At 40.1% G+C, this 1,153,433-nt stretch overlaps 2 protein-coding genes and 2 long non-coding RNA genes across 18 annotated transcripts; 2 read left to right on the plus strand and 2 right to left on the minus strand.

Moving 5' to 3' along the window:
* Positions 1–20,732: 20,732 nt before the first annotated feature.
* Positions 20,733–161,838, minus strand: TLE4 (TLE family member 4, transcriptional corepressor). Of its 15 annotated transcripts, none has more exons than XM_027040979.2 (20): positions 160,906–161,836; positions 159,942–160,039; positions 158,776–158,839; positions 157,522–157,566; positions 127,353–127,415; positions 115,532–115,606; positions 91,874–92,075; positions 90,595–90,611; positions 44,105–44,224; positions 42,359–42,412; positions 41,267–41,419; positions 39,858–39,990; positions 39,388–39,581; positions 38,803–38,879; positions 29,338–29,587; positions 28,057–28,304; positions 25,642–25,789; positions 25,104–25,254; positions 24,691–24,767; positions 20,733–22,415 (listed from the first exon to the last, which is right to left on the minus strand). In XM_027040979.2, the coding sequence occupies exons 1-20, from the start codon at positions 160,948–160,950 to the stop codon at positions 22,308–22,310; spliced, it is 2,322 nt and encodes a 773-aa protein (XP_026896780.1). In that variant the 5' UTR covers positions 160,951–161,836; the 3' UTR covers positions 20,733–22,307. The 15 variants fall into 15 exon arrangements, with proteins under 15 accessions (XP_026896780.1, XP_026896779.1, XP_026896781.1 ...); XM_027040978.2 differs by having other exon boundaries at positions 91,874–92,078; XM_027040980.2 differs by lacking the exon at positions 160,906–161,836 and adding an exon at positions 160,362–160,559 and having other exon boundaries at positions 91,874–92,078.
* An 86,035-nt stretch (positions 161,839–247,873) lies between these two features.
* LOC128312227 (uncharacterized) lies at positions 247,874–940,612 on the minus strand. The gene is made up of 5 exons (XR_008291241.1): positions 940,139–940,612; positions 780,802–780,893; positions 646,417–646,518; positions 507,787–507,819; positions 247,874–249,081 (listed from the first exon to the last, which is right to left on the minus strand). It is a non-coding gene; the product is annotated as an uncharacterized LOC128312227 (long non-coding RNA).
* On the plus strand, positions 891,252–912,271 carry LOC128312228 (uncharacterized). Its single transcript, XR_008291242.1, has 4 exons — positions 891,252–891,801; positions 901,349–901,475; positions 910,106–910,199; positions 911,093–912,271. It is a non-coding gene; the product is annotated as an uncharacterized LOC128312228 (long non-coding RNA).
* A 69,178-nt stretch (positions 940,613–1,009,790) lies between the features above and the next one.
* LOC106975310 (60S ribosomal protein L36a-like) lies at positions 1,009,791–1,010,175 on the plus strand. The gene has a single exon (XM_015072599.3). The coding sequence runs from the start codon at positions 1,009,803–1,009,805 to the stop codon at positions 1,010,121–1,010,123; it is 321 nt and encodes a 106-aa protein (XP_014928085.1). The 5' UTR covers positions 1,009,791–1,009,802; the 3' UTR covers positions 1,010,124–1,010,175.
* The last annotated feature ends 143,258 nt before the right edge of the window (positions 1,010,176–1,153,433 follow it).

The following is a 1,153,433-nucleotide window of genomic DNA, read 5'->3' on the forward strand; positions in this document are numbered from 1 at the left end:
TGGACACGGGATCCCAAATGACAGAGGTGCCCCCGTGTTCTTTAATTCACTTATGTCTCTTTGAGACAAGTAGGGCTTTCTAAAGGGCGAGGCCTGAGAAGGACCACTTTGTTCTGGTGTAAGCTCAGTACTGATAAGGAGAAGGGAGAATGAAGAGAAGGAAGGAGACACGAGAAAGAAAGGAAAACAGGTGAGAAAATAGATGAGGAGGCCACCTCTCCCATCTCCAAGAAATTAAAGCCTCCCTCTGACTCAGTCGAAAATATTCCTATGTGCTAAGAGCATCCAGTGAAAACTCTTCAGCTCACCTCCATTCAAGAGCCTCTCTAAATAAATGCACATAAATATGTAAATACATATTCTCTGTAATTTTTACAAAGTACATATAATACATGATGTATTTTCTTCTTGTTTTTCTACAGCAAGTGGGGTTATTTTCTTCTTCCCAATTTTTCTTCTGCTTTCCCCTTCCGTCTAAGACTCTCTCCACTGATGGAGTTTGAGAGATGCGGGTGTAGGGTGGTGGAGACAAAAAACATTGTACGTGGCGTTGCTGGTTTCCAGAATCAGGATTTCAGGGAACAGTAGGAATTTGACCATTTGCTGAGGGGGCAGGGTAAAATAGGCCTTTAAAAATAAATACCAACCGTCTGTAATGTCCATCAATTCCTGAGAAAGACATTTATTTTTTTGTAAGTTTGTTTAATGCTTATTTATTTTTGAGAGAGAGAGAGAGAGAGTGAGTGAGGGAGAGCACAAGTCGGGGAGGGGCAGAGAGAAAGGGAAACAGAGGATCTGAAGTGGGCTCTGTGCTGACAGCAACGAGCCCCACGTGGGGCTGGCACTTACCAAGTGCGAGATCATGACCCAAGCCAACGTTGGAAGCTTAACCGACTAAGCCACCCAGGTGCCCAGAGAAAGACATTTCTAACACAGATACACACAGGCATGAGGAACGTACACTTAGACGAAAGACTACATCTTTAAACTGGTTAGTTTTTTGTTTTTGTTTTTGTTTTAACTCATTTATTGCATCTGTGTATTCATCTGTGTGGTGTTCAAAATGTGGTGAAAGCTTCTTCAGGAACATGAGCTGGTCCTCGGACCGACTTTCAGGATCCAGAGCCTACATGTGTCCAAACGAGCCGAGTGAGAGAAGCCCTCGCAAGATCTCTGCCGAAAAACCCCACAGAGGGTCTGATACTGCAGGACGCATCGTTCGTGCCCAGGTTGGTGAGATTATTGCCAAACTGATCAAAGTCTGGAAATCACCCAATATTATTCCTGGCATTGGCTTCTAAACATCCCCATGATGGTGGTTCCTGGAACGTCAAGCCATCAAGATGCGTTTGGCTTATTGAGGCTTTAAGCATAAGAAAAACAGCAGTGTACCCATCTCAGTGGAACCAGAGACTAGGAAAGACACACACACACACACACACACAGCGGTCGCTGTGAGAAATATGGCCAGGGGAATAGCACAAACTCTCGCTCTCTAAGGGCCCAAATGAGAGCTGGACGACGGCAGTCCTGGAAGAATAAACACTTTTCGCCCACCCTGAAAATTGAAAGGCTCGGACAGCGTTGACAAACGGCTTCCCTCCCCTCTGTAAAGCGGGTCTGGTGCCCAACTCTATAGCAGGTGGCTCTGGACAGAACTGCCAGCGGGTGGCTGGCCGCAGACCCCACCGCTTCTCTGTACAGGTGCAGAGACGAAAACCATACCCCCGGCTACGTGGCAAAGGCTCACTGGTCCCCTGGGATGATTAGACTGTCGGAGCAACCCCCAGGTGTGCTGACCGTGGGCTGGTGAGCTCCAGTTAGGTAGACTGGTCACACCAGCTCCTGGCTACAAACTTTGGGCCGATCACGTCACTTCCCCGAAGCTCCATTTCCCCGCCTTTCCGTTGGGCTGATACCGCCTATATGACTATGTTACTGTGGGCATTAAGTAAAAGGTCGTAAATGCAGTAACTTCTTCAGCAGGCACTCCTCCCTCTTTTCTAATGACATTATTTTCCTACCTCACCGTGAGTATCCCACAATTCTCCCCAAATTTCTATCGGCCCATTACCCCATAAAACGGCTACCACCGTCCAAAAATAAGGAGGAGGAAGAGAATGCCTGTCATCTGGAAGGATGTGTTGTTGCCAAAAACTCACGGGGATGGCTCCGAAGCCCTGTGACATTCCAGAGCTCCCGGGCCTCCTCCCTGCACACTCCCACCAACCCCACAACCCTAGCCCAAGGATGAGGATTATTGCGATGGGCACATCCCCACTCTTCAAGGAGCACGTTCAGAGGGTGGCTATTTGCTTGGCCCCTTCCTTCCTGCCGTCACTACTTGCCAGCTCACGACAGCTGAGGTGTCCCGTCGAATACCCAGTGACCGCCTTCACACTCACGCGAAAAATCACACGGAAGCCCCCGCCTCTGCGGCATGAACCAGATTCCTTCTATTTATAAGCAGCAGCCCCACGGGCAGGCTTCATTCTGTAACTTGCGGTTCTCAGCAAGCTGCACCAGAATAGAGATGTGTTCATACTTTCCAGTCACCCAGATTGCCACTTCAAAAAGAGAGTGATAGACAAATATGGTGCAACCCGTTTATAACATTTTCCCATGTTTAACTTCCAAATCTGAGAGTCTTGAGCGCAGTTGCCAAAAGCGATTTTTTTTCTAAATGCAATATATATATATTTTTTCTTGGGCTCTTAAATGGTAACTGAGCTTTCCCCCTCCCCACCCCACCACCCCCCCAGCCCCCTACTGTTTCTTCTTAGAGGCCAAGAGTTTTTCAATCTCGGTCTGCAATACCTTGCCTGGGCTATCACCCAAATGGCTTTCACACTTAAAGCGAGAAAGAATTAAGTGCTTCTGCGGTTGAAAAATGGTTCTGTCTGCCTTGGAGTCACAGAGCTCTCTTTACTGAACTATCGCTTTGAGGCTCCAAAGCCGAGTGTGCCAGTGAGCCCACGACGGTGCCAAGAAAGTACCCAGAGAATAAAGACAATCCCATTGTTTGTCCATCCGGAGCACATCCGGGTAGGTTCACCTCATTTTCACCCCCCGATGTGTAGAGAAAAGCATTGTTCACAGCTGTTCTTTGGTTTTCCTACAGGGAGTCTAGTGCAAAACTCAAAAGCTCCCGTCTTCACATCATTTCCACACGGTAAGGACAAGCTGGCTGCTGACCACATTTTCCTAGTGAGTTAGTTACAAGGAGATCTCACCTGTGCTTCTAACATGACGATGAACTTATTATTATTTTTTTTTAATTTGATAGAGAGACGGAGAGAGAGAGCATGTGCACACGCACTAGTGGTGGAGAGGAGCAGAGGGAAAGAGAGAGAGATAGAGAGAGAGAGAAGAGTCTTAATCAGACTCGATGCTCAGCGTGGAACCTGATGCGGGGCTCTATCCCACGACCCTGGGAATGCGACATGAACTGAAATCAAGAGTCAGACACTCACCTGACTGAACCATCCAGGCACCCCAACGCTGAACATATTTTAATGGCAGGATAAAGCAGTCATAGTGATCTCCATCAATGATTATTCCCTTTGGAAGGCTAAACCAGTCTCTTCATATCTCAAAAGTATATATTATCTGGTCATCCGCGTATATCTTTCATGAAACAAGCTTGCCAAGGGGAATAATTATTTGAATCAATTGGCCTTAAAATCTTTATTTCACTAAGTGTTACTTATTGTTATGCCCCTGTAATGGTAACCTTATACATTCTAAGTTTTGTTTAAGGTCAACCTTAGGGCTGCAGAAGGTGCCTTACTTGTAAGAAACTCCAAATTTCACTTCTTTGTTGCCGTGTTTTCTTTTTTAAAAATTAACTCTAAGTGTTCCGGTAATCATTTCCTTTAAGTGTTTCCCCTTACATAACTACTAAGCAAGCTTAATGATGTTTTCCAAAAGAAACTTAAAAAATTCAACAGGGATCAGTGAAGCCATTAAACAGTAAAAGAAGAAGAAGAAGAAGAAGAAGAAGAAGAAGAACAAGAACAAGAAGAACAAGAAGAAGAGGAAGAAGAACAAGAAGAAGAAGGAAAGAAAAAAAAGTAGAGATCAGATCTATATTTGAAACTGAGAAAGGGACAGCCCTGAAAATCATAGAGTAGTCAGCTTAGTGTTCATACCTGGAAAAATACTAGAACAAATCATCAAAAAATAAATTTGCAAACACCTATCCGATCACAGAATACTAGGTAATAATCAACATTGCTTTGTAAAGAACAGTCTTGTCAGAACCATCTAATTTCCTTCTAAAACAGAGTGACAGGCCTGTTGGATCAGAGGAATGAAATAGGTGTAAGAGACCTTGAATTTCACAAAGCTCTTGATTCTGTCTTCCATGATACGCTCATCGACAGATGACATCAAACCAGAAGAAATTTGCTGCATAGGTTTACTAAAAAAGCACAGCTCTTAGTGTTTCTGCACCAAATGGGGGGCGGGGGGGTGGATGGTTGGGCGGGGGATGTTGGGCATAGGATTGAGTGGCTCCTGGACACTTTAATATGCTCACCGGTCCCAAACACAGCCCTAGCAACTCACAATGGAAGAAGGACGCGTCTCATGGCTGCTGCTTGGTGCATTATCATGACTCTCAAAGGAATGGATGGTCAGAGACCAGTGTATTAGAGAAGACCACCTCCCTCTCCCTACGAAGAGCCAGTTCCCTAAGAACAATATTAGGTAAGGGATTGACGTTGTTTGAGAAAGATTTCGTTACAAATGACTCTGAAGGTTTTATAAATATGCAAAAATAATGGTATACGTTTCATTTTGGAGATCAAACTACATAAACTCAAACCTTAGAAAATGCAAAAGGAGTGGTCTATGAAATGCAGGGCAAGTGAAAAACATGTCATATTCTTAAAATATCTCTGGGGTAAAATTTTGAGAAAGATGAGGAGCCAGAACCCAGCAGTCAGGGTTTGAGAAGTGACTTGGCTATTTACTAATTACATAATATTGGGTAAGTTATTTACTGTTTCTTGGACTTCCATGTCCTTCTATGTAAAACGGACCTCCTAAATCTTCCAGAGTTGAAATCATAAAGGAAATTTCATCATATCTTATATATTTATATATACAAGATATGAATATATACATATTCATATATACAATGTGTTTAGATATTTAGGTATATAGGTACTTTCTCCAGAGTTAGGCATACCAGAGGCATGTAATAAATATTAGTTCTTCACTTCCATTCACATGCTGGATAATCCACCTCGAGAAACTAACTTATAGTAGTAGATTCAGTGAGATACATATCAACTTCTTATCTTCTGCCATCAATCTGAAGTGGCCAATGGCCATTTGATGTTACCCCATGACTCTCATACTTCACCCCCAGTTTCCATATTTTAGACAACATACTCCACCTAGTGTTTGGCTTATCATATGGAAAAACCCCCAAATTTCCAGGGGATATCTATGGAGTTGCCTGCCCAATCACTATACCCTTCCCCTTTCTCCAAAGCCACATGACCATGACAGAAATGTATTATATCCTTGGCATCTTGACCACACCAACTCATCTGAATTGGGTATATGCATCAATATAGGCTAATCCTCACCACTGCAATTGACGATTCCATTGGTGAGTTTCTGAATGGGCCTTCAGAGTCTTTCTGCAGAATTGGATTTGAACTAGAACTCAGAGAATTTCAGATTAGTCAGCCTCTTCTTTGTTTATGATGTCTATTGGGCCAATGGAGGTGTTTCCCACCACAAGAAAAATCCAGTCTGTCCTAAAAATAAGGGAATACTCTGAGAACAGCAAAGAAGACTGACAGGACAAGACCTGTCAACATTTAAACCCTGATTCAGGTTGTTGCAGTTGTATTCCTGCCTTCCATAACTCAGTTCTTCTAACTTTTGGATTCCCTTAGCCAATAAGCTCTCTGTTTCTACTTATGCCTTTTTAGGTTGGGTTTCTTTCACTTTGTAACCAGATTTCAAAAATCACTGTAACTAAAATCCTTTTAAAAAATTTTATTATACTGTCAGATATTTATGTAGAGTAAAATCAAAGAAATTGTAGTTTTGAGTCAAGGTTTATATATACTATCAAGATTATTTAAGCACATTTCCAAAAAGTCTTTCAGAAAAACTTCATTAATTTCAACTCCCCAACATATGAGAATATGTTATCTATATGTTCCTACCATTGGATTGAAAAAAATATATATGGTTTCCCAGTATGAAAGGCGAAAAATGGCATCTTTGTTTCATTTTTATTTGTTCAGTTATAAGTGCTAATGATAGCTATTTACTTCTCATATTTGCAGAACCTCCATTTGCGTCATTTGCCCAATTTTCTATTAGTATGCTCTCTAACTGATTTGTAAAATCCATTTATATAGAGAGAGAAATATTAAAGCTTCGTCATCAATGTTGCAAACATGTCATGCTATTTTGTTATTTGCCTGGATACCTGTGCTTTTCTCCATTAAGGGTGAGTTGAAGGTTAAATAAAGACCTACAATACCCATTCCTTTTTTGAGAAATAGTACTATAATTGCTCTTTCAGGGGATTCTCCAAAGCAACGATACCCACCAAGTTTTACATATATTAATTAATTAATTTATTTACTTATTTTTAATTTTTTTTTAAGTAGGCTTCACGCCCAGCATGGAGCCCGATGTGAGGCTTGAACTCACGACTCTGAGATCAAGATCTGAGGTTTTATCAAGAGTCAGAGACAACCGACTGAGCCATCCAGGTGCCCCTACATATCTTTAAATCATTTAAATATGATCAGAATATAATCAACACCTTAAAGTTTTCATTAGCCACTTAAAATCTCCAGATTTCTTTTCACTTCCACTCTCCCAGGGAAAAATAATGCAGTTGCCTTTTAAGAGCTGACCATTTTTCCATAAAGGAAAAGCTCCCATACCATTAGCAGGTTCTATCCAATCTTGACATCTTTCCTTCCTGACAATTGTTCTTCTTTCTTTCTAGCAGGTCAATTTCTTTGGTCCTCTTTCTTTCTGCATTGTAACTAAAGAAGGTCTCGTTTGTATAGCTTTGTCCTTTGATGTTAAAAAATCTATTTAACCAATAAAAATTCTAAGAAGTTACAGCTATAGGACTATTACCATTACAGAGAAAAAATAAATAAATTTGGCTAGAAATGAACAAGTGACCCTGAAAGTCATTATTGGTTTCATAACCGTTTGCAGGGAGATTAGAAATAAAATGCTATGTGAAGAAAACTGAATAATAGAGCTGAATTAATGTCAGAGGAAAAACATTGACAAGATCCAAGTTCCCCAACCCACACCTGTCAGAATGGCTGAAATCAAAAACACAAGAAACAGGAAGTGTTGGTGAGGATGCGGAGAAAAAGGAACCTTTCGTGCACTGTCGGTGGGAATGCAAACTGGTGCAGCCACTTTAGAAAACAGTATGGGGGTTCTTCAAAAATATTAAAAACAGAGTTATCTTATAATCCAGTAATTCCACTACTGGGTATTTACCCAAAGGGTACAGAAAACACTAATTCAAAAGGATATAAGCACTATTTTTATCGCAGCATTATTTACAATAGCCAAATGATGGAAGCAACCCAAGTGTCCATCAACGGATGAATGGATAAAGATGTGATATAACATATCCAACGGAATATTACTCAGCCATAAAAAAGAATGAAATCTTGCCATTTGCTATAACATGGATGGAACTAGAGAACATAATGCTAAGTCAAATAAGTCAGTCCGAGAAAGACAAATGCCTTATGACTTCACTCATATGTAGACTTTAAGAAACAAAGGGAAAGACAAAGGGACAAATCCCCAAACAGACTCTTAACTATAGAGAACAAACAGATGGTTGCCAGAGGGGGGATGAGTGAAATAAGTGAAAGGGATTAAGAGTATACTTACCTCGGGGCACCTGGATGGTTCAGTGGGTTAAGCGCCTGACTCTTGGTTGTAGCTCAGGTCATGATCTCATGGTCCGTAAGTTCAAGCCTGCGTGGGGCTCTGTGCTGACAGCATGGAACCTGCTTGGGATTCTCTCTCTCCCTCTCTCTCTGCCCCTTCCCCTCTCATGCTTGCTCTCAAAATAAATTAATAAACTTAAAAAAAAAGTACACTTACCTTGACAAGGACACCTGAAACTAACATAACACTGTAGGTTCACTATGCTGGAATTAAAATTTGTTTAAAAATCCAGGTTACAGAGAGCTTTGTGCTTAGTATCTCTTGCTGTATGACAGGTTACCTCAAAACTCTGTGGTTTAAAACAGCAAAAAGTTATTATCTCACCATATCTGTGGTCATAAATCTAGGAGCAGCTCAGCCAGGTGATTTTGCTTCGGGATCTGTCATGAATCCCCCAGCAATGTGTGACCTGGGGCTGTAGTCACCTGGGCTTACCCAGGACTGGAGCGCCTGCCTCCAAGCTCGGTCACATGGCAGTTGGCCAAAGGCCTGAACTGCTCATCGCATGGGCCTCTCGATGGGGCACTTACAACATGTCAGTGGGCGGAGGGAGAGATCCACGAGGGAGGGAGAGAGAAAACAAAAGCCACTGTGTCCTATAACCTAAAATGCCATCCCGTCTGCACATCCTGCTGGTGATGCACATCAATTCCAGTACCATGGGGGAGGGAGCCCACACACGGGTGTGAATACCAGGAGGTGGGGACCATTGGCCACCATCTCCAAGGCTGGCAACACCAGCCTGGGTCAAACTTATTTTACCTCTGTTTCCTCTTAGATCTGCCCGTGTTAATTCCGAAGATTCTGTCCAAGCTTGTCTTCCCTCTCATACTACACACTCTCCTTATACCCTCTTCTCCATCCCCATGGATTCTACGACCATGTGAGTACCGAGGACTATCTCCTCAGCCTAGATATTGTTCTCTTGGTTCAGACATGGATTTTCACTCTCCTGCAGACCTCTTCATTGTGTGTGTTTGATATGAAATGCCACTCCCCACTCCTCTCTTCAAACCTGCCCCTTTCCCTGTCTCAGGCGATGACGCCCTCATCCACCCAGTTGCCCAGGTTGTGGACCTGGGCCTAAAGTTTCACTCCTCTCCCTGCCCCCCTCCATACTGTTGGGGCTACTGCTATGGTTGGCCCTCCTCCTTCCAGGTCACTGGTAAAAGAATATACCAACCCTGGCTGCTTGGGTTTTAGAGATGGGCTCTACACTGGCCCATTCAGATTTCCTTTCCTGAGACTTTGAATTCTTTTTTTTTTTTTTTTAAATATAACTTATTGTCAAGTTGGCTAACATACAGCGTATACAGTGTGCTCTTGGTTTTGGGGGTAGATTCCCGTGATTCATCGCTTACATAAAACACCCAGTGCTCATCTCAACAAGTGCCTTCCTCAATGCCCATCACCCATTTTCCCCTCTCCCTTCCCCTCCCCTCCCCATGAACCCTCAGTTTGTTCTCTGTATTTAAGAATCTCATGATTTGCCTTCCTCCCTCTCTGTTTGTAACTATTTTCCCCCCTTCCCTTCCCCCATGGTCTTCTGTTAAGTTTCTCAAGATCCACATATGAGTGGAAACATATGATATCTGTCTTTCTCTGATTGACTTATTTCACTTAGCATAATACCTTCCAGTTCCAACCACGTTGCTGCAAAAGGCAGGATTTCATTCTTTCTCACTGACAAGTAGTATTCCATTGTATATATAAACCACAACTTCTTTATCCATTGTCAGTTGATGGACATTTAGGCTCTTTCCATAGTTCGGCTATTGTTGAAAGCGCTGCTATAAACATTGGGGTACACGTGCCCCTATGCATCAGCACTCCTGTATTCCTTTGGATAAGTACCTAGTATTGCTGGGTAGTGCTAGTAGTGCTATTGCTGGGTCGTAGGGTAATTCTATTTTTAATTTTTTGAGGAACCTCCACACTGTTGTCCAGAGTGGCTGCACCAGTTTGCATTCCCACCAACAGCGCAAGAGGGCTCCCGTTTCTCCACATCCTCGCCAGCATCTGTTGTTTCCTGAGTTGTTAATTTTAGCCACTCTGACTGGTGTGAGGTGGTATCTCAGGGTGGTTTTGATTTCTATTTCCCTGATGAGGAGTGATGTTGAGCATCTTCTCATGTATCTGTTGGCCATCTGGATCTGAGACTTTGAATTCTGAGTGAATATACTTGATAAGTCAGAGATGATTGGAACCAACCCATTTTATGGCAGCACTCCAAAAGAAAAAAAAAGGCTCCTTGGGCTTTTGAAGATTCTGAAGAGTCAAAGCGCTCTGTTTCTTGGATCCCCAGACTGCTTGTTTAGCTCGCTCTTCTTCTGGTGACCTATACTGAGAGCCTTCTCAGAAATCCCATTTTTGCTTTAGTTGGTCAAAGACACTTTCTGTCGCTTGCCCAGTAGAACAGAAAAACAAACATAAAGACCTCATTCAGCATGCATGAAGTCACCCAGTCCTGGCCAGCTCCATCAATGACATCTTCAATGTCTCTAGAGCCCATTCACATCTCCATTGTCACTCTCTCTGTTCAGGTCACCATTGTCTCTCCCTTGAATCGCCCCACTTTCCAAAGCAGTCCCTGACTACAGTCCACTGTCTTTCTTGTCTATTCTCTTCATTTCATAGATCCTCATTGCCCTTAGTGGAAAGTTGTAAGTGCTTACGTTGCTCACAAGGGGCTTCATGGTCTAACTGCCCTTGGATCTGAAGCACAGCCGCCATGCCAAAGGGCTTCTGAGTTCTTTGACGTCTCCATGATGTCACCTCTGGGGATTTCCACTTATTTCTTCTGCATTGAGTGTTCACTCATATATGTGAATTCCTTATCTGACCAATCCCTACGTGTTCTTCAGGTTTGGGCTTATATGTCACTTCTTCTGGAAGCCTATGCTTATCCTAACTTCCAGAATCTTACCCTGACCCTGTAAGTCTGGGCTATGCTCCCTTCCATGTGATCCTAGAGCGTTCTGAGTGTCCCCGGCATACTATCCATCCAACTACGTGGTAATCACAGAATGACTTACTTGAAGTTCTATTTCATTCCTAAGCTCTGTGAGGTCAGGGACCATCTCTTTTCTGTCCGTTTCTGTATCTCCTGGGTCTAGCTCAGTTCCTCAAAACGTGGTGCAGCTATGTAATAAACATTTGTTGAATAAATGCACAATAGGATTTTAACAACTCAGTTTCAGCAAACTTTATGTTTTAAAGTAAGATGTAATTTGAGCCACAAACATAATGCTAAAAGAGAGAAGCATCTCTTGTAAAGATATGTAGCAAAGAGGGTGACCTCTGAGTGAAAGACGCAAGTTTTTCCATCAATATCCCTTTAATATTGGGAGCTACACACATCTGATGGGGGGGAGGGGGGCGGGGTGCATTTGCTTGGACATCAAGGTATGATCCTAGTGGAATAAAACCCAAGGTTTCATTTTTTAAAAATTTGTTAAAAAAATGTTTGTTTTTTGAGGGAGAGAGAGAGTGTGTGTGCTAGCGGGGAAGGGTCACAGAGAGAGGAAGACAGAGAATCCAAAGCAGGCTCTGTGCCACCAGCGCAAAGCCCCAGGTGGGGCTTGAATTGCAAGATCATAACCTGAGCCGAAGTTGGACGCTCAACCGAGCCACCCGGGCGCCCCAACCCAAGTTTTCTTTTAAAAAACTCTCCTCCATCTGCATTGTAAAAGTTGTACAAATATATTTTTTTCAACACCGTTGCCAAACGGCTTGATTAGTGCCACATTTTGCGTGGTCACTTCTATATGTATAAGTTAATCAAATCATAGCCCTGAGAGCAAACATCCACCGAAAAGGCTGTCTTATCACAGCATGAGGGAAGGTGGGTGATGCAAGGGGAGAGCTAACATTTACTGCCTCCTGCTGTGCCTGTCACTGGCATGGGATGCGATACATTATCTCCAAAGAGAGAAGCGAGCAAGGCATCTGTGTTCAGTTCCGGACGTAGCGATACCTCCCTGGACTGTTGGAGATTTCAGGGAGGATTTTTCAGAGACCACAGATGAACAGGATTATAGTTTTGCCACATCCCTAAAAGACGATCCTGAAAATACTTAAAACACTCATAGCTGCCCCGTTCTCCTCCAGGGAACCAATTATGCCCTTATCCAAACAGCTGTGCGTTTCTGCACTGGCCCTCTGGCAGCTCTTGTTTTTCACCGGAAAGCAATTCGGAGAGTACCTTAACCGGTCCAAGTTCTGTGATGAAATCGTAATTAAAACTCTGCAAAATCATCTCCCCGAATTCCCCAAGAATTCCTTTCTTGGCGGTCGAGAGCATTGACCTTTTTAATACAGGTGTGTGATATCCAGCACTCAAGAGTACATAGTCAAACTGTCCCCAGACTAGAGCAATAGATCAAAATGCCTTTTTGGGTCCAGAAGAGCGGCTCCTAGGATTTCAAGCAACGTGTGTCCTTTGCCCCGCAGTTCAATCTGTCCTGTGAGCACGACGCCTGTTATCTCAGTACAATTTTAACATGAACGTAAACAATTCTGCTTTAACTACCATGGTTGGGCTTTTATGAGCCCATGAATCAAAACACACACCAGTAATCAAAGAAAATCTTCCCATGTGGTCCATCTTTCAAACAAGACTATTGTGCATACCACAAAGTGCTTTCCAAAAATAAAAGAGGGGCACCTGGGTGGCTCAGTCGGTTAAGCCTCCGACTTCAGCTTAGGTCATGATGTCACAGTTCGTGAGTTCAAGCCCCATGTCGGGCTCTGTGCTGACAGTTCAGAGCCCGGAATCTGCTTCAGATTCTGTCTCCCCCTCTTTCTACCCCTCCCCTGCTCATTCTCCCTCTCTCTCAAAAATAAACATTTAAAAAAATGTTTTAAAATAAAAAAGGGGCTCCTGGGTGGCTCAGTCAGTTAAGTGTCCGACTTCGGCTCAGGTCATGATCTCACAGTCCAGGAGTTTGAGCCCCACATCGGGGCTCCTTCTCTCTCTGCCCCTCCCCTGTTCATGCTCTGTCTCTCTCTGTCTCAAAAATAAATAAACGTTAAAAAAAATTAAAAAAAAAATAAAAGAAACAAGGCAAAAAAAAAAAAAAGGAAAAACCCACAATATTATATCAAGAGTAATACATAAGAATAACATCAAAAGTAAAAAAAGAAAAGTTTAATGTTTGGAAGAGAAAAAAACCCAAACATGGTTTAGGACATTTCCAATCAGAAAATTTGAAAGGTGCTTTTGACATCACATGCTTTTTGCTGATGCTTTTGTTACCATTAAAGTGGACCGCTTTTAACAATGCCTCTTGTCTAAAGATCAGACTTTTAGTCACATAGAAAATAGCATCAAAGCAAGAAGCAAACTTCTCAGAGCTAAGAGCACTAGAGCAAAGCCCAGGCCTCTCTCCACCCTTGTTTTTTTGTTTTGTTTTGTTTTTAAGAAAAAGTATGGGATTTTTCTTGGGCTTAATGAAAGTAGTTTTCAGTAACTGATCTGAAGAAAGGATGCAGAGAGCATGTAGAAGTAGCCTAACCCAGGGAACATTCTGGGCAACCTTGTTCCAGTCCTTGACGTGCTAACAGTGGGGAGACATGAAGGACACTGGCTCTGGTGTCATTCAAGCCACTCAACCTCTGTGGATCTGATTTCTCATCTGTGAAATGGGGATAATAGGCCCACAAATCCCTTATTTACAATTCCAAGATGGAACATTCAAAGAATATCAGAATTTTTTTGTGATGCATTTGGAGCAAAACTGCCGTGAAAGGAGTTGTGGGTGTTCATAGTCCTCACTTAACTCCGCTTGGTAGGAACATTCACGTTACCCTTAGAAATACGAGTGGGCTTCACCATGGAGCGCTGCACATATGATGTCCTATATGGTGCATGTAACATCTGACCTTTTCAAAATCCCAAACCAATCTCTATTCTCAAATATATGTGGACCCAAGGATTTCCAGGAAGTTTTGAGAACTCATGCCTTTGCTTCGTGGGGTTGTTCTGCAGATAAACATGGGGTTCTGTGAATAAAGCCGTTAGCTTCGTGGTTGGCCATGTGGTAAGAGATTCACGTCACTTGCTCTAGTTTTCAGTAAAGAAAATAACAAAAGCATAGGTGCCACATACAGCACAGCAAGGTAAGTCTTCTTTTGACTTTCTGCCACCAGGAAAGTTTATAGCATCTTTTGGGGCACCTGGGTGGCTCGGTCGGTTAAGTGTCGGACACTCTCATGGTTCGTGGGATGGAGCCCCACGTCGGGCTCTCTGTGGACAGCACAAAGCCTGCTTGGGATTCTCTGTGCCCCCCTCTCTTTGCCCCTCCCCGTTTACAACATGTGCACTTTCTCTCTCTCTCTCTCAAAATAAACGTTTAAAAAAAGTAAAGTTTATAGCATCTTTTGAAGGCAATTAAAGGCAAAAGAGAAGTTCAATAGTTTTGGACATTTGCCCGTCTAAAAGGCTTTTCTTTTGAGTTTTGGTTCTTGAGTAAACTTCAGTTATTTGGAAAATTAAATAGCACAGACTTTTTCATTTTCTAAAATGCCAGGTAAATCACGATGCATTAAATCACTCACAGCCCCAAATGGAGAAATGTTAACGTTTTTGAAAAGATAAAGCTTGGGAGGGTGATGTCAGCGAGGTGGCCGAATGTGTCCCTCACTTGTGTCCCACCCTCAACAACGGCTAGGCATCTATCCACAGACGGAAGTGCCTTTGTGGGGGCTTTGAGGTCCAGGCAGGAGCCTGGGAAACCCCGGAGCCGCCCAAGATTGAGGAGAACCGTCTTGAGAAGGCAGGTCGGCACCCAGAGGACTGCCGGGCCCATGGGGAGTCCTGGCAGCAGAATCAGCAGCAGCTACAGCCCCATTTGGCTTTGGTTCGGTCCCAGCGCCACCCAGCGACCCAGGAGGAGTTACGCCCACCTGTGCATCGGGTGATAGGCACGTAGACCTAGGGAAGTGGCCTGCGAACCAGCTCCAGCCAAGTGGCTGGAACCCTTGGAGATAAGCCCACCCAACTTAGTAGAATCTGAAAGGGCCCTGTAACTGGGCTGCATGAATAGTCCGGCTGCACCCCTGAAGGGCCTCATACAAAACTACCATAGTATCCAGCAATCCTACTCCTGGGTGTATGTCCAAAGGAGATGAGTCACTACATTTTTTTAATGTTTATTTTTGAGAGGCAGAGAGACAGAGTATGAGAAGGGGAGGGGCACAGAGAGAGAGAGGGAGACACAGAATCTGAAGCAGGCTCCAGGCTCTGAGCTGTCAGCACAGAATCTGATGCGGGGCTCAAACTCACGAACCAGGAGATCACGACCTGAGCCGAAGTCAGATGCTTAACCGACTGAGCCACCCAGGTGCGCCGAGATGAATCACTGTCTTGAAGAGACATCTGCAACTCCATTTTTATTGCAGCAGTATTTATAATACGCAAGAAATAGAAACAACCTAAATGTCTGTCCATCCACACATGAATGGATAAAAGATGTGGTTTATATACACAATAGGGTATTATTTGGCCTTTATCAGGAAGGAAATTCTGCCATTTGCAACAACATGGATGGGCCTCGAGGGCATTATTCTAAGTGAAACCAGTCAGATGGAAAAAGACATATGCTGAACGATCTCACCTATATGTGGAATTTCCAAAAGGCCAAACTCATGGAAAAGAGTATAGAATAATGGTTGCCAGGGGCTGAGGGCAGGGTGTTGGTGGAAATGGGGAGATACTGGTCAAAGGGTACAAACAACTAATTAAAAGGTGAAGAAGGTCTGGGAACCCTACTATTCAGCATGGTGACTATAGGTGACAACACTGTCACGTACTTGAAAATGTGTCACAAGAGTAGATCTTATGTGTTTTCATCACACACACACACACACACACACGCACGCACCCCATTGTAACTAGGTGAGGGTGATGTGTTAACTAACCTTATTGTGGTGGTCACCCCCTAATACATGCATGTATCAACTCATCAAGTTGTAGATCTTCAACGTACACAATGTTATAGGTCAATTATATTGCAACATAAGTCGGGGGGAGGGTAAGATGAACCTATATAAGCTCCAACACCAACCTGCCTTATCTTATTCGACCCTGCAGCTCTGGGGTCAGGTTACAAGGTCCTATGAGTCTTACAAACCAAACGGCAATCAGTGTGGGAAAGACTCCGTAATAACACTGTTCTCTGTTAACTCCCAGGAAAACAAATCTCCGGCGCGAAAAGCACAGATTCAAGCAAACACAAAATGCTGGGGGCTGGAGATGCCGTCTGCCAGAAGTCCGGAGGAGTTGAACTCAAGTCCGTTTGGACTCCAGCTCAAAGCTGCCCACACGGGGGGATGTCTGCAGAGCCACATGGGCCCAGACCAAGCACCTCTCAAGGGGAAAAGCAAGTCCGCCCCTGAGGGATCATCGCCAAATCCTTCACTTTTGGTCAGCCTGCGTCACCACTAAAGCTCCCATTGGGGGCACTTTCTGCCTTGTTTTTGAAGACCACAGCTCGGGAACGAGTGTCCGTGAACCAGGGCCTTTGTCCTCAGAGTAACCTTCACAGCCGATTTGTGCCCAAGAGGCTGTTCGTGTTCCACTAAAACACTGAGGCCTGCGGATGTCGTGCGCAGTGGCATTGACTGATTCTCAGTGTGGAAACTTGTGACTTTGAATTTCCTGACTCAGCCGTAAAGCCTGAAATCACATTTTGTTAACAGTGACTGTCTACTTGGAGGAAAAACAAAAGGGGCTATTAATATCTGGAGGAGATTTAAGAACAAAGTTGAACGGATGGTTTCTTCAATTACTCCAGAGACCATCTCGTCTTCGTTCACCTGGCAAAGACCAACTGGCTCCGGGGGAAGGTGCTTCCTTCTCAGCAGCACTAGGCTTTTCTGCATTAGATGCATGATGCTAAAAACTTGACTTCGTAAACGTTGAAGTGAAGAGTATTTAAGCTAAACTCTTGAGGCCAAGAGGCATCCAAATGAAGTTCTTCCAAAAACAGGAAGTTGTCCTAAGGAAAACTCCTTTGCTGGATGCCTGGCGGTCCAGGGGTCTCGCTCCAATTCCCGATGATGGTTCCTGCCGGTGTCTTTTCCTGTCCCTGTGCTGCTGGCCTTGCGAGGAGGAAGGGCACACGCTCGGCCTGTTTTCTGTGCTGGAGCCCTCTCGAGAGGGCCAGCAGCCTTCTCTTTGACTAAGATCCCACCATGACTCATTCTCTTGCTACTTCTCAGCCTCCTGGGAACACAAAATCTCTAGTTCAACTCACGCTTCCGGCCACATGACACAAGGGAGAGCCAGCGTGTTACCTCTGGTAGTTTCTTTTAGAAGCAGCTGTGGAGGTATCTGGTAGGTTGGGAAAAAGCCAGTGAGGTCTACCTAGGTCTGTGGAGAAACGCTGGGCCACTGAAAACCATTTGGTCATTAGTTTGAACTCCACCTCAATAGAGTCCAAAAATTTACTGCCTAAATTCTCAAAATTCAAATAGAACTCACTGGTACCTTCTGGCGTGTGTGTTAGTGTTGCTGGGCTCAAGTCAGTTTACGTCTTCTTCTGAGGTAACATAAAGCTTGTTAGTTATGAATGTTCTCATCAAGCCATGGTGTCACCTTAATGGTGATGCTCAGGCTCAACAAGGTCATGAGGGTTGCCCTTGGGAAAGTCTACTCAGCCACAAGTGGGCTTTTGTCTTGCATGTACCACTCTCCACAGTAGGCACACACGTCCTAGGGACTCCAAAGATGATTTATGATTAAGGTTTTTTTTTTAATGTTTATTTATTTTTGAGAGACAGAGAGGGAGGGAGAGAGAGACACAGAGCATGAGTGAGGGAGGGGCAGGAAGAGAGAGGGAGACAGAATCTGAAGCAGGCTCCAGGCTCTAGCTGTCAGCACAGAGCCCGACACGGGGCTTGAACTTCCGCACCGTGAGATCATGACCTAAGGCCAAGTCAGATGCTTAACTGCTTAACAGACTGAGCCACCCAGGCACCCCTGTGATGAAGTTTTCAAGAGATTCTGCGATGCCTAAATCCCAAGCCAGCTAGCTTGCGGGAAACTTGAAGGGCAGAGAGCAGCAGGTGGGTGGAAGACTCCAAATCTGCCACGCTGGGCAAATGGCACAGACTTCCAACTCCACATCTGGAGCCTTGGGGTGGAGGTCGGCTAGCCCTCCTTGGGAGACAGGGGATTTGGACAAATTGTCTTCTTCTGCTTCTCTGGGTACTTTTGTGTAAATCCCGTACTCTGGCACCCAGCCCGTCGAGGCTGTTGTGAGGTCAGAAGGGACAATTTTTGTCAAAACGCTTGTACTCTTGGTTCTCCTCTGGGCTAAAGGCAGCCCTAGGAATTCTCCTTCCCTGCAGGCCAAACACATAAGACCCAGCAGAGGATCTCCTTCCCGGGGGACCAGAGACATCCCCCTACTAATTCCTATCTGGGACCCAAAAGATGGTCACTTGCTGCCAAAAACCCAAACGAAAAGGAAACTGAAGTTTTTGATAGCAGCTTATAACCAGAGTTGGTTCGCACCATCAGGATAGCACTGTTGTTAAAATGTAACACGTTAGTGAGAGGTTTTCTGATGTGCTCGGGTTACCAAACCTAAGCCATTTCCATGGTCAGTCCTGAATCAAAGCTGACACCGAAAGGCAAATAAATACAATTAGCTCAGAAGAGGTATGGTTGGGCCCTGCTGCTTCTACTGCCGATGCCCCGGCGAGAAGCGACCCAGAGCTTGTGGGACGCCGCTCCACGGATGGCTCAGGAGCTGGAGGGCTACAGAAATGAGCCTCCAAAAGTATCGAGGCTCTTGTTTTGTTTTGTTTTGGTACCGTTTTTATAACTGTAATTTCTCACTTAATGCTGGGCAAGGAACTCTACACATTTCCTTACAGCTGCCATAAAGACCCAAAGACAAATACTCTAAGTCGCATCTTTTGTTTCTGGGTTATACAGCTCCAGCGGAAGATCATCCAGATTGAGGATGCAAATGGCCCGTGATAACGGAGGGGACCACCGATAGTCTAGCTGCTTACGTGGGCACGGCCTCTCTGCCCAGAATGCCAATGCCACCGTCTGACCGTGGGGCATCAATTTCCCCTGCTCGTGGCTGTGATGTCCTGGGTTTCGTGGCTACGTGAGACGGTTTAAAGCTGAGTTTCTTGAGATCTCATGGCTTACAGGGCTGCAAGTTAGTGTCGGCACACACCCTCCAGAACAAGGCTGGACCTTCAGCAGCTTGTTGGACACGAAACCGCCTTGCTAAGAAGGGGCCCAAGAGTGATGTGTTTCTCTGTAAAAACTTGAAATATCTTGGACTTTGTCACGGCACGCTTTATCTGCCAATCTTGGGACAAAGTCTTGATGGCTTCTTCAGTCTTTCTATTTCTTGCTATTTCTACGTGAGTCAGTCTTCCAGTCCCACACCACTGTTCTTTCCCTGGAACCAAGTTTTCTCTGGTTCCGGGTGTTTCCCATCTCAGTAGTTCTTCAGACTGCCAGACCATACTTGGAGCAAAAACCAACGTAAACCAAGGTATAATTACAACATCAAGATTTTTGTGTAGATCAATCCAGGCCTGAGATTTCTAGTGAAGCCATAAAAATCTAATCTGATAAAACCTGGGCAAAGAGAGGAAGCTGATGTTCATTAAGTTTCAAAGGCTGAGTCTATATGTATGCATCCACCTCAACTTTTAATCCAGTAGAGAACAAGCCAGTATTTTGGATCTCCCTAAAGAGACAAGTGACAGGCAGCACACTTCACCACCCGACACCAAAGGGGAAATTCTACCTCCTTGAGGCAGTACTTTCTCCTTCTAGAGGCATAAACATGGTATTATCATAGTCCTTGGACTCGAGAGATTTTTTAAAAACTCCAGACCTCTATACTTTTAAAGAAATCTTAGTTAAGGCTGCACAGAAATGGGAGCTCAGAATCCTTTAAAATGTTATCATCTGATGCGGTAGCACTCACAGTACCCGCACTCCGAAGCAATGCTTCCAACCGCGTGGGGGAACACTGCTGAAATCTGGCACCTAAAGAGTCCGTCTGGGTCACAGCTGATCACTGAGCCCACAACAGTCCACGGTGGGGCCTCCAACCCCAGCCTTCCTTCTACCCAGCGGATCCCTAAAATGCCAGGTTTTTGAGCCTCAGGAATTTAGAATTCTCTAAGCCCCTCCTCATGTCCAATGTTCACATGCCCCACTAGCGGCAGCCCGTAGGGCCTCATGCTTTCAACGACTCCCGTGTGTTACACCAGAAATGTTTCCCAAACCCAAGTGGCTAGACATGGTATGTGGGGGCTAAATCGAACAGTCCAATATGGTAGCCGTTAGCCACGTGCAGCTACTGGATCCTTCAAATGCAGTTAGTGTGACTAACAAACTTACTACCCCCCCCCCCAAATTGATTTCAATGGAGTGAAATTTAGCCACAAACGGCTAGTGGAACCATACCGAACAGCGCAGCTCTAAAGCATTTGAGTAACACTGACAACGTTTCGAGAGACCGTATTTGTACAAACCAAGGAGACACTCAATAATTGTTTGGTAGCAACACGTCCTCGCTAACGTCCATCTGCTCTCCCTTCCCGTTCTTGTCAAGTGAAAATAAAAACAGAACTAAGACGGCGGTAACAATAAAGCCCACGCGACCCCAGTCTCCCTTGAATCAAACTAGTAATTTTTAGCATATAGGAGTGGCAAAGTCACAGACAAAAAACAAACCAAAGTCAGCAAAACAAAGAATTAGAAATAAGCGTCCTAGAAGTTATTTTATGTTTAATGCTTAAAAGTCTGAATGCACAATCAATCTACCGTTATAGAAGTACTGGTGGTCAATACGATGCATTAGAACTATGTACAATGCACAGTTTAGTATCAAAATCTTTCTACACTGTAGAGTTTTACGAAACTGTTAATGACATCAAACACTAAGCACTTAAGACACCATTTTTTTTTTCTGCTACCACATTAGGAACGTCAATGGACAGTCCATTTCAACTTGCAGCATCCATCCATTTCTAGTATGAAATTAAGTAATTTTCTACTTGTACAATAAAGTTTATCTACACAGTTCTCTTGATTTTGATCCATAGCAGCAAAGGCACTGTACATCAGCAGATCCACAGACTTAAAAGATTTTTAAAGCATTCAAACAAAAAATAATAATAATAAAAAAAAAAGGAGTCACATATCATAGTTGAACAGCAACAACAACATAAAAGATAACACAATGTTTCTGGCACAATGGCACAGCCCGCGTCCATTTCGGGGACATCCAACTAAGACAGGGAAAGAACCGGAGGTAAAGAAAGCAAGTCCTCCTCCCAGGTGAGAGTCCATTCTTTCTGGTTTTCAGAGGGAGGTCCTTGCAAATCTCCTCTGCTGTCCTCGTTTTGTAAAAGACTTGCCTTGCACAGCAGGAGGAATCCTCCCCTGAGTCTGTGCAGTTCCCGAAGAACATGCCAAAAAATAGCCCATAATTTCTCGTTAATGACAAAATTGCCCAAAGGTATACATCTCCCTTTGCAAAGAAACGTGGCAAAAATATCCGGAAGGGATTAAGTTCTCTCTTTAGGCCAGATTTAATTTGTTCATCTGTCTATAATACAATAAAAAAAGGAATTAAAAACTTATTACAAAGACACTTGTCAACGAGTCAAAAAAGAAAAAGGAGAAGTCCAATTACTTTTATCAAATAGAATCTAAAGCTATAGATATATTTGTTAAAGTTGTCCAAATAGACTCAAATGAATACGACGTGGACTGTCAGGTTCTAATCGTTCAAATTTCCAAACATTTAAAGTAGAAAACAAAAACAAAAACAAAAATCTAACAACACAGCAACATATTGCTTCCATATGTAATTATACATTTCACGTCTCTATACAGTCCTTAGTCTACATTTAGTGACATTTTTAATCAATTATTTTAAACCTTCCTTTCCCCTCCTTTGCCAAAAAAAGGAGGGGAGGGGTATCAAATACAACGCATCTTCATTATCAATGCAGGAGCAGACAGCTTTATTCAGTCAAAGTTAGAAAGCCTTCTTTAAACAAAATAAATATATTACAGATATAATACATAATTCAAGATTCCGTCACGGTTAAGTATGGTTCTTCCATGTTCTTCCGAGTAGAGAGCTGAAGATTTGGTATCACAGGTTCTTAATGGGTATTCACAATTCAACAGCGAGGAGGAAGTGGGGGTAAGAGGCGGGATCAAACCCCACAGCTGCAGCCAGCGTGTGGAATCCTTGGTTTTAGATGCAGGGGAAGAGGAGGACAGAACAAAGTGCTACAGGGAGAAGGGGTCCAGTTCGCATGAAGATTTGTCCTTAATAAATAACTTCATAAACCGTGGCCTTCTTGTCCCCGGAGCCAGTGACAATGTATTTGTCATCCACAGAGATGTCACAGCTAAGCACCGATGAGGATTCTTTGGACTAGGAAGGAAACAAGACACAAAGGTCAGGTACTGAAGGACAAACCCACGAGGCAGGACTAGAAAACACACGGCAGAAGAGTGTGACATGTCCCGCTGTCCCGACGGGACTGCCAAGGCAGGAAAGACGGGCCGGGCACCTCCTTAAATGGCGGGGCCAGGGGCACTTCTCGGGACACCGCCCCGCGCTAGGCTACGGGCTCCTGCACTGGGGCCGTGGGGCAGCAGGCAGGCCGGGTGTACGCGAGGAGGAGCCGAAGAAGCCACGCCCGGTTCCCGATCCTGTGCTCCACACGGTCAAGGGCGGAAAACCCTCAACCTCAGTCAGTCGGCTTGGACTCAGGTCGAGCTGTGGAACACCGGACAAGTCACTCGACCCGTCTGAGCCTCCTTCCCCGACAAGCAGGTAAAGACATCTTGCCTGCCCGCCACCTCAGAGGGTTGCCTCAGAGTTCAAGTGGAAAATGGCATCGAAAACACCACATCTTTTGACATCGGGAATGTAAAAATATTTGTAATAGAAAGTCTCATTTTCTCCTGTGTGAAAAAAGAATGCCAACTGTACATACTTAAGAGTTCTGGATACCGTCTTCAACTACACTACCTTCAAGGAGTTCAATGTCAACTTTGAACTGAACTGTGCTAAACAAAACCCCACAAGATTTTATTTTTTTTTTTAAGTTTATTTGAGAGAGAGAGAGAGAGCGAGCGAGCATGTGGGGGAGGTGAGAAGGGGCAGATAAAGAAGGGATGGAGAGGGAGAATCCCAAGCAGGCTCTGTGCTGTCAGTGTGGAGCCCAACAAGGGGCTCAATCTCACGAACTGTGAGATCATGACCTGAGCTGAAATCAAGAGTCAGACGCCGAACCGACTGAGCCACCCAGGCGCCCTTAAACTTCACAGGATTTTAACCAGAACTCTGAACACACACACACACACACACACACACACACACACACACACACAATCTGACATGCAGATGCTAACCCATTATCAGTGTTTCTCAAACTTTTTGGACTGTAATCTGTAATAAATCCGTTTTACTTCACAACCCATTATACACATAAGATATTCACACACTTGTAAAAGATCCAGGCGCCTGGGCGGCTCAGTCGGTTAAGTGTCCGACTTCGGCTCACGTCATGATCTTGCGGTTCGTGACTTCAAGCCCCGCGTCGGGTCTGTGCTGACAGCTCAGAGCCTGGAGCCTGTTTCAGATTCTGTGTTTCCCTCTCTCTCTCTGACCCTCCCCCGTTCATGCTGTCTCTCTGTCTCAAAAATAAATAAACATTAAAAAAAAAAAAAAAGATCCACTCTAAGATTTTATAGATACACACACATATACACACATACACATACATATACACATACATGTACATATATTTAAGTCCTGGTTGGGACCACCAGAAAGGGTTTAACCCATAATACAAAAAAAACATTGTATTAAATTATAAACTTCATGGCAGCAAGAACTAGCTGTTTTTGTCCTGTTGATTATCTTGTACAGTATTTTCACTCAATATATATATTTTTGGACTCAACTGCATTGATCTACTCTATGAGGACTTAATACTACTCATTCGAGAAAACTGCAAATCTGTTTCTATTCCTAAAAAAAAAAAAAAAAATTCGAAGTACAGGTTAAAAAAAGGTGGTCTTCTTTAACTTGTCTATGAGATTCACACGTAACAGCCAGAGAGCAGCGAGACTGTGCATGAGCACACGGGGTACCATGCCTACCATTTGGTCCTCCTATAAATAATTTCACACTCTACACCAAGGACCACTGATTCACTAAGAATACACATTTATGAAATTAATCAAGATTTACTAAACTTTTCCGGAACACTCTTCTTTGGGGAAAAAAGCCCAAAGAAATAACAATACTAATAGAAGTATTCAAGCAATACGCTCAAACTTTTTAAATGTAAGCATTTTAAAGATGTAACCCCCACACGAAAATCACAGAAGACGTAAAACCTCTACTCTCGTGTATAAACGGGACTGAGGTGTGAAGAGTTAGCGAATCAGGCACGGTGTCTCGGCTCTGGGCTCACGGAGAACTGGAGACCATCCCCGCCCTCCACGGCTTGTGGCTAGGACACTAGCCTCCCTCACGCAGAGTGTTCTGGTCTGTACGACAGGTGAATCACAACACCTGCCTCTTAGAACATTGAGGGGCCTTATTAACCTGACAGAACGCACAGAGCGAGCTTGGGTGAACCACTGCCATGCAGCGAGCACACAGAAGTGGTAGCTAAACAAGTTAATGTTACCTGGAATATACTGGCTCCATAAGGTGTTCTCCAGGCATTCAGAAGGTTGTCCTTTCCAGTGCTTACAAACCATTTGCCTACAGAAAGAGGGGTTTTGTTCGTGTGACGTCATCAGATACCGGAGATGTGCTTTATATAGAGCACCCAACCATTCACAGAAAACCCATCTCCTTTGCAACAAAAGTTTCTTTTCACGGGAAAAATAAAGCTCACTCTCCTAGATTTAGTGAGTTATTTATACTTACAAGAAGGGTAAAGTGGATTAGTACACAGCGTTAGAGACACAGCAAGTATGTATAAAAAAGTAATGTAATTTTGAAGAGGGACACGTTAATAAACTAAAGGGGTGGAGTAAAACGCATCAGCAGGAGGGCAGAAGGAGGGATTCTGGCCGACAGGAGGGGACTACTCACCACAATGGGCAAACTTGAGCGACAGCACACAGCTCTCATGGAGATGTAGCTGGTATTTGTCTGGCTTGGTGACATGTAGCACTTCCACGTTACTGTTCTCCATCCCCACTGCGAGCCACTCTCCAGTTGGGCAGTAGCCGAGAGAAAAGATCTAGAATTAAAACAGGTGATAGTGACGGTGACTAGGGAAGAGCACCTCCTTTAACCGGGAGGTACTGTTTCTTCTGGGGATAGATACTACTCCAATTATGAAAGACGTCAAGATAATTTGAATTGTATGGGAAGAAATCACAGCCAAATCCTAAGTAATGCAATACAACTCCACAACAGAATTTATTAGCCATTTATGTAAAATCCAATATATTAATCCTTTAATAAAATATACACTATGGTATTTTGACAGAAAACAATGAAATTTTCAGTTATCTAACCTAGAGTCAAAAATGACTTCATCACCTGGTAAATGACTTAAACCTTAAGCACGTCCTATATTTCACAAGACCATGGCGTCTAAAAGGTCACGGGCACAAGACCAGACCTGTGAGGTGAAGTCATGCTGCTGTAGCTGCCGCCCTTCGCGCAGGTCCCAGGACCTGACCGTGTTGTCCAGGCCGCCCGTCCAGAGCTTGGTGCCATCATTAGAAATGTCAATACAGCTGGCCCCATCTGTGTGGCCCTGGAATTGCCTGAAAATGTCAAAATGGAGTGAAAACCCCTGAAAAGTTAGTTTTTAGGTGAACTCAACTCAGAAGTTCGTCAGTGCAGCCACCGTGGAAAACAGTACAGAGCTTCCTCAAAAAATTAGAAGTAGAAACAGCATATGATTCAGTACTCCTACTACTACTGGTATTTACCCAAGGAAACACGAATTCAAAAAGATGTATGCACCCCTATGTTGATTGCAGCATTATTTGTAATAGCCAAGATACGGAAGCAGCCCAAGTGTCCACTGATAAATGGATACGACGTGGTATAGATACACAGTGGAGTATTACTCAGCCATGAAAAATTCCTTACCATTTGCAACAGCATGGATAGAGCTAGAGTATAATGCTAAGTGAAATAGGTCAAAGAAAGATAAACACCATACGATTTCACTCATATGTAGAATTTAAGAAACAAATGAATGAACAAAGAAAAAAAAAAGGATGAACAAAAACCAGACTCCTAGAAAACAAACTGGTGGTTGCCAGAGGGGAGGTGGGAGAGGGGACAGATAAGCAAAGATGACTAAGAGTACACTTACATGATAAGCACTTAGTAACTGGTGAATCATTATTTTGCATATTGAAACTAATATAACACTGAATGTTAATTATACTTTAATAAAAAAATTTAGAATTCCTCAGCGATCAATATCATTGCCAGTCTTATAGATTTCATTTGGATTTACTGTATTTTCTAATTATTCAAAGTAATAATAAAGCATATACATAGATTGAAGTTTAGTTAAGATGTTGTATTTCCTGCACTTTTTATTTCTGAATACTTAGGAAGTACTCTTCATACCAAAAAACGATTAATATAACCAATGGGAAAAAAAATCTCCAACAGAAGTAAACAAAAGAAAACACAGAGCTACATGTATATGCACTAACCAAAAATACTTTAAGACCTATTATATCATTGTGATATGAAGGAAAGAATTAAAAAAAATTTTTTTAACATTTATTTATTTTTGAGAGAGAAAGAGACAGAGCATCAGCAGGGGGAGGGGCAGAGAGATAGATAGGGAGACACAGAACCCGAAGTAGGCTCCAGGCTCTGAGCTGTCAGCATGGAGCCCAGTGGGGGGCTCGAACTCACAAACCGTGAGATCGTGACCTGAGCTGAAGGTGGACGCTTAACTGAGTCACCCAGGCACCCCTGAAGGAAAGAATTTAAGAAGTCAGGAACATCTTCCCTTCTACAAAAGCTATGAGGAGGGCAAGGGAGCAGCAGAGCGAATTTTGCCAGGGCACAACAATGCAACTGTATGATGCTACGTAAGAAAAAACGGCCATGCTCTCAGATAAGGCACATGGAAAGAAATGCAGTGTGGTTCAGCTGCCCCAGGAGCTGGTGGAATGTACAAAAGACACTGGGGGAAGGAGAGATTAGAAGCAATTTCTTGTAAGAGCCTTACCCAAGATGAAACAAATGACGACTACTTTGTTTTTGGAATCATACTTAGAGCTCAGTCCTGCAAAATATCTGACGGATGGACAGTGGAGGCCTCTTCTCCTGACACACTCCCTCGAACTCACAGCAAGGCTTGATTACAATCCTCTCACACCCTTCGGCGGATCACACCTCTTGCTTCCTGCTCTTGTGGGTGCTGACATCTGGAGACTCATTTCAGGGCTTTACCTATCAACGCCAACCCTATACAATTTCACTTCTTAAAACAGACATCTCAGTGCATCTATCCATCCTCAAACATGGGACTACAGATAATCTAGACCATTTCAGAGCAAGTAGCACAAAGCCTGGGCCCATGGTAGGTGTTCGATGGTTATCTGCTGAACGAATAAATGTGTGGGCTACACGTGGCACAAAGGACAGTGCCATGTGCTGTGAATCTTCTCAGGGAGTGTCTATCCACAATAATGGCTGGTTAGCGAGCACAGATGGCAAATTACAGATGTCTAACGAGCTCATGAGGTCATGGGAACATTATGTACATTAATTATGTAAAAATGACCTCATTTTTTAAAAACCCAACTTGGTGATGCTCAGGACAACATCCAAAAAAAGCAAAGAAAGAAAACAAGCCCTCATTTTTTAAGATCAGAAGTGTAGAAAATAAGATTCTACATTACTAATTTGTTTCCAGCATCTTAAAAGAGGCCTGTTCCTAACACTTTTTAGTACGATAATTGTTATTTCATCTTTTTAGACGCACACAGCTCTTTGGCCCAGAGTGGTAAAATTGGCTCCCCTCGTGCCCTGGTAAGGGATCTTGCCGACTCACCTCACCAGCGTCTGGTTGTGCAGGTCCCAGACTGCGATGTTGCCGTCACTGCAGCACGAGAAGCAGACCTTGGAGTCGGGGCTGATGGCCAGGGCGTAGCACGCAGGGGCCGAGGACGTCAGCTCCGCCTTGATGCGTGGGGTCGGAGCCGCCAGGTCCCAGATGGACAGAGTGCTGGCTTCCCCTCCCACGATGAGGGTGCGACCGTCAGGGAGCAATCGGCAGGAACGGATGTAGTTATCCCTGTTCTGTAGAGACAAAAACCATCAAGAGATCACTCATGAGGAAAGGAAAACAGCATTAACATGAGAGCAGAAATCCATAAAAGTATTGTGTTCCCTCCTGGTTTTAATGAGCCATTTTTACTTATGACAATGATAAAGTGGATTAATGCTAGAAAATTACATGAAATTAGGGAAGTACTTAAACTTGATCTACAAATTTAGTGCTGAGATATTTAATCTTAATTAGCATGAAAATGCAAAGATCTAGACCCAACTCCCACCACCACCAAATCACCCAGCTGCCTCAGTCATTTGCACACAAAGACACATGCACACAACGCGGGGGCCCTCACAATCCCGGAGCAGTCACATCTGGGGACCTGGGTCCCTTGGCACACTCGACCTGTCCAGTGAAAGGTCCTCCTGCCACCGCCAGAGGGTCAGGGGTCAGAGACGTGGAGTCTCCTCCCTTCCGGCCTGCGTTAGCTGGCTGACGGGCGGCCGGGGCTGATCAAGCATCATCAACCGGGGGCAAGACCCCATCAAGGACTGTTAAGGGACAGGAAAAAAAAGGCCCCTTCCAGCTCGTTAGGCTCTGGGAATGCTGTGTGCGTCAGGCATGTGACGCAGACCTAACACTGTGCTGCGGCGAGAGCGCTACCACCGGTCTAAGGAAGAACGTCCAAGTGAGGTTTCAAACACAACACAGGGGCAGGTGCCCAGGAGACAGCTAAGGGGGTACTCTAGTCTCATCTCACAATGTGACAGACTGAGAGAGCCAGAAGCATGCTCACAGAAACCCTCCCGGGCTTCGACTTTTCCTCACCTCCCTTACCAGACAGGAAAGCAGGTGGCGGGTCGGTGCCCGTGCACTGGGCCGGGTGAATGGAAGCTGCCCTGGGGAACTGAAAGATGCCTCCTCAGCAGCACTCTGAACCTCCACGCGAAAGGCCACCAAGCGGTGAGGACAACTACCCACTTGAGATCAACTCCATGTGCTGCTTGTACACCCAAGTCTCTCACTGTCCCAGCCTATTTCTGCATCAAGTTCGCTCACCAGACAGTCGAGCTGAGACACGGGGCTCTTGTTGCCGGGGTGGCTGATGTCCCAGACCTTGACGCAGCCCTTCCCGCCCGTGTACACGTGTCTCGTGGGGTTGCTGATGGTCACCGCGCACACCACCTCCCCGTGGTTCAGGGTGTTGATCTGGCGCGCGTGGCGGGGGATGCCGGGTCCGATGAGGGCGTCGGGGGGGAAAGGGACAGGCTGCATCTGACCGTCCGCGGTGACGTGGAAGGAGTATGCTCTATGGTAGTGGGGAGGAGAAAAAATAGGAAGAGGGGAATGCAAAAAATGTTACTTAACTGATCGGCGTAACGAGATGAAAAATAAAACATTTGCGGTGCTACTTGTGATTTGCAAAGAAATCAAATTTACCTACTATAGTAGAAAGAACATCATTTTCAGAGTTACAGAGCTAGCTCTATGATCAAATTCTCAGGCCGACCCTTCACTAGCTGCTGTGTGACCTCAGTAGTTACTTAGCCTTTCTGAACCTCAGTTTTAAACTTCAAAAGGGGGAGCATGCTACCCACACTTCCTGGAGAATTAAACAGGACAGCCAACATCTAGCATAACACCTACTCCTTCAGGGTGCTCAGCAAACCTGCACTGCTTTCTGCTATGGGTCATTCAGAAGCCTGTGAGAAGATTCTGCCTGTCTCTCAATTCGATCAAGTGGTTTACTAATGGGGATCAATAAGCCCAAGTTATCAAGCTTTAAGGAGTTAAGAGCATCTAGGCCTACGTTGTAAAATGACCGACGTGCCCTACACACAAACCACAGACTTGACCATCACTAATTCAAGTAATTCCCAAGGGAGCTGGAACCTGAAAAGGCACCCTGTGTGACCACCACAGAGGCCGACCTTGTGAGCACCTATCGGCAGCTCCTTTTCTAGTCCATTTCCAGGAAAAGCTCTATATGGGAAAGCATTTGGTTCCAAAATGCAACTTAAGTTAGAACATCTCCCTCAACACACCCGTTTTTAGGGTGCAGAGGTTAGGAAGGGCGCCTCAGTGAGGCTACTGTGAAGCAGGGGCTGGGGGGAGAGGGCTGGACCCATCCTCTACCACAGGCGATAGCTCATTTTGGAAATTATGTCATTCTACTTTGGCGTGAAGCTTTGGAACGCGCTCTGTTTATAGAAAGAAGGTAACGAAAGACGTACCCGGGGAAAGCGTCTGTGGGTACACAAAGGATTGGAGCTTGGACCGATCAGGGAAGTTTTAGAATCAAGCCAGTTTATGGTTCCTCAATGCAAAAATCTACAGGCTAGTCACCTAAATTCATCAAAATGCAGCCCATTACTGAGGGGCCTGGAGTGTCCTCAGAAAGGATGATGCGAACATGTGGCCGTGGAAGATGTGGTGCCAGGTGGTGGAGGGCTTTTTCTTTCTCTGTAAACAACAGAGAAAGGCACAGGACTGGGTTGTAGAAGAAAAGTAGTAGGTCAGATTGCTGAGGGGGAAGGAAGCAGGAAACTAGGAAGACAAGAGACAGAAGACATTGCCTTGTCAAATCAAAAGGACTTGGGAGATACATAGGATGTGCAATCCGAGAGAGAAGTACTGAGGAGGGCTCTAAAGCTTGGAACCCAGATGACTTAGGTAGCCCACGATACATCAGTCAAGTGTCAGGGAATCATGACTGAAAGGTATGCACGCAGGGAGGAAAATGGTTTGGTTTTCTCCAACGTGAGGGCAGTCAGGAACCCTAACAACTCAGAAGGAAGTCAAGTAATGTGATTCAGGAGAGAGGTTAGGTTAGAAGGACAACGCGTTAAGTTTTTTTTTAGTGTTTATTTTTGAGAGAGAGAGACAGAGCGCAAGCAGGGCAGGAGCAGAGACGGAGGGAGACACAATCTGAAGCAGGCTCCAGGCTCTGAACTGTCAGCCCAGAGCTCTAAGTAGGGCTTGAACCTACGAACTGTGAGCCCATGACCTGAGATGAAGTCAGACGCTTAACCAACTGAGCCACCTGGGCGCCCCTGTGCGTGCTTATCGACTAAAACTGACAGTTGAAACTAAGGGAACAGAAGCAATAATCTTGCGGCAGATTACGCAGTCAACAGACTACGTGCGGGATCTAAGGGAATGCTTCCGTCTACAGAATCTTGACCAGCAAGAGCAGTCAGAGACGTGGATAACTGAGAGAGATGATCAAGGTCGGGGAGGAGAGGATGGTCAATCAAAGAGATTCAACCATTCAACACGGACTTTTTAAGTTTCTTTATTTTGAGAGAGACAAAATTCCAAGCAGGCTCTGTACCGTCAGCACGGAGCCTGACATGGGGCTCAAACTCAGGAACCACGAGATCATGACCTAAGCTGAGACCAAGAGTTGGATGCTTAACCAACCGAGACACCCAGGGGCCCCTCAACTCATACTTCTTGCGTACCCCAGCACACCAAGCACCATGCTGGCCGGACTGGGGTTACAACAGAAAGAAAAAAGCCATATCCCCGGTTCTCCTGAGGTTACAGGCTGTGGAGAGTGGGCGGCAGGTAGGCAGAGGGGCATTATGTGAATAATGATATATTCACATAAAGAAGTATTAAAATGTTAGATGGTCAATGCTATGAACAGTGGAAGTGCATGGTACCGTGACAATCTGACAGAGTGAGGAAATGGTGTAAAGAAGATGGTGTGAGGAGGTGTGTGACAAACATGAAGGCCAGAGTGAGACCGAATGCTTATTATCTACTCAGAAACTATTAATTAAGTGCCTAGTATGAACCAGGTGCTATCAGGTGCTGGGGAATCAGAGGTGAATAAAGTAGACCAAGTCCCTATCCTCCAGGCCCACATCTAGAATGGAAAGCAGACATCATATATAAGGAGATAAATCAGTAACCTCAGACTCCATCAGATGCCGACACACACACACACACACACACACACACACACACACACACACACACGAGCTGCACAGGTCTGGGGCAGCGTACGAGCACAGACATGAAGGAAGGACACAGGCCCTGCACACATTGAGGGGGGGACGTGCCAGGAAGAGGAACAAGACACAGTCCCTGAAGCAGACAGAACCAAGTGGGAATGCTCGCATGTACTCAGTGGAGAGGGGCAGGCTGGAGACGGGAGGGCAGCGTTAAAAAGGGCCCGGCAGGCTGTGAAGAGGAGTGTGGGTGTTATTCTGGGCAGAAGGGGAAGTCACAGGAGACTCAGGAGCAGGGGTGACAGGATTCAGTTAATGTTTTCAAGTGCTGTTCTGGCTGCTGGGTGAGGAGCGGATTGTAGGGGGCACAATAGAAAAAGGGAAACCAGACAGGAGTTCTGTGCAGTGATCTAAGGGACAAGCCAGTGGCTAGGGTTTGGGAGACAGTGAGACAGCTGGGAACAGATTTGCAACGCAAAAGATCACTCTGGCCAGGTGGAGGTAGAGAAGGGTGTGCTGGATGGGACACTCGGACTCCGGAGATGACACAGGGAGGGGCAGGGACGACATCTTCCTTGTGACCCTATAAGTAGGTAACTGAACTCAAAGGGAGAAGCTAGAGGGGACATGGTCCAAGCCACGAGACGAGGTTACTGGGGGTTGACCTTGTGAACACCAGAGTCGCCTGGGATGATGGCAGGTTCCGAGTGGAGGAAGACCCTAAGCCAAGGGTCCAGTCTTTAATAAACTGGGAAAATCCCCCAAACAAGGTGGAAGGGGGGGAAGGGTACAATCCAATGGCACAAGCCTGAAAGGGTTAGAGTTTTCCCAAAAAGGTAAAGGAATTCGGTTCTAGAACACACTGCAAGGGGTGTGGGGTGATGACAGCCTTTATTACCCCACCACTGGCCATGAGGATTTTGGGATATGAAACAAATGAAGGGGCATCCCCTCAGAGAGGCTCCCCTTGGGAGAGAGCTGGGTGTCAATCAGGCAAGGAGGGAAAGGCAGCAATACTTGGAGAGAAAGGCGGAGATTCTGAGGGATGACGAAGGAGGAAAAGGCTAATTGATTTAGCAATTAAAGAGGTCATGAAGACCAAATCTTAAAAGAAGGCAGGGGAAGGTTATTCCAAGTTTAGATGGTGTTATACATTCTTAATGATAATTTACTTGAAAAGCCATCCTTTCTCTCCTCTCTAGTATCACTAAATGGTTTTTAAAGAGCTTTGAGAATTAAAATAGTTAAGAAACTAGGCACACAACTTCTTTTGAGGTTTTTGATAGGACATTCTTCAACTCAACCGTGACCACTCTGTGAGCACCTACTATGTTCCTGGAGATCCTTTAATAAGAATTTCAAGAACCTACTTGTGTTAAGGATATAACGTGGTCCTCTGTTTGCTGTTAGCACACGTAAGATACTCAAGACTGGAAACAATAAAACTCTAGTACACACTTATCAGATTTCAGCAAACTCTTTGATGTGTAGCTAGCAAAGTGTACTGAAATGTGTACTGAAAGCCAACCTTTCTAAAACTCAGAGAAACCCAGGCTTGAAAAACTATTCTTTCTCTGTCTCATTAATTTCATCAGTAAGGACCTTTTAGCCAAATGCTTGGATACAGACATCATGCTAAGAATACAAAATCAGGGAAGGCACTGGTCTTGCCCACTAGGGGCTTCTAATCTAGGAAGTATGATGAGAAAAGCATAGAAGTGACCACAATACCAGGCGGAAGATAAGAAATACGAGGTTTTGTGGTGGTTCAAAAAGAAAAGACAAAGCTGACATTTCAACAGTGACACGGTAGTAGAGATGGGTTTTGTGGAATGGAAGCATCCCACCAAAGAGGGAGGAAGACAGAAAAACAATTCCAGGGGGTGGAAATAGCAGAGAGCAAGGGCTCTAAAAGGATAAGGTACAATGATGGAAATTCCTGGACTGGTTTTAATCCAAGAATTCATTTATTTAATAATGATTACACAGAGGAGTGGTTGAGGGAGCTGGCCCGAGTACAGTCTGATCAAATGTGTACATACGTGTGTATATATATTGATATGTATCTATATGTATAGAAACTCAATGTATCAACACCTAACGCTATAAAGGGGAGGGCCTAGAATGCCAGCCTGACAACTCGACAAACAGAATTCACTAAATTCTTTTTTTTTTTTTTGTTTTGAAGTTCATTTTTTATTTTGAGAGAGAGGGAAAGAGAAAATCCCAAGCAGGCTCCATGCGCTGCACTGGGCCCAACACAGGGCTTGCTCTCAACCACCGTGAGATCATGACCTGAGCCAAAATCAAGAGTTGGACACTTACCCGATGGAGTCACCCAGGCGCCCCTCACCACAGGGTTTTTGGAGCGAGAACAGGTAAGACATCACTGGGGCAACTGACAGAATAAATTTGATAGCAAGGAACACATGGGTAGGAGAAGTAAGAGACAATTATTCCAATAATCTAGATGCAAGGCAGTGGGGGACCTGAACTAGGCTAGGCTAAGGAAGCCACACTAAAAGTAACAGCGGATATAAAATTCTGTAGGACGTAATGAATGAGATGTGAGGAAGGAGCCAATAACTGAGTTTCTGAGCTTAGGAAACAAGAACCAGAATGCCAGTAGTCCTGATGGGCAATTCGGGAGGAAGACCCAGTGTGGGGAAGCATCGTAATACGATGAACTTAAAGTGCGAATAACACACTCAAGATGTCCGAGATGTCCGGCCATTTAGTAGCAACGTAGGGCCGGAGGGAGAGGGTACAGGGCACCAGAGAATATGGTGACCCGCACTCTTCCAAAACACACACACACGCATATGCACATGTGTGCGCAGCAGGCAAAAGCACTAAGAACTAAGAATGGCTGAGGAAGACTGTAAGGAGAACAGAAGCAGCTTGGACTTTCTGACAGAACTATATACTTCGAACAATCAAGGCATCTGCAAATGGCTCTTTTTAAAACTTGTGCGCTGAAGATGCTATTTAATCCGAATCACTATCTTTCTAGGAAAAAGCAGCATATTTAAAGAAGGTCCCTGGCCTTCCCACCCCCACCTCCCTGACCCTCTCTAAAAGGCCCAGTTCTGTAACGGCGCACTTATCTTTCTCATACTTTGCAACACTTCAAGTTTCCAAGGTCTCACAAGACAGGACTAGGCCTTGAATTCACAACAAAAGGTCTGGCCACTGAACTTTATGAAGTATGACAGAATATCAGGTTCTAAGTAGCATATGAACCCACTAGTACGTTAGCCGACCAACAAATACTTGTTGGTGGCTTACTGTGTGTCAAGCATTGTTCCTATCTTGAAAAAGCCTTTTATAAAAACAAACAAATACAACAACAGGGAAAGATTTCTGAGTTGTGAGCAGCCTATAAAACCCATAAACCTGAGGTCTTCTGTCACGGCTACATTACATGCCATACCTCATGATATAATTAGTACTACGGTTTTGACTGAATAGTTGTATATATTTACAGATGTCTCCTTCAAGTAGCAGGTGAGGGAAAAAGTCCGTTTTGGGCTTATGTTGAAATTAAACTATGTTGTCGTTCTAATTACATATTGAGTGGAACCCCTGTGAATTCACCAGAATAGACAAGAGGACCCAATGTGAATTATTCGAGAAAAGCTACTTTATTCATTAGTTTGGAACATGCATTTAATTATAACTTTTGATAACATCTAGCAACTCATTCTGTAAAAATAATTAGGATAGAGATACACGACTGTTTTAAGTCTGTCTGGAGAAAGGCCATTTACTTTGTGTGTGTGGTAGGGGAAAAGCCTTTAGGTGATTTATTATGTTTTGTGCTCTAGCACAAAAATATGAGCTGCTTCTGTTGAAAAATAAGCACAAAACAAAGTTTCACAATTCTGTACCTTAAGATCTGAAGAGCCACCTAATTGTTACAATCATTTCTTCGGTAAAAAATCTGTAATAAAAATATATTATCTCTAATATGCATAAATGAACGTGAATTTACATGTCTTGACGCCCTCTTGTATAAAGAGGCACCAACTGACAGGGATGTGGAGTCTAATTTACTCAATCTAATCATCTTGGGCCACTTCTGCCCGCTACAATATGTTCTATTGCAGAAGCCGCTGAGAAACTGATAATACCCTGGGGCAAAGCTAACCAGGAAATGATGCTGCAACGGACTGAACAGCGGCTCTATACCAAACACGGTGCTAAACATACAACATCTTATCTTATTCCATCCTTACGCCCTGCCTGTCAGGGAGGTGCCACCCCTGGTTTACAGATGAGCTCACAAAGTTAACCAACTATCCCAAGGTTGCCCACTGGCAGAGTAAGAATTCAAATTTTCATCTGTCACACTCTACAACTCGCTCTGCTGACCACACCTTGCTCTCTCTGGGACTCCTAATGTCATTTGCCAATTGCATTAGATGTGGCTCTATCACCCCCAGGAACAAAACTTCACAACCATCCTCAAACCCATCAATCTGCCCCAAAGGATCCCAACAATTGTACAATGCTAAGAATCAAAATGCGGGGAAGGAAAGGAGCCCAGCTTAAGGCTCCGAAGTGCCTCCTCAATCAGATTAGCTCTAACTCGACAGTGGTTCCAACGGCCCAAACCTAAACCAAGACGGTCATCTTCTTTCTATACTCCTGACACACCTCTGTCTCCCCGCCATGGCCCCTGGGCAGCAGCTGAGCCAAGAAGAACCAGCTCTTCTGTTCCCATGGTGATACTCCAGCTCCGGCGCAACAGCTAGTTAACTAAGTGGTGACTGTGCGGTACTTGAACCTGAGATCACACCTTTTCCCTACAAAAACCTCTCCCATCTCCATGGGTTCATATGGAACTCATAGGTACTGGAGTTATTTGATTAATCCTATGACCTTGTTATTTAGTCACTGCTTGAAATACACCAAATTTTCACCTTCAAATACATCAGAGTTCTTAGTCAACAAGACTTGTAAGTCAGTCAACAACTATTTGCAGAACACAGGCAGGCACACAGAATTTTATGGTAATGGGTATTTATACCTTCGATTCTCAGGGAACTCAAAGTCTAATTTGCTTTGCCTCCCTTATTAATCAGTCAAATATTTACGGAGCAACTTGGCTATGGAGCCAGCATTGTGTCTGATGCAACAGGGAAGTTTAGCACAGATCTGGACAGAAGTAAATTATGCATGGGAAACAAGGTGAAAACTAAGTGCCTGAGTGTACAGGAGTGAATAAAGAAGCAATGGGAGATCAGAGAAGAAAGAGACCGGCTGGCCCACTTGTGCTCTCTCTCTCCCCCGCACCCCCATTCATTCACTCATTTAAAAACTATATACTGTGAGCACCAACTAGGAACCAGGTACCATTTCAGGCACTGGAGCTACTTCCGTAACTGAAGAGTAAAGCGTTCTGCTCTGCTCTCACGGAACTTCCATTCAAGCAGGGAGAGGCAGATGATGCCTACAGACAAGCATAAAAAAGGCAAGCAGTTGAAAAGAACAGTGATGGGGAGAGTAAGGGAGCGATGGATGCTATTTTAGATAGGGCTGTCAGGGCAGAACGCTCTAATAAGTGACATTTCAGCAGACACTTGAAGTTGAGACCATAAGCCACAGAAAAAGCACTGCAGGCCTTCCAGTAAGAGCAAATGCCCCGAGGCAGGCAAGCCACGAGGAAAGCCTCTGGGAGAAGGGACTTAGCTGCTACGGAGGGTCACGTGTGGACAGGAGAGGGCTGTGAGAAAGCAGCAGCCTGGGGAAGCAGCGTGTGCACGGCGTGGAGCGTCAGAGAGGCGGCCAGCGGAAAGAGCCGTGATAGTAAATACACACATGTGACTGATAAGGCGGGGAGGGTCCGCGGGGATGCTTCCCAAAGAGAGGACGGTGGAAGCAGGCTGCGATTTTAAGGAAGGAGCCAGTGTTATTTCACAGTAAAGTCTCTGTACCGGGAAGACGAAGCCAGAGAGCAGAGAGAACCGTGCACAGGTAGGAAGAAAAAGCTACGCTGGACTGAAATGAAGGACGTGGAATGAGATAAGGCGAGAGAGTGGAACACACAAGAGGCCGGAAAAACCGATGTGTGCGTTTTGCCTTCGTAACTCAAGGGGCCTGTGAATACGGATGCTACAAATACCTCGCTCACGGGACAAGAAGCCAAATGAGCGAGCCACCTTTTCCACAAACACAACTGAGCATAAGACCACACTTCTTTCTTTTCACAGCCTTTAAAGTTTGGCACATCTTTTCCCCACACGCTCAAATTGTGAGCATCCAGGTTTGCACATAAGACGCTTTTTTTCAAGGCAACAAAAGAATTCAGTAACAGACGTGGAGAAGACCTGACTGCTGGAGATGCTTCGGTCATTTGCATTTCCCTATTAGAAGCTCCAGATTTTAAATTGAAAATACAAAACCCCACCTCATTACTGCTTTCCTTGGGTGAAGAGAAAATGGAAAATTCTTCGCAAAAGCGTGAGCCTCAACAACTCCCCCACACTGCCTAGCAGTGCTCAGTCTGAAGGGCAGGCAGGGGCCCGGGGCCCAGTGGGCACTGAGGCACAGGGGTACTCACGGTTTTCCTCCCGGAATGCCGGTCAGGTTTGGAGGTATTGCTGGCACACGCATGTGATGGTGTGGGTCAAACCCAACCTGCAATTTTCCCAGGCAAGACAACAAAAACAAGCACAGTTACATTAACTGATCTCAGCCTACCCGCTACCTCCCTAAATCCTGGGAGAACACAGCCTTTAAAACGGGATTTTAAAAATATATATGCAGCAACATCTACTGGGGAGAAGAGAGGATGTTTATGATTTTAGTGGTAATGTATCGGGGGGGCGGGGGGGTGAACCATACATGAAAAAAAATTATTTGTGTAAGCTGTGAAGCTTATGATGGAAACAAAGGGTTCACTGCATTCATTATTATTTGCTCTGCTCTTGGGGGTTTAAAATTAAAAGAAAACATAAAATAACAAAGACAGTTCCTCACCTTAGGAAAGAAAATGGATCTCACGACAGAACTGCATGTAGTTTAATTTACAAGTATGACAGGTCCCCTTACAAATACCTCCACTTATATAGACCACGTTCACAAATCTGTCTGGCAATCCTACGGGCTGAGGAAGAGCCTGATTCTGTAAGGGCCACACACGTACCACTGGGGATCTCCCGTAGGCGGCGGCGGCGGCAGCAGCAGCGGCCGCCGCGCTCATCTGCGGAGAAATGTTGTGCAGCCCAGCGTAGGCGGCGCCTGGGCTGGTCAGCTCCCCATTCATCCCAGCGTGGGGCACGATCCCAAACGGGGTTGGGTATGGACAAGGGACTGCCATCGGGGTCCTTAGGCTTGAGGCTACAGACCGAAACGGAAGGAGGGAAGAGAAAAACCAAGAACACAGATAACAGTAAGTTAGTAAAATGTTAATACACACGTTAAAGGAGCCAGGATTCAAATGAGCTTATTGTAATATTCTCAAAAGCCAAAAGGCATCAAGGTTCAGAATAAATAATTCTAACAACCTTACAATGCTGGTCATTACTGCTCTGAAGGTACTGCACTCTTTAAATTGCCTTAACTTCTTTAAAAACAAAAAGCATAAATATACAGAAAACCTTTCTTCTTACTAACCCAGGGGGTCGACTCCTGGTGGTTTTCCAGGCACAGGCCTCAATCCGGGAGTGGAGTTACTGCCTGGTGTGGGTGCATCGGTTCGTGGAGTAGGGGTGTTGGATTTTGAAACAGGAGTGGTAGATTTTTCATTCTAACAAGAGATGGAATAGAATATAGTGGCAATTAGAGCACAGTTTTAACCATGACGTTAAACATTTAAAAAGGCAAATCAGAAGGAAGAAAAAAATGGAAAAGGTTCTTCAGCTTGGGCCTTCACTTTCATAATTAAAAGGAGCAAACCAACAAACAAAAAGAGTTCACCGAGTTCACAAAACCAACGTTCAGGAGGACGTAAACTGAAGCCGAATTTAGGGCAGAGTAGATGATTTCTAGGAAACTGGTCTGAGCCAGACAGACGCTGACAAATCGTGATGTCCTGACTGTGACCGACCACTTGCTGGTTGCTCTGATTTAAAGCTGGTTGAGCTGGGTTCCTGGTGGACTGCTCACGTCACAAGGTTTCCTGGCTAACGGGTCCCGTTAAAACAGACCCAAGCCTGAACTGTCACAGAGATCAGCACAGAGGAGTTGCCAATACAAGAAGGCCAGAAGGCCAAGAGGAAACAACAGAAAAAAAGAACTTAATATAGCCCTGTGCCAGACACATCCCCTAGGTTGCGGACACACTGAGGAATTTTCTTTCCTTTAGCTGTAAACTCAGAGGTTAGATGAAAACTGAATTTGTCTTTTTTGTTTTTTTAATGTTATGTTACAAGGAAATAACTGGTGAGGAAAAAGGAAGACATACTACACAAAAAATGCAATTAACTACACAGCCACAGAAGAAGGGGGTACGGAGAGATTATCCTGACTTGCAAGCAGTTTCATTTTTGCATCCATGATTTGTGGTGTGAGTCAAGGTAGACTTTTGTAAATGACAGATTACTTCTTAGATAGGAAGGGAAAATTATTGCAGTCATATATAGCTTGTAATTCAAACAAAGCTAGCAACAAAATCACATCTAAGCCAAAAACGAAATTTACCGTAAACCATAGGTGACAAAACCATCCCTGTAACCCCGGAGTGTATTTCTTCATCTTCCCTAAGACACGTTTCACTCAATTTCCCCATATCCCTCCCCTATCCTTGCAAAAAGAGTCATAAAACACACATCTATCACTGGTAAGTCAGTAAACCCATTCTGCTCCAAAAGTACTTTTGTCGATTAAATCTGAATACCCGGTAGAAAAAAAAAACTATGTATGTTTGTGTGTGTGTGTGTGTGTGTGTGTGTGTGTGTGTGTGTGTGTGTGTTTAGAAATAAGAGTCCTATAGAAAAACATGAAAAATAGAAAATTTTCAAAATAATCAAAGCCAAGCATCTCGAAAGAGGCAACGCCGAGAAAGATGACGAAGACCAGCTTACAAGGCTAAGCTCTTTGGATTTGGAGGAAGGAGTGCTGCTGGAGGATGCAATAGATGCTGGACTGATGGGGGCATCTTTCTTGAGCAGGCGCGTCTTGTCCAGACCATTCTCCCTCGGGGAATGTGCTGGGCTCCCTCGAGGGGAAGATGGATCCTACAAAGGAACGTCAAGGGCATTAATGCAGGACAGCACGTTTACAAGGTTGGAGTACTTGGGTGTGGACGTCTCTAGCGGAGAGCATGAGGAAGTGCACAATGTTCTGTAATAGATAATAAAAGACTCACCAAGTTGCTCAAGAAAACACCTGGAACTGAGCTCAAAGAAAATACAAGATTTATAGTACAGTCACCCCTTGAACAACATGGGGGCAGATCTGTGCGGGTCCACTTATATGCAGATTTTTTTTTTTTGATAAATAACAGTACAGTACTATAAATGCATTTTCTCTTCCTTATGATTTTCTTAACATTTTTTTCCTCCGGCTTCTTTATGGTAGGAATACAGTATGTAACACATATAACACACAAAATATGTGTGAATCGACTGTTTATGTTATCAGTAAGGCTGCAGGTCAAAAGCAGGCTAAGTTTTGGGGGAACCAAAGTTCTACATGGCAGCATCATGTGTAGACTAACTGAATCACTACGTGGTACACCTGAAACTAATAGAACACTGTGGGCTAACTATATACTTAAATTAAAAAAAAAAAAAAAGGCAAGTTATATGTGGACTTTTAATATGCGGGAGGCTGGCACCCCTGAACACCCCCTCCACCACCTGCATTGTCCCCGGGTCAGCTGTACTTATTGAAAACAAGAATCAGTACCCTACACATCTGCAAGCTGCCTGTCCGCGAGACCTGCAGGCTGACCACAGAGGTCTGGTGTGCATTCATGGTGATAGCAAAAGGCACTGATACTTCACGGAAAAGAATAGCAATACAAAAAGGATTAAGACAGAAAACTAGTAATGCATAAATTTTTCACGTAAACAAAAAGCGGGTCCCTTTAGAAACTAGGCACACACTGTGCACACGAACTGCTTGGGCACGAGTCACTGGGACAGCGGGTGAGAGCAGGAGGTTGAACGTACCTCATTGGAAACGTCGACCACCAAGTTGTCATCGCTCTTCTCAGCGTCGCTGTCCTGCATTGACAATGGACAAGCATTACCTCCTTCCCCAGTGCACAGGCACAAAGGACAGATTTACCCTAGATGAGTCCAGACTAATTCCTCACATCTTACAAAAATGAATGGCGCCAAACGGGGCTAAACACTTAACGACGTACTATGTTCCTTAATCCCCATGGTGATGTTATAAGGGAGGTAATATGATGATTCCGCTTCACAGGTAAAAAAACAAAAAAACAAAACAACACACAACAAACTGAAGCTTATGGCTTGCTTGTTACTCCAGAGCAGAAGTTAGCACGGCCGGCTAAATCCAGCCTATAGTGGTGTGTGATTTGTTCTCTCAGTGTTTTTGTGGGTAAGTAGCTACTCTTTTAAAATTGGGATTTCATTCTTACTCATTGCCAAATAGTATTCCATCGTGTGTGTGTGTGTGTGTGTGTGTGTGTGTGTATATATATATATATATATATATATATATATATATCTTCTTTATCCATTCATCAGTTGATGGACCTTTGGGCTCTTTCCATAATTTGGCTATTGTTGAAAGTGCTGCTATAAACATTGGGGTACATATGCCCCTGTGAATCAGCACTCCCGTATCCTCTGGATAAATTCCTAGTAGTGCTATTGCTGGGTCACAGGGTAGTTTTACTTTTAAGTTTTTGAGGAACCTCCACACTGTGGATGGAACTGGAGTATTATGCTGAGTGAAATAAGTCCGTCAGAGAAAGATATCAAATGTTTTCACTCATGTGGAACTTGAGAAACTTATCAGAAGACCATGGGGGAAGGGAAGGGGAAAAAATAGTTACAAACAGAGAGGAAGGCAAACAATAGGAGACTCTTAAATACAGAGAACAAACTGAGGGTTGATTGCGGGGGAGGGGGAAAATGGGTGATGGGAATGGAGGAGGGCACTTGTTGGGATGAGCACTGGGGGTTGTACCTAAGCAATGAATCACGGGAATCTACCCCCAAAACCAAGAGCACACTGTATATGCTGTATGTTAGCCAACTTGACAATAAATTATATTTAAATAAATAAATAAATAATAAAATTGGGAGATGTCACATGAAAATTCAAGCTTGCAGCCTTGTTTTGAGGCCTACAGTCTTGCAGGGCAGCTCCACAGTGGGCAGAGAGGGGACTGCCTGCATCCACCCCAGTGCCATCCAGCTTGTTCCCTTCACTATGTGCCCTGGAGGGCCAGTCACCGAAGAAAAATGAGCTTCACCCATGCTGGACACACATTTGGGTGCCTCTGCAAGTTATAGTCAACAAAACCTGCTTTATTCCTTAGCACAAGTTCATTTTAGGCATTTTACCAGGTTTTCTATGATTTTATATTTTTCCTTAACATTTCTAGTTGACCAGAGAAAATCCAGCCACCTTGAAATACACAGAGGGAAGTAAATACATCTATAGAAATGATATTATGGAACACCTAAGATGTCTTCTATTAGCTTCCAGATAAAGCACTGTGTTCACTCACGACACGTGTGCACGGACCTGCACGCACAGAGGACTTCAGCTAGCCCACTGAGATCCAGCTATAAATGCAATCACTAGCTTCTTCTCCTAGTAGATGTTTTTTTTCTCTTGTGTTTTAATTGTGGTTGATAACAGTCAAAGGGTAAAATAGCTGCTGATAAAAAGCGGAATAAACTGGCCTCCCCCAAAGCAAAGGTGAATGAACCTACATAACGAGCTGCGATTTCCTTTTCTTCAGTTTTCTGCTTTTTGCTATCAGAGGAGTAGTCAGTGGAGTTTCTGTGCTTCTCGGCACCTCGGAAACTGGCTGATGGGGATACTGAAGAACTCTGGAGTTAGAAAAGAAAGCAGCTTTGAGAAATGACCATCCCTTTAACAGTGAGTTCTTCAGTCACTTAAGACTTAATGTTCCTCTTCTTCATTAGTATACACTTGCAAAACTTAGGAGGAGACAGGAGAGAAGGCAGGAGGTGAAAGGAAGAAGGCAACAGAGGTGTAGAGAGAAAACCAAGGAGAAATGGAAAAGGGAATGAGGGATAAAAGGAACGAACTGTGTAGAGACGTGGCAGAGGGAGCCAAGGAATAAAAAAGGAGGCAGGGACAGCAAATCCAGAAGACAGAAGGGGTCTGGTCCAAAGGAGATGTTGATTACACTGGCAAAGCATCTTTAGAAAAGTGAGAAAGGAAGCGGATAGGGAAAAAAAAAAAAAAAAAAAAAAAAGGAATGGGGCACCTGGGTGGCTCAGTTGGTTAAGCATCTGACTCTTGATTTCAGCTCAGGTCATGATCTCACAGTTCCTGACTTTGAGCCCCGCATCGGGCTCTGTGCTGACAGTTAGGAGCTTGCTTGAGATTCTCTGTCTCCCTCTCTGCCCCTCCCCTACTTGCACTCTCTTTCTCAAAATAAACAAACACTAAAAAAAGAAGAAGAAGAAAAGGAAAGAAGAAAAAGGCAAGCCACCCCCCCCACCCCCACCAAGTTTGCTGGCTGATGGGAAGCCAGTACCTTAAGCCATTACAGAAACACTAAATACATTAGAGTTCAACCTGGAGAAAAATTAGTACATCTTCAAAGGAAAGGGAAGAGAGGTACTCTTTGGGAATTTGAGCACCCAAAAATGGTGATCATGTGACACTAAGGTCCTATTTACAGAATTTTGCTTTGTCCCTTGTCTTGTGGGCATGGAAGATTCAGAGTGGCAAGTAATAAGAACAGAAACAAAACATCTGCAAAAATGTTCACTTTGTTCCTTTCTGACTCCTACAGTTTTCATAAGCCTGCTCTTTTTTTTTTTTTTTTTAATCTCTGGAAACCCTGGAACCCCCATTAGGACCAGGTAACAGAGAAAGACAGTCCCTCCCTCTTGGGAACACGGTCGGGAGCGACCCGTATGGGTTCAGGTGATGTCCGTCATTTCTGCCCTTCCAAAGAGGTACCAGGTGGAGGAGGCCCACACGTCAAAAATAAGCACTGAAAGCACAGAGAATGGATGTGTCTGCCATTGAGGCCAGGTGGCTACTGGGAGGCATATTTAGATAGTATGACAGCCTAAAACCAGATATGAAGAAATGAAGAAAGTGTCAATGGAACCAGGAAGCAACCTTACAAACTGGCTAGTGACTCAGCTCCAGACGGACCAAACAGGAGCTAGCTAGACGTGAAGGTGAGGTGTGAGAGAGGGAGCAGGGCTGACCTGTGGAGGGTAGGTCGTAAAGGCCAGAGAAACCAAGTCCTTCATCAGGGCACCAGCCCAGGGCTTTGTGCGCTAGACTAACCCAGGCTGGATGGTGGAAAGAACATTTGGAGTTAAGAAAACAAGTTTTAGGAACAGCAAACAATCTCCACCAGAATATCTCCGCCTTGCCATCTGAATCAATTCAGGAAACTGTTCCGTAAAGCTCTTCCTCATTGATAACTTTTACTCTTCTCATATAAAACTAACCTTTGTACTTTTTTTTTTTCTCCTTTATCTTAGTCTGATGGTATTATAAAGATACACAACACTGGAGCACCTGTCAGCATGGAGCCTGCTTGGGATTCTCTCTCTCTCTCTCTCTCTCCCTCTCTCTTTGCCCGTCCCCCAGCTCACGCACTCTCTCAAAATACATAAACTTAAAAAGAAAAAAATATACACATTTATAAGGGCTTTTAAATTAACCAGGGGGGAGGGAGTGTGATATCCAGAACTTGTGGCCCTGTATTCCATTTCACTTCCTCCGAACCTTAATGCCACATTTTCTTTTGTGGCTAAACTTGCAAAGTGTGCTGTTAGAGGAAAACCAATTAACTTCCTTCCCCCCCCCCCGCCCCTCCCCCGCCAGTATCTCTACCAAGACACCACCCCCTAGTGGTCAGCTGTGCTGATGGCAACTCCACCACCAGCTTCAAAGGCAGGAAGGAGAGGGGATAGGGGTTTGGTGGCAAAGGAAGACGAGAAGGACAGTGAGTGGGTTCCCAACGACAGGGCTGGGTATCTCTAAACCCTTCCTTCCTTTGGCATTCTCTCTCAGCATTTTCAATGAATGCAATAAATTGTAGGCATCAAACCCTATAACTATCCCTATTCATTCACCCTTAAAGCTTAATGGCAGAAAAGATGGCACGCATTACTCAGTAAGGCGGAAGGCTGAAACAAAACATTAGAAGCCAAATAATTTTTAAAACTGGACTGCTTCATTTTCACGTATTTCCACTCAGTTCCAACCCTTGTTCCTAAGCTGTAAAGACTCGGTTCAATGCTTCTGCTTTATTTTCACACCATGACTAGGTTTTTATGACCGTTACTCCACGAAAATCATACCTGCAAACATCATCTGTGAGCCTCTACCTACCATATTTAATGTCAGAACCCCATATCTAGTTCCCCTGTCTCCAGTCTATCCTCCACATTTCTGGGGTTCGTATTTCCCCAAAGAGAGATTCAACCACTTCTCAGTCTTCCTTAAAAACAACAAATCGTTTCCCACTATCCTGAGGGGAAAACAAAAATCCCATATCTGAGCCTGGCTGTTTCCAAAGCCCTTCAGTCCATGCCCTAAACCAGAGCCCTGGCCTTAGAGCTCAGTGCCACGAGCTTGGTGTTGCCCAGTGCTCTGTGCATTTTCATTGTATCTGCAGCCTTTTTTCCCGGTTTATGAGAATGCCCATTTTCCCTCGGTATCTTTCTGTTGAAATCCTCATTCTTAAGAACCAGCTCTAATATCACCTTTTAAAGCTCGCTCAGACACTGGCAGGCAGAATTAATTACTCAATTCCTCTTTGTTCCCCTTAACACTTTGTTCACCCAGTGAGTAGAGCCCTCGCAATCAATATGTGGCTATTTGTTTACAAGGTTACTTCCCACCACGGTCTGTGGGTTACTTGGGGGTGGGGGCCCCCGGCACAGTGAGCAGCAGAGAACTGCCCAGAAATGTTTTTGAACATCAATGAGCAAATATCACTTTTGTGCTCCTCAATCTTAACCTAAAATTCAAGTGACACATTCCCTTTCAGAAGACCACTAGGCTGGACGGTTCCACAAGAAACCATTCATTGCAGTGAGAGCTGAGCAGTGACGCCCCTTGGAATTAGCAGCAGGGAAGTTCTGTGTCTCCTTCATCTCTACTCCTCTACCTACTCCCACATGCCTTCATCCGACTCATGTGATATCTTACAAAAAAAAAAGAAAGAAAAAAACTCTACGTTTGCATGATTATCAACAATCTGAGTCTTTTGATTCTGAGACCCTCTACTGATAAAGTCATTTCCACTTTGTCCAAAAGGAAAAATGGATTTTTAAACAATTATGAAATGCTTTCTTAAAAATCAATACTTAAATGGTAATGTTTATTTATCTTTATGCTTTATACTTACTTATTGACATACATGTACAGACAGCTTTACTTAACTGGCTGGTTTCTGGCTCTGTGGGCAGTATTTTATTTGTGAATTTTACTGCAGAACAGAGTTATATGTTGGAGTCTCCTGGTAGAAGGATAAAAAAGTTAATTATCACTAGCATTTAAAGGTTAAGCTACACAATGGGCACCAGAGCAATCCGCGATGTTCCAATAACATAATTGCTCCGGAATCAAATTGGACTTGGCACAGACTGCCATCACGAATCTTACACCACCGTTCTGCCACTGGAAGGCCTCTTGGATCTTTGCTGAGCATGTGAACAGGAGGAATTAATAAATAAATACTTGTAAAGACAAAGTCATGCTTTCATTACAAAGTACTTCTGTTTCTCTATCACTACTTTACAAGCTTACCTACATTAGATTTCCCCTAGCTTGCTACACAGGAAACTTACTGGAGCTGCATCATGACTCTGTATAAATCTACAAACTCAGAAACATTTTCTCATTACCGTTTGATCATGTGAATGTATCAGCAAATTCATTAAGGAGGGTCATAACAGTAAGAAAAAGTAGCCTTTTTACCTCTCAGGCAAAATACCTTAAATGTGAATGCTTACTAAAAAGCTCTGTATTTTTAATTTTTTTTTAAATCTTTATTTATTTTTGAGAGAGAGACAGAGCACAAGCGGGGGAGGAACAGAGAGAGAGACACAGAATCTGAAGCAGGCTCCAGGCTCCAAGCTGTCAGCACAGAGCCTGACGTGGGGCTCGAACTCATCAACTGTGAGATCATGACCTGAGCTGAAGTCGCACGCTTAACCGAATGAGCCACCCAGGCGTCCCAAAAGCTCTGTATTTTTAAAAACAAAACACTTGTGTTGGGATATTAAAAAGAACAAAGTAGATGTTTAAGGAAAGAAAAGGAAGGAGGCAAACAAAAAACCAGGGGAAAAAATAATAAAAATCTGTAAGTCTTATGATATGGAGATCCCAATTGCTTTGGAAGCAAAAGGTAAGCTTTACAAGAAGTTACTGCTAACATCATAAATCATATTTTATCTTCAAATGACAAAAATGATAGATCCTGGTTTGAAACCCAACCAAGACTTTTACTAAGGTAATTACTGACCAAGTCAGATGGAAAACAGACACGTCCCTCAATTGAAATGGATGGCCCCGTCCCTTCACCTTTACTCCTCTGCCACTTCAAAGACGACCATGTATGACAAAGAGTTCTATAAAGCACAACACCGCCCCCCCAAAAACCCCAAGAAATAGTGTTGTTACAATTAGCTAATTTTAATAACAGGTAGCACAGATTTTACTAGCAGGCAATAGCATCTGTCTGGAGTCAGACTGCCTGTCTGGATTTGAGTCTAGAGTTTTCCACTTAATAGCTGTGTAGCCCTGGGGACGCTGCCCAGTTTGTCTCTCTGTGGTCTGGGACAAGAACACCCCGCCCATTTCCTCACTGGGCTGTGCTGAGGACTAGGAGAAAGAACCTACGTAAAGAAGTACAAGGCAAGGTCCCAGACAGAGAACTGAGCCCCTCAGCAGCAGCAACTCGGCACTATGATGGACAGCTGCATGCTATTTACTACAGAGCTGGTGTGGACCTTCTATCTGGAGCCTCACATAAGGATTATTCTTGGCATCTGTGTAGCAATAGCCCTCAGCACAGATACACAGATGGTCTGTAATGATAGGGTTTCAATAGACTGCTATGAACCAAAACACATCTCCTTTCAACAAAGTAAAGGTTTTGGTTTGATACTGCAGGCAGGACTACAAATACCACCTCCACATCGGACTTTCTAATTTGATTTCAAACGCACATCAAGCTAAGGCTGCTTGCCATTCACGAAGTGCAGTGGGTGTTATGTCCCTGCCCGCTTACAAGATTCCAACCAGAAGGAATGGTTGAAGAACCATGATCAAAAACTCTCAGACACATTTGATATGGTCTGTTCATTAGCTACAGCCTTCGAACACCCCATCTACTTGGTACCAAAGAGTAAAACCATCAGATAAAGGGGATAATGATGGGACAAGAGGGTACCATGAAAATCCGGCTGGGGTTTTGCCCCTACCTTACAACTGCTGTCCAGGCCTCCTCTACTCTCAAAACCAGCCCAGTTTAGACCATTAATTATACTGTTAGTCTGACTGTAGTTCATTCAGTATGGGAATTAGTTTAGATCAGGGACAATTCAGAGGAAGTCTGTTAATGGCAGTGGGGGAGGGAAGGATGGAGAAGTCAGGCTCAAGAGGCTAGCTGACCCTTCACTGGTGCCATAACTAAAGTCCTCAAGCATCATTTCCTCTGCCAAAAACAAAAACAAAAAAAAAACAAACCCTAGATGACTAAAACAGACATGAATATTGTTGACTTTCTTGAGTTCAGAAAGGCCAAGGTACTGCTGGAGATCAGCAGGGACTCTGCCCACCCCGCATCCTAAGCAGAAGGGCCTTCAGGAGGAGCCCTTCAATCATGAGTCACCCTGCCATCGATATGTTCACTAGTCCTCAAAGCATTTCAGAGTTATGAAATACTTTAAGTTCTGAAGTGAAAGTAGTATCCTGAATCACCTATATTTACCAAACACAGTACCATACCCCAGTGCATTCCTGACTGAGGTTTTATTGTACAGTATTACACAAAATGCTTACTATTTACATTCATACAGCTCTTTAAAACGGATACAACATTGTGACATTGATTATCCCACCCATTAGAAAAACAACCAGAAGAGACGGAGAAAATAATCCTCAATTTGGAAAAATTAAAACATAAAAAATATTTGGCTAAAATATACACATCTTACACACTGACTCATAACACATGCAAATTTATGTAAATTAGCTTAAAATCTATAGCATGCTGCTGGTGAAAGACCTGAATATGGTAGGGCTCTAAGCCAGTCACCGGTGTCAGTTTACTGCTCATTACAGTAAGACTTTTTTAAAATAACCTGCTTGATTAAGGAAGTCATTAAAAACACAATCTGTATATAACCCTCACAGAACTTGCTTTTTTCAAATTAGCATAAATCAAAATTCACCTTCAAAAATGACTGGGACTTTCTGAAGACCTGCCCTTGTTAAAGTATAATCTCCATATAAAGTAATGAGTCTGTTCTTAATAAATGTTTCACCTTCCACAACATGACAAGAGCAACACATTCCCTATAATGTTCTATTGTTGTCTTTGCCTTTCTGCTTCTCTCCTGGTAAGAGATACCTGGGTCAAGATAAATGTCTCTGGCAGATAATCAAAACTCGATCAAACAAGGAGCTGAAAGAGGAAAGATTAACAAGAGAGGCAGTGTCCACAGTGGGTACGGAATGGGTCCTAGAGTCAGCGCAGGTGGGCCAAACTAGGCTGTACCGCCCGCTGTGGGACCTTGGACAAGTTAATGAACGTCTCTAAGCTTCAGTTTCCCAGTGGGCCAACCAAGGCTGAGTGGAGTCCTTGCTGGGAAGGCTGCTGCCAAGATGAAAGGAGAGTGCATGTTGTGAACGCAGTAGCTAGCCTGTGAAGGGCCGCTACTCCTATGCTAATGTGGAACCACCACACAAGGTCAGTGTGCTCATGGACTCTTTCGGCAAGTATCTGCTGAACACCCACTAAGCACGGACAAACAAAGATGGATGAAACCTACACCTTGCCCTCCAGTAAGGCCCCGGGAGTTAAAAATACTTAGAATACAAAAGTCCCACATATCTTTTCCTTCATGCAGTAAAATACACAGCACTTCCATATTCAGTCATTCATGTTTTGTTTCCATGGCCTCAGCATTATGTATTACTTGGTCAGGATAAAACGCTATAATAATTTATAAGGTATCAATAGAATTGATTTTAAATTAGGACATTATCTTAATGTCCTCCTGGGTTTTCTTGAATGTTATTTCCTCTTCCTGGAATAAAGCTGTTGGCTCCACCCCAGAAATTTCATTAAACACAGTTACTTTAGCTGGCGAGCTGAGCTGCTGCTGCTGTGTGATGCTCTGACACCAAAGACACAGGTCTGGTCCTTGTGTGGCCACCTCAGCTTCCCTCTCCGGACAGCCACTGTCTGCCCGTGGGCCAAACTGTGGGTTACATGAGGAAGCAACTGGGAGAATGAGAGGGGACAGGAAAAGTGAGCCCACAGATACTGCTCAGAAGTCCCATCTCTGATCTGGGCTGATCGCCCCAGAGCCGCCTCATGCCCTTCAATCCAATGGACCTCCTCAAAGTTCACAAGACCTAACATTCTTACGCGCGTCTGTCCTCCGTCAAGAGTTCCCTTCCCTCGTAAACAGACAAGATTTATGATCTTGTACGCGCTCTGTAAACTACAGTCACAAGCACCTGCCACCTTCCTCTGGGAATTTTTTTTTTAAGTACAGCACCCATAAAATACATCCTGGATCATTCATTCACTGCTGCCTCATAATCAATGTTACCAAGTCGCGCTGACAACTACGACACGATACGTGAGTCTGACTGCCCTAAAAACAAAAAGGCGGGACTGGCAAAAATTTCCTTCCTACATTTTCTGGGAAGGTGACTGACTTTGGACCTACACTTGCACTGTGTTCTGTTCCTGAATCCAAATATCAACCGACTTCTACCAGCTGCTTTGAAAGAAGCTGAAGTAGAGCAGCTGCTCCGAGAAAAGAAGTGACTCAGCTCGAAGACTTGGCAAAAGCTATGTCTTAATGGACCAGAATCCTCATTTTAGTAACTATTAAAATTTATTGGAAAAGAAAGCCTTTTCATGTTGCTATTTTTTCCAGTAAACTGTTTTAATCTATTTCAAAGACTAAACCTTTTTTTCTTCCAAAGAGTGTTAACTCCACAGAGCCTCCTATATATCCTTATGTATTACGGATGCAAATATTCTCTATTCTCTACAACATCGGAGGGTAGTTCAGCAGGAACACGGAAGGAAACAACAGTGTATCAATTCAAAGGCAGGCTGCCTAACAGTTTTGAGGGGGCTAATCAGAAACTCCAGGTCTTTGTCTGCCACCTCAATACGGCAAAACAGTTTTCAGTGATGACTCAATTTGGCCGTAAGGTCCTTCACTAAAACACTCAAGCGTGTGCTCTAGAACAGACCCAACAAACATAAACATCATGTGAGCCACATACGTATTTAGACCTTTTCTAGTAGCCAGATTTTTAAGAATTGGAAACAATAAAATTAGTTTTAGTCATACACTTAGTTAAACCGCTGTATCCCCAAATACCATTCAACGTACAATCCATATCAAAACCAGCACTGAGACATTTTACGTGATTTTTTTTAGTACGAGGTCTTCAAAATCTGGCACGCGTTTCACACCTGCAGCCAGTCTCGATTTGGACTGGCCACGTTTCCAGGACTTTAACAGCCACGTGTGGCCTGTGGCTACCTACTGGATGACAGAGGTCTCAAAGATCCTAAAGCCACAATGGGAATCATGCCTATTAATATAAGAATCTGGCACTTTACAGAAGTACAACAGGCCTGACCCGGCCACTGCCTCCCTTCTCCAATCTGAGATCAGAGTCTCTTTGTCAGAGAGCTGGACATCCCATACTCTTTCATCCCACAGCATGGGCTTCTGCCAAGAACTCTTCCCCAGTCCAAGTGGCTAGCGTTTTTCACCTTTTATGTCTCAGCTTAAATGCCACTTTCTCTGAAAGGTCTTGTTGGTGATATTAACCAAGAAGATCTCTCCTGGAAATCTCTATCATAGCCCCTTATTTACTTCCATCCTAGCATTTATACTACAGCCATTATTTTCTTATTATTTTCTTGTCCCTTGTATTTGACTCGAGTTCCACGAAGGCAGGGACCATCCCCCTGGTTTGGGGCCTCAATGAATAGCTGCTGAACAAATCAGTGAGTACAAAACTTGATCTGTTCCTGTATCAACACGCATGCCTACGTTTGCTTGTTCCCATATTATTTTCGTGTTACCTGGAGAGAAGAAGTTCTGCGTTACCAAAGGGCAAAAGCTACTGTGCCTTATTACTTTGTGTTCTCAGCACTCAGTATAATGACTGTCACAGCCAGAAGAGCAGCTGCCTGGGGCCGGGAGGATGCCAGTGCAGGTGTGGTGTGTGTAGGCACACCAAAGGAAGGAGGCAGCCTTCAAAAGTCAAAAGTGGTAATTCTGAAAGTGATACAGTGACAAGACAATTTTCAGGATTATGCTGTAAAACTACTAACAGGAAGCAGTACAAAAATTAAAACTGGGACAGAGGGCAGAATGATGCCAGGTGGAAAGAGGGTCAAAGGTGGTAGCTTTACCCTGGTTGTTCCCCACCAGCAAGGGCACAGGATCTGACCTCTGGGTGAACACACAGGAAGTATTTGTTGTTACATAAACGTGACACTATCAAGGCCACCAATTTTTCTTATTCTGAAAGAGATAAATCTTCTACACAAGGGAGACATTTTTCAACTGGCTCTCCTTCGTCTTTCATCATGTACTCGTCACCTGCCTGTGACCAGGGAGAAACAAATCTTATTCAAGTCTGACCACTGAAAAGGCAGGATTTAAATGAATCCTGCCTGACAGACTGACCACAAGAAGAATGCAGGCATCAGCAGTTTTTCTGTGGCTGCTCATTTAGAGAATAGTGATCCCTGGGGATCTCCTAGAAATGTTTATCTCCCAAGGAGGGATGTGGTAAAAGGAAGGGGAAAAAAAACCACCTTCAGTCCTCATGTTTTTTTAATGGATAGTAAGTCACCACACACAGGTGATGAAAGAAACAGCCCCGTATAGGGCAGACAGACATAATACTTGTTTTTTTTAAAAAGAGCTTTACAGTGGCTGATTGTTCAGTCACAGATGACTAGAGTTTTATGTAAATTTTTAGCATGTAAAGCAACATACAGCATGAGTATCAATCAGCTTAACAAAGTGATTTCAGTATACTGACGAATGAAAACAAAAGAGACACAGACACTCGGAGATACAATTTCCAATCTTTCCCAAGAAATGATTTCAAGCAGCGGCTTTCATTTGACAAGCAGATCTAAAGATGCAGGGCTGACAAAATACATAAAACACTGGAGAAACAGGTTGATTCGCCAAGTGTGTGCCAAGCAAGGTGAGTCTGGTCTAACCAGGAAACCACACTCCTTCCACTAACCAGCGCTGAGATGTTGGTCGAATCCCACCCCCTCCCACCACTTGATCATAGGTCAGAGAGCAAAACTGTAAAGGGCCTTACAGAACACGTCTCAGAGGTGTCCACTTGCCACCACAAACAACTGTGGGTGCTGGTCCCCGGCTCCTGTTCTCTGACCTTGACTTTTCCTTCCCTCCCACTCCTCACCTGGTCCCTGCCCTGCCATCAACACCTCTGTCAACGCTTAGTCTTGCTGGTGGCAGCATGGGCTAAAGAGGTTGTTGACCCCTATTCTAACATGTCCTTTTAGGTTAATTACTTTTGTATACTCGGTGTACCCAGTGACATTTAATCACTACGGCACTACTCGAGTAAACAGAAGTGAATGGAGCCAACTGCAATTTGGCATCGAGCTAAATGGTGCGGTAATAGCATGCTGAAAACGGACCGCGAGAAAATGCTCTCACTCACCACGGTGAGAAATGAGGTGGACACCATTTGATCAATCGCTATTTTATTAAAAAGCAAGCACACTAGCCCAGTGGTAGGCTTTTGCTATTTAATACTAAATACGGCTTAAAGGAATCTTGCACTTTGTAACATATGGACGGTCCAGTAAGTGCCTGCTGACTGCCTGGATGACGACAAAAGTAACTCAGAGTGTGGGTGTGACTTTCACGGTATGGATGTGTCCCCTGTCTCCCTCTCCACAGGCACCCACGCATACGCTCAAGCACATGTGTCCTGTGGCAGGACAGCCCTCTGCTAACACAGTCAACTGTCTATCCTCTTGCTAGCGTTTGGGTTTGTAAATACCCGGGGCACAGAAGTTAGATGCAGAATGTCCTAGAACTCTGTATATACATCAAAGCATCCAGTACTAGATTAATCAAATGTCATGCCATAGACCGTGAGCCACTGAAAGTCTGAGAAAACACATGGCCAAGGACTTCTACTGGGAACGGAGAGTGGGTCAGAGAGGCCATCCGCAGCCCTGAACGGAACCAGCCAGAGCAGAGGGACGGAGGGTGATTTTGTCGAAGTGCTTTCAAGACTGGCTGGCAGATGAAAACATGAGGCCTTACTCCTCTATCTAAGGAACAACAAAGACTTCGCAAGCACAGTCTGATGTAGCGATGCCAGTAAAATCCCACAACGTTAACCGAATGCTCCTTCTGTACCGGCAGTGTGGTGAGACACTGGGGACACGAAGTGAAGACGGCACCAGTGTTTTGGTGCTGTCGAGTCTAGAGGGAAGGGGATGGAATGGAATAATCACAAGCTGGACAGAGAGAGTGCTCTGGTTTCAAATCTCGGCTCCAGCAACTTATTAGCTGTGTGATTCTGGCAAACTAACCCCGAGGCCTCAATTTTCATCCCTGTAAAATAAAGATACCTGTCCTACCAGATTGTCATGAAGATGAAATGAGATAGCCACATGAAATGGCAAACATACTGACCTTTCTTTCATGCGTATTTCTGGCATCTGCCCGAGAAGCCACAGGCCAAGGCTTTGCCAGGAGCCCAAGCAGGCAACGGGAGGCCTGGAGCGTGGCCGCACTATCTCCTACTGGCCTGCCTTTGACAGAGGCAAATGGGCAGTTCTTCAGGTTCTGGGCAAAGGCCACCCCACTACTTGCCCAGATTCAAACGTTTCAGCCAGCAGATTCTCTAGTTTGGGCATCTACCTGCCCTATTGGCTTGGTGCCCTCTTCTGAAGTTCTGCTCTTTTCTCTCATTCGTAGGATTCACGTCGAGCACGCCTTCTGACATGACGTTGAGCCGGGGTAGTAGAATAAAGTCTACGCTTGCAACCCCAACCTCACCGAAGTTTGACAAATGACCCTAAGGTGAGTAAGGCGTCGGGACTGATGGGGTGGGGTGGGCCAGGCACTCTGCTGGGCTGTAAGGCACTGACTGAGCACAAAGTACCCCTCAGTTGTAGTAGGGGGCATCAAAATAAACTTATTGATATAGTAATAAAAAATTAGTAAGTGCCAACGGCAACATGTTACAAAGGAGATAAACAGGATGCTAACCTTCAGCGTCCTGACAGGGTGGCCAGGGACTGGTTCTCAGAGAGATGACATTCAGCTGACAGTGGGAGCAGAAGCTGGAGCCAACCATGTGGACGGCCAGGAGAACGCTGTGGACAGAGAGGCAAGAGGCCTGGGTGCCGACCCTGGAGGGCCAGCATGAGGGGCTGGTGCCGGACAGCGGGAGGGCTGGGCTGTGCGGGGCTCAGCAGGCCATGGGGAAGTCTGTTTAATTCTGAGTGCCACTGAGGAGAATGGGGGGATGACACATGTTCTCAAAATCGGTCAGATCTCTGGAAAGTTCTATGTTAGAGGGGGACCAGAGTTAAGACTTTTCAGAGCACTTAAAACTGGCAAAGACCACCTTGTTTACTTACCTCCACCCCCTGGTAATTAAAAATAAAAACAATACTAGGTGCACAACATAAACCTTGCAATTATACTAAAATTAAAACAACGGCATTTTGCTTCAGATCATCAAAACTGAGCTTTCATCACTTCTGTGTCCTTGCTTTTACCAACCCAGCTAGCAGGGAGGCAGTGATCCAGGGCAGATGCAGGTGACTCGGACTGGAGGGGGCACTGGAGAAGGGGCGAAGAGGATGGATTTGAGAGATGGGGAGGTATGATCCAGCGACTCACTTCACACGATCGTGTATGTGTCGCACACAGAAGTATGTGTATGTTGCAGGGTGTGTGTAGGTATATATATGTATTTATAGAATCAGAATGGAAATCCAGCTTGTCCACATACTTCACTCATCTTCACTGTGATATACGTTTGTACTGTAAAAACAAAGAGCTCCTGTCCTTTCCTAGGTATCCCACAAGAATGCGCTTAACCTTAAGGTGCTCATGGGACGACGGGGAAACATGTGAATGACATCCTCCAGGTTGATCACGGAAGGGGGGTGGGGTGGGAACACACAATTGATCTAATCAACCAGAATTACATTTCCACAAAGTGGTACACTAGATATTTGAGAGAGATGCTGCAGAATAAATGCTGATCGCTACTCAAAGAAACTTAGAAAGAAGGAAGGAAGACCTGTATCTGTGATGAACAGAAAACCGGATTATAAGAGCATGTGAGACATTTTGGGGGGTGAGATCTACCCACTGAGACTCCTATGGGAGAGTAGGCCAGGCACTGCCAGGGAAGGAGGAGACAGTGCTGCCAGGGTCCACACCTGGGCTGAGGGGATTTCAGGCTTGGGGGGAAGGCGAGGCTAAGTCCAGGAGGAAGAGGAGGAGAGTAAGACACAGAGCAGCGAGGACAGAAAGGTGCCCTTTCTCTGGGATAGTGTCACAGGATGAGACAAGCAGGTGGGGGGCAATTCAAGGGCTAGGCAGTGTGTTTCTCAGCCCTGGCCTCAAGACCGACTTGACCAAAGAGCTTCAAAAAAAAAAAAAAAAAAAAAAAAAAAAGCCTCACCTGTGCCCTGCCCTGGAGCAAAAGAGTCAGAATGGGGAGTGGGCCTGGCCAATTTTACAAGCCCCCCCGGGGTGGGTGGCTCTATCTTTGAGAACCTCTGACTTCAGGCGTATTCAGATAATCAGCAGTGCTGCGACTGCTGTCAACTAGTACTCCTAATCAACTAGAACCACCTACCTATTAATACCAAGTCACCTCCAGCCCTTTCAGAGGGCACAATTAGCCCAGCAGCAGCAACAGCATCCCAGACTTTATCTCCCTGTGGCTGTTCTTGCCGGGATGACCCACATTTAACCGGTAAGAAATAACATATTTCAAAATCATAGTTTGGAGCTGGGAGAGAGAAAACAATCACAACTGTGTCACAAGATGAGGCAACATGCTCTTTACCCATTTCTGAACGCCTGAATGTGGTGTTCCCATGCATGACTCTACAATGCTGACAAAGTGATGTATTTTGAGTGCCATAATTAAAACGATAATCTCAATAAAGTGGGCATTATGAGATAATTGGCCATCCTCAGGTATTAAGTAAACTGTGGTAAAAGCCAAGGATACTCATCGCCAAGGTCAATTACAATAACTGCTAATCTGAATCACATTATGCTATTGTAAACCCCGCTTGATTTAAAACACACACACACACACACACACACACACCCCAAAAACTGATTTAACACACACCACAGGGAAATGACCTGAGAAGGAGTTCTTGTTGTTCTTGTTGCCTGACTACTGGTCACTGAAGAATTCGTATAATCAACTTTGTAGGGTCCCCACTTACATCCTATCCCTTTAAACCACACCTGTTTCCTCAGCTCTGCAGTTTGAGGAAATGTGCCTCTCAGACGTTAGGTGGCTCAGAACGGTAACATATAGGAAGACAGAGTGGCTCTAAATTGATAATAAAATTAGTCCAACAGAAAAACAAATACCCATTACTCCTTGAGAGTAATTTTCCCTGCCTCGGCACGTTACAGGAAGTCTTCACTGACTTCTGCAGAAACCGAGTCTCTCAGATATGATGGGTTTTAGCTTGTGGGAAGTTATTTCACCCTCCACATGCCACTGTCAGCTTGCCTAGTAGATCAACACTCAGGCTCAAGTAACCAATGGTCAACCAGAAGTCAGGAAAAGCCCGGAAGACAAGAGGGAAAACAGAATGTGTGACCTTCCTTTGGCTAATTGGAATGTGTTTGGCAATCGAAGAGTATAAAACTTCTTTTTTAAGCTGTGATTAAACATCAAGACTTTGATGTTTTATACGGCATTCTTCCCCACTAATTAACTGCACTAATGAAGTTAATTAGTGGGGAAGAATGCCGTATAAAACATCAAAGTCTTGATGTTTAGTGTCACCATCAGTTCAACTAAACAGTAATAAAGAAATAATTTCTTAAAGCGCATTTATGCATGCTCAGCACTTCGGTTTACAAGCTCCGATTGTAGGATAGGAACATTTTTCAAAATACCCAAAGATGCTATCCACGATGCAATCCAACTGCACTGACAGCAACAACATACCATTTAATGTAGTGTAATTAAGTGGCCAAGAACGCCACATAAAGCAAAAGAATTGAGACATTTAATCATAGTTATGAAGACAGTTATAAATCTACCATTACTGTGAGATGAAGGAATGGGGAAACCCAAGGCGAACAGCCACACGAAGAACTATGCAACCTGGAGGCTGATGCTAATTAAGCAGTGGATAGTGGGTTTACACAAGGGATCAAGACCCCATGGAGAGTGGGTCTAGACAAGGGATCAAGCTATCAAACAAGACGTGCAGACAGCAGGTCCTTTCAAGCACTCCTGGATGGCACCTCATGTCCTCTGCCCTTTGGTGGAACACAGTGAGCGGGGACAGCAACACTGGGATGTGAAGTCCACCGTGGGCCTCCTCCACGTGAGGCTCACGGCCGCGACAGGCTCTACCGAACAAGGCTGGTAAGTGCTCCTCTTTAGGGGACATCATCTAGTCCCCTACTATCTTAAGTATGGCCCACTGTCCAGCACCGTGGAGATCCCCTTTGAGAGTCTGTCCAAAATACACTCCTGACGGCCCTGCCCTGTATCTAACTAAATCTGCAGTTAACTCACATGTCTGTTTACTCTCATTAAAATATTTGACAAGCACCTGTCTACTTCAACCTCCCCCTCACCTCCTTATACAGGAAGAAACTTGAATCCCTAAGATGAAGGAGCTCAAACTAACAGGGCAGATACTGAAAGACGACCCTCTGATTTTAACAGGAGGCCCAGGAAATGGTGCCTGTGTGCTGCGTCAAAAGAAACCAACCTGTATACAGAGCAACAAGGCATCATCAATAAAAGAGGACAGAAGGGGTCAAGAGAATGACAAAGGGGATTGCTTCATTAGGTAGGACAGGTCTGGGTTCAAATCTATTCTACTTGGGCCAAGCAGTCTATGAAACAAGTATGAAGTGAAAATTTACAAATTCTAGAAATATAAAAGATGAAAAGGACATTAAAATGTGTACTGGGAAAGAAAAGCTCTAGAGAAGGAAAAGTTGTGGAGTCTCCACTTTACTTTCTTGAAGGGCGATGGAGACATAAGAGGAAACGTGGCATCCGCAGGGCCACCACACAGGACTGTGGAGAAAGCGGATGGACCACCCCGGGCACCATGAATTGTGCTCCTGCACAACCGTACGTCGCCACACAAACTCACAAGGCGATGACAAGGACGCGCAGATTGTTGCATCACCTAAGGCTGCATTCTAAAGGTCAATCAGGATTCTAGACAATGACAAAAAAAAAAAAAAAAAAAAAGAACAAGAAGGCAGGCTACATAAAAGTCACAGAGGCAATTTCATCATTACTCATAGAATGAATGTCTCTCTCCCCAGTGAAATGTGAGCTCCGTGAGGGTGGATACTGGTCTTTTTCAATACTATATCCCCAGAGCCTAAGTACGGTGCCTGTCCTTGGCTAGCCACTGAAGAGCAAAATTTTAACAACATTTAACAAAGAATAGTCCTGAGGCTTATTATGTGGAGATGCTCACTGTATTAAGCATCATATAGCAGTTGCTACACTGAGTGATGGGACAAAACTGACAGATAAACTTAACTCTTGGAGGCTACATTAGTTTCCTAAGGCTGCTGTACGAATTCCCACAAACTGGATGGCTTAAAACAACAGAAACGGGGGCGCCTGGGTGGCTCAGTCGGCTGAGCGTCCGACTTCGGCTCAGGTCATGATCTCGCGGTTCATGGGTTCGAGCCCCGCATCGGGCTCTGTGCTGACAGCTCAGAGCCTGGAGCCTGTTTCGGATTCTGCATCTCCCTCTCTCTCTGCCCCTCCCTCACTCATGCTCTGTCTCTCTCTGTCTCTAAAATAAACATTAAAAAAAAAAAAAAAAGAAAAAAAACCCACCACCAACAACTGAAATGTCTTCTCTCATGGAGGGGGAGGCTAGAAGTCATGGTCAAGGTGTCAGCAGGGCCATGCTCCCAATGAAGTCTCTAAGGAAGAATCCTTTGCCACTCCAGCTTCTGGTGGTTGCTGGCAATCCTTAGTACTGCTGCTCTATCTGTGGCTGCGTAACTCCAATCTCTGCTCGTCTTCATATGGCCTTCTTCTCTCTCAGTTTTTGTACTTCCCTGCCCCCACCCTGTGGAACAGTGGCAATGTCACTGAAATGTCTCAGGAACTATCCTGTCTAGATGACTTTCTCACCACATGCATGTGGTCTCAGTGTCAAGGCAGAGGCACTGGCTTTTTAAAGGTTTCCCACCTCCTCCTAATTTCTTTCAGAGTCTTGCCTCATCTCCAGCATTTTAAAGTACTAAGGAATTCAACCTGTAGCATTTCTCCAAAGGAACAATATTTATATTGCAAAATGATGAACTTGGCCCTTCAAAACATCCTCTTACTCAAGAACTTGAATGAATGAGGGCAGCAGCAGACAAGATGCAACAGACCCATAAAAACCCTCCTCGTGTGATGCAGACACAGGGCTACTGGGTTGAGGGTGAACTAAGAACGTACGAGCCTTTTCCTTTAAAAAAAGTTTTTAAAAGATTAATGATATGTCTAAATAACTGATACAGAAACTTCCTAACAACAACGTGGAAGCCAATAGCTCAAATCAATAAAGTCTCAATCTCTGAGATCCTTTGGACTTGAAAATACTTTTTGGTAAGTAATAAGCAAACTCATTTTTAATTCAAGCCAAAAAAGCAAAGAACCAGAAATCATGCTCCCTTACATCCTAATATGCTGCCAAGTAGTTAAGTGTGATAACTGACATTCAGACATATGACCTTCTGTTCAATTCAAATAAGTTATCTTTAGATGTTTTGTGACGACTATTCTTGTGATTTAAGTACCTCATAATAAAATCCATCTTTCATTTTGCTTTTGTTTAGGAAAGGCTTGAATAATACCCTTACAACAGTGTTCTGGCAAACACTTTTAAATTATGTAATTCACCAGGTTCAACTCTGCTGGTACAATCACTTTCAAAGAAGATGGTTATAATACATTATCATTACAGCTATACAATCCAAGTTGAATTTTGCTTGGCTGAATTCCTAACATTTTAATGCTGAAATTGATCTGTTTTAAAAACATCATGTGAAGGGTTTTTAAATACCATACATGCCCAAGCTCTTTATTTTAAATGCTTTAGAAATGAGCTTGCATAAACAGAAGAAAAAAAAAAATCTGTTCTCTAATCTAGCATTAAGCATATTTTAAAGAACAACAGGCATGTTTCCAAACAAACTACTGTAGTATACAAATTACCCAGCAGGGATGAGGATAACAATGCTTCTTATGTGGGTTTAGAACCTAGAGAAAGCTGACATTTCATCAAAGTTGTCTTGGAAACAATATTCTTTGTATTATTTAAAACACATGAGGTGTGCATTTGGGCGTGGGCTATTTCTTGCAAAGCAGATTGTGAGGCTGCCAAGTTTCTAGCACAGTGACGAGGAAGAGGAGTGTGTAAGCACTGAAATTATGTAAGAGGTTCACAAGAACACAGGACCGCCAGGACTCTTGCGTGCTATACTCCCTGGTTCCCACTCGGGAAGATTTTCCTTCACCGCTAAGACCACTGTGCAGACGTGACTGCAGTACTGGCCACAGCTTTCGTACCTCCTCGTATCCACATTTGGTAGTGCCTTGTCATGCTGATGCTAGATTCGGTCGTGTGAATTGCTTTGGTCAAGAGCAGAGTATCAAACTTGATGCAAAGAACCCTACTCCTGCCAGAAAAAGAAGAAAAAAAAAAAAAAAAAAAAAAGAACAAGGCTTGGCTAGCCTCCTGGATGGCTACAGGCGACATATGGGGAGCACCAGGTTATCTCAGCTGAAGACATTCTGGACCACCCAGCTGACTTCAGACACAAGAGCAAATTTGGACAAGCTCAGCAGACCAGCCAAGCCCGGCCAGGGTGGAAGAACTTGCCCCACAGCTAACACAAAGACTAAATTAAAGAGAAATGACAAATAGTTTTCACTTTAGACCACTAAGTTTGGAAAAGATTATTACACAGCATTGCTAACTGATATAACCATTTAATTAAGAATTAGCACCATAAGAATATATGCCCCTTTCACTCTTTAAGCTATATTAAAAATAGATGAAAATAATGGAAATTAAAAAGCAAGCTCATTCCTTTCTGGTTCCCAGCCTTATCACTTCTAACACCTTAAGAAATGAATCAACATATGTATCAATGGTAAACTCTCATAAATTCATTATTGCTTCACCAACACCAACCAACATTTGAAAATCACTCTATAATTTTCAAATCATTTCCACGTATATCATCGTATTTGCCCTCTCCAAAAGTTTGTTAGGACAGTATTATCACCACGTTAGTGATGACCAAACAGAACTCTAGTGAGATTAAGGGACTGCTTGAAGGCACACAGCTAGACACAAGTACAGCTGGGGCCGGAATACAGGGCTTCTGACTCTAGACTGGAACTGATTTTCACTAATACCCTGACACGAAGTCAGGAGAATAGGACAAGGTCAATGAGATTACTCACACTTGATCAATTCATGGAGTAAAAAGGCAAGACACAAAAAACTAGATATTGAGGTAACTGAAACAATTTAGGAAAAAAAAAACAGAACAGCTCATGGTATAAATCCTAAATTACACTGATATTCCAAGATTACGTAAGTTAGATATGTATTCAAATGCCATTTCTTTTCACAGCAATAAATATTTTCCCAGGTCATTATTTTTGAAATAGTTCTCAGTATTCAGATTGCACGCACAATTTTGTGAATCAAAGGAATTTCGAAGATAAAGGGACCACGGTAATGATACCTCCATAAAGCTAGTCAGGACAGGCACTGTGGAAGCTCTATAATTGGTTCTCTCCACATCTGAATATTAAAACAACTCTCAAATTCAAGTTTATGCTCAGCTTACTTCTACATCTCATCTTCATTTAAATTTCCTCCTGAGGAGATTTTCAAAAGGAAATAAAATAACCTTTTAGAGTTATCATTTCACATACACAAAAAGTACCCCGTAAGCCCTAGGAAGAAGGACCGTGGAGTCCACGGACTCCTGAAACCAAAAAAGAAGAGGCAGAGAGAAGCAAAGGATTCATCTGAAAGACAGGGAACAGTGAGCTGGGACTTAAATTAATGGTCTATATCAAAGGTTGGCCAGCTTTTTCTGTAAAGGGCTTGCTCCCATCATTTTAGGCTTTGCGGACCACATAAGGTCTCTGGTGCATGTTATTTGTTTACAACCCTTTAAAAATGTAAAAAAACAGTCTGAGTTCATAGGCCACAAAAAAGGAAAGGAAAAAGAAAAATAAGAAATGAATTTGGCTACAGTTTGCCTGTGTCCTCGTCTATATAACTGCAAGAGAATGTGGTGTATTCCTACATTTTTATATGACCTGAAGCATATGACCACAACAATCCTATCAAGTTTCCAGCATTCTCTCCCCAGGGAGAGAGATGGGGTCTGCATGGTAGGACCAGCTGCTCCACCTGGGGCCGTCCCGCCACTCTGAGATGCCTGGGCATTTAGATTTTTGTTATTTTAAATACAAGAAGGTCACAGGTGGTCATGTTAATAACTTCAGTTACCAGTCAACTCAGTCGCATGGCTGCACTTACTATGCCTGGGGACCCTGGACGGAAGCCCCTGGCAGACCAGTCTGGAGGAGAAGGAGACCAGATGCCTCCCTTCACTGGTTTATTCGAGACAGTAACAAAGAAAGGTCTGCCGTGACAGAGGCACCCTGACAGCAATCCCGGAATGCTCAAAGCCGAAAAGGACAAGGTCTTCCCCCTCAGAGCATTCTGTCCCTGGAAAAGCTCGAGATAAGATAAGCACACAAGTTCTAAGGCTGCACTTGAGAGCCTGCAAGTCAGGAAACCCTTCGAGCCAGATGTGCTTTCAAAGCCAGTATTCGGGCAATTTGAGAAAGGCAGTATCATACACTTACTGTACGTGCTCTGGGATAACAGCCCAAGGCCAAACATTAATATTTCTATCTTCAACTCAGTTTTGTTACCAAATGAGACGCAAAGAAACACTTTGTTTTCAGAGCTCTTTGGATTTCGGGGTAGCGGGTATGGAACCGTCGTGGAAAAGGGTAAGATGAGGCCTAATCCCAGAAGAGTCTGTAAACTTACTTTTTCTTTCTCTTTCTTTGAAAATAAAGTTTTAACTTAAGAAAACCACACAATATGGTGATTCCAGAGCCAAACTCGAAGCAGCCGTCAACTTCTGCTATACCAGCACAGCCTTCTTTATGGCACCAGACCTTAGCAAAGACAACAAGTTACCTGAGATGCACGTGAGGGGAGTTCAAGCTCATCAAGATTTTACTCTTAGTAATGTTTTCTTGCATACTCAAAATCTATTAAAAAAATCAGACCGAAAAAATACGTAAAATATTCCCTAGGAGGTAGTTAAGGAAAGAATATAATTTTCTTAATATATTATCCATCAAATCACTAAGTACCCGTGGCTATGTGGCTAGAAAAGGTAATACACTTCTAGAATGGGGCCACTGTAATGTGGACATTCGATCTTCAATTTCCAAGAGAACATGCTCCAAAACCCAATAATATCAAAGCTAGAGATCTTCTGACCTTCTCAGTATGTATGTCCTGTCATTCTATGAGGAAAGAGCCTATGCCCAAATGACCTTTGCTTCCGCTACAGTGCCCTCTATGAAGCAAGCCCTTTGTCAAAACCTAACAAATCTATCCAAGCGATTTTCACTTGTACATCTAAACATGAAAAACAAACTATATTGTTCATTAAACCGGCAGACGGTAAGTTCTTTTCACCACAGTGGACGGAGTATATCCAAGACTCATTTGAATACATCAATACATTATTTTCCCCAGAATGAATCTGGTTTTTTAAATGCAGACAACAGATTTAGAGGACTCCTGGTCCAACTACTTTGGTTTTAATACTGAAATAAAAGCAGGGAGAAGGACTTGTCTGAGGGCCTATAACTAGTAAGAGGAGAAGCTCGGGCAGAATGAGGTCTGCATGTGGTTTCTGATTCAGGTAATGAAAATCTGCTGATAAAGAAGGATGTTTACCCAAGACAATGTGTACAGATTAAAGCCTACACATTAGTTCTGGTCGTACTGCATTAGGCTCACAGAGGCAAGATTATGAGGAAACAAAGCTTCTAATTATCAAAGAGGCAGGTCCACACACAACTGGATGAAGCTCGTCACCCCTGAACTGAAGCATCCTGATCCTGGGCAAAGGCTGTGCCCAATTTCTTTCCTGCCTTATCTCATGTATTTCAGAATATGGCTAACATGATTTCCTGCTAATTTCTCTAACAAATACGAGGACTTTATACAATGTAAAACAGCTCTCTGAACTTGTGCAGCAAGTGCATCCCACTCACTACTTGCTTTGCCAACAAGCTTCTGATTTGATCTTCACCTTTATATACAAACAGACATTCAAAAGAGAAGAAAGCAATTTTACCAAGAGCACCTGATAAGGTTAATCTCTCATTAATCTTCCTCCTTAAGTTTCTGAGTTTGGCAAACGTAAGGATCCTCCTCCTACACTGCCCACTTCCGATTGTATAGGCAAAAGAGTGCCCACCACTGGACCACATCGATACAGAGGTGAAATTAAGGACAAAATTAAATTCAAAACCCAGAGGGAGATTGTGAGGATGCCACATCTTAAAAGTTTGGGAGGGTAGAGGCTGGGTGTAAGTTTGTTTCCAGAAAACAAAGTAAAAAATTAAATCTGGCACTGGTCATATATAAATTCAAAATATAGAAGTGTCTTACAAAAAGCTTAATGAAGAAATCAGGTTATGAGGACCTGTGATTATCAACCTAAAAAATTTTTTTTTGTAATTCCTGCCATGTCATCTTGTCTCTGCTCTTACCATCGTCTAGTCCTTATAGGTAATTAAAATTAACATCTTGAAGGAAAAGAAAGGACACCCTAAAACGAGATAAAGCAGGAGAAGCACGTGGCCCACTAGTAAACTAAACTGGGGCTTCTGCACCACGGAGTACTGCCAGCAAATTGAATAAACAAATCTGAATAAACAAAATACTCCCACATATACGATAAACAAACTTCACAATACTTCATTACACTTATCATATAATACGCCATAAACGCTAGGTCTTGAAGAACCCAAGCAGTTATGCAATGTGATGGCAAAACTGAGGCTGAGAGAGAATAGAGGACACCCCCAAGGTCAGATAACAGGAGCAGAATCCCTGAATCTCAGCCCAGTGCTCTTTCTACTGTATCACCAGTTGGCTTTTTTTTTTCTTTCTACGTATTTTATTTTAAAAAATAATAAGGTATACTCAAGGAGTTAGACTTCTGAACCAAAATAATTTCAGCAGTGACAAAAGCAATAATTTATTTACTTTATCTGCTGTATCCTTTGCTGGAAAAGACCTTGGGGAGCAAAAACAGTGAAGAATCCCATTAATTAGAGTCTCTAAAACAAACATCAGTGGCAATTAACAGGCCATCAAATATGGCAGTAGAATAAAACAGTATAAAATAGTGTTCCTTCACTGCCACTCTACCAGGGAAAACTAGCTTTAAGCATCTTGCAAGATGACTGGGACCCAATCACATCAAAGTGGCCGGTGCAGGACGCTCAGGCACCATCTATTTCTCCTCACTGCAGTTCCCTAATGTAAAGCCAAGATTTGTGTTCAAAAGAAAAGCAGAATGACTAATCAGGGTGGCATAGACAGTGCTTCATAAACAAAAGAGGGATCCTGAAAATGATTCAAGCCCCCAGTCATAAATAGCTGTTAATGATGGGGCGCCTGGGTGGCTCAGACAGTAAAGCGTCCGACTTCGGCTCAGGTCATGATCTTGCAGTTTGTGGGTTCGAGCCCTACGTTGGGCTCTGTGCTGACAGCTCAGAGCCTGGAGCCTGCTTAGGCTTCTGTGTGTCCCTCTCTCTGCCCCTCCCACGCTCATGCTCTGTCTCTCAATAATAAATAAACGTTAAAAAAACAAAAACAGAAACTGCCCATAAATAGCTGTTAATGAGTCCCCCACTGTGGACTGACAGGATAGCCTTGTATCATGCTTTATTTTCATTTTAAATAAATAAATATAGAATAAAGGAGATTCCATTTCTGTTAATTCTTTTCAAGTGGATCCACAAATCGACACAAAATTGCTCTTGTCAGGCCGTGGGCCCTCTCCACCCCCTCCACCACCCCCCCCCCCCGGGGGTTTAGTATTTAAAAGCAGAAATCACCAGCATATGCAGCCCCCAACTTAATTCTCCGCATTATCCTCAACAAACTGATACAGCACTGCAATAAAGCATTCATTCCCCCGTGGTTCCTAAGCAAGTGTCCCATGCGTTCTGTCCTGAAAGTACTAAGTCATCCTTTCCTGGAGGGGGGAGGGGCAGCAGCAGAGAGAAGGAAAGGACTGGAAAGGAAAACGCAGAACAGTCCAAAGAGGCCAAAGGGGACTCTGAGTTACGAAATACAAGTGGTCCTTCCTCAATTTGTGTCATAAATCTCCAAGTCAGCTGATGAAAATAACAGCCAAAACAGTAAAAGCTTGAGCATTTGTGCATCAGTTAAGGAGAAGTAAGCATAAATAGATTTAAAAATTACAAATTATTGGGGTGCCTGAGTGGCTCAGTCACTTAAGCAATCCGACTTCGACTCAGGTCATGATGTCATGGTTCATGAGTTCAAGCCCTTCGTTGGGCTCTGTGCTGACAGCTCGAAGCCTGGAGCCTGCTTTGGATTCTGTGTCTCCCTCTCTCTCTGCCCCTGCCCTGCTCGTGCTCTCTTTCCCTTCCAAAAATAAACAAACATTAAAAAAAAATTACAAATTATTACAGACATTTAAGTCAGGAAGTACTGTATCATCACTAAATGCAGTTAGTGGTTATGTTAAAAAAAAAAAAAGCAAAACAACCCTTGCTTCTCCATGAAAGAAAAATGACAACAAACTCTAAAACCCAAATTAGGGAATTCTGACTGCAAGAGTATTCCTGTTAACCCCCAACAAGAGGATGAGGTGACAAGTTAAACTCTTTCTCCGATTTTCATCTGCATAAATTTTAATTAGTCAGATAACAGACTCTGAGCTGTAAGAGGAGGAGGATACATCTGCTGAATATGAGAAATTTAACAGAAAAACACACACAGGATTGTGTGATAACATTCCAAAATGTTGAGAAACAAAAATGGCCTCAAATCACCATTATTAAAAGCACATACCTTCCCCTGGTGAAGTGCTTACACTCCTAAGGACATATGACAGCTAAGCCACACAGGCGAACACATCACAACAGCATCATTACACATGCACAAAATCACATCTATTTAGTGTGGATTTCCGTGCATGTGACAGACAAGAAAGGGAAGAAGCTCAGGTAGGAGCCCGGCTGTCTTCCGAAGGGGCGGGCACCGTGCCGGGTCTCCTCGAACGCGTCTCTAGTCCTCATACTAAAATCCTACACCAAGAAAGGTACACTCAGATGAGACTGAAACTGACCCTGGTGCAGAGACGAACAGGATGGGCCCTGGACACTAACCTGATTCTAATCAGCTCATCGGACAAATTACATTCCAGGTGACCATGGGCAAGTCTCTTAGCCTCGTTGTGTCCCACTTTCCTCAGCCTGTTAGGACTAAAGCAAAGGATGGGCACAAGGTAAGGACTCGGCCAGCATGGAATAAACACACCCTCAGTGCTCATTATTTTTATTATTATTGTCCAAGCTCACAAAGCTGACAGGTGGCAGAGTTGCCTCTAGAACCAATGACAGTGGCTACAAAGCCCGGGTTGCTTCGCTCTATACTAAGCAGCTTTCCGGCAATTTTCATAAACATGGAGAAGAGCAAAAGGCCACCTCCCTCAACAGGAAAGGAAGCCTGAGGCATGTGTCCTATGAGGGGACTAGAGAAGGTGAGGGCAATTCAGAGGAAGATTCCAGGGGTGATGGGCCCAGGGACAGCCAGAGGCAAGAGCCAGAGCCAGAGCAACCAGAACTGCCCAGTCTCCAAGGCCATCTCACTGAGGAAGACATACCTGGCCAGGATTGGAAGCAACGGCCACCAGGGCTCAGGGGCAAAACCCACTCATGTGTGACGATGACCATTCGCCATAACTACATGTTGAGTCTATGTTTTGTTTCACATTTACTACTTTGGAGCAAGATGCAGCCTGTGGTTTTGGTGGCTGACAATGAGTAAAACATGAATTATACTGCAACTTTAATTTTTGTACGGGGAAGTTATTCATGAAAACTTTTCTAGATATAAAAATTAAAAAAACTAAAATATGCAAAGTAGGAAATCAGACAGAAACATTTCACTTGAGGTGGAATCCTCCCACGAAAGCAAATACTTTGATATGGACCTATGCATAAAGTTATCTGAAAGGGAAACCACACTTTAAAAAATCATGTAGTATATTCTAAAGGCAAACAAACATTTCTGAAATTACTCACTGCCAATTTACATACATGGGATTCCAGGAGGTAAATCATGAAGGAAAAACCTCTAAGACTTACCCACATTATTTTGCCTTAATGGAACTGGGTTACATTTAATATTGTTTTAAGTAAGTGGACTATTGGTTGGGGTCTAGAAATTGTTTGGTTGTAAGGATATTTTTGTTGTAATGGTATTTGTTATCATCAGATCTGATTAGCACATCTCCCAAAACAAATGTTGTGACAACCACCACCAAAAAAAAAAAAAAAAAAAAAAAAAAAATCAGGATCTCAGGCCAAGAAAACCAGCACTTTAAAAATTTCCTTCCTTGTTGGATGCAAAGACCGTACAATTCTGATATTTATTCTGAATATTTCAGTGATGTATCCTGCACGTATTTGAAAGCCAAAGGCACATAATTTATAGCAGGGTTTCTGAAACCGTGCCCTTTTCACTGGTTGCTGGCATTTAAAGCATGTTTTCACACATCTTGCAATGTTCTAAGACTATCCAAATTGATTGGAATTACATTTTTAAAGCATTTTTAATTGAGTTCCTGGGCTGAGAGTGTTCTACACCCCACCTGCCCTCACTCGCACTTGTTTCTATAACAGAAGTCGAATGTGGCTGTAGAAAGTTTCCACTTAATCGAGTCCTTCTTCGCCGAGTATATTCCATTTTCTTATCTTTTAAGTAAAATAAATCTCTACAGAGAAACACGGTTGCTGTTCAGTTTTGATAACCAGAAAAGTATGAATTCTTCTCAATCAAATTTCAAACCTGAGCTAATAAGCACTCAAAAGTGGCATTTCGGGGAGGAAAAGGTAAAAAGACCCAAGAATTCTGGAGCATAGCTGATTCTTGAGCCTTCGTGGAGACATGACTTTCCTAAAAACAAAGGTTTGGTAATTAGGAAGAATGGACTGCCTCAACTTTGGCTGATGGCTCCCAAATCCTCTGTCTCACAGGCAATAGATTATCCAAGAAAATGGCTCTAAACATCCAGATGGGGTAAATCTCTAGAAAGAGTCATTTGAAAGACACCTTCTAAAGCTTTGTGAGACCAGCCGTGACCCCTGTGGGGAGCTAAAGTCCTTTCTGCTCAGGGGTCCCTCACCTCCATCCCCAGTGGGAGACCTGCCTAGGCCAAAACTCTCCCCACCAGGGCAAGCACCACCCAATGCCCAGTTGTTACCTTGCTTTCCAAAACTCTGGCCCTTTTGTCATTCCTATTAAGAAAATTCAGAATTTGCTTGAATCCTGGTAGGACTCTCTGAGTAATGTGAATTCACAGTCCGGGCGCCCTCTCCCCACAACGGGAGGGGTCCCTCATTTTTGCAGGCTCTGGAGGACACGGGACACGCATGGCATCACGGAAAGGGCACGTACCAGAAAATAAACAGGGAAGGTAAAATACTGTTTCAACTGCCTAAAAAGCACAGGCTATACGAAAGCTTCTAGACTAACGTTCCAGAGAAACTGAGGTGAATCTACTCTCTCTACTGAAGACACGGCAACCAGGTAGCATACTGAGCCTCTCTCTCCTCGACATTTGCCTTTATGAGAGCACTTCTCAGATACGGGTGGTGGCAGTCCTGGACCTCCCTCGCTGGACCCAGGCCCGCCGTCCGTCATCCCCCAGCACTCCGAATGCCGCTAACATCCTTTTTCCCCCTCAGATGCACCCCTGCCAAAGCCCATACCAAGACTGACTCTTGTTGCCTCGTGAGATTTCTCTGTTAACTCAGCCTGCAGACAAGGAGCTGCAAATAAATCAGTATTACAGTGCAGGGATGTGTGTTCCTTCCCCGAACAGTCAACCTTATTGACAGGGATTAGGTGTATGAGTAGTAAAATAATGAAAAGCAGCAAGAGTCTCTCCTGCTCCACAAGCATCCACTGGGTATACTCCCTCTCCCCACACAATTAGAGGAACGCCGGAATTGTTACGGTTTACAACACTGGAGGGAGAGGTCCATTTTACAGATAATCTGACATGAAAGTAAAAAGAGGCTCTCTATAAAACGCAAGGTAAACCTCGGGACCACCGTCCCCAGGCCAGCCCTTCAGTGCTTGGACGGCTGGTCAGGAATACCAGCAGAGTCACGTTGCGCTGGGACAGTAAGGGAATGCCTCTTAAAATGAGGATTCAGGCTGACAGGAACCCACGAGGTTCTCCCCACTTGGTCTCCAATTTCATCTATTATGAGTGGCAAGAGGTTTTTGCTGTGAAATACATAAAAGTCACGCTCTCAGCTGAGGTTGAACTATACCGAAACACGAAATCCCCTTTGGAATTAAATGTGTGCTCAGATCAGCTAAAGTTAATTCTCAACCATCTGCACGTACAAGATCCATTTTGTAGATTTTTTTGCAGCAAAATTTTAATCCCAGAATAATTTCCCCCACAGCCTAACACATTTCTAGTTTGCTGCTTTCTGCTGTCAGTCTAGTGTTTGCTTGCGAAATGCAAGTTGATTTAAATATTAAATCCCAAAAGAATAAATGAAACTGAGTCATTTTCAAATTTTCCGTATTGTGTGCTAAAAAAATACTAACAGTAAGATTCACTGGGTGCCTACCAAGTGTTAAGCACCCATGAACCTTTACCACTACATTCACTTTTGTGTCCCAGGAATTAGAAGACAGAGAAAGAGGTTGTAGAGAGGTCACAAGGTTGGTAAGTGGCAGAGGGCAGTGTTTGAAGCCAGGGTATCTGACCCCAGAACTTAAGTTTCTAACCGGTATCCCTAACACTGCTTTTCACCTGTGGGATGGTTAGAGGTCACAGTGTGTCACACGCACAGATGTGGACAGGTCCCAACATACACCAGCTTCCCAACATGAAGAGATGTGGTTCAAACAGTGTACAAAGAGTCACCCTTTATGAGGATGCTATTTCAGCTTTAAGAGCACAGCAGACATGAACGAGGGGTGGGAAAGGAAGAGGAGGAGGGAAGACTGAGGCAGAGCTGACTGTAAAAAATGTCTCTTCCTAAATACGCTTACCCCTGCGGCCCCTCGGCCACTGCCTGAGGGATGCAGTGTAACAACCTACTTGTTTCAGCCTAAGTCAATTTCTCTTGAACTCCTTTCACTTCACTTGTGAGTCTTTTATGGTGTTTCTGCCCAGGTCTCTTATAATTTTGGAGTCCTGTTGAGTCAAGTCTGTGGAGTCTAGGTCTCTCTCTTTTCTTCTTCCAGCTTGTGAACGATGGCAAACTTCTTGCCTTCTTGTCTTTTCAAGTTTTCTAACCTGCATGAAGTCCCTGCCTCCTCCCTGGAGGACTAACCTCTGTCAGAAACCTCAACTGCTCAGGTTGGAGCATTTCCCCATTTCAGGGGAGGCATTTATCCCCACTCGATACCAATCCTTTCAGGCGTTTCTTCCTTGCGAATTTCACATCTAGGTCCCTACCCTTGATCATCTCTATTGAAATAACCAAATATCCAGGAGGTGAAACCAGGAGAGCATCTTGCAGTTCTTTTTCGTCAGCTGCAGAGCACCATCACGTAATGAACTCCATTTTCCTTTACTCACAAAGTCCCCTCCGCTTCTCAAGTGACCAGACACGCTGCAAAGACAGAAGCAACCTGACATTCTCCCTTTTAACGTAAACTCAGTACTTGCCTAGTCTTTCCCACCAGAATTCCTTATGATTTGATCATGAGGTACTGGAACAATTACACAAAGGTGCAATCCATTCTTTCTGTCACTAGTAGGGGAGGGAAATCAGGAGAACAGAACACAGAAGCGGAAGCACCATTCTCCTTGCCCCAACAGCGGGTGAAGCGGTAACAACAAAAGGAGGTCTTAACTCAAGGTGCCCAGAGCACTTCAGACCAAAATGAAGGACCAGACACACAAAGGCATGGCTTAGTTTTTCTGACCACTCACACACACTTTTAGTGAACTTTTCAATTATCCTACTGCTGAAATGCACTGCCCAGAGGGCATCTGAACTTCCTAAATACAGTTTCTGTCTCTCCCTGCTCAGGTTTTATAGACACTTTTCTGGCCTATGTATTCGAAACCCTCTGCTTGCCAGGGAAGGCAAGTTCGGCAGCGTCATCTGTCAACCATATTGCGGTCAAGTTTGCTGGTTGGTGCTTTTAGACAGCTCCCACGGACCTATTTAGAGAGACCTTTCTCCCAAGCACACCCACCTCGACTGACCATCTGGCCACTGAAAACAGTCCACAGCTTTTGAATCAATACTCAAAGGGAACCTTCCCTTCCAGAAATTTTTAGGGGAGAAAATGCATACAATCCTCAGCCAAGAAGACTTTGTATTTTGGTTTGTGATAGGGAAAATACATGCACAAATAAGCCTGAGGAAGACTAAATGCAAAATGAAATCATCGAGCAGAAGGACAGCGGCTTCTCCAACACTCAATCATTTCCAGTCACACTATGTTGTCCAGTAACCTGCATTGATAATTCCTCATGAATAAAATGCCAACATTATCATCTGCAGCTATGTTGTTGACATGCTTTTGCTATTTCACTAAAAATACCATTAATTTTCTGGCTTCACAACAGCTGAGCTACTCCCCATTTGAATATACAAAAGAGTATTTTGTTTAAACCAAATTAAAAGCGTTCCAGTAAATGACTTCCATTTTGCTGGCTATACTATTTTAGCGTATACTGTTCTTCTTAATCCTCCCCACCTCAACGTCATGTCTGTCATCTCCCCAATCCAATATACTTCCACTATTAAAAGTGTCGTCTTTTTTTTTTCAAGTTGGGAAACGGGGAGTCTAGAAACTATTTGGGTTACGGCATTCCTGATCAGCAAAACGGCAGAAGGGCAGTGGTCTAGTGTGGTTTTTTTTAAGGTTTTCTAAAACATGGGGGCCTCCTTAAATCTCTCACCTCTGTGAGCCAAGGTACATAAACAGCAAACTATTTTCCTGCTTGGGATGTGAAAAGAAAACTACACACACACACACACACACACACACACACACACACACGCGCGCGCGCGCGCGCACACACACACACACCTTCCATTTCGCATCTAGATAAGTTCCGACAGCCCCGACAGCCCCCATTTAAGTCGGAATGAAAACCTCTACTCCTGCCAAGCCCTCCTGGCATCTCACCACTTTATTTGTTCCCATTTGTATCTAATGCTTTTGTCAACAGTTCAACAAAAGTCAAAGCAAACAACCCACTGCAAACACTGGGGGTAACAGCAACAAGCATGAATCCTTCACAATTATCCAGCCCAGCTGCTCCAAAGCTCTTCCGGGCCGCTTTCATTTACAACAATGTCAACAAAAGGCTGAAACCCAATAACCAGATGGGTCAATATGGCCACTGTGTACCCTCTGGAGGAGGAGACTGAGCTCCTCCTTTGCTGCTTCGGCAAACATGTAGAATAATTCAGTTAGATGGACAAGTGCTTGTCTAATCATTTGTTATGTGAATTATTCAATGACTTTCCACGTAAACTACTAAACAGGGCTCTTCAAATATTTCCGCGGCGCCTCCAGCTGTCCGATGCAGAGGCACATAAAGGAACAAAAGCGGATGAAAACAGAAATCATGACCCGAGTGAGTTCCCAGTGATAATCTCTAGTCTAAGAAAGCCAACTCTTTACAACTAATCCTTTTGGGTCTAACCTTGCCTGGCATTGTCACTGGAGGCCTAAGCTTCACTAAGACCCAGCCTGGGGGTAGAGCCGAGCAGAAAGCCACTTAACTCAGCCAGTCAGGGCAACCCACGACCGACCATCTATCTTTGACCTTGTTCAACTTTAGAAGTGTCCCCCTGCCTTTCAGAACCACTGCCGAAAGGTACAACATGCATTTATGGTTTCTAATGGAGTATTTTAAAAGCATAATTAGAAGTGTATTAACAAGCTGCAAAGCATAGTTTAAAAGTACCCGTTCCTAAAGACTGCATTTTAGAACATCAATGCCCTGGACTAATTTTGATAAAAATGTTGACGTTTATTTAACAAAGAATGACTCTGAGATGTAACTGTTCCAAATCCCCACTTTTCCTTTCTTTTGTCTTAAGTGTATGGCTTATAAAATCACACAAAAACCAAACAGCCCGGCAAGAGGGAACCCTGACTTGGGGTCTGGGCCCTAATCCAGCTGAACACCTCCCTCAGGACCAAAGGGACAACCCCCCCCCCCCACTCTCTGACCTCCTCCCCCCTCCCCCGGCATGGGCCCTGAGCTGGGCACTAGGACCCCGAAATTCCTGACCCTCATACAGGGTTTACCAAAGTCTTCTTCTTGGAGCCCCTCAAGGGTAGACGAAATTGTCGGTCTGAGCATACCTGGACCTGAGGGCAGCCACCGAGGTGCAACGTTTTGAAGTGACAGCTGGGGTGTCTACTAGAAAAGCACACGTGAGGGGCCCATGTGGTTCCAGCATTGAACTCCAGGGGACCTGAGAACTTTAAATTCAATGCTGGCCTTTCACATAATCATGAAGGTGTATTTATTAACTGGATTTATAACTGTTAAATATTTAGACACGTATTAGACATTTGCACCCTTTCCCAGGCCCGACAAATGTTCGGGGCAGGCCCAACAGGAAGTTGGCATGTAGTCTGGGGAACCCCATCTTTTGAAGAGATTGCTTCTACCACCAAACACTTCACTGCAATGCACCGAAAAACCATGTGAGAATTTTTTTCCCTTAAAAACCTTTAGATTTTTACAGATCCAGACACAATCCACAAGTGGAAGGAAAGTACTGATATTATTTCTATAAACGCTTTAAAAACACAAAAAGCTGAAGAGTTAAAAATTCAAGGATTATGTTGTTTGCTGAGCTAGTCCATACAGTAAGGAGGCCTTTTCCCTTCTAGATTATTTGTATTTGCTTTCCTTTCCCCCTTCAAATACCCAGGTTATAAAATTACTGCTTTTAACACATTTGGTTAAACACAGGTGAAGGGAACAAGAGATTCAAACTCGTGTCTTCTGCTCCCAACAGCCAGTGGACTCACTGCCATTTATTACTCTACTGTGGGATTCTCACTTCTTACCAGAAGTGTCTAAGAATTTTTAGTTCTCGGCATAAACAATTGTGCTTTCAAAAAATAAATACTAGTCCGGAATATGAAAAACAACTTGAGAATTCTACTTCCTTCTAAAGATCTTTAATAACCCCCATAACTGTTGTATTTCTGAGGCTGGCTTCCACGTATCAACTAGAAAGTTGGTAACTTTAAAAGATTCCTGAAAGAAGACCATTTCACCTGACCTGAAATGGAGCTATTTACTGGGAGCAGCAACAGAAAACTTTTTTTTTTTTTTTTTTTTAATCAGAGAAACCACCTGAAAAGCAAGTTGAGGGGGCTCAAACACCACGAGTCTAACGATATAATGTTTTAGCCCTACAGTCCAATTGCTTTGCTGATTCCTACAAAACTATCGAAATACCAATAAAAAGGCACCATCATCAAGGCTGGGAGTCTACAGAATATTGCCACTGGCAATGCTGTCAGTGTCTGTGGGAAGGTTCCAGGTTTGCATGTGTTTGCACATCAGCCCTGGCAGCTTCCTGGGAAGAATGCCTTCAAAAGCTGTCCTCCAATCATTGTAAACTAGTTTTATATGCACATTTTAAAAGAATTCAGGACCAACCGGAAGCTCAGAGAAACGAAGGGGCACTGTCCAGTAATATATTTTATTCTACTCAGAAGGCAGCATATCTCAGTCCCATACTTCAATAGGAAAACAACTGGAGGGGAAGGGATTGTATCTAATCTCCACCACACACCCCCAAAGGCACAACGCAAGTCTATTTGCCCTCCAGCTGCCAAATCAATACCTACCAACAAACTTTCAATATTTTATTTTGACCGCATTGCTCAATTTTCAAGCTCATCTATCAACACCAACACCAACACAGGTTTCAAAGTCAGGAACCATTAAGATAATAATTTGGGGTAAGCTGTCAAAAGAAAATCAGGAAAACTGTCCAGCTACAGAAGTTCAGCTGTGCGTTTTTAATATCCAAAGGCAAACATACCCAATGACAGTTCTTTCTACTTAGATGACCCTCAATATGAATGACAATCAAGCAAATCATATGGACTAGCAGGTACCGTGGACTTTTATCTTTTTTTTTTTTTTTTTAAGTTTATTTATTTATTTTTGACAGAGACAGTGGGAGCATGAGCTAGGGAGGGGCAGAGAGAGAGAGGGAGACACAGAATCCAAAGCAGGCTCCAGGCTCCGAGCTGTCGGCACAGAGCCCGACACAGGGCTCGAACCCACGAACCGCGAGATCATGACCTGGGCCAAAGTCGGACGCTTAATTGACTGAGCCACCCAGGCGCCCCACCATGGACTTTTATCTTAACACACTTATTAAAGCAATTCCTCACCCTACATACTAAGCACAGACTACATCCAACCTGGGACACCTTTCATATGTAGTATTCTTTCATTCCTCCCCAGGAAGGAAACAGGTGGAGCCACAAAGAAGAATGGAGGGAGACCAAAATGAGGGAGAAGAAGGAAAAAAGGAAGAGAAGAAGGGAATTGAAAACGACAAGGGTGAGCCAAACAGTTCACAAGTGAGCATCTGGCACTGACAGGAGGAACTGAGCACAGAGTCTGCGGAACGTGCTACAATCTGGAAGGAGGGCGCCAGTTTGAAAATGGGAAGAACTGAAGACAATCCTGTTAGGATTGGGGGTGTAACTTATCTAACCAAAGGATTATTGCTGGATGCCCCACTCTCTAATTCTCTATTAGTCACAGCTTGCTCGATTTTCTCAAGGGCAAAAATGTCACCAGCTCAGTTTAAAATTTCCTAAATAGGGGCAGACTAGGTTACTACCAGATTTTATTATGAAAACAGATTCCAGCCTAAGCACCCAATTCGGGAGCCTCCCTCTGACTAGCCCAATATGGTTTGGTTATAATCCCGGGGGAAGAGGCTCGGCCTGAGGCTAGGGCAAGGGTGTGGGGTAACTCAGAGGCCAGTCAAGTCCTGATCACTGTGGTATAAACACAAGCGATTATTTCAATTTTCTCCAAAGATTATTTTTTCAGGGCAGCCCAATAAACCCAATAATGCCCAGATTTACTAGAAAATTTTTTATTCATTTCCCCATGCACCAGAAAGTAAGCTAATAACATCCCACCGAGAGTGCTGTCAGGCCAAATCCCTCTGCTGCTGAATGCACTGGCAGGATCAATCTCCCTTCGCTGGCCATCCCACCATCCACTTTAGGGCAAGACCCTGGGGACCGCTCCAGATTACCCCTCCACACACAGTGTCACAGGCACAAGCCAGAGTGGCCCAATCAGTGCCAAGAAAAGAACAAACTAAAAAAGATTAATTCACAGATGTTCATGCATTTCACATACACTGTGCCCCATGGTCCGTTGCTAGGGCAACGGGAGACCACCAGTGCGAGCTTTATTGGCTTTATGAAGTGCGTCTCGGGGACTATAGTCCGAGAAATGCTGCATAATAATAGTGTGGCTTTTCTGAAGCCTTGTTTTGTGCTTATCCACATTTAACCTTCTGAGCATTATGAAGAGGCATCGTTATGCACGGCCTTCAAACCCTCCCACCACCACCACCAAACTGCCCCAACTTTCTATCTAGAAGCATTAAAATGTATCTCCTGGGGGTCCATTTTGGGAAGATCCACGTTAAACTGCTCAACCAGTTGCACTAGGGAAAAAAAGACCTACAACCATTTAAAAATCCCTCTATTAGTAGCGCCACCGACCACACCAACGATTTCTGAGCAGCACAGAAGCTACTACAAAAAGCAAACCATGCATATGCCCCTGACTTGCTATGCTCCGGAAAGACCCTTGCTGCTAAATATCACAGTTGGTCTTAACCAGCAGGACCAGCAAGTCTTGTCAGGCCAAAGTCTCTTCCCAGGGGAGAGAACTTTCTGCAATGATGGGACCGTTCCACACCTGCACTGGGAAGGCAGTCACGGCAGCCACATCTGCTACTGAGCACATGACAGTGTGGCTAGCTGCTGCCACGAAGCTAGTTTTTAAAATTTTATTGCATTTCAACAAATGTAAATTTGTAACGCTTCACGTGGCCAGTGGCTACCGTTTTCAGGCAGTTTTGGAGGCTTACCGAAACAACTAGGTAGGTTTTAAAAAGTTCACGAAGTGCTGTCTCTTCACGCTTTTAGTTTCTGCTTAATTAACACAAATATGACTCCAAGTAAACGTACACAGCACAGCATTCAGGGCTGGCCATGGCTCACTGTGCTGGCTCCAAACAGCCGCTGGCGGCGGCCTAATCAGCCCGGTTCTTTGTCCAACGGGCCCGGGATGGAGACTGACATCCCCTCCCCCCACACCCCACCCCAGGGCGGGAGGTTAAAATCACAAATGTCACAACTCTCAGAGCAGTAGCACAGATCAAGTGTTAATCTAAAGGGAAGGGGTGGGTGAGAGGGAGAATACAGGCTGGCTGGGCGAGGGAGGATCTGGAATGAAGAGGAGAAAAATAAAGCCAGTGAATAGATCAATAGAAGCAACAGCTTACATTCAGATTCACAGCAGAAAGAACACACCGAGACAATCATTTCCTGGGAAAAGCTCAAGCCTAATGAGAATTTACTCTGCTCCTTTATGTGACAACCAGCCCTTTTGTGGCACGGGCTTCCTGACTGACAGGAACCCAGGGCCCCTTAATAGGATTTCCATATTATTTCCAACACCTGCCCAGAAGTTATTTGTTTACATTGAAGGAGGCAAGATTCTCAAATCAGACATCTGCTTCTAGTTCAGGCATATCTTAGGAAACCATCTAGAAAGCAGCTTTGTTACCATGGTGACATTTTTATTTTTCCGCCTTTAGTTGGCTCAAAACATTAGCATTTCCAATTTTATTTTGTTGTTCAAAAGGCCAAATGTCGCTCAAGAAAACAGAAGTTTAAAGAAAGATAAATGAAGAGACTACTCAAAAATTTCTAGAATTAAAATGACCATAGGAAAGAGTAAATCAAAACGAGGCGTCATTACATTGCCTACTAGCTTCTCTCATTGGGTGGCATCGCTAAACCTGTTTACCTTCCCCCTCCCCTCTCCTCTTCCCCTTAAAAATCTGAATACTCAGCAACTTGGAAAGCACCAATTTTGAAAGACAAATTCAAGAATCCTTAGGGTGTGATACAATTAAATAATGAGTCCATTTCCATGAAAAAGAATTCCCCTCGCTCGACCCTATTACCGTCTTAAGAAAGCTCACTTACAACAATAATGCTTAAGACATTTTAACTTCCACCTCACTGCAATTCAGTACGGGGGCGAGGGGTGTGAAGGAAAGGAAAGTGTAAGCTTTTCTTGAACATTCAGAGGTTGAGGAGGGGATGGAATATTAAACAGTGAGGGAAGAAAGGTAGATGACGCAGGGGTGGGTTTCGTGCAAGGGCATGCTGTTGTTTGCAGCCTGCTGCTGAAGCTGCACGCCTACGGGAGGCACTGGACCCGGGGGTGGGGGGGACCGTGTTTATCCACCACCTTCAGCCATCGCAAAGAAACAGGAATCTAACTAACTTACGGGACTAGTGCTGGAAGCCGGACATGCTTTCTAAAGCATACAGAAACAAGTGGATTGGTTCCGAGTAATGCATCTGATAAAGCTAAAGCAACGGTACTTTTGTTCACTTTTTAGATTCAAAGGAAAACAACGAAGCAGTTCAACGCTAACATTTAAACTTCCGATCTGGCAGATCTAAGCAGCATTTATTGAGTCTCAAAATATGATTTTATTACTGTCATTTAATGACAAGCTTATTTAAAGGAATCTAAAATTCTTGCAGAAAGCGCTTCTCAGCCCTCAGCACCCTTCCTTTCTACTCTGTCACGACACCAGAATGGTGTTCAATCCTGCCCCAACGTGGCTGGCATGGCCATAATTAGGTAAGACTCCACTCTACACCTGACATTACAACCCTTAGTAGTGATGGCCCTCAGGCGTAGGGAGTCTTGAACTCCAGACACACATGAATTACTTTAAACCACCACAGAGTAAAATACGGGAGTTGGATACAAGTAAATACAATGATTTCCAGTAAAAATGATTCAATAAAGCCTGAGAGGCAAGAATGCACAGCCACCCTGAGTGGTTTTGTAATTTTGCCAGAGTAGGTTATGGGTGTTACTGTAAAACACAAAAAAGATGGTGAACAATTCTTTGGAATACTTTTTTTGCAAGAACTATCTACATTTGAAGAAACAAACACTTCTGAAATTCAAGGGCCAGTAAAATAATCTCAGGCCCTTCCACAAAACTGAAATGTTAGATATTAACTTTTCAAGAGATGAAATGCATTCTAAGTAAGCAAATTAGACACGTTAAACATCAGGATGAAAATGTCTAATAACGAAGAGGGATGGTTCACGGAGATAAAGAAACCACCCTTGCCAAAAATCAGCTGGGGAAGACCCCCCCCCCCCCCCGGTAATTATTCCTTCTGCCTGGGTGATCCGGGGAGGAGGGCACAGCAAAGGAGCGGCACCTCTCCCCCAGTCACATCATTAATCCATTTGTGCCTGCCACCTGAGGACCAGCTATGCCCTAAAGATATTTATTCATCCGTTCGACAAACAAACAATTACAACATATTTTCTGGAATTAGGGCACCTGTTACATTTCACACAGCTTACACGCCTGGAGGCAGGTATCAATTAATACTGAACAAATTACTGCATCATAAACCCACAGAACAAAAGTTCCCAGTTGTCCCTCGATAAGGTAACTACATAGTAAAATGCACATTAGAAACAAATACTTCTACAAAGAACAGAAAAGCAACAATGATACTCAAACATTTCATTACAAATTACCATCTTATTTTGGAAAACTGAAGAGTTAAACATTAAATGCTTGAGAAGCCTACTTTAAAACACTAAACTATCCCCTAGGCACCCCACTCCCAAAATGAAGTAAAACTGCCACTTGTATTTATTTGGCTAATGGTGTGGCCAACTTTATTAATGAAACATACCCTATGGTATGAGATTTTTATTGTAAAGTTCACTTGTAGGGCAGAATTAAATGACCTAAGAAAACATCTACATTCCAAATGCTTGAAAAAAATACCTAGCAGAATAGCTTTGCGATCCAGGGACCTGCCACTGTGACACAGCTTAACCTAGAGGGAGAGAGGATTCCTAGCAGGGTCAGGATTTTCCTAACTCTATTACAATTCCCTTCTTAACTAATCCTTGATGTGTCATCCTATACAGTTCCACAAAGAAGATTAAGATTTTTGCCCTCAAGGAGCTAAAAATTTAGTGGGAGAGAACTTTATTCTGTTGGAGCACAGGGCATCTAGGACACCATGCACAAGGAAACAGATGTACTTAACATATTTTAAAAATCCTACTTAAAAACCTATTTTTGAAAGCCCATCTTGAGTCATATTTACGTTGGGAAAGTGGAGTTGGATTTCAAATACATCACAGTGTGTGTGTGAAGGTTAAAGGACACAAAGAGAATTCCATTTATCAACGATCAGCATCATTTGTAATACACCTTTGTGTATTAATAAACCTCATTAGATTGCTCATCGCCAACACGTACACGCAAACCAAGGGGTCATTCTTCTACCCATTCTCCCATCGTAAGAAAAAGACATTTCCCGGTACGATTCAGCAGAAAGTATTCTTGCCACCACCAGGAAGCACAAAGAGACATTTAGAATATGGACCATTCTACAGGAAGCCCAGGCCAGGTTCGTCAACCAGTCAGTGGCAGAGGGAAAGTTTTAAAAGTGAAGGAAACACCTAGATTAAAAGAAACCTGAGGGTATTACAACAAAATGAAATTGATCCTATTTGGACCCCATTTCAAGCAAATAAATTATTGGAAATCATCAAAGAAGTTTGCTTGTAGGCTGGATATTAGAAGCTATCAAATAATTATTTTTACCGAGTGATTAAAGGCATTATGGTTACCAAAAACATGTCCATTATTTAAAGACATGTGTTCACTTTACACACTGAAGTACATAAAGGCGAAGGCATGCTATCTGGGATTTGCTTTAACATACTTCAGCAAAGGAGGAATAGATTAAAATGTGGCTGTAAATTGACAGCTCTTATACCTCCATGTTAAGTATATGGAGGATCTTTGCACTATTATCTCTATTTCTAAGTTTTTCAAATTTTTACTAGCAAAAAAGAAGGCAGAGTCACCCCAAAAGCTTCTTTTTTGAGGATGGCACTGCCTATGTGACCTTGGACAAGGCCTTAGCACCTCCTCACGTCTGAAAGATGAGCATATGCCAGCCTCCCACCTTCGCCGCTGAAATCTAAACTGAGCTGCACGTGCAGCAGTGGGACTGAGTAAGAATCCACCGTATTTTTCCCTAGGTTAGAGCGGATAAGCTGCAGTGTCCGAGTTACAGCCCTTATTTAGATACATCCTTTTCTCAGAGTACTGATGCCTGAGGGGAAAAGAGGAGACAATGCAAGCTCCAGTAGAGTTTGGTTTAGGGCTGGTGTTTTGTTTATACCATCTCGCTAGTGTTTTATAGATTTCATCTACTCCTCTTTTTAATCTAGTCTCCTATCACTTTATGCCTTTGTCTTTCTATAACATGTCCTTCTAAAGTCTACAGTAATGAAAGATGGGAATCAATCCCATCAAGCTTTCTCCCACATGGTAAAATGCCAAACATTCCCATCTTAAACAGGTGCATAGGGGCGGGGGGGGGGGGGTGCAGCGTTAAAAACAACACTGACTGGGCCACTGGGTTATCCCCTCTCGCACTGGTCCCCCTTTCTTCTTTCTCAAGTGGCTTCTTCTCCACTTTCCCCCACACGAGACATGCCAAAGGGTTAAACGTATAAAAGGCACACTTTTTTCAGACTGATACTCTTTTGAGACAGGAAAAAAACCCATCATCAAATCATACAGGTCACACAAGATCCTGGAACAGAACCTTAACCATTAAGTCTTGGTGTACCAACAGAAGTAATCATTCTGTTAATTCAAGCTAAAAGCCCACTTTCACCTGTAACACCCAACTAATGAGGTAAAAGTGCTTTCTTGGCCTGAATCATACACTTCAATTTTTATATAAAAACAGTCTTAGTCTAATTCTCCACTGACAAACCTTTACTGCCAACAGGAAAGAATTGGAAGCAAGAAGAAAAGCAACGTATGATGTTTTAATCATCTACATAGAATAAACACCAAAATATAGCAGAGGCAGAATACACAAGCATTGCCTTAGATATGACTAATGAGCAGATCATTCTGAAAACCGTGAAACAAACAAACAAAAAGAATTTACGTAGGAAATGGAGGGAAAACACAGTATATGCACTCACAGAAAAGCCTTTTGGTTGAAAAATAACTACATGTAAGTTTAGAAAAATAAAGTGCACCACCCATACTTATGCTAGCAAGACTTACAAAAATTGTAAGTGCCATATTGTCGGACTGTGTGGAAACATAAACACGGCATTTTAAGATGGTATGCTGTTTCTGGAGATTAATCTGGCAGTGTACAAGTCACTAAAGATGATCATACTCTCAAGATGAGCATGGCATTTTGGGGAAAACAATCCAATGAAAATAGTAAAATAAAACCACCACCACTTTGGAGGAAACAAATATACTTGTGCTATATTTTACCAAAAAACATGGCAAATCCTTCACAGGTCTGACTCGAGGAGGTTACTGCATTTGGGATACATAATATATATTAAAAGGACTAATGAAATCACAAAGTTTGCACAATACCAATTTGAGAGGGGCCATGGAGTTTACCAATAGTTGGTGAGAGTGAATTTCGCTATTTTTCTACTTCTATTTAAACTGGTCTTGATTTGGGTATCTGTCATTTGCGAGACGGCAGCAGAGTTGTATAGACATTTGGGGGTAATAAGACTAATTGCTCAACCTCAAATTCCTACCAAGTTTTGGGTAACTTGGCCTTCATACCTCTGATTCATCATCCTCACCATCAGCCGCTCAGATAAAAATGGGAGAGTGATGTGAGGAGCCTAATGATTTCTCTTCATGAACTGGTGCCACCAGCAACTGGGCAGCTCCTGGCAGGATACGGGAATGCCACTTTGGAGCCAACCAACTTTTACCCCTTTACCCTCAGGAGGCACAGGCAGTGCGAGGTTCCACCACACTAGAGAATGTTCCCTTGGTTTCGCTTATGACGCTTCAAGGCATGAGAGAAATGGTACCGTATGTGCCAGAAGATGGCGAGAAAGCCCCCAGTCAGGAGAGAGAAGTGGGAGCCCCACTGTGGGAGCTTCTTGGAGAACTAAATTTGGGCCTTCCAACCTACCCCTAAGGATAAGAGTGGATCACGGTCTGTGTTTCTGGGACCCAGGCTTGGGCATATGGAGTTACAGAGAGCCAAATGAAAAGCAGGTGCCCTGGACCCTCGCGTCAACAGCCCTATAATACACCCCATTCTGGTTTCTTGTCACCAAATAAACCGATTCTTGGGCTTCTACAGTGCTTTCTCATTTACGTCCATATTTACCTTCTTCACCCTTGTTGAAAAACTTCAGATACAGATCTGTAAATAAAAGGCTTAGGAATGAACTTGGCTACTGGAGCTATAGAAAACAAGATCAATAAAGCCAATAGCATAGGTTTAGTGGCCACAGAACCTCCAAGAAGAGAAAGGAAAAGGAAGAAAAAGGCCCAACACTTTCACAAGTGAATTTTTCTCATTTTACTCGACATCTAAAAAGGTAAGGCACCTTAATTATCTGAATCTTTACAGTAAGTTTAAATTACATTTTATGAGCTATTCTGAAATCTGCCCTGTTTAATAATCTGTAACGTCAAGAAAACATTTTAAAGTGTCTCTCACAATTAAACCCATCCACAACCTTGTATAAATCAAAATTTTGCTACCATATCAAAATGTTACACTGGGGCTGTATAACATTGCCCACATCCTCATTACATGCAACACTAATTACTACCAGCAGATTCAGAATTTTCTGCACATTAGAGGCTTTTAGAGGAGCTATAAAAAATTTCAGGCACCATTAATTTAAATTTGTATTGAAATTTCCTTTTGACAGATGGCCAAAAATTACTTATTATTTAGAGCACCAGAGCTGCCTGTTTGCACATTAGAAGAGGAAAGGGAAAAATTAAAAGCAAGAAGGAAATTTATGTCACGTTCATTACCTGTTAAATGTTAAGGAGCATTATCCTGCATGAATAAATTATTTCATACAAGCCTGACTCCAGCTGCAGGCAACTGGCACGCTCCGGCTGATAAAAAACCATCTCGAGTCACACAGCAGACAATCATAAAAAGCCCCTCTTAACCAGGAGCCACTTAAGGGAGGATGAGGACGATCAATGGAACAAGCAACTAACTTTCCCTGAGCATCACAGAACACATTGCCGAAAAACAGCAAACTTGTTTCACCTTGCAAAGCCACAGCACAACCCCAAAGCTGACACAACTTCCAATTTGAGAACGCTAACCGACAAGAAACATCTATTTATAGCTACCATTCCATAATAAATCAAGGAAAATCATCCACTTCTATTTGCTTTTTGTTTTCCCCCTGGCTGCTGGCTATATAGACACTCACTCCCAGACTCATCCTGAATGATTATAGATGATTTCAAAATACACCCTACTCTGGCACAAGGGAATATAAAATGTAATTGACGCAAAAGTGTGCACTGGAGTATAAATATTTTCATAGTCTTCTGAGAGTGGGGCAGGACAGGAGCTTTTGTTTAGTTCACTGGCCTGCCTGAAGGTATGTATTTATCATAAGAAGGCAGGGAGTGTTTATATGCCTGGCCTCAGAATAACTAGACAGGCTTTCCAAGGGCTGCTATCAGCTAATGCTGGTGGATGCATTTACTCACTACTTCTAAGTACACGTGTGTGGAACACTTACCAAACTCAGATTAAAACTGCTCTTTTAAAAAATCTACATATTGATATGCATATTCTACAACAAAATATACAACTGTAAAAGCGTAAGTAAATAATTCAGTGTGTGCAGTTTCAATTGTAAATGTTGACATTTCTATGGGTGTACATATGCCCTTTCAAATTACAAAGACTCTTGAAGGGTAAAATAGATACACTTAATTTTTATTTTCCATTATGTAAGGGTTTTGGAAAAAAGGACAAGGAGTCAAGAGGCGTTCAAAGGGAGAGCACATGTGGTTTCAGGGGAAGATTTTAGTCTTCATAAACATAACTTCATTAAAAACTACAAGAGACAGAACTGCTTATAATTCACAACAATCAACTGTTGCAAAATGTAAGGAAAAGAACTGACAGCATCTGTGCATTGGCCGATGCTTGAGAACTATGCTTTCCTTCTAATCTGTACAAAATACAATACATATTACATATATAATTATGCGTAACACACGGGCATATTTACACCGTGCCTGGCTCAAAAGTGATCGAACGATTTTCATATTTTCCTCATGTCCTGCCGTGGCGGCCTGTTTTTCTTGTTTGCTTACTATATAAATTCAGGCATCCTGAGTACATCCCATTCTGGGGTTACACAACCACATCCAAATTATTAGGCCCCCAATACTTTTCCTCTTTCCCTACAACTTGTCTATAAAGAGATATAGAGGCAGATAAGAGAGATGCAAAACTTAAGGAGAATACCTTATTATACCAGGAAACAAGATGTTATTCCATGGGGTCATACCTTTTAGATCTAAACAAAATTTTTTAAGTTTATTTATTTATTTTGAGAGAGAAAGAGAAAGAGGGAGAGAGAGAGAGAATCCCAAGCAGGCTCCACGCTCAGAGCAGAGTCCAAACGGGGCTCGATCCCACAACACTGGGATCGTGACAGGAGCCAAAATTAAGAATTGGACGCTTAACCGACCGAGCTACTTCAGGTGCCCCGAAGAAAAACGCTTTAAAACAAATGTTTTGTTAAGGAGTTTTGTAGGATGGAATTCTTTTCTAAAATGAGACTAAGGTACATTTCTTATCAATCAATTTATTTACTCTTCATTATTATTTATCTTACAGCCAAAGCCTAAGTGAAAAGAAGTAGTTATTCTTTGTCACACAGCAAGACATAATAAAATGAGCACTGCAAGCCAGATCTTCTGTAGGACAATCTTGGTCTATAAATCAGATTGTGACAGAAAAGTAAGACTGAGATTTTCAAAAACCTCCCACACACAACTGAAAACAGTCAAAAAATGCAGCTGACCACTATTTGGTAAAGCCCACCACATCATTCTGTACATTTCGAAGACTCCGTTTCTAGATTTATTCAAATCATTTAGAGACCTAGTAAGCCATTCCTTAATCTGTGGGTTTGAGTCCTACCTTGATGGAGTCTCTGTCTACAGGCAAAACGGCAGCAACACAGGTGGTGGGAAGAAGGGAAAAGAAAAGTACCAGTTAGTTTACAAAAGATCATCCATTTATCAAACTTGATCTCTGCTACATAATAAATGGCACAGATGGCAACTTTGCATTCAAGTTCATTATTAATGCCATTCGACCAGATCCACACGCAAAGTGCCAATCTACCTTTGACACAATTTCAGAGGCCAAAGCTGGATACTCAGATTATTTATACTCCTTATTGACTTGTCCACTTACAAAGATGTTTATAGTCACGCTTCAGCTCTGCATCACAGCATTTAGGTAACTGGATGACAACATTACAGTGTTTCCAACATCAGAGATGGGAAATTTATGTTTAGGTGATAAAAATCATTTACCCAAGATTGTAATTCATGGTAATGACACTGAAAGAGGAGTAGATATGAAGTTTTAATTACAACCACACCTTTCTAACGAAAGAACCACCCCTGTGCTAACTAAATTCCCACAAAGGAATGCTGGGAGAAATCTCGTTTGCTTTTCTGCCATTGACTAATAAAAATTATCGGTAAGCACCATACAAACAGACGGTCACATCAAAATATCTCATATACTTTAACGGAGGGAAGAAACCAATCTAGAAGGAGCACAACTGTCCTTTAAATCAATTATTTGCATAAACAATTGTGCTGTTCTTCTAGGAAGAGATGAGTTCATTTCATGCTTCCAGACAGCCTGTGTGAGAGAGGTAGTTAAATCAACAGATTTAATTTGGGCTGCACTTTCTCAAGTACTAAGACTACTAAAATTGTTTTCTCACCTGCAAGATTTTTATCGCACCAGATAGGCTGATCTGATTTATAAATAATAATTGGCTCTGTTAAATTATCAAGTAGTTTCTATCAGTAAGTCTTTTCCCAAAACGGAGGAGGTCAAAATGAGCTGTTAATGCCACTCACTATTTCAAACATGGAGCACTGTGGGACTTCATTACTGATCTAGACTTGGGGAACACAGGAGGTAGCACGGGGTCAAAGGCAGTAACCAGGAAACAGGAGCCCTTGCCTTTGGGGACTGCACTAACTCTTGCTAACCGCTAGGGTATCATTTGGAAAAAGACTGCTTCCAATCACTAATTTCCCTTCTAGCAGAAATCCTTTGTCGAGTCAGTCACTGGTAAAGTTAAATCCAGAGCCAGAATGCACAACGGTATCCAGAACCCACCCTCAGTGGCAGGCAGGTGACAGCAGACTGACATCTTGAGGTAATCACTCACCTCTTTGGTGATCATTGTCATGGTGCTTCTTCTCATCTTTAATTGGAAGGTGGGACTGGCCTCCCAGGGCACTGGAGAGGGCCAGGAGGCCAGCACTGCTCCCAATGGGAGGAATGGCAGGGGGCTGAAGGCCGGAAGGGTGTGGGGTCAGAGGCACCGGCAGACCATGTCCATGTGACAAATGCTGGGCCTGGAGTTGTTGCTGCTGTGAGAAATGAGACACAGATATTGAACTTGTTCCCCACCTCCACGTCCCCCCACCCCCCGCCAAAAGAAAAGAGGTGCAAACAGATTGTGGAAAACCCAGCACCCATGAAGGAAAGGTTCCTCTTTTGTGTACCTATTTTTTAGAAGGGGAGGGAGGGAGATGTATAATGGAGAAATGCCCTTAGATTTGGGGGTTTTGCACTTCACTGTGAAGAACTTAATTCTCACTGAAATTAGCTAAGTAACTTGTAATAGCCGAAAGTCAGATTTCTTCAGAATGTTCATATTTTGTTCTCCAAAATATAAGGCCTTGCTATCATACATTTCTAATCAAAACATATACGTGACTAACTGTTAGAGCAGTTATGGTGAACCAAAAAAAGCTGAAAATTGAGAAAATTAGCGTTAAACAGTTCTCCCAGCACCGCTGCACAGCATGCAGCAAGAGTTAATTTGAAAGAGAAAACCTGAATTAACAACCCAGAAAAGGAAACTGGTTGCAGCCACCGTTTTAAGCCCTTTAAGTGTCCTCAGTGGTACTTGAGCAAATTACTAAAGAAAATCTAATGTAGCAAGGCCTGGGTCCTCCTGTAGGCTTGCTCAATAATGCTGAAATAATTGGGCACTCTGTGCACGTTTAGTGATGCTCGAATGGAAAGCTAGAGGCCTGCCCTTGTACTCTTCTCTAGCGGCCGCCTCTGTGTTGTGACAGGTTTATCTGAGGGGGACTGTGATGCATGCACCAGTAACTGTGCTGACAAGAGTTTAAAGTCATTTTTACCAGCACACTGGCAACACATGGAGAAAGCCCTCGAGAGGCTGGAATGGGAGTGCTTGACCTCAGCAGAGGCCACATCAAGCTCAGCTACAGGAACTGCTCTGGGCAGGCCTCGCTGCCTCCCAGGAGTGGGGAGGAGGAGGGGGAGGTGACAGGAGGGCGTGAAGTTAAACATGTCCCTCAACAGGAACCCCCTTCCACTGGAGACCCTGCTTAACAGTGCTGGAGGAGAACAAGTGCTGAGAAATTCTCAGACTAACTTCTGTAGTGATTACATTTTAATTAATGCCTCTAAATAAATCACTTGTCAGGTCTATCCTATGACAGCCAAAGAGGCTTCTATAATCTTTCCAAGTAGGACTGCACAAAATAGCTTTGAAAAAAATATGTGGGGCGGTGTATGCTGCTGCTCTTCGCTGGCAAAAAGGATCCTGGAATGCTTTTTTTAAAGTGTGTATGTGGGGCGCCTGGGTGGCTCAGTCAGGAAGGCATCCGACTTCGGCTCCGGTCATGATCTTGCAGTTCACGAGTTCGAGCCCCGCGTCGGGCTCTGTGCTGCCAGCTCCGAGAGCCTGCTTCGGATTCTGTGTCTCCCTCTCTCTGCCCCTCCTCTGCTTGTGCTCTGCCTCTGTCTCTCTCTCAAATAAATAGATACTAAAAAATTAAAATTATGTATATTTATATATAAAAAAATATTTCAATGAAAAAAGTATTTTTTCTCCTCCCCAAGTGACTTTTATTTCCTTCCTCTTCCCCTCTACGTGTCTTCCTGTGTCTGACCATAAAAGTCAAAGTATAGCACTAATTAGCTCTTTTCTCCAATTGACCCACAACTATTTTCTGGCTACATGCAGTTAAGATACAATCAATAAAGTAATGTATTTTTTCATGTGAGTAGCCAAAATCATGTTCATGACTCTTTATGTACTGTCACTTAGTTGTGACCAAAAAGTATGAGCACACCATCATATGTCCTAGATGTGCAGGAAATAATGTCTATGATGAAAACAAGGCCTTTAGGTAAATATATGGCAAATTTATTTCAAAACCTCATTCCACTGAAATAACCACACAATGATCCAATTCCCTTTCTCCTCTAAATCGCCTAATACTTCGTGGGTATGGGTCAGGCGTGTAGCCACTTTCTGCCTCAGATCAGAGTTCAATTGGCAAGCATTTATTAAGAGCCTGCAAATGTGTCTCTCTTCTCACCTTCCCTCGACTCTGAACTCTGGGAGTCTACATCTGACTCAAACCCTAGCTCACTGCAGGCACCCAGACTCAGAATATCTGGGCAACTTCAAAATATGTATGTCTATTTCATTAGACAAAAAAAAAAAAGAAAAGCAAAAGCAAAGAAAAAAGCCCTCAGTCAAAAACAAACCTTCAAAGGTGCAGGTGTTTCACTGTTATTTTTTTCTTGCAGGACAAAATAGAAACACTATCATCCTCATGTTTCCAGTCAACCAGGAACTTTTCAAAGGCAGAAAACACAGCCCTAGAGGCTGGTGCACAATATGCACTCACTATTCCACCTCAAAGCAGCTCTGATACCACCTGATCCTCCCTCCTCCATGTCCACCTGTGAGGAAGGAGGGGCCCTTTTCCCTTCCAAGGCTGAGACCCTTCCCCACCTCCCCAGGCCATCAGGTTGTGGTTGGCCCCTCTTCCCTTCCATTGCTGTCCATTCTCCAGCTCCCTCCCCTACTCCTGCTCTCTCACCGATCTTGTCCTTCTGCTAGCAAGCCGGGTACCAGCATCCCTAGCATTTGGTTTAAGATGAACTGCCCAGTGAACGCTGAAAGAACCCGAGGTAGCGCTTTTTCAGGAGGGAAAAAAACACTATATTTTAATCACTTTCTGTGGCCTCCATTGCCCCTAACACAGTGCCCTGCACATAACTGGCACTTGATAAATGTTTGTTAAATTTAATTAAAATAACCTTCTTTTGCCCTGTTCAGCTGCTGGCCTGTATAGATATATCCTTGATTTTGCACAGCCAAACTTCTCTAAAAACTAGTGTAAATTTGCTCTCTCTACTTCTCAGCAACCCCCTCCTGTACACACATACACACACGCCCTCTTCCTCCTTAACCCCTATAATTTGGATTCCAGGCCCACCCTTCTCATACAACTGATCACCTAGATAGCAATTATTTCAGGATTTTACAATTTTCTTTCTCTCTGACACACATGCAGCCACAGACCGCACACCCTCCTTGCTGAAACCTTCCTTTACCTGCTTCAGGAACACTGTAATGACCCCACGGCCTCTCTTCACCTCTCTCAATGCTCAGCCGTTAGATTTCCTTTTCAGCTTTTTCTTTTCCTGCTCACTAAAGAGAACAGTCCGCAACTGTCTGCTCCTCTCCCATACTCTGGTAGCCCAGGTCTAACTTCTTGCCAGACAACTCTACCCGACAGTCCAATATTCCCGGAAAATAAAAATGTTCAACACAAACGCCCTAGGTAACTTCCGCTGGCTCAAGTTCATCAACCACCATCGATTTGTTTTTCTTCTGTGCGCCTATATCCATTATCACCAAATCCTATCAATTCTCAAATAATTCCTTAAATTTCTACCACCACCATGCCCGGCAGACCCTTATCATACTTTGATGACAGCAAGCCTCCATTAGCTCACTTGAATTCATCCTGCATCACCACTGGCATGTTCTTCCCCTCAATTCCTGTCATCTCCCATCTGTTAAAACCACCTCACCCCGATTTCACCAAGCTGTAGTCAGTCACCCATCCCAGCTCACCTCCTGTTTCACTTGTTCTTCAAGGGCCTCTCAAACGTTCCGTGTCTACTATCTCACAAGACTCCCTGCATCATTCACTGCGTGGGCTGCCTCGTAAAGGTACTGTCATTCACCTTTTTATGGCTAAGAAGACCTTGGGCTTGCCAGCGAGACTGAGAAGTTCTGCAGAGAAGAGACCAGCCTCAAGCCTCTGTACCCCTGGCACCTAAACTCACCCCTGTTGAGTCACAGGACCATACATTTAAAGCTTTGGATAATTAGATTTCCACTACATACGAAAAGAGTTCCTACATACCTTTGACCTGGCTTCCGTTAAAGTTGATAACTTACATAACCACAGAAATGATCAAAACTAAAAACTTAACGCAGTAGTACTACGTTACTATTAAGTAATTCCCATGGTACTACTGTTACTATCACGGACTTGGTTCAGATTGCTCTGGTTTTCCCACTAAATGTCATTGTTGTGTCCTAGGATGTGACATTGCACTGAGAAGTTGTGACTTTTCACATGTCAGCATACCAAAATTACAAAGCCCTTTCAAAGATCCTAAAAATGGCAACATTCAAATTACAGTCACGTTGTTGACTAGAATATGCCTGGAGAGTAGGAGAGAAAAAAAAGAATGAGAAGGGGCTACCAGGAACCCATTTCACAAGTCATCCACTAGCCACACAAAATATCAAACAAAAAAGCACACTCAGTAGGGTACCCTGTAGAAAGGTGTGATTTTAAGCAAGTGTTTAAAATACAAAATTTTAAGACAAAAAGGAGATTAAATAAGTCACCCAAAGATATACGACAAAAATGTAAGACATATGCAGAAATAATACGGTACATTTGAAAATGTTTGCATCGATGAATAGACCACTTTCTGTATTAAGCGGTCACGTTTAGGTTTCTTTCTGAGTTCACACTTAGAAACTACCCTACAAGGAAGTGGAGTGGCAGTGCACACTGACACGAGTCAATAAAACAAACATACAAGACACCGTCTTCTTTAAATAAAAGCACTGAGTCACCAAGCAACCAACCGAACCACACCCTTTCCTCGATTAAAAATAAAATGGCTTCAATCTGTCAAATATCGAATAACATTCAAGAATTCAATACAAAAAAGAATCTCTTGTCAAGTCTTCTCATCAACAGAGGAAAACTCAAAGCAGATTCCCAGGAAGAGGCCTCAGGTTTCACTGGATATTATTCCAGATCTGAGAGTTGCATAACCTAATGGCCCGCCCTACAACCTGAGCAAAGCTTGCTGATGGGGAATCCATGGCGTCCTCTGTCCTCTGATCTCTGCCCCATCCATGTTAATTACAGAGCAATTAACCTGCAAAGGTTTACTACTTTATCCTACAGTCATGCTAAGAAACATAAAACTTCCTTATTAAAGACAGAATGAAAAGAAATGTATGTAGAGTACATAGTTCAACATTGACCTGTCGCTAAAATAATTTAAGATAAATCACCATTCTAATTACAAACAGAAGTTGAAAAATAACGACTTGTAAGATAAAAAACAGTCAAAAATCAAAGAGAAGGGCATAGACTATAGTACCAATTAAACATTAAAAGAAAATATACTCTGTGTAACCATTAACTGAGAAAAACGTACGGAGAAAGATACATATCTTGGAAAAATTCCTCTCATAGAGCTCTCTAGACTGTTACTATCTTTAAGTTGCTTATTTAAAAGGGGGGGGGGGTGGGGGTGGCGGAGAGGAAAAAAACAAACAAACCCAAAACACTCTTATCTCAACCACAATACAAAATAAAAATCCTCCCCCCCCCTTTCCCTTGATGGGCCATTGAAGAGAATAAACGTTAAAATGGAGTGAACTTTAAACTTAGACAAGTAAGCATTCCATTAAGATAATTAATTTAATTTTGAAAAATAGCCAGTAATTACTTCTGAAAATATACAGCAATGAGGTGGTAGACACAGCCTCAATTCCGTTAATAGCTTTTTACTGGAGTTTCTGTGACAAAGAATTATTTCCCTGCAGTTTCAAGTTTGGAACGAAGGGTAGAAAGGGACTTGCGAGGGAATCAAGTTCACAGGAAATGTCTTTTGAAATGTTGTCCTACTGCAAAAAAGGAGTTATTTTAATCAAATGACACCAGCTGCGGGAGCACCAGGGCCTGACAGGCCAGTGAGCAGGTAAGTCAGAGCCTCCGTGCAACACAGATCCCTGGCAATCCTGGACAGCTCCAACTGGACACCAGACAGTTTTCTTATCCACCACCCAGGCGGCAATGAGCGTACTTAGTGCCGTATCTTCATTTCTTTAAAAAAAGAAAAAAAAAAAGTGCATGGCGAGTCCACTACAGAGCGTTAAGAAAGCTACCAAAATTAATGGGGAGTGACAACTGGGACAATGAGCCAACTAGGAGGTTTTGTTCAGCTGGCGAAAATTTGAGGCACGTAAAGCATTATAAAGAATAATAATTGTAATACATTATAACACATCTTAAAAAACAAGTTTCCAGGAGTGGGGTCCTCGGCACCCAAAGAAAACAGGTGGGGCTGGGGGTCATTCTGGGGCCCAGGACTAGGGAACGGCTTCCAAATTCACAACATCCTTCCTCCGGCTGGCCAAGGTGTGCGCAACGGAGCAGGTGTGACGTGAGCCAACCAGGAGCCACTGTGCTGACAGAGAAGCAACGGGGGACCCAGTGACCTTGAGAGAAGCCTGGGAAGGGGAGGCAGCAGACTGAAATGGAGCGAGTCTAGGGAGGGGCCCAAGACTGGGCTGGTGTCTACATTCTGTGAACTGTGAAGACGCCCTTCTGTGAGGACACTGGCTTGGGGGCTGCGCTGAGTCTGGGAAAAGAGATCCGGAATGGCACTCAGGGATGTACCGCAACGAGGAGGTATCAGAGCCACCCAGCTGGGATCACTGCCATCTATGGAGGCAAGGGCCAGCCAGCCACTCAACATTTCTGAGCCTTAGTTTCTTCACGTAAAAAGTGGGAACAGTTTTAAAATCTATCCCCTGAGGGTGCTGGGAGAATTCTATGAGGTCATGCACATAAAACCTTTAGCACAGTGCTTGGCAAGTAATAAACACTCAATAAATGGTGACTGCTATCACTGGAAAAAGGTATCCAGAAGTCCACACACACACACACACACACACACACACACACACACACACACACGGTGGGTGGGGGGATTCTTTTTTACAGAATATTAACTTACAAGGAGAAAGAATTTAAAATTTACCATTTTGCCACTCCAAATGTGTTAACAGCATCAACAGAGGCTAAAGCCAATGGGTAAAAAATTGTTGGGGGGCCCAGTGATTCAAGTGTCAAGCATCAGCCCACAGATTACTGAGCTTCCCCAATAAAGTGATAAACTGTAAATATACAAGAGCACCTAGGTAGTATTTTTACTAAAATACTTAACCTGAATCTAAACATGAGGAAACAATCAGACAAATCCAGATTATGAGACATGCCATTAAGACTGGTCTAGAATCTTCCAAAATGTCAAAGTCACAAAGTAAATGGTTCAGGGACTGCTGTACCTTAGAGAAGATGGTAACAAAGACAGCTGTGAGTATTGAGTCATAGACTGGGGGGAAACTGCTAGGAAGAAAATGTGCTACCACAGACGTTTTGTGGATGACTGAGAATTAGGAATACAAACAATACACTAGATATATACAGACGTGTGAACTGTATCGCCCTTTTATAGGAAAATATCCTTGTTCATACAAGATGCACGCTGACGTATCACAAGGCAAACCGTCCTTGTGACGTTCGGCACACACAAAAAGGCAAAATGTTAACTACCGAGTCTACGCGATGAGTATACGGTGTTGACTTAACTATTCTTTCCACTTCCCTGTAGTTGTTGGGGTGGGGACAGTAAGATGTGCCCTTCTGGCCAAAAGATGGGGAGTTCTTGCTTCCAACAAGTATCTTTAGCAACAGCTTGTAAGTGAATACGTGGAAAGAAGCAAGAATAAAAAGAACAAAAGAAAGAACTTTTCAAGCAGAGTTTATCTGTAACTGACTCCAACGACTTAAAACATGAATGAGACTTACTGCAGTGGAAAGAACCTGCACTGAGAGGAACCCAAGGAACATTATCACTGTGAGGAGGATGTTTCTCACGGTCCCTGGGCTGGTCTTTAAGGGGAAGACACGTAACAAGCAAAGCAAGTAATCTTGTGACTCCTGTGCCAAGGACTGTATTGGATCACCTTGTAGTTTCACTCACAGACTGATAACGGCAAGAAAAGCAGGGGAAAAATCCCCCAAATCCGATTTATTATGTTAAATTTCCCATCTGAGATCCTGTCAGAATTTTTTCTGAATTGGTCCAAAGTTTACCAGGAAAGGTAATTCTAAGCAAATTAATAAGAGAAATATAATTTCCTGGAGACTTCTTTAAGCTTTTGAAAGAATTTTTTTTTAGAGATTTTTTAACGTATTATCTCAATGAAACCAATGATTCTATTTTGTGTTTTAGTCATTAAAGTCACCAAGCTAGGGTGTCTTGCTCAGAAGTTTTCTTTAGTTATTTCAGAGTCCTTTTAAAAAGTCAAGCTGTGTTTAAAAAGTGATCCGCATTAGGTTCTTCAAGTAATCATGCAATTGACCTTCAAAAGTAGAATGAATCGCAGATGATACCGAGATGTGCTGCTCTCCAAGATCTTGACCAAAGCTCCTATGTGTGCTATTTACATGTGTACACACGTGTATGTGCAGGGAATACACACATAAACAGAAGAAAATTTTAACAAACAATATCAAATAGTATGTGTAGCTCACTGTAATATTTTCTGTTCTCTTCCACTTCTTAATAGAAAATGTTGACTATGGTTCACTGGATTGATTTCACTGCACACTCAGTCTGCCTCACAGTTCGAAAAACACTGAACCAGGTTCTGTGGTATGTGTGATATTGTGATTATAATAAGAATTCTATATTTGGTCTCTGTCCACTATTTCTGGCACAGAGAATCCTTGAGAGATTTCCTAAGCAAGGAGGAAGCAGCCAAGGTGTCTTTTGTTAGGTTAATGAGGTGGCTTTGGGAAACCACCTAAAGATGGACAGGGGTGGCTGCTAAGAGAACCAACCGTGTGATCAGAAGATCAGAACTTTCAGCCTCACTCTCTGACCCCAGGGGAGAGGAGGGGGCCACAGATGGAGTCACATCACCAGGGGCCAATGGTCTAATCAATCGTGACCAAGCCTCTGTAAAAAGTCAAAAGGACAGGGGTAGAGAAACTTCCCAGTTGATGAACACGTGGAGAGCTGGAGAGAATGTGCACTAGGAGAGGGCATGGAACCTCCACACGCTTTCCTCATACTTCGTCTTATGAATCTCTTCTATCTTTCTGTCCCTGAGTTATATCCTTTTATAATGCACGGGTAGTCTGCTTAGGTAAAATGTTTCTCTGAGTTCTGTGAGCTGCTGCAACAAATTAACAGAACCCAAGAAGGGAACTATCAGAAACACCGGTGACAACCTGGAGAGGGCAGTGGTGGAGGGAAGACGTCTTACAGGGCTGCGGCGGGAAGCTATGTCCAGGTAGACAGTGTCAGAAATGAGCTGAACTGCTGGCGAGTCGCTTGGTGGGGTGGGAATCCTCCCACCCCACTGGAACGGGGTATAGAATTTTAGAGGCCAACACCCACACATGCGAGGCCCAAGGCAAGTGTCAGTAGACTTTAGTGACCAAGGAAGAAAATGAAGTCTGGTGGGGAAGCCCAGTGAGCAAGGGAGAAGTAGGATAGAATGTAACTATGGGAATCAGATCATGGACAGAAAGGACTTCAGACTTTCACGTCAAAATAAGGAGAACTTGAGGCTGTGATGAGGTTTTTTTTGGCTTTGTTTTGTCTTTCAAATTGAACTTTTAGTTTTCCTTCATGAGCATAAGCTGGCTTGTAATCATTTGGTGGCTACATGTGCTGGCCAGTACCTTCTCTCAGTTTCTGGGCTTGGCTTTCCATTTTAAGATACCTTTTAATACACAGATGTTTTTAATTTTAACTGGGTAACATTATCAATCTTTTTTTCTTCTGGTTTGAGCTTTCTGTGACCCATTAAGAAATATTTCTCTACCCCAAGATAAAGATTCTTCTTGTTTTTTTCCCGAAAGCCATCAAGTTCTGTCTCTAATAAGCTTTTTGGATCGACACTGCAAATGATAAGTGGATCCAAGTTCACTTCTTGTACAAGAATAACCAACTATCCCCCCTCAGTAATACTCACTGGTGGCCATCTTTCCCCTCATGGATCCGCGTGGCCCTCTGACGTATATGAATGGATCGATTTCTGAGTACTTTATTCCACTAGTCTAAAACAAAGACTAATCAGTATTGCAAGCCAGAGTATTGAATAATTTGAAAATGTTAGAAGCGCAGAATGCTTCTGTGAGACTGTGAGAGTGGCCACAATGAAAGAAGAGAGACCAGCTGGGAGGGAATACAGGGATTCAGATCAAAAAGCAACAAGCGTTGCGGCAGTGTCAGCTGCCAGGAGTAGGAGTGAAGATAAGGTGAGGCAGCACTGCAAAGACACGGTTTAGGAAGGAGAAGGGTGCGAGGATAACCGACGGAATCCAGAATCCCGTGTTAACACCCGGCCCCCAGCAACTGGGTGGACGATTGGCCTGTTCACTCAGATGGGGCGGAAGTGACGAGGGGCGGGCCTACAGATACAATTTTACGATGTACTTTTTTCTTTTTTAATTACTTCATTTTCATAAAGCAATTCACAGGTTCACAGTTCATAAATTCATAAGTTCACAATTCATAAAGGTTCACAGAAGTTATAACTTCTTTAGATTAGAACAGTTTTGTGCATGAGGAAGACAAGCAGAATATAAAAAAAATTAAAAGTCATGCAAAATCCTACCAGCCAAATTATGGCTAATGTAATCCTGAGTCCATCTAGTATTTCTGTGAATGCATATATAAGCATTTTAAAACACAAAGAACACCATGCTATCTGGAAGTTTAAAGTTCTTCTTTTCCTATTTAGTGTGAATCAAACAACTTTTTCCCATATCCCTACTTACTGTTTTGACTGCATCACTCGTAATGGCCACATAGTATATGTCACTGCATAGCTATAGGAGAGTTCACTTCAGTGATCCTCATTTGTTTGGTTAAAATTTAGGTTGTTTTGGATTTTGATGTATATACGGAGTCACCATGGTGTTACAATGTATCAGTTAGGACAGTTCCTCTGCAAGTCATGGAATACCCAAATCAAAGTGGTCTGAATAACAGAGGTTTTTATTTCTCACTTAACAAGTCCAGGGTTAGCTGGATCACCTGGCAATATCAATGTTTTGAGTCAACATGTCTCTGGTTCTCACGGCCTCTCTCATATCCCATTTCCACACCAAGATGACTGCCAAAGCTCCAAGTGTTATCTCATCCTCACACAACCATGTTCAAACGCAGAAAGAGGGCAGTTTTCTCTTTCTGGGTCCTTCTGTTAAGGAGAAAAAGATATCTCCTTATATCCCATTATATCTCACGGCTGGACTTGGACAGGGTCACTGGCCCACAGCTGGACAGAGCACCTAGATGGCGTAGCCTCCACAGCAGGAGGCAGGCTGAGCCTTCAAGAAACAACCAACAAAACCTGCCTTGACATCTATCTTTACTCACAGGCCGGTCTGTGCCTATTTGCTGAAAGAGACCCCAAACCACCCAGGTAGACAGCAGCTGAAACTTCTCCTTGCAACAGTTCTTTCTCCCAGATATTCGTTTGTACAGAGATGCGTCTACAACCAAGAAACACCTGGGGTGAAAATACACGACTGCCACTTTGCTTCGGAGCCACAGCGGCACTGCCCCTGCTGGTCAGAGAAGATAATTCAGGTGCCTGTATGAACGTCACCTTTTCATAAACCCGCCAAGGGAAAAAGATGTATAAAAATCACAAGGGACACAGAACAGCTGTGGAGCTGCCTTAAGAAGGGTTCAAGAATGTACCCTTTTGAGTTTTCCTTAAAAGGTTTGTAAGGGTCAGTGCTAACGCTTGCTTATTAGAGCAACACGATTATTTCAGTGTGGAGTATTACGATACCTCATGAAGCCGTTACTGTTCACAAGCAGAATGGACAAGATTTTCTCCAGATGGAGAAACGGAAGCAGGAAAAAAAGTACACGGTTTATCCTAAGACAATAAAAAATTTCAAAAATAGGACTCCCCCAAATATACTGGCAATCCCTATAGATTCTTACGTCCCTCTGCCTGGCCCTCCTCTGCCAGTATCCCCTTCCTTCTTCAGTCACCCACGGCTGCCTATAGTTCACTTAGCCTCACACATCTGCTTTCACTGGGTAACTGCTACCCCGATGCTTGGTTCATTACCCAAGATTAACATGATTTATCCATCTTTGGATATACCCCTCCCATGAAATCATGAGCACCGAAGAGGCAGGGACCGATTTTTAATCGTCACTGTGTCCCCGGAACTTGAAAGGGTGCTTCTATGAACAGGAAACAAATACAGTATTCTGAAGGAATATTTACTTGCCTGTATTTTTTTTAATAGGACTATATGAAGGGAGCTGCTAGCTCCAGTTAATGCCTCTTAATATAAACAATATTCCAAGCAGTCATTATCATTAACTGTCTGTTAAAGCTAAAATGTTAACGTGGCTAACTTATTTTCCATATCTGTGATGATATCAACAAAATGTAGCTTTGTTTTCTGTTGTTTTGTTTTTGTCTTTAAATTTGAGAGGAAAAAAAAAACCATGAGCGGGGGAGGGGGAGAAAAGAAGGTAGGGTGGGGGGCGGAGAGAGAGAGAGAGAGAGAGAGAGAAAGAGAGAATCCCAACTAGGCGCCGTGCTCAGCGTGAAGCCCGTCACAGGGCTCAATCCCATGAACTGTGAGATCGTGACCTGAACCAAATTAAGAGGCGGACGCTCAAGTGACTGAGACACCCAGGTGCCCCTTTTTGCTTGTTTTTTTAAACCATCAACAGTTCAAAAAAATTCCCCCACCCCCTGGGCAATATGAGAAACAAATCCAGTAGAAGCTAGCTCCTGCTCTCCAGGCTTCTGAACAATTGTCTAGCAATGTCTCCTTTTACGTCTCCTGCTACAGACAACTGCTTTGTAGCTGCATGCATTCTGCCAGGTATTTTCCTATTTCACATCAGGATTCTGCATGGCTCCACTCCCATTAAAACACAGGCTCACACATTTGTTTGTGTCAGGGGACCTTCTGGGAAAATAAGTCCAAAACTTCTCCTCTAGAAAATGTACACATATCCCATCCACCCACCCAGAACTGTGTCAAAATTTCAGGGAGCTAATGGACAGCCCATATCCAAGAAGATCCAAGGACCTGGTTTAAAATACCTGATTTGGCAGTGGTGTTTATAACAACTTTGATTCTTACGTGTGAGTACGTTACAAACAGAGAGGGAGAAACACCGGATGAGTCAGGAGTAGCCAAATAATCTGTGCAACTAATACACTTCGGACAGCTTAGACTAACCAATCAGCATGTGCATCAGGCACACCCCATTTCCATTTCCCTCGCTGAGCTCCGGGCACTGAACACTGGACAACCCTATAGTGGATCCTGGGATAAAGAGACCATTGATCCTAGTGTACAAGAAAGAAGAACACAGAGTTGAGGGAACAAATAAGGGACAACAAGGTCAGATGTGTGAGCTCTGAAGTTGGTCTAAGTTTGGAGCCCAGTCCCACCACTTCCTCTCCTGTGCGGCCTGTAGAAAACGACTTATCCCTTCAGAGCCTTGGTTTCACTTTTGGTAAAGCTGAGAGAGGGTAATACTATCTTCCGCATGGGGTTGATGTGAAGATTAAACAAAATAATCAAAATAAACAAAATAATGTGAATCCTTAACGCAGTGTTAACCCAAGACAAATAAGAAACACTTGCTATGTTTTACTTATCTGTCTGGGGAAAAGAATATAAGCCTAGGGATGTAAATCTAGAGAAATAACTATGACTCAAAAGGCCTTCTAGTTTTAAAATAAAAAATCCAGTTACCAAAAAAAAGCTTAGAAACCATACATTAGAAAACCAGATAGTGTTTTAGTGGCTATCTGCTCCAGCCATGCAGCCTACAGGTGAGAAAACTGTTAAATGAAATTCCTAAGAGCAAATTACGAGTGACACTCAGGATTGTGTATTTTCTACCGGTCGGAGAGATAGGGGTCAAAACACAAAAACTGCTCAAAATGGAGTATTTGTTCACTTAACAAATATTTATTAACCAGATATTTATTAAACATAATAAACTGCTGCATGTTTAGTGAACAAATAGTTACTGAGTACTTACTGTGCAAATATTTATTGAACACGATGAGCTACATTTGTTCTAGGCAACACGGCAAGAAAAGTGAACAAGATCTCACTTGCTAGTGAAGGGAGAGTGATGCATTCATGAACAAATAAACAGTAAATGCCGTGACAAAAATAGAACCGGCTAACGGGCCAGAAAATGAACTGGGTAAGAGCTACTACAGCCTGCTGGCCAGGGAAGGCCTTTTTCAGGAGATGTCTGAGCTAGGACTCTAAGGCACACGAGGACGACCATGTCAGGACGTGGAGGGCAGGCCTTCTAGGGGGTAAAAGAGCTGATGCACAAACACTCAGTCACGAAGCAGCTGGGGTGACCCAGGGACAGACAAGGCCAACGTGGAAATGCGGGTGGAAGACAGTCAAATGAAGAGAATGAGCGCTATGTGAAGTCACAGAGGTGGGCGAAGAGTCAGCTCACACAGAGCTTTGTAGGCCACGGGAAGACACTTAGACTTCGTTCTAAGACAACCAGCAGCCCTCCCGGACACGTTTTAAGCAGGGGGCAGCACAGGATCCAAGCTGTATTTCCGAAGATCACTCCGGCTGCCGCAGGAAGAATGAAGTATAGACAGACAGATATGCAAATGAGAAGCCCTACTAGCAGGAAGCTGCAGGAGTCTAGGAGAGGGATACTCGGGACCAGGGGAGGGCAGCGAGCGCGGTCATCCTTGACAGGACAGTCTGGAGGCAGAATAGACACCATTTTTGACAGGAGAGGTTTTTTACTGAGCTTCGATTCTTTCCATTCTTCCCTCGGCCAGTCTCTAGGACACAGATAATAAAGACCTGAGTTCTGAGGGGTACTGGAAAGAGGGCAAACAAGAACAGCAAAGAACAGGCACAAAATGGAATGGCGAATATCAATAATGAAAGCTACAGACATCAAGACAGTATGTCATTGGTGAAAGAACAGACAGTTTAACAGAACTAAATAGAGTCTAGAAGTGGACCCACGCAAATATAGTCAGTAGATCTTCTATAATGGTGCAATGGCAATTTTATGGAGAAAAGAGTTATTTTAACACATGTACTAGAACAACTGAATCAAATGTCTATCAGAAAGAAAGAAACAAACAAACAAACTCGACCTATATCTCATACCATAAACAAAATTAACTCAAACTGGATCATAGGCCTAAACATGTAACTTCTAGAAGATAACCTAGAACATTTCTGTGGTCTTGGGTGAGACAAAGATTACTGAGAGACAACACCAAACGTTAAGAGTCATGAAAAAAAAAATCATAAACCAGACTTCACCAGTGTTAAAAATTTCTACTCTTCAAAAGATACTGTTAAAAAAGATGAAAGGATGATTGCAGATTGGGAGAAAATATTTGCAAAATATATAAAGGACGTATATCCAGATAACTTTTTTAAACACTCTCACAGCTTACTACTAATAAAAACCCAGACTCAAGGAAAAAGTGTGGCAAGGTATCCTCAAGGAAGATACAGAGATGGCAAGTGAGCACCCAGGCCCTCAAACAGCAGTGGCGGTTACGGAGATGCATGAAAACATGAGGGCCACCATCACTTTTCAGAAATGGCTAACAGGCTCCAAAGCCTACAGTTCCTCGTGCTGCTCAAGAGGCAGAGCAAAAGTTCTCTCACATAATGTACTCGTGGGACTGCAAGACTGCACGGTCACTCTGGAAAGCCCTAGTGCAGTTACTTTGAAAATACACGAACCGTGTAACTCCACAATCTCGCTTCTAGGGATTACCCAGAAGAGAGGAAAGCTTCTTTTCACTTACAAAAACTTTAAAAAGTCAGTATGTTATTACTAATTGGGACCTTGTTCACAGTCACCAAAAACCACAGCTAACTGAACTGTCCCTCAAGGAGTAAATGGCTAAGCAAACTAGTCCACCGGTACACTAGAGTATTGTTGGGCCATGCAAAGGGAACTATGGACACGGCAAGCACACGGACCAACCTCCAACGCATTATGCTACATGAAGACAAAAATGGAGAAGACCACATGGTGTACCTACATAATTCCATTGATAGGACATTCTCAAAAGGTTCGCTTTGGGGGAAAAAATATCATGGGCACGTGCCAAGGGCTGGGGTACGGAAAAGAACTGGCTATCCATACAGAACAAGGGAATCTGGGCAGCAGGGCAGTAGGGAAATATTCTCTATTTCAATAGTGGTGGTAGTTCCATGACTGTATTCGGCTGTCCGAACCCACAGAAGTGTATGTAAATTAGTGAAAAGATTTATCAATAATGAATGTGGATTGCTAGATTCCTAATTCCACACATAAAAAATATAAACTTACAGATGTACGCAGCCTCATTTTTATTATGTTTTCTCCTATGTTTCTCTTTATTCTGTTGTCCTTGGAAACTCAAGTGTCATTAAAATTAAAATGTGTACATTAAAAGTTGATTCTGTGTAGTAAAATGTAAAACCAGCAAGCTTACAACTACCAAAACCTTCTTAATAAGGGTGATTGATTCAAATGTAATTTGAGGACCATTTCAAAATACACTTCAGAAAACGTTTAACACTATCATTCAAAGAGAACATAAAATGTGCTCCTTTGATACGATGTGGTGAAGGTACTCAGCTATTCGCTGAATGAATGGGGGAGCAGATGTAATCATTAAATTATTCTCACCATTCAATAAAAGGTTCTAACCTTTAGAAGAACGCTTAAGTTCACAAATGCATTCTCAGGTAGAAGGTTCCGAAACGGAGTTCCTAGGGAGCTCTGAGGAGGACACAGAGCAATAGTCCTTTGAAGTCTGAGTCCTTAAGCCCTTGAGGTGCCTGTTTGGGGGGAGCCTGCCTCCTCTCCCCCCAGCTCTGAAGGCACAAGTTCTGGCTACACAGGAGTTGACGACGCTGCTTGTAGGGTCGCTACCGGAAAGACGTCAGTAAGAGAATCAGAAAAAGGGATGCAAAGCAGCAAAACAAAACAAACCACCGGCCAATAAACAGGGAAACCCAAATGCAAGCTTGTAAGCCGCCTCCAGTGAAACCTGCTCTTCTGTGTAACACTTCCACCCACACCCTGGACCTCTGCACAGGCTCAGCCTGCTGCGCTCGGGTGTGCTGGGTGTGAATGAAACGCGGCCTCCCGGATCTGGGAAGCTCCACTTTCTCCTCAGTAGTGGAAGCACCAAGCCCACAGGCCTTAAGCTAAGTCACATGCACCCACTCAGACACATTCTGCAAATCTTGTCACACTTTGGCTGAGCTCTGCCTTGACGGTGGAAACACATATACTAACAGGAAGGATGGAGAGAGGGGCTCCTTCCTCAACAGAAAGAGAAAGAGTGGTAGCCCTTCTGGTTGCCAACAAGGAGAAAAAGGGAAAAAAAGGAAAGAAAGAAAAGAGAAGAGAAGAGAAGAGAAGAGAAGAGAAGAGGAGAGAAGAGAAAAGAAAGAGGCTGAAAGAAAAACCAACTAGCTTCCAGAAATGTCTCCCAGTAACAGAAATGTACAAAGTATACACCATAAATACAAATTAGAAATCTTGTTCTTTATCCAGGTTTCTCAGGGAGTTCTGAAGTGGAGACAGAGCTAAAAAAATTACTTAAATATATGAGAGTCCTTGCTATGAGAGAAGGGAAATTACTGCCTCTTAGATCCTCATCAAATTGTAGCACAAAGATTAGGTTATGACTGCATCGCTCAATAAGGTAGCCCCCTGATCCACAGTAAATGAATCAGTTAAAACAAAACAAAACAAAAGGCGAGGGGCAGGCATACCACCATAAGATACAGAATGTGTAGACTTATAAAACTGCTTCGGCTGATGTGCAATCATGGGTTTATCACACTTGTGAGAGCAGGTGAGCAAAGCCCTACAAGTGCAGAAAACCAACCTCTTCCCCCGCCAGGCCCCAGCAAGTTGTGTCCATCGTGCAGTCAGCGTATTTTATAAAGTCTTTAAACTCCAGGCACACTCTTTGGTAAAGACTGTAACAAAGGGGGAAAAACAACCTCTGATGAAACACAAATCAATTTTATAGCTTGTTTTTAACTTTATTCCCTATGATGTACGTTTAGAAAGTATCAGCAGCGATCAGCTGGGAGAAGAAAGAGAAACGGAAGCTCACCTATAAACTTATGGGAAAGTATTTATTTAAAAAACAACGTAAAAGCCAAGGTGTTAAGGAAAATGTTTTACGCACAGAACTCACGTCAGAAAACAAAGCAGGACTCCGGCACCTGAGAACATGTGCCTACCTATACCAGAAAGCCCCTGGAAGAGTGTGGGCCTATGAAGTGTGAGTATCCTTGTTCATCCAGGAAGGTGGACAGACAGGGCTCTGGCTGCAAGTAATTTTGAGAAATGATCCCAGAACAGGAGAGGGACGTAGGGCAAGTGAATCAGGGAAGAAAAGAAACTCATAACTAAAGCTGTATTCTTGAGTAGCTGTATTCTACCATGGGCGGCTAGCTGAAACCCCGTCCTGGCACCTCAAAACTGCCCACCAACGGGGCAGGAGGGGGGTCATTTCACGGGCTGTTTGCCTGTGGGCCCAGGACTACCCCACGGGGGTAGGTATCAATACCTCACCCTCTCACACTGCACAGGCATAAGTGAAGAGTGGATTCCCCACAAAGAGCACTGGGAAATGCAAGAGGTCTGCAGTGTCTGAGGGGAGGCGCTGTCAAACCCTGGGAAGCCTGTGGTTGCAATGGCAATGGCAATGAAAACGCCAGAAAGGAAGGCTGACCAGGGGAACGTGGTAACCCTGGAGGGACACCACTGCTTCGGCACTGCGGGGCTGGCTATCTGTGTCCAAAAGAGGACAACAGCACAATTCCTGCACAATTGGCAGTGCCTCTAGAAAGCCCTTTACTGGGCAAAAACAGAGGGAGGATGAAAGCATGGCTCCTGATACTTAATACAGTTTTGCGTTTGTTAAGAAAGTGAAGTCTCTTTAATTTTACTTCAAATTTGTGTTACTGGAGGCTGTGATATAATGGGCAGGAACAAACGCACACACGTTTTTATAAATACCTGCATATTTATATCATTCAGTTTTTTGCCTAATGCCCAGTTAGCTTTAAAAGACAACAAGAGGGGGTACCTGGGTGGTTCAGTTGGTTAAGCATCTGACTTCGGCTCAGGTCATGATCTGGCCATTCTGGAGTTCGAGCCCTGCATCGGGCTCTATGCTAACAGCTCAGAGCCTGGAGCCTGCTTCCGATTTTGTGTCTCTCTCCCTCCCTCCCTCCCTCTCTCCCTCTCCCTCTCTCTCTCTCTCTGCCCCTCCCCCGCTCATTTCTATCTCCCTGGCTCAAAAACAAATAAACATTAAAAAAAAAAAAGCACAAGAAAAATTACCACAACAGCATGTCTAAATGCCTCTGAAACTTAAAATGGCAGTTTTGAAATCTACAATGGAAAAAGAGGGATATACATTTTAAAACTGTCATATTGTAAGACCCTCTTCCAAAATGCCAATCTGGAATATATGTGTGTGTGTGTGTGTGTGTGTGTGTGTGTGTGTGTGTGTGTGTGTGTAATTTAAGGGCCAATCATATGACAAGGACAATAAAACAAAATGCTAAGAGGAAGAAAAAACCCTTGAAGGTATTGTCTTCCTTTTTTTAAACTAACTCAAACACATAGGATGGTAAAGGCAAAGTCATTTAAATCATTTCCTTAGTAATACAAGTAATATTTAAATAGATTTAATAGTGCTGCTCCAAACCAATGAATTATGGGTTTAAAACCTATTAAAATGTAATGTTTTTTTCCTGAGCTGAGAGGAGAGAGATTTAAATCCACTGAATTTTAATATTTCAGCTTGAGCTGCAGGAGGTAGAGAAAGTCCAAATGAACTATTCCATCAGCACCATTCAAGCATGAACATTTTAATCAGTTTTACTTCCTTGGAGTTCTCTAACACAGTTTACGCTGTCATTCTGAAAGCACTTAACACAGAGAGTGTGAAAAACCACCAAGGCTTGTTATTGCCTTCACAATTGATGGCAAATAATTTTGCAGACTTCCTATCATTAAAATGTCACTGCTAAAAATTGAGGTTCAGCATTTCTTGTGCTAAACTGCATTTTCCTACAAACACCATGGCATACCTGTTCTTAAGGAATTTTTTTAAGAGGGTGGTTTGGTGTTTTTTTTTTTTTTAAATGCATATTTCTACCTTTTTTTTCCCCTCAAAGAGTTAGGTTAAAAAGAGGGTGGAGGGAAATCCAAAGGAACCCCACTTTCTATTTTTACAAGCCAAATATTTTCTTCTCCAATGTTCATACTAACAAAACTTTTTTTTCCCCTAATGGTAGCTTCTTTAGTGAAATTCTTCTGAGGTTCCAAGCCAGTCTCCTTTATGAAGCATAACCACATTCACACAGCATGTGCTGATTATATAGTGTAATGGATTTAAAAAGCATTTTAAGACCGTCAGATGACTCAATTTAATAATACAGGAAATGAAAACATCATTTCTAATTAGATCATATTACTGATTTAAAACTACAATTTGTGTGCTGTTCCAACAGTGTGATCTCGCAGAGATTCTAATTTAAAAACACAGTGGCTAGTAGGACACATGACAAGATCAAACTAGATACATAACATTCCCTCAGCCCATTTAGGGGAACTCCGGGAAAGCTTGAGGGAAATGTGAGATATGACCAACTCAAAACAAAACACAAAATAGTGACTGTAAAATACAACACAGGAATTTTCCTGGGTTTTTTCCTTATAAATAAAAGATAAATGATATTTAACTTATTTCAATCTATCAACAGTTTTAAACTGAACATGACCTGTGAAAGAAATCATTATAACTGTGTTTCATTCCATTAAACACAACTAGCTTATTGTCAAGAGAACAAGCCGCCTCTCCAGGTTTCGGGCTCACTTCAGCATTTTGCATTTAAACTGCATGGATCACTGGTTTGGCTCATTTACCAATGAAGGTAGAATAATATTGCAGAGTTAAAAAGGTGCTTCATCAGATTTCATTAAATCTGGGAACATTTGCGCTTGTCTGGATGGTGTGCATACATATAAAACAGATACATACGTAGTGGTAAACAAATGAAGGTCTGTCTGCAGGGGCTTTAGATGGGTCTTTGCCTCTTGAGAGGAAAATTTTCATTCCCTCAGGGAAGAAAACCATTGCTGACTACATTCCCAAAACCAAGTACAAAAATCTTAAGATTGACCCCTCTCATCACTTTGGGTAGCAAGTCAAAACAGCACCACCTGACAACACAAGCCATGAGAAGGGCAAGTGCACTGCGAATTCCACAATGTTACAAAACTGAAAACTACTGGACTGAAGGCACCGCAGGGCTGAAATAGACAAAGACCACACACCTCAGAGAACAGTAGCAGCAGGAATGTATCAAGTCAGTTTGTAATGGGGCTCTTCCTTCTCACTTGGGTTGTGGCTCCCTAAAACTGCTGGGTTTGTTTTTCTATTTCTGCAATCTATTTTTCAGAACAGTCAGATTATGTGACTGTGACTCCACTTCCTGCTCCAACACAAATAATCTGGAATCCTCCCCGGCCCCCAGATTCACAAACCGCTCGTGCTGCTTTGACAGCTTGCCCCTCTGAGTTAGCTCTTCAAGTAAGTTTTTAGGTCACAAAATTAAATTTGCTGTATTTTAATAATTGGACCCATATATATACAATATGTCTGTCAGTAACTTGACTACGGTCTAATAAATCATCCTTTCCCTGAGAAAAGGCAATCTGCCATCCCATTCAAAACAAAGTATGTAAAATGAAATAGATACGAAACAGTATTAAAACTATACTTGATTTTGCACTGAAGGGAAAGGAACTTGTTCTGACTTTTAGATCTTCCCTCACATTTTTAAGCAACATTCAACATAAAACAATGGGTTTTCGATTTAGATTAATCTCTCCACTGTACAGACGGCAACTAATAGGACCGGAAAAAGAAACAAAACAGCCAGAAACAGCTGCTGCCAACCAGTCCTAAGTAAGGTAAGATGGCTACTTGCCTTGTAGCAGTTCACAGGGACAATGAACACTAAGCCAGAAGTGACCCAGCACGGCCCCCGCCCGGAGTCCTCCCGCAAGCATTCTCTCCTTCAACAGCAGACAGTGGTGGAGTGCGTGAGAAAGGCAAGCTCTCTATCCCTGGTGACCTTAGGAGGTCTGGTGACCAAAACACATCCCAATGGGAAGCCCACGCAGGCTTCAAGCAAACACAACTGGAATATACATATGTACCTAACTTTAACGCTTCTTCAACTTTCTAAAAAATGTGACATACTGCTATTTTCTGGAGATTTAGGAAATAAAAATTGTAAAATGTATTCATCTCTTCCCCATCCCCAGAGCTAGAAAATGTGCTCCAAACAAATCTACATGGCTTGTTCTGATTCAGCCTTCTTTCCGAGAGGGCACTTCCGAGGAACTAAAGGTTATTACCCCTTCCCATTTACTGTCTTCCAATTTACTACCCGTATTTTCTTGTGGTCAGAGGGACACAAGGTAAGAGCTCAAAATAGGCCATTAAAAAACAAGCTCCAATCGGACTAGTGTTCCGCCACCATCGCCAGTGAGCCCAGAGTTCTGATTTCCTTGTTAAAAGACAGAGGCATAATTGAAGCAATATCTTCACTCCAGATTGATTATCAGGCGACCCTTATCCGCATCTTCACTCAGCAATTTGAATTTTAATGAAAGTAAATGGAATAATTAGCATTTCAAAGTGTGTTTGATACACTGAGGGGAAAAAAAAGAGAAAAGACTTTTGTATATAACCTATACACAAAAGAAGTATTTGGGAGGGGGCAGAGAGAGGAAAGTATAGTTGTATTGTCTTCATTAGAATAATCTAAGGAAAGGCTTGTACCAGCTGCATAAATAGAGATGGATACTGTGCGCTTTTCAGCTAAGAGTTTCACCTTTATTATCCCTTATGCTGTAGCACCTTGTTTATTATTTGTTACCTTAATCCGAGAGAACAAAAATCTAAGTGGAGTCGGAGTGACTGTCCAAACTCATGAATTCCAGTAGGATTTCTATGCAACGTTAATGCTACATTCGCCAGGAAGGGTTTTCTAACCGGGCCACGGATTCTGCCTAAAGGTGCACCTTTCACCTACTATTCCTACCACAAATGGCCACAAGCCCTTAAGAACCACTCATCACAGGGGAGGAAGAGGAGCAGGGAGATTAAAAAAAAAAAAAAAAAGTACAATTTATTTCACCTAAAATGGTATTAGTCTATACTTGTGGAAAGATCAAAGAAATCAATCAGGTCATTTTAACATCAGGGCAATCTCCATCTTTTTTTCAGGCCTAGCCCAGCAACAGGAACTGATTGCAAAGGTAAGAAATATTATGAAAAAAGAACTACCCAGGCTCCTTGGGGAGAATTTCTGCGAACATGTCCACTGGAACTGGTGAGAATGTGATCCAAAGTTTCTGAGGCAGCCATCCAATTTCACGAGACACAAGGCAAAGTGCTTTAATTCCACTTTGTGGTCCTCTATTGCCTTTTGCCCTTTTGAGGGCACAAAATTTAAAAAGAGAGAGCAAGCGAGCTGATGACACACACTAAGATCAGAGCTAAAATGGAAAGGCCACGTACCCCAATGATGGCGTTCAGTTCGGCCATGGTCACCTGCTTGGCCCGTTCCACAGCCTGCACCACTTGTTGCTGGTGCTATAAATGAAGATCAGAAACAGAATACAATTATTTGCTTTCTAGTCAGTCAAGAACAGCTTTTCCTAACGCGTCCTCTAACTTCAATTACATGCAAAACAGGCTTTAGGGGTCTCCATACTTCACATAGAAGCCCCGTGGGGGCGGCTGACTGGACGTCTAGGGCAAGCTGGGTCTCTACTGCGGAGAAGGAACCGCAGGAACAGGGCATCTGACTGCACCCCTACTACGGATAGAAGCAGCTTCGACTTCCCTCTGACGTCAGAGGTGCACTGTGACCCAACGTCTCCCACTGGCGCTGACAAACAAAACACACCCCGTCCCACCTGCTTTCTTTGTGCCCCCTTTTCTCTGCCCTCTACATAAAAAGTCTGAAAATATTTCCTAGCAGTACTTATTTTTAAAATTTCTCCTGGTATTTGTTACAGTAAGGACTAGAAGGCCACTTAGAATTAAACGTTTATCTTCTGGAAATGTGAAAAGTGTTCACGTTTTAATTTCTGTCGTGAAGGGCTGCATATTTATAAAAGAGATTAAAAATGTACAACTTTGACTAGCAGTCAAGTTTAAGGACTTCAGGGGTTGCTTTCACCTGCGATAGAAAAACTAAAACCTACAAGTGTGTTATTTTTCTTTTGGAAAACAGGATGGAAAGTAGAGGAAAATCACTCCGTCTAGCCATGGTTCAGTTCTAAAGAGAAGGAGCAGGACCAGGGTATTGGTAAGTTTTGTAATATTAAGAAAAATTAAGTAGAACAGGAGTCCCTGCACGAGGCGCTCGCTTGCATCTGGACATTCACGAGTGCCTGCACAAGTACCCCCAAATATAAATACTATTCTCCACCAAATGCACTGCCAACACTCTAGTATCTACACACTCGAACAGGTCTCCTCTGGACTATTTTCAACTAGGTTTAGTGAATGAAGAGCCAAAAAGACTGTGCTACGAAACAGGCACTCCTCTGCATGGCTAGGGAGAATCTGGCCCTGTGGGACCCCAGGTGAGAAATGTAGCTGAAATGCACAGGAAGCTTAGCTAACCTATTGTCATAATACATACAAAGAGGTAAGCCATCCATTATATATGAAATTTCCCTTGGGCTACCTGGTACTACATTCCAAAACTCTCAAAGATGCAAATACTGAGATTAACTAGGGTGACCAATATTTCCACCTCCCAGCTGTGTAGGGTTAAGGGGAGGGTGTGGGAAAGGAAACTGCCTTAGTTATCCACATGTAGTGTTTTCACCCTTGATTTCCTAACGGAGATGTATACTTTATGCCTATAATCTAATGGAAAGAAAATTGTCAAAAGATCACTGCATTTTAAGATTTTACTCAACTCTGAACATTAAACTATGTACCTTTGATTTTTTTTTTAATTGTAAGAGTTTCAAAACAAGGGCTTAAGTTACAATCCCAAAGTCTTTCTAGATATCTCCATCCACTCTTACTGTTGAATAAAATATCTGCCAAAGTGAAATAATTGATTTCCTTCTTTCTTTGAAGACAGTGAAAGTCCTAAAGATTTATAAAGACACAGGAAGGAACAGAGAGGCATACTCAATAAAATGACCAGTAACAGCAGTTTTTCCTTGAAGCTAGACTAAGCAAGTGTGTTAACCAGTCAGCACAGAGCTCATGTCTAGATTTAAAGCAATCCAGTTGTCAATGTCGGGAAAAAAGCAGTACTTGGAAAACAGAGAAAAAGACAACATGTAAGACGACTCTGGGATTTTTCTCATACTCAAAGTGAGCATACAGACAGAAACTATTATGGGATTTTCCACCTTTTACTTTCCAACATTCAATAATGGCTGCTCCGAACGTCCAAGAAACTGAAAACCAAAGGACCACGCAAACACACATCCAACCAACCACATATCGTTCATTCCACTCATGCAACCATCCACTCAACAAAAGCCTTTTAAAGCGCTTACTCTGTGCAATTTCTGTATATTACTGAACTACTTCCACATTAGTGAAATGTCATCTGCTTTTTGTTAAGCATTCAAAGAACAGTTCTGGACGATATGCAGAAAATACATCTATTTAGGGGCCTTTCTACCATGAAGACTGTTCAACTCTTGCTTCATAAACTGGATTCCAACTGCCAAGATGGGCAAAGATGCCTTAGGCAGTAGGCATATCTTTCTGGCTCAGCATTAAAATATCAAGTGCATTTACTGAGAAAACCAGAAACACAGCAGTGAACCGGAACACTGACATCTGATGCTCCTATAGAAACTCTTGCTAAAAAGCTAAAATGACAATGGAAGTCATGATTCAGCTCCTTCGTTTTCTCTCCTGACAGTGGCCATGGGCTAATACCACATCTGAACTTTACCTGTCGTTCAGGATCTTACTTCCCTATTTCTGCTTACAACTGTGAATCATCTGCTGTTTAAGGACCTTTTGAACAGAAGCTCCCTAAGGCAAGGAGTGCCTCCTCCCCATGGCTCTGAAAGCACCAGAAACACCTCCACTTCGACATAGCTCACTCAGCCACATGGTAATAACACCAGGTAAGGTGAGAAAATTAAAACTCAGGAAAGAAGGGGCAAGCGATCACAAAAGAAAAAAAAGGAACACTGGAGGAAGAAGCCCCAGATACCCTCAGAAACTGACCCAGAGGTGGCATTTTGTTTTCTGTTTCCAAATTTCAACAAATAAGCTGACTCAGAAAACAGAGCGAGTGTTCGCATCTTAGAATCCTGATGGCTTTCCCGTTCTGTGTGTCATCTCCTCCCCTTCTCTTCCCCTTCCCCGTCTGTCCCTCTTCCTCCCACTCCACCCGCCATCTCCTTTCCTCTCCCACTGCCTGCTTCCTGTCTGCCACCTCACCACAAGTGACGACAGTGCCTCCAGCCCCAGGCCGGCCTGCAGAAGGCATCAGCGCTCTGGCCTCTTACTGCTCGAACTGCTCACTCATAGGGGGGCTCCCATCGCAACTTTCTACAGGCACCACCAAATAAAATGCTAAGGCAAATACATCGATAAAGTCTAAGGCAAGGGGGGGAGGGGGCTCTAACTGGGATGTGCAAGAGAAAAAAAATGCCCAATTATTTATTCTTTACAATACTGTGATTTTTAATTTTAGAAAAGAAATCCTTAAAAAAACAAAACCTATAATGTGATACGGCTGTGTGACTCTAAATTTACTAAAAACCATTGAATTGTACACTTAGAACAAATGATGTGTAAGTTACATATCAATTAAATACCGTAATTTAAGGAACACCAGCATGGACGGGGGGAGGGGAAGGCCACGAAAATGAAATTCGATACATTAATCACCTGCCTACTTAACTTTCATCATAATTTTTTTTTTTTTTGCATTTGTCCAGCAAAGTACTGAGGATAACTTTTTTTAACAAGAAAGAGACTGAAACAATAGAAGTCCTAAGTCCAACAAGGCCTGCTGAGAAACAGACCTTAACAAACCACGGGGATGTGTACGATAGATATTTAACGTATGTTTTTGGGAAGAGACTACAATGACAATGCCCGCCAGGCCAATACTTTAGGGTATGGCGATAGATGTAGTCCTTCTAATAACAAGAAAAAAACCCTCTACATTACAACTGAGAATTTTGTTTTAATACTCACCCATCCTCCCTTACCTCCCTTACTAATAAGGGTAGTGGGGAGTTAAAGGCAGAGGTGTAAAATGAAGTAGGATTCTTCCAATGAACCACTGACATTCCTGACATGTGGAGATGCAAAAGTGAGCAACTGAGATAATGGCCCCACTACTGCTCGGAGAACTCCCGGACATGGAGCATCTTATACAACACAGGAGAGCAGGGTAGAAGGAATGCCTAGCACACTTCCTGGAGCATTGGGAAAGGCTTTGCTTTCTTATTCACTCATTCAATTCTTTATTAAGAACCTACTGTGCACCAGGCAACTGTGGCAGGCACTAAGACAAGAGTCATGAACAAGACACTTGGTGAATGAGTAACATGGAGCTTGGTAATTACAACCGGAGAGTAATTTCCATGACGAAAATTACAGGATGCTATGCAATCACTTAGTGGGGAAATATCTCGTGGGATCTTAGGGCTGAGGGAAGATTCCCTATGGAACCGAGACGTGAAGGATGTGCAGGAGTTCCGTGGGGGAAGCAAGGAGAAAAGAATCCCAGGCAGAGAGAAGAGCATGGGCGAAGTCCCTGAAGGAGAAAGGAGTTTCTCTGTCAAGGAAGACAATGAACGTGTGGCTGCAAGAGAAGAGAAGGGTAGGGGAAAAGTTGGGAGAGACAAACGTTAAGGTAGGATTTTGAAAGCCTTCTTGGGCCTGGCAAGACACACGTGCAAAACTTTCAGGTGGAAGAGGCATCCACAGAAAGAGCTGAGGCCAGCACCCAGAGTCACGTGAGGACAGCACGGGCATACCCTACCGAACCCCCAGGGAAATCTGTAAGGTGGAAGGAGCCCAAAACGCTGCCAGGCTTTGCCTGACATGCAAAAAACTTGGACTTTATTCTGGTTAAAAATCTTAAAGCAGCTGAGTGCTATCAGTTCTGCTCTTTAGGAAGATGGACCCGGGATAGTAAAGAACAGTAATGAAGCTGGATGACAGGGAGGTGAACCAGACAGGAGGGAGAATAGGTAGAAGGCTAAAGCAAATTCTCCAGGGTGAAAGAGAAACCCGAACTTGGACCAAATGCCCCTCCCGCTCATGAGACTCATTAGCCACATGTACAGAGAAAGCCACTCAATCAGAACTAGAAAAGGCCTTCAGAAATCATGGACCCAGAAGGCTGTAGTGCCCCAGGCACTGTAACAACAAACCGACCCCCTTTCCCAAATGCCTACAGATTTCCAAATGCTGCCCCGGCGGAGCGCATCCGGGTGGTAGCGTCACAAGTATCAACCACAACCCAAAAGCATTTCCTCTGTCACACCCAACAAGCAGTCTCTGCTTCATCATATCCTCTGGAAGGGACCTCACTACCTCATGCACAAGCTTCTCCCACTTGGGGATAATGGGCTCTAACACTCATTAGAAATCTCTCCCTCCAGAACTTCTTCCCAGGGAGGGAAGAAGGGTCCCAGGGGACCCAATGTTGCCTCTACATTCTCCTCCCCTGGAGTGCACTTCAAAGTCATGAAAACAACATAATGGATGTTCTCACTTTCTCTACTCCAGGTTAAACATCTCCAGGCCGCTGGCTCTAGGCCACTTATCCTCTGATCACGCCTCTGGTCACGTCCTAGGTGACAAGAAAGAATAGTCCAGGTATGGCTAAAGGGGTCAAATCTGAGTGAAAGGGTCACTCCGTATCCAGTAAGTCAGGCTAAAATCCTACTGGGCCTTTTCAGCAACTCTACCAAGTTTACTAGCACAGATAAGCTTTAACTTCAAATCAGCCTTTCCTCAATGGTAGCCCAAGAAATGTTAGTCCCACAAGAAATCAGGCATTACTTGAAACACCTGTTTAATTTGGCTAATACCTGGTGAATGGCAGATCTTCCCTGAGCTGCGAATCTCAAAGAGAGTGAATATACATGCAGGGTTTTCCAAACAATTTTGGCTGTGGAACCTGGGATTAAAGCTTGGGAAATGCTGCCCAAGGCTTTTTCCTACTGACCATTTAGCCTAACCTTCTCCGTTCTCAGCCACATGAGGACAGAGCATTCTTCACGGACCTGTCCAATAAGTTCGACAGTCCGTACTTTCCACCGGAACTTTCTGCAATGTTGGAAACATTCTAAATCTGTGCTAGTAACATGGTAGCCACTAGCCACATACAGATGGATACTGAGCACATGAAATAGGGCTAATGTGACTGGGAAACTTAATTTGTAACCTTATTTAACTTTGATTAATTTTAATTTAAATCTAAATAGCTGCATATGGCTTTGGCTACTATATTAGACATTACAAGCTCTATTTAAAGTATTATAAAGCTTAGCTCCAGTAACAACCAATCACTACCTACCTGAAAGTCAAAGAAATGAGGTTTCTCAAATGCACCTTAATTTTTTTAGACACACACAGATATAGAGCTTGGCACTGTTGCCTTTGAAAGGAGCCCGACGTGGAAACCTGCAGAAAAGTTCTCCCTCCTGGGAATCATTTACTTGCTGAGGGCAAGCAGGCCATAATGCCACCATAAGGATCTCACCAGACATCCAACTGTCACCAAAATGCATGGTCACACAGAACGAGCCAACTGGTCAAACCGTGGAACACGGGACAGCACTATAATCCCTGATGCCTCATTCAGTATTGTGAGGAAGGAAAAACAAAACAAAACCGATTTTAAACGAAAGCCTGTCCAATGTGAGTAATCAGAAAGCGAGACAAAATCCATTAAAGTCCCAATCTAGGCAGATTAGTCATTTTTGAACATTCCTTATATATACAGCACTGTCGTAACACATTACCAGCACTGACAAAACGGCCCTGACTGGAAAGCAGACATGTCCTGTGAAGGCTGCTGGCATTTAATGAACGATCTCTGAAGATGGTCTTACGGGTGTCACATACTTATCAGCAGATCTCTGGTGATTTCAGCCAAGCTCACCTACATCAAACCATGTTATCACAAGCCACTGATTCCTTACAAAGTTAACAAGCAATAAGATGAGTTAACCTGGTGCCATTATGAGGCGAGAACACTGCCACCAGTGCATGTAACCACTGTATTTTGTTCATTTCCTCCCTGAGGCGCAATATGAAAGTGACTGATCACATTTTTCAACTTCCATTTTACAATTATTCTATACATGCAAAATGTGGTTCAGAGTAATTCAGTCCCCTATTAACCCAGGTACCAACAAGACAGCATTTGAGAAACACTCCTATCTCATATTATAGAAGGGGTATGTTTTCCATTAAATCAAAAGGACCAAATTTATGGCATGTCCAAAATAGAAATTGATGCATCATGGCTATTCTTGCCTTTTGGAATTGGAATTTAAATCAACATGTATTATCACTATTATGTAATTGTATACTATTTTCTACTATTTAAGTGCAATGAGCAACCAAATAAATCTACAGAATTCTAGAGGAAAACACTATTTGGTTCTACTCATTAGATAAGCTAACAGGGTAATAAAAACCAAGTTATGAGTTAAAATTAAATTTGCACCAGAAAGCATTCAACTTGGAATGGTCTCTTTTCCCTAGGTAAAGAGAAGAATGAAAATAAAAGGTTGAAAAATTTCACTCTTAATTTCCCTTTTATGCCCTAAAATTTCCAATGACCAGAGAACTCTTGTCAAATGTGGTCAAATGAATGATTTAAATTCTTTATTTCATTTACTAAATCAAAATTTTCACACACAAGGGAAGAAACAGCCAGTTGCTGGTAAGCCCAGGCCCCAAAGCCGGGCCCCGCCATGACTTCGCCTCAGCTTGGAGAGGACGAGTCCACAGGGGTCCTCCACCAGCCTTCTAAGCAGTTCTGCTCCCACTTAAGTAACTCAAGAAACAAGAAACGGGGGTTGAGAGAATAGGCACTGAAGGGGAGTCCGAATTTACTAGCATCTTTCAATGCTGCTGAGGCCCTGTAAGATCTACAGGTCTACAAGATAGCTCCTGAAATCACTGATGAAGACAGAGTCCACCCATAAGCTACTCATAAGAACAAAACTAACTTCAGCTAAGCAACCAGGTATTTTGACCATAGCTTCTGACTGACAAGTTTGTTTTTCTAGATAGCTTCGCAGGTGAAATACAGACCCCGTCCAAGACCACTGCGTCTCTGGAGGTGAGTCTACAGGTTAAACTCCGTTTGGATCTTTGCTTGCTGGCTGAGAAGATTCGGGTGTTGCTAAACTGGAAAATTAATTTTTGGAGCTAGAAGGGAATTACCCTCGGGGCTACCTAATATGCCTCACTGAGATTTTTAGCTAGTTGACAGCCCTGGGTTCGGTTTTAATTTACATTTCTTTTCCTCTCTAAGAAGGACATTGGAGAGGAAGATAACTAATTCATTCTTCCAAAAGGCAATGACTAAACGTTGGGGGGGGGAGGGGGGGGGAGGCTTGGTTCCAGGTCTTCTCAAAAAGGAAACTCAGAGCTTTGCTGCTCCGCTGCACCGATCCCTACTGCCGCCCAACAGCAGGAGGGGTTATGGTGTGCTAAGCTGAACGTGGGTAATCCCAAGTAATCCTCGCGGTGACGGCATGCTGCCCAGGCTATTATTAACCTCATGTACAGATAAGGAAACTGAGGCTTAGAGAGGCGAACCACTGGCTAAAGGTCACCCAGCTTTACTTGGTTAGAGTAAGCCTTGCAATTTGTAACAGGGAGGCCAGGACTCAACCCAGATCCAACTGTCATCATTCTGGCATCTCCTGCTTATGGAACTGCCAATGGGGAGTTGATTATTTATAGCTCCTCCCCTGCAAATGAGACCCAAAGCGGGAGAAAGAAGAACTTCCTACTTACTACACTGAGGTCTGCCTTTTAAAGAAAAAACTTGTAGGCTGGAGAACAGAGATCAGTCCTACCCATTCCTAAGAGCCAAAAGAAAGTGGGAGAAAAAAACAGCTTCAGACAAGTGAGGACTCACTCATAAGCTTTCCTTAAATTCTGGTATTAAGGCTCTTAGAAAATTTTTAGAACTTTTATGTGATAGTGACTCACTTTAATGACAAAAGTTGGCAATATCTTAGTCTAATGTCTGGGACTTCGGAAGTAGTCGTATATGATTGCAACAAGCACATCGTTAAAATATACATTGGCTGTAACTCTAAAAAATGTTTTTGTGAAATCTAACAGGAAAATGTTTTTTTCTGTGATTGTTTCCTGCGATATGTAGACACGTTTCAAGTGCTTCTGAACTACAATTATGCAACTCATTTCTAAAAAAAAGGTCTTGCAGGGGCGCCTGGGTGGCTCAGTCAATTGAGCATCCGACTTCGGCTCAGGTCATGATCTCAAGGTCTGTGAGTTCGAGCCCTGTGTCGGGCTCTGTGCTGACAGCTCAGAGCCTGGAGCCTGCTTCGGATTCTGTGTCTCCCTCTCTCTCTGCCCCTCCCCGGCTCACGCTCTGGCTCTCTGTCAAAAATAAATAAACATTAAAGAAAAATTATAAAAAATAAAAAAATTTAAAAAATAAAAAAAAGTCTTGCAGTTAAAACTAAATGTATTTAATAACTGCCATTCAGTATTATACGTGTGTTTTTAAATTTTAGAAGATGGGGTACACTAGCCACAAGCAATAAATATTAAGCAGGTACACTAATGAGCATGTGGGGGCTAAATTAAAAACAGACTTCTCAAAGTATATGAATTTACCTCTTGTTCCTGTCAAACTCCAAAAAAATCCTTTCAGCTACCGTCCTGTAGCTTATGTACTAGTCTTCAGGGAATGTTTTTCTTTTTTTCTAAATACAATCATTTAATTTTTAAATAAAAACGTTTTAAAATAAATTCTAATGCCACAGCTGCCGTTTTGGCAGTGAGACTGTCACACAGAGAGCCGGTGTTAAAAGATCAGATTAAGAGCCTTCAGTCCTGGCACCGAGTGACGCTCGCAGCCATGCGAGAGTGATTTTCCATGCCTCTGAAGAGACAGGAAATAGAATTCATCTTCCTCTAATAACCTGCCTCTTCCCCTCCCTCCAGATTACGGTCCATCTGGCCTCGGGACAGAAGCGAGGAGTCTGATGCTTGCAGAATGCCCAGAAGATGAGACAAGGTGGGCAATGTTCAGACACAAAACATCAGAGAGGCCTGGGTTAGACAGGAACAAACGTGTCTGTGGCCCACGCATGAAAAGATAGACACACACCGTAAGAAACTGAAAAGAGAGGAGCCAATTAAGTCCAAAGTAAGCAAAAGAAAAGATATACACAGAATTAGGATTCAGAAAATTATGACACACGTCATTCACTACACACAAGTCAAGGATTTCAACCAAGAAATGTGAAAAGTTTCGGGGAAATAAACAGTAAGTGGTGAGATCATGATGCTGTCTCCCCAGCTAAAGCAGAGAAAAGGAGTTGTGAGTAGCTCCCCATGGCTTTCCTCTGCAGGGTCCCACTTCCTTGGCCAAGTGATTCCAGCCCAGTCTTGCTCAGAACCACTACAATTACACACTCCCTTCCTGCTGGGCCCGCTCACACAAACAACGTAACTCATATGGGAAAGCAACCTATTTGCAAATGAGCTCCACCAACACCCCCACGACCTCCTTCCACAGCCGTGTATAAGCCCACAGATCCTGCAAAAAGGCCTCGGGAATAAGCTCTACCAGTGATTCTATATGGGGGTGTATGCCTGCAAAGGCCTCAAGTCTAATAGTACCTCAGGGATAGTTCAAACTCTCCCCTCTACCTTGGGGTGGAAGACCTCAGCGTGGCTACAGCTCTGTGGGTTACACATCCTTCTCCTCCCCCACCACGAGGCAGAGTGGCCTCCCGCACTGGTCTGACTCTGCTTCCTAAAGAAATGCAAACAGCCCTCTTGACTCTGCCTCCCACTCCACCCAATCCAGTCACAAAAGCAAATCCTGAGAAGAAATAGGTAAACGGGGATATAGCGGGCAGTGGTTTTGTGGTCACAGCGAAAGGGGGAGGAAGACAACTCATCCTTTGTTGTTTGTGGTCCAGCAGAGCATTTGAAATCAGGATATTAACTCGGGTCCACGGTTTGTGAACGTGAGCACCTCCGTGGGATATGTATCCGATGAAAGGTACCCATGGTTACCGAGGTCTAACCTAGTTCAAACCAAGTAAGAAGTCGCAGAGGAATCCACGTATGTATGATACACGCCCATGCGCAAATGCCCGCTGCACGCTAACATCAGCACGTGCCCACTGGTGGGCAGGCAGAGGGACCGCTCTCCTGGACAGCAACGCCACAACACATCCGGAGAAGTGAAGGGTGGGACAGTGCTCCTAGCCCACGGCACAAAGCTCAGTGGCTGCGAGACATGCAGACAGTCCATGAGGTAGCTCCTTGCCTTCTGATGGCTGAGCTGACCCGAGCAGATGAAGGATTCAGTAATCCCGAAGCGAAAGTGATCTCTTTCTAGCACTTTCACCTCAACTTTGCTAACTACCAAAAGCCAGCGAGCAAACCAGAGGAGGGGAAAAAAGCCACAAGGAAGCCACCGCGCACTAGAAATGCACCTTCTTGTTCCCACACAAGCGTGTCTGCGGACAGCGTGCACTTCTACGGTGGTGAGCAAGAGGAAGCGTGTGAGCCATCCAACAGGACGTGGCCATGCATGAAGGCTGTGGTACCCAGAGCACGGAGCCCACGGAGCCCATCCCGTGCGTCTTTTTCCAAGTGCACACACGTTGCTAAGACTTCATCGGGTAAGAAGTAACTTTTGTAAAGCAGCCGGCCAAAAGTTACATTAGTTTGTCTGCTACGGAAAGCGCTCTCTACGGACAGGTCTTCCGCCGGCTCTTAATGCCCGGTGACAAAAATGTAGGACAAGCCCTTCTGGGCGATTTTTCAATCTACCCTATTAGATGCCATTATGAAAACCAGTCATAATTCTGAGCAACACTATATCGTCCAATGACAGCAACACATTTTAACAATTGGATTTTGCTTCACACATTAGAAAATGTTCCATTATATGAACACAATTATATTCCGCTGAATGTTAATAAGATGTAGAAGTTGGAATGTGAACACTGTATCTTAGAAATGTGCCATACAAACACCAAGAGACTGACAAGGCCAAAGAGACAGTTCCACAATCTCTTTTCTGCAAAACCACTAAAATGGCACCTTCTAGCCCAGCGCCTCAAACCAACTGCCTTACCTCTTGGGACAGGAAGGGAATGACTTGTGCACAGATAGCATTCAGCCTCTTGACAATCTCTGCCTGTATAAAAATAAAAATAAAAAATAAAATAAAAAGGAAAGGAAAGCAATAAACAGAACAGTCAGCTGGTTACACATTCCCGAAATATTAACAGGATGATATTAAAACACACTTTATATTCTGCCTGGCGTATTTCCTAAGGAAGAGGAAAACTCTCATCAGCGAGCCCATTAAAAGGAGGCAGTGACAACAGTGCCACATTAATAGCACGATTTATTAACCAGCATTCATCTTAAAAAGTCAACCTTCAAGCACCAGGACAACATAAAAAGGAATTTGATTTTCATGACTGGGAATCAGTTTTCAAAAGTCTTCAATAAGACCCTTGTTCATTCTGATGTGTTTATTCATAAAACCTTGAGTTTTTAGAGTTTTGATAGTAAAGATACATTCTTCCCTCCATCCCAATTTCTCTCAGTTAGTAACTCATTGGATTTCTACAGCTGTGGTCTTTGCTTCAAGTCCCCAACCTCCCAAAAGAATAGCACCCAACCAAGTCAGGTAAGTTGATTAATTCAGATCCTTAGTTATAAATTGTTGGGAAATAGTGTATTTTCGCCAATCATGAAAATTTCCAAATGTGTCCCGCCGCCTGGGCTTTCACTGTGCAGAAGTGTAGAACACAGTAAAATTTTCCTAGACTTAGAAGAAAGCAATTTGTATGTATATGAAAACTAACCTTGCGAACGTTAATTATTCCTATACTATAGAGCTGTGAAGTTCCAGCAATATCTGGTAATATAGTCTAATCTCTAATAATTTAAGTATAGAAATTTTCTATCAATAGGATACTACAGTAATTAAAAAAAAAAAAAAAGACATACCCCCCCCACCGCCAACTTTTCTTTAAAAATTTACCCAGAGCTTCACTCATGTTCATCTTAATTTGTATTATCAGATGGCTCCTTATACACTTCAGTATGGGACATGTAAGCACAGGGTTTTTGTATACACATATATGCAAAATAGCTTATATTTTAATAACGGGGTGGGGTGAAGGACAGGAGAGAAGTGTTGAGAGGCAGAAAATGTAAAGCAATTACTATTCCTGAGACATTCTTAAAATACATTCCATCCAGGGTCAGTTTCTCATTTTATAAGAGGACAAAAATGCTCTTTTTCTTGCGAAGTCATTACCAGAATGACAGCAACACTCTGCTTGTGCAATCTAGGTTTCCTTCTTTCATCAGCAACCCTTTTGACTTTGCAGCTATGCAATCTTTTAAATGCCAGCACCTTAAAAACTCTGCCAGCCAAGAGAAAACACAAATTCACCATGAAGAAGTTTCAAACCTAAGCTTTCCACCCCAGCCTGCATTCCTAACAGGATGGACAAAAACCCAGCACCAATATGCAGCAGTGAATAAGGACCCAACTGCGCTGACCTGATTTAATTTACTGCACTGGCCCCATGGAGCATTTAGCTACCCTTTAAGAATGCTTAAACCACCATGAAAAGCTGCAATGGGAATCACCAAACCACTCTCCACCTGGACGGACATACCACAGTGGTTATGGGGTGAAATTCCTGTGTGAGCTGAGAAAATAGAGTAGCATTCACCAGACCGAAAGCATTGCATCTCAAAGGCATTTGGTTGTTAAGCTTTTTGTAGGGAGAGGTGGAGGGGGAGAGAATAAAAGATAATGAGACACTTTGGGGCAGACCAAACTGATGATTCTAATGCTTAGAACCATCTGCCAAGCATATTTTCCTCATTATGTTGTTTACATAAATAAAATAGTCCCTTGCTAGGAGGGTTTAAAAATGTGTGGGCACATAAGAAAACTGAGTTCTTTAGTTTGCCTACATAATCTAGGCAATAAAAACTACTCTAAGGAAACTTACCCATCAGGCAAAATAAAGACCAAAAGGTATTTATTTGGCCTCTTCAATTTTGGACCCAGGCTATTTTAAGTCTGAGCAACTTTGGGAGGAAAAACAGCACATTGAGTATTCTTAAGAATAAATTTAAAAAGTTCATTTTTTCCCGTATATTTAACATACATAACAGAAAAAGGGGAGGATCTTCCAAACTTTTTCTCTATAGGTCTCCTTTTGTTCAAAAGACTTCTTAATTTCTTTAAGTTGTCATGCCAATGGATTTTTCATGGTCAGGCTAATTGGCAGCGAGGGGGGGGGATGTGTGTGTGATTTCATAAAATTAAGCAGGTCATTCCTCACTTTGAAAGCTAAAGTTGCCTCGGAAACACTGCTGCTTCCATGGTCAACTAATTTTGTCTCTTTTGTCCCACAGGACCCAGCTTTAGGGAGGCATCATTTATTTACAGGCCTTTCCACTGGGCTTCAGTGATCAGCCAATAATACTGTGGACACACACTTCTAATGGCCTGTGTTTTGAAACTGAGTCTAATCTAATGGCGAGGGGCCCAAACTCCTTTTCCAGCACAGCCATTAAAGGATGTAGGTTATTGCTGTTGTCACCATTGATATTTGTCATTGTAATGTAATTAGGGCCCTAAAATGATGCATTACAGCCCTTGGCACAGCTTCTATTAAAATCTTTTCTTCTGCTCACTGAACTGCGACCTGCTTTCTGATGAATAACAGACAGACAGCTTTAGGGTAAGGAGCAGATTCATCAAAGAAGTATTTTTCAGCTTTGGGGAAAGAGAGGGGAAAAAAAAAGGCAACCTAGGAGGAAAAGCACTAGGGGAGGAAAAGCCACAATACACATTTGAATTTCATCTGACCACTTGAAATTCTGATTGCGTCTGATGAATCTTGCTTAGACAATATATCCCCAGTCTTCGAATCACATGGTTAATCAGGGCTCTAATCTGCTATCCATCAGCCTACACCAGGGCTGCAGCTTCCAATCAGATTGATAGGTGATGTGGCTCATGCTTCCCTGAGCAAGTACATTCACAGATAACCCATTTCAACAGGCAAGATTCTGAAATACTGCTGTCAGGGCTGCTGGCTCTGTTCTCGTGGTATTCGAGGCCTTACGGACACTGCCAGACTATTGTCTGTAGATGCCTACGATATTCCAAAATGGCATTAATGGCCCCAGTGAAAGGACGATTGTGCCAAAACAAGACAAAATCATTTGTTTTCACAGCCATAATTTGTGAAATCCATTAATAATCTTTGATACTTCTATATTATGTCTTCCTCTAGCCATCAAGACGGTCATTTAAAAGTAAGTTTTACATGTATTTTCCTTCTCTCAATTCACTACCATTCTATGAACTGTTCCTGTAATTTCCCACCTTTATGCCACCCTCCAATAAAAAGAACCAACAAATGACCACCCCCCCCACACATGCACACAAAACCAACAAATTGGGCAAAATATTTTAGAAAAGGGCATTCTATGAAAATACCTTGGCTGCGCACTCAGCACTTGGCACATGAATGCTGACAGTCTAACTAGTTAGTAATGGAACAGAAAAACACAGGCAAAAAGCTTTCATCCCTTTTTCCTTCACACTCCAACTCAGTAACTATCAGAAGATGTATTAACTACCTTGCAACATGGGAAAGCAACATCAGGCATTGAAAAGAATGCCACATTTCAGTCAGTCATTAGATTAAAAAAGTAACAAATCCTGGAGAACACGATATCAAATACATATTTTCTTTATCACTTACAACAAATGACATTAGTCATTTAAGTAAGACAAAAAAACTGGCTAAGCCTACCCCTGAATTGAATTACATCCCCTCAAATAGTTGTAACATGATAAAAATCTAATTTTTATTTAGATTACTTCCACCTAGATGATTTCCTTAAAAAGTTAAACAAATTTTATTTTTATGACATAATAAACTTGAAAGAAAGTACAGATAACTTTATTTTAGTAATCAAAGAGATGTATCAGAAGCAATTATTGGCTTAAAAAAACATTTCTTGGAGTTTTAGTCTCTCATCAAAATAGGAGCCATACTACTACCCAGTACTGTTGAAATAAAACAGAATAACAAAACATTACTAAGAAACCATTTTAGCAGCCCAATCAGAAAACAACAACAAAACACAACCAATTATAGTTTCAGAAAAACATTCTTGAAGAATAACATTTCACAATTAATTTGCTTTCTACACAGGTTTCTTCGTCAGAAACATTTTCAAAGGAGACTCCGTTTTTTTTAAGTTTTTATCAGGAACATACATTCACCAATTATATAAAACACTTCTAAAAAGTGATGAAAACGTTCTTCTTATTCCATCTGAAATCCCTTCTGGAGTATGTACAAATAATCTTGCAAGCCTCTCCTTCACCCAGAACCAAAGACTGTAATTTTTTATTTCAATCAGAAAATCAATTATCTTCATTTGTTCATTGATCTGTTCCAAATGTTCTAAGAAATGGCCTAACTTCGGGAACTGATCCTGCTCGCCCCTAGATTAAAAAGTCAGAGGACTAATGAGAAAGTCTTTCCGAATGACTAAAAATCCAGACTAAACATAAGGAAAAATACTCAAGTAGGACTATTTCTCTAAACTGACAATCCAGGTTTGATCTTCTCATCAAAACTGAACTTTACGTACGAAAGAAAGAACATATAATGGACAAAACTAATTTTATGGATTAAAAAAAGAAAAGCCAGATTGGAATAAGGCATAGAGATCTAGATCAAAGGTGCTGTCCACATTGCTGGCAAGCTGGTAAACTAGACGGCTAAGTTTTATTTTAGTTCACGTACTTATTTTGCACAAAATATTTTATATTGCTTAATAGAGCAATAAATGAAGTGATACTGTTATAAGAATCAAGTTAATAAAACATCTATCAGTTTCCATAAAGGGCTGATTCAAACTAAGGCTTTTTTTTTTTTTTTTTTTTTTGGTGCAAGTATTAAGACTTTTAAAAGCTGTCATCATCCCGCTTCCTCTAATAAGAAAGAGGTACTATCTTGGAGTACTCAATTAGTCTTCCCTTGAACGATATGAAAGTGCCAATATTCAACTAATTTTTAGCCACCACCCAACCTCCGCCTCCCCCAGGGAGTTGAACTAAAGCAATGATTCTACTGACAATAATACCGCAAAGCGGTGTCAATCTGCTTTGTGCTTTGAACTCATATTTATGCTAATTTACTGAGCGCTAAGTATGCTATAAAGTACCCAGTATGTTGTTCAGTTAATTGCATACAATGAAGTACCTCATTTGTTTGTCCTAACAAGATATATGGGTGCTACCATTTGTGGCGCCAGTACAAGAATACTCAGGACAATGCCTTTCCTGAAGAGTATGGCGGTATGCCTGTGTTTCATGAAAACTACTCCAATCTGTCCCTAAAGGCAAGGCTGTATTTTATTGAAGCTTTTTTGCAATGATTAGAAAAAAGTGCCCTTTCCTCTCATCTCTTGAGCTTTCTAGGTCTTTAAGGGAAATCCAGATAGTTGCCTATTATCCTTACTACACCTTCTGGGCTCTCGTTATTGTGTTTAAATACTACTCTGAGCATTCAGAGTGATGTATTATCAAGGTTAAGAACAATGATCGTTGTGCCAGACATCCAATTACTCCTACAAGGTCAAATCATTTCGGCTCTCAAGTCTGAAAAACACTGTAACCAATGTTATCGTGATTATGTTCCATTCCACCAGAGGGGAGCGGCAGGGAAAATGGGGGAAAAAGATGGGAGGGAAAAGTGGGATGTCAGGAGTGGGAAGAGAAAATGACCTTCTCTGGTGGGCTTAACTTTAGCCTTCATGGAACACGGTGGTACTGGTCAGAGAACCTGATTACTCTGAATCCTATGACACTCATGTCAGTGTGTCATAGCAAAGACCTGCCTGCTACTTTCTGATTTCTTTTTTCTCTCCCTGTTTCCAAATCAATCTCTCACACGCGCTCTCTTTTCACCTTACTGTTTCCTACTGACATAAACATACAAATGTCTTCGTAAGTCGATTTACAAGTAAGCGTTTTCATACTTAGTGATAATATAAGGGGACAAATATTCCTTGTGCCCATGGTAGGTGAGTATCATTTACCTTGAGTTTTCCCAACACTATCTATGTGATTAAACGGTATGTGGGAAACTTTGGATACTGGAATAAAACCAGCAAGACAAATAAAAATATTAATGGTTCTTCAAGTTCTCGTCAAGGATACGTACCTCCACGAAAGCAATAAACCGCCTTTCATACACTGAGAGCCATGCTTTGCTTCTCAGTCTGTCCTCTTACGTTAGACTAAAGGCTTCCTGGTCTGTTTTCTTTACCTCCATTTTGCATAAAATCTGTCTATATCTACGTTCTTTGGCATTTCTTTTTCTCTCATCCTTTCAATTCTAGCACGACCTCTACTGGCTTCCCCTCACCCCTCCCAATCATATAAAATCTCAAGTCTCTGAAGCCATCACTGTCAAGATACCCTTCTAGCCCCTTAGACTCTTTTCTTGCCTTGATAAATAGCCAGTTCCTATCAGAACCAGGATGCACTCCTCTGCTGTTTGCACTCATACTGCTCGGCCAAACACCCCCACTACCAGCCGGGTCCAGGCAGAGCAGGCAAGTGAATCCATGGGCCTCTACCTGGCTAGAGCAGAAAAGAATAGCATCCCCAAGATGGGGGTGAATAACCCATGCAAGGATGAGGGAGAGACCCCGTGCCTGAAAGTCCCAGGACTCGCTGCCGACTCACCTTTTCTGTCTCAGCCCAAAGATACCTCAGGCATCTTCACTCCCCATCCTCTGATTCCTTCTCCCAGTCATTCTCTGGCCCACTACAGCCCTTTCCTCACTGCATTTATAATCATCTGAAATCATCTCACATGTTTTTGTTTACATGCAGGAGAGCAGTGCTCCTCAAACTTTCATGTGCATACTAATCACCCAGGAATCTTGTTAAAATCCAGGCTGGAGTGAGGCCTGACCGTCTACACTTCTAACAAACTGCAAAGAGACACAGGCGCTGCGGGTCTACAGGCCGCACCCTGAGCAGCAAGGCTCTCTGGGTGCGGTCTGCAGGCGGACCGCAGGCTCAGGGAAGGCAGAGATCTCGGTCTGCAGCCACCTTGAGGAGCGAGCAGAAGGCACGCACAAGGATCTGCTGAGTGGACAGAAGCAACCGCAGTTGAGTCAGGTGGTGGGATCTCCTCAAATCTCTGGCAAGCGCACTAAAGTTGAGAATAGTCAGGAGCATTTCACCCAGAAAGGAGTATCTATCTGGAGGTCCTGCTTATACTCTGATTTGGTTTGTTTACCTTCCCAACACACATCTTTTCTGGCATTCAGGATGGCGCGCTGCTCAAAAAGAATAATAAGTAATCTCGGTGGGTGACAAGAGGAAATGCAAATCCACTGTGGACAATTCCTGGCTGATAAGTAAGTGACTAAAACTTCCATTCCGAAACCTTAGCAGGATATGTGTTTTAAAAGGTATTTGAGAAACACGATAAAGGCGATGCCACTCAAAGCTCCCTCCTGAGATTACTCACACCAGACTGATCACCTCACCCAGCTGAACTAGGCTATTTGTTAGACAGCACAGTGGGGGAGCACCTCGTATGCGGAGTTGGGTTAGATCTCCACAATGGTATCTTCAGAGTAAAACCGTGTGATAACTCTTACAGTCCAAGAAGGGCCCAGCCCGAGCCAGGCACTGGCAGCCATGCTCTCCAAGGAAGTAAAAGAGCAGTTCCTGGTAATCAGCCCAAAGCGGGTCACACGCACCCTCCCACACGTGCAGTGCCGTGCACACATGCCGACCCCACCCAGAAGGAGGACAGTCAGAGCCAAGCTTGGGGAGCCACGGTCACAGCCCCAGCACGAGGGCTCATACAGAGAACGCACCCTTGGAATGCCTTCCAAACAAGGGCCAGAAATCCCGGGGATCCATGCATAGTTTCAAATATGCAAATCCCCTCCCCACCTTCCCTGACAAGCCAGTTTGAATACTCTCACTGGAGGGGGGATCTTGTTCCCCTAGAACCTACTAACTCCTGATGCATTCTGTGTGTTCTTTGTCCTTCCTGCAATGTATCCCACACAGAAGTCCACCATCACTCAATGACTCCTCACCCAAACTCTCGTAATGACTCACATAGGTGTGAACCCCACAGGCTGGGAGAAGCCACAGTGGTAGGCTGGTTAAGAGAAGAAAAAAAAAAAAAAAAAGGAGTCCCACAGACTGTGGTCTCTCTATATTCAAAAAAATAGCATTATCTCTACAGTCAGGCTCATATCTTTAAAAAAAATTTTTTTTTAATGTTTGTTTATTTTTGACAGAGAGAGAGAGAGAGAGAGAGAGAGTGGGAGAGGGGCAGAGAGAAAAGGAGACACAGAATCCGAAGCAGGCTCCAGGCTCTGAGCTATCAGCACAGAGTCTGACACGGGGCTTGAACTCACGAACTGTGAGCATGTGACCTGAGCCAAAGCCGGAAACTCAACCGACTGAGCCACCCGGGCGCCCCTCTTTCTTTTCCTTTCTAATACCTTACTAGACAGGTTGAGAAAATTAAAAGTACAGGAAACTCCTACCATCCCCTTTTGCTCCAGTATCCCTAGTTACTTTTCAAATGTATTTCAAGCTGCTTTTAATTAAATTGTGCAGGCAGTTTAAACATTTAAACGTGTACCTTGGAAAAAGCCAAACCCACAAATGTATGGCTGCCTTTCTGTCCATTCAACAAATATTTGTTAGGCACCTACTATTTGTCAGGCCTATTTTAGGTGCTGAATGGAGACACGGGGGTGAACAAGACAAGTAAGTTCCTGCTGTAATAGAGTTCACAGTGCAGGAGGGGGAGACAGAAGCAAACATAAAAGTATATGGAGAGGAATCTGAGAAACAAGAAGTGCTGAAGAAGGTAAAATGGCGGGGGCGGGGGGGCCTAAAAGAGAAGCCTGGGATGGGACGTGGATCTGCTCTGGATGAGATGATTAAAGGACAAATAAAGAACAGACTTGAGAGCGGGGAGACATGGCTGGAAGCAGCATCGCCCAAAGCAGGTTCCACACGGAGTCTGGCAGATGTTATTAACAAGTGTTGTATACATAAAGCACTCCCTGACCAGATGACCTCGTGGAGTTCAAACAAAGTGAAACAGGTTCCTTTGCTGTTGGGACATCTCAGACCTTTCATTTGATAGTGTTTAGTCACAAAACTTTGGAAAGGAGGACAGAAAGCACACGGCATTTATCAGACCTGTTTGCGGAACCCTTTCCTCTCAAAGCTCTTAGAAGGGATCACATTTCGTGGGAAACACTGAGCTGGTCAAGGATTTCCAGGCCTGACTTTACACTAGCATTACAAGTGGATCCTTCACAAACACCAATGCCCAGGCCTCACCCTAGACCAATGAACTCATGCTCTTGGAGGGTAGAACCCATGCTTCAGTATATTATTTTACAGCTCCCCAGGTGATTCTAATGTACAGGCAGAATTGAAAACCATTAAGCTAGAGCACAGGATGCGTGAAATAAGAAACAGAGTGGAAAATAAGGACAGAAAGGGCTCATGAGGTCAGACCGTGGAAGGTCCTGAATGCCACGCTAAAGAGCCTGAACTTTATTTGCAAGGCAGCAAGGACCTATCAAGGGCATTTCTAGGAAAGCTGTGATAAATACCAGACAGGAGGTCAAGACACGCTAGTGCATTTCTGCCCTCCACCCCTTTCTTGCCACTGATTATACTTGAGTGGCTGTGGAAGGATAGAAGAGATTTATAACCACAAAACATACCACAAAAGGAAAGATGGAGGATGAAAGATAACTTCAGAATAGGAACAATATGAATTCCCACAGCACCACAAACTTAGGAAATTCAACAAGACATTTTCAGATACCAGCTCATCCATTCACTCCTACTCTAAGCTAGCAGCTGTGGTAGAAACAGCAGAGAATGCTGAACTGATCTGGACCCCAGTGTTTATAACCTAGGAAAAGCAAAGACCAAATGGAAACAAACGTGGTAACAGACAGCATGGGGCATCTAGGTGGTACACAAGCGAGCCCTAGATACGCAAGGGTGAGGACGGAAGAGATCCCTTCTGGCTGAAGTCTTTGAGGAAAGAGCCGCATGTGAACCAGGTTAATTCCACAGTTCTCAATACCGCTCTGCTATCCTACCAGGCACGGTGTCAGACACAGTCTGAGAAAAAGAGGAGTGAAACAAGACAGGATTTACAGAGCCCATAATCTAGCAAATGAAACAGACACTGAAAAAATACAAAATGCAGGGCATTTAAAAATGCTTAACAGAGGTCTCTGTTTCCCTGAGTAACTGAGGGTGAAGTGAGTCTCATAGACAAAGGAGAGAGAGGCAGGGAAAAGGGCGACAACATTCCAAAAAGGATCAGCCTGTGGCACCCATGTGGGACATTCATATTCAACAAACAGGACAAGGGAAAGAAAGGGGGCAGCAGCAGCACAAGATGAGGCTGAAGAAGCAGATCCAGAACAGCCCAGCATATTGCGATGATCTCCACCCAGGTTAGCCTGTCATGAAAGTCACATATGGAGGCTAGATGTGCCAATCACGATCATCATCGTCGTCCTAACATTCACCGAGTTTCCCCTGCACCAGATAGTTCACGTCAGTGCAGAACAATTCTAAGAGACCTACTCTGTCCTCATTTTACAGATAAAGCCAAAGAAGAACAACTCGGGTAAGTTATCTACCATGATCAGATAGCTGGAGAGAAGTAAACAGATGCAAGAATAACTGAGGGCAGATTCCAAGAGACTGACTGGGTGTGGCTAATGAGCAAGAAGGAAAGGCAATCATCACCTGCCTCCAGGTTTCTGGCTTGGCAAACTGGGTGGATGGTTCTGGCATTTCCTGAGATAGAGATCACTGGACCACGAGCAGGCTTGCGGGGGAAGATGTCATTTGCAGACATGTTGAGTTTAAGTACTTGTGAGACACTGAAGGGAAATGAGGACTCGGTTACATACAACGGTCTCAGAGGAGAGATCCAGGCTGTAGAAAAAAATTGGGATTCGTCTACTAAGCAAAGTGGACAAGGTCACCAAGGTAAAGGGTAAAATGAGCAAAAAAGAGGGTAAGAGCCATGATGGGAATACCGACTAGATTTCCAGGAGTGGAGAAGGGCCCCTAAAGAATAACCAAATACGGGGGCACGTGGGTGGCTCAAGTCGTTGAGCATCCGACTCTTGATTTCGGGTCTGGTCAAGATCCCAGTGTCATGGGATCGAGCCCCAGGTCGGTCTCTGCACTAAGTGTGGAGCCTGCTTAAGATATTATGTCTCCCCCCCGACCCTCTCCGCCCCTCCCCAGCTCATGTGCATGTGCTCTCTCTCAAAAAAAGAAAGAAAGAAAGAAAGAAGGAAAGAAAGAAAGAAAGAGGATAAGAAAAAGAGAAAGAAAAAGAAAAAGAAAAAGAAAAAGAAAAAGAAAAAGAAAAAGAAAAAGAAAAAAAGAGCTAATATGAATGGATAGACATTCAAGTCTCCCTGAGTCCCATAAGCCCCCATAAGGCTTGGTGACGGTGGGAGGAAAGGAGACACACTGCAGAGGGAAAATCAGCAGCATGTTGTGACTTCCCTAGACCTGGACAATGAGAAGTATGGAATCCATGACTCCAACATGTAAAGCCTGGGTATGGGGCTACCACTCATTAGGGTAGGGAAGTCTCAAGGCTAGTTTCAAGGTTTGTTGTGGGGGACAGTTATGAAAGGCAAGGGGAAAAAGCTGAACTCAAATGACAAAACATTCTGGAAAGCACACCGATACCGTGAATGATACAACTGTGGAGTCCCAAATCCTAAGATGACTCTATTTACTAGTCCAGCTGAACCATGACTTTAAGCAAACCCCTAAGTGATCTGGGACTCCATGTCTACACCCATGAAATGGGAAGAATACCTGCTGCCCATATCTGGTGGGCAGAAATATTTATGAGGATACACTTATGAATAAAATCCCTTAAGGTAAGTAGTTCTGTTCTAAAACAGAACTGAGATTAGATAGTGCTACAAATTGAGTAACTGTATTGTTAGGTATCGATTCAAGCTTAGGCTCTTCCCGTCCCTCAATTAAGAAGCCATCCCTCACTAATTTATACTACACCAGGGAAGGGCTTCGGATCTAAAGGGGCAGGGTGGGGGGCAGACTCAATGGCACAGTAATAAGAGAACAGTGCCTCCCAATTGATCGGGAAGAGGAGAGAGGTCATAAGCCCAGCCCCAGAAAATGTGCTGCTTCTCCACTTTCTTGCACTATGACCCAGAAAAGACATTCTCAGTATTTATGTTTCGCTACTGGCAAAGGACCTCTCTTCCTCTTTTCTTGGTAAACAGATACTTGCCCTGGATGCAGTAAATTTTATATATAGTAGTAAAGAGTAAAGAATAGCAGGCTGCAGGGTAAGGAGGAGAGGTGGAGGGGAAGTCAGGCTTAATTTCAAAGCTTCTTGTAATTTAAGACTACAGAAAACAGGTGAGATTTATAGAAATATGTTATTTCCATTAGATGATGAAAATGAAAAACAAAAATTCTAAGTTATTAAATTAAGAATTCAAAGTACTCAGAAGAATTTAAATGAGTTTTGCATTAACCAAAGCACAAACTGCAGTGACTGAACGGCTCCCCACTTGAGAATCTGTGTCAACTGCCTTGACTTAACTTACTATTTTTGCACATGTCCCTAACCAGCTTGAACTTGACTTTACCTTTCACCTAACTTGCTTTTAAATTTACTTTTTTTATTTTTCAGGTTACACCTTCCTTTATCTTATGAACTCCAATTTTCTAGTCCTAATAAAACCGCCCTGATAAACCCACTGATTAAATATTGTAAAGCAGCGCTAATGAAAAGTAGTCAATCCTCACATTGTTATCCATCATCAAGAAGACAATGGTCTTGTGCCAGAATTAAATCAACTCAGAGTTGAGTTCAGCTCAACTAGGTGGAATTTTTGTTGTCGTCCTTTGGTTTTTTTGAACAGTGAAGACATTCCCAATCAAGAAAGTAGTGTGCTGATTTACAGTCTGGTACAAACTCCTTATTGTTAACGCCCATCTGTGGCAAATTGTTCGCAGACCTGCACCAGTCCACAGACCACATGCACTAGCACTGTTCTAAAGCAACACTCCCACTTGCAAACGATAATTTCTTATTGCCTGGGACTTTAGAAAAAGCGGTAAGTATATTCCTTCAAGGCAACAAAATTCTCTGACAGAGCCCTGAAAAATGGAGCATTCCTTGATCCCTGCCTGTGTTACATGGAGAAGCTACGGGTCCACAGTTAAACTCACTGGCTTAAGGGCAGGTGATGGCCTAGAAATCAGTTCTGCAGACACCCTAGACCTCAGTGGGGTCTTCCCACTGCATCATGCTGCCTGCTAGCCGGATGCTATGCTACAGCCAACTGTAAAGGACTACAATTATAAACAGTACTTTTTTCTTTCTAAATGACAGGGCTAAAGACGACCATGGCAAACACTCAAGGATGTTTGTGCTTCTTCCACAACAAAATACACTTCAAAATTGGGAGTTTTGCTTGTTAAACTTAACTTTGATAAATTTTCTGGGGACACCTGAGTGGCTCAGTCGGTTAAGCGTCCGACTTCGGCTCAGGTCATGATCTCCAGGTTTGTGGGTTCGGGCCCTGTGTCCGGCTCTGTGCTGACAGCTCAGAGCCTGGAGTCAGTCTATGTCTGCCCCTCTCTCTCCCTCCCCTGCTTGCGCTCGGTCTCGGTCTCTCTCTCAAAATAAACGTTAAAAAAATAAATAAGTAAGTAAGTAAGTAAATAAATAAATAAATAAATAAAATTTCTGCAGAGGATGTGCTCACATGACAAATGAAGTTAAAACAAAATGTACTACTTCATGACTTTTTTTTGCCCATTTACCTAAAATACTGCTCAGGAATTAGAGGTCAATATGAGCAGGGCAGACACTGGAGGATGAGAAGAAAGAGGACAGAATTTGAAAGTGTAAGTACCTGTCACAGTGGGGTCTCAGAGAGCAGAGGAGGGAGAAATGGAAGTGTCTCCCTTCTCTGTAACAAGGTACCAACCCCACCAGCGACCAGCTGGAGTCCAGTCAGGCTACCTAAAACAAGGTACTATTAAAACGACTTCAATTTGCTGACCTGTTACAGAGACGCGGGTCTGGAACGTAAGCAAGGCCAGGTTATGGAGATATCACACTAGCTATCAATCCTCACATCCTAAATTGGGGGTGTCATTCAAGCAGCACATGGACTCCCCCATGTACGATATAAACTACATCACGGAGACAGTAACAACGAAACACAAGAAATTTTAAACATTCCTTGGCTCCTTGCTACTCAAAACGTGGTCAGTGGACCAGCAACATCGGCATCACCTGTGCATCAGAAATGGTGAGTATCAGGCACCACTCCAGACCTGTGGAAACAGAATCTGATTTTAACATGATCCTCAATGACTTGTGCACACACCGAAGCTTGAGAAGCACCACTTTAGTTCACTGGTCCTCAACCCTGCTGCACATCGGAATCACCCTGGAGCTTTTAGAAAAATGCTGATGCCCAAGTCCCAGGTCGTGGGGCCTGGGAACCAGCATTTTATACAACACATTGGTCCAGTTCTATCCCCTCGTTTTATAGGTATGGATGAGAACTGAGACTCAGAAAAGTTAGGTAATTTACCAAGATCACAGAAAGTTACCAGCTGAATTTAGAGGATATCCTAAAAAAGTATTTAGGATCATGCTGCCCATAAAAATGATGAAGAAACCATTAAGTTAGCAATAAACCAAAATTAATTTTAAAGAACTAAGGTTTCATTTTACTACACATATACTTTTTTGTACTTTTATTTTTTCATGTTGTTTATTTTTGAGAGAGAGAGGGGGCACGAGTGGAGGAGGCACAGAAAGAGAGGGGGACAGAGGATCTGAAGCGGGCTCTGCAATGACAGCTGCAAGCCTGATGAGGGGCTTAACCTCACAAACCACAAGATCATGACCTGAGCCGAAGTTGGACACTCAACCGACTGAGCCACCCAGGCACCCCAACTGTTTTGCACTTTAAAAAGAAACTGAACATATACCTGTCTATTTTATGTATCTTTGAACCCTGCCCAGTATTTTTCGATGGTGGGTAGGCAGACATAATTTTCCATCGGCCACAGAACAACCGGTAGAGACAGTGAAGCCTCAGCCTTGGTTGGGCTTCTGCCTAGGTCAGCAGTTAGCTTCAGAGTGGAAGGATCATGTGTGATTCTTTTTCTAAAATGTCTGTAATATGAATATACTACTTTTTTAGCAAAAAAAAGAAAAAAAAAGCAAAAGCACTTTGAAACTGCCTTTTAAAGGTCTTTATTTTATTTACATTGAAAAGTTCAAAAAACAAGGACAGTCGCTATGTGCTGATTATAAAAGTTTCCAAAAGCACAGCACTGGCTCGGGGCACATGGGAGACAAGAAACTTTTGCCACAACTGCTGACCCCTCTGGTGGTTGATGATTATGTCATGACATTTCACCCATAAATTCGCACAAGATGCGTAGAGGTGTGGTGGGAGGTGGGGGTGGAGCAGAGGAAATTAAAAGCTGTGGTCAGACTTGAAAAAAAAATTACCCCAGAAAAGCAACGTATGTTTCTGACAGTTGAAAACAGACTGCATGACAGACAGCAAAACCACATTTCCGCATGTTTTTTTTTTTTTTTTTTTTTTTGGAATGGATCTGTGGTTTTATGCCACCAAGCAATATTTTGGTTTACCAAAATGTACACTATGGCCTTTTTAATTTCATGTTTACTTAACTTTCCTTACTATCATTGCTGTTCTCACTCAACTACAGCAGTTTAAAACAAGAGTCTGGGGCGGGGGTTTAAACTACAGAATATGCCACATTACAAAAAAAGAAGAAAATTAACCACACACATTAATTTGCACTGACTAAAAGCATCCATTGTAATTTCAGAATTTAGCTCATACATAATAAACAATGGAGACAATTACTTGTTTTGAAATACAGTAGTTTCTCAAGACAATTACAGACTCAGCCTCACGTTTCCACGAAATTTCTCAAGACAAAAAGGATATGGAATCACTGATCTATCCAGTTGCTGGCCAAATGATATAAAAATTGAAAGGAAACAGGAAAAAAAAAAAGAATGACTGGAGCAAAGTCTCCACAGCTGATGCATAATTTAGAAGATTCTGTACCTATTTTTAATGTTTAAAAAAAAAAAAAACCTTTAAAAAGGAAAAAGTCAAAAATCAGGTAATTTGCAAACTCCCACTATTACGTCTATAAAGGTAATGGCAGTAATCAAGCAAAATGACGAAGAACAACACTCGCTCTCATACACTGACACAAAGGTCAAACATGTTCCCTAAAATGGTAAGTTCCTAAACCCACTGTCCACAAAGAGCTGCCTGGCAAAGCCCATCGTGGCCTGGGTATAGAATAATAAGGCACAAATACAAGTCTTATGAAAAAGAATCCCTGAGGTTCTTGGCAGTAATACAGATTTGGCAGGAGATGAAGGGAAGATGCGGCTATGAAGACATGGAAGGCCAGAGAAGCAACAAACTCACTTTTCTTTCCTCCTCTTCCTTCTAGCACTCCCTCCTCCCTAGGCACCTACCTCACTGCCAGCATAATCAAGAGCAATTCCCTTCCCCCTCCCGGAGGTTTCCTTTTCTATCAGTGGCACCATGATTCTGCCAGGCTGCAGTGGTCAATGTCTTAGGAAGGAATGCATTTACACACCCGTCGTCCAATGAACTGCTAGGTCACTTGGGTTCCTCCTTGCCAGTGCCACATCCCTCCTCAACCCTGTCCCTCTCCAGTCCTGTGCCTCTCCACTCAAATCATTTCAGCTAAAATTCATTGACCATCTGCTGTCAGGGCCCATGCTAGCTGCTACACCCTCGCCCTCCTGGCTGATTAAAACTTCTTTTTGCCTTCGTTCAACAGCTCACATAATATACTAGCATTCAAGGCCTTCTGTAGATGAATCCCAAATCTGCCTTCTCAACCATTCTCTCCCCCTATCCCAACCAAGCTAGAAATGCTAACCAGAACCTGAACAGACACGGCCCTTTCCCATCTATGTATGTGGCTTCCACTTGGAATCATCCCCTTTCCCTTCTTCTTAGGTGCTCCCCCCGCTGCCCCCGAGGGCCAACTGAAATGTCCCTGAATCTGTCTCAAGAACAGCGCTCTTAATCACTCCTGACTGCCCCTCTTCCGTCTCTGTCAGAGTGCCATGTCAGAGAACTTGTTTTGTTCACACTGGTCCAAATGCCAAAAAAGATTAGAATCTCCACAGAGGCAAGCCTATCCTCTCTTCGAACTCCCTAGACCTCAAAGTGTGCCCGGCAAGTAGTGGGAGGTCAATTAGCATTTGCTCAAAGAACAATTAAAAGCCATCAGGGCTTTTGCCTTAATTCTGAGGTCTCTTGACCAAGTAGCTCTCTCAATGTGAGAGGAATAATAAAACAACCTCAAGAGGGTTAAGTTCTTGCTCAGGTTTAAAGTCGTTCGATTATCATCTTAGCTTCTGTAGGTCTGGTTCTAGATATTTCTATTTGAGAAGCTACATATTTCCATTTCAGATAGTTAAAGCTTGGGGTGCGCCTCAAACAAACAAATGTGGCAAAAGTATGCCTTCAAACTGGAAAATCAAATACAGGCATACCTCATTTTACCATTTTACCATGCTTCAGTTTCCCGAGTTTCGCAGATACTGTATTTTTTTGCGAGCTGAAAAGTCTGCGCCAGCCCATCAGGAAAGTCTATCAGCGCCATCTTCCCAACAACACTGGCTTGTTTTATGCCCGTGTCGCATTTTGTTAATTCTCCCAATATTTCAAACTTTTTCATTATTCTTCTATTTCTTAGGGCGATCTGTGATCAGTAATTACAATTAACTGAAAACACAGATGATGGCTAGCATTTTTTACCAAAGGTGTTTTTCAATGTAAGTATGTGCATGGTTTTTTCAGACATAATGCTACTGCACACTTAATAAATAGACTACAGTATAATAGAAGCGTAATTTTTATATGCACTGAGAAACCAAAAAATTCATTTGACTTGATTTCAGTATTTGCTTTATAGTGATGGTCTGGAACTAAACCTGACGATACCTCCAAGATACACCTGAATCAAAGAAAAAAGTGGGATGTATAAATCTAAGTGGGGAAGCTGGCATGAATACCATCTTAAACCCAAAAGTAACAAAGATCTTACCAGATTTTTTTCTATATGCATCCAAAATTGATGCAAAATATTCTGAATTCTTGCTTCGATTATAAGAAAATCCTATCAGTTCTGCTTAGATCTGGTTACAATAGGTCCCAACTACGAGCCATCTATGAGCATTTGGAAATACACAGCCATACTAAAAAGCCAGGTCTTTGTACATAAATGTATTATGCCTGACCCAGCCTCTCCTAAATCTGCCACCTTGTAAATGGAAGGAAAGGCTCACAAGGACACAGAGCTGCCAAACTGTCACCTCCACATTCCCGGAACCTACATAAAGGTAAAAACTTAAGAAGGACATTCTGGAATTTTGCAGGACACAATTTCTCCATTAAGAAGCCCAAACAAGGATTCTGTGTTCCCCAAGTTAGCCAAAAAATATTCAAGCAAGTAAAACTGTGGAATTGCCACCATGTTTTTTATTGGCCACTTTAGGTTAACTATATTTTTTTGAGGTTAACCAATGTAGATGTACTTAGTGGTAATAAGCCACACTCCAAAACAATTCTATGTCCCAAAAAATCAAAAGCCTTTAAAATAGTCACCCACATTCACAGCACAGCTCAACGGAATATGGAGCGGGGGGAGAAGTAAGCCCAAAGTAAAACTTAGGCCCACTGACCAGTGCCGATGCATTCAAAAATAAAACAAATCCAGTTCGGGACTCACAGGCTACTGAGAAAACTCAGCATTCCGTTTTGTTTATTACAATGTGAGCAGGACTAGACAAAGACAAGATAATGCCCTTTGACCTCAGCAGGAGACGAAGTCAAAGGGTAGAAGGGCTATTTTCCAGCAAGATCTGCCCTGATCCCTGAACTGGCACAGATCAAGCCAAGGTATCGTGCTCAGTCCTCAAGTGGCTCCAGTCCATCATATACATCTTGGTACCAACCAGACGACCGTCCAAGAGAATGGCTGAAATGACCGACAACGTTCAGCATGGACAAACACGGGCTCACAAAGGACAAAACTATTCCCTGAGAAAGGACTAACACTAATTCTGGGGCCCTCAATGGGTAGTCAGGACAAACGGGCCTCACCTAAAGCCAATAAACTTCGACCAGCCCAACAGTCCCAATGAAAAAGCCTCCTTCTAAGAGAAAAGGAAAGAGAGTGGTTTACAGAAGACCATGTAATATCCCCATTCAGAACCTGAAATAAGAGCCTACGACCACCAACCCTACTGTGCTTGTCATCACAAGAAAATCTGAAAAGATAAGCATGGCTTGACACGTTCTCTCAAACTGACTGAAGTAACTAGGGGAGCCAGGTAAGGCTGACTCTTGGCCGCTAGCCATCCCAGCCAACAGCGCCCCTAAGTTGTGACAACCAGAAACACCTGCAGACATGGCCAAAAACGTCCTTGGGAAAAAGGAACTGCCCCAGTTTGAGACCACTGCTCCAGAGAGTAGTTCTCAAACTCTTCCATTTGGGTCTGGGTTTCCTCACTGGATCGGTGGGTGCTTATGGACTCTTCTCCCACAGAAAAACTTCTGCAAAGAAGTTCAAGGACCATGTGGATCCTTTAAAACCCAGTCAAGGACTCTCCATCCCATTCTCACCCCACGCTGGCTCTCAGTGCGTTAGTTCTCTGGACACTCCCATGTGGTTGTAAAAGGTACCGTCCCTGTCCTAGAGACTTCATAGTTAGAAGTACAAAAAAAATCAATAGGCCTGTGGTCATCAGTCCATGAACCAGCAATGAAAATCTGCAATAAAGATGAACCGATTGGTTCACTAGCCCAGTGCATGTGTTCATAAAAAAAAAAAAAATTGTCGGAGCACCCTGGTGACTCAGTCGGTTAAACGTCTGACTCCTGATTTTGGCTCAGGTCACCATCACACAGTTCATGAGGTCGAGCCAGGTGTCGGGCTCCACGCTGACAGTGTGGAGCCTACTGGGAATCTCTCTCTCCCTCTCTCTCTGCCCCTCCCCTACTCATACTCTCTCTCAAAATAAATAAACTTAAAAAAAAACACTGGTATTACATACTTTTATATTATGTGTAATAGTAATATTACATGAATCAGTGAATTCTGACCAATCCACTAATTAACTGTGAGACTTAATCATTTGACTTTTGCATCTCATTTTATTCATCCACAGGATAGGGAAAACGCTTTAGCAAACATTATTGACTTAAATAATGGATGAGAAAGTACCTTGTAAAATATATAAAGTACTATATAAATTTAAATATTCATTCCGACTCCTAGTCTCATCAGGTTAATTTTGGGCTAAAACAAACAAACAAACAAACTCAGAGAATAGATGTTTAAAGAGACTTGCTAAGACTAAAAAGAAGTGATAGTAAATCTCAATTTCTAGTCATATGGTCACAGAAAATAACAAACCAAAACCAAAGGGTCATTTTAGACCAGAGGAGCTAAAAGGGATCTCAATGTTGTTTTCTACTAATTGAAACTGAGAAAAGTGTGGTCCTGAGAAGTTAAGATACTCAGCAGTATCACACAGATGGTCACTGGTAAGGTGAGAACTAGAACCTGAACCCCCTGAGTGGGTCAAGTATTTGGGGCGGGGGGAGAAAGAGAGCGAGAGAGGAGAGAATGCTGGTAATAAGAGTATTCCAAACCCAGCATTTGGAATACGGCAGAAATATCTATTATACCAATGATCTGAAAATGGAGCCAAACCCAGGACCTATTTCACTGGTTGGTTGATCTCAAGAAGTTACTTGATTTCTGTATCTCAGACTCTTCATATATAAAATGGAAATAATAATATACTGTAATCTCATAAGACTATTGTGAGATTAAGTGAAATATTATTCACCCAATAAGCTCTCTAAAATCACTTACTGTTACAATCGTGACTCTTTCAGTAACACTATACCATCTCCACTAATAAAAAACTAACATATCTTTAAAGTTCCTTGTCCCTGGAACAGAACTAGACACTGGCATTTTTACGGACTTGGAGGGTAGTTACCTAAGCACACCACAATATGGTTCAGACCCATATCTCCCCACACTCATTCAAACCACATGAGCACAGACTTATTAACAGTAAAAAAGGATTCTTCAGATTAACACTGACTAGTGATATAGTGATGTTCAAACTGAATTTTAGATTCAGTTGGGACGCATTCATGTTTTCATCTTTAAAAAGGCAGATTCCACATGCTGAAATACATATATTCTACTTTATCCTAACTCGCTCCCGAAGGGCACGCCGAGCTAGGCCGCTTTTACTTCCCTTTCCATCTGTCATTTTTTCCACGAACTTAAGAAGTAGGCACCACAGGCCTAACTAGGCTTGGAAACTCCACTTTTTGTTATCCTACAACCTAACTATTAGGCCTTAAAAATAGGAGATCACACATATTCTTGGCTAACTCAATCTGAACGTGAGCATTCCCTCGTCACCAGATATTTCTTGAGCACCTTCTGTGTGACAGGCACAGTTCTCAGTACCAGGGACACCACGGAGAATAAACACACTGTTCCCATGAAGTTACATGCTAGTGGGACAGGGGACACTGGCGAGAAACAAGGCTGTATCAAGTACAGTGTGTGTGCATAGCATACTTGAAGAATGCAGGAAAAGCCAGTTTTATTAAGCACTTTGCTAAAAGTGGATCTGGGCTTCATACTTTAATCTGCAATGGTAAGCCTCCCTTTGGGCAGGGCCCAAGCACTGGAAGGGTAGAGAAGAAAAGAGAAAGGCTCTGTACTCACAAACGCCCAGATCAGATCTCTAGCTCGAGAGGACCCCTAACACCCCCTGGAGCCAACAGCATTCCCGAGCTCTTCCCGCTGCATACAGCCAAGAACGTCACAGGAACAGCACACTGTCTGTTGTCTGGAAACAGCACGGTCAGTGAAGGGAGCCCTGGAAGGGAAGTCAAGAAACCTACTTCCTTTTCTGCCAGTTACTCTCGCTATGCGACCTCAGGCATGTTCACCGACCTCCGTGAACCCTAGGCTCCCCGCCCGCGTGCTGATCCTCCTGTACTGTGACACTGGGCTAGTCTCTTAAGCCCTTAAGCCTTAGTGTCATCTGTTCAAGGAGGCCAGCAGAATGACACTGCTTGGCAAACTGTGGAGTACTCCACTGACAGAAGCTATTTAAATAAATACACGGATCCAAAGCTTGCTACTTGCTTTACAGGAACATCAGGAAGATTAAGGAGAACATATAAAATGCCTTAAGCTCTCTGTAAAGAGAGAGTGTTATGGGGTACTAGTGCTCATAATTTCTACAATTACTATTCTTTCCAGTTATATTTCCTTGTATTTTCAAATTCCTTAACCAAAATCATCCACAAACCCAGAGACGCAGAATACAGAGCGAAAATAAGAGCAGTGTCCTAATTAGAATACTGCTAAGTGGAATAAGCTTGCTAAGAAATCAGGAAGCAGATACCCATCTTCCCCTCCGCAACCTCTCCCTGCCAGGGCCGCTGCCCAGGCCGGGTCCCCGCAGAGGTCCCAGGTACACCGCGGCCACCCAGACCACAGCCAGAGCCGGCGTCCCGAGCTGGGAGTGCAGCCACGCTTTCTTTCCAAGAAATGGGAGACGCTCCCTTCGCAACACAAATCCTGAAGTACCTGTGAACAAAGTCCTCAAAAATAATGACCAAGGGACACAACTCACCAGAAGACTGAGTCCCTAAGGGGCATTCAGGAGCATCGTCTTTCGCTTCTCTGACAGTCCAGTTAAAAAACCCACACCTTGCCCTTCATCCACCTGCTGGATGGAGCACAGGCAACACAATGAAGCCCTCCGGAGAAAGTTTTGGCCGGGTGGTAGAGAACCAGCAAGGGCCTGGCACAAACACTGGGTCAATTCCAATGAAAATAGAGTATATAGATTTGTGTTGACGAATGCTGGCTAAGTCCCTCTTTACAGATATAAAGCAACTACCACTGACAGCTGTTACTGAGGCAAAGTCAAAAACCTGCAAAGCCCTTCTCACTTAAAGTAGAGCAATACTAATTTCATGAATTCGGTCTGCAGTACACTTGGAACGAGTCAAGTCCTAAGCCTCACAAACTGTCCTTATCAGTGTAAACACTCTGATTTACAGAGTTGCTCCCCCCCCACCCCCCATGCTGTCTCCTGTTCTTCTTCAGTAGCCCAGTTCACAAAAGTGATAACCCAACCACAAGACTACTGGATGTGCCTCCCTTGCTGGTGTGCTGGGGCTTTTTAAGGGGAGGTGTGAAAGGGGATCGAGCCAAAGTACCTTCTAAAAATCACATCCCCTTCACTGGCTCCATGGCCGTCAAATACCTTCCTGCCATCCTGACGTAATAAGCCAGACTACCCAGTCACGTCAAAGGTAGTGAAAATGTCCTCGTTAAAAAACAGACCAAAAATAAATAAATAAAGCCTACAAATAACTTTTCTAAGTCCACGTTTTAAACATCTAATTCCCAACGTACTTTACCTACTCCATAACACAAAAAGAAAAAAAAAAAAAAGGTAAAAATTCTAGGAGAGAAAAGGTGGAACCGAGGTGTGAGCACAATGGCCGCCACCAGCAGGGTCTGACTTCACTAAGGCTGCAACATCACCTCAAGGCATGAGATAGTTCAACCCAGCTCAAAGGTATTATTACTTAGGTCACAAAGAACTCTGCCCAGAAAAACAAAAAATAAAATCAATATCCAGGAGGGATTAAGGGGCAGTGAGAAGGAAATATCCTTTTGTTTGAATGCTCTAAAGAAAATCTCTCACCAGTAAAAGCAAAATATTTACCTTAATTTAAAAGTTTTGAGTTGTATGTGATTTCCTGCATCTAAGAGCCTCTTTCTGAACTACAAAGAGGCCACAAAACATCACATTTTCCCCTCCCCATTTTCCCCTTCAAAAACCCACAAGATGGTGATTAAAAAACAGCCCCTTGTCTTCAGGCATAGTTTTAGAAGCCACAAGGAAAAGATAAAAGTTAAATGGAAGAACAAGTCTGTAAACAAATGAGAAATAGGTTGCCCACGGAGGAAGCAAACTCAGTCTTGATAAGCAGGCAGCTCTCCTTGCTCCATCCATGGGAGATTCCAAGCGAAAGAGACCCTCACCCCCTCACCCACTGACAGAGTCTGAAGGACGCTCCAGGGGCTCTGGGCATGAGCCCGGAAGTTCAGTGACTTAAGGACAAACCCCAGGACCACACCAGTCTCCCATTCCCAGAAGGACCCGGGGGCCTGACCTATCAGGGCCTGCCAACCCAGGGCAGACCTATCTCCCAAGAAACATCCTCCCAGGTAAATTCATCTGAAGTTCTGAATCCACTACCTAATAACTACATCACCTTGTGCAGATCTCATCCTGTTTAATCACCCTTTGATTGGACATAATCCCTTTCTTAGGATCATTGTGAGAATAAAGAATTCTGGCAGTGTGCCCAGATAAGTGCCTATGCCGGATACATAAAAAACGTTCACTTCCATTGAGAGGAAATCCCAGTTCCACTCAACGCTCACTACTTTAGGTGAACAATCTTCAGACACTCTAGAAGACCTCAAAAAAGAGAAAACTCAGAACTCAACACATGAGAAGATGAGAAAAGAAAAAGGGGGAACCCACACCATTCAGAAAACACCCCTCATTATGCACCTACCCTGACAGGTTAAATTTCCTCCTCATACATCTGCTTCTCTTCAAAGCCCTGTGAGAAGTAAAGTGACAGCTTACTGGGTCCTGCCCAAAGCACTGCTGCTTGTATCAATTGTCCTAATGCTAGATCCTCTCCGAGTTTTGGAAAAAAATACATAATTTAAAATCTACAGACATCTAGATTTACTAAGTAGGGCTGCAGTTGGGTCCTTATCCCAAAATGTCCAGATCAGACAGGCAAGGGGTAAGAAAACACCACCATCTGCTTAATATTAATTGCGAAGTATTATCGAAGTATCACTGAAGGCTCGGTAACCCTGCACTAGAAGAGGTGGCTTTAAGCCTCGATGAAAAACACACACAAAATCACAAGAAGCCCCTCCCCCACCCGAGCATGCACATGCTCTTCTAATTGTATCTGGAGGTTTTCTGCACCATCATCGAAATCTCACTTGTAATCTCTTCTGAGATTTTCCAGCGCCTTAGTGTCCACCCACTGTTCACCAACCTCTAGACTATTACCCTAATGTTGATACAGCAAAAGAAAGCTCTGCCAGTAAAATTTTCATCGGCTTATTCCTTTCAGCTAGAACATCCCACCTTTCGTAATAGTTCACTTTCATTAGTATACAAGAGTTCGATCATTCATTTCTGGAAAAAATAATTAGTCACCGTGCGGGAAGACAAGACACATTTTTGCCTACATTCTCAAACACCTATTCGTGCACCTAATCCTCCTAATCCAAGCGCTTATTGTCCAAGACAAAAGGTGTGTAAGAAACTAGGAATATTTTTAAAAAATACTTTTCTTATGGCAAAGCTGCTCTAAGCAGAACTTTAAACAAATGGACCTCCATCGCAAGCACTGTTTCTAAATAAATTTACTGCACCCTCGCATCAAGACCACTCAAGGCTGGAATGTGATGCCAGTCATATATTACTTCAACCTCAATAAATCTCTTTTTATTCCTCAAATCCTGGGCTACTTTCTCAAATAGTTCGCGAAAAAGCACCAACCTAATTAACAACAGCTTCCTCTGCAACAGTGGCCTTGATTTCACTTATTTACACATTAACTGCAGCCTCCTTTTGGCCAATCCAGTCTATTCTCTGTACCATGCCGAGCCTTTTATCTGCCCTGGACAGCATTTTCTCCAGCAGATGAAGTAGATGCCGATTGATTTGCTGTCGAGCATGGTAAATTAATAGCAACAAATTGCTGAGGGCCCGTCTCGCTGCTCCACCATGCTTCGGCAGTTTTGCTTTATTTGCTCCATGATGGGCAGCAGTCGGCCTCTTCAAGTCAATTTCTTCTTAACAACCTGCAATACTTTTCAATGGTGAAAATAGAGCTGTTCCTTGTAAGTCAGAAATCAATATCCTATTGCCCTTAGAAAATGCTAAACAAGCAGTATTGGCAATCCACTTGGTACTAGAGGGTATCAGATATAATGCAAATCCATACTGCTTCCCTCCTTGTAGTTATTACAGTTTGCTAAAAGGTTCCTAATGTCATTTATCATCATTTACCATCGACCAGAGAGGCTATGATTATGATATCCTATCAGTTGGCAAGGCCCTTTCATTTCTATTCAATTAATATTTTAGCAGCACTCAAATGGTTGTGGCCCAAGTCTCATAATAAAATTTACATGGCTTGGAGTGAAACAGGAATTCTCCTGCTCTGATTAAAAAAATAATAATTATATTTATATATAAAAATACACACACATATACACACATGCACAGAAACACACAAACGTGTATATTGAGAGCACAGTATTTACTTTTTTAGGTTCTAAGTGTTGTAGATTTCCAAACTTTTCTAATTCTAAAATTCAAATACTAAGCTAAGTTTTTTTAGAAGCAAAAAGACCTTCAGATTACAGAAGACTGACTATGAGAAAGTCACAAGATGTCCTCAAAACGTGGTATATTCATCTCCGTTCGCAGCTCCTCTCGGTGGAATTCACATACCTACTGTTCCTAATCAACATCCAATATTCACTTTTTAAAGAGGTAACTGCTGCTGTCAGATTACATCAGGGAGGTCTTCTTTAATTACAGCATTACAGGTGAAGGATGAGAATGAGCAGCATTTAGCAATGTTATCAACTGCATGCATCACCCTGCTGTGCCCAGGGTCACTGACCCATTTAGAAGTCGCACTGCATTTATAAAGAGGAACAATCAATGGGGTGCCTGGGTGGCTCAGTCAGTTGACTGTCCGACTCTAGGTTTCGGCTCAGGTCATGATCTCACCATGGTTTCGTGGGTTCGAGCTCCACATGGAGCTCTGTGCTGGCAGCTCAGAGCCTGCTTGGCATTCTCTCTCTCCCCCTCTCACTGGCCCTCCCCCATTCGTGCTGTCTCTTTCTCAAAATAAATAAAACTTAAAAAAAAAAAAATCATCAAAAATAGTAACAAGTAAACCGTGAGCCAACTGTCCCATCCACCCCAAAAAATAAACACAAAACCCAAAAACCTCACTAGGAAATCCTTAGGGAACACAGGCCAATGTTCTTTCATTTAAAAAAATTCCATTATGCAGACATCACAGTAAAACATGTGCCATTTCTAACTATGTCCCATTTGTCATCTTCGTGTTCATGCTGGAACTTGAGACAGTGGTGAAGCATTAATTCACATTATGGCCTACAATGCTCCATTCTAACTTTTCTGGGTTTGTTTCCAGCTTCCTTGGCTCAGCTCTATTGATCCTACTAAAGAGTAGCAGAAATTAGATTCATATTTTATGCTCTAATTCCATGTCATGTCACCCAGTTCTCCTTTAAAAAAAAAAAAAAATCAACTAATTCTACCAGACTAATGCTATTTACTCAGTTACCAAAATTTAAATTAATTATGTTCTCAAACATAATTGTTAAAAATTGGCAACATTATGCAGGCTTAATTAAGATTAAATCCAATTTACTAAATGTACTTTAATTGGTACTAATTACATTAGCTTTCATTTCAGAATGACAAATTCCCCATAGATTTCACTCTATAGTCTTCTATCAGAATCAACACAGGGTGACTGACCACGAACATCATACAGAAAGGGGAGGGGCCATAATACCAGACCCCCACCCTGTCTGTCACCGCTCTATGCTTTTATCCTTTTATCAGTTTGCTAAGTCACAGAGTCATGACTCCATCACAGCCATCATTTTCTGTTCCAATGAAAAATTTCTCTAAAAATAAATACTCTGTGGCTGGCAGCAGCTAAGAAGAACAGGAGCGTTAACCAAAAAATACACAAAGGTTTCAAATATCAGGGCCACCAATTACTAGGGTACTTCCAAGGACTCCGGGGACTCCTACTCTTGAACCCTTCAGAGACACAAATCTAATAAGTGAATAAGCCTAACCCGATCTTGAGAACTAGGCCCAATTATGCCGCAGGGCAACTTCCCTGCATTATTGCTGCTTTCCATTACGAGGGTATCCAGCGAGTGCATCTGGAAGAGAGGCCAAGAGGAACCAAGGCTGTCTGCCTAGGAAAACAAATAAAGACAGATATGCCTCTGTGCTTAAGGGGGGAAAGAAAGAAAATATAATAAGTAGGTGGTTTGCAGGGCTGTCTGTATTTCATAATGTGATAAACTGCCCTCAGGATTCTTGATATGATTGAATTTTAAAAGCAAGGGGGAAAAAAAAAAAGGGAAAATGTACTCCATTCTCAATTTTAAATGGACGGCATGTGAGGCCACCTGGACAAGAGGATGACAGAATTACGGGGGTACAAAATGTGTAAAATTAAGGGATCTCACACACAATCCCCCCCTCACCAAAGAAATGCATACAATCAAATACAAGTCTGGGTCTCTCAGAACTGTAAATGTTATGTATAAAGAGATCTGGAAACTAAGTGTTATGGTAAATAAGACACAGGAGGAGAAATAAAGGAACATTAATCATCTGGTTCAATCTTTAAAAAGACACTAATTAATCCTGGGATGGTGGGGTGAGGACAAAAAAAAAAAAAAAAAAAAAAAAAAAGACACGTACAAGATCCAGACCTAAAATGACACGTAATGAGCATAATTAACAAACAATCTCTCTCATATAATTTACTCCTGTAAGGTACAGCTAAGAGGAGTCTATCCATAAGCTTGATGGATTTTTTGGAGGGGATATTTTAATACGCAGCAAACTATATTGTGTTAATACTGACGTACGTAAACAGCATATGATAAAAACAAAAGTACCTGAAATCAAGTCTTCAGCTTAAGTAACAACTCCCTTTTTCCAACTTTCTGTTTTCAAATACTGTCTATCTGATGGCTTTTTAAAAACACGCATCTTTTAAATATCTACTACCTGTAAGTATGTGATTATATCCAGAAAGGAATCCGTAAGTACTAAAAGCCTAATATGTGTCCATTTTATAGGTTATAAACTTAGAAAATAAGGATATCTACCATGAGCATCAACAAGAAATGAAGAGCATTAAGTTTTCCCTCATCTTTTCCCAGCAGGTAAACACATACACACCTATTCTAAAGTAGCTGATGAAACAGACCTGAAGCACTTTCACCAGATCACTAAAAATAAATTATTGCTGCCAAACAATATTTTTTACATATATGCTATTTTTCTATCTAGAAAATTTAAACCAAACCATTTAATTCAGTTGCCTGCATTTAAAAAAAAAAAAGCTGTTTGAGTCATACCTCTCAACACTTTCTGACTAATCATTATGGTTTTTGTTTTGTTTTGTTTTGTTTTTTGGCTGAACTAATTACTAGATTTGAAGACTCAGTGGTGTTGAACCTGATCACAACCTCCTATCTGGCTCAATTTACTGCACAAATTTTGGAAGTACAGTTACAATTCCTAGTAAGACCCAACTAAGTAGCCTCGGGGGACTGGTACAAGGATTTTATTTTACATCAATTTCTTTTGTAGCGCTACAGATTTCATTTTGATCCTCCCAGCTCACCCTCTATCCATTCTTTCACACCAAGCCAAGGAAGGTTCCACACAATTTACAGTTTTCTTTTTAATATTCGCTAAGAAAAGCCCTCTCCTAGGACAAGTTTGCAATGCCTGAAATACACACATTAACTCTTTCAAAAGAAAAACAAAACCTATTTTAAAATTTAGCATCCTGCTTTTGAAAGTGTACAAAGTTTAATATGAATTCAGACCCTTTAAGTCATGTTTTTAAATGATTAAAATTAGGGGAATATGCAAAAAGGATGGGGAACCACACCTGAAAAGATAGCATTGTTTCCCGTACAGTCTTTTAAAATACAGACAGCCACAAAAACGTGCAGAATAAAATTGCGAAACATACAATTTTCTTTCTAAAGTATACAGTATTACTGTCATTTCAAATGGTATAAAGAAGTAACTTACCTGCTTGTGCATTTCTATATTCAACCCATAGGACATCTCATAATACTGTCAAAGAAGGGAAAGCAATTAATTTCGTGCTTTTCATTGGTCTCCCTAGTTTGTTCCCAATGCTCCAACTGTGTTTAAAACAAACGTAAAAGCCTCACCTAAACCAAAATAACCATAATACTTATGCTGCTAAAGAGGAACACTTAGCTGAATAAACTAGAAGCCACCCTAAGACACAGACTCTAGGAAAATAACTCACAAAAATCAAGTTCACACATAGCATTCTTAACATCGCCAGTTCTCTTTATACATCACAAACAGATGCATCAAAAAGGTCTGATGAAAATTTGGTACCATATGGACTCTAATTCCTAGGCACAGCGGGCAAGTTAATGGCAAGAGTCTCCTACAAACGCTGACGCTTTGAAAGAACTGTTCAGAAATGTGATGCTACTTCAGAGTTCTCTCATTTTTAGTGTACTGCTCATGTTCATACATTCAAAGGAAAAGGGCTTGATAGGAAATGAATGAGTTACTCTGAAGCCTTTATGAACAAGCATAAAAACATGCTTGGTAAGACTTCTGAAAAAGCAGATCTGATTTTTTTTTTTTTTTTCTTTTTTGGACGTGTAACGTAACTGTCATTACAGAAATTCTGGCAGAACAAATCAGTTATACAGGGGCCGACAACACTCCTCAAACCAATGGAACACCACAGAAATTGAAAACACACAAAACACATGCAAAGACACACAAACTAGTAACCTAAAAAGCGGGAAAAATTTGAAAAGGTGTCTGGTGTCTGGGTATCTGTCATTCTCTAAGACAAATGAAACATTAAAAATATAACTGTGTACGGAAAAACTGGTTAAGATTGTTTGGAACAAGAACAATAAAACAACAAAGAAAACCACTAACAGAGAAACATTTTGCCTGTGACTCTACACAAAACATAAAGGAGGTTTGGGTTTGTTTGTTTGTTTTTTGGGTGTTTTTTTTTTTTTCCCCAATCTATAAAAACAAAGCCCAGAGGATTATACCCCACACAGCTGAACTTTTTGAAAATGAAATCAAAGCTGGTTGTCAGAGGCAAGTTCTAACATCCTGGAATTACAGGTTGCTAATGGTCACATTCCCACAACCTCAACTACGCTGGCACTGTGACTGGGATCTATCCTACAGCCTCCAGCAATCTGAACATACCCTTCCTTGCTTTTGGTATCCTAAACTAATAGGCACTTTGAATCTGTGACACAGTTTTCTTACCATGACATAATGCCGCTGCATCTCGGTCTTCTCACTGGCCAGTTTCTCACATTCCAGCTTCAGGCTGTTCAAGACATAATGAAATCTAAATACAATGCAGACCTTGACTTACGTTCTTCAAAAGTAAACACGCATTCCCTCCTCTAAATCATCACCTACAAAGTGCCAAATCAACTATCTTAAATACCGCCCTCATTACCGAAGGAGAGAAAGGGGTGACTGGAAGGAGCCTGGACTTGCCCTTTCAAGAAGGACCAAAAGTGGGGGTTTTGTTTAAGAAAAAAATCCTCTGGCCCATTTAATTCCAGAACCGCATTGAGAAACGAACGTTCACTAAATTCATTTAATGAAAAAAGAAGAAGAAAATAAACATCAAGAATGTCTACACACCCAAACACAAATTTAAGTCCCCCAAAATGTCACAAGGGGTTTTTTTTCTTTCATGTTCCGCGAAGAGATTAACGAAAATATGAATCAAGCATGTCTTATGAATGATGTCTTATTTGTTCCCTCCAAAACAGAGACAAGTTTAATACCACCACCCAGGGGCAAAGTGTGGATCGGGTTCAGTGGCTTGCTTAGGTTCTTGCATTTAAGAAAGAATTCCACGTCATTAGAAAGCCAGTGAAAGAAAAATATTTCAAAGGCACTCCAAGTCCAACGGTCGTCTCTAAGAAGAAAACATTTTTTCAGCATAAAAGTAATGAAATCGCTCACTTGCGACTTCCCAGGGCTCTCAGCTCTCGGTATTTCAGTGGAATGGCAGAAAAAAGTGAGACGGAATCAAGCCCGGAGTAATAAAGAACCAAGGAAGTCAAAAGGCCCCAGAATCTTCCCAACCTTCCATTCTCCTGGCCCCAATAAATCAATATCGAAAGTTTGGCCTCAGCATTTTCCAAGTCTCCCCAGTTTCGATTGTTCTGCCTCCTTTTTATTTATTTATTTACAGAAGGGAAGAATGCTTAATTTCTTTACACCTGCCTAAGGAAAAGAGGCCTTGCCTTGCCCTTTCTGCCCACAAGTAAAAATGATAATACCATCCCCGCGGCGGCCAAAAAAACAAGGGGGGGGGGGGTGGGTGTTTGTGTGTGTATGTGGGGCGGAGGGGGGGGGGGAGAGACAAGAGCTAAGCAAACAGGAGGATCAGCTAAAGTCAATATCGTTACCTGTGGTATTGAGCCTGTAAAAACTGAAACTCTTCCTTAATCCGATCACAGGACTCGGAAATTGTAAATTTAAAGGGTTGAGCAGGCTGATGCGGTGCCTAAAGAACAATAAAATATTTAATTAGCCCACATCACAGGCGAGGCAGAGATGGAGAAAACACACCACGCGGCGCTAGCGGGAGTGGGGGGGGGGGGTCACCGCGCAGGCAGGCAAAGAGCGATTAAAACTCTCATCTAGCTCCCCCACCCCACCCCCGCCTCGCCGCACAGCCCGCCAGGGGCCGGTTTCGGGGTGGCCCCGGGCCCCCGCGTCCGCCGGCCCGCCCCGGACCCTGCGGGTTCGAAACCCCGCTCCTCTCCCTCGCCCACCGCAGACGCCCCCACCAGGCGTCCGGCGCGCCGCGCCCACTCCCTCCCCACCCGGAATCGAAACTGGCCCGTCGGGGGGACTCGCGCCATGGCGTCTGGCCGCGGTCAGGTCGGGGGAGGGGGGACGCAGCCGCCACCCTCCGCGGCCAGCTGGCGGGCTCGCTCGCGCGTCCCCGGGGCCCGCGGCGCGAGGGGCCGGCGCCCCGCACTCTCGAGCCGCAAGCGGGACCAGCCGCGCCGCCGCCGAGGGCGCCCTCCCCGCCCCGCCGCGGAGTCGCGCCTCCTCCATCGCTCGCCACCCCCCCCCCTCCCCCGGACGAGTCGCGGGGACGACGAACCGCTCGGCGCGGCTTCCAGGGGCTTCAAAGACAACAATAAGAAAATGGCTACAACTCAATTGCCTCTCCGCACCCCCTCTGAGAGTGCCACCGCGCCGGGGGGTAGGGGGGGTGACGGCGGGCGGCTCCCCGAGCGGGCCGCGGGGCGCGGGCCGCCCTCCCCGCCCCTCCGGCCCCAGACACAACTCGGCGCGCAGGGGGCGACGCGGGGAATCCCCCCGCGCTCGGCGAGCTCGCGCCCCGCCGCCCGCACTCACCGGGTGTCTGGTCTGCGGGTACATCTTGCTCAGATCGCGAATCATCCAAACCGATTTAGTTGGCTGCGCTGGGCAGAGGCGCGCGGCTCATTGGCTTTAATGGCCCCGAGAAGGAGGAGGAGGAGGAGGCGGCGGCGGAGGCGGCCGGCCAGGTCCGAGGGGCGGCTCGGGCGGTCCCGGCCCCCGCCGGGTCTCGCGTGACGCGGGCGGCAGGAACGCGCTGCGGCGGTGGCGGCGGCTGGGTGCGGGCGGCCGGGCCGCTCGGCATTCCTCGCGGGCGTCACTGGCCCGCCGCGGGCATTGTCCGGCGCGCGTCTCCCGCGGCAACGCTCCGACGTTCGCTCCGCCGAGGCGCGCCCGCCGAGCCCGGCGCCGCGGCCGCGCCGCTCCCCCGGGCCGGGAAAGTGCGAGCTCCGCGCACCAGCGCCCGCCGGCAGCGCCGCCCGCCCGCTCGCTCGTCCCACTCCAAACTTTTTTTTATTTGTCTTTTAATTGGTTGTTATTCCTCCGAATGAATGATCTCTCTCTTCTTTCCTAAAAGCAAACACAAACTCCTTTGGTTCGGAAGAGGTCTCGGCGGTGCTTTTTGGTTTCTCTGGAGATTTTTTCACTTCACAGCAACGATCTTTTAAAAGGCACCTTTTAGCTTCTTTTACCACATCTCATTTCCTTATTTTTCTTCCTTCCTGTTTTCTTGTCTTTTTTTTTAACCCCAAATTGAAGGGGATTATAAAAATAAAAGAGAGTGAAACGCTTGCGGCTTTTTTTTTTTTAATTCTCTCTCCTTTTAAACTCTGCGAACACCACCTCAAAATAATATACAAGTGTGTGAGAGAGGGGGAAGAAAGCAGCCAACAGCCCAAACACCCGCTCAGAACAGCTCTAACAACACGCTCTGTGTAGGTGACTTCTTTGACCAAATTTAGCAGCAGCTAATCATTAACATTCTGATACATATTCACAACCGTCCGAAGAGGGACCGCAGAGCATCCCGGGAGATGTAGTCCACCCCCAGCGACCCCGGTTGAGGATTCGGCCAGATTGACTACAATCACCGGCCCGCCACGCGACTGCTCTGGGGCGCTCTTCAAGCGCCCCGCCCACCCTCGGCGCGGTAGGCGTCTCCAGCAACCAATCAGAGGTGGCTGAACATTAATCGCCGTTCTGTGTTACTGCCCATCATTTCACTGCTGACAAATGGCGAGCCAGAGGGGAGGAGCAGGCCGGGCTGGAGCCCACGTGGGGGCCGGGAGTCGTCTGCGGTTCGGGCCAATGAACGGAACGGGATGGGGTTAGCGGAGGCGGAGCGGAGACGGCCCGCCCAAGGCGGAGCTTCGCCTTGGCTGACGTTCCTTAGCGCGAGCGTTCGAACCGGGGAAACATTTGTTCAGCTGTCAATCAAAGTAACGTGGGCCTGGGAGTAGCGGCGGCGGCGGCGGCGGCGGCGGCGGCTGCGGCTGCGGCTGCTGTTGCTGTTGCTGCTGCCCTGGCTGCATCTTCAGAACTGGGTGTTGGTGGCGGTGGTGGCGGCAAAATAAAGAGGGTGGAGGGGGCGGTAAGGCTAGAGGCTGGTCAGAAGATCTCCTTCCGAGTCTAGTCCTCCCTTCCGCCCCCCTCCAACCCAAACAACCCTCGGCCCCTTGCTCCTCGGCCTCGCCAGGAATGCGGACTAATTAGGGTCCAATGTCTCCTTAAAGAGACAAGCTCGGCCTTGTGTAACGCGCCGAAACCCCTGTTGAGACAAGAGAGGGAGGATCACACCGATCCCACTTCGTTCGGTTCACATCAATTTTACGCGCCGCTGGAGCCGGCATAATTTTCCGTGTGAACGCGGTCTCGGGCCCCTGTTCTTGTTTAGAGCAGGAGACGGAGCTGCGAGACGCTTACTGGGGCAGGGGGCCGGGGTACGGGTGGGGAGGGCGCCCCTCCGAGGCCCGAGGGGCTGTGATTGTCGTTTAACCCCGAAGTGGGGCCGATTTTCTCAAGCAACTATGCGAGGAAGCGCCCCAAGTCGCTCTCCTCGAGAGCCGCGGGGGCGCAACCGTGGAGCCTCGGGGTGGGGCTGGAGGCCCGGGGGCAAGGGTCGCCAGATTCCCAAAAGAACTTTGTCGAGAGGGCCACTCTCACTCCGCAGACTGCAGTCGGTCAGCACTATGGCAGTGTCAAGGGGGTACCAGACGCAGGTACTGGGCAGAAAGCGCCCCTGCGCCCCTGAGATAGCTCCTTCCCCCCCGATCAGTAGGAAGGAGATTGCCCCTCTTTTTCCTGCTCTTGGGAGGAGCAAGTCAAGCTTGACGCGGTTGAAACCCGCTAGGAGGCCAAGCGGACCACGAGAGAGGGTGGGTCGGCCACCCCCGGAACACGGTCCGGGAAAGTGGGGGTGGTGCAGGGGCAGAGGCCAGGGAAGGGGCATTTTTAGGGAAGGAGCTAATGAGGAGGGGACCGACTCTGTGACAAGAAGGAGGGGCCCGAGGCAGACAGCGCCTTCTTAGTCCTCGTCCAGCTGGGGTTGCTCCCTGGTTTAAGGGTTGTCGGTGAAGCTGGTAGCCTTTCCTAGTAACCCTCTAGCCTTTTGGGGGTGTGCAGGAATTCAGAAAAAGTCAGATTGAGGGTTGACTAATTTAAGGGTCTGTTTTGGACGTTCATTTCTGAGTGTCTTTTGCCTACTCTGTCTTGAGACGTTGGCAGAGATGGTTCAGAAGCATTAGTGGAAAACCAGTCTTCTTAATGATATCCCACGCCCCAGTGGACAGTCAATGACTTACTGTCCAAGTTAGCACATTCTATGGGCTTCTTCCTGTGCGGGCAGTGTGGAAGGCTGGTGCAAAGGAAGGCTTTGAACGTCTTCACAATGTAAAGTCCATCCCCAAACACTTTCAGCAATTCAATTCAGCGAATACTTTCTCCATCCCCCAAAATAAGAGGATGGGCAGTTTTCTGAACCTCCTCTGTACGATGTGTCCAGTTCAAAATGAGATGTGCTGTAAGAACACACACGAATTCTGAAGAGTTAATTAAAAAAAAAAGTAAAGTGAAATGGCTTAATGATTTATGATTACATGTTGAAATTCTAATATTTTAATATGATTGCTTAAACAAAACATGTTGCTATAGTTAATTTTTGTCTGTTTCTTTTTTACTTTTTTAACCCAGATACTAGGAGAGTTTCAATTACTTGATGGAGCCCACATATTTTCACTGGACAGCACTGTTTTTGAAACATTCCTAAGAACCCATAGTTAGAAGAATTAAGTGATACAGTTTCTACACTAGGACAGTGAATTTTCTAAGAACACCAGCAACAATCACGTTTTATTCTACGGTTGGTTATTTTCTCCCAGTGGAGCTTTTCAGTAGTTGGTTAAATGACCCACAGCGCCTCTGTAGGAAGTTCCGTGCTATCTGTTCTTGCCAGAATGTTAGCAAGTTCCATAAGAACAAGAATTTGGTTATGCTCACAGCCACGCTCCAGATGCTGTCCGGCACATAGTTGGTGCTCAGTAAATATTTGCTAATGGCATTAATGAGCAAACCCCAAGTTGTATCAGCATGGAAAGCTTCTGTATCTTTTGGGCCACATTTATTGAGATTCTGTGCAGTTTATTCCTAGTACGGGGAATGTGAATCCTAATAACAGAAACTGAAGAGCTCGGACAAAGGGAAACTGCTCTGTTAGGAAATCTCAAATAGCTTATGGCAGGGACCTCTCTCCCAAACTCTCTCAATAGTTCGTGTCAACAGAAAGGTGATAAGACATCAGGATGTTTCTTTACTTTTTACTAAGTGCAGTTTTAGAATACTGCCCTTGGATATGTTTCACGTTTTGCTCATTTGGCAGATCTACATGACAGCGATGTCTCAGAAAGATGCCAAATGAAACAACTGGTGACCCGGCAGAACACAGAAAGCAGGACACAAAAACAGCTGCTTTTGTCTCTTCTGCTCTCTGCTTATGCTTCTCTCTCTCTCTCTCTTTTAAAGTGTATTTAGTTAGTTATTATTTATTATTTATTTATTGGAATCTGTACACCCAGTGTGGGGCTCAAACTCACGACCCTGAGATCAAGAGTCACATGCTCCTCCAACTTAGGCAACCAGGCACCCCTGTGCTTCCCTTGATTGCACTTTTTTCACAAACTGTTAAGCAAGCTGTGAAGTGGCCTGGCAGGGGTGGGGGTGCGGGGGGTGGGGCTCGCCTTACACACAGTGCTGAGCTCCGGAATGTCTCTGTGGGCAGGGCTCAGCACAGCATGCCTGTTGGAAGCTAGGCCTGGAGGTTCCAATCTTAAAGTGATACATGCAAAGCAAGCACATTGTTTTCTCTTATGTTATATGTTATAAATTATGTATTCCTCCTTCAAGCATTTATTGAAATATTTTTTTTTTTTTTTACCTATTATGTGCCAGGATAAGGGAACTGAGCAATAAATGTGGGTATTTTTTTTAATTTATTGCCTCACAGCTTCAAATTCATCCTCGTTGCCTGCTGTGTGAAAATAGATCTGGGCCCTTTCAACACTTTTCTTTGCCAGCTGGTACCAAAACTTTGTCAATAGAGGGTGCTGGGGAGACATTACAAGGGGAAAGGGTTTTGCTTCCTGGTTCTGGTGTGCAGGCCAGGCAGATTGCCACAGCACAGGTGCCAATCCATTGCACCCAGCAGCCAGGAGCTTCTTCCAGGACTCTCCTCACGTAGTTTCGGACCAGAGTGCCTCTGGGGAGACATTCCCTGAAACAGCCTTCTTTGGCACCTCAGAGGATGGATTTCTAGTAAGTTCTGGAGTGTGGATTTCTGGCAAGTTCCAGAAAGCAGACTTCTATCAGGGTCCACCCGCTCCAGCTGTGCCATTTTGAGCAAGGTCTGGATTTCAGCCATAGGGTGTGTGTGGGTCCTGGGGAGGCTCCTGCTTGAGTCCTCTGTCTCAGCCCTAGAGGTACTGGCTGTTCCTTATATCTGCTATTTGTATATTCTTGAGGGTTCTCTTTACCTCTTACTCACCACACCCTCCTTACTCCCATGCCCTGTCATAATTAGTAAGTCTTTATACTGAACTTCTCTTGTTCAAATTACTGTGTAATTGGACTCAGGCTGATGCAGTAAACAACATATGCAGAGTCTCTCCCCTTCGGGGACTTCCATTCTGATTGAGAGAGGCAAACAGTTGAACGAGTAGCAGCATGCTACGAAAGCCCCAGTGTGTGCTATGAAGAGAAATAAAGCAAGGTGGGCAGAGAGGGGTGACTGCAGTAGTGGAACCAGCTGGGATGGCAGGATGCTCCCCAGAGGAGACAGTTAAGCGGAGGCCTGAGTGCCACGAAGGAGCCAGCCATGGCAGGGATCACCGAGCAGCCTTCTTAGGGGGACTACGAAGTCCCCATCTGCAGAAATGTTGGTGAATTCATTAGGGTTTCAAAAAGACTGGTATGTGTCAGGGTAAAAATAGTGTGAGATCAGGTCACAGCCACATCGATGCGTCCGGATCACATGGAACTTTTGACATCTGGCAAAGGCATTTGTCTTGTATTCTGAGCGTAATGGAAAGCCATTGTAGGAGGAGGAAGGATGGTAGGAGGGAGGGACGGGATGATTACAAACATGAATGTGGTCTGTAAGTGCCCTCATTCGCTCTTGGCCTACGATTGAGAAAACATCCTTTTCCATATGGGAGAATACCTACTACTTTTATCTGGGGCCGCTAATACAGACTACGGAGATACACATCCCCTTGGCATTGGCGCTGCCTCCCCCCACTGTCGAGTGATGGGTAAATTTTAATTTGAATAGAGGCCATTTATGCAATTCAGAAATGTCAAGCAGAACAGCAATAATCATAGAGAATTAAAGACATGGAGATTCATTTCTAGATCAGCAACTGATTTGCCTCATAACTGACTTGTCACCACCCTCCCAGCTATGATAAGATGGGCCTGACTGTATTGTGTACTCCTTATGTGAAAAGATTTAGTCTATCAATGTCAAAGAGAATGCCAAATTTCTGAACTTGCCTGGTGAGGTGGAGCCTTTTCTTTGCCAGCTGCCTTCAGGTTTACTGGTAGAGACTGCCAAACTACCTATTTGTTGTGATGTCTTTTCTCAACTTGGTTAAAAGGCAAGTGGGCACCCATTGCTTTTGGAGGGAAGGGTAGCACTTGGCTCAGGAGTAGGGTGGACAAATGCATATAAGGACTAAGGAGGTTTCCTGGGAGAAAAGAATTCTTCTTATTGAACTGCTACATTGTTTGAACCCCTTCAGATGGTCCCTGATTACGTTTATTGGCAAGAAGGAACACTGAAGCCTTTCTCTCCCCCCCGCCAGGGGTTGGGGCACAGACACAGTGGGGTATGGGAGGTTGTCTAGAACTCACCATGCAGTCTACAGGAGAATGGACCAGTGACCTAGGTTTGGCATCAGTAGCTACAGAGGCAGGGGGTTATGGGTCTTTCTCATTCTGAAAGAAGCCTGGGTTAAAGACAGGAATCATCCCCTTTGGCTTACTCATACTAGCACTAATGGAGTGCTTTGGGATAAATGGCTGTATGAGGATGATAGAAGTCAGTAGAGGACCTCCTTATGGCAGTAATAGTCCTGAGTTCTGGGAGAGAGCCTGGACTTATGGCTAGTCTGAACAATGAACAATTGACAATTTGTCTGAATATTTAAGAGGAGCTGTGAATTTATTTATATTCCAAGCTGATAAAGCAAACTATATTTAAGAAATACACTATTAAAAATGACCCTCTTGGGACACCTGGGTGGTTCAGTCCATTAAGCATCCAACTCGGGATTTTGGCTCAGGTCATGATCTCACAGTTCATGAGACAGAGTCCTGAGTCAAGCTCTGTGCTGACAGTGCAGAGACTGCTTTGGATTCTCTCTCTCCTTCTCTCTGCCCCTCCCCTACTTGCACACGTGTGCGTGCGCACAGTCTCTCTCTCTCTCAAAATAAATGAACATTAAAAACAATTTTTTTATGACCCTCTTGCTCAAGAAAAGTTCACATTATATTTACTTTCCTGGAATCTAGAAGAGACCTTTAATAGATACATCTGTTCCATACCCCTGCCTTTAAGCAAATGGGGTATTATTATCCCCACTTTAAAGATTAATCGGCTGAGGCTCAGAAAGAAGTTACTTGCCTGAGGTTATACAGTTTACAGGTACAGTGGCAGAGATCAAAACTTCTGTCTCCTGCCTCCTTATTTCAGACCTGTCTAAAACCTGTTTTCCACAAGTGGGTATGTGATTTAAGCACTACCCATCTCACCTGCATGGTTTACTCCTTTTCAAGCAGAGGTTTTCTTGCTAAACTGGAGGTGGAGGGTGAATCAGGGAGATGACTGTGTTGCAGCTGCCAGTGGACAAAACTTGAACCCGAGGCTTCCCATGGATGCTTGAGGAGAACCTTGCTCCCTCCTCCAGCCCCCACCCTCAGAGTCTCTGCAGGCTGGAGAAGCACAATTCGAGGGAGATCAAGGGTGCTGAGGCACAAGTCGTTCTCCACTTTCACAACAGCAGGGTTCACGGCCACTCAGCTGCTCCCGCAGCCTCCCGTAGGCCCCCCACTCGTGCTATCACAACAGCCTGTAATGCAGGTATTCCAGGAACAAAAACCGGGCTTACTTTCTGAAGCCGGTGATACGGGAATGGGGTAGGTGTAGGAAAGTATAACTAGATACCATACTGCTTTGTATTAGAAAATGATTCATGAAAATCCAGTGTTCTTTTCACAACCAGGGCTCAGTTTACAATTTATCGTGATCTGGTCCACTTTGGTTCGTCCTTTCCACCTTTCTGATTCCATCTGTATGGCGCCTCCTCCATAATGCGGGGAAACATTTCCCCACTAAATGCAAACGTTTGCAGCCCCCAGAGAGTTTTATATCATAATTTGGGAGTTGCGTGGATCATACAGAATGGATTTGGGTTCAGGATCCCCTGCTAAGCATGATCACTTTTTCTTTCCCCTTCTTTAATAATTTCAAAGAAATGAACTTCTGGAGGGAACGTTTATTGGGGGAAGTGGAAGCCGACACGTTTTGTTGAGAATTGATTAGTTGTCTTATAAAGTGACCAAAACTGTAAGTCTCTAGAATCTTAATGCCAGTATGTTGGCTCCCACTGCTATAATTTAATTCAGGACTTGTCCTCAATATTGTGGAGCCTGGAACAATTCTGGTAAGTCACGTGACTTCCTTTAACAGAAATCCTTGTAAAATAGTGTGAAGGAGCCATCATTCATAGTGTAGTATCTAGTCTAGTGCACAACCACTTTTAGGAAAGACTAATTCTGGGAAATTTTCATTCATGGAGACACCTTATACATAACCACCACTGCTTGGCTTTATATAGAACGAAATTTAAATGGTTTTATGATGGATTTTTATTAAATATGTCCACAAGAGAGACTATTGGATACCTTATTTCTGTATGGACCACAAGTGTTTACATAGTGTTGTCACACATTATTATATCTGGTAATATGTAAAGACACTGAGAGATGGGAAGAATGGGTATTAAAACCCCCATTTTACAGACTAGGAAACTGATGTTCAGAGAAACCAATTGCCTCTTGAAGATTATACAACTAGTAAGCACATGGGACTCAAACTCGAGCTTTCAATTTCATTCTTCCCACTCCACTCCACAAGAGCCGCCTTTCAATATCATAGGTTAATTATAAGGCTTTGTGCTTTCCAAAGTGCTCCCACGTGCCTCTTCCTTCCTTACAAAATGCTGGTAGGCAAGGAGGGCAGGTATTGTGACCACCTTACACATGTGAATACCGTAACTCAGAGAAAAGTGACGGGCTTGACTCATCTGTGTATAAATATAGGTACACGCCAACTCTACAATGTAAATTTTTATGTATAGCCGTATATAATAACAGTTAATATCCTGAAATATATACAGCTAGAAAATATACAGGGGTGCCTGGGTGGCTCAGTGGGTTAAGTGTCGGACTCTTGATTTTGGCTTAGGTCATGATCTCATGGTTTGTGAGTTCGAGCCCTGCGTCAGACTCTGTGCTAACACCGTGGGATTCCCTGCCTGGGATTCTCTCTCTCTCTCCCTCCCACCTCAAAATAAATAAATAAACTTTAAAAAAAAAGAAAATATATAGAAAGGTGTTATCTGTATAACCCATGAATCAGCTAGCCCATGTCCCCATCTTGCAGACTGCTGGATTTCTTGCTCTTATAGCTTTCAACAGGAATGATTCACCACCAACCCATGTACAGTAAAAAATTCAGCATCCTTCTCAGTAGCTCCAGGGATGCTGGAGGGTCTCTGTTTCTCTTCACCATCACTGCTGAAAGCTTGATCTCTGTGTGATGCCTCCTGCTCATCTGTCCCTTTTCCACACGAGGCTATCCTTCCGGACATCCTTCAGTCTTCTGAAGTACTCTTGACACAAGCAGTCTGTGATGAACACTTTTACCGAAGGTTTGGGTGACAGAGGGAGTTAACAACTCAGTAGGGCAAACAAAGGAAAATAGAGTATTAACCATCCCTGGCCCTTGGTTATCTCTACCCCCTTGACCAGCTCAATTGCGGACACCATCCAACTATTGTTCAGTCTAGCAATTTTCCTTCCCTCCTCCTGCCTCATTTCGTAGGACAGGCAGTGATAGCATGGTTGGCATACCTTTCCCTAGTGTCGTTACCACTGTGTAGCATTTTCACACTGGAAGGTTGATTTCTGAACCCAATTGTTGCAACATCTATGTAGGAAAGAGAGATGCGCAGGAATAACTCACTCGTTCTTCTCTTGATTTGTAACCCAAACCGAGGCGCCTTTTTAAAAAATAATTCAGTGAGAATTTAAAGCAAAATTAAGGCTTGTGAAAGGGAAGCCATGCTGGAAATAATCTTATAATCTCCAGGAATGACATTCATCAAGGATTTAAACAGCAGCATAAACTATTTCTCCTTTACAGGCTTACGAAATTTGGTACTTAACGCTTTCTTGAAAGGAAACAGTTTGTTTTTAATTCCTTGGAGGATTTTATATTCTGTGAAAATTTTAAGATGTGTAATTAATCATGCGGAAAATGATTTATTATGATGGTAATTGTCATGTATAAGTATAGTTTAATAAGACATTGAAAATGTAAACTAAAGAATTGTCAAATATTTACTACAAATTGTGTTCAGGAGCATTTTTACAACATTTAAATTGCTATGCAGCGTGTTCCCTAACAACTTGCTCCAAAAACAGTAAACACGTGAAAAAATTAGTCAGCTTCAGAAATCAACTCTAAGCTATAAAAACACTGGATGGTAATAACTGTACTGGCAAAAGGTATGCTAACTGTACAATTCCCATCAATTCTCAAGCAAACTGTTTACGATAGCCTAACACAAACAACCAGATTTAGCATTTACCTTTTGAAAATTTGCTTTCTGTTGAATGAAGTATGTTAGTCACATACATTTTTGAATTATTTATGCAATGCTTAGGAAACTTTATAATCAAAGTTGCATCAAAGTAGGTTTAATTAAATTTTTATTATCCGTAAAGCTACTGCATGCACAACTAGAACTTGACTAATTATTAAAGCCAAACATATACAAAATCATAGCTTAGCGAGGAAGCATAGCCAAATAAAATACTCACTAGTCAATTCAACTGAAAATTTAAATAGTGATCAAAAGGGATGTGTATTTCGTTTTTGACATCTCAAGTATCAAGACTTCCGGTGCTGGAAAGCTACTGATTTCTCTTATGAACCTTGCCGCATGGCCTTCTGTTATATCTTAAGAAGGACCTGTATTTATTTATTCCACGGCTGAGTTACAAGTAATCGACCCCCACTGGTAGCTAATGTTTACTTCTCAAACCCCATTCTTTGAGAAGTCCCACGAAGTGTGCCCAACACTGTCATATAAATGATCTAATACAATACCTTAAATTCCATCTCGTGTTTATTTTAAAGGTGAGGCCATAGACTCTTGAACAAGTTCTCTAACTTGCATAAGTTCATCCAACCTGCAAATGGCACAGAAAGATTCAAACTCAAGACCGTTTCTCTAGACAGTTTTTCAGGTTTGTGGGTTGGTTTGTTTTCTGCTGCTTCCGAACTACCCTTTTCTAGGTCAGAAAGGAGTAAGACATTTAGATACATACTTGTGAAATAAAATATCTTTTGTTTTCTTCATTTTGTTTTCAGGGAGTAAGTTGTGGCTAACAATGCGTTTTATGTGTCTTTCTATATTGTGTGATCTTCTTTGGAAGAATTTTGATGTGAACCAATGAGTCAACAAATGTTTGCTAAGTTTTTATTTCCTCAATTGAACAAGATTAAATCCTAATTCATTCAAATTGTTTTGATGTTCCAATGAATAATCAAATGACCCATTCTCTAAGCCCATCATTTTTATTTTTAATTCTTGGCAGAGGAATAACCACTAAAATTAGTGTTTAAAATACAGAACTAGGAACCACACTTAAGTAATTACCAAAGCCTATTGTCAACATGGTACCCTGAGAATTTCGGCATATTTTAAGTTTCAGGCGTGATAGCATGCAAAAAAATCCAGTCATAAAGGAAGTTATCATGAATAGTAGAGACTAACACAAAAAGACACACATATACATGTGAGTGTCAACAGTTGATTTCATAAATAATTTCCTGCCTGCTGATGACTGCACCCAAATCTTTCTTTAATTATAGAGGAAAACTGATAATAGTTAATAATATAGTTTCATTTGCTATCTTTCTTATATTTAGACTAATGATCAGTGTTCTAATATACTTGTTTCGATTAGATAAAAAATAAGCAAAGCAAGAACAAGGCATTGTATTGTTTAAGAAGATCCTTGACATATTTTAGGTTAACTGTTTCAAAAAGATCCTTTTTTCTCAGCAAGGTTCATTGGAGTCTACTGAAAAGAAAGGAAGAAAGAAAGAAAGGAAGAAAGAAAGAAAGAAAGAGAAAGAAAGAAAAAAGAATATCATATTCATAACTGGTTTTTGCTAACAAACTTAAATTTATGAGAGCTATAGATGTCAGAAAAATCAAAATTTCATATCAAAGTCGAGGACAGAAATTCAAGTGTTTGTTTTCTGAAGGGCCGCTGAATACATTGTCCAGATTGTACCACGGAAGGCTGAAAGCAAAACACGGGTGGGTCTATCAAACAATCCCTGACTCTGTTTATAACAACTGAAGCTGTGCCTTTCATATCAGAGTCCCATCAGAAAGGGGAGGGGGAGGAAGAGATAAGCTCCTGAGTGAAATAGTAGGCTTTAACAACAACCAGTTACTTCCTGCAATCAAAACCATGCTAGCATGTGGCTTGTTCAAATAAAAATTACTGGACTGGGGCCAAACAAGGAAAAAGTAATTGATAATGTGTTTTTTTTTCAGAAACCATCCATCCATCAAATGTGTCAGTCCTTCATAATACTTTATTTCCCTTCTGAACAAAGATCTTTAAAATTCATTGTGTGCACTTAAAAACAAAGTGTCCTTGTGCTGGTTTATAAAGATTCTCTTTTAGTTTGGGTTTGTTTTGTTATTTGATTACATTCCCTCCCATCCTGCATTTTTTTTTTTTTTCCAGATAGTTGCTGGAAATTTCTGCCATTCTTAAACAAAGCATCTTTGTGCTGTATCAGCTTGCATTTTCCTTGGATTGTATTTGGATGATGCCTTTTCACTGACTTCAGCACTAGAGTATTGTGGCCATAGCTTTAGCAAGTAGATTGTAACAAACAGATTCGTGGGCCCTTTTTGTGTGTCGCATCCTATTAACCTGCTGGTAGGAAATGTTACAGAAAGTGAGGCACAGGAGCGATTACAGAAAGAACAAAAACCTGATGAGGAAATACTGGATTATACTTGCAGCAGGAGAAAGCCATTAACAGTTAGTTAGTATTAAAACATTTTTCCCCTCACCTCAAGCAATCCCTCCAACATATGGGAAGATCTTCTAACTGAAACATTTCATTCATTTTCAGAATCCTAAAGATCAATTTGCAAAATTAACAATAGCTTAGCTCACCATCAGTCTCCCAAAGAAATTTCTATAATGTGAATTTCAGTGACATTCACTCACTTCTGTTCTTGATGACTTCCATATTAAAGTCAAGTGTAGGGGGATTTAGTGCCACACACACACACACACACACACACACACACAATTTTGCCCTAATGGTAAAGATCGCACTTCAAAATGCATATTTAAAGAAATATGACAGTTCCCCTTAAATTATATCTTAAATGATGGTTCCGTGATTAAAACACTGCAACTGAAAATATGAGAAATAATTAATGAGGCTTTTGTGAAGAAAAATACGACGGAAAAAGTCTGTGGAGTTCTGTAAGTTTTTACTTCATTCAACTACCTATTTAAAGTCAATGCAATCATAGTATGCTCTCTTTTGTATTCTTGGAATACTCTCGACCACTGACCTGCAATTACTTTAGGTTTCTATTTAGATTTTGTCACCAGTGTCTTGGGACTGGCCAGCCAGGAGAGAGGACCTTCGAGATAGTTGTTCCTTGTGCAGCCAGCTAAGGCCTGGCTCCTATTAGCTCACCAAGCATCTCAATAAAGTTTCCTTTTAAAGAATGCCAGGAACAAAAAGCTTCAGTAGTTGCACAAAAGCGCTCCATTACACGAAGTCTTGCCCCTGGAATTACTCTTTGGGCCTTCTCCAAAATAATAATAATAATAATAAAAAAAGTAATATTTATACAATATAATAATAACCATTTTCATGTGTAAACTCTACTCCGCCTATGAGATACCAATACTAGAATAGCAAAAAGAAGCAAATATTCACTCCTCATCCAAATATTGCAACACAGAGACGCACAAAAGTGTATAGGGCCTCAGGGTTATTTTTGGTGGGAGAGATATTATCAGTTTGGAAATGGTAAAGAGGTCAACTACTAAGTCAACTTCCACTGTGGGTCCCCTGAAAATGAGGTCTAATTTAGCTCTTTGTGGGAAATTGCCAAAAAAGTCAATGATACAAATTCTGCCTTCAGAAGTACTCATAAAAAGGAGCTTTGGGGACAAGTGCCAATATTTCCATTCTTTGTTTTTCTGCTAGGATTTACTGCATATCAATGTCGCCCATCGCTCCATGCTAGGCCTTGTGGGGAGATAAAAATGAGAGAGCATCATTTTTTGGTAATATTTTCACGTGCTTTGATTTTTTTTTTCCCCTCGTTTGTTTTATTTCCCTTAAGGGAACTCCTCCCATGTTGCCACAGGCGTTCAAAAAGCTCACTTCTAGAAGTTTAGGATTGTTACAGAAATCGTTCACAATGAAAAAAAAAAAGTTAATATTCAATGGCTGATATCCAAAAGAGGATTTTGTCACAAGTCAATGTAGACTTGAAAGCCAGGCTTTGTTGAAACAGAAAGGACTTTCCAAATTCATTGTACCATTGTATCGAGAGCTAGGCTTGGCCGAATAGATGAGTCTCTTCCATGGGAGGGGAAGCCAGGCAGTGATGCTTACTGCCCTGAGGTAGCAGGACAATGCAGTGACAACAAAATTCCCCAAGCTTATTCCTGTTGGCCTGAGGGTTGTGGAGAGAAGGAAGTGAGAGAGGAAGGTTGGTAGTGGTCAGGCCCATGACTCCATCTTTGTTCTTGGGCTAATGTTCTGTCAACAGGAACATATGTTACGCACATAAATCATTCACTCATTATGCACATATTTTCACACTTTCATATCTCTGAAATCAGGACCTATCAGGATGTGTCATAGCTTCCAAAGAATTATTTTCTTTTTTTTTTTTTTTTTGGTGGTATATAGAACATTGGTATATCATAAAATCAATGGCATTGTGTATTCAAAGAAATGTTCTAAGTTGAAGGAAAAGGTGAAGAGAGGTGCTTCTCCCCTCCTTTCCACTTGTGGCTCTGTGAGGACAGAGCAAGGATGGCCGTAGTAAAGTAAACTCACAGATACCCCAAAGTGAGGCAGAAGGCAGACCTCTTGAACCACTGTCTGCTTCTCAGTGGCATGAATGAGACCCAAAGGAACCAAAAAGAGGGAGTCTGAAAAGTTAAGGGAGAGTCTGACAGGAACTCTCTAGAAGGAGGAGAGCCACTGTGTCAGGAGCAGCAGTTGAGTTCTGCCTGGTGGACTGGCTGGGCCAGTATTTCTTGGGGAGTCCTCAGCACTAGCAGAGCAAATGTGGGAAGAAGTCACCAGGGAGATGGCCAGTCCAGATCAAGAAAGAGAAGACTGACAGTCAGTTGCTGTAGCTCCCTACTCCAGGATGGCTTCACGGTAGAACCTCCTGGAAGGAGAGCCACTGACCCTCCGTGGTCATCAGTTCCCTGGAGAACTCCTTTGAGTCCCTCCGCAGCAAACCTCATGGGGATCCAAGATAGACTCTTTTGATCTGAGGACCTTGTCACCCCACTACCTCCACTAGCCACAGAAACCCCGGGACCTCTCCACAGGTACTCAGAGGCCATCTTGGGGAAAACAGGGAGAGGAAGCAGAAATCTGAGAGGTATGGAGCATTTCTTCCAAAACAGGCTGAACCGTGAGGTAGAGAAAATGTCACAATTAAGGAAGAGGATGAAATGTTCTGGGTTGTTAAAATAAAATTGTTTTTTTTTTCTTTTTTTCCTTGCTGATCAGTTAGGCATTTATAAAAGGAGATGAGTTAACAGGAAGATAAAAGAAACTGTACTTTCCATTAACATCTGACTTGTACTGTGAGTAAATATGTGACTCCAGGCCCCAGAGTAATGACATCACTGCCCTCAAGAAGTCTAGAATCTAAAGAGGGATAATATGGGAACCTACGTAACACGAAGGAGCCAGTCGCATAAGAGTCTATGAGAGATACATCATGTTTCAATTATGCATAAATTAGCAAATTGTGATTCTATGACCTGTATTGTAATATTAAGGGTGTTTTAATTGAACCAAAGGATACTTTCACTATTAAAATTGTTTATACATATTAATATTATTGATCCTGATTAAGAAAGCAGCAGATCCGGGGAGCGTGGGTGGCTGTCAGGTGAGCATCTGACTTAGGCTCCGGTCATGATCTCTTACAGTTCCTGGGTTCGAGCCCCACATCAGGCTTTGTGCTAACAGTGTGGAGCCTGCTTTGGATGCTGTCTCCCTCTCTCTCTGCCTCTCCCCAGCTCGTGCCCTTCCTCCCTCCCTCCCTCCCTCCCTCTCTCTCTCTCTCAAAAATAACTAAACACTAAAAAAATTTTTTTTAAAAGAAAGCAGATCCTTTGACTAACAATAGTCAAATATACGTGAAAACAGAAGTATCAGCATTGGAGCAGATTATCGTCCACCTGTTGCTGGGCCTTTTCCAGAAACGATACAAATTAGTTCAAGAAAAAAAAAAAAAACCCAGCAGATGTCAGGGACACACGGACAAGTGGTTTTGAGACCTGGACAGCAGCACAGAACGACTTTATGGGAGGAGGTAGGTGGGCCTGGGAGGGAGACAGAAATGGCACGGACGTTCCTCTGGGACACATCAGCTCAGTGACCTATCCCAGACATCTGAAGTCCCCACCCACGTCCCCGCTCACAGTTGTGCTTCAAGGAGAGGCAGGCAGGGGCCCATGGCCCTCAGCGGGGCCTCACCAGCTACCAGGAAATGCTTCCTTGGGCAGTGAATATAGCCTGCTTTGTTCTTCCCTCAGCCCAGGACTCCAGATTTCTATAGCTCTCCCACCACCCCAAAATGTGAGGGTGCTGGGTGAACAGGGTAGCTGCCCAGTGGACGGATCATCCTGTCACAATGAGAAGGGGCACTCTGAACATCCTTTTTAATGCAAATGAATCCCCTCTTTAGAAAGCTGGGCCTATTGACTAAAAACCATTATCACGGTGAGAACAAATGAGAGGAAGCAGTTAAACATGTTCTCCCCCCCACCCCTTTGTGTTTATAGCTGCCCAGAAATGAACATCAATATTTAAATGTCTGAATTATCTCAGGCTTGTAAAAAACCAATTAGCTACTCCACGGGCCCAGTGTTTGGGGCCTCCGCAGGGCGTAGTATGGGGCTGTTTAGTTCTTGCGGTCAGAGGCAGGGAGTTCCAGGACAGGTCAGAGTGGCAGGGGTCATTGCTGGGTTAGTGGGGTCCCCAGGGACCATCTGTCCTAAAGGGGCAGGTCAGGGTGGGGTCAGGAGTCTGCAGCAGCCCTTGTAAGGCTATCAGGAAGTGTTGGCAACACACAGCATTTGACCAGAACGGCTGCATCCCGGAAAACACGTCACAGACGGGTGCCTTCATTCTGGGCATTTGAGGGCCATCCAGGCGGAAACCTTTAGGCTTAGAAGACCTCAATTCACTATAGTAATCCTGGTTCCTCTGAAGAAAGGAGTCCAGTTCTCCAGCCAGAGCTTCCATGTTTGGGTCCGAAAGTAGCACCCCATCTTCAGACTTCACACATCCTCTGCAGGCACATCTTGCTTGGCCTGGGGCAGAGGGAATGGGCCATGGGGCCCGAGGCTCATGTGTATTAGATCTCTTTCCGGCAGACATCATTGGTTGTCTACTCGATATCTATTAACCCACTTTTTCCTTACTCACAGAACCCCTATCTGTTTGTGGCAACAGAAGATCCACACCTATGTGGGATACATGATTTCCCAACCTCCATGGCCACTGGGGGTGGTGGTGAAAGAGAAGGAAGTAGGAGATATTGGGACAATGGCTTCTGAGAAAGATTACCCCCCTCCCCGAAGAGGACAGACACTGTGGGCATGGCTCTTCCAGCTTTGAACTCTGACATGTTGTCTGGAGCTGCACTGGGATCTCCATGTGGCTGATTAGAGCACAGAGGTCAGAGGTCAGTTGGATTCCATGCCTGCATTTCCTCCACAATTATCTATTGAGCACCTGCTACGTTTCAGGCTCGATGCACCAGACACAGACACATACGTGTCTGTGGTCCTCACTCATTACTTCTATCAGGTATTGTATCACCCACGGCTTCTGTTTGCAATAGATTTATTGCAATAAATACTTTAGAATATTAGATGCAATGGGGGAGGGGATTCATAGAAGATACTAGATAATGAGAGTTTCACTGGAAGACTGGAAAATGTGACTTGGAAAATGGACGGAAGACAAGGAGGAAGGCTGGGTGTCAGAAGGCACAGCCACGGTCGTCCCCAGGAATGACCAAGTCATAATCAAGCCATGGCCACCTTCACAGTCTCCACTGAGTTTGTAACCACATCTTCCAGGGTTGCTGACTTCTGCCTGTATTCTAGAATTCTAGAGCCAGTTTCTCAGGAGCAGGCATCAGGTTCTGCTGAGCTTTCTCACATGCCTGCACACCGGCAATTGCAGAAATGAGTGGAAGCAGGATCCAATGCCCCCACTCTTGTCCTGTTGTTTGTGGGCAATTAGTACCTTAATCACCCTCCTGCAGAGGCCACACTCACAGTGCCTGAGGGCAACTCCCAAAGGAGACTGGGACACTCTGGGAAGAAGGACCAAAGCTAGGGAGCCAAAATAAAAAGGTGTATGATGGTAAGAATAATTTACATAGAGTATTACAGTTTCCAAAGTGGAAAACAGTAAAAATAGCTTTCATACACTATTTTAAGGTTTTCAAAGTACATCTGATCTTCACAAGACTGAGATGCAGGCAGAGCAGGTATTATATCCGAGCTTCAAAAAGATGAGATTGTTTTTATAGAATATAAGGTGTTCAGTGATTACCTGACTTTTTATTTTAAAAGAAAGAGATGTGTAACCTTAAGTATGTGACAGTTTCAACTGGGGATGACTTTAGCATATTTAGAGTGCAAACAAAATCTTCTGTCGACAGTGTTGATTTATATATACAAATGAACTAGTTTTCTGAAAAATGAAGGTCTTCTATTTGGAAGTTAAGACGATTATTTTTCATATTGGACTCGTCTCAAAGTTTCTCTCAAATGCTTATCAAATTCTCAATTCTTATCTTATAAAGACAAAGCCACATAGCAGACCTAATCTTACATTTAATTGGTGTAGACCAAGGATGGCAAAACATGACATATGTCTTGTTATTCTCCTATCTCTTGACCTTCACAGACATAACTAATTAATCATGGCATTCTTTCTCATAGAGTCAAGGCATGGTCTCAGAATTCCTTTCAACTTGGCCCTAAAAGCAGCCCCTACCAATCAACCCACCAACCAATCCCCTACAGGAGCAGGGTTCAAAATGGAGTTGTAGTCATCAGAGATTTCTTTTGTTTGCCCAGAATATTGATGTTCCGGGAAGAGCACACTTCTTCCTCTAGAAAAGTCTTCCAAGCGTGTGGTTCAAATCCTGGGCTTTTATGTGGGTTTGAAGGTTTGGTTAAACTGCAGCCTGTGGTCTCTTGGAATTCAAAACCCATCTCCATCAAGACTAAAGTTTAAGAGGATGTGATAGAGGATATCATGATTGTGGAGTGTGGGGCTTCCTCTTATGGCACTCAGCATGGTGCTGCAAGAGAAAGACATGCTCTGCCCCTATTAAAGATTGAGTAGCAGGAGAACAAAATGGTTTTGCTAAGCGAATCCATTTCTGTCCTCAGCAGAGGGCCTATAACTGCGAAGGCCTGGTATTCAAGCACCGGTGAATTGCAAAAGTCTTTTTCTCAGCCCAAGCTAAAGTGGGAGATTGAGGAAAACCCAGGGAAACAAGGAAGTCTGATCTCCCAGGCCCTCTCCCCAGCATTAGCTAAAGTTAGGGGAGAAAATAGTTTTTGCCTCCCTTCTCTACTCACCCTTCCTGACCACAAGACAGAGGCCGAGATCTATGATTTTAAACTGAAATCTAGGCAGATGGAGGGTAGGAGGAAAAAGTGATGGTGATGTTTAGTTCAACTATCAGGCTGGACCACAGTTCTGGCGCTGGTGACTGGGCCATGGTGATGTTGCCAGACAAATTTCAAATCTGGACACAGAAGCCAGTGATCGCTTGAGCACCAAGAAATCCTTACACCTCTAGGTGGGTGCCAATTGTAGGGATGCTGGATGCTTGAGGTGTCGAAACGTCCCCAAACCTCTCTCCCTTCTCTTGGGGATCCTGCTGACGAAAATGGAGGGGGGAAATCACCCAGCTGGCAGAACCCGAGCTACCAGATTGGCCAATTAAAGAACCCAACATACTGCCAGGGAAATGGTTCAACACATAGATGCCAGTGAGACCTACTAAAGCCATCATTTATCTTATTATGCCTGACCAGCAGGGTTTTTTTTTTTTTTTTTTTGTGGATGGAAAATGCTAGAAACACTCTCCTGCCAAGGCCACACACATACAAAGACTGAGAGCAGTTCCCAAAGGAAATTGGAGCACTCTGGGCCAGGATCAATAGCAATACTCAATGCTGGGTCGCATTTGCCCCTGCATGTGGCTTCTATATCTGCTATTTCTAAGTGGAAACTTTTGATTAGCAGTATCTTAATTTTCTGCCACCATTAAATATTAATATCAGAAAAGTCACATTTAAACTTAATAAATAAGATCAGATATCATCCGATACTGCACATTCAGCTATTTGCATTGAGATGCGCTGAATGCATCTGTGTTTGTATGTGGCATTACTGCCTTTGTAAACCGGTGTCCATATTGGTTTATCTATCTCCACAAAAAATCTGTTAACGTGAAACCACAAAATTCAGTGGCTTAAAACAACAACCATTTTATTTAGTTTATGAGTTTGTAGGTTGGTTGGGCAGTTCTTCAGTCTTGGCTAGGCTTGACTGATCTTGGCTGAACATACTCCTGTGTCTGCAACTTAGCTGGTGGGTTGGCCAGGGGATGCCTGGTCTAAAATGTCCTCACCTACAATGATCTGGCTCTGCCTCTAAAGTCCATCATCTTCCATCAGACTAGCCGGGGCTTGCTTTAGTGTTGGTGGAAGGTTATAATATAAAGAACATAAGCACATGGAACCTTTTCAAGCCTACGGTCAACTAACCTACTGTTATTTCTGTCCTATTTTATTGGCCAGAGCAAGTCATGGACCAGCTTGGGTTCAAAGGTGGGGAAATAGACTCCACCTATTGATGAAACCTGCTGCAAAGTTACATTGCAAAGAGTGTGGATAGAGGGCAAAGGGGGAATTGGAGCTATTTTTGCAATCAATCAACCACAGAGGCTGTGCAGGAAATTATTTAAATAGGAAGAAGAAGGTATATGAGAGAGCTAGGTGCCTAAGAGATGGACAGTGGTAGTGATTTGTATCTAAGATCTGTCCAGCGTTATTGTATTCTTACACCTCCAGTCTCCTAAGAAATAATTGTTTTGTGGCCCCTCTGTGGCTCAGTTGGTTAAGCATTCAACTTCAGCTCAGGTCATGATCACACAGTTTGGTTCTTGGGTTCAAGCTCCACATCAGGCTCTCTGCTGTCAGTGCAGAGTCCACATCGGATCCTCTGTCTCCCTCTCTCTCTGCCCCTCTCCCACTTGCACACACATGCACACACACATGCTCTCCCTGTCTCAAAAATAAAATAAACATTAAAAGAAAAAAGAAGGGGTGCCTAGGTGGCTCAGTCAGTTAAGCCTCCAACTTCGGCTCAGGTCATTATTTGTGCGGTTCATGAGTTCAAGGTCCACATCAGGCTCTGTGATGATAGCTCCGAGCCTGAAGCCTCCTTCAGATTCTGTGTCTCCCTCTCTCTCTGCCCCTCCTCCACTCACACTCTGTTTCTCTCTCTCTCTCAAGAATAAACATTAAAAAAAAAAAAAGAAATGCTTGTTTTAACCATAGGACTTACTTAAGAGAATGCTGACATCTTCCTATTGACTCTGCTTCCTTGGCCATAGTGATTAGGTAGAGGTGGGTCCTGTTCCAACTTAGGTTAATCAGAGTACTCCATATCTTGCCTTAGTGCTTGGTCTAGTTGTGGACAAGGACTAATTCAGGCCACTCGAAATGTTTCCACTGGTGGGAGAGCTGAACATCTATGAATGTAGGAACCTGTGACATCAGCCATGGCAACATGAACAAAGGAAGCTTATGGCAATGCAATTGACATTTGGGGAGAAGCAGAAAGGAAAGGAGGAGAATGGGGGCATTCCAGTTCCTGGTACAGTTATCCCTGAACCCTATCACATTCATCTTTCCTATGAGTTGGTTTTGGAAGAGAACTCTTTCTATTTTTTTTTTTTAATAACTCGAGTTAGAAGTTGGTCCATTACAACCAAAGTAGTCTACTATAGTTGAAATTTGGGAAATAGCTGTACCCCAAAACTTGCTTTTACCCCCTCACAACTAAGACCTAGGCAGATAGAGTTGCCATTTTCTTTGCTCACAATTCCTTCTTTGGGTTAGGAAAGTGTATAAACTGGAATGAGCCATACGCTTTGACACCTCCATATATGGCCTGGAAGGGCTTACCTTGCAAACCTGTTCTCACATTTCAACATTCCGAGCAACGCTACCCACATTTTAAAGCTTCTTTCCCTCTTATTTTTCTGCCACTCCAAATTCGTGGACATTTCCCATTTGTGCTCCCCAAATACTTTAGATATATTTCTAGAATAGCACTCATATATCATATTCTATGCTTATAGTTCTATAGGCATCTCCCTAGTTAAATTATGATTCCTTGCTTTAGGCTAAATGTTATTTAAAACTTCTATTTACCTTTGTAATTTTGCATTGCTTTTAATAAAAATGCAAGTATTCTAAAGGTTAGTCTATTAAAACTTTAAGCCATTAATATCTTAGCTTGAATTCATTGATAAACATTATTTAAGAACATACTCATTCAACCATCAGTTCTAAATCTTGGCTGCACATTAGAATCACCTAGGGAGCTTTTTAAACATATTGATGCTTAAGCCTCACCCCAGACCAATTAAATCAGAATTTCTGGGATAGGGGCCCAGGCATCAATATTTTTAATAGATTTCCAAGTGGTTTTAATGTGCAGCCAGGATTAAGAACTACTGTCCTATATGTGGTTTCTATCTGTTACAAAGAGCTAAAGCCAAAGGAAAGATTCCATCTAGTTGGAAGGAAGCCTTCATGAAAGTGATGGCTTTTGAATTAAATCTTAATGGATGGGTAGAATTTCAGTAGGGAAACATAGGGGAAAAAATGGAACGTGGGAACATGGGGGCACCAGCTATGTATAAGAAATTGTACGTGGTACATTCAGCTTATCAGTTGTACAGGAGCGTAATGAGAGACAGTGTTTATTGAGTATTTACTCTTGTGCTAAACATTTTATACCCCTTTCTCAATTAATCCTCACAATTACTTTCTGAGGGAAACAATCATTTTGTGGATGAGAAGACTGAGGCATAAACAATTTACACACTTGCTTAAGACCACACCACTAGCTGGCAGTAGATCTGGGACTTAAGCCCAGGCCCACGCTTACAATCCCACTCTGGAGCCGGAATCTATTGGTTGCACATGTTGACAGCCACCATATTTCCCTGCCTCTCCTTTTCTCCAGCTGAAGGTAGAAGGTACTGAAGTGCTAATGTGCCAGGCTCAGGCCCATCGGACTTCTTGAGTGAATATCGACAAGGTTAGTGCATTTGGTAGTGACCTGTGTTCCCCTGCCAGGTGAGGCTTAACATGGCTGCTCTCCAGAGTAAGCTCCGGGGGCCCAACCAAATGACTAGCTGTCTGCCTGCAACCAGGCAGGACCAAGGGACTGGGAGAAACTAGCTTAGCCTTTGACCTGTAGTGTCACTGTTACTCCTTTTGATGACCCAGATTTCCCAGAATGATGTCTCTGAAGTATTTGTTTTATGTCTCTAATTGTCTCTAATTTATTTTACTCACGATTCTAGAAATGACCATAAGGCACTGCTCCCAGCCACCACGCTGTCCTCTCCCAAGCAGGCCATGGCCCTCTGACCGCTTCTCACTAAGTCCTGTTTGTTCTTCCTCCCAAATGGCCTCATGCTGCTAAACCACATGCCTGAGCCAGCCAAGGTTAGGCAGAGAGCAGATTGTGCCTGTTAGGCTAAGTACTGAAGAATCATTGTTAAATGTTCTTGAATAGGAGAGTGCTAGATCAAAAGGGAGATCAATACCAGGATTTTTCTAGAACCAGAAGATGAGAATCATTGTAGATAAGAGATATATTGTTTAGAACTCTCTTGTTGCATGTGACAGAAAATCCAATTTAAACACATTTAAGCAAAAATAAGGATAAATTAACTAATATTATTGAAAGTTCAGTACTTACATTTTTAGGCATGGTTTGATCTAGGGGCTCAAACAGCATTATCAAGGATCAGTTTCATGGCTTTTTCTGCATTACATTCATGGGCTTCATTCTTGAATTCTATAAAGATACCCTATAGTTCTAGGATTATATCATTGTTAGTGCTAGTCATCTGAGCAGGAAAGACTTTTCTGGTGTACCTTCCCCAAACTCTTAATTAACTATTATTGGATCAACTTGCATTTATGCCTGGCTCTAAACCAGTCAGTGTGCCAGAGGGACGGAATTTTGATGCTAGGACAGGCCTGGTTCAAGAATCCACATCTGAACCAATCAGTCTGGCTAGGAAAATTGAGTGCTGGGTCACGTAATCTGTCTCAAACCACTTGATCTGAGTTCGGGGATGGAGTAGCTTCCCAAAGGAAATATGAAGTATTGTAACATGGAGAAAAAGAACACAGATACCAGAGAGGCAAAAATAACAAATGACCATGACAGGAAACGACTTCAGAAGTCCAGGTCTGGCCCAGATAGGCTTTTCTAGTATGTAGCAAAGGCATGAGGTATTACAGGACCATGTTCAGCAGCCTACAATTCACATATCTATGCTAGTACATACTGGCACACAGCCACAAGGCGAATCGGATCACTTTGGAGCCAATGTTTTCCTTCTCATCTTTTCTGCTGAAACTACGGGGCAGTCCAAGCTTTAGGAAATTTACAGCAACTTCTTAGCCTTCCATGCTAATGGATATCATGGATAATTGAATCCTACTGTTAACCTCCATATGTCACCTTCCATAAATATTGTAACGTCACCACCAACCTTTGTGTCAAAGCTGTTAACAAGTCATTAAATTAACTTACTGAAGGGTTCCATTTTTACATATTTTTCAGGACTATCATCCAATAAATAGAAAAATGAGCCAAGCAGTGCAGAGATGGAGAGCTATCAAGCCTCAATAATCTATAATTGCCTATTTATTCCTTGATCTTCCAAAGTAGAGCGAGAGTTGTTTATTGACAATGTTTTAATGTTTTGAGCACTGAAGCCTGTGAAGTAATATGGATAACCCTTGGTTGTCTATATTTGGTTGTCCATATGTGGTTTGGTTGATCAGAATGTTTTACAAAAGCAGCTTAATATGTTAGTGATGCTGTTCACACTGATAGATGCAATGTGGCCATATGCACATTCCACAGTTTCATGACATTTCTCAGAATTCCACTAAACAAACCTGACACGGGATAAGTTTAAGGCCAATGGCAAAAACATTCTTTTACAGCTTTGTATGTAGGACCTTAATACAGATTCAACAAAACAATCAAACTCGGCTCCCAAGTGTCCAAAGCAATCATTCAGGAAAGGGAAGGACAGACATTCCAGTGGAGATGGAAAGGTGCAGAACAGAACATTCATGAATGGCAGGAGCCAGCAAGTAGATTGACGTCTGTGTAGAACCTTCCTCAATTGACATTTCCCCTCAGCTCACTCTGCCTCTGATGTCTTTTCTTTTGTTCTTCCTTCATCTTTACCATCTTGCGTTTTATTTGCTGAGCTTTCAAGCAAAAGATTTTATTTATTTATTTGGAAAGAGAAAGAGAGCACGAGTAGGGGAGGGGAAGAGAGAGAGCGAGAGAGAAAGAGAGAATCCCAAGCAGGCTCTGCACTGTCAGCGCAGAGCCCGACGTGGGGGCTCGAACTCACAAACCGTGAGATCACGACCTGAGCCAAAGTCAAGAGCTGGATGCTTAACCAACTGAGCCATCCAAGCACCCCTTTCAAGCAAAAGTTTTAAAGAACCTCAATCATCTCTTCCAATAGTAAAAAAAGGGTATAATGCAGTGTTTCTGGACAGGAGACGATACAGTGTTTAAAATTTGGGGCTCTGTAGTCTGGGTGTCTCCAAAACCCTAGTCATTTATTTCTGGTGATGTGACTAGAAGAGGTTAATGATCTTCCTTGAACCTTAATTCTTCTCCCATACAGTGTTAAAACAGAGACAATAAAAGCACAGGTACTTGGGCACCTAGTAAACATTCAGTAAGCGATAGCGATCGTCATCGCCATCACTATCCTCACTTTCCCCACTAACTTACACTTCTAGCAAAAAAAAAAGGGGGGGGGCATTGTTCTGAGGGAAATTTGGAAATCCAGAGAGCCTCAATGAGGGGATAATAGTGATTTATTAATTTTATATAACATATATTCTCTCTTATATAAAAGCTGATTAGGAGAGATTTTTAAACAAAGGTCTGACTGCGAGTCTTCTTGTTTTAAGCTCCACGAGCTCCCGCTATTAACGCGAAGGCGAGCACAGGATGTCTTGGAACATTTTATTTTAGTCAAGCAAACACAGCATGAGCACCGTCGCACATAAGGAGAAATAAACATGTTTATGCAATGCTCTAGGTTTTCAGAAATGCCTTTGGCCATATTTTTCTTCATTAGCATTAGCCTGAAGCACTTAGCAGGTACCCGCACGTGCTCCCTTGCGTACACGCACAGATCGCGCTTCTGCACCGCTACGGGCCCCTCCTTCTGCTTCTCTTCCACCTACCCCTCCAGATCCACGTTCCGCACTTCTCTGGTCCCACTCCGGCCCGGGAAATTGACCTGCACCAACTAGCTCCCTTGTCCCGTGGCTGCGATTGGGGTGGACGATCAGGGCGCAGGCGCCGGAGGTGAGAGGGGCAGGAGGAATGTGAGGTCCAGGTGTCTCTGTCTCGGGCTTTCCCACCAGGATGCTGTGCCTTTGGTGCTTTAGTTGTCTGTCTCCGTCAGTAGTCGTTTCCCTTGGGCTGCCCAACCTGGGTCCCTGTGACTACTCAGTCCTTTGTTCCTTCAGGCCCGATGATGACAATAGCACCCTCTCTGCTATTCCTCCTCCCCACCAGGACTGCCATAACCCTGCCCTCACCTCTGTAAATAGTCTAGTAAACTCTCCTCAAAGGTTCGCTTTGGGCTTGTCATCTCTTTTCTGCTGAGACTCTCCCCTGTTCCCTACGCGTTGCTTAGACTTATACACTCCACTGACTGGAGAGTTCTGATCGAGCAACATTTCTCCCACACCAACAGGTTAAAAAAAATTACCAAAACAAATATTTTTCTAATTCTCGTGGACATAATTACTACCATTTCCGCAGACCCATCAGCACGAGCTATCTTAAAATACTTATCTGCAATCTCATAATGTCTACCAATAGTGGAAATACAATATTAACGGAAGTCAAAATAAGGAAATAATGCATTCATGATTCTATCACCCCACCTGCTAAACTTTTTTTTTCTTATTGTCTACTTATAGAAAAGATATACTTTCTTTTATTCTTATTTCACATAAAGCTATATCATGAATTTCTCTCAGATTATTAAAATGTTAAATGTCTTTTAAAATTATTTTTCCATTGAGAACATGTGGTGTGCCTTCTTTGACATTTCTCCTCTCACTAGCGTGAAGGTTGCGAATTATTTTTATTTAGGGATTGCTATGAGATTTTATCATAGAACCAAATATGTTACTTTGGAAACAGGTTCAAAGAATTCATTATTGGACTCAGATCTCATAATTGGAAACAAATTCACACATATCAAATTCCTTAATTAGCACATGCCAAACTTTCTCTCGTTTTCGTTGTTGGAAGTAACTTCAGTGATATTAACTTTTCATGCTCTCATGAGCTGATCTCCTTACGACCTTTCTACCTGATCTCACATGCCTTTATACTTTGTCAAAAAATTATGCTGTAGAACCACTAGAATAGAGTGGGGAAAATTATTTCTTGAGAATAAGCCAAAGAAGTTCAAATTTTGAGCTAAGAGGAAACAAAGGAAGGAAAAGCATTTTTTTTTTTTTCTGGAGAGAAAAAAGTGTAGCCATCTGTAATCTAGAGTAGATAGGTAACAATCTGGTCGGATTAATACCTTGCACTGGGTTGAATCACGGACTATTTGTCAGTGTTCTTACTGAAGATCCCGACTCTTGTGTTTAAACTTATAAATTGGCAATAGGCTATATGATACAGAGTTCCCAAACTGATACCCATTTCCTTTTCTGGTTAGTAAACATGTCCCTAAATTCATCAGGTGATACTGAGAAATTCTGAAATCACCCTTAAATTGTCCAATATGAAGTTTGGGTCATTTTTTTTCTAAAGATGTAATAAAAACTTATTTACAGTAACAAATCCTTACCTACCAATTGGCTGCATGCCTTAACACAATCATCATAAGCGTGATCAGCCTTTTTTAGATCGTGTATTGTCTAGACCCCTGCTACTCAAACAATGGTCTGCTATCACCTGGCAACTCATTAGAAATGCAGGGTATCAGGCCCTATATCAACCTGCAGTTTAGCAAGATTCCCAGGTGTACGTTGAAGTTTAAGAAGCGCTGAGTGTACTCACATTAGTCTAATAAATGAATGAGTATGTTTCTTACTTATTTTCAAACAGGTGAATTGTAGTTGCATACAGGGATGTTAGAAATAATCTAGCCCTGCATTTCCCCCTGTGTATTTCATGGAACACTCATTTCACAGAATGTCAATAGAGGTTATGTGGAAAAAATTTAGGAAATACTGCTAGTTAAATAATGCAAATAATTTTCTTTACCACAGGATTTCTCGGCGTCTTTAATAAACTTATGTGCAGTGTGACTCTCCAGGGAAGGAGAGGGAATCAGATTTATACAGTGAGTTGTATTGCAGATATATTTGAATAAGGAACATTATTTTTACCAGATACAGCACTAGCGTGTACCCTGATACATTTTGAAAATATTTATCTAATTCAATCCCCCATTTAACAGACTCATATTCTTTATTTTCATCATCTTATTTGGCAAAGATAAGGTAAGCGACTCTAATTTCTTATTGATTTTTCAATGGGAATGTGACTGCTGCTATATTAGTTCAGGCTCTAAGAAAAAGACCTAAAACGTAATGGTTCGTTCAGTTAAGAGTCCAGAGTTTCTGTGGTGTGAGAGAGTGGGCGGGTATTAAGAACTGTAAATATCTGGTCTTACCCCATGCATAAGCTTGTGAGGTAGCTAGCCTACCACAGTTTCATGGAAGCTGGCAGAAGACACAGCTTGTGGGTTGGTGACCCGATTACTCATGCCACAGAAAGTGGCGTGAGCTTTATGTGTGTGTCATCTCTCCATGTCCTTCAAGTCTCACAGGAGGACAGAAAGTATCCCGTGTGAACACTGCGTATAAAGCAAGTTTGAGTCAAAGCTAAGGATCCTTGAGCTTAGGGAACCTGGCTCTTTTATAACGAGCCACAAGCAAAACTGCCCTTTCCCCCCATGGGAAGATATGACCTTCACCATACCGGACGACAAAGCAAAACCTGCCCTTTGCTTCTCAGGGAGATGCTATCTCTGTCTTCCAAGGCTATGTTCACCGTATCGACGTCCTTGAAAAGATAGTCTGAAACACAGAGACCCAGTGCCTCTTCTCACAGGACATGCAGAAACATGAGCAACCCAAGGAGAATTGCCATCCAACGTTCCTAGAGGGAGGACGGCCGTAGGTGTTGTACTGCACAAAGGTATTCAGAAATCCAGACGGATGGTGACTCGGGTATGTTCGCTGCGTGGCCTCTAAGGTTACTCTAGGGAATGGGGATGCCACCATCCCAGACAGCTGGAAGGAGAGGGGTTCGGAGGCATGCACATGGGAGGTTTTAGGAGGTAAGGTTGATAGTGGTGCACACCCCTTCCGAATGTTCCACCCCTAGGACTTGGACACATGGCCGCGCCTCACTGCGTTAGAGGAAGAGATACATAGCCTAACTCTGAGATATGTAGCCCTATTCCAGGAAGAAGGGGAGAGCATGTTTTGGAGGATACCAAGAAGTCTCTTCTATGTATTCAATTTTGACAGTGATTTAGCTACAAGCTTCTCTGTTTTTATCTCAAGTTAAGATGAGCAAGTATACACATACATGCCTGGGGCTGGGACTTTGTATTTCCAGCATCACTGACTCTTAAAATTGGAAGGGCCTTTAGAATCATTAGTTCTAGCCACACCTCTCCCTTCACTTTAGGAGTGAAGAAACTGAAACTCAAAAGCCAAATGGCTTAGCTATGTGACTTACTAAATACAGCTAGCTAGCTGAGTTGAGATTTTCAGATCTCTGCTCTATAGCCCTTTAATGTGTATCAAACTGGCAAGCTCATAGCACCTTTTTGGTTTTTTTAAATTATCTTTCCCCAATTACCTGTTTTTTATATTTAGAATTTTGTTTATTAGGATCTCTAAAATCACTGAATATATGGGGCACCTGGGTAGCTCTGTTGGTTGAGCGTCAGACTCTTGATTTTGGCTCAGGTCACATGGTTTTCATGAGTTTGAGCCCCAACTCAGACTCTGCCCTGACAATGCAGAGCCTGCTTGGGATTCTCTCTCCCTCTCTCTCTCTCTCTCTCTCTCTCTCTTTCTCTCTCTCAATAAATAAATAAACTTGAAATAAAGTAAAGTCACTGAATGTCTACCTGAACTGTTCATTCATTTATTCATTCCATAACCACTTACTGAGCCCTATTCTGGGCAGACATTGTTCTAGATACTGGGAATCCTGTTGTGATGGGCCAGGTAGGGTCTCATTCTCACAGAGCTATTATTGGAGTGATATTCCACGGTTTAGAATATGAGAGACATTACGGCTAGTTTATGATACAAGCTGTTATGTACGGATTCCAAACAATGTACACTTCTTATTGCCGGCAAAAATCAGAAAGCACAGACTTTATAGCTTTTAAGTTTCTTTACAATTAGTTTATAGCAAGATTTCCTTTTGTATTTTATATAACAACTAATCTTTTAAAATAAGCCTTACGCCTTACTCCTATAACAAGTTATTATTACTTTGTTGTTGCCTTTGGGTTAACAGGTTTTATTATGTTAAAGACAGAGGTTTATTTCAAACCTCAAAACAGATTGGAACATTTTTAACAGAAATTTCTTTCACATGTTTTGATTTATCAAAGCATTTTATATTTACTTAAAAAAATTTCTTTCTGCTCCCTAGAGAAGTCCATAATGTACTCAGTGCAAACTGAACATCAGAAATATAATGTAGTCAAATGACAGAGTAAAATTCAAGAGAAACTGCTGAAGCTTTGCTCTTTAAAAGAAAAATCTATGTTTCTATGTTACATCGTGTGTATGTATTATGGAAATATCTGAAAGATATACAGCGCCCCATGCACACAACTATTGTTTATGAACAAGTGTATGTAATGCAGCTTATTGAGAAAGGGTTCAATTTAAAGTAATAGTGCATGAAATAAGTATAATGTGGCATGTTGCAAAGAGGTCTAGATTGTGAGCATCAAGAATCAGGATCTGATAGTGATGGTGCTTAAAAAATCTAAATGATATAAATATTTGTATAGCATTTTACGGTTGCGAGAGGTTGGTTTTTTTTCCCCCATTTAACAATAGCTAACAGTAACTGAGCCCTTACCACGTGCCAGATGCGGTGATGTCATTTAATTCATGTAACACTTCTATGAGGTAAGTGTTTACTTTCTCTTCAACACCCTACTTTCCAACCTGACCCTCCTGGGGGATTATAAGGTCATACTGACCCAAACAACTGATTGGCTGGAAGCCCCCATCCCAGACTGGGGCTCTAGGGTGAGCCTCTGCTCCTTCCCTCACATGGCTCCCTCCTTCTGGGACTCGGATCCAGTACATGGTACTGATTAGTTGGCGAGGTGAGTAGGCAACGTAGATACACAGCCACATTATTTTTCAATTTTTGGATCTTACCCGGGTCGATGGGACAGGTCGACAGTTCCTCCAAAGTTCTCCCCTCTCTCTCTCTCTCTCTCTCTAAAAATAAATAAACTTAAAAAAATTGTATAAAGATTGAAGTATTTCCTTCCCATGGTATCTTTACTATTTTTTTCTTTTTTCTCTCGTCCTCATAATATTTTTAAATGCCAGCCTGATTTTCTTCACTTATATCCATTTATTTCTCAATTACCATTGGACCACCTTTTATATTATAAATCTTTTCCCTTTTCCCCATAATATTACGCTGATTCTAAGATGCATACTGTTTTTTTTTTTTTCACATTTTAACATTTTGAAATCAGCATGCATCTCACGGTGTAAGATTGCCATCTTACAATTAATTATAGCACTTTTAAAATTCCTTTGTGGAACATAAAATAATGGCTCATTTTAAACAATCTAAAGTCTCTTAGATTTGATAAAGTAAAGCTAATACAATCGTAACAAATGGAGATTCTGCAGTCTATGGAGGCCAGTCAACTTGCCCAAGAGCACGCACTGTGACAGGTGAAACTGAGCAGGACTTGTCCCTGAGCGAGCTGACCTTGAGCCCTTACTTTGTGCTCTGTACTATGGGGGGGTGTGAGGTTCAGAGAGGCGAGTGACTTGCCCAAGGGCACCATGCTGCCATGGGATAGAATCATGATTTAATCCAGAGCTCTTTCTTTCCATTGTAACACACTAGTTGGTCCTCTGACATTGAAGGTCACTTAAGGTCACTAATCTTCTGTTATAACATCTTAAATTCAGGAATTTGGCCTAGAAAAGTCTCTAAGGTCCCTGCTACTTCTGATATTCTGATTTGAAATAGAGCCAATTCTATTTCTTAAATGTTTAAAAAATATCATCTGGTGCAGGTAATGTGAGTATGTGGCACAAAATATAAAAAGGAGCAAAGGAAGTATAAGGAAAAGTTGATTTTCCCTTTCATGGACCAGCCACTCAGTTGTACTCCCTAGAGGCAAAAACCGTTATGACTCTCCTGTGCGTATTTCAGAGACATTCTATGCATACCAAGCAAGTATATGTACCATTTGCACATTATCAACCATGACTTCACGCTGATATCTCCAATCCCAACCTCATAAAACATGGCACATTCTAGTTTTCTCCTTTTCCAAATCTTAATTCCCATTTCTAACACTATCCTCAATATATTTCCCTATTTGATCAATTGCCTTGTAAATGAACAATCCCATCATCCCTCTATTTTAGGGATGTCCTTGTTATTTTCCTTAGCTCTGATACCATGTGTTAACCTGCCCCTTCCCCATGTGGATGCCCTTTTCATCTACATTAGGTTCTGACATCCCACACTGGTAGTGTTGGCAAATAAAATATAGGACATTCAGTTAAATCTGAATTTCAGATAAACAAAAAATTTTTGTGTAAGTATATCCCATGTAATGTTTGGGATATACTTATACTAAAAGAAAAACATTCAGTGCTTCACTGAAATTCAAACCTAAGTAGGTTTCTCATAATTTTATTTGCTAAATTTGGTAACCTCACATGCTGGGTCACCAAGCATGACCATCCCCCAGTGTAGAACCCTCCTCACCTCACTGGAGTTTTGACAGCCTTTGCTGATTGTCTCCTCCCCCACTATCTGATAGCTTTTGGGCTGAACTGTTGGGGAAGAAAGGGAGGAGAATGGAAGGGAAGGAAAAGGGGGAAGAGGGAAGCTGGTAGAGAAAAAGAGGCAAGAGAGAAAAAAGGAAGAGTATATTAAACTTTGAAAATTTACATTTATGAAAATAAATTTTTCATTTGCCTAAACCATTCAAAGTCTAATGATTAAAAAACAAAACCCACATGGGGGCATCTGGGTGGCTCAGTTGGTTAACCGACCAACTTCGGCTCAGGTCATGATCTCACAGTTTGTGAATTCGAGCCCTGCATCGGGCTCTATGCTGACAGCTCAAAGCCTGGAGCCTACTTCAGATTCTGTGTCTCCCCCTCTCTCTACCCCTCCCCTGCTCATGTTCTGTGTCTCTCTGTCCCTCTGTCCCTCAATAATAAATAAATGTTAAAAAAATCCCACATCGACAAAAATGCTACCTACAGTCAAGAAATACTAAGCTGTGTTAATCCTACATCAGCTAATACTAAGTTAATGAGGTCAACAAGCACTATACCAATGAGGTAAATTTGGAAGTTCAAGAGGATTATCAAGCCCTGCTTTGTACAAAATTAGGTGGGCAAAATTTATTGTTGGTGCTTACTACCTCTCTATTCAGGAAAAAAAAAGTCTTATGCAGAAAAAAAATCTCAGAGCAATTAGCCTCTTCTTTTTTTTAAGTTTATTTATCTATTTTGAGGGAGTGACTGAGAGCACACTACTGGGAGAGGAACAGAGGGAGAGGGAGAGAGAGAATCCCAAGCAGATTCTGCACCATCAGCATGGAGCCCTATGCAGGGCTTGAACTCATGAACTGTGAGATCATGACCAAAGCCTAAGAGGCTCAACCAACTGAGCCACCCAGCCCCATAGCCTGGAGCTGGGCACCCTAAGGTGCCCCATAGCCTTCTTTTGATTATTGCAGTAATGGAACACTTGCCTTGTAACTAATATAGAAAGAAAGAATTTGTAAAATTCCTCGAGCAAAACTTGCTACTGTACAGGTTGAATATTATGTTTAAAACCAGTAGGAATATGGGACACCTGGTGGCTCAGTCAGTTAAGCATCCGACTTTGGCTCAGGTCATGATCTCCTGGTTCATGTGCTAGAGCTCTGTGCTGACAGTTCAGAGCCTGGAACCTGCCTCAGATTCTCTTTCTCTCTTTCCCTCTCTCTTTGCCCCTCCCCCTGTCTCTCTTGCTCTCAAAAATAAATAAAACATTAAAAAATAAAACAGTGGCAATAAAGGAGCACTGAGGGGCTGACTCAGTGGAAGCATGTGACTCTGTTTGTTTGTTTGTTTATTTATTTATTTATGTTTTGAGAGAGAGTGTGAATGAACTGGGGAGGAGCAGAGAGAGAGGGAGAGAGAGAATCCAAGCAGGCTCCACACTGTCAGCATAGAGCCTGCTGTAGGGCATGACCTGAACTGAAACCAAAAGTCAGATGCTCGATCGACTGAGCCACCCAGGCAACTTGAGCGTATGACTCTTGATCTCGGAGTTGTGGGTTCAAACCCCATGCTCGGTGTAGAGATTACTTTAAAAAAATCTTTTTTAAAATTCTTTTAAATGTTTATTTTTGAGAGAGAGACAGAGTATGAGCAGGGGAAGGAGCAGAGAGAGAGGGAGGCACAGAATCCGAAGCAGGCTCCAGGCTCTGAGCAGTCAGCACAGAGCCCGACTTGGGGCTCAAACCCATGAACTCTGAGGTCATGACCTGAGCTGAAGTTGGATGCTTAACTGACTGAGCCACTGAGACACCCCAAAAAATAAAATCTTAAAAAAAAGCCCAACAACAACGAAGGTATATTCAAAGGGAATGCTTACTTGGGCTGTTTGTTTTTTCTTGTTTTCTAGCTCAAAGTGGACAGCCAGCAAGTGAAGATGCTCACACAAATGATCTGAAGTCAGAAACAGGATTTGACAGGACATCCATAGCATGTGGAAATGTTGAAAAAGGAAAAAAAGCAAAGACCTGGAGATTGCACAGGGGGCAATTGCATATAAAACCCCTTGGTTGTGGTTGTGCTAAGAGTTAATAATGCAAGCTCGGGGGAAGCCGGAACTTACTGGAAAAAGCATCAAAGGCAAAACGTATGTGGGCAGATTGCAGACTTCCAGGCATTATGTTGTGTGTGGAACAGTTGGATGTTCACTTTGTACCCCTCTCAAAGAAAATGTTCCGGGGGCAACTGCACAGGCAATGGCTCCATATCACCGCCTGGGCCCTGGCTGGGAACCACAGCTTAAGGAGTTGAACGGTTTTTCTAGAAAAGGAAGTGCTCAGACATACACTATGTTCCTTTACATACTTAAGGATGTATGTAACCCTCACACTAAACAGCTGTGCGCAGTTAGGACCCTGATGGGAAGGAAATAGCTTGGGAACTTGACCTGTTTTGCTTAAAGTCAGCTGTGGGGGAAAGGGAGCTGAGGTGAGAAAAACAGGGGCTTTTGAGCCCAACACAATCTGGCCCCAAAGCTTTGTTTTCTACTTACTAGTTGACCTAGGCCAGGGGACAGGTTACAAAGTCCTCCAAAAGTGATTTCCTCTTCTGTTGAATCAGTACCACCTTCCAGGTTATTGAGAGGAGCAAAGGGTACAAAATAGGACGACAAGCGATTCTCTAAGTATGGTCCCTGGCCCAACGGCCATCAGCCTTGCCTGGGCTTTTGGTTAGAATTGCAAATTATTGGCCCCACCCCAGACCTGTAGAATCAGAATTGCTGATTCTATGGTTTAATGAGCCCTCTAGGCGATTATAATGATTGGAGAACCACTGAATAGGAAATACTCCCGGCCCAGTGTTCCTGTGCAAAAGTGGTAACTACATTTTTGTTATTAGAAGATATTCGTGTTGCCTTGGGTCTTCTCTCTTATAAGGAAAGGAAGGCTGAGAGCAGAACCTGGGGAGAGGCTGTGCTGCCCCAGTCAGACTCACCCCTGGAGTACCCTGACACCCCCTGATGCTTTGTAAGTCTCCAGGACTCCCGCCGCATGCCCTCACTCTGGGTCCATACGCCAAGCAACCACCTCTGTGAAACCTCAAAGGAGAGGAGAAAGAAGCTTGCAGGGAGACTTGTTCTCAGCACCCAGCTGGATTTGTGACATTGCCGCCATCTATCCTCATCACTGCAGCTAGGTCATCTCCCTAAGGAAAAGATAACTGATCATGTCACTCCTCTAGTAAGACGTTCTGTAAGCTTCTATAAGATTTTGCCCTTAAGATAAAGCCAAGTTCTTGAGTCTATTGTGTAAAGCCCTTCCCAGTCCGGCCCCAGAGGACCTCCTCAGCCTCATGCATTTCTACTTCCTGTACACTCTCCTCTCTCTAGACTCCCCCACCCCCCACCCCGTTCTCCTCAACATGTTCAGGCACAGGTGCATATATGCTGGACTCGGCCAAGTGGGAAAGCCAGTGTTAAGAAGAGGCTTCCTGAAGGATACTACCCTTGAGCTGAGCATGAGAAACAGAGAAAATATTCTAGGCTAGAAGAATAGACAAGTGCAGCAGCGTGGGGAACCATAACGTGACATTATGGGGATTATTTCTAAAGTGTAATTTATGAGGGGAGGTGTGGAGACGGGTGAGGCTGGAAAAGCAGGCTCAGGGCAGTTCTTTAATCACACGCTAACTCAGACGCCCAACAAAACTCAACATGCACACTCATACGCAAATTTCAATGCGTTGCAGACAGGATACTAGTTGGATTTATATTACTTTTATTTAGGCCTTGGGTAGAAGGATGTGTTGTTATCTCATTCAACAGCGAAAGAAACTGAGACTCAGAGAAGGTAAATCACCAACCCACTGAATGGTCACACTATAAAATACTGAGGATACGCTCCCAAGTCATCACGAGGCTCCCAACCACTGCCCTGTTCTACATCCAGGGCTTTGCCTGGCCCTTTAAAAACCAGAGACTGACCTCCAATTTGGACAAACCTCTAGCTCCAACTCCAAACCTTATCATGGAGGCCCTCAATTTAGAGGAATTACTTTTTTGACCTTAAGAGATTTATTTCCTGGTAAATTGGGGTCTTAATTGTTTGTCATTATTTACTCCTTAACAAGACTGTCTAGGAATATTCTGGGATTTGCACTACGATTTATTTTGGGGAATCTCCTCGATAAATTCTTGATGGAGAGCCTCCTCCGTCTGCACAGCTGGTATCAATATCCATAAAAGGCCATTTATGCAATTTGTCAGTTCTGTTAAGTGTCAATTTCCTAGAGTGCGAGTCTTTAGTGGCCTCCACTTATGTTTGAAAATTTTTTATGAATGTATTTACTTCTAAATTCCTTTCTGAAAACATGTGGGAAAAACAACCTTGAAAATAATATTTCATTCTTGTGGAGATGGGCCACTGTTCCCCATCTTTCAGGAGATGGTTGACGCCCACGGAGGCTCAGTGAAACCTTGAAATGGAGGAAAAAAACAGAGGACTCCGTGTGTCAAACTGCCAACCAGACTTAGCCGAAATCACCACAACAAAGATAATATTAGTAGATATAATATTTGTTTTAAACATTTTCTTTTATTTTTGAGACAGAGACAGTGTGAGTGGGGGGAGGGGCAGAGAGAGAGGGAGATTCGGAATCCCAAGCAGTCTCCAGGCTCTGAGCTGTCAGCTTAGTTATATCACGTGTCACATGGTTTCAATTTACCTCATTACTGGTGATGTTGACTTTGATCCCTTGAGTAAGGTGATGAATGCCAGATTTCTCTGCTGTCAAGTTATTTTCCCCTTTGTAATTAGTAAACGTTAATAAGGACAGAGCTAGGATTTGCAATATGAATTTACATCTCTATTTATTGTGTAGTTTGGGATAGCCTTAAGAGAGCACAGTTGTTTTTTATTCTACCGTAACCTCTATCTACCCAGATATGGAGGCCCTGTTCTCCTTTCCTCTTTCTATGTGGTATCTCAAAGTTAGTTCCCTCCCCCGCCCTTCTTTCATTTTTCTTGTTCTCATGTGATTTTTCCTTTTATTATTATTTTTTAAAATCCAAGTCCTTGAAAATACAGCAAAGGCATACAATGAAACAATGGGCGGGATGTGAGAAGCTGTGATATACTCTCAACACATAAGAGAACCCTCACACTTCTCAGAATATATGATTTCCTAAAATTGCATACGGCCATCTCTCTCCCTCATGCTCCTAGTGTATCAGTTGGGTGTCACCCATGTAACAATCATTCCTGATGCCCTTCTTTCTTGCTAAAAGAACCCTGTTTTGTTCAGGGACCGCATAAAGATCCCTGGGTCTCTGGGAGGATAGAATCCTACCTCAGCCCCTAGAGTCGATTGGTTTATTTGGGCCAAGTAACTGTATTCCTCCTGGCCTGTGATTAGTTTAGGAATGCGCATGTGATTCAGTTCTGGCCAACGGGGTGTAAGGGGAGGACTGCCGGACAGGATTTTCCTTCCTGAATAATAAATGATACAAAGCTGCTTGAGAGACAAGCTTTAGATAGTATCTAAGGGTGCAATGGCATCTTACAATGGCAAGGCGACAGCGCGAGGATAAAAGCCAGCTTTCAAGAATGGAAGCATGAAAAAACAAGATCCAGATCCCTGATTCATTGTTGAACTGCTGACTCAATGCCAGCAACTGTCTACCTTGGAGGTTCTTGTTATAAGAGAAGAATAAACTGCCTATTTGTTTGAGTCTCTGTAAATCAGGTTTCTGTTATCTGCAACCTGTAGCCTTTCTAACTGAAACCCTGATTAAAGAGCTCTGTTCTACAGTCCCAGTCTCTGCTTAAAAACGAAACAAAACAAAACAAAAAAAAACTGCTACTATTATATCCTTCAGTGTAAGATAGGAACTGGAGAATTTAGGGGAATAGGTAAAGGAATCTCTTTAAAAAACAATAAAGGCAATGCAAGTACACAGTTAGTGTCTATCTGTTACTTTTGTGTTTAAAAGAGGTTAAATAATATATTCATATTTTTTGTACTCACATAAAGATGCACGTAAAGGACACACGTGCACACAACCACGTAACTAAGAGCCAAGGCAGGGAAAGGTGGGGTAGTTTGGGAATGATGTGGGAATTAGAATAAAAACTAAACAAGAAATAGAAGAATAACTTAAGTTATGGGAAATTTGAAAATTGCGTTTCAGAAAAATACTTAAAAAAATATTTATTTATTTTGAGAGAGACAGAGAGAGAGAGACAGTGCGCGAGTGGGGGAGAGGTAGAGAGAGAGAGAGAGAGAGAAAGAGAAAGAGAATCCCAGGCAGGCTTCGTGCTGGCAGCACAGAGCCTGACTCTTGGGGCTTGATTCCACAAACTGTGAGATCGTGACCTGAGCCAAAATCAAGAGTCTAACGCTTCACAGACTGACCCACCCAGGCACCCCCAATCTAAAACTATACAAGTCTATAATGTATCCTTCAATTATATCATCCCACACACGGTTAAAGTATTAAACTTAATAATTTAAATTTTTCTAGTTAAATTATTCCAGCTGGAAATTCTCACCTGGACAACTGTTGGGAGCACATTTGGAAGGCAGCCTGAGGATGGGTCAGATTAAACAATTCTGACTTGTTCCCATCGCCAAACATTACACTTATTCACACTAGTTAATACTGGAACCTCCCTTTCCTTCCTCTGTCTGCCATTCCTGATCCCTGCAGCCTACCCTCCTTCTCTTCTCCATAGCACTTGTGTCTTCTAGCATCCCCAATAATTAACTTATTAATTGTGCACTGTGTTAATGATCTCTCTCCCCACACTCTCAACTGTGCTCACTGTCTATATCAACTACTTGGCAAACAGTAAGTACTCAACAGGTATTGGCTGAAGAGGTGAACACATGAAGTCATGGCCGTGTACCAGATCCCTCTCAATGTCCAGACAAGCTTTTATGTCTTTGGGAAGAGCAGTGTGAAAGATAGCAGCAAATCATCAGGTTTTCACATCGGGATGGCTGGACAGATTGTCAGGAAAACACACAGAATCTCGATTTGTTTGTTCCTACTTCATCTTTTGCAACCGAAAGTTACAAAGTACAAGTAGGGATTTTAAGAACCCGATAATAGAAAGCAGATGTAATAGAGTGGTGTCTTCCATAGTAGCGTTAACTCAAATGTCCTCAGGTGAACAGAGTGCGTGGCTCTGAGGCTGAATCACTTTAAGACTACTCCTAAGTTACAGAACTCAAGAGCGCCTGACCTGCAAAGACAGAAACTCAGTCCTTCTGTGTTCTTGGGTCCCAGTTCAGGCTTCTAAGAAAGATGAACTGGTGGGAAAAGCTCACCATCCCCTGCCTGCTCCTTGCTCAGCCTGTCCCTCTTGGTGGCAGAGGGATGGGCTTTGAGGCCACCTGGCTGCTGATGTCAGCTGGATCCTGTTTTTTCATGCTTCTGTTCTTGAAAGCTGGCTTTTATCCTCATGCTGTTGCCTTGCCGTTGTGAGATGTCATTGTGCCTTTAGGTATTATCCAACGTGTGTCTCTCAAGCAGCTTTGTATTATTTATTATTCAGGAAGGAAAATCCTCCCCACCATCATCATCACCATCATCATCATCATTCTGGATCTAGCTGGACTTCTGTAACCCTAGATATCCACCCAAACTCAATTACTTGATCTTGCCAACCCAGCAAGCGCATTATTTAGTTTCTTTTGGGGGAGAAGTTTTTAACTTTATTAATATCTTTCTTATTTAAAGCTTATTTATTTATTTTGAGAGAGACAGAGAGCAGAAGTGGGAGAAGGGCAGAGAGAGAGAGAGAGAGAGAGAGAGAGAGAGACAGGGCGAGAGAGAGAGTCCCAAGGTGGCTTCACTCTCAGCACAAAGCCTGACCTGGGGCTTAATCTCACGACTGGAAAATCACAACCTGAGATGACATCAAGAGTTGGACACTAAGCCAACTAAGCCAGGTAGGTGCCCAGTAGTTTTTAACTTTAAACAAAATTACTAATTAATCAGGAATTTGAAAACTTAGAAGAATGTGACACAGAAAAAGTATTGCTTGTGATAGTTTGTAACTCAAATAGGTATTGGAATTTACCAAGATTCCCCCTTAAAAAAAGTCATATCTAAAAGACAGTCTTAAACTTTAATCATGAAAATATCTAGAGTTAGAGAAAATCATAGAAAAAACATGAAACTGGCTGTATTACAAAACTCCAAAGCTGACAAGAAACACCTCTGATATTATTCCTCTCTTCTGCCTACCATCTAAGGGCTCCTTCTTTAAGTCCAAACTCTAGAGGAGGAAACATAATTTTTAGGTACAATGTCTCATATTAAAATACTAGGTATTGTCTAGGGATTTAAAAATTTCTGTTTTCCTAGAGGGGACAGATATGATATGTGGTCATATTGAGAACATTTATAAAACTTTAGATGGATATTTGGAAGGTAGCCTCACCGAGAAATATTGGAAAGGGCAGAAGACTGCCAAAATGATTCTCTGAGAATCTAGAAATCAATAAATTGAAATACAGAAAAGTGAACATAAATTTGGAACCCAAATTTTGACATACATCTCCTGGGAGACAGAACTGGCTAAAATACACAACTGTTTTCCTTGTAATGTTTTGATAGTTTAATACAACCCTGAATTATTTTTTGTAGGCTTTATGGACCATTGCTTCTTACATTTATGTGTATGTGTTTTGTTTTGCTTTTTAAAGTCATGGTTTCATGTCCTTTTATTGAGAAGTGAGGAGAACTGAGTTTTTCTTTAACTTTTCACTTAGAAATGATTTTAAAATTATAGGAAAGGTGTAAAACAGTACAAAGATCTCTGATATACCCTTCAATCAGGTTCCCATATATTTACATTTTAGTACATTTACTTTATCACTCTTTATCATGCGCACACACACACACACACACACACACTATACATATATGTACACATTACAGTATATTTTTCTGAAGCATTTGAGATTAAGTTTCAGATATGTTACCCCGTTACCCTTTAATACTTCAGTGTAGGGTGCCTGGGTGGCTCAGTTGGTTAGGCACCTGACTTGGGCTCAGGTCATGATCTCACTGGGTTCAGGCCCCACATCTGGCTCTGTGCTGACAGGTCAGAGCCTGAAGCCTGCTTTGGATTCTGTGTGTGTGTCTCTCTCTGTCCCTCCACCCCCCACCCACCCCCGCCGCAAAATGAATAAACATTAAAAAAATACTTCAACATATATTTTCTAAAAATGAGGACACTCTCCTACATCATCCCAGTCCAACTTTTAAAATCAGGAAATTGAAATTGATAAAATATTACCATCTAATCCGCAGGCCCATTCAAATTTTGCCAATTCTCTTAACAAGTTTCTTTATAAAGTACAAGGCCTAATCTAAGATCACATGTTGTATTTAGTTATATTTCTTCTGTCTTCTTTGATCTGTAACAGTTCTTTAGTCTTGCCTTATTTTTCATGACCTTGAAAAGCTTGAAGAGCACAGGCCAAGTTTTGTAGAATGTCCCACAATCACGGTTTATCTGATGTTTGCCTGTGATTTACGGCCTTTGGGCAGAAGCACCATAGAAGGGAAGGGCGTTCTCAGTGCATCATTTCTGGAGGCAAATGATTTCCATGTCCCATTCTTGGTGCTATTAACTCTTCATTTGCCTTAGACGATATTTCCCAGATATTTCCATGGAAACACTTAATATGTGTTTTGTACCTATTAATTGATAAGTAATTAACTAATTTGTGGAGAAAAGTTTGAGACTATGTAAGTATCTTGCTCCTTATCAAATCTTTACCCACCAGGTTTAGCACCCTTTGATAAATCTTGTTAAATCAATTATTTCTATAATGGCCAGCAAATGGTGACATTGTAAGTTTGTTCTTTTAAAATACGTATGTCATCCTACTGCATGATAGAGTTTTCCTTTCACCATAAAAGCTAGATCAATCAAACTATCATGTATCTCCCTACCTACCATCTATCTATATGTCTTGATGATCAAATTGTCCCTGTCTTAGCCAATGAAAGTCCCTCCAAGCTGGCTTCTGTGTCCTTTTGGCATAATTTTTTGGACATTATTTTACTTTTATGGCACAAGGTAGTCCATACTCATCTTGTTTCCCTGTCCCAACCCTACAGACAGCCATTTCCCCAGGACCCTTGGTTTCTTTTAAAGTAGAGAAAGCTACTTAGGAGTCAAGATCTGAGTACCTTGGATGCTTGTTGTTACCAGGGTGCCATTGCATCTAGGCCCTTTTAGCAGACAGAACTAAGGGTTATGTGCATGTATAAACACACCCACACATGGCTGTATACAGTTATATCTATTTCTATTTATGTATATTTAAAAATCATGACTCCATACCAACACTTCCGATTTCAGTTTAGGACTACAATGTTACCTCCAGCATCCCCCCCTTTCCATATTTGTAATTCCTTTCTTCAACAGTGGGAAATATGCTTCCCATTAGCCTCAGTTCATTTATTTATATATTTGTTCAGTACTCCTAGATAGCCAATATTCTGATCTCATAGGCTTTTCCCTCGGCCTTTACCATGACATCCAACTCGGGCCCACTGAATGCACCAAGTGATTGCTCAGCTCCATCTGCATTATTCATTAACAACTTTACGTAGAAAGAGGATGAAGAAAGAAAAACCTAAATGTCAATAAAAAAATGTTCAGATACATCAAATATTAAACCAAATATTTTGCCTGATTTATGCTAAGCATGATATTTTCTTTGTTATATAGGTTTTGGAGCTAGTCTACACTTAAATAATCTTCATTAGCAGTATAAATGTCAATTTAAGCACATTTAAATTCATTCTAATAATTTTATAATCCAATTTTTTTTCATGTATGATTGACAGATGGACTTATTCGGGGCAAAAACTATGATTTCAGTGTTGTAAGTGATTATGAACACTGGGGAAAGTAGGGCATCTCACTGCCTTCCAGAAATATGTAAGTGCTGTCAAAGCTGTCTGCTTCTTCCTTCTCCTCTGAAGGAAACGTACTTACACCACAAAGTTGAAACTTGAAATTCTACTCTTGTGTCTTTTTTTTTCCTCCTTATGAAGATGTCTCTCTTGGGGTGCCTGGGTGGCTTAGTTGGTTAAGTGTCCGACTTGGGCTCAGGTCATGATCTCGCAGTTCGTGAGTTTGAGCCCCATGTTGGGCTCCGTGCTGACAGCTCAGAGTCTGGAGCCTGCTTCAGATTCTGTGTCTCCCTCTCTCTCTGCCCCTGCCCCACTTGCTCTCTCTCTCTCTCTCTCTCTCTCTCTCTCCCCTTCTCCCTCTCAGCAATAAATAAACATTAAAAAAAATTTTAAACAAAACAGAACAAATAAACAACAAAAAACCCCACAAAGGTGTCTCTCTAAGCATGCGGTGTGCTTAAGAATAGGAGGCATCTCCTTAGGACATTCCAAAATATGCTCTGTGCATCTCTCTCTTTTGTAACTGGGGTTGAGGTTCTCACTTATTCAGTGTTTGCTAAGGATGGTGGAAGATTTAAGGAGAAAAAGCATTTTCACATCTTTCCCTTCCCCTTTCTTCATTTTAGAGTGACACTAACAGGGAAACAAAGATGGTATCTAGAAACTTCGATGAATAAAGGATTATATCACACAGAGCAAATCTGTGAAGTCAATATTTTCTGGAGACCTACCCCTTCCAAATCATAGTCATAGTATGCCAAAAAGCTAGAGAACATTAAAATGCTGTGATGACTGAGGGCCTCCGAGTAAATGATCACTTTATGGAAGATTTTATACAATCCTGTTTACAAAATCGGTATTCATGTGTTCATAGTCCTTAACAGCAGAATAATTACACAGAAGTAGTTTCATCTTACAGTGTCATGATGTCTTTTTAACTATTATTAACGGTTTCAAGGAAATGCAATAATGATCCCGCATCCTCACATTCACTGAATATTATTTTTTCTAGTCAAATCTGTTCAAATAAATTGAGTCCTCACAACAGGAATGACAATTACTACGAGTCTGTTATTGTAATGCTTGATTTTTTCGTGTTATTTTTACCCCTAATATTCTGAGAACATCTTGGTTCTCTGAATTGGAAAATCTAGCTCTGGAGAATGTATCAATGCACCCAAGGAAATTTGGGTACCTAATTATAAAGATAATGGTATGGCTTGGTCTTTATCTGTTGTAACATCTACACATCGTTATATTGTTTCAATATTGGGGTACATAGGGGAATGCATATTGTAGAATTTGGCTAATAGAGAATCTCTCAGGAATAGATTAATTAGTATCCAAGAAAGACTTGGAGATCTTTAAAGAAACAGGGCTCCAGATTACAGGTTGATCACTTGATGGCATATATACTTGAAAGGGTCAGTTGAGAAATGTTCCGTTAGTCAAGAAACAAAACACGTTGGATACAGACACTCTTACGGATCACTGGAGGGGATTAGATAGAATAGTGTCAATAACTTCTATTTCGCTTTCTTTACTTGCAATAACAGTCCAATACATGAGTATTTATATCATTGTTGTGTAACATACATTTCATATACATTACCTTGTATAAGTCTGCAAGAGCATGTTTACAACAGGAAAAGCCAGAACCTTAGAAAGCTTAAATTCAAACAGAAGGATCTCCAAAGTAATATGATAATTTCTGCTTACAAATCTGGGATAGATATAAATGTTTCTTAGGGGATAACACATTGAACAAGGCTATAAGAATAGCAAAAAAAAAAGAATATCAATTTAAAGTATTTGTTACTTTTTTTTTCTTTCTTTCTTCCTTTCTTTCTTTCGTGGTGTGCTTTCTTTTGTTGACTTCTAATTGAGTTTCAGATACTTGTTGAAGTATATAAGACTTTTACAAAGGGAAATAGATAATTTTTCTTAGCAATGACAGAAGACGGAAATTAGTTTGGGAGGGGTTTAATTTGTTGTTTTTTGTTTTCTAATAAGTGTTGAAGAAATGTTTCCTCCGTAACTGATCTCTTATGGTTGGCAGTTTCATAACTTTTTGTTTTGCCAATAAAAGTGAAAATCAGATGAAAGTATGATGGAGACACGGTGCCATAGTGCCCAGGGCGCAGGTGGAGGCACAGAGTGATTGAATATTTTATGGATCGGGCTTGATCATCTTGGACAGTGGCTGAGCGGTCTTGGTACAGTTAATTGGGTGGGAGAGACTTGGAGGCCACATTTCAAGGAAAAGATTCCAGAAGTTTAAAATGAGCAGTTTGTTCTGTTTTTATTTTACTTAAGGATGCCTGGTTTCCTATTCCTTGTGCTATAAACGAGAGGCTACAAAATTTCCCAATTAAATAGAAAATGCTCAGGCTGAGTTTATGAGTTTATTTCTTTTTTCCCCTTTATACTAACCTGACTGTCTCCATTACCAGACTATAAACTTCTTCAGTTTTCCTATCTTACCTACTGCTGTATCCCTCATGTCTAGCATTGTGCCTAACCCATGTCGGTAGTCAATAATTATTTGCTGACTCAATTGGTGAACAAATTAGCGATAGTTTTGTTTTTCCTCGCTTTTCTTTTGGTCCTTAGTTCTTACACTGAGATGATCAGTGGACGTAGGGGAATTGTAGTAAATACATTTTCATTCATCCAGACAAATAATGTTTCTGGAGCACCTCTTATGTGCCAGTCAAGTTTATAGGCTGAAAGGACGAGCAAAACATAGTCCCTATCCCCAGCCATGTCCCTATACAATGCGAGACACCAAGAGAGGAAACTTTAGCTGAATAGCTAAATAGAGAATGTAGTTGCTATCAGGAGAGAAGCAAGCCACAGCCTCCGAGATGAATGGAAGCCTGACATGTTGAAGAAACTGCAAGGAGGTCAGTATGGAGAAGTTGTTCAAACTGCATGAGGGTTGTAGGGGCGGGGGGAGCATCTAGGGAGGAGAGAGGCCACAGAGGTATGTAGACCCCAGGACCACATAGATCTTGGTTTCTGTATTAAGGAGTTTGGGCTTTATCCTAAAAGCAAACCACTACATGGATTCATCACAACCATCAACAAGAGAAAGTTGTAGGTTCACACACATGTCCTCAAAGCGCAGAGCCAATGCCTCTGTTCTATCTCCTGGTGTGCAGATCCATAGCTGAGGAAGACTCAGAAAACTCTTAGCTATATTTGTTCCCAGGTATCTAAGCCTTAGTATTCTATAAGAGATATGGAACTGAATGCCAATTATTTTATTTTATTTTATTTTATTTTATTTTATTTTATTTACTTTTAAAGTTTATTTATTTTGAGAGAGAGAGAGAGAGAGAGAGGGAGAGAAAGAGAGCCGGGGAGGAGCAGAAAGAGAGGGAGAGAGAATCCCAAGCAGGCTCCAGGCTGTCAGCGAAGAGCATATTGCAGGGCTCGAACTCACAAACCATGAGCTCGTGACCCCAGCAGAGAGCCCCATGCGGGGCTGGAACCCACGAACCATGAGATCATGACCTGAGCCGAAGTCAGACGCTTAACTGACTGAGCCACCCAGGTGCCCCCTTAAAAAATTTTTTTAATGTTTGTTTATTTTGAGAGAGAGACAGAGACAGAGACAGAGCCTGAGTGGGTGAGGGGCAGAGAGAGAAGGAGACACAGAATCCAAAGCAGGTTCTAGGCTCTGAACCATCCACACAAAGCCCCATGTGGGGCTTGAACCCACAAACTGTGAGATCAAGACCTAAGCCAAAACCAAGAGTCCAACTGAGCCACCAGGAGCCCCTAAAAGAGGTTATTCTTACTGACCCCACATCTGTAGAATGTCACTGGATGCTACTGATTCACAAATAGATACTGATTATTTTGCCAACATATATTTCTTATTAACATAGAGGCAAAAATTCTAAACACAACTTCTGTAAATTAAATCCAGAAATATATAAAACGAATAAGAGAAAGCAAGTTAGAGTTTTCCAGTAATACAAGTTCAGTTTAACATTTGAAAAATCAATGAAATTCACTTACTTAATTTATAGAATAAAGGAGAAAAAGAACATGATCTTCTCAATAGATGTGTTACCATTTGATAAAAATCCAGGGTTGATTCATAAGAAAAGCTCAATAAACTTGGAATAGAAAAGAACTTCCTTGACCTGATTATAGATATCTTCAAAAACATGCAACCAATAATCACTTAAGGTTGAAATATTAAAAGCTTTAACCCTGGGTTGGGGAAAAGCATAAAGATGTCAATTATCATTTCTTTTATTCACCATTGCACTAGAGGTCCTAATGAGCCAAAAAAAAAAAAAAAAAAAAAAGAAGGTAGAAGGATTGAAAAGAGGAGTAAACCATCTTATTTGAAGATGACCTGATTGTGTACCATAGAAAATCTAAAAACATACTCAATAAGAAATTATTGTATATCTATATGTTAGCAAAAAACTATTAGTTATTAAAATTTTTAAAAATACATGTACAATAGCATGAAAAATAACAAATACCGAGGGATATATTTAACAAAGATGTATAAAATTCTCTGTACAGATCACTAAAACAATTTTTTGAGACAAAAATTTAAATACCTAAATAAATGAAGGGACATACCATTTTTAAATATTATAAGACTGATTATTGTTAAAATGTGAATTCTTCCTAAAATTACCTAGAGATTCAATGAAATCCCAAATAAAATCCCAGATTTTTTTTTGTGGAAATTGACAACCTGATTCTAAAATTTATATGAAGTGCAAATGGCCAAAATTAGCAAAGATAATTTTGAAGAAGAAGGAGAAAGAGGTCCTATCTAGGTATTTACAAAGACTACATTAACAAAAACAGTATTGTCACAAACATGGACAAAGAAATCACTGGAAAGAACAGAGTCCACACACAAATTTACATAATAGGATTTACAACAAATGTGCCACTTCAATGTAATGTAGAACCAAGTTTTTTTCTTTCTTTCAAAAAATAGTACTAAATCAATCTGATATCCCCATTAAAAGAATAAATGAATCTTGACCCTTAACTCATATCATACACAAAAATCAGTTCCATAAGCATCACAGAAACTAAAGGAACAAGTGAAAATCATATAGCTTCTTAGAAGACACAGAAGATTTATTTTTATACCTTGAGTTAGGCAGTTTTCTTAAATAGAATGTAAAGAACACTAGCCCTAAAAGGAAAGATTGATTAATTGGACCGTATTGCAATTCAGAATCATAATTCATGAAATGACATCATCCAGACAGTGAAAAAGACTAGGGAGATGGTGGACAAAGATAATTGCTATTAATGTATTTCCAACAAAAAATTCTCTCCCTCCTCTATCTTTCTCTCTGTATATGCATATATACATACACACATATACATTATTATTGTACATGTACATATATATGTTTATATCTGCATATATGTTTACATGTACAAACTATGTACATCAGTAAGAAAAAATAGGTAACACAATAGAAATGGGCAATAACTTGAAAAAGCATTGTATCAAAAAGAATATCTACACGATCAAAAAATATATGAAAAGACGTTCAACATTGTTAGGTATTTGGGAAATGCAAAGAGAACCACGCTGGGGCAACACTACACCTTCACAAAGATGACTAAAATAAATGCAAACCAAAACACTCCAGAATATATCAAGTGTTTTATGTGTGTAGAGTGATTGAAACTGATTTGGGAAATTGTATGGTGGTACTTTCTAAAAATTAAAAATGTGCTTATCCTATAACCTGATAATTTCCCTTCTAGTTATACACCCAACAGAAATGTTACATGCATGCACCAAAACATGCACAAGATTGCTCATAACAGCCCCAAATTGAGATCCAAATGTCCATTAAAAACGAATGGATAAATAAACTGTGATAAACTAATACAATGGAATACTATACAGCAACAAGAATGAATGAATCACAGCCAGCAACAATGTGGATGAATCGCACAGACAAAAGACTGAGTGAAAGAAGACAGACACAGATGAGTCTACACTGTGTCAACACATCTGTAAGAAGTGAAACATAGGAAAATGGACCTTTGGTAATAGATCTCAGAGTTTCTTTGCTGTGAGGTGGGAATGAGGTAAGTAACCAGTAGAAGAAAGTATGAGGGAGGCTTCTGATTTGCTGGCAATGATTTTTATCTGGGTTGCGGGGTGGCTATGTTTCTTTTGTAAAACTCATTACAGTGCTGTTAGATACTACACTTTCTGGTATGCATGCTACACTGTAACGGAGGAAGAAAACAAAACAAATCTGTTGTTGTCTAACTAGAATGGAGGCATACATTTGGGATTCCCTCCTATCCTACTTACTTGCTACTTTATTCTGTCTCAGAAGTACTTTTGCTAAATATGTAGGTAGTGAATAGTGTAATTAGTAGCTACTTTTCTTATGACAGGGTAGCTGGTACCGAAGAGAACACTGGGAGGCCAGGATCTGTCAAAGACTGGTAGCAAACCATGCAATGCTTGGCTCAGTTTGAATGGTGTTTGTCGGGCAATTTATTGATTCTCTTGAGTATCTAATTCTGTTGTGGCTTCGTGTTTAGCTGAACAACTTTGACTCAGAATAGCATATAATAAATGTATTTGTAAACATGCCAAAAGAGGGGCAACGGTGCAAGCAAGACTTGTAGGAGGGTTTTCCTATTCGAGGTTGATAATGGCTTGAGATATTTTCAAAGGACAAGCTTACAGGTGGGGAAACAGAGGGTAAAGTTTAACCCACACCAGCATGGGCAGAAGCCCTCAGACAGATAAACATCCCTGCAGACAGGGAGACAGACTGCAGTGGTGTGGCTCCTACCCAGAAGAAACAATGTTGAAAGGTATGTGATGACTTCAGGGAAGCTGACGTGAATGGATCATCCATTCATTCATTCAACAAATATTTATTGAGTGTCTGCTCTGGGACAAGGACTATTTCAGGCACTGTTAATGATTGAACAATTGCCACTTAGGGACCACATCCTCAAAAGGGCCATGCCATGACGAACATGGAGGGTACTGATTCACTTAGCATTCCTATTTCCAGGAATGTGTTTCCTGTGCTAATGAGAATATGCCTATATTTACTTAAAATATACTTAAATATACTTAAAATTTACTTAAAAAATTTTTTAAAGATTTTATTTTTTTAAATAATCTCTACACCTGACATGGCGCTTGAACTCCCAGCCCTGAGATCGAGTCACATGCTCTTCTGACTGAGCCAGCCAGGTGCCCCTATATTTACTTTTTTTAAAAGTGTTATCTTTATTTGTAAACTTCATCTATTGCTGACGTGTACAGAACACATGGTGAGGGAGTCTTGACTGAGTCATCTGCATTCTTATCTTGTCTCTCTATAGGCAACATTACACATTAGAAAGACTTTTGGACCACAAACTGTGGCCATGAGTTATAGTAAAATGCATCAGCTTATATGTGACCTGTACCAATGCCAACCGAATGCAGGACTCACCTATATAGCACAGAATGGATTATTCAACAATTCTGTGTTAAATGGCCATTTTTGGAATCAAGTCTGTATATTTGAGATTTTGAGATTTTTGCATTTTAGGTGGCAGACTTAATTTGAGCCTTTCCTGAAATTATAAGTGCGATTCTGACATGTTGCCTTTAGCAGAGGATGTACACTTATGTATGCAAAATGTACTTTAGAATAACAGAATGACTCCTCTAAACACATGCATATACCTACACATACATCATACTAAATCGTTACCGTATAAATATATTGTGGCAATCCTGTCCACACTGCATATTCTGAAATATAATCATGTCTGAGGTTGCAGAGATTTTAGAAGTAAAACATAGGCTATAGGTGGTTTTTCCTCATTACAATATTTTCAAAAATGTGTGTGTTTAATGGATGTGTTGAAGCAACTCCCAACCACAAGAATCAAAAAACTAGAAATATAAAGTGATGAACGTGGGCTGGGTTTGCAATCAGAAACAGCTAGGCTGTTCACTAACCATGCAGTCTTGGCCGAGTGACAGAACCGTGCTCAGTTAGGCTCCAAAGGAAGCCTCCATTTCCTTCTAGGTGAAATGGGGGCTTTGACAGCACTCACCTCACAGGGTTATTGGGAAATTTAAATAATGTAGACAGAATTTCTGTCTCATAATCTGCATTTAAAAAACTATTAACTTTTAGGAGAAACTTCTATGCCACCCCGATTTATTTTAATACTGTCTGCTGATTTTAAGTGTTTCTTTTCTTTAAGGTCCAGTTATGATAAAATACTTCTAAAATGCTATAGGACATTTTCACATTTCCCCTAGGAGATGAAAGTCCTTGTTGTCACATAGCCACTCCTAGCCTGTGTCTTCTGGGGTGTCTCTATGAGGTTTAAATGAAAAGAGAAGAGGGGCATCTGGGTGGCTCAGTCAGTTAAGCATCAGACTGGCTCAGGTCACAATCTCCTGGTTCGTGAGTTCAAGCCCTGTGTCGGGCTCCGTGCTGACAGCTCAGAGCCTGGAGCCTGCTTCGGATTCTGTGTCTCCCTCTCTCTCTGTCCCTCCCCTGCTTGTGCTCCGTCTTTCTCTCTCTCTCTGGCAAAAATAAACAAATAAACTTTAAATGAAAAGAGAAGATATTTTGTGCCACGATATAGTATATTTAATCACCAGGTGAACTGATGAAATCGATTGAAGGGGGCGGAGGCATTGTGAACTATAGTTAATCAAAATATACATCCTACCGATGTCTTTGGTAGTCAAGCCTAGAACTTCTTAGGAGCCAATTTTTATATTTTGAAAAATTTAACCACTGATTTCTGATTTAGGGTTCGTAGTTGACCCTGTAGATAAAATTTAATCGGCTCCTTTTTCTGGGCTCCCAGTAATCTATCCCTTCCTGTGTTCTTCAACCACTTTGCATGTATCATCTGAACTATTGTGTTTAAGACGAATATTTGGGTCCTAAATGAATGGGGGAGTAGAGATCTATTTTTTTTTAAGTTTATTTCTTTATTTTGAGAGTGGAGGTGGGGGGAACAGGGGCAGGGAGACCGAGAGAGAATCCCAAGCAGACTCTGGGCTATCAGTGCAGAGCCCAATGCAGGACTCAAACTCAGGAACTGTGGGGACGCTGAGCCACAATCAAGAGTCAGATCCTTAACCCACTGAGCCACCTGCCCCTAGAAGTCTATTTTTAAAATGAATTCTCCGAATTTATGCAAATACTTTTCTCTGTATACTTTCTGTTCAATCTTTTCAATCTAATTCCTCTGTTTTCCTTGGTTGTTGATTGAAATCTGGAAACGTTACAGAATCTCTCACCGAATCAAAAAACAAAGGTTGGGGGGGTGGGCAATTCAATAACTTGCTCCTGGCTTCTCTAAGCGTATCTCTATGCCGACAGAAAATACTATCGTTAGGTGTGTTTTAGTCCATTCAGGCTGCTATGACAAAAATACCATAGACTGTGTGGTTTCAGTGACAAACATTTATCTCCCACAGTTCTGGAGGCTGGGAAGTCTAAGATCAAAGTGAGGCAGATCTGAGGTCTCCTGAGGACCACTTCCTGGCTTATAGATGGCCAGCTTCTTGCCGCTGTGTCCTCATAAGGGACAGGAAGAGGGGGGAAGGGAGGGTGGAAGTAAGGGAGGAGGGGGAGGGGAAGAGATAGGGGAAAGTCTCTTCCTATAAGGGCACTGATGTTATTTTGAGGGCTCCACCCTTCTGACCTAATCATCTCCCAAGGCCCTGTCTCCAAATACATCGCGTTAGGCATGTACTTAAGCTCCAACATATGAATTTTGGCAGGACGCTAACATGTGGTGTGTAACAGGAATGTTATTACCCTAATTGCTTTCCTCAGGTTCCCACTTCCCTATGGCAAAATAACCAAAATTTCAAGCCACCCCTGCTGCTAATACACAAAGCACAACAAAAAGTGATAACACGATTCTTAGCAACACTTGCTCGCTCTCTACTGTTCAGCTTGTTGGCAAGTGGAGAAAGCAAGAGACACAGATAAGTAAATTATGTTTGAAATAAAACTGCCTTCCATCTAGCGAAGGCTTGTCAGAGACGGTGTATTCTTTCTCTTGTTCTCATTCACCCAGAGTTTTCTCTGCAGTCTGAAGATTACCATTTGAAATGCTCTTTGAGTGATGTAAAAGCAACCCTGGGGATCCAAAGCTGCTTTGATGTGTGTGAGGGAAATGCTGGCATGCTGGAGTTCTAGAGGGTTGCCACAGAACGTGGACAACTCCAGCCCCAGCTCCAGATAACCTTAGCAAAAACTCAAAGAGGAATTAAACACAAAGCAAATGCCTTTGGTAAAACCAAAAGCATTAGTATCTTTCTTAAAGCCTCCTCTGGAGGATTTTTCAACCCTTCTTCCTTAAGAAATATGTAGGCATTAAATTCAGTTCTTATTTCAAACAAAACATTTATATGTCAATTGCAAGAACTATGGAGAGGGGTGCAGTTGACTTTAATATCTTATTGAACAGTGTGACAAGAATCTTTAAATGTACAAACTAACCACGGGATGACCTTTCAAAACTGAAATGTATAGGTGTGGATGACATTTTCTCATTCAGTTACTTATTTTGAAATCTAAATTAAAGCGCACACAGCACCAAATTAAATATCTCCTCCCCAGAGTGAATATCCCAATTATTTATAACTAAGCAACTTAAACATCCAGTAATCAACAAACATTAACATGTAAATACTTTGTTTTAATAAGCCATAAACATTAATAAGCACATGGCTGAAATTACTTCTGCTGAAATGATTCATCTGCAACCCAAAATATCAAATAAGGGCTGGAGAGAAATAAAACTGTTAAATTTGATTCTGAAAACATTCATGTGAGTTTGCATAAATCCTCTTTATTTTCTAGTGGATTTTTTTTTCAAGATTTTTTTTTCCCTCCCCCTGCTAGGAGACTTATGAAACGGAAATGTCAAGTGAGGGTTGCTTTATATCATGTTCTGTCAATCAAAGGCAGGGAGGCTTTATGCATCTGTTGCTGGTATATTGGCACTTTTTGAAGAGTGTTTCGGTGGGAGCGAGAATAAATAAAGATCCTTCAGGCACTTTCTCATTTATGGATGAGGAATCAAAGCAGTCTGAAACTTCATTTTCAGCCTGATACCCTGAAGATTGTTGGCTGATAATTCTGGATGGAACAGCTTATCTTGGCGGATTAGGGAGAACATGGCCTTCCTATTACTTCTGGCTTCAGCCTATTCAGCTGGGTAGACTTTGTCACACAGTATCTGGGCCTTTACATATGTCACTAATCTTATCTATATCTTTTCAGCTCCTTCTGTTGGAGCTGTGGTTTCCCGTGCCTAAACCTCCCATTTCTTCATTACACTGTCTGTATAGGCATTAGCTTTCACTAACGGCCTTCCTACACCAATGCATTCAGTAATGGCCAAGTTTTGCAGATGTGCTGTTTTCGCGAGCAGTTTGGCACAGGATTTTAGCCCGAATCTACACACTCTCAACTTCAGGTATATTAAAAAGCTCCCCGTGGTCTCCAAACAAACTCATTTCTCCCCTTTACCCAATCCGCTTAACTCAACGAAGTAATCTCCACAGTGTATTATCTCTGCCATCATTAAAGATAACCTGGACATTTCCCTCGAAGCCCTGCCTGCCTGTGTCAGGTGTGTGGCTGTCCTTCTCCCATGATGCCAACAGGTGAACTCCTAGTGTGTGCAAGACATCCGGAGGCCACAGGGCTTCATAAGCGACTCTGGCCTCAAGATGCCCACAATCCACCGGGGAAAGGTGAATTCACAGAAATAACTATGAGGCAAGGTCAAAATCGTGCATACCCGAGAAAGGTACATAAAGTGCTTGGATAGTTCACAAGGGGACAAGTGAGACAAAGAACGAACAAGGCTGAGTGAAAGAGGTGGCATGTAAAGCAAGGTCTGAACTGTTGTGATGGGAGTCAGGGTTCTTCGACTGACTGTTTTCCTGGTGTCTTTTAGAATGAGGGATCTAAGTCAAAAGTGGTAATGGAATTCGCGTCTGAGGCCAGAAGAGATCTGTGTCAAAGACAGCTCCCTGCCCATCAAATCCCCATTCTTCACTTCACTCTCAAATTAACCTAACGTGTAGTTGGGCACACTTCTTCCTTGAATACAGACCCTATTTGTCAGTCTCCCTTGCATCCGTGTGTGACCATATACTTGAGATCTGGTCAATGAGATGCCAAGTGGAGGAAACTGTCTTTAAAGGCAGAGGGTAAGCCTTTTTATTCCCTTCTGCCCTTCTGGTTCTTGGAATGTGGATATGAGGGCTGGATCTCCAGCAGCCATTTGGAATGTGAGGGCAAAGACCAAACCCTAAGATAGTAGAGTGAAAAACTGGAAGAAGCCTAGGTCTCTGACTGTGGAGACACCACACCAGCCTTGCCTTGTTGATCCAGCCTGCTTCTGTGCAAGAGAGAAGTGAACTCGTGTCCTGTTTTAGGGATGATGTTTGTTTGTTTGTGGTAATCCTAACAGCCAAGCTAATCACAACCAATATAGTCTGTACTCACTGCTAAAATCCTTGTCTCACGAGCACGTATCATGTAATGAGACCGGATAAAGTTTCTAGTTTCCCAGCATAGCATTAAGATGACACGATGCATCAGCCACAAAATATTTATTGGGTTCCTGCAGTATTCAGGGCACTTTTCTAGGCAACAAAAACAAAATGATGGGGTTTGATCCCAGCCTTATGAAACTTAGATTCTACTTAGCGGGGGTTAAAATATCCCTGCTAAGGGAGAATTACTCAAACACAGTTATTAAATACAAGTACTTAAAGGAGGACTACAACCAGTCCGCAGCATCATAGGACTTGAGAGAAGACAGAAAACAATGAAAGCAGGGGTAGATAGGGCTACTGGATGAAACAGAATTTCAGATTTAAAAAATATTTTTTAGTATAAACATATCCCAAATATCACATGGAACACACACACACACACACACACACATATACACATATATTTTTTAAATGTTATTTATTTTTGAGACACACACACACACACACACACACACACACACACACAGAGTGTGAGTGGAGGAGGGGCAGAGACAGAGGAAGACACAGAATCTGAAGCAGGCTCCAGGCTCTGAGCTGTCAGCACAGAGCCTGAAATGGGGCTTGAACTCAATGAACTGCAAGACCATGACCTGAGCTGAAGTCGGACACTTAACCGACCGAGACATTCAGGCACCCCAAGACACACTTATATTTTAAGAAAATTATTTCTTGCTTATTTGAAATTCACATCCCAAATTGAAACTAAAATTCTAAATTTCAACTGTCCAAACTATTTCTGGGGCTATGCCTACGCCACAAAATTATTTTTCCGAAATTCAGATGTAACCAGGCATCCTGTGTTTTTACTTGCCTCATCTGACACCCCCTAGCTACAAAGCTTCTGTGATGTCTTCCCAGAAGAGGTGGGAAGTAAGCTGAATGATGAATATAGTCAATGGAGAGGAAGGGATGGGGCCATGCTTTTAATGAGACTCATGAGCTACCTACTGTACTAATGGGCCACCTTTGGGGGCCATGCTTTTTATAGAGCCCAGGCCAGGGGTGTCTGGGTGGCTCAGTCGGTTGAGCATCCAAATTTGGCTGAGGTTATGATCTCATGGCTTGTGGGTTCAAGCCCCATGTCAGGCCCTGTGCTGACAGCTTAGAGCCCGGAGCCTGCTTTGGATTCTATGTCTCCCTCCCTCTCTGCCCTCCCCTGCTCATGCTTGGTCTCTCTCTCTCTCTCTCAAAAATAAATAAACGTTAAAAAAAAATTTTTTTTAAGAGCCCAGGACAGAGCATCAGAAAAACATGACCTCATTTTCCTTCAGTGTCAGTTTCACTGGGGGTGGGGTGGGGGGGAGAAAACAAACAAAACTGAAACAAACATGTCAAATAACATTATGCTCAACATCGAGTGGAATGCAAAATAAATCTGCATGAATTTTGATGTAGAGCAGGGCTTCTTAACCTTGGTGCTGTTGACATTTTGGGCTGGATAATTCTTTGTTGTTGGGGAACCGACCTGTGCTTTGTAGGGGGTTTAGCAGCATCCCTGACCTTCACCCCCTGGAAGTATATGCTCTTCCCAGTTGCAACAACCAAAAATGTTTCCAGATGTTGCCAAATGTCCTCTGGGGGAGGGGGCCAAAGTGATTCTTGGTCGAAAACCACTGGCATATGGCATGACACTCCCAAAACATTTTTGTGGTTGTGATGGATTATTTGGAGCTTTGTCCCCCTCCTGTCCATCACATGCTTTCGTCCTCCTTATCATGGAGGTTCTTTTATGAACAGTTTCCTGATGGTGAGACAGGTAAGCACCTGATGATCAATTTAAGCCAGGATGTTACTTTTCCTTCTAATTCATTAGCTTTTTTCCTCCAATTTTCCTGATTGTAAGCTCCCCAAGGCCACGAATCACCTCTCCAAGCACCTAATGCCTCCTACACCACAGGTTAGTCCATCAGCATGAACTGAATCATGGAATAAAAGTTTTTATCTTCCGCTTTGAGAATCCCGGGAAACAATGAATGAGGGTGGAGAGGGGAGAGAGGAGCCTTTAAAATGACCTCAAGTGATATGCTAGATGAGGCGACACAGTCAGTATCAGCAACATGCAGAATTAATCTCAGCAGTAGGACTTGAACTTTGGGACCACCTCGCAAGTAGGTTCCCCAGACACGTAAACTCTTAATTTGGCATCACCCACAGCTGTCTGCGCTTCCTATTTCCGCAAGAAGATTTTTCTAGCCTCTCCCCACCCAGTCAGTAGCAATGTTCCCACTAGCTGTGGGCCACGGAGGCCACACCAGCCCTCAGTTACCACTTCCAGCCCTCAATTACCTATCTGTAATCTGCCACCCACTCAGCTCTCCTGGCAACACTCGGTGCCTAAAATGAAAGTAAGCTTCTAGGCCCGCACAGCATACTGGTAAGAAAACAGCCATGTTTTCAGCGCCAGGGCTGTGCAACCAATTCCTCCCTCAACACAGGAGAATCCACGAGAAGGATGATGTTTCCAAGAAATGTGAAAATCTGGGGGCCTGGGTGGCCCAGTTGGTTACACGTCCCACTTCACCCCAGGTCATGATCTTGTGGTTTGTGGGTTCGAGCCCCATGTTGGCTCTGTGCTGACATCGGAGCCTGGAGCCTGCTTCGGATTCTGTGTCTCCCTCTCTCTCTGCCCCTCCCCCACTCATGTGCTGTCTCTCCATCTCTCAAAAATAAATAAATGTTAAAAATAAGTAAATTAAAAAAAAGTGGGAAAATCCATGAGGAATGGTGAAAAAAGGTAAGACCATGTGTGTATTTGTGTGTGTGCATGTGTGTAGGACTGTTCTCCCACACCTTGAGAGAATGGTGCAGGCACCAGAGATTTTTCCCTTAAACCTAGTTTATCTAAGAGCTGTTCCCATGAAGATTATGGACACAGAGAACGAAGTTTGCAGGTAGGAGATGTGCCTGAAAACGGTTCCTCTTGCTCAGGTGTTCCTCTCACTTTTTCCTCTTCTTTTATTTTACTTAAGTTTATTGGAGAGAGAGAGAGAGAGAGAGTAGGTAAGGGGGGAGAGAGGGGCAGAGGGAGTGAGAGAAAGGATCTTAAGAAGGCTCCATTGTCAGCGCAGAGCCTGACTCAGGGCTCTATCCCACCAGCCCGGGATCCTGACCTGAGCTGAAATCAAGAGTTAGACGCTCAACTGACTGAGCCATCCAGGCGCACGACTCTTTCCTCTTCTGCTTCACTGTCAGGTCTGTTCTTTTTGTGTCGATTCCTTCCACCCACGCTCACGCACAACCCACCTTCTGGCCATCATTTCTCTCTATCTTAGCGCAGACTGCGAGGGTGTTCTTCCTGGCCTGCGCCACGGGCACTCCCGTGTGCCTGAACGCCTGGTGACCTCAGCCCTCCAGCAACTGTGACACTGAGGGCAGGTCCTCCGTAGGTCTGGGGAGGGCCAAGCAGTACCTTCTAAGCACCTGGCTCCCTTTCCCTCCCAGGCGCATTGTAGACATTGTTCACGCTTTTTCTAAACAGGGCTCCCCTAGCAACGAGTACAATTCGGTTGGAGTTGGTACTCCAGATAAAAGTCCTTTGTCATCCTTTCCTGAGGTAGCAGGAAGTGGGATGGGATAGGAAGGGTGGAAGAAGTAACCAGGAATGAGAGAGGTGGGTGGAACAAGGGGCCTGGAGGCTAAGAGAGCGAAGCACGCAGAAAACTCTAGCTGTGGAGGAGGCTGACCTCAGAACTGTGTCTGGAAGTGAGCATGTGTGACTCTTGGCATGAACTGTGCTGTGTGACTACATAGGTCCCGATATACGGTGCACATAAAACTACAGGACGTTAACAAAGGTAACATAGGTTGACATTATTATAGGTACTGGCTAATTAATAAAGGAAAGACAAATTATGAAATCTTGGCTTTGCCACATAAGTTTAATAATAATTGTAGCCACGCACGTGACCTGCTTACTATCTTTGTTTTACTCCCCGTGCACCGTGGCAAATAATAAGCATATCATTGATGGTGTAATCCATTAACTTTGTGGTGCGTTTTACTTGATGACAACATTGAACTCACACGATACAAAAATTATATAAAAAGGCATTTATAGTTCTCAGTAGTTTGCTTGGTGACAAAGCTTTGCTTACCTTATTCACTAGGGTGTTGCCATCTGTTCAGAGAACGTGGCCACCAGTTTACAAGTTAGAAGAGAGCCTAACAGATTATAGTGTCTCTCTCATGAAACAAAGGAACGAGATGACAACGTAATTTTCTGCAGTTGGAATCTAGCCTCCAACTGTTGCTGGTGAAGTCCCACCCTGCCTATGAGTCCACCTTCACGTTTCGACAGAAATGTCTTTCAAGTTTATTCGGATTTTCCCTGGCCCTTTCTCAGGGGGACGCTGATAGCTTTTCTGGCTAACTCACTGTGATGCAAAAAGACTGGATCTAGTCTTTTCCATCCCACTGAGGATGCAGCAGGACCAGGACCCGTGGGAGCAGAGCAGACATAGGTGCCAGGATGGCTTTGGAGCTTAGGTAAAGAGTTAAGGTTGGTGAAGAGTTAAGGTTGCATGAGCTTCAATACAAGAACATTCCTCTTTCTTATTTCCATTTCTTCCCCCTCTCTAATTCAGACTCTGGTTCGTTTACTGGAAGACTTCCTTAACTCTGTCTGCAAGCTCTGACATTTCAATTTGACAAGTATTCTCAAAGCAGATGGCAAGCACTGAGAGCACCCTAATGAATAGGTATGGTCCTGGCCCTCAGCAAACTGATGGTGGATTTGGAAAACAGTACTTATGTATAGTTTTCGCTGTACATGATAAGTGGTAAGATAGAGGATCATGTAGGAATACAGACATTTCATCCTATCTCAATTTCCCATAAGACACTGCTTCTTTCATTGGGATGGATCTTGTCAATGGCATATCCAAGAGTCATCACTGTACTTCCTCCTTGCTAATGGAATCCTAATTTTGTTTGGACCAAGGTGACAAATGATTGCTATGGACTGAATGTTCGTGTCCCACCTAAATTCATATGTCAGTGTTTAAATTCCCAATGTGATGGGTGGAGTCTTTGGAGGTAATTAGGTCATGAGGGTGGAGCCCTCATAAATTGAATTACTGACCTTATAAGAAGAGACACAGGAGAGGTGATTGCTGTCTGCTTTCCATTATGGGAGGACACAGCAAAATGAACACTGTCCATAAACCAGGAAGAGGGTTCTCACCAGTCACTGGATTGGCTGGTGCCTTGATTTTGGACTCCCAGCCTCCTGAACTGTGAGAATTAAATTCCCTTTGTTTAAGCCCCCTCAGTCTATGGTATTTTGTTATAGCAGCCTGATGGCAAATGATGATTGGCGTAGGCCAATGATGACAATTGCATTTGCCTTTGCAATGCAAAGATGTGGCCATATGGCCCAATTTTATCCAAGGGGTAGTCTGCTAAAGGGCTTTGTCAAAGCATTTGCTTTCACACAAAAGCGAATGGGACAGGGAGAGTTCCTGGTGAACAATGTTCTCCTTTCATGCTGGGGATGCTCCGGTGAGGACATGATGGAGCCATAGAAGGAATCTTAGGACTGTGAGATATCAAGAATAAATGTGGAAATTCAACATGCTATGAATGAAGAAACAAAAGAATGGAGAGATTCTGGGTCCCTGATGACACTCTTAAACCTCTGAGCAGACTTGGAATCTTCCCATTCAGATTTCTTGTTAATTGTACCATAAAATTGCCTGCTTTCCAACCCAATGTTACCTTTTTTTTTTGGTTTCTTTGCAGCCCAAAGCACTCCAAACATAGTCTTGTAATCCTCTGGCTAATAAACCTTAGTGACATTGTGTTGCCCAGCAGACACTGAGTGAGTCAGCCACTTCATTATTTTTCATGGCTTCCTAGTGAGGATCTGCAAACCACGCCCTGGGGGCCCACTGCCTCCTTTTGGATGCCCTGTGAGTTAACAATGGTTTTTACATTTGTAAACGATTGAAATGAAAAATCAAAACAAGAATAATATTTTGTGATATGTGAAAATGATATCAAATTCAAATGTCAGCATCCGTAAGTAAAGTTTTGTGGGAATTCAGCCATGCTCATTTATTTACAAGTTGTCCATGGCTGCTTTCATTCAGAGGTATTTGAGAGAAAACAGATGGGCTGCGAAGTCTAAAATATTTGCTCTCTGGCCTTTTACGGAAGAAATCTGCAGACCCGTGCTCTACTAAATGAATCCCCACTCAAGTCAGCATGGTCAGACTGTATTTTAGGGATGTCACTCTCTCTCCACTCCATGCTGTTGGCCATTTGGATTCCCCCACTGAAATTGCCCTTTCTCTATTCTCTCTGAAAACTTCATATTCATTTATTGCTATATTGAGTTGATAAAAACACTTTTACAAATACTAGTTTATTTGATTCTTACAAACAATTCTTTGAGATGATAAAGCAGGGATCATTACGATCTTATGGAAAGGAAACAGATGTTGGGGGGAAGTCCAATGTCAAGGATTTGGGAGCCAGATTAACATAAGTTGGATGTTAAAAACTCCACCCAGTAGCTGTGTGACTTCAAGTAAGTCACTTAATTTTTCCGAGCCTCAGATTTTCATCTATCAAATGTGGATAAGATACTTAACTCACTCAATATAAAACTATTACGTGACTGGCACAGGTTCCCAGAAGTGGAAAGAGCTAAGACTGGAAGTTGGAATCTGGTTGATAATCTTAAACCATGTACAAATTCACAGTTGGCTCTGAGGAAGATAAATGCCTCCTTGAAGATGACGAGGAATACACCTTAGAATTTCCATTTCTTAGACTGGAACTGATAAAACGGTTAAGAAGCTACTCACTTGCCCGGAAAAATAGCACTTTACGAAACAGAGAGAAAGGGAGAGAGGAAAAAGAATACGGTGTTCTCTTTCAACCAAAGTATACGTGCCTCACATAAATCAATCAGTGGTCCTTAGTGGTTTTCCAAAATGGTGTGCATACAAAACCCTCCAAGGCTTCCAACATTCCTTCTTCTGTGGTTGTTCTAGTTAAAAAATACAGCAACATAAAAGAGCTCACTCTTCCACTGAACTCCTTGGCCCTGAGACCTCTTTCTTCTTGCCTAAACTACTTCTCTGTCTGCCGCTGGGTGTCTTCTAGCTCCTACAGCATATTTTGAAATTGCATATTTCAATCACCAATACGAGCTAACTGCAGCTGAGTAATGAGTGTCTGGAAGGTTTGCACAAGGTTATTAAAAGTTTCTTAATCTGCCACCAACTTCTCTTTTAATATTGTTTGTGGATTTCCTAAAGCACAGGAATAAATTCCCTTGACCCTCTTACTCATTAACTTGGAGAGTATGGCAGAAAATCAAAGGTACAAGGCTGTTAGGGTATTTGGTCCCTTTTAATAACCTCATGACTGTAGCATTGAGAAGATAAGGCTATCATGGCTGTTGATCAAAAAGGCAAGAAAAGGCAATGAGAGCAACAGACACATCATTATGCAAATAGTGGTTTTAAAACCATTGGCTCTCAATTCATTTTCCTAATAGTATCCTTTAATTAGGGGGCATTTTAAGAAAAAAAAAATAAGATAGAGAAATGGCAGCTTTGGAATGTCTTTGTACTAGGAAACTTTGGGCCGACAACTTATTAGGGGTAACAAGGGGTGGATTCATCTTAAAGGGGCATGTGCGTAACAAGCACAGAGCTTTTACTTAGATTGTTGCTACTAGGGGAGGAAAATAGGAAGAGGTGAATTTTAAGGCAGAAGAATAGGGTTCATTTCTACTACTTGTAAGCTGTGAGTACCTGAACAGGTCATTTCATCTCCTTGGGATCCCATTTCCTCATTTGTAAATGAAAAACAACACCAAAATTAAAAATAGTTGCCACCTTTCCTTGAATACCAATCATACGCTTTAATTCAATCATTTCAATAAGACTAAGCAACTATCCCCATCGTAGACCCATTGTACACACATTGTACAGTGACACTGGGACAGTTTCACTGTGGTGTCCAAGTTTATATGGCCAGTAATTGTTGGGGTCCAGACAACAACTCCTGGGTCTGTCCAACAGAGCTGTGGGGAAGAGTCTAGTGAGAAAACCAACAAACAAAAAAGAACAACAACACAAAGGGTGCCTTCTCAAACCCAAATTGCCAGCCCATAGCTCCTTTTTCAGAAGCACCCTCCAGAGAATTTTGCCTAGAACCTTCAAAGAGAATGCGGTTAAACAGTACATTCTAAACACATTCACATTTTGGGGAGTGCAAGAAGGGAGGCCTGTGTGTTCTTTTAAATGTGTAAGTAATAAAGAATAAATAGAACATGTCCTTTTGGTTTGTTTAGTTTTCAAATCATTCCAGCGCAATTTGCAGTAAAAACTGCTTTCATTTTTATGTGATCAAAGCTGGTGCATGATCCAATCAGGTCAACAACTCTACAAGCCAGAACAATGCAAACATGCCTAAGCTCCCTGTTTACTAAAGATGTCCGCAGCAGATAATAATGTGCCTGTCCTAGGATATTTAAATAAAAATAAATACAAACTGAGGAAACCTGCTGGAAGAGGACTCTGAGGCAGTCACGCATCTGAAAGACGTAATTGTCATTTACTGCCCTCCTTGTGGTCAATTAAGATGGAGAGAAGTGGTTGGAATTCCTTCTTCCCTTTCTCCTTCCTTCTTCTGGAATTTCTCTTCCTTCCAGCATCCCCCGCCCCTCGCAAGGGCAGTTTACTGCTGAGGAACCTAATTTTCTTTGAGTCACGGAGGCCTTTTGTGGCCCTGGGAGAAAACTCCTGCATAGTAACAAAATGCTCCGGCTTCTCACGTGTCCATTTGGGCGTCAGCAGGGCAAGAGGACTCAGCCAAAAGGTTAAGCAGGCCACCAAGAGCTCAGCTGTGAGCGTTTCATTTCTTATTCACACCAAATCCAGCGGTCGCTGCCCTGGAACAAGGATAATGGCGGCAGTGTGTGTGCTAGCCAAGTGCAAACAATGCTGCCCTGTCAAGAATAAAAGTAAAAATGGACTTTTGGGAGACTGTATTATTTGGAATTTTTAATCCAACTCTTGCAAGCCATCGCATTTTTGTCTTCTCACGCGTCCCTTTCAAAAACATTTTAATTCATAGACAGCCTGCCATCGCAGAAGGTTTAGACCTAAAAAGGCATGAATTGATGGGGGAGTGTGGGGCAAGCTGAGGGCAAGATACAGGCTGGCACCTCCCCCCCCCCACCCCCAGGTGGAATCTGTGTGATGTTCCTTGGACACTCCTGGCTACCCAAGAACAAAGGAAAGGGGTTTAAGTGCTTGCCATGGTAACATGGGAAACTAAGGTAAATGAGAAATTGAAGCCCTTACTGACAAGTCCTTGAGACCGAGAGTGACCTCCCTCTAGGAGCTCAGCTGCCTGTATGCAGCTTGGCTAGGGGCAAAAGAGAACCTTAGCTTAACATGATCCCAACCTCGAGGATCCTTTAAGTCTACTTCCTTTATCTCAACCACCCAAGATATATGCTGGCAATCATGCTCCAAGCTTATGGCCCCCCCGATATGCATCTGAGGTGTCTCATGATTGAGGTTTTATTAAATGGTAAGTGGCGTTTCCCTAGCAACAGCTAGCCCCTGAAGGTCCTGGAAACCTTGCTTCCAAAATTCCTTAGAGACTTACTCTATCCCTGACCCTCTCCCAACCTGAGGGTATATAATGAGTTACCCATCCCAACCCCATGCAGCTCTTCCTGCCATGGGTCCTGTCCCCATGCTTTAATAAAATCACCTTTTTGCACCGAAGATGTCTTCAGGAATTCTTTCTCAGCTGTTGGCTCCAGACCCCAAAAACCGCCCATTACCCCAAAACTTCATTGTGAATGATTGCTTAGAGACAATGGATGTAAAAGGCCAGAATAATGCCTAGCACATAGCAGGTCCTCAATCAAGGATATCATTACATTATTTTTAATGTTTTTATCATTTTATGTTGTTTTATCATTTACATTTTTGAAGGAGAGAGAGACAGAGTGTGGATGGGGGAGGGGCAGAGAGAGAGGAAGACACAGAATCCAAAGCAGACTCCAGGCTCTGAGCGGTCAGCACAGAGCCTGACATGGGCCTCAAACACACAAACCGTGAGATCATGACCTGAGCTGAAGTTGGATGCTTAATCGACTGAGCCACTCAGGCGCCCCAATGATATCATTATGCTTAAATCACCCTCTTCTATTTGCAGTGGAGGAAACAGACTGAGAGAGGTAAATAATTGACTAATGTTAGAGACTGGTAATGGTAAAAGCCATCCCGGTCTGTGTCTTTCGTGCAGGCATCATATCTTCTCCTTTATTTTTACCTGTCAATATTTCATGGTAAAATTATTCTTAGTAGATGCCAGAAAAGGATCACTTTATTAATGAATTTCCTGGGAAAAATGAATAAGAAGCCTACCACTGATTCCCATTTGTGATCAGTATAAAACCTTGCTATAAAGGTACTCACCAGTGAGTACTCCTGAGAAATAGGAGAGAACAATTGTTAGGGTCCCAGGGTCTGGAGTCTGATCTGCTTGTCAATACTGCCACTTACTGCTAGCTTTGCAACTTCTTCTAAATTGTTGAACCTCTCTCTGTCCCTGATTCATTCCTCCTCTGTAAAGTAGAAAAATCAAGATTCTATTACAGGATTGGTGAGTGCATTAAATGAGATAATACAAAAAACACTTAGCATAGTATCTGAAATGTGGCAAAGTACTAATCGATGTAGGTGCTAATAACAGGAGTTTTGTTGTTATTTTAGCTATTATTATAGAATAGCATTTGGTGGGGTTTTTTCAGGGTTTGGTCAGATAAATGCCAAGAAACAGTGTGTTTCACCTATAACCTGGTTCATGGCATCATTTTACCCATGGCTGTCAGAGTGTTCTAGCGACTAGTAGGGAAATATGTTCAAATGTGACCAAAGCAGTTGAATGAATGAAATTAAGGGAAATCAAGAGTATGTAATTTGCCATTATTATAAAATATACTTTTATATATGTATATATATAACATTTGTATAAATATGAATATATGTGAAATTTATATATATAAATATGTGATATTTATTCGAATGGTTATAATGTAAAAATGCAAAGACAATGGGCAGAATGTATGCCTCCAGATTTAGGAGGAGTTATCATATTTAGGGACATTGAGACGGTGAGTCCACAACTGGTGTCGCTGTTACTTAAGACTCTTTATATTGTAAAGTTGTTTTTTAAAGGTAGTAAGGTGGAACTTACTGGTTCATGTAAGTGAGGAATCCAAGATTTAGGCACAATTTCATCTCCGTGATCAAATGATAGCATGAGGTTCTAGATTCTTTCTAGTTCTCAGTTGGTTGTGTTCTGTATGTTGGTTTCTACTTCATGCATCCTGTTAATGGCAGCTTAGGCTAACGAACTCATAGCCCCAAGTCCAGCAGGAATAAAATGTATCTATTTCCTGTTTCTTCTAGCAAAATCCTGGCATTGGTTTGGCTCTGACTGGGACACGTGCCTATTGCCGATCTGTTCACTGGTCAGTACTGAGGCCTAAGGGCATCAAGGTACTCACGGACCATATTTCATGCCTATCCCTGGAGTCAGGTATGACATTGGACCACAGGGACCAGGAGTGGAAGAAAGATTGTCCCCCAAGGACAAAGGAGGTTCTGTCTTGAAAGGATGTATTTTGGATAAACAGAAATAACACTTGTCCATTCTAGCATCCAAGTTGGGGACAGACATATTAGTGGGCATATCCCAAATGGGTACCATGTTTTCTCTCCATTCATAGTCATTCTTCCATCTATCAATAAATGAACTCTTCAATTTCCCTGCTTCTGTAGGACTTAATCTTCCCAACTGTCACACCTTTGACATCTACTGCTTCAACCATCATCATTTCTACTGTTTTTTTGTTTTTGTTTTTTTGTTTTTTTAAGCAGAGCTGGTATAAGGAGGGAGAAGCCATAGCTAGTCAGTAAACCCAGCTGGCCATTAAGCATCTATATCTCATGCTGTCTTCACTATATACAATGTTGGAGCTTGAGGGAGCCCCCCAAATGGTAATCTTTCCTACCCAAGTTTAGAATGGACTGAGAGAGAGATTCAGGACTCAAGCAGAGGGATATTAAAATCTCCCCCCCCCCACCCCGCCCACCCCTCCCCGCCCAAACTGACTTTAGGGAATGTAGATATATGGGTTTGCTATTACTCCCCAGACTTCAGGTACTACACTGTTGGTGGCAGATCCTGCCGCACTAATTGTATCCCATGAAATAGTGCAAACAGATGGAAATGTGTGTTCTTTGTAAGCACAAAGAGAAGGGGGAGAAAAAGGGCATGGGACTGGTTTAAGAATCCTCAACAACTTCTACTTCACATGACTCTTTCTCATCCTAGATCAGGGTTTATCATATTGACACCACTGACATTTTGGGTCAGATAATTCTTTGTTGTAAGGGGCTGTCCTGTGCACCATAAGACGTTTAGGAGCATCTCTGGTCTCTACCCACTAGATGCCTGTTGCATCCCTCCTACCCCACCGGTGACAAATGTCTCTAGACACTGCCAAGGCCAAATCACCTCTGGTGGAGAATCACCACTCTAGAGTAAAAGAGAAAGGCCAAGGATTGTTATTCTATTAGGACTTCTAGGTGGAAAAAAACCCCAAAATGTCAGGGGTGGGAGTGCATACAGTAATTTCATGAAATGAGTAAAGCAAAGCAAAGCAAACAAATATTCCTTGTTTCTTTGTGCAAAAATTATCCTTACCAAAAAACCAACCCCTGGTACTGACCTGGAAGTGAAGAAATATAAGAAAGTGTTAAGCAAATATTTATTGAGCACACTTGCTGTATGTCTAGTGCTCTTAACAGGTCTCAGGTTTGTAGTGGTTTAAAAAAAAGAAGAGAGAGAGAAGGAGGAAGGAAAGGGGAGGAAGGGAGGAAAGGGGAAAGGAAGGAGAGGAGAGGAGAGGAGAGGAGAGGAGAGGAGAGGAGGGGAAAGAAAAAAGAAAAAGAAAAGGAATAATGGGCTCTTGTGCACAACTAGGAGTTTTAGGAAAACAATTAAGTGCAATATTGATTTGGCAGTGACATAAGTAAATGAGGTAAACAAGACCATCATAAATTCTATATGGAAACCAGCAAATTAGATTCGTGAAACTGATCAGAAAAACGTGCCCGCCACTGTTAAAATTACTGACTGAGCAAGATCTAAACTTCAAGGTTTGAAATAGTGATTTGATATGAAGATATATCCAAGAAATGTGTGACTCTCAAAAGAATGCCTGTATTAATATTTCTGAATTCACAAATTGGGAGATTCCAAAGGTCTCAGTCTGTATCCCTCATGAATGTCAAGTGTCTACTCTAATTACATATAATTACCACTGCATCTTCATTAATTTATTATTTAGGTCTGCAACACTGCTGGTATTTCTTCTTCACCTTTACTCATGTTGCTTTTTAATCAGGTTTCAAAGCATTTCATAAGATCACGTCACATTAAAACCCAATAAAACTAGTATCAGGGACAAGTCTAGGATAAAACCATTATATTTTCTCTTTAAGTTACAAACTCCTAGCACTCTGTTTTCCAGATCTTCTCACTGTTTGGGATGCGTACTGTAGAGTAGGTAAAAATAATAATTACACCTCATTTTTCAATGAGGTATTAACTTTTCAAAGTGCTTTTGTATCTATTTGAGCCTCGAGACACCCGGGGAAGGGTATTATCAACTTTATTTTGTATATGAAAACACTGAAGCTCAGAGAGGTCTAAGCTTTGCTGAAGAGGTCACATAGCCAGCAAATGGCTCGTAACGCCCAAGGCCTGCTGCTTGTATCCATCATCCTTCCAGCGAGCAATTGTAAAAGAACCTCAACCACTTTTGGTCTACCATATTTAAGTTCTGTGGCAAACCTGGATCATCCGTGCTTTAGAGCTTTGCCTAAGGGCTGTATGGTGAAGACAGTGGTAAGGGGGTAATGGGTGAAATGGGGGGTATCTCAAGAGAGCTGGTCAGAAGGAAACATTTTACGGGTATGCATTCATGCATTTAATCATTCACTCAATAAATATTTACTGAGCATGCCCCCTGCATCAGCAACTTTCTAGGTATCTCAAAAACACAACACAATCTTCAGTCTCTTTATAAACAGCAGAAAATAATCTCTGCCTGTAATCTAAGGGTATGATAGTCAGAAGTAGGTGACTCACTTTGCAGCTCATGGAATCAGTAAGTCTCACAGGGCATATACTTCAGGAGACTAACAGTATGTGCACGCAGCATAGTGTAGAACTATACTGCTGATTGTATATTGGTTGGTTGTCTCAGCCACACTCAAATCCTAGAGCAGTAGTGACTGTCCAAAGTATCACAACCGACTCTATGGAACGGTGTCATGTTTGCCAAAACAATATTTAACATACCAGTGAAGCAATTGGAAAGCAAATATGGCAATACGTATCAAAGACCTTAAAACTCTACGAACTTTTCCATTTGTTTTATTTTGTTTTAACTTCTGGGAACTTAACCTCAAAAAAAAGAAAACACCCAATTCTAAATATTGCAAAATCTATTTGCATACGATGTTAAATTCTTAATTATTTATTATAATGAAAGATCTTACAACCTACCTATCTGACAATAATGGGATGGTTAAACCACTGTTTTCCAAAGTGTGCTCTAGGGAACACCAATGTTGTGCAATGCTCCATGGTGAAAACGGTTTGATGTTTAATTAAGTTGGAGAGATGAGCACACTAAGCTCCCCTCCTGGAGCCTCACAGAACATAATAGTATACAGGAGATGTTATAAGGTAACATCTTTAACCTTTTCCAACGAGGTGTATTCCAATCTGTTTATTTCTAGATCCCAGTTTTTTAAAATACATATAATAATGTGGACTTAATGCCAAGTTAAATAAATTATAATCCATTCTCAAATAATATGCAGCTATTTAATTTTATTTTTTAAAGCACAGTATATGAGAATGATGAAAATATAATTTTATGGAGAAAAGACAGGACAGAAAATTTGTATATATATAAAATTTGTATAAATAAAAAAATATATATAGAAGTATATATATATATGTAATATTTATATGAATGGTTATAATGTAAAAATCAAAGAAGAATTAAAGAACAGAAAGGCAAAAGGCCACACACCAACATTTTTAAGGTGGTCATGAGGTTATGTCTTAGGTACTTTTTGGTTCTCATTTTGCCTCCTGTCCAAATTTTTCATAATGTGGTTATATCAGTTTTATGATAAAAAATTTCTTTTAGACTCTGAAATAAAGGAAAATATGCAGCGGCAATAAATACCTTAGTCAAGCTCAAAAACACACTTTGATGAAGTTAATACCTTCCAGTATGTATGGATAATCAGCAAGTCAGTAGACTACAATTTAAATACCCATAGAGGTATGATACATAACTTTGCGAATCCCTGAATTATCGGCTGATTTCAACACATGAAATTTAGTATGACAGGTACATAAAGCATTGTCTATGTGTTCTAAGTTGAGCTGAAGAGTAGTGCTTTATTCACTCCTGCCTAGGAGCTATATCCCAAGTGTTCATTCTATTACCTCTTCTCTCGCCCTCACCCCCTTCTTGATCCATTTCTCCTCCACTTCTTACAGAATCAACAAGCATGTGTAACCAAATGCCCACAGCACGGAGTTTCCATTAGGATCCACTTGAGTGTACTTATCCAGTTCCTTGGAAATGTGCAGTCTTTGTTTTAACTTTGCACATGCTAGGTACTTATAATAGAAAGAGACAGGAACCAAGATGTTTGCTTTTTCTAGTGAGAGAAAATAAAACAAGAAGACAATCCAAAGGAAGCCATAGTGAGATCACCAGTAGATAAACATTTCACAAGAGAAATGATAACCACTATTATGAGAAGCAAATGTAGCCTTTTTTTTTTTTTCTTGGCCATAGAACTTTAAAACAGTCTCTGAAAACATCCCGTTATCCCTCAGCTAGCAGACACACATCTTCCAATATTTGACAAATACCATCTTGAATCTTTTTTAGTGCAGGTGGTTCTAACTATGTCATGCTGTTACTCTCTTCCCAGTTAAAGTCGCATGTCTTTTTCAAATTCCTTCTGCACAGCAGAAGAGAACCTTAGCAGATGGATTAGGGTAAAGGAAATGGTACATAATGAATCACATTTGAAACCTCAGCATGCAGATCAATATATAAATATATATATATATAGTCCTCCTCCTCTCTGCTTTCAGCGAATTTGAGTGTTTCACAGACTCAAGAGGACAGAATCCTGCTTTGTGCTAAGAAGGTTCACAGCAGCTGCATCTCTCTCCTTTAGAACAACTTCTTTATCCCCCACCCCACCCTGCCATTGTGCCAGAGATGCAGAAGTATTGCCCTAGACAGCCTTCTGAGCACTTGCAGATACCTATGCCAGAATTATCATTTGCTGGAACTCCAGGGAAACATTTCCAACGATGCATTTGCTGGACACCGAATGTATTGCCCTCAAATTCATATGCTGAAACCTAATCCCCCGAGTGATGGTGTTGGGAAGCGGGGCCTTTGGGAGGTCAGGGGGTTTAATGGTGGAACCCTCACGAATGGGATTAGTGCCTTTATAAAAAAGACTCCAGAAACCCCTCACCCCTTCTGCCATGTGAGGACATGGCAAAACGATGGCCAGCTATGAACAAGGAACCGGTTCCTACCAGCACCTGCTCTTGGACTTTCAGCCCCTAGGGCCATGAGAAATAAATCTCTGTTGTTTGTAAGTCACCTTGGCATTTTGTCACAGCACGTATGTCACATATAGTATTTTGTTCTAGAAGTCTGAGTAGACTAAGACAGTCTTATTTTCCCATTTTCACAAAAGGGTGAGTTAAAGTGACTTGACCAAAGTTGTAGAACATATACCAGCAGTCTAAAACCAAACTCCAGAATAGTCATTGCTCATTTGACAAAAATGAGTTGCTTTAAAGTACGTTGTTAGGTTTTTTTCACCCTAAAGTTTTACTGTATGTGATTAATGCTTGTTTTTTCTTTCGGTTTAACCTTAAAGTAAGTTAGCTAGAAGCTTTCCTTAATAACATAGCATGGAATAGCATGGAAAGCCAACCTTCAGGCATCTCACCAGCTATGTTCCCAGCATCTTGTTACCTGATTGGAATTTTGACAGATAGGACTTGAACACTAGGTAAGAGCATCATTACCAAGTCTATGTGAAGTCTAATCATGCATTTTAGTGGTAATAGGAGTAACTTTTAGGTGGGAGCAGCTGCTTAAAGGGTCAATTTGTAGAATCCCACAGCTTTTGAAGTCAGCCAGTGGACTAGTGTTTGGGAGCGACTGCTATTTGCAAAATACTTTATTCTTAGTCCAACTGAGGAGGAAAATGTATGCATGTCTAGGAAAAAACAAGGGCTATAGTGCATTTTTACTAAGAGAATGAAAGGAATCCCAACAATTGACAATAATTTTGTGATAAGCTCTCTTCAGTTTTTGATTTTTAGGCGTTCCAGTTAAGTGAATCCTGTTACCTTCTCTCCTTGGTATCTTTGCATAGAAGTTTTGTAACTACTGGGACACCTGGGTGGCTCAGCTGGTTAAGTGTATGATTCTTAATTTTGGCTCAGGTCATGATCTCATGGTCTGTGAGTTTGAGCCCCATGTCAGGCTCCTCAAAGAGCCTGCTTGGGATTTTCTCTCTTCCTCTCTCTCTGCCCTTCCCCCATTCTCTCTCTCTCTCTCTCTCAAAATAAATAAACTTAAAAAAACGTTTTGTAATCACCTAAGGAATTTTGCTATTACTTTTTTCTTCTTTCTTTCTTTCTTTCTTTCTTTCTTTCTTTCTTTCTCCTTCCTTCCTTCCTTCCTTCCTTCCTTCCTTCCTTCCTTCCTTCCTTCTTCCTTCCTTCCTTTCTCCTTCCTTTCTTCCTTCTCCTTCCTTCCTTCCTTCCTTCCTTCATTTGGGAACAAATCTTCTTGGAAAGTTCGAGTGTGATTTATATCTAATTATGAGACACCAAAAAATTTCCATTATGAGCTACCAAGGGCTTCTTTGAGTCAGGATTGAGGCAGAAACTTGTCAGTTGCATCCCATCAGAAGTTTCCCAACAGGCAATGATGTTGACGATGGTACACATGAGGAAAGTATTCACTGTGACTAATAATTTTGAAGAAACAATTTTTATGCCATAGTGGATAAAGTTGTGAGAAAGGCTTGACTCCCAGGGTCAATGGTAAAGCCGAAGGTAATTCTTACTGCATATGGTACCAATAACCAAAGAAAAGACTGAAATGTGTCAGGAGGTCAGGTTTTGGGGTCACTATTTAAAGAGCTTTGGGGTGAGGGTGAGGATAAAATAGCCCATTAGAGAAGCTCCACCAATAGGACACGTGCACATTTCAGCCTTGCTCCCACACAACATTTGAATACAAGGCACAAAGACGGACTTAATACTTCTTTTGTGAGTGTGCTAGCAAATAATGCTGAGAAAATCTGAAACAGAAGTGGGTGGGCCCCATATGATTTTATCAGACTTGCAGTCTCTGTTTCTCAGCCAGCACTCCATTCAATTCCTTCACCCTACATCAGCAAGAGAGTACTTGGTTGATAATATACCCTGGGTTTCCCACTGAGAGGGTGTTTTCTCCATAGAAAGCAAATCATAATGGCATAGAGAGGATAGGCGCAGGTAGTCCAGTGCCTGATTCTTTCAGAGCCCATTAAACCCAGCCTCTCCTTGTATGCCTATGTAACTGACTCAGTTTCTCATTTCTATCGCCTTCATCTTGCTTCCTTGTTGAAGATGGGACCATCTTGGCCGATGCCAGTAAACAAAATGGGTGGTAGAGATGGTGAGTCCCGAAGAAAGGCTGAAGACCAGTGAGAGTTTTGACAAGTGGTAAACTCTAGTAATTAGGATATATATTTTTCTAATGAACAGGAAAAAAAAATGATTTCTAGGAGTCCTTTTCAGTGTTTTCTGGGGTTAGGAGATGGTGTGGAAGAGAGGTAATGAGGATATGAAAGCCCAGTTACAGGATTGCTGTAACAGTCTGGTCATTCCTGGGGGTAGATTTGTTTAAATTGGACCTCCAACCCTGGATAGTGATATGTTGGTAAATGGGTAACAACTGGCTCTCTGATTTAAAAAAAAAAAAGGTTTAAACCTTAATGTGCTTAAGTTGTAACTAACTCAAGGAGCACAGCAAATACACCAACCAAACACTAGTTAGTGCTCCTACTAGGTTTTTTTTTTTTTTTTTAATGTTTATTGATTTTTGAGAGAAAGAGAGTCAGACCACAAGCGGGGGAGGGGCAGAGAGAGAGGGAGACACAGAATCTGAGGCAGGCTCCAGGCTCCGAGCTGTCAGCACAGAGCCTGATGAGGGGTTCGAACCCACGAACTGCGAGAGCATGACCTGAGCTGAAGTCAGATGCTGAACTGACTGAGCCACCCAAGTGCCCTGCCTCTAGTAGTTTTTATGAGCCTATCAGGACAGTGGTAGGTTCAAGTTCCACTCGAGGGAGAGGTATAGAACACAAGACTGAGAATGGATTTTGAGGTCAGAAAACAGCTGCAGTGGAATCCTCTGGCCAGGTTACCTAGTGCAATTTTCTCTGACTTCCTAAAGTTTTCTGATAGGCAAAATAAAATAGTACCTCCTCCCTATGTGAGGAAGAGGCAAAACAGCAGGTCAAGTCCTGGTTTATAGCATTTGTGATTTTCGTGGTGCAAATACTCTCATTATGGCTGATTTCAGGTTACTGACGTGACATCGCTGAATGTGAAGTTGGGGAAAGATGTGCAGCCATGTGTTCTTATATCCTGTCTCCATCATACAAGATACACTAGACACAGATAACCTCAAGGGCATAGAGAACAGTACCATCTGGCAAAATACATCGGAAGTGATGAGTTTTGAGTATTTATTACCTTTTAAAATATATAAGTGATTTCATTAAAAGTTTATATGCTTTGATTTTTAATAACGGCTGTGCTTAGCAAACAGTTTTTAAGATTCTTGAACAACTGACAACTGACCTCCATGAGGCTGGAATAGACCCCCCGCCTTGCACCTTTTCTGGCTAGATGTGAATCGGCTTTTTTGTGGAGGAACAGGGTGTCAAGAGGAGCATCGCTGGACTTGAATTGTTAAATACAGAGACTAGACTTGTTAGACCCAGCTCACAGGTGTTAATACTTACGCAATTAGCTTTTTCAGTTTCAAAACAACAATCCCAGTAATTCTCTCAGGCCGACCCCACATCTGGGATCTGCCAAACCCTACCCAGATGCCAAGAGCCAATAGTTTATGATGGGCTTAGGGATGAGGAAGAAGAAAGGTTACTTGTTAATTATGATTGTGAAGACCACACACACCATGAAAAGAAACATTATGTCCTAACCAGAGGATTTCCAGGTAGCCCAACTTGGAGTTGAGCCAACTCACTCTGCATTTCCTCTGCTCCGTGTAGCTCCAACCAGGGGCTTCCTATTTGCTTTTTTCCTAATCGAAAGCCCATCAATGAAATGTCTTAACAAAAACCCTAGCAACTGTGACGTTCTTGGGACCCAGCAGTTGACAAAGGCATTACAATACTGTGTCGTGCAGGCTGTTAAAGAAATCCAGCCCTGGTGATAATGTGTATATTCATTCTGTGTAAATGATTAAGTTCAAAAAACCATACAATGAATCATGGTAGCAAGGCCAGACTTGCTTTGATTAACTACACTGGTATAATGAAACCCAACAGAGCAATCACTGAAACATTTAGCTCCAAATGTAAATCTTCTCGAACTCTGAAAAAAAAAAAAAAAAAGAAAGAAAAAAAACATGTTAGGCAAAGAGAGGTGGTGTAGAATACAGCCATGTTTCGAATAATGAAAGTGGAGGCAGTTGCAAAGAAAAGGGGATGTTTAAAAGTTGTTATGCTGTGTTTGGCAAGAATGAGTCATTTTAAAAGTGTCAATCACGGTAATCCAACATATTTTTAATCTAAAGGTCAATAGAAGCAGTTTCCAAGGTGGTACAATAGTTATGCCAAATATGAAAGCAAGCAGTTCTGAGATGATTTCAAGTGTTAATACTGTACCATCATGTGTCTTGGAGAATTAATCTCAGCTCTAAATTGAAGAGCATGGATTGATCAGGGCAGAAGAATTTTTATTAAAAATCTACTTAAACAGCCAGTGACACAGTCATTCCCACCAAAGTGCTCTGCAGAGTTCTTATAAGTCAGATGTGGCTCAGTGAAGGCGTGTGGTGTCGTCTACGGAGTAGTAGTTATTTTTTCTCCTGGGGGTAGAGATTATCTGCTGGTCCCAGTGTCTACAGAATGAAAACTCTTTCCTTCCAATGGCCTACATGTCATTTTCTCAAAGGCAAGAGAAAGGCATGCCTATGAGACGTGAAGCCAGTGTTCTCTGATGCAGTGGCCAGAGGCATTCAATCCCTGCCTATTTTCCGTTTTGTTCTTGAACAGCTTACAAATGTACCTTAAATGTGCTTGGGTCATGTTGGACGCTTAAGCATTAGAAATATTCCATGAGAGAAAAGTTAAGTTAGGTTCTGTCTTTAAGGTTTATGGGAACACGTGGTCTTCCTTCCAGGGAAAGCAGTTGCTACCTCGGCAGGATTGGGCTTTCGTCTTGTGAGTTTCTTATGTACAGGTTAAACATACGAGAAGTTTTATAAGGCTATAGACATTGTGTCAGAGAAAACAATCTATAAGAGGTCTGAGCTATATAAAAACCAGTTGGCATATTCAGTTTCATGATAAAGCTCTTTCCAAAGTTCTTAGACTGCCCAATTCAGTCTATATTATCACAGGGGAACTTGGAACCAACCATTATCGTAGATTATAGTAATAATTCTACATGCGCACGCTGGGACTACAGGAAAGCTCTCCAGGAATTCACGGTAGACTAGCACTAGGATAGTCTCTTGAATCTATTCTCACAAATCTAAGCAAATATTTGTGGTTTTTACTAGTTTATTTATTTGTTTTCAAGGTTTATTTATTTTGAGAGAGAGTGAGAGAGAGCAAGTGAGGGAGGGTCAGAGAGGAAGAGAGAGAATTGACCTGGGGCTCAAACTCACTAATCATGAGATCATGACCTGAGCCAAAATCAAGAGTCGGATGCTTAACTGACTGAGCCACCCAGGCGCCCCCAAACATTTGTTTCTGTGACCACATGAATTAAAACCACCTTCGTATTTAAAAATAAACAGCATAGGCATATTTACATATATTTCACTCTTTCTTTTAACCTCTCAAGAGCAAATTTTATGTAATGTGTCAGTTAAACAGGTAGTTGCTGATGGAGCTTTACTTGTGTTTTCAGAATGCTTTTGGTGGTTTGGTCAAATAAAAGAAAAGAAATCGAAGATGAAGGAACCACTCTATCATAATCTGTCTTTTTCCTACGAACTTCTATGGGAGAAAATGATCACATTGAGAGTATTATAAATGCATTTGGACCTTCTGCTACTTCTTGTTACTCCTCTTTCCCTTCACTTCTTTCCTCCCTAGAGTCTTAAGACATATTATCTTCAAAGTGTGGCCTCACGGCCATGATTCCAAGTAGCTGAATGTGTCCATGGTAGAATTCATCTACTACGTTGTACAGTGGACGTGTAGACACACAGTTTATTCTATTGTGTTTTATTTAAAATTTTTTTTCAACTCAAAAGTAACACATGCTAATATTAGAAATATTGGAACAATCAGAAACAAGGAAGAAAATTAAAATGATATATAACCTTCCCTCACAGAGAAGACCACTGTTAAAATCTGGGTGTGTAATTTTCTGGTGTCTTAAATATGCACACATATATGCACACATTACAAAACAAATGTGGGATCATATTGTACAGTGTATCCATAAAGTCTAGAACATAGGTGAAAAAAGATATCTATGCTAATATCAATACCAACATTATTAGATTTGCTGACATTAGTAAAGATATGTTAATATTAGTCCATATTATTTTATTGCTCTTAAAGATTGGAGATGTCATTGGTGGCATGACATGCGTTTACTTATGTTTCTGTATTTTTACAGACACCCTGTATATGAATGGTATATACTTCTTGACATTTTTTTTCCTACATCAACTCGAGTTTCAGTCTTGGCATGACTATAAAAGGTCCTCAAATTGACAATGGCCGTAAATGAAGAAATATTCATACTAGCCATGCCAGAAAGGGAACATTTCACAAATATCCTAGATTGTTTTTTTTAACTAGCCAATTCACAAACTTTCTGTAGATTTATTTATCCATTTTGGGCTCACTGACCACAGTATAGAAATATACTGGCAAAAATCCAAGGACTTAGAGAGATTTAAAAGCAGCATATTTCCTTAAATCCTTCATCTTTTCCAAACACCACTTATTGTAGAAAATTAGATGGGAGGGGTAAAGAGGTAGGGACAAAAGTGTTAGCCCTGACCTTGGCAGTCTCATAGTCAGACACGCTCAAAGAGGAGAGCAAAAGGAAAGAGGCTGTGTAACCAATCCCCACACAGAGGTTCATGTTATATTGACTTTCACAAAACACGGCTGCCCTGTCATGCCAATGAAGTTATTAAAATTAAAATTAATCCCAGGCTCTTCTAAAACAGCTGCAAGACAAGGCCAGCCCGCCTCACCTTCTGAGTAAAGCCTTCATTTTCAGAGTAAAACTTCACGAACTCTGTTCATCAGAGCGCTTACAGACTGAAGGCATATGTGTTTCCAAGCTGTATCTGTCCCAGTGTTTCTCTCTTCTAGATACTTCTCTCTCAAAAAAGCGTTATGATTCTCCGAGAGGCTACAGTCGCAATTACAATCTTTGTGCAGTGTTTCCATTTGGCCTGTGAGCATTGCAAATTGGATATTGGGAAAAATCTTCAGCATGAAATGGATTCAAATGTTTGGCGCTATCCTAATTGTGTGAAGTTTCAATTTTATATAGCATTCCTATCATTGCTGAAGAGAAAGATATATTTCTATATAAGATGAGCCCATTCCCATCTATTGTTCAGGAGCCCCAAGCCTATGACCTGAGGCGAAGTCGGACGCTTAACCAACTGAGCCACCAGGCGCCCCTTAGAGATAATGTTTTGAATTATCTCTCAATTTACATGCTGTGGTGGGCAAGTCCCTCACTACAGCTCAGGAACAAATATACCTTCAGAAAGCAGGGAGGACAGATGTCACTCTGAAAGCTGGAGATCTGAGAGCCGAGAGAGGAATGTGGGCAGTGCACAGACAGGGTCCCACCATGCCTGGCCTTCAGAGCTTTATTGGATGGGCTAACGAGTCTGGTTTGCCCTTGGAGAGGAAGGAGATGCTGGGTCAAAAGTGGGGGGCTTCTTTGCTAGACCAAAGGAATCCTGTATCAGAGGCCAGGGAAGGACAGAGTCAGGGAGAAGAGAGGCATTCTGGAAGACGGGCCAACTATCATATCTCAAAGAGTCGGAGTCAAAATCTGCAATATTTTGGACCAGATTTTAAACAGTTCTTCTTTCTTCCCCTTCCTCCCCATGAAAGTCATAGCAGCTTCGGGGAGTAAAGGATCTTTCTTTTCTCTGCACATCTGTGTTTAGTATGAATACTCTCACAATTTCAGGACACTTATTTACAAGTGAAGTATGGGGGAGCTTTTCGACTTCCTCCAAAAAGTTTGTCTGCCTTTGTTCTCATTATTCCCAGTACTTAAGAGGTCATCCCCTTCTTCCTTCACCTACTGTCTAGCTATTTTTCCTGTTATTAATTGAGCCCCACCTGTTAAATTAGTTCTGTTTGGGGCCTTTTTTTCTGGCCCACACTCCCCTCAGTCTTTTGAGCATGCAAAATCTCCTTATTTGGATTCTCTTAATGCTTTAAGTTCTGATTAGCATCCAATTTATCCATTAGCATTGGAGGTAGTCATTTGAAGACCTTTCTCCCAGACAGTAGAGTGATCCCCTGACAGGAGGAACCAGGATGTGAATGGCACTTGCCCATCATCAGAGGGCAGAGGGTCAAGCCTAAAGGACTTTCCCAGTGGACAGGGCAGTGAACAAGCCATGAATGTCTGGATGACAGAGAAGTTAAGCATGCTTTCTTCTGGCATATTATATTTGCTAGTGCAAATGACACTCTTCCTCCATCAGAGTTTAGTAGCTACAAAAATGTAGCTTGAGCAATAGCTTTCAAATCAAAGAGGATAAGAACAATCTGACACTTAATCTGTGCTGTGCTTCTGACTCTGAACACCTGTCCTATGTTCAAAGGGATAAAGAGGGGGTTACAGAGCACAGTGCGTAAAAATCTCTGATATGAGATTTACCTACTGGATCCCCTTATCAATTTTTTAAAAAAGTATTCTTAGACTTCCTATTGACCAGACCAATGAGAAAAGAAAGGAGGGGGAAAAGAAAGGCAGAAATTGAGCATAACTCAGGAGGGTTATAGCTCTTATTTATGCCTCGGGACAATCCTGACAAGTAAGAATTTTTAAACTTCCTTCAAAAACTGTGTCTTCCTTTGTTCTTCTTCTTGTCCCCATGCCACAGAGAACTAAACGGGATCGGAAAGGTTAAGCAACTGGACATCACACAGAGCATAAAAAGAGGAACGCAGATCTCCTCACACCCAGTCCAATTTTCTTTCCACTGGACAGAGTTTCCTGAGACCAGCAGCATCATGGTGACTGAGACTTGGTTACGCAACCTTTAAATATAAAGTCCTCCTGTCCTCCAACGTTGTGTTGGTAGATACGCGGAGAAACTTCTTCTTTGGGCTGCAAAACCACTGAAGTACCTCAAACAAAAATGAGTTGGTAGAGAGCACTCTGCTTTGCAGAACACATCTCTACAACTTCCTTCTTGCTTTGGTGACAGTTTTCATCGCCAACAATTTCACATGTTGGATCTGCTTACCTGAGTCTGTTGCATAAGTGACCAAAAAAAAAAGTCTCTCTGTTATCCCAAAGACCATAAATTTGGGCTAGTGAAAGCCCTCACTGCAAGGCAGATGGTCTCCGAGGAGATGAGGGTTAGTTTCAGTTCCCCGGAAAAGGAAGGTTTGCACAAGGTTGTATTTTAGGGGGAGGGCTGTCATGGGTGAGAACCCTCTATCCATCAGGGGAACGCATGGGCGCTCCCACCTCACTGGTTGATCTAAACAGAAACTGCGTTGTGAAGTTGACAGCCTAAACTGAAACACAAGGACAACCAGATTCCCTTTTTAGATTGTTTCAATTTTTGGACAAAAATACACATTTCGCAAGCAGGCTACACTCCTCCCGAGGGGGCATTCACTATTATGAGTCTAACAGAGACATCTACTGGCTGAGTCCTGTGCTTCCAGAACCAGCGTCTGTGGGACCCAGTGAGTGACCAACCCTTCATCTCTGCCAGCTTGTAAATAAACAAAAATTATAATAATGATCATTTCATTTGTTCATACAGAATTACTAAGGGGCACACTTGGCGTGTATGCAAAGGTTGAAAAATTCACAGAGACCTGGGTGGCCAGGGTTGGTAAAGACTCAGCCAACCGGATGTCGACTTTAAAATTTTCTAGGGGTGCCTGGGTGGCTCAGTCAGTTAAGCGAATGACTCTTGATTTCATCTCAGGTCATGATCTCACGGTTTGTAAGTTCAAGCCCCACACTGGGCTCCATGGTGGCAGTGTGGAGCCTGCCTGGGATTCTCTCTCTCTCTTTCTGCCCCTCCTCACTTGTGCGCTCTCTTTCTCTCTCTCTCTCTCTCTCTCAAAATAAATAAATAAAGAACTTTAAAAATTTATAAATTTCTTTACCACATCTGACCAAGGAATGGTAACGATGCTTCAGTTCCCCTATTAGACAAATAGAATCAGAAGTTCAAATATGAGAGTAGAGCATCATGGACAATTGCTTTTCTGCCTCAGAGGTCTAGCAGAGCACAGGAAAAGAAGGTGTGTGTGTAAAACATGAACTCCAACAACAGAAATCCCGTAATAAATCCTGAAGTGCCTCAGCAGTGATATATTTTCATATTAAGCACCGATTTATGGGCAAATTGAAGATGCTGATGGGTCTGTACTGGGAGAGGAACAGAAACAGTTCCCACTGGCAGAACCCCCACTCCTCCCCCCCCCCCCCCATCATGTTGACTTCTGGAGGCTGTGCTATGTGTCTGCTCCTTCATGGCCTCTGGCGAGATCAGGCTGATACCCGCAATGCTAGGACTGCGCCCCTATTAATCAGCGTGAAGAAGCCTCCTGATCTTTCCTGAGAGGGAAGGATCCTGAATGGGAGGACTAAATATAGGCAAACAAATCCAATAACTAAACCCTCACAGCCAAGACATAGCAAATATAAATCCCACTTGTGTTATTATAATGCCTACCAACCTAATTGAGAACACATTCATTTTAAGCTAAATAAATTACCGCTACAATTATATAACCTTGAGGTCACCTCCTTTAGGAGATGGCCAGCACTTGTATTAACTATTCCACACTTTACTGTAAGTGGCCTCAGCCAATCAATGCCAGATAAATGCTGTTAAAATATGCATTTAATTAACTTAGTCCTTCATTTATTTGCTATTTTAGCCTAGGGATGAAGAAGAACGTGAAGTTAAATTGTGTGTGTGTTCTCAAACAAGACTTCAGAGTGAAGAGTTTTTCCTTCCCAGTCAAAGCACTGTCTTCCTTGTTAATCTGGTCAAGAAAGCATTCCTCAGACATTAACGGAATACAGTACGTCCATGTAAAGAGTGGGACTTTGCCTGTGTCATTGATAACCCCACACTCAAAGAAGTAACTCCTTGCATTTTCCTTCGAGAGATGGGTTTACCAGATGTCTCGCTTACTGACGCTCTGATCCCTCTTGGACTGTGAGCAGTTATGATAGTATGTTTCTGATCACAGGGATGCAAGGACAATTATATCCCTAACTTAGGGATTCATGTATTGCTTTATTATTTTTCAGTATACAGAGATGTTTTTGGCTGTGTTTTGGAATATTATGCCCTCTCCCTTGGCCCCGGGTTATGCAGAAAACTCTTAGCAGAATGTGCCTAGTAGATAATGTGCTTTTTACCAATCTCTTCTTTTGGTTTTGCTTTTGCTGTTGTAGGCACATTATTATTCACTGAATGTTCGTCTGCTTCCTCCACACAGCCCAGATGTGCTAGTCAAAACCATGTGGCATGGGGCTGTGAACAGCAGTGATGTGTGTTACCTCAGGCTGAGGCACTTAAGAGCTGATGAACAACCTTGTACCTCTCCCTTTCTGTTCCATGATGATCCTGGGGGTTGTGAAATGGCAGAGATTTAAAATGAAAGCCTGACAGTTTGCTGAGTCACTGTAGGGAAGGGAGCTGCTTTGAGAGGTATTCTGACTTCCATTGCATTCTGCATGATGAGCAAGAAAGAAACCTTTGTCTTATTAAACCACTGAGATTTCAAGGTTTGTTTATCACAGCATAATCTAGCCTATGCTGACAAATATAATTGGCTTCTATGGTCATAAACAAATCCATAATCTGTAGTACTAAGTAACCGCTTAAACTGTAGTAATTTGGATCTAATTTGCATGAATATTAATTCTTTGAAACAAGAAAGGAAAATAATGATATTCCACAGACTTTATACCTTCAGAATAAGCCACTTGTTCATTAATTTTTAATGAGAAACATTCATTATTATGAATTCCTTGACAAGACTTTGATTTTTTTTGGTAAATGATGACCATAATTAAGCTCCTCATAATGAACACAGCAATTTTTAAACAGTACAATTTATATAATGTTTCTCCTCTGGGAGGCTCAGTTTTCCTAATAAAAAGCAACAGTGGATATATGGCTAAGTCTTCATAATGCATGAGGGTTTGTAGCCTTTTTTATATCCCTCTCCACTCTCATTCATTCATTCCATCAATACATATCCTTTCTGCACTTTTCTGCAGAACTTCAAGACTGAATTTCAAAATAGGAAACTTTAATAATAAAATGCTGGGTTACTGGCAACGTAAGTTTGCCCCCTAAAGGGCTTTCTTGCTGTTATTGGCCTAACGACTTCATTTATCTATATAGTTTGAAATCTTTTTGATTCTGTCATCCGCTTATATGACACACACAAACATATTCGTGTGTACCCTAAAGTAAAGCATTAATTAAAATACTAAAACTATTTTTCAGGAGCATTTGATAGCAGGGGAAGAAAATAGGGATAAAAATTAAAATCCGTTTGCTCCATTAGGAAAGCTCTCATGGGTTACATATGATCCTAGATCACAGCAGAAAAAGTTTGCTAGATGATGCTTGTCTGTACAAAATAACCTTAGTTCCCTACTATGATATTCTGGAAAATATTAACACCACTGCTTTGCTCATCTCATCTTTGTAAGGACAAACAGGAAGAGACAAGTTTAAAGGCTAAGAGGCCCAAATTGGGCAGATCCACTGACATGAACTCAATGTCCCCCTTTTGTCCTACTCCACAGGTCAGATGTCAACTAGCGTTCCAAATCCCAATGCATTTTTGTAAAGTCATTGTTTTCATTCACTGTTTCCTCTAGGTAGAGCTTGGTCCCCTTCAAGACCTTTTACTTGCTGAATTCTTTACTGCTCTGCACCTTAACATTATAATCCTTCTTCCACCCACCTTACCTTGCATCCTCATGCATATTCCATTTTTTTCCCAGAGCACTTTTTACTTTCTAAAATACTATATGCTTACTATATTTGCTATCTATTGTCACTACCACACTGGAAGTCCTGAAAGAGCACTGATCTTTGTATACCTCTGATTTATCAGTGTAAAGACTGGCACATTAGAAGGTATTCAGTAAATATTTTCAAGTAAATGAATGAGTTAATGAATAAATGAAAGGTCCCCTGGTCCAAAAAAAAAAATTCTAAGACCCATTTTCTTGATACCTCTTTTTCCTTCCAAATTCCATTTTGCCTCCAGCTATCTTGTCCCCAGAATTTCATTCATTCTTCAACTGACCTTGTCAGCTTATCAAACATGGCTGACCTGCTCCACAATTCGCAGTTTCTTAGACCCTAATAGGTGTCTTCCTTTGCTGGCCTGATGTCTTTCTGGACAGAGGATCTAGGTAATTTTCTAAGTGTATTCCCATGAGCAGCTCTGACCAGAAATGGTGAGGTCTTATTGGATGGATTTTGGTAAACACAGTAAATTTCAAGAGAAATTATTTAACATGTAATTTTACAGTCACTTTGAAAAGATTTTGTTTTGTAAAAATAACACATGCACAGTGTGATTTAGAAAAGAAGAAAATAAAACCACCCATAGTTCTATGAGATAAATGCACAGTTAATAATTTAAATTGCATTATCTATCACTTTTCTTATAACTGAACTGACTGCTTAAGTTAAAACCAGCCAATTAATTCACAAAAACAGACTTCACGTGATCACATTCTATAAAGTCCTCCAAAGCTTGCAAATGGATACAGTAAGAAAAGGAATAAAAATAGAATGCTGGGAATTAGGAGAAAGAGTGCTTCATAAATGAAGGGCAGGCTTGCAGAGCTCTGTGACCCTGAACCACTGTGACACAATTTGAACTTGTTCATACACACAGCTTGTATCTACAAAAAGCGCTTTGTAGGGAAATGACTTCTGAGAAAGTTAGGATCTAAATATAGGCCAAATTAATCACACTATTCAGTAGTGCTGTGGTGACCAACTACATTCGCCTCCCCCTCCTTTTATCTATGGGGGATACAATCCCAGACCCTCAATGGATGCCTGAAACCATGGATGGTACTGAACCCTGTATATACTAAGTTTTTTTTTCCTATACATAATACATAATATGATCAAGTTGAATTTATAAATTAGGCACAGTAAGAGATGAACACCAATAACTAATAATAAAATAGAACAATTACAACAAAATATTATACTAAAAGTTATGTGAATGTGGCCTCTTTCTCAAAATCTCTTACTGTACTGTATGCACCCTTCTTGTGATGAGAGGGGATGATAAAAATGCCTATGCGATGAGATGAAGTCGGGTGAATGTGATGTAGCATGAGGCTACTCCTTACCTTCTGAAGATAAGTCAGAAGGAGGATCATCTGCTTTCTGACTCGGGTTGATCATGGGGAATTGAAACTGTAGAAAGCAAAACTGAAAATGAGAGGGGGCTGCTGTGTTCCAGTTTCCCTGGGACTGAGGAGTTTCTTGGGAGGATGGCCTTTCAGTGGTAAAATCAAAATACTCCCAAGTAGACTGGGACAAGTTGGTCACCTGAGGAGGCATCTGGGGGAAATATATATGTATATTTGTACATAAGGCTCGTCTTAAGTAATTAGTTAGTATTTGGTCGGTAGAGGCATTATTAGGACATTCTTTATGATTGAATCTTAACTAAAATGATCACAGAAGGAGGATAAAACAGGGGGCATTCATCAAAACTAAATCAGAAAGTCAGATGGGCTGAAGCTGATCTCAAGGGTATAGGTGCACCTTCATCTTGTTCAAGTGTAGGAAATCAGTGCCTATCAATGTCTCTGCATCTGCCAGACAGAGCCAGAAAGAAGGGGAGAATGTAATTCAACAGATTTGGATTAACTGACGAGCCGAAAAAGACACCTTTTCTCAAGACCCTGACGGGAACAGGACGGTCAGCTGTGGCCTGCAAAACAGGGCTCAGACTGAGTCAACCTTAAGTCAATTAGAAAAAAGAAAGAATGAATGAAGATGGTGCAATTTGCTACCAAAATTGTTCAAGTAACTGCGATCTCTGGGTGTTGTGCGGGAGGAAGAGCGGAAAGGGAAAATGCTGAGCCCTCAGAATGCCCCCCTGTTTGTGTTCGTTTACGAATTTCCATCAAGAAAAGTGGCTTTCTGAACATTCTACCCATGAAAACAAAACAAGAACAACTTAGAAATCCTCTGGCTTTTGGGAGAAAATGATAGAATTAAAAATTGGTGCTTAAATTGAGGAGAGATGTTTCAAAGGTCAAAATGTCAAGGGTTAAGAGAAAAGACGGTTATGGCATTATAACATTGTCTTTACTGAAAGCTTTATAAGAAGGACGAGGTTTTTGAAATAATCGAAACACTAGTTTATGTTAGATATTACTAAGGTGCTAAACAGGTGCCTTTTTAAGGAATTAGGTACTTGTTATGTTAAGGAAGTGGTAAAATGAGACTGTCTTCAACGGAAGCACTTTTCTACTGCAAGAATTCTCTAGAGCTATCACCGTTATACTAGTAACTCACAATCAATAAAATACAAGCAAGAACTCCTACACAATAAATATGCTAACATCAGATTCCCTAACCTTGCCGAGTTCAAAACACCAGTTTCCTCCTTAGGTCATTGTAACTCATATTTGAATACTGCTTTCAAATTTAGTTTCCCAACCACTATGATTTAGGTGTTAAGATTATTCCCATTTTACACACAAGGAAACTAAGGCTGAAGATATATGCAGCTTACTCAAACTTTTACTCTACCAAATTCAGGGAGTAGGATTGCACTCAGTTCCTTTGGCTTTAGATGTTATTCTATAAACATAAAACAAACTCTCAGTTTCATCTTATCATCTTTTGACTATGAAGGACATAGCACACTTTCCAAGATGACCTTTGCCTTACATTAGTAAGCGCACAAAGTGTGAGTCGCTCAGCAACTGCAATGGCCAGAGACTTATTATCTCTTTCACGTTAAGACCCTCATGAAACCTCAGGGATTGAGGCTGAAAAATCAATGCCAGATGGCTTTAGGATAAATATTCCTGAAAATTCTGCTACTGTCAAGTTACCCCAACGGAAATGTCCTCAATGCTGATAAAGATGGAGATAACACATGCAGGCCATCTGTCCTAGCCACATGGCTTTTTAATAAGGAAAATCTCTGAGGGTAAAATGAATGAAGACTGGATACAGGCAAAGGGGCATCTAGGACACATTCTTGTGTGTCTGCTGGTCATTAGCTAATTATGAATGCAGATAATTAAGACAAGTCTCTAAAAGTTGTCCCATTTGACAGGATAAGCTACTCTTGCTGAACGTGGAGAGACATGGTGAACGATAAAAAATCAATTTTGTTGACAAATCTGCTTCAAAGAAGTTCAGTAAGCATCACCATGATGTTTTACTGGAATGTATTACTCCATTTTTTCCCAAATCTATTTGAAGTGGCTTTTAGCAAAAGACGTAAGTGAGAAAAATTGGACTAGAAAGACAAAACCTGAACATGGTCTAAAATGATCACCAATGGCAGCCAATGTGTTGCAACCAACTGGGTACAGAATTGTGTTTGTGACAGGGGACTTCTGATTCTAATTAGGGTCATTTCAGGTATCTCAGACTCTCTTATAATCAAGAAAATGCTTAATAATGTGATGCTGGACAATCCAAAATCATTTTTTTTCTTTGATAGAGACATGAAATCCATACATGACTTCTTTCCTTGGGTTTCATCATGACATTGTAATCACACTTGGCAGCCTGGAAACCAGATTTCCAGGAAAATATGTAAGGTAATGAACACTCCTACCCGGAGGTATCTACCTGGAAGCACATCTCAGTGAGAGATGATTGTTGTGCCCCATTGATGTTCATTCCCTGATGCATTTTGGCAGGGTCAGCAATGTTAAGGCTAAAAGGAAATTTGTTTAGGGCTCCTGTACATTGTTTGCTTTAAAACAGACAATTTCTTTGTATATGATTCCAAGAAGCAGAGCTGACTCTTCAATATGCTTTAGAACCATCATTTAAACAAAGAAATTTATTTAAGTTTCAGGTTGGAAGCCATATTCAGTCGCTTAGCAGTGGTCTTTCTGAGTAGCTTTTCAATCCCTGCTGTTGTCCAACTTTTTTGGTAATAGAATTCCTCCACGTTATCATTGTTAGAAGGTGTGTTGGGACAGCAGTAATCAACCACAATATCAACTCTAAGACTCCTCACAACAGGAGATCCCCAACTTTGTCTGTTCATGGTGACCGTGGTGTCTCAGTAATTTTTTCATGGTGTCTCGAGGCCAAAATAAATACTTAGATACTTAGCAGTTGTTTATTAAATACTTAGGTCCAAGCAATTCAATATGTATTTGTGTCCTAACCACTTAGTAACCATCTGGAAAAAAAACCACATATATTGAAAGACAAAATACTATATTTTATTCTTAGGTAACCACAGTTATTTACTAATAAGGTGGGTGCACCTGTTGTACTTTGTACAATATCTTAAACTTGGAATCAGATTGGATGCTGTCACCCTCATTTCTTGGTCCACATGGATTTTTGCATAGTACTTGCTTTAAATTTTGTTTGTTTATTTATTTATTTTGAGAAAGAGCGAGCGAAGAGGGTTGGGGCAGAGAGATGGGGGAGGGAGAGAATCCCAAGCACACTCTGCACTGTCAGAGGTCGGATGCTTAACCAACTGAGCCACCCAGGTGTCCTGCATAGTACTTGCTCTATATCCTAATGCCTGCGAAATATCCAGCTACATAAAGATATGGTGTCATCAAAGAAATGTAGTGGAATCTAATGTTGAAAATATCAACTCTGGAGCTACTAGTTTGCATGGTGTCCAAATTTCCTATGACCAAGTATTGTTATGCTTTCCCAACAATTTAAAATTACTGTGGTGCCCTCTGAGTTCACTGCAGCACGCTCAGGTCCCCTGGGTGGGGAGGTGGGGAGCTGTGGTTCTACAGAATTGTAGTGACAATATATGTGAGCAAAAATAATAATGTTACTGAGATACTGTGCTCCAGAGACTGACCAAATTAAAAGTGGAAACCACGTTGCACATCTTCTCTGAAGTCACAGCTCCCCTGGATTAGAGAGGGGAACATGAGCGTTGGACAGCATGAGTTGCGAACCTTGGGAATTGTTTTTTGTTCTCAACAAAGGCAATGAATCTATGAAAACACTGTGTGTGCAGGTGGCCTGACTTTCTGGAGGGCTACATGGGGAATATTTTAGAGGTAGACACTTTAAGGTATAAACACATCATCCAACTTTCTGCATAGCTAATTAGAAAGCTCTAATCATCTACACTCCTTTTTTATCTTTTTCTTTGTATTTTCTCTCAATCTCTTTGGGTAGGTAATCTGTACAAATAGTGATGGTCAGTTGCAACGCTTTAAATATTTGGCCTTCTAAACATGCCAGTCATATGAACCTCACCACAGGCTGTCTCGCCATTTAAGTGCTTTCTGAACAAAAGATTCAGCAGCCAAAAAAAAAAAAAAAAAGAAAAGAAAAAAAAATCAGCAATTCACATTAGTGTTGAAGAAGATCAAAACTGTAAAAATTGAATTGCTGAAGTCTAGGCATTCAGGGAAGTCATATACTAATGAGGCCTCATCATTTCTACGTTTCCCTCTGTTCAAATTTGCTAAAGAGCTTTCAGGTAAGCAATCAATTGATGAAAACAAGACCTTGGCAATGATTAACACCTAAGCTGGTTTTTCATTAAAATAAAAAATGTGTAATAACATGAAGGTTTGCTGGGTCACAAATATGTGTAAGAAAATAGAGTATTGTGTTGTAAAGGAATTTAATTTTTGCCCCGGCTGACCTGCCAATTAACCTCATGGTCTTAGGTCAAAGCCATTTTGCTTCCCTGGACCTCAGCCCCCACACTAGCATGTACAACGGTGGGTGTGGATTAGCTGTCCAAGAGCCTTTGAGTTCCAACACCGAATACTTGATGAACTTCCCCGCCACGGTAGATTTTGATGTCTTATGATGAACATAAATAAAACTGAATCAACCAGCCAAATAGGTGAATTAAAGAAAAAGAGCATTGCTGCTGAGTTGTTTTTTTTTTTTAAAGCACATACAATTTACCATATTAACCATTTATAAGCATACAAGTCAATGGTGTGAAGTGTATTCACATGGTTGTGTAACCAGTCTCCAGAACTTTTTCATTTTGCAAAACTGAAGTCCTATACCCATTAAACAATTAAACAAACTCTCCCCTCCCCACACCCCCTGGCAACTACCTTTCTACTTTGTGTCTCTGTGATTTTGACTACTCTTGATACCTTATATAAGCAGAATTATACAGTATTTGTCTTTCTGTGATTGGCTAATGTCACTTAATATGTCTTCGAGGTTCATCCATATCGTCGCGTATTACAGGATTTCCTTCTGTTTTTAAAACTAAATACTATTGTATTGTACGTATATGCCACATTTTGTGTATTCATTCATCTGTCCCTGTTGCTTCCGCCTTTTGGCTATTGCTCTTATGAATGTGGGTGTAACTAACCACTGATGAGCTAGAAAGGAGAGGAATGCATATTTATTTTCCCCGAGCCCCAAGGAAACTGCAGTACTGTCAATACCCTTCTGATTTCATCTAGAAAGTTTCCAGAGGTAAGGGAAGTAGGTCACCAAGGTGCTTAAACTTCATTCTGGGGGACCGATGGGAGGACTATTTGAAATATCATTTCCAGATGTGTCTTAGGGCTAAAATGTATTTCCTTCTGTTTTATTACCAGTCATTAAAGGAAACAACAGGGAAAGATAAAAACAAAGTTATGTCTTCCAAAATGTGAAAGGTCTTTGCCATTGGATAGTTTTAATGTGAACTTGAATCTCCATACATTTTTTTCAGTCTCATTTTTAATTAGTTACAGATCCAAACTTTTGTGAAAAAATATTCTCTCAAGGATTTCAAAATTTTAACCCTGCATATTATTACATCAGTCCCACTTCAAAAAGTATTACACAAAAGGATATTAATATCTGTGAATAATTTATGTCTGAGTCAAGCCTGACCTTTTTATAAGCAAGAGGCTCAGAACTTCTTTTTCCCTTTTTTTGTGAAAGGAAGTCACTCTTTAAGCCAGATTAAGACTCCTCCTGAGTCTAGGTGCTCAATCACTAATTAAATACATAAAGTGTATATTTTTGACTTAGAAGCACCAAAGTATTGCCTGATAACTCAAGCTACTTCTGTAATTCCTATATTTGCATTTTGTTTGTTTTTGTGCATTCTGCTACCTCAAGCACTTTCTTTTCTGTGCAAGCTATATAAAGCTCTTGTTGAGTGCATCTAGAAAATCTTTTAATGAAGAAAGGCTTTCAACATCAGTGGCAGTTTTTTATATATATGTATATATTCACATACAAAACTTTTGGAGAAATGTCATCAGGGGGATCCATTCCAAATTAGACGTGCACTTTGAAATAGGAAAAACAAGTTCTACTAGAATAAGAAAATAAATCACTCAGCATTATAATTTCTATTTCCCTGTACCCGTGATAAATATAGGTGTGGAGGGCCCATGTAATGCATTACTCCAGGTGACACGCCATACTTGAGGCCTTTAGGTTAGCATTGTCCATAGGAATGTAACTACATTTCTAGTAGCCACATTAAAAAAATAAAAAATTGGTGAGACTGATTTTTAAATTATATTGTATTAAACTAATATATCAAACTTATCATTTCAAAATGCAATCAATACAAAAGTCGCTAATGAGACATTTTGCTCTTTTGGTATTATAGTTTGGTAATGCATCTCAATATGGACTATTCGGGGTGCCTGTGTGGCTCAGGTGATACCATCCAGGTTGATTGCAATCACTACCCAGCGGTCTTGGCACTTACTATGACAACCAAAGAAAGCTGGAACTAGAGGAAGGTAGGTGATGGAAGAAGAACAAGGCAGGGAAGAGGAAACACTCGCTCTATAAAAATGGAAGGACTGGAGGTATGTGGGTGGCTCAGTCAGTTAAGCAACCAACTTTGGCTCAAGTCATGATCTCAGAGTTCAGGAGTTTGAGTCCCGTGTTGGGCTCTGTGCTGACAGTTCAGAGCCTGGAGCCAGCTTTAGATTCTGTGTCTCCCTCTCTCTCTGCCCCTCCCTCAGACACACTCTGTCTCTCTTTCACAAATAAATAGACATTAAAATTAAAAAAAAAAGAATTAAAGGATTGGAGGCAAGGTGTTAAATAGGTATGCTATTATCTGCAAATGAGTCAGCAATTCTTGGTCTTTCTTCATTTGTAAAATTAAGGAAGCTGAAATAGAAAATACGTAAGATCCAGCTTTTAATCATTCTATCATTCTCTGTATAAAGAGCCAAAAATTCATTATAACATGTAAGTTTACATTTATGTTGTTCAAATAGAACCTAGCGTGCGTGTATGTGGATATGTGTATGTGTATTTAATCCTGGAATCAAAGGGAACATATGGTATATATTTTTCTAACACCTTGGACACCAGAAAATCTGTAAGTGTTATCTAAATAAAATAAGGGCCATTTTAAAATATCTGAGTATAGGTATTCCAGATAGTATGTTATCCTGACTTGCTTTTCACCTCTTCTCTACTTATTACCCTGGAGGACTGAGGTTTGATTTCCAATTAGATCCCTTTATCATAAGGATATACAGGTGATTTTTTGGTTTACATACTGTTAGTGTTGCTCTTTAAAAGTTGCTTGAAAATTACATTTCTATAGATTAAATCATTTCAAATAAACCAGAAACACTCACTCACAGGAAGCCTATGAGAGTTGCTATGTAAAGAAATGATACTTTTGGTAGGACAGACACTCATCAATGTCTCAGTTTGTCTCAGACAACTAATCATTTGTATAATCATAATTGGCAAGTTTTGATGTCTTCAAAGACATCTCAGATACGTTCTGATTTGCTTCCTCCTATTTCTACCAGACATACTCTAGGGACAGTAAGTGATCCACAAACACAGGCAGTGGGACTTTGTTAGGGGGAAAAAGCAGAGGAAGGGAATTCCTAAAAGAAATAGAGCTGTAAAAATTCTTGGCACATTGAAGAAAGGACAGAGTCCCGTGTCAGTGGGTGTGTGTCAAAGAGTGGTGACAAAATAGCCAGGAGAGGTGGAAGGGCCAGCCTGTAAATGGTCTTGACCACTGGACTAGCTACTGACTTTGCTCTGCAGACAATGGGAAACCAATCACTGATGTGTGTGTGTGTGTGTGTACATGCACACACATGTGTGTGCATTAACAAATGTGTGGTTCAAGCAGTACGGTGACATGTTTGGGCTGTGTTCTAGAAAGATAATTGAGTTAACAATATAGCAGAGGTATTTGAAACAGAAAGGCCAGATGAGAAATAGGAGAGCTAATTTGGATATTACTTGGTTGTAAGAGTATCTAACAATCTTTGAGACTTGTATGCATTGTCTCATTTAAATCTCACCACAGCCATGCAAGGAAAATTTTGCTACTCTTCTCATTTTACAGTTAAGGATTCAGAGAAGTTAAGTTACTTGTTCAAGGACAAGTGACTCATCTATATCAGTTGTGTCTAAACATTCTTTTAAAATCATGTATTGAGGGGCACCAGGGTGGGTCAGTCGGCTGAGCCTCTGACTCTTGATTTTAGCTCAGGTCATGGTCCCAGGGTCATGGGATCAAGCCCCACCTCAGGCTCCACAATGAGCAAGGAGCCTGCTTGGGATTCTCTCTCTCTCCTGCTCTCTGCTCTTCTCCCCTACTCACACACATACTCTCTCTCAAAAAATTAAAAATAAAGAAATAAAATGATGTGTTGAAGAAATGAAGAAGATTTAAGCATTATTTCCCAATATAGGTATTTTAACTTATACAGTTACATATACAGTGTTGTCTATCCACATACTAAATATTAATAAAGCATATTATTTTATTACAGCCCAGTGGGTCATTTGGTATACTAGCTGGGTTGTATTCACTACTTTGGAGACCACTGTTCTGTATAATTGAATTTGAATGTCATTAGACATTGCATGAGCCTTAAACTGACAACTGAGCTCACACTTCTCAGCCCTGGCTGCTTCACAAATTGGTGCTAACTTTTTGGCCCCTGAAGGCATCTGAGTTTGAGACTCTATATTAAGTCTCACCATCAAGCTAACCAGGACTACTTGTGCATCCCACCTGCATATAATCCTTGATTTCTTGGTTCATTTTTTACTTATTCTTACAGAAATATCTTTAATGATTGAGTTTAAAATTTCTCCTATAGATAATTTAGTTCAATCAACTTATTACAAAAGTGAGAAAAATAAGGCACAGAGGAATATAACTACATAGCTACTCAAGTTAGAGGTAAAGCCTGTTAGACACTCAGAACTCAAATATTGAATGCTCACTGTTTTCCTTAAAGATACACAGGCTACCTTGCTGGTGGCTTAGTATGTACATTTCTTGAGTGTCCAGACAGCATTTGTTCCACTTGTTAATATGATTGGCTGTAGAAATGTGTAGTAAATTTCACATGATCATGATAATAATTTAGGACACTAGTTTGTGACTTTTGTTCCATTAGAATCACTTGGGGAAACTTCTAAAAAATAGTAAAGCCCAGGCTCTCATTCACAGAGGTTCATTTTAAATCATTCTGCATTCATAACTTAAAAAAACAAAACAAAACAAAACAAAAAAAACCCAACTACTTAGGTCATTGTAATGGGCAGCCAGGGTTCAGATCTTTGATTAAGACCTATCCTGATTTAATGCCCATCTTAAAGCAACTAGAAGACACACATGGTTGTAAATATCAGGCCTGAAATCGTTATGAAATGGTTTTCGAGCCATATCATGCAGATATAAGATAGATAAGATACAGAGGATTTGAGAACTACAATTTAAAAGATTGATTTAATAGATATATATTTACTCTTCCACTTTGTAACTAAAAGACACATTTAGTTTCAAAATGACTATGGAATATATAAAAATTTATCATATTCTAAGTTTTCAAAACAACCAAAATATAAATCATTGGGTATCAACTCAAGAAGCACTATGTGGAACCTTCAATGAAGACAAGCAAAACACTTCTCTGATGAACTTTAAAGGAGAGTCTGATAAAGGAAACATTTCATGCTCCTGGATGGAAATGTTCAATATTTCATAAGTTATCAATTGTCTCCAGTTTAAGAAGGAATTCTAATCAAAATGACTTTTTTGGGGGACTGGAAAATTGGGAATTTACTTGAAAATTAATATAGAACAATAAATGAGAATATCAAAGCAAATCTGGATACTGAAGGCAAGAACTGCAAGTTGTTAAAAAGCACTTACATCATTAAAACAGTAGGAGCTGTGTAAGAACAAACAGATCCATGAAACTGAAAAGATATTGAAACAAAATTTAGACATAAGAATTTTAGTGCATTTAAATGGCACCATTTCAGATGGGGAGAGAAAGGAAGCATACTTAATACTAATTTTTAAGAACTTAATTAACAATTCGGAAAGCACTTATATCCCTACACTGCATGTTACACCAAAGTAAGTTCCATAGAGCTATTACGCAGTCAGAGAAAGCAGTAGTGCCCATCTAATGTCAGTTGGTATATAGGCATTTCTAAGCATAAAAGGAAAAGTAAAAAATATTTCTGGCCATGTAAAATGTAAGATATCCCAAACACACCATAAATGAAATTAAGAACCAAAGGCAAGCTATGAAAAACTTTTGCAGCCAGAGGTCTGAGGTTATAGAAAGAGTTTTTCTGAATTAGTAAGCAGAAGAAACACATCTCAACAGAAAAATGGGCCAAAGACAATCTGCGATTCTCAAAGAAAAATTACCAATGGGTAAATGAAACCCCAAAACATGTAAAGAGCATATACCTCACTGGCAATCAATATAGTAATCAAAACTGAAAAATAAATAAACAACTAAACACTATGTTTATCAAATGTCCAGTTGTTTAACATAAATTAAAATGTCTATTGTAGGGAAGATTGGATTAAATTTAGAAAGCACACTATTGTAATTCCTTCTGATTGAGAGAATGCATTGGTATAATCTTCATGAAGGGCAATTCAGCAAAATCAATAAAAAATTTAACAGTATTCTTTGATCTGTAAATTCTACTTCTAGTAATCTATGTCAAAGAAACATCAGAGATGTCAGAATTATATTTTTTTACAAGTAAAATGATGCTCATTACAATGCTATCCTAACGGCAAATGTGAAAAAAAACCCAATGTCAACAAATCAGGGAATAATTACCTAAGTTATGGGAAACTCTACTTAAGAATAATTTCCACGAATGTAAAATCAGGAATGTCATTCAAATATAAAATGAACATGAGTTAACGATTTTATTCTACTCATTAATTAATGAAGAAACCAGTAAGAGGTTAAGACTGGCTCAAAAAGCATTAGAGGAGTTAATATTTACTAACAATTCAATAAATGAATATTAATATAATATGCTGGTTTAGTTATAAAACTGGGTAATATCCTAGAGGGCAATATATATGTTAAATTAGGGAGTTACAGTTCCTCTTGGAAAGAAAACATTTGCATCTCAATTGGAAAAAAATCTACAGGTTAACATGTATCTTCAGGAAATCTAGACCCTTTATTAAACAGTAAAGAATAAGTTGACACAGTTTATTCTTAGTCTTTGAGGGGATTCACCTTATTTACCATTGAAAGTATGTGCCATATTTTTGCCGTATTTCCAAAGTTTTTGTATTTTTCTTAGCAAGCCAAATATGGAGTACTAGAAACCATTAAATTTTTTTAATGTTTTATTTATTTTTGAAAGAGCGAGCTAGTGAGGGAGGGGCAGAGGGAAACGGGGACAGAGGATCCTAAGCAGGCCCTCCACTGACAGCAGCAAGCCTCATGCGGGACTTGAACTCCCGAACCGTGGGATCATGACCTGAGCCCACGTCGGCACTTAGCCGACTGAGCCTCCCAGGTGCCCCGAAACCATTAAAATTTGTGCCATAGATGAGTATTGAGGTACATGGAAAAATATTAACACTATTTGGGTAAGTGGGAAAAAAAAGAGGAAGTGAAAAAGGGATTATGTAGAGTTTGATCCTACTTTTAAAAACAATAGGCAAAAAATTTGTCAAATATGCACAAAGAAAAACATGAACCATGTTCATCAAAATGGCAATAGTGTGCCTTCTTCTGGTTTCTGCTCTGATACACAAAGAGCTTAGAAGACACCACTCCTGTTCTTAAGAAAAAGTGGAACAAACTGACCCAGCCAAGAACTGAGCTGGTTAACTGAAATTGCAGGTCAAATCGCTATCCTGAAATCTGGAGAGAAAGGCAAACCCAGAGTCACAGTTGACATTCACTTGCCTGGAACAGATGCCTCTGGAACTAGAAGGCAGTAATTTTGACAAATTGCTGGAGGCTGAGTGTGAACTCTTTTGAGAAAGAGAAACTCCTGTGGGGGCCATGGTCTTCGGGGAACCCCACACTTTAATGAGTTCTGTGTGCAGAAAATCTACCAGATTCTCGCAGTGAAGATCCAAGAGTGATCTACCTTGTGGCTCCGGTGAGAAAGGGGAAGGCTAATCGTGAAATATACTCAGAGGGTTCACCATACGAAAGTCCTCCTCTCCTGGGAAAAGAGTTTGACCGGAGGGGCTTTATTCCAGACTAGGAGACTAGTCTAGTCTCCTCTAGACTTCTGACCTAACCTAAGGCGGGATGAAACAAGAAAGCTATGCTACTATCTGTGAAGGTCACGAACCAGAGAAAGGGGCCCACTAAAAAACCGAGATTCAATCATAAGATTACAGGACATGTCCCTTCTCTCACATCTTACGGTTATACCAATGGGCTCCAGCATAGTAACAGTGGGTTGTAGCTCAAAGACTCTTAAGTGGATTCATATGTTAAGAGCTCTACTGCAAAAGGTAGTAGAGAAAATGAAAAGAAACATATGAATAGAGACTTTAGTTACTAATCGTGTACCAATATTAGTTTCTTTATTTTTTTTAAGTGTATTTATTTACTTTGAGAAAGAGCAAGCTGGGGAGAAGCACAGAGAGGGAGAGACAGAGAATCCCAAGCAGGCTGCACACTGCCAGCACAGAGCCCCGTGCAGGGCTCGAACTCCTGAATCATGAGATCATCACCTGAGCTGAAATCTAGAGTCAGGCCTGAGCCACCCAGGTGCCCCAGTTTCTTAATTATAACAAATATACTATAGTAATGTAAGACGATACTAATAAGAAAAACTGAGTGTAGGGAATATGGGAACTCTCAATATCATCTTTACAATTTTTCTGTAAAACCTAAATATTGGCTTTTCTTTGGGTGGTAGTTTTTCTTTGGATGGTGGCAATTAAAATTTTTTCCTCTATAGTTTTGAGTGTTCTGATTTGTTTATAATAAACCTATATTACTTCTAACATAAAAAAGTATTCTAATATTTCAAAATACATACTTTGTTAAAAAATAAACAATTTTCAGATTGCTTCATGTATACATTTTTTTTTCCTCCAGTTACATGGTAGGCTTCCTGAGGGTAAGAATAATATTCTTTTCTTTTATTCTCTTTCTTCTTTCAGCATTCCACCACCATAATATCTATGTCAGTGCCCTACTCACAGTACTAGGTCAATACATGCTTGTTAACTGACACCAACTAGCTATATGACTTAAAATGTTAGACTGAAAAATTACCAGTTTGGTGTTTCTATTCCATTTTAAAGAGATCAAATGTATGGTCAAAAAAGGCATGAAGATATGAGTCAAAACACAAAAGAACCAAGAAGTCCAACATGTTAATTATTAGATGCCTCGGAGATGGATTTTGTTCAACGACTGGCTTCTCATTGTTGGAGGGCTTTTATCTATGCCAACTGATTTGGCCAAGTTGAGCTATATGGTGAGCTATGTCAAACATCATAAAGACCCCAAATGAAACTACTGTTTTAGCAAGAGCTGGCTTTATAGTCCTCGGAGAAGCCAATCCTATAGTGGGCACTGAAAGGATTATTCCAGTATAAATCAACTTTTCACCAAGAGTGTAATTTTCAGAAACTTGCTTTTGGGGCTGAGTTCTTTTTGCCTCAGCCCAGCGCTAACTTCTTTGTCCCCTCTGCGATGACAGAAAGTTTGTACAAAACACTTCTGGCCGTGTTTCTGTTCTGTGAGCAGGCCAAACCAAACTTGAGTCACAGTTGTCTCTATTTGATGAAGATTTAAAGTCAGTGTTGCCCTCATGCCCCTCATCCGTGTATACAAGAAAGACTGCAGCCAACAGCAGGAGGCCCCAATAAGCAAGGCCACCCAAATTCTGCCTGCTGCTTGCGAGCGGCGAGAACACACTCAAGAAATCCTTCAAGATTTACTTCGCACCCAGGAGCATAATGGGAAATGGCTCAGGGCTCAGGGTCGAGCTTTGTGATTGGAGATGTAAAGTAGCATGCAGCCTTTCTGGCCCAGAAATGACCCTCTGCACCATCCCTTTATTGGTAGAAAAACATGCACAGAGAGCCGTGTTATAGGCACATGTTTGTGAGGCTTGGATAATTGCTCGCACCTGCTTGGGAAAGACATTCTTAACTATTTGCTAGTTGTTCTAGAGAACTCCAACTTGTTTCCACTGCTGCCTTTGCAACCTTAAATTTGGAGTTTGAAAGCAATCATTGTTCGTGTTTCTAGTACCTCTTTCTTTTTTGTGGGGGTTTTAGTAAAACTAAAATTAAGATAGTTGAGATAAAACTCCCTCATCTCTACCTGATGACAAAAGGAAACTGGCCAAATGTCTATTCCTTTTTTAATGTTTATTTATATTTTGAGAGAGAGACAGAGCGTGAGTTGGGGAGGGCAGAGAGAGAGAGAGAGGGAGACACAAAATCCGAAGCAGGCTCTAGGCTCTGAGCTGTCGGCACAGAGCCTCACACGGAGCTAGAACTGAAAAGCAGTGAAATCATGACCTTAGCCTAAGTTGGACGCTTAACCAGAGCCACCCAGGTGCTCCAAATGTCCTTCCTTTTATGTTATATCTTTTATATGTTATATATATATATATATAATATATATATAATATAGATATATATAATATAGATATTATATATATATTTATATAGATATATAATATATATATTATATATTATATATATATTTTATGTTTTATGTTATATATATATATAACATACACACACATATAATCTGAGAACACAAAGCAATTTGCTGTCATAAAATAGTATAAAGTAAATACCTCTGCCATATTTGAATCACTCCTTGCATGAAACCCTTTGAAGCCTCCCCAGTTCAGATTGCTACAATGTTCTTGGCTTGGATTGCCAGGCAACTCCGCTCATTTTGAGTAGTGTGCCTTACTGTGAATTTCCTCCCCCCGCCTTCCGTTTGGAATTAACTTGTTAAATTAATCTCATCTTCATTTATTTTACAGTGTCTTCATGTTTAAATGCTGATTTTATGAACATCTGTTTCCATCACAGTTGCAAACCCATTACTTTTATGAGCTATACATATTTTAAAGAGATTTACTGCTGACCTTTGTTGGTGAATTGAATGTTTTTGTTGTCAGTAACATTTCCGTAATTGATGCCATTGTTACTGCCACCCAGATAGTGGTTTCAAATGAGATATGTTTTGGGGAATCTTTTTACTTAAACACATTAAATCAGACAGACATCATTTTAAAATTGTGTGGCTTTGGAAAAAAGAAGTGTTAAATCTTGCAGCACGAGGCAAAGGTAAACAGACACTCAATTTTCCTCTACTTTGAAACAGTTTTAAAGTTTTATATTTGCTAAAAGTGATTTTTTCTTTCTCCCAGGACTTGTCATTTAATAATACAGTTGGGGGAACTGCATTACTTACATAACCCATATGTGGCTGTCGATAAATCCATCAATCAAAGTAAGATAAATTGTTCATTCAGCTTTCCATCCCTTAGAAAAAATATTGTTTTTCAGAGTCCAATAATAGGGCAAAATACCACCTAAGCGTTCAACCTCCGGTCTCTGGGGAGACCTTTTGAATTCTCTCTCTGTGTCAGGGATCTAGTAAACAGTGAAAGAAATTTTTCTTTCGCAGCAAGCTGACAAAAATGGCAGGATGTTCAAAATAACTCCCAAGTATGTAGACTAAATCTTGCCTTCATCCTGGAGAAGGTAATCAGAGTTGGATATCCTACAGGAACTGGCTGGAAAAGCCATACCCAATGCCCATAAAGATGACGAGTTTATTCTCTAATCCACCCTAGAGAAAACTCGCCTGTGTTTGGTTATAATCATTCCAGTTCTCTACACAATGGTGTATTCCAAGTTTGGTATCAGAAGAATTTGGTTGACTTAAAAAATTGTCTACACTTGCATATCTGTGTGAATCCGAAATAAATATCTGAACTCCTCTGACAGACAATGCATTTTCTTTGTTTCTATTTGGGTGTTTCTTCAAGTCTTAGATAATGAAAGAGTCTTTGATTAGCATATGATAGGCTGTTAGTTGTCTTTTTAAGACACTACATTATGAAATAATGTTATTAAAGTTCAAAAGGACATCATAGCTATGTAAAATTGTACAAATTATATATTTAAATTAATTTTTTCATACCAATAAAATACTATCTTTTTATTTCTCATAATCCAAAGTATGCAGTGATAATGTTTTTATCCTTTCAAGCATAGGAAATAGTTGTAAATCACAATTATTATAATGACCATGTTATATGTCTTTTACCATTTGCATTATCTGATAAGAAAAAAAAGAATGCATTGCCCTTGCCTTTTTATCACCAAATTGCTCTCCTTTTTTCCCCATTTCCTTGTTATAAAAATAAGACATACTTATTGTAGAAATCTTGGAAGATATAGAAATAAATCAGAAGTAAATCAAAATTATCTGCCATACAGTGTAATTACTTCAAACATTCAAAATATTACCTTTTGAATATGGTTTTGTATCTGGATTTTACCACTAAATGTTATAATATTTTTCTATGTTATTATAAAGCTTACAAAAAGATAAGTTTTTATATTTGTGGATTTTCCATCAGAAAATTTTGCGATACTAGATTTAATTATTCATCTAAAAAATTACTCATCTAATTTTGCACATATAGGTTGATTCTGATCTTTAAAACATCATAAATAATATTGTGATAAATATTTTTGCATGTAAATCTCTGTTCATAGATAAAATTTCCTTCAGGATAAATTTGTGGAAGAATTTATGGGGTTATAGGTTAATTCTGCCATAGGAAATGTACACATTTAAAAATCTCAAAATTTCCCTTGAAAAAAATATACTTACTGATTTATAATCCTATAGCAGAATATGAGAATGATCATTTTACATGCTCATTTATGGTGGCTATTGGATCTTAAAAAAATTTTTTTTTTGGCAGATGAAAATTACTTCACTATTGTCTTAATTTGCATTTTAAAAATTCTTGAGATTTAGCTTCTTTAAAATTGATTATTTACTATTACTATGCTTCTTCTGTAAATTTACTCTTTATTTCTTTGGTCCATTTTTCTCTGGGTTATTTGTTTCTTATCAAATTATAAGAGATCTTTGTATATTAAGGATACCAACCTATTATATTTACGTGGCAAGCGGTTTTTACATTTGTTGCTTGTCTTTCTAGGATTCTTCTATTTATAGAAGTTAATTTTTATATCACCAAATCTATCTCTTCTTTCACTAATATGCTTACAGAGCCTTCTGGCATCCAGAGATGATTTAATTATTTTATGGCTTTCTCTTTTATATATAAATATTTAATCTATCAGGAGTTTACTTTGGGCTATGGTATCAAATGAAGATTTTACTTAATTTTTTTTCCATACAGTGAACTAATTTTTCCTGCTCAATTTGTCCAGTACTCAGCCCTCACGATTTCATCTTTCCCATGTACATTATTCATACATACCCAGGGTCTTTTGGGGACTCTCCATGCTGCTTTATTGACTGTTCTTATTTATTGTTATTGCATTTGAATAGTCATAAAATTATAATATAATACATTTGTTAGAACTGGTTGAATAATTCCCCCCCCCCCCCCCGCATCCTTGGGAATACAGCTTCTAAAGTACCTAACATTACAGTATTGTCCAACATGAAAAATTTCACATTCTTTCGTGAAAAATTTTATTTCATTAGTGATAAGATGTACTCATTCTGCATTTCACCTCTGCAATTGAGATCTGTCCTGCAATCAGTGTTAGCAAGAGCAGTCAGACAATAGCTATCAATACATGCACTAACTTGGTCTTAGCTCTTCACGTTCCTCTCACTTCAATTACATTTGGTGCATTGCTGATATTACACATGTTCAATTTACACAATTGAAGATGTCCTCAAGATTATACTCTGCACATTGAAAAGAAGTTATTGTTTATGCAAATGTGAAAACTAACCAGAGGGCAGATGTGTTGTTGGAAGCGGGACTTAAAGTTCCTATTATCTAGTAAGAGAAACACCTATGCACTTTATCCAACCTAAGCAAGGAAGATGCCTTCTCATAGATGAAACTGTTACTAAGGTCCAAGAAAAGGATTGCTTATCATGCACTACCCAATACAATGTAAGACAGGAAAGGTTGCCAAATCCCTTGGAACAGACGAAAGAAATTTCAAAGCAATGAGAAACATATGTGACTGGGTCATGCATTGTGTGGGACTACTTTTCAAGGCACCATACATTAAGTTATCAGAAACGTTCTCCTGACTTTGAACAGAAGCCACTGAGCATCCAGTACCACACCCGACTGAGTAAAAAAGTGTTGATATCAAAATTTGCAAAGCAAGTATAAGTGACTTGGAAGAAAATATTGGAAATAGCAATGGAGCACTATTGAAAACATGTGAGTCGTCAAATCTCTTTAAGTTACCAGGGATGGTATGACAAAATTTCAATCTAAATAAGTCTAACATTTTCTTCAGTGAGAAGAAAGGACTGTATAAAAATTTAATCTCCAGCATCGGTACTGCATAGAATAATGGTGTGTCTTATGGTGCATTGTGTTTTAGATTAGATGAGAAACAGTAGTTGCCTTGATTTATTTCTTTAGCAACTTACTGCCCACATAGCATGAATCTGCCTTTGTCTCACAGAACTCTATGAACAGATTTGAAGTCCCCACAAGTATAGTTTTGCTGAAGTCCTTAAAGGACATAATAGCATGGCAATTTCTACCTAGAAAAACCACCATCTCACTCAGTAAGCCCAAGAACTTGACAGTTGTTTTTTCAAATCCAACTCGTACCTAGGGTTTAACTTCCCAAGTTCCTTTCACTTCCAGTAATTGTTTAGTAATTGTGAGTGTCCATCTCTGCATGACTCCTAACATGACCTTCAGTATCATGGTTCCCCAAACAACTTCTCTTCTGTGAAGCCTTCTCAGAATGATCAGAAAACGGATGGCTTGTACTCTCTGACCCTGAGACATGTCTGAATTTGGAAGTCTGCTTCCTCATTCAGGTACTTAGATTCCAGATGCAGATTTTATCTTTGTTGTTCCACCTTTACCGATCTCTCTTGTCAGTGTTCTGAGGAGCTTTGGACAACTCTCGCCTGTCTCTGGTGGTTGTTGCTCTCTTGTTGCCAGGGACCACCTCCTTGTGACTGTCTTCCTAGACCTTCCTGGACTTTCCTTCATTCCCCTCACTGTATTATCTGGTACTTCTCACACTCTTAAAAAAAGTGTAAAATGCCTCCTCTACCTTTTGCCGTTTTTATTTTTATATTTTTAATGTTTTTATTTATTTTTTGATATATATAGAGAGAGACAGAGTGTGAGCAGGTGAGGGGCAGAGAGAGAAGGAGACACAGAATCCAAAGTGGGCTCCAGGCTCTGAGCTGTCAGCACAGAGCCCAACACAGGGCTCGAACTTATGAACTGGGAGATTATGACCTGAGACGAAGTGGGACGCTTAACTGACTGAGCCACCCAGGCACCCCACCTTTTGCCTTTTTCCACCCTATCTTCTTTTGTACTAAATTTGCAATCTCTGGAACATGGTCATTACCCAGAATGCCAAATGTAGGTCAATTGATGTCGCTGTGAAAAGCACTATAAAAAGAGAAGCGTACAGCTTCTTCGTGCTTATTATAGAGAAAATGCAAGATATACAATGCTGCTTGGAGAAAAAGGTGATGCTCTAACTCTTGCTAGGTAGTATCATTCAAAAAAATTACTAAGAAAATAACAGTTAAAAAAATCGGACATTCAATTTATTCAACATATCATAACATAATTTAAAATAATCCTTTTTCTACTGACTTGTGATGCCAGCTTTACCTTCTGCATAATTCTTATAGCTACCATGTTGTCATGTATTCCATATTGTAATTCCATCTCTGATAAAATCCTAGACCCTGCGTATAAGGCACAGAATCAGGAATTACTTCGGGGTAGGAAGGGTCTTGCTTCTTTATAGGTTTGGTCACTTAAAAATATATCCAGAAAACTTTTGACTGTTCTTCCAGTGTAATGTGGAACCTGCTTCTTTTCCCCTGGAGTGAGGGCTAGTGACACCCTTCTAACAAATAGAACATGGCAGAAGTAATGGCATGTGACTTTCTGATACTAGGTCATAAAAGGCACTGCATCTCCCACCTTGCTCTGTCTCTCTCTCTTTCTTCATCACTCTCTCTGCCATTTTGTGAGTATTCAAGCAGCCTTAGGAAGGGGTTCAGATGGAAAGGACTTGAATCCTCCTACAATTGCCAGAGAGGCACTGAGGCCTCTTGCCAGTGGCCACATAAGTGATGCTATTGGAAACAGATCTCCCAGCCCCAGGAAGGCCTTCATATGATTTCAGCCTCAGCCGATATCTGCATCCTCAAAAAGGTCTGTGGTAAGAATGCCCAGCTAAGCCTTTTCCAAATTCCTGATCCACAGAAAGTGTGACATTATTGATATTTGTTGTTTTAAACGGCTAAGTTTTAGAGTAATCTGCAATAGAGAATTTAATAGAAACAGATGATTGCAGCCAAGGTATATCATACCTCCAAAACATTTGCTGGTGGAAATAGCCGTAGTCCTAGAGGGTAGGCCTCTGGGAAGACTCTGGCTGTAGTCTCCCTTGGCCCTACTACTTCGTCCTATTTCCAACATCTCAGTCTCCTTCCTTTTATTATTTAGTGTGTGTGGGGGGGGGGGGGAGGGGGTGCTCCTTAGTCACCATATGAAAGAAGGAAGCTTATCTGTTTTATTCCAAAAGTCAAACATTAAGCACTGTGTTATGTATAGTTTTGAGCATCTGTTATCCATATTGAACGATGAAGATTTCAAGGCACAGAGTACATGAGGCTGATAGAAACTGTTACACACAGTGGTAGAACTATCATTTAACTTTTGCAATTTGTCGTTTGAACTCTATCTACTTTGGGCAAGAGAATCAAATTGATGCATACGCATTATCAGCAATAATTTTTTAGGTATAGAAATAAACCCATAATAAGAAAGAGAAAGGGAAAATGAACTAGTGGTTATTGAGGACCCACCGTATTCCAGGCATTGGGCTAAGCAAAATTAATACACTGGAAAGAAAGGTTGAAAGAGTTACTATAACTGTCCTACCTCATTTGCTCCTGACTTTGATGGTAGTGATCTGCTTATGCCTTAAATTTGTGTCTCCTGTTGCCTTCACGATCAAATTTCTCTGGGCCAGAGACTTGGGCCACTTCTTGCCCAGACTCTTCATTATGGGTTGGCTAATTAAAAAACAATCAAATAACAATACTTCTCTTTGGATGTGCCCTCCACCCCCAATTTTCTTTTACCATGTTTTACTTCTATGGGAAGCTCTAACCTTCATCTCTCACGACCCCTGATCCATTCTACCTATATGTTTTAGACCTAAAGCCTTGATAACGGATAGCATGGGAGGTTTTATGGGCACTGATGGAAAGTGACCTAATTTAAAGAAGGGGGTTGTGATATTGCGATGAAGAAGAAACAGATCACTGGTAAAAAGAAGAGAACAGATCACTGGTAAAAAGACAAAATTAATGGTCCATGTGAAGTTTGTTTAAAATAGTTCTTTAAAAATGTTTTTATGTTTATTTAATTTTGAGAGAGAGACAGAGAGAGGGAGAGAAGGAGAGGCAGAGAGAGAGGAAGACTGAAGACCCAAGACAGGCTCTGGTACTGACAGTAAAGAGGCCAACGTGGGGCTCGAACTCAAACTGTGAGATCACCACCCGAGCAGAAGTCAGACGTGCAGCCGACCGAGCCACCCGGGTGCCCCCCTGTGCGAGTTTATTAATTTTTAAATACGTTGATCACACTCCTGCAAATATTCTCTCTGACTTGGGGATGACGTATGAACTCAAGTGACTATGGTTCTCTACCTGCAGGTAGCATGTTCTGTCAGTCGTCAGATGTGGTTAGGAGTCTGTGGTTCAAACAGCTGTACTTTAGGCACACGAAATATAAATGAGTCGTTTTTTCCCCTTGACAATCGTTAGTTCAAATAAAAACATTTCTCATAAAAAGAATTGTTAATATAAAAAAGCAAGTTCCTAAAAGAAATATAAACACTCAGATCTGCTCCCAGTTACTGTGAACACTAACCATGGTTTATCCCTGAGCTTGACTTGACTGTTTTCTCAGCTTGAGTTGGTAATGTTGGATTCCACGTCTCTTTGGAGTGTGTCCACGGTCAAGGATGTGGGGCTTTGCTGTCTTTCAAGTGAACGCTATGCCTGCATTCTCTGAATCAAAGGCAAAGCCTTAGTTCTCCTTTTCAACCTTGCTACTTAGCAAACTTACTTTAAAAGGAAAAGACTCTACATGGTATTAGCGAGACAGAATAAAAGAAACAAGTTGTAAGTGTTTTCAACCTTTCCCCACCTTCAACAAACCCTCTTGGAAAACAGGAAGAGGAATTTTTTTTTTGCTTGCTTGTCAGTTCTTAGGCATTCTTTTGCTCTTACAGATCTTGGTAAAGGAGGAAGAGGGGACTTGCAAAAAGTCAGAATGGTTAAAATGAGCCACATATTAAAGGGGCTGCACAAGAGATACTGATTCAGCTAGACTGAGGGGAGTTTGGGGTAGGGGGAGGAGCAGGGACTTTGGGGACACCTGCCACATGTGGAAGGACTTGACAGGATTGGGAAGAGAATATTTCCAAAGTTTTTCTGGATGTCCCCCCTCAGGCGTTTTTTTTATGAATGGCAGCAGTAAAAATTTACATTGTTTTTCAATTATTTTGGAATCTGGACTAATGCCTCCTTAACATGAAGTTATGCCCACAAGGAGTCATGAGATGGCTGGGCTTTGTATGGATGATACATTTTATCAACCTTTCTTTTTTTTTTCTCCCTTCCTTCCTTCCTTCCTTCCTTCCTTCCTTCCTTCCTTCCTTCCTTCCTTCCTTCCTTCCTTCCTTTTGAGGAAAGGAGGGAACTGACTCCAAATTTCTCCACTTCTTTATCTATCTTAGGCCTATTTATGAAGTCTCCCTTAGCAACAACAAGCTATATAACACACAGTAAGTTCTTCAAATTAATTTTGTTAAGATTGAAACTCAAGAAGGAGCCAACGAAACACAATGTGCAGGTGTTAAGAGAATGGCAAAGCTCACCCTTCCAAAGTGACTCAATTTGACGTTTCTCTTCTACCATATTCTGTGACCCTACTCTATGCCCATCCATCATCCCCAGTGGTTAGCCCATGGCTTTGTGACTTGATAATGTATTGTTTTCCCTCATTTGTGGCATTTCTGATTACCTCTTGACTCTGCTGGACTTTTGGTTTGGGGACTTGTCACTGAGTTCTAGCTTCCTCACGGCTGATCTTGCCAGCCGGTTTTCCTGTCTTGGTTCCATCACTATGTGGTAAGCCTCATGGACTCCCTTGGAATATACCTCGGTTTTACTTCTCAGCAGCCTTTCAAAAATGCTTGTTGTAAAAATGCAACAAACAAAGACAGTGCTTGTTTTTACTAGAAATGCAATCCATTAACATTTACTTTATCTCAGAACATTTTATCTGGAAACAACAAATAAATAGAGCTTTACAGAGCTTAAAATAGAGACACAGCATTGTCATTCAATCATTTATTTTTTAAAGTAAGAATACCAATGAACAAATAATCTGATATATAGTTGAATATTAAGCTAAGAGGTAATGTCTATCATTTCTCAGAAGGCTTCATTAACTTAGGAACAAACCTCCCACTATAATAATATAAATTTGGCACCTGCATAATAAATGTGGCCAAGTGACTAAGTTATGATAAAAAGATCAGAGAAAGTATTTTACTTTGTTAACATAAGGTATCTATTAAGCTAAGGTAAATACTAACTTAGTAAAAAGCACTATTCATTGAATTCAAGAATTCAATTGTGAAAGCTGAATCTTTCATTAGGAGGCAGATTGAAATCATAGTTGAAGTTTTCTTTTTTTCTTTTTTTTTCTCTTTCTTTCTTTCTTTCTTTCTTTCTTTCTTTCTTTCTTTTTAAGAATGAACTCATTTATTCACAGTTGGTTCTGGGGCTAGTCAATGGGAACTGGGCTTAAAAATGGCAGGCCCAACTCCTTCTTAGTGAGTTCAGGGAGAGCCATACTCAACCATTTATTTATTTATTTATCTATTTATTATTTATTTATTTATTTATTTAGAGTTTCAGGAATAGAATTTAGTGATTCATCACTTACATATAACACCCAGTGCTCATCCCAACAAGTGTCCTCCTTAATGCCCCTTATCCCTTTGGCCCATCCCCCCACCCAACACCTCACCAGCAACCCTCAGTTTGTTCTCTGTGTTTAAGAGTCTCTTATGGTTTGTCTCCTTCTCTGTTTTTATATTATTTTTGCTTCCCTTCCCTTATGTTCATCTGTTTTGTATCTTAAATTCCACATATGAGTGAAATCATATGATGCTTGTCTTTCTCTGACTGACTTATTTCACTTAGCATAATACATTCTAGTTCCATCCATGTTGTTGCAAATGGCAAGATTTCATTCTTTTTGACTGCCAAGTAATACTCCATTGTGTGTGTGTGTGTGTGTGTGTGTGTGTGCATATATATATATATATATATATATATATATATATATATACCACATCTTCTTTATCTAGTCATCAGTTGATGGACATTTGGGGTCTTTCCATACTGTAGCTATTGTCAATAGTGCTGCTATAAACATTTGGGTGCATGTACCCCTTTGAATCAGCACTCCTGTATCCTTTGGATAAATACCTAGTAGTGCAATTGCTGGGTTGTAGGGTAATTCTATTTTTAAATTTTTGAGGAACCTTCACACTGTTTTCCAGAGTGGCTGCACCAGTTTGCATTCCCACCAGCAGTGCTAAAGGGTTCCTCTTTCTCTGCATCTTTGCCAACACCTGTTGTTGCCTGAGTTGTTACTTTTAGCCATTCTGATAGGTGTGAGGTGGTATCTCATTGTGGTTTTGATTTGTATTTCCCTGATGATGAGTGATGTTGAAAAGTTTTTCATGTGTCTGTTATCTTTCTGGGTGTCTTCTTTCAAAAAGTGTCTATTCATGTCTTTTGCCCATGATAGTTGAAGTTTTATTAAGAGGACTGAAGGTACACACATATATTTCATAATTGTCTTTACAGAGTTTTACTAAGTATGTGAGAAACATCAGAATATATGGTTAAATGTGTCATTGGAAACAAGCATCACCTGTATATCTCAAAAACTCTTGTCAGGGTATTTTGTGTGTGGGGTGGGTGGGGGTGGGGTTTGATGCTATAAGATATATTCCTGATATTTTGACTGCATGTACAGGAAAGATGATTGTTCAAACTTTCCCTCTGACTTGATCATTATAAATAACTCACTACTTGGTTTTTAAAGATTTCAAGTTGGAGCAATTAAAAAAATAATAAATGAGCTCCTGATGAAATGCACACACATGTAATTGAATTCATTAAGACCCACCAAAATTCCAGCTGAAAGAAGATTTCATTGACCACCTTTCTCGTATCCCCAAATCACTATAAGAGTTTTCAAGTGGTTCCTGGCCAAAAAGAAAATTTAAAGTATCTCATACTTTTAGATGAAAGAGAAAATGTGAGAGAGAGATTGTGTGGGGGGGGTGGATGGAGAGAGAGAGAAAGAGGGAGAAAGTGAGAGAGAAGTAGAGAGGGAAAGAGAGAGAGAAAGAGGGGGAGAGGAGAGAGAGGGAGAAAGTGGGGGGGGGCGATAGGAAGAAAGACAGAAAGGGAATGAGAGAGCCTCAATAGGAGAGGGAAATGGAGTAATGGAGTTAACTCTCAATTACCTGGGCTAATGGAGTGTGGACAAAACAAAATGGCAAACAATCAGCCAATTCGCCTGAGGGTTCTTTCCTCACCAGCATAAAATTTTCTTTCTTTCACAGACAGAAAACACAGATTAGGTGAGAGGTAGGCGTAGGACGTAATCTGGAGAAAGATTTCTAGGCTGGTGGTCAAGAATCAGAGGTGTTTTGTTTTGTTTTGTTTTATATCTGACCCCTTTAAAGATTGCTAAATTTTCTTCCTTTAGCAAAATGAAAATACGTTTTCTTCAACCTTATTTCCATGACACATTCACACTTCTGCCTCATCTCTACCATCTATAATATGAAAGGAGGAGGGGGGCTAACTGGTTGTATGTCGTCCAATAACAATATAGTTGTCACTATTGTCAGGTTCCTTTAAGATATTTGGAGGAATATATAGAGACGCTGGGAGCTGAGCCTAAGAATGTAATTCTAATTGATTTATGTAATCCAACCAATTTATTTTCTCCCTAATTTAGTTCAGGGAGGGAATCTGACCCAGTGACAAAGTATGAATCCCATGACAAATGAAGGAGCTATCAGACGTTGGTTCACTCAGATGAGTTGATATGAAGCTAATGTGAAGGCTTGCACAGTTATAGCCATTTTTTAAAAAATCATAGTGGGAAGAGTCTTGAAATTAGATGGAAAACCAGAAAAGACACAGGGGAAAGAGAAGAGAAAAAACGGATCCAGTGAGTTGCTGGATTATTTCTCTCTTAAAGCCAGAATTACCTTTGGAATTTTAAGTTTTGTGTGATAATGAAAACTCTTTATTATTAGAGACCTTCTGAATTGAGTTGAATTTCACTGTCACTTGCAACCCAAATATTCTTAACCGACCAGAAAACAGAGAATACAGTGTAAATTACTTGGGTGCCACATTTTTGGGGGGTGACTTTTATTTTCTGAGTATTTAAACATTTTATGTCTCACAGCATCTCCAAAAGTAGAAAGTATAGCAATACATTTCAGCAGACCTAAACCTTAACCTGTGAAGAGAGGCTCAGTTGGGAAGTTGACCTTCAGAGGCAGAACTCCCTTAGACTCATTCTTGCCAGGAATGTTTTGGGAGTGTTACCGGTTCCTTGAATCTAGAGGATAGGAAGACCTCCAGAAGCTAGACAAATCGAAAGAAAAGAAGAGAAAAATTGGGTGATCATGGCAAAGGAAGTGTCTTTCACAGTTTGAAAGTATCTTCACAATGATCAGTAGATATCTTGGTGGTAGGGTACCTTTCTGGGGTTTTGAGAAAGCTTCTGGGGTTTTGGGGAAGCTTGTCCCTCCACGGAGGACTGATGGGCCTCCTCTGATCTGTGAAGTCATCTGTGCAAATTGGTTGTGTTTATTCTTCAGCAGTGTTAAAGGAACTGATCTGTTGGTGTCTTTCTGTTGATATCGTTCTGATTAAACAATGTGCTGCTGAATATTATTGAATACCACTTTATGGTAGGAAAGCTTCATGTCAGCTGCATAAATAACTTGCTGAAGATCACACGAGGTAATAATGGGAGTTCCAGGGCCTGAAATGGTGACTCTCTATCTCCCAAGCCCATGTGTTTTCCAAAACACATGATTTTCCTTCTCCCTTCTCCTCAGGGAGAATAATTTTCAAACTGAGGAGGATAGATAAAGCATTTCAAAGAGGAAATTAAAGTATTAAATAGAAGAGGAAGCACCTGGGCATGTTAATTGAGTCTCAGACTTCCAAGCCTAGTTGAATTATATATTGTGGAGCAGAAAAACTTGTAGATGACTTCAACATTTGAGAATCTGTGGGATAGGGATGGGAAACATTGTCCTCCAAAGGGAGAAAAAGTGGGTTCTGGAATTACAGACTGGTGTTTTATAATCCCCGACCTGGACTGCTTCTCCGAATTCCAGAGCTATATATCCTATATCTGTCACATTAAAATTAAGGTTCATTTGGATGTGGTTAAACAAATGTCTTCTGGAAGAGTTCAGTTTAGAGTGGCTAGTATTTGTGCCATGCCACAGTTTTTTTTATTAACAACTCATTGTATTCGTTAGGGTTCTCCAGAGACACAGAATCACTAGGAATTGGCTCATGCAATTGTGGAGGCTGACAAGTCCCAAGATCAGCAGGTGCCCAGCCAGAGAGTTTGATGGTGTAGTTGCACCCTGAAAACCAGCAGGCTCCAGACCCAGGAAGTGCCATTGTTTCAGCTCATGTCTGAAGGCAGGAAAAAACTGACATCCCAGTTCAAGGCAGTCAGGAAGGAGGTTCCATGGTACTCAGCCCTTTTATTCTATTCAGGCTTTCAACTGATTGGATACGACCCGTCCACATTATGGAAGGCAATCTGCTTTACTTATTCTACTGATTCAAATGTTAATCTCATCCAGAAACACCCTCCCAGATATACCCATGATATGTTTGACCAAGTATCTAGGCACTCCATGGTCCAGTCAGGTTGAGACAAAAAATTAACTACCACAGGAATATTTATCACATTTGAGGGGACTATAATGGTGGAAGGTAAAGTTTATATATTAGATGAGATAATCACTACTCAAAGTAATTTTGAAAAAATCTGGGTAAAGGTTTCTGAGACAGTGGGATTATAAAATTAATCTAGCACTGAATGAAATAAATTTAAAAACCAGAAGAAGCAAAGATAGGAAACCCCAAAAAAGGAACAAACAAAACAGTAACAAATTCACAAGCAGTGACCAAATGACGAAAGACAACCAACTTCATGTTCTATAATTAGGAGTTGTGGCTAAAGAGAGAACCTGATACCTCTTTTTGCAGCACATCCAACCCTTCGATGTAGAATTAAAGAAAGAAAGGAGTTGATAACATTTTAAGAATTTTTCTAAAACCCTTAAGAAGAGAAGCCAGCTAAAGAATAAGACTGACAGAGTAGAGGCTCCTGGGTGGCTCAGCCAGTTAAGCTTGCAACTTTGACTCAGGTCATGATCTTGCTGTTTGCAAGTTCAAGTCCCGTGTCAGGCTCTGTGCTCACAGCTCAGAGCCTGGAGCCTGCTTTGGATTCTGTGTCTCACTCTCTCTCTACCCCTCCTCTGCTTGCTCTCTCTCTCTCTCTCAAAAATAAAGAAACATTAAAAAAAAAAAAGACTGACAGAGAGTCAAGGAAAAATTCCCTATAATAGAGGACACCAAAAAAAAAACACCACTGGTTCATGGCATAATCAGTAGGGTTATGAAAGCATGGTATATTTCAGAAAACTGTGATGAATTAGGGCAAGGAGATTATGGAAGTGGATTCTATCCTTAGTGGTGGGAGAAGGCTCTAATATTGGTACTATAATGGGACTCCTGGCTAGCCTGTTTACCTCTTGTGTTTACCATCCACTACTGCCCAGGATCACCATACTGCATATAGAAAATTAAAAACAGAGCAACACCAAACTCAGAGAATATATCAGGTGCCTGACAGAGTTTGATTCACCTACTCTATATCAGGGCCAACAAAAAGTCTGAACAGACTGGATAATGTTAAATATGGGACATACTACAGTCAAAAAAGTTGAAAGGAAGAAATACAGCATACAGAATCTAATGAAAAACACAAATTGAAAGAAAATACAATCTAGGAAATAAAAGAAAACTCTCCATGGATAGTTTACACTATGAATTTACAACATGAATTTTAATTAGAAAATATATTCAATGAAACAAAAGACAAAGAAAGTCACAGAACAGTCTAATGGGAGGAAAAGGGAGTTTGCAGAAGGAAACAAACTGAGATAAAACCTACATGGTTATTTAGGGAAATGGAAAATGAATAAAATTGGAAGCAGCAAGAAACAGGACAGATAGAGCTGAAAACAGAAGGATATCAGGGAAAGAGAACTTGAGATGATCCTAGTAAAGTTAGAGGAGAAAGGCTACACCAGTGATATATAGTGAGGACAATGATGGAAGAGTCAATGATACACGGTGAGGACAAAGATCATCCAACATAAACATAATTGCCACCACTTAGGTATGCAACCAACCAAGGAGAATAGCAAAAAACTTCAGAGAGATTAAGAGAAAAAGAAAATGAAGAAGTAACCGAATATTAACATCAAGAGAATCTCTGTATATCATAAAATACTTGATGTTGAATGATTAATATTGAAGCAGATTCTGGTAGAGATATTCACATTTAACATTTAACAAATCAGGCATCCAAGGGCGCCTGGGTGGCTCCGTCACTTGGGCATCTGAATTTGACTCAGGTCATGATCTCATGGTTTGTGAGTTTGAGCCCTGGGTTGCGCTTTCTGATTAATAGTGCCTGCTTCAGATCCTCTGCCCCTTTCTCTTTCTGCCTCTTCCTTGCTCATTCTCTCCTCTCTCTCTCAAAAAGTAAAAAGCATAAAAAAAAAAGAGTTAAGCATCCAGAGTGAAAAATCAGGTACAAGTGTAAAGAATCAGGCTGGCTTCAATCTTCTCCACGGTGATTCAGTACCAAAAATACTGCATGACTCTGAGCGAAAGAGTGGGCCTGGGAGTGTCAAATCCAGCCAAACCGTAGTCCTTGGAAGAAGGCCATGGGAAGATATTTTCAAGCATAAAGGAACTTGGCAATACAATATTCATGAGACCTTTTTTTTTAAAGTTTTTAAAAAGTTTATTTATTCTGAGAGAGAGAGAGAGAGAGAGAGAGAGAAAACAAGCAATGGAGGGGCAGACAGATTCAGAGAGGGAGAGGGAGAGAATCTCAAGCAGGCTCTGTGCTGCCAGCGCAGAGCTTGATATGGGGCTTGAACCCTGACATCATGACTCGAGCCAAAAGACAAGAGTCAGATGCTTAACTGACTGAGTCATCTGGGTGCCCCCATGAGACTTTTTTTTGAAAATAAACAAACAAACAAACAAACAAACAAACAAAAAACACTTCATAATGATGTTACCATCCCAGTGAATGAAGATTCAAAATAAGGGAATCAAGAATGCAGTAAAATTATGTGGTAAAATTATCATGTCGTAAAATCAGTATGTATGTATCAGTATATAGTAAAATTACCAGAGTGGTAATAAAAATACCACTGAAAATCAGGTGGTAAGAGGAAATTGGGGAGTAAGTATAAGGTCTTATTTTTCATGGTATAGAATCAATTGGTGACCAAAAAGCATAATGATTCTTTTTTTTTTTAATTTTTTTTTTCAACGTTTATTTTTGGGACAGAGAGAGACAGAGCATGAATGGGCAAGGGGCAGAGAGAGAGGGAGACACAGAATCGGAAACAGGCTCCAGGCTCTGAGCCATCAGCCCAGAGCCCAACGCGGGGCTCGAACTCACGGACCGCGAGATCGTGACCTGGCTGAAGTCGGACGCTTAACCGACTGCACCACCCAGGCGCCCCAAGCATAATGATTCTAACTTTGTAGTGTTTTCCCACAATTTTTTAAAGTTTATTTATTTTTGCAGACAGAGAGAGAGAGAGAGAGAGAGAGAGAGAGAGAGAGATAATGAGTAGGGGAGGGGCAGAGAGAGAGGGAGACACAGAATCTGAAATAGGTTCCAGGCTCTGAGCTGTCAGCACAGAGCTTGTCGTGGGGCTCGAACTCATGGACAGTGAGATCATGACCTGAGCTGAAGTCGGATGCTCAACCAACTGAGCCAACCAGGCGCCCCTCCCACAATTTTTTTTTAAAGAAATTGACTTTATTTTCTAGAGGAGTTGTCAGTTCATAGAAAAATTGGGTGGGAAGTACACTTCCCATTTACTGCCTGCCCCTTTGCATGTACCACCTTCCCCACTATCAACATCCCTCCCCACAGTGATATATTTGTTAAAATCGATGAGCCTACACTGACATATCATTATCACCCAAAGTACATAGTTTACACTAGAGTTCACTCTGACATTCTGTTGTTTTGATAAATATGTAATGACATGTATCCACTATTGTAGTATCATACATAATCGTTTCACTGCCCTTAACATCTATGCTCTGCCTATTCCTCCCTTCCTCCTGCTCCCTCTATCGCTTAGTAACCACTGATCTTTTTATTGTCTCCATAGTTTTGCCCTTTCCAGGCTGTCCTATAGTTGGAATCATACAATATGTTGACTTTATAGATTGTTTTCTTTTACTTAGTGTTTTAGTCTGTCAGACTACTATAATAAAAATAATATACAAGGTGGGGATTATAAATAAAAATATTTATTTCTCACAGTTCTGGAGTCTGGGAAGTCCAGCTGGGAAGATCAAGGTGTCCATAGATTTGATATCTGATGAGGACACAATTGTTGTTGACAGACTGTCTTTTCTCTGTAACCTCACACGATGGCCCCTCTTGGGCCTATTTTGTAAGGGCACTAATCGAATTCACGAGGGCTCTACCCTCAGATCTCCCCCCCAAACCCACCTCCCAATACCATCCCTTGGGAGTTAGGATTTCAACATATGAATTTTGGAGGGACACAAATTTTCAGTTGATGGTATTTAGTAATATGCATTTAAGATTCCTCTATGTCTTTCCCTGATGTGGCGGCTCATTTTTTTTTTTCAGTGCTGAATAATATTCTATTGTGTGGATAGCCATTCACCTGCTGAAGGACATCTTGCTTGCTTCCAAGTTTTGGCAATTATGAATAAAGCTCCACATGCAAAACTTTTGTGTGGACGTGGTTTTGAACACATTTGGGCAAATACCAAGGAGTATGATTACTGAATCCTAGAAGAGTGTGTCTAGTTTTGTAAGAAACTGCCAAACTGTCTCCCAAAGTGGCTCTACCATTTTGCATTCCAACCAGCAACGAATGAGAGTTTCTATTACTCTATCCACATCAGCATTTGGTGTCAATGTTTTAGATTCGGAGCATTTTATTAGTTATACCTCATTGCTTTAATTTACAATTCTCTAATAACAAATTATGTGGAGCATCTTTAAATACATTTGCTATATATGTATCTTTTTTGGTGAGACATCTCTCCAGGTCTTTTGCCCATTTTTTAATCAGGTTGTTCATGTCTTTTATTTTTGAATACTGAGTTCTTTGTACATTTTGGATAGAAGTCTTTTTTTTCAGATGTGTCTTTTGCAAATATTTCCTTCCAGTTTGTGGCTTCTCTTCTCATTCTCTTGACATTGTTGTTTTCAGAGAAGAAGTTTTGAATTATAGTGGAGTCCAGATTATTGATTCTTTCTTTCATGGGCCATGCTTTCGGTGCTGTAGGTAAAAACTCATTGTCATATCCAAAGTAGTCTAGACTTTCTCCTATGTTATCTTCCAGGAATTTTATAGTTTTGCATTTTACATTGAGGTCTAAGATCTGTTTGGAGTTATTATTATTATTATTATCATTATTATTATTATTTTGTAAAGAGTACAAGATCTGTGTCTAGATTCTTTCTTTCTTTCTTTCTTTCTTTCTTTCTTTCTTTCTTTCTTTCTTTCTTTCTTTTCTTCCTTCCTTCCTTCCTTCCTTCCTTCCTTCCTTCCTTCCTTCCTTTCTTTTTTTCATGTAGATGTCCAGCTGTTAGCAGTATTTGTTGAAGAGACCACTCTTACCTCCATTGTGTTAATTTTGCTCTTTTGTCAAAGATCAGTCTGATCTATTTATGTGGGTCTATTTCTGGGCTATCTATCTTGTTCCATTGATCAATCTGTCTATTGTTTCACCAGTACTGCACTGTGTGGGTTAGTGTAGTTTATAGTAGATCTTGAAGTCAGATGGTGTCAGTTTTTCAATTTTGCTTTTCTCCTTCAATGTTGGGTTGGCTATTCTGGTTTTGTTTTATTTTGTTTTGTTTTTAAAATACATTTATAACCAATCCAAGTCCCTTTTCAACTAACACTATATACCACTTCATAAGTAATTCAAGTACCTTATAATAACAAAATATTCCTATTTCCTTCCTTTCATCTCTTGTATCATTACTGTCATTGATTTCACTTATACCTAAGCATACAGAGGCATACACATAATATATACACACAAATACATGTCATATAAAAGCATACATAATTGAATACATCATTGCTATCATTATTTTGAGCAAACTGTTGTCTGTTAGATCAGTTAAGAGTAAACAAAGTAAGTTCTTACTTTACCTTCACTTATTCATTATCCTATGCTCTTCCTTTCGTTATGTAGATCTGAGTTTCTGACCTATATCATTTTCCTTCTCTGAAGATTTAAAAAAATTTTTTTTCAACGTTTTTTATTTATTTTTGGGACAGAGAGAGACAGAGCATGAACGGGGGAGGGGCAGAGAGAGAGGGAGACACAGAATTGGAAACAGGCTCCAGGCTCCGAGCCATCAGCCCAGAGCCTGACGCGGGGCTCGAACTCACGGACCGCGAGATCGTGACCTGGCTGAAGTCGGACGCTTAACCAACTGCGCCACCCAGGCGCCCCTTAAAAAATTTTTTAAATGTTTTCTTTACTTTTGAGACAGAGACAGGTAGAGCATGAGTGGGGGAGGGGCAGCGAGAGACAGGGAGACACAGAATCCAAAGTAGGGTTCGGGCTCTGAGCTTTCAGCACAGAGCCTGATGCAGGGCTCAAACCCATGAACTGTGAGATGGTGATCTGAGACAAAGTTGGATGCTCAACCAACTGAGCCACCCAGGCGCCCGTCTCTGAAGAACTTTTTAAACCCATCTTGTAAGGAAGGTCTACTGGCAACAAATTTCCTCAAGTTTTGTTTGTCTGAGACAGTTTTCTCCTTTACTTTTTTCTCCTTTACTTATTCCACATGGTATAGACTTCTAGGTTGGTGTGTTTTTTTTTGTCTTAACAATTTAAATATTTTGCTCTGCTCTCTTCTTGCTTGCATGGTTTCTGAGGAGCAGTCAGATATAATTTTTATTTTTGTTCTTCTGTGGGTAAGTTGTTTTGCTCTGGCTTCTTTCAGGATTTATCTTCTTTTTCTTTGATTTCTTGTAATTTGAAAATGATGTGCTAAGGTGTAGGGTTTTTTTGGGGGGGTTGTTTTTGTTTTTGTTTTATTTTGTTTTGGGCATTTATCCTGTTTAGTGTTCTCTGAGCTTCCTGGACCTGGTGCATGGTATCTGACTTGAATTTGGGGGAAATGCTCACTCATTATTTGCTTTGAATATTTCTTCTGTTCTTTTCTCTTTCTTCTCACTCTATTATTTCCATTTTGCATTTGTTATGCCTTTTGTAGTTATCCCACAGTTTTTGAACATTCTGTTCTGTTTTTTTCCCCCTAGTCTTTTTTTCTCTCTGCTATTCACTTTTGGAAGTTTCTGTTGACATATTGCAAGTTCAGAGATTCTTTGTTCAGCTCTGTCCAGACTACTAATAAGCCCACCAAAGGCACTCTTCATTTCTGTTACATTACTTTTTATCTCTAGCATTTCTTTTGGATTATTTAGAATTTCCATTCCTCGGCTAACATTACCCATCTGTTCTTATATATTACCTACTTTTCCATTAGAGCCGTTAGCATCTCCATCATAATTGTTTTATATTTATGATCTGATAATTCCAACATCCCTGCCACACCTTGGTCTGGTTCTATTGTTCTCTGTCTCTTCAAACTGTAGTTTTTGCCTTCTAGGGAGCTTTGTAACTTTTTGTTGATAGTGGACATGATGCACTAGAGAAAAGAAACTGAGGTAAGTAGGCCTTTAATAATGTGAGGGTCAGGTGTGAAGGGTAGGGAGGGAAGTGTTCCACAGGCTACGTTCAGGTCTCAGTGTTTCAGTGAGCCTGTGTCCTTGGGGTGTGAACTTTACCAGTGCTTTTCAGTTTTCACCTCGCTTTGGCAGGACAGGATGGTTAGAGGAATCTGCAGTTGGGTATTTTCTCCTTCCCAGGTTGGTTGAACTCTGAGAAGCCCCAATACGCTAGGCTCTGATAAAATGGTTTCTCCTGTGGTCAAAGCTTGATAAGAACAAAATGCTCTGATACGTTTCGGGATGGTCACTTTCCTCCCTCTGCCTGAAGGAAGCCGGAGGGGATTTTTCTCTGCTCTTCACTGTGAGAACTTAGTGAAGCTCCCGGAAGTAAAACTCACAAAAGTGTGAGACTTGGGGTCCCCCTGGAGGTTTTCTCTCTCAGACTTGTTCACACGGAACCTCCAGAAATTTGTCAATTACAGTTCAGGTTTTTCTACCCTAATATTGCTTCCTGCAGATATTTCTGGTCTCTGGGTTTCTACTCCCATAAGCTGTGATTCTCTATATCTGCTTGTCTCTCTGTCTCTTCAGTTATGGGGGCTGTGGTTTGCTCTGGGACTCACTTCTCTGACAAATCTAAGAAGGGATGCTGATTTTTCAGTTCGTTCATTTTCTTACTTGTTAGGACAAAGTGGTGACTTCTCAGCTCCTCACATGCCAGACCAGAACCCAGAAGTCCACAGTCTGCTTTTTGAGCTAGAACAATAGCATTGAATTAAATCTCTTGGGGAGAAGTCTCATTTATCTGAAGTTTAGTAATTCCTTCAGTTTTATTATAACAGTTTCTTTTTTTCTGTTAGAATGATATTAAATTTAATATGTTTTTAAAATTAAAACATGTTTAATGTTAACTAAAATTTTTCACATCCTCTTGAACATTCATTTATTTTTGTTTCAATGTGTGAATGCAAAGGTATCTGAATAATGTTTCTATTTTTGAAGGGTGGCATTTTCAGTGATTTACTGCTTTCTTTTTTCTATATTGCTTGTTTTTAAAAAATTATATGTGTCTCAATTTTATAAAAACAACAAATGCTTTTTAGAGAACTACTTCAAGGAGAGTGGTATAAGATAGCAGGGTAGAAAAGTCCTGAGCTCACCTCCTCCCATATACATAACAAATCTATAGCTACATAAGAACCTGCTGAAAAGGACCTGAAAGCTAGCTGAACAGCACCTCCACAACAGAGGATAGAAGGACCATACCCAGACTGGCAGGAAAGGTGGAGTCGTGGTGTCACAAGAAACTCTGTCCCAGGGGCCACAACCTGGTCAGGAAGGATCTCATAATATGGGGCTGGTGTCTTAGGAGCGGGGGGGGGGGGGGGGTTCGTGGCCCACATCAGGCACCTCAGTGCTTGAGACCTGTACCAGAGACGAGATGAGCTTCCAAAGTATCTGGTCTTAAAAACCAGACTTACTTTCAGGACAACCACAGGGCTATAAGGAACAGAAAATCCACTCCTAATGGGCTCACACAGAAACCCACTTGTCTAGGGACCCAACACAAAAAGTGCCTAGACCATATGCAAAGGAGACTTAATTTGTTAGTATCAAAGCATCTGCTGGAGAGCCAGGAATCTGTTGGGACTGTTCCCAGAGATGAAGTCACTGGTGGTTGCCATTTTTGCATTCTCCTTCTGCCTTGTTCATGCAGGTCTTGGACGTTACCATTTTCACCGCCCTCCCCCACCCCTACACCAGCCTGCTAGCTCTGGTGGGCATGCCATGCCCTGCCCTGCCCCTATGTCTGCAGCCAAGGCCTGCCCCCCTCCAGCTGACAGGCACACACAACCAACACAGGGGGATGCCCCTTGAGTGCCTGGCTCTGTGGGAGCACAGGGGAGAGAGTGCATTTCTGGGCCCCAGGGGTCTGAAATAATAGGAGAGTCCTTGGTAGGCTACCACCCCCAGGGCACTATACAAACAGCAGGATGAAACACACTTCAGTCTTCATATGAAAAAGGCCTATTTTCTTTCCTGGTGCTTCAGGCTAAGGGGCATGGTTCAGTTTCCCCACACATCTGGAGGCAACAGAGGCACCCCCAGGGAACATGGGCAAGAAGCTATATTAGTGCCTTCCCTTAGACACCACATAGATCACTGATACCACCCAGAAAGCATCTCAAATACACAGCTAAAGTCACAATTTTTACAACTGTCATCCAGGGGACACCTACAGATCTCCTGGTCTGGAAGTCACTAGGGTTTACTGATTATAGACCCATAAGACTGTATGTTTACATATGTAAAGCCTGCTGCCTGAGAATCTGGTTTACAATTACAGGTCTTGGCACATCCTCAATTGGGACCTATCAAGAACAAATCAGCTTTCTTAGACAATCGCAAAAGTTTGCGAAACAATCAAAAGCTAGGGCAAGGTTGAACAATAAGGTTGATCTCCTACATAAGGCTACTCTCTCAAGACTGGGATAGGTAGCCATTTCACCTAATACATGAAAACAAACTTAGGGGCACCTGGGTGGGTCAGTTGGTTAAGCATCTGACTTTGGCTCAGGTCGTGATCTCACAGCTCATGAGTTCGAGCCCCACATTGGGCTCTGCTGACAGCTCAGAGCCTGGAGCCTGCTTCAGATTCTATGTCTCCCTCTCTCTCTGCCCCTCCCCCATGCTTTGTCTCTCTGTCTCTCAAAAAAAATGAACATTAAAAAAATTAAAAAAAAAACACTTAGAGAGTCAAGCAAAATGAAGAGACCTCTTTTGTTTGTCTTTTTAAAAAAGAACGAGGCAAATCCCTAGAAAATGCAGATAAGTAATCTATCTGATGAAGAGTTCAATGTAATAGTCATAAAGGTGCTCACTGAACTTGGAAGAAGAATGGATGAGCACAGTGAGAACTTCAACAAAGAGACAGAAAATAAGAAAGTACCAGTCAGGCCACAGAGCTGGAGAACACAATAGCTGAACTAAAAAATACACTAGAGGGGTTCAACAGCAGACTAGATAAAGTAGAAGAACAGATTAGTGACATGGAAGATAGACAACCAGATAGGGTATGGTACTCACCCAATCAGAGCAGCAAAAAGAAAAAAATAATCTTTTCAAATGAGGATAGGCTAAGAGAACTGTGTTACAATATCAAGTAGAATAACATGCACATTACCAGGGTCCCAGAGGAAAAGGAGAGGGAGAAAGAGATAGGAAAATTACTGGAAGAAATAATGGCTGAAAACTTCCCTAACTTGGGTAAGGAAATACATGTCCAAATACAAGAAGCACAGAGAGTTCTAAATAAGATGAGCCCAGTGAGATCCACACCAAGACACATTACAATTAAAATGTGAAAAGTTAGGGGCGCCTGGGTGGCTCAGTTGGTTAAGCGGCTGACTTCAGCTCAGGTCATGATCTCACAGTCCGTGAGTTCGAGCCCTGCGTCGGGCTCTGTGCTGACAGCTCAGAGCCTGGAGCCTGTTACAGATTCTGTGTCTCCCTCTCTCTCTGACCCTCCCCCGTTCATGCTCTGTCTCTCTCTGTCTCAAAAATAAATAAAAACGTTAAAAAAAATTTTAAATGTGAAAAGTTAAAGATACAGAGAGAATGCTTAAAGTAGCAAGAGAAGAACAACTTGTTACACACAGGAGAACCTCCAAAAGAGTATCAGCTGATTTTTCAGCAGAAACTTTGCAGGCCAAAAGGGAGGGGTATGATATATTCAAAATGCTAAAAGGAAAAAAACTCCCAACCAAGAATATTCTACCTGGCAAGCTTATCATTCAGAACTGAAGGTTAGATGAAGAGTTTTCCAGGCAGGCAAAAAGTGAAGAAGTTCAGCATCACTAAATCAGCCTGATAAGAAATGTTAAAAGGATTTCTTTAAGATGAAAAGAAAAGGCATTAACAAGGAAACATACAAAAGTAAAAATTTCACTGGTAAATGCAAATATACAGTAAAGGTAGTGGATTAGCCACTTGTAAAGCTAATATGAAGGCTAGAAGACAATTGTAATAAAATTAAATATAATTATAATAATTAGTTAAGAGATACACAAAAAAGATGTAAAGTATGACATCAAAAACAGAACATATGGCAAAAGGGAATGTGGAGTTTTTAGAATGCACTCAAACTTAAGACACTATCAATTTAAAATAGACTGTTACATGTATAGGATATTATATGTGAACTTTGCGATAATCGCAAAGCAAAAATCTATAGACTATACACAAAAACAGTGAGAAAGTATTTTAAACATAACACTACATTAAATCACCAAACCACAAGGGAAGAGAGCAAGACGAGAAGAAAGGAAGAGAGGAAGTACAAAAACATCCAGAAAACAATCAACAAAGTGGCAATAAGTACATACTTATAAATAATTACTTTAAATAAAAATGGACCTGAGGTGCCTGGGTGGCTCAGTCGATTGAGCATCTGAATTTAGCTCAGGTCATGATCCCACGGCTTGTGAGTTCGAGCCACATGTCAGGCTCTGTGCTGACAGCTCAGTGCCTGGAGCCTGCTTTGGATTCTGTGTCTCCCTATCTGTCCTTCCCTGCTTGTGCTCTGTCTGTCTATCTCTCAAAAATAAATAAACATTAAAAAAATTAAATATAAATGGACTGAATTCTCCAATCAAAATATATACAGTGGTTCAATGGATAAAAAAACAAAATCTCTTATGTGGCCTACAGGAGACTCGTTTCAGATATAAGGACAGAGACAGGCTGAAAGTGAAGAGACAGAAAAAGATACTACATGCAAATGGAAGTGAAAAGAAAGCTACTCATCTGTTGGGATGAGCACTGGGTGTTGTATGGAAACCAATTTGACAATAAATTTCATATTAAAAAAAAAGAAAGCTACTGTAGCTATACTTATGTTGGACAAAATGGACTTTAAAATAAAGACCCTGGGGCGCCTGGGTGGCTCAGTCGGTTGAGCGGCCGACTTCGGCTCAGGTCACGATCTCGCGGTCCGTGAGTTCGAGCCCCGTGTCAGGCTCTGTGCTGACAGCTCGGAGCCTGGAGCCTGTTTCAGATTCTGTGTCTCCCTCTCTCTGACTCTCCCCTGTTCATGCTCTGTCTCTCTCTGTCTCAAAAATAAATAAACGTTAAAAAAAATTTAAAATAAAGACCCTAATAAATACAAAGAAGGGCATTACATAATAATAAAAGCATCAATTGAACAAGAGGATATAACATTTGCAAATATTTACGCACCAAACATAAAACTACCTAAATATAGAAAGCAAATATTAACAGACCTAAAAGGCTAAAAGGAAAACATATAGCCAATAAATAATTCTAGGGGTTTTTAATACCCCACTTATACCAGTGGATAGATAATTCAGACAGAAAATCAATAAGGAAACATTGGCCTTAAACAATACATTGCACTGGATAGACTTAATAGATATATACAGAACATCCCATCCAAAAGCAGTAGAACACACATTTTTCTCTAGTGCACATGGAACATTCTCCAGGATAGACCCCATGTTGGGCCACAAAAAGTCTCAATAAATTAAAAAAAGCTGAAATCATATCAAGCTTCTTTTTGGACACAATTTCTCCTTTGATTCCTTCATTGATACATTTGTAGTTCAGTAGCACGTTGTTTAATCTCCACATAATGATGATTTTTCCAGGTTTCTTCCTGTAATTGATTTCTATTTTCATTTTCATAGAAATCAATTACAAGAAGAAACCTGGAAAAATCATCATTATGTGGAGATTAAACAACGTGCTACTGAACTACAAATGTATCGATGAAGGAATGAAAGGAGAAATAAAAAATACCTGGAGACAAATGACAATGGAAATACAACAGTCCAATATCTATGGGATGCTTCAAATGCACTTTTAAGAGGAAAGTGTATAGTGATACAGAGCTATCTTAAGAAACAAGAAAAATCTCAAATGATCTAACTCTTTACCTAAAGGAACTAGAAGAAGAAAAACAAGTGCAGATCAAAGTTAGTAGAAGAAAGGAAATAATAAAGATCAGAGTGGAAATAAATAAAATAGACACTAAAAAGACAATAGAAAACATCAACGAAGCTGAGAGCTGGTTCTTTGGAAAAATAACCAAAATTGACAAACCTTTAGCTAGATTCACCAAGAAAAAAGAGGGCTCAGATATATAAAATCTGAAATGAAAAAGGACAAGTTATAACCGATATCACAGAAATACAGAGGATCATAAGAGACTGCTACAAACAATTATATGCCAACAAATGGGACAACTCAGAAGAAATGAACAAATTATTAGAAACATACAATTTTCCAAGGCTGAATCATGAAGAAATAGAACATCTAAATAGACCAATTATCAACAAGGAGAGATTAAGATCAGTAATCAAAACCTTTCAACAAACAAAAGTCCAGGGCCAATGTCTTTACTGGTGAATTCTGCCAAACTTTCAAAGAAGATTTAATACTTATCCTTCTCAAACTTCCAAAAAACTGAAGAGGAGGGATAATTTCCACTCATTTTGTGGGACCAGCATTACTCTGATACCAAAACAGATAAGGACACCACACATACAAAGAGAAAATTAAAGTCCAATATCCCTAATGATCATAGATGCAAAAGTCCTCAACAAAGTATTAGCACACTGAATTCAACAATACTTTAAAAGTCTCATATTCCATGACCAAGTGGGATTTATTCCAGGGATGAAAATGGTTTAACATCTGTAAATCAATCAACATTGTATAACATAAACAAAATGAAGGATAAAAATCATATGATCACCTCAAAAACTGAAGAAAAAGTAGTTGATAAAATTTGCGTTCATTTATGATAAAAATTCTCAGCAAAGTGGGTATAGAGGGAAGATATTTCAATATAATATGAAAAACCTAGAGCAAACATCATATTCAATGGTAAAATACTGACAGCTTTTCCTCTACAATCAGGAACATTACAAGGATGTTCTCCCTTGCCACTTTTTTTCTACATAGTAGCAGAAATCCTAGCCAGAGCAACTAAGCAAGAAAGAAAAAAAAGCATCCAAATCAGAAAAGAAGTATAAGTTTCAACACTTGCAGATGACATGATACTATATCTAAAAAAAACCCTAAAGATGCCACCAAACAGCTCTTAGAACTAATAAATCAATTCAATAAACTTGAAGGATAGAAAACCACTGTACAGAAATCTGTTGTATTTTTTTATGCTTATTTGTTTTTGAGAGACAGAGAGAGAGAGAGAGAGAGAGAGAGCAGGGAAAGGGCAGAGAGAGGGGGAGAGAAGATCTGAAGCAGGCTCTGGATAGCCACATGCAAAAGAATGAAACTAGATCACTATCTGACACCATTTCTGACAAAAATCGATTCATAATGGTTTAAAGATTTGAATGTAAGACCTGAAACCATAAAACTCCTAGAAGAAAACAGGTGATAAGCTCAGTGTCAGTATCTCAGAAAGTTTGTTTGCTTGTTTATTTGTTTGTTTGTTTTGGATTTGACTCCAAAAGCAAAAATAAACACGTGGGACTACATCAAAATACAAAGCTTCTCCTTGGCAAAGGAAATCATCAACAAAACAAGAAGGCAGCTTACTGAATGGGGCAAGATATTTGCAAATCATAGATCCAATATGGGATTAATATCCAAAATATAAAGAGAACTCATACAACTGGAAAAAAAAATAGGCAGAGGATCTGAATAGATATTTTTCCAAAGAAGATATAGAGATGGCCAACAGGCACATGAAAAGATGTTCAACATCACTAATTATCAGGGAATTACAAATCAAAACCATAGTCAAATATCACCTCAAACCTGCTACAAGAGCTATTATCAAAAAGTCCAGAGATGGGGCGCCTGGGTGGCTCAGTTAAGTGTCTGACTCTTGGTTTCAGCTCAGGTCATGATCTCACAGTTCATGGGTTCAAGCCCCACATCAGGCTCCATGCTGACAGTGCAGAGCCTGCCTGGGATTCCTCTCTCCCTCTCTCTCTGCCCCTCCTCTGCTCTCTCACTCTCAAAAATAAATAAACTTTTTAAAAAAGTCCAGAGATAACAGATGTTGGTGAGGATATAGAAAAAAAGGGAACCCACATACATTGTTGGCAGGAATGTAAATTGGTGCAGCCACTGTGGAAAACAGTGTGTGTGTATATATCTATATCTATATCTATATCTATATCTATATCTATATCTATATCTATATCTATATCTATCTATCTATCTATATCTATATCTATATCTATATCTATATCATCTATATCTATATCTATATATATATATGTCTTTCTCTCTCTCTCTCTATATATATATATACTCACACACATGTATATATATGTAGTATATGTACATATACATACATATATATGTATATATATATATATATATATATATATATGGTTTTGAGACTGCCATTCAGGAGCTAGCTCTAAAATTATTGGCAACACAGCTGTTAGAACTATATATATATGGTGTGTGTGTGTGTGTGTGTGTGTGTGTGTGTGTGTATTCCATACCATGGAATACTACTCAGTCATAAAAATGAAGGAAATCTTGCCATTTGGAGCAACATAGATGAACCTAGAGGGTATTATGCTAAGTGAAATAATAGAGAAAAAAATACTGCACGGTTTCACTTGTATATGGAACCTAAAAAACAAAACAAACAAAACAAAACTCATAGATACAGAGAACAGATTGGTGGCTAGAGGGACAGGGGGTAAGGGGGTGTTGGATGAAATGGCTGAAGTGTATGGTGAATGATGGCAACTCGACTTACGGTGGTGATCACTTTGTAGTGTATACAAACATCGAATTTAAATGTTGTGCACCTAACACATATGTAATGTTCTATAGCAATTTTATTTCAATTAAAAAAAATACCTCAGTTTCTATTTGTGGGCCCATAAGATAAAGTGTGACAAGGACAAATGTAAATTTCTGTTTTAGTTGTCGATAATTATAGAGCTATCTCCTGAATGGCACCCTCAAAACCAAGGTAAGGCTTTTGCTTCTATGTTCAGTGTCAGCTTTTCATCCACAAATGCTACTAGCAAAGAAAGCCTGCGAGGTCCTTGACTACAGTCCTGAGGCTTCCCTAAGGTGGAAACCAATTTACATGTATAATTCTATTCTTTTTCAGAATTACAAGTATTGTGAGTTACTGCAAAACTGTATTTTTATTTTAAACATAGACAAGAATAGAGTAATACAATGAATAGCCATGCGTTCACCACTGACAAAATCTTAGCATTTTGCCTTATTTGCTTGGGATCTTCTTTTCTTAAAAAAATTAAATATTATGGATACAATGGTGCAATCTTGCAAGCCCCTCTTCAAATCCATTCCCCTAGCTTGCTACCCAGACTTTAGATCATATTTCTTGTGCTCCAACTAAATTTCAGTAGAAATGACATCCATATGGCATCTTACTGATTTTTTTTTTTTGAAACCTTCTAGGATACATTGAAATTGTTTGATCCCTTCTCACTCCTCGTAAAAGTATTCTGTCTGTTTATTCAATATAGTTGTGCTTTGCAACATACGTCAGGTACCTGTTGTAAACACTAAAACTACCAGCGAGATTAATACTTGAGTCCAACCTTGAAAAATCCCACTGTTGAGTTTCATTAAAATTCAAAATTCCTCATTAACTATTAATAACATTCATTCCGTTTTTGCAGTTAGCAAGAAAACAATGAATTTCATTTGCAGAGTGACAGGAGCTGGAAACCATTCAAAGGTATCAGCTGTCCTACAGGGCCACATCACTCTTAGTTTTGTCCTCGCAGAAAGAAAGCCAAGTGATAGCAGTGGTCTTGCTTAATTGTATATAAAAATAAAAATAAAACTGGGCAGAAATGACAGGTCTAAAACATTAGGCTGCAAGTGACCTGAACAGGTTAGAAATTGGTCTTTAGTTCAGAAGGGCACCCTCTCAATCCTAATGACTTACCAGTCACTTTTGAACTAAGGGGCTCTAAAAGATTTAGAGCTATGCATACACATCAGGGCCAAACAACCAATAATCTACCTTGCCTTGACTAGAATCCCACGGATGCCCATTAAAATTTAAAGTTGAAAGTTCAGGAGACTACTAAGGCAGATCAAGCTGTCTCTGTGGTCAGAAACATCTTCCCACCAAAGTACACGAGTGAGGAAGGAAATCCATCAGAGGATGTAATAAATGAGTGACCAGGGGGAGGCAGAGTGACACTCAAAGCACCAGACATTCAGAGATAAGGGGAAAGAGCAAGACCCTGTCTCTTCCTGTAAGAAACATCAGGCACGTCTGAGGAGAAAATGCCAAAGTTCCGAGTTACAGAGGCCTGGTAGATAAATCAAGAGATGGAAGATGAATGCTAAGAGCTCTGTCATTTGTATTTATATGCCGCCTGCCTCTAAGAAGTTCATAGTACTTTATGGATAACATCTAATTAAACTTTACAACATGCCTGGAAGTGAGGAATCAAGTGTTATTGCCCCTATTTTACAGATAGGAAACCGCCTTGCTCTGGACCTTGGTTCACACTGTTAGCGGCACATTAGAGAAGAGGCTTTAAATCTGTCTTCTTTTCCTTTGTCCATTATCCTTCCTTCCTGAGAAATTGGAACAGTGTTGTATAATATTAAGAATAGTACAAGAAATCAGAATGAATCATTATCTCTATTTACCGGATGTTCCTCCCCGGACGGATGGCTTCCCTTTCCACGTGCTGACCGCTCGAATTCTAGAAACCACTACGCAAGATAGGAATAGAATTCCTACTTGACAAAATGAAAAATTGAGGCTCTGAGCATTTGAGGTATGATTCATCTTCCACCCAGGATGTGGCAGAGCCAGGATGGAAACCAGCTCTTCTCGACACTAAAACTTGAGCTGTGTTCACACAATACAGGATGGGATTTCAACCCTCTGGATTCCTACTTTGAATGTACCGAGGGGGGCTGAATTGCATAAATGAACATCCTCTCTAACATCTTTAGGAAGCTCGTCATTACCTGGCCTTTGGCTGTCTCTCAGCTCAGTTTTCTGAATCTACCTCACCCCAGTGAAACTGAGTAATCTCTAGTCCTGCACTCCACCACAGCACAGCCTCTATACCCTAAATTCTGACATTGCTCTTCTGTCTGGCATTCCACTCACCCCTTTTGTCCACAGCTGGAGACTAAGCACAGGGCCAAGGGCTCGGCAGTAGTAGGGCTTTGATAAATTCTCACTAAGTGAATAAATACTAAATCTTTAGTTATTTATATTCTCCAGACTCCAATCTGCCCCAGACCTTCACCTCCCTTCCTGGAACCTACCAGGACTCTCAGGCAGCCTATGGCCTTGATTATCTTCTTTCTCTGGGCCTGAGAAGTTTGGGGACAATCTTAGTCTCTCCAAGCTCAGAAACAGAGACACCAGGTATCTCCACCCTCATTGGAAGCGTGGGCTTTCTGTGGGGTCCCTTGTGCCTGCATTTCTTTGATGCCAGATTAGATGACTCACACCCCTTTCTCTGGTTCATTGACACCCTGGACACTGAGTCTTCCCTAGTGCCACCCAGTTTGTCTGAATGGCTCCTGGTCAGTCTAGTTCTCTTTCTCCTTTTTTTTTTTTTTTAAGCATGAGTTGCTTTTTTTTTTTTTAATTTATTATTTTTTGAGAGAGAGTGAGTGGGAGAGGTGGAGAGAGAGAGAGAGAGAGAGAGAGAGAGAGAGGAAGGATAGTAAGCAGGTGATGCAGGGCTCAAACTCACCAATGGTGAGAACATGACCTGAGCCGAAATCCAGAGTCAGATGCTTAACCAACTGAGCCACCCAGGAGCCCCTAGTTCTTTTTCTCCTTAATTTGTTTTTAGACATTAACTTCATTGGGAATCAGAGTCACTCAACTATACTGCTCATTACAGCATCACCTCCTCATCAGAAGAACCCCATGTCACCCAAAATGCTTGCAATTGATCTCCGATTGTTGCTTCCACTGCTTGTATCATCCCCATTCCCAGACTCTGCCCTAATTTCACTCTATCTTCTGGCTGCCTTCCTACTAAAGACTCTTTCTATGAAATCTCCATGTTACTAAAGACCTCAGTTGCCAAGAGTTACTCCTCCCTCCCCAATACACTCTGTTTCAGCAGGTTCTTCTCTGCTATCTGTATCCACTGGTGGGGGATTAATCCAACCTCAACTTGGCAGTCAAGGCTGACAGCTTCCTTTGGATAAACAGCCTGAACAGAATGTAAAACAGACAGTGTTACCATGGCTGGTCCCCCTTCCTTCCTTCCTTCCTTCCTTCCTTCCTTCCTTCCTTCCTTCCTTCCTTCCTTCCTTTCATGAGGTCCAAGGTGAAGAGAATAGACTGAATGATGGATCATGGTCCCCTTTTCTTGCCTGCTTCTGTAGTCATTTTGGAATAGCCAAAGCTAACTTTTTCATTTGGGGGAAGAGAAAATCTTCAAGAATGCCACAGTTACAGTCTCAATAAAGTATACTTAACAACATGTAGTTTTTATACAACGTATTAGCATTATTCGTAAGAGGAGAAAGGCTACCAAAGCAGCAGTGAAAGGAAATGAATATCTTAAAACAAGCTTTTCCCAACATATAAAGTGAAATCATGAATGTTAAAGCATTTTATTGTCTGTCTTTTAAAAAAAAATTTTTACAGATGGCATTGTCCCCTTTTAGTAACTGTATTAATCCATTCCTTCAACAGTAATTTATTGAGTCTTTCTATGTGTTTGGAATATCTTTAACACTATGTAAATATCAAACTCTTTAAAAAGTGAGTGAATCTAACATTTCTAGAGCTTTCCTTTGCAGCGCAAAATTCTTATCTAATGGTCAAACTGCTACAAGTTATACTGCTTTTATATTTCTATCCAACCTGTCCATGTATCCACTGTCATCCAAGTGGCCACATCCTTCATAATCATCTTTAACCTTCCTTTCTTCCTCTTTATTACTTATCATACCACTGCAGGACATTAACACCTGTTTGCAAGGATTTCCTTGATGTCAGAAACCCTTCTCGTCAGAGGTGGGATGGAGAGGAGAAACAAGTCCTCTTTCAGCAGGTGGGGGAGGGGATTCTTCTTAGTCCAGAACTAGGCCATAATCAACAGCTCTTCACAGAAGCACTGATGAGCTTTCAAACCATCCCATGCAAAATAACAGCATCCTGAAAATAGGAGGCGGATTTTGTGTTGCAAAGTATGGAATGTTCAGAAAGGGCTGAGAATGAGACCTTCTCTGCAGAGCTCAGAGACAGACAGGATGGTTTTTCCTCCACATTTGATTGGTTATAAACCAAATCCAAGGAGATTATACAGATTTTTAGAGCTCATAAGTCCTTTCCTTCCATCCCTGTTTCCTAGCCCTCCTCACCGAGACCGTTGTGTATAGGGGAGACCTGCTGAGACACCAGATCTCATCCTTCCTGTGTGTGACTGTAGACGGGAATTCATTTGGCTGTCAGTTGCTGCTTCTTCATGGAGGAGTCCACGAATTCAGAGTAGCAGGCAGCACGACATGATGAGAAGAGACAGACTTCAGAGCCCGAAAGATCTGGGACCAAATCTCTGTGACCTTAACCTGCCACCAACTGCATCACTTCTGTGAGATTCAGTTTCCTCGTATGCAAAATGGGGAGACCATAACATGCATCTCACAGATTGCTATGGGGGGTTGCATGCTCTTGGTTCGAGTCTTGCCAGCTGTGCACTTCTGAGTCTGTTTCTATAAAATGGAGTTAATAATAGCATCTACTTCAGAGGATTATTGTGAGCACTAAATGCATTCTTATAAGTAAAGTGCTTTGAATAACACCAGGCACATAATGAATGGGCCTCCCAAAATATTATCCTACCTGTGAGTAGTAGCAGAAGTAGTAGCAGGAGACCTCTAACATGGGGTCTACCACATGGCGGATGTCAGCATATATTAGCATCATCATATTCCTCTGTTAGTTTGGATAAGGGCTTTTATTTTAGGTGGGACTAAAAAAAAAATATATGGTGCTTAGCATTTGGAGATGTTATGTTGCATTTCTGTAGAGAGATCTGACTGATTAGAAAGGGCAGTGAGTTCCAGTTTGGTCCATGGAAGCTGCCCCTCACGGAACCAGCTGAGTCAGAACATGTATTAACCCTCCGATTACTCAAGTGTCTCATTTTGTTTTGAATCAATAGCTGCAGTGTTTGCTATTTATGGGCTGTTGACAGCAGATTAAACTTTCACATAAACTATAAGGATGGTCACCTCCACAACAGGGCCACAGGGTACTGAATGTCTAAAAATATCTCCCCGTGCTCTGTCAAGATGCCCCATATTCTCAGCACTGGAGTCACAGCATTGGGTTAACAAGAAAATACATTAGCTGGAATAGGACGGAGAGTCAGAGGTCATAAACGTATCGGCAATCTTTGGCAAAATTTCTTTCTTAGAGAGGATGGCTGCCACTTGGTCTCTAAGGAATGGAACATGGGACAGCTAAATTTTGATAAGAAAAAGAATCTCATGGACTGACCAGGCGGTGGGGGGGTAGGCTTGGGTGGAATATGGAATTGGCAGGGAGGCCAGGGGAGCAGGAAGGGCCACCTGGCAATGAGGAACACCAAACACAAATGGGAAGGTATCACCAAAGCCACGTTTTGTAGCCTCACTGTACCTCAGTGTGGCCCTCACTATACATCAGTAAATTGTATATAGAATTTATTCACTTTGGATGGGCTGACATGAAATTCTGCCTCCTAGCTTGAGCAAGTGAACACAGAAACCTTAACCAAGCTTGAAAAATGCAGATATGTCCTCTCCCGGATCCACACCATGTGCTTCTCTGCTGACTCTTCAACGGTTTTTACAAATCCTAGGCCCAGTCATCTTGGAAAGAGGCCAGTAAAAGCAAAAGAGAGACGGAAAATGAAGCTACTTGAGTTGACCCAACTTGTTTGTTGTTGGTTCTCATCACCTCCTATCCCTTCTGTCTCTGCGAGAGTAAAGTCTGAATGTCACAAACTCTGCTTTTGCCAGACTTAACGCGAACAGAGTATAGGTGACAGTCTAAAAATCAGTTTTAGGGTCCTATTCACTTTGACACTTTCGGGCATGTTCAGACATGATGCCCTTTCACAAATCTTGTGTTTTATTTTTTCACAGTAGCCCAGGGCTTTCAGAAAGCAGACTGACTTCCTCCAAGGTAATGTAGCTACCAGGTGGAGGTTCCAGATCTGCCTGAGCACAAAGGTTTTGACCTTTCCTTTGAAGGTGTGGCCATTTCCTAGGTGCGGGGAGTGAATCTTGGGGAGGAGCTGAGGGTTTGGAGAATGTGAAAATGAAAATAGTGTGGGATCTCTTAATACACTGATGTGAGACCCTAAACAACAAAGGCTTAGTTGCATTTAGAAATCATAGTTTCCTGCCTTTCTTCAATTCTTCCGCTCAGTAGAGGAAGTGGAACAAATAGTTGGTGAATGACTAAAGATTGAGGATTCATAGAGAAATGTGAAGTCAAGATGAGATTTGTGAGCAAAGAAATCTGACAATTTTCAAGGAATTGAACATTTTGTAAGTATGAGAGAATGAGCAAGACAGAAGTTAAGGAGGTGGTAGTTAGCGAAGTAGAGAGAATTTTGAGAGAATTAACTGGATTCCAGGTATGGCTTCATCAGTAAGTAACTTAGTGGCTTAGAGATTCCAGTAATGGGTGGAGGAAGATGGCAGACTGTGAGGCTAAGATGTCAGGGGAATTGTCAGTAAAGGTATATTGAAGTTGCTGAGAACCATAACAAGAGAGAAAAACAAGAAACTGAAGATGTTGCCCCGTATTTCTATCATATATTTTACTACCTCTAAGAACTATATCACATATCATTGTCTTCAAGAAAAGCAGGAAGCATATAGCAACGTATTTAAATGGGGGATTCTACACTTCTGATTATTTGGGCTAATGTGATAACCACAATCAAACTCATTTCTGTCATGTATGTGCCTGAGGTGAACAAAAGTTGGCATTATTTAGACTGCTTTTATCTAAACCACTTTGGTGGGTGGACCTACTGTCTTAATTGTCTATTAGAAACTAAAGACCTAATACTTACTTATCTATTATAAACTGAACTGTTCACTCACATCACGTAATTTTTGAGCCTCGGGGTTCATGAATGGGGTATTTTCTTTTTCTTTTTCCCCTTACCAGGAACCAGTGGCCTTATTTCCTTCATCACAACTAACTATGGATTTAAAGCCACTCACTTCAAAAAATGCATATTTGTATGTGTATTTGTTCATAATTATTTTTCAAATCTATGCATAAAGAGTAGAAGGAGTTACATACAATATTATTAATAAGGTGGGTGAGGACGGTGAGCTATTATGTTTTATTTTTCTTTAACAATTCTCAGAATTTATCTTTTTACATTTTCCATAATGGTAAAATGTTATTTTTGTGAAAAGAACAAACAACAATATTTATACCTCACGTACAATGAATGTGTAAACAAAATAATACTTTTCTTTCCATCCAGATTCATTGTGCCTTGCCAGGGACACCATCAAGAATTAAGATATTGCTCAAGGAAGAGGAATGGGAACCTATTTAGAGCACATGCAGGATGGATATCTGCAATTCGGGGCAAGACTGCGCATGTGAAAAACAGCTGATAAATCTGTCACTTAGCATACAGTATTTCATCTGGAAACAGAAATGTTTGGAGGGCGCCTGGGTGGCTCAGTCTGTAAAGCGTCAGACTTCAGCTCAGGTCATGATCTCCTGGCTGGTGAGTTCGAACCCTACGTCAGGCTCTGTGCTGACAGCTCAGAACCTGGAGCCTGCTTTGGATTCTGTGCCTCCCTCTCTCTGTGCCTCTCTCCCACTTGCACTCTGTCTCGCTCTCTCTCAAAAATAAACACTAACGAGAAAAAAAATTAATGCCTGAGAATGACACACGCGCACAAGCAGACGAACTCCCTGAGAGACACCTTGCATGCAAAGAAGGTGGTACATCATCTTCCTCAATTAGGAACCGGCTCAAATCCAGTAACTTAGATAACTGGCAGTGTATCTAATATCTAAACTATGTTAACTGGTGCTGTGTGTTCAGTTGTGTCCTCCCTGAATATATGTTGAAGTCCTAACCACTGGTACCTGTGAATGTGACCTTATAATTTTTGCAGATATAATCAAGTTAAGATGAAGTCATTAGGATGAGCCCTGAAACAATATGGCCTGGTGTCCTCATTAGAAGAGGAGGAGAAAGAAAGAGACTCAGCCACAGGATGTGACAACAGAGAGAGACTGAATGTAGCAGCTACAAGCCAGAGAACCCCAAGAACTGGGGCAAATCACCAGAAGCTAGAAAAAGCCAGAAAGGGTCCTCCTCTACAGGTTTTAGAGGGGACGTTGCCCTGCCAACATCTTGATGTCAGACTTCTTGCCTCTGAAACTGTGAGACAATAAATTTCTGTTGTTTGAAGTCACCTACTCCATGGTACTTTGTCATGGCAGCCCTAGGAAATTAATACACCATGAAATTACAATTGCTTATTTAGAACTCCAGACATTTACTTGATAAAAACTATTTTCTATCTGTGCTCAAAAATTTGATGCTTGCAAAGGTGTAGAAAGGGAAAGCGTAAGTTTGCTGGGAGTCTGTTATATAGTTTGCTCTATTGCTAGTGTTGTTGCAAGTTTCTATGTAGATTTAAGGATTCAAAGTAAGATAGGTTAACATAAACTCTAGGCACAGAGAGCAGTCAACCAAGGAGAAGAACTGAACGGAAGACAACTTACTAAATCAACATCAAAATGATAGGTAAATCATATTGTCAAGCTATAAGGATGGAAAAGATTGAGTTCTTGGCAAAAGTGAACTAAAGTAAAATTTTTAATGAAGGTTACTAGGCTAAAGTTAATAATTATTGGCATATGCTGTTTTAACAGCTATATCTTTTGGTTTTTGTTTTCGGGAACAACCACATGGAATGGAAGAGGATGCTAAATTCTTGATGTAGTGAACTGTGAATACAGGAAGCCAGATTATTTGGAATATAAGGCTACGGTTTGCCCACCAACGTATACATGATAGCAGTGTGTCAACATTTTGATTATGATATTGAGGAGAAAGGAAAACAGTCTCTTGACTGGGGCCTTATAAATCAAAGCCCCAACGAGGAAGAATGAATTCCAAGAGGTCAACCCAGCAGGAATTTAAGGAAGAGGCATACAGCCCCTAGCTAGCATGAGCAGGCACAGGGCCTCCCATTTCTCAGTGTCCTGTGTAGAGGCATGTTTGTGTCAGGGCCTGGTGACAGCTTTGTGGCTGTGCTGTTAAGGTGGGGCCCTTCCCAACTCCCCTCCACTCCTTTGTTCTCTTTTCTTCTGGGTCAAGCTTGAAGAACATGTTCATCAGTGGGGGATCAAGAAGACCGTTTGGATGCCAAAAATAGTTAGATTAAAGGTCAGGTAATGGATGGTAAAATCATAGTAATGGATGGAAAAATCAGCTACCCAGTGCACGGAGACCATGAGAGATGCGTGAAGTTTCAGCATCCTCTGCTGAAGGGAAGGTATCCTTACTCCTAAATAGCCATTGCTGGGAAACCCAGAAGGCGCTTAGGGACATTTGTGGAAAGTTTTTGGTAGATTTGATTTCTGTTAAAAGGCACAGATCCCTTTTCTATCGGGTTTGTCTCTGTGGAAGGATTGTAATGTCTGTTCTCCACATGTGTGGAGGTGACATGTGACAATTTTGAGCAGAGGCTCTAAGAGCCATCATGGGTTCTGCCATCTCTCTTCTCTCTGTCTTGAGACTGGCATGCCCCAGACAGGGGCTTCTCCTTCAGATTTTGTTCCCAGGTAAGGAGGGCATGGAATAGAGCTACAGCCAACATGTAACACAAGTGAAAAATTCACCTTTGTTGTGGTAACCTGTTGGACATTCGGTTTGTTTGTTACTGCAGCACAGCAAAAGATAACTACAGAAGTTAACTAGCAAAAGTTAACTACAACATAAACTCCAAAATGGCACACCCTAGTTATAGTAGTTATGTACTGTGTCCAAGAGCACAAGGCAATATGAGGAATCGAGGTAGAACCAAAGAGCTGGAAGTCCTCAAATGGTATTTAGGCCTGAAATTGGTGATTCAAGGGATGAGCACACTGGGACAACAATCTGAAGACTGGTCTCAAACTAAGAAAGGGGTCGTTGTGGGAAAAATGACAGGTAGGACATAGTTGATAATACAATTAATAAGAGATCAATACTAGATGTATCTGTAGTGTGTGTGTGTGTGTGTGTGTGTGTGTGTGAGAGAGAGAGAGAGAGAGAGAGAGAGAGAGAAAGAGAAAGAGGAAGAGAGATAACTTGTGTAAATGAGTCTCAGGAGAATTTAAGATTGGTTGGCTTAGCAGTGGCTTGTTTTCCAAAAAAGACTGGAGTTCAAGCATCTAATCATCAAATTGGGTGATGAATAGGGCAGCAACTCCACTTAAAGAATGGAGGAATCCAGTTTGGGGAAGGCTATTCATGGAAAGAGGGCCAAGGAATAAATGTACTAGGAAGGAAATACAAGAAGGAAACTGATTCACAGGGGAAATGGGAGTCAAACCATTTGGCCAGTGAGAAAGAAGGCAAGACTCAGTCATGAGGACCAGACAGGAACTCCATCTCTGAGACACTGGGATGTCAAGGTTAGAGCAGAACTGGGAGTCAGTTGGATCAAGAGTAAACCAGGGAGGCATCGACCTTATTTCCTTCTAGCAAACGGCATGGAGTTTGGACACGGCACAGAATATTCTCAACTCACCTACTTTCTTTCTTCCCCTCCTCCATTCTGCAAGTGGAGGTGTCACCTTTGCCACTCCCGGCTCATGAGGTCTGTTGCAATTAATGGCATGGCCTGATGTGACCTCTTGCAAATGAATCTAGAAAGGTGACAACCTCCTCTATCCTGGGTCTTCTGTGCAGACAGCAGTGTGTGGCTTCTAAATGCCGGGGTAATGGCGCCACAGATAGATCCAAATCACACCAGAATCGTTAAGGTCTCCCACAGATGTCATTCCCTCCCATCAACAGTGAGCGCAAGGAATTATTATACAGGCCTGAACCTTGATTCACACAACGGGGGGCCATTGTAGCATCCATAACTAAATAAATAACAGATTTTTACGAGGTGTTGAGACAAAATTCCTCTTCTCTCTTTTTTACTGCTTGCTCTTCCCCCCCTGCCCTCACCCTAGTCTACCTACCTTTCTCTTTAAACGGAAACATAAGTCTGCCATTTAATAAAATCCCAATAACGATCCTTCTCGAAAGGACAAGGGCTAATAATCACTCCCCCGTTTAACATTCCAGTCACATGATGGTGAAGGAGAATAAATCAGTTAAGCAGCAAGATAGAGCACAACTAATTTTCATGTAAAAGGGGGGTGATTGCTTCTTTTTTATAAAACCATTGTGATTTTTTTAAGCTGTTAAAGCCCAAACATCCTTGTCTATCAGTTTATGAATTATTAATAAAAAAAAAAAAGGAGAAGAAAAAAAGAGGCTTTCTTGTCCTAAATATCATCTGCTAAGCCACCTCGGCCTGAAGAGGCTCACACTGATTCCTGATTTACATAGCCCCAGTTGGAAGTTAATGAAGACTGCTGAGCCACCTTTCAACATGCAGATAAACCTTCATGTATTTAAAAGCAGGGAATCTGTGCTTGTTCCTGGCAAATTATTCATCTAAGATCTGAAGTTTCTGACACCGCCTGCGTCAGATAAACTGTCACCCAAATTGCAAACTAATTAGTGATTCAAACATTTTCGAGCTGATTGATGACAGAATAATTTACGCTTGTTTCTGAGTTTCCAGCTGGCACGGGCTGCTGACTGGAGCCCTAATTAACGCGAGTACATCAGTCATGTTCTGCCAAGGCAGCACGTACAATTAAAAGGCAGTTTAAATGGAATATCACATTAAAAAGGCTGGGAGATGCAAATGTGAAGAAACAGCGCTTTAGGAAGAAATGACAACAAAAACCCACAAACCAAAACAGAATGGAAAAAAAAAAGATTTTTTTTTTTTTAATGGAGAAGTAAATTGTACTCTGCATTGAGTATTTAACAACAACAACAAAAAATCACCAAGAGGAGCCAGACTGGGCATACTAAATATTTTTGTATTTAAGGAGTTTTATTGAGATGAGTGTTTATTGCTCTTTTTAATGCAAACAGTTTGGATAATAGCCCTTTAAATTTGTTCTTGGTGAAAGGGGGCCTCCTCCTCCCCCCCTCCTTAGTATCGAGTGGATGGGTGGGATTCCTTGTGGGATTTTTCCTGGGTTCATGGACCCATCCCAGTTCTGTCTCCTCGCCTTTCTTTGATGACCCTGCTCTCCTGATCTTTGGCAGTTTGACTTGCCTGCATCTTCCACACGTAAGACTGCCTTGCATTATTTATTCTTCTTTTTTACCCCCCAAGACTTTCTTTATTTTTTTTAAGTTTATTTATTTATTTTGAGAGAGAGAGACAGTGCGAGTGGGAGAGAGGCAGAGAGAGTGGGAGAGAGAGGATCCCAAACAGACTCTGTGCCGCCAGTAGAGCCCCACGTGGGGCTGCAACTCATGAAACCGCGAGATCATGACCTGAGCCAAAGCCAAGAGTTGGCCGCTTAACCTACCAAGCCACCCAGGTGCCCCCAAGACTTTACTTTTTAGGACAGTTTTAGTTTTGTAGCAAAATTGAGCAGAAAGCACAGATGCTTCCCATATATCCCTGCTCCTATACATGCACAGCACCCCTCCGCGCCCCCCCCCCCCCACTATCAACGGTCAGCACCAGAATGGTTCATTTGGTAAAATCCGTGAACCTACATGGATACATCATTATCACCCAAAGTCCACGGTTTACGTTAGGGTTCACTCTTGCTGTTATCTATGGGTTCTGACAAATGTATAATGACATGTATCTACCATTGTAGTATCATACAGAATGGCTTCACTGCCTTAAAAATCCTCTGTGCTCCACCTATTCATCCCTCCTTTCCTCCTAACCCCTGGCAATCTCTGATTTTTACTGTCTACAGAGTTTTGCCTTTTCCGGAATGACATGTAGTTGGAATCATGCAGCATGTAGCCCTTTCAGATTGGCTTCTTTTACTAGGTAATATACCTTTATGCTTCCTCCATATCTTTACATGTCCTAATAGTCCATTTCTTTTAGCCCTGAATAATATTCCATTGTCTGGATGTACCACAGTCATCCATCCACCTTACTGAAGGACATCTTGGTTTCTTCCAAATTTGGCAATTCTGAATGAAGATGCTTTAAACATCTCTGTGCAGGGCTCCGTGTGGACATGTTTACCACTCATTTGGGTAAATGCCAAGGAACACAACTGCTGGATCATTTGTTCACTTTTACCACGTACACCTATTACTCTCTCTCTGAGACCGCAAGCTGCTTGAGGGCAAGGAGCACATGTTATGTCTCTTTTCATTTCCAGCAGAGCATCGTATACTGTTTTGCACAGAACAATAATACCATATTATATTTTTTTTAAATAAGCTTTCCTATAGCTGGGGTGCTCAGTCAGTTGAGCATCCGACTTCGGCTAATGTCATGATCTCACGGTTCATGGGTTCGAGCCCCGCGTCGGGCTCTGTGCTGACAGCTCAGAGCCCGGAGCCTGCTTCAGATTCTGTGTCTCCCTCTCTCTCTGCCCCTCCCCTGCTCATGCTCTATTTCTCTCTCTCTCTCAAAAATAAATAAACATGAAAAAAAAAATAAAAATAAATAAAAAGCTTTCCTATAGCTTTTCCCTCTCCTCCTTATTTGTTATACTTTTTGATGACTTTAACAGTCCAAGATCACTCACTACTCAGTGTCTTCTTACTCCTTCGATTATACCCATAATAACAACACTCATAAATTTTGTGAGCCAAGTGGTACCTATTCAACTCTGCTGTCGTGGTGCATAAAAGGAGCCATAGACAGTATGTACACAATGAGCGTGGCTGAGTTCCAATAAAGCTTTATCTACAGACAAGCTATGGGCTGGGTCTGCATTAGAGGCATTGCTTTAAAGTCATATATTACCTTTGACTAGTAAAACTTAATGGCTTCATTTTTTTTTTTTTACAAATTTTTACAGTTTTGTGAATCTTTATTTACAAAGTTTAGTATCAAATGTCACTTAGTTGTTGCAATATTCAAATTCAACCTGAACAACGAAGAGCTACCTCCACCGAGAACATGAGCCTTTGAAAAAAAGTGAGATAGGGTGCGAAGGGAATAAGAAAATCAAACAGCTAGGAACATTGAGCCACAGCACATCATCTTTCCATGGAATCACTTTTGAATCTTCAGGGCTGACCAAGTGCTGTGGAAACAGTCCTAAATCTCAGTGACTTAGCAAAGGGAGATTTTGATCTTTCCTAGCAGTTCAGTCAAGGTCCACAGGGGTGAGAGGGACATGCTCTGCCCCAGGCTCCCATCATTAAGGATCCCGTTTCTTTCCCTTCAGTAACTCAGTCACCTTCTAAATGGTTTTAAGGATCTCCAGCAGTTGTAGGTGTGGGGCCAACAGGTGAGGAAAGAGAGGAAGTATGGATGATTGCTTCGAAGGGCTTATTGGCAGGCCTGGAGTGGCATGGTTCCCTCTGCCCACATTTCATTGGCCAGAGCTCAGTCACATGACCACATCTAACTGCAATGCATATTGGGACATATAGTCTAGTCCTAAGGTCAGGACACAAAGGAAATGTCAGGGTGAAAATGTTGCCAGTTTCTAATGTAGAGCTTTTGAGGGCTAAGAGTTAAAGTGTGCTGTTGGTTTTTAAAAATGTGAACTTACTATACTATTATATTATACGTGTATATTATATATTATACTGTTATACTATATATGTTCATATGACATACTATAACATATAACATATGAACATATAACATACTTTATAACCATATTTTTTTATTTGAGAGAGGGAGAAAGAGACAGAGAGGCATACTAGCAGGGGAGAGGGCCGAGAGAGAGAGAGAGAAAGAGAGAGAGAGAGAGAGAGAGAGAGAGAATCCCAAGTAGGCTCCACACTTAACGTGGGGCCTGACGTGAGGCTCGATCCCATGACTCTAGGATCATGACCTGAGCTGAAATGAAGAGTGGGATGCTCGGCCAACTGAGCCACCCAGACTCCCCTCTATAACCACATTTTGTAACTACTAAGTGGTCAGAGTCTGAGTACTAAGGTCCAGTTAACATGTAAGCCTATGTTTGGGGAAGAAGAGAGATGCTTCATTATTTTGACCAAGTGCACGCCTAATGTGTAACAGGAGTATTACCGCCAGATTTTTACCTCATGGCCTCCTGTAAGGGAATCAACATTTCTAGACATTCACCCTGACCAATTTAATTAGGACAAAATGACATAAGGCTACTGTAAAAATGATCACTGTTCCTTTATAAAACTTGCTGGGGCTATGTCAAGGATAAGGTGCCACGTGTAGTGGCTTAAGAAAATCACAGTTTTTCAGGGCAGTATGTGGCTTTCAAGCTGGATACCTTCTTTTTTGGAACTAAGCAAATTGTGTTCCCTGGGGTAATAAAAGTATTTCTATAAAAGTTCTCCAGAAGATTATAAAGTAGAGAAATCAGAGGATTTGGGACCAAAGTTTCAGTTTGGGGCTTCTATAAAAAGTATCTGAGAATTTGGGTAAGTTTTTTACTTTCTCTGTGCTTCAGGTTTTTGTTTTGCCAAATGGAGATAATAGTGAACTTGCAGGGCTATTTTGAGAGTTAAGTTAGAAAATGTATGTGGAAGCAGGTATTCTACAAATTACAGATCTCTTCCCGCTCCACTGTTAGCTCAGTCACTGACCAGGTGTTTGAACTTGGAAAATTCTTTTTACTTTTCCAGGCTCAGTTTTCTCATCTGTAGAATGAAAGTGTTGGATTAAATAATGTCTAAATTCCTTTCAGCCCTAAAATTCATGGGCAACGTATGAGAGTTTCCTACACATGATCTTGGCTCACTTGGTATATTTTGGGGACTTACTGAAAATAGAATTTTGAAAATAAAAGTCATATTTGAAAAATAGTTTTTATGATCTTATATGTGTCTGTGTGTGAGGCAAAATAAAGAAAGACAAAAGAGGCCCAGTCCACACTAACCCTGATTTTCGGTTACTTATAAATCAGGATATAAGATAGAGTAGAGTCGTCATCTCCATGTCCTTGTATACCTTCCCCTCCTTCGAATATTCACTGAGCTATAACATCCCTTATGGCACTGTTCTCACTTTATCTGTTCTTACGCTAAGTGTATGCATTCCCACCCCCCCTCCCCCCAATTTTAGTTTCCTTGAGAGCAGAGTCTTGTTCTCTCTTGCTCACATTAAACAGATCCTCCCATAGCCACTGATATAATAGGGTTTGGCAAAATTATTTTGCAAAGGGCCAGGTAGTAAATATTTTTGGCTTGTGAGCCATACAGTCTCTGCACAAATACAGACTTTGCTGTTTTAGCTCAAGGCCACAGATAGTATAAACGAATGAGGGTGGCTATGTTAAAAAACAAAAAACACTCACACACCCCCCCACACACACAGGAAAAAACACCTTTATTTGTGGATGTTGAACCTTGAATTTCATATAATTCTCATGAGTCTTTATTTTCATTTATTTTTTACCATTCAAAAATGCAAAAAACATTTTTAGCTCATGGGTGGTATAAAAATAGGCAGCAGGCTGGATATGGTCTATGGGAGACAGTTTACTGACCCCTGTTGAATGTTGTAAATTCTTATTAGTGTTTGCCACTGAATTCAACTAAGCAGGGATTTATTTATAAATTTTTATTTTCAAAACTGGCATGTAAGATGACATTCTCTCCCTATCCTGTTAGATTAGGATTTCTTATGAATAACTCAGATATCTGTAGATTACCATGCTAAGCAGAAACAGAAAGGATATTCATATATATTTTTTCAAACAGTAAGAACAAACACGTGACTGTAATAAGCTTTTCTCGTGTATATAACAAAAGTGGGTGTTAGGGTTACCTTTTGTTTAGCCGATGAGGTGAAAAATATTAAGTATTAATGTTATGATAAAAGGGCAAGAGAGTAGGCATTGGTGTCTGGAGTAGAATCCTTGCTCTATTTCTTGCCAACTGTGGCAACTTGGGCAACTTGTGGCAACTTCGGCAAGCTACTTAATTTTTCTGAGTTTCTCCTCTTCTTCCACGTGGAGATAATAATACCCTTCTTGCAGGATTGGTTTGAGGGTTCGAGCTGAAGTATGTGAGCATCTAGCACAGTCCCTGAAGCATGATCCACTGTTAATGAATGGTACTTTAACATCATTATTCCTCTTCTGCTTCTTCTGACTAATGGCCAACTTGGGATCCCCGTAGTTTGCAACATCTTCTTGTAACATAAGAACAAGTACTGAGAATTCCTTGTGGATATGTGGATCTGGCATGCAAACATGGGAAAGCTTCTTGACTTTGTTTTTATAACTTGCAGGCAGATGTCACTCCAACCGAGTGGAGCTTGGCACTTAAGTAAGCTGAGAAGATACACAGCGGCCATCTTGGGAAACAGTTAATTTAGAGAAAAAAAGCAGACAACCTCCTCTGTCTTTGTTCTCATCTCCTGTCAGTTATCAGATCTCTTGAAACTAAGAACCTAAGAATTTTATGCTTTTGTATTTCTGGGGAAAAAAAGGGAAATAAAAAGAATGCATGGTTGATACAGGAAAATGCTCTAAATAAGGAAGTCTGTAGTTAGTAGCAAGGGCTGTGAAAATTTTGAAGTCAAAGTATATTCAATTGGGGCTATACATCGATTCTTTAAACTTAAATCACTTATTAAAGGCAAACTGGCATTGGATCGTGACACAACTGCTCCATTGAACTATCTACTTAGCTACAAACCCAGCCTCTGGAGTTTACAGGATGGGGGTAATTCTGAGAATGAACAGCTGTTTTAACAGCAGGTTGTGGGAAATGTGACCACAGGAGGAGGGTCAACCTACATGACTCATCTAGGTCAAAAGACAAATCAGAAAAGAATACAGGTTGACTTAAAAAAGGAGCCTGTTATTTATTAGAATGTACAGTATTGACTACAGTGTTAACACATCAGGGGCCAAAAAATTTGGTTGTTAACTGTCTGGTTACAGCAACTTTCTTTCTGAACCCACTCAAAGAATCTGGTGAATGAAATATTTGCTGTCTGCACTTACTATGCCCTCTTTTGGACAGCAGGGACATGGACTGCTTTTTCCATAATCACATAGTACATAGGTTTGGGTAGAGGTTTGTAATTTGTAAAGCATGATTAATTTCAACTCAATACACATTTAAGTAGCATCTCTTACGGGTTGAATTTGTCTCCCTAAAAGATGTTGAGGTCCTAATGTTTACTATCTGTGAATGTCACCTTACTTGGAAATAGGGTCTTTGTAACTGATCAAGTTAAGATGAGGTCATTAGGGTGGGTACTACTCCAATGTGACTGGTATTTTTTTTAAAGGGGAGATTTGGACACGGAAGCACATGTGCACACTGGAAAAATGCTACGTGGACACGATGCAGATTGGGGTGATGTATCTACAAGCCAAGGAATGTCAAAGATCGCTAGGAAACTTTCAGAGGGAAGAAAAGAACCATGAAATAGATTCTCCTCGGTGCCCATAGAAGAAACTAACCCACCAACACCTTGATCTAGGACTTCTACCCTCTGAAATGTGAGACAATAAACTGCTGTTGTGGTACTTTGTCATGGCAGCCCTAGCAAGCTAGTTAAGCATCTATGTGATGACACTTAACAATATCCCTGTGAAGTAAGTGTCATCGTTATTCCAATGAAAAGGAAGATCCCAAACTCCATGATTTCAGCCTTATGTCCATAGCAATGTCAGGGGCTTGTGTCTCCGTGAACTTCATGCTTCCAATTGTGAGACTGGCCCAGCCCAAGCGGCCTCTCCAGGTAATGATGGATGAGGCACTGTGTCAAGATACTTTTAGCTCTAGGTAATAGAAAAACCCCAGTCACAATATCTTGAACTGTCAGGGAGACTTCCTATCCCACATAGAAAGAATTCCTGAGAGAGGACAACTCCAGAGTTGTAAATGAAGTCAATACATTGGCTAATGACATCATTTAGGACCAAGTTTTCTTCATATTTTAGCTCTTTGATTTTCAGCATTTGGGTTTTATTCTCAGTCTAGTTCAATGCTGTCTAATAGGAAATATAAAGCAAGCCACATGAGAGAGTAAAATTTTTCTAGTAGCCACATTAAAAAATGTAGAGAAACTGGTAATATTAGTTTCAATAATACACTGGGTTTAACTCAATATATAAAAAGTGTTTAGCATTTCAACATAAATATCAATACATTCAGTAATGAGGTGTTTGATACAGCACTTCTTATTTTGGGCTAGCAACATTTCAAGTGCCCAATAGCAACATATGGCTATGATCAACAGTGTGAGTCCAGTTCACCTCACTCTTCTAAGATTGCTGAAGGAATTCAGGCATCAGATCCAGGCCTAAAAATGTGCAGAGGTCATCTCTTTTCTCTTTTGCAATGTAAGGAAAAATTTCCCATAACCCCCTTGCATACTTCCCTCATGTCACATTGGCCTGGATCACTTCTTGTGCCCCTGCCTACTCCAATTACAAGCAAAGAGAACAAGATACTAATATTGGCTCAGACCAAACAAGACTCACTCTGTGTTTCCAGAGTCACACATCTAAGTAGGGGAGGTTGGATATCTGGTTGTTTCCGGCAGAGAGGAGGAAGATGAGGCATGGATATCGGGAATGCCACAAAAATGTCATTTAAAGCATTGACAGCAAGGTAAGATGGTGGTGGGGCAGTTTGGAACCAAGTGAATCCTGGTAGGAAGACAAAGGCAAAGAATAGTGTTTTTTGGTTTGCCGTGGGCCGGGGTGTTTTCAAGACTACACCTGGTCAGTCTACAGAACAGTATTGATGCTGAGGATCCAACTGGTAGGATAGCATAGCTTCCTAGAAGTTTAAAATTAGGTAATGATAACCTAATTTTGATCAGGCCATATGATAGAGATGGAAGAAATAGTTCGTTTTGATTATTGATAAAAGAACCTTCTCGCAGCTGTACTCATAAGGTAGGCATTGTTCACGACATGGGGGCGAATTTTTATTCTGCTAGAAATTGTACTAAATATTACCAGAAATGTTTTTGTAAGCAAGAAGTGACTAAAAGAATCCACTTCCATGAAAGTGGACTTTTCTCCATCATAGCTTAGCAGGTCCCTTCCATATATGGCCTGACTCATCTTTTCAGAAAGCAGAGTCTTGTTGCATCAACATGGTATATGACTTTTGTTTTCCCCCGGAAGTAGCTTGTATTTCAAATCCTCAACACATTTTTGAAGACACTAACGTTTCTGGGCCCAGAAACTGAGTTAGGTTGTAGGGTAAAGGTGCAAAAAGAGGGGCCTTACCAGCATATAAAGGCTATAGGCATGGGGCTGGGCTGGGCAACTGGTTCATATCATGGCATCCATTTCACGAAAGGAGATGATAACCAATACAGTTTTCCATGAGTTCACAGACCAGGATGCCTGGGGACCAGGCACTCTGTTCTGTCCCAGCCAAAGGGGTTAAGCAGGAAAAGAAATGGAAGGCTGGTGCCCACTGTCCTTCAGGTCAACCTCAGATTATCTTCCATCTTGCACTCTTGCAATTTCATTGACTAGGCCTGTCTGACCTGCTTGAGTTTCTGCATTTTTGAAGATTTTCTTCCTGAGTCTACATTGAAACAGTGATAGACAGGGCGCCTACTCAGAAGAGGGAAAAAAAAAATCACTTGTGATTCTCAAGAGGCTTGTTCGTCTAAGTCTACAAGGCTGATGAGGTGTTTGCCTCTGAAACACTCTGTGGTAGCCAAGGGGTGTGAAATGTGACTCATAACAGCACTTGAACTCTGGCTCACCAGTGCACACTGCCAACACGTTCGTGGAAAGAGGAGAGTGTGTGAAGCTGTTGCAGCCAGGCCCTCCATTTCCAGAGCCCCATTCTGCAGCCTTACAGATGATTTTGGCATTACGGCCTGCTCATCTGAGCAACTCCACTTCTACTGAGCATGTTTTAGGAATGTGGTCTTTCTGGGAAACATAATGGAAAATGACAGATTTAAGTTAGGTAGTGAAGGATGTAAGAAATAATCGTGAACCAGCCTAACCTGCAAACAGAGAGAAATCTTTCCTTCTAAAGCCGAGTGTATTAGGGATCTTAAGTAGGTGAACTCTTCTTTTAGGCAATTACCTGCCCCCCCCCCCCCCCAACCTTGGTGTCCTCACCTTCTTTTCAGCCTTTCCCTGTGCTGATTGTTTGCTGCCAGAGGCAATTTTAATAATGCTCGTTAAGCCACTTAACTCAAAGCCTTTCCCGGTGACAGCTGATTATCTCCTTTGTATACATCTGTAGTGCTCTGTCAGCATAGCTGTCCCTCCCCAACCCTCCCACCTCAGTGACATTCTGCATTCTGTGTTAGGGCTCCTAGAACTGCTACTCACCGCAGCTTTGGTTCTGAAAAATAAGTTCACAAGAAGTGAAAGTATTTGCATGCCCTCCTTAGGATATTACAAATGTTTTGAGACATGCTTTCTTTCTCTTTTTTTTAAGTTTATTTATTTATTTTGAGAAACTGAGATGGAACGAGAAAGAGAGAGAGGGCAGGTGCACATGTTCGTAAATGTGAGTGGGACAAGGGCAGCGAATGAAGGAGAGAGAGAATCCCAAGCTGGCTCCACGCTGTTAGCACAGAGCCCCACACAGGCCTCGATCTCACGAATCAGGAGCTCATGACCTGAGCAAAAATCAAGAGTCGATGCTTAACCAACTGAGCCACTCACGTACCCCTAAGACATGTTATCTAAATGTTTTACAAAGAATAAACATGCACACCATTTTGAAAGTTTTATCTTTAATCTATTGTATTTTCTTATATATCCAGTAGAGTTATAGATTTTCTTTTTGACTTGAACCATATTTTCTAACTTTCAGCGGGCACTGGGGAAAAAAGTGTATGTGACACAGGCAGGTTGCACAGATGATTCTTACGGGAGGTAAAGCAACTCACTTCATTTTATAAAGATGGGATGTCACATCAAAACTAGAGGCTTGGGGCACCTGAGTGTCTCAGTCAGTTAAGCGTCTGGCTCTTGACTTTGGCTCAGGTCGTGATCTCACAGTCTTGGGTTCCAATCCCACCTTTGGCTCTGTGCTAGCAGTGTGGAGCCTGCTTGGGATTCCCTCTCTCTCCCTCTCTCTCTGCTCCTCCCCTGTCCTCATACTCTGTCTCTGTCTCTCAAAGTAAATAAACTTAAAAAAAAAAAAAAAAAAACAACCCTAGAAGCTTTTAACCTTTCACTAATATGAAAGAAAGAGTGGTACCTGTAGAGGGAGAAATAAGTGAATGAATGGGTTAATCTAAAGGAGCCAGCTTGACCTACTGCATAGCTTGATTCAAGCTAATATATTTGAAGTTGCTTTAAATCTTTCAAGTAATTCCAGGAGCCTGGTTGATGGTATGAAGTGCTAAAGTATTCCAGTGTTCCTTAAGTATTAGTGTAATTTCCAGATTCTACGAAGCTGTTACCAGGAGAGGAGCTTATATAATAGGAGTAACTTCTCTGTTATCTCCTAACGGGGGCTGAGCTTACTAGTTGATTACACTAGAGACCACATGACCTTGGAGAAGTCCTATGTACTCTCACAAATATAAAAGAGTGCATCAACAAAACAAAGACTGGCTTGAAGGTGTAAAACCAAAAACTGTATTCAGCCAAATTATTTCAAAAATGAATTTAGAAGATTATACCGTTTCAGAGCAGTCGTTTGCCAAATAAACAGCTTTTCACTTTGGTTTTCCCCTACTAGTGTGTTTGTAGACACAACTGAAGTGCCTGCAATTGTGGCTCACGGAGAATGGAGTCAAAGGCTGATGTGGAGAGGGCTTTACAGTGTTTATTGCCATGATGATAGACTAGCACACTTGAAGAAGTGGTTTACTGAAGGGACCTTAGTGGCTGGCAAGAGTGGCTGACCATGTTGTGTGGGGCACAGCTGATGCCCTCTGACCAGGTTATAACCTATAAAGACTATGATCTGGCCAGATTATCTGGAGGCATGGGCAGCTATTTTGAAATGGCAAAAATGATGGAGGCATCCCCTATGTAGAGATTCAGTCTCTCTTGTCTCTCTCCTTTTTGCTTCTCCCTTTGTCTCTGTCTCTTTTCCTCATACACACACGGACACAGACACACACATGCACATATGCACACACACACACACAAATGTATAACTGACACATAAGAAATTATAAAAGTCCTTAAAGGTTAAGACTAGTGATTTTCAAGTTAATTTTAGCAGAAAAATTACTCCTAGATAAGTTTTCAGTGAGTACTCTTAAACGTGAAAGAGATACAAGTAGAACTTAGCCTCCTCCTTATCTCCTCCCTTATCCCTCCCCCCCATTTCCTGGCCTCTGGAGCTTCTCCTGGAACTCAGATTCAAGAGAACAGCTCTATTTGGATTTAAAAGGAAATGGCCAAGGGGCGCCTGGGTGGCTCAGTGGGTTAAGCATCTGACTTCAGCTCAGGTCATTATCTCATGGTCTGTGATTTTGAGCCCTGCATGGGGCTCTGTGCTGACAGCTCAGAGCCTGGAGCCTGCTTCAGGTTCTGTGTCTCCCTCTCTCTCTGCCCCTCCCCTGCTCATGCGCGCTCTCTCTCTCAAAAATAAATAAAAAAAAAAAACATTGAAAAAAAAGAAAAGGCAGAAATTATAGAGGAAGGAGAAAAAAAAACTCAATACGTTAAGAGACTCAGATTAAAGAGACTCAGATTAAGAGAGCTCTCTCTCTTAAAAATAAATACTCTCTCTCTCAAAAATAAATACAACTTAAAAAAAATTTAAAAAAAGAGGAAATGACCACAAATTATCTATAGTCAATAACTTTGCATTCACATGCTTAAACATTTTTGTAAATAAACCTGGAAGTTTTAGTCTTTTTGGAAAGTAGGTGGGATTTCACCCCTTTGTAGTTTGTGGACCGTAGAGATATTTCTACAATAGCACAATTATTATTTCATATGTTTTTTTGAAGCACCGCAAGCCATCAATTATAAACAAAGATCTTAAGTCACATTTTCCGTTTAAAAACATTTGTGTGCATATATATCTATATATCTATATCTATATCTATATAAAATAATTTTCAGATACAAAATGTTTTGCCTGGTGTAGAGAAATCAACAAGGACTTTGAATCATGGATGTACCAGTCCCACAAAATTGGGCAACCAGGTTACCATCTCTGATTTTTAGTGTCCTCATGTGTAAAATGGGAATAATATCATCTGTGGTAGGCTGCACAGTGTCCTCTACAGATGTCCTCACCCTAATCTCAGAAACTATAAATATGTTGTTACCTTATATGGCAAAGGGGATTTTGCAGATGTGGTTAAATCAAGGACCTTGAAATGTAAACAGCCTTTGTGGACCCTAAATGTAATCATATGTATCCTTGTAAGAGAAAGGCAGAGGGAGATACCTGTTTCTAGAAGAGGAGAGTGCAATGAGATTCCAGTGATGCAGCCACAAGCCAAGGAATGCCAGAAACCACAAGAAAGGATTCTCCCCTACAGCCTCCAAAAGGAACCTGCCTGTACCTTGTTTTTTAGCCCTGTAAAGAGAATGGATTACTGTTGTTTTAAGCCACTAAGTTTGTAATTTACAGTGTGAGCAGTAGGAAACTGATATGAATTCTGTCATGCATGATTTTTGTGATTGCTATAATGAGATCACACACTCACATGTACACAATGTCAGTATACACAGGTTTTAACAAATAGTGTCACTGTCATTCTTCCTTCTGCTTGAAACATGTGATTGAAAAAGAAATTTTGTGTTTGTAAATTAACTTACTGAGTGTCTATGGAAAGGAAGACTTAACTACTCAATGGCTAGTCAGAAGATGACAAGGCACCAATGAATACACAAATCTGTAGATTTCGGGGTGTGTGTGAGACCATTTATTAGGGAGATCTGGTTTTGTTGAGTTCCTGTGCCTTGAGCTCTTTTCCTCATTGGCATTCTGGTGCTTATTTTCTTGAATGCCAAAGCCTAACCTCTTGGATTATGAAAGTTTACTGAATGTCTTTTTTTTTTTTTTTCTGGTGGATTAATCCCCTAATTATGTTTGGCAGAGGCTAATTTTAAAATGAGTTTGAATTTTTGATTGATAATGGCAGGGGAGGGTAAAACTGGCCTGTGTTTCCCCAAGACCCATGAAACAAGAGGTGGTACCTTAGCCTATATCTTGAGTTTGAAACAGAAAGGCTGCTTACAAATAGGTGTGTGTGGGTTAGGCCTGTGAGATCTCATTGTGCATTTTTGTATTTGGAATCATATGAGAGAGGACTAACATTTGAAGGATATTAATGTCATGTTTGGCGAAGGAAAAATATCGTGAGGGAAAATTAGCTATTGAACTAAATTCTCCGTTATCAAGTGGGTGGCATATAATCATCTCTCTTGATTCCCTGATATGGTTTAACCTTTGGGATATTGGTTTATGATTATAAGCTTTTCTGGTCATCTTTATTGAAACCCTGCTAAGTGGAGGTGTAGAACTATTGTGTAAAAGGAAATTTCAAAATGGAGCAAGCAAGCTAGGAAAGTCTCTTATTTTTTTTTTTCATTTATTTATTTATTTTTCATTTTTTAAATGTTTATCCATTTTTGAGAGAGAAACAGAGAGTGAGCAGGGGAGGGGCAGACACACACACACACACACACACACACACACACACACACAGAATCCAAAGCAGGCTCCAGGCTCTGAGCTGTCAGCACAGAGCCCGATGTGGGGCTCAAACCCACAAACCGGATCATGACCTGAGCCAAAGTCAGATGCTTAATGGACTGAGCCACCCAGGAGCCCCTAGGAGAGTCTCTTTTCAAATAGAGCCAGGAGGGGCGCCTGGGTGACTCAGTCGGTTAGGCGTCTGACTTAGGTTCAGGTCATGACCTCGCGGTTCATGATGAGTTCGGGGCCATCGTCAGACCCTGTGCTGACAGCTCAGAGCCTAGAGCCTGCTTCAGATTCTGTGCCTCCCTCTCCCTCTGCCCTAACCCTGCTAGTGTTCTGTCTCTCAAAAATGAATGAAACTGTTAAAAAAAAATTTTTTTTTAAATAGTGCCAGGAGGCCATAAAAGGGAGGAGGGATTTATGCATATCCTCTTTGGAAAAACTATGAACTTTTGTTAACTGCAAGCCCTCAGTCTGGCCTTAACTCCCTCCTCACCAGGACACCTGAATATTCAGAACATTCTTCACCTCCCACAAGGAGCCAACTGGATTTGACAAATTTCAAACCTCCATTTGCATATTAACCCAACCAATCCCAGGTAACTTACTTTCAATCCTTGTTTTGCCTAGAGGATCTAAAGGAGAACGGTACTCATGAGCTCTCATTTTTGTAACTGCCCTTCTTCGTCTTCCTTGGGAATAAGAGCCAGGATTCTACCTGAGTCTGTTTCCTGGATTGCCATGCCAATTGCCAATTAAACGGCCGTTTGCTCAAATTTTCAGTGAATCCTTGGTTGACAACTGGTTCCTAATAGGGAAGCTAATTCCCTCAACAGGTATTTTGCAATGGTGATCAGATCTTTCCTCACCAAGAAATAGCTTCAATCTTCACTTAATGGATAGATCTGTTCTTCTACCTTTATAAATATGACAAAGAGAGACTTCCTTTCAATGGTGACCATGTCTTACTCAGTTTAAGGGAACTGTAACATATAACACTAGCAAAGACAGCAAAGTGTGGACAATAAACATTTCTCATCCATTCCACAAAATTTGGTAGTCTGGTGTTTGCTTAAAACAACTTAACTAATCATTTCTTTCCAAAACTAGACTAAACAATGTCAAACGTTCTGTCTTGCTTCAGCATGTGGGCATAGTGAAGGCAGAGAAAAGCATTAAGAAAGATTATAGGTGGTTGTGTTTTCCTTGGTGAAGGTACTTTTCTTCCTTTTTCTTTGGTGAGACTCCCAAGGATGGCCCTCTTTATCCTTCAAATGTAGATTCTTTTGCAAAGAGAAACGGCCCTTCAAATCTAGCCATTGTTCTGTTCTCAAGCAAGTCATAAGGTGAGGATATAGGTTGAGGTAGAAATTACAAAGTCTTTTAGGGTGGTTTGGAAGGAGACCACACAGTTTACTTCCATTTAACTCTGAATTAGCTAAATAAATGTTGGGGGAAGAGTTCTCAGAGAAAATGGTTTTATAAAAAGTGGAGGTCTAATCCCTTTAATGTCTTTGGGAGTTATAAGACCACAAATCTCATGGTAAATTTAAAAAGTGAATTTTGAAGTATCAATGTAAGACCAATTTCTTCGTTCTATTTTCCAAAATTTCAAAGACAGTTTCTAACAGTCCCTTACCCCAAGTCCCAGGAGAACTAGATTCCTAAGTGTAGGTCCAAGGACCAGAACCCTGTCATTCACATCTTTTCTTTTAGGACACAGCTTTAGGGAATCACATGACACCAACCAAATTAAGAACAATATTTCAAGCTTTTAAAATGCTCTCCTTGAAGCTCTATAGCAGAATTAACTTTAAAAACATCACTGAGGTTTTGTGTAGTTTATATTTTCTATTTTGTGTGCTTTATTTTTCACAAAACAAAGTTATTTTTAACTTTATTTTAAATTATTCAATTGTTTTTGAATGGCTGATACATATCCATGAAACATGATTCAAAAGGCACTGGAAAGTGAATATATCCCTTATTCCTGTTCTCTAGCCACCTTGGTTCCTTGGTTTCTTTATTTGTTTTTAGCACTGTCTCAGCAAAGACATTCTATGCACATACAACATACACTCTCTTAAATGGCAATATACTTTAAAGTCTATTACAAATTTTTTTCACCTAAAAATATATGTCTTATAGATCACTCTAATCAGTCTACACAGAGCTTCCTCATTCTTTTTAAAGTTGTATAATATTTCATTGCAAAGAAATAGAAATTTATTTAACAAGTTCTAGTTATTTATGCACTTCTAGTTATTTATAATCCTTGACAGTGCAAACAATTTGACAATAACCTTGCAAATACATTATTTTAGCCATGTTACAATACACTAATAAAAATTTTATCATTTTTTTCCCTTCTATAGCTTCAGAGTTTTGTGAATACTCAGAAGTGCCCTGACTTTGATATTTAAAATGGTTTTTCCATGTGTATTTCTAGGACTTTTTTTCATTTTTCACTATAAATATTTAATATATGTATAATTTAAATTGGTGTAAGGACTGACAACAAAGTTTAGATAGTTCCATACTTGTAGCTTTCTCTACAATTTCCTTTAATTCTTTGTTCACTTCTGTTTTTTAATTTACCTTTTTTGCAAAAAATTACCCCATATTTCTTAACATATTTTCAGAAATGTCTATTCTCATTTATGCTTCTTCTATCTTGGCTTTCTTCAATGTGATTATTTTGCTTTTCCTACTTCTTGAGTTCTGCTTTTTCATGTTTTATCCTTTTGCTATCTTGCTGTATCTTATCCAATTTTTGGTACATGTGCTTTCCGTCCTTGCATTGTATATAATGAAAAAAATTCCCATTGATCTGTTCACTCAAAATTTTCATGTATCTGCAGCAGCATCTCTGTCGTGTGTTTTATTCATTGGCCCTTTGTTATTCCCATTACTGTCTTCATTTCCTTCTCACCGTATCTCAATATAATTCTTGTGCTTCCTCATTTTTGGTTATTACTTATTTTTGAGGAAGGTGTGTTTATTGGAAGTTCACATGGTACGAGGAATAAAGATCATGTTTCAGGCTGCAAGAAAACCATTTACAGAAGTGGGATGTTGTGAGAGTAAGCAATTTCTTTTAGCCTTTACTTTTCCTAATTAAGTTTGACCCTCTAGAACTATTCACAGTGCCAACTTTTTCTTCTCTACCTTCGCAAATGAGCTGTGCCTTGCAAATATGGCTGCCCAGTGTGTTTCTTGAGACTCAGTGCTACTTTTCCTCCTGAAAAGTTGTTGTTGCCTCATGGTTCCAGGCAGGGGACTTTTGGTTTTACCTCTGGTCTTGGAGCAATGATTTTGAAGAACTGTTCCTTGAGGCTGTCTCTGAGGCCTGCAAACATAGGCATCTTCTTCCTGTGGCACCTCTCTTAGACCTTCAATGCCTTTGTTAGCTTTCCTTGAGTTCAAATTTTAGGTTACAGATGACTTCAACATTTGACAAGGCTGAGTTTGAATCTTTGTTTTTTAATCTTCTTGTTGCTATTGGGTGATTTTGAACAGGAGAAAGGTAAAGCAACCATGTTTACTCAGCTAGACTATGGAATCAAAGATCATGTTCTTGGCTACAAGAAACTCTCTTAAAGATACATGTTGTGAACGTAATTTTTTTATCCTGTGGGTACTTCAAGGACCATATGTATGCACAGTATCAGTCAGGGTTTTTCAGAGAAAGAGAATCAAGAGAGAGAGAGAGAGAGAGAAAGAAGAAATTGGCTCATGTGATTATGGAAGCTGAGAAGTCCCATGATCTGTCATCTATAAGTTGGAGACCCACAAGAGCCAGCAGTTTGGTTCTAGTCCAAGTCTGAAGGCCTGAGAACCAGGACAGCTGATGGTGTATGTTCCAGTTTGAATACAGAAGGGCACTAAAGTCCCAGCTCAAAAGCAGTAAGTCAGTGACAATTAATTCTCCCTTTTACTGCCTTTTGTGTTTTATTTAGACCTTCAACACATTGGGCAATACCTACCCACATTGAGGAAGGCAATCTGTTTTACTTAGCCTGTTGACTCAAATAATAATGTCATCCATAAACACCCTCACAGACTCGCCTAGAAATAATATTTAACCAAATATCTGGGTATCTTATGGCTCTGTCAGGTCGACACATAAGATTAACTATCCCGTGCGCCAACTTACATGCTATAGCCCAAGGATTAGTACATATTGAACTTGCATCAAAGATGACTTTAAAATCACTGCTACCAAGTCAAGCTTTTTCACACTTGAGAGATTTCTTCTAATAACTCATTAGAACAACTATCAGCCAATACCATCCTTAGACACCAAGGGAAGGGGAATCTACTATTTATAGATCAGCTGTTACATTTTGCCTTAAGTTATTTTGGAGTGAGTTAGTGGTCACCAAGCCACTAATAGTATCCTAAGGGTTTGGGGCTCCTGGGTGGCTCAGTTGGTTAAGCCTCTGACTTCATCTCAGGTCACGAGCTGTCACCGTTGGTGAGTTCGAGCCCCGTGTTGGGCTCTGTGCTGACAGCTCGGAGCCTGGAGCCTAGTTTGGATTCTGTGTCTCCCTCTCTCTCTGTTACTCCCCCACTCGCACTCTGTCTCTCTCTCTCTCTCTCTCTCTCAAAAATAAATAAAGATTAAAAAAAATTTTTTTAAAGAAATTAAAAAAAAGTACCTTAAGGGTTCTGGTATGTCAAAGGCACACAGTGGGACCAGGTAGGCCATTTTTGTCAAGATTGCCAAACCTTACTTTAAACAGTAGAAAAAAAAATCCACATATGTAACAGAAAAAAGAAAGGTGCTTGCATAACCACAGTGCTGAAGGATAATAGGAGTGGGTGTAAGTAACTGAACGTACATTCTTGATACTTGTGTACGCGGAAGACAGTCTAGAAGTAAGCTAAAAAAAACTTGTCTGTCCTTCACATACTGAAAGATTCTTAAGACACGATGATATGATAGCAGCTTTGTCAGGAGGAGGAGGAAACGGATGACTACAAATTCCTCACTAAGTGTCTAAAAACAGTGTTCAGAATTCCACCCATCAACCTGAGGAGATGAATAACTGAAATCACATTATACCTATATTTTCTGAAGTGAAAACTGTCAACATTACTGCCACAGACAATGTTCTGACTGAGCCGGAAGGAGATTTTTGGCAGTTCACTATCTGTGGGCTCATATTTCCGCAGCTCTGGGGAAATGGCCTCAATACTTCAAGACCCAATACGTGGATTGTCAGGGAGAAATCAGGGTCAGAACGAGAGTCATTGATCTAGTACTTTCAAAGTTCTAGAAGAAAGACACATTACACGGTGTCAACAGATCTGATCAAGATAAAGGAACAGCTTTGATAGCAATAAACCTATGACTCATGTTATACACAGAGATTATGCTTTTTACGTGGATACTTATTCAATGTTCATTTATTTAACGTTTATTAAATACAACTCCATGCCCCGTTCCAGGTGCTGAAAATATAACAGTGAACAAGCAAATCCCCTACCCTTTAGGAATTTATATTCACATGTAGTGTATTTGTGTGGGAACAAGGATGGGAGTGATATGGACATATAATGCACAAGTAAAAAATAAGTACAATATTTCAGATTTGTAATAAGTGCTACAAAGAGTAAACAGATCTGGCACAGAGAGAGATTAGTGGGATGGTAGTTCCTTAGAAGGGGTAGTAGGCAAGTCCTCTCTGAAGAGGTGGCCTTTGACCTCTGACATATGTCACCGTGTAGGTGCACTGGACCTGCTGTATATATACAAGGCTTTAGAGACTGTAGTTGATCTTATTGTAGTGAATTGACCAATGATAAGCTCGATGGACAAGGCAGCTGACGCGGAATATTTTATCTGAGGAACTGAGGGCTGAGCCAGCCATTTCTTTGACCTTGCTTTTGGCTTTATGCATGTTTTATATGTGTATAGATAATTCTTTAGTGACCATGTTTTAAATAGGAACTTAGAAAGTTTTGTGACCATGTTTCTTTTTTTTTCTTCACATACAGTGATTATGTTTTTCTACATGGAGAATTCAGTGACCAGATTTTATAGCTGTACACAGAGACCTGTGATTATTATGTGTGTATTCATAGAACTAAAAAAAATACAGGGTACCTGAGTTTACAAAGCACACACACACATGCATGGTCTCCGTTACTCTCCACAACACAATACCTCGCAGTATCCATGGATAGTTAGTATGAAGCACAGACGGATTCCATTAAACCATCTCCAGAGGTGGGGAAGAGGCCGCATACACACCATTTAACTTTAAATTTGCCCTCCTCCCACCAAACATGCCACGTTGTATGGATACCCCCTAAGTATCTTAGGAAAAGCACTCTGTGTGGAATAATATTCAGGCTGATATATAAAGAGCTATATGACAAAGACATGTAATACCAGGGGCGCAAACGAATCTAAACATCAGGAATGTTTTTATTCCGAGTTGGCGGTAACTTTATTTGGTAGTGTAATGAGTCTTGAGCTCAGAGAGATAACGCCTTCCTCTGATAAACTTTAGCAGAAGAATACTGCTGAGATTTTCACTGGAAGGTTTGCAATCTAAGCGAGTAAACAATCTGCCTGAATACTAATACTGTGCAAAACATCAGTTACTAAAATTTAACACGTTGAGAATACCACCTATTTTTTAAAATGGGAAAATCTCTATCAATTTTTTTTGTCTCTCTCCAGTGACTCAACATGCCTCAGGAACTTTTCCTCAGATAGTCTCAGAATGATGCCCCTCTAGGCTGAGATTAAGCATGGCACATTTGTTAAAAAATGTTCAGTCTGCTTCCTGTAGGCACAGTGTGGAAGCACGCCAAGCGAGTGTTCACTGCGCTCTGTCTTCTGGGTTAAAATCCCTCTCCCCTCGACTAGCTTTCCGTCTTCACGCTCTCAGGTATTTAGTGACCTGGTGCTTTCTCTCCTCTGCCTGACTTATCAAAACATTCTCGGGACACTCTCTGACATTCATTGATCCTAAAGTACAACTGACCAATCACAGCTTGAAGCATTTACCCTCTAGTGGACATGTATGCTTTCATAAGGATCCAAACCATGCGCCAACAGTAACATTTTAGATACAGTGAAGGCCAAACAGTGGGAACCTCTGAAATTATGGCAGGCAGTTTTAGAATCTACTCATTTCTGATGTCACCTGCTCCTGAGCAATTGAAGACAGGACTCTCCGTAAATGGTCAGAAGCACTTAACGGTCTTACTTTTCGCTGATGAACAAAATAAAATGTACGTCTCCTAGCTTTTCTCCCAGTATTAGCTTTCTTCTCTACCTCATGACCATGCAAGTTCTGACACGCACCGAAGTAATTAAATGCCATGAAGCGTCTTCAAATTTTGTTCGAGCTCAGCCAAATTCATATCTCCTTCTACACCTCTTAGTAGGTGTGGAGCCAGAGCCCGGAGAAAGATTGGATACATTTGTCCCTTCAAAAAGGATGAGCTAGGCAGCATGGATAAAAAGTTCCTTCCTGCACAGGGCCATCTCCACAGCCATAGTCTACGTGGGGACTTCTCCCTGCCGATTTTATCCTTTGGTTAAAATAAATGAGAAAGGAAACCTGAGGATAAAAGGAGGAACAGTATGAACAATAACAACAGGAGACACAGTGGTAAACATTTAACGACCACTATTTCATAGAATCCTCCCAATGAACCTGTAAGGTAGATGTCATTAGACCTATACGTGGCTTACAGTTGTGGAAATGGAGGCATAAGCTAGGTATTCTATTTGCCCCTGATCAAATAGATAGGCAGCAGATGATGGGATTTCAATCTGTCTCTCCAGCCTCTTCATATGGGCTGAGGAAGCAAGGAATGCTGGAAAGAGATAATATTTTTGCCGGGTGTTCCCAAGTGGGTGCTTTGCCCCCATGACCTCAGATATAACTTTCCGTTCTGGTTGCTTTCTTAAAGTGATTTCGTAATGAAGATAGTGCCCTGGATGGTGAAGATGAGGGGGGAGATGATGGTAACGATGCTTCTTTTTCTTCCCTGCCCCTTACTTTTTGTTTCCTGAGCATCTTGCTCATCTTTTTTGGTTAGTAGTTGTCATAATACATATTCACTTACCACCAAGGTAATTATGAATTCCTTGAGAGCAAGGACCAAAATTTTATTTCCTTCCTTCTTCTTTCCTCCCTTATTTTTTCTCCTTTTTAATATTGTCCTTTCCTCCCATCCTTCCTTCCCCTCTCCCCCCCGCACCCCTCCCTGCTTTTTTTTCTTCTAGGAAGATTTCTATAAATCTATGTTGGGCACTCAACTCCAGAGCCAATGGGTTTTTAATGGTAATCGCAAACCCAAACCTCACTGTTTGCACTGTACTCTGATTCTTTTTGTTCCACTAAAAGGTCCTTGGATTACGGCTTTCATGATGGTTAATATGCCACTCACTGACCTCTGCTAAATTCTGTCTTGAATATTTTAGAGTCTTTTACTCTAAATGGAGTATCACTTGATAGAATTGGGATTATTTATCTTTCTTATATTTGATATATAAAATCTGTATAATTTAATATGTGTTAAAGGTTAAAATTGTCAAACAAACAAACAAAAAGACTCAGAATATTCCTGGGGCAAAGTCACTGGCAGGATTTTGACCCTGAAGGGAACCTTCAGGTGTTGATTGATTGGTGTTGTAAAAGCACAGGAAGGACCTACGGGGGAAGATGAGATTACCAGGTACATATATATGATAAGTGCAAACAATTTCAAATTATTCCTTTCAGTAATGGTTCCCACTGTCCAAACTGGGAAAGATGTATGGCAATATAGAGAAGAATTTGACCTATTAAAACTTCTCTGACAGCTTATTCCTGTGAGATGTATGAGAGATGACTTATTATCTAGTCCCATGACTCTACTGGGAATCTACCATACTTTCCTAATAACCACAAGGAAGCCAAAAGCATTTATTTAGGGTATGGAAATGGTGGGAGAAGGGTCTTCTGGTTCCATTTGCACATATACAGTCATTCATTTAAAGGAAATAGACAATGGGTGCTTGGTTAGCTCAGTTGGTAGAGCATGTGGCTCTTGGTTTTGGTGTCATGAGTTCAAGCCCCACATTGGGGATAGAGTTTACTTAAAAAACAAAAAAATATTGGGGCGCCTGGGTGGCTCAGCCGGTTAAGTATCCGACTTAGGCTCAGGTCATGATCTCACAGTTCCTGAGTTCAAGCCCCACATCGGGCTCTGTGTTGACAGCTCAGAGCCTGGAGCCTGCTTAGGATGTGTCTCCCTCTCTCTCTCTGCCCCTCCCCCGCTCGTGTTCTGTCTGTCTCTCAAAAATAAATAAACGTTAAAAAAAATTTTAAAAAAACAAAAAATGTAAAGAAAGTAAATAAGAAATGACAATACAGGATGATTTGTACTTTGCTCAGGATAAGCAAAGGGTTCAATACACATACGATGCACATGTAATTCACTTGTGGGTGGGGTGATTAATGAAAGCTTCTGGAAGAGGCAACATTTTAGCTAAGTTCTGAGGATAATGTAGGAATGGAGAAATGAGGGTGAGAAATATGCACTAGGCTTTGAAATAAGATTATCATCTTTCCTCATTTATAGGTGAGAAATTGAGGAACAGATATATTCTGTCATGTGTCCAAGATCCCATAAATAGTAAGGGGCATTTGAAGATAGGTAGTCTTCTGTTAGAGCCCTCGTGCTTAACTGCCACACTCTATTACACTAGAATGTAACTAATGGAACAAGGTCCCTGTGAGAGGGAATGCTTGTGATCCAGGGCACAGATCAGAAGGTTAGCTTTACATAGGAGGAGGGAGGCACCTAAGAGGTGAAGAGGAAAAATGAGAGCAGGTACAGGAAGTTCACAGATGGAGACAGACAGGAATCTGACAGAATTCCCAGTGGAGACTTTCTATTCCCTTTAGGCAAACAAGAGGCCAAGTCCAGTTTGAGAGTGAAGAGATGGTAAGAATTTGAGAATAGAGAAAGCTTTAAATAGAAACTTTGGGAAATGAAATATTGACCCACCAGAAAAAATGAAGGGATTCCCAGGCATGCATGAGTTTTCATTTTGAGATTGGAGACCACAGATCTACTGTGGTACCAATCTTTGTGCTTATGGAATTAACTCCAGCAGAGGTCAGTACCCTGCCTTGGGCCCTGGGGTGATGGTTTTAACGACTGGTTGGATTTTTTGTTTGTTTGTTTGTTTGTTTCATACATACTGAAAGTGTGTGAACACAGGGAAATTTGGACTATTTGGAAATGTATCGCGGAGGCAACCATGGGGTTGGGCTGGACAGGGATGGAAATGCACACAGGAAGGAGTGACAGGAGAAAGAGGAGAGGACCAAAGATCACAAACGTCATTAAGGTCTAAATATCTGTGGTTAAGTGAGCAAGAAAGCTGGAAAGATAGGAGGTGGTCAGAGATAGGATATTTGAAATGCCAATTTCCATTGTAGGACAGTCTTGATAATGACAAGGTCCAACGTGTGGTCATGGATCCCAGTGACTGAAGTGGGGGTGAATGGTGGAGAGCAAGCTCAATTTCAATTGGAATTGGAATCGAGGAAGCCAGGGAAGAACTGAGATATTAGGTTGTTAAAAAAAAAGGGTCATCCATAGGGAACTGAACACACGCTGGATATCGAGAGAGCTGAGAATAGGAGAAAGACTATAAATTCAAATCTTAACTAACTGTGGGTAGTGGCTATGAATTTTGTAGATGAGTTTGAAAGGAGAAGAGGATGAAAGAAAGCATTTTTGGCGCGCAGTCAGTTACCAAGAAATGTTTGTAGAAGTGAACTAAGAAGGAGTATGAAGGAGTGGTCTCAAATGATCTGAGAAGAAGAAAGGAAGTCAGGATGCAGGAAAGACCAGCATCAATGGGCGACTAATTTAGAGAACAGATGAAAGGGCAGGCCATTTGTTAATCATTTCCTCCCGGTTCTGCTTTATTGCCTTTCAGTGCATTTTAAACAGAGATTAGAGAGTGCAAAGGTATTCCTTTCTCATCACAGGAAATCTTGAAGAAACAAGTATTATCAGTGTCTTCCAAACTTGGGGCCTAATCTCATTCAGGACTTGACAGCAACAACCAATGCATATAGCATCAGGCACAGTTCAGAGTGCGTTAAGCTTTTTAACCCATTTGAAATCTCCTCAAAGATGAAGCCATTCGATTCAGGAACTGATGTGGTAAAATCAAGGAAAATACACATTCCTATTGACCAGAGGTTCGCGGCTCTTTTCAACCATGATACACAAGATGTTTATAGGTATAACACACCCTCATACTAAGAGTTTGATAGTTCAGAGACGTCAGTTAAGACTTTCTGGAGCTACATTTCAGGTAGCTTCCCACAAAGATTCTTGTGTGGAAAAGAGTAGAGGTGGGGGTGGGGTGCTATTATCAATGGCTTCCTGGTTACCTGTATGGTGACCTATTTCATTCCTTCCACGGGAAATGTGGATGACAAACACTGATGTTACTATGGGAATGACTTTGAATTTTGTCGAATTCAGAAAAAATGAACTATTTATACATTTTGGTGCATTAGCTCTTATCAGAAATATCACTCTATACCATCCCTTCCTCACTCCTCCCCCCAACCGATAGCAACTCATCCACGTGTCTGTCACGCGCTGGGGTCATGGTAAGAACATCTGCCTTAAATCATCAATACACAATACTTCTGTTTGCGCATACCTCTTCTGACCTTTTTTGTCAAAAGGATAGGGATAGAGCAGGCACATAAAAGCACTCTCCTCGTGTCCTTTGAGGCATTCAGCTACAGCACTCTTACTCTTGTTGTCTCTCCATAAAAGTAATTAAATATATGGCAGATGGAGTTAATAGGTGGAAGCCTTCATGGCAACTGAGACCTTTTTGGTTCATTTTCCTGTGAAAATAAGTGACTTTTTCCCAGCTTCATCCCTGTCAGATGCCAAAACTTGTTTTCAGTACTCTGTGTTGCTTTCTCGGACATCTTTGTACTGGCTGAGAAGGTTTATCAGTTTCTTTCTTCAATATCAGGTTATAATGGTGGGATTGTAGGGGGCACTGAAGCTGCGGGGTGGGGCAGGGTGAGGAATGGGGATTTGGGGCACAAAACGCCTGCTCTTCTCTTTGTCTCCGATGGGGACTGTGTGTACAGCTTCTCTTCGTGTTATGTCTTCTCCAATCAGGACGCTGGCCAGGTTGATTCTTCCCTCTCTTCTGTCTTAATCAAACAGTGAATCAAATGGGGATGTTAATGTAAACATGGTCTTCTTATTTCATTTCAGCACTGGAGGTGTCTCTTGGCAACGCAGGGTCCTGGCGCCCTGACAGACTGAAAAACCAATGTTTATAAACCATTCTTTTCTCTAGACTTGCATAATGGAGCAGAGGTTTTCTGTTATCAGCTCACAAAGTAGACAGCCCTCTTCCTTCTTTAGCCTTTCAAATGATTTGCATTTAGAAATGGAAATTTCCTCTAGGGCCAGGACTAGAAACCAATAAAGTTCTGTTTTCTTTTTCTCTTTCTCTTTCTTTCTCTTTCTCTTTCTTTCTTTCTTTCTTTCCTCAGTCCTTCCAACCTTCCTTTATTTTTCTGTCAGGAAAGGGATCCTTTCTTCAAGGGGGATGGTTGTGAGATGTCAACATATATATATGTCAAATATATGTCAATATATTTAACACCAAATATATCAACACCAAACTGCTGTAACTGAAATTGAGGTGAGGGACCTCGAAGCTACCCACTAGATATGCCTGTCCCTTCACCTTCCCAGTGTTCCCTGATACATCAGCATGGAACCCATGACTCAGTGGAATGTGCCATGAGAACAACTCTTCTCATCTCTTCCGGCAATTCAACAATGTGGACCACATTCTGTTCACAGCAGAGTTGCCTTTGCACACTCCCCCTGTGCCCTCTTCCTCCTGGTAGCCCCTGCAGGCCCCTGCTCACTTTTAAAATTAAAACATGGGGGCACCTGGGTGGCTCAGTCGGTTAAGCATCAGACTGGCTCAGGTCACAATCTCCTGGTTCATGAGTTCAAGCCCTGCGTTGGGCTCTGTGCTGACAGCACAGAGCCTGGAACCTGCTTCGGATCCTGTGTCTCCCTCTCTCTCTGCCTCTCTCCCACTTGCGCTCTGTCTCACTGTCTCTCAAAAATAAATAAACATTAAAAAAAAAAAAGCAAACACCATTACTGTCAGTAGATTTGGGAACAAGATGACTCGGATGTCTACTAAAGTCTGAGAATTACTGAAAATGTGTTAGTGCCTTAAGGAAATTTGACCCAACAACTCCTGGAGAAAATGTCCCAAACAAAAGAGATAGGTATTTTTGTCCAACAGGTGTATTTACTATGTGCCAACGATGTGTTTATCACCATAGCAGAGATTCCTGGGACTACAGTTAGTGGCACAGTTCCTTAAGAAGAGCCATTTTTCTAACATACTTTCATATCACGGTCAAATTAACACAGGAGATCTGAAAACACCAAGAAAAGCATATAAAGAAAACAGTAAGAGTCATACATACTCTCACCAAGCAGTAAGAATTACTGATTATTTCCTTGTAGTCTTATAAGATGGATTTCTAGTGGTAGACTTTTAAGAGAGGTGGCATTTGAAGAAGGCATTCAGGATAGTGGTTTTTCCTGGTACCTTTCAAATCCTGTTAATGAGGAGGCTACTTCTGACACGCAGTCAACAGCTGTGAATCTTCCAAGCTGTTTCCTCAGTCTTCTCTGCAAATTTAGCTTGTTCCATTCAAATAATTTTTGTGGCAGCCATCTTTGTGTGTTTAATTAATAATCAGACAATGGTGAGCTCTCTCTTGCGGTTATATTTCCTATCAAAAATTGCACGAAGTCTGTAGGTGCTATAAATAGCACCGACGTATACATTTGTATGCATAAACACACTCAGAACACTGGCAGTGAGTCCACCTAAATGATTTCTCAGCCAACGCATTGCAGAGTTAGTCATATTTCCTCAGTGACTTTCTGGTGCTCAAGAAGAAAAGTAGAAAAAAGAAAAGATGTATATACATACATTGATCACATGCGCCTTGCACGCCTAATACATGGAATCAATAAATTCTTTACAATGAATGCCAACGTCCTGGCAGAAAAATGAAATCCGCTTCATCAGCCACTGACTCTGTATTAAACTTTGGGAAACTCATCATACCCTTCTGTACGTCAGTTTCCCCTCCTAGTTTTAAAGGCATTCTGACTACACTGATATTTTTTCGGTTTTATTGAGGCATAATTAACAACTAAAATTAGAAGACACTTAAAGTGCACATTGTGATGAATTGATATATGTATACATTGTGAAAGGACTCCCCTCATCTAGTTAATTAACACATTCATCACTTGACATATTTAACTGTTTTTTTGGTGAGAATATTTAAATTCTACCCTCTCAGCAAATTTCAGTTATATAATACAAAGTCATCAACTAAAGTCATGTTTCACATTAGCTCCTCAGACCTTATTCATCTTATAGTTGAAAGTGTGTACCATTACCAACCTCTCCCTATTTCCCCCACCCCTCCAAGCCCCTGACAACCACTTTTTTTCTTTCTGTTTCTATAGGTTTGACTTTTCTTAGATTCCACATATAAGTGATGCCATTTAGTATTTGTTTTTCTCTGTCCGGCTTATTTTACTCAGCATAATGACCTCAAGGTCTACCCATGTTGTCACTAATGGCAGCATTTCCTTTTTTCTATGAATAATATTCCATGGTATGTATGTGTGTGTATGCATGTACGTAGTAGGCAGATTAATCGATCAGTCGATTGATATATCTCTCCCACATTTTCTTCATCCATTCATTCATTGACGAATGTTTAGATTGTTTCCATATCTTGGTTATTGTGAATAAGGCTGCAATGAACATGGGAGTGCACATATCTCTTTGATGCCCTGTCTTCGTTTCCTTTGAATATATACCCAGAAGTGGGATTGCTGGATCGTATGGTTTAACTACACTGATAATATTAAGAAGAGTCCAGATTCTCCTCATTGACTACAAAGCTCCGGGGGTAGGAATGGACTCTATGTGTAATTGAATCTTCGGTTCGGCAAGAATATTTGTAAGTAAGAGTCTGCAACATCATGTACACAACACATCCAGCTCACAGGCATGTGGTATGAATTTGTAATATGGCTACAGACACTGATGCAACAGAGGGAGATGAAGGTCAGTATTAAAATTTAGTGTTTCTCCACTTTCACAGTGGTTTATGAAACTCTATGTTAAGGGACACACATACCCACAATCAGTATAACTGCATTTGACTGTTCATTATGCTTTATCTGCATAACTACTCACGTTATTCCTCCTTCCCTCTAGTCCTCCTTTTCCTCTTCCTGTTCCTCCACCTCCTAGAGGTCTGGGATTGTGGTGAGCCACCTGAACTGTCCCCTAACTTTGCTCCCGATACTGGCCATAAGGATATCTACATTGTGTCTCAGTCATTACACTAAAGATAGATGTCAGGTTTCTTAGCAGGTCTTTTCTCCTATTCTCAAAGAGAAACAGGAGATTGACTGGCAGTTTCATTTCTACACAACAGCAATTGTAAAGTTAACCCTTCCCTCGGCTTCTTTTCACGGGTCTCCATAGAGTACACTTTTGTCACCATTCTCTTTGGGGAATTTTGTGCCCTACATTTGTTTATATAAATGCATTCATTTTCTCCCATCTCTCCCTCCTTCATATTTTTAATAGCAAATTATCAAACCACAGCCAACTATTGCCCTTCAGGGGCATATGAAGACCCACATCTATGCAGCATGAAGGGTAATTTAGTTTTACAGATATTTCTTACTTATTGAATCCATCATAGACATTTTTCATCTCTGTATCTTTATTGCCAAGATTAAACCTTATTCACCACTCTGGAAATAGATAAATAATGGAACAGATTTAAAAAAAAATCTTCAAAATTCTTTAACACAATATGGATTGGAAAAATTTGGAGAGGCAGAGATAAGAAGCGAGAAACCCCAATAGATAATATTTGTGGCTTTTTCAGATTGACAGAACACATCATTTATATTTATAACACTACTCTATTTGCCATAAAATACTAGATGCTATCATGAGATGAGCTCAAAAATGTACGAGCAGAAGGAAAGTTCACAAGGAAAATGCACATGTGAAAATTCATTATTGGGTTGAAAGATAGTTTAATTATGATATATTACATTTTATTAACACCTCTATCTGGGGATATGGATGTGGAATTTCCTTCCTGAGTTTTCTACTTATTTGGGGTGGCTGAATGGAAAGCGTGGGATGTAACCTTTTATGTCTTTCTTCCATAGTGGATTTATTCCTCTGCTTCACCAAGAAAGAACTAAAGGAATAACATTACGGTAATAATGTAGGGGCTCTGTCTGGGATGGCCATAGCCTGGCTCAATTGAGTCTCTTAACTGTTTTGGGATTTACAGGCAACTCCATCATCACTCCCTGAGACCTGCCCTGAGCGGTGGCTAGAATTTGCTAGAGTTGCAGAGGAACAAAGGTTAAATAAGATTAGATCTTCCTCATCAGGGATGTCACAAACACACAAAGTAACACAGGTTAAGATGCATCTTGGGCTTAGTAATGGAAATATCAAAAAAGTACAATGCAAAAATTGGAGAGGGTGGTGTAAAGATGGGGAGGGTGGGTTTTTGTGGTTGTTGTTGTTTGTTTAGTTGGCTTGACCTGACCATATCGTTTTAATAATGCTTTATTCTTCTCTAATTTAACATTCTGAGAGAAATTGGGTTAACTATATAGCTTAAAATAATCACATGGCATTTTCCCTTGAAGGTGGAAAATGCCACTGATTTTGACTTCAGAGGAAAAGAGGCTGGAGTAAGAAAAAGAAAAAGGAGAAAGAAAAAGAAACAGGTCTTCTTTGTTGGCTCCAGGAAAGTTTTTTAGTTCCTTTTCAGGCTTTAAGAGAAAAATGCTGGTGACCCGGAAGACCCAGTCGGGGACTGGCCCGTGGGACGTAGGGCAGTGGGGCAGGACCCATCTTCTAGGCCCCACTGGCTGCTCCCCCATCCCCTGGCCCCACAGCAAGAGGAGGAGCTCCTTCAGAAGCACAGCCAAACCCTCACGTCTCCAGCAGGCCCGCTTCTGTTTTCAAAGCACAACTAATTTGGAAAATCTGACAATTATCCCAACTGTATTTTCAGTGTGGGCTGAGATGAAGACTGTAGTTACCTTAACAGAGCTGCATCTGCGTTTCAAATTCTACCTTGTGGGGAGGCTCTTTCAGTACACCTCCTGAACAAATAAAGGGACTGAGCGATTTTCGGTGTCCTCTCTCTCTCTCTCTTTTTCTTTTCTTTTGATATCCTCCACCAAGGCCTTTTCTTGTTAATTTTGTCGGCTAGTTGCTACTTAAAGCCGGCTTCCACAGAGATGTATTTGCAGGTCGGCCTCATCAAACATTCATTGTTCAAACTGTGACAGCTGGTAGCAGGCGTACATATTCTTTCCTTGTTTGGTTTTCTGATAAAACCTGTCAAGTGCTGGTTGACTATAACTGAATTTGTCACCCTCTCAGCAAGGTTATACCTCTTCTTACTAGGAAATAAAACAATAAGACAACATTTCTAACCCCTCTTGGCTACCCCTCCCGGTTGGACGAGTCAACAGATGAAGGGTAAGGTTTCAACTAGACCACCACCACCAAGATGCATCGTTGAAGCAAAATTCTCACACACCTAAAAACCTAAGGATCACTCTTGGGAGCACAACAGAAACGATAGATGCAGAGAAGGTCACAGAACGAGAGTCCTGGGCTTGCATGCGGCTCAAACTGAATATCTGAAATCTGTCAGTTGGGGCAACGCATCATTCCAACCAGGGGCTTGGTGACTGCAGGCCTTCTCTCTGGATTTTTTTTCAGCATTTCAAAGTCGATTTTTGGTACGGTGAGGGCAGATGTCCCAAAGAAAACTGATAAAAGCTATCTCCTACAGGTTGTACAGCTTCTAAAGATGAGAGCCTATGATGGAGTTTGAATTTCACATACATTTATTTATTTGTTTGTTTGTTTGTTTTCCAATGTTTATTTTTGAGAGACAGAGTGCAAGTGGGGGAGGGGCAGAGAGAGAGGGAGACACAGAATCTGAAGCAGGCTCCAGGCTCTGAGCTGTCAGCACAGAGTCCAATGTGGGGCTCGAACTCACAGACTGCAAGATCATGACCTGAGCCAAAGTAGGACACTTAAATGACTGGGCCACCCCAGCATCCCTAAATTTCACTTTTAGATGGAAGAAGGGGATGAAATGTTTCAGTGGGCTAGTCATCTTTTAGCAGCTACCAGGCAGATGTGGAAGAGAATTCTGCCTGCCTCACACAGAAGTTATGTCACCAACTATATCAGTCTGTTAGCTGGGCTTCTTTAAGCTTTTGATGCCTCCCGGCTCCCTCCCCACCTCTCCCTTTCTTCCTGCACATTCTACTGCAAGTTTTATACTGAATTTTAGCTGCACCTAACTTCAAGGTTGAAAGCTGGAAAAAAAATGGGGAACTTGCCCTGTGCAGATCTCTTCTTCCAAGTGTTGACTTCTTTCAGAAGCCAAACGCTTGGTCATTCTGCAATGCTTTCGGGTAGTTGAATTTCTTAGTTTGAGCAGAGTTTATAGCTCTTGCCTAGGAGAGGGAGTAGTTAGGTGTCGGTCTGGAAGGAACTTAGTCATGCTCAAAGTGAAACTCCACATTCGCCATTCTTACCTCTCACTCTGACATATTTATTATACAGAGGGCTTCAGGGGGTCAACAATTTACCTGATATTGACCTGAATTGTCAAACTATGTTTACATAGTGAATTTCTTCCAGTTGCTTAAATATCTCCTTTTATTCTGGCTACTCAGTGTTTTATTCCAACAATGTAATAGAAATGATTGAAAATATAAATAATACCCTATAAATTGTTTCACAGAGTTCTTTCTTACAAACTGTGATTTTCTCCAACATAAAATATGAGTTTAGAGATTATGTGAGGAAAAAAAAAAGTGGAAAACATCTGTCTTCTCTTGTAGCAAATTCGCTTTGGTTGTTGATTCAACAGCCATTCTGCAAATTGAAGAATTTTGTTCCTTTCATTTTATTTAAATTGTTTATATGTAAAAGGATGTGTTTAGTGGTCCCTTAAAAAACAGATTAAGGACATATCATTTTTCAATTTAAAGAAAAAGTTTTCTTAGCTTTATACGGAGTTTTCAAAGACACAGATTTTTGAGGGTTTCTTTTTTTATTTGTGCTTTTAAATATTAGAAACATTTATGGTCATCATTATTTTGGGTAAACATTACTTTGTGAACCCTAAAGAGTAATACTCATTTGGAAACCACTTTCCTCCACTGAGCCGCTAATGTGTCAAGTGGGGTGAGAGGTTCAAAATTTACAAAAAGGAAATTATTGTGCTCTCCTATAATCATCTTATTACCCCCCACAGAATCACCCTTCTGGGCTGCTTGCTCTACATGAAGGCTATTTTTTTTTTTTTTTAACCAACACTGCACGTAGAGCTGTCAAAGAAGTACATTTTATTCTTTCTTTCATTTTTTTCCCCAAACGTTTATTTATTTTTGAGAGAGAGATAGAGACAGAACAAGAGCAGGGGAGGGGCATACAGAGGGAGACACAGAATCCGAAGCAGGCTCCAGGCTCTGAGCTGTCAGCATGGAGCCCTAGGTGGGACTTGAGTCCACGAACTGTGAAATCATGACCTGAGCTGAGGTCGGAGGCTTAACTGACTGAACCACCCGGCTGCCCCTGAGCAGGTTCATTTCTTAATCCTTAAAGTGCTCACTGTCTTCTGGCTACTTTCTCAAATTAGGGAGTAAATACTCATATTGGAGTCAGTTTAATCTCTGTAGCATTGAGTTGGTTGGGGAAAAAGGGTAGGCATTTTTTTTAAGTTTATTTACTTTTGAGAAAGAGAGAGAGAAGGAGCAGGGGTGGGGCAGAGGGAGAGGGGATAGAGGATGCAAAGCAAGCTCTGTGCCCCATTCGGGTTCGAACTCATGAACCGTGAGATCATGACCTGAGCTGAAGTTGGACGCTTAACCGACTGAGCCACCCAGGCGCCCCAAGTAGGCATTTTTTTTAATCTTTCAGAAGCCTTCAGTTTTCTGGTCCCTCCCCTTCAAATGCTAGACTTATTCCTTATTCTGGCCCCTTCCCTGCATGGCATAGTAACTCTTGAATCCACTGCAATCTGTCTTCCTCCTCTTCTATGATCTAAGAACAGGTAAATCGAGCATGGCTCCTTAGAGCATATTGACTACAGCAGATTCTCATTATTGGAAGATTTCCTATTTGCCCTGGTTGCTGAAATTTAGTTTAAGTCCCAAATCATACTTGTGGCACAGACATGCACAACATACATGTTTGGCTTGGCATGTGTGTTCCCAGCTGAGGTCATATGAAGACAATGCTCAGCTTTCTTGTTTCGACTCTCATACTGAAAACAAGTGTCCTTTACACAGTCAATTTAGTGCCATATTTGTGTGTGTGGGTTTGCATTTTTGTGCTTCTTGTTGGTCATTGTCCCTGTTTAAAATGGCCCTAAAGCATATTGCCGAAGCACTATCTAATGTGTAAGATCAAGAAGACTATAATGTGTCTTATGAAAAAAATGTGTTCTTCTAGGCATAAGGTAAAGAGCTGTTGGCCATGCATTCGATGGTAATAAATCAACAATATATATTGCATAAGATGTCTTTGAATAGAAACACACATAAAACAATATGCATTTATCAACTAATGAAAATATTACAGCCAGAGGCTCACAGGAACCTAACCTTGTACTTCCCCTAGGAGCAAAGGCTCAGTGTTGTCCAATTCAGTGTGGTGACTTAATAGACTATAACTACGGTGAGTGACCAGAATCAACTGTACTCCTTGGTAGGTGTCTTTTCCTTAATCTACCCTTTAAACTTACAACCCTTTAATTGCTGTAATCTTAGAGGACAGATAGAACATTGCAGGTCAAAGCAGAAATCTGATCATGTAGGACTTGAATTATGAACGGAAGAAGAGACAGGATTTGGACAGGCAGAGAAGAAGAAGGTGGAAGCATGGCATGAGAAAGGAGGCCGAGGTGGAAATGTACAGGCACGTGTGAGAGAACATGAGGGAAAAAATAAGAAGGCCAGTGGATCCCGCAAAGAGAGCACACAGTGAGGATGGCTAGTAAATAAGCTTGGAAAGGAAGGGAGGTTCATGTTAAGTGAATAGCATTGAAGGACAGCTTAAACAAAGAAAAAGAATCCCAAGAAAAGAGACAGAAATATTTGTTCTCCGGGGAGTGTTTCTTATTTCCCGGATCATACCCACACTGCCCATACACATACACACACAAGTGTGATGGAAAAGCATTACAACAAATGAGTGTATATCAGATAGGCTGTAAATTTTTATTTGCTGAGTATCATGGCAATTTTCCAAGGAACTGGACATTCACAAAGTCTGAAGTTTAAGCTTAACCATTTATTATTTGCTCGAATTAAGAAAAGCTCTCTTAAAATAAAACTGAAATAAAAATAGTTTTTGTAATCGACACATGTCAAGATAATTTTTAATCAGGGGCGCCTGGGTGGCTCAGTCAGTTAAGCGTCAGACTCTTGATTTCTTCTCAGGTCATGATCTCACTGTTCGTGAGACCCAGCCCCATGTAGGGTTTCATGCTGTCAGCAAGGAGCCTGCTTGGGATTCTTTGTCTCCCTCTCTCTCTGCCCTTCCCCTGCTCTCAAAAATACATAAATAAACTTTTTTTTTTAAGGTAATTTGAAATCATACTACTGGAAGATGAGAAATAAAAACAAACAAACAAAAACCAACAAACACCACTTAATCGCTGACATCTGCCCCTGATAATTTATCTCGGGAGTTTTGTGTTAGTGAAAATGGGGGAGGGTTATATTGGAAGTGTTTTTACCAATTGACTAAAGCAGCACTTACTTCCGTAAATACCAGATCACATAATCTGCACAGTCTCCAAAGACTTTAACGCACTCAGAAATGGCTTGCACATCCCATGCTTTTGTCACATGAGACAGGTGATGTGCTATGAATGCGGCACCATTTTGGTATGAAAACTGCCACTTACTGGGAGTATATTTGTAATAAAAAGGGCTTTTCCCACATGAAAGCACATCTTTAAAGTTCCATTTCTCCCCAAATGTAGATGCACTGGGGGTCTCATATGTGCTCTTCACAGTTGAATTACTCTATATTGTATTCACTCAGGAAAATCCCAGGTGTTCTCCTTCCCCTACCCTTTCCAATTCCTGATATAATATTGCCCTCTGGCAATTGGTTCTGAAATTCTGAACTGCTACCTGACTTATATCTCACAACAGCAAAATAGTTGTATCTTCAGAGGAAAAACTCAGGGATTGATCCTCAGACTAAGATTAATGAAGACCAATGAGGTGGCTAATTCCTTCTTGGTAAGTACTTTTTTTTAATTATTATTATTAAAAGTTACTCTCTGGGTCTGAATTATCTGGATAATTGCACACTTCAAATGATTCCAAAATAGTCATATCTGACTTCATAGTCCTTCTTAAAGGCAATGTCTCCAACCGCTTGCTGAATATCTCCACAAATTTTATTTGAACACCCACTGTTTGCACAATGCTTCACTAGAATTCACAGATGATACCACATAATAAATTATGATTCATGACTGCCAGCATTTTGCAATCTATTTTGTAGCATTAAGACAAACGCACAGCAGGATATAAGCGTAATATAGGAGCAACAACCAATTATTGTTGGAATCTGGACAATCGACCAATAAATAAATACGTAGCATTTCAAGTGCTGAACACGCAATGGAGAAAAATGCAGCAGAACAAGAGGGGAGAAAGTGGCAAGAATGGTGGTCAGGGAAGTTGCCTCTGATGAGATGATATCTGAGCAAGTTTTGTGAGGTGTGGGTGAGTACACAATGTGGCTATCTGTGGGAAGAGCACTCCAGGCCCAGGGAGCTGCTGGCACAGTTGGATGAGGATATGCACGGCATATGCATATATAAGGTATGTATTTTTACTTTTATTTTTTGTAAATTTTTTTAACTTTAATTTTATTTTTGAGAGCGAGAGAGACAGCACGCACAGGGGATGGCAGAGAGAGAGGGAGACAGAGAATCCGAGATAGGCTCCAGGCTCTGAGCTTGTCTGCACAGAGCCCAACGCAGGGCTCGAATTCACGAACCATGAGATCATGACCTGAGCTGAAGTCAGACGCTCAACAGACTGAGCCACCCAGGCGCCCCATAAGGTATACATTTTTAAAGATCTAACAAATACTTATAAAGTACTTAATGTATATTATCTATTGTTTTAAATTAATTACAAATATTGAATCATTTAGTCATTACAATATAACCCAAGTTTTCTCAACCATATTATTAATATTTTCAGCCAGATAATTTTTTATTTTGAGAGCTAGCCTATGTGTTGCAGAATGTTGAGTAGCATCCTTGGACTCTACTCCCCCAAACTGCCAAATGTCTTCCAGGGGATAAAATCATCCCCCATTGAGACCACCGATACAACCTTATGGTCTGGTACTGTTATCATTTCTAATTATAGGAAGAAACACGTGGAAAAAGCAACCTAGCCAAGATCATGCATCTAGTAGGTTGCATTGAATTTAAACCCAAATAATAGTACTGGCAATCATACTGTTAACTGCCACAGGTGCCCATTTTCTAGGAACAAAAACAAAGCTTGAAGTGGTTACAAGAGGACTAGCAATGGGGGCAGAAATGGTAGTTAGAAGATGAAGCCAGACACATTAAAAGATGCTCAATGTCGCTCCTCATCAGGGAAATACAAATCAAAACCACACTCAGATATCACCTCACGCCAGTCGGAGTGGCCAAAATGAACAAATCAGGAGACTATAGATGCTGGAGAGGATGTGGAGAAATGGGAACCCTCTTGCACTGTTGGTGGGAATGCAAATTGGGGCAGCCACTCTGGAAAACAGTGTGGAGATTCCTCAAAAAATTAAAAATAGACCTACCCTATAACCCAGCAATAGCACTGCTAGGAATTTACCCAAGGGATACAGGAGTACTGATGCATAGGGGCACTTGTACCCCAATGTTTATAGCAGCACTCTCAACAATAGCCAAATTATGGAAAGAGCTAAATGTCCATCAACTGATGAATGGATAAAGAAATTGTGGTTTATATACACAATGGAGTAGTACGTGGCAATGAGAAAGAATGAAATCTGGCCCTTTGTAGCAACGTGGATGGAACTGGAGAGTGTGATGCTAAGTGAAATAAGCCATACAGAGAAAGACCGATACCATATGTTTTCACTCTTATGTGGATCCTGAGAAACTTAACAGAAACCCATGGGGGAGGGGAAGGAAAAAAAAAAAAAAAGAGGTTAGAGTGGGAGAGAGCCAAAGCATAAGAGACTTAAAAACTGAGAACAATCTGAGGGTTGATGGGGGGTGGGAGGGAGGGGGAGGGTGGGTGATGGGTATTGAGGAGGGCACCTTTTGGGATGAGCACTGGGTGTTGTATGGAAACCAATTTGACAATAAACTTCATATATTGAAAAAAAAAAAAAAAAAAAAAGAAGATGAAGCCAGAGAGGACCATGGGGTGGGGTGGCATTTTAAGGACTTTGCTTTTTACTCTAAATTAAATGAAAAGCTATTGGAAGGTTTGAGCAGAGGACTGATAAGATCTGACATATATCTTAAAATGATCACTCTGCCGCCTTAATGGAGAGTAGGTTAGGGGCAGGCAGGGACACAAGAACAGTGGGGGATTCCTGCATCAGTCCTGAAGACAGATGATGGTGGCATGGAGCAGTGTGGTAGAGACGGAGATGGTTGATAATAAAATGATTTAGAGATATTTTGAAAGTGGATTTGACAGGATTTGCTAACAGGTTAGTGTGACATGAGTTGAACAAGAGGAGTGAAGAGAGCTGAGGATTTTAGCCTGAGTGACCAAAAGAAGAAACTTGGCACTTACTGAGCAGGGAGGACTATTAGATGCACAGGTTTGAGGTTGGGGAGGACTTGGGAACCATGAGTTCTATTCAGCACATAGTAACTTGGAGATGGCTATCAGAAATTCAGATGGAAATGTTGAGTAGACAGCTGGCTATATGAGGCTGGTGTTGGGAGATAAAACTCATGTAGTCATCAGCACATAGATGACCTTTATATCCATCATACTCAATGAGATCACCAAGGGAATTACCAAAGATAAATAAGAGAAGAAGTTCAAGGACTGAGCCCTGAGACATTCCAATGTTCACAGGTCAGAAAAATGAGGAAAGGAGGAGGAAAAGAGGACCAAAATCTATTTCCACTAAATAGAAAAAGGAGTGGAACTTAATAAGCCAAGTAAAGAAAGCATTTCAGGGAGGAGAGAGGAATCAACTGTTTTAAATACTACAGCTAAGTCCTATAAGATGAAGTAAAAAAAAAAATCATCTATTAGATTTGACAATGTACAGATCAATGGTGAACTTGACAAAAGCTATTTGTCCAGAGGTAGTGGTAAAAGACTGATTGGCAGTGGTTCAAGAGAATGGGGAGAAAGGAAGAAGAAAAGCTATGTAGCTATAGATATAACTCAAGAAGTCTAGTTATAAAGAGAAGCAGAGAAATGGACAGGTAGTTGAGGGGAGGTTGGATCAAGGTGCATTTTTTTTAACATTGGAGGAATTACAGCATATTTAATGCTGATGAGAATGAGTCTCCATAGAAAGAAAAATGGATGATATAGAAGAGGGAGGAGTGAATTGATTGAGGGGTGATTTGAGCATGCGAGTGGGAATGGGATGAGTGCAGAATGGGGGAGACTGCAGATGGGTAAGAGAAAAGACAGTTTATTTATAGCAAAGGGGGGCAGTAGATGGCAGAGAAAATGCGTGCAGAGGCAGGAGGATTGGCGAATATAGTGGTGGGAATATGTACAAGTTCTATTCTAACTGCCTTTTTTTTTTTTTTTTAAGAGACATAGGAAGCAATCTCCTGATTGAGGAGAGAAAAGGAAGTGATGGGAGTTAAAGGAAAGAAGGAAAGCCATAACATAATATTCTAAAACTTGGGTAGAGAGGATAAAGTAAAGAAACTAGTTTCACTGCTGGGCAGCAATTAGGGTCTTTTGAAGATGTGAATCATGAATTTAAAGAGAAACCCTTCAGCATGGTGTGGGTTTCTCTTTAGCTACATTTATCCATTTGGACACAGGTCCAGAGTAGACAAAGGGAGAGAACCAAGTGGAATTTTGGTTCAGATTGAAGTGTGTTGAGTATGGAAGATATAATAACAGATTTAGAACCAAGGTGGGAGTCAGGGGGCATAAAGGAACATGCAGTAAGAGCAGTGGCACAGTTGAATTGTAGGGCTCTTCGTGGCCAAGGAATTGTTGGAATTGAGACACTGTCTGTATAAGATGGAGAGAGCTGGGAAGTTAAGCGGTAGAAGCCAGTGGTCGTGGAGGGGTTCCAGCTAGGGAGTGATTACTAGACAGAACCCGTGGCTGGAATATGACAACACGCATATTCAAGTGATGAGAAGCTACAATAAGAATATTAGAGATGATGGCAGCCAGTCGTATCTTAGAATTTTCTGAGGCATGAAACTGTGTTTGAAATCTGTCTTTCTTAGATTTTAATTCCGTACTGCTATTTATACATACCTGTACAAATGCATAAATTAATTATAAAAGGGCCAGACAAAAATCAAGCAGAAAATATCAATACTACTTTTCTCAACAACCAAATCTGGAAAATGTAGACATCCTGCTTCAGATCTTTTTTTATTTTGCAAAGAAACACATTATAGATATAGTTGAATCCCTCTGACCTTTCTAACTCCCTCTCCCTTCCCAAACATTTTTCTCCCCTCCCTCCCGCTGAAGGTGGCATGCATCCAAATCTTCATAAGTTGTCAACATGTACATAACACTAGATAGTACTGAGTAAAATAAATAAATAAATAAATAAATAAATAAATAAATAAAAGCAGTGATACTGCAAGCATACTCAGCATCTATCCATTTTAATACAGTTAGATTGCTTTCATTAATTTCTACTGCTGTGCAATTACTTTTTAATTTAACATGATATTAATATAGTAATTTGTGTATCCATCTCAGTGGACATTTAGGTAGTTCCGTCTTTTTGTAATTACCAATAATGCGGCTATGGATGCCCATGCTTCCTTGTGAATGTATGTGAGCATCTATGTGTGCACGCTTACAAGCAGAAGTGCTGCATTGTAAGGGATGAATATTTTCAACTTTGTGAGATAATTCCAAAATTTTCTCCAAAGCAATTTTCCCGTTTATACTCTCCTCTGAGTACACTTCCCACATTTCATGCCAGCCTTGGTATTTCCAAACCTTAAAATCTTTGTCAATCAATGCATATGATGAGGGAGAGGCGATATCCAATGAGCTTTTGATAATGCAGTAAGATATAAATCCTTAGCTTTAGTATTCATAATGAAGCCTAAGTGGGATTAAAAAAATCTATACATGCTAAAATTTCAGGGATAATCACTAAAAGAACAGAAAAACATTGTATAAATTACCACCAATATAGAGAAAAACACTGCAAAAGTATAATTATTTACCTTGCAAGGTATTCAATAACAGAGGTGAAAGAAACACATTTTTAGCAAAGCAAAAACGGAGAGGGCTTACCACCAACTAACCCATATTAACAGACATCGTAAACGATTACTTAAAAAAGAAGGAAAGTGCTCCTGGCAAAAGGTTTGAGATCCAAAAAAGAATGGAGTGAAGGGATTGGTAAAAGCATAGGTAAATATTTAACTGAATAAAACAATAACTATATTATCAAATTTGAGGATGATAAATTCAAGATGTAATTAAATATTGGACAACAGTAATAGGGAAGAGTGAATGTGAGAGATTGGTATTCAGGTATTCTAAAGGTCTTGTATTATTCAGGAAGAGAGGTCCTGATGATTAATTTTAGACTCTAAGAGAATAAAAATAGTTTGCATAATATCTAGAATAATAGAGGGAAGAGAGTGGAATAGAAATAATGTTCATCCCAATGAAAGGAGAAAAAAAGCATAGAAAAAAGCAGGGCAAATAGAAAGCACAAATAAGATGGTAGAATGAATTTAAACTATTTTATTAATCACATTAAATATAAATGCAATAAATTATTATTTGTAAGAGAAAATTTCTTAGATTGGGTTAAAACAAACAAAATTCAACTGTATATTATTTATATGAGGTACCTAAATACAAGGACCAGGAAGATTAAAAATAAAAGGATGGAAGAAGATGTACCAGAAAAATACTATAAAAAAGGAAGCTATATAAGCGTCTGAAAAAATAAAGCTTAGGCAAAATAAAGCATTATTTTGACTAAAGAGAGGTAAATCAATTGAAACAGGGATTGAGAATTAAGGGTAGTTTTAACATTCCATTGTTATGCAATCCATTGTTAAATATTCCATTGTTTTCTTCTGCTTTGACAACTGTAATTCTGTATTGGTTTAAATATGACTCAAGCTTGGGTTTTGTTTTTATGTGTGTGAGTTTCTCCTCATCCACTGCCCTTAATGGATGTAAGTTTAATTGCCATTTCCCTGGGACAATGAGCAAAAATTTTCTTCATCCCTTTTTAATAGAAAGCTCAGTCCATCAAGATTCCAGGTTTTAAGCATAGTTATTAGAACCAGTCCCTTGCCTTGCAAGGCTAGGAGCCATGATATCTGTCTTCCCATGGGCATTTATAATCCCGGCCCTCAGCCTTGTAGGCTTCTGAGTCTACCTCCCAAACAGGTCAGAGTGACATTAATTTCTGCTTATTTTTTTGGCTTTCTGTTCTCCGTTGTTGGTACCTGGAGATATACTTTATTCCTTTTGAATTTGTCTATAGATTTACAAAAATAATATTTTTGGTGTGCTCCATTTTGTCTCTTTTCCTCCCTCCTAACCAATCATGACAAGAAGTAGGTACTTTACTTTCCATGTTCGTTGATACTTTGTATGTTCTTCTTTGTTGGATATAATTATGCTTATCCCTTGTGAACTATGAGTTATTTAATGCTGTATCTTACTCATCCCTATTCTCTAGCACATTGATTAACACATAGTAAGCACTCAATAAATATTTGTTGTTCAAATAAATGAAACTCTTTCCACTTTTTATTTAAATATTAAGATATATTGGCGTCAACACAGAAGGGAAAACTTTGATCTATCATGTCTATTGTCAAAGAGCAACAATGGGTTTGTTCATGGTGTAGAACTAGAAACGCCCTTCCCCATATCAGTTCAGTCTGTTCTTACTTTATTCTCTGTTGTATAAGCGAGTCGTGCCATTTCCATCAATCTACAGACTGTAGGTTCTCTCAAACATCTTCACTGTTTTAATTCCATGGAGCAAAGCACTGAAGAGTTAAAAAAAATTCCAGTTGCCAAACGTAGATAGAATTTCATAAATTAATGGATCTCGCTGGACAAGTTGGCTTCTCTCCGAGAGTCAGCAAGAGATTTAGGTTCTCATCAAGGTAATACAAACTGCACATTGAAATCAAAGCATTTTTGTCTGTACTAAGTTCTCCCATTTAAAGAGAGAGTGAAAGAGTTCTTTGGCTCCTGGTGTGTATTACAAGTGAACGATCAAATCGGTTCTGATTTGAACATGGCCACTTGGATTACGTTTATCTATTGCTTCGTAGTGCCAAGTCAGCAGGCCTCAGAGACAAATCCCAACGCTGGTTGTCAGTGTGACAACCTGGAAGATGAGGAGTGTTACTTTATTCCTTTCTTCCCTGCAGCATGTGTCAGGATTTTTGAGTTGCTACATACTTCAAAATTTCCTACACCTTGAACAAGTGGTAGGGTCCAGCATTTGGTCCCTAGCAGATTCTCCTGGCCCCCAAAGGGCCTTTGTGAATTATAAGCTTTATTATGAGCTTATAATTGGCTAAAATATGGATTAAAAACATCACAATCACTGCTTCAAGCTATAAGACAAAGAAACAAATATGTTGCACAGTACTATACAGTAACATGTGGAATTTTTCTGTAATATGTTTTATAGCATGGAGTAAAGGAAATAGTACTTGGTCTAAGAAGCAGGAAACCCAGTTCATAACCCCTAGCTAGATGTGATTGACCTTGGACAAGCCATCTACACCCTTTGGGCCTGAATGTCCTCAACTCTAAAATTTTAAATTTGGACTAAATGATTTTTATGATCCATTGATATCAAACATTTTGTTTTAAAGCAATGCAATGACTTCATAACCTATTACTATAAATTATATTGTATAAAATAATGCCTGAGAGAGAGACTTTCTCTGTTTGTGGAGAGTTAAAGCATTTCTATTTTCACATCACCCGAGACATGCTCTTACCATAACTCTTGGGGCTGTGGGTAAATCTGTGTTCTCCCATACTTTCAATCAGCTTGTCCATAGTGACACGTAGCTCAAAGACTTTAAATATGTGTTAATTCTCTATTTGTAGCAGGGCTAGCTACCCAGAATAATATTTATAGCGATTAAGTTGCCCTCCTAAGAAACTGTTACTGAGTAAAAAGGTGGCATGGGAATTTAATAATGTCACCCAGGAGGCATCTGGGCCCCCGACCATTTATGTCATACAGGAAAAAGTGTCCCTGAACTGAACAACTGGGGAATTCATGTTCCACTGAGTCTCTGAGGGAAGCTAAGTTTATACGCTACGGTGTTTTAAAATCACTTCAAAATACAATCGCCAGTGAAGGTAAATTTAAGTTAGATACTCTGAGATGTACTACTTATTACAAGATTTAACAAGTAGAGAACAAAAATGTTGTGATCTCTAATCAGAATCATGAAGCAAGATGAAAATATCTCGTTGTAGACCACACTATATGGGATGAAAGCTAAATGGGTCAGATAGGACCAGTCCACAGACTAGTCAGACCAGTCTCATAGCTTCATTATAAATCCATTGTCAAGCTCAGAAGAAAGTGAAGCTCCAGGTATCAGAGACAGAGTGCCAAAGCCACAGGTATAAGCAGAAACTGATATCAATATTGAGATCTGGCTTCACTATGAGTCCAACAGGTTGGAGTTTGGGATTGAAATATTTATAACAAATAATTTTTAATTAAATGAATTGAATACTGCAGAAAAACAATGTCAGAAATATAGAGCAAAAACCAGATGTTCTCCAAAGAACTCACAGGGGAAAAAAAAGAGGCTTAAAAGATGAGGAAAAAGTATCAATTAGAGAAAGGATATTCTGTATACCAGGAATCCCAGAATGAGAGGAAATATTGAAGAGAAGAAGTATCTGAAGATACAACCAAAGGAAATTTTCCTAAGCGGAAGAACTCATAACTTTAAAATAAAAGGTCACAATGAATGACAATTGAAATTAATAAATAAGATGCACAACTATATGAATTTTCATGATTTTTTGACCAATATTAGAGAAAAAATTCTGTGTGTACTTAAACAAAAGAGGGAGGTTATCAACAAGGAAAAAATATAAGATTGGCAATAGACTTCCGTGCAACTCAAAATGTCAGAAAAAAATGTAGAAATAGCTTGGGAGTTTCAGCATAAAAATACTGTTATATGAAAATTTTGTACCCAGTATATTTATCATTCATGTGTGAGGGAAACAATGACAAAAGATTTCTCAGATTCTGCAAAGGGTAAAAAAATAATGAAACACAAGTAACATTCCTGAACAAATGTTGAAAAAGTTATAAGCAACTGAAAAATGGAATCGATTTGTAAAAACTTAAGTAATGTTGGGATGTCTGGGTGGCTCAGTTGGTTAAGCTTCTGCTCTGGCTCAGGTCATGATCTCATGATTCATGGGAAAGAGCTCCACATTGTGCTGTGCTGACAGTTCAGAGCCTGGAGTCTGCTTTGGATTCTCTGTCTCCACCCCCGCCCCTGCCCCTGCCCTCTCTCTCTCTCTGCCCCTCCCCCGCTTGCACTCTGTCTCTCTCTCTCTCTCAAAAATAAAAATAAACATTACAAAAATTATTATTATATTATTATATATTATAATATATTATATTATTATATAATTATTAAACATTACAAAAATGGTTAAAAACTTAACGTGGAAAACATGATCTCATGTATTAAATAATAATATCATAAAACATAGAGAAGTCACATTAACTAACACAATTAAGAAACATTTACCATTAATGGGTGCCTGGGTGGCTCAGTTGGTTGAGCTCCTGACTCTTGATTTTGGCTCAGGTGATGATCCCAGGGTCATGGGATTAAGCCCCACAAGGCTCTGCACTGAGCATGGAACCTGTGTAAGATTCTCTCTCTCTCTCTCTCTCTCTCTCTCTCTCTCTCTCTCTCTCTCCCTCTCCCTCTGCCCCTCTGTATACTCACATCCCCACACATATATCTATATATGCAAGAAAAATGTAATTCCAATAATTTTGATCTAAAATGCCAGGTCATTTCAACCACAAAGCAACGGTAAGCAGGAAGGTAGGGAGACCATAAATCTGATTAGTGCTCCTGGTCCCCTCAAGACAGGGGATCTGAAATGAACAGATAGCAGCCCTTCTGAATTGAGCATGAGGAGAACTTGATTATCTTTCCACCTCAAGGCTTGTATCATCTTATTCTGAACATGAGGGACTAATAATAATTAGCCTTAATAAGCAAGTATCCAAATATCACACCCACTGGGAAAGTTAGTGAGTTGCAGGTCCTTGTGGTACCTTAATCATGACTAATCTAAACTCTGATTACACTGAATATTAACTGGACAAACTGGACAATAAAATGTCATTGGGGTTTTTGTTTTGCTAGTGGTTTGGGTTATCTGTGACCCTATGGTTTGCATTATCCTCATTAATCTTGAGTTCATTAGTTATATACCATTCATAAGAGTTATACACAAAAGTACAAATAAACAAAAAGGTTTAAAATGAAGTGCATTAGTTTTTCAGGGCCAGTATAACATAGCCCACTAGGCTGGATGGCTTAACCCATAGGAATTTATTGTCTCACAGTTCTGAAGGCTAGAAGTCCAACATCAAGGTGTTGGCAGTGTTGGGGCCTTCTGAAAAAGGCTGCAAGGAAGAATGTGTTCCATTCCTCCCACCTAGATTCTGGGATTTGCTGGAAATCTGTCATTCCTTAGCTCGTGGAAGCATCACCTTGATTTCTGCCTTTATCTTCACCTGGCTTTCTTCCTGTGTGCATGTGTGTGTCTAATTTCTCCTTTTTATAAGACTATCAGTCATTATGGATAAGGGGACCATCCTACATTTTGAGATGCTGGAAGTTATTAACACATGAATTTCAGGGTGCATAATTCAACCAGCAACATAAAGGAATAGACAAAATTGTATCAGGAAAATGGAAAAACAAAACCAAGGTTGGCAATAGTAATATTAGGCAAAGTGGAGTATAAGGAAAAGAAGAATTAAGCTTGAAGATAGATCCATACAATACAATCCAAAATGAAACTCTTGCAGTCATGAGTATGCTTGTACTAAGTAGTAAGGTAAAAATATGTAAAACAAAAATGTTATAAATATATAAAAAATTGTAATCAGAATAAACAACTTTATCTTTTTTAAATTTTTTTTTAACGTTTATTTATTTTTGAGACAGAGAGAGACAGAGCGTGAACAGGGGAGGGTCAGAAAGAGGGAGACACAGAATCTGAAACAGTCTCCAGGCTCTGAGCTGTCAGCAGAGAGCCCGACGCGGGGCTCGAACTCACGGACCACGAGATCATGACCTGAGCCGAAGTCAGCCGCTTAACCAACTGAGCCACCCAGGCGCCCCAGAATAAACAGCTTTAATGCACCCTTTCTTGTCTTTGCTAAATCATGTGGACAAAAAATTAATAAGTTCAACTTAATAGATTTATATTGAGATTTCTACCTTTCAGGAAATATGTATTTTTAAATTGTTTATAAAATACTTATAAAAACTTATAACAATATAGGCCAGAAAAGGTATAAATTCTCCAAATTATAAATTTGTATAGACCTTGATGTCTGACACAGAAGGGTAACACTAGAAATTATAGCAAAATGACTATCACTTTTTAATTTTGAGATGTAATCAATAACTCCTAGATAGAAATAGAAATAAATATGTAATTACTAATTACTCAGAATATAATTATACTGAGAGTTTTGATTAGCCATAATTATGAAATAGGGCAAGAACTATACCTAGAGGAAAAAATTAAAATAAAGCTTATTAGAGAAAAATAATTACTTAAACCTAAGAAAATGGGAATCAGTAATTTAAATATTGGATAAATAACAGATAAGAAAGCCCCAAATATAAAAGTGATTTTTAAAAATAAGTAAGATCCAATTCTTTAAAACGATTAGATAAAAAGCAAGATTCTGGAAATTGAATGAAAAAAGAGAGAAAACTTCAATGCAGAATACTAGGAATAAAAAAGAAGATATAATTTCAGATATGTAGGCAATTGAATATTAGAATACCATGTAATAAAAAAAGAATACCATGTAATATTTATATTAATTAATTAGAAAATATTTTGTAAATGGATTACTTTCCCAGGAAACAGATTATAGATAATTAAAAATTAGAATGTATGACATATTTATATTAGTTAATAAGAAGCATCTTATACATGGATTCATTTGTAGGAAACAGAAATGATCAAAATTGACTCGTAATGAGGTAAGAATCCAAAATGTGCCTATTACTATATAAGAATCAAAAGCATTGTCAAAAGATCTCATTGTTAAAAGGACAATCTTACTGGACCCAGATAAAAATTAAGCAATATATCCAATAAAAGGTTAATATCTAAAATATATAAAGAACTTCTACAACTCAATACTGAACAAATAATCTGATTAAAAAATGGGCAGAGGATCTGACCAGACATTTTTCCAAAGAAGACATACAGAAGGCCAACAGACACATGAAAAGAAGCTCAAGATTACTCATCAGGGAAATGCAGATCGAAACCACAATGAGATATCACCTCATACCCATCAGAATGGATAGAATCAAAAGAAGAAGAAGAAATAACAAGTGTTGGCCAGGATGTGGAGAACAAGGAACCCTCATGCACTTGTAATGGGAATGTAAATTGGTGGACCCACTGTGGAAAACAGTATGGTGGTTCCTTGAATATTTAAAAATAGAAATGCCGTATGATCCAGCAATTCCACTACTGGGTATTTACTCAAAGAAAATGAAAACACTAATTTAAAAAGATATAAGCACTCCTATGTTTACTGAAACATTATTTACCATAACCAAGGTATGGAAGCAACCATCCATCAATAAATAGATGAATGGGCAAAGAAGATGTGGCATATATACACAAGGAATATTATTCAGACTATTAAATCTTTTTTAAAAATGTGGATTAAGACTATTCTGAAGTGCACACACACACACACACACTCACACAAACATACACACATGAAATCATCTTAATTTATTTCATACCAATAACATAAGGTCAATACCAAATTCTGAAAGCTGTATTATATTAAAAGGGAAAAAACAAACACAAGCTTCACTTATATTTAAAAATGCAAAAATCACAAATTATTTAAAATCCTTAGAGTAAGTTTAAGAACGACATGGCATGAGCAAGTACGGTTAATTCTCAAAGTGAAAGAATAGTAGAATAGTTCAAAGCAAGGAGATGCACTAGTATAATTCATCACATGATTGAGGATCACATGTTACCCATAAATGCTGCAAATAGCACTTGATAAAAACAAAAAGCTCTCAGAAAATTAAAAATAACAGAAAACTTCCTTAACTCAGTAAAGAATATCTCTCACACCAACAGTTGGCATTATACTCAACAATGAAACTTTCAAATTTTCCACTAAAAAAACCCAAAATATAGGATTCACTATTGTTCTGGAAGATTTACTCCCTTTCATAAGATGAGGGGAAAATATACAAATATGCATAAGGAAAGATCCTAAATTATCACTGGTTGAAGATGATTTGATTGTTACAAATATAAATAATCGGTTAAAAACATTAGGACTAATAGAGTTCAGGGAAGTGGTAGATTATAGCGTAAATACACAAGGATCAATTACTTTACAATGTTTCAGAAAGAGTTTGAAATGTAATGAAAAAAAATGGTTCCATTTATATCAGCATATATGTCAATGCATTCTCCAGTATATGGCAGTTACACGGCACAGGCTCTAAGAGTAACTTTATGGAAGATAATTTGAATACATGGGGAATCACATCATGCTATTTGGTGGGGAACATTTCAAGTAAAGATATTGATTCTCTTCAAGGAGGTCTCCAGAGTAATATTTTTGCAAGTTAACAAAATTATTGTAACGTTCATTTGGAAGACTAATCTCTTGGGAATAGCTATAGAATTTTTGAGAAAAAAATGAGCACTGAGAGAAAACTTACTCTCTTGATAAAACAACAACAACAACAACAACAACAACAACAACAACGTAAGATTGAATTGACCCCAAGTAGGAGAAAAGAAAAATGGGAGAGATTTAAAATTCCATGAACCAATCCAAGTACATATAAAGTTTCGAGGCATGTTTATTATGCTATTTGAAATGGGTGGGGAAAAGGATGATTCACCAGATGTTATTGGGACAATTGGTTGATTTTTGGAGAAAAAAAGGAAGTTAAAGCCTTGCTTTCCAAAATGAGCCAAAGTAATTTAGATATTTACATAAGTAATGAAACCACTGAAGTAGATGAAAAAAATAGGTAAATATTTATACAACCTTGGGGAGGAGAAGTCCATTCTAATTAGGATACCAATTACCAGATAGCATAAAAGAAAAATATTTCTAGGTTTTGCAAATATATGTATATATATGACAGAGTAAAACAAAGTTCTTATATGTCAAAACTGCTATAAACATAATTCATAGGTGAAAGATAAACTAGAAAAATGTTTGCAAGCCAGACATAAATTTCTCTCAATAATTAAGAAGCAAAAGATTTATGAAATATGACAGATGACCTATAAAAATATGAATAAACATGAAAAAATCCAATTTCACTCTAAATAAAAAAATCATAAATGGAAACAAGCTACCATGTTCTGACTATCAAACTGAACAAGAATTAAAAAAAATATATATAATACCTTCAGTTGGAGAACACTGAAATGTGTTCTGCTGGAAGACTAAATTGGGAAAATTTTCCAAAGGGTTATCTGGCTAATTTTAATTATGCTGTGAACAAAACAATCATTTCAAGTAACATATCCCAACAAAAATGTTTATGGGAAGGTACAAATATAGAATCAAGAGACTGTTGCAATATAGTTTATAATACAAAAGAATCAGAGACAGACTAACTGTCCCCAACTTGGCAATTGGCAAAATATATCATAAGAGAACCACAGAAGAAAGGATTCACAGAAGCCATTAAAAATTACATGGGTACAAGGCTGTGGGAAATCATCACAACCTATCATTAATTTAAAAATCAGTTTCCAAAAGAATGTGTACATTATTATCCATGTGTTCCTGGAAAAATATACTGTTAAATATTAAAGTAGTATACCTGTGTACATAATCTTTCATTTTGTATATGATAAAAAATATTACTTTTAGAATGAAAATAAAAAAGAAGTCATGGTTACATGTAAAAAAGAACAAGAGATAATTGGGTGGATGAGAGAGACGTACTGGCCCAAGGTGTTGGGCACAAATGAAGGAGAGTAGAATTTCACATCAGAAGGATCCATGTTCAAATTCTAGTTCTATCCCCTTAGTAGTGGATGACCTTAGTAATGGGCAAGTCACTTAACATTCCTTCACTTCAGTTTTTTATTGTGAATTGCAGACTGAAAGGGTATTTAACTCTCAGGGTGACTGAGGATCAAATGAGATGTACAAAAATCACCAGTCAAATAGTGTTCTTAATATGAAATGAGTTCAGGGGTGCCTGGTGGCTCAGTTGGTTAAGCATCCAACTCTTGATTTTGACTCAGGTCGTGGGTTTTGAGCCCTATATCAGTCTCTGTGCTGACAGTGTGGAGCCTGCCTGGGATTCTCTCTCTCCCTCTCACTGCCCCTCCCCACTTCGTGCTGTCTCTAAATAAATAAATAAATAAATAAATAAATAAATAAATAAATAAATAAATAGAAAATATATGAATGATTTCAGAAGGTACCAGGTGAGGAGAAAGACAAGGTTTTAAGAAATCAGGCCTATAGAAAATATTGGAAATGTACGGCATTTTTCTTACTTATCTTTAATTCCAGATAAAAATGAAGAAAGCACAAAGAATGCCTAAAAGGATAGAACTGTAAGTATAAATTAAAGATTTTAGGGGGCAAAAATCTGACGACGAATAAGAAAATCTAGCACAGTTCTGGAAGAAGGAGATTCTTTTAGCATGGAGACTCACTGCTCAGTTGGATGGAGTGTTTACTCTCTGTGTAAGTTCATCTTTGGCAGAGTATATGCAATGAGACACGGGAAGAAGTGAAAACACACAGTCCGTGGATCAGAGATTATTGCCTGTTGTTTAAAAAAGATAAGTGGAAGGCACTGGCGATTGAAAGTAACTGATGCTTTCAATTACTTTCCAATGTTATCAATTACTTTCCAATGGTTCAGAAAGAGTTTGAAATGTAATGAAAAAAATGGTTCCATTTATATCAGCATATATGTCAATGCATTCTCCAGATAATATATCAATAGACATTTTAGTTTCAAGACTTGGAGTGGTAATGACCAGAAAGACACAAATGCATGGGACAGAGGACTCAGTCACTCTGTCCGAGAAGTGGGAAGAGCACAGCAAGGAAGGCGCTGGGCAGCTGCTTAATAAAGTAGTCTGTCAGTGAGGATTCACTTGTATCTGCTATACCAGCTACAATTTTAGCAGAAATTGAAATCCTGTTGGCACTTAGCACTGGCATAGGCAAAAAATTATCTCAGAAAAAGAATGAACTTTAAGAAAAGTTCAGAGGCAAGAGGGAAAAATGGGTATCAAAGTTGAAAAAGTGAATGCGTACCCATGTTTTTAGTGACATTTCTGTTACCTGTGCAGAGGCTGATTTGGAACTGCGGTTGACTATTTTGAAAATTAGTTGGCAATATGAGATCCAAAGTCTGAAAATCTTTCAAGACACAGAAGAAAGCACTATCCATTGTGAAATACAGTTTTGAGTAACAGTCATTTAAATGATCTGATACAGATATTTTCTTAAAAGCTTGACCAAACGTAACAGCCTTTTTATGTTATCCTTTCACTCAGCCCGTAACAGATATCAGGCTAATTATGCCAAAAGACAATAATAATCGACCCTCAGAAGGTCATTTTTCTGGTTAATCTGGCAATGCTTAGAATAAATCTGAGAAATTTTCTGTCGGTTGGATTGATGGCCTGTTACAGCAGCTAGAAATTCTTATTTGATTCTACACTGGTCAACCCGATCTAGTAGTTTCATCTTTTTAGCAGATTTTACACCAATTTCTCATTTGTTCATAAATCTTTATGGAATGTTTTCTCAAATATTTAGTGACTAGAACAAATATTACTGAGCATAGTAGACCCTGTGCTAAGCCCTAACATTTGGCAAGGAACAGGACACCCAACACAGTTACACTCGCTTTTATTTTTTCCTCTTCCTTGAGCACAGTCCTTAACAGGCACTTTGACCTTTTCTAGATTTTTTCCATGGCTTTCTCCCTTACTTCATTCAGTCTCTGCTTAAAAGCCACCTCTTCAAATATGCCTTCCCTGTCTACACACTCCCTCCATATTTTCCATCTTTGTCTAGCTTCTTTCTTTTCTTCCTTCTGATGCTTAATTTTGGGTAAAGACAAATGTGATGTATGGAAATGAAAATAGAAAATACGTTTTGTTAATTCTTCTTTTCTTTGGCACGGCATAGTGCTTGGTAGAAAATGTTGAAGCTATTGACTAAACTCATAGTTAGAGTGATAGATTGGCTTTAATTTCTCACCTTCTCCCAGCCAAACATAACTAGTAATGATCTAGTTTTAGACCACATTGTCTTTTGAAAATTGGTCAACCATAGAGAGAACTCTATTATTATAATCAATAACACAACTACACAATTTTAATTAAAATAATTATTTAAACAGGGCCCTGAAACCCTAAGGATACTGACTTTGTAATTGTTAAAATGAAGAAATTGTTTTTCACAAACAGTTGAGTTTTAAGGATATCTTTTGTTCCAGAATGCATAGGATTGTTTGGAACTATTTGTGGCTTTTTATCAGTTTGCTTGTTTCATAGCTGCTATAGCAGAAAATGTGCTTTTTGTTACCCTCTTCATCTAAAAATAATATTAAAATAAACCTCTCTTGAGACAGTGCCTTGAGATTTACAAAGTATAATTCTATGTCTCCATGTGATTGGCAATATTTATTTTCTTCATAAAAGTGTCGCTCAATAACAAGAGGCTGTTCTAATGACAATTTAATGATAGACCCTCCAATGACAGTTTACATTGTCAAATTATTCATCTTAGCATTACCCACATCCCTTAGCTCGTTTACCGTGAGTACTTAGTTATTCTTCGGGGTAGTATATGTGCATTTTTCATCCCTTCTCTCATCCCTCGGTAAGGAAATCTCGGAGGCTAATTAGTTCATCGATCATAATTTCATTTTTGGAAACAGTAATTCAATTCTACTCTTTCTCTTGGAGGAAATATTTAATCATTTCTTTCTTTTGAAGTGAATTCACATACAATGCCTCCATGGCTAGATCAAATGTCATGGTATTTCCTACCTAAAAGGGCATTGTTACTGAGGCTATTGGGTTGAAGCTAAAGACAAATTGATTGTTTTAGAAACCAACTTTGATAAGTTACCTTTCTGGTAAGAAGATGTCACCTAAATGATTCTGTCGTTTTTGAAAACGTCCATGACATTTACTACAATATGACAAGTGTAAATAGGTGATCTTAGACTATGTCTCCAAGCCTGGTTATAGGACTCTCCTGGAATGAAAATGATGGCACCCGAAACTTCCTGTTAAACCAGCCAGCAGTGGGTCAACATGAGGAGAGCAACTGATTTCTCTGTTGCTACAGATTGGAGCTGATTTTTTTAAGTTAATTTATTTTGACATAGAGACAGCATGAGTGAAGGAGGGGTGGAGAGAGAGGGAGGAGAGAAAGAATCCCAAGCAGGCTCCGCACTGCCAGCACAGAGCCCGATGCAGGGCTCAAACTCACAAACCATGAGATCATGACCTGAGCCGAAATCAAGACCCAGACACTTAACTGACTGAGCCCCCCAGGCACCCCCATTGCAGCTGATTTTTTAAAGACAAAAGTTAAGAGTCAGAATATGTCTTCTTCCATTTAGAATGTAAGCTCTCTCTTTGCATATTTTGATTAGACTGATAGATTTCATAATTTATAGTTTTCAGGTATAAAATAGCAAGTAAATTTATATAGTATAATCATATTATTATTTACATTAATAACAGCGGTCTAAGGATTACTGTAAACTCAATCTGTGTCCTTGCGTTTGTGGAAACCATCTGCCAGTATTGCCAGTACCTCGGATGGCCATTGTAACCAAATAATTTCATGTGTTAGGATGAAGACAGACAAAATGCCATGACAAGATATGGGGAAAGTAGAAATACAGCAGTGATGAAGATATTTATGGAGGTAAGAAACGGGATAAAATTGTACTGTTCCACCATTCCCCCCCAAATTCAAGCAGCCTTCTAGACTGTGGGTCCATGACTGAAACAGAAGAGCAAAGTGCAGCTGAATCTTAAGCATGAATCTCATGCTGGCCCCGTCTTCTCATATTTCCTTCATGGATCTGCACACTCATCATTCTTACTCAGCCTCACTTCCTTCTGCTTCCTCTACCCCAACTTCGGTATTAAAAGGTTTATGCAAATTAGAATTCACTTTTCATCAAGGAAAGCTGAGCAGCTCTGACTCAGATGAATCCACTAGCAGAGCAGGGATGTGAAGCGGGCAGAAGGGAAGGCGTGTTGCTCTTGAAAGGTTAAGGCCACTCCCCAAAGTTACAGCTCAAGTGGGTGATAAGGTTGAAAACTGAAAGCGGTATCTCCGTCTTTAAACTCTCAATCATCCTACCCCAGTAAATGTATTCGTACAGAGTTCTCTCAAGGAATACCGGAGAAAAGTTTTTAAACCGATTAATGGATGCAAGAAGTGATGTAGCAAATTGCAGTCAAATAGAATTGTACAGGAGAAATGGACATACTTTTGTCTCTACAGGGAATGCATTCCTGAGGTTTAGTTTTGTAATTCTGCACTGCTGGGCACTAAGATTTTTGCGAGACAGAAAAAAAAGTTTTATTCCAAATGCCAGTGCTTGCCATAGTTGGAGATGGCTGAGGGGTATAGTGAGAATTAATTTTACTGTCTCCATTCAGAGTTAATTTAGTGTGCTGCCATCACACTGAAACAGCTGAACTAAAACCACCAGTAGCAGCAGCAGCATCATTTAAAGCTGTCTCTTCAATGGTGTGGGACATATCTGAATGGAAGGGAAGAAATTAAGATGAGGGTTCAGGGCTGTTTAATCCAGGTTGAATACCTGATAGACTAATATCCTCAAAGGATAATATGACGTGCTCTTCATAAGATGTCCTTCAGACACAATATCAGAAAGCTAGAGAAAGGAAGATTTTTCTCTCGGGGAAGGAGACTGGATTTGGATACAATTGGTACCACATCTTTGTTGGGAATTAAATTCATTTTTTCCGAAGTTAAGGAAGTTACATTTGCTGTAGGCGACGTTTGTGATTAGCATTTACCAAAACAAAGCTAATCATTCTGTTCTCTCTCTCTCTCTCTTTTTTTTTTTTAACGTTTATTTATTTTTGGGACAGAGAGAGACAGAGCATGAACGGGGGAGGGGCAGAGAGAGAGGGAGACACAGAATCAGAAGCAGGCTCCAGGCTCCGAGCCATCAGCCCAGAGCCCGACACGGGGCTCGAACTCACGGACCATGAGATCGTGACCTGAGCCGAAGTCTGACGCTCAACCGACTGAGCCACCCAGGCGCCCCTGTCTCTCTTTTTTTTAAAGTTTATTTATTTATTTTGAGAGAGAGAGAGAGAGAGAGTATAATCAGGGAGGGGGCAGAGAAGGAGAGAGAGAATCCCAAGCAAGCTCCACACTGTCAGTGCAAAGCTGGACTCGGGCTCAATCTCATGAACCGTGAGATCATGACCTGAGCCTAAATCAAGAGTTGGTTGCTTAACTGACTGAGCCACCCAGGTGCCCCAGCTAATCAACCATTCTTATTATTGTTTTAGGGCAAAAGTAATTCTTAATTAGGATTTTTAAGGTTTAGAGGGCCAATGAAGTACTTTTTATTAAATTTGCTATTTAATTTTTGTTCTGTTTTAAACCTACCAGACAAGGAGGGATAAGAGACAATGCTCATTGAAAATTACTCATAAAAGTAAAATTCCCAGATGCATAAGGAAGAAGTATCCCTAACAAAATACATTAACAAATGTAACAACTGGAAGAATATACGCCATAACAAATCAAAATAATATTAGGGCAATCTGATAGTGACTTTAAAATCAGTAAATTTTAGATTCTTAAAAAGATAAAATGACAATAGCCCATAAAACAGAACAAAAACGATGCCATTATTTTGAGTCAGTAATGTAATAGTTAGAGTCAGCAGTGTGTAAATTGAATCTATGAAGATGCTTTCAGATTTTAGATACTCTGTGTTCAGACCAAAACATAGTCCTTTGAGTATGTTATACAAATAATAATTCTCAATTTATATGACATTAAATAGAAGAAGTTTATAAACAAGAAAAATTTATTCTGAAATAGGTACTTTGCTCAGTCCTTTTAATCAGCTTATAATTTCTTTGTAAAGTCAGGTTAGTTATGACACATACATCAATTGATTTTTCTGGCAGAATTCTGGCAACTTTCCTATATTAGTTGTGTTTATTAACATTAATCATTTTTTTTTCATTTAGTTAGATCAGAGTTGTTTTCTCTGATCCAAATGCAACTTTTTAGTACCTGTCATAAGTCGAACTGCCATAAATATTTCCCTTACATCCTGTCCATCCTGTACCCTCTCAGAGGGTAGAGTAATATATTTTTATTCTCAGTGGGCAAATTCTTTTCACAGATCTGGTAAAAAATGTCATTGTGAGTTCCTGCTTTAAGTGCTCACTCACCTTCAGTTAAAAAAAAAAAAACGATTAAGTAGGGATTAAAATACATGTTGGAAATCTCATGGAAGAGAAATGTGGCAACTTAAGCTGTGGGTTATTGGGTTGTGGGATCCCACCACAGACAGAAATGGCCACAGATTAAACCACTGTGGGGCAGGTAGATTAAAAAGTGTCCTTCACATTTGGCTGGAGTAAAAAATTGGGTCCTCAAGCACAAAACTGATAAAGAAGAATGACAAAAGCAGTGACTGCTACCCAGGGACGTAGCTTTCACTCAGTTACAAAACAAATGTGGTCAGAGGGAGTGAAGTGATGACATAATGAGGAAGTGTGCTAAGCTGCCTGCTGGCTCCATGACTGGGTTTTCTGTATTTCAAATATAGGACAGATGCCTAGAATGCCAATGCAACACACAAGTTATACACTGGGGGCTTCAGGGAGAGGTAGGGGCATCTTTAAAAACTACGAGACAAGGAGGGATAAGAGACGGCGCTTGAAAATTACTTATAAAAATAGAATTCCAAATGCATGAGGAAAAGTAACCCTAACAAAAGACAATAATAATGCAACAATTGGAAGAATATATGCCATAAAAATGTAAATAATAAAGCACTCAGTGACTTTAAAATCTGTAAATTTAAGGTTCTTAAAAAGACAAAATGGCAATAACCCATAAAATAGAGCAAAGTGAAATATTATTAATCCAGAATTGAAAAATATATATTGGAAATTGCAGATATAAGAAATATAGCCATTTATATATATATATATATGTATATATATACATATATATATATATATATATATATTTAAGTTTAGAGGGAGTGAGCAGGGTAGAGGGTCAGAGGGAAAGAGAGAGAGAGAGAGAGAGAGAGAGAGTCAGTCTCAGGCAGGCTCCAAGCTCAGCATAGAGCCTGATGCAGTGCTCAAACCCTTGACCCATGACATCGTGACCTGAGCCAAAATCAAGGGTTGAGCGCTCAACCGACTGAGCCACCCAGGCACCCCAGAACTATAGTCATTTAAATTAAAAAAAATCAGGGGCACCTGGGTGGTTCTGTTGGTTAAGTGTTCAACTATTGATTTTGGCTCAGGTCATGATCTCACAGATCATTAGTTCCCATGTTGGGCTCCACGCTGGCAGTGCAGAGCCTGCTTGGGATTCTGTCTCTCTCACTTTTTCTTTGGCCCCCACTCTCTCTCTTTCTTTTCTCTCTTTTTTTGAGAGCTCTATCTCAAAATAAATAAATAAACTTTAAAAATATTAAAAAATAAATTTAAAAAATCAGTAGGTGGGAATAATAATAGACATGAAGTCAAAGAAAGAGTTAATGGATTGCTATACAACAATGAAAGAAAATTCAGAACAAATTTCAGAGACATAAAAGAATAAAAAACATAAAAGAGAATTTAAACAAAATGGATGGGACAAGAGGCCCAAACATATTTGTAAAGGGAGTTCTAGAAATAGAGAATAGGCAGTGGAAGTAAAATAATATTCCAAAAGAAATGATTGAGAATTTTCAATTATTGACGAAAGGTGAGTCTTCAGATTGAAAGTTTATACAAAGTGCTGAACTAGATAAATAACAATAAATCTATATGTAGATACCTAGAAATGTATACATGTAGAATTAATATCGTTTTGATAAAAGACCTACAAAGGACAAACAACTATGTAGAGGGCTTCACATTAATGAGATATCAGAAGTCAATGAATTTATATTTCTAAAAGTACTGAAAGGAGTTGTGCTTGGGTGGCTCAGTTGGTTAAGCATCTAACTCTTGATTTTGTTCAGGTCATAATCTTACAGTTTGTGAGTTCGAACCCTGCATCAGGCTCTGTGCTAACAGCATGCAGCCTGCTTGGGATTCTATCTCTACCTCTCTCTCCTCCCCTCTCCCTCCAGCTAAATAAATAAATAAATAAAGTCAATAAATAAATAAATAAATAAATAAAGCTATTGAAAGAAAAGAACACCCAACTTAGAATTCTATACCCAGATAAATTATCATAAAGAGTTTAAAAAGTTGCATAGTATTGTAATAATTGTTCTGTTAGATGTTTTTTTCACGTAACTGTATGCCTTGGAGAATATTCCATATCAGTACAGAGTGATAAAATTATTCTTTCCAATTTTTGAATAGAAGTCTGTATAATATATAGAGCATAATATAACACTTGATTGATAGTCACATTACATCCTCTTTTTTGCTATTAATTAACAGCGCAGTAAGAATTAGCTTCATACATGTTTTTTTCTCCATTCTTGTTAAAATTTCTTAGGGAATATCAAGGAATTATTGGTCAGAGGACATGCAAGATTTGAACAGATACTTGCCAAAGTGGCTTTGAAGGAACTAAACCAATAGAAACTCTCATCAATGGTAGAGAGAATTTTTCTGTCCCTATACCCTAATCAGTGTTTGATATTACTAATAATTTTATTTTTTGCCAATTAACCTATTATTTTTATTGCTGCATTGTTATTACAATTATTATAGTATGCCATTTAACTCTTAAATGGTACTTGCATATGATGATTAAAAAATATGTAACTTTGTTGACTCCTAATGAGATTAAACATATTTTCATGTATTTAAAAGCTATTTGTGGGGGTGCCTGGGTGGCTCAGTCGGTTGAGAGTCGACTTCGGCTCAGGTCATGATCTCACGGTTCGTGAGTTCGCGCCCCGCGTAGGGCTCTGTGCTGACAGCTCAGAGCCTGAAGCCTGCTTCACATTCTGTGTCTCCCTCTCTCTCTCTGCCCCTTCCCTGCTCATGCTGTGTCTCTCTCTGTCTCAAAAATAAATAGACATTAAAAAAAAATAAAAAAAAATAAAAGCTATTTGTGTTTTCTCTCTATGAATTGAATGCTCTTGTACTTGTTCAACTTCATACTGATTTTTCTATTGATTATTGATTTGAATATTTAAAAAATATTTTTTCATGATATATTCTTTATTACAAGTGTAATGAAAATATATTTTAACTGGAACTTTAAGTTCATGATAATATTTATAATATTTGAAGAGTATATGATATAAATCAATCTTTTGAAGTGGTAGATAGCTATTTGTGTCACCAATGCTAGAAGAACATAGGCTATTTAAAGAGCACATATTAGAAGCAATATTACAAAAATAACTGGTTTGTATGACTGGCACCAAATGTCTCTAAGGAAAGCTCACTGTAATTAATTTCATCTTACCATACATGATTGTGAAAATAACCTAAAATAAATACTATACTTTTAAAATATAAATGTGACTGTATTTATTAATTTTGATTTCATCTCATTGCAAGAACTGTCTCTGCTCATTCACATTATATATTTTTAAACAAAATCACCCATATGATAAATTTGGGTAAATTTATTTTAAATTCAAATTAGCTATTGTTAGGAATTTTCGGATTTCAAGAAAGAAACATAATCAAGACTAGCTTAGACCAAAATGGGAATATATTGGCTTACATAATAAAACTGCAGAAGGGCAAAGATGTACCAAGGCCTCAGCATAGGGAGTTATATTCTCTCAAAACATCTATCTTCTTTTTTCATCTCTGCTTCTTCACGTGTTCAAACTTTATTCTCTCTGTCTAGATTTTTCTGCATCATTGGAAACATAGCCACTAATAGCTATGAGGCTTATGTCTTCCAGCCTTCTATAGAAGGAATGAGACTCATTATCTATGATATAAGGTTCCTAGTCCCTGACCAATCTCTGTGGTTAGTGAAATTGAGGTTAATATAATGTCAGCCCAGAATGCCTGAGCAGGGAAATTAATGTGTCCCAGAAGAGGAGATGCATTTCTCAAAGGGATTTTGGGACAGATAAGGCAACTGGTGTTCACTACCATGATCATTACAAACCTGGAGATATAAAATCATGGGGAAAAAATCCTCAAAAACTTCTGCTATAAAAATTGTAGGGGAATGAATTAAGAAAGTGTTTATTTCTGTCCAAGATGTGGATTATGAGTTGAACAGAAATAATTTATGTGATAGTTATTGCCCTTCTGGCATTCACACTTCCTTTTGGGGGGCATTGTTTATACTTTCCTCCTATTCAGCAGTTCCTATTCTTTTTAAAATCTTAATTCTAGGGGTGCCTGGGTGGCTCAGTCGGTTAAGCATCCAACTTCAGCTCAGGTCATCGATTTGCATTTCCATGACTACTTCCAAGGGTGCATATCTTTTCATATGTTGGTGGTCATTCCCTGTCTGCGAATTGCCTATTCCTATCCTTTTAACCATTTTTTCTATTAGGGATTGTTTTGTGGTTCTTCTTGTTACATTTTAGGAGTTCTTTATAGATTCTAGAAATTAACTTTTGCCAACTATATGTATTGCAAACATCTTTTCCCAGGTTGTGAATTTTCTTTGAAAAATGGTGTTGGGCACCTGGGTGGCTCAGTCAGTTAAGCACCTAACTGGATTTCAGCTCAGGTCGTGATCTCATGGTTTGTGAGTTCGAGCCCCATGATGGGCTCCATGTAACAGTGTGAGCCTTCTTGGGATTCTCTCTCACTCTCTCTCTACCCCTCCCCTGCATGCACACTTTCTCTCAAAATAAATAAATAAACCTGAAAAAAATAAAAATGGTGTCTTCTGATGAACAGCAGTTTTTCAATTTAATTAGCTGAATATGTCATTTTTTTTTTCCTCCTATGGCTTGTGCTTCTATATATCTTATTCAATGAATCTTTCCCTGGATTGATAACATAAAGATTCTCCCACAGGTTTTTTCCTAAAAGGTTTAAAGTTTTGCTCTTCACATTTTACTCTTATCCATTTGGCATTAATTCTTATGTATGGAATGAGGTATATATTCAATTCTACATTGTTATTAGATACTCAACTACCCTAGGACTGCTTATCAAGAGTCTTTCTTTTCCCACTGATATTCATGCCTGGTCTTTTTCTACTTCAAGATGTCCTTATTATTCTTGTCCATATAAACTTTGAGTTGGTCTGTTAATTTCCCATTGGGATTTTAATTCAAAATTTACTGAATTCATACATCAGTTTGGGGAATGCTGACATCCCTATAATAGTGAATCTTACTGTATATAAACTAGGCATATCATTACGTTTAGATCTTCTTTAATGCATTTTATAATTTAATTTTCTCCTCAAAGTTCTTACACATATTTTATAAGATTTATTTCTTTGTATATTATTTTTTATTGTTATTGCAAATGGTATCTTTTTTGAAATTACCTTTTCTACATATTTATTATTTGAAAGTGAAAATGCTTTTGGTATTTGTACATTGATTTCATATCCAAGAATCTTGCTAAACTCTCTTAATTAATAAAAATAATCTTTTAGATTATTTTTTATTTTCAATGTAACTCTGAACAGTAGTAACACTTTTCCTTGACTTAGTTTGCTGACTAAAATCTCCATTTACTTGTCTTTTTATTCTAAAACTATCTCATGACCCCTTCTGAAATTTACCTTTTTAAAACAGCATTTTCAAAAGGTGCGTTGTATCTCAGCCTGAGAATATACCAGAATTTATTGAGCTGTTTTCCTGTTGGTGATATCTATGTTATTGTCATATTTCTTTATTGTTTTTACTAATATAAGAAAGTTGGGATTTTTTGGTACATAAACCACAGCCCAAATTTCTCAACAAATTCTTAGCATACATCTCAATAGTAAAATTGTAGTACCCAGGGGCAGTTCCAGTTTAAGATTCTCAATACGTATTGCAAAATTACTTTTTAGAAAGGTCATTACAATTTACTGACAACCGGCAGTGCATGAAAACATCTGTCTCACCACATCCTCATCAGTATATGAAATTATCCTTTATTTTCTTTTGCTAATTTGATAGACAAAAATATTACTGCATTTTAATTTGCATTTATTTGATTACTAGTGAGGTTGACCTTTTCCATACAGTATTTTTCAAGCTTTTGGTGTTTTCTGTCTTTTGACTCTTGGCAGAGCTCATCAATATGGAAAGTGTGTATCATCAATACAAAAAATTGATAAAAGATATTAACCCCTTTAAAATCTGTTTGAATTTATATTGTATCATATTTTTATTTATGATCTCTTTTTTATAACTCAGGGAAGTTTGTTATTCTTGTATTATTAAATATATCAGTTATTTCCTGGATCAATATCTTTCGTTGTTTGTATGCATTGTTAGAAAGTTAGCTTATTCTTTTTTCTGGGGTATTTATAAGATGTCATGGAACTTGGTTGTACCATACATTTATATATTATCAACTTGCACTAATTCAAATCTATAAACTTTTCCTTCTAAAATGAACATTCTAGATCTCGGATTATGTTGTTTTTATTTTGCATTCTCAGGGGTTGGCATAGTTCCTGGTGCATAATAGCTATCCAAGAAATATTTGTTGAATAACTGAGTGGTGTGTGTTTCAACCGGAAATTTTCCTATGATCTTAGTTTTAAAGAAAAGTAGAATAAAGTGTCTCCTGAGTTATTAATTTGGTAGCTTCCAAGTATTGTAGAAAGATAATACTTGTGATCTTTAGCGATTTTTGATAATCCTAAACTCTCCATGGGCTTAACCTGCCCTATTAACCCTCAAACAGCCCACTGATCATCAGTGTCCATTAAGGAGGGCTTGAGGGTATGACCTGAGGTTATAGAATAGTAATTTTCCCTTGTGTGATGTGACATTTCTACATTAGGCACAGAGGCTCTAATTTTTACTCTGATTTTGACCTCTGATCTCCATGCTCCAACCAAGGGAAAAGAACTACTTGAATGAGCCAGTTGAGTTGAACTGATGTATTCACACTCTTAAGATCATCACTTCTAGCAGGCAAATTTTATTCATATTTTAAAACATAGGTCAGATATTAAACCTCCTTATTTCAGCTTTCCCTCTCCTACAGAATTGAATGCTTCCTCATCTGTTCCCATAACTCTTCACACATTTTATTACAGCCCATAAAAGTGGGTATTTGTTGAATGCTTACTATCTGCCTCTTCATACTTACTCTATGGGACTGACACTATTAATCAGCCCCAGTTTTTCCAAAGGGGATTCAGGCTTCATAAGGATAACTTGCCCAAATTTACACTGCTGATAAGTGTCTATACCATGAATCAACAGGTTATTTGACCCCAAGGTGAAGCTCTTGGTTGTCTCTTATTTCACTGTTCTTTAAGAAATTACCCCTAAGGACAAAAACAACAACATAACGGAATTTTGCATTTCTAGTAACTGATTCAATTCCTGGAACTTAGTAGGCCTTCGACAATAATTTTATAAATTGGGAAATGGAATTTGGTTCTGGGAATGCCTGCCTGGTAGGTCCTGTTTGGCTGTGTACTTACTCAGTTTCTGTGAAACGTGGCCCTGAAATGGCTTGTTTGTTTCAATCTTATCCAAACTAACCACAGGTATACATAAAACCTGTACCTAATCAGAGACTGTTTCGCCCAATGTGACCAGGGGTTAATTTTAATTTTTAAAAAGCTGTTCTCCTGACATACACTGCTGGCAGGCACAGACTAACGGATTCGCTACAAGTCATTAAAGACACACCAACAAATTGTGAGTCACATTATCCAGATAATGTGTGTGCCAGGGTATTTTCAGGTTCGGTCTCCCTTACATTTTTTGTTCTTCATTTTTTCTGTTGTGCCCTGCATAAGAATCTGACAGGCAAACAGAATTAGTGTATCATTTTCCCACTGAGGAATAAGTATAAGCAAAAGGTAGCATTTTCTATCCTTGTTCCTCTTTCAGGGGCAAGATTAACACACATATACAATAAAACTATTGAGCTATTTTAATACTTTTCCTGTCATGCATTCAGGACCCTCTAAAGTTGTCATCAACTACTGTTTCATTTAATCCTCTGGCCTTCAGGGTAATGTAAGAAAATTGAAGAGATTAGGAGCTATCTCTTTCCTGTTCAATGCATTTGTGTTGCTGTAAATTGGCACCAACCTTCAATCTCACGGTCAGGGCTCTCTAGGGTCCTCCCACTGATATGACAGCCCAGTCAGCATGATAAATGGTGCACACCCTCCGGCAGGATAGATGATTCTTCCCTTTCCGAGTCCACAGTTCTCTTTTCTGCACTAGCAAAGAGACAACATCTCACCATCTTACTGCACTGAGTGGCTGCCCCATTATGTTGATGTTCCTCAAGTTAATTAGAGGATACGGTTTCTCTGATTAATTATTTTAGATCCGCTGACAAAGATGACTTCAACCCTGGTTAATTGGGATAAAAGAAATCTCCCATCCAGAAAACTGTGCTTCAACATTATGTTTTTCCTTTTGCACCTGTTTGCCTAGGGGAAAATTTTCTCATTTGAGGGTAGAGGCAATTCCACTGAGTGAAAACACAAAGTCCCCAAGAAGTCCAATGACTCCAGTTGAAGGATTTGTGGTGTGCCATCTTTTTGCATGTGTAGATATGTGATAGAAAAAGAAACAGTGACACACAAGCAGAGGGAAGAAAAATATTTACACATACAGAAATACTTTCTTTAAAATAAAAGCATGTCATTTTTGCAAGATCAGTCCATGAGTTCCTATTTATATACATATGTGCTTAAGTAAAAACATTCTAAATGACTAATCATGAATACAAGGAATAAATGAGTTGATAATGCTCAGTCATTTATTATTTTTCTACAAGAACTGAAGTGCTGGGGACTTGAAAATACATGGGAGGCACGTCCTTAAAAAGTCTTCTGTTTTTGTTTCTAATTTTATTTTTTATTTTTTAAAATTTACATCCAAATTAGTTAGCATATAGTGCAACAATGATTTCAGAAGTAGATTCCTTAGCGCCCCTAACCCATTTAGCCCATCCCCCCTCCCACAACCCCTCCAGTAACCTCACTTTGTTCTCCATATTTATGAGTCTCTTCTGTTTTGTCTCCCTCCCTGTTTTTATATTATTTTTGTTCCCCTTCCCTTATGTTCATCTGTTTTGTCTCTTACACAATGGAGTATTACTCAGAAATCAAAAAGAATGAAATCTTGCCATTTGCAACTACGTGGATGGAACTGGAGGGTATTATGCTAAGTGAGATTAGTCAGAGAAAGAGAAAAATCATATGTTTTTGTTTTGTTTGTTTGTTTTTGAGTAATATAAAGACAGGAGTACTAGTACAAAGTTTAGTGTTGCGATTTTTCTGACACAATATACTTTAACCCTTTCAATGAAAAATGCCAGAGTCCTTCACCAAATCGCCCAGTTCTCTGTCCTTCCACCCCTTTCCTCCCCAAGGACTAAGTCTGGAGCTGCACTGTGATGCTCTGACAGTTCTTCACCTGCCCTTCTGCCCCAGAGCCCCCCATGTGAGGTGGAATACATGGACAACACATGCCATCATTCCCCACTCCCTGTCCATCCATCATAGCCTATCACCAAGTTCCGACTGCCAAAGTGAACAAAGGCTGGAGAAACCATTTGTCAGGACATCCTGGATGGCACATCCAGAGGTGACAGCCAGTACATGTTTATCCTACTTGAACAGGGTTCAAGCATATTATTTGTTAGCAAAAATTTTCTATGATTCTCCAATAACTATGGCATCCAGCTCTCTCTCAGTCTCCTTTCCCAGTCTTAGAAACATATATATACTCTTCCTTCTTCCCCAGAACCTTATGCTTTAGCCATACAGGGGCATAAGCTTGGCTTGATCTTTATGCCTTTACCCCTGAGTTGTTTCCTCCATTCTTACCTACCGGGCCCTCCTTCCCTTCCCATGTGCTACTTCTTGAGCTATTGCTTTTCAGCTCCAAGCTTACTGCTCTATGTACTTTGCTGTGCTCAGTGATGCTGTAGCCAGGTCTACAAATTATCTTCCCCAGATGCACTTGTCAGCTGGCTTCCAGTTAAGTTCTGACAATGGAGGTACAAGAGGGAGATTGGGAGGCAGGAAAAGAAAAGAAGTGGCTTCCTTTTTGCTTCTGGTTCTTGCTAGCATCACTCTAGCAACAGAGGACAGGGACAAGTCCAGTGTCCAGCATCCAGATGCCCAGCTCTGTACCCTCAATGAAAGCCAGCTACATAGGGACCCATCTTCCAAACTCCTATGCTCTGGTAAGCCAACCTTCCCCTTTACCTCTTTTTAATAAAAACACATAAGAATTGAAGATTTACTGTGTGTGTAACCTGCTCAGACACAGATAATAGAGTCAGTCCAGAGGTATACATGTCCAGGATAGAAGACAAGAGATGATTGCTTTGGTTTTATATCAGATGAGTTCTGGACAAGGTAGAAGCAAATGGTAGAGATGAGGGAATTATGAACAAGACGGTGGAGACCAGAAAATCTTAGATATTCATCCACTGTCCATGAACTTACACCAGCATCCCCCAGCCTCTGACCCTGCTTCTTTAGATATCTACTTCAAAGAGTTTTCTCTTTCACTTGAGCCTGTACTTTCAATTCTTCTCCCACTTGTCCCAGAGAAGGGATGGGTTGGCATTTGGGCCTAGAGCACCCCATCTCTATTCATTTTATTATTTCCTAATAAAATAAAATGCATCCCTTAGCCAGTGTCATGCTGAGCCACATGGGAGCCTGAGGCAAAAGAAAATGTCAGTTCTACTAATGCTGAAAGTTTTCAGATTTGAATTTAATTTCTTACTCATATGTCTCTAGTTAATTTAAATATTTACTTCCAGGCACTTATAACAGGATGAGCTTCTTTCTCATTAGGCTTCTAATTTCCAGAAATTTTACGAAGTATCCAATAGAACCATCAGACCTTCTGGACTAGGCCTCTCCCACGTGTTTCCAGAGAGGGTCTATTTGAGAGAATCACTCTCCATCATCACAATCTTCTCTCCCCATCTGTCCTTGATGTAAGAGGAGGCCTGACAAGGGAGATTGGCTGTTGGTGTGGGGTGCAGTTTGGAAAGAGGGTCTCTCCTCACCTCTCCATCAACATTTCCAGTGCCTGAACTAACTTTCTCTTCCCCTGAGTTGGGGACTGGTGACTGTTTCTTGCTTGAAAATTGCCAAGTTAGTGAACCTGCAGAGCCCCTAATGATTCTAGAACAAGGAGAATTAGGAGAGAGATGGTGAAGCATTGAGAAGGATTACTGGTAGAGCAGCCTGCCTAGAAATATGCACTTCCTGTGGGTCCAGCCTGCAGTGCTAAAGCTGCCTGGGGTCAGTCTTGCTGGTTAGTATGAATTCCATCCCCTTCCCCTACTGCCACCATGATCCAGTGGGCTTCCTGCTGTGCAAGGGAACCCTAGCAGCCAAGGGGTACAGGATATGCCATTTGCAGAGTTGTGAGGAACACGAGGAAGAGGTCACTCTGAAGTTGCAAACCCATTTGAGGGGCTGTGCAGTGGGAGTTCTGCATGGGACCTTCAAAGAATCAGTAAGTGAGTTTTTGGGAGATCCAGAAATTGAACCCCTTTCAAATGGAGAAAACTTGGCTCGTCAGGGAGAGAGAAGCAATGGCAACCAAGACAAGGCCAACAGACTTACTGAAGACAGTCAAGGAAAGGAACTGGTACAGGGCAGCAAGCTCAGTAGGAGGGAGGGGATATGAGAGAGCAGCCTCCTCTGCCCTTGCCTGGAAGACTCCTGTCCAGCCTGCTCTTGGTGGAGCAGGAAGGCATGGTGCTAATAAAGTGTGAGATGTAGGTTTTAAGAAGAGGACTAAATCCTGAAGACTATATAGACTAAATCCTATAAGACTATTCTAATACCCAAGACTGATTAGAAGTACAGTTGACCCTTGAACAACACAGGGGTTAAGGGCACTGATTCCCCTGCCTGATTGCCAATCTGCGTATAACTTTTGACTCCCCAAAACTTAACTACTAACAGCCTACTGTTGACCAATAACATAAACAGTTAACAAATATTTTGTATGTCATATATATTATATACTATATTCTTACAGTGATATTTTTTCTTTTTCTTTTATTTGGTTTGGTATTTCTAGGCCATGCAGTTCATCTTTGAGTTTTTTTCAAATTGCCACATTTAAAAAAATATATTTATTGAAAAATATCTGCGTATATGTGGACCTGTATTGTTCAAACCTGTGTTGTTCAAGGGTCAACTGTGCAGGGAACTAAACTGAGTTTTCCTTAAGGGAGCTTATGACATAGCAGAGGAGGGGGCTTCAGGGAGCAGAACTGGATGTTAATTTTTGGGAAAAATAAGACCATTTCATGTCTATACCCCAAAGAATAGAGGCTCTCAACAATCTGGTCACATGCATTCTCATTAAAAGGTCAGAGCAGAGTGTTGCTCATTTCTCTATTCCCAAACACACTAGAGCACTGTACTGCGTGTGAAAGGCAAGTACAGCAGTCTAGGACAATCCCTGGGTACAAAGCAGGAAAAGCTTCACTGGAGTTCTTCCCCATGGTGGATAAGCGAACCATAATATATCTTTTTCTTTCCTCGCTGCTGGTTTTGATCTTCTATTTTGATTTTAATTTTCAGGAGTCCTAATATCTAATTATTTACCTATTTCTTTTCTATTGTAAGATAAAAAAGGAAGGCTATTGTAAAGGTATTGTAAGATGTTGAAGGATAATTTTCTCTAAGTTGTTACAAGTCCTTCAAAAATGGAACAGGTTACGAACACATAAGCCAACAACAACAACAGCAGCAATAACAAAGACAAAGTTCTATTCTGTGCCTTGTACAAGTCACCTAAATTCTTTGCACTCCAGTGTTCTCAGCTGTCAAAGATGGGTGGTAATTATATATGGAGTTTGCAGGTTGTTAAGAGGGTTAAGTAAGATGAAGGGAAAAGTTTTAAAAAACTGTCAAATGCTATTCAAATATAACATATCATTATTCTTATAATAAGTATTTGTTGAGTCATACTGCACAGGGATCAAGAGATAGAGTTAATAAGAACAGAAGTCATGGGATATTGCCACGGTATAGGCACAGTGGTAAATACTGAAGTTGGAGAAATCATTTGCACTTAATGTTTTGGAATACAAATCACAGCCAATATGACCAAAGACACTTTGACAGGGCAGAGATCTTTGAGGTGATCTAAGCAAATTTTCAGACAATATCCTGGTGAAGTGGAAATAGTGAGGCTGAGTGCCCAGGATTCAGATCCTAGCCCTATTGCCAAAGCAGCCTTAATTAGTTTTAATTATTGGGCAGAAGTCTTGGTAATATTTCACTTGAAATAATATCCAGCCACTGCTCTTGACACCAAGGTTCAGAGGGTGCTGAGATTTGGTGACAGTCATGAACTTCATCAGAGGAAGGTCAGATATTGAAGAAAGTCTCCTGCCCATTGACCACTCTTTACATCATATAATACTGCTTTCCTTGGGCTCGGATTCAGAGCTCTTTGCTGCAGACCACCAACCTTTGGCCAGGCAAGATAGGCATAAACTTTAGCAACAATAGAACATTTTTAGAGGAAGCAGACTATCTTTTAAACAGAACATGGGTACAAAAGACAAGAATTCAGAGTAGTACCTAGTGGGAGGACTGCCTTAGGAACCTGGGTTCACAAATAGAATTATATTAGTTTCATACATACAAGGGATTTTCCTGGGACTCAGTTCTAGATGGCTGCCACTCACAACCAAGACAAATTAGATTTGCCAAAATTAATAGAAAGTAACATGAATTATTTGACTCAGTCACATTAGCTGCTACATATTTCTTTAGTGTCTTGGATTAATATAGAAGTAGAGAGGCTTGTAGAGACAGACATGAATAAGAAAAAAATGACCAAGAAGTGGCCCCTGTGAACGAGAGAAGTACGAGGCATTTAAGAGTTATGTCTAAGAGATACTTCTAGTTATTGTTAGAATGAACTTGCCTCTTTGTAAGTGAATCAAATAGTTTTCTGGTAGATGGCAGGCAGTAAGTATCTTGAGGAAGGGAGCTTCTGTCTGATTCTCAAAAAGTCCCTTAGGGGCTACAGTGGTACTATTATCCACAAGATGCAGGAAGAAGAGCTTCTCTGAAAGATCACCCAGAAATTCCCTAATAGAGTGGGGGGTAGGGTGGATCATGGCCTTCATTCTCCACCGACACTTCCCTCTCTTGCCCAACTACCTCATGGCATCCTGGTGGGTTTATCTGCCTTCTGATCCCTTCCCTGATCTGCATTCGTAATGATCTTCCAGTAAAGAAAGTCCAATACCATTATTATCCGAACTAACAGATCCAATGGCTTCATCTCCTTGCCTTGAAGATCAAAATATTGCATTCAGATTACAAAGTTCCAAGACTTGGGCCCAAAGTCTTGATCCCAGATCTCCACTGTCATCTTACCCCAACCTTTGCTCTGACCTCATTGTACACACTGAGTCCCATTTTCAGAGCTTTGGGGCATACCACACTCCCACTCCTTGGGGTTTCCACACACACTGCTTCTTTGGTCTGGAAATGTCCTCTCTTTTCTTTCTCTCATTTATTTTTCTTTTTTTCTGCAGGAAATGTCTTTCCTGCAATTCCTACTCATTCTCCAGGTCTCAGATGGCCATTGCTTCCTTGGAGAAGAATTCCCTGATCTCTAATCCAGGTTATTTTTATGTTCTCATCATCCCATGTACATCTAGTTTCATGACATTAATATTTTATTGTGCTAACTTGTGTGACTGAGTAATGAAATGCCATTATAACTAGGGACACCTTCTAAGGGGCTGGGTCTTATTCAAATGAAGAACCCCTTGGGTTCTGTGGAGTGTCTTCGGTTTGGATAATCAAAGTTGGGACTGGAGCTGAGTTATATTCAGGGATGGAACTATTTGAATTGTTCTGCATAAAGTATAAGAGAAGTTTTTGATTGGCTTATTACTTACTGAGCACTTACTATGTATGGGCCAGGCCTGGTCTAAGGGCCTTCCATGTATTCACTCATTTAATTTCACAACATCACTCTCATAGAGGTACCATTCTTATCCATATTTTACAAGGGAGCAAAATCTTTCCTAAGGTTTCATCACTAATGAGTGATGTAGCTGGAATATGGTCCTAAGAGAGAAGGGGCACAGGAGAGACAGAAATAGCCAAGGAGACAGGCAGAAGGGAAGAGATCCTTGAAAGCCATACTACATAGGGGACGCCAAGATGTGAGGTGCCAAGGAGCTTTATTTTAAGAAGTGGGATTTCTAACTACTGACTTTGATCTCATTTATTCATTCTTTAGCAGTTTTTAGTAAGCTTCTACTACATGCTAGGCACTGCTCTCAGATCTGGTGCTCAGAGGTAGGGGGAGGGAGCCTTGCTCATAAACTGATAATCAAATAGCAACCTGGAGAAATAAAGGGGAAAAATCATGCACATTTATGGGGAAGGTGATTTAGAAGAAACAGAAGATGCAAAGACCCTGAGTGGGAGTGTGTTTGCTGTTTCTCAGGAAACTTCTTGTAGCTATTGTGTCTGTAGCAGGATAGAGAGGGTGAGAATGCTAGAGATGAGGTCAGTAAGGAAGTGAGGGTTATAAACAGGTGGCCCCCTTGGGTTTTTATGCTGAGTGAGACAGGAAAGTGGAGGGTTTCAAGCAGACTAGGCCTTGATCTGATTCATATTTTAAAAGGATCACTCTGGATGCTGCATGAAGAATAGGCTCTAGAGGCAAGTGGGAAACCAATTAAGAGGTTGTTGAAATAGCCCAAGTGAGAGATGATGTCAATTTGGAGGTGGTGAGAAGTGGTCAAATTCTAGCCATATTTGGAAGATGGAGTTGCCATTATTATCTCTCATCTCTCAAAACCTCCATCAAGTCTCACTCACTCACTAAAGCAGTGCTATGAATGGTACATGTGTGTGTATGTGTGTGTGTAAATTAAGGAAGAGGACTGAGTCTCATGTCTAGTGAAAATGTGATACAGAATACACTAACATGCCAAACAGTGAAAAGTTTCCTAAACCAAATTAATTCGGCAGAAGAGGACACTCAGACCCAGACATAGAATGAAAACGTAAGGCCTTGGGGATTCTTAGATTCCCAGGGAGGACACTGGACTTTTCAAAATACAGGAAATGGGATTCAGTGATTTCTTACGTTTTTTTCAAATTTTATTTAAATTCTAGTTAGTTAACAGCAGTGCAATATCGGTTTCAGGAGAATTCAGTGGTTCTTCACTTATATACAACGCCCTGTGCTCATCATCATAAGTGCCCTCCTTAGTACCTACCCATCACCCATCTAGATCTCCTACCCACGTCCCTCCATCAACCCTCAGTTTGTTCTCTATCTTTAAGAGTCTCTCATGGTTTGTTTCCATCTCTCTTTTCCCCATTCCATATGTTCAACTTTTTTGTTTCTTAAATTCCACAAATGAGTGAAATCATATGGTATTTGTCTTTCTCTGACTTATTTTGCTTAGCATGATACACTCTAGTTTTCCATCCATGTCATTGCAAATAGCAAGATTTCATTCTTTCTTTCTAAAAAATTTTTAATGTTTTTATTTCTTTATTGAGAGAGGAAGAGAGAGAAAAAGAGAGAGAGCTGGGGAGGGGCAGAGAAGGAAGGAGAGAGAATCCCAAGCAGGCTCTGTGCTGGTAGTAGGGCTCGATGTGGGGCTCGATGTCAAAAACCGTGAGATCAAGACCTGAGTTAAAATAAAGAGCCAGACGCCAAACTGAGCCACCCAGGTGGTCCAAGATTTCATTCTTTTTGATGGCTGAGTAATATTCTATATATATATATGTGTGTATATCACATCTTCTTTATCCATTCACCAGTCAACGTACTCAATGAATTCTTAAATGGCAGAAAGATGCCAACCAAAATCTAGACTACTTCTGTTTCCACTTTTCTCACTAGGCTGTGAGTTTCATGAAAACTGGGATTGGGTTGTGCTTCTGTTATTTTTCATTGTGTACCTAGTGGCTGGCACATAGTTGATACTCAACAAATATTCCTTGGAGAAAGAAAGTGAATAGCTTCCATGTCCAAGAAAGGCTAATGTTCTATGGTCCCTGTTCATGCTAGAGATCCAGAATTAGAAAGAAGGAAAGAAAAACTAAAACTCAAAACTTTTCCTCTTTCTTAAGAAATGCAGACCAGATCTCAGTTGGCCAAATGTAGAAGCCAGTATTCAAGTGAGGATTTTTCAACCGCCCTTCTTGTCAGCAGCAGTTTCAAACACTTTGTCTACATATGTGAGAGGCATCTGTGGGGAAGAGGGAGGCACACAGAGGGACAGAAAGTTGAAACAGGTGATGGGGAGAACACTTGACCATGTTGCAGCAAGACATTGGGGGCATTTCCTAGTTCTTCCACTTATTATCTGGGTGCACTTGAGCAAGTATTTTACTCTCCAAGTTGAAACATGAAAGGGCAAGTGATTTCTAAAAACTGGGGCTTATTGGGAGAATACCCACGAAGACCTTATGAATTCAGTGAGACCATGTTTGTGAATATGCTTTGAAAACTTCAAAGTATAGCACATGTGCATTTATAATTGAGCTTATAACATCTTTGGTGAAGAGAGAGAAGCATAGAATGCATTTGATTGTGCTAGATGCTAGCATAAAGAATAAATGCTTTAGCAGAGGCCCAAAAGTGCTCATTTTTCTGTCCTAGGCAATCTGTTGTATTGGTCCTTGTCACCATGCCCTGTGTTCTTTGGTATGTGCTAGCCACAGGTAGGTGCCAGGCAGTACCAGAGAATCCACTGCTCATTCTTAGCTTTTGCTCCCTTCTGGACTTAAGGCATATTATGGAATTACTGTAAGCCAACGAGTCTCCATCTGTAAATGAGGGATAAAATTTGCCAGCTGTCTCCTAACCTCCCTGGGAGGAACTAGGGTTTAATAAGATAATGAACATTATTCTCTCCATATGTACTCTACACTCTGGGCTCCCATGGTCTTCAAAAGGCTCTCCATAGGCATACATGCAGATTCTAAAATCAAATTCAGACGGTCATATGGCAAGCCGCTGAGACTCATGTCAATGACTATTCATCACAAATTAATATTAATATCCATTAGTTAATGTTTTCTATTAGTGATTGTACAATTAATCAAGAACAATATGTCACAAGGCAGAGCCAGCTGTAGGTGGAGAATTGGGATGTAGGTGGCTGGCTTTCAGTGGCCATCACATCACTTTTGCTTGTCTTTTCAAAACTTCCCATGCATCCTGTTGCTTCTTTCTTGGGCCATTAACCCTGATCATTGAATCTACATAAAGGTACTGGGAAATAACAGAAATATTTTCAGGGCACAAAGAAAAGTTGCATTTTGAAAGAGAATTGCAGGAAGAAGACAAGACATAAAATAAATAAAACCAATCAGTAGTTAATGATAATAAAAAAATAGTAACAATAGCAGCTCTCACTTATTACACTGTGAAGAATGAGGACGCTCAGAAATGGCCCATGATTTCAGAAGCCAACATTTTCCTTGGGTTGACCAAGAATAAGACTATGGAAGTGAAAGGACTATGCTATAAATAACAACACAAAATTCAAACAGCAGCAGAAGATTTCACAAGGGTAAGTGCAGACTTCTGGCTTAGATTGGCTGGGTTTGAATTACAGTTCTGCCACTTGTCAGCCTTGTTGTCTTAGCCAAGTTATTTAGCCTCTGTGTGCTGTAGTTTCCTCATCTGTAAAATGGAGGGAGTACTTATTCCTATCACTGGGGCTAGCTTTGAGGATTTTATGAAATAATATAGGCCAAGTACATAAACTTCCCCTGTGCACATAACAACAACACAACAAATTGTGATGCATTATGAATTGTAAATCCTACTGTGGAGACACTAAGGACAGTGGTAGTTCAGAAGAGGGAGTCAACATCATCTGATGGAAAAGGTAGAATCTGAGCTGGATATGACCCATGAATGACCCTTAGAAAGGAGGGGCGCATTCTGGAATGGGGGTCATTGGGTATGATGTGAGTAGCCAGGGAGGGATGCGGAGTATCATACCCAGAAACCAGACCAGAAGGGCTTTGAGCTCTTGGTGCTAGTGTTAGTGCCTTAGGAAGATGAAGCCGGCAATGATATGTGGAGGAGGGGAATGAGGAGAAATTGGTAGCAGCAAGTGAAGTGAAGTGAAGAAGAGAAATTTTAGGAATCAATGAGAAAGAAATTTGGGGTCCCAAGGAACCCCTTAAGTCTGCTTATGCATAAAGCAGGTCCTTTCAGTAGGCTTCCTTCCCATCCTAAGAGCTAAATGTGAAGGGAAATGCTAATGACCTCTCCAGAATGCAGAGCTAATGGTGTGCAGAGTTATAGGTAGAATTACTTAGTGGACGTGCCGGCAGAATTTCTCAGGGAAAAGTTGCATTGCTGGTGCACGTGCTTGATGATAGTAAAAATGGGACGGGCTTTACTTAAAATCAGATATGTCCTTCGTGAGCCACGGAGCTTTTTCCTTCTTGTTAAGTTGTACATTTGCAGCTTGTCAGGACTTGGCTGCTATCTTTTGAATATTCAGCTATCAACCTTTAGCGTGGAATTAGTAGCACTTTAATTTCCTGACAACACCTAAATTAAGGTAAGAGTTCTAAATACTTTATTAATAATGTAAACTCTAATTAATAGAAATTACTTTTCCGGCATGTATTATTAAAGGATGTGTTCTAACACGCCTTTTTATGTTTTCCAATTTACCTGCTTAGAACACTGGCTTGCCGTTTCCACATCTTACCCGAAACTATTCTTGATAAATTCTGTGCAATATGGAAGGAGAACACTCCACTCTGGATTTGAGAAGCAAGCCTTCCCCAGTTCTCTCTGGCTCTCCGTTGAAATTATTTTTGTTGTTGTTGGGATAAGTTCTTTCATACATATGCTTAAAGTTGGATACTTTGGACCTAAAATTTTATTCTCCAAATGATGAGTTCTTTATGCTTTTCACTGTGGTTCTATAATTCCTACTATGAGGAGGAAAATTGGAACTTGGAGTCTTAAACTTGAATTTTTTTTCTTTAATCGACAGAATGCCTATTACCTTTTCTTTCCCCGAGTGGAAAGTCTTAGACCTCAACATCCCTGATGCAGCTTTGTTGTTGTTTAATGTGGAATTAGGATCAGCTCTAACTCAGTGGGAAGGTAAATTGAGAAGGTAGGTGACATTTCCTTTCAGAGAGACACCAGAATGCCTTAAACTCTGCTGAGTTCAAATTCAGATCTTGACACACTTCCTCAGTGTGAGGCAGGGGCCAATGTACTTAGCCTCTGTCCCTTCATCTCCTCATCTGTCGAAGAGGGATGCCTCTGCCTGTTCACAGGATTGTTGCAAAGATTGAAAGTGTCGATATGTATGGAGGACTTAGATCAGAGCTTAGCACAGAGTAAATACTCCACAGACCCCATCAACAGTAACTTCTTAGGCGCCCCTTTCCCCACCTCTACCCCCAGCTCAGAGGATTGTGTCCTGATGCTCACATTGAGGCCAGGTAGGCACTCCTGATAATTTTTTCCAATTAAGTTTCCATGTAATACATGCCAAGTGCTTGCACAGTGCCTGCTTGGGCTGTTGTGAGTAGGCGCCACAGGGCTCAGATTTCTGAGGGAGCTGGGCAAGAAGTGAGCAAAGAGGAGTCCTCCAGGGCCTCCTGTACTACAAGGTTTAGAGATGAGAGTCGACCCTGAACCTATGCCTGTTTCATTTATAGGCAGAGCTTTCAAAAGTGATGATGAACCCCAAGCTATGGAGAATCTGTACTGCCAGTAGACTCCACAGACCTCGTGTTGGTCCACTAAGATGGGGCTCCTTGATGCCTTCCTCTTCCCTGCCCTATGTCCAGACATTCAGCAGATTCCACCTCCAGTAACTATCCAGTCATTCTTGCCCAGGGATGTGTGGGGGAGCTGTAAGAGGGATTAGATTTGGTGCATATTGTTATTTTTTCCCTAATGATTAACAGAGACTTACTTCTTCTTCCTCTTTTCTTTTTCTCTCTCTCTTTCTCTCTCTCTTTCTCTCTCTTTCTTTCTTTCTTTCTTTCTTTCTTTCTTTCTTTCTTTCTTTCTTTCTTTCTTTCTTTCTCTTTCTTTCTTTCTTTCTTTCTCTCTCCAGAAGAATGTTTTGAATTCCAAGGCTAAGTTTTGCCAAGAGCTCCTGGTATCGTGGGACCGAAGATGGATTTCTCTCACGGGACCCGAGGAGGCCATCAGTGCAATTTATTTCTGTCTCAATGCTCAGTAATAGATGTGACCTTGTGTCTCACAAGGCTCTCCTAACACTTGTGGCCCTGGATGTGAAGAGTTAAACATTCCACTCCTCTGTAGAGAGATGTAGATACCTTGACATTCAGTTCCCAACCTAATCCTTTCTAAATCAGATTAGTCCATCCCGTCACTGACAGTTCACTGACGAGTGCATTCCTCAAAGAGAATCTCATCTGAGATGCAGAGCACTCACTGCAGTTTTATAGTATCAGGGTAGTAATTCATGCCCGGAGTAATAAAGAAACTCATTAAATGTAGAATCTCGGCTCTTGCTTTGTACTTAGACCTCCCAGCAGTTTAACTTATGCATGAGTCCAAATACTTTAAGGGATAATATAAAAATTATCTACTATTCTTTCATATCTAAAATTGTGCATTTGTTTCCCTTCACTACAGTGCTAACATAACTAGGAAACAATATATTACCCTAATTACATGTTATTTATTAGAAAGGAAGCAAATAAGTCATTTGGAGACAAATCCCCATAGTTATTCATGGAATTGCTTTAGATGACAAAGATAGAGTAAAGCCGGCAGTCTTTCATTATATTTATTACACACTCTTTGTGCTAATGAACAATCACGGGCTTCACTGAAATAATGGTCTCAGCTCCAAGTTGTACGGAATGCTATATGGGCCATATTTATCAAGAACAAGTCAAGGCTTTGCTTGTCCTTTGTGTCTTTGCTTTTCATTGAAGGAAGAGGGTAGGAAGACAAACAAAAGTAGCTTGGCCGATTTTTAAAAATACAATGGAAACCAGTAAGCAGATTTAAAGAAAAAGTCTCCATGCAACCTTCCACAGCAGTTCACTCTTGAAAAAAATATCGTCCCATATGAATCCTGAGTAGGTCACTCTTTCCCTTGAGGTAACAGGGATATATATATACACACACAAATATGTCTACCTATGAATTTTAAATTTGGATGAAAAAATTTCTAAGATTTTACTAAGATACTTTAAGTATTCATTTGCTTCTTCCATAAAGGGGGATGAGGTAAAAAACTAATACAGCTCTTTACTTTAAAGTGGAGAACAAAAAAAAAAATCTGAAAATCTAACCTGAAAAATGATGGGACTTTCTTTTTTTTAAATTTTACTTAAATCCAAGTTAGTTAACATATAGTGTAGCAATGGTTTCAGGAGTAGGATTTAGTGATTCATCACTAACATATAACACCCAGTGCTCATCCCAACAAGTGCCCTCCTTAATTTCCATGATGGGGACTTTCTTTTAGCTCTTGGTTTTCTAGACACTATTAACTCTTCCTTGCTAGAAGAGTTGGAATAAAAGGAGAAAATTCTCTCAGGAGAAAAACTTTCATGAAAGATATGAACAAATTAAACAGATTTCCTCTGCATGTCCTATATATATATATATATATATATATATATATATATATTATGGCTCCTGCTGCCTCTTTAGGAAAAGAAAATCTTCAGTATGAAGGCAAAGGGTGAACCATTTTGTATGTGTATGTTTTCAAGCAAGTCATCCAAAGTTGTGGTAGCTTCAAGAGGAAAAACATTTTTAGTTCCCTTCTTTTGGAATAATTGAGTCAACATGTTAGCACTTAGAAATGCTGCCTCATGGATAGTACCAGAACTGTATTTGAGGATTAAACCACAGATAACAAAAGAGCACAGGAAAATCTTGGAGGGAACGAAGCCAAAAAAGTCAGCTGGGACCATTTCTTCTTTTGAATTAGCAGTTACCCTTCAGTTGCTTTTTATTCAAACATTTGTCTAGTTCCTCTTCAGAGCTGTTTAGTGCACTCTCTCCTGCACAGGAACATACAGGAGGATTTCCCATCCCAGATCAGACCATTGGTGCATGTAGCTGGTATGCTAACATTGGCAACCTTCCAGTAACAAGGCATCAGCAAGGCAAACCAGAAACAAAGCTTGTTGCCAGTTATGCGAGGCTGTGAACAGAGTTAAGCTTGAGGGTGGTGCTGGTGGGGGTAGGGCAGTAAGAAGGAGATGAGAGGAGGGGGGGCGGCGGGGAGTGAACTGTTCAGGGCTAGACATAAAATTCTGCTGCTGAAGAACTGACTTACCCATTCCTCCTCTAAATCCCTCTAAGCTTTTCACAGAGATCAAAGCAAGTTAGTTTATTAAATATATATTTGGGAGAACTTGTCCCTGACTTGTGAGAAAAAAGAGGGAGCGAACCTAGGTTAGTTCTGTAAATGCTGCTAGAAGGGTAAATCCTGCTAAGTCTTTTCCATGTCTTTAATCTATGGTCCCTAGGCAACATGTTTTGTAGTCTTGTGGTAAGTTACATGTCACTAAGATGACCATGCCACCTGGTTTGCTTGCTAGTCCTGTTCACACCTGTTGTCCTGGAGCAGCTTTTAATGGTGACACTTCTTTGTTCTCAGAAGTGTCCTAGTTTGGACAATAAATCATACGGTCACTCTGATGATAATCTAGAAATCAGCTTCAGGCCACTGGGTATCCTTCCTAATTATGTTGTAGGTGACTTCCTAATTATGTTTTAGGCTCCTAGAAATTCCCATTTCTACTCTGTGTTATGGGGTATTTTAAATAAGTCTCCAAAAATGACCTATTCTGATGAAGTATTTACTGGGAAAAATTCTAGAATTTAACTTGCAAAGAGATTAGGAACCTACTGCGTTTCAGAGTAACGAGGCCAGAACCAGAAGACTGGTCCATGTGTGATGTATTGGCAGGTATAACTTGATGTTGGTTGTTTTCCCTTTGCTTTATTATCTTTTTTAACTTTTGAGCAATGTCAAGGATACACTGGAGATCACAGGTCCATGACAGAGCAAATAAATGCAACTCCTGCTGTGTCCTTTGTTTCCCTGGGAGGTACATTCAAAGTGTGTTTGTCTTGACAGCTAGCATAGTGTGAGGGATCCATAAGGGCAGAGGATCCCAGGACTGTGGGCTTGCCCAGTCCTAGATAGATAGCCCTAGAGTTATATTTAAGGCTGGTGTGAGAGTAGGAGGTTGGAAGGAAATGTACATAGGACTATACCTACTCTTCCTAATATCCATATGCTAGGCAAATACTCTTCTTTTGAGCCACAACTAGGTTACCTTATTATTTCTGAGTTTCATTTCTTATTGTGCTGTCAAGCCTAATTGGGATTTCAAAGCCATAGGATTATCACATAAGAGGAGCTCTAATTTTTGGTCTATGGAAAATAACTTCTGGCAGGTTTTAATTGGAGTAAATTCATCGGACAGATTTAGGGCAGGAGTCTCATGATTGGATGCCTACAAGGGTCAGGCAGATAATATAAAAAAGAGAAAGCTTAGTTAAACATATAGTCGTCTTGGTCTAACATTTTTTTTTCTGTTCTTGATCCTTTCTTTAGTAGAAATAATATAGTAAAACATTTAAGGACAGTTTAGGTCTACTTTTTAGAAAACACAACTCATAGTAAGTAGAAGATAACCCGGGATCCCTGTTTGGGGGAGAAGAGAGAATGTACCAGAACTATGGAGAATGGAGGTTGCATGACCCATCAGAAAGCGGACAGCCAGGCTCAGTTTTAGCCATCCGTTATCCTGTGGAAATGGGGTCACTTGTGACAGAATTTCTAATTTGTTTTTCAAGATAAACAAAAATCTGTATTTTCAGAAAAATCACCTGCACACCACTGGGACTGGGGTTGTCTTTTACACTCTTCAGGGTCTCTTTAGGAGCAACGTTCACCCATATTCCCTTACCATCATTCCCTTCCAAATGTATTCTTTTTAAAAAATGTTTATTTATTTAATTTTGAGAGAGAGAGTGATCAGGGGAGGGGTAGAGAGAGAGGGAGAGAGAGAATCCCAAGCAGTCTCTATGCTCATGTTGCAAAGCCCTACACAGGGCTCAATCTCATGAACCCGTGAGATCATGACCTGAGCTGAAATCAAGAGTCAGACACTCAAGTGACTGAACCACCCAGGCAGCCCTCAAATGTATTCTTTTGAAGCACAAGTCAGAGGATTATCTTATCCATTTCTCTGCTATCCTCCCCTGGTCACTCCCTTCATTTACTAAAGGAAGACACTGGCCCATGCCTAAGGTCCATGTCACCATCACACTCATGCAGCCTTCTGGGAAGTTAAACACTGATGTAGATGGCTCAGTCCAACACCCTGGCTTCTCAGTTCCTTGGTCTACTCAAGTTCCGTGATATTTCTTCCACTCCACCTTAGTCACCCGCTTCCATGGTCATTCCCTCTACCTTGTCAGTGCTACTTCTTCAGTTCCATACACCCCACTCTTTGGCTGGCACTTCCTGTTTTCCAGTTTATTCCCTCTAATAATAAGACTCCAGTTCCTCAAAGTGATCAGAACTACCAATCCATGGGTACGTGTTCCTGCAAAGCTTATATAGAATGGTCCATTATAATAGTCACCCTCCTTGACTCATTCACCCCATCCTACTCCACCAGTTAAAAAATCAACGCTGAAAAATCCAATTTTACACCTGCTCTGCACCTGAACCAAGCAGCTGAATGTGGCTGAAGACAAAACACATAATCATGTGAATGATCTCACTTGACGTTCATCACTTTAAACCTGAAGTGTATTCTTCGTGTTGTCATTTCTCTGTCAATTCACTTCCACCATCCCCAAAACAGTTGTCATCTTCTCCTTTCTCTTCAAACCTCCAACACTTCCATCTGCTTCTTCAATCTCAGAGGCCGACCTTGACTTTGTTTTCCAAGATAAATATAATGAATAAGAAAGAGTTCCAAATATAATGAATAAGAAAGAGTTCCACATTCTCCACCAAAAATCCATCAACTTCCTTGCATCTGTATCTCTGTTTTACCCCTTTCCCTGTTGCAACAGACAAGCTATGGTTACTCCAACCTAATACCCTGGATTCCATCCCCACCCATCTCTTTAAGGACAGCCCTCTACAATCTGATCCCTTCATTTTGCTATCTCGTTCTCTACTGGATCACTCCTCTGAATATATAAATGTGCTGTAAATCCCTCACCTCACATACCTCCATCTTCTTTGTCCCAATTTACCCCTACAGCAACTGGCCTATTTTTCTGCTCCTTTCACAAAACAAACTCCTAAAGTGTTGTCGATACTGCCTGTCGCCATTTTCCTTGCCTACTAATCTGTTTGGACCCAATCCAATCAGGCTTTCTTCAGGATATATTTATGAGACAAACCCAGCCCTATGAACTGCAGTTGTATTTTCTGACTTGTTGAGCATGAGATATTATGCCTGCATTCCCAATCTCATTTAAGTCTAACATTACCCCAGGAGATAAACAGGGGAGGAGTTCATCTTTCATCATGCAAATGAGAAATAGGAGATTTGGGAACACTGAGTAACTTCTTCAGATAAACATAGATGTTTAAGTGGTAGCCACAGTACCAGGAGCCAGAGCTCTCCAATGCCTTCAAAAAAATGGAATAAAGAAAACATAAATTGGTCATTGTAAGTGAGGCTCGTTATATCTAAATCTTTTAGGCTGAAAAGGCCCTTGAAAATTATGTATTTCAATGGAACACTAGAGAGGCTATTTGATTGGCCTAAGGTCATACAGTCCTTTAGTGATAGTACCTGGGCTCATGTTTCCTGAATCCTGGCAAATGCTCTGTCCCAGATACCCTGTCTGTGATTTGAAATTCACCACTTCTGCCACCACCAGTAAATAGTGAGTAAGCAGCTGATGGGTATATATGAAGAGAGCACTGTTGAAAATACAAATACAGCAGCAGCAGCAGCAACAACAACAACAGCAATCGCCAAATGCTAATGTTCTCACAGCACAACCCAGGAACCACTTGCATCAGAATCTTACTTGCTATGATGTTAATCATGGGTTCACCCCATTTGTGTGTTATCAAGTTCTCAGGACTAGAGGCCTAGGAATTCACATTCTAAGCAACTTCATCAGGTGGTTCCTAAACACCCTTAGTCTTGAGGACCCTTGTAGGAACAAGAGCGGATGGACATAGCACAAATTTCCATTTCGAATTTCATCTTTCAAAGAAATCTGTCAAGTGCGTTGACGTTTCATTAACGAAACAAAAAAGGGCAGAAGACATTAAGCTCTCCCCATAAACTGTCAAGAGTCCAATTCATTTTCATTTCCTTTCATAGTTGAGGATTGCCTGAGTGTTAGGTGCTGTAGTGGTAACAAACTTCAAAACAAGCCGCCCTGTGCAGCTGGGAGAAGGAGCGTGACTCATCGGTCAGGAAAAGGACTCAGATTCTGGAAACACTAGGGATGAAGGAGGTTCATTCGCCTCTGCCTCACAGCAAAGGTGGTGCCTCTAGGTCAGGGTGAGAACATCAGGGGAGCCAACAGCAGGCTTGCCTGGTGATGAATGGGATGGAGCAGAGGCCACGCAGGGATCTATTTCTGCAAATGATTTATATTTGTAAACACACATAGAGGCTGCTGGCCCTACAAATATTATGGGGGCTGGATCCCTCAATGCCTCAGCAAATTTACCGATGCACACAGTGGCACTGTTACGATATTCCCAGAAGTCCAACTCTCTCGTTCCTTCCTCCCTCTCCCTTTGGCTAAACTTTATATTTAGAAAGCACTCTTGCCCAGGCCCACATCACAGACTGGTTTCACAGTTTTAGCTTGGATGAAACTTTGATGTCGAAAAAATATTTAGGACCATGAAATTTTCTTAGATACCATAAAAAGTGGTGAAATGAGAACTATATATTTTGCAAGGTTAGAGGTTAACTATTTACAAATAACTTGCAGAATATTCTAACAAATATCATTGTCATGTTCCTTGCCAGTTGGGGAGAGTAATGCTTAAGGGCTGAATCATCCTATTTCCCATGCATCAGTAACATTTCCCCAGTGAGGTGGTTAAAATCTCCAGGGTTTTATTTCTTATGAGACTTTTATATTCCCTAGTTCAGAATCGAATATATCATAGAAACTAAATAACTACCTGATGAAAATTAACTGGCAAAACTAATTGGTTGTTTTATTACTTTGTTTTCATTATTTAGATGATGTGGTCAGAATAAAAGAAAGAAAGAAAGAGAGAGGGAAAGAAAAAGAGAAAGGAAGGAAGGAAAAGAAAGGGAGGGGAGGGAGAAAGGAATGAAGGGAGAAAGAGAGAGAGAGTCATCTAGACAAGGTCAAATTAAAGAGCTTTAATTCTACCCAAACCCATTCTAGCAAACATTACCCAGATGGCTAGGTCACCATCTAGAATTCTTCTCTCCCTCTGTGTACCTAAGCTCCCACCCTCATAAGTCATGGAGAAAGAGCCTCTGAACTCAGGAGAGAAATGTACATGTCTGCACTTTCCTGTTGCATTTTCAAATAGGCCAGTGTGCCTGCATTCGTGTGTGATTTTTGCCAGGGCCAAGGTGAACAAATGGTTGTATAGACTGGGTCCTGCACAAGTGTGCTAAATGAGTGGGTGGTGGGCAGACTGGGTTCCTTTCAGCAGGCCATGTTTCCTGCTGTGGGCCTGCATCCACCTGGAGCATGGATGTCCATTTCTAATTACCACAAAGGCACTATATGGGCTCATTGTAGTCCTGACCTTAGTGGCTTTAATATTTAGCTTTGACTAAGTATCTGTGCTCTTTTGGGTAGGTTATTTAGCATCTGTATGCATTGTTTATACAACAAGCTTACTGGGCTTTCTGCTTCTCTCTTACCAAAGTAAAAGCTTGCTGATTTGCATTAATGCACATAGCTTCCACTGCAGGCAGGCCCAGAGGTTTGAATGGATTGCTCTAGAATCTCATCTCTATGGGCCTGATGAAGTGGGGATAATTTTCTGGTTGTACAATTTTTTTTTTACTTTCCTTTTTTATGAGTTTCAGGTGTACAATATAGTGATTCAACAATTCTATACAGAACAAGGTGTTCATCACAAGTGCACTCCTTAATCCCCATCACATATTTAACCCATCCCCCATCCACCTCCCTTCTAGTAACCATCAATTTGTTCTCTATAGTTAAGAATCTATTCCTTGGGGTGCCTGGGTGGCTCAGTCAGTTAAGCATCTGACTCCTGATTTCAGCTCAGGTCGTGATCCGTGGGTTTGAGACCTGCATCGGGATTCTCCTACGTGGGATTCTCTCTCTCTCTCCCCCTCTCTTTCTGCCCTTCCCGTACTCTCTCTCTCTCAAAACAAATAAATAAACTTTTAAAAAGTATCTGTTTCTTAGTTTGTCTCTCTCCTTTTCCTCATTTGTTTCTTAGATTCCACTGGAGTGAAATCAGTGGTATTTGTTTCTCTGACTGATTTATTTAGCTTAGCATAATACTCTTTAGCTCCACCCATGTCACTGCAAATGGCAAGATTTCATTCTTTTTTTTTATAGCTGAGTAATAGTCCATTGTGTGTGTATGTGTGTATATACACATATATACATACATATATGTAACGTATGTATATGTTTATCCATATACATATACATATGTATATGGGCATGTTGCTCTGACTCAGTCTTTCAGGAGGACACCAATTTTGCATGAGGTCCAGAACAAGAGAAGGCCCTATAATGGTTTGATGCTTCCATTCAAGCTGCTTGGCCAATGTGCTATATGATCCAGTATGAACCATATTTATGGCATTTCATTATGGGTTGAATTGTGTCCCCTGAATTTATATGTTGAAGCCCTAAACCCAAGTACCTCAAAATGGAACTGTATTAGAGCCATGGCCTTTAAAGAGGTAGACCCTAATCCAATCCAAATGGTGTCTTTTGAAGAAGAGGAAATTTGAACATAAAAAGAGACACCAGAGATGCCTGTGCATAGAGAGAGGGCTGTTTAAAGACACAGTGGGAAGGCAACCATCTGAATGTAAGCAAAGGAGAGAGGCCTCAGAGGAAACCGAACTGCAGATACCTTGATCTTGAACGTTAAGCCTCCCAAAATGTAAGAATATAAATTTGTGTTGTTTAAGCCACATAGTCTGTGGTGTTTTGTTATGGCAGGCCTAGCACACTGATATCTACCTCCTTTTGCTTTATTTCCTTCTCTCCTTAAACCTACATATCTGGTCTCTAGGGAGCTCCCTATGATCAATTGACTGAGGAATAAAGACACACACACACACACACACACACACACACACACACACAAACATACACAAATCATGACATTCTGATTACCATCTGGGGCAGGATGGCTGCAGAACTACATCCTCATTCAGGAATTATGTTAGTTTTCTACTATTGGCCTAATGATCACAAATTTAGTGGCTTAAGATAATACCTTTCTATTATTGTACAGTTCTGTATATCAGGTGTGTCTAGTTGGCTTGACTGGGTTCTCTGTTTAAGATCTCACAAGGTGAAAATTAATTTGCTAACTGGGCTGAGTTCTTTTTTGTTTTAAATGTTTTTTAATGTTTATTTATTTTTGAGACAGAGAGAGACAGAGCATGAACAGGGGAGGGGCAGAGAGAGAGAGGGAGACACAGAATCGGAAGCAGGCTCCAGGCTCTGAGCCATCAGCCCAGAGCCCGACGTGGGGCTCGAACTCACAGACCGCGAGATCGTGACCTGAGCTGAAGTCGGACGCTCAACCGACTGAGCCACCCAGGCGCCCCTGGGCTGAGTTCTTATCTGGAGGCTCTGGGGAAGAATCCACTTGTAAGCTCCTTCAGTTGGTTGGAAGAATCTAGTTCTTTGCAGTCGATCTCAAGTACACATTTCTTTGCTTGTTGTTAGCAAGGAGGTCTCTGTTCCTAGATGCTACCCTCATTCCTCCTCACATAGCCCTCTCCCTCTTCAAAGCTAGCCACAGCTCAACAAATCTCTCTCACTCTTGGAGTCCCTTTGACTTCGGTCCACCCACTAGAGGGAACACTCTGCTTTTAAAGGGCTCACCTGGAAATCTCCCTTTTGCTATATAAGGTAACAGGACCGTGAGAGTGATATCTCATCATATTCTTACGTTCAACCTACACTCAAAGAGGAGGGGACTTTAGAGGGTGTGAGTCATTGGAGCTCATACTCAGAATGTCTTCTACAGAAGTGGCCCTGAAGCACATTGGGAAGGCAAGTCCAGTGAACAGTATCTCATGGTTGTTTGCTTCATCTGGAAGAAGATATGGTAAAACTATGAATCTCTCCCCATTCATGGATGGAGTCTAATGGTTTTGCTAGATGGCCAAAGATTTGGAAGAAAAAAGAAGTTTGGGGAAGAAGTTTGTGGATGGGGCTCTTGTAATAAGCACAATGTTTGAGGATTTTTTGTGTCCCACATCAATGTTTAACAAAGGAAAACTACCACAGAAGAGACTCTCAATAATCAAGTGGACAAGATGACCTATTGTGTGGATATCAGTCTGTCTTGTTCTCTAGCCAACACAATCCTTGCTCAATACGATCATGGATGAATTGGCCACAGCAGTAGAGATTTCCATCATGGAAAGTACTTTGACTTTTCTGGACTATGCTTTGGATTTGCTTACCTGCCTGTAGTTCTCTGCTAGCATCACTACAGGGACTTTATTTACTATCTTGGTATCCCACACTACATTGTTTCTGACCAGGGGCTCATTTTATAGTGAAATACTGCAGCAATCACCTGAGTTCATGGCATTCACTGTTTTACCATATACTCTGTCATCCAAAGCAGTTGACCTTGTAAAATATTGGAATGGTCTATTGAAGACTCAAGTATAGCACTAGTTGAGTAAAACCTTTCATGGCACTGAGTACAATTCTATAAAATTAAAGTATATGTTGTAGTCTAGTGACAAATATATGGTGCGTTCCTCTTATAGCTCAATACACAGACCAGAGTACCAAGAAGTTGGGATGGGAGTGACTCATCTTTATATGCTGGAAAAATTTTTACTTCTCTTTACTATAACTTTGAGCCTTGATGGTTGAGAAGTCTTATGCTCAAAGGATGGATGCCTCTACCAGGAGATATAAGGGTCCCGTGGAGCTGGAAGTTGGGACTCCTGTCTGGCCTTTTTGTCACAAAGCTTCTCATGCCTTGAACCAACAAAGAAGGGCTACTCTACTGGCTGTGGTGGGTACTGATTGATTGATTGATTGATAATTAATGGGAAATTAAGATTGCTTCTATACAGAAGAATGAATGTGTCTGAATCCAGGATATTTTCCAGGGAGTCTCATTAATCCCATGTTCAGTGGAATATGTTAATGGAAAACTGTAGAACTGATTACCATGAGGACAACTTATGGCTTATTTTTTGGAATGAAGGTTTGAATCACCAGCCAGGTAAAGAGTGAAAGCAAATGAATGGAAAATGGGTCAATGTGTTGCAGAAATTGGACTCTTCCCTGCATGTAATATTTAGACATAAAACCCATGGTTGGTGCCAGCATAAATCTATATGTGAGGTATTAGGAAAGCTTAATTTCTTTCTTACTTTTTAAGGTAAATATAAATAAAGGGCCCGATATTTTCTCCCTATCCCTTAGTGGGATGTTTGGTACAACCCCATGGGCAAAGCACACCTGAAGATCATTTTGAAGGTCACTGACATAGACTGTAGGTGATTTTGCTCACTAGTTAGATAGAGGAATAATTCCAGGGATGTCAGAAAGGTCTCTCTGTCCAAAATAACGTCTGGTTTTCTGAGTATCTGATTCTGAAATTATCCAATTTCAGCCCCAGACCTTTGTGAAAATTAAAATCATTAAGTGTCACTGACAACTCAGAATGAATTTAGTTCATCAGACTCTTATAAATTTTGTTGAGTAGGAGGAAAATAAGATAGCATATCAAGTGCCATGGTGGAGAAGGTCCTAGGGATGAGAATGGAATGAACAAATCTATTTGGCATCTTTTTGTCATGTGAGGAAATGTCACATATTTATCTCATTAACTTTTCTGAATAATTCCATGAATTGATATTAGCCACACTTTTACAGATTAGAAATTGGAGTTTCAAGAAGTTGCTCAAACTCACAGTTTGTAAGTGGCAAATCTGCTTTAAGCCGAGATCTGTCACATCCTAAAAGAGATGTTCTACATACTACAGTATTTGCAAAGACGAACTTTACTAATTTTTTTTTTACTTTGTTTCTGATGATTATTATTTTTCATTAGTAGAGAGTCTGGATTCACAAAGATAAGTATACAAATAGAAACAGATTTTTTTCGTTGTTTTATTTTTGTAAATAGCTTGCTTTTCAATCTCAGAAGAAGCTTTAATTAAATTGTTAAAGAAGCTTGGAAGAGGAATAGTTGGACTTTTTGTCTCAAAACTGAATCACTCGCTAACTCAAGATTTGGGAGAGCCAGAACTGGCCTTCTGTCTCACTTAGCCAGGGTTCTTCTGCTCTGACAAGGAAGATGGCTTCCCCTTTTTATCTAACACAGTCATGACTGCTTCTTACTTTCTCCTTTCTTCCTACTGGAAAGGGGGGTAGGGTGGCAATGGTCCAGTGAGGATTCCTCCAGGGAAGAGGTGGTCCATGCCCACTTTTCGGGCCAGAAGGTAGTTCCCCCTTCCCAGTTTAGTGGCCCAACACCTGGCTGGTAGCCAGGAGCCTGAGGATGAGCTCTCAACTTAATCATGGTGCATTCTGTCATCCCCTCAGTAACTGTAAGTCCAAGTTTGGCTGGACACTGTCACCATATGACCCTCTTAACTTTGACTCTCCTTTCCCCACAAATGCCTGTTCTTCTGATCATAAATATAAGTGGCAGGATGGGAACACTCCAAACTATCAAGAAAAAAAAGTTTGAAATCATCCACAATACAGATTTATTGTGATGTGTTCCCAAATAATTGTTACATCTGGGCATAGGTCACGCCTGGCATTCAATTAAGAATGGTGTATATATACATAGTCACATGCTCACTTAAGCTGATATGTATGGGCCTATGTCAAAAAAAAAAAGAAAGAAGTAAAAGACCAATACGGATTTCCCATACTCCAAGCAATAGCATATATACAGATATTTAAACATGTACCAAATATATCAGGGCAGCCTTACTTTGAGGGCTGTACAATAAAATCCATGTGGAGACCCTAAAATGACAAAATAATGGTGTTCTCTAATGTGTTAAATGTTGGAATGTAGCATATTTGGGGTGTATGGATTTTTATTATAGTCTTTTAAATAGGGAAATATAAGAAAACTCTTCCAATCAAATATTTGTAGAATTTTGGTATCCATATGCTTTTCATTTGGACAAAACAGTTTAAAAAGCTGTTAGATGTGATAACACAGGGCAAAACGTAGCTTCACAACTTGATGGCCATGTGACTTTGGGCAACGTATTTAACCTTCCGGGGCTTCGGGATCCTCACCTATAAGTCAATGCTAATCAAACCTCCTCACAGGGATGTTGTGAGATTTCATGAAAAATAGCAGAGACATAGAATATGCCAGGCAAATAACAGGCACCAAAAAAATGTTAGTCCCTGCCCCGCCAGTCTGCAAGGGGCATACAAAAACGTACATACATGCACGCCCGCACAGCCAAGCATGGCAACCTGCTGCTTCTCAGCATAGGCCACTGCCTCTGGAGCATCTCGGTTTTTCCACCCCAGAGATAAGAAGCAGTGCTTTCCTATGTTAATACAGTTATTTATATTCAGAGCGCACCACTTTCCCCTTTACAGGAGAATTACTATACAAGAAACAGGTGGGGTTTTATTGACTGTCCATCCAATAGGCGTTTGCTTCCCCAGGAACGGAAATGGGTCAGCTGGTCTGGAGATCCTAGTGAAGAGAACCTCTTCTGTGCGACAGAAGCCCCGGGAATTCCCAGCTGCGCATGCTTGGAGGCTACTGGAGCTGTTAATGTGGCAGGTGAGATTCAGAATAGGTATATCTCGGGTAATTGAGGCTGGAGGAAAGAATATTCCGAAATTCTCTGTATATCCCCCGCCCCCTTCCAAGCCTTTTTAGAAATTTCTTTTTTCTCTTCTCTTCCTTTTAAGGTGATTTTGCCAGTTTGAAAATTACGGGCTGCATCCTCATGCTTCTGCTATGTAACAGCCTCGAAATTTAGTGGCTTAAAATAATAAACACTTCCCTGGCTTATGACTCTGGGGTTGGTCATTTGGGCTGGGCTTCTTTCTTATCTCAGTGGGGCTCACTTATGGGTCTGGAATTAGCTGGGGGGTCAGCTGGGGGCTGGGCGGTCTTGGACAGCCTCAGCTGGGATGGTTTGTCTTTCTTCCACGTAGTCTTTTGTCATCCAACAGGCCAGCTTGGGCTTGTTAACATGGCAGATGGGCAGGGCTGAGAGAGAGAGAAAGCGAAAGTATTTCTTGAGGCCAAGAGTTTGGCAATGTCACACTGTTGTGTCTACAGCCTTCTTCTTACTGGCCGAAGCAAGTCCAAGACAAGTCCAGATTCAAGGGCAGGGGAGAGAGATGCTTTCTCTTCCTGACACGAACTATAGTCACAGTGCACAGAGATCTGACACAGGGAGAGACGAAGGATTATGGCCATTTTCACAATCTACTGCACCCTGAGAGTTGCAAATGGCAGCCTGCATGGGGGCCGCGAGGATGACTGATAGGAGAGGCAAGATTCAGCCTAACAAGCAAATGTATCAGGCAATTGAGGCTGATGAAAGACCAAGCATTCAGAAGACATTTTAAAACATTCCTTCCTCTCTTTCCTTTAAGGTGATTTTGTCACTTTGGAAAACCTCAGAATGGTATCTGCATGAGGTGCTTTGAGCGGGGAAAACTTCCTGGACTGGCGTGACTGTACGGATGGTGGCCTGACCACCTCATGCCTTTCCAGCCACCTCTGCCATCTCTGCTGACCGCAATAGGATCCCTGCAGCCACAGCAATCAGAATCGATCAGGGTGAAGGGTGGCTTGCGTGGCTTGCACAGGGGTGCAGCACAGCTGGCCTCAATCATTGCATCTTGAGTGTCTCCTCTCAAGCTTTTAAGGGCTGCCGAGAACCGAGTGTGCAGGAATCCAAACAAGCCTGAAGACTGCCTGTTCAACACTGGCTCAGGAGTGTGAAGAGAGGGAACAAAAGACAGGGTGAGGATAATGACCTGCTGGAAACAGGGCCCAGCGGCTCAGACTCCCAAGGGCCCCTCTTGGTGGGGAGCCCAGGACTCAGCCGTCTCTGTGGCTGTGCAAGCTGGAAGGCACAGACTGTGACCAGGGACAGCTGCTATCCTTAGAGAGAGTTTATCCATCGTTTTTTATCTGTGGTCAGTCAAGGAAAGAAGAGACTTTGAATTGTATTCACAGGACCCAAGGAAAGGAAACGAACCTCAGTCTATAGCTGAATGCCTGCTCTTCTTTAAAAGCTTCCCCCGCCCCCATTTTTGGCCCAGACCAAGACCGTAGTGTGGCTAAAACAAATGTGGCATTTCCCATCACTTAGCACCTTACTTTCTCCTTGCCTCCCCCTCTACTTCCCCCCTGTAACACACAATTAGATGTAGCCAATCCAGGGATGGGCTAGAGGCAGTCAGTGCCAACAGCTGGATCCCGGGCACTGGGGTTAAATGAGAATACCCTGATTCCTTTGAACATTTATTTTGTTCTACCTGATGGCAGTCAGAGAGGCCCAGGGACAGAGTACAGGATGGTATTGCCCTCTGCCTTCTGAGTCCAAGGTGGAGGGCTATTACAGCAAGTCCTGGATGATGCTACAGAGCCTAAAGAAATGCCATTGAACTACTGTCAGGCAATCGATTGGGATATTAGGGTTTTCAGTTTTCCAATACTTGGCTCTTTAACAATCCAGTTCTGTAAAGCTTTATGTAGCATTGGGGGATGGGCAAAGTTGCAGCATACATGGTTTTGAGGCTGTCCGTCAAGAAATGAGGCCAAATGATGCCTTTCAAGTGCTGGTCCCTCTCGGCTAGAGCTCTCCCAGGCAGACATGGCTAATGTCATTGCTCTAAGGCTGGTAGACAAGACCTGACTTCAGTGCACAAGTGCTCATGGGACACTCACTATGTGTCAGACGCTAAGCACTTTACAAATACGGATGTACCTAATCATCATACCTTAGGTCTTCGTATTCTATGGATGAGAAGACTGAACCCAGAGACAGTAGCTTGCCCAAGATAGCATGTGGCTCATAATGGTCAGAGACAGGATTTGAGCCCTAGAAATCTCACTCCAGGGTCCATGTTCTTGGTCACTATGCTCTGCTGGCAGTCATGTTTATGAAAGGTGTTTGTTTGTTTGTTTGTTTGTTTGTTTGTTGGTGGGGGGGGGGGCTAATCAGACTCCAGTTCCCTCCTGGGTTATTGATTTTTGAGGGGAGGAGCAAGAAGAGAAGAAAAATGAGGGTTAACGCTGCCATGCCAGATGCTGTGCCTGGCACTTTACCTCATGTAGTTATTACAGCAATGCTATGAGGTATTTTTACCCACAATATAGATACAACACTCAGAGGCTCCGAGAGGTTAAGTGACTTGATGGACAACACACAGCTATCAAACCTTCAACTCTTGGACTGCCAGTATGAGCTATTTGTGGATTTGTCTGTTAGATGGAAATAAAGTCACCTCCAAGCACTTTCCTTGGATGGGAAGATTGGAAAATGGAGATTTCAGCATGATACCTGCATGTGTCAGAGTGGCTCAGACCAATCCACATCTCTCTGTTCTGTGGAATTTCACCTTGAGCCCAACCATGAATGGGCACTTTGCAGATTCCTTGCAGATTGCTTGCTGTGCTCTATCATTGCTGCTAGAAAGCATGTCCAGAGAGGTCAGTAGTTGCACTGTCACATGCAGAGGAGAGCATAGAAAGTTCCAGTGGTCCTCCAGCAACCAGCAGGTCCTTCAGTGTGTGTGCCTTAACAGAGCAGGTCTCTAAGGATTGAAATTAATGTCTTAAATTGATTTTTTAAAAGATTTTAAGTAATCTTCATATCCAATGTGGAGCTCGAACTCACAACCCCGAGATCAAGAGTTGCACACCCTAGTGACTGAGCCAGCCAGGCAACCCCCTAAATTGATGTTTTAAACCCTTCACAAAGTAAAGCACAACAGCAGAGGAGAAACAACAAACGTTTTTATCCACACCACACTTTGCGACTTATGGGTGCTTTCAGGGATCGATCTTATTCTAATTTTGCCCCCCATCTGTAAGGTGGAGAGGCCAGGTTTTGTCTTCCCATTTTATGGACAATGGAGCTCCAAGCTCAGAGAGGTTAAGTGACTTGCTCAAGATCAAACAGCCAGCAAGAGATGGAGCTGTGGCCTGGGTCCAGATCTTTTCCCTCCAAACTTAGCAATCTCTACAAGATAGCTTAATTTGCTTTTATATGACCTATCAACTAACGATAACAGTAGGAATTACAGTGAAATTGGTTTGACTGTTGAGTAGCTTGGGGTTATTATAAAACACAAAAGCAATAATAATTGCTGACATTTTTTACTCTCTTACTATGTGCTAAATACTTTATGCATATGCTTCTCCCTTCATTCTCTCGACTAACATGGGTGGGTACTGTGATCCAGATGTTGTGCAGGGAGGCAGAGATTTTTTGCGCCATTTTATAATTGTGTAATTTGAGACTGAACAGGAAGTAAGATGACATCGCCAAAGTCATCCTGCCAGGAAGCAACAAAATCAGGACCAAAACTCTGGTCTCGTGATGCTAAAATCCATGATCTCAACCATTTCACACACGCACTAATCAACTAGAATTACCAACTACTTTAAAATGAGGAAACCATAGTCTGGCTTTGAGTCTTCATGTCTTGTGCTTACAGCTTAGTTCTGGCGAAAACCAAGAAAGAAATATACATTTTGCCCCCACATGATCTGCTTTTCCCTGGCTGTTGCACATTCTTCCTGTTACAGGTGATAATTTCTAGTACCTCTGGATCTGTTTCAAGAAATAAATTCTAGTAATTGCATTTTTACAACGTTAATTATTTTACAAAACATTTTCTATGTGAACCCTGTCAGTGCTCCATAAATAATTGTAATAGTGATTATCATGACATATTTGACACCTATGGAAATGAGGAGCTGTTAATCCAGCTCAGATCCAGGCAGGGTGTCTGCATGGAGACACAGTGAGCTAGGTTGACACCCGAGGGACTCTGCCAATTTCCTCGGGTCTAACTCACAGTCTGCATATACCTCAGGCATGTGTAAATTTCCATAGAAATGCAGAGATGTTGGGAGATCTGGTTGCGGAAGGTTGGTGCATAGAACGGACTCACTCCTATCACCGCATATGCTTGGCCCACCCTGGAGGTCCCCTACAGCTTTTGTGGACAGTCCCCTAGCGGCTTCTTTTCCCAAGCTCCTGTATCTCACTGCTGGAGATTTCCCTCTGGCCCGGGGAAGAGCCAGGGAGTGAACCTATTGGAGGCACATGTTGGTGGATAAAAAGCCCAGTTTCCCGGATGCCCTGGTTCACACTCAATTGCCCATAGCAGAGGCTTGCTTATGAACATGCCATTCTCTGGTTCCGTTCCCTTCCTTTTGTCTCTTCCCCAGCCTCATCATATTGCAGGGCCCACCTTCCAAATAAACTGCTTGCAAGCAAATCCTTGTCTCAAGTTGTGAGTGGAGGCAGGGGAAACAGATCTCAAAATAAAGCCTCCTCATTAATCATGGGTGATTCTACTTATTCCATTGTTCCTGTTGCTGGCTCAGGCCTCTTGAACTTTTCTCCACCCAGCCTGACAGCGATCCTTCTCAAATGCAAACCTGCTCTTGGCATTGCCAGACTTAGAGCCATTCATTGCCTCTTATCTTTTCCTAGAAAAGAGTCTCAATGCCTTGGACTTAGTTGGGTGTCAAAGGCCTTCCGTGCTCTATCTACTGTGTACCTGGGGCTCTTCACTAAACACTCACCCTTCTAGTCTTTGGCTCCAGCTGTACTGAACCACCAGCCCTGCTCTCTTCCTTCAGGGCCTACATACAGGGCATGCCCTCTGTTCAGAGTGTCTTTCTGGCTCTCTGCCTGTCTCTCCCACCCCCACCCCATCCTTGCTATGTTAACCCTCACTTGTCTCAGGTCTCCAATCAGATGTCACTTCATCAGCAAATGAAGTTCTTCTGGACCTCCCAAGTTCAAGTGAGGGATCCTACGACACCTGGTAGGTTATGTCAACCTGTCTCTTGTGCCTTATGGCTTTGTGCTAGTTCGGTCTGTGAATGTGCCTTTCTCACCAACCAGAGTGTGAGCTGTTTGAGGGCTAGGCCTGCCTTCTCATGTTAGGACTTAATACCTGGCGTGCAGTAGGTAGGTGCCTATGAAACGTTTGTTGGAAAAAAACAAATTGCTATTGGAATTTTGTTTTGATTACAGGGGTGGTTGGATCCTTTCAACCCTGTTTGATTTCCAGGTGTATACATTCTTTTTTCCTGTGAGTGATCTGCCAGGCCATTTTATTATTTGTTTTCTCTTTTCCCATGGTGACAAGATGCCATGTAGTAGGAATGCTCTCCAAAGGACGTGTTTCAGTGCTCGCAGGTGGAATCTGTCTGAATCTCTCAGGTACAAAGCTGCTCCTTGAAATCCTTCTCTGTAAACCATGAAGGGTAGGATACCATTCCTGGGCAGTCCCACCTCAGCCACCAGCTGAGGCAGACCAGAAGAGTCTTTTGCCTAGAGGGTACTTCTGGCGGGAACATCCTAGAGGTGTTTCACAGATTTATTAAATCTCTGACCCATTCTGCAAGTTGCTTGTACTTGTGTTCCATCTCTCTGGCTTTGGGTTCTTGCTCAAAAATTCATTACTGACTCTCAAATGAAGCACCAATTTAAGGTACAATTAATGGGCAAAATGGCAGACTTTGGAAGAAGAGTGAATAGCCATTCTCCCCATCAGGCAAGATTCCCCAATTCTCAGAGTTTTCAAGTGGGCCTGACTCATAGGCTCAGGACAAACGCTCCTGAAGAAGGTGTCACTGAATGTCCTTCATGCATTGTCCCTCCCTTCCTGTCATCACAAGTGCTCTCTGAAGAGCTCTTACTGCTCTTTGCTGCAGAAAGTCAAAAGCCTTCCCAGGCAACCTCGACACAGCAGTAACCTCCCAGCTGTCAGGATTTCAGCTTTGAAGTTTCAGGAACGTTCTTTGTGGTTTCTTTCACTTTTCAGAAAATTGGCTGAGGGGGTGTCTCAGGGAATGTTCTAGCTGGCCTTAGTTCTTGTGAGTATTAAATGGTGAAAATACATGCAAAGTCCTCAGCATTTTGTACGACAGTAGGTTCTCCGTGAATATTAACTGCTCCCACTGCTCTTCCTGTTGACTGATTCAGTGATGAATCCCTCTACCTATCTATTAGAATGTTGCCAGGGCTATGCCCACAAAATTCAAAGAGGGGGCCTTCTAGAAACTTCTATTTCCCCAGAGTTTCAGTGCCACTCAAGAAGAGATGAGTGGGTAAAGAAAACTAAAGTGAGGCTCTGTATTGTTAGCACAGAATTTCAATAATAATGCTATTCATAACAACACAGCAATTATAATAGCTACCTCACTAGATGCATGGAACATGCTAGAAATGTTATTTGTATTGTCCCTATTCTTCACAACATCTTTTCAGAATTGGTGTATATCGCTCTCATTCTATTGGAGGTGAGGAAACGGAAAAGTTAATATCAACTGAATAGTGTGAACTGAAGGGGTATGGTCAATAAATATGGTGACTTCCATCCTGCCTACCGTTGCCATTCAAACCTCCTCTGTCAAACTTTCATTTCTCACTCCCTGAGAATATCTTGGCTGATTCCATAGCTTCCCAAGCTCATTTCAGATATTCAAAAACCTCCTTTTCAGATTTTTAAGAAGTCCAATGAAATCTAAATCACACTTCAATCATATGGATAAAAGCTCCTCCTTCACTCAAGCCCAGGCTGAGTGCAGGCTCTGGAAGGTATAGTGGGAACAAATGCTGGTTTGTACTCTTGCTCTAGGGGTAAGGCAAGGAAAGGAGGGAGAGTAGATGATGCATTTTACAGGGCCATGTTTGTGATTCTCTCTTGGCTATTAAATGCCCTCTGTTAAGGCATATGTCCAAATTCTCACTATATGTGGAAGTCTTCAGACAGTTCTTTACAGTTTCCTCTATGACGCCTCTTAATCCCTTTATTTCCTCCCACTTCACCTCCCCTCACCTTCCTTAAACTTCTTCTATCCCTCCCCTTGGCACCAGGGACTTCTGACCTGTGTTCATTGACTTTGGAGAGGAATCCTCTCTGTCCACTTATGACTCTCCTTCTCAGCCTGTTTCTATGGGGGTTGACTCATCTGGCAGGCAGCCTTTAAGGATAGAGCCACTCCTGAAATTTATGGGGCCCAAGGCAAGAGTACAAACAGAAGCCCATGACTTTTAAATATTTAGTTGTATCTTAAAATTGTAAGTCAAGCTAAAAATGATTTAATAAAATATGTCCTATCCTTATTCCCTAATAATCATACCTTCATAATAACCTGGAGGGTCAGACAGGCTTGTATCTAGAATTCTTACATTCCTTGGAATTTCATGTTAGAAGCTGGCTCCAAGCTTGAGCTGCCAGGCCACTGTTGACCTCTTGTCTCTCATTCTTGGCTATCCCAATGGGTCTTGTGTCCCAGAGGTGTGTAGACACCCCTGTTTTCACATCCATCAGCAAAAAGCTAGCTCTTGAATAGCCCTTGGGCCTAGGCACATGCACATAATGAAGAGCTCTACCCCTGGAAGTAGGCTTGACTTGTGGCCATTTGGGAGAGAATTCTGTAGTCCCGGTGACCCAAGTCATGGTTTAGAAGAAGGCAAAATCTCTGGGTGAGCATATCCCTAATGGGTGGGCATGCCTCCTTGGCCACATGAATCAATTTCTCTGAAAGAGAGGATCATGCCTGGGGAAGGCCAGAGGATTCCACTAAAGTGCAGGGGCCAGGGCACAATCCCTCTTTCCCTGGTCTAAAGGTGCTATTGGTCTTGAACATGGACCTTTCAAGACAATTCACACCCATCTGTCCTCCACAGAATTCACTCAGCCTACAGAAAAACTCAAACATTGCATTCCTGCAGGTTGTCCCAAGAAGATTTTTGCTCCTGCATTCTCACATTATATAGGTGAGCCTACAGATGGACCCTCATTCTCCCCTCTCCGTAACAACCAGATCTTCCCTCTCTAAGGGAGCGCTCCTCGCCTGGCTTCAAAGTAAGAAATTTCTCTTCACTGCTATATCCTCAGAGCCTTGAACTATGCTTGAAACCTATCAGGGACTCAGTTTGAATTTGTTAAATGGTTGAAGGAGTGGGAACCGCCCCCCCCCTTTGCTCCCCTTCCTGGGGAACTTCCTACCAGGACACAGTGTTCTTCAAAGACCCCTGCTCTGATCAGCCTCCTCACTGCATCCCTATTTTGGGGCGATGAGCTACGAGTAACCTCTCGATCCTGCCTGGATGGGCACTGGGGGAGATCAGTCCCCTCTTTAGGTTTTAGCTGGAATTCTGAGGCAACAGAATAAATTCCATTTAGCAAGTTCCATGAAACTTGCCTAGTTCATACAGCTATAGTGGCAGAAAATATTTTGAACCCAGCACTGACTGGTTCCACGAGACATCAATTTTCATTATGCCGCGCTGCATCCGGCACCCCATTGAAACAAGATGGGGTATGGCTTGGGAGTCTGTCTTAGCACACTGCCAATCACACATGGCCAAGGGCAGCCTGACTTCTGACTGCCCAGAATTGAATCTCTGACGCTTATGACACACAACTGTTCCCACATCTCATTTGGCGGCTGCTTTATGTCCATCATCAGACACTGGCCTCCCGGGAGCAGGGGAAGCGCCCCTAGCTAGTTTGAAAGTTCAGTCAAATGGTTGCACAGATTACTTGGGACCGTTCCTGTGATTCAGCTGCACTGTGATTTGTACAATTAGAACAGCTTTCTCGCCCGAGGCCTTCGAAGAACAATTACAAAAACAAATAGCAGTGGCAGGAGCAGCAGGCATAGCTGCAGATAAAAAAAAGAAAAAGAAGGAAGAAAGAAAACGCACCAAACAAGACAAAGGCCTCCCCTTGCTCACATCATTCAGTGGAAGGCAGATTGAGTTTTTCATCTGAGGCCTCTGAGAGTCAACTTCCTCAAGAAAAACAGCAGTTCGCTTCTTACGTAATTATTACAACAGATACTAACCCATGATTTCATCATTCTTCAGAAATGAATATGCCAGTAAGATTCTCTCCCCTGGAAATTTCCCCTATTAGAGGTTGGATGACCGACCCAAGCCAGCAATTCTGGGGCTGTTGAAAATCAGGCTGGTGGTTGGGTTGATTGGAATGTGGTGTCTGAGCTGTCCTTCCCACGCCTGCTTCAGCTGATTGCTCTCTTTGGGCACGAACACCTTCCCTTGCTCTAAGCGTCCCTGATGGTGTCTTTTCTAGCATCGACGCCTTCTGCGCCTTTTAATTTTCAGAACATGTTACCTTGTTGTCCCACTATGCCTGAATGAAGGCCTTTGCCAGAGAGTTTGATAATACCCCAGACCAGTGTAGGGCATTATAATTTACCCAGTGGGACATCTTGTCATCCTTATTTTGTAAATAAAAGAGAGAAAGGGTCAAGAGGCCAAGATATAAAACTAACAAATGGCAGGACCAAGCCAGGGACTTGGGTTCTCTTAATACCAAACTCTTCTATACTACTGCTGTATCATTTGCAGGATGGAGAGAAGATTCCCCAATTTCTCATGCTACCATATTTTACCAAAATCTCAAATCTTGTTCAAGGGAAACACACACACACACACACACACACACACACACACACACACACAGAGAGAGAGAGAGAGAGAGAGAGAGAGAATGAATGAATATATGTTTAGGATAGAAAAATTAGAAACACAGAAAGAGAGAATAGAACAAAAATCACCCAGAGTCTCAGCAGGCAGTGATAACCCCTGTTAACATATTGATTTACAGGGGTGCCTGGGTGGCTCAGTCGGTTAGGCGTCCGACTTCAGCTCAGGTCACGATCTCGTGGTCCGTGAGTTTGAGCCCCGCGTCAGGCGCTGGGCTGATGGCTCAGAGCCTGGAGCCTGTTTCCGATTCTGTGTCTCCCTCTCTCTCTGCCCCTCCCCCGTTCATGCTCTGTCTCTCTCTGTCTCAAAAATAAACGTTAAAAAAAAAAGCATATTGATTTACATGCCTGACACCCTTTGTGTCTCTGTATACATAGTTTTGAAATTGGTATCATACCCCAAACGCTGGTTTTTAACTTGCTTTTCACTTAGTGGTGTTTTATGCTCATCTTCTTCATGTCCATAAATACAGAAATTTCTCTATGATAAATTCTTGATTTACAAACTTCAAAGAATGAAACAAAGCTAAGCTTTGGTGCTAAAAGCATACCAGTTCCACCTGCCACAAATAAAAAGCATTACGGTCACTTTTGTAGTGTCCAACTGGGTTTGCAAAGAAGCAAATTTCCAAACAGGTTTTTGGAAACCAATGAGTTCATACATGGAGAGTGTCTCTAGAGTGTTCCCCCAGCCCCTGTCAGGCTGCATTTTATTCCACTGCATGGGCGTATTATAGCTTGAGCAGTCTCCTGTTGCTGGATATTTTGTTGTCATAAGGAGTTCTTAAAATGGACGCCCTTCTTCATACAACTTGGCTAATTTTTCTGGTTATCCAAGGTTAGCATTACTGGACTGTAGCTGAGTGCAGGCGTCAGAGGCTTTTTATTCCAAAGGCAACTGGCTCGGGGAAACGATATTCCCCTCAGAGTCATTGTCCACCCTGAGCTCTTACTGCTGAAGGTCTTCCAGTCCCTTCAAAGCTCTATCGTTGTCACCGGCACTGATGGTTCCATTATTAGGCACATATTCCTTTGGATTATGTCTTTGTCCTCCATGAAATGCAATTACCTCCAGAAGGAAAACATGTCTTGAGAGTACATTCTGATGCAAGGTTATCCCTTTATGTTGTCTCATATTGGTTTTAATTGTTCATGAGTCATAGAGAGAAGCAATGGAGGAAAGCTGTTACAAATGCAGGCTCTGGAGCCAGCCTGTCTGGATGACTACTACTATTACTACTTACTCTCTAGGGCAAACCCAATCCAGTTATTTAATAACTCTGTGCCTCAGTTTCCTAATCCATATAATGGATATAGTAATACTACCTAACATTTGCAAAGGGCAAATGGAAAGTGCCTAATACAGTGCCTTAAACACAGACATTGGCTCAATAAATGTACTTATTATTAGCTTCCCAATGAGACTGTAATCTCTACAGTCAGATGACCATACATTATAGTGGAGGTTACGAGTATCCTGCCCAGACCCCCTTGGCACTCACTGCTGCCCTGCATGTTGGCAGCTTCTGAGGGCAAACATCAGCCACTCTCTGCCTGAGGGCTTCCTCTGGTCTCTGGGGTGCGACCAGATACACGCAGGACAGGTTGGTTGGCCCTGGGAGCAGCTCTCACCAAATGGCAGTGGGGAGCGATGTATCTATGTCTTATCCATCTTGCCCTTCAGGTAGGGCAAGTCTGAGGCGTGTTCTATACCATGCCCCAGAGGTCTCCAGCAGGTTGAGCCCGAGTTGCCCTGGTAACCTGCTCACGCCCTTGCACTGGCACCATCCGTTCACTGCTGTGCTTTGCCCCTTCCTCCCCAGTGGGAGAGCCGGTGGGGTGGCATACCTCCCCCTGAGAAAGCTGGGGGCATCCAACCTAAGCCGTGTATCAGGACACAGAACACAGTATTATTCACCTCATAGTTTAGAAATCAATATTTGTTTAATAAAGTAAGTGCCTCCAAGAAAGTGCCACCTGGACATGTGGCTTTCTTCTTGTTTATGGGACTTCATTAGTGAGGGCTCCGTCCTATCATCTCTGTCACCTGGAAAGCACAGGGTCATCCCAGGGAGAAAAGTAATTCCCTTGATAGTTATCCTCTCTCTCTCTCTCTCTCGCTCTCGCTCTCTCTCTCTTTCTCTCTATCCTACTGTGAGTCTCTGAGGAGAGATTCTAATTCAGAGATGGCAAATTCACCAGCCTCTGGGGGTCAGGCCAGGAAGCCAATACAACACTGCAGTGAACTGACATATGGATGTGATAAAGGGAGTGGCTACCTCACTCCGACTACTCACTGCCATGCAGGACGAAGACCCTTTGCTCTCAGAACTTCTGAATGTATGCTTTTGTGTCACAACCTTATTTTAAATTATTAACAACAAATGCCATTTTTTTCGTAAGCATCTCCTCCATGGGCACAAACTCTGCCCCACATGGGCCTTCCAACATGTAATCTCAGCTCCAAGCGATGACCCAAGTTCACCTGGGTAGCAGCAAGAACTAATTTAAATGATAAAGTAGACCACAGCACCTGTCCCTGGTTTCCATAAGGCTCAGAGAGGCTGCATTCTAGGAGGGGATCAGCCCTCGTTTTCAAACCTGGATTCTCTTCGCATTATGTGTGGCCGAGGTCATTTGCCTCCCCGAGCTGGAATTGTGCAAGCAGATCTCATGTCCAGACCTCACAGAAAATTAATTTTCATAATTCTCTCAGTTCCTGCCTGTCTATACATATCTTTCTTCTTTAACCACTTTATTTCCATCCAGACTGCCTCTGTCCCATGTCTGGGAGGCAAAGACTGCAGGCAACTTTTAGCTATGTGTTAGCAAAATGTGCTCTGGAGTCCCGAACTACTACTGGTCTCGGAGTCTACCTTGCAGTGCCCTTTAAAATATTAGTGTAGTACCAAAAAAAGCATTAAGCCCCATTATGAATAATTAAATCAAATAAAATCTTAGGGAATATTGCTCTAGTGAGAGATGCCTAGGTGTCTTTGAACCCACAGTGGTTCTTTGCTCAAGTTTAATAAGTTTTTTGATTGTATAAAGGATGCTTTAAGCTTACACGAAAGGCTTCTCATGGGCCCTCTGCTCCGAAGAGACCCTTCTGTAGGAACAGTTCGGTTCCGCTTTGATTTTGAAACATTCCCTAATTAAGCTGGGTCCTATCCACCTACAGCCTACATCTTGCCAGTTGCTCACTTCTGAAATTGGCCCTGGGTACCAGCCTACCAAACATCTGTTTTTTGTTCCTGCTTACACGGGTCAGGTGGAAGGTTCTACAAATGGAAATCCTCATTCTGTTGGGGTCTATGGGGCCATCCCCGAGGACGGCTTTCTTTTGTTGTTCTATGTTTGGAGAGAGGTTTGTTTTGCCTCTTCGTTTTTAATTAAACTACAGATTTGGCATTGCGGCCACAGAGTTCATACCATGCTATGTCAGAAAGCAGGCGATGAGGCACTGGATACTCCGGCTGGATCAGTGTCCTCAGCCGACCTAAAAGGAACATCAGCGTATGGCAGAATTGTTTTTGGGGAGGTATTTTCATGCTTCTGCACAATGATTTGTTTCCATACTGGTGTGCATTTTTTAATGGTGTGCATTTTAAAATGTGGCTTTCATTTTTTTTTAAAGCAGTGGAATGCAGTTTCAAACAAATTCTTAGGTGGTGTTTCTGTATCAGGAAAGATAGCTGCTTCTATGGAAAAAGGTGGAGAAGGAGGAGGGAGAGCTCTCCTGTGTTCCTGCTCCGAGTCTGACAGGAAACCTGGGAGAAGCTCTGGGTCCTACGATCCAGCATGGGGTCTCTGGGTCGCCTGAGGTTACCCTGGAGCTTATTAGAGATGCAGAATCCTGGGCCCCACCTCTGCCCACTAGCACAGCAGGCTGCAGTTTAACAAGATCCCCAGGTGATTCCAATGAACATTAAGGTTTGAGAAGCAACAGGTAAAAGCTTTTCGAGGTACCACCAGTACCCTGGTCATGACTTCCCCCAACAGTTTAATAAAGACAGTCCCAATCACGAGACTCCAACATTGTTTATTTGGTTTCTCCAAAACCGGTTGCACATTGGGATACTGTTATGTGTCTACTTTGAAATTGAAGTGAATTAAACTTCATTTTTCTTTGGTATAATTTGCGGTAATAAGATTGAATCCAACCTTGGGCATTGGTGGCCATGACTGGGAATATGAGAGGTATTATTCGTGGCTCTGTGAGATCACCATCTGTCTCCAATGGGTCCTGGGCACCCCCCTGGGTGCATATGGCCACACTTCTATGAGCCACTCTCAAGTGGATGGAATGACATACCTTCTTGGGTGGTCTCAGACTCCAGAATGACTTTAGAAGATGAGCTCAGTATATCTCACTTGCATGACTTGCTCAAGTGAATACACCCTAAATGTTTGGGTGGGAATCCAGAAATAATTCTAATACCAAGTGACGTGACTAAGACATCATTGAGCCTCTCCAGGTCTCAGGTCATGTGATCAACTTGTCCCAGTTTTCCCTGACCTTTCCTGGTTTTAGCACTAAAGGAAGCCCTGCAGGTCTGGGAAAACCCAGGCAGTTGGTCAGCCTCACCTACAAGCAGGGACAGGCATGTTTAATTACCCCAAACTCTAAGCGTTTGGCGGAGAAATGGCAGAGCAAGCTCTGAATTTTACTATTTTCTTTGATGCCCAAGTATATGAATTTTAAAAAGTATATATATCATATATCTATGATATATATCATATCATATATCAAGTACATATCATTTTAAAAACAATGATATTGTTTCAATACTGATTTCTTAAAGAGCAGTTGCAAATGATTCCAAGATATGAAACAGGTGTTTCTGCATGGTCCGCTGGATAGAATGAAGAAAAATGTCCTCCCAGATTACCCTACAGATGACGTACCCATTGGTTTCCACTTTCAAATGAAAAATATGCTCAGTCACATGGGCGACAGGATTCCATCTGGCCTGTCTGTAATATCCAGAGCCGAAATGGAAACCTCTGTGTCATTTCTAGATTTGGGCAAAAACCTCACAATGCTTCATGAAGCAATTAAAACAGGTGTGTGTCATCCACACTTGCTGCTTCCGCAAACAGTCAGCACCCATCCACATGGTCTGGAAAAGTACTTTTGGTGTGGGTCTGTGCGAGAGCAAACAAATGCTTTGGCAAGGCATGCTTTGGCAAGGCATGCTTTTGTGGCCACCAGCATCTTAATAGGGATTCAGGGTTCTCTTCAGAGAACTGTCACTTTCTGTACTGTCAGAGAGGAATTGCGCACCCAAAGACCCTCTAATTTACTGTCTTTCACTCTGACTCTCATCTTCTCATGGCTTTAAATATTTCTAGGTTCTAGCAACATAGTGATGTTTGAACATTCTTGACTTATACAGACCATGGTGACTGCCAGAATGTGAGAGTCCAGGCCTTCAAAAAACAGCAAAAGATTTGAAAAAATGGAGTGTCATTTACAACTTTAACCATAAAAAATACGATTAATGGAGGCTTGAAACCTTTTAGGCCAATGGATATCAAACTTGGTTAGTACCCAAGGAACACCAGGGAAGTTTGAAAAAATATTGATGTCTGGATCCTATGACACAGATTCTGATTTAATTAATCCAGAGTGAGGCCTTGGCATGAAATTTTTAAAAGCTTTCCAGTTGATTCTAATGTGCTCTAGGCTCTCATATAATAAAATTAGTCTTCTATATTCCCTAACTAATTTAGTCTTATTTATTTGTTCCCTCTTTCCTTTGTTCATTTCATGCATATCTGCTTATTGCCTTCCTATGAATTAATTGATTCCTTGATCCATTCATCTATCCTTTTTGCTTACTTCAGCAGTGAGTGAACAATATCACCTCACTGGAAGTGTTTTTTTTCAAAACCTTGGATTCTTTCTTTTTTTTTTTTTTTAATTTTTAAATGCGTGTTTACTTTTTGAGAGAGAGAGAGACAGAACATGAGTAGGGAAGGGGCAGAGAGAGAAGGAGACACACAGAATCTGAAGCAGGCTCCACGCCCTGAGCTGTCAGCACAAAGCTTGACACGGGGCCCAAACTCACGAATCGTGAGATCATGACCTGAGCCAAAGTCAGATACTTAACCAACTGAGCCACCCAGGTGCCCCTCAAAACCTTGGATTCTTTTAAAGTTATCAGATCCAATGATATGATTCCTGGGTAACTTGTAATCAGAATTTTTCCCTGAGTCTAAGTATAAACTCAGATAAAATATTTCACTTCTTCATCTCCTACCTCAGATGTACCTGAGGGGCATGCAATAAAAAAAAAAAAAAAGCACAAGTTGTTTCTAAATAATTCTAAAACTAATTGGTTGAGGTCAACTTTGAGTTCTGAATATAGGCTTGTGATAATTCTGTACTCATATTCATTAAACGTGCAGTTCAATTACTAACACTTAAAGATGTCATCAAACACAGGGTAATTTCATGCTATTTGTAATCATAAAGATGATTCCAAATGCAGTGGGAGAAAATTTATTCCTCATTAACGACTGTCATCTTGAAATCTCAGAATATCCTTGGATCTAAAATACTGTACTTAGGGATCTGTGCGTAATTTTGGGGGTTGTCATGACAGGAGCACTGGACCAGGGTCCGGGGACTCCCACCAGAAGGCATCCTTCTACAAAGAAAATCTGATCATGTTATCGTCCTAGTTTGACGGTGCTCACACTTTAGTGCAAATTTTCAGCATCACTTGGAGGGCTTGTACCAACACAGAGTGTTAGGCTCCTGTAGAGTTTCTCATTCAGTAGGTCAGTACGGGAGGTTAACAATATGAGGCGCACACTTTGAGAACCACTGCCTTAAATATACACCTCTGCAGGCTGCCTGGTTCCTTGGGCTTTCTTTCTTTCTTTTTTTTTTTTTTTAATGTTTGTTTGTTTTTTATTTATTTATTTTTTTAGTTTACATCCAAATTAGTTAGCATATAGTGCAACAATGATCTCAGGAGTAGATTCCTTAGTGCCCCTTACCCGTTTAGCCCAACCCCTCCAGTAACCTTCTGTTTGTTCTCCATATTTATGAGTCTCTTATGTTTTCTCCCCCTCCCTGTTTTTATATTATTTTTGCTTCCCTTCCCTTATGTTCATCTGTGTCTTAAAGTCCTCATATGAGTGAAGTCATATTATTTGTCTTTCTCTGACTAATTTCACCTAGCATAATACCCTCCAGTTCCATCCACGTAGCTGCAAATGGCAAGATTTCATTCTTTTTGATTGCCGAGTAATCCTCCACTGCATATATATACCACATCTTCTTTATCCATTCATCCATTGATGGACATTTGGGCTCTTTCCATACTTTGGCTATTGTTGATAGTGCTGCTATAAACATTGGGGTGCATGAGTCTCTTCAAAACAGCACACCTATATCCCTTGGATAAATAGCTAGTAGTATGTTTCTATATTTATTTTTTGAGAGAGAAAGAGAGAGCAAGGTGGGGAGGGAGAAAGAGAAATCCCAAGAAAGAGAGGGAGAGAGAAATCTCAATTAGACTCTGCGCTGTCAGAGCAGAGCCCAATGTAGGGCTTGAGCCCACAAACTGTGAATCACGACCTGAGTCAAAACCAAGAGTCGGACGCTCAACCGACTGAGCCACCCAGGCACCCTGCTTGTCCCTTTTTTCTTAAGATGAGGTCTGAGCCCAACAGCACTGATGTCACCTGGGAGCTTGTTAGAAACTCAGAATTTCTAGACCTATTGTGTCAGAATCTACATTAAAAAAAATGCTTATTTATTTTGAGAGAGAGAGAGAGAGAGAGAGGAGTGTGAACAGGGGAGGGGAAAAGAGAAAGAGGGAGAGAGAGAATCCTAAGCAGGCTCTGCGGTGTCAATGCAGACCCCAACACGGGGCTCAATTTCACCACCCGTGACATCATAACTGGAACCAAAATCAAGAGTTGTCCATTTAACTGAGGTGCCCCCAGAATCTGCAGTTTGACAAGACCCCTGGGTGATTTCTACACTCTGTAAGTTTGAGGATCACTGGTCTAAGCCTAAATCCTCAACACAATGGACAAGACTCTTCAATTTCTGCCTCCACACCTTCTTGAGCCACCTTCTGCCTGTTTCCTTACATCTCTCTCACACTAGTCCACTCTTCCTGAATTCTTCTATGTATGCTCTTATGGTTTCAAGGTTTTATACGTGCTGTTCCCTCTGCCTGGGCTGACTTTCTCCCTTCTAGGATTGATGAGCCCAATTCATCCTTCAAGATAGGCTCATATTTCCTTTTCTGAGAAGCTTGTCCTGACTTTTCTATGCAGACTATTTCGTGCGTCTCTGCCCTGTCACTTACATCATTGTGTTGTAATTACCTGTATAATTGCATATTCCTTCCCTTATACTATGAGCTCTCCCACAGCAGTGATGTATCTTAATGGTCTCTATAACCACACTCCTATTCATGAAGCATAGAGTACGTGCTCAATAAACATGTCTTAAATGAATGGGTCAAGAAATTGGGACACTTTGGTTGAGTCACAACGTTTTTGAGTCTCTGTTTACTCATTTGTTACAGAATCTCTAGTTGCCTCCCCACCATCAAATTTACTGCTCTCTCTGTAATTCCAAATTATTTAACATATTCTACATTTATTGAGCAAATACTGAGCGCTAGGTATGTGGCTATAGAGAGGACAATGATCATAGTCCATGCTCTTGTGGCCTTTCCAACCTGGTGAGAGAGACAGACCACAACTAAGTCCTAACAAAAACAACTTACTTTTAATTGGTTAATTATTTATTGAAGGATATGAAGGGTGTTATGGTTTACATAAAAGGGAAAGTTAACCCAGATGAAGAACCTAACTTCTCCTTATGCTTTTTGCACTAATATTTTATTAGCCTCAAAAAAGAACAAAATGTATCAACTATCTGTATATGTTCTTAGAAAATATCTTGATACATCTAGGAAAATTACAAGCTAAGAAAATCAGCTAAACTCACAGGTTGTTGAAGTGAGCTAGACTAGAATCTTCTCCGATTCTTGACTGTAATATACCTTTCTAAGTGAAAAGAGCTTGGAATGCAACAACGTATCTAGAAACTATACTGAATAAACGTGGCAATGGCAGAACTATCATACACAGTTTTAAGGGATAAGGATGTGGCTTAGAGGAGGGGACGCTGGATCAGGCAGTAGGAGCTGAGGGTTCTAGTCCTGAGTCTACCATGAAAAACTATGAAGACAGATCCTCAGTTTTCTCAATTGTGGAATAAGGAGGATGAATTGATGCTTTGTAAAATCAGGTACATTCCTGGGGACTCAGCTGCCAGCCCCTGTGTCACACAGTGATGATTTTCAGAGGACACAACTGGGTGTTTCCTTGCTGGCAAAACTATTCATTCCTGAACCACTTGAGTAAATTAAATTGTCTCTTCCCATTCCCCTACAACTGTCCCTTCCGGCTGATGGGGTTGGAACAGTCTGAACATATTAGATGGGAGTTCAGCCTTGCAGACAGCTACCCTGAGACAGACTGTGGCAACACAGAGCAGGAAGGATCCCTCCTTCCTCTGATATGTTCTTCATCTCAGTACAAGTTCAGCTAAGCTGCCATTCAGCAGTTGCAGGAAGAGATATATCATCTGAAGAAGCCGGGCCAAATATTTGATTTGGATGATTATGCTGCAGGTGTCTCATCAGAACTGCAGTGCCTGGATTACTAATTATTTTCCCTCAGCCTAGTGCCTCTTACAGGGAACATGGAGCATGGCAGGCATCATGAGGGATGGCTCTAATAAATGAGGCCCTGGACAGCTGATGACAGGGGCTGGCTGGAGAAGCAGAAATGGTAAAGACAATGCAATCAGTGGGCAGAGAAGAGGGTGGGCCCCATCAAACAGTTAGACTGGGAGCAGTGGAAATAGGAGCTATCTATGGCCACCTTGTTTGGTTCAAGGAAAGCAGCCATCATTGATCAAGTTGGGCCACAAATGGCTACTCATGACCACAGAATCCTCAGGTAGGCACTCACATACCATTCAGAACACTTCAGTTTTAATACCTTTTAGTGTCTGGTGGCATGAAAGAGCTAACATAGTTTTTCAAACTGCCCACATCTATTTTGGCAATAATATAATTTCATACCTATAGTCATTTTGCTGCATATAAAGAACGTTCATGTTCACTATTTTGTTTCAGCCTCCCAACAAAAGAGAGGTATTTAATTATCTTGATTTTGACATAGGAAAATTACAAGGGCTTAGTGCTAGAGACTAAGTGATTCCTATGAGGTCACACAGTTGGGAAATGTTAGGACTTTGGTTGGGTCCTTCTGAGCCCAAGACCAGGACCCTTCTGTGGGCTTTCTTGCCTCACTTGAGCTGTAAGTCTTTTAGCTCATTTGGGGTGAGAGAGGTCAGTGTGAGTAGGTTTGTTCCTGTGACAGATGGTGGGCTTCCAGCCTCTAGATCCACAGACTACCTTAGTTCTTCCAGATCTCTGTCTTTATGAATTGGCCATGTATATGTGGATAAGCCTAAACCTATCACTGCATCTAGAATACATTGTTAAATATACTCTATACACTGATGATGTCCATCTTTAACCCAGATTCATTTTTTGAGATTCAAGTGCATATATCTAGCTACCTATCTTGTCTCTTATAGAGCTAATGAATCCATGGTGGCAAGCCCCAGAGCCCCAAACCTGTTCCTCTCCTTTTCTCCATGTTAATGAGGCTGCTATCCACCAACCTTCTCTAGACAGAAGGTTGGTATCATCCTTATTCTTTCCTGTCACTCAGCACACCCTTTGTATCTCGCCGGAAGGGTCAGCTTCATGGGCATGTGTGACCCCTGCAGTCACACAGACCCCTGTGCCCAGAAAGGCCTCATGCTTGGGGTCTAATGCTCTGCCACTGGTGTCCTGAAACTATTAATATTTTTTCTTTGAACCTGGGTTTTGTAAGAGAAGTTTGATAGGAGAGTGGAGTAGGATGGGTGGGGTCTTGGGTACGAGCATATGCGCCCATCCGCCAAGCAATTGGGCCAGGCTCTGGGCTCCTATGAGGGTCTCCACATGCTTTGTGAATATGCACAAACCTGAGGAAGAATGCATTCAATAGCAAATAAAATACACTATGCCAGGTTGAGAGAGACTGCAGGAAAAAAAGGAAAAAGCTTTTTCCCACTTTTTGAACAAGGGACCCATCATCTTCATTTTGCATTGGGCCTTACAGATTATGTTGTTTGCCCTGCTAATCAATCGTAAAGTTTTAATGATTCCACCCCCTCTCCTAAAACAAAATAAAACAAAACAAAACAAAACCCAAACAACTAAATCGATTGCATATCGTGAATCTGTTTCCTTCTATTCTTATTGACACTCTCTAGTTCAGGAAATGATGCCTTTCACTGAAATTATTACAACAGCCTCCCGTCTGGTCTTTGGGTCTCCAGGCACGGCCCCTCCTCCACTGTTCTCTTCTGCATGATGGGGCCAGAGTCATCTTCCTAAACAGCAGCTTCTATTCTCCAAACACTCTGAAATGACCTCAACCCCATCCCAAATGCCTCTGCATTGCTCTTGGGATAAATGTCAAACTCCTTAATGAAGTTTAACAAGGTCTTTTTTTTTTTTTCCACGTTTATTTATTTTTGGGACAGAGAGAGACAGAGCATGAACGGGGGAGGGGCAGAGAGAGAGGGAGACACAGAATCGGAAACAGGCTCCAGGCTCTGAGCCATCCGCCCAGAGCCCGACGCGGGGCTCGAACTCACGGTCTGCGAGATCGTGACCTGGCTGAAGTCGGACGCTTAACCGACTGCGCCACCCAGGCGCCCCAACAAGGTCCTTTATAAGTTGTTTACTACCTGTGATGGTTGATTTTATGTGTCACCTTGGCTCGGTACCCAGACATTTGGTCAAACATTGATGTAGATGTCACTGTGAAGGAATTTATTAGACCAAATTAACATTGCAATCAGTAGACTTCAAGTAAAGCATACAGTGGGTGGGCCTCATTAAACCAGTTGAAAGTCTTGAAAGAAAAAGACTGAGGTCTCTGTGGGAAGAAGGAATTCTGACTCCAGACTGCCTTCAGAGCTACAACACTAACTCTCCCTTTACCAGGCTAAACTCTAGCCTTTACTAAGGCTAACCCTATGAGTTTGGACTTGCCAGCCTCCACAATCATGTAAGCCAATTCCTTAAAATCTCTCTCCCTCTCTCAAATTCCTTCAAAGCACCATGTTTCTCTCACCTCCAGAAACTCACCATTTTGTTTCTTAGGAACAGAATACCCTTCTTTGTTATTCTCCAATTTATTAACACATACCTCCAATTCTGGACAATAGACTCCTCTTAAATTCTCCCAATCACTAAATATTGACCTTCTTCTTGACTGTCCCCTTCACCGAGCTGTGCATTTTATAAGGATAGGGACCGTGTGTATTTTGTTAAGACTTTTATCCCCAATACAATGCAGTAAGTATCTGGCTTACAGAAGGAACACTTGGATGAGTGAACAAATTGAATAAATGAGTCGATTAAAAGGGGCATAATTTTGTATTGTTAGAAAGAATGACAAATTTGCATAACGTGACATTCACATGGCCCTTGTATGCCAAGATCTCAGAGACCCTCCTTACAAGGTTTATTTTAAGTAGATATTGGCAGACCTGATGATGCTAGTTAAAATTTCAACCTGATAAAGAAAAAAAAATAAATGGATCCTTCACTAATTGCCTTATCTCTGTTAAAGCCTGAGGGTAGACGTGAAGCAACATTAAAGGATTAGGTTATATTTGATGGTCTGTGAGGGATATCATTACTGATTAAGAGTCAAATCTCCAATGTTTTCTTTGTGCCTGGAGTACTCCATTATGGATCAAAGGAAATCCACAAACACAAACAAATAACCATATTTTCTGGGAGGACAAAGAGGTCCATAAACAAAGTAGGAAAAGGAGAATCTGAAGTACTAAGTTTAGTTCCTGTGGTTCATCCTTGACAAGTGTGGGACTCAGTCAGCTATTTATATCGCTTATGATGAAAGAATCATCAATGCCCACAAGGGACCAGCGGTTCCTGTCAATCACTAACCTGCCAACGATGGCTATTTCACAACCACCCTCATGTACTGAAGATGAAGTGTAGGATGCTGCTACCAATTCTTCTGCATCCAAAGAAGGGGCGAATGCCCAGGTGCTGTTTTTTTTAGTCCTAGAGCCATTTTACTAAGAATTATTGACACACGGGACCAGGTCGTGGATGAACGTCCATAGTCTCTTTAAACATAGGGCTTCCCTCTAAAATCTATTCTTCCAAGCCAGAAAGGTGGGTTCTAGGCCTCTCAGGGTGTGTCCCAGTCTTGGGTCCCAGTCTAGGTAGAGTGTGAAATGGTGTAGGCGGTGGCCAGTGGGACGCAAGGTTACTTTCAGTTCTACAGCGACACCTTTCCTCCCGCCATCTGCTGCTGTTCTGCGACTGCCTGACTCTCACTCTGTAATAAATAGGTTTGTTACTTCTGCCGATGCAGCCGCCAAGGCAATTGCCCCCTCTCTGAGATGTGAGCTTCCCTCCCCACCCATACTTCACCCCACAGGCTGCCTGGCAGAGGCAGGGGGCACGATGCACAGTGTAATAAATTCCATCCACTGCTGAGCTGAGGGATAACAGATGGATAGGTTTCCTCGTGCAATTTCCACTTCACTTGGTTTGGGTATAAAATAGCAGAAGGGTGGTTTCTCCTTGTGCAATTTTCAAACAGATGAAACGGGGGGCAGGGAATCTGCGAGGCTGGGAGGAAAGCGAGGCACTGGACGGTCCTTTAGAGAAAGCCAAATGAACAGGATGCCCTGAAAGCCCCGCAAAGGACCCAGACTTGTTTTTGCTGCTAGATAGGAGTCAGTTCTTTCTTCCAAAGCTGCCTGCTCATCCCTACCAGGCATGGCAAAGGAAATGATCCTGGGAGGCCAGACAGTCTGTTGTTCATGTTGTTATAGTGTTATGGTGATTGCAGTACAAATTCTCAGGGTGGAAAAAAAGGTATAATGACAGATTGTGTGATTATACCCATACTTATAATTAAGCTGTTACAATACAGACAAGCGCCTGCTCTCTAATGTCACCAACAGAAACCTCTTTGCTTGGAAAGGAAAGTGACTCACTCTGGCAATTAGAAGGAGTTCCCTACAGGACTTCATTTTCAAACCTTATGAGCACTCCAGTAGGAAGATGTGTTGCTTGCTCGAATTACAGGAAAAAGTACAGAGATCCAGGAGCGACCACCTGATCCCCAGGTACAGGAGACGGTACCGGTTAGAGAAGGAATTACTGCCATCACCAAAAACTTCACAGCAATGCACAAAGGACTTGGCTCTTGCAGAGCACTTTATCATGGTGTTTATATCCAACTCTGTGGGGCAAGTTGAATCTGTGTTTTCCATTTTAGGCCTGAGAGAGAGAAAGAGAGAGAGAGGGAGAGAGAGAACAGCCAGCAGGCAACAGAGCGAGTTGGTGTGTCCAGCTGGGCCTTCTGGCCACACGCCAACATGGTTACTTCCACTGGCTGTCACTTGCCTGGTGGTAAAGTGGGTGGTTTCTGCCTGAATAGTCTTCCGAACCCCAGATGGATTGTGTTCAGTTTTTCCTGTAACTCTGAACTTTTTCAATTCCAAGGGAGTCAAAGGAGCTCATCCTTCTTTTTTTTTCTCTTTTTCTTTTTCGCCACTCCTCTTTGATTACTAAGTCTCATTTCTTTCTTCTAGCAGTCACCTTCCCTGATAGATGCAGGCACCAGGGAGATGACCACTGTTACCTACAGATATGTGCATGGGAGTCCACTCAGGAAATCCATGACGCAACTGATGTGAAAACTCATCAGTGATGAATACATCCCTCGGTGTAGCAGGCAACTGTTGTGAGATGTGCACACAGAGCCCTTCCTTACCTGGTATTGGGGTTTCCCTTATTTGAATGCATTGGTGGTTTTCTTGGAAGTTGTGTAACTTCTCTGTATACTGTTCTCTTATCTGCAATGCCAGGTAATACCTATCTACCTCCAGAGAGGCATCTTAAAGACTAATTAGTTAACAATGTTTGTGAAGTGTCTGGAAGATGAAAGGCAACCACAAGCAGTAAGAATTAATGGTATCATAGTCACGCAAAAAATCATTCTTAGGTGCCAATGCTTGAGTAACTCACCTTGAATTAGTTCCATAAACACAGAGAATATATGATTAATACCAAGTATTTCTGACTTTTAAAAAATGACCAGTTGGTTGAAATGTTGAGGGGGAAATGGCAGAAGAATTACACAGGGCAGAGACTTGTTGGGGAAAATATCAAAGTGAGAGGGAACAAGCAGGAATCTTCCGGGTGGTCATTCCCTAAGCTCCTGGACAGCATTTATAGCCTTTCCTGTCCAGAGTCCCTTCCCTCCTCTGATGGTACTTGCACCTCATTTGGAGGATATACCGCCTCCACCCTCAGTCTAGTTTGAATAGGGATGGCCTGTAACTCACATCTCAATCAACCAGTAAATTCTGTCTCCTTGGCCAAAGTGATTTGTTCAGGGACTGTCCTGTGACCCTAGTAGCCCCAATCAGAGGAACCCCCAGCATTTGTGTTAAAACTGTTGGTAACAGAACATCATGTATGTTGGAAGGCACAGGGTATAACTGTGCCACCAGAAAGGGAAAAATTACCCAAGCAAGGTCAACCCACAATAAAGGACATAATAAAGGACCAAATCCCAATATAAACTCATTTAAGCCCTTGCAGTCAGTCATGCCTGGACAATAGTTTCCTTTCTTACAAACAAAATTTAACCTAGTGTTGAGTTTGGGTTTTGGTTACTGGCAACTGAGAGTCTGAACTGATATAATTCTTATCAATCTTGAACTTGGGAGTATAGTTCCAAATTAAACATGGCTGAAGCTATTTTATCCATTCAGCTGCCTTTCTCCCACTGCTATCCTTCCCAGGAAAGCTTGATCACATGAATCGTGCATTTAGGGAGAACATCCTCACTGCTTATCTACCACATACAAGGTGCTGGGTAAGATACAAAGATAAAGAAGACGTGGTCCCCATTTTCAAAATGTATGGTCTAATTGGGCATATGACAGGTATTTAAGGCATAATAATGTACATTAAAATGAATCTCAGTCACTGATTTTAGGATTTGCAGTGGTGAGAATTACTCGAGATGTCTGGGAGGGGGGGTTATGAAAGCAATGGAATCTGAGCGGAGATGTAACCACTTCTGAGAGGACAATAGAACCCAAGATTGGGGAAGAATCATTCCAGCCAGCAAGAGCAGGGGGAGCAAGGGAGGGGCAAAGGAATCCTAGACAGGAAACAGTGGAATAGTGGATAGACCTTAAGTCTCCTGAAAGCCAAGAAGGAGAAATATGGTTGGAAAAATTAATTCAGCCCAGATTGTGGATGGTCTTTGTACCAGGCCTGGGAGTTTCATTTTATTCTTGAGCAGCAGGAATCTATGGAATCTTATGGTCAGAAAAGAAAGACAATTATAGCTGCACACAGACTGAAGGGGGAGAGATGACAGCAACTGAGCTCTCTTTGGAGATCATCACCATTACCATGATCTCCATAGTCCATGGGTAAGAGATAATGAACACGTCAACTGGTGACCAAGGATGGTACAGATTAGAAAAGAGGCTGAGATGAGTGGAAAAGACATTACAATATCTTTATTGAGTAGAGTGAACTGATTTTAGCAGCTGATTGGATGTGGAAACAAGGGAACATCATGGTTTTTAGTCTGGATCATGAGAAGATATCATGCCATGAACAAAATGAGGAAACAGGGCATTCTGTGGATGAGGTAGCTCTGTCTTCTTAACTCTCTCAGAATTCCCTTCCCTGCATGATTTTGCATGAGTATTGGCCACAAGACACGTGTCCCCTAAGCCCTGAAAGTGGAAGTGAAAGAGACCATATATTTTATGCTCTAAATTTTGGTGCAGGGTGCCAGAACTGTGGCAGCTCTGGGGTGTTGCCACACATCTGCCAGCTCAGCTTGTTGGTGTACCTGGATACGCACCTCCTCCTGCTCCTGTCAGATATCCCGCAGCTTCTTCAAGGCCTAGGCGAAGCACAAGTGCACTTGGAAGGCAAGCACACTGAATTCTGTTGCAAATGACCCATGGCAGCACTTGGAGGTGGTAAGAGATTAACGTGTGAGTTCTACCTCATCCTCATGTTTATCCTTGTCCTTGACCACACCCAGCTCTCCTTTTCCAACCGCGAATGTGGCTGACCCCTAGGACTTAGGGCTCAACACTAGGCACAGAAACAAGAGCACTGTAGACACTCCTCTACCAGCTGTCATGACTGTGGAAGGTCTACACCCCATACTGTACCCTTTATTCTGCACGCACACACTCATGGTTCTGCACGCACTCTCTGCCTGAACTCTGATTCAGTAGGATCAGGAGATCCGAATCCATTCTCTTAACACCCCTGAAACTTGAGATGTTGGTGGCACATTCAGGTAGAAATGCATACCAAAGACAGGTGGAAGGATGGGTTATGGGCTTTGAGAAGGCAGTCAGGACCAGTGAGGGAAACTAGACATTCTTGCACATAGGGTAATCAGAGCTGAACAGTGGATGAAGCTGCGGAGGGAGAGAGTAGAGAGGAGAAGGCCAAGGTCGGAACTTTGAACAGTGCCTCCACTGCCGGCCAGAAGGAGCAAAAAGAGACAGGGAAGTAACCTGAAGTTAACAAAAAAGCCAAATGAGACCAAGGAGAGCATGTTTATAAAACTGCAAAGAAAAGGTCTCTGGAGAAGGTGGTTGTGCAAAATTACAGCCCAAAGGACAGGCACATTCTTTTTTCTGTTGTTGCACTTAGCATTATAGAGGAGACCTTGGACACTATTTAGTTCAACTCTCTCATTTTACAGAAGAAAGAACAGAGGCCCTTGAGAGCCTATTCGAGGTCCTAGAGCTATTCTGGAGAAGAACTAGAAAGCAAATCCAGTTTTCCTGCTTGTGTTTTAATGATCTTGACACTATATTCTCCTTCCTCCTCTTGTTTATGATGCTGCTAGAATCAATGAGACAATATTGAAAAATATTGAGTCCCCGGGAGGAAAGATTTAATGATAATGCTGACATAAATTTCAATATTACCTTGTCTCTAAGGTACACAAAGCACTTTACATAGATTATTCTTTCTCAAAAGAATTGTCTACCACAGGAAAGTGGCAAACACTTTGATTATTCTTTTACAGAGAAACTGAGTCATGCTGAGGTAACTTTCTTTGTGCAATAACTACAATGCCTGTTGAAGGGGAGTGCACCTTTAGTGCTGCTGACAATGAGATTTCGTGAATGTCACGCTGATGTTTCCATGTCCGACAGGTTTTCTTTGAAAAGACAGACTCCTCACCCCACCCCCCTATAATCAGAACAATAACTGAGTGGTTTGTGAAACCTGTTTCCTTGCCTTATGCTTATGATTCATGTGTGGTCTTCAATTTTTTATATAATGACATGCACTGGGAGCCTATGTAGGTATGCAAAAAATATTCTTGATTTAAGTATTCTCAGGGGTGTTCATTCACTTCTGTGATCTACAGAAATGGGGAATAGGAATGAAACCTCAAAATAATGTGTTTTACATCCTTTTTATTAGTAGCTTCAACAAGCCCCAGTGCAAATGCATGGGGATGTCGGCAAAGCAGCTGCTGACTGAATTTTGAGTTTCATCTCCTAGAAGGTGCTTTGGATATTTGGTTAAAACGTGCTCACTCATCAACAGTGGTGGGTCAGATGGAGTGAAATGAAACATAAACGGGCATTGGAGACGTGAAGGGGGAAGCAGGCAGCCTAGTGGATATCAGCCTGGGAATGACAATGGCCCAGAAGGGTCACCATGTGTCCAAGGGCCACATCCGTTTCTCCTGATTGGCTCTTATACTTATCAGGCTGTATAGCAGTTTAGGAGAAATACCACATTCTTTTTTTTTTTTTTTTTAACATTTATTTATTTTTGAGAGAGAGAGAGAGGGAGAGAGAAAGAGAGAGACGGAGAGACAGAGAGAGAGAAAATGAACATGAACAGGGGAGGGGCAGAGAGAGAGGGAGACGCAGAATCCAACACAGGCTCCAGGCTCTGAGCTGTCAGCACAGAGTCCGAAGCGGGGCTTGAACCTACGAACCGTGAGATCATGACCTGAGCCGAAGTCAGAGGCTTAATGGACTGAGCCACCCAGGTGCCCTTAGGAGAAAAACCACCTTTAGTTCTTAGTATGTACCAGGTACTTTGTCATGCCACCAGGTACTACAGACAAGAGTCTTTCCCTAGTTCCTCTCTGTGGGCCTAATTTTCATCCATCTGTCCATCTACTTAGTTAACTTACAAATATAGAAGGTGGTTTGCAAAAATGCCAAAGTTTAGTAAAAACCGTCTACTAAAGTTCAGCCCGGGGGTGGAGGCATGGATACAAAGGCATCGCTGTCTCAAGAAGGGCTCCCTCTCGGCTACCACAAACTGGAAGCCCATCGACAAAGGCGGGCCACCCCTTCGCGGCTGTATCGATTTCCTTTCCCACTAGCAGGAGGTTTACTGCTGTTCTACGTACACGCGGCACAGCCATCCCCGCGGTGTGTTGCTGGGAGGGGAGGATCGTAACCACCCCTGGCTGGTCCCGTCCCTTTCTCTCTCTCCCATCCTTTGTGTCTGCAGTTCAGACTGCCTTTTGTCATTCTTGCCAGTGGAGTTTTCAAAAGCAAGAATCTCGCTTCCTCTGGCCACTCGGAGAGCGTACAGTATATTTGATGTCTGGAACATCAAACAAATGCTTGTGCTCACAGTGCAGAAATAATCCCAGACAAAAGGAGACTGTGGCCATGTGGAGCATACGAAAGAAACAGGGACGGGGAAATTACCAGTCAAGTCAAAGAAGAGGCTGTTTCCCAACCCAGTTCACCCGGGGGGGGGGGGGGGAACAGGAGTGTGAGGCTGTCAAGAAGCTGCACAGAGCACCCCGCCCCCAGCCACTGTGGATGGTGACAGAGCCAAGGAAGGCGGCCCCTTGTCAGAATCATTAGCTCACCCCTTTATCTACCACGCAAGCAGGATCTTGAGCAGTCTCGTGAATGTTCTTAAATTTGGGCATGGCCATTTAGTGGGGAACACATATATGTTCCCTGTTTCTGCACCCCCCCCTCCCCCCCCCAGCCAAAGAAGGAACTGATCCTGGTCTAGCTTTCTCATATAAACCCAGGCTGCTCAGCATCTGGGGAAGCAGGGTTCAATGTCCTTAGTTCTTTCTCTCCCCTTCTAGGCTCTTCTCTCAGCTCTGCTCCCTCCTTGCATGGCTCGCAGAAAGGCCCAAGAGTTGACAGGAACCCGTGGGATTTCCTTCTCAGCACCTGGCTCCTGGCCACCGTCTCCCACCCCCACCTGCTTGTCCGTTCACAGCGCAACAGCTGGTTCGGTGAAGGTGATGCAGCCATAAGAGTTAAGGGGTGAATTAATTGGAAGAGGAGGGCAGAAAAGCCAGGGCAGGGAAAAGAGTGCAAATCAAAGGGTTTCTCTCCCCTGAGGGCTGCTCCTGAGACTGAGGCAGGCCCACAATAGCAGCTCAAGTTCACCTTGTGTGAAGGAAGAAGAGAGGTGTTTTAATGGCTCTGTAGCAAGAGGGGAGGAGAGAGAAAGAGGGATAGAAAATCAAAAGAGAGAGAGAGAAAAGAGGAGATAGAGAGAGGTGCAAATCCAAATGTCGATGTGTAGACATAGTGAGGAGAGCCTGCTGGCTGACAGGGTGATTTATTGGATTCTTCCAGTTAATCACTGCCGGCCTGTGGCCAAACGGATCTCCAGCAAAGCTGAAAGGCAGCCGAGGGAAACAGGCTTATAAGCATAAAGCCGCATAATGGTGTTCAATGAAGTGTGAGACTTTTAGTTCAGTCTCGCTGAGCCGGCCGCACCGCCGGAATGTCAAAGAGGGATTGTGGGTGGAAAAATTATGGATTTAAACTGCTAGCTGTAAATGAGGTCAATATGTCTGGTTCATAAACAGTCCGAGCCTATTCCAAGAATGCAGTGAGGGGGAAAATTAGCGTGAAGCCAACACTGTAGACAAACCTCATTGAGATATAATTGCAGCTATAAATACAAGCGAAAAGCTTACCGAGTGCAATAAAATACAGACACGCTTTTTTATTCCCCCTTCTTCTTCCTTCTTTGAATCTATGCATTTGTTAAGGGTGGTGCATCCCTAATGCCCCCCTCCATCTCTCCCTCCCTCTCCTAGTGACACCCAGTGTTGCAATTAATTGAGTGTTCTTGATCTCCCATTCCATTTTATTCAGGCAAGATTGGAAAAAATCAAAAGAGCACATCTAAAGCATTTTCTTCCCTTTCGCCTTTCTATTTGAATCAGGTTGAAATGTGTGGAGAAAAGAAGCAGCGCTTATTTTTTATGAAGGGGGAGAAATCCAAGTAAAAAGGCTTTTTAAACTAATACATCTGTTAGATCATTTGAATCTCCATTTAATGAAGGGACATCAAAGGCGTCTACAGGATCCTATGGTGGGGATTCTTTCAAGGGCTACCTGGTTTTGGCTCATGAAACACTGACTCAAAATTAATATATATATTTTCTTCTTCTTCTTCTTTCCTTTTCTTAAACTCCAAAGACTCTCATTACTGTATTTTGTACTCGAGCTCAAAGGACAGAGGACAGACATTAGCAAACTTGCTTCACCCAGTTTAAAAGCCGATACAGTAATAAATTGAAGTCTAATAGCTCCGGTCAGGCTGTCTTTCCCCCTCAACCAATTGATTTAAATGGCAGTAATTTGGCCAGCGAGGCTAGTCCTGTTTAAATTAAACCCATTAATATAATAGCACAAGTCCTGAATGAAATCCATCTGCAGAAAAGGCTCCACTGGTCAGTAGTTTCATAACTGCCAGGGGATGTCCTGAAACACCCACAATCGTATAAACAGGAATTACAGATTGCAGGCAAGACCCCAAAAGGCTCCTGGCCAGAGAGAAAGAGAGAGAGAGAGAGACAGACAGACAGACAGAGAAGGAGAGAGAGACAGAGACAGGGAATACGGGATATAAACAAAATAGTGTGAGTGCGTGCATTCAAAACAAGTGAGAGGCTGACCTGAAGTTTTCAAGGGAAATGACCTTGGTTATTAGTAACAGTAAAAGGCTAATTGTACTAATAACAAAAAGCGGAGTTCCTGCTGGGAAAAGCCCTCAGCATCCTTCTTCTCTTCCTCCCTCCCATCTCAGTAGGGAGGCATTTTTCCTCTTGAACTGTTACCCCAAGACCTTGTGGCCCAAATGGCCAGAAATAATTTCTTCTTTTTTCTTTTTCTTTTTCTTTAATGTTTATTTATTTTTGAGAGAGAGAGAGAGATTGGAAAAAAGGCAGAGAGAGAGGAGGAAGGACAGAGGATCTGAAGCAGGCTCTGTGCTGAGAGCAGAGACCCTGATGCAGGGCTCCAACCCACAAACTGTGAGGTCACGACCTGAATTGAAGTGGGACACTTAACCAACTGAGCCACCCAGGTGCCCCCATAAATAATTTCTTCAATGCAGGGACATGGTCCAAAAGGACAAAAAAAATTTCTTCTGAGCAGAGAATGTGGTCTTCCCAGCTGAAGGTGTGTGCGTGGTTTCGATGTTGGCCTTCAAGACAGTGTCCCTGCTGCGTCCACGTTTGGCTCAGAGTCAGTTTCCATTAAGGTGGCCCAACGAGTGGGATTTGGTTTGGGAATCAGGAACGCAGCTGCCATTTTCATCGCGGAGTCTGAGTCCGTGTTGAAACCCAAGCAAACCCTCCGCCATCTGTTCGAAAGGAAAGGATGCTTCCTAAACAGACCGAGGGGAGCTTGAACTAAGGAGCTACGGAATCGTGGCGGGCGACTTCAGCATGTGTGTGTATTTGAAGGTGACAATAAAATAGCGCCACACATGTTCACAGGTGGCCAATGAAAGTTTAATTACCTTATGGGCACACTCTGAAGCCAGCATTTCAGGAGCCAGAGGAGGTCGCTCAGGTCTGACAGCAGGACTAGGGGTTGGGAACTGGGAGCTCCCGGTTCTGGTCTGCCTGTCATTTACCAGCTGTGCAGTCCCAGGCAAGCCCCTCAGTCTGAGCTTGTTTCCTTATTTAAAAAAGGGGGCGAGGTTACTTGTTCTGCATTCCCTACAGATGGTTGCACAGAAAAGTATTTGGCAATCTGTAAAACTCATTTTTTTTAATGTTTATTTATTTTTGAAAGAGACAGAGTGTGAGTGGGCGAGGGGCAGAGAGAGGGAGACACAGAATGTGAAGCAGGCTCCAGGCTCTGAGCTGTCAGCACAGAGCCCAACGCAGGGCTCGAACTCACAAACCGTGATATCGTGACCTGAGACGAAGTCGGACGCTCAACTGACTGAGCCACCCAGACGCCCCATTATTTTTTAATTTTTTTAATGTTTGTTTATTTTTGACGGGGGGGGGGGGCAGGGGCAGAGAGAGAGGGAGACACAGAATTTAAAGCAGACTCCAGGCTCTGAGCTGTCAGCAAAGAGCCCGATGCGGGGCTCGAACTCACGAACTGCAAGATCATGACCTGAGCCGAAGTCAGATGCTTAACTGACTAAGCCACCCAGGCGCCCCGGTAAAACTTTAAATAATGTTAAGATAGCGGTAGTAGCCTACTAGTGTCTTACTGCTAGTGACCAGTATTAGGTTTGCTAACAAGGCACTAATTTATGACTCTATTAAATTATAAGGGAACTTGCATGGATTCACGCAGTCTGCAACGGACCCTGACTGTGTTTGGGACACAGTGATAGGGTCTCTCCCATACAAGATCTCACTCATGCAGTCATGTAAGTTAAATGTCATTGTCCTTCATTTTACAGGTGAGGACACCTAAGTTTAGACAATTTGAGTCACCTGCTGTCCACTAATTCGATAATAAATACTGGAAATAGAATGTGAATCTAATTTTTCTACATTCAGTTTTAATGTCCTTTGAGAGGATATGGTATTCCTCTTCTGCTGAATGCCACCCTAATTTTTTTTTTTTTTTTGGCTCAACTGTTTGTGCGTGATTTAGCCTAGTGGATCACAATCCAGAAATGCACCTTAAAATCACAGATACGTTTATTTGCCTGTTTGTTTTCAATAATGATATTCAGGGCCCATCCCAGAGTTTCCGATTTGAGAGTTGTGTTAGGCCCAAGGTGAGAAACACAGGCTTAGCTGACCAAGAACAGGAAGAATCAGGAGTTTGTCACTGTTCCCCCACGGGCTTTGTGTGTTGCTCTCCATGATTCACACACACGCATGCACGCGTGTCCACACACACACACACGCACACACACACACACACACACACAGAGTTTACAAATGAGGAAAAAAGTACAGACTGCTGTGACTGCTTCCATAATTCAGTCTTTCAACAGCAAAAGGACCTCCCTACAAATGCCTTCCTTCCCTGAGGCACTGTTCAGCTAAAAAAGACAATATTGCTTATCCTCTTAGTGTGGATAACATGAGGCTAAACCACAAAGCAACAAGGTTACCCTCTGGGTGACAGACCCTCACAGCCACCACACTCGGGTATGTGGTAGGAGCCATGGTGGGCGGGGCTCTCAGCAGGGTGGGGGGCAGGAGCAAGAGCAGAGGGCACACGGAGCTCCACGTTAAGCTGCTTTTTGGGGGGGGAAATTTCTTTGCTGCCTCTTCTTTCATGGAGTGATAAGCACAGCTCCTATCTTACCTGGTTAGCGCGACACATCTCCCAGTGTTACGATGCCAGACCCGAGAAATAAAGGTCTGAGAAATACGATGCCTTCTCTGAGAAATAAAGTCAAGGAACACCAGAAATCTAAGGGATTGATCCCTCAGATTTATAGTACACAGCATACAGATTCCAGGATGTGGGCAGAGTATACCTTTTTTTGAAAAAAAAATTATTTTTTTATTTTGAGAGAGGGAGAGAAAGTGGGGATGGGGGGCGGGGGGAATCCCAAGCAGGCTCCGTGCTGTCAGCGCAGAGCCTGAGGCAGGGCTTGATCCCATGAACCATGAGATCATGACCTGAGCCGAAATGAAGAGTCAGATACTTATCTGACTGAGCCACCCAAGTGCCCCCAGAATACATGGTTTTAACTCATATGTCACTTGTAACAAATTAGGAGATATGTGACTTGCCCACAGTTATAGAGCTGAACTACATTATCGTTGGGACATGTTCATTCTTAAACAAGTCTTAACTGAGTGCCTAGTATATCCCAAGCCAAGGTTCCCAGTCTTGGGAAATTTGCTTTCATGGAACTCACATTTTTGTTGGGGAAAGACATATAACAAAGCAATAATAAACAAATGTATACTATATAAAGGGTGAAAAGTGCTCTGAAGAAAATTAGCCGGGTCTGGAGACACAGGATGATGAAAGATGTCAGGGACATCCATTCTGATGAGGTAGCATTTGAACAGACCTGAATGAAATGAGGGAGGTAGCAAGGGGAATAGTCTTTTAGGCAAAGGATCTGCAAATACAATCTCCCTGAGTCATGGTTGTGCTTGTCTGTTTAGGGGGTTCAAATTTAGTTTCTTAATCTAAGTCCAATATTCTTTTAGTTATTTAATACAGTCATATAGGTGCCATATATCTTAGCACATGGCGTCTCCTCGTTGTCTCAATCTATGTCCCTAATCTGGGTATATAAGCAGATCTTCCGAGGGGAAAGACAGGAGTGCACATCCCTGTCCTTACCTATGAAGGTTTCCTGGGAAGAAGAAAGGATGGTGGAAAAAACTCATTGGAATGGCTATGCATCAGTGGGGCAAAGAGCCATTTTGCTCTCCCCTGCCTTTTTTCTCGGCCCCTGGTTATATGCAGCTCATTATAAAACTAGAAGAGTTTGCTTCCTTTTATGAGATTTTCTCATGGCTACGCTGGTTTGCTATACAGCCAGTACGAGAGTTCAAAAGCCACAGAAAGCCTGACTTCACAGCCAAGCCTTGCCACTGCCAACTGGGCTCTGCCATTTGAGAAGACATGCAAATACCATCTAAATAGCAGTGGAAATATAGAAAGTTTCGCAATGCTTTTGGGTCAGTGCCCACTGCCCATGGACCACTCTCTCCATCAAAGAAGCCTCCTTTTGGGAACTGCTGCCCTACTCCATTTTTCTCACCCCCGACCGCAACCACCGTTTAAGCCAAAACTCTGGGAAATGCAGAATATGTGGGATGAGTGTAAAATAGCACAGATGTAGTTGGATTATAGGTTAACTTTCCCTTTCCAATTAACAGAAATATCGAGACATGCTTTCCTTAAATGTTTGTTATTCCCACCTTGAATATCTAACATCAGGGTTAGAATCAATATTTGTAAATATTTGCTTGGAAAACTATGCTTACCAGTAGAGGTGAGTCTATATATGCCTAACCAATAAATGATACCTTACGACCCCGCGATCCATTAACTCTCGCGTGGGAATTTTGAAATATAATGCACAGGTTCAAGCTTGGAATACACACAAATACACTGGTAGGTTCTTTCCTCTGCTTGCAGAAGCTTGCAAAATTGTTAGTTACAGTATCCAGTTTTTAAGAACTCATTTCTTAAAAGAAATCATCCTAAAAAGACAGATTGTAACTTGCTTCCCAGGCTTTTTGTTGTTTAAAACTCTACATCTCCTGTATAGCAGCTTTCATGAGAAATTGATCAGGAAGAAGTCAATCAGGAAAGAGTATTCCTAGATTTGCAAACCTCTGTCCTAGCCTATTACACTCCACAACTCAGCCACCGTATAAGTCGACAGCCCCCAAGGCACACAGCCAGGCTTCGTCTGGACTTTTCCAGAACTGCTTTCCTTGCAGTTCCTCAAGCTATGTTTGTTTTTGCACTGTATGTGTAGAGGGATGGCTTCCTCATATTCCCCAGTTCACAGTACACACTGAGGACGTGTGCACACGGTCTCCTTGTTGCCTTTCTTTCCTCCTTTCCCCTTGCTTACAGCCCACACACCCTTTCTCTTCCCCTCTTCATTAGGCAACCCTTCTCGTTAGTTTCAAAACACACATCATTTTACTTGCGCGTTTTTGTAAAAGATGTATTGTTTTCTGCACACGTTTTTAATTTATGTGAACAATATCTGGCATATCACAACCTATTTCCTCTTTTAACTCGACACCATTTTTAATTAATTAATATTTTAAATAATTATTTTATAATTACTATTTTTTAGGGCAGTCTCAGGTTACAAAAAATTGAGTGGAAAATACACGGCTTCCATATACTCCTTCTCCATTCTTCTTCTACTTGTGCTTCCAAGATTCTCCTATTAACAACTTGCATTAGTGTGGTATGTTTTTTATAACTGATAAGCAGGGGCGCCGGGGTGGCTCAGTTCGATAAGCGTCGGACTTCAGCGCAGGTCATGATCTCACAGTCTGTGAGTTCGAGCCCCGCGTCGGGCTCTGTGCTGACGGCTCAGAGCCTGGAGCCTGCTTCACATTCTGTGTCTCCCTCTCTCTCTGCCCCTCCCCTGCTCATCTCTGTCTCTCTCTGCCTCAAAAATAAATAAAAGCGTTAAAAAAAATAAAATATAACTGATAAGCAAACATTGATACATTATTATTAACTAAGGCCAATAGTTTACATTAAGGTTCACTCTTGCTATTGTACATTCTGTGGGTTTTGACAAATGTGTAATGGTATGTACCATCATTCTAATATCACCCACAGGCGTTTTACTGCCCTAGAAATCTCTTGTGCTCTGCCTGTCATTCCTCCCTGCCCCCTAATTCCTGGCAACCACTGACATTTTTATCGTCTCCATAGTTTTCCAGAATGTCATATACTTGGAATTATATGTGGCCTTTCAAATTGGCTTCTTTCACTTGACACACGCATTTCGGTTTTCTCCTTGTCTTCTCATGGCTTGATAGCTCATTTAGCGCCAGGTAATATCCCATTGTCTGCATCTACCACAGTTTGTTTATCCATTCTCCTATTGGAGAACATTGGTTAATTCCAAGTTTTGGCATTATGGTTAATTCCAAGTTTGGCATTCAGCTGCTCTAAACACTCGTGTGAAGGCTTTTACGTGGGCCTTGTGTTTTTAAGATTCATCCATGTTATTATGTGGATAGTCAATGCACAAACATAAACGTGGCTTTCCCATTCTCCAGAGTACTGTTGCGCATGTCCGCCATAATTCGTTATTCTCTCTTCCCTTGATGGGCATCCACAGTGCTTCCAAGTCTATTACCACGACTAAGGTGCCATGATCACCCTCATATCTCCTGTGGCCCTGTGTAAGAATGTCTTTGTCATATATATTTGGGAGCAGAATGTATACCTGGATACGCACAAACTTAATTTGACTGGGTAGTACCAGCTGCTCTCCAGAATCGAGGAAATGGCCCATTTTCCCCCAGCTGGGCATGAAAATCCCCAAATCCACACATCTTCACAAATACTTGCATTGGCCAGCTGAGTTATATCATTCTGACGGTGGTAAAAAGATAGCTCATTGCTCTCGTAATTTGCATTTCTCTGATTTCTGGTTTGAGCCCATTAACCTTTGAGCTCCCTCTTCTCTAAATTGCCCATTTATGTCCCTTTAAGGTCTGTCTTCTCTCTGGACAAAATGTCCTTGTGGTCATTAAATGAGCCCATGTTCTCTGGCATGTCTCCCTGTCTGGGGTGGGGTAAAAGGCTCTCAATAATTGCTTTACCCCCCCACACACCGTGAATCTTTTCACATTTTTTCAATGTCCAGTCGGCCCGTGCCAAGAAGTTGAATACTCAGTGTGTTCAACTTGAGTCTTGTTTTTTGGTTTGTTGTTTCTTTTTTTTTTTTTTTTTTTTTGGGTCTGACACGCCAGACCCCAGTTCCTCAAATCCTGTCGTGGGAAGAATGCAGAGAAAGGGCACACAGAGTTTTGTTCATTATAGCATCCATTTTATAGAAAAAGGGTTTATCATGGTTACAGTAGAATATATACTAAATTCTCATTAATTAGAAATGACAAGCTCAGCAAGAGTTTCAAAAAGAAACTAATTTGCCAATGGATTATGTATAGGTGCCTTGTTGAATGAAAACTAAAGTCTATTACATTGCACACCACCTTGTGTAATATTTATGCCTTGTTCGTGGGTCTTGTTTGCAGAGTAAATACACTTTTAGTTTTACCTACCTGCTTAGTTATTAATATGGCTGAAGAAATGAAAAGGAATTATTGTCAGCTGTTTTTTTACTACTCACAATTTTGTTAAAAACCATATGAATTTAGTGAGATTATCATGTCATTTATCGATACTATCATTTTTGTTGTATGTACTTTTTACTACAAGGATTTTTTTTTCCCCTGAAGACCCTCTTTTTTGGAAATAGGAATTCATGTATTCTAAACTCAGTGCTTTTGTCTCTCATTTACCAGTCAATATCTGCTCATGAATTTTTTTCTACTTAATGGTTAACTTCTGAGAAGTTCCTGGTATGAACTAATGGAGGATTGCTTCCAATTTTAAAGGTGAAGGAAGGGGATGCCTGGGTGGCTCAGTCGGTTAAGTGTCTAACTCTTGATTTCAGTTCAGGTCATGAACTTGTAGTTTGTGAGTTCAAGCCCCACAACAGGCTCCACGCTATCAGCGTGGATTCTAAGATAACAGTCCCAGGTAATTACCTGGGGGCAGAGATGTGATTCTTTTATTCTTGTATAAAAGAATCTTCTAGTTGTTTTTATAATTCCAGAGAATAAAGGTCTTCTTGGTGTAGTTGGGATGTCTATTTCAATGTTTCCTTTGAGTTTTCTCTTCCTAATTTCTGGTATGTTCCTGAGGTGCTGTTTACATCCTGCAGAAGTGTGTTCCCTGTCAAAAATTTAAACAAGCCATGGGGTCCACTGGCAGGGGATCTAAAATGCATGTTGAGTAAGTAAATGAGTGAATGTGGTAAAGATTTAAGGCTTGATTTCCTTTCCAGGAAGATCTGATTTTTAATAGAGGTATCTTGGAAAAAAAAAAAAAATGAAACAACAAACCAAAAAACAAACTTTGAAAACCCAAAGCCATTAACTCTGAAAGAGGGTTCTGGAGGAGTCAGAGGCTAATGGGGATATTTTGAGGAAGGGGAATTTGGCCAGACACCATTAAATGACACCTCATAGACAGCTACCAAATTTACTCACTCACAGTTCAATTTTATCCACTCGGAAAAGTCGTCAAGACCTCCTATGTCTGGGCTTGGCCTGAGATGGTTACATAAATACCCATTTTCACAGTTTAATAAGGAAAATGGAAAAAATTGACATAATATGATACAGTTTGAAAGGTTTTGTTCCTGAGCTGTGCACGGTGAGGCCAGAAGTAGGAAATAACTCATCCTAGGAAAATCCAGGAGATTTTCTGGAGGAAGTGGCATTTGAACTGTATTCTCTACCTCTTAGAGAGTGAGGAGTTCAGCAAGTGACTAGTAATGAAGAGTTTGGGAGACTAAAATTACCATAGACCAATCTCAGTATTATAGATTATCAGCAGAGACATAAGTGACCTGACAAACGTCCCAAAGCAAGTGGCTAAAATAGGTCAAGATATGATGGGGACATACCTCTCCACCACACCTACTCCTCTTACATTTGTGTCACTTTTTTCAAGGGCAGAGTCTTTTCTCTTTTCATTCTTAGGTCGCCTTGGTACATGTCTGCGTTGTGACAATCAAGGTTGATTGTCTTGGATTAGTTATGCTGTTGAGTTTAATTTTCCTTTTGAGCTGTTAACCATTCCAAATGTGCTGGAGTCTGTGATTAGTTTTGCTGCAGAGATTTTCTGTTTGGGAACGTGGGTAGCTTTTCAACCCTGCTTTTCTGGCAGCGTTATGCAGATTTAATAAGAACTCTGGTTGTAGGAAATTTGGGGAGACAAAGAGACGTAAAACCAATATTGTGTTTGTATTTCTTACCTCTGAGCATATTCTGAGCAACGAAGGAGGATGGCTGCTACCCGAGAGGTCAAAGTTAACAGAGAAATGACCAAGTATGTTTCGTTATAAAGCCTGGCTTTTCCCCTTATGCACTCCCACCCCGCTTAACCTTCTCTAAGGAACTGTGGCAGCTAATAGGGAAGGGCCAGTCTCTGCCTTCTGTGACTTATCTGGGATGGCTACACCATTCCTTCATTCTCTTGAATAAATGAATCCTGCATGCTAAGTACTTGTTGCCATTTCCACAGCAAAGGTGGGAGTTCCAATTACTGGGTTCTAAAAAAAGGGATTTGGGCAAGGGCACGACGGATTTCTGTATGTTTTTTGCAAGTAGAGTGATGTGCATCTGGAAAAGAATTGTAAGAAGATATTAAGACAGGAGGGGAGGTATTTAAGCATGGTAGCTAGGAAAGCCAGCTTCTAGGCTCAGGTAGATGAGGGGCTTTGTGAGAGTGAACCTCTCAACACCTTGGCTTTCTTGTCTATAAAATGAAGGTGGACGAGACTAGATGACTTCTCAGACCTTTTCCTTTTTTGTGAAACCTCACGTGACAGTTCACAGTAAACTGTTGTGCAATCTGAGTCTTTTGAGAACAGGGGTGGAATTCTCATCTGTGATATTATTCTTTGCCCCATATATCTCCACCCACTTCTTTATTGCTAACAAAAAGCCAACGTGTCAGGGCGCCTGGGTGGCTCAGATGGTAAAATGTCCTACTCTTGATTTTGGCTCAGGTCATGATCTCACACTTGATGAGCTAGAGCCCTGGGTCTGGCTCTGCACTAACAGCACGGAACCTGCTTGGGCTTCTCTCTCTCTCTTTCTGCCCTTATCCCACTCGCTCACTCTCCCTCAAAATAAATAAATAAACGTTAAAAAAATAAAAAGCTAATGTGTAGTTTTTGAAGGGGGTACGGGTAGCATTGCATCCAGTATCAAGAGAGATTACCACTTCCCCAATATCCTTTGCAGGTAGGTTTGGCCACATGACACACTTGCGGCCAAAAGATCCTAAGAAGACATTTGCTGGGAGTTCGAAGAAGACTTTTGCTTTTCCTGATAAAATCAATGACCGTTCTCCTTCTTCCTGCCTTGAATGAAGACGAGAACCACAGTAGTTGCCTTGTGACTATGAGGTAAAATCATGTGGCACTGGATATCACTGAGCAGCACACATCTCCGGAATTATTATTGACCTAAGTAAATTCCTCCCAACTTGTTTAAGCCATTAAAGTTTTCTTTTCTGTTACTTGCAACGCCGTCCCTTCCTTTTGGTCCTTGGAGGCTAATATATGCAATCCTAGTAAGGTGAAATTAGCCTGTTCAGGATGGAGATGTTTGCTTAAAAGGCAAAATGTTTAGAGTTTAATCCTGCTCTCTAATCTCTAAAGTAGCTGTTCTTTTAAACATGTATGGGAAAGTCAGAACATTTCAAGGTATCTACACCATACACCTATAGATTGTATGGCCACGATTTCTTAAAGCAGAGGCTGGTATAAGGATGTCTGGGGCAAAATGGGATATAGAACAGTTTCCTTGATAGAGGTTCAGTTCTCTCATTCTTACCATCACTCTTTGGAGTTTTCCAAAGGAGGATAATACACTTAGTTATACACTAAGTTATGAGATGCTAGATAGTCAGTAATTATATTCCAGGAGATGCTTAGCCCATGAGAGCATATAGATAATAGTGAAATCACAGACGTCTGCATAGGAAGGTTTTTCGTTTTTTGTTTGTTTGTTTGTTTCTTCTCTTGTTTTTGTTTTATTGCCAAGGAAGGGTTTGCTTTAAGATCTCTTTAAATAATATCCTAAAGGTAAAAATCTACCATACACCCAGCTGCCATCTATAAGTTGATAAAAACCTGTTTTTAGGTTTTATTCTCACTAATGGAGGAAAAGTTGGGAATGCAAAATTACAGATAACCCCAAATCATTGATATCTGGGTTTTTCTGGACACAGTTAAGAACAAGCATTTTTATACATGCCTACATCTTGCACATGTACATACATGTTCTATACTCACCTGCCCATAAATCTCTTTTCAGTTTACTTTTATCACAGAGACACTGATATATGGAAGGTGGCACCAGAGAGGCACATATAACTACTACTTCACTACAATCAAAATCTGGTAGTAAATAGTCCATGTCAATGAAGTAAGTATACAAGACTTCATCCACCTAGGAGGCTATGGTTCTTTGCCTCCTATGTGGCAACTGTGTTTCATCATAGTCCCCGCTAGGTTGACAGAAAGCCACACTCTGGGTCTATGGTAGTGCAGCGTGAGAAAAGCACTGTGGTCCCACTCAGAAGCGTGCCACGTCTTAAATGTGCATCCCATCTCTCCCAAGCACACAGCCGCTCATATGGAAACCTTTGATGTATGGGCCATCAATACTCAATGTGTTTACAGAGAGATCCCCAACTGGGAACTCCTGCTGCAGGAAATACGAGATATGATACAGAACACAATACATTTCAATTAAGGCAAAAAGAAGTTGCTACTTTGTAGAGGGCAATAAGAAGCTAGGAGATGTGTCTCGAATATAAAATCTGAAGATAAAAGTCTTGGTAATGTTAGATAGCAGCTTTCTAACTTAAACAATAACTGGGGACAGATCACACTGCCTTCCCCTATTCACTCTCAACAGTGTTATTCCAAATCTAGCTAAATCAGGTTTAAGTAATTGGCTGCTTTGTCAGGACAAAAGAAAGAAGGACCTAGCTTAAGGAGGCAGTGAGTACAGATTGGGCAAGCTGAAGACAGAATAGTTCCACCATTTTGCTTTAGTGATATCCCAAGTAAAGTGGTGGTTGTTATGATTGAATGTTGAGGGCATCTTTAGTGCATAGCTTCTCTCGATAAACATAGTTTAAAATCACCTTTAGATTTGAAATCAAGAAGGAGACTCTCCAAGTAGGGAATGAGGACGTGATTAGACCCTGGTCCTTCACTCCTGCCCCTAAGTTGCAATTGTCCCTTTGGGAATTTTAAAACGGTCAGCATGGTCAACTGCCAGGGGTCTCAGGGTCCCCTTTAACATTCTCCTTTAATACAAACCCCAACTCTTCTTTGTTTGTCCCTCAATGTGGTTGGCATTTCAAAGGAAACTTCACTAAGGGAAACAAAAGTAATGATATACTCAAAGACAATATCAAAAGAAAAAACTATCAAAATAATAAAAAAAACAACTTATGAAGTACAATATTTATTTTGTCTTATAATTATTATATCATGACCTTTGAAGAGCTAGAACTACTATATTGGCTTTGATTTCTTATCTCCTGATTCCTGTTCTTCACTGGGTGCATAAATCTTTACTTTTCATTATTGGAACTATTTTCTAAAATTTTTCTTGAAGTTTATTTATTTGAGAGAGAGAGCGAGCAGGGAGGGGCAGAGAGAGAGAGAGAGAGAGAGAGAGAGAGAGAATCCCAAGTAGGCTCTGCACTGTCAGTGCAGAGCCCGATGTGGGGCTCAAACCCACAAACCAGGAGATCATAACCTGAGCCAAAACCAAGAGCCAGAGGCTCAACTGACTGAGTCACCCAGATGCCCCTGCATTATTGGAACTATATTCTAGACTTTCTCCATCCACGAAGAATTATTAAAGTCTTCATCTTCCTGGCAAGGGAGAGGAAGACATCTTTACACATGGAAATTTCCTTTATAAGTGTAAATTTCTTTTACAAAAGTAAAACTGTGTTCTCTTTTTACAGCTTTTCCTGTACTCGCCATTTAGCTCAAAATATTCCATATGCCAAAGAGGTATATTCTAGTCCCCTTTATAGTGAAAACCAAAAAAGACCTTGTCTCATTGTTTCAGCCCTCTCTGGGCATCTTCATTAAACTCCTTGTCATGGCTCTTTCACTGGTAATGGTTGCATTATCTACTTGGTTACCCTATGCTGTGATGTCCACTTCATGGAAGATAAATGACAATATTTTGACCGTATCATACACATGTGATCTTATGAGATTCAGGGCCACAGTCTTGAAACACATTTCATTCAAGAAACTCAGACCATCAAAGAAAAGTAACTGAAAATTAATTTAGGTCCTTCCCTTGTATTTCTTGAAAACAGTGAAGGACATTCATAGTTCATAGCATAACATTTCTACTTTTTATTTATTTTTTTTTTTTTGGGACAGAGAGAGACAGAGCGTGAACGGGGGAGGGGCAGAGAGAGAGGGAGACACAGAATCGGAAACAGGCTCCAGGCTCTGAGCCATCAGCCCAGAGCCTGACGCGGGGCTCGAACTCCCGGACCGCGAGATCGTGACCTGGCTGAAGTCCGACGCTTAACCGACTGCGCCACCCAGGCGCCCCATAACATTTCTACTTTATTTTCTCTCCTAACAACTTAGTTTACACCACTGAGGTGCACTTTTTTTTTTTTTTTTGATGTTTTATTTTTGAGACACAGTGCAAGTACAAGCAGGGGAGGGGCCGGTGGGGGGGATCTGAGCAGGCTCTATGCTGACAGCAGAGAACTCCATGTGGGGCTTGAACTCATGACTGGAGCCGAGGTCGGATGTTCAGCTGACTGAACGACCCAGGCGCCCCTCAGGTGCTCTTGACTGATTTACTTGCAAACTCCTTAAAAAGGTCCTGTCCTCCTCCCCACCCTCCACCCCCAGAAAAGCTTTTCCCTAACTCAAGCCAATGCATTCCTTCTTTTTCTACCTCACTTTTTCCTTTGATTCTACCCTTCTCTCCTTTTACTCTGGATTACAAAAGCCTGAATGACTACCCTGGTGATGCTGGCAATGAAGTAGCAGAAACTTTCTCAACAAGTTAGGGAAGAAGAAGAAAGTAAGGCCAGGATCTTTTTTCAGTGGGCAGAGGAAGGGGCAAGTTTGCAAACTCTCAAGTCAATAATTTTTATTCTTCTACACTTTGAATAAGATTGTATATAATTGTCCTGGGAAGGTCCTTGTATCTAGTCTTCATTAAAGGGTGAGTTGGACAGGTCTCCTACTTTATTCAGTCCTTTCCTACTTACTATCCCTGTTTCTACTTACGTCCTTCACCTAGAGCATTGGGCCCAGGTTCATCTCTGATTCTGGGATGACTTACGTTTAATTCTTTGAGTTGTTGCTACAGCAAAGCAGTGGCCCTGATATTTGGAGTCCTATCAATGAACAGCTTTGAAAGTATCAATGGTAATACAAATTCTTTCAAATTCATTAGATTTCTTTGTCTCCATAACAAAAGAGAAAAATTCTTAGTGCCAAAATTTGTTGAGATGGTGTATGTCTATTCCCCTAGGTATATTTACTCTTGACCTCAGATAGGTGTGTTTTACTTTAATTCGGCTTTTAAGAAAGAAATATAAAGTTCAGAATAGCAAGACCACACCTGAAGTAGTTGCAGGGATTGAGAACATAGGATATCGGGAATGCTGGAAGTAAATTCTTCTTTTTGAAATCTTCAATACGCTTTCTGGATCAGCAGTCCCCCTTCCCCCCTTGACAAGAAATTCTATGGTTCATAGGAACACACACTGGTTTAATAAAATTGGCCTTCTTCCTTCTACTAAAAGTTTACCTGCGAGAGCCCCGAACATAATAAAATCAGATTATGAAGGCAATCATATTTACTTGTAATAAATCAAATCTTGCAGACATCAGTTAAGTCTCCCTACTGCACTGGGACAATATCATGCGTGCATACATCAATACCTGAGGTGTCAGAAATATATTTCATAAGTTCAGAAAAATTGCACATACACTTGCAGCACCATTATGAGCAGCGAATTTGTAATGTGAACATTATGATGTATAAAGTGGCTTTGTTCCTACACTTAATAAGCACCACATGTCAAGCCCACAAACATAATGGAATTTGCTGGTGATTTCTTACCATTAAATGTAGGTTATTGTTTTCAGGGAAAAAAAAAAGAGAGAGAGAGAGAGAACTTTTCCATGCTTTGCCAACATTATCCATTTCTAAGCATACAACCTCCTTCAGTGGAGTAGCAGCCTCTTTAAATTAGTAAATAAATAAATAAAACCAGACCTACCACTGTGACATTAAATTAGGTTGAACTAAAATAACTGTTGGCCTCAGTCTTTGTCTAGAATTAGCTGCTATGAAAATCTATGCCTTTCCTTTTCAAAGACATCTTTTAAAATTGTAGCAGTCCAAACAACGCACTGTCTCCTGTAGAACGGTCCCAGCACAATACAACATTTTTGGGATGAATTCATTGAAATTTTATGGTTCTTTCCTCCAACCCACTACTTCAAATTGCTGGCTTCTTTATAAAGGGTTATAAAATTGAGTTTGAGTTTAAAGAGTTAGTAAATTTCACAGAGGTGATTTGGGAGAGTTGGCATTTGCATATATTTGTTTTAAGTATCTTTTAATAATTTGGTAAGTTTATTGTAAGAATGAGTCTATGCCCCTCTTCTGAGAATCTCTGAGAAAGAGGTGATAAAAATAAATGTAGAATATCCATTTCGTCTGTCTGTTTTCTAAAAAATATTTTCTCAGCAATCTGTGTCTGTGAGGTCTTACTGCATTAGTATATTAGCATGTGTTCTCTTAGTGGAGAAGGTAATGGTTAGAGAAGTTTGAAAGACTAGAAGGAGCCGCAGTAAAATTGATAAACACGTGTGGAACCAATGCTCAATGCAGGAGACAAGTGCATTTCAGATGCACCTGATGACTCTGGAAATGCGGGTTCTACTGGGCAACAGTAACATCAGCCAGCCAAGATCATTGCTTTATACTGTTTCAAGCAGTGGCATCTGGAAAGATTTCAGAGACTACCCCATGAGCTTCTTTTTCATTGTTTTCCACTCTGTTCCACATCTTCTGATCTGTTCTCTCTTTTTCCAATCCTTTCTTTTCCATTCCACATCATTTTTATTAGAGTCCATCCATCCTAAGCACCTTGACTACTTTATGCGTTCAGTAAATGAAATGTTTGATGAAGCCTCTACTGTCATGGGGCTTACAGGATAAGGAGAGAAGACATGGACAGCACACCCAGGGGTCAGTGATAACAGAAGATTCTAGTACATGCTCATGTGAGTGGTTACTGACAACAGATATGATTTATGAGAGGAGAGAGAGCGCTGGACTGAGTGGTGGGCTTGAGTGGGGCCTGTGAAGAGGGGCGGCTTTGTATTTGTGGAGAATACAAACAGAGAGAAGAAAGGCCTGAGAACATACTTTCCATTTTCTGGGAGGAAGGAAATTCATTACCATTTAATTTTGTTCTTTAAATTCTGCCCAAAGAAATTTCAAGGACCTCTCTAGAAAAAGTTCACCATGTTTACTCATCATGCAGTATTTTCAAATGGAACATTTTCTCCCTTTTGTTGTCTTAGAAATAAGCATTTCCATTCCCAACTGCTCTCAGAGATGCTACTTCAAAAACCACCCACTCCTGGTCTCCGAAATAGGATGGTATTTAAAGACTCCCTTGTCTTATTGTCCATAAGACTTAGGTTGCACACATGTTGTAGAAAAGCAAAGTTTGTGCTATGAGGAACTCAAGACACCCATTTTGTTGTTCTCAAAGTTAAGGGAAAAGAAAAGAAGAAAGAGGAGAGGCAGGCAGAAGAAAAGAAGGAAGAGAGAAGCCAACATTGTATTAACACTTACTACATGTCCAGTTTGTGCCAAGTTCCTCATATCTATTTCCTCATTTCAATCACACAGTGACCCTCTGAGGAAACTATTAAGGTTATCCCTATACTTATGGACTGGGAATACAATAGAGAGAGGGAGAGATGAAAAGAATTTTCCTGCAGTGTCACACTGCTAAGGGGCAGGACTGTGTTTGAAACTTGAGTCCATCTGTTCCAAAGCCTGTGTGATTACCCATTGTATGTACCTCTCTGCTAATAAGACTACCAAGAGAGGAAACTCTGATTTTTTTTTGTTTCCAAATTTACCTAATTCAACAGAATGCAACCTTAAGATCTTTTGGTTTGATGGGTTTCAAGTCCTTTCCTAATAGTTGATGGCATAAAGGCAAATTAAACTGGTGGATTTAGTGTTCAGTAATCCAGTTAAAACTTTTTGGGTGACTGATGAATTGTTTTTGATTAGTGCTAAAGATCTAACATCATTAGCAGGTGTTAGATGTCTGAGTTGGGAGGGTTTGGTATATATGCTTGGGAACAACTTGGTTTCTTAATTATCGTCATTCATATTATCAGATATTCAATAGTGAGTATGTAAAGTCTTTAGAGTGGTGGCTTTGTTAGGTGCCAATCTGGCTAGACTGAACTACAATTCCCAGAATTCCCTTTCCTGTATGTTTCTGGCCTATGTGGCGGCCACCAGAGAGGTTCTTGAGTGCAATATGGAGGTCCAAAGAGAAGCAGCAGCCATTTCTAGCACACAGCCTATATCTGTTGGCTCACTTCATTGGAGTGGGGCAGCAGACAGGCCAGCAACTGCTTTACCCTTCCCTGGAACCTCCTTCATCTCCTCTGACTCCTACACCAGGTGAGTGTTTAGCTCCATGATGAAGCATATCTTCCCCTGCAGGATTCCTAGAACATCAAAATCAGAGGTGGTGAGAACCAACATGGTTTCGTTCCAGCTCATACTTGTGGGTCCCAGCTTGTTCTTGCTCTCCCCAGCTTAGCCCCAGTACCCCAGCATGTGACCTTGATTGGAAATGGGGTCTTTACAGAGATAATCTAGTCAGAGTGAGGTCATGACGGTGGGCCCTAATCCAATATGACTTGTATCCTTCTACAAAGGGGAGGTTTGGAAAGAGACATGCCCATGGGAAGAGTATGTGAAGACACACAGGAAAACTGCCATGTGAAGGTACAGGACTGAAGTCATACACCTACAGGCCCAGGGAAGTAGAAGATTGCTGGCAAGTCACCAGAAGCTCCCAAGAAGGAACCAACCAAACTAACACCTTGGTTTCAGACTGCTGGCCTCTAGAACTGTGAGACAACATATTTCTGTTATTTCAAGTCATCCAGTTTGGGATACTTTGTGGAGGCAGCCCTGTGGACTTCAATCTCCAGTGTCAGAAACAAGGACAACTATCTCATGAAGATGACTGAATCAACTTCCCTGATGAGGCAAGATCCAGCTCAGCAACAAATCCCCACTGGTTCTGCTTCTCTGATTGGGCCTAAACTGATGGGCATACAAGAAATTAGTTTAAAAAGGACCACAGGGACACCTGGGTTGCTCTGTCGGTTAAGTGTCCAACTTTGGCTCAGGTCATGATCTTGCAGTTCGTGAGCTGTGAGTTTGAGCCCTGCATCAGGCTGGCTACTGTCAGTGAAGATCCCACTTCGGGTCCTCTTTTCCCCTCTCTCTCTGCCCCTCCCCTGCTGTGTCTGTCTGTCTGTCTGTCTGTCTCTCTCTCTCTCAAAAATAAACAAACATTTAAAAAATAAAATAAAAATTGGGGCGCCTGGGTGGCTCAGTCGGTTAAGCATCTGAGTTGGGCTCTGGTCACGATCTCATGGTTCGTGGGTTCAAGCCCCGCATCAGGCTCAGAGTTTGGAGCCTGCTTCAGATTCTGTCTCCCTCTCTCTGCCCCTCCCCTGCTCTCTCTCTCTCTCAAAAATAAATAAACAATAAAATAAATGTTTTTAATAAAAAATAAAAAAATAAAAAATAAAATAAAAAGGATTACAAAGCTCCAAGCACAATAGCACAGTAGTTAATTTAAAAGTAATAAGGAGGGGTGCCTGGATGACTCAGTTGGATAAGCGTCCAACTTTGGCTCAGGTCATGATCTTGAGGTTTGTGGGTTCAAGCCCCATGTCGGGCTCTGTGGTGACAGCTCAGAGTCTGGAGCCTGCTTCGGATTCTGTGTCTCCTCTTTCTCTGACCCTCCCCCCACTCATACTTTGTCTCTCTCAAAAATAAATAAACATTAAAATAAATAAATAAAATAAGGTAGCAAGGAGAGGAATAGCCCTATGATGCTGACAAAGAGAATAAACCTCAATCTTAATCAGCAAACAAAACTGATAGCTTGTAACAAAAGTTCTTCTCTTCTTCAACACAGGCTGTGCTGTTCACTTCATTAGTTTGCTGATGCTGCATGTGTTAACTAAACACATTACTGACGACTGGCTGCGTTTTCACCGTTTAAAAGCAGTAATTTTTATTTTCACCAAGTCACCAAACAAGCCCTGAACGATTTATGCTCTTTCAATGAAGTTGAATACAAATTCAGGGAATATTGTCCTATGTATTGGTGTATACAACATAATTATCATGTATTAGTATTATAACTTTCCTTGAAAAAAAAAAAAGAAAACTAAATACTTGGCAGTATTACTTCATTACAACCCTACCAGAGTCCTTCTGAGTTAAGAGACAGCACAATTAATTATCACTGCTCTTAATACAATCTGGGTCCAGCAGCTGGTCAGCAGGAAAGCTAGGAAGTAAGAGCACCCTGGGGGCTGTTCAACACCCCCCCCCCTCAACGATAATGTGTTATTTCCTCCTGGAAATACCAAATTCCCATGGAAGTTGTGGAGTTCCTGGGATTTTTTTTAAATTAAAATTACTAAAATAATTATTTTTTCCTTAAGATTGCAGATTGTTTTGCATCTCAGCAGAGGAGAACTTATTCATTATGAAACCATACAACCCAAAAAAAAGGAAACACAGTCGAGTTAATTTTCTCCATGAATGACAGCATTTACATATCTCAAAATTTGCCTTTCAATTATCAGCAGGATACTTTTATACAGCAAAAGATCATCCTGTAAATTATCATTTACTTTTGTTTAATTTTCTCTTTTGAAGACTGATGTCACATATTCAGAAAGCTACCTGAGACTCAGCCATTTGGAATACATTTTATAAGTAGGCTTGGCAAAACTAAGATTTAGTGGCCATCCTTTAAATATGCATTTTTTTTTGTCTTTAATCAGGTCATCAGTTCGGCTATAACCTCTCAGAAGCACCCAGCCCATCCCCAAGTAGACTTGTGATTTAATATCTTTTCCAAGGTAGAACACAAGAAAAAAATCTAATCAGCACAAGTTCATAGTATCTAATGGTCTTAAGCTTGGTGCTGGTGTTGCTTCTTCACCTGATACCATATAACTTATTTATATTAGTATTGCTATAGAATATTCATCATTTTCTCAAATTCCACTTCCCCTCTTTATCCTGCTCAGCATGCTGCAACCAATGTAATTACCTAGTACATTCATTTAAACACATGACAAGCTTTGTCCTTAAAGAGGATCCTGTGGAGGGGCACTTGGGTGGCTCAGCTGGTTAAGCGTCTGACTCTTGGTTTAGGCTCAGGTCATGATCTCACAGTTTGTGAGTTCAAGCCCCATGTCAGTATCTGTGCTAACAGCATGGGGCCTGCTTGGGATTCTCTCTCTTCCCTTTCTCTCTGCCCCTCCCCTGCTTGTGATCTCTCTCAGTATAAATATGTAAACTTGAAAATATTAAGTAAAAAAAGAGGACCGTATGTAAAAGGTGGTTTTGTAAAAAAAAAAAAAATAGCTTGCTATGTTTTAGTTGTCTTTTTAAAATATTAAGGTGGCAGGTGGGGGAAAGTATTAGAAGCTATTTCTACCAGAGATCTTTGACAGAGTAACATTTAGTTGTTGGATTATTTTATCTCCAATATGCAAATTAATTTATTTGCTTGGATAGTCAAAATAGTGAGCTTAAAGCTGCTGCGGGGGGGGGGGGTATGTGACATAATTACGGTTGTTAAGAAAAAAATATTTCTAGTTTAGAGAATCAGACATTTTTATAGAGAAAGTAAGCAAAAAAAATGATCTCCTCTCCTTTGTTATTCTGTGCACAAAAGGAGGAACTGTGGATACTTCAATCAGGGAGCTGCTGGGAACAAACTCAGTCCCTTAACCTCTAGAGGGGAGAAAGAGAGGACAGGGGGAGAGAACAGGAGTAGAAGCAGACTGAGAAGGATTCATGTAGCAGCAAACCAACAAGCCCTAAAGAGACAGTGCTTTACTGGTATGAATCATCAAGCTGTAGTATTTGCAACAAAGTAATTAGTTACTTTATTCAACAAAGCAACTCACAGAGTAGATGGAGGCAAAATTGTCAATATAGCTTAAAATGGAATAAGACCAACTAGTTAAATTACAAGTTTAAAACCAAAACTAAATGCTGCATACTATTTGAATAGAGTTCAACTTAGGGTGCTTGTATTTTTTTTTCATTTTGTTCTTCACTGTATGCCTTTAATGTTTACTTATTTTGAGAAAGAGAGAGAGACGGGGGGAGGAGCAGAGAGACAGGGAGACAGACAGAATCCCAAGCAAGCTCCACAGTGTCAGCGCAGGGCCCGATAGGGGGCTTGATCTCATGAACCGTGAGATCACGACCTGAGCAAAAATCAAGAGTCAGGTGCGTAACCTACTTAGCCACCCAGGCGTCCCATGCACTGTGTAGTTTTAAAGACTCATTATACAAAGTAATAATAAATATACCCTTTGGTAAAATATATTTACTTTAACAGAAGGGCAACATCACCAGGATCATTAGTGTGGGAGAAAGCAAGTTAATTAGCTTGCAGGAAGCCTGGCTCTTGGTTCTAACTCTGCCATCGGATTTTTGTTACTCTTCACCCTGGGTAAATGATTATTTAAAAGGCTTTTATTGCTAGATCTGTAAAATAGAAAACTGGGGGTAGACCAGTATTTTTCAGACTTGGTTTTCAGCCATAAAACAATTTGTTCAAGCAGAACTCTTAACCTGGAAACCCAGTGTGCAAACCTGTAGCTGCTCTACATGAACCTGAGAGGGCATGGTAGCCTTCCGCATACCCGCCACACCCTAATGTAGGACAACCTGGGGCAGCCTTTACTAGAACCGCAAGCTTGGAAAGTGAACCACCCTCCAGAGGCTGTTGTTTCAATGATCAAACGTCGCACCCTCCTGGAGCCCTTAGTGTGCTTCTTTCTCCTCCCAAATCAGTCTGAAATTACTGATTTAAGGTGATCTTATTTGGGGAGCTGCCATATATCATTATATCTGATTTTCTTTTCCTTTGGCTTTTCACTTCAGTTATATTTTGGATTTCCTTTCCTTTTGTCATTGGCTCTCTCCAATTATTATTAAAATTGTCTCCTGCGCCACATTAACACATCAGATGCCCTTTGCTAATCTATTTTCTTAGGGAATTCTGTGATCTGGATTATAATTCCATAGCTTGGTGGAACTGGTACCTCAGCAATTTATATCAATCTGCCACTACTCATTAATACCCTAAAATGTTTAGGCTACCCTCCATTTCTGAGCATATGCTGATGTTTTACAATGTCAAATGCTTTATATATAGCTGTGTTAAAGCTTTGTTTATAAAATGAAATAATTAATGATGAATTCATTTAGTCACAGTCATTTTACTTTATGCTGTCAACCAAAACAACCTATTTGTTCCTCTTGAGGTTGCCATTATTTCATTCACTACCAGTTGGGGATTAAATAGAATTATAATAGTATTTTGCAAGTATATATGAATCACAGATTTATGTGTTTAATTTACTTTTTGAATCACAGAATACATGAGCATGGTTTTAAATGTCTTGCAGCTTTAAAAAGCTCATAACAAAAATGAGCATTTCTAATTCCACTTCTCCCTATTCCTGATTCTTGTCTTTGACAGGTGACCACTAATCCCTTAACATTTTCTTCTGGTATTTGCCACTACATTTCTAAATATATTTTTTTAAATCTCATTTTAAATATTCCCTACTGACCATTGACCAACCAACCCCTCTAAACCCACCATCTTGAAAAGAGCATATCCATTCCTCCCAAACTCCTAAAGCAGTTACATCAAAATTTACATAAATCAGTAATCCATGCTTAACATTTTGATGGCTCTGTGAATGTTATTTATAGTTGAACCATGTAAAGCACAAGGATTATATTTCTAGGTGCACTACTTTTGGTTTTCCCAGAGTTAGTAATTGCCTTGCTCTTTCATTTTCTCTGTCATATCAAGTACTTTTCATTTACAAATTCTATTTAGAAGTGTAATTCTTCACTTACTATATCCCCTAAACATCAGGTAATTTTCTGTTTTTATTTTTTCACTTAGAATATTTCATATTCTTGCTTAAATTTATCTTTTTGCTCTCTTGTCTTGGTACACAGCCATCGTTCTAGAATTTTATGCCATTATCTTGTGTTTGGATTTTACTTCATTGTCTTGTGTTGTATCTTCCGTTCCCTGAATCACATGTTTGCCTCTTTCTTGATTTATTATATCATTTTGGTATATTACATTCTCTAGTGGACTTCAAATAAATGGTACACAGGAATACATTTCTTAATAATTTGCATATCTGAAAATGCCTTTTTTATACCCTTACATTTGGTTGATAGTTTGACTCTGTGAGAATTGAATTCTAGGCTGAAAACCATTTTCCTTCAGAATTTCAAAGGCATTTAATCATTGTCTTCCAGTTTTCAATTTTGCTTTTGAGACATCTAATGTCATATTGATTCCTAATCTTTTGTGACATGTTTTATTTTTCTACTCTTTGAACATATTTTGGTACCTTCTCTTCAGCCATGGTATTCTGAAAATTTACAATAATATACTGAATGAATAGCCACTTTCAATCTGAGAACACAGCGGCTTTGATTTTGGAATTTTTGAGTATGAGTATTTTTTATTTAATCATTTCTTCCCATCTGTTTTTTTGTTTGTTTTCTCCTTCTGAAAATTCTGTTATTTAGATTTTGAACCTGCTGCACATCCTTTCATTAACTTATATTTTATGTCTCCTCTCCCATCTCTTTTGTTTGTTTGTTTTATTTTATTTTGCTTTCTGGTTGAAGAAATAACCCAGAAATCACCTTATCTTCCATAAGTCTTAATGAATTTTTTATTTATCCTATCTATATTTAATTTCAATAGTTCTTTTTTTATTTTCTGAGTGTTGCTTTAAAAAAACTAGTATTCTTTTTTTATTACTGTAATAGCTTCTCTTATCTCTCTAAAGATAATAATAATATTTTATAATATAATTTTCTCTTCTACTATTAGTGTCATGAATCCTCAGAGTTCCTGCTTAGTCTTTGTTTGTTTTAATCCTGTGTTTCTGATAGAGGTTTCTCTCAAATCTCTGATGATCCTTAGCTTTCCCATTTATACTTGAGACACTAAAGATTTGATTAGAAGCTCTATGTCCATGATGGGGACTTGTCAGGTGACCCAACAGAAACTGTTTAATTGGAAGACTTCCAACTGTTCTTTCAGTTTCGTCGAGAGGAATCTGGCAATCTTCTGCCTGGGGATGTAAGTCTGGTTGCCAGTATTCACTGTGCCTGGTGGAGGACGGTATTCACTGTTCTCTAAGTAATTCACTTGGCCTCCTATTTTCAGCTGTGCCTAATACTCTGAAATATCCTATCATTCAGTCTTTTGCCAGGGTGGAGGAGGGATATATGCCTGGCTGTGTGAAATTAGGGGAGGGGATTTAGATTGGATTGGCTACATAATTTGTAGAACCCAATTCAAATGACAATGTTGAGTCACTTACTCAAAAATTATTAAGAATTTCATGATGGCAATAGCAGAGCATTATACCATGTGGGAGGTTCCTAAGTGTGAGACCCTGTATAAGTGTATAGGCTCTACATTCATAAAGCCATCCCTGGGTTTAGGTGCTTAACTGCTTCTTACATGAATTTCAAACTAATTTTCCTACTTATCGCCCTAGTGCATGCCCATTCTTCAGAGGCACCTAGTGCCTCCAATGCCTGTGTTTCTCAGGCTCCTACGACACAAAAGAGCTTACTTCTTGGGTTTCCTCTTCTCCCCTAAAGCTCCCATTCCATAGCATTTGATTTCTGTGTTGCTTTGGTTATCCTTCTGTCTTTGAGCTTGCAAAATTGTGTTGATGTTGTCATCCCCATCCTCTCCTTTTGTTCTGTTTGTCCTTATAGGTTTTTGTGCTCTTTTCACAAAATCTATTTTCCGTCATCACACTATTTTGGTGGGGGGGGGAGTTGAAATAAATGCTTGTCTTGTATCTGCCATGTTTAATAGAAAATGTGAATTTTAGTTTTATCCACAAAACCATTTCCCCTCTACTCCATTGATTTTTTTTGATAGACTTATACTTTCTGTAAGGATCAAAGTCTATTAGATTAATAAATTATTTTTTAAAAATAATTTTAACAGAAAAAGTTAATCTTTAGCAGTAGTAAACAAAGAAATGAATTTAATAATAATTTCTTGCTTGTTTTTGTCATTAAGCCAAATTAGTTTTTAGGTTGTACTTTCTATATTAAAGTACCTATATTAATTAATCATTCCACATTTAAGGAATATTTACTGAGTACTTCCCATGGGCCAGGTATTGCTCTGAATGCTTGATTATATTACAAAGCTATAAAATATAACTGTATTTGTCTTAGAACTGGGAGGGGTCTTAGAGAATATCAAGTTCCATTTCCTTATTTTAAATAGGAAGACAACGAAACCCAGAGAGATGACTATATTATGAATGACTTTAAGAAGTTGTTAGTTGCCTTTCATCAGTAAATTAATGATACACAGGAGTGGTTTCTTAAGTGTTTTGAAAGACAAAGAGCAACTTAAAACATCAAACCGTAGATGACATACATCTTACGTGGTATAAATACTCTGGTATGGTGAAGTATATGAAAACATACAGAGTTCTCAGACATTTTGAACGTTTAAAAAAACAAATAATTTTTTTTAAGTTTATTTATTTTGAGAGAGAGTGAAAGAGAGAGAGTGTGTGTGCATGTGCTGAGGAGGGGCAGAGAGACGGGAGAGACAGAATCCCAAGCAGGCTCTGCACTGTCAGCCCGGAGCTCAATGCGGGGCTCTATTCCACGAACTGTGAGAGCATGACCTTAGCCGAAATCAAGAGTCAGATGCTTAACTGATTAAGGGGCAAAAAGGCACCCCTATTGCCATCCTTTTTTTTTTTTTTTTGCACTTGTTGCCTCACTCAATAATGACAGTCAAAGGGCCAGAATTTATTTAAGACCTCTGATGCACCAGGAACTGTATTAAACGCTTTTCCTACATTGTTCTACTTGAATCTTACAGTAACAATCCTGCAACATAGATGTTTATAGATGTAGGAATTAAGGCTCAAATAGATTTAAAAAAACTTGTCCAAAAACAAAGTGCAAGCAAGAGAGTCAGATTTTGAACTCACTTTTCTCTTACTCCAAAGTCCATATTCTGGCTAAACGTGTAGAGACCATGCTTAAGATACAATCAGCTGGGGTGCCTGGGTGGCTCAGTTGGTTAAGCATTCAACTCTTGTTTTTGGCTCAGGTCATGATCTCATAGTTCTGAGAGTTTGAGTCCCATGTCTGGCTCTGCACTGGCAGTGTGGAGCCTGCTTGGGATTATCTCTCTGCCTCTCCCCTGTGCATGCTGTCACTGTCCCTCTCAAAATAAATAAATAAACTTAAAAAAATTGTTTTAAAAAAAAGACACAACCAGCTAGATTATTTTGGTGTGTATTTGTTCATGATTTCTTTTTGTAGTTATGTTAATGACTAATTGATTACCTGATTATGGAAAAGAGTGGGCTGAGGAAACTAATATTATCAATAAAGGGGTTTTAGCAAACTGTGCTGTATGAAAATTACTGCCAACTCTATGTAAGGACATTCACAGAGCCCTCTGATTCCAGTGGCTTCTATGTGACTTCTGACAGCACATCATCAAATATGATATGATGAAGCCTTAAGGTAAATATAGCATAAAATGAGAACTATAGCACTGATCACTCTTAATTTTCTCTACTTGTTAGTCTGTCCTCCCCAAAACTAAATTAAATTCAAATAAACTCTGGATTCTTATTAGAGGAAGTATCATTACCCTCAGAAAAGCATCATATATTCAATAAAACATAACTACTAAAATGCTGAATATGAATTTTAAGATTGCTGTGTTTATTCAAATGCATATACAAATTTTAGAAGATTAAAAACATCTTCCTTCCCAGTAGAAATATATGATAAGAAAACTGTGCCCTTCAAACAAGCAGAGGTTGCAAAAATGTATCAAGAAAACTACTAAAATATAAGATGGTCACTGATGGGAAGTAAGGAGAAAATGTGAGTATGAACTGGTTTTTCTTTCTTTTTTTCTTTTGATCACCCAAAGGATAGTCCCTTGTGTAGAAAAATTTTAAAGTTAGTCACAACGGAACCTAATTTGTTAGAGCTCTGTATGTGTATAGTATATGTCTGCATTTCTGATTCAATGATTTATTTTCTTCCAGTAACAACAAGGAATAATGATATGTGGATTTAGAGCAAAGAGAAAGTACATGCACTACAGATAGTGATTTACCTAGAAAGAGAAGAAGAAGAAGCAGAAGGAGAAGAGGGAGGAAGAGAAGAGGAGGAGGGGGGAGGGGAGGAAAGGAAAGAAGGAAGGCAGGATGGAAGGAAGTAGGGAAGGAGTGAAGAAGAAAAGGACTTGGACTCCCTGGCATTGGACAGATATACGCATAACTAAGGCCATAGCTAAGGGAACTTCAGGAGAGCCAGAGCACTTAGTGCTGGCAGAGGAAAAATACTTGGTGGGCCTTAAGACTAGTTACAGCTGCCAGAGCCATTCATGGCTTAAGGTTTAACTCAGGTAAAATACAGTTCAAGTATTTCAAAAGATGGCTTGTAAAAAATTGTCAAAAACTCTAGCAGGCTAAACTTGTTATCTTGCAAGGAGAGTAAAATCTCTGATTCTTCATACCTCTTGGCCTGATGGCAGAAGATATGAGAGTCCTGGGTCAGAAACCAGGACTTCATTACTCAGTGCACACGAAGCATGGTCGCCCTTGTCTCCCGAGTCCCACCAAGGTGACATGGAGGGTTCTGAGTAGGTGCTGCACCCACAGCACTTTTCCTTCACAATGGACAAATCCTGAGCTGAGGGAAAACTGAATCCTTTGTAATATGCACTGACCTTTGCTCCTGCAACGGCCATCGTATTTATTGTACTGGGAAGTATGCAAATTGACCCTCTGTTCCAGAATGAGGTTCTGTCTCTTATCTTCCAAGATTGCTAGCTTTACAGACATTGTTGGGAAAATAGTCCAGAACAAAAAGACATGCAGAAACACAGCATACTCATGGACAGTCATCTCCTGACAAACACATAGGGATGCTATGCAAAATAGTATGAGCTTGGATCAGTAATGAATTTCTAAGAAGAGCCCAGATCAGAAATTGGGCAACATGTCGACTGGGTCTGCTCAAATGTTCTGTCATATGTAAGTGATGGACAAGATGATGACCAGAAAGTGGGGAAAGATTCCCCCACTGTCCTGCCTCCGCTCACTGTGTCTGCCTCATATGGCTTCATAATTATTACTCCAGTTAGGAACAGGATTCTCGATTACAAATCAGATCAATTACTTTGATCGAATTTTAGTTTTTAAGTCTAGCTGAAGTTCATTTCCCCTATATTTAAGACATCATACATATAATGAGGGATTTGGGATTTGACTGGAAGGTCCTGAAGATCCTTTCTGGTTGTATATGTTATGTATCTATATGTTATGCCAATTTGGTTATCCAGGGATTACAAAGCCAAATGTCTACAGGAGCAGACAGGCAACTAAATGTGAAGTGGGCCGAATATGGGCTGTGGAAAGGTTTCTCAAACTTGGTACTATTGACATGTGGGGCTAGATAATTCTATGTTGTGGAAGGCTATCATATGCCTTGTAGGATGTTCATGGTATCCCTGGCCTCAACTCACTAGTGCCAATAGCACATCCCGACCCTCAGCTGTGGCTGTCAGCTGGCAACAGACATTGCCAGATGTCCCCAAGGGTCAAAGTCACCCTAGATCGGGAACCAACAGCTACAGAAGACCAAAAAGCTCAGTGTAAAATGCACAGGCTACACTCCTCTCCAGTGGATTATTGCAAGGTGGGAATACTGGCCCAGTATTGCCAAACTTGAACGTTTTTCAACAGGAGCCAGAATTCTAGATATTTTTAAACCTCAAAGCACTCAGTTTTAAAATACTGGTATATAACTGCCTTTCTCACATTATTTCTAGGGTATGACTGTGAGGATGAGACATTTGAGGGTTTGCAGTCACTTCTGAGCTGGACCATTCCCAACATAGGAACACAAGTGCATGGAAATACATGTCTGGGATAGGTCATTCTTGAGAATTGGCCAACAGGAAAGAAAGTGATTTAGAGCACCGGAAATACGGAATGCAGTTTAAAATTATGGGAAGAGGTTACTCAGGGAAGGAATGAGGTGAAAAACTTGTCCATCTTTCCTGGACTGTCCCTAGTTTCCTTTTGCTTATCTTGGCTAATCCAGGGCTGTACCTGTAGCTACATGGTGGGATTTTTACAATGGCATTGGCAAGGAGCATTTCTAGCATGTCCTGGCTCTCCAAGAGAAAAATCAGACTCATAGGCGGAAGACGTTGTTATCACTGCTCATCCATCAACCATATGCATCATTTGCGGGTTTATCTACCTGAGAGATTAGGTGTGCAATCTAATGGAAACAAGCATCTTTATAAAACCAGCAATTTCAAAGCATTTAATTCGTTTGTACTAAGACTTGCTCTCTCTCCTATTATGCACTATGAAATAAATGTCTGAGTCTTCTCTGCAAAAATAATATTTTTTATTAAAAAAACTTTAATAGTAATACTGCATTTATGGAACACGGAGCAATATAAAAGCAATTGTTTGGCAAACACAGCAGAATGTATCAACTTGTCAAATCACTAAGTTGTACACCTGAAACTAATGTAACGTTGTGTGCCAACCATACTGAAATAAAAAAGTAATAATAAAAGCAATTCTTAAGATGATAGTTCCTCTTTTTAGTTGAAAATCATTCTGAGTGTGTCAGATCTACTGGGACTACTGTAATTAAAAACTGCAGTTTTATTTTCACTATGTATTAATAGTAATTAATTATACTGTACAGTAATGAAGAATAACAACTTTGCTTTCATTATACTGAGAAAGAATTCAGAAGGATTCAAAGGAATCGATACCACGTTGCAGGTAAAGAACTGGTCAGAGGAAAGTGAATTCTTTGGATTTCAGGGTGACAGAAATCAAACTTCTACCAGTCTCTCATACCTGGACTTTTATTCAAGAAATCATCTCACTGGCTCGGAAACCCAGAAGTCCAGTTTTGACAAGACTACGTCTCTGAAGTGTGAGAAGATAGTGACAGCAGAGTCTAGCAGTTTAAAAGTTCTATGCTCGGGAAATATTTCAAAGGGTGTTAGACTGAATAAAGAAGTCTGCCGTCTCTACCGTGCCAAGGAATCTAAACTTCACAACATGGTATCTTTGGTTGCCAAGGTGTGTACTTTGTAGTTCAGTGACCAAAAACGGTTTCTGCACACATTACCCACCCCGCCCCCGATTCTCCTGAGAAACAGAGCTCCGTGCATAAGTGCAGGATAGAGGAAGCTTTGCTCAGTGTCCCAGGCCACTATTTCTCTTTATGTCACTGCACTCCCTGCTACACTTCTGGCTGCCCACATTTACTACCAAATCCATTCTTAGGAAATGATCTGTTATTAACAACTTAGTGTGTGTTGAGTCAACATGTTGTACCAAGAAAGCCTTATCTTCAGCTATGGGATAAGTGACTATTTCTTGTTATAGAAATTGCAAGCAGTGGCTCTGGCGAGGAGAAATAACCTGTCACGTTAGAAATCCTGCCTTTGACCCTTATCATCACAGTATGTGGATGGCATGGAATAGTTCTTAACGCTAAGGAAACAATAGTACTGATTATGATTATGTCTGTGTCAAACTCTTAAGTAGCTCGGCTCAGCCTAGGAAGCATTCTGGACTTATCGGTAATATGGTTTAACCTGAAACTTTGGATCTGAATGAAAGGAGGCACATGCATGAAAGCAAGACAATGTTGGGGCACCCTAGAAGGTGTTTAGGCATGTAGCCAATGACTAATGGAAACTGTGAGCCCTACTGGCCAAGCACTATGCTTAATTCATTCCTCTTTCTCACCCTTATCCAAAGATCTCAAAAACTTCAAGGAAAATTTCACCAGTGCTGAAAGACCTCCCAAAGCTGTGCAGGAAAAGGGGTAGGGTGCAATCTCCTTGTGAGATTTGGAGAAACTGAACACATTCATCTTCCTCCAGAGCTCCCTGCCTGCAGACCTGGTCACTGTGTATAGTGAATGAATGAAAACATTGTCTGTAACCTTGACCTTGAGTATGGTGCAGCCCATGCAATGTAATCCTTTTATTTTCACTCTCACTGTCTCCCTAACGGCTATGTTGAGAAAGTTCTTCTTGCTCCTGGAGAAAAACTCAGCCCTCATTTGGTGACTCTGGGGTAATACAGAGTGTTTTCCAGTAATTTTCTGTCTTAGAACACAGTCTCAATTGAACATTTGTCTTAGTCAGTTTAGCTGCTATAACAAAGATACCAGAGATTGGGTAGCTTCAACAACAAACATTTAATTCTTACAGTTCAGAGGCTTGGAAGTCTAGGATCAAGTTTCTGGCAGGTGCAGCATCACTGAAGAGAGGGAGAGGACGGGAAGCGAGCTGTCTTTTGTGTCTTCTTATAAGGGCACTAATCCCATCATAAAGACTGCACACATACAACCTAATTACCTCCCAAAGGCCCACCTCCAGATACTATCACATTGGGGATTAGGATTTCAACATAGGAATCTGGGGAGGACTAAAACATTCAGTCTACAGCAGTAATCATAAAGTCCATCTAGATTTATAGTTAACACTTCAGTTATGATTTGAAATTAAAACCTGTTCTCCCCTCCTCTGCTCCTGTGTGCCTCATACTGGAAGCCTCTTGTCCACAAAGAGCATGGTCAACTTCTCTCTTTCCAACCTAGCGTATCGACTTTTTCCTTTCTATGTTGCTAACCAAGGTTGGCTCATTGAATGGGAAAAGATGTAAGAAGTCAAGAAGGTCACTTAATGGGTAATGTCATTTTATTCTGGGGTCGCTCCCGTCTGGGCTCAATAGATATTAATTACAATGTGACTTTCTTTAATGGGAGATTTTGTGAGTTCCTCAGAGACTACCTCTCTCATTCCCTTCATTGCTGAGGATGTCTTATCTAAAATTCACTTGATAAGGACTACTATACCTCTGTTCTGGCTTGCTTCTTCCTCAGCTGCTTAGAATAGATTGGTCTGTCCAGCACCATCTGCTGAGCTCCAGGGGCCCCTGTAGACAAGCTCTAAGAATGCCCCAATGCCAGCCCTTCCTCATGCATGGCTCAGGTTTGGTACAAAGGGAACAATCCCTCACTACTTGCCCAGAGACCCCTAGGAGTGTGAATCTTCCATAGTAGTCCTGTTTCTTTGCTCAACTTCAGGTGCTGAGACCATGGTTATGGTCCCTGCAATGCCCATGATAGGTCAAATGTCAGTACTTCATCTACTTCTATCCTTCTTAATCCACCCAAGAGACAACTGTTGGAGTTATGAGGCTAGGAAAAACACTGCAGTCCTCAAATGACTACCATGAGCTGCAAGTCATATGGCCCCTCTTTCTATGCCCTATAAATGGGGGAGTTTGCAGGAATATGTGACCATGTACCTGTGAGATTTTGAGGGTGGACATGACAGATTTTAATGTCTTAGTTTTATAGTCTCTATTTCCCAAAATGAGAAGAGTTGCTGTGTGGTTCTTTTATCCAAGCATCAATCTCTGGGAGGAACTCTCCCTAACTCTTTTCTAATAAAAGCACTTCTCAGTGATCTAGTATCAGAATTTTCTGTCTAAGGCTAGGTTATATTCTAAACTGTCTATTCTATTCTATTCTATTCTATTCTATTCTATTCTATTCTATTCTATTCCAGTCTCTGCAAGATTGAAGACAATTCCTGTTGAGTGTAAAGACAACTTTTTATGTAACTTAGGCATTAATAAAATACTTTTCAATCTTCGTTTTTCATAGGTTATTACCTGAAGAGCATGTGTGTCCCAGAGACCCCTGACATTAAGGCCAGAAGTTGACTAGAAAGAACAGTATTCCTTTTTTATGTATAATTTATGGTCACCAAATTGGACAACTCCGAGGCCACAATTCATATCATAGTCAATGTTCATGGCCTTATGTGGAAGCCCTGTACATGGTTCTTGTGCTTTTATTTTTTTTTTTTGGCAAGATAATTAAAAAAAAATTAATGTTTATTTATTTTTGAGACAGGGAAAGAGAGAGACAGAGAGCAAGAAGAGGAGGGCAGAGAGAGAGGGAGACAGAACCCGAAGCAGGCTCCAGGCTCAGAGCTGTCTGCACAGAGCTTGATGCAGGGCTCGAACCCACAAACTGTGAGATCATGACCCAACCTTAAGTCGGACGCTCAACTGACTGAGTCACCCAGGAGCCTCAGGAGAATTTTTTAATAACATCCACAAAGTACATGGTGTGTGTGTGTGTGTGTGTGTGTGTGTGTGTGTGTGTGTGTGTGTCTGTGTAGTATTGACTACAGATAGGCTTTGAAGAAGCTCTAAAGGAAAACATCTCATTGCTCACTAGAATGTAAGCTTCATGATGGCCAGAATGTTTTGTCTTCACTGTATTTTGTATTCGTTGATGAATCCTAAACATTTAGATTAATTCCTGGTACGTAATAGACCCTCAATAAATATTTGTTGAACATAAAAAAACATTTTGTGTTTCATTCTTCTCTAATAATAGAGAGTTGAAGTGATATTCCCCAGTTCCCATATGAGTCTTGAAAAAATGTTATCTGGTTTTATCTCAAATATTTTTGGAAATATTTGGAAATTAATTTTGGAAAAATAAATTTAATTTTTGTAATAATTTATGAGGCTTCTAATATGTGCCAGTTATAGTCCTAGGTGCTTTCACGTAACTTATATAATTTGATTTTCCCAATAACTGCAAAGGAAATATGGATATTCCTGTTTTCCCAGATAAGGAAACAATGCTAAAGAGATTTAGTTACTTGCTTAACAATGTACACTAAATAGCAAAATAAACATCTAAATATTGGTCTTTTGACTTGAAGTCCAATGGTTTATTCACTCTCCTGAAATGAGTTACAATTTTTATGCAGGCATTCATTTATTTTATTCTATGACATGCTTCATTACATTATATGCCACAAATGTATTTTCCTGTGTTGTAGTAAGAAAAACTCTTTAAACCAGAGGAGAAGAAATATTTAGAACACCTTTCATATTGCCCCTAAATTTTTCTATCTAATCCTCTTCCATTCGATTGAAATGCACTTGAGGCTGGACTGATTCTGGTCCAGATCTGCATTTCCTATGAATATATTGGAGATGTGGGGTCTGAGGTGGGTGATAGAGTAAGACAGGGTTACATGGTATTGACAGGGGCGTTGTATTAACTAATAAAGGTGACTGGCTGTCAAAGCACCTCTCAGATCTAAGGGTACTTTGAAGCAAATCTGTTTTATTATAACAGGTGGGTATTAAAGATTCTCTTATGATCATCAAACTTTGGAGCTTCATATCTACACCACAACAAATACCTACTTGGCTTGGCTCCTGGTTGCATCCAAAAAAAGAATTATGACCAGTCATGGGGAATAGCCCAGTTTTGAGATGGAAAGTTGAAGAACAACCCTGATCTTGAAATAGGACTATCAGTGTGCTTCCATTTCAAGATTTGAAGGGTTTTTGAGTCATTTGATAAAGTCCAATGGTTTATACAAAACACAATGAGGGGTCCCTGGGTGGCTCAGTCGGGGAAGCATCAGACTTGGCTCAGGTCATGATCTTTCAGTTTGTGAGTACAGGCCCCGCATCGGGCTCTGTGCTGACAGCTCAGAGCCTGGAGCCTGCTTCAGATTCTGTGTCTCCCTCTCTCTCTGCCCCTCCCCCACTCATGTTCTGTCTCTCTCTGTCAAAAATAAATATTCAAAACATAATAAAATTAAATTAAATTAAAAAAGAAAACACGATGAAAATGGGAAGTGCTAGGTTTTATTTCCAATACCCCTACGGATAAGGAATAACCACATACTTTGAATTTTCTAATTCTGGCCAAGTTACAAAGTAATTTGAGCACTAAGTCTGATTGCAAATGTTCCTTCACTATGAAGGATTTCTTGAAATACAGAGGCAAACTTAGATGGCTTATCACCCACACTCACTCCGTATTTCCTTTACTCACTTATCTTATTGCCCTGTAATTATTGGTTTATTTCTCTGTCTTCCATCATTAAATGTATATTAAATGAGTCAATGAACAAACATAAGGCAATCATGTGGCTAGAATACGTTGCTTTCTTAGAGAACTCTGATTTAACATTTGCTTAAGCTATGGTGTATCAAGTGTCTGTATTACAAATATGTCTCAAGGTTTCTCATAAATACAATTCTCTAGGTTTCTTCCCATTTCTAAGTGTGAACAGTGGTGATATTCTTTCCCCAGACCAAACCAAAGGGTGGGGATTGCATTGTGTAACGGTAACAAGCAAAGGACCAGTAACAGCTCTTCTAAGACCAGTGGTTCTCAAACTTCAGAGTGTCCCTGCCTCACCAGGAGAGGTGACAAAGAACACAGGGGAGCAGACTGGTTGAAGGAGGTGGGCTGGTCTATTACTTTTTACCAAATTTCCAGGTGCTTCTGATAACCAATCAAAGATTGAGAACAATATTTCTGGTGGAAAATGATTGAATTATCATGCAACTCCTCTCCCCACTCCCAACACCCTGAGCTGAGAGGGACCCACAAAGGAATAAAAGGAATCCCTGTAAAGGAATAAATAGTGCTAATAAACAACAGTGTTCCCTAACACATATATCGTGAGGATTCTCTAGGTTCTGTACCATTAATAGCCAATCAGAATCCTTTTGAGTTTGAAAGGAAATACAAATTAAGAAGGCTTTCATATTAAGTTCACTGTGTGTGTGTGTGTGTGTGTGTGTGTGTGTGTGTGTGTTTCCATAGAATCTCTTTCTCAAATGAAATCTTACGTGGAGTCTAAATATGTAAAACCTGATAGTACTGGAGTTTTTCTGTTTGAAATGCATGTGGTCAAGGGTGAGGTGGGACCTGACCCCTTGCCCCTTTAAATGGCTTTAAAGGACTTTCCCTAAAATGTCTTGGGTTTGTAGGAGCACAGTTTGAAAACCACCAGTATAGTTTAATACCATTTTCCCCATCACATCCTCCTGGATTCTTTTGGGGGATGCAGTCAGTGCTGAAATGGTAAATGATGAAAATCCAATTTATACCTGGTTCTCACATTTAGGAAGGCACCTCTAAGCCAGGAAACTCATGCCAGATCTACTGAAAGAAAAGGCAAGATGAAATTCTTGGCTTAGGTTTTCCTCTGGACAGAAAGAAAAGCGTAAAGAACAACAACACTGAACACGCCAGGCAGACGGGTTTTCATCCTGCAACTGCCAGTTTGGCTCCCTGTTTTCTTCTTCCCCTTTTAGGAGACATGTGTCTTTTTCAAGGGGAAAAGGATAGAGAAAAAGTTCCTTCTGCTATTCCATGTAGGATCATTTGCTCCCCTACCCTCAGAAAATTACAGCATAACTTTCTGATTGCTCAGATTGGCTGATTATTGCCTTATTGAATGCAATCATTTAAGCCAAAAGTTAATTTTTTTCAAATTTATTTCTTTTAATGTTTATTTAGTTTCGAGAGAGACAGAGACAGAATGCAAGTGGGTTAGGGGCAGAGAGAGAGGGAGATACAGAATCTGAAGCAGGCTCCAGGTTCCGAGCTGTCAGCACAGAGCCCAACGCAGGGCTCGAACTCACAAGCTGTGAGCCATGACCTGTGAGATCATGACCTGAGCCAAAGTTGGTCGCTCAACAGACTAAGCCAACCGGACACCCTAAGCCAAAAGTTAATTTTTTATTTTTACATCTAGATCTTGAGGAACCTTTTTTTCTTTTAGCTTTTATTTAATAGTGCACATTCCTTAGCCAACTGACTGGGGCAAAGGAATACCTGATATTGATTATTATTCAAACTATGGAATCTCTGAAAGCAGGAGAGAAATGCACATTTCATACAGCCCCGACTTTATTTCAGAAGGAAACTGTCTGGCATGAAGAGTGGAGAGAGAATCAAATTTTTTTTTTGTTTTTACTTTTCATGTAAAAACTAATATTCACCCAAAGAATGAAGGGTGGGAAAGTTTAAGTACAACCAGGATGGGAAGTTTAAGTACAACAAGACAGAATGCTTCTTCAGGAAACTCGAAAATACTCCCTTCATATCCAACATATCCCTTTTACAATGATCTCATAGGATTAAGTCACTAGGGGATAAGCTCTTTCAATCCACTTTCCAGAAAACAATTGTTAGAAGGTTCTAAAAGTGATCCTTAATTCTCTTACTAGGGAGGTAGGAACAAGGTTTATTTTTCCTTTTTCAGACAAAAATCTTAGAATCCTTCTGGGACTGAGACATTTGGATGATGTATTGGGATTCTTACTCTATGCTCTGTACTACTTTATTGTCAGTCTTAAAGAAAAATTTGTTCAACTAGCTGAACTGAGGGATATTTATGGGAGAAAATTCACCCGAGCTCCAAGAAGAACGGAGAAAGAAAAAGAAGCAAATGTCTTATTTGTATTAAAATATGCATCTATAACAGGCGAGTAAAATCCAGTATTTGTGTATTTAGAAATTGGTGGGAACAGGAAAGAAGAGGTGCGGCTGGCTCTTCCCTGCCTCCTCTGTCTGTATTTATGCACGTGGACTGCGAGCCTGCGTGAGTGTGCTCACTGCCACGTGCACCTTATTGTCCATGTGCAGGCACAGATTTTATGCTAGCAAGTGTCTGTATCAGCCAATGTCAAGTTTTCACTTTCAGAGCAGCACCCAAAATTTTAGTCTTTAAATTCCTAAGCGTCACATACTTCCCAAAATTTCATCTTCCCTGGTTGCTATACCTAGGCTCACACATTGAAAAGGGAGCTTAGAACTGAAATGGATTTTTCCATCATGCCACCAGTTCTGCCCCAATTTGATTTGTGCCTTGAAAAAAGGCAGGCACAATATAAATACAGGAAGCGGTAAGAAAGATATGCAAAATAAATGCAATTCGGTTTGATATTAGACCAAACGGTCTTTTATGTAAAATATATGAAAATAAAAAATGAACTCAGCTAAGTCAGAAATTTTACTTCCAGCATGAGTATATATATATATGAGGAAAAATTTCACTTCCAGCATGAGGAAATAAAAAAGATCAAATGGCCCCTTTCTTTGATACAACTCTGAGTTTTTAATGATCTGGACATACTTCGTGCAAAAGAAATCCTCATGGTTCATTATAGGTTGAATTTTGATCAATCTAGAATGTTAAATATAACTGAGTACCTTGGAAGTGATAAGAAAAGAAGATGATCCTATCTAAAATTCTTGGGATATGGCCTAAAAAATCAGTTGAGAAAACCACAGCCTCAACCACAGTTGTCAATGCTCGCTGCCTTCTGATGTGGAAGAAAATCAAGTTAATTCTATTAGAAACTTGGTGTTTGTACCAATTTCTCTTTAAGATGAGAATGTTAAACTATTATTTATTGCCCTGCTACAGGGCCTTAGGAATTTGAAAACATTTTCACTTCTATTGGAATAAGTTATCGGTTTTCCTGAATGCCAGTGTTTCTGTTTGAAGCAGCATTAAGAAAGAATGCCATGTTCTGATGAAAATCACCGATTCCTATGGGGAACAGAGAAAGGCCTCTTTAGACAGAGCTAACATGAATCTTCTGGGTTGGAACATGAGGTACCCTGATCCTGGCTAGGTCCTTTTGGTAGTGGGGTCACTTGTGTGGTCCCAGCTCAGCTCAAATACCAAATACCAAATGATGACAATTATGCGCACAGTCTCTCTCTCTCTCTCTCTCTCTCTCTGTCTCTCTCTCTCTTTCTATCTCTTTCCATCCTTCTAGCAAGAATAAATTTGCGGGATGTGGGGGGAGGGGGGCGGTGATGGTTAATTTTATGAGTCAGCTTGACTAGACCACAGTTTGCCTGGATATTTCGTCAAACATTTTTCTGGGTGTTCCTGTGAGGGTGTTTTAGGATGAGATTAACATTGAAATTGGTGGACTTTGAGTAAAGCCAATGGGCTTTACCCATCTCCATAATGTACATGAACCTCATTCAATCAGTTGAAGGCCTGAATAGAACATCAACAACAGCAATAAAACGAAAAACGCATAAAACCCAAAAAACAACACTCTCCCTTGAGCAAGAGAGACTTCTGCAGACTGCCTTAGACTTCCTGGGCAGCACTGGCCCTTCTGGGTCTCCAGCCTGCCAGCCCACCTTGCCGATTGTGGACTTTCCAGTCCCCATAATCGTGTCAGCCACTTTCTTATAAGAAATTTCTTTATATAAAGAGTTCAGTGGTTCTATTTTTCTGTAAAACTTGGAGGGGGGGGTGAAACTTGAATTTCATTTCTGGGGACTTAAAAACTAATAGTATTTGGCTTACACTGAGTAAATTATGGCCGCCAAACTCCCTGGTCGTTTGATGACTCCCTCATTGGACATAACAAAAGTGGAGCTGATATTTTGTCAGGAGATGTGGAAATCTTAGTTAGGAATCCCTTAATTTTTCCATCCATCCATCCATTCATCCATCCATCCATCCATCCATTTATCCTTCCATTTATTCATTCATTCATTCTTCAAACATTCAATGAATGTTTACTGATAACTTCCAAGGTGCCAGACAATGTACTCAGCAATGAACATTTCAGATCGCAACAATAAGGAAATAGAAACCATACAGTAGGTTTTACAGGCAGAAGTTCAACATAAGAAATACTAACTAAAATATATAAGAAACTCTATATGGTACCCTAGGGCTCCAGGAGAGCAACCAAGGAAAGACATAGAGATGTCACTGGAGGAGGTGGATGTGGTTCAGCCACTGGATAGTGGAGATACTGACTCCCTTCTCTAGGCAAGACCTAGTCTGGAGCTGTTGAGCAACCAGCAGGCAACCCTCTAGAGTGCAGGTGGGGAGCAGCTTCAGCAACTTGGGCATGGCCATGAAGGCTTCCCTGGGGCTGGCTGGGGGACTTTGGGGTCCCTGCAGATGGGGCTGTGGACAGGTTATTCCCAGTCTCAGACTGTGGGGGTGCTGGAGGGGGGAGTGGTTCTCATTCTGTCTGGATAACAATGGATGTCCTCATCCCCCGCTCCCATAATCAGAAACCACAGGAAGCCCCTTCCTCCTGCAGTCTCCTTCCAGCACCCTCTAATAAGGTTTAACATCAAGCTCACTTTAAAGGAGACATGCTTACAGGAGTTCCACGGTTTGTCATGGAGCATAAATTGAAGGATGCATTGGGAGCTGAGAGGCAATAAATTGATAGCTGGCGTGCAGGTGAATAAGATGCAGTCCCCGGCCTCAAGCTACTCACTGTTTAATATGGGACAAAGACTACTTAATAGGTAGTCATTCAGTAGTATGACAAATGCTATGACAGAGGTAAGTGTGGCATTCTAAGGGAAGACACAAAAGGGACACCTCATCCAGTCTTGTGGTGGAGGATGGGGGTCAGGATCAGCCACAAACCCTCTTTTCCACATTGCTATTTTGGGTCAGAGATTCGTCAGAGTTTACAGTCCCCATAGCATGTCTCCTTAACTTAGGCAAATGGGGTCAGAATTATCCTCCACCAGTGCTGTCTACAAATTACTCAGAAATCCCTCAACATAACTTTGCTTCTCCCATCCTTCACTGAACGCGGTCCAAATCTTATAAACGTTAAGTTATTTTCATCACCTGATCCAAATCACATTTCTTGCGAAGTATTTAGATTTCTTGGTTTTTAGAATAAAACAAGCAAATAAACAAGCAAAAGAATAAGAGGGCCTTTAAAATCATGAGCTGCCTCTAGTAAGAAGAGGGCTTGAAACTTCCCCACCCCCCACCCTCACTACACACAAACACAGTATGAGAAGCACATGAATAGTTCCATGAGACAATGCCCCCCACTAAGCATACAGCACTCCGTCGATGGGAAAGTATTTTCTTTCTTCCCTCTGTTCAAAAGAACTGGGTTCCTGGAAAAGCTTCTTCAACCAGTGAACACTCAGCACCCTCTCAATATAGAGCTTATATTAGACATTATCGTTTCAAATGACATAATATTCTAGAAGTTATAAAGAGCCACATAAATGTCATTGTTGTCATTACATAAGATCATTGACCTTCAGGTTGGAAGATGTTGCTGAAGAGTGTTCTTCGAGTGTTCAAGTATAACAAAAAAGACCAATAGGGACCACCACCCTGTTAGACCTTTTCTTTCACTGCAGTTCTACTTCCTCAGACTTGTCGCTAGCTTTCTCCTTTTACTTCCTGGGCTCCTAAAGCTTGCGTTCTTTCTCAGCCAGTCCCAGAATAGCTGCGGTGTCCCGCTCTAAGCATTGTGTTGGGGCAGCATTTTTCTTTTCAGTCATGATGGACTTGTGGGTTGGATGAATCATTCCTCGTCATTTAAGACTCATGATAGAGAGAAAGAAAGCCCAGGAGGGAGCCTATCCAGGAAAGGAATCCCAAACCACTGTGACAAAATATGCATCATCATCATCAAATGAAATTTGAAAGTGATTAGAATCACTTTCTCATTTTTAAAATAAGCATATTTCTTTATTCTTCTCTCCTGTAGAAATGATTGGGAAAAAAAAGGCACAACTTTTCATAAAGTGATTGTTTTAGCTCATAAAGAATTGGGTGGTCCCTGGTTTAGGAGGGATCTGGCACCTGATTATGTAATACATCCTTATCACAGAGTGGAAATGACAGCCAACTCCTGTCTTTAGTCTCCAGCTCTCAGAGAAGCTGAGGAAGTTTTGAAGATACCTGCCCACATTGGAGGAGAAACATTTCCCAGAAATCAAGGCATACCTCTTTCTGAAAGCCCCGTGTATGCCTGCATTTCAAGCAAACCCATGAAGTACAGCTTGCTCTCTGTTACCCTTCTCGACCACATTAACTAACAAAGATTTCATGTTACTATTAAAAATTTTTTAAAGGAAAAAAAAAAACTGACTTGTTACTGTCCACATCCCCTGGTAGGGCAATGGGCCAGAAAATACATATAAAACTGTTTAACCATAAAAGATCTTCCTCTCTGAAATCTCCTTTAGGAAAAGCTACATTCGTTGATGCCATAAAATAGCTTTATTTCATATTGCCTTGTTTTCTTTCTTTCTTTTTTATTTTTCCCTTTGCAAGGAGAAAAGGCTATTTTCTCTGAATGGGACAAAGAAGGTTGTCTTCTGTCTCCTGCTTGATGCTTGCCCATGTTTTAATGAAACCCTCAGAAATGAATGCCCAGGCAACCAATTATTTGAGTCCAGCCCTTACGTGAAAATATAGAAAAAAGATAAAACATTAGTTACACAAAGGGAATTTGTCAGATTTCTTAATAAAAAAGCCCCCTCTGTCATAAAAATATCCTTTCCCTCATCAAAATATCACCTGAATGAAGTCATCATGTTTAGCCTGATTGCATTTCCCTCATATATGTGCAGCTGCATTTGCCTCTCCATAAATGTCATTTGATTATGAGAAAATAAACAGGAAGGGACTCAAAGGGAGTCAGTACAGGGCCTGCTTGTTTACCTGCGGCAGCTTTCTTAGCGGCAGAACAAATGTCATGCAAATGGTGCACCAGAAATGAGTTGCCAATCACCCGGGCTTGGCATTCATGATGATTTGCTAAATCATTTAAAGAGACATGCTTTACTAAATGAAAAAATATCAGCGGCAAGGGCCTGTGTTTAAACACAGGGCTGAGTTATTATCCCAGTAGGCCGGAATGAAATGAAGACATCTTCCAATTAAAGCTTGCAGATGAACCCAGACAAACCCCCCTTTTTTCATAAAGACAGGCAGATTATGACTGGGAAAGAACAGGGACAGAGGCTTTCATTACACGCTGATTATGGTGATAAAATTCCCAGCGCTGTGTGTCTGCGGGCCCAACTTCACATTTGAAGGTTTTTAATATAATTTCCTTAGGGTGAAATGCTGAAGATTTATTAAACTTTATGAAGGGCTTACAGATCCAATTTAAGAGGACATATCATAGGGCAAAACTGACAGACGATAAAATACATTCCAACTATAAGAGAAAAAAAAAATAAAAAGCAAGGAGAAAGTTGAGCCGTGAAACTGTTTTTAAACATTTTGTTGTTGTTGTTGGTGTTCAAGTGAAATCAATCATTTCCCCCCGTGTTACAGCCTGGTTGCTCCGCTGAAGTTTCCTTCATGCTTTTTACAGAAAGTGGATATTCAGGCCACAGAAGGGATGCTTGGAGAGCTTACCTAATTTTATTTCAAAATAAATAAATAAACAAAATCACCAAAATAATTTTGAGGTCATTGATTCATAAAAATTCTCGACATTTACAGTTTTTCTGCAATGGAACTTGGATGCCGCTCTCGTTTCCAGCGTGTTACCTTGAAGACATTATGCTGATATGGATGTGGGCCCGTTTCCTCTAACCATTGCATACAGACTCTTGTCAGAAAGATACATTTAGCATCTTCTATTGGCTCTTTTTTCTGTCTTCAAAAGTTTGAAAACATTTGTGGAGATTACCCCTCTTTAATTCTTTTCAAATTTTTTGGTATTTTACAGAGAGAGAGAGAGAGAAAGAGACAGAGAGAGAGCAACAGCCGGGGAGAGGGGTAGAGGGAGACAGAGAGAGAATCCCAAGCAGGCACCAAGCTCACGAAGGAGCCCAATGTGGGGCTCGATCCCATGACTCTAGAATCATGACCTGAGCCCAAATCAAGAGTTGGATGCTCAACTCACTGAGCCACCCAGGTGCTCCTCTTTTTTATCATGGTTTCATGAGCCTATGCTCAAGCAAGAGAGAATACAGGATTTTTTTTTAATTTGAGGTATAAATGCAATATAGTATTAGTTTTAGGTGTACAACATAACAATTCAGTATTTGTATATATTGTGAAATGATCACCAAAATACATCTCATTATAACAGGTAAGATTTTTATGTGGGGAAACAAATAGTACAGGACCTGTCTTCCCCTTGCCAGTGAAGAAACGTTTTCTAGGTACCTATACAGTTCAGATAGCTTACAAGTGTGCTCATAACTCAAAATAGGCCGCAGGTTGGAAAGCAGCCACAGGAAACTGATTTCTTCTGTCACCTTTACCTGGGAGGCCCAAGTCCTTGAAATTTGCCTAAATTGCTCAATAGATCAGCTTTCTCTCTCCTGATTTTTCTATGGATTCTCCCTCTCTTCCTCTCTTCCCTCCCTCCCTCTCTTTCTCCCTCCCTCCCTTCCTTCCTTCCTTGTAATAATCGCTTTTTAGATGTATAATTTACATAGTATCACATTTATCTGTGTTAATTGTATAACTCAGTGATTTTTCAGGTATTTTTATCACCCCAAAACCCCCCATGCCCATGTAAAAACTATCAATTTCCACCCCACAGCCTCAGGCAACCTCAAATACATTTTTTGTGTGTACAGATTTGCCACTTCCGGACACTTCATAGACATGTTGTTCCACACAGATCTTTCAGCCATTTTAGGGCTAGGCCCAGATCTCACACTGGCACTTAGTAGGGATTCAATGTATATTCAAGTCATGCCAGAAAATAGGTCAAGTCAAAGCAGGATCAGCCCTGTCCTGTGGCTTTTTCACGGTAAAAAAAAAAACAAAAAACCCAAAAACAACAAAAAAAACCCACCCCAAAACACACAAAAACAAAAAAAAAACTATTAAGTAGCATCGGTAGAAGTCACTAGAGAGGTGGGAATAAAGCCCCTCAGGTTTTTTTTGTTTGTTTTGGTTTTGGTTTTGGTTTTGTTTTGGTAGACTCAAAGAAAATCAGTATCACTTGTAAAGAATCTATTGTATTTTCTAAAAATCTCTTGCTCCTCATAACAAAAGTCTTGTCTTCACTGATTTTTGCATTGCCCTCTCTCCCAGCTCCTAGGACAAGGAGCCGAACACCTCAGTAGGAGGTAAAATGAGACAGGAAACTAAATGTGACATGTGAACCTCACTCAGATATTAAGTCAGGGAAAATAAAGGCTCTAGTTATATATTTAGGGATAATGGGTGAAGTTTTAATCCCACAGAATTGAGGAAATAGGATTATATTGATCCTGGATGATTGTGCTTACAATGTCATTGTTTTTAAGAAAAATTGCCAAAGCGTTTGGGGGTAAAGAGTGTGAGGTGTGTTGGTGGGTGGAGAGAGAGAAACAGAAAGACTGAGAGACAGAGATGTGAAATGTTAATAACCGATGATTCTGGGTGGAGGGTATATTGGAATATTCTTTGTACTATTCCAGCAATTCTTCTGTAAATGCTAAATTATTTCCAGAAAAAAAGGTAGAAAGACTGCAATTGTCTGCAATTGGCAATGGCAGTTATAAATTAAAAAAATAAATAAAGCCTATCTATTTCTGTGTTTGCTCTTTCCTCAGGCTTGTGCATTTTAGAGCTCGGGCTATCAGAGGAGACAATGATAACATTTATTGAGAGCTCATTACATGCCAGACATCGCTAAGTGTTTTGATTTTTTTTTCCCTTCAAAACAAAAGGTAAGAAAATGGCCTGATCGCTAAATGCTTTGTATTTAAATATAACGGCAAGAACATGGGTGCCCCGTAGCTTTCTTTACAACACCTTGAGGGCAACACAAACACACCTAGAGATCAGGAGTGGCTGAGGATAGATGGTGGTCCAATTTTCTGTGGCAGGCTAGAAGGTGCTGGAGCCCAGGAGTTGGCTCCAGGCATCTCAAAGGATATACTTGTAAAATTTGGTGCATCATTGAAAAGCTAAGAAAACTTGTTTCATGATAATCAAATACTAGCTACATTTAATGGAGACTTACACGTGCCCACTATTACACACAGCATAGGTGTGCAATGAGTGTGTGTGGGTATACATTCTCATTGGTTCCTCACAACAACCTTTTCAGATAGATACTAAGTATCTATCTCATGTCCCAGTGAAGAAATATAAAATGTTTTTAATGTTTTTTTGATAGGAAGAGAGAGAGACAGACAGACAGACAGCGAGGACACGTGAATATAAGCGTAAGAAAGGCAGAGAAAGAGAGGCTGAGAGAGGATCCGAAGCGGCTCCGTGCAGACAGCAAAGAGCCCGTTTTGGGGCTTGAACTCGCGAACTGCGAGATCATGACCTGAGCCAAAGTTGGACACCAAACCGACTGAGCCCCCCAGGCGTCCCATGAATGAAGACTTTTAAACTTGCCCAGTGCCTCATGGCTGGACAGTGTGAATATGAGACTCAAAGCGACTCAAAGCCTGGTTTGTTTGATAGTACAGGTGGCCCTCTACCTCTAATCGGCAGGGCCTCCATTAGCCTATGCATCCAAGTATGAGACATAAAAATGTGTCCCCTGTTTTCTTTGTAAGGATGGTAAGAGGATTTATGAAACAAATATATTATGGTATGCTTAATGGAAGAAAGAAAATAAAGTTCCTTCGGCAGAGCAACTGAAGCATTGAGCACATGACTGTATATCAAAGAAAACCCAGTTTTGAGTCTCCTGGCTGTGTTTCTCTCATGTACACTAATTGCATATCCCACAGATTAATAATGGGACAGAGGCACGAAGAAAGGAGATATTGCTTGTTGCCCACATATTGCTAGGAGATTTACTTACCGATGCAACTACTCATGACTCATAACGGACTCCAGAGAGCAGATTAATTTGACTAATATAATACAAATATGTATTTTATCATATAACATAGTAATATTTGTAATTCTATGACACATCATAATGATGGATAGCAATGGAGGTATCTTCTATTATTTCTTCAACCATGTATTTTCATCATTTAGTAAATATTCCACATGTGGGTTTCACTTTTTTATTTTGTTGTTTTCATTTCCATTTTTTACCGCCCCCCCCCCCCCCCACCGTTGGTACCACGCATTTTCTGTGGAGGAATGTGGCTCGAAGCCCTGTTGCTCCTCTCATTTCCTCATTCACTTCTAATTACAGCTGGGAAGTGCTTCAAAAGATCTTGAGAATCAGTGTTAGTTTTCTGTCCCCTACACACATTTTCTCTATTCCTCTGTCATCTTCCAGAACTGAAGTCTAGGTCAAAGTTAAATTTTGCAATACATAATTCTTTCAAAATTATGCTTCATTTAATCGTATTCCTAGGACATTACACCAATACACATTCCTTTAAGATACCTGGGGAACTGGCAATAGTGTTATTGCGCAATTTGATAAAAATCTGAAACACTCCCCAAAGGCATGCTAGGAAGAGAAGACAGGGCGGCATGCCTTCCTTTGAGCATCCAGACAGTGGAGTTTTCCAGTCCGCAGTCTTGCTGTGCAACTAGCAGTTCATCCTGATCTCCACTCTTGGCTGGGATCCCAGGGTGGAGACTTCACTGGCTAGTAAATTCTTGCACTATCCCTTCCCAGAGCCCCTCCCCCCGCACAGCCCCCTACACAGTGCCCACACATTATTATTACAATGGAGTTGAAAACAAGAAAGACTAATGGGGGCCCCTGGGTGGCTCAGTCGGTTAGGCTTCCGACCTTGGCTCGGGTCATGATCTCATGCTCTCCCAGTTCATGAGTCCAGTGCTGTGTCGGCTCTGTGCCTGGGCTCAGAGCCTGGAGCCTGCCTCCGATTCTCTGTCTCCCTCCCTCTCTGCCCATCTCCCACTCGCACTCTGTCTCTCTCTCTCAAAAATAAATAAACATTTTTAAAAAATTTAAAAAAAAAGACTAATGGGAACACAAGCGTTACATTTGTAATACCTTGACTTCTCAGGTTATGTAACTTGCTAAAACACTGACTAACGGAATTGCAAGAAATCTTTGAGATCATCTGAACTGATGCCTGGTGTTCTAGAGTGATCCACTGGTTTGCTCAGAGCTGTGGATAAAACTGGAGGGAAGAGTGGAAGATAACAAAAGGAAAATTTTAAATAGCAGAACAAGGAGGTAAAGATAGAGAACAAAGGAACAACAATGAAAATGGAAGTTGTTCCTTTTCTTTGGGGAATTGTAAGGTGATGTTTGAATTTTGGGAGTAAGAAATAAAGTGGAATTAAGAGATGATACTGAGAATCAGAGAGATGCCAAACAGAGTCTTTTGCTTTTTATGGATAAGTATCAGTGAATTCTAAGGGACTCCATTCAAACAAGTATTTATTGAAATTTACTGTGGGCCAGGCATTCTGCCAGGTGCTGTAGGCAACACCAAGATGAACCAGCATGATTCCTGGTTAGAAGACAATTCAAATGATGGGGAGACAGAGAAATGCCCAACAAAGGAGAAGTCAGGTCATCTAGGAGTGGAGACAAAAAATAAGAAAAGGGTTAGTGGAAGACTACATCTTTGAGCTAGGGCTAAAAAGACAAGTAAAATGACCATAGCTGCAAGTGGCAGTTGGAGGTGTGGTCATTCTAGGTAGACTGAACAGCATGAGCAAAAGAATGTGGATAGAAGGGATTAGGAATCTTCCAGAACCAATAAAAGTCCAGTTAGGCTAGTGTATAGGTTTTATGTCAGCCGCTCCTGGGAGATAATGCTGCCATATGTTGGAAGAGTTTGTAACATGGTGGGCAACGAACAACACTGGCTATTGACTTTGTGTGTATTTGCTCACTGCTTTTTTTATTTTACACAGAAGACTGTACATGAAGAAGAGCTCATGTGGTGGATCGAAGGACAGGGGTAGAGGGCAAGGTGAGGAGTAAAAAGAGACCAGAGGCAGAAAGCTATTCCAGGAGAATCAAATTGAAAGCTTAAACTCGGGCAGTGGCAGAGGAAGGACCAGGGATTCAAGAAACATTAGAAAAGAAGACTGAAAGTTACCAACTGATTGGATAAGGGAAGACTAGGAGAAGGTTTAGTTGGCAGATTTCCCTGCAGGGAAACACAGATTGGGGTATCAAAATTTCCTCTGATTCTTTGAACAAATAGACATTCAGCTTCTACTGTGGACCAGACCCTCCGCTAAGTGTTCAGTGGATAAAATAGATGAATTATACATATCTGCTCCCAGGGAACTTGCAGCCTATGGTTGAGACAAAACAAGACACAAATAAACACTGTACAAAAACAGAATACAGTAGGTTTTGTTACAAAGGTAAAAATCAAGTTCTATGGGGTTTTAGGAAGAGAAGGAATCCTTTTCTAAGTAAGAGGGCAGTACTGAGAAAGAATTTAGGAAGGAAAGGGCCTTCGGGCAAGGTCAGGGAAGAAGGAAACAATTTTGACAGACTGCAATATTGGAGTGAGTAGCAGAAGGAAGAGGAAGAAAAAGAGATAAAGACTTATATGGAAAAATTTCAAGAAGGGTTTAGACTGGTGGGAAATTTCATTCTCTCTCTCCCTCTCCCTCTCTCTCTCTCTCACCCTCCCTTCCTCCCTCCCTTCCTCCCTCCCTTCCCCCTCATCCTAATCTTTATCCACATATTTCACACAGATAGTATTAGGCCTTCCATAAATTCAGAACAAAAGCTCCAGAGAAATATGTATAAAATATAAATATTAAATGAATAAAGCTGCTTTCATTATCAGCTTATCGATACTTTGAATACCAGCTACACAGCTGATTGCTCAAGATAGTCCCTATCAGAAGATTTCCCTTATGCTCCCAAAAGGGAAAGGGAGAGAGATTTTACTCCAATTTTTTAAAAAGCAAAATTTCCCTGAGCTCATTCAGAGATAGAGATTGTTTTATTACCTGGGATCTCCAGAAAAGTTTGGAAATCTGGTAGGTAAAAGCTGATGCTTAGTCTGAAACAAAACAAAGCAAAATAAAACCTTATAGTGGGTTTTTGTAAGTAATGTCTGCTCCTGAGGTCATGAATTGAAAAGCCACAATTCCAAGTTCAAATCAGAACCAGCTCAGGTTTAAGGCCAAGCCGGTGTTATAATGAATCTGAGTCATCTGGAAAAGTAAATTATCCAGAAGCTACTTTCAGCCCTGGGCAAAGAATTCAGAACTAAATAAAACAATATCACGTACATCTTATAACAAAGAGTATTATGAGGTTTGCGTGCTGTTTCTGACCTGGTTTCTCAATGAACCAACTCAGAGGGAGGAAAAATAACCACTGAGGAAAAAAGGCTGGACTTAAGCAATGTTTACCGACTCATCTTCAGAGGAATTTGAATGGCCCTTCATGAAGCATGGGGAAGCCTCAGGGAAGAGTTGGGCATTGATGTATCTGCAATAACAACCCAAGGTCATACTCTTAGGGGATGGCCTGTGGAAGGCCAAGGGCTCCGGGTTAAACTGCATTCTCCAGCAGTGATTTCTGTGATCTAGGTACTGTCCTCTCTGGTTTTCTGTTCAGCCATGAAAATACTAGCTGCTTATGTATTCCCCTTTTATGGACTGACTAGTATCTTCATTTGCAGTGTGGGTGAAGAAACAGAATATATAGCAATCTTGTTCCTAGTGCAGAAGTTTATTAAAGGGGCAGTGGCCAGGAGAAGAGAAATGTCAAAGGTTATTATCCAAGCCTGCTGTTAACCTGTGCACTCCTCAGCTGCCAATGGCTCCCTGTGCATCAGGCTAGAGAACTCAGTCACCAGCCTGGGCCCGAGTGTTCACATGGGTTGGGCCACCTGATAGAGAGAGGAAAATGTTTTTAGCTGTATGCATAGGGACAGACTGTCAGCAGATGCTCTGAACAAATGATATCCTTCCTTATGTTTATTCTATTGTAACTGGTTGGAGAGGTTCCTGATTATGGAAACAGAATAAATTATTTGGATAATCATAGTAAAAAATCCTTTACACTATATTGTCCAATGCCATCGTGACAGTATGCAATACACAATAGCATCGACAGTAGAGAGTGTTATTTTTGATAATCACACATAGTTTCTCTATTAGCAAATTCAGTAGGCCTTTCCCTAGTACATAATTCCTACTAATAGTCCCTGTAGCTGCTGCAGGGGGATGCAGGAGAAACTACACCCAAACCAACCACACAACTATGTTTACACAACATGGTTCAGAATTCTTGGCCATGACTGGGCCTCTCGATGGACCAAATCTGTTTTACTTAGATATTGAGTATCATAACTATACTCAGGGCCTAGGGAGCAATATTCCAAGTTCTAGTTAACAGCTAACGGTAACAGACAAACCTGTAAACATTCCAAACAAGAAAAACTAAGAGTTGGCATGATTCTCAAATTAGCTCTTGCGTCCATGAGCAGCTTTTCCAAAAAAGAGCCTTATTTTGGTACCACCCCCTAGCTCTCCCTCTGATTCCTCATTTTTCTTTTAGTCTTTGGCCTTGGCCAAGAAGTCTTCCATGCATTAGCCCTTGATTGACTGCTCTCTGCACTTTCCATCTCCTGTTCTATGTTCCTGTGTATTGATTCTCCGTATTGGATCTCTCCCTCTGTGTGCCACACCAGGACTATTAAGTCTGTAATGTATTCTTTCTGCAATGCAACACTTTCAGTTGCTTGAGTATAAGTAGTCACAGCATCTCAGAGCTAAAAGGTACCTTCAGGATTTATGCAGTTCAACTCCATCACTTTACAAATGATGAATCTCAAGCTTAGGGAGGGGTAAGAGCCTTGCACGAGCTCAAGATTAATCAAGTACTAAAGTGAAGGATCAAGCCCATGGGTTCTGTTTGCAAGTCCAGCCCTATACTTTCCTACTTTGCACAATGTTCAACACCTATAACTCCGAGGCTTACTAGTGAAGTGAACCCATCTCACCCTATGGGCTTAGCCATCACAAAGGGACCTACTAAGAAGGGGATCCAGAATACAGTGTTACATATTATAGGAAATTCAATTATTTAAGATTTCTAAATGCCAGCAAAATTATAAAAGATTTAAAATATTGTTACTATTACCCAAGAGACTTCCTTGAGGCACCCTAGAGAAAATTACAAAGAGATGTTTCCGGGGTGCTTTGGTGGCTCAGTTGGTTAAGTGTCTGACTCTTGATTTCAGCTGTGGTCATGATCTCACGGTTTGTGAGTTCGAACCCCACATCCGGCTCCTCACTGACAGTGCAGAGCTTGCTTGGGATTCTCTCTCCTTCTCTCTGTGCCCCTCCACTGCTCACACATGCTTGCTCTCTTGCTCTCTCTCTCACTCTCTCTCAAAACTAATAAATAAACTTAAAAATATATTAAAAAGAGATGGTTCCAACATTTCAAGCAAGTAGGTTTCCTATAGTTGGCCAATCATTCTCCTGCACTTGTGTGATGGCTCAGCAAATTCAATTGCTTATTAATTTGTTTTCTTACACCTGGGGAGGATAGAAGCAGAAGAGAGTTAGAAGTATATGGTTGGTGGATATAGGAGGCAGGAGGGACATGGACAATTGGTCCATACTGTGGCTTACCTACTGGCGATTTCCCATTATCCCACCCTCTCCTCTCCACTTGCTCTCCATCTTCTCTGCATCGATATTTGCCTTGGCTGTGGAGACAGGGAAGACTTTCATGACCACTACTAACTGCATCTGTCAGACTCCCTTGACCTCTGCCTTTTGGTTGGAAATAGCCAATGGAAAGTCCTGGCAGGAGATCAAAGGGCAGGAGAAGGGAGAAGATAAGAATTTTTCCTCACCACTCTCTCCCTGATTTATGCTGTGGTTCTGGCAGCACCCCCATCCCTCAACTAGCACTCTTGTGAGTTGGCTTTTCTCTATGGCTCCAGATTTCACCAGAATCCTCATTCCCTGCCTCTTCAAGTCTTGGGGTGGTAATAGCTTCTCTTGTGGCTAGTCTCTGGGTGCCTCAGCATCCCCTGGAGGTCCCTTTAATGCCGCTCTCTAAAGAGCCCCTTCCTACTCTGCAGATGGTCTCCTCACATTTCCATCTGAGCAGGCTTTCTTTGCTTGCCTGGGCGCTGACTGAAACGGTTCGTCTGGGGTTAATCATAGTCTGAAGTCACCATTTATCTTCTTTGCTGCAGCAGCAAAGCCATCATCATAAAGTATAGGATCAATTCTTGTTCATTTTATATCTCATGGATCCACTAATCCATGCAAAATTCAGCTACACTGAGCAGAGGACTGCTTCTCACCTCCATCAGCACGTTTGCCTTCTGGGTTTGGTTGACACTAAATGTGCAAATGATCATTAGCAGACAGGTGGACACAGGAGCAAGGTTTATGTTGATGTATCCTAACACTTCCCCCTGAGTTATGGAGACCAATATAAGGGCTTTGTTTTTTCTTTTTTCTTTTTTCTGTTTTTCTTTTTTTTTTTTTTTTTTATATAGAACATGGTAACATTCAGTGGACAAAATATGCCTGGTTCTGTTGAACTATTGCTGGATGAGCAACTATACCTGAAAAAAACAAATCACCAACTTTATTTATACAAGGGCATGATTACTGGGTAGGTTTGAAAATGGTGCAATTTTTCCTCAGAAAACAGAACAGAATTATTCCCAGCTTATTTTTAATTTTTTTTCCCTTTTCTCAGTCATTGTAGAACTACCACAGTGTTGATTAATGAGAATTCATTTACTAATGCTTCTAAATATTGCCAACTCCTCTTTGGACCACATGTATCATTCCTGCCACTGGAAAAAACTATTTACCTGTTTGTTTATTTGTTTTCTATTTCAGGGGGTAAAATGCTGTGTTTACTCTTTTTCATTAGTCTCTGGGAGTTCAGGGGTCTATGCAAAAGGACAAAGATGACATTTCAATAAAGAGAAAATGGGACAAGAGGCAGAAAGTATGGATCTTCTGTTTTTGTCTTAGATGTTGATTGGACATAGGTTGTAGGTCACTTGTTCTCTTAATCCATGAACACTTTTTAAAAAACTTTTTAAATGTTTACTTATTTTTTGAAAGAGAGACAGTGCATGACCAGGGGAGGGGCAAAGAAGGAGGGAGACACAGAATCCGAAGCAGGCTCCAGGCTCTGAGCCGTCAGCACAGAGCCTGATGTGGGGCTCGAACCCAAGGACCACGAAATCATGACCTGAGCTGAAGTTGGACGCTTAACCGACTGAGCCACCCAGGCACCCCAATCCATTAACACTTATTAAGTTAATAATTATTTATTCCTATTAAGAGTCAGGAGGTGAGAGTGGAAAGAGGACTTGGACATGCTTATGTCATGAAGGACTTACAACCAAATAGGGAAGGAGGTATCTGGGGAAGCAATTCTCCTGCTCTAAGTAGGGAGATGCTACCAGCTCCTACTCATTCTCACTCATCTATTTCTTTTGGTTGTAAGAGGAAGGGGGAATCCAGCCTGACTCCTTGGCCTCCTCATTTTGAAACTAAACTTCTGGCTCCACCTTGGGGAGCAGTGGATGGCAGGAGGATCTTGAAGGGGGGGGTTCTAGGGACGCCTGGGTGGCTCAGTTGGTTGAGTGTCGACTCTTGATTTTGACTCAGGTCATGATCCCTGGGTTGTGGGATTGAGCCCTGCGATGGGCTGTGTGCTAAATGTGGAGCCTGCTGAGATTCTCTCTCTTTCTCTTGCTCTCTCTCTGACCCCACCCCTGTTCTCTTTCTAATTTTTTTTTAATTGAAGGGAGAATTCCAGTTCCTTAGTAAAAATTTTTTGAAGGAAAGGTTCATTTGCTAAAGGAAAAAAAAAAAAAAGGAGGGAAAAGGAAGGAAGGAAGGAAATCCACTGGATTGGCAAACGATTCCCGTATAGGGCCAAACAATAAATACTTCTGCCGTTGTGGGCCATCTGGTGTCTGTCACAATGACGGCCATCTGCTTTGGAGCACCAGAGACAATAAGTGAATGGATGGGCAGGGTTGTGTTCCAATAAAACTTTACTTATGGCACACTGAAACTTGAATTTTATATAGTTTTTTTACATGTCATGAAATATTATCCTTCTTTTGATTTTTTCCCAACCACTTAAAAATTTAAAAAATCATTTTAAACGCATGGGCCATACAAAAACAAAAAACAAAAAACAAAAGCAGCAGTCCACATTTGGCCCATGGGCACAGTTTGCCCATTCTTGGCCTAGAGTAAGAAGCAAGAGAAGCACTGAATAACACTGGTGTGCTAGAATACCTAATAATAGGGTCTTTAACCTCCCTCATGGCCAGTCATCTTCTCCACTGGTGAGGATCAGTGGTGAAATAGGGACAGCATGTTCCCTGCGACCACGGGTGTACCAGCTGGCCTTTGTGAGCTTCTCTTTCCTGCTGTAAAATAGGCAACTTTACTTGGCCTTTAAAAACTCACAAGTTTTGAGTAAGATAAATAACATAAAATCCAAGGAAAGTACTTCGTGCTCTTAGGAAGAAAAGCATTATACAAACCCGATGTATTATTAAAGAAAAAGCAAATCCGTCCAAAGGAACTGAAAAGCCCTCAAGCATAGTGCAGCATGACTGAAAAATGCCACCCAAGATGGCGGCTCTCCCCACTAAGAGAAACGATGTGGCTTTCTGTCCTTAACATGGTCTTTCCATATTTCATCATCTGCAAATGGGATGACTTTACTGCCTGTTATTTTTCTTTCTTTTCCTTTTTCTCCCCTACCTCATTAATACATTGAGAGAAACAAATTGTTCCTCAAATGGATTGCTGGGGCACTTTACTGGCTCCCACTTCCGAAGCAGCTTACAGGGCAGTACTGATCCAGCCAAGGCCTATGCTTTTCTCTCAAGGTTAAAAATTATTTGACAGATTACCCCTGTGTATAGCATGGTATCAAAAGCCTTCTCATAAAGTCCAGGTAAAATATGCCCATGGTTTTCCTAGAGTCATTTAGACATTTTAATCAAATTGGCTTTTCAAAAGTGGTAGAAAATGATTATTTTTATGAAGTAGACCTTCCCTATTATTGGTAAGGTGAGGCAATTCTTAGTATTTTATACACATATTTTTTTTCAGGATGAATGCTCTGGCATCTTCCTCTATGAAAGTAATTCTAAAAGCCTGTGTTTATCTGGTTATCCTCATCTTATTTTCCCCAAGTAGAGTGGACCAGTTATATTAGACTATGTTTTGTCCATCACAGATTGGTCCACGTTTTTACTTAAAAGTTTTGTGTTTCCTGTCTTCAAATGTTATGATTCCCAGATTTTGCTCTATGGAGGGCAGCTGTAATTTCTAAAAACAACTAAAATAGGCATCCATAATATCTTCTTCATTATGAGTGAATTTCTTTTTTCCAGTGGAAGTTGTCTTGGTCTCCAGTGCTTGGTATATTCACCTCAGAAATTATTTATTTAATGTCTTAAATTATTTTATTTAATTTTCTGTGCATCACCTGTTTTGTTTTTTTTTTTTTAAACCTTGGAACCTTGCTTTTCAGAGTAGAAGCAGACACAGAAACACTCAGGTCGATGACCTTGAAGAGAATTTTAAAAGAGGGGCTACCCTTGACTTTGGTTAAGGTTAAAATTTAGTCACTTAGCTTTTAGAGATGGTAGGATTAAATCTCATCTTTTCTGTAATGCTGTTCATACTACAAGCCTTTTCTTCCTAACCTTCAAGTTTCTTTTCCTTGCTCTGGATTCATTTATTCGTGTTCTTCTTCTTATCACACCAACAATATTTCCATATTGAATAAGTGACATGAATGAGCCTCATGTTATTCTATAGCTCTGGTCTTCCACTTCCTTCTTCCAAACTTTCCTTTATATGATGTAATTCTGATTTTCTGTAACAACTATTCTCATTGTAGTTGATGCAAACTTGTAATGTCAGTGCAGGCAGAGTAAAAGATATCTTTCCAGAGCCTTGTTTCATGAAACTTGAACCATAATTTATATCAGATGGAGAAGGATCGCTCCCAGAAGAGGGGGAGAGAAGAAAAGCACTTCTTTCCTTTAAAAGGAATTTTGAGTAGTTTTAATAACAAACCATTCTGGGCCATTGCTATTGTGTCTAAGAGGTACCAATGTCCCTCACTTCTGCCGTTTGTGCTTAAAACAGTGTCACTTGAATTCAATCAAGTACAGTTCTCTGATTACTTTTATTTCTGGGACAGATTTTCAAGAGCAACTTCTAATTTTAGGTATTGTAGCTAAGATTCTTCCCATTTTCTGCACTCCACTGATGTTCTCTGTGCATTAGTGTCCCTCTAAAGGGGACAATCATAAGCACTCCATCGACGATGCAGAAAGCTTATATGAGTGGAGGTGAAGGAGGGCAGAGAGGGAGGTAGGTATCTCTTTGTGTGTTTGTGTCTGCGTGTTTAATTTTACATGACCATTGTACAAATAAGCAACTTTTCAAAACCTTCTAATTATTGTAAACTTCGAGACTAGGATTCAGTTCAGCTAATTCTAGTGATCTGGAATAAAGCACATCTCCTTCCTTTTGTGTATAAATCTCAGTTTGCATTCTTGTACTCGTGATGCCTATAACACATATTGCATCCTCCTAGATATTTGAAATGTGTGCATTTCTCTAGACAATTCTTCCTCTTTACTATTAATGCAAAAACCAGTGCAGGTGGGCCAAAGAGGAGTCTGAATGGGTGTATAGATTAGGAAGGTTTGAAGTTGAATTCTGAAGTACAGGTACCTCCTAGGTTGTGGTGTCCACCCAGATAAAGACAACTGTACTGAAATGAAGTTCCTTCAAGCTGATTTCCTCATTGTTCTGAACTGAGTAGAGCTCTAGGCTCTTGACCATCTGAATGCAAAGACCTGGGGTGGGCAAGGATTAGGTTCAAGGCACAAACACCAGAGACATTGGTTGGAAAGAATAAGAATGTCTTAAGGACTGAAAAATAATGCAGGTGCAGAAAGATTAAGGAATCCATCATCTTCCTGTTTTAGGAATATGGAGGCACCATTTACGTTTCCTGCTTCAGAGCTGGACTATTCATTGGATAAACTCAGCAGTGTGGTTCTCATTATGTCCTTAATCAATCTCCTTGAAGCTGACCCCCTGTGTGGGTCAAGATCCCAGGCATTTTCCTGAGAATTTAGTGAGTGAATACTTATAAGGTGTGAGCAAGGGTTGAGGGAAACAAGTAAGGGATGATGTCCTATGCTTGGGTTAGCAAGAGTGAGAAGCCATGACCCACCCCAGGCCTGGAGGGCAAGGGCAATGGGCCAGTCAGTACTCAGTCAGTACTGAGGCCCAACAGGTAGGAGCTAGGCAAGAAAGAAACCTCTCCCTACACTTGCTTCAGATTTCCTCAGTGTGGCTCCCGTGGGTGACACCAACCAGGTGCAGAGGGCACAGGAGCCCCCCGCAGCACAATCCTCAGAATCCAGCCTCCCGCCCGGCCAAAGACCAAGGCAGAGGAGCCTGGAGGGGCGCTGGAGGGGCAAACGGAGAATGCCCGCACATTCTCCTCACATAACCCTGCCTCTTCATTTTCCTGAAGTTCTTGGCTTTCCTTCTTGATTTTCTCCTCCCGTCCTTATGCTCTCAGTTTCCCTGCTTAGCAGTATTTCCTCACTGTCTGTGCCATCTCATCGTGCGATTGGCACCAAAGGCCCCCTCCATCTGCCTGCTGGCGGCGCCTCCCTGCTGCTGTGCACAGCGTCACTTCAACATCCAGTGGGCCCGTCCCTCTCCTCTCACATTGTCGCCCTCACCTGCGGGGGCCTTTGCATGGTGTGTCTCAGCCGCCTTCCGGAACTGGAAATCTTTCCGGCACCAATATTTTGAAGTCACGCTTTGAGGTTGCAAATCTGTCACTTATATATCCTTTAACATCGCACCATTTGTATTTTGAGTGTTGCGTAGTAAATCGTAACCGCCACCAACTAAAATAGCTATAGGAAATAGGAAGTGTGGGCATTTCTTATAATTTACCATTCACGTAGAATCTTCTCCTCAATGTGACTGCAGTAGCAGCTCTTGCATAAAACACCAAGTAGCACGTCGGCCTGAACTGAACAAAACTGCTTATTCTTTCCAAATTGCACGGAGCTTCGAGTTTCAGGCCTAGTGGGTTTCTTTCCACAGGGATTTTGAAGGCGTGCATTGACAGTAAGTCTCCTGGAGAAGCCCAGTTGAGTCTTTGAAGCTGTTGGTTGTGTGGTCATTGGCAGCGCAGGAACTTAAGGAGGGAGGAGATTCACAGCGCAGTTACCTTTGTTATGAGAACCCAGAGCCAAAGCAGACTCAACACCAAGAACGGTTTGGCTTTTTCTGACACAGTTGGTGTGTCTGTATCCTCTGGACATTGTAACTCTTGTGTGTGTGGATTGTATTTTTCTCTTGGCTTCAGCCTTTAAATATGGCAGTGAGATTTGAGATTCACCCTTAGCGTGCATTCCGTGAACTACATCACGCCCATTATTATTTTATTTTCACTTTCATTTCCTCACAACCAATCCATGAAAAGGCTGTTGATTGCACTTCCAAAATATATTTCAATCCGTCTGTTCTACCTCCACCTCCTCTTAATGTCCACTGAAATAGCCAAAGGGAAAGCCAGTAGAGTTTCTCTCCTGTCCCGCTGCCATGCCCCCCACTCCCACCCAACGCCCCCCTGGGCTCTTCTACATTCCTACTTGCCACTCACAGTTTAGTCCCCATACAGAACCTTGAGTAACTTCTAAACTGCATGAATCTAACTATTTCCCCTAACTTATTTTGAAAAAAAAAATTAAACTTAAAGAAAAATCGAAAGCATAATACAAAGAAAATCCATGCACCCATCACCTAGGTTCACATGTCACATTGAACCTTCATTGTGTATTTCCTCACACATGGACATCCTGTGTAACCCTAATACCATTATCACACTCAGGAAATTTAACATCTATACGTTTACTATTATTTAATAGACAATCATATTCAAACTTCCACAGTTGTCTCCGTAAAATCATTCCTAGCTATTGTTTTTTGCTGGTGTCTATGTGTACATTTTCTTTATGATCAAATCTAGGTTTGTGCACTGAATTCAGCGGTCATGTTTTCTTTACTCTGATTTTGAAGAGTCTTGGTCCGTGGTGCTCTGGAGCATCTCTCAGTTTAGATTTGTCTGATTGTTCTCTCCTGATTAGCTTCAGATTAAAATTTTCATTTTTATTCTTGCAAGAACACTAGAGTTGACGGTATGCCTCTGGTCCCTCCTGGCAGGTGCAGAGACTATGAATTTTTTCCATTACAGGTGATGGGAAGTTTCATCATCTAGCCAAGGTATTGCCTGCTAGATATTTCCATTGTAAATATTCCCTTAATCCCTGCAGTTTAATAATTTTTTAAATTATTTTATAGAGAGAACAGCATGAAAGTGGGGGAGGGGCGAGGGTGTGTGTGTGTGTGTGTGTGTGTGAGAGAGAGAGAGAGAGAGAGAGAGAGAGGGAGAGAATCTTAAGCAGGATCCATGCTCAGTGCAGAGCCCGACATGGGGCATCAATCCCACAACCCTGGGATCATGACCTGAGCAGAAATCAAAAGTGAGGAGCTCAACCAACTAAACCACCGAGGCGTCTCTATCCCTGTAGTTTATATATAATATGCAAGGGGATAGTTCCGATTATTTTAAAAATAGAAATCTAATCTTTAGAAAAATTACACAGTTAAAACCCTCTGAACTCTCTTCTACCAAATGGTCTTCGTATTGCTGTTCCACCTCTGTGCTCACCGTGTAGTTGGTTCCTTCTTATGCCTCACATCTAGGATCAAATGTCTGTCTTCTAAGTAGATTTCTCTGATTATTCGATCAAAGCAGGCCTCTGACCAGCCACCAGCTATTCAGTAGCATAGCACCCTGTTGGCTTCCTTAAGATGTGATTAATTGCCTGTTTATTTATTTATTATTTTTAGCTACAACTAGACTGTGAACTCTTGGCCGTACCAGGACTGTCTTTTAGGGCCATACCCACGGTAGACCAGTCAAGTAAATATCTGTTGAATGAGAAAATCAATGCATATATGAATAAATGTTATATCTTGGATGATTTTACATATTCATATATTTTAAAATAATTTTTACAGCAAGAAGGCCAAGGAAATGGGGCAGTGATGTGGGGTTCTACACCAAAATTCACCCCCTCACTGGGATTGTTGTCACTGGGAAGCAGCTGTGCAAGCAGGAACACATTTCCCAGCACCACTAGCATCCAGGTGGCCAAGTGATCAATTCCTGCCAATCAGCGTGGGGAGTGCTCTGTGTCTTACAGCCCCTGCTTTCAAGAACATGGGCTCTTTCTCCCTGCCCCCTGGAAATTGAGAACTTCAAGCTGTTAAGGCTCAGGACAGCCAGAGACAGAAGGATCCTAGAGGTTGAATCATGATGAGGAAGAAGCTACCTGTCAGACTTGATAAGGAAAAAAAAAATTAGTGTGTACATCCATTTAAAGTTTGTGATTTGTAAAAAAAATAAAATAAAAATAAAGTTTGTGATTTGTTTATAATAGCATCTAGCATGACTCTAAATAATACAGAACTGAATACAGAACATTAAAAAAGAAAAATGAAAAGAAAGTTATGATAACTGAAGATTCACTACCACATTACTATTTTTGGCCGTGTTATGTTTTCCGGATTCCTCAAGTCATACAGAGTATGATTAGGCCAACACTCAAGTAGGAGAATGAAGAGACTTCTACTCTAGCCTAGAAAGAAAGGCCACCCTTGTCTTTGGAAAAGGGAAAAATGCAGTCACTTAGCTTTTAGAGATGGCATGATTAAACCTCATTGTTTCTGAGATCCTACACCTGCTGCCAAACTAATCTAGGGGAAATTCCGGTATGATTTAAGAGACGATCCATCAAATCCCCTTTTTGTTGCCTCTGGTGAATTTTGTTTGCTGTGGGTCGCATTACTAATGGAACAACAATCTATCTAGTAATTATTTATTATCAAAGCAGTAAGTAAAAGGATTCACTGAATTTTAGAGATGAAGGAGATCTTAAACTTATTTCAGAGTGGGCCCAGAACATGTAAGCTCTTGCTTTTCACAGTGTGATCCAGAGTTTGTCCTGGCCAAGCTACCCTCAGAAACTAGAGCTCCTGACCACAGTAGTTAGGCACCTACTGGATCCAGGGCTCTAGGATGCTCAGACCTGATTCAATAGAAGTGATTTTTAGAGGATGTCAGCAGGCATTATCCAGGCCTCTGATGTGTTTCAGTTGTAACAGGAAAAGTTGGTGTTGCATTTACAAGTGTGTATCCGAAATGTGTATAATTGTACCTTAAATTAATGTGACTGTTTCTAAACAAACAGAATCCAAACACATTCAAATACTTGTGAACCCTTAAAGGTTATGTGTTTATTTTAGTGAGGGTGTCATTATTCACAGCATTTTTTACATTTGTATTTAGAAATACCCTTAGGAGTTCAAATTGTTTGTTTCCCCTTGATCACAAAAATAATTGTATCTACTCTAGAAATTAGAGAAAGAAGAAGAAAATTAAAACCATCCATAATTGGATCAGTCAGAAGTAAACATTGTAAATATTGGAAAGTAATTTATTGTATATAAATGTGTGCAGGAGTATGTTTTGTGTGTGTGTGTGTGTGTGTGTGTGTGTCCTATATAATAATGCATTGTTTTGTACTTAAAGTTTTATCATATATATTTGCCAATAAAATTAATTTCTTAATTTTAGCTATCATATTGAGTTAGACAGCACTCATGTATTTTTGTTCAATATGCTAGCTATTATAAGTTACTGGGTAAAAGTTTAAAGGCTTTTGGTCTTTAAGTGGGTGCATTCTTTTGACTGTCCTTTGTGTAAGTAAACATTCATCCTTGGAGTTGTCATTTTAATACAAGTAAAAGATATCGGAGCCAAGTCTGATAAATGAGATAAATGACTAATCCAAGGAATGCATTTTGAGTCAAATCGAGGGTGGTTAAAATGTAGTAAGACACTATGAAACATCACAAAAGGCAGGTTTAAAAGAATTTCAAGGGGCGCCTGGGTGGCTAAGTGTCTGATTTCAGCTCAGGTCATGACCTCATGGTTCATGAGTTCGAGCCCCGTGTCAGGTTCTGTGCTGACAGCTCAGAGCCTGGAGCCTGCTTCGGATTCTGTGTCTTCCTCTCTCTCTCTCTCTGCCCCACCCCAGCTTGCACTCTGTCTCTGTCTCTTAAAAATGTATAAACATTAAATAAAAATTTAAAAGAGTTTCAAAATATTTTAAATAATGGAGCACTTTCTAAATAAATACATATGATCCTATGACGGCTACTTGGAAGAAATACAATCATTTCAATGTTTAAGGTCTGGTGTGGCTGTCAAAAAATCAGTCGCATGACTTCGTAGATGTTTCTAGATATTTGTGCATACCATCACATAAGGAACAAGTAATCAGAATCTATAATCATATTTATGCATAAGAGAAAGGTAAATATCATTGTTTCATACATCTTTGTCCTATTACAAAGAAAGAAAGAAAGAAAGAAAGAAAGAAAGAAAGAAAGAAAGAAAGAAGAAAGAAAGAAAGAAAGAAAGAAAGAAAGAAAGAAAGAAAGAAAGAAAGAAAGAAAACAGAAAAAAAGAAGGAAAGAAGACAGGAAGAAAGAAAAAAAAGAAATGCAAACAGAAAAGAAAGAGAAGGAAGGGAGAAAGAAAAGGAAGAATACAACTTAAAGGAAATAAAGAAGGAAAGAAATTGAAGGAAGGGAGGAAGGGAAGAAGGCAGATTGGTATCTCGATATTGTAAAATAGTTTGTCACTACTGTATGAAGCCAGTTTTAAACTTAGTGTAGATCGATGGCTTTTGAACTTTTAGCAATAATGGTACTCTTGTGTTAACTTTTCCAATCTGCGGGAACTCCAACTGCAATAGAGTTTAGAACAAGTGGGAAATGATGGAGGAGAAAACACACTGATCCGTGCGAGGCACCACCTTCGCCGTCACACAACTTCCAGGTTCTGAGAACAACTTTGGAAAACCAGTTTTAGGCTGAAGGAGCCCATCAGTATACTTAGCCTAGCTACCCAGGCTGCAAAAGAAGGAATCTCATGAATACCAAGGAAAGTTAATTGACCACAGCTTTCAGAATCCAAGTACTGAGAGATGAAGCACACTAGCAGAAACGGAATGTGGGTGCCTCTATAAACTCATTGTCCTGAAGTGCAGAAGGTACCCATGAAAACCCATCAGGACAAAACACCCACCAGATTTACAGCCTATATCTAATCATATTTTAATTTTTTTAAGTTTCTTTATTTTTTGAGGGAAAGAGAAAGCACGAGTGGGGGAGGGTCAGAGAGAGCAGAGTGAGCGAGAATCCCAAGTAGGCTCTGTGCAGCCAGCTCAGAGCCCAATGCGGGGATCGATCCCACCAACCGTGATATTATGAGCTGAGCCGAGGTTGGACGCTCAACCGACTGAGCCACTCTGGTGCCCCTCTAATCATATTTTAGTATAAAGCTTAAAAAAAACCCTTGACTTCAAAGATAACAATTTTTTTTCAGATCCAGACAATCCAGTCACTGCTTTCAATAAATTTAAATTTACTATCACTTGAGTGAATGTTCAAAAATTATGCACACAAATACACACAGTTCAGAAATAAAAATGGCTTTTCTGTCTCCATTTGACTATACTACATGTTTCTCGAATGTACAATCCTTACAACAATGCATAAGAGAAAGGTAAATGTCATTGAGATTTATATATTATATATATTTACCTTTACTCATATTTATATAATAAACCCTACCCATATAACAATTAGAATGATAGGTGTTGGAAGGAGTGCTCATCTCTTATTCCTCCATTTTATGTAGTGAACTACTTGTCAGCCGTATCAAAATATAGAAATAACAGATTAAATACGGAATAAAATAACTATCTCAAATTTGCTGTTTTTCTAATTATGCCCATCAGTAAAAATTCAGGGAAAGGAAGTAAATAAGTATTAAAGAGAATTTGTTTTGTGAATATGCATGAGGCTGGGCAAACTCTTTTATAACATGACACAATAATCAAGGTTTCCTTTCTGGGAGCTTACATTTCGAGAGCAGGTAAGACACAAACAGATGACCACAAAATAAGTACAGAAATTAAATATTATCTACACACATGAAAGGAAAGAGGGGATATAATGTCAAAAAAGCCATTGTTTATTGCATTCCTACCTTAAAAAATTGGAAAGATTATCTATGTTTTCACATTCCAGTAACTTGAAATACACTAATAAGGTAAGTAAAGGGTATAGAAATAGTGAACAAAAAATGGATTTCAACTCAAAGGAGCGGCAGGGAGTAGACCTTCAAAATCAAACCATTTTGTAAGTTTGTATTAGGTGTGGTGGGCACAATAACGGCCTCTCCCAAAGGTGTCCACGTCCTAATCCCCAGAACCTGTATGCATGTTCCTTTACATGGCAAAGGGGACTTTGCTGTAATTAAATTTAAGGATCCTGACATGGAGAAATTATGGGTGAGCCCAGTGTAATCACAAGGGCCCTTATAAGAAAAAAAAGGGAGGCAGAAGGGTCAGAGAAGAGATGTGACCATTGACACAGAGGCGGAAGCAATGAGGCCACGATACAAGGAATGGGCAGCTGGTAGACACTGAACAAGACAAGGAAGCATATTTGCCTGTAGAACCCCCAGAACGAATGCTGCCCTGCCAAACCATTATGGACTTTCAATCTCCAGAACTGCAAGATAATAAATCTGTGTTGTTTTAAGCCACTAAATGTGTGGGAATTTGTTACAGCAGCAATAGAAAATGAATACATCAGATTTGGGAGGAAAATTACTTTCTAAAGAAAATTCACAGAATAAGACTCAATTGCTCTCCAAACAGATGATTTCTCATTTCAGAAAGGGTCATGCCAGATGAATCAGTAATTTTATTATTTTTTTCTAATAATTTTTTGATCCAGTGCCACCTTCATACTAGGAGAAGAGGAAAACAACTGTCATTTCTCATATTTCTACTAGGTACCAGTCAGAGTGATGATACATATTTTTCTTATTATTTCATTTAATCCTTATAATAATTCTAAATTGGAAGTATCAGATCCTACTTACAAATGAAGTAACTGATTCTCAGAGAAAATAAACAGCTCAACACATTTTACGTTGATGAACAATGAGAACAATTTAATGAGACAGAGATTAGAATGTAGGTAATTCATATTTCCTTTAAAGTTTATTTATTTATTTTGGGAGAGAGAACGAGAGGGGGAGGAGCAGAGAGAGAGGGAGAGACAGAATCCCAAGCAGGCTCTGTATTGCCAGCACAGAGCCTGAATTCATATTTCCTTTAGAGAGCAAATATTTAAGAGATAGATGGAAGATAGATAGATAGATAGATAGACAGACAGGCAGGCAGACAGGTAAAAGTATTGGATAAAATCACACAGAATTTTACCGATAGAATTTAGTGTGGCCAAAAGTTTGCAGAGCAAAGTCTGGCCTAGATAGTTATTAGAAAAAAAAAAAAATCTTGACACTCCACCTATCCTCCTGGTTTCCTCCTCTATAAAGGAAACATAACAATAGGTATCTCTCCCATAAAGAATCCCAACGAATAGAACTCAATACTGTGACACTGAAGGGCTCTTTAAATGTTGATTCAACACTCTGTGGTCTGCTTAGGATCCCCAAACCAATTTGTGACTCATTCAACACTAAGAGGTTACCTGTTCTGAAGGAGAAAAAGAGATATTGTAAATCAGGTGGCAATCAGTGATTCCAAAGGGAACTGAACATATTCTTTGTCCAAATGAACAGAAGATGTTGGGATGAGTAGTGTGCTCTCAGTGAGAAGTAGATACAGCTGAAGCTGGTTACCAGAGGGTGAGCACAATGCAAGACAATCTTCAAGAACAGCAGCTCCCAAGACATCTTGGATAAGTGTCTTGAGTTAGGTCATCAAGATGAATGAGGTCACCGAGATTTAGTTTAGACAACTGCAAAGCAGAACAATATGACCCAAGACTGGCTTAAGACTTCAGTGCAACTACAGAGCCAATGGCAGCTGGAAACTCTTAAGGACTAAATGCAAAGGAGAAAGTAATTTTGACATCAAAGGGATCAGTTTGACAAATGAAAATCAAATTGGATGGACTTTAATGCAAACAGCTGGGTGTGAGGCAACCAAAAGAGGCAGATTTCCTGCAGTCAGCCAAACAGATTTATTAGAATCCTCCGTACCTCCCAAGGAGAATGTAAATACAGAGTTTTTAATTTTCAAGTTTTGCCATTCCAAACAATGGAGGGGAGAGTGTGGTAAGATAAATAATCTGTACTACTACCCTTGGAAGGATTTTGTGGCTATGCTCGCTCTAGCTGTGCCAGGATATTTTCTCTGTTCCGTTCACATTTTCCTCCCTTCCTTTCTCTCATCTTTCCTTCTAATGTGTAGTAAATTTCATCTCCATATACTATATCTGAATGCGAGGTGACGGATTCAAAAAGTAAATATTTTCCTGTTAAAGGATTCTTGACATTGAGAGCTCCTTTGAATGAATGGGCCAGAACTCCATGACACCTTGCATGAGTGAGAATGATAGATAAAGTCACTTCTTCACTTCCTAACATGTACCAAGTCAGGCCTCCCTATGAAATGCACCAAATGCAGTATGGATATACATCAGCTGGTTTAGACCAAAGGGCAGGTAGCTCACTTGCTGACGGGGGGGAATCAGACTCAAAGCAAGCAGAAAAAAAGAGCAGAAGTTTATCATCAGCCAGCAAGACGCTCTACTGAGGGACTTCAGGGACAACTGTTTGTTCTGTTTTGTAATGGTGAGGCAACCTCGTTCTGTTATCAGTAGTACCTCATTTGAGTCAAAATGCAAATAGTACCAAGGATTAGAACTATTGGAAAGGGCCATACTATTACAAGTCCTATTTCCCTAATTCTTCTACTGTAATATAACAGAAGCTCTTAAAAACAGAAACACTTATCCAAGAAACATATGTATCCCCAGAAGTTTAGCAAACTATCGGACACCTGGTAGGCACACAATATAGATTTAATACGTTAATGAGCAACATGAACCAGAAATTTATAAATGGGTCTTGACTTGATTAAGTGTCAAGGGAGGGATAGCTTCTGTTTCATTAAGTCATCATTATCCATATTCGCAGGACCTGGAGAGCAAATTCAAAGGCACAAAATCTAAATTCAGGATTACTCTGGGAATTCAAACAAGATGAAGCAGAAAAAAAAATCCTCTAGTTTTTGGTACCATTTAATAGGGTTTGTTTGCCTCATTTCAGAACCAATGCAATGATGTCTAAGCAGCATGTAGGAGATTTTGAGCTAATACGCCACTTATCTGCTTTGCTGGTGGATCAGTGAATGATTTCATTGACCTGAAGCTTTGTTCTTGTTCCTGCGCCCTCCTAGATTATTCCATTGATATGCTGAAGAAAGACTACGTGCAGATGAGTGCTAATGGGCCCAGCAGATATTAAGTCTGTTTTCTTTCTGTTTACTACCTGTAAGTCCTGCTGGTTTTAAGTGTTTGGTTTTTCATTTGAAGGTATGTTTGTTGACATAATGAGCTATTTAGGGCTAGACCTAAACTGAAGGTTTTTCTGCAAACTTATGCTTGCAAATCAGCAAAATAGAAAAATGGAGTAGAGGAACAGCTATTTGTGCCCAGAAAGTCCTGTTAGCTGATGCAAGAAAGCCTTGAGAACTCAAATGGAGGTGCATTTTGCTAATCATATTTGGGGTAACAGCCTTGAGGTCTTTCTGGATTTAGTAATCTTCTAAAGAGTTTAAGACTTTAAAAATGACAGCAAAGTGAGACACTGAATTTTCAAATACAATTTTGTAACCTAGATGATATTATTTATTTTTTAGAATAGTTCAGAAAAGACAGTGCTAATGTTTTATGTATGCCTGTAAGTGTATGTACACATTAGGTGTAAAGTCTAAACACTGAATTATGACAGCATTAGCTTACAAAAGCCAACATAGCTGGTATAGAACTTCTAAACTAGAAACAAAAATGTAAAAATGTGTTTTGGATATCAGATAACTTCGGCATTAGTAAAGAGAGTGAGATCAAATTTATTTGGCTAAACACTCCTGGGCTTTTCAAATACAAGGGATATCTGTTCGTAGTAGCAATTGGTTTTATGTTAGCTAGACGAAATTTATATTCTTGAAATAATAAATGAGCTCATCATGAAATGTTGAGCACGACTTGGTGGGTTTACATTTAATTTTAAGATAGTTTCCAGAATGCTTACATCCTTTAAAATTATTTTCAGTACACAGAGGTGTTTTTTTCTTATTTTATCAAAACTCTCTCCTTTTCTACTCATCTTTTACTGCTGGCTGATAAAACAGGAGAGAAATTCAACATAATTCACTACTATGAGTTCATCACATGTCTAGGATCCATCCCATTTAGGCAAATCCCCTGTATTTAAGGTGAGCGAGCCCTGTCCCATTTTCAGACCCCATGAATATTTCTACTTTTGTCTCTCAAACATTAGGAAATTGGCCTATCCATCTACATGATGAGGCTTTTAGGAAACTGGTTCACCCTAGAACAAAACAGTGTTGAACCAAAATAGTTTTGAGAATAACACTAGACTTTAGACGGTGTGGACAGAGGAAAAAAAGATTAAATAAAAAAAAAGTGACTTCACAATAGCAAGAAAAATGTACAGAGGAGCTCAAAATCAGTGTCAGTCATTTGTGGGTCGTCCTGACTTTGCAGAAAGGGTTATCTCAGCAGTTAGGAGTATTCTACGTAGTTAGCAATGGGAGCCAGAGAGGTTAAAACAGCTCATCACTTTATCAGGATTACTGAGGGTATGAGGGAGGCCTTAATGGTCTGGCAGTCCTTTTTGTCACAATTTAATGGCATATCGATCTTGCAGAGTGAACAATCATGACCTTCAACTGTTTACAGATGCTTTGGAGGGAAAAGGCTTGAGGAGCTTATTCCAGGGAAGCTGAGAAGGTTCAGCCCTTACTAGCCAAGTTGGGGAAGTCAAACAGCAATCAAAACATCCTGGTTTGGGGCAACTTTCCACTGGGGGTGGCACTTACAACTGGGAAGATCACAAGTGCTTTGAGAAAAGCCAGTGGTGTTACAGGCAATCAATAAATCAACCACGAGTGTCATTAACAGAGAGAGGAGTGCTGTGTGTGTGTGTGTGTGTGTGTGTGTGTGTGTGTAAGAGGGACTCTTGCATCAAGTTGTGCATTTCAGTTGCAACTAGTTTTCAAGAAAAGAGTTTCTTTTAGTGCCTGCAAGTTTTGGCCCTTCACACCAGCAGACTGGTGACCCTAGGAAAAAGTCAGCACATTTCACAAGACAACTCTGAGCAAAGAACAATGTGAAACAGTGTTTCTCTATATAACATAATTAATAGGTGGGTCATGGAAGGCACTTTCTTGAATGCACATAAAACTTCCTGCTAACATGTGGAGAACTGCTTTTTGAGAGAAGATGAATGCACTGAAACTAAACTCTCAGAAGGCGCAGGAGTTGGGATGTTTATCTGCATCCTCTGTTGCAATGAATTCAATCTACGCTACTGTTGAATCCCAAAGCAAAGCGTTGGTTTTGTTGAACCTCCACTCTGTGATCTGCAAAGTCCTCGTTGCTGTAGGAGGCATAAAACATAATTCCTGCCCTCAAAGAGTTTAGAAGTACACTAACCAGTAATGGATTCATATACTGTGTCTAGTTGTATGCACTGTTTCTAGGTTCTAACTCTCTGAACTCCGTGGTGAGTTGAATGGTGGCCCCCTTAAGAGATATGTCCATATCCTACTCTCAAAACCTGTGAATGTGACCTTATTTGGAAAAAGACTCTTTGCACGTGTAATGAAATTAAGGATCTTGAGATGTGATCGTCGTGGAATTCCTGGGTTGGCACTAAATCCAACGACAAGTGTCCTTCTAAAACACCCACAGAGAAGAGAAGGTGATGTGAAGACCGAGGTAGAGATTGGAGCGATGTAGCCACAAGTCAAGGAACCCCCAGCACTGCTGGCAGCCACTAGAAGCTACGAAGCATGGAAGGGAGCATCCCCCAGAGCCTCTAGATGGAGTACTGACCTGCCAACACCTTGATTCTAGACTTCCGCTTCCAGACCAGAGGAGTAAATAAATTTCTCTTGTTTTAAGCCCTCAGATTGGTGGTGATTTGTTATATCCAACCTAGGAAACTAATACTTTTACCTAGATTAGCTTTAACCGTGGGAGCACGTACTTGACTTTATGATAATACACAATGAAAGCCAGAAATATGATATGTATAAATAGTTACTATACTGTAACAACAAAATGCACCTTTATTGTTCACTACTAATTTGTTTGTTTTCCCCTCAAATTTGCATATTCAGGATTTAAGTGGGCTGTGCAGAGAGAAAAGGGATTTGCATTCTAATCTGTTGGATGGTGAGTGGGAAAGAAGCAAGATGGCAAGTCATTACAGCATTGGCATTAATGGGTGAGAAGACATGGTGGCAATGCTGAGTATCAGTATTGGGATGTTCAAAGTGCACAGCTGCAAACAAGCCAATGTTTAACTGCCCTCAAAACATGTGAACACTTTGTAAAACACGTGCCCAGTGCGCTAGACATATCTTTAAAACTGGCTCATATTTCAGGTGCGGGAAAAGCAGCTCAAGATCAGCTTCAGTCATTTGCAGGTTGTCCTGACTTTGCAGGAAGGGCTACCTGAGCAGTTAGGCATTCTCTAGGTAGGTAGAAATGGGGAAATAAATGTTGGGGAATAAACGTTGGTATATGCCATGAACCAACTGAGTCCATTTGGTTTCCCAAGGTGCAGGGGTTGGTGACATTGTACCATCAAGTCAGGTAAAGCCTGAGAAGGCTCTCTGGGAAATGCCCAGAGGTCTGATTCTTCCCCTCCACTTATCTAGCTCTTGTCTTGCAGGAGATGGGGCAGAAGCTAATACAACCATTGCATTTCATACTCTGACAAAGACGTCTCTACCATGCCAGTATGACCACATTTCACTTCTACTTTGAGCCCATTACAAACAATAGTCTGGCCTTTCGAAGCCTCGGCGACCTGTCTCCTCTACCTCCACCTCCTGCCACAGTTCTCCTCTATGGAGCTGCACCTCTGCCAACCAAGCTATTGACATGGTGTCTGCAAAGGTGCCATGCTCCCTGCACGTGTTAGCATCTCTTCTAGAATGCTTCCGCTGCTTATCCACTTGGCAGACACATCTATTCTTCAAAATCCAGCTCAACAGCCTCCTCTTGTGAGAATCCCCCTGACTACTAAAACAGAGTCAATTATTCTCTTTTCTAGTCTATCACTAGCCTAACACTGTTACAGTCATTTTACCATACTATAATTTGTTCATAGAACCATCTCTCACAATAGATTATGAATGGAGAATGTAAAAACTTAGCCTTCGCTGTGAAGGCAAAGGCAAATATACTATATCATTGTATCTCTAGTGCCTGGCCTAGTGCTGGACAAATAATTGGTATTCAATAAATGTTTGATGAATAAATGAAAGGATGACTAGTCCTTTCCGTGATTAGTAAGCTCTTAAAAGCTCTTAAGACATGTACGTTTCCTCACAAGTCATTAATGTACAAGGAGCTTGTCTCTGCACTTCTAAGATCTCTGAGAAAGGAGATTGCTTTTTCCCTTATTTAAAAATTAATAAGCTTAATATTTTGTGATCATAAAAGCAAAGCAAGTCCCTTATAGAAAATATGGAAAATAAGAGTACATCTCAAAACAGAATTCCTTTCTAATCCTGTCACCCAGAGATAAACACAATTAATTTTTATTTGCATATAATTAAAAATACATCCAGAGGGTATGGGAGCAAATAATTGTGACAAAGTATGATATGTATGAAAACATAGACAACCACATACTAATTCTCCCCCCCACCGTCCCCTCCCACAAATTATGATTTTTGTATTAAGTTCAAGTAATGCAAGCTGCTGTAAAACCCAACTGCGGTATAATGGTGTAAACACCATAGAAGTGTAGGTCTCGCTTATCTGTACAATAGGTGTTTCTGATCAGCAAGATGACAGACCCAGACTACTTCCATCTTGTGGCTCTGTAGCCTTTATAACAGAGCTTCCAATGTATTGATATTTCTACAGAAGAACAAAAAGAAGAACCAGGCAGGAGGTGGAGTTAGAGGAGACAGATCATGAAGGCCTCAAAAGGCCAGACCACTCTTTCTGATGGGCTTTAGGTAGAAGTGAACTGTGGTCGTATTGGCATGGTGAAGAGACATCTTTGTCAGAGTAAGGAATACGACGGTTGTATTAGCTTCTGCCCCATCTCCTGCAAGACAAGAGCTAGATGAGTGAAGGGGAGGAATGGGCAATTGCATGTGGTGCGGGGCGGGGGAGAGGGGTGAGGTGTTAAGGGACAGGTGGAGAAGTGGCATGGATGACTTCCATTCACATTCCATTGGCTAGAACTCAATCTACGTGGCCCATCCACGTGCAAGGGAGGCTGGGAAATATCATTTATCTGTGCAGCCAGGAAGAAAGAAAATAAGTATGCTGAACCATTAATCAGTCTCTGCCATACACTGAATATATCCTTTTGTAACTTGATATTTTTATTTAAATAACATTTCATTGAAATGATGTAATAACATTCCCTAGAATTACTGAGGCAAAGAGTAATCTGTTTGTTTTGCTGAACTGTCAACTTTGAAAAATATTTAAAAACAATTGTTCCATACCTTGTGATCATATGTAGTTAGGCACATACAAATCCATGACACTTATATCTTCATTGTAGATTTTACTCTTTATCAGCATAATAGGACTATACTCACCAATGCCTCATGGTTTGGATTTTATTTTAATTTAAATAAATGCCATCACTCATGCTTCCTTTTTGTTTGCATTTGCCCAGCCATCCTCCTAACATTGCTCAATCATTTTGTTTTATGTATGTCTCTTATTGACTGTATATAGTTGGATTTTTTACCTAATCCTAGAATTGTCTTTACATGGGGACCTTCAACCTTCCTGATACCTTTTTGTCAATTAACATGTTGGTTATACATCTGTTATTATGTTTTGATTTCTGAGAGTCATTGTCTTTACATACAGACTTGGGAACATATCTTATTATTTTGTCAATTGACATGCTAATTTGTGCTCCAATTATTACACCTTATGATCTACTTCCCTGCATTATTTTTACCTAGTAAGTTGGAAAATATACATTTTGCTTTCTATCCTACAACTGGTTTTATATATATATTTAATCTTTATTTTTGAGAGAGAGACAGCATGTGAGCAGGGGAGGAGCAGAGAAAGAGGGAGACACAGAATCCGAAGCAGGCTCCAGGCTCTGAGCTGTCAGCACAGAGCCCAATGTGGGGCTCGAACTCACGAACTGCGAGATCGTGACCAGAGCTGAAGTCAGACGCTCAAGGGACTGAGCCACCCAGGCGCCCCCAACTGGTTATATTTTTTTAAATAATGCTTTAGTAGATAGCTCAGTTTTCCAAAGTCCTGGTTCAAATCAATGAATGAATAAATGACATAAAGGAGGACAAATTATTTCTCTTTAAATTTGAGTAGAAAATTTTTATGTTTTTGTGTTCTCCTACTCATTCCCACCCACCGTTCAGGGTTTGTTTGTTTGTTTGTTTGTTTGTTTGCTTTAGTACTTTTAAAAATTGAGGTATAATTCATTTTTGCCCTTTTAAAGTACACAATTCAGTGGCTTATATTTTCTAATGCTGTGCAACTACATGTGAGTAGGAGAACACAAAAACATAAAAATATTCTACTCACATTTAAAGAGAAATAATTTGTCATTCTTTATTTCATTTATTCATTCATTGATTTGAACAAGGACTTTGGAAAACTGGGCTAACTCTAGAATATTTTCATCACCCCAATAAGAAACATTGTACCCATCATTATTACCCTCTCACCTTTTCCTCCAGCCACTGGCAAATGCTAGTCTACTTCCTACCTCTCCGGATTTGTCTATTCAAGACATTTCATACAAATGGAATCCCATAATATGTGCCTTTTTGTGTGGCTTCTTTCACTTAGCCTAATGTTTTCAAGGTCCATCCATGTTGTAGCATGTATCAATAAATTTATTCCATTTTGAGGCTGAATAATATTCTGCTGTATAGAAACGACACATTTTGTGTATCCATTCATCAGTTGACGGACATTCTCACTGTTCCTGCTTCTTGGCTATTATAAATAATGCTGCTGTCAACATTCATGTACACGTCTTTGTGTAAACATTTCTTTTCAATTCTCTCGGTTATATACCCGGGAGAATTGGTAGGTCACATGGTAACTTTATGTTTAACTCTTTGGGGAACTGCCAGACTCTTCTCCAAAGCAGCTGCACATTTTGCATTATCACCAGAAATGTGTGAGGGTTCTAATTCGTCCACATGTTTACCAACACTTGTTATTGTTGGTCTTTTTTTTAGTATAGCGTGACAGTGGATGTCAGCTGGTGTCTCATTGTGGTTTTGATTTGTGTTTCCCTAACATGTCTTGATGCTGAGCCTCTTTCCATGTGCTTATTGAACATTTGTATTTCTTCTTTGGGGAAATGTCTACTCAAATCCTCTGGTTTTTAACTGGGTTATGTGTTTTTATTGTTGAATTATGAGTTCTTTATTTATTCTGGATCCTCAGTCCTCATCAGATTAAGATTTGCAAATATTTTCTCCCATCTTACAGGTTGTTTTTTCACTGTCTGCGTGGTTTCCTTTAGTGTACAAAAGTTTAAAATTTTGATAAAGATTAATTTATCTGATATTTTCTTTGGTTGCTTGTGTCATTTGTGTCATATCTCAGAAGCTATTGCCTAATCCAAGATCACAAAGATTTCCTTCTGTGTTTTCTTTACTTTTTTTAAAAAAAATTGAGGTAGAATCGGTATATAGCATTATATTAGTTTCAAATATACAATTATAATAACGTAATGTTTGTATACACTACAAATTGATCACCACAATAAGTCTAATTACCATCCAACACTGTATAATTGACCCCCTTCACTTTTTTCTCTCACTCACCAACCCCCTTCCTCTCTGATAACCACTAATTATCTATACCTATGAGTTGTGTTTTTTTGTATTTATTTTGTTTATGTAGATTCCACATATAAGTGAAATCATACGGTATTTGTCTTTTTCTGTCTGACTTATTTCACTTAGCATAATAACCTTAAGGTCCATCAATGCTGTCATAGTGACAAGATGTCCTTCTTTATGGCTGAGTAGTATGCCACTGTGTGTGTGTGTGTGTGTGTGTGTGTGTGTGTATGTGTGTGTGTCACATATTCATTAGCCATTCATCCATCAATGGACACTTGGGTTGTTTCCATATCTTGACTATTGTATACAATATTGTGATAAACATTAGGGGTGTGTATATCTTTTTGAATTAGTGTTTTTGATTTTTTTTATAATACCATCGAAAACTTTAAGAAATTGATGAAAGAAATTGAAGACGACACAAATGAATGGAAAGATATTCTGTGCTCATGGGTTAGAGGAATTAATATAGTTAAAATATCCATACTATCCAAGCAATTTATAAGGCAGTGTGATCCTTATCAAAATTCTAATGGCCCTTTTTACAGAACTAGAAAAAAATAATTCTAAAATTTGTATGGAACCACAAAAGATCCTGAATAAACAAAACAATCTTGAGAAAGACAAGGCTGGAGGTATTAGGTTACCTGATTTCAAACTATCCTATATACATATAGTAATCAAAACAGTATGGTATTGGCATAAAAACAGACATGGAGATCAATCTAACATAACAGTGAGCCCAGAAATAAACCCATACATATATGTCAATTAACTTATGACGGAGCCAAGAATATACAATGGAAAAGGAGAATCTTTTCAGTTAATGGTTTGGGAAAGCCAGACAGCCACATGCAAAATAATAAAACTAGATTACTATCTTATATCATAAAAAAAACCTCAAAATGGATTAAAGCCTTGAATATAAGACTTGAAACTATAAAAACCTCAGAAGAAAATATAGACAACAAGTTCCTTGACATCAATCTTAACATTAAATTTTTAGATCTGACTCCAAAAGCAAAGATAAACAAGTGGAAATATATCAAACTGAAAAGCTCCTGTACCACCAAGGAAGTCATCTACAAAATGAAAAGGCAATCTATGAATGGGAGAAAATATTTTCAAATCATATATCCAACAAGGGGTTAAATAATCAAAATATATAAAGAATTCAAAACAACTCAATAGCAAAAAACAAACAATCTAATTAAAAAATTGGCAGAGGTTCTAGATAGACATTTTCCCCAAGACAGACATACAGATGGCTGAGAGGCACATGAAAAGATCTTCAACATCACGAATTATCAGGAGAATTCAAATCAAAATCACAACGAAATATCACCTCATATCTGTCTGAATGGCTGTTATCAAAAAGACAAGACATAGCATATGCTGGAGAGGATATGGAGAAATGGGAACCCTCACGTACTATTGGCAGGAATGTAAACTGGTGCAGCCATTAATGGAAAACTGAATGGAGGTTGCTCAAAAAATTTAAAATTGACCTACCATGATCCAGCCATTCCACTGCTGGGTATTAATCTGAAAAAAAAAAATGAGAATACTGCTTAGTTTTACTGGAAAAGGACCTTTATAATATAAGCCATTATACCCACTTTAACATTAGTAATATTTTAATTACATGTCTCTTTCGCATATAAAAAGCAACTTTCCTACCTATAGAATTGTTGGGTCTTATTAGTACAGCACTTTTGATTCTGTAATGATCCCAGTCATATTTAACTGGAGTCCAAACCCCTTCCTCAACTCCTCAGTATAGCTTCATTCTGAAGTAAGAGATAATGTATTCCAATAATTTCACAATGAAGATAGTTAGATTGCTGTGGTAATAAAGCTCAGGCAAACATAATCCACATGGGCTTCCATGCAGTCCATCGAATCTTATTTTCATCATGCGAGGTGTAATTCCATTAGGGGACTATGCCTCTCCCTTGTAGTCTACCTTCTTCTGACTTCCTATAATTATCCTGGTTTATGTTTCATAATTAAGCCATTAATTATAACCCAGTTCCTATTACTTCTCCCTGTTGTTTGCATGCTTGTCTTATCTTACCAACTAAATAGTCCTTGATGGCAGGAGCCATGTTCTCTTCTCTCTGTAGAGCCAGTGATCTAGAATGGCACTGAACACTATGGGTACTGGCTATATATTTCTTGCTTGTTTGAGCACACTAAAGGTAAATTTCAGTTGTGAGTTTCAAATTTCTTCTTTCATTTAAGTTTGCAAAAGTTAACCTGAAAATAGCAGCCTAGTTCAGATCCATCATTTACTTTTGATCCTCACTCTATGTATAAAATGCCAGAAAGAAAAAAAAAAAGATGAAATGGTTGGAAGGTAGGCAGTTACTAACTGAAATGAAGAACGAAACTAATTCTGTGAGAGAACATTGACTTCATTTACAATTATGACAACAAGAAATAACTATGACTTTTAATGAATGCCAGATACAATGCTAAGTGCTCACATTCCTTACCTGATATGATCCTCACCTTAAATCTATATAGGTTCTCCCTTTTTTAAATATGAGAAATCTGGAGATCAGAGAGAGAAAGAGGGGTGCCTGCATGGCTCAGTCAGTTGAGTGTCTGACTCTTGATTTGGGCTGAGGTCATGATCTCATGGTTTGTGATTTCTAGCCTGGTGCCAGGCCCTGTGAGGGTCTGCTTGGAATTTTCTTTCTCCCTCTCTCTCTGCCCATACCCCACTCTCTCTCCCTCAAACTAAATAAATATTTTTTATCAAACAAGAAAGAGACAGAGCTTTGTTTCTGATTTATTCTCAGAACTATGGTATCCCACTAGGTGGTGACCCATTGTGAAAATATCTGTTGACAAATTTTGCTTTTAGATGCAGCATTCTACACTGAAAACAGTACAAGATTTTACATTAAACAGAAATGGCCTAGAATTTTGACTTGTCTGCTTGTTGTCTATGTGATCTTGGATGTATTATTTAATGTTCTTGTCCTGATTTCATCATCTATAAAATAGGAATCATATCTGTATTGCAAGGCTATTAGGATAATGAGTGTTAATGTATAGAATGTGTTAGCACATTGTAGTTGTTCAATTGGTAGCTATTATTACTGTTGAACTAATTATCACTCATTATCACTGTGCCCTCTCCTTATCTCAGGCTATCAAAATCTAATTTTTCTGTTCAAGTTTCCTCTTAAATGGCATCTCCTTCTTTTTGATACACATAATTAGCATGCAACCAAGATCCCTTGCCTTTGAATCTTAGTATCTCCTTATTTGGGTCATATTATGTTATGTGGGTCATTATATGGGTTATTGGGTCATATATATCTTATCTCTATAAGAAAGACTTATCTCTTACTTATCTCTATATTTTGTTACTTACCTCTCTATATTTGTTTTCCTTCTCTCTCTCTTAGTTTGTTACTTTTTTAGGCTAAGAACTGCCTGTTCTCTCCTTCATACCCTCTGCAGTCTTATGTGTTGACTAGCTCAGAGTAGGTCTCTAACCGTATTTATCAACGTTGACTGGCACAGTGCTGTTTATTTGTTAATTTCTGTATTTACTGAATGATTCAGAAAAAAATACAACTTTATTTCCTTTTTACCATTGACCTTAACATTTTGCTAGTTCATGCCATTGCAGAATTGTATCTGTAGATACACAGTTGAATCAAGTGGGTGAATGGTAACATGTTTTTAAATACCTTTAAAAGGAAAGACTGAGGGACGCCTGAGTGGCTCAGTCGGTTAAGTGTCCAACTTCAGCTCTGGTCATGATCTCATAGTTCATGAGTTCGAGTCCCACGTCAGGCTCTGTGCTGACAGCTCAGAGCCTGGAGCCTGCTTTGGATTCTGTGTCTCCCTCTCTCTCTGCCCCTCCCCTGCTTGTGTGTGCTCTCTCTCTCAAAAGTAAATGAACTTAAATTTTTTTTTTAATAAAAAGAAATTTTTTACTACTCTCAGATATGATTATGGTGCTCAGTCTTGGTTGACACTTGACATGGTTTTTAATAATCACCACCGCTTTGAGTGAAAATGAGTTCAAGTGAGCTAAGGAGAACTTTAATGACCTTTACAATATTATATTAAATAAAATACAGGGAAATTGGCAAGGTAAGCCAACACTGAAAGTATTTTATAAGGGAAAAAAAAAGAAGAAAGACTGTGCTGGAATCCTGTAAATAGCCAATAAAAATTCACCTTGTCTGTATATTGTCCTAGGAGACACAATCTCATTTACATTTATTAGAAGTAATGATGTAGTGTCCTGCAGATAATTAACACAATAAAATGCTGCTAATTTCACAGTGTCATTATAAAATTTGCCAGTTCAAATTAGAAAGTGATTAACCCTCTGAGTGAGGCAATGACATTTCCATTCCCAGTTTGTGAATTAAATTTAAAAGGATGTTTCCCCTACTTTGAAAGTTCAGCTCTCTCACTATTCTTGTGTCTCCTGTTTTCTTTACCTTCTTTTCCACGTCTAAGTATGAAGCCTCAGAACTGAAGCAAGAGAATTATGACAATTTGGTATCCCAGCGTGTCCAGGTTCCTGATAAAAGCAGAGGTGTGTTTCAGAACAGGAATGAAGCCAATTTTATGTATTTAAAAGGAGGGATAGAAGGAAGGAAGAAAGAAAGGAAGGAAAGAGGGAGGGAAAAAGGGAAGGGCACAGTAATCTCAGATGAGTATAATTTCTCTGAGTATTGAACTTCTTGTTGGTGCATGTTAAGTATGAAAATTCTCCATTAACAAGCTGCCTTCAGAATGTGCTTCATTTCATTTAACGACAGCTACTCTTTAACCTTTGCCTGGACGCTACTTTATTCATTTACAGCATATCTCTCGTCTACAACTGATTTTAATTAATTCCTTAAAAAGGAATAAATTCATTAAAGAGAAAAGATTTATGGTGCCTCATTTTAAATACTCAACTGAAATCCTCTTAGAGAATATTTAATGAGGGAATGGTATTATAAATGAATGAAACCTCGAGTTAATGATAAAATCGTCCAACCTGTTAAGACAACTATTAATTGAATAAATCTAATACATACATTTATAAAGCTGCTAAAAATATGGTGCCATGCCCTTCCCTGCTCCTTTATTCCTTTTCTTATTCTAATGGTTCAGGGCAAAAGCATATACACCTGATATAAGGAGACTCTCTTAAAAAGTAGGGCCTCATTTCCAAAGTTCTATAGCTTGCTATTGGTGTCTTCAAGGAATAAAAACAATAAAAAATGTTCAGAGAGCGCTTAAAGATACTATTCTTTAAAAAGTTTATTTCAGGGGTGCCTGGGTGGCTCAGTCTTTTAATTGTCTGACTTCAGTTCAGGTCATGATCTCATGGTTCGTGAGCTTAGAGCCCCACGTCAGGCTCTGTGCTGACAGCTCAGAGCCTAGAGCCTGGAGCCTGCTTCGGGTTCTGTATCTCCCTCTCTCTCTCTGGCCCTACCCCTGCTCATGCTGTCTCTTTCTCTCTCAAAAATAAATAAATGTTAAAAAAAATTTTTTTAAGTTTATTTCATATTTTCCTCTATATTTCTAAGCACATTTCTTCTTGCTGATTCCTTCTTCACAAAGCTGTACAGTTTTCATGCTGAGATGCTCCAAGGATTTTGTCTCATATTTTTTAAAGTTTGTGACCAAAATTTAACCCAAACTAGTTTAAACAAAAAAGAGGGACTCTCCTGGCTAATTATAACGAATCCACAGTCTCAGTCGATGACATTAAGGCTCTCTGTCTCCATCTTGCAGGTCTTCTTTCTTTTATGTGGCTTCATTTTCAGGCAGATGACCCACAGCAAGTGACTGAGGTTGAGGGAGAGAAGGTTCTCGAAGGGTTCATGGGCTACCATTACCAAAAACAACTGCTATTAGTCCGTTAAAATTGATAGTCAGAATAATTAGCTCCTGCAAACTCATTTTTTGAGAAGACAGAAGTCTAAAGAGGCTAATACCCGCAGAGGTAGGTAGCACCAGAATTCTCGAATCAAGCTGAACTGAATCCTAGAATTCTATAACTCAAGAATGCTTCTATCATTCATCTCTTTTTTAGAATATCACAGACTAAATGGATGCTAGTATCCCTCATCACTCCGACATTCTGCGATGCTGTGACTCTGAAAGCGTGGGGGCTTCTCAACACGTAGCCAAATACGAGGAGCCTTAGTGCCAACTCCAGTATTTACAACCTGTGTGACTTTGAGAAATTCACTTCAGCTCCTTGGCCTTTACTTTCTTTATCCATATGAAGAAATGGTTACTATAAATCAATAGCTTCTGGAATATTTAATGAAGTAGCAACTGTTGTCATAAACTAAATATTAGTAACTCTCAAATAAGCAGTTCTTCATTCATGTGTATTTAACTGTGTGCTTAGATGCTTTATTAACACATCCCTGTTCAAAAGACCTTGTTGGTCGGGCACCTGGGTGGCTCAGACAGCTAGGTGTCTAAATCTTGACTTCAGCTCAAATCATGATGTCACGGTTAATGAGTTTGAGCCTCCCATCCGGCTCTGTCCTGACAGCACAGAGCCTGCTTGGGATTCTGTCTCCCTCTCTCTCTGCCCCTCCGCTACTTGCTCTCTATATCTCTATCAAAATAAATAAAAATAAGCTTAAAAAAAAATCTTGTCTGTCAATGAGAATGCAGGCTACCAGAAATTGTTACAGCAGTACACCATGGGACTGCGAATTGGTGTAAGTAATACAGAGTCACCAGTGAGTGGCCCCACAAGGTGCTCCATCATCGCTCCCATTTGGGACATGGCGTTTGTACACCTGCTCTGAGAAATCACTTGTGTTAGGGCATCACTTGTGCCTCAGGTCAATAATTTGTGATTATCAGAGAAATGTCGGTTAGTGGTTCAGAGGGAAGATATAGGGATAAGGTGAGAATATGGGGAGTCTGATGAGAAGTGGGCTGGAGCTGAGTGTCACCAGAAGATAGCATGTCAATTCCAATTATTCTTCCTGCAAATAAGCGGCCCCTCGTGTGAGTTCCCTGGGTGTTGGCTGCCTAGAACTGGCACAAGGGACTCTTATCATATTTGCCTAGAAACAAATGCTTTTTTAAAGTCACTGCTTTCTTTCTTTCTTTCTTTCTTTCTTTCTTTCTTTCTTTCTTTCTTTCTTTCTTTCTTTCTTTCTTTTTAATGTTTATTTATTTTTGAGAGAGAGAGAGAGCACGAGCAGGCAGGGGCACAGAGAGAAGGAGACAGAATCTGAAGCAGGATCCAGGCTCTGCGCTATGAGCACGGAGCCCAACATGGGGTTGGAACTCACAAACCATGAGATCACCACCCTGAGCCCAAGTCGGATGCTTAACCAATTGAGCCACCCAGACGCCTCCAAAGTCACTGCTTTCTTGAGAACACATTTGACTTAAGCATAAGAGACTCTTAAAAACTGAGAACAAACTGAGGGTTGATGGGGGGTGGGAGGGCGGGGAGGGTGGGTGATGGGTATTGAGGAGGGCACCTTTTGGGAGGAGCACTGGGTGTTGTATGGAAACCAATTTGACAATAAACTTCATATATTAAAAAAAAAAAAAGAACACATTTGACTTAAAATGATTGCATTTTTAAAGTCACAAGCGCTTTCCAAGATGCATCCTTCTTGTTTGTTAGTGAGTCAGCCTACAAATCAAACATGTGTGTGCGTGCGCACATGCGTGGGGGTGGGGCGGTCAATTTGCTAACCCCCTCTGTGAAACATCTGGGCTCACCAGAATGTGGTTGGAAAACCAGTAAACTAGGTAATACCTCTAGCTCTAAAGTGAGAAATATACTAAAAAGTCAGCTGTTCTTTTTTAATGTCCACTGGTGGCCAAACTGTTTTCTTATACCTAAATTTGTATTTATTTTAAGCGCACGCACACACACACACACACACACACACACACAGTCTTCTAATAATAGTCCTTATCTGCAATCTAAAGGCACCCTTCTATTTTTGCTATTACTACTTTCTTCCCTTGTCAACTTTGTAAGAAACAAACAAACAAACAAACCTCCTTTTTTTTGTTTTTCTTTCTTTTGCTATATCTTATGCCGAAAGGCAGACTGGGGGAAAGTAGATATTTAAATTGGTTTTGACTCCAGCTCCGGAAAAACACCACGTGGAGATTATGTGCTGTTGGTATGTCCTATTGCAACAGAAGGTGGTAAAGCACATATTTAAAGCGACTCCCTGATTTATGGGAGAGATCTTAAGGGTGGGAGTGCCTTGGAGCAAAGGGTGTAATTGTTGAAGTGTGCTGATTGGAAAGATAAGGGAAGATAGAAGACAAACCTCTGGTTACACAATAGTTTTTAGGGCATTTAAACTGAAAATATTTCATCCACTGTCAAGGAAACAAATTGCTTAACCTTAATCTATGTAATAATTTCTCCCACACATAAATGCCCTTTCGCTATTAAATCAGGTCCCTCCTTTCCTGCAACTTTCAGCCCACAGCCCATTTGGTCTTGTCTAAGAGGCTTTGCCCTGTTTATCTCCCTCCGCCTCCAGCATACCTTTTCCCTGATGAACATACTCTCTATATAAACTGGGCACTCATTTTATGTGATTGGCAGATCATATCACTCATCGTATAATCATTGCTTAGAGTGTGTATATGTTATTAACTAAAAAACCTAAAAATTCTCTTTTAAGCTGTGATTACATGGATGAGTCATCCTGGTTTTTGGCTAATCCTTGGGGTAAGGTGGCTAGCTCCCTAATTTGCATTTTGTACCAGTGAAAATCTAAAGGTGGGGAAGAAAGGTTAAATGATGTGTTTATATCTTCACTTTTTTCAGTACACCTTAAAGCCAAGAGCTGTGTCTTTAATTTCTTTCCCCTTAAAGTTCAGACATAGCTGGTGAATCTGTTAATATATTATTATTTTTCTTCCTTTTTTCTGAGTAAAAAAACAAAAATCCTATGCTATGCACGATGTTAACATTTTACATACATACTTTTACTTAACATTCATAACAACTCCATGAGATGGTTAATTCTATATCTATTTTACATATGGAAAAATTGAGACTAATCTAACTAAGGCGACTGAGCTAGAATCAGACAGCTACGACTTGCTTGGTCTGACTCAACTATCCTTGCTTATCCACTGCATCCTGGTGCTTTCTGTGCAAACCAATTTTATTTTTAGGATGCAAAAGCATTGACTTAAGTAAGAAGGAAGTCAACACACTATTATTTGTCAATTGATATCCAGTCATCATGTGACCACAGACCTCTTGTTTCCCTACCTCATTTTACTATTACCTCATTTTACTCAGTGAGTTGAATAAAGTAATCTGTAAGATTTCTTCCAGTGCTAACAGTGTAAGAATGTGTGCTATTTGACTGAAAATTTTAGTTTAGACTCTTGTGACTGTGTAAGGATCAAAAACTGGGAAAAAAAAAAAAGTGAATTCAAAGCCCCATGAGTTTATCAACCCAATCTACTTCAAGATAACAAAAAGACTCCACTTAGAGAAAGGAAAGGCAGAAGAAAAGGGTGAGGCTCCACGTGTCTCTTACTCTGCTACTTTGCTACAGAATTCCACGCCCTCCACCTCTACCTCCACCCCCCGGGGGCAAGTTTTGAGAGCGAAGCACAGGGAGATGTATCATGGGCGTTGGACACAAAGAGCCAAAGATTTTTCATTTATTATTTCACCTGGAGGTAATTTTGTGCTACCACTGACTTAACTGTATTTATTTGTTTATTGTCTTCCTTTTGGATTGCATTAAAGGCTAGATAACATGCATCTCAAACAAACCAAGAACAAAGGCTCTTGAAAAAATGTTGTAACCATTTTAACTGGGAACATGGCTGAGTCAGTGCAGCAGCTGCCAAGCCCCAGGGGGCTGAAGGGGTTACTGAGCACTTGGCTGTCCTGGCCCCTCTTGCCAAATCCTCCTACCTTGATGAGGTTTTGAGGAGATGGCTGATATCAAACCAGACAAGCTTTGCAAGTTGACGCGGAACATGATAAGGTACAGATTTGAGGGCTTGCGAGAGAAGAAAACAGTTTAAACATGACACCCCTTATTTCCCTGGATATGAGGAGAATGAGGTTTCTCAGGTGGGAGCAGAAAACCGGAATGCCGTGAGTAGTAGGTTGAGTAGAGAAATGCTAGGAAAAACCTAGATGCCTATAGTCCCAAGTTCTCGAGTGAGCCATAAAGGAGCAAGAGTGGGCAATGACAAGGAGAACTGAAGGAAAAGTAGGCAGACACGTTCTTGGTCTTAAACATAATCTCTAGATATGGAGGTCGATTATATAAAAAGAGTGGTTAAAGAAGAAAACCTCAAAGATGTCTCTGAGGCTGTTGTTGGCTTGGACAACTGGATAGATGAGGGTGTCACTGAGTAAGATAGGGGAAGCAAGAGGAGAAACATGTAGCAAAGGGCATACAATGAGCTCATTATGGGGATAGAGTACCGGCAGGTTATCAAGGCAACAACAGCATATAGGAGAGAAGTCTGAGCTGGGAATATCAAATTTGGGTGAGATCAATCTGTAGGTGGTAGCAGAAGCTACGGGAATGAAAGCTATCCTTCAGGAATACTGAGTACAGTGAGGAAAGAGAAGGATTTAGGGCAGAACTCTGAGGAACCGACATGTCAGGTGTGGGTGGGCAGGGGAGAGTATCTATGAAGGCTCATAGCAACACCTGGGAGGTAGGCAGAAGCAGATCATGGAAGACAAGGGTCATGAGAGCTGCAAGAAGGTGAACAGTATAGAGATAAAGAGCCCAGAGTAGGAGGTGGAGTCAAATAAGCCAATCTTCACCAGTTTTGCAGCTTTGCCTGTGGCAAGCCTGTTCAAATGCATAAAAATAACATGAAACACGTGTGGTAGAAAGATGACTATTGTCCCTCACTTCTATGGCTGTGGGCTGGTCTCTTAACTACTTGGAGCCTCAAATCCACATCTGTGAAAGAGGAGACCAATGAACTTTTTTATGTGGAGAGGACTGATATCACAAGTGTGTGCACCAAACCCTGGGCATTTTCTTTGTGATGTTCATCTTACAGATATAAGATAGGAGTTCTCTGAAAAGATGGATTCTGTGTGTGTGTGTGTGTGTGTAACATGTATATTGTCCAATAGGCCCTGAATACTTAATAAAACCTTTCCATGATGATAACTATTATTACAATGAACATCCTAAACTCTCCTCTAACACAAAAGCTTAATTGCCAGGCTGTACGAAAGGAAAGCTAAATTTGGCTTTTCACCTCCTAAACAGGTATGTGGCAGGAAACATTTCCATTAAAAAAAAAAAAAAAAAAAAAGAGTAACACACACTGTGAAGGCTTCTGGAGAAGGAGTGCTCTTCCATTCAGAAAGTGTAAAAATTTTTTGCAGCTTTTTTTAGATACCAGTCCAATTAAAGCTCTGCTCATTTAAATTGTTCTCTTCGAATCCTTGATTGGTTTGGAAGGCAATGATGCCTGGCAACTGTCCATAGTAGGCATTAAAGGTAATGAATTTCTTAGACTCCTATTTCTTACCTATAATGAAAATATCACCTACCTATCTCCTATAAGCAAGATGCTAAATTAGCCATGAAGATCTTGGAAGCATTTGCTGAAGTGGGTGAAACCAGTGTTAGAAGCTGTGGCTTACTAATTACTTTGTATTCTTTGTTATGGATGAACACTGAATACACACATATTCCATAAATACTGATTTTTGTACCTAAAAAAGGTATACCATCTTTCTTAGATTCCATGTCTTTACTAACCAAGTCATCAGGTCTAAACTTGGAGAAGGTTAGAATTTTATTTTCCTACCATCAGTGGAATTTTTTTCTTTTATTCAAACCACCTGGTAAAAATGAATAACTTTGTACCACAGTTTACGCCAAAAGCTGACAGATACCTTAAAGTATCATAGTATCAGAGCATGATGTTTGATTTGAGGTCTTAATTCTGGTCTCTTGTTATAATGACCTTCCTTGTTGAGTTGAGTAATAATAGAGATGATTCCAAAGGGTAATAGTTGCTCACAAGAAAGAGCAAAGGGAAGATATGTGGTACCTGAGACTCTGTATCCAGCCTGTGCTCCTCATCTAGAGGGAGTGAGAACAAGAGAGTGGCAAGAAAGAGAGGGGGGTGGGGAGGAAGAAAGGATGGAGGGAGGGAGGGAAAAAAAGGAGGGAGGGAGGGAGGGAGGGAAGGAAGGAAGGAAGGAAGGAAGGAAGGAAGGAAGGAAGGAAGGAAGGAAGGAAGGAAAGGGGGGATTAATTTGAAAACTTGCAAAATCAATATAATATGCCAATAAAGAGAGACAACTAAAATCTGCTGTTGTAGATTTTGGAGCACAATGAATACTCAGAGACTTTTTAATGTGTTGGAAATCAGTCCTTCACATCTATGATTATTTCTTAAGGAAATACACCTGTTGTGTCTCAACTTCATAAACGTTACTGAGGAATTTTTCAGGTAGTGTGAATACAGAAATCAACCAGGCATTTTCTCCAGTCTCTCCTCACTTGAATAAATCCAGGATATGCAGAAGAAAGGAAAGGTAAATTAGGGACACGAAGGTTCCTGTGATGGGTAACCTACAGCGTTCTAGACAGATTGGTTTATGCCATGCTAGGTGACCAACCTTTCCAAAGGAAAGAGGTCACTGAAGTGAACTGGTACTTTTCAAGGTAATAAAATAAGTTTTAGGTATGGAAAGGCAGATACTTTACAGATATCACTGTATCCTCCGAAAAATCCTAAAAGGTACATGTCTGCTTCTCCCATATGCAAATGAGCAAACTGATACAGGGATTTAAACTAACCTGTTCAAGTTCCCTCAGTTGTATGGCTGTATGAACTATGACTCTCTTGATGGAGTGATAAAAACTTGACTTGAAATATATTAGGTAGGGACAAGATTTGTTTCATTTAACCAAACCAAGGGAAAGAGGAAGTGCAGGTGGTCCTCAAAGGTGACCCGAATCAAGTTTAAAATGCTACCAGAGTCACTCTCCTAGGCCCAATATCCACTATTTCTGGCTTCATTCTTTCATGCAGCTCCCTCCTTTAATTAAGTACGTGGCTATTTAATGATCTTAAATTTGCAATTCCAAGAAATTCTTGGATTTTAAATTATATATATATATATATATATATATTTTTTTTTTTTTTTTTTTTTTTGAAGAAATGCAGTGATTGGTTCCACCTGGGTTTAGTGCCCATTGTTTGGACCAATGATCCCACATATTGAGTTACAGTAAGTGGACCACTGGGGTCCAGAACCCAGGTAATGGTGGCCATGAATCTTTAGGAAAGTAAAAGCGTCTTTTCAAACAGCCATTTTGGGCTGATAAAGACCAGATGCCAATTAGAAGCTTTTTATTACCCATAGTTGCTTTTAAAGAAAAAGACCACATCTGTATCAATCAAAAGATTTAAAAATTCGCTAGAATGATCAGAAAGAAAGCTGACTGTGTTCACATTCTGGCTTTTTCACTTACTGGCTGTGTAACCTTGGAAAAATTCCTTACTGCCTCTTGTCTAAGCTTTTCATCTGTAAAACTGTAATAATAATGTTGTTTACATTATACAAATTTTGAAAGTCAGTAGCTCCAGAAGGGCATTGAGATTCTTTTCCCGAAGCTGACATTTGTTCACAGCTTCCCGGTCTCAGTTAACGGCACCTGCAATGCCTCAAGTTTCCAGGTCCAAAACCTTAAGAGTTATCATTGAGACTTCTGTTTCCTCCAGGCCCTATTTTCAAATGGTCTCCCAAACTTGTTATTTCTTCTTTCAAAATGTCTTTTATAGCAATTGCCATTTCTTCCTTCTAACTGCCATGCCACAAGAGGCCCAAACAGCACTCACTGATCTGGATTACAGTTATAACCTTTTAACTGGTCGCCTTCCTTAGAAAGTTTAAACTTTTCAATGCATTTTTGACAGCATTTCCAACTGAGTCTTCCAGTCTCTTTGAAATAGTCTCCAACTCGATCGTCTGAATAAGAAAAAGACAAAATAATGTTTTCTGCTATCCTAATCTATTTGATTTTTGGTTTCTGGAAATTCTTAACTCTAGAAAAAGAGTGAGTTTTGGATTAATGAGAAAAAGTATAAAAATATATGCATAAATATTCTATACTTAATGAACAAACTTTTTTGTAAATATGCATGTACCATATTAAGACATTATTTATAAATATAAATGTTTATGATATATAATTAACGTATGAATATAAATACTTATCGCACAAATATGCTTTATGATAAATTATTTATTTAATGGCCAGATTGTAAGTTAAAATTTTCCTTTTATTTAGTTGCAAATCATTTTACATTAGTTAAATTTTGTCTTGTTCTGGTTCAGCGAGATTTGAAATATTAGATTTGGGGACAGGAATTATGGAATTATTAAAGCAGAGCAGTTGTACCCAGTTGGGAATGTGCTTGTTAAGAAGCTGATTCTTGGGGCACCTGGGTGGCTCAGTAGGTTAAGCATCCGACTTTAGCTAGGTCATAATCTCACGGTCCCTGAGTTGGAACCCCACTTCGGGCTCTGTGCTGCCAGCTCAGAGCCTGGAGCCTGCTTGGGATTCTGTGTCTCCTTCTCTCTCTGCCCCTACCCCCACTCATGCTCTGTCTCTCTTTCTCAAGATTGAATAAATGTTTTAAAAAAAATTAGAAAAAAAAGAAGCTGATTCTATTTGTATTGGATGAAATATTTGGGCGAGGAAGAATCACAAAATGGAAAAAGATCACACTAATTTTCGCTGTGTTTTACTTTATTGTTTATTGTCGGATTTTTTTTTAATTTACCTAAATAATCTCTATACCCAATGTGAGACTCAAACTCAGGACTCCGAGATCAAGAGGTGCATACTCTTCTGACTGAGCCAGACAGGCACTCCTACTGTCAGATTTTTAAAACAAAGCCATTATGCTAAAACTCTAGCTCTTTTCTTAATTGCTGGAAAATTAGGGAAAAAAGAAAACAGAGAACTTTGACTGCTGAATTCTGCAAGGCCGTAGAATGGGTAATTCTACTTGGGTAGAAGTTTTGAAGGGTAACAGGATGGGACATTCTTAATTAAAAAGGAAGGAAGATAATTATCTTTTGAGGCTGGGAGATATCAAAATGTGGTTAGACATAGACTGCACAGGTATTTAAAACTCCCTAGCACCAATCTAGAAAATATAGCAATGAGTGTTTATTTATTCTCAAAATTGTTTAAAGCGACTTTAGTGTGCGTTTGTAGGCTATAAACACAAGTCCTTCATCACACTTGGAAGTTACAAAAAAAAAAAAAAAAAGACTTCCTTATTGCTCCAAGATGTTCTATTCCTTTAAATTTTGCTGTAAGCTGCATAACATCCTCTTAAATATGTTAAGTGTTCAGTAAATATTTATGTTTTCTTGTGCTTTTTAAGATTTCTCCTTTTACAGCAATTGCATTTAAGCTTTGTTAGCATTAAACAATGTGGAGTAAACAGCATGAAGTAAGTAAATGGAAGTGCCGAGAAAGATGTCGTGTTCTCTTCGGTATAGGGTATGTAGCTAGCTGAATGCCTTGTACTTGTGTCAAAGTGATTAGCTTTTTGAGTATCATTCAAGCCACCATTTTACAAGGTGATGGAGCTGCTTTTAATGCAAGAACCACTTTGTCAATTGTACTTCTTATGAACCAGCTTATTTTGTTTCCTGAAGATACACATGCATGTACACCTAATTCAAACACACATCTCTGTATACCAATGAAGTCAATAACAGATGAACTAAAGTTAAGAATCTCAGTGATTCTTAAACCAATGCTTTTCATGATGACCTTTCATGATTCTCAATTTTTTTTAATGTTTTATTTTTTTTTGAGAGAGGGAGACAGAGTGTGAGTAGGGGAGGAGTAGAAAGAGAAAGACACACAGAATCTGAACCAGGCTCCAGGCTCTGAGCTGTCAGCACAGAGCCCACCGCGGGGCTGGAACTCACGAACCATAAGATCATGACCTGAGCCGAAGTTGGACACTTACAGACTGAGCCACCCAGGCGCCCCCCCCACATTCTCATTTTTAAAATAAATTTACATATCATCCTGTCCTTTTCCAGTATGAGGTCAGTGTTTAATGGTTTCCAGTCACAGCAGATGCATATCTCTGGATTCTAAAGGGCATTGTTTTATGAGAAGATAGCTGGTAGGTGGAAAAGCTGCATGCTGACCATAGTTTCCTATTTTGCATGGTTATTTGATCCATTGTCTGATGGCATGTGAATGGGCTGAATTAAGAATTAAAAAATGAATATTTGTGTGTTTTGTCCCTTACATTCATATTAACCTATAAAGTAGAGCTATGTTTTTCTTTGGAAGCAATGGGATTTTAAATAAAGGAAGCGTACATAGTGGGCTTTCACTATATTTTCAATGTATTATTTCTTTTAAAAAATTCTATAGCAAATATTAAGATTGGCACACTGTGTGGTGAGCAACTGAACTTTGTTGTATTATACCCTATACTCTTTATTCTTATACTTTTGTATTTGTTTAAAATATTTTATTCTTAGAAATTGGTTGAGTTTTTAGTCTTGGCAAATGGCTTCTAGGTTGCCAAAAAGTAAAATCCAAGCTTCTTTGCATGGTAAACAGGCTTGCCGTTATCTGGTTTCTACCTGCCATGATGCCCTCATTTCCCTCCCTGTGGCCTCTCTAGAATTTCCTGATTATTCACAGCTCCTGAAAGATAAATCTATCCCTCTATGTGCTCAAGAAGTGACATAACTTCTGCCTGAAAGTCCCACCCCAGCCTCATTCTGGTCTGTTTGTTAAACTCCTATGGCCACATTAGCACTCTGTTCAGGCCTCACCTCCTATAGGAAAGTCCATGTATGGGACTTTTCTAGGCAGAATTAAGCACCTCTCTTCTCTAACATTATCTCCGTACTTTTAATGAACATATTACTACACCTGTTTATGTATTTTTATCTCCTTTAGCCAATGAACACCTGAAAGCTAGTGTTATAGTATCCAAGCCTAGCACTGTCTGGCACAAGGTAGAATTTTACAAGTTTTTCATTAGTTGTCATTCTCAATTTTTTAAGTGAAAAATTCCCATTTAAAAAATCCCAACAATTTAGGAATGTGTAAGGTAAAAGTATGTCCTTGTCCTCCTTCCCAACTCCTTGTTACCATGTCCATGGCCAACAGCATCTTATTTATATGTCTATATAACATAAGGAAAGAAATATTCATTATTTCAGTAAACAAAGATACAAAGATAGACATATAAACTAACATGAATACATAAAGGTTCAAATATCAATTTTATACACAATGCTCTGCATCTCAATTTTTTGAATAGAGCAATCTTGCATTATATTATCTTGCATTCTATTTTCCTTAGTATATACAGATTCATATTTTTCTTTTTACAGCCTTTTTACAATCCCATATTATGCATATAATGTAGGGTGACCTGAGAAGCAAGGAGCATACAACCTGGCTGAACAGGTAAAGTGGATGGAGAGGCTCATTAGTTAGGAAGAACAAAGGTGGTTGTAACCTCAGAGCTGATTTGAATTAGAGGATCAATAATGTCATCAAAGACTCTGTGTCTTTCAATTGGTTGGCTTGGCATTTCCTATATCAGCTTCATCCCTGAATAGCTTCCCTCAATGGTGGAAAGAAATTGATACATCAGGTCTAGTTTTCGCATCCAAAACCACATTGTGAAAAGCAATAATGTAGGTGAATTCAAGTTTCTCTCCATCCTCACCAATACCAGGTTTTGTTTTGTTTTTTAAGTTTATTTATTTATTTTGAGAGAGAGAGAAAGCGCGAGTTGGGGAGAGGCAGAGAGGGAAAGAGAGAGAATTCCAAGCAGGCTCCAAGCTGTCAGTGCGGAGCCCAATGCGGGGCTCAAACCCATGAACCCTGAGATCATGACCTCAGCCAAAATCAAACGCTTAACCGATTGAGCCACCCAAGTGCCCCTTGAGGTTTTACCATTGGAATCACAAAGCATACTTTTACTGCATATTGTGGACCAGAACTCTTGAACTGTTTGCTAGCTTAGAAGTCGGAGATTAGCATGAAAGAAATTAAGCTGATGTGTGGTTGGATGAGGGTTTTGATAATGGAGGTGAGGAAGTTAGACCAAAGGTCTAAGCTTGAGATGTTGTGTCAATATGAGTTGAGAGTAGCAGGGAGATCCTACTTATGTTAATGTGGGATGGTCTCCTAAACAGGAGAGGCAAAAAGTCTCAGATGAAAAAAAAAAAAAAATTCTCCTTTCTCTGCTGGCTGATGCTTAAAGCATGACAATAAGAGATTTGGTCCTTCATCATGTATCTGATTTTTCTTATAGTGTTGATGCATTTTAGAAAAGCAGCATGTTGTATCATTGTGAGTCAAGGATGGTATGTTTGGATAAATAAATTATCAGACCATAAAGAGAGGCAAATGATACCCTGAGGACAACCGGGGAAGTGAAGATGGGTGGAGAAGGTGGGGGGTGAGAAGAAGTGGCCCACCAGGGAACGAAAAGTTTTTTCTCACAACTACCTTTCTCCTATTTTTGCCTAAAGCTACAGCTGTGAAGTCTGTGAAGTCTTGAAGACAGACTTATTAGTCACTTCTATCCAAAGAGAAGTGTCATTCAAGATGGTAACTGAGAGAGGGTGACAAGGGCTGTGTGCTGGAAAGACTGAGAGGAAGGAACCTCAGCACCCTCTCATTGCACTCAAAAAAAAAAAAAACCAAAAAAACATTTCCCTCAGGGGAAATCCCATGTTAGTTACACACACACACACGTACGTGAATTTAGGACCCTAAATCAGTGTACTTGGGTAATAATGTTAGTAATAATAAAGACTAAAATTGTAGCTGAGGGATTCTACTTCAGGGAGGACAGAAGGCAGTAAAGGCCCACAGGCCCACAATCAAACCAGATAGATTTCACTTTTCTAGTATGCACTGGGTGTGGTCCTGCCCCAAGGCAATGAAACGGACTCAAGTACCTACCTGTGAGCATAGGCTCAATGCTTTCCTCTATGAAGCAGGCATGTTTGGAGAATTAATAAGATGGTATCTGTAAGGAATTTGAACTGTTAAGAGAGGCCAAAAACAACCTCCTTACTCTGTTATTATCACTCTGTGAATCACTCAACAGAATTATAAACCAATCCTGCTATGGTGAGATTCTAGAAACTCAACCACAACAAGAACTGAAACCCTGGACTTGACTTTGGCTCACTGAAGTTAATCTTTCATTATAGCTCTTTCCCATTTTTCCAGAGAGTCTGTCAAAAGTTATTGTTTCACCAAAGACACACCTTCACAATCTCTGCTCATCCTACCACAACCGGCCTCCAAAGCAGAAAAGACTTGGACACAGACAGAGAAAACCCCTCTGTCTTGCAGAAGAGGGAAACTTCTGACTGTAACTAATCACAACATGGCAGCAAGTGGCTGGATGCACCAAGAAAATTACAGGTAAGCACATGGGGCATGGAAGGTCAAGTAGTGAACATGCTTGGCAGACACAATTTTGTAATCAGCTCAAAACATCCAGATCTCCATTTCAACTACGAATTTCTGAGACTCCCACTTCTGGTCCTCACCGGTGGGACTGCGAGATAGTTAGCTCCACACTTCTTAATCTCACTCTCCATTCCCCTTTAAAAAATGGAAGTTCTCATGATAATTAAATATATTAAACTGATTATACACTGTATTTGGTCAAAAGGTGAGAATTCAATGTGCATTCACTCATGCATACATGTTTTTCTTCATTCAATCACACATTCTTGTGCCACTGTTTTGTGCCAGACTCTGAATTAGATGTTCGGAATGCAGAAAATGTGTAAAATCCTACCCTCACGATGTTCACAGTCTAACAGGAAAAACACCTACGTAATTAGATAAATACAATGTGGAATGGTCATGGCAATGATACAGGTATGTCAGGATGTTACAGGAAGATAAAAGAAGGGCCTTCAGGTCAGCCTGCGGCTATGGGGCATATATGTATGTGTGTATGTGTGTGTGTGCATGTGATGGGGCTGGCAGTGTGGAGAGGGGCAATTCCAAGAAGGCTTCTAGACCTAGCAATTCTTTCACTGTGCTAGGGAAAATGAATCAGAGTGTTAGCCAATTAGAGGGGAGTCTGACAAAAATACAAGGCTGAGAAGCTGTGTGTGCATAAGAAAGTAGTTTCAGGACCCTGCAAGTGGTTCCAAATGACTAGAACATTCAATGCATGTGGAATAGATCAGGAGATGAAAGCAAAGAAGAAAGTAAAGAACATAAGGTTTTTTGCACACAAATGCTAAGTAGCTTGGATTTTTATCATGACTGTGACAAGGAGCCAGGGAAAGGTTTTCAATCATTCAGATATCATTCCGTTGACACAAAGACAAGTTGGAAATTGTTGCCACCGGAGGCAGTAACCAGTTAGGAGGCTACAGTGTTATTCTAGATTGAGAAATATACTCAATTTAGAGCCATTGCAGCGGGATTGGAAGGGAGAAGGAAGATTTGAGAAGTATACAGAAAATTATAGGGGTGCCTGGGTGGCTCAGTCGGTTGAGCATCCAACTTTGGCTCAGGTCATGATCTCGCCGCTCATGAATTCAAGCCCTGCATCGGACTCTGTGCTGATAGCTCAGAGCCTGGAGTCTGCTTCTGATTCTGTGTCTCCCTCTCTCTCTGCTCATCCCCCACTCTCTCTCTCTCTCTCTCAAAAATAAATAAAAATTAAAAAAAAAAGAAAATTATATAGAAAGACAATTATTGGCCAATTTTCCTGTTGGAAAGGGAATCTATCATATCTATCTATCTATCTATCTATCATATATCTACTTGGGACAACAGATTTACAGTGTTGCCTTTATTTGAGATGATAAGATGACAAAGGGATGAAAGAATAAAGTGGAAATGAGGAGTCTGTGGATGCATGAGACACATGAGATTTAAGGAGATTTCTGTACTGGAGATGCCTCTCTGGTGATCATCAATATCAAAGGCATGGGTATGGGTATGGATACGCATAAGGCAACTTAAAGAAAATAGAGTGGGCAGAGAAACTAAGAAGGAAACCATAAAGGATATCAAAATTTAGTACATACGCAGAGACAAAAAAATATATGATGAACATTAACAGGTAAAGTCAGAGAGGAAGGTGGAAAACCAGAATAGAAAAGTACTCTCAGAAGCCAAGAGAGTTGTTTTGCAGAGGGAGTGGTTCACAATGCCCATGTTGCCAAAGGGTCAAATAAGATCTCGAAAGTATGAGTTGAGATGCCAACCTGAGTTCCTACTAGATATTGGTGTAGGGATAAAGAGAGTAAGTTGTAGGTCCCTCCAAGAAGCTCCTTAATCTTGTCTCTACATAGTTGTTGTACATACATACTTTACTGTCCATAAACACTTAGCTATAATGCTAAAGAGAACTAGTTAGGAACTGCAAAAGGACTTTTTATGAGTATTTCAATATTGCTCTATTGGCCGATGAATATTTGGTAGGATGTAGAAGACCACTTTTAACATTGCCCACAATGATCCCCACCTTCTCATCCTCATGACTTTGTATAATCCTGTCTCCTTGAGTGGCTAAAATAGACACCAATCTTCTACATAATAGAATGCAACAGAGATGACAGGATGTTGCTTCTGAGACTAGGTAACAAAAAGATTGTGGCTTCCATCTTGGGGCTCTGTCTCTCTTGGTCTCCCCAGCCCACACCCCTGCCCATTTCTCTGGACCTTTTACTTTCTGGGGAAAGCAAGCTTTCATGTTATGAAGAGCCCTGTAGATAAACCTGCTGGCAAGGAACTGATATATCTAGGCAACCAGGCATTGAGGACCTTCAACAGCCACATGACTGAACTCAGGAATGGATCTGAAGGCTGTCAGCGGCCGTGTGAATGAACTTGGTACTGGATCCTTCCCAGTGTGAGCCTTGAGATGACTGCAGCTCCATTCAACACCTTCACTGGAATTTTGTGAGAGACCCTGAAGCAGAGGCACCCCTGCTAAACTACATCCAGACTCCTGATGCACAGAAACTATGAGACACAAAGTGTGTATTGTTTTAAGCCACTAAGCTTTGCCATGACTTGTTACACAGCAATAAGTAACTAATACATAGGATAAACATCAGGTACTCATGGTCATCAAAATTAATTTCTCTGTCTTAAAATATGCCTTCAACTCTAACCTCAACCATGAGTGACATTATTGTAATACCAGGATTTTTAAAGGGAATTTGCCTCATAATTTTTAAGTGATACAAAGTAGCCACTCTCCTACTTAACCAAAAATCAACAACAATTACAGAGTTGTTAGAATTTCTTAACATTATGGTCACACATGCACTCAATTCATAATGGAAGATTAGAGATGCAAGAGAGGTCATCTCGGTGCATTCGTTCCCTGCCAGCCAGGAGCAGAACTGTGCCATTATCTCCCTGGTTTCCTAGTGATTAATTCATCACATCTGTCTTTCCTTTCCCATACGTTCCTCAGCTGGCATCTTGTGCTTTCTGTTTACTAGACTCAGAAATGCCATGTCTCCTAATCCTCCAATCCTCGTGTATAATCCTGTGCTCAACTCAAATGTTTCTTGATTGTATTGGATGTTATCACATCCTATTGACTGCCGGAGTTTGCTGTTATCTCCAGAGAGTGTTCATCCTTTTGTAATTAACAGCTTATTTGATTCAATGGTAACCGAGGTCAGGCTGTGTATATTTTACCATTCTGAGTTTGCAGGGGTATTTGCCCTCCCCTTTGATATCTTTATTTTAATTACTTCTGAGATTTGTGTCTGTATCCGCAGGATGTGAAGTGTGAGTTATTTTAAATATTCCTCTTCTTTTTAATATAGTTTGTGAATACTTCACTCACTTATGGAAGACACTGTGCCAGGGTTATCAAGCATTTGGTTCCTTTACTTTTATTTATTTATTTATTTATTTATTTATTTATTTATTTATTTAATTATTGGCTCAGCTCCCTTTTCCTTCAACCTTAAAACCAATTTCTAGTTTGCATATTTTGATGCAGACATCATAAAGGGCTAGTTGAATCTCTCCCAGGTGGAAGTTCAAATAAATATCTGGAGATAAAAAACAAGCAAAATTTTATGTGCAGTATACGTCTTGCTTTTACATTTTCTAAAACACAAAATGAAAGATAAATAAATCTGATTGGCTTTCAGAATGTTTACCTAAACTTTCTGTAACTACCCAAAGACTCTTGTAGGCCAGCGAACATGAAAATCTTCCTTTTAGATACAAATGATGAAGGTTGTTTGAAATTTTAAAAAGAGAGAAAGAAAAAAAAATAGCTCCACGTCACCTACTCCTATTAGTATCAGTCATTTAGTTTAAGAAAATATCCTTTGTTAAAGGCTTGCAATAAAGGCTCAATGCAAAATCCGTAACATGGGAATATTTGCAGCATTCAAAGCATAATATAAAGATCTTTGTTTTTTCCTGAGGATAGCAAGACTAAATATGCGTCCAGTTTCTTGCAGTAAGTAGAACAATATTTTGCCTGCAATTAACATGGCTTTTGAATTTGGTGAGGGCTAACCTGGTTATTCAAAGATGGGCACACAGATTGGCAAATGGGCATATTTAATTTTATAATCAATTCATGTAATCATTCATCAATTCCTCGATCATTAAGCAGGACTTCAAAACTGTCTGGGGCATAGGTATTTAAAAGTGGTGATGGGGAAACCCAAGCAGATAGACAGCCAAAAAGAAAGAACCACGTCTAAATTTCAAAGGCCAGAGAAGGCCATGCTCATGATTCAGGTGGTCAAGCACGTGATGAAAAGTTGGCTACATAGTCCCGAAGGCTGATGAGGATACAGCTTGTTGACTTAGTTTCCCCAAACTGAGATGAGGACAGTGTGATGAAATGTGCATTGATTCATTTTTGTTTAATAATGTTCTGGGCAGCCATGGAATTCTATGAGAGCCATCCAATGGACCCATCCTTCTAGAACATCAACTAGATGATAGCAGACACATTTTTAATATTCAAATGATGCCAAAGGTAATAGAAGTGAACTGTAGTTCCTATTCCCATTAGTCACTTGGAGGTTGCTAACATTTTAAAGTAGCCAAATTATATGCAAAACCAACTAAAATGTCTCCATAATTACATAGTATGGTACTGCAGAATCAAAACAATGGAACAAACCAGAAAGTCCAGAAACAGACCAAGGTTTTTAAGGGAATTTAGTACATGATAAAGGAAACATCTCCAATCAAAGAAGAGATGAAATACTTTTAAAAATGATTTTGGAAAAAAAGTTGTGTAGAATCATGAATCTCTGTGGAATATTGTCAGATGTTACGTTAAATGGGGGAAATCTCATGTCCACTCTCAAAGGACTTGGAATTTCAGAGGATTTAGGAGGAAAAATCTTTGAGAGCAGCTAGCTCAAGTCTTCCCTTTATAGACTAGATAACAGAGAAAAAGTGGCTTGCCCAAGGTAATACAGTGGCACTGATAGATCTAGAATCTAACTCTAGATTCTCATTGCTGGATGAGTGGATTCCAAGCCCGGTGGGCTTTTCTTTGCACCACACTATTTTCAACAGCCCCATACAGATACCAGGAACTTCGAAGTCCTCTGATTTAAGTTACACAAAATGCAAACAGAAAATATCTAGATTAGCATTTCCCAAAAAGTGTTCCTTGAAGTATCAGTCTGGCAAGACATTTGACTAAAACAAAACAAAAACCAAGGAAACAAAACAAGACTTTCATAGGCAAATAAATGCTACGTTCCTTTCCTAAAGGGTCAGCACACAACAAAACTTTCAGAAGTCCTGCAATAACAAAGCCTGTTTAACTTTATTTAATGCAGCATTTCCAAAGAACCTATTTTCCATATAACATCTGTTAACATGGCAGAACAGAACACTTGGAGACACTGCTCTAGATTCAGGCTGAAGAAAAGTCATTGCCCAAAGGAAACAGTCAAAGAAAGAAAGTAGGGGGATTAAGATCCTGTTCTTCCCAAACTCCTTGGGTAATTGAACTCCTTGGGTAATTGAACTCCTTCAATTCTCCATTTTGCTTTGTAGTTTCAGACCTATAATTAGGTACGTTCCTGTGCCTCTTCTGGCAGCGGGCTGTTGAGTCACTGATGTCTGCCACCTGCAGTCTGGGACGTGCCCAGCTTCTGAACGGAGCCTGCAAACGATGGGGAGTGTGTCGGCAACCGCAGCCCTCCAGATATGGGATGTGGAGTTAGTCACGTTGACATTGATCTCACTGAGTCATAGGTTGCTCCATTCCTTTGCTATTTTGCCTAAAGTCACTAGAGGCTTTTTACCTCCATTTGGAGTCTGGTATCAATTTTAGCCAGTATTCCAGATCACATGTTCAGGTACCTCTTTTCCCAGGGCTATAAACTTACACCAGTATTGTTTTCACATTCCTGAACTTCCTGCCAAGTGGTGGCTGTGGTCTGAACACGAAGGAATAATAATTATTGCCACCTCTACCTAGTTCTAAACATTTTCATCACCCCTAAAGGACACCCCATACCCATTAAGAAGTGGCTCCCCTTTGGGGCGCCTGGGTGGCGCAGTCGGTTAAGCGTCCGACTTCAGCCAGGTCACGATCTCGCGGTCCGTGAGTTCGAGCCCCGCGTCAGGCTCTGGGCTGATGGCTCGGAGTCTGGAGCCTGTTTCCGATTCTGTGTCTCCCTTTCTCTCTGCCCCTCCCCTGTTCATGCTCTGTCTCTCTCTGTCCCAAAAATAAATAAAAAACGTTGAAAAAAAAATTAAAAAAAAAAAAAAAAAAAGAATGGCTCCCCATTCTCCCACCCATCCGGCCCCTGGCAACCACCAACCTGTCTTCTGTTTCTCTGGATTTTGGACATTTCCTATAAATGGAACTACGTAACACATGACCTTTTGCGTCTTGCTTCTTTTATTTAGCATAATGTGTTAAGGTTCACCCATGTAGAACATATCATTTTTTTATGGCTAAATAACATTCCATTGAATGGCTATACCACATTTTGTTTAGCCATTCATCAACTGATGAACATTTGGGTTGTTTCCACATTTTGTCTACTGTGAATAGTGATTCTATGAATATTTGTGTGTAGTTTTTGTTTGAATACCTGTTTTCAATTCATTTGGGTACATACCTAGAAGTGAATTTCTGGGTGATACAATAACCCCATGTTTAACTTTTTGAGGAACTGCTAAGCCATTTTCTATACAGGCTACACCATTTTACATTCCCAACAGCATGAGTGTTCCAATTTCTCCATACCCTCACCAGCACATGTTGTTTTCTGTGTTTCTTTTTGTAAAAATTATTATTATAGCCATGTTACTGGGCAAGTGGTATGTTATTGTAGTTTTAATTTGCATTTCCCTAATGATTAATGAGATTGAGCATCCTTTCAAGTGAATGTATATCTTTTTTGGAGAAATATTTATTCAAAGTCTTTGCTCATTTTTTAATTGGGTTGTTTGCCTTTTGTTGTTGAGATTTAAGAATTTTATATAATCTGGATACTAAATCCTTATCAAAGATATGATTTGTAAGAATTATACCCAATTATTTAATTTTGTCTTTCCACATTCTTGATAGTATCCTTCGATGCACAGAAGTTTTTTAATTTGATGAGGTTCAATCTGTTTTCTCTTTTGTTGTTTCCACTTTTGGTGTCCTATCTAAGAATCCATTGCCAAACCCAAGGTTGTGAAGGTTTACTCCTATGTTTTATTCTGAGAGGTGCATAGTTTTAGCTCTTAGATTTAGCCAAGTCTTTGATTCATTTTTAGTTAATTTTTTTTGGTGAGGAGAAGAGCAGATTCTTCTTTCTTCTTTTTTTTCTCTTTTTCTTTCTTCTTTTTTCTTTCTTCTTCCTTCTTTCTTCTTCATCTTCTCCATCTCCTTCTCTCTCTCTCTCTCTCTCTCTCTCTTTTATTGAATGTGGATATCCAGTTGTCCCAGCACCCTTTGTTGAAGAGAAAATTCTTTCCCTATTGAATAGTCCTGGCACTCCTGTGGAAAATTACTTTTTGGATTCAGGTTTACTTCTGTACTCTTAATTTTATTTCATTAATCTACATGTCTTTTCTTATACCCCTGCAACTCTGTTTGCGTTACTCTAGCTTTGTAGTAAGTTTTCAAACTGGGAAGTGTGAGTACTCCATCTTTCTGTCTCCATTTTGGCTGTTTGAAATCCTCTGCAATTCCATATGAATTTTAGGATCAACATTTCCACTTATGTACAACATTTGATAGGGATTGCATTGACTTTGTAGATTGCTTTGGGTAACAGTATTTCAATAATAACGCCTTTGTTTTTAGGTTTATTTATTTATTTTGAGAGAGAGAGAGAGTGTGTGCGCACGTACACAAGCAGGGGAGGGGCAGAGGGAGAGGGAGACAATCCCAAACAGGCTCTGCACTGTCAGCACAGAGCCCAATGTGGGGCTCAAACCCATGAACCATGGGATCATGATCTGAGCCAAAACTAACAGTCAGATGCTTAACCCACTCAGCCACCCCGGCACCTCAATAATAGTGTCTTTCAGTTCATGAACGTGGGGGGTCTTTTCTTTTATTTATATCTTCTTTAATTTCTTTCACCAATATTTTAGTAGTTTCAGTATACAAGTCTTACACCTCCTTTATTAAATCTATCCCTAAGGATTTTTTTCTTTTCAATGTTATTGGAAATGAAACTATTTCCTTAATTGTTCATTGCTTGTGTTTAGAAATATCACTAATTTTGGCCTTTAATCTTATATTCTACAACTTTGCTGAATTCATTTATTATACCTAATAGCTTTTTGTGGCTTCTTAAGGATATATATAATATCACATCATCTGTAAATATAAATAATTTTACTTTTTTGTTTTCCAATTTGGATGCTTTATATTTCTTTTATTACCTAATTTCTTGGCCATAACTTCCAGTACAACATTGGATAGAAATAATAAAAATAGTCCTCCTTATCCTATTTCTCATCTCTTAAGGGGGAAGCCGTAAGTATCTCACCATTAAGCATTTTAGCTGTAGGCTTCTCCCAACTACTCTTTATCATGTTGAGGAAGTTCCTTTCTATTTACAATTCGTTGATTTTTTAAATCATGAAATGGTGTTCACTTTTGTCAAATGCTGTTTTCTGCATCAATTGATGTCATCAGGGTATTGCTATCATCATACAATAAGTTAGAATGTTTCTTTCTCTTCTATTTTTTGGAAGAGTTTAAAAAGGGTTGTTCTTAATTATTCCTTAAATGTTTGGTAGAATTCACCAGTGATGCCACCTGGGCTTTTCTTTGCTGGCAGATTTTTGATAACTGATTCAATCTCCTTACTTGTTACTGATCTAATCAGATATTCTATTTCTTCAAGATTTAATCTTAGTAGGTCGTATGTTTCTAGGAATTTATCCATTTCTTCTACGTTATCCACCTCACCAAAGAAGACAGACAGATGACAAATATGGAGGAAACTTAAATGCCAATTACTAATTGAAAGAAACAGTCCGAAAAGGCTATATCCTATATGATTCCAGCTATATGATATTCTGGAAAAGACAAAACTATAAAAAGATAATTGACCACAATGGGTTATAGTGAAGAGAAGGATGGGTAGTCAGAGCACAGAGGATTTCAGGGCAGGAAAACTATTCTGTATTTTACTATAATGGTGTATGTTTGTCAAAACTCATAGAGTATACAACAAGGGTGAACCTTAATGTAAACTATAAACCTTGGGTGATGATAATATGTCAATGTAAGTTCATTGATTATAAAAATGTACCACTCTGGGACAGAATACTAATAGTGGAAGAGGCTGTGTTTATGTGGAATCAGAGGACTTATGGGAACTTTCTGTATTTCCTGCCTAATTTTGCTTTACTGTAAACCTAAAATTTCTCTGAAAATAAAACTTACTTTCAAAACCACCTCTGCTCTCTCTTACTACATTGCAGCAGCATCTTTCTCCACTCATTTCCCTTGGTTGTTGTGGTTATAACTAGATTTCAGAGTTCTGCAAAAGTTGATTCTGACAGTTTTTGCTGGCTTATTAGCTGCTTCTGTGGAAGCACGGAAATCTGGAGTTCTGTACTTCACCACTTTTGGTGAACTACAATGGCCTTTTAGTTTGAGTGAAGTAGGGAGCCACTGATAGTTTTGATCAGAGGAGTGATTTGATCTGACAGTTTAAAAGGTCCATTCAAGCTTCTATGTCAAGGCCAGAGAATATGAGGACATGGGTAGACATAGGAAGACCAGTTAGGAGGATATTACATAATCCAGGAAAGAGCTGCTGATAGCTTGCAGGGGACTGAACTGTCTATATAAATGTGTAGAAATAGCCTAAAGGTTTGAATGTGAGGTATGAAGGAAAGGGAGATGTCAAGGAGGACTTCTAGTCTACTTTGTCTTTATCATACGCTAGATTTTTTTTTCTTTTTTAGGTAGAATATGGTGCATTGAAAAGTGTGTATAAGCTTTGGAATCAGGGACATCTGAATACATTCTTGTTATATCTCACCAGTAATATTATCTATCCAAGTCCCAGTGACCTCATCCAACATGGTATAAGGGCACCAAGCTATCAAATGTTTATCATCAAGATAACAAGGTGACGCATCTAACTTTGTGCCTACATTACAGTAAGAAATGAGTAAGAGCGAAATTCTTTTTACTTCTCACCCATTTTTAAACTTGTTAATGATGGGCCCATTTTGGAGGTTCTTTGTAATTAAATCAAACATCCATTCAGGTTTTGGACATCCAATTCTGTGAGCTTTCCTAAAGCTGAAATTGAAATTTTTAGTTTGCTCTCTTCAAAAGAATATAGTTAGAGAGAAACCAAGAATCCACTTCCCATAGGAGGTGAAGTAGGTATCAGGGTATAACTCCTAGAATTACAGCCTATTATAATTTTGAATGATCTCATTTCATTCTTTCTAACATGAGACAGCCTTTCAGGGAATCACATTGTAGATAACTCCCTCCCTCATTTTGTCACCAAAAGGACCTTGGGAAAATATTCGTATTTTTCTAGATCTTTTCCAATCATTGATATGAATAGAACAATTTTGCAAACTCATTGCCACAATGATTACAAAGATCTGACTGATGGAGAGACATAAAAAGACAGAGAAAAAACACATTTGTTCCATTAATGTAAGTCAAAGACACAAGGACATACCTAAATAAATATGCTACATTGATGGGGACACTACAGCACCCTCAATGAAAGAAGATGCCGTCAATATCCCACAGAGCTGTACCACTACCCTAGATTGACATAAAGATTCCAATTTGTTCTTCGAGGAGCTCCTGTTCACCATTCACTCAGGCAGTCTTAATCTCTTCTGCACCTTTCCAGTTGCTTTGGATATTTCAGGCATGTGTCTTTTTACTAACCAGGTGCAAGCAAGTAACAGGTAAGACCACAGGAAATCCCTAAATGTTTCCCGGGAGACTGACTGGATCAGGGCTCATTTTTCCAAGCATTCCAGCACTCTGGCCAGCTTCAGGCCTACCTTAACCTAAGCTCTATGCCTGTATGTCCCCAACCCAGACAGACTGACTAAATTATAATAATCCTCCTGGGAGTTGTTTACCAGGTACAACATACAGAAAGTTCACCGTGCTTTCTTAATTTTTCTCACAGCTTCCCCATGACATGTCTTCCACTCACATACACAGATAAGGACAAGAAATGCAGCCACAGGGCCATGCCTGAGGTTGGATTTGTTCCACGGGACTTCTCTCTGCAGCTGTCACAGCGTGGGGTTATCTCTGGTTTGTGTAGGAGATGCGCTCTCTGGTTGGGGAGGTCACCTGCTCTGTAGGTGGGAGACAGACAGCCCAGGAGCTGAAAAGGCATGTAAGAATTTTGCCCACAGGAGAAGCACAGAGGTACCTGGAAGTTGATGGGATTAAAGTAAGACCTGAAAAGGCAAAGGGAGGAACATCTTCTAGCCCCCAGGGAAAATAAGAACTGCTTAGCATGTGCTGCAGCATCCCTGGAAGGGATTTTTAATCAACAGTTCTCATTTAGTCCAAGAGGGAGCCAATGAATAGACTAATACTACTGACTGACATTATGGCCCATTCGTCTGTTTAAGTTGTTTGAAATTTTCAGCTGCCAGCAAAGGATTAATATTGATTTTCATGCTGTCTTCGTTAAATACCTGCTATAGAGTACCACTCTCTTCTTCTCCTTGCCAACTCTTCCCCCAGTTATCACTAGCAGTAAAATGAAACCTACCTATTATTAAATCAATCATGCCTGGCAAAACTATTCAAAAAGAAGGGAACATCCATCATCTTTACCATCAACATGAAGCCTGTATTTTTTTTTTTTTCTTTTTGTTGGTCAACCTGGAATTGCTGGAACAATTAATTAAAATTTCCTTACAGAACTAATGTAAGAAACTGAAAGTGAAATATGTCTGTGGAAGGACAGTGAATGTAAGAGGAGGCAAATTCTAACATTTTGATAGATGCATGAGTATGTCTTTACCTTGAGCTGCTACCAGCTCAAACTATGAGGCTAGACTGATATGTTTGACTTTTAGAAGACCCGGCATTGAAAATCTGGGCTCCACGAATGGCATGTGTGAGCTTCTACATAGCGTTGGTGAGCATATGACCCCTTTTTGCCCACATTCTGTGTTTTTACTGTTCCACTTTCAATTTGCCCAAAGATATCAGCCTTGATTTTTCTCATCTTTGCATCTCTCCACATCTCTAGGCACAGTGTTCTGCCTGAACACTCCCAATCTTGTGCTCCTGGTAAACTCCTGCTCACCCTCTGAGACAATCCCTCAATTCCTCTACAAAGCAATCCCAAACCAACCTGGGTCAACCGAAGACGCCTTGAAGTTGACCTCACCGTCCCATGTTCAAACCTATAGCATAGTCCTTATCATGTGGGATCACCCTCTAAAAGGCTATGAACACACTGAAGGCAGGAGTGGTCCCTCTTTTTAGGACTGAAACTCGGCAAGAGACTGTTGAAAAACCAGAGTAGAAGCATGATAAATATTTACTGATTGAATGAATGGGCTTAGAAGTGTATGATTCCCACGTGGTTTTCTTATGTCAAATAGGCATTTTCTGAGTGTATTTAAAAGGCAGTAGAGCAAAATGGCTACTAAGACTTTAGACTGTAAAATCAGACTTCCCTGTTTTGAAATCAAGGTCACTTACTAGACGTAACTTTGGGAAAATGCTAAACAACAGCTACAGTGTTATTCAACTGTACCTCAACCTCATCATTTGTAAACTGAAGTGAGTAATAGTCCTCAGTAGGGTAGATGTGTGGATTAAATAAGAAAATCCAAGCAGAGACTTTAGCATAATGTCTGATGCATGTAGTGAACACCCAGCAGTTATTCCCAGTGGGAAGCTTTGCAGTAACTTTGCAGCACGTTTTAGGAAATTCACCCTTCATATGGCCGTAGAACTTACCTGGCCAATATCCTAAATAAAATCATGCATTACATGGGGATAATTAGCACAAACTGATTCCTTAAAGAACAAAAGGGACTCATTTAGGAAGTTCCTTTTGACCATTATTTATTTACTACTTATTACATACCTACTATACATAACTCTGTGTATTCAGAGGTGAATGGCCCATGGCCCCAGCCCTAAGGGAACACACAGTTTCTAAAGAGATTATTGCACCACTACATTGAGTGGTTTAGAAAGTTAGGAGATTGGGATATAGGTTACTTGATATCTTCTCTCTTTTATAGATGAGCCCAGGCAATGTTTATAATAAGAATTCGCATCTTGTGGGCTATATACTTCAACACCACTAAATAAATTCAGGAGCACTAACTTACAGCATTCTAATGACCATTGAAATGACCCATAACAAATAAAATAGAGATTAACCATTGCAATCTCTACATCATAGGATGGTCATAAAGAATGGCATGAACACAAGTGTTCCCTGTCACTATGTCAGTACCAAAACACATGGCATGCTTTCCTAAGAATATAGATACGGAGAACCCAAGGATGTTCTAAGGAGGCTTTACTACCTATGATACATTAACGATTTAACTCAATATGAATGGAGTTTAATCTGTATTTTTTAAATAGTTAATATTTCAAATAATAACTAAAATGTAACATGTTTTTCCTCTTACTTCCCCTGCCTTGGGCTCTGTTCCTGGTGGTGCTGTGACAATGGCTTGAAGGTACATGGGTCTAGGGCAGGCCTGTTTACCCGGTCCTCTGCTAGAAGTAAGTCATCATGAATGAGGGTAAAGAGAAAACAAAGGCCTCAGGAATGTAGTGGCACCCTTCTACACTACAGACAGAAAGAGAATGTACCTACAAACAAGCTAAGCAAAACTGTGTCTCATAACCCATTTACCATTAACTTTTTATGCTCAAATGAAAGACGTGTTCAGGTGTACATGTTAAAAACAATCAGAAGTTTGAAAACTTTTAATCCCCGATTGTATGTAGAAAGACAATTCGTATGTCTTACAGGAAGAATTATGTGTTAGAATTCCTATCTAACACACATCTATCAGTATGTTTTAGCTAACGATGAGGACAACGTTTTATATTGGTTTGAAGTAGTACAAACTGAAAGCACGTAGATTTTAGTCTAGTGCAATGGATTGAAATCTGAAAGGAGACCAACCAGCTTAACAGGACTTGGCCTCTGTCAGGTATCAGCATCCAAGCCTCATATATATCCCCAGTTTCCTGGTATCTTCTTGGTTGGCAACCTCCATACTCTCCTTTTTTTCACCCTAGTACTTATTGGAAACTGTTGGCTTTTAGGTCTACCTAAAGTTTTTTGTTGCTTAAAAAAAAAAAAAAAAAACAACAAAAAACTTAGGAAGCAGCTGCCTAGGGTTAGGACAAATGGAAGGTACTCCAAAAGTTACCTCCAATAAGTCGTAACCAGGTATGTCCTCCCTGATGCTCCTAAAGGTAAATTTCTCATCTGTCATTATATGACAGTCACTACTCTTATGCCTGTTACTTTTATTCCCAAATAGGAGGATTAACTATTGTGAGAACAGATATAGAAGTTAGAATTAATTCACTCTGTGTTTCCTCCATTTATCAACAAAAGAAAAAGAAAAACAAAAAGAAATAGAAAGTCATTGAACATTGACAATTCAAATGTAACTATGGTGGCCAGAGAGAAGAAACAACAGATGCTTAACTGCAAGGAGCTTACAAATGAAGGATGATAACTGTCGCAAACAATTACACTGTACAGCTCTGTGGGATAAACTGATACCAAAATCATAAGCATAATAATAATAACTCGTTTAATTTCTGAAACAAACCATTGTTGAAACTATTATTTTCCCCATTTAGCCGACAAGGACATCGAGGCTCAGAAAGGTTAGGTGACTTGTTTAAATTGTGAAAACACAGCAGTACAGCTGGGTTTTCAATCCACGCTTCAGCTTGTAAACTGTCCTGTATTTTGTTCGTTTAGGGGTCATTTCCTGCTTAGGTAGTCAAAGGAATCATCATGGAAAGGAGAGGTATAAATTGGTCCTTAAGAGATGGGCTGCATCATTTTCTTTCTCTGGGTTTATTGGGATATAACTGACATATTGTATAGGTTGAAGATGTACAAGATGATAATCTGGCATACAAGTATATTTAGTTAACACATCTATCACCTCACATAGTTAACTGTGCATGTGGTGGTGGGGGGAGTACATTTAAAATCTACTTTCTTAGCAATGTTCAGGTATACAATACAATATTACTAACTACTGTCATCAGTATGCTAAGTGAAATAAGTCAGAGAAAGACAAATACTATATGATCTCACTTATACTTGGAATCTTAAAATGTTGAACGCAGAGAAACAGAGAGTAGATCGGTGTTTCCCAGAGGCTGAGTGTTACATCTTAATGATTTCTAAGAAGATGGAATAGTATGGGCAAAATGCTCAGAAGTGAGTACATCTACCTAGTGCTCTAGGAAAAGTGAGTTTTCCTGTTTGGCTGGTATTCAAGGTCCATGTAGAAGGTAGCAGAAATATAATATCAAAAACGTAGCTTGGATTCAGATATAATAGGATTTGAAAAACTAACAAGCCAGATTATTTTCTTTAGCAGTAAGACACTATTACATTTATTTTCTTCCTCACTGTTGTCCCAAAGGCATTCTTTCTGACTTAAGAATTCATGTGTAAAGAAGAGGATAAAATGGGTGAGTAAAACACTGTATGAAAGAGTGTATAATCCCACCACTGATAAAGCCCACCACTAGCTCCAATAATTGATTTGCAACTCCAGTTCTTAAAATGACTTGCTTAGCAGATTACAGCTACTTTCGTATTTACTTTTTATTTTCCTTCCAATTGCTATAGTTACCAATCATCCAAATGAAGTGATGAAGTTTCATTCCAAATTTAGCAAGTAAAAGAGTAAGTAAATAAATTAATTGAGGATAAATACAGAGGCAATTATAAAGAATGTTAGGCTTAATTTGAAATATTTACATATCAGTTTTTAAACAATCACTTCAATATCTATTTAAATGTTATTAATTCCTTCTGAAACATCTTGAATATCCTGAATAAAAATTGGAAAGTATTATTATGTCTGTTGAAGACCTTAGGTATTATAGGGTTCAACATTCAGGATCTTTTTGCAGTGGTTACTAGCTTAGGGTATTAGCTTATGTCCTATCTATATTAGCTGAGATATAGAAAGTCTAATTGCATAGTCACTATGGTAGGCCATGGTTGACAATGACTATATAGCCATGGCATTTTCCCCTACCTCTCCATTTTTAACTACTTACATTAAATTACATAATTGCGTATATCCCAATTTCTCCCACATAATTCCAATAGAGGTCAAACAAACACTAATTTTAAAGTTGCTTTCTTTTTATATAGGGCAGGAAATGGCATTATTGAGGTAAATTGGAGAAGAAGGAAAACCTTCCCAGCTTTCATCATTACTTTGGAGGCAGGAGTAAAAAGGGAAAGAAGTGATAACTCTACCATTACACAGAAATAAATGCAGTACACAGTTACCTACAGAGTACTGGCTGAGGGACTCTGACCTCCAAATATCTCCCTGACCACGTACTGAAATTTCCACAATTACAAGTTCTCCTTAGGGGTCTCTAGGAATCCTTTGCATCTTTACTGTTTGGAGCATTATATTTACAGGAAGATACAATGAATAATTAAAATGCCAAAAGAGGACATTTCATCTAAGAAATATACTACCATTCATTGTCATTCATGAGAGAGCAAGAAACCAAAGAATGACACTCAGAAGGGAGACATCCTGATGGTCAGGAAGAAGGTAGTTTGAGGAAAGCATAAGCACTGCACCAGTGTGTGTGTGTGTGTGTGTGTGTGTGTGTGTGTGTGTGTGTGTTGGAGTAGACAGAACACAAAATGAGTAGTGCTTTCAATGAAGCATACTAGTACACACTAGTGCAGGTCTACCAAGAAGCACATGTCAGGATGCGATTAGATGAGCAGGAGACTTAATAGTAAAGAAAATAAGAGAAGATGAGGAAAGGGAACAAGAGGAAGCAGAGAAAGCCTCCAGCCAGACCATGATGTAGGTCTGACACCTGTGGAAGGAGAGACTGAAGAAAGGGAGATCTTATAGGAAGAATTATGGATTGTAACGGGTGTTCCAAGAGAGATTCGGCCAGGCCAAGTGGGAAGCCCTTGTGCCAAAGTCGCTATATCAGGAGTTCTACCTGTTACAGGAATAGACCACCTTATTATCCTCTCTGTGATCTGGCATTGGCTGGGAGCAGCCTGTCAGAGGTGTGGCTTTGGTGCCTGGTTGGTCCAGAGGGGTAGCAGCTAGGACCCATTAGTCACTTATGTTCTCTGATCTGAGCAGCACATCTTCATGGCCACCACAAGTAGCAATTTTGAACATTAGCATTTTGTATATTTTTTTTGACCCTCAGAATTATTACAATGTTGACTACAACCAGAAAGCAGTGTATGATATCTATTAATCATTTCCATTTCATAAGACATTTATTTAGTTTCTATGTTATATATAATGAAATCTTTTTATGACATAAAAATAAGTTACATGTGTAATGTTATTTTTTAATTCTAACCACTTGTTTTCAGGAGCATCACAAAATCCAAGGGGTAACAACTGTTCTCAACATATTCATAATTCCACACATTCCTGGGGAAGCAAATCCCCCATCACTAACAGTGACTTCCATAGCAGTGATTTCTCAGTCCTTATGGCAGAGATACTCCTTGGTATTACATCATTATTTCCAAGTTGGCACGTGGTGGGAGACTTTGAACTCTAGTATCCATCACATCATCACCAAACCTAATGTAAGAGTTGCCAGTTCTACGGTGGTTGTGTCTGCAATTTTAAGAAACTTCCAATGTTTGTGCTCATCTGTGCTGAGGATCACTGCTTTAGGGAAGGGGTTCTCAAGTTTGAATCTGCATAAAAATGGGAGAGGAGGAGGCTTGTTAAAAACAGATCTGTTTCAGCAGGTCTGGGGGATGTCCTATTAATGAGCATTTTGAGTGAGCATCACTAGGTGATTCTATGATTTCAGATGGGCCACAGAAACATTAAATCAGGGCCATAATTGGCTATCCCTAAACTACAATGAGTCAAAAGTCATCTGGACTCAATGGGACCATGTAGCAGAAAGGGGGTGGGGTGGGAAGGCAGGGGGCGGAGTGAGGGCACATTAGATGGAGAAATAGAAAGACGGTAAGACAGAAGGAATAGGGAAAACCCAATGGTGGAGAAGCATATATGATCTATATAGCTATATCCATCAATCTATTTATATATCTTATCAACTTCATTAGAAAACCTATTTCAGTTCACAGAACTAAAATGATGCATCAAAAAAAGTCTTTATTATTTTGCAGCTTAGTGTTCTGTTTTCATTTTGATTATAATTATGAAATATACACATATACACACATGTATACATGTATACATAATACATACACACATATGTATTATATGATTATATATACAATTTGTGTGCATGTGCACACACACACTGTTTTCTTAGGTCTTCTTAGCTTTTTTTTTTTTTTAAGTTGGCTTATTTTGAGAGAGACAGAGATAGCATGAGTGGGGGAGGAGCAGAGAGAGGAGAGAGAGAATCCCCAGCAGGCTCCGTGCTGCTAGCACAGAGCCCCATGTGGGGCTTGAGCCCATGAAGCCACAAGATCACGACCTGAGCTGGAATCAAGAGTGAGACGCTTAACTGACTGAGCTACCCAGGCACCCCAGCTTTATTTTTGATACAAAAGAATGGTGTTTATCTTGCACATATATCACATATTATAAAATATTATATACCTGATCATTTGTACTCTTTCTTTCTTTTTTTAGGAGAGGGAGGGAGAAGGAGGGGAGAGGGAGACAGGGAGGGAGGGAGGGAGGGAGGGAGGGGGAGAGAGAGAGAGAGAGAGAGAGAGAGAGAGAGAGAGAGAGAATCTTGAGCAGGCTCCTCACTCAGCACAGAGCCAGATGCAAGGCTTGATCCCATGATTCTGGGATCATGACCTGAGCTGAAGCCAAGAGTCCACCACCTAACCAACTGAGCCACAGGTGCCCCCATACTCTATAATTATAAAGTAAAAGGCAAGAGCCATAATTACTGTGCAGTTATCTGCACAATTACAATATTAACATAAATACAGCCTTTTCCTTATTTTACAGTTTTCAAACTATATATCAAATATGAATGCCTGATGAAAAGGTGAGGCTAGCAAGTAGATGGTGACAAACCATTTCACGAGGTGGGGCAAACACTTATTTTTATTACTTAGTGTTTCTGTTATTTCCAAGCACCTTTTTGAATATTGATACAGAAAATAATGCCATCTATATGCTGCATGGTGAAAGTATTATGTTTCTGTAGCCCTTGGCTTGCATCCCTGTTGTCATCACCGAGCTGATATTATTGTGACATTTTGACACTGTACTGTGACACAGTGACCTGGTGCCTCCAGCATCCTAGAAGGACAGCTGACGAGGGCACATAGTGCATTAGGAAGCAGTGAAGCAGTTCATTACTGCTACAGAGAGAAAGTCTGCTCTGGAGACAAGAATTCTTTTTTTTTTTTTTTCCAACGTTTTTTATTTATTTTTGGGACAGAGAGAGACAGAGCATGAACGGGGGAGGGGCAGAAAGAGAGGGAGACACAGAATCGGAAACAGGCTCCAGGCTCTGAGCCATCAGCCCAGAGCCCGACGCGGGGCTCGAACTCACGGACCGCGAGATCGTGACCTGGCTGAAGTCGGACGCTTAACCGACTGCGCCACCCAGGCGCCCCTGGAGACAAGAATTCTTATCTAAGGCACAAGACACTCTCGATTCTCTTTCCTGCTCTGTTACTGGATTACTATGAGATCTGTGACAAACAATTTTAATTCGTTGGTGCCTCAGTTTTCCTGTCTGTACAATGAAAATGACCCAAACATATATGATGTTTTTCTTAATCCTAAGAGAGTGATTATGTTTGCAGCCCATTCTTGGTAAACAGAAATTTTGGAAAATTAAATCAGAACAGGTAAGTGACTTCAGTACTGTCATAGATTGAGAAGAACAATTTACTGCCCTGACTTGCTCTCGTCTGGGCCCTGTCTCCCATGACAGTGCAGCCATGAAATGCCTCTTTGGTCTTTGCTTAACATTAAAATTTGCACCTTACATCTTAACAGTAGGAAGTTGTACCTCCCTCTTTGTGGCATTATACATCCCACTGTGCTCAAAATTCCATCCAACAGACATTCTCTGATAATACGTAGCCTCCTTCACTGTCCCGAAACGATGAACAGTTGGTGCTGACACAAAGGCCTTGTCTTGGAGATCATGTAAGAAGCTGGAAGACTTGCCGGATTCGTGGCTTTTCTCAAGTGCCTATTGCTCCGGCTCATGACCTACTTTGCAGACTTGCTTCCGGGCTCGAAGCCCATGCCTTCCCATGTCATCTGTGAGCGGGCGCATGTTGGAGCCCACAGTTCCTTAAGAAGCAAATGCTTTCAGTAAGATAAAGCCCAGTCACTAATAAAATATCCATCTATTTTACAGCGAGTAGCAGAGCTGAATCTCAGACAGTCTGTTCCCAAGAATTTCAGAGACAGGGTAATGAGCCATGGGGGTGGGGTTGGGGGGTAACCACAGCAGAAATTCTGTAATCAAGCCACAAGGGGGCAGGGAAACATGCTCACTGCCATGGTAGCCCCGACCTGGTGTAAGCTGTATCTTCCCAGCCTTGTTTGTTTTCTTAGCTATCCTAAGAGCATACAAATAAGTAGAGTCACAGAAGAAAGGAAAGATGGGATTCAATACCAGGGAAAGTCATTAAAGTTAAAGAATGGGATAAGCCTCACAACTATTTCCAAAGCTTAGCTATTTCCTGTCCAAAGCCAAGCTCCTTTTATTTTGTAAAATATGAATAAAATAAAGGCAAAAGCATGCTTATTCCCTTGGTGCCCTGTATTAGGCAAGTCCTGCTAACAGCAGAGTTTGATGAGATGAATTGCTAGATGCCTCATAACCCTTTTCTCTTTAACGTACAAACAGTATCTGGTTGTTTTTAAAGGGGTTCTGGTACATGCTTCTTATGCTCAAAACTCACTACTTCCAACCACAACAGCAAAAACAAGAACAGCAGGAAAAACAAACAACAACAACAACCCCAACTGGATTCTTGCAGGAAAACATTGCAGAGCCCAGCTGTCACTGATGAAGGAGTAACACTCATTAAGGGAAAGCCTGACTCTTGACTTTATTATTTTTTTTCAGTGTCTATTTATTTTTGAGAGAGACAGACAGACAGACAGACAGACACAGAATCCAAAGCAGGCTCCAGGCTCTGAGCTGTGAGCACAGAGTCCGATGTGGGGCTCAAACTCACGAACCATGAGATCATGATCTCAGCCGAAGTCAGATGTTTAACCAACTGAGCCACCTAGGTGCCCCACTGACTTTTTATAGCCAGAATAACTAGGATATGTCACGATGTAAGATACACCGGTCATGAAAAAAAAGTTCATTATTTATGAAAAATTCAAGAGGACAGATTCCGCTCCATTGGTAACAATTTATACATTCCAGGATAAAACTGTGTCCGTTTATTTTTTAATGTATTTATTTTTTATATTTATTTTTCTTTTTAATTATACTAAATATAATAAACACTCATTAATCATTGCCCAGAATAAACAGATATTAACAATTTGCTAGCTCTATTGCCCTGGTGTGCTATATCTTATCTTTTTTTTTTCTTTTTTCTTAGGAAACAATATATTACAGCTACAGCTAAAAACCTTTACCTGCTTCCTTTTTTCCTCTCTCTCCCCTCCCAAAGGAAATCAAGTATCCTTCCTATTCAAGGCAATGCCTGTACATTCACACAGCAAAAGTATGGAAACACGCTAACTGTCCCTGGACAGCAGAATGGATAAATAGATTGGTTTGTTCATGAAATATAATACTATTTAGTAGTTAAATAATGGATAAATCTAAAAAACAGTACTACTAAATAGGAAAAAAAGCAAGCTGCAAAAGGATACAAAAAGTATACCATTCATGCAAATTTTAAAAGCATATATCAATAACATAAATCATTTATGAATACCTATAAATGTAGCAATAATACAACAAATATGAATGTGTTTATTTTTCAGTGTAATGTGTAATATTCTTTTATTTGATGTATGTGCTTTGCAAAGATGTTATGTACTATCTAGAGGCCAAGGGCAGGCTGCCCCAAGATGGGCTACTTTGGTGTGAATATTATTTTGAGTTAAAAGCAATCAAACCCCAGAAGATTCAGGAAAAGCTCTTTATCTCCCCCTCAACTGCTTGCTTGTACTGGGAAGAGAGCTGTTAATGGAGATTCTTCTTTACCTAAAAAAACGTATCCTCATAATAGGGCAACCTTTGCTCTCCAAACATCTCCTCTCACCTTTCTGATATTGGCCACCTTCCTTTTGTATCCTCAGACACTGATCCCTCTCCTTAGCTTATATAAGCATCATGTTGCCTCATTGTCTTTGCAATTTCCATGTCTGTGTGGATTCTCCATAAATAGGCTATTAAATTTGATTTTCTCCTGTTAATCTGTTTCATGTCAATTTGATTCTTAGCCCAGCTAGAAGGGCCTTGAAGGGCAGAGTAAGTTCTTCCTCCCCAACCACTGCTATAGACTGAAAGCTTGTGTCTTCCCAAAATTCCTATGTTGAAGCCCGACTCCCCAGTGTGAAGACATTTGAAGGTGGAGCCTCTGAGAGGTGATTATTCAGAGCACTCATGAATGGGATTTAGCATCCTTATAAAAGAGGCAGAAATTCCTCACCTCTTCTAAGGATACGGCAAAAATATGACAATCTGTGAACCAGAAAGTGGGCCCTCACCACACATGGAAGGTATTAGCACCTTGCTCTTGGATCTTCAGCCTTTAAAACTGTGAGAAACAAATTTTCATTGTTTATAAGCCACTCAGTCTATGGTATTTTGTTATAACCTGGATAGCCTAAGACATGTACTCTGACAGGCACTGTGGAGGACAAAACGTGTGTGATTTAGGATGTCTACCCTCTAACTTGGGCAATAAGATTAAGTAGAAAGTGACAACATGTGGGTTTAAATCACCTCCCGGTGAGGTGATTTCAACCCATCTCAGCAAGCAATGTGGTATTCAGTAACTACTGCTGATTGTTGTTACCCCATTTAATAGATAAGAAAACTGAGGCTTAACTAAGTTAAGGAACATATCCCAATCAGTGTGCAAAGATTGGATTTACCTGATTTATATGACACCAGAGCTGCTTCTTTAACTACATCTTTTTGTACTCATTGTACCTATTTGTTAATTATTGTGAGGAAAGAGGGTTTCCGCTTTTAAAAAATGGACTAAATCTTTCAGGACTAAAGGCAGTGCTGTAGGGAGAGAAAACAGATCAGTGGCTGCCAAGGCCTGGAGTGGGGGGTGACTATAAAGGGGTTCAAGAGATTTGAGGGGTAATGTAAACGTTCTTTATCTCAACTGCTGTTTCATTTGTCAAAACTCACAGAATTGTAGTCCAAAAGGGTTGGATTTTACTCAATCCAAATCACACTCGGATAAACTTGATGTAAAAGGAGAACAGGAAAAATGAATCTCCAACAAACAAACATTTCCAAAGGCTCACGGATAGACACCTGTTCTGGGCACAGAGGCACTTTTATCTTTATCACCGTTGGCAATTTCAGGCAGGAGTCCTAGGTCGGTGCCCACGAAGTCAAAACTCTAGCTTGTTTTCCATTGCGGCTTCTGTTTGAAAAACCAAGAAAGCTGGGCCCGCTTAAGACCTTTCCTTTTGTCGAAGGTGGAAAGAGAGGTCATCGAAGAAGCCGTGCAGTGGTTATCCAGGGAGCCCTGCCCGTTGAGTGGGCCTCAGGTGTTCAGACGGTTACCGCTGCGAGGAGGGGGACACCCCGCGCCCCCAGGAGCCATGGCGCACCTGAGCTGCCCTCTCCCAGGTCCGCCTCGCGGTGTGGTCCCTGTAGATCGAACACTGCATAGCATATGCATCTTGTGGGAGGAAGGAAGGAAGCCTCTCTAATCTGCCGCCTGAATATCTCGCAGTACAGCCCTTGAATCCTGGCACTTTGTATCCTCTGATGATTGCTGGGACAGAGGCAGAAAGACAATGCGGGAAGCAATTTAATCAAGGCAGGCGGAGTGATCGGCCACAGAATAAAGCCATCCTCTGTAGAGCCCCGGATTTTTGGTCTTCCTCCCTGAAAGCTGCCTTCCTTTGTAACGCTGGTGGAGGAGTCGCTGCTGCTTCGAGTCAGTTGTAGAACCCAGCGGGAGAAGATATTAACAAGCTTAAAAGGTATTACCTGCCTCGCCGTACCAGGAGACTTGTGCGACTGTCGGGGCTCCACGTATTTCTTGTACTTTCCTGGGGGAATTAGTTAAAATTGTCAAGGTGGAAAGTATTTGATTTAGATTAATCTCACTTTGCCAGGCTGGAGAGCCTCATTACTCTGATTGGCTGACCTAGCCATGCCGCCCTCCTTTCTTGACGAACTGGGAAGAAGCTTCTGGGTCATAGCTCTTGATGGATAAGTAAAATAGGTTATTATCACCCTTTCATGAAACCCACAAAAAGCAGAGAAAGAACTGGAGAGCCAAGTCAATGGAAGGGGTGGTGAACCTTCAACATTTCACCGGTCTTTGGCAGGTCCAGAAACGCCAAGAAGAAATACACAGTTACCACGGCCGCCTTGTGCATTCATTCATCCAGGACTCTTGAGCCGTGACCGGGGGATGTGTTAGGCCCAGCTAAAATCAGCTGGGGAAAAAAGTATCCGTTAAAGATTTCAAAAGGCTCTATTTGTTTCAAAGCGGAAAACAACCACAGCCACGAAAACTTCTCTTAATTGATTCTAAATGAGAGTTTGCTGTTCTAGGCTTTATGAACTGTCTCTACACTAAAGCAGGAGGGATGCCCTTTTCAGAGAAGGCAAATTACTGGAGATAAAACCTTAAACTGTGCTTCTCAAACTTGAGCACACAATCCCATCTTCCGCAGACTTGTTAAAATGCAGATTTGGAGTCTGTAGGTGGAAATTCTGCATTTCTAACAAGCTCCCAGGTGATGTGGCTGGCCTAAGGAACACACCGTTCCTTGGTTTAGTAAGAGCCTAAGAGAGAGAGAAATGAAAAACGATTCTCAAACTGCAGGGACCGGGCCATGCAAATTATTCAAGTTATTCACTGGACCACAGACATTCACTGTCAGTTTGTTTTGAGATTTTTGTTTCTCTCCCTTTCCCTTACCTGATCATCTATCCACAGCTACTAGGCTGCACCGCACAGAGCCAAGAACACAAAAGAATCCCGGACCGTCACAGACTCCTTACCCTCTTTGAGATATCTGTGTTTTATTTCCTTGTCCTGAGGATAAATTCACAATGACATCACCTTTCTCAGTGCATATGCACATGTATGCAATCCTTGCTCCTTTCCCCTCCCAGATCAGAAAAAGCTGTTCTCCAGATCTTCTAAATTCTTGAAATTTCTCCCTCAGCAGAAAGATGGTGTTTGTTGTTGTTGTTGTTGTCTGTTTTTAAGAAAGTGCTGTAAAAATAATGTGGTCATCTTGTCTGAGCCCACTAGGACTCTGCTCTATGTGGTTTGAGCAGGGGTGACTCGGATTTTATAGACATTGATGTGGATGATTTGAAACACACACACACACACACACACACACACACACACACAACCAAACTAAAACCACTAATCTTTTGTTTATTTACTTAGAAAGGGATGGGCTATCTAAACAGATAACGCTAAAATGTTTTTTTAACTGTATAAAATCATTAATAGGTACTATTTCCGGGCATAATTACATATTAAAAACCAAGAAGAGGTGGGTGTTTCTGGAATCTTGAGCAACAGCCGGACCCATTTTTAGTGGTTTATACACACGTAATTAGCAGTTTAATTTCCTCTGTGGCTAAGTTAGCCTTAAGATTTCATTTACTAACAAGTACAATTTTATAGCCAGAAGCAAGGGACCAGCCCCAGCTTCAGCTCAGCACTGCCCTCTGCTGTTTTCCAGGCAGTTCACCGCACCCTGCTTGGTGTAACAGCATCAGAACGGTAAATGGCCATTGGGCGGCACAAAAATTGACTGTGAGAGAAACAGAGAAATATAATTTGTTTAAAACTGTCTTTAATGAGACTTTTATTTTCATCTGACAAAAATTATATTACTGTCTTTCCTCTCGTTTCCCAGATGACATTCATGATTATATTAGGCTCGAAGCAGGTTTCCTTTTCACACTACTTAGCACAATTATGTTGCATACCTCCCTGCACAGGATGGCCAGAAACAACTGTTGCTCAAAGTAGCTCTTTTTACACCCTTTAAGGAACCAAACTAAGCACGGTCCATTGGATAGTCGGCAAGCCCAATTTTGGCTTTATAACCCATCATCTGCATTATTTTGCAATGGGAGGAAGAGTTACTTCTATGCCCACGGGGCCAGGTACCGTGTGTTAACACTGTGACTGAGCACCAAGAGATGGAGATGTCTTGAAGATTCCTGCTAATGAGGTGACCGATCCAAGTGGTTCTGTTGAGAGTCTAACCTCCCAGGCTTCACTTTTCATCAGAATGGGGAGACTGGACAATCATATCAGTCTTTCCAGTCATATGCCATGCGCAGAAAGGCTGTCGCTGTGTTAAGTATTCCTATTTTGTCTGAAATAGGAATCGGAAGACTTCAGTATGATTTGGAGAAAACAAATGAATGTTTCTACTGGTAATGTAGGTAGCCTGGAAGTCCCAGAAGCTTTAGTGCCCTGGTGCACTGAAGCTACATGGTCCCTATCCTCACACGTACCCTGTCAATCTGCTAGCTGAGATGCTATGGATAAAGAATCCTTGTCACCAAAGCCTGTTTTTGAAAAATGTTTAGTTATTTTTGAGAGAGAGCGCATGTGAGCTGGGGAGGGGCAGAGAGGGGGAGAGAGAATATTCCAAGCAGACTCCACACTGTCAGTGCAGAGCCTGATGTAGGGCTGGAACCCATGAATTGTGAGATCAAAGCAAGCCGAAACCAAGCTGATCAAACCTGAGCTGAAACCAAGAGTCGGACGCTCAACTAACTGAGCCATCCAGGTGCCCCACCAAAGTGTATTATTTATCAGATTTATAAAATCTGGACTCAGGTTAAGACTGGGGTTCACGTCAACCCTGATGCTTTATTAGTTGCGTGGTTTAACCTCAAGTAAATTACTTTCATCCCTAAGTCTCAGTTTGCTTATCTACATAATTGAGATGATAATATGACTCATGTAACATGGTTGTTATGGGGTTGAAGTTGGATACCTTGTGGAAATACACAGAATTGTGCATCCTAAATATTCATAAATTCTGAAGTGAAGATACAAGATTGTTGGTAGAGGGGTGATCAAACAGGTACAAAGAGAAGTGACTATTATCTCTGACAATGGCTAAGAGCCTGGGCTTCTACATCTGGGCCTGGATTTAAATCCTAGCCCCACAACTTTTGTTGACCGTGGGGAAGTTACCTTACCTTAAATCTCAGTGCACCCAGCTGTAAAAATGGATGGTAGAAACTCCAACTCCTACAGTTATTGTGAATGATACAAGAAGAGTCACCTCCACAGGCCTTACTCACAGTAAGTGTTTCTACCAGTAGTAGGTGTTAGTATGGAACCAGGCTGGTTTGGGGATTTTTCTTCAAATTCCAGAGTCAACATTTTGGTTGGCTTTCTGTCCTTGCATATTGCAGAGCTAAACACTGTAATCACGATTGTTCTCTTTCAGTTCATAATAAGGTTAGCCATTTTTGGCCCAACAAGTTAATAGTGGTAAAGAGAAAAGAGCTGCTTCAGGGAAAAGTTTAATCTGAAGATCTAAAAAGCCAGCCAGTGTCTGTCTATAGAGCTGTATTAGGCTAAAGACGAATCTTTACAGTTTACAGATTTCATTGGAGGCACAACGATGACCTTGACTATTATCACTTCATATTTTCCTCTTTTAAAGGGCAATGACCCAACTAATTTATAATCCTGATTCTAGGACAACCGAGCAGGAAGTACCTGGCTGCAAGCTTTTGTCTGGCATCTGGTACCAGTGCTACTAAGGAACAATTAAGAAACCCCCTGGGTAGAGATGGGGCTGCCTGATTTCCTGCATTGTCTTCTTTACATCAGTATATTCCCAGAAGAATAAGAAAAGGAAAAGATAGGCGTACAGACTGGTGAAGTTTTAGAAGGCCGATAAATGATGCTTTTCTTCCCTGCCTGAGTTTGGAACCAGATAGGAGACAGACAGCTGGAGATCAAAATATTCGCGTTGCGAGTGGTAAAAGCTGGATTGGAGCATGGAACGCTACATTAGCCCTATGTCTATGTGGGCTTTGTGGCACTGCAGCTCTGAATGAGACAAACATATCCACCAGCCAGAGGAAGAGCTGGACCCCTGTCAAGCCCTGCCTGCACGATGGAGGGCATGTGAGTTCTCCACCCAGGCAGATACAGTGAGAGGGAAGAGGAAAGGGGTTGGATTCAGGCTTTTTCTATGGCTTCTGCATCTCTCCCCACTCAAATCACAATCCCTGCTTGTGCTGGGAACACTGGTGGTGGGGGGTATGGTGAGAAACACCAGTGTTACTCCCAGGTCAGGGGTTTACACTTCTCAAGCCACGCTCCTCTTCACTGGTCCAGTGAAGCCTCTGGTCCTCTTGCTGGAATTAGTGTTTAAATACATAAAATAAAATATGTAGACTTGCAAAGGAAATCAGGGAATTCTATTAAGACACAGTTATCAAAGTATTTTTAAAATTTTGAGATATAATAATGTGTGTGTTTCTTTCTTAACATATTAATGATAAGATCTAGTCTCAGTCCTAGTAATTACCATAATTTCAAAGCAGCGATGAGTGTTAGTGATATTTTGAGATGTCTGCCACCACAGGAATGTGATATGACAATACCCCTGATTTCTACCAGTGACGTATACTGTTAAGCACCACTCTGGTTTGTTGTCCAGTTTCACAATGGAGAGAGAGACTATATTTTGGTTAGAGGTTAGTAAAAATAAAAACAGAATTCTTTTTGTTCCCATCCAAGTTCATGAACACCCAGTTAAGGACACCTTAAGAACCCCTTAAGATGAGTGGTTCTCCAAATTGAGTGTGCCACAGAATTACCCAGAGAGCTTGCCAAAATGCAGATTGTTAGGCCCCACTCACAGAGTTTCTGAGTCAGTAAATCTGGGTTAGGGCCTGAATGTTTGCATTTCTTACATGTCCCAGATGATGACGATGATGATGCTGGTCCAGAAACCCCACTTTGAGAACAGGGATCTAGATGAAGGCCCTCCGACAGTAACATTTAGAATGGAGAATATCTTCTCCCCGTTTGAAACTGTCAAACCTTTGCACCTCAGAGGTTCCCACCTGGTTTTCAGAGATGGTAGGTAGAATCCAGAAAGATACTGGTACCATTATTGTCACTATTTCTATTTTAAGAGCTGGCCCAAATATCACCTCATCCCCAAAGCTTTTCCTGATAACCCCATGCCAAAGGGACCCTATCTACCTCTAAATTCCCCTAAACTATAGCTTTTATTCTGTACCACACCCTTGGGGCTATGTTATATTGCCTGGCCCATCTTCCTTTGGTTTATCCCTGTAGTTTCTTCCTTTTTTCCTCTAATCAGATTTTGTGCTTTGTGGAGAATTAGTCCCTATACTAAAATCAACACTCTCCGCTCTGCTATGGATGACTTTGGGATGTACCTCTTGGTTATGCCATCTTGTGAGCCTGCAGTTAGGGTTGACCAGTCAACCACACTGTGGGGTAGTTTTTGCTGCTATAACAACCACAAACAGTATAGCTCGATCTTGCTGAGGTGTTCATGCTGCAAGTGACACAAAGCTTAATCCAAATTGACTTAAATTTAAAATGGGACTTAATGGTCGAGAACATGAATGACGTCTGGTACGGTCTGATGCTGAGATTCCTGTTGCCATCAGGCCTCTGTTTCCCTGTGCTTAATTTTTACCTATTTTGCCCTTCTTTGTGCATTCAGTTTGTCCTTAGGCTGGAATCCCATTATGGTGAGAGAAATGGCCATGCTGGCTCGAGAACTAACACACCATCCCAAGGAAGAATGGCATCCTCTTCTTCTCCTCTTGTAGCTCCATCTAAAGTATGTGGAAACTTCTCAGGGTGCCTGGGTGGCTCAGTCAGTTCTAAGTGTCCGACTTCAACTCAGGTCATGATCTTGCGGTTGGTGAGTTCGAGCCCCATATTGGGCTCTGTACTGACAACTTGGAGCTTGGAGCCTGCTTCGGATTCTGTGTTTCCCTCTCTCTCTCTGCCCCTCCCCTGCTTGCACTCTGTCTCTCTCTGTGTGTGTCTCAAAAATAACTAAACATTAAAAAAAAATTAATAAAGTATGTGGAAACTTCTCTCCCAGAAACCCCTGGTGAATAACTCTGCATATCTCATTTGTGTAAACCCAACCATATCCTCACAGGTAAAAATATGAGCTAGGATCAAGGAAATCTTTTTGTAGTCAAACTCACCTGTTCTTCTATGAATGGGGAAGGGGTAATGCCCAAATGAAATCAGCCTTCTGTTACCAAGGAAAAGGGGAGAATGAATGGATTTTGGAAAATCAAAAATAGCAAATATCTTTTACAAAAGCTTTCTAGTTTCTAGTTCTAGCTTATATTTTAAGCTGACAATTCATAAAAGAACTAAGAGGTCCCAAATGAAAGTACTTTTTATCAAACCCATTGTTTCAGACAGGTATGTCCTAAGCTACAAAAAATGAATAGTCCCCAGGAGTGAAGACTCGCTTATGGCAGTCAGAAGACCCAGGACTGAATATACATTTAGCCATGAGTAGCTGAAGGACTCTATGTACAGAAATCCATCACTCCACGCCAGAGTCTCTTTAGCTTTGAAGTAAACAAAGTGACAATGGAGGATGTCTAAGGTTAGCTTATGTTAAGGGTCCTATGGATCTAATCTCTTGTGTGAGTATGTGGGTCTAGGTGTAACATCTGGGGTGTTATGTGTATGAGTATATCTGTATGTGTGTGTATGTTGGGTGGGGGGGGGCTCTTGACTTTTTCCCTATTACTGGAATTTGCACCAATTTCTATTATCTTATCCTCTATGAGGAGCCATAGGTGCTCAGCCAAGACACATGTTTAAGGAGTTTGTCTTTCCTGTTGTTAAGTTTTCTGAATTGAATCTTATCCTACATTTGGAGATACACTCTTCCACTCTTCCCAGTTCTTTGGCTCTCATCTTCTTTATAATAGGCCTTTCCCCATTTAGGTACTGAGATGAGTCTGAAAATTACTCACACTAAAGTGAATTAGCCACCATTAGAAATGTCAACTTTCCCAAGGGTATAAGAAAACAATAACTCAAAAGACTGTACTTTTAATGTGGTACAACAGAAACAACACAGATTCTGAAGCTGAAAAACCTAGTTTGAAGTACTGGCTCCACCACTAATGAATTGTGTGACTCTCAGTAAGTGACTTGGCCTCTCTGAGCCCAAGTTTCTGCATTGTACAATGAAGTGACAGTGCCTCCAAGCAGGGTTCTTTAAGAAGTCATATACGATAGGCTATGCAAAGGGTTTGGGTCATAGAAGTAACTCAATCCATTTTAGTTCCCCTTTCTAATGGTGGAAATTCAGGTATCATTCAGCAGTTGGGGATGGTGCTTTTTAGGATAACTCTCGGGAGCCCCCTTAGAATCATTCCAAGCAAGTTACTTAACATATGTACACACTGAGCTAATCCTACATCCAGTATCCAACTCCTATTCTGTGTCCAGAATCCTACCCTTCTTCTTCATATATATAAGAAGAAGAAGAAGGAACATTTGATTCTTAAAGAATTAATTTCCTCCCCATATGCAAGGACTATCCAGTAACTCAGAGTAATCTCAAATATTTTAAGCCTATTTTAAACTTTGACATGAAGTCTTATGAAGGTGGTAGAAAAAGAGGTTTCTGGTTTTGGTGTGGAAATTCAGCTAACTTCCACACCCATGTGCATAATAACTTCTGCTGTTTACTTACTCGGGTGGCCTCATCTGCTTCTCTCCATCTTGTATCTTTCCCCCACATTGTAGGCCCCTACCGTCTACTATTTCCAACATGTTTAAGGAGGAAGAACATTTCCCTCATTATCATCAATTTGAAATTGTCTTAGTGACTCCTTCCAAAAGCAAGAATTAGCACTCTCCTCAATGGCTACCAACAAAGATGTTAACTAGATTGACTACAGTGGAATTCCTCTAATTTTTTTTTTTCCTTTTAGTTTGGTCCCCTGTAACCCTCTCTTTGAGTACCATCCTGGAACTAGCCTATCTCTCTTTGACTTGTTAATAAGAATGTCATGTAAAATGAAATCAGAATCAAAACTCTAGCTGAAATCCAGGTAGATTACAACTGTTGCTTTCTCCTTATCATCCTGGGGTGTCACTGTAGTACAGAAGGAAATGAGATTGGTTTGGACAATCTGATCTTCCCTGAGTTGCTGTGGTTGCAACTCAGGATCTTGTTTTCTCATAGAAGGTTGCAAATTGATAGTTTGATTATTTCTTCAAGTACCTTTCCAGGTCTTGAAGCAAGATGCAGAGTCACCAAGGATAATTCTTTTTCTCTTCATTAAATTTTGGCAACTCATTTGTACTTGCCAGGCTTCAGAGTTTTATCTCTGTACTCTACATTTTTTTTACAGCAAGGTGGAAAACTCAGATATCCTCAGCTACTCCCTGTCATGAATGCACAAATACCAAAGAGTTACAAGTTATGTCAGTGGTACCTTTCAAATGGCTTTCAAAGTGTTCTCGGCCTTGTCTTTCTAATTTTAATGTCTTAGCTTAGGCCTTTGCCACCTCTCACCATGTTTTATAGCCGATAATTGATCTTCCTCCCATAAAATTTCCATCAGTTCAGTCCATCCTGCACACTTTGGACAAAACCCAAAAAGAAACAAATAAAATCTCCAAACCAAAATACCAAAAATCCAAACCCAACAGGAACGAGAAGCAACGAAACCTAGTCACATCATGACCATGTCGACAGGTTTCCATTGCCTCCTTAGTGGCTGTAGCACAAGGTGCAAACTTCCTGGAGTGGCAGATAATACCCTTTCATTATCTAATTCCATGACCTCATCTTGTACCATCCCTCCCAACACCATACACTTGGGTCAGACCAATTTTCTTCCTAGTCACTAGATATGACTAATACCACAGATATTTTTTCAAGGTTCCCAAGAAAGGTGGGGGCTATTCTGTTCACCTATTCCCCTGTAACTTCTTCAACACCTGCAGACACCATGATAATTGATCAGAGGATGTGTAATGCAAGCTACATAACTTATGTTATCAAGTCCAACTCAATGAATATATTGATTCAGTTCTTTCAGGCATAGTCAAGTACAGTGGGCTTGGTTAAAGATTGACTCTATCTCCCATAACTGTGTGTTTATTTGATTTCCTTTACTTGGCAGGACTGGGAGATGGTGGAGGAGGGAGAAGATGGTTGCCTGGGTTAAGTGGGAAGGTATAAAAGAAATTTTGTTGGCTTCAAAATCGGCCTTCGTATCTCAGGACTCAGGAGTCATCATTTTGATCTATAGAAAGTGACACTTAATGAAGAAAAATCCAAGTAAGTGAGTAAGAATTGGGTCAAAGGTGGCTTTTTTCTTTCTGTCCATGGGTTTAGGAGAAGCCAGACTGAGATCTGCCGTAGCTTCAAGGGCATGAGCCAATCGACTATTGCCACCACCAGGGTAACTCACTTTTGCCGTAGACTGCTAGACTGCTGTGGTCAGCTCAGCATCAAGAGAGATCATACCACAAGTTGACTTCACATGTTCTAACCACTGAACAACTCTGGCTTCTACAAACACAGATAGAAATTAGTAAAGCAGGTGCATTAATACCAACATAGCTGGCATTAAAGCAGCTTAGCCCTATTATTTAATGATTGCACAGCCTCATTTTATATTACCTCATTAATCCTTGCAGATTTAAGCATGGTTCTTTCTACTCTGGGTGCAATAAAGGCAAAAGTGGTTGTGAAGGTGATAACAATGGAATCCCTTTTAAGGGGGAAGAAGAGAGCTTTGGAGATTTCCATGGGCCAGCTCTTCCTTGACCCTCTTCGTTGACCATCTCTCAGAGGCCAAGGAAGGAGAAGTCTTTTGCCTTTTTTCTCCCTGACTTCTGTGTAAACAGACAACTTAGCAGCGACCATGTTGGGAAGGGAATGCACAGCAGGCTGTGAACCCAACAAAATGGCTTTGGGCTTCTTTGCCTGAAGTTTAGTCCCTCTTATTCTGTTCTCCTTAGAGACAGCACATAACTGCTTTTTATTCTCTGTGTGATCCCACGGGGTGTACTTGAAGACCTTTGTTCAACTACCCTCAGCTTTTCCTGACTGCCTAATTAACCCTCTTTTGAGTCTTTTCTCATGGGTTCTAGCCCAACCTTTTAGTTACTGCACTTCGCAGCACTTCCCTGGATCCTATCCAAGTAGCTCAGGCACAAGATGGCTCACAAAACAAGGGCTTCCCTCAAGGGCCACAGGCAACCTGACATCTCAGTGAGAAAGAAAAAAAAAACCCAAGAGAAAGAAAACAAAGGCACACAGGCTGCCATTCAGGGCAGCAACTTCCTGGTGAGGACCTGATCCCTTATGACACTCCCTTGGCATGGCTCTGCTATTAGGCCGACTGGGATTTTGTCCAAAGCTCTCTCCAGGTGAAAAAGTAAGCCCTGCTTCAGGCTGAGGAGGTACCATTAAGTCATTTTCTTATTGCCTTTCAGACCAGATTTGAACTATAAATAAACCAAGTGCCCAGGAGTAGCCACAATGCTTGCTGTAAGGTTATTTGCATCCCTGTCTCTATCTGAATTCCCCTTATGCCAACTCTTCCTTTTAGAAACCCCACAAGGTTGGCAGGTCCACCACTCCTGCTGCCAATGTCAGTGCATTAGCACTTAGCTTAAGTGAACACATATGCCAGGCAGGCTCACGGCTTCCTCCCCACTTCTTCCTAATGGAAACACTTCAGATAAAGAATGACACCATTAATATATTGCATATACTTATTGTATTGATCCTATTTTAGACAACCAGCCCTTAAAAATACTGACTGTATTAGCTAAGATGTTGTAGGGTGACCAGAACAGGCATATAATGATGATGGTAACAACAAAGACAATAATGATAAAATGATGGTAATAAGAGTAGTGATAGTGGCCATGGTAGCAGTAACAACTTAGTGTTTAGGTGAGTGGCTACTATTGCTGGGCGGGGCAAAGTGTTTGCATTAGGCGTTGTATGTGTTGTTTGTATCTTCACAATAACCCCAAGAGTGTTAGATGGAGAGAGGGAGGCCTAGGGCCGTGAAACAATCCATCCAAAGGCCCATGGTGTACAAGTAGAACAGGGACACCAATGTCAAGTGGATTTCCGGTTCTGCCAAGTTACCTCTATGTTTAACTTCCTGTGATAAGGCAAACCAAAAGAGTTTAATTTTTTAATTCATTCAAAAAATGTTAAGGCAACCCTAAATTTCCCTGGAAAGCCACAGAGATGATAAATTTCAAAACATGAGATAGCATACTGGATGCTAAGGCCACCTTTCAGGAGATTAAGGTGGGTTTTGTTCTGTTTTGTTTTGTTTTTTTAATTTCACATAACAGGCTACAAATAGAACATTTAATGTTCTCACAGCTCCATTGACAAAGGTATTTACTCTCCACTCATCTTGTATGCTCTAGAGGAGTTACTGGTCATATAAAGGAGGCAAGGTTCCAAATGCTCACGTGAGTTTAAAACTTCACCTCTTCACAATTTTTTTTTTATACTTTGGAAAAAAAATGAGTTGGTTTCTTAGTTTCTTTAACTTCATGGAACTGGAGAATCTGTGTTTGTGTGGTAAAACCAAAAGAGAAAAAAAGAGCTTGTAAACATTTACAGGATCTGTGTGAACTTGAAAAAAAATTAGCACCCACTTCTTCATTATAGGTGGAATGAACCTGAATATGATAAAAGTAGACTATTAACCCAGTTACCTATCCAAGATTTCTAATCAATATACTGTCCTTTGGACCATTTTGTATTATGCCACCTTGGCTTACCAGCAAAATATTACACCTGCTGATCTCCAAGTCTTGATAAGATACCCAGTTTCTAGAAAGATCAGGAAACCTAAACAGTATAATATCTAAAAAAGGGAGGAAGAGGAGATTCTCTAAATGTCTTATAAAAAATAAAAAAATAAGACATTTGTTGAGGAGGGCCTGGGTGGCTCAGTCGGTTGAGCATCCGACTTCAGCTCAGGTCATGATCTCACGGTCAGGGAGTTTGGGCCCTGCATCGGGCTCTGTGCTGACAGCTCAGAACCTGGAGCCTGCTTGGGATTCTGTGTCTCCCTCTCTCTCTGCCCCTCCCCCACTCACGCTCTGTCTCTCTCTGCCTCTCAAAAATAAAGAAAACTAAAAAAAAAAAAAAAAAAAGACTGTTGAGGGGTGCCTGGGTGGCTCAGTCAGTTAAGTACCCAACTTTGGCTCCAGTCATGATCTTGTGGTCTGTGAGTTAGAGGCCCATGCTGGGCTCTGTGCTAAGAGCTCAGAGCCTGGAGCCTGCTTCCTATTCTGTGTCTCCCACTCTCTCTGCCCCTCCCCCACTTGCACTCTGCCTCTCTCTCTTTCTCTCAAAATAATAAACATTAAAAAAATAAAAGAAATAAGAGTGTTGACCATGAGATCACTCATTTGATTTTGTGACTGGAAATATCAGTGTTTAATATCCAACACTTTAGTTTAGTAAGGAAATAACTAAGATTTATCAAACACTTTCATTCATTGCTTAGTATGCTCCAGGAATTCTAAATACTGGACACATATTTGCTTCTACTGAATCCTGGCAACAACCCTATGAATAAGTATATCATCATCTCTGTTTTATATATAATGACACTGAGTCACAGAAGAGTCAAATCACTCAGCCAAAGTTATACTGGTTGAGAAAAAGTCAAGCTGAGATGTGAACACAGGTCATCAGAGTGTGAGTTTAGGCTATCGGAGAGGTCTCAGGTCTAGTGAAGGGCAGGTGTTGAGTGAACTCCGTCTTCCTCCTCGTGTGGCAGGAGGGTGTGTGGTCTCAGGACACCCTGAATCCACAGCTTTAGACCCTCTGCTCCGTGAAAATTTCATCACCATCTTCCCCTGGGATCATGTGCCTGGCCTACTGGGCAGAGCCATTCTAACCCAACTAGGAATTTGGGATGATGGGACATCGCTGAGATCTCCAAGATCCACAGTTTTCTTTTATTATTATTTTTTTTTAATTTTTTTAAACTTTTTTAATTTTTATTTTTGAGACAGAGAGAGACAGAGCATGAACAGGGGAGGGGCAGAGAGAGAGGGAGACACAGAATCCGAAACAGGCTCCAGGCTCTGAGCGATCAGCACAGAGCCCGACGCGGGGCTTGAACTCACGGACCGTGAGATCATGACCCGAGCCGAAGTCGGACGCTTAACGGACCGAGCCACCCAGGCACCCCTCCACAGTTTCCTTAAATCTTCTTTCAATACGTTTTAATGGGATGAAAGATCACTGACTTAAGCCCGATTGAGAGGAAACTGAATCCTGAGCTTGCACATGCTGGCAATGGACCGCCCGGAAGCCCCGGGCGATTTTTCTTGGAAGAACTGGCCATCCTTAATGCCCTTTTTGCTTTATATAATCACACTAGACAGTGACAAACCCTGGTGGCAAGTAGTACCCTTTAAATCTGAGGTGACACAATCCTAACACATTAACTTCCCTCCCCCAAGTCATGTGCTCTTTGTTCCAAGTCACCAGCAACAACCATTTCTAAAAAGAGCTTCTTTCCCCCTCTAATCAAAAAGAAACCTTTTCTGATGGTCTTCTGCATATTCTAGCCTTTGACAACAATTTTCTTAACATCATTCTTGAAGCTTTTGTACACTATTTCCTTAAAACAGCTATCTAACAGGGATGGACCTATGTCACTACTGAATAAGGAAGACTTACCCATAACATACTCACACCAAAACACGTTATAGTGAGAACCTGAGGAGAAATTACAAGATGACTTAACCAGTGTGTGGTGCCTTGATAGCAATGGATGAAAAGGGCCAGGGAAGCACAGACTATCATTTATAATTTAGCAGCATTATTTTATTATGATCACCTCTGCTCTCCTAGATTTGTTTCACATCCTCCTTGGCATTTTAAACAAAAAGGTGCTTTCCTCCAATTCTCCCTCTGTTTTCACCAGGTCATGTTATGTCTTGTCACATCAAGTCACATTTGATGTGACATGACATGGGGTGCTACGTAACTCAACCCAATCAAAAGAGGAATCAAGAACAGCCCTTGTGGATCTTTGATACAAAGCTGTGGTCTAGAGCTGCTCACTGCTTTTTGAACACCTCATGGCTCTTTTGGTAACCAGGATGGACAGAGGCAGGAATATCCTCACAAAATGTGACAATGGTCTATTTGTTGTTTTCATTTTCTCTTCTACTGACTACCTAGTCAGGGAACCTATGGATGAAATACTTTTTTTAACTGGATATTCTCTAACTAGATTAGCGATATTGTCCATCTAGGACTGGCTACATAATTCATGGGGTCCAGAGTAAAACAAACAAACAAAAATTAACTCTGTTGAAAATTAAGAGTTTCAATATCAAGATGGCGACATCAGAGCATGTAATCAAGTGGGGAGCCCTTCTGAGCACCGAACCCTGTGTGACACGGGGTACATGCTTCACACACATAGAAGGCTCTTGGTCTTGGGATCATATGCAGGGGTCTTCCTGTCCTTCAAAAGTGTACTCTGCATGATGGTGCACATTTCTGATGATGGCCTATCATGCCAGACACAAGAGGGAGGAGAGGAATGTCATTATGACTGCATTCAGGGATATTTCAATCGGTGCTGATTGCTACTTCTCCTTAAAGCACAGCAATTTGCTGCACAGATTCTGGAGTGGTGGGAACAGCACCCACTGCTATTTCCTATCTCCGTCTACCTCCCTCTCCTCCTTGCAATACTTCCTTTATTCCCTTTTTTTCTGTTTTGGTTTGGTTCATAACACTTTGGGCAAAGATTACTTCCTTTACATTTTTACATTGAAGCTTTTATTCCAAATGAAATCTGCTTTGCTTCATATTATCTTAATGGTCCTCTGCAAAATGGCAGCAGCGTATTGTACAATTAATTGGTGCAATTTATGGACTCAAAGAACTGAGCTCTTTTCTTTAAGCTTTAAGGTGTGTGTGTGTGTCTGTGTGTGTGTGTTTCCACTTACACCTACAATCCAAAAACACCTTTTGCAAACTGCAAATGAACTAGTACAAATTCACTTGGTATATAAATACATGATTTTGAAGCTTGTTAAAATGTCTAGAAGAAAGCATGTGACAGGATGGGGGGAAAAAAGAGAAAACGGGATTAAAAGAGACCTTTTGAACCAGATATTTTTCTCTTAAAGCAGGTTGACAGAATAGGCCCACATCTCTGTTTTAAAATAAGTAAAACTGTTTCAAGATCCTAAAAGATTCAGTCCGTGAAAGAGGTCCTGGGTCCTCTTGGAATTGCCATCATCTTAACACCAGCTGGCATCAGAGGCACTGCTCTGGGGTGCCTTTGATAGAGCAACCCTGCCTTTGGAAATCTGCAAAAGAAATTACCCAATTAAGACATAATGGCCCTCCACGCCTTCCCAGGCATATTGAAAGGAATGAAGCAGGCATCCTGACAATCACAGGTGCGCCATAAAATTTTCTCCGGTTGTATCAAATCAGCGGGGCTAAATTAGCCAGCACTGTCCTGACGCAGAGTGCCACACGTGCACGTGCAGGCAAGAGTGGCAGGATGTGTGACCAGATGGGGTCAACCTGTCGGGGGCATTTAGGAAGATGTTCTCTAGGCACAGAGTGGGGTGAGGAGGCATTGGGATGTAATGGTGATGTAGGGTTTACCTAACATGGTTATTCTCTGTCACCGAACAGATTCAACTCATGGTAAGCTAGACTTTTAAAAAAATTTTTTTAAAGCATCATGTAGGAGGCATAGGTATTTTTACATATTTTCTGGTAAAATTAACACACACTAATGTTTTTTAAGTAGGTCCCACACCCAACGTGAGGCTTGAACTCAAGACCGCAATATCAAGGGTCACATGCGGTACTGATGGAGCCAGCCAGCCAGACACCCCAACATATGCTAATTTTTAAAGGCTCATAATGGTTGGAGTGGTTCTTGGGGGCTTGGTTTTAATTGCCTTTTAATTTTACCATGCTTCCGTAGAAAATGTCATTTTTTTGAAACATGAACATTATTTATATTTAGGAAGGCTATAGGAGGTTTCCCTCTGTAAGCAGTCATCAGGGCCTCCAAGGTCAGGATTGATGTGGGAACATGGTCTCGCTGTTCTTCAGTCTCTTTTTCTCATTCCTTTTTCTCTCCCTTCCTCTTTTGCCTTCACAAGATCAGGGAAACGGTAACTAAAAACAGCCCTGGGCCTGTAAAAAGACGACGGCGTTCAGTCTTTTGCTTTTGCAGAGGACAGGACGTGCGGCACGTTCAGTAACCCAAGGTTGTGTCATGGCTTTGGGGGACAGCGTGGGACAGAGGAGGCCTCGCTCTGCTGGGACACACACAGCCGCAGCACAGGGAGCAGGAGGAGAAGACAAGTGCAGCCCCGTGATTATGCCCCACGAGAGGGGGGGGCACGGTGTGTGTGTGTGTGTGAGTGTACATGCATGTGAGCACCAGAGACAGTGTGTGTGTGTGTGTGTGTGTGTGTGCGCGCGCGCACACACACACACACACATGTGTTGCGGTAGGGAGGAGAGGAAGAAGAACCAAGTAGGAGAGAGGAGGGGCAGCCCAAGAGCGGGAGTGCCTGCTCAAACACATGCTGAAGGGGCTTCATCTCTTCTGTAGGACTGTTTCTGTTTTACCATCCTGCACTCTAAAATTAAGATTCTCTAACCCTCTGCTGTCCAGTACACTAACCACACTCCCACATGTGGCGACTGAGGGCTTGAAATGTGGCTGGTCCAAATGGAGAGGTGATATTCAGTATAAAAGACTCACCAGATTTCAGACTCAGCATGATGAAGAGAATCTACACTGTTTCATTAACGTTTACGTCGATCAACGTTAAAATTTAGATATATTGGGGTTCACTAAAATATACTCTTAAAATTAATTTCGCCTGCATTTTAGTCCTTTTCAATGTGGCTATGATTTCAATTTAAATCACATTTGTGGTTTACATTATTTTCTATTGGACAGCGCTTCTCTGAATCTTTCAGTCCCTGATGTGTGTGTGTTGGGGGGGGTGGTTTGCAGGGAGGGCTGTGAGTTGCCTTCCACACATGTATGATTCTTTGATCTTAGCGTCCTAATCACCCCAAAACTTCTCACTCGATTACCCCCAGCCTGGGAAGATATGACACTTTTCAGAAAGGACTATCTACGGTTGTCAGTTTCTCCATGTCCCGTAATCCTGCAAAGGAAATATATTTACAAGGCACTTATGCCTGGCAGCTCTCTTATCTTTCTTAAAATATGGGTGAGGGACTGGTTCTGTGATTGAGCACAAAATGAGAGCTGCTCTTTCACACCTTCTTCCAAGCAGGTGGTATTATGAGCCACGCTACTTACACGGTGAGTCCAGAGCCCAAACAGAGAAAGAAAGAAAAGAGAGAGAGAGAGAGAGAGAGAGAGAGAGAGAGAACTCTCTTCACCCAAAAATCCCTGATTTCTCCAGAAATTCTCCAGGAGCAAACAGAGTAGAAACAGACATTTGGTGTTAGCACTACATCATTATCTAAATCCTCTGTAATTACTCTAAAGCTATCGTTAAAGATAAAAAGTGATTATATTATTAATAGTATCTACTTGTATTTGTGTAGCTCTTTATAATTTAAAAAGCATATCGTCAGCTATCATCTGATCTCTTCTGATGACTCCATGACTTAGATGGTTTTATTCCCATGTGCAAATGAGGAGACAGGCTGCATAAACTACACAAGAACAGAAAGGGTTAGCGGCAAGCCATGAGCAGACCTCCGGTCTCGGAACTGACTCTGATTGGTATTTTCCCCTCAGTTCCTCCTATACTAAAGGCTTGGTTGGTTTTGTGTAAAGATACTTTAAAATGTTCTTCACTCTAAACTCTGTAAGATTCTTGACATAAGGACAAATAAACTCTGAGGGGTGGGACAGTGGGTCATACAAATCACCAAAGCCACTTACCATAGCTGTGTCACTTGAAATTAGTTGGTGTCACCCACATTTGTGGATGTGGTATAGCTTTGATCACCAGAATGGGCTAATTGTGAACAAACGGAGGCTCAGAACAGTGGTCCCCAAATAGTGAGCATCAGAATCAACCCCGAGCACCTTTAAAGCACAGGCTTCCTCTCCAGAGTTTTTTGGTTCCATAGCTCTAAGGTGGGCCTGATCATTTGCATTTCTAACTAGTTCCCAAGTAACGCTGACATTGCTGGTCCAGAGGCCACACTTAGAGAACCAAGGCTGTTAGGGTGTTAACCACATGGCAGAAATTCACAGGGAGAGAGGACATGCATGCAATTGTAGTGACAGAAAGAAGTCAATGCAAATGAATGTTTACAAGCTGAGCTGGGTTTCTTTGGAGAAATTTTGGAACCAGAGCACCTCACATTAGTCAATTTCTGAGATACAGGCACTTTACTAAATTGGGTCAAGAGGCTGCAGGAGATAAAGGACAGCAGAAGAGACAGAGAAAGAGAGAGAGAGAGAGAGAGAGAGAAACAGAGGGAGAGAGAGACAGAGAAACAGATTGATTTAAAACAAAGAACCTTTGATAGCCAATTTACCAGAGAGCAAATCAATACCACAGTTTCCTGTTGTACACATATTAAGAATAATTAAACAATAAAAAGGTCATTAGTTAGCTATTTAAATGTTTGCAATGTTTCCCGTATGAAGGGAAATGATCATTCATCATCATGGCTGAAGTCACTTTAAAAGCGGAAATACACAGTCACCCAAATTGGTGGCTCAAGTAGGATCTCTTGCCTCTCCAAATTGTGACTGAGCAGCAGGACTTCAAAAACAGTCTTTCGTATAAAATTGTGAAAGGGTATTATTGTTCAAGGAATGCAGTTAACTAGGGGGTCATTTTCCTATGATGTGTTAAGTAAATAAAATAGATAATCCCACTGTTTCCACTCCTACCCCAGAGCGGGGCAGGGGGATTCCCCATTCTTTCAAAATGTCCCCTCCTATCTTCACTTTTTTCCCACACTCTCTCATTTGCTTTGTGTATGTAATTCTAAGTAGAACAAAACAAAACAAAAACACCTAGTAGAACGACCCACATGACGGAGCAGCGGCCAAAACTTAAATGACCCGAAGTGCATTACCGAAAACCCTGGCTTTAACAAAATCGCTCCCTTATTTCAAATCTGGAACAAAAGCAGTTTTCAGCCCAATGGATTTTAGGCATTAAGTTGTTCGTAGTGACAGACGGAAACAGTTGGATAATTATAAAGCAGTGTGTCACTTCGGAGAGTCATTTTCCATTGAACAGAGAGCGAGAAGTCGGTTTCCCAGGAAGTGCTTTCTGATTCGGTGGTTTTGGGTAAGGAAGTAAAGTGGTACCTGGCTCCTGGTTGTCATGAATACGTACCTGAATACACATTACCCACACTTGCACGGCCTCAGCACAATTTCGCAGTGGGCCTCCTTTTTGCCCGGCTCAGTGAAAAGTTGGAAGGAGGTGCAGCCGTAGAAAGCTATGGCTAGCACATTTTTTTTACGGGTAAAATTTATAGAGTAATGTATCTACTTTTAGCATGACTATTGTTAAACCTGGAGATCAAGCAAAGTGACACTGAGTATATTGCTTTATCAATTGGATTCGTTCGAGTGAAAAATGCTGATCAGGCCATGTCTATCCCTTGGGTGCAGAAACCCTACTTCAACTCTTGAATGGTCGATACATAAAAGTCAAATTCATTATAATTTGTAGCTTTTTTTTTTTCTTGAAGAAGCATACAGTTCTCCGTACATCAATATCAACTCTTAAATCCACATCGGATGGAGAGGGTACAGCACAGTAATTCAATCTCTTTACACTTAATATGGTCAGGAAGGGAGAATGAAAACAGCCTCTTGTAAAATGATGGAAAAAACAGGATGCAATCACTCTGAGGGAGCAGTGCAAAGGAGTCATTTTACACCATCCGTTACCAGGGCAACAAAATACAGTGAGCCCTATACATCTAACAGGTGACATTTTAGCTAAGAAATTGCTTCTTTGGTATTTTTTCTGTCTATGAAAAACAATGTTACCAGCGTTTTCACTTGTCATGTACTATAGGGCAACATATTCCTGCTGACAGACCCATAATGGAAAAATCGAGCAGTTAAATAGTATTACAGTCTAACTTTTTGGATACATGTTAATATGCTCTTTAAAGAGATTTCAGACATTTTCAAACACCCTGGAGATTCAAGGGACTGTAAATCTCTGCATACGTCTATGCATTCAACTTGGTTTTCAGATAAGGAAAAAGTACTTAACTGTGTTTCCAGAATGTGGCATAAAGTCCCAGATATACTTTCAAGACAAGTAATTAATATAATTGTCTCATGTCAGGAGGCCCACAACCTTGGCAGACTTAACATTATGTTATGCCCACAGCCCTTATGGAGAAAGAAAAGTAAGAACATGATATTTTCATGGCAGAATAGTCTTTTCAGTTTACCCCAAAGGTGATCTAGTACTGAAAAAGTAGGAATTGGGGAAATTAATTTTTTCAAACGAGACCAGAATCGATTTTACAGGATGTGATGTAATTGTTTTCTTAACGACTTAGAGGAGATGATCACTCCCCACCCCAGCCCCAAATTCATGCAGTGTGATCATTAGAAAACACGTATTAGTCCTCTCGTAGATTTTGTCTTCTTGCTCATCTAAGGATTCTGTCAACTTCCCCAAAGTTACTCGAGTGCTTCTGGGCTTAGATTCCCAAGGGAACTATTCAAATTTGTGGCTGGGTCATTATTTGCCTTCTCATGACGGTTTTTTTGTTTTGTTTTGTTTTTTTGTTTTTTTCCAAAACCACTGATGGACAAAAATAGAAATCAACAGTTAGAATAGAGCTTAGAGAACACTTAGTTCAAACCTTCCTCTTTACAGCCTAATAAACCAATGACTTAAGAGGGCAGAGTGGTAGAAATAGGACTAGAACCCCGATCTCTCATGCTGGGGCCAGTTTCAGTTGTGGTGTCGGTGTCCTCAGGTATTACTGCATCCCCAACATCCAGGCTGCCACGAAAACCACCCATCCAGCCACAAATTTCCAGTCACTCTGAATTTTCATTATGCATATGACATTCTCTATGCATATCGTAGGAAGCTTTAATAAACATGGGACCTTAACTGGAAAAATACGGATAATTTTATTTATCCCAAGTACGAATCAGAGAATTTCTTAAGGCAATTGCTTGGACATTTTATGTCACTTACCTACCTACCCACTTACACAAACACACACATGCGTGCACACACACCCCACACACGCTTTGACCCTTCTTTGCCTCCTTTTGTCTGAGTTTCTCCTTGATATGCCTGGCCTCTCTCCTTGTTAAAACATTTCTAACTCCTTTACATATCCATGTGCATTTCAGAACTACTCACAATAGCCCAGAGGTGGAAACAATCCAAATATCCACTGACAAAATAGATAAACGTGATACATACATGCAGCAGAATATTATTCAGTATTTAAAAAGCAAGACAATCCTGTCACATGTACAACATGGATGAATCTTAAGAACATTGTGCTAAGTGAAATAAGCCAGTCACAAAGGACAAATACGTATGATTCCACTTCCACGGGGCATCTAAAGTAGTCAAATTCATAGGAACAGAAAGTGGCATGGTGGTTACCAGGGGCTGGGAGGAGGGAAGAAAGGGAGTAGTTTAATGGGTGTGCAGTTTGAGATGGGCAAAATGAAGAAGTTCTGGAGATCTGTTTCACAACCATGTGACTGCCCTTAACCCTACTGAACTCTACACTTAAAAATGGTTAAGACGGTGGGATGCCTGAGTGGCTCAGTGGGTTAAGTGTCCGACTTGGGCTCAGGTCATGATCTCATAGATCGTGAGTTCCAGCCCTGCGTTGAGCCCTGTGCTGACAACTCAGAGCCTGGACCCTGCTTCGGAGTCTGTGTCTCCCTCTCTCTCCCTTTCTCCCCCGCCTGTGCTGTCTCTCTCTAAAATAAATAAATGTTAAAAAAAATTTTTTTTAATGGTTAAGATGGTGCTCTAGACTTAATGTGTCCCTTCAAAATCCATATGTTGAAATACTGCCCCCCGATATGACAGTATTAGGAGATGGGAGGTAATCTGGTCATGAGGGTGGAGTCCACCATGCATGAGATTAGTGTCCTTATAAAGAAGATTCTAGAGGGCACCCTTACCCCTTCTGCCACGTGAGGATAGAGCAGGAGGCTGGGGTTCTGCAACCCAAAGGGGTCTTCCCCAAACTAACACTTCCAGCCTCCAAGGCTGAGAAATAGATTTCTGCCATTTATAAGCCACCCATTCTATGGTAATTTTGTTATGGCAGCCCGAACAGACTAAGACAGATGGTATATTTTATGTTATGTGGGGTTTTTTTTATTGCAATGAAAAAAGAAAGAAAAAAAAGATATTTCTGATTCCTTGGTACAAGTATGCTGGTTTATATATGTCACTTCCCATTTGAGCTCAATAACTGGGCAGTTTAGTTATGATAGGTGACAAATTGCCACATAATTATCGTAAAGACTTGACTTTGAACAGGAACTTTCCTACTTCTGTCTGTCCCCTAATGGTGTTTAGTCATAACTTCACTTGAGTACTCAAGTCTGTTGTATTTATAACTGTCACCCCCCCCCCTCCCCAGACCCATGATTGTGGACTCCTGGCAGGCTGGGAATGTGCTGTATTCAATTTTGTATCCCAGAAGGCTCGACATGTAGCAGTTGCTCAATAAATATTTGAGTAAGATATTGCAGTAATTGAAAAAATTAGAAATAAAGTACAAAGATAAAAGGAATCTGTAGTGTTTTTAAGTGATTTTCCACGCTGCATTTCTATCATTGTCTGACAGATCCTTTACTGATTCATGTACATGTGTTTAAAGTGGCCAACCTAATATAGAAATCTAAGTCTGCCCTGGGCAGTGTGAATCCCCATGCCATAGGACTATAGCAATCTTCAGTGTTGATGGAATCCATAGGGTTAATGATTTCTGCTCCCTGGGTTCTAAGATCTCCCTGGAAGTGGTGGCTTCTGGGTCAGTATCTGTCCTGTTTAGAATCACACATTATTATGGGAGACAGAATTGACAAGCTCCAGAACAATATGCTGAGTTAAAAGAAAGACATAATAAGGTATGGCAAATAAATGCCAAGTGATTTTCCCCCAGGGTTATAACCAAGAATCCAGGAGACAAGAATTTGTGTTTCTCGAATTTTAAATCATGTCATCGATTTAACTTCTTGTTTTTAATACCTGATATAGAAGGTTTAAGTAGTTTCAAATTTTTAGTTAAAAATGAATGATTTCATTAAAACAAACAAAAACAGGCAAAGTAAACTAAAACAACAACAAAAAGATTTTGCTGAGAGATCTTCCCTAAATGGGATGTGGGAAAGAAAAATGTAAAAGCTAAAATGGTTGCTATCAAGTTATATATTCATATTTTTATAATATATATTTATTCATTAAACTAAAAGTTATAAGTATCAGGAATGATTTTATATAGTTGTATTCATTTGGCATATATGGTTTTTTGACCTGCTCCATTTCTGATCTGGGCCGGTTCACCCCTCCTTAGGCAACCTGGTGGTCCCCTGCTCCCAGGAGGTCACCATATTGATGCCAAACTTGGTGCGGACATCCAACAGGCATAGCGCACCAAAGCCCAGGACTCCTGGGCTCAAGAGATCCTCCTGCCTCAGCGCCCCAGGAGCTGGGGCCACCGTGCCTGGCACCTTTAGTATATACAGTTTTTTTTAATGCATTATTTTTCATATTAAACATATGGCCTTCATGTGTCATTATAAATTCTTTATAAACATCACTTGTCATAGCTATCATATTCCATTAGTTGGGTAGATTAAAATCTCTTTAATCCATAGTCTATTATTGCCTGTTTAGGTTTATTTTTATATTTCTCCTATTAAAAATGATGCTGCAGCTAGGTATGAGACTTGTTATTTCATTCCGATTTTCTGATAGCACGTAGAAGCTATATATCCATCACATATAATTAAGTCTATTAACACTTTCCTTTGGGATGACTTTCATTGATTCTAAACCTGGAAAGCCCTCCACATTTCCAGAACTATAAGAACTATACGTGCCTTTTCACTATAATTTCTTTTTAATAGTTGGAGTTATTTTTTCTTTTACTCCCTAAACTATCTGTAACATTTTATGCATCCCTTCAGGTCTGTATTCAGATAATCCCTTTTCCCCTAAATACATAACAAATTTTTCAATAATTGCTTATTGAATAATCATTTTTTCCTATTGATTTGTGACATCACCTTCTACATATATTAGATACTAGCACACCCTAGGGTCTTTTTCTGAGTAAAACAGCTGTACTCTGGATAGCCTCAACTTGTGCACTCTAGTGGAAAGCAATACCTTGGATCTCAGGTCTGCATTTTTTAATTTTTATTTTTTCGAGGTATAATTGTCTCATAATCCTCTCAGGGTTCTTGTGAGTAATTAGAGATAAAATATTCATTGCATATTCTTAATATAAAAGATGTAACATGAAAATGTGATCTATACAATAGCAACAGTAAAACCTGGGATGAATGTAGGTAAATATGACCACAGTTAATATGAATGCCAGATTGCTAATATAGTAGGGGGGGTGGGAAACCATTCAACCTATTATTTTTCAAACTTTTTTTGGTTTCTCGAATGAGAGTCATTAGAGAGGTAAAAAGTGCTGTAGTCAGAGAGGGAGATAATGCAAAAAGAAGGCAGTAACTCACAGGATACAAATCAATTTCTATAAAAGTATGGTAATTGATTTTTCTGACTTTTCTATTTGGGGGGAGGGAAAGATAACAATATTAATGGAGAAAAAAATTAGAGCAAAAGATAGGCTATAATCTTTAAATTGTATGTTGGCAAAAATACTGTATTTTTTGTCAGTAAGTCAATAAAAATATTTTTCATGTTGATATTTTTAAAACTATTACTATTTTTTTTAAAGTAATCTCTACACCCGTGGGACTCAAACTCACGACCCTGAGATTAACAGTCACATGCTCTACCAACTGAGCCAACCAGGTACCCCTTTGTGTTGACGTTTTAATTTTAGTAAAATATATGAAAGATGCAACCTTTACTTTTAACTTTCATAAAAATACATAATTTCAGTTAGTCATGTCAAGGATCCTAAAGAACCAATAATGATTATTTAAAGTTAGACTAACGTTTCTCTCCCTGTGCCACTTTCTTTTCTGTCCAATTTCAACTGCTTAAAAAAAAAAATCTGTACCATATTAGAATACAACTACAGATGGATCACTACCTAGTGACTTCTTTAATGACCTTAACACTGTTGCCACTTGCCTCGTTCTCATCCATCCCCTACTCTGCCAGTGGAGTGATTTTATAATCCACAGATGAGTCACTATTGCATTCACTCAGTGGAATAAAGTCCAAACACTTTGGCTTTATGTATAACCTGACCAGTGGCGACTTCACCTATGTCTCCAGTTCCTAACAGGCTTCTGCTCTACACGTTCTGAAAACCTCACGTTCTGAGGACAGGTCTTTTCAAAGCCTGTGTGCCTTTGCCTGCCTTTCCACTGCTGTTCTGCAAACCTGTGTTCCTCGAGAACTGCTGATAAGTTGTAATTTTTTTTTAAAGTCATCTAATAGTACATTAGAAATAGACATAAGCAAAGAAAAATCAGCCTTGCCAAATAAGCTGAACCCAAAGTACAAGGACAGTGAAAAGAAAAAAAAAAAAAGTCAAGTCAGCTTCACCCCAACTGGCATTTACAAGATTAACAATATGGTTTGCAGTGCGCTTGGAAGGAAATCAACCCGCTTTAAAATAATTAAGTGCTGCCATCAAGGAAGGACTATGCAGGACTATGCAGGTGCCAAATAAGGTTGTCTGGGACACCAAATCCCTCCCTATCTCACAATGCCGTAAAAATAGAAAGAACTTGAAGAAGTGGAGCCTAACAGTGTTCGTGGTACTCTAATGCTGACTGAAGGAAGGCTAAGATAAAAATCTAGATGGAGGAAAGACAGCAAACAAAATGAAGAGATACAGGTTACATTTTTAAATTCTCGTACTTAAATCCAAGAATTTCTTCAGTACCGTTTTATTCTCCCTCGGACGCTGATCAAGTCAGTATGGGCAATAAATCCTGTGCTCAACACCCACATTGCTTTACCGCGTTTCCAAAAAGCCAGTATAAACAGGAAGGAAAAAGCTTGCTCTGCTGGTAGAAGAAAGGATAGCAGCTTGTTGGCCTGGCCTTACCAATGCCCAGAGGAGTTGAGTCCACGCAGCAACATAAGTGTAATAGAATCAAATGCTACTGCCTCACTCTTTATGGCCAGCTTGAGAGCCATTTGCTCTCTGAAATTTTTAAATGTTTCTCTGATTCTTACAGACAGGTTTAATTGCTTCTTACATTTGTCTGCAGCACTTTTTATATACCCACAAGGTAATATTTTGCATTATATATTAAAAAAAGACTATCTGAATTCCTTAAGGGGATGTCTAGAGCGTCATCTTTTGTAGTTCCAATGCCTTGAAAATAGTCTGCATTAGAACAACGTGTTTTTAATTGAATCGTCAGATTATGCGATGAATCCACAAGTTGCTAAATCGTGTTCCACCCCTTTATTCTTCAAGTTGATTTCAATGGTTTCATGAAGCTCTTCTTTGCCTACAGCCTGTGACCAATGACCTTCTTTCTCTGAACTCCCATTGAATGTATTCTTAGCATCATATAGTTTAGAGCTTAATTATTTCTCACATAGTTATTCTCACTTCCTCAGTAGATAATTGGATTCGTGAAGGCATTAATCACATTTTATCCTAAGAAACGTCTAGCACAATACTGACATCTGAGAGGTATTCAGTAAATATTTGTCGATTGCTGTACTCAGGTCAATGTCTTAGTCTTCACCCAATATATTAATATCTAATATATGAACTTTAATAATAATGGTAACAACAAACTGCCTGTACATCAAAGTCAGATATTATGGAATTTTGAATTGCTTCCTCTCCTGGCATCATGATTAAGAGCAATAATCCGAAACCAGACTGACATTGATATGAATCATCTTCTGCCCTTTGCTACTTATATGACCTTGAATTTAATCTCTTTAAATACTAGTTTTCTCAGTGTAAAATAAGGATAATAAAAGTGACCACAGCATAGAAATATTGCATAGATTAATTAAGATAATGCATATGAGGCACATAGGCAATGTCTAGCACATAATAATTGCTTCAGGGTAGATATTATTATTATTATTATTATTACATTATAATTTTAAGAAAAGTAATTCATCAACCCAGCAAACTTGAAACAAACTTTAGATTGCTTACAATGTTTTTCATTTAAAATCTTTTTCCCCCTAGAAAAACACACGTGAGTGAACAATGTAAGGCAACTGAAAATAGAAGGATATTTATATTTGTAAAAAATTACACAAAGAAGGTAACATCAGAGAAAATGGTGATCTAAGGAATTTTAAAAGTTTACCTCTTCATAAAAGCAATAAAACAACTGGCAAAAAATGTAATATCAACTTTTCTGGAAATCCAGAAACTAACTAAAAACTCCTAGCAACCTGAGCATAACTTAGTTAAGAAATATGGCTGAATCTCATTAAGAAATGTAAGAGTTGTCCTATTTTCATTCACCCTAGTCCCAGCACCCCCTTGCCAGCTCACTGATAGTCTTGAAGATTATAGCCCATATTAATGACACCTGCTCCTGAAGGAGTAAAAGGAACTTATTTGCAAAAACCTGCCTAGAATATATTTGTTTGTGGACTCCCTAGAAGACCTTCTCAAATGGCTCATCTTTATCTTAGCTAATTCAGAACTTTCCCAGCCTAAGCCACTGCCCTTTGAACATTTGTGAAAACTACAGGCAAATATTTCAGTGGCTGTTTCTTGAGGCAGTGAATAGCAGTTGAGGCATATAATAGACTAGCCAAGAAACTTGGGAGAAAAAGTTGGGGGAATAACATGTCGTGGGGAGGGTCTGAACAACTCTAATATATCTCTAGGAATCTAGAAAACCATGTACATGCCCAGGACTATTCACATAATCAGAAAATACCTTAGAGGGTCCTAAGCTCTCACTCCTAGCTGACTTTGAGGCTCTGCCCAAGAAGTGACGCTATTAAAGAGTTGCAAACCACCAGGTTGAGTGTTGCAGACATGCCCTAAAACTCAGAGGGTTTGTTTGTTTTGGTTCCAGGCATTTAAGGAAATGTCTATCTTTAAGCTAGTAAAACAGATGCTTTAGTGGCCATGCACAACAAAGAACAAAAACTTCACAGAAGTGGTTTATAGAAGTCACTAAACAAACAAACAAACAAAAATAACTACAATAAGCAACAACAAATCTTGAAGAGAGGGAGAATGTGATTTCTAGACTCACCACATTAAAATATTAAAACGTCTAGTTTTAAACAACAACAACAAGAGACATCAAAAGAAACAAGAAAATGTAAGTCATACACAGAAAAAAAAGCAATAAATAGGAGTTTCCCTTGAGAAAGCTCACATATTGGACTTACTGGACAAAGATTTTAAACGTATTCAAAGAGCTAAAGGAAATCATGTCTACAGAACTAGAGAAAAGCATCCAGAATAATGTCTCACAAATAAAGAATACAAGGAAAGAGACAGAAATGACAAAATGGAACCAAATAAGTACTCTGGAGTTAGAAAGTACAATAATTGAAAAGAAAAATAAACTAGAGGGGCTCAGCAGCAGATTTAAGTAGGCAGAAGTGTCAGTTAGCTTGAAGATAGGTCAACTGACATTATCCAGTACAGAAAACAGAAAATAAAAAGAATAAAGAGTAATAAACAGATTAAAAGCCCTGTGGGACTCCATCAAATATACCAAGATAAGAAAAGGAAGAGGAAGGAGAGGGGAAAAAAAGACAGAAAGAGTATTTGAAAAATTAATGGCTGAAAACTTGCTAAATTTGATGAAAAAATATTATTAATACTCACACACAAAACTCAAAACACTCTAAGTAGTATAAGCTCAGAGGTCCATACTCAGACATCTCATAATCAAAGAGTCGAAAGTCAAAGCCAAAAAGAGAACCTTGAAAGCAGTGAAACAGAGAGAAAAGTGACATACCACGAACAAGGACCATCAATAAAAGTAACAGTTAATTTCTCATCAAAAACTATGGAGCATCAGATACCTCTATTAGAAGGCAGTAGGATGACATATTCAAAGTGCAGAAAGAAAATACATTCAATGAAAAATTCTATATTTAGCAAGATATACTTCAAAAGTGAAAAAAATTAAGGCATTAACATACAAAAAAATGAGAGTTTCTCACTTGCAGACCTGCCCTACAAGAAATGCTAAAGTGAGTCCTTTAGTCCTTTAGATTGAAATGACAGGACAGGAGATGGTAACCTTAATCTATATGAATAAGTAAAGAACATCAGTAAAGATAACTATGTATGTGATGTATGTAATATGTATTAATATGTGTGTAATATATGTAATATAAAAGGCAGTATTAACGTTGTTTCTGTTTGTAACTATATAAAAAAATGAGAGTTTCTCACTTGCAGACCTGCCCTACAAGAAATGCTAAAGTGAGTCCTTTAGTCCTTTAGATTGAAATGACAGGACAGGAGATGGTAACCTTAATCTATATGAATAAGTAAAGAACATCAGTAAAGATAACTATGTATGTGATGTATGTAATATGTATTAATATGTGTGTAATATATGTAATATAAAAGGCAGTATTAACGTTGTTTCTGTTTGTAACTTTTCTTTTTCCTATCTTATTTAAAAAACAATTGCATAAAATAATTATAAACCTATGTTGGTGGGCACACAATGTGTAACATGTAACCATAAAATCTCTTAAGGGGGGGAGGGAAAAGAGGCATATGATATATTAAAATTAATTTGGTATTAATCTGAACTCTGAATCTAAATGTTATAAATTAAGTTTTTAATTATAATCCCCATGGCAAAAATTAAGAAAACAACTCTAAAAATGTAGCAAAAGAAACAACAAAGGAATTAAAAAGGCACACTAGAAAACATCCATTTTACACAAAAGAAGTCAGTATTGGAGGAACTGAGGAACAAAAGAGATGTAAGAAAGACATACATAAAAAAAAAAAAGCAAAATGACAAAGGTCAGTCCTTTCTTATCAGTAATTACTGTAAATATAAGTGGACTAAACTTTCCAATCCAAAGGTAAAGATTGGCAGGAAGGATTAAACAAATGCTTAATATTAAACAAATGCTACAGATTAAACTGTATGCTCTCTATGAGATTCACTTTAGATTCAAAGACACAAAGTGAAAATTCAGACATTAAGTAAAAAAAATGACAAAAAAATATTCCATACAAATAATAACCAAAAGTGAGCTGGAGTGGCTATTAATTTTAGACAAAATACCCTTTAAGTCCAGAACTATTAAAGAGAAAAAGGACATGATATAATGATAAACTGGTTAATCCATCATATAATAATTATAAACATATATGCACCTAACAACAGAGACCCAATATACGTGGGGAAAGACTAACAAAAATGAGATGAATAAAGAAAAGTGTTGTAAGCAGGACTAGAGATAGAAAGAGAACTAGGAACAGCTGAGTCTTTGATTTTCTGGAGTCATTTATCAATGAGTATGAATTGAATACCTTTATGAGCCAGGTAGTGTCCTAGGTATTAAGCATACCAGGGTAAATGAGGCCCTGGTCCTAAATAACTAGGAGACAGAGAGTAAACAAAGTAAGCTCATACGTAAATAACAGTTTTAGACTGGGGTAACTGTTAGGAAGAAAAACAAAGGGGATGATACAACAGAGAGAACGGGAATGGCATAATTTGAATTGTATATTTAAAACAGAGGTGCTCAGTCCAAATAAAAATACCAAATGCAAACTGAGAAAACATGACATACAAAATGCAATGATAATTTAGTGATGTCTGCCACGGCAATGAGAAGGGGATCCCAAATGTAGAACTTTTTATTGTGGACACTACACTAGAGGGGGAAAAAAGCTACTAAAACTAGGACCAGTACCCTTGGTAAGAATTATTCATAATTGTTCTCAAAATTCTTGACATTGGCATACAAAAAAATATAGCTTTTATTGTATCATTATCTGTAGATGATAAAATTATCCACTGAGAAAAGCCAGAATAATCGATGGGGGAAAACTATTAGAACAAAATATTTTGATATGAGTTTAATGCAAAATAAATGCACAATTTTAATAGCTTTAATATATACCAGTTAAAAAATACAATGAGTCAAAATATCCTATCTCATTAGCAGTGATAACAAGGTATGAGGATTACACGACATAACTCTACCATGTAAGAAATAAGGAAGTGATTAAAGAGTGGGCTAGGATCCTGATTAATTTAGTATTAATCCCAATTCAAATTCCCATCCTAAAAATTTTATAGGAAAGATTCTGAGGTACATTAGGAAAAACAAACAGGTAAGAGTAGTAAAACTTTTTCAGGAAAAAAAGACAAAAAAAGGAATATATCCTACAAGTGGTGAAATCCTGAAGTACAACAATCAGGATGGTGTATTAGTTATTTAGGAATCCACAGAGAGACCAGTCAATCTGAAATAAAAAGCCCAGAATTAAAATATTTTTCTATGTAAAAATTAAATATATAATAGAGGTGGTATCATAATAAAGTGCCAAGGTCAATATTTTTCCCCCTCATTTCTTTGTTTCTTGCAAAATTTGTCAGAATTGAAAAAAACTTGGAGACAGGTTCACACTTCACAATATACACTAAATAAATTCCACATGACTTAAGTATGAAAATGTAAACAAAGAGAAATAGGAGACACAGATGAATCTTGAACAGGTCTTGCAAGGAAAAAGATAATAATGAAGCAATGGAAGAAACCACACATTTAGAAAGCTAATATATTGTGTCTATAAATAAAATTTAAACTTCTGAATGCAAAATGAAGATCATAAAGTAACTTAAAGGAAATTCACACCATGTGATAAAATATATGCCACAAATTTGACAAATTAATTTGGTTCAAGAGTCTTGTGATACACACACACACACACGCGCGCGTGCATACACACACACACACACACACACACACACACACACATGCTCTTAAAATCAAGAAGTAAAGAATGTAAGATGCAATAAAAATAGGTCAAAGTATAAAAAAGCACAAATTAAAATGATGGACAAAGATATGAAATTATTTAATGTTGAGTCCTTATTCAAAAAGAAGTAAGTATGAAGAATTAAAATGGTTTCTGCCAGAAGCTACCACCAGAAGGACAAGGATCATGGGAAACACATAAATTTCACCCTGTATAGCATCAGAGCAGTGGTAACTTAAAGGGAATTGTTGACTTTCAGCATGGTTTTGCTCCCAGAGGACACTCTACTAACTAAAAAATATCAACAACCATGAGAATCATCACCACAATGAACTTCAGAGGTACCAAAGCAAGGCTAGGTCACTGAAAAACACTCTCCACATTACAATAATAGCTGTTGAAAGGAACCCATATTGGGGAACTACTATAAACTCAGGTGTGAAGATGTTTCCAAGGGAGGGACTAGGTAGAAACCTAGAGAGATTATGGAATGGAAACATAGGAAGTAGAGGATTTTGGGTGTGCACATATATGGAGATCCAAATACACATATTGGGGAACTTCTTGATTTCCCATATTTATTGCCTCTCTTGCAGATACTGAGCAGTGTTAATAATCACAAAATTGCAAAGCCACTTCTCCCCAGCACCACATGTTAGAGATGGTGGGCAGAAAAGCCCTGAACATAACTTATCCCAGTGTTCTTAAGTAAAGACCACAGGCGTATATTTCTCTTTACCTACCATTGCCCAAGTGTGGAATAAACTCCAAAGACAAGCTTACTATGATGCTGAGTTTTCCTGTTTCTAAAGCAGAAGGAATTCTGCTCTTATAATTTGTATTTTTCCCATCCACAGACTTCACTACTGATCATCAAAATAATAATTGAAACAATCGTGGGTCACTTTTCCCTATAAAACTGGCAAAAATTTTTTTCTTAATATACTCTACAGACTTGGAAAGTATGCCTAGAAGCTGGCACTCTTAGTATATTGCTTGCTATATTTGTGTAAACTTTGTGTTGGAGAAAACTTATCAGGAACCATAGAGTCAAACACACAATTCTCGCAATAGGAGAAATTTATTCTAAGAATGACATCTGCAATAAAGATCAATGTTTAAAGCATTTGTGTCTTTAATAATAGTGAAAACTACTGAAAAACCCTGACATACAATGGAGTATATTTAAATATGTCCTACAGAAAAGGAGAAAAAGGCTTGCTATACTTTTCATTTTTTCATGTACATAAAATATTTAAAATTTGAAATCTCTCAGTCAGGTTGCCCTTCCCTCTCCCTCTCCAGTGGCAGTTACTATCATGATTTAAAATTTTTAAATGCATATATAATTCCTAATAAATAATTCATAAATAATTTATGTAATTTTAATTAACTAAGTGACATGTAATAAGCTATTTTCTTGTGTTATTTAATATATTTTAAGAACTAACTATATGAACACATAGGGATCTAATTTATTTATTTTTCCTTGCAGTATTCCACTGCATAAACATACTACAATTTATTTACCCATTCTCCTACTATGAGCCGTTGAACTGTTCCTAAATTTTCACTGAAATAGTATCATAATAAACAATGTTTGATATGTGTCAACATTTCTTTAAGATAATAGTTCACAAACTCTTTGGTCCAGGAAACCTTTACACTTGTAAACATTATGGAGAATGTCAAGGAGCATTTTTATGTGGATTATATTTATCAATAGCTACTGTATTAGAATTTAAAACAGAAGTTAAAAAAAATTATAAATCTACTTAAAATAATAAGTCCATCTATATGTTTTTACATTTTTTTATAAATTTTTTTAATGCTTATTTTTGAGAGAGAGAAAGAGAGAGAAAGAGAGAGACAGAGCATGAACGGGGGAAGGGCAGAAAAAGAGGGAGACAGAATCCAAAGCAGGCTCCAGGCTCTGAGCTGTCAGCACAGAGCCCTATGTCGGGCTTGAACCCACAAACTGTGAGATCATGACCTGAGCTGAAGTTGGATGCTTAACTGACTGAGCCCCCCAGGTGCCCCAAGTCCATTTATATCTTAACATAAGTAGCATATTTTATAAAAATAACTCTATTTCCCCCAAAATAGAAGAGTATAATGTTTTACATTTTTGCAAATCCTTTAACAGCTAGGTCATAATATTTGCTTCTGCATTCACCCTATAGTGATATGTAGTTCTGGTTGGAAGAGATCCTGTATCACACAGACGTGTTGTTGGAAAGAGAAATATATGTCAGTATCCTTTTAAAATTATTCTAGATACTGTTCCTGTTAATACTATACCAAACCTCAACAAGTGGTAGTTTCTAAAAGGTTTAATGCAATATGGAATCTGAAACCATAACACTGAATTTTCACACACTGTTTTATTAAAATCTATTGATCTCTCTTGTATATGGACCTTTAACTATGGCATGATTTGATAACATCATGCATTGGTCATTTGGAAAATACTGGTTCACTGAGTTTGCAGAACTTCTAAGTGACGACATACCTCATTATACAGAATTTTAAAATCACAGCTGTTAATATCACACTGGTCTCATCAAAAAAGGTTTCAAATATTAGGAAGCTGTTAAGCTCACAGAAGCTAATACAGGTTTTCCACAATTCTAATTTTTCTACACAAGCTGGAATTTTATCATTGGTACAAATACTATCAATTGTTTTCCTTGAAAGAACAAACTCATTTTGTTCTCTGCATGAAAGTGCCTGCCATTACCTTCTGAATAACTGTAGTTTGTTAGTCATTCTTTCAAGTCAAAATGGTGTTCCATACTTAAAACCAGTTATTTCAGCTCATAAGTCAATCACGCAAGTGTTGTTCTTTGCTCTTCAGCAGGCAGCCAAAATACTTCATGTTTAATTGCAATTTTCTCATGCAGAATATTAAAAAGATGTGCACTGAAGAGTCAAAATTTAAGAAATTTAATTTTTTCCTGATTTCTGAAGGACATTCTTCAGTAAAACTAGCTTTTTATTTTTATTTAAAAATTTTTTTTAAGTTTATTTATTTATTTGGAGAAAGACTGAGACAGTGCAAGTGAGGGAGGGGCAGACAGAGAGGGAGACAGAGAATCCCAAGCAGGCTCTGCACTGCCAGCACAGAGCCCGATGAGGGGCTCGATCCCACAAACTGTGAGATCATGACCTGAGCCGACACCAAGAGTTGGATGCTTAATCGACTGAGCCGCCCAGGCACCCCTAGCTTTTTATTTTTTAACTGCAAGCCCCAGGTGGTAAAGAATACAGTAAAATATGATATACTTTGATGCTCTGCCTTGATATATGTTAAGGTATCAGCAGTTTTATCTTTCACGGCTTTTATACAATCAGTGCAAAGGCCAACACGAACAAAGCGACAGATAAAGTCTTATTATTATCATAAAAGTAGTTTCAAGTTTTACCTGAAAGGTAAACCATACCTAAGGATGGTTACTCAGAAAAGTAGTGCTCTAAGATGCATACCTAGAAAAGGAATTGTGGAGATAGAGTGAGATTAGGTCAGTTTTATTAGATTTGCTGAACAGATGTCTATGTTTCAAGCAGCCATACTTGACATTCCCTTTTTTCTGTCCATCCTTGAGAATAACTGATGTTACCATATTAATATAAATGTGCCAAACCAACGGGGCTACACTGGTGATGTGTAGTTTTAATTTCACTTCTGTAGTTGCTAGCGTTTCATAACTTTTATGTATCTATTGTCCAATTGGGTGTCTTCTGTGATTTTGCATATATAAACCCTTTATCCATTTTCCCTTCCTGTCTGTTTCTTAGTTATCCCTGGTGTTCTGTATATGCTTTTATTTCTGGTCCTTTGTATGTTTTGCAAATATATTCTTCCAGTATTTTTCAGTTTTTATAATTTTATTATAATATGGTTTCCTTTATTTTCCAGAACTTTTAAATTTTGATTTGGTCAAAATTAAATACTTTTTGGAACTCATTTAAAAATCCTTTATGAACCCAGATTCATAAACACAATTATCTTATATTTTCTTCTAATAGTTTTTAAGCTTTTAAAAGTAAACTAGTAAACGTAACATTACATTAGTTATGTTATCCAAGCTGTCTACACAACATGTATACATTTTTTGTCTGCTCCCTCTATTGGTTGGTTCCTGTAACAGGTTGGTTACTGTTACCATCTTCCACCATGACTGGGAATTGGTTTCTTTAATTCAGTTAGCTATTGCTTTATATAGCTCAAGGTCTTGTTAAGTGCATGTAAGTTAATGACTCTTATATCATCTTGGAGGAATGCTTCTTTTTACCATTACGTGGTGTTCCTCTTTATCCCTGGTAATATTTTTAGAAAGTATTATTGTTCTACCCACCTTCTTTTAGTAAATACCTCTTACCATAATAACATTTTATGCCTTATATTCTATTTTTCTGATGTTAATTTATCTCTACAAGATTTTATCGTTTTTAATTATTTGCATGGAATATATTCTTTTCTGTGTTCTTATGCTTTAGATGTTTATGTCAAAAACAGCATATAGCAAAATTTTATATATGTACATGTACATGCTTCTCCAATTTGAAAATATATGCATTCTAACTAGTGAGTTAAAAAGACAATGACTGTGAAAATGGTATTTTAGATTTATTTCTATCATTTTTACTTAATGCTCCCTTTATAACCATGAATATTTATGCGTTTCCTCATTTATAACCTGTTTCACAGTATTTTTTTTCTTTTTGTATTTTGCTTTCTGTTTTCATTCTAATGTCAGCTGTGGCTTAGAAGTTATACCAGATGTATCTATTCCCTTAAAACTAACCTCAGATACTATTTTTTTTATATAAATTAAGTGGGTTCCACACCCAACATGGGGCTTGAACTTATGACCCTGAGATCAAGAGTCACCAGCTTTACCGACTGAGCCAGTCAGGCACCCCTTAACCTTAAACACTTTAATATGCACATTTAACTTAATGTACACATAGGGTAGTTAGTAAATAGGCTTAAATTCTAAACAATACAAGAATATGAAGGTTTTTATCCTCACCCACTCTTGTCTTAAGTGATATATGGTCTCCTACATTTTAGTTCCATCATTAATAAGCCTGAAGTTATTCCATATTATTATTTTATGCAAAGTTTGTTAGACTGATTAATATTTATATTTTTAATAACCATTTTTCTTCAAACTCAGTTCTTTTGCCTATAATCAGTTTCGCCCAGAAATGCATATTTTTATAATTGCTTCTCACAGTCTATTATTAGTAACCTCCTTTAGTGTATGTTTGTCTGAAAATGGTTTTATTTGGCCTTGTTCTTCCTTCACAGTTTAGCTGGATATAGAATTTGGATCATAGGTTATTTTCCCTGACCATCTTTCAGTATAATTACATTATCTTCTGGCTTCTAGTTTAAGTGAAGTTTAGATGTCTTTTTTTTTTTTTTTTTTTTTTTTTTTTTTTTTTTTTTAACTAACTGTTGTTCTTTGAAGGGACTCTGCTTTTTCTGGCATTACCATTAAGACCTTCTCTCAGTCTATATGACAAAGTAGAGTGAATCTAGGAGCACATTTCCTTTTATTACACTAAGCAATAACTGTGCTGTTTAAATATGCTTATTCATGACTTTTCCCAATTCTACAAAATAATCACTTCAGGGCACCTGGGTGGCTCAGTCGTTAAGCATCTGACTTCAGCCCAGGTCATGATCTCCCAGTTCATTAGTTCGAGTCCCACATTGGATGAACTCCAGTCCTGCTTCTGGTGAGCATGAGCCCTGGGTGAGCCCCCCTTCTCTCTCTCTCTCTCCCTCTCTCTCTCTGCCCCTCTTGGGATTTACCCCCCCCCCCCCACCCATCTCTGCTGCCTGCTCACTTGTACCCTCTCTCTCAAAAAAAAAAAAAAAGAAAGAAAGAAAAGAAAGAAAATAATCACTTTACTGCTTCTCTCCCATTATCTGTTTTGTTCTCTAACAAAATTCCATTTAACATATGTTGCATTTTCCATGCAACATATATGTTAATGTTAATCTCTTCATATATGTTAATCTCTTTATTATTTTTTTTTATCTTTTTTTTCTGCTCTGCTTTGTCTTCTGGTTAATCTCTTAAAATCTGTATTTCCTTTTTTTTCCTTTTTTTCCAAGAAAGGCAGACCGCCACAGCACAGGCAGTACCTCACTTGGATGTGTCTGGAGTCTTAGAAGCTTGACTATCCTACGTTCTCCTACAAATGGACCTTGAGAGCTTGTTTGGAGGTTCTAGCAGGAAAGCTCAGCTACTCATACCCTATACCCTTGACAGAAGGACGTGCCTCCTCTCTCGGGGAAGGTCAGCCTCTTCACCCTGAGCACGCACCTTTGGGAAGGATGCACATGGAGAGGTGAGGGAGGAAAGTGACACAAGCCTAACCAGCCAGATCAGCCAAATCAACCCGGCAATCAATGGGTGAGAGACATCACAGCTAGATGGACTTCACATCCTTAAGATCTGTATTTTGTTCACAAATTCTCTCTTCAGCTTTTTTAATCATTTTTTACTCTATTTGTTTTTTTTAATGTAATTTATTGTCAACTTAGCTAACATATACAGTATGCTCTTGTTTTCATGGGTAGATACCTGTGATTCATCACTTACATACAACACCCAGTGCTCATCCTAACAAGTGTCCTCCTCAATCAATGCCCATCACCCATTTTCTCCTCTCTCCTGCCCACCCCCATCTTATGTGGAACTTGAGAAACTCAACAGAAGACTATGGGGGAAGGGAAAGGGAAAAAATAGTTTCAAGCACAGAGGGAGGCAAACCCTAAGAGACTCTCTGTTCAGTTTTGCTTAACCTGAACAAAGTTCAAAGTTTAAACTGTTCATTGAAGTTTTATTTCACAATTTTTTTTTCATTTCTAAAAAATAATCTCTGGTCATAGAGTCTTATGTTTTTCTGTGCGTTTATCCTCTTCGGAAATACCAATCTTTTTTTACATCTATTTATTTCATAGGCTCTCTTATCTGACATTACTGGTCTAATCCTACCATTTGTTATGATTACTTTTTTTTTTTTGCTTAAGGTGAATTGTCTTTGCTTATGTTTTGTAATATTAGATAGTGAGCTTATCTTCAGCAGGGTTTCATCAAGTAAGATCTGAGATGTGTTAGGGCAGAGCTCTCCAGAGCAAACCGTACAGGTCTATTTACAAGCCTGACATACCCTTCTGTTGGGTTGATTTCCTAGATTGCGGATTCCTAATTAGGATTTTAATCTTAGTATTACATGGTGGTAGGCCCTTGGTTATAAAATCTTACAGATTTTTTTTCTTGCCCCTACTTAGTACTTTAGCATAACTGATCAACTTACTCCACATCTTTCTGAGCCAGCCATGGGTAGAATTACTTAGACTTTTTTTTTTTTTTTTTTTTTACTTAAAGTACATTCCCTAGATTTATGTGAGTTTTCCATTTAAATTCTCCATCTTTTCTGGCCACATCCTCATCTCCTTTCCCTCTCTGTCCATAATTAAGTCTTCAGAAACTACACCTTACTTCTCTTCGTTGCTGCTAAAGCATTGTCCTTGTCCTCAAGCTTGTATTTCAATTTTGGTTTGGGCCCCTGAAAATAATCCTTCTTATGAGTTCCACTGTGTATTTACGAAGATGTTTGTTACATTGATCTGGAAAACACAGGTTTTAGAGTCAGGCTTTTTCATGTTATCTAGTAGTACCTTTTAGATATGTAACATTATTGTTACTTTTAGTCAACAATTAGATTTATAAATATTTCCCAAACGTCCACACTTATCATTTCTTTATACCTCTCATTTCTTCCATTATTCTTTTTTGCAAAGTGTGTTAGTTATTTTAGGATGTCTTCAGGGTTTGTCGGAAATTTTACTCTTTTAGGGATGAAAAAAAGGCCATTATTTTTCCTTCACTCTTAAATGACAGTTTAGTTGCATATTTAATTCTAACTTGGCAGTTTCTTTTTATTAATACTTAGAAGATATTACTTCATTGTTTTCTGGCATCTATTATTGCTAATAAAAATCTGATGTCACCACAATTGTCATTTTACTATATAATTGTGAAAGAAGAATCAAGATATAAAGCTGCATTCATTCTGTAATTCGAAGTTTCTGAAAATATATGTGCAAGAATGCTTTACTATCTAATTCCTAAATTCTCACTGTGATACTGCAGGTAGCAAAAGATACCTATTATCTGAATTCATTCTGTCTCCAGGTTTCACAATGTAAGTAGTGGATATTTATATAACTTGCTGGAAGCCAATTTAACAATATGTCAAAGGCCTTTGAAAAAATGTAACCCATAATTTCACTTTTAAGAGACAGAAGTAGACATTAATTAATGAAGCTGTTGGCTACTAGATCGCTTGTCAAAAAATGGAAAGAATATAAAGATCCAAAATATGTAATAGAATATTATACAATCATTAAAATGATCCTTTTGAAAAACTAATTGTATGTGAAATCACATTATACATAAAGTCACAATTAAAATTTTATTAAAAGTATCAAACAAAAAAAAGTATCAAACAATATATTATGATCACACAGATTTCAAGTAAATGTACATGTATATTTCCATGCATACATCTCGGCAATTTGTTAAGAATGCCTTTTTATGAGAGGTTGCATGGAACATTTAGTTTCTTAATATTTAAAAAAAAAATTTCTAAGTTCTGGACATCCGGATAGCTCAGTTGGTTGAGTATCTGACTTCAGCTTAGGTCATGATCTCGCAGTTCATGAGTTCAAGCCTCACATCGGGTTTGCTGCTGTCTGTGCAGAGCCCACTTTGGATCCTCTCTCTCTTTGGTTCCCCTCTCTCTCTGCCCAATCCCTGCATTCTCAATCTCTCTCTCTCTCTCTCTCTCTCTCTCTCTCTCTCTCTCTCAAAAAAAAAAGTTTCTAAGTTCTATATAGTGAGGAGGTATCACTTTTAGAATTAAAAATGTGGTTATTACAACATAGGCACATAATAACTCTTGCTACGAAATAGTTTAGAACATTGTCGCATCATTAAATTATGGCAATGGCAACGCAGCCTCTCCACAAATGGTTTCTCATACTCACAAAGGAATGCAGGCAAGCAACAGTGCCTCTCTGGTGTTTCCATCAATACTGGCAGTATGTGGTACACCTGTGCCCTGGTCACACACGCAGGATCCTGAATCCCTATCTCCCTCTCACTTGTTCCTTGTTTTCTTGCTTGATGTGCTCTCTGCTCCTCTGCAAGTTAGTTACTTAACTTGTATGTTCCCTTTTACCTTCAATTCCTGATTGTCTGATGCTTGCATGCCTGTCTTTTTCAGCTAAGACTGCCCTTCTCTATTTGCAATTTCTTTTCTCTAAATTTCTGGTTTTCCTCCTCCACAATTTACCTAAGTCAATACACCTCCTGGATAACCAGACTGTCTAGATCATCCTTGTCACTTTCTACTCCCATTTTCACTTCTTCCTGCCACCCTCCTGACTTTTCAGGTACTATAGGTAGAGAATGGTATATTGTGCATGAAACCAAGTTATCAACCAAATTTTTTTTAATTAAATGCTTTTAACAATTAACCAAAAGGGAAATTACTTCATTGATGTTTCCATATTTTTAAGGAATTTGCAACATCTTGAATTTTGAAATGCTCTATCTTTAGTGCAATACATAATGGAGTGAAAGATTTCATTGCTGTTAACATTATGAAACTTCTCATTTTTCTTTTTGCCAAGGTGAACTGATGTAATCCAGGATTTTGTTCTTTTCAAGAGAAGATGAGCAACTTTATAGGAAGCCTTAAGAGAGATGGGAAAAAATGTATTGTATAACAAGTACAGCTTGGGTAACTGATATTTTTACATGAGGATTTTTGGCTCAATATAAGGAAGAGGATTTTATAGCCCCAAATAGGAATCCGAAATCCTTCAAACTTATATAGACAAGTTTGAATATTAAGGGTTCTGTATGATTTCGTTTCAGAATGAAACAAGACTGAATTTTGACATCTCATTAAAAAAATTAGTTGGGGTACCTGGGTGGTTCAGTTGGTTAAGTGGCCGACTTTGGCTCAGGTCATGATCTCATGGTTTATGGGTTCGAGCCCCGCGTTGGGCTCTGTGCTGACAGCTTGGAGCCTGGAGCCTGCTTCAGATTCTGTGTCTCCCTCTCTCTCTGTCCCTCCCCACTCAAGCTCTTTGTCTCTCAAAAATGAAAAACGTTAAAAAATTTTTAAAAAATTAATCCATCTTAAGAGAATACCAAATGATTATACCTAAACTGCATATAAAGCTGAGTGTTTCTATGTTTCCTATTTAAAAACTGTATATTATTTTTTATCTTAATTATAAGACTAGAGATGCAAATCTGGATTCAAGTATTGGCTTCGGAACCTAGTTGTTATATGCCCTTAATCTTTCAAGGTGTTTCTTTAAAAGGGGACATTCATATCTATCTTGGCTTTTTCACAGTGTTAGTGTGAGGGGGGGCACATCAGATAATGCATGTAAAAATGTTACCATTAAGCTTTCAAGCACTCTATCGATCTATGCTTGGTATCTAGACAGGATACGCTTGCTTATGAAATTTTATGTAACAAAACTATACTGCCTCCATGTACAACCTATTCTCCTTGACCAATAGAATGTTCAGGCATCTGGCTTGAAATACTGCTCTTCTTAATAGAAGTAGTCTACTACCTCTACGGGCCAAGGGGGTTCTCCTTTAGCTGTCAATTTCCTGCCTCTCAAGTACTAAGACAACTGATGATAGCAATGCCTGAAGGCACCAACATCAGCCTATAATTTGCCTAGTGATGATATTAATAGTCATGACAATAACCGTTAACCTTTTCTGTGTGCTGAATGTGCTCAGGCACGGTCCTACGCACTTTTCCAGGTATTATTTTATTGAATACTCAAACTCGACCTATGAGCCTGATATTATAATTATCTACTTTCACAGAGTGGAAACTAAAAATCTGGCAGGTTCATTCATTTGCTTCTTAAAAAAATACATGTGTTAAGTGCCAGATGCATACCAGACATTGAGCTAGATGGGGGAGAAATAGCAGTAGTAAGGGTTAAAAGGTCCTTACATCCACGGAATTTATATTATGAGAGAAAGACAAAACAAACAGGGAAATGTGCACATGTAGAAAGTGGTTAGGGAAGACTTTTCTGAGGAAGTGTCTGAGAAGGGAAAGCCTGAACGCCAGTCCTGTGAAGGTCTGCAGAGTATCTGGGCGGAGAGAACAGTAAGGAGAAAAGTCTCAAGCTGGGAATGAGCTTTAGGTGATGATAATGATGGAGAGATGTGAACAAAATTACAGTATGTTTTGTAATAAGAATTGATGGATTTTAGGGACACCTGGGTGGCTCAGTCAGTTAAGCATCCAACTCTTGATTTCGGCTCAGGTCATGATCTCACAGTTTGTGGGTTCGAACCCTGTGTTGGGCTCTGCACTGACAGTGCGGAGCCTGCTTGGGATTCTCTGCCTGCTTCTCTCTCTCTCCCTCTCTTTCTCTCTCTCTCAGATATAAATAAATAAATATTAAAAAACCACACAAACAAACAAAAAAAGAATTGATGGCTTTTTCTCCTGGGTTGGAAGTGAGGATGAGGGAGACAGATGAACCAAGAGCACATACTTTGTTGGTTTTTTAAGGTTAAGGTAGGTCATTAATTTGCTACTGGGGGAAGATGGTGAGCAGTGGGCAGGTTTGGGGAAAGATAAGGAGTTTGTGTTGGTTAATTGAAGAAATTAACGTTAATTTTCATTTTTAATTTTAAAAAATTGTGATAAAACACACATATCATAAAAATTACCATCTTAAACCATTTTTTAATTTTTTTTTTTTTTAATTGGGGAACCTGGGTGGCTCAGTCAGTTAAGCATCCGACTTCTGCTGAGGTCACGATCTCACAGTTTGTAAGTTTGAGCCCCACACCCGTCTCTCTGCTGTCCATACAGAGCCTGCTTTGGATCCTCTGTTCCCCTCTCTCTCTGCCCCTCCCCAGCTTTCACTCTCTTTCTCTCTCTCAAAAATAAACAAATATTTTAAAAATATTTACATTTTTTAAAATTTATTTTTGAGAGAGAGAGGAGAGGGAGGGAGAGAGAGGGAGAGAAAGGGAGAGGGAGGGAGAGGGAAAGGGAGAGAAGGGTGGGCGAGGAGCAGAGAGAGGGAGAGAGAGAATCCTAAGCAGGTTCCATGCTGTCAGCACAGAGCTTGACATTGGGGTTTGAAACCATGAACTGTGAGATCATGATGCGAACCAAATTCAAGAGTGGTACATTTAATTGACTGAGCCACCCAGGCATCCCCAATCTTAAAACATTTTTAAGTGTATAGTTTAGTGGAAGTCAGTATGTTGACACTCAAGTGCAACCATGACCGTCATTTATCCATGGAATGTTTTTCACCTTGCAGAACTGAAATTCTGTCCCCATTAAACAACAGCTCCCTATTTCCCTGCCCACAAGCCTCTGGCAAGCTCCAGTCTACTTCCCATCTCTATGAATTTGACTACTCTAGGTTAAAACGACACTCATTTGGGTTTATTGGATTAAATACAAATAAATCTTTAAAATTTCTTTTTCCTTTTCCATTTTTTAAGTGTGGCTATTTGAAAATTCTCCACATGTAACTCACAATAGGTTTCTGTTGGACAGCATTACTTGCCTCATATGGCTATTTAAATTTAAATTCACATTAAATAGAATTAAAATTTCAATTCCTCATTTGCACTAGCCAAATTTCATGCACTCACTAGCATCATGTGGCTAGTGGTTACCAAACTGAACAATGCAGATATAAAACATTTTCATCATTACAATAAGTTCTGATGGACAGTGTTGTTCTAAAAAACCCAACTAAATATAGAAATAGCCTAAGAAAAATAAGGAAACCCGGGGCAAGGTCAAGGTGGTTGAGCAATGACGCCCTGTAGCTGACAAGGGAAAAGTGACAATTAACTTATTAATGCGAAGATTAAAAAGTAATGCAAATTTGCAAGCCGCATCATTTGCTTTAAAACACATGGACAACAACAGACGGCTTCAGATGTTTTTTCCCATGAAATCTTAGATGTCGCCACCAAATGTACAACACACTACTGTGCACTGTCATAAGTCAGCTAAAACATGTGTAAACATATGTCATGTCAGTCATTAAAAAGAAGGGTATAATTACACTTTTAAATGTGGCAAAGCATTTTGAAAGTAGTGTATAATTTTCTAGAGCAGGAACCTTTGTGAACATATCTTTCCCTGAGTGTTTATACAGCCTGACATCTTCAGGTTTGTTCAAATCGAGAGCCCCACTGTGAACAAGCCAGCTGCAGACAAAAGAGGCAATTTGTTCTTTAGGTGCCGTTTCATTGAGAGAACGAGCGAGAAGTAGCACGGTAGGCAGAGTCACAGACCGAAAATCAAGATAGGAGAAGGTATTACCAGATTAGAGCAAGCAGCCAAAACCTGGGTAAGGTCTGCTGATAGTAAAGGAGTCAATTTTTAGTAATTATTGGTGACCAAGATGCTAGCACAACAAATACATAGTTTATCCTATAAAAGCTGGTGTCTTTGTACTTTTCTTCCATAGTTCTATTGAGGTATTACTCATGTACAAAAAAAAACAAAAAAAAAACAGTCCTGCACATATTTAATGTTACAATTTGATGAGTTTGGGCATATTCATTGCACCCGTGATATCTGCACCACAATAGAGATAATAAACCTATCCAACAGCTTCCAGAGTTTTCTTGTATCCCTTTGCCCTGTGTGTGCATGTGTGTGTGCATGTGTGTGTGTGTGCATGTGTGCGTTAAGAACATTTAGCATGAGAGTTACCCTCTTAACACATGTTTAAGTGTACAACATCATATTGCTAACTGTAAGTACTATACTGTGCAGCAAATCTCTAGAACTCATTCATCTTACATACCTATCACTTTATACCCATTGAACAAAAACTCCCAATCTCCCTGCCAGCCCCTGGAAACTGCATCCTATTTTCTGCTTCTAGAAGTGTGACTGTTTTCAGATACGTCATAATAAATGGAATCATGTAGAATCTGTCCTTTTGTGTCTGACATTTTACTTAGCATGATGTCTTCCTGGTCCATTCATGTTGTTGCAAATGCTAGGATTTCCTTTTTATTTTTTTACAGTTTATTTATTTTGAGAGAGATAGAGAGCACGCACGTGTGTGTGAGTGGGTCAGGGGCAGAGAGAGGGTTAGAGAGAGAACCCCAAGCAGGCTCTACACTGTCAGCACAGAGCCCGATGCAGAGCTCCATCCCACAAACCATGAGATCATGACCTGAGCTGAAATCAAGAATCTGACAGCTAACCGACTAAGCCACCCAGGCACCCCTCCTTCTTTTTAAGGCTGATTTATATTATATTTATATTATATTATATTATATCATATCATATTATATTTTATCATATCATATCATATCATATATTATATTAGTGTGTATATGTGCATATAAATATTAATATATATTGTATATATTTATATATGTGTATATTCTCATTTTAATCAGATTTTAATATATGTGTATATTATGTTTTTGTGTATATATAATTTAATAATATAGAATCATAATTTAATGATTTAATAATTTTAACATTTAATATTAATAAAGTCAATAATTTGGTTCTTTTATGTATTTTTATATATATACTTTATCTCAGATTTCTCTGTAGATACTTTCTGTAGTTTTTCTAAACTCTCCCTTGGATAAGGTTATGAATTCTATTTTCCTAAAGTTGTAGTTTTTGTTTATGTCTCCCATTCCATCTACTGTTTTTCCTAAAATGTTGTGATTCTTTTTTTTTAATTTTTTTAATGTTTATTTTTGAGAGAGAGACAGAGCGCACGTGAGGAAGGGGCAGAGAGAGGGAGACACAGAATCTGAAGCACGCTCCAGGCTCTGAGCTGTCAGCACAGAGCTTGACGCTAAGCTTGAACTCATGACCGTGAGATCATGACCTGAGCTGAAGTCGGACGCTCAACTGACTGAGCCACCCAGGTGCCCCTAAAATGTGATTCTTGATCAATGCTCACCTTTTCATCTAATATTTTTGGTGTGTATATATTATTAAGGCTGGCATATGCCACTTCCTATTTCGTTTACCATTAGGGCACATTCACAGAATCAGTCTTGGATTTGAACCATGACTCTGCTAATTAAAAAAAAAAGTTATTTATATGTAAGTTACTATAATGTTTTTAGAAGAAAATCAATTGTCATCAGGTCTAAGAGGAACAAAATTATTATAATTTAAGAATTCGAACTTACTTTAATTTTCTGATACATGAAACTATGGAGTGGGAAATACTAATTATTATAGAAATTCAGATGAGTATATATTATGTAAATTCTTGAGGAAGTACCAAATTTGGTCAATAGAAATAAAGTAAATAGGTAAAATAATTAAGGAGTATGTATTGGAAAGTTGGATATCATAACATGGAGACAAAGCAGGAAGTAAGGACAGCCGGAATTGTGGAATATCTTGTTTCATTGATGGCAGGAGTAACGTGAACCAAGAACTCAGTGGTACTTTTGCCAAGTGGAGTTAAGGTTTTAATAAAGGACACACATGTACATAAGCCACCCCTATTACCTATGGCAACAAGGTCATCTCTACATGCTACTAGCATGTGAATGAGGAAGAAAGATATGCAAATGAAATAGACAGTAATTGGTGGAGAAGGCATTTTAAGGCAAAGATCTGGGTAGGAATTTTGGAGGGGTTTATGTCACATAAGGCAGGTCATGAAGGAAAGAATCTAAGTCGTGTGTATAAAGGTTTAACTGAGACTGCAGAACTGGTAGGTGTTGGTTCTTCTGGCACCATGTGGCTGTATTTCATCATGGGATTATCCATTCTATGCATTGGCCCAACTGGCTGGAGGAAATCACGTCCTGAGAAACGTCTGAAGCACTCACTCTACTGGCTTTCTGTGTACGTTGTCCTGAGTTAGGTACACTTGTGGCTACCCACAACATGTACTGCTCTTCCTCCCCATTCCTTTGTCATTCAGTGGGAAGACTACCCCTGTCTGGGGTAGTGGAAGAAGAAAAGGACACAGAATAAAGAGAAAAATTCCACCGTAGAAACCAAAAGTTGCATAAAACTCTTCAATTTATAGATGAGAACTTAGAAATACCCTTGCTTTCACAAGCAATATGCATCCTCTGAGCCTTATCTACCAGACATTAAGACTTTACTAAGGTATATAATCATACCCCAAATTTTCAAAAATACTTATTTCAATGTTGTTAGTCCTATTTCTATTCCAGAACAAATGACTCTCTCCCCAGTTATGCTTGGAGCTTTTCCATCGATATGTCAGTTATTGCAACAAACCGCATGACAATAGGACTTTTTGGAGATAATTAACTCTGTTAGCTAAGACTCAGTCTATAGTTCTGGAATCCTTTTCTCATTTTTCCTTTCATTGTCCTTTTGTGGGGGTGGGGTTGCTCAACTATTGTCATGGCTACCTAATTGATATTCCCCCATCTACTCTCCATCTTCTACATTAATCTGCTTTATCATGTGAATCTGTACTCAACAACTTTCAATGGTTCCCCAATGCCTACTCTATAAACCAAACTCCTTGGCCTAATATTAAAATAGATGTACAGATCCCTGCACACTACGATATACCTCTATAATAGTCACAGCTGACATTCACCTTATTCTTCCAGGTACCTTAAAAATCCCCTCCCCTTGCATTTCCTGGTGTAATTCATTTGAGTGGAACGCTCTAATGGGACCCTTCCAATCTATGGAAATGCTACCCACACTTTCAAGCCTGTATCTTCCTCTCTAATCACCTAGGCAGTTGTTGTCTTCACTGATCCCTTCTCATAGCCTCCCACATGACACTTAATATTAAGAGCTTAAAATAGTGCTTATTAATAAAATGATCACAAACAGCCACACTTTCTCCTTTTTTCCCCTACTTTCCCCCTTGTGTGTTGACTGTGTGTTCTCAAGGCTGTGACCATCTCTGACTCACCTTTGAACCAGCATGGCACCTGACCCAGTGCCTACGCATGGTAGTTCCTTAACAAAGATTTGTTATATTAAATAGTGTCATTGGCTATTCACTGACAATTGTTTATAGATTTTCTTCACTGGCACAAATAGAAAAATATTTACAAGAGAGCTATCTGTTCATCGAATACATAGACATGGAATTGCTGTTGGCAATGAAGACTGCCCTTTGGTACTAGTTCAGTATATTGGCTGAATCATAATAACCTTTTCCTTTTGGGGCTCTGTTATTCATATCTTATTTCACTTAGCTTTTAACTTCTTTAATATCAACTATGCTCTCTTTGTATTCTTGCCTCATTCTTTATGTTTATGCCACTATTTTCCCTTCAAAGAATGGCTAGGGGTCCTCCCAACAAAGATTTTGGAGAACAGTTCCATTTTTGCCACATTTCCCATAGCCTCAACACTCTACATCCTTCCAACACCCCCCACTTCTTGCTTATCCAATATTACTTCCTCCAGGGACTCTCAACCAGCTTTCATTGCCTAGAGAGAAAACCCAATGAACTAATAAACTTGGAAGAGCCTTCACTTTCCATATGTCTTAAACAAAGACGTAACTTCTTTGTTTACTTCATAGAAAAATAAGGGAAGCAAATAAAATCAAGGTGCAAGATAATGTACAAACTCTAAATTCAGAGTTTTACAAATCTAGGATTTTATTTGAAAATTACGCTATTAGGGGTACCTGGGTGGCTCAGTTGGTTAAGTGTCTGACTTCAGCTCAGGTCATGATTACACGGTTTGTGAGTTCAAGCCCTGGGTAGGGCTCTGTGCTGACAGTTCAGAGCCTGGAACCTGCTTCGAATTTTGTGTCTCCCTATGTGCCCCTCCCCCACTCACACTCTCTCTCTATCTCTCTCTCTCTCTCTCTCTCGCTCGCTCTAAACAAAATAAACATTAAAGTAAATTTAAAAAAAATTATGCTATTAAACATATTCTTTGGTAACATAGCTTCTTTAGCACCTACCAATGCAGATTATCTTTAATGACCACAAAAATATTTAGAAAGCAATGCAATTTTTATCTTGCAATGAAATTCTCTGTTTAGCTTTGTCTCCCCTCTATGGTTGGAGCTAGACTTTAAAACTGACATTAATCAGGCAATAATGATAATTACAGAAACTGAGTGCCCCCCCCAGCCAAAAAAAAAGAGTCCTTTCCCCAGCTAGACTAATGGGGAAAAGCTTAAACCTTTGACAGGAAGATTTTTAAAGTGAACATGAAAATCCCTCTTACTGGGTCACCATTACTCAAAGAAGGGCCTGCTGAAAATAAGAAATTCACAGCTATCCTGCTGACATGGAGAGAAAGAAAACTTCAAAGTAAACCTTGAAGAAATGATATTTAAAGCAGTGGAGTTGAGGCTTGACCCAGTAATAGATTTTGAAAGGGTGTTTGGTATCTCTGCGGTAAGTCAGGTATCCAACAGACAAGGCTCCAGACCAGAATACAACCAGGCTGGAGGCGCCTTAATAGTGATATTGATTGACTATAAACAAAGACAGACAAAAAGTAACCAGGATAGCAGAGAAAAATGTATTTTGGGGAAAAATGTTATTATCCTCCTTTGGGATGACTAATACCACAGCCATAGAAATTCATTTTACAACAAATATTTTTTGAGATCCTACATTGTGCCAGGCACTGGCTAGAGGATACATTTTTAACCCTCAAGGCATTTTCAGGCTAGTTTATGTGTTTTAGGGAGGTCAGTGGAGGAAGGGAAGAATCTGTGGCCTATACACAAGAAATCAAACCTGCTACTTTAGCATTATCAGTAACCCACACTCTATTGAATTGCTCTGAAAAAAGAACTAGGCCACACAGAATGACTCTCATTTTGTTTCTGTCACAAAATTGCTGGGTAACTTAAGAGCAGTCACTTCACCTTTCTGGATCTTAATTTCCTCTTGGCCAAATATGGGGCAGGTTCAAGAAGGAGGAAGACAGTAAACAAAAATAATATCGAAGTCTCTTCTAATTCTCTACTTTTTTTTTTAACGTTTATTTATTTTTGAGACAGAGAGAGACAGAGCATGAACAGGGGAGGGGCAGAGAGAGAGGGAGACACAGAATCTGAAACAGGCTCCAGGCTCTGAGCGGTCAGCACAGAGCCCGACGTGGGGCTCGAACTCATGGACCGTGAGATCATGACCTGAGCCGAAGTCGGACACTTAACCGACTGAGCCACCCAGGCGCCCCATCTAATTCTCTACTTTAAATGTGGTCGGGAATTGATATGCAACAGGACAGTGGGATGTGATATGTAACCATCTCTGTGAACAGAATACAAATTCACTCTTTGCAGGAATCCATCTGTACCAAACCTGTTGGTGGAGTTATTTCAGGATGATGCCCCTTTCCTTATCACCAGCACACTTAACCCTGGTCTCAGGGTTTATATCTCAGAGACAGGCAGAAGTAACCCACCATCAGTTAGGAAAACATGAAGCTGAGTGAAGCTCCCTTTCCCTTTTGGATGAATATTTTCCAAAGACTAGGATTTAATGAGTTATTCTGGAGTCATCCAATCTGGAATAGCTCTACAGAATGCAATGCCTAATGGTGGCTGGCATTTCTTGTGATCTGTGTTAGTTGCCTTCCAACCCTTGAAATGGTCACCTGTCCATTCTGTTGTGGCTAGAGTACCTCTCAAGCAGCACACTGGGTGAACTGTAGCAGTAAAATTAGGGAAAACCACAAAAAGGTAGTTGGGACCAAGTCTCAATGAGGTGACCTTGTACACTGCAGACACTTGAGACACGAGAGCCATCGATTTAATAACATATGTAAGCAAGAAGCATTCTAGGGCTGAGGTGATAGGCAACAAAGAAAGACAATTCGATCTTGCAATATGAATGGTGAAAAAGGCAGCACACACATGTCATATCCAACCAAAATGCAACTTCAGACAGCAGCAAGTGCTATTACAAATGGCAACTGCACACATCAATCTGGCCATGGCTGTGGCAACGGCTGCCGTGCAAGCTTCAACATGCTTCATACAAGCACAACTTATGGGTGTCTCCCCTTGGGCCTGATGCCTGTCCTAGAGCTTCTCAGGTTGTTTGCCCACAGCTGCCTGCTAGGCACTTGCTCGTGGAATTGCCACCCAGAGCAATGGACGATGGAAGAGAAATGTGCTTCCCGTTTCATCTCCATAGAGCAAAGTTCCGAGATGCATTTCGTTAAGCACCTCAGAAAGTTCCACCAAACTGAAAATGCATTCTTGTATTTGTTTTCCTCCCCCACTCCACTCTCCTGTCCCTCTCTTGCTTCTTGAGATCATTCCCAAACCAACTGCCTTTATGCAGGCTTCTGTCTCATGCTCTGCTTTATGGGGATACCTAGGCTACAGGTCCATTCAAAATACAAGTGCTTCTACAGCTTTGTCTACTGATGTACTGCTTATAGCAGAGCAGAATATACTTGGGGCAGAGTAGGGGGGAGAGGGGGAAAGGGAAGGTCTGCTAAGAGGGTTAGAGGAAAAGACTTGAGGATTGTGTGAAATTTCTTTCAAGTTGGGTGGCCTATATTAAAAATGCATGTTAATTCTGTGCTCTTCAAAGTGTTTCCATGTATTTTTTAATATTGACATGTTAACTCCGTAATATCTCTGTAATAACGGAAGTCCTACGACAGCTTAGGGGCTGGCCTCAACGCTCCCACTTGCCACATCCAAACCACACTTCGGAACATCCTGAAGGGCAAGTGTGATCAAGTCATCCCTTTGCTTATACCTGTTAAAGGGGCAGACCAGCTGATGAAGCTGTGAAGGAGTGCAAACTCCTCACCAGGATTTATACGGTCTTGCATAATTTGGCCCAGGCTTATCTCCCCAGACATTTGCTATCTTCTCCCTGACATTTATCATGCAGCCATAATGAATTTCTTTTAATCCCTTAGAGCGCTCCCTGTTCTCTTGCCCCCCAGGGCATTTGCTCATTTTGTTAAATCAGTCTGGAGTCCTCACCCGACTACTCTTCAACCTGCCCGGAGATCAGTTCTTCATTCCTCGGCTTCCCCCTTAGAAGTGAATCCCCATCTTTGTCTGAGTTAGACATTCACCCATGTTCCTGTTATATCCCAATCTTCCCCATTACCATACACTTAATCCTTTTGTTCTTGCCTATGAGTCTGGGTCTCCTGGGAACGAAGCATCCAGCCACAGGCCGCTCCACTGGTCCCTGCTGCAAGTGCCTTGCTCAGTACTGGGAACAAAGCTAATGACTGCCAAGTTAGGTTCTTCTGAATCACTGAGTTCAAATATTGTTTTTCACACCTGCTGGCTGTGTGACTTTGGGCAACTCTTGTGAGCTCTTAGTTTCTTTATCTATAAATTGTGGAAAATGAGAATACCCGATTATAGGATAATTAGGAATAAATAAGATAATTGATGCAATTTCGTACAATGACTGACCCACAGAAAGCACTTAAGAAATAACAGCTACTGTTAATTATTCTAATAATAATTATTATTATAATTTTTAGGTATGCAGTATGAAATGACCAAATGAACGCAAAATAGAAGAAAAATACTTCATACTTTCTTTCACTTGTTAATGAGCAAGTTAGGTTTCAGGGCCTTACCGAATTCTTAGAAAAGAGAGCTGAATCAAAGAAGCTAACAAACCACGTAAGATTCAGCATCCAGGAAATTTTTCTCCACCTCCCCATTGTTACAAATGCATGTGCCTGTGTGGATACAACTGACATTCGTTTTTTCAGCCATTTATATATATATATGTATATATATATATAATATATATGTATATATATATGTATATATGTATATATGTATATATGTATATATATATGTATATATATGTGTATATATGTATATATGTATGTATGTATGTATGTATGTATTACTATGTAACTAGGGTAATAATGAAGGAGAGTATAGCAGGCTGAATAATTCTTCCCCTGAAAGACATCCATGTCCTAATCCATGGAATCTGTGAATATATTATCTTACATGGTCAAAGGGACTTTACAGACGTGATTCCATTAGGGAACTTGAAATGCGGAGATTATCCTGTATTATCTCCGTGGGCCCAATATAATCACAAGGGTCCTTAGAAGAGGCAGGCAAGAAGGTCAGAGTCACAGAAAGAAGGCAATGTGACGATAGAACCAGGGCGCAAAAGGCCATACAGTGTGAAGCTAAGAGCTAAAGGCTGACGACAACTAGAAGCTGGGAGAGGCAAGGAACGGACTCTCTCCGGGAGTCTCCAGAAGGAGCCGGCTCTGCTGATCCCTTGACACAGTTTAGACTGTGGCCTCCAGTGCTCTAAGAATATTCATTTGTATTGTTTTAAGCTACTAACTACTGTGTGGTAATTTGTTACAGGGACAAGTAGAAGCGAATGCAAATTTGAGATACACAGAATATTGCCCACAAAGTGGTTTAGTACAGTATTTTTGGATTTCTGCAAATAGAGAGATTGACAAGCATGTATTTATACCGAAGGGATCATCTCTTAGCATGTAAAGAGGACCAAAGACATTCTGAAGATATAATTCCATCTTTTGCTGGCTATTTAAATCAGTGGGAAGTGCTAACCTCTTTTTATTCTAAACTTAAACATACATTTATATGTATACACACACACACACACACACACACTTGGATCTGTAATCATGCTGTTTTAAATAACATGGCTCTATAATATATTTTAATATACAGCAGAACAAGCCTTAACTCATTAGTTTTCCTTTCAAAAAGTTTCCAGTTATTGCGCATTTATGCTTCCAGGTTAATTTGGAAATACTGTCATCTTAAAACAATAATATTCTAAGTCTCTTTTGGTTTTAGTTGATGTTGGAAGATTTTTACAACATGTAAGGATCTTCATTTTATTGAGTCTTCTTATTCATGAACGATATATATTTATATATTTAGCCCATTTTTCCTGTATGTGCCTCAGTAGAATGTTATCTTTTCTTCGAAATGTGTCTCTAGGGTTAGCATTTGGTTTATATGTAGGGATTTTCTTGTTGTTCTTATGGATGGAAGATTTTCTTCCATTGTCACTGCTATGGCCTGAATGTTTGGGTCCTCCTGAAATTCTTATGTTGAAGACCTAGCCCACAATGTGATGATGTCGGGAGGTGGGGCCTCTGGGAGGTCATTAGGTCAAGAGGGTGGAGTCTTCATGAATGAGATGAGTGCCCTTATAAACAAAAAAGGCCCCAGACAGCTCTCTTGTCTCTTCCAGCATGTGAAAACACCATGAGAAGATAGCCGGCTGGCTATGAACCATGAAGCAGGATCTCATCAGACACCATATCTGGTGCCTTGATCTTGGACTTCTCAGCCAAGAGTTCTAGAGACCTGTGAGAAAGAAATCTCTCTAGTTTACGAGTCACCTAGTGTATGATATTTTGTTATAGAGGCCCAGACAGACTAGGACAACCACATGGTTCTTTTCTTAGCTCTGCCAGCTTTCTTTTGCTATCAGAGCTGATTCTTGATCTCTTCTGTTTCTACACTGGTCTCCCTGTAGAGTCTAAGTTCTCTCTGATTTCTATGAGAAATGCATCTGTCCACAATTTCCTTGTATTTCCTGGTATAAATATTCTGTAGATAGATTCTTTATCTTTCCCTTGTGTGCTAGATTCCTTTTTTCTCTTCTTTTTTCATTCTAAAAAATTTTGTCTTCAATGTGTCCTTTCATTAAAAAAATTTTTTTAACAGTTTATTTATCTTTGAGAGAGACACAGAGTGTGAGTGGGGGAGGGGCAGAGAGAGAGGGGAAACACAGAATCTGAAGCAGGCTCTAGGCTCCGAGCTATCAGCACAGAGCCCAACGTTGGGCTCGAACTCATGAACAGTGAGATCATGACCTAAGCCGAAGTTGGACACTCAACCAACTGAGCCACCCAGGCGCCCTGCTTCCTTCCACTTAAAAAAAAAAAGCTTATTTATTTCTGATGGGTGCAATTCTGAGCATTCTATTTACTCTTTGATAGTGTATGCTTTTCCTTTTTACTCCTCTCTTAGATTTCTTTCTCCATTGCCATTCTTTCTTTAGAATAAATCTTAGGAGGAGGTCTAGGTTTTGGGGTATTTTTTGTTTTGTTTGTTTGTTTCTGTTTTGTCCCCCAGAGCTCCAGCAGTGTGGCAAGGTCAAAGTGGGGTAGAATAAGATCCCGGCAGCTGTAACTGATAAAATAAACTTTTTTTCCCCAGAATAGTAACTTAGTATTAAAGTTCATGTTCTGTGATATCAGATTTTGGAAGGCATGCAGAGGTATATTCTCATAGTTCCATCTACTGAGGATATCAACCACAACCAATTACAGAAGACCCTTAGCTCCCGGCTTCTACCATAGATCTCTACATGACAAAGTAACGATATTTTCAACTTGTATTGAAGATTTACTTTTTACCTGACTTAACATTTTTTCTCAAAAACTACCTCTGTGCTACCACATATATGAAATTGAGGGAAGAACATAAAGTCATGTCGAGGTGCAGATGCTATGCGATAGTTAGCTAGTAATTTTCACTTGTAAAGCGACTTTCATACAAACTAGCATCTCAGTCTATGCCAATTTAATTTCTTGTCGCAGCAAAATTATCAGCCACGCTATAACATGGACCTTGAGTATTCTGTAAGGATAATCAAAATTGTGAATGCTAAATCTTGAATGCCGAAGGCCTACTATATTCACTGTAGCTTCCCAGACTTCAAAATTGCATAAGTAGGTAAGATGTTTCATGATAAGCCATGTAATGATACCAGCTCAGACCATTTTTTGCAGATAGAAAAGAGTTCTGAAAGTAAGTTTTATCATTTAAGGTAAAAGTCATTATGTATGCAGAGATAGCTACCATATAAATACAACTTAACCCGTCTGAGAAGCTCCTGTTCATAAAATAGACCCTTTTCCCATATAGTTGTGAGGAAAATATCTGAAATATGATTTAGGAGTCCAAAGATTAAATAGAAATGCAGAAAGACAAGATGGAGGAAGTTAGAAAAGGTATACAGTCTATACAATTTTTTATGTTGGTACTTAAGTTTTCCTGTCCACGGGCCCAAGAAAACCACTCTTTCCTGATACTTCATGTACTCAGATTTGCACCGAGAGCTAAAACAAGCCTGGCAGGAACGTAAAGGTTACGAAGTTCTGAAAGCCTCCAGAATGCAGCTTACAGCACAGGACCACTGCCTGTGTCACTGCTAACAAATTTTAAAATCCCACATCTAAAGAGGAATAAAAAGGATTCCTAAAGGAAACCTTCCTTTGTTCCCCCTTAAAAATACCACCACTAATTCAAGAATCCAGTGAAATAGGTGTTTGAGCAAAATCACTACAAAGAAATAGTCAATAGGATAGAATAGGCAGACACTCAGTAATGTCCTTGGAGACATCTGGTAAGAAAGAAAATTTGAAAATGACCATTTCGACTTCAGAGAGGCAACCAACTAGTTTTTAATCCTGTAAAATATAGAGAAATGTACCCCCAATTTTGTTCTATCTTACACTTTGTGCTGCACTTACTGTAACCTCTCTCATGCCTTACACACAGCCTCATTCTCCATTGTGTACTAAAGTAAGAAGAGATCTCATCCAACACAAATAAAAAAAATTTCCCACAAATGTAAGAGAGACTGATGGTTATAAGCTCTTGGACATCTATTCCAAGCATTCCATTAGACTGCAAAAAGTCTCCTTGCTGGAGGAGAAATTATTACACATCAGCAGGTACAATTTTATTTGGGTAGCAATATCCTTGACTAAGTAGATGGCTGCACTTTTCTGATGCACCAACCTGACAGCTGCTCCTATGACCTTTGGTTATCTTGGTGCAGTCAATGGTGACGCTATTTCTTTGACTCAACATATCCCATGGTTGTGCTCATCACTGACAGATCTGTACAGATATATGTCTTACTTCACATCAGAATGAAAAGATGAATCTTGAAGGAAAACACTCTTGAGTTGACATTTAAACAAGTAATTTGATTTGGGGGAGAGGAATAATTTTAATTTATTGTCATTTCAAATCTGTATCATCCTAGTGAAACTGAGAGCAAGTCAAAAGAAAGCTTTTCAAAAATACCTATGTCTTGTATAGAGGTTATGTGTTAGAATGCCCTTGTTTTTAAGGATGCGTGTACTATATCAAGATGGTTTCATACATATATACAGAGATATAGATACAGATAAATGGGTATATATGCATATATATGCACATGTTTATATTTGTATACCTACAAAATGCATATATATGAAGAAAAATAAGAAATATTAACAATTGTTAAGCCTAGGTTCGGATATGCAGGAGTTACTTGTATACTGATTTTAATTTTTGAGTGCTTAACCTTTTTATAATTAAACAAATTAAATACTGACATTTATATTGAAATCTTAAGGCACAAATAGTTTGCATTAGACGCCCCCTACCCCCCTGCGCCCCTGCCCTTATATAAGGCCCTGGACTATAAAATAAAAGATAAGTAGTAAAAATCAGGAAAGCAAGCACTTAAACCAGTTTGCTTCTTGAAAGAGGCTGCAGCATGGGATGGCAGGACTCAGGATCTTGAAACAGCAGTCAAGTACACATCCTTCCTTTCTTGCCTCCACGCTTCCTGATTCCGTCTGCTGCCTGCTTCTCTGCAGTCATGGCCAATAACATGCTTGGGATAGAATCGGAACTCTTTTCAACTGGAGTCTTCCATATGTTCATTATAGAAAATGTGTTTGCATTTTCACTGCAACACACCGCATATACTGACGCTGCCTGACTGTGAATTCATAGCTGGGAGAGAAGAGGGACTGGCAGATGAAGTGAAAGAAAGTTGGTGAGAAGCAGCATTCCAGCCCAAGAGAGTTTTGGAGTTTCACAGGACTTTGAAGCTCTTATGCTTGGCATAGTTCTCATTACAGAGATGCCCGGATTGTTGTTTTTTCCCTGCTGTGGCCCCTTTCTGCTCAGACGTGGCTATAATTTTAGCACTTAGAGCAACATGAACTTCCTCAGCATGGGCCCCTATGTGAGACTAATTTCTGATTGGTTGAAGGCTGCCTTTAAAGTGATTTTCTTTTTTCCTGGCCACTGACAGTATTGATTCTTATTTCATGGATGCCTATAGAGTTGGTGTCACTGACATAGTCTACTTTTCCTCCATGTTATGTAGACAGATGAATGGATGGATGGCTGGACGGATGGATGGGGAAAAAGAGAGGTTGAGAGAGAGGTCATCATATTTTTGCCTAACTTCTGGATGATCTTAGAGCCTGCTATTAGAAGAACACATGGGAAAGGTCTAGTATACAAAGAAATGAGAAAACTTTATTTACTGAATCCACATTTCTGTGCTGCTTCCAGTAGACAGCTGTTTGGAGCTTTGCAACACCTGTCTTCATAAAGTCCATGACTCTCCCAAGGTTTCTAACTCCTATTAATCTCAGCTACCACTGCCGTATGGAGGCCAAATTAATTTTGTTATGGATTGCTTAAGATTTTTAGTTGCCCACTATATTGGTTTGCCAGAGCTGCCATAATAAAGAACCACAAACTGGGTCACTTAAAACAACAAAAATGTATTCTCTCATGGTTCTGGAGACTAGGAGTCTATAATCAAAGTTTCAATAGGGCTGTATTCTCTCTGATGATTCTAAAAATCTTTCCTTGCCTCTTCTTAGCTTCTGGTGGGTGCCAGCAAACCTTGGTGTTCCTTGGCTTATAGACGCATCATTTCAGTTTCTGCCACCATCTTTACTTGGCCATCTTCCCTCTGCATGTATTTCTGGTTCTCCACATGGCCTTCTTACAAGGATACCAGTCATTATATTTAGGACCCACCTCGATCCATTATGACTTCATTTTAACAATTATAGTGCAAAGAACTTATTTCCAAATAAGGTCACATTTTGAGGCTCCTGGTGGATATGAATTTAGGGGAGACACTATCCAGCCCCCCAAACCCACCAAGTAATAAGTATATCTTTCTAGCATGTGGGTTTCTGTTTTATAGAGTTCAGAGTAAAATGCCCTTGTTTAAGACTTTACTTAAATATATGTTTTCCCTTTTTTCAGCTACAGAAATATTTCCTTGATTTCTTCTTAACTTATCCTTCTACAGATTAAATTCTAAATTTTATTCTGGTGGTGAAAGACAGATTTAGAACGTTTCCAAGAGCGGTCCCATTAATTTTGATTATTCCTTCTGGAATAAAATGTATGAACCGATTGACTTGACATGAGAGCTTAGAATTTACGGGGTCAGTTTCACCCCTCCACCCTCTTCTGTGAAGCTGGAAATCAAGTTACGCCAGATTCTGGTTATTAACTGTACTCTAGATCCTATGCACTCTATCCTATCCGCTCTATATCCTCATGCCGTTTTGCACCTCCATGCTGTTCCTTCCACTTGTGATGCACTTCCCTCATCATTATTATCAAAATACTCCCCATTCTTCACTCAACTAAAGGGCTTTTCTCTCTGCTGTTCTCTCTTCCCTACTCAGTCTCTCCAAAGATTGAATTAATTTCTCTCTCCTCTATCTTCTCATATCAAAGGTCAGTCTATGCCCTCGGTTTCTTTGGGTCTAACTCCCCACACCACTACACTGTACCTGTGTGACTTCCGAGAATTTATTTAGCCTTTCTTGGGCCTTGGTAAACTGAGGATAATAATATCTACTTCTGCTGAAAATAATTCTCGGCACCAAGTAAGAAGTCAATAAACGTTAGTTCTCCTCTGTAATCATTTTCTTCTTTGTCCTGTGGTTATGTGGGAACAAATGTGCATGCTCCACTAGACAGGGAACTATTGGAAGCCAGGGGCTGTGCTTTATCTATCTTAGCATGCCATATGCCATCAAGTACATGCTTGTTATGTAGCTGTGCTCAGTACATTTTTGCAGATTTGATAGAGAAATGAACCCTTTTCAGATTCTGTCTGAATTCTTAACTAATAATGACAATCTCTCTTGTTTTCTAATAGGGTTCTGGTAGACATCTTTTCTGTCTGCACAAATCACACATAAGATACATGCATCAAACATTTTGCTTATTTTCTTTTTTGATGGGTTCATGGTAGAAACCTTTTAAAATAATTGCCAGTAAGTGTTTATTTATCAGACATTTAATATGTACTAGACACAGACAATAGGTTATCTCAATTTCTCACTCTCATAAGAACCACGCAATGTTTTTTGCTATTGTTCCCAATTTACAGAAGATAAAATGAGGTTCAGAGAAGCCAAACCAGCTCGATGCACAAAGCCACAGATACAACAAGTGACTAGGCTGAGCTGTGAACCCAGTTAAGCTGGCTCTGAAGTCCTTGACCCCTGCTCTCTCCCACTATTGCATTGCGTTCTTTCTTTCTTCTTATAACACTACAAAAACTTCAGAACTAGGGGGTTTTCTACTGTAATTCCAACACCTCTTCACAATAGTGATATACATTTTACATATTATCTTGTCTTCTCCATTAGCCTACTTATTTTCTAGAATTGATATCATAGTACCACACAAATCTCTGACTTGCTTTTTTCACCACCTCAAGTGCCTTTTCACTCATATTTATCATATAACATGCACCAACGATCACCAGTTTCCTTTTTCTTTGAGTGACAAAACATGTGATCAATCAAAAATCTTTGTGTGTTGTTCGTACTGTGTCTTGACTTAATTTGGAAGATTTTTTTTTTTCTTTCAGAGAAGGAGAACTCAGAGGGAAATCCAGGAAAATCATAAATGAGAGCATAGTCACTGATGGAGACAAGATTGTCAGTTATTCTGAATTGAGAAGGGATGATTTCCCGTCATTGTCTGAATCATATTTTCACCTCTTAAATACCACTAGGTTTCACTGTCTACAGAAAAGGCAAAACCAAAATAAAACTATCACATGGTGTGCTCATACACAAACACACACACACTGAGAGAGAAAGGGCCATAAAACTTAAAAAAGTAGAAACTATTGAGGTTGTTGGGTTAGCTGTATTCTGTAATTAAAGAGGAGCAGAAATTACCAGATTCCCAACAGGAAGAGAAAATCTTAGTCTGTGTGGCAGGTAAATTGCTGAATTATGATTTAAGGACTTGCATTTACCATTCTGAAGAAGAATGAGGAAGGCTGAATGTTCTTTTTGAAAATTTTTTTTAAACGTTTATTTATTATTGAGAGACAGAGAGAGACAGAGCATAAGCAGGTGAAGGGCAGAGAGAGGAGAAGACACAGAATCTGAAGCAGGCTCCAGGTTCCGAGCTGTCAGCACAGAGCCTGATGCAAGGCTTAAACTCACAAACCATGAGATCATGACCTGAGTCAAAGTTGGAGGCTTAACCAACTGAGCCACCCAGGTATCCAAAAGGCTGAATGTTCTTTGTATTTCTCCTTTTTTCATGCCAAGAGCTTTGCTAGGCCTTTGCTTTGGGTGCAGTTGGAAAATCAGATGTTTAAGGACAAATCCTTTTCCAGACTTAGCAAAGCTTACATTCATGGAAGACATTGTGCCAGGAGACTCAGAGAGAGAGCAGAGCTCCTCCAGGGTGAGTGGAGGGGAGAGCAAAGCAATGACAGCTAGAGGATGAAGAGACAAGAGAAAAGAGGGGCAAAAAAGGGACAAGAGTGGGATGGAAGAGGAAGGAAAGGAGAAGGTGCTACTTTTATGGTTCTCTACTTTTATTTTTTAATTTTTTTAAACGGTTATCTATTATTGAGAGACAGAGTGAGACAGAGCATGAGCGGGGGAGGGGCCAAGGGAGACAGGGAGACACAGAATGTGAAGCAGGCTCCAGGCTCCGACCTGTCAGCACAGAGCCTGTTGCGGGGCTCGAACTCACAAACTGTGAGATCATGACTTAAGGTGAAGTCAGACACAACCGACTGAGCCACCCAGGTGCCCCAATTCTCTACTTTCTTTTGAGTGGTAAGGGGCAATAGGGGAAATTAATTTTAATAATGCATTTTAGTTAATCCAACATATTAGAAATGTTAGCATTTCAACACGTGATCAATTATTAATCAGGTTTTGAGACTTTCGTCACACCAAGCTCTTCAATAGCAAGTGTGTACATATAACCCATGCAACATCTCAGTTCAGATGAGCCACTTTTTAATAGCCATGTGTGACTAGTGTTTATTTTATGAGACCACACAGCTCTTGGTAACGGATATCTGCATTTTTAATGCTTGAAGTTACCCTAAAGATCATTTTTAATCTAGTTATCACATTTCAAAAATGAAATACAAAATATTTAGAGAGGTTCAGCAATTAGTCCAAGGATATAAAGCAAGACAACTCAAACCTGAGAGTCTGGGGCTACTATTACACAAGGGTTTTCAACCCTGGAGCAGAGCTATATTTGCTTCTCCTTTATGGGAAATACTGCCAAATGTCCATCCCTCTCGTCTGTCTAATAATCAACTATACCATTGGTGAGGGGAGAGACAATAATAGGTTCAGCCATTAACCTACATTTCTTAGCTTCCCTTGTACAGGGCTGTTCATGAGACTCTATTCTGGATGATGAGTTAAAAGCAAAAATATGAAGGCAATTTCGGGGTAAGCTTCCTTTTGAAATAATGACTCACCTCTTGTTCTTTATTGTTTTCTTTTCCTACTTACCAATAATGCAGACAGGAGACTAGAGGTGAGACTGCCATTGCATAACACTGAGATGATCATGGGAATGAAAGCCATAATCTATGGATGATGGATGGAGGAGAGAGACGGAAGGAGAGGGTCGATGACATGAAGCTACTGTGTCAGTTAGAGACTGTATGTTACCGAACTTTTTACTCTGTGAGTATAAGCCCTTGTATGGTACAGCCATTGTACTTACGTGCGGCAGAATGTAACTCTTGACTGATATCTTCATTTCAGACATCATTAAATTATTTTAAGATCAAAAGACTTTTAAAGTAAAAATTTCAACTAAATAGTGACAATTCTCAGGCAGATAATATTTATTAGTAAATATGCCAAGTGTAGGGAAAAAAATAAGAAAAAGAGAAAGATGTGTTATTTTTCCTTTGTAAGGTATGATCCCGAAGAGAATTTTTTAACCCTCTCCATTGCTATACAGTTTACTGGAACAAAATATGTTTATATCACAGCCATGCTATAGCACTATTTTCATGTAAATCAACACCTATTAAAATGGAAAAATGCTATCTTCTGGAATAATAATATACTAGGAGTTATGAAATCTTGGTTCCCTCCATGGTACTCTCAGGGACATGTTGTCTTTGGGCAATTTGAGTAGCTTCTCTGTAACTCAGGCTCTTCATTTATAAAGCACAAGATTAAGGTAATATAATCTTGAATTTCTTTGCAGCTTTAGCATTCTGCAAATCTATAGAAACACTTCTTTCAGGAGACAGGATTCACAGCCTGATTTCCTTCCATGTTTGGCCTTTGGGGCTGTGCTAGTTTAAATTGTTAGATTCAATTTTTGGCAATGATAACTCTTAAACATCCACCATTTGCAACTCTGACAGTATTCCTTCTGCTACGGAACCTACCCTTTTAGAAGACTCAACTTATTCAGCATTGCATAAAGCACCTTCATAAAATTTCAAGTGAAAAGGATTTCGAGGAAGTCAGATTTAGTAGCTATTTTCTCTTTCAGAGGTTCTGGGAAATTATTTTTAGTGAGCTAAGAAAACAGGGACTATTGATACAATTTAACATACTGTGTGTGTGTGTTTTAAAATATTAGTCTCATTTCTTTAGTTCAATTTACTATTAGGCATTATTGAAAATTCTACCTCTTTTCATTTGCTCTTAAAAAAACCCCAACAAAACCAAAGAGCCTTTTTTCCAATTCCGAAAACTCTTGGCTAAATACTGGTGCTATTTTCAACTTAGAGTAACTGGCAACCTCACAGTTTGTAAAGTTCAAGAAGAGCAGAAACTCAGCTTCTGAATATGCTGCTCTGTCAGCTGGTTAGAATGAACAGGAAGCAGACAATGGAAGCCCAAACCCCCCTTTCCTATAAAGAAGAGACTCAAATGAAGACTACTTTCCAATACTCGTCTTTTCGATGGTCATGTTGAAAAGTGAATGGGACCCACCTGTAGTCATTCTTCTTGCATCCAAATCATCAATAAGACCTCCTATTGAACCTCCTATTATACTTAATATCATTTCAAATACTATTTATTTTAACACCATTGCTAGCAAAAAGCACATACCTCATATGTGCCTTCAAAACCATGGTTCCAAGGGAGACATTACTGAGTAACAGTTACCAGTGCAGGAAGGGCAGAAAACCTGTCACACTGAAAAACTCATTCACTCTTTACTAAGTCTTAGTTTTCTGTTTTCCATTGTAAAATGGAGGTAATTAGAGTCTCTACTTCATAGAGGATGATTGTGACGACTACATAAAATAGTACATGTAAAACATTCCATTACTCTTGGTTATGGTCAGTATTCAATAATAGGTGGCTGTATGTTAGTAGAATAGAAACAGTATTTTACATTATAGTTTGATATAGTAATAATATTAATAGCACTAATATTTCTCAATATACTCTTCCTTAGTAAAATTGTCACTATTTGCGGATGATATGATCTGAGATATAGAAAATCCCAAAGAGTCAATCAAAAAATTGTTGGAATCAATCAACGATTTCAGTAAAGTGGAGTCTGCAAAGTCACCTTACGGAAAGCAGTGGCATTCCTTTACGTCAACGTTGAAGCATCGGATAAAGAAATACAGAAAACTGTCTCAGTCATATTAGATCAAAAACAATAAAATACTTAGGACTAAATTTAACCAAGGAAGTGAAAGAGCTACACAATGAAAGCCATAAGACTTTTCTGAAAGAAATTGAAGAAGATACAAATGAAAAGATATCCCGTGTTCGTGGATCAGAAAAATAAATATTGTTAAAATAGCGATACTATCACAAAGCCATCCACAGATTCAAAGCAATCTCCATGGAAATGTCAAAGGCATTCTTCACATAAACAGAAGAAACAATCCTAAAATTTGTGTGGAGCCACAAAAGACTCTGAATAGGCAAAGCAATCCTGAGAAAAAAGAACAAATTCATAGGTATCACACTGATTTTAAACTAATACTCGACAAAGGAGACAAGAATACCCAATGGGGAAAAATAGTCTCGTCAACAAATGGTGCTGGAAAACTGGAGAAACACATGGAGAACAGAACAATGAAATTGGACCTGTCTCATACCACTCACAAGAATTAACTTGAAATGGATCAAAGACTTAAATATAAGACTTGATACCATAAAACTACAAGAAGAAAACACAGGGAAGAAGCTTATTGATATTGATTTTGGCAATGATCCTTTGGACATGATGCCAAAAGCACAAAAAACAAAAGCAAAAATCAACAAATGAGACCATGTCAAACTCAAAAGCTTCTGCACAGCAGAAGAAACAATGAACAAAACAAAATGGCAGCCTACAGAACGGGAGAAAATTTTTGCAAACCATATATTGGATAAGGGGTTGATATCCAAAATATGTAAAGAACTAACACAACAACAACAAACAAATAATTCAATACAAAATGGGCAGAACTAAACAGACATTTTTCTCAAAGAGGACATCAAAATGTTAAATCTTGAAAAGATGCTCAACATCACTAATCATCAGGAAGATGCAAATGAAAACCACTTATTCACACTTGCTACAATGGCTATCATCAAGAAGATAAGAGACAGCAAGTGCTGGCAGGGAGTGGTAAAAATGGAACACTTATATACTGTTGGTGAAAACGTAAAGTAGTCCATCCACTATGGACAACAATATGGAGGTTCCTCAAAAAATTAAACACAGATCTACTATATGACCTAGCAATTCCACCTCTGTGTGCCTACCCAAAGGAAATGAAAACAGTATTTTGATGAGATATATGCACACCCATTTTTATTGCAGCATTATTCACAACAGCCAAGATATGGGAACAACCCATGCCCATTAATAGATGAATGGATAAAAAGGTGTGATATGTATAGATACATGATGAAATATTATTCAGCCTTGAGAAAGGAGGCTATTCTGACATTTGTGACAACATGGATGGACCTTGGGCACATTATGCTAAGTGAGATAAGTCAGACAGAGAAAGATAAGTACTGTATATTTATACATGGAATCTCAAATAGTCAAATCTGTAAAAAAACAGAGTGCAATGGTTACCAGGGGAAGAAGGGTAGAAGGATAAGATTTATGATGTTTAAGGACATGAACTTATAAAGAATGGTAAATAAGCCATAGAGACCTAATGCACAGTTTAATGAATATAGAAAATAATACTGTAGTATCATGATGTACTGGGATAAATACTGCTTCACTGGTAACCATATTACAATATATAAATGTATCAAAGTAGCACATCGCACATCTTAAATTTATAAAACATCAAATTTATCAAATAACAATAATAGTTTTCCTTGGCAATATCATTAAATAGTCCCTCTCTGCTATTACCTTAACTAAGTAGATTTCTAGAATCATACCAATAAAACTTAACTTTAATGTTTTTATCGGCTTCTTGAAATAGTCCATGAAGGATCCTTGAGAGTAAGGATAGGGTTTATTCATTATTGTATGTCCAATGTCTAGAGCAGTGTCTAACGCATAAATGTTCACTGAATAAAATCACTTTTGGGTGATAAGCAACAGAAATGCTTTCTGATAGCAACCAACCACCTGTATTTTTACCCTATTTCATGAAAAAAACTACCTGTTTTATATGCAACACAATGTTAAAAAAATGTTAAATGGAACTCTTTAATTATCTTATAACTGAGGCAAAATCTCTGTAAGAGTGAGCAAGAGAGGAAAAAAAATAGGAAGAGACTAGAAGATAAGTAAAGAGCAGATTCCACTCTCATCTCTGACAAGACAAACCATGGGAGCTTCCCACGGACCAACATGGCCCCTAGAAAGTGGCCTACCTGGAGCCATCTAGCTGATGCCCCACTCAGGAGCGCTTCAACAGTAAAAACTGAATGCGAGGGGTTTCTCAGTGACCTGGAGCTGAAGAAGGTATTTGAGGAGGTCAGCTGAAGAACATACTCACAACAGGGGCCTGTGAAGGGAGAGACCGTTCTGAAAAACCTACACAGATGCCCCAGGGAAAAGCAGCATTGGGTAGTGAAAAACTTTGACTCTTTGCTTATATCCTCCCTATCCAACACCTAATTCAGAGGGGGAGGGAGGGAGGGAGGGAGGGAGGAAGGAAGGAAGGAAGGAAGGAAGGAAAGAAGAGCAGGGAAAGGAAGGGAAAGAAAGAAAGAAAGGAAGAGAGAAGAAGGAAAGAAAGGAAAAGAGAAGGAAAGAAAGGAAAGGAAAGGAAAGGAAAGGAAAGGAAAGGAAAGGAAAGGAAAGGAAAGGAAAGGAAAGGAAAGGAGAGGAAAAAGGAAAAGGAAAGGAAAAGGAAGAGGAAAGGAGAAAGAGAACACACAAAGGGCATGGACGAGAAAAGCCTTACACTGGATATAAGATGTCATGTTAAGACTGGACTGGACCGTCTTTGTGTTTCAATACTAATAATATGACGATGAGACTGTTCTAATACTAACTGGTTCCTTAGGGAACATTCTCCAGATATAATCAAGCCATATAAAGAGAAAGTTCAAAAGAGCAAGCATGAAGGGAATGATGGAAAAAAAAACCTCAACTCTTTCCGATGTACCAAGGTTGTTCATTGCGGCAATTACACTCACAATTCTGTAAAGGAGGGTAGGAGAGAGGGAGGTGCAAAGTACCTAGGTGGGTAGGCAGGTCCCTCATGCTTAGCTATTAAATGCACCCCCTGATGTTACAAAATGAGTTAGCAGGAGGGAGGATTCTGAAGAACTTCTGACTCTGCCAAGGTCTCTTACCATTGCACCGCCCTCCCCTCCCCCTCCCCCCAATAAGGGCTTCTGCCTATACTGCACTTTCAAATTAACAAAGCACTTGGACGACCCACTGCCTAGCCAAGAATGTTTGGTCAGAACAAAATTCTGTCTAACGAGTGTCAAAACAACCATTAAAGAGCATTATCTTAGCGCTGCAGGGAGTCTGCATGATGCAGAGAAAATGCAGGATTGCAATGCTTGCATTCTGGTCAGAGCTCAATGAGGAGCACTGCAAAAGGAACGTGGCATTTGAAGTCGGATCGCATCCAAATTCTGGCTCTGCTATTTAGCAGCTGTGTGACCTCAGGCACAATTCTTAACCTTTTTAATCCTCAGTTTTTTCATGCATAAAATGGGAAAATGGCATCTACTTTATAGGATTGCTGGGAGGAATAATGAGATTATATAAAGGCCTAGGAAAGTGACTGGAACTGAACCCAACAACCATCCAATAAGGTGTGAGTTTTTTCAAATCTTCATCAGTACATTTTCTGCTCTGCTGAGCCAAAAGAACTCATGTGATGATGAAACACAACAATACATATGAAAAAAACTTTTTAAAGCAAAAGTTATTCTTAAATATTTTTCTTGTTCTCTACCCGAGAGATATCTCTCTCTGAACTGGAGATATCTCTGAACAGGAGCACAGGGTGAAGATAAGACGGGGAAACTCCTTCTTAGACAACAAAGTCTAAGGGCGCCTGGGTTGCCCAGTCAGTTGAGCCACTGACTCTTGATTTCTGTTCTGGTTATGATCCCAGGGTTGTGGGATGGAGCCCCATGTTGGGCTCTGCACTCTGCGTGGAGACTGCTTGGGATTCTCTTTCTCTCCCTCTCCCTCTGCCCCTCTCCCCCACTCACATGCTCTCTGTCTCTCTTGCTCTCTCAAATAAAAAGAAAACAAAGTCTAATCTCTCAGAGCCAACTTGCTCTACATTTCTTAGGTGACAGTTATTTTTATTAGTATTTTCATACATAGAATTTCTTTTCAATTATAAAACACATACATATTCATTGTAGAAAAGTAAGAAATATTACAAAGTATTTCAGATTTTTTTTGGATAAGAATATTTTTTTAAGAATTGGGCTTCTATGTACATACGGTTTTGCATCTTGCTTTTTAAAGTTAACACTACATAATAGGACTTTTGGATCAGGATCATTTGAAACTTGGTTGAAATATCTGAGTCAGTAAACAAATAAGAAGAGAAGCCATAATGCATCAGCAAGTAACAGAGAATGTAAAGATAGTCCCTTAAAGGTGTTTATGACTATGAAGTACATAGAGTCAAAGAAGAAAACACAAAATGTGGATATACGATTTATAGAAATAGAAGAAACCAAATACCAATGTAATGATTAGAAGAAACCAAATACCAACGTAATGATCTCAGAATAAAATATCTCTAGTTCTACAGAAGCCCAGGTAGGCATTTCCTCCCCTCTGCATCCTTCCTCCTTAAATCCCCAAAGAAGTAACCACAGTCCTCAAGAGTGAGTCTCAAAATGTTTAACAACTGTTAACACATGTCATTTGTCACTGCTAGTGGTAGAGCTCTTCCCACTCAAGGTCCCAGAGGCCAAAGACACCAACGTGTTGGGAGCCCTCTTCTTGCCAGTTGTCCCGATTTTGCTTTTGCTTCTGCTTCTAGGGTTCTTTGCCAAGTCGTTTTCTTAAACTTTAAGTGAATTTACCAATCTTTTCTCTTATTGCCTCTGGCTTTTTTAGGGATAGCTAGACATGGTTTCTGCACAACTAGTTTATGTAGGAATTCACTGATGTTTTCTTGTAGTACTAGCGTGATTTCATTCTCTACATTTAGATCTCTGACAATTAGCAGTGCATTCTGGTATATAGTCTGAGGTTTGAATCTGTTTTTCTTTTTTGTCAATAATTTCAGATGACACTCTCATTACAAATTAAATAGATTGGGTCCATGTCTGTATCTTCTTTTATGTTCATTATTGTGTGTGTCTATTCGTGCGCCAACACTATTCTGTTTTGTTTTTTTTTTTAATTTTAACGTTTATTTATTTTTGAGACAGAGAGAGAGCATGAACAGGGGAGGGGCAGAGAGAGAGGGAGACACAGAATCTGAAACAGGCTCCAGGCTCTGAGAGATCAGCACAGAGCCTGACGCGGGGCTCGAACTCAGGGACCGTGAGATCATGACCTGAGCCGAAGTCGGATGCTTAACCGACCGAGCCACCCAGGCGCCCCTATTCTGTTTTAATTATAAGAACTTTATACTATGTTTTAATACCTGGTAGATATTAAAGACTGTATCTAGTAGATATAGACTATATCTAGTCTCTCTCTGTGTGTTCTTTTTGAGGGCTTTTTCAGGTGATTTTTCAAATTTACTCTCCATGTGAGCTGCATAATCGGTTGTCTAACTCCAAAACCAAACCAAACCAAATAAAGCAATTTATTTGCATTTTACTGGATTAAATTTAAAAATTAACTTGAGGATAACTACCTTTATAATGGTGAGATGCCCACCAAGAACAAGATAAGTCTTTCTATTGACTCAGGCCAGTTTTTTGTCTTTCAAAGATATTTTGAAGTTTACATCTTATAGATTTCGTCCATTTCATGCTAACTTTATTATTAAGAATTTTGTCACTATTATGCAATAGGGTTTTTATTCTGTATCTTACAAATGGTAATATCTTAGACATAGTAAAGCTATTGACTTTTGTTAATGTTACACTATATTACCTAATGATTTATTAGGTAATGATTTATTAAATTTGTGTTAATTTTGTCATTTATTCTCATGAATTTTCCACGTATATTGTCATCTCATGCACAAAGGTAGTTTTCAAATCTCTCACCTCTAATTTTTCTATAGAGTAGTAAAGGTAGTCAGTATCCTTGCCTTTTTTTTGACTTTAGGAAAATATTTCTAGCATTTTCCCATTAAATTAGATGCCGGCTTTAGAACTGATGAAGTTAGCTCGCTCTCTCTCTCTCTCTCTTTCTCTCACACACACACACACACACACCAATAAACCAATGTTACATATATATGTATGCAAGATCTTTTAAATAAAATGCTACATAAAAGCTGACAACACATCAAACATGTATTTTTCTAGAAATGCAGGGATGGTTCAAATACATAAAATACTATATTTATCATATTTAGAGCTCAGAAAAACCCTCATATGATTAGCTCTCTAGATGCTGATAAAAAGTTCAATATTCAACTATAATTTCTATAAATATACTCAATAAAATAGGAATTTATGAATACTAGTATAATGTGATAATCATAATTATATTCATAAATAGATATAGACAGAAAAACAAAGAAATAGAATTCAGCTATACATGGGAAAATGCTCGTTCTCAATGAGGAAATATCAGCGACATTTTCTTGAACTCAAGAATTATTGTTTAACATTTTGTTAGAAGCATAGCCAATGCAATCAGATGAAAGTTATGATGCTATTTAAGCCCAAACAAGTTGACTTTATAGAAATATGCACAATTATAACTGTTTCACCTGTGGGTTGGCTATAGGCTGGATGATACACATGTGAGTACTACAAGAATGGGAATGGATTTATTGTGAAACAAAGGGATGTTTCTACCATGCACAGATTTGAGGAATGATTCATCCTGGGATCTGAATCACCCGGGGAGCTTATACATGTTGGCCACAGAGTGAGTTTTTCCATCCCTCCAAAATTCATATGTTGAAACTTTTGAGAGAGAGAGAGAGACAGAAAAAGAGGGAGAGAGAGAGACATAAGCAGAGAGAGAGAGAGAGGGAGACACAGAATCCAAAGCAGGCTCCAGGCTCCGTGCTGTCAGCACAGAGCCCAATGCAGGGCTCCAACTAACAAACTGAGATCATGACCTGAGGTGAAGTTGGACGCTTAACCAACTGAGCCACCCAGGTACCCAAGCTGAAGCTACTTCTTAGCAAAGTGTTGAAGGTATGGCTTGGCTCCTCCTGACTACTTACTGTAAAATGCAATGAGGGAGAAATGATGAAAAGCAGAATCAGACCTATAAATACAGAGAACAGACAGCAATGGAATGATTAAGTTATGGGAATAAAAGGTACAGTATAGGGAATATAGTCATTGGTATTGTAACAGTTGAAAGATGGTAGTTATACTTGTAGTGAGCATAGAACAACATATAGAGTTATTGAATCATTATGTTGTATACTTGAAACCAATTTAACATCGTGTATCACCTATACTCAAAAAAAGAAAACAAAGAAGAGAGAAATGACTTAAAGATGGAGTTGTGGAATTGTAGGTAAAAAGGAAGCAGAACTTAAAGATTTGGAAAATTCTTAGCCTATCCATATTGTGAAAAACAGTTGGAAAAGAACATTACAGGTGTGGCCAACTGACCATTTGATAAAGAGATCATTATGAATCAGCCATCTCAATAGAAACCAAGAGTTTTTCTCCAAGATAATGGAAGAAGAACCCCAAAGGCAATACAGAAATCATCAGGGCTATTTCCTTGGTTTCAAAGTGGGGAACCATGGTCTTGTTTCCAACAGACTAGATGGCTTCTTCCAAAGCAATGGGGGAAGGGTCACATAGTGCCTTGGAGCCCAACCCCTGCCCAGCAAATTTGTGGAGACAGAACCACCACCTCAGTGGGTCCAAAAGGTGGGATCTTTGCCACCAGGACCTGTAGGACAGACTGCTGATTTTAAGAGAATTATTCTTAAGCCTTAAGATCTCATGGAGTTTTCCTTCTAAGTCTGGACTTTCTTGGGATCAATTACTCTTTTCTTCTTTCCTAGTTCCCCCTTTCGAAATGAAGAGGTCTATCTTATGCCTGTCCCACCGCTGTGTTTTGGAAGTGCATGACTTAATAAGCTGGATTCACAGCTGGATAACAATTTGCCTCAGAATGAATCATACCTTGAATGTCATCCATATCTGATTTAGATGATACTTAGATGAGACTCTGGATTTTAGACTTTAGAGTTCATGCTGGAACAAGTTAAGACTTTGAGACCATTAGAATGTAATGAATATATTTTGCATGTAAGAAAGACAAGGGTTCGAAGGACAAGAGGTGGAATGCTACAGACTGAATGTTTGTGTCTCCCTCAAATTTGTATGTTGAAACATAATGTGTTGGTATCAGAAGGTGGAGTCTTTGGAAAATGAGTAGGTCATGAGCGCAGAGCCCTCATAAATGGGATTAGTGTCCTTATAGAAGAGACTTTACCCTTTCACCCCCTCTACCATGTGAGGACAAAGAGGAAAGATAGCTATGAACCAGGAAGCAGGGTCTCACCAGACACCAAATCTGCTATCACTTTGATCTTGGAACTTTTAGCCTCCAAAACTGTGAGAAATACATTTCTGTTTTTATAAGCCAACCAGTCTATGCCATCGTTATAGCAGCCCAAACAGACTAAGATAATGTCTATATATCATACATATGTCTCTTATACCTGGAAATACAGATTTCCAGACCTGATCATTCCATAAGTAGGTCTAGGATACTATCTTGGAAACTCTGTTCTTACTTTGTTTTTCAATGGGCAGACATGGTTTTAAATACCATGATTTTACAAAGCTTTATTTATTTGATTGGTTGGTTGTTTATTTTTCACCTTGTTTCAGAATGGATTTAAGGTGCCTTACCAGCACACATAAAACACGGCAAGACCAATTTAGAAAGAGAGACAATTCAAACAAAGAAAGTGAAATGTTGGTATAGGTGAAGCCACTACCAAGAAGCCCACACCAGGGGATAAGAAGCACTAAGGCTCTTTGCAGAGGATGAGACACAAAACCAATCCTGGGGTATTGTGTGGAGTAAATTACATTACACTCTCCCTGTCTCTCCAACTTGTACTATTTGCATGTGCATAAAGGGGTTTAAAATAAACATCAAAAGCTGCTATAGGAAAAGGGGTGGCATAAAGGTTTATCACAGCCTTCAAAAGGATGTGCAGAAGAGTGCAGTAAATCCCCAAACTTTGGTTATTTAGGCAGAGGTCTGGGGCCTGGATGTAGGCATCATACCCTAGATTTTTATGAATTTCATATTTTAGCATAGGTCAGCAGGGTCATCTCCAGCATCCATATCTATGAAGCTTTATTTACTATCTATGCCGTGTGGCTACTCCAGAGAATCTAAGAATGGTTAAATGATAGCAAATGCACAGCCACATGTCTGTGCATACACTTACAACACAACAATTAGCATGCAGATAGGAAAAGCAATCACAAATCATAAAGTATGGTATTTGAAACCGGGTCTACCAGATACTCATTATATGGTTTTGACTTCAATTGATTATCACACTTAGATTTTCACTGACTAGCCACTAAAGCAAAAAGGGAAACATGATAAAGATTATTCTATCCTGATTTAAAGAAAAATCTTGAATATCTTTGGGAATAGATTTTTTCCCCCGTTATTAAATTCTAAGTGGAGTTTACCAGACGGAGCTATCCAGGAAGGGTACTGAGTCAAAATTCTATAGCCTTTACCACCCTCCAACATATCAGGAGATTGGCTTTTATCCGCTGGTTTATAGTTAGGTCCTTAATTAGCTACTCACATGTGTTTTTCCTTATTTAGATTAAGAGCTCTGGGGGAATCAGAATATGTCTGTTCAGCTTCCTAGTGATGCACTTTTCTTGATATAGTGGGCACTAATAAATGTTTATCAAATGAGGGATGAATAATGAATGAATAAATGAACAATCAACACTTTGAGTGTCCAATTGCATCTCTCAGCTGTTACCCAAATGACTGGGCTTGGGGTAGTTACTTAACAGTTCATTTAACAAATATTCATTGAGCACCTACTACATGCTAGCCAGCATTTTTACTACTGGGATATGGACCGGAAACAAAAGAAGTTTAAAAAAAAATCCCTGCATTTATAGTGCATATATTCTAAGGTGGGTTTGAGAATAAACAATTAAAACATATAACACATTAGATGCCAAGAAGTGTTTTGCAGCAGGGGAGGGCAGAACTGACAGTGCAGAAAAGAGAAAGAAGTTCTGGGCTCTGTGTAAGTGTGTGTGTGTGTGTGTGTGTGTGTGTGTGAGAGAGAGAGAGAGAGATAGAGAAAGAAAGAGATGGAGTAGACTAGAGAATAATCCAGGAGAAAAGGCATGATTTATGCATCCCAGCTCTTTATGGAGACTGATCTAAATAAGAATAAAAGACATACTGAGTTAGCTGTCATGATTCCAAGGCAGGTCATAGTGTTGATGGAAAGAGGCTTAACTTACACCCAGAAACACACAGAATCACAGGTAATTGTCCCACTTTGCTGCACAGAGAGATTCTCAGGTATATCCAAATCATACCATGCTGGCTAAGTGCACACACGGTGGCAAAGTGGTGGAGGAGAAGGCTAGAGGAGGAAATTCCTGGGCGTGTGGGGACTTCTTGCAGCACTGCAACAGTAATGTTTCCCAGAAAAGAACTTGAGAATTAATTTCCAATTGGAAGTCTACACGCAATTTAGGTAGGCAAAAAGTAATTTCCTGGGTTGGATTTGGGCCAAGGCATTGGAATTAACACCTCATCTGTCACAAAAAAATTGCCGGGGGGGATCGCTAATAATCACAGGCAAGCCTGGCCTCAGATTTACAGCTCCAGTGTAGGCCGGTGTCTTCAGAGGGCAGCTCTGATTAGCACTCTGAACAAACTCCAGGTGATGGATGACATCTAAAAGCCACTTACTGATTTACACGCACTCTGAGCTCCCAACAGCCCCTACGCACTTCCTAGAGAGCTCCTGTGCAGAAGGGCCACCAAGACTTTGCTCTGTCAACGAGTACAAGATCTGATCAATTGATACTAAAGGACCTCTACAACCGAGAAAACTAAAAACAAAAAAAATAAAAAAAAAAAAAATAAAATAGGTCAAGAGATTCTTGCTGTGGTGATTGTTATTTTTAAGGAGGTAAATACATGAATTTGAATACTGCAGAAATCATACAGGCGGTGAAGACTGAATGAAGAATCCCAGACTGAGTTTGCATCTCTACAACAATGCAACCATGTTAAATCCTGCTAGCCACTTCACCTCTTGGAGCCTCAGCCTCCCTGTCCCTATAGGCACCTAGAATGCAATCCAAATAACTTACCCATTCTAAAAAATCACCACCTGATTTATCACCCAATGGTCCCTCTTAACATCTGTTCCTACGCCTCTCTCCCTGTGATCCCAGCCACACCGGCCTTCTTTCTGTCCTGAAAGTCTGCTGCCCTTGTCTGGACTCAGGGCCTTAGCACTTGCTTTTCATACTTACCATGTGGAACTCTACTGCCCCAGAGCTTTGCATGGCCGGCTCTTCCCATCATTCAAATATGCCCTTCTCAGAGGCTCTCCCTCATCATGCAATCTGGTGTTGTCCTTTGCTCCACTGATTTTCTTTTTCTTACAGCATCCCGTTGTATTCATTTCATTTTCTAAAATGATCTTTTTAATTCACTTGTGCACTTGTTTAATGTCCTCTTCCCCGCAGAATCAGTTGCCAGAAGGAAAACAGTCTTATGTATCTTTCTCACCAGTTTATTCCTGATATTTGAGACAGGAACCAGTGGAGAGCACAAGCTCAGTGATGGGTCTCGGGCCATCCCAGTGCCAGCAGTCTGGGAGCCCACACCTCTCTCACCAGCCTAGCTCTCAGACCCACGTAACACCACGAGCTAGGGAAGTTATTCCTAGGGTCTTTCTTCACCTGCCCCTCCCCCTGCCTATTCTAGATAGAACTTCTTTCTCCCCAGGGCACTGTTCTCCATTATAATCACACAGAAAGGAAGGTTTTGAGATAAGGGTAACATGAGATGGAATGAATTAGACTGTAAAACTGTGAAACTGTACCTAGCTTGTAGTAAGCACTCCCTAACCTGGCAATGGTGACATCTGATATAATATTAAATAAAATGCAGAATAGTCGAGTGTATTTTAATAAAACAAGAGTGACATTTTTACCTATGGTAAACTTTCAAAATACTCTCTAATAGGTGATTTTTCAGGTGCCACATGTTTCTCCTGACAGCATGGGAAGGCCAAGGGTTGAGAAAGAATGAGTGGGGTTGGGATTAAGCACAGGGTATGTGGGCAAAAGGATATTAACTGACTGGGGGCGGTGAGGTAGGTGCCATGAATCCATGAAATCCAAGGCAAGAATGTGGCTCATTGTGGTGGTGGGAAGGGTGGCACAGAAAGAATGAGAATATGGAAGTAGGGCAGGTGTATGCTTCTTGCCAAATGAAATAGTCAATTAAAAGTCTCAAACAGGCAGGCCAGAGGGCCAGATCTGGCAAAAGTTATGTTGTGTGGCTCACATGGAGTCATACAAAACTGAATGCCCCTCCTCAAGGCACATCATTTTATCAAGACCCCTCTTGTTCACTGACTCCCATTACATATTGTGCTCAGAAGTTATTTCAGATTGTAACTACAAGGATTAAGAGTGGTATTATAGCCAGTAAACAAGAAGCAGAAGTCTTACAGTCAAGAATCTTCGAAAGCTGGGGATGTTAAAGCAGTAAGGCAAGATCAGAATTGGTCAAATGCAACAGCCAGCATTCACACTAATGATATTTCTGGAACAGTGCTGTCTTTTTAAGTAGCCTTGTCTGAATATTTAGACTTAACCTCTTTTATGTCTAATGTAACATCTAAATCTGTCTCCTTCATCTTAAAAAGACACCAATATCAGATGGGCTCTACCAGATTGAATGTGAAGTCCCAAGAGACTTCTTGCCTGAAATAGGAAAGAGGGCAATTATACCTTTGACTGGACATAGACAACTTCTTCAGAGAAGAGAACTTCCATATGCCAGTTTTATCAAAGACCATCCAAGTAAAGAAAGCTCACTACACCAGGTAGTGACAGGGATCATTTAACCTGGATCATTGGTTACCAGAGGTGAGAACTGGAAGACCAACCAAGAGAAGGTGAGGCAACACAGAGATTAGCAACTACAGGGAGCTGCTACCACATTGAGGACTGGAGAGGGGAGGCAAGAGAACTGGAGCCTGGAAGCCTGGGCCACACCACATATGAACATAGAACCATGGTAGACCTATGGGGTGGACAGATGGGAAAGAGGTATGTGGTACCACAGCCATTGTTAGATCTATGCCTGAAGAAGAGAGAAGAGGGAAGACATCTTTGATTCATAGCTCCTTCCTTCCTTCCAGCCTCTAACCAGTTCTCCCCACTGCCCTCAAAGAGCCAGAAAGTAGTTGATAAAAGAGACTGGGAATCATACTTTGCAGGAGGCAGAGCCCTCTGATACAATGAAAGAGCAGAAGATGGAAACACAATGGCACAGGAAAGGGCTGAAACACTCGCTCCAGTTCACCAAAGCATGGTTTGCCCACAATGGACTGCTCCATTAGGTGCTCTCTTTTTTGTTTACTTGTTTTCATTTATAAGATGCTCTTTATGGGTTTGCTGTCAGCATGATTTAAAAGTATCCTTCTCACACAAGTGAAACCATTCAAGGCCATTCTAGCTAGATGGGTGATTTCTCTCAGTGCCAATTTAAGTTTATTTTCATAAATATATATGCATTTGAAACCAGCAAAGAAAAGGAACTAATCTGAGAAGAGAGTGGAGTGCTAACACAAACCAGAAATCCATTATAGTGTGCTTCGCAAATACTGTAGGTAATTAAAGACTTTTAAGGGCAACTACAGTATTATTTACTTGACAGTGGAACTCTTACAGGCTATTATGTAAATACACATTGAGCACATTTTAAAAGTGCATGCTATTTACTATTCATAAGTGTTGTTAATATGTATTTCATTTAACCCTAAGGAGCCATTTCAGTCTCCTGTGTGAATTTACACTTATGAATGTTTTTATAAAATGCATATTATTTACCCAATAGGCAGCTGTGCCATAAGAAATGCTAGAGCTGATTGCCAATTTAACTTCACATGAGTTTCCACGCAATTGTTCCTTAGGTCTGCCTGCATGATTGGGCATCCCTAAATAGCCCTTCCTTTCAGAACCCTGCAACTCAAGACCCATGAGCTGTTCAAATGAAGGAATTTTCCAGTCTGTTTTAGCGGTTCTGGGGATTTTAGTGTCACATAAAAAGGGGCCAGGATATGTCTCATCTTAGAAAATAAAATAAAGATTTCAGCACTGCAAATGGAGGTCTATAAAGTATATGTGTGTAATCACCTTGTTTGCTCTGTGTACTGAAGTCAATATCCACCAAATAAAGATGAGCATGCTCTAGAATGAGAGACTGAAAAAGTAAATTCCCTCCCTCCCTCCAACCATCCCTCTGGTCCTCCCTCCCCTCCTTCCTTCCTACTTTCCTTCCTTCCTATCAGGATGGAATCCCTCCTGCCTCAATCATTTTCATGAAGACACCAATATGATCCCCTTCCCCCTCCACATACACACCATATGCAGAATTTACAAAAGGAATGAAGATTCCCTGCCAATACACACACCATATGCAGAATTTACAAGTGGAATCTGTTCCATGACTCCTGTACCCCTCAAGCAGATCAAAGGCATAACAGGGATCAGAAAAAAAAAATTAAAGAGAACAGACTGGTGAAAAGATTTCTTCAGAGAGTTTCTAAGCTGAAAGTCTCTGCTACTTCTTCTGGAAAAGGAGTGGATAAGAGTGCCACTTTCTAACCCAAAGCCTGGAGGTATACACTGAAAGCTTTGAATTTGTTCCTGTGGCAGAAACAAAGACTTGGTGCTATTCTTATGACCAATAAAGTTAACATAGATTGAGAACTGAGATCTGATTCCTACCCACGAAATCTAGAGGGCAAGAGAAAGGTTGCTGAACAGTTTTGATGGCAGATCTGAGAGATGGCTGTTGTGTTGAGATTGTCCTGTAGTTCTGGAAATTGCCAGGACAAAGATGTGGTAGTGTATTCTAGCAGTCTGATGTGCGCCATGCTACAAAGAGAGCAGGCATCAGATTGTTTGGGGTCCTATTTGAGAGGCTGGAGGTATGAAACTGGATGCCTTGGATCAAGGGCGAAATCAGAAGCAATGGCCCAGGCTACAAGTGCATCTGGCACTTGAGAGATCTCTACTGAAAAGAACCACTGAGGAAAGCACAACTGTACCCTACACAAGGGTCACCTTTAACCAACTGCCAGGTCCAAGGAATCAGAAGCCACCTAGCTGAGTAAATACCCATCTCTTCATCTCTCTTCCCTCCTCCTTTTAGACCATGGCAGATAGTGAATAGTAGCTAGCAAAATGGACAGTACAAGACAGGGTAAAATGTTGAATAGAAGTCCAAATTCTTTGTGGTAGATTGTAAAATTGGCCATACATCATCCTCCTCCCTGAAATGTGGTATGACATATCCTCTCATCAAAAGGTGGACACTGTTCCTCCACACCTTGAATCATCAAGATTGATGGGTTGACTTGCTTTGCCCAAGTCTGGAAGACAGTTTAAGCATTTGTACATTTGGGACTTGCTCTCCCTTGTTGGACATGGAAATCCTGTGACCACCACCATGCGAATGAGCCTGGGCCAGCCCGTTGGAGGATAAGAAATACGTATCACAGTGCCCCAGCCAATAACAACCAGATATGTAAGTGAGGTCACTGACCACCAGCTGACTGTTGAACCATGAATGAGCACAGCTGAGACCAGCAAATGAACCAGGTGTCTGAACCTCACTCAAATCGCTGATCCGTAGACTGTGGACAAATAACGATTATTGTTTTCCGTCGCTAGGTTTTGGGTCAATTTATTGTACAGCAGGAGATAACTGATAGAGCCTCTCTTCCTCAGGCAGATTTTCAGTCTGAAGCAAGCCTGAATTGGGGAGGAGGAGAAAGAAGTTCAAAATGTCTGCGGGTTTCAACATTGGAATTTCTGAATTGAAATTGTGTTTTTGACGTAACGGGACTCTAGGAGCTTCTAACACCTAACAATCACTGGCCTGCATGAATTTCCATCTATCGACAGGGGGAAATCATTCCCAGTGAACAAAATTTAAAGAGATGGTAAGACATAAAGTAAAAATTGCATTTTGATCAAAATCCATGTGCTGTTCAGCACATTGATTACAATTTAATAAACATGCATTACGTACCCAGTATAACATATTCAGCACGACCTCATGCATGGCATTTCAGAACTTCATTCAACTCATTTACTGCTTATCACATGGATTCAAATGTGGATTTTTTCAAAGATATTAGAAAATTAAAATGGACTGTATAGCATTTGATATTAAGGCTTCATTCAGTGTTTATTTCCTGGAACTTGGTAACAACTGAGTTGCCTTTATCAACAGCTTTTAATGTTAAGTATTAGATTAAACCATATGACAGTGCCATTTTTATAAGCCAACACTGCAGAGATACCAGGAACTCTGCATGTTTCAGTGTAATATAATACTCGTGGTGCACAGGTTAGTCAACACGAGAAAGAGTGGAAGAGAAAAAGAAGTGAGTGAATTTCAAAGATGATGTTGATTTGTTGATGGGCATTCAACACCTCCCCAATATTTCCCCAGCTCCGGTCTCTCACACTTGCTACAGAGTTTGGAAAAGAAAATTTGCCTTTCTAGCCATAGTCAAGTATTGCCTTATGGCATTTTCCTGACATATACACCCTAAGCTGGGGCTTCTGGAAAGACATTTGTTCTCTTAATAACAGGGGTGGATAAGGCTGGTACCATGCTATCTTTTCTCTCTTTTTTCCTGTCCTGGGCTTGATGCTGTAGCTCAGCCAGCTAAAAGGTTAAAAATGCTGATCAGAAGGATAAAAAGAAACTGGGTCCACGATCACATCAAAGTGCTGTCACACCTGCCCTGGGCTTTCTATCTCCAGATTTGTGCTATGTGAGAAAAACCAACCCGTATTTACTTAGGCCATGCCTAGCTGGGTTTTATGTAAAACAGAGCTGGAAAAAAAATGTCTGATATAGTAATAAGCAATGAATGTGTAAGCACACACATAGGGAATTATCAGGGCCTGGGTAATAAGATTTTCTGTTAAAAATCCTATTAACAAAAGTGAGGAAAAGTGCTTTTTGTAGCAATCTTTATTAGAATTTGTATTAAATATGTCACATTTTCTGCTTTAGTGAGTACAGAAAGTACAGTTTGACTTCTTTTTGTACTTCAACCATAATTCAGTGCCATAGGCTTATCTTTCTGAGCACCAAAGATTACCGGTAGGTTCAACCTTATGAAACAGCTGCTAGCCACCTGTATTTGACCAACATAAGTGACAATTCCATAAGGCTCAACATCATATGCAGCCCTGTGCTCTAAGTGCTAAGAAGTCTCTGAGATATAGCAGGTGCTGCATGGATGCCAGGACATACTCTAGAGGTAACAATTTTACATTTTTATCTGTTGATCTATTTATCTAATTAACAAAATTTTGAGATTTACTTGTTTTCTTGAAATTCTCCTGTAACACATGAAAGGAAAGTTTAGCCAAACTTCTAATTATTTATGGTTTCAGATCTCACAGCACCCAGCATGCTGCATACAAATATACATACCCTGAATCCTCAATATGTTGTTGATTAAAATCTGATCATTGGAAATGGGTTGGTGTGTCTAAAAATATCACACACATATACACACATACATATATATCATGCGTATCTTATATTCTCCTTAGACCAAATTATTTTACTTTTTGGGCCACACTAGAATTTCTTCAAAATAAGAATTTAAAAACCAAATCTCCAGGGCACATGAGTGGCTCTGTCGGGTAAGTGTCCGATCACGATCTCAGGTCGTGATCTCATGGTTTGTGAGTTCGAGCCCCATGTCAGGCTCTGTGCTGACAGCCCAGAGCCTGGGGCCTGCTTCGGATTCTGTGTCTCCCCCTCTTCTCTGCCCCTCCCCTGCTCATGCTCGCTCTCTCTCTCTCTCTCAAACATATAAACACTTAAAAAAATTATTAAAAACCAAATCTCCTAGGCTTATTAAATGCTAGTAATAGTGATACCGTCATCAATAAGACATTTAGTAGCATTTTATTGGTTACTTATTAATTTGCATTAAAAGATAATAAATATTATTAAAGGTTTTTTTTTAGAATACATTCCGTTTTGAAAACTGTCTGGAATGTCAAACATAATGCATTTTGCATTAGTTCTATATAAATTTTCATTGAATTCAAACTTTTCAATAAATCTTCCAATATCTAATGCATCATATTATCAAGGCACAAAAAACCATTATATGATTATAAGAAGAACCTCAGAACTCAGTGTCTTCAAATTTAATGGACTCCCAATGCTTTTTTTCCCCTTGCAAAGACTGTTTTTAAGACATTTCACGGTATTTTATACATTATAAATGGATTCCATTCTTGGCTTAGTAATTCACCTAATGGACAATGGATACAAAAAAGCTGTAACTCCAGGGACATTAAATTGGTTCTAAACTCTGAAAATTACAGCTTTTACAAAAAGAAGAAAATACTAAAAACATGTCTAATGCAACACTGCATCTAATTTTCCACTACCTCCAGATTGTGTCTAAAAGCTCCTAAACTTCTTAATGACACAATATGTTAAAATTGTGTTCCTGTATATTTAGATCTCAGAAAGATCTCATCCATTTTATAACCCCGAGGAGGGCTTACGAGCAAGAAGGGCACACATATGTGTTGGGGGGCAGAGACAGGAACAAGTGCGAGGTGCTACATCTATCCCAGACACTATGAATTCGCACACTGGGATAGGAAAGTAGCACCTTCCTACGGCAGCCTTTCACTCACCGAGGCAACTACGGATCCAAATTCCCATTTTAAGCACCGATCAATGGGACTTCAGGAAAGGGATAGAGGAGGAAGAGAAGAAAATGTTTTCTAGACATACCTGATGATCAACTCTAAGCCTTAAGACCAGCCTCTAATATGGTAATGCTCTCATGTAGGTCCTCATCCGTTCAGAGAACAGGGGCAGTGTTCTGTGAAGCTTAAACAACCCATTTTAGTAGTGGAGGGGGGTGCCATTCTGCTACAAAAGTGTGTCACGTTTTGTGAATTCCCACGTGACTAGAAAAAATATGACTAGCATCTCAAGGCAAAGGGTCTATGAACTGTCACAGGTTTTGGCAATGCTTGGCATGTTATTAGCTGTCTAAGCTCCTTCATGAGATATTCTAATTTTAATTGCAATGTTAATTAATTTAATTTAATAGTACTATCTTATGACCCTTCCCTTCTGAAAAATAAACAACTGATCCAAAACAATATTACTATACCATAGGTTCCCCCCATTTAATCTGCTTGTGTTTTCTCTACCTTATGCCGAGGTTAGGAAGCAATCATTTTTGTGTGGATTTCCCCACACTTCACAATGAACATAAGCACGGCATGGGGAAATGCGTCTTACGTGTTCCTCTGCTAACTTGACCATTTTACCTCCTCGATTATTTGTGTTGGACAAAGAGCGATTCTGTTCTAGCTTTCGCTCACTCCTTTTTAACTTCTTATGGAACTATGACAGAGTTTGCACGTCATTTAGAAAATGTGTATTTCTTCTAAATTAGCACCTTTTGGCCATCTAGGTCAAAAAAAATAAAAAGTCCTTTTGCCCAATGATTTTTTTTTTAAACTCCAAATCTGACCTACTATAACAGGAATTTACCTAATCTGGATCTTTTTTGGCTGCCTTAATTTCAGTACTTCATCCCCCTTGTAATATGTTGATAGTTTTCAATCTTTTTTTTTTTTTTCATGCTAAGGAAAGAACTCTTATCAAGCTTTAATTCCCAGCTTTTCTCTTAATTTGTACCTGTTCTCTCCTTAAATGCTGTGCATTGCCCTCCAGTTCTCAAGGAGAGCACTTGATTTTAATGAGAAATTCCTTATTTTTGTTAGAGGCTTAGTTAACTCTGCTCTTGCCTTGATTTGGTCTGAACGCTTCGCCACAATTGAATTCTTCTGTCTTGTTCCTTAACACTTGCTGGCTCTCTTTCCTCAGTCCACATACCACACCTTCATATTATGTGAGGTAACCGTGGTAAGCCCTTGCCACCATTTTTATAAACAATATTTGTGCGAAAATAGGTCTTTGTTTCTCTGAATTCTCTCTGTGCCCTTTGTCCCAGCCTTCATCATTATCATCTAACGCTCCCTGGAGTCTCTAGAATCTAAACAACTGAAATGATTTCACTCTCTCTTACCATCACCCACCAATGTCATGAAAACCCTGTGGATCCTCGCTCCTAAATATCTTCAGAATTTGTTTCCTTTTCCTTCTTCCCTAGTATTGTATGCACCTACAATAACTAATATATATTGCAAAGTGTAAGTGCTGTTTTATTTTATCAAATATTATTTTCTTTAATTGCATCAAACTATTTCATCATTACAACAACCCGGTAAAGTCGATAGTGTTAACCCTTCGACTCTACAGGTGACAAAATTAAGGCACATGTAAATTAGGCAATGGTTTGAGGTCCCCAAACCAAGGGAGAACCAGAGCCTCTACAACATGGCTTTCTTCTTGCAAGGACTATTGTGAGATGTTCCAGAGTGCTCTTCCGTACTATAGTTTTACCCTCACCCCCTTAATGACCTTTGCAAAGGCACTAAGCTGAATCTCTGAAACATAATTCTGGACAAATCATCCTTCTACTTAAAAAAATTTAGCTTCCCATTGTCTACGGGACAATGCTTAATCTGAGCAAATAAAGCTATCTGCAGTCCAGCCTAACCTTTCCCATTCACACCATTTATCCCACCCCTTCCACCCCACAGCAAAAGCCCCTAACAGCACTGAAGACATGACCTTCTAGGTCTTTTTACCTGGAGTTCTCCCCCTACGTACAGTGCTCTTGTCTGAACTAACTGGGCACTCCTTGTGTGTGCCTGGTCATAACTGTCACCTCTTTTACAGAAACTCACCAAAATGGCTTGTGAGGAATCATCCTTCCTTCCACTGCGATGTGTCAGAATTTTTTTCTTAACTCTATTGGAGCATTTATTTGTGATCTCTCTCCCTTGATTATGAACATGTTAAGGGACAAGATCACATCTTTAAGGCCTGTTTCATCTCTCCAGTGCCTGTTACATATAAATATTTGTCAAATAATGCTCCACTCCTTCTCCTCTATCCCTTATCTTTTAAAAATCATTATTTCATTCCTTCAAACCTTCCATAGGAATATTAACTTTCAGTTATGCAAAATTTCACTCTGAAGGATGCTATTTGATCATTTGTTTCCCTTGGGCCACTCAGGGTTTCTGTTACTGAATCCTGATAATCCTCCAGTCAGTAATTCTGCAGCAGAGCAGTTCTCAAAGTGTGTTCCAGGGACCACTAGGGGTCCCTGAGAACCAGAGATCTGTGAGGTCAAAATTACATTTTTTCATTATAATACTAAGAACTTACTTGCCTTTTCACTATTATTCTCTCCTGCACACGCAATGGGGTTTTCTAGAAGATACCTGACATGATGATTTGTCAATTCATGGCTAATGGGATGTGTGTAATCTTGTGTTTTAAAAATTTGTTTTCATTACTAATTCAGTAAACATTGATAAATATTCAGTAAATGTTAAATACTTCACATAAAGAAAATCTCTTTGGGCTCTTTGATAATTTTTAAGATGATAAAAGGGCCCTAAGACCAAAAAGTTTGAGAACCTCTGCTCTAGCAATATGCAGGCCTACAGTGAATTGTAGGGTGCTGATAAGAATAGCGTATGGAACAGAATCAAAGTTCTGAAAATTGCATGTGCAACTTCATTGTATATTTTTAGTTTTACGGTGTATTCTGAAATACATTTTTATCATACAAAATGGAATGGACTGATGTTGGCAAAAGTCTACTTTCCAGAAAGTGACAATGATTGTGACCCAGGATGTTGTGCTTTCATAGGGGATTACAAACTACCTGATAATTATTAGTTCCAGTATCTGCCCAGGTATCAAAATTAAACTGATGTCTCTACAAATATAACACTTGTCCTTTGTTAAATATAAGAACACATACACATTTTCTTTATTCAGACTCTTAGAGAATTCAGTAATAGTAGATAAAAGTTCTTTCTTCTTGGGGTGCCTGGGTGGCTCCGTCAGTTGAGCCTCCGACTTAGGCTCAGGTCATGATCTCATGGTTTGTGAGTTCGAGCCCCACATCGGGCTCTGTGCTGACAGCTCGGAGCCTGCTTCGGATTCTGAGTCTCCTTCTCTCTCTGCCCCTCCCCCGTTCATGCTCTGTCTCTCTCTGTCTCAAAAGTAAATAAACATTAAAAAAATTTTTTTAAAGTTCTTTCTTCTTTTATTATACTAATTCTTCAAGTAGTCTCTGAAATATATACTACCTATTTCCTCATGCAACAGAGAAAACTTTATAATTTCCAAGTTTTTTTTTTCATTGTCGTCCAAATGTACAACCCTTTTTCAAGGTTATACCCATTTAACCACCTCCCTCACATTCTACAATTATGCACATTTTAAAGTAAATTATCCTGTCCTTGTGTCCTGATGTTTTCTTAAATGTAGTAACAAGAATGAATATATGGAAAAGTCTCTTCTAGGGTGAACCTTTATGCTTCCTAATAATCCAGATTTTAAATTTATAGTTTTTCTTATGTAATTTCTTCTCTCACTAAGGCAATACACAAAAAGAAGTGCTAAGAAAAATTTCTACTTATTTCTACTTTCTAAAAATATCATGCATACATTCATCTTGGCTAATCTTTCTGTATGTGGTTTCAAACAGATTACTTTATAACATTTTGACTGGAATAAAACTCCTTTACGAATTTTCACTGATATTAAACTCACAGGAGACATAAAATGCTTACAAAGGAGTGTTTGTTTCTTTTCAAAGTGACGCATTACAAAACTTACTCTGCATTAAAAGATGATATGACAGGATTAGACAAAAATAATAAATAATTAGAAAACTTAAACGTTGATATCTTCTGGGATTTAGGAAGCCATCAAAAACTGTGTATCGATCACAGCACAAAAGTAAAAACAAATTCATTTCCTCCCCCTACTATAATTATCATGGAAATATCTAACTTTTGAAGATGCAGCTAGATAGGATAGGGAAAATATTTTTTTTTAACCTGATCACAAAATCACATTGAGATAAGCCATCTTGTGGAGTGTGAACCTTCTAGGACTACACCTAATTCTCAAGCTCACTGCCATGATATTCTCTTTCACACACAGCTGCCCTTTCGGGCTCTGCCCAACCCCATACAGACACCCCGTTGTTTCTCACATTTTCTTGTAATTTGAAGAGATAAATGGTGCCAGCTGTCTCCTGTTTAACTCAAGGCAAGATGATATTCAGCTCTTCAGGAAGTTGGTACACACCTCAGAAAACTTGCCAGGAGAGATGAGGGGTGGTGGATGTGTACATTTAGTCAGGGAGGAAGTGCAGAGGAAGAAATACCTGACTCAAGTAACATTCTTTGGGGATTTAACAGCCAGATTAGCAATAATGCTCGCAAGTCGTGAGTGAAGCCTATGGAGATAGATGGGAATTCAATACGCAAATGTGAAAAAACAAATATCTAGCATATTTTGGGAAATTTTTAACACAAATTTACTTGATTAAATCACTCATTTTCTCAACAGGACGGATCACTTGGGGAAAGAAGGTGATTGGCAGAATGCTATAATTACAGTAAATCTTTAAAATGTTCTTCGTATAGGAAAAATCTATGCTGAAATAATGTGCAGGGCTATGTGCAAGTGAATGTCAACAAATAACAGCTGACACTTCTTGGGTGCTTAATATGTGCACCCCTCTTCTGAGGGGTTCATATGGAGTAACTAGTTTAAATTTCACAAACACCAAGGCACCTGGATGACTCAGTCAGTTAAGCATCAGACTTCGGCTCAGGTCATGATCTCAAGGTTCATGGATTTGAGCCCCGTGTTGGGCTCTGTGCTGACAGTCTCAGAGCCTGGAGCCTGCTTCGGATTCTGTGTCTCCTTCTGTCTCTGCCCCTCCCCTGCTTGCGCGCTCTCTGTCTCTCTCAAAAATAAATAAACATTAAAAAATTAAATCTCACAAACACCAATGCCATGAGTAACTATCATTGTCCCCACTGCACAAAAGAAATGAAGAGATTGAGGCAGAAAAGGTTTCCAGAGAGCAGCTGGTAATGCTGGGATTTGAACCCAGAAAGTCTTGCTCCAAAGACCATTCGCTTAAACACTTCCTACTATCTCAAGACCGTGTATAGTACCAAGATAAAATTTCTTTTACAACTCTCCCATGACATGTTTAATATATGTAAGTTCATGTATTTGAATACGTGTGGCTTTTAAGTATTTTTTATCGTGTTCATTTTCATCCCTTTGTCCTCCTCCTTCCTAGAGTGAACAAATCAGGAGAACAAGGCCTGCGACACATTCCCCAGGAAACTCAAAAATGAATTTGTACATAATTAGGGCTAAAAATCCATTTTTGTAATGATTAGATCACAGCTTAGCAATCAACACCTGAAACAAGTGTTCCATTGTGTCCTCATTCATATGTGTTTTTAAAATTAACATTTTTAAAGTAAAGTTGGCTTTATCTGTAATTATAAAAATAGTGCCTGGTTATTGTAAAACTCGTAAAAAAAAAAATACCGAAGTGGGAGAGAGAGAGATCCTTTTCCTAAAAATCAGGCTCTATACCATATGTCCGTCTCCACAACGGAACCGGTCAACAGTAGGATGAGGAATAAGCTTGATGTTACTGGAAGCCAAGCCTGAGAAGACAGGGAGACCCCTCAGCCCCTTTCCCAGGTTATGTGGAGTCTGGGAGGTGCTGGTAAACTGGATCTCAGGGCCAGAGGGGGGGAAGTCTTCACCTGCAGCGTGTGTCAAATTTCATGAGGTAAATATTCCCTCCGTGGCTGATTCCAAGCCATTACCATACCACTGAACATGCGGTTCGGCTAGAGGCACACACCCACCTCTTGCAAACCAGTACGCACCAGACCCAGTACCGGACTGATAAGAGTACCCTTAGTTTCTTCCTGGCTCTAAAAGCCTAGGACTCTCTCAGCCAAGATATTATAGCGCACATCTCGTGGATGAAATTACTCTCCTCCTCTCCTTCCCAGGACCACTGCATTTGCCTCCCAGTTGGCTCACAAACATAAACGTGGTCTTCTTCCTATTTGTCCTTCACAAGGCAGCCAGGGCGATCGTGTAAAGATACAACGTGGAACGGGACATTTTGCTGCTTAAACAAATGCAATGCCTTCTGTGGTAGGGCTGAGGAGTGGCCTCCAATGAATGTGCTTGCCCTAATTGTCAGAGGCTGTGAATGTTGCCTTATATGGCAAAAGAGACTTCGAAAATTTCATTAATTAAGAATTTTGAGATGAGTAGGTTATGTTGGATGATCCAGGTGGGCCTGATATAATCAAAATGGTCCATGTAAGAAAAGATGCAGGGGAGTTCAGGGTCAGAGCAGAAGGTGAAATGATGACAGAAGATTGGAATAATGTACTTCGAAGATGGAGAGAGGAACACAAGCCAAGGAATACAGGTGACTCAAAGATGAATATGCGAGGAAACAGATTCTCCTTTCAGAGCCCCCCAGGGAGAACGAGACCTGACAACACCTTGACTTTAGCCCAGTGAAAAAGATTTTGGACTTCTGAGCTCTAGACCTGTGAGAGAATAAATCTGTGTTGTTTTAAACCACTAAGTTTGTGACAATTTTTTATAGCAGCACGTGCAAGCGAATACAGTGTCCCCTCCTATGAGGTAAAGAGAGAACCTCTTTAAACAGCTTATGCCCCCTGTATGGTCTTGCCTCTACCTACTCTCCCATGTCAACTCATATCACATGATCTCTTTTCTTTGTGACCCCACCCCACTAAATTTCTTTAGGGCCACTGTATTTTCCAAGCCTTGGATGTCACAGGGACTTTTTTTTTTTAACTTTATTTTGATGGAGAGACAAACTGTTTGCAGGCGTGCATGAGTGGGGGAGGGGCAGAGAGAGATGAAAAGAGAGAGAATCCCAAGCAGGCTTTGCACTGTCAGGGAGAAGCCCAATGTGAGCCTTGAACCCACTAATCGTGAGATCATGACCTGCACTGAAAACAAGAGTCAGATGCTCAACCAACTGAGCCATCCAGGTGCCCAGGGCTTTTTCATATGCTGTTACTTCAGCTAAGAAAGCTCTTCCTTTAACTTTTTTTCTAGGTAATTCCTAAACGACATCAATTCAAGCATCACTTCCTCAGAAAGACTTTTTCTCAGGGTGCCTGGGTGGCTCAGTCAGTTGAGTGTCTGACTTTGGCTCAGGTCATGATCTCATTGCTCATGGGTTCGAGCCTGCCTGTGGTTCTGTGCTGACAGCTTAGAGTCTGGATTCTGCTTCAGATTCTGTGTATCCCTTATCATGCTTACTTGCTTGCTCTCTCTCAAAACTAAATAAACATTTAAAAAATTTTAAAAAAAGAAAGATTTTTTCTCAACCAAGTGGATCAAACCTCCCTGTATATGTGTGTGTATACACACACACACGAGTATCTCTATCCTTCACTATATTTATAGCAGTTTTACATGTGTTTGTATGATTTTTTTTTTATTATTAATTGCCTTCTCCTGCACTGGTTGGGGCCCATGCCAGTTCTTACTTTCATATCCTAGGGGCCTGACAAATAAGAGACACTTCACAAATATGACTGAAAAAACCCAATTCATTCATCTCTAACAATTGTGACCAACATGCTCTTTGTTCTTTTATTGTGCATCCAACCAATATTTACCAAGAGCCAACTTTCCATAAGGTCCTGATCTCACATGCAATCTTTATGCAATGTCTCTAATAATAATAATAATAATAATAATAATAATAATAAATAGTAATAACAGCTAATCTCTACTGAGAATTTACTGTGTGTCAAGCACCATAATAAGTGCTTTAAGTATACAAGTTCATCTTATATGAACAGTATAATTACCATTTTCAGATCATGAAAAAATTGGCCTTGGGCATTTATGTAACTTTCAGTGGACCGTATGCTAGAACTAGATTGAGTACGTATATGTGGCTTACTAAACTTTTATTTCTTAGCACAATATAATTGTTTATCCTTTCAAGGCCCCGTAATTGTTTATAAGAATTATCTATATATTTATATTTATTTATTCAAGTATTCTCTTATAGCCCATTCTCATCTCTCTGTCTCCATCTCTCTCTTTCTCACTTAGCATTCTGTTTGTAAGAATTATCAATGTTGTTGGAATACATATCGTTCATTGATTCTAACTACCGCTGCATTTTATTGAATAATATATACTTATTGTAATCTTATAATGCCAGAGACGGCTAATTCTTCTTCAATATTCATGCCTCCTTCCTTTAGCAGTAGTGGACAGCTGAGAACATGGCTGTCCAGCTAAAAACTGCATTTCTCAGAGTTCCTTGAAGCTAGATATAGTCATGTGACTTATGTTCTGAATAATGACATATGAATGTTAGTAATATGTCAGACTTCTAGGCTGTGTTTCTAAATAGAGGTGGTAGACCCTCCACTTTCCCTTTCCCCTATTTCTACTGGTTAGAGCCACAGCAATCATTTTAGACCTCAAGGCAGAAGTACGTGTTGGGATGGCAGAGAATCAAACTAGAAAGAATTTTCGCCAGAGACACCATGGAGTTGCCATATAAGCTTCAGGCAACTGAAACTCAGATACCTATTGCATGGAGACACATATATTCTATCTTATTTAAGCCATGAGTCTTCTGGAGTTTCTTAGTGTGGTTGTATTAGCCTTCAAACCAATACATGTATCGTTTCTCTGGTGAGAAACACTGAATTTGTTCTTAGTCACCACCACTATACTCAGAATGCTGTATGCATATGCACACATTCCCTTTGTGAATTTATACGAGACTTTTTCTAAGCTAGGTACCCAGGAGTAGAGTTATGGATCATGGATATTAAGAATACTTAATTTAACTTCACTCATATGAGGTCTTTAAGAGACAAAACAGATGAACATAAGGGAAGGGAAACAAAAATAATATAAAAACAGGGGAGACAAAACAGAAGAGACTCATAAATATGGAGAACAAACTGAGGATTACTGGAGGGGTTGGGGGAGGCGGGATGGGCTAAATGGGTAAGGGGCATTAAGGAATCTACTGAAATCATTGCTTCACTATATACTAATTTGGATGTAAATTTTAAAAAATAAAAAATAAAATTAAAAAAAAGAATACTTAATTTGACTGAAAATTGTCAGATTTTTTTAAAGAATGACATTTTTGTTCTTAATCATTACTCCATGCTTCCTGCCTCCACTCCATCAACTCAACTCTTTGCTTTCAGTGTACAACTTTAGTAATCCCAACCCCTACTTGGTTTAAATTATAAATTCCATCAAGGGATAACAAAAGAAAATAAAGTTTGTGGAAACACATGAAAAAGTAATAATTTTCCGAAGTCATTTGGTCAGTGGGGAAATGTTCCCCAGTGGCCTGGACTTCAGATTTGCATCTTATAATGAAAGAATATATATAATGAATATGCAACTTATATTATCAGAACATAGTAGTTCCATAATCCTTTACAGTTTTATAACGTATCCTTATACTCAGAAATCAGTATCACTTTGACTGTCTTGGGGCGTTAGAAACTATGCCCAGTCTCCACCAAGAAGATTTTAGCATGATGAAGATTTGTGGCGTTGGGGTCAGACTTAAGAGCTACCCTTGCCTTTGCTGCTAAGTGGACAGAGGAACTTAGACCAGTCCCTTCTCATCATTAGCCCTTATATATCTCCCTTATTTGGAAGAAAGGAAGACCAAAAGTATCTCTAGGCACATTTGCATGCATGCTCACATTACAAAATAAAATGACTTAAGTGTTTACTGAATCCCAAACATTGTGCTGAGTGTGCTGGCTACACCAATGTGATGTAGCCTCTCCCCTAAACAGTCTCATCATCTAGGGATCAATATAGTAAGATAAATAGGTAGTTTAACACAGCATTACATAAGATGCCTCCTGTACCCCCCTCACATCCCTTTCAGTCTTGCCTCTGAGTCTAGCCATGGCAGGACAGACAGTTCTGCGTGGACCCATTGGTGAGGACACAGAATCTGTGGACTATTGTGTTTCAGGGTGTTAGCGCTCACAAATAATCCAGTGCAGAGGAGCCATTAAACCATGAGGTGGACAGGTGACTTGCCTTCTGAGTCATCACACACAGTGCTGCCTTAAAGCAAGGAGCCCATTTTATGGCAAAGAAGGTGAGATACTGGGCATATGGTCACAGGGGCCACTAGTCCTGCTGTATAATATATCATCAGAAGGAGCTAACCTATAATAAAATAATAATGGAGGAGCCAGCTGGAGGGAAATCATCTACAGTGTTGGTTCTGTCTTCTTGATACAGCACAGCACAAGACCAAGAACCAATATCCAGCACTTTGCCCCAAAGGCTAGACTAAATGAACCCAGAAATCAGGGGTGGATATTGCTTCTGTGAACAATTCTCACACTGACCCAATGAGAAATTACTGCTTTCTGTCCCCAAACCTTAAGATCTTCTCAGTTAGTCACCATAGTTCCCAGGGAAGGAAGGTTTCCATCAGAAAACACAGTAGAAATTCCACTGAACCTGGTCATATCAAGGAACTCATGCTGGTAGATCAGCCACAAAAACCAAGTGATGACAACAAAAGAAGTTAATCTTGGGTATTATTGATACAGGATGTCATAAGGAGTGAGGCTACAAAACAGGGACTGACAGAAGTGTCTAGAACTCTTTACCGAGGTATTTTTGCTCCCATCCCTGGTGGTGATGATGAAAAAATTATTGTAACTAACATTTCCAAACAATGGAAATGAATCTAAAGGTTCAAACCCTTCAGGAATGAAGGTCTGGCTCCCTCTGCCCAGGCACACAACTCAGACCAGCTGAAATGAATCTAAAATGGAGAGCTGAGGGGAGAGATGCTTGAGTATCACTGATGGCCCTGGGACCATTTATTCCTGTGAAAACTTGGAACTTCTTCCACCAATCGTTGGTAAGTACTTGCAGAGATTACAGCAGGCTACCATCTTGAAGCCTCGATTTAAGGTAAGCATGTATGGGTATGAGCAGTGTAAACTGGACTGTATCAAATACCTCTATTCTGCCTCCTCCCTTTGGCCTCACCTCTGATTCCAGCCATAGCTCTGTGGAACAGTTCCATGTGAATCTCAGCTCACAGTGCAATGGCAGCATCTTTCTGTTACTTGGTAGGCAGGCATGTGCAACCTGGAATGGGAGAGCAGAGAATTACCTCAAATAATGGGGAGCAGGAACTGATATACACCTATTTTTCCCTTTTAAACCTTAAGTGGAAAATCTGAAAGACATTCTATAACCTTCTCAAAAAACACAGGCAAAATGGAGCCCTTGGTGTCCACGGTGGTCATCACCTTGATTATGTATGCTTGTATTGATTTTTCCTCCTTCTGTTCCACTCTATCTCCTCGCTCCACGTTCCTGGGATTAGCTCTACTACACAGGTACTTGGCTCAGGCTGTACTTTTGGAGAGAATTCAAGCTAAATGATAAAAATGTATATAGTGAAGGGCCTCAACAGCCATCATCACTATCTTGGTAATTATTGATTGCCTATATGCCCCAACTAGAATGGAAGCTTTGTGCCCATATTTAATGACTCTCTTTCTAGTGCCTATTAGTGTGTCTGCACATAGAAAAGGCCTAAAATGTTTGCTGTATGAATTCTCACTGTGGAGATAACACTTTAGAAAGTAAATACTTCAAAAGTTCATGGAACAGATGAAACCTTAGATAGCCTGGCATGACAAAAATGTCATGAGTCTTGATCTTTCCAGATGTATCCAAGGAAGTAGCCAGAGCCAGAGAAGGGCTAGATGGATAAGGTCAAGGGGTTGTTGCTCAGACATAAACTGTACAGAACCACTGATGATTACAGTCGCTATTTAAAAAGTCTCTAGAACATGATAAGTGCTGTGTATGGGTTTGTTAAGTAAAATATATTTCATATATATAAACCATGAACTGGTATTTGACCCTTCTGTGAACAATACAATTATTTCAAAAAGACAATCTAAATTTTATTAGGCACCACAACGAAAGGACAATTTTAATTAACTCTTACTTTGCTTCATTCTACAGAGGGAAATAATTATTACAGTCTGAAAGTTTGCAAATAGTCAAAAGTGAGCTACTAATATAATTACTTGATTTTTACAACATTTCAACCCTACTAACATTTAGGAATCCAAGCAGTTCTGGTAAATTTGCACTGGGAAGATAATTGGTTTACACTTGACCTCCTCAAGGGATGTTTCCTCCCCTCCAGGGGCTCAGCATTTCCAAGTTATCATCAGAGGTGCTAATACTGGAGGCCAGAGAGAAGAGGATAAACTCCTTGTTAATCTGATTGCAAGGCAGTCTTCTGTATCTTGTGCGTGTGGCGTTGCACGCACAGAGCTCCAGCTGCAAAAGCGTTCTGATCACTGGGCAATGGGCTGGCTGCTTCTGACTGAGCCCTGCTGGAAGGAGCAAGTCATGCTGGCAGAGAGTTTTCATGTCATTAGTGGCCTGGGTTATGACTCAGATGGAGGTGATCAAATAGATCTTTTCAGACTGTGTAATAGCCTCCAATACCTTCGCCTCATGCCTAAAGACTTTTTTTTTTTAACAATAAATAGGATTTAACTCGACCATAAAGCTTCACACCAGTACTTCCCCATGGCCATTCAGTGGTTATAAAAAGCTTCTGTAGGAAACCTCCATCAATAAACGTTGTGGAAAATTCTGATTTTACAAATGAAAAGAGGCAATTCCTGTCTCTCCCCATATGTAAGGCTCATCTTCTTTGGGCTCCACTTCAAGGCTCTGCCATTATCCTTTGTATTGAGACAAATTTCTTCCTCTTTGCTCCAAATCCTTTCCTCACTGTTGTCTTGGAATGAATGAACTTTTTTTTTTTCTCATTATGACTTTTTATACCCAGCTCCTGTACACCTTTCCAGCCTGGTGCCTTATCAATCCTGCTCGAGAAAGTTCCTCTCTCCATCCCTCCAGCAAATCTAACCTGCTTGAAGGTTGTCCAAACTTGGCCTGGCATGATCCTTCTCCCTTCTGTGCCTTTGCATATAATGTTCCATCTTCCTAGAATGTTCTTCCTTCTACTCCTTCATCTCCCATACTGAGCTCATTCCTATTTATCACTTGGACTCAGGAAGATGGGTCAGTTAGAAAAAGCTTCCCAATTCATACCTGAGTTCTAACGAGTGAATCTGTGTGTTCATGTGTCTCACCTGCTAATGTATTAAGTCTCTTTCAGAATAGGGTGAATTCTGCTCCAAGCAGAACATGTTCTCTTTATAACTGTTTAATGACAAATATAATTGTGCAAGTCAAAAAGTTTAGAAGCAGATGAGCATTAGCTCTTCTAACACATATTCTAAACACCTAAATGACTATTTTCTTTTCTGTTGGTTCCTAAACAGACACATCACCAAGGCTGATATTCAGCAGGCATGCATGGCCATTGAACTACTCCATACCAGTTGGTAAAGGCAGTTATCCTGACCATGACTGTCATCTACCACCCATTCCCTTGGCTGCCTTAACAACTCACCTTGGAAGCTCCCAAGAACTCTCTTGCAGCTAAAGGTTTAAAGCCTGGCCCAGCAGGAGACCTCTAGAACCCAACCTGCTCCTGCAGGTGTCCATTTTAATTGCTTGGTGCCATATTCCCTGTTTAAGCATCACTCCTGCAGATCACCAAATGTGTTCAAGTTCAAAAGGGGCAATTGCAGGGATACTCTGTTGACGGGTATAATAATAATAATGCACAATGAGATAAGCCTGAATGTGACTGAAAATCAAATTTGCAATTAAGGAAATATTCAATATGGCATTGTGTCATGAATCAAAGGGATTCAAGAATCATATTCATGCTACCAAGGGAAGATAGCTAGAATTGGAAAAATGAACATCACAGATTCCACATCTAGGCTGACTTACTTGAAATTATCAAAAAGGATAAATAACTTTCTTCATCAGAAGCTTTTATTCACTGCAGCAGTTCATGTGTGTAGGTGTTAAAGCACATTTTGATTTAGTGTTTAATACTTTTGTCAAATGTAGAGGCGCCTGGGTGGCTCAGTCGGTTAGGCATCCGAGTTTGGCTCAGGTCATGATCTCGTGGTTTATGGGTTTGAGCCCCGCGTTGGGCTCTGTGCTGATGGCTCAGAGCCTGGAGCCTGCTTTGGATTCCGTGTCTCCCTCTCTCTCTACCCCTAACCCACTCTCATTCTGTCTCTGTCTCTCTCAAAAATAAATAAACATTAAAAAATTTTAAAAAATAACTTGTCAAGTGTATATTGAGCTTTTGCAAATTTAGTCACATCTGGCATATTCAGGAGATAATAATTACTGAGAATTTACAATTGGGGCAGTCCCATCATGGGACTTCCTGGCATAATTAAGGATAGTGATGAAAAATAGAAGAGGTGGAGGCAAGATGAGAGACACAAAGATTGTGAAGATGATATCAGGCCATACAATAATGCTTCCAAATGTTGGAGATACTTAATAGATAATATTGCTTCCACTGTTATATTTGCAAAAAATCAAAAGAAGTAGCAAATATACCCGAAGTGAATAAAATGCAACCATAACACATACATACAGAGAAATAAGTTGATAAACAAATGTTCTAGGAACCACACTTATTTATTTAATATTTTAATTGCAGTTAGTTAACAGTTTATATTAGTTTCAAGTGTACAGTATAGTAATTTAACATTTCCATAAATCACCTGGTGCTCAGCACAACAAGTTCACTTCTTAATCTTATTACCTATTTTATCCTTCCCCCCACCTACCTCCCCTCTGGTAACCATCAGTTTGTTCTCTGTAGTTAAGAGTCTGTTTCTTGGCTTGCCTCTCTCTTTCGTTCCTCTGCTCATTTGTTTTGTTTCTTAAATTCCACATATGAGTGAAATCATGTGGTATTTGTCTTTCTCTGACTTATTTCGCTTAGCAAAATACTTTCTAGTTCCATCCACACTGTTGCAAATAGCAAGATTTCATTCTTTTTTTATAGCTAATATTCTATTCTGGTGTGTGTGTGTGTGTGTGTGTGTGTGTGTGTGTGTGTGTGTATTTATACACACACACACACACACACACACACACACACATATATATATATATATAAAACATCTTCTTTTATCCATTCAGCAGTCAATGGACACTTGGGGTGTTTCCATAATTTGGCTACTGTAGATAATGCTGCTATAAACATTGGGGTGCACGTATCCCTTTGAATTAGTATTTTTGTATTCTTTGGGTAAATACCTAGTAGAGCAATTGCTGGATTGTAGGGTAGTTCCATTTTTAACTTTTTTAACTTTTGAGGACCCTCCATTCTGTTTTCCAGAGTGCCCTCCCAGTTTGCATTCCCACCAACAGTGCAAGAGGGTTCCCCTTTCTCCACTTCCTTGCCAACACATATTGTTTCTTGTGTTCTTGATTTTAGCCATTCTGACAGGTGTGTAGTGATATTTCATTGTAGTTTTGATTTGTATTTCCCTCATGATCAGTGATGTTGAGCATCTTTTCATGTGTCTGTTGGCCATGTGGATGTCTCCTTTGGAATCATGTCTATTCACGTCTTCTGCCTATTTTTCAGGTGAATTATTCATTTTTTTTTTGAGTATTGAGTTTATAACTTCTTCATACATTTTGGATACAAACTCTTTATCATATATGTCATTTGCAAATACCTTCTCCCATTCTGTAGGTTGCCTTTAAATTTTGTTGATTGTTTCCTTCTCTATGCAGTTTTTATTTTGATAAAGCCCCAACAGTTTATTTTTGCTTTTGTTTCCCTTGCCTCAGGAGACATATCTAGAAAGAAGTTGCTGTAGCCAATGTCAAAGAAGTTACTGACATGAAACCATAAAAACCCAGAGGATCCACAATTATTTAAATGGAATGTATACCAGTACTGGTAGGAGAGAAATTCAGGTAAAATGTGAAAGGAATTCTTAACTCAGAACACCATTTTCTTAGAGTGGGACCTCAGGAAAAGAAAGTGGATGAACCAGTGAAGAGAAGGTGTGACTTTCAGAGCCTCAAAGGATATATCGATTCCGTAAAGATTTTTTGTCCCAAGCATTCTGTCTCACAGTGATGGATACAAATATGCATGCAGCATGATCCTGTCCTTAAAGAATCCACAATCCAGTAACACAAAACTACACAAATCCTGATAATCTGATTCAAGCCATAATGAGCGAGGCCACAGAGAACTGTGAAGACACACAGAAATGGGTCTTTGATTTGGACTGAGAAATGCTAGGCAAAAGGGCTATTCTGAGTTTAGATAGGGACGGATGAGAGGTACCCTGCTAAGCATAATAGTCCACATGTGATTCAGAGATGTGAAATAATTTACTTGGGTGACGGTGAATTAACCAGTCACATATAATACCTACACAAACCAGGGAGGGCTTAAAGAAAGCTTCTCTGTCTGTCTCTGTGTCTCTCTCTTTTGCACAACATGAGAAACAAATCGAGATGAATTTCAGAGTATTTGTACACAATTTGAGAACAAAGTGCTATCCAGAGACCAAGGAGCCTCTATGGCAGCAACATGAGGCTGGTATCCTTCTTCAGAACAGCCTCGTTTGTGTGGCACTGGGGAGACTGGGATCATTGCAGTGTTGCTGGACAGGTAAAGAGTAGGATAAGGAGAGAAAGGGTAGAAATGAAGCCTCTTCATCCAGGAAAATCAGGATGGGGGAAGGAAACCAGAGGACTTGAGAAGCAGCTGCAGCTGGGCTGTGGCACCAGGGAGTGTAGACTATACACTGTCTAACACGGGAGCCACTAACCGCATGTGGCTATTTAAATGTAAATGTAAAATGGGGCGCCTGGGTGGCGCAGTCGGTTAAGCGTCGGACTTCAGCCAGGTCACGATCTCGTGAGTTCGAGCCCCGCGTCAGGCTCTGGGCTGATGGCTCTGAGCCTGGAGCCTGTTTCCGATTCTCTGTCTCCCTCTCTCTCTGCCCCTCCCCCGTTCATGCTGTGTCTCTCTCTGTCCCAAAAATAAAAAATAAACGTTGAAAAAAAAATAAAAATAAATAAATGTAAATGTAAATCAATTAAAGTTCAATGAAATTAAAAAGTCTTTTCCTCAGTCCACTAACCACATTCTAAGTGCTCAACAGCCACGGCCACAGCGACTAGAGGCTACTGTCCTGATCCGTGCAGACACAGAATATTTCCATCATCACAAAACATTCTATGGATCGATACTGGATTAAAATTATGAGTAAAAGAGAAGACAGTGTTAATGAGAAGATCAGCAGTGGTAAAAGTGAACACAGGGATCGTGAAAAAAAAGTACCAAGACCGTTAGACCTTAAGGAGGGACAGGACACTGACTGAGGCCCATTTTCTCTTCTTGTATAGTTACATTGTCAAAGGAGAGATGACATAGACTAATTGTACAATCAGTAGCACATGACGTTCCTGGCTACATCAATCCAGGGCCATCACAGAGAACAGACAAATGACACAAGCAGTTGGAAATGCAGCTGTTCTCACGTCCTCCCTGCTCTGAACATACTATGATCTGTTTCGTAGCTGTGTGGTCTCAGCTAGATCACTTAAAGTCTCAGAGTCCACTTTTTCACTCATAAACGTGTGTTAATAACCTCACTTCAAGCAATGGTTTAACAATCAAATGAGATAACCCCAGTGGAAGTTCATTATAACCTGCACGGTTCTTTACAAAAGTTATTGTAACTACTCATTCTTATATACTTTAGTTATCCTTTTTCATCTCTCTTACCCTTGTCTCTCATAGATTTTAAAGAAATGTGAGGGCTAAAATACATTAAAAGTGACACAGCCCTACACAAAATTATAATTTTTACTTTTTCCAACGTATTAGTTTTCTTGGTTTTTTTGTTTTGTTTTGTTTTGTTTTACCGTTTGCTAACCATTTCCCTCTCGCTAGATTATAAAAACTCTAAAACAGTTTCTGATAAAACCAGGTCAATAATTTGTAGACTATTCATTAAAATGATTTAGTGGTCCACTGAGTCAAACATTTCAGGGGTTATTATGCATTGGCTTCCTCAGGAAGCAACCCTCAGATGGAGATGTGAGTGCAGGATATTAGGAAGTTTTTGTGGGATGCACACCTGTAGAAGGAAGTATGATTCAACAGAGGATGAAGCTGAGCAGCACACAGTCCCACATGATTTACCAGCAAACCCTGGAGAGCTGGAATAATTCTTCAGATTTGGGGTTATGGGGGCCTTTATGCCCTGTGTTGATCAGTGTTTCACTGTAAGCTCTCCCTTGATGAGGCATAACCCCAGGTGAAGCAGGGATTTGCCACCAAGGCATTGCCCAAAGAGGGCTGTCAGCTGATGGCCAACTTCGGGCAGCACTCCCAACTAATAAGGGGACTAGCCCTTTATTCCTGATGGGGTAGATCTGGGTAGCACATTGTGGCATTCTTCCCAAAGGAGGAGCACAGTGCGAGGGGAATACATAAAGAAGAAAGAGAAACTGCAGTCCGAGACTTTGGAGGAAAATCAGAAGTAATAATTGTTGGGGATACCCAGGACTTTGAAGGCTCTAAGAGTGCGTGGCCAAAGGCAAGAGATCAAACCGTTGTAGTGAAACAAAGATTGGAAAGTGCCATTTAGGTTTGACATTACTTGTTGACCTTAGCAAAAGTGGATGCAATAGAAAGGAGAGAACTGAAACTAGGTGGTATCAGAGAGAGGAGGAGACTCAAGATGCCTCATTTTTCAATAAGATAAGTTGTGAGAAGGAGAGCAATGGGATGGTAATTAGAGGTATGCACACCTTTACAGGAGGCTTTATTTTATTTTGTAGGACAGCATACTTCATTGGCTAAAGGAAAGAGCCATTTACAAGGGACAAGATAAAGGTAAGGTGTGGAGGCTGGGGGTGGAGTGGAGACTGGGGTGGGGGGGGGAGTTGATAGAACAAGGGGCACATTCTAGGGAGACACAGAATCTAAATCATAGATCAACCTCACTCTCTAACAAAGGATCCAGGAAGACAAGAATGAGTGTGGTGACAGAGATCTGTAGGGGCTGTAGCAGAGAAGGAAATTGGGGGTCGTCCCTGCATGATTCTGGCATTTTCTGAGAATAAGGAGGTAGGGTAATCAACTCCAACAGATCATGAAATGGTAGGGTTGACTGATTAGTTGGTTGAATACTAGCAGGATACACTTTTTTTTTTTAAACAAAGCTTCATTCAACCAACTGGATGTTTTTATTCTTATTATGGTTTATCCTGAAAGGCCAACTAGTTCACCAAGAGAAGTAAGGTAGGTAGCTTAGAGAACTGGAGAAGAGAGGACAACAGGCCAAATGGGTTTTCTCTAGGATAGGCAAACAGAAAACTGCCTCTGAATTTTCTTTTAGCCCTGGGAGCACCATCACTTGTCAAAATGGAGGAAATGCATGGGACAACTCTGCTCATGTCCACTATTTCACACATATTTATTTGCATAGGGCCTCCCAATGTGATAAACAATGTCTTTCCAGAAAAGAACTAAAAGCAGACCCCAGATGTATTTTAGGAATCTCCTAAATCATTTACGTGCCTGTAGTTAATCAGGTCTTTCCAATTCCCCACTGATCCACCTCTAACTCATTCTCAAAATGTAAAGAAATTGTTTCGTGCCTTCATTTAAGGAGAGAAGAAAGGATGGAGGGAGGAAAAAAGGAAGACAAGCCACAGGTCAGGATTACAGAACACTACAGATTAGCACTAACATCCCCTCATTCCACTTTCATACATTCCTCTAATTGCCAGCCCTCATCTACCCATGCCTGCCCCTTCAGCCACCAACACACACAGTCTTAAAACTGTATCTTGAAGGAGATGTATTTTTACAACTCTTGGCAACAGATCATTTGTACGCCTTCCCTTTTCAGTCATTTAAAATCCTTAGATTCCCCCCATTTTCTGAAGGTATTAAAGTAATAGATTGAACAGTAAAATGAATAAAAATGTCAAAACATTTTTTAAAGTTAAAATTTCAGACCTTTCCATATTGTATTAATAGACGACTTGAAGCATCACTTTGAAATTTGCCCAGAATTTTAAATAACAATGAATGATTCTTTTAAAAAGTGTGACAAATGGAAAAGATAAAATAATTCTTAATTGTTATTCACAATTATTCTTTCTTTCTATCACCCAAAGACAAGCTACTTAAAATATAACTGTAGACTTTGAAACATTGATATTTAATTCAAGAATTTACCTCATACCTATAATGCTGAACATTTTTTTTTACAATAAATCAATGTTGGTTATTCTATTTTTAACCAAGTGCATATACTTTAGATTTCCTGATGACAGACATTTGTTCCCACATAGATAAATCTGCCTGTTCTCTTATCTACCCATAGTGTTACTGACAGCAGAAAGCGGGCAAGGAAAAGTGAAAAACACTCATGCGATTCTGTTCCTGGGGCGCCTGAGTGGCTCCGTCAGTTACAAGTCTGACTCTTGATTTCAGCTCAGGTCATGATCTCATGGAGCTCTGGGTCAGGCTCTGTGCTCACAGCATAGAGCCTGCTTGGGATTCTCTCTCCCTCTCTCTCTGCTCCACTTGTGCTGTTTCTCTCTCTTTCTCTCTCTCTCTCTTCCCCCCCACACACCCCCCCTAAAAATAAACAGGAAAAAAAAAGATTCTGTTCCTGGAAGGAAGCATTAGGATAAGCCTAATGCTTGGTATTTTCTTTCAGACTCAAGCAACCTCTTGGGAGGACATTTATTCCGGTTGGAAACAAAAATGAAATCTACGCTTGCTACTTGATTCTATTATTTACTGTATAATTCAAAACCACGTGCCACCATGAATTACTTCTATTTTCATTTTTTAACTTCTACAGCAATCCATGTAGTGAATGCTTTGGGACCGGTCTAAGATATTTGATGGTCATGCTACACAACCACCAAATGGCAGGTACATTAACTGAAGCAGTAGAGATAGAGAGGAAGAATAAGCAGGGATTGTTTCCAATATCAGGGGAAGTCAATTAAATGAACACAATGACATCTGTAGTTTTGAATCCTTGGGTTAGGAGAAATATCTTAAGAACTATAGTTTTTTGTGTGTTTTTTTTTCTTGAGAGAGAGAGAGAGAGAAAGCGAGTGAGCACATATGAGTACAGAAGCTGAGGAGGAGCAGAGAGAGAGGGAGAGGGAGAATCCCAAGCAGGCTCCATGTTGTCAGTGCAGGGCCCAACATGGGGCTCGATCTTATGAACTGTGAGATCATGACCTGAGCTAAAATCAAGAGTCGGATGCTTCCTTGAAGGAGCCACCTAGGAGCCCCTTAAGAACTATAGTTTTACTCTCTATGAATTTGAATTTCTTTGCAGAAATTCTGAGCAAGGCCATGTTACAGACTGAATGTATGTGTCTCCTAGAAATGCGTATCATATCATCCCTAAGGAGATGAGATTAGAAGATTAGTGGGTCTATATGAAGTCTTAGGATGGGGTCTTCATGATGGTATTAGTGTCTTTATAAGAAGAGAGCACATATGGTCCCCCACCCCACCTGGCACCATGTGAGGATATATCAAGAAAGTAGCCTTCTGCAAGCCAGAACTTGGCCATGCTGGCACCCTGATCTTGGGAGTTCCAGCCTCCAGAACTATAAGATCGAACAGTATTGTAAGCCACCTAGTCGATGGTACTTAGTTATAGCAGCCTGAGCTAAGACAGGCCACCCCTCACCAAGAATAACACTTCATTAGTTTAGCATATAATAAAAGTCTTTATGGTATACATATAGTGACACCTTTAATGATATCAGATCTCATATTTTTTCCTCTCTCTGGTTTTCTTGCCTCCAGATTCTCATTGGTGCTGTTTCTTTACCTATAAACATGTTTCATTCATTTCCACATGACCTAATCCTATTCACCATTAAAGTCTAACTAAAGTGTTTTATCCCCTAAAGAATCTTTCCTATATCCCTTTCCTTCCCCAAATTTGTCTACCCCTCCTCTCACTTTATATTTATTCATTCATAATGTGTTTCTTAAGTGGCAACAAGAACGTGGTAGATAATTTCTAAGATGGCTCCCATGATCTCCACTTCCTAGTATTCATGCCCTTGTGTAATCCCCTCCCCTTGATTGAGGGCTGTACACTGTGGCTTGCTTCCAACAAATAAGGCAAAAGTGAGGGTGTCACTTCTGGGATTAGATTAAAAAAAGAATCTGGCTTTCATTTTGCTCACTTTCCTTGGCTCTAGCTTCTGAGGGGAGCCAGCTGCCATGTTGTGAGCTGCTCATGGAGACACCCACGAGCCAAGGAACACAGCCCAATAACCTGTGAGGAACTGAATCCTGCCAATAAAAACGTAAGCTGCATTAGATCCCTGACTCACAAAAATTGTGAGATAATAAATATTTGTCCTTTCAGGCTATTAGATTTTGGAGTAATTTGTTATGCAGCAATAGGCAACTAAAGCATAGAGCTAAGCACACTAATATGAAATTGTCACATCTTTTTTAGTATTGTCATTTTTTATGCACATGCCTTTTGCTTGCTACTGGATTATAAGCATCTTGAAAACAGGATTCTTCTCTGATGAAATAAAAAGTATATGCATGAGAGTTCACAATGTTCACAAAATGCCCTCTTTCATTCAGACCACCAAAGTAAACCTAGAAGTTGCCAACACAATTTTCTCCCTTCTCATCTCTTCTTCCGCCCACCATTTTTCCACCTCTGCCACCCAAAAAGTGTCTACTTTACCAGAGTCAAAGATTCTGTAATGCTATATCATCGAAGGGCATAGAGGGAGACGCCTGTGAGGCTACAGGAGGAACTGAAAGACTTAAAACTGTTACAGCGCTGGGAGAAAGGAGAGAAAGGTGAGAATGTAGTCCATGAGCTAGGAACAGAAAGAGACAGCTTTACTGGTGTTTGAGGAGGAAGGCGTGTTTAAAAAGAATGAAAAGAATAAAATAAAAGAACAACAATGATGACAGTGGCCTATTTAGACTGTTATCCTACAACCCAGCAATGGACCTTGTTCAATAACCCTGCTCAGTCATCCACCCAATCCACAGATATTTATTCAATGTGCGCTGCCTTCATGGAGTGGATATTCTGGTGGGGGAGATTGAAAATAAATGACTGTAACATTAATCAGTGATTCAGTCATACAGACACATCCATATCGAGGTGATTCTTTTTTATCTCTTGTTGCAACCAACACACCCCTTTTACATAATAAAGGATAATGTTTGTTGGATGAATAAATGAGAACCTACATTTGCAGGTTTTAGTAATACCCTTTATTTATTATTATATAAGGAGCCTCACAGTATATGCATTAGCTTGCTAAGGCTACCATAACAAAGTACTACAAACTGGGTAGGTCAATCAACGAAAATTTATTTTCATGATTCTGGAGGCTAGAAGTCTGAGATCAAGCTGTTGGCAGAATTTTTTTTTTCCTGAGGTGTCTCTCCTTGGCTTGTAGATAGCCATCTTCCTGTATCTTCACATGGCCTTCCCCCTCTGTATGCATCTGTGTGCTAAGTTCCTCTTCTTATAAGGACATCAGTTATATTACATTAGGGCCCACCCTAATGACCTGATTTTAAATTAATTATTTTTTCTTAATTCCAGTATAGTTAACATATAGTGTTATGTTAGTTTCAGGCATACGATATAGTGACTCATCACTTCCATACAACACCCAGTGCTCATCAGGACAAATGTACTCCTTACTCCCCATCACCTGTTTCACCCCTCCCCTCCCCCCACCTCTCCTCTGGTAACCCTCAGTTCGTTCTCTAGAGTTAAGAACCTTTTCCTTGGTTTGTAAATTAATTATCTCTTTAAAGATCCTATCTCCAAATACTTTCAGATTCTGAGATAATAATTCATATATTAGGAGTTCAATACATGAATCTGGGGGGACACAACTCTGCCCATAGCACTATATCAAATGTAGTCATTTATCTCTGACAACTCAGAATAATGGTTCAACTTAGACCCTGGGCTCAGATAGCCTATTTCAGGACTGACTCCTCTAGTTCCTAGCTGTGTGATCTTAGGCAAGACAGCTAAGCTCTTTGTGCTTTAGTTTCCTCATATGTAAAATGGGATAACAATAAAGTTTTATGAAAAGTAAATGAATTCATCACTAAAAGTTGTCAGGAAAGTCATTGACACAGAATTCAAAAAGAGTTAGCTTTTCATTATTTTATTTTACCAATGGAAAATTGAGAAATCAAAAGTGAAATGACCTGCCCAAACGTACAAGAAATTAGTGAAATAACAAAGAAAAGAAAATCAGGTGTCCTCACCCTAAGGGAACTGCTCTTTGTTCACCACAGCACATGAGTCATGGTTTTCTGCTAAGAAACGCAGAGTTACTTCTTCTGTATACCTCCTAATGAGAGGCTGGTTTATAAGGACTTTGAGGGTTCCATTTTGTTTTTTTTTATCTCATCAAAATCAGCTTAAGGGATCTGGCTATCAGTATGTATTCCCTTCAGTAAACTACTAAATCTATCAGAATCTTTTTTTCTTTTTTTTTCTTCCTTCTTTTGTACATTTATCAAGCACCAGATGTGTGAAACAACACAGGCTTGGTGCTATAAACCCATGCAAGACACTGTTTTTGTCTTTAAGGGGTTTAGAGGATAATGCAGTGGCCATAGGAGTCACTACACTTACGTAGCACTGTGTGATGAGAATGATCAGCAAGCCACAAGAGGCAGGAAGAAATGATGCAAAGATGATACCAACAGGGCCACATTATGACATCCACGTGACTTGAACACTTTTGCCTTCATTGGTCCCTTCTTCCATGTATAGATAAAATGATAACATATGACTGTGTGTGTAGAAACACCACTATTAATAATTTGACTGAGGGGGCGCCTGGGTGGCGCAGTCGGTTAAGTGTCGGACTTCAGCCAGATCACGATCTCGCGGTCCGTGAGTTCGAGCCCCACGTCAGGCTCTGGGCTGATGGCTCAGAGCCTGAAGCCTGTTTCCGATTCTGTGTCTCCTTCTCTCTGCCCCTCCCCCGTTCATGCTCTGTCTCTCTCTGTCCCAAAAATAAATAAACGTTAAAAAAAAAAAAGTTTAAATAATTTGACTGAGAAGTTCACAGTTTTATTATGACTTTAAAAGAAATTCTAACATTTTCATGGGTCTCTAAAAGGATTGTGGGTCCTTAGCACTGTGCTTACTGCTGATAAGTTGGTCCTGACTACCTAAAGGAAGGACTCTGGATCTCAATCTTGAATGATGAAGTTATCTAGAGCAGTGCTTCTCAAACGTTAGAGAACATGAACATCATCTAGAGTCTTGTTAAACTTCAGATTCAGATTCAGTGTATCTGGGTGGAGTCCAAGATTCTGAATACCTGAAAGTTTCTAGGTAATGCTACTGCTGTAGCTTTAAATAGTAAGAATCTAGAGCTATGCTGTCCAATATAGTAGCTACTACCCATGTGCGGCTATTGATACGTTAATTTAAATTATCCAAAATAAAATACAATTTAAAATTCTACTCTAACCACATTTCAAGTGCTCAATAGGCAATGTGAAGCTATTGGCTACCTTATTATGTAGTGCAGATCTAGAACATGTCTGTAGTTGCAGCAAGTTCTATTGGACAAAACTGATCTAGAGGTAAAAGGTGAGGAAGAAATAGAATTTTGGAACTGAAGTACATGGAGAGGCCAGGAGGGATGGGCCACATGATTGAAGGCTTTCAACCAAAGTAAAGAAATGTGTTTTGTGAAATAAAAACATCACAGGCTTAAATAGAATAGAGTCATTTCAGTTCAATCTATTTCTCTACTTCTATTTGAACTACTGTCACAGATGTTTGTTGTTACTGATAATACATATGAAATCTTAGAATGAGGCTGCTCATATACGTACTCTCAGATGCTCTCAGATGGAGGTTTAATCAAACTCAACCACTGGATTTCAAGCTTCTGTTTATAGTAACATGAATTCAGAGCAGAGACAGATAAAACCAAAGTGACCTGTGTATATGCATGCATGTTTATGTGTGTTCAAGAGTGATGGCTCCTTCTTTTGATTTCAGTTTTAAGAAAATCAAATGTCCTTTCTGAGGGAAGTGAAATGAATGGTCCCTGTCATCAGCCCTTGTGACTTTTCTTATTCGTTTCCCACATTTGTCCCACAGATGTGCTGTGCTGATGAAGGATTTTTTCACTTGGTGACTCATTAATTGCAACTCCTGTTCATTTTCAAACTTATAAAAGGAATTGGAACCTAAGAGAAAAGAGTCTTTGATGTAGCCAACATGACAGAACATATCCAGAGCATTCATCCCTCTGACTGTTCATGCTCTAGACCCAGCCATGCAGAAATTTCAGTCTACAACTCCTGGGAAGCACATCGAACAAAAACACTAACCCTTCAGGGTTGCTAGGACCTCAGATTAGGTTGGACAACTCCCTGTGCTGCTAATTGTCTTTGTGTTAAACATCCCACAATGATGTGGTGTTAATTTTATTTTTCTCATATGGCTCATTAAATTCAGCACAGATAATGAAACCCAAAGGCTTTGTGTTTTCCATAGTGTCAAGTGAATCTCATCACTTTACAGTCCACCAACTTTAAATATTTCAACTCAGGGCTGGTCCTGCTGGGGAAAAAAATTTAAAAACTCCAAAGGAATATGATAGCACACTTTGGCTGCAGGACACGTGTGAACACAAAGAACACACTCTCTTCTTCCAGCTTAAAGTGCATCTGGCTGGGAACTTCTGCCACAGCCTTTCCAATTTATCACTAAAATACCTATGAAGCAACAGAACAAGATGAAAATTCACACCTTCCAAAAATAAAGACTGATAGAAAGCCTATTACTTAAGTCTAGAATTTCCAGTTGCTACTCAGCTCTAGGTGCTGGATTAAGAAAAATACACTGGTAGCTTTCCATGCAATGTTTTATGAAACAGAAAATAAATAGGGTAGCAAGTTATTTCACCTCTCCTCACTGTCTGCTGCATGCCAAACAGCAAAACCAGGTAGATATTCCTTCACTTTTAGAGGCAGAGAGAATTCTGCCACCCACCATTAATCTTTATACATCCATTCCAGGACAGAAATTATACAAAATAATAGAGAATATGAATGAATGGTTGGTGGAACACTGTGAGCTAAGAAATTACATCAGCAGTTATTTTGTCTTCAAGTATTAGGTATTGCAAATGCAGAAATATGTATGTTTCTTTGCATTTTACCAGTTTGGAGGGTTACAGAGCCAAATACAAGGAGAAGAGAAAAATCTTCCTGGTGGTATTTAACAAGATGAACACCTACTAGACACGAACAATTGGGACGCAAGCTCACATAGGTACCGCTGTTTAAGCCAATATTAAAAAGAAGATGTGCCTGGGGCCAAACTGGAAACTATGCCTCATACACAGGAACAGAAGTAATTAATAGAACCTGTCTCTGAGAAAGCCCAGACATTGGATATTAGAAAAATACTTTAAAGCAGCTGTAATAAGTAACATGAAGGGAACAAAGTAAACCACGAAATATGGCTCACCAAGTAAAGAATATCAATAAAAGGATAGAAACTTAAAAAATAACAAAATAGAAATCCTGTAGTTGAGATCTACAACTGAATTGAAAAATTCACGAAAGTTGGTCAATGGTAGAGTAGAGAAGACAGAAGAATCAATGAACTTGAACAAAGATCTACTGACACTATCCAGTAAGACCAAAAAATGAAGAAAAGTGAAGAAAGAGAGCAAGGGATGGAGGGAGAGAAGGAGACAGGGGGGATAAAGAGAAAGAAATGTCTATTTGAAACATGATGGCCAAAACTTCTCAAATTTCATGAAAAACTTTAATATACACATCTAAGAAGATCCACAAACTCCAAGAAGGATAAACTGAAAGAGATCCACACCAAGACACATCCTTATTAAACTGCTGAAAGCTAAAGCTAAAGACAGACCCTGAAAGAGAAAAACATCTTGTTATATACAAGGGTTCATCAACAAGAGTAACAGCTGATTTTTCATCAAAAATCACCAAGAATATGGGTGCCTGGGTTGCTCAGTCGGTCAAGTGTTCAACTCTTGATTTCAGCTCAGGTCACAATCTCATGGTTCATGGGATTGAGCACAGTGTCAGGCTCTTGCTGACTCTGCATAGCCTGCTCAGGATTCTCTCTCTCCCTTTCTCTCTGCCCCTCTCCCACTCATGCCACACTAACACACTCTCTCTCTCTCTCTCTCTCAAAAATAAACTTAAAAAAAAAATCATTAAAGACGAAAGCCAGTGGATCGCATCTTTAAAGTGCTAACAGAAAAAAAATGTCAACTAAAAATTTATGCCCAGTAAAAATGTCTTTAAAAAACAAACAAGAGGGGTGCCTGGGTGGCTCAGTTTGTTAAGCATCTGACTTTGGCTCTGGTCACGATCTTGCGGTTCATGAGTTTGAGCCCTGTGTCAGGCTCTGTACTGACAGTTCAGAGCCTGGAGCCTGCTTTGGATTCTGTGTCTCCCTCTCTCTCCACCCCCCCCCTCCCTTGCTCTCTCTCTCTCTCTCTCTCTCCCTCTGAAATAAGTACCATTAAAAAAAATTTAAAAAACAAACAAGAAGTTAGTACATTTTCATATAAGCAAAAATTGAGAATTTGTTGCTAGTAGACCTGCCCTACAAGAAAGGCTTCCTTTATACTTCCTTTAGAAGTCCTTCAGGCAGAAATAAAAGAACAATAGGTAGTAACTCAAATCTTCAAAAAGATATAAAGAATACCAGTAAAGGTAATTACAGAGGTAAATATCAAGTCAGTATTTATGTATTTTTCTTTATGACTCCTTTTTAAAGGATGATTTTGAAAAACAGCATAACACAATATTAAATCTTTACTAATGAGTACATTAATGGAATTTGTGACAATAATAACACAAAAGGAAGGCAAGGGCTATAATGGAGCAACATTTCTGTATATTATTTTAATAAATTTGTTATTAATCTTAATTAGTTATAAATTAATATGTTAATTGAAGTCCCCAGGGCAACCCTAAAAATAACTTAAAAATATATAGTAAAAGAAATTAAAGTGAATTGAAACGATGCACAGGACAATAACTATTTAACCAAAAAAGAAATAAGAGAAGTACTGAGGAACAAAAAAGATACATAGAAATACATAGAAAACAAACAGTAAAATGGCACAAGTTCTTCCCTATCAGTAATCACATTAACAATAAATGAGTTTAAATTTGCAATTGACAGGTAGAGTGCCAAAATAAATTTAAAACAATAAAGCACATGATCTAACAATAACCTGTCTATAAGAGACTCATTTTTAATCCAGAGACAAATGATTTGAAAGAAAAAGGATTGAAAAAACATTCCAAGGAAATAATATCAAAAAGACAGTTGACATGGCTGTACTACTGTCAGACAAAATAAACTACAACAAACGTAGACTTGAGAAACAAAGAAGATTATTATATAAAAGGATTAATTCATCAAAAATACATAAAAATTAAAAGCAAATGAATATCACAACAGGGTCACAATATAAATGAAGCAAAAAATGACAAAATTGAAGGGAGATATAGCCAGTTCAACAATTACAGAGACATCAATAGCTCACTTTGAATAATGAACAGAATAGTTGAAGATCAGTAAAGAATTACAAAACATGAACAACACTACACCCCCTAGACCTAACATACCTAAAATTCTCCTTTCAACAACAGCAAAACAGACATTTTTCTCAAGGGTACAAGGAACATTCTCCAGAAGATGGGCTACAAAATACATCTCATAAATTTAAAAATACTTAAAATCATATAAAGTATGTTTTCAAAACATAACAGAATGAAATTAGAAATCAATTAATAAAAGGAAATTTGGAAAAATCACAAAAACACATATATTAAACAACACTCTTAAATATTCAATAGGACAAAGAAGAAATCACAAGGACAATTAGAAGATATTTTGAGAGGAATGAAATGACAACAAAACATACCAAATTTTATGGTATCAGCTAAAGAAGTGCCCAGAGGAAAACTAACCTCAAATGTTTACATTAAAAAAGGAGAAAAACCTCAAGTCAATAACCTAATCTCCCATATTAAAAAAAGATGGAAAAAGAATAAATTTAAGCCATAACAAGAAGGAAGGAAATAGTAAAGAGTAAAGCAGAGACAAATAAATCAGAGAATAAATAAAAAAATAAAAAGGTCAATAAAGCCAAGAGTTGGTTCTTTGACAAAGGCAACAAAACTGACAAACCTTTAACTACACTGACCAAAAAACAAAATAGAGACTAAACTCACTAATATCAGAAATTAAAGTGGGGAAAATACTATCATCTTTATGGAGATGAAACAATTATAAGGGAATAATAACTGTATGACCAAAAAACTGGATAACCTAAATGAAACAAACAAATATGTCAAAACTCACAAACTACAAAACTGAGGACAAAACAGAAAATCCAAATAGATTCACAGGTCAGGGCACCTGGGTGGTTCAGTGCATTAAGCGTCCGACTCTTGATTTCAGGTCATGATCTCATGAGTTCAAGGCCCACATGGGGATCTGTGCTCACAGCTTGGAGCCTGCTTCAGATCTTCTGTCTCCCTCTCTCTTTGGATCCTCTGTCTCCCTCTCTCTGGCCCTGCCCTACTCATGCTTGTGTTCTTTCTCTCAAAGATAAATAAATGTTAAAAAAAATAGATCCACAAATTAAAAAATTAATCTATGATCAAAAAACCCTGACCATTTAGCCTATCTTTCCCAAAGTCTTTCAAACACATACACACACACACACACACACACACACACACACGTGTGCGCGTGCAAGGGTGGAAGGAAAATTTCCTGTTCTATGATGCTATTGTTATCAAAGCAAAGTACAGACCACTACTTCTCATAAATATACACACAGAAATCATTATAGAAAATACTAGTGAAACAAATACCTCAGTTTATTAAAAGGATTAAACACCAACACCAAGTGAGATTTATCCCAGAAATGAAGGGTAGTTCAATATGTAAAATTCATTCAATATGATATACCATATTAATAGAATGAAGGAGGAAAAACCCACATGATCACCTAATAGATACAGGAAAATTTTTTGACAAAATACAACATTCTTTAGTATTGAAAACAATCAAGAAACTAGGAGTAGAAGGGAACTTTCTCAACTTGATAAAGAGTATATATGAAAAACTCACAGCTAACATCACACTTAAGGGTGAAAGACTGAAAGTTTCCCCATTAAGATTAGGACCATGACAAGAATGTCCACTCTCACTTCTTCTATTTAACTTTGTATTGATAGTTCAACAGAGGACAATTAAGCAAGAAAAAAAAAAGATATTAAAAAAAGGCATCTAAATTGGACAGAAGCAATCTATGATAAATAGATGATTATAAATAGATGATTTATTGAGAATCATGAAGATGGCATGATCTTTGTATATAGAAAGGATTAAGTAATCCACTTAATCTGTTAGAACACACAAGTTCACAAAGTTGCAGGATATAAGATAAATATACAAAAATAATTGTATTTCTATACTCATGCAATGAATCTGTAAATAAAATCAAGAAAATAATTTCCTTACAATAACATCAAAAATATTAAAATATCTAGGAATAAATTTAGTCAAGGACATGTAAGAATTGCAGAAAACTACCAAAGGTTGACTGAAACTGGAGAAGACCTAAATGTAGAAAGACCTATTTTCATTGATTGAAATTCATTTTTGTTCACAGAGCAATACTATCTAAATTTAGCTACAGATTCAATGTAAATCTCTCAAAATTGTAACTTTTCTTTTTTTCCAGAAAAAAATAAAGTTGATCCCAAAATACATAGAGAATTGCAAGGGACCCTGAATAGCTAAAAAAATAATCTTGAAAAAGAAGTACAAAGTTACAGAACTCATATATCCCTATTTCAAAACTTAATACAAACCTACAGTAATCAAAACAGCATCAGGACAAACAAAATAATCAATAGAATACAACCAAGAATCCAGAAATAAACCCATATATCTATAATCAGCTGATTTTCAACAAGATTGCCAAGATCATCCTATGAGGAAAGAATAGTCTTTTTAACAAATGGTGATGGAACAATGGGATATCCACACAGTAAAAGAATAAATTTTGATCCAAGCCTTATATCATATACAAAAATTAACTCAAAATGGATAAAAAACCTAAATGTAAGGGCTAAAACTATAAAACCTAGAAGGAAACACAGATGCAGATCTTTGTGATTTGGGATCAGTTGTTTCTTAAATATGATACCAAAAGTACAAGGAGCAAAAGTTAGATATATTGAACTTTGCCAAAATTAAAAACTTTTGTGCTACAAGAAACACTAAAAAAAGTAAAAAGCCCACAGAATGGGAGAAAATATTTGCAAATCATATATCTGATAAGGGTCTAGTATGCAGAATATAGGAAGAACTCTTAGAATTCAACAACAAAAAGAAAATTAAAACATGAACAAAGATATTTTGAATAGATATTTTACCACAATTTTACAAAAAGCCACTAGGCATATGAAAAGATGCTGAATACCATTAGTCATTAGGGAAATGCACATTAATACAAGGAGATATTACTTTACACCTAAGAGGATGGCTATAATTTAAACAAACAAACAAAACCCCAGAGAATTGCAACTATTAATGAGAATGTGGAAAAATTACATTCCTGGTGAGAATGTAAAGTGGTACATCCATGTGGAAAACATTATGGCCTTTCCTCAAAAAAGTCAAATATAGAACTATCATATGATCCAGAAATTCCACTGATCAAAATAAATAGAGACAGAAAGTAGACTAGTGATTGCCAGTGGTTGGGGTGAAGGACAGATGGACAGTGACTGCATAAGAGGTATGGGGTTTCTTTTAGAGGTGATGAACATGTTCTGAAATTAGATAGGTGATAGTTGTACCACATTACGAGTACAACAAAAACTACTGAGCTGTTTACTATAAAATGGTTATAGTGGTGGCTTTTATATCAATTTTACCTCAATGGTTATAGATAGTGGCTTTTATGTTATATGAATTTTACCTCAATAAAATGAATAAAGAGAAAAAGAAAAATTAATAAAAAGTAGTTTTTTTCATTTAAAAGTGAATAAGATAAATACACTTCACTCAAAATAGTAGCAAAAAATCACAGGGGCAACCCCAAGAAGAAACCAGTATCTATTTAGGCATGTTATCTTTTAAGGTGCAGAGAAGTCAAACCACTGTCAACTCTTGCTTAATGGTCACCCAAATGACTAGTCTGCCTCTTGTCACCATCACAGAAATAAAATTTGGAATGATCTTCCCAGGCATTTATAAGGAATTTTCTGGGGTTTTTCCAATACAGAAGCAAATACTGCATCAATACTGGGGGAAGTAAAAATACTCCCAGAACACTTGTACTCTAAAGATCCCCTCTTCTCAGAATTGATAACATTTCAGATGCTCGGGGAAATCAGGAATATAACTCAGGAAGATAAATTGGGGGATATTCCTGGGTGGCTAAATGGCACTAATGGGAAATGGTGGCTCTGACCAGACATACCCTCAGTGGGGGTGAAAGACTGCTGTTTACCCAGCTGTGTTCTCAATCCAGTCCTTGACCCCAGCTGTTCTCTTTCAGTCATAACAAATTAATAGTCTCTAGGGGCAAGTTTAAACATGTCACCTACAAATTGTCTCCGAATATATCAGGTAGAATATAGTCTTTAGTTCTACTGAAATCTCCCTACATGTCCTATTTTTCCATTATATAATTGTATACTTTTATTGACAGAAAAGATGTTGGGTTAGGAAAAACCTGCTGTTTTATTGATTTCCAACAGCATTTCTTCACAACTAAAGTCACAGGTAGCTTTGCTTTTACTCAACAAAATAAGGCTTTGGAAATTTACTTATTTGGCTGAACTGGATGCTGTGCACTAGGAATGATCTCCATCCTAGAATTAGTGGACTTCAGACATATTTGTTTACTTGGTTATCTGGTAAAATATAAGTAATGAACCATTCTCTCCTGATATTAGCAGGCAACAAGTGGGGCTTACGTTAGAGAGGGGAAGACTTTTTTGTATGAAAAGCAACAACAACAAAAAACGGTGAAGAGATATCAGATGTCAAATCAGATGAGGTTAAGTACTTTTCCTCCAAAAGTGATTTTTAATTTTCATATGTAAAGTGGAAACAGTATAAAGATTCCTAAAGTACAGTCTAGCATGCCATAAAGTATTTTCAAATATAGTATCTCATTGAATCACCACTCTTTTTCTGAATGAGAAACATAAAACTCAGGAAGTTTACGTAATTCATCCAACATCACACAGCCAGTAAGTCACAGAAGTAGAACTCAAAGTTCTACTTTTGAAGCAAGCCCAGAAGTCTTTAGAAAATAGTTTGTTTTATAAAGAAAATTGTCATTGCATAGACTTAAATGGCTCAAATCTGAGCCTTCTCTGCGGAGACACTGTATAGACCAATACTGCGTATTATTTCATTTCTAAAATTCTCTGGATGTAGAAATACATACAATAAACCAATAAAATTTTGCATAAAATATATGGCAGAGATGAAGAGTTGCTTTAATTATAATAGTTGATTTTACCTTCCTATTGGGCCATATCCTAACCCTCATCCTTTCTGAAGACTGAAGAGGGTGACATCCATACGTTTAGGAAAGAATATTACAAACATCATTTTTTGACTTTTAACTCAAAAGGAAAATAAAATAAGCACTTATTTTCCCATCCTGATGGCTAATTAATTTATCCCACACTAGTGATTATTCTTATATGTTGCATCTATACGTGGTGGCTTATAAGAAATATAAATTTAGTCCTTCATGTTAGCAAAATGTATTTCTCATATATATTTGTTTTTTGTCCACAGTTCCTGGCTCACAGCTCCCAGAACCCTTGGAATTTCCTGAGCAGTAAGACCAATAGGAGCCTCTTGTGTTATAATATTTGGTCTCTTGTCCTTACTTCCTAATATTTTGAAATTATGGCTTCAGAGCCATAAAGGTGAAATTGCTGCCTTATTATTCATAATTGACTTTATGTTTGATGAGGCGACTTTGGGAAAGTACCTAAGGATGGAAACTGGCTGCCAGGGGAAACAATCCTGGAGGATCAGAACTTCTAGTCTTACCCCTGATTTCCAGATTGGGAAGAGGGGCTGAAAGTTCAATCAATCACCAGTGTCCAAAGATTTAAGCACTCATGCTTTTGTAAAGAAGCCTCCGAATTTTTTTTAAACATCCCAAAAAGAGGAGGTTCAAAGAGCTTCTGGACTGGTGACCACATGGAGACGCTATAGAATAATATGGAAACTCTGTGCCCATTCCCTATACCTTGCCCTTGCCCTGTCCATCTCTTCAATCTGGCTCTTCCTGACTTTTTGTAATAAATTGGTAATATAGTAAGTAAAATGTTGTTCTGAGGTCAACTCTAGCACATGAGTTGAGCCCGAAAAGAGACTTGTTGGAAGCCAAACTATAGCCAGTTAGTCAGAAGCACAGGTGACAATATGGACTTGTGACTGGCATCTGAAGTCAGAGCAGGAAGGCATTCTTTTAGGACTGAGCCCTTAACTTGTGGGATCTGATGCTACCTCCAGGCAGACAGCGTCAGAATTGAGTTAATTGCTTGGTGGTGTGGGAAATCACCACCCCCTGCTCACACACACACTGATGTCATCAGAATAGTACTATAGCTGTAAAGTCAACTTGGCCAAATATTTGCAAATGATGACAGTACTATTCATCTATGAAATCACATATTTATTACACATAGGCACATTCACATTCACTCATGAATTATCATATAAAAATGCTAGACAAGTAAAGGCAAGACCAGACACAGATGACTGGAATGCTTTCTAACTCATGGACCATGGTTTTACAAAATCCTAGATTAAAATGTTTATCTTTAAATAGTGCAAGAGAAAAATTCTTAACCACCAAGCGAAAGCCCACCAATAAACTCCTCTAATTTCACCTTCTCTATTTTTCAACTTCTTTTTCCATCAATTTAAAAATGCCTATCAAGATCATTTTCCTGTTTCTATTGCAAGAAAAATCTACTTAAAAATATGATATTATTTTAAATAATTTTAATAAGTTAAATTTATGCAGATGGTACTTCAAATTTGAAATGAGGCCATAAACCAGAGAGAGCCTGGGGCAATGATGCAGGAAGACAAATTGAAAATAGCAGACAGAATGACATCAGACGCATTCACTGAGAAGGCAGACAGAGCAGGAGAAGAGGATCTTTTGCTGTTAGTAAAAAAGAGATACTTTCAGAATGACAAAGATGAACAGATATTACCCACTATGAGAATAATGAAAGATTCAGCTGTGGTGATCTCAGTCCTGTGGGATTTATAATACCTTTGTAAATAATACTAAAAATGTATTTAACAAGTGGGACTTTGAGGGCTTGAAACTAGATAGCAAAAAGCTGAGAAAAAGCTGAATAAAAGTTATCACAATCAGGTTGAAAAGAATATATATCAAATCACTTTGTGCTTTGAATTTTTCTTTGTAAATCCTTGCTTCATATGGAACTGTGAGATGTATTTTTAATAGTAAATGCACTTGTCTACATTTTGCTAGATCATACTAAAATACTGATATTTTCTTTCCCTGTGATATTTGGTTTTCAGAACACATTCAATTCAGCAAATACACTCAACAAAGTTTTTATAATATCGATTGTGTGCAAGGCACTCTACTAGACATTGAAAGAGATACACATTTACAAAGTCCCTGTTTTTTTAAATCACTTTTTCTAATAGTGAAAATGAACTATGTACTCAAATGTTCTCAGCACAAAATAGTAGTACAAGCACCATTATAGGTGTAATGGAGAATAATAAAAGAAAGAATAAGCCTTATTTGATGCTCTGAGATGACATCAGAGAGAGATATTTGGGATAACTTGAGGAGAAACTGGGTAAGTAGAAGGTAGGAGGAGACCAGGAGCAAAGATCTAGGGAAAAGAATAAGTGAGGCCACGAATAATAAAGTCATTCTAACACATGTCCCTGGAGTATCCAAGTTCAGGAGCCAACTTCCAACCACTAGTATCTTTATCCATTTGCTTGAGTGCTGTTTCTGAAATGGCTGAATGCCTTTTCCTACAGATATGAGTGGCCAGAGAGCTGGGGAATTAATACCTCCCACAGTTGTTGTAGAAATAAATGCTCAGCTTCCTGGCCTGTGATGAACCTACACTGCCTCTCAGAGTTTTTCCAGCGGAATTAAGCTCTAATTGCCCGCAAGAGGAGAGACCCTATAATCCTTTATTGGTTGCTTTCTCTTCTCTCACTTTTACATTTTTCTACTGATATTTCCTGTACTTCCAAACACATTTGAACCCTTGCCCCAAGGCTGTTTAGAGGAGAAACTAAGTAAGAAAATATAAATGTTCAAGAATGAGGAAAATTTCAAAAAGGTGGGGGAGCATGGTCCATACTGGGAAATCACAGAAGATATGACTACAAAAACAGGTTGTGCTGATGCTGATTGGCCCATGATTCAAGCACTGCATCTACTATATCACTATACAAAAACACCATACATTAACTAAGGGCAGAGCAAAGGCATAAGGGCAAAGTAGGATGAAAAATACTTCTTTCTCTTCAAGTCCTAAGAAGGGAAATGGCATCCTTTTCACGATGTATCAATCAGTGCTGTGCCATTGATGTATTTGCAGCAGGTGAGTGATAGAAGGTGGAGGGTGTGAGAATGGGGGTGGGTTTGCATGAGGGTGCTAGGTGATGCTCTCTTTGGTTTAAGCTGGATTGTTGGTATGTGTTTTCTAAAGAGAATATATGAACACTTCTTTCATTATTTAATAAGGATATACTTTACACAAAAGTTTGAACATAGCGGATCCTCAATAAACATATCCTTAAATCATCTTTTCAAAAATAGTTACTTTTTCTTTCAAGGTCTACCACAACGAACTTTTACTTCTTGAGACCATCTTTTAAGCATCATGGTATCTCCCTATTAGGGAGAATATTAAAAGGCAGATGTGCATTTTCTGGTACAGTTACCTACCTTAAGCATATAGATCTTACCTGTTTGTTAGACTTACATGCTCAAATTTGATTGAACCTTTCCCCAAAATGTATCTTAGTGTTTGATAAATACTAAATTAACATCTATTAGGTCCTTCGTACATATGCATTAAAATTACTATCAAATAATCTGTAGACTTTTTACAAAATGATGGAGAAGCCCATAGATGAAACCTCAGCCCTCAGTGGAGATTGGTTTCTTCATGAGTCACTTTTCTTATATTCGATTTTAAACACTTCTGAAATTTCTACCTCAGAATTTTTAAGTTTCTAAGGTAAAAAAATGAAAACAGCGGAAAGTCAAATCTGAATTTTAAATTTTTACAAAATGAAAGCCTCCTCATCACTGTACTGGAAGCTGCAAGAGTTGGGCAGCTTAAGAACATTTAAAAATGGTGGACTTTAGGGGCATGTGGGTGGCTCAGTTGGTTAAGCATCTGACTTTGGCTCAGGTAATGATCTTGCAGTCCATGGCTTTGAGCCCTGGGTCAGGCTCTGTGCTGACAGCTTGGAGCCTGGAGCCTGTTTGGGAGTCTGTGTCTCCCTTTCTCTCTTTGCTCCTCCCCCGCTGGTGCGCGTGCTCGCTCGCTCTCTCTCTCTCTCTCTCTCTCTCTCAAAAATAAATAATAAAAACATCGTAGGGGCGCCTGGGTGGCTCAGTAGGCTAAGCGTCGAACTTCAGCTCAGGTCATGATCTCACAGTCTGTGGGTTGGAGCCCAGGTCGGACTTTGTGCTGACAGCTCAGAGCCTGGAGCCTGCTTCGGATTCTGTCTCTCTCTCTCTCTCTCTCTCTCTCTCTCTCTCTGCCCTTCCCCTGCTCATGCTCTGTCTCTGTCTCAAAAATAAATTAAAAAACATCAAAAAAATAAAATAAAATAAAATAAAATAAAATAAAATAAAATAAAAACATTGTAAAAGTCTTAAAAAATGTTGAAAAAATGGTGGACTTTAAACTCTTCCGGAAATGCTCATACTTGGGGGGGGGGGGGTAAGAAAAACTTGTGTCATTTTTTATTTGAAATGTGCAAGTTTGATTTATAGTCAGGACACTTCCAAAAGAAAGACCGGGTCATTGGGAGGAAATCAACTCAGGGAGCAACTTCTTTGTATTTCAGAAGTCCTCACCTTTCTCTCCCCCATTTGGACTGCTCTTAACATTTGCTGAAGTCTGTTTTGTATACTTTTTTAAAATGTATATTTGAGAGACAGAGAGAGAGAGAGAGAGATGGAGGGGCAGAAAGAGAGGGAGACAGAGGATCTGAAGCAGGCTCTGCATGGACAGGGACAGGAGGAGCCCCCTGTGAGGGGCTTGAACTCACAAAACATGAGATCATGACCTGAGCAGAAGTCTGAGGCTCATATATTTTAGGCCCTCCCTCTAGAGATGAATGAAATAAAAGAGGCTGTAGCTAGTTGGGCTTCTAGGTAGTTGCTTTGCACCAATGCCACAAAGGGAGATGAGTTTGAATTATGTTTACTGTATAGAGTTAATAAAGGAAAACACATTTTTTTGCTGTTCCTTCTGAATTTTATTTTACCTTAATGGGCTTCAGTTATAGAAGTAACAGAGGAGATAATTTTCATATATTTCCTTCATCCTTATTATTTGAGAACATCATTAGAACCAAACAGGTCAACAAAAACACTCCACTTTCTCCCTGTTCATCGCTCTGCAAATGAATTCCATGGCCACAGCCACATCTGCTGACACCAAACAGATGTGCCCTGTCAGAGCCTGACTCTGGCACTACAAGTTCAACCTACCCTGAGTTTATTCTCAGGGCATAACAGGAATGAATTGCTACACTTATGATAATTTCTATCCAGAAGGGAAATGATTCTGAATGGAACTGAGTAGAAAATTCACCTTCAGGGACTGACAGGATAGTGACAGCTTTAGACATCAAAGTCAACCCCTATATAGGGGAAGGCAGTTCTTGAACTTAAAAATGGAAGATAATGTGCCTGGGTTCAGTCAACATCCATTCCTACCTCTTTTTTAATGCAGAGAAAGCTAAAAGTTACACTTCCCACTGAGTCAATGTTAAAATTTGTGAATGTGTTAATGGTATTGTGGTTATGGAGGAAAATGCCCTTGTTCTTAGGATATTCATGTTGAATTATTTAGGGGTGAAGGGTCGTGATGTGTGCACCTTACTTTCAAATGGTTCTGCAGAAACCAAGTCATGTGTAGAGGGACAAAGAGATTAAAGCATGTATTTTATGAGGGCAGGGGTAGAGGGGTTGGGGGAGACTCAGAGGGAGGGGGGAGGGAGAGAGTGCAAATATGACAATTAACAGTTGGTGAAGTAAGTAAATGACAATAAGTTATTCAAATACCATTCTTCTAACTTCCCTGTAGCTTTCTTTTCTTTCATTTTTTAAACAAAATGCGTAGAAAAAGTGCTAATTTTTTGAAAAAAGTGAATAGGTAAACAAAAGTGTATTTAATTTCATCAATTTCTGTCAAATTTTACTCAGAAATGTTCTCTCTGTAAATGAGAGTTGATTAAATGTAAATCATTGCTAATTTGGTTTTTCCTCATTAGCCTTAGAAAAGAATGTCTTTCAGTTCTTAGGACTCTGAATTTTTTATCTAATGTATCACGCTTCTGAAAAAAGACGATACACAGCAAGTGTGATGTTTATCCAATTTCTAATTGAGTTTTGTTTCTGTTTATTTGTATGATTAGTGTCTAAGTCAAAAGAGCAGCATAAGGAAATGGAATTATTACAAAGATTAAATGAAGCCTTTCTATTATAGAAAAAAAAAAAGAATTACCTTCCCTGATTTTCTTAGAGCTAGGTTTCTCAGTGTGCTTCTATTCCACCAATTAGTGCCCTGTATAAGCTTTGACTCCTAAAAATGTTATGTGAGGTAGGTAGGGAGCACAGCATGTATTCTGCTGGCACAGAATAGAGCAGATACGAGAAGGCTCTAGAGCCCCATTAGCAACTTCCCAATTTGCAGGTTATTTCTCTGGCATTTTCATGGCAGAAGGAGCACGCTTTGCAAACAGCAGCGGTGACAGCAGCTGCCTGGACTGTCAGCTTTCTATGAAGCCAGAGGTCCATTTAACAATTGCAGCAGAGGTAGATCAGTTGTGAGCCTAGAAATCATTCCTTTACTTTAGCCTAGAACCAATTCCTAGCCTTTTCAATAATTCTGTGAGTTTCTATTTCTTGGTGTAAAAAACAAATGTTCTTCTGATTAATTAGATCATATTCTATTGTCTGCAACTTGACCCAGTTCAATATACCAGGCTTCCTCTTTGGCCATATAAGATCAACATTAATTAGAATTTCTGAAACACGGCTGAATCTATTTTGAACGTATGGTCTCTATTTTTTCCTCAGTCTTTGTACTCTGTCTTCTCAAAGAACCGTTTGCATTTTATTTAAATAAATATCAGTTTAGTTCCTAAGTATTTTCTCTCCTTCTCTCTCAAGAGACATATTTTCCCTCATGCATTGAGATTAGTTTGTCCATTTGATTTGCTATGGCCAATGGAATGCGAGTAGAACATAAGCTACGTGTAAGTGGAGGTTTGTAGAGTCATTGGCTTGTTCCCTGTTGCTATTTCCACTCTCCCACAACAATGATTTGCCTCAGGCAAAGGATGCTCCCTCAGCTTAGAATCCAGGACAGTGAAGGAAATTTGGGATAGAACCACAGATGACTTATCAGGGCACCTGGGTGGCTCAGTCGGTTAAACATCCGACTTCAGCTCAGGTCATGAGCTCACAGTTCATGGGTTCGAGCCCCTTGTCAGGCTCTGTGCTGACAGCTCAGAGCCTGGAACCTGCTTCGGATCCTGTGTCTCCTTCTCCCTCTGCCCCTCCCCCACTTGTCCTCCCTCTCTCAAAAAAAAACATTAAAAATATTTTAATTAAAAAAAAAAGAAACATAGATGACCTACAGATAAAGGTGATGGGGGCAAATATAAATATTTGTTTTTTTTAAACTGTTTTGGGGTTGCTATCATAGGTACAATCTTTGGACTTATTCCTCAGTTCTTTCTGCCCCATCGTCTTTAAAATTCCTCTAAGTACATTTTAATTAAATAATTCAACTTGGAATTTACTATCAATCCTCTTATTCATAGATGTGTTTTGAAGGGGTCCACCAGGGACATAATCAGTGTCTTTTGTTTTGAACAAATAATATGTACACAGAAAATAAACTGTCCATTTCTTTATAAATTCTTATTTTAATAAATATATTTCATAATTTCCTCACCATTGAATCCCCAGCTTCTGTTGTGGTGCTTGATAGAAAATAGATGCTTAATAAACATGTTCAGTGCATGCATGAATGCATACATTAATTTTCCCTAGATGTGTGACAATTGATAGAATGACAGGATTTCTGCATTTGTTTCTTCTAACTTGATCCCCTTATAAAAGTTTTTATGCTGTCTTCAATCCCAAATGATGAAAGAAAGCAGAGTTATCAGTAAAATGGGATTTAAAAAGCAGGATACTCAGATTTTTCTTTTAGTTGCTTTAAATCCTTCATTATGGCCAAATGCAACATTGCAATAAATATCTTATTCCCAGTATCCCCTATCAGCTCTCCTTTTTTAAGAAGAAACGTTGTGGTTGGTGTTAGGACTTCTTTTGTTTTCTTTTTACCTTCTATCTCCCAATTTTTTTTGGAGGAAGATGACATGCCATTAATAATAACAAGTTGACATTCGAGATGGCAACTCTCTCATTTATTTCAGTCCTAGACGTACCAAAGGGAAGTGTGGAATGGTGAAAGCCAATGAACTGTAGAATCAAGTAGGACTTAAAAAGTGTCGTATTTAGGACATGAGAGGAGGGAATGGGATAGAAAGAGGTGGCAATGGTTAGAGAGGGGGATATTTATGAATTGAGATTCTGGAAGAAGTGCAATCTAAGGCATTCCTCTTGCATTATAAGCAACTAGGCTACACCTTCAACGCTTTGCTTGAAAGTCTCCACGGCTAAATATCCAAGTTCATCATTGCCAAGCTTTGCTTTTCACATGGCCTCGGGCCACAATTCAGCTAATTTTCTGCCACTAAATGATAAGCATCCAACTTTCCTCACATTTCGAATAACATGTTCCTCATTTCACTTCCATCTGAATCCTCGCTGGCAGAGCCTTCAATGTCATAGTCCTTCTAACAGTGTATTCATGCTGATCTCAGTATTTTCTAAAACAATGTACGTTTTCTCTGCCATTTTCTTCACTTCCTTCTGAGCCCTCAGAAGCAGTATTTCTAATGTTTCTATTAACAGTCTTTTCAAGGCAATCTGGCCTCATTCTGCCTTCTTCGAAATTCTTTCAGCCTCCTGCTCACTGCCCACTTCTAAAACCACTTTCATGTTTTTCGGTAACAGCCCATTCCAGACACCAAAACAGCAAATTCCACTGCTGCTAGGAGAAATTATCACAATGTTAGTCACTTGAAAAAATACAAATTTATGATGTTACTGTCTTGAAGGTCAGAAGTCTGAAATGTGTTTTAATGAGTTAAAATCAAGGTGTCAGGAAGGCTGCATTTCTTACAGAGGTTCTAGGGTCAAATCCATTTCCTTGCCTTCTCCAGCCTCTACAGGCTACTGTTTTCCTTGACTTGTGGCCTCCTTCCATCTTCAAAGCCAACAATGCCCAGTCAAGTCTTTCTCATATTGCTTTACCCTGACACTTTGAAGGATCCTTGTGATTATATTGGGCCCATAAGATAAGCCAAGGTAACATCCTTATTTTAAGATCAGATGGTTAGAAAACTTAATTTCATCTACAACTTTAATCTCCTTGTCACGTAACAATGTGTTCACAAGTTCTAGAGGTTAGGACATGGACCTCTTTAGGGGGACCGATATTCTGCCTACCACACACATGATATAAAGATTTAAAAAATTAAAGGCAGGTTTTTCGAAAAGACTAGTCAAATGAAGAGACATGCAATGCAAAATCAAAAATGATGATTGGACAAATCTCTGGATGCAATAGAGCCTCTCCCTATAAAACTTTATGGCAGTAAAATTAAAGTTTGTAATGAATTGAACAGTTTTCTATAAGTATATAAAATATTCCATGCCAAAAATACTTAAAAAGAAATAACCCAAATAGACCCATAGAAAAAACCTCCCCAAAAAACATGTGACACTAGACCTAAAAGGTTTAAATGAACATTACAACTAATTTTCTAAAAACAGATTACTCGCATGCAGAGTTCAACTAAAACGAAACAGAGGAACAGGTTTTCAACTCATTTAATGACACTCTTAAACTGTCAATACTATTATCTGACAAGGATATTATGAGAAAGGACCACTGCAGACAACTTTCAAATTTATTAAGTTTTAAACAAACTATAAACAAAATATTAATAATTTCATCCATGTATTACAAATAATAATAAATCATATTATTTTATGATAGATAAATCATATAATCAAATCATAATTTGAGTTCTTCCCAAAAATGCAAGTGATTTTCCAGGAATTCAAGAATGATATTAGACTAAGAATTTTTAGTATAATCTACCACATTAAACAAATTAAAGCACAAAAAACATTATCTCAACAGAAATAGAAAACATAATCTAGAACGTGAATTGAATTTTCTTAACTACTAACCTTAACTCATAAAGGTTGTCTTCCCAAAACTTATAGTAAATTTCATACTCAGATATATAAACTATGAGAAACTTTCCTTTTAAGTCCAGTTAAAAGGACATGGATGCAAGCTGTTACTGCTTCTATTCAATAAGACACTAAAAAGTTTAGCCAGAAAAATGACAAGGAAAAAAGGTAAAATATATAAAGATTTTGAAGTGTGGCAAACACTGTTCATTGCTGACCCAATAGCTATTCCTGAACCTTCTTTGTTACTAGAGTCTGCTTTCCTCCAGAGAAAAAACAAACCAACAAACAAAGCGAAAACACTATACATATGTTTGCCCAGCATCTGTTGAAGTTAGAGACAGCTTACTGAGAGATTCCCTAGAAGAATCACCCCCTTCATTTCTGTTGGTCCAACTACTAATTAAACAACTATTTCTCAGATTTCATGTTCTTCCAGCTTTCTGGAGCATTTAGCAGTGTTAAACACCTGTTTGGCTACTATGATACTGATCGAATTTGTTTTACATCTTACCTCATTACCTCTCTCCGTCTGCTGGTTTCATTTTCCCCTTTCTCCATCACAAAAAAAAAAATCTCCAAAAGGTTTCATAATCTTAGCCTCTGTGTGTCTTTATTCCACCAGTTTCCTAGCCGTGTGCACCATAAATTTTATGCTGTGTCATCTCTGTTGACAAGACTTTCACATCTGCATCTCCTGCCCTCACCTCACTATGAATGTCACTCTGGTGCACTAGCCTTTACATATAATGAGCACTCTGTTGGAAACCCAGATTTAACCAATTAATCTCATAATCTTATACTGAAGATCTACTTCTTGACATCATTTTTCTATGAATAAATTATCTTAAATCTTCTTTTGCATGAATTATCATTACTAATAATACCGTGATTTTTATAGCTATGCAGGTTCAAATCTTGGCTTTGTCCTTGATTTTCTCTGTACTACACTCCACTGACAAACTGATCAACCACATCTTAATTCAACCATAAAATGGCTTTACAGGGGCACCTGGGTATCTCAGTCAGTTAAGTGTCTAACTCTTAATTTTGGCTCAGGTCATGTTCTCATGGTCGTGAGATCAAGCCCTGTGTTGGGCTCCACACTGGACATGGAGCCTGCTTAAGATTCTCTCTCTTCCTCTCCCTCTCCCCCTCCTCTCATAAATAAATAAATAAATAAATAAATAAATAAATAAATAAGAAAGAAACTGAAAATAAATTTAAAAAATAAACATGGCTCTACAAAGACAAAATGGGGGTTTTTCTATTTAAATTTTTGTTGACATTACATATTTAAACATTCAATATTGCTTCCGGGGATAGCTAGTTTCAAAATATGATCCCCAACGAAGCACTTCTTCTGACATTCACATACCTTCCACAATGAAACTGGGCTGCCTGGTCACATATTAACCAACATAATCTGGCAGAGGTATCAATTCTAAGACTGGCATTGAAGACAATGGGCAGATTTTAATTCCTTTCTCTGAGAATGCTCACTTTTGGCAGCCCTGAATCACCATGTAAGAAGTTCTGCTTTCTTGATGGACAATCTACATGGATAAACCATAGGGAGAGGAATAAAGTTCCAGCTATTGTAACATCTCTGTCAAGCTTATGGACGAATTCAGCCCTAGGTACCTTCTGACTGTCATCAAATGAGAGGCATCACATGACGGGTATCACATAAGATCAGCAGAAAATGTACGCAGTCATCCCAGAGAATCATGAGAAGGAAAGGAGTGGAAGGAGACTGGCTTTCTAAAGCCGTTAGGAGCAGTTTATTTTACAATAATAGATAATAAAAACACTAACTTAAATCTGCATGAAAGTGATAACATTTGTATTCCTCACTGGAGTAAACGGCTGAGGTTGAGTAGCCCAGCTTACCTGTAACTCATTTAAAGTATTTACTCTGTAAACATCTGTGTGGGTATGTTTACAGGGACCCCCCTGTCCCTAAGTTTATGATCATGTGAGCATCTGATAATGAGGTCCCTTTGGCTCCAAACACGGCCAGCCTCCTATGTCTATCACAAATCCACGAATCCTTCAAGACCAGTTCTTTGACTCTCCTTTGCCAGAAACCTCCTCCAAAGCTTCCAGAGGAATGATGTTTTGTCCATCTCCTTTGAGACACCAAATCATTTGCCCTTCTCATATGTGATTTAATTTTCTTTTCATCTTTTTAATTTATTTAAGAAGAGGTCTTTCTTACCTACTGTATCAAAATGTAATTTTTCATCTGTGCCTCTCAATAATGTCTTTTAAAAACAGTTGAATATTTGTTTAATGAGAGTATAAATCCTCAAGGAGCATCTAATCTTTCAGGGTAAAACACCACACTTGTGGGACTAAAGATGATGACTGACTTCTGTTTGGACAGTGTTAGTTAAGATGAGGCTGAGTGAAATGGGAAGGAGTATCTGGAAAAAAAACCTCTCTGACCTCAGTCACAGCAATTTGTTACTTGACACATTTCCAAAGGCAAGGGAATTAAAAGCAAAAATGAACTATTGGGACCTCATGAAGATAAAAACTTCTGCACTGCAAAGGAAACAATCAACAAAAAGCAACTGACGGAAAGGGAGAAAATATTTGCAAATGACATATCAGAAAAGGGTTAGTATCCAAAATCTATAAAGAACTCACCAAACTCCACACCCGAAAAACAAATAATCCAGTGAAGAAATGGGCAGAAGACATGAATAGACACTTTTCTAAAGAAGGCATCCAGATGGCCAACAGACACATGAAAAGATGCTCAACGTCACTCCTCATCAGGGAAATACAAATCAAAACCACACTGAGATACCACCTCCCACCGGTCAGAGTGGCTAAAATGAACAAATCAGGAGACTATAGATGCTGGAGAGGATGTGGAGAAACAGGAACACTCTTGCACTGTTGGTGGGAATGCAAACTGATGCAGCCGCTCTGGAAAACAGTGGCGAGGTTCCTCAAAAAATTAAAACTAGATCTACCCTATGACCCAGCAATAGCACTGCTAGGAATTTACCCAAGGGATACAGGAGTGCTGATGCATAGGGGCACATGTACCCCAATGTTTATAGCAGCAATTTCAACAATAGCCAAATTATGGAATGAGCCTAAATGTCCATCAACTGACAAATGGATAAAGAAGATGTGGTTTATACATACAATGGAATACTACATGGCAATGAGCAAGAATGAAATCTGGCCTTTTGTAGCAATGTGGATGGAAGTGGAGGGTATTATGCTAGGTGAAATAAGTCAGGCAGAGAAAGACAGATACCATATGTTTTCACTCTTATGTGGATCCTGAGAAACTTAACAGAAGACCAGGGGGAGGGGGAGGGGAAAAAAAAGTTACAGAAAGGGAGGGAGGCAAACCATAAGAGACTCTTAAATACTGAGAACTGGGGGTTGATGGGGGTTGGGGGAGAGGAAAGAGGGTGATGGGCATTGAGGAGGGCACCTGTTGGGATGAGCACTGGGTGTAGTATGGAAACCAATTTGACAATTATATATATATATATATATATATATATATATATATATATATATATGTATATGTATATGTATATATATTAAAGGAAGGAGTATCTTAGGGGGTCATATAAATTTTGAAGCTTATTTTGGCAATATATTCTAAAGATTAGCCACCCAAAGTTATCAAATTTCTCTGCAAGCATTTTTTTGATACTATTTCCATTGTCCTACTACACCATCTAAATACCCTGATTTCTAATATTCTAACACTTTTAGTGTCCTTGCTCTCTAAACTGCCCTTCATACCTGGAAGAAGCACAGAGATCATTTGTCCTGCCCATCTTACTTTGTGTCTTAGAGAATATAGTTACAGAGCAGAGAATAAACTGTGTAATTTTTCCTATGTGTTTTATTATCACAAATATTAAACACTAAAGTAAAATATAACCTAAAAACCCACGCTTAATTCAAAAAGAAATAGATGTTTATTTTTTAATGCGTGGGGGAAAAAACCCCCACAGATTTAAAGAACGGTGAGAAATGCCACAGAAAGAATAGCAGGGTAAAATAATCCCCAACTGAAAACAGGAGTTTTATAATAATTATCAGTGAGGAAAATTGCATTAGCATCAATAACACAGCTGTTGACACCTTACAACATATAACGAGCTGTGTTACTGCACAACAGCCGGGATGAGTGGGAACTTAATAAGTACTACCCCTGATAATAAATTAATAACATATTTGGACAATGCACAAAAAATTGACCAACTCAAGCAGAAATTTTTACACTTTTCCCCCCATGGAATTTTTCCTGGCAGTAAAATAAATGAAATCATCATTTCACTCTCCTCACCTGGACCAGGGTCAGCTGTAGGCAAAATGCTGCCACAGGATAGCTTCTGGTTTGTTGCTACTTACAGGAGCAACTGCACCAGTTCCACGCTGGAACTGGTTAGAAATGCAGAATCCAGGCCCACCCAGAACTCCTGAGTCTGAATCTGCATTTGAACAAGATGCCCCAGGAAATTGGCTTGCACACTAAAGTTTGAGAAGCCTGTGCTAGTTCATCTCACTTGCTGGTGCTCTCTTTTGATCCACTTCCCTACAGGGTGTTCTTGCCTGGATAAATCACTCTTTGTACAGGGCAAGTAGGCAAGTGGCTATTTTACAGGCAGAACAATATGTTCATAACCTGCCCTTGCTGTCACTTTCTTCTTCTAACCTTGTACCCATCAATGCCTTCCCTGAGTCATCAAACATGCTGGCCTGATTCACAGCAAACCAAAAGATTTTCATCTCTTTGTGATGTTTCATCCTCTTTTCACTAGAGCACAGAGAAAAGAGAAGGCAATGTTGGCTGCTCTTACTCTTCCTTGCCAACTTTCCTCTCCCCTGCTGTCTTCAGAAATAGGGGCAATTAACGCCCGGAGTGAGTTCAAGAAAGCCCACTAGTATTTTCATCCATTTGCAAAATTATCACAGAAACTTCCCACTCTGAACAGAGTCATAGTTGTAGCTTTGAACAAACACACTGCTGTCCAGAGGTCTGAACTATTACATCTACAGCAATTGTTGAATTTTCAGAGCAAAAGACAGTCTTTTGGTTGTTTATACGAAAGAAGAACACAGATCGTGAATTGTGCACAAAAACTTCAAGTTCATGTAAAATAATATAAAGCTTAAAAATAATGTAAAGCTATGATTTATTTTCAGATCTTTGTAATTTTTTTTCTAGAAAAGGAAATTAACATGCTTTTGATATGGAAGAGTAAGTTTTAAGAAACCAACCCTCCCACAAAGAACAAAGAACCTAGCCAAAAAGAAAAACAACAACAACAACAAAAACAATGGAAGGATCTGGAGGGATCTGAACACTACCAAGTTGACATGTCTTGGGGGAGAGTTGAAACTTGGAGCATGTGAACAGACTGAGTGCCTTGTTTTGTTGCAGCTTTATTCTGAGGCCGGCCATAGTTGAAGTGATGGTTAAAACTATGATGAAAAAAAAAAAAAAGAGGGGCGCCTGGGTGGCTCAGTCGGTTAAGCGTCTGACTTCAGCTCAGGTCATGATCTCACGGTCCGTGAGTTCAAGCCCCACGTGGAGCCCCACGTGGAGCCCCACATCGAGCCCCACGACGGGCTCTGTGCTGACAGCTCAGAGCCTGGAGCCTGCTTCAGATTCTGCGTCTCCCTCTCTCTCTGCCCCTCCCCTGCTCATGCCCTGTCTCTCTCTGTCTCAAAAATAAATAAAAACATTAAAAAAAAAAAAAGAAAAACACTGAAATTTAATCATCCTTTTACCCAGAGGAATCAGAGAAAGGAGTCCTAATTAGGGCAAGCACAACCACTAGAGAGTAATAAAAGAACTCTAGAATGCAGAGGGGCAGAGAAGGAAATCACTGGCCAACCCCTGAATCAAGCTTGCGCAGGGATAACTGAAAGTTTCTAAGACTGGAGGTTTAAATAACTGAACTTGGTACTGATTCAAATTTCATCTGTAAAAAAATAACATCAACATTTTGATGATATAACCATCAATATATTGTTGCAATATAATGACATATACGATCCAGATAATCCACAACATAACATTTATAACATCCAAAATTAACTGAGCAAGGAAAATGTAACCCATTCTCAAAGGAAAAGATGCTTGATGCAAACTAACTCTGAGACGACCCAGGTGCTAGAACTATTAGATGAGGACTTTAAAGCCACTGTTTGAATTATGATCAATGAGGTAAAAGAAAATACACTTGTGTCAAATTAAAAGATAGAAATAGCACATAAGTAGGAAATCTGGAAGAAAAAAAAAAGAACCCAAAAACTAATCACTGGATTAGTATCATAAGAACATAGAGATGATAAAGAAATGTTGATCTTGAAGATAAATCAAGAAAACATAACAATTGAAGAAGAGAGAGGTAACAACTGGAAAAAATTAAAAGAGCCTCGGGGATCTATGGGACAAGCTTCAAAAGGTATTATATAGAAGTACTTGTCCCAGTACTGCACAGAGAGAAAATGGTGCAGAGCAAGATATTTAGACATATAATGACAGAACTAACTTCCCAATTTGGTGACAGATATACATTTATAGATTCAAAAAGCTTAGCAAACCCCAGATTGAATTAATTCCAAGAATCTATACCTGGACAAATCATACTCAAACAAAAGCTAAGGGAATTTTTCATGACAAGGCAATGCAGCAAGATATCATAAAGGAAGATCTTCAGGCTGAAGAGAAATCATGCTGGAGGAAATTTCAGATCTTTAGGAATGAATGAAAAGTATCCAAATGGCAATAAGCTATTTCACAAATTCTTACAAAAGCACAGGCAATTATAAAATACTATTTTATGCCATAATTTACTTGAAGTACATGTGACTTTCAAGAAAAAAATGAGAGAAGTTTATAATGTATTCAAAGATCTAGGGTGAAACAGTCAATAAAAAATTAAATTCGAATTCTATAAAATACTCAGAAGAGTGTAAGAAAGGAATGAGAAAAAGAGAAGATAGATATAACAAACTAAAAACAACATAATGGACCTAAATCTGAATATAAAAATAATTTTATTCAATGTTTATAGACTAAATTTTCCAATAAGAAGGAAGAGATTATCAGAATGAATATAAAAGCAAGATCCAACTGTATGCACAGAAAACGTTTAAGTAAACATGTAGAAAATTAGCTGATACCAGCAGGAAATATAAGAAAGCTAGCATGTGTGTGTGTGCGTGTGTGTGTGTGTGTGTGTGTGTGTGTGTGTGTGTGTGTGTGGAGAAACAGTATTTACTATTGGGGATAACAATAAAAGAGTCAGTATAGCAGGAAGATATATAATCATAAATGTATAAATGCCTAAGACGCTTCAAAATATATTAAGCAATTGACAAAGTCAAAAAGAATTTAACATTTGTACAATCATGGTAGGAAATGTTAACTTTTAACACATCTCAGCAACTACAGAAAAACATAAATAGTAGAGGGTAAAGAAAATAAGGAGGATTTGATTAATTTAATGAACAAAAAGTGATATATCCATACAATAAAATATTAGCTGGCCACAAAAGATGAATGAAGGACTGGTACATACTGTAACATGGATGAATCTCAGAAACTTAATAAATGAAAGAAGCTACTATTAATAGATAATATTACACGATTCTATTTAGATGAAATATCCAGATTAGCAAATCTAGAGACATAAAGTACCTTAGCAATTGTTTATTGTCTGCTTATTTTCTGAAGAAAATGGAGAGATATGGAGTCGATGGCTAGACAGTACTGGGTTTCTTTTATTTTTTTTTAATTTTTTTTTTTAACGTTTATTTATTTTTGAGACAGAGGGAGACAGAGCATGAATGGGGGAGGGTCAGAGAGAGGGAGACACAGAATCTGAAACAGGCTCCAGGCTCTGAGCTGTCAGCACAGAGCCCGACGCGGGGCTCGAACTCACGGACTGTAAGATCATGACCCGTGAGATCATGACCCCAGCCGAAGTCGGCCGCTTAACCGACTGAGCCACCCAGGCGCCCCAATACTGGGTTTCTTTATGAGATGATAAAAGATGTTCTAAAACTGAGGATCATGATGGTTTCACATCTCTGTGACTATACTAAAGTCAATGAGTTGTACACTTAGGGTAAATTGTATGGTCTGAATCCAATCATATCTTAATGAAGCTGTTTAAAACAAAAATGATATAGAGAATTTGAATGTTACCAGTCACCTTGACCTTACTGATATTTATGGAAAAAAAAAAAAGAACACTACACAATATTTACACAACCTTTTCTTCATGCCACATGCAGGTGCCTAACATCTGCTATGTGTTAGAAGCCAAGATAGATTTGGAGACCATTTGGATGAATAAGACACACTCACTGGTTACACGGAGCTGAGAATACATTAGCAGTGGTTCTCACTGAAGGATTCTGGATGTTTGCGGGGACATTTCTGGTTGCTCTAATGATTCCGAGGTGCTTTTAGCATGTAGTGTGCACAGGCTCAAGGTCTTTGACATTCTACAATTCATAGGACACTTCACATGTCAAGAAATGTCCCAGCTCCCCCACGACTTCCCAATCTCTTACCAGACACTCATGTGCTAAAAACATTTCTGACATCATCTGAGCCTGGACATTAACCAAAACACACAAAGAATTTTCATAGTTTTAACTTACAGTGAATTCTCCAAGAATGCAAATATTATGAAAGTCTAGAATAATTATATATATTTTTATTTTATTTTTTGTTGTTGGGACTTGCTGAGAGTTCTACGTGGTTTCGTCAACAATAAAAAGTAATGATAAACAGAAAAAAAAGAGAGAAACAGTAATTACCCTTTTAGGATTTGAGTCACCAAAGAAACACACCTGTATTGATTTGCATACGCAGCTGTCACATTCACAATTATCTTATTTGTACGAGTCAGTGTCTATCATAGTTGTCTTGACATTTAATCATGCTTAATATTTATACATAGAAACAAGTATAATTTAATTATAAATCTTAATTTTCCTTTCATTTTTCCATATATTTAAGGTAAGACATTGTGTTGATTTTTCAAATTATGAGCACAGGTGAATTTCACTTCAGGACAGTGAAAGGGGCATGATAAATAAGTTGTTGGATCTGAGTAGAGTACAGATCAATGATTTAGAGAGAAAGCAAGTATACAAATGACTACAAAAGCATGAAACACTCAAAAGGAGGAGTGTGCAAGGCAGAAAAGGTATGTTAGTTTCCTACTGCTACTGTAACGAGTTCCCACAAATTCAGTGGCTTGAAACATCAGAACTTTATTCTCTGGTACTTATGGAGCCCAGAAGTCCAAAACAGATTTCACCAGGTCAACACCATACAGTTGGCAAGGCCATGCTTCCTTCAGAGTCTCTAGGGGAGGATCAAATTCCTTGCTTTTTCCAGCTTCTAGTGGTTACTTCTATTCCTTGGCTTGTGACCTCTTCCTCTATGTTTAAAGCATATAACTCCAGTCACTGCTTCTGCCACTACAGAGCCTTGTCCTCTAAAGTCTAATTTCCCTTTCCCTCCCTTTCATAAGGACGTGTGTGATTACATTGAAGGCCACTGGGATAATCCAAAATAACCTCTTTTTATAATCCTTAACTTAATCATAGCAGCAAAGTCATCCCTGTCATATAAAATAAAATCCATAGGTTCCAGGGATCAGGACCTAGACATCCTTGGAAGGCATTATCCAGCCACCCACAGAGGGGTACATAAGAGGCAGTTAAGAAAAGTCTCACGGATTTTTAGTATAAGGCCTGGTGAGCAGTTGGCTGGTTAAAAATTAACAACAACTGGGGTGACTGGGTGGCTCAGTCGGTTGGGCGTCCGACTTTGGCCCAGGTCATGATCTCTCAGTCTGTGAGTTCAAGCCCTGCATCGGGCTCCGTGCTGACAGCTCGGAGCCTGGAGCCTGCTTCAGATTCTCTGTCTCCCTCTCTCTCTGCCCCTCCCCTGTTCATGCTCTGTCTCTCTCTCTCTGTCAAAAATAAGTAAACATTAAAAAAAATTAACAACAACAAAATAGGAGGGACTAGACAGAGTTTGGAATGGAAGGGTTTTTCTGGAATGAAGCAAGTGAAGGGAAACATATAGGGAGGCATGAGAAAGAATGTCAGGTTTGAGGGGGAGGGCAGGGAGCTCATTACTGCAACTTAGAAAAAAATGGACAGGGGAATAGATCATACACAACTCTGTCTGAGATACGCAACAAAATTTAGTAGTTGTTTTTTGCTGTAGACAATGGTGAATTATTGAGAAATGCTAAGCAAGGCAGTAATACAATCATATAAGAAAGAACACTCGGATGGAGGTCACTTAGGCAGGAGACCAGTAAGCAAACTGGACAGTAATATAGGCTAGAGATAATGAGGACTGGAATAATATCCTCTAAGAGCATCTCCACACCTCCCCATTTCTATTTGCAAATAACCATCTTATTTACGACCCTGTGTCTTTTAATGACAGCCCATAAATTGTGGAGTTTTCTTTTTTAAACTCATTATCTCAGAATTTTAATATGCTGAGGGTCACATACCAGGTCACACAATCTCTGAAGATAGTCAAAGAGCAGTAACAAGCAATTCTCAGGAACCTCTGGGAAAATAAAAATAAATCTCAGTCTCAGAAAGATCCACACTGCTGAACCTTTGCCCTACTTGATGGGAAATCACCTTTGAGAAACTTTCATTTCAGACCCAAAAGCCTAAAGAGGGGGCACTTTTTATATGAATGTATTTTTAAATGTTGCACTATTTTGCCACTCAGAAAATAAGAAAAAAGAAAATCCATATGCAACATTCCCATTAATAGCATCCAAGAATTAAGGATGCCTGGGTGGCTCAATTGGTTGAGCGTCAGAGTCTTGATTTTGGCTCAGGTAATGATCCCAGGATTGTGGGACCCTGAGTCGGGCTGTGTGAACCCCATGTTTGGTTGTGTGCTGTGCGTAAAGCCTGCTTGGGATTCTCTCTCTCTCTCTTTCAATCTCTCTCTCTCTCTCTCTCTGCCCCTCTCCACCACTCTCTTTCTTTCTAACAACAACAACAACAACAACAACAACAACAACAACAACAAACAAAATAGCATCCAAGAATTAAAATATGACTGCATTTGAAAATTTTTCCAGAGGCCTTTCCTCCTATTCCCTCTGTGAGAAAATTAAGGTTAAAAGTCAGAAAATGTGTTGTTGGCAGAGAAATTTTTCATTCACTCTGCATGATGTTAAAAAACACAGTTCTGAGTCTAAAGTACAACTGTGTACCTCAAGCCCTTTTATTCATCCATGAAGTTAGAATAGTAGCAATGTTTTATAGTCTCTTCAACTGGTCTAAAACTTTATCACTGAACAGATTATAATTAACATTCTCAAATATCTCCTACTTATCATTGTAATGTAATTCAATATCAACAAACAATATAGGCCTCCTCACAAATCTTCTTTCTTCTTTCCTTCCTCTTCTTCTTCCTTCCTACGTTTCCTTTCCTTCACTTTGTGTCCTTTCCCTCGAATTCAATTTTAACCAAACTAATAAAATTAAATATCAGGTTTAACCTTCAATGACTCTACCAAAAAAGGGGAGGTTGTGCTGACAATGTTCAGCCTTAACAGTTTCTGGACTCCATTTGTCCTGTAAGAGGAGATCATAGAGCTAAAACAGGAATAGACTCCAGAGGGGTCTCCTTGCTGCCCACAGTCAAGTCCAACATGTTGCAGCTGGGAACTGTACTAGTAGAAAGAAAGTATCTTTCTGTGACTTATAATATCTTCTTTTACCTTCTTAGAGATTCTGATAAGCAAGTTTTTCCTTAATCTTATCCAGAAAAAGAAAAACGATATAGATCACATAGGTATATCAAAGGAGCAAGCAAGTAAGAGATGAATAAGAGGGGACTTGGATATTATGTGTTCTCCTCTCCATATACTTTTATACCAGCCTGTCACTGGAAAAAGTCAGAAATGTTTGTATAGGGCTGTGCATAATAATTAAAGTCTTTTAATTGAAACCGCTGCCCCTGAGAATGGAAAATGGAGGTCAGGAGACTTTTAAGCCCCATGTAAGGGATCTTCTTGAAGATGTACCTTAATGGGAATTTTACTTCAGAAGAGTCCTCTTCAGGTTAGGGAGATAGTAAATAGCTACTTTTCACCACTTGATTCCATGGGAAATGCAAGGAAACAAAAACGTTTCCAAGATTTAAGCTCCAGGTATCCTAATTTCCATTAATAAAGATATGGGAGATCAGATGTTTATACAAGCCACTCACAGTTCATTACAATTACAAATTTTAGATTCAAAAAATATTACATTCAGTTCAGCTCATGGTTGAGAGGATGCGAAGGTATGATAATTCTTTAGAAGCCAGAATTGACAAGATATCATGAATGTAGAGTAAAAGAAATATGGCGTCAGTGTTTGGTCTTGTAGATGTGTCCATCCCAGGTAGACCAGAACTTAGATTTTAATAATACCATCCATTATTATGATTTATCTAGAAATAAAACTGGGATAAAATAGGGTACAACATCAGTTCTGAAATCCCAAACAAATCTGGGCCTTATCAAGTGAGACAACTTTTCAAAAGGCAAAGTAAGTCAGTTGGGATAGGGGAAGCCTACATAGGGAGATAGTAGGGGTGCAAACCATTTAATAAAAGATTAATCTTGCCCTAAGAAACATACTCCCTTTGTATTTTGTTCCTGGGAAATAGCCCCTAGGCACTTGGAATGCCTTGTCTGATAAAGATGTCTTTGTTTACATGATGTTCTTGGACCATACCAGATGGTGTGATTAATGGGGACAGCCTGAACCCATATAGAATCAACTTGACTCTTAGAGGAGCTAGAAAGTAAGGTCAGACACACAGATAGGTAGTCATGTCTATATGACTGACCCTCAATAAAAACTTTGGACCTCAAGGCTTCAGTATATTTCTCTAGTTGGCAAGATTCCATGCATATTGCCACATACCATGGCTGGAAGTAAGGGTTGTCTGCAAGACTCCACCAGGAGAAAGCAATTAGAACCTCATGTTTGAGTTTTCTACTAAATCTCTGAAACTGAAGGTGATGAAAGGGCCCTCCCAAATTTCACATATCTATGTTTGTCTTTGCTCTGGTAGAACCAAGTAAAAGAAATTCATTTTCTGAGAATTAGTAACCAATGCCTACATAAATTTCAATTTGAGGACAGAATTTGTAATAACTACGTAGTCTGAAAAATCCACAAGCCCTAACTCTAGTTTAAATTTGACCTAGGTTGGTGACTGCCCTGAGGTGCCTAGCATTCACCAAATAAAAAACCTCTTTGGAGGAACACACTGAAGATCGGCTCTCAAAGCCTTTCCACAGATAAAAGTAAAAGGTATACAAACTCACAATAAATCACAAAAGTTAACAGGAAATAAGCCATCATCAGTTAATACATAAAATATAACCAATATAGACTCAGACCCCAAAAGGTTGTAGATATTAAAAAAACAAATGTCTAATACAAAACAAGTACATTTATTGAGTCAAAGGCATCTTCATTGTCACTTTGGGAGACTCCCCTCAGATGACTCAGCTAATCTGTACCGACACCTGACCCACAAAAACTGAAGGATAATAAATGTATAGTTTTAAGTCACTAAATTTGTGTTAATACTGTTAACTGAACAGATCTATAATACACCAAATAACTTTGGAATTTATTATTAAAATGTGCATGTAGATTTTCTATAGTATGCATGAAAATAATTGTTACAAAGTACCTAGCTTCCAAAATATCAGAGGGGAAATATGGAAATTGAACAGGAAACCCACAAGAAAGTGCATATTAAAATGTAAAAAATAATTAAGCCTACATAAGAGAGGAAAATAAACCAAATATATCAGTAATCAAAATAAGTACAGCAAGCATTCAAAGATTGAAAGAAGCAAAATTCAAGTATTCTTATCTATAAAATTCACACTTAAAACAAAAATACCTAGAAAACTTGAACATTAAAGTGTATCCTTATAAAAACCAACCAAAGAAAGCTGCTATAAATATATTAATATTTAAAAAAATTCAATAAGCTGAAATTATTATTATTTACTTGTTATTTCCTGTGCTTTTAATTTTAGCCATTCTGACAGGTGTGAGGTGATCTGTGGTTTTGATTTGCATTTCCCTGATGATTAGGGATGTTGAGCATCTTTTCATGTGTCTGCTGGCCATCTGTATGTCTTCTTTGGAAAAAAAATGTCTATTCATGTCCTCTGCCCATGTTTTAAATTTGATTATTTGCTTTTTGGGTGCTGAACTGTATAAGTTCTTTATATGTTAAGCTGAAATTATTAGAAAATATAAAAATACTATAACATATTGACAAAAGTTCAATTTACAAAGATGTAAAAAAAAAATCTAACCTTGTATGTACTTGATAACATAGCTTCAAAAGGTATAGGACAAACTGGCAAAATCACAAGGAAAAAAAATGATAAACATACTGCTATAAACTGAATGTTCATGTCTTCCCCAAAATTTATATGTTGAAACCTAATCCCCAGCATGATGGCATTTGGAAGTGGGGCCTTTGGAAAGTGAACAGATTAGGAGGACAGAACCTTCACGAATGAGACTAGAACTCTCATAAAAGAGACCCCAGGGAGCTCCCTCCCCCTCTTCTACCAGGTTGACACAGCAAGGAGACTATGGTCGATGAACCAGGAAGTGGGTTCTTACCAGACAATGAATCTGCCATTGAATCATGTTGTTGGATTTCCCACCCTCCAAAGCTGTGAGAAATAAATTTCTGTTGTTTATAACACCCCCCCCACCATTGTAGTTTGTTACAGCAACCTGAATGGACATGGACAAATACAACCATAATTAACGTACTTCTCTTTGCAATTGACATACTAAATAAACAAATATCAGTAGGGACAAGGAAATTTGAACAGCTTGACTAAGTAGTTATAGGTAGATTCCTGGCTTTCATAAGTGGAGAATATACATTCATTTCAAACACAAAATTAACTTTTGCAATAACTGACTTCCATGTGGTAAGTTTCAAGAAATTTCAAAGAAACTGATACCATGAAGTGTATATCCTCTGGCCCCAATGATATTAAAGTGTAAACTAATGACAGAAAGATAACTTTAAAATGTCCATACACTGAAATAATTTAACTCAAAATAATCCAGTGGAATATTGGCTAAGAAATGATAACTTTTTAATACAGACAATGGCAAGATGGGGTTCATTATAATATTCTAAAAGATAGATATATAGATAGACAGATGCACTGTTCAAAATAATAAGAATATTGGAGGGGCACCTGGGTGGCTTAGTCGGTTAAGCATCCGACTTCAGCTCAGGTAATGATCTCATGGTTTGTGGGTTCGAGCCCCAGGTCGGGCTCTGTGCTGACAGCTCAGAGCCTGGAGCCTGCTTCAGATTCTGTGTCTCCTTCTCTCTCTGCCCCTCCCCCACTTGTGCTCCATCTCTGTCTCTCAAAAATAAATAAATGTAAAAAAAATTTTTTTAAATAAGAATATTAGAAACATCCCAATTTACTATCACCGAAAAATGGATCAATATTTTTGAAATATTTTTTTAAATTTAATTTTGAGAGAAAGAGATATAACATGAGTGAGGAGACACAGAATCCAAAGCAGGCTCCAGGCTCTGATCTGTCAGCACAGAGTTGGAGGCAGGGCTCAAACCCACGAACTGCAAGACATGACCTGAGCTGAAGTCAGATGCTTAACTGACTGAGTCACCCAGGTGCCCCTAAAATGGGTCAATATTTTGTCATGGTCATACAAAGAAATATTAAGAATAAAAATGAAGGAGTATATGTGTATCAACATGGAAGAATTATATAAACAAAATGTTGAGCAAAGAGTAAATCGTAGAAGAAATTATAAAGTTATTTTATTTATAAAAAAGGTCAAAAGACAAAACCACACACAGGGATGCATATATGTGTGGTTAATATGGGCTGCATACCTATGTGGTGCATCCATAAAGGATAACATATGGCTCCGTGGGTGGGTGGAAGAGGGGTACATAAAGACTATAAAAAATGTTTTTAATACTTCTCTTTAGCTTGATGGAGGGTACATGAATATTTTACCATTTTTCATAATTATTATACTTGAATTACATACATTCTTTCATATGTCTGGTATCTTTCATAAACAGAATAGAGGCAGGATCAGTTTCTAAAAGATGCATTCATAAAATTTAGGACAAGTTTATAAAGTTTTCACTCTAAGAGGACAAACAAGATGGAAGTTTAGTGATCACAAGGCATCTGATACATGATTTAAAAAATGGATGAATGGCACAGTAGTCATTGTCATATTCAATTACAAATACCAATTTTGTTTTAAGAAACTATTGGTCATCATGACAAGTTTACTGTTGTCATATTGAATGTTTTAAATCTGTGTACCTAAGAAATGTTTGCCTTTTTTGGCATAATAGATGCATGAAAGTCAAAATCCTAAGAAATGTATGCCTGTTTTTATTGTTGTACACATCTGGGCCTTCTTAGAATAAAATAGTTTAGACAATGAATAACTAAAGAATAAAGAAAGGAAACAGGAAGGAGGGATAGAGGAAAGAAAATCAGGAGAAAGAAAGGTTTTGTGATGAGGTGTTTCATCTTACAAGTAAAGAATTTGAAGTCCTAATGGGATGCCTGAATAGAGACGGCTCACACACACAAAAAAAAATTAGGTCTAGAGTTTGGAAGAATAGTTCAGCTAAAAATACAGATGTGTATGTATATCATTCACAGAAATGATGCAGATATAAGAAAATGCCAAAAAGAGGGTATAAAGGCACAAGATTATACTCTAAGGAGAGATCATGGCAACACGCATTTATAGGGTAGAAGGGAAAGAGAATATAAAAAAGGAGACCTCAAAGAGAACCCATTTATTATAGACATGTGTCATGGAAATCAACACAGGAAATAATGTTGGTGAAGGCCTGACTGTTGCATTTGGTAACTGAGCAGTTCCCAACGAACTATATGATTACTGAAGTTTATCATTATTTCTTTGCATTTTCACATACTTGGTCAAAGTGGCTTTCTGAAAAGGAAATCTTATTTCCTTATGGTAAGACAAATTTCAAACAGCTATACATCAACTGCAGTCATGTTCTGCTTTGTGACAAGAATGCAGTTACCTCCACTATTACACTATTCCACATCTAGAAACTGTATTTCCCACTGTCTCATCCCCCACATTCAGCTGTGCTTTGGAAGATCAGAGCAAGCTAACTTGACCCTAACTCTATAAACAGTAAGGGTGTGACAAACTGGGGTATTTTGCTAATGTTATTATGTTTACTGTCATTATTTTTTGATGTGACGATGATATCACCAATTACTGTGGATTAAGTAGGCACAGAAAACTTTAGTTTAAAAATTAAAGTAAACCCTCCTCAGTGTTCCATCTTTGGATAGATATGAAGGGTGGGGGTGGATAAAGGGCAGCCAAACTCTGAAGCTTTGAAAGTGGGCAGAAAAGTGGCAGGTGGATTTAATATGATCTTAGTGCAAGGCAAATATTCGAGAAAAGAGAAAAATTGAACTCTCTTCAGAGAATGCTGGGCCCCAAGCAATCAATTATGATTCAGGAATGGGAGCAAAGAGTTATAAATACTTGCTCAAGATGAAGCTTTATGTGGAAAAAAGACAAAAAGGAAACCCATAAATCTCCTAATGTTTAGTACTAACGTTTAAAAGCAAAACAAAATGTTCCGGTCTTCTGCAATACGATGGCAGTTCTAATACTGCATACTTTAGGGCATTCTGATCGCTTCAATTTCAAGAAAGACATAGACCAGCTGTAGAGAACAAGCAGAAGATATCTGTGGTAGGGCCAAAATATTTTTGTTAGTATTGGTTGCTTGGTATCTGTCCTGGGAAATCATCTCTTTTACATTTTTTAAACATGGAGTGCTGGTACAGTAAACCAGAATTAATCCCATACCGTCCCTAGCACAAGGATCTGTTTATGACCTAGTCCTATCCAATTAGTGTCCAATGCGACAGTGACTGGTCCAAAGAGGGACATGGGACACAATGCAGGCCAATGAGCCATCTGCATAACTTGGGCTCATGCCACAGAGACAGAAACATGGTCTTTCACTGGGATCACTTACTGGAAACACTAGGGGAGCCTAACATTGCCGGTGGTCATCTTTGCCATCAGATGGATACTGCTTAAAGGAATGAAATTAGCACACAGACAAGCAGAGCTGAGAGAAATAGGAAAAGTGTGAGACTTCTGATGACATCATCCGATCTCCTGAGTACAGCTCTGGTCAGGATTCCAAATTACATGTGTTGGTCAGTTATCATTATCCTGACAAATACACAATTTAAAAGTAATAACTTTTCAGTAATAACTTTTCAGTCTTCCAAAGGAATAAACTATAGCCAGAAAATCAGGGAGGACCAAAATAGCATAAAACTGGACTGAACTTATTCTGCATAATTTGGAAATTGGTGTTATCCCCTGAAGCCCTCCAAAAAAATTAAGTGAATTAAACATTTACAAAGTGTGAAATAAACATTTGAATTTCATTACCCAAAGGGGCTAAACATATCTGTGTCATGAAAGCATTAGTTCTATTTATAAACTATATTTACAATGCCTTAACAAGGAAAATGACTTATCTGGATCTTTTTTATTAAATGTTAGTCTACTGTCAGAGGCAGAATTTTGTAACCACTGTCACACATTAAGTCACTTATTCAATAAATAATGATTATGCACAATAATTATTGTGCAAAAAAATGTGTTTAGCTAAGGAGATGAGTAATGACAGATATATTTACTGCTTCCAAGGGGCTCTCTTTCAAGAGAGAAAACAGACATATTTGTAAAAAATATCACTGACTGCAAAGATTACTGAGCAAATATAAAAAATGGTGGTGGTCGACATATACATAGATAGATAGATAGATAGATGATATATAGATATATAGATATATAGATATATATATATAATTCTCTTGGGACAGGGAAAGTCAGAAAAGCCTTCAAAGAAGAAACAATAATGGCCTAAGGTCTTGAGAAATGGAAACATTGGCAAACTGTAAGGAAGGAAGGAGGGAGGTAAAATACAATGGCTGGAGAGGAGCACCTGAGGCAGTGGAGTCAGGGGAAGTTGAGGAGGCTGGCAGCAGAAGAAGGTGGAGAAGGGGCCAGAGGTCAGGTTACGAAAGGCTGGACACACCTTGTCAAGAGTGTGAACCTTGCCCTATGTGGCATGAGGCTGTTGCATTTTAATCCAATGGGGTCCTCTGAATCATGAGCTTGATATAATATGACAGTTGTAGTCTTCAGTTGTTTGGATTCTTACCGCTGCTTCTTCCCAGGAAGTAGGAGTTGGGATTTTCTGCAAGCTGGCAGCCCCAGCACCTCCTTCAGATCTTATTTTGGGGTATGTGGTTATCTAGAAAAGAGGCCTTGGTGGTGTCTTTCTTCTTTTGACTACCTGGAGGGTCTACTTTGGTAAGGCAGTTAAAGAAGATTAGTAGCATATGTACCATATGATCATGGAGATTGTTTCCATATTGTTAATTAATGAAACTTTAGCATGTGTTCTGCCTTGTGGTCTAAGGTTGGTGTTTCCCTCTCCCCAGAGAGAACAGTGAGGTTCCTATTGAGTTCGGACACTAAGGAGTCAGCTCTGGAGGGGCACAAAGAAGGTTGAGGAAAAAGGTGGACCCCAACATGGGAAGAGAATTTCCCTTGCTTGAAATATTTTTCCTCTAAAGCCTTTGTTTACAAGGGGAGAAGACAGAAATGTCCTGCCCTAAACTCATTTCTTCCACCAGTTCTCAGTGAAAGAAAGTAAAGCTGAAGGAGTTATAAAGTGAAAGAGTTTCAGTCATTCCGCATTTAAAGTGCTTACTGAGGTGTGGCTTGCCTACAAAATGTAAGGAGCCTGGCTGGGTTAAATAAATTAAGAGGCAGTGGTACAAAAGGCCTTAGTTCTAGGTAAATAGCTTCTTCACTATGCCTCTGCCACTGACTGGGTATAAATACCTGTATTTCAGGCAGAAGAAATATTTTGCTTTTGACATATTGTCACAATTTACTAGCAGTTTCCTTTAACCGACTCCCACCCCCTCCCAATCTTTTTTTGCATCAGACTCTTGATTTTGACTCAGGTCATGATCTCCTGGTTTGTAGGATCAAGCCCCATGCTGTGAGCATGGAGCCTGTTTGGGATTCTCTCTCTCCCTCTCTCTCTCTGCTCCTCCCCCGCTTGTGCTCTAGCAAAATAAGTAAATAAACTTTACAAAAAAAAAACCACACTTTCATATCATCAGTCTTTACTGACTGGACTTTTATGAGCATGGAAAACCAAGATGATATGCTTGTTAGCTCTTATTTTCCCTGTAGTTTTGTCAGGCTTCCTTGGTCTGCTAATAGCTTTTGAATCTTTCAGACATTCATCCATATTACTCAAAATCAAATCTGAAACTTTTACTAACATTTAATCCTTGTTTCAAATTAAATCATTCAGTAGGTTTTAATCCAGTAAGAAAAAATACAGGGTATGGAGAGAAGGAATAAAGAAGTATCCTTTCCTGGAGATAAAACATACAGGCTCAGGCAATTCATCCAAATAAAAACTGTTCCATTTGCTCAGTTTCTACTTTATTCTTTTTGTTCCAAGTTTGTGCAGAATACACAGAATGAAGCACATAGTCATAGAAAATCATAATGCACTTAATGAAAAAAGAGCATGTTTTGGGGACAGGAGATAATATTTTGAAGTGCAGACAGTGAAGATTTTTCTCCCTTATGGAAATTATGGAAATCTTGTCTGAATATTAGTTTTACCTTCCATTTCAGTGGTCCCTTATGAGTTCCTAAAATGCACTACCCACTCAGGACACTAAATAAACAATAAGATAGTGGCCAGACTCTATGTAAAAATGGAATTCTGACTCATAATCTGCAGCAATCAGCCCAGGAAGCCAACCTATCTATAGTAATGAATCCAAGAAGTCTAACTAGTATCTTTATCAAGCAGTCCAGGAAGTCAAACAATAACCTTTGTAACCCTTGGTCCAAAACATTCAGGACTTGACTAACAACTGACAGCTTCTCTAATTTGTCCCACATTTCTAACTTAAAACCAACCAGAGGAAGCTCTTTATGCGCCGCTAACCCATAATGCAGTATGGCCTGCCTCTTGGTAGCTGCCAATCTATGTATGGCTTTGACATGTCAACTGTCTCCAATTGGGGCATATCAGAGATTTTCCACTTCTTTCCGCCATAAGCTTTGCCATTCCTATGCTGAGTCTCTGCCAAATGGAAGGGATGGTGGCTAACTCCGGCTCTAGCAAGTTCTCATATATAGCTTTTGCTCATTCTCTTTTGGATGAATCTTTTTTTTTTTTTTTTTTTTTTTTTTGCCACCCAAATGTTTAGTTTCCAACCTCTCCACAATGAACTGATATATGATCTCAGAAACTGTTTCTTTTCTTAGCATTGCTCCTCCAAATGATCTTCTGTATCAGTGACCAGTGATTGTCATAAATGTAAGCTGAATTATATCAATCCCTATTTTAACAATTTTCTTTGGTTTTTCCATTGGCCTTTGAATAAGGTTTAAAATCTTTAGCCAGACTGATTTGTTGTTGTGGGGTTTTTGTTGTTGTTGTTGTTTGTTTTTCTGACATGTACAGGTACTTATTTTGACACTCAACCCTAGGTTTACATGACATCAAAATTCTTGGTGTTCTCAAAATGTGCCATATTCTCTCTCACTTCATGGCTTCTATGCATAGAATTTCCATAAATTTCTCTTCCTAAAATATTGTTCTTCATTTTGCTCATGTAGTAAATTCTTATATCTCCTTAAGACTTAGCTTAATCATTGTCTCCTTTGTGAAGCCCTCCCTAACCTTGCCAGTCTGTGCCATCTTCAACTAAATGTATCTTCATTTTATGTGATTTGCTTAGATATGTCCTTATTCAATTCAATGTTAGTTTTTGCATTTTTATCACCTGCTTAGTATCTTGCATATTCTAAGTATTCAGTAAATATTTAAATTATGAATAAATGACTGAAAGAATGACTCTACATAAATGAGATTCTTCACATGCCTATGTCACAGGACCTAATTAACTTTTCTTCAGTACCCACTGTAGTAGGTGTTAGAGTAGTTAGTTACCCATTACCTCCTACAATGGGCCAAGTAGGGTGCTAGTTGTTGTATAGCCATCATCTTGCCACATCTCACAACATTTTTTCAGGGTTAGGTATTATTTCCCTCCCATATATAGATAACATATCTGAACTTCAAAGAGGTTAAACAACTTGAATAAAGACATGAAGTCAATGAGGGGTAGAACTGTTATTTGAAAGAAATTAGCCTGAAAATCAACACTGAGATCTTAGGAGGAAAAGGAAATTGAGTTCCATCTTAAAATCGCAGAAATCACAGACATAATCTACCATAAACCAAATACACATTACAAGTTAAGAATCATGGTGGGACTAATTCAGAATCAAGCAGGATATATACAGTTGATTCTCATTATTTGTGAATCCTATATTTATAAATTAACCTATTACCTAAAATTCATTTGTAACCCTCAAATCAAAACAGCTCTTCCACAGTCTTTGTGGATATGTGCAGAGAGGCAAAAAAAAATGTGAGGTGCCTGACACCCACATTCTCAACTGAGGTTGAGAAAGCTCCCAATGCTCCTCCTGCTTATTTGAGCTCTCACACCGTAAACATGTGCCTGTTTTTCTTTTAATAACAGGATTCCTTTTTTAGAGTAGTTTTAGGTTCACAGCAAGTCTAGGGGAAGGTACCGAGATTTACCATGTACTCCCTGCCTTTTTCCGTGCATAAGCTCCCCTGTTACCAACACCTCCCACGAGAGCGATATATTTGTTACAGCTGATGAACCCACACTGACACATTATTATAATCAACAGTCCATGATTTACTTTAGGGATCATTCTTGGTAGTGTATAGTCTATGGGTTTAGACAAAATTATAATGGCATATATCCATCATTACATTGTCACAGAGTAGTTTCACTGCCCTAAAATCCCCTGTGTTCTTTCATTGGAAGCCAAAGATAGCTTAAACACATTTGTATGATTTCTGCCATCTAATGCTGTGGTAGTATCTGCTATTAATATGTGGCCCTAAGATGGTTTCAGTGATAACAGAAGATGCAGTAAATGTGATAACTGTTTCTATAGCCACTTCACAAGATTGTGAAAGGAGAGGTGAAGAAGAAACCCTTAACCAATTGAAGTGACAGCAGGGTAAGCTTCAGATAATCAGGGTATAACTGCATAAACTGCAATTGAGCCAAGAAGTAAAGACCAACAGTGAAGTAAAAGGAAGGGTCTGCACGAAATACATTACTGATTCTTTTTGTATTTTACCTAGAAACGTGTCTTTAAAATAGATGGTCTAGGGGCGCCTGGGTGGCTAAGTCGGTTAAGCGGCCGACTTCGGCTCAGGTCACGATCTCACGGTCCATGAGTTCGAGCCCCGCGTCGGGCTCTGGGCTGATGGCTCAGAGCCTGGAGCCTGTTTCAGATTCTGTGTCTCCCTTTCTCTGACCCTCCCCCGTTCATGCTTTGTCTCTCGCTGTCTCAAAAATAAATAAACGTTAAAAAAAAATTTAATAAAATAGATGGTCTGCAACCCAGCATTCGCTGGGAGGGATTTCATCTAGTGCCATAAATGCCTTAAAACAGAAAATACTGCTTCTGGAGCCACGTGTTCTCTTTTACCCGTACAAGGTAGAACCCCTACATCATACTTCAGAAGACAACTGTTTTAGACAAGATTTTCTGATTTTTTTTCTTTTGTTTTTGGCTTGGGTTTCATGGTGCCTAAACAGTTTAATTCTTCAGAACTACTTTAGAGAAAATAATGACACCACATTCATTCCTTAATGTCCCTTGCGTACATGTGCTCTGTGTTAAAAGGTGTGTGACACACACCTTTCCCTTTCTCTATTAGAAGAGTTTCTGCCTTGACCTAGAAGCGTTAAGGACAGTTGTGTATCTTCCTTCTCTGGATCTAAAAGCAGTCCAATAAATAAGAGACCCTAGAATCTGGAACCTAGAAAAAATAGGAATAGAGTTAAGACCATAAACTTCATCCCCGAAAACATAGTCTTATAATTAGAGTGGACAAAAATTCTCCTGATGGTACAAGTTAAAATAATTCTGTGACTCTTAAAATATTCTCTTGCCCCCTAAAGACTAGGCAAAGCTGCCCCTCTAATGTACTCCCATTATGATGCATACTTTATCTAAGTGAAGCATTTGGCAGTACAAAGTCACTGCCTCTTGTTTTATTTCTGTGTCTCTACTGCTGGATTATGAGCTCACCAACAGGAGGAGGTTCATGCTCACCTCTGTGCTCTATTCCAGTTAAGAAAATTTTGATTGCAAGGAATAGGAATTCATTTGAGATAATAAAAATAGTTGCAAAAAAAATTCAATTCTATGGAGGAAATAAAATGGTGGCCCACAAGGATATACTGAAAGGCTTTATTCAAGGAGAGGAAGGAAGATACCACTCGCTGGGCCACACAGATAGATAGATTAGAACCAAAAGTCAGGAATCGGGATCACACTTTTTATATATCTCTGACCCCATCAGGTCTCTTATTTTTCTACTCTCTGATGACTAGCTCCATGTTTCCTTTTTTGATCCCATTCTATTGATTATTCATATTGCATAAAACCAGCTTGCCTGATTTCAACAAAACCTACTCAATATTAAATACTGATAAATGATTTCAAAAGTCTGACTTGTCCAAGTCCTCGCTATGCAAAGCCCTATTATCAGTTTCTACATAGTTCCCAATTAGGTCAATTATAATGGGGGTGAGGGTTCAGGGAACGGTCGCAATGGTACATTGCTCACTGCCCCATCAGCAGGAATTGTGGGAGTAAGCAGCTTCTCTAACAAAGGGGCATAGTTGAAGCAGTTCCTTCAAAGGTGCCTAGTACTTATCCTTAATATATGACATCCAGAGGGAATCAAAATCATGTGTTAAATGAATGAACAAATGAATGTGGCAGACACTGCAGATAATATGTCAATTTCCCCTTATTTCTCTCTAAAACAACCCCATTTTAGCTGGGTAGTGGGTAGCAACGGACCCAGCCTGCTAGTGTGATGGAGAGATCTAACAATGGGTTGTGGGAGCCAGTTACCCACATCTCTTCCCAGCTCTGCCTTAGTGAAGTCATGTTGGTAGCCTGAAAGCAGCCAAGATGAGAATATTGGCACCATGGAAATCAGTCAATGCTATAACCAGTGTTATTTTTTTCTCCCCAGAGAGCAGGTTTTTAGACATTTACCAGCATTCCACCAGCTCAGCCAGAATCATGGTTGGCATAAGCTAATAATGGAAATCCCAAGCCTCGTTTCCAGGACTGGTTAAGGGGAGGGCCTATAACCCAGTTCTACCAATGGGACTTGGGCTTTCTTGGATTTTTTTCCAAATAAAAATAAAGATGCTCAGATTTCCTGCCTTTTAAGAATGTAACACCTCAAGGCAACCTGCAATCAAGACAGGGAAGCATAGAAATGAAAAGCAACAGGCTTAAATGAATGAAAAGAAATATGAAAAAAATCTGGTTCTTTGAGGACTCTGTTAAGAAACGGTACCAAACATGGAACTACTCTGCCTCAGGCATCTTGTTATGAGTCATTTGTTTATTTCTTAGGGCAATTTTAATTTAATATTCTACAACTTGCAGCCCAAAGATTCTAAAACAATGAATGGATAGGTGGATTAATAAATGAATCAGTGAACCACTGAATGAATAAGACTATTTGTACAGCTGTGTAATGGGCAAAAAATACTGGGGATAATTACATGTACTCACAGGTATGTGACACGTGTCCTGATGGATTTCTGTTTTACCCTTTAGCATTATAATATATTGTAAACCTTCCGCATTGTTTTTTTGTTTGTTTGTTTGTTTGTTTGTTTTACCATGGATGAATAAAGAACGTCTCACTTAAGAAAAGTATGTTACTTTTTTACATGACTGTATACATTTAGGAACTTTTTTTTTTCTAACGTTTATTTATTTTTGAGACAGAGAGAGACAGAGCATGAATGGGGAGGGACAGAGAGAGAGGGAGACACAGAATCGGAAGCAGGCTCCAGGCTCTGAGCCATCAGCCCAGAGCCCAACGCGGGGCTCGAACTCACGAACCGTGAGATCATGACCTGAGCCGAAGTCGGACGCTTAACCGACTGAGCCACCCAGGCGCCCCTAGGAACTTTCTTAATGAAGGACAAGTTGTTCTTCTCTCCCACTCCATGCTCTTTAGAAAATATTCTAACTTTAAATAAAAATATGTGAAATTTATGAGGACTTTAATTCTCTATCCTAGCAGTTGAAACTCTAAGAGGTAATTTGTGTGTGTGCCTGTATGTGCATATATGTTCACTGGGTGTTTTGTATTTTATTTTTCATTCATTATATAAGAGTCTATTGTTCTTATAACAAACAAGATTTAAATATAGCAAAACTTAAAGCTATCACATGCACTGAAAATGATTCATAGCATAATATTTACTTTGACTGTTTTCTTTCTCTATTTTGAGTCTAGGAGATGGGCTTTGGCAAACATGAGACATTGCCAGCTGGTGAGAAAGATCACCAGCCCCTTTTCCACCTGGTCAGCTGCCATCAATCACTGTTTTCATCCCATACTCTTATCCACAAATCCATGTTCTCTCAAGAAGCTTTAATAAATTGTGATTCCAGAGAAGAGGAAAGGTAGTCCAATGCATACTTGATGATGGATGCTGCCTAATCGGTACCTAATAAAAGAAAAATGCCAAAGCCTGGTCACTCCATTCTTCTAGGAAAACAAAGTCAGGTAGCTAAGGTGAAAGCCTCTTTTAAACAACAACCATTTTTCTTTCCATCCCCAATTACCCTTCTCAGAACTAGCTATATGCATAACAATAGCAAAAATGTTGTTCTGGATGTTACTTCTTTCAGTTTCTATTAAATCTGTAATAGTGTCTGCTTCCTTTATACATTTCCCTATATATTTCAATCAAAATGTCACTTAGCCACTGTTACTAGAGTGCACTTAATATTTTCATTAAAACCAATAAAACCAAGAAATGACAAGGGTGCAGGTGGGTACAGACAATTAAACTCCTCTTGTATGTATTGTTAAATAGCAGTTGAGGAAAGAAAGAAGCCCCATTGAACACCTGTCCCTTCTCCTTTGAATGGCAGCTCACAGAAATCCACTTAGCTAGCTATTGTCTGCTTATTTTCCTGACAGATAATGCGAAGAACAGGCAGTTATGGGGCCACTAATTCGAAATTAATTTTTCCTTCACAAGAGTGCTGTGGACACTGAGTGCCGTAATGGTGCCTGATCAGGATTCAGGGGGGTAAACAAGACAATTTGAGACGATGGGCAGGAGATAAAAGCCCTTTACAGGTCTGCTCTACTTGCCAGTGAGAGCTGGGGGGTTTTGGCTGGCACCTCTTATTATTATTATTTTTTAAATCCATCTCAAATCAAAGTCTAAAGAGTTAATCGCTCAAACATGTGCCTGGGTGTGTGTGTGTTGAAAGAAAAGACAAAAGAAGATTCTACCATTTTGTTTTCCATCTTTTCCCACCACATTAAAAATGTTAGTGGCTGCAAAAGAGAGCTTTTAAGCCACACATGGAGATTGTTTATGGAGTTTCCTCCTGGGAACTTTTGCCTCCGTTAAGAAAATCACCACATTTCCTTTAAAAAGTCGGGACCTTTTGCTAACCCACCATTATTGCTTATTTCGTTCTGGGAGGAAACATCCACCCCTAACATGCAAAACAAAAATTTGTTTCCACCAGACCAAATTGAAACTCTCTCTTGCTCTTCCTCTTTCTACCTGTCTCCTGCTCCTTCTCTCCCTCTTCTTTCTAAATCCCTGTTCCTATGTTGCTAGCCACCCAAATCACTTAGCAAACCGGCTGAATGAAGATTCTGTGGGGATGAGTTAAAGAGGAGGATTAGATCCAACCGTTCTCTGGCCAGCCTCTGAGACCCCGTTGGCAGACAAACGGCAGACGTATCTTGTGAATTATCTCCTAGTCACTGACACAAACCACTCAGAATAAATCAGGATTGAAGATTGATTTCCACAAAATTGCTTTATTACTCAGGTAAAATTTATCGACCTGTTATATGAAGGGAAAAAAAATAAACTAAAGTAGACAGGCCCATGCTAAAATAGCAAACATAAAACCTCCTATAAATCTTCTAATTTCAAATATTTGATATTTAGTGTAGAATGTGTTCTCGGAGAAGTTCATCTCTGTGTAGTTTGTACCGTCTCGGAGAAACATGGAGGAACATACAGAACCCGAGCACTTTAAAGCCCATCAGTTAGCTATTAAAATATACGCTGATTAATTATAGTGACTCTAATTTCTAAGTCCCAAATCAGGGAACGTTATTTTCACGAGGTTTTTTGTGTCCTTAAAAAATTAATCTGCTAATATTTTTTACCCATGCAAACATTAAATCTAAATAACACAGTGAAGTTTTATCTACCCAAAACATCTAAGGTATAGACTCCCAATCCATAGGGACCACCTCCACTCAACTCATGAACTTCTTGACACTATTTCTTCATACTCATGCATTTCATAAGCATCTCATTCGTTCACTCAGTCAGCCCGCCTTTAATCAATGACTATGATATGCATGGAACTGTGTTGCCACTCTACGACTTTGATACTTAACAAATCCCCAAATATATTTAAGTTAAATTCTATTTCCTTATAGAGCAGAAGAAGGCCAGTGGATTTTGAACCTGTACATATAAATTTCTCTTGTGTGCTGTGATCCTTACAGAGCTTCCCGTGGGCTGGACGATAGATGAACACACACAGTTCTTCTCATGTGAACTAGAACTTCACTATCGAGTCTTCCAGGTATGTATCAATCCCATTCTCCTGCATCAAAGTGAATTTAATCAGATTAGTGTGTGAAACATATAACCTCATGTCGGTGTTTAGGTGTATTATTTTACTTGGCTGTTTAAAGGTCCTTGAAAATATATCTATGTAAGCATTATGTGTCTCACGTGTGTAAGAGCTCCTAACTGGCAGGAGAAATTCTGCACATCAACTAACATAGTACTATGAACATACACTAATTTATGAAGTTCATACTTACTTCTATTAATTGGTAATAAAATGATAGGGGCACAATACTGGACAGTCTAAGACCTATCAGTGGATTCTTTGCAATCTGATGAAGAAAGCTTTAATGTTGGAAAGAATGAGAAAGTAAACCCATAAGAGAGTCACCCTCAAGGCTGACATGTATTCAGGTATTATAAAAAGAGGACCAAAATGGAGCCACGTTCATTAAGCCCTGTGTCACCAAATCGAGACCTAAGATCTAACCTAACTGCAGTTTTAGCCTCTCTCAGGAATATAATCCTAAACTAGTCAATTTGAAATTTCTTGGTCAATGCTAGTGAGGTAATCTGCTTGATAGATCCTGTCTCTCAAAGGAAAGTGACCTTGCTGAAACAAGCCACTTTCCGACAGAACAATTTCCCTGTCCTGCCTCTTCTGCCTATAAAAGTCTTTCATTTTTAGAGCTCCTCACAGTTCCTTTCCATGGGCTCGATGGGATGCTGGCCAATTCACAAACTGCTGAATAACGCCAATAAGATCTTTAATATTTACTCAGTTCATTTTGTTTTTTAAGATAGGACATCACCGTAACAACAATTGTGTAAGCTGCTAATTTTAGATGTCATCAAACTATGAGGATGTATGTGTGTCACGGCAATACTGTATAGTCAGTAGTATAACATGCAACAGTCATCACCATGATAGAGATTGTATACCATGCCCAGGGAGCAAACACTACCTACCACTGCTTTATGGGTCAAAACTCACACCCAACCCTATGAGCTAGCTGACATAGCAATATGATAAAAATCTGTATGAATCAAAACATTTCTAAATTAGTTGTGGTTACTTGTGATGTTATTTCCACAGTCATTTCAAGCATCTTAAAAACTGTATGTGAATGAAATGTGTTGTGCTTAAATTAGAAGAAAATAGAGTATGTGGAATATTTTTAAAGATACTATCTATTCCTCCTTATGTATCTTTTTTTAATGTTTGTTTATTTTAAGAGAGAGAGAGAGAGACTGCACCCATGCAAGCAGTGGAGGGGCAGAGAAAGAGAGAGAGAGAGAGAGAGAGAGAGAGAGAGAGAGAGAGAGAGAGAGAGAGAATTCCAAGCAGGCTCTACGCTATCAGCATAGAGCCCGACATGGGGCTCCATCTCACGAACCATGAGATCATGACCTGAGCCAAAATCAGGAGTCAGATGCTTAAGTGACTGAGCCACCCAAGTACACCAATTTCTCCTCATATTTCTTAGTTTAAAAATATAGGTTGAACAAAATTCCTAATACATGCAGGGAAAGGAATTTAAAACTTTATGTAAAACTGATAGTTAACATGGGGTCATTTTTATGTAACATTGTCTGCTATTGGTCAGGTTTATCAAATCACATTTCAAATGTAAAGTATAAAATTATTTATAATTATAAGCCTTGGAAATTTCCACTTTCTAGAATTCTATATTAGAAACTGTAGGCTTGAAATACTTGGTGATTAAGCATATACTAAGGAAAACTGTTGAACCATAAGTAACATTTTATGTTGGTACTTACTAAAAAATACTTTCACACCTTCTCTTTCTAAAAATGCTGATAATTAAAAACTGTTGACTTCTTAAATACATCCTTTTAAATATCAACATATGTTTTGGTAAAGAAGAAACAATGGACTATATAGAAAAATAATTCATTTTAATATGGCGATTAATCTCATCCTTAATTTCACCTTTGTTTTTTTAACACCTGTGTGATACAAGTAATATATATTTTGGTTTTGCCCACTGGTTCCTGGCTCACAGTTTCCAAATTCCTTGTAATTTCCTAAGTGATTAGAGTAATAGGAGCATCTTTTGATATACAGTTTGGGTTCTCTTCTAAATTCCTGAAATAGCTTAGAGCACAAGGGTGAAATGGGTGTCTTTTGTTATTCTTAACAAGTCCCTTTCAACAACACCTAAGTTTACAGTGACTTTTGGAAAGCCCCCTTAGGGGCTTAGATGGGGCCTGGGGAAACCAACAATGTGATCAGGGGGTTACAATTTTCAGCCCGAGGCACCACCACAACTTCTGGAGGAGGAGAGGGGCTAGAGGTCATTCACCAATGGCCAATCATTTAATCAAACATGCCTACATAATAAAGCCTCCATAAAAGTTCTTAAACTATGAGATTCAGAGAGCTTCCAGCCTGTTGAACTTATTAAGATGTGGGGAGGATGGTGCATCTGGAGAGGGAATAGAAGCTCTGTGCCCGTTCCCACATACTTTCCCCCATGCACCGCTTCCATTTGACTGATCTTGAATATACCCTTTTATTATAAACCACTAATCGACCAAGTAAACTGTTTTCCTGAGTTTGTGAACTGCTCTAGCAAATTAATCAAATCCAAGGAGGGTGTTGTACAAATCTCTGATTCATAGCCAGTCAGTCAGAAGCACAGGTAACAACCTAGACTTGCAATTAGCCACTTCAAGTGGCGGAGGGGTACAGGTTTGTGGGACTGAGCCCTTACTTATGGGATCTGATGCTAATTCCAGGTACAGAGTGTCAGAACTGAGTTAAATTGCAGGACACCCAGCTGGCATCGGAGAATTTGCTTTGTGTGTGGAAAATCCACACGTCTGGTGTCAGAAGCATCGCTGACAGTAGAGGAAAAGCACAGGAAGTAAGTTTTTCCTTAAAACTTACATGGAGGGTTAGTTTTCATGGGCAAAATGAAAACATTATTCTATATTGAAATCTTTTCAGTTTTTCTGAACAATCAAATGTAGTATCTACGGATATCTAAATCTGTGTACGTCATAAGAAATAATTTTGTTTTCAATCTAGAGGCCATATATCTGTTTCGAGAGATATATCTCTAAATAAAATCTTATGTGATAATTCTATCTGATGAAGATGGTCAACATAGTAAATGATTAAGAGCAAAAGCTTGGCCAGAACTCTTTAAGTGTAGTTATATAAAAGATACTAGTTTGTTTGCTTTCCGTGTGTGTGTGTGTGTGTGTGTGTGTGTGTGTATTTACTTCATCTGAAGGTGCCCAAGACTCTCAGACAATGAGTACAAGAGACAGGGAGAGCAGTCAATTTCTTCACACTTCCATGCAGCCCATTCTTAATTCATAGAAACCTCCAGGAGAATGGTCTTCGCAATTTCTCATTTCCATGTTTCCTTCATAGGGCTAACAAATTATAAAAGCAAATCAAAGTTGATCCCCAAACACTTGGTTTATCTATGTCATTCAAAAATATGTCAGCGGGAGAAAGACAGAAAACATGCCCAAACATGCTTAAGGGCTTACAGACTCACTGTTTTCTCTTTTACCCTGGGTTTGAAATCTCAGTCATCATGGAATTTTGATCACTGCCTTCTCCAACACTTTGGAATCACCTTCTCATTCCCCTTCTCTCAGGGCCCAAAAAACTTCTTCTTCCCCTTTGTCATTTCCAGATCAAGTGTCTTTCTGACCAAAAGTTTTTCTTCTTCTTGACCAGGGCACGAGCGTCTAAATCTACTGATTTAATAAGGTCTACTTCTACCAACAAGATATAACACACACAATATTTCCACATGAATCATAAAATGTAGAAGCTTTTACTATATAGGACATTTCCTGTGTATGCCTAAGCTAATAATTTTTCCACATTGTAATGCAATAAATTGGATCTAGCTCTGTGGCAAGTCTTCTCGCGTAAAGTTGTTATCTTCCCATTTACCCTGAGGTGAAGCCTCACATCCACAAACCCTACCCATAAATGAAAGCTTGTTGTCAAACTTTCCAGGGTTTCAGCCTCATGAGTATTTAACAAAGTGTATCATTTAGAGTTGCAAAGGTATCTGAAAGGAAAACAAAACTTAATAATATATAATAAGCATCATACATTTAACACGTCATCTGTAATATATTATAAGCATCTTAATTATAATTATAATTAATGTGCAGTTATTATAAAATATATAGTACATATCATTTTCTTAAAAACACACAAAAAGGACTGGAGGCCATGTGGGAAGTAGCAAAGGTGGATTTAATTGCTCATCTTTTATTATAATACAGTTTAAGGAAAAACTGTAAATTTATAAGTCAAAGAATATAGTTAAATGTGAGCCTACTATTTAAAAGTCTGGTGATAAGCACCAGATTAACTAAAATCAGATATAGTTAAGACGGCTGTAGTTTAGGAACAGGAGTGGGCATGAGAGTGAACAATCGGGAAGGGGACATAATTTGGTTTACATTTTATACTTTGTGAACTATTTGCACTCTGTTAAAACAAAGAAAATATATATATATATATATACATATATATATATATATAAAATTAAGTATATATATATATTTGTATATATATGTGTGTATATATATACATATACTTAATTTCACGGTTTCCAAAAAAATTGAACTAAGAAAAGTGATCACTCTAAGCTTTACAATTTCTTGGGGAGAGTCATGCTGACATCACCACTGACTTGAAGTCTGACAATGAATTTGGCTTCATCCTCATTTGTAAAAGGCCATCAGCTCTGATATCCAACACAGATGGGAGCTGAACCTCTCCACCACCTGGACTGAATGTCTGCCCCCCCCCCCACCCTTCCCAGCTTTCCGTGAGAATGGAGAAGACTCAAGACCATTTAAACAGCTGTGAGGTAGTGGAAAAAGCACAAATCGTGGATTCAGAAGTTTTGAATTCAAGTTCTGCCTTCTCTGTACTGCAGCCAATTTATCACTTAATTTCTGGTAGCTTGAGTTTCCTTTGAGTCAAGCAGGTATAACACCCAAGTTTGGGGGGAGGTTAATGGAGGTAACAAACAGAAATGTATTTCTGATTGTAAGTAACAAAACAGTGTTTAATATAATAGCTCAACTGTTTTCCATGTAACCTGCTTTTGGGCAATCACTGCAGCTTTTTGGTGCTGCTCTGATCTCTTCCATTTCCAATACCAGCCTAACGAGCAGCTTCCAGCTCCACCACAGCATTGTTATTCTTTCTGTTTCCAGCATAAGGGAAATGACTGCTTTGCTTTTCTTAGACAGCCCACTTCACCTATGTGCACAGAGAAAACCTGTTCTTTATCTTGTTATGTTTTCAATCTGAATGATTTACATTACCTGGATGAAACAGTGCTACGGGGGCACAAAAGGTTAATTCCTTCCCCCTTATACAGAGACTTGGACACTGGTTTGAATTATTGACCAGGGATGGCTTTTAAGGGTCATCGAAACAGTAAGTTGTGAATTGTAGTCTCCTTGTCTGAGCTCTAAGGCTGACTGTCTTCTTAAAAGTGGTTAAGTGGAAGTTATTGATGGGACCTCGAGTAAGATTTGACATCAGGCTTTAATTATACCTTGAGAGGCAAGGAAAATGGAAAACGAAGGCTAATTCAATTGAACAGTTGATCACTAAGCAATAATCACAAGACACAAAAAAATGTATTTCTATTTCACCCAAGTGCTGCCCACATGGAAGATTAGTATCAGTGATTTGATTTATGCTACTCTTCTTAAGATATTTTATTTGGACCAAGAGAGAGACGTTTCATTTAACCTATTCGAAAATGTGTTTGCATGGATATACAGGCCTAGAGCTTCCTTAAAATGTAAAAGAGAGGGGCTAAACAAACTCCCACGTTATTGCAACCCTCCTGAGGACATTAATCTATAGCGTCTGGTCAGCACTATGTATATTAGAAATAGAATACAAAATGGACAGGTATCACCAAAGACTCACAGAAACATAGTACCTATGCTCATGTTACCAAACAAATTAAGGGTATATTTAAAAATGCTTGGGGCACCTGGGTGGCTCAGTCGGTTAAGTGGCCAACTTCAGCTCAGGTCATGATCTCACTGCTCGTGAGTTCGAGCCCCACGTCAGACTCCATGCTGACAGCTTGGAGCCTGGAGCCGCTTTGGATTCTGTGTGTCCCCCTCTCTCTCTCTCTTTATCCCTCTCCCACTCATGCTCTGTCTCTGTCTCAAACATAAATAAACATTAAAAAATATTTTTAAAATGTGCTTAACACATCAACACTTATGCAAAATTTTTAACCTTTGTAGTCTTTGCATTTTAGTCCTTGAAAACCACCATAGGCATGAGCAGCTCATTTGTTCCCCAGTCTCTGCCATCTCCTGCCAAACGGGGCTACTTATTAGATCAAATATAGAAAAACTGTCTTGACATTCACAAAATTCAAGAAAGACTTTGCAAGACTGCCACAAACTTACCACGTGGAATCATAGGATACTTGCCAATATTCAGCCACTCTTTACCTACAAATATGGTAGTGTCGTGTGGTTTTAATAGATACCGACAAACGAGACAAATCAGATTTCTCTAATGCTGCATAATAAGTTATTAGTCATGCCTTCTGCGAGCATTGTTCACGAAAGCACTTCCTGGTTGAAGAAACTCAGTGGCATTTATCTCCAGCTATTAAAGATGAATATCGTAAAGCTGTGTTAACTCAGGTGACTATTCCCCTCTGCAAAAGCAATTTGAAACAAAAAAGCATCGACGCTAAAAAAAAAAAAAGTTAACAGTAGTGGGTACATATTCTTTTTTCTTCTTTACACTTTGCCATGTTTTCCAAATTTCTACAATGAACGAGTATTTTAACATCAGAAACATGTTGTTTTTAAAAATTAAAGAGCGCTGAATTTTAAATATCATATTAAAACCCAAAGAGGGCGTGTTGTATAATAAATAGCCCTATTCCTTCAGACAAAATACCTATGAATAATTCTGAAAAATGACTTGTTTATTACCTCTACCACCCCAATTTCTCCTCCTGTTGACAAGTAGTCAAGGTAGTTGACACTTCAGTTTCACTTGAGCTGATTTGTGACACTTATTAGTCAACCAATTTAGGAGCATAACGTGCTTTGGTGGTCTAATGCCACCTCTGGTCACATATTAACCTCATTTTGGTTTAAATGCTCCATTAAAATGGGAAACCCTATCCAGCTGGCAGGGGAATAGCACTTGCTTTAAATTGGATATTATTCTGAATTACAGTCAACTCTGTAATTCAGTGTGATGTGGCTGCTAAAAAGCCCAGGATCTTAGACTGCATTAATGAAAGTGTAATTTCTGGTTTATGGGAAGTCATCGTCTTTCTATATTCTGATCAAGCCACATCTGGAGTATTATGTTCAATTACAGGTCAACATTTTAAGGACCGCGGCAAATTAGAATATGACCAAAGAGGCAATCAGGATGGGGAAAAGTGTGTAAGCCACTGTCATTTTGAGGAACAGGCAACAGAAAGCAGGCTAGGTGGTGTAGATGACATAAGAGCGGTCTCCAGATTTTTGAACTGGTTGAATGTGAATGAGAGACTTCTGCACTGTTCAGAAACAACATGAACATGGGCTTTTTTTAATGAATGAGAGAGGATATTAAAATGGACCTTCTTAAAAATCTCCTTTTTGACTGAGATCACAAAAGGCTAGAACAAACCCACTAAGAGACACCATTTACACATTCCAGAAGGAGGCACCTGATCACGTGAACTTGACTCACAAAGGAGCTGGCTCAAAACAGTTCGACAAGAATAACCCTACTTCGAAGATGTAAAATGGTTAATGTTGTAGGAGCTGAAAGCAGCATTTTTTAAAGTGTATTTATGTATTTTGAGAGAGAGAGAAAGAGAGAGAGGGCAAGCAGGGGAGGCGGAGAGAGAGGAGGAGAGAGAATCCCAAGCATCCCAACATGAAAGAGAATCCCAAGAATCCAAGCTCCTCGCTGTCAGCAAGGAGCCCGACATGGGGCTCAATCCCACAAACCAACAGTGAGATCATGACCTGAGCCGAAATCAAGAGTCTGACACTTAACCGACTGAGCCACCCCGATGCCCCACGGCATTTGTTTTTGTTTTTTTGTTTTTTGTTTTTTTGAGTGAGAGAGAGAGAAAGAAAGAACTGTTGGACAGCAGTGGTCTTTACCTGGCAGGAAGGAGAAGGGGTGCCAACATTTCCAACGAAGCAAGGTGTGACAGGTAGAGGTCCTCAAAGAACATGCTTTGTCTCTGGTATAGCCGGAGCACAGAGATTGGAGCCAGATCCACACGAGGAGAAGCCCTATGGTGGATGACCGTGGCCAGCTAGCCGCTCTTAGACAGAAAACCAGGAGACAGCTGCACTGGCCACACCTGGCCTTGCATGGAGAAGGTTGCATCATGGGTGCACTGCATGAAGGTGGTTGGCTGAGGTGGCACATGGAGGGTGTAACACACCCTCTCTCTGTTCCACAAGGGCAAGCCCTCAGCTACCCACCCCAAGGGATGCACTTTTCTTTCCACAAAGGAACTAGTGACTTACAAAGCCATGCGCTCTACAAGGATGCGTCTTTCCAAAGGAGTCACCTTTTTCTAATTTGCAGAAAGGTACCATAGAAGCTTGAGGCAGCCCCAGCAACAAGGTGAGTTTTTCATGTGGACCAGATATGGGCCTTGTAGGAGAGAAAGTCAGCTTGAAATCATCTTAAAAGGAATCTGTCCAAGAGAGCCGTTTAATGAGGAGGTGGGACTCCAAGAAAAGACCTTAGTTGGCTGAATGATCAGATAGATACCTGGAGAGTTGTGAATGGCCAATGAGAGAAAATATCACCTGTACTGAGAGAGAAGTGCAGGTAAGAAAATCCCAGGAATGGCACAATGTCTAAGTAATCAGTAAGAGCTCAAATTAATATTGTTAATGTTTATTTATTTTGGGGGGCGGGGAGAGGGGCAGAGAGAGAGGTTACAGAGAATCCCAGGTAGGCTCCGCACTGCCTACATGAAGCCTGATGTGGATCTCGAACTCACGAACCTTGAGATCATGACGTGAGCGGAAACTAAGAGTCGGACGCTCAACCAACTGAGCCACCCAGGTGGCCCAGTATACATCTGTTCTTCTTATATCAGGGTGTGATTGTCATTTAGCACAGAGTATCAGACTCTAGTTCACAATGCATAATAAAATTTGTGGATAATTAAGATGTGACAACTTAAGGAATTCTATTACATGTATGTTTTAAAATAACTAATCTCACTAAATGCCACGGTGAACAAAATAATTTCAGAATTTGGTTGAATCCACATGGTACAGTTTCCTGAGAATGTAAAGTAAGACAGACCCATGTAGGGATTGGATCCATTTACTGCTAACCTCTTTGTTTAGCTTTTAGATTTGCTTGATTGGATTCATTTTCTAGGACTGAACTTTGGTAGACAATAGTCATCTAACTTGTAGTCCCTAAACTGGAGAGAAGGGGAAAAGGATATTAAATATCTTTTATGTGGGTTGCACAAGAGGTAAGAAAGCAGAGAAATAGATACAGACATGGGTGATTAGATTCTGATAAATGTCCCAACTCCCAAACTGAGCACCTGCATCAAACATCTTTATTTCTCATCTGTAATGTTGCCAGGAGGGACAGAGCTGTCAATTTAATTAAGATATTAAGGATTTTGGCCTGAGCCCCAAAATAAATTAGGCCATGATGAAACAGGAATTCATTAATTCAATTTCATTCATTCAATACATAGTCATTGGGCACTCACTCTTTGGCAAGTATTGTGGTAGTTATTGGGGATAAATTCATGAGCAAAAGAGATACAAAACCCTGCTATCATAGAGCTCAGAGTACAACTGGGAATACAGAAATCAAATACGGAGTTACAAATGTTATAAGGATAACAAGGGTAACAAGGGATTTTAATAAAATTAGACATCACTGAAAAACTGGTACGTTTTAAACCTATAGCAATATTAGATGCAGATATGATAGAGAAAGAGAGAGAGACACTAGTTAGCTATTCTATGTAATAGTCTGTTTGGACATGTTTGGCAAGCTTATGAAGAAGCAATACAAGATTCGTGTTGAAGTTTATAAAGTGAGGTTCACTCCTTTACCACACGTCTGTATTTTATTTTACCAAGGCAAGTGAAGGGAAGCATTACAACTTATAATAAGGTCCCTGGAAGGCATTCTGTTCTTCCCCCAGAAACCTTTATTCTGCAAATGACCATCTATTCTCATGAGGCGGTGAGGGGGGACAAAGGACTAGGACCTTTGTTCTCCCCATGTTGTACTCTCTCAGTTGCTCAGGATACCAACACAAAATACCACAGACTGGATGGCTGCAAGGACATTTATGTTCTCACAGTTCTAGAGACTATAAGTCTGGGATCAGAGTGACAGCACGGTCAATTCCTAGAGGACTTCTTCCTCCTTTGCAGATGTGACCTCATATGACACAGATAGAGTTGTGGGGGCTCTTCCTCTTTCCTTAAGGGACCAGCCCTACCAGATAAGAGTCCCACCCTTATCATTCCCTTTGACCTTTATCACCCCTTTCCAAGCCCTGTCTCCAAATATAGTCACATAAAGGGGTAGGGCTCAAACATATGAATTTGGGGGAAGAAGAGAGAATTCATGATTAAAACAACAAAAATACTCAGCTTAGAATTCTGAATATGAACCCACATAAGCAAATACTCATTAAAGTAAAAGAACCAGGTTTCGTTTTCTTGTTCTTAGACACAGGGTGGGGCTGGGAAGCTGCTCTGGTAATCCATTTGGGGCAACAAAAAACAGAAGACTTGGACCAAATTCGAAGTTTGTTCAAATGCTCCAGCTTTTATGAATCATGATGTCTTTTTGATGAGAGCATGAGGTGGAGGAGTAAGTTGGACACAGCATCTCCATGGAAACCCTTCTCTTAATCTGTCCATGAGGAAACATACCAGACCTCAATGCAAAGACCTAGTATGCATGATCCACCCCTACCTCCTGCATTATTGCTAATAAATTGTGAATGACAACTGACTTTCTGTTTGATAATACACGAAGAGGATGGAAGTACCTTCTTTGAAACATGATCAGTGTGTGACAAAGCGCTTCATTTCCCCAGGAGGCTGGAATCATTATGAGAGTAATAAACTGGGCAGCTGGCACAATTTGGAAGAAGATGGCCATCCATCTCTCCAAAGTACTGCAAATCCACTCGGACTGTTTTTGCAACTGGTTGAAGCTGGCATGCACTAGACTGACAATTTACAAAGCAATGGAAAGACTTAGGTTTAAGGAGTATGATATTGATTAATCTGAACTAAGACAATGACAAATAAGATTTTTCTAGCATGCTTTTTTTTAAAGATTTCTTTTAAAAAATTAATGACATTAACAATACTGCTACACCAATCAAACGCAAAAAAAAATGTCTTTTGTTACTTCTATTCTCACAATTATAACAAATCATGTCAATATCTTGTTCTCTCCTTGTCCGTTTGAATAAGGAAATGTCATATGTCCTGGAGCAGGAAATGGAACAAGTTTTGGAACTGGCAAAGTAAAGGACTTCTGTGCAGTGGGAAATAAATGGCTATGCCACTGGACGTGCACAGCTATACCGTAGTTCAGTGGAACCATGTGGAAGCCTGACTTCATCTTCTTCTAAGTCTTGAGAAATCACTGTCAGGCAAGTAATTCTGACCTCAGTTACTACTGTGCTTGTGACAGTGCATAAGTACCTACTGGAGTGCCAGCTGTTTAGCCATATGTCCCTGGGTCACCATCATGCTTCTGCTATCCTAAAGGACTTCACTACGCTTCAATGAATCTATGTTCCACAGCGACACCAAATGGTCAAAGGAGAAACAGCAGCAGCATAAAATGTGATCCTCTTTGGATAGATTTACTGGTTTGATTTTGTGGGTTTTTTTTTTTTTTCTTTTTTAACCCTTGCAGCTTTATTGAGATATAACTGACATATCACATTGTATAAGTGCAAGGTGTACAACTTGATGATACGATATTTTTCATATTGCAAAATGATAACTACGGTAGGGTTAGTTAACTCCATTACCTCATATAATTATTATTTCTTTTTTTGTGGTGAGAACATTTAAGATTTACTCCCTTTGCAAATTTCGAGTATACAATATGGTATTAACTCTAGTAATCATGCTCTATATTAAATCCCTAGAACTTATTTATCTTACAACTATACCCTTTGAACAAAATCTGCCCATTTCCCCTATCTCATCAACCTCTGCCCCTTGCAACCACCATTCTACTCTCTGAGTCTGGCCTTTTAGATTCCACATTTAAACAGTATTTTTCTTTCTCTGTTACTTAGCATAATATCCTCAAGGTCCATCCATGATGTCACGTATGATGGCAGGATTTCCTTTCTCATGGCTAAATATTATTCCATTGTGTATATGTGTGTGTGTGTGTTTGTGTGTGGGGGGGGGCGCGGTGTGGGTGTGTATGCATCCATACCATATCTTCTTTATCTATTCATCCATAGACAGACCCTTAAGTTGTTTCATTATCTTGGCTACTGTGATTAATGATGCAATGAACATGAGAGTACAGATATCTCTTCAAGTTCCTGACTTCATTCCTTTGGATATATACCTAGATATGAGATTGCTGTTAGTTCCATTTTTAATTTTTTGAGGAACCTCCATAACATTTTCCATAGTGGTTGTGCCAATTTACATTCCCATCAACAGTGCACAAGTGTTCCCTTTTCTCCACATCCTTGCCAACATTTGTTATCTCTTGTCTTTTTATTGTAGCCATCCTAACAGGCGTGATGTGATTTCTCATTGTAGTTTTGATTTGCATTTCTATGATTAGTGATATTAAGTACATTTTCATGTACCTGCTGGCCATTTATATATCTTCTTTAGAAAAACTTCTACTCATGTCCTCTGCATATTTTTTAATTGAACTCCTTATTTTCTGCTATTAAGTTGTAGGAGTTCCTTCTATATTTTGGAAATTAACCTCTACCAGATATGGTTTGCAAAATTTTCTCCCATTTATGTTGTCTTTTCATTTTGTTGATTACTTATTTTCCTGAGCAGAAACTTCTTAGTTGGATGTCGTACCACATATTTATTTTTGCTTTTATTGCCTGTGTGTTTATGGTGTCACATCTATAAAAACCATTGCCAGGATCAGTGTCAAGAAACTTTCTCTTGTTTTGTTTCTAGTGTTATGGTTTCAGGTTTTATGTTTAAGTCTTTAATCCATTTTGAGTTAACTTTTTGAGTGGTATAAATTAATTTTTTTAGTCCAATAGCACTCTTCTGCATGTGATTATCTAGTTTTCCAAGCACCATTTATTGAAGATTATCCTTTCCCACTGAGTATTTTTGGCTTCCTTGCCGAATATTAGTTGACTATGTCACAGTTCCTTTCTGGGTTTTCAGTCGTGCTCCATTTGTTTTTGTGTGTTTCCATGCCAGAACCATAGTGGACTAATACATGATTAATATAGCTTTGTAATATAATTTGAAATTGGGAAGTGTAATGCTGACAGTTTTGTTCTTCTTCAGGATTGCTTTGGTTATTTGGGGTCTTCTCTAGTTTGATACTAATTTTAGGATTTTTTTTTCTATTTCTATGAAAAAAAATGCCATTGAAATTTTGACAGGGATTTCCCTGAATCTAAAAATGGCTTTGTGTATTATGGATATTTTAACAATAGTCTTTTTTTTTTTTTTTTTTTAATTTCAGAGAGAGGTAGTACAAGCAGGGGAGAGGGGTAGAGGGAAAGAGAGATAGAACCTTAAGCAGGCTCCAAACTCAGCGCAGAACCCAACCGAGGGCTTGATTCCATGACCCTGTGATCATGACCTGAGCCAAAATCAAAAATCAGATGCCCAACCCACTGTGCCACCCAGGTACTCCAACAATAGTCATTTTTCTTATCCATGAATATGGGGTGTCTTTCCCGGTCTCGCAGCTTATTTTGCTTGCCTATCATGTTTTCAGCAGTGTGCTGGTAAATGTTTAATAGAGGGAGAAAAACCCTGACTTGTAGCATTTGCCAATTTCCATGGTATAAATATATCTGCCATGGCCAATTTTAAGAATGACCATGTTAAACAAAGGGCTTTCAAAATTCCCAGAAATTCAGCAATAGACTGTCCATTTTGTATAGAGCACCCAGAGAGCTCTGCAAAATGTAAAGCAGATCACATCATTCCCTGTTCCTTACCCTCCCTTGTCTTTCTATCATTTAGGATAAAATTAAGCCCATATCTCTACCTTATAGAGGTCTCTGGTTTCTTGCCCCTCCCATTATCTCTAATCTTGTCTCAACCTATTACCTCCCTAGGGCAGGGTGCTCAAGCCCACCCTGGCCTTTCTGTTTCTGGCCTGCACCCAGCTTATGTCCATCTTACGCCTTTTCCTAAGTATTTTCTCTGCTTGTGATGAATTTTCCCCATCACTTGCAGTCAGGATCCCAGTTGCCATTCTGCCTTCAGCTTAAATAACTCCTCAGAGGAGCTGCTACTGACTACCCTATCTTAACTATTCCCCTAATAAACTCTGTATTACATCATTCCGATTTTATTCTATACATAAAATTCATGCTTTCTGATATCTTCATTGTTTACTTGTCTACCATCTAATTGCCTTAGTACAATATAATTGTCATGAGTGCAGGCACCTTGCCTGTTCTGTTGATCTCTGAAACCCCAGTGCCTGGCACATGATAGGTATTCAGGGAGTATTTACAAAATCTTTTTTAAATGAGTTATATTTGGTAGCATTAAAGTCAAAACCAACCTTATTGGTTTTTTTTTTAAGGTATAAATGACATATAACAGTATATTTGTTTCAGGACTATAACATAATGATTCAGCGTTTGGGGCACCTGGTGGGCTCAATTGATAAGAGTGTGCAATTCTTGTCTCAGGGTTGTGGGTTTGAGCACCACCTTGGGGATACAGATTACTTTAAAAATTTTTAAATCATAAAAAAGAATTTTTATATACTGCAAAATGATTACCAGAATAAGTCTACTTGATATCTGTCATCATACATAGTTAAATATGTATTTTTTTCTTGTTTTGAAGACTTTTAAGATTTACTCCTCTAGCAACCTTCAAATATACACTACAGTATTAACAACTATAGTTCCTATGTTTTATATTACATATCCATAGCTTATTTCTTTTATACCTATTTGGTACCTGTTGTTTTTTATACCTTTTATATCTAAGTTTATAATCTTTTATGCCTTTTACACCTAAGTTTGTACCCACTGTTTCTTTTTTTGCCCTTTCAATCCTGTTCTAGGAGTTCATTCTTCACCACCCCTTAGTTAAATCTGAGGCCAGAAGCACGTTTTAAAAATCTTTTAGTCCTAAAACTTATCTTGTTTCAGTAATTAGCATATTGTACCTGTATAACATCAGAACTCTAGACTTTTACCCAACTTAAAGCTTCTTCCTTTTTGTGGGTCTCAACTACCCTAAACTGAAACCCACAGTAGAATAGTAGATATGGTCGACCTCTTTCCTCTTCCTCTCTCCACCTCCTCTTCTACTCCCTAGCTCCTGCTTTGGCTCCTTGATGGCTAGGGTGGAAAAAGAAAGAGAGAAAAGAGCAGACAAGATAAACTGGATCAAAACAATAATGATCTGGGTTTAGTGTCCTTTGTTGGGGCACCATCTGCTGGGAGGTGTAAAAAGCTAATTCCTTCTCTCCTGGGGCACTTTAAGTGGGCTCCTTAGGGATCCTTTGCTGGGATTTTGGCTGAAGCTATTTCACAAGGACAAGACTTTGTATCTAGCTGCCACTTAAGACCCCAACAGCCCCCAGTTTTCCAACTAGCCTCCCTCATTCGGGTCTTATCTCCACCTCAAGGAGCCCTTCTTGAGTGGAATTCCTTTTACTATGAACCCAGACCTGCTTGCTTCTTCAGTACCCATATTTGAACCTTGGGAAGTAAGCAAATTTGCCCTTCCTTTAGTCAATGAAGTTTAGTAGGAGAGAAACTGATCCCCACACATTCCTTTTTTGTTGTTGTTATTGTTGCAACTTCCAACTAGATTCTCCTTTTTAGATTTCTCCTTAGTACAAGATTTCTCCTGTACCTTGTGATCTCGTTCCTGTCTCATTTGTAGAAAACTGCTAGAGAAAATCCTACATAACCATGCAGGCTGATACTGCTACAGATGCCTTTGTGTTAACTAAATGGGAGACCTAGAACTATGTGAAAAGTGTTCTGTGCCAGTTCATAGGACACGAAAGTGTTAGTATCAAGCAAACCTAAATCTGAACCGTCTTTCTACCATTTCCTGACTGTGACATCTTAAGCAACATAAGACTATGCTTTAGTTTCCTATTCTTAGTTTCCTACAGAAACTGGTTTGAAATTTTGAGATAATTTAATATTTTCTTCTCCTTCTTCTCCTTCTCCCTCTCTTTACCTCTTCCTTCTCCCACCTTCCCATCCCTTCTCGCCCTTCCTCTCCTCCTTCTCCCCCTCCCTCTTCCCCTCCCTCTCCTTCTCCTTCTCCCTTTCCCTGTCTCTCCCTCTCTCCCCTTCCCTCTCCTCCCCCTCCCCCTCCTCTTCCTTCTTTTCCTCCTTCTCCTTTTTCTTCTCCTTCTTCTCCTCATCCTTCTTCCTGAGGTCAGGCAACAATATTTAAGACTGTGTCTCTGACAGTTTATGTGCCAGCTGAATTACTAACCAGATGTGTTCGCCAATGTGTTTTAGGGATGTGAATGGATGAAAACACTGTATTATTAGATTTTTTTTCATTTTCTTTTTATTTGTCATATCCACATAATCAGATTTTCTAGGAGGAGCTTTTCATTTTAATGTTTTCTCAGCAAAATATTATGTATCAAATCAACTTTGTATTCTAATTCAATGATTTCTACTTTTATCAGATTCTCTTAAGTTTACTATGTTTTTTATAACTTCTTGAACTATTGTAATCACTTCTATAGTGTTTATTTTCAAATAACATAAATACTTAAAGCTATGCATTGCTCTCTCTTTACCAATTTAGTCACATTTCAAATTTTGATGTGTAGACTTTAAATTTTAATAACTTTTCTAAAAAATCCATATTGCAAAATTTGATTTCCTTTTGCCCAATAGTTATTCAACCTTATGTTTGTTTTATTCTAAAAGATTCACTTTCGGTGTTTTATTATTTTAAAATTCTTGTTATTTCTAATTAAAAAATTTTTTAAAGATCTGTACGTGTCTTGGTGGCCTGGTACATGATTACTTTTGAGATGTTTATAGAATCTTGAAAACAACATGTAGTCTTGCTATGTAACTGTATGTGTGTGTGTGTAGATATAAAAACATTCAATTTTTTAACTCCAGTGAAATCTCCTACACTATTATGCTAGAATCAATTACTCTTTGTATTTGTAGGATATCAAATACTCTTTGTATATTTTTTGCTTTTAAACTATTATTTTTTAAGTTTATTTATTTTTAGAGAGAAAGTCAGCAGGGGAGAGGCAGAGAGAGAGAGGGAGAGAGAGAATCCAAAGCACAGTCTCCATAGCCAGCATGGAGCCCAATGCAGGGCTCAAACTCATAAACCATGAGATCTTGACCTGAGCTGAAATCAAGAGTCAAACATTTAATCAACTGAGCCACCCAGGAACCTCATTTTATAATTATTTTTGTAAAACATTTTTAAAAACTTTCCTTTAAAATACATTATCACATTTTCCTATTTATTTATTTATTTATTTATTTATTTAATTTATTTTATTTATTTCTTTTTTAAGGATTCTCTATACCCAACGTGGGGCTTGAACTCACAACCTTAAGATCAAAAGTCACATGCTCTACTGACTGGGCCAGCCAGGTACCCTACCCTACTCTACCCTACCTCACCCCCTGCCACCCCATCCTACCTCTCCCCTCCCCTCTCCTCTCTTTTAATATATTCTGCCTCCATTTGTCTTTAGTGATTTCAAAGTTATAAATCATAATATATTTTGTAGTTACTTTTAAGGTTTTCAAAATATAATCTTATCCTATATGAAACTAATTAACAAAATAAAAAATGAGTATTCCCTATAAAAAATGAGGAATGGGCCAATTTTTACTTTTGTCTATAAACTTTTCCATTTCATGATCTGTATTAAAATAAATAAAATACAGAGTTAGAATCAAATCATAATTTAAAATTATTTTTCCATACATATGTGTTCTCTTCAGACAAATTTTGAAATTAAAACCATATTTACAATGTTTAGGGGTTTTTTTCAATGTTTAGTTTTCATTCTACTTTCATTGGTTTTACTCATTACCAGACAAATTTTTATGCCAACACCTTTGTCTTCCTAAATTCTCAATGTTGATTTTTCTCTTAGTCAACTGTCTTTAAACAATAGTCTATAAAAAGTGAGAAGAAAAAAACGATATGAATAAAACAGGTAAGAGGTATAGAGATAAACGTTATCTTCTCCAAAATTATGACACACTATAGACCAGTTAACTTACACCTTCAACAGAAACACCCAATGTACGGTTTTCCATCCTAACTCAAAAACCGGTCCTTGAGTCCTAGAACTTATGTAAAACAATATTAATATTCTTATAAGGGGTTTTCTCAAACTAAATCCATCTTCTCTGTAATTTTTCTTCCTTTTTTTTTTTGGCAGGCTACCTTGGGTGGCCTATTATCCAGTTTTGCAAAGTGGTAGATTTTCTCTCTACTTGGGGTATTCTTTACAAAATCATTATAGGTTGGAATATTTTCATTCATTCACTTATTTACTCATTCAATGACAAATATTTATTGAATCCTTACTGTGATACAAGAACTAGGAATGTAACAGTGAATGAAGCTTGCTCCTTCTCTCAAAATGTTTGTGTGTCATACCATTCTCAGTGACAGAAAATTTCACAACCTCCTGAATAAGTTTATTTTATGAATTTATTCAAAAAAGTTTCCTGAGTGAGTATGTACTAGGTCAGGACTGTGATAAATGCTATGGGAAATACAAAATCAATTCATCATGGACATGGCTCTTAGATGACTGTAGTTTATATGGAAATTGGAGAGTGGTAGCTAAGAAGCATTAGATAATCTCAGTTCAATCTCTAACAGAGAAGTTGACAAGGAAAAAAAAACACAACAGTAGTTTTAGCTTTTTTTTTTTAAACCCTATCTCCTATATGCCAGGCTATTTTAAAAAAACCCTCTTTACTTGTGTTTTATATTTAATATTAAGATTCTGTGACTTAGATTATGTATATCCCTATTCAGTAAATAAGGGAACAAAAGCTAAAAAGGTAAGTCATATGTTCCACTTCACACCATAAGTGGCTAAAATTTTCTTCAAATTGGGTTATTTGCTCACAAGTCCATGTTCTTTCTAATACACCATGCTGTACAAAAACTATTTGAAATATTTTTTTTTATCTTCCCTTTATAAGAAAAAAATAAGTCTTTCTGCTTAAGAGCTCTCTAGAACTAACTGGGCTGAAAATTCACAATGGAACCAAAAAACTATATAGAAACAGAATTTATATATGAGCTACTTATGGGACTATACTTGAACAGAAAGGCTGGAAGAAAGGAAAACAAAAATCACCAAGAAAACAGTTCAGGAATGAGAGAGATCTTTAGGGCTTTCTCTAGTGCGTGTACACTCTGATGAGCATCCAGACTTGAGTACTTGAAACTCAACCAAAGTCCCGAAGTTCTCTGAAGTTCAACCACTACTAATGATTAGTCGGGCTAATAAATATAAGGTCTTGGTTATCACACCCCCACTATGTGTGGAAGAAAAAAATCAGTAATATCAGCTTCATATTAAATGAAAGCCCTTTGCCTCTCAAACAACCTCAGGGCGAATGTGTTTATGAACTGAAAGTACGATGCATTCAGTTCTGGTCAAGGGGTCATCAGACTTTAAATATTCCAGAAACACCACACTGTTTATCACTTCCTACTAAATACATTCTATCTAGCATATCAGTAGCAAACAATCCAACAACCCTTCATGTAGGAGTAGGTCAGAACTTGTGTTAACATTGGTTAGATTGCTTAGTTGCTGAATTTCACACAGGCACATTTGAGTTCACCAAGCAACATTACTGAGCACCTAATATATGCTAAACTCTGTGCTGGTACTGTGAGAGACACCATAATATAACCTTTAAGGGCTTATAATACAATTGGGAAGAACAGTATAAATATCAAAATTCCAGAATTTTCTATAATAGGTATAAATTCAAGCATTTTGCCCTATTGATGACCAACAGATCCTCATTTTGAATATATGAGAATTTGAGAATATATGACTGATAGATACACAGATGTATAAAATTATATATATGTAAACATATACATGTGTATGTATGTATTGTTATGTATATGAATATGAATACAAACTAAGTATCCAAACTGCACAATGTATGATAAACCGCAAATGGCCCTAGCTGTTCAATACCTTCTGAATCTATCCAGTTCCTCCATCTTGATTACCAGAATTCAGCCCTGACCATTGCCATTTCCTCCATCTGGATTACCAAAATTCAGCCGTATTGCCGATTATCTTACCTATTGCAGTAATACACATCTTTCTTATCTCCTCACTCTTAAAGCACCTCAAAAGACTGTTTTTTCACTTAGAAGAAAGATCTAAGAATAACCACTTTTGCTGAGAAGCTGCCTCTTTATCTTTAGGATATTTTACAAACCCATCCAAGAGTCCTGCCGCTGCTTACTCTTCAGCCTTACCTGGCAGGGATCCACCGTTCCCAGGGTACATTCCAGTCTTTCTGAGCCCTACAGGTCTTTCACCACTGTGCTTTCTGACACATCTTAGTACATGCTGCTCCTTCTTACAGGAACTGCCACCCTTCCATCCCCTAGCCCCAATGTGCATTTTTTAGATAACACATTTTCTAGATAACTTCCACTCATCCTTCAGATCTCATTATGAACGTCACTTACTCAAGCATGTTTTCTCTGTTTTCTACATTACATTAAACCACCTGAAGTCCTTCCATAACACACCTCCCCCTACCAAAACCACCACCACATTCTTTTTAATTAGGCCCCATGCCCAACGTGAGGCTTGAATTCACAATCTTGAGATCAAGAGTCACATGCTCTACGAACTGAACCAGTCAGGCACCCCAACCATCATATTTTATTTTTATTGTTTCTTAATACTACTAATTATTTCAAGCTCCATCATGCTTGAAAACCAGCCATGAACACAGAGCCATAACAAACTTATAACTATATCATGCAATTTAGGGTGGTCAGGCAAGATTTTACAAAATATAATAATGTGTTTAAGGAAGACTGTTTCTCTTATAAGAGAACTGTGTGTGAACATGACGAGTTTAAGCCCCTCTTTCCAGGTTATTAGCAGGAAGATGTGGGGCAAGGAGCCAGGAGGGGGAGCACTGAATGAGTGAATGACTAAATGCACGATGCTCTGGGTACAAAAGTATGACCTGGAAAATGGCAGGAAGTCCACGGCCATGGTGAAATATTCTGAGGAGTAACAGGTGCATTGCCAGGAAAGAAGCCCAAACATCTTTCCCCTCTGCCCTCTTGGTTGGTACCTCACCAACTGGAATATGCCTGTATCCCCCCATCCTGCCATCTCCTCACTACTCATCTATATGCACAGAACATCTAGCCAAACCCTTGACTATTCACCTGAAGAAACTTACACGTGGTTTGTACCTAATTTGTCCTGGGATTGCAGCAGCTGGTACACTTGGCTGAAGTCTCATGGAAATGGTTTTTACTCTGGGAATTTCATTGACTGAATTTCATTGGCTGTGATATCACCATTGCTCAAAGTGGAAAAGAAATGGAATAACTCTTCAGGGAGCTGAGAATGGGTAGACACCAACATTCAAAACTAAAGTTTCCTTCTAAATACTTAGTTATGTCTTGAAGGAACAAATTATGTATGAATTATTTTTTTCCATTAATGAGACACAAATTGACCCAAGACATTAAGTATTTAAGGGTTAAGTGAAGGACTTGTTATTGAATTAAGCTCTCTTGATTATGAAAATCTATGTAACTTTAGGCCTTTAAGTGCAAACCGAAAAAACAGTGCTTCTAAAGTATTCATACAGTATGTCTGTTTGCAGATGCTAAAGTGAATTTGACATAATGGTAAGTAGTTCAAACAATCTATATTGCTGGGAGCTCTTTCTCACAGGAGATTGATTTTCCAGCACCATAAGCAGCAAGCCCAGAAACACCTTCCCCCTTTGTTGATCATCCTGTGGGCCTGGGATGTTGTATTTCACACTGTCTGATGACATTAAGCAAACTTTCAGACATTCAACTGGAAAAGTTAATGAATTATTTTGCTCTTCCTTATAACATGAAAGTCATCTTGCTAAATAAGTAATCACTAAGAAAAGTTTGTTTGGGGTAACCAAGAGAAAGAGAATAATGAAGATACAACATCAATAAAAATCCACTCAGGAAGATAGCACCTCACAACAAGAATTTGTGTAGAGAGCCTATAGCACTGGGGACCAGTTCCCAAAAAGCTGGAAGGCCTGGAAGGCCTTATGGTAGGTAAGTGTCAGAACCACTACAGAAGAAACCCCTCATCACCCCTTAGGGATGAAGAGACAAATGGAGATGTGGTTACCTGAGCAGATGAGTTGAGGCTGCTTGGTGGGTCCTAGAACCATAACAAGAGTTACCCACTGGGAGCTGTGACCACAGAGGAGGTGACAGCCACCTTGAGCAGAGTGAGGGAGGTATAATACCCTAGCTCCTCCCTTCCTCTAACCTCCCTACTCTCTGTCCCACATTAGCTGATCTCAGATGGAAGCCAGTGGACCACAGAGGCTGGGAAATCTGGTTAGCGTGGGCCAGCCCATAATATACAGACCAGAGTGGAGAAATGGTGATCCTGGAGCTGGGAGATATTTATCTGGTTTATATTAGCATGAATTTGGGAAAACCATATTCCACCCCCCCAAGATGTTTGTATAATAAACTTTATATCCAATTATAGCATAATGAGTTTTGTCCTCTGAAGAATTTTAGGGGAAGAAAGGAGATATATTATTGGAGGCAAGGGCCTTTAATGTATAAACCTACCTCCTTACCCAATTCCTAGGATGAAATTCCAGACCACTTACTGACTTGGAATTTTGTATTCTCAACTCACATTATAACCATATCATATGCATCCAGTACATTTTTATTCTCTATGTTAAATGTACAAGATAAATAAAAATGCAAAAGAATATTCAAAAGAAAAAATCTTTTCTTGAAGATCAACTTTTTTGTAATCTTGAAAACTTCAAACAATTTGCTGTCAGGGTGTGAAGAACTTTGGTAGAAGCAAGCAATTTGAAGCAAGCTGTGGCAGGCTTTTCTAATAAACTATGAATTTACTTCAAATAAAATAAAAGGAAGGGAAAACCAAAAAGGAGGAGGAATTTAAATAATAAATCCAGTGATTTTGCATGATATCCCCATGTTTTGGGCAACCATAAGTTGTCTTCTATAAGTTAAAGAGATTTTGCTTTTAAATGAACACTATTCTGGGCAAAGAATAGCACACATCAGATAGCCTTATTTTCATGACAGAAGTGTTAGCCTGAGTTATTGGCATCTATACAGCTTTGGGGTTCTCAACATGTTTCATATATACATCCTATCACCCAAGTGAATGACTCCTTCTAATACAGAATGTTCTGCAAACATTTCCAAAAGTGAGAACTGGTGAAGGAGCTCACATGTGTGGAGATATAGGTATTAGTCATTGTTAATAGTGTCCCACTCTACAAGGAATATAATGTACTCACTTGGCCATATAAGAGACATAAATATAATACCATATAAGAAATCTCACCATATGGTTACTCTATATTTGGACCAACCGAAAGGAGTTTCAAAACTTTTCCTCTTCCATCTTTCCTTTCCTTTCCTTTTCTTCCTTCCTTCCTTCCTTCCTTCCTTCCTTCCTTCCTTCCTTCCTTCCTTCCTTCCTTCCATTCTAGACTCCTTCCTTCCCCTTTCTTCTTTGTTCTTCCCTTTCCTTGTCTTTTCTTTTTTCTTCCTCCCTTCCTTTCTTTCTCCCATTTTCCTTCCTCCATCTTTTTCATTTATTCTTGTCCTTCTTCTAAAACACATAAAGGTGAATTCATAAATACATAATATCATAGTTAATAATATATATTTTTCAAGAACAATATATTGAAATAGGTGAATGAAGCATTAAAAGGGACAATGAGAGTAAGAGAAAAGTAATAAATATACAAATTGCATGTTGCAAATGTCATTTGTTTGCCAGAAGATGATCATGCATTTGACTCTGGATTTTCTAGAGTCTTCTCTGTACAAAGTCTGTACAGAGTCTTCTCTGTACAAAGAAGGAATCAAAACCAGTTCTGAACAAACAAGAAAACACAGAAATATCTCCCATTGATTCTCATAAGAAGAATCTTGAGTTGTGTCATAAACAGATAACTCTTACGACAAATAGAGTGACAAGTCTCACTAAATTGTTTGTGATGACATTCGTAATCTGAACCAGGGGGATAATGCCAAAGATTTATTCTGAAAAGAGCAATTCTATAGTGTTATTTAAATTCATTAGGAGTATCTGCCTTAACTTCAGCAGAACAAATTATTTCCCAGAACTAGATCACTACATGGTACTAGAAGCTGTTTTGTAAATAGATATTCAGTGGTAACAAAGAAAAACATGAAAGGCTGGAGACAAGGTCAGTTCTTTCGTTTCCTGTCAAATGTATTTAAGTAAGTCCTCAAAATCTGACTGCCTCATAAGTACATACTAAGGATTTCAATGCTTTTGTAGACTGTTTATTTTCTTTAAGTTTATTTATTTATTTTGAGAGTGAGAGAGAGACAGAATCCCAAGCAGGCTCAGCCTGTCATGCAGAGCACAATGCAAAGCATGATCCCATGAACCATGAGAACGTGACCTGAGCAGAAATCAAGAGTCAGATGCTTAACTGACTGAGCCACCCAGGTGACCCTGGTTTATTTTTAAAGAGATATAACCTGACAATTTGCAACTCAAATCTAGATCCTTTCACTAGTTTTAAATGGTTTTGCATGTCTCTCCTCATTCATTCTTAAATTCTGAAGATAAATATGTACATATTCCAGTAGGAACTGTCAGGTATACTTTGGATGTATCATCTGATTCTCATCTAAAAAGTCAAATCCATCAATACAAATGAGAATCAAAATAATTAGACAAACATCAACATCTAAGTTAAGATCCACTATTTTAACTCGGTTGCAATGAAACTGCCCCCTTTCCAAGTACCAGTGACTTACTTAAGTTATACCAAGTTTCTACATAAAACTTGATATTTCAGGAAAGCAAATAATATTACTAATATAAAAGTAAAACTTATAAACTATAACGTAGCACCACTATATCCGAGGCATTATCCAAAAACATTTACATGCATTAACCACTTTAATTCTCACCACAGCCTATCAGGCAGGTATTATTGTAATGCCCATTTTATAAATAAGGAAACTGAGTCATACAGTGGTTAAGTGCCCAACGTCCCATAGCAGGTAAGGGAAAAACTTGCATTCACTGAAGAATATATGATTCTTGAGGGTGTTCCTGACCATTGTTGCTACTTACTTATAAAGCAAAAGTTGTCCAAATATTTCCATCCAGCAAAAATAGTAATATTTACCTATGACAAAAATGCAACGGGGCAATTATAAAAATCATTTTGTAAGTATTTAAAAAAACAACCAAATTTGCATTATCCTTTTGCCAATGATGTTATTATACTTGAGAGATTTTTCAGAAATAATTAATCCACATCTATTTTATTCTGTGAAACACGGTTACTTTTACCCATGTATGGCTTTGCTTTACCAAAAATCATTGGACACCATTTTACGACCACTGTCATTTATTAATCTTGTCTTCAAATAATTCATGACTATTTCCAAGACTATAATCTATCTTCAAAAAAGTAAAGGTTGGGGACCACCAATAACACCCAAAATAATAGCGCCATGTTTCACGCATCATATACTTACATGGCACCTGGGGTGTGAAAAGCACCATGGATGCTGTTGGGGACAGTGAAGTGAATAATGACTTCCTAAAGTCATTATGTATTGTCACCTCCTTTAATCCAAAGAGGTCATATTTTATTGGTCTCAGCAGGCCTAGATGATTATTATATATGGTGTTAGTGATATAAAAGCAATAATAGCATGGAAATAGGGTATGTGTGCTGGTGGGGGGGGGCAGGGGGGTTGGTACTTACTTACAGTGAAGAACAGAACAAGAATATCAGGAAGGCCTTCCCAACAAGACACTGCCAGGGATGAATTTTGAATGATGCACAGGACTTGGCCAAGCCAAGGCAAGAAAGTCAGCTCACAGACTGGCATACCACGTGTGTAAAAGGCATGCAGGCCAAAAGTAGTCTGGTGACTTGAGGGAATCCTAAAGAATTAGGCCACAGGACAGAATGCCGAAACAATGACAGAGAAGCAGGCTGGCCAGTCCACAGAGAGCCTCGTGTGAGAAGTTTCAGCTCCTGAACCTTGGTGAGACAACCGGCAACCCCTAAGGTGGTAGGTGGAGGAATGCCACAAAAGGGCTTCCATTCTAGAGAAATAATTCTGGTAGTAGGATGAAAAAGAAAAGAAAATGATGATGGGGGGATAAGACTGGAAAACAGGGGCAGGGGGTGTTCGGAGGCTATGGAGGTCCAACCAACAATGATGAAGGTGATTCTGAAGGCACTTCAAAGAATTACCAAGAATGTGTTGAGAAACAGCAGCCCTATCAACGAATATGGAGATTGCCCCTGAAGAGTACTTCCAAGAATCTGGAACTCATTTAGAAGTGTGTGTAGGCATTTTTGCATGTGTGGCAAAGAGTGGTTTTCCAAACAATAGTCCCTGAATAGAAAATTTACTCCTTGGAATGCGCATGATACCTATTATCACAGAGACCACTTTCTCTACACCCTTTAAGAAAGAAGCTACTTCATCCTGAGAATCCCTTTGTAAGCTCTTCTGTTTCTTAAGAAGATGCACAGAGCCCCAGAGGTTGGTAGAGTGGGATGGTCTCTTTTATCTCATCCAGATTCCACTGAGTGGCACCTGACATCTACTCCAGAGCAATGGCAAGAACTAAATTGAATTGACTTCCACCCCACCCCACACTATTCCAGTCAAACTGCAGTGCAAGCCCGCTCTATAAACTTGCTCAGTGCTGCTCCTGATTAACATTCACATCTTTCCCAGCCTCATTATCTCGCCCAGATGTTTCGTGACTGCCCCTTTAAAGCATCTCTGTCTATATTTTATTTACATTTGTTCAGCAATATTGATGCTTAATGAATAAACGCACTAAACTGTCAGTACTGGAGACTAATTAAATCTATGTATGAGCCTGAGAAGCTGATTGAAAAATTTGCAGTAACTAAACTGGGTTTAAATAAACACTTTAGTGTAGTGCTTTAATTACACTTTAGTTTGTAATGTAATTTTTGGCTGTTTAAACTATGATTTAGGCTGAGCTAATTACAAATGATTTTCTGCTCTGTAATTAATAATAACAAAATTGTAATTAGACAGCTGCTCTGGATCAGGGAGACAGTTTGTGTGAGCTGGCTCAGGATGTTCGGTCTGGCAGAGACACAAGGAGAGCACTTGGGGATTGGGGCAGCCTGCACCTCTATGAGGTTCATTGTGAAAGACCAAGGCCAGAGTATCTTGGTGAGTCTCTTAGTCCCAGCTGATGCCAGGGAAAAGTCTCTAATTTGTTATAGACTAAGCATCCACAGACATTCTTTGTCCAAAAACAACAGTTTTGAGGCAACACTGATGATAATCTCTGTTCCTTCCTAACTGTAGCTTTGAACTCATCCACCTTTGCTTTTCATCAGAGATTAAACCACATGATACTAGCATGTTTTCCTACACCAAGTGATCATGATAATAATGACTGTCGTCTGTTAGATTTTGTTCTGGTTTTATTTGCTGTATAACAAACCATCCCAAACTTTAGATCATAAGCAAGTATCTCGTTGTGGTCAAAGATTCTATGGGTCACGAATTTGTACAGGGTGCAGTGAACATGCCTTGTCTCTGCTTCATGATGTCTGGGGACTCAGCTGAGAAGACTGGGGGCAGGGCAGGGGTTGCAATCATTTGGAAGCATCTTCACTCAGCATCTACACCTGGACTATTGATGGGGTCAACACATCATCGAAACAGAGTAGCCTCAGGGTAGTTGGGCTTCCTACATGGTAGCTCAAGGATCTCAGGAGCGTGTTCCAGAAAACAAGGCAGAATCTGCATTGCTTCTCATGGCCTAGCTTTGAACTATCATAGCATCACATCTGCCATATACTGTATTGGTTGAAGTAGTCACAAGCCCACTCAGATACAAGGGCAAAGGGTTCTCGATGGAGAGTAGCAAGGCCACAAGGCATAGGAGATGCTACATACCCATGTTCAGAAAATGCAATCTGGCACATATTTGTATAGTTTTTGAAGCACATTTGTTACATAACTTGATATTTCAGCTATACTGATATAGTTGGGACAGTAAATAATACCTCCAATTCACAAACTGAGGCCCATGAAGATATAGAATTAACATGTGGCCTTTTAGCATGTGGCCTAGTGGGATAAGAACCCAAGTCGAGACCCTCTATATTTGTGACTGCTAACCAGAGTGATGTAAAAAGAAAGCTCTAGTTCTCAGTCTCTAAACACAGACTTCATTTTGAGTAATTTTGCTCCGCCCATTTGTCTCTTCCTAGCGCATTTTTGCTTCCAGACCTCTGTTCTTTTCCTTGCTGCCCCCGCTCAATTTTTGTCCTCCCATCACCTTCCTCACATGTGGTGTTCCATGACTGCATCAAAACATGATGCTCTTGGTCAAATGTCAACTGAGCTGACCAAAGTGAAGTGATCCTTGGCAAATTTATTCTGGGAATTGGGTGCAGTGACAGTCTTAGATATAAAACAAAGCAGAACAAAACTTCTAACCTCTCTCCCTACCCCTTCCCCACCCATCTCTGTCTCCATCTCTCTCTCTCTCTCTCTCTCTCTCTCTCTCTCTCTCTCTCACACACACACACACACACACACACACACGCGCACACCACCTATAAGTGAGGAATGAAATTTCTCAAGCAAGAGATACAGCTTTTTGGAAGTAATGGTGCTGAGTCAATCAGGGGTTATAGAAGCCTATGCCTTCCTTGCCTAATAGATCTCACTATTAACACACATACAATTATGATTAATTGAAGACCATATACAATTAAGTACCAAAATGAATGGGGAAATGGCTATACAAATTCTGGTAGACAGATACCAATGAGAAAAGGAAAAAAGAGCAGGTTTGATGGAGAAGTAGGATCAGATTTGCATCTTATACTGCTTGATTTGAATATGGGAGACTACAGAGGAAAATACTTGCATGGAAAGGAAACCAACATCAGTTGAGAACAAAAAGGAGAAAGCAAGCATGTAAAGTATTTTAACACTATTTATGATGGCAGAAACTGAAAACAGTTCAAATGTACAACCATAACAGTACAGATGTTTAAAGGAGTAATTCTAAAAATAAATTCATGCATATCTCTTTAATATAATATTCTCTAGGTATTCCTTCCTTATTGGTGAGGAAGGAGGTCCAAACTATATTATTCATCCAAAAGAGCATAAAACAACAGGTATATGTGGTATGATTTCATTACATAAAAGAAATATAAAAATAGATATAATTATAAGTACTAGGATGCACACCCAATATCATTTTTAATACATAATATGAAATTTTATATTATATATAACATTTGGTATGCATCCTAATACTGATAATATTTATACCAAATATCATAGTTATATACATAATATATACCAAATACAAATACTAGGATATATACCAAGTATAACTAATATAAATATTATATAATTAGTTCATATTTGGTATATATCTTAATATTCAGAAAATATTCCATAATATATATTTATTATATGTTAATGTATCCTAGATGGTAAATTAGGGATTAGGTTTCTGTCTTTTATATTTTCTAGGGTTTTTAAATTAGAATTTATTATTTTAATAATCAGGGGGCAGAAAGTATAACCTTTTAAAAAGGCAGTTTCAGGGGCGCCTGGGTGGCTCAGTCAGTTAAGCATCTGACTTCGGCTCAGGTCCTGATCTCAAGGATTGTGAGTCTGAGCCCCGCGTCGGGCTCTGTGCTGACAGCTCGGAGCCTGGAGCCTGCTTCGGATTCTATGTCTCCTTCCCTCTTTGCTCCTCCCTTGCTCACACGCTGTCTCAATCTCAAAAATAAATAAAGATTTTTTAAAAAAATTTTTAAATAAAATAAAATAAAAAGGCAGTTTCAGTGCATCTGGATGGTTCAGTTGGTAAAGTGTCTGACTTCACCTCAGGTCATGATCTCACAGTTGATGAGTTTGAGCCCCACCTCAGGCTCTGTGCTGAGAACTCAGAGTCTGGACCCTGCTTCGGAGTCTGTGTCTCCCTTACTCTCTGCCTTCCCCTGCTTGTGCTCTCTCTCTCTCAAAACTAAATACACATTAAAATGAGATGAACTAAAATTAAAAAAAAATAAATTAAATAAAATAAAAAGGTAGTTTCAATAACATAATTAGAATGGAAGAGTTTTTATATGGTACTATTTGAAGACAGTGTACAAAGTCTCATCATTTGAGTAGTCTGACAGAAAAGGAAATGAGAATATGGAACCACAGCATACTCGAGCAAATATTTCATTTCCCAGTTTAAAGAGGACTATACATCTTTGGGGGAAAAAAAAAACTAGTTGAGGGGCTCTTGGGTGGCTCAGCTGGTTAAGCATCTGACTCTGGATTTTGGCTCAGGTCCTGATCTCACAGTTCTTGAGTAGGAGCCCTGCATTGGGCTGATAGTGCAGAGCCTGCTTGGGATTCTCTCTCCCCCTCTCTTTCTCTGCCCCTCCCCTACTCTCTCTGTCTCTCTCTCTCTGTCTCTGTCTCTCAAAATAGATAAACTTAAAAAAAAAAAAAAGACACCAGTTGAAACCAGGAAGGAAGGGCACTGTACAACAAGGAGATAATGGCCATGTTATGCTAGTTAATCAATTAGGAATTTACAAAGAATAGGATTGTGTATATTTGTGCAATAGTGGGCTTGGGGGAGAAAACTATGTTCAGCTTTCCAGAACTGAAAGGGCTGGATGAACAGGTATAGAAAGATTAGGGACAAAGGTCAATGTGGAAGGCTACTCTAATACTTAACACCCCACTGATATCAAAGAGGGCCTCTGTTTAGTGAGGAAGGTCTAGAGGTACACTAGGTTTTGACCTTCCTCAAAGTGCCTTGTATTTATTAGAACACAGGTTTGGTTGCTGTAACAAAGCCCCAAATACTCAATATTGAAATGTGCTTCTCTTTCTTGAAAGGGTGTGAGTGTGTGGGTGATTGGCAACTCATGGATGTAGGAAACCAGGCTCACATCACCTCATGCTCTTCTCTCACCGCACATTCATGTTCTTCCTAGTCTGCGCTGCTTTACCACCATGTCCATGTTTGAATAAGCAGATGTAGGAGGAAACTGCGGTAGGAGGGCACAACCCGATTCCTCTTTAAAGGGGTCTCATAAATCACTTCTACTCATATCACATTGGCCAAAATGACCGTATCTAGCCATGAGGGAAGCTGGGAAAATTAGTCTGTAACCGGACACTTCCGTAAATAAAAATGCAGTGCTATGGAAAAAAGAAAGAGATAGACGCTGGCACACAATGAGAAGTTTCTCCCACAGCACTACTACCAGAGGATCAGTACAAGGAACAAAAAGAATATTCTAAGAGCTCAAGCCTTTGTCATCAAAACACTTATTACAGCCACTTTATAATCAAAATCTTCTTAGAGTTAAATGAGGGTAGGGCATCTTTAATTTAAAAAAAAAATACATCACACACACACACACACACACACACACACACACTCTCTCTCTCTCTCTCTCTCTCTCTCTCTGTCTCTGTCTCTCTTAATGAATCACCTAAAGTGCTGGTTCTAAGTTGCAGTAATAAACTGAGCGACATAAGTAACAAAGACAGCAGAAGTGTTGGACTATAATTATGTAAGTAGCTTGAATGACATACTCCAGCTGATGTTTTATGAATTATACCTCAGCTGAAGCTTGTTTGCTCTCTACCCTGCAATGTTTATATGTTGCTCCAGAAGTTTCATATCTATTTTGGGATATAAGTTCTCATTTCCATTCATTTCCTTTATTCTTTCACTCTGCAATTCATAATAATACTCTTTCAAAAATTTAAAGTTTAATTTTTCCCCCAAACATGTCACCGTCTTTTGGTATGCACATATTTATTAGCCCTCAGTTAAAGGCTGGTTTTTCCTTTATTTTCTGCCAATATTGTTAACGATATTAGCATATCTCTAGATAGAAGGGGAAGTATTCATTTTTCACCATCCACCAACATTCCTTGCTTAACAATTTTTATAATGGAAGTATCTTTCTCTTCATCTTGTCTCACAACTTTGGGATTTTTATTGACTATCTTCTTTGCCTCAAACATATTTTAAATACCTCCAAATCCCATCAAGTGTTTTCAACTTCTCAGAAATCTATGCCATCCTGTCTGATCTCTGTGTTGTCTAATTTATGACTAGTTCTAAAATCATGACTTCATGGCAGTTGATCTAAATCCATCAATAGATGCCCCATCTTCTACATTTAAAAATCTCTCTGGGGTGACTGTGTGGCTCAGTCGATTAGGTGTCTGACTTTGGCTCAGGTGATGATCTCAAGGTTCATGAGTTCAAGCCCTGCATTGGGCTCTGTGCTGACGGCTCAGAGACTGGAGCCTGCTTCAGATTCTGTGCCTCCCTCTCTCTCTGCCTCTCTCCCACTCACACACTCTCTCCCAAAAATAAATAAACATTAAAAAAATAAAAATAAAAATCTAACTCTTCAATCTGATCTTCAGAACCCTCCACAATTTGTCCTAAACTTGTCTTTTCCATCTTATTCTAATTCACCATGTTAAGCATTTAGCTCCTCACTACTAAAAGTCTGTGCCCTAACCAGCAGCACCCACCTCATCTTGGAGACTTACTGAATCAGAATTTGCATTTGAACAAGACACCCCCTTCCCTGGTAATTGGTGTTTACTGGTTTTAGCACATAAGGTCTTGACAGAAAATAAGACCAAGTGATCGTCATCCACCTCTCTCTCTAATTCCCAAATTTTCTTTTTTCCTAAAAGTTAATTGAAGTTTTCCCTCTAAGAATTATTCTTGCCCAGCATAACATGAGAAAAAGCAGCAAGCCTAGAGCTCTGGGTTCTCATGACCTGAGATTCCTCACTCCATGCTGGCTACTGAGGACATGGAAGTTGGGCTAGCTTCTGTGAAGAACGAGGAAGGCATTCTGGAACAGCATCCATTCACTTCTAACCTTGGCTTCCTATCTGCCCTTTGCTTTGCTTATCTGCAGATTTGGTTGTGATCCAAAGTAAAAATTTTGTCCAATTTTTTATTCTAGCCTGTATTTGAATCTGAACCAGTCTATAGTCAGAGCTAACTCAGGATCGATCTTAATTTTTTTTTTCTCTTAACACCTAAACCTTAGCACTATGCAGTGTGCATGCTCAATAGTTAATACTGAAATTGTTCAACACTGAAATCTAGCACTGAAAAAGAAAAAAAAAAAAGCATACTCATTTATGATCTTGTATTAAGCAACTGAAATACAGTAAAATATTAAGTACTAACGTAACTACCATTGTTGCTATCCACTACTATTATGACTATGATTTAAGGCCAAGATGTCATCAACTTGAAAAAAAGGGTGGAAGTTGACTTTCCATTCCATATTGATGTGTGAGGGCCAAGACTGATCATCTGTTAACAGTAATGATTTGGATCTCACAGTGTATAAGCTTTTTATGAAAAGCCTATGATTTTTTTTACCTAGATTATCTCAGCACGAGGCATGGGTGTGTCATTTCATCATAGCTTTGTAATGGTGGCCACAGCCTGCATATAAGGGCAATATAGCCACAATAGCCACAAACTAGCTTTTTAAAGAAAAAGCACAAATTAGAATTAGGCATGATTTTATGAAGAATATTTTGAACTCACAAGTGTGCAATATACTTAAGTACAGCCCAGCTATTAAAAACATTAAGTGCTACCACATTCAATGAAATTTACATAGTGGTAACTTCCGTCATCAGACCACACTGTCTGGGTCCATTTATTCTCCCTCGTCATGCTCTCTCAAACCTACTCCAGTCATGCTTTTATCCCAAAAACTGCATGGAAACTACCCTCGTAAGAGTCTACATATTACCAAATCCAATCAAAATCATTAACCCTCGTCTTACTTGAAATTTTAACATTTGATATCCTTAATTGTTCCTTCCTTCTTGAAACTCTGTCTTCTCCTGATGTCATGACATTAAATTATCCTAGTCTCCCTTCTGGCTTCTCCTTTCCAGACTCCTGTGTCAACTCTTTCACCTCTTTCTAAACTCTAAATGTTGAAGTTCCTTGGATTTAGTCCTCAACTTTTTCCTTCACTTTTCAGATGAACCCAGTCAGTCCCATTATTTCAAATAACATCAATATAAACATCAATAACCATTAGATTTACCTCTCTAAACTCTAGCTAAGTATTTCCCCTAAACTCAAGTCTTTTGTAGCCAATAGCCTACCTGATATTTATTTGAATTTCTAATAAACCTATCAAACTTTCACCCAAAACAAACTCTTGATTTTCCCCTATATCAGTTCTTTTAGCGTTTGCTATCTAAGTAAAAGGCAACACCAATTACCCAATTGTTCAGGGCAAAAACTTTGTAATAATCCTTGGTTTTTCTCTTTTTCTCACACTTTGCATCCCATCCATGCATAAATCTTATTGGTTCTATATTCAAAATACATTGCAATTCAACTCCTTTCTACCAAATCCACCCTATAATGACTCCAGAACTTCTGCAAAGACCCTTAAATGGCCATCCTGTTTCACCTTTGCCTTACTACAGTCAAACCTCCACCTGCAGACGGATTCTATTAAATCACAAGTCAGATCAGGCCACACCCACTTAATACTTTCCAATGGCTTTCCTTCACACTTACAGTACAACCTAACATCCTTTCCTTACTACTCTGGTGCTTTTCCCCAAGAAATCTGCATTCCTTGTTCCCTCGCTTCCATTGCAATGATGCCCTAAGGTGAGATGGTAGAGTGGCTCAGTGTTGTCTCTGGTTGGAGTTTAGGGTGGGAATGTTCCTTCAAGGAGAGCCATCAGAAGACATGTATTAGGGTGACCAACTCTTCCCAGTTTTCCCTGGGATGGTCCTAGTTTTAGCACTGAAAGCCTCGTGTTCTGGGAAACCTTTCAGTCCTGGACAAACTGGGATAGTTGATCATCCTACCATGTGCTCACAAGCCTTAACTAAGCCCACTTTCTCACAGTGGCTCAACTGAGTCACTTTCTCATTTAAATAATGGATTTAAATAGTCTTTTGTGAACTTTAACTACAATGTTGCTATAGATTGCAAACAATCAACTACTCTAGATTGCAAACAACTAATTTTCAAAGTAAACTAAAGACCACAATCACAATTATGTTGCCTTAATATGAAGGCACTAAATCTAAAGGTATATTCTCACCATATCTTGCAGGAATAACACCCACTAGGACTTGTCAATAAGGTGTGCTTTGCATGTATACCTTCGAATACTGAGCAGAGAAAATACTGTTCACATTAGTGCTATATGTAATATAGGTCTGTTAATAGAAACTTAGATACATACCACATACAACAATATGCTTTTAATAAAACTCTCCAAATAAAAATAAAATATGAAAATATGTAAGCACAGAGCTATTATTTTCTTTGTTTTCTATTCATAACAAGTACTTTTTATGTTGAAGAAAACCAAGAAAGAAAGCAAGTAATCCCTTTGCGGGTTGCAATTAAAGATGAAGTGTTATTATTTTATTTTTGGCAGTTTAGCAACTGAACTACAAAACACATTGATCCCTATTTTCAGATTTATAATAAAAAATAAAAACAATGCAAATGAGATCAGATATTTGTTCCAAGGTGATGAAAATATTTCTGTATCATTTATATAAAATGCCTATTTTCAAAGCATTTCTTTTACTACAAGTACATGTGTAAAAAACATTGTTCATAATAATGTCTTATATGCTAAATCAAGTTATTAATTTTAAAAATATGAAATGCTTGCTAAAAATTTATTGGAAGCAGCCCAATTCCCACATAGCTATGTTTAAGTAGTATTTTCATAAGTAATATTGTTTCTTCTCTAAATATACATAGTATTTCCTCAACTGTTGACTGGCTTACAGTAACTGGAATTTTATAATTTTCTCTCTTTTTTTGGTAGGGGGTAGCAATAATCAATTTTGGTTAAAACTGCCACCTCAAAATATTTATTAAACAAGCCTTGTATGGTCAGTTCTTTCTCCCATATAAATAAGCAAGAGAAAGCCCTAATTCCGATGACATAATCTGTGGTCTTAGCTGATTTTTTTTTTTTTTTTTTTTTTTTTTTGCCTTAGTGGCTTATCATCTTTAGCCAGTGAATAATTCTTTCATTTTGAGCTCATCTTGTCCCCGATGGCCCAATTATTGCTTCTGGGTAATGACCCAGTCAGATCTTATTTAGAAAGAAACTTACTCCTAAACAGCACACAGTGATGCCTTTTTGACCTCAGAGAAGCCACAAAGGACAGCTGCATTATCATACAGAGTAAAATGGCTCCAGTAAAATTAGGTTCCAGCTGAGAAGAAAGCTTCCTGAAGGCATTTGGTGCCTCAGAATCATTGACTAGATCAAATGTTCCATTAGAAATTGTAATTGGTTTCATTCTTCATTCTCCCAGATGTCATTCATAAAAAATTATTAGGTGGTAATGACTGACCACAAGGTAGACCCTTCAATGCAACCTCGAACCTGCTCTGTTACTCAGCTAAACAATCCAATTCTTTAAACAGTTCCCCTTCAGATTTGTTTTCACCCCTTAATCATTACCGTGGTCTTTTTTTTTTTAATTTGGTTCCGTTTTTCAAATTTTAAAAAGCAAAGACCAAAACTGGCTACCATAAAAAAATGTTTCCTCAGTGTACTGTCGATAAATGCCTTCTGGTGTAGAATGCACAAAGAAGGAAGTACTTGACCGTTCTTTTTATTGTGAGTAAATCTTAACTGAGAAAGGCAGATTACACAGGAACCTGTCCAATTTATGGTGAGATTTATCATGTTTGTTTTTCCAGACAATTCAAGCAAAAATGCAAAATAAAGTTGAAAACAAAGAGCATCATTTGGTTATCAGGATACCCGATGTATTTAAGTTGTGAGGAACATAAGTAAGGTAAAACAAGGAGGAAAACTAATGCTGGCATAAGAGAATGGTGAATATTGGTGCGTGGGGTGGGGGTGGGGGGACATCCACAGGCCAGCCAAGATCTATATGCAGCAGTAAGACCATGAGCTTCCCAAGGGAGACTCACTGCCAACCCTTCGATTCTTAATGTCACCTTGAGTCATTTTGTCTTCTTCACTGCCTTGGCAAGAACTGCATCTACATCCTTGCTCTACTCTCAGCTTTCTGCATCACTATTTCCACTCAAATGACAATAGAATTTACTAAGGGAGTTAACAATTAGTGGCCAGATACCATTGCTAACCTATTCATCTTTCTTCTGGTAAGAGGCGATCATAACTAACTTAACCCCAATAATTTTCTTTTCACCTTTTCAATTTGGTAAGGAGGTTGCCTTTTCAGCCTTAGATCATGGATGAGTAAGTACAAAGCCTCCTAGTTCCCTTTGCTGAAGTATGGCTAATTACCCTAGAAGGACAAAACAAATCATAATTATGGGCAAGGTGGAGACATTTCCCTCTGACTCTGATCAAATTCATTTCTCTCCCTCTTATAACCTCATAACTCCAAGTCAAGGTGTATGTTTCCAAAGAAGGTCATGTTTTAAAACATGTCTTTGGGTCCATAGATTTTACACAATTGTCTCACAGTGAGCGAGAACACCGCATAAATTCAGGTATTATTGCTGTTGTTACTAAATCATATTGGCAGTATAAGGTGACATTTCTCAAAAATGCTGTCAGCTGACCAGCAACATTAGCATCATCTGAAAACTAAAGTGCTCATCCTTGGCCCGACTCAAGACCTACTGAATTATAAACTCTGGGGGTAAAGGCCCAGCCATCTGTGGCTTAACAATCCTTCCAGGTGATTCTGATGTACACTAACATTTTAATAACTACTAACCTCAAGTAACACTTAAAATATTCGACTCAGGTAACAGGGGTTATGGCTCAGGGCTGTAGAATTAACAAAAAACCACCTAAAGGAGAGCAAACAGATGACATTTACTCGGAGCTTTCTGTGCAAGGGAGTCAGCTACCACGAATTGCATTTCACAGACTCAGTGAAGGCAGGAGAGTGGGAAAGCCTGATAGCTTTTTTAAAAATGTGTGCAGGGGTGGGGTGGGGGGCTTTAGATATATTCTGATTGGAGTTGTTGGCATAGGGAAGCTGGAGGTAAACTAACTGGAAATAAGACATCTTATGTGACTGGTTTCAGGAACGTACCCAGCCTTTTCTGCTTGGTTCTAAGCTGGAGGCAGGGTTAAGAAAAGAGGGAAGCCAGCAATCACTGACCATTCTGGACCAATTGCTGCAGAGATGTGGTTTGGCTTACTGGAACGGATGCCACCACGGTTTGTGGACCAGAGTCCCATTATCACACTTGGTCTGACCATTGACTGTAGACCATTCAGTCTCACCGCCCATCTACCACCCCCACTCCCTGCCTCTTTGGTCATTTTTACAACTTGAGAGAGACTGCACAATTCATGAATGGCTAAAGACCCAGGTCTTCACTGCTCAGGCCATGTCAGTTTTCTCAACAGTCCACTGCATCATGAGATCTTCTTGACTTTTGTGTTGTTATATCATGGCAAACATCTGACAGGAAAGTGACTGCACAAGGTCACCTAAGGCTCCAGAAAGAATGCAATGACCCAGCACCATGAACACTGACTAAAACAAGAATAATTAATACTCTTTATTAAATCTTTGGAACAGAGAACCCCAATTGCTCAACTCAGGCCAAGAGAACTAATCCATAGTCCATAAGAATTAACCTGACAGCCAAGTAGCTCTATCCTAAAGCCAATACATAGCCTGTTCTATCCTGCCTGCATTACTGATCCAAGCAGAGCAAGAAATATTGGCAATGGCTTAGACACCAAAATGACTAGCCAACAACAAACTTAGAGCAATACAATTGTCCATCTGTATTCATGCCCATGAGTTAAGATGGATTTGTATTCCATGTAGTATTCCATTGATAGTATCCATTCCAAGTATTCCATTGATAGTATCCATTCCAAGTATTCCATTGATAGTATCCATTCCAAGTATTCCATTGATAGTATCCATTCCAAGTATTCCATTGATAGTATCAATGATGGTATCATTGGTGGTATCACTGATGGTAACTTCTGTCAGTTAGTGATAACTTTTTTATTGCCTTTTCTAGTTGTATGATTGCCACCAATCATACACTTCTCTGATAGTTTGCATAAATAGTGAGTCAGTAATCCTCCCACGGGGAATGCCTCAATAATCAAACGTGATCTCCTTTTGGAGCTCATACATGAATAAGAATTCCCAGCCTTGGTGATTTATAGAATTAGGCTTTCTACATTTTGTCTTAGAATTCCAAAGGTGCAGGAGTGTTAATATGAGGCAATGAGGACCAGGCATCTCTAACGTACAAAGGAAGTAAGAGTACATGGAAATCCAGGATAAAAAAGATGATTTGTATGTGGCAAAAGCTCAGAGCAAGGCCTCACATTACCTGTATTACATATTTGGATCTCTATTATTTTCTTCATTTAGCAAGTATTTAGCTTGCTAACTTGCAAAGACTATTGAACTTACATTTAGATTTACTTATGGTCTGATCAATGGATTGTAATAATTTGCTCTTTTTCTAAGAGAAAGAAACACTAGCAAAGTTGCAGTTTGAGTTGCTGAAAGTCATTTCCATCTAGATTCAAGTAGAAATGCCATCAACTGTAATTTCCTATGTATGGTCTCATATGATGAGACTAGAATTGCCCAAAGGTTTTTATCATAAGATCCAGGGATGGGTGGCATATGTGGCAGTTGGTAAGATTGAGGGCAGTGGCTACCATTTAGTTTATCTAAGAATTAGTATGGCACTAGTAAGGCATTAGTATATTCTGATCTAAAAATTATAATAAAAAGAAAAGAGAAAAAGGCCATTAGAGTAGTCTACAATCAAGGAAAAAAATGATTATAAGCAAACAGAGAAAAACAAGACAGACACAGGGGTCTTGGTGGTCTGTCTACATTCCAAGGTCATCAGCTTGTTCCAAAGGTCTTGAACTAGCTGCCTATTTCTTAAGATAAGCAGCTTCTAGATTTCTGAGAATCCTCAGTTTGAATTCATCTATTGTTAGACTTCTAATTGCGTGAATTCCCAATGGCTTTTTCAGTTGTGAAACATGAACCCAAGACTGACCTTCTGGAGTTTCACTGCTTCATTTGTTATTAGCAGTACCTAATAAGATTATTTCCTATGAGTTTCAAGAAAAGCTTTTCTCTGATGTCTTCTCCAATAGACAAATCTCCTGATTGAAGGTCATGAAGAGACTAAAGATGATATTGATGCTGTAGAAAGGCAGACTTAATCTGTTAATAATAAAAGTGAGTATAGTACCAGAGTCCCTTGAAATATTTTGCCATGCCTGTGCCTGTGAAGCAGAGTCCAGTATCAGAAATGAAATCTCTAAATGCATGGGCCTTCCAGTTTTCAGTTCATAGAAGGATAACAGATATGTCACCAAGGGAGTGAACCATATATCATAAGGGGTAGTGGGAGTAACTTTGCCTAAGAGAACTCAAGGGTTTCTGAAAATTTTGCTGGGGATACCTATAGATGTTATTTAATCTTTCAACCTTTCCAAAAGGATATTAAGGACAGTGGAGTTTTTGAGTAAGAGATAACTCCTTACAGAGTTATCTTGTGTTTCCCATAAATTTGTGCCTCAGTCACCTGATATAAAAGTTGGTAAACCTAAGCAGAAAACACAAAATCAAGCAGCACTTTAGAGACTGCATCTTTTGAGCAAAAAAAGGATTTAACCCATTCTAAAATCCATATTATAATAATGGAAACACACTCAGATCCCGCGGAAAATAGGAGATAGATAAAATTCATCTGACGTGGTCAAATGGCTCATAAGGCTTTGATTCATGTTCATGCCATATCTTTAAAGTTTTTCATGGCCTGACCTGAATATAGGTTCTCTTGGTTATTTTTAGTTTCCTGGCTAATGTTGATTTAAGATAATGAGCCATCTGTCTATAACATGATGAGTGGTTGCATGAAGAAATTTCGTTAATACAATTTTGAAATCATGTGGTGCCACCAACCAGCCATCTTGTGATCACAGACACTACCTGAGTGAAGGGTACAACCAGATTTTTTCCATTCTTCCTTTCCAAAAGAAGGAGCTAAACAGTGATATTTCCTAACTGCCTTTTTGAACCTTTCTGGAGGCATATCCTTTGAAGGTTTAGATGGGATCATAACCTTAATTAATCCTGCTTGTTTTGCATAATCATCTGGTAGAGATTTTCCTTTCCTTCCCATATTTTACATGGGTCTCAAACTTTATAAAAGCCAGCCCTCTAGGAAGTAACAGCACATTTAAAAGTTTCTCAACAACATGAAAAGATACTTTTTGAAAGAAGACATCCAGATGGCTAACAGACACATGAAAAGATGTTCAACATCACTCACCATCAGGGAAATACAAATCAAAACCACAATGAGATACCATCTCACACCTGACAGAAAGGCTAACATTAACAACTCAGGAAACAACAGATGTTGGTGAAGATGTGGAGAAAAGGGAACGCTTTTGCACTGCTGGTGGGAATGCAAACTGGTGCAGCCACTATGGAAAACAGTATGGAGGTTCCTCAAAAAGTTAAACATAGAACTACCTTATGACCCAGAAATTGTACTACTAGGTATCCGAAGGATACAAAAATGCTGATTCAAAGGGGCACATGCACCCCTATGTTTATAGCAGCACTATCAATAATAGCCAGAGTATGGAAAGAGACCAAATGCCCATTGACTGATGAATAAAGAAGACGTGGTGTACACACACACACACACACACACACACACACTGGAATATTACTCAGTGATCAAAAAGAATGAAATATTGCCATTTGCAACAACATGGATGGAACTGAATGTATTATGCTAAGCAAAAGAAGTCTGTCAGAGAAAGAGAAATATATGATTTCACTTATATTTGGAATTTAAGAAACAAAACAGATGAACATAAGGGGAGGGAAGAAAAACAAGTTAAAAAGAAAGAGGGAGGTAAACCATAAGAGACTCTTAAATATAGAGAACAAACTGAGGGTTGCTGGAGGGGTGCTGAGTGGGGAGATGGGCTAAATGTGTGATGGGCCTTAAGGAGAGCACTTGTTGGGATGAGCACAGGGTGTTATAAGTAAGTGGTAAATCACTAATTCTACTCCTGAAATCATTATTACACTATATGTTAACTAATTTGGATTTAAATACAGTTTAAAAATTAAAAATAAGGTTTCTCACCTTTTTGTGCATTTTTGTGGATGCTGCAGCAGAGATACGAAGGCTCTTTTGTTTCTAAAGCATCAGAAAGCCATGTCCTATGCCAAAACCATGTTTACTATCTATATGAATGTTTATACTATCTGCTCTGTGGCTAGTTTACAAGTTTTACTAAGTGCCAAAAGTTAGGCCTTCTGGGTTGATTTTTACCTCAGATAGAAAACTATATTCTAAAGGAGAGCTTAATTTAGTGAAAACACATCTTGCTTTCACAGCCTCTAGTTCCAACCTTGAGGTATGACTCATTAATAATAATAGGTCACGGTTCTCAATGAAAGTCTCAATAAATCTGAGCAAAGTGCATAAGGTTCCCTACCTGAAGTAAGACAACTGTGAGGTTCCCTTTTTTCTGGTAGGGCAAGAGAACAGAGAGTGTAAGATTCTAGAAGTTGTAACAGGAAACAGTATTTGAGAAGGAAAGAGTAACAGCATCTCAAGAGATTAACTTGATTGCTGGAAAAAGTTGCGTGTTCTCAATCAACAGTGAGGCTATATGGTGTGAGGGACCATAAATACAAATGGGTTGTCTAGAACTAGTCCACAAAGCATCAAGTTTTGAAGTGGCAATGGTCGCTCTACAACCAAGGAGGGAAGTCTTGCATCCAGGTCAAGGGTGAAGCTACTGTACATGATGGGTTTTTGATGGTTCCCATGACATTAGGTTAAAAGCCCAAGGACTTGCCCAAACTGCACATGCATAAGTAGACAAAAGGGTCTTTGTAGGTAGGAAGACCTGTTCATGTTTGGGCTCCAAGAGGAGAGGATCTCTTCTCATCACTTGGTCAGTTTATAAAAAGCTGCTGCAATCTCAGAAAAACTTGACACTCATTTCCTTCAATATCCTGATGAACCTAGAAATTCTTTAAGTTATCATGTGATGAGGGCTCTATACTATGTTTAGATAATCTTTAATTTATTTGGAGAATGTTTTTCCCACCTAGATAGGCCATACTTTAAACTTTTTTTAATGTTTATTTTTGACAAAGAGAGAGAGAGAGAGGCAGAGACAGAGCATGAGTGGGGGAGGGGCAGAGAGAGGAGACACAGAATCTGAAACAGGCTCCAGGCTCTGAGCTGTCACCACAGAGCCAGACGTGGGGCTTGAACTCATTGACTGTGAGATCATGACGTGAGCCAAAGTCGGACACTGAACTGACTGAGCCACCTAGGCGCCCCAGCCATATTTTAAATAATGGACCGGTTTGGCAAATTTGTTATTTACCTTTTGAAACTTTATGTCCCTTTTCTGCTAAGGCTGAGGCAAACAAATGGAATTTTTTTTTATAGGCTTCCTCGTTCCCTAAACAAAGTATTTGTTCTTTGAACAAATCATCCACGTATTGTATCTAAACTGCGTGACACAAGAAATTTAGATCTAATTTTTGAATAAAGACCTGAGAAAAATTTGAGGAAGCTTCAGTGAACCCCTAGAGCATAACTTTCCACATGTACCACTGGCCACCACAAGTATTAACTGTCCTGGGCTAAAGGTACACTTTGAAAAGAGCAGAAAAAAATCCACTATGTCGAAACAGGTCACTTTGGGGAGATTTGATACTGAGATGACATTTGGTCTAAGCACTATTGAGAAGAGAGATATATTTTTTTAATATTCTAAAATCTGGAACAAATCAAAATCTTCATCCATCTGTTATTTATGCTGGTGGGACAGAAGTGTTACACCGGCTAAAAGAGAGTATGAGAAGGCCTTTGGACATAAGGTCTTCAACTAGAGGTTTTCTTTCCTTTGCTTCTGGCTCCAAGAGATACTGGGGAAGTTTGCAATACTTTGGCAAGATCTGTCTTAACTTTAATAGGTTCTAATCCAATTGTTTTTCCTATGCCAGTGGAATTTTTAGTCCATATAGTATCAGGTATAGTGTTAAGATCTTCAATTGGGGTATGCATCAAAAACAATGGAGAAGGAAAAGCTCTATCTAGAGCAGACACAACTTGATCTGAATACTGGAGTCCTCTGGAACCTCAAGAAATAGTCCTTCTGGTGTGCACTTAATATTACAATTCCATTTTCAAAGTAAATCCCTCCCTGTTAATTCTTAAGGGTGGTATCACAGAGCAGGAAATAAAGCTGTTTAGTCAAAGGTCCCAGGGTTACATTTAAGTGTTAAAACACGGGGAAAACCTGGGCTATTATAAATATCTAGCACCTGTGTGCTATATTTATGCCCAAGAAGAAGTGAAGCAAAAGTAAACGGATTTAACATAGGAATGATGCCCATATGTACCAGAAATTTATGAGGTTGACCATATATATTTATAGTTCGTTCACCTTGAGTGTTTAAGGGTAAAGCAGGATAATGGATGTTTTTTTCTTTCCTTCGTGTGTCGTCTTTGATCTGAGATGAGGTGTTTTTTTTTTCTTTGTCCTGCTTTCTTTTTTGTAAGATGGGATATTCTTTTGTTCAAAATATCCTTTCTGTTTAAAATACTTACAAGTGTCCTTGTCAGTAGGGGGTCTGTTGGGAAATGTTCCCCCAGCAGTTTGAATGGCAGGGCCATAGTTTGAATCTCATCTTATTATTCTTCAAAAACAATCTCAAAATATTCTGCCAGGTGTTACAACACCTGTAGTTTAGGTAAGTAGACAGGTCCCATCCTGACATCATCTTTTCTCTATTTGCATTACTGAATTACGATCAAATTGATTTTTACTGGGAATGTTTCAATAGACTTTTAGGATATGTTTTCCTACTTTTGGGGTCTCTCTTAACCCTTGGGTTTATTGTAGAATTTTTTTTTTATAGAAAGGAGGTCCCTTTCTGGATAGGTTCCATTGTCTTTTGTCATTCAAAATTTAGCATCTGAGGTTCTGACTATATATGCACACAAGGTGAAAGAGGTCCGGCAGCCCTGGGTCATATGCATCCAAAAGAATTCTGATGCTCCTAGAAATAGTTGCTGGCCTCCTCTGTGTTTAGGAAAGCCCCTGATTATAGTCTTAAATTTAACATGGATTCAAGGTTTGAATTCTATAGTAACCTGCACACACAGCTAATTGGGATGATTTATCCTTAGAGGAAAATGGTATTCTGGGGTCTTAGAACAGTCACTGGGGAAAAGGTAAAGGGTCTAGACAAGAAGAGAAGGTAGCAGTCAATGGAGATGTGTAAGTAGAGCAGTCACAGAGGCATGGGGGAAGATGGGAGCCAGATACAGAGAGTCAAATGGAGAATAAGGAGAGTGAAGATTTATGAGTCTAGGTTCTTATTGCCTAAGTTTGCCAAATTGCTCATTAGATTTGTCCAGAGAACCATTTAGTGAAGCAATTTTTTAATCAGGATATTGTTTGTTGGCCTCTATATACCAGTAAAAAATGTTGCCCATATTCTCTTTATTTTCTAAGATGATTATCAAATGAGTATTTTTGTTCTAGTCAACTATTCCTTAGAATAGACACAGAAGGTCCAAAGCATCCTTGGTGAAATCATACCATTTAGAGAGACAGGCACAAAGAATTAAAATTATAGTGAAAAAATATATAAGAAACAGAAGGCTATCCTGTAGAAGGAGAGGATTTAGACTTAGATGATCCCATGAGAGCTAGCAATAGTTGGTCATAAGTAATGCTTGTGCATTTTGTGCTGGAGACAGAAGTGCAGTGAAGTTAAGTAGGCATAAGACATACAAATATGCCTTTCTCTGATTGGTTCTGATTTGGAAGTGAGGGCAAAACATATAGAAGTTGGTAGTCATTGATTATGTACTGACTATTCTGGGCTGACCACCATAGAGGTGTGGCTTGGCTTCTTGGGCTGGCTGCCACCAAGGCTGTGGGTCAGAATTCTGTTGTCAGATGGGGTGACTGGGTGGCTCAATCGGTTAAGCGGCTGACTTTGGCTCAGGTCATGATCTCATGGTTCATGAGTATGAGTCCTGCGTTGGGCTCTGTGCTGACAGCTCAGAGCCTGGAGCCTGCTTTGGATTCTGTCTCCCTCTCTCTCTGCCCCTCCCCCACTCGCACTGTGTTTCTCTCTCTTGAAAAAAAAATAAATGTTAAAAAAATTTTTTAAACATAGAATTCTGTCATAAATGATATGGCTTATAATTTAATTTGTATCTTTGTTTTACATATCTTTTCTTGAGGATAATAGGGGAAATTACAGTAGAAAACAGGGATAATGAAAGTACTTATTAAAAGTACTTATTACTGGCAACAGTGTATTAATAGATCATTCAGCGATACGCCTTTTTCCTGCTGGAATGGCTAGCCATTGACTAAAGAGTGAAGGAAAATGATGAGATTGAGAATTCTAAATCCAAGTTAACTGGTATTTTATCTCTTGTCTATGCCTCATTCTGTCATATACCAGAGAAAACTTAGAATATACACATAGTCCAGAATTGAGAATATGCAACAAAGAGCTCTACTCTCTACTCTTTTCCCTCTCTCTTTGTTCAGAACTTAGTCCCAACTCCAATATTCCAGTCAGCTATGTACACACAATTACACATGAGGACTTGAGTCCATTCATGTTCTGAACCCAGTTTCATGTGTGTAGATTCTATTTTATCCAGATCCATGATCTCATGCTCCCTCCACTAGAGTCAGTTTATATTCTGAAGCACCCAGAATGATTTTCCCAAATAGCCTCAAAGATGTCTCTAGGGTCTAGGTGAGCACTGTTCCCAAGCTAATCCTCTCAAGAGTGGGCTGGGCTCTAAGATGTGAAGAATGGCCAAAGAACTATTTGCATATAATAATAACAAGGCTTGGAGGCATGCGTGAGGGTACCCTCACAAGAGCATACCTGGGTCTTCAGCATTTTAGTGTAAACATGTTTTGACCCTTGTGTACACTCAAATCACTGAGACTTTCAGAAAACCAAAGACCTCCCTTTTTTTGGTTTTATATGTTCTCATTACTTATGGTGTGATACAAGGATCAGAAACACCACCTGGGAGCTTGTTTAGAAATGCAGAAGATCAGGGGTGCCTGGGTGGGTGGCTCAGTTGCTTAAGCCTCTAACTTTGGCTCAAGTCAGGTCATGATGTGGTGGTTCATGAGCTCGAGCCCCACATTCAGCTCTTTGCTGATAGCTCAGAGCCTGGAGCCTGCTTCAGATTCTGTGTCTTCCTCTCTTGTGCCCTTCCCCCACTTGCACTCTGTCTCTTTTTCAAAAAAATGGATAAACATTAAAAAAAGAAAGAAATGCAGAAGCTCAGCTTCTGCCATAGACCTATTTATTCAATAATCTTTTTTTTTAATTTGCAAAGTTTAATATAAAGAAAATAACTGTTAAAGGGGATCAAAGTAATGAGGGCTTGGCTAATAAAAAAATAACACTAAAGACTATAGGACTGACAAATATAAGGAGAATCTAATACACTTAGGGGCTGATATAGAGCTTCCCCAAAGCCTCATGGACTGAGATGCAGACCTTGTTGGGAGCTTTGATTGTGGCTCAGTGAACAGCACAGAAGTAACTGTGGGGACCTACCAGTGAATCTTTCCCTTGATTCTTCTTTCTTATATTCGACTTAGGACTGCTGGCCCATTATATGCTCAGGAGGGCAATTTCTATGACCACTTATTTATCTTCAATGCTTAAGACTGCCTCATGGAATGCATTCTATTATGTGAAATGAATTAACAAATTAATAAAGGAACCAAACAATGAGTGAGTTCTAGGTTTACATAATATCAGTGCACTTACACTGACCCTCAGTAGTGGTCTGTTTGGAAATTTAAAAATCAATCATCTAGGGGCACCTGGGTGGCTCAGTCAGTTAAGCTCTGGTCATGATCTCATAGCTTGTAGGTTCCAGCCCTGCGTCGGGCTCTGTGCTGATAGTTCAGACCCTGGAGCCTGCTTCAGGTTCTGTGCCTTCCTCTCTGTCTGTCCCTCCCCTGCTCACACTCTATCTTTCTCTCAAATAAACATTAACAAAATAAAAATAAAAATAAATTAATCCTCTACATGCCACAATGCCAACCCCAGCATCATAAAATAGGCTAAGAAGCTGACCTTGACTATTCTAAAACCTTCTGAATAGTTTTCAGCACAGGATATGTAGAGAAGAGGCAATCTTTAGTTTTTATACTACTTATAATAAAACATGCTTATGAACACCTGCCATTAATCATAACTGCTTTCTACCCTAAGAATTTCAGTAGGATACTAATACAACTAATACATAAAAGCAAAATTTATCTGGAAATGGAAATTGTGTCTAAGCATTTTTCCCTGTGACATTGCCAGTTTTATATAGTTCTCTTACACTAAATGGGCAATATAACTTTTTTAAATATATAATAGTGTTTCTCTCACTGAGTATCATACAGTACTCTAGTTGATAAGATGATTTGTTGCTCCACACTGGAGCTGATACTCTATAATCAGCTTATGGTAAAGCTTATGGTAAAGTTAATTATATGTTCCTTAACTCTCTAAGTTAGAACTTCAGAGATGCTGTCTTTAAGACCCAAAGTTGCTTTAAAAAATCAGGCATACTCAGTCACATGTGCTAAATCCTTGTTTTTTAAAATAGTACCCACAATAAAATACTGGTTTTGGAAAAATAAAGTAACAAACCTAAAGTATGCCTCAGCTTTAGCATATTTCATTAATTCACCAATTAACCTACAAATTCATTCAAAGACTGTTAACCAAATGCTTTTATTTATAAAACATTGCACCAGTCAATGTGTCAGATACAAATCAAAATAAAATGATCCCTCCCCTCAATGAGTCCCCAGTGTGTTTATCTATATAATTCTTCTAGGACAATTATAATTTCATTCTTTCATAAAAATGATTAAATATATGATATGGCCATTTTAGTGGTCTTACCCCACCATTTTCTCATCATTCATTCACTCAACAAATAATAATTGCTGGAGACACAAGGAATACAAAGATGCTGGGTGCACAGTGTTGAAAGAGACCAGCAATATTGCTAACCTCATGGAACTTATGGTTTAGGGGAAAGAGACAGAAATGAAACTAACAAGACTGTATATAAGATAATTGCAGAGAGTGATAAATTCTATGAAGAAAATGTCAAGACAATAGGAGTGAAAATAATTGAAAGATATAGGTTCTCTGCGTAGGGCAGTCAAACTTTATCAGATGAAGTGAATTTAAGCAGAGGTATAAATAACAGGAAGCCAGCCATGTATAAATCTGGAAGAAAAGTGAGCCATGCAGAAGAAGAAGTGAGTATAAATACATAAAAGTGAACACAAGCTTATTAAAAATATGTTCAAAACTGCACAACCAGGTAAGCTAGTTTCACAGTGAAATATCCCATAGCATTTAAATAGGAGACTTAAAAATTCATTTTTAAAGCGTTAAAATGTAAGTAGTCCCCCATTTATGTTACAAAGCTCTTACAATTTTTATCAAACAAGGTAAATAGAATACAAAAAAGACAAAATTATAATCAGGAGATGAAGACAATTTCTACACATTCTAATTATCACAATTACCAACGTATTTATTTGAATCTGTGTCTATAAACGTCACATCACTTGCTCTACTCTTGTTATAAATGGACTGTCTCTTTTAGGCTCTTTCCATAATTTGGCTATTGTTGAAAGTGCTGCTATAAACATTGGGGTACAAGTGCCCCTATGCATCAGCACTCCTGTATCCCTTGGGTAAATTCCTAGCAGTGCTATTGCTGGGTCACAGGGTAGATCTATTTTTAATTTTTTGAGGCTAAATGTCTACCAACTGACACATGGATAAAGAAATTGTGATTTATATACACAATGGAATACTACTTGGCAACGAGAAAGAACGAAATATGGCCATTTGCAGCAATGTGTATAGAACTGGAGAGTATTATGCTAAGTGAAATAAGTCATACAGAGAAAGACAGATACCATATGTTTTCACTCTTATGTGGATCCTGAGAAACTTAAGACTATGAGGAGGGGAAGGGGAAAAAAAAAGTTAGGGAGGGAGGCAAACCATAAGAGACTCTTAAAAACTGAGAATAAACTGAGGGTTGATGGGGGGTAGGAGGGAGGGGAAAGTGGGTGATGGGCATTGAGGAGGGCACCTGTTGGGATGAGCACTGGATGTGGAATGGAAACCAATCTGACAATAAATTTCATATAAAAACATTCAAAAAAATAATTTAATGGACTGTCTCTGCTTCCAATGCCATCTGCTCTGCTTATCTGCCAATTAGATCTATACCCTCTTACTTACCCAAGGATTTAGTTTTACAAACTATATCTTTTTCTCTCATACACCATCAAATTTTATACTCCTGGATTATTCCCATCTGTGTATGAAAGTGATGTTAGATCTTCTACTTTTCAAAAAATGTAAAAAGCTCTTGACTATAGTCTTTACCTAATATTCTAACATTTTTGTTTCCCTTTATGGAAAAACTCCTCAAGAGAATTTGTTGTTGCTCTTACCATGTCTAATTTCTCTCCTATTCTTTCCTGAACTCACTTTAATCAGGCTTTACATCCATACCACTACACAAATGTATCTTGTCAAGATTATGAATAATCCCCACATTACCAAATCCAGTGGCCAATTCTCTGTCCTCATCTTACTTAACTAATGGGCAGCATTTGGCAAAGATCACCTCCTTGTTCTTAAAACACAAATTTCAATTGACCTTCAGAACAGCATTAACTCCTGGTTCATTTGTAAATGTTTTTTGTTGTTGTTGTGTTTCGTTTTTAAGTTTGTTTATGTATTTTGAGAGAGAGAGAGAGACAGAGAGAGAGACAGAGACAGAGAAGGGGAGGGACAGAGAGAGGGAGAAAGAATCCCAAGCAGGCTCTGCACTGACAGTTCAGGGCTTGAACTCATGAACCATGAGATCATGACCTGAGCTGAAACCAAGAGTTGGATGCTTAACTGACGGAGCCACCCAGGTGTCCCACTCCTGGTTCACTTGTAAATTTATCACCCTCCCAGCCTCCTTGGCTGGCTCGTATTTAAATAATCTCTAAATTATGGAGCATTCCAAGGCTCAATCCTTGCATCAATTTTTTTCCAACTACACTCACTCTCAAGAGAATTCATCAAGCCTTATAACTGGAAATATTGTATCCACTCCACTAAACTCCAGCTCTATAATGACAGATTAAATTCAACTACATTTCAATCTCATAGGTGTCCCAAACTTGACATATTCAAATAGGCATCTTGCTTCTTCCCAGTTCAAACCTATTCTTCTGAAGTCCTTCTCAATATAAATGGGACCCTCATCCTTATAACTGAAAATGGGACTCTCCAATGCTGCTTACTAACTGATCAATAATAATATATAGGTTGAAAATGTCATGGAGTATGTTTGTTTTGATTTTTGTAACTTACTGGATTATGCTAGTAGTTCTTACAATTTTTCATTTGGTTTTCTTGAACTTTTCAGGGTGATAACCATTGTCTTCATATTCATATGGTAATTTTTACTTCCTCTCTTCCAGTATCAATACTCATTTATTTTGCTTTCCAAGTTACTAACAATAAAACTTCCAGAACAATGTTAAATGAGAACATCCTTGCCAACTTTCTAGCTTTAAAAGGGAATACCCCTGATGTAATATGATGTTTACTGCTAAATATAATTTTGACTGTTAATTTAAGATGAACAATTTTTATAATATTGAGAAACAATATAATTAATATTCTCCTTTTATTAGGAACAGATGCTAAATTTTACTCAAGGGCATTATTTGATAAGGATCATATGGTCTTTCTATTTTGTATTAATGGCTCCAATTTTAATAATTGGACTAAGTTCTACTTGGTCATTATATGTTTTTTCTTATGTTAAATACCTAAATAGATCTCATTTAGGAATTTTTCATGTATGTGATTTGATTGGCCTATGGACCTTCTGATCTCTTCATCTGGCTTGGGTATAGTGATGTTAGCTTTACAGACCGATAACAAGATTGTGCCATCGTTTTCTACACAGAAAATTTAAGCCTTTTTAGAATGTGTGTTGAGCACAATGGGAATCTGACCTGTAAAATCACATGAGCTAAGGCATTTTCAGGGAGTATTTATTGGTAACATTTCAAAACACTTTCAAGGTTTTTAGTCTGTTCCTGTTATTTCTGGTTAAGGCAGTTTAGTTTGCTTTGTATTTTCCTTAAAATTCTCCACTTTATCAAGACTGTTAAGTTTATTAATAAATGTGCTAAAAGATATCTTCTCACAAATATTTCAATAGCTTTCCTACATGTGGCTCTATCTTCTCTCCACTTCATCATAATCTCCTCACTTTTTCCCTTCAGAAAACCTTTCATGAAATTGACTATTTTATTAACCTTTCAACTATTTATCATCCTGTTCTTTTGTTTTCTACATCATTAACTTCTGTTTTCAGTTTTACTAATTCATTCTTTATGCTTTTCAGTGTTTAAAAAAATTTTTTGTAGCTTCTTGCATTTGAATGTTTCATTTTCTCTTGTTTTATGATAAAAGGATTCCAGACTACAGATTTCCCTCTGAGTGTAGCTTAGGTTGAAGTGTTATTATTTTATTATAGTATTCAATTACAGTTTTGATGTCATTTTGTTACAAGAATTATTCTGGAGAGTAATTTTTTCATTTCTAAATGATCGATTTTTGTTGTTGTGTTTGCTCTTTTCACTTTGATTTTCCAGAGTCAATCATATAATTACATGCTATTATAGTTATGAATCCATATAAATAGGCTTGATTATTAACCTGGGAGTAACTGAGAAAACCATCAAAGGGTTTAAACTGTGAACAGGGCCAACCCCATTTTTCTATGGGAAAATCTTTCCAATCTCCATGTGAAGAAGACAGTTAAAAGGAGCAGGATTAGATACAAAAAGCCTTATTAAGGATATACGGACTAATTCAGGCAAGAGATGATGGTAGCCTGAAATAAAGGACAGTGGATATGGGGAAATGTGGATGCATTTACAAGATAGTTTAGAAGTAAGGTCAGCATATTGGTGGTTGACTAAATGTGGGTATGAAGGAGAGGGAACAATAACAGATGATGCTGGGGATTCTGGTTTGAACAAGAGGGTGATTGATGTTGTCATGCATTGTGATCAGGGGGAAAAGAGAAGTAGAGGTGAAAGAGAGTAGCAGCCTGGACAGGTAGAGTTTCTAGTACCTATAAATCGCTAAGCTGAGATGAAGAGTAGGCAGTAGAAAATGCAAGTTTGGATGAAGAGAGAGAGAGAAGATCTAAGGTTATCACTATATACCTGATAATAGAAGTCAATGAAAGAGTAAGATTAGAATAGCCTGTAAAAGAACATTGATTTCTGGGAAAGTTACTTTCTTTCTTCTTTTTTAAAAAATAATCACTTAATTTTGTTCCCTACAAATTTTTTTAACTTCAAGTTAATTGACATAGTGTAGTACTGATTTCAAGAGTAGAATTCAAGGATTCATCACTTACATACAACACAGTGTTCATCCCAACAAGTGCCCTCTTTAAGGCCCATCACCCATTTAGCCCATCCCCCCAAACACCTCCCCTCCAACAACCCTGAGTTTGTTCTGCATATTGGAAAGTCTATTTGTGGTTTTTCTCCCTCTCTGTTTTTATCTTATTTTTTCCTTCCCTTCCCCTATGTTCATCTGTTTTGTTTCTTAAATTCCCCACATGAGTGAAGTCATAAAATATTTATCTTTCTCTCACTGACTTATTTCGCTTTGCACAATACACTCTAGTTCCATCCACACTCTTGCAAATGACAAGATTTCATTCTTTTTTATCACCAAGTAATATTCCAGTGTGTGTGTGTGTGTGTGTTTCCATTATTTGGCTATTGTTGATAGTGCTGCTATAATCATTGGGGTGCATGTGTCTCTTTGAATCAGCATTTTTTAATCCTTTGGATAAATACCTAGTAGTGTAATTGCTAGGTCATAAGGTAGATCTATTTTTAATTTTTTGAAGCACCTCCATACGGTTTTCCAGAGTGGCTGCACCAGCTTGCATTCCCACCAACAATGCAAAAGAGATCCTCTTTCTCCGCATCCTCACCAACATCTGTTGTTTCCTGAGTTGTTGATTTTTGGTTTTCTGACAGGTGTGAGGTGGTATCTCATTATTTTGATTTGCATTTCCCTGATAATGAGTGATATTGAGCATATTTTCATCTGTCTGTTAGCCATCTGGATGTCTTCTCTGGAAAAGTGTCTATTCATGCCTTTTGCCCATTTCTTCAGTGGATTATTCATTTTTTGGGTGTCAAGTTTGATAAGTTCTTTACAGATCTTTAATACTAACTCTTTATCCAATATGTCATTTGCAAATACTTCTCCCATTCTGTAGGTTGCCTTTTAGTTTTGTGGACTGTTTCCTTCACTGTGCAGAAACATTTTATCTTGATGAGGTCCCAACAGTTCATTTTTGGTTTTGTTTCCATTGCCTCCAGATACATGCTAGTAAGAAGTTGCTGCAGCCAAAGTCAAAGAGGTTGCTGCCTGTGTTCTCCTCTGGGATTTTTGATGTTTTCTTGTCTCATATTTAGGTCTTTCATCCATTTTGAATTTATTTTTGTGTATGGTGTAAGAAAGTGGTCTAGTTTTATCCTTCTACATGTTGCTGGCTAGTTTTCCCAATACCATTTGCAGAAGAGACTTTCTTTTCACTGGATATTCCTTTCTGCTTTGTCAAAGATTAGTTGGCCATACATGTGTAGGTCCATTTCTGGGTTCTCTATTCTGTTCCATTGATCTCTATGTCTCTTTTGTGCTAGTATCATACTGTCATGATGATTACAGCTTTGTGATACAGTTTTAAGTCCAGAACTGTGATGCCTCTAGTTTTGGTTTTCTTTTTCAACATTACTTTGGCTATTCAGGGTCTTTTCTAGTTCCATACAACTTTTAGGATTGCTTGTTCTAGTTCTGTGAAGAATGCTGGTGTTATTTTCAAGAGATTGCACTGAATGTGTAGAGTGCTTTGGGTAGTACAGACATTTTATCAATATTTTCTCTTCTAATCCATGGAATGTTTTTCCATTACTCTGTGTTGTCTTCAATTTCTTTCATAAGCTTTCTATAATTTTCAACGTATAGACTTTTACATCTTCAGTTAGCTTTATTCCTAGGTATCTTATGGTTTTTGGTGCAATTGTAAATGGGAATGATTTCTTGATTTCTTTATGCTGCTTCATTATTGGTATATAGAAATGCAACTTATTTCTGTACATTGATTTTATATCCTGTGACTTTGATGATTTCATGTATCAGTTTTAGTAATTTTTTGGTGGAATCTTTCAGGTTTTCCACATAGAGTATCATGTTGTCTGAGAAGAGGGAAAGTTTTACTTCTTCCTTGCCAATTCATACACCTTTTATTTCTTTTCATTGTCTAATTGCTGAGGCTAGGACTTCCATTACTATGTTGAACAACAGTGGTGAGAGTGGACATCCCTGTCGTGTTTCTGACGCTAAGAGGATAGCTCTCAGCTTTTCCCCATTGAGGATGATATTAGTTGTGGGTCTTTTGTGTATGGACTTTATGATGTTAAGGTATATTCCTTCTACACCTACTTTATTCAGGATTTTTATCAAGAAAGATGGTGTATTTTCTCAAATGCTTTTTCTCAATCTATTCAGAGGATCATGCAGTTCTTATTCTTTTATTAATGTTGTGTAGCACACTGATTGATTCAGGGCTAGTGAACCAGCCCTACAGCCCAGGAATAAATCCCACTTGATCGTGGTGAATAATTCTTTTAATGTATTGTTGGACTCAATTTGTTAATATTTTGTTGAGAATTTTTGCATTCATGTTCATCAGGCAAATTGGTCTCTAATTCTCCAGAAGCCATTCAGCCCTGGATTCTTGTTTGTTGTGAGATTTTAGATTATTGATTTAATCTCTTTACTGTTAATGGGTCTGTTCAAATTTACTATTTCTTCCTGTTTAAGTTTTGGTAGTTTATATGTTTCTAGGAATTTACCTATTTCTTCCAGATTGCCCAATTTGTTCATATGTAATTTCTCATAATTATCTCATAACTTTTTGTACTTCTGTAGTATTGGTTGTGATCTGTCTTCTTTGATTTGTCATTTTATTTATTTGGGTCTGTTCCTTTTTCATTGTTAGGTCTGGCTAGGGGTTTATCAGCTTTGTTAATTCTTTCAAAGAACCAGCTCCTATTTTTGTTGATCTGTTTTATTTATTTCAACATCATTGATTTCTGCTCTACTGTTTATTATTTCCCTTCTTCTGGTGGCTTTGGGCTTTATTTGCTTTTCTTTTCCCAGCTCCTTTAGCTGTAAAGTTAGGTTGTGTATTTGAGACATTTCTTCCTTCTTTAGGAAGGCCTGCATTGCTATACACTTCTTTCTTATGACCACCTTTGCTGTATCCCAAAGGTTTTGGACTGTCATGTTTTTATTTTCATTGGCTTCCATGTACTTTTTCACTTCCTCTTTAATTTCTTGGTTAACCTATTCATTCTTTAGACGGATGTTCTTTAACCTTCAACTATTTGTCGCCTTTCCAAATTTTTTCCTGTGGTTGATTTAAAGTTTCATAGTGTTGTGATCTGAAAATATGCATGGTATGATCTCAATCTTTTTGTACTTGTTGAGGGCTGATTTGTGACCTGGTATGTGATCTGTTATGGAGAATATTCCATGTGTACTCAAGAAGAATGTGTATTCTGCTATTTTAGGATGAAATGTTCTGAATATATCTGTTAAGTCCATTCGGTCCAGTGTCATTCAAAGCCATTGTTTCCTTGTTGATTTTATGCTTATGTGATCTGTCCATTGTTGTAAGTGGGGTGCTAAGTCCCCTACTATAATTTTATTATTATCAATGAGTTTCTTTATGGTTTTTTGTGGGGGGAGTGTACCAAGTTGGGGGCATTAACATTTCCAATTGATAGATCTTCTTGAAAGACTCTTTAATTATGATATAATGCTTTTCTTCATCTCTTGTTACAGTCTTTGTTTTAAACTCTAGTTTGTCTGATATAAGTACAGCTATTCCAACTTTCCTTTAATGTCCACTAGCATGATAGATGGTTCTCCAACTCCTCACTTTCAACCTGCAGGTATGCTTAGGTCTAAAATGAATCTCTTGTAGGAAGCATATACATGGAGATTGATTTTTTTTTTTTATACATTCTGATACCCATGTCTTTTGATTGGAGAATTTAGTCCATTTACATCAGAGTGACTATTGAAAATACGAACTTAGTGCCACTGTGTCCCCTATGGAGTGTTTCTGGTGATGTTGTCTGTCTTTTCTAGTCTTTGTTGCTTTTGGTCTTTTTTTGTTTGCTTTTTCTCAAGACACTCCCCTTAAAATTTCTTGACGGGCTGACTTAGTGATCATGACCTCCTTAACTTTTTGTTTGTCTGGGAAATTCTTTATTTCTCTTTCTATTCTGAGTACCTGCCTTGCTGGATAACAAATTCTTGGCTGCATAGTTTTCTTATTCAGTACATTGAACATATACTGCCACTCCTTTCTGGCCTGCCAAGTTTCTGTGGACAGATTTGCTGTGAACCTGATCTATCTTCCTTTGTAGGTTAAGGACTTTTTTTCCCCTGCTGCTTTCAGGATTCGTCCCTTGTCTGTGTATTTTGTGAATCTGACTATGACATGCCTTGGTAATGGTTGGCTTTTATTGAATTTAATCGGAGTTCTCTGTGCTTCTTGGATTTTCGTATCTGTGTCCTTCCCGAGATTAGGTTAGTTTTCAGGCAAAATTTGCTAACATAAGCCTTTTGTCTCTCTTCATCTTCTGGGACTCCTATGATATGAATGCTATTCCTCTTTAATAAGCCACTGAGTTATCTAAGTCTTGTATCATGATCTTTTCCCTTTGTTTCCGTCTTCTTTTCAGCTTCATTATTTCCCATAATTTTATCTATATCACTGATTCGCTGCTCTGCTTTGTCTACCCTTGCCATCATGGCATCCATTCGAGATTGCATCTTGGTTACAGCATTTCTAACTTTGGTCTGACAAGATTTTAGTGTTTTTATCTCTACAGAAAGGGATTCTCTAGTTTCTTCTATACTTTTTTCAACCCCAACTAGTATTCTTATCAATGTGGTTCTAAATTCTATTTCAAACATCTTACTTATATCTGTGTTAATTAAATGCCTGGCCATAATTTCTTCCTGTTCTTTCTTTTGGGGTGAATTCCTCCATCTTGTCCTTTTGGAGGAAGAAAAAAAATAAATTAAAAATTAAAAACAATTTAAAAAATTACATAAAGGGGGCTCCTGGGTGGGTCAACTGTTTAAGGGTCCCACTTCAGCTCAGGTCATGGTCTCGCTGTTTGTGGGTTTGAGCCCCATGTCAGGCTCTGTGCTGACAGCTCAGAGCCTAGAGCCTCCTTCAGATTCTGTGTCTTCCTCTCTCTCTGCCCTTCTCCTGCTTGTGCTCTGTTACTCAAAACTGAATAAACATTAAAATATTTTTTTAACTAAATAAAGGAAGCTATATCCTAGGTGTGGTTCAGTCTGCTTATAAAAGAAGCTTGGTGAGAAAAAGAAAAAAGAAAACAATTTTTAAAAAGAAATTAAAAATTAAAATAATAGAATAAAATAAAGAAAATAGAATTTTTAAAAATGTGCTCTGGGTCACCTGGGTGGCTCAGTCAGTTAAGTGTTCAACTTCGGCTCAGGTCATGATCTCATGGTTCATGAGTTCAAGCCCCACATCGGGTTCTGTGCTGACATTTCGGAGCCTGGAGCCTGCTTCAGATTCTGTGCTTCCCTCTCTCTCTGCCCCGCTCCTGCTCATGTTCTGTCTTTCTCTCTCTCTCAAAAGTAAATACACATCAAAAACAATTTTTTAAATGTACTCTTTCTGTATCCAAAAAAGAAAAAAAAACCCATAAAAACAGAAGCAAAGAAAATGAATAAATGAACAAACAAACAAAAAGAAACCCAAATGCAGCTAGATCCAGGTTACCCTAGAACTGAACCTTCACAGCACACTGATGGTGGTAGAGAGTAAGCAGGTGGAAGGGATTTTTACTGGTCTGCTGGTAGAGGGGCCTGTTGCCCTGGTTCTCAGGCCTACTTGCCCTACTGGACATGTGCCTGGAGGATGCAGGTGGGCAGAGCTTGGTGTAACAGCTCTGTTCTCCACTTGGCAGCACTGCTTAGCTCACTGGAGTCAATCAGTACAGGTGAACTAGCAAAAAAGGCTTCACCCTCCTCTATAGTCTCCAGAGCATCAATTCTGTGCCCTCACAGATGCACTATCACCCCTGTTTTGTCTCAGGCTCCCCACCTTTACCTTGTGTCCAAGCTGTCTGCCTGCCAAACAGCACCTCCTCCAGAGTGTTGTCTCAGATGGGCTGTGATTCAAAACGCCACAACTCAGAGACACCCATGGCTTGGACCCACACTTATCCTCTGGGGGAGGGTCTCACTGAGCAATGGCTGGGTACTGACTGGTCCCAGAAAATGTTCACGTGACTGTGCAGTGGCAAAAGCTCAGAGTTTACATAAACAGAAATACACAGCCAGAACCAGGGTTTGCTGCCCTCAGCCAGCATCTTTATTCCTATACCAGTAGATGTGGCAGTTCTCTGGGGCCTTCTAGGACCTTTGCCTACAGAGAGGCTGTATTGCCTCTACCAAATGCACTCCAAAAAGCGGAACCACTTCTCATGCAACACAGGGGGCTCTCAGACTGTGCTGCCCACTCCCAGGGATTCACCCTGCTTTCTCACCAGAGCAGCACCAGGCACTAAGCTCTGAAACTCCAGACTCTTCGCTCCACTGTTTATAAAAAAAAAAAACTGGCGGTATTGAAACCCTCTTCTTTTTCCCTGTCCATGCTCTTGGAACAGATTTCTTTTCTAGTTTTTTTTTTCAGCTGCATTCTAGTTTTTTTTCTTTTCTAGTTCCCTATGAGTGCCCTTTGTCTTTCTCTGTTCTCTCCAGCTACTTTTCAGGGGGAGAGCTTTACTTGTGTGATCCTGATGTGCTGCACTCTCTCCCCCTTGTTCTCTTTCTCTATCCTATCTGCAAAAACATTTCCCTATCCTCCACAGCCTTTCTCTCCCCCAATTCAGCTCTCCACACTGCATACCTGCAAGATCTCTTGCTCAAATTGTGCAGATTGTTGCATTAGTCCTCAGATCAATTTCCTAGGTGTTTGATGTTGATCTACCTGTGTTTCAGGGACGAGACAAGCTCAGGGTCCCCATATTTCTCTGCCATCTTAACTCCTTTGTTCACTGTATTTTTAAATGGGATCATTTAATGCATACCTCTTTTCATCTTAAGTTGTTTTCCTAATAAATATCTGGTTAAAATATTGAGCCTTCAAAATCAACTGGTCTGGCTCTAGTTCATTCTTTATAATACGTGCAGAGAATAATAAATTATTGAACCATATTTTTTACTGAGCATTTCCTTTGTACTCTGTTTTGTGCCAAGACTAATGACACTATAATAAACATCTCTGAAAATAAATCCTTACATATTAACAATTAAGTATGGTACACTAACAATATGACATAGTGGAAACAGAACTCTAGCCTTTTTCTGTCATCTTTGCATTATGTTTAAGAAAACTCCAACTCCTTCTCTGGTATAAGCAGAGTGTTATGACTCAGTTTTTGTAACTGTGCCTCTAGGAAGTAAATGACAGAACATTTCATTCTTCACTCACAATAGGAAAGAGGGCAGTGGATTAGCCCATTCTCTGGCTTGACTAAGAGGCAGTTCAAGCTGCCATAACAAAATACCATAACCTGGAGGTGTACACAACAGAAATCTATTTTCTTACAGTTGTAGAGGCTGGAATGTCCAAGATCAAGGTCCAGTTTCTAGTAAGAGCCCCATTCCCGGCTTGCAGATGGTCACCTTCTCACTGTGTGCTGACATGATCTTTTCTTAGTGTATGGACAGGGAGACAGAAATGCTCTCATGTCTCTTCCTACAAGGGTATTATTCCATCATGACCTCATCTAACCCCAGTTATCTCCCAGAGACCCCCAAATACCACCACATTGGAAGTTAGAACTTCAACATGAGAATTTGGGGGAAACACATACAATCCATAACAGAGGCTGTATTTCAACTTTTGGGTTGACCAGGATTGACTGCCTCATGCACATGGCTATGGATAATTTCAATAGACTTTTTCAGGAAACCACTTCTTTTTTCTGGGAGGCCAGACTGTAGAGGATCAGTGTTGGATAGGATAACCCTTAACCATTAATATCTTCTAACAGTCTTTTGATTGCTTCTTATTCTTTCATCCTTCTTCTTTTCCTCCTCCTTTATTCTTCCTCCCTTCCTCTCTTTTTATCTCTCTCTACCCCTTCCCTCTCTCTCCCTCTCTTTCTCTCTTCCCACCCCTCCTCTCTCCTCTCGCTTTTAAAACTCATATATTGTCAGTATTTAAAATATTACAACTGATTTGGTAAAAGGGTTAGCAGTTTCTTACAAAGTTAAACTTGTAGCACACAACCTACTATCTACATAAGAAAAGTGAAAACATATTCACAAATATGTTTACATGGATGTTTACAGCAGCATTATTCATAATAGCACAAAACTGGAAGTAATCCAGATGACCACCAAATAGAGAATGGATACTAAAATTGTGGTATATGCACACAATAAAAAAACTACCTGGCAATAAAAAAATTCACACACAACACAAGTAAACCTCAAAAACATTATACTCCTTTAAAATCATAAAATGTTATATATTATATAATTCCATTATATGAAATTCTAAAAGAAAAAAGTAAAATAATAAAGACTGAAAGCAGACCAATAGTTGTCTGACATCCAGAATATCACTCAGGCAGCCAGCAGGAGACTCTGCAAAGGGCATAGAGTACCCACTATTTCTTGGGGAACAGTATTACTTTCCCATGGCTGCTGTAACAAATTGCCACAAATTCAGTGGCTTTAAAAAAGGAAAGACAGAAATGTACTGTCTTATGGGTCTAAAGGGCCACAAGTCTAAAATGAGACTTACAGGGCTAACAAAGTGGGGCCACCCTCCCTGGGAGGCACTAAGGAAAATCTGCTTTTCACTTCTTCCAGTGTCCAGAGCATTCCTTGGGCTCATGGCCCTTCTTCCACATTCAAAGCCAGTGGCATAAAATTGTTCTAATTCTGCTTCTGTTTCTCTCTTCTGTCTATTGAATCTATGCCTCCCTCTTACAAAGATCCATGTGCCTGGGGCCCCTGGGTGGCTCAGTCAGCTAAGCATTCGACTTCAGCTCAGGTCATGATCTCAAGGTTTGTGGGTTTGAGCCCTGCGTCAGGCTCTGTGCTGACAGGTCAGAGCCTGAAGCCTGCTTCAGATTCTGTCTCCTTCTCTCTCTGCCGCTCCCACACTCGTGCTCTTTCTTTTCCAAAAATAATCGTTAAAAAAAGTTTTTTTAATAAAAAAAAAAAAAAGATCCATGTGATTGCATTTAGGGCATATCCTGAAAATCTAAAAATAATCTCTATCCTTTAAGATCCTTAATCCAATCATATATATTGAAGTCCTTTTTTGTTTTAATTCTTTGCCATATAAGGTAACATTCAAGGTTCCAAGGATTAGGTGACTGAGATCCTTTTGGGGGGGAGGGGGCACATTTTTTGCCTACAGCAGAGATGATGAAAATTTCCATGTCTCAACTGTGACAAAATACCAAAAGTGTACATAATTGTTTAAATGCTACACTTAAAATGAACACACTTTTTAAAAAGCTGGAGAGGGGCAGCTGTGTGGCTCAGTCGGTTAAGTGTCCAATTTTGACTCAGGTCATGATCTCACAATCTGTGAGTCCAAGCCCCACATCAGACTCTGTGCTGACAGCTCAGAGCCTGGAGCCTGCTTCACATTCTGTGTCTCCCTCTCTCTCTGCTCCCTCCCCTTTCTCTCTCTCTCAAAAAATAAATAAATATTAAAAAATTTTTTAAATAAAAAGCTGGAGAAAAATAGGATGTGCACAAGGAAAGAAGAAGGAAGGGAAGGAGGGAAAAGGAAGGAAGATAATTATCTTAACAATGGCAAAGGCATGAGCAATTTGTAAAAGAAGAATGGCCAGAAACCACCACAGGAGTCAAGAAATGTAAATTAAAACAAAAGATATATGTGGAATTTTTCAAATGGCAATATTCAAAACTGAAGAGTGGTGGGAAAAAAAGCTCTGTCATAAATGGGATAATAACTTAGTACATCATCTTTGGAAGACATTTGGTCAGAAAGAAAAAAGAAATCAAATCAGTATCATTTTTTAAAGCACTAAGTCACTTTAAGGAATTTGTTTTAAAAAAGAAATCTGTAGGGTGCCTCGGTGGCTCAGTCAGTTAAACATCTTGGTTTTGGCTCAAGTCACGATCTCACAGTTTGAGGGATCTAGCCCATGCTGTCAGTCCAGAGTCAGCTTTGGATTCTTTCCCTCTCCTGGTCTCTCTGCCCTTCCTCTCTCTCAAAATAAACAAACAAATAAACATTTAAAAATAAACAAAAAGAAATCTGTATATCTAGAAATTTTTAGTAATATGAAGATTTATAATAGAAGTTTTAGGGGCACCTGGGTGTGGCTTGGTTGGTTGAGCATCTGACTCTTGGTTTTGGCTCAGGTCATGATTCCCAGGTCAGGTTCTATACTGGGCATGGAGCCTGCTTTGGATTCTCTCTCTCCTTCTCTCTCTGCTCCTCCCCTATTCCTTCTCTCTCTCTCTCTCCCTCTCTCAAAAAAACAAAAGTTTTATATTGGAAAATTCTAATCAACCTAACTGTTGAACACAAGTAAGACTGCAGAATATTCAAAAACAAATAAAACTGTTTATAACCAGGATTTAAGAGAAATTTATAACCATCTATCTACAGCAAAATCTTATTTTTTCAAAAGAAGACCATACTCGTACATGGAAAAATATTACTCATTTGTTATTTCGGCGTTTGCTTATCTTTACTTTCTAAATTTTCAACATGAAATGTACATATTTTTATAGAAAAATGGACACTTAAAACACTTTTCTCTAAGCAAATAAATACTGCTTTCACGTTTTTGACACTGCCTTTCTACTGAGAAAATAATGGTCAGACAGTTAAGTCTAAAACTTATTAGATTCACTTTTAGAAATCCAAAATCAGGGAGACTCTTGGGAGGAACTATATAATTTTTGCATCAACAGATCAACCCACTATTACTTCAATCCTTGTTCAGAAAACAGACTGAGAATTTGAACCAAACTAAAGCCTTTCAAACAAGGCTGTTTTCTTTAGACATGGGACATGTGCTGCAATTATCACCGTTCATTTCCTTTTTTCCATTGAGCCTCTGTAGAATGTTGTCACTTTGTAGACATTTTATCTCTTGGGGAAAAAAAATATTAGTGTTTCTTTGGGCCCAGCAATTACTGTAGATATTCTTTCAATACATTTACTGTTTTGTTGGTAGAAAAAAAAGTACATTTAAATGAACCTTTAAAAACAAATGTCATGATACTAAAACCGTCAGAGAGTACCTTCTCTGAGAATCAGTGTAAATAAGTATTTTCTTCCAAGGGGAATTAGTTTTAAGACTAAGAATTTATTGATACCTTTAAATGCATTTAAAAACTTAAATTTTTGTTGTAGAGGCTGCTTTTAGGCTACAGGCTTGAGCAATGGAAACCTGAGCAAGGCAAAGGGCCCCCAGTGACTACAGAGCTAATGCAAACAGGCTCTTTAGGCAGCCTGCCTCAAAACAGACATAGGCCCTAACTGACCAATGGGCAACTTACAAACAGGCACAGTTCCTAAAATTACCAAAAAAGAGAAAATTCCACATGTTTTCTTACTTCCTCACTCCACCCTGTAAATATAGCCCCTCTCCACCACCTTGTGGCTGACAGTCTCTTCTTTACTGTCTTGCCTGCTGCTCCCTTGCCATGTATTTAAGAAACTTCTATTTCTTTGTTCTGCCTTTGGTAAATTCCTTCACTGCCCACACCACTGGCCCCCATCCAATGAGAACATGCCACAATTGTATTATCTGTCTAAAATTCAAACAAGGACATATAATATAATATAATGGAGATTCATGCCTGGATATGATTTCCAAACAAGTCATGCAACAGATGTCTGCATCAAAATCAATTAGAAGAATTTTACTAAAGTAAATATTAACACTATGAAAGAATTTGTTTTCAAATTTCATTGAGAGACACTGGAGGGTGGTGTCAATTCTATACATATCACTAACTATCTATAATCCTATCACTTTTCTTGTTTTCATTGCTAACCATTTCCAAATTCAGTGCTCTCACATTCTCTACTCTGACTCACTGCACCTTGGTTTTCTAGCTCTTAACTCCACCACTCAGAATATTAACTCAAAAATGTCTTATGTATTTTGTTAAGGTAACACCAGCTTCTGTAACAAATAAACCCACGAATTTAGTGACTAACACAATGAAATTTTTGAGAGATTTTTTTCCTCCTCTAGCAGACTACATGTTTCTACTTGATAATCCTCAGTCTAATTCAGGATTGCAGTTTCCTTCTATCTTGAAAAAAAGAAAAAAATCCCTCATAATTGTTAGCATCTAATTAGCATAAAGGGAACAAGGAAACATGGTGATGATACACTTGGCCCCAAAGTAATAGAACCCACTTCTATTCTCATGCCATTGATTAAGAACTACTCCTATGTCCACACCTAAGTGCAGGGGTATTGGGAATTGTAACCCTTGCATAGAAAGTTGCTCCCCAAGACATCTCTACATTATAGGGTAGAACAGTGCAAGAGCCACACCTAAAACAAATGAGAACCAATAAGGAAGAAGCCAATGTCAAGGAGGCCTTTAAGAGGAAGTACATTAGTTTTGCAACAATATATCAGTCCATTAAAGCTCTTAGATCTGTAGTCACACTCCACATGACCCCATGGCATTCACTCTCCAATGAATTCTATAACTATATTGGCCCAAGACAGACATAGAAGGATTTTACAAAGAGGTGACATTCTAATCTCTTCATTTACTTCAGTTCTCACTCCTTCTCAATTCACGATGGCCCATTGTCCATTAACAAGAGATCAGTTTCTCCCAGTCTATGGAAAGGGGAGATCAGAAAATACATTCCCAGCCTATCCTTTCCTTAATTTTACTTCTTCAAATTCTAATGCTCTTTTTACCATTCATGATATTCTGATGTCAAATTGGTCATGCAGCCATAATAGCACCTAGGTTACCTAAATTTTACTATCAGGAGTCTGATTTCCAGTTCATGGGATCGAACTCCAGGTCAGGGTCTATGCTTTTAGTGTGGATTTTAGGGAGGATTCTCTCTCTCTCTCCCTCTCTGCCCTGTCCCTGCTCAAATGCACAGAAGCTCTCTTTCTCAAATAATAAATAAACTTAAAAAAAAAAAAGGAGTCTGATTTCCCCATTCAAGAGGGATGTATAAGTCTAGCCATCTGCCCTACAGACAGAAATCAAGATCTCTAACACAAAATGAAAGGGAAGCCAGATTCAAAGCCTTTGTCTTTCTGACTTTATTCTAATTCTGCAGGAGAAACATCAGCCTTCTACAAACTAAACTTGTTAGTACAAAATACAGTAGCAGAACAAAAAAATTAAAGGTTTCTGTAATTATGGTTCCATATCTAAATACAAGTTACAAAAACAAAATCTAAAAAACAAAAACAAAATCAGAATCCCAATGTATAAAATTACTCTGGCTTGGATGTATGATAGGTTCTACCCAATCTTGGAGCATAGCTTTAGCCTCTAACAGGCTCATGGTTTTTCAAGAATGCAGCCATCATATACAAAATACCAGAGCCGAAAATGAATTGAGTACTTCTGTGAGAACACACAGATTTCCTCAATCTGAAAGGAAGTAAAATTTCCAGAAAACACACAGGAAGGATAGGCAGCTTCAGAATTTATACAAACATGTAGTAGGGAAATTCTGACTAAATATATTGTCACATAAAATGAGTTAAATATACTTTTTGCCTATGAATATATAGCTTAGTTTTAAGAGGCAGATCCTCTAAATATACATATAGATGTGTGTACATAAACACACTCTAACTATAAATGCACACATACCCATTCATAACACATCTTTATGAATAATGTAGATGAGCATTTTAAATATTTATGATTTGGAAGTTACCAAAAGACATCTTAATTTATATCAACATACTCTGTAGAGTTAAAATATATACCAAAAACTAGTCTAGCATTTATTAGGTCACTCTCCGTTGCTTCCTTTTTTTCTGTGGTGAGGACAGGTCAGTGTGCACCTTGGCATAGGAGCATCATCCTTTGGGTTCTGTGTCCCCAAAATTATTTGACAGATCAAAGTTGAGCATGGGAGCAACTCAGAGCACAGTGCTGAGAAGGACCAATAAAGGAAAACATCCGTCCCTTGTTGCTTTCATGATAATTAATTTATTCATGTGGCACCTGTGATGTGACGATTGGACATTTAGTCTGGACATTAGTGTTCAAAACATGACTTGGTCTTATGCTAGCTATTACAAACCTCACTTAAATGTCCTGAACTTTTCACCCAGTTTTTTAACATTTTTTTAAATGTTTATTTATTTTTGAATAAAGAGAGAGACAGAACACGAGCAGGATATGGGCAGAGAGAGAGAGGGAGACATAGAATCCGAAGCAGGCTCCAGGCCCTGGGCTGTCAGCACAGAGCCCAACGTGGGGCTCAAACTCACAAACCGCGAGATCATGACCTGAGCCAAAGTTGGACGCCTAACCAACTGAGCCACCCAGGTGCCCCTTCACCCAGTTTTTAAACAAGAATAATAATGCCTTCCACACACACTGCTATAAGGTATGGATTGGATTAAATAATCACGTTCCAATGCTCAGCACCCATAAAATCTGTAGAGGGGCACCTGGGTGGCTTGGTCAGTTAAGCGTCCAACTCTTGATTTCAGCCCAGGTCATGATCTCACAGTGGTGAGATTGAACCCCTGTAGGACTCTGTGCTGAGCATGGAGACTCCTTGGGATTCTCTTTCTCCTCTCTGTCTCTCTCTGCCCCTCCCCCCATTTCAAAATAAATATTTTTAAAGTATCTACTGTATACTTGAGGGTATGTACCCATTAGAAGGACAGGAACATAGGTCAAGCAAAAAGGGATGTTTTAGGGTCATTTTCCATTACAGACTTGCCTGGGGGAATATAATTCCTCATGAATATATGAAGTGCATAAATAGGTAAGTGAAATGGAAAACTATGACCTCTGATTAGTGTCTCTACAACTGGAGATCTAGAATATATCAAATGTCAGTATGCCAGTACCTAACTCCCTACTTACAACTTTTTGCATTCCGTCCACATTACCATCAAAGCATAGAACAAAATCTGTCTCGTGTTAAACGTGCACACACCTTTTGCCATCTCAGGATGAAAGCCACTTCCAATCCTGGATCACAACTCTCTCATCTCTGCATGCCTCCAATTCCTGGCACACATCCCTTGTGTATAGTAAGTGCCCAATAAATTTTGGTTGAATCGAGTGACCGAAAAGCAAAGTAAATTAAATAATGATGATGAAATATATATGTATGAGACATTCCACTCTTTGAAACTTGGAAGTAAAACAAAGAATCGGGGAACTTTTGGTAATACAATTGGGGTGGTAGCTATGAGAGGGCTGTACACACAGAATCAAATCACAAAGGCAAGAGGCAGCAGCAGCCTAGCGGGAAAGAGCAGTCCGTGCTCTCCAGATGCAGAACAAATAAGCCTGAAGAAATATGGTAATTGTTAATAATATGAAATTGACAAGAGAATGGGGAACCACCTTGACATTTGATTACTACTTAGTCAATATTCAAGCTCACAAGAAGGTGAGCAGATGTTAGCCAAAGCAGATGTGAACGCACATATAATAGAATAAGGACTAAACAGATTGGGCTGGTTGCTTGCAATGTATATTTGTTGGGTGGAAACAACAAACCCTTCAAACTTAATCCAGCAAAAATGAGGCATTTGGTTCATTTCCTTCAGTTTTTCTTTTCTTTACCTCCAAGAGACTTTATCGAAAGTTTGAGATAAGGCAGTTTGACAAAACCTTTTACCATTTGTGCAATTCAGCTGTCCAAAATCACCCCTCTTTTCTCCTTGCCAGGGCCCAAGAATGAACCTAAGTGGGAACTTCTCATTTATAACAAGGAGTGATATAAAAATAAGTGGAATCAGAGAGTTAAAAATATCCAGAACTTGAAGTCCAAAAGCTAGAAGGTCACACAAATATATGAGGCTCAAGCATCAGTATTTTTTTCCCAAGACTCCAGGTAATTCTTTTTTTAATTTTTTTTAATGTTTATTTATTTTTGAGAGAGAGAGAGAGAGAGAGCACGAGCGGGGTAGGAGCAGAGAGAGAGGGAGGCACAGAATCCGAAACAGGCTCCAGGCTCTGAGCTGTCATCACAGAGCCTGACATGGGGCTCCAACCCACAAACCATGAGATCATGACCTGAGCCAAAGCCGGATGCTCAACCAACCGAGCCACCCAGGCACCCCTCCAGATAATTCTAACATATAGCTAATGTTTGAGAAATACTGGGTTAGAGACAAAAACAGATCTTCCCATAAATTGATAATGGCCATGTGAGACCTTAAGCATTCCCTGGAACCTACGTTGAGGGGAACGAATGGCAGCAAATACTTTAAGATACAGCTCTAGTCAAGCACATTTGATTTCACAACCAGGTTCTGGCTCTCTTGAAGCTGAAAAAGGAGGAGGAGGAGAAGAAGGCATAGAAGGAGGAGGAAAATACAGATAAGAATGAGGAGATGAAAGAAGAAAAAGAGGAAGAAGGGAGGAAATGTATTAACAATAGCAGCAAACATTTATGTCGCACTAACTCTACACTAGGCACTGTTGTGAGTGCTTTGATCTGAAACTTCAAAGCAACCCCATGAGGCTCATGGCTCCACTGTGCAGAAGGAGCTACATTTTGCAGTTTTCTATAGTTTCGACCACATATGGGATAGACCCTGGTATCCCTGGGGACAAAGCAGATTTTATACTCTGTTTCCTGCTTGTAGGATGTTGGGGGCTGATGAATCATGGTCTCCAACAGTGAGAGACCATATAGCCTTGCTCTTCGTTTCTTTGACAGTACAACAGTCTCAATCGCTTTAGTAGATTTCTTACCCATTGGATGGCAGGTAGTTAGCTCATGAACCAAAACAAAAACAAAAACAAAAACAAAACCCACACACACAGTTGTTGTTGTGTTGTTTTCCTTAACTTTTTCTTAATTTGCTCTATTTCTTTGTTTCTTTCAACTCCTTAGTTCCAGACTGAGTGGTGAACACCTTGGACTCATTCACTTCTGTTAGAGAGCCACACTTTCAGTCTTGCTCTGTTTTCTAAGTTATTAGTCCAATTGAAATCATTTTCTGGACATTATTTAATCCACTGAGAGGTTTCAACAGTGAGTGGAGCAGCTACACTCTTGATTTTATCATTGCTATAAGCATCAATTTTAATTGAATTTTATCCCTCAAAACATTTCTCAGTTTTATCTTCTATTTGTTGTTGACAGTGAGTGCCTGACAACCCCACATATTGCCAAATTTGTGACTAGTCTCTAATCCCTTTCATTCATGCTTGCGAATCAGGATATTCTTTGCTAAGGTCATCTCTGTATGTGATCTTTTATGAAATGTAGCCAGCATCAGTCAACACACACCATTAATATCTACTTTCCCAAAGTCTTTCCCTAAGGATACAGGCTCATTAATTAGCTACTTGATCTGCCTTCCATATTATCAAAGATTTTACCAAATAACTTGCCATTGCAAAACATCCTTCTGGATTCTGATAACAGTCTTGCAGTCTACATCTAGTCCCTAAGATAATGCACATAGTTCATGTTTTGTTTTGTTTGTTTGTTTTTATTATGGCAGCATCCTACTTTTAATTGCCAGTTAACCACTATAAATGCTCAGTGGCTTAAAAAAGTATGGTTCATTTCTTACTCACATCATATGTCCATCACAGGGCAGCCAGGGGCTCTACTCCATGTTGTCTTCACTCTTGATGTTAGAGCAGTCACTGTCTAGACTCCTCAGGTGCTGTGGTAAAGTAAAATTACACAGTTTTACATAACAGAAATTGGACCCTCCAATCTGAAAGTGAACGATGGTCCCATTATTCACAGTGCATTGACCAATAATAGCTGCATGGCCCCACCTACAACAGGGCCAAGAAGTAAATCCTGCCATTAAAAGAACAGCACTACTGAAACCACACCCCCTACAATGTAATCTCCACACTACACCCAACTGAGCTATTTAATTATGTTACATATGTCATTGCTCTACTCAAAACACTCCAATGGCCTCCCACCTCAGTTAGCAAAAGAGCCTAATTTCATACAATGGCCTCCAAGACCCTCCATCATCTGGCTATCTGCTACCTCTTTGCCTCATCTCCCACTCTTTCTCTCTCTCTCACTCTGCTCCAGTCACATCAAACTATTTGTTAGTTCTTGTACATGTCAAGCTTCCAACTGAGTCAGTCTTTGCACTTGCCACACCCCTCTCCCCCTTGGCCTGGAATATTCTTTCCACAGATATCTTCATGGACCACCCCTTCACTTTGTCACATGTCCACTCTAACATCATCTTACCAGAGAAGTCTTTCCTAACACACCTATATAATATGCAACCCACTCCTCTGATGCTATTTTCTAACCTCCTTGCTCTGCTTCATTTTTCTTTAGGTCTGAGTATTGCCTAGCATAATACATATTTGTGTTTATTGTGTGTATTCCCCCAGAAAATATTAGGTTCTTGAAGGACAGACATTTGCCTGCTTTATTCACTGTAAGACCTTAGGAGTCTAATGTAAGCCTGGCATCTAGTAGGTGCTCATTAAATCCTTCATGAATGGATAAATGAATGAATGGGCCAATGAACACAGTGCTACTCCAAGGGCAGCAAAGTACTAAGACATAATATACCATAAGGAGTATCTGATTTTTGGAGGAAAAAGAAAAAGATGAAAAGAAAGTTAGCAAAGATGTTTTTCTTCTTTCCAATCTCTCCTGTAACTTGTCTGGGTTAGTAACAGGATCAGTATTTATTTAGTAAGAGGATAAGTTAGTAATAGGACACAATACACCAAGGAAGTATACAGGCCTAAATTTCTTTTTTTTCCTCTCTTTTTTTGCTGTGACTCTTTAACCTCCACTGATTTTAAAGTGTATCATGCTTATAGTCTCAGCACTAAAACATGTGGTTAAGGAAAAGAGAAATGTCCTTACTGAAATCTAAGACAAAAAACTCTGCAGACACTTGGAAAAGAGAGTATATGATGTAATCAGGAAATACTTTTGCCTTGAAGATCTATGGTGACAGTTCTAACACATAATATAACAAGATCCAGATTAAAAAGTCATCAATCTCTATGACCTATCAGGTGATATTTTCCCAATTAAACAAAATAGGAAACTAAGGCACTGAGCAGTGTAACTGATTATTTACAGTCCAAGAAATTATAAGAAGTAAGTCTACTACTAGTTTCTGACCCCTAGCTTATCTGTTCCACATCTATGTCCACATTTTGGCCTCATTCTATATTCATTTGAAGCAGGATTAGGTAATTTGTCCTTGACAGCAGAACTTGCATTTGAGAAAACCAACATCACACTCTAAAACAATAGATGAAACATTTCACATAAGCATGAACGTCAAATGTAAAAATCTACGTAGAAGAGAAATTGGAAGAGTGTTTATAAATAAATAGTTCGGTATCCTATTTTTCCTGAGAACAAAAATGACTACAATTTTGTTGACTGCTCATCTCCTTTTCTCTCTCTTCCTTAACAACAGGGTGAGTTTCTCCTGGACCTAAAACTGGCCCTAAATATATATTCATGTGAAGACTCATTGACTGTCTGGTCCAGTGTTTCCTGAGTAGTTTTCCTCATAAACTCCATTCACATCTTTCAAAACACAAATTTTCAAAATCATTTCTAATGTAAATTTAGGATACAAATTGAGTTTGTACACCATGACCAAGTGGAATTGATTCCAAGTGCAAAAGGCTGGTTCAACATTCAAAAATAAATGTAATCCGGGGTGCCTGGGTACCTTGGTTGGTTGGGCATCTGACTCTCAATTTCAGCTCAGGTCATGGTTTCAGGGTGATGGGATCAAGCCCTGCATCAGGCTTTGCACTGACAGCATGGAGCCTGCTTTGGATTCTCTCTCTTCCTCTCTTTGTGACCATCCCCCTTCTTCCCTCCCTCCCCCTGCTTCAAAATAAATAAATGAACTTAAAAAAAAATAAATGTAATCCATTATATCAACAGGCTAAAAAGTAAACATCACATGATCCTATCAATAGATACAGAAAAAGCATCTGAAAAAACATAATACCCATTCATAGAAAGAGCTCTCAGTAAATTCAGAATGGGGGAATATTTTCAACTTGATTGTATATATTCTTAAAAAACCTATAACCAACATCATACTTAATGATGAGAAACTCAAAGCATTCTCACTAAAATAAGGTACAAAGCAAGGAAATCCCCTTTCATCACGCCTTTCAACAACGTACTGGAAGTTCTTGCTAATGCAATAAAGAAAAGACAAGAAAAGATATACAAATTGGGAAAGAAGATATAAAACAGCCTTTGTTCACATGTAACATGGTCATCAACACAGAAAATCTGAAAGAATCAACAAGAATAACAACAAAAATGCTTAGAACTAGTAAGTGATTAGAGCAAGGTTACAAGACACAAGTTTATTATACAAAAGTCAATCATTTTCCTATACACAACAAGTAGAACTTGACATTAAAAACACAATACCATTTACACTGTCACAGAAAAAAGAGAAATATTTAGGTATAAATCAAACAAATATGTAAATGATCTAAATGAGGACAACTACATAACTCTGATGATTAAATCAAAGAACTAAGTAAATGGCGATTTTTTCCATGTTCATGAATAAGAAGACTTAATAATATCAAGTTTTTCCCAAACTTGATCTACAAATTCAATGCAATCCCAATTAAAGTCCCAGGAAATTATTTTGTGGATATCAAAAACAAATTATAAAGTTTCCGTGGAGAACATAAGACCCAGAATAGCCAATACAACATTGAAGGAGAAGAACAAAGTTGGAGGACTGATGCCACCCAACATCAATACTTCATATAAAGTTATCGAAACCAAGACAGTGTAGTATTGGCAATAAAATAGACAAATATGTCATTGGAACAAAATAGACCCCCCACCATGAATATACTCAATTGATCTTTGACAAAAGAGGTACAGTGGAGCAAAGATTGTCTCATCAATAAGTGGTGCTGGAACAACTGGGATGTCCACGTGGAAAAATACATACATACATACATATATATATATATAGAGAGAGAGAGAGACCTTAGATATATATATATCTAGACAAAAATTAACTCAAAATGGATCACAGACCTAAATACAGAATGCAAAACAATCAAATCCCAAGAATATAACATAAGAGAAAACCTAGAAGGTATGGCAATGCCTTTTTAGACACGTCAAAGCCATGATCCACAAAAGAAATAATTGATAGGATAGACTTCAATAAAAACATCCGCTCTGTGAAAGACAATATCAAGAGAATGAAACGACAGCCACAATCTGGGAAAAATATTTGCAAAAGACACATTATCCAAAGTATACAAAGAACCCTTAAATCTCAACAATAAGAATCCATTTTTTAATGTGCAAAAGACCTTACCAGACACCTCACCAAAGAATATATACACATGGCAAATAAGCACATAAAAAGATGCTCTACATCGTATGTCAAAAGGCAAATGTAATTTAATACAATGAGATACTACGAAACATAGACAATTAGAATAGCCAAAATCCAGAACACTTTCAATACCAAATGCTAGCAAGGGTATAGAGCAACAGCACCTCGTCTAAATTGTTGACGGGAACACAAAATGGTACAGCCACTTTGGAGGACATTTGGAAGTTTCTTACAAAATTAAATATGCTCTTACTATAGGATCCAGAAATCACATTCCTTGGCATTTACCCAAAGGAGCTGAAAACTAATGTCCACCCGAAAACCGTGACACAGATGTTTACAGCAGCTTTATTCATAATTGATAAAACTTGGAAGCAACGAAAGATGTCCTTCAGTAGGTGAATGACTAAATGAACTGTGATGCATCTAGACAATGGAATGTTATTAAGCACTAAAAAGAAATAAGCTATAAAGCCATGCAAACAGATGAAGGAAGCTTCAATACATATTACTAAGTAAAAGAAGCCAATCTATAAAGGCTACTGCTGTATTATTCTACCCATATAATATTCTGAAAAAGGCAAAACTATGGAAGCAATAAGATCAGTGGTTGTCAGTTTGGGGGAGGTGCAGATAGGCAAAGCACAGAAAAGTTTTAGGGCAGTGAAAGTAGTCAGTAGGATGCCATAATGATAGATATATGTCATTATACATTGGTCTAAACCCACAGAATGTACAACACCAAGAGTGAACCCTAAGGTAAACTATGGACTTGAGTGGTTATGATGTGTCAACATAGGCAGATCCCTGTTAAAAAAAAAAAAAGAAAAAGAAAAAGAAGAAGAAGGTACTATTCTGAGTGATGTTGATAATGGGGGAAGCAATGCATGTGTAGGCGTATGGGTATATGGGAAATCTCTATGTCTATGTCTTTAAAAAACCGCGAACTGCTCTAAAAAACTAAAGTTTTTTTAAGAAAGAGATTCTTTCAAAAAATTCAATATGTCAATTAGTAAAAATTTTATTACATAATATGTAATTTAATATTGTGAATAATATGTAATAGAGGCCCAACAACAACAAGATACCTACTTTTCTCAAGTGCACATAAAACAGCTTTAAAGATTGGCCATATGTTAGCTTGTAAGACAAGCTTCAACATATGTAAAAGAATTGAAATTACACAAAGTATGACCCCGATGAAATGAAATAAGCAATCAGTAGCACAATGATTTGGGAAATTCACCAACAGGTAGAAGTTAACCCTCGTGACCTAACCAAGAGGTCAAGAAGAAATAAGAAGGATAATCAGAAAATACTCTGAGATGAAAGAAAATAAAGACACAACATACCAAAACTTAAGGGATATAGATAAAGCGGTACTCAGAAGTTATGCACACAGTGACCACACAGGTTTTGAGCTAACAATAAGCTAAGTCATTAGAAGACCTCATTGCAACTGTTCCCTAAACGTGGGCAATCTTCAGGTGCCCTAGTGAAAGGAACCCTTTACCAGCTGTAATGACTTGAGTCACTTCCCACCTTCATCCGCCATGCAATTGCAAAGTTTTGATCCAGTCCAACCAAGGTATATTGCAGATAAAGAATCTGAGGTATAGAGACAATGTCACTGTCACACAGATGATAATGACAGAGCCAGTGTGCAAAGCCAGGATCTGGGTGCGTTTTACATCAAATCATGCCTAAACCTGTCACATTTCACACATACACAGCTGCCAACTCATGATTTTGATGGTGTTGTTAATAAAGTATGATAGAATTTATTAAATATGCTTATTTCCACATAATACTCCTAGACAAACAAGATTAGGAAGGAGGTCAAATATAAATATAAATAATGTTCAGCTGTGTGAGGTTAATACATCAGTAAGTTTTCTTCTTATAGGACGTCCTCATTTTCTTGATTTCAGAAATTGTTTGCCATCAGTTCAATCCCTTGGGGTGGACGCTTGCTAAATTCATGATTGTATGCAGTGGTCCGGACACAATGTGCCCTGAAATTTGTGCAACTATTCTATTGTGAAGTTGTGTGCATAGGGATGGCAGGATAAAAATATGTGTCTCTTTTTATTAGTAAGCAGGACAATTGTGTCTCTAGCAGGCATAGAGAATGCAATCCTAAAATCCATCTAGCTTCTTGCTCTCTTCTACAGAGTACAGATGCCAATTTTTGTCATCTTGAGATTTATCTCTCATCTTCAAGGAAGTCTCAAAGGACTTGTAATAAGTTTAGACCCTATTCAAATCAAGGAAAAGTTATTTTGTCACATCCCGAAAGAGAGTAGCCCGAAACATTGTAGAGGTTAGTGTCAATCCCTCCAGAATAAGCCACCATGAGGTTGCTATTGCAGCTTTCTGCACAAAAGCCATGGATATCTTCTCTCTAGGATATTTGAAAGGTCAAATAAGTATTGATTTCTGCTTCTTCCCATGAAAGACAAACAGCTGCAGAAATTTCCCTCCCATATTAAACAACTAGAAAACTGAACAAAAATACAATACCTCACACAACTGTTTCTCACACATTGGACACAGGCAGCTCAGGATGGTGATCCCTGAGAAAAGGAAGACAAATAAGGTGAGCCCAAAGACTGCATCACCTTATTGCCTTGGAGAGGGTTCTTGGCCACAGCACAAAAAAAGAGCAGGCCAAAGTGGCCCAATCTGTTCCACTGAGTTGAGAAAACAGAGGTGGCTAGAATTTGTGAGGCACTGTGTGGAAAAGGAGAAAACGGTACAAAAAGAGAGCAAGCTTCTCCTGAAGATTTGGCTAACTACTGATCTGTGAATGAGGGACTGAAAACTACCCGATTCCAGGGTAAGAACAATAAGAAAGCAGAACAATTTCCAGAGTTCCTATGGAGCTCTAGGAATAGCTAACTTTTGAACCAGCTAGAGTTGAAAGACTTTATGACACATTAAGTATTGATAGAATCCTCAGAAGGGTATCACCTTAGTAGTGGGGATAGAAGCCCTAGGCTAAAAAGCATTTGGGGAACACCCTAACAAAGCTTAAAAACAATCTTGAAAAATATCTAATGGGTTCAGTTTAGCTATGCACTGTAACAAAATCCAACACTCTTTGAAGGAATACAACAAAATCCAACAACTAATGATAGAAGATTCACAGTGCACGAAAATCAATTGTTTTTCTTCTAGCAAATCATTGGAAATTGAAATTAACAAACACTACCATAACATCAAAATTATAAATATTTTTGAATCCAGCTAGAAAAAATACATGCAGGATCTATCCACTAAACACTATAAAACATTACTGAAAGAAATTAAAGAAAAATAACTCAAGAGCTATACATGTTCCTGAATCAGAAGTCTTTTTTTTTAAGTTTTTAATGTTTATTTATTTTTGAGAGAGAGACTGACAGAGTATGAGTGGGAGAGGGGCAGAGAGAGAGAGAGGGGCAGACAGACTCCAAAGCAGGCTCCAGGCTCTGAGCTGTCAGTGCAGAGCCCAACGCAGGACTCGAACTCACAAACTGGGAGATCATGACCTGAGCTGAAGTCGGATGCTTAATCGACTGAGCCACCCAGGTGCCCCCTGAATCAGAAGTCTTAACATTATTAAAATGTTAGTTCTTTTCAGATTGATGTATAGAGTCAGGACAATCAATCCCAAACAAAGTCTCACATGGTCTTGTTATAGAAATTGGCACTGCAATTCTAAAATGTAGGTAGAAAGGCAAAGAATGTAGAATAACCAAAATAATTTTAAAAAGAATAAGATTGGACTACTCACACTATCTGATTTTAAGACTTACTATAAAGTCACAGTAGTCAAGAGAATGTGGTTTTAGTACAAAGGAAAACATGAATACAGAGCAACAGAACAAAATAATGTCCGGGAATAGATCCAACATATATAATCAATATTCCACAAAGGTGCCAAAGCAACTCAATGGTAAAACAACACTTTTTCCAACAAACAATGCTGGAACAATTTGTCAGCCATGTGAAAACAAAGACACTTAGCTTACACAGCGTACAAAAATAACTTAAAATACATGACACACCTAAATAAAAAACCCAAAGTTATAAAACCTTTAGAAGATGGCAAAAATATTTGAAGTTTTGGATAACACAACAATTTCTCAGGTAGGATATAAAAAGCACAAACCATAAAAAAATTGATAAATTGGCCTTCGTCAAATCATCAAAACTGTAACTTGATTTTCTTTGAATGATTTAGTTAGGAAACAAAAGTCAAGCCACTGACTGGGAGTTAATATTTACATAATATATGTACATTACACAGGACTTCTATCCAGACTATGTGTTTTTTAAAACTTCAATACAAGCTATGCAATTTTTAAAAGCTGAAAAAAATAAAAATAAAAACATAAAAAAGCTTACTGCATCAAGGAAGATATATGCACATAAAAAGCTGTAAAAGTTCTTTCATCGCTAAGTAAGCACAAATTGAAACCATTGTAAGATTACACTATACAGTTACTACACTAAAATCACCATAACATATAACTACTAGAACAGCTAAAACTTTTAAGGCGGTGATACTACAAAGTGAAAATGTAGACCTGGAAATCTTGCGCCTGGTTGGTGAAAATTGACCACGGCACATCTATTATAAAAATCAGTTTGAAAACGTAATGAAATTAATACACAACTATCATGTGAGGTGCATCTGTGTCCTCATTGAGGGGGGAGGGGTGGGACTCTGTCCCCTGTTCCTCTTCCTTCTTAGAAGAGGCACAAGAACACACACAGGTTAGTGGGAGGGTAGCAAAGTATTTAGGTGTGAGACATCTTGGTCTCAGAGGAATTGCTGGTAAGCCCAGCACACAGAGAACCTAGGGTCCAAAGAGAGTTTCAGCCACCTTGCTTGGAATAAAAAGCTTTCTGTCCTAGGAGTCACTGGACTCAGGGGCAAGGTCCTCTTCCTGGGAAAAGGAGGAGCAGCTGTTTCCACCATGTAACCTAGCATGAGCTCTCAGAGTCACTATAATCTTGTATGTTGAAACATGAGATCCCTTAACCCCCCCCCACCCCCCCTGGTGGTACCTGTCACCCTCATGCTAGGTTCTGGACAAAATGAGAAGAGAAACCGTGTGAAGGTAAATAGAAGGTCAAATTATGGCTATCATTTCTGCTAACAGCTTTGGGAAGATATAGCTTAGGAGGAGGCCATACAGGCTTCTAAATACTCAAGTGCAGAATTAAACAGACTCTCCCACTCTGTTGGCAACAATTCTGACCTAGGGAGACTATCAGTGAGAGGAGATGAGAAGGATTCACAACTCTTACGATCAGATGGAATCATAAGAGGAAAACAGAGGAGCTGGAACAGGCATGTTTGGCTTTTTCTCCCCAAACTTGCCAGCTGGGAAATTATTATACCTCCTATAAGGCAGAGTGAGTAAAAGGGAAGGGAAGGCAAGAGTGTTAACACAGATGGAGCTCACCTCCCATGGACGGTGGCACCAGGAATGGAGAACAAACGTCTCATACCAGGAGTATTCACCTCATTGTTAATCTTGATTAAAGTATCCTACACAACTGGAGCTCCTTCTCTAGACCAATTTCATCATATAAATCCTATACATGTGTAAATATATTTCTAAATTTCCTACGTGTACATCATAAGGTTTTAATGAACATATCCAAGCAATTTTGTGTTCCGCGCAGGTAACACATTTCTTGATAAGCAGGTCACTCAACCCCATCACACACTTTTCATGCAGACAGACTGTGATCACCCTCCTGCAGGAAGTCGCACTCAGAAACTTGTACCTTCAGCGGTGGCATCTTGGGTCCTGACCACCACGACCTCCTTTTCAAAGGAGGTAGTCAAAATGGGAAGGTAGTCACACTGTGTAGTCCTCAACGTGCCAGAACAAGGATAGAGGCTCGTGGCAGAGCTAGAGCTAAGGCAATCAAGAAATGTCCAGATAATGCTGGGTGGCTCAGTCAGTTGAGAGTCGAACACTTGGTTTTGGCTCAGGTCACAATCTAGCTGTTCGTGGGATCGAGCCCCCGTGTCTGACTCTGCACTGGTGGTGTGGAGGCTGCTTGGGATTCTCTCTCTCCCTCTCTTCCTGCCCCTCCTCCACTGACACATGCATGTTCTCTTTCAAAATAAATAACTTTTTTAAATTAAGAAAAGAAACATATAGATAATGTTATCACCTTTGTCGGGCCAACGGAGGGGGAATGACATAAAGCAAAGATGTGCCCTTTTTAAAGATATATACATTCAAAGATAGGTGATGTGCAGACATTTAGAAACAGGTGACTCACATTTCAGTTAACAATTATAATGCCAAATTTTTCTTTCCACGGTTGAGAACTGCCATTCCTCTAAAAGCAATACTTTCAAATCTGCTTTCTCTCTAACTTCAACTCCTATTCCCTCATCACTTGGGCATTGTCTCTCAGAAAATCTACAAGCTTTCAGGGGCTTCCCCAGGATGTCAGATCATCTGCCTCATTCTCCAGAAACATCAAGAGTTCTTTCCCACATCCCTATCCCTTGGAGATCAGTGATATAGCTCTACAACTCCTTTTAAAAATGACACTTGCATTATAGTTTTGGCAGTTTCCTGAAGCAGTCAGCAAAATCTCAATTCTGAATTGGTAACAGAAAAATATTTTTTTAAATAAACGCTCAAGGTTAGAAGAGGATGTCATCCATATTTCTAGTGTGGGCGATCATAGGGGACAGGTTTTCTGTTGATACAGCTTTTCTTGAATTGTCTATCTGGGTAACTATTATAAAGATGATGCACCAAAAACCACCATGGAGGGAAAAAAAGTCATACACCAAGAGATGTCAATGAACAAGAGAGTTAGGACTTTATCATTTAATTATCTCTCAATATAAAAACTTCAGTACCTCCAAGACAGCCACATAATTGTCCAGCAACTTCTAAAATGGGCACAGCTTAACTTGTATAGAGTCAGAGGCTACTAAAGATGGCAGATTTGGGGGACCATTCTGTCCACCCTGTCTCAAGACCCTCAACAACATCCCGTGTTAATACAACAGGAGAGAAGAGTCCACCAACTCTAATCTACTGCGTTAGAAAAGGCAGAGAGAAAATTTTATCTTACTGTTACTGAATACCTTCTATTATCTATTAATTGTCTTAATTGTGTCTTCTGAAACAACAAAAAGTAACTCAAGTCTTTCGTTAACACAACTGGTGTCCTGTCTTCTCCAAGCAGGAGAAGTCTCATTAAATGCTCAGGAGACTCAAATGGCAGACCCATGATCAGGCTGATTGCTTTAAAAAAATCAATAAATGTTTTCACTTTTTATAGATTCCTTGGGAAAAACGGTTTTCCAAAAATGTAGTTTCTCCAAAATCACTCCATTGTATCTCATCACTTTATTTCTTCACAGTTCCAGGGTTTCAGAAGTAGACATCTGGTTTTCTGGCATCTCTCATAACCTTTTCCCTTCGTCTGGGGAATAACCATCCCACGTTTTCTGATTTTCCCTGGGGGATTCAAAACTATCACACTAAATGCAATACCGTTCAGATTTTATACACAGAGATGTATATTAGATCTATACCTAGATATAAAGACAGAGGACGTTTTATATACATATATAGGTACTCGTTCATATAACTATACATATATAGGTATCCTTTATATGTAGATACAGATGCAACTTTTGACTTCTGACATACAGAACTAGATTTATCTTATCTCTTCATTTGTAACATTAGGTCATTAACGTATTACACATTGGTTCAAATTTGTCCACCCTTTCTGCTTTATTTCATATTTTCTTCCCTCAAAGTCAGCCTTTTTGCATGTTTGTGCTTCGAATCCACCTCCCACAAATCTTATTTCTTGTGTATATGCATTATGTATGTGCATGTTTATTTGCATAAGCAGCATTGAGCTATACAGCCATTTGATTCATTGTTAATATTCTGATCTCTTCACATTAATATATGTACAACTAGTCTATCTGGGGGGATCCTGTGTAGTATGCCCTCAGAAGAATATTTCATTCTCCATTTATTCTTCTGTTTGTTTCTAGTTTGTTTTCATCTCTTTGCTACTCCAAATATGATTAACATTCTCATACGTGTTACTTTGTGTACCTGGGCAAGATTTTCCAAGCATTACACCTGACTGTGCAATACTCGGCCTTTTGATACACACATATTCAAATTCGTCTGCCAAATTCTTCTTCAAAATAGCTGTACCATTTTCTCTTTCACAGAAGTGCATGAAGGTCCTCATTCACTACATCCTCCCTACCCCTTGGTTTAGCTTACCTCGCTAAACCCCAATGGTTATGTACATGTTAGTCACTGAGATCAGTCTCCTAATTTGAGTTTTGTTTCCTAATTTACTGGTCATGACCATGATTATACTTTGTCTCCCCAGGAAGCAATTTTCTGCAGCCAATCTCAGGCCTTAACTGACAGCCTGCATTATTTCTTATTTAATTTCATTCAAAATTTATCACTCTCGTTTCAAGGAAGTGACGAACAACCATACAAATGGCACAGTTACCTGGGACAGCATTTCCTAAAACCCTATAAAAAAAGGACCTCATCCTTCTCAAACTTTTGCTAACAGCATTTTTTTTCCAAATGATCTTTTATGATTTATCATTTTTTTTATTGAATGATGCCCTCACACCTCACTTCCTTCATTGTACATAATGCCACTTGACCATGTGTAATGTAAATCCCCCTAGCAAAGGAAAAATAAGAGAGCAGCAGGAAGAATTAATTTCTTTTCTCCAGCCATCACTTCGCCACGTCTTACGTAGCAGACATGGAGGTGACTCCCAATATCCCCAGCTGTCTGGGCATCTAGGGCGTGTTCCCCTTTTATCTCAGAAGTGAAACAAAGGAAATAGCCCATCTTGTTAAACACTCATTCCGATCCCACTCTCTATGTGATGAGCTTCCTACAACTGCCACGTAAAGTGCCAGTTGAAACCAGGCCTGTCATAGATACTTTTACAAAAATATGAACAGTGCTAACTACCTTAAAGTGAATCGATTTCCACTGAAAGCGTTTTAACCTCCTTTTAGGTCAAGAAATAGCAATTTTCCGAGCTTCACTGTAACCTGAGAATTAATCCTAAGAGGCAGGTGTGCAATGCATACCTCATTTGTTCCACGAAATTCACTGAAAATGCCTTTGTATGGGACTGTCCTTGTAACCCCTCTCCCTCCTTCAGGCTGAGGTGTGGTTCTTGGGCAATAGAGTAATTACTCGCTGAGGGTATTCTTTCACAGTGCAGATCATTAATCCATTATTTTCATTGAAAACAAAGTCAGGTTAGACTTGAGGGAAACATAAGACAGGAGCCTGTTTTCAATTTGTGAAGATGGAGCGGGCATTGGGTGAATTTTACAGATGAGCAAACTGAGGCTCTGGGGTGAAAATGGTGCTGGACCTGGGTACATGGAAAAGAATAAAATGACACAAAACCATCACGGGCAATGGTGGTTGCGTCCAGACTGCCTATGTTCTGTGTGAATGACATCTCCAAGTGGGGGGCTCCCACGTGTGGGACAGTCACAAGATGATGATGATAATTACTGTCACTAACAATACGTAAGTGCTTATTACATGCCAGAAACTATTACTGGTCTAGATACTCTATTAATTTATTTAATCCTTCCAACAACCCTATACATTAATATTAATATATCTATTGTAATGACAAAGAAACTCAGAGAAATTAGGTAATCCAGGACCCCAAAGTGATAGATCTCAGTGCACAATCACAGCTGAGTGCCAGTCCAAGGAGGCTTCAAACCACACTCTCTTGTCTCCAGAACCTAAAAAAATACCACATATAACTCCCTCTACACATTTTCTTCAAGCAAGAGGTGCCTATCCAAATACAGGCAGTATAAATCATTGTTCCTTACAACCTAGCAACCTGGACGTTTTGCTCTTCTATTCAAAATCAACAGTCTTCCAATGTCTAGAGCCATTAAGGATTCATGGTTCAGCTTTTCTTTCTTTGCCTGTACTAAAAATGGAAGAGCAACCCAAATTTTTTTCTAATTTCATTCTTCACCAAATAATAATAAACAACCATTCCAGAATCTAGACAAGCCTCACACTATAAAACAATTATCTCAGCTTCTCCCTATGCAATGCTTTGAAATACTTGTACTCGACAGCATGTCTCTCTGGCACTGACACCAGTAGAGAATGTGAATCAGCCCATGGAATGAGGTGTTGGACAGAGTAAATCAGTCCCCTGACCCCTCCTCGATTCTCAGATGACTTCTGTTCTCCCTGCACATTATATCTTTTTTTTTTTCTTCTGAATGTGATACATTTACTGATCACTAATATAATTCTTGGTTCCTGGGTCAAGGGAGACTTTATGCTGACACATTGGCTGGAAGAAGAGTGGGAACAATTATTTATTTAGAAGGATGACTCAAACTCTCACTCATGTTTTCATTTATGTTTTCCACTTCCCCAGCCAAAGTTCTGAAATGATGTCCTAAGAAGGCTATCAGGGCAAAGAGACACAAGTTTTCTCTGCTCTTGGCTGTCGGTTGTATCTTTCTTCTTTCATTTACTCATTGAAGAATAACTCATCCCTGGTCCATATGAAGGGATTCAGCAGAATGAGGAATATGTGTTGCACCTGGGAAAACGGAATGTGAAAAGCAATGAACTAAGGACAACGAGATGCTTATTTTCCAAATCAACAGGAGAGAGAAAGCATTCCAAGCCCAAATAAATAATGGCTATTTTAATACAGTAGATGACAGTAGTGCATCACAGTTTTTAAAGAACAAAGGACACAGCCCCGTGAGACCCAGAAGCATGGCTCACTGTACCATGACACAAGATATTGCAAGTCTCTGGAATGATGCTTCCATCACATGTGTAAATCTAGCCCTGATGTAGCTTCTAAGCACTTAAAGTGAATAATAGGTACTATAGAAGCCAAATTTGGAGAAAGCCAGGAACTGACACAAAGACGTGTGCTTGGTGATGGCAGTATTTGATGCAACAGAGCTTGTTCCTCCTTCTGAGTTCTTGAAGGAAAACAACACAGTGCCTGAGGTTGCAGGCAGAGATTCCAGAATGCCTACGATCAAACCTTCATCCCTCCTTGCCTTAGCTGTCTGATCTTGGGGAAGTTATTTAGCCATATTGTTCCACACTGTCTTACCTGAAAAATGGTGTGATGGTAACAGCAAGCTGTCTTACAGGGCTGCTGTGAGGAATGAAGCTACCGATGCATGCAAAGCTCACAGAAGCACTAGAATTTATTAAATAAACATGTAACAAATAGTAGAAATTCACATGATTCTTAGGGAAGATTGAGGATTAATCATTTAGGGAGGCATTTCAAATTACACGGACTAGACATTCTTGTATAAATATAGATCTCAGACTCTTTCTACCCACACACCTAACTAAAACAACCATGACCACAACGAAAATCTCATTAGCAGCAACTACAAAAAGGGATGCACGTTCATTCCATAAATGTTAAGAAAGAGACACAAGATTCTACAATATCATAGCATGTCTCCTTTCTACCAAGAAGCTACTCTGGCAGAAAAGGAAAGAGAAAAAAAACACGATCACAAAAGTCTCACTAATATACCCAAATTGGGTGAGAGGTCAATGTAATGGTGTCTATACCTTTTTCATCATCTAACTCTGCAGAGAGTGAAATGATATGCTGGCAGGGGGTGGGGGGTGGGGCGGGGAGGAGACACAGAAATGGAAGAAGTAAACAAACATTGACTTTTGTTGCTGGGAATGAAAACTCGGTCATCTCACCAAGTCAGGGAAAGGATCTTAAGTGTAAGTGTAAAACTTCCCCTCTACATGGAAATAGACCCTTGGCCAGATAACTGTAAACCCCAGAATGGAAAAGTCAGCAACATTTCAGAAGAGAAAGCAGCGCCCAGATATTCTACAGAAGTCTTCACTCCCTTCACTGTGCCACAAATAAAGTAACTAGTTAACTTGCTTTCAAGAGCTAAGTGGAATAATCATCCTCTTAAACAGCCTTTATGCCCAGATCTAATTTCTACTTTGTGATACTTAATATATACATTTAAAACAATGTTTTGTTGTTGTGGATTTATTTCCCCAACAAAGATAGGATGAACAGGAATTCAGAGGCCATGATGTTCAAAATCGTCCTTCTGATATTCTATATGGACAGCCTCCAGAGAAAAGAAAGGTAAGAAAGTTGTTTAACTCTACAAGTACTTATTTACTCCAGCTGGCCTGTTTTTTCCTTTTCTATTCCTTTTTATTTCGTTAACATGATTGGTTGGGATGGTTTGTATTTTCATTTTAGTTGCTGTGCCCAGTTACTGCTCCAAAGCCAGAGAATGGGGAGGAGCCAGCCTCGGTACTTCCCAGGTTTGCACACTTGCGACAGTGAGGTAGAGAAGAAAGTGTGAGGAGATCAGTGACAGACTATCTGTAAGGTCAGTGTACTCGGGGAGGATGCGAGGTCAGAGTGTCAAGGATGAGGTACTTCGACTAGTCAAGCACAGCATGAGGTTCTGTGCCCCCGGAGGTAAGCAGGGGAACAGTACTGGGCCTGAAATTCTGCTGTCAGCCATGAACCTTCTACTCCATATGCCCAATTCAGAGCTACAAGAGGCTACGGGGAGCCCTGCTGTTCACAGAGGACTGAAGGCAAGCATGGGCCAGAAGTTTCATCGTGGGAGTTATTTTAGGTCACGGGCTACAATGATTTAGCAAGAAGTTCAGAAGATATCCCGACAAACGCAATCTGTTTCTTCATCAACTTTGATATTGGCTGTGTCCCTCAGGCACTAAAGGAAGCAGACTTTGTTCTCTGCCAGCACTTGCTTTGCCGAAAGCCAAGAGAGGAGATGAAAGTCAGACTCAGCAGAAACCGTGAGTCGAAGCAAACTTTGAGCTTTCAATCATTCTCACCCTGACTTCTAGCACCCGGCCGGTCTCTCCAAGCCCATTACCGCATCCTTCTTCATCAGTGAGAAGTAGGGACTTGGGCCTCCCATTCATCCCTGAGAATAAGATTTTGCTGATTGAAGCTCATGTCTCTCTCTCTTCAGAGAAGACTGCAACCCATCTTCTCACCATTCCCAGTGCAGACATCCCTATAAAGACTCCAAGCCTCCCTCCTGCTGTCATTCTACTCTCACACATCCTTCAAGAACCAATTCAATTCAGGCATCTTCTCCGCCTTGCAGGCAGGCAGCCATGTGTTCAGATTTTGGTTCCATCCACTTCTTAGCTGCGAAACTTTGTGCAAGTTACTCGACATTTCTGCGCCCATTGTAAGACATGGACCCACGGTGTCACCTCATAAGGTTGCTGTAAGAATTAAATGAGAAAATGTGTGTGTGGTGCCTGCCATATTGGAGGTACCCACTAAATTCTTGCTTTATCTTGATGGGTGTGACTCTCCAATTATTCCAGGCAAGTACTCATATCATCTGTTGTTAAAAACAAAACCTGCAGGTCAGGAAGGGTTTTAGTTCCTTAAATTAATTAAAAGAGGTCAGTTTTTTGTATTAGGCAAGGCTAGAGTATGTTCCTTTTTATTAGTATTATCTTCATTATTATTAAAATAGCATTAAAAGCTACTCTTTAATAAACACTTTTTATTATTACACTGAATCTTTTCAACAGCTTTGTAGTAGGTGTTTTGGTTATCTGTTGAAATTATTCCAAAACTTAGCAGCTTAAAACAGCAGGTGATTTAATACACCTTATGAATTTGTGGCCAAGGAATCTGAACAGTGCTCAGCGGAACAATTCTCCTGCTCCGTGTGACATCAACTGAGGTCACTTGGGGTGGTGCCAGGCTTATATGGAGAATCCAAGATGGCTTCGTTCACATGCCTGGTATGTTGGGATGGCTGGAAGAATGAGCTCCTCTGGAATAGTCAATTGAAACACCAACAGATGGCCTCTCCAGCTTGGTAGTTTCAGCACAGTCAGACTTCATAAATGGCAGCTCAGGACTCTCTGCAAGCCAGGAGATAGAAGCTGCCAGTCCTCGAAAGCCAATGCCCAGAAATTGGCAGACGGTCACTTCTACCATATTCTATCAGTCAAAGCAGTCACACAGCCTACTTAGATTCAAGGGGAGGGGACAAAGACTTCATCTTCTGATGGAAGGAATGTGAAAGAATTTGCGGCCCTCTTTAATCAACTAGTAGGTGGCATTATTATCATTATTATTTTGCAAATACAGCCCAAGTTTCATAGTAGCTGATTGACTTGCCCAAGACCACACAACTAGCAATGAAACAATCATTCAGGATGTCTAGCCCTCATGCCTACTCTCAGTCTTAACCAGTCATTTGCTTGTTCTTTCATGCTCTTTCTTATACACACACACACACTCCAGCAGAGGTGGAAATGAATGCTCATTCAAGCAGTTCTGTTACATGGAGGAGCACCATGGGAATTGTAATGGCAATCGGTTTCCCTCCCGCAATTGAAAAGTTGGTTAATGTATTGGCACTAATACAGCACCTCTTCCCATCACAGCAGAATTGGCTGTTACTGTTATAGTTGGATGATGGCCACTTCTCCCTCCTTTGCAAAATTTAAGTCTGTGATGTTCTCGTCAAGGGAAATGATGATGGAGTTACAACAGGCCCATGATTAAATTTGCTCGGCAACAATCCGTAAATAACCTACACATTCCATTTTGCCGGCTTTGATTTGGTCCCTAACTTGCACAAAGGGCTGACTTCCAGGTAGTGTGATGGAAAATAAGCCGGGGTGTGGGCAAGGAGCCACGGTGGCAGGGGGAGGAGAGGGAGAGTCTATATGGGAGCCAGACTGGTCTGGGAACTTCAATGTGAAGTGACAAGCAGATGGGCATCTTAAGAAACCTCAAGAAAAAAATGTAAAGCAGTCGGCCTCTCTCTTGCCCTTTTCAACTGTCTACTGCAAATCTCTTCCCTCCTCTCCCCACATTCTGCCTGTGGCAGGTGGGCTGGGACAGCTCACTTGGATTCTGCTGGAGTCTGACTATGGAATGGAGTTTCCACTCTCTCTCATTGCAGGTGATTTTGATGGAGGGAAGAGAGGATGAGGGATGCCATTTTTCCTGGATCATAAGATGCCATTATTGTATGATAAGGATTCTCCTCGATGTTGGTTCTCTCATTGTACAGAGGCTCCAAACTCTGTTCCAACTTATATAAAGAAAATGCATTATTCCCTTGCTCTAAATGCCACCAAAGAGACACTGGTAATGAGATGGGGGGAAAGAGAACAAAAGAGCTAGATTAGCCAAAGCAATGTAGGCTCTCCAAAACACACTGACAGGGAAGGTCTGCCAAGTAGCGCAGGTTCAAGTCTTTCTGTAAAATAACCGTGTAAAAAGAAACAAGGACTTCATGAAATCCCTCCATGCACAATCTTACATTATCTTGGTCTTTTAGTCTTGATGTCCTTTCCTGGCCCTATGTAATTTTAAGAAAGGTAAAGTGAGACGAGCATGCTTTCTTTTTTATCAGATAGCTCTATTGAGGTATATGGTTTTGTTCCATGCCATAAAATTGACCTGTTCAAGTACACAATTTAACAATCTTTAATAAAGTCACATATTTGTGCAACTGTCTAATTTTAGAACATTGCCATCACCCCAGAGAGAGCCCTTATGTCTACGTGCACTCACTCCCCATTCATACCTCTAGCTTCAGGCAATCACCAATGCACTTTTCCTCTATGCTTGGTTTTTCTGGACATTTCATATAAATGAGATCATACAATGTGTGATGTCTTGAGTCCAGCTTCTCTCATTTAGCATGTTTTTGGGTTCAACAATCTTAAAGAATGTATTAGTACTTCATTTCCTTTTATTGCAAATAGTACTCCATCATACGGCTAGACCACATTTTGTTCACCCGTTCACCAGCCAATGGACATTTGGTTTGTTTCCACTTTTAGCTCTTAGGAACAATGCTGCTATGAACATTCATGTGCAAGTCTTGGTATTAGACATGAATTTTTTTTCTCTCTTGGGTAGATACCCAGGAGTGGAACTGCTGGGTGACATAGAATATCTATGTTTAACATTTTAAGAAACTGCCAAACTGAGGCGCCTGGGTGGCTCAGTTGGTTGGGCGTCCGACTTCGGCTCAGGTCATGATCTCATGGTCCGTGAGTTCGAGTCCTGTGGCAGGATATGTGCTGACAGCTTGGAGCCTGGAGCCTGCTTTGGGTTCTGTGTCTCCCTCTCGCTCTGCCCCCTGAACTCACGCTTTGTCTCTTTGTCTCTCAAAAATGAATAAATGTTAAAAAAAAATTTTTTTTAAAGAAACTGCCAAACTATTTCCCAAAGTGTCTGTACCATTTTATATCCCTAGCAGCAATATATAAGGGTTCTAATTTCTCTACGTCCCCACCAAGAACTGTTTGTCTGACTTTTCTATTGTGGCCACTTTGTTATACGCGAAGAGGTATCTCATTGTGACATAAACATTATTAAGATTTTCAAGCAAATACTTTTGCCAACACCGCCATACATGAAGAAGGTGGAAGGTTTTCACATTTCAATGAAAACATCTGTCTCTTCTCTGGGCATTTAGAGACTCAAAGGAGAAAGTCACTAAGTCTGTCTAGGGGTTAATTCCAGTTCTCTTGGCAAATAGGTCCAGTCATCTCAAAGGCTTATGCGTATGAACAGACTGGACTTTTATTTCTTGTGTTAATGGAACATGTTAAATAACCTCTGTACATTATTGAAAAGATTATCTCATATACATGGGAGATGTTACAATATCTCCTAGTATTTCCTACTCAACATGCCCATGACCCCTTGGTGTTATATTCTCCTATATTACCCACCTCTTACAGTAGACTAATTTCCAGTCTGGGCAACCAATATTAAGTCAGAAAATATTTGAGCAGGCTGTAGAAATGCTATAAGTTGATACCCAAAGACAGGATCCTAATGAAGAAAGACAGTATTCTCATAACAGGAAGTCATTAATCAGAAAGTTGGTTGGCAAAGACAGATACAGCTAACTAGCAATAATGGAGATAGGAAGAACTGATTGTGAGCAGACCCCTGAACAAAGGCACAGATTTAATCATCTCACCTCACACTGGTAGGGTGGAAACAAAAGCTCACTTTTGGTGAACGTGCAGCAAGAAAACTCGCAAATGACATAACAGTCTTATGATCAGTAATACTCATCCAACTAATAAATAACTTCTATGCATCTTGTCAACTGAGGGTGACCAACTTTTCCCATTTGCCTAGGGCTAAGGGCTTTCCCACAATGTAAGACAGACAGTGCTAACACAGAGTCCCAGACAAGCTGCACTGGCCGGTCATCCTATGTGTCCTCAAACACGGAGCTCTATGAGGAAGGCAGATAAGAAATTTGGTAGAAAAGGCTACCTAGCTGGGAGTCAGGATGTCTGAAGTTTAGTTGTTGTTTTTATCTCTCTCTTAGTAACTGTCTGTGACATAAGGAGTAGCTTGACCCCTCTGACCATATGGGGTATGAAAATGGGGGTTCTCAAAGATCTTTTCTAGCTCTGATATTTTTAAATTCTTCAGATGTGTATGCTTATAACTGCTTTCTTTTGCTGATCCATAACCCGCAGCCAGTAGAACCAGGAAGACAAGATAATTAGGTATAGGACTATGACATTCAAAAATCAGAATTTTGCCACTTCTCACACTTTAAGGGTGTTAATTAATAAATTGTCCATGGTGTCCATGGCATCCGTCCCACCTCTTCTAACTCTACAAGAGTGAATAACATTATGGTAGTAAGATATCAAAGACAAACCTTTTTCTGGTCCTGGAATCTCTCAAAGAACCTAAGTTCTAATCCTAAGAGGCTAAAGCTGGGGATCCTGGGTGGTTCCGTCTGACTTCAGCTCAAGTCATGATCTCACAACTCATGAGTTTGGACCCTACACTGGGCTCTGTGCTGACAGCTCAGAGCCTGCAGCCTGCTTCAGATTCTGTGTCTCCCTCTTTCTCTGCCCCTCTGCTGCTTGCTCTCTGTCTCTGTCTCAAAATGTTAAACATTAAAAAAATGAAAATAAAAATAAAAGAGGCTAAAGCTTTCATCATAGGATTCAACACAGACTCTGGCTTTACTTCCAGAACTTAGCACAGTACTTATCACAGTACCTGTACCATTGCTGATTTCAAATGAGCAAACAAATATCCGATTTTATTTTATAGTTAATATGCCCCAAATAGCTGGGGAAGTTTTTTCTTGTTTTCTCATTTTTTTTCATTTTTACAAAGGTTATGATAATAATAATTAACTGATACCAGATTTATAAGCATTAAATGGGAAAGTGTAAATGTATATAAAAACATTTTATAAATAACAATGAAATACACAAATGTACCCCATTAATGTATCCTACTAAAAAAAGAGAAAGACACCGACCTGGTAGACATGGGACTGTGCAGTCATTCAAGACTCAATGATTTAGATTGACATTCATAGAGCTCTGTCTACATTGCCATTCTGAAAACCAAAGTAGTTTTAGAGTTTATAGAAATGTGATTAGTTAAATGTATATATGTATATGTACATATATATGGGTATATAATATATATATAAGATGAAAGAAGTAAAATGCTGATATAGCTTAATTCCATTTAAAACCCATAAGTTTAGGGCATAAAATGCAATTAACTCAAAACAACAATAACTCCAGGTAAAAACAACAAGCAAACAAATACACACACACACACACAGACACCCACCACCACCACCCAGCAAGTAATTACTTAGGAAGGAATTAGATCCAAACTTGAAAATCAATTCAGACAATTAGTTCTCTACTTTTTAACGCAAGTGTCACTTATTTTGTTATGAAGCCAGGGTTTTCAACCTCTGCACTGCTGATATTTCAGCTGGATAATTCTTTGGGGGGGGGGGGCGCTGCTTGTATATTGTAAGATATCTAGCACCATCCCTGATCTCTACCAACTAAACACCAGTAACAACCACTCCCAAAACTCCGACCACATTATGATGAATGAAAAACATCTCCAGACACTGCTGAATATCTCTTTATGCCAGGATAGAAGGAGGGAGGAGGCTGTTGGCAAAATCACCCCGATTGAGAACCACTGATCTAACCCAAGGGTTTCTGAACCAGCTTGGAGAAATCCAATAAGACACTGAAATACTTATATAAGAATTACATTGTGACCATTCTGTAATAGTTTACACACTTACCTACAATTATTACATACCATAAAATAATGTCACTTTTGCCCTTAAACAAAATTGAGACTTTCTGTCTACAATACTCCTACCCCTTGGAAATAATGTTGTTTCTTTGACCCTTGGTCTCTGTGGTAGTTCAAATGCAACTTTGTTTACCAAAGTCACATTTGAAAAGGCATCCATCTGTAACAAGCAGTCAGGCCTCTTGGTAACGTTTGCTATTTCAAAAGGTTTAACTTGTCAAATCTTAAAAACTTCTCTGATATGGAAACTCTCCATCATTGTGTTAGTTCTTTCATTCCAGGAAAGCTTCTACCAATAAAGTAACTCATGTTTCTTGCAATAAATGAAAAACACGTTTTTGTTTTCACTGTTTGATAAAATATATCATAAGAAGCAGAGATAAGATTGTTTCAAGAGCTTCTCCAAAGCAATGAGAATTAATGGAAGCAAACATTTTCTGAAACATAATAAAGATCTGTGGCTTCTCGAACAAGCTCCCTCCCTCCAATGCATAATTGGTTGATAAACATTTATCAGAAGGAGCTCGATGAACTTATTAAAGACAGGGGACCTCTAAAGTATCACGTCACCTCCACCTAGCCAACTATATACTACACAATTTCTCTTGAACATCTAAGTGACTAAAACTCAACCTAGCCAAAATGATCATTTGTCCCCTTCCCAAGAACTTGCCTCTTTTCTGAATTATTTATCTCACGGATTGTCCCCTTTATTTCTTCCCACCCAGGATAGAAACATCAGAATTGTACAGACCCAACCGATTTCTCATATGCACCTTTGTCCTTCTATTCCACTGCCAGAAACTTAGCCCAGGCCTCGTGTGTAGTTTCCGTAATGTTGAAAAACATTAACAGTGTCTTGTTACATAAGCCGAGTTGTCTTCCTGCCAAATTACCTGAGACACGCATGTGATCATATCCTCTATCCACATCCAGAGACAACTTACAGACATACCAGAAACACCACCATCTAGACGTGTGAACCTCTGCTGCTCTTCTCAAGGTCTGAGCTCCCGTACGGCACACTTGAACCATACTCTGGGGTCTCTGGAGATGTCATGTGGCTCCATGACACCACAGTTTGGGTCCTGTTTCACTTCCTGCTAGGAGTGTTCCTCTCCACATTGTCCACCTTTTTTTTTTTTAATTTTTTAAATGTTTATTTATTTTTGAGAGACAGAGACATGGCATGAGTGGGGGAGGGGCAGAGAAAGAGGGAGACACAGAATCCGAAGCAGGCTCCAGGCTCTGAGCTGTCAGCACAGATCCCGACGTGGGGCTTGAACCCATGAACTGACCTGAGTCGAAATCAGGACCTGAGTTGAAACTGGATGCTCGCCGACTGAGCCACCCAGGAGCCCCCAAATTGTTCACCTTTTGAACATCTAAGTCCAACTCCTGCTTGTTTTGTTTTTGTTTTTATGAAAAGTTTTGAACCTTCCCCAGTATGGAAAACCACTCTCACATTTGTGCCTCACTGTACTTCATTTATCCCAGCACCAATAACACTTCTCTGTACTTTGTTTTCTCAAAGTAAAAACTGTCTATACCACTGGATAGTGAGCTCCTGAACACCATGCGCCAGGTTTTACTCATCTCTATATTCTCTTGTGCTCCCTTAATCTGTTGAAAGCACATTGAATGAATAAAAAAAAAAATGCATGAGTAAATGAACAGATAGCCTTGGGCTAAGTGTGGGATAAAAGTATTTCTAGTAGATATCTACAAAAAATTATTGTGACACTGAATCAGAAGGGTCTCACACTTGTAAGTACAAGAGACTACAAGAAAGGCTATGTTAATAAGTGGATTTAATCCATTGCTAGGATAAAGGAAACATCAGATGTAGGAATGTCACCCCTTGGGCCTGACACATTCAGACATACGTTCAGTCTTTGATCATACATAGCAAAATGGAAATTTCAAGAAATCCAGAAAAACTGACCAACTGAAATGGTTTTTATTAGCCCTTCTTTACAGAAGCCCTTCTGCTTGGGATTTCTTCTAACCTCTAAGCAAACCTGGAAACTCAGGCTGATTTAACTTACTTGACCCTCGGTGTGAACAAAGAAGGGGCTATTTTTGAGATGAGCCCGCTGGCATAACAGGGAGTCCGCTTCAAAGTGGAGAGGGTATTCTCAATCTTTTTATTGCCCTCCCTGGCGCATTAACTGTAACATCCTGCCATAACATTGTTACCTAATTTGGAGCTCTGACAAAAAAAAAAAAAAAAAGTGAATTTTCATGGAAATTTCATAAACATGGCATATTCCTTTCTTCTTTCATTATTTCTAATTTATCTTCTTGGAAGCAGGCCCACTCATCTTAGTGAACTTAATACTCAGCTTATTATTTTCATATTCTTAAGAAAAATGAAAAGCGATATTATTACATGGAGAAGTTAAAAGGTCCCCCGGGCAAACAGATCTCCTAGTTCCTTGTGTTTCACCTCCTGTATACACACGGAAGGCAGTTAGTTCCACCAGGTAGTGGATCATGACTTGATATAAAACTATGTGTTCCTATTACCCTCACCCCATTTTTCTCTCCACCATTTAAACCAAAATAGTAGCTTTATGGAGTCACTGCACTCTGGGAGAGAACACACATTCACCCAGGACCGAAAGTCAAATGACTCAACAGACTTCTCAAAACCATGCGGATAAAGTCTGAAGGGTACGTGACTTAGTCGGCCAAGAACTTGGCTGTATTAAGTGAAAAGGGGGAGCCATGGCTTCTCACAGTTTCCCGAGGTTTTAAATATCAATAACCAAACTTAGAACACTGAACAGGGTTCACGTTAAAACTAGACAGCCAAGAAGAATGCACCATGAATAAAGCAATTTGCCTTCCCCCACCTCACAAGGAACTAATGTTCAATGAGCAGGCAAGAAAAAAAAAAAAAAAAGACTCTGATGGAGAGACTGGCGCCTATCTTAAGAGCTCCCACCAACTCTACCCAAACTCTTCTCAGACACATAAACAGAGGGTGGCAGAACGGGAGAAATATCTAGTGTGGGGCTGGGGGATCTCAGCAGCAGAGTTACTGTTGGGCCTCTGAGAAAATCCTTGAGATGTGTATGGGGCTGGGGGCAACCTAGAGCAGAGAGAGACGTGGTAATGACTGGGGGAAGTGCTCCAGCAGATTAGCCTGAAGAGAAGCTCCACAAAGTCTGTCACACGCCCAGAGAGGCACAGGATAGCAGCTGAGTACCGTCCCCCACTTCCAAAGGAGTCATAAGGGGACTCTGGGGATCATAAATAGAAACATCCCAGATTTGAACTCAAGATGCAGAGCTCGTGGGCCTCACGACCAGAGGCTACGGCAGGAACCTCAGTCCAGGCAGATCAAGTCACCCATCTTGGAAGATAATGGGGTTGAGGTAGCCCAGGAAGCAACCAGACACTATTTCTTCATTGTCCCCTGGGAAAACTGATCATGTCTTGAGAGACAGGAAACTGAGTAGAAGGGCGAATTTTCAACTTAGCTGAATATTTACATAAAAGATACAGGGTTTTAAAGCAAAACTATCTGAGTTTCCTTGAAAGGAACAGATAGTTTTCTAATAAGAATATACATGTTAACACTTCAAAACAAATATAGGATAGTAAAGAAAACTGCCTTTTTGCACATGGGGGTTGCTACTGTAAAAGAAAAATCTGTACGTATGTGGGTAGCAAGAGGAAGCTATCATGGTCTGATTCAATTTTCACCAGAAAGGTCCTAATGGATGGTCCCCTCATACTGACATATCCTCAACAAAAGCCACTGCAAGGAAGCCTAATGGGTAGCCATCATGATCCCCCAGGATCTAACTTTCTGACTCCACATAGACCTCAGTTTTGCTTCTACTACCCCTCTGCTCATAAATCCATCTATTATTAGTGTTGAAAGTAATCTGGGAACCCAGCCAAGTGCCATCATTGGGGTCAATGCTCTGAACACTGAGATGAACAAGAAAACAACAGTGTCCTCGGGAACCTCAACAATCCCTAGCAGCCGCACACCCGCATCAAGTGTGGAGGGTGTGGACCAACCGGAATCCCCATCCACTGCTGGCAGAAGGGGAAACAGCACCCACGCTGGATATCTGTTTGGCAATATTTACACAACAGGGACTTATCTAAACCATAAGACTCAGCAAATCTACTCCCAAGTACATACCCAACAGAAATGTGTGTATGTGTTTCATCAAAAGATCTGTATAAGAATGTCCACAGCAGCCCTGCTTATAGGAGCCAAAACAGTGAGCCTCAAGACCCAGCGAGAATGGATAAATGGCATAATCGCACAGGAGAAGAATAAACAATGATGAGGATGAATAACTTAAAATAAAATAAGACAATTATGCACAGGCCTTACAATGTTGAGTGAGAGAGGCCAGACTCAAGAAAGGGCACACAGTATGAGTTCATTTCTGGAAAGTACACAGGAGGCAAAATGAATCTAGAAGACAGAGAAATGATTACCCTTGGTGAACTGTAGAGATGGGAAGAGGTCATCAGAGAGGCTCCTGCACAGTTATTTCTTGATCTTACAGATTTACCTAGGTATGTGTTCAGTGCGTGAAAAATCCGTGGTTGTAATTTATGATATACATACTTTTCTATTTGTATGACGTTATACAACACTTTACATTGTGCTGTAGTTTCATTGTGCTGTAGATTAACACTCATTATATTATATTCCAGCAAGAAGTTGACAAGAATTACAATTCCTAAAACCAATTATAAATTAGTGGAGGATCCCAAATCCACTTCCATCATCTATTAATGCAGAAACCAAGTTTGCTTTTTCCTGAGATTTCCACAGCTTCCCACGAAAAGTGTCAAGTTTCTCTACAGCCAGCTGCACGAATATACAAAGGTTCTCAGAAGCAAAAATAGGTAGGAGTTGTCAGAATACTCTAACTGTGCTTCCTACCATCCCTTTTACTGACTAAAAAAAAAAAAACAAAAAAAAAAAAAAAAACAAAAAAAAACTTTGAGAACCCCAAACTGAAATTTCCCCCTTTCCACCTTAAATGCTCTAAAATCACAGTCTTAGAAAGCATCATTTTCAGAGAGACAGGCGTACAAGCAGGTGCCATTTCTAATTCCTCACCGCTACCGTCAGCACAGAGGGCTGAGAGAGAAAAGCAGTGATGAGAGCATTCTTTCCGCAATTTCATATTCATGGAATTTGTTGTTACTTAACTTTTCACAAATCATTAGGCTGAAGTACCTCTCCATTTTTCCCCCAAATAGTGTCATTTGACCTGGTATCCAGCTTAATACAGCCTCTGCTTTTGAATTGATTTCCTTACAAGTGGCAATCTCTAATAGGGTCATGTCGAGAGGCAACCCTACTGCATGCTACCTATTGCACGTTAACGTGATGAGGGTAATTTCAAATGGCATTCAATCAAAAAATCTGAAAGTTTTATTAGTGAGGTTGGGGGCTTTCTCTTGTTCAGGCGAGGCTCACTGCAGCTCGACTTCGACATTTTCAACCACGATTTCAGAGGATGGAATTTTTTAAACTGTGCACGTACTCAATGGTCTACATTGCCTTACAGATCAAATAGTTGGTTGTGTTTTTAGAATATTGAATGCAAATTCCTTGTCTTCATCCAAATAAGTAAAATAGCTCACTTGGCATTTAGTCACCAATATGGAGGAGCCCTAAATGGGTGAGATAAATTACATATTAAACCCTGAAGATCAAAATGTGTGTCTTGGTGGAAAACAACACTATCCCTGGATTACTGTTAAAGATACGAGGCGGTATTTAGTTACCGCATATTCCCCCCTTTACGGGATAGAACCGCTTGTGTAAGAAATGAGTCCCACAAAAGAATGTGGGGGACTGGGATGGAATTGCTTGCCTTTTCAAACCTTTCAGCTTTTAAAAGGATGACGGGTAGACTCCTGGCTTAAGAGGAATATATGCAGAGATAAATAAGCCATGGGTACCTTGGTTGAGGTGGTGAGGGAAGGATAGCACATATCTGCTTTCTCTAAGTACAAAAAAAAGCTCAACCAAGAACCAGTTGTCACTTTTCAAAAAATTCATGACCCTGGATATTCTATACAAAAACAAATATGATATAAAAGTGGGATTAAGTCATTTTTCTGGAATGAGGCATTTTAAAGGACCCTCTGCAGAGTGGGAGTCATTCTGACCTAAGTGGAGTAAGACTGTCAGGTTATTAGATTTAGTCGCTGTGTGTCTTTATCACTCAGGTGATTGAACACCAAGCCAGGCTGAGCCTTCCTACTAGAATTCAAAACAATAATCCAGATTTCTAATGGTCTTGCTTCTACCATCAATTTCTCTCTAGAGAGACAAGAAAGGAGGAGGGCGTCACACAACCCCACTGTAAGCTCTACTAGATTCGGGCTACAGTTTTTCTGCACCCTGGATAGTCTGCCAGTCTTTCACTCTCCCTTCCTATGAGCTAATCCATTTATAGCCAGCTGGCAGCTCATCTCAACTTTGGACTTTATTCTTCAGACATCTACATTTACTTGTTGTTCTAGTTCTTTTTATTATAAAAGGTACCAAACAGAAGTGTTACAAGTTGAATAACTGGTGGAAGAAGAAGGATTTTTCCCTATTTTCAACAAACAAAACACTAATTATTATTTTGGAGCCTGCCTTTCCATTCTTCTCTCACAGGCATATGTAATCTCACAGTAATTATATAAATCATATAGAAATGTACCCAATAATCAAATATATTTGACAGCATTTCTAGACTATGCAATAATCTGGAAGCTCAACACTGAAATGTCGACTGACACTGATCTCTAAATTTTTTAGGTTTGGTATTATAATATACCTGAAGCCTTTATTCTTTAATGAGCCTAGAGTCATTGGCTATCATACCTTGGTATAAACCATTTCCATGGATCTTTCCTATCAACGGGAATTTGGGAAATAGGCAGACACTAGAACAAAGGCGCTCTAACAGGCAAGATCAAGAAGAAAGGCAGCCTTCCCTTCTGTCTGCCCTACCACTTTCATTCCTTCCACACAGAAGGATGATACCCCACAATAAATATTCAGTTTTCCTTTCCAGGACACTTATTTATTCCTGAGTTTTGAGCACATACTGTTCTGATCCTGATTTCCTTGTTCTTCCTAACCTACCTTCGCTTTTCCCACAAAGCCCCAAATCACCCAGAAATAAAAGATGGTGAGAGCACAAAAGGGAAGGGGCAAACAACAAGAAGGTAGTGAGAAATGATCCATATTGAGAAACTCCAGCCTGGAATCTTCTGAGTCCTGGGAAAACTTTTCTGTATACTGAAGAGTAAAATTACACTCATTTATCTAACTAGGTCTTGCGTCAATGAAAAGGGGGTGTATATTCTCAAGCAACTGGACTCTGCCAGCAGCTCATTTTCTAGCATTTGTTTTTTAATCGAAAATTATTAGTAGTATCACTTGATTTACTTTTACTGTTCATAAACAACATCGTGGAAAAGCTCAGATTTGAACAGTTAATGGAAATAATTAAAGAATGACTCCAGATTTTTTAATTGCTTGCACCCTATTAAGCAAGTAGTGGTATTAAGAAATAGTGGAGTCTATCGCTGCTGTTTGTTTAATAGACCATGCCTCCATTTTGTTTTATTGTTTATGCAGAACATGTTGACTTCCAGAGAGAAGAGATTTTTCACAAATGTTATTAAAAATGCTTTGTGCAGAGAGGTTATTTGCAGTTTGCCAAACCGAAAACTTGGCTCAGAGACTCAGTTAAACATGCCTTGATGAACTTAAAATGAGTACTGCCATCACACAGGCATGGCAGTAGTCTCTGAATGGAAATCTCTTCAAAAGACGAATTTTAAAATCAGTAAGTTTCGTTGTATAGTGGAAACGAAGGAAATTTGCTCTGGGTCAAAACAGGAGTTTTTGAAAATGATATGTCATGAATTAAATAACTCTGAGCCCAAAGCTTAATTCTAACATAGTCCTTATACTCCAGGGTGTTTCCTCAGTACAGAGATTCCAAGTTGTGAGACACGGGAGACTCAGTGCTTTGTGAATGGTGGCCTTGTAACGAACAGATGTCATGTGATCTTCACATTATGTAGAAGGAAAGATTATGATGCCTCTTGCAGGGAGTCCATCAGCCATTAATCCCCAGCATAAGTGCTTCCCTCCCTTTTAAGCACCCACTGTAATAGGCAAACACACAGTGTAACAAATTGCCCAATGCACTGTTACTCAGATTACTTCTTTTCAAAGCACAAATACAGGTTTACAAATATCTACTCATGGGGCGCCTGCGTGGCTCAGTCAGTTGAGCGTGTCACTCTTAGTTTTGGCTCAGATCATGATCCCAGGGTCATGAGATCGAGCCCCACATCACGCTCTGGGCTAACAGTGCAGAACCTGTTCAGGATTCTCTCTCTCCCTCCCTCTGCCCCTCTCCCCTGCTCATGCTTTCTCTCTCTCTCTCTCTCTCTCTCACACACACACACACACACAAATTAAATTAAATAAAAAGGTCAAATATCTATTCATCACTTTCATATATTTTTTTTTACATAATGCCTTCTTCAATGTACAGACTATGTGAAAGCTCCAAGTATCGAGATACATCTTCACATATTCTTTTATAAAGCCAGAAAATAAATATCATGACCAACATGATGAAATCTTGAGGTCAATGGATTGTTTCCAGATTTCACAGCAAAACCATGACAGAACTGAATTTGCTTCACATCTCAGCTGTCTTCTGCCAAACCTTATGCCACCATAGGGGGCCTACCACAAAAAGCGTAGGTTCAGGGATAGGCTGCGTTTCTCCTACATACTGGTCAGTGACCCCCTACCCTCCGTCACCCATTCTCATGCGTACAATAAAAAAGACAATGTTATCTTCCCATTGTGCACCAAGTATTTTTTCATATTTTATTCCACTGAATCTTCAAAACAACTCTAGGAGGTAGAAATTAATGGAAGGCTGGAGTGCAATATGACTTAATGTGATTTAATGTGATAAAAATTACTGGGCAAAACCTCAAATATTTATTTGCCTGGATTCAAAACCTGTGCTCCTTCACCAGGTTACAGAAAGAGAGTTAGTATCTTCCCTTTTCCAAAGAAGTGTTCATAACACTTTCAGAATTACTCATGATAGACATCATGCCATATGGAAATTTCCCATCAAGGTACTTCCCAGTTGCTTTCAAGGCCTCAAGCTTTAGTATACATTTGTTCTCATTAGGAAGAAAAGGTCTCTGTAGGCTGGTGTTAGGGATTTAGATATGTTAATCACAAAACTCTTATTCTTCCTCTTCTGCATATTCTGATTAATAAAATGATTAGAATATAGTATATATTTTAATATTCAGTACCATCTTCGTTATTCTGTTGTATACTTTAAGGGTCATCTATCCATTCTCTATTCTTTTCTCCCTTCTCCCTAACAGGACCCCCAGTTTTGTCCAATTATCCGTGTCTTCTCTGCACTGCCTTGGAAGGAAAAGTACTCAAGGAGTGGTTGTAAACGGTCAAAGAGTTACGCTACCCTTTCTTTGCTATTGATTGGTTAAGAAATGCTCGTGAAACACAAGTAAGGCCATTGAGACCTCTCTTGCAAGAGTAATATTTTCCACTGTATGAGCAAAGGCAGGAAAACAGGGAAAACACAAATGGTCCCCCTGCTGCATACTTCATCAGGACGTTGCGAGAAACCATTACACGTACTCAGTATTTTTATTTATCTATAATTACATGATGAGATTATTACAAGCTTGGATTATTTATCAGTTAGAATCAATCACTCTCTTTAAGTGTTTTTCTTCCAAAGACATTTCCTTTAAATTAATGGCTATTTGAGCAGCGCTTGCACAAAGTCCTTTCCTCAAAGAGGAAAATTAGACTCTCCCAAAAAATTAAATCTCTTTCCTTCCACAAATGATGGACCTTCTATTGAAACCCACAGTCTTAACACCAGCTGGCTTTCTTATCTTTCACTGAGGCTTCAGTACTATGCGGGAAGTCAATTTTCCAAACTGACCCCCACTGAATGTGGTATTAAGGTGAAGCTAATGTCCTTTAAGCTTCAGGTAAGGCTCCAAATGCCTTATAAGGATAAGTGCTGGTTGTGAGCCATGAGAAATCAGAGGCTGTTTCTCTCTGCTCCGTTTGGAATGTGTAATTATTACATTAAATAGAGGTCACGAATCCAGGAGAAAGAGCTAAGGCACAAGATGCTCAGAATGGAAACTTCCTGAGATAGGAAAAGAAACATTTCACGGGGTCAAGAGAACAGGAGACTCCCTTACAAAAATCACTTGGTTTCACCAATATGGAAGGCAGAAAAGGAGTATGCAAAATTAGGCTTCAAATTACCTGAGTCAGAGCCCCAGGTCTGCCATTTGCTGGCTGGAGCACTTGGGTACGTTGATTTTTCCGACCCTCGGTTTCTGCTCATATTAATTAGGTTTATCAATACTCAGCAGAATTCTTGAAAGAGTCTCCTTCAAGTTCGGCTTCATCCTATCCTTTTATTTCTCTATTTGTGTATCATTGGCCTTGTGCTTATGACCTCTTTAATCAAACTTGTCATCTGGACCTGGACTTCCACAGCTTTATGGGCTACTACCCACTGGCTGCCCCTGAGCCTTGGGAAGTCAAATATGCTAACAACAGTGGCGCAAACAACATTCGTGTTCTGCTTTAGTGTACAAAATGTATTCGTATACATTCTCATTTGATCAGCATAACAATCCCTTGAGACTGATAGTATTAAGACTCCCACTTAACAGATGATGAAAGTGAGACTCAGAATGGTAAACAATTTTCCCAAAGCCACTCAACTAGGAAAAGGCAGATGAGAATAATAACCTCGTCTGCTTCACGGGAGCTTCGAAGTGAGAACCATTCCCGGAGGAAGGTTCTGCAGTAGTTGCTACTGGTGGCCTGCCCCGATTTGCTGTGTATAGCTGGCTGCTGGCATGACAGCTGGTTGCAGTGGCTCATAAACAGACTTGTCCCGGAAAGTGGCCTCTGCCTAAGTGAAGTGCCTCCCACCACAACACACCTGTGAGGTTAGGTCTTTTTCCCCAGGGGTAGCCGACAGCCCATGAGAGGAAGACTCCGGGGTTCAAATTCCTATCCATACAGCCTGAAGATGGAATTATTTGTGGTGCTATTTCTACTCCAGTCCTTCCTGTGCAATCAGACTGAGGCTAGACTTCAAGCGAACTCCCATCTTTGCCAGGCTGCTTCCCCTACCCCGCCCTTCTTGGCTCACTCCCTGACAGGCTTCCCCTGAGAGCATGCCCTCATAACCCAAACTGCACAACTCCATCTCAGGATCTGCATCAAGAGTACCCAATCCCAGGCAGGAACGGCCTCTGCCTTTGCAATACCTGGGGTTACATCCTGACTCCACTACTTATTAACTGTGTGATCTTGGAAAAATTATGTAACTGCTCTAAGCCTCCGCTTCCCCATTTGAAATATAAACATAAGATAGGATCTACTTCATAGGATTACTGATAGTCCACATTGCAATAACCCGACGAAAAGAGCATCTCCTCATGCCTGGTAGGTAATAAGCACTTAAAATGAAATTTGCAACAACGTGGATGAAAGTGGAGGTTATTATTCTAAGCAAAATAAGTCAGAAAATGACAGATATCACAGGATTTCACTCATATGTGGAATTTGAGAAACTTAACAGGTGACCATAGGGAAAGGGAAGGAAAAATAAGATACAAACAGACAGGGAGGCAAACCATAAGAAACTCTTAAATACAACGAACAAACTGGGGGTTGATGGGGGTGGGGGTTGGGAAAATGGGTAATGGGCAGTGAGGAGGGCACTTACAGGGATGAGCACTGGGTGTTATACGTAAGTGACGAATCTGGGGAAAGTACTCCTGAAGCCAAGACTACACTGTATGTTAGCTAACTTGACAATAAATGAAAAAAGAATGTTTGCTGCTATTTACTAAGTTTATCATCATTATTATAATTTCCACAGCACCCTTAATCCTTGCTAGACCTCTGGAAATAAAAGCTCGCCAGCTCTACTCAACCAGATTGCTGAGTGGAGAAAAAATATGTACAGAAGAGCAGCATAGAAAATGATGGCAGGGAGTATACTGCAATAAAATGGGGATAAAAAGAATTACATGCTTTAAGAAACATCTAGACTTCCTAATTCTGCTCATTCAAATCAATTTAACAGACACCTATGCAGTGCAATGTGCCAGAAACTGTGGTAGGTTCTAGACATCCAAGAAGGGAATCTATTTCTTTCTTGACAAGTTGACACTAAAAAAGGTGTCGACTGGAAGAAAGCCAACCTCAAAGTAGGTTAGTGAATGCTGTATTTGTTGTCTTACTGAGGACTACAGCTCGGGAGACGGTATTTCAGACTGCTCTGAACAATTGCTCTAAAGCTTTTTAGCTATAGGGGATTATCTATACAGAAATGGGGAAAAGGGCATTGTGCCTGCAAGTGGTTCTCCAAACACTTGCAGTTGCAAGGTATAATTTGTTCCGGTTGTAAAAATTAGGGCTTACTGATTTCCACACAGACATGAGAAAGACCCTTAGGTCATCTTAATACATTATGTTTCAATCATATCTGATTGCTCAAAAATATTGCCTGCATGCCTCTGCTTAACTGCTTTTCTGGTTTTACCTGTTTTTGATATGTCCTTGAGGTCACTTGAGACAACCACAGAAGGCTGACATCAGTCACCCACTGCAGTTTTAGTGCACAAAGGGGAGAGTGTTTTCACTTTGTGATGCAATAGTAATCCCCTCAAGTGTTGGATACACGAATGTATAAATGTTGGCTATTAAGTCATAATACATTTGAAAGTCTCAGATAATTGTCTAAGAAGTGAAATAAACAGGCTTGGGGATAAATCTGGTTGTAATATAATTACGTTAGTTACATAAGCTTTTAATGGATTATATTTTTAAGTACTAATACTTGTAAAATTTTTGCTTTTAGCAAATTAGGTATCATTTGAACACACTGGCTGATGCCTAATAAGAATTAGAATTATATTTGGCTTGTTATATAAGTAAATATCTTGTTACATGCCCGTTTAATGCTTGTGAAAACCATTCCAAACAATCTCTTTAGAATAAGAGTCTAATTACACATTTATCATTAAAATTACAAAGAGCTAATTGCCTTGGAGATATCTTTATCTCTCTTGCAGCTTGCTTAATCCTAATGCATGTTTTCAATAATCATTTGTTACTTAATTAACTAATTAACAAACAATACCTGTTGTATGGAAAATCCTAAATTAAACACTTGAGGCTCTTTAATTGAGTGCTCAATAACCCAATATAGTCCTTAATATTAGAACCTTTAAATATTGCAAAGATTCCATTGACTCACATATTAGTTTGCTGCTGTTATCTTTGGGGCTTAATTGGTAAAAAAAAAAAAAAAAAAAAAAGGGCAGCTGATAATACACAAGGGGTGGCCAGCACAGCAAGGCTCTGATGAAAGAGAAAATAGCCACTAATAGCTGCTAAGCAGCAGCTGGAGTTGGCCAGCCCCACCAACCAGCAACAAAGGCAGGTCATGCATTCAAGATTACAAATATCCTTGTCCATGACATTAAGAAGCACAGTTTGGAAGATAAGACATACAGGTCCAAAAGTTAACAATCTCTGATGCCAAGCAGACACCCCTGATATCCTGTGCCCCCTGACTCTACTCTGTTGCTTTGAAACCACCTAGAGAGCAGTGTTTTCTTCTCTACATATAGGATTTGTGGACCCACTCCAAAGTATTCCTTTGTATCATACCCCCTCACATTCTTCTCTGGCTCCAGTCTAGCCCTCTCTGAGTTAACTATGAAAATGCTGCTGGAAAGAACTTTCTAAAATGCAAATCTAATTATTGGCTTCCCATCAATGATTTCCCACATTTTCTAGGGAGCATTTTCAAGGCTCCTTGGTATCTGTAGCTCTCTAAATGCTAAACTCTGGTTTCCTATTGATTTCCTGGTATCTTCAGATACCTCTCCCTGTACTTTATGCTCCATTAATATTTACTATGTTTTGTTACCTGAAGTTTTCATGCTCCTCTATTTTGTATATCATCTGCTCATTTTCCTGGCTGCCCTACTCATCATTCGAGGTGCATCTTTCAAAGAATTACCTGCTCTTGAAACCCGCAGTCAGAATTAAAACCATCTCTTTGCACATTTCCTATATTATCGTTGTATAGTACATATTAAATAATACTATAACTATTTGCATGTGTATCTCCCAACTTAAGCTACGGAGTAAGAATTAAATAGTTAAAAGCACAGACTACAGGGTCTAGGAAATAGATTCAAATTTCTGTTTCATTACTGTGTAAATTTGTAGGCAATACTTAATTCCACCTATTCTCAGTTTTCATGTTTGTAACACAGAGAGAAAAACTGTTCTTCTAAGGTTATTGTGAGAATTATACAGCACAATACATATAAAGTGTCAATAACAATGATAAATCACTGTGAGTCCATTTTAATGTTACTATATGCATTTAATATTGAATTCTTGTGCCTAATACAGCTTATGGTACATTCTATGTATATGCATTCAGTATGCATTGTATATGTTGTTAAATGACTAGATGCACAAGTGATTACATTAATAAATAACTATGGATGGTTAAAATAGTGAGAGAAATACTTTGGGAGTAATACAGAAGTTTATCATTTTTTTTGTTTTTTGTTTTATGTGATAGTCTAAATCTCTCTTCATTCCTTCTTCATGGTCTTTCATTGATTATGCAACCTATACTCTTTATTGTTACTGTGAATGAAATATTTTCCCCAAAATAAAGGGAATAAATTATAAGACATTATTGTCTGGCACAAATTTATTTCTATTACATTTTCAAACCAATTACCAGACTAACTGATAACATCATGTTCCCAATGATGTTAATTTTTGCCAAATGCACCTGTAAGTTCATTGAACTTAAGTTCATTGAACTCTTCCAATCAAAATCTCAACAGGGATTGGCTGATTTTATTTTTTTCTATTGAGGTATAATCGGCATGCAACATTTTATTAGTTTCAGATGTATAACAAAATGATTCAATATTTGTATAAACCATCACTACAATAAGTCTGCAGATCTTCCTCAACTTATGATGGGGTTACATCCTAATAAACGCATTATAAAATGAAAATGTCATTAACTCAAAAATGCATTTAATACACCTAAGCTATCAAACATCAGAGTAAGTCTACCCTACTTTAAACATGCTCAGACTGCTTACATTAGTCCACAGTTGGGTAAATCATCTAACACAAAGCCTATTTTATAATAAAATGTGGACTACCACCTATAATTTACTAGATACTGTAGAAAAAAAACCAGAATGGTATGGGTACAGAATGGTTGTAAGTGGATCAGTTGCTGAACCTTGTGATGGCCTGGCTGGCCAGGAGCTGCACCTGCCCCGGCCTAGGGCCAAGATACAGGAGCAAAGGAGGACTTCTGTGGGAAATTGCAGAGTAGGAGGACCCTAAACTCACCTCTTGCCACAGATACAACTAGACAACACATGAGAGCAAACAACTTAGGTAAAGGATCTGAAGATCATATGATCAAACTCCACAACCAAACATAAAAAAGAGGCCACATCAAAGAGAGTAGGAAAAGCCAGGACTAGGAGAGAACTTAAACCCTGGGGGTCTGACCACAGCAGGGAGGGAAGGAGCTGTGAGTGAAGAGAGGGCAAGAAACTCACTAGCACATTAGGGAACTTACAATGGGAAGAAGAATACCTGCAGCACTTGCTTTGAAAGCCAGAGGCACTGAATTTTGTGAGTATGGGACTTAAAACCCAGAATGTTAAAAATCAGCAGCTAGGCTCTGAGAAAGCCTGCAAGGTGGTAAGAAATCTGCACCCCCACCCTTAAAGAGACAGCACAACAAACCATAGGAATATAGCTTGGAAGCAGCAGTTTGAAAGGAATCTAGAGCTTACAGAAGGGTTAGTTACTAATTTCAGGGTTCCCTTAGGGGAGTTCTTCAGGAACAAAGAGCTGGCAGGCACCATTTCCCTCCCTTGCCTCTCATCATAAACACACAGCCACTAACTACCTAACTTGCTTATACCACACCCTACCCTCCTCCAGCCAGGCCTTCCACAGTACCCTCAGTGTCATGCTGCAGAATCCCTCCCCCAGAAGACTCTCAAACCTTCCCAACACTGTGTCTCCTGATCTCCTACAGAGGACAGGCACCTCCCCTAGATGTGCTTTGCAGAGCAGCCCCTGACAATCTTGATCTCCACAGTGGCAGCATGTCCCCTGTGGAGGAGGACCAGCACCACCTAGTTAAAGTACACAGCCTCCCATTAATTTCAAGAGCAAGAGACATAGCTGACTTGCTTAACACACAGAAATAGACATAGAGAGTTAGGCAAAATGGGAAGACACAGGAATTTGTCACAAATGAAAGAACAGGACAAAACCACAGCAAGAGACCTAAACAAAACAGATACAAGTAACATGCCTGATAGAGAATTTAAAGTAATGACAATAAAGGTACTGGATGTGAGAAAAGACTAGAGAACATCAGTGAGACCCTTAACACAGAGATAAAAAAGAACCTATAAAAGATAAAAACATAGTAAATGAAATTAAAAATACATTTGATGGAATAAATAGCTGGGTGGAAGAAACAAAGGAATAAATTAATGAACTAGAAGACATCAATGGAAAGTAGTCAAGCTAAACAACTGAGAGGAAAATGGAATTATGCAAAACAAGTAGAGATTTAGGGAACTCAAAGACTCCATCAATCATAACAACATTTGCATTATAGGGATCCCAGAAGGAGAAGAGAGAGAAAAGGGGGGTGGGAAATTTACTTGAAAGTGTCATTGCTGAAAACTTCCCTAATCTAGGGAAGGAAACAGATATCCAGTTCTAGGGGTGCAGAGATCCCCCAACAAAATCAACCAAAGGAGGTTCACACCAAGACACACAGTAATTAAAATGGCAGAAAGTAGTGATAAAGAAAAAAAAATTTAAAGCAGCAAGAGAAAAGAAGACAGTTACATATAAAGGAAACTCCACAAGGCTACCAGCAGATTTTTCAGCAGAAACTTTGCAAACCAGAAGGGAGTGGCATGATATATTTCAAGTGCTGAATGGGAAAAACCTTTAGCCAATAATAATCTATCCAGCAAGGACATCATTCAGAATATAAGGAGATACAGAGTTTCTCAGGCAAACAAAAACTAAAGGAGTTCATGACCACTAATCCAGCCCTTTAAGAAATATTAAAGGGGACTCTTTGAGTGGAAAGAAATGAGTAATAAGTCTAAACATTAAAAGTAAAAACAAGTATTTCTGTAAAAATCAGTCAGGATATGGATGAAACAAAGTATGTAAGATATGACACCATATACATAAAACATGATGGGTTTTAGGGGAGTAAAGATGGGTTCAAACTTAAGCAACCATTAACTTAATATAGACTCCTATATGCAGAAGATGTTATATACAAACCAAATGGTACCCACCAATCAAAAATCACTGATATACAAAGACTAAAGAGAAAGGAATCCAAGTATATCACTAAAGAAAACCAGCAAACCATGAGAAAGAGAAAAATGATCAAAAAACCCCCCCTACAAAACAGCCACAAAACAAGTAACAAAATGACAATAAATACTAATCTATCAATAATTACATTGAATGTAAATGAACTAAATGCTCTAATCAAAAGCCACAGAGTGTAAGAGTGGATTAAAAAAACAGAACCCATCTATATGTTGTTTAAAAACACTCATTTCAGACCTAAAGACACCTGCAGATTCAAAGTGAGGGGATGGAGAAACATTTATCATGCAAATGATTGTCAAAAGAGAGCCAGAGTTGCAATACTTATATTGGACAAAACAGACTTTAAAACAGAGGGTAAAAACAAAGAAGGATAGTATACAATAAAAGGGACAACCCAAGAAGATATAACAATTGGAAATATTTATGCACCCAACATGAAGGCACCTAGATACATAAAACAATTAAAAACAAACATAAAGGAACTAATTGACAGTAATACAATAATGATAGGGAACTTTAACATCCCACTTACATTATTGGGCAGATTATCCAAACAGAAAATCAACAAGAAAACAGTGGCTTACTTGCAATGACACACTGGACCAGATGGACTTACCAGACATATTCAGGACATTCCATCCTAAAACAGCAGAATACACATCGTTTCTAAGTGCACATGGAACATTCTCCAGAAAAGGTCACATATTAGGTCACAAAACAAGCCTTAAAAAATTGAAAAAATATAAAAGTTGTACTATGCATCTTCTCTGACCATGACACTATGAAAATAGAAATCAACCACAAGAAAAAAATCTGGGAAGACCACAAGTACATGAAGGTTAAATAACATGCTACTAAACAATAAATGGGTCAACCAATAAATCAAAGAAGAAATTAAAAAGTACATGGAAACAAATGAAAATGAAAACACAACAATCCAAAACATTTAGGATACAGCAAAAGTGGTCCTAAGAGGGAAGTTTATACAGGTCTACCTGTAATATAGGTCTACCTCAAGAAGCAAGAAAAAGATCGCAAATAAAGAACCTAATCTTACACCTGAAGGTGCTAGAAAAAGAACAACAAACAAAACCCCAAATCACCAGAAAGAAGGAAATGAATATTAGAGTAGGAAATAAGTGATATAGTGATAGACAAACTAAATGCAATAGAACAGATCAATGAAAGCAAAAGCTGGTTCATTGAAAAGATCAACAAATTGAAAGACCTCTAGCCAGACTCATCGAGGGAGAGAGAGAGACAAGATTCAAATAAACAAAACCATAAATGAAAAAGGAGAAATAACAACCAATACCACAGAAATAGAAACAATTGTAAGACAATAGCACGAAAAACTATATGCCAACTATAGAAAACTGGATAAACTCCTAGAAACATATAACCTACCAAAACTGAAGCAGAAAAGAAATAGAAAATTTGGACAGACCAATTACCAGCAAGGAGATAAAATCAGTAATCAAAAAATTCCCAAGAAACAAAAAGTCCAGGATTGCATGGTTTCACAAGCTAATTCTACCAAACACTGAAAGAAGAATTAATACCTATTCTTCTCAAACTATTCCAAAAAATATAAGAAGGAAAACTTCCAGATTTATTCTTTGAGGCCAATACCACCCTGATACTGAAACCAGATAAAGAAACAAAAGAGAGAGAGAAAGAGCAAGTGAGCTACAGGCCAATATCTCTGATGAAAACAGGTGCAAAAATCACTGACAAAATATTGGCAAAAGAAATCCAAGAACATGTCAAGAAAATCATTCACCATAATCAAGTGGCATTTATTCCCATGCAAGTGTGGTTCAATATCTGCAAATCAATCAAAGTGATACATCACATCAACAAGAGAAAGGATAAAACCCATATGATTATTTCAATAAATGCAGAAAAAGCATGTGACAGAGTACAACATCCATTCATGATTAAAGCCCTCAACAAAGTAGGTTTATAGGGAACATACCTCACCATAATAAAGGCCATATATGAAAAACCCACAGTGAGCATCATACTCATTGCGAAAAAATTGAAAGCTTTCCTGCTAAGAACAAGACAAGGATGTCTACTCTCTTTTACTCAACATAGTACTGGAAGTCCTAGCCACAGAAATCAACAACAAAAAGAAATAAAAGGCAACAGAATCAACAAGGAAGAAGTCAAACTTTCACTATTTGCAGAAGACATGATACTATACATTAAAGAAACCCTGGAAGACTCCGCCAAAAAACTACCAGAATTGATAAATGAATTCAATAAAGTCACAGGATACAAAATCAATGCACAGAAATCTGTTGCATTTCTATACACTGATAAGGAAGCAGAAGAAAGAGAAATTAAGAAAACAATTCCCATCTACAACTGCACCAAAAAGGACAGCCAATAATAAACCTAAACAAAGAGGTGAAAAACCTGTACTCTGAAAACTGGGAAACACTGATGAAAGGACAAATACTGTTAAAATGTCTATACATCTAGGACAATCTACAGATGTAATGCAATCCCTATCAAAATACCAACAGCATTTTTCACATGACTAGAACAAAAAATTCTAAAATTTATATGGAATTAGAGAGGACCCCAAATAGCCAAAGCAATCATGACAAAGAAAAGCAAAGCTGGAGTGTCACATCAAGCTATATTACAAAGCAATAGAAATAAAAAATGTATGGTAATGGCACAAAACCAAACACACAGATCAATAGAACAGAATAGAAAACCTAGAAATAGACCCATAATTAGGTGGTCAATTAATCTTCAACAAAGCAGGAAAGAATATCCAATGGGAAAAAGACAGTCTCTTCAACAAATGGTGTTGGGAAAACTAGACAGCAACATGCAAAAGAAAGAAACTGGATGACTTCCTTTCACCATACACAAAAATAAACTCAAAATGGATTAAAGACCAAATGCAAGATCTGAAATCATAAAAATCCTAGTCAAGAACACATGTAATAATTTGTCTGACATGAGCCATAGCAACATTTTTCTAGATATGTCTCTTGAGGCAAGGGAAATTAAAACAGAAATGAACTACTGAGACTCTTATCAACCTAAAACAGTTTCTGCACAGTGAAGGAAATACTAAACAAAACTAAAAGGCAACCTACAGAATGGAAGAAGGTATTTGCAAATGATGTATCTGATAAAGGGTTAGTATACAAAATATGTAAGGAAATTCTGCAAGTCCACAGCCCAAAAATAAATAACCCAATTAAAAATGGGCAGAAGACATGAACAGACATTTCTCCAAAGAAGACACCCAGATGGCCAACAGACACATGAAAAGATGTTCAACATCACTCATCATCAGGGAAATGTAAATCAAAACTACAATAAGAGATCACCTCACACCTGTCAGAATGGCTAAAATCAACAACACAAGAAACAAGCGTTAGCCAGGATGTGGAGAAAAGGGAGCACTCATGCATGCACTATTGGTGGGAATGCAAACTGATAGAGCCATGTGGAAAATAGTATGGAACTTCCTCAGAATATTAAATATAAAACTACCCTGTGACCCAGTAACAGCATTACTGGTTATTTACCCAAAAAATACAAAAACACTAATTCAAAGAGATACATGCATCCCCATGTTTATAGCAGCAGTATTTATAATATCCAAATTATGGAAGCAGCCCAAGTGTCCATGGATAGATGAACGTTTAAAGAAGTGGTATGTAATACTATTTAGCCATAAAAAAGGATGAAATCTTGCCATTTGCAACAACATGGATGGAGCTACAGTGTATTATGCTAGGTGAAATAAGTCAGTCACAGAAATACATAGAAAGAAAGTCATAGAAAGTGATATGATTCCACTCATGTGAAATATAAGAAACAAATAAGCAAAGAGGAAAAAAAGAGAGACAAATAATGAAACAGACTTTTAACTATAGAGAACTGATGGTTACCAGAGAGGAAGTGGGTAGGGTGCTAGATGAAATAGGTGATGGGGATTAAGGAGTGCACTTGTGATGAGCACTGGGTGATATATAAAATTGTTGAATCACTACATTGTGCACCTGAAACTAATTAAAAAGAAGCCTCAGTCATATCAATAAGATATGCATACATATATCCATTATAGTGCTTACATTAGTATAAAAAAAGAGATGATCTTAATTGGCAAAAATAAATCATGACAAATAATAGACAATGGGATATTCTGTAGTCATTAAAATATTGTAAGCAAACATTTGTTGACATGGGACAAAGCTGAAGATATATTAACTGGAAAATCAGCCTGGAAAACAGTATTTTTATTAAAGATATATATATATATATAATATGTGCATAGGAAAAGCGTCTAGAAAGCCACATCCCAAAACAGTAACGAACAATTAATATATCAGGTGGTCTGGGTACTGAATGACCATTTCATGTCAAGTTTTTGGTTATTTACAGTGTCTGCAGTAAACATATACTGCTCATGTAATAAGACAGAGAGAGAGACAGAGACAGAGAGAGAGAGAGAATCATTTAGCATATCGCTTGCCCAGAAAAAGACCAAAACTCAAAATTCGAAGTGCAGTTTCTACTGAATGTGAACTGCTTTCACACCATCGTAAAGTTGAAAAATTGTTAAGTTGAACGTTCTAAGATGGAGACCATCTGTAGTTAACATCTATCACCATACATAGTTACAATTTTTTTCTCTTGTGATAATAAATTTTAAGATCTATTATGTTAGCAACTTTCAAATATGCAATACAGTATTAGTAACTGTAATCACCATGTTGTAGGTTGTATCACAAATACTCATTTATTTTATAACTGTTTATATGCTTTTTGAACCTCTTCACACATTTTACCCCCTCGACCCACTCCCTTGCCTCTGGCAACCACATACAGAATACACACACACACACACACACACACACACACACACACACATACATACACACACGTACATATATACACACACGTATATATATTTGAAATTGTGTCTTGCAGCAAAGGGGTCAGAATGTTTCAGTGTGGCTATTGAGGGAGACCCATAACCATAAAGGAAATCAATAGAGAGGAAGAGGTGAGTTCAATGTTAAAATTTTCTACAAAATAGAATTTATTTAAAATCAAATGGGTTTCCTAATTATCCCTTTATCTCATATGTTGAAGCAACAACTGAACAATAAAATTGTTGGAGTAGTATAAAGTATTAGGACTGGATTATGTGACACCAAATGCCCCTATGTCTTTATGATTCTGTGACTCTATTCGAAGTTCTTAGGTACCCCACATTTTACAATAGTGCCCTGTTCACTGTTCTATAGGATGTAGCATTCATTCATCTATTCCCTATACTGTTCAGTGTTCAAATTTATTAAAACATTGCTAACCCCTTTTTAAGTTTTCTCAGTGACTCTTTTAAGTTTATTTTGATAGAGAGAGAGAGCAGAGGAGAGGAAGAGAGAAAGGGAGAGAGAATCCTAAGCAGGCTCTGCACCATCAGCACAGAGCCCAATGTGGTGTTCGAACGCACAACCTGTGAGATCATGACCAGAGCTGAAATCCAAAGTCAGACGCTTATCCGAATGAACCACCTAGGTGCCCCTCGGTGACTCATACCAATGAGCAGTAGCTATCGTGACAGTAAAGTTACACTCTATTTGCACTGTTGGTAAGTAAGAAACTCTTGGGAGGGGCACCTGGGTGGCTCAGTCAGTTAAGCATCTGACTTTGGCTCAGGTCATGATCTCACGGTCCATGAGTTCGAGCCCCACATCGGGCTCTGTGCTGACAGCTCAGAGCCTGGAGCCTGCTTCAGATTCTGTGTCTCCCTCTCTCTCTCTCTGCCTCTTCCCTGCTCATGCTCTGTGTCTCTCAAAAATAAATAAACATTAAAAAAATTTAAAGAAAAAGAATAAGAAACTCTTGGGAAGTGTCTGAACTTCCTGACCTTGTAAAACAGGCACAAGAAATGGTGCATATTAAGACAATGGTTTAGGTTCGTCTCTTTCCCTGCAAAGTATTTTCAGTGTCTGTCTTCAAGTTTTGATATTGTTGTTTACATTTCAGGGCGTTTTTTTTCCTCCAGAAAACCTCAAAATCTCCAAGGTTTGGGACAGCAATAATTTTATATAAGTTCTCTACGGTTATACTGAAGCATGAGAAAACTAGTAGCTTAGAAAATAGTATCAGTTGGAAATATCATACTTGTAAAGTGATATACACAGTAAATGGAAACCCCACCTTGAAAGCTTTACAGGAGACAGACTTCTGAGAAATGGCTGTCCGTAGGGGCTGCTCCCAGGAAGCTCCTTATTCTAATCTGACACTTGCTACTTTGTATTTATTATCACTATAAGATAAACGCAAAAGTCATCACCTTTCAAAAGCAAGAAGCACCAGCTTTCCTCCATCCCAATAGCTCAACACTCATTTGTAAAAATAAAAGCTCCACAGACAGCCTGAACTTAGCTCAAATTAACACTGTGCTCCAAAGTTTTGCTGCAAATGTTCATAATTTATCTGTCAGAAATTGTGAAAGACATTATTATAATTCCAATCAAAGCATTTTCTTTTGCCTGTGTTTAGAATGATTTCCCCTAGTTTCAATAATGTTTTTGTGAAATCACAGAAGGTTGGAAATAATCACAGGATATCACCTAATTGAATATGTCTTTGTGACAGGAAGTACAAAGTCCATTTAAAACACAACAGTGCTTACGGGCTACCAGGTTGGATCGATTGTCCTCATGACATACATTATCTGCACTTCCCTTTGCCTGCTCCACCCTGGTCAGTACCCCCGGCTTCACTCAGCTACTGAAATCCTGTATTTCACATTAGCCATGAAATTTCCATTCTTAAGCCTGTCCACATTCAAACTGTTGGTACTATTTCAAACACCAAGAGACTAGACAGAATTCTAAAAACTTACACTGAAAGCTATTTTTTAAATAATTTAGCATAAGGATCACAGCCTTTTTCACCAAGGTATCAATTAAGTCATCACTGCTGCTGGCCCTATAAAAATTGATTGGGCCTGTTGTTATCACCCAAACCTTCTCAACTGCTTTCCTGTACAATCTGACACCAAAGGCGGAAATCACGCAGTGAAAACTAGTACCAAGAAAGGAGAAAAAGGTCATTAAATACAAGTCGTGTTTTTTTAATATGTTCCACTGATATTAACCCTGCAGAAAATGACCAGGCGAGAAATGTTTCAGGGACCCATGTAATTATCATTGCTAAAGATATTTGTCCAATCAAACATATTTCTTTTTCAACCAGGAAAAATATACTAACTTGTAGCTCAGGGACATCTCATTTTTCAGGACAGCTCAGCTGGAGAGACCTTTCCTTGCCTATTTTTAAAAATCCTTAATTTGCTTATGAGCAATATTTATACACACCAGCTTTCTGACATGTCGTGGCTCCCATCTCCCAACCCTTCCCCTTCCTCCTTGCCCATGAATGTCTCTGTCCTATTATATAACAAACTTCTCCTGCAAAACCTGCTTATTATCCTGGCAGGTGTTTTGCTCTTTTTATTCCATGGCTGCAGCTCTCCATTTTTATTTTAAGTTCTATGGTTTTTCATGCAGCAGTCAGCAAAGAACATCAGCTGAGACAGGCCTTGGCTGCCCCTCATGCTTGGGTAACTTCCAGGTATAGCTCCAAGTGAGGTCTGACATTTACAGATACTTAATCCTCTTACAGTGCTGATGCGGGTAGGGGAAGACTAGGCACGGGGTACAGAGTGTTGACGATCGTGAAAGGCTTGTATCTTATCCCTGAGAAAGTCAGACCCACCTGGCTTGAGTATACCTTCAACATGAGAAGCTATTGGGGCGCCTGTGTGGCTCAGTCAGTTAAGTGTCCATGACCTTGCAGTTTGTGAGAGGGAGCCCCACATCGGGCTCTACACTGACAACGTGGATCCTGCTTGGGATTCTCTCTCTTCCTCTCTCTCTCTCTCTCTCAAAATAAATAAATAAACTTAAAAAAAAGATGGGCAACTATCATTTGGTTGAGCACCAACATGTCAGGAATTGTCATTGCTTTTTTACATTTATTATATTTTTCAGTCCTTATTACAACTCTGCAAAGTACATATCATTAGCCCCATATTTCTGATTGGGACACTGAGACTCAGAGATGAAGAGTCATGTTCCCACAGGCCCCACAACAGCAGGAAGTGATATCCAAACTAGAGCTCTCTGCATCAGGGCTTCTCAAAGTTGGGTGACCACAGGAACACCTGGGGAACCTTGTCACACTGCAGCACTTCAAGGGCTGGAGTAGAGCCTGAGATTCAGTGTCTCTGACAAGCTCCCACTGATACCTGCTGATGGTCCCTGGGCCACACTTTGCTTAGCAAGGGTGTAGGTTTTATTTTTGATAATGAAGGAAAACATTTTGAGGTGAATACAAGAAGATCCGTGCAAGGATGCCATGCACTGGCCCTGTGGGCACATAAAATCTTGAAACTCTGATGCCAAACAAGGTATAGGCAGGTTGTGCTGGGAATCATGACAGCATCCATGTCCGACAGGCAATTTGCTCTCTGCCAGCAAGTTCTTTGGCAGAAGTGTGAAACACACATTTTTTTTTTCCTGGCCAGAATTTGAGATTTTTTTTCTCCCTATTTTGTACCAGTGAATGCCTTACAAGTGCCTTTTCTGCTTGCAGATAACTCAATGTCTTTAAAGGAACTGTTCTATAAAGATGCTAGAACAGAGAGAGACCTAGGTGTCCTTGAATTGAGAAGACCTGGGGGTAACTCCCATTTATGGCATTTTCTAGCTGGGCAGTATGTACAAGCCCTAAACCCCTCCTGAGTCAGTTTCTTCACTTTCTTTTAAATTTTTATTTGTTTATTATTTTTGAGAGAGTGAGTGGTGAAGGAGCAGAGAGAGAGAGAGAGGATCAGAAGCAGACTCTGTGCTGACAGCTGAGAGCCCAATGAGGGGCTCGAACTCATGAACCATGAGATCACAACCTGAGCTGAAGCCGGACCCTTAACTGACTGAGCCACTGAGGCACCCCAGTGTCTTCATTTTTAAAGTAGGGGACATAACCCTTATTTCAGTGGTAGGTTTGAGGATACTGTTTAAGTTACTTAAAAATAATGAATAACCAACAGTGGACTGTGACAATACAACCACTTTGGAGAACAGTGTGACAGGATCTACTAAAGCTAACCCTATGCCCCAGGACTGAGGGATGCTCCAAGAGCCTCACCCCTATTTTGTTCTCAAAGAAAAGGAGAACATATCACCTATAAGAACCTTCCCAGATGCTTTGCTCACAGCAGCCGAAACAACAGAAATAACCCAAAGTCCATCAGTAGCTGAATGTGTAAATAAATTGTTACAAAGTCACAAAACTGCTCCCCAGCAGTAAAACAGAGCACACTACCCTACATGCAGCAACTTGGATGAAATTCTTACATAAAATTAAGGAAAAGAAGCCTTGCTCAGAAGAGTATGTACTCTTTGCTTCTATTTATACAAAGTTTAAGAACACACAGAGCAATCTATGTTGATGAAGTCACCTAAACTGGAAATGGGGGTGAGTACTGATGGAAAAGGACATGGAAAAATCTCTGAGTTGCTAGAAACGTTCTCCATCTTGATTTGCATGGTGGTTACAAGCACTTGTGTCAAGTTGATCGAGTGGATGCTTATGATTTGTACATGTTAGTGTTTATCACCAACGGGAAGGCCTGGGCGCAGGCAACATGGGTATGTTGTCTAGAAAGAATCTATAACAATAGTAATTGTTACAAAGTCAGGTCTTCCTGTTATTAATGGCCATGGCCTTAAAATTCTAAACATTGCCAGGGATAAAATCCTTCTTCCTATTGGGAGCAGGCAGTCCCCATTGCCCTGTTTTGACACATCACTGGGGTCTTTACTGAAGGCAGGCAACTTTAACAACAATCCGGGGTGGGGGGGGAGGGAGGGTGGAAAAAGCCAACCATGTATGTACTAATGATGTCATCAGGCACACTAATTTTGCACATGTGAAGTGTAATGAGAAAAAGAGTAAGTAAATAACACTGACTTATAGTGTTATAATCAATGGAAGAGATTAGATGTGTTTTTAAACAATGAAATGTTTACAGATATTCCAAAAACGAGAGAACTAAAGTTGCACTGGCATTCTACAAACATCTAAGAAACCAGCCATTTTCCATTATTATTGCCATTTTTTTACAATTCTGGACACAATAAGCATAGTTGGGAAGGAGTGTGTCCAGTGAAAGACTCCATCCAAATGCTACTTCATTTACATATGCAGGCTCATGTAAGAAACAAGCCCCGGGCGTCCTAGTCCTTAAATACTTCATCTTTACTGTATAAACAATGCAAACAGATGCTACGGGGACATAAAAGGGAAAGAGATTTGGGGGAGAGTAGGTGGATTGGTTTCTGGGGTGCTACTGGCAGATTAATAAAAGCAGACACATATTGAGGACTAATTAACTCAAACCTCAAAATAACCCTCTAAGGCAGGGACCATTCTTAGCCCTGTTTACAGGTGAAGACACTGCGAGAGGTAAAGTCATGAGTAACTTTCCCAAAGTCTCATGACTGATGAGTGGCGAAGGAAGGGCTTGAACACAGATAGGCTATCTCCAGAATCTCTTCTGCTTCTCTACTGGGCAGCTTCAAAGTCTTCAGGCAAAAGTAGCACACACTTGCATAGCCAAGATGAGTTTGCGAACCACTCCAAAAGTGGTTCACAAACTCTTCTGGGGTTGTCCCTCAGTTGCACAGACCCACTTCACCCAGACTCCATGTCCTTGCACCTGACTCCTGAATCCCCGGGGAGAAATAAAGGATCTGGGTCTGGACACAATCAATTAAAAGTTTTGACTAAGGGTTCTCAACACTTTGCATTTGCAAAGCATTAAACGTTTTGTCAGCACAAGTGAGTAAACTGAAAGACTGAGAAGAGCACTAAACATGGCCTCAATAGTGACAACAAATGAATGGTTTAACCTTCACTCCATGCTTATAAAACTATTTCTAATTGTGACATCATTTGTATGTGATTACTTTCCAGGCCTGGCCACTCCAGAGGCCTAAATCAGTCATCATCCACCTGGGACACGATTTAACAACAGAAGCCAGCCCACACGAGTGGGTAGATGTGGTGACTTTGGAGAGAATGTTGGGTTCACACCTGGCTTCTTCTACTTACCAGCTATGTGACCTCACAGAAGAAACATAACCTCTCTGTTCCTCAATTTCTGTATCTGCACAACACATAATTTTGACAATGTCTCCATGGGGATATGAGAATTAAGTAACTGATTTTTTTAAGTAATTTATATTTTTAAAACATTTCCAAATGCCTGGCACGTGCTAGGCGGTATCTTTTTTTCAACAAATGTTACATTATATGAACCATTTTCACTGGTATCAGCTCTGATATGTTATTCATCTTTCTATTATTTTCAATAAATTATGCCCCATTCCATGTAATCTACGTAATCCAATTACAATCTACTCAACATTTTCACATGACAGAAGAGAAAGCATAGTATTGGAACTCAGGAAAAAATAATTTTACATTCTTACCAAAATTTTCTAACATACTAGTGAAGACTGTGATGCCCAGCTGAGATGATGATTCACAGTCCCACAGGCCCACACTGGAGCACGTACGGGAGATGCTGGTGACGTCTCACTGGTACTCTCCCCACTTCCCTTCCCAATGCCTGGCTGGACTATGTAACTGTTCATTCCTATTGAATTTTACCTCTTTCTCACAACTGCCATATAGCTATGCCATACTCAACATGTCCCCCACATCCAACTGAATACCTCAGGTTCATTGGAGAAATGTCTCCTGAATCTGAGACGTCCTCTGCATTCCTGAAGGTATGTTTTTGCTTTAGCCCTGCCTGTCACTCTTTTCCTTGTCTGTTTTACCTAATGTCCTCACCATTTAGCATCCTTCCAATGTGGGCCATCCTCTACATTATCCACCAGTTGTTTCAAAAAATCTTATCACAAGACTCCCTATTAATGTCCAGGTTCCTCATTTACTTGTTCTTTCATTCATTCATTAAGTAAGCATTTATTGAGTACCTACTGTGTGCCAGCTATTACACGAGCCTTGGTGGTAACATGAAAGCAGACATGGCCTTGAGCTCATCCTAGACCTCTCATAAACTGGCTGCTGTCTGCCTCACCGGTGATATTCCTGAGGATGCCCAGGTCACAACCAAGTGCTCACTGCACACTTCACACATCCTCTTTCCTCTTCCAAGAATTCACTTCCATTTCATCTTTACCTGGTAAACTCCTACTCATCCTTCAGAGACACAATTTTCTGTGAAGCATTCTTCAGCCACGAGGCAGAATTCAGATACTTTTCTTCTCTCCTCCCACAGCATCTATGGGTGTTCTTACTACTTATTTTGCATGAAGCATTGCAATTATTTGTCCGGGAGTTGGGAAAGCCTGGTGTCCATATACTGTTATCTTTTTTTTCCCCTTATCATTCTGCATGGAACTTCTCAACTAAATATGAGAAGAAAAAGCAAATTACCGTGTTGTTACTGTACACAACAGTAGTTTCTGAAAATGGCAGAAACCCATCTTGGGATTGGGACTTCTGAAGCCAGATGTCATTTTGGATATGGGAACCTGTGGCTCCTTGCCTTCCCGCTTCCTGAGGAACCTTAGGCAGGTAACTGGAGAATATTCCCTAGTCTCCACTTGAAGCAGCCAGCCCCTAAGGAGAATGGGTGGGGAGGCACATCCACCAAGTCAGAATGGGGTATTCACTCCACCTAATGTCCTGTAGCATAAATAGGTGCACTCAGGGAAATGAGCAACCATTTGAAGCCATGCCCATTTCACCAAGGAGGCAGCTATGTGTGGTACACGCCATGGAGACCCCCACTGGCCAAACCACATAGCAAATAGACAAGGATCAGTACATTCAAAGAATGTAATTAGGTCCTATAATGACCAGACCTCATTTTTATGTGGGGGCAACAGATCCCATAAAAAGAAAGCAAAGCAGGAGAAGCCAAGATGGTAGAACAGCATGGAAGTTTTTGGTGTGTCTCGTGTCCATGAAATACAGCCAGACCAACACTAAACCATCCTGCACACCGAGAAAACTGATTGGAGGATTAACACAACAATCTGCACAACCTGAACCACAGAATTCAGCAGGTACACGGCGCAGAGAGGTGAACTTGGGGAGCAAGAAGCCGCAGGAAGGGAGGTGCTTTTGCAGGCGGAGAGAGGATGGAGACAAGGGATGGGGGGATATGGAAAAAGCACCCCTCCCCAAAAGCAGCTGGAGAAAAAGTGGAAAATTGGAAACAGCCACAGGGAATAAACTAAAAGGGGGAAAGGGGAAAGGAGAGGGTTTAAGTTCTATTAAGACTGTAAACAAAGGGACCACAAAGGCTGCAACTCCGCAGTTCAATACCTGGCAGTGCTCTGGTGGGAAAGGCAAATCCCCAGGAGGAGAGTGGGGTCCAAGAGGTTCTCGGGCCACACGGGAAAAGCTGTTCCACTGCTGGAAGAACATTTGGTAGAGACTGCTGAAGCCACCTGGTCCCAGCAGGCCCCAGAAAACAGCTACATTCGCTGGTGCTAGAACAAGGTCATTAAGTGTGAAGGCTGGCACCAGATGTGTGTTGTGATTTTTCATAATCCCTGAAAAGCTGCTGCTACACTATCTCGAGAACTTTTTCTGGGGCAGACTGGCACCTGGCCACAGTCTTGGGGCACCAGGAGCAGCAGGGTCCAGCAAGCATTCCTGGGTGCAGCCAACATTCAGCCATTGCTCATTTGGCCATTGCTCGCAGAGACCTGCCTGCAGAGGGGCGGAACGGGTCAAAGCCGCAGTCCTTCAGAAGTAAGGGGCCAGGGAAAACAGCCGCATCCGAGACAAAACTCGGGAGAGAGGTACTGCCTGGGGCCTGATCATGGACAGTGAAAAAGCGGGGAGTAGAGGAAAGCTGAAAGAGAGAATGGGTGGGCAAGTGCTGATCCAGGAGAAGAGTTCTGATACTAGAGACTGGGTAGCTGGGTGATGCCATTTTCACTGCTCCCGCGCATGCACATACACACCAGGAACACCACAACACTCCACCCCAGTAGGTTAGCAGCGCCATCTGGAAAAGAATGGAGCCGTTGCACTTAGCCCTGCCCAACTGGGCCAACCTTGTTCTGAAGAACACAAGTGTTAACGCCTACTTAGTTTATGGACTATAAAGCACTTCATAGTCTGACTTCTATGGGAAAAAGAAGTAATTTCAGTCCTATTTCAATCTGTTAGCAGGTCCATCTTTTCAATATCCTTTCTTTTTTTTTTCTTTTCACTTCTATTCTTTTCCTTGAACACAGAAAGAAAAAAAATTGTTTTTTATATTCAATTTTTATTAAAAATAATTTTCTTTAATTTTTTTTACTATATTTTACTTTTGTGTAAATTTTTTCAAATTCTGTTTTACCTCCATCATTTTTAGTCTACTACAGTGTACTCACTTTTGCAAATTTTCTAACGATTTCCATTTTTTTCTTTTTTTCTCTTCTTTTTCTTGACAAATAGAAAAAATTCATTTTTAGTTTTAATTTTTATTAAAAATATTTTTAATTTTCTCCTATATTCTTTGCCTGTGTAAATTTTTTCAAACTCTATTTTACCCCCACCACCTCATTTTAGTCGACTTCAGTGTATTCATTTTTTCAAATTCTCAAACAATTTCTTTTTTCCTTTTCCCCCCTTTTTGTTCTCTAATCTATCAAACCGCTTTCAACACCCAAACCAAAACACACCTAGGATCTAGCATCATCTATTCAATTTGTGTGTGTGCATGTGTTTTTAATTTCTTAATTTTAATATTTTTTTAATTATAATTTTTCTACCTCATTATTTCCTTTTCTCCCTTCAAAATGACAAAACGAAGGAATTCACCCAAAAGACAGAGCATGAAGAAACGACAGCCAGGGATTTAAGCAACACAGATACAAGCAAGATGTCTGAACCAGAATTTAGAATCACGGTAATAACAATACTAGCTGCAGTCAAAAATACATTAGAATCCCTTTCAGCAGAGAAGAAAAGAAGTAAAAATATCCAGAATGAAATGAAAAATGCTACAACTGAGCTGCAATCACGGAGGGATGCCATGACAGCAAGGATGGATGAAGCAGAACATAGAAACAGCAATATAGAGGACAAACTTATAGAGAATGATGAAGCAGAAAAAAAGAGGGAGAATGAGGCAAAAGAGCACAATTTAAGAATTAGAGAAATCAGTGACTCATTAAAAAGGAAAAACATCAGAATCATAGGGGTCCCAAAAAGAGGAAGAGAGAGAAATAGGGGTAGAAGGGTTATGTGAGCAAATCATAGCAGTAAACTTTCCTAACCTGGGGTAAGACACAGACATCAAATTCCAGGAAGCACAGAGGACCCCCATTAGATTCAACAAAAACCGACTATCAACAAGGCATATCATAGTCAAATTCACAAAATACTCAGACAAGGAGAGAATCATGAAAGCAGCAAGGGAAAAACAGTCCTTAACCTACAAGGAAAGACAGATCAGGATACCAGCAGCCCTATCCACAGAAATTGGCAGGCCAGAACGGAGTGGCAGGATATACTCAATGTGCTGAATCAGAAAAATACGCAGCCAAGAATTCTTTATCCAGCAAGGCTGTCATTCAAAATAGAAGAGAGATAAAAAGTTTCCCAGACAATCAAAAATTAAAGGAGTTTGTGACCACTAAACCAGCCCTGCAAGAAATTTTAAGGGGGACTCTCTGAGGGGAGAAAAGAGGAAAAATAAATAAATAAATAAATAAATAAATAAATAAATAAATACCAAAAGTAACAAAGATTAGAAAGGACCAGAGGCCACCACCAGAAACTCCAACACTACAAGCAACATAATGGCAATAAATTCCTATCTTTCAGTACTCACTCTAAATGTCAATGCACTCAATGCTCCAATCAAAAGACAGAGGGTAACAGAATAGATAAGAAAACAAGATCCATCTATATGCTGTTTACGAGAGACCCACTTTAGACCTAAAGACACCTACAGATTGAAAGCAAGGGGATGGAGAACCATCTATCATGCTAATGGTCAACAAAAGAAAGCCAGAGTAGCCATACTTCTATCAGACAATCTAGATTTAAAATAAAGACTGTATCAAAAGATGCAGAAGGGTATTATATCATAATCAAGGAGTCTATCCACCAAGAAGACCTAACAATTGTAAACATTTATGCACCAAACGTGATAGCACCCAAATATATAAATCAATTATTAACAAACATAAAAAAAACTCATCAATAGTAGTACCATAAGAGTAGGAGATTTCAACTCCCCACTCACACCAATGGACAGATCATCTAATCAAAAAATCAGCAAGGAACAATGGCTTTGAATGACACACTGGACCAGATGGACTTAACAGATATATTCAGAACATTTCATCCTAAAGCAGTGGAATATATATTCTTCTCCAGTGCACATGGAACATTCTCCTGAATAGACCACATCCTGGGACACAAATCAGCCCTCAACAAGTACAAAAAGACTGAGATCATACCGTGCATATTTTCACACCACAACACTATGAAACTCGAAATCAACCACAAGAAAAAATTTGGAAAGGTAACAAATACTTGGAGACTGAAGAACATCCTACTAAAGAATGGATGGGCCAAATAAAGTTGAAGAGGAAATTAAAAAGTATATGGAAGCCAATGAAAATGATAACACCACAACCCAAAACCTCTGGGACACAGCAAAGGCAGTCATAAGAGGAAAGTATATAGCAATCCAGGCCTTCCTAAAGAAGGAAGAAAGATCTCAGATACACAACCTAACCTTACGCCTTTAGGCATAAGGAGCTGGAAAAGAACAGCAAATAAAACCCAAAACCAGAAGAAGACAGGAAATAATAAAGATCAGAGTAGAAATTAATGCTATTGAAAACAAAAAAAAAACAAAAACAAAAACAAAAACAAACCAACAACAACAACAACAAAAAAAAAAACAGTAGAACAGATGAAACCAGAAGCTGGTTCTTTGAAAGAATTAACAAAATTGATAAACCACTAGCCAGTTTGATCAAAAAGAAAAAGGAAAGGACCCAAAGAAATGAAATCAGGAATCAAAGAGGAGAGATCACAACCAACACAGCAGAAATAAAAACAATAATAACAGAATATTATGAGCAATCATATGCCAATAAAATGGGCAATCTGGAAGAAATGGACAAATTCCTAGAAACATATACACCACCAAAACTGAAACAGCAAGAAATAGAAAATTTGAACAGACCCATAACCAGTAAGGAAATCGAATTGGTAATCAAAACTCTCCCCAAAAACAAGAGTCCAGGGCCAGATGGCTTTCCAGGGGAATTCTACCAAACATTTCAGGAAGAGTTAACACCTATTCTCTTGAAGCTGTTCCAAAAAATAGAAATGGAAGGAAAATTTCCAAACTCTTTCTATGAAGCCAGCTTTACCTTGATTCCAAAACCAGACAGAGACCCCAAAAAGGAGAACTATAGACCAATTTCCCTGATGAACATGGATGCAAAATTCCTCAACAAGATATTAGCCAACCAGATCCAAGAACACATTAAAAACATCATTCACCATAACCAAGTGGGATTTGTATCTGGGATGCAGGGCTGGTTCAATATCGACAAAACAATTAATGTGATTCAGCACATCAATAAAAGAAAGGACAAGAACCATATGATCCTCTCAATAGATGCAGAGAAAGCCCTTGACAAAATATAGCATCCTTTCTTGATAAAAACCCTCAAGAAAGTAGGGATAGAAGGAGCATACCTCGAGATCATAAAAGCCATACATGAATGACCCAATGCTAATATCACCCTCAGTGGGGAAAAACTGAAAGCTTTCCCCCTAACGTCAGGAACAAGACAGGGATGTCCACTCTTGTGACCGTTATTCAACATAGTATTGGAAGTCTTAGCTTCTGCAATCAGACAACACAAAAATAAAAGGCATCCAAATAGGCCAGGAGGAGGTCAAACTTTCACTCTTCACAGATGACATGATACTCTATATGGAAAACCCAAAAGATTCCACCAAAAAACTGCTAGAATTGATTCATGAATTCAGCAAAGTTGCAGGATATAAAATCAATGCACACGAATCGGTTGCATTCCTATACACCAACAATGAAGCGACAGAAAGAGAAATCAAGGAATCGATCCCATTTATGATTGCACCAAAAACCATAAAATACCTAGGAATAAATCTAAACAAAGAGGTGAAAAATCTATACACTGAAAACCATAGAAAGCTTATGAAACAAATTGAAGAAGACTCAAAAAAATGGAAAAAGATTCCAGGAAGAAAAAATGTTATTAAAATGTCGATACTACCCAAAGCAATCTACATATTCAATGCAATGCCTATCAAAATAACACCCGCATTCTTCACAGAGCTAGAACAAATAATCCTAAAATTTGTATGGAACCAGAAAAGATCCCAAAGAACCAAAGCAATCTTGAAAAAGAAAACCAAAGCGGGAGGCATCACAATCCCGGACTTCAAGCTATACTACAAAGCTATAATCATCAAGACAGTATGGTACTGGCACAAGAACAGACCCTCAGATCAATGGAACAGAATAGAGAACCCAGAAATGGACCCACAGACGTATGGCCAACTAATCTTTGACAAAGGAGGAAAGAATATCCAATGCAATAAAGACAGTCTCTTCAGCAAGTGGTGCTGGGAAAACTGGACAGCGACATGCAGAAAAATGAACCTGGACCACTTTCTTACACCGCACACAGAAATAAACTCAAAATGGATGAAAGACCTAAACGTAAGACAGGAAGCCATCAAATTCCTTGAGGAGAAAGCAGGCAAAAACCTCTTACTCTACACATCTCTGGAGGCAAAGGAAACAAAAGCAAAAAGGAACTACTGGGACCTCATCAAAATAAAAAGCTTCTGTACAGTGAAGGAAACAATCAGCAAAACAAAAAGGCAACCGACAGAATGGGAGAAGATATTTGCAAATGACATTTTGGATAAAGAGTTGGTATTAAAAATCTGTAAAGAACTTATCAAACTTGACACCCAAAAAACAAATAATCCACTGAAGAAATGGGAAAAAGACATGAACAGACACTTTTCCAAAGAAGACATCCAGATGGCTAACAGACACATAAAAAGATGCTCAACATCACTCATCAGGGAAATACAAATCAAAATAATGAGATACCACCTCACACCTGTCAGAAAGCCAAAAATTAACAACTCAGGACAACAGATGTTGGTGAGGATGCAGAGAAAAAGGATCTCTTTTGCATTGTTGGTGGCCACTGGTGCAGCTGCTGGTGCAAGCTGGTGCAGCCACTCTGGAAAACAGCATGGAGGTTCCTCAAAAAACTAAAAATAGAACTACCCTACAACCCAGGAATTGTACTACTAGGCATTTATCCAAGGGATACAGGTGGACTCTTTCAAAGGGACACATGCACTCCCATGTTTACAGCAGCACTATCAACAATAGCCAAAGTATGGAAAGAGCCCAAAATCCATCAGTGGATGAATGGATAAAGATGTGGTATACATGTACAATGGAGTATTACTCGGCCATCAAAAAGAATGAAATTTTGCCATTTGCAACTACGTGGATGGAAGTAGAAGGTATTATGCTAAGTGAAATTAGTCAGAGAAAGACAAAAATCATACAACTTCACTCATATGAGGATGTTAAGAGACAAAACAGATGAACATAAGGGAAGGGAAACAAAAATAATATAAAAACAGGTAGGGGGACAAAACAGAAAAGACTCATAAATCTGGAGAACAAACTGAGGGTTACTGGAGGGATTGTGGGAGGGGAGATGGGCTAAATGGGTAAGGGGCCCTAAGGAATCTACTCCTGAAATCATTGTTGCACCATAGGCTAATTTGAATATAAATTTTAAAAAATAAAAAATTATTAGAAAGCACGGCAAAAAAAAAAAAAACAGAAAAAGAAAAAGCAAAGCAAAGAAAAAGACAATTCTAACTATAGGGTTTTCTGAAGCTCTAAGCTGTCAATACAAACATCAACCATCCTAGTTTTGGACATCTTTCCAGGTCCAGGTGACTAACACAATTTAAAAAGAGAAACACAGCTAAAAAGGAGGAGAGGGGCACCTGGGTGGCCCAGTCGGGTAAGCGTCCGACTTAGACTCAGGTCACAATCTCACGGTTCGTGAGTTCGAGCCCTGCATGAGCCTCTGTGCTGACAGCTCAGAGCCTAGAGCCTGTTTCGGATTCTGTGTCTCCCTCTCTCTGTTTGCACTCTGTCTCTCTCAAAAATAAACATTAAAACAAATTTTTAAAAAAGAGGAAGAGAGGGAGAAGAGGTGGAGGAGGGAGAATAAACACTAATTCATCAAGTTGGAAAGAATAGAGCCTGTACACCAGTCTGATGGCTGCTTCTCACCCATCTCTCTACAATCTTATTTCTTCCCATGTAGCCTCCTTTCCCCAAAAAAACAACATAATAAAAGGAAATGATAATGTCTCGGTGGCTAATGCAGCCTTGAGGGGGAAAAAACAAAAGTTCTCCTAAATGCAAGTTGAAGTCCCTGCAGGGCAATAAACAAAATCCTACTTTGACAAAATGCAATGAGTGAGCATGTGCCCTGGTGACATCTTCCAGCCAGCCACGAAAGGTGGATGGAGGGACTTGACTGGGCTGCCTCTGAGTTCCCCCACATGTCACCAAGAAGGGGGCGGGGGGGGGACACCTGATACACGACCTAGCTTGCCTTGTAGCTTGGAAAAGCTGGCAATCAGAGCCATTCCTCAGAACAGCAAATCCTCTTCTGGTTTTGCCTCTGACCCCGATGGCACTCCCTTTCCCCCTAACTCCCAAACATGGCCTCATGCCCTTGAGCTGCGCCCCCTGCTCCCCAAATGAACAGCCAAATTGCCCTGACATGGTATCTTTGCAGAAGCCATCCCAGGAGCATGCCTAAGTATAAGCGGGCTATGGAGGGTTGAGGGTGAGAAAGGGCGACCGGGTTCAAAAGTAAAGTCATGGGGAATAATGAGACTGTTCCGCCCAGCTCCCAGCCAGCCAGGGGAGCAGACTGCCCTTTCAAATTGGGTGTCCCAGCTCAGGCAGCTGAAATAACTGGTCACGGAGAGCTGCAAGCAAATTGCTTTGACAAGGCTGTTACTGTTGTAAGGGTTCAAGGGTGCCGGCCACTAGGTCAGCGGCTGCCAATCAAGCGGACAGAAAAAGCCGCTCATTGAGCCTGTGATTTCCACCTAGGCCGCAATTATCCCTGACTATTCCTGTACCTCAGCAGCGCCTCTGATTAAACCTGCCTCCCTTTTACATCTCTTTCAGAGTGCGCTTCACACACTAATTAGTTGCCGGCTCTCCACTGAGATGTCAGACCCTCCGTCAATTTATCTCTATTTCAGCCTGCTCAGAGTGACTTCCCCAGTTATCAAAATTTAATCATGCCTTCAAAAATGTTGAAAAGTGGTCATTAGAGGCAAAAGGCCACAGGATACAATATTCATTTTTCTCTATCTTCCAGCCATCCAGCTGGCATCTATAATGGATATCCTGGGGGCTGTGAGAACACGTTGATTTATGCAACCTCGGCCCTGCTCTCCCTGTGCTCCACCAGGCTGCTTGAGAGAACAGGCTTTAACAAGGTCTGAGGTGGGAGGACATTAATCACGGCGGCATTGTATGTGGAAAAGGGTGCTGTGTAGTCAGAGAACCCCCTACAGTAGGGCAGTTAGATTTTTTTTTTTTACCACCTTCTTGGTGATAAAAGAGAGTTTGACAATTGATTAGACCTCTCTGTAACCTTGCAGCCCTGGGAAATGATGAGAGAGAGAAGAGGGGAAGAGAATGATTCTCATACCAACGGTTTTAAATGTGCAATAACTTTATGATTCTTGACTGAAACTGGCTATCAAAATCAGTCCCAACTCAATACCATCTGAAAAAGAAGATCATTCGTGGAATAAGAGCCCTTTTGGCTGGATGTGTCAGAGCCAATCACAGGCACCGGGGTCCTGCGGTGACTGCTGGCTGCCTCATACGGGGGGTTCTGATAAAAATCACATCTGATAAATTCACCTCTGCCTGCCTGCTTGGCTGGAGAGAAGGTTTTAGTCCAAAATCAACAATGATGAACCGAAATCCATCAGCAACTGGGAATTGCTTTTCCCCTTCCCTCCATCTTGCTTCAGAGCCGTCCACTTCACTCCGTGGCTTTTCCCTTCTTCTACTCATGTCGTTTCCAAGTCTACGGGAGGAAAAGGAGGACACTGGACCTCATCCCTCTGGCTGCTGCAGCAGCAGAACACATCTTTGCCAGGTGTCCCTGCTCCCTTGATACATTCTGATCTTTAATACCCACAGCCCCTCTCTGGGCTTGTCCCTGCCCCTGCTGCTGAGAGCAGAGTCACCAGTCACACACGAAAGGTGATTTTTCTGTCTTTTTATTCATGGCAGAAATGTCTTATGTTAACACTTCTTTTGATCCTCGTTCCAGTCATTCTTTGATGCCTTTGGTGGAGGGAGAAACAGGCAAGTAAAAAGCCTTTAGGTAAGACACTTAAAAAGGCCCAGCGTAGCATGAAAGAAATGGGGTGTGGTGATAATTTGACTGTAAGCCTTTTGTACCCGTCTTCATGTTCTTACCCCCTCTCATCTGCTCATCCTTCCACGTTCTGAAGCCCACAGTGACTTTCTTTCTTCCTTCTCTGGGAATTCAGCCTACGTCTAGAACCGGGAGGGGACAGCCACATACATAGAGAATAGTCAGAGGAGACTCCTCCCGGAGAAGCAAGGGAATTTCTTCTGTTTCTGTTAGAGTGTTAGGGAAAGTGAAATAATCTGAAGTAGCACATAATTTCAGAGCTCGTGCCCCAGCCAGATTTTTCCCATGGCCATTCTTCTTAAGGGGAGGATCCATCTTATGGTCAAACCCAGAAACAGGCCAGACTAGGAAAGAGGGAGGCAAAAGGGAAGGAAGCCAGGCGTTGTTTCACTTACTTTGCTGGCTCGCCACCCTACATCAACTGACCCATTATGAAATATACTCCAGATATAAGGGCAAGGACACACACCTGACAACAATGGCTTAGAATACAGAAAGGTGATAAGAAAGGATTGTACACATTACCTTGAAATGGTACTTCTATCGACAATGGAGCCTGGCACTGTTTTCTGAACCCAGTCAGGATGAGCTCTATGTACCCCAGCCAGATTTATTTTCAAGCCTGGAGCCTGTCACCACATGATTCCTGCACTAGACTTCACTATCCAAACTACAAGTGCAGCCCTCCAGACATTCTGCCTTGCATTTTTAATCCTGCATCAACATGAACCATGTTGATTCATGAACCATCCTTGCTACCTGTGCTTCTCCCACACCTTGAGAGCATACCCAGTGCTGGGTACTGGGAAGCACTTGCTCTGGATACGACCCTAACACCGAGAAAGGGAAAAATACAAATAAAGTTATAAACAGCCATGCTCCACTCAACAAATGACCAGAATGACTGCCTGAATGATGTAAACTGTTACTATGTGAAAGTACAGACTCTCTCAAGCTTGTGAATCCAGTGAGGTATGATATGAATGGAGAGAATAGCATCATGGAGAAAAATGGAAAGATGTTGTCATAATAGTCCTATATAAAAATGGAGAACATTTTACATTACCTGCAGTGTTTGCGATAATAAAGCACAAATTTGTAAATTTGAATGCACATAAAGGGAAGCTTTTGGCAACAGTATCTGAGTCTATTTACTCTACCAAGAAGCACGTCTCTACATTTTTTGAACTGTTGTACTGCCTCAGCACTTTAAAGGTATGAAAAACAATCTACCTTCCCCAAATTTATTTAATATTATTTTAGAGGGGTGCCTGGGTGGTTCAGTCGGTGGGGCGGCCGACTTCAGCTCAGGTCATGATCCCATAGTCCATGAGTTCGAGCCCCACATCAGGCTCTGTGCTGACAGCTCAGAGCCTGGAGCCTGTTTCAGATTCTGTGTCTTCCTCTCTCTGACCCTCACCTGCTCATGCTCTCTCTCTGTCTCAAAAATAAATAAACGTTAAAAAAAAATACATATATATATATATATATATATATATATATATATATAATTTTAGAGCAGCAATACTTAGCCTAAGTTCCATAGATGCCCTCTCCCCAGCCAAGAGGTCCCTTGATAGAATTCAGAGGGTCTGAGAATTTTGGTGAAAAAGTATTCCTTCATTTTCACTACCCTCCAGCTGTAAGTGAGCATTTCATTCAATTATGAATACAGACCACAGAGCACGCTAGTATTGGGAGAGAGAGAGAGAGAGAGAGAGAGTGTGTGTGTGTGTGTGTGTTTGCATCTCCTGGAGCACAACAGTGCTAGAATGATCAGAAGCTCATTATAATCTCATTATCCAAATATTGAATGTTTTTCATGAGATCTGTGGTATGGCTGGCAAAAACAACACACACACACACACACACACACACACACACACATACACAGCATAATAACAAGGTGGCCGTATAATTTATTGTCTAAACCAGGACAGTTTGAGAGTGATAGAGACACTATTAATAACTATGACAGGACAACAGTTGTAAACTGGAATTGTCCCCCAATGAGCCATGCAGTATGGCCACATTAACATTAATTTAATTTCATGTAATATTAATAACATTTTTGCCTATTTCCATCTTTAAGCCATTCAGACAAGTCTACCCATCCTAAAATATATTGTGAGAAGTGACGAAAGTCCACTAATTAGCCCTGCAGAGCTCGCATGTGAATAAGTCTTGTTGCAGAATTCCAATTCTGAGTTACAGGGAGTCAAGAAGACAAAGCGCAGTATCTATGTCTTGGGCTTCAGTAGCTAAATTTTAACGGAGGCCAGCTGAACAAATCCAATCCCTCAATTCAGAGGAAGGTACACAAGATATTTTTTGATACCTGGAAACAGTGCCTCCTCAATAATGGCTTACATAAAACAATTCTAGTATGCCACTTTTGATCACCCTAATGCACATAAACAAGTAAGACTCTTTAATCCTGCGCCGCGGTTACATTAGAATCCTTCTATCAGCTCACTGTTGGCAAGAATTATCCCCTAGTAAGTGACATAATTAATCATATAGGGCAGAGCTGTTTTTATGTAATAAATTTGATGTGCCATTACGCTCAACGGGAGTATTTAAAATGTGAAGAAAAAAGTAGACAACACTGGGGAACAGAGTTAAAATATACTCAACAAATCATTTTATAACACACAAATAATTGAACGCTAAAACAGTAAATGAATTTTCACTGCAGATTCTTTATCCTTTCCCAGTCTTCACCCATTCCCAGCTCACTACTTCTGGTCTTCGTGCATCCGTATTTGCCTTTGGTTACTCCATATATCACTGCCTAAGGAATCACTAGAAGTGCTTACTTGGTACATGAATCTTCACCTGCCCAGAATGTGAAATAAATAGAAAATCCAGCCAGATGGCCGCTAAGGTTCTCTGAAATTTAGAGATTCTGTAATTTTGAATCCAATACAACAAATTTGGTTATAAAAATATCTTAGAATACATTTCAAGATCTAATTCCTGACTGTTAGATTAGCCATGACATTGGGTTAACTATGTCAATACTTCCATACAACAGTGATTTTATTAAAAGGTATCACTCTTATGGAATCTGTAAGTTGAAGGAAATACATCAGAAGACTCCCGACACCATCACAAGTAGTCCTTATTCTACAATCTGAAAACACCGAGTCTTCAAAAAAAGACAGGGAAGGTCATTGAAAAAAAGAAGCATCTGAAATTAAAGCCATGATCTATACTAATTACAGGAAGGTGACAAGAAAATGTTTTCCAGAGTTTTAGGGATGTCCACATCCAGAAAGATACAATATGGTACACTTTTCCCTGTGTCCCCAAATTAGTACAACTAAACCCACTGGGAATTATATATATAAAACAGACATAATAAGACTCTGAAAGTCAGAGAGAAGAAAAATAAACTGGCCAGGAACCTGAGTGCCCAAGTAACAACATGATGGTGAGTTCCTTGGGTTTTCTTATTGCCTCACACATCTTAGATTTGGACCGGAAGCCAGCAACTCAAAAATGCCAAAGATATCAAACAAAAAAAGTCCCCATGAGAAATACAAATCAAAACCACAATGAGGTACCACCTCACACCTGTCAGAATGGCTAACATTAACAGCTCAGGCGACAACAGATGTTGGCGAGGATGTGGAGAAAGACATTCTCTTTTGCGCTGCCGGTGGGGATGCAAGCTGGTGCAGCCACTCTGGAAAACAGTATGGAGGTGCCCCAAAAAATTAAAACTAGAACTACCCTATGACCCAGAAATTGCACTACTAGGAATTTATCCAAGGGATACAGGTATGCTGTTTCAAAGAGGCACGTGCACCCAATGTTTACAGCCATCATGGCTATCAACAATAGCCAAAGTATGGAAAGAGCCCACATGTCCATTGATGGATGAATGGATAAAGATGTGGTATATGTATACAATGGAGTATTACTTGCCAATCAAAAAGCATTAAATCTTGCCATTTGCAACTACGTGGATGGAACTACAGGGTATTATGCTAAGTGAAATTAGAGAAAGACAAATATGACTTCACTCATATGAGGACTTTAAGATACAAAACAGATGAAAATAAGAGAAGAAAAGCAAAAATAATATAAAAACAGGGAGGGGGACAAAACATAAAAGACTCTTAAATACGCAGAACAAACAGAGGGTTACTGGAGGGGTTGTGGGAGGGGGGATGGGCTAAATGGGTAAGGGGTATTAAGCGATCTACTCCTGAAATCACTGTTGCACCATATGCTAACTAACTTGGATGTAAATTACAAATAAACAAATAAATAAATAAATAGAAAGGAAAAAAATAAGTCCCCATGAGAACCAGCTGTCTCTATCCAAAAAACCAGAAGAAGGGCATCCTAGCAAGACAGAAATATTTTTAGACAATAATCATTCTACATCAGCCAAACACCAAAGAAAAAAACTGTAGTGCCATCCTTACCCACACTAGCAAAGTCCAAACAAGCAGCCAGATTTCCACCCTCATGAGGCTGTAAAAAGGTGTCCCAACACCCCCACCAGGGTGGTTTCAAAGAGGGTAAGTAAGGACCTGGGACCTTCATCCTTGCCAGCTGGTAACAAGCTCCCTCCTCCCCACCAGAGTGTCAGTGCAGACCACAATGAAACCCTGGCCTGCCACCTCCACCTTTTAGTAATAAGACTCCTGTCCATTCCCCACTGGGGTGGTATCAGAAGAGACCTGTTACAGAGCTAGAATTTGCCCCATCTCAAGACAGTCCCTGTCTCAAGACAGTAATGAGGCCAGCTCCCACCACAGTAACACTAGACACCGCATGGGAGACAGAATCCCATTCCTGCCTAGTAGAAACAAGGAATATCCTGCTTCTGATTTAAGGAACAATGAGAGGGGAATTTAGATTCCCCTAGAATCTAAATTCTGTCTCCGCCTAGAAGTAACAAAGTGATGCTTCTGTTTCCCCTTCCAAATCAGTGTCAAAGGAAGCTAGCTAGAACAAAAAGGCTTAAAATAAGATCCCAAGTTCTCATAAAACTGTCTACATTTTAATAAAAAATTGCTGGTCATACCAAGAATATCTCAAACTGAGTGAAAAGACGATCAATGTATCCCGACACTGAGAAAAAGACAGAGATGGTAGAATTATTTTTTAAGGTTTATTTATTTATTTTGGGAGAGAGAGAGAGAGAGAGCAGGAGAGGGGCAAGGCAGAGGGAGGGGGAGGGAGGGAGGGAGAGAGGGAGAGAGAGGGAGAGGGAGAGGGAGAGGGAGAGGGAGAGAGAGAGAGAGAGAGAGAGAGAGAGAGAGAATGAATCCCAAGCAGGCTCTGCAACATTAGCATAAAGCTTGACATGGGCTCAAACCCACCAAACCATGAGACCATGAGAGATGGTAGAATTATTGAACAAAAGTTTTATAGTAACCATGATAAAAGGTGTAACAAGCAATCACAAAGAAAAAACTGGAAAGTATCAGCAAAGAAGTAAAATATTTAAAGAATGAAATAGAGATTTTATTTTATTTTACCAAATGGAAATTTTAGAACTAAAAAAGATGATAATCAAAATAAAAATCTCAGGAGATGGGCTGAAGGACAGAATAGAGGGGATGAGAAGAAAGAATTATTGAACTGGGAGACAGAAAAAGATAAATTACCCAATCTGAACAATAGACAATGTACTTTTATTTTTACTTTTTTTATATAATTTATTGTCCAATTGGTTTCCATACAACACCCAGTGCTCACCCAACAGGTGCCTTCCTCAATGCTCATATACTTTTAAAAAGTGCATAGAGCCTCAGGTACCTGTGGGACTTTAGCAAAAGATCCAACATTCATGTTACCAAGTCGCAGGAGAGGATAAAGGGGACAGGCCTGAAAAAATATTCAAATAAAAGCTAAAAACTTCCCAAATTTGGCAAGAGACATAAGCCCACAGATTCAAGAAGCTGACTTAACCAAAACAGGACAAATACAAAGAAATCCATGCCAAGGTATCATAAACAAACTTCTGAAAACTAAAGACAATGAAAAAGGTCTTGAAAGTAGCCAGAGAAAACAGACATCTTACACAGAGAGAAGACAATTTTTGAATAACATCTCACCACAGAAGACACAAGGAAGTGGCACAATGTTCAGCAAGTACTAAAAGGACAAAAACTGTCAACGCAGAGGCCTCATGCCTAGCAAAAATACTGATAAAATTCACCAACCTCTAGCAAGACTGACAAAAAAAAAGACACAAATTAACAATATCAAGAATGAAGCAGGGATATCACTACAGACCCTGCAGTCATCAAAAACATAAGAGAATGCTATGAACAACTCTATTCACATACACTTGATAATTAAGATGAAATAAACCAATCTTTTACAAAATAGATTACAACTCATTCAAAATGAAATAAATTGAAATAAATAAATACAGCTATTAAAAATTTAATAACTCAGAATTTTAAAACTCCAAAAACAGAAATCTCCAAGCCCAGATGGTTTCACCAGAGATTTATACCAAATATTGGAAGAAGAATTAACACCAATTACATAATATATTTTTCTGAAATTAGGAGAGGGGAGAACACATCCCAATTAATTTTATGAAGGTAAAAATATCCTGATTATCAAAACCACACAAAGACAGTACAAACAAGAAAATTATAGGCCAATATCCTCATTAATACAGACACAAAAATTGGTAACAAAGTATTTGCAAATAGAATTCAACAATACATAAAAATAATTACATACCATGACTAAGTGGCATTCATTCCAGGAATGGGAAGTTGATTCAATATTCAAAAACCAATCAATGTAGTACACCACAATAACAAGATAAAGAAAAAAATCACATGACCATAATCATCAATGCAGGCAAACATTTGACAATTCAGTCATGATAAAAACCCTCAGAAAAATAGGTATAGAAGAGGACTTCCTTAATTTCATAAAAGAGAATCTACAAAAACCTACAACTAACATTTTACTTCATAGTGAAAGTAAAATTATTTCTCCTTAACACTAAGAACAAAGCTTATTTAAGGCAAAAGAGGAAATAAATGACATAGAGATGGTAAAGGAAGATGTAAAACTGTTCTAATTTGATTAGAACGTTATACATGATTGTCTAGGTAGAAAATCCCAAGGAATACAATAAACAATACAAATAAAGCAACAAGCAATAAAATTTCTAAAACTAACAAGTGAATTCAGCAAGGTCACAGAATATAAGATAGACATACCAAAAATCAACTGTATTTCTATATACTAAAAACGAGCATGTGGACAATGAAATTAAAATTTCAATACCATGTAGGGATACCTGGGTGGCTCAGTTGGTTAAGCGTCTGACTCTCGATTTTGGCTCAAGTCATGATCTCACAGTTTGTGAATTCAAGCCTCACGTCCAGCTCTGTGCTGACAATGAAGAGCCTGCTTGGGATTCTCTGTCTCCTTCTCTCTCTCTGCCCTGCTCACTCTCAATCTCTCTCTCAAAAATAAATAAATATAAACTTAAAAAAATCAATATCATTTACAATCACTCACAAAAATATTTAGGTATAAATTAACAAAACATGTACAGAACTTACATACTGAAAGAGTATATATCGCAGATGAAAGAAGTCAAACGGAAAAACATTGCATGTTCATGGATTAGAAGAATCTACATAGTAAAGATGTCAATTTGCCTCAAAATGACATTTAAACAATGCCTATCAAAACCCCAGCAACACTGTTATGTATGTTTGCATACATATATGATATGTGTGGAATGTGTGATATATATGATATGACATATGATATATATAATATATATACACACACTCATATATACTAAAATTCATGTGGAAAAAGGCTAAGAAACTGAAATAGCAAAAATGATTTTCTGAAAAAGAACAAGATCGGGAGAAACCAGTCTACCCGATTTCAAGAAGGAGGATATAGCTACAGTGATCAAGACTGTGTGGTACTAGTAGGGGGCAGACACAAAAGTCAATGGAAAATAACAGAGAACCCAGAAATACACTCATACAGCTCTGCTCAACTGATTTTGACAAAGGTGCAAAACCATACAAGAGAGAAAACAAATAGCCTCTTCCACAAATGGTGCCAGATCAATCAGTGCTGTATCCCCAGGCAAAAGAAATGAAACTCAACCTAAGTCTCACACCTTATTAAAAAATTAAGTCAAAATAAATCATAAACTTAAATATAAAACTATAAAACTTTTTTTAAACAAAATAGGCGGGTGGCTCAGCTGGTTGAGCATCCGGCTTTGGCTTGTGTCATGGTCTCACGGTTCATGAGTTTGAGCCCCAAGTCAGGCTCTCTGCTGTCAGCACAGCCCCTCTATGCATCCTCTCTCTCCCTCTTTCTCTACCTCTCCCCCAGATGTGCTCGTGCTCTCTTTCTCTCTCTCAAAAAATAAATAAATGTTAGGGGCACCTGGGTGGCTCAGTCAGTTAAGTATCTGACTTTGGCTCAGGTCATGATCTCGCGGTTCATGGGTTCCAGCCCTGTGTCTGGCTCTGTGCTGACAGCTCAGATCCTGGAGCCTACATCACATTCTGTGTCTCCCTCTTTCTCTATGCCCCTCCCCAGCTCACATTCTGTCTCTGTCTCTGTCTCTCTCTCTCTCAAAAATAAAATAAGCATTAAAAATTTTTAACAATAAATGAAAAAATAAACGTTAAAAAAATTTTTTTAATAGGAGAAAACTAGGCAAAGAGTTCTTAGACTTCATACCAAACCCATAAAAGAAAAATTTTATAGGGTTCATCAAAATTAAAATATTTTGCTTTCTGAAAGACCCTTGTAAGAGAATGAAAAGACAAATTACAAAATGCAGAGAAAATATTTTTGACAATCACAGTTCTAACAAAAGACTAGTATCTAGAATAAATACTTTCAAAACTCAACAGGAAAAAAAATCCAGTTACAAAATGAGAAAAAGACATGAGCAAAGATGATATACAGTTGGAAAATAAGAACATGAGAAGATGTTCAGCAGGATTAGCCTTTAGGAGAGTGTAAATTAAAACTACAATGGGATAACATTACACATCTATTGGAATGTCTAATCTAAAAAACTGTGACACCACCAAATGCTGGCGATAGAAGAGGAGAAAGTGGGTCACACATAAATTGCTAGCAGAAATGTAAAATTGTACAGCCACTCTGTAGAGCGGTTTACAGTCTCTTATAAAACCTTGCAGCTACCATATAAACCACCAAGGTACTCTTGAGCATTTAACCCAGAGAAATAAGACTAAGATTGACACAAAGATTTTTACAAACAGGATCACAGCAACTTTATTCATAATAGCTAAAAAGTATCAGGTCTTTCAATGGGTGAATGGTTGGTAGAGCAAAACATGATATATCCATACTGTGTAATCTTACTCGGCAACTAAAAGGAAGGAACTATTGATATCATCAACATCCTTAATGAATCTCCAGAAAATTATGCTACAGAAAAAACCATCCCAAAAGCCTACATGTTTTCTTGAAATGACAAAATAGTAGAAATGGAGAACAGATCTGTAGTTGTCACAGTTTAAGGAGAGGGTGGGGGCAAGAGGGAAATGGGTGTAGCTATGAAGTAGCAACACAAGGGATCGTTGTGGTGATGGAAATGTTACATATCTGGACCATATCAATGTCAACGGTTTTGTTGTAATGCTGTACTATAATTTCGTGAAATGTTACCACTGAGGGAAACAGGGTAAAGCATACATGGGATCACTCTGTATTATTTCTTTTGACTACGTATGAATCTGTAATTATCTCAAAAAAAAAATAAATTTTTAAATGGTCAGCCAGAAAAATAAACAGAAAGAGTATCACTTAAACTAGAATTAAATTTTAAAAAATAGTTTCAAATCAATTAGAGGAAATGGTTACAACATTTAGATTTACTTTAAAATCTGTTTCTATGTAATTTCTCCTAAATTGAATGAGCTAGACCTCTAATCCTAGCTACAACAGAATAGCTTGTAGCAGACCAACGATCCTGTTGAGATATGGACAATTTAGATTTTTGTAAACATCTATCTGAAGCCATCATGGAGCTGGTGAAAAAGCCAGAATTTATGGAATCAGATCCTAGAGAAGGAGAAAACTCACAGAGAGAAGTCAAACTTTCTGCATGCCACTTTTCTCTTTGGAGTATCAGTTCATATTTGGGTCAGTCAAGGTCTTGAGATGCTAGCTGAGTCTTAGGCCATCTCTTACAGCAAAGAGGCAAGAAATGGAGTTCAGAACTATAAAGTTAGGAAGGACCTGAGCAGCTAAGATCTTGAAAAGAAGGAAGACGCACTCAAGTTTCTCCTTGAGACATTTGCACAAAGCAAAAGGTTAAGAACTCAAGTAGAAATTACCTTAAAAACACTGCAGAGAATGGGGCAGTCAGAGAATTCAGGATACAAAAACAGAAGTCCAAGGTCTATGAAAGAGATGGAAATGCCATCCCAGTTGAGAAGCAAGAAGAGCTCTCCCAGAGAGGTGATAGCAAACTCAAAATAGATTGAGCCTTACAAAAACTGAAAATCACCCTCAGGTCAGCTCAGTCTCTATTTGGACTGAGATTATCTGCCCCTCTGCTGCCTCCAAAAAGATCAAATAAATCATACTCTAAGGAAAGAACATATCCAGAACTTCCATATTGTTCACAACTGATGCCACGTATTCAACTAAAAACATTTACTGGCATAACAAGAAATAGAATATACAAGGAAAAACAGAAATGGGCTTATAAGTAACCGATATATATTGGAGCTATCAGATAAAGATGTTATATGGTCAGATAAAAAATGGCAAAATGGAAAATCAGAAAACCAGAATTCATAAGAAAAAGTTAAATGGAATTCCAAAATTTAAAAATACAATAATTGAAATTAAGATGATCACAAAAGATAGCTTAAAATGTAGGACTGGACCCAGTAGAAGAAAAAAAAATAGTTAACTGTAATATTTGAGTAAACAATACCCAATATTGAGAGTCAAAAGAATGAAAATTATAGAAATATTGCATTTGCGACACTGTGTTAAAAATCTAATGTATGTATAATTAGAACCCCAAAAGCAGAGGAAAGAGAGAATAGGACAGAACAAAATTAAAGAGATTAAAAGCTGAGCAATTTCCAAAACTGATAGAACACATCAAGCCACATGTTTAAGAAACACTAGCAGGATAAATACAAAGAACACCATATCTAGGCTCATCATAATCAAATAGCTAAAAGTTAAGGGCAAAAACAAAAGCAAGCAGAAAAAGAAGACAGCATTACCAAAAGAATAAGAAGTCTGAGAATTTATTTTTTTTAATTTTTTTATTGTTTATTTATTTTATAGAGAGAGACATAGAGCACGAGCAGAGGAGGGGCAGAGAGAGAGGGAGACACAGGATCTGAAGCAGGCTTCAGACCAAGCTGTCAGCACACAGCCTGATGCAGGTCTTGAATCCACAAACCGTGAGATCACAACCTGAGCCAAAGTCAGGCACTTAACTGACTGAGCCACCCAGGTGCCCCTGAGAATTTATTTTTTTAAAGATGAAAAAAAAACAATACAGTATCTTTAAAATGCCACCCGAGAATTTTAACCTCTGTAAAAAAAAAAAAAAAAAAAAAAAAAAAGTCGTCAGAGGTGAAAGACAAAGACATTTCCAGACCAACAGAAACCAGGAGATTCACCCTAAAGGAAATGTAAAGGGCGCTGTTCTAGAAGAGAAATGAGACAAATAAAGATGCAATAAGAAATAAGGTACAACACAGTATGTTACGTGGATGAATCTATTTTTAAATTCAACAATCTCTTGAAAGATTTACAATGTGAATAAAACTCTAAAGTATGACAACAACAGTAACAGTCAGGAAGGGGTTAACTGGGAATATTATTTTTAAAACATGGCCACAAACCCTCTGATGCTCCTCCATCAAGAGCTGTTGACTGCATCCCTTTCTCTTGAGTCTGCACAAACTTGAGATTTCTTAAACCACTAGGAGCATGGCTGAAATGACAATATGTGACTTTCAAGGCTAGGTCATAGAAGGCCATGCAACTTCCACGTTGCCCTCTTGTTCTTCGATCCCTAAATCACCACATAAAAAGTCAACTCTTTGACCACCATACTGGAGAGACTACATAGAGGGCCTCTGCTCAAAAATTACAGTGAGTCCCTCCTTCAGCCATCTCAGCCCAGACACCAAACATGTGAGTGAAGAAGCCATCTGTTCAGGTCACCCCAGGCATTCAAGTCATCCCAGGTGAGGATCCAGACATCATGGAGCAGAGACAAGCCATCCCCACTGTGCCTTTTCAAAATTTCTGACTCAGAGAATCCAGGAACTTAACCAATTGGTTATTGTTTAATGCTACTAAATTTTAGAGTAGTCTGCTACACTACAAAGATAACAATAACAGACAGATCAAGTCACCAAATGTCCTAGAACTGTCTGAGAAATAGTAAGAGAACTAACTTATATTAGAATCTAACAAGGGGCACCTGGGTGGCTCAGCTGGGTAAGCGTCTGACTTTGGCTCAGGTCATGATGTCGGTTTGTGGATTCGAGCCCACACCGGGCTCTGTGCGGACAGCTCAGAGCCTGCAGCCTGCTTCAAATTCTGTGTCTCCCTCTCTCTGCCCCTCCCCCACTCACGCTCTGTCTGTGTCTCTCAAAATAAATAAACGTTAAAAAAAAAAAAAGAACCTGACAAGTTAAGGATGCATCTTGTAGTCTTTAGGTAATCTTTAAAAATATGGGAAAAGTACATACAACTAAGTTGCACATCATGTGAATATTGTTCATCAACTCTTCATAAACTACATTTGCTACTTAAGTTTTTGTTTTTGAAGTTTCCTGGGAGAAATCAGCGCAATAATTCAGAGAAAGTGTCAGTTTCTTTACCTGTACCACCTCCGTATCTGTCACCATCACCCACCATACATACTCTTGCACCCTGGACAACTGTAACAAGCATGGGGTACAGATGTGGTGTGGAAATCCCCAATGGCCAATGCATTTTTGTTTAAATCCTATGGATACATAAGATCCTGAAATAAATACTGGAAAATCTCTTCCCAGTTTTAGCTCCAACAAAGGAGAAATCTTCACATATTAAAACTGAGTTCTGCTGTCATCCCATCCACTATTCAGCTATGTGACCTGGGGAAAAAAAATCACTTAAAATGTAATATTCAGCTTTATAGAATCAAGAATTTTACAACTAAAAGAGACAGGCTCTTGCAACCTACTATTCAATGTAAACCATAAAATAAAGGGGCTGCACAAGATGATCTCAAACCTCTCCAGATTTTAAAATTCAGTAGGAACACATTTGCCTTTGCAACGAATATAGGTTCCAGGCCATAGACCCAAAGCACTGAGAATAGTTAAGTACTTAAACAAAAAGAGCTTTTTTTTCCCCTTCTACCAATTACTCTCTTTCTCCTCTGTACTCCCTCTCCTCTACCCCACAACTACAGATATGTATGAAAGCTATAATTTTCATTAAAAGACTCATGCAGATTCAAAGCTGAAGTTCTACAGATTCCAAAATTAAAGTGCAAACAGACAATTAACCCACAAAATAGAGCTCATAGAGTATTTGTTTCTAGTTTCTAGTTATATGCCAGCAAAATGAAAATGTGGCAATGCAGGGTAGTATCTGCTTGAAAGAAATTTGGTACAAGCAAGAAAAAGCACTCGTGCCTACATCTCCTCATTTTCACCCAAAGCACAGAAGATACACAGATTCAGAACTATAAAATATCCAGTGTAAACTAAGGTCAGGTGGGGTCTATGAATACTGAAGAAAGAGTACAACCATCTGAATAAATCACGTTCTTTGAAAATGTGCAACTCACTATAACAGGACATTGAAGGGTTTTCCTGTCTCTGTTTCATCCAAGGTGTGAAAATAATAGCAGATGGCAACAGGAGCTGTGAGGCTAGAGGCAGGGGGAGCTTGCCCAAAAGACAGCCTGAGGACCTACTGGATGATTCTTTAACCTCTCATCCATGATAAGGGTATAAAAAGTATCAGGATATGCAGAGAACTTGATTGGTTCTGTGACAGGTGAGCTCAATGAGTGAATGCTGAATGAGGGAAGAACCTGATTTTCTTATTTGGTTGGGGACCAAAAGAAAAAGAAAGAAAAAAAAAAAAAGAACAAGACATGAGACTTTCCCATGGACCAGATGTGGCTCCATGCGTGAAATAAAGTTGGGTTAGGTTGTTTTAGAGTCAGTACAAAGAAGGCTGCTTAAGTGGAATCTCAGAAGATGGAAGCTGAAGAACTTCTAAGAGCAATGGAAGGAGCAAACAGCCAGACAGGAGAGAGAGAAATTGGTAAAACAGTGAGAAGATATCCCAGCAACCCAGAGCAGAATGTTCCCCAAGTGTACTCGGGAAAGCAAAGAATTTTGCTATTGAATTTTTTAGTTCTAGGGAATTTTATTGTAAATATTATAAATAAGTTGGTACATAAGAATAGTATGAAAAAGTAGAAGAAATTAGTCTTAGACACCATGTCTTTAAGGATTGGTGACTCAATAATTTTCATCAGCTTATGTCAATAAATCAACTGACAGTACGATGTACACCTACCATATGTCGAAAGTTATGTAGGCTTTGGAGAGGCCATAAAAGAAGTACAGGATATCTCCTGCACTCAAAGAGTTAATTCATCTATATTGGAAATCACTGCCTAAGAATGTGCTGGTCTTGCCACATGAGGATAAGGCACTGACCCCTTGGTGTTCTTTCTCTAGTTGCCGTAACAGCTTTGTCTTTCGGTGTCCTATATAGATCATCTGGTCCACTCTAGGATGCACTGCACAAAGATGAGCTGAAATTGACCAAACCCTGCGGCCAGAGGTTCATATTGGACAGAAACTCTTCACCCACACAGGGGTAATATGCTACAGAAAAATCAGGATCCATGAAATCTACCCTCAAACTAATGTAATTCTTCCTGAGAGGAAGCATCATATATATTGATATATTGTGGGAAAATACAACCTGTTTTGACTACACATACTGTATTGAAAAACCATTTTACCTACAGTGTATTTTAGCTACAGTTTGAGCACTATCTATCTACAGCTCCTGAAAACTAGCATGTAGTGTTTCCCAGTTTGTGGCTTCTGTCTTTTGTGTGTGTGGTTTCTGTCCTTATTGTCTCCAAATAATGGAACTTGTGCCAGAGTACTTTACTTTTTATTAAATGAATGGGCTAGAATTTACTGATCAAATGCAGTGATACCTGGTTATGATAACTGTGTTGTATATCTATAAAATAAAAAATGTGTCTCAATTTTATATTAGTTCCACTGGGATCCAATGGTCTGGACTATTTTTCCTCTTCTCTCCACCACAAGAAATACATTTCGAAAAAGCAGATGTACACAAAATTCCATTGTGGAGCCCATGCAGTGGGTATTCAGTTAATACCTGCTGAACTGTGAAAAGCACTATTTAGCACACACACTCAATCCATATAGTAAAAGTGAGTCACACACAGAACATAGGAGTGAACAGATTCATTTCTGATTCTTCGTTTGCTTGTGATGAGCTGGTGATTCCATGAGTATTGTTTATCAAGCTGATGGCTTCCTGATGGAGGTATGAAAGAACAGCCTACGTGGAATTAGCCCACAGTTTACTGAGGTCCTATCTATGCTGTGGATGAACAAAAAGTAATCCCCCCTGTTTAGAAATCCTGTCCACCCGTGAGGCAGGGTCAATCTATACAAGTGGAAGGCTTCTGTGAACGTATCTTAATAAAGTCACATCATCAGTTACAACAGGAGTCAAATTGTATTCTGCACATACAGAGGGACATTACAACAGGAAACTTGACCTGAGCTTTACTGGAATAAACAGGTTTTATGTGGGCTTGGGTTGTGATTTTGCTTCGAGCTACAACCCCTCAAACAGCAACAGCCAGGGGCACAGTTTAGATGCACGTCCCTTGCATTCTCTTCTGCCGGGCTGGAAATTGGTGAAGTTTCTTCCGGGTAAAACGGAAAAAAGGTGGATGCAGCTTCAGTGCCTACCCAATTCCCAAGTGACATAAAAGGACACTCGAGTCAACGTCAAGAGAGACAGGATAACAGTATCACCTGCCACAAAGGATACTCTCAGGGAAGAGAGATAAAATAAGCCGCATGTTCTAAAGTAATCCACGCACAGCAAAATTATGGCCCTGCTATATTTATACACATGGGTACAGTTTTCATACACTATTATGGTCTCATATTATATATCTTTAAATCATCCTGCAAAAGTTTCTGCCTCGGCCTAATGCGGGCTCTAATTTAGGATGAACAACTACTCTCATAAAGAAAAACTGCTGCTGCTGCTGTTTATTAGGCTGCAGAAAGGTCTCACTGACTAATGTCCCAGGATTAAATGAATGTGGAATAATAAGAGCTGATTTATTTGTGCTCTGCTAGGATAAAGCTGCCACTGATTTTACAAGAAACTATTCATCTGAGGCCCACTATAGCTAGTAAATTGTGCCTGTTGCTGAAATTAGTCTCCAGGCCTTCGTGTAATCTACAGTGTGAAGTAGCAGTGTGGTAATAAAGCCATTGTGGGCACTTGGTTTATTTAAAAGGTCCCCCTTATATCCCCATCTTCGGGGATTCTAAAAGTCAACCCTTCTGAGATCACTTTTAGAAATTCACCTGTCCCTTACCCACAAACTACACTTCTAGCTGCGGAATTTAAAGCCAGAATTAAAAGCATATAGCCTCCAATAAATAAACACCAGAGCAATCCTATCTCTCGCTGCAGATTTTTCTTCCTGGCCCAGCATACAAGGACAGCATTTCTCAGGCTCTGGGCATGTACATGGTGGTGATCAGAATGCAGCAGGTGCAGGACAAAAAGGGAACAGCAAGAAAGAATGGTTGTTCCCTCTCTAAAATGTGTTTGGCTCCTCTGTACTCCGAGACCATCTCCGCCCCCCTCCCCTGGCAAATTTACTGATGGTAATTTTATGCAGGGCCTTCGTGTAGGCACGAAGCATTAATGAAGCTTCATTTAAATGAAGCATTTAATAATGCTTCATTTAAATGAAGCATTTAAACAAACCAATGGAAACGTCTAACCAACAGGAACCAGCAAAAGTAGGTGCAACTGTCGAAGCCATGGCACTATGAAGGCTATGGAGATCTTTCAAGAGAACGGTGACAACACTAGATCTCCTCTAGAATCAAAGCTATTCATATTTTATATGAAATGAATAAAAAAATCTTATTTTAGACACTGCTGTATAACTTAGTCTGGCTCACTGTAGTTATTCAATGGTTGAACTGAAAAATCAAGCAATATATTAACTTAAGAACCAATCAAAATAGCAATTGCTTTTCTGGAGAACAGTTTGCTCTATGTTATAATTAACAGCACTGTCAGAAATCATCTTCAAGCTGCTCTTTGTTTTATCTGGCTTTGCTTGTGAAACTGTTTGTGGCAGCATGATTCTTTGCCATGCTTTATTATCAAGATGATGAAACCAATAATAAGAACAACAACAACAATAATAGTGACCCGAATGGTGCCTACTCAGTGCCTGGCACTGTTCTAAGTACTCTGGGCAAGCCTATCTCATTGGCCCTTCATAACTATCTTACTGGAAGAGACAACATTTCCATCTTACAAATGAAGAGATTAAAGCACAAGAAGTTAGGAAATGGGTCCACGTTTCCCAGCTTGTAAGCGGCAGAAACAGGATTTGAACCTGGAGGGCCTGGCTCTCACGTCAGTGCTTCTAACCATTAGGCTACAAAACAAAACAAAACAAAACAAAAAGCATGGAAAACATAAACATAAAGCATGTGTAGCTTATAGGGTTTCTGAGGACTTACTGATTCTGGCAAGGGCCAGGAAATCTGGTCATCTTTATTAAATGTCAATAAAATATGGAACAGAGGGTATTTTAATGCTCACCCTACCAAAGCAAGTGCCATTGTACCGAATTCTGACTCTCATTTCACTTTCTCTGGTTGCAAAACTGTCCTCTAGCTTACCCCTCTATACTTCCTTTCTGCAAAATATTCTTTTCATGAGAAACACGGTTCTTGCCAGTCTTGGTTTCTCCACCATCTTTCCTAACTCCTCTTTTTTCCTCCCACAATTACTCCTTTGATGCCATGATCCAGAAGCCTGTCAATGTGAGGCTTTCATAATTACTGAACAGGTGCTGGCCCAATAACGCACTGAATGGCCTGAGGAAAAACAGGAGGCTGGGAAAACCCCACATGCCAATCCTGGTTTGGGGCTACACCCTCTTACCTATTCTAACACCTTGACTCGAGTCACCATGTTCCAACAAAGAAAGATCAGCCAGTAATGCACTCTGGTTACAGAGTTTTCCCTTCTTAGATTAGCATGCACATGGGCCCCAATGTACTTTTCTCTAAGGCACAGAATAAATTTATCCCTATCCTTCATGGATGAGATAGTCTATTAATTTTATGGTGCTTCATTCTGGTTTGTGTTCAATGCTGAAATTTCATTATAGCTTTGGAAGGATGGGATCAGGGGAACACATGGAATCCACTTAGCAGTTGCTAGGAAGTTTGGCCTGGGATTTACTTGTAACTAGCATAGGTGAAAAGCATTTGCTTCACTTTGGGACATCTTCCCTAATACCAGTTTAGATCTCCATAGATAACACTTCCCATCCACTGCAGAACTGGTCTCCTAGCTTTGGTTACTGTGACCAAGCTAGAAGATAGTAGGAGTTTTGTATCCATTGCTGTCCTTTTTGTCACCAATTCTCTACGTATTCATAAACAAGTGCTGTGTTTCCAAGACCCAGTTTCCCTACCCCTTCTCTGTAATTTCAGAATTTCAATATTAGCATTTTATTCTTAGGTGAGAGCTACTGTCTAGGTCCTTGCTACTCAAAACATGGCCCTCAAATCAGCAGCACTGGCATGGACTGGGAGTTTCTTAGAAATGCACAATCTACGGCCCAGTCTTACTTGTATTAACACAGAAGATGCAGTTTAACAAGATCTCCAGGTGATGCATATGCACACGGAGTTTCAGAAGCATAGGTGGAGGTAAGAGGAAGTTTTAGGTCCCTAATAAGAGACTGAGCGAGCCAGGGCCTTTCATAAGCAACACTGGTCCGGTAGTAAGGCTGCCTTTGACTTGGAAATATTCAGGTTTCCAACTGTTGCAGGCAGCACAAAAAGAGCACACAGCTTTCACAAGCGTTACCGCCAAAATTTCATGAAGTCTGCCCCAGAAGAAGTTAAAGGAAAGAAAGGAAGCATTATATTCTTTATAATCTCTTCTAAGGATACCAACTTCTACTTCACAAAGCTATTTTGAAAAATCAGTGGAGGGGCGCTACTGAAAAATCAGTCAGTTAAGCATCTGCCTTCGGCTCAGGTCATGATCTTGGGTTTCGTGAGTTTGAGCCCCGCACTGCATTCGACTCTGGCGGTGCAAAGCCTGCTTGGGATTCTCTCCTCCCCCCCCCCCCCATTAGTCCTCTCTCTCTCTCTCTCTCTCTCCCTCTCTCTGAAAATAAATAACTAAGCTTTTAAAAAATAAAAATCAGTGGAGATAATAATTTACAAGAGCAAGACAGCTCATTTCTTGTGTGCATGATGGCAAGGGTAGAGCATATGAATTCTCTAAAGCCCACTTCCACGCCAGCGAGCACAGGAGGGGCCATGCACTCCGCCCACACAACCAACTGCTCTTTAGGTTGCGAGGAGTTTTGGGACATTTTTGCCCCTTCACCAAAACTCTGAACAGGTTCACCTCTCTCTTTTCAAAGGGCCATAGACACAATTGCTTCAATTTCTCTAAATTTTGTATTTCTTCCGGGTCTTTCATTCTGTTATAATTTGACCACCTCTCTTAAAGTCACTTGGAGTCAGTGCACTTCTCCTAGGTTTCTCAGTTAGTTGGTCCAGGCTTTTAGGCAAAACCTCCTAAAGATAGTATGCAAAAAAATTACGCTATTATTCAAGAAAGTCAACAGGCTTTCGTATAGTCAAAACTAAGGAAACGATGATGAGTACTGTCTTCAAGGTTGGTATTGGGGTCAATCTACCGAGTCACAGAACGCTACAGTATGAAAGCTGGTCTTGAAGCCTACGAGCCAGAAAACATATTAGATAGTCAGACTTATTCAGGATTTCCATAACCCTTCTTAAAAACTAATCCATACCTAAGATGTAATCCTAGTAAACATTCAACTTATTTTAAAAGTTTTACGGAGTGTTACACATGAGTGCCTTTATGCTTATCTTGTTCTTAATACTAAAGCATAGCTGTTACAATATTTACAGTAAGATAAACCTGCTCTCTCACCCCTACCCTTCCAACCTACCACCTACCTGACTCTGAGCCAGTTACAGGAGAAGCTTGTCTACCAGTAAGACTGGGGCTGGGAGTTGATCAGTTAATAACACTTTGATTCAAGCAGGAAATAAATTTTGAAATTGTGTCTATTTTCTTCCATTTTGTCTTAAATAAATAAATGAAAATTTAGTTTCAGTCTTTATTATAGAACACAGCCATTTCTTGGAATAAGAATCCACAGGTGGGCATTACTCACTGATTTTCTTGAATAAATCATATCCATAATACATCATCGACAATTTTCAACTCCTGGATTTGGTAAAGAACATTTGGTAGTCAAGCTGAATGTAGGAAATTTCTCTATCTTAATATACTTTTTTACATTTTAATATATTTTAATATATTTTCCTACATCTAATATAATTTTAATATATTTTATATTTTAATATATTTTCCCATATCCAATATAATAATGATGTTTTGGCTACTCATATGTAGACTTTCCAAAGATTCCAACATAGTTTTCAGAGAAATAACCCTATCTTTGGATGCTAACAGTCTATCTCTCCGAAAAGTATTGAATTGAATAATAATCACTATCAATACCTCTTCTAGACACATGAACAGGGACCCCTGTCCTGGGCCCGTGCTTTAGAAGTCCACATTTTGGTCCTATTCTTTCCATGTTCCCCTCAATGGAGCCAAAGTGACATGCCCATCTAGAAACAACCTTCCCCTTTCGAAACCACGTTCCAGGTCCAAGGTCCCTGAAATTCCCTGGCCAAATAGCACAAGGTTTGAAAACTTCTTAAGGTGTTAATATACTTCTTGAGACCCCTTGTGGTGTGAGACAAATTTGAGGTTAGAAGAGGAGGTGGAAGACTGCAGGAGAAGCTGGCGAAGATGGGCCCTCTTTGCACTGCCATATTTTGCACGGAACACCAAAGATTTTGAGAACTAGAAATTTAAACTTGGCCTTCCAAATCATTGTGAAGATTTATTTATCAAGGAAGGAGGATAGGACATACCTTAAGAGTTTGCTGGCTTAAATCATATCTTTAAATATTTATACCCAAGGTATATGGGCCTCCATTGGTACGCCTGTTCATGACACCATCAATGTTACGGTCAGGTCTCCTTACAAAAGATATATAGGTAATTTGGAAAGCACACACAGCTGACCTGGCAGGCCCACAACTTGGGTGGTGGAGCCTAGAGCCCTCCCCTTGCCACAGACATTGGGAAGCACTGGGTACCCATGTGTACTCTACAGATAAAATGGAAAGTACAGATTATTTCAGGGAGGCAGTTAGTGGGAACTATTTGTAAGTTTCTACCACACTGAACTTCACTAAGCTTCAGTATTGGATTTTTAAAATAAGAATAATGATGGGTAACACACAGGCTTACCAGGAGGAATAAATGGGTAAATCTATAGAGTGCTTCAAATGAGGGCCACACACATATTACCTAGTAACCAGCATGCTTTTCCTCATTATTAACATTGATATCAAGTAATTATACAACACTTAGGATGTGCCCTGGAGATTCACCTACAATCCAATTTAAGCACAGAGAAAGTTAAGTAACTTGCCATAAGTACACAGAAGGGGCAAATGATGGAGCCAGAATCCAAGCCTAGGCATTCTGGCTCCAGAATCTGTGTTCTTTGGTGAATTCTTTCTTGTGCCTTTAATCTCTTTTGGAAAGGACCGTCTTTTTCTTATTTTTTAAACCTCCTTGAAGTGGTATTGTATCTTAGCTGAGTCTATTAGAAAGACATGCTGGCTACATCAAATGGATCAGTTATATGGTATGAGTGGCTCATAAACTTTCAAGTGTTACAGCATATATGGTGAACATAAGGGCATTTTCTAACCTCTTCCTATACCCTAACCTTCCTGGGTCACACAATGTATAAAAGATGACATTTAGCTTCTAAGTCGTTATGACATCAAGGATAATTTTGGCCATTGGTTTTACATACATCAGTTATTTTATGCTTACATTATGGGTGTGTGTTTCTTTTTTAATTCCTAAGTGGGCAATTCTACTTCTATCACTAGAATTTTAACTTGTTCATTTCAGGCATCTTTTCACACTTATTATGGCAAATTCTGAGTTGCCTACTATCCCCACCTAAGTCAAGGTTATTGAAGAATTTACATAGCACCCTCATATTCCCAAATATAAGATCTATGAGAACTACAAATAACTAGATCAAATTTAATGATGCCAAGACACTGTATCTCATGTATGTACCCCCAACCTAGGCATACACTGAAACAATCATGAAGAAATTTCCACCCCACCGAAAGGTAAGTGAAAAGTAAACAACAGCACGATTAAATGAATTTTCACTATAAATATCTAGTTGAGAGACTTCAAATTTATGGCCCCTGAGTTGAAATCAGTATAGGCTGGCTGGTCCACAGTGTTTCAAACTCTTGCCATCATTTAAAAATCAGCATATTTTGGGGTGCCTGGGTGGTTCAGTCAGTTAAGCATCTGACTTTGGCTCAGGTCATGATCTCGCAGTTCATGGGTTTGAACCTCACATCGGGCTCTGTGCTGACAGCTCAGAGCCTGGAGCCTGCTTCTAACTCTGTGTCTCCCTCTGTCTCTGCCCTTCCCCCACTTGTGCTCTGTCTCCCTTGTCTTTTAAAAAAAAATAAATAAATGTTAAAAATAAATAAATAGGGGCACCTGAGTGGCTGAGTCAGTTAAGCAGCTGACTCTTGATTTTGGCTTAGGCCATGATCCCAGGATCCTGGGATCAAGCCCCACATCAGGCTCTGCACTGACAGCATGGAACCTGCTTGGGATTCTCTCTCTCCCTCTTTCTCTCTCTGCCCCTCTCCCACTTGTGCTGTCTCTGTCTCTCTCAAAATAAATAAACTTTAAAAGACTAAATAAATAAATAAATAAATACTAGCATATTTTACATAAAAACCCATATTTCCAATTTCTCTCGAAAACTGGAAAACCTGTTCACCCAACCCAGATTCCCACACGGCAAACCTAGGCTACAGTGGAATGGTCCCATGAATGCTCCTGTTCCCCACAGTGACCATCATTCTCTATACACAGTCTTATTATTTAATTATCTAGCTGGGCCCAGCAGGGATTTGAGTATAAAACTCCTAATCATGATGGTTTGGTATAGTATAGATATAATTACCGTTTGATGTTTCAAGAAACTCTTCATCATCTATTGATGTAGAGGCTAGCCAAGATTTGCTGATGATCAAATTAGAGGGGTTAAAGTCAGATTAAATTATACCAACCTCACTGCCCCTTATCCTTTTTAAGTCAGAGGGTGTTTTATTAGATCATGGCAAGAGGTTATATACATGTATCTGACAAGGTTTCTTAACATTGACTGTTTCAATACAACTCATTCTTGTGGATCTCCCAAACCATTACTCTATTTTTCTAGTTCAGTAAGTTAAGGAGATATGTGATGATTTTAACAGTTGCCCAGAGCCACCAGAGTGAACACATTCTTCCTTTGCATGATCCTAGTAATTCAAATGAGTTATTTCTATCACTATTCTAGTGTTTGAGACAGATTTTACACAAGTGAACAAAACTCAAGCAAATTTGTCATGGAGGTAACATCTCACGACAAAGGTTTACTTGCATTGTAAATTATTTGAGTGGCTGAAAAATTTGAACAAATGGGAGTTGCATCTTTATAACAGCAATCCAGAGCTAAAGACTAAAATGTGGGATCTTATTTTATGATCATTAGTCAGTCATAAATCAATTAATATTATGTATTCTTAGAATCACTATGTTCAAGCTCCAGCTCTAAATTTATAAGTTTTAAGTCATTTAACAGAACAATGTCATAGATGGGAATTCTCTGACAGGAATTTTAGCCTGTGGAACGGACCCCTTTTATAAGCACATGCTATAATACCTGGTACTCTAGATTGACATATCATTACTATAACTTCTTTGGGTATAAAAATAAAGAGAATAGAAAAGAGCAAAACACAACTGCACAAGAAGGCATTTTTTAATGTTTATTTTTAGGGGCAGGGGAGGAACAGAGAGAAGGAGAGACAGACTCCCAAGCAGGCTCCTTACTGTCAGCACAGAACCCGACAAGGAGCTTGATGTCACGAACCGTGAGGTCATGACCTGAGCTGAAACCAAGAGTCAGATGCTTAACCGACTCAGCCACTCAGGCATTCCTACAAAAAGGCATTTTAAGATTTTTATGATCTAAATAGCCTTCTTTTTGGTCAAGAGACAATTAAAAATCCATCTTTCAGGTTTTCACTATATCATTTAAATGGACCACTTATTGCTATCACTAATTCTTCTCAAGGCATGCCAAAACATGGGGCAAAACGTGCTACTGGTAATATGCTTTTAGTCTTGAAGATGCCAAAACAACTAATGCATTCAGTTCTCTGATTCAGTTGGTTTCATCTAAACAGCTGTTAAAAGAGCCCAGCCTGACCTTCTGTGGAAAGAGCAAGGTGACTGGCTGCATTTCCCATCATTTTACCAAGGGCACAGATACTGTGTGAGGTGGGGGTGGGGGATGGATTAGGTCTGTTTTACCTATTAAGAAGTGACTTTGGCTAGGAAAGGTGGAAAAACAGCCCACTAATTTTTACTCCATTTCAAGATACTAAATAAACCATCAAGTGACCAAGTGGAAAGTAAAAGCCCCAGTCACACCCAGAGAATGCCGGCTCTTTATCCACCTTGTCCTAGCTACAGTTGATTTTTACCTCTTTACTGTGCACACCCACCCACCCTGCAGGGCAGCAGCTTCTTAGAAAAGGTCCATCTGCCTTGAGAATATGCCCGAGTCACAATTTCTAAAAATGCAGACCTTCACTCCAGGCTTATATTCAACTATGAAGTGGAACCAAATGAAGAAAATAGGGCTCTGCAAAGGCCAATTGGGCTTATTTTCATACCTAAATATGCCTCCAGAATTCTTCTTATAACACACATGGCCATTAAGCCCTGGGAGTCTTTCACTGCACTTTAGAATGTTGAATCACACAGAGTTTGGTTTTGTGTAAGGTAAAATAACTTGCCTGGATGGATAAAATAGACCTGACGGTCTAAGGTAGAATATTCATTTGGAGGAAGGTACAGCCTAGAATTCGAAGACCCTGTTCACAGTTGTCTGATGAACTTAAGAGGGCAAAAGTGCAAGAAGGTGTAAATAAGTGCAAATTTAAATCTCACACTCAGCAAATGACCAGCTTCCCCCATGCTCTCCAATATAAGAGAAAAAGAAATGATAACAAAGAGATTAAATCCATTAAAACGTGATGCTATGAATAAAATTAAGCCTGGAAAGAGGAGAGTTCCTAGGTACCTGCAGGCTACACTGCCAAAGTAAAAAGACCCCAAAAATACAATGGCCAAGAGGCGCCTGGGTGGCTCCGTTGGTCGAGCGTCCGACTCTTCATTTCAGCTCAGGTCATGATCTCACAGTTTGTGGGACTGAGCCTCGCGTCTGAGTCTGTGCTGACAGCATGGAGCCTGCTTGGGATTCTCTCTCTTCCTCTCTCTCTGCCCTTCCCATGTTCTCTGTCTCTCAAAAGAAATGAACATTAAAAGAAATTTTTTAAATGGCTTAAACCACATAGAAGTCTCATTTCTTTCTCACATAGTAGTTCAGAGATGGATAGTCAGCCTAAGGTAGTGAGAGTCATCCTCAATGCATGGCTTCTACCCCTGGGCCCAAAGTGACTATCTCAGAAAGTTGTCATCTTTCCAACCCACAAGAAAGAAAGGGAAGCGGACAAGAAAGAAAGAGAGCTTCCGTAGTAACAACACAACTACAAGTTGCACCCATCACTTCTGCCCACATCCCAACTGCTCACTTCTGCTAGAGCTCAATACATGGCCAACATACGTAGCTAAAAGAGAGACAATGCAATACTTGGTACTCATTAACTGTTAACTACATCCAAAAGTAACTTTGTGCGGGAGGATCTGCTCCATCAGGCTATGCAGGGCTTCAGTCTCTAGCTAAGCCGGGATAGGATGGCAGGAATCCTACTATCAAAAGTTCAAAGGGGAAATGGATATTGGGAGACAATTATCAGTGTCTACTACACCAATAAAGACTCAGATTCCTGCCGTCTCTTCTTGAAATTCCTAAAGGCATACAGATATGTTAGCACACAGTCAGTTTTCAGGGGCAATAAAGATTCCCAAAAGGGGGGGAAACCAAGAACAGAATGAATAAACTTTCTGTTTTTTCTCAAGTGTACAACAGATATTTCAAAGCTAGCTCTTCCCTCTTTTTGCATAGCTTTATAACCAGCCTAAAGTTCTACAGAATAATTATGTCCAACTGGATCTTACCTAGCCAGATAAAATATTCTTTCATGAAACTGTCATATGTTTGCCCCCTCCCCATCTTCTCGTGTTCCATCCCTGTCTACAACTTCCCAAGACCAAAAAGAAAGCTGAAACCAGGCAGCATTACCTTATATTGCCCAGAGTAGAGTAAAATAAAACCCTATTTCCATTCTGTGAAAATACAGTTTTCTTGTGTTTCATCAGAATAAAAAATAAAGAGAAAACAAGCCCGCAATTCTAAAATTTCAACAGAAGGCAATGATTACATATTATAACAAAGAAGAAAATTATAACAGCACTTTGGTATGTAGCAGAGACATACGTTAACAGAGCCTGCTCAGTGGACACTTCGGAGGTCATTAGTGTTACTTGCAAATTAGTCTGGATTTCCTTGTTTGGAGCAAAAGTAGGATTTACAGAGTGGCTCATTAGCAATTGGGAGGATCCACGTGACTAGTTTTGGTCAGTGAGCTCTAAGCTGAAAGGATGGGCATCATCTCCAGGACACATCATTTAATGGCAGCTACAAATCCTTCCACAGCTTTTCTTTCTACTGCTATGATGACCCGGTAGTGGTTCTTCAATGGGACGCAGACTAAGGACCATGTAGAGCATGCCCATGGCAGCAGGACAGCTGACCTCAGTGGACATGAAGTGTGACTGACAGAGATAGAAACCTGTGCTGTTTCAGACACTGAGATTTGGGGCTTGTATGTTACCTCAGAGAACTGTCACCTATCCTGACTGGGGCAAGCCCTCCTTCACACAGGATACTTTTTGTATTTAATGAATATGCAGTGACTGCCCATTATATGCCAAGTGCTCTGCTCACTTCATTTTCACACTAACCCTCCACTGCATACATGAGGAAGCCAAGGCAACATGACACAGAAAGTCGATGGTGAGTTCGAGATGCGAACTCTGACTCCATGTCTAAGGTCTCATTCCACTACACCCAGAACTCCATTTATTCAACCACCAAATCCTTTTTAATCAATCTCAGACCACCACATTTAGTCTCCAGAAAGAAAATCTATGCTTCCTTGTATTCTTGCACATTAGAGACATTTCCTTCTCCAACTTGGCACATACTAGCAATATCTAACCTTTTAAAATCGCTCTCCTCAGAGAGCACAGAAAGAGTTCAAAAGTAGGAGTTAAAAGAATAAATTTCCTTTTAGCAACGTCTTTCCTCCCAGACAAGAGCAACAAAGGCAGCAATCTGAATGATCGGCTCTCCTGGACTCCTTATTAGCTGTCCACGGCGATCCCTGGCACCGGTCTGCCACACGTTGCCACTGTCACTACAGAAGCGCTCATTTCCCCATTGTGTGGCTGAGCAGGTGCCGGATGCAAAGCTGAACGGTGACCCAATTTACTGTGCTTCAACAACAGAACAGCACCCCAGCTGGAGAGAAGACATTTCAGCCTTTCTCTTTTCAAAGATATTTGTATAGATAAATGGAAGTTTATGTGGGCACAAAGAGAATATATTGTCCTCCCAATGCACGCATGTAACTTCGATTCTGCCAGCAGTCATCATCATCATAAGTGAGGTTTATAGAAGGTTCTTTATCCAGAAGGATCCCAAAGAGCTTCACAAAAACTTCACAAATTAAAGGCAAAAAGCCTTCTTTCAGATCCACATGGAGAACCTCATTGCTGATATTCTGCTTTTCTGGCACAACACTTCCAGATGTCAATGAGAGATTACCCATGTCCGGAGAATGGAATAATGGAGTCAAAACCTGCCACGGGGCCAAAAAGAGGGGGGGCTTTTGCCCCAAATACACAAAATAACAATGTCCCTGGCCACCTTGGGGACTGGAAATGACAGCCACTTAACAGCCACCCACAAACATGGCACGCGGCTCAATGTTAAGAGTCAAAAATCACATTGCTGTACCCGCCGGAAAACTTCACAGGGAGGTTAGGCATAAAAAATTGGAATCTGGCCTCCATCCTCTTGCCAGATGTGCCACAAGCTTACTCATTCCAGATTTAATAACGTGTACAGACTGAGTTGGGATAAAAACCAACAGCTCAACTGTGAAGTAATTCCTAAAACAAAACAGCTTCAGTAATGACTTGAATTGAGTGCTTCTTGTTGTATGGTTATGATCTGGGCTTTGGTTTCCTATAACCCCAACAACTCTGACTTAAGTTGGAGGGAATTCAAATTAAATGTTGAATTTCCATCTAAAGGAACTGTCACTTTCTTCTGATGTGCTTTGGAGAACCTCAGATTGAATTGGATCATGCCTTCATTCAACGTCATGAGGAAGCTAATATCCTTATTTTCTAGATGCAGAAACTGAGGTTCATGCTCACACAGCTGCTAAATGGCAGAATCAAGATTCAAACCGAGATCCTCTGACACAAGTCAGATCTTTTGGACTTCAAATGTCATGGGAAAAAGTATGTATCACGATACATACTAAGTATGTATTTTGGGGGCAACTGGGTGCCTCAGTTGGTTAAGCGTCTGACTTCGGCTCAGGTCATGATCTCACAGTTTGTGGGTTCAGGCCCTGCGTCAGGCTCTGTGCATCAGGCTCTGGAACGTACTTCGGATTCTGTGTCTCCCTGTCTCTCTCTGCCCCTTCCCCACTCGTGCTCTGTCTCTATCTCATAAATAAACAAACATTAAAAAAATTGGTTAATAAAATGTATTTTTTTGTAAAAGAAGATGAAGGATTTGATACATATTTTTAAAACTGAACAGTTCCTTGAGGTACAACTATATTAGGTACATGTTAGTAGTCATTGTATGTGTTATTTCCTACCACGTGAGTCTCCATGTTCAACCACAAATTAGTAAATATTTCTAAAGACTGATTTGGTCTGAGTTACGATAAAATTACAAATGGAAACTTAAAATCTTATAGGAAAGCCAAATACATATTTAAGCTCTATATTATATAGTACAAAAACTAGACAGTAAAAACTGTATATCAGAGCCTATATGAAAAATAAATTGGATGGATTGTAATGAAAATACTAACATTAACAAATACTAGCCATTTAGAAGATGAAGCAGTCAGCCTATAATGGAAAAACTGGGGTATAAAACTTAAGCTGGACCTTGAAGAATGAATAAAAGGGGCAGGGTGGCAGTTATTTAGAGCTATCGTTGTCTGGCCAGCGTACCTCTGTATCTGTCGGGCTGCCACCCGCCTTCTCACCAAGCCCAGCTCCTGCCTGCAAGGGCCAACAAACACTGATGTGAGCAGGGGACAATCTGGAGCAGCAGGAAGGTAACCTAAACACCATTTCCTAATCATGTCTAATTAAATTTAACTAACTCTTTTCATCTAAAAGAGAAAGATCCAAAGAGTTTAAGTGCTCTGTTAAAAAACACTGAGCTGACCTTCCATGTCAAGGTGGCCACCCGGAAATCCTTGAAGTGCTTGTCTACCCCCTTACAAAGTATCAATGAGATGACCAAAGAGATGCAAATAATAGAAAATAACCTGCTTCTGCTATGAAACCTTTATGCCAGATATTTGAATTTAAGGAAGGCTTCTTAAGCATAGCACCAATGACAAAAATATAGAGACAGAGCTAGAGAGAACTACACACAACCCTCTTACAAGTAAAGGGTCAGCTCTAACCTTGTTCCAATAAGAAGTCCTGAAATTTTGTGAGGGCATTACTCTCACGAAACAGCAGGCCTGAATCTCCAAAGCAGAGAGCTATGGATAGAAAATCCAAATCCTTATAGGAAACTAGTTTCTAAGAACAATACTATTTCTACATCCAAATCTTTTAGAGTGTGAACCAGGCCCAAGCTATATGAGGGACTATCTGTTCAATATTATGTATTTGTGTTGTTCCTTTGGACCTTTCAGCCTGATCCATTCTTCTGAGACAACCTCTATGGAGGTTTGAGGTATACAGTTATTAGACTGTGCAATTAGTCTTGTGTTTTAAGCGATTAATGTCTTCCTTGCCTGAGAGCTAAAGTAACCTGGAACCCCTTGGTGACCACAGAGCTCCAACTTATTCCCACAGTTTTTCTAGTTGTCTAGGCAGGGACAAATGCTGTTGTTGCTATGGTGTCTGATAGATCTCCACGGAAATATTGGCTCTCCCAGTACAGACTGAGGATTTATGTCCTACTCACCACCCCACCAAATTCATATTTTGAATCCCTAAACCCCCCAGTGTGGTTGGCTGTATTTAGAGATGAGGCCTGAAAGGAAGTAACTGAGGTTAAATGAGGTCATACAGGGGAGGCCCTGATCTGATAGGATCAGTGCCCTTATAAGAAGAAACACCGGATGACTCACTCTCATGCTCCCTCTCCATCATGTGAGGACACGGGGAGAAGAGGCCATCTGCAAGCCAGGAAGAGAGCTCTCAGAATGAAATGAGTCAGCCACAACCTTAACCTTGGACTTTCCTGCCTCCAGAACTGCAAGAAAGTAAGTTTCTGTTGTTTAGGCACTCCATCTATGGTATTTTGTCATGGTAGACTGAACTAAGACATCTTCCTTGGACCTTTGTTTTCCTTAGTATAGTTGACACACAATACTACATTAGTTTTAGGCATTGCCTTGCAACTTTCAAAAAAAAACTCTCCGTCTGCCTGCCTACCTCCTAGTAGGTTGGCCAAAGCCTGACCATTGTGCCCATGCCCCTAGCTGTGTGGTTACGGTGAACTTGCTGGACACAGGGGAACCATAAATTTCCATAAGCCTCTCTTATTGTACTGCACTAAGACATGTGCAGACATGACCTCCCACCCAAACAGTCCCATTTATACCATTCCCATCACTTTCAAAACCATCTGTTTTGGTTCCCAGTGAAGTCTGGGTATTCTAGGCCCTCTTAAACTCTGCAGCTTGAACTTCTGGCCCCTCAAACCTGAAGCCTAATCCTGCAATTATATCAATTTACCTAACCCTAAACTATCAAACCCATGTCCTTTGATTTGCTCTCTCCTCTAACATGAGGCACTAAGGTCCAGGCATGGATTGAATCAAAATGTTGAAGTTTAGAAAACAGTCCCCTTTTCTACCCTTGATAGAAGAACAAGTTTGATTATCAAACCTTATTTCACTTCTCTATGGATGAGGCTGAGGGTTTTTTTTTTTTCTTTGGTTGGAGAAAACAAAGGAAGGGGTAGGTAGTGGATACTTTGGTGGACACCCCTGGTGTGCCCCTTCCAGGCAATACACCACCAGGCACTACTCCCAGAACACTTGGGAATGCGGATCCTGATGGCCACCAACTGAGAACTGTCCTTACCTGAAGAAAGTCCCCACATTCAAGGTCACTGCCTTCCCTGGGGCAGCCTACATTTAATTACAGGTGGATATGGGAGTACCAAGACTGGTCTCCTTGCCTTTAGGTGGCATAAATCTGAAAACCATCGCAGCTCCAGGACTCCTTATAGGATTGGCTGAAGCCTCTGTTGAGACTGCATCTCAGTTCAACTCCTCCCTCTGCCCTATCTTATTTTTTTTCACCCACCCACAACTGTAATCCTGACTGTGTCCCCAGTAACCTCAGCAGAAAAATATCCATCTTAGAGTATTTCCTATGGAACCCAACCTATGCAAGGTAACTGAACAAGTAACACATTCCTGGTGGTACAAATTTTCATTTAGGATGTTCCAAAACAATTTTCAAAATTCTTTCCTCTTTTGCTCAATAGTTCATTGACCAAGAATGCCATTCTATGTCCCTCTCTGCATCGATCTCTAGAGAGTGTTAGACCTGCCTAGTTCAGAATTAAACTCCATTTCTTCCATGGTCAGCTGAGGTCAGTTGAACTTATGGGTGGCCCTTAAGTAAGTCTATTATGCAATGCACGGCATGGTTTGCACAAGGTACTCAATAAATATCCTCTTTTCTCTCTAGCTCTGTCTCTCTCTCTCTCTCTCTCTCTCTCTCTCTCTCTCTCTCTCTCTCTCACACACACACACACACACACACATATACAAAATTAGGTTATGTGTTCCTGTCTATCTATTTATCTTTAAAGTAATCTCTACACCCAACACGGGGCTTGAACTCACAACCAAGAAATCAAGAATTGCATGCTCTACCAACTGAGCCAGCCAGGTGCCCCCAAGCATATGCATTTCTTGTTCTATCAGCCTTGTGCTTCATTTATTCCTTAACAATAATATGACACCTACTATGTGCAAGGAACTATGCTTGTCAGAAACTATGGAAGTCCCAAAAATCTGTCACAAGCTAGAGCACTCTATCCATAAGACTCAATTCCATAGTAAACCAATGTAGAAACATTCTGTGTCAGTTGAGGATGATACTAGCTCTAGGTTGGGTATACATGAGACGTGAGGGAGTGTGAGACATAATGCGCCCTCAAAGTACCAGCTTGCTGGAGAGAGAAGGAATTCAGAAGACAGTGTATGCTCAGCACCAGATGAATGTTGGGTCAATAAGTAGGACTGTATTAAAAGGATGGTTGCAATAACAAGAGGACAGTCCTGGAAAGTGCAGTGATACAATGTCACCTCTCAGAAGTGGCCTGGCCACAAACTGAACATTCTAGGCTAACTTTTCACCCAGCACCTCTATTTTATTTTCTGAAAAGAAATCTTTTTTTTTTAATCTTTCTTGAAGAAGTAACTTTTGTATTTTTCCCATTAAGAAGACCCTGTAGACTTCAGATATTAAACATTTACCTCATGCATAGTGAAACCTCAAGATTGGATCTCCAGGAAATTTCTCACATTTGCAAGTCTCGTGAAGGAAATGTTCATTTGCATGCCTATATTGTCAACTTGTGCTTTAAGAAATTTTTGTTTTTAATCATAATTTTGTTAGACTTCAAAATAAATCAGCTGAACTGGTGAAGTAATATTCTGATCATTTATTAACACACATACAAAACTATCACTATTAGAAACTCCCTACCTGAAAAGTTGGGCTTCAGATTAAAATAATTTGACCCATTTCAGAAATATATTAAATGATCTTTGATTATCTGCATTATACAAAGGACAAATTTCTCACAATGCCCACTACTAAGAGTAAGAAATGAAAGCAGCCCCTTGCATGGCCAAACCTACTGATAGGAGACACCTACTGGTGGTTTCCAGAAATTACAACTGCTTGGTCTGCACAAAAATCTCTGTGGATGACTGACTGGCTTGATCTAGGTCAAGACGCAATGGTTAATTTTTTCATGGAGGCAGAGTCCGAATTGATTCCTAGGTTAAGAAAGTGAAGGTAAAATCTTGTAAATTTCTCTAAAAATGCAAGTACAATGTAACAATTTCAATTTCTCCACCATTTGAATAAAAAGAAAAATAAACTAGACGTTTTAAAATATATTCCATTGCTCAGGACCAACAAAAAAACTGTTCAGCAATGATGTCACTCTTTCTGAAGATCAGCATTTGGGTTATGTTCACCATAAAAATGTAAATTCAAGACTTGGAACCGGCTCTAAGAATATCCTCACTAGAACTATTGTAAACTTTCATTTTCCACCTGTGATTCATGAAATATATCCATTCTCTTTGCACCTGATTTTCAAGTTAGGTTGTGCCCACCCCTGCACAGCTTTAAAGTCACTTGTGATTGGTCATTTATGGCACTTTTCTTCAATGGTAATCTCATTTTTCCCTATTGCTGAGTGTTTTCCATTTCAGCATCCTATTATAAAACTCTTGCTTTATTGAGAGTTTATTGGAATATCTGAAACTACCCTGAAGATATTCATTGGAATACCTAAACTCCACTTTTTATGCACAGTTCCTCTGAAGAAAACTGAGGAAACCAAGTGAAACGTGGCACATCCAGACAGGAATGTTCTAGAACACCAGAATCTTGGCTTCAGTTCTCAGGTGAGGCTGTATGAACTAAGCTCATGCTAGGGAATAAACAGCTGGCTAAAATAGTTTGCTTAAGCTCAGATACATACTGAAGCTTGTGCTTATCTGTGTGTGTGTGTGTGTGTGTGTGTGTGTGTGTGTATACACACACACACACACACACACAAGTAAGCATGAATCTCATTCCCTTCTCACCAGGAAATTAGAAAACCTCCGCATGTGATCTTAATGAGGTCCAGGTCATCTTCTAGAAACAACATCCGGGTCCAATATCATCTACTTATTCCCTTCTGTGCCCAGTACTCTGCACTAGAATAATGGCTTCCTTATATTAGGGATTATTCTCATGCCAGAGAAATTGCCAGGGACATTACCAGTATTTGTCTTCATTTGTCAAAGGCCAGGATTTAAGTGAGAGTCTACAGGCTTTGGTACTGTGGTTAAGCCATTAATGTTTCTAATTTGCTAACACACAGTTGTATGTAATATATAAATTAAACAGACTGCCTTTTCTTTAGTACATACTCTATGAAACGCTTGCTATCTTTGTCCCATTACCCCGGGCACCTTTTTTCACCACTGGGCGTAAGGTGTACTATCGTCAAAAAGCAGGCACCTTCTAAATGGACTCCATCAGCACTTGTCAAAGCCTCCCTCGCTGTGCAGATACCGTGTCTTTGTCCCATCTTCTCTTGTCACACGAGATGGGCATCCCCTTGGCATGTGAAAGTGTGCAGAGGCGTGGCAGCCACTTAAAGCCTAATTACAACTACACACGTGTCACAGAATCATAGAAGGACTTACAGCTAATGGATTCCAATCCCCCAGTTGTAGAGAGAACAAAGACCCAGATATGTGACTTTCCTCAACAGATGTTTCCTTAAGTGCCTACCCTGTGCAGGGGGACGGAAAGGTAAGGAGACAGAGTCTCTCCCTTTGAGAAAATCGCGTTCTGCAGAAGCAGACAGTAAGTAATGTGTTAATTGCAACGTGACTCAGAACACTTCCTTGAGACAGAGATATTTGCAAAAGTGCGATCACTATATAAAAGATACAAATCCAGTTAATGACAAAGCAGGAATAGGGATTGGGTCTCTACATTTGCACTCCCCTGTGCCTCCCACAACACCACAAAGACAACCCCAGAAGAACCTTCGTGTTCTGCGACAGACATGCATGCACAGAGCTCTGGGCCCTGGGGCATCCGTAAATGCTGAAAAGCACTGACAGGAGAACAGCTTGCCTGCCATCAGTTGCAACAGACTCTCCTGAGACGAGATGAAGCCACAGCCTGAAGACATTATCTCCCTCTCACCCACCTTGCCCTGGGGTTATCGTAGCCGTGGCCTTAAGCAATGTGCTCTGACATAAGGCATGGCAACAACAGCAGATGAAAAGGAAAAGAAAAAAAAGAAAGAAAGAAAAGTGGGGCAATATGACTTTTTTGCCATCATTCCCCTCCCTGGCTCCAAAGAACCCATCTATTAGTTTCTACTAACATGCAGGGAAGAGACAGCGTGGCAGCCAGATTGCATTTGTGTGACCAAATTGCATAAGCACAGTCTGTGTACATATGCCTTCTGCAACACACATATTTGCATTAACCAAGAACACATCTTGTATGGCACGTATAGACCACTGAGATATTAGACAAAAGGTGAAGAAATAAACCTTGTGAGCCAAGATACAGGGATATATCATGTTCTCTGTTTACAAGGATCCCATCCTTTCCTCTCATCCCCATAAAAATATCTTATTATTTCTTCTTACGTTTTTCACACACTACCTTCAAGTTTCTTGCAGCTACCAGCTAATAAACTGTAGAATCAGGGAGGGTGATAAAATTGATACCAATGGTCTGGTAAATCTTAGATAACACAGAGACTCAAAGGACATTTCAGAACAAGACAACTTTTAACATCATGTCACCTCAAGGATCGCCATTAAAATAAAGCTGTCTCCGATTGAACCAATTTGTCCTAGGGACATTATTCTCTGGGAATACAGTTGAGAGTTTTGGAATTTTCAGTTCCTTCTTCCAGTTATTTGTCTAGCATTTCATAAATCTCCACACTGCCCCTCACTATCAGTCTCAAGAAAACATAAGAAACTGACAGTCTGATCTGTTTAATAAGTGGAAATTATGAATTCACTGAAAATACAGTTCTGAAAATATCAAGAATACAATAGATGAAGACCCAGAATATTATATCAGGGAAGTATTTTTTTTTTCAAATGTTTATTTTTGAGAGAGCGAGTGCGAGTGGGGGGAGGGGCAGAGAGAGGGGGTGGGAAAGGATCTGAAGTGGGGTCTGTGCTGACAGCAGACAGCCCAATGTGGGGTTTGAACCCACGAACCATGAAATCATTACCCGATCCAAAGTCGGATGCTTAACTGAATGAGCCACCCGCGTGCCCCTTAGGGAAATATTTCTTAAAGAAGACACAAAACGTGGGGTGCCTGGGTGGCTCATTCAGTTAAGCGTCTGACTTTGGCTCAGGTCATGATCTTGCAGTTCGAGGGAGCCCCATATCAGGCTCTGTGCTGACAGCTCGGAGCCTGGAGCCTGCTTCGGATTCTGTGTCTCCCTCTCTGCCCTTCCCCCCCTCCTGCTCTGTCTCTCTCTCTCTCTCTCTCTCTCTCTCTCTCTCCCTCATAATTAAATAAACGTTAAAAAAAATTTTAAGAAGAAGACACAAAATCCACAATTTACAAAAGGAAAATTACATGATTAGTGCACACACGTGCACGCATGTGTAACATATACATATATGATTAAAACAAATCATGAAAATTCTTCTATTGACAAGTAAACCAAGAAAAAAGAGAAGCCGAATATCTGGACATGATTTCACAACATGTAACAGGAAAATATTAATGTTCAAAATACAAAAAGAGCTCCTAAAAATAAAAAAGACCAAACATGATAGAATAACAAAGAAAACAATCAATATAGAGAAAAGAATGCCAAAAGAGCCGAGAAAATGTTTTCATAAGATACTCAACCTCGCAAACTATAAGAGAAGTAGGAATTAAAGTGACCTATACGAATGATGTCATTTTGGCAACAGTTAAAATATCTAAAACTATTAGGTTGTCAGTGAGAATAAAGAGTTGCAGGAGCCTCTACACAATCCTCAAGGGATTAGTAAAAAGAGGATGGAGGGGAACTAAGAAGTAAATTGGCCACATCAGTAAAATCAAAAGAACACATATCATTAAAAAAGGATTATGCATATCCTATGACCCAATGAATACAGTTTAGAAAAAGTCTGAGCTTGCCCATGAGAAAAATATAAAAAACATGTTTATTATGGCATTATTTGTAATTGCAACAAAACTATAAACAACCCAAAAGTTCATGCTTAAGGGAATTTATACATAAAATATAGTGCTGTTATATGCTAAGTAATATGCACCAATCAAAGTGAATAATTTATCTATATTTAGAAACATGAATATATCTCAAAAGTATGTTGAGTCAAAAAAAGAAATTATAGAATATAAAGTACAATAGCACTTATGTAAATATTTAAAACACAAAAAGAGTACATTATCTTATCATATAACTTTGCCCATTACATAATTGCTACAGGGGCGCCTGGGTGGCTCAGTCGGTTAAGCGTCCGACTTCAGCTCAGGTCACGATCTCGCGGTCCGTGAGTTCGAGCCCCGCGTCAGGCTCTGGACTGATGGCTCAGAGCCTGGAGCCTGCTTCCGATTCTGTGTCTCCCTCTCTCTCTGACCCTCCCCCATTCATGCTCTGTCTCTCTCTGTCTCAAAAATAAATAAACGTTAAAAAAAATTTTAAAAATAATAATAATAATTGCTACAGAACCCACCCCAAAGCTTAGATGGCTTAAAAGAGCAACATTTATTTTGCTTATGCTATAGATTAAAATGTGTCCCTCTAAAAATCACACATTGAAGCCCTAACCTTAGGTGTGACTGTATTTAGAGTAAGGGCATAATTATGATTAAATGAGGCTATAAGAGTAGGAGCTTAATCTGATAGGACTCCAGAGACTCCCTAGCTCCCTCTGCCATGTGAGCACACAGCAAGAAGGAGTTGGTCTGCAAGCCTGACAGAGAGCTCTCACCAGAACCCACCATGCTGGTACCCTGACCTTGGACTTCTAGCCTCCAGAACTATGAGAGATAAATTTGTGCTGTTTAAATCATTCAACCTATGGCATTTTGTTATGGCATCCCAAGCTGACAGATACAGCTCACAAAGTGACAGCTGGGAACAACTTGGTGGGGACATCTCATTCCTACTCCACTCAGCATCAACTGGGGTGAGTCAAAGGCTGGAGTCTCAAGACTCAATCAATTACCTGTGTGCCTCCTCAGGGCTGGAAAAGCTGGGACTCCTTGGATAGCTCACTATCCTTCTGTGGTCTCCCCATGTGGGCTCTCCAGCTCCACCTGGTGGCCTTAGCTAAACTACTTTTTCTATTGTAGCTTAAACAACACAAATTATCTTATAGTTCTATAGTTCGGAAGGCTGACAGAGGACACACTGGGATTTACTTAGGATGAAGGCAGGGCTTGCTTCCTGAGGTTCTGTAGGACAATACGTTTCCTTGCCTTTCTAGCTACTGAAGGTCGCCTACACTCCTTGGCTCACGACTTCTTCCCCCTAACATTCCAACCTCAGGTTTTCATCATTACATCTCTTCTTTCCTGCTTTGACTCCTGCGGCTTCTCACTTCATAAGGACCACTGCGATTACACTGGGTGTACCCAGACTATCCAAGATAATCTCCCCTAATCTCATGATCCTTAATTTAATCACATCTGCAAAATCTCTTTTGTCATAGATAGAAACATTCCCAGGTTCTGGGCATTAGGACATGGACATATATGGGAAGTCCTTATCCTTCAAGTGAACTTTTTACACATCAGCCCAGAGCTCCTAAAGTGTGTTCCCAGAAGGAGAAGGCCAGGGTGGAAACTATCTTCTTTGATGACTTGGACTTTCAAGTCATGCACTGTCCCTTCCACTGTATTTTTATTGTTAGCAGTGAGTTACCAAGATCAGCCTATATTCAAGGGGAGGGGTTGTCACATACTACACCTTGATGGGAAGAGGGTCAAAAACTCCACATACATTTTAAAACTTCCAGCATAGGGGAGCCTGGGTGGCGCAGTCGGTTAAGCGTCCGACTTCAGCCAGGTCACGATCTCGCGGTCTGGGAGTTCAAGACCCGCGTCAGGCTCTGGGCTGATGGCTCAGAGCCTGGAGCCTGTTTCCGATGATTCTGTGTCTCCCTCTCTCTCTGCCCCTCCCCCGTTCATGCTCTGTCTCTCTCTGTCCCAAAAAAAATAAATAAACGTTGAAAAAATAAAATAAAATAAAATAAAACTTCTAGCAACTGTGGGTGTGTATGTGGGTACACGCACAAAAGTATTTTTAAAAACAGACTTTTCATGTATCAAATTTGTGATAATAATTGCCCCAGCTGGGGAAATGAATGGGATGTGCCAAGATTACCCCAATTTTTTTCACATTTATCTTTAATATTTTATTAACATTTCAATCGAGAAGTGAGAATTTTAATATGATGAAGTACCAATCCCAGTAGGCCTGAAACAACATGCATGGTGGGTTCATTGCACTGACAGCCCCAATTTAGCCCTCCTCATACCCATGCTTTTTAAAATACCACTTTATAGCTCCTTCCATCAAGAGGAAGAATCTGTTTCTCCACTCCTTGAACTGGATGGCCTTGTGACTTGCTTTGGCCAGTAGAAAGCAGCAGTTCTAACAGCGTGCCAGTTCTGAGACTAGGTTTCAGGAGATCTTGCACACTCTGCTCTCCCTCTTTGAGATCCTGGCTTTCACTACATGAGTGGCCCTGAATTAGCATACTGGAGAATGGCAGACCATGCAGAGCATAGCTGAGCCAACCCAGCTATAGTCACCACAGACTAGCAGCCTCTACTCCCTACCAAGATGATCTACCTGTTGACCACTGTTAATAACACAACAATAGGCTCCAAAAGGAGTTGCTCATGCTAAGCCCCACACTACCAAACTTACACTTTCAGCTCTCCCAGAAATGGTATCCTTTTTGGAGGGGGAGGAGATTGGGTAATGGATTCTCTTTTTATTGAAGTATAATTAACATACAGTGTTACATTAGTCTCAGGTGTACAATATAATAATTCAATGATTCTATACATTACTTAGCTCATCCCCCCCTTACTCTCAATCTCCTTTGTCTATTTCACACATCTGCCTAACCACCTCCCCTCTGGCAAACCACCAAGTTAAGTTCTCTAGATACAAGAGTCTGTTTTTTGTTTGTCTCTTAACATGCAGAATTCAAGAAACAAAACGAATGAACAGAAATGGAATATTAAACCGGTCAATCAAGAATCACCTGATCAACACTAGTTAGGTCATCTGCCTGATGCACTTTTGCCATCCCCTAAAGGAAACTGACCTTGCAATAACCAATCTGCTTTTTTATCTATTATAATTTCCTTGTTCCTGCTCCCTTCTGCCTATAAAAGTCTTTCATTTTATACAGTTCCCTGGAGTTTCTTTCTATATGCTATATTGGATGCCACCTGCTTTGAAATGACTTTTGTTCAAATAAATTCTTAAATCTTTTAATATGCCTCAGTTTACATTTTTAATAGTTCTGGTATCAGAAGATAGAACAGAAGGAGTCACACAGAACTTGTGAGAAAGATAATTTAAGATGATGGTTAGCTGTTTAATGTCTCATGGAATTTTCATCAGTAATCTAAGTATAATTGTTAGGAATAACTAAATTAAATAGATGTAAGCCAAAGTTTATAAATAAACTTTGAACAATAATTATGTTTTATGGTATGCCAACTTAAAAATAGTTTCAAAAACTGGGGTGCCTGAGTGGCTCAGTAGGTAAGCATCCAACTTCAGTTCAGATCATGACCTCACAGTTAGTGGGTTCAAGCCCCGTATCAGGCTCTGTGCTGACAGCTCAGAGCCTGGAGCCTGCTTTGGATTCTGTGTCTCCCTCTCTCTCTCTGCCCCTCCCTGCTCGTGCTCTGCCTCTCTGTCTCTCAAAAAAAAATAAACATTAAAAAAATTTTTTTAATAGTTTCAAAAATCTTTTTGGCAACTTGAAACCTTCAAGTTATATTATACTGAGATAAATTAAATAATGAATATTCATTGAATGTCCAGATCATTTCCAAATAAGATAAAATACTGAAATATTAATTACTGAACATAGGTTCATATATTTTGGTCTGTGAGTAATGATGCTTCCTGCCACACTGAAAAATTTACTGTAAGAGTCTACTCTTATGAGATGTAGAAATTACGAGATGTATTCATAAACTTGCCAATCCACAGAATGCTAGTATAAGAGACATAACTGCCGACTTTTAAGTTTTCACAAGGAATAAAGGAGTCTACAAATTAATAGTACTAATCAATGTATTTAGTAAAACAACTTAGAAATAATTAGAGTGAATGAGAACAACTGCATGAAAAGTAGATATGGAAAGTAAAATGACAGACTGTTCTAAAAGGAGATTTTTTTAAAAAGGACAAAATCTTAATATTAAAAAAGTTGTTGAAGATTTGTGGAAAAGGAATCTTGGGAAAGGCATTTGATGTGTGGTCAAGCTGGCTAAGCCTGGAACAGATTTACTTAAGTGGGTTTTTTTGTTTGTTTGTTTTATTTTGTTTTAATATCAAAAAAACCTAGGGCAAAATTAGAATTTGGTTTTCTCTCTGTTAAAGGACCAAGCTTTCCTGGACTATCAGTTTGCTCTTAATAAAAGATTATAAAAGAGTTTGTTTGGGTTTTTTTTTTTTGTTTTTTTTTTTGTTTTTTTTTTTTTGCTTATTTAGTTTTCTTTATTTTTGGGGTAACCTACCTGGAAAGCAAAGATTTCATGCCCTACCAAAAAAATCTACTGTGCTTCACTTTGTATCAGCTCTATAAGAAAACAGAGTCTTCTTGGGGCACCTGCGTGGCTCAGTCGGTTAAGCATCCAACTTTAGCTCAGGTCATGATCTCATGGTTTGTGGGTTCGGGCCCCGCATCGTCAGGCTCTGTGCTGATAATCGCTCCGAGCCTGGAGCCTGCTTTGGATTCTGTGTCTACCCTTCTCTCTGCCCCTCCCATGCTCATCCTCTGTCTCTCTGTCTCTCAATAATAAATAAACATTTAAAAAAAATTTTTTTTTAAGAAAACAGAGTCCTCTATATTGAGTGTTAAGTTTTGTTCACAGCTATGGAACCCTCGATGTTTGCCTTTAAAAGCTTACATTATCACTTTGGTTAAATAGATAATTAAGTATTATTTCATAATGATCTGTGATCCTATTTAGTCAAATGTTCAAACCTTTTGACATTTTGGTGACTTTCTCAAATCAAATTCCAAATGGAATCTTTTGGACCACAAAATAACTTTGAGATTTCTTAGAGGGTCCCTGGAAAATCTCAAAGGATTTATCTCTCACCTTGTAAGAGAGAGATATTAAACTAATTATCTTTATTTGGTATATCAAATTACATGGGCAGCTTTATCAAATAAGTGATAAACATTCTTAGGTTATATTTATATGCCAATTAATTTATATGCTAATTAATATAAGTATTCCATAAACTGTATGAAATTCCTAGAAATCTGGTGTGTGCTGGTATAATGTCATCAGTCATAATCCCAGTTATTATCTTAAAATGTCGTGTGCCATAGAAATAACTAAATTTCCTTGTCAATTTCATTATAATGAACTCTCATCAGATATTTAACCATGGGCACTTTTAAAGCTTTTGTCATTTAGAGACAGTTACTGTTTTACTCTGATGCTTTGGCAGAAGTGAGATTCCTGGAAAGGACCCTTCTTAGTACTCTTGACCACTGACACCAGTGCTAAATTACAAGGTGTCAAAACGTGGGTGCCTATTTCACAAGTGAAGAAGGCTCCATCTGACATCTGGTCCAGTGTAAACCCCAGAAACCTAAAAATCAAATTGACTAAGAAGAGGAGTAGTCAACATCAAGGTAGACTATTTCCTCCCAAGACATAGGAACAAGAACACTGCTTTCTTGATTGCAGAATCCACTGCTAAAGCAATAGCTGCCCAATAAAAATTCACAGACTCTCTAGCCAAAGTTATTCTTTTTACTTAATGTTTTATTATTTATTTTTGAGACAGAGAGAGAGACAGAGTACGAGTGGGGTAGGGGCAGAGAGAGAGAGGGAAATACAGAATCCAAAGCAGGCTCCTGACTCTAAGCCATCAGCGCAGAGCCCTATCTATGCAGGGTTTGAAATTGTGAACCACGAGATCATGACCTGAGCTGAAGTCAGAGGCTAACCAACGAAGCCACGCAGATGCCCCTAGTCAAAGTTATTCTTGATTACAGGATAGCTCTTGGTAATCTTTTAGCTGATCAAGGAGGTGTTTGTGCTATGGCCAACACAGCTTGTTGCACTCAGATGGACACTTCTGGGGGACCTGAGACTCAGCTACATAAGACCACTGAACAAGCCAATTGGCTTAAGAAACTGACTTCTTCAACCAGAGCCTTTCTTTGACTCATTTGATTCTGAATGGCTCGGGTTTTGGGGAATATGGCTCCGAAGTACACTACAGACATTGGGAATTATTCTGCCTATAATAATCATAGTAGTCTCCCTTGTGTTCTGTATTCTCTCAAAAGCTTTAAATGAATGTTTGCAGGGGCGCCTGGGTGGTTCATTCATTTGAGTGTCTGACTCTTGATCTTGGCCCAGGTCATGACCTCACAGTTCATGGGTTCAAGCCTTGCATCAGGCTACACAATGATAGGATGGAGCCTGCTTGGGATTGTCTCTCCCTCTCTCTCTGCCCCTCCTGAGAACACATGCTCTCTCTCAAACTAAATAAACTTAATAAATAAAGAAACAAACATACATACATACATATGTAGTCACTAACCACCAAGCAAATTATTTCCCTAAGAACACAATGTTAGAAAAGGAACAAAGAAATTAAGTAACTTAAAGAATATCAACCCAATGTTGTAACCTGTGAATAGCAGAGAGATTCATCAAAAACAACTCAAGGGCTCAGAGCAGTAGATGAGAGTAGCACTAATACCTTTAATTTTTGATCAAGTGTCTCAGGTTGAAAGTCTAATCAAAAGGGGAAGTTTGTTAAAACCAACACAGCAGATCCAAAACGGAGTTGCTTACACTAACCTCCATGTCACCAAACCAAAACTTAATTACAGTATCAGCTGTCCCAGAAAAGGAATCTTAAACCAGTCCATCAGAAATTATACAACTGGGGAGCCGGAATGGCACAGTAATTTAAGTGTCCAATTCGGCTTAGGTCATGATCTCATGGCTCCAGAGTTCAAGCCCCATGTCAGGCTCTGTGATGACAGCTCAGAGCCTGGAGCCTGCTTCAGATTCTGTCTCTCTCTCTGTCTCTGTCTCTCTCCCCCTCCCCCACTTATGCACGCACATGCACTCTCTCTCTCTCTTAAAAATAAATATTAAAAAATTAAAAAAAAAAAGACATTGTATGATTGGCACTAATTAGGTAACCCACCTGATAAACTTCCCATTAGTCCCTAATGGAAAGTAACCTTACAGTAACAAACATGCTTTCTATTACCACTTCTTTGTTCCTGCTCCCTTCTACCTGTAAAAATCTTTCATTTTGTACAGCTCCTCAGAGCTCCTATGTATCTGCAAGATTGGATGCTGCCTGATTCAAATCAAGTTCTGCTCAAATAAACTCTTAAGTTTTTAATATGCCTCAGTTTATCTTTTAACACCACCCATGCAAAAGTAAGCCAAGTCCAGAACAGTAGGACTTCCTATGTAGCCCCTCACACCTGAGAAATAATGATTAATGTTTTAAGCAACAAAGTTTTGAGCCAGTATGTTACACAACAATACAAATATAGAATACTTGTTACATTCCTCTCCAAACTTTTCTGTATTGTACAATTATTCAAGGTGATATAGAAAGGAAAGGAGCAATGGAAAGGGGAAAAGAAAGAAAAATTAAAACCTAAAATGGCAATTGGTTTCTAATTTTGACCACCATGAATAACAAAACTCCACAGTAAACTCTTTGCACTTGGAAAAAGGGCTTTTATTATGATTCAAATACTAGTATTAAACATAACAAAACATGCTGGGCTCAGTCAGCTAAGCATCCAACCTCAGCTCAGATCATGATCTCCTGGTTAGTGAGTTCAAGCGTCCCCCCACCCTCACCCCGCACCAGGCTCTGTGCTGATGGCTCAGAGCCTGGAGCCTGCTTCAGATTCCATGTCTCCCTCTCTCTCTGCCCCTCCTCTGCTTGCACTCTGTCTCTCTCAAAAATAAATAAACATTAAAAAAATATTAAAATAAATAAACATTAAAAAATTACAAAACAACCAAGCACATTAATTATAATATAGAAATTGCACATTGGAAAATGCACACTTGTTGATATGTTGCTTTGATCCAAGGACACAAAATACTTACAGTACTTAATCTTCATTTATTCCCTGAGATGAAATGGTCATGACATAGACAATTACTATTTCTATTTTGCATATTAAATAATGGGAGTTAAAAACAAGTAACAATGCCAAGGTCAATGAATAGGGGATTAGTAAATTAAGTTTTCTTTGCTCAATTTTTCTAGGTTCATCCAGTGAGATTCAATAATGGGAATCTTCTGTTATGGACTGAAAGTTTGTGTCCCACCCAAACCACACCCAGGCTGTACAAATTAATATGTTCAAGTCTTAATCCCTAATGTGATGGTCTATGGAGGTGGGCCTTTGAGAGATAATGATGTCATGAGGGTGGAACCTTCACAAACATTAGTCTCCTTACAAGAATGGGAAGAAGCCAGAGCCCTCTGTCTCTCGGCCATATGAGGATATAGCAAGAAAGCAAACCAGAAAGAAGTTTTCTTATCAGAATTCCAGATCATGCTGGTAGCCTGATCTTGGACTTAAGAGTCTCCAAAACTGTGAGACATTTCCTGTTATTAAAGGCACCCCATCTATGGTATTCTGTTATACAGCCAAAACTGGCTAAGATACTCATCTATTAACATCCTTATGTACTAATCTTGATAGATAGAGTGATAGACAGATAGATAATAAATTTGTATTGTATCTATGAAATTGTCATTTAAAAAAATGTGGAAGCTTTCAATATTGAGAATTTTTCATTTTTTTGAGAACATGTGCATATGCACGAGCAGAGGAGGGGCAGAGGGAGACAGAGAAAAAGAGAGAGAATATTAAGCAGGTTCCATGCCCAGCAAGGAGCCCACCCAGCAGGGAGCCTGACATGGGGCTTGATTTCATGACAGCGAGATCATGACCTGAGGCAAAATCAAAAGTCAGATGCTTAACTGACCGAGCCACTCAGGCACCCTGAGCGAGAATTTTAACAGATTATCTTGCTACCAATGAGAATTTCAATTTTAGCACAACCACTGCAATTTCATTTACGTTTATTCTTTCCATAAAGACATCTCATGGTTGATAATAACTAAAAACAGTTTTATTGTTTTACTTGTGCCACTCTTTCCATGTCAAGAGATTCACAAACAAGAAGAAAAATCTTAAACCAGACCAGGTGACCTAATTTGGGGGTTGAGAAAATTGTGTGTGCACATCCACATGCACATGCTGACTCGAAAGTCACCCTTTCAAGGGCTTCTGTAAGGCTCATCACATAGAACAGATCAAAATTAATTGTTGGGGGACAGAGCTATTACGGCTGTGTCCTCTTGGACCAATACATATAAAGGCAATGGTGGAAAGTCAATAATGTCACTAGGTCAAGGGCACTTGATAATACAGAGCCAATAAATGTTCTTCGTCCGTATTTACACAGAGCTGATCTTAAAAAAAAAAAAAAAAAAAAAAAAAAAAGCCATAAGCTCTACTCATGTGAAAATCGCAAGGCTTTTGTGGAAGTTACCATCCAGTACATATTTCTGCTGTCAGACTACTTCTGTCACTGCATTTAAACCATGAAGTGCATTTGCTGCTGATTCAACTATTATGGCAGGAAAATGACCTGTAAAGTTCTTTTGAGGAGCCTGGCATTCTGCATATATTATAGAAATACAAGAGGAGAGAAAATGTGTTAAAAATGAAGTTTATGAAAAGTCATCCAACTAAACTTTACACTTCATGGAATACAGAGACTGCCTGATTTCTGAGACTAAAGAAGGGGGAACAAAAAGAAACCTGTCAAGGCAGAAAATCTCCATATTCTCATGTTTTCAAGGGCAGTTGTCAACTTTTTTCTAACTAGGAAATCTCCACGGTAAGTGACAAAGTAAAAAATGTGCCAAACTGTATTATTTGACCTCTTTTTGGTGGCTCTGATGTGCGAAGAACTTAATAGATTGGAATGTATGCTTTATTTAGGGGGAGGGGCGTCGAAAAGTGACAAATGTGTGGGACTAAGATCTGAGAGCACTCTGTGACTGAAAGCAGTGACAAAGGCCTCAAATTTTACGAGCTCTCCAAAGGCAGAGACCTTGGTTTCATGTGAGAAAGAGTTCCAATTATATCCCTCAGAGTTAAGAGTGAGTATCTCTGCTTCGTTTGTAGCAATCAGTTGACTAAGAGACGAAATTTCCAAATCTAGACCACAACTCGGTGCCAGAACATTTATCAACACTGAGCATCTCTCATCCCTGAAACTGTAAAACACCAACAGCAACAAATTCACTGGAGGAGCTCTGAAGGGCACTGCTATTTTCCACATCAAGACATTCTGCCAAGAGGGGCTGGGGCTTAGAGGTCAGGGAGAGCCAAGTCTTGCCCTCGGGACCCCCAGTTGGGGGTAGGGAACAGAAAGGAGGCATTAACCATTTCACTGCTGCTCAGAGGTAACTGGGCTGTGAAAAGGGTTGTTTGTTTGTTTGTTTGTTTGTTTTCTGTCCCAGCTGAATGGTTTGAAATCAAACCCAGGGTTGTGTTTCCTGACCCAGAATGGGAATTTTATTCCTTAATCATATCTCCCTGGCTGCTTCACTGACCAGCTTCAGTGAGAGAGGCTAGCACATTATTTATAAGAATTAAAGAGCCTGGGGAGTCGGGTGGAGAAAGGACATTTTGATCATAGCAGCACTCACAAGCATCAATACAGCTTAAAAGTCGGTCCACATTTCCATCAAAACCTCCTGATTTCCAGCCATCTATAACCGGGCTATAAAAATCACTCCTAGACTGCAATTCGGCAAATAGTGCCTCAGCTGAGGGGAAAACTGCCCCCTCTTGGATGCTGTGGGTTTGTTTTGGTTTGCCTTTGTTTTAGTGATTTGAGGGAAACACACAGATATTTTTGAAAGATGCTCCTTAAAAGTAATCCCCAGAAGGAGAAAATGTGAGCACTTGAAGCTGTTCCCTTGTGTTCCCACCTTCAGTGGAAGCAGTGACTTTGACTCCACTGCTAATCCTGTCATGGTCCCCATTACTTTTGGCATTTTCGAGAAACAAAAGCAACGGGCAAAGCCTTTCTTTCCTTCAAAGGCAGGTAGTCAGCAGAAAGGCTCCAAATGTCTGTGAGGTTTGTATTCCCCGAGCCACCTCAAAGGACAGGCTGTTGACTGTTGTCTCAGAACTAATTTCCTCCGAATAAAGACCTAATTGGTGTGATAGCACCACAGAGCTCAGCATTTTTAATTGCCTCAAGGTGCTTATTTGCAGGGAAGGGATAAACTCAGGAGGATCCAGGAAGGGAGGGAGGAAAACCGGGCTCGGTGTCTCAGATGTATCCAGTCATTCTCTCTCATCACTTCCTCATCTGTGAGTTTCCTCTTTCCTCATGGGCAGAGGCCTCTGCACCCCCAGGGCAAAGCCACCTGGCCGGCTGGGGCATCTGGGCTGAAAAACCGAGACTATAAAAGTGCACTGGGGAGGAAACAAGCCCTTGGTATCTGAGCCATGGGAGGAAGAACATGACAGAGCAGCATCCTGGCTCTAAGAGTAAGTGGGGTTGCCTCTGGGAGACATGTGGACCTAAAGGAAGGGAGTCCTGGAGCTCCACGTGCTGTGAGCGCAGTATTTCCTCACGGATTTCAACTCAGGGTACATTCCTTCAGATTCCTCAAACTCAACATTCATCTTTTTTAAATGTCCCCGGGAGAGGAAACTACTCCCATTTCACCCCTGAGGAAAGCACAAACAGAAAAACCAGGTGATGTGGTATCTGAGCCAATACTGGAATCTCGTCTCATATGTCCCCCTTTGGGACTTTAGCCCTCCTGGCCTGGCGGATGGGGAGGGAGACAAAAATATTTTTTCAACCTTTTGTGAGTTCTTATAAAGTAGGGGGGGAAAAGACCTTTTAAGTCCTTTCACTTGGAATACTGCACTTAAGAGCACGGCAAAGGCCCCTGTCCTGGGACGCACACATTCAGGAGGCTTCCATGGTTGGCTGCCTACCACAGAGACAGTCTGCAAGACCAAAGGCACATGCCCACCCAGAGTCTCTACCCTGACCCCTTCAAGACCACGAACCCAGTATCTCCTGCCCAAACAAGCTCCAACTCCTCTAGACCTCTCCGCCTCTGCCTCACTGGGGTTCATCAGTTACTGACCAAAAGCCCAGGGTTTTAAAAATATGCACAAACAAGGGTACCTGCATGGCCCAGTCAGTTGAGCATCCGACTCTTGATTTTGGCTCAGGTCACCGTTTATTTTCTGTTAGGGCCAGGCGTAAGGCAGAGTAAAGATAAGAGAAGCAAAAAATTTTAGCAAAGGCTTTATTGGGAGCTAAGGTCTCAGGCGAGGTTCCGCAACTCAGAGAGAGAGAGAGAGAGAGAGAGAGAGAGAGAGAGAGAGAGAGAGAGAGAGAGAGAGAGGAGTCAGGAAGTCGTGCCCGGGTGTGGTGGGGCAGGGTTTTTAAGCAGCAGCCCTTCTTAGGTCCAGGTGGGCTTTTTCGCACCAGGTTGTGCTGTCGCTTGGTGATTGGCTGACCTTCAATTCCTTCTGGCGCGCTATTCGGGACCTTCCATTGGGGGATTTTCCACTGGCAAGATGGCCGTCACCTCCACTGTGGTTCCAGGGACATCCTGACCGTTTCTAGTTCTCTTTCCTTTCGCAGCTTACTCAAATTCCTACTTATGTCTAGCACATTCCCTCTGGTTTATTCTGAAATTCTAACATTCCCTTCGATTTTTCTAATAGTTATTTTTCTAGTCATTACAAGTCCTAATAAAACTGATATTGCACTGATATTATACGAAAATTAAAAATTAACCATAAGCACACATGATGACATGAGGCCTTTAAAAGGCTTTGCTTCTTTACTCTCTTCCCTACCTGGCCCATCTCCAAATTCAGACTTTTGCTAAGCTAGTTTAGTTTCAGGCTACTTTGAAGTGCTGAATGTCTCTCCCTTCCAATCCAAGAATCTTACTTGAAACTTACAGAATCCCATCTGGAAGACAAAAATCTAGTTTCCTAACCTCGACCATATACAAAATCAAATTCCACGTAAAGATAAATTGTATCATGGTGCGGTTTCCCGGGTGGCTCAGTCGTTTTATCCAACTTCAGCTCAGGCCATGATCTCATGGTTCGTGAGTTCATGCTTCAGATTCTCTGTCTCCCTCTGTCTGCCCTCTCTTTCTCTCAAAAAATTAACATTAAAAAAATTTTTTTTAAAGATTAACTGTATCCTGAAAAGACTCCATTTATAACTACCTAAAAAAGCTCTTGAAACATTTTGTCAGGTGGAACTCTGGCTAGCTGAGGAAGGGGAAAGCTGCAGGGCAATGAACTGGGATGTGGGAACACAGAATGGAGACCAAGAACACACCAGAAAGCAAAGTAGACAGAGTCAAGCCTGAGGGTAAACACAGAAGCCAAACACAGCAATAGGGAGATGTCCACCCAGGGCCGAGGGTCATGCCAAACCCAGAGGTCAGTGAAATGCAGTAGAGCAAGGCAGGACAGCGGAAGCAGCCATGTGAACCTACACTTTGGTTTTGAGACCCAAGCAGGAAGCAAGACCTAAATTTCGAGCACACGGCAGAAGACACCAAGTCTTTACACTCCTATACACCAGGCAGGTTACAGAGCATATTCTTGTACTTATGGGATTTAATCTTCACGGATGGTGACTTACATATTATCACCCCTACTTACAGATGAAGAAACTGAAGCTCAAAGACCTTCCTCACCTGACTCAGTGTAAATGTGAAAGAGAGGGGACAGTTCTTGAACCCAGGCTTCTTCTAAGGCTCAACCAAACACACACTCTCCAGTTAAACCCCCAGGCTCCAGACTCAGCACACACAGGAAATGAGGACAGCTCTCAGCTCACACAGTGATGCTCAGACTTCCTGGATTCCCTTTTGTTACCCAATGTGATCAAGGTGGGAGGGGCAAGAAGAACCTTTGTACTATTTCTGGTTGTCACTTCTCAGACAGCCATTTATGGTAGCTCCATGAGTCTGACCGCTGGGAACACCCCAGACATATCATGCCAGCAATGGATTTATGATGATCCTAACTACTGCCATCCAATCTGCTAACCTGTGCAGGGCACAGACATCAGGAAATATGTCTTTCTGTAAATACAGTACAGGGGAACTTATTTGTTGTGGCAGCAAGGAGCAGAAAAGGACATTTCTCTCGGGGCCCCCAATGGAAAAAAAAAAAAAAAGAATGATGTATGATATAAGGTAGGGTTTAATCATGCCTGACACCTCTGGATAATCAACTGGAGTCATACTTGGGAACAAATGTTTTTCAAGGTTGGAATGGAAGAATAATAAATGGGGAGGAGCTTATGAAATGGGACAGCATAACCTGATAAGAGACTGAACTACTGTAGTGCAGCATCCTTACTGGAAAGCTGCCTAGCAATTCGAGAGTTTTTAAGGATCATCAAAATGGCAGCTGAATGTTTTGTTTTCCATTCATGTGATCTGCACCAGACTCATCCCAGGAGAAGTTCATAGTCTAGGTTTAGGAGGCCTACCATAGGTCAAAGCCATTATCCTCAGGATTCCCAACAGCATGAAGCATTACCTAGATCTCCCAGGGAAAGCTGGCATCATCTACAAGTCTCCAGGCCAGCTCAGGCAGAGGTGGATCTTGTTCCTGCCTGGGTCAAGATAACTACACTGTGGGGTGTCTGATAAAACATGAAACACAAGCCACCAGATAGGAACCTGGTACCACACAAAGCATGTGAGGCTGGGCGCCTGGATGGCTCAGTCTGTTAAGCTCAGGTCATGATCTCATGGCTCGGGAGTTCAAGCCCCACGTCGGGCTCTGAGCCAACAGCTTAGAGCCTGGAGCCTGCTTTGGATTCTGTGTCTCCCTCTCTCTCTATCCCTCCCCCACTCGCACTCTCTTTCTCTCTCTCTCTCTCTCTCTCTCTCTCTCAAAAATAAGTCTACATTAAAAATTTAAAAAAAAAAAGCATGCAAAGGGATACTCACTTCAGTGTTGAGTATGATTCAAATTAACTTCAAATCAAAGGAAAATACCGATCCTCTCTCCATAAGAGTATAACAGGATGAAGAAAAGCAGCTCATGGAAGTCACTGAGGAAGGATCCCCTGATGAAATCTAGTACTTTCCTACCAAAATTCTGCCACCAGGCAAGGGGCAATTTAAACTTGAGATATTCACGACTATGTGAATGTAATCCCTAAATAGTCCAATCCAACTGCTGCCATTTCGATTGCTTAGAATCAATGCCAACTTCTACCTATACTCACACAACAGAGAACACTTTAATATCTCAACCTTTTGGAAACTGAATGTATTAAAAAAGGATAAAATTGAGCAATATCTCATATCAAAATTTTCGTTTCTTTTGTCACAACTAGGTTGTCAGATTGTTATTTTTAATGGTAGTGGTAGAGTCCTCTACATTTCACAAAGAACTTTCCGTTGTGACCTTAATGTTTACAGCTCTGCATTTTGTTCAACAAACAACAACCGATCATCTGTTTTGTGCCAGTCTCTTCCAGACACTAGAAATGGCAAAGATGAATAAGTTAAGAAAGCTGTCTTGAATACTCAGTCTAAGAACAGACACAGATGCATGAATGGCTCACAAAGATATATTGTAATAAGGCCTGTGATAGAGATACATGCAAAATAGTACATGAACACAAATGGGGTTAAGTAATTTTCCCAAGGTCAAATGCAGTGGAGGAAGAAACTAAACCCATGGCTGCTAATTCAAATCTGGAAAGTTCTATACCATACCAAAGCTACTTTCTTAGGTCAATCATACTCCGAGAGCTTCATCAAGTTTCAATGATTTAAAACTCCTGTTTTATAAAATTAATTTGTTCTCTCTTACACCTGTCCCTCAGAGTCCTTTCTCCATACATTGATTTATTTTTCAGTCTTCACCACTAAGTCCCTGTGGCCACTCTTGACTTTCCTTGCCCTTTAGGTTGTAACAAGATTCACCAGTCGGACCCAATTGGAAATCCTTTCCCTCTTGCTCATTCTCTATCTTCCCTACACTGTAATCTGTTCTGAATCTAACAGGCGTGACTTGTCTTGAACAAACATACCACAACACAGCCATAGTAACACAGAATCCTTCAAGGCAATCACCATAAAGGAGGCTATACATTTATTCTAATGATGCTACGATTGCCCCACGGTCATATCATATTGGGAACTTTTCTTTTAAAACTACATTTGGCATTTGCAATTCCTTTAGCTGTAATGGTGGCAAAACATCCTTTTGATGTTTGTTTTGATTTTTGGAAATAGTCAAAAGATCCATGCAGTGAAGGTAATTCCATTTTCATTCAAAACAAGTTATTACTTTAATCTATTGATACTTGTTTTCTACAGTGGTTCATAAATAGGCTCAATGAGCAATCCAAATATATTTTGAGAAATGTTACTATGATTGGAACAAAAATATAACTTCCTATGGTGATTTCCTTAAGTAGGTACAAAAGCCTAGTAGAAATAGAAATACTAAGTTATTTTTGTTTCTTGCTTGTATATATTGTGTTTTAACCATAAAAGTGTACCATAAGAAATGTGTAAATTCTCAAATTTTAAAAGGCAATGCCTATTTAAATGTATAGAAGCTATCATATTTGTCAAAAAACATATATAATTATCTTAGAACTCTGCCTTGTAGACAATGTTCTGTGACATCTGAGGGACCTCCCAGCGCCAGGAAGGGTAAAAATTTGGTAGTTGCTTATGAAAAAGGAACCCAGATCCACATCTCACTCTGCCCACCATGAAGCTATCAATATGAGATGCTGTTTTATCTATTTTTGACGTTGGCATTCTGGTTATATTTTGTTTGAAGATACAGTTTGCTGCTAAATCAAATTTGAAAGGCAATACTACTTTGAAAACAAATACAGCTCTTTCCACCGCCATGAATCTCATGTATTCACACATTTTACTTATTTATTTCATTTTATTTTACTTTGCTAAGTGACTTTCCTGGGGCTAATGCTGATTTAAAAGTGATAGGAGTGTTCTGAGTTTCAACTGATTAAATATGTAAAGATTCAAATGCAAAAAATGTCTGTTCTGACACTGAGGAATGACAGAAATCAGTTTAGCAACTGTGGAAAGATTAAGAATTTCAGTAAAAAGCATTCATGCTACATGGCAAAAAGCATCGCAAAACTATTTAGAGATTAGGAGATCTGACTCAGGCCCTAACACCAACTAGACTATCAGTGAGGTCCCTAAAAACCTTCTGGATACCACTGCACACCAATAAGAAGGACAAAATCCAGGACACTGACAACACCATATATTGGCAAGGATGAGGAACAAAAGGAGCTCGCCTTCATTGCTGATGGGAATGCAAAATGGTACTTGGCCACTTTGGAAGACAGTTGTTTTTTTCAAAACTAGACAAGCTCTTACCATATGATCCCGAAAACTCACTTCTTGGTATTTACCCAAAGGAGATAAAACATATGCCCACATAAAAACCTTTACATAGATGTTTATAGCAGCTTTACTTATAATTGCCAAAACTTGGAGTCAACTAAAATGCCCTTCAGTAGGTGAATGGATTCATAAACTGGGGTACATCCAGGCAGTGGAATATCATTCCACACTGGAAAGGAAATGAGCTCTCAAGCCAGAAGACGACTTGGAGGAAACTTAAGTGCATATCATTAAGTAAAAGAAGCCAATGCGAAAAGGCTACTTACTGTAAGGTTCCAACTACATGACGCAAAACTATGGAAAGAGTAAAAAAAATTTTTTTAAATCAGCTGTTGCCAGGAGTTGAGGAGCAGAGGAGCAATGAATATGTGGGGCACAGAGGATTTTCAGTGTATTCATGAAAATACTCTATATGATACCATAATGATAAATATATGTCTTTATACATTTGCCCAAACCCATTGAACCTACACCAAAACGAAACTATGTACTTTGAGTGATTATGTAGTGCCAGTGTAGGTTCATCTTGTAATCAATGGTACCACCCTTGTTGGGGATGTTGACAATGGGGAGGCTATGCATGTGTGGGAATAGAGAATATGTAAGAAACCTTTATTATACCCTCCCCTCAAATTTTCTATAAACCTAAAATCGCTCTAAAAAGATAACGTCAATAAAAATATCCTATTAACATCTCCATCTCTAGAAGAATACAAAACATGCAGTAAAATTCAACACCTCTTCCCTGGGGTAGGGGATGGGGGGAAAGGAAACATTTAGAGCATCAGGAATAGGAAGAAACATCCTTATTCTGGTAAAATGAATCTCGTTAAACTAGACAACAAACCTAATGATAAAACATCTGAATCACTCCTTTAGAAAAAAACCCTATTTCTGGGGTGCATGGGTGGCTTAGTCGGTTAAGCATCTGACTTCAGCTCAGGTCTTGATCTCATGGTTCGTGGGGTCAAGCCCCACGTCATACTCTGTGCTGACAGCTCAGAGCCTGGAGCCTGCTTCAGATTCTGTGTTTCCCTGTCTCTCTGCCCCTCCCTTGCTTGTACTCTGTTTCTCAAAAATGAATAAATAAAAAAAATAAAATAAAAAATAAAAAAGCGTATTTCTATTCAACATCATATGGAAGACACTAGCCAGCTCAATGATGTAACAAAAAGAAAGGAGTAACAACTGAAAGGAAACAAAACTGTCATCATTCATTGATCAAGTTCACTAATTATACTGTTCAGATTTTAGATATTCTTTCTTAAGGATTAAAAATCGTCATCTCCTGTTTAATCTCAGTAGCAGGTACACAGGAGTCTGTAATATGATTTTCTGTATTTTTGGTTTCAGATAATCTGTAATTTAAATTTTAATATTAACTTAAACTAGGTTTAAAAAAAATACTTGCACCTTGTTAATGTAAAAATATCCTCCAGAGTATATCTTTAACATAGTCAGATCAACTAAGGAAGAGAATTTTCAATCTTTAATTCTTTAAATCATAGAAATAAAGATAAATGAAAGTGATAGGTACCAGAAATTAAAACAATGCCTACGAAAACAATCCCAGGAAAAAGATTAATTTCATCCTTGGTGAACTGTCCCTTTGGCCTATGGCTTAAGACATGAAAGTCTGTAACAGATGTGTCCACATTTGAACACATGCCCTCAGCCGACTTTAAGATACAAAAAGCAAAACTTGGGAGATTGAAAACAAATTTTCATTTATTTAGGGACACTAAAAAATGCAAACAAGACTAAATCTCTTATGAAGCACTTAGTCATCAGAATTAAGAGATGAAGAAAAGAATAGTTTATGACTTGGTTAGTTGTTTTTACTCGCTGGCAGTCTTAGATAAATTCATATATACACACATATATAATAAAGCCTTCACTCATGTAGGCAATGTCTTACAAATATATCACAATCTCCTTAATTTCTAGAGCTGTGGTTCTCAGCCTGGCCGGGGGTGGCTTCTCCAGGATGTACGGCAGATCTGTGAGAGGAGGCTGGACACTGCCTAGCCAAGAGCCAATCGTGGCTACCGTCGCTGAAAGGAACATTACCTAGGTAACAGAAGCCTGAGGGAAGGGGAACATTAACTTCCAGTTTGAGGAGTGGCTGAACCTTCATATTTGAAAGATTATCTAGGTTATTAAATTATTACCGGAAGAAATCTAGCCTTCTGTTGCTTTGAACCGTAGATGATTAGAACAGGGTAGACATCTGAGTAAATGATGCTATAAGCACGTTTTACACAACTTGGTTTGCTGCCAGGGCTTTGCAGTAGTCAAATTTAATTTTAGTGACACTATGAAATGTAGTGTGCTGTACATAAAATATTAATGTAGCACATAATTGGGCAGTCCAAAATAACTGAGTTTATATACACTGATAAATGCTTGGTGAAATGCTCTGTCATTTATAGACCCCTCAAAAAAGTGCATTAGAATATCCATTCTAATTCAACTTGCTCGTACTTCCTCTGATAGTTCTCTCCTGTGGATGTACATTAGAAGAACCCAACCAGAGGGCGCCTGGGTGGCTTAGTCAGTTAGATATCTGACTTGTGATTTCAGCTCAGGTCATGATCTCGCTGTTGGTGGGATCAAGCCCTGCGTTGGGATTCTCCCTCTCTTTCCATCTGCCCCTCCCCTGCTATGCTCTCTCTCTCTCTCTCTCTCTCTCTCTCTCAAAATAAATAAGAACTTAAAAAAAAAAAAAAAAGGACCCAACAGTTCCCAAGAAGAGATCTTATTCTTTGGGAAAACGACAGAGGGGATGTTATAGAATTAGACAAATTAATACACCCTATAAGGAAACAGTGAAAAAGTTTTCCCCGGTTTCTTCATCCGTAGGTCAGCTAGCTATGGGAGCCTACTCTCATCAACTGATCTGTGTGGATTCACCACTGACCTGTGAGTTTATACTGGACTTTTTCAAATTTCCTAATAAATAACTACTTGGTGGAGCCAGAAGAAAGAGATGGACCATAAGTAACAGGGTGGTAGCGAGGAACTTTCAACAAGGAAGGACATTTTTCAACCCATTTCTCACTCTCTGGTCTGAGGACTGGAGAGCATAGAACAGTCATTTTAGTGACCCTAAAATCTCCAAAGAAAGCTTGCTATTGTGGGAGGGCCTTGACAACTGCATTGAATTTTCATTCAAAATGTCGCTCCTTTTACAGGGTGGAATTTTCTCATTTAGCCCTGGTTTGACTCTTTATGATTTATCTTTGCTTTTTTTGATTTTGTCTTTTCCTACTATCCTCTTTACTTACACTTGGAGCAAGGCCTTAGTAGGCTATTTACTTGGGGAAGGCCAAGTGCATGTTAAAATGTTTTCCCACCCGGTCTGTTATCATCAAAGCACAAAGTGATATAGGCAAGTCTCTATGTATACAGCACTTCAAAAAAAATTTTTTTTAAGATTTGTTCTTCTTTGAGAGACAGAGTGTGAGTGGTGGAAGAGCAGAGAGAGGGAGACATAGAATCTGAAGCAGGCTCCAGGTTCCAAGCTCCAGGCTGTCAGCACAGACCCCAACCTAGGGCTTGAACTCACAGACTAGGAGATCATGACGTGAGCTGAAGTCGAAGCTTAACTAACTGAGCCACCCAGGCACCCCTCTATGTACATAGTAATTTTTAAACAAGACTCCATCAGTGCCTCACAAATGCTATGTAAGAGGAACTAGAATAAAGGGCCGAATCCTGAGAAATAGATGTCTTTGGTCCCGTGGAACTAGTTAGTTCCATGTAACATGCAAACATAAAACTACTAAAGTTCTCACTGCCAGCATTGTATAATGGATGAAATAGTGGTTCTAGACTTAGAGATAAGAATTCCAGTACCAGATTTGCCATGTATGAGCTGAAGACCTGCCAAAAACATGTGATTTTCCTCGTGAGTTTTCCAAAGAGGGGTTTTCAATCTTCTCCACGTCTTTGAAGCTTCCAAACACCAAAACAAACCAACAACAAAAAACCTTTCCTCTTAGGAAATACCTTGCCTCAAACTTCTTACACCAAATAGACCTCTCTTGGCTTCCTAGCCAACCCCTTACCTACTAACTCACTAAAATAACTATTTCCCCTGTTTCCTGCTTCCCTGTCCCAAAGGAACAAGCTGTAACCTTTCTCCTGCCCTTGAAGTGTGTAACCTTGGCCCTGGAACCAATTTCTGTCCACTTCTTCTGAGAACTTCCATCAACTACACACCTATTACGCATCTCCAATGCCTTCTCTCAAGTATTTTCCCATCATAAAAGTAAGTATCATCCAGTCTCTCCCTTCTTCATTAAAAATCACACATACCCCATCTATTTCTTTTCTCCATTTCACAATCATATTTCTCAAAAAAGAAGTCAATACTCACCCTCAACCATACTCCTCCGTTTACTACAAACAAGTTTTATTCCCCCTTACTCCTCTAACAATGTTTCATCCAAAACCACTTGCCAAAAACTAATGGACACAGTATTAGATACCATTAATTTTGTCTTTTCCTTGGTCTATTCTTTTGTCTTCCATGGAAACACTTCTTTTTGTTCCTTCATACTTCTTTGGGACTCCTCTTCAGCTCTCTTCATGGAAACCGCTTCTTCTGCCTATACGTTGGGTATCATAGTCCCCTGGGGTGCCATTCCCAATCCTCTGCTATCCTCGCTCTTCCTGGAAGATTTCTCCCACTCCCCTACCTTCAATTACACTTCAGATATGTCAATGATGATCAAATCTTTTTGGCTAGCCTAGACTTCTCCCCTGGGTACCTAAACTTATTATGTCAAACTGCCCACTAAAACGTTCACCTGAACATTGGCACATATTTTATCCTCAATTTATCTAAAGAGAACTTTTCTTCCCACCTCACTCTCCCAACCAGCTTTTTTTAAAATGTTTATTTATTTTACAGAGAGAGAGAGAGAGACAGAGCATGAGTAGGGGAGGGGCAGAGAGCGAGAGGGCGACACAGAATCTGAAGCAGGCTCCAAGCTCCAAGCTGTCAGCACAGAGCCCAACGTGGGGCTCAAACCCACAAGCCACGAGATCATGACCTAAACCAAAGTTGGACACCTAACCAACTGAGCCATCCAGGCACCCCTAACCAACTCTGTTTTCAGTTGAAGCAGAATCATCTACACCAAGGCCTATACCAGTCCTCTAAGAATCATTTTTATTCTGCTTTCTATGCACAGATCAAATCAATCTCTAAGTCCTGGTGAAACCATTTCCTTACATCTCATAAATCTGCCTACTTCTACTTGCATTATCTGTTTCAGACCTTGGTTGCATTACTGTAACAACCTTCTATCTCCTGATTTTCACTTGTTTCTAAACCAGGGTTCTGCAAAGAACAGCCTACTGGCCAAATCTGATCCCCTGTCTGGTTTTGTAAATAAAGTTTTACTGGAATATAGCCATGTACATTCATTTACACATGAATGTACTGTCTATTGCTGCTTTAGGGGATGCTACCAAACAAGAGGGAGATTATGACCCACAAAGGTGAAATTATCTACTATTTGGTCCTTTACAGAAAAGCTTTACCATACCCTCATCTAAAACATTCTCTGCCCTCAAAATTAATCATTCCTCTACCCAAGGGCCCAAAGTGACTCAGGGCAAACTTCAACTTTCTTAGCATATCATTTAAGGTAATTCAAAAAAAATGAATTACTGTTCCAGCCTCACCTCTCACCATCCCCATCAAGCCCCACCTCTAACCTCATTGAATATGCCATGGCTCACAATATGCCACAGAGACTTATACATGGGATCCTTCTCCTTTGAAGTCTTAGCCAATCCCCCTAGATGAAAGTTGGACCTACCTAAGTGTAAATTTACCTGGACAGCTCTTACTTTCTTGGTAGGATTCAAATTAGATGTAGCCTCCTTAAGGAAACCCTCCCTAATCACCACATTTTAGTCAGGTGTCTCTCTTTCTTGCTCCCATATTCCACTGGGCTTTCCTCTCAATCTCACTCTATCATAACTGCTTCTTCTTTGTCTTTGTCCTTTAACTATAAAGTTATTGTAGACGGGAACAATAACTTGTTCCCCACTGTATCTGTAGAAACTATCAAAGTGTCTGACAGGTTGGCTGTGCTTCAGAAATATTTGCTAACTGAATAAATGAAACAGTAGTTAATTATCATCTCTGAACTTTTTCTCAACTATGCTATAAAATGAAGATCATAAAATCTAACCTATAGGTTATTTGATGACTATGCATCATTTATACACCCCTAGAATATGCTTATTACCTATCATTACTTAACACTCAGTAAATGCAACGATACTGCCTCTACCTCCCATAAATGGACCAGATTTCTATTCACTTAGCGTAAAAGAATAAAAATATAAAGATATACAGCCTCTGCATTCAAGAAACTTAAAAATTGATGGGTGGTAGGAAAAGAAGTTACTACAAGTCAAAGTGCAGAAAAGAGAATAGACACCCAAATAAAAGGACTGCATTGCCAGATGGCTTGTTTTAAGTAGTAAGTTATAACTGGTTCACCATTTTTTTAGTATATGTTATATTAATACTGAAATGCAACCTTGTAGAGTTATAGCACCAAAAATAATAAAAAAACAATGGTGAGGTTCATTTACAAATAAAAGTGGCAGCCTTAAAAATAAGTATAAGAACTTGGCCAGAAGCTTTTCACAAAAGTCTTATCTAAACTTATAGAAAGCAAAATATATATTGGCCTTAAACTGTGCCTTTCTGAAGGATGTCAACAGTGAGTTCACCAAAAAAGAAATACCGGTGACCTGTAAGTAAAAAAAAAAAAAAAAAAAAAAAAAAAAAAAAAAAAATCAAGCTTATGAGTGGAGATTCTGGACTCAGAACCAAGATGGAGTCTGTCTTACTAACTTGGGCAACTGGTGAACTTCAATTTCATTATCTGTAGAAATGACCTAACAATACTGTATTAGTCAAGATGCTTGTAGCCTCAAGAAGCAGAAACACTAATTCAAAATAGATCAAAAATAAGAAACATGACATCATACTCAGCTATAGCATTTCCAGAAATGCCCAGCCAACACTCCATATCTTACTGGAGATTTAATGTCTTACATGTCTGATTGGCTGAATGAATCACTGCCTGTTAGAATGGAATCACTCCTGTATCAATTAGGCCCACCCCTAAAGTTACAGGTGGGATAGGTTACAAAGGAGAAGAATGGATTATTGTGGGGGGGAAAAACTGCAATTCTGTTAAGAAGGGAAGCAAGATAAAGACTTTCTAAACGACCAGATGTATGTACCATGAATATTAATCTCATGGGTTTGATACAAAGATTAAATAAAAAGATACACTTAAAGGGTTTTGCATAAGGCTTGGTATATGGGTATGATAAATTCTCAATAAATATAGCAACTTAAAATATTTCATTATTCAAAGACTTGGGCTCTGTATTAATCATGAATTAGATTTCCCTCATGCCTCTTATGTCTTACCAAAAAACAATAAACGTTAGCTATGTTTTGTAATAGTAATAATACACATGCATAGAGAAAGTGTAAAAGTGTATACACCGAAATATTAAAAATAACTTTCTCTAAGAGGTTGGATCATAAACGGTTTAAATGTATAATTTCATTTTTGCTTATCTTGACTTTAAGCATTCTACACTAAAAGTACGTTATGTGTGGAATCAAAAAGTGTTTTTAAAACTTTATCCTTTTCCTTCATAGATTATAAAGTTGTGTGTGTTACCAACTGGCCAATATAATTTATCAAAATGTCATTTATGTCTGTCTCCCATGTTTTTCCTTTCTTATTTTTAAAAAAATTGTTTTAATGTTTATTTATTTTAGAGAGAGAGAGACAGAGTACGAGTGGTAAGGGGCAGAGAGAGAGGGAGACAGAGAATCCAAAGCAGGTTCCAGGCTCTGAGCTGTCAGCACAGAGCTCAACGCGGGGCTCAAACTCATGAGCTGTGAGATCATGACCTGAGCCGAAGTCGGAGGCTCAACTGGCCACACAGGCACCCCTCCTTTCTTATTTTTTTAAGCAGATAACCAGGCACTTAGTATTTCCTTGATTGGCGGATCTTGTTCCAGGTAAAGGTTAAGCTACTTGAAGACAAAAGCTCTTCCTATCTTTTGCACAATATAAAATTAGTTTCAAGACTGTTTGTTTTCTGGATAAACCTCTGCAAAGAGTGGGGAGAAATGAGAATATCTTTGAGGAACACTAGAAAAATGAATTGTACTCTCTTAGTTTGTCGAAAAAGGCAAAAGTCTAGAGGCCCCATGACAATAGGACTGCACTATAGTAGCTTCTGGGAAGTGGCCAGGGAAATGGTTTCATTACCCATGAGGGAAGAAGGATTTTAGACATAAGCTCTTACCCTGAGCATAAAGACCTATACCTTCAGCATGATGCGGGAGTCGTGTGCCCTGAAACCACAGGTTATCACGCCATCAGGCCACCGGGCACAGGGGCATCCCAATGCTGACCGGTGCGGTCCTGTAACTGATGGCCTGAGGGTTTACTGATGTTCTGGCACTGAGTAAGTCATTAAAATATTAACCAAATCTCTGTGGAGGAAGCGTTAATGCTGATAATGTCTGAGACTGATCTCTACCTTGGCCAAACGAGAGCTCGGAGTCCCATGTAAGTTGATTTAAATAAAATAATAAAATTATTTCTTATGTATCTGATTTTGTGAGCTAAAAGGAATTCCTTTTATTGAAGATAAAAGTTTTTAACATGGTTGTATTACTGTAGGGGTAGTATTAAAACTGAGAGATAATTTGTTTTAACGCACTTGCTTTAAGGATGAAGATTCTGATTCGGGAGAGGGCAGTGTCTTATCCAAGCACACACAGTTTATTAGTGGCACAGCAAGGGCTAGAGTTCAGGTATTCTGATTCCTATTCCAGGGTTCTTTGCATTACACCCATAATGCCTCATCTTTTGCAAAGATTAGTCGTAAGGTTTAATGTCTTTTTTGCAAAAGGATTACTCGCTACTCAAAATGCTCAGATCTATAACTGTCCTACGCTTTTGATGACAGAAGCAATTTCGCCTTGCATTACATAACTAATGTGGATTTGGAGACATCAGAAGATCTCATCACAAAGGTGTCATAGGAGGGAAAGGGTATCGTTGAAACCTTTCCATTCTGTCGCCAGGTCATTTTCCTCGCCCAGCATCAAATGGCCTCTTAGGAGATGTGGTGTCATAGGCAGAGACCACAGGAGCCAGACACCTTTGCCTTCTATTCTGGGAGGTGGCGCACAGAATACCTCACTGGCCTTGGTCAGTCCCTTCATTTTGCTGCCCTGTTCACTTGGGACTGCAAGGAAGTATTGGCCGCACAAGGATGGCGATGAAAAGAGGCATTAAAGGCACTCAGGGAGGATTACACACAATCTCCCTTTTGTTCATTAGATAAATACATTCTTCGGGGTTTTAATTAGAAATGTCAGAAAGGGATATTTTCTGGTTTGGGGATAATCGACTTATATGCACAACCGGGGTCAAAGACTCTGGTATTGAAAGGCTTTGTACCCTACCACAACCACTCAGAGTATTCCACTTTGTGTCAGGCCATGTGTCTAAGTCATACGTTGATTCTATGCAATCTGTTTGTGGAAAACAGTGCCAACTTATATCTGCTGTTCCAGAGAGCAGAGATAAAAGGAAGAGTTTCAAGTTGTTAGATAGAATTCCTTCAATGTAAAGAAGAGATGCTTAATATTTATATCAACATTTGTTTCCCAAAACACTCGTCCCTTAAGTCTTACTTGGAAAACACTGCATAACATAGCGCTTTTTTTCTTTTTAGAAAATCACAATTTTTCATGAAAATAAGAAAAGCTCTAAAAGTTGTGTATAATAAAGAAAGCTGTATTAATTTGTTGAACCCAGAACCTTGCAAACTTCTTTGACTGCAGAACACATTTTTCCTGGGCATAAATTAACCACAGCAATGAACCGGCCCTCTGAAAATACAATTCTGGATTGAAAAGTACTTTCTCAAAAAGAGAGCAGTTTCTGTCACTAAAATTTCAAGCAGGATTATATGACCAACTGGCAGGAAGTTTCTGGGGATTTCTGAATTGAATGGGATAATGTATTAAGAGACTTCAAAGATCTCTTTCAATTCCCAAGATGTAATGATTCTATTCTACCCTAAATCAGTAACATTATTTAGTATCTTTTGTGGCTACTGTTAGATACAAAGAGGAGCATCTTTTGTGTCTATTAGACACAAATGCCACAATTTGTCACAGAAAAGCCCCTTAGATTCTTATCTCATTACATCTGTGTAAGAACCCTAAAAGCAAGGTATTCTAACCCCCAAGTTGTAGAGGATGTCAAAGAGCTTAAATAAATTTCCCAAGTGGCAGAGCAAGGACAGGAACTGAGGGCCATGCACTTTCTACTCTGTGGTACCAGTTCCCTAAATCACACTAGTCTCGAAGGAGACCGTGCCCAACCAGACCTGGAACACTGATGACTCAAAGGTATGCAATGTCACTTTTGGTGCTAGCCTCTGCAGTCATTAGTAAGGGCGCAGAAATAACGCACCACTACTCTGGGCTCCTGGCGTCAACCACCTTTTACCCCCACTTCTTTCTTATCTCTGAATATTAGCAAAGAGCAGACAGTTACTTATTTCTGATTTGTGGCCTTTGTCCTTGCTGTTATCTGCTTCTGGAATGCTCTTCACAAGGCTGGCTCCTGCTCATCCATCAAGTCAACTCTCCTGATGTCACCCCAGGCCAGCTTTTCCTGCTCCCCTGTGCTGCTGCTTCTCTGGGCACAAGGTAGGACTGTCCTTCCTGCGGCCCTTGGGGTTGGGTGCAGCCAGGGCCCAGTGCTTGCCAAGTGGTTGTGCACAAAAGTGATACGGGTCGCTTCCTGACTGGAGCATCTAATTACAAGACACATACACACATGTGCATGTGTGCACACCCAGGAGCTTTCTCATATTCCTCATGACAACCGGTAACGCGTTTGAGACAGTGGCAACTCCTGCAGCCTGGGCCCCTGAAAGACTGGAAGCAGAGCCCCCTCCTGACCCATTCTGGGCATGCCACAGGAATCTGCTTTTAGGTCTAGGTGCTGGCGATCACCGCGTACCCTAGCCCAAATTTTCATGCAGGAAAAATCACCTGGAGTGTTCTTCTCCAGAGATAATTATTCAGTAGATCATGTAGCTTTAGATCAAACTTCTAGTAGATCTTTGGAATCTGGATTTCTACAAAGTTTCCAGATAGGGCTGGGGATCCCAGACCACAGTGTGGGTAGAGCTGACCCTGCCACTCCTGACTGATGGATCCTCTGATCTGAAGTAGCTACCCTCTGCTCTCCAGTCAGGTGCTACCTGTACCCCCTTCATTTGCTCCGGATCACTTAACACAACTATTGCTATTTATTTGTGTACCTATTGTCTATCTCCTCCATTATGGTACAAATTTCACGCAGACTGAGACTGGGTCTTTTTAACTGCAGTATCCCCCAAAATGCCGAAAAAGGCCTAGAACCACGAAGTGAATAAAGGAGTGAATGAATCATTAAGAAGTGTGCTCTGAATGCCTACTATATGCCTTGATTTTGTCCAAGCCCTAATAATCTCCTACATACCTTCTTTGAATAGTGAGACACGGAGAGGAATAAACACGCAAATGCATCTAGCTAAATGAAGCCTCATTTTTAGGAGTGCAGAGTCATGTGATGGGGACAAGAGTCAAGGTGGCTGAAACCCTGAGTGTAAAATGCCTTTATCCTTTGCCCTGACTGCAGAGCTTTGAGGTCAAGTGGAGCCACGGAAGCCAGGTCTGCAGGACAAAGTTGGATTTTTCTTTTCATATTTTTCCTTCCTCACATCTCCATAGGAGAGGCAAGCCTTTTGAGGACACAATGCCTAGACTCAGCATGAAAGTGTTTCTCAGTGAACCATGTCCCTGCCAGCCCAATCTGTATTTAAATTACATGAAAAATTCATGAGTTTCATAGAAACAACTTCAATCCATTATCATCACATACTCCTTTGTCTGGGAAACAGATCCCTACTGGGTACCAGGGAAGACGGTTGAGAAGACGCCAGTGTTAGGAAGAACAGACAGCACAGGGCCAGGCCATTAATCACTACCACTTATGGGTCCTCCTACTTCAAAATGGGACTTCTATTGACATCTGGAGGGAGAGAGACACAGCCCCAATAGCATCCTCATTGCATCTGTAGGTCCCTCAATCATTTCCTAGAATGGGAAAAGCAATAACTTGCATGTCTACTGCATATAAAAACAATTTGGAAAAATTGGAATTGACTTAGAGATACTTAAAAGGAGACTCAGATTTACACACGATAATATGTCTGGCGTTGGCTTTATATTCCGCTAAACACCTCTCCCCGCAAAGAAAAATGCACCTAGGGAGCAACAGAACTAGAAGAAACAGGATGGGCCATGAGTTAATAATGGTTGATGTGAAGTGGATACATGAGGGTTAATTATAAAATTCTCTCTACACTTGTGTAGGTTTGAACATTTTCAGAACGCAAAGTTTAAAAAATAAATTGAGATTTGCAGCCCGTGTACCATAAAGAAAAAAAAAAATCCCAGGGCAACTCGCAAGGTAAAAAACAAGCAGATTCTACCTGGCAAAGGCAGCCTCGTGTGGTTCCTGGGATGGAGGGCACACAGGTATACTTAACATCATTTACACTGTCTCTGATAACACAGTGTAATGGAGCAAAGTATATTCTCGACGATTGTCAGTGTGGGGAGAAATGCATTTGTAAAGATTTATTGTCACTGTTGTTTTTTAATGCTTGATGTTCTGGAGTTATTCTTAGAGCAAAATAAAAGGTGTTTCCTGTGCTGAAGGTATTTTACATGCTTTTCTTGTTGAGCAAGATTTTCTTTTTTCCCTTCTACTGTAAGTTTGGTGGGGGAAAGTCTGTACTTGAACTTTGGAGAGATGCATGGAAAGTGTGTTGCCCTTGAAGTCTCATTTAAAATAATAATGTAAGCATTATTTCAAAACTTCAATATCACTGTAACTTATACCAGAACTATCTGAAACCTAAATGGTGATTTTGTATTTTTAATTTAAAAAAAAGTTTCAGGAAGCATCTGACTCTTGATTTTGGCTCAGGTCATGACCACACAGCTCATGGGATGGAGCCCCTGCATCAGGCTCCGTGCTGTCAGCATGGAGCCTGCATGGGATTCTCTCTCTCCCTTTCTCTCTGCCACCTTTCCTGCTGGCTGACTCCCTCCCTCCCTCTCTCTCTCTCCCTCCTTCCCTCTCAAAAATAAATAAATAAACTTAAAAAGAAAAATTTCAACTGAAAAAAAGAGAAAAAAAAACAGCTCAGGGAAAAAACATAAATAGACGTTGCAAACCTTCATGATACTGAATAGTTTGCTCAATCCATGCCCTCAAATTGTCCAGGAGAGGGTTACCAGTAAAGAGAGCCAGAATGGGAAAGAAAGGGGCTGTTCTTGGGAGTCAGACAGTTCCATGTTGAAATTCTAGCTCTTTCTCTTCCGAGCTGTGTGACCTTGAATGGCTTACTTTACCTCCCTAAATCTCATCTGTGAAACAGGGAATGGTATTACCTCTTCATATCATTGAATCACAGCAAAGTATCGATTAGAGGAGAATCTATGGTTTGGGAGGAGAGATTATTCATGAGAAACTTTGCAGGACAGCATGTCCTTGGGGGTAGGGATGGTAATGGATGGTAGGGGGAGGGTCAGGGAAGAAGACAAAATAAAGAGAGAAAACAGGAAAGCTTAGGGACAGTTTGTATTCTTTTACCTCCAGAGGGAGAGTAACCAAGAGCAAAGACAGATGAGACCCAGTCAAGTTCATGTTCTTGGTTTAATCTGTACTGAACATACTCCAATACCCAGGTGCCCTGGCAAGATGCCTCTGATGTATGATAATTGCATTATAATGAGGCACCACATGAAATAAAATAAGCCATAATTAGGGGTGGCACCAGAGTCTACTTAGCTCCACCTGGGAAAGAATCTAGAAGAAATCTGTGAATCTTATACAAGGGAAGAAAATGAGGTATCTATAAAGAGGTTAACTCGAGCATATACATCCAGGAGAGGGTTTTATATGCCATTTACCTGTAACTACTCAACTGACAGTGTTTAGTCAGTGCCGGGTAATAAATTTATGTTCAAGTGTCAGATCTGTGCCACTGTCATTGTTTAGAAGGAAATGCCAACAATAGGCAACCCAGAGCTCAGGAAAGAGGATTCTCTTCCTCCTGGGACTATGTGAAGGATTCAGAACAATCCACAGGGCCGGGTGAAGACAGGGATAAAACAGGGAGCCAAAAGTTGCAGCGTTGTCATGAAAATTAAATTAACAGGATGATGTATGTGAGGTAGCAGAATATAGCAGACCTTCAATAAATAACGCCTACAACTAGCTCCGTCATCATCATTGTTGTTGGGGTTGTGACTGGTACTTCCACTGGCCTCCCAATCCACACAGGCTTCTTCCTGCTTACAGACTCTACTTTGGCCTTTGACCTTAATGTCAATCTCAGCACCCTCTCCCAGGTTGCAAAAGTAACCCATATGCACCCAAAGCATTCACGAACAATGGAGAATTACCAAAAACATGGCAAATGAAAGGTTTTGCAGCACATTACCGAGAATGAAGTCTACAAAATCCATTTCAGGCACATCAGAAATTGGTCTGGTTTCTCCTGGCCATTCAGCTGTCTCTTTTTCTGCCTTTCACTGAGCCCGGGCCAGCCTCACTCTCTTTCCATTCCCCAGACCCCCTTGGTATTTCCTTGCCCTTCCATTCCCTTAGAAACCTCAAGGGCTTCCTCCCTCTGTTATGCAGAGCAAGTTCTCAGCTGCCCAGCCTTTTGACCTCTAACATATATATCTCCTCCAGCAGCAAAGAATGGGTCTTCAACTACAAGACACTCTTTCCAAAGAAAGTAATTTACAACAGAGCATTTAGTGGCATCACAACCATCATCAGCAAAGGATCTACTTCTAATCTCACTTCACTAATCACTCAACCTCACAATGATTCTTTGTCTCTCTTATCCTCTCCTCAAAACTACTTATTAGCAAACTTTTGCTCCCCAGTCCAATTCCAAGCACGGCTCTAGACCTGTTATGGCATTTTCACGGTGTCCATGTCAGTCTTCAATCATCAGTTCTGTAGATCAACTTCCCCTTCCGTCAATCCCCAGGATGTCAGTTATTTAATCTGGAAATTCAATCTGTGTTTAGTTGCTATGAGAAGAGGAAAGGCAAAGCAAGAAAATTCAGTGAAGGAATTAAGATTCTGCCAAACTTAAAACCAGATACCAAGTAAACACCCGTCATTTTTTCAGTTTCTAAGTGATGCTAAGTCCCAAGGTGGTCTGCAACCAAATTTTATATGCCGGTGCATGCGTGCATTTGAATGTACAAAACAAAAGGCCATCCTGAGGGCCAAAGTTGCCCTCAAGGTATGAAAGGTTTAGAAGGGTTGCCTCATCTGAATAAGTAAATACTAGCCTATAACATATTATTTTCCAGTCGATGCTAACTCAAGCATTTATTGAGTTTCCTCAAACACAGTATTCTTTCTCACGGAGTTCCTGCATCTTCTTCCCTTTCCCACAAAAGAAGATTTAATTCTAAACACAAGAAGAAGAAAAGGAAAAATGAGAGCAGACATAACCCAGTCAAAAAACTTGGATTTATGGAGTTCAACCTTGAAAATATTTTTTTTTAAAACATCAAGCATGTGAATTAAAGCTCCCACCAGGCAGCTATAATTTATACAGCAAGCACTTGGCAGGTAATCCGAGCACACTGTGATATGGGTAGCAAGGGGATCGTCTTCACAGAAAACCAGACCCTCTTTGTGACAGGCTAGGGGGTAAGAAGCACACTCGCTTTGCAGCTGTAATAGGGTGTTTCCTACTTAATGGACCTCTGAGAATCAAAAGACAAGAAAATACCTAAGAAGAATGAGTGGTTCCCAGTCAGAACGTAAACATGAGCCCATGGAAACCAAAGTCAATGAAACAAAGGGAGGTGGCCCAAAAGAGTGGTTCCCACATCACGGTTGCAACATGTCAGGCAAACCAAGTACAAGAGAATGAAACCACAACTCATTATATACCAGTTATACACCAATACAATAGAAGGCTCTTGATATTCTTCAAGCTAATGATTTCATTGGTTTAGATATTTTCCAAAAAATTTTTTTATTTTTTTTAAATTTTTTTTAACATTTATTTATTTTTGAGACAGAGAGAGACAGAGCATGAATGGGGGGAGGGCCAGAGAGAGAGGGAGACACAGAATCTGAAGCAGGCTCCAGGCTCTGAGCTGTCAGCACAGAGCCCGATGCGGGGCTCGAACTCACGGACCCTGAGATCGTGACCTGAGCGAAGTCGGACGCTCAACCGACTGAGCCACCCAGGCGCCCCGTATTTTTACAGAGTAAATATACTATCTCCAAAATAATCTTTTTAATTTCTTGTTTCCAGACAACATGGCTTCATACTGCTATCTTTGAAGACTTAACACTCTATTTCACAGCTAGTCTGAGTCAAACCACACTGTCCTTAAAAAAACAAAACAAAACAAAACAAAAACTACTTCACACCTGGGTTTAGGAAAAAAAGGTGAAGATATGCCAGATTTGCTTATAATACAGCAAAGAATTTAAGTCCATCTACTCCTTAACACCTAAAGACACCTCAGACAAGAGGTGATTCCCCTGATTCTCAGGAGACAATCCCTGTGATTAAGGGGTGTGTCGTCGGAGGGCGGGAGGAGACCCAAATGATACCAAGTGATTTCATGCAAACGAATAATAATTATAAGCAGCATTCCCTGAACCTATTTTCTGGTCCTAGGGTTAACTGACTTGATAATGAATTCTTTTTTTTTTTAATGTTTATTTTTTATTTTTGAAGGAGAGAAAGAGACAGAGCATGAGCAGGGGAGGAGCAGAGAGAAAGGGAGACACAGAATTTGAAGCAGGTTCCAGGCTCCATGCTGTCAGCACAGAGCCCGATGCGGGGCTTGAACTCACGAACCGCGAGATCATGACCTGAGCCGAAGTCGGACCCTCAACCGACTGAGCCACCCAGGCGCCCTGATAATGAATTCTTTGTTGAGTGCCATTCATCCTATTTGTAACCATGATCCCAAAAGAAGGAAATTACTCTTCTCTTCTGATAAGTTGTTCTCTCACTGAGGAGCTCTTTGGAAGAGTGTCATGTTATTCTCTACTTTGGGTTTGTGCTTTTCAATTCCCTTCTACCTTGATGCTATTCTCCAAGGAAAAGCCAGCTGAACTTTCTAAAGAATCAATGGGCAAGAATCAACCAAGACGACTAGGAGGGAGCACCGAACAGGAGTCAAAGCCCTGGATTGTGGGCTATCCTGTGGTACTGATGCGATCGCATGACTGCAATGTGCAGTGCGCATCACCGAAGGGGTGAAGGCTCTTTGCCTTTAGAAAACAACAGCAACAACCACAGTGAAGTTGTTATCACAAATCAGATGTCATAAACCGGCAGCCCTGGTACCCTTCCTGCTCTGTTGCGTTTGGCCAACAAATATGCTAATTTCTTTAATCAGGAGATTTCAAGTAACAATGCAGATTTACAGATTCTCTCGAAAATTTGCCCATCAGTAAAATGCAGATTTACAGATTCTCTTGAAAATTTGTCAGATCTTATGAAATAAACCTCCATTTATGCTTGTCGAGAATTGTTGCTTGTCAAGAGAGCATGGGCTCTCCAATTTGCTGTGTCCTCATCACTCACAGTGATTCACACACACTTATCCCAACTCCCTTCCCTCCAGTAGGTTACCTGACTGGAAGGTGAATTAAGGCTTTTTGCCTTTGCTGTACTCTAGTTAAGAGGCAAAGGTAAGCAAGATGGGACTGCAAGGTAACAAAGAGCACAGAGAAGCCACAGACACATCACAAATAGAGGCTTGAACATGTCGGCACATTTACAAACGGATCACAGCCTCCCATTAGTTAGGCAGTCTCCCCCTTCGCTGCTGGATATACAATAGATAAATAAATAGCAAGAATACATGTGATATATATTTAGATTGCACATTAGACTTTAAAATCTGTGCCTAACTGAATGCATTAGTCCGTGTTTTCTGTTTATGTCTCCACAATGCCATGGAAACACAGTGCAGCATCCTAATGGGTCTCTCCTGGCAATAAATAAAGTCTTTGTCTATTCATGTTTCTATTTCTTTTTTTTTTATGTAATTTACAATTTCAAAAAAGAAAACAGATCGGTGGCGTGTTTTTTTCCCCCCTCCCTGTCCTTTCCCAGTTTCCTCTCTTGCAAAGTATATCTGCAAGAAATGCAAAATGCACCTTCTAGTGGTTACTGAAATCCAAACCAGCACCATCAGCACTCAGAGGGCAGGATTCTCCCAGCCAGACTCCTCTTTCTCCTTTTACGAAATGCCACGATAATTAAACACGATAATGAGGTTCTTCAAGCATTTCAGTCTAACCCAAAGAGCACTTAATATAGTTGTTTAAGGTTGAAAGCTGATATAAAACAGACATAAAATCTGGTAGGTTCCGTTCCCCTCCTTCAGTCTAAAAGGCAATATCCAGTCCATTTTTACAGAGATAGCAACAACAGTCACAGCCTTTAAATGGCTCTGTGATACCAGCAACATGCTGTAGCCTCCCCGGCTCCACAGCGGGTGGGGGCAGACACGCTGCTCACCACACCGTTGTCCTAATGTGCAGGGGCAAGGTGAAACCCAAAGCTCAAAGTGCTGGAGGTACAGGGTCTCACAGGGCAGCTCGCTCCTGTCTGGCACCTGCTGTCCTCCTGCTGCACAGTAACTCAAAACTTCGAAAGGCTGATGATTATCTACCGTGGAGGAGTGGGCAGATTTAACCAGGTTGCTCAAACCCGAAGAGTCTCCTGAACACAAGCACAGTGACCTCAGTCACAGGGGGAAGGAGAGGTGGGCAAGCCGGACACTTCTCTGGCAAGCTGGCCCAGAGAGTTCCAGCAGGGTCATGTAGTAAGAGACCTGACAGCCCCCCTTCACAGGCCCTGACAGTCCAGCTGCACCTCAACCACAGACCACGTGCGGTAAACATCAGGGCCAGGATCTTGCGCACAACGTCTATTTTCATGAGTCCGTGACCAAATTTCAAAGCATTCAGAAAAGAGATCTCTCCTAGCATCTGCCCAGGGAGAGACATTTTTTCCTGGGTAATTGTCACGGGCTGGACCTTTAGTCAGAAATCAAAGTGTCCACCGAAATGCTTTCCTTGAATCAGAAATCCAATGTTATGTCCCTTATTTTCCTAAAATGGTATATAATAATCTATACATCTCAGCTACATTTCCACAGCTTTTGTAAAATAATAATATTAAAATATAACATCATTAGGTACTTACTGTGTGCTTCTGAGATAGTTGCTATTATTATGCCCCTGTCGCCAATGAAACCAAGTTCAAAGAAGTAAATAACATGTTCAAGGTCAGAACACTAACAAGTAGATGAGCTTGTTATCACCTTGGATGAAAACCAGGTTATCTGACTGCAAAGTCTGTATTTCTTCCACCCACATTTTGTGAGCACTTGCTCTGAGCCCCACACAGCGTGGAAATATTTTCTCCAAATGGGTCTCAACTTTTGAATTTCTGTGATCCATTTCATCCCAAAATGAAAACGCCATTAAGATGTGTTTTTCCTTTCTACCTTGGGTGCCAGGAAGCGTCAAAGCAGTGCCCAGTTTTATTTATCAGCACATCTTCCTTTGGGGACAATTTTTTTTGTCATTGTCTTATATTTGTTGTTTATAACATTTCTACACTCTGCTCGCATCAGATGACTGCTCCTCTTTTAAGCCCCGTTCCTTGCTTTACATCATGCTTATCTTAGAAGCTACTCCAAATCCTTTACAAATAGGCAAGGTATAAACACAGGTGTTTCTGCTTTATTGTCATAAATAGGTCCTGGAGAAAGCTCACATACAACATAATCATGCACTGAAAATAATTGGGTTTATGGGGCAGGTGGGAGTGGGGCAGAGGACTGAAAAGCTATGAAGCATCATAATGAGTGCCCTATCCCAAACCACAGTGATACTAATACAATTCTAGCCCAGTTAATTGTTTTTAGAAACCTCATGCATGGACACTTAGAATTTCATTCTTCCTTTATATTCTGAGCCTCTGTTTTCTCCTTTGAGACATTAGCCCTAGGTAACACTGTATTTAACAGAGACCAATTTCACCAAAATCCAAAACATGATCAAAGGGTAACCGTCTTCATCTTTTTTTTTTTTTTTTTTTTTTTGTGTGTGTGTGAGCTGGGACAGTGGGAGGGTGGTGACCCAGATGGGATTGTCTTCAGCTTTTTCATCTGCACCTACAGCCTCCCCAGGATGCTTAACTTGGGAAAACATAATGGGTTCTGGATGACACAAAACCAGCCACTTTCGCAATAAAGGAAAGTGTGTCTATTTTTTCACTTTTTCTTAACTTCTTCGCGAATTCCTAGAGCTTTTCCTTGTATTGTGAAAAGGCCCTTTTCCCTTTTATTGTGAAAATGTCAATATGTTAACATGCTGGGAACATCCCATGTGAGGCACCTAGACTTTCCAGTCATTCCAATTATTGGGGACATCACCACGTGTAGCAGGACTTGAAGCTTTGAAGCTTTTGAAGTCCTTCTTTAAGAATACAAAATGGCAAATGTAAAATTTGGTTGAAAAATGACTGTTCATTTAGAATAGCAGGCAAATAAAGTACAATAACTGACAAATTTTTAAACAACGATAATTGTTAAGAACTTCAGGAGATCCAGAAAACTTATTTATTCTTATTAAATTAACTGGCCTGCCTCTATAACAGTTAGCTATTTTTGTTTGTATGTACTTCGTCTCTTTATAGGACAACAAAATGGTAATATTTTTATTTTTTTTAATTTTTTTAATGTTTATTTAGTTTTGAGAGAGAGACAGAGAGTGAGTGGGGGAGGGGGAGAGAGAGAGAGAGACAAGCAGAGAGAGAGAGGGAGAGAGAGAGAGAGAGAGAGAGAGAGAGAGAGAGAGAGAGACAGAATCTGAAGCAGGCTCCAGGCTCTGAGCTGTCAGCACAGAGCCCAGTGCAGAGCTCAAACTCATAAACCGTGAGATTGTGGCCTGAGCAGAAGTCGGGTAAGACGCTCAACCAACTGAACCACCCAGGTGCCCCACAAAATTGTGATATTTTCTAGAGAGAAAATAAAATTCAGTCCTTTCTCCAACAAAGGTGACCAAAATGTGGGTTTTTTGTTGCCATTTTACAAAGGTTTCTTTCAGCTCCACCATTTGTTATCGTCACATCTTCTACTGTGCTCAGAATTGTGGCCACTTTGGGGGAAACTATCAAGTGTCTTTCACGTACAGTTTGTTGGAATGCAAAGCTTTTCAAGACTCCCTCTGCAATGACTCATCTTAAATATTCTTGGATTTATGGACAGCCGCTAACAAATCAGCTGTCTTTGGTCCAGTGGCAGATTATGGCTTTCATGTTATCTTTGACAATGACCCTCTTTTGTGTCCAATCAGCAGGAAATGTAAATAATTTTCCAATATGTCCATATTATTCCCTTCTTTCATTAGCTGGACTATCAAACAACTCAAGAGCCTAGTCATTAATTCTTTTAAAAATGCATCTATAACTCTCCATGAACTGCTATTACGGGTATCTTCTGGATATCATCCACAAGCCCCCAGGTCGCTGGTTGCTCATTACAAAAGCTCAGGTATTGAATATCTTGCAGAGAAGTCTTACCGGAGGGAGGGAAGTAGAGAGACAGAACTTAATTTAGGGAGGTTAAAGTACCTAATTCTAGTAAATTCCGGCAAAGGCTCGCCATCATGTGAATACAATGCACTTTTAGCTTTAGGGTAAATCTGTCTCTGCTGCTGTAATAATCTGCATTCAAGAAACCCAAGTGCAGGCAGAACAGACTACACCAAATAAATGAATTAGCAACAGATACATGGCACACTGCCACCGCTGTGTCCTTTGCTAATACCAAAATTAGACATTCAAAAATATTGTGCATACTGACTGCTTTACCAGCCAGCTCATTAACAAGAACAATATAAAAGAAATTTTGGTTGATTAGTCAAGCAGCCTGACAGGATTAGTTTGACACTTTTCGTTCTTTTTCTCTTTTTCTTTTAATTGTATTAGCCCTTTACAACTGAATTGCTAAAGCTTGTGTTAGTTTAATAATCTAACTGAGAACAGGGGAGAAATTTGACTAAAGCCTGAGTAGATAGCTGTGCTGGTGGTAGAGGCAGACACATTTTGGTAAAACCCTCCATCATGACCTTGCCTGGACTGAACTGCTGCTTTATTCCCTTGTTTTTTGGTTTTTTTTTTTTAAACATGTCTATGTAACCCATACATGTTACAAAGTTAAAGCAATTTGGAAAAGACTAAAAAGTCAAAGTATTTCTATATCTATCGATAAATAGATATTTTAAGTTTACTTATTTATTTTGAGAGAGAAAAAGAACATGAAGGGGATGGGCAGAGAGAGGAAGAGAGAGAATCCCAAGCAGGCTCTGCACCATGAGCACAGAACCCAGTACGGGGCTTGAACTCACAAACTGTGTGATCATGACCTGAGCCGAGATCAAGAGTCAGATGCTCAATTTACTGAGCCACCCAGGCGCTCCAAGAAAATATTTATATTTAAGCTTTGATTATTTTATAAGAGAAAATCACCAATACAGTATTCTAAGGAAAAGAAATTTATGAGGGGCAAGCTTCAAATGGGGATGGTTACTCCAGCTCTGTAGAAAGACTATTTGAGAGGAAGGCTCTCTCCTGAGATTAGGAGGCCCAGGGTGGCCATGAATTCAGAAGGGTATCTTGAATCTCTGGACAAGGCAGAGATGGAATCCAGTTACTCTAGCAGTTAAGAGAGCCGTTGAATGGTAACAACTGTTTCAGTTTTGTTTTCCAGAAGTCCTTTATTATTCCATGCAAATTTCTGCCTGGAATAAAAGAGGCCCAACAGAAGCAATGAAATCTTGCAACACAGGCTTTTTCTAGTTTAATGAGAATCTGCTGTTCAAACTGTGGTCCACAACCAGCAACAATGGTCATGCCTGGGAGCTTGCGGGAAATGCAGAGCTCCAGGTCTCACCGTAGATCTGCTGAATCCTATGCTCATCAAAGGTGGCAACCCCTGGTCTTTTTCCAATCACAATGCCAAAATAACTTCCAAATAAATGACGTGATAATTTAATTGTGTTTTTATCAGATTTTGAAAATAATATATACTTACTGTGAAAACAACAAAAACATAGGGGAGCCTGAGTGGCTCAATCAGTTAAGCATCTTACTTCAGCTCAGGTCATGATCTCATGGTTCCCAAGTTCGAGCCCCGCATGGGGCTCTGTGCTGACAGCTCGGAGCCTGGAGGCTGCTTCAGATTCTGTGTCTCCCTCTCTCTCTGCCCCTCCCCTTCACGCGCGCGCGCACACACACACACACACACACACACACACACACTCTTTCTCTCTCTCTCTAAAACAAACATTAAAAAAATTTAAAAACAACATAAGGGCATTATAAAATGTTATAAAATTAAAAAGTGAAAAGTGAAAATCATCTAGTGATGATTTACCAGAGGTGAATACAGCTAACATTTGGATATAGATCTTTCCAGCCTCTTTCTATATGTATATTAAAAATATATATAACTTATATAGGTTGCTTACAATCTGCATTTAAACAGTAGCAATGAGGCTATCCTTACATGTCAATAAATGTATTTCATCTTTTTTTTCAATGGAATATTCTATTGTACAATGAAACATAATTCATTTAGGTAATCTTCTCTTATTTAACAAAGAATGAATATATAGTATTTCTTTAAAACAAATTCATGAAAGTAGGGATGCCTGGATAGCTCAGTCAGCAACCGACTCTTGGTTTCGGCTCAGGTCATGAATCTCACGGTTCATGAGCTTGAGCCTCACGACAGGTTCTGCGCTGACAGTGTGGAGCCTGCTTGGGTGTGTCTGTCTCCCTCTGTCTGTCTCTGTCTCTCTCTCTGCCCCTCCTGCATGCTCACTCTCTCTCTCATTCCCAAAAAATAAATTTTAAAAAATAAAATAAAATAATAAAAATAAAAATAAAAATAAAAAAATAAAATAAAATCCTGAAGGTAGAATTTCAGGGTCAAAGATAGGTACATCTAAACATTCATGTACTTTAATGGTCTTATTGCTGCCAAATGCTTTTATATCATATCTTAAATATAAATGTTTATGGAAGTGTTTTTGTATGTGTGTCATCAATAATCATTAAATAAAGTGGTATTTGATAATTCATGCCCCTTTTCGATTTTCATATTGATAACCCACTCATTCAGGAAACTAGTAACCTAGAAGATAAAACCACAGGTTGTGGTTCAGTCCAGATTCTCTGAAAAGTTTGAGTAAGCTCTAATATCACTCTTGGTGCACTCATTCTCTGTACACACTGTTTGGGTTTTCCCTGTAAGCCTGTCTTTCCATGCCCACTTGCAACTCTGCCCCCCAGAGGTGCCCAGTCAGCTCTGCTGCCCTCACTTTGGGCTCCACACCCTCCAGTGGCTACACACTGATGTTGAGTGCATCTCTCTCTAGCCCAGATTGGGGCAGTTCCCCTTGACTGCACAGGGTTATTTATCTTAGCTAGCAAACAATCTTCCCTATTATCTTAACATCGCGCAAACATTTTTCAAGATTTAGCTCAACTATCCCATTTTCCGTGAAGGCCTGAATGGCGGCAGGAAGGCTCTCTCTTCTTTGATTCCACTGCTGTCCCGACTTGGTGTAAAACTGTGTAGCAATGCATCCTTGCTTGGTCACACGACCTCTTCTTATGCACACAGCTTATTCTCCCATCCTGTTTTCTCAAGCACCAACACTGAACCTGGCATAAGGTAAATAACTGAAGAATGATTCTACACGTGAAACTAGAAACTACTTCCTAGTCCCTTTCACCCTAAGTTAGGAAAAACTGAGACCAAACAAATTAAACACAAACACACAAAAGAGAAAGAGAAAGGAAACAAGAACATTTTAGAGGGCTATATTATCTACTAACTTAATATATTTCCTTAATCAAAGTGCTTAATTTCCAATAAAATTAAATGAAGACTATGTTTTCAGAGAGAAGAAAAACAAAATTTTCTGCTTAGAGTAACTGATAGTTAATGCAAAGTGAAAATCACGCATTTTTCTTTTCTTGTGTTTTTTCCCTGTTCGCCGACCATTATTTAAAATTCTGTGCCCATCACTCAAAGAAAGAGAGACGGTTGTTCATTCTGAGTTAGGCTTTTGCTTATCTGACCAGCAGGGTCAGGATAATAAATCACTCAACCCCCAGGGAATAACAAAATGCTTAATGGATTTGTGCAGTTACCAGGAAAATAAATAAATAAATAAATAAATAAATAAATAAATAAATAAATAAATAGAAAAACTTTCAGGATTCAATTCATTTTCAAATACTGCATAGTACTTAAGACTGCATGAAGATCATATACAGCTGAAGCAGACAGAAGGGGGAAAAAAATAGACAAGTGACATTTCCATTGGAGAAAAAGATACGGTCACTAAGTTTTGCTCCAAAGGGCCCTTCTGAATACAAGCAGAAAAAAGCCAAAAGAAAAAATTCAAGGTGACGCTCCTCAATCATTTACAGTTCCTTATCTGAGGGGGTAAAAACTGTTTTACTGAATATTCATCACACAGAACGATCTACACTGTAATACTGCTTAAAAGTCAGATATAAATTGCCCATGAAACTTACAAACACAGTACATGAAACTCACAAAAACTTACAAAAGCAGCTGACACTTCCATGAAAGCTTCTATCCTGAGAATAAAATAATTTCCTTGCCCTACTCTGGTCTTGCTGTGCTGTTTGAAGCAAAATACTTAATTCTGTGTCTCAGGTAGACTATCTGATGAAACTTGCTTTCATATCCCCTTCACCCTAAGAAATAGTGAAAGTGTCTGACTCCAAAATACTCTAATCTTTAAAAGTGGTTACACACAAGATATAAATTCATACTATAGCTAGGAAACATATGTGAATTTCCCAGCATTGTGCCTGGCACATCAGTTATTTAACAACTGTTATTTACATCCCCTTCTTCTCCAGATAAAATTAAACGTTTTTTGTGTGTGTGTTCACTTAAGACAAAATAAGTCAGAATAAAATTGAATTTTTTTTAATTCTTCTAAAGACATGATATCATTCTTCCCCTTGTTTTTGCCCTTTCGTAATATGCATCTGTGTGCAGAGTCCTATGTAAACGCTCAGTGCTAGAAAGTAGTGACATGTGTACACACGTCTGGAGATTAGCAGCCTAATACTCAGAGTAGATTTGAAATGATGTTAGGAATTCTGTCACCTCTGAGCAGCAACTTCTGATGGAAGCCCCAGAACTGCCATACTTAGTACGATTTTGGTCTACAAACGCTGCAGTTTTGCCTCCGCTGATCTGACATCCAAGCATATGACAACATTTTTGCTTCTTTTACAAGATTTCCTGGAGTTTGCACTCGCTTCATGATCTTGGCGGAGATTTTGCTGCTGAAATAACATACAGAGTCCTCACCAAAGTGGGGTGTTGCCGAAATGCCAGGAAAGTGCTAGCGTGGGCAAAATCTGCGAGCGACAGTCACCACCTCCTACCTGGCCAACCTTGCCTTCCCATAGTTCCTTAAAGTTTTCAGGGAGAGGTGTTATTCTCCCGCCTAAAATAAAAACAGTTCTAATATTCCCTGATTCTTTCTTAAATTCTATCTTTGGGCAAGCTCTGCAACCGAACTTGCTCAAATATGGACCGAAAATCCTTATAGAATATTCCATACAAATTAAAAACCCTGAATGTAACTTACTTTCCTATCTTCAATGCTAAAATTAAAACGTCCCCCATATTAATGTTAACCAAGTGCTTTTGTTCTTTAAAATCCATGACCAAAAGATTTTCCTATCTGGTCAACATCAACTTCTTTTCAGAACAGAAGTTGAGCTTTTTTACTTTTTATTATCATCAGGCAGCATTTGAGTCCCTGACTCGCACTTAAAATACTCAAGGTTTAACATGGCCATATTCTTTCCAAAAGCATTGAACTCATGCTTTCACCAATAGATATTTAATATCATCTTTCTATGTGCTGAGTGCCAAAATGCCGCTCTTAATGCTGGCAATCCAGCCACGGAAAGGACAGTGCCGGTTTTTCAGAAAGCTTCCCTTCCTAGTGAGTGGAAGTAGATAATAAATGCGTAAGTATGTAACCTGGCAGATGGTGGGCGATAAGATCAAGGGCAAGTTCAAAGCACAGGACAGGAAGCAGTGGAGAAGGAGTTATTCCAGATGGGGCCAAGTGAAGTGGCATGCAATCAGATTCCCAAAGGGAATAAGGAAGCAAAACGTGCAGATACCTGGAAGAGACCATTCCAAGGAGAGATTCTGCAGCAGAAACATACTTAGGGTACATATGGAAAGCAGGTAGACCAGGTGGCTAATGTGCACCAACAGGGGAGCAAGCGACAGGGAAGGAGACTCGAGAGACAGTTGGTCTAGGACAAGTAGGGCCACTTAGGCCATGACAGTGCCTTCACAAGGAACTCAGAGTGAGTTGAGAAGGCAACAGAGGGCTTGAGGAAGAAGAGTCAGATGATGTGACATCCATTTTAAAGGCTAACCAGCCTGGTACGTGGACAGAACAGATCTCAGAACTAAGAATGGAATAAAAAAGGGGCGCCCGGGTGGCTCAGTCGGCTGGGTGTCTAACTTCGGCTCAGGTCATGATCTCGCTCATGGGTTAGAGCCCTTCATCAGGCTCTGTGCTGACAGTTCAGAGTCTGGAGGCTGCTTTGGATTCTGTGTCTCCCTCTCTCTCTCTGCCCCTCCCTTGATCATGCTTCTCTCTCTCTCTCTCTCAAAATAAAAAAACATTGAAAAATATTTTTTAAAAAAGTGGAATTAAAAAAAAAAAAGAGTAGCTAAGGAGTGTTTCTTAGGGAGCCCGTAAGGGAGGAGATGAGAAATGGTTAGATTAAGGATGTACTTGGGGGTGCCTGGATGTGTCAGTGTGTTAAGCATCCAACTTCAGCTCAGGTCATGATCTCACAGTCTGTGAGTTCGAGCCCCATATCGGGCTCTGTGTTGACAGTGTGGAGCCAGGAGCCTAGAACCTGCTTTGAGTTCTGTGTCTCCCTCTCTCTCTCTGCCCCTCCCCTGCTCACTCGTGCATGCTCTCTCTCTCTCAAAAATAAATAAACACTAAAAAAATTTAAAAACAAAAGGATGTACTTCAATGTATTTCACATCCCACTAGATGTGGGATATGGAGAAAAAAAAAAAAAAGGAATTCAAAGATGACTCCAAAGGCCTTGGTCTGAGTAACAGACAAAAGCGAGCTGCCATTTACCAAGACGTGGAGTAGCCTGTAGTTGGAGGAAAATCAAGAGTTCAGGGTTGAATACAGTTACATTTGAGTTGCCCATTAGTGATATTAAGTTCAAATGTCAAATAGGTAGTAGAATTTGTGAGAACAGCACGCAGAAGAGGTTTCCAGGCTGGGAAGGAAAACTGAATGCCATTGGGTGACTGTGGAAAGTATCATAATCCAACTGTGCCGGCCAGCTCTTCCTGCAATGACGCCATGTTAAAAAACAAACAAACAAACAAACAAAAAACAACACCTCAAAATCACGTGCCATCCAATCAGCAGTCACTTTTCTGGCCTGTAGGTAGGGACGCCTCCACCTCAGGCTGCAGTGTGGCTCACTGGACTCTAAGCCCTGGGTCAGGTTTACCTCTGATCTGTCTCATTCCAGGACCCACGTTCATAGCTGACGTCATGACCTTACCAAGACGGTCACACCAGAGAGCCACAAGAAATATACGATGCCTCTTAAGGCTTTGTCTCAGAACCTGGGTACCCTAGCACTTCTGTTCACATTCCACTAGCCAAGTGACTTCGTGAAACCCAGTGTCAATACAGCCGAGTAAGATACTTACTTGACCTACAATTGCAGGAAATGCAAAATCACATGGCAAAGGACACATAAATTTCTGACACAGGAAAGGCCTGAAGAATTAACTGGAACAGTAATCCAGTCTACCTTTCCACTCACACTGTAGCCTTAGCTGTAGCTCACAACAAAAGACTTCTTTCAGGTCCTGTAATCTTTTAACCCAATGAGTTTCTTCAAATACCTATTTTTGAAAGCCACTTACAAATGTATTTGAGGTAATTATGATTGGATTTCTTTCACTACAGGAAAAACAGGTTGGTATTTTCTAATAACATGGTATACATCATACATTAAATACTATTTCTTTAAGAAATGTCTTTATCAGTGCTTCTCAAACTATTTGTGGGGAAGGGATTTTTTTTTTTATTTCAACAAGGCATAGACCTATAATTTTACAAAACACAATAAAATTAATTGCTAAGACTGCCCTTTTTTTAAAAAAGCAAAGATATATAAAATTCAACTCCATGTTTTTAGGAAAGTACTTGGTCACTCTGCTATAAGAGTTTCTAAATATTCACAATTTCTGTACTTGTCTTCCTGAAGATAACAGTTCATAGAATGGCATCAGCCCATGGACTACACTCTGAAAAGTACTGCCCTAAATGATTCTACCGCAACCAGACCCCTTTGCCCCAAAATCTTAGTGTCACTAAATAACAGCAGTTGGAACACAAAACTTAGTTGCCAAGGACTTAAAAATGAATTCACTTATACCTAAGTTTACTAAACTATTAATTCAATTTGCCAGGCTCTTTTGGTCCCCAGGATCCCATGCTTCAGTTATTAAGTAAAAAGGAACAAAAGAGGGGGGGAACTCTGTCAAATAGCCATATCCTGCTTTATGATTTTTACTATGTTTTTCTTGATTCTTATGGCAATGCTTTTCAGATTTTCCACCCATGCTGTACACACACAAATTACTAAAATCTCCTGGCCACATCCTGAGGCTACCTTAATTGACTGTTATCAAGCTGTGCTTTTTAAATGTTCCAGCATTTGATCTTTTTAAAATGCTTCTGAGACTTAACTGATGTCAAACTGGCTGGTCTAATTTCCTGCTATGTCTTTAGATCCTTTTTTAAAAAATAATTGGGTGTTGAATTAGGTTTTTTTTTTCTTCCTTCCTCAAGGGATCACTACCAAATTTAGTTAAGCTCTGACCAACAAAAAAATTCCATTCTGTCCCATTAATTTGCTATACTTGGACTTACTGTCTCTCAAGTCATAAGCTACCTTGGAGTACCCCCCCAAAATTAAGCCAGGTTTACTCAGCCCTAGTGAAAAGGGTCTTTATGGACATGGAAGTATCTAGATGATCTAGATACCACATTTGAGAATGGGATCTGCTGAGCCTTGTCTGGACCAAAAGCAGCATCCAGGAGTCCTTTGTGTGGTGAAAGAGGAAGACCAAAGAGTGATGACATTGATTCTAATACTGAAACAATGACTTATTTCTAAAAATGTCCTCAGTATAACATATACCGCGCCTGTCGAAGACTCACAACTAGCAACCAAGGCTTCTGGACTATTTCACAGTTGTGAATAGTGAGGGGGCACTCTGAAGTATTCAAGACTGGAGGCATACCTTCCAATTGTGCCTAAGCTTCTTTGTTTTTTCATTATCATAGTTTGTGATTTAAAGCAAAATGAAATTCATCAATACTGAATCGTTCCGTTTTCTTTTGGAAACTCTTTCTTTCTAAATAGTAATGAACAGCCTAAGCTCTACTCCTCCAGAACAAGAAATTTATTTCGGGCTGTATCTATGCAATGCCAACAAATCAACTGAGTAACCAATCAAAACTATTGACAAGCAAATAAAATCAGTATGCAGTTCAGCTGGATTGTTCAGTCAATTCAGACAAAAGAGTTGATCCTAGGGACAAATGAGACACAATTTTTAAGACAACTTTAAATTCATGTTTTATCTCCCAGAGAACCTTGCATTAACAAAAATTCAAGTAATTGCTAAAAATATATTAAAAGTTGTTTTTAGGGGTGCTTGAGTGGCTCAGTCAGTTGAGTGTCCAACTTCGGCTCAGGTCATGATCTCACGATTCATGGGTTTGAGCCCCGCATCGGGCTCTGGGCTGACAGCTCAGAGCCTGGAGGCTGCTTTGGATTCTGTGTCTCCCTCTCCCTCGGCCCCTCCCCTGCTCGCTCTCTCTCTCTCTCTCTCTCTCTCTCCCTCTCAAAAAGTAAATAAACATTAAAAAAATTTTTTTAAGTCATTTTAATGTTTCTAAAATGGTGTTTAAAATATTTATCCAGGGCGCCTAGGTGGCTTAGTCGGTTAAGTGTCCAACTTCAGCTCAGATCATGATCTCGTGGTTTGTGGGTTCAAGCCCGACGTCGGGCTCTGTGCTGACAGCTCGGAGCCTGGAGCCTGCTTTGGATTCTGTGTCTTCTCTCTCTGCCTCTCCCATGCTCAGTCTCTGTCTCTCAATGATAAATAAATATTTAAAATTTTTTTTTAAATATTTATCCAAATAGTGTACTCATAGGTGCAATTTACAGTAAGAAAATATTTAAATGTTTTTGTAGAATCCAAATGCTAAGTAGTTGTGTTTTGTTCTCAGCTTTATTTAGAATGATAATTGGAAATGCCAACTCCTCCATATTTTAGCCAGATTTGCCCCCAGAGAGACCCTAGGAATTCTACCTTCTCTCCTCAACCACCCTTGTTCACATTTTGTAGCTCCTACTCCACAGAAGGCATGCTGAGCCATATGGGCCCCTAACACTGCAGATGAACCAAGAAGCTCGAGTTTATAAACTCTTCTCAATGGAGGCTAGGTACCACCAAGAAACTCAGAACAACTGACAGACCATATTTTATTTAAAGTATAATTTGGGGGCACCTGGGTGGCTCAGTCAGGTGAGCATCTGACTCTTGATTTCAGTTCAGGTCATAATCTCCGGGTCATGGGATCAAGTCCCACATCTGGCTCCAAGCTCAGCAGGGAGCCTGCTTAAGATTCTCTCTCTCTCTCTCTCTCTCTCTCTCTCTCTCTCTCCCTCTGTTCCTCTCCTCCACTCATGCTCTCTCTCTCATCAAAACAATAATAATAATAAAGTATAATTTTATATCCAAAAAATATTACGTAAAGGGCAGACTACAAAATATAAAACAGAAATAATAATCAAAATTTGTTTAGATGAGGGGCAGCTGGGTGGCTCAGTTGGTTAAGCCTCTGACTTTGACTCAGGTCATGATCTCACAGTTTGTGAGTTTGAGCCCCATGTCAGGCTCTGTGCTGACAGCTCAGAGCCTGAAACCTGCTTCAAATTCTGTGTCTCCCTCTCTCTCTGCCCCTCTCCTGCTTGCACTCTGTTTCTCTCTCTCTCTCAAAAATAAGTAAACATTTAAAAAAAATTTTTAATAAAAAAATCTGTTGGGATGGTACTATATATACATATATGTTTATATAAATTGAGATTTCTGTTACTAGCATATATTAATAGAAGCAACAATAGCTTTCAAGAAAAGATCCCAATAAATCTAAGAATGTTGTTGTATTTGTCTGTTTGGGCTGCCATAACACAATAATACCATAGACTGGGTGGCTTCTACATCAGAAGTTTATTTTCTCACAGTCCTGGGGGCTAGAAATCCAAAATCAAGGTACAGTCAGGGTTGGTTTCCATTGAGACCCATCTTCCTAGCTTATAGATGGCCACTTTCTCTCTGTATCCTCATCTGGCCTCTTCTCTATATGAAAAAATAGATCTATGGTGTTTCTTCTTCTTCTTCTAAGGATACAATCCTATCAGATGAGGGCCCCACCCTGATTTTATTTAACTTTAATCACCTCCCTACGGAACCCATCTCCATAAACAGTCACCTTGGGGGTCAGGGCATCAATATTTGGAGGGGCAGGGTTGCACAATTCAGTCCATAAAATTTATAAATCATAAAATAAGCATACAGAAACAATGGGAACCTTTATTTAATAAATAATATTCAGAAAACTATGCTTTACTCCACACCAAATTCTAAGCAGATTAAAATTAAACCACAAGGAAGTGTTTATCATAACAAAAGATTCAAATAAAAGGATAAATTATAAATGAAAAGGTCAAAATAGATAAGATTAAGAAAAGTAAAACACCTGTGTACCAATAATGTAACAATATTTAAATAAAAAGGAAAGTGAGAGTTCATGGAAAGACACAGAAAAGAGATATGAGAGATAAATATATATTCTTATACCTTATATACTTATATATAATAAACATAAGGTACCTATAAAATGTTTGAGTACTGCTAAGAGTTCATTAGAGAGATGCAAAATAAAGGAAATACAAGTATGAGACAAACAAGATAAAAATCTATCCTATTTATCAAACTTAGTGAAAATTAAAGTAATAATTAGTAATACTTCACACCCAATAACCTCCAGACCTATTTTTAAAAAATACCTAAATGCTGAGAGTAATGCAGGAAACATATTCTAAAGCACTGCTAGAGACTGAAAATTATAGAAGTATTTTAAGAAAGCATTTGGAAAATACATATCAAAAATGTTAAAAATATTTCCCGTCCACTGAAGTCAATAATCCATTATTTGAAACATACTGCTATTAAAAAAAACCCAAAAGCTATACAATGATAGTCCTCACTTCTGAAGCAGACACTGTTCGCTCCCTACCTAACCACCCGTGATGCTTAATTTTATGTATCAATTTGACTGGGCCATGGGGGCCCATATCTTGGGTCAAACGTTATTCTGGGAGTTTCTGTGAGTGTGTTTTTGGATAAGATTAACATTTAAGGGGCGCCTGGGTGGCTCAGTCAGTTAAGCATCCGACTTTGCCTCAGGTCATAGTGTCATAGTTCATGAGTTTGAGCCCCATGTCAGGCTCTGTGCTGACAGCTCAGAACCTGGAGCCTGCTTTGGATTCTGTGTCTCCCTCTCTCTCTGCTCCTCCTGAACTCATGCTCTGTCTCTCTCAAAAATGAATAAACATTAAAAAACTTTTAATAAGAAAATATTTAAATTGGTAGATTAAGTAGATTGCCCTCCATAATGTGGGTGGGCCTTGTCTAATTAGTGGAAGGCCTGAATAAGACAGAAAGGCTGACCCTGAACCTAGCAAGAGAGAATTCTCCTGCCTGATGGCCTTCATACTAGGACATCAGCTTTTTTCCTTGCCTTCAGACTTGAACTGAAAAATCAGCTCTTCCTGGGTTAGAAACCTGCCAGTCTCCAGAATGGCACGACACCACTGTCCTTTCTGGTTCTGAGACCTTTGGAGTCAGAACTAAACCATCAGCTCTCCTGAGTCTCCAGCTCGCTGACTCACCCTGCAGACCTGGGGACTTGTCCACATCCATAATCAAGTGAGCCAGTTCTTTATACTAAATTATGTAGATGGATAATATAGAGGTATATAGATATCTATCTCCCATTGGTTCTGTTCTGCTGGAGAACCGTGACTAATACACCACCATTTCCACTCCGTTTGCCAGGTGAAATCTCTGGTGTGTATGTGGGGGGAGGGGAGGTTGATGTGCCTAGTCCTAGAACAGAATCATGTCCGCCCAAGTCAATCACTATAATTCTGTTGTTTGCAGAGCTAAGTCTTGTTTAGACAGATCACCTGATTCTGGCTACGAAACAGTGGAGTCTGCTGGGAGCTCCTAGGGAAAGGTGAAAAAGAGAACCATAAAGAAAGAGGCCCTTTCTTCTCCCACCCTATTCCCTCTGGCTTGGAGGCTGCCCCGTGATGATGTGACATTTGAAGCCGTGGCAGTAACGTTGTACACATGAGGCACGCAGAGAATTGCAAAGAAAGCTGATGCTGATCCCAAGCACTGCTGTGTAGCCATTAACAGGCCCTGGTTTATGTAAACAGCAAATAATACTTGTGGCTTAAGCCACGGTTAATGAGGCTTTCTCTTAATTTCAGATTCAAATATCCTAAATTATATCATTTACTTACTTCTTTCCTCACTCATTTATAATGACCAAAAATATATGGTAATTACCTACATCACATGAGAACAGTAAAGCAAACTCTCATGTCAACTCAGTGGGAGCTTATCCAGGCATAAAGGATAAACACCACAGCCACGCAACAACATGGCAAAGCCCCGTCTCAAGTAAAGGATAATGTTTACAAAATAAGGCTAAATCTTGCTTCATAAAAATAAAATAAATTGGGGATACATAGGCAAGCATAATGTTAAATGTAAAAACACTACTGCAGAGTGTTATGGATTATAAAATACCGCTTAAATACATTTTGTTCAAGCACACATATGTATTGAACAGAGAGTCCTAAACCATAAAAGCATAATAGTATGATTTGGAAAGATGCCAAATTCGTATTAGATTCGCCTCTAGGAAGAGTTCAAAGGGACTGGATCAGAGGGTCAGAAACAAAATTATCTATTGTTTATTTCTCTAAAAAGGAACACATTTTAAACAAACATCATGAGCACTAACATTTATTCATTTTAAATAGTAGATACAGGTGTTATATTTTGTCCTTTTCTCTATTAAATGTTGCATAAACTAAATACAATGCACACAGATATAGATAAGCAAACATAAATAGCTTTTAATAGTATTGCAATGGAAAAAATTATTTCATTTCCTAATATTAAAAAATATTAACTACAAGCTATTTCTAAAGTGTGATTCAAAACCTGTACAAGTCGTGTAGTTGAAAAGGCACGGAGCTGATTGTGAAGTGACTTATTTTCTAGGTCTTACTCTGTCCTTGTGTGACTGTAGTCATTATACCACTTTTGGAGAGAACAGGAAGTAATTCAATCTTAAGAGAAAAGGAATCCACCACAAAGTAAAGGCTATAGCTGAACAAAGTGCAAAGAGGGACTTAAAGCACTTTCAGAGCTCCCTTTTGCCCCTCTCTCTCTCCCTCTCTTCCACCCCTCCCCCAAATTCCTCCCTGCTCTATCTAGTGCATGTACTGGCACGCTCAAACTTGTGTGTTTGTGCTGCTCTTTTCAGTCTCCAGACAGGTTTCTTTTGCTTCTTTGATCCATGTGAACCGAAGACATTATTACAACTTAAACAGGCGGGAGGTTAGGGAGGCAAGTTTCCAACATGAGGGGAAAAAATTGGTATTCCCTTAAAAAGAAAACATCAATGGGACTTGATCCCTAGTAATCTCATTAAAATAATTCCAAGATTTTGGAATACTGTTGGAAATGCTGCTTCTATTTCTTCCTTGGGGGTGGGACGGGATGGGAGAGAGGGTCATGGGGCTTCGTAAAGGTACTGAAAAGAAGTGCAAAAGAGAAACAGAGATTTTGTTTAAAAGAACATCTCAGGGGCGCCTGGGTGGCTCAGTCGGTTGAGCGGCCAACTTCGGCTCAGGTCATGATCTCGCGGTCCATGAGTTCGAGTCCCACATCAGGCTCTGTGCTGACAGCTCGGGGCCTGGAGCCTGTTTCGGATTCTGTGTCTCCCTCTCTCTGACCCTCCCCCATTCATGCTCTGTCTGTCTCAAAAATAAATAAACGTTAAAAAAAAAAATTTTTTTTAAATAAATAAATAAAAGAACATCTCCAACTTATCTGACCCTGGCCTGATTTTTGGAGGAACACCTACTACCTGAAGACACTCGAGAAACCACTGCACTTTAATATATGTATAAGCCTACACTTCATAAGCACTACATGTCTGTGGGAAATAGAATCCTTAAGAAAATGATTAACTGCACCATAAATAATTTATGTTAATAATTGCTCTCTGTCATATACTGAAGTCTCTGAAAAACCAAATTGCCCAACTAACTGCTCTTCTGAATCTGGGGGAATTTAGGATAAACTTTTATTGGTATAAAGCTCCCCATATCTTTGCTACCTTTTCTAATAACACTGCTCTCTTATTGTTGGTAAAATTATAAAGAACCCTGAGATGGATTTCCATCCACTGTCCAATAAAGAGGTTTCAGACAGGAACTAAATGCAGGAACTAGAATCAGGCAGAAGTTTCTCAGTGGGGTTGATGCAGAATTTAGACTTTAGAGCACCTATTGATATTAACTGCAGATTCCACGGTTAAATAACAATGTCCTTTCGGATCTTTCATTTACTGTCAGGTTTATATTTAAAACTTACATAGAGCATCCACATCTTGCACGTGATGAATCAATGTAGACTTTAGCTCTGCCTTGCACGAGTGGCCAACCAATACATTTCGCTCTTTATTCCTAGGGGGGAGTCTCCAGTCGCTGACTTTATTACAACACTTTATTGAAAATGTGTAATTTCAGTTCCAAGTTTCAAATTGTGTTTTATTAGTAAGAATTATTTGCTGTTCCCTAGAAAGTGATTTGAAGCCTGAGATAATTATAGAAGCACAGAACTATAAAGCACATCCAGAGGTCACCTAGCCCATATTCTACTCTCGGAGCAGACCTATGCCTTAGCTAAGCAAAGCATTTTTCTAGACATTGTGCCCCAGAGAAAATGATTATATATTTCCCAGATGTGGTTTAAACCCATGGTTAAAAATCCTGACCAATAGTTATGGTCCATCTTCATAATGGGAAGTGTTAAAAAAAAAAAAAAAAAAAAAAAAAGAAGCCCTGCAATGGAATGTAAGACCCCTTGCCTTACCCCAATCTCTCCTTCCTACCAATCTAAGGGCTTAAGAGTCTGTATTACTGATTCAGCACTTGGATTGTCTGGGCTTTTCTTTCAGGAGTCAAATTCACTCATCTAAAATGTACTTTCATTTACTTGCCACTCAAGCTCTCTCTTCCTACAGCTATCTCTGGTTTGTCAATAATGTTACCATTTTCTTGATCACCCAAGCTTCAACTTTCAAGTCATACAGGATTCCTCCCTTTCCCCCCACCCCAGCCACACATCCAATAGGTAACTGTCTTATGATGCCTGTCTATCCCCAGTGTGCGTCTCCTGGCTACATTCATTTCCATTTCTATTGAGGCTGACCCTACCACAGTCCAACTCCCTACAGCTTCTCATCTGCTACTCACCTTGTAAAACTTCCTAATTGGTGCTTACATCAGTTGCAGATTGAATTCAGCTACACAGAACACAAACCTTTGCCGTATATTCAGCATCTCAGGGAAAAAAAACAGGAAGTTATTCTTCTCTCATGTAACAACAGGGCCGACAGCAGGCAGTGTGGGAAAGCCCAAGATATTGCTGGCTTTCCATACCTATATTCTCAGGGCCTTCAGCAACCCTATTGCCTAAAGCTACCTCCTACTCTCAAAAGAGCGTTCTTGGAAGACTCAACCCTATGACTTCAACTTCTATTTCATTGGCCAAAACTAAACAATGCCACCCTTTATTTCAAAATAATATGTGGCAAATACGGCTGCTTTTTTTTTCCTTTTCTGTGGTTGCATGACCATTCCCCCAAAACCAGAGTCCTGTAACAAAGAAGGTGGATGACTATTAAGTAGATCAGAAGACTCTGCAATGGTATCCCAGCCTTCAGACTTGCCAGGAACAACCTGAACCCAATTGTGAGATCAATCTTGCCGCAGCACAATTCTATGTCAAAGCTTGTCAAAACCATCCAGTGCCTAAAGTCCAAGTTTTCTGAACTACCAATCAAAAGCTGAAATCATCAGGTCCCAGGCTATTTTCCCATGATTCCATTCCAGTAACCTTATACTGAAATTAAACTGAACCACTTGCTGTTCTGGGCTCCATCACTTCAGGGCATCTGGAATGCCCCCTCTGCTGCCATTTTCACGTCTTCAATGGTCAGCTAAATCTCATCTGTTCTGAGTTCCTGATCACTCCTCTTCCACTTGCCTCTAATGACTGTCTAATCATAATACTGCAGAGTTGTATTTCACACATCTCTTAAATTCTTTATGTATGTTACCTTGTTTAATACTAACATTCCCTGGAAAGTAAGTTTCCATTATCCCCATTTTGCAGAGGAGGCACTGGAGGATCACCTAAGAAACTTGCTCAAGTTCACACTGCTAGTAAAATAAGAGTAGTCAAATTTAGGCCCATGTGGGAGGCCAATCTTGGGTTCTTCCCATTCCATCAGGCTGACACCCTCTACCAAATTTGCGGTCTGACATTCTCTACAGTTCCTTTTATTACAAGGAGCATATTAAATTGATCTTCCTAGTCCCTATACCTAGAAAAAGCAGCATCCCCATCATAAACTGCATGCCCTCTTAAAAATAAAAGGCAGGGGCACCTGGGTGGCTCAGTCCATTAAGCATCCAACTCTTGATCAGGGATTAGATCATGATCTCATGCTTTGTGAGTTTGAGCTCCACATCAGGCTCTCTGCATCATTAGTGCAGAGGCTGCTTGGGACTCTGTCTCTTCTTCTCTCTGCCCCTCCCCCACCTGTGCTAGGGTGCTCGTTCACGCTCTCTCTCTCAAAATAAACATACATAAATTTTTTTTTAATAAATAAAAATTAAAAAAGGCAAGTATCTCTAAATATTTATTGGAGTATCTGACACTGCTTTGAGGACACCTTCATCCCTATATCAACCTGTGTTTAATCTACTTCTATAAGTCTGTATTTATGGATTATGAATACTCTTCTCAGAAAACATTATAAATAGCACTCTTTGTTTTTTAAAGGCATAGTACCATGAAGATTTTTTTTATTGAGAAAGTTTACAAACTTACAGAAAAATAGAGCATATAATGAATCCTATAAGCTCAATGCCAACATTTAACCATTTTTTACATTTTGCAATATTTGCTTCATGTATTGCTTTGCTGTTTGTTATTTTATAAAGTAAATAATAGATATGATGACATTACTCCCTTATGTACTTAAGTTTACAGTCCTTAGAACAGTAAGAATACTTCTCTATAATCACAATACCATTAGCACATTCACCAAAACCCACAAGAATTTAATTAAAACGAATAGCTAGTATGCATTAAATTTCCACAGTTTTTCAAAAACAGTGGTTTGATAGAACCAGGGTTCAAAGAAGTACCATTTTTTTTCTGTTTGTTTTGTTGGTTTTATTCTTTCCCTCATTCTTCTCATGACAATGACTTATTGAAGAGATCAGGCCAATTTTCCTTCCAAGTGTCCCACTTCCTACACACTTCTGATTGCTTCCTCTTTTAAACTGTGTGCCCTTATAAACCAGAATTTAGGTCTAAAGTCTTCATTCAATTCAGGTTACACATCTGTGGCAAGAATGCATGAATTCAGCGTTTATTAGAAAATGGGCAGAGAAAACCACAGATCTTCCACAAGCAAAGTACTATATTGAACAAAATTTCGTTATGTTAGCTCTTCTTCAAGAATCTATGAAGAGAATAGTAGGAAACAAGTGGGAATGATGGGAAATGCTTTAATTCAATTAGGGCACTTTATCTTTTTGCTGTGTGAACAGAATTTCTGAGAACACATGTGTATTTTCCAAGCATTGCACCATACCATAGATCTCAATCTTATCTGCTCTCCTCTCTACCAAGTTGCCTCAAAGAAAAATAAAAGGGAAAAAGGGGGAAAGAAAACAAAATTCCCATCAAGTATTATCTTCCCATGTGATCATTTATGACAGCTTGAGAATGAAATTGAGCCTAAACTGCCAACAGCTATATTTTCATAAGTGAAGGCCCCACACTGATTGCCAGTGGTAAAACAGTACAATAAAAAAAGGAAAACAATGTGAACTACTCACACAACACCAAGCAGCTTTTCCAGTTTGCTTTGTTTAGTCTCTCTTTCAGTGTTGTGGAAACAACACTTCAGTTCTGGTTGAGAGGGTTCTTTTATTACAACACAATGCAATTTTTTTCCTGGTCACTTGTGCATAAATAGCAGTCTGCAATCTTTTAAAGATATATTACCCACACTCCAGATACAGCATTACTAATATCCAAGTGAGAAACAAGTGAAGGGCTTAGCACATAAAAGTCTGACTTGTGACCAGAAGCTGGCTGACCATAAAGGGGCCACAATGGGGTTCTGAGTGCAGAAGGCCTTCTATTTCATAGAAGGAATGTTGCTTTTGATATTGTGACCTAACCTGTTATTCGATGTTCTGTAACATACCAATTACTTGGGATATCAATACTACCACCGAATTATAATAGCTAACGTTGATCTAGAGGTACTATATACTGGGCTATCGACTTAGTGCTTTGTAAGCATGGCATCACACCTCAATCCTCAAAAGAATCTCCAGGCAATTATGCAACAGATAGTATTATTGCGCTCTTTTTGCTGATAAAGAATTTGGGACTTGTGAACTCATAGAAACAGAGAGTAGAATGGTGGTTGCCAGGGTTGAGGGGTTGGAGAAATGGAAACATGTTGGTCAAAGAGTACTAAGTTCCAGTTACAACAAGAGGAAGTTCTAAGGACCTAATGTCCACCACTGGTGACTATGACTAAAAATGTTGACTGCATACTTGAAAGTTGCCTAGAGACTAGATCTTAAGTATTCTCACACACAAAACAATGTAAATGTGAATGAATGAGGTGTTCATTTGATTATAGTAAATATTTTGCAATGTGTATTATGTCATCAGACTGTATACTTTGAATATATACAATTTTATCTGTCAACTACACCTCAATAAAGCTGCAGGTAAAAAAGAAACTAGGACTTGAAAAGTTTAGGAGTCAAGCTCATATGACCCCAAAGACTGTGCTGGTAAAACTCCTCACAATTTCTCCCGTAAGTGGTATCACAGAGTGAGGAGAACATGAACACTGCTTCAGGTCTAAAAAGGTGTCAGCTATGGGGTCTCCTGAGACTAAAAAGAAAATGAGCCATCCTGCCTCCTTCCCATACATACTTAGTTGACCTTCATCAATGGATCATCACCTCCACAGTTAGATACTAAAAATGGACAAACTAAATACATACAGCAAAGGTGGAGTAACTGGGGTATTTTTCATCAGGAGATGTAAATGGAATATATCGTAAACCAGGATAACCCAAAGTCAGCAAATTCTCTTGACAGAATCACCACAATGCTTACTCGCCAGTTCCCGTTCAATCATCACCTAAATTTAGGAACCACAGAAGAGGAAGGAAAAGTTGGGGCATAGAGACAGACGGTAAAGTATACCCAAGCAAAAAGGTAACTTCTATTTTCAATAATAGGATAATTGAAATAACCAAAAAGTTGAAAGCTATGGAAAAACTTTAAGTTTACAGATACAATACAATACCTTTTTAAGTATACACTTGAATTCACTCACCTACACACACACACACACACACACACACACACGAAATATGTAAGAAAAATCTCCAGAAGAAACACATAAAGAGCACTAATCAGCAGAACCTAAATCTGTAGATGTTTGGGGATGGGAAAGGACATCAGATGTCAGTTTCACTAAACAGGCTGAATTTTAGAGGCCACACGGAAATAGGATATAAGACCTTGGGACATCAAAAAGTAGTTAGTTATAGCTGAGTATTTCATCTAAAGCTAGCAGCTCAGAACTCACAGAGTATACACTTTCACTTAAAAGATGAGCTTGGGGCACCTGGGTGGCTCAGTCGGTTAAGCGTGCGACTTTGGCACAGGTCATGGTGTCACAGTTCATGAGTTCAAGCCCCACGTCAGGCTCTGTGCTGACAGCTCAGAGCCTGGAGCCTGCTTCATATTCTGTGTCTTCCTCTCTCTCTCTGTCCCTCCCCCAACTCATACTCTGTCTCTCCCTCAAAAACAAATAAAACATTTAAAAAACTTAAAAAAGATGAGCTTAGCAAAAGACTGTACACTGAAGGAAAAAGGATTAGTAACTTGAAGACAAGCTATAATAAATTATTTAAACTGAATCATAGAGGAAAAAGATTGAACAACTTAAGACAGCATCAGTGAACTCTGAGGATAATAACAAGATATCCAGTATACATTTAATTACTAGTTCCAGAGAAAAAGGAGAAAAAGGAGAAAAAGAATAGAGCAAAAAAATTATTTTAAGAAATTATGCACATTTTCAAAAGATGGTGAAAAACAATAACCTAGAGATTCAAGAAGCTAAATTAATCCCAAACAGAATACAGTACAACCTTGGATTGTAACTTGTTCTGCAAGTGTTCAAAAGATGAGCAAACATTTCTAATAAACTTTACTAAATGAGCAATGTCTTGCAATACAAGTAGTATGTGATGCCGAATGCCACATGGTCACAACTGGGCCAATAGTTGGTTTCTCTCTCTCTCTCTCTCTCTCTCTCCCCCTCTCCCTCTCGGTCTCTCTGCTTTTCTGTGGGATTGTGGGTGATCATCTCCCATTCTTGGATGCTCAGTCGCAGGCCACGGTGTTTGGCAGAAATGAGTGATTTTTCAGAACGTTGGAAGGTGCCCACAATGGCACTAATATAATTTTGTCACTTCAAAGCACTGATGGGGAGGGAGCCAAGATGGCGGAACAGCATGGAAGTTTTTTGTGGGTCTCAAGTCCATGAAATACAGCCAGACCAACACCTGCACACCTAGAAAACTGACCTAAGGAAAAAACACAACAATCTGCACAACCTGAACCACAGAATTCAGCAGGTATGTGGCATGCAGAGATGAACGGGGGAAGGGAGAAGTCGCAAAGGGCAAGGGGCCACCTTTGCAGGCACAGAGAGGACAGAGGGTGGGGGGAATATGGGAAAAGCACCCCAACCCAAAAGCAGCCGGAGAGAAAGTGGAAAATTGGAAACACCCACAGGCACTAAACTAAAAAGGGAGAAAGGAGAAAGGAGAGAGTTTAAATTCCATTAAGACTGTTAACAAGGGGGAGTGCAGAGTCTGCAACTCCATAGCTCAATACCTGGAGGTGCTCTGGTGGGAAGGGCGATCCCCAGGGGCAGAGTGGGGTCCGGGAGTTTCTTAGGCCACATGGGGAAAAGCGGTTCCAGTGCTGGAAAGATATTTGGTAGAGACTGTGAGGCAACCTGGGCCCAGCAGACCCCAGTAAACAGCCACATTCACAGGTGCTGGAACAAGGTCGTTGAGGGTGAAGCCTGGTGCCAGATGTGTGTTGTGATTTTCCATAATCCCTGAAACGCTGCTGCTACACTATCTCGAGAACTGTTTCTGGGCACCGGCGGCAGCAGCAGGGTCCAGCAAGCATTCGTGGGTGTAGCCGATATTCAGCCACTGCTCGGTGAGACCCTCCAGCGGAGGGGCGGAACGGGTCAAAGCTGCAGTCCCTCAGAAGTAAGGGGTCGGGGAAAACAGCCGCATCTGAGACAAAACTCGGGAGGGAGGTACTGCCTGGGCTGTAGACAGAAGACAGGTGTGCAACTGCTGACTGGGGAGAACAAAGTTGTGATACTAAAGACTGGGTAGCTGGGTGATGCTATTTTCACAGCTCCCACGCACGCGCATACCCATCTATGAGCACCACAACAATCCACCCCAGTAGGCTAGCAGCACCATCTAGTGGAGAATGGAGCCATTACACTAAGCCCCACCCATTTGGGCCAACCTCCCTCTTCAAGAACAGAAGTCTCACCGCCTGGTTAGGTTTTGGACTATAAAGTGCTTCATAGTCTGACTTATAGGGGAAAACGAAGTAATTTCAGTCATATTTCAATCTGTTAACAAGTCCATCTATTCAATTTTTTTTTCTTTTTAGCTTCTTTTCTTCTTCATGAATAAAGACAAAAAAATCATTTTTATTTTCAATTTTTATTAAAAATATTTTTCTTTACTTTTTTACTATATTTTTTAGTTTATGTAAATTTTTTCAAATTCTATTTTACTTCCATGTTATTTTAGTCTACTACACTGTATTCAGTTTTTCAAGTTTTCAAATGATTTCCTTTTTTTTCTTTTTTTCTTTTTCATTCCTTTTCTTTTTCTTGAATACAAAAAGAAAAAATTCATTTTTATTTTCATTTATTAAAAATATTTTCCTTTAATTTTTTTGTCTGCTCTATTCTTTACTTACATGTAAGTTTTTTCAAATTCTATTTTACTCCCATCATCTCATTTTAGTCGGCTTCAGTATACCCATTTTTTTCAAATTTTCATATGATTTCCTTTATTTCTCCTTTTTTCTCTAATCTATCAAACAATTTTCAACACCCAGACCAAAATACACCTAGGATCTAGCATCATTTATTCGATTTTGTGGGTGTTTAATTTTTTTTAATTTTAGGGTTTTTTTCTAATTTTTTCTACCTCATTAATTCTTTTTCTCCCTTCAAAATGACAAAACGAAGGCATTCACCCCAAAAGAAAGAGCAAGAAGAAACCACAGCCAGGGATTTAACCAACACAGATACAACAAGATGTCTGAACCAGAATTTAGAATCACAGTAACAATACTAGAGTCGAAAAACTAGTCAGGACGAAATAAAAAATGCTATACCTGAGCTGCAATCACGGATGGATGCCAGAGAGGCAAGGAGAGATGAGGCAGAACAGAGAACGAGTGACATAGAGGACAAAATTATGGAGAATAATGAAGCAGAAAAAAGAGGGAGATTAAGGTAAAGGAGACAATGTAAGAATTAGAGAAATCAGTGACTCATTAAAAAGGAACAACATCAGAATCATATGGGTCCCAGAAGAGGAAAAGAGAGAGAAAGGGGTAGAAGGGTTATGTGAGCAAATCATAGCAGAAAATTTTCCTAACCTGGGGAAAGGCACAGACATCAAAATCCAGGAAGCACAGAGGACTCCCATTACAATCAACAAAAACCGACCATCAACAAGGCATATCATAGTCAAATTCACAAAATACTCAGACAAGGAGAGAATCATGAAAGCAGCAAGGGAAAAACAGTCCTTAACCTACAAGGGAAGACAGATCAGGATACCAGCAGCCCTATCCACAGAAATTGGCAGGCCAGAACAGAGTGGCAGGATATACTCAATGTGCTGAATCAGAAAAATACGCAGCCAAGAATTCTTTATCCAGCAAGGCTGTCATTCAAAATAGAAGGAGAGATAAAAAGTTTCCCAGACAAACAAAAATTAAAGGAGTTTGTGACCACGAAACCAGCCCTGCAAGAAATTTTAAGGGGGACTCTCTGAGGGGAGAAAGAGGATAGATAGATAGATAGATAGATAGATAGATAGATAGATAAATAAATAAATAAATAAATAAATAAATAAATACCAAAAGCAACAAAGATTATAAAGGACCAGAGACCACCACCAGAAACTCCAACACTACAAGCAACATAATGGCAATAAATTCCTATCTTTCAGTACTTACTCTAAACGTCAATGGACTCAATGCTCCAATCAAAAGATAGAGGGTAACAGAATGGATAAGAAAACAAGATCCATCTATATGCTGTTTACGAGAGACCCACTTTAGACCTAAAGACACCTTCAGATTGAAAGTAAGGGGATGGAGAAACATCTACCATGTTAATGGTAAACAAAAGAAAGCCAGAGTAGCCATACTTAGACAATCTAGACTTTAAATAAAGACTGTATCAAGAGATGCAGAAGGGCATTATATCATAATCAAGGGGTCTATCCACCAAGAAGCCCTAACAATTGTAAACATTTATGCACCAAATATGATAGCACCCAAATATATAAATCAATTAATCACAAATATAAAGAAACTCATTGATAGTAATACCATAAGAGTAGGAGACCTCAACACCCCCACTCACAGCAATGGACAGATCATCTAATCAAAAAATCAACAAGGAAACAATGGCTTTGAATGACAGACTGGACCAGATGGACTTAACAGATAAATTCAGAACATTTCATCCTAAAGCAGCAGATAAACATTCTTCTCCAGTGCCCATGGAACATTCTCCTGAATAGACCATATACTGGGATACAAATCAGCTGTAAGTACAAAAAGATCGAGATCATACCATGCATATTTTCAGACCACAATGCTATGAAACTCAAAATCAACCACAAGAAAAAATTTGGAAAGGTAACAAATACTTGGAGACTGAAGAACATCCTACTAAAGAATGGATGGGCCAAATAAGAAGTTAAAGAGGAAATTAAAAAGTGTATGGAAGCCAATGAAAATGATACCACCACAACCCAAAACCTCTGGGACCCAGAAAAGGTGGTCATAAGAGGGAAGTATATAGCAATCCAGGCCTTCCTAAAGAAGAAAGAAAGATCTCAGATGCACAACCTAACCTTACGCCTTAAGGAGCTGGAAAAAGAACAGCAAATAAAACCCAAAACCAGAAGAAGACAGGAAATAATAAAGATCAGAGCAGAAATTAATGCTATTCAAAACAAAACAAATCAAACAAAAACAAACCAACAACAACAACAAAAACCCAGTAGAACAGATGAAACCAGAAGCTGGTTCTTTGAAAGAATTAACAAAATTGATAAACCACTAGCCAGTTTGATCAAAAAGAAAAAGGAAAGGACCCAAAGAAATGAAATCAGGAATCAAAGAGGAGAGATCACAACCAACACAGCAGACATAAAAACAATAATAACAGAATATTATGAGCAATCATATGCCAATAAAATGGGCAATCTGGAAGAAATGGACAAATTCCTAGAAACATATACACCACCAAAACTGAAACAGGAAGAAATAGAAAATTTGAACAGACCCATAACCAGTAAGGAAATCGAATTGGTAATCAAAACTCTCCCCAAAAACAAGAGTCCAGGGCCAGATGGCTTTCCAGGGGAATTCTACCAAACATTTCAGGAAGAGTTAACACCTATTCTCTTGAAGCTGTTCCAAAAAATAGAAATGGAAGGAAAATTTCCAAACTCTTTCTATGAAGCCAGCTTTACCTTGATTCCAAAACCAGACAGAGACCCCAAAAAGGAGAACTATAGGCCAATTTCCCTGATGAACATGGATGCAAAATTCCTCAACAAGATATTAGCCAACTGGATCCAACAGCACATTAAAAACATTATTCACCATGACCAAGTGGGATTTATACCTGGGATGCAGGGCTGGTTTAATATCCGCAAAACAATTAATGTGATTCATCACATCAATAAAAGAAAGGACAAGAACCATATGATCCTCTCAATAGATGCAGAGAAAGCCCTTGACAAAATATAGCATCCTTTCTTGATAAAAACCCTCAAGAAAGTAGGGATAGAAGGAGCATACCTCGAGATCATAAAAGCCACATATGAACGACCCAATGCTAATATCATCCTCAGTGGAGAAAAACTGAAAGCTTTCCCCCTAAGGTCAGGAACAAGAAAGGGATGTCCACTCTTGTGACCGTTATTCAACATAGTATTGGAAGTCTTAGCTTCTGCAATCAGACAACACAAAAACTAAAAGGCATCCAAATAGGCCAGGAGGAGGTCAAACTTTCACTCTTCACAGATGACATGATACTCTATATGGAAAACCCAAAAGATTCCACCAAAAAACTGCTAGAATTGATTCATGAATTCAGCAAAGTTGCAAGATATAAAATCAACGCACACAGATCAGTTGCATTCCTATATACCAACAATGAAGCGACAGAAAGAAATCAAGGAATCTATCCCATTTACAATTGCACCAAAAGCCATAAAATACCTAGGAATAAATCTAAACAAAGAGGTGAAAAACCTATACACTGAAAACCATAGAAAACTTATGAAACAAATTAAAGAAGACACACACACACAAAAAAAACGGAAAAATATTCCATGCTCCTGGATAGGAAGAACAAATATTGTTAAAATGTCGTTACTACCCAAAGCAATCTACACATTCAATGCAATCCCTATCAAAATAACACCAGCATTCTTCACAGAGCTAAAACAAATAATACTAAAATTTGTATGGAACCAGAAAAGATCCCGAAGACCCAAAGCAATCTTGAAAAAGAAAACCAAAGCAGGAGGCATTACAATCCCGAACATCAAGCTATACTACAAAGCCGTAATCATCAAGACAGTATGGTGCTGGGACAAGAACAGACCCTCAGATCAATGGAACAGAACAGAGGACCCAGAAATGGACCCACAGACATATGGCCAACTAATCTTTGACAAAGGAGGAAAGAATATTCAATGCAATAAAGACAGTCTCTTCAGCAAGTGGTGCTGGGAAAACTGGACAGCGACATGCAGAAGAATGAACCTGACCACTTTATTACACCAAACACAGAAATAAACTCAAAATGGATGAAAGACCTAAACGTAAGACAGGAAGCCATCAAATTCCTCAAAGAGAAAGCAGGCAAAAACTTCTTTGATCTTGGCCACAGCAATTTCTTACTCAACACGTCTCCAGAGGCAAGGGAAAACAAAAGCAAAAATGAACTACTAGGACCTCATCAAAATAAAAAGTTTTGCACAGTGAAGGAAACAATCAGCAACACTGACAGAATGGGAGAAGATATTTGCAAATGACATATCAGATAAAGGGCTAGTATCCAAAAATCAATAAAGAACTTATCAAACTTGACACCCAAAAGAGAAATAATCCAGCGAAGAAATGGGTAAAAGATATGAATAGACACTTCTCCAAAGAAGACATCTAGATGGCCAACTGACACATGAAACAAACTCAACATCACTCATCATCAGGGAAATACAAATCAAAACCACAATGAGATACCACCTTACACCTGTCAGAATGGCTAACATTAACAACTCAGGCAACAACAGATGTTGGCAAAAGATGCGGAGAAAGACGATCTCTTTTGCACTCTTGGTGGCAATGCAAGCTGGTGCGGCCACTCTGGAAAACAGTATGGAGGTTCCTCAAAAAACTAAAAATAGAACTACCCTACAACCCAGCAATTGCACTCAGCATTTATCCAAGGGATACAGGCATGCTGTTTTGAAGGGACACATACACCCCAATGTTTATAGCAGCACTCTCAACTATAGCCAAAGTATGGAAAGAGCCCAAATGTCCATCAATGGGTGAATGGATAAAGAAGATGTGGTGTGTGGGTGTGTATAAATGGAGTATTACTCGGCAATCAAAAAGAATGAAATTTTGCCATTTGCAACTATGTGGGTGGAACTAGAGGGTATTATGCTAAGTGAAATTAGTCAGAGAAAGACAACTATCATATGATTTCACTCATATGAGGACTTTAAGAGACAAAACAGATGAACATAAGGGAAGGGAAGCAAAAATAATATAAAATAGGGAGGGGAACAAAACATAAGAGACTCATAAATATGGAGAACAGAGGGTTACAGGAGGGGGGGTGGGAGGTGGGATGGACTAAATGGGTAAGGGGCACTAAGGAATCTACTCCTGAAATCATTGTTGCACTATATGCTAAATAATTTGGATATAAACTTAATAAATAAATAAATACATAAATAAAATTAAAAATTAAAAAAAAGCACCTTTGCTTTTCCATACAAGAGTAAGCTTAGGAATGTTTTGCTTCATTCTAGGTCAGGCTGCCTCAGATATAGACCCTTTCCTCTGCTGCCTTATTGCCAGTTACATTAAATACAGTATATGACAAGATTTTATTAATACTGTACTGATGTCAACATCCGTACAAGCATATACAACGGCCCCCATTCAGAAAAAGATTACAGTGAGCCAAGAGACAGCAGTGATTCCGTTAGTGATAGTGAAAGTCATCCTACACAGCAAGCCTCCTCTGTCTTGTCCCTCTCACACCAGCCACAAAGGTTTTCAAAGGCAAGTGCAGGTTAATTTGTTTATTTTTCTTTATATTTTTTTATTTTCTTCATTATTTTATATTATATTATAGTTTTGTACTAATTTTCACATGAGTTTTTTTGGATTGTGGAACAAATCATCTGAGCTTCCATTATTTCTCAAGTGGAAATCTTCTTTGATATACATGTGCTTTGGATTACAAGCATGTTTCCTGAATTAATTATGCTCACAAACCAAGGTTTTACTGTACATAAGTTTAGAAAAATAACATTGAGCCTATCATAGCCAAACTACAGTAAACCAATTTTAAAAAGAAAAGTACTCAGAAATAAAAAAGACATCTTACAGACAGGGGCATAATTATAAGAAGGACAGCTTACTACACATCAGAAACCATTCAAACCATAAAATGAATAGAACAACATATTTTAAAATCTGTACAAATGAATACTAGCAATTTCCAGCAAAAATAGCGTTTGACAAAGATGAATGAAAGAAAATTTCAGGTAAACAAAAGGGGAGATGATTTGTTGTCAGCAGACCTGCAATAAAAGAAGTCCTAGAGGTAATGCTTCAGGCATAGAGAAACTATGCCAGAGGTGAAAACAGATCTGCAGAAAGGAATGAAGAATGCTATAAATGGCAAATATGTAGATAACTATTTCTAAAATCTATCTTCTTATTTCTTATTATTTTTTAATTATCTTTGAAGCAAAAATGAGGGGCGCCTAGGTGGCTCAGTTGGCTAAACATCCAACTTCGGCTCAGGTCATGATCTCATGGTTTGTGAGTTCAAGCCCTGCATCGGGCTCTGTGCTGACAGCTCAGAGCCTGGAGCCTGCTTCGGATTCTGTGTCTCCTTCTCTCTCTGCCCCTTCTCCACTAACGTGCTTGCGCTCTCTCTCTCTCAAAAACAAACTTTAAAAAATTTTTAAATAAAGAATAAATAAAAACTGGACTGTGGAATTTATAAAAATGTGGAAATGTGTATATCAACAATTGCACAAAGAGGGCGAAAGGAAATACATTGTTATAAGATTTTTACGCTGTACATGAAATAATATAATATTAATTTATGATAGACAGTGGTAGGTTAAAGATGCACATTATAAACCCTAGAGCCACCACCAGAACACTGTTTTAAACCAATAAATCCTCAAAGAAATACAGGAAATAAAATGGAAATCTACATAAAATTTAATCCAAAAAGAAGGGAGAAACAAAAAGGAGATGAGGAAAAAATAGTAAGACAACAGATATAAACATGGTCATTGAATAATTACCTTAAAAATAAATGGAATAAAAAATTTAATTAAAGGCAAATATTACAGACTGGATGGATAATTATTATAAATTAAAGGCAATACTTAGCAGCATGGATAAAAAGTAACAAGAAATAACTATTGGTAAATAATAGCTGTGTTGACCAATGGAACAGTACAGAGAATACAAAGGTAGACCCATGTATATACGATCAATTGATCTTTGACAAAGGTACCAAAACAAATGAATGGCAAGAGATGCCATCTTTCAACAAAGATGCTGGAACATATAGGCATATATAAAAAATAAATAAATAATGAACCTTAGCCCTTAACTCACACTGGATCTTAATGAAAGGCAAAAAGTACATGTCACAACACATTTTAAAATCTGAAAAAGTAAATATTAATTATCTCCAATGACAATACCCTTTGAAAACTGAAGGTGAATTGAAGATAACTTCAGATACACAAAAATGAAGTTAAGAGGGATTGAAGGCCTAAAAAAAAGCCAAAATTATAAATGTTTTAGAAGTAATGAAGGAGAATATCTCCATGACCTAAATGTACAGAAAAATTTCTTAGAACACACAAAAGCAGGGGTGCCTGAGTGGCTCAGTCGGTTAAACATCTCACTTCAGCTCAGATCATGAGCTCACAATTTGTGGGTTGAAGCCCCATGTCAGGCTCTGTGTTGACAACTCAGAGCCTGAAGCCTACTTCAGATTCTGTGTGTGTCTCTCCCTCCGCCCCTCCCCTGCTCATGCTCTGTCAAAAACAAATAAACGTTAAAAAATGTTTAAAAAAAAAACATTTAAAAAAAAGAACACACAAAAGGAAAACCAACCTTAAAGAAAAGAAATAACACATACTGGACTTCATCAAAATTAACATTTCTATTCATCAAAATATTTAAAATAAGATATGAAAACAACCTAAGTGTCCATCAATAGATGAATGGATAAAGAAGATGTCGTATAAGGACACCTGGGTGGCTCAGTCAGTTGAATGTCCAACTCTTGATTCCTACTCAAGTCATGATCCTAGGGTAGTGGGATCAAGCCCAACATAGGGCTCCATGCTGATGGTGCGGAGCCTGACGGGATTCTCTCTCTCTCTCCTTCACCCCCTCTCTCCCACCTGCACCTCCCCTCTCTAAAATTTAAAAAAAAAAAGATGTAATGTACACACATACACACAATAGAATATTACTCAGCAATAAGAAAAGAGATCTTACCATTTGCAACAACTTGGATGCAAGAGAGTATTATGCTAAGTGAAACAAGTCAGACAAGGAGAAATACCATATGATTTCACTTACATGTGGAATCTAAAAAATAAAACAAATGAACAAAGAAACAAAAGATTCCTAAATACACTGAACAAACTGGAGTTGTTAGAGGAGAGGTAGGCAGAGGGATGGGTGAAACAGATAAAGGGGAGTAGGGAGTACAAAACTCCAATAATAAAATAAATAATTCACAAACATAAAAAGTACAGCATAGGGGATATGGTCAATAATACTGCAGTAACCTTGGTGACAGATGGTAACTACACTTATCATGCTGAACACTGCATAATATATAGAATTGTTGAGTCATGTTATACACCTGGAACTAATATAACACACTGTTAAACATACTTCAACTAAAAAATAAATTTAATTTTTTAAATTAATCAAATTAAACAGGAAAAAATGAATTGAAAAGTCACAGACTGGGCGAGGGTAAATATATATACAGATAGAGAAAGGGTGGTGGTTGGGGGGGACATACATGTAGAATATAAAAAGGATTCTTCAAAATTATAGATAAAAAGAAAAGACAGCAAACAAATCTTAATGAGTAGAAGCATGGATATGCACACCAGTAAGCACAAAAAGGTACTCAAAATAATTAGTCATCAAAGAAACTAAAATTAAAACCACAGTATATGGTGAAAATTAACTCCTATACTTTAGTGATAGGAATTTAAAATGATACAACCACTGAAGAAAATGGCAAGTTTCATTTAAGTTAAAACATAAGTTACCATATGGCCTAAAAATTCCACTTCTATGTGTTATCCCAAAAGAAATAAAAACATACGGCCAAATACTTGTACACAAATGTACATATAAGCGTTATTCATAATAGGCAAAAACTGGTAATGATCCTAATGTCCATGAACAGGTGACTAGGTAAACAAATTGTGGCAGAATATCATCAAAATGGCAACATAAGTTGTCCCCCACTGCAGCCCCCATCACAACTCTAACTTTAACTAGAGAAATGAAGAAAAAAACAGAGACCTCAAGTAAATAAAATCAGAAATGAAAGAGGAGACATTACAACAGATAAAACAGAAATACTAAGGATCATCGGGGCATCTGGCTGGCTCAGTCAGTACAGCATATGCAACTCTTAATCTCAGGGTCATGAGTTGAAGCCTCATGTTGGGCATGGAGCCTACTTAAAACAAAACAAAACAAAACACTAAGGATCATAAAAGTCTACTATGCACAATTATACAACAACAATCCCAAAAATACCTTCCTTGCAAACACAAAGGTACATTAGTAAATATGAATTATTTTTCCCTTCAATTGACTTTACCCATACAATTTATTCAGGCCAAGTTCTGTTTAATTATTATTTTGAGAGCTTTAATTGTTTCTAACAATTTTTAATATAGTATTTCAGAGAATAAAAAAATACCCATACATCCATGTTAATTAATAAATGCTAATATTGATACACTTCTTATTTTTACAATTTATGCAAAATTACAGACCTGGTTAAGCCAGCCCTTGTACATCTCCCCTGTTCCACCGCCTCCACCTGCTTGCCGTGAGGAACCCACTATTCTGATTTTGCATACACATGTGTCAATCTTCATACTTTCCTCCCCAGTATGAGTCCATTACCAATATATAGTATTTCTGCGTATCCTTACATTTTATGTAAATGCTGGTTTACTATAATTTTTTCTCAGCCTTCTTAGAGTTCTACCAGATTGCCATATAGATTTTATTTCATTCCTTTTACCTGCTACACATTATTCAACTGCATCATTATGCCACAAATCCATTCTCATATTGATATTTAGATTGTTTTAATATTTCCCCAGTATAGAAACACTATATAAGTAAGATCCTTGTCATGACTACCTGTAGACCCATATAAGAGTTTCACTGGGGGAAAGTAACTATAAGTTGAAATCTATTAAATGAACATCTAATTTACTAATAAAAATGAAAAACCTCTTTTTACATGAAGGAATTTACAATTCTGCCAGTAAATTCTGAAAGTTTCTATTTTCATGCATTTATTCATACTTATTGTCAAACTCTTCATTTATTACCAATTTGATAGCTTATAAATTATTCTTTAATAATTTTTTTTTTACTTTTCCCCAATATGACAATTGTTTATGCTTATCATTTGGGTTTCCTTGTCAGTGAACTGCCTGTTAATATCTTTTATGTCATTGGGATTTTTCCCATTTGTTTTACAGTAATTCTATTTATGTTTTCAATATTAATACTTATTTTGTTATATGGACTGCAAATATCTTTTCCCAATATGTGATTTCTCTTTTAATTTTGTATAGAGAGGGTTTAAAAATCAGATTTTAAAAATATTTTGCCATTCTTATATTTATGAATATTTCTCTTTAGGGTTTATAGTTTTTGAGTCTTGTTAAATAAATCCTTCATTACTGAGAGGCCATTAAAAAAGACATAAAAGAAGAAATAAATTAAAATCTTCACACACTCGAAAAGAACCAGAAACTATGAAAGAAGACAAGGCAGGTTTGAAAAGAACTGACTAGGGTCATCTGGGTGGCTCAGTTGGTTAAGCATCCAACTCTTGGTTTCAGCTTAGGTCACGATCTCACAGTTTTGTGGGTTCTAGCCCTGCATCAGGCTCTGTGCTGCTGATAGTGTGAAGCCTGCTTCTCTTTCTCCCTCACTCTCTGCCCCTCCCCCACTCGTGCTGTCTCTGTTCCTCTCAAAATAAATAAACCTTAAAAAACAATGAAAATAACTGAATAAAAATTCTACATATAAAAAAATATTTTCCCGAAATTAAAATTCAATACATTCAACAACAGTTTAGACACAACTGATTATGGAATGAGTGAACTAGAGAGAGAATTAAATTAATATTTCAATACAGAAATATAAACAGATAGAAAGGTTAAAAGAACAGAATGAGAAGGTCCAATACACATCTAATGAGTATCCAAAACTAAAACAGAGAGCTAAGTGTTTTGCACACATTATGTCATTTCATTGACATAACATATTGAAGCTGGTATTATTTTTCCCACTTTATGCAAAAAGAGACACTGAGGCTTAGTTGAATAATATGTCTAATTTACACACATGTTGGCTCACGATGGTTAATTGTATGTATTAATTGTACTGAGCCATGGAGTGCCCAGGCATTTGGTCAAACATTATTCTGTGTGTTTCCATGAATGTGTTTCTGGGTGAGGGTAACATTTAAGTGGGTAGAAGATTGCCCTTCATGATATAGGTGGGCCTTGTCAAATCAGTTGAGGGCCTGACTAGAACAAAAAAAGCTGACCCTCCTGCAAGAGGGGAAAATTCCTCCTGCTGGCCTGCCTTGAGCTGAGACATTGGATTTTTCCTACCTTTGGACTGGAACTACAGCACTGGCTCTCCTGGATTTCCAGCTTGCTGACTGCAGATGGTAGGACTTGTCAGCTTTCATAATCACATGAGCCAATTCCTTATAATAAATCTCTTATGTCGAATATTTATATATTCTATTTCTCTGGAGAACACTGACTAATACAAGCACCATTGCTTTTATGGTTAAAGCTGATGAGTGACTATAGCTAGACATCTGAAATCAAAAAAGAGGAGGAGAAGACAAAGAGGTCCATGTAATTTCATATAAACATAAAGCTTATATTCAAAGAACCAATCCCCACAAAGTGGGAAAACTACTTATGGCACTAATTTCATGGAAAATCCTGCTTTAATGTAACAATGCAGAGGTCAAGCGAGATGCACATTGAGGACGCAGCAACATGTTGCAGCTCTGTAGAACTCTATCAAATACTGTTCCATCCAGGCTTCCATAAGAAAGGAACACTTGCATTTCAGAGCGGGATAAACACAGAAGGTTAGATTAGGAGAGCCTTTCCCATCCATATTTAACATAACATGATAAGAAGATAGGCTTTCCAAGAACAGAGAGCTGGTGAGCATCCAATTCACCAGCCTCCCAGCAGCACTGGCTGCTGCCCAGTTCTGAGTGGTAAGCATGCAAATTGGGGAGAGCAGCAGGATTTACCCCGGACCCTCAGGAAGAGATGGCCCAGACTGACCACTACTATAAATGCTACAAGATAAACTGATAACCAATGAACGTGTGAAAGATCTAATAGGAATTGCAATCTGGAGCAAATCCTGTAGCATTTGGGATGTTTAGCAGAACAAATGGGTGACATTTAATCTGTGTCTATATTAAAAGTCTTAACTTAAAAAAATATATTTGACTTTTAACTTAATGCTGCATTTAAGCAGTGCATGCACACAGAAAGTTTGGGGGTTGAGGTTTTTGTTTGAAGCACTGTTCTTGTTTCTGCTGTGATAAGGTGACAATAAACAGCAATCTGACAATCACCACCTATTTCTGAATATGACTTTCCTGAAAGAGACATGTTTCCCAGACTGGAAAGCCATACATTTATGGCATGGAGAACTATATAAAACAATGTACTTGAGAGAACTGGATTTGTATCCCTGCTTTGCCACCTCCTATTTGTATAACCATAGCCAACAATACACTAAAAGAAAGTAGCATTTATTGGGAACTTACTGGGGGCAGGAGTTGGCTAAGCACTATACATTTATAATCACATGTAATTCTTAATGACAACTGCATGGGTTGGATATTACGATTTCCACCTTTTAGATGAGGAAACTGGCATTTAAAGAGTTTGTTAAATGCAGTTCCCAAGGTCACTTAGCCTTTCAGGCCTTAGATTTCTTATCCATCAAGTTTGGAGATTAGACTATGAGACTTCAAAAAAATTCAGCGTTAGGGGCACTTGGGTGGCTCAGTCAGTTAAGCGTTCAACTTCGGCTCAGGTCATGATCTCACAGTTCAGGAGTTCCAGCCCCCCATCAGGCTCTGTGCTGACAGCTCAGAAGCTGGAGCCTCTTTCGGATTCTGCGTCTCCCTCCCTCTCTGCCCCTCCCCCACTCGCCCTGTATGTCTCTGTGTCTCTCAAAAATAAACATTAAAAAAATGTCTGTAAAAAAAGTCAGGTTTAACATCTAAGATTCTCTTTGAGAAGCTCTGAAAAAAGAAGGATTCTATTATGATAACATCCCCCATGATGTTTAACACAATGTATATATTGCAATCACTAGTAGATATTTGTTAAAAATTAGCTAGTTTCATTTTCTAAAAAGTCAACCTGTAAGTTTCAGTCTTTATTAAATCAACAAATAAAATGAGTGATCACAGTCACAGACTGTAAACCAGCATGCCATGTAAAGTAAAAGAAATCCTTGCAGTAAACCAAGTTAAGATCCAGGGGTAATAATGACTTTACAACATTTGCACTTAGGAGTTACAGTGGGGATCTGGGTGGGAGATCCAGTTAGGAAAAGAGTAGAGGAGGGGCGCCTGGGTGGCTCAGTCAGTTAAGCATCAGGACTTCAGCTCAGGTCATTATCTCACGGTTCATGAGTTCCCGCCCCGCATCAGGCTCTGTGCTGACAGATCGGAGGCTGGAGCCAGCTTCAGAATCTGTGTCTCCTTCTATCTCTGCCCCTCCCCCACTTGTGCTCTGTCTCTCTCTCTCTCTCTCAAAAACAAATAAACGTAAAAAAAAATTTTTTTTCCAAAAAGGAAAAGAGTAAAGGAGTACTGTCTACATCTAATTTTTTTTTAAAGTTTTGCTTTGTGTATTCAGCAGCTTTGTTAATATATTTTTTTTATTGGTAGGGCTTAGGGACCTTCGTTAGGGCAGCTTTGGCCATGATTCATTTGTTGTGATTGTCATTCTCCACTCCATTTATGTCCGCTAGGACCCAACTAACTCAAGAAGCTGGCTTTTATTTGGAAACAGGGGGCACTGAACAATGACCTAAATGTGATACATAATCCTTGAGGAATGGATAATCCTTGAGCAACAGCGAGCCACTGAGAACCAAAAGCAATGTCCACATTCTCTGAGAGGAGTGATAAAAGTGCAAATCTGAAGTTGTCTGGAAAACCAAAAGGCAGAGTTACAAAACCAAAAGGGAAAACAAAATATGTTTCCCAGAACTCTATGCCCACACAATGGAAAGGTAAAAAGCCCAAAACTTCAGAAAGTGATGAGAAATGATAGATACATAAAAAAATAAAATAAAATAAACCAGAACAAAAAAGCGAGCAACTGAGAGAAGCTGTAATTTCAGGGGGTGCTAAAGTTCAGTGGAGCCATGATACATTTCTTATCATGTAGCAACAAAAAGAAGATTTGAAACTGGCATCTCAGTTAGATTCCAGACGCACTCTATATTTTGAGAAGAAATAAACCATTATTAAGAGAAGAAACCATTATTTAATTACCACTCTTGAATTATATTCTTTATGACATAGATTTGCTTTTTTAGCTTTTAAAAACCTCCTGTAAGAATGGAATTCTAACATTTTATTCACCAGTACAACTTCTACAGTCACTCTGACCCACCTCTACTTTGCCTGAATAATGAAGAAAATACCATCACCCATTTTACAGATATACTGAACACCCACTGCTAGGTATCTTGCTGAAGCGTGCGAATGAAAAGGTAAAGTTTCAAGTATCTGCTCTCAGGTAATTCACAGTCTAATAGGGGAGAGCTGATTAAACAGTTAATTTCAACACCATTTAAAAGGCACTGTGAGAGATGTGAGATGGTGCTACAACCAAGTCTGGTCCTAAGAGCACAGAAACCTACATTGCTCAACGTCAAGAAAATCTGCCAGCAATTTTTTCATCAGCTTTGGTGAAGGGGGGCTGCTCTTTTGGAGGATACACATGTGGGCCTTTTTTTTTTTTTTGAGTGTGTGGAAATTCTATTGGGAAGGAGGCTGATGTCATGTCATTGGGCCATTTAGTAACGGACAACCATGTCTTCCTTCAGGAACAAAGGCGCTGAGACAAGAAGGAGTGACACTACTCTGCTGCTAATAATATGTCATCTTTACAGCTCTCCGGTGGGTTCCAGGCTTTGTTCTGTGCACATAATGGATGCATTAACTGCCCACTCTATGAAGTAGGGATGAGCATTAGTTCTATCTTTTTTTAACGAGGAAACTGAGGCAGAGAGTACTGAAATGCCTGAAGGCATGAATCAAGAAAACAGTAGGGTCAGGATCCTAACTTGTAAAATTGCCAGAGCCTAGGTGTCTGACCACTGCTCCACACTGTCTCCCTGCCTTCAGTGTGAACACAGTGGCTTTCTGCAGAAGGTTACTAGGGTCAATCGACAATGTCCACTAACTACTTCACACTGCCTCCACCAGGAGGTAGGGGTCTATGACCCTTCCCTCTGAATCTGGGCAGACTCAGTGACCCCTTGACCAATAGAATATGGCAGAAGTGACAGGTGCCAGTTTCTAGGTCTTACGAGACTGGCAGCTTCCACTTCCTCCTCCTAGAACATTCACGACTTGGATTTTTAAAGTCAAAAGGCAAACATGTATCATAAAGAATACATTCAAAGACTTGCAAGCCCTAAGATATCATGAAAAGATCTGACTGCCCTATTGAAGAGACCACATGGAAAAGCCGTGAGGTTTTTATGACACTACAAGGAAAAGGGGAGGACACGGCTGAATCCATCCTTCCGGCTATCCCCTCTGAAGCAGTGAGGGAAGCATTCTTGGTCCCTCCATACCAGCCTTACCTTCCACTGAATACCATCCAATGATCCCAGTTGCCACAAAGTGGAACAGAAGCTGAGCACTATCCATCATTCTACCCTCAAAATCATGTTAGGTAGAAAAGATATTCTTTTAAATGAATGAGATCTGGGGTTGTCTGTTACTCAGCAATCAATAACCAGAACGGGAGCACGTGGGTAGCCCGGTCAGTTAAGCACCTAACTCTTGATTTCGGCTTGGGTCATGATCCCATGGTTCATGGGAGTGAGCCCTGTGTCGGGCTCTGCACTGACAGCATCAGTAGAGCCTGCTTGGGGTTCTCTCTCTCCCTCTCTCTCTCTGCACCTCCCCTGCTCACACACACTCTCAAAATAAATAAATAAACATTAAAAAAATAAATAAATAAGCAGAATGGATAAACTGACTTGGAAGTGGATATAAGATATGGCATGGGGGGACATAAAGAACCCCAAAGAAAGGTAGGTTACTGGGACACAGTGGAACACTCTTCCCACTGGTTGGAGGTGGGAATCCTTAGAATAAGCCAACTATTTAAATAGGGAAAGAGTGAGAGTTCACCAAAGAAAGCACATCTTTGCATTCCAATAGTTATTTCACTCCCAACATTTCTTCCTGCATATGAGTCCTTCCTGTTGCTCTTATGGCCTCAGTGAAGTTTTGTTAAGCCTCACAGCTCAGATTAGAGTGAAGGAAAGGGCACAGTAGGATAGGAAAGGGATAAGCCAACTGTCACTCACCATACTCTGTATAGCACAAAGGAAATGCCCTAGTTGTTAGGTCAGACTGCCTATGTCCAATTCCCAGGTCTACAAGTTTCTTGTTTTGTTCCCTTGGACAAATTACTTAAACCCTTTGTGACTCAGATGCCCCATCCGTAAAGTCAGAGATAGCACTGACTCCCTATGCTTTCTATATCCATCATCAGGAAAAAACAGGGAGCCTCAGAAACCTTCCTCAGCCTTCCCCTCAGCACTCACACGCAGCCTTACTGCCAACATCTGCCTTGAGTCCAACTTGGCTTCTGGAGGATGGTGTGAAGGGTCTAGAAACCTGGACAGTGATTAAAATGCCTCCAGATGACAAGCATGTTAGGTAGAGAGGGTGAGATGAGAGAACACCCAGGAGTATGAGATAGAAGTTTCTTTGGAAACCTTAAGTGGACCAAAACGACATTATGTCTGGTGTGTAGAGTAGAAGGTGTAGGCAGTGGGGCCAGACAGAAGGAGAGGAGCTGGACAGGAAAGCAAGATCAGACCGTGGAAAGCCTTATTTCCCACACCAAAGCCTTATTTCTGGGCTTCCATGTGATAGCAAGTCGGTGGGAGAGGGCAATTCCAAACCCCGAAATTGGGGACATTTCATAATTACCACATACTAATGTTTAATACTAAACATACTAATGTTTAATCTTCAGGAGAAATTTTCAAGGCTGCATTGTTTTTCCATTGCCATTGCAGAAACTGAGATCTAGGGGTATAATCACTAAGATTCACCTGGTTTGTACAGTCTTCTCAGATCCAAACAACCGAAGGCAGAAAATGAAGTTGGTGGTAGAAGCCCACTCAACACCTGCACGTGAAGACAACAGTTACTTTATAAATCTTTCTTCTCTCTACTCTGGAATTTCCCTGTACAGAAAAAGCAATAAATATATCTGAGCCAATCTAGCTCATATACCCAGGTTTACTTCCTAAGCTACAGTAATGAAACCGAACAGGAGCTGGTCAGTTATATATGTCAAGCTTTTCCAAATGATTCTTCTCTGCCAAGTTTTTCTGTCTTGTATCGTAAAGCAACGCGAGACCTTTGTTCAACTAGACAAGATTCCAATTGTCCATATAAAAAATAACAAATGACTTCAACAGTTATATGGCCCATTAGGGCTAACGGTGGGAAACCTACATTACATCCTGTCAATGAGGTAGCACAGATTTGTTTAATCATCAGCTTACCTCGCCCTTTGCCAGCAGTGTGAATGAAACTCATATGCTTTCCTGAGCAAAGTGACTTCTAAATCCAAGTCAGCTGGATTTGGTCTAAATTTTTATGTTTCAATTCCATCTATCATGCTTCATTCAAAACCATTAAGGAGGGGTGCCTGGGTGGCTCAGTCAGTTGAATGTCTGACTCTTGATTTCGACTCAGGTCATGATCTCATGGTTTCGCGAGTTCAAGTGCCACATAGGGCTCTGCACTGGCACCATGGAGCCTGCTTGGGATTCTCATTCTCATTTTCTCTCTCTCTCTCTCTCTCTCTCTCTCTCTCTCTCTCTCTCTCTCTGCGCCCCTCCCCCACTTGCATTGTCTCTCTCCCTCAAAATAAATAAACTTAAAAAATAAAAAAATAGAATAATAATTTTTTAGAAAACCATTAAGGAATAAAACAAAGACAGCCAGTCTCTCCCAATCATAGACCTTTACCATTTCTAATCTAGAGAGAGTTCACTCTCAAGACTCAGAATGACTTACTAGTTAGGAATATTGGAATTTGTCAATAATATGAAACCTGTGTTTTCAACAATATCCCTTGATTTTGCAGTTATTAAACCCCACCAACAATTAGCACCTCTACTGATATGAACAACACAGGAGGGAACAGCAGTCTTCAGAGAGTCCCTCATCTAAGGGAGAAAGAACAAACAAAAGACATGCTTCTGTATTCATTGGTGGTCAGAAATTCAGCAGATGAAAGGAAATGGAGTTTCAGACCTTTGCAAACTATCTTTATTCTATCCAAAAGGAAACAAAAAGGAAAAAACAATCATGACTTTTCTGGTCTGTGTCAGGATATGAGTATTTTGCAATTACTACTTTCCTTTTAGAAAAAGGTGCCATTATGTTTATATATGGCCACTATTGATTCACTTATTAAACCCTGAGAACCATTCTTTTTTTTTTTTTTTAAGGATAACAATTTCCCATTTTTAAAATGTTTTGTAATGTTTATTTTTGAGAGAGAGAGGGAGGGAGGGAGGGAGGGAGACATAGCACAAGTCAGGGAGGGGCAGAGAGAGAGGGAGACAGAATCTGAAGCAGCCTGCAGGCTCCAGGCTCTGAGCTGTCAGCACAGAGCCTAAAGCAGGGCTCGAACCTACAAACCATGAGATCATGACCTGAGCCGAAGTCAGATGCTTAACCCACTGAGCCCCCCAGGTGCTCTAAACCCTTAGAACCCTTCTTAAATCTTCTCTTTGATTTCAGTCTCTTCTATTCATTGTCCATTCGAGTAATTAGCATTGCCTTTCCAAACCATAAACCTCGTTATAAACCTTTTTACCTCAAAATTCTTCTGGGATAATTCTAAAATTCTTCAGGATAAGTGTTAAATTCCTTAATCTGGCCCCTTCTCCTCACCCATGACATGGCTGTGATTCTAGCCCCAGGGTAAAGGGTGGGTGCGGTCTAGAATTGAAAGAACGTACTCTTGCCACATGAAGTCAGCAGTACACGCAACTGTTCAGTCGAGACTTTCACCGTTTATGTTCCAGGCCTTAAAGAAGAGGAAAGCCAGGCCTTTCAAAAGGCCTGAGGTCTTCAGTATAGATTTTGGGGTATCACATAGGGTCACATGAAGTGGGCTTTGTGGTTGCCTCCTCAGACGAAATATTATCCTCCTGGAGAACATTTCTTCAGTTCTCCAATTTCTCCTTTCTCCTGCTGAGAAAAAGCTTTGAACCTTGAGCTGGATTGACTCCAAGAGGCTGGGATTGGCCTAAACCAGGCGAGCCCATGGCACCTCTCTTGCCACAGTGAATGGTTCAGGGATGGGTACATAAATTGGCCCTGATCCAAACAGCTCAGAGCATTCTTGTGGCTCCTAGGATTGCATCAGAGGCAGGCACGTGATCTAAGATGCTCCAGTCATAATAAAGCTCTGGACTTGGAGGAATGCGGGAAGCCATTGTTACTTCCCCTGACTGTGAAGAAGGAAACTTACAGCCTGTAGCTATTACCACCTACTTTGCAATGAGCATCAAGTCAACATGAATGTGGGCAGAGGGTGATGCACAATACTCAGAGAAACACACACACACACACACACACACACACACACACACACACACACGAGGTTTCATTCCTGAGGACACTGTGGGCATTTGGATTGAGTAAATGAGTCAGTAAATTCCCTTTATTATTGAACACCAAACCTATCACTTAAAGCATCCTAACATATCCTGTACCCTCTCTCTTTTTCCTCTTCAAACACAGCCCCCTCATCCTCATAATTTTTTTTTTCTCTCCTCCATTCCACCTATTTTATCTCTGGATCTCAGGAGGGGCTGTCAGCATAAAAGAAAATTCCTTCCTCTGAGCCAGCTGGGACCTAGCAGTGGGTAGGTGCTTCCAACCCTGTGGACGGAAGAGGTAGCAGGCTCTTCTTAAGAACTAAGTTCAAGGTTAAATATCTTAGAAACAATTAGATCTTTCTTCTCCATATCTCCAGCACAGTCATTGTGTTGAAAATGTTTAGTCTTTTGCCAACCTCAATTGTACTCCCAAAGATCCCCTCTGTTAACCAGACTTCAAGTTCACAGCAAGACCTAGGGAAACCAGGGAGAAAGTGAGAGGTGGGGGAAGGAGAAACACAAATTACTCCACAATGCACACAGAATTGCTCGTGGTCCCCTGAAAAGCATGGCTTTAAACAGTCCTCTGCCTTTCCACATACCTCCCCTCTGCCCAGAATCTCTCAACTGAACTTATGGCCTTACACATGTTGCCCTACCTTTTAAGACTTAACTAAAGAATGAGGTGATTCTTAACTAAAGAACGAGGCACAAATGAGTATTCTCTCCATCACGTCCTCACTATGGTATTCTATCCTAGCTCCTGCCACTTTTTTAATACTTACTTGTGTTCAATTCTGACTCCCTTACCAGCCTCAGATGATAAATGCCACTGGAAAGCAAAGTCCCTGTCATACGGTAAAGGTTCAAAAACTTTTGGTTGCTATATCTCATCTATAAGCTAAAATATGAAAAGGATTAGCTTTAGACTTCTCATATAATGGAAGTCTTCAGTGAATATTATAGGCAGTGGAAGAAAGAAAGAGTTTTGAAGGTAAGATCTGAACCCTTGTGTGAATATAAAAAAGAACTTTGCACTAATGCCTCAAACACCTAACCCTTGTGTTAAATCCCTCAGTCAGCAAACAATCACCACACTACCTACTGCCAGACCCTAGACAATTACCGGTGTTAATTGATCCGATTAATTGCTTCACCAATCACAGTGCTGCCTCCTTTAAATTTAACCTGACAAACCCAATACTTATCCCAAACTCTTCAAAAACCCTTTCACTTTTTTTCAAAAGGGTGCATTGCAAGTTTGAGGCTCCTCTGAGCCAGCAAGAAACAAATGCAGCTTTTGTCTTTCAGACTTGAGTCTGGCGTCTTGTAAGTTGTGATTGCTTTTAATAAATTACAGTTTTACTTACTGACGAGACCTGAAAATACACCCAACCCACAATGAATGTGGCATTTTTCAGGTACGTGGAATAAAGAATCTACCATCTAATCCACATTTTCCAATCCCCCCCATCCCCTTAACCTCTCTGTAGGCATTTTGTTTTCTGTTTTACCGACTCAATACATACAAATGATTCCTTTCGTTTCCATTCAAGAAAGCTCAATGTCAGCTGCTTAAAATTCTAAGAAATACTTGAAGAGATCCTTGGAGAAGCAAGAAGAACTGTGTGGTCTAAGATATAAATAATCCAAAAATTAATGGCTTACTAGCTCAGGTGCCCAACCAAACCATCTGAGCTACCTAAGGATTTAAATTTCAGTGCAGAGAGCCTCAAAGAAATCTTCAATACAGATTTCCATCAAAACAAATTAATATTGTTTTTAGTCATTTTAATTCTGGAAGAGATTTTGCTGCTGGTATTTTTAATTATATCCTTCTTTATAATTGCATTCAATCTATTTGTGTAATATAGTATCTTTTAATTTTAAAAATATCCAATGCAGAACTTCAAACTGTACCAAGAAATGGACTCTGAAATTCATCCTCTGTGCTTGGCACTGACATTTCATTTACAGTGGGTGTGGCAGATGGGAACTGGGCCGATGTCCGTTTTCGCTAGCTGGTAATAAAGTGGTTCAATCACAAGAATCTTCCTTTTCATCCTCTTTGCTGATGGTTGAGATAGCATAAAAAAGCACTAGCACAGATACTCTCTTAGAGAAGCCACTAGATAGACATTTCGTTCAAAGATGAAATTCAGTGTAAGAAAAGTAAATATTGTGGTATCTGTTTTGCCAAACCTACCTAATTCTCTCCCTCCCCAGCACATGGTGGGATTATGCTTACTTGCCTTCTTATGTTTGGGTGGGGTGTGCCAGGAAGAGGGGCCACTGCAGACCATTCCAGTTACCCTGTGAGGCCTTTCAGAGCCCTCTTTTCCTTCAGACATGGAGACTGGCTCTCCTGTCATCAGACCAGACCCGTAAGGGATTATTGTGAACAGAACCTTCTGATGGTATGTGATGAACATGAAACATGAACCAGAAGTAAACCTTTGTTGTTTTAAGCCACAGAGAGTGTGGGTGATGTGTCCTTCTAATGCAACACGGTCTCTCCTGAGTGATTCAAGGGTAACGTGGCCCATCCATGGAAATGAAGTCATACAGGTACTAAAACTACATCCCGATAGAGTGATTTCACCTGAAAGTAATATTTTTTGGATACTGATAATTTTTTTTTTACATTTATTTGTTTTTGAGAGAAAGAGAGAGGCAGAGCACAAGTGGGGGAGGGGCAGAGAGAGAGGGAGACACAGAATCCGAAGCAGGCTCCAGGCTCTGAGCTGTCAGCACAGAACCCGACACAGGGCTCGAACTCACAAACCGCGAGATCGTGACCTGAGCTGAAGTTGGATGCTTAACCGACTGAGCCACCCAGGTGCCCCGGACCCTGAAAATATCATGCTAAGCACAGATGTCACTTAAAATTCTATGGATTAAGAAACTTCAAGTACAAATAGCGTGAAAATGGCCTCTCATTTCACCTAATGTTAAAATCTCAATTGACAAACTAAACTCTAACAGTGAAAATATCTCAAACTCTTTACCACACACTTCACGCTCTTGCCCCAGTAGGGGCTGGGGCTGCCAGCCTAATTGAGGTTTGTCTGCTGACTGCTGTTACCCCAGATGCTGTCACTAATAATTACAGCCAGTCCTCTTTGCTAGTTTCCTTCTTAGCATGAGTCAACAAACTTCGTTTTAAGCTCTGTAAGAGGCACCGGTCTTTCTTTGTTCTTGGCAGAGGGAGGAATATTTTTAGAAAATAACCTTACTGTTTTCAGAGGGGGGTCATTATCAGCCACAAAATGAGAGTAATGTGCGCCCCCCCCCCCCCGCCCCAGAGGGAGGGCTCAGACACCTAGTTAGCGAATTCTGAGCTCTTTGACCCCAAACCACAGAAGCCTCACCATCTTGAATTAACTCGAGTTGCAGAAGCAATTCAGGACGACACATCCCCTCTCATGCTACCTGGCTGGGCTTTAGTTTCTGGGGGAACAAAGGGAGTTTGCAGAGTTTTAGAGTTAAAAATAAAATCACATCATTGTTGGGCATCGTAAATCTTCACTGCAGGAAATGGTCACGCCACCGCAAATTTCCCAAAGATCAGCTAAGTGCTGGTGACAAAAATGCAGCATACTGTCTGCTGCAGACAGTGTGTGCGTTAAGTCTTGCTGGCTCCTTCAGCTTGTAAAACTCAGTCTGTGCGGATGATACTGGGCGCCTGGACATCACTTGTGTCTCAAAAAGAACTGGCAAATATTCTCAACACATTTGTAAATGACACTCCTGAAACCCTTCTTTCTCCCCTCCCCATTTCTTCTTCCCCCCTCTTGTAATTGAAACAGTGCTTGGGAACCAAACCCTCCCTTTTCCTGAGTTCCTTAACATTTTCTCCAAGAACAGTCCTACATGATTCCTAAATTAAGCTTGCCTTCCTTTTACGTTGTGGCAAAGTGCAATTACAGTTTAAAGGGAATATTTATGTACATTAGTTAACGACATCATTGCAACTTACTGCTCACACATCAACACTTAATTAGTGTAAGCATAAGTGACATAATTGCTACAAGGCATGCATTTACTAGTAATGTGAGGTAATTTCATGCACTATGCACATTTTAAATATCTACTTTATACTTTGTCAGGCTGAATTTTTTAAATCAATAAGGAATATTTACATGGATCAGAAGGCAGTCTTCTTCCCTACCATAGACAAATATACTGTAAATGGCCTTTTGACACATTTAATATCCTGCAGGGTTTTGAAAGCCAGAAAGGTTAAAGATGGGCTACAGACCCTGCCCTGAGGGATAAAGAGAATCCCCTAATGTATGCAGCATCATCCACATTTGTTGCCCTCTTTCATGTACAACTACGTAATATGCATTTAAATCTCCCCCCAGGCCTTACAAATTCTAGTTTAGAAATTATTTTTTGAAATATGGTGGTTCTGTAAAATGGGGAGTTTCCAAAATCGCAAACACTTCTAAGAAATTATGAAGAGTGGCTTTCTACAATGCACATTTATTCAAAGCAACTCCCTGCAGGGATTTCTCCAGTGGCTTTTCTTATGCTTCATCCTCAAGTTCAAACCCCAGCATGGGACACAGCCAACCCTTCCGGATCTGGCTGTGATTCACTTACAGCCTCCTGAGCCGGGGCATTCCAATCACTCCCAAGGCAGGCTTCTCTCTCCACCCTTTCTCATGCTACGCCCCCTTCCTGCTGCAAGCCCTCTAGTCTCAGCTCTGTCAGGCATGGGCCTCTGCATGCTTCTGTCTCCCTGATCACACCATCAATCACATGGCACGGTGCTACACACACACCTGTCGCCCCGTTAGATCTGGGACAAGACTCACATGATGAATTGGATTTCACTTAGCTGATCCCCCATGTAGCTGGGTGAATACCATGTCCTACAGAGGTAGAAACGCGTAGTAACTGAGAACCTACACTTTAGACTAAAAACATCCTCAACTCAAGGTGACTTAACCAAAATCCTTCTCCTGCCTCAAGTTCCTCATAAGGAGAAGGGGAAGAAGTGGCTGAAATATCAACCTTACAGACTGGCTGAGCCTAGTTAGAGTCCTTGGGCTATATAAATGGAGTTTTCTCCCCTGCTGCCTGTCTGTCTGGTACCCGAGCCCATTTTTATCCCTGAACTTGAGGATGAAGGACATTTTTATCCCTGAACTTGAGGATGCATAAGAACATAAGAGGACAGCCCTGCCATACCTCGCATACCCAGCTCTCCCAGCCCAGGTTAGCAATCAGGCCCCCTACTGCTCTGGAGCCAAGTTTTAAAGGTCATGTCCACAGCAATGCTAGGATTCTGAATTACTTTTTTCCCCTAAGGAAGGCAATCAACACTTCACCTCAAGATAGAAGCGTCCTAGATTTAAGTTCCAGCTCAGCCACTATGTAAGTTATTTATCGACTCTTTAAGTGCCAATTATACACCAGGCAATGTGTTAGGTATTCAGGGGGCAATGGTGAGTGAAAGCCGCCACCACGCTGGACACAAACAGTTCCACCTGGGCCTGAAGCAGGTCTTGAACTTGTCGGAGGCTGTTTCTCTAATGTGGAGACAACACCCTCCCCCCACCTCACTTAAAAGTCTGTGATGAGAATAAAAAGAGAAAGCGTATATGGGAATATATTACACACTGTAAAGCGTTATGCAAATCAGGACTGTCAGATTCAGACCCCTTCCCAATCCTCTCCAAATCCTCAGTCCGTATTAAACTAGCAGCGCACGTCACATAGCCAAATGCACTTTCCTCTACAGTTTCTATCTGCAGACCATGTTACACTCCCCGTAAGTTCAGATCTTCCTGCTTGACAGGCTAATGTGCCGTTGCCAGCCCCCTCGATATTAGTCTAATTCTGATTTGAGGCTACGGAAGTGACAAGTGAAGCTATTTTAGAGGTGCCTGGGGTCGTAAAACATTTGGAAAATCATTTTGCTGTCGCACTTGCGTCAGAATAGATCTGCATGAAGATTCTGTGGTTCTGAAGCGAACATGAGGGGCCTTCCTGCCTGTGCTCTGGAGAGAGCTTGGCATGATGAACAGTGCTGTCATCAGTCACTCTGCTGAATGCCAGGGAGGCCCACTCGGAACCCACTGAGCCAGGGCTTTGGGGATTTGCCCTGCAGCTCTGAGGAAGCTTTGCCACAAAGAGTGCCTAGAAGGATCCAGGAGCAGGAAACGGAGAGTCTCTTGCCACCAAGATACTTGTTTTGAAGTGTCAGAAATGGATGTCTTTTTTCAATAGGAGAGATCCAGGAAGCATTGAGGGAAAGTATCCATCTTGCACTTTTTAAGAGAATAACAAAGAAATGTTGCAAAAGTCAAAATTGCAATTCTCTAGCCGAATTCTCTAGAAACTGAATTTCTCTCAGTTTGTGAATTGAGCCTAGCCGCTCCCTTTATTTTTTTTGAAGTCTACTTATTTTGAGAGAGAGAGAGAAAGAGAGCACACACGTGGGGGAGGGACAGAGAGAAAATCCCAAGCAGGCTCCACCCTTCAGAATGGAGCCAGACATGGGGCTCGAATCCATGAACTGTGAGATCATGACCTGAGCCGAAATCAAGAGTCAGAGGTTTAACCCACTGAACCACTCAGGTGCCCCCTAGGTGCCCCCTTTAAATAATCATAGTAATGAATCCAATGAATATGGGAGGAAAATGGCAAAAGAGGGACTTGTAACAACAGCCTTCAAGTACGAGTTTTCCAAAAGGGTTGGAGGTGTCACAGAGGTATCTTAGTTTTTACCACAGATGGAAATGAAAGGTAAGGAGGAATCAAGGATGGAGGGACCAGAGTCTGCAATATGAACACCAGGCCCACACAGTTAACTTCTTCACTTTTACCTGTGTATTTCTGCGGCATATACCAGGGGAATCTATATACACAAAAGAAGAGCTCTACTCCCAAAGCATCGAAATAACTCAAAGCACAAAGGTAACATCTAGATATTTTCTTCTCAACCTAGCTAACTAAGGACTTCTCAACCTGAGGTCCTTTAGGATTAGAACCATTTGTTACCCATTTTTGTACCCACCATAACACAGTGCTTTTACGTAGAGAATGTCTTCCATGGGTGCTTACTGAACTAATGAATGACCAAATAACTATGAAAGAACTAAGAGAAAGAAAGAGGAGACAAGCAAAGAGGAGATTGAAAAGAAGGAGAAAAAAACAACTGTACATGGAATAATGAGCATATAAAATTAATTTTAGATAAGATAATAAAATTAAAAATCCAACAGGATGGTGATTTGTCCAACCTAAGCTACTTGACCAATAATAAAAAAAAAAAAAGAAAAAAAAAAAACAAAAAACACCAGGTGAGTTGAGTGCTTTGTCCAGGGAAGCAGAAAGGCACTGCACCATGGTTTTCTTCCTGTCCCTTGCCTATCTCCCCCACCATAGACCCTATCTCACTACAAAGAACTATGAAAAAGAGGTACTTTTCAGATAAAAATTCCTCTTGTACATGACGAGTTTATCTCAGCTTTGTGATTCCAACAGCCTTCTATAGATCTATAATTCTGGGATGTGGTAACTGAAATTACTCTGCCTACTGCCATCCCCTAATTCTAAGCACAAAGGTCGTCCACACATAGAGCCACCATCATGTCATACCCCGCTAATGCACTAGAAGGATTCAAAGTGGTGTATCAGATTCAGCAGCTTTCAGACAAAGAATATTATTTTTAATGCACTGTGGCAAAGTAAGCGTCAATGGTGCTTTTGACCTTCATTATTTGTTCTGAAGAGAACCACATGGTTCTCAGAGCTTGCAAGAGCATATTTCCACAAACCTCCATCAAGTAACAATTATTGATGATTCTAATCTCTTTTAATAAATATTTTAGAACATGGCAGAATCATGGTGTCAGTAGGAGACATCCTCAAAATGTCCTCCTGGATAGGGGCTATTATTTTTCTAGTTACACAAAAGAGAGAGCTTTTATCCGCCTTCTCAGTAGACTGATTTATTCACGTCACAAATCTCCACATCAAGATTTTAATAGCGAAGAAATTGTTACTCCTATGTCATCTCTCGAACACTTGAACCATTCTTGTGCTCCATTTTGCCTCTTGTATGTCAACCTACACCTATCTGCACCTCTAAAGCTCTATCTCTAGGCCCTGAGGAAAAGTTGCAATTGAACAAGGATATATCCAGGCCTGGTATAGACGAGAGACTCTTCAAGATTCGCCTGGATAAGCAGAGATGTACTCCAAAATATGTCCAGCCCTTTTTATATAACTCATCTTGCCAATGTGGCTTACCATATAGTGTTTCCAAAACCACAATTTACAATTCACAATAGTACATGTGTCATGTCACCCACAAAGGCGGACATCCATTTCATAATAATAACGATATAAAAACAATAATAATACCAACTTAAACTGCAACTTGTGGTTACCTTCTGGCTCCTCAGTGATGAAAACAAACACAACAGAATTCAAAATATAAACTACTAGTGAAAGACAAAGGCTTGCATTGATTGTATTTTACCTCTGAAGGATCTAGAGTCCTTAAAACACAGGCTGGATATTTTATACCCCTCAGTTCAGCTGTGCCACACTTCAGTAAATGGTGGGCACTCATTAATTCCCACTGACCATGACTGCCTGAAGAATGAAAATCTCCAGCTAGGCTTTTCAGAAAAATTGAGAAGTGAAGCCAAGCTTCAAAAGGAGACCCACTGAGTCCCGCAGATACTACCTCCAAATTGCGTCTCTCCCAGATCCCCCATTTCACTCCTCTGGGCCTGATTCACACACCATTATCTGTGGCCAGGGCATGTGCTCTTGCTTTCAAACAGATTCCAGAAGCAAGGGCCACACTATAGTTCATCTAGAAAACAAGTAAGTACATCTAGGATCAGGCTGGTATCAGACTTCTTTCTCATCGGCAACCCTGCATGTGAAAAGTTAAAGACATATTCAAAGTTCTACAAGATTCTGAATCTGCTATTCTATAGCCATACAAAATGCCAAGGAAAAATTATGATAACATAAAGGTATGTTGGGATGTGCACAGACACAGAATGCTGATAGATCAAGCACTATTTGTAAGTCTGACATTTGAACAGGTACTATAGACACAAAATGAAGTTGAAACCAAAACAGAGGAGACATAGGATTCCAAAACAAGAGAAGCTACCCCAAAAGTGCAAGACATACTCAAGGCTTAACAACTGTTGATGCTGTAAGCAGATTACAAGAGTGACCAGCCCTGGGGGTACCTAGGTGGCTCAGTGGGTTGAGCGTCTGACTTTGGCTCAGGTCATGACCTCGCGGTTTGTGAGTTTGAGCCCTGCATCGGGCTCTGTGCTGACAGCTCAGAGTCTGGAGCCTGCTTTGGATTCTGTGCCCCCTCTCTCTCTGCCCCTCCCCTGCTGGCTCTCTGTCTCAAAAATAAGCAAACATTAATTTTTTTTTTAAAAGAGTGACCAGCCCAGGCACAGCAGGGATCTGATGTGTCTAGAAGGAGAAGGAAGTATTGTGTATCGTAAAAATGAGGCTGAGTAATTTTGAGAATATGGTTAAAAACTACTATTAATTTGACAATTATTAGGCAAAAACAAAAATTCAGTAAATAAAGGATAGGTTCATTTATAAAAAGCCAATTTAAAAAAAAAAACAGGAAAAACAGAAGAGCTACTAGAAAAAGCCATTGTTTAAATAGGAGTCATGCTAAAATATGGCAAAAATGTAATAAAAGTGAATCCATTTGACTTTGACACTAGGAACATTCTTTTTCAAATGGCATTTTTGTCTTAACACTGGACATAAAAAGAAGGAAATGCAATCCAACACCTTTATTTGAATTTACGGTGAATAATATATACATGGCCATTAAAACAAATAATATTTATTGGTTTCCAGCCTTCAGTAAAACCTAAGACAAAGCCCATAATAATTATGGTTTCAGAAAGGAAGGTAAATGTTTCACTGTGACTATGTAAATTAAAAGGAGAGCTGCCAGAAATTGAGAAGTGGGAGGGCAGAAGGAAGAGAAGGGATTGCAGGTATATATATTACAACGCTAATCACGAGGGGAACTAAAAAGAGCAGTGTATAAAAGTGGTTGCTTTGGAGGAATGAAACCAAGGTTGAGGAAGAATAAGCAGAAAACCTTAGACTTTTCATGTCAGACCCCTCTCTGCTTACAAAAGCCAAAGTAAACAACACGTATACCAGATCATGTTGTACACCTTCAACATGTACAATTTTTAAGTCAATTATACCTCCAGAAAGCCAGATAATAAACAATTATGCCCTTTGTTTCTTTTAAAACAATATAAATAAAATATATTAACATGGACAAAGGGAGATCTGAAATGAAAAAGCACAGCATCATCTCAGATATGTTGATATGGCTGTATATATGCTCAAGAAAAAGCCTCAAAGGATATAGGCCAGCTCATTCATGTTTTTACATTCAGAAACTGGATTGCTCGCAGTGTTTCCCTGGCTTCCTTACATCTTTACATATTGTTTCTTTTTATTTCTGTCTTTTTTTTTTGCAACTAGCACATCTCAAAAATACAAAAAAAAAGTTTTATTCTTCAAAATCAAATTTTAAAATATGTCTGTAAGAGGCGCCTGGGTGGTTCAGTCAGTTAAGCTGAGTTAATTTTGACTCAGGTCATGACCTCATGGTTTGTGAGTTCAAGCCCACCCTGGGCTCCACACTGACAGCATGGAGTCTGCTTGCGATTCTCTCTCTGTCTCTCTCCCTCCCTCCCTCCCTCCTTCTCTCTCAAAATAAATAAACTTTAACAAAAGAAAAAAAACATGTCCTTAAATCATACAATTAATAAATTATAAAAAATCAATATATGACTTTTAGATTTTTTTGTAACATTTGAAAGTATTTTTAATATTGTAATTCTTTATGTTAAGTGGGATCATGAATATATACACTAATATTTTACATAAATGGGACTATAAATAACATACCATAATTTTTTCAAGCTATTCACCATCCTTTTATTTATAACATGTTCATCACCAACTACCCAAACCAGTAAGCATGTCTATTTGTCAAACATGTGTGTTTTTTGCAGAGGATAAGATCCTGAAGCTAAGAACTATGTTTTAATAATTTTGTATCCCAATTCCTTGCACATAAAAGGCATGCAATGTGAATCTTGATCAATCTGAGAAAAACTGTGATGACCGCCCACCTGTAAGCATAGTTACCAAACATTCCCCATTCCCTTTGTAAAAATATTGTGTTCAGGGATACAACAAAAGAAGAAGGACGACTACTTAACAATGCAGAGCCCTCATGTTGTTCCATCTTCCCCTCCTGACACTAAATTCCTGACTCTCTAGAGAGTTAGGAGGGATTTTCTTTCCTGCTTGATCATTCCACCTGAAGAAAGTACCTACTGTTTTCTAAAAGGTAACTTTCCACCATGAGGGCTTTTCTGGGAGTTCTAATGGGTCCCCAGCAGAGGGCGCAGCGGTGCCCAAAAAAAGACCTTACCTGAGACTGAAATGGGACAAGAGATCTCCCCTTCTGCCATCAGATACCCATCTTTTGAGATTCTGTCTACAACGTTCCTCATCCTCACAGTGAGATGATAGGTTAAGACTCCAATTTTGGTGATTCATCGCTCCTCAAATGACTGCCCTACTGTAGCACCAGAGAGGACAGGCAAAGCACTAGGGTCCCATGGGTGACAATTATGTCACTTTGGAGAAGAGCCCAAAGGAGCAGGAAGAGAAGGCGGCAGAAAAACAATTTCAGATTTTATAATTTCTTCTAAAGTAATCTGTCAAATGACCTCAAAAACAATGGTAGTCACCATCTTTCCTATGAAAATCACTTAAACTTATTTTTTCCTCAAAAACATTTTACGAGTCTCTTGCTGTAAGTTAAATTAAGACTACATTTCCTATCTGGTGCTCAACAATACTCAGAAAAAAGTATGGCACGTTTTAGAAATAGATGGAGATTAAGAAGTACAAACCTCCAGTTATAAGACAAATAAGTTACTGGGATCAAAAGTACAACACAGGGAATACAGCCAATAATATCACAACTTTGTACGATCATGGATGCTACCTACACTCATGAGCAGTTCATAAGTGTGTAACTGTCGAATCACTATGCTGTACACTTGAAACTAATATTGTATGTCAACTATACTTCAAATGAAAAAAAAGAAACTTCTTCAAACTGAAAACCTGAAAATTCCTGTAACCACCATCTAGATAAGAAAACAAAAAATCACCAGCATTCCGGAAGCCACCTCTTCATGACCCCACCCAGCCAAAGGTAAACAACATGCTGAAGTTTTATCACCATATACTAGTTCTGCTTGGTTTTGGATTTATATAAATAAAATCAAGGAGAAAAGTGCTCTGTAAATAGTAGCTACCGTTACGTTACAGCTATGAAACTTTTGCTAAATAAAGAATAAGAAGTTAAACCCCCAAGCCCCAGTAAACCTTAAGCAAACTTTACAAATAATATTCTAAATCATATTTGTCCACCTTGTAGATGGAGAAACTGGACTCAAAACAGAAGTTCTGTAACTAAGTAAAGATCACACCTTAAGCTCAGTAGCTAAATTGTGGTTTGAACCTAGATGTTCTCACTCAATTTCATGCAGCCAGATGAATAAGTAAGATACTGCACTTCTACCAGAAAATCATTACCTCCTTTAGGACTCCTAAGTCTTAGAACATTGAGCTGAGCAAACACCTGGTTCCCCTCTATGGAATGCATCATCCATTGGCAGCATTACAAGGCAAGCTCTTAAAGGGCATGAGTGCCAGCCTAAAGACAGGTACGTACCATGTTTACATTATATGTTTACTCCCATTAAAGGAGTTTCAAGCCATTAGGGGTTCAACCAAGGAATGGTTTTATTTCATCACCATTTTCAAGTTGAATACTGTTAAGCTCCCCCAACCCATTACTTAAGGACCTTTTAGGCAAACCCCATAGGTTTCCAGGCACTTTCTAAAAACCTTGTCCAAAAATCAAATCAATCAATCAATCAATCCCACTCAACATTTCAAGCTCATATCCATTCAAAAGCTAACCACTTCTTGTATCACAGACTAGCTCAGTGGCTCAAAAAGCCTAATGTGAAGAGGAAGGCATGATCTGCTTGTATACTCTTCCTTCTCCACTATGCCCTTGAATTACAGAATGGGAGAATATGGCATACTTCTGTGTCATTTCTTTGCCTCTCCTCCCCTCCATCCTGATCCTTGCAGTTGAGTCTAAGAAGGAGAAATAAAAAAAGGCGGAGACACTCCTATGTAACTGGCCATCTGTCAGTCATGAGGAGACACCACTGGTCTCCCTTGCATTTAGTCTGGTTCTATGTAATGGTGGTGGCCTATGCTGTTATGGAAGCAAGTGCCAATGTTATGGCCTCCATGCTGACCAGGATTCTCAAGAGCAACTCTAAAGACATATTGACCTGGATAATTCTTTTGTGTGTGGGATGCCCTGTGCATTGTAGGATGTCTAGCGACACCCCTGACCTCTATTCACCATATGAAGGAGAACTCTCTTCCTAGTTGTTGCAAATAAAATTGCTAAGTATCCCCTAAAGGGCCAATCCACCTTGGATGAGAACTATTAACAAAGATAATACAGGCCCAGTTCTTGAGCAGCCTCAGGAGCAATGTTTATTTCAGATTCTTCGCTGGGTGGGATATCCGCTTGTTTGGCCTAGATGTCACCTGGGCAGGCCAAGGATATAACTGACCTTCAACCTCTCTTGTTTTTAATGTGCAGCCATGCTAACAATTGTGGTTTTCTTTTCAGCTAAGAGCAGCAGAAAGTTGGAATGTAACCATACTTAGATACAGGGTCCTTAAAAAGGCAATTTGGTTAAAATGAGGGCACTAGAGGGCCCTAATCCAACATGATTGGTGTCTTTATAAGAGTACGTTTGGACATAGACAGGCATAGGGTAAAAGCAATGTGAAGACATAGGAAGAAGATAGCCATCTACAAATCAATAAGATACCTTAGAAGAAACCAGTCCTTCCAACACCTTGGTCTGGAACTTGTAGCCTCCAGAACTGTAAGAAAATAAATTGTTGTGCAAACCACCCAATCAATGGTGCTTTGTTGGGGTAGCAACAGCAAACTAACACATACCAGTCTAGTCCTATTTTTATCAACTTGGGGTGGGGAGATCGTTGAATAAGAAGGGCAGATTGTGCCTCTTCTTAGTAAGCTCTGGACAGGTGTCTAACCCCAGTTTTTGGTGTTCCTATTTAAATGAAGGGTACTTGTACACTCTTCAACTCTGAGCCTTCATCACCAATTCTGGAGCAACAGAAGAAAAAAAAATCACACTCACTGTCATAGTATATACGCATCTACTGGGATTTTAATAGGATCCAAAAAGAAAGCCATATTTTCAGCATTACAAAGAGAAAAATAGCTCCCCTATTGTCCACTGCTATCATACATCTCATAAATGCCTTGTAAGGCAATAGCACCTTACGTATATGAACCTGGGTGAAGGTTCTATGATGCAGTGACATGTCTGCTTGGTGATTTCATGGACAATATACCATAAACATGGCCGACTTATGGAATAATCTCTTCGCATTGCTAGCTGGGAAATTGTTTTCAACACTGGTCAAGGTCTGGATGGCATCCTTCTAAGCAGACATAAATCACTACCTTGAGTGCTTTGAACAATTCTAGGACAGGAAATTATCTTAGCAGTCACCTAACCTAATCCCTCATGTGCTGTTCAATGACTTCCATCTACCTATGACCATGCTAGCTTACACATAAAGAAGAGCACTTGAGAGATAAAACCAGGTGAGGATTCTAGATGCATAAGCCAAACATGGAGGGTGAATGAAGCCTTATGCTTACTCACAGGTAAAACTTTTTGTTGTTGTTGGCTATGATTGTTTTATTTTTTACATCCAAATTAGTTAGCGTATGGTGAAACAATGATTTCAGGAGTAGATTCCTTAATGCCCCTTGCCCATTTAGCTCATCCCCCCTCCCACAATCCCTCCAGTAACCCTGTTTGTTCTCCATATTTATGAGTCTCTTCTGTTTTGTCCCCCTCCCTGCTTTTATATTATTTTTGTTTCCCTTCCCTTATGTTCATCTGTTTTGTCTCTTAAAGCCATCATCGATAGATGAATGGATAAAGAAGATGTAGTGTATACACACACACACACACACACACACACACACACACACACAATGGAGTATTACTTGGCAATCAAAAAGAATGAAATATTGCCATTTGCAAATACGTGGATGGAACTGGAGGGTATTATGCTAACAGGTAAAACATTTTTAAAGAAGCTCATCTTTGAGATTCCTCACTGAATAGAAAAACACCATTCACATTCCTGATCACCTCCCCCTCAGCACTTTGCCATTCTATGACCCACCATGTGACTGGGATCCATTAGGTGTGAATACCATGTAGAGTGAAGAGAGGATATCACAAGAATTTGGTAGACTAGTCTAGCCTAGGACAAGTAGTTGGAAATTTGACCTTGGGCAAGTCCATTGGCCACTTCTGACTTTTAGTTTCTTCATCTTAAAACAAGGAAATAGTCATAAATGTTGCTTTCAGTTTCTAAATTTCCCAAATCTCATCTCATTATATATAATTATATAGAGAGATATATATAAATTTTTATAAAAAAATTTTACATATATATAATTTTGCCCATAACCCTGCTGATAAGCTTCCCCTATCTGTAATACATAAATCTCTTCATAGATGCCTTTCCACTCTGGGTAATGTTATCCTTGTGAAACATCCTTGAAATTGCAGCTAACTTCTAACAAGTCTGGAAAGAGATGTGAAGGGGGTCAAATCATGTGTTAGTTTTCTATCACGGCCATAACAAATAACCACAAACAGAGTGACTAAAAACAACATAAATTTATTATCTCACTGTTCTTTAGGTCATAAGTTTGAGCTGGCTCAATGGTTTTCTCTAATCCAGATGTCACAAGGCAGAAATCAAGATGTCAGCCAGCTGGGCTCTTACCGAGAGGTTCTGATAACAATCTGCTTTCCAACTCATTCAATTTCCTATCGTTTTAGTACTGAGGTCCTATCCTCTGGGGCTGCCCTTAGCTCTTGAAGGCATCTCTACAGTTCTTGCACATGGGCCTTGCTCTCAGAGCCAGCAATGGCATGTCTAACCCTTCTGATGCTTAGAAACTTTCCAGCTTCCAGCCAGAGAAAGTTCTCTGCTTTTAAAAGCTCATGTAATTAGGCTGTGCCCATGGGAATAATCCAGGATCGTCTTCTCTTAAAGTCTATACCCTTCATTACAACTGCAAAGTCCTTTCCCTTGTAACATATTTACAGGTTCTAGGAATTTCGGAACATTTTAGGTAGTCCTTATTCTGCATACATGGTGAGAGGAAAAAATGAATTAGGGGCACAGAAACAACCTTCTTCATAGTATTGATCCAGGGATTTTTTTTTTTCCTCTCTGATTCAATCAGACACTTAAAATAGTAGCTTACATTTGATGGGCATTATTAGAAGTGCAGAAGTTTTGGGTATTTAAATGTATTACCTCATTTAGACCTCATAAACTCTTATGCAATAAATCCTACTACCCCATTTTACATCTGAGGCAACTGAGGCTCAAAAGAACAAGGATTTAAACCCAGTTTCTGTTGATTCCAGAATCCCACACCCTCGACACTTTACTGGTAAGAAGTCAGAGGCTCAGAGATCACGTGACTTGACCAAAAATACACAGATTAACTGTTAATGAAAGCGTCAGGAACAAAATCAGATCCGCACCTGTCTTCACACACCCCGCTCTACCTGGCTGGCCTTCCATCTCACACGTGCTCAATGCCCTGCTTTCAGAGTTGATCCGACCACACATTTGTCCATACAGCACCACAGCACTAGCTTTTCCTACTCTCTTCTCCATGTCTCTGCGAGTACACATGCTGCTGTGGTCACACTAGCTTTGAAACAGTGGGGCATTTTTTTTTTAATACTATAAATGCCGTACTTTATAATGCTAACATATAAATTTGATAGAACTGGGCTTTGGAGCTTAGACTCCCGTAATTAACTTCTAGCACACTAGGCAGAAAAGAGTAAGTACCTAGACCAACAGGAAATGGAAGAAGGATAGTTCACCATCAGAAATTGTGAATGAATGATTACAGCCTATAATATTCACTCTTCTGTTTCATCTGTAAGCACTTGCTCAAGCATGTAAATATGCAGGTGGTCCTAGAACTGTTACAAACCACAGCATAATTGATGACACATAATACTAAAGATTTATTCACGCCCCTAGGGCCAGATATTCGTTTGAACATACTAATACAGAAAGCAATTAAGGAGCCCTTTCCATAATTCACTGATAGGCCATTCTGAAGTTTTATTGAAGTTTCTTTCAAGTGTGGATGTTGACATCATGACCATTTCCGTGAAGAGTACTATTTTCAGACACATTCAGCCAACTCAGGAAGTTCCTATCTAATCCTCACTTAATGTCTTTAAGGAATGGGGTATTTGGCATAAATTAAGTGTTCATGATTGTTCTCATAGTGTCACTCAATTAATAATATTTACATATACTTTCTCACGTAATGACCAGAGCAGCCCATACAAGATGGGTGTTTTTATGCCCCAAATGCACATGAGAACACTAAGGCTCACAAAGGATAAGAAGCTTATCCAAGATCAGACAACTAGGAAGAAGCAGAATCCAGAATTTGTAACCACGTTGGTCTGATGCCAGTGCCCATTCGCTTGAGTGCCTTCCCTGCTACCTAATCAGTATCTTCTTCAAAGGCCAAGTGTATAACCTTTTGGGATTAGCTTTTTTCACTCAGCATAATTCCCTTGCAGAGACATCCATGTTGTGTGTGTCAATACTTGGCTCTTTCTTATTGCTGAATAATATTCCATGGCATGGATGTGTATCAGTTTACTTAACCATTAACCCACTGACCAAGGGCCAATCTGAAACATTTATTAGAGTGTCTGAACTTGCTTCCCTCATGGAAGAAGACTTGTCAACTTATCTAAAGAAATTTTCTTTGGCCATGTGAACGGAACAATAAATTCACCTTAAGTTCAAAAGAATGGAAGGAGTTAATCATTGCTAAGGACTTATTAAATGGTTATTATTTAGTTTTCAAAGTAAACCTAGACTTGTAATTATATATCCATTATACAAGTAATAAAAGGCTCAAAAAGTTTAAATTCCCACAGCTACTAAAGAGCTGATTAAAACCCACATCTTTCCCACTTTAAATCCAAAACCCTCTGTCCTGCACTACACCACACTGCCTATGAGGCGAAAGAGAGAAACCCATGGGAGACCCTGGATTGAGAAGCAGCACCCATCAGCAAGAACTGTGAAATCAGCTACCATGAGCAGGGCAAACAAAAATTTGACTGCCTCCCTACCAGGCTGTCTTGACCCTAGTGACTTTTCCTACCTAGATTCTTTCACTTAACATTCCTGTAACCCAAAACAGTAACCCCCAAGTCCTGCTATCCCTAACAACAACAACAACAAAAACTCCACCAGAAAAGAAGCGAATAAAAAAGTTAGAATCACTTGACGGTTACAGTGGCAAATGTGGTGTGGCAAAGGAATCTCTGATAACATGTGCTCCCCACGGAATTAAGGACCAGAAGATAAAATAGCCTCCCCTCCTTTATTCCTCCCACATGCTGACATGGTATTGCTCCATAATTTTTTTGTCACAGCTTTCAGATAAATCAGTAGAACCACTACCTCTCTTGTCAAGCTGGTTTCAAATGACACTAGAGCACTGAGCTGGGGTCGCAGGACTGTCCCCCTGCCAGCTTCCTGTGCGTTGCCACACCCCGCCCACTCTCGGAGAAGACCGCAGCTTGCTTACTAGACAGAGATAAATTCCTCGCTGGCATGCTCATCAGACACTAAGCTAAACTCATCTCTTTCCTCCCCTCCTTTCCTCCCTCACTCCGGTTATTTATAGAGATCACAGGTGAATCGGGGGGAATTATTACAGCGCAGTCACTGCTGAAAGGCTGGGAGCTAAAGAAGATGGATTATCATGGCTCTGACATGATTTGTATGGATTTCCCAAATTAAGCTGTTCGCTTAGAGTGACCACCTTCCTCCCGCCCTGGGCTTCGCAGCTGCCCTGGTGATAACCTTCATCTGCACTTGTGAGCCCAGAAAGCTGAGCACGTTTCCCATTACCTTGCAAGCAAGTGTGTAGGGTTCTTCTGGCCCCTCAGTAATAGCAGGGCTGCTGGTGAACAGAGTGATAAACACCTACTGAGAGGGATGTAGCGTGAAAAGATCTCATCACCTGCCATTAGCTCCCCGATGAATAATGCAGCATTTTCCGTGGCAGGTGTCAGGGGTGGGAGGGAGAACGAATGCTCGGGTGAGCACTTCCGCACAGAGTTAAGAGGGGAGAGCAACAGATGCATGTGACAAAATTACACAAGCTTTTGTGTTCTAAAAGAAAGGGGAACTTTTACTTCACAAATACCTGGCGGGGCTCCTCTCCTTCTGTCTCTACCCTTAATGTCAAGGCAGGCTAATGCCGCCTTCTCTGAAGCTTTGACCATTCTAATCTGGACCCCATGCAAAGGGATACTTTCTCTCTGATTGCATTGCTCAGCTAATAGCACGATTCTCCCTCTGGGTCCAGGTCTTTCTCTGGCTTGTGTATCTTGGTCTTAATATATATTTCTCCATACATATATGGATCTTGGTTGCATTTTCGTTACATTTTACAGGCTTGAGTTAAATAGATATATCAAACAGGAGCAGATGTAATAATTTGTGTGCATTGGTACCCACATGTGCATGAATACATGCATGCAATACACATTAAAGTGGAAATTTTTGCCCAAAAGATAGGGTAGCTAATAGGCTTATTACCTTTAAGAATCTGCCTGAAGAGAATAATATCAGTCTGGAAGAATCTGAGACAAAAATGGAATCCATTATTGGTTATTCACAGCACACAAATTCACCTATCCTGAGAGCCACAAATCTGAGCCTCAGATCCCAACAAGAAGAAAATTTTCCATTAAGGTTAGGTCAACTTTCCTCAAGACCGGCACAACTTCTGAGCATTCAGGAGTCGTTTTTTATTTTTCTGCCAATTGTCCTATATTCTCCGATATGGCCAGACAGGAGAATTTGATTCCAGGACTAATTAGTCACCACCCTCACATCTAAATTCTACCTTGTCTTAGGCCAAAATGCCAAATTCTCTTGTTGGATAGAGGGTTACTGTTCAAAATGAGAAGGAAAATTCTCAATGACGGAAATAGTCCTCTGGCTAAAATTAGGCTAGAGAATTTTGAACATAGCACATACTACCACCACTAAAACAGTCACTGAAGAGAATGTACAGCTTTTCTTGCCCCCTGACCCTAATTCGGGGTCTGCCCTGGTCACTAAAGCAAAGGAAGGTCCAACCCTTTGCCCCACATCATGAGGGAGGGAAAACAGGTGGGCCACACTGAAGCGCCATGTTAAATTAAAACAAAGCTTGCCTTTGACACTATACTGACACCCTTCTTCGTCACTTTGGCCATCGTTTTTCAGAACACATACCCTGACAAGGGTGAGTTCCCTTAGATGGTTGACAGGACAGAAATGGAGCTATCCCAGAGAATTAGGGACATAAGTCAATGTATCATCTCTTTTACCTCATTACCCTCATGAGACCAGGATCCATATAGTGTCTTCAACTGCCTAATAGTATCTAGTTTAGTCTTGCCCTCCTCCAAAACATGCCAGCTTCCCTAATTACCACTAATACATTTCTTCCTCAAAACTCTCAACCCCTTGTTAGAAATCTATCAGAATCCATCCATTAATTCAACAGTATCTGTTAAGCATAGATGATGTGCCAGGAATACAGTTAAATGCTGGGGTTGATCATGTCCCTGCCCGAGGGAGAACTACGTTCCAATAGAGGAAATAGGTAATTAGTAACCAAATAAACAAACAAGCATTTAGGCATCATAACCACTGCTATAAAGGAAATAAAACAGTGGGCTGGTGTGCTAAATATTAACCAGGAAAGCGACTACAGTAGTGAAGGCCATGTACAAATGGACATCTGACCAAACAGTAAGGAACACAGAGCCAGCGGCATTAGTCCAGGTCCCCTAAGAAGCAGATTTCAAGATGGGATCAAAGGTGTAAAGATTTTATCTGAGAAAATTCCTCTGTTGGAAGGAGGGAGAAGTGGAAGCCTGACATTGTCATTAGGCCATCACGCAAGTCTGACCCCATGTAAAGGAACGAGGGAGAGAAAGTTGTTTCAAGAGTCCTGGGCTGCTGTGCAATATAACAAAGATTTGGCAAAGCAGCCATGGACTTCTGGGGTCAAAGTCACCAGACAAAAAAGCCCCATGTCTCCTAGGAATAAGGCTCCCCAAACATCCTCACAACACGCAATCTTCACAACACTCAACCACTGCACCCAGGCGAGCAGCCCTGGGAGGTAAGTCCTTGATGCAAAGTCATTGATAGATTTCTAAGCACAACAACCATCAAGGGGCCTTCAGTCAGTCACACTACAGGTAGAAGACATGGGAAACTCATTCTCATGACAGCCATAACAGCCATATGAAGAACAGAAGAAAGAGAATTCTAGGGAGAAGGAACAGCAAAGATAACTATATGAAGGTCAAAAATCACCTGGAATGAATGAATCTTATTACAATGTATGAGAGTAAAAAGAAGTTTTCAAATGGGGAAAATTGAAAACAGTATTTGGGCCCATCGATATGATAATGATCATTTAAACCATGCCTATTCATGAATGAAATACTATGTGGTCAATAATGTGGATTTTAAAGTAAGGGATTCCAATCTCCCTCCACCCCAATGACAGACACACACACACACACACACACACACACACACACTTTATTCCCACAGTAACAGACTGATCAGTCAGGTTTAGTGATAAGACACTAGCCATATCGTTAAAAAAAAAAAAGTATATAAAAGCGCTGAGCAGAGAAGCTAAAAGTCAAGTACACATGGATGTGAGGGACAGAAGGGCTCTCTCCTCTTTATCAGATTAGCATTTTTCTATGGGAATTCAAAACACACTGGGCTGGGATTCTGGTGTCCCAACTAAAATGAAAGGAATTATCAAAGTGATGGAGGAAGGTAATTCTGAAACGTGACAGACAGACCCAGATATCTGCGAAAGAAAGAAGTGAAAACTCTGCTCCACACTGAATGTTTCCAAACTAAGCTTAGAACAGAGATGTCTCAGAACCTCAACTATATGATCAGAGTGGCCACCAAGATAATTTTTTCTTAGAGGGACTGGATTAGAAAATGGTTCCATGAATCTGGGTCATGATATTATACATCTATTTGAAAATAATTCAAAAATAATCAGTCACTTATTGTTCAGTATCACCAATACTGAACAATACTGAACAATATTATACATGATATTATACATCTATTTTAAAATAATTCAAAAATAATCAGTCACTTATTGTTCAGTATCACCAATACTGAACAATACTGAAAAATAAAGGTTGAAATCAAATGTACATCTTATCTGTTTAATTATCCCCAGATCTTAATACCGTTGTTTGCCCTCAGCAGGGATCAAAGACTTGTTTCTTGAATTAAGTTTCAATATATTAAATGGCTGAGAACATTGTCCAATGGAAGTATCAATGTTACCCATTAAGCATGGTCTTAGATGGTTTTTCCCTACTCTAGCTACCTTGTGTATATTTTGGAATTAGTATTGTTGGGTCTTATTAAGCACGATGGTTCTTGTTAATTGGTGATAACATTTTTAAAAGTTCTAGTCAATGATCAATTATACTAAAGAAAGCCCTGACAAAGCAGAACTTAGATTTTAGTAATGAAATGGGGGACAAAAGAAGTCATGTGAGTTAAACAGGGTTGCACAGAAGAAACAACTATAATGGGTTAAACTGTGCCCCCCAAAAAGGTATGTTCAAGTCCTAACCCCCAGTACCTGTGAATGTTGACCTTATTTGGAAATAGAGTCTTTGCAGATATAAGTAAGGTATGTTAAGATGAGGACATACTAGATTAAGATGGGCAATAAACTCAATCACTGATGTCTTTAGAAGAGAGACACACAGAGAGATATATAGAAAAGTCATGGGATGATAGAGGCAGAGATTGGAGTGATGCAGCTACAAGCCAAGGGATGTCAAGAATTACTAGCCAACACCAGTAGGTAGGAGACAGACATGGAACATGTTCTTCCTCAGAGACTCCAAAAGGAGCAAACCTGCTGACACCTTGATTTTGGACTTCTAGCTCCAGAACTGTGAAAGAATGCATTTCTGGTATCTTAAGCTACCAAATTAGTAGAACGTGCCAAGGCAGCTCTAGGAAACTTATACATCCGCTACGTTCTCTTTGATGAGGGACCTATGTTACAAAGTGCTTAATGAAAAACACACCAAAAAAACCTAATCTTCTTAAAGGATTACACTGAAACAGAATGCATACAGACTAGAGTATGTCATGTCACCAGAAGCTCTCCTCTGAAATGAGGCCATACCCACCACCTATGCCCTATGTTGTAATGGGCTTGAAGGCTATCAGAGCAGAAGTACATACGGAAGGGCCTGGATCCAGGCATCTTGTTTTCTAACCTGCTCAGAGGAGCAATGTACCACTCATAATGCTTGGTGAATGCTGCCTTGATGAGTAGTACTCAGGGAGCCTGGAAAACAAAACCAGGCCAGCCCCTCAGCAACTCTGAGGAGCTGTTAGGAAGCCAACAAGACTGGGCCACTTGAACATGCCTCACCAAGTTCATCAGAACATGCCAGCACACATTATTATAACTGAAAATCATATACCAGAACAGACTCTTTAGGGAATAGTTTGTTATCACCTGGCTGTTCAGTAACATAGCTTCTCCTGGATGCTGTCAACTATATCACAATCCATAGACAAAGCTGAACGATGACGATCCTCTTTTCCAATTACAACAACTGTATCCCCTGCATACCAATGTTCTTGAAATGTGATGAGCTCACAAGATTGTTTAAAGCCTGGTCTCAAACATTTAGGTGGTTCTCTTAGCAAAAACTAACGATGGCTTCCTAAGGACTTTCTCAGTGTTAGGAATAAGGAACAGGAAAATCTTTTCAAAGAATCATTCAGTGCTATTGTTAATGTTGTTACTATTGTTGGCTTCTTATCTGAGAACAAAACTGCATATTCCCTTAAATGTGAGGGAAAGGGTTTTCCTTTAGATGTCAGAATTACTAAAATGTGGTGTGTGCACATGTATACATACACACGTACATTAAGGGTATACAGTGAAAGCACAAGAAGCAAAAGAAAAAAAAGGTCAAACATATTTTTAAATGAGGTCTATGCTGATATTTTCAGACCCTGAAGTAAATTAAAACTTTTTACTTTAAGAACATCTAAGCAGTTGTTGGGCTTTAAGCATATACTTCATTTTCATATAAATGATGCTAAATACATTGCTCTGAGATATCAAATCTATGGAGGATTATTCCTTTCTTAATAAAGAAGATTCATTCCTGTGATATGCTTTTTTTCCAGTTACTCCAAAAGCAAAACAACTAAAGAACCAGAGGGCTGCTTTCTGCAATATCAGATAAAAGGAAGATGGTATAAAAGTTATTTAACATCACATAAAACACTGTAAAATGTGACAGTACTCATCAAACATACACACAGAGATCTTGCACCTAGGGAAGAGCAGAGCATAGTTTAAAAAACAAAAATGTTGAAAGAGAATGATACGGCCTAGGACAAGAGCTTGAGTAGGGGGAAGTACAGCTTAAGGTTAGCTTTCCAAAAGATTGTTTTATGGATATCAGGACCCTACAGCTGGCAAAAAGTTTCTAAAATCTGATAATATTTAAGATGACTCCTAGCTGGTCTACATACAAGACGTTTTTACATTCTGGAAAGCTCGTCTTCTACAAAGTAAAGCAGCATAGGGACCGGCTTCCACAGACAATGGGAAGATGTAGCCAACACTTACTGACTTGTCTATCCAAATTCTCCCCCTCAACACATATGATTACAACATTGTCCTCTCAGAAGCCATGACCTTAAAAATACCCAGCCTGGCTTGGGCCAATTGGATGGATCTGCTTTGCCCTTCTTGCCACTGGGGCAACGAAATTCTTCTCAGGGAAGGAATTAGGTGTACATTATAGACATGGTCTGTTTGGTTTCTTGATTGGAGAAGGCATAAACTTAGAAACTCTAAGCACTTTTTTTCTGCTACGTATGCACAGATAGATTCAAGTCTGCAGTAAAAGGGGAACAAAAGAAGTATGAAACGGAATATAAAAACTAACAGCTGTATGGGGGAAAAAAAGATGGTAAGAAATTCTCACCTACGATTTAAGTTCCTTGCTCTAGTTTGTTCTTGAGGACTAGCTGCAACCTACCATTACAAGATGGTCTCTACAATATTATAATATATAACTGCAAGATTTTTCTGTGGGCTTGTATTGTTTTTCAATTAGAAAGTGACAATAATACATAAACCGGTAGCAAAATAAGTAAACTGGTAAAGCTAGAGGAGTTAAAACAGAGTGATGTAGTGAGATTTCAATAATTCTCAGTAGAGACATCTATAATTCTTGTCATGCCATAGAATACAAGAAAAACTAGACCTATGTGCATGATAGTAAAACAATTTAAATATAAAGGAAACAAAAGGATCTTAAAAGTAGTCAAAAATAAAAGGTACTTTACATTCAAAGAAGCAACGGTAAGACTGTCAGCTGACTTCTCAACGGAAACGATACAAGTCAGAAGGTAACGGAATAGTATGTTCAAAGTTGAGAGAAAACTGCCTGCCTGGAACTCAAAACCCATTGAAGATATCCTTCAAAGAGATAAAAATAAAGACATTCTTATAAAAACAAAACCAAACAAATCCGCCAACACCATACCAACTCTAAAGTGGGGAAAGGAACACAAGAGAGAGAAGGAAAGAAGAAAAAAGCAAGGAAAGAAGGAAGGAAAGAGAGCAAGGAGAGAGAAAGAGAAAAAGAAAAAAGGAGAGGGGAGGAAAAATTTCAAACGGAGGTAGGGAGAGAAGAAAGCAAAACTCTTCTTTACAGAAAAAGGAAAACAAATGTGGAAGTATGTCAGGATTTTCATGATGCTAAAGTATGACCTCACAACAACATAGATTACTTATTAAGGATAAAGGATACGAAAAAAAATGTACCTATATAATGAGATAGGAATCACCATCTCAAGCAAAACAGTCAAGCTCAGCATCCCTAATTTTAAGCAACCTGACCTATGTGAGCAATGGGAACAACATGTTACGATATCACCTATAATATCACATCCCTATGAAATTTTAGGGCAGTTTTTTAATTAAGATATAATTGACATATAACATTTATTAGTTTTGGGTGTACAACACAATGATTTGGTATATGTATATATCGCAAAATGATTGCAATAAGTTAACATCCATCACCACATGTACTTTATTTTTTCTTGTGATGAGAACTTTTTTTTTTAAAGATTTATTTATTTATTTTGAGATAAAGAGGGAGCATGAGCAGTGGAGGGGCAGAGAGAGGGAGAGAGAGAATCCTAAGCAGGCTCCATAATGTCAGTGCAGAGCCCAACACATGGCTCGAACCCACAAACCGTGAGCTCATGACCTGAGCCTAAGTCAAGAATTGGATGCTTAACCAACTGAGCCACCCACCTGGGTGAGAACTTGCCCTGTGATGAGAACTTTTAAAATCTACTCCCTTAGAAACTTCCATACACAACACAGTATTGTTAAGTATTGTCACCATGCTGCACATAACGTCCCCAAGACTTATTTATATCTTTATTTTTTATTTTTTTTTAACATTTATTTATTTTTGAGACAGAGAGAGACAGAGCATGAACGGGGGAGGGGCAGAGAGAGAGGGAGACACAGAATCGGAAGCAGGCTCCAGGCTCTGAGCCATCAGCCCAGAGCCCGATGCAGGGCTCGAACTCACAGACCGTGAGATCATGACCTGAGCTGAAGTCGGACGCTCAACTGACTGAGCCACCCAGGCGCCCCAAAACTTATTTATCTTTTAACTACAAGTTTTTACCTTTGACCACCTTCACCTATTTTGCCCCCTACCTCCTCTGGAAAACACCAATGTGCTCTCTGTGAGTTTAGTTTTTTAAGATTCCAAAGATAAGTGTTATCATATAATACTTTTCTTTTTCTGACTTATTTCACTTAGCACAATGCCCTCAAGGTCCTTACCTATTGTTACAAATGGCAATTCTCCTCTTTTTTCTTTTTTGGCTGAATAATATTTCCCTAATATACATCACAGTTTCCTTATCCATTCCTCTGTCAATGGACACTTGAGTCGTTTCTTCATCTTTGCTACTGTAAATAGTGTTGTGATGAACACGGGGGTACAGATATATTTTGGAGACAGTGATTTCATTTCCTTTGGGTAAATTCCTAGAAGTCAGATTGATGGATCATATGGTTTTCTATTGCTAATTTTTTGAGAAACTCCCATCCTGTTCTCCATAGTGGCTGCACCAATTTACATTCCCATCACCAGTACACAAGAGTTCCCTGCTTTCCAACACTTGTTATTTATCTCTAAGTGTTCTTAAAAAAAAAAATAAAACACTAACTTGGACATAATCAAGCTTCTAGACATAACGTGTGATTTACTAGTAGTTCACAGGGTACAGTTACACCTTCCAACTTACTAGCATTTCGTGACTTAAATGAGATCATATGGAAACAATCCGACAAATTCAAAATGAAGGCCATTTCTTCGTACTACTGGCCTGGACTCCTTATAAGGTCTATGTCATGAAACAATAACATGATGGGAAACAGTTCTAAGGAGATTTAATAATCAAAATCAATGTGTGAACCTTCATTGGAAACTCGTTCTGTTAAAATCATCTACAAAAGACATACTAGGAAAAAAAGAGTGAAGTTTAAATATGGACTGAATAGTAGAATAAAGCAAATTACAGGCAATTTTCTTAAGTGGGATAATGGTATCATGTTTATACAGGAGAATTCTTTATTTTTAGATGTGTTGAAATATCGAGAATAATATGTCATAATGTCTAAAATATACAGCAAAGATAGAGTTAATTGTTAAAATCTGGGTGGAGAACATACGGAACTCAATTTGCTACTATTTCTTCATTCCATACGTTTAAAACTTTCCTTCTTAGAAAGTAGGGAGGGAAATAATTTTTTTAACCCCTGATCGGAGCAGCTTAACCTTAATATAAATACTCCTCAGTTAGATCTTTATTTGTTCTAAATGACAAAATCCAATACAAAATGGTTGGGGGGGGGGGCAATTTACTCTTTTCTTATAAGTAGAATCGTTATAATCTCAGACATGTTTGGATACAGATGCTCAAATGGGGTCACCACAAATCTTTCTGGCCGACTCTTGACTATGCTTTCTGCTGAGGTAAGCTTACAAGAAGCAAGTAAACCATCAGTACCCCTCCTTTACATCTTACCTGCTTAGCAATCCTAGTAAAAAGAAAATACCTCTTCCAAACAGTCCCAGCAAAATTCCTCAGATCACCTTAGATCACATCTCAGAACTAATCACTGTGTTAAACACATGTGACTATGCCAACTGGCCAGTTTGGAGACAGGTGCTTAACTTTGGAATCAAAGATGGAGTCAACTATGCTGATTGAAAGTGATTTAGGGTGGTTACACACAGGTTAACAGAAGGAAAATCTTGCTATTGTCACAGAGTATGTGGGAGGTGAGAGATGGGGGGGGGCGGTAAACAGAAAAAAAAAACATGTGGGCAAAAAATAATGACCAACTGTAGATTCCTCTCTCTTTACTGGAGGTTTGGGAGTGCAGCCAACCCTACAGGACATCCAAAGTAGGGACTAACATCTTCAGCAAGGCAGGCCCAGAGAGAGGAAACTGGCAGGATATTATTTTGCCAATGTATCAAACAGGACGATTTCAACCGTAAGATACAGAGCAGATGAGTAAAATGTGCTGCAAAAGAAATTCCTAAAGCTGGGACATCTTTGAGGACCCATAAATGCAATGTCTCCTGCATCAGGCCATAACAACTGTCCCTCATCAGCTCTAAGAAGAGTTCTAGTGCCCCTCCAGATGACCCTCTTGGAAAAAGGGGACTCAGTAGGTTCCTTCCAGAACAGCTCAGCTCTTTCTCCTCAATGACCCTATCTGACCCAGACAAAACACTCATTCATCACTGGCACCATAAAATCTGTTAGTACCACACATTCCACGAAGCCACCTTTCCTTGCCTGGCTATGAGAGTAACTTGCTAACCAAAGTCCCTGGCCTTTCTCAGGAAAGGCCAAGTACTAGTTCCTTCTGCTCTGTCAACCCCAATGACAAGTACCAATGACAAGATCTCTGTGCTCTTTTCAAAACCCTCTCACTTATCAAGTGAGGGGTAAGTCCCACTGTGAGAAAGCAAAATGCCACAGCTCTCCAACAACTTTTTCCAAAAATTACTCTCCCTGCTCACTTTAACCTCAAACTGTTTACACTCCAAAAAGGATGCTGGGTGAGGGTTTACAAAACTGGGTTTTTTGATACCTCTTTTGCAAATCAGGCATCAGTGACCCAATACCACCACCATCGCTCTTTGGAATGACCTATTACTAGGCAACTACTTTTTTTTGTTCTTGGGTCATGAGTCATTCCTGAAATGCCAAGAAGCCCATATTAACATCTCATTATACTTGACTGGCTGTACCTTACCAACCAAACAATAATAAAGTCATTGCTCTAAGGGAGAAAGGCCATTTGGTAAGCAACCAACTGTGTATCACACAGCAAAATTCACATTTTACCTGAAACAGGACCTATTAACCTTCAAATAGTTGGGGACAAAAGGAAGATATATAAGGAGGTTTTATCTTCATGGGACTAAAATGTTGAGATTTGACTTAAGAAAAAAAAAAAAAAACAGACTTCTAGACTCTAAGTGTCTAAGCTTCCCTCTGTGTATTCTAACTGCCATATTTCCAGGGCCTGGCAGGAAGCCCAAGGTCTATAAATACTTATTGATTGGCTGACTACAGACCAGCCACTTCATTATAAAAGACTTTGTTCTCAAAGGATTCATTACTGCCAGTATCCTTGCATATGTGATTGCATAGTATAAACATGGACGATACATTCTATGTATTTTAACGTCTATTCTTGAAATGTTCCTGCCATGCCGTGTATTTGCCAAGAGTAAAATTTAAGAGTTTCTGCATAAATACAATTTAAATCCACAATCCAATTAATGCATTAAAAGCTGACAGAGTTTTGCTAAAAATCATCATTTGTCATGTATTCTGTGCCCTGGTATTATCCCCACAGATATATAAGGCTAAAAAAGGCCACCTATTACTGGAGAGATGTATCTAAAAAATCTCTCAGGCTGCCTGTAATAATCTCCATTATGTATAATGACCATTTTGATAATAGTCTTTAGAAGAGGTAATGGCCCTGCTGAACGGTTATTACCTGTCTGTTCATGCTGGAAGCAAGATGCAGAAGCCAGAGGGGACAGTCAAATGGTCCTTGTGGTGTATTCTGAGGAAATAAGAAATATTTAACAGAATGCAAGAAACAGACAAGCGAGCGCCTTTTGCGGAAGAACTGGCCGCCTCTCTGCCACAAGCCTTCCTGAATTTCATAATTTAAAGCAAATGCTCCCAATAATGGACCTGCTCTCAGCCTTCAGACCAATTTCATCTGAAGCATCACTAGCTGGTCTATTACGAGTAAGAGGAAAAGACAACTGAACGTTATCATACTCCTTCCTGTATTATTGTTGGTGGGATAAACCCATGACAACAGCGACTCCAGTGGGGGACAGATGATTGTCTGTCTAAGGCCCACAAAAACGAGGCCTACCTGTGGCTTAGGTCAAACTGGGGACATATCATGGTTCCAAGGACTAAATGTGAGCCAGGCTCAGCCACAGCTATATCTAGAAAACATACTGTCCCTCCATAAAGCATCATTTCAGAGTCTCCGTGGCTTCGTGCCTATGGGGCAAATATAAACGCCCCATCTCCTCAGAACAGATTGTGTAAAGGTTAGAGAAAGCTACCCGTTATGCTTACTTAAGTCACCCTTCTGTTTCCACAAAATAGAAGAGGGAACAAGCCTGGCTAAACACATAACACAAGCTTTTGATAGGGAAAATGGTCTGAAGGAGACTTTTTCCAAGAGTTCTGCAGAATGAGGCCACAAGTTGTTTATAAGAATTACTGCTGGGGGCGCCTGGGTGGCTTGGTCGGTTAAGCGTCCGACTTCGGCTCAGGTCATTATCTCGCAGTCCGTGAGTTCGAGCCCCGCGTCGGGCTCTGTGCTGACCGCTCAGAGCCTGGAGCCTGTTTCAGATTCTGTGTCTCCCTCTCTCTCTGCCCCTCCCCTGTTCATGCTCTGTCTCTCTCTGTCTCAAAAATAAATAAACGTTAAAAAAAAAATTACTGCTGGAGGAGGGGGAGAGTGGATTCCACGGTCACCTGAGAGCAGACAATTCTGGGTTAAACTAATATAAGCAGATTTTGTTTTTGAAGGAAGATTTCTTAGAGCCTTTATCACATTTGTGCGCATGGTGAATCTGCAAAAGGGGAGATAATGTAATACAGGTAGTATTCATCCAAAGTACTTATCCAAAAGTACCAAAATACTGGTAGTATTTATCCAAAAGTACTTATCTAAGGGCATTTGTATGTATTCATAGAAAAATGTGAGACAATAACTGTCATTGGTCTATACCTACAATGACCAGTACAGCAGCTTCTAACCACACAAGGCTATTTACATTTTAATTAAAATCAAATAAAACTTACAACTCAGTTTCTCAGTCACACAAGCCATATTGCAAGCGCTCAATTAGCCACAAGTAGCTAGTGGCAACCGTATTGGACAAGACAGATGTAGAATACTTCCATCTCTACAGAAAGCTTTACTCTAAAAACTGGGTGGCCTTTCATACTGAATTTGAACAGCATCATTTTACCTACCAACTAATAACTGTTCTAAAACAATTCTCAGAAGGAGTATTCCCTCCACAGAAAATAAAATGGGAACCAGAGCAGAACACCGCATGTCTGTAGCCACCTTAAATTCCCACAAATTACAACACTTAAAGGGGTTAAAGCCTAAGTCATTTGGAAAGTGGGAGAAAGCTGGGAGGATTTTAAATCAGAGAAAATTCAAAGACAGCGGCAGAGAAAGACTCAAAGGCAAAAGGGGGAAAGTGATCTTGAGGGGAAAAGAGTCATGTAGATCTGTTCAAACCAATCAGTGATCCCCAACTGAAACGCTCTTTGTAAAACTCCCAGTTCTGAATATTGGTCTCTTCTAAAGACTATAATTCAGAAGACATTCTCTTAGTGATCTTTGCTGGGTCCAAGTGAGGAGAATTGATTTGAATTACATAATGTTTAACATAGTTCTTGGCACAAACTAAATATTCAAGATGTCTGAGATGAAGGACAGAGAAAATTCAATACAACAGCTATTTTGAAATACCTTATGTGCTAAATGCTGTGCTAAGACATGATACAAAGATACATAAGATTCCACCCCTGCCCTCAAGGAGTTGTTCATGTACAAAAAAACAAGTGTGCCAATAACACAAGACTGTATATAAACAGACATAAACAGGGGCGCCTGGGTGGCTCAGTCGGTTGAGCGTCCGACTTCAGCTCAAGTCATGATCTGTCTGTGAGTTCGAGCCCCGTGTCAGACTCTATGCTGACAGTTCAGAGCCTGGAGCCCGTTCCAGATTCTGTGTCTCCCTCTCCCTCTGCCCCTCCCCCACTCACACTCTGTCTCTGTCTCTCTGTCAAAAATAAATGGATGTTAAGGAAAAAAAAAATTTTTTTCTAAAAAGAGACATAAACAGAGCATGTGGAAACCCAAAGGAGGTTGCAATTACTTTCAGACAGGAAAATGAGGAAGAGTTACATAGAGAAAGTGATATTTGAAATGGATCTTTAACCATTAGGATTTTTGACTGGTTGGGATGAAGAAACAAAGCAGTGTATGCTGTGAGAAAACCCAGAAACATGGGTTTATAGAAAATCAACCAGTCTTCATGGTGAAATCCAAGCCTCAACTCCTCCATGAAGTCTGCACGAACTATCCCAGTCCTCACAGATCTAACAGAGATGCAAAGGCACTCTGGTCACCTACCAGGTCTGGAAACAGGAAGTATCTATGCTTCCCAAGATGGGTCTGAGGTTGGATATCCAAAATCTACCTTTATCTATTGAGAACTAAGCATGAGATCTACTAAAAAGGGGTTGCCATAAGTCTCTAACTATAGGAGATAGAATTCTAATCTGCAGGAAACCCTCTCATTCCTCAGATTGACACCTTCTCACATGAAAATAATCTAGAGTTTGCATGACCCCAAATTCTTCTATTCTCTAGAACAATGACTCTATCATTAAAAAACCATAGGAAGACTCACTAAAGTCTAAATACAGATGTATATGCTGTTCTCAAATCGAAATGGCTGTCCTAGAAAAGTTCAGGAATCAATAAATCTCATACAAGTAAAATGAATCATGAACTCCCTGTACATGGAGAGTTCTAAGCTAAGAGCCTACATAGGAGCATTCTATCAGATTTCTAGAAATCTCAAGATTTCTAGAAACCAAACATCAAAGGGATAGATTGCTTTTCAGGCTCAAATGAAAAACAAACATGAAAAATCAGTACCTGAGATAGAATATGAGATCAGGAAGATAAGACAAGGAATGGAGGCAACTAAGACACCAAAGTCAAAGTTCAGCCTTAAACTGAGCAAAGTCAAATAAAATTAATAGAAATGGAAGAAAGGAGGCAGGGGTTCCTGGATGGTTCATTCAGTATAGCATGAAACTCTTGATGTGAGGATTGTGAGTTCAAGCCCCAAGGTGGGCAAAGAGCTGACTTTAAAAAAATTTTTTAATGTTTTTTAAAAAGGAAGAAAGGAAAATTGATATTTAATGAACAACTTCTAAGTGCTAAGCATCATCTTAGTCTGGCTTCTCTAGGCAAAAGAATCTTAAGAATTTTTTGTTGATACTTTCGAGAGGTGCAGTTCTAGCGTAGGGAAAATGAGGGATAAGTTTAAAAAGATAGAGAAGGATGAAAAGGGAGGCAAGCTATTGCATTATTACACTGGTCATGGCATCATGATGGGCCAGGAATCAACCATACATCTCTCCAGGTGAGTTTAGTTCAGCCCTATGGGATTTCTTCAGATAGGATACGTGGATAAACTCAGACATGGTGGTGGAGTTGGTGAGGGTTTATCTTCCATGTTCTCCCCATCCCCTGATGCACACTGATGAAAATATGTGCCATAAAGAATAAACCGCCCCATGTTTCTGGGTGGCATCATTCCACATCCCATGCATTCTTATGGGGGTCTCAGTGGAGTCCTGAAGTAGCAAAAAAGTCAAAAATATGGAGCATATTTGGCTGCTCAGTGACAACTCGTCAGCTCCAGTAAGCTGAGCAGCATGGATCCAAGCAGAGTCCTTGGCCATATAACTGAAGGTCTGGGAGGTGACAGTACCTTAGGGAATTAGGGCGGGCTCATAAGGTGTATCTGGTGTTGGTCTCCATGTTAGGAGATGTAACTGTATCTGGCAGGTATTATCATTGCTGCTTTACTCATAATACATTTGGCTTCCAATTCAAAGAAAAAAACCTTAATCTATGGTCACAATTCGAAAGCAATAAAAATCATCCTAATTCAAGCCTGAAAATCTGAATTCTGAAGTTCTCTCTTTCCTATTTCATTTCTGTGTCATCTTAGATACTGAACTTGATGTTCTGCTTACATTAGACCATGATTCCCAATTTATGCAGTATGTTATTTCACCTACATATACTACATATTCTGAAAAGACTAATCTTCAGAGAGGATAAACTTATTACACAAACTGTCACAGCTAATAAATGAGAGAACCACACTTGAAACTTCTGCCGATTAGAGTCCAAGTTCTCTCTCTTCTTTATCATTGATCACATCCACCAATGCTTCTTCTCTACTTAGTCCTGGCTCACTGATGAACCCCTGTAACTATAATCTGTTTCTTCCCTCTCAAGGCTATCACCTAGTTGGGATATCCTCACAAACTGTACTGTTTTATATATTGATATATATAACTTCCAAAACATACACATCAAGTCTATATAGGACTTCCAAAACATACACATCACGTCAGTGAGAGCATTAGACCAAGGTTTAATTTACCCACTGATCCTCTAGTCCTGAGTCTAGAATTCCAACGATATTTCAAATTATACAACATGTATTCAAATCCAGGACCAGGTAGAGGAAGTACAAAGATCATTTCAATTAAACTTTAAAAATACTGAAAGTTGCTAAGGAGGTCTTAAAAGTTCTTATCACAAGAAAATGACAAATGTTAGCTGGACTTATTGGGTGTGGTTATTATTTCATAATATATACAAATACTGAATCATGTTATAGACCTGAAGCTAATACATCAGTTATATCTCAATTTAACAAAAACTCAAAAAATGCACATTTATAGCACAATAATTACATTTTTATATTTCTGAAGCTCACATAGATATAATTTCTGGAAGTGGAAATACTGTTGAAATGTTTGAAATTAAAATAAAAATGAATATAAATTTTACCCATCAAATGTTCATGGATTATTTCATTTGTTTGGTTTTATTTTTTAATTGGCATAATTTTAAGGTAACAAGAAAGTCCTCTTGCTACTAAAAAAAAAAATCCTTATTAGTTAGCTCATTAACTGCTTGAAAATTGCACCTCAGGCATTCATTTCCTTGGTTCAAGATTTCAATTTCTGATAAAATGCAAATATCCTAAGAAGGCTAACCGTTGTAGCCATTGTCTGATTTTGACACCGTAAGCTGCTGTGAGGGTACAATTCCTTTGCTGAGAACAGGTTTGGGAAGCAAACTTGAGGCAGAAGGAAAAAAGATTTAATAGACAGCTGGGTCTTCAATAACAAATTATCTTCTGCGTCATACTTCTTCCTAGAACCAGTGTGACACATGTCAGCATCAGAAAGAAACGCGTCTGACAAGACCTTACGATAATGAGGGGCTATTTATGAGATATGCTCCTTCTAAGCACTAAAACCGTAACTGCAAGTGGCAGGTGAGATACACCTGTCCACCTGTCTTCCCCTAAGCAATCTCCATTGTAATGTCATTTTCCTACATCAAAGATTTGAATACCAGTGGCAAAAAAAAAAAAAAAAAAAAAAAAAAATCTCCATCTGGCATTCTGCCATTTCTCAAAGACTTTAAAGACCGAGGCTCCAACAAGTACATTTCCACCACTGGAGCCATCCGTGGTTCTGCTACACAGTGCACAGACCTGTGTACATGCGGGAAACGTAGATGTTCACTCTGCAAAACATTGCTACTGAGACACCTCTCCTGATCTGGCACGTCTGCCACCCACTCTTTCTTCCACTACTGTGAGTCTCTTTCCAAACTGCTCTTGGCTTTTTAATTTGAGGAGTAGTGAAGTCTGAGAACAATGAGAAAAAAATTTTCCCCAATGCTCAGAACTCATAAAATCTGTCATACTCTCTGAGCCACATTATTGAAACCACCCTTTCTTCCCATTTCCTGGGCTACGTTCTGTATTTAAACAAATTTTCTGGCCATGCCCTCTTTGTGAAGGCCACACTACTAGAAACGAACAGTGGGAATTTTAGTTGACACAAGAAAGGCAAATGAATTAGTCAAGGACGCCACAGCTTATATCCCAAAATTCAGTTGGTCACATTCTCAGCTTTCCCTTTACTGGGTCATGTCCCATTAGGTAATCTATTACTCATTTTGGGTGAATGCTCATTTCATGGGAATTTGGGGGTTGAATATATGTTTGCAAACTCAACCAGTTTCTTTGGATTTTGTCTATTACTTCTAAGGAAGGTGATGCTGAAAATGTCACTCTATAAGGATGAGATCAGTATGATAGGACTATGTGGATACAGAGAGAAGCTCTCTTCAGCCTCAATTGTCCCATTTATGAAATGAACTTTGAAGGTCTTCCAACTTTAATACATAATCCTCTAAAGAGAGAATAAGGACGTATCGGATACTCATGCTGGTAAAGTATAATGAAAAATAGGATAATACAAGAGTTAAAAGCAAGATTTAATGTTGAAGTAGTGTTTAGAGAATACATTAAAATGATATTAAAATTTTAACTTCTGAGGCTATTATTTGAAAGCCATAAATCTGTTTTAAAGATCAGTAGGAACAAAGAATTTATCTTTTTGCAAAGGTTTTTTATAACATAAATTAGGAAATCCGTAGAGATAACTCAATCACAACACAGTGAATAAATTAAAATGCATTATACATGATGTAAAAAGTGTGTATTACATGTCGTGAAATATATATAATTAACATATAAACAAATGAACTGAACATTTTTATCTAATGTACCTGTGACATTAATTTAAAATAAAACCTAGATTGTTATTATAAAGCTTTACAGAATCAGTAACTTTCATCCTAACATTAATGATTAGGTAATTTGAAAATATGCCTTCGTATCTTTCCCGGGAAATGAACAGAATGCATTTTTAAAGAATATTTGTCAGCCCCATCCGTGAGGGTCTATATCATGCTGTCTTCAGTACAAACCTCGGCTGGAATTTGGTCTGCAGAGCCAGGAGAAAGGCTCCATAATAGAAATAAATGTTAAGACAACTAAGAGTAGTGTTTTCACCTTCCCCTGGGACCAGCTGTATCATCACGACCAGACTCTTGTCCCTTCCAAATCTTGTCAAGCTCTTCAATTACTTGGATTTCAAAAGCATTTGTGAAATGGAATAAAGATTTGAAAATAAAAGAGGAAAGAGAACCAAGAGTATATCATCAGTCTGTCTTTACAGAGAGTGCCAACAATAAGAAAAATCAGTAAAAGTTGGCACCCAGAATCTTTCTAGTAATTAATAGATGACTTGAATTGCTGTTCAAAGAAAATATTCATTTCTCATGCCTTAAACTAGTTGTGATCTTATTTTTAAGAATGAAAGCTTACATTCAGATTACTGCACAAATGTTAAGCAGTATTTTAAACTGTAGGTAGTATTTTATTGAGGCAGAAACAAAAAAGTCTAGAACAGTTGGAAGGAAAAGAACACTAATATCAGGATCCAAGTCCAAGTGATTGCAGTTCTGGGGATACTAACTCCCATTGTGATGTAGATTTGGATGTGAATACTGAGGATATTTTGTTATAAAGAGCAATTTTTTATGGCTTAAAATTTCAGTTTGAAATATCATTAAAATCATCCAATAAGACTAGAGACCCAATGCTTGAATTCTCTTTAGAAGCCAATGAGTTCTAAATACAGAAGGGAGGAGATGGAGAAGAAACACTCTTGTAAACTTCTTTCCACGTGCCCAAGAGGACATGTTCAACAAACACAAAATGGAGAAGAGTATTCTGTATGTCCTCCCAGGCTTTAACCATAAAGACAAAGATACATTTTTGGTAGGCAGCTGCCAAAATACTTGGAAATAATGCACTTATCTTTTATTTCTTTTTTTTTTTTTTTTTGAGAGAGCGTGCGCACGCACACTAGTGGAGGAGGGGCAGAGGGAAAGAGAGAGAGAATCCCAAGCAGACTCCATGCTCAGCTCTGAGCCTGAAGTGGAGCTCAGTTCAACAACTGTGAGATCATGACCTGAGCCAAAATCCAAGGTTGGATGAACCATACAGGCGCCCCAATGTACTTATCTTTAATACTCTGGAACAGTCTAGTATAGTTCAGGGCAATAAGTAAACAGTTATTAAGTATCTACCAAATATTAAGTGTGCTGGTGTAGTGAGTTAGGAGAGACCACCATCACCTGACCAAGTGAACACCTTGTGAGCTGCTAATCATACCATCATGAATTTAATACCAGTAACCCTTGAATTCCTATCTCCAGCTTTGACCTCACCTCACTAAGTTTCAGTCTCAGGTATCTAACCATCTCCTTAACATCTTTACTTAAAGCCTGACAAGGATATCAAAGCTGACACAGAAAAAAGAGAACTTTTGGTTTTCCCACCCAATTATTTTCCTCCCTCAGCCTCTCCTATCTCCCCCAAACTGGAAGATTGGTGAAGCACAAGATCAAGGGCTCATTCCTGATTTCTCTTGTGTCTCACTCCCCATATCTAATCCATCAGTGAGTTCTCTTGGCTTGATCCCCAGAACCCACCAACTTTTCTCCATCACCATTGCCACCACCATAGTAGAGGCCATATTTTTTTTCACCTGGACATCTACAATAACTTTCATTTCGTTTCTCTGCTATTTTTCCTGCCTCACTCCAATCCACCTCCCACTAGAAGCAGCCAGAGTGATTTCTTTACAATACAGATGAGATGGAACCCCAACCTTATATACCAAGGCCTATGAATCCTATGACTGTATTTTGCTTGCCTTTTACCTCCCTTTCTGACCTTGTCTAGTACTACCCTCCCCCTCATTGACTGTCTTCATTCCATATAGCACGAAAATTTCCTTGAATATGACAAAATAATTCTGATCCTGTGGGTTATTCCTCTTTGGAGAGCCTCCCTTTGATCTAAAGATGACTGCCTCATCCTCATTCAGGTATCAATTCAAGTATCACTTCCTAAGAAAGACTGCTTGGACTAACCCACCTGACAAACCTATCCCTACCCAAGCTACTGCCAATCAAGTTACTCTGTTGTAACTTCACAGCACTGAAGACCACCTGAAATTACCTTTCATGTGTTTTCTTGTTTATTGTTTGTCTCTATTCTCCCCCTTCCCAACCCTCAATAACTTATCTGTATATCTGCTATGTCTCCATGACCAAGAACAGGGCTGTCACCTATGAGATATTCAATACATCTTTGAGGGAGGGAAGGAGGGAGGGAGGGAGGGAGGGAGGCAGGAAGGAAGGAGATAAGATGAACCAGACACACCAAGAGAAAACTATATACTCTGCGTTCTGAGTACAGAAAGAAAAGACACCTTTTTTTGACCCTCAACCCAGCTCAGTGTAAAAGAACCACAGCTACAAAGACAATGCATTTCAGACTCTCTGAGATAAACTCAACCTAAAAATACAGTCCTAGGGTCATTTATGTCAGAAACTCCTCCTTCCCTTTGAGTCAGGAAACTTACCCTCCCCCAAATCCTTCCTCCACACTGCCACCAGTGTGATCTTTCTGAAACATAAATCTAAGTATGTCACTCCCCTGCCTATAATTCTTTGATTCCCACCCACCCCCACCTCCCCTAGTGACTTCAAATAGAATTTAAACTCCCTGGCATAAAAGACTTCCTGGATCTGACCCAAGACTTTCTCTCCACATTCATCTTTGGCCACGCCCCTTCAACTCTCCCCTCCAACTCCTATTCTCTGTACTACAAACACGCAAAAACACATGCAGTTACCAAAGATCTTCCCATTGTGTGGCTTTGAGCACTTGCACACAGTGCTCCTTCCACTTGAGGAAATGCCCTTTCTGATGATAATGATGATGATGATGATGATGCCCCATTCATCCTTCAAGTCTCAGATTAAGAATTACATATTTGGCTAAACCTTCCCTCTTCCTCTCCCAACTCATCTAGATATAACTACTCATTTCTTTTTCCCTTCCCATATGGAACACATGAGCTCTTTGATGATTATTCAGATATTTGTAGAAAGCCGGGGCATGGTCTTAAACTCTGCTCTCCTCTGGTTACTTCAGCCCTTCCTTACCATGACTGACAATGTATTCCAGACTGATCTTACTACCAGCCTGTGGGAAGATTTTACTTTCTTATCAACTCCTTTAGTGTCATATCCAAGACCAACCATTGTACTTTATACATAGTCTGAACAATAACTGACCATATATAAGCTCCATGTGGGCATTGCAGTGCCTATCTTATGACTCTGTATCCATCACTTATCTGGTTTTATAGATCCTCAAATTATTAATTGAGTCAATGAATGAGTGAATGAATGGGTGAGTATGGTGAATGAGATAAACGAAGAGATGAAAAGTACAGTGAAATAATGATCTCCCTTCCTCCAGATAGTACAATGTTCTCCAAGTAAAGTGTGTGCCCTTGTGTTATATTTTATTTGCAGCATCTACATAATACAGAAGGTGGGGATTTATATCAAGTTTACAATTACCTGAAATCACTCATATTTGGGCTGTTCGACTACTGACCTTTGGGTCAGTAGAGGCTTAACATTTTCACCTAGTAAGTGTGGTCTTATTAGATTCACCCCATCATTCCAGATCTAGATCTTTTGAAATTCTGTTTTTTTTTTCTTTTAATTCCGTTTGTAACTTGACTTGGGGGTAGAGGCAGAGAGAGAGAGAAAATCTTAAGCAGGCTCCACACTCAGTGCAGAACCCGACGTGAGGCGTAACCCCACAATCCTAGGATTGTGCTGAAATCAAGAGTCAGACACTCAACTGACTGAGCTACCCAGGCGTCCCTAACTCTTCCACTGTTAATGAATATTTTGTGCCAGCCACATAAGTGACTTGAGTGTACTTATCTTGGCCTTAATATATAGTGGGACAAAAAGCAAGTTGCAACTAATATATTTATTTTTATTTTTTTAATGTTTATTTATTTTTGACAGAGAGACACAGCATGAGCAGGGGAGGGGCAGAGAGAGAGGGAGACACAGAATCCGAAGCAGGCTCCAGGCTCTGAGCTGTCAGCACAGAGCCGACACGGGGCTCGAACTCACAAACCGTGAGACCATGACCTGAGCCGAAGTCGGATGCTTAACCGACTGAGCCACCCAGGCACCCCAAGTTGCAACTAATCTAGACACCAATGCCCTCTCACAAACATTTGTTCAGCACTTTTAGATACAAAGTTCATTCTATTTGATAGAAATGGGGGGGGGGGTTGGCATTGGGCTGCAGCACAGCTCCGTATTTATTTCATTTATTAACATAACAATATCCACTGCAAGCTGTGCCTCTGTTACAGACTTGGTATTTTCTTGCTGCCTTATTTTTTTTTCCATGAATAAATAACCTTTTGTTAAATCAAAAATACAAAAATCACCTGCTCAAGAATCCATAACATTTATAAAATTAATCTTATCCCCTAAAATATTCAAGACTCTTTATAGAAATTCAACCACTTAGTCCTAAGTTGTTCTTAGAGGTTTTGACAATTTTCACTAACTACATCATTTTTAATGGCTTTGTGATTTGAATAAAGTTATGTTCTTCCAGAACAAATACCATAGGCCCTTCAAGTTATGTTCTTCCAGAACAAATACCATAGGCCCTACCATTTGGCCCTGTCCAAAGGACCTTGCCAGCCACTGTCAACTTCGCTCCCAGTCCTCAACTGGAGTTCTTGCTTGGCCAGCTGGTGCAAAGGGGTATGCTAGAATCGGCATGTTCTAGGAAGTCTGAGCATCTCTTCCCAACTCTACATTCAGTAACATCATGTGGACAGCCTGGAAAAGGCTCCTTTGGGAGTATTTATCCCATGAAAATTGGTGGAGGTTGCAATGATAAACATGTACCAAAACACACACTGCTATGCTTTGCTATCCCTGACCACTAACCTCCCCAAGAAAATATTCCTTGCCATTGTCTTTCCCCTTATATCTTCTATTTATTCTTTCTTATCCATTAAGATGAAAATAAGAGTGGAAAATGGGCTCAAGCTGGTTGACAGCATTTGTAGAAAAAAGAACCCAAGAGGACTTGTCCTCTGCTAGAAAGGGAGTCAATCCACTCAATAGTCTACATATTCCTGTTCACATTTTGTTGCCTAAAGCTGAAGGAAAAAAAAAACAAGAATCTTTTGAAAGGAAATGTTTATGAACAGAACAGTAGGAGGGAGGTCCTGCTAGACTTGAAGTAAGCCCTGGAGAAATAAAACCAGCAGACACCCAGACAGTCATGGAAACTTTTAGAAGACAAGAACATCATGGAAGAAGAGGGCTTTGAAGGAAGTTTAAAGAGGCACCAGAAGCAAATGTTAATTCTTTGCACTTTAACTTTAGTGGAGACCACAGACCAGATCATTCAAGAGAAACCCTACTCCCACATCAAGTTCAGTCATTTCACCAATACCACATGCATTTCCAAGGAATTAATTTTTCCAAGTATCCAAAAATCATGTAATTTTCATCTGTTCAGGCCTTTTCCAATTTCTAAACTGCAATTTCCACCTTGTACTTAGATGCACAATTATCAAGTGTGACCGTGTACCCTGCAAGACATCTTTACAAAGTAGAGCCCAGCAGAGCTGACCCTGCGCTTGAAAGAAAATCAGTCTACTCAACACTCTACATGATCCTGTTCACATTTTGTCGCTTAAAATGAAACAATATTTTGAAAGGACAACACCTCATGGGTTTCTTTTTGAAAATGAAGTCATGCAGGTAAAGGAATACCACAGTGGTGCATGCTCAGTAAGTGTTTGTAATCAACACCAGCTACGATTATCTGAGACCAGGCAGCTGCAGTGTTTAAAAACAGGATCTTTCATATTCTAAACACATTAAAAAGAACATCACAGAATACAAACTAAATTAAATAGGAAACATAAGGACATGAAAATGCCGATATGTGAAAGCCATAGATAAAATATCACCACTGGGAGAGCCAGAAAGATACCACTTTTTCATCCTCCTCCTTACTGTGTCACTTTGAGGACACAACAGTGTCAAAATCAGGAAGCGGAGTTGTTCATTGGGGAGTCCATGAGCAACTGAGTTTACAGAATAAAATCAGAAGAGAACTTTAGAGAAGTTCTTCCTGGGATATATTTCATTTTTTAAAAAAGGAAGAAACGAGAAATGAATGTAGCTCTTACCCCTAGCAGCTTGGCAATGAGCTAAAATGTTATTAAGATATCTGTCAAAACCAGTTCAGTTAGCAGGAGTGAGGCTACGGAATGTGTCCTTGGGGTGCTTTCAAACCAGTGCCATTAATGCAATCTTGCAAAACAGCGAACAAAATGGACAACATACAAACAAAGGGCAAAGACAGAACAATCCCATTATCAGCTGTGGAGTGAGACCTGGAAATTTCAGGCTGTGTGATCCTTCAAGGCATGACTCGTGATACCTGAACCATGTAAAGTAAATGATCTAGAGGGCAGGAATGTGGCCAGGAGAAGAACAAATGAAAATTAAAAAGGCAGAGAGACAAAGGGAGTCTGTTTCTCAGGCATTTAAAAACATAAAAACCAAAAAACAACAAAATTTTCACTTCCAAGGGTAAGCAATGACTATGTGAGAGTGGACTCTTTCATTTCAACCACGTCCCAGGTCTCAGCACGGCCTGAAGAGCTTTGGTCTAACAATTCCATTTCCAGCCTGTTGGTTCCCACCATGGCACTGGCTGTTCATGGCAGAAGAGAGGCAGGGCTGTTCAAGGCAGGGCAGGGATCCCAAAAACATAGCAGGAGAAGTACCATGACATTTCAGAAGGCCAAAACACTCCAATCTGTGACAGCCCTTTAATTTATCCTCCATCTATCTAATGGCACACATTTGGCCTCCTCTCCCCTGGATCACCCCTTGCCGGCTCGCAGCCCAGACACCTGAGGAGAGACTTTGGCCGGGGGCTTCCTATCATTTTCAGGTCCTCTTTTGCTCCCATTCTTTGGCCTCAAAATGAATACAAATTGACAAAATGGAATCATTTCTGCTTGGCACAGAGCTTGGCAACCAGATAACACCAGCAAAGCCAGGTCCACATTTACTCTTCCCCACATTCATCGGCATGCAAAGTTCCAAGATGGAAATTTGTTTCTCCTGCAGTTTTATGACACTTCCACTGCCTGATTATCCCACTTTATGGCAATTTGCATCATTACGGGCCTGTGGCAAATGAAACAAATTGCCATAAAATGTTGGGAAAATCCTAAATCATGGCTCTGTCTGGCTTGCTTGAATGATGACACTGAGGTTGAATTCAGATGGCTTGGTTCATTTTGCTACAAACAGTCATGCCGGCCTTAATGGGGGCCACTGGCTCAAATGTCAGGATGCGTGGTGACTACCAAATGAGGCAAACTAATAGAATTTTTTTCCAATGCACTAAGCAAGTCTTCAGTAAAGAAAACACATTGATTCCGAAGTTGTTTACTACAAACTAAATAGAACCCCTATAGCGTTTCCCATGCAGCTCACATTAGAGCTAAATTAACAGCCCTCATATGTATCCATTCTACTAGTACCAGACAAAAGTGCTTACACCATTAGGAATGTAAGTTGCCTTAGTCTAAATCTTGATACAGAAGATTGTCTTTTTCATTTAACTGCCTCGCTATCAAAAGTTGTAATATCAGGCATAGACAGGCTTTAAAGAAAAACGAAATGCACTGAATGATCATGAATAATTGCTGCATTTTAATTCAATGGTGATGTGTTAACTTGAAAGTAAAAGAATAGGAGACCAATGGTTACACATGTGAGAGGGAAAGAAGAAAGAAAGAAAGAAAGAAAGAAAGCAAGCAAGCAAGCAAGCTTTCTGTGCTGATACCCTTCTCACAGCCATGGTGACCGTTCCTAAAACCCGCCAGACTTTCTGCAAGAAGTGTGGCAAACACCAACCCCACACAGTGACACAGTACAAGAAAGGCAAAGATTCTCTTTATGTCCAGGGAAAGCGGCATTATGACAGGAAGCAGAGTGGCTCTGGTAGGCAAACTAAGCCAATTTTCTGGAAAAAGGCTAAAACCACAAAGAAGATTGTGCTGAGGCCTGAATGTGTTGAGCCCAACTGCAGATCTAAGAGAATGCTGGCTATTAAGAGATGCAAGCATTCTGAACTGGGAGGAGATAAGAAGAGAAACAACCAAGTGATCCAGTTCTAAGCTTCATATTTTGTTACATTATGAAGACAATAAAATCTTGAGGTTACGTTCACTTCATCTGGTTGCAGTTGGTCTTTTAAGTGTGAAATAAACTAGTGCCCTCAATAAAATTCCCTTTGTAGGGAAATTTATGCTAGGAAGGACGGAAGGAAAAGAAAGAAAGAAAGAAGAAAGAAAGAAAGAAAGAAAGAAAGAAAGAAAGAAAGAAAGAAAGAAAGAAAGAAAGAAAGAAAAAGAAAAGAAAAGAAAAGAACTTCAGGCTAACAACTTTAATAATTATTATAACTCTTGTTGATTACAATCCTGGCTCTGCTTTTGCAAACTTCCCCTGTGAGTACGTTTATGAGAGGAGAAGCTTCATAGTAAGAAGTCCTCTTGGCTCATGACTCATAGGATTCACTGGGGCCATGAGACTGGAATAAAAGCAGTGAGGTTTTATTTCTCAGAATCTCCTGTATCTCGCATCCTCCTAACCTCCAAGTCATCCTGAACGTTCTGACTCAAGACACTTGCAGTGGATGCTCAGCTCTTCCTATAAAGGAGGCAAGCCTTCCAGAATCACCCCTGTATCCTCTCATACCCTCCCCCCACCTACTGGGGATGTTCCCTGGATCATTTAAAACAGAGGAGAATGGCCTATGTGCAGAGAACCTGACAAAGGAGATTGAGTCCTGAGTATGGAATTAAAATCATGACAGACAAACTATATCAAGAACTCAGTATCCAGGTAACTGTAATATTCTTGAAAGCAAGGCATTTTATGGAGTCTGGCTTTACATAATTTCACACACACACACATTTTTCAGGTAATACTTGACTAAAAGGAAGTAATTAAATTCATCATTATCATGAGCATTTAATATGTGCTAAGCACTGTATTGAGAGGTTTAAGTGATTATTTGATTTCATCAACCCAACCCTGCCATTAGCCACTTCCAGATGAGTAGCCTAATTTGTAGAGAGGCTAACCTACTTCCTCAGGGATGGACAGGCAGCAGACACACAGCCAGAATCTGAACCAAAGTCCAGTGTCACCGAGAATTCCATGTGCCCTACCACCGCACTACACGGCTGCAACGTACAAATCAACTTTTCTGCTAAACTAACATTATTAGTCCAACAATAAACTCCACAGGATAAAAGGTCCTTGCATAATTTTAACAAGTACCACACATTGGGCTGCTCCTGGATGATTTTTATGACTCATTAGCACAGCCTTTTCTTCCTCTCACTCGTTTATCCTTTTCTATTTCACCGTCATTGCCTAGACAAAGTGTCATAGTCTCTCACTACAGAATGAAGAGTTTCTGACTCTGGATTTCACTTTCTTTCCATCTTGAATTTGTTCATTGCGAAGGGCACCAAAGCCGCACCTCATAAGCCAAGCCCACAACACTAACCAATGTAAAGATCTCCGGTATTTGCCATTTACGGCAGTTGGAATTAATGTCGTTTGAGTGACAAATTGAAATGCATGTTTCCAGACTATAAATATTTATTCTGATGTTCCCTTAGATTTCACATATGTTCTTTTCCTTTTGGTTTCTAAAGCAGGAAGCATAGAAGAATTTCTAGAAATCCACATGGTCTTGAACCAGAGGTCCTAATTTGCAGTTTCTAAAGCATCTGCTAAGTTTATGAATCTATATGCCACATATAGATTTTGAAACATCCCTTTGGCATATATTACATACTCAACCTCATATCTGAAAGGAGAACCAATGAGCTAAAATTCTTTAGTAATAACCAAGTTTGGGGCTTCATTTTAAAACCACAGCGTGGCAGTTTTCAGATCCACTTGCATTTTGCAGGTCTAGTCTCATCATGGAGAAACACTTGCAATTCCTCAAGGAACATTGACATACCTGTGTGGCATTTCAATGAGGGCACACATTTTCATTCTTCCTCTCAATTCACCAAAATGTGTGATACAGATATAACTTTATTGTTTTTATGACAACCCAAATTATCCTGTGGTTCAAATGTCTCCGATGGAAGGAAGCATTTTAATAAATAAGATGCAAACTCATTGTTTCTTTTCCATGCTTGAGGCAACATTAATTGACCAACCTACACAAATAATAGCATAACGATCAACATAACAGAACGATCAACAATTGATCGTGAGATCAATAATAATTTAAAATCTGCTCTTCTTTTTTGAGAACTTGCCCCATAGCTTACCATAAACTCTAGGCAATATCTATGGGAACCTCTGTTAAAATTTTCAAAGAATCCACTCCATCAACTAGTTGTGCTAGAACTTTCCTGTGAGCTGAGAGGAAGTATGTTATGGGGTTAAGAATTTTTCCCTGTGACTTCAAAGCCAACATCAGATACAGAAGCAGGAGCCATTCAGAAATCTTATGTCAATCCTCTTTGATAAATCCCACATTCTTGGCATTTCCAAAGTTCTATTTCTTTGATCAAACCCTGAGTGCTACATGCATGGTACATATTCTCTGCGGAAAATGCATACGGCTAAGGGTTTTCTAAGATGATCTCATTTAATCCTCATAGCAACTATGAAGCATGTACTATTATCCCCATTAGAGATAAAGAAACTGAGCTCACCAAAACCAAGAGACCCCACCATGTGAAAGATGAACCTGCAACTAAAACCCTAGGAATGTGATAAGAGTGTCCAAAAGGTTAATAGCTATATTGCCTCCTTTAGTCATCCTCCTAAAGGCTGGTCTGTAAAGTTTAGGAGCTTACTAAGTGCTTTTTCCATCCAGGATTTAGCTCAGAAGTCATCTTTGGGCTCATAACTGAGAAAACACAATTGACTGGAGAACAGAATGGAAGAAAATTTAAAAATCACTAAGCCCAATTATATATAAGAGAAAATAATGTCAGAGAAGAGATTGTCCAAGTTAAGCAAAATCCTTTGATCAGGAGCTTCTGCCTAAACACTGTGGCCTTCTGACATGCCACATTCCAAATGTAAGTAAGATTGGGTTCACCTTCATCAAGCAGTGATATAGGGATCTGGGACATACCGCTGAGCATCTTGTGAGCCAGGATTAGGACTTTCGATTTGTTTATGTGTGTGTAACTATCTCTCCGGTGTCCCTTGGCCCAAGGTAAAATAACTCTACTTTGTTATTCGTGAGCTGTAAGGGCCCTTTCTGGTATAATTCAACTTTCTCCCAACACTTCAACTGGAAGTACTATTAGTAAAATCCTTTCCAATAATTCTGCTAATAGTTTCCAGCAAACTTAAACCTGGAGCGACATTTGAATGAATCTATCTGTAGTGGACTTCTGCAGGAATCTATAAGTCATTCTGATTCATTCTCAGTTTCTGCAGGAAAGTATTTATTTTCTAAGATGAGACAGAATAGAAATGGGAATCATTTGTATGGAGTGAAGCACAGCTTGCTGATTAAGTTACCTTCTCTACCTTTATTATTCCTGAAGGATTAAGCCACGGGAATCTTGGAACTCAGAGCTACAGATTTCTTCTTGGGATCTCTCCAAAATCTCAGAGAAGCACCAAATATCCCCACGGGGTTCTAATAATTTGCACCACGTTGAAGTTGAGATTTTGTCTGGAAAAATACTTTGAAAAACCAGCTGGTTGAAAATCCGACCATGCTTCATCTGCTGGTATATAAATACATGAAAATGTGTCCAAAAAAATCAATTCTCTTATATGCTCCATTGAAAGTGAATAACCAAAATACAAGTAATCATGTGAAAAGAAACAGAGGAAGTTATTGACTGGTAACTGGCATGATTTTTCAATAATGAATAATACCTTACAATAGTGAAAGGGTTTACAAAAGTAAAAATTCTTTTGAGGTATGTAGATTAAGCACAAACTCCAAAATATCAGAAGTCCCTGTGAAACCATGACCATTCATTTTTACCTTATAGAGACTGCGATGCAAATGGAATGAATTTGTGTTCAGGTTTGGAAGACATAGCCACTAAAACTTCAGAACAAAACTTTCAATCTAACTGGGAATTAACCCTTAGAGGGATTGAAATGGTATGTAATTTTGCCTGCCTTCACAGATAATTATTAAAATACGTGAGACAAGAGGCTCCTAAGAGTCAATTATAAAACCTGTCCTCAGGAGTTAATAATTCTGAACACAATTCCAACATGTCGGTTTCTCCTCATACCACCAAGCAATTTGTGAACATCAGCTGGGTGTCCTACAATTCAACTTAATTCTGACACTACCTACTCAAGGAGAACATCAGACTCCACAGGTTAAGGGCTCAGTCCCACAAGACTGCCCTCTACTTCAGATGCCAATTACAAGTCCAGACTGTTACCTGTGCTTGTGACCAACAGGCTCTAAATCAGAGGTTCCCACGACTCCCTCCTTGGGTTCAATCAGTCTACTAGAGTGCCTCACAGAACTCAGGACAATCGTTTATTAAAAGGGTTTATGAAGGATATGAATCGACAGCTAAAAGAAGAGGTACCTAGGGTAAGATGTGGGGAGAGTTTCCATGCTCTCTGCAGACTCTGCCACTGTCTCCAAATATCCATGTGTTCACCTACCCAAAAGTTTTCTGAACACTGTCCTTTTGGGTTTTTATGGAGATTCCATTACATAAGCAAGACTGATTAAGCCACTGGCCATTGTTGATTGAACTCAATCAACATTGAGTTACATTGTTACTTCTTAATTTTCCAGAGCTTTAATTTTTATCATCTTTCTACTGTCTTTCACTCCCAACTCCTTCCACAGAGATATACTTCCCTTCCCTCTACCATGCTAATAAATACTTATTTTACTTAGGTAAATATTCTGCGTTTACATTATTAAAACTATACAAATAGTATTCACAGCTCAATGTAGTAAGCTATGATTATTTTTCCTCTGCAAACTTTATATTCTTAGCACATACTGTCTTGTTTTCATCTGCTAAGTTTTCTACAAGTTTACAACCAACACCGAACTCTTCACCAACTGTCTAAAACTCATTTGAAGATGATCAGATATATCAGGTATTGTATCAACTTTATCTTCCTGAAGAAGTCTCTCCCAGGTCCTTTGACCTGCTCCAGCATGGATGGTTGTCCGGCCTGCCTGATACATAGCTATTAGCTTAGAATCTATCTTTGCCATCACCCCAGATATTCCCTTTGCATTTCTCCTGTGAGGGATCTCCAAAATCTAGTATCCCATGCTTCATTCTTTGGCTTATTCCTCTTTTTATGAAATATATCCTCTGGTAGATTCCAGAGAAAGAATAGGTGGAGATAAAATAATACGGCTAAACAGAATTATGGGAAGGAAATTATTTTTCCTCAGAATGTTGAAACACTACCCCATTGTTTTTCCTCTTCTAGTGGTGAGGTTGAGAAATAAGAAATCCTTGTGATTTCTGATACTTTGTATGTGACCTTGGTTTTTCTGTTTATTTTTTTATTTCTGGAACCTTGATGATCAGTCTGGCCCCAGGAATCCAAATTTTCAGTGATAGGTGTTAGTGTAGATCTCTTTTTACCTATTATACTAACGCATCTCTCTTGTACTTTTAAACTCATGTCTTTTAGTTTGGAAATATTGCTAAATCTTTTTGTTGACAATGTTGATCTCCTTTCAGAACCCCTATTATTTGGATGTTGTACTGCTCTTCTAACTTTCTTCTCTTTCTTCCATGTGTTTTTTAATATTCACCTGCTTTACTCTTTATTGTAATAAATTTACATTACATATTTATCTAATTTTTTTAAAAATCTGTATATGTCCATTTGGTTAATCTTTTGCTCCATCCATTATTAATTTCTGTGTGCTTTATCAGTCACAGAGAGTAGTACATTAAATTTTTGTATGACTTAACATTTTGTCTAACTTCATAAATTCTACCAAGTTTTACTTTATATACCGAGGCTATGATTTTAAGTACTTAGAGAGGATCTGAATTGTTATAATTTCCTGACAATCGTTCCCTTTATCATTGTGTAATGATTATGTAATGATTCTCTACTTACTAAGTATGACAAATATAGCTACACCAGGTTTCTTCTAGTCCGCATTAGTCTGACAAATTATTTCATTTTCTTTACATGCAACCTGTGTCATTACATTTTAGGTGTTTCTCTTTGAAGCAACATATAGGTAGGGTTTGTTCTTTCTCAATCTCAAAGTCTCCAAATGGGCAAAATTCATACATTTCTATTTCTGCTCCTTTAGATGTATTTTAATCACTTTGTGCTTTCATTTTATCATACTTTTCCATACGTTTTGTGCTTCTATGCTTTGTGTTGAATAATCATATTTTACTTGTCTGTCTTTCTTCCACGATTACTACTAAGTGGAATACTTAGTATCAAAAATGGTCTTAGGGGCGCCTGGGTGGCTCAGTCAGGTAAGTGGCCGACTTTGGCTCAGGTCATGATCTTGCGGTTCATGAGTTTAAGCCCCAAGTCGGGCTCTGCGCTGACAGCTCGGAGCCTGGAGCCTGCTTTGGATTCTGTGTCTCCCCTCTCTTTGCCCCTCCCCTTCTCACCCTGTCTCTCAAAACCGAATAAACGTTAAAAAAAATTATTTTTAACAAAAATGGTCTCAGATGCTAACCCTTTATCACATGTGTCATTTGCAAATAACTTCTCCCATTCCATAGGTTCCCTTTTAGTTTCCTTGTTACTTTCACTATGCAGAAGCTTTTTGTTTTGATATAGTCCTAATAGTTTTTTGCTTTTATTTCCCTTGTCTCAGGAAACATATCAGAAATGTTGTGCAGGCAGATGTTAGACATTTCTGCCTTTGCTCTCTTCTAGGATTTTTACGGTTTCAGGTCTCATATCTAGGTCTTTAAACCATTTTGAATTTATTTTTTTGTATAGTGTAAGAAAGTGATCCAGTTTCATTTTTTGAATGTAGCTGACCAGTTTTCCCAACAGCATTCATTGAGGAGAGTCTTTTTCCCATTGGATATTCTTTTCCTGCTTTGTTGAAGATTAATTGATCACAGAAGTGTGGGTTTATTTATGGGTTTTCTATTGTTTTCCACTGATCTATAGGCCTATTTTTGTGACAGTACCATGCTGTTTTAATTACTATGGCTTTGTAATATAACTTTGAGTCAGGAATTGTGATACCTCCAGCTTTGCTTTTCTTTTTCACAATTGCTTTGGCTATTCAGAGTCTTGTGATTCCATAAATATTTTAGGTTTGTTCTAGTTCTGTGAAAATGATGTTGGTATTTTGATAGAAATTGCATTAAATCTGTAGATTGCTTTGGCTAGTTTAAACATTTTAACAGTATTTGTTCTTCCAATCCATGAGCATGAGATGTCTCCATTTCTTTGTGTTATCTTCAATTTCTTTCATCAGTTTTCATAGTACAGGACTAACACCTCTTTCTTTGATTAGGCTTATTTCCAGGTATCTTATTATTTGGGGGCAATTGTAAATGGGATTGTTTTCTTAATTTCTCTTTTGCTGCTTCATTATTAGTGTATAGTAATGTAACAGATTTCTGGACACTGATTTTGTATCCTCAACTTCCTACTGTCATCCTACTGATGACAATATTAGGTCATCTGCAAATAGTAAAATTCTACTTCTTCCTTACTGATTCTGATGCCTTTTATTTCGTTTTGCTTTCTAATTGCTGTGGCTAGGACTTCCCATACTACGATGAATAAAAGTGGTGAGAGAGGATATCCTTGTCTTGCTCCTGACCCTAGTGGGAAAGCTTTCAGTTTTCCTCCTTCAGTATGATGTTCACTGTAGGTTTTTCATATATGGCATTTATTATGTTGAGGTATGTTCCCTCTAAACCTACTTTGTTGAGGGCTTTCATCGTAAATGGATATTGTACTCTGTCAAATGCTTTATCTGCATCTACTGAAAAAAATCATACGGTTTTTGTCCTTTCTCTTACTGAGGGGAGGTAAAATGTTGATTGACTTGCAAATACTGAACCATACCTGCATCCCACGAGTAAATGCCAAATGACTGTGGTGAATGATTTTCTTAATGTACTGTTGGATTTGGTTTGCCAACACTCTGCTAAGGATTTTTTTCATCAATGTTCATCAGAGATATTGGCCTGTAGTTCTCTTTTTTTGTGATGTCTTTAGCTGGTTTTGGTACCAAAGTGATACTGACCTCATAGAATGAATTTAGAAGTTTTCCTATTTTTTTTTTTTGAATAGTTTGAGAAGAATAAGTATTAACTCTTCTTTTGGTGTTTGGTAGAATTAGCCTGTGAAGCCATCTGGTCCTAGACTTCTTGTTTGTTGGCAGTTTTTTGATTACTGATTTAATCTCTTTGCTGGTAAACAGTCTGTTCAAATTTTTTTTATTTCTTCCCACTTCAGTTTTGGTAGGTTATATGTCTAGGAATTTTTCCATTTCTTCTAGGTTGTCTAATTTGTTGGCATATAGATTTCATAATAAATTATTCTCTTACAACTGTTTGTATTTCTGTGCTGTTGGTTGTTATTTCTACTCTTTCATTTATTATTTTGTTTATTGGGGCCTTTTTTTTTTTTTTTTTTAACGAGTCTGGCTAAAGGTTTATCTATTTTGTTGATCTGTCCAAAGAACCAGTTCCTGGTTTCAATGATCTGTTCTATTGGTTTTTTTAGTTTCCATACCATTTATTTCTGCTCTCATACTGTTTTGCCTAGTATCCAAAATAAATAGAGAATTTATACAACTCAACACCCAAGAAACAAATGATCCAATTAAATGTGGGCAGAAGACATGAACAGACACTTCTCCAAAGAAGACATCCAGATGGCCGACAGACACATGAAAAGATGCTCCATCTCACTCATCATCAGGGAAATGCAAGTCAAAACCACAATGAGATATCACCTCACACTTGTCATAATGGGTAAAATCAACAACACAAGAAGCAACAAGTGTTGGCGAGGATGTGGAGAAAAAGGAACCCTCTTGCATGATTGGTGTGAATGTAAACTGGTGCAGCCACTTTGGAAAACAATATGGAAATTCCTCAAAACATTAAAAATAGAATTACTGTACAATCCAGTGATTGCACAAGTGGGTATTTACCTAAAAAATTAAAAAAAATACTAATTCAAAGGGATAGATTCACCCCTATATTTTAGTAGCATTATTTACAATAGCCAAGATCTAGAAGCAGCCCAAGTAAAGAAGATGTGGTAAATATATACAATGGAATATGATTCAACCATGGATGGAACTAGAGAGTATAATGCTAAGCAAAATAAGAGGAAGACAAATCCCATATGATTTCACTCATATGTGGAATTTAAGAAACAAAACAAATGAGCAAAGAAAAAAGGGAGAGAGAGGGAGAGGGGGAGAGAGAAATATACACCAAGAAACAGACTCTTAACCACAGAGAGCAAACTGATGGTTACCAGAGGGGAAGTCGGTGGGGAATGGGTAAAAAAGGTGATGGGGATTAAGGAGTTCACTTGTCACAATGAGTACTGGGAGATGTATGGAATTGTTGACTCACTATATTGTACATGTGAAACTCATACTGTATGTTAAATATATTGGAATTTAAAAATTCTTTTTTAAATAAAAAAAGGTAAAAAGAATATCACATATTGCCTGGCACATAGTAAGAGCTGAATATATACAAACTTTTATCATTAAAAAAAAGAAAAAAAAAAAGAATGGTCTCAAAAAGCAGGCCTTCAAAGAATGGGGTTTCTGTACTGTTGGTGATGACTAATTCTAATAATCAAAGGAAAACCCGATTGCCTCCACACAATTGGATCTGGGATCCATGTCTATAACCCCAAGGTTCCCTGGGAAGCCTCTCAATACTCCCATGTCCAATAGTAACAGTTAATTAGTATCTACAGCAACTTAAAAAATGCTACCACTGAGCAGTTGGCCCTTTAGAAATTAAGTAAATTCAGTAAAAAAATAATAATAACCACTTTTTCCTCCAGTCTAGTGTCTTCTCAAGTTCATTCATTCTTCTCAAATTTATTAAGAGAACATAGTGTCTATAATTCTATCCTCATCTCTCTCACCTCTCTCTTACACTCGCTGTTCTAAACCCTGGGTATTTTTCTTATAGCTGTCTTCTAGTTTACAATTTTCTCTTCAGTTGGGTCTAATTGGATAATTAACCTCTGAAATGAATTTTAATTTCAAATTTTCCAATTTTTTTTTCATTTCTAGAAGTTCAATTTTATTTTTTTCCTCAAACCTGCCATAGCATCATTTTGCTTGTTTTTTTCTTATGTTTCCTGGTCTTTCTTCTTTGTTAGCCATCTAAAACATACTAATTATATAGCTTCACATTATTTTATCTCAAAATTTGACCTGCGAAACATTTTTTGTCTACTCACCCTAAATCATGATGGAATGTTCTTAAATATTTTTAGGGTAAGTTCACCTTACGTAGAAATATTTTTTCTTGTAACCTGGTTTATGGGAAAATATAACATCCATTTCTTCCTGGCATTCTAAGGTAAGGACTACTTTTAGTTAATTTATTAGTTTGGTAGTATGGAAAAGCATAGCTTTAACCCATATGTAACACACACACACACACTTGGAGTCTAACAGGCTTCTCCATCATTAAGTGAAATGTACTTTAGTTTTGGATGTAAATCAGCTCATCCTAAAGGTCTGATTTCCACTGCATGTTTCAATGAGTGACACTCTTGCCAACTGCCAGAGCAAAGCCCACTCACAGTCTAGCAGATAAGATAAATAAGTACAGTATAATGAAGTCAATATTACTACAGAATTACCATTTTCAGATAGTTATTTCATTATGATCAAAGTGGGGGCTAAAAATAGTATATTAGGCAGGAAGAAGAGCAAATTCAAAGGCACAAAGGAATGCAAGCCTGACATTCTTTGGAAACGGAAGAAAAAAGGACAAGTGGAAGACCAAAGATGTGAGGTGGATGTGTTGACTTGTACATAAGGGTGGACAGATCAGCTACAATGATCTTATAAAAAGCCTCCTCTTAACACACTGGAAGAAATTCTCATTAGGTTACATATCTAGTTTTGATATAAAAATTTGTTTCCTCCAGTAGAAATATGAAATTATTACATATTAAAAGCTGCTTGCTGATTGACTCAATTATTTCAAACATGGGGGATATATATAATAAACTTTTATAGTAAAAATTATTTTCTGGTTTAATACGTATTCTTCTTTAGGTTCTTGGGGGGAAAGGGAGAAGCTGAGCAGGATTTTTCTCTGGGCTACTGCCCAAGAAAGGGGTTGAAGAGGAAAAACGGGTTGTTAAAGAGGGCTGGACATAAGCCCAGCCCAGTCCACATGAACACAGAGCGTAAGACAAGAGGGAATAAAAACACCTGCTAAGGCATACTGCCAACTATGCTTTTCAGAAGACAGAAGAATTGGTCAAGTCTTGTGCTTTTGAGGAACGGACACTAGACATATATGCATACTGGAGTTGTAAATTATATGAATTTGATACTTTTTCCTAAAGAAAGTACTGGACTTTTTATATATATATAGTTGGCCTAACAGAAATAGAATCAATAAGATTCTGTGACTATGTGAACCAATGGTTTCTAAATCTGTCTGTACTATCAAAATTATCTAGGGACAGTTTGAATATCTGCAAGCGCCTGAAGCCTACCCTAGACACTAGAATTCCCTCGCCCTATTTTTAAGCTCCCTAACTGATCTCTGGGTAGCTAACTAATCATCAGACCAGCACTTCAAAAATGGCAGATAAAATGTTCCTTGATGATAATTTCTGTTCAGTTTAAAATTGTTTATCAATTCGCTTTACCTTAAAAATGCTGTACCTTGTTTTAAAAATTAACTTACATTTAATTCTTAGAGTTATTCTTCTAGGGATTAAAAAATGTTTACTTTGTATTTTCTCAAAGTTTTATCTCATTTTTTTCTTATGGTAAAATTTTACATGACAAAGATAGAATTATAAATCAATAGGGGAAAGGTTATTACTCAACAATACTTGATAATTAATTAGCCAGCTGGAAAAAAAATGTTAGACCTTCTCCTCATGCCTTACCCCAAAATAAATTCCAGGACAGTCAACATTACAAATAAAGAAAATTAAATAAAAACATTAAATATTTGTTTAATCTCAGAATTGGAAGAGATCTTATTTTTAAGTTTATTTATTTTGAAAGAGAGAACGAAAGAGAGAAAACAAGCGAGTGTGGGGGTAGGGCAGAGAAAGAGAGAGAATCCCAAGGAAGATCCACACTGTCAGCTCAGAGCCCATCATGGGGTTGGAACTCACAAAACTGTGAGATCATGACCTGAACTAAAATTGAGAATCAGTGACTTAACTGAGATACCCAGGCACCCCTGGAAGAGGTCTTTTTAAGTCTGATACAAAACCTAAAAGACGTTAAAAAGTAATATTGATATATTAGGAAATATAAAACAGAACATTTCTAAACAGTGGGCAAAAAGTCATTTTCAAAATGGTAAAAGGGGGGGTAGGGTGCCTGGGTGGCTCAGTTGGTTAAGTGTCAGACTCTTGATCTCAGGGTCGTGAGTTTAAGCCCCACACTGGGTTCTCTGCTAGGCGTGAAGCCTACTAAAAAAATAATTAAAGTAAATAAAAATAAAATGGTAAAAGGGATATATAGATGTGCCTAAAATGTTCCTAAAACCAGAAAGTTAAAGGCAACCCAATTAAAAAAAAAAAATGGGGAAAATGTGACAAACAATAGTTCTCACAAAAAGGGAATAAAAACACCATGTAAAAGTATGAGTAGCAGGGCGCCTGGGTGGCTCAGTCGGTTAAGCATCTAACTCTTGATTTTGACTCAGGTCATGATCTCAGAGTTTGTGAGATCAAGCTTCATGTTGGGCTCTGTGCTGACAATCCAGAGCCTACTTGGAATTCTCTCTCCCTCCCTCCCTCTCTGCCCTTCCCTCACTCATGCAGCATTTTTTCTCAAAATAATCAACTTAAAAAAAAAAGTATGAGAAGATATTAAACTCCATTCCTAATAACATAAATGCACATGAAAACATATACACAAAATCATATAAGTGCACATAAGAAATAGGTATAACCTTTAACCTCCTGAAACTGATGGATCAGTTTGATAATACAAAGTTTCATAGGAGTATGGGGAAAATGAATCCTTCACACATTCCTTATAAGATAGCACAGCCTCCATGACACAGCCCCTATGGAGTGCAATTTTGCTTTATCTACCAGAATTTTAACAATACATACTGAGACCCAGAGATTCCATATCTAAGAAATTTTACTTCGGCTATAGTCACAAGAATGGAAAATAACATATATACTATAATATTCACTGTAGTATTAACAAAATTTAGAAACAACCCAAATACTGATCAAGAGGGAATATGATAACACAATGCTGCCAATAAAAAGAATGAGGGAGGGGCACCTAGGTGGCTCAGTTGGTTAAGCAACCGACTTCAGCTCAGGTCATGATCTTTCAGACCATGGGTTGGAGCCCCACATTGGGCTCTGTACTGACAGTTCAGAGCTTGAAGCCTGCTTCAGATTCTGTATGTGTGTGACTCTCTTTCTGCCCCTCTCCCACCCACACTGTGTCTCTTAAAAATAAATAAACTTTAAAAAACATCAAAAGAAAAAAGAATGAGGCAGCCCTATATTAAGATATAGAATATACCAATTATGTAAAAAAATTATATTTTTTATTATAAACCTTTTCTTTTGAATTTTGTATTGTATGAATATATAACTTATTCAAAAATTTACAGATGCAATTTTATGACACTTCTGTCCAATATATATGCAGCCCAACGGTAAATGGAAGAAGTATTACAAAAATTACAGTAATGGCATTACGGTGATCAGATTATGGATTTCTACTTGTAAAAGCTGTCTTTGATGTTTTATATATTTACAAAAAAATACAGAGGGAATAATAAACTGTTTAAAAAGTATTCCTGTCCATTATAGAGACTGTAAAATTCTGAAGCATAGAGAAAAGAAAGTGTATATGTATATGTGTGTGTGTGTGTGTATATATATACATATATATATATATATATGACAGTTCCCTTCCCTCCACCAAATAACTACTATTAATATTTTGGTGTGCTTCTATTTCTGTATGTGCTTGTAAGCCTGTGAATGTGTGCATGATATGTAAAAATCAACATACACACAAACATATGTATATTTTAGAAGAGATAGTTGTGGTAAATTCTTTACTATACTGGCTTTTATACGTTGAAAGATTTTATACTTTGTGTAAATGATGGTAGCTTCATAAAATAAAATACAATACAGCAATCACAATGAGGGTTCTTTTTTTAAGTTTATTTATTTATTTTGAGAGAGAGAGAGAGAGAGTTAGCATGAGCAGGAGAGGGGCAGAAAGAGAGGGAAAGAGAGAATCCCAAGGAGGCCCCACGTTGTCAGCGCTGAGTCCTACATAGGGCTCAGTCCCACAACCTGTGAGATCATGACCTGAGTCCAAATCAACAGTCAGACGCTTAACCAACTGAACCATCCAGGCACTCCTAAAATGAGGGTTCTGACTTTCATACATTTCATCTTTACATGTTTATTTTGGAGGTTTAATTAGCTGACACTACTAACAAATACATGCTCCAACTGTTAAGTTTTAAGGAATACTCTTGACCAACACTACATTTGAAGTCTCTTAAAAACAACAGCAGAATCTAGACATACTCTTAAAGAAATAATAAAATTAAATATACTAATATATTGCTACCACTAAAGATGTACACTTTTAATAATCTAGTCTTTGTCCTAACCACCTAGTAAAAGGAATCCTGCAAAACAAGTGCTGTTAGGAATCAAGGGGTGCTTTACTTTATGGCCATCAGCAGGATAAGGGTTAATTTAGAATCGCTGCATTACCATCTCCCCATTTTATGGTCACATTTTGGGTAGAGGAGTAAAACAGTGTTTCTTAAGGCTTTACAGTGGTATGGAAAAGAAATCAATTATACTGAAATCAATTAATTTTGAAAATTGTATCTGTGCCGACCCAAAAATACAAACCAAAATGGGGGAAATAAACATTATCAAGTAATTTATAATTCCATTATAACTTCCAGAGAAGACATTGCTTCAACATATGAATTCCACTTTCACACACTGAATTAGATTTAGTATATTTTCCTTAGTATTGAGTTTGTATTCACTTGATAAAGAATGTATGTATTTTCTTTCCATCTTAAAAACCCAGTGACAAATTTTGTTCCCAAATGGGATCCTGGAAAACAATGGTTTACATAAAATTTATAGACTATGGGCCTTGACTTGTAAAGCTTTTTAAAAGTCCCCAATGTTGTTTATTCTTAATTCCAACCCTTCTTCAGGTGTGCCATTTTCCTCTGAGCTTTTATGCCTTTAGACATTTGAAATCAGACATTAAAACTCACATTGAATAAGCTTTCCCAGTTACATCCCCTCCACCTCCTACAACCTAATGCCATTTGCTAGTGTCAGTTCTGCCCTTCTGCACTGAAAAATACTCAAGGTTAGGGATAATTTATACTTCATAATGTTTTTACATCTTCCCATAGTGCCCACTTCATTGATCTACACACAGTAAGCACCCACTGAATGTATTCAGTGATTGTTTCAAGGATCCTACAAATGCTTGAGTTTACAGCACACACATGAATTACTACAGGACAGAATTTAATATCTCCATCCTCTTTGCAGGGAGATCAAAACGGGTGTTCAAAAACCCTGCTAAAGTGCTCAGTCTCTTTTATCATAATTCCTTTTAACAACTGTGTTCCAGTACTAAAATTATTTGATTTTTGCCAAGATCTTATTTGGAGAAGTCGTTCGATTCAATCCCATTTCATCAAACCATATTGTCCTCTTCCAACATGATTGTTCTTTCCTCTTACACCAAATTGGGTTGTTCACGATAAGCTGAGTTGTATTAACAAGTTAACCCTTAAACCTCAGTGGTTTAATGCAACAAGTGTTTATTTCTCACTCATGGTATGTTGGGGATGGAAGTCAGCTCTACAAGGTCGCACAGGGGTTTAGACATGAGGAGGTTCCACTATCTCAATGCCAGATAGGAAAAGAGAGAGCTAGGGGGGGTTCTCATAAAGGAGCTGACACAAGAGGACAGGGAAATCAGGAGCACGTGGACAGTCAACAAGCAGTGATGGTCTCTGCCTGGCAGAGTCACTAGAGGATTCCAGCCATAGTGTGTGCCATTCCCTTCACAATTATTCCTAAATTGGTCCTAAGTTTTTTTTTTTAATTCCAAACTACTAATTCATGTTATTCAACCCTCAATCCTCAGTTAAGCAAACTTTCACCCAGAAACAACCCGTTTTAATGTTTTTCTTTTTATGTTTCATGTCTCACCTAGACATTGCGCTTGCCTAATTCATTCTTCCTTTCCCTCTCAGAAACATGATCTTCTTTGTTGCTCCAGTGGTCATCATTTCCCAGGATCTTTTGAGAAGCATCACAATCATACTCAGAAAAGAAACTCTCTTTACCCTTTGCTTTTCCTCTTCCTGTTAGGATGTTGCCTTTAATGGGTTCTGCCTCACCTTCACCTTGATCTCCTCCTTTTTCTTACTCTACGATGGGATGTGATACTGCATGGACTCCTCCTTCCCTCTGCTAATCATCTCCCTCTGTCCTTTGAACACATTGGTTATTAGTTGTGGCTACCTGTCAGAATCACCTGGCCACCTTTAAAAATTAATGATGTGGGGCACCCAAGTGGCTCAGTCAGTGAAGCGTCTGACTTGGGCTCACAGGTTGTGTGGGTTCAAAGCTCCACGTCAGGCTCTGTGCTGACAGCTCAGAGCCTGGAGCCTTCTTCAGATTCTGTGTCTCCCTCTATCTCTGCCTCTCCCCTTCTCGCTCTCTCTCTCAAAAATAAACAAACATTAAAAAAATTTTTTTTAATGACTGATTCATTTTTTTCCAGGTTCCAAGTTTTGGAGCCCAGGAGAAGCTCAGACTTCTGTTATATGATGCAGTCTTAGAAAAGGCTTCACCAAGGAAGTGCCACTAAAAATAGAACTTGATGATGAGCAGGAGTTGACCACGTAAGGAGGGAGTATCCCAGTGATAAAAATCAAGGGAGCTCCCCGCAAATAGAGCACAGACAGAGTCAGGTCTGTGTGTTAAAAAATGATCACTCTGGGGCCTGCATGGGGCACAGACTGGAAGGGTAAGACGCAGGCCTGGAGAGCAAAGGGCATTGACAGGATGGTCTTAGCAAAAGGTGGGCACATCCCTCTGTTGCCTATTTATTCAACATTACTAATTGCTAATTTGTGTGCTCACGTATACACAGAATTGTATCAGCTCGAAATGTGTTCAGGTTCACACAGCAAAATCACCTGACTTTTTGTGGCTTAAACAAATAAAAGTTAAGTTTTATCATACACAAGTTTGTTTGTCTGTTTGTTTGTTTGTTGTAATGCTTGGAATCCACCTAAACTAACTGAGTTAGCCTGTCTGGGAGGTGTGGCTGCCCACAGCAATCATCTGCTCACTAACGTAGTGGTTGTCTTCCTCACTTCCTTGTCTCATTCCCTTATAGTACTTCCTGGGATGACTTCCCAAATAACTGGACCCAAATCTTTCAGCGTCTTCTTTGAAAAATGGGATGAATAACAGTGCCCAATACATACAATTGTTGAAAGGATTAAGTGACTGAATACAAGTGAAGCGTGTATGATTTGCAAATGCCCTTCCCTCTTCCTAGCACACCCTGGTCCCTACTTCAGCGGGACTAGCTCCTTCTCCTACTTTTTTTTAAACCTTATTTAATTTGAGAGAGAGAGAGCAAGTGAGGGGCAGAGACAGAGGGAGAGGGAGAGAATCCCAAGCAGGCTCCACGCTGTCAGCACAAAGCCCAACGTGGGGCTCAAACTCTCATCCATGAGATCATGACCTGGGCTGAAACCAAGAGTCAGTCACTTAACCAACTGAGCCACCCAGGTGCCCATCTCTTATTTTTCATCTTAGCTGAAAAGTCACCTCCCCAAAGACAACTTTATATTACCTTAAAGTGCTCTCTGTGGGTCTCTCTGATACTTTTTTTTCTTTTTCTCTTTCAAAGTACTCAAGATAATTATAATCCCGTTTACTTTTTTTTTTTTTTTAATCTGTCCCCTCCTACTAGAATTAAAGTCCCCAAAGGACAGGTACTCTTTTTCCCCCACAACTTACTGGTGTAGCACAATGTCTGACACATCATAGGGGTCCAGTGCATATCTGTTAAATGAACGACTGTCTCCCATCCAGCTACATGACCTTAAAGGATTTTGAAAACATACTATAGACTCTGAGTAAAGAGTAAATTTGGGAAAAATTAAAAGTTAGAAACCCATCACTGAAGGAAGAATAATGGCACCCAAAAAGGTCCATGCCCTAAATCCTGGAACCTGTTAATATGTTACTTTACATAGCAAACAAGATATTGCCAATGTAATCAGGTAACAGAATTTAAGGAGAGTAGCCTGGATTATCCATGTGTGTTCAATCTAATCAAGTGAGACCTTAAAAGCCAAAAATATTCTCCAGCTGGTCACAGAAAAGGAAATTCGATTTATAGAATGAGAGAGACCTGATCGACCATTGCTCTCCAGCAACGGAAGCCACCTGGAAACCAAGGAGCCTCTGATGGAGAGGCCGGTCCCTGGTTGACAGTCAGCAAGGAAACCAGCACCTCAATGCTACAGCCACGGGACACTGAACTTAGCCAGCGACTTGAGTAAGCTTGGAAACAGACTCATTCTCAGAGCATCCAAAAAACAAGTTTAGCCTTGTGAGACTCTAAACAAGGGGCCCACTTAGGCCACGATGTGAGGTAGCTCAACTGTGTGGGAATAAATGGGCATTGTCTAAAGCTTCTAAGTTTGTGAAAACCTGTTAAGGCAGTAGTGGAAAATTACACCACCTAACCCCACGACTTTCCCTTGATGAGAGACAGCTAAAAAAGACAAAGACAACTAGAAGCCCACAATTAGAGAGTAACCACAGAGATCCAAGGAGACCCCTACAGTAAAGCAACAGTGTTCTCTAAAAAACAAACTCCAGACAAAAACACGTTTGGGGGTGGGGGTGGGAACACCTGGGTGGTTCATTTGGTTGAGCATCCAACTTTAGCTCAGGTCATGATCTCACAGTTTGTGGGTTCAAGCCCTGCGTCGGGCTCTGTGCTGACAGTGTGGAGCCTGCTTTGGATACTCTCTCTCCCTCTGTCTCTGCCCTTCCCTGTCTCTGTCTCTCTCTCTCTCTCAAAACAAACACTTAAAAACCACTTTTAGGGGAGAAATGTTGCCATATGAAGAGTATACACTATTTAAGACATTTTTAGTGCAAATACATTAAAATCTGAAAAAGACAACCTTAAAATTGTTCATATATAATGCTTCTGCATTTGTGCACCCTCACATGCATACTTCATATCTGGGGATACTTTGATGTTTGCTTGTTTATTTATTTTTATTTTTGAGAGAGAGAGAGTGCAAGCAGGAAAGGGGCAGAGAGAGGGGGAGACACAGAATCTAAAGCAGGCTCCCGGTTCTGAGCTGTCAGCACAGAGCCCGATGTGGGGCTCAAACCCATGAACCATGAGATCATGACCTGAGCTGAAATCGGATGCTTAACCAACTAAGCCACCCATGTACCCCCAATTTGGGGATACTTTGATTCAGAGAAATGGGGTGTTAAGTTTCAGAGAACTGTTAGATCATGACCTGAGCTGAAACCAAGAGTCAGACTGAGCCACCCAGGTGCAACCCCAGAAGTGGCTTTTAAAGCAAGACTAGTTTGGGGGAGGGGGGGTTGTGTTTCACATTAAATAGTAATATGTGTCCTAGTTGGCTAGGGTTACCACAACAAAATGCCACAGACTGGGTGACTGAAATAGACATTTACTTTTTCACAGTGCTGTAGTCTAAAACTCTAATATAAAGGCGTCCAACAGGTTTAGTTTCTCCTGGGGCCTCTCTCATTGGCTTGCAGATGGTAGACTTCTTACTGTGTCCTCATGCGGTCTCTATTCTGTGTGCACAGAATCAGTTTTTTTCTCTGGCATCTCTTCCTCTTCTTATAAAGACACCAGTACTATTGGACTAGGGCTCCATCCATACAACCTTATTTAACTTTAAATTATCTTCTCAAAAGACCTACCTCCAAATACAGTCACAGTGAGAGTGAAGGCTTCAATATATGACTTTCAGGGTGGTGAGGATACAATTTAGTTCATAGCACATGGAGAACTGGTATTAGTTACTTAAGGAAAAGCAGAGCTAAAATGGAAATTAGATTCTGCCTTCCCAGGCAGGAACTTCCCTTCTGTTTCCTGCAATGTTGGATGACTTTCTAGACAGCCAAGAGCCAGGGGGCACATTTCATCAAAGCTCAGCTATAGAGAATGGGTAAATGAGGCTGTTGAGACTTCACAGAAAGGAATTCATACGGATGGCAGCGTGAGAAGCTAGATCAGAGAGAATTTCTCTATCTTGCAGAAGAATTTTCAGTCATATCTCTAAGCCACATGAACCCCACTTCCTTTTTGATAGAATCTCAAAGGTGTTTAGAAGCCTGTCATGAATACTGTTTGTCTTGACGTCAGCAAAACATTTTAGAAGGACCCTGTGATTGTAACTTTGTGATGGATGAGAACACTCAAACACACTCCCTGACAGGGTCAAGCCCCAGCCACATCTCTAGCTCAGTGCTAGAGAGTTCATTCCTTGATTCTGTCGTTTTTGAAACTTGCTATCCCTGATTTGGATAAAGATGAAAAACACAGGTATAAAACTTTCAACAGCATAACGTTGGGAGAGAGAAGTGATGTGCTGAATGAAAGTTTCAAGATCCCAGGAGAACTTGACAGGATGGAATGTTTGAACAAAGCCAACACAATTAAATCTGACCACTAAATGAAAGGTTCCACACTTTACAAAGGAAATTGTAGGGACAGAGTTGAGTAAACAGTATCTACCCAGCAGGGGGGAAATTGTGCTGAAATTGGGAACCATGGAAACAAAGACATGCCAGAAGTAAGGCCCTCTACAGAAGCCTTCTGATGAGAAATGACACAAGGCAAGAACCTAATGGATGGAGCTCAAGTCAAAATTCCTGATGATGTGCTTCCCCCATCTCCACCCTTCTCTCAGTTCCTCGACTTCTGGTAAAGGGAACCATCAATAATCGCATTTGCATCTATTTAAAGCAAAGCAACACCAAGACTGAACCAACACCAAGATCAGCCTATGCGTCACACCATGCATTCCAGATTGAACTCGAAGTATCTGAGCCCAAGCATGCTGGACTGTCACACACTCACATTTGGTAGAGACTGTGGAAACTCAGGTCTTTCCCATGTGTTCTGAGTTACCACCTCTCACTTCTCTGTCCAAATGCCAAGCCCCATTCAAACTAAACTGCTTGCAATTGTTCACACTTTTTCCGGTCTCTCCCACCTCTAGGTCTTTGCTCATGCTGCTGCTTCTCGCTGGAACACACTCCTCCCATCTCCTCTGAAATCCTACCCTCCTTTGCAGGTAACACTGCAAATGCTGCTCTTGATGCAAATTCATGATATCTTTCCAGATGTCTCCTCTTACAATTCCAAGTAGCTTCCGTCTTTTTTCACTTGTGAACTTTTACAGCAATTAGATATGCTTCTTTATGACATTCATGATCATCTTTCTTGTGGGGGAAGTTTTTCTCAACAGTGAGGCCCAGTCTTCCTCCTGCTGCTCACACAAGAAAGGACTGCCCAGTTTCTCTGCCTCACTTGGCAGTCACATTCCCCTCTTATTCTGCTCTCTTGTCACCACAAGAGTGGCAAACCATGGCTCATCCATCAAGGCCTGAAAACACTGGTCTTCTCTTCCGTGAAGCTTTGTGCATGCCAAACAAAGATGATCATCAATCCCTTGTATCAGAATGTGACCTCACACATACTATTAGACTTATGTTTATAATACTGCAACTGCCATATTTCCTCAATTACAAAACCACGTTTTTAAAAACACCAATCACTTATAAATAGCATATAAAATCAAAGTGATAAAACAACTGAAAACAGGCATCTTATGGGGCTCCTGGGTTGTTCAGTTGGTTGAGTGTCTGACTCTTGATTTCGTCTCAGGTCATGATCCCAAAATCATGGGATCGAGCCCCACGTTGGACTCCTAAGTGTGGAGGCTGCTCGGGATTCTCTCTTTCCCCTTCTGCCCCTCTTCCCTGCTCATGCTCTCTCTCCAAAAAGTAAAAAATGCTTAAAAAATACATGCATCTTATGGTTAAACAATGTAATAATTATTAACTTCTATGTCTCATCCAATGGATCGGCAGGTCCTCAGCTCGCACCAGAATCATGCCTCATTCACATTCCCAGGGTCTGCCCGTTGGCTAGTGTATGGTACTGGCTCAAGAAATATTTGCCGAGTGAATGAATGAACTGGACAAGTTTTACCTGGCCATCAATTTAACAAGGGTCAACACTCTGGTCTGGCTGCTATGAAATCTCCCTCAATATCAGACTGCCTCACATTAGGATGTTCGAATACTAGAAAGCAATAATCACAGAAAAATTCAATCACATCTGAAACACGGTGTCCAAGATTTTAGCTGTGTTAAGTATTGTAAAGGACACATTGATCATCCAAGATGACCAGGATGGTGTTAAGCCCAGAAACACACAAGGCAAGGCTGAAAGAACTGGGTAGAGGTAGCCTGCAAAAGAGAAGCAAGTGTAAAACATGATAGCTATCTTCACACATCTAAAGGCCTGTCTTCGTAGGTGTAAAAAGGCCTGCTGTGTGGAGCTCTAGAGAAGCAAAGACCAATATGATGACACTTCCAGGAATAGATTTGATTCTCTCTACAAAATGCCATTACAAACCACCGCTATAAAGCAAGGACCAGGTTGTCATGTGATACACTGAGCATATCATCTCAGGATGTATCCGAGCAGAAACCTAAAGGCTAAGAGTCATTTAGTACTAGGGAGAATGGTAGACTTGGTATCCCACTGGACTTGCTGCAATCTCTAAATGCTCTGATTTTATCAATGTGGATTGGTTTTTTTTGGAAAGAACAACTAAAACCACAGGTGCAACTGAAAAATGACAAGTAGTCTAGAGGATGACCTGTAACTTGCCAGCCCCAGGTCTATTATGGATTATCAATGAAAATACAACTACCCATCCATCCATCCATCCATCCATTCATGTAATCAACACTGAAGGAGTACCTGCTGAGTGCCAGTCACTGTCCTAAGTCCTAGAGACATGGCAGCAACACGGCTACTGTATTCATGAACTTAGTGTCCAAGGCAGACAATTACTAAGCACACAGAAATACAAATTACAACCTGTGCTACATGCTACCAAGGAAGGCACAGGGCGCTAGAGGAGCCAGCCGAGCTAGCTGGAAGATTCAGAAAAGGTTCAGGAAAGGCTGCCGTGATGCCAGTCATTTAACCTCTCCATTCATCCGTAATGACTGGCATGAAACTGGGCTGAAGATGTTCGCCTCACAAAGACTATGAGGAGTTGAGAGTTTGTAATCTGGGGCACTCATTGTCCCTGTATCCTTGCAGAAGGTCCCCTGACCTCCATAAACCAAAATGGGAGGCACAACAGCCTCTAGGTCATGAGGCTGTCAGATCATACCTACGAGCCCAATGTCTGCCGCGGTGTAAATCCCCAATGACCGGCAACCAGTGTTATGAAAGTAAATAGGAAACACCATGAGTGCATGGGAAGAAAAATTCCACATACATTCTTGATCTTTTTTTTTTTTTACTCTTCTAGTTATGTCACACTTCGAAAATCCCCGGGCTACTTGGCGCCAGGGGACAGTAACATAACCGGAGGGTGTGGTGGCACTTTATCACTCAGGGCCATCAACACTCACTGCCTGCATTCTGCACTTCCTGCTTTAGAGCTTGCGGTCTGCTGTAGGATGAAAAACAGCCGTCCTTCTTTCTTTCTCTCTTTTATGTTCAAACCTTTCTTTCTTCTCTCTGAAAACGAGAGAAGGTTTAGAAAGGACACTTCTGGAGGAACCATACCACCTCTGCCTCAGCCAGTGCGGCCACCAAATGAAAATGCACAGCAGCGGCTCCCTGGTGTTCCAGGAGGAGACCAGCCCTGTATGAATAAATAATCCACATTTCAAGCAGGATTATGGATATAAATGAAAGACGAAAAGCACATCAGGGTAGCAATTCGTCACACATCTCCACACAAAAGCACAGTCTTGTTTTTCTCCTCATCTCCAGCTTACCCCACTTCCCACTGCACTTTGTGGCCAAACACGCACGATGTTGAAAAAAATAAAGAAGAAAGTGGGTCAGAGAGAGAGAGAGAGAGGGAGAGAGAGCTGCGAGACTAACAGGCGATTCAAGTGGGTCTGTGAGTGGCACCCGTCACCTCCTTTCCTGTCGGCACTCTGGATTCCCCTGAACTTTCAGGGTCAGATCATCTCCACCGGGGGCTTGCCTATCACCTCGGCAAGTGGTGTCACAGAGCGCCCAGCCACAGCCTCGCTGGAACCTGTCCCTGCGCAGGTGCTCCTGTTATCTCCCACTTGCCCTGATAGCTAATGCAGCTCCCCTAGCTGCTATTGCCATTAGGTCAGAGCCATGAAAGCGAACGCCATTTTCCTGCTGGCTTATGCAGAATTGCGGCAATCTGAAGCAAGCCTCCGAGGTCCTGCTTCTTCCCCTGGCTCTTCCCCCCCAGCCCATCACCCCCCTTCCCTGGCTGCTCCTGTACCCCCATCCCTGCCCACCCTCTGTCTCTGTCTGCCTTTCTTCTCCCTTTTCATACTGAATACATTGGGGCCCTGGCGGGCTGCCATTCTAACTGCACATTAGAAATGGTAGAGTTTTCCTCTATCTGATTCTATAAAATGAGTTCACCAGAAGGTGCAGACCCAGCACATTCGTGGTTTTTCCTATAAATTACTTTAACACTGTGTCCAATCATATATATAATTTCAGATTTTCAATTTCAACTCACTGCTGTGTCAGCACAGACTCCACTGATATGTCTAACGTATTTAGCTTAAAATGAAACGGATGGCATTTCATTACCAGGAAGATAATATTTTTGAATATGTTTCCTGCATGGCGGGATCCATCATTATTCTGCCATTTTATGTTCAGTGTGTGTAATAGCTTTTTAATGCTCTGACGTATTTTATTTATATACGTAATATTTTTCTAATATCATAGGACAGTTTAACTCATTGGACACATTAGAAAATCTTAATTGAATGCTTTTAAATATTAGCTAGGGAGGGGAAAGGCTGAACAAATGGCCAACATTTTTATTTAAAATTTTGTCAAGAGTAACGAAAAAGGCACAAAAATCGTTCCGCCTTGAACCCTATTCTCAGCCAAACTTCCCCCCACCCCCTACCCCCACAACATAGTCTCCCCATAAATATACACACTTTAGAGATGAAATAAAAAGGTAAAGAAAGATCCCCTAGTCCCCTGAGACTTAGGAGCTGTCAGGGTGCAAGCAAGGAACAGGAGAAATATTGAGCAAGCCCCAGTGTGAATGACAGGAGCACTCTCATTGGCGGAAGCTTCTGACAGCGCTGTAATCTTTAATACCAGGTTCCCGGCTCTTTGACCAAAGTCATGGAATGTTTAAAAGGAGACTTTTTCTCAAAAGCTGTCTTTGCAAAGGAAATGCAAAGGAAAGTGTTTCACTTTAAAACCTTGCAGGTAGCCGACTTCACTGACGGCATTTCAAATTAACAGGTAAGTGCTGGAGAGAGCACTTTCTTCTGGTTTTTTCCCCACCTCTGTCAAAGCAGCACACCTCGCTCCTCCCCAAGGAAAGATCTGGGAGTCAACAGGGAAAGGTGCTTCCCGTAAAAGCAGCTCAGTCAGTGGCCTGCTGACCCCTGCACTGTACTGAGAAGCGCCCAGCCTGGGCTCACTCACAAGGGCAGGAGGTGAGGATTAACATTTTCCTTGGAGGAGATGTGCCTTTCCAGCGAGTATGTATGCATACATTTCCTCCAGCTTTACTGAAGCATCACCGACAAACAAAATCGCGTACATTTGAAGTAAAGTGTACAACATGCCTTTCCTGTATTTAAAGTGCAGTCCCTACTTTTCTAACTGCTGCGCTCCCAGGGAAGAGCAAATAGACATGAATTCTAATTCTAGGCCACCTCTGATCACCTAGGGGACCCTGAGCAAGTTACTGCAGTCCTCTGAGCCCTGAAGCAGTTATGTGTAAAACAGAGCTACCAGCTTCTGCCGTGGAGGTCGCTGCAAGAATAAAACATTAAGCTTGGAGGCACCTGACACAATCCATGGCTTACACAGTAGACACACGATGACAATCATTCTTCTTATAATTAACAACTCGCTTTGTGGTTAAAAGCGAGCCAATCTTTCCCCTTCTCTCTCCTTCAAATTCTGCAGTCTGAAACAGGAGACTCCAATCTGCATGCCGACAAAATAGCCTCCTTCCTATAAATAAGAGTTGGCATGAAAGCACAAACAATATCAGCATTTCATTCATTCCAACAAAGCTCCTTTTGGAATGAAACTCTCCAAGTTTTGCCTGAGGATATTTTAAGGAGGTTTTTCTGGCTTGCTATTTTTTCCCCCTATGTTTGTTTACCTCCTTGTTCTTAAAAGAGTAGAAGATTACAGCACAAAATTCCGTAGAACAGAACCTGCCACTAACAATTCCTTAGATCAATGTACATACTTCAAAGTTCTTGCAATTTTTCCAGCTCTCAAAGAGTTGGTAAAGTTATCACTGCAATGGTAATCACATAATATATAAATGTATCAAATTAACACGTACCTTTTAATTTACACATTATATGTCAAATATACTTTAATAAAAGAAAAAGAGGTGGAAAAACAATACTCTAAGAAAAGGGTGAGCACTTTTCTGGAAAGGTATTTTGGGCTTTGCTGGCTCAGCTCTGCCCTTGTATAAAAACAGATATAGAAAATACAGGAAGAATAAACATGACTGTGTTCCAATAAGACTTTATTCACAAACCCAGGCAGTTGGATACAGGCCTTAGTTTGCAGACCTCTGATTTTGCATTTCTCAATGACTAAAAGTCCCAAAGTATAGAATCACAAAATCAAGCACAGAGAAAAGAAAATGTCAATAATGTAACCCTTTAGGTTGGGCTAGGGATTTTAAGCCTTGCATTATTGGATTCTGTATCATCTTTTACTCTTATGTCTATTTTGATATTCATGATTTTATAGAAATTTGCTAAGAGGAAATTACAGTTTTTCACTCCAAGCGTCTATTATACACAGTTCAAAGCTAACCTAATTTACTGATGACCTGTTGGATAATTTTGTTCAAGACCAAAAAAATTCATTCAACAAACTCCACTGAACAATCATTATGTGCTAGACACTGGCAAGGAGCAGAGAATAAATAAATAAAATCTACCTCCACACATTTAATGTTTTCCTGGAGGGAAACAGTACATCCTGAAACAGGTCATTAAAAAGATACACGATTCACACCAGTAAGTACTAATGACAATCAGAAAAGTTGGTATGACAGAAATGAATGGATCTAGAGACAAGAGGGAGTCCTGAGAGGGTGGCTTCTTTGAGGAGGGGGCATGATCTGAGATTTGGAAGGACAAAAGTGACCATGCTCAGCCCTCCGAAAAGCTACATATAACAATGCAAAAGTCAGAAGCCAAATTAAAATAGCTCAGCAAGGGGTGCATGGGTGGCTCAGTCTGTTCAGTTTCTGACTTTGGCTCAGGTCATGATCTTATAGTTCATGAGTTCAAGCCCTGCGTCAGGCTCTGTGCTGACAGCTCAGAGCCTGGAGCTTGCTTCGGATTATGTCTCCCTCTCTCTGCCCCTCCCCCACTTGTACTCACTCTCTTGCTCCCTCTTTCTCAAAAATAGAACAAACATTAAATAAAATTTATAAAAAAGCTTAGCAAATAGAAAGAAAAGCAAGGAAGCCAGTGTGGCTGGAGTACAGGAAATGACAAAGTCACATGGGCACTCGCATTTTGCTCCCATCAAAAGAAAAGTGTTTGCACTGGTTAATTCCCAGTTATAATATTTGTTGACGACTTTGAAGAAATCATCCTGAAATAACACTATGAGCCTACTAGAGAACAAGAATTGGAAATTCCTAAATACTCTGTTACAGGCCTCATTGATGAACCCCATTTCTAAACTCCTGCTGTTCTAAAAGGAGAGAGAAAAATTTAGATAGGCACCTGCAGATCAGCATTGCCTTATTTTGCCTTGCTCTTTCAGGAACCAAAGCAGAAGCTATTTGATAATATTCCTCTTCAAAGTTATATGGTACTTTTCATCTAAGAATATCAGAGCACTCTGCTGCAATTAAATTATTAATCCTCATGACAACCCCATCAAGAAAGTATCTGCTTTATTATCAGTGAGAACACTTGGCATTTACATGCTCGTCTTGAGGATGCTATTCAATCATATGCAGTTAATTAATACATACAACACATTCAGAAGGCAGGTCAGCATTCTGGTTCCCAGTTAGAGATTTAAAAAAAAAAAAAAAAAACAAACCTGTGTTCCCAAAAGGATGAGTTATTTCTAGCCAATTTATCCAAATGAGAGCAGTATCAAATTATTTGATGCCTTGATCTTAGTTAAGCACCAATCATTTTTCCAACCCCCCCCCCCCACCACACACACACACAGCTCCACCACAGCCCCATCAAGCTGGTCAGGCAAGCACCCTGCCCCCATGCACCACTCTACCAGGCCCTGCCAAAGCCCACCCCCACACAGTGCACACAGGGAACATGCCTTGAGCATCTGGCTCAGGTAGCCAAGGGGGATTGCATTTCTGGGCCCCATGTGCCTGAAACAATTGAAAAAAAACAGTTCTTGGCACACTACCATCCCCAGGGTACTGCACAGACACCAGACTGAAATACACTCCTAGTCTTACTGTGAATAAGGCTTATCTACTTAACCTGGAGCTTAGGCAAAGGGGCAGGCTTCAAGACTGCCACACATCTGGAGGTGATGGAAGTGCTCTTGGGGAACGGAGGCTGGGTACACCACCTTTGAGCCTCACCTGGCCTCGCTACAGCTCACCAGGATCTCCCAGAAAAGAGCTCACACACTCATCTAAAGCCCCCAGTTTTGCATCTCTCATGAAGGGAACACCCCTTGATCACTTTGTCTAGAGACCAGCAGGATCTACAGTTGCAGTCCTAAGGGACTGTATACATTTACATACCAGTTTTTTTAAGTTTATTTATTTTTGAGAGACACAGAGACAGTGTGAGTGGGGAGGGGCAGAGACAGCGGGAGACAGGGAATCCCAAGCAGGCTCCATGCTGTCAGCACAGAGCCCAATGCAGGGCTCGAACTCACAAAACCTTGAGATCATGACCTGAACCCAAACCAAGAGTGGGATGCTTAACCACCAACTGAACCCCCCCCCCACCGCCCCACGGGCGCCCCTTCATTTGCATACCTTAAAAGCTACTGCCTGAGGGTCTAATTTCCAATTAGTCTGAAACTAGGTGCTGAGATCCTGCTTTCTGGAACACTCACAAGTCTTGGCACATCCTCAATAACTAAGACAGACAAAAAAAAAAAAAAAAAAAACAGCTTGCTTAGACAACCACAAAGTTCAAGAGCCAGGGCAAGGTTAAACAATAAGGTTCATCTCGTACACATGCCTGCAAGACTGGGAGAAACAGCCTACCTGATAAATAAAATGCATAGAAACACACAGAGAGAGACAAACAAAATGAGGAGAAAGGAATATGTTCTAAATAAAAGAACAAGATAGAACCCTAGAAACAAGCCTTAATGAAACAGTGATAATTTATAATATAAATAATGATAAAGAATTCAAAGTAATGGTCTTAAAGATGCTTTCCAAACTTGGGGAAAAGATGGATGAACACATCAGAAACTTCAACAGACCAAAAAAAAATAAGAAAGTACCCCCCAAAAATCACATAATTGAAAAATACAAAACTGAACTGAAAAATACATTAGAGGCGTTTAACAGCAGACTAGATGAAGCAAAAGACAAATCAGTAACATGGAAGACAATGCAGTGGAACAAACCCAAACAGAGCAACAAAAAGAAAAAATAATCTTAAAAAAATGAAGACAGCTTAAGAGATCTATCTATGAGACAACATCAAGAGAAATAATATTTGCACTATACGGCCCCCAGAAGAAGAGAGAGAGACAGAGGCAGAAAATTTATTTGAAGAAATAATAGCTGAAAACTTCCCTAATCTGGGTTAGGAAACTGACACCCATATTCAGGAAACAGGGAGACTTCCAAAGAAGAGGAACCCAAAGAGACCCACACTAAGATACATAATAATCAAAATGTCAAAAGTTAAGGATAAGGAGAGAACCTTAAAAGTGGCAAGAGAGGGGTGCCCAGGTGGCTCAGTCAGTTCAGCAAACTACTCTTGACTTCAGCCTAGGTCATGATCTCACAGTCATGAGATCGAGCCTCAAGTCAGGTTCCATGCTGAGCATGGAGCCTGCTTAGGATTCTTGCTTTCCCTCTCCCTTTGCCACTCCCTCATGCATGCTCTCACTCTCTCTCTCTCTCTCTCTCTCTCAAAAAAAAAAAAAAGGGGGGGGGCGGTGGCAAGAGAAAAACAAATTGTTATGAACAACGGAAACCCTATAGGACCATCAGCAGATTTCTCAGCAGAAATTTTGCATGCCAAAAGGGTTTACTTTGATATACTCAAAGTACTGAAAGAAAAAAACTTGCAAACAAGAATATTCTACCCAGCAAGGTTATCATTCAGAATTGAAAGAGGTAAATAGTTTTCCATGCAAACAAAAGCTGAAGGAGATCATCAATATTAAACCAGCCTTACAAGAAGTGTTAAAGGAACTTGTTTAAGCTGAAAAGAAAGGGCACTAATTAGTAACAAGAAAAAAAATTGAAGTAAAAATCTCACTAGTAAAGGTAAATATATAGTAGAGGTAGTGGATTAACTACTTATAAAGTTAACATGAAAATGTAAAGACAAAGGTAGTATAAATAAACATAACTATAATAATTAGTTAAGGGACACAAAATAAGATGTAGAATATGGTATCAAAAACATAAAACGTGGAGAGTAGGATATAAACATTCTGGAGTTTTAGAATGTTTTCAAACTCACTATCAACTTAAAATACATTCTTATATATACAGACTGTTAGAGATGAGCCTCATTGTAATCACAAAGGAAAAAACCATAGCAGATACTAAAAACACAAGGAGAAAGGAATCTAAGCATAACACTATAGAAAGTCATCAAATCACAAGAGAAGAAACCAAGAGAAAAAGAGGGGAAATATAAAACAGACCAAAAAAAACAACAAAGTAGAAATAAGTACATACCTACCAATACTTACTTTCAAAGTAAATGAACTCAATTCTCCAATCAAATAACATACAGCAGCTGAATGGATTTAAAACAAAAAAAAAAAAAAAAAAAAAAAAAGACCCATCCACACGTTGCCTACAAGAGACTCACTTCAGATGTAACAACATACACAAAATGAAAGTGAAGGGGTAGAAAAAGATGTTTCATGCAATGGAAATCAAAGAAAGCTGAGGTAGCTGCACTGGTATCAGACAAAAAATACTTTAGAATGAATATTGACAAGGCACCTGTGTGGCTCAGTCAGTTTAGTACAATGCTCTTGATTTCATCTCAGGTCATGATCTCACAGTCATGAGATTGAACCCCTCATCAGGCTCTGTGCTGGGCGTGAAGTATGCTTATGATTCTCACTCCCCCTCCCTCTGCCCTTCCCCAACTCAAGCTTTCTCTCTCAAAAAAAAAAAAAAAACTTTTTAATGAAAACTGTAATAAAAGTCAAAGTAGACATTACATAATGATAAAGGGGTCAACCCAGCAAGAAGATGTAACATTTGTAAACATTTTTTATCCACCCAACATAAGAGCATATAAATACATTCAGTAAATACTAACAGAACTAAAGGGAAAAACTGACAATGATACATTAAGAGTAAGGGATTTAAATACCCCACTTACTTCAGTGGATAGATCATACAGATAGAAAATAATGAAACATCAACCCTTACATGACACATTAGACCACATGGACTTGATAGATCTACAGAATATTCCATCCGCAAGCAGAACATACATTCTTCTCAAGTGCACATGGAACATTCTCTAGGACAGAGGACATGGGAGGCCACAAAACAAGTCTCAATAAATTTAAGGAGACTAAAACCATACCAAGCATCTTTCCCAACCACAACAGTATAAAGCTAGGAATCCATCACCAGAAGAAAAGGGAAAAATTATAAATACGTGGAGGTTAAACAACATGCCATTGAATGAATGGGTCAATGAAAAAAGACAGAAGAAATAAAAAAAATACCGAGACAAATGAAAATGGAAATATCACATACCAAAAATCTATGGGATGCAGCAAAAGCAGTCCTAAGAGACAAGTTCCCAGCAATATGGGCCTACCTCAAGAACCAAGAAAAATCTCAAACACAGCATTTAACTTTACACCTAAAGGAACTAGAGAAAGAATCAGCAAAGCCCAAAATTAATAGAAGAAAGGGAATAATAACTATCAGAGCACAAACCGAAACTAACAATAGAAAAGACCAATGAAAGAGCTCATTCATTGAAGTGGTGAACAAAATCAACAAACCTTTAGCTAGACTAAGAAAAAAAGAGAAAGAGCTCAAATAAAATCACAAATTTAAGAGAAATTACAACTGATACCAAAGAAATACAAAAAACCTTAAGAGACTACTATAATAATATATCAACAAATTGGATGACCTAGAAGAAACATATAAATTCCTAGAAACATACAATCTTCCAGCAGTGAATCATGAAGAAACACAAAATCTTAATAAAACTATTATTACTAAGGGAGATTGAATCAGTAACCAAAAAACTCTCAACAAAGTCCAGGACCATATGCTTTCACTGGTGAATTCTACCAAATATTCAAATATTTAGTACCCAACCTCTTCAAACTATTCTAAAAAATGTAAAAGGAAATAACACTTTCAAGTTCATTTTATGAGGCCAACAAAACCCTGATTCCAAAACCAGATAAAACCATGTGTGTGCGCACAGACACACATACACACACAGACTGCAGGCCAATATTCCTAAGCAACATAAATGCAACAGCCCTCAACAAAATATGAGTGAACCAAATTCAACACTACATTAAAAGGATCATACAATGGGGTGCGTGGGTGGCTCAGTTGGTTGAGCAACCGACTCCAGCTCAGGTCATGATCTCATGGTTTATGAGTTCGAGCCCTGCATCGGGCTCTGTGCTGACAGCTCAGAGCCTGGAACCTGCTTCTGATTCTGTGTCTCCCTCTCTCTGTACCCCTCCCCCACTCATGCCGTGTCTTTCTCTCTCTCAGAAATAAACATTTAAAAAAATTTAAAAAAAAACATATTTAAAAGGATCATACAATATGATCAGGTGGGATTTATTCTAGGAATGCAATGATGGTTTAACATCTGCAAATCAACCAAAATGATACACCACATTAACAAAATGAAGGATAAAAAAATCATATGATCATCTAAATAGATGCAGAGAAAGCATTTAACAAAATTAAATATCAATTTATGATAAAAATTCTCAACCAAGTGGGTAGAGAGGGAACATACCTCAACATAATTAAGAGTATATAGGACAAGCCCACAGCTGTCATACTCAACTAAAAGCTGAAAACTTTTCCTTATGATCAGAAACAAGGATGCCCACTCATGCCAGTTTTGTTCAACGTAGTATTGGAAATTCTAGCCAGAGCAAGGAGGCAAGGAAAAGGGAAAAAAAGGCATCCAAATTAGAAACAAAGAAATAAAACTGTCACTATTTATGAACTATGTGAATTTTATATATAGAAAACCCTAAAGAACCCACAAAAAAAGTGTTAGAATAAAAATATTCAGTAAAGTTGCAGCACACAAAATCAACATACAAAAATCTGTTGCGTTTTTATACACTAATAATGAACTGTAAGAGAAATTAAGAAAACCATCCCATTTAGAACTGCACCAAAAAGAAAAAATATAACAATAAATTTAACAAAGTTAGTAAAGACCTGTACATTAGAAACTGTAAGTCACTGATGAAAGAAATTGAACATGACACAAGTAGAAAGATATTCCATGTTCATGGATTAGAAGATTATTAAAATGTCCATATTATCCAAAGCAATCCACAGATTTAAAGCAATCCCTATCAAAATTCCAATGGTATTTTTCACAGAAATGGAACAATCCTAAAATTTGTATAAAACCACAAAAGACCCAGAATAGCTAAAGCAATCCTGAGAACAAAGAAGGCAACTAAACACATCACACTGATTTCAAATTACACTACAAAGCTATGGTGATCAAAACAGTATGGTATTGGCATGAAAAAAGATACACAGATCAACAGAACAAAATAGAAAATGCAGATAGAAAACCACACAGATATGATCAATTAATTTATGATATCTGTTTCATGATATTTGTTCAATAGAACAGATTAGAAAATCCAGATATAAAATCACACAGATATGATCAATTAATTTATGACAAGGGAAACAAGAAAAAAGAATGAGGAAAGTTCAGTCTCTTCAATAAATGGTGTTGGGAAAACTGGACAGCCACATGCCAAGGAATGAAATTGGACCACTATCTTACATGGTACACAAAAATTAACTCAAAATGCATTCAAGACTTAAATATAAAACTAGAAACCATGAAATTCCTATAAGAAAGGCAGTAAGCTCCTTGACATTAGGCTTAGCAATATCTTTTTGAATCTGATTCCAGAACCAATGGCAACAAAAACAAAAATATACAGATGAGACTACATCAAAGTAAAAAGTTTCTGTAGAGCAAAGGAAACCATCAACAAAATAAAAAGACAACCTACCGAATGAGTGGAGATATTTGCAATCGTATCTGGCAAGGGCTTAATATCCAAAATATATAAAGAACTCATAAAACAACAAGAAAGGAAGATCTTAATAGACGTTTTTCCAAAAAGGACATCGTCAACATGAAATGCCCATGAAAAGATGCTCAACATCACTAAAAGTGAGGGAAATGCAAATCAAAACCACAATGAGCTATCACCTCACATCTGTCAGAATGGCTCTTATCAAAAGACAAGAAAATAACAAACACTGGCAAGGATGTGGAGAAAAGGGAACCCTTGTGTACTGTTGGTGGAAATATAAATTAATGCAGCCACTATGGAAAACAATAAGGAGGTTCTGCAAAACAATTGAAAATAGAACTACCATACAATCCAGCAATTCTGCTTCCGGGTATTAATCTGGAGAAAACAAAAACACTTAATTAAAAAGATATATGTACCACTGTGTTCACTGCAGCATGATTTACATAAGCCAAGATATGGAAATAATCTAAATTTCAATCAGTGGATAAAAATGTGGTGTATATAAATAGAATGCTGCTCAGATATAAAAAAAAATGAATTACATCTTGCCATTTTTGACAGCATAGATCAACCTTAAGAGTATTATCCTAAGTAGAATAAATTTTAAGAGACAAACATATGATTTCAAAAAAAACAACACAAATGAACAAAGAAAACAAAACTAACTCATAGATACAGAGAACAGACAGGTGGTTGCCAGAGGGGAGGGAGTGATATGGGTGAAGGAGATTAAGAGGTACAAACTTCCAGTTATAAAATAAGTCATGGGGGGGTATAATGTACAGCATGGGGACTATAGTCAATAACACTGTATTGCAAATGTGAAAGCTGCCAAGAATGTAAATCCTAAAGTTCCCATTACAAGAAAAAAAAAAATTAACTTTGCATGGTGACATGGTAAATAGATTTGATGTGGTGATCATTTCACAATGCATACAAATGTTGAATCATTATGATGTACACCTGAACTAATATGATGTTGTATTCAATTATACTTCAGTGAAAAAATACTCACTTCGTGCACTGAGCTCTCAAACATTTAAGTACCATAAGTGTATGACTGTTTATAAAATCATCAACCAGATGGGCATCAACCAGAACCCAGGCTTTAAAAATATTTCCCATAGTAACGTCCCTTGGAACAATATCAAGTTTGCCTAACACTTCCACATACATTTCTCAGTTGGCCTTCACTATAACTTTATGAGTTAGAATGGGTGCTGTTGTCATCATTTTTTAAGTGAGGCAATGGAGGTTCAAAGAGATTACAAGATTTGGCAATCATTATAGGGTTAGTAAATAAAGAAGGCTGACTTTGAACACAGGAATTTTTACTTTAAGTGTCGTGATCTTTGCTCTGTATCAGTTCTTGTTCTCTACCCTCTTAGATTTTTGTTGTATGATTTATTCTTGACCCCCATCCAAGGCATTGGGTCTTCCACACCCAACATGATGTTGATTTTATGGTTTTGACACCTATAAAGTTTTCCCAAAGTAGGAACTTTGAGAGAAGGGTTTTAATAAAAGTTTCTTTCAGTTGATGATGAAACCTACCATAAACAAAGCAAAAAAGCTGCACTGTTTTTGCTTTTGGTTTGCCATGTTGTAGTTTTGTATAATCAGTCAGGTAAACAGACGCTATTTTAGGTATTTCAAACAAAGGGTATTTAATTTAGGGAAATTATTTTTATTTTTTTTAATGTTTGCTTACTTTTGAGAGAGAGAGAGAAACAAAGTGTGAGCAGGGGAGGGGCACAGAGAGAAGGAGACACAATCTGAAGCAGGCTTCAGGCTCTGAGCTGTCAGCACAGAGCCCAATGCAGGGCTTGAACTCACAAAGTCCAACATCATAACCTGAGCCAAAGTCAGACACAAGTGACTGAGTCACCCAGGTGTCCCAGAAAATTGTTTAAAAGGTGATGAAAGGCTGCTAAAAGCAAAGGGAGACGAGCCTGGATTTGCAAAAAGGAAGATGGGTGAAGTCCTGATGTTACTAATGGTGAAGAGTTGAATGAAGCCTGTAAGTCTGGACTCTTGCTACTGGTGGGAGTGCCACTGTTAGATCCACAGAAGATGGATCTCCTCAGCTAAGGCTGCAAACACTGAAACAGAGCTGTTCCTAGAGCTGACAACCACCACACCCTAGAAACCACCACAGTGAGTGAGGCTGAAGCCACGTCTTCTTTCTTCTCCCCACCTGTTGACCTTCACCAGTGCCTCCCACTGGCAGAGGCCAACAAGAAGCCAGCTGGCAAGAGAACCAGGAAAATGTAGCTTGCAGACGCCCAGTCCCAAGGGTGGAAGGGGGGGTATGAGTCCAGAAGACAGAAGGGAAACAGCTGGCATGTCCTGCATTATGACAGCTTATGCAGATCAAGCAGGGAGTGCCAGAGATGGCAAGGGACTCCAGGCCAGTGCTCTATACCTCTATAACAAAGGAGGTTATGTCCCCATCCCACCCTGCCCCCAGGAAACCAAAAGATAAACTGACAGGCTGGGGTTCTCTGTAGTTTAAAAGCCAAAGGGGAAGATAAGGAGCCTATCCAAGAACAGAAAGAGTTGTCATTAACACAAAAATATGTCATGTGATCCCTGAAGGGAATAAGGATCTCTGCCATATTGGGAGTGAGTGCTGAAAGTGGGAAGGCAAAAAGAACAAAACAATAAGACAGGATAAGAAGGTGATGAGAATATTGAGAGATCAGGTGGGAGGAAGAAAAGCAGATCAAGAAGTAAGAAGATGAAGAGTTAGAGAGAGGGGCACCCAGGTGGCTCAGTCAGTTAAGCGTCTGACTTCAACTCAGGTCATGATCTCACAGTTCGTGAGTTCAAGCCCTGCATCAGGCTCTGTGCTGACAGCTCAGAGCCTGGAGCCTGCTTCAGATTCTCTCTCTCACTCTCTCTCTCTCTCTCTCTTTCTGCCCCTCCCTTACTCATTCTCTCTCTCTCTCTCAATAATAAATAAACATTTTTGAAAATAGGTAGAAACCAAAATGTATTTTCAGAGTGGAACAAAGGAAAGATTTCAGAAAGCACCTATTATGAAAGACAGAAAAGGGAAAGAGGAAGGTCCCAAAATGAGCTCTCAGAGCCTGGACAGGCTGACAGCCAGCTGGAATAGCTTACAAGAAAGCTTCAAGCATAAGGCTAGCAAATATCCATCAAGATCTGAAGAACAAAGTTCAGAGGAATGACAACCAAGTGCAACAGGCTGCCTTAGTTTCCCAGAGATGATTAGCTTCCAGGGGAACAAAGACACCCGGGCTGCAGGAGAGACTCTGAAGCAAGCACAATTCTTATTTACGGCTATTGCTACCCCGTCACCCTCCACCCCACCCTCCAGGCTGAGACTATACAGAATTGCTTTTCCAGTATCCACTTCTCATTTATTACATACATAGATGGTAACTGGAACACCCACCCTCTAAGTAACTTGCTGTAGTATGGGTTTCCCAGAACTCCAAACTGGTCAATTTTCTAAAAGCAAAGGGCAGAAGTACCTTGTAGTATGTCTGGTTTCTTCCACTTGATAGAGTTAAAGATTTCTCCCCACCCCCAATGTAATAAATGCATAAATAATGAATGAATGAATGAATGAATGAATGAAACAAACACCTCAAGTTCTCTCTTCTACCAACCCTTCCTTCATTCCCTAAGATCCAAGACATCTACAAAGGCCACAAAGTTAGAGATTAACATCTCCTTCACTGAATTCCAAGGGAAATTCCTAACAGGATCTCTGTACATGGACACAGAAATCAATCTAGAAATGCTCCAGGGAGTAAATGAAGATATGGCTGAAGAAACCTACAATATTAGTTTGGGGGAAAAACCTTTCCCTTTTCTCAGGATGGGTTTGCTTGTGCCTTCCTTGGGATGCTCAATCAATGACAGCCAACAGTAGGTGAAATGGCTGATTGGCTGCCACCACCACATCAAGTCTCACCCACGCTGTGATTTCTGGCCACAACACTGACTGACCTGATGGTATGGATTTGTGACATCTTCATGGAGGGACAAGTACTGTGGTGTGCTCCTTATTCCTTACTAGAGGAGATTTAATTTTCTTAACAACATATTCATGGTCCTTAGGATCCAAATACAGGCGTGCCATTTCAACTTCATCTACCACCATCTCCACGTGCATACCCACCCACATGAACTTCGGCCACTGTCCCTGAACCAATGTGCCCCGTCTTCACTCCACATGCAGCTGCCTCCACCCTTCTCCCCGGTCCTCCTTCTCCACCTAGAAAACTCCTTTTCGGATTTCAGGGTCCAGATCCAACAAAGTCCTCCTGCCTCTATAAATTCTTCTGTGACTTGACCAGGAACAGTCCATCATTCCCTACTCTGTGATCTTCAGTGCCTCATATGTACCAAGAGAGATGAGAAGTCTCCTGGCATTTGTGTTTGTCTCTCCACCAAGCATTTTCCCCTCTCTTGGTCACTTCCCAAATGTTTATTTGGACATCCATATACCCCCTATGCAGCCCACACTGGACTCAACCAATAAAAACAAATGGGAAGGGGCCTTATAGAAAATGTCCATCTAACTGGAGAGTGTTATGCTAAGTGAAATAAGCCATACAGAGAAAGACAGATACCATATGTTTTCACTCTTATGTGGATCCTGAGAAACTTAACAGGAACCCATGGGGGAGGGGAAGGAAAAAAAAAAAGCGAGGTTAGAGTGGGAGAGAGCCAAAGCTTAAGAGACTTAAAAACTGAGAACTGAGGGTTGATGGGGCGTGGGAGGGAGGGGAGGGTGGGTGATGGGTATTGAGGAGGGCACCTTTTGGGATGAGCACTGGGTGTTGTATGGAAACCAGTTTGACAATAAATTTCATATATTGAAAAAAATAAAAAGAAAAGAAGAAAATGTCCATCTAGCTTGATTTAGCTGTTTTCTTTGACTTAGCAGATCAGAGATATTAAGGATCCTGTCTCCAGTTGCAAAGTTAGACAGCCTTACACAGAAAACACAGACTGTAAGTGTGCCCAAAGGTAAGTCTGACAAAGCTTCCTTTTTTTCCTTGTCCCCGTGGGGAAAGAGAACATGATTCCTAACCAAAAAGAGGTTGAAACATTCTCAGTCTCATCACTACCAGCAGAACACACGGCACACTGATGGGAGGAGACGCAGCATAGTTCCAGCTATCTGCAGGTCTCCGTAGAGCCTGGGGAGAAAGAGCTCCTCACCAGCAGATCTCCTAAGGGGGCAACAGTGGCACCCCAAGCCTCGGGCTGCCCTGGAGCGATGGCCACTGACAGTTCTGTTACCAGCAAAATGAGAAGAATCCTGCTTAACAAGAACAGCCCGGTATTCAGAAACCAGGTTCCCCAGGCACAGGTAAACACATCCTACATACACCTCCATCCAATCCCATGAAAATGTTTATCTAAGAGTCCATTACAATCTTACTCTAGCTCTAGGGTTACCACGTAAAATACTGGACTCCCAGTTAAAAGTGAATTTCAGATGAGCAAATATCTTTAAGAATTTCAGTTGAATAGTAAGCATTTTTTGGTATAAATGTGACCCACACAATATGTGGGACATACTTATACTAAAAAAATTATTCACGGTTTATCTGGAATTCAAATGTAACGGGAGTCCTGTATTTTTAGTTCCTAAAACTGCCGACTTCGTATGGCAGCAAAACTCAAACTGTTGCATTTAATCAGCCTACTTTTCATTTAAGGTCTACAGGCTTCAACTAATTTAGTAGACAGTCTAGTAACTAAAGAAAAAAAGCTCTGATATAAAGCAACAGCCCCCAAAGGGGATTATTCTAGGGACCTTTACCAATACAATGACTCAGGGCATATAGCATGGATTTATTTTGTTGTTGTTGATTTGCGTGCTTTGATGAAAGAGTCTGAATTATGACGAGGTTTTTATTTTCCTTTCATTTGGGAGTTGGTACACACTTACTACAACTGGAACTACCAGCTTGCTCCCAGGGACAGATATGAGACATCAGAGATCCTCCAGAAGCTTACTCAGCTCTCACAGAATCATCAAAAAAGCTGGCTTGATTTTTTTTTTTAATGTTTATTCATTTTTGAAAGACAGAGAGAGACAGAGCACAGGCAGGGGTGGGGAGGAGAGAGAGGGGGACACAGAATCTGAAGCAGGCTCCAGGCTCTGAGCTGTCAGCACAGAGCCAGACACGGGGCTCGAACTCATGAACCGTGAGATCACGACCTGAGCCAAATTAAGAGCTGGATGCTCAACCGACTGAGCCACCCAGGCACCCCAGTGGCCCGGTTCTTCTTGAGAACCCATTCTCTCATTTCTCCTGATCCCATCTGGATCCAGGGATGGATGAGTAGCTACACAAGCCAGAGAAGAAGAACTGGGGTGTGTGAGCAAAAAGTCACTACGGAACTTCTCCTGGGGCTCCTCAAGAGAAAACAAGTTCAACCTACTGCATTAGTTTGCTTGACTCACTTGCTGTTCACGGCAAGGAGACTGAATTGTAGCAGCCTGTAATCGTTAAATAGTAATTTTTCTTCGGCTCATTGCTCTGTGGTGAAATTTCCCCTGCAGTAAGGGATGCCATCCCAAGGACCCTAAATAGCACAAAGTGCACACCATTCTCTCTTCTGGGGCATTCACAGGCTACTGGGTAAGGTGCCGCTGTCGGGGCTTTTCAGGTAAGTACCCCGTCGTTTGCCTTTCGTTTTCTTTAAAATTTTTCACCTTCTTTAAAAAAAAAAAAAAAAAAAAAAGTCTGAATTCAAAACTTATTTCCAAGCCAGAAAAAAAATATTCTTTCAATCTCTTTTCTAAAGCAGAGACATCCTCTTCTCTTTTCTTGATGTGTCATCAGGAGCTTTAAAAGCAATCCCCTTGTGTCTGTCACAGTGACTCAGAAAACTAGGCCAGTGATGATTCTGTCATTTAGTGGTTCTATGACATATGTGCCCTACCATCTTTCATTTCTATGCTTCAACATACTAAGTGGGCCACACTGAGACATCCTTTTGTCACAAAGTACTCCGTGTAATGCTTTGTAGAACACTGAGAGGGAAATGGAAATGCGGGGGAGGAGGTACTTTTGCATAATTGGTGTTTATTTCCGCGGCAAGTCACTAGTTGGGAAAACATGTATTTGGGGGACATTTAAGGGCTGGCATTTCAATCGTTGACTTCAGTCCTTGGAACCGCCATTTGCGTGGTGACATTTGAAACTTGACCATTCTACAATGCCTGGTTGCCAGACAGCAGCCACTCTGGCAAGAGCTAACTCCAGAGGGAAGGGAAGGAGCGATCTATCGTCTAAAAGGAATGAATAAATGTCTGCTCAGGGTTCCCTATCAGCCCAAACAAGCAGCTGCATTCAAAAGGTTTCTCCTATCTTGTAGAGCCAGAAAAGGTGAGCTGTTCCAGGCGAGGCCAGAGAAAAACGTACTAGAATGTTTGTGTGTGGGGGGGGGATACTTCTTTCTTAAAGAAGAATGATGAAGCTCAATTGGAAGGTAAGAAGAGTACTTCCTATTCACCCCCCTCTACCTCCTTCTCAGTATGCCTTAAGGCAGAGCACGTATAATTAATTAGAATCTGTAAAGTCTACCTGGATGGTGCTTATTGTGAGGGCCTGCCCATGGCATGATTCTCCTTCAGTCAAGACCACTTTTTTTCTAGCGTGTCATGCCCCCTATTCTCTTTAGCTTATGACAAGCCTTGAGGTTGGGAAAGAAGTCAACTGAAACTCTTTTTCTTTACCTTCTTCCTTGTCCCTTCCTTCCCCACCCCCGCCCCCTACCTCTGCTGTCTTCCTTAAGCACTTGTTTCCTTTCTTGACCCACCCACCCCCCAAAACAATTTAAAGGCAGGTAAGACAGTCTTAGAGCCACAGGTGGTAAGATGAGATAGGAAAGGGCTAAAGAAAGTCTATGGTGGGCCACTAGCATGGGTTTTCAGTCCCTAAGAGGCTGGGTGAAACACTCCTAGACAAGGATAGACCACTTCCCTCTCCCATAGTAACAATACAACAACAAGAAAATGCTAATATAAAGCTTGCACTTTAAGTACTTCTTAAATGTTAACTCATTCAATCCTCAGACGCGCAAAAGGTAGATGCTAATATTACTCCGCTCAGCACATGAGGAGACAGGCCCAGAGAGGCTAAATAACTTGCCCATCATCACACAGCACAGAAGTTGCAGAAGAACCAGGACCTGAACCTGGCAGCCCAGCTCTGCCGTCTCTAGGCTACCTCTTGTGGTTTGGAAGTAGTATTCATTTCTGTCTGCACTGTCTTCCCTCTCTCTGTTAAATCCCTATTTCTTTTCTCTTGGGGCAGAAAAGCAGAGAGACCAATTTACTGTTCCACAGGTTGCACTGAATGCTTCCAGGGTCCAGAAACAAGGCCCGTAACAATAGAAGAGAGGAAACGTGCCAGTTCAACCCACAAATCAAGGTCATTTCCCAATACACTTGCATCAGTTGCTCAGGGTTCAATCAGAGGAACAGTAGTATGAGAAAAGACTGAACCCTGACTGACTGACAGAAGTAGGCTGGGCCGGGTGTACATGTACTTTGCCAGGGGGCTTTGACTCACGCACTTGTGGGGGCTGGTCAGGTAAGCAAGGCCACGGCCCTCACGAGTACTTTTGAAGTGAGACATCTGCACGAAAGACTATTCGAGAGGGAACACATAAAGTGGGGGAGATCAAGGATAAGCCGGGACCCCAGAGGTATGATCCGAAGCCCTGGTAAGTTCTTACTGACTCTGACCTTGCTGGGATGAGCGTCCTGCAGATGCCGGAATGATAGGGGAGGCTTTGACATGAAGCTCAACACAACACGAGGCCCAGGAGCGGGATGAGGATCTCCAGGGCAGCGCGCACATGCGAGCTTGGTCACCGTGGGCCACCAACACGTGAGCAGGAAAAGAGGCGGCACCTGTCCGGTAACATGGCTGCTGCGGCTCCGCTTCCGCCCCCAGCCTCTGACAAGATTGTCTCCTACGGCCTATCGTACCTGGACAGACGCGGGAAGGGAGTTCTGGGAAATGTGGTTCGGCCCCGTGAGGCCAGCTCATTTCAAAGGCACCAAGCCACTTGGTTGAAACTTTTTCACGCCTCAGCCTTGGTGGAATCGTCTCCCTATCGCACCAGCTTCACCTCTCAGTAAGTGTGGAAAGCGGAAAGGCTGAATGATTAAGATATGGATTCTGGAACCACTCAGATCTGAGTTCGAATCCTAATGCCACTTACTGGGCAAGTGACCTCTGTAGCTTTTAATTTATGTATTTGCAAAATAGCAGTAATAATAAAGCTCTCATCACTGAAAACAGTAAAGATAAAGTGAGATAATAAAAGGTGCTACGTCTAGCACATATTAACACTAATATTTATGTATAAAATACAGTATATAACCGTAAACATACTGTAATAAAGCTAATGATCATTTTATTAATACTTTCTAATTTTTCAATAAGTTATACAAAAACCAGATAAATTGAAAATGCATTTTCTCAGCCAAATAGAGTTCTTCTACTTCATGAAGAATGAGGTCTTCAAAGAAAAATCTATGAGGTCTCCTAATTTAGTACCCTCATATATTCGGAGTTTTCATATAAGATATACTAAATAAAATATTTAAAATATCCATTAGAAAGATGTAATTAGAGAATCCCTTGAGCACCTGAGTGGTTTGTGTGTGCGTTGTTGTTGTTTTGGTGGGTTGCTTTGGTTTTGTTTTGTTTTGTTTTTGAGGATCTTTATCTAAATATGCTTACTTTAAGCCAGGAGAAATCCTCAACAGGAAGACAGTGAGAAAAAAATACAGATACCTGGGATCCACACCACAAATTAAGTTCACGGCCTGTAAGCATTGTTTCATTTCTGTGAGTTAGAGGATCCCTAAAATTCAGAATGGGTATGAATCATAGAAGCAGTTTAATTCAACCCTGCTCTGATGCATCAATCTTCTCTAAACCATTCTTGAGATAGTCTGGGGCTTAGAAATATCAAGTGATGAGAAATTTACTCCACCTGGAGGCAGACCAGTCCATATGGAGACAACTCAAATTTTTAATTATTCCTGATATAGCCAGATTATGCCTCCTTGCAACTTAGAGCTATTGGTTGTTGTTCTGTTCTCTTTATCCAACAGACTAAGTATAGCACATTGATCTTTAGTCTTTGAGAACTGGGTTAATTCTATGGACCCACTTCACTCCAAAGTATCAATGCTCCCATACACATGAACTCTACACATAATCCCAGAAGCTTCTCAGATATCCTTTAACTCCTGCTGACTAAGCCTCCACATGACCTCTCTTCCTTTATTTAAAGACAATTGTCAAGTTTCTCCCGAATCTTCCTTTGGACAACTGTTCCATCCATAATTTTTTTTGGTGTGATTTAAAGACCTGTTACTCTCATGCGTCTGTTGCCATGAATCAGTTTATCTTTCCAATGTCTCTCTTAATGTGTTGCACTCAAAAATAAACACACTGCTACTGGAGCGACCTGAGAAATTCAGAGGTTAAATCACCAACACTTGGCCACTCGTGTTCTGATTCAGTACAGAGCAATACTGCATGACACATCATAGTGCTACTGTTACTTGTATTAAACGAGGCCTCAATTTTCTATTTTGCAGATGGTTGGAGTAGAGAACCTTGAAGATCCTTCCAATTCTAAACTCTGAGTCTACCAGAAAGGCCCCCTGAAGGATATAAGCCCATCAACAAATTGGACACAGAAGATGATAATGGCAAACATACTGTTAAGTTGTTACTGTGATCCTGTGGTACGACATACAAGAGGAAAGCCTCACATTGGCGATGCTTAGGTCACATACCCCTTGCCTTGGTGACCAGAGGACAGGGAAAGGGGGCATATGGGTCTTTCAGCTTTCTTGAAGGCAGAGTTCTCCATCTCAACACCATGGTGTGCTCTCTCCCAATGCAAAGAATTGGAAGCTGGACAACCAAAATCTTTGGCTGTCATTATAACGAGAATAGGTATAAAATGGAAAGATCCGTGATACTTACTGAAATGCCAATTAAGAGGGGAAAAGCTTTTCCCATATTACCTTTGAAGTGCATTTTCAGGTTAATAAAGAGCTTTCATAAACATTAATTCAAACTATGTTGCTTGGAAGACTACTTCTGAAGCTTTATTACACTATCCTAATTAATATGCAGCAAAGAAACACTGTAGACTTACCAGTCTCTCAGAAATAAGGGGTTCCCGATCATTACCAAGCTCATCATTTAGCATTTATGCATGTGTAGGAAGCATATGAATTTGTAGGCTCCAATTCAGCTGTTGTTCCACGACTGAACTCCGCTAATTTAAACAACTTGAAGCCAGATGTGTTGTAAAGGGGCGATTTATCTAGATTAGTTACCGCAAGCTGATAGCCACAATCCTTCTTTGGAAGACACACAGCACATTCTGATCCTAGGAAGCCTTGGCATTATGAATTCCTTTCACTTGGTTGAGTGTTTTGTTTGCCTGCTAATATAAAATTCATTGAGGCAGCAGGCAGCAACTGGAGCTGTTGGGAGTTCAAGTCCAGTGTACCACAATCCCACTGCAGTACGACTAAGGGCAAAGAGGGCATCGCAGAATAACCCACTTACCTTTTTGGCATAACAGTAGGCTTTCTGCATACACGAAGCACGTATATGGGTTATGCAATGGATTTGGGATGAATTTGCAAATCTGACCACCAAGAGACCATAACTGTTTCCACTGTGGTTCTGTAACCACTTGGCAAAAATGCATGAGAGTGCTCAGCAGGGAAAAGAAATGTGATAATTGTGGGAAGATTGGACATTATATTAGAGTAAGCTCTTTGGCACAAAAGAATAATGTCTGTGTAATGCTAGTTTCAAGTCATCTAACACTGGATTTCCATCGTGATGCTTTTAGAATGCAAAATGAGGGGGCAACAGTCAATAACGCTTAAATCTGAATAACCAACTGGGCAACCACCTGAGGGTTCTGCAGCAAGTGCAGGGGAGTGATAGATGGGAAAAGAAAAGGCTCAAGATCATCCTACGAACTGTGGAATCGTTACCTCCTGCTGCCAGACTTGAAGCATGACATTTCAGCTCATGAAAATATGAGTAAGGCCTTTTTTAAAAAAAAAAAAAAAGCTTGTGTCATCCAGGTGCACAAGAGATTAGTTTGTTTGAGAACCAAAAGAGCTTAGACTTAAATAGGATTTATCTCACTCAAGGGTCCCCGGATCCATATATCCCCTTTCTTCCTTGCATATGAAAAAACGTTGTGTACTTCTGTCTAGGTTCCCTTCAACTAATGTTGAAAGTCATTCAATTAGTACGTGGTAGGACTGGAGTCCCAAATAGTCCTGTTGGACTATAAAACTGTTGTTCATTACTCTTCAATACCCTATTTCACTTCTCTTTCAAGCACTTTTATTAGTCCTTTTTTTGTTAGTCATTAGTCTGAATAGACTTGGCTATATTGTAGTAACAAAAAATTCCTGAAATCTTACTGGCTTGACAGGTCACCTGGTCAGTGTGGAGTGTGAAATGCTCTCAGAAAGCTCTTCTCCAACCAGTGTCTTAAGGACCTCTACATCTTCCAGCTTCCATCTTACAACGACGCCATCTGGAATCCTTGGCTTCCACAACATCCAATAGTAAAGCATCACATTTGTGATGCTTAGGTCATATACCCTTTGCCCTGGTGACCAGAGGGCAGGGAAAGGGCGAGTATGAATCTGTCAGCATTCCTGGTGGGAGAGAGAGTTCTACATTTGAAGACAAGGGTGGATTCTCCCATGATACAAAGGGGAATTCGAAGCTGGACAACCAAAAAATAATAAGAAATGTTCATTACATCCATATGTGCAGCCCATTGTGCTAGAAGCTGTATAAAATACAAAATAAGTAATGGATGGCTGCAGTTTTGAAAGAAAATGATATTCTAATCGTCTGGGAGATTGATCCACAGAATCAGCTGTAATTTCAGATAATACAAGAAAGTAAAACAATGGAAAGTAAGCATGGCAAATATTGTTTAGGGACGTAAGCAGTCTCAAAATTCCGTGTTACATTTCACATTCCCATCAAGCAATAAGGTCAACTAACCTTCCTCACTTATGCAGAAATGGGAAAAAAAATCTGTAGAGAGAAAATTATTCTCGTCATATGAAATTTGAAGACAACATTTTAAAAATATTTTTGAACCATTCTCTTAACACCACTGAAACTCCATCTTCTCATCTGGAAAATTATTGCATGTACTCTAAATTTCCTATGGCAGTGCCTGCTACAGTAATAGGCACTCAAGTAAGTGGCACTGCTCCCCCTTTTCCTGACCTTGGTCATTTTTTTGTACTGCGCTCAGTAAAGGATATAGTGGTTGTGCCTGCCACAGGTTGGTCTCCTGGAGTCATTCTTTCTTGGACCTCAGTCTCATTGTCACAATTCACTTCCTGTCACATTCACTTCCCTGTGGTCCTGCTAAATGGCCAACCAGGTAATCTGAGGAAGTAGTTTTACTATGGTTTTAATGGGATGATAATTTATTGGTATATTATTCCTCCAAAGTAAAATACTGTATATCAACAGTCGTCCTGTCTCAAGGGCTGCTAAAAATAAATAGTAGGATTTTTAGACAGTGTGTCAGCCCCAGAGAGCAAGTATATCCATGCCAAAGATTCTCAACCTCAGCACTACTGACATTTAGGGCCAGATAATTCTTTACTGGAGGGTAGGGGATGGGCTGTGCTGAGCATTCTAAGATGCACCAGAAGCCAGAAGCAGCCTCTTCCCAATTCCCAAGTTGTGACCACTATAAATTTCTCCAGATGTCCCCTGGGTAGGGAGGCAAAACTGCTCACATCTCCCCAACCATATACATATAAAGGAATATTTTCATTCTTTATATGGCAAATGCTGGTGTTACCTTTCAAAAGCCATTACACATTTTGTCTTTGACAATAGAAGACTAATTTCATTGAGCTACACACCCTCCAAACCTGATGGTGATCCTATTTCAAAATCAGAAGTAAATCCTCAAAGTCTAATCCAATTATGGCAATCCCAATGCCTTTACCAAAAGTGGTGTAGGAATAGTCATGTAACTGAAATCCAGCTAATAAGAAACAAGGAGGAGATTGCTACAGAGCTTCCACAACAGACTTTACTCCTGACAGAAGTACTCAGAGAAATACCTGTTCTCTTTTCCCATTGGATATTATGGTGCCTGTATATGATTCCTAGAACAACAAAAATCATGAAGATTTTAGCTATTATGAGAACAAAAGCAACAATCTAAGAGTAAGAATCTAGGTCTTTGATGGAACTGACGCAAATTTAACTGATCAGGGAGCTACCCGCCCCCTCTAGACTTCTTGTAAAGTATATTAATAATTTGCCCTTTTGTTTAAGCCAATTCAGCCAGGGTTTCCTATTAATGAGAGCTAAGCACCTTGTCTAATACACTCCACATATCACATCAATATAGCAGCCAGCAACCCCAGCCTATAGAGCCTGTTTGACCAAAGCTGCTTGTACACAATTAAAAAACAGGTAATACTGAAAAGTAGGCAATTCACTGTTTACTCTCCCTCAACGAATCATATTAAAAAACACGTATTGGGATAAAACTAAGGTGCACCCGCTGTGACAAATGTGAATGCTGTATCTTAGCATTTCAGGAGAGAAGAAATACAATACCAGAGCAACATTAAAATTAACCCACCTAAAGGATTTGTCTACTCATTTATTTATTTATTAATTCAACAGCTATTTATTGAATACTCACTTCATGAAAGGTGCTCTGTGGTAGGGAGAATAAACAGATTAAAATTCACCCTGCCTTCAAGTGGCTTACAGTGCAGGAATGACAAGGCATGGGCAGAAATTACTATAATTCTAGGTTTTTATCGTTAGGGATCCTTACAGTGGATAGTTAGAATATTACGGGTGTTCAAATGAGGATCATGTTGCTTGCAATCTGTGGTAATCAATGAAAGTTTCATTCTAAAGGAGTAATGCTCAACTGAGTCTTGAAGGACAGGGACTATTGATTCAGAATGGGAAGTGACAGAAATGAGAAGGCATGGACAGAAATTACTATAATACCTAGGTTTTATTATTATGGATCCTTACAGTGGTATAGTTAGAATATTATGGGTGTTCAAATGAGGATCATGTTGCTTGAAATCTGTGGTAGTCAATGAAAGTTTCATTCTAAAGGAGTAACACTCAACTGAGTCTTAAAAGACATTCTACTATTTGTTTAGAATGGAGAAGGACATGGTTGAAAGGCAGGAAGCACCAAACAGGGCAGATCAAGCACACATATGAATGAAGAGCTCCCAATGATTCATTTGCCTGGAATATTGAACACATGAAGGGTAGTGACGGTCATAAGACACGGAATCCACATTCATGAATGTCTTCATGGTAAGGAAAGCTAAAGTCGGGGGGAAGGGCAAAATAAAAATTAAAGAGGATAAAGATCCTCAATGTTACAAATTAAGGAACATGTCTATCTCCTTATTCTGAAAATAAAGATGAAACCAGGGAAGAGGACTATCAGAACCCTTTGATTTAGGTAAAATAATGTTAATCTAATTATCTCTGGTTATCTTCTCCATCTAAGATCCTAAGATGAGTGATTTGCGAAACATCCAATGGCCTCTTTCACCCTTTTCAGCATCACAGAGTTGACACATCAGCAAGCTACAAATAGGAATAGGCTATAAAAAGTCTAGGTAACACTTCAAAACTTTTCCTCCTTCCCTCTCCCCTGAAAAATCCTTATACATAGCCTATTTTCCTTCAGGCTTGTGCAAGTTTTCAACCCTCAAGTAAACATAGGTAATGTTAGCTTTTTAAATAAAGATGATTTGGTTTCTAGTCATATTCCCAAGTTGATTCAGTAATTCAACATAGATTCTGTTCTCAAATTATAGCATAAATCATTTACTATATAGTAGGTGGTTTAATGATTTCACAGAAAATGTAAAATCAATTTCAATGCAAATGTAACTTCAATAGAAATCACCACTTCCCCCACTTATCAACTGTGTGACTTTGGAGATATTATCTAACCTTTCTAAGCCTATTCTTCATAAAAAAAAAATGAAATAACCACATCTACCTGTGAATGTTGGTGAGAACATTGAATAAGCTGATGCATCTAAATCACCAAAACAAATCCTGGTACCTGGTAAGTGCTCAAATTTGGGGGCAGGTGTCATTTAATCAAAGCCACAGAAACAGAAAGTAGAATAAAAGGAGCATTTGTGAAAGAATATGCGAATATCTGAGAGAAACTAAGAGAAGAAATTATCACAGGGCCTCACGAGAGACTAAGAAATGGGATGTCAAAAGCTGACTGAATCATTTCTTCTAGACCAGGCTGTTTCTGTGTCACATGTTGATCGATCTACTGGGCTGCTTCTCACTCAGCAGACTAGCTGCTCCTGCTTCCCTGAGCACATGGCAGCAAGGACCACCCCAGGCCCGACTTGACACCACCCTATGTCCTAATACTGAACAAGGCTTTGAACTATGGGAGACAGAGTCAGCTTGGTCCAGCCTGGGTCCAGTGTTGAACAGTCACACAATCCACTGGGCCTGTCCTCCTGCCCCAGTGCCCACTCACTTCTGAGATAAGCGTCCTCTAGGAAGAGGATATGACAATGGGAAGGAAGCAATGGTCACATCGAGTACAGTCAACAAAGAAAACCATAATGCCCTCACTGTAAGGTTCTCCAGGTAAAACAAAGGAAATAGTGGACTGTGGTATCACTAGAGGAATCCCATTTCAGAGTTCAGAGGAGCACAAGGAGTTTTCAGCAACAGCCTCTGCCAACTTCTACCCCAGTTCTTCCCCTCCCTGCTATAATATATTCAGGTCTCTTCCATTATGGCTGTGTGTGTATTTCAGTTTGGCATCTCCCTCGGTAGTGAAGCGGAGGTGATCATATTTCAGGAGGTGCTAGTTCCTGCGCGTGGAGTTGCCTCTGTGTTATAATTGCTTTCCGCCATGCAGCTGCCACACATGAGCTAATCTACATGCTGTATGGCTCCGTTTACAGCAAGCCGACCTCACACTGAGTTTAGAAAGAGGCAGGCTCTGCCCGCAAATCTTGCTTCCTGAGGCATGTCATTTCTTTGGACGATTTGCGGTCTGATAATGACCATGTCATGATTGTGCAGTGATAACTCCAAATGCCTCAACACACTTGATGGATCTTAGCATAAATTGGCCATTTATCAACATGTGGGACCTTTAGAATTTCCATATTCGAGCTGCTCTGCCATAACACTGATTAATTGTTCAAGGCCCAATGTAACCTCCACATCCTGTGTTACCGAGAGGTTACAGCTACCCACGTGATTTCATTAGATTTGCCTGGGAGGAAAAAGTGCGGCTTACTCTTCGGTGAGAGGCAATGATCTCCTGGTTTCCCAGTGACCTCACAGGTTTCCTTAAAAATAAAAAGCATGCCTGGACTCCTGCATATCACCTACAGTGCCAGTGGAAAGCAGGAAGTCTCTTTGAAGATATTAACAGGGTGCTGCTTGCAGTCTTTGAAATCAGGGAGGAAAAAGAAAGCAAAAGCTTTCCTTATATTCAAAGTCTGTCTTGTTCCCCATTTAATGAATCTGAACTGATTATTCAAGTTGTTTTTTTTTTCATAATTCTAATTTACTTACTACTGGTGTCCTTCATTGTCATTCATGTATTCGTTGAGCTAGCTAATATTAAGTGCCTACTATGAGCTAGCACTGTTGGTGTTACTAGGAATAGCAGTAAAAATGCTTGTAAAATAGTTCATAGTTGTCTTTTTAGTACTTCTAAAGACACACACACACACACACACACACACACACACACACACACACCCCTGAATGCCTATGCCTACATGCACATGATTTGGGATTTTGACCCCTCTCTCTCTGGTGTGAACTTTGCCCCAAAGCCCACACCCACATCCCCTTCACTAACAGATGTGTTCATCTTGAGATCTGAACATTGAAAATTCACATAAAGAATCCAAGATCAAAAGGTGGGCATTAGGGGAAGATAGAATTGGTTTTGTATAAGAAAAGTTTCTTAAGAATTAGGGTTGTCCAACAACAGAAGGGTCTGCCCCATGAAGTGGCAATAGCTGCCCCACTAGCAATATTCTAGCATTTTTCAGGGAGGTTAAGAATGCGTTCTGACATTCATTACAAGGAGATCAATCTCAATGGTCCCATTTAATTCTAAAATTCCATTTCTTCTAAAGCCATGGCTATTAACATTCTCCACTCTGCCAATCAAAGGAAAAGAAAAAAATACCTAGAGCTGTTTAAAATGACCCAACTTTATGCAAATGTCAAAGTATACTTCCTCCTCCACAAAGATCTTTTCCATCCTTCTCTTTTTTCATGGGCTCTAGTATCCTAATTTCCTTCCTTACTGGTTTTTGATACTATATGCTGTATTTTCAGTCAACCCTCAAATCAATGTGAGTAGCCATCTTTTTTGCATATTACTACTTGTTTTGGGATTTTCCAATGACCCTCCATATGCTACATGTTCAGAGTTTCATGAAGGTTATTGCTGAAAGGGATCTATATTAGTTTCCTATTGCTGCTGTAACAAATTACCAAATATTCAGCAGCTTTAAACCAATGTAAAATCATTGTCTTACAGCTCTGGAGGTCAGAATCCAAAAATCAGTGTCATTGGGCTAAAAGCAAGACATCTGCAGAACTGCATTTCTTCTGGAAACTCTAAAGAAGTCACCTCCTTGCTTTTTCCATCTTCCCAAGGCTGCCCATATTCCTCCATCCATCTCCAAAACCATCAATAGCAAGTTGAGTCCTCACATTGCATACCTCCAGAACTTGCTTCCATTCTCCTTCTCTGACTCTTTTGCCTCCTTTTTCCAGTTTCTAAAGACCCTTGTAATTATATTGGGCTCACCCAGATAATCCAGAATCATCTCCCTAGTTTGAGAACCTTAATTTAATCACAGCTGTGAAGTCCCTTACAACATATGCACAGGTTCCTGGGATTAAGATGTAGACTCTTTGGGGGGGCCACTATTCTGCCAACCACAGGACCTTAGGATTGATTAAATTCTCCATTTTACAAGTGAAGAAAGAAGGGCAAAGAGATGGACGCATGTGCCTACCACAATGGCGAGAGGTAGAATCGGAACTAAAATTCACGTATCCCACCTTCCAGCCTAGTACTCTAGAATACCACGCTGTCATCCTCAGTAGAATTAGAACTTAAGAAGAACCATAGCTAAAAGAACTATTATTAAAGCAAAGATGTTCCTAAGACTAAGGTTTTCTGAATTCTGTAAATTCTTCCATAACCTAACAGGCTTCTGATTAAGTCTTTTTTTTTTTTTTAAAGCAACTGATAATTCCCTGCTGCTTAAAAGAGTTAATATCTTCTTTTAAATGTACTGGATTTGCAAAAATAATTCTCTTTTTATGCCATAAAAAGGAGGTTGGGGAAGGTCATATTCAACTTACTGTATAAAAGAATCTTCCAAATCAAACAAATTGCTTCATTTTATTTCACTTATGATTATGATTAAGGTGTGGGTAGTAGTTATAATTCCCCTTTGTATTCATGAGTGGCTGGTCCATCCTTATGGGATCGCAGGTAGGTAAGCAACGCGAACTTTCCTGTCTGCCTGGGAGCCACCCAGGCTACGCTCTCTGGCATAGGACTAATGTCCCATTGATGTTTGGCGAATTAAGGATGAGCAAAGAAATGCCCGGTTATCTAGCCCTTTAGAGCCCAAGCAAGCCCTTTCCATGCAACAGAAAATGACAACAAAAAATCTCCTGAACAGCCCTCCCACAGAAGAGATCACCTCCATTAAGGACCTGCAGCATTCACACCCTCCAAATAGTCTCCTCTCATGACGATCGGGATTTCAATTCTTGACCTATACATCTTTCAGAGGAAAACCTTTTCCCAGCTGCCAGAAGCCCAGCAAACTTCAAAAAGAGGACTTTTCAACACTCTCCACCAAGGGCTGGATTTACCACAGTGATGAACTGGTCCAAGAACCTCTGAAAGACAGCCCTCCCACAGAGTAGCAACTGGAGATTATTCCCACAACATCTTGCCTCCCCAACCATTTGACAGTTAAACAATACTTAGCAGAACACGGTTTACAGTATACCTTAAAGTCAACAGTAAAATGGGAGCCAGGGCCTAGTTAGAAGGAGAAAACAATTCAAACAAATCAATCATGAAGCCAATACTAGAAAGGGAATGGGATTCAACAACAAGACGAATGGAAAGGAGATGGGTCCCCCATTGAAATTTGAGCAGCAATGCCAGGTTGATGAAGGAGAAAGAGGCCAAACACTTCAGTATAAGGCTGAGCTGTCCTGCCTTTAGGCAGGGAACCAGGGCACAGCCTTGCACATCTCCCATAGTTGCTTTTCTCTTGCACATCTGGCTTCCCGCAGCCTGGGCAGCCATAGAGCACTTGGCCGCTCATAGTATTAATGCTGGGTGCAGCTTTGCGTGCATCAGATACAGAGCTCCTCTGCCAAATGGGCCCCGGCACCTCGCCCCTTGCAGCCTGCTGATAATCTGCAGCTTGTCTGTAATTGTTGCGTGAACATGCACTTTCTTTCGCTGATGACTTTGGCACCCTCACAGGGCTCTATCCAAAAAGGCACTGAACAATGGGATGTGATTGTTTTGAAATGTGTCCAACAGGAAGCCATCCTCCGACATGCTCTCAGGCCCCAGGCTTTGGGGATTGGACGGATTAATGGAGTTCAGCTGTAGTTTACAGTTTATCATCAACCAAGTGTTGTTCTCACTGCCTGTCCTCCCCTCTCCAGCTTCTAAAGAAAAATAAAAGAAAAAAAAAAAAAAAAAAAAGGGAAAGAAAGCAGCAGCCCCAGAACATTCATCGTATAACAATCTGAACAAGGGAAAGGGGGAAAAAATGCCCTCAGTGACCATGAAACTGACGAGGCTCCCCAAAATGGCTTCCGGCCTCCAGTTTGTCATGCCTAGCTGTCTTCCCCTTCACTCTCCCAAGCCTCTCCCCCATTTATAATCATCGTTCAAAGTGGCGAAAGGCCTAATTGCCCCGAGCAGTGTGGTCAATCTTCCCGCAGATTTAGCTGCCTGCTTTCATCTGGCAGCCTGGGAGGGAGCTCCGCATTTCCCTCCAGGCAATCTATATGGTCTAGCAGTTCACTGCAGAAAGTGGTGCCTTATCGATTTCTGCCATAGCTTCCATGGCTGACTCAAGGATCAGAGCCTCTGACAATGACTAACAAGTTTAAACCATTAGTCCCATTTGTAACTACTCAGCGAAAGGCTTGTCAGTCACCGCGTACCATATACTGCAGCTTTTAGCAGATTTCTAATTCCGTTCATTGTGCCCACAATGACCCCTGTAGTTAATGGGGGTTATCGGAAAACAATTTTTTCCCTTCAAAAGTGTTGCCTTCTTCTTTTTCTCCTTCTCCCTCTTCTTGGAACATAAAAGCCGTTTTGGGTGGGATGTTTCAAAACAGTGATGCAGTCAATGATTTGTGTCTCTCGTAGGAGAAAACCTGTATCCCGGTGTGCTGTACGTCTATCTGATCCTGAAAACCTGCAAAGAGGCAGGTGACAGCCAAGGAATCATCATAAAGAGATCCTCCTGTCCTATTCTATAGAGGCTTATCTTAACGCCTTTTGTCTCCTTCCTCTTTGATGTTGAAGAGACTCATTTCACTGTAAGAAACAGCTCTCTTTCTGGGTATCCAGTCACCCCACAGTACGTCCAGCTAAAGCCTTCTCACCCCATGTGTGGCCCCCAGACCAGCAACTTCACCCAAGAACTTGTTAGAAATACACCATTTCATGTGTGACACTAGACCTACTGAATAAGAATCTTCATTTTAACAAAATTCTCGGGTGATCCCGTGCACACGAATGTTTGGAAACCACTGGTTTAAAGAAGTTGGGTTTTGTTGTTGGTGGTGGTGGTGTTTTTACTGTAACATCTTTATAACAAATAAAGCCTTATGCCCAATTAAAACCAAACTTAACACTCCCTCTACATGGGTTAGGATATTTTTAAGGGGAAAAAAATGAGTTTTTCTGCATCACAATTGTAATGAGTTTCTCCTCGTATATTCAACAACTGTGAGATTTTCATCTCCTATCTGCTGTATCTCACCAGTACCTTGTGTATGGTAAGTACAAGATGATTAGTTGTTGAATGGATGATTTTCAAGAAAGAACAAATGAAGGAGAATGAAGACAGGAATGTGATGCGTCTGCCAGTGATATAATGAGCCGGGTATTCTTAATATAAAATGATATAAAATGGGAAAGCTGATATAAAATGCAAACGGCTATAGGACTCAGCCGACCACAAGCTTCTGTGTTCATTTTTTATTGCCTTAACTAGATGCTCTCACCATCAAGTTGATTCAGCCTTAAGGATGAACTGCAGGAAAAACAATGCAGCAGGTAGGGCTTTTCTTAGAGCACTTTCTCATTTCCACTTCTAGATCATTCTCATCCCCTTTCTGCCACCTATTTTTGCTCTTCTCCCCCTCTGTTTGTTTTTTTTTTTTTTAATATATGAAATTTATTGTCAGATTGGTTTCCATACAACACCCAGTGCTCATCCCAAAAGATGCCCTCTTCAATACCCATCACCCACCCTCCCCTCCCTCCCACCCCCCATCAGCCCTCAGTTTATTCTCAGTTTTTAAGAGTCTCTTATGCTTTGGCTCTCTCCCACTCTAACCTCTCTCTTTTTTTTTTTCTTCCCCTCCCTCATGGGTTCCTGTTAAGTTTCTCAGGATCCACATAAGAGTGAAAACATATGGTATCTGTCTTTCTCTGTATGGCTTATTTCGCTTAGCATCACACTCTCCAGTTCCATCCATGTTGCTACAAAGGGCCATATTTCATTCTTTCTCATTGCCACGTAGTACTCCATTGTGTATATAAACCACAATTGTTTGTTTTTCTTGATCGTCAATCTCTACTTCCTAAAACCCTATACTCAGCCAACTGAGACCAAAGTATCTGAAAAACAACTCATACTAAAATAAAAGTGACTGCTAAGGACTCAATATTTGAAGGATTATTTCTTGACATCCCTCAAATCATGTCACCATAAGCAGTCTCTTTCCCCTAGAGGCCAAATCGTCTCTATCATTGCCACATTAATACCAGAGAAGGGCAAGATAACCTTATGATGAGATGTTTAAGGAGGAGATTTCATTATATAGCTGCTCCTTGTGTAAATCTGACCCTTCTAGTTCCCAGAGAATGTTTCTTGATCATGTGGCCACCCTTGTCTTATGGTCGTAAGTCTTTTTTAGATACTAGTCATTAATGTGTGTGTGTGTGTATACATATATACGTATACACACACGTATATGTACATAAATACACACGCACATAATCAAAAAAGCTTTACTTCCATCTTATTTCAAAATATAAAAAGCGTAACTTAAAATCAAGACAAATTTGATGTGAAAGCCAAGGACCACAGCCATCTTTATCAAACAGAATCTGCATGCCATGATTTTGTTTTCAGGCTTAAAACAAGGACTTAGGAAATAAAATTATCTTCTTCCAGTGATTACCTTTGCAAATGATAATTTCCAGAGCATTCATCTATGGACTGCCATGTTGTGACTACTTAATTGCTGCCTGAAACACAGAAAACTGATTCTGTGTTTTCGTTTTAAGATAATCCTTTGACATTTTGAATAACTACATAAATAGGTTGTTTTGTGTGTTGCTAGCAGGGGCCAGCAGGAAATTATTTCATTCAGGGGCAGGTGGTGCTGGTGACTAAACAGAAAAGGTTGGGTGGATGGCAGGGTGGGTGTAGACATTTACACACACAAGCACAGAAACTGAGGGGTGCAGTAATTCTACAGTGTCTGAATTCTCAGCCTGAATTTGTGTATCTTAAAGAAATTATTCATTGATTTCCCACACACAGGTTACAAAGTACCTTCAGGGTAGGGGTATCCTCCTCCCCCAACCCACCCACCCACTATGAGTTTTAATATGTAATTGGAAAGCATGTAAAATAAAAGGAAATGTCACTCTGGCTTGTAACAAAAGACCTAAATCATAACGGATTAACGAGCGGCATCTTGTGGCCCAAGGTGAGTATGACACTTTGGAAAAAGCCAGTTTGGCTTGCCAGCACGCCACCAGAAAACGTGTCACACCGCCTCACATCTGGCTTTTGATCATGTTAATAAGGGGCTGTGCCGGGTTATCCATTCAGCCTTATCATGCCACCTTCAAATATTTTTGTGAATGAGCGCATTAACTTATAATTAATCATCATGCATTAATGTAAATGTATCTGTGTAGGAAAATTTAATCAGTACCCTTTCTTTCATATTTTAACAGTAGAGCACTAAGAGACCTACAAGATATAAAGTTCCATGAACAGTGTTTATAATCTAAGCCAATTCATCAGAATTTGAAAATCAGGGCTTCCTTAGAAGATGAATATAAAACCATTCAGCCATTCCCTAAATAAAATCAATTTTCTTTATATTATTCAAATCCATAAAGACAGTGGGGGAGATGGTCCTTCCCTGGCATCTTCCTCCCTGTGTGTCCCATAGAAGTGTGTGGATTTAGGCCAATATATGAAATAAATTAATGGACCTTCATAAATAGAGAACCAATTGGCTATTTCCATAAGACAGCAAAACACCTTGCTGGCTGTCAATTCAGTTTTTGGAAATCAATTCAGTATTTTAAAATCATACAGATTTTACCAAATTTCCGATTCTTGGCATCATTTAGCCACCATGGCATCATAAAAACAAAAACAAACAAAACAATAACAATAACAATAACTAAATAACGGCAACATGTGAGCTATCAAGTCAAAAGTTGATGTTGGCTTATTTTATTTGAGTGGGGGAAAAAATCATTTCTCAAAAAAGTACAGGAGGTATTTAGCAATTCCAATACATTTATATCAGCTCTAGTTAAAAATACTAATGTGTGGCTCACAGATCTCAGCATATGCTAGGGAAGCATGTATTGCCTTTCACCAACTTCCCATGAGTCCTTGGACAAATTATTTATTCCTTCTGGGTCTTTAGTCCTTCACCTGAATGAAGAGAGACGCTCCCATGTCTAATGCTGTATATTATTCTAAATTATTAAGCTCTGACATAAAATGCTACTGAAAACAGAAGACACCTGTTTAAATAAATTTGCTGTATCTGACGAGATGTGATCAGGAAAAAGGAAGCCATTCAAGTATTTCAAGCCAAAGAAATTCCATGCGGAGCATAGAACTGCTGAGAAACTCAATGGCAAACAGTGGACAATGAAGCAACCCAGAGATGAGCACCAGCAGGAAACTGCCAGCATCCTCCAGAAGAGGTACAACTCCAGGAGGCCACAGAAAGAGAGATGAAAAACCCTGACTTCTCTCTCCCCTGCCTTTAAAATCCCGGGGGTGCCTCCCATTAACCAAATGCAGCTGAAAAAAACAGCAAGTTAACTGCAGACTCTCAAAAAAATACCCTGGTTTGTGCCATTTGCCGCTGTCCATGTTGTAAATACTCTCACCTGGCCAATCTTGGGTCACTTGTGCAGTCACTGAATGCAAAGTTGGGAAAAGAGGCACAACTGCTAGCATCATTGTGTCTCCCAGAGAACTTCAAGAGAAGGAACAGTCAAAAAGTAATAAAATCATTTGAAATAATAAGTTTGGTGGATATGCATTACCTTTGCTCTTAAACTTATTTAACTGTAAGATTTGATAACTTCATGGTTAATGACCATGTTAACTAGTGTTAACCAATTTGCAGGATTCTGAACATTGAACAGTTGATGTTCACAAATTGCTAGGCGACAGGTCGCGGAGACCCAGTCCAGTTAACAAGGGACGTTGGAAAATGCAGCCCAGAAGTGGTCCACCCTCTCTGACACAGAACAGAGCAGGGGAAGAGGAAGGATCATTCCTGAAGCAGAAACAGAGAACAAACAGATCTAGAAACAGTACCTTACAAAATCGATGCAAGGCAAACAGATTAAGGATTACTTGCCTCTCCAAGAAGGAATTTAGCATCTCTATAACTGATTCTCTGCTAAGCCCTGGTTGGATGCATCATAATTAGGTTCACAGAATACTTTCCAGGAGAAAATGCATATTGGCTGATCCCAGTGATGTCATTTCCCATTTTTGGTCCGTTCTGCTGGTTTTTTCTTTATTTACCACTGTCTGTTGAAGACAACAATCTCCAGATCATCACAAAACAACAAGTTTAAAATGTACCGATGATTTTTGTACGGAAATTTTGACTGCTTTCACTCACTGCCACGCTTTCTCGCAAACTTAGTCAACAAGATGAGTCTGTGGTTGAGGCACAATAACAAAGTCTTCAGAAATGCTTAGAGAAGTGAATGGTCATTAGCATTCAGCTTGTTTTTTCTTTTACAGACCTTGGGAAAGTCACTCAGCCTCCCTGGGTCTCAATTTCCTCATTTATAAAACGAGAAATGAGGAGGTTTAATTAGATAATCTCTAAGGTCGTTTATGGCAATTAGGGCCCATGATTTTATTATGGTGTATGTGAATTCAGTTTGAATATTTTATTCTATTTCTCTTCCTTTTGTTTTATTCCCTTCATTAACTACCCACTGTAACTGGCACAGATCTGTCCCCCTCAGTCAAAAGCACAAGCCAAGACTATGTAAAAATAGAAAAAGCAATGAAAGATGAGTGAGAGGTTCCAATGACAATTAGGAATCTTTTCTAAATGGCCACATCTTGGAAAAGCCTGATCCAGCTTATTTTCTGGGAACTAATGATCACCTAAGATGAGTTGCTGATAGGCCACAGAGGCAAGGACCATTAACACTTGATTGTCACTAATTCTGAGTCAATGTCCCATTTCAAAGCCATTAGTGGTATTAAAAACTGAAGCAGCACATACACACAAAGAGGGGGAAAAAAGAAAAACATTAGGGTATACTCAAGATTAACATGTTACTACAACAGATACAAAAGAAATGTTCATGAAAAGACTTAATTCAATAAATGCCTATTCAGAGAATTCTTAGTGCAAATTTTGTACTAAGCATTCCATGAGCTATAAAAAGGAATGCTTCCTCTACCCTCAAGAAGTTAGATTCTACACAATATTATGTTCATATGGATTTGTATTTACTTGGCATTGATGGTCTTTCCAAAACTTCCAATTTCATGTTTTAAAATTATCTAACACAAACCAACTAGCCACAAAGGCCACATCAGAGCATGTTTCATACATCTACTTAAATCTGTCTACTCTTTCCATCCTATATTAAATGAATGATTACAGATTACCTGCTAAGCGTCAGTCACTGTGTTAACAAAACCAATCACCCACTAGGAGAATGAACAAGTGAGAAGCCCACAGAGAACTTAAAAAAAGGGAAAAACAGGTGGCAATGTTGAGAGTGGGGGGGAAAGGACACCAACTTAAAATTTGAGGGATGAGGAATCACTGCTACAGTGGTCATCTACTGTTTTTGCCTGCCCAGCATTCTTTTCCCTCATTTTGAGTGCTAGCACCTAATTTCCTTTTGGAAAACTCTGTTTCCCTGTGGTTAAGGGAGTCTCCCATTAATTTCTGAAGGCAGCCCTCTGCTTATGGAGTGGATCTGTGACCCAAGCTAGACCAACCATCAGATATTTTCTCCCAGAAATATTAAGCCTGAGTAGAGTGTCACAGATCAAAAATAGCTGGAATTTTTCCATTGGTAGAATCTTCAAGAGACAATACACTGGCCCCTATCACTTACATTCCTGGAGTTGCCTTCATTCCTGTCCCTCCAAGGTCCTGAGTTTTTAGCTGTTCATTTGTTTCTGTGCCCTTCCAAACAATTCCTTGTTAGTATATAAGCCAATGCCCGGTTCTCTTGCTCGCAACCTACATTATAGAATATATACCAATTCCCAGTAGAAATGCTAAGCTAAGCCCAGGAGATGTTGCTGCCCTAAGAAAAGGTGTACGGGAAAAAGGAGAGGTAGTGCACAGTACGTTCCAGAAGCCAGAAGAAACTTTGACTGGCTGGAATATAAAATATAAGATAGAATTACAAGAGAGAAGATAGTGAAGAGTAAGATCATTCAGGAATTCATAAACATGCTGAGACCAAATGAAACCATTAAAAGGAGTATACTCCACACCTAGAGCAGAGCCTAATGCAGGGTGGGGACTCAGGACCCTGAGATCAAGACCGGAGCTGAGATCAAGACTGGAGCTGAGATCAAGAGTTGGACGTTTAACTGACTGAGCCATGCAGGTGCTCCAACAGCCTTTTAAAAGTAAAATGTTTTAGAAAGATTACCCTGAAATCAATAAGCAGAATATATTGGAGGCTTTAGACTAGAAATAGGAAGAGTGGTAAACTGATGTTTCAGTAATCCCATTCCAGAGAATATAATGGCTTCACTTGGGATGGCAGGAATGGAAATAAAGATGGTAGATGGGCTTCTGAGAAGTTGGGAAGTTAGACTCAACAGGACAGGGAGAATGAGTAGATGTTGAGGGCACAAGGTAAGAAATCAAAGATGGCTTCCCGGGGCACCTGGGTGGCTCAGTGAGTTAAGCCCTGGATTTCAGCTGAGTTCCTGAGATCAAGCCCCACTTTGGACTCGACATTAACAGCACAGAGCCTGCATGGGATCCTTCCTCTCCTTCTCTCCCTGCATTCCTCTGCTCACGCACGTACACAGGCTCTTTTTCTCACAATACATAAACTGAAAAAAAAAAAAAAAAGAAATCATCAATAACTTGCAGACTTGAGTTTGGATGGTTAAGTGGTCCCACTCACTAAGAAAACATAAAAACCAATTCTGGTTTGCTAAGGAAGATGACCAATCCATTGTTTTACATGTTGAGCTGCTTATGAAAAATCTAAACAGATAGGTCAAGTAGGTCAACAGGAATATAAATTGATAGAAGATATCAGAACGTAAGATATAAGTTTGGATTTGGGAATCAGCAATATTTAGTTGGAAGTAAAATTTTGAGAGTGAATCACATCATCTGGGGAGTGTACACAGAATAAGCAAAGATTACAGTGCAGAACAGATTCTCCATGACATATCAACATTTTAGAGTTAGATGCAATAAAGGACCCAGGGTAGCCATAGACATCAGAGGAAAACTAGGAGACTGGAATTTTATGGAGATGAATATAAGAAAATATTTCCAGATTAAAGATATAGATAATGCTGTCAAGAGATCAAGAAAGATAAAGATTGAGAAGCATCAATGCACTTAGCAACAAGGAGGCTCTTGGTGGCCTTGGTCAGAAACTAGACATCAGTAGGTAGGAAAGTGAATAGATGAAGCAGAGAAAGAAGTGTAGACAACAATTCCAAATAGTGTGGCAACAGATGGGATGTAAAAAGATAGGGGAAATGGAAGAGAAATTTAAAAGAATGTGTTCTAAAAGATGGAGGTGTCTTGAGTATGTTGACATGTTGGTGAAAAAGAGCAAATAGAGAGGATGTGGTTGCAGAAACAAGAGACAGGAGGGATATTCAATGGGCCAAGATCCCAGAAAAAGTTGGAACGCATGTGGTAGAATTACCCTCAAAGAAAATTAGCAGCACTTTTTTGAACTTTTAGAGGAAAGTTGCAGGTATTAATTTGCAAGCCCAGAGATGGAATATTGAGGAAACTCCTGTCTAATGGACCTAGTTTCTCTTAAAATAGGCGAAAAGATCATCATCTGAGAGCCAGGATTTGTTTCTGTAAACTTATTGATGATGCCCACATTTGTTTTATTTCTGACTTTTCTCCATTTTATTGTTGCTCTAACTAAAAGGAACCAGAAAAACAGCAAGGAGTAGACACTAATTCCACATAACTGAGAACTGACCAATGTATTTAACAAAGATCTGTTGTTTGCCTATTGTGTGCCAGGCATAAGGACTATGGCAATCACTAAGGCAAACTCCCCACCCACATGGAATTTTGTAGTCTTTGGTTAATAAATAAATAAAACAAGATGGCTACCAGTAACGCTAAGAGACTTGAGGAAAATAAGTAGTATGATAAAGAGCAACTGAGGAGGAAAGAAGAGTTATTTTGATAAAGTAGTCAGGAAGTGCTTCTCTGAGGAGGTGGTTTTTGAGCCAACACCTGAAACATGAGAAGAAAAAGGTCACTGAAAACTCTAGACTCTAGAGTCTACAGGGAGATCGTTAATGGCAGCTGGTGCAAAGTCTTTGGGCAAATGGACCCATTGTGTTTGAAGGAAAGAAAGCAGTGTGGTTGTGGCAGAGGGGAGACAACAAAGTCAGAGAAGAAAGCAAGGGCAGATCCTATCAGCTCCTTCCAAGTCAATCTTCTATTTCTTGTTTATGAGAAGTCATTGGAGGATTTAAGCAGGGAAGCAACGTGATCTGATTCACTTATTACTAGTATACAACAACTTAACCTCCATCCTAAAACTTGAGAAGATCTCGTGTTTTAAAACATGAGCTAGAGTTGGGGCACCTAGGTGGACGAAGTGGATGGTTGAGAGTCCAACTTCGGCTCAGGTCAGGATCTCATGATTCATGAGTTCAAGCCCCCCATCAGGCTCACTGCTGTCAGCTCAGAGTCCATTTCAAATCTTCTGTTCTCCTCTCTGCCCCTCCCCTGCTCATGCTGTCTAAAAAATAAACATTAAAAAAAATCTAAAAAATGAGCTAAGGTATATTAAACAGTTTGCTGTCAGTCCTCTTCTTGTGCCTCATATGCGAAAAACTTTTCTGTTTTGAAGACAATAAAAGTGAAAGCCATAATAACATGCTATTTTTCTCACCATCCATCTGATCCAAACTATAAGCATACTTATCATTCAGTCTTTCACCAAACCCTCTCCACCTAAATTATTTGATAAACTTAAGGAATTATAAATGAAAAACTTATCATGAAGGCCATCAAGATGGTTTTCAAATTTACATTTCACCAAAAAAGATTAACAGCCTGGTAAGGACGCTATAATTTTCACTCAGCATGCCTTTATTTTAAAAAGCTGGATTCCAAACAATTATGCTTCTTGACATCCTTGTTAATAAATATTAGACATACTCATTCTCATTTCATTTTTAGAAGTTCAATATTTAACTTCTAAAGCCTAATGAGTGATTAGCACTTTGAGGTATTACATTGAATAGTTGTTAACAGTCCAAGATACATACACCATTAGAATTATTAACACAATTCCTATGGAATCTCATAAAACAGAATAAAAACCACTGACACATTAAAAAAACCATTGACACACTGAAAAGCTCTATGTGACCATATTGTCATACTTTCAATTAGTGTAAAAGAAAAAAATACCATTATAAAATTTCAGATTTAATGTTTTCATTAATCATTTGATCAATCAAAGATATTAATATCATGGGGTGCCTGGGTGACTGAGTCGGTTAAGCATCAAACTCTCGATTTCAGTTCAGGTCATGATCTCACGGTTCATGAGACCAAGCCCTGCTGTCAGTGCAGAGCATGCTTGGGATTCTCTCTCTCCCTCGCTCCCTCCCTCTGCCCCACTCACATGTGCATTCTCTCTCTCTCTCTCTCTCTCTCTCTCTCTCAAAATAAACATGAATAATTTTTAGAAGATATTAGTATCTTCTAAATTGGTATTCTATAGTGATCTATTTTATAGATGAAACAAAATAAAACAAAAAAACCCCCACTAAGTTGGATGAAAGGGGCAAATTCTCAAAGCAGAGCAATGGACAAGGATGGTGCACCAAACCTTAGCAGAAAGACATGAATACCATCCTAAGGATAGGATGGAGAAGATGTGTCTCATTGAGCAGCTATGGTACAAAATGAAATACTACAGATCTTAGCTGTGAGCCCAGTGGTTCAATATAACCTTACAGAAGACTTTCAGTGTCTCGATAAAGAAGATCTTTCTATAGTGCCCCAACTGCATCTTCCCAGATATACTTAATTTTGTCCTGAGAGGCAAATCAAGACTAATGATCACAAACAAAAAATTCATGCAGACAAGCTCTATAGTTTGGCAAGAAGTCACTGGACAAAATTCAAAGGACATTTGAGGTCATTGGGCTGAAAAAGAGAAGACACTAAAGAGAATTGGAGAGTGGCCTTTGCAAATCCTACATAACTCCCAAGGAAAAGAGGAATGAAATGTCTTCTCAGGCAGCCCCAGATGCCAGCCATAAAACTACTGGGTGGAAGTTACAGGGAGATGAATGATGAATCAATATAAATGAAAACTTTCTAACAATTAGATACTTTATTAAATAGACTGTCTTCCTCAGTCCTCTGTCACATGAATCATTCAAATGGAGATCAGAGTTGAGGGTATTGTCTGGGTTAGGATCAGATCACTTGTTTATGATCTATTCTCATCTTGAGGATTCACATTACATGAGAGTAATACATGTTAAGAAAAACGCCCTCAAGATACTCCAGTACTTGCTAAATATTTATAGAAGGTAAAGATTGAAAGACATTTCCAGGTATGTCACAAAATAATCAGTGAACATAACTTTCATAATATTTCCCCACATGACCCTTGAGAAAATGTTGAAATGTCTCCACGTTGATGAAAGTCACAGGGTGATGTTATTGGAAACCAAGAAATTGCTCCTTCATAGAGATGTTCCACTCCTTATCACAAGTCTAAAATATACTGGAAGAGAACTGGTTTACAGCGAGAAGATCCAGGGTCCAGAGCATTGGAACCCCTAGAACAAGCCAAATATATGATGTTGTCAGCAGAATACCCAAGGAGAATCTAAGTCATTCCAATGAATCCACTCACTGGACTGATTTACTTGCCACCCATAATTACACATTTACTTCTATGTAAGAAAACAAGAGTTTGAGCACTTACACAAAAAGATGCCTCTTAGAAGATCAAAGTGAAGAGTAGACTATATTTGAAGCCATGGGACCTGGTTATAAAAGACCCAGCATTCAAATGAGCCTGGTTAATCAATCCCTAAAGCATTTTCCAAACTTTAAAATCAATATTTACAGAGAGAAAAAAGGGTCAGTGCTCAAAATGTGAGCACTGTGCTAATATGAAGCTAAACTCTCTTCTCACTGAAAGACTCCTCAGAGTTTTTGGTGTTTCCTGTCAATCTCCACAAGGGTGGAGGAAATGCAAGACCCTACTATGAAAATTCCAGAATCCATGAGTGAGGCTAAAGTACCTGCCCTGGACAACAGAAACTGAGAAGTACCGCAGTAGAGGGGAAAAGGGGAGAAACTACCACTTGACTGAATGGCCTCTTTCCCTCCCCCAGACCAGCACAGTGCCACAAGGATTGGGCCTCCTGGGCCTATAGTTTCTCCAGTGGGAAAAAGCAAATTCAAGGGGCGCATACAACTTCTCCAGTGTTGCAGGACACTTCACAAAAAGCTCACTCAGGTCTCACCTCACAGGGATCAATGGGGGCATATGAGGAGCTCAAGCACTTGGGATCAGATAGAGACAGAGGAGGGGGCGGTGAGGCTCCCTCACGGAGTCCTCACTGGGACTCAGATCTTGACAGACCACATCCCTACTTACAGTAGCGCTCGAGCAAAAATCCCTGCCACTAGCTCTGACCTTCTGCAAAGCCAAGCCAGGGGTCCCATCTGGCTAGGGAGCTCAGTTGGCAGTTCTGCCTGGTTTGGATCCTCAGCCAAAGGACCATGCTAGTTGTCAAGTCCATTCTACAGCCCTGTCTGGACAGAGGAGAAAATTCGTAATCCTGCCCAACTGTAGAGCATGGTCTTCAATCCCACACCCCCAGGTAGCATGACCATAAATGCCCAACAACCATGAAGCACATCCTACATTCTTCCCAAGCAGCGGAGCAAATTCCCAATCCCACTCGACTGCTGACCCAAGTCTCCAGTTCCACCCCTACGGGAAACATGGCCACAACTGACCTGTAGCTATAGAACACATCCTTAGGGCCACCCTGGCAGAGATCCAAGCCACCAGTCCTACCTAATTATTGAGCATAGCCTCTGTCCCCAAATAAACAAGCAGCCTAAACAGTGTAGCCTCAGTGTCGCCCATCTGAAGAATACAGCCTACAATCCCAACTGTCAGTGAAGCCTAACATACAGCCCTGCCAATCAAAGAACACAACCTGTGGCCTTGTCTGGGCAGAGAGCCCAGCCATGACATCCATAGTTCAATCACAGATTGAACTGCTGCCGCATGTGACAAGGGAGCCCAGTCTCTAGCCCCACCCAATTATGAGGTACAACTAGAAGACCCAGCCAGAAAGCCACATCCAATGACATCACCCAACAGCAGAATACAGCTAGCCCCACAGTCTACCTGATTGCAAAGCCTAGACTACAGCCCCACCTGATTGCAGAGCAAAGCCTGAGGCCCTTTTCAACCATGAAACCTAGCCTATAATTCCACCTAAACACAGAATCCACCCATTGCACCAGCAAATTGAGGAGGACAGCCTAAGACCTCACCCAACCAGGAGAAATTGCAAAGCAATTTGGGGCCTGCAGCCCCATCGTTTCAAGGAATTCAACCAATGTCACCACCCTGCCAAGGAACGTAGCCCTCAGCCCTGCTCAACCAGAAAGCCTACCCAGCAGCTCCATTTAAATGCAGACCCAGTTAGGAGAAGGAAGGAAATAATAAAGATTACAACAAAAATACATGAAAGAGAAAGTAGGAAAACAGTAGAAAATAATAACAAAAGAGTTGCTCACCTTAAAAGATGAATAAAATTGACAAATGACAAATATTTAGCTAGACTAACAAAGAAAAAAATGAAGAGGACTCAAATAAATCCAAGAGAGGAGACATTACAAAAGATACTACAGAAATACAAAGGATTCATAAGAGAATACTGTCAACAATTTATACCAACAAATGGGACAACCTAGAAGAAATGGGTAAAATCATACCAACATACAATTCACCAGAACTGAATCATGAAGAAGTAAAAATAGAAAATCTGAACATACCAATAAGGAGTAAGCAGATTTCACCAGTAATCAAAAAACTACCAACAAAGAAAAGCCCAGGACCAGATGACTTCACTGGTGAATTCTATAAAATATTTCAAGAATAATGCCAATTCTTCTCAAACTCTTCTTAAAAATTGAATAGGAGGGAATATTCTCAAACTTATTTAACAAGGTCAGCATTACCCTGATGCCAAATCCAGATGAGAACACTATGAGGAAAGAAAACTACAAGCCAATATCACTGATGAATATAGATGTAATAATTCTCAAGAAAAGACAAGCAAACTGAATTCAACAGCACATTAAAAGGAATATACAACATAAACAAGTGGGATGCATCCTAGGGATACAAGGATGGCTCAACATATGCAAATCAATACATGGATACATCACACTAATAGAATGAAAGATGCAAATCATATGATCATCTCACCAGATGCAGAAAAAAAATTTTTTTAATTCAATATCCTTTCATGATAAAGGATGAAAAAGAAATACCAGGTGATTTCACTTTTATGTAAAATCTAAAAAACAAAACAAATAAACAACAACAAACAGAAACAGACTCATAAATACAGAGAACAAACTGGTGATTGCCAGAAGGGAGAGGGTGGTAACAGGGTGAAACAGGTGAAGGAAGAGGTACAAATTAAAAAAAAAATCACAACAAATTGGCTATAGAAAAACATACCTCAACATAGTAAAGTCCATATATGATAAGCCCACAGTTAACATCATACTCGACAATAAAATGAAAGGTTGAAAGCTTTTCCTCTAAGATCAGAACAAGACAAGGACGCCTGCTGTCACCACTCCTATTTGACATAGTATTAGAAGTCCTCACCAGAGCAATCAGTCAAGGAAAATAAGTAAAAGGTATCCAGGTCAAAAAAGAAAGAAAAGCTGTGTTTGCAAATGACATGATCTCATGGATAGAAAACCCCAAAAACTCCACCACAAAAACCCCAAAAACTCCACTGCTATCACTAATAAACTAATTCGGTAAAGTTGAAAGATATAAAGTCAAAATACAAAAATCAATACGTGTTGTATACTTGAATGTTTACAAGAAAGTAAAACTTAAAAGTTTTTACCAAACAAAAACAGTCACTATGTGAAGTGATGGATGTCTTAATTAACCTTACTATGGCAATAATTCTGCAAAATATACATATATCAAATCTTCACATTGTAAACCTTAAACTTATGTAGCGTTATATATCTTAAAGCTGGAAAAACCTAAAATTTAGGTAATAAAAATAAAATCAATCTGTGAACACGTAGCTATTAGCCTGTCATCTAGCTATTAGCTAGAGCTGGCTCTAGCATACCACTCATGTAACCAGAAAGCCCTAGGATCTCGTATCATGTCTCTAGGCAACAACCTAAACCCTGTGCAGCTTCTCAAAGACCAGCCCCACAAGTAAAACTGTACTGCCTTCTGCAAAAGCTCCAGGCGTCTCCCCGTACATCTACCTCCAGAACTGATGGCTCCATGAAGCCACAGAGGTCCTCCTCCTCCACCACCACTGATACAGAGTATTTTTCCAAGAACCAAATACACACTGGACTAGAGAGGGCTGTTTGGAGAGGATGAGGATAGAAAATAATTCATATGTTCACCATAATGTCTAATACTTCCTCTTTTCTATTGAAATAAACATTTTAAAGAGTAATATACATAGACAAGAATGTTCAAGTCATAAGTATAAAGTTTTATTAATTATCAAAAGCTGGACATATCCTTATAACTACCACCCTGGTCAACAAATAGAATAATATCTGCCCCCTAGAAGCCCTGCTGGTGTCCTTTCGAAGCCTATATCTTCACTGCTTATCACCGGCAACAAATATTCTGACATTTAATGCCATAGATTAGTCTTAAATGTTTTTGAACACATAATACATATTTTTTAAGCCTAGCTCCTTTGCTAGACCTTAAGTCTGTGTGTGATTAATCCATGTCACATACAGCAAAATATATATGTATTCATATGTATATATATAATATAATGAATATATGTATGCATTTTTGTTGAATATATTCCTAGGAGTGAAATTACTAAGTAATTGGGTAGCTCTATGCAAGTAGATATTAATAAACAGTTTCCAAAGTAGTTGAGTAGTTGACTAGCCTCTACTCCTACTTTTATAAGAATTCTAGCTCCTCTATATTCTAATTCTTGTTAGTGTTAGTCTATAAATTTAGTCTTTCTCAGCAATGGTGATTTTTAAATGATAAAATTTAAAATATTTTAACATTACATTTTCCTAATTATTTAGATTCAGTCCCTTTCCATATCTTTATCGTCCATTTGAGTATCCTTTGCAAAGGCTGCTACATGTTTCCTGCCCATTTTGCCAGTGAGCTGTATTTTCTTATTGGTTTGAAGGAATTTATCATACAAGCCCTTTTTGGTCATATGTTCCAAAAATCTCCTCCCAGATTGTGGCTTGTGTTTTTTTCAGTCTATAAACAGAGATTTTTTTTTTTTATTCACAGAAATTCTTCATATTGTTATGGACAGATTTAGTAACCATTTACTTTATATAGTAAATGTTTTTTTGTATCCTCTTTAAATGTCTTTGCCTACTCCCAGATCATGAAGTCATTTTCCTAAGTTATGTTATTATTTTACCATTTATACCTACTATACGCCTGGATTGATTTCAGTGGTGGTATGAGGTAGAAGTTTTCTGTTTTTTGTGTGGATACACAATTGACACAGCACCATTTATTTAAAACAAATTGTCCTTTCCACACAGACTCTGAGTGAAAATGGTGCAACAAATTATGTCCACATTTACTCATGGGTTTCATTCAGGACTCTATTCTAATCCATTGGCATATTTATATATCTGTGTGCCAATACTACATCATCTTGATTATTATTCCTCTATATAATAAGTCATCGTATTTAGTAAAGTCCATATCTACCTGATTGTCCCTGCTCTTCTTGATCCTTTGCATTTCCATAAATATTTTAGAATCAAGTTGACTTCCACAAAGGCACACATTAAAAAAGAAAAATATGCTGGATTTTAACAAATATAATCTTGAATCTACATATCAACTTTAGAGAGACTGATGTTCCTCTAATTCCTGAAAACAACATATTCCTTTATTTATTTAGCTCTTCCATGTTTTATAAAGAAAGGACTGTGCTGAGCTTTCTATTTCCTCTAGTGTCAGTTTTAGTAGTTTTTTGGTTTTTTTTTTTAATGAACTTCTCCACTACATCACAATTTTCAAGTTCACGGCATTAAATTGTAGAGTGATGCACCATTTTCTTTCCTACTACTGACCTTCTGTCTTTTTGCAGTTACTTATAAATTTTATTAGTCTCAAAAAAAAAAAAAAGGGTTTGGCCTTGTGGTTCTTTTCCATGGTATACTCCTTTTATATGTCATTTATTTATGACATTTATGAATTTACCTTTGTTATTTTCTCCACTCAGTAACTTTTAATTTAATTTTCTATTATTTTGCTGACTTCTTGAAAGAATATTCCAAATTTTAGCCATTGCTCTTTTCTAATATAGGCATTTAAGACAATACATTCTCTACATTTAGCTATATTCCACTAGTTCTAATATGTCATTTTTGTTATTCAGTTTAAGATATTTTCTAGTTTTCATTGTGATTTCCTCTTTGATACACAGATAATTTAGAAGTGTTTAACATATGGAGATTTTTCTAGTTATCTTTCAGTGATTTCTAGTATAAACCAACTGTAGAAAGTAAATGTTAGAAATACTTTGAAATTTGTTGAGATCTGATTTATAACCCTGTGAGTGATCCATATGCACTTGAATAAAATGTATATCCTGTCATTTGAAGGTATAGGAACATGTGTGTGTACATATGTGTGTATGTGTGTGGTCATATTTGTTATATATATTATTCAAATATTCTATAGCTCAATTAATGACTTTCTGCTCTCAGTTACTGAGAGAAATGTGTTAAAATTTCCTGTGTTTAAGGATTTGTCTTTGGCAGGTAGATAAGTAAATAGATGATATAGAGATATATAGAAATCAAAGACACATAATACTGTGCATATAAAATTTGCATAAAATTTCTAATTGTTCCACTTTTGTGCCATTCTTCCTTTATCCTTATATCTTAGGTCTATCTCTTATAAAGTAATATATTTCTTTTTTTTTATACAGTCAACACAAGAGTATTTCATCTATTTACATTTAATATAATCATTGACAAGTTGGAGTTTAACTCTACTTACTATTTGCTTTCTACTTATTCCTCCTTATAATCCTCCTGCTCTCCTAGTCTTCAAGTTGATTATGTATATATTTTTCCATATTTTCCCCTCAGCTTAAGTTTATGTTCTTATTCTAATATCTCAGGGTTTCCCCTAGAAGTTACAACATGTTCAATTATTAAGGCCTAATATAAATTAGTGTTTTAATATTTTACTAAAATTTTATTTTTAATGATACAAAATTATGTTTAATCCCACTAACATATAACATAAATGTTTTTAGTGAGATTAAGTCCTTCATTATCTATGAAAATCCAAGTTTAACACTTTAAGATACAACAATTGGAATATCTGATTTTCAAAGTTTTCTTTCAATATTTAGCTGCTTTGCTTATTAAAAAACAAACCTCAGCAAGGTATGTAGATCCAAATGGAAAAACTCCTTATACTTACTAAAATCTGAAATGTTTTCTAATCTCATCCTCTAATTAGGCAAATATTAGTATGAACATTTAGCTAGCAAATTATTATCCTCACTGAATTCAATCATTTATTTCTACAAAGTAATTGGAAAGTGTTGCATTCTCTTTTTCAAAAAATTGCTTTGAGGGGCGCCTGGATGGCTCAGTCGGTTAAGCATCTGATTTCAGCTCAGGTCATGATCTCCCCATTTGTGAGTTCGAGCCCACCATCAAGATCTCAGCTGTCAACACAGAGCTGCTTTGGATCCTCTGTCTTCTCTCTCTGCCCCTCCCCCATTCATATTCTCTCTCTCTCTCTCTCTCTCTCTCTCTCTCATAAATAAGGATTTTTAAAAAACTGTTTGAACATGTGTGATACTATACACCGAGTCAGAAAATTTTTGTTCCAATTTTAAATATTCGAATAGACTATTTAGACCATTTTCAGGAACAAAATCAATTAACAATTATAACCTTTCTAAATGCCATTTTTCAAGATACTCTCCCATAACATGAGTATCTTTTGAAAAGCCTTTACTTTCTCATTCACTATTAAAATATCACCTTTCTGCTGAAAGGACTGATTAAGAGGGTGTATTTTAAAAATACCTTCCAAATAATATACTAAAGAGAGCTACTTGTTATCCTATGAAAGGTCAGCAAATTTGGAACACTTGCACATTTGTAAAAGAATAAAGTATAATTCATCTTTTACTTTACCTCCTCTCTCTCAGGCAATTTTCCACAGGATCAAAAATAAACTTCCATGTGATTATTTTCATGGTCACCCTCCCTCTCGTTATAAACACCATGAAGATGCAATGTTTAAAACCCTTATTTAAGAAAGAAAAAACCACATCAATGACATCATGTAGCATTTTGGTCATATCGATCTTCAACTTCTTCTATAATGTTTCTGCCCATCAATGTTACAGAGAATGAATTTCATTTGTGGTTCTTCCTCTGGATTTTACCCCCAAAATCCTACTTTTTCAATTCCGGTCAAAACAGCTACACTTACGAGTTTTCCAGAAAATAATTGTTCTAAAGAAGTCAATCTATACAAAATATCTTATTGACTGTATTCTTTTTTATGGATCACAAAGCAGTTTTGTTTTTTCACACTGAAAGTGAACCTAATAAATACTGTAAACTGAGACATGATAAAGCTATCTTTACTCTGAGGCAGCCATATAGCAAACGTTCCACATTTATCCTAATACTTGTTTCCTCAGATGCTGACCAGTGTTTTCTCTGGGCTTTCTAATAGTATTGGCTGGCATATTATTAATTTTTTTTTAACGTTTATTTATTTTTGAGACAGAGAGAGACAGAGCATGAACGGGGGAGGGGCAGAGAGAGTGGGAGACACAGAATCAGAAGCAGGCTCCAGGCTCTGGGCCATCAGCCCAGAGCCCGACGGGGGCTCAAACTCACTGACCGTGAGATCGTGACCTGAGCTGAAGTCAGACGCTTAACCGACTGAGCCACCCAGGCGCCCCTTGGCTGGCGTATTAGTTTATTGTTTACCATATACAACATTAGCCATTTTTACTGTAACTACAAGAATAAGGTGTTTCCCAATTTGTGGCATCTTTGTTTTAAACTATTAATATTTATTCATTAATTTAACACATACATTGAGTGTCTACTACATGCTACATGCTCTTCTCGGATCTGAGGGTACAGCATTGAACCAAGAAGAAAAATACCTGCATTCAGAAAGCTATTCTTTAAAACTCAAATGATGTTTCTAAATGTTTAAAATGAAGTTTAGTAAATTTTAGTAAAAGACCGAATAGCTCAAATAAAATATTATTGAAAACGCTACAGGGTTTTCTTGTTTTGATTGCTTTATTTTTATTTTTTTTATTTTTTTAATGTTTATTCATTTTTCAAGAGACAGAGACAGAGTGTGAGAGGGGAAGGGGCAAAGAGAGGGAGACACAGAATCCGAAGCAGGCTTCAGGCTCTGAGCTGTCAGCAGAGAGACTGATTCCGGGCTTGTACTCACAAACCATGAGATTATGACTGGAGCCGAAGTTGGACGCTTAACCAACTGAGCCACCCAGGTGTCCCTCAATTGCTTTATTTTTAATTGTGTGTTAATTGCTTTGTCTTATTATCGTTAGTTCATATCTCAAAGCCCAATATAAACTTGTGGTTAGATTCATCATTAACAGTAGTGAATGAAAATCCAATTTTTATTTTTTTTAACTTAAATCCAAGTTATTTAATATATAGTATAATAATGATTTCAGGAATAGAATTTAGTGATTCATCACTTACATATAACACCCAGTGCTCATCCAAACAAGTGTCCTCCTTAATGCCCCTTACCCCTTTAGCCCATCCCCCCACCCAACACCTCACTAGCAACCCTCAGTTTGTTCTCTGTATTTAAGAGTCTCTTATGGTTTGCCTCCCTCTCTGTTTTTATCTTATTTTTGCTTCCCTTCCCCTATGTTCATCTGTTTCGTTTCTTAAATTTCATATATTAGCAAATTCATCTATCTGTCTTTCTCTGACTTATTTCGCTTAGCATAATATACTCTGGTTCCATCCATGTTGTTACAAATGGCAAGATTTCATTCTTTTTTTTTTTAATCACCAAGCAATATTCCATTGTATGTATAAATATATATTATATATACATATTTACCACATCTTCTTTATCTATTCGTCAGTCGATGGACATTTGGGACTCAAATCCATTTTTTAATAATCCCTGTTTTTGCTTATTACTCACCTATGTCATCATTTTACTGCATGTTGTCAACACCCCCATTTTCTCGACAGTATATGTTTGCACTATGATGAAGTTTAATCCATGGTATCTCTGTAAGTTAGGGTCCAAGCAACAAATAAACCACCATGGTTATTTTAGCAGAGAATTTAAAAAAGGGAATGGACTCAAGAGGTATTAAAAGACTGAAAAGGGAAGAAGAAACACTGTGGTCACAGAGGTGATAACTTCAGGAAGCAGCTTCCACAGCTGGGTCCAGGGATCAAAGGGAAGAAGGTGGGGTTAACAGACCTAGCAGTGCAGGGGATGCTGCCAGGCCTAGGACCCAGACCCCTGAGGAGGGGGCCCTGCCACGCTGGCATGGCCACACCTGGGAGGCATGGTGACAGTGGTTGGAGAGTTTGAAAAGAAGCTGGGAATTGGAGCCAATTACTACTGGAACCCACTGGGGTGACAGCGGCAAAGTCGGCTGACACATAGGAAGGAGCAAGTTCTTGCTCCCTCCTCCTGCCCCTTTTCGGGCCGGCAGAATCTAACGGGGAGCAAACTGCCAAAGCAGAAACGCGGTTTGCAGCCACCCAACCCTGTCGCATGGGATGTAGTGTGAGACAAGAAACAATAGCCTAATCCCCAGTGATTCCTCTGCGGAAATATTTATACACCACTTGCTCATTTTGTGACACTTAGTTTATTTAAAATCAGGTACTATCATTCATAAAATTACAAAACTAGACGATGAAGGCTGCATTATTTCACAATGTATTAAGAAAAATGTCTGTGAGCAGCACAGTATATGCCCCCAGGTATAAAACTCCTGTCTAGAGGCACCTAGGTGACTCAGTTGGTTAAGCATCCAGCTCTTGATTTCAGCTCAGGTCATGAGCTCACAGTTCTTGAGATCGAGCCCTGTGTAGGGTTCCCTGCTGAGCGTGGAGCCTGCTTGGGATTCCTGTCTCCCTCTCTCTCTCTCTCTGCCCCTCCCCCACTTGCTCTCGTGCAAACGCGCGCGCTCTGTCTCAAAATAAGTAAATTTTAAAAAAAAGAAAAAACACAAAACTCCTGTCGAATGTACAGGATATGTTAGCATCCAACAAATAGGCCAACAAAGAAGGAGCCAATGCCAATTTGGATAAATGATACAAGATTAATGGATTTCATTTTTAATGTAAATATAAATGGAAGTTCTAATGTTTGGGTTTTGGGTTTTTTTTTGTTTTTGTTTTTTTTTAACACACCCAGTGGATGGTCATGTAAAAGTAGCTGCCCCTCCCTTTAGAGGCAATCGGTTGAGGCAAGGTTAGAAAATAAATGGCCCATGGACCAAATCTTGCCTGCTGCCTGTTTTTGTACATAAAGTTTTATTAGAATGCAATTATGTTTATTTGCTTATATACTGTCTATGGCTGCTTTCACACTATAAGAGCAAAGTTGAGTAGATGCAATAGAGACTGGATGTCCTGCAAAAGCCAAAATATTTGCTATTTGCCCTCTTAGAGAAAATTTTGGTTGATCCTTAGTCTAGACAGCAATATCCAATAGAATTTTCTGTAATAATGGAAATGTTCTATATATCTGCACTTTCCATTAGGGGAACTACTAGCTATTGAAAACGTGAAATGTAGCTAGTAGAACTTAAGTATTTAAACAGCTTCATGTGGCTAATGGCCACTGTATTAGAGAATGCAAGACCCGTAAATAGGAAAAGGTAAAGGGATTATTCTTGGGCCATCTAGAATTGATGTTTTATCATCCCTCAGTCTTGAAGGTGGTACAAACGTGTTGGCATGTCTACACCCCTGTGGTAAACACGACTCATACACTCCAGTATCTTGTTCTTGTATCCACATGGAGGATTACTATTCTTCTGCCCTTGAGAGTTAAGTGCAGCCATCTGACTAGACATAAACAGCAAGGTTAAGCAGAAATGGGGCGCCTGGGTGGCTCAGTCAGTTTAGCCTCTGACTTTGGCTCAGGTCATGATCTCGCAGTTCGTGGGTTCGAGCCCCGCATCGGGCTCCATGCGGATAGCTCGGAGCCTGGAGCCTGCTTCGGATTCTGTGTCTCCCTCTCTCTCTGTCCCTCCCCCGCTTGTGCTCTCTTTCTCAAAAACAAATAAATGAATAATTTAAAAAAAAATTTTTTTTAATGCGTAAGCAGAAATAACGTATGTCATTTCCAGACCAGAGCAGGTACTTGCCAGCGTTCAACCCTCCAGCACCCTCTTGCCCAGCTGAGGCAAACCTTAACACACGGTGTTGAGAACTCAGTATCAGAAGATAATAGTGGTACCTCTTTCCACCTGAGCCCTTGAATAACAACTGTATGAAATCACTCCTCCAACCCCATTGGACACATGGCACTAGTGATTTGTGTATACTTTTTTTTTTTTTGTCTTACAGAACAGCTGTTTGGAGGTCATTTTTCATCCCAACATAACTTAGTCATCTCTGACACAATCCCCTAATACAGCATCCAAATAGCCTCAGAAAACCCTCCCTCGCCTGCTTGCTTCAAGTCTGCCAAATAAAGTTAGAGGTAGAGCACACAAGCCAGAGAGATGAGGCTGCAAAGGGAATATTCCACTAGCTCTGAGTTTCTTTATAAATGGGGAGTTCATGCGGCTCTGTGCCACTGTGACTTGGGACAGGCCCCTCACCTGATGCAATAAACGATCTGTCAAGGCCGGCCCTTCCTTTTCCAGGTCCCCACCTCCACTGTACTGGTATATGAAGGGAAGACTACCTTTGGCATCAGGCAGGTCTAAATTTGTGTCCTGACTCTGCCATTTAGTAGCTACATGACTTTGGGTGAATCACTTGGCTTCTGTAAGTCTCCGTTCCCTCTTATTTGAAACCTGCATAATGATAGCAACTTCTCCTGATTTCATTAGCAATAATTTATAATGACTGTTAGTGTCCCCCTCACCCCTGACGACAGTCCATGTACTCTCCAGGCTCTGCACGTTTGCCCCTGTTCTTCCTTCCTCTCAGGATTCCCTCAGCACATGACATCGCCTCTTCTGAAATGTAAGTCCTTCTAACTCGGGAGCTGTATTTCTCTTGCTGTATCAGTTGAATGTAACATCTCCCTCTTCTAAACTCTGTCTCTTAACCCTTGGTAGCTTCTACTCATGGAGCAAAATCCAGCTGCAAAGTCACCTTCTCGTTGAAAACTGTCCCCGTCCAAGGCAAAGTTTACCCTCCTTTTCCCATCCATTCCTGGATCTAGCCCCCATCAGTACCTGGCATGGCTCCTCTGGTCACATCTGCCGCACATGCCTTGTTGTTTTCATTCATTCTCCTAATAGCCGATTAATCATGGATCTGTGGCTTCCTCACCCTCCTCTCCACACCCCTGATCCTGGTCTGCTCTGTACTTAGTACTCCTGGCGTAGAGCAGGCCATTAGGAATCGCGAGAAGCAAGAAGGAAAGAAAGACAAAGGGGAAAAAAGAGAGGGGGGAAAGCAAAAGAAAAGGACAAAGAAAAGTTAGGCAGCTCTGACTTCGATCAAAGAGAAGATAACCTAGAACTAGTTTCCCCTTCCAAGAAAAGTGTAGCTTCCTTTAAAAGAATTAGTTCATAATCTTTCTCACTGAGTCATGCAGAATTTTTAAATGATTTTTTGAGTTGACAGATAATCTATAAAAGGAAGGAGTTCATTGCAGGTTGATGAAATGGAGGCAGATCCTTTTCTTCCTCTTCGTTCCCATGCCCACATTTTCATAATTATTTATATTTCACTAATCAGGTAACCTTAAAAGGCAATTCAAGAGGGGAGAGGGAATATACTTGGTTACCTGTGTCATTAATGCCACAAAAGAAGAAACTTGCAGAGATGTAAGAGCTGAGGCCGAGCCCTAGCAGAGAAGTGCTTTCATAAAAAGCGTGTCAGACCCTCTTTGTTACAACCATGCTTTCTCTTTGGGGGTAAAAGTGGCCCCAACAACACACTATAATAAAACAATAAAATTTGTAAAAATAGGAAAAAAAAAATCACACTCTGTGATACGGAGTTTAAAAATAGGAGAAATCTTATAAGCATCTTGGGGGGCACAAAAGGTTGTATCGGTGAAGTTATCATCAATTTCTCCTTGCCACTGCCCCAATATACTACTGGACCAAATTCACGGCAGGTACAAGGGGAAGGTTATTCCTCCCAGTAAAGGACATGGGAGTAATGACAGGAAAGTGAAGGAAGCTAATATTGGTTATGAAACTCAAGGAAAATCAGTGCTGAATTATTTATGTCTAAGTTTGAATGTTTCCTTACTGTTTTCAGCTGTCAGGAAGTCTAAAGAGAAAGTCATAGAATTTCCTCCCCCTAGCCAAGAGGACAGCTTCTTTGAAAAAGTGGCCCTCGGAGATGAAGCCGGGGAAGTCTCCAAGGTACAGCACAGAGCTCAGGGTTAGCTGAGGTGGGAGTTTAGAAGAGAAGTATTTCCAGGTGTTCAAAAAAGTCAGCACTATCAAATTGCTCTGGGACAAGAGTAGCCAACAGATAATTATCTGTCATCCTGAGCAGTCCTACTGATTTTTCTGAGGCCAGATGTCTCTCAATTTGTAAGATGGTCAGCAATTGTGTGCAGTCACCCACACTCTCTTCATTCAAAATAATGAAAGAGACTAAAGTTCAAGATAGAGAGGTCAAACTGAGCCCATTCAGCATCGAGGGAAGATTTCTACTTCTTCATTAAATGAATTGCCCAGATTGGGTCTCAGCCTAACCAAATGATATTTTCCTGAACTGCTGAAGGTCGTCGTGTGCTGATGGTTTGGATTTGGCATTCAGAGCGAGGTGAAAGAGAAGCCAAATCCTTGTGACCATAATGCACTTCTCTGAGGAGCCCAAGAGAGAGATTTCCTGACCCCATTCATCAGTGAACAACTGCACGGATGGTCGGACAGAACAGAGCCCTATAGGTTTCACCTCTACAGAAATCAGCAGCTATAATTCTTGGAAGACTAAGAATATTATTCCAGAAGGTCTAAGTTCAAGACCTGGGCCCGTTGCAGCAAAACTCTCAGACTTCATCCAAAATCGTGTTGGAAATCACTCTAATATCCCAGTCATCTCCATTAGGAGGACAAATTGTTGCATGAAAGTAAAATCAAATGTGCAGACACCAGAGGGTTAAAAAAATGATGAAGAATGAAGGAAACTTTCATAATGGAGAGAAATATACCATTAGCTACTCATTATTAAGGAACTAAATATAGCAAAATACAGTCAAAATGGCCCTCCTTATAAATCATCTCTCCCAAAATACAGCAAGATATAAAAGAGAAATCTGATAACCTTTTAGTTATCTTAAGACTGATACAAATCTAGCCTCTGTGCTCTAGGCTTATAATTTGGACAATCATATGTCCCGATTTGCCTGGGACAGTTTTGGTTCCTGTCTATTGTCCCAGCATAATTATTAATAACATCCTCTTTCATTCTCCAAAGTGACCCAGTTTGGACAATTGATGTCGTCATACTAGTTATAAAGGGTTTCTGCTGAATTATAGATGCTTTGTTATTTCTTATTTGTAAGGCAAAGGGAGTTTCTCTGCAAATAAAAAAAAGTCTCAATATAACCTATTTATGCTTTTGTGTTACACAAAAGCATAAATAGGTTTAGTCTCACAAGTGGACAGCAGAACAATGCATCACATGATGCTGAGAAGAAGCTAATAAAATTATCCCCAGTGCCTTTACCAGTGGAATTTCTTCCTCTAGCTCTCGGGTCACGTGGCATTTTTTAATTTGACATAATTGATGTGATCTTGTAACACCAACCTCAGCTTTACGGTAAGAAGAGGGAATTCTGCTGGCAAAGCTCACATCTGCAGGGTACATGTTAATGGCACATGTTTTCTCCTCCACTTAAGTCTTCCTTTGAACATCTTCCACATTTCCAGTTATGCCTTCAAAATTGCTCAAGACAGCTGGGCCTGTTGCCTGTTTCTTGTTAATTAATTTTTGTATTTAGGTCTCTGCTGTTATTACCATTTGTTCATTGGCTGCTGTCATTATCATAATATTTGTTTCTGTCTCTAAAGAAGCTAAATACTAAAACTCTGAAGTGAATACAGCACAGCCACATAAAGCTTCTGAAGGAAATGAAGAGAGAATATTGGAAAATCGTCCTGGGAAATTTTGCTCCTGACAAATTACTTACAGGAATGGACTCTCATGACACAGTGGAAGGAAAATAGGACATCTTCAAAGGACGCCCTTAATTGCCTGGAAATTGGCAAGTCTGTGCTGGGGAAGACACTGAGGGCAGAGTGACAGGGTACAGAGCATAGCTACCTCCCCGTCGGTGTTCAGTAGGGTGCTCCCCACCCTGAACAGATAAAGTCCTCAGGGGACTCTGGTCTTTGAGGATGACATGAGAAAGGAGTAAGTGGGGATGGATGCCTTGATCTCTCTTGGGACAAATCAGTGCTCAGAATCAATAAGTTTCCGCAGAGCCTCTCTTGGGGGACAGGACAATGCTGTGAAGGCGGCCCAACCCACGGCAGAGTGTTGGTCCTAAGAATCTGGAGAGACACACAGGCCAGAGTCAACCCACCAACTCTTTCTCCCCAGTGACCACTCCACCAACTATTACCACAGCATCTTGCTCACCCTTAGGCACATGTGGTCCTCACCCAAAGGATTTGTCATTCAAGTTTCCACTGTGGGACATGAAGTAGTAACGGGCCCAAACAATTATCTAACTCAATAAAAAGGGGAATATGTTAGCAACAAAAAGCCTGTTTTCCATGCTTTGGATGCCAAACAAGTATCAAGATCTTCCTGATTCAAGATCTAGTCTTTTCCTTGGGCAAGATACTTTTTTTTAATGTTTACTTATTTTTGAGAAAGAGAGCGAGAGCATGAGAAGGGGAAGGGTAGAGAAAGAGGGAGACACAGAACTTGAAGCAGGCTCCAGGCTCTGAGCTGCCAGCACAAATGGCGAAATCATGACCTGAGCCAAAGTCAGTCGCTTAATTGACGTGCAAGATACTTTTTAATAAGGAGAGGGAAAAAATGAAAGAATCCACTGGAATAACATGAGCCAAACCAGAAGTCAACCCATGAATCAGATAAAAATGAAATGTCAGTAGTGACTCTAAAAAGGAACTGATCATAAATACCTCCCCATGATTTATCTTTACCACCATTCACTCATTTACAAGCAGAAGGTCACCTGCCTTACACATGCCTTGCTAAGAAAGAAGTCACCATGCATAGGTGATGTGTTAGACCCTGCAGAAATCCTTTTTTGGACATAATCTTTGAATATGAAATGTTACTTAGCTTTTAGTATGGTTTTAGTGTATTTTTTGAGATTGACTTTATTCTAGAAAAGATGACATAAAGGATTGAGAAGAGGGTTGTCACTCCTGCCAAATCCTTCATTTTTCTCTTTTTTATAGAGACTTACAACTTTTACCTTTTAAGGAATTTACAGATTTTGATTCTTTTGCCGTACTGAACAGCTTTATCCACACATGCCATTTCTCCCAGAAAAATCATTTTTTTTCTTCTAAGCACTTTTAAAAATAGAAACTCAGTTAATCTTCATAATGACCCCATGAGGTAGGCACTATTATAAATGGAGGAAACACAGCCAAGAGAGTCAAGTAACGTATTAGAGAACACTTTGAGTTTGATTCCAGAATGGAGCTCTTAACCACTACACCACGCTTTGCAGGCAGGGAAGGGCTGTATCCGCCATCAATGTACCATATACCAGAGTCAACCCAGTTTGACTGGCTTTGACATTTGAAGAATGGCTTCAAATACAGAAGTGCAAATGTTCTTTGAGCACCTACTACACGCCAGTTATCATAGTATGTAGAGAAAGGCACTATGGAGAGAAGAAACTAAACACATTGGAGAAAGGAGGAGGAGGAAGTGATAAGATCCATCCAGCATCCTGGGAGTCAGAGAGAAAGAGGGTCCAGGTGAGAAGGAGGAGGCTGGCAAGGCAATAGTGCTAGAGATGACTTACTATTTTATTAAAACCTCTATCTCCGTGACCAGTCCCTTAGCTTTGAGCTACAATACGCTTACTGCCACAAATTTATCAGCACTGATACATAGAAGAGACAGTTCAGAATTTCCCTCTGACTTACCCAGCAATTAAACATAGTGTTAGAATAAAAGGTGCTCCTGGCATCTAAATCAGAGTCACCCTCCATTGACACCCTCCCAGCCAAGCACCACTTTGTTTCCCATAGCTCCGAAGAGAGAGAATTTTCCCTCTTAGCCTTTCAGTCAAGTTCTGTAGACATTTATCAACTCTGGAGTTTCAAAGTCGGGCTGTCTGTCATTTAACCTTCACCCTCCTTGAATTTTTATCCTGCTAGGTTTGGATTAAACCACAGACTGATAAATGAGCATTGCTTTGGCAACACAAAAGAGCAGTCATTAAGGAAACCTCTCTGAAGGTATGAATCAAAACCGGGGGTCTTTGGGGGTTTTCCCCTTCTAGTTCACAGATGGCCTGCAGGAATACATTCTTATTACTTTTATTTCTTCCTTTCTTTTCCCCCTTTGGTTTCCAAACAGTTTTCATCATCTTTCCTGCTTGTTTTTCTAAAAGACTAAGAGTGTATCCTGACTGCAGACAGTTCCTTGTTTACTACAGTAACGTGGCCAGCAAAGACATTTCATCAATTCGAATTTAATCCGGGACCAGGAAGCAAGGGAATAAAGGAGAATGAGGGTGAAGTAACAGGCCCCCTGATGTGAATAGTGGTTCACTCATAAAGGCTTAGAATAATTAGGGAAGTGTTTTCCCCCTTAGGGCCACTGTTTTGCTAAACTCGAACTTGCACCAGTGGGGATTCCCTCTATGTATTTAGCTTCCGTTTTCCAATTCTTTAAGCCACCATGTGGCTGTTTGGTTTCTTTTGGGTTCAGCAAGTTGTACACTATCTTAGTACTTGTATGACTTTCTTTCCCTCTCCACCAAACCAAAAGAAACCAAAACAATAACAACAACAACAACAACAACAACAACACAAACCTAGGGCTTGCAGAAAGGAAATGCCTTTGGAGTCAAAACAATGCTTCATTCTCTGAGATTAGTTGCAAACCAAATGCCAGCTGTCTGAATTTGCTTGAGCTTTCAGGATCACCTTATTAAGGTTTCAGCAGGATTGGTTAAATCCCCATTTTCTTTTTTTTTTTTTTTAATGTTTATTTTTGAAAGAGAGAGAGAGAGAGTATGAGCAGGGGAGGGGCAGAGAGAGAGAGACACACAGAATCGGAAGCAGGCTCCAGGCTCCGAGCTGTCAGCACAGAGCCCGATGCGGGGCTCGAACCCACGAACCGCAAGATCGTGACCTGAGCCGAAGGTAGATGCACCACCAACTGAACCACCCGGGTGCCCCCCCATTTTCTAGGCTATGGGAAATCCACGATCCTCCTGAAAGCCTTGGGAGTTTGGGTGTGAAGATGAAAGAAGATGGGCATGTAGCCTTCATGGCTCTCGGTTTCCCCTGCTGCTCAGTTCTCATGTACAGTCCCAGTCTGCACACAGCCGATTCCACTTGCTGCCCTTTGCAGTGCCCGACCGCCCAGCAAACATCTCTCCCCAGAGTCTTGCTGACACAACCTGTGGGCAGCAACCGTTTTCAACAAGTGAGGAAACAAAAGAAGGGAAGGAGAATGGCTTGTCTGGTGGGGCCATTTATTCAGCAAACACGTACCCACTTCTTGCTACACCCTAGTTACCCCTACACCAGATCCAGGGTTGTAGATAAATAACAGGAAAGAAAATGAGCCCATAACCAAATAATGTACCAAGTACTAAGGAATGGGTCGCCTGATGAAATTAATACCGCAAAGACTACTCCCAGCCTTCTAAAGAAATTCCCCAGGCCTTAGGTTTAGAGTTGCTGACAACCTGAATTCCACCTTATAACTCAGATCTCAGACTGAAGACAATATGGCAGAGGGCCCTTGAGGACAAAAGAGCATATTGCCAAAGGGCAGGCAAAGGAGCGTGGTATGTAAGGCATTACCTCCACCAAGAGATGCAAAACTGCCCATGACCAAAGCACCGGGAGAAAGAGCTACTCGTGTCAAACAGAGAAATTGTTGCCTCCCTGGGGCACCTGGGTGGCTCAGCCGGTTGAGCATCCAACTTTGGCTCAGGTCATGATCTCACAGTTAGTGGGTTTGAGCCCTGCATTGGGCTCTGTGTTAACAGCTCAGAGCCTGGAGTCTGCTTCAGATTCTGTGTCTCCCTCTCTCTCTGCCTCTCCCCTGCTCACGCTCTCTCTCTCAAAAACAAATAAACATTTTTTAAAATTTTTAAAAAATTAAAAAAGAAAGAATTTGTTTCCTCCCTAGCCAGGGATGCTGTTCTCCCAAGGAGCTTTTGGTCACACACGGAAGGGCTTAGCACTGCCAGCCATGGCGGCCGCCTCCCTGAGATGGTGCACAACAGATTAACATCAGCAAAAAATTCCCCATTTCAGCACCCAAAAGAAATAAGAAACTCCTGTCTGACTGCTAATGAGCACATGTCGGCTTCTCAAGGCTCCAAGTTCACTCCTGATAAAGAGCAAGGAGCAGATGCACTTACCACGACCTACTGGGGCTTCTGCTAACACTCAGAGTACAACGCGTCCGAGATGAGTCACCTGCTTTCAGTGAAGAGCAAAATAAGGTGAATACAAGCATAAGCCAGTGACAATGGCCACACGCTATTTCTAAAACATATACTTCTTAGGACAAATACACAGTAAATCATCTAGCCTACAGAGAAAGCCTGAGAGAAAGAAAATCCATGTGTTACTTCAAAGGTTAACCCAAGAGCCATAATGATCTCCATCTTCTTCTGCAAGAAAGGATTAAGACCCTGTATACAATTTCACAACCAAAACCTTCATTGGGAGTGAGAATTAACCCCTCACAGAATCAAACATCTGGAACAATCCTGAAAAACAGAATATGGGTCAAGGGAGAAAATACAGAAAAGCTGATACAAGTATCGCAAGAACAGCATCTTGGTTGAAGTTCACAGTCACTGATATCAGACAAACTGAGGTCAAATCCTAGGTTCCGTCACATTCTGAGAAACAGTGGGCAGGTTACTCAAGCTTCCTAAGCCTCAGTTTCCTCATCTGTAAGATAAGGAACATCTACTTCTGAGCTTTGTAAGATTTTAAATGAGGTGATATATATGGCAATCACCTGGCTTAGAATAGATGCTTGAAACTATTGAAAGATTTTCTTTTGAGGTCTTAAGACCCTATCCCGGCCAACACAACTTTACAGGTCTTAAAGACATGATTTAAAGATAGGCTTACCTGTTCTCTGACACTTTTTCTAGTATATTCTCAAGTTAGTTACATTTTTATTGAGTTTCTTTCTCATCCGTGGCTACATTTTTCATAATTCTCAAGAACTATCTTCAAATCACCAAGATTTCTTATTTTATTTCCTCCCCTACCCACTTCTGCCAAGGGATGCATCTTATCCAGTTTTACTTTTCAACATCATCGAGGTAATGGGTCAGAGGAGGGCCCTGCATCCCCCGCCAGATCACTGAAGGGGGCAGCTCTTATTGCAGATTGCAGGTGATCTCTGGGCATGGCTCTGAATCAGGTGCAGCCTTGTGGTTTCGGAAAGGACTTCTCCCGGGCGGCAATCCTGAGCCCGTGCAAGAATAACTTAGCCATTGTGCAAACAATCAAGACACACATTGTTGTTACCTGGTCTATTTCTCCCCCTTCCACTGCACGAAACAAAGGAGAATTTGGCTTCTGTTCCTTTTGGCTTCAGACTTTTTGGTGTCATGTGCGGTAAAGGTCTATGTACCGGCTTGTTCAGTGCCCCATCACTGCCTCTCTGTTCTCATCCACATCATTCAGAAAAGCAGACTTTGCCCATGCCTCCTTCCTTCCATAGTGCTTACCTTTTCCCTCCCTCCCTTCCTCCTTTTTTTCCCTTCTGCCTTTCCATCAGAAAGAGAGTAGCTGTCGGATATGAGAATCAAGCCATACTAGACTCATCACAGGTAACCACTTTGCATGTAAAGTAGGTCTGTACCAATAGATGAAAATCCCACTTCCCACATTCAATTCAACAGACAATTATTGGATGCTTATTGTGTGCCAGGCCCCATGCTATGCACTGGGAATACAAAGATAATTTGAGACATGGTCCCTGTCCCCATGGAGTTGTAGAGATAAGTGGAAAAGTCAATAATGTAGTGAACTATAGTACTCTATTATAATAATATAATATTAGAATACCATAATACTCTGTGATGCAGAATATAACAGGGCTGTGTAGTAACTGTTCTGAGGGGAAGGTTTAATTTGAGGGGAAGGTCATGAGGGACGGCTCTCCTTCATTCAGGATTTTATTATGTCATGTAGAAAATTTGTGGAAACTTCCTAAGCCTCTCCCAGATGTTTTCTCAACCCACTCTAATAATCCTCCATGGTGCCACCAAAATGTTTTTGGTAAAACACCATTTAAGCCGCATTCTCCTTCATATTATTTAAGAGCACCCCATCTCCCCCAGGATAAAACTCCCAACACCTTGGCCGGCTGGCTTCCATGACACACGCTCCTCCATTCCACATTTCAGAGTCCTCTCTGTGCTGTCCACAACTATTGCTCAACTATCCCCATGCTCCCTCAGATTTCCATAGTTTCTTTGTACATGTCAATTACTCTTGCTAGAAGGTTCTACATCCTCTATTCCCTCCATCTCCCACCCTTCCTCTACCTGACGAAATCCTACCTGTTCACTGAAATTTACCTCAGCTCCTCTGTGAACTCTCTCTGGCACCCTTTTCGCCCTTCCCTACCTGCCCATCCAGAGCATTATGTACCTCTGACAGATAATGCTGTTGGCTAAAGAAGCATTCCCAACCCCTACTATTATATCAGGGGGCACACAGGTAAGAGATGGCACATTCCAATTAGGTAATTTGAAAAGGGACTATTTACAAAGGAGAGGCAATAAAAAGAGCCAACTGAATATTTTTAAAAAAAAAATTTTTTTAATGTTTATTTACTTTTGAAGGAGAGAGAGACAGGCTGTGAGTGGGGGAGGGGCAGAGAGAGAGGGAGACACAGAATCGGAAGCAAGCTCCAGGCTCTGAGCTGTCAGCACAGAGCTCGACACGGGGCTCAAACTCACAAACCGTGAGATCATGACCTGAGCCAAAGTCGGACGTTCAAACGACTGAGCCACCCAGGCTCCCCGAGAGCCAACTGAATACTGTAGTACATGCTTGGGGAGGGAATGGGGGGAGGTACTGGCAATAGTAGGGCACCTCTAAACCTGAAAGGATAAGGGAGCTGGCCATTACCAGTCAAGGAAAGGTCGGCCTGACAGTAGCTTCAAAATGTAGCCTGCCTACTGCAGCCCCCCAAGGTCAAAGTCAAGGGCATAGATATCCCAAGTAAGACCTCATCCTTCCCTTCTTCTGTCTTGTGTTGCCCATTCACTAAACCCAGAAGTAAGGAAGCTGTTGATGTCTTATCTGTCAGCTCTTAGTGTAGAGAGCAAGGCTTAGAAGACAGATGTAGAAAAACTATGTTCTCATTTTCTCTGTTCCCCTTGCAGCTAGTAAGAGGTGGGCGGGGTGGCGGGGGGGGGGGCATATGACACAGACTGGGCCTATGAGAAATCAATAGAAGTCTCCCTCGGGGCTTATAGAAAGAGTTTCCAATGATGAACAAGCTAACCACCACTGGCATCTCTTTACCCCCGCCCCCCCAAAAGAGCTATGGTTGCCATCTTGAAACCCTGAGGGAGAGCCCAGGATAATCCCTTGTGTCACTGAGGTGGTAAACCCACACAGCAGCTGCCTACTTCTAGACTTCTGGTTATGTAAGAAATATCAAACTCTAAGCCACTGTTAACAGTATTTCCTGTCATTTGTACAGGAAAACGTTCCTAACTGATAGTGCTTCCTTGTGTGCACTCCCATTATAGCAAGTCCTGTTGGAACTCTGAGTAGGTGTCTTCTCCCCTAGAATATGGGTTGGTGGGGTCAGGGCTGACACCTAATGGCTGCCTGCAAAATGAGTAAATGAATCAATGCACCAAGCACTGCGGAAATATAAGCAGGACTGCATGCCATCTTGGTGCCTCTTCCAAGCTGTTTCTTTCCTTTGCCTTATTTTACCCTGAGGAACTCCCTCAAGGCCTTCCTCCTCGTGATTTCACATCTTCCCCTGGCCCTCATACATCCATCGTATATCAAGCAGGCTTGAATCGCGCAAATTGTTTGCATTCTGTTCAAAACCCATTTTTTAAAATGATTCTCACTCTAGCAGAGATGAGCTGATTAATGCACCCAAAATATCTTGCACTACACAACCAATTCCTTTATCCTTGTTCAATTCATAATGTATAACCCTTCGCTCCTCAGATGTACAGAGAGGGTCCGTTCCCCACCAGCATTATTTGTAACTGCAGAGCTTGAGGTGGTGCTAAGTGTCAAAAATGAAAAATGGCTAAATTCAAAATTGCTTCTCCCTTTGTTTTAAAGGTGACCTGCAAGTCGTTTTTATTTTTTTTAATGAACTAATTGTAGGATTATATGCTGAATGCCCCAAATGCAGACAGTGAGAGAAGAACACTCAGCACATACCTGCTACGAAATACCTGGTATTGTTCAGAGTCTCTGCAAGACCAGGCTGCTGACACCCACATTCCCCACAGCCCTACTGAAGAGACTGACTCAGACTAAGCTCTGCTTTTGAACTGGGACAACGGGGGCGTGCAGGACAATGGTGAGCGGAGCTAGGAACCGGGAGGCGATCTGGCTACTGGCTGAGTGCACTTGGCCAAGTTGTCTCATCAGCCAGTGGCTCAAGAAGGAATGCCAAGAAGGAGCCAGCGCCTTCGTTCCCTCCCACCAAAGAAGATCTGATGGTTATGACTTGTATGGTTCAATACACGCCTTCCATAAAAAGAGGCTGACGGAGCTGCAAGTTATTTTCCAGACACATTGAGCCCATGCACATTTTGTTTGATTGGAAAAAAAAAAATCTGAATATGCGGTGAACCTGTCTATGTTTCCCAATACTGTGTTCTTCTCCCTTAGGCTCCCAACACAGCCTGAGACCGGGCTAGAATTTGGAAGATCTCAATTCTTGTTCTGCACTGAGATGTAAAGACACTCCTCTGGAGGGACGCAGACACTTCGGGGATCAATAACCTTGGTCAGATCATCTATGATTCTATCTGGGAACAAAATCATAGCAAAGAAGATGTGGGACTTCCCTACGTGATGTGGCATGAGGGAATTCACAGAAATGTCCCCCTCCAGACTCAAGACAGTGCCCTGCAATCAACTTAAAATTCCACCATTATTATGAATCTATTCTTATTATTTACTCTGTCTCCAGTTACCTGTCACCTGTTAAAATGTGCATAACCCTTCGAGGGTAGCACATTAAATTATTCATTAGCTACGATTATACCTCAGAGAGAAGGAGTTGTTCAGATTACATTCCAATGAGACGACCACTTCAGCAGTGGAAGAGCAGGCAGGGAAATTTTGCTACGGAGGCAAAAAAAAAAAAAAAAAAAAAAAAAACACGGACACCAGAGTGAGTTGCATTGCAAAAGGAGGGCACCAAAAATGATGGATTCCCAGTTGTTTTTTCATTTGTTTGTTCGCTGAATATTTACTCAGTGCCTGCTCTGCCATGTACTGTGCTTAGACCAGGAGAAATACCATGAAGTGAGTTTCTAATCACAGAGAAGACAAAGAACACTCAAAACCAACTTGGCTCACTTCATGGTGTCCCCATCAAGCCAGCATCCCCTCATTATACCTCTCTGGGAGGAGGAAAGGGCCCCAGCTTCCATGCCTTGGGGTTGCAAGACACTCCAGCTGGTCTCCTGAGAAACAGGCCACATTCTGACCAAACGAATACAACTCCTCTCTTCTCCCACCTCCGAATCTACTCGTTTCTATGAGACTGTGAAGGGCTCCAAGCATCCCTCTCATTAAGCAGTATCTGTGTTCTTTGCCTGCTGATCTGGAAGCAATATGGGCCTGGCAAAGACACAGAAGAGGGAACGTTGCTGAACAGAGAAAATACGACAGTTAAATCACAGCTCTGTGCCGTGAAGTGAATTTATCAGCCCTCCCCACACACAAAACCACAAACAAATAACCAGGGGGACCATGCTGAAGGGTCCTGCAGAGACCCCATCTTTGTCCTCTGAAGTCTCTGAACACTTGAGACTTGAGACAGACCCCTAGGGACTAAATCCCAACCTCTGCCCTCCACAGTCTCTCCCCTGTGGCTTGCTAAACACCCAGGGTTCTTTCAGACTCCATTTTTGTTCAAGTGTTAAATCTCCCAACAGGAAATGTTAGTGTTTGGTGGGGCTTGTTCACTTTGTTTTTGTTTTCCTATAAAGTAACAGAAATAAAAGCCCAGGTCTGGCCCTCTCGTGAAACCATTTGGGTCTTATCATGGGCACACAGGGAAACCAGCCACTCACAGAGGTGAAACCATCAGGAAGTTGTGCCTCTGGATTTGAAAATGCCAAGCTGCTATCTTCGTGTCAAATGGAAATGCCATGCTGAACTCTATGCCTTGGGAGCTTAAGACAAATGCAGTTACTGCTGAGGTCCTACCCGGTCATAATCCACCCACAAAATGAACTACAAGTGCCAGCCATCCACAGTCAGGTAATTCCCACCCTAAACCTAATGAGAAAATAACTCAGAAGCCACCAATGGCTTTTGCCCAAAGAGATGAATAATGTGGAGAGCCCTTGGCTGCAAGAGGAACCGAAGAAATTAATTGCTGAAGCCTTCACAACATGATGAAAGCCAAGAATTATCCCCTGGATCCGCACTTAGAATTTACAACAGCTGCCTCCTTCAGACAGGCCAAAGTGACTCTCAGCAGTGCACAGAGCACAGCTGATCTCAGCGATGAATCTGGAGCTGGGTCAACACTCAGCCACAGCTAAGATGCTCTTCCTGAGGCAACCCGCAACACCCAGCCTGCAGCCCTGACCGGGGCCCTCACTCTCCGGGGCTGGCACTTCCCTGCAACAATACACTGCCCTGCTTACGGTACTATTGTCATAATAACGCTTTTACAATTCCACTGGGAGATGGCTGAAGCACGGTCTATTTATTGATATTTCCCAGCTCCTAGAAACTGAATTGTCACCAATGCATCATGGGAAGAGCATTTTATGCCCTTTTGTGAACTCCCTGCTGGATGGCAATAGGAGGGAACAGAGAACAACATATCAGGAGATTCCCTCAGGGTCAATGCCTACAAGTCAAGGCATTTAAAAGAGAATTCAGGCACAAAAGCATACCTAAAATAAGTGGGATGTGGGCCGTTAGGAGAAAATAAAACCAAAAAAAGACCGAGGACAGATAGGCCAAAGATTTATTGACTTAAAATAACTATTGTAAGGGGGGAGGGGGACTTCCATAAGCAAAGACATAGAAAGGCATGATATCTTTTAAAAATAAGAAGTTTTGCATAAAGGAGGTCATAACCTTTTGTGACACAGATTTGATGACTTTTTTTTGCTTGCTCATACCTGAAACGAATACTTCTATCTGGAGGACTGAGTTTAAAAACGATATATATAAAGTTAACTTGTCCACTCAACCATTTCTACTCACCTAACTTGTAGTTTCAAATGCTGAGAATCCTATTTGGAAAAGAATGAAAACTTAGTGAGAGCGAGATCTAAATAAAATACACACAAGTGCCAAGTGGTAAAACATATTTAATTGTTTCAGAGACTTGCAGCCAATCTTCATGCTATCAGTTGGGAGGCTGCAGATCAGGTTGTAGGATCTCAGCATAGAGAAATTGAAGACATCGTTACAAGGCCCAAGTCTTGAGCGGGGCTCCCTTCAGGAGGTTAATATATCATAATGATTTAATGTCTACCTGAGATTCCAAAGTTAATCACATTATTTGCCGTAAAAGGACGGCCACTCTTCAAGTTGAGGTGCCTAAAATAGGAAAGGCACTAAGTTTTATCAGTCATTTACACATTTCCTTTAATGTCTTTATTAGGTCCTTTTCTAGGAACAAGAAGCACAAGTAGGAAAAAGTATGTGTGATCAGTGGATTCATGGGCTAGAGGACAAGCAGATATGTGTCACAGTGAAATAGCTTGCCCCTTCTAAGGGCACTGTGTCCTTCCTCAGGTTATCACATGAACAAAAGCTGAGACATTTTAGGACTTAGGTCACATTTTAGTGGTCATTTAACTCATCAAAACCAAGGTAATAGGGTAACTAGCTTTTCCGGCTCCATTGGCCTTATATCCCAGATAACTTCCCTGATTTGCTCCTGCACTGATCAAATCTTAGCCCCACAAATAGGGAGAGGATTCTAACTGCACACAGCAACAGGAGCTTTTGTGTGTGTGTGTGTGTGTGTGTGTGTGTGTGTGTATCTAAACTGCCTGTATGATCCCAGTGAATAATTCAAAGATACATCCAACCTGACCCCATGGATAATTTATGGGCAGTTTCTGCTGTTGTCAATATTTATTCCTCCTAGGGTTGTCTCCTTATCAAATTTACTAGCGATGAAACCACATTCCTACCTAACCCCTTCAGCCCTATCTCTGTTTCTTTTCACCCAATAAAAAGCGCAACCCATAACCCATATGCCAACAACCTCCGTCACAGTAGTCGTAAGATATAGGAATGAGACAGAGCCTTAAAGACCATCTCCAGGGCATGATGGATGGACCAGCAAATTGGGCACTGTGCAGGACTCAACCCCAACAATGACACCATGTGGCAGCCTGAGCAATAGCAAGAGTAGACTGGCAGTTTCATATTGGGGAAAGATAGCATCAAATGACCCAACAGGACCACATTCCTCACTCCCATGCCTTCCACTGAGCCAACGCCCGCCCGTAGCCCCTGCACAAATTCACAGCAGAGGGCGAGGCTGAACTTCCTGTTGTTGATAAAATAGGCAGGGGAGCCAGCATTCATTGGGAAGGCTACACTATCACCCTCAAATTTACAGGAAATCCTACTTTTCCACTTCCTAAAAGAGAAGATCAAGTTAGCAACCCATAAAATGACAAAAACTTCAAGTAGCAAAACAAAAGAAAAACCAAAACAGTGCCTTCTGCATCCTCTATCAAGACCCCTCCTCCTCCCCAGGCTATCTATACTCCCCTCTTCCTTCAAGGCATTTTTCCCAGCCTCACCACAACCCTCACTACCCCTTTGTCCTTCCTTCACCTCTCACACTTCATCAGTTACTCCTGCTAGAATATTAACTGCTAATTAAGGGGTCAACTGATGGTAATGACTTGACACGAACATAACTGGGAGCATCAGCGTGTGTAAAAACGACTTAAAAAGAGAACTGCCTGCCCCCTGTTGCCAGCTCTCCCAGCACTGTCCTGTGAGCAGCCACACCACTTCTTTCATTCACCCCTCATAAGAGTACATGAGGGGTTCCTGGGTGGCTCGGTGAGTTAAGCGTCTGACTTCAGCTCAGTTCATGGGTTCGAGCCCCGCCTTGGGCTCTGTGCTGACACCATGGAGCCTGGAGCCCAGAGTTGGCTTTGAGTTCTGTGTCTCCCTCTCTCTCTCTACCCCTCCCCTGCTCACACTGTCTCTCTCTTAAAAATAAATATTAAAAAATATATTTAAAAAAAAAAAAAAAAAGTAAGATGAGTAAAGACCTGGCATTCTACCTCTGAACAATGCCATCCTTTGCACTAAATGAATCTGGCCTCGTGAGGCCTCGTGATGCACTGTGTCTAAGTCTGGTAAATGTAAATTATTTAAAATCATGATGTTTCACTTAGATGTCATGGTATCTTCAATGTAGGAATTTTTTGGATGTATAAAATCAAGGTCTCCAGTCAAGGTTGCCCAGGATAGGGGCACCTGGCTGGCTCAGTCGGTTAAGTGTGTGACGTCAGCTCAGGTCATGATCTCACGGTTCATGGGTTTGAGCCCCACATCGGGCTCCATGCTGACAGCTCAGAGCCCAGAGCCTGCTTCGGATTCTGTGTTTCCTTCTCTCTCTGCCCCTCCCCTACTCACACTCTGTATCTCTCTCTCTCAAAAATAAACGTTAAAAATAATTAATAAATAATAAAATAAAAAATAAAAAAATAATAAAATAAAATAAAATAATAATAAAATAAAAAAATAAATAATAAAAAAAAAAGAATTGCCCAGGATGGCTCAAAGGCTCCTGTGGAAGGCTCCATGTCATTGTCTAGAACCAAGAGCCCCAATTCTCACTCTGTGGTTTGCTGGAATTCTCAGAAGGGAGGAGATTGTTGATAGCAACAGAACCTACACCTTCCTTTAAAAACTTGTGAGTTCCCCCAGATCAGGATAAAGTAAGATTTCAGAGCAATGAGGAGCAGTTCTTCCTCTTGAAGACTTTGCCTATTTTTTCCTTAATGTCCAGCACATCACTAAACGTTTACATGTGTCTCACTCCACCCAGCCGATGCTCTAAGGAACGAAATCTTTGCTTGTCTTTGCTTATTGATAAGGATTCATTAAAAGTTTGTTGAATGACTATATAAATGAAGAATAAATAAGGGGGGAAGTGAATGACTGTAAAAAAAAAAAAAAAACCAGGCGTTCACCAATTTAAAGTTAATGTTCAAAACATACCTACAATGTGGAAAGTTTGCAGGATTCCCTAACTTAGGACACGTGAGCTTGGTCAAGAGGTTACAGCCATGCAGCACTGTGATAAGAAAGATAACAGCATAATTTGAGAATGAATTGTTTTTATGTAAATGCTTACAGAGGCATAAATAACAAATTTCTATACACGGTACTTTAGGAGGCTATGGATTATATAATTGAGCATTGCATAAATCAGCGTACTGAGTGTTCTGTGCCTGAAAGCTGAAGGTGAACCGAGAATCCTTTCACACATATATAAAATACCCACAATGGGTCTGTGCCAAAATTGTGTATAATGGCTTGAAGTGTGTTCCAGAGAAATTCTGGTATAGAGTGAGCCCCTAATCTAATAGGACTGGTGTCCTTATAAAAAAGGAGAATTTGGACATAGACATATACATGGGGAGAATGCCATGGGAAGCAGCAGAGATCCAGGAAAAAGCCAAGGAAAGCCAAGGAACACCAAAGATCAACAATCCCCAGAAGCTACATGAGGAGCCTGCGATAGATTATCCCTCAAAGCCCTGAACAGGAACCAACCCAACGGACACCTCGACCACAGACTTCCAGTCTTCAGAGCTGTGAGAAGATAAATTTCTGTTATTTGAAGCCAACTAATTTGTAGCAATTTGTAATGGCAGCTCCAGCAAACTAATACATTGCGCTGCCTCTTGTCCTTTGCCTTTTCCTCAAATTCCTCACCCCTCAAATAAATGGCCCTAGTGATAGAAGAGTTGTTCCTCAAAGTGTCAACTTGAGTACCTTAGTCCATAATGGCCACCATGAAATCTACCTCCATTCTTCCAAGTAGGGCAGAGTGTCCACCATGTTGTATTTCCTATGGCCTCCTTTGAAGATGCCTGGATACTCACCATGTTCACTCCTGCTTCAAAGGTCTACCCTGTGATTACCAGGTTTAATCAGCTGGGCATCCTCAGCACAAGCACCACGAGCACAGCACCTCTTTGTCTACAAAAATGTTATCATTTTACTGGTTTCCAACTCAGATAACCAAGAATCCTTCAGCAAAGTGTAACTTATAACACATCCAAACCTGGACATCTCCTGAAGAAACAGAGAAGATGCTGGAAGCTTCCCTGTGGCAGAAGGGTGACAGAGGAGATCCACAGAGGGGAGACAGGGGCACATGGCGCAGTTGAGGTGGATCAATGCCCATATCTGAGCCTCCATCAACATTCCAGCCACAGGCTAAATGGATTATGCAAATCTTCTTATCTAGGACCAAACATCCCAGTGAAATGAACCTAGGCTTCCACCAAACCTGTCCCTTCATATGCCCCAAGACACAAGAACCTACCAGAAAAGGGACCCTTCCACCACTTGCCAACTTCCTTGCCCCAAGAATATCAGTCAGTTACAAAGCTTCACTCAACATTTTGAAGGATGTATATGTGTTAGGCATGGTTTTAAGAACTGAGAATACAGCTACGAATAAAAAGACTCTGCTCCTCATGGAGCTTCTTATTCTAATGGGGACACACAGAATAAGCAAGGTGTATAAATACAAATATGGAGTATGCTAGTGGTATGTGCTTAAAATGGGGGCAAGTAATGTGAATGCTTAACAGAAGTTATTTTGAAGGTTTCTGTTTGTTCACTGTACAATTTTAGATGGAGTGCTGGAGGAGGGCCTTACTGCACAGGTGACATCTGAATAAAGGACTAGAAAATGTGAGGGAAGCAGCCACAAATATATCTAGGGGAAGGACCCTTCAGGGAGAGGGGACAGCGGAGGCAAGAGCCCTGGTAGATGTGAAAAGTCTAACACACTATGTAAACACAAACTCATAGTGTTACTAAAGAGGGAGGTAAAAATCTATATCCAGCAAACTCTGTCAATCCAGGGAAAAGAGAAAAAGAAAATAGTTTAATGTCCACTGAACATGTGACATTGTTCTTTTGTTCCATAACATAGAATTATTCTTCTGCCTACCCTGGGTACATAGATTTGCCCTCAAAAGGCAACTCAAGTAGCCAAATTACATAGAAGAAACAAAATTTCTGAGTGAAATTGGTATGGGGTTGCTTCTTACCAGGCAAAGCCCAGTCTGACAGATACTAATACAAGGCAGCAAAGAGTGACAAGAAGCGTGCATGTTACAGTAGAAATACATGAAGAAAATAGTTTTGTTTCCAAGTTAAAAAAAAAAAAGTTGCTTTCAACTAAATATATGAAGAGGACTCATTCTAGAATATTCTTGAATATATAGAAGTGAAATGTGGACTTCAAATTGATGCAAAAAAAAAAAGCTAGGTAACAGTCAGACCAGCCCAATTCCGCTGAGGAAACAGACTTCCTCCCAGAGATGCTACAGAAGGGGTGCCAACACCACACGCAGGAGCTGAACTCAGTCAATCTAGAGGAAATCTCTTCCTACGGTCAGATTCAAAATCCCACATTAGCCCATCTTTGTTATCAATTCCTCATGGTTTAATTTCTCGTGACTTTGAGTGTGGTGTGGCTAAAATCAACCAACCTTCAGCTCATGGTGCCAGGGTTGGTGGGTTTGTTTTCATTTCTGTATCCTATTTAAGTCACGGCTGTCATCATCAGGGGATGATACTGAAGACAAGTGTTGTCGTTGTCTGGTCGTAGGCAGTTATGAGAGTTTGCCCTTGTTGTTCAAAGACAGCTAGCTATTAGTGAATTTTAACAGGGGTCATATGGTGGCAAAGAATCACTAGATAGGTTTTTAATGAGTATGTTTATACCTTGACTGGGACTCTTCCTGACAAATTTCTGATGAACACAAGATGTGGATATCCTCAGTGTATATTAATGCTACCAAGAAGTCTTTCTTCCTATCTTGAAAACTGCAAATCCCTTTCCTGAGAACTCTGCCTTCTGTTTGCTTTCGATGAGGTCATGATTATGATAGGGTTTGCCGGTTGCTTGGCTGATTTACAAATGATTTTTATTAACACCTCACCAATCAAATAATCATCCCTTTATCTGTTTCCCGCACAGGTCATAGCAAAATTCACCTTCCCCTCCACATGTTAGGTTTATCCTTTCCCACAACCACATTTTCATACATTAGGTTTTCAAGCAAATGCCAGCAGACTGTCCGTGGTGGGCTCTCAATCAACGTAAAACAACAATATGTGTGCCCCTCCTAGGGAGCTCCAGGATATTAAAAGTTCTTCATTACTTTTTTAACATATTCTCTCCAATTCAGCAAAGCTTACCCTACGGGTGTATTTTTTTCCCCCCTCAAAACATCCTTATGCCATATCCTTCTATTCTTTCACCGAAATTCATTTGTATTTATTCCGCAAGCTCTTGCACTTATATATTTTATTACAACTTCCTCATATCCTTCCCCATATTCCCAAACCTAAGCCTTGTCTTCTTTACCCCGAGGGCCCCTGCCAATATAACTTCAGGTGAAGCAAATGAAAATACTAGCTTTTGCCCCAGGCTTCAAGGCTTCCTCCACCAAAATTAAAACATAAAAACATTACATGGATATTAATATTATATTCCCTGCCCGGCAAACCTTCCATAACATCCCACCATCTGTCAGTCAACAACATTTTATTGAGTGTCCACTCTGAAGAGTAAGTTGGTGCCCTTCTGAGAAGAGACAAAGGAAAGCAAGGGCTTCCCCCCTCCCGCTCCTTTCCTTTATTACTAGTAAAAATTCCATCTTGTTCTCGGTTCCCCAATACTTAGAATTCCTCCACCCCAGGACCTGCCTCCGACCACAGAAGCAACATTTGCCCTAAGTGTTTTGTCCCTCTGGGAAACCACTCTCGTGATTTCCCAGAGAATCATTCATGATGCCAAAACTATTTAATCCTGAATCAACTAGACCCTATCAGCTCCCAAAAAGGGTCATAAAAGATGTAGTGAACTAAAATTTGTGAACCCATCGAGGCGCCAGAGACTGTGGTAGATACTTCACATTCCTTATTTACTCATCAGAGCCGTGGCACAAGGTAGTAGTCATTCCCATCTCACAGGCTCCATCTTTCTTCTCTTTCTAAGTCAGGGTCAGAAAGGTTACACAACCTTCCTGAGGCCTATAAAAGTGACAGAGGAGAGCGCAAACTCAGATCCGGCTGACTATGAAAAACTTTCACACACACACACAAAATTTATGTTTTTGCAAGTGAGCCAAGGAAAAATCTGTGAGCCTTTGTGAAAAAAATCTGAGCAGGGATTAAAAAATTCAGATTCTGCTACAGACCAGTGCATTTACAGCATGGGTTTACTGACACCACTCCAAGCGTTGGTAGCAGAGGTTATCAGAGCACAAAGAGAAGGGTTCCAGATTAGGCATGGGGATGAGCACGGGAAAGTCTAAAAGGAATATAAATTTGCAAGGGCCTTGAGGAATAACGACAGATGGATTTCAGCAAAAGAATCATAGCATTTCCTGGGAATTATCTGGTAAGGACCCAGCCTATCACCAAGGTGGATGTTCTTGGGAAGGGCATTTCGAGCAGCGACAGTAACCACGCCAACACTGCTCTTGAGGGCAGGTCCCCTCCTTCCCACTGGAGGTAGCCTTGCCTTGCTGTCCAGTCTTGTGGTTCAAGGTTCAAGTCATTTGTTACCACAGTAACAAAAAGACTTCATGAGAAATAAGAGGGGTGAAATCTTTGATGTCTGGCACTCTTTTTTTTTTTTTTTTAATGTTTGTTTATCTTTAAGAGAGACAGAATGTGAGTAGGGGAGGGGCAGAGAGACAGAGACAGAGAGAGAGACAGAGAGAGAGAGAGACAGACAGACAGACAGACAGACAGAATCTGAAGCAGGCTCCAGGCTGTCAGCACAGAGCCTGACACGGGGCTTGAACCCATGAACTCTGAGATCATGACCTGAGCCGAAGTCGTACATTTAACCGAATGAGCCACCCAGGTGCCCCTGGCACTCTTGTTATTAAACCAATCTCAGGGGTTCAGTGTTAATCAACTAGCCATACCATCCAAAGCCCTGATGGCCCAAGTTGTAAAGACATGTAGCTATTTTATGACATAAGGAATTGGGCATCAAAACAGTCTGGATGATTGGGAAGATGTTCACACAGCAACTCAGAAATGAGAGTCCCATTAGCTCTGGTTAACCACTACTTAAGCCCTCCACTTCTGCATTTGTGAAGTGACGCAGGAGGTTCCTGCTCAAATGATGACAGGGACAGGCAGGTCACTTGACTGACACTAAGAAATGGTAGGGCCTGTGGAAAATGGATCTTCAACGCCTTCTCTAAAGTGGGAAACAAGCCACCACCCAGTGAAGGCAATTGTGGACAGGTGAAAATGGGTACCCAACATTGCCAGAGCTTTCCATCTTGCAAAATAATCTGGAAACACATAGTTTATGTGTATTCTCGGGCTTTTAAATTTTGGCAACTAATACGACATGAAGAGTCAAACTGAGCCTAGAGCTACTCTATGTTTACCACAGGCCACAAGTTTGGATCTCCTCCAGAATCCTCCTTCATCATGAATTTTCCATGTTCAGTCATTGGCCAGATCTCTTTGTTCTCACTACGAGGTGTTCCATCCACTAAACTGAGGATAGGTGCACATAAGCAGCTACTGAGTCCTGAAACGTGCTCTCTCCCCTCCTCCTTGCATTGTGTTAATCAAGGTTCAATTGTCCTCATCTGAGCACCTCAAGTACAGCCATCTGCTCTCTCCCCGCCTGTGACCTGACGCTGGTACAACACAGCTGGTGGGTAGAAATTCCCATTCCCTAAAAAATTTGCTGTACCTCTTCTGGACTGTCACTTAAACTCCTGTGGCCACCAAATACAGATACAAAATCCCCACTATCACGAGCATTTATCAGGTACCCTGTGCCGATATCCTCAGTCCGGTTTATTGCCCATGCAGGTGGCGTATACTGATCATCAGCGTGTGATCTGCGTCAGACTGTCCGAACTGGAATCCCACTTCCTCCGCTTCTGAGCTGTAGGACTTCGAATAAATCACTCAACCTCTCTGTGCCTCAATGTCCCCAATTGTCAAAAGGTGATTTGGAGCACGTATCAAGGGTGGGTTGCAGGATTAAATGAGGTACTATATGTAGAGCCTTCAAAATTGTGCCTGACACAGAATGTGTGTTGCATGGGTTTGCTAGGGTTATACTTCACAAGGACTAAGCTGCACGATTAGCACAGGTTTTGCCAAAATGGGATGCTGAGGAACAGAGACAGGATCAGAAGACAGAACAAAGGCTTGGAGCTGCCCCTTGCAATCCTACTGCCACCTTCCCTTGATCAGTCACTCCTCTCCACAAGGTCACAGGAAGAAAGACATGCACCAAGGACAAAGCAAGGCAGTATTTTGTTGCCGGCTGGGCTGCAGTTAGCAGAAAACTGCAGCTGAGGTCAGTCTGTCCTGGCACTGAGGCTCAGACCTCAACGGTGAAAGTCTGCAAAACCAGGGGGGAGTCCACAGAGAGCTATTGTGGCCTAGCCTCCGGAGCCCTAGGTGGTCTGGAACCAAACTATTTACCAAAGGCCTGCTGTGCCTCCTTTCCCCAAAACCAAAACTTGAACTTCCGATGCAGCCCTGGCTGAGGAGAGGAGGGTCTCAACGCCCATTCCCCTCTACACACCCCCATACACACACCCTTCTAGAATCAACAAACAAGAGTTCTCTGGTTTCCACCACACCGATATAAACCATTATGTCGGGTCTCTTCTGGGTTGGATAGCAACTTCTGGAAGGTTTGGGGAAGAAGAGAAGGGAGAAGACAGATGTGAGGCCCTCTCAATTCCCTAGGCTTCCAGAGGAAGAGAAACACTTTTAGGAGAGGGGAATGCAAAAGAAACCCCTTCCCTAGAGATGTGGACATTTCGTGGCCTGGAACTCGTCATTGCTGTCTCTTCCTCCTCGGGTTGTGACCCACCTCAGAGAGCAGTAAAGCAAAGAGGAAGGAGGAGAAAAGAGAAACCTTGAGCCCCTGCCAGAGGTCAACTGTGAACACCACATATGAACAGTAAACACAGCAGGAGTGACCTTGACATTTCTGTGGACTTCAGGTGTCCTTAAGTGTAGAATGAAGATTGTTCCAGTGGTCTGTGCAGTCCTTCTTGCTCTAATGCTCTATAAACCACAGGCCATAAGCTCGGGCACCATGTCATACCACTGCTCAAGTATAAAAACCGTATCGCCATAACCTTCCTTGGCCCTTAGAGAAGCCACCACAAATGGAGTCACGGAACTTCATCAGCCTGATTTTATACCTTGCTCCCATTCAAGAAGTGCCTTCACTATCCTCCACTCCATGTTCCTTAAATCACCTCTACCCATAGTTGGGAGTGTTCAGATGCAGAACTGAGTCAAGGGGGAAATCGCTGTGAAAAACTGGTTCTCTGGGCTCTGGAGGAATAGGGCATTACATCAGTCAAGGGTCCATGGATTTCAGGCACTTCTGACTTGCTGAAAACAATTACCACTTGTTCTGTGATTCTTCAAGCTTGTTCTGAGCTCAAATTCCATCCGGACGTTTCAGAGTTAGCAGAGCATGTAAAGGGGGGTGTTTTTCACCAGCTCAGACGTTTTTCAGATGCTTTTTGTGATTGGATAAACTCAAACATAGCTTTGTTTTAAACCTTCAAACACACTTGCTCTCGATCTTGATGGAAAAAAAAGCAGTTGACAGGAAAGGGGGATGTTACCCTCACTTTGAGTCCTACATAAAATGATGTGGAGGACTTGAAGTTGGCCGTTATTTTACCAACACAAGTGTGGCGCCGAATGAAAGAGGCTGCTCAGAACATCCCAAAGAAAATACAACTTCATGAGGGACATAAGGAGGATGGAATCAACAATTAAAATTCTATGTGATGGGGCACCTGTGTGGCTCAATCGGTTGGGCATCTGACTCTTGATTTCAGCTCAGGTCATGAGCCCAGGGTCATGAGATCAAGCCCCACATCTGGCTCCACACCGAGCGTGAAACCTGCTTAAGATTCTCTTTCTCTCTTCTCCCCCTATCCCTCCCTCACTCATCTCTCTCTCTCTCTCTCTCTCTCTCTCTCTCTCCCTCTCCCTCTCTCTCATGCTCTTGCTCTCAACAAAAAAAATCTGACAATCGTTTCCAACACGAATGCAGTTTTAGGTTATGCAAAATTTTTCTTTTCATTGAAAGAAAAAAAAACCAAGAGCCGGCTGTAATTTCTGACACACCATATTGCAATGCTGTTATTTAGAAAACCAAACATATGTATATATATTTTTTCAAACAAAGATGTTGTTGTTGTTGTGTTAAAGTGTAAAGCCCACAGCAGTTCTGTTTGTTATAAACATTGAGTCTAATCCAGGGCAGAGGAAAAGATTACTTTTCCTGCCACGAGAATGTTTACTTCCATTAGCTGTGGAACATGGTTTTTCAAAATTACAGTCTCTCTCCCTTTGGACCCCAAGAAAATATGAGTATGGACGATGGGCTTTGGATCTTTGTTCATGTAAGTTACAACCTTTTAAACAGCAGAGAAGGATTTTGGAATCGTCTTTAGAATCAACTAACTTTTCCCTTACACATATTGTAAGGTCTGAAAAGGAGAACAAATTAATCAAATAAAATGGGATGGATGACAGAGGAAGAGTAGAAGCTCTTATTATTTGTTGTTGATAATAATAATGTACAATGCATACTTGCTATATAGGTAAGTCGTTGATCAAGGCTCCCGAACGCGTGTTGACTCATTTAATCCATACAACAAACTTCTGAAGTAACTGCTATTATTACACTCACTTTACACATGAGGAAACTGAGGCATACAAAGAGTATTAACTTTCCTGGTAAATGAGGTAGTTAGAATGCAATCTAGGCAATGTGGCTCCACGTTTTTAACCACTACGTTTTAAAAACTGTCTACTCACTGTGACGATGCTATGACTTTGCTAAGTGCTTTAAATTACCCATCTCATTGAACCTTTGGAGCAGTGTGGATTACCATACCCCAATTTACAGAGGAGCCAAATACATATCCAAGAGACTGGTAACGGGGTGCCTGGATAGCTCAGTTGGTTAAACGTTCAAGTTCAGCTCAGGTCATGATCTCACAGTTTGTGAGTTCCAGCACTGAGTCAGGCTCTCTGTCAGCGCAAAGCCCACATCGGATCTTCTGTCTCCCTCTCTCTCTGCCCCTCCCCCACTCATGCTCACTCTCTGAAAGTAAAAAAAAAAATTTTTTAATTAAAAAAAATAAAACATTTTTAAAAGCGGGAGACTAGTAACTAGACAAAGGGCACACAGGAGGCAGGAAGTAGAACCAGAATTTGAACCCAGGCCTGCCAAATTCCAAAGTTTATATGAAGTTGTATGTCGAGTACCCTGTGCTGGGAACTAGGAATTCATGCAAAACATAAAACATGGTCCCTGTAGGGACAAAGACTAGGTCTCCTCCTGTGCAGACAGGAAGCTAGATAAGGAAAGAGATGTTACAGTACAATCTGATCATTGCAAAGAGGCCCTATTTTTTAGCCACTGGACTCTAAGATCTTAGATTTCAACTTAGTGACTTATCCACCTTTGTAATTGTGCCAGGTAATGTATGTCCTACATTAGAATAGGTCCCCTATATTTATTTAGATGATGTTCTGAAGTGAAGAAGCAATTGCAGAGAAACTATGAGCTTCTCTCATGCTTTTGGCACAAAAATTACACCAGTACACAAATTCTAACTATTCCAGCCCCTTCCCAACAAAACAAACTTAGCTTGAGTTTTTCAAAACAAACTCAGTAGCTTTAAGAGTTTAGGAGAGTTTCTTAGATACAAAGATCTCTAAGATAGACAATTGTAAGTGGAAAGAAAAAATAGGAGAAGACATGGGGGTCCTGCCGATTTGGCAACGGAGACCAAATATTTCATTAAGTTTCTAAATTTGGTCCTGGAAGTATAACCAGAATGAGGGTCCTCTGTGTGGATGAATTCAGGTCCTCTGACTTCCAGGTATGAGTCAGAGGGTGAAAAAGGAGTGAAAAACTTACACATCTGCCCAAATGATTGATGGTGGGGGGAAAAAATCCCATTTTTCACAAATTATGGCCCTTTTTTTACTGCTGGTAATGCACAGAAGATTAAAGTGAAGTCTATATTTCACAAATGGGAAGACCAAATGATTTAAAACCTTTGTTATAATGACCTACTTTGGAGTGAAGAATCAATTTCTTTTACAGCAAGAATCTGTTAATTTAGGGAAAGGGAGATGGCGGGGGGGGGGGGGCGGCGGGTGGAAAGCACATCAACTGAGCGTAAGAGAAAAGGAAGAAAAGGCAGAGAGAGAAAATAGCTTAGGAAGTTGGGTAGCATTTTTCTGGCTCTATTTTTTTTTTCTTTTTTTTTAATTTAATTCTTTTTCTGGCTCTATTTTTAATATCAAACCATTTAGAAGTCATCGTGCATGGTGAAAAGAGGATAAACTTTAGATTTCATTTTTAGTCCTGGCTCTGCCCCTTAGGTAGTATATTATTAGATTCCTATTGTTGCCATAACAAGTTCACACAAATTTAGTGGCTTTGAACAACACAAACGTGTCATCCTACAGTTCTGGGAGTCTCGAGTCTGACACTGGTCTCACTGGGCTAAAATCAAGGCGAAAGTGGGGTTGCATTGCCTCTGGAGACATGAGGAAAGAATGTTTCCTGGTCTTTTGCAACTTCCTAGGGCCACTCATCAACAAAGCCAGCTATGGGCAGGTGACTCTTCCTCACATCACATCACTTTGACACTGACTCTTCTTCTGCCGCCTTGGCCTACTTTTAAAGACCCTTGTGATTATACCGGGCCCAGCCAGGTAATCCGGGATAATCTCCCTTTCCTTAGGTCAGCTGATTAGTAACCTTAATTCCATCTGCAACTTTAATTCCCTTTGCCACACCAACTTATTCACAGGTTCTGAGGACCAGGACATAGACACCTTGGGGGTGGGCAGTATTCTGCCTAGGACAGGTGCTCTGAGACATTGGCAATATACCTGGCTGATAGCCCTCAGTTTCCCCATCAAATGGTAAACTTACCAGGTAGGATATCCGTGCAAATTAAAATAGCACACCTGTAACTCACCAGTAAAATGATGGTAAAGAGCACCTGTCTTTATTAGCTCTTAATAAAGTTCTGGCTACTAAGAAGGTAACAATGTCCATAAACCCTTCCCTAATGACCCAAGTAGTCATTTAACAGTACTTGTTGACAATTCTATTTTAAGCTTTTTTACTTCCTTTTTCATTATATCAAACCCTCTACAATGCTTTTGGCAAGCTGCCTTCAGCATAAGTACATCCACATGCTCCCACAGCCAGGCACGGGCCTGGCAGGAATCCGCAAACTTGGCTTTCTACTTAAGCCAAGGGGCTTTTTCCACTTTTGCTTTCTACACAGAACCTGGAATCAAGGGGAGCTGAAAAAATGGAAAAGAACTTAAAGTCGGGTCTTCAGTGATGTGGCTTCTCCTGTCACAAGAAGAAACAAGAACTCCAGGACAGGAACCCCTTAAACTATCGGTAGGTCCGAAGCCTCTCAGTGACCTTCCTGGGTAAATGACAGGGTCTCCTATTATAAAAGTGGAAAGTTCTAATCTTAGAGGATAAAAATAAGAGCTGCCAAGGAAAGACACCTTCCTCTTTTCAGTATTACAGTAAAATGGCTCTCAGATACTGCTTAATTTCTATCACCGTATCCTGAGGAAGCTCCCCTTTGGTGAAGCCAAGCCTCAATGCTGGAAGTTCTGCCAGGAGTCCGCCAATAAACTAGGCCCTTGGTTTCATTCCCACGAGGCCTGCTGGAAATTCAAGGGAACCGGTCCAAGGAGCCAGCCAGGTGCAAGATCCGGCTGAGGAGGAGATGAGAAGATTTGCAGGCAAAGCCAAGCCACAGCTCCACAGGGATCAGGAAGCACCATGAGGTATTTCTCTACGGTTACCACAGAGCTGGTGACCTGTGACAAGCACTTCCGGGTCAAATCATTGTGTTCCCTACAAGCACAAATACTAGGACCAGACGCTTACATACACGAGACATAACTCCAGGGATCTTAACTCTCCCACAGCTTCTCCTGGTCAGGGAAGGTCTGGTCTCAGCTCCAACCACAGAGCCTTTTACACCAGGGCAGCAGCCCCCCAGTAAAATGGCTTCACATTCTGTTGGGAGAGAATAAATGTTTCTACCCTGTCTTCTAATGAAATGGAGCAAAAGTGGAACTCAAAGTACATCTTCTGATTCTATAGCTTGTCCCCACCACCCCGGGATGCCTCTTCAAACTGAGGAAGAGGAAGAAAAGGAAAGAGGAGGGGGGGGGGGGAAGCAGCAGAGGTGGCAGGAACCGCTGTCACCAGAATATGCTCAGGTAGAATATATTTAGAACAATACGAGCACTGTTTGTAAGTATTTGATGTCATTCAACTTTGACAGAAAAAAAAATAATAATTTTTGCGTGTTTCCATAATCTACTAATAGTCTGTTCTCTTAGAGAAAACAAAGTTTCCAAAATTATCTACGCCTCACCCCACCCCCCCCTTGCCCATTCTGCAAGGTTCAGAGACTAGCACTACTCAGTGACAGCTGCATCCAGTATCTTGGGAATTGAGAACTTTCCAGAGTGGCAAGGGCAGTAATGGGTGAAGGCAGAGCCCTCAGGCCAAACACACTCACAAACATACACTTCCTCAGACAGCTGAGGCTTCACCCAGAAAAGGAAGAGGCAAAGATTCAAGGGCAACGAGAGGAGTTGTTGGCCAACCATCTGTGCCTCAAAGGACAAGCAGCTATCTCCCTCCAACATGTGCGTGCAAGAATGGGGCAGACGGAAAACAATAAATTGTCAAAATGGCACAACTCTACGCAATCCCCAAGAGAGCTAATGGGGCTACAACACACACACACACGGTCCTGTGAAATACAACCTAACACTGCCTTATGAATTTTCATACTCCTCTGTGATCCATCATAGCAAATACTATCATCGCCGAAGTATCATCCATCATTAGGAGCACTATGGGCAGGCAGGGGACACAGTACTGAGGGGATTCTGAGCTCTCCTCCCTGAGGTGCCTCCCCCACCCCACGCAAGCTATAACCTGGGAGCTCACTAAGGTACAAAGTGCTAAGCAGCAGGCATTCAGCGGCACGCGTTCCTGGGAGTGGGGGCAGAGAGGGGATTTCCCTCTTGGTCTGGGAGTTCACTTGCCCCACACACGCAAAGCTGGGAATGCATAGCCCGCCCTCAGCAGACTTCTAAACAAAATCTTACTCTCCTCTGTATGCTGCTCTCACACCTGAGAGGTCTTGGAAACATCCTAGTCAGGGATTTTCCTACTGAGGTTCCACTTCTCCCATCAATAAAGTGGGCATCTTTTTTAAAGAAATTCTGAATTGAAACATCCCCCCCCACAATGCTTCCATGAGATCCTTCCCAACCAAGCTCGTCAAGAGAAGCATAAAAAAGAAAGGGTAAGAAGACAAAAGAGACTGAAGAAAAATGGCACGTCTATATATCTTCTCTCATTGCATCCTTACAACAACCTTAATGAGAGAGAATTATGTGCTCTCATTTTACAGAGGAAAAAAAAATAAAACCAGACACAGTTTACTCGATGTGTCCAAATATTTTACGCTTTGTTTTCTCAGAAGGCCAACAGGCTGTAGTTACCCCTACTTTCTCAAGACGAGTGGCTAGACCCATTCCTACAGGTCTGGCTCAGAGGTGAATCCCACCACACCTTTCATCCTGTGTAAGCAGAGTCTGAATGTTGTTGAGAAGCAGAACAGATAGGTAGGGGAGTCGTTAGCCCAGCTGGGAGGTCTACACCATCGGGGCACTGAGGTGCCAATCCTTGGCTGGAAGCTTGCCAAGTCAGGGAAACTCATCAGTCCAACCTGGTGCAGCCACACAAGTGGAGTGCAGTTCCAGAATGCTGGGCATTTGTTCCTTGATGTGTGGAGCTTAATAAACTTCACTGTGGTTGCTGCCTCAAGGCCAGACTCAGAGAATTCTGAAGGCAGCAGGGTCCCAGCTTGTCTTCCCACTAAGCACATGGCAAGGATGTGTGAGTGTCCCATAGGCCCAGCACAGGGTGAGGAGGGAGTCTGGTCTTCCTTGTCTGGAAGGGACTCAAGAAGACTTCCTGCCACGCTAAGACAAGGTCAACACTAAGAGGCTGGGGGGCTGGCCACCACAGACAAGATTTGAGAGGGAATTTAACAGAATAACACCAATACACTGTACCCTGTGAGGGTCTCCATGGGGTGCCTCTGAAGGAGAACAAGTTTTACAATGGACTAGACTGAATTTTCTAAGCCCTGAAAATGAGCTTTAATTGTCAATGGAAATTCAGACAACCAAAAATCACCGAAAAGATTTGGGTTCCCAGGATGAGGAAGTGGGGGGGTCAACACAGACCCCCTGACACAGCTTGATGGAAGGCGGCAGGAGAAAAATAGAAAACCAGTGTTTTCCAAATTGGACCCCATCAAAGTCAGCACAGCCAGTAGGATGGTTACATCAAATGCTTCCAAAGTCAGAATGTGAACTTTTTGGCCTAACTCCAAAAGCAAAGATCTTTCTAGTAAGTGCTATGGGGATAGAAATCAAAAGCAGTTAAGGTCCTTAAGCAGATGTTTTAGAATCATTTTTTCTTGAGGTTGTCAACAACAAAAATCTGCTACAGGAACTAAGACCTGTTTAGGAATTTACATAGAGCATCTGTACTGTGAATCAGCCCAGTACCATATGATTTCGTCCACTATGTGTCAAAACTGTTGGATATAAAAGGGATACAGGTGTGCTGTTTCAAAGGGACACATGCACCCCATTGTTCACAGCAGCACTATCAACAACAGCCAAAGTACGGAAAGAGCCCAAATGTCCATCGATGGATGAAAGGGTAAAGAAGATGTGGTATATAAATATGAGTATTACTTGGCAATGAAAAGGAATGAAATCTTGCCATTTGCAACTACGTGGATGGAACTAGAGGGTATTATGCTGAGCGAAATTAGTCAGAGAAAGACAAATACCATATGACTTCACTCATAAGAACAGATGAACACAAGGGAAGGGAAACAAAAATAATACAAAAACAGAGAGGGGGACAAAACGTAAGAGACTCTTAAATATGGAGGACAGAGGTTACTGGAGGGCCTGTGGGGGAGGGGGGACTAAATGGGTAAGGGGCATTAAGGAATCTACTCCTGAAATCATTGTTGCACTATATGCTAACTAACTTGGATGTAAATATAAAAAAGAAAAAAAAAACTGTTGGATAGAGAACACAGGCCAACCCAGTGGAAGACGCTGACAAGTATTGGCAAACACTCCCTCCTTAACCAAACCAAATGGTAGTTAGGCTCCACTGAGATCTCTAGACCAGGCCTCAACCTTGGTCTGCTTTTAGCAAGAATCCCCTTACCTTTGGTGTCTCCTCTTCATTAGTTTCCATCTGCTGACCCCGTCACTCTGGCTGTAAATCCTCAATTGTCTTTGCTGTATTGTTAGGCTCGGTCTCTGTCCCCTATTCTAAGTGTCTCCCCTCTACTGCCATAGTGTAGCATAAAATCTCTCTTGCCGTCTTAATGAGCATCTAGTGAATCATTTTGCTTTCACCGCACTGACCCCAGTAACCTTCCTGACCTTGTGTGGAAAGGCAAAGAGAATAGTGACCTCTATGGCATGCATCTGTGGTTTTGCCAAACCTGTTTTTTCCTCCCACTGTTACCAAGTACATTTTGAATTTTCTCATCCATTTTGATTAGTATCAAAGAGAAGACAAAGATATGGGGCACCTGGGTGGCTTAGTTGGTTAAGCATCTGACTCTTGGTTTCAGCTCAGGTCATGATCTCATGGCTCCCGGATTCAAGCCCCACATCAAGCTCTGTACTGACAGTGCAGAACTTGCTTGGGATTCTCTCTCTCTTTCTCTCTCTCAATAAACAAGCATCTAAAAATAAAGAGAAGACAAAGATTTGAAAAACAACAAAAAACCTGAAGAGGGAGTGCCTGGCTGGCTCAGTCAGTAGAGCACATGACTCTTGATCTTGGGGTTGTAAATTCGAGCCCCACATTGGGTATAGAGATTATTTAAAAATAAATTTAAAAAAAGACTGAAGAAAATATTACCAAGAAACTAAGGGGAAAGGACCAGTTAGTATCAGGACAAAGAAAGGCCCCACAGTGCATGCAGGCTAAGGAAAGGGAGAGAAAAAGGAAGGGAGTGGGAAGGAGGGGCGTTGGGGGAAAAGGAAAGAGGTTTCGCCAAGTCAGGCTTATGGATGAAATGTTAGAGCTTGAAAAATTCCCAGAAGTGCAAAAAATGATCTCATTGTATATAATGCTTTTAAAAGTCACAGAAGGAAAAAAGGAAATGAATTCAACTCACTTGCTTTTGGGGCTGCCTTTAAAAAAAAAAAGAGGCAGATAAATGCTGCTAACAGAGCTCTTTGCAATGTTTCAAAATGAATAAATAAAACCTTCCCTGCCAACTTTTTTTTATTATTATGTCTGTCTCTGACTTTTTAAATGTTTTCCTTAAAAATGTTTTCATGCTTCCTTTTCCCTGAACGTTTTACAGTTCGCCTTCTTAAATTTCACTGGAGACCTGCAAATCAAGTTGTATCTTGCTGATTTGATAGCTGCTTTTACGCAGCGCAGCGGAAGGCAATGCCTTGGCATCACTCTTGCTGGGAAGAGAGTTTATTAGCAAGCCCTCCCCTGCCTGGCTGGCAGGAGGATGTGCCAGGAAGGCCAGCCTAGGCGAGGACTGGCCCAGGGGCCAGCGGGCAGGTGTCTGGATCTGGTGGATCGGGCCACTCAGCAGTGACCTTCAGTCTCGTAGCAACAACAAAGGAAATCACCTCTCTCTGCAAACATCATTCGAGACCCTTGCTTCCCTCCCTGGTTGGGAGAGGGGAAGAGACAGTGGGCAGAGGCAAGGGAAGAAAAATCCTTGTTTTGCAATCCCAGTAATTAGTCCTAGAGGATTTCTCCAACTGCTACTGCTGGCAGGAAGGCCTGGGAAAGCGGAGTCGCCAGGCCCTGCTACGCCGGCCACCGCGGAGCCAGCTCCCTACTTGAAATTCAAATGAGAGCAGCTCTGACCTTTCCTGTCACATATTTTATTTCAGAGACAGTTTACAAGGCCTCTCCTCCATGCAGGTCATGTTTTAGTTTAAACAGAAATACTCTCGTCAGTGTTAGATGCGAGTTAATGATTACACTGAAATCATTCTAATTAGGCTTTGTTGTTACACGTTGCCCTTTTGGGGGCTGCTGCTGTTGTCACATAAAGTATTTTGTAGAAAAATAATTGGTCTGAGATCCCTTCCTACCTCTCTTCCATAGCCATCTCCGCTCTCACCCCCTCCCCGTTTGTCGTTGCTATTGTTTTTAATAATTATTGATCCTTCAACATTTGATGAGGAATATGATTCACCTTCAGTCCCCATGAAGCTTCTGCAAGGTATCAGGGCAGACAGGCATCTGCAGCCAGGAGGGAGGAAACTGTGGACCATCCTTTGCCAGTTCAGGCTTCCATCACCCATCAGAGGGAAAGCGAGGATGAGGTTTCTATTGGAGCTCTTCCCACAAAGCCTTATGTTTTGTTTTGTTTGGCTGGGGAGCCAAGGGGGTGGGGTGCCGAGGTGCTGACTTACTCAGGAGCCTTATCATCTCTCAGGTGTGGGGAACAATCAGGTGGGAGTGGGCAGTGCTGGTTTCTCTGCAAGGTTGATTCATCATTTACGTACATCTGCATACCTACACCCCACTTAGTGCAATCTCGAGCAATTTCTAATCTTGTTACTGCTAGCATGATTTTTTTTTCCTTCTCTCAACTTTCGTTTCTTCTCATTTACCTGGAATAATTGACCCAGGTGACTTATGAAAAAGCACTGAGCAACTTCAGGGGATATGCTGTATGAAAGCTCCAGTGAGAGTTTACAAAACCAGTAGTCACAGGAAGGCCACGGGGGCCACAGCTAATAGGTCTGTTCTGAAGAATGGACAACATTGATGAAGATGAGCCATTGCTTTGAGAAAAAAAAAAAAATCACACCCTTCCTGAACCTCTGACCATTAACAGGTTGGCTAACGAGTTCAGAGGAACAAAAGGCTTCAAAAGAAGGAGCAGAGATTCAAACTCAGTAGCATATACTAACTTAATATCCTTGCCTATAACTTGGTTATACCTTTGAAGGTAATTTCCAATTTTAAAAATATTGAAAAAACTCTTCTGAGGCCAACCTGTGCCAGCCACTATAAATCTATAGCCAATACTATCAGAAAACTCAGAAAAATTTAAATGAAGTTTCTGCAGCAAAAAGCTGTGTGAGGCAGATGGGCAAAAAACTTATTCTAATTTTTTAAAAAATTATAAAGAATCAAAAATTATAAAAACGCTACTACTATTGATCTTTAACATTCATTATCTCGAGGATTTGCTGTCTAGTCCAATAATCCTTGCTACTCAAAGTGTGGCTCACGGACGGGTGCCTGGGTGGCTCAGTCGGTTGAGTGTCTGATTTCAGCTCAGGTCATTATCTCACAGTCTCTGAGTTCGAGCCCCGCATTGGGCTCTGTGCTGACAGCTTAGAGCCTGGAGCTTGCTTCAGATTCTGTCTCTCTCTCTCTCTCTCTCTCTCTCTCTCCCTCTGCCCCTCCCTTGCTCACTCTCTCTCAAAAGTAAAAAAAAAAAATTAAAAACACACACACACACACACACACACACACACACACACACCCCAGAATAAGAGTGTGGCTCATGGACCAGCAGCTCTGGCTTCACCCGGGAGACCATCAAAAGGCAAAATACCTCTGGACCCAACCTCAGACCCCCTGAAAAGAATTTACACGTTACTAAAATCCCAAGTGATTCAAGGGCATAGTCGAGGTGGCTGCTTACTGCATTCCTACCTTCAGCAGAATCACAGAAACTTCTTCTCCACGTCAGAGTTCCCTAAAATAAAGGTTTGTTTCCTCTGAAACCCACCTCACCTCACACTACCAGAGGAAGAGACACCAATAAAATTTTTTTTTTTAAAAAAGAGGTTAGAGTGGGAGAGAGCCAAAGCATAAGAGACTCTTAAAAACTGAGAACAAATTGAGGGTTGATGGAGGGTGGGAGGGAGGGGAGGGTAGGTGATGGGTATTGAGGAGGGCACCTTTTGGGATGAGCACTGGGTGTTGTATGGAAACCAATTTGACAATAAATTTCATATATTGAAAAACAATTAAAAAAATAAAAAATAAAAAATAAAAAATAAATAAAAAATAATTTTTTTAAGTAAAGGAATAATGAAAACTTCTCTTCATTGAGAAATATACTTGGCTTTTATTTTCTTTCTGGCTTGGGGGGTGGTATTCAGAGAGCCTTGAATCCCTTCAAAGAAAGCCATCAAATTAAAATACTAAGTTAGAAACCTCATGGTCTGTTTATCTTGGGAGCGAATATGAGTTGTCAGTCCACAAAATCCTTGCTTGTACGAATAAATATTCCATCTGTGATGCTAAGAATTCAGTTCATGTTCAATGCGGGTCTGAAAGGACGAGTTTCCACTGATCTGATTTGCTTATACTTTGTTAGGATCGGGTTTTAGAGATTTGTTTTCTCTGATGTTTTAGACAAAAATTTCTTCCGATGGCATATATAGAATATATTTATTTACATGTATACGTATGTGTGTATGTGCATATATAGACAGAGAGATACACATTCCCTCTCTTCTAAGCAATTAGACAAATTTAATTCAAGACCCCCACGAATCCCAGATCCTCATGCCTGCCAAGGCCTCCAACTGCAGTGTGTTGGTAACACCTTTGTCACTGCCTAAACACGGCATCAATAATTAAATTCCCATTTGTAAAAAGAGGAAATTATTCATGCCATCAGCACTCCCCATCAATAACAGGAGGAAACCTAACTATCTCATTACCCCATCACACTGTGTGCAAACAGAACTGCCCGTTGTTGACAATAAATATTTGATAAGCGAGGAAACAGGAAGGATAAACCAAGGATGCAGAGAGTTGCTGCTTGAGCAATGCCGGGCAGCTGGCCCTGGGGTCAGGGTTTACCTCGTGGTTCATCCCTGACCTGGCTTAGAGACTTGTCATAAACTGACCATAGCTGAATGGGATATGGGCCGTTGCCTGCTTCTGAATCACACAGCCTTTCTTTATTCACATCTAAAAATAGAATATAACCAACCTTGGTTCCTTTTTTTTTCCCCCCTCCTTTGCTGCCTCAACAAATTCCTAGGGAAGTTCCTCAGTTTTTTAGAGCCATTATACCTGAAACATTCTCCTAAAGCTGAACATCCTGACTGATGAGGTCAGTGCACTGATCAGTGATCAATGGTCCTGGGTCGATTGTCCACAGAACTGCTGGGAAGGGATTTCTTTTTTTTCTGTGCCTCTCTTTTCTCAACTCTGAACCGAGACCTTTGGAAGAGCTGACTTTTCTTTCTACTCTTCAATTTTTTTTAAGTTTATTTATTTTGAGAGAGAGGGAATATGAACAGGTGAGGGGCAAAGAGAGAGGGAGAGACAAAGAATCTGAAGCAGGCTCTGCACCACCACCCAACGTGCGGCTCGAACTCAGGAACCATGAGATCATGACCTGAGCCGAAACCAAGAGTCAGAGGCTCAACCAACTGAGCCACCCAGGCACCCCTATTTCTACTTTTGAAGTGTTTCTTTTAATGGAAAGTCTCCCCTCCCTGCCCTCATAAAACAAAATACAGGAAAATCACCAGTGACCAAAAAGGAGAGAGATAATGTCATTTTCAGTTTGATACTGATTTTGCTGCTGATCTTGGAAAAAATAGTAAGTCTTGGGGATGCCTGGATGGCTCAGTCAGTTAAGCTCAGGTCATGATCCCACAGTTTGTGAGTTCAAGCCCCGCGTCAGGGCTGTGCTGACAGTCCAGAGCCTGGAGCCTGCTTCGGATTCTGTGTCTCCCTCTCTTTCTGCCCGTCCTTCACTCACACTCTGTCTCTTTCTGTCTCTCAAAACTAAATTAAAAATGCTAATTTAGGGGCGCCTGGGCGGCTCAGTCAGTTGGGCGGCCGACTTCGGCTCAGGTCATGATCTCGCGGTCCATGAGTTCGAGCCCCGCGTCGGGCTCTGTGCTGACAGCTCAGAGCCTGGAGCCTGTTTCAGATTCTGTGTCTCCCTCTCTCTGACCCTCCCCCGTTCATGCTCTGCCTCTCTCTGTCTCAAAAATAAATAAACGTTAAAAAAAAAATTTTTTTTAAATGCTAATTTAAAAAAAAAAAGAAAAATAGTCTAGCCCCTTTGTTTCTCCATTTTGCTGAATGGCAATAATGCTGATTATTTTCTTTTGTGAAGTTATTCTCTGTTCCTCCCCACCATTTATTCACCACCCTTGTTGGCCCTTCTAGACTCTCCAGGAGTGACCTCTGCAGACAGCACCCTCCACATTGCCTTGTTTTCTGGCTTTCTGTTGGACTGGCCCAATGAAAGGCTCCAACCAGAATTAGAAGGCAGTCGAGAGATGCTTACACATCTCTGCACCTCTCCCTGTGTCTGCAACCCTTCTGTGACAGTAACCGTATCTCCTCATGACAGCGCTCCTGCTTAACTGGCCCCTCACCTACTGCCCCACTTCTCACTCATCTGGGGGCCTCTTTCCCCCACTGCTTCCTTAGCCCCAAGCATAGTAACACCTCCCCACTCCCGATAGCCTCCAGCTTCCTTTACACTTTGCACATCTCTGTAAGTAGCCCTTTCAATAAAGCCTACTATTTCACCATCTGAGTCCAGTACCATTTCACGCCAAAAATCTAAGTGATACAACAGGTAAATATTAAGATGAACCAATTTAAAAAATTTTTAAACTAACTGTGTTAGTTCGCAAGGGCTGCCATAACAAAGTACCACACACCAGGTGACTTACGCTCTCACAGTGCTGAAGGCTCGAAGTCTGAGGTCACAGTACAGGCAGGTTGGATTTTTTCCTGAGGCCTTTCTATGGTGGTCTTGGCTTGTCCATGGAGGTGTTCTCCCTGTATCTTTGCATCACGTTCAATGAAACCTGGCTGTGTTTCTATTCGTCAAGAGAGGTTTCCCAATCATAAACCCAAATCATAACTAGAGGGTATGTAGCTCCAGACATGTATTCCAACCACATATCGGTCACAACGTGTACTGGCTTTACCCACTTTGGCGAGAGGATATCGTGGTGGGACAGCCTAGCCAGGAGGCAGAAAATGGGGTCTCCTACTGGTATGCCAGTGACCAGCACTTAGCGTCTCAGATGCTCCATTTCTGCATTTATAAAATAGTAATGTCAACTATCTCATGAGATTAGTCCTTTGTCCACTTAAAATATCATCCTATACAAAAAATAAAATTGTCCTGCATTCAACTGTATTATTTTCTGTTTTTCAGAGCATTAGGGTTCAAAGACAATAAATCCTTTGAAGGTAGGAGATCTTGTTATACACTAAGGTGATTTCTTCCGCCTAGCTAGACACACTGAGGGTTTTCAATAAGTATCAGTTTAAGGAAAGTTTCTGGGATGCAGTGTTTATCAAGCTGCTTTTAATTAAAAAGCAAAACACTGAACAAAGGCACCCAGCGCTGGAAGATGAAACTAGAAATATCTATTAGCTTGTGCATTAAGTTGAGCTTATGAGAATTTCCCAGCATTTTTGCCAATAACTCTTTGTAATTATAGTACATCAATACGTAAAGTGCATTCAGAAAAACATTTATCAGTATTCCTTCCAGGGGCCATCAGATATGGTATTTAATTCTTGGCCGATGATGGGAGAGCATCTTCGGTTTCCTGGTAACTAGATGGGACCTTGAATGTAATTGAAATTGGTACCCAGTAACAGCTACATCCTCAGATCAACACATCATGAGGTCACGCTTCCCCTGAAATTTTATTTTATGGCGGACTGAGTTTCTCATAGTTTTTACATTATATCAAGTGACACTGATTGCTGGAATCCTAATTCTTCTTCAAATTTACGAATGCTAAAAAGTTTTGTGAGAAATACTGAGGCAATCTAGCTGGAGATGGGAAGGATATCAGATGATAAACAGGGATCGTATACGGGATTTTTTTTTTTTTTTTTTTACTCCAAAAAAGCTACTTCCTTGACTCTTGTGAGCTTGTCCTGATGGCTTTCTGAAAATCCCTTCATTTCAACTCACTACTGCTTCACCCAGAGCACTGTTACAGATGATTTTCCTTGAGATAGGGCTGGTAGGTATTCCCCATCTTAGTTTAGACCACGAAGGAAGGATGATTTTAGTCGAAGTAGAGCTGTGAGGTATGTTTCACAATTGACATAGCTGCTTCCTATTGGAACCACTTTTTATTTCATAACATTCCTGTAACATTATTACAGATCCACAAAGAGAGAGTGACAGGATTATGGAGAGTTAAATAGCCTCCAGAATCCCCCGACTTCAGATGCTTATATGTATTATCAGGAATGAGGAATTAGGAAAAGCTAAGAGAGGGAAAGGGTCGTGGATGGAAAAAGAAGATGTTTTGGTAAGAAGAAACAAGGAAGTTATTTCTCCTGTCCCTGGACAAGAGAGTATAGGGAGGGAGAGGAGGTTGGAACCAACTGGATGTGAGCTCTGACGTCAGACCACCTGGTTTCAATGCTGACTCTGCCACTCACTAGCTGGGTAAACTTCGGCGCATTTCTTGACCTGTGCCTCAATTATCTCATTTCTAAAAGCAGGATACGAACACCTGCTTCATAGAACTCTTCTGTAGATTAAAAGAGTTAATTAATGGATGGGACATAGGACTGAGCCTGGCAAATAAGGAGGTCCGAATAAGAGTGTTGTTGGGGTACCTGTGGGGGGCTCAGTCGGTTGAACATCCAACTTCAGCTCAGGTCATGATCTCGCAGTCCATAAGTTCAAGCCCCACAACTGGCTCTGTGCTGACAGCTCAGAGCGTGGAGCCTGCTTCGGATTCAGCATCTCCCTCTCTCTCAGCCCCACTTCTGCACTCTCTCTCTCTCAAAATTAAACATTAGGAAAACAATTTTAAGTGTTGTCATTATAAAAGTGTTCAGTCTTCCTTAAGTCAGAATTTTGCCACTGGTTAAGATTTTTCTAAGTGTGTCAACATGAGACTTAAGTGTCACAGGCATATATGCTAGTCCACCTGTCCCCTCCCGGCTGTCACATTCAGTGCTCCCATGAAGCCAGCAGACGCACCAAGCCCTTAGATGACGGACGCTACAATAGAAAGGAACTTTAAGGATAATATTGTCTATTTCAATTTTTTTTTGTGATGAAGAGGCCAAGGGAGATTACACTGGTTGTATTTCTTGTACAGGTCTGTGTGGGACATGAGCCAAGAGTGAGGAATACCACCACGGAGCCCTCATAAAGGAATGAACCCTCCTCACCACATAACTAGCTCTTGCCACAACCCACCCACCCACCTTTTTTTTACTTTGTGAGTCCTGAGCCCAGGATTCTAAAAACCAACCTACTCCTAGATAGAAAAGTCATCTGGCAGCCCAACACACAAGCTCCTTGAAGGTCAGAACCACATCTCAACTTCTTCCTGGTTCTCCCAAAAAAACCTAGCACTTCGCTTTATACACAGTACCGCTTAGAAAAAAAAAAAAGTAAAAATGTCAACTTAGTGTGATTCGTGATGGTGGACCTACCATTACTCCTTCCTCACCTTTAGCATGATTTGACAGGTGGGGACATGGAAAAGATCGTGAAAAAAAACATAGGAGCTCATCATAAGAATTTCAGATTCCTTTTTATTTCAGAACTCCTATCATATTCCTTATGAACATAAAGATAAATAAGGAAAAAATACATGTACTGGTTTCCTGTGGGGTCACCATCAACACACTGTGATACTCCTCAGAAGTCTTTCCACCAACATGCATCACCGGCCGCCCACCTAGGAGTACAGGACTTCTGGCATGCACATAACTGCTCTGTCAAATCAAAAGGCATTTTTGGCTTCAAATTAAATGCAAACTTTGGATGGCTGCCACAGCCTATTTATCAATGTAACAAACAATATTTACCAATTGCTTCATTTCCCTAAATTGTTTTCCATCCTCAGGACATCTTGTTTGCATCTTAATTTAGCACTAATTTCTCCATGCTGGAACCTTCTCCCGTGTGTTTTACCTTATTCCTGCTTCTGACAAAAGTAAACATTGACTTGGACAGCGCTGGCAACTTGCTAATACAATGGATTAGTGCATTCTGCCTTAAGCAAAGTCTTCCTTTCCGCTCTTTAGGGACTGCACGGCTATCAGATGTAATTTTGATTCTTGGTATTTTAGCAATAGTGCATGGGATCTCTTTAGGCGTTAGAGACTGAAATCTCTGACAACACACTGGAACATGTCCCAGTCAAGGACATAAACACAGTTGCCTCTGAGATGAATGACGCTGAGAAGAAAGGCATCTGCGGAAGAATGAGGAAGAGAACCAACTGGGAATTCAGTCCAAAATCTGGGATGTGGTTTGTTTTTTTGTTTGTTTTTTTTAATTTATTGTCGGGTTAGCTAACATATAGTGTATACAGTGTGTTGTTGGCTTTGGGAGTAGATTCTCATGATTCATCACTTACATACAACACCCAGTGCTCATCCCAACAAGTGCCCTCCTCAATGCCCATCTCCCATTCTCCCCACCCCCCTGACCCCCCCAAGTCCCATCAACCCTCAGTTTGTTCTCTGTATATAAGAGTCTCTTATGGTTTGCCTCCCTCTCTGTAACTTATTTTTCTTTCCCTTCCCCTATGGTCTTCTGTTAAGTTTCCCAAATTCCACATATGAGTGAAAACGTATGATATCTGTCTTTTTCTGACCGACTTATTTCACTTAGCATAATACCCTCCAGGTCCATCCATGTTGTTGCAAATGGCAAGATTTCATTCTTTTTCATCACCAAGTAGTATTCCATTATATGTATATATCACATGGGATATGGTTAATCTTCTACTAAACAGTGCTTGATTTCTGTGTCCATATTTACTGCAATATGAACACCTAGGACCAGAAACCAAGAATGCATTTGAAATAAGTAGAGATGACAAAGAGACCTCAAAATCAAATTGACTTCCCTGTCATACAGACAATACTTTAATGTCTTATGATTAAACAAACACCTGCCTCAGGGTGGTTCCAAATTAAGATCTTCAAGAGGCAGGGGTGCCTGGATGGCTGAGTCAGTTAAGTGTCTGATTTTGGCTGAGGTCATGATCTCATGGTTTGTGAGTTCAAGCCCCGCATTGGGCTCTGTGCTGACAGCTCAGAGCCTGGAGCCTGCTTCGGATTCTGTGTCTCCTTCTCTCTCTGCCCCTTCCCCACTCACGCCTTGTGGCTCTCTTTCTCAAACAATAAATAAGCATTAAAAAACAAAACAAAACAAAAATCTTCAAGAGACATCAGGCAAGCCACGTTAAGGAGACGGTAAGAAGGTTAATCTGGCTCGCATAGGAGAGGGGGCATAGACTCTGGCTATTCCTTCCCTAACCCAACCTGCATGGTAACGTCAGTCCTCCTCCCACCTCTGATTTCACCCTTCTCATCAGCTCATTCACTGAGGGGGATGTCTCAGTGTAGTGCTTCTCAAAGGTTAGCATGTAGCAGAACCCCATCCAGAGCTCACTCAAAATCCAAATCCTCAGAAGGTTGGGGTGTCGGATGCCCAAACATCTCTATTTTTAATACACCTCACATGTGAGCCTAACACTGATGTTGTTCTTCTCACATATATAAAAACTAGGACAACAGACAGTAAATGACTTGTCCCAGGCCCCACAAGCAATGCTAATTAGTGACAACTGGCCTGGACTCTGGTGTCCAGTCTCCTCTTGATGTCCTGGTTGCTGCCAGGAGCCACCGCCTCTTACTGCAGTAACGGTCAATGCCTCCACCTGACTTCTGAGGTCCTTAACACAGTACCTCGCAACCAAACTCTCTCCCAGGCATGTTTTCTTGCTTCCCCTAGGCACTTTCTATTCTAGTTAAGCAGCCACCCTGCATTTTGTCCCTCAGTGTCCTCTTCACATGGATTATCTGACATTCCCTGACCCCACCTGGTATTCCATCCATTCTTCAGCCTTCTGCTCAATCCCACTTCTTCCTTCTATGTCTGTTCCACCCTCTCTCATCACACTTCAGCTCTTGTTGCAAAGCATGGCTATTAACTACACCTTCTTACATAGTGTCTGTGATGGTGGATTTTATGCATTAACTTCACTGGGCCATAGGACACCCACATAGCTGGTTAAATGTTTAGGAGGATGTTTCCAGAACACATTAACATCTGAATTGGTGAACTAAGCAAGCAGATGGTTCTCCCCAATATGGGAGAACGAACTGATTGGAAGACTGAATAGAAAGAAAAGGCAGGGAAGGTTGAATTCACTCTGAGTTGGAACACTGGTCTCCTGACTTTGGTGTTCCTGATTCTCAAGCCATCAGATTCAGACTGAAATCTACACCACTGGCTCCCTGGGCTTACTCAGGTCTTCAGACTGCAGCACTGACTTTCCTGGACCTCCAGCTTGCAAATGGAAGATCAGCCTCCATAATTTTACACATCAATTCCTATGATAAATCTTTCTCTAAATAGGTGTGTATGTGCGTGTAGGCTATATATACAGAATATAAATATTATATATGTAAATACATATGTATACATGTATACCATTGACCCTTGAGCAACATGGGGGTAAGGGATGCCAACGCCTGTACAGTTAAAAATCCATATAGAAATTTAGACTCCCCCAAAACTTAACTACTAATAGACTACTGTTGACTGGAAGCCTTACTGATGACCATAAACAGTCAATTAACACATATTTTAAATATGTATTATATACTGTATTCTTACAATAAAGCTAAAGGAAATGTTATTAAGGAAATAGGCAGAGAAAATGCATTTGCAGGGCTGTGCTATATGTACCAAAAAAAATGCACATATACTGCACATACTATGCAGTTCAAGCCCATCTGTTCAAGGGTCAACTATACATATAATACAATATGTATATCCTATTGGCTCTGTTTCTCTAGAGAACCCTAATACAATTTCTCTTAATTGTTTCTTTTTATACTGTTTATATTATTTTTTTAATATTTATTCATTTTTTGAGAGAGAGACAGAGTGTGAGCGGGCGAGGGGCAGAGAGAAGGAGAGACCCAGAATCTGAAGGAGGTTCCAGTCTCCCGAGCTGACAGCACAGAGCCCAACGTGGGGCTCCAACTCACAAAATGCGAGATCATGGCCTGAGCGGAAGTCGGATGTGTGACCAACTGAACCACCCAGGTGCCCCCATTGTTTCTTATTTCTTTCCATTTGTTCCCCAGTGAAATTGTGAGTTCCCCAAAAGTCAAGGCCCATCTTTTTTCTTTCTCTAGTATCACCCACAGCACATAGCACAATGTTAACATAAAGTAAGAAATCAAATATTTGCTGATTGCTTGTTATTATTTTGTCGTGTCATTACGCTGTCAATTGATATATGCTTGTTCTGTTTTTAAGATGTAACCTCTTCAAATGAAGATTTTTTATTAGTTTGAGAATGACAAGCTGTGGGGGATATAGGCCAAAGTCTATAAGGTATTAGCTGTATGACATTTTTTTTTATTTTGGCAATTTTTAAAATTGATTATTTCAAAATTAAAACACTTCACATAAAATCTTCTCTTCAAAAAAAAAAAAAATCTTCTCTTAGAAAATCTTGAGAACTAGGAATTCTGTGCACATTCCCAGAGGTCAGAAATTGCTTTGGGCTAAATGAAACCAGCTGCCTCCTTTAGACAGGGTTTATAGAGTCCAATTTTCACAGAAACCACCTTTGCTATGGTGCCCCCTCCCCTTACTGATGCCCAGCAAGCATTATAGTCATTTATCATCACACTTGACCGCTGTTTTTTACAACTAATAGAGAAACAGTTGCTGAGACTATCATCTATAAAGGGGAAGTATCAAAAGAGACTATCATCTATCAAGGGGAAGTATCAAAAGAGATACCACAAAGTTTACTTATTCCCAAAAAAAAAAAAAAAAAAAAAAGGGAGAATGCATGCCTTTGTAAAAAGCAAGGAATGTGCCTACATGTTTAACATGCAAACAAAGCACGTCCGTGCCTTTCTTACAGCCTGCCCACCTCATTCACCCATATGGGGTTTCATGGGCACTCACATTTGTGACCCCTGATATAGGCCCTAAGCGAACTACTGGCCTACCTACGGTATATCAGTCAGGTAAGCTAAGTTGTGTTGAACCAAGAAATGCCAGTAACGACACAAGTTATTTCTTGTTCTGTTCTACATGCCCATCAAGGGTCAGCTGAGAGCTCTGCTCCAGGTTTCTTTGCTCTGATAGAACACCCACCATCTTGAATACTGCCAATCACCATGCTAAGTAGAGCAAGAGCTTTTGAGAGGTTTCACATTGGCAATAAGTGCTCCAGCCTGAACACAACACATATAACTTCTAGTCATAACTCATTGGCCAATATTAGTCACCTGAGTCCCACCTAACCACAAGGAAGTATAAGCCCACCTTGCATCGGAGGGGAACGAGCTGTAAGTAACGAACACCATCGATGGCCACCCCCGTGAAGCCAGCAGTACCCTCCCCTTGAGAATGCTAACCCCTCCCTTGGAACATGGAGAGCAGCCAGTGGTGGTCACTTTTCTGATATGTTACCTTGATCTTCAGCTGGACAGCCACAGTCCAGCAAAGCTTTGCACAAAGAGCCCCACCTTGTTGCTTATATTTAAGGACTCCTGAAGGAGTATAAGATGACTGATGATTTTTCAAACTTGTGGCTAACCATGAGCCCCTGCACATCTTAGTCATCAATATCACATCAGTAAGAACAATGCTTTTCCCCACCAGTTTAAGTCACCCTGATATAACGGGAGCAATAGAGACACTGATTAGTAAGAAAGGCAAGACTTACCAGCCACAGGGGTAAGAACTTTAACAGGAAGGTTATAATTTGTTTAGGAGGGAAGTAAAATGAGAGGGTATGCATAAGCTCATTGTGCAAAAACCATGTCTAATTCAACATTTTGTGTGGCACCTTGCACATTATTGCTTTAAACTTTTAACAACTTTAATAATATCCTTGAACCTAATTATTCTCCGACAGGCACATCATAAAAGCCACCTTCAAAAGTGATGCTAGAAAAACTACACTCACTGCTTAGTGTTATTTCTGACAAGTATCTGTACACTACTTGTAATGTATAAAAAGTCCTCATTTACCTTTTCAATATCACAATGAAAAAATCACAAAGAACAAGAATGTATCTTTGAAGCCTGTAATAAGGCCTGACCATTCTGAGAATCTATGTGAACATCTCTGCCTCCATCTACAGAAATCAGCAGACTGTCCACAACGCACTCGGCAAGACTACCCAACTCCTCTGTTTTCATCACGTTGAAAACATCCACATCCTCTTTGCTACACACACTGACGCTTCTCCCAGACAGTCTCCTTGCGTGGGGCAGAAAATGCTTTCATCAAAACTCCATTTATCATAGAGAATAATGAATGCTTTTAAAAAGCAAAGATAGAGATAATTTTACAAATAAGCTAGGACTTTCATAAACTGCTACCTACTGGAGGCACACAATGGGGGGCCCATCATGAAATCACAGCGACAAAATAGTTTGATTTGATAAAATTTGGTGACCAACTGAACACACATATTAAGAATTATGCAATAAGAATGCCTTTTTGTGTATTTTCTGCCAGCCACTATGCCAGAAATGGAGACTGTATTCCCAGCCAGCCAAGCCAGAAGATTCATAGCCAACAGCAGGACACCTTGAGGTCTGCATTAAAAAGTCCAACTGGGGGGCATCTGGGTGGCTCAGGTGGTTGAGCATCTGACTTCGGCTCCGGTCATGATCTCATGGTTAGTGAGTTTGAGCCCCACATCAGGCTCTGCATTGACAGTGCAGAGCCTGCTTCAGATCCTCTGTCTCGCTCTCTCTCTCTCAAAAATAAACAAACATTAAAAATTTGTTAAAAAAAAAAGAAAGCCCAACTTGGCTTTTCAGTTATTCTCAAGTGTGTGACCCACAAAGGCAAGACATTTGAAGGTTCCAAAGTTTGGTTTATGATTAGCATTACTGTCACAAAAGCAATGCAGAAAATCGCTTTCTACGAATTCTTTTTAACTTGGAACTCTAATGTCTGTTCCAATAGGAGCTAAGAAATAAAAATAGAAGAGGGGCACCTGGGTGGCTCAGTTAAGTGTCCAGCTTCAGCTCAAGTCATGATCTCGCAGTTCATGAGTTCAAGCCCTGTGTCCTGCTCTGTGCTGACAGCTCAGAGCCTAGAGTCCGCTTCAGATTCTGTCTCCCTCTATCTCTCTGTCCCTCCCCTGCTCATGCGCTCACTTGTGCTCGCTCTTGCTCTCTCTCTCTAAAGAGTGAATAGACATTAAAAAAAATCTTAAAGAAATAAAAATGGGAGAAAATGTGGATGACTACTTCAGAGCCATAGATACCTCCTTTTCTAATGTCATAAAAAGATATTTTCCAAAATCACACACACAAATAACAATAACACACAGATAAAAATCAAAGAACATGCAGAATATTCTGGAATCCCTCTGAGATTTTAAAGGATTTGATGTTCCATTGAGATGGCCCAACTCTGTCATCAGCTAGCCACACTCGGCTTCCCAGAAAGCTTCAGCCTGTGATATCCCAAACAAGTGAAACAGTCCCCAAAGATCCCAGAGGATGGTACAGAGAGGGTTTTAAGCTCAATGATTTGGAACCATCGTGACATGTGGGGCCCCATGAGTAAGCCTAGCCAGAGAAAGTGGGGAAGAAAGGGAGACTGGGAGGCACTGGAGTGTCCCCTGGCACAAAAAGTTGATGCCCAATTAGATTTAGAAAAAGTGACAAAGAGTTGATGCCCAATTAGGTTTAGAAAAAGCTCTTCTCTGTAAACCTCAATTACCTGTGATGCCTTATGACATTCAGCATTTACAAAGTATAATTACACAATAGTGTCTGACATTTAACGTCTATGGATAATTTAAAAGACTTCTACTTCAAAAAGGCTGTTCATGAGCAACAGTAATCACTTCAATTAGCTTGGCACTATTACAATGTAACAAGACCATTTGACTGCCTATTAGAACCAGCCAAGCTCTTCAAGTGTGTTAATTTAGCAGTCATTGCTAATTTCTGGGCTTTGCTACATTTGCATAGGAAAACACATCCCTTTAAGCAAGAGAGGAAGTTTCATTCCTGAACTGGCTTCCTATTCTTAGAGAGGCTTTTTATATTTTCACATAAAAAATCAGAAACACATTTGAAACGTGGGCATCTCTAAATAGTACTGGGTAAGATTAGACTCTTACCGAATTTAAGATGCTACTTCTCCCAATTTCATATCATTTGTGTGTGTGCACATTTACAAACATATATGTATACACAAGTATATAATATATACACATATATAGGATATATAGAATAAGTGATATGTAACACTTATAGGATATAATACCTAATACATTCATAATATCCAATATATTATAAAATTATGTATACAAATATCCAATACATCCGTTGTAATGTATTTAAATTCAACTAGACAAAACCATGGCTGGGAAAAAAGCAAAGGCTTTGGTCTCTTTAAAAGAAAAAAAAAAAAAGTCCAACATCACAAGCCAATCTGCCAGGACTGGAGTTATGGATGAACAGTCTCCTTTTTGTTATTTCTGTTATTGTCATGTTTATTTTTAATTCATAAATGAATTGGGCTTTTTAGCATATCCTTATACTTGGATATAATTTGCCTCTCACCACAAAGAATCTCTCTTTTACAGAAGAGGAAATTTATCCTGTGTTGCAATATACAGCATCTCTCTCTCTCTCTCTCTCTCTCTCTCTCTCTCTCTCTCTCTCACACACACACACACACACACACACACACACACACACACACACCACACCTAGAGATTACAATACAGGCCTTTTGACTTAAGCTTCAATAGAAATGTATTTAACATATCCCATGGCTGAGCATTGTCAGGTACTAGAAGCTTGTGAGCAGAAAATCCCATAAAGGAACTATTGAAATTGCCTGGACTCCTGGTCTAACACTCTTTTGCCAGGATGCAGTAAGTTTTTCCTAGCTGGGGTTCTCTTGACTCTAATCTCTTTGGGCTCTGACCTTATCTATTAATCTTTAGCTATTTATTTAGGAATGTACATTATACTGTTAATATATAATTTTTTTATGTTGAAAAGCCTTCAAAGATTCCTCTTTTTAACAAGATAGGACTCACATATACTAAAATTCCAATTTACAAAGTATAAAATTCAGTGGTTCTTATTCTGTTCACCATTTTATTCAACGATGTGGCTATCTAATTTCAGAATATTTTTTTTACCCAGTAAAGAAACCCATAGCAATCACCAGTCAGTACCATTAACCCTGCCCTCAGGTCCTCATAATCACTAATCTCCTTTAGCTCCCTGGATTTGCCTATTCTGGAGATTTCATATAAAGAAAATCATATCACCTATGGCCTTTTCTGTCTTGCTTCTTTCACTTACCATATTTTCAGGGTGCATCCATGTTGCACCATGTAAAGGGACTTAATTCATTCTTATGACTGAATAATATTCCATTGTATAGATATACCACGTTTTATTTATCCATTCATCAGTTGAATGGACATTTGGGTTGTACCCACTCTGGGGCTACTATAAACAATACTATTAGTATTCGTGTACAAGTTTTTGCATGGGTGTATGTTTTCATTTCTGGTGGGTATTGCCACAGAGCAGAATTGCTGGATCATATGGTAAACCTACTTTTAACCATTTAAGGAACTGCCAAACTGTTTATCAAGGTGGCTACACCATTTTATATTCCTACCAGCAATACATGGGAGTCCCAAACTCTCCACATCTTTTCCCACACTTGTTATCGTCCACCTTTTGATGATGGCATCTTAGTGGGTACGAAGCAGTGTCTTATTGCGACACACACAGTCTTTCCATTTATTGACGTTTTCGTTAATTTCTTTCACTTGCATTGTGTAGTTTTTAGTATACAGTGGGCATGCCTTCTTCACTCAGCCAGGCACCTGGCAACTCTGCCTTAGCCTTCATTTCCTGCTTACACAGAGCCTCAAGATGAGCCAGAGGCAAGGGTTTGGAGCCTTCTTCGGTTACTACTCAATATGCATGGAGCCCTCAGCATTCACACCACTATATCCACACATGACCTTATAGATTACCAAGAATATGTCAGAATTTTTCAAAGCCCCAATAGATACCTCACTCCCATCCTTTCCTTTTAAGCATGTATTCTTTTTTCTACCCCAACTGTTGTCCCTCATGTCAGACAGCCTCCAAGCTAAACTATTGGCCCTAAATACTTTTGAAAAGTGACCTTGAAAAAAGACTTCTTACTGGATGAGCTCTGAGTCAGAACAAAAGGGCAGCCTTGTAAGTGAAGTGCTCCAAGAAACCATGAGACAAGTCAAATAAAAAGTTTTTAGTAAAAAGACTTGGAAAGAACTCCAACTCCTAACTGTCCTCACTGGTAGCTTACTGTGATTACCAGGGAATAAGTTAAAATGCCACAAGGTCACTGTTCTTACAGAGACTGTGCCTCAGATTGCTCCTCAGATTGCTGCCAGAATTTGGTTAATCCCTGGAGTTCTGAAAAGTTGATTCTGGCCATTTTTTTTCCAGTTTTCTTATTGCTTTTATGGAGGAGAGAATTTTTAGAAGTCCCTACTCTATCATCATTTTCACTGAAGTCACTCCAAATATCCCCCTTTTCTAACAAAAATCCAAATTCCTCAATTTGATTCAAATCTCTCCCCAAACCGTATCCTAGTCAAACCTGCTTTTTCTTCCTCATTCTCCTTCAGTTAAAGGAACTCCCCACTCCGACCACATTGGTCTCCTTCCTGTTTCCTGAATATATGAACTTCATCTCTGCCTTAGCCTTTTTTTTAAATTTTTCTCCTCACTCACACTGTTCCTTTGCCTCCCCTCTGACCATCAAAAGCCCATCCATCCATCCTGCTCACATCCTCCCCTCCCTTGGTGTCCCCCAGCACTGCAGCCCACACGGACCTCTTCCTTCTCCCTTCTGCTGGAAGCTAAGAATGCCCTATGGTCACTGTATCAGCTCACTTTATATTGTTGCATACCGCTCTTTTATTGTGAATCCTATCTTATCTGATAAACACTTTAAATGACTTGAGAACGAGTCCATCTTACATTCCACACTTAAATTATGATTACAGCACATGGTCAATAAATTTTAATTCAATTGAATCAGACAGAAGTACACCAGATTCTCTTAATATTGGTTCCCAGCTACCTCCCCACTTTCACTCTTCTATACCTGCACCTTCTTCAAGGCAATTTTATACTTCTGGGCACACATTAAACACACTGGCATTCCTTCTCTGCAACAGAAGGGGAGACTTTAAAGGAACAAAATTACCCCAACTGGCTCTTTCCTATAATAAGCTTTAGAAAACATTTACATTTGACAGAACCTTGAAAAATATACAAGAGTGAATCTCCCACAATTTTCCAAATACATATGGGAAATGGACATTTTCTTTAGCTTGATGTAACCAAACTGGCATAAGTTTTATTTAATCTTGTTGATATTTCTTTTTCTTCTTAATTTCACTATGTGTGTCCAGGGATTTACTAATGATACAGGAAGTTCAAACCAATTCTCTTACTCATCCATTCTAATAAGGAATGTGTGTGGGTGTGTGCATGCGTGCACATGTGTGTTTGTATATATTTAATGCCCTGTGGAGCACCTAGCATGTGCCAGTTAAACAAGAGATAATGAATAATCATTATGAGTCACCAATGAGAACAAATTCTCATCGCCGAGATTCCCTGAGTCTGTCACATTCAAATCTCAAGTTTAACGTGGAAAAGAGAACAATTACTATAATCCAATAATAGAATGAGCTATGGCATAGTAACTCACAGTAACGGAATATTATAATCAGATTATTATGTTGCTACAGACTGAATGTTTGTATCCTCCTAAAATTCACATGTTAAGATCCTAAGCCCCAAAATGATAGTATTTGGAAGTGGGACCTTTGGGAGGTGATAGGATCAGTACCCTTAGAAAAGAGACCATAGAGATTCTTCACCCCTTGGCCACGAAAGGACACAGCAAAAAAGATGACCACCTATAAGCCTAGAAATACACTTTCACTAGACAACAAATTTGCTGACGCCTTGATCTTGAACTTGCAGCTTCCAGAGCTGTGAGAAAAGACTTTCTGTTGTTTATAAGCCTCCTCCCCCATGGATTTTTATAGCTGCCCAAATGGACTAAGACTTATATGTATATTGTACAAACAAAAATTAAATCTTGGTTGCTCGTGTACCCCTCCCCCCAAAATAGGCTCTCATGGCGAGTAAAAGAAAAAAATAATGGACACTTAAGGCCACATATTAACAGTCTCATGGAATAAAACAGTGCTCTATGATAAACTTATTCAAGTTGCTCTTCCTAAGAGGTAGCAAGACCACTTCTCTCAAGTTCCTTGTTATTAGCTTTTAAAAACATCCACATGCTTTTGAAAGCTACAGCTCAAGTGGCTTAGATGAAATGAGACATCCGTGATCTTCAAGCATTCTTCTGTATTTTCCTAGTTTGAGTGATGGTTCAGATAAAACTTAGTTTTACCCTGATATATCAGATATTTCGTGAGAGTACGTTTTCCTATAGTGAGGCACCAAAACTACTTCCATTTTGCCTTCTAGCAGCTTCTGCCATTGTGATCTGGCTCCCCTCTCTGGTCTCAGGTGCAACCTTTCACCCTGACTCAGTATACCAGATACACTGGCCTTCATATTCCTGCCTCAGGGGTTGTGTACTCAGTGTTCACTCTGCTTTACAGGTGTCTCCTTCAGGTCCCTGAAAGGCATGCTGGTCCCCATGTCAGGTCTCCGCTCCACTGTCACTCTATCAGTAAGAGCTCCCCTTACTACCTATTGTTTTTAATGTTTGTTTATTTTTTGAGAGAGACAGAGAGACAGAGTGTGAGTGGAGGAGGGGCAGAGAGAGACAGAGACACAGAATTGGAAGCACGTTCCAGGCTCTGAGCTGTCAGCACAGAGCCTGACACAGAGCTCAAACTCACAACCAGGAAGATCGTGACCTAAGCCAAAGTTGGACACCTAACCCACTGAGCCACCCAGGTGCTCCCTGACTACCTATTTAAGATAACAACCACTCCACCCTCTACACTGCCCAGTCCACTTCTCCGATCTACTTTTTTTCCTTAGCAGTCACCACAGGCTAAAACACAATACATCTTAATTATTTACCTGTTGATTCTATGCACCCCACAACTAAAATGTAAGCTGTACAAGATTAGGGACTTGAGGTCTCTCTCATTCACTGCTTTTTCCCCCTTGCACACGGTGGGTGCCTAGAATATAGTGGAATGAATGAATTCACATACACACAAAATGACTGTAGATCTACTTTAGGAAGGGATACCCCAGTGGTACTCAAGATTAACTCGAATGCCTTCAAGGGCAAGGCAGGAAAAGCAAATATGAGAACAAGACAATAGGGAATGGTTGATGAGGACATGACAGAGGGCACTGGCATGAAAGAACACAGCACCTCCACTCTCCTACACCGTTTATAAACCCATATTCAAGCCAGAATAGTAAGTTGGGGTGATGGTGATCTACAGAGCTGTCAGAGAAGATGTGGCGTTAGGACTTAGTTTCTTTTTAAGGCCACCCCAGGGACAAGAGCATGTGGCTTTACATGCATTTCAACCAATGCTGGGAATAATCTCTTTGAAAATGCTGTGAGTCGCAAAAGTCTGTTCCATCTGTAATATTTGAATTAAAAAAAAAAAAAGACATAGAAAACCTCCCACAAGTTAGACACTGAGGCAAAGTATCAGTTTAGAAGTCTCAAATCTCCTTCAAGAATGCAAGTAGAACAGAAACGTTTTCATGCAAAAATATGAGAGTTTCTTACTCACAGATGTTTCCTGTCTGAGAAGAATATGAAAGGATGTACATGAGGAAGAAGAAAACAGGTCTTCAACATATGGAGCAGGATATGAGAAGAAACAGCCAAGAAGTTAAAAACTAAGCAGGAAATGATAGTAAAAATTAATATTGATTCATTAAATAAGTTTTTCTTAAAGTGAAATCAAACTAGATTTAAATAATATGAAGAATGCAGGGAAGATACTGGAATTAAAGCATTCCAAGATCTTGTGGTTTTCAAGGGAGAATAGAGATATTAATTAATTTTAGGCTTAAGACAAGTACGTGAGAATTCTTTCATCAATAGAAATAGCATATACAAAGCCATACAGAGAAAGACAGATACCCTATGTTTTCAATCTAATGTGGATCCTGAGAAACTTGAAAGAAGTCCATGGGGGAAGGGAAGAAATAAAAAAAAAAAAAAAAAAAAAGAGGTTAGAGAGGGAGAGAGCCAAAGCATAAGAGACTCTTAAAAACTGAGAACAGGGTTGCCTGGGTGGCTCAGTCGGTTGAGCGTCCGGCTTCGGCTCAGGTCATGATCTCACGGTTTGAGTTCAAGCCCCACATCGGCTCTGTGCTGACAGCTCGGAGCCTGGAGCCTGTTTCAGATTCTGTGTCTCCCTCTATCTCTGTTCCTCCCCTGTTCGTGCTCTGTCTCTCAAAAATAAATAAATAAAAATTTAAAAAAAAAACTGAGAACAAACTGAGGGTTGATGGGGGGGTGGGTGGGTGGGAGGGAGGGGTGGGTGGGTGATGGGTATTGAGGGCACCTGTTGGGATGAGCACTGGGTGTTGTACGGAAACCAATTTGACAATAAATTTCATATTAAAATAAATAGCATATACATATCAAACTAAATTTTATTAAAATATAAGGGAAAATTAACTTTAAAATAGACAAAACTATTGCAAATAGAAAACACAAAATTACTAGATCCTAACATAAATCCAAACATATCCGTAATCACGGTTAAAGTAAACAGAATCAGAATAAACTCATCAGCCCAAAGAAAGAGATGTTGAGATTAGATTTTTTTAATCTTGCTACCTTCAATTTAAGTGGTTACCTTGGGATGAGAGGGAGGAGGCTACTGATTTCAGCAAGAACTTTCTGACATGATGGAGAGTTTCTATATTTATAGAAGTGGTGGCTACACAGATATATACATAAAAATCAGGGAGCTTTATATTTAAGATTTGCACACTTACCTGCATGTAGATTTTTAAGTAAACAATGTGACTATTAAATGCAGAGAGAGACATAAAGTTAAATATTAACACTCCAGATTAATATTAATTTCAACTCATCTGATTTAAGCATTTTCAAGATAATACATTTTTCTGAATCTCCCTTTTACAAATTTTCCAGCTCTCACCAGCCAGAGGTTGAAGGCATGTGTATAAAAGTGTGTATCCCCCAAAACAGTACAAAGAAGTACATGGAATTTAGAAAAAGTGTCCAGGGAAAGCTCATTTTTGGTGGGGAGGCTCCCAGGAGGAGGTAGTTTTGGAAACAAGCCATGAAGGATAACTGAGATAGAGACCAGCCACACGGGACAGAGAAAGTGAGGACAATGCCAAGTAGAGGATCCCCTGTGAGCAAGAGTGAAGGTGGGAAGATTGGGACCACGGTGGTTGGAAGTGGGCCACACAATGGCGTTCCAGGAGAGGGCATTGCAAGAATAAAAGAGCAGAGGGAGACCTGTTGGATAGAACAGCCAGGGAGCAAGCAAGGGAACAGGGAACCCCAGAGGGTTTCTGAGCACAGCAGAAACATGGTCCACAGCAGTGTGCAGTGGTTGGGGAAGAGGTGAGGACACTACCATGGCAAATGGCCCACTGCTGACCCTGAACTTGGGCCTGGGAGCGGTGGCAACAAGAGATAGGACCATCAGGTAAAGTCAACTTTCCCTGCTCAATTCATTGCAGACATGCAGAAAACAGGTACCCGGCTCCTGTAAACACACTCTCATGTGCACATCTAAACATGCATGCAAGCAGAGTACATTCTCTGATGCCTGAGAAAAAGAGAGCATGGGTAGCCAATGAGATAAGCAAGCCCTGAAGCTACTGGAGGCCAAAATGCCAGACATCGATCTCAGGTCAGAGCTTCATTTTTAAGAACCTCACATCTAAGGGGCAAATGGAGACACCTGGGGCCCACCCCAGACAGAGAATTGAACTGAGCCCCCTTATGAAGCTAGCCTCCCAAAGGACCACAACAACTAAAAAGGATCTAACTAATGAAAAAAGTCTGCCCTTCGGAGGCATGCAGCTGGGAATTTGTGACCACCAGTTTGGCCCTCACACTTCTTGTGTGGTCAAAAGAATCTGAAATTGAGAAGTTACACTAGATCCAAAATAACAGTGCCCTTAAATCTCTAGGCAAAGTGTCTACCAAACCAGCCTTAGCAAATTCCCTCCAGGTTATAATTAACCTGAACTCACAATCAAGTTCACACAACTCACCAAAGTCAATAGAGACAACAATCAATAGAAGCAAGCCCAGGATGACTTCAGATACAGGAATGCTCAAATATAAAATATATTGAATGTTTAACATACAAAATGCTTAATATGTCCAAAGAAATAAAAGAATTGAAAGACACGATACACTGTTGCGGGTTAAGATGGCAGACTGAGCATGCACGTCTAATTTTGTTCCCTTTCAAAATACAAATCAGACTGCATAATCCTTAAAAATCTAAGGAACAAGCTTCACCACCTACTTCTGGAAATAGAGGGCAAGCATCAGGGAGGGAAGGAAGTCATAAGGAAAAAGATTATGTGAAACTTGTTTGAAAACCAGTCAGGTCCTAGATTTCCACCTCTTTCCTACACCACTAGGTAAGTGCTCTTCACCAACACTGACAAAAGCCTCCAGGTTTATTCTCTGTGTAAAACAGACTCTCTGGGGCACCTGGGTGGCTCAGGCGGTTAAGCATCCGACTTCGGCTCAGGTCATGATCTCACAGTTCATGAGTTCAAGCCCTGTGTCAGGCTCTGTGCTGACAGCTCAGAGCCTGGAGCCTGCTTCAGATTCTGGGTCTCCCTCTCTCTCTGCCCCCACCTCTAAAAATAAATAAACATTAAAAAAATTTTTTTTAAAACAAAGACTCTCTGGACTGGGGGATGCCAAGCCAGGTGAGGGCCTGAGTACTGTATCCAATGTATATAGATTATACACCCTATGCATGTATTACAGGGACCGTCAGCCTCCTTCCACTGGCTCCTAGCACTGTACCCCAGGACCATCAGCTGCCAGCCCCTTATCTAACAGATCTAACAGTCTTCTTGGCAACCTGACTCACCCGGAAGACGGACATGAAGAAATTGACATTAGGGGCTCCACAGCAAACAATTTGCCCACATCGCCCCTCGGGTGAAGCTCAAAATCAGTGAGTTTTCCATTCCCCACACATTCAGAGGTTCTAATTCATTTTTCAATCCCACACCATAAATCATGAACAAGCAACCAAGGATTACCAGATATCAAGGGAAAACTTCAAAATGGAAGGAGAGATCAAAATAAAAGAAATGGGAAGTTTGCAGAAAAAATAAATGTAAAACTTAGAAGCTATCACTGGTAGCTTAAAAGAGATAAGAGAATCTATTGAATTCATGAGAGGAAAAGATGCTCTAACGAGAAATTGAAAGAGTTCTCAGAAAAGTTTTGCAAAACTTCACATATTATGGCAGCAAGAGTTAATCACTAATTAGCCTTACATTACCATATTTTCCCCTGGATTTCTAAATTTTATTAATCTTAAAATTCAAGATAAAGAGACTCCTATCCATTCCATAGATGTCACATGTGGAGACGATTAGAAGGATAGAGTAAGCATAGGTCCTGATTTCCCTGGATGGTCCCCAGTCTGTTACATGGACCCCCTACTGACGGGGCAGCCATCAGCGCTAACAAAGATGATCGCCACAGAACCCACACCAAAACTCAGCCAACTCATTGTCCTTTCAAGAAAGACAATTCTCCTCCCCTTGAGGGATTGTGAATCTGTAACCACAGGATTTGCACACTTTCATAATGGTGCCCTTTATAAATTATTCACAATGAAAATTATAGTCTCAAATTATAAAAACCCCAGGATTCACAAACTCAAAACATGTGGTCTCAAAAAACACTCATACTAACCTCCAAAGAACATCACAGACCACCTTTACACCATATACAGATAGAAGCCATGTGCTCTGAAAGCTGTGGCAATCTCTCTGCTCTGTCACTGTACCCTGCAAGTCGTGTGCCCGTAAACAAGACCAAGATGTCCCAGATACTTCTGTCCAAGAAGAAATGAGAGGACATATGTGAAGAGCCATCCCCTGTGACCAGCACCTAGAAAAACCACTCAAGCTCCACTGTTTCCTCCTTACACAGATGTGCAGATTCCACCAATTCTGGTACCTACCCCTCCGGACAGAAAGTGTTCCTGTACTCTACTTGCCTCACACGCACCTAAAAATCCCCCTGTGGGAAATTCCAAGCCTCCAAATGTTCACAGAGTTCGTGAGAGGAGGCCAGGCACATCTCAGAACAATAGCCTTTTTCTCTCTCCTGCTGCAGAATGCTGGGGCTCCACACAGAGCCTTTCACCCCAGTCTATGTAAGCCAAATCTAAACTCAATTACTGTGAAATTAACTAAGCATTAAACAAAAAATCCCAACCTGGTAGTCGTCACTGCTAATTAACTGGTTCCCACTCGCTGCCACTGCCTGCCTTTCAACAGTGGGCTGACAAGGAGAATTGTCAAGCACTTGCCCGCAGGGTGGGCTTGAGCTGCTGTGACTTGATTTGAACTGACAAGGCACGGCAAGCTGATATCAGAGCCCTCTTTAGGCAACCCACGTGACCCTGGAGGGGAACTCAGAGAATGAGCAAGGCAGTGGATATAGACCAGCCTAGACACGGAACAGAGTCAGGTTGGGGTTGGGGCCAGGGTGGGGTGGTCAAAAGGGAGGGTGATGGCCCTGAAAAAACTTGGGGTACAGAAGCGGTTGGTCACGTTACAATACGGCATTATGCTGAATCCCCTGGATAAACTCATGATCACTCAGGAAATACTGGTAACATAGATGGATAAATTTTATACAATAGGAAAGAATATCCTCTCGTTTCTTTTTTTTTTTTTTAATGCTTCTGAAATTCTATCTCCTTTCCTCTGAGAAACCATTGTGCTTACAGCTTACTGAGAAAGGTTTTTCCTGACAAACTCTGAACATCTCAGCAACAGGTTCCCCACTCTTCATCCCACACAAAATGGAAGAAGCAGGGGCACCTGGGTGGCTCAGTTAGTTAAGCATCCAACTCAGCTCAGGCCATGATCACACGGTTTATGGATTCAAGCCCCGTGTCAGGCTCCATGCTAACAGCACAGAGCCAGCTTGGCATTCTCTCTCTCTGCCCCTCCCATCCTCACTCTCTCTCTCAGAATAAACTTGGAGAAGGAGGAGGAGGAGGAGAAGAGGCAGCAGGCAGCGGCATATTTATTGACTTACTTGAATAGATGTGTATGGGTCTATGTCAGAAACCACAGGGCAGTGGCCACATCTGCCTAATTTACTAACTGCAGGGACCACAAGTAAAGAAGAAGAGGCCTGGTTCAGGCAATACTCTGGTTTTGATCACTCAGGCTGTAGAGATACAGCCTGATAAATCACTTCACTTATCATCTGTGCCACCTTGTCCAAGATAACTATTTGGAACTAAATACAAATGGGATTTTTTTAATGTGAGCTTTATAAAGACCGGTCAAAGGATTTGTTAAGAAGAATTAAAATTAGGGGTGTCTGGGTGGCTCAGTCTATTAAGCGTCCCACTTCGGCTCAGGTCATGATCTTGTGGTCTGTGAGTTCGAGTCCCGTGTCAGGTTCTGGGCTGACAGCTCAGAGCCTGAAGCCTGCTTCAGATTCTGTGTCTCCCTCTCTCTCTGCCTCTCCCCTGCCCGTACTCTCTCTCAAAAATAAACATTAACAAAATTTTTTTTAAATAAATAAAAATTTAAAAAGGAATCAAAATTAAAGAAGAAACTCTACTTTGTTAAATGGTTAAGAAACTACAAATACTATATAGAGGAAACTACTAGGAAGATCCCGTATTAAAGAGTAAACCTCAACAAAATGGTTATCGCAATAGCCCTCCTGTCAATACCATGCCATGATAATGGAAGACTCTGGAACTTCCTTAGGCTCTTATCCCAAGAGAGCAAAATCCATACTGTTACTTCAGAATCTTGGCCCCACCCATCATCCTTTGCTCAAAAGAACAAAATAATAACCACCCATTAACTACCCAATAGGTATGATTTGTGTTGTTCTAGGGAACATCCCTAGGGCTGTAGGGTTTTGCTTCTGGGAGAATTAACTGTTCAACCTTCTCATGTCCTTATCAATGGGGAAAACACAAGTTGGATAAAAATTTTCTGACCAGGGTGGTGATGGCACAAAGCCACCATCGTAAATTGGAAGTGGATGTGCTCATCTTACTATATCCCTTTTCTTTCTTTCCTCCCCTCCTAAGCCAAAGATCACACACCTCATGAATTGCTAACAACTGAGAGTACTGCACTAGCAGGTAGTAACAACAGTGTCATTCTGTAATTAGTTTGTAGGTCCAAGGTGATGTTCATCGATAGCCAAGGAGTCTACAGAAGTACAGTATAGGCCACATTTGAAGGCTGAAGCCAGCCTAGTTTTTGTGAAATTGACAGAAGCAGCAGTCAGGAAATATTCATGATATGGGCTCCAACAGCTTCAAAGCAAACTTCTATTGACTTTGAGGCTCAGCCCTCAGACCAGAAATCAGACAGATGTCTCAGGGTCAGCACCCTCTGAGAGACAGGAAGATGTGAAAGGCCCTCCAACTTCTCAAACCTGAGCCCCGGCCTTGAGGTTGGGCAGCGGTCCCAGCCATCTGGAGTCTCAGAGATTGACTTGTATTTGTGTCTTTTGACCCACAGTTTTGAAATGAGTACCAATGTGTAAATGTCAGATTTCACCGTATCTCCGACTTTCAATGACATACCCAGGATCTCTTGAAAACTGAGATATCAATAACACTACTACCATTATTCTCCCTGGCCACAGAAGCCACCTTGTGAAAAGGGGAAATGGACTCCCCATATCACGACAGATACCACCACTCCTTATTACCTCACACTGGACTGGCTCCTTTGTTCACATTGACTACTAGCCTCCAGCAGGCACTGGACTTTGTGGCCCCTGGCTTATGAATTTCTCTGCATCAAACTCTTTGAGAGCTAAGATCAAAGTAAAGGTTTTTAAGGGTGGAAAAAA

Source organism: Acinonyx jubatus, chromosome D4, assembly GCF_027475565.1.
Source record: "Acinonyx jubatus isolate Ajub_Pintada_27869175 chromosome D4, VMU_Ajub_asm_v1.0, whole genome shotgun sequence".
NCBI classification, from domain to species: domain Eukaryota; kingdom Metazoa; phylum Chordata; class Mammalia; order Carnivora; family Felidae; genus Acinonyx; species Acinonyx jubatus.

Excerpts from the sequence above, each read along its gene's own strand:
- TLE4 (XM_027040978.2), bottom strand. The coding sequence starts at position 160,950 with ATGATTCGCGATCTGAGCAAGATGTACCCGCAGACCAGACACCCG. Across the intron at positions 115,607-127,352 it reads TTCCCTTCCTGTCCCAAGAG|CACCAGCAACAAGTGGTGCA; the intron begins GTAAGGCAGTTG and ends CTTCATTTATAG. Across the intron at positions 39,991-41,266 it reads AATCCAAAGAGCTTAGCCTT|AATGAAAAATCTACCACTCC; the intron begins GTAAGCTGGTCT and ends ATCTCTTGTTAG.
- LOC106975310 (XM_015072599.3), top strand. The coding sequence starts at position 1,009,803 with ATGGTGACCGTTCCTAAAACCCGCCAGACTTTCTGCAAGAAGTGTGGC.